Source organism: Mirounga angustirostris, unplaced genomic scaffold (genome assembly GCF_029215605.1).
Source record: "Mirounga angustirostris isolate CCGP_5_RB_7025 unplaced genomic scaffold, mMirAng1.0.hap1 SCAF_15, whole genome shotgun sequence".
NCBI classification, from domain to species: domain Eukaryota; kingdom Metazoa; phylum Chordata; class Mammalia; order Carnivora; family Phocidae; genus Mirounga; species Mirounga angustirostris.
The window spans coordinates 81,559,704-82,476,043 of NW_026991723.1; the positions used below are offsets into that span (position 1 = coordinate 81,559,704).

The 916,340-nt window shown below is 41.7% G+C and overlaps 26 protein-coding genes, 1 long non-coding RNA gene, 2 other non-coding genes and 5 pseudogenes across 64 annotated transcripts; 21 read left to right on the forward strand and 13 right to left on the reverse strand.

Annotated features, from left to right (window-relative positions):
* Positions 1-1,469: 1,469 nt before the first annotated feature.
* On the reverse strand, positions 1,470-23,805 carry RBM18 (RNA binding motif protein 18). Of its 3 annotated transcripts, none has more exons than XM_045883086.3 (6): positions 23,667-23,805; positions 20,658-20,786; positions 12,590-12,716; positions 8,708-8,794; positions 6,912-6,997; positions 1,470-3,518 (listed from the first exon to the last, which is right to left on the reverse strand). In XM_045883086.3, exons 2-6 carry the CDS (start codon positions 20,768-20,770, stop codon positions 3,359-3,361), a joined length of 573 nt encoding a protein of 190 aa, XP_045739042.1. In that variant the 5' UTR covers positions 20,771-20,786; positions 23,667-23,805; the 3' UTR covers positions 1,470-3,358. The 3 variants fall into 3 exon arrangements, with proteins under 3 accessions (XP_045739042.1, XP_045739043.1, XP_064435735.1); XM_045883087.3 differs by having other exon boundaries at positions 20,658-20,776; positions 23,667-23,800; XM_064579665.1 differs by lacking the exon at positions 8,708-8,794.
* On the forward strand, positions 23,756-103,851 carry MRRF (mitochondrial ribosome recycling factor). Of its 5 annotated transcripts, none has more exons than XM_054509409.2 (7): positions 23,756-23,889; positions 28,647-28,858; positions 36,873-37,028; positions 40,097-40,215; positions 46,048-46,139; positions 66,096-66,255; positions 103,662-103,851. In XM_054509409.2, exons 1-7 carry the CDS (start codon positions 23,822-23,824, stop codon positions 103,719-103,721), a joined length of 867 nt encoding a protein of 288 aa, XP_054365384.1. In that variant the 5' UTR covers positions 23,756-23,821; the 3' UTR covers positions 103,722-103,851. The 5 variants fall into 5 exon arrangements, with proteins under 5 accessions (XP_054365384.1, XP_064435734.1, XP_045739037.1 ...); XM_064579664.1 differs by lacking the exon at positions 103,662-103,851 and adding an exon at positions 83,037-83,175; XM_045883081.3 differs by lacking the exon at positions 103,662-103,851 and adding an exon at positions 79,995-80,401.
* Positions 103,852-115,945: 12,094 nt separating this feature from the next.
* On the forward strand, positions 115,946-137,023 carry PTGS1 (prostaglandin-endoperoxide synthase 1). 2 transcript variants are annotated; one of them, XM_045883088.3, is made up of 11 exons: positions 115,946-116,073; positions 116,167-116,259; positions 122,662-122,778; positions 123,135-123,275; positions 123,475-123,618; positions 126,072-126,253; positions 126,365-126,448; positions 128,879-129,125; positions 131,021-131,307; positions 134,484-134,631; positions 135,900-137,023. In XM_045883088.3, exons 1-11 carry the CDS (start codon positions 116,070-116,072, stop codon positions 136,253-136,255), a joined length of 1,803 nt encoding a protein of 600 aa, XP_045739044.1. In that variant the 5' UTR covers positions 115,946-116,069; the 3' UTR covers positions 136,256-137,023. The 2 variants fall into 2 exon arrangements, with proteins under 2 accessions (XP_045739044.1, XP_045739045.1); XM_045883089.3 differs by lacking the exon at positions 123,475-123,618.
* A 26,022-nt stretch (positions 137,024-163,045) lies between these two features.
* On the reverse strand, positions 163,046-164,645 carry LOC123849975 (olfactory receptor 1L1-like). The gene has a single exon (XM_045883090.3). The coding sequence runs from the start codon at positions 164,054-164,056 to the stop codon at positions 163,109-163,111; it is 948 nt and encodes a 315-aa protein (XP_045739046.1). The 5' UTR covers positions 164,057-164,645; the 3' UTR covers positions 163,046-163,108.
* Positions 164,646-194,029: 29,384 nt separating this feature from the next.
* Positions 194,030-448,339, reverse strand: LOC123849976 (olfactory receptor 1L8-like). The gene is made up of 3 exons (XM_064580069.1): positions 448,213-448,339; positions 331,632-331,701; positions 194,030-196,823 (listed from the first exon to the last, which is right to left on the reverse strand). The coding sequence occupies exon 3, from the start codon at positions 196,575-196,577 to the stop codon at positions 195,648-195,650; it is 930 nt and encodes a 309-aa protein (XP_064436139.1). The 5' UTR covers positions 196,578-196,823; positions 331,632-331,701; positions 448,213-448,339; the 3' UTR covers positions 194,030-195,647.
* On the forward strand, positions 210,930-215,720 carry LOC123849252 (olfactory receptor 1J4-like; annotated as a pseudogene).
* LOC123849253 (olfactory receptor 1J4-like) lies at positions 221,842-222,774 on the forward strand. Its single transcript, XM_045881875.1, has one exon. The coding sequence runs from the start codon at positions 221,842-221,844 to the stop codon at positions 222,772-222,774; it is 933 nt and encodes a 310-aa protein (XP_045737831.1).
* Positions 225,755-226,631, forward strand: LOC123849254 (olfactory receptor 1J4-like; annotated as a pseudogene).
* On the forward strand, positions 239,784-240,725 carry LOC123849255 (olfactory receptor 1J4-like). The gene has a single exon (XM_045881876.2). It carries the CDS (start codon positions 239,784-239,786, stop codon positions 240,723-240,725), a length of 942 nt encoding a protein of 313 aa, XP_045737832.2.
* Positions 259,771-260,710, reverse strand: LOC123841188 (olfactory receptor 1J1-like). The gene is given in 3 exon segments (XM_045870851.1): positions 259,771-260,426; positions 260,429-260,605; positions 260,608-260,710. Coding segments are annotated over 3 exon segments (936 nt in total).
* Positions 275,638-276,579, forward strand: LOC123841722 (olfactory receptor 1J2). The gene has a single exon (XM_045871250.2). It carries the CDS (start codon positions 275,638-275,640, stop codon positions 276,577-276,579), a length of 942 nt encoding a protein of 313 aa, XP_045727206.2.
* LOC123841636 (olfactory receptor 1J4-like) lies at positions 287,589-288,530 on the forward strand. The gene has a single exon (XM_045871191.2). It carries the CDS (start codon positions 287,589-287,591, stop codon positions 288,528-288,530), a length of 942 nt encoding a protein of 313 aa, XP_045727147.2.
* On the forward strand, positions 300,529-301,461 carry LOC135362665 (olfactory receptor 1f45-like). Its single transcript, XM_064579154.1, has one exon. The coding sequence runs from the start codon at positions 300,529-300,531 to the stop codon at positions 301,459-301,461; it is 933 nt and encodes a 310-aa protein (XP_064435224.1).
* LOC123849256 (olfactory receptor 1Q1) lies at positions 314,380-315,339 on the forward strand. Its single transcript, XM_045881877.1, has one exon. The coding sequence runs from the start codon at positions 314,380-314,382 to the stop codon at positions 315,337-315,339; it is 960 nt and encodes a 319-aa protein (XP_045737833.1).
* Positions 321,104-322,199, reverse strand: LOC123849424 (olfactory receptor 1E2-like; annotated as a pseudogene).
* Positions 329,200-331,577, reverse strand: LOC123842228 (olfactory receptor 1B1). Its single transcript, XM_045871611.3, is given in 1 exon segment — positions 329,200-331,577. A coding segment is annotated over 1 exon segment (1,095 nt). The 5' UTR covers positions 331,414-331,577; the 3' UTR covers positions 329,200-330,318.
* On the forward strand, positions 350,871-351,838 carry LOC123842902 (olfactory receptor 1L3-like). Its single transcript, XM_064579155.1, is given in 2 exon segments — positions 350,871-351,390; positions 351,393-351,838. Coding segments are annotated over 2 exon segments (966 nt in total).
* LOC123841127 (mitochondrial import inner membrane translocase subunit Tim9-like) lies at positions 369,347-370,496 on the reverse strand (annotated as a pseudogene).
* LOC123841126 (olfactory receptor 1L6) lies at positions 371,000-371,947 on the forward strand. Its single transcript, XM_045870801.2, has one exon. It carries the CDS (start codon positions 371,015-371,017, stop codon positions 371,945-371,947), a length of 933 nt encoding a protein of 310 aa, XP_045726757.2. The 5' UTR covers positions 371,000-371,014.
* LOC123841445 (olfactory receptor 1L6-like) lies at positions 383,578-384,506 on the forward strand. The gene is given in 2 exon segments (XM_045871033.1): positions 383,578-384,265; positions 384,268-384,506. Coding segments are annotated over 2 exon segments (927 nt in total).
* On the forward strand, positions 389,908-391,036 carry LOC123841446 (olfactory receptor 1G1-like). The gene has a single exon (XM_045871034.2). The coding sequence runs from the start codon at positions 390,088-390,090 to the stop codon at positions 391,027-391,029; it is 942 nt and encodes a 313-aa protein (XP_045726990.2). The 5' UTR covers positions 389,908-390,087; the 3' UTR covers positions 391,030-391,036.
* LOC135362666 (olfactory receptor 1G1-like) lies at positions 400,363-402,361 on the forward strand. The gene is made up of 2 exons (XM_064579156.1): positions 400,363-400,422; positions 401,423-402,361. The coding sequence occupies exons 1-2, from the start codon at positions 400,363-400,365 to the stop codon at positions 402,359-402,361; spliced, it is 999 nt and encodes a 332-aa protein (XP_064435226.1).
* On the forward strand, positions 424,001-424,967 carry LOC123849425 (olfactory receptor 5C1). The gene is given in 2 exon segments (XM_045882009.1): positions 424,001-424,453; positions 424,455-424,967. Coding segments are annotated over 2 exon segments (966 nt in total).
* On the forward strand, positions 428,579-429,514 carry LOC123849426 (olfactory receptor 1K1). Its single transcript, XM_045882010.1, is given in 3 exon segments — positions 428,579-429,149; positions 429,152-429,245; positions 429,247-429,514. Coding segments are annotated over 3 exon segments (933 nt in total).
* On the reverse strand, positions 440,591-450,019 carry PDCL (phosducin like). The gene is made up of 4 exons (XM_045883092.3): positions 449,840-450,019; positions 448,213-448,389; positions 444,619-444,800; positions 440,591-442,650 (listed from the first exon to the last, which is right to left on the reverse strand). The coding sequence occupies exons 2-4, from the start codon at positions 448,382-448,384 to the stop codon at positions 442,099-442,101; spliced, it is 906 nt and encodes a 301-aa protein (XP_045739048.1). The 5' UTR covers positions 448,385-448,389; positions 449,840-450,019; the 3' UTR covers positions 440,591-442,098.
* A 7,185-nt stretch (positions 450,020-457,204) lies between these two features.
* RC3H2 (ring finger and CCCH-type domains 2) lies at positions 457,205-512,146 on the reverse strand. Of its 4 annotated transcripts, none has more exons than XM_045883095.3 (21): positions 511,816-512,146; positions 504,680-504,977; positions 501,567-501,684; positions 498,388-498,621; positions 491,305-491,480; positions 487,686-487,886; positions 487,071-487,203; positions 486,840-486,958; positions 485,253-485,365; positions 478,327-478,635; positions 473,660-473,874; positions 472,408-472,841; positions 471,643-471,813; positions 469,294-469,410; positions 468,721-468,934; positions 468,175-468,259; positions 467,827-467,908; positions 467,610-467,744; positions 467,251-467,358; positions 467,006-467,154; positions 457,205-466,369 (listed from the first exon to the last, which is right to left on the reverse strand). In XM_045883095.3, exons 2-21 carry the CDS (start codon positions 504,908-504,910, stop codon positions 466,174-466,176), a joined length of 3,540 nt encoding a protein of 1,179 aa, XP_045739051.1. In that variant the 5' UTR covers positions 504,911-504,977; positions 511,816-512,146; the 3' UTR covers positions 457,205-466,173. The 4 variants fall into 4 exon arrangements, with proteins under 4 accessions (XP_045739051.1, XP_045739050.1, XP_045739052.1 ...); XM_045883094.3 differs by having other exon boundaries at positions 469,264-469,410; positions 511,816-512,141; XM_045883097.3 differs by having other exon boundaries at positions 466,194-466,369; positions 467,025-467,154; positions 469,264-469,410; positions 511,816-512,141.
* On the reverse strand, positions 487,291-487,402 carry LOC123850348 (small nucleolar RNA SNORD90). Its single transcript, XR_006792311.1, has one exon. It is a non-coding gene; the product is annotated as a small nucleolar RNA SNORD90 (small nucleolar RNA).
* A 1,414-nt stretch (positions 512,147-513,560) lies between the features above and the next one.
* On the reverse strand, positions 513,561-532,758 carry ZBTB6 (zinc finger and BTB domain containing 6). 6 transcript variants are annotated; one of them, XM_064579846.1, is made up of 3 exons: positions 532,685-532,758; positions 519,249-519,640; positions 513,561-517,866 (listed from the first exon to the last, which is right to left on the reverse strand). In XM_064579846.1, exon 3 carries the CDS (start codon positions 517,855-517,857, stop codon positions 516,586-516,588), a length of 1,272 nt encoding a protein of 423 aa, XP_064435916.1. In that variant the 5' UTR covers positions 517,858-517,866; positions 519,249-519,640; positions 532,685-532,758; the 3' UTR covers positions 513,561-516,585. The 6 variants fall into 6 exon arrangements, with proteins under 6 accessions (XP_064435916.1, XP_045739068.1, XP_064435917.1 ...); XM_045883112.3 differs by lacking the exon at positions 519,249-519,640 and having other exon boundaries at positions 532,689-532,750; XM_064579847.1 differs by lacking the exon at positions 519,249-519,640 and having other exon boundaries at positions 532,685-532,728.
* Positions 532,759-532,880: 122 nt separating this feature from the next.
* RABGAP1 (RAB GTPase activating protein 1) lies at positions 532,881-691,785 on the forward strand. 17 transcript variants are annotated; one of them, XR_010407826.1, is made up of 28 exons: positions 532,885-533,095; positions 537,505-537,637; positions 556,157-556,356; positions 579,201-579,435; positions 580,352-580,556; positions 582,469-582,643; positions 583,226-583,383; positions 589,350-589,460; positions 589,843-589,909; positions 590,603-590,705; positions 591,607-591,776; positions 602,480-602,654; positions 606,272-606,365; positions 610,612-610,762; positions 650,851-650,964; positions 656,324-656,398; positions 659,712-659,837; positions 660,425-660,568; positions 662,309-662,350; positions 662,586-662,714; positions 674,732-674,824; positions 675,482-675,592; positions 684,418-684,522; positions 685,361-685,444; positions 686,265-686,336; positions 688,539-688,736; positions 689,414-689,651; positions 690,058-691,785. XR_010407826.1 is itself a non-coding variant. In XM_045883098.3 (27 exons), exons 3-27 carry the CDS (start codon positions 556,207-556,209, stop codon positions 690,178-690,180), a joined length of 3,210 nt encoding a protein of 1,069 aa, XP_045739054.2. In that variant the 5' UTR covers positions 532,887-533,095; positions 537,505-537,637; positions 556,157-556,206; the 3' UTR covers positions 690,181-691,785. The 17 variants fall into 17 exon arrangements, 14 of the variants coding, with proteins under 14 accessions (XP_045739054.2, XP_064435907.1, XP_045739055.2 ...); XR_006792209.3 differs by having other exon boundaries at positions 689,414-689,559; XM_045883098.3 differs by lacking the exon at positions 689,414-689,651 and having other exon boundaries at positions 532,887-533,095.
* LOC123850306 (U6 spliceosomal RNA) lies at positions 562,868-562,975 on the forward strand. Its single transcript, XR_006792273.1, has one exon. It is a non-coding gene; the product is annotated as a U6 spliceosomal RNA (small nuclear RNA).
* On the forward strand, positions 625,955-639,917 carry GPR21 (G protein-coupled receptor 21). Its single transcript, XM_045883113.3, has one exon. The coding sequence runs from the start codon at positions 625,955-625,957 to the stop codon at positions 627,002-627,004; it is 1,050 nt and encodes a 349-aa protein (XP_045739069.1). The 3' UTR covers positions 627,005-639,917.
* On the reverse strand, positions 646,345-647,243 carry LOC123850210 (COP9 signalosome complex subunit 2-like; annotated as a pseudogene).
* Positions 691,786-695,135: 3,350 nt separating the features above from the next.
* Positions 695,136-837,124, reverse strand: STRBP (spermatid perinuclear RNA binding protein). Of its 5 annotated transcripts, XR_010407828.1 has the most exons (19): positions 836,968-837,124; positions 766,939-767,107; positions 763,052-763,272; positions 758,218-758,383; positions 754,351-754,495; positions 746,950-747,041; positions 746,313-746,408; positions 745,064-745,175; positions 744,291-744,388; positions 743,966-744,077; positions 730,949-731,041; positions 730,097-730,296; positions 724,739-724,897; positions 721,057-721,191; positions 720,713-720,853; positions 717,949-718,072; positions 713,230-713,274; positions 707,150-707,283; positions 695,136-705,851 (listed from the first exon to the last, which is right to left on the reverse strand). XR_010407828.1 is itself a non-coding variant. In XM_054509411.2 (18 exons), exons 2-18 carry the CDS (start codon positions 766,939-766,941, stop codon positions 707,279-707,281), a joined length of 1,947 nt encoding a protein of 648 aa, XP_054365386.1. In that variant the 5' UTR covers positions 766,942-767,107; positions 836,968-837,124; the 3' UTR covers positions 706,567-707,278. The 5 variants fall into 5 exon arrangements, 4 of the variants coding, with proteins under 4 accessions (XP_054365386.1, XP_045739071.1, XP_064435914.1 ...); XM_054509411.2 differs by lacking the exon at positions 695,136-705,851 and having other exon boundaries at positions 706,567-707,283; XM_045883115.3 differs by lacking the exons at positions 695,136-705,851; positions 707,150-707,283 and adding an exon at positions 709,679-710,642.
* LOC135362738 (uncharacterized) lies at positions 704,128-712,409 on the forward strand. The gene is made up of 5 exons (XR_010407829.1): positions 704,128-704,258; positions 705,940-706,193; positions 708,809-708,899; positions 709,476-709,852; positions 712,203-712,409. It is a non-coding gene; the product is annotated as an uncharacterized LOC135362738 (long non-coding RNA).
* Positions 837,125-916,340: the final 79,216 nt, after the last annotated feature.

Here is a 916,340-nt window from a genome sequence, read left to right on the forward strand (position 1 = left end):
ATGTGTGATGCAAAGCCACTGAGGCTGGAATGACATGCTCAGATTTTAGAAAGGATCGCTTTGGCTGACTGTGTGGAAAACTGACTCTAAGGAGGCACTGGTGGAGGCAGGGAGATCATCAGGAAGGCACTGCAAGGGTCCAGGCGAGAGATGACAACGGCTTGAACAAAAACGGTGGTGTTGGGGGTGGTGAGAAGTGGTTGGATTCAAGAGGGATTTTGACAGGATTTGTTGAGGAACTGGAGAGGAGCAAGAGAGAGAGACATCAAAGATAAATACGATGGGGTCAAATCACATTTTAAGATTTGAGAGAGAGAGAGAGAGAGAGAGCAGGGGGAGGGGAGAGGGAGAGAGAGAATCTCAAGCGGACTCCCCGCTGAGCACAGGGGCTGATGCAGGGCTCGATCTCATAAGCCCGAGATTGTGACCCAAGCCAAAACCAAGAGTTGGACGCTTAACTGACTGAGCCACCCAGGCGTCCCGGGATCAAATCATATTTTAGGAACATAGTGATTACATATAGGAAATACTTAACGTTCAATTTATAAGGCAATAATTAATCCTGTTCCTTTTATACGATAGTATTAAAAATTCATAGATCTATTTGCTGATTCAGAAATTAACTGTATGTAACTTAATAAACAGGAGACAGTGCTCTGGAATATTTGGTTTTAAAAAACTTTTGCTGTTGAGTTTTTACATGCTTTGGAAAACCTTTCCTCTTACGCAACACGGAGATGTCAGTTACAGAATGTCCACTGGTTCGGGTTATGTTTTGCATTTGATAGAACAGAGCCGAGATTACGAATATAGCTCATACCTCTTTCCTGAATATTTCCTTCAATTCTTCACTCTTGTAATTTCAAAATTTTATTTATTTGAGAGAGTGCAGAGCGAAAGAGAGAGAGAGCACGAGGCAGGGAGAGGTGCAGAGGGAGAGGGAGAAGCAGACTCCCTGCTGAGCAGAGAGCTCGATGCGGGGCTTGATCCCTGGGATCATGACCTGAACCGAAGGCAGACGCTTAACCAACTGAGCCACCCAGGCGCCCCCACTCTTGTAATTTCAAACAGTGAGTCAGCCAAGTTAACCCTGGTATTTTACAACCCTTTCTCCAGACTGCTTTCAGCATATTTACGACACACACATTTATTCTTCGAAACCTCGACTCTGAAAGAAGGACCAAACCCAGTGTGATACTTTCACGGACTTCCACTTATGGCTTCTTTTCAAATGGTCAGGTTTGCTGTGGGAACGACTAGTCTCTTTCTCATCTCTCATAACAGAAGTAGGCAGGCACAGCGGGTAGAAAGAACGGTCTCTGAGGTCCGCCTCTAGCCAGAGCCTTCTGCAGAGAAGGCCTTAGAGAAGCACCCTGCCTAGACACCCCAGCCCAAGTCCCCAGGGGAAACGAGCCTACCAGAGGACTGTAGTCTTTATTCCAGAAAATAAACGAGAGAAGACATAACCACACAGACACTATCTTGCATTTATTCACACAGAGGAATTAGGAATCCGTACAAATAATAAACATTGCTTTAAATACAAATAAATAGCTCTGGTTTCTAAAGGAAACAACGCTAGATAATTCAAAGTTAAGTATTTTCTAGGTTCCTATTAAAAATAGAAGACTATTTTGCATTAAGTAAGTCCTACTCCACCACAACCCTTTGAGGACGTAAGGATAAAATGGTGAATTCTGTACTCTTAAGAAGTCACCAGAAAAATGGGAGATAATGCTCCCGTCTCCCTGAACTATCCCTCAAATGGAAGGAGAGTTACTTGCATCACAGACCGAGCTAATAGATGCAGAAAGTATTTAATATCTAAAGATACCTAAAAAGATTTACCTTGGGAAAGGGGATGAGAATTTCTCTAAACCAGTTCTGTGAACTCTGAAACCTCACTATGCTCAAGATTTGGTTCAAGGGTCTTCAACTCACTTACGCTCACAGGAAGACTTGAATTCCTAAAAATGAAAGCTTCCTCTTGCCAGGAACGATCATGGTAAGGTGTCCGTAATCACTAAGAATGGCACCTAGGTCGCAAAATGGTTTACCTGATACAGAAGCAAAGGTGCTGCCCAGTGAAAACAGCCTGTCAACCTGGCACTGAAGTGACCAAAACTGCTGACAGAAACACACTCCCACATCTGCGGATTTATTTTTCTCTCTCTGTTCTTACGTTTAAGAAATTCCAAGTGGCAAAACACATCTAGGCAGAAGAATGTTCTACGAAGGAAGAATCATTCTAAAGTCACGCAGTCTTTCAAGCCTTTAAGAACCACATAAACCAGGTCATTTTACAATCTTGGTGCCTGAGTCGGGCCTGCTCCGTTGACTTTCTGTGTCCCCTGCATGTCCCCTCTTCATGCTGCACAAGACAGTTCAATTTCTTCAACACAGACCCCTACATAATTATTCATAAATAGTATGCTTGACAGAGATCAATATAGCAACGATCAGGTTTTCAAAGAAATTTTGTTTTTCTATTTAGATTGACCATGATACAATTCCAAATAGAACATTCTCATGCTATAAAAAACAATCTCATGCAGTAAGTGCAATTTTAAAAGTCCCACATTAATAACAACATTTGGCATGATAGAAGGCAGGATTATTTAGATTTTTAAAAAATGATCACTATAGAATAAAAGCTGGATTTCCAGATAGAACTTCCATTGTGGTATAAAATGCTAAATTTGAATCTACAGTTGTGTTGATGCAAACAATTTTAGGATATACACCACGCTTTCCTAACTGGGATTCTGAAACAGTAACCATAATTCTTAAACAGATTACCACATTTGCTCAAAGAATCAGCTCCCTTTTGCCAAGGACGTTTTTAGTCCAGTTGGAGGGATTTCCATAATAAATTCCGGAACAATAGTTCTCAACATGATTCAAAACTGCTCACTTCCCTCCCTCTTACTTTTTCTTTATGTTGTAAAGACATTTGAGCACAGAAAAATGGTCTGTTTTTTTTTTTTTTTTAAGACGGACGTTAATACATTTAGTTTCCTGACTTAAATAATAACATTTTTTTATGTTTGCCTTTCTCTCTGGCGTACTATATAATGTTTCTGAAGTTACAAATCCAAACAAACCAGCCAACTAGAGCATCCCAGTGTTCAAATCACAATTTTGGATACAATCCTATTTATTCTGGACGATGCTCAATTCCACACATACTTCAGGGAAGAAACTCATCCAGGAGAACATCCAGACATGTCAAGTTACCAAACGTTAACATGTGATTGTGCTCTGTTGGGTAGTACCATTCACATCGACAAAGTACAAAGGCAGAGGATTTCAGGTGCGGAGACCAATTTGCTTTTGCTGCTACCATAATTCATAATCATCATCTTCGAGATTTCCAAGCTGTTCTAGAATAAGGAGTAGTCCTTTTCTTATCTGGAGGCTTAAAGTAGGAATAAACAGGTGCTGCTGGATATTCTGCGTCAGGATTCTCTGCCATCATTTTCAGCTTTGCTTCGATGGCTTTTATCTTTGCAGTGACACTGGAAAAAGGACAGCGGAGGATCAGAGCGGGCCTGGGTGCATTCAGGAAATACTTGTGTATCTCATCTTCCTTGTGCCTTTTATGCATATCACAGAAGCAACAAGGTAACTCAAATATGAATATGCAAATATTTCACATAAAACACACACCCACCAAGTGACATTTTAACAAAGAGATCAAACCTGAACCATCTATTAAATTTTTACTAACAACCCAGACACAGTTAGCTGTACTTCGCATATGGCTACATTTAATCTTCAGACACAAACACTGCTTGACACCTTAGTGCTTGGCAGACAGCAGGCACTCGATTAATTCATGCAGAAACTGAAAGTGGCATCCGGAAGAGATGTTTGTTCACAACGGCATTAGTCACAACAGTTAAATTGTAGAAGCAACCCAAGCGTTCATGGATGTATGAAGGGATAAGCAAAATGTGGTATCATATCACACTCCAGAGTATTATTCAGCTTTAAAGAGGAAGGGAATTCTGACATACGCCACAACACGGATGAACCTTGAGGACATTATGCTAAGTGAAACAAGCCAGTTTCCACTTGCATAAGGTCCTTAAACTATTCAAAATCAGAGACATAAAGTGGAATGGGGGTTGCCAGGGGCCTGGGAGAGGCGGGAATGGGAAGTTAGTATTTAATGGGTGTACAGTTTCAGTTCTGCAAGATAAAAAGAATTATGGAGATGGATGGTGGTAATGGCTGTACAACATTATGAACGTATTTGGTACCACTAAACTGTACAGCTAAGATGGATAAGACGGTAAATGCTATTTTATGTGTCTTTTGCCACAGTAAAAAAAAAATTGGAAAAAATAATTCACGTAGGATTGAAAACAACATTATAAGGTAGGTCACACTCATTTTGCAGATGAAACAACCGAGGCACAGTAAGGTTAACTTGCCCAGTATTACATAGCTAGTAAGTGGGAGAGTTGAGATTTAAACACAATCAGATTGCAGACCCCATTCTATTAACTACTACACTGTGCCACTTTTTGAATCACTGAATAATAATGGAAAACACACCCTGGAAATCCTACAAAATCTTTTTTTTACTAATAAATAGGTGTTTCTAAATGCGATCATTTATGGAGTGCTTACAATTAGCCAGGCACTGGGCCCAGAATTTTACCTATATTGTTTCTAATCCTTGTGATAATATCCACATTTTATAGATAAAGAAACAAATGCAGAGAGGTAGTCATTTGCCCAGGGTTCACACAGCTAACACCATAGCCAGGATTCAAGCCTGGTGTATTATCACCAAAGCCCTTGCTCTTTTCTCTCCATCAGGCTGGGAGCTGAGCGGCCCTGTATTAGAGAGAAGGGGTGAGGAGACACTGCACAAGTTGGGAGGAATTCCCTTCCGACCGAGGTCACTGCCATCCCTGGACCAGAAGGCAAAGCCCTCAGGCAGTGGGTATTCTAGGACCCATGGTCCCCTGTCCATTCTCGATGCTGTCAGTGGTCTACATAGAGGGAGAGAAACTTGGAAGGGAATGTTACAATGGCCTTTTAGAGAAACCTCAAAAAGTGTGCATCTGCTGCACATATTCATAACTAACTATACCTGGCCCGTGTAGAATTAACCACCTAAGTTACAATTAAAAAGAACACCGAGGTATTACCGAGATGCATTCCGGCACCTCCTCCATTAACGGGACAGCCAGCCATTGTTCTGCAGGGGACACGAAATGACAACTTTCTCTAATTAGGTATAGATGTTAATAGAAAGATGTAAGCTGAGGTTCTCTGGATTACAAAATAAATGGAAAACACCAGACTGTCTATGATAAGTGCAAACATTGAAAAGAAAACTAAAGATACGTCATTGTAATGTGTAGAGGACCAAGCATAAATGCAGTGGTCTCTTCCCAACAGGAATCGGATTTATAAAATTTTGTGATCCCAGAGGTTCAAACTTTATGGGGAAAACAGCAGAGTGGATATGGTTCCCAGTGAACCTACAGAAGTCATCATATATTTCTTTTTAATTTCTGGGAGCAGAAAATATTCAAAGAGCACATAATTAAGAGATCAATGATATTAACTATTACATTTAATATTTACCATAAATATTAAATTTATTAAATTTTATTTGTAATATATACAGTTTAACTTATCAAATATTAAATCAAATATTTCAGTAAGTATTACAAAACAATAAGTCAACGATATTAAACTACTAACTATAAAATTAATTTTACTTTGCTAACCTTATTGCTCCTGAAAACATTTCAGGGTCACCTTCCCCTACAGCTTAGTGAGATGTTATGTTTGGTGTTTTGTCTGGTGCAGAAAATACACCAGAAAGGTGGTTTGCTTGCTGTCCGGTCCTCCATCCACATAGGCATCGTTTTCCTGACTCTGCGATTGCACGCTGATTTCTAACCCTTATAGGACACTGATGTCCTTCACATAGCTGCTTTCCCTCCCCTGGAACAGGCTTCAGAACTGTATCCCTGCATTCACAGCATTAAATTTCTTTGAAGTAGTAACTCAGAGACTGAATTTTGAAGTCTAGGAGGCCTAGCTTTGAATCTGGAATCTGCTGTTTGCTACCTGGTGGTCTTGGCCAAGATAGTTTACCTTGCTAAGCGTCAGTTTCCTCGGAGGTAAGATGCCCAGTACAGTCCTTTTACCAGAATTTTTATAATCAAATGACATATGGCATGTGAAGTGTTTAGCACAGTGCCTGATTTAGAGTAACCTCAATAAATCCTGGCTATTGTTATTGTTAAAATTTCTCCCTAGGCTACAACGCAGGGGAAAAAAACAAAACAAAACAAAACCCCAAAACCCTCTACTTCTGCTCAACCATCCACTTAACTTCCCCTTTCTCCACCCAGCCCTTCGTTCCTTCTGTTTCGAATTAACTCCGAAGAAGTAACTGACGATTTGCGCACATTAGAACCAACAGCTGCCGCCGCCACAGAAACGCAGCACAGACATGAAGGTGCTATAGACCGATGACACTCTGTATAAAGGAACTCACGGTGCGGGGGAGGTAGTGGACGATGACAAACGCCAATGAGACTTCAGGTCTCACGAAAATGCTTCTTTTTGGGGTAAGGACTGTCTGACATACCTTTGGATTTCAGGGCCCAGCACACTGGCTGCTATGTGGCAGGTCCAGCCAGCCTTTTTTGAGTGCATGAATTCTGTAAGTACAGGATCTTAGGGGTATGCCAGCAGAGGGTATGTACACATGCTGGAGATTAACTGAACACATCTCTCAACATGTCAAAAGTCAGTAGAGTCTATCCTAAATTAAGAGTCTAAAGATTCACTGAAGTATGAATGAAGGCTTGGAATGAAGAAGTGCCTCACGCTCTTGGGGAATACTTGTGTCTTTCTACAGCACACTGTCTTACCTTAGGTTAGACTGAGTGGGCTCAGTGCTTGAGGATGGCTCAAGACTGATAGGAAGGATCTTATCATTCTTGTTATGATCGTATCTCTGAAAGAAAAAGGGAAAGCACTTGGGTGAGCAAAAACCAGTCCTTGACTGTAGTGCGTAAGTTCAGAAACTCCAACCCCACCAGCGTGTCATTGGTGTATTTCTAGACAATCTGAGGACTGCTTTACATTTGGAATTAAGGCAAAACTCCACACGGTTTTGGCCTAAAAGCAATAAATTTAGAAAAAGAAGTTTAGAAGAAGCTTCCCATCTAGCCACTAGTCCTCCTTATTTGGTAGGGAAAGAACTTCAACTTTCAAATTCACAGATGGTATAAATATACAATACGATTGCCCTCCTACACTCTTGTTTTAACTGTCACATATCACCTCTTACAATATTTACTTTGCTTTATTCAAAACACTTAAAAATTTTGCTAGAGTTTTGCAAAGTACCAAGCATAACATTCCACTCTCAACAGGCCCGACTGGAGAAGAAAAGTAGTAACAGCTTTCAGCCACTGATAGAGCAAACATCCTATAGCAAAAGGGTAGTTTAATTTGATGTCAGATAATTATACACCTCTTACAAAATGTAAATTAAACACTAAAGAGTCATCAGGAGTCTGTGGTCAAAAAGACTTGTAGGAGAAGAGAACTACAAGGCATCGAGATTCTCCAATAAAAGACAGGAATGAAGGATGATTTCTCTTGCGTGTCTTTTCAATGAGACACAGAATGAGAAAACGACAGCCAGTTTGGCAAATGAGACTTGATTTTCTTTTGAGTAAAAAAGCATTTGGTAATTCTCTGTTGTTTCTATTTTTAAGGCAATGTGTCCTAGAAATTGAGAAGGCTCCGTGATGACCTGAGATCCTCAGGACCCAAAGTGTCTGAGCTCTGTTTTTCAGTTTGGACTCTGAGCTCAAGTGTTTAATTGCTGACTGTTTACTGGGAAGCTTTATGGGTAGGGAGTCTCTGATCAAAAGCCATGCTCCTATAGCTAAAGACCAAAGCTCCAAATTTAACTGTCACAGATCTTTTCATAGGCAGGTCTGTCAAGACCCCACCACGAAGGAAGAGAATAAACTCTTGGGATTGCTCCAGTCCATAGACTTCTGCACCTTTGTGCCAGGTAAAACAGATGCCACTCTCTCTCTCTCTCTTTTTTTTTTTACATGGTCGTATCTTTTCCAGTGCAGTCTCCCAAGAGACCAGCTATAAGATGAACAAGGCGACTGGCCAGTTCTCGGGCTTTGGAGACAATACAGACAGGGCAAAGTCCCACAAATAACTCTCAAACTGTCTGGAGTAATGAGATGCTGGTGCTTTAAGCACTCATACAAACTACCCATTTCTCAAGTGTTTAGGATAAACATATTCAAACTCTCCACAGAACTGGGAGGCTGGGAAGAGTCTAATAATGCCTAAAGCAACTAATTTTAAAAATAAATACATTTTTTCCTCCAAAGAACAACCCCCACCAAAAACACGATAGAGGTCTGAGTATACACATCAGCCACATGGAAAAATCAATCAAAAACAGAATCTGTGGGTATGTGGAGAGAAACAATGAAGGAACTTAATCCCTCCTGAGATGTTTCTCAAAAGAAAAATCTGGCAACACACATGGTAAATAGAAGTAGGAGACCAAAGTACGGCTGCTCCAGATGTGAAGAGGCTGGGATGCAAATGGGTAAGTGGACAACTATCTTCTGGAAAACTCATCTCGGGTGAGCTTGGTGTTGTCTTTCCAGCCCATGAGACATACCTTTACTTGCGCATGTGCCCACCGCACCACCAGCTTCTTAGACAGAGCCAGCTTGCCATTGAGACACTGGATGGCTTGTTCTGCTTCCTGTCCGGGAAAGGGACGGATGTTAGCCAAAAATTCCAATGCCTAATTAGCTGTATGTATCTCATAGGGCCTCACGAGCTCGGATGGCTGCAATCCTAACCAGACTGCCTTTGATAAACAACTCGCAAAGGGTTTACAATAAAGAAAGGAAGGCAGAATAACAGAAAGGGTATGAGTTTTGTAAAGCTGGTCAAACAAGAATGCCAATCCTGGCTCTCTGTCACTTACTACCAGTTAATCTCTGTGAATATTAGCTTCTTCATCTATAAAATATGGATACTACTACTTGTTCCTCATTGGTTATTGTGAGGAGTCAAAGAGTGCACGTAAAGAAAGCACGGAGCACATGGTAGGCACTCAATCAATGTTAGCAGATTGTTCTTATTAGTTGATACCTTTCTATACACTGCCGTCTGTTAGGACCTACTGTGCTAAGAAATGTACTCCCCTCCAGGGATCCTGGAACTATACCCCAGACTAGGGCTTATACTCTGGGTCCAAAGTGAGAAACAGTAATGGCTTCAAACGATACGGGAGTGAAGGAAACCAGGTCGGAAAAAGAAAAAGCAGGAGTGGGCGCCTGGGTGGCTCAGTCGGTTAAGCGACTGCCTTCGGCTCAGGTCATGATCCTGGAGTCCCTGGATCGAGTCCCGCATCGGGCTCCCTGCTCGGCAGGGAGTCTGCTTCTCCCTCTGACCCTCCTCCCTCTCATGCTCTCTGTCTCTCATTCTCTCTCTCGCAAATAAATAAATAAAATCTTTAAAAAAAAAAAAAAAAAAAGCAGGAGTGAGTCAAAGAGCCTGTGAGCAAGGTATTTGTGTGAGCCAATCTATGCACCTGGCTTTTGGAGCCAAAGGTTCCCTGACCCTTTCCCTATCAGATAAGGAGCCACAAGGTTAAAAGGAATTCCTGAAACTGGGTAAGAGTCACTCTATGGACATTCCCAGGAAGCCTGGTCGTACTTTTCCATCCTGCCAAACCTTCTCTGCTCCATTTGTATCCATGAGGCATTCAGCCAAGCATAACCCATGTTTACCGGGGGTGCAGAAGCCCTTAAGGAACAGGAAGAGGAACAAGATGAATCTATCCGAGATCGCAGTGTAATACCAGCAGGCGTTCCAGTTTGGTTTTACTGGCGATTCTCTTATCCCTCCAGAGCTCACCAGCATGACATTCAACAAATATCTGCGTGCTCACTATGTGTCAGCCATTGGATAGTCACTGACATCCTTGCTTAGCAGTTAGACAGATAAGAGATGTTTTACTCTTCTTTTAAGTTTCCTCTAGTCAAGTAGAATTTACATGGTACTCTCTATTGATTCTACAGCATCAGCAGTCTTAAGATGCCAGCAAGGGGATAAATGTTTCAAAAACAAGTTGCTATCTCTGTATGTCACTTCAGGGTTCATGTATTCAACAGCATTATTAAATGCCAATGGTATTTTCCTATATACCCTTGTCTATTCTCTCAACTTTCTGGAAGGTAAGGAAGATAGATATATATTTTAAGATTCTATTTATTTATTTGACAGAAAGACATAGTGAGAGAGGGAACACAAGCAGGGGGAGTGGGAGAGGGAGAAGGAGGCTTCCTGCTGAGCAGGGAGCCCGATGTGGGGCTCGACCCCAGGACCCTGGGACCATGACCCGAGCCGAAAGCAGACGCTTAACAGCTGAGCCACCCAGGCGCCCCTAAGGAAGATATTTTTAATCCCCATTTAAAAAATTTTTTTTTTTTTAAGATTTTATTTATTTGCGAGAGAGAGAATGAGAGCAAGAGAGCACATGAGAGGGGGGAGGGTCAGAGGGAGAAGCAGACTCCCTGCCGAGCAGGGAGCCCGATGTGGGACTCAATCCCGGGACTCCAGGATCGTGACCTGAGCCGAAGGCAGTCGCTTAACCAACTGAGCCACCCAGGTGCCCCTAATCCCCATTTTTAAATGAAAACTGAGGCCAAAAGAGGTTAAGAGACTTGCCCAAAGTTAATAAATAGAAGAGCCAGCAACAGAAGCTAGGCTTTGTGACGTATAGTCCAGTGTTTTAAAACCAATATCTAAGCCCCAGCATGACCACTGATTTTAGCTGTCTGCAAGAATGCTCATCACACTCTATCATTAGGGAAGAATAAAGTATTTAAAAATGCTAACCATACACAGCATTCTTCCAGTTCCTCCGTTTAGGACAGCAACGTATCACTTAGTGCCTATCTCATTTGCAAAAGTTAGAGGAAACTGAAAGAATCCCCAGGACGGATAAGGACAAACGACACTCTCGTACAGCCTCAGAACATAGTGATACATCATTGCCTGAAGGTGACTGGCAGTCGTATCAAGGCCTTTGTTGACACGGCTCCATGTCCACAAATATACGTATGCATGAACATAATCAGAAGGATGCAGATATTCACTAGCACACCGGTTACACTTTGAATCACTGGGGACCACCTAAATAGCTAACAATTGGGATTAGTCAAATAACTTATCATATATTCCTAGATGAAATATTGTGCAGTCAACAAAAATGATGTTGACTCATTTTTAAACCAGAGTCTAAGTTACATATAACAAAATGTATGTATTAAAGCTCTATATCAGTGAAGTTTTACAAATATGTAGTCACACTGGTGAAACCACAATGTCACGATATACAATGTTATCTGGATGTGTAGTAAGAGGACAGAAAATTTTTAACATACTTCGAGTGGGAAACAGGATGATGTGATCTTCTTTGCGTGCTCTAAGCCATACGTGTGTATGCGTGTGTGAATATAAAGAAAGACGAGACTAGAAAGATCTATAACTAAATATTGACAGAGCTTATTTCTGCATATTGGGCTGATTAAGTAAAGTCACTTATCTGTATTTTCATCTATAATTAACATATCTTACTTTTATAACAAGAAAAACATCCAAATAGATTATTAACACAACAATAACTAGGCAATGTCCTTCCACGTGACTAATAAAGTTATAGAGAGTTTTAAACACTATGTCTGTATTTAATAACATTCAAATTCAAATTCTTTATCAAGGCATGTCCACCCAAAGGATATAATTTTACTGTAAGAAGATACATGTAGGGGCACCTGAGTGGCTCAGTCAGTTCAGCATCTGCCTTCGGCTCAGGTCATGATCCCAGGGTCCTGGGATCGAGCCCCACATGGGGCTCCCTGCTCAGCGGGAAGCCTGCTTCTCCCTCTCCCATTCCCCCTGCTTGTGTTCTTGCTCTGTGTCTCTCTCTGTCAAATAAATAAATAAAATCTTTAAAAAAAAAAAAAAGAAGATACATGTATATATCCTGGTTGAAGCTGAATGCTCTCCTCCTTCCTGTAAATTCAAATCTGTATGCAGTTGTTCTGAGACACTGAGAAGGGTACATTTTTAAGAAATCAAAATAAAAGAGTTTGTGGGTGGCTCACCACACACAGGGAGGGCTTCTGCACCACGGGGCAAAACTATTGAAAGAAAAGGAGGCTTTGTTGGCCTGCCACTGAAGGAACAAACAAACCAGTAACAGGGAGGAGGATGTCCACGTGCTTAATGTGGGCACCCCAAAGCATCTGGTCAGAAAAGTAGGTCAGCCGCCTCAGACCAGGAGCCTGCGGAGGGTAGATTTTGAAAGCTGTTCACTCATTCGTTTAGCGAGGGTCTCCTTCAGGACGCAGGGCAAGGCACCCAGAGAGGAATCTGACACGGCTCCTGCCCACAAGGCACCACTATTCTAAGTAGTTGAGAGAGATGCGGAAAGAAGTGGGGGAGTATAAGAAGCACCATGAAAGGGGAGACGTTTCATTACCTGCTTAGTTTCGAAGTTCACAAAACAGTAGCCTCGAGGCTGCCCCTCCAAAGCACCGGACTTGTGAAAGAGGAAGTCAAACTGCTTGACCGTGCCAAACTTCTGCAGGAGCTTGAGGAGGTGGTATCTGCAGAGAAAGCACGGCCCATGAGCACACTCTGGGGATTGGGACAGCCACTCGGCCTCAAGTGTGAGATAAAAGCAGGAGATAATTTACCCTGGGGGGGGGGATCTCGCACCCCCGCCCCCTGCCTTCTTCCAAACTGCTGCGTCAGTTTATTTGGCAAACAGACTTGTTTGCCTCTATCTGGAATGGGAACTCGAATCGTCATGGCTATACGTCTGTCCAGCACAAAAATACCAAACAAAAAACCACACCTAACAAACAGCTGCCTGGCCCACAAGCACCATTTGTTTTTCTTTGGGAGAAAAGCTCAAAAATAGTGTCGATTTATTTATTTTTAATTTCTTGGCAACGAACTAGTATTTGTGAATAACTACAACTCCATCAGGAACGCATACCCACACTCCAAACGCCAAACCTACCCTATCTCAAAAATAAGTAAAGTAGCAACCACATACACATTCACACAAACAGAAAAACAACCTTGGAGGACTTCTGTAATAGATTTCATAATTAATCATTAGGTCCGAATTGCACTTGTGAGAAGCTCTGCCAAAAACCAAACCACAGCTAGTGGCCCTTCCATAAGTGCCTGTGAGTTTCAATCCCTGATGTGACTGAACAGTTAGGGACAATGTGGAACCACAACGTGCCTGAGGCTGTTCTCACAGAGGGCAGGGGAACCTGGCCAGTCCTATAAATCACCCAGTTGTGGGAAGCTAATCCACCTCAGTTGCTTTAACACAGTTTACACTTTGGAGCCTGGTCGATTTAAGAATATGGATGGCCCAGGAAGAAATTTTTTTCTGGCAGGAAGTTCACCCCAAGCTCGTGTTTGCCATTCCGCCCCTCGTCCTCTTCTTGGATTCCTTTCTCTAAAACTTACTTGGTTTCTATAGAGCTTTTAAGTTATTCAAACAGATGTGGCCTTAACAGGTTGCTGTGGCCAATCTCAATTCCGACTTCCTGTCATCTGATGTAAGGGTGAGACAAACCAACAGCTCTCCCGTTTCCTTTTCCTTTGGCCTTCCTCCTGGCATCCTCCACACTATTCAAATGGAGTCAAGGCTTTCTCTAAACAATGCTGTCCCTGTGATACTAAAAAGGTATCAGCCCACATGCTAAATCTGTTATTACTGGGAATTCTACCCCACAGGGAGTCCGTAAGGCTGTCCTTATAGCCACATTTATATTCACATTGTTTTCTAGGAGAAACTCATCAAGATTTTGTTCTTGAGTAAGAATCTCCTTTGGGAGGCAGAGAGATATGAAGTGGACCATAAGCTATATATATTAAATTGGATACTAATGCACATCAACAAGCAAGCCCATTATCCTGGATCAGGTGCCTGACAGTGGAGCAAGGAAGACATAATACAGGTCTTGCACTGGGGCAGACTACAAGGATCCCAAGGCATATTGTGGACATTAATCTGGTCTTTAGACCGGTTTTGAGAGGGAAAACTGTAACCCCCTAGATTTTAAATTCTCAACTCCCACCAGGAGACCTCAGCTGCTAGTGAGGATGGAGGAGGTGATTCTTCAGGGGAAAGGGAGATACCTCATGTGCAAATTTCTGGTTTTACTTGATTTTTGAGTAGGCGTACAATAAGGGTGAGCCTTTCGAATGCACAGACGGAAGGGCTGGAAGAGTCTCCCCTGGGTCTCTAATTAATTTATCTCTATGCCCTAATTAATTAAAGTAATCTCTACGCCCAATTTAGGGCTCGAACTCATGACCCTGAGATCTAGAGTTGCATGCTCCACTGGCTGAGCTGGCCAGGTGCCCCTCCCCCAGGTCTTTAACTCACAGCTGCATCTTCCACTTACTATGCCCATGTGTTAGTTGCCATGAATGGTGGGTCAAACCCATTTTTCCAAAAAACAATCTAAGGGCTACTGTGGGCTGGTCATCTTTTCATTAGCTCCATTCCGCTTAATAGCAGGAAGGTAAGGCGATCGGCATTTCCTAGGAAATGAATTTTAATTTACTCAGAAAAAAAAAATGCCGACAGATTATTCTTTGAAAAGCTAACAAATACATTCTGCCCGAGAAGTGCGACCTTAAGATTCCAGGAACATCTGCTTGGGTCTGTGTCTTTCAACTTCTCCAGGATTTCTTTCCTTGTTTGATAATTTCTTGAAATTATCGGAACACCGAAACAAAAGGAACGAAATGTTTACTATTTTGCTTCCTGGAGATGGGGACTGTGAGCTCTGATAGTGAAAAAAGCCTGAAGAATCTTGCTTTCACATCTGCAAGCACTTTCATCTGTTGCTGAAGTATGGGAGGGCTCACTACTCATCAGGGCCTTGCTTCACTTAATGAAACGTGGGCCCTGCGGCTTCAGGAGCTAGTACACCAGCCCCAACATATTTCTGCAACTTAGTGCTTTCTGTATTGGGTCTTGAAAATGGCCTTCCTGCCTAATGGTGCAGAAGTAATTAATCTACACAAATGTTAAAATAGACACCTATTACTTGTCAAAAACTGTTTTAGGCACTTGAACTATCCAGATGAATACAACGAGGTCCCAGCCTTCAAGGACCTCACATTCTGGTTAGAGGAGAGATATATGCAATCAAAAAATCGCAGAACACTATGATATGCACATAGAGGTATATACATGAGCACACAGATGAAGAGGCAGCGGATGTGGTGGTTAGTGAATATCAGGTACAAAGACATAAAGGTGAAAAAGAGCCTGCTCCACTGGAAGAGAGTGCGGGTAGGGCAGTTAAGTGATGAGGCTGAAAGGCAGGTAGCGGACAGACTATGAAGGACGCTGGTGTCGTTAGTGAGGGAATTTCAGTTTGATGCGTAGGCACTGGGAAGTCAATGAAATGACATTCAAGACTGTTTTAAATGCGTAATTTGTTTTAGAGAAAAATTGGTTATAAATGTAGAAATTATTACTTGCTAGGTCTTTGTGTTCTCCTTTCTGTGGTTATTAAACAGTATTACAGTGTTTCAAATTTAAGTAGCAAACAGTAAAGGCTGATTCACGCAAAGGAAGGCATTAAAAGAAAGCAGCATGAACCATGATGGAAAAATAAGGAACGGGCTGAGAAAACCAGGGTTTCTTTAGGGGTAAACACATTGTTCTCACACATCCACGCACACGCTCTCCTCTTTTGTTCTAGTTCATCTCTGAAAGTCGGCCTCAGAAGGACATTTCCCCCGGATGGCTCTCCACTGCTTTTAACTTTACTTAGTATAACCCACACGGATCACCCCCCTCCACAAACAGATGCCGTTTCCAGCTATTCCACCAGTCAGTGTTGACATGAGTCTCCATTTCTCAGGCATGGAACATCAGGGTCACCTTCAACTCTCTGATCTGTAATCATGTTCTTCATCTTTTAGACTCACCTACTGGCTTCCAAGTTCACTCTCTACCTAGGTGATAGACAAGCCTAGTTTCTGGCAGTCTCTTCTAGTTAATCTTCATCGTTAGTCTTTGCTCCTCCAACCCACTCTACATACTGATGTCTCATCTCCCCACTAAAACATCACTTTCATGTTGTCAGTATCCTGCTAAATGCCCACAGTAAGTCTCTTCTACAAGAAATTCAAATTTCTTGTCTGAGTAAATTTTAAACACCCTGTATTTATCTGATAGTATTCTATCTATCCAACTACTGTTTTCACTGTCACTTAGTATTCAACCTCTCCTTTAGTCAAAAAGGTCCTCCTGATACTCTGCTCACCCACTCTTTCTTATTTCTACTTACACCCTCTAGAATGCTCCTTCTTACTGGACGGTATTATGCTGAGCGAAATAAGTCAATCAGAGAAAGACATGTATCATATGACCTCACTGATATGAGGAATTCTTAATCTCAGGAAACAAACTGAGGGTGGCTGGAGTGGTGGGGGGTAGGAGGGATGGGGTGGCTGGGTGATAGACATTGAGGAGGGTATGTGCTATGGTGAGTGCTGTGAATTGTTTAAGACTGTTGAATCACAGACCTGTACCTCTGAAACAAATAATACATTATATGTTAAACAAAAAAAAAAAAAAAAAAAAAGAAGATAACAGGAGGGGAAGAATGAAGGGGGGGAAATCGGAGGGGGGAGATGAACCATGAGGGACTATGGACTCTGAGAAACAAACTGAGGGTTCTGGAGGGGAGGGGAGTGGGGGGATGGGTTAGCCTGGTGATGGGTATTAAAGAGGAAACATTCTGCATGGAGCACTGGGTGTTATACACAAACAATGAATCATGGAACACTACATCAAAAATAATGATGTAACGTATGGTGATTAACATAACATAAAAAAAAAGAATGCTCCTTCTTTTAGAATTTCTGCTGGCTTTGCTCTTTACTTCTCCTTATGAACTGTGCAGTGGCTATTAATTTGGCTTTCTACGTAGCACATTTAATGTTTGAAAAAGAAAGCCGGTATTAATCCTTTCAGAGGAAACCACAGTGTGGAAAATAGATAAGGTCTAAGGACATTAACTTTTTGGCTTCTCTGCTGCAGGCACTAGCAATGGTATTCGGACGTACTGTTTTTACCCTATGGTTAGATTGGGTCCCACAACAATTGAACAGAAGTCCTACATTTTAAAATTTAGAATAGGATACTTTAGTTTATGATTGTTCTGTTACGTGGACTACTAGAATATCCGTGCAAAGAGCACAAAATTAGGTGACAGGAGATTAGTCCCATCATTAACTACTTTTCAGTATACTAAGTCAACCCACTTAACTCTTTCTGTCCCATAAAACAGGAAGAGGGGCACCTTGCTGGCTCAGTTGCTTAAGTGTCTGACTCTTATTCTGAGTTCAGGTCTCAATCTCAGAGTTGTGAGTTCAAGTCTCGCACTGAGCTCCACGCTGGGTATGGAGCCTACCTAAAAATAAATAAATAAATAAAAACAGGGAAAATATTATCTGTTCTACTTGCCTCACAAGGGTGTTATGAGCTTAAGTAAGAGGAAGTAATATAATACTAGAGCTAGAAGAAATGTTCAGATCATTAGTTGAACATTCTTACCTTACAGGTAAGAAATAGGAAGCGAAATATAGTTGGGAGGAATCAGAATAGTGTAGAAAGAACATGGGTTTGGGATCTGCTACCTCCACAATTAATAATACGTCATCATTCCCTTAAATCTAAACCTCTAAGACCTATTTAGTTGTACAGGTATTTTTGGCAGCTAGCATAGCCATGAAATTGTGAATATTGCAACCACAAAATACTGAACACAAATCAACATGAAGCGGAATATCGGAGTGCTAGACAGTCGGTTAACAATGCATGTTCCACTGGGAAGAGATTAATGGGACGTCCCAGGTAACTTGAGCAGGACTCAGTTTAATAACTAAGAAGCACATACACATAGGAGGACTCGAATTAATTACAAAATAAACTTTGAAAAATTGAGTGGAAAAAATTTTTTTTTAACTGCCACTGTTTTATATACCCCTATAACCATTCATGACAATAAATATACACTATGTATTGTCTTCTAACAAGAGGTGAGAGACCATTTGTATAAGAGCATTCAAATCCATTTATAAAAGAGATCAGGAAGAGGGATGGTAAAGAGCAGGGATATGCACAGGAAAGAGATAAGAAGAGTGTGTTGAAGGGGGAAATAGCAGGAACTAGCAGCAATTTATGGGTGGGGTGTCAGCTTAATTATGAAAACTGGAGTATGATCTGCAAACTTCTCTCAAGGGTTATTAGAGTTAAAGATCTGGATTCAAATACTTTGAGATTGGACTACAAGCCAGGTGCCCCATATTCACGAAAGTTACAACACCCAATCCTACCATGTCTGGAAATGACTATTTTAATAATTCATCTAGGCTCATCATTACCCACCTTGAGAGGAATAGGATCCAGAAGTTTATGTAATTCAAAAACTTGGAAGGAAATCACATATTTCCATAAGACCTACCTTCCTAACACGTTAGGTTTCTTTACTGTAATTAAGTAAATTAAATGAGATAATAATAAGCATACCATGCTAACCATAGCTATGATTGGGGGGCTGTATCTTTAAAAAGAAATTTATTACTATTTAATAAGTCAGTTTGTTTGGGAGAGAACATGTTTTAACATAAGGAATCCAGAAAAGAAAAAGAGTAAACAAAATCGCAGGTGACCCACTGGTAGGGAAGCCACAGGCAGACCCTGCAAAGCCCTGATCTGCAGTTCAGTACATGAGGTCCACCTTTGGCCTGATATAAAAAGGGCAGAGATACGAGTAGGAAAGTTTTCTTTCAATGTTCCTGTTGATGCTCTAACTGAAGAAAACATTCATATACTCCAACTTATGACATAAACTGAGGGGGCAGATGCCTATTTGAATCTTCCTATCAAGCATCAGGACACAATTAGAACAAGTCTCATTACAGTGAATTGCAGCCAAAACAATGAACAGTGTTTCCGTGTTCCAGATTTCCATGCACACAAGCAGAGGTGGGAATGGAAACCACTCTTGGGAACATCCCCTCACAGCTTGGGTTTTAGATGATGGAAACAGCTTCACTGATCAACAGACATGATTGAGAGGTTTGGCTGATTCACACATTCATCCTCAATGCCACAAGCCATAAAGAGAACCAAAATAAATGCACAGTTCATTCCAGGGCCCCAGTGACCAAGGCAACATAACATGGGGGACAACATATCTTAAATGGCATCATAATTCCTAGAGGGACCAAAGTTATCTATATTTAGCTGATCTCAACTTGAGTAGGATTAAAGAACTAAACTTTCTGTTATGATCCTGATCCATTAGTTCACATCCCCTTCTTTCTCCCAATCCCAATCCTATATACACCTCTTCTCATCCTTGATTCAAATAAGTGGATTCTCTTGTCTCCTCTCACCCTGCCTTTAACACTATTCCAAAGGGAGTAACTTTTAGGACTGATGGCATACCCTATGCTTGCTTTAAGCGTTGATCCCACAGAGCCCGATCTACTCACTCCTTAACCATCCTGCCACCAACCATAGCCCTGTACCTACTGAGCAACTGGGAGAAGAAAAAACCTCTTAATTCTCTCTGCTAAGAAACTGCTTTCCACTATAATGGCCACAGTACAAAGAGTGGGGAGTCAGGACAATTTAATTAGTTTTGTTACCCTGAGCAAGATACTTCCATGTCTTAGGCCCCAGTTTCCTTTACTGTAGGATAAGGGAGCTGGATCATATCAGAGCTTTTCACTTGAAAAGTATGCTCCACGGAGTCCTATAACTTACCACCAAAGAAAGGGTGGCGGTTGCCAAAAGGCTTTGGGCGGACCTCTCCCCACCCTCCCCTCCCCAGTAATCAGAGCAGCTCTGAGCTTTTATTTTATAAACAGGTTCTGGTTACTTTAAGACAAGGTTCCTCAGATTTAAAAAGTCAGAGCACTGCTTAGCATGGCACTAGGCACAAATGGGCACTCGGCACACAACAGGCACTCACATCATTTCACGACTGAATGAAAACCGAAGGGACTGATGTGATCTCTAAGATGCCTTCCAGCTCCGACCTTCTATGGTTCCATGGCTGCTTCACATGAATTACAATCAAGTGGTACCGTCTGCCTGTTTGTGAAGGTACTGAGACTTCTCCTGCTTGTTCCTTCATTTTGAGGAACGAAAGTATGTTGTGGGCTGATTCTAGAAAATAATGTCTGTGTCACTGGGTACAAGGATTCAAATTGGTGAAAACAGGAAAACATCTTTGGCAAATAGGAAAAAAAGAGGTATATGTTTTAAACAATACCCAAGCCTATGTTCTTGCAGAAGAGTTCAAACGTGAGAAAAATGTCAACATAACAGGTTAGTAACAAAAGCACATACCCTTCAAAGATAATTAAAACATAAACAAAAGGGCCAAAATATATCCTGCATCTCTTGAAAATTCTTCTGAACGTTATCAGTGCAAACATCCCAGTGTTGTAGGTAACGACTTAAGAGGACTTAGACTTACTCTGTGATCTTGGGGTCCAGGTTGCCAATCCATAACCGGTGCCCTTCCTGCAAGGAACCCTCTGAAAGGATGGATGCGTTCTCCAGGGGAAGAGTTTTGGTTTCTGCTTCCATCAATCTCTATGAAAAACTAAAGGAAACGTGAACATTCAGGCAGGAGAGGAGCAACACTGTGTGAACATGAGGCTTCAAATTCAATTAACAAACATTTATTCAAGGAGGGCAAGCTCTGGCCAGTTCTTCAAAGGCCTCAGTCATTCCACAACCAGGGCCCCAGCACCAGTTCCCTTGGGACAGCTCCTCTGGCAGCCAGAGTGCAAAAGCTTCCATTTAAGGTGAAAGGGGCGTGGTTCTGTGTGCAGAAACTACAGTTTTCCTCTTCTGAAGCCAGAGGCAGACTGGGCAGGAGGCCAAAGGCTCTATTACTACATGACTCCAGTTTAAAAACTGTCACCCAAAACAAGTCTTGGAAATCACCAGAAAGAAGAGTCTTAATGGCACTGAAGGAGATGGGTGGGAAAGAGCAGCATACATGTCTTCCTCATGAAAGAGGCAATCTAGGAAATTGAAGACCGTAGATTTTGGAGTTAGAACTTGGTTTGAAAGCTGGTTGTGTGACTTGATGGAGAATTATCTGAACACTCTAGCCTCCGTTTCCTCATATTATGAATGGAGAGAACAGTTCTTATCTTATAGGGTTGTTGCGAAGATTAGAGATAGTGCATGAAAAATCATTAAACACTGCATCTAACAGCAGTAAGCAATCAATAAACGTTCACTAGTATCGTGTTTAATATTTTGGGAGAGACTCAGAAGAAGAGACTAATTCCTCCTTAGTCATTCCAGTTGCACCGTTTATTTGCTGTGTAACCTTGTTCAAGTTACTCTGCCATCCTGTACCTCAGTTTCCTCATCTCTGAAATGGAGTAATACCTCATAAAAGTTGTGTGGATTTACTGAGTTAACACACCCAAAGCGTTAAGAACAATGCATCGCACCTAAGAAGCTTTCAATTAAAGTTAGTTTAAATTATTACTAGTCTTCCATCCTGGAAGGGAGGATGAGGGTTATGATGGAGACAATAGGGGCAAGAAAAAAAACCTGGGTGTCAAGAAGACCTGGTTTCAAAGTTTGGCATTTCCACTGGAAGTCACTTCTCTCTAAGCTTGTTTCCTCATCTCTACATATCAAACCTTGCCCTGCTTGTAACTTAAGGTTGCTGAGAGGGCCAAAAATGAGATGACAGATGTAAAATAAAGCTTTAACAAATGTATAATGTGGTAGAGAAAGAAAAAAGAGCTGGGAAGATGGCAGGCTGTGTCAGACTTCAGAACTAAAATACACATAGGAACCATGTGTATCATGTAAGCAGATGTGCCTCAGAGGTCAGTGCTGCAGGAAATGTCTCAAAAACAACAGATGACATATACTGAACACTGCCGTTACCTCTTATTCATCTCAGTAGAGCCTATGAAGTCTGGCACACGGTGGGCCTCACGTGTTTGTTGAACATGTTTATCTAGCCCCACATGTGAGGGTATTCTTCTCCCTTTCTCACTCACATGTTCAATCTGTTCAGCAATGCATGATAAGCAACTGCTAACTGCTAAACCCAGGGCTATGTGCTGAAAATAGAGAAATGAATAAGCTATAGATCTTGCTCTTGCCTCCTGAGAGAAAGGTGAAACACACAGAAACAGAGGAGGAGAAACATTTTGTCTTCTCCCTGCTTTCCTTTCCTCCTATTTTCCTACAGATCACTCATTCATTAAACAAAACAAAACAAAAATTGAGCTTCTATTTCTAGGCATTGTCTAGATACTGGGGACGGAGCAGTGAACAAACAAGGTCTCCGCTAGGGATGTTTGTATTTGGAAGAGGGGCGGGGGGGGGGGGTACAAAAGGAAAATAAATAAGCAATATGTAAGTAACTACTGACAGCTGCAAACACAATTAAGCAAGGTGATTTGACAGGGAGACGGGGTCGGACTACTTCAGAATTAGTGGAGAGGGAAGGCCTCTCTAAAGGACATAACATTGAGATGAGGCTTCAATGACAGGACCTCCTGATTTTCTCATGTCTGAAAACAGCAATACCAACAACTACTTAATATCACAGGAGGGTACCATGTTTTGGTGGCAAGAGTACAGGATATGGGGCCAAAAGATCTATATTCAAATCCTGGCTTTTGTACCCAGTTATTGCATGATTTAGTAAGTGTCTTCTCAGAAAAGCTTTCCCTAAGAGTTGAGCTCCTTGTTAGACTCTATCAAAGCCACCTTTCCTTTCCAGATGATGCTAATTCAATATTATTTCCTATTCCATATTCTGTCTCCCTCACTAGAATGTAAGCTTCTACAGGGCAGGGCCTTGCCTGTCCTGATCATAGTTCTATCCCCAGCACTTAGTACACTGTCTGGCTCATGGCCGGTGCTCGATATTTACTGAATGAATAAATGAGGCTCCACTTGGAGCCTCCGTTTCTTCTTCCTTTCTAGAATGGGCCCGATTATCCCTAACTCATGGGTCGTTAAGAAGCTTAAATGAGACAGTATCTATGACAGCTCAGCCCAGGGCCTTTTGAGGAACGGTAAAGTGTAATGAGATCAAGATGGCATGCGACTATCAAAATCTTTTAGGTCTGCAATGGCGACAACCCCCTAGATTAAGAGAGTTCACAAAACGCTGTTATCTATCCTCGCATCTGACCTGCAACAACCTGGAAGGCAGGAATAATCAACCATACGGGGAAACTAAAGTCCAGAGAAGCAAAGCCACTTGTTCCTAAAGCTAACGGTAACGGCAGGGTCAAGCCTGGAACCCCGGCTTCCCGATTCCTGGCCGCGAATTCCCAGACGCGATGGGTCATTTCTCGGATTGTTATTTCCGGGCTAGCGGCGGGACAATCCGGGGCGGGGCCTGAGAAGCCGTCTTGCTAGGGCAGCCTGCTCTACGAGCCCCTCGCGGGGCCCGCGCTGGGGTGCAGGGGCGCATCGCGGCGGGACTCACCTCGTGGCCTCGGCGTCGTCCCCTCGGCTCATGCCCCAGAAGCAGATCCGACTCCACGGCCCGACGGCCCTCCAAACGCGTCCGATTCAACGCCGCCTCCTGCCAGGCCGTCGGTGACGCGCTACGCCTGCGCCGCCACGCCGCCCCATGACGTCATGGCGCCCGCGCCGCCGCCGTCACCGCGGTGGCGTAGGTCTTTTCCTAGTAACCAGGGCGATAGCTGGTGAGTGGCCTCTGCACGGCCTGGAGGCGCGCGCTGGGTCCGGGTGCCAGAAACTTCTATTCAGAGATTTCTGGGGGACCTTAGGGAGTCTGATCGCCGTCCCCCGACCGGTTCCATTCGAGTCCGGCTTGACCTTTAAGGCTGGGGGCGGGACCTGTCGCTTCCCAGAGAGTTTCATGGGGTGGGGGCGGGGCTTGTCTCCTCAGCTAGGAACTTCGCGGGTGGCGGAGGGGAAGGGAGCTTACTCAATAGTAGCCACTACTTAGTAGCCCACTGTTTGGCAGGAACATTTAGTTTTCCCATGGAAGTAGGTATTATTATCCTACCCCCCCCCCCCCGCCATGATGAAGAAGTGGAAGCTCAGAGAAATAACTACCAGGGTCGTGCGGCCAGTAAGTGACGGAGCTTAAATTACAAAACCTCAACTTTTAGCTGTTACTCTGTGTCTTCCCTTGGCGAACAGTTGTCATTTCAGTACTGTTATCTAGTTACAGAGTGTTTCTGCAGCCCTTATCTCATTGGATCGTCCTGGTAACCCTGACAAATAGTATTGTCATCTACATTTTACAGAGGAGATTGAGGTCCAGAGAGTTCGACCTAGCTGAGGTCACTTATCTAGGAAGTGCTAGAACCAGGGCTCTTTCCCAGGTCTTCTCTAAGTTTGGTGCCGTTTTCCTTTCACTACACTCCATTGCACTACCCAGAATCTGGTCTGACCTTTCATTTTACAGTTGAGGAAACACAGCCTAGGTAGGAGAAATGATTTGATACAAGTCATATGTCAGTCCTAGAGCTGGCACAAATGCTTTTTGAGTACAGGTAGTTATGAATCTATAGAGGATGGTTGGCAGGGAGTGATGAAGTAGGAATATTGGGATTCATACCTTCTGGCTCTTAGGCAAAAGCTCTTTCTCCACCTGTTAAAGTGTCTTATCCTCCTTTGGCCATGTCAGGGACATGATTCTGTACTATAGTCATGATACTATGAATAGTCAGATTCTATGTAGTCAGTTGCTATAAACACCTTTACATGGCACTGAATTTAGAGAGCATACCCTACTATCTCTATGTGGAAAATCTGGCAAACCAAGAGATCATTGAGGCACTGTTGGTAAGTAGATCCCAGGACCTTCAATCTGAGGCTTAGATTCCAAATCTTGAACCATAATTGTGACCTTGGTCAAGGACCTGCTCTTTCTAGACTTTCATTCATGTATTCATCACTTGTATTCAGTGTCTTCTGTGTTTAGGGACTGCTAGGTACTGGAGGTATGGCAATGAATAAGACAACCATAGATCAGTCCTTGCGATGGTTATAGTCTTGTGGAGGGAATTAGGCAATGATCAAATAACTACACAAATATTAGCTAATATTGTTTAAGCACTATGAAGAAGTGTAGGGTGTTAACAAAATTGGCTACAGGACATTTGATCTAGTTGGGTTGGAGGAGACAGCCAGAGAAGGCATCCTCTGAGAAAGCGATGCTTAAGTTGAAATCTGAAAGAAAAATGGGAGGTAGTTCATTAAAGAGGTGGGGTAAAGTCATTCCAAGCAGATTCAACTTCAGCAGTATTTTGAAGACCTAGGAGCAGAAGGAATAGTCCAGGAAATGAAAAATGAGTGTGCTTATTTGTAAAATGTGGGTGGTAATCACATATCTGGTTATCAGATAATACATGTGAAAGTATTAAAAATGTACATATTATAAGCTAATATACAGCTGAATTGGGAGAGGTTGCTGGGAGAGTGGACAATGGGCTTTGTGTCCCTCATCTAGTTCTTTTTTAAAATTAAAATACACCTATGGAAAACAGAGAAGGTCAAGTTTTGAGAACCTTACCTTTGGAAAAACAGTATATGCTTCAAACAGTTTTAAAAATTACTTCAACGGTTTCAACAATAATGTCAGTAATTGCTCTGAGTGGTTTCAGGTACATAATAGTATAGTATAGTGGTTAAGAGCACAGACTGGAGCTAGATTGCCTGAATTCTAACCTTGGGCAAATTATTTATCTGTGCCTTTATTTCTTCATCCATAGAATGCGTATACTGACAGTACTTATTTCATAGTGATATCATGAGGTTCAAATAAGTTAATGTATACAATGTAGCACTTAGAATTGTTTCTGGCACATAGTTGTAACCTGTAAGTGTTGGCAATTGTTTCATTTTTTATTGTTATAATTATCTTTTTAAAGCCTCATTAATATCACCATGGTAAAAATGGGGTGCAGACCAGCTCAGAGAGGCGAAATGATCTACCCAAGTTAATAAGTGTGGGATTCCAGTTCAACACTGTGTCCAAAGCCCAGGTACTTCCTGACACATTTTCCTCTCAGTATAGGTTAATTTTGTTGGATTGGGCTCCTGTGACAGTTCCTTTCCTCGACTTTAATGCTTCTGTGCTGAACTGTTAATATGCATGTCCTTAAGGTAAAGGGCCCAAGGGACTGCCTTTATTGAACTTCCACTTTGAAATTTCCTGACTTCTGTGCAATTAAAATCTGTGCCTAAAACATTTCAGCAATGTGGTTTATTTATAGAGTTGTCTTCCGGTTCACATGTACTGGGTCTCCTTTTGGGTACTGCATTTTCTGTCAAAGGTTGTTTATTTCTAACCCATTTTGATTTCCTGTTGCTTTGTGGATTGGTATTATGACCTGCAACAGGAACACCAGGAAACCTGTCTTAAATGGAGCAGCCAAATTGAGACCCCGTAGATTAAAAAAAAAAAAAAATTAAAAAAACACATTATTATACAGCCATATTTGGATATAAGTGTGGGTTAGGCATTGGCTATATTAGAAAAATCTAGATATAGAAACCTCACTCAGAGCCAAATTTTGTGAACAGTTTTGCCGAAATAGGGCAGAGCTATTAGTTCCATGCCCTTGGACAGTGACAGTCTCTTTGAACCTCAGTTTCTACATCTGTAAAATGGAGATTACTATACTTTCTTTGTGGCATTATTGGGAGGATTAAGTGAAATATGTACAGCTAAGCAATCAGCCTGGGCCTGACTTCAGTTAATAGCAGCTATTGATAATAATTAAAGAAGAAGAAAAGATACTTCTTCATTTTTTAATCCAGATTTGCTTTTACTGACTTCATATACTAATCCATGACATCTAGCATCCCTTGCTATTAAAAATCCCATCAGGAGAGAAAAAAATTATATCAGGAGAAATAATTTGCCTTTGCTCTGCTCATTTGCTTTTCTTTTAAGAAATAATGGTAATGATAGCTAGCATTTAATAAGCAGATACTGTATTCCTGGCACTGTGCTAGGTGTTTTCCATATACTTACTATTTCATTTTAAGATCAGGATATTATTTTTCTCATTTTGCAGATGAGGTAAGTGATGCCCAGATAGGTGGAGTGAACTGTCCAAAGTTGAAATGTATATCCAAAAATAAATAAAATAAAAGCAGCTGGGTGTTACGTAGGTGATGGGGATGAAGGAGGGCACTAGTCATGACGAGCACCGGGTGATGGACGGAAGTGTGGAATCACGAAACTAATATAACGCTGTATGGTGACTAACTGGGATTTAAATAAAAAATTAAAAGTACATCCAGATTTGACTGACTAGGCTATCTTGTATAATGACACGCAAGATTTCTTTATTGTGTCTGACCCTTGTGTGAAAGTCTTTTTGAAAGGAAAGGCGATAGTTATCAACAGATACCCTTTTGGGGGCTCCTGCTGTCCGCTGGGCACTATGCCCATTATTTTACCTGCATAAACTCATTTATTCTTCCCCACCCTAAGAAATAATTATAATTATCCCCATTTTACAGTTGAGGAAATCGAGGTGCAGAGTCAGGTTAGAGGCATTTAGTCAGTGGTGGAGCCAGGATTGGATTCCATCTGGCTACAGAGCACATGCTCTGATTTAGTTCTACTGCATCAACATTTTAGGATAGGATTTTCTTTTCTTTTTTTTTAATGAGGTGTAGGACAGATTTTCAAAGATAGTAGTAGCTTCCAGGTATTTGATGAGAATTGTTCTTGGTTTTAACTAAGTGGTAGCCAGATTCCTGGCAGATGCTAGCTGTACATTAGCTAGATGCTAGCATTTTTTCATGGTCAGAACTTTAGATGTATAATGTGTAACTTGTGTTAACACTGAGGAGGGTGGCATTTTCCAGAGCTTCAGTTCTGTAACATGGAAGACCTCAAACCTCAACCGTGCTTCAGACTCACATTAAAGTAAAGTGCATTCTAATTGGTAATCAGTGCATAAGGAACCAAAGAAAATTTTAATTAAATGCTGTCGTGTGAATTTTCCAGTCATTTTATGCCTGTTGAAAGGATTTTTTTTAATTTAGTTTAAAGTCCTCTTTCAGTGCTCTGCCCTCCCTCTTTATAGTATAACTTTATCAAGATTTTTTGCCTTTTCTCATGTAAGGATTTAATTAGCATCATTAAAGATTTAGGCTGCTGCACATTTACTTACTCTGTGTTCCCTGTGTACTCTAAGAAGCATTTGGTACAGTAGAAAGAGCCTGGCGATTTGGAGTCTTACAGACTATGGGCAAGTTACTTAAATCTCTGTGAGCCTCAATCTCTTCATCCTGTAATATGGGGCTAATCATATTTCCTTGGATGGCTGTTGGGAGGAGACAATATATTTAAATTGCCTAGCACATAGCTCAGTTTGCAGGGGTTGCTTGATAATTAATACAGATTATTTCCTGAAGTTGTAATACAGTCTGTTTTACTTAGATCTCCTTTTTGTCTTATTCTTTTTAGTGAATGTTCACAAGGATTGTCTTCAGTCATGGCCTCAGGTTTAAGGTGCTTCCGCTTGGTCCACCCTGTCTTTTGTAACTCCCTTGCAGCCTGGACCAGACCTGTTTCGGAAGGGATGCTGAAGACAGTGAGTGGAAGACAAAATGACCGTGGGCAATCCATGGCCTCTCCAGCTGTACCAATCCGTCATTTTGCTACCAAGAAAGCCAAAGGTAGAGATATATGACCTCATCCCCGCTTTCTTACATTTAGCCCTTGAACTGTCATAGCTGGAAGGGATTTCGGAGAGGTACTGAATTTCTCCCCTTGTGGAAGAATGAGGACATGGTGTCTCAGACAGTTCAGTTGATCAGCTTAAAAGATATCACAGTGACAGAGACAGTAATAGAACTGAGGGTCTGTTTGCTCATTACCATGCTGCCTCCCATGTTACCATTGCTTAGAAAATGTCTGAGTTCCTTCTTTTAGTTTTAGAATTAGAGATGTAAGTGCCAAGCAAATAAGACTATTTGTGGCAGAGATCAACATGTTTTCTCCTTATAGCAAGACCTATGTTGGAAGTAAAATTAAAACCAGAAGTTTGTTGGGTGAGGAGGTATTAGAGCCGTGGATTTAGATGGATGATCTTAATGGTTTGTGTCATCCAAGAATGAGACTTTGATATACCGCAGGTCTCAGCTTAAATGGCGTTTCCTCATGGAAGCCCTCTCTGACCTCTTAGACTGGGTCAGGTCCCTTGTTACGTGCACTCATACGCACGGTTATTTTACATTTGACGTCCTTAGCACAGCACTCATTAATTCATCAATTAATTGTAAGGTTAATTATTGTTTGTCATATGTCTTCTATGCCGGACTTTATGAGGATAGGGTCTGTATCTTGTTTAGTACCTAAGAGGGCCTGACATGTAGTATGTATCAAAAAATGTTGACTGAATGAAGGAGTGACAGAAAATTGTCAAGCACACCTGCTTTTTGCAGTGGTGGGTCAGGGCGTCCATTCCTAAAGATGGTGCTGGAAAGATGCTGCTGAGTATTTTTTCCACTGGCTTTTCCTTTTATCGTTTCTTATGGACCTTCCCTTTTCTATTAATAGGAAAATGAACAAGTTGCTGAAAGAGCATTAATACTTAGAAGACTTACATTCTGTTAATAATGATAATGGCAACAATTTTTAATCTGTATGTCGCACTAATTTTTTTTTTTTTTTTTAAAGATTTTATTTATTTATTCATGAGAGACACAGAGAGAGAGGCAGAGGGAGAAGCAGGCTCCCAAGGAGCAGAGAGCCCGATGCGGGACTCGATCCCAGGACTCTGGGATCATGACCTGAGCCGAAGGCAGACGCTTAACCATCTGAGCCACCCAGGCGCCCCGCACTAATTTTTTTAAATTCATATATTTAGTAAATTGATCTTTATCCAGTGAAAGAATTAGAATTATCCAGTGAAGAAATTTTTGTAATTATCTGGTGAAGCACAGATCTCACCATTTACAAATGAGGAAGCCGAGGTGCCTTTGTAAGATGTTTGTCCATGGTCACATCCAGTTAGTGGCAGAACTGGAAACGGGGGGCTCTTGATGTGCACAGCATCACACACATTAGCTACAGCGAGTAAGCAGCATCTTTTCAAATTTAATTGGCTATTTAGCTTTTATCTTTTTTGATTGCCTCTTTAAAAAGTTGGTGGCTTGACATTTTCTTCTAGGTTTATTGGATTCTTTCTGTGTTAGGAATGAGAGTCCTCTGTTGATTTTATGTGTTATAGCTGTCTGCTTTGTTTTTTACTTACCAATATCTTTTGTTGAGCATAAGTTTTAATATGGTCATATTTTTTAGTCCTTTTCTTTATTGTTTGTACTTTTTATGTCTTATGTAACAAATCCTTACCTATCCAAGGTCTTAAAGCTATTCTTCTATATTTTCTTCTGAATATTTTAAAGATTTTTACTTTTCATGGGTTTTTAATTCATATGGAATTTATTCCTGACTATGTTGTGAGGTTGGGAATCTAGTTTTCTAAAGTTTCTTTTTTATAATGGGTAATAAGTTCTGTCAATATCATGTATTGATTAGCTCATTCTTTACTCCTCTGTAGCATGTCAAGTGTCTTTTTATGTATTTTATTTCTGAGCTCTTAATTTTGTTGAATTACTTATCTCTCCCTACACTAAATTCCTTTCTAAATTCCAGTCACTGTCGTAATATCTTGAATCTGGTGGTATAAATCTCTCCTCATCATATACACACACTTTTTCATTTTCTTCTTTCTGGCCATTTGCTCATGTGTATGAAATTTATAATCATACTGTGAGTTTTTCTCTGTAAAGATTTTACACATTTCTTTAATCAGGTTTGTTTCTGGGATATCATCATTTTGATCACATACGTATATTTTTAAAGTAATTTTTTGGGCTATAACATATACGCAGGAAAGTACATACTTAACTTACAAGTGGTTACAGTTCAGAGAATTCTCATCAAGTGAACACAGCCTTGTAACCATCACCCATATCAAGATATAGAACATCACTCGTACTCTGGAAGCTTTCCACATGTCCCTTTCAGTTGTCACCCTTCAAAAGATAACCCATTTTATTGACTTTAGCACTGTAGATTAGATTTGCCCTTTTTGAACTCAGTATGGCTTCTTTTGTGTCTGGCTTCCTTTGGTAACAATCTCTTGGTGAGGTATGTCCATGTTGTTGCATGTAGGACTTGTTTGTGCATTTTTCTTTCTTTACGGTATCCTAGTGAAGCCTTATACCACAACTTGTGTATGCTTTCTGTAGTTGATGGGCATTTGGGTTGCTTCCAGTTTTGAACTAAAATAAAGAATGCTACTATGAACATGCCTGTGCGTGGATTTTTGTGCCCCTATGAATACCTTTCTGTTGGTATACATATACCAAGAGGGGGGAGTCTCTGAGTCTTCGAGGATGCGTATATTCAGTTTCTCTACATACAGTTCTCCAAAATGGTCGTGCCATGTACACTCCTACCAAAAATGTTTTAGCTTTCTCTTTGCTCCACATACTCATGAACACTTGGTATATAGTCAGTCTTTTTATTTCTAGCCATTCTCATGGGTGTGTAGTTATATCTCATTGGGGTTTTAATTTGTAATTTCTTGATAATGATGGTGAGCCCCTTCACATTTGTTTATTGGCTCTTTGTTTATCCCCTTTCCAGTCTTTTGCCCATTAAAAAAATTGATTTGTAGGAGTTTTAACATATTCTACAGATAAGACTTCTGTCATGCATATGTATTGCTGATATGCTTGCCTCTTCATTCCTTTAATGGTGTTTTTTGATGAACAGAAGTTTTTGTTTTTGTTTTTTTAAAGATTTTATTTATTTTTATTTGACAGAGAGAGAGGTTTTTAATTTTAATATAGCCCAATTTATCAGTCTTTTCCTTTATGGATAGTTTTTTTTTTTTTTTCTTTTCTATTTGAGAAAAATTTCCCCACCTTAAGGTCATGAGTATATCTGTTATGTTATTTTATGGAAGATTTGTTGTTTTAAATTCATTTCTTTTTAAAGATTATGTGTTCTGTTTGGTTGCTGGTGAATAGGAACACTTTTGGTTATTATACGCCGATCTTGGGTTTTGCAACCTTGAAATCTTTTATTAGATCTATTGTTTGTATAGGCAGTTATAATATTTGTAAATAATGATAGGTTTGTTTTTCCCTTTCTAGTCCATATACCTTTTCTTTCTCTCCTTCCCTTTCTCCCTCCCCCGCAACTACATTGACTAAGAACTTGAATATAATTGAATAAACATGACTGATGATAGTAGGCATCCTTATTATTATTTCAGACTATCAGGAACACTTCTCATATATTAACATCAAGAATTACGTTTGCTTATTTTTTCAGTAGTCTCTCTTATAAACAAATATCTTCTGTCCCTGTTTTGTTAAGAATCTTTCATTTGAATGAGTATTAAGTTTTTATGAAATGCTCTTACTGCATTTATTAAGTTGATCATCTGTTTTTAAAAATTTTTTAATCTGTTAATGGGGTGACTCAACATCAGAGCTTTTTCTGATGTTAAACCACTTTTGCATTTTTGATATGAGCCCTACTTGCTTTTGATACATAATTTGTACGTACATTGCTTGATACGTAATCTATACGTATGTTGTTGGGTTTGGTTTGCTAATATTAATTTAGGGTTTTTGAGTCTATACTTTTACGTGAGATTAGCCTTAATGTTAGCCTCTGATATTGCTGGGCATAACTTTCTAGCATTATCCTTGTCCAGTTTTGGTATCAAGACTGTATCAGTCTCATAATATGAGTTGGGGAATTCATCTCTGTCTCAGTCTGTCTCTCAGTGGGATGGTCTGATAAGATCAGGATTAATTGGTTCTTTACATGATTGGTAGAACGTGCCTGTGAAATCATCTGGACCTGGTATTGTATGTGGACAGACTTTAAATCATAGATTCAATTTCTTTAATGGTTATGATGCTGCTTAGATTTTCTCTTTTTTCTTGAGTTAGTTTTAGTAAATTATATGTTTTTAGGAAATTTTTCATTATTTCTAAGTTTTCAAAGTTGTTGGCATAAAGTTGTCGATAATAGTCTCTTAAGATTATTAAAATCTCTAATGTTTTGATAACTGTCTCCTCCTTTTCTTTCTTAATATTGATTTGTCTACTTTCCTTTTGAAGTTTGTTGGTTTCATAAGCCTTATTAAAACGAGCTTTTAATTTTGGTGATCTCTCTTTTCTTAGTTTTATTGATTCCTGCCCTTTATTTTTTATTTTTTTCCATGTCCTTCTTTTTCTATCCTTTGAACTGGACAGTTCATTAATTTTCAACCTTTGTTCTTTTCTTATAAGCATGTACAGCTATAAACTTCTGTCTAAATACAACTTCAGGTGCCTCCTAGAAATTTTAGATATACAGTATTTTTATTGCCTTTTTCTAAATAATTTAAGTTTTCATTATGTGTTTCTGTAGTCCATGAGTTATTTGGAAGTGTTTAAAATTTTTCAAACATACGCTTTTTGGAGAGTTAGCTTAATCCCACTTCGATCAGAGAATGTGTTCTATATGATATAGATTCTTTGATATTTATTGAGATTTGCTTTGTGGGTTAGAACATGGTTATTTTGTATAAAGGTTCAAGTGTGCTTGAGAAGAATGCATATTTTATTGCTGGGTACAGGATTGTATATATGACCATTAGATTGATTTGGCTAATTTTGTTGATCAAAAATTTTCTATTTATTTTTTTTATTTGCTCAATTTATCAGTTATGAAGAAAGATATTTTGGATGTCCTTGTATGATTATAGATTCATCAGTTTCTCCTTTTCATTCCGTTAATTCTGAGGCTATGTTATGGGGTATATTTAAGCTCAGAATTGTAATATCTTTCTGGTGAATTGTTTTTACTGTCATTATGAAATGGTCTTCATTTTTTCTAATAATGCATTTTGTCTTAAAATCTGTTTTTACGGGGCGCCTGGGTGGCTCAGTCAGTTGGGCGGCTGCCTTCGGCTCAGGTCGTGATCCCAGGGTCCTGGGATCGAGCCCCACATCGGGCTCCCTGCTTGGCGGGAAGCCTGCTTCTTCCTCTCCCACTCCCCCTGCTTGTGTTCCCTCTCTCGCTGTGTCTCTCTAATAAAATATTAAAAAAAAAAAATCTGTTTTTAGGTATTAATGTAATTGCATCAGCCTTCTTTTATTTAATATTTGCCAGGGTTATAATTTTTCCATTCCTATACATTAAACTTTCTGTAATCTCATGTTTTTGTAAAACCTCTTATGTATTGTATATGACTAGACTTAAAAAGTTCTTACTGAGAATCTCTAACTTTTTTTTTTTTTTAAAGATTTTTTATTTATTTATCTGAGAGAGAGAATGGGAGACAGAGATCATGAGAGGGGGAGGGTCAGAGGGAGAAGCAGACTCCCCGCTGAGCAGGGAGCCCGATGCGGGACTTGATCCCGGGACTCCAGGATCATGACCTGAGCTGAAGGCAGTCGCTTAACCAACTGAGCCACCCAGGCGCCCCAAGAATCTCTAACTTTTAAATGATCTTCTTGGTCTGTTTATATTTCTTGTGTTTACTGAGTATTTGTGTATCATTTTATGTTGTACTTTATCATAGTTTTCTTCGTTTCTTTTTTTCCCCCTCCTTTCTATTGAATTAATCAGATTTCTTTATTTCTCTTTTTTCATCATTGCTGATTTGGAAGTTATACATCTTATTTCTTATTGTTTTAGTAGTTACCCTTAATTTCTGTTTTTAACTTTTTATAGAAATTAAAAAGCATCTATAGAAAAGTACAGCTGTCATAGGAAGCAGCTTGATAATTTTCATAAACTGAAAACCCTTGTGTAATCAGCACCCAGATCAAGAACCAGAACATTTTCAGCATGTCAGAAGTCCCCTTTATGCTCCCTTCTAGTAACTTCCCAGCTTCTACTCCTTGCAGGTAACTGTTATTCAGACTTCTAATGGCATGGGTTAGTTTTGTCTCTTGTACTGTACATTCTTGTATCTGGCTCTTGTATGCACACTCTGTATTCTGGTGTCTAGCCTCTTTGCTCAACGTTATGTTTGTAAGAATCATTTTCTTCTGTGTAGTTGTAGATCTTTCTTTCTCATGGCTATATACTATTTCATTCATATATCCGTCCTGATACTGATAGGCATAACTTAAAATTTTTAACATGCATTCTTAGTTTAAAAAAATCTAAAGTTGCAGATACTATTTCCATTGTTTCTAGCTCCTGTTGTTCTTTGAAAGTATGCTGTTGTTCTGAATTTTGATCCTTTATGGATCACTTGTCTTTTATCTTGGGCTGTTTTCAATACCTCTTTGTCCCTGGTTTTCTGCACTCACAGGATGTCTAGGTATGAATTTACTTTTATTATCCTCTTTGGAACCTGTATTTGTGAATCTGAAGATTCCCATCTTTCATCAGTTTTGAAAATTCTAAGCCATTGTTCTGTTAAGAGCAATAAGGCTTCAAGCATGGTGGTGACACAAGCAAATACATGTTTTTAAAAAATCACTCTGCTGCTTACTGGTTGGTACTTGGGGGAAAACATTTAAATGATTTGTGCTGTAAATTTCTCATCTCCTCTCCCTGTACAAGGGGGACAATAATAATCTCTGTTCTTCCTACCTCGGGGAGCTGCTCTGACTCTCTAATAGAAGAATGTACTTTAAATTGCATTGCAAATTATGATGTGCTGTACAAATATCACAGGATTTAGCTCACTGTAGATGTTCAATAAAATTTGTTATGAATGAATCTCAATAAATATTTGTTGAGTAGTTAACAAGTGTAGGATAGTATTACTTAATATTTTTATTCTTTTTTCCCTTCACTCACCTTCCATGAAGAAAGGCAGGAATATTTGCTTTACTCATGGAAGTGATCTATATCTATAGAACATATATGAAAAATCACCATGGTGGCTTAGGCATAAAATCTAATTTTATTCAGCCCCCATTGCTGTTGATTTTCTGAAATATAACCATTTTTATTACCACTGGTGGGTTTTAATGTTCGTTAACTACTGTTGTTCGTTTTGTCCATCCCAGCTATCAGATACTTTGCATATCCTGTCTTAGTATTCATTTTAAAATGAATTAATGTATTTCCTGTGTCTCCAATTAGATTTTTTGGAGACAATCTAATGGAAAGTTCATGGGTTTAAAATTGGGCAGATCCGGACCAAATCTTGGCTTTACTATTTCATGACCTTGTGACATTAGGCAAGTTACTTTACCTGTTTCATCTTCTGTTTATTTTTCTAAAAAATAAGGAATTCATTTATGGAGTGCCTGCCATATGGATAGTGTTCTTTTAGGTATTTGAATTACTTAATTTGTATCATAGCAACCTGGCAATATAGGTATTAGCCCTGTTTTACAGGTAAGGAACCTGATACTCAGCAGAGTAGAGTAACTTTCCCAGAGTCATAAAACTGGTGTGCATCATAGCCAGTATTTTCACCTGAGGTGTGTCATTATAAAGATAGTGCCTTCACTAGTATCTCAGAAAGTGATTAGCACAGTGTTGGGTACCTAGCGGACAGTCAATGTAGGCTCTCTTTTAGGGCACTGATAATGTATAATCTTTTAGCACTTGGCATTTTTCTCTGCACTTAGTGGCACTTCTTCACTAGTTGTTTATTGTCTCTGTGTCTGCTGCTGTTCTTTTATTCACTGATTGTTGACTTCCTAGCCAAAGGGAAAGGACAACTCCAAACCAGAGTGAATCTTAATGCTGCCTTGGTTGAGGATATAATCAGCTTGGAAGAGGTGGATGAAGAAATGAAGTCTGTGATGGAAGTACTCAAAGATAATTTCAATAAGACTGTCAATATAAGGACCTCACCAGGTTAGTGGCTGAACCAATGTTTTGGAGAGGGGCAGAGTGGAAAGATCATGGCTTTGGCAGAGCTGGGTTTCAGTCCCGGTTTTATTACTTGCTCACTGGTGACCGTGGGCAGTTACTTTACTTTTCTGGTCCGCAGTTTCCTTGTCTAAATTCCCACTTTATAGCTTTGGGGTAGGTATTAAAATAAATGAGGTAACGTGCGGAATGGTTGGAGCATAGTGCCTGGCTCATCGTTAACACTACTTTATCCATCCATGTAGCAAATATTTGTCTACTGTGAACTAAGTATTGTGCTGGCACACAGTGGTGAACAAAAACCAGGCATGGTCTTTGCTGTCACGGAATTGCACTCTCAAAAAATGGGAGTTTTATTAAGATTGTACTATATAAGCACTTCTAGGTATATAATCTCACAGTAACCGACATCTTTGGTCCGACTTTTGCAGTTTGTCCTATTTGGCCATTCTTATCCCTTACTGGGAACCAAGTGGCTGCAAACCTATCCATCTGAGGCATTTCTGTACCCCTGAGCTTGACCAGGAAGATTCCGTTTGGGTTAATAACTTCCTGAAAGTGGCTTTTCTAAGTGGGAAATGTCAGAACTGTCTAGGAGAACTGTTTGCAGATGTGATGGAAGAAGTGAGTTGTCAGCTAATGGTGCAGGCAGGCAGGAAAAATCCAATTGCTGCTAAATTGGCCTTTTGGAAACTGTCATCATCCTAGAGTCAAGCCTGGGACCCCCTCCGAACGTATCTGTGGGAGCTTGGGCTGCTCCTACTCACATCTTGGTTGGGATCGTTCCTAAGGAAACTAGAAAATATTTCGTGAGCTTGTTCTTAAGAAAACCAAGTGAAAAATATACAGCTCCATTTATAAACACCAGCAGAAACATACTGAGTTCAGGGAGACGAGATCCTATGTGAAATCAGAAGACCATTCCGTCATTTGTCAACCTTTGGACTGGGGCATTTCTGCCTTTGCTGACAGTAGAGCGTGCCATTCAATCTCTCCCAACTGTTTATTTTAAACTTGCTTATTATTTTAGGTATGAAACTGATAAAGTGCTTTGTCTCCCCTGTGCTTTCTGGCCTGTTAACATTCTGCAGCCGAAACCAGAGAGCAGTTTGAGAGGAGCTCAGGGAGAAATGTGATACTTAAAATTAGCCAGCAAGCTCTACTCTTGTTGAACTTAAAAAGATGATGGGCCTGGAAAGAGGTTGGGAGTGTAATTTGTTAAATGTTAACCTCTGAGAAAATGAGGGGCAGGAATGAGGCTGAGGGAGATTCTCGCTGGGGACAGATTGAGGGAAAAGGATTTGATGCATTATGTCGCTATGGATTTAGGGAACGGGAAACACCACAATTGCATACTGAAAAGCCCATGTTGCAACTTCTGTGGCATAGGATCTTATGGCAAATCAGGAAGGCTGAGTCAAGATCCATTTTCAAAAGGCCTCCTGTTGGTATTTCCTCTTTGCCTCTTTTTCTTCAAGGTTATGTTTGTGTAACGTTCTCCATAGAACTTGGGGCCATGAAGAGACTGGGTGAAACTGAACTCAGCCAGTCTTTTCTGTGCCAGATTCTTCCATATCCTCTTTCATTACTATCTGAGCCAGCAGGCGCTTTTCCTTTCACACCTCCGTCCGTCTACCAGCAAGTTCTGTCTCCAAGGTAGTTGATTGCTTTTGATAGTTGTCTAGGTACAGATTTATCCACGTGTTTGTTCTTGCCCTCTTCCATTCATTTGCCCATCTACACACTCATGTATTCACCAAAACATTATTGAGCACTTAATGCTGTGCTGGTGAATAGGTGCCGTAGATAGAGAAAAGGCATCGTTCCCACTTTTCAAGAGCCTCGAGCCTAATGTGAAGGGATAGACAAGTAAACCAACATGGACAAAACCATATAGCAAAGCAGAGTGGTGAAGACCATGCCTTTAGAGTTAGCCAAACTAGGCTCCATTATTAAGAGCTGTTGTGACCTTGAGCAAGTCACTGTTTGGTCCTCAGTTTTCTCATCTCAACAAATAGTGGTACTGTTTCATAGTGTTACTGTGATAATGAAAGCAACCAAATTATAGAAAGCATTCAGCACAATGTCTTGCTCATAGAAAATGTTCAGCAAATACTGATTATTATAGAAGAGCACATAGGGTCCTTGGGAGCTCATAAGGGGTTTGTAATCCGGCCCAGAAGGTCAGTTAAGATTTCTGAGATTGGATACTGTTATAGCTGAGTGTTAAAGAATGAGCCCGAGTTACCTGAACAGAGAAGGACATTCTCAATAGAAAGAAAAATATATATTCAGAGTCCTGAGGCAAGAAGAAGACTGTATTAGGGAAATTGGAAGTAGGTTGGTTTGGTTAAAACTTAGGAAAAAGTCAAGAAATAATTTAACATTTATTGGGCTCTTGTATATGCCAGGATACAGTTACAAGTGCTTTCCAGAAACTCTTTCACTGAATCCTCATTAACAACACTATGAGAGAAGTACAATTTTTATGCCCCATTTAGAGTTCAGGAAACAGGTGCTGAAAGGTTGAGGAGATCTGCCCAGGGTCAAAGAATCAGGAGATGGCAGAGTTGGTATTTGAACCCAGATCATTGGTCTTCAGAATCATAGAGACTTTTACCATTATACATCCTGGACTCTTCCAGATTGAAGCCCGTGGTATCAACAACCTCCTTGCTTGTGATGACATTAAACTGGTTGAATACTTCAAATTGGATCTTTGGGCCATAAAAGTACTTCATTATTCTAACAACAGTTTGCTGGGACAACACCCAGTTTGTCTAAAAGGACTCCTCCCTACCTTTCTCTTTGTGTCTCAGAATGAGCCCTTTATGGTTGGCCACCCTCGTGGATGGTAAGGAAGTCCTCATTCTGTCAACATGTGCGAGCCCTTTCCATCATGTGACACTGCTGCTTCTACAAAGCCCCTTGAACAGTCTTGCCACGTTGATAAGGGATCCCAGAATATTCGCTGAATCTGAATTAGGTAGGGACTTAGATGTGGGGCTGTTAAAATCCTTCTGAATTCTAACACCCTGTGACTTTTCTTCTAGGATCCCTTGATCATATCACTGTGGTAACTGCTGATGGGAAGCTTGCTTTAAACCAGATTGGCCAGATCTCTATGAAGTCGCCACAGCTGATTTTGGTGAATATGGCCAGCTTCCCAGAGGTGAGGTGGCTTTGCCAAAAAGGATTCTTCTTCATGGTCTCTTTTGGAGTGGAGGAGGCTGGGTCAAGTCAGGAGGAAGTATTCCCTCCAGCTTGGGATGAAACAAGAGAGAAGGCACAATAAAGGGAACTTCAGGATTTAGGGAAATTCTCTTTTCCTGTTTCTAAATTCCTTTTCTGTTAAACTCAAACACTAAAAGGCCATGCAAGTAATTTAAATACTGAAACAGGCTCCATCTAAGAAAAACAATAGTGGCGATGCAGTGATTGGCGCTTAGCCAGATGGAAGGGGCTGGAGTAAGCAGGAGAACCTGTGCCCTGTCTGAAGGGAGCAGCCTCTGCCCAGCTCCTGCTGATCGTTGCTAGGCAGAAATGTAGACCTGGTCATCAGTGTTATCAGATATTAAGGTTTTTATTTCTAGATGAAGCCAGTAACTCAAATTTTTATATAAGAGTGTTAAATGTTGATAACTGATTCACTTTTTTTTTTTTTTTTTAAAGACCATGAGACAAAACATATTCATGGGCCAGATTTGGCCTATGGGCCTCCAGTTTGTGATCTTTGCATTACCATTTGGAGCAGACCTTCCGGAATTCATATTCCTTTCAAACTGGACTGGTCATTGTAGAATTGCACAGAGCACAGAGCTTCCAAGGTGTAAAATGGGTTGCATTAGATCACTGCAACCTTGAGGCTATGATTTAAGTCTAGTTGAGGAAATAAATGGGCTTTTACTTGTTGGTCCAGTAGGAATTGACCTGGATTGGGAGTCCTGGAGAACCTGGAACCCAGTCCCACCTCTCCTTCCAGCTGACTGTTTGACCTCCATTTTCTAATCTGTTAATATGAGGTGAAGGAATCTGAGGTCCCTTCCTGTTCCGATGGTCTCTTTCAGTAGTTCTATTCCAGACACCAAAGTAGAACCTGTTGGATTTGACAAACTGGATTAGAAGTATGAGTAAGGGAAAGCCCTTGCTATGAACAAACTGTTTCAAATCAGAGGGCTACTGTAGCTGATGTTCCAGGCACACTTGGCGGGGGGGGGGGGGGGGCTGTTACCACTCCCCCATTCCATTTTCCATACCTCAGCCAGAGTGAACTTTCAAAAATATATATTAGATTATGTCATTATGCTTTAAATTTTTCAGGGGCTTCATGTAATCTTTAAGAAAAAAATTATTGTGGCCTAGAAGGATTTACATTATGATGTGGCCCCTGCCTGTCTCTCATCTCTCTAGTCTCATGCCACTTTCATCCCTGTACACCTCTCTAGGCACATTGGCCTTTCAGTTCCTCAAACACACCACACCCTTTGCATTCTCAGGGTCTTTGCATATGCTCTTCCCTTTGCTTAGAACACTGTTGTGTGGCTAATTGCTACTCATATTTTGGATCACAGCTTAAATGGCACTTCCTCAGGGAAGCCTTCCCTAATGTGCTTAATCTAAATTATTTGTCCACACTAACCTCTTTTACATAGCTCAGTTCTTTTTCTTCACTGCACTCATCATTAACAGTTAGGCATTTATTTACATCTTTATTTTCCATCTCAAATCCACTAGATTGTAAGCTTGGAATGTAGGAATCATATCTAACGTTGTGTCCAATACCTATCACAGTGCCTGGCATGTGGAAGCACTCAGTCACTTTTCCTCAGGTGCATGAATACTGGTCATTAGATTGATGGAAAGAGGCCACTTTTTCTTGGTGTTACTGAGAAGCAGAGAAATGGACGAAAAGAGAATTGTCAACTCTTTCCCTTTCTGGCTCCCTCTGAATGGCTGAGGCCTTCTGCCTTGTTCATCTAATCCCATAGGCACCGCGAGCCAATTTAGGGAATAGCCTCCTAATTACACAGCTTGAAGACCTCATCAGGCAGACTGCTTTTCAGAGCCAGCCACTTCTGTTATTAAATAGCAAATGGCATTCACAGAAGAAGCACCTGATTGGCCACCAGAGCATCTTATGAGGCAGGAGGAAGTATTAACAGTTTAATTTTTTCTTAGGAAGTTGGAGTATATCTTCACATTTTTCAACCAAAGCATCTTTGCCATTTCTCTTAAGTTGAAATGCTGTGAGTTTTGAAAAAAAACCAAAACCTTCATAATCATCTCAGTAGAGAGGTTTTTTACAAGGACGGAGTGAGGAAGTGTGAGTTACATTGTCTTTTGAATTCCTTTATCTCATCTGGTGTATATATTAAACAAATAGCTCTAACTAAACATTTCCTTCCTCCAGTTTAGAAACTGTCCATAGAGTACCCAGGTTCATAGCTTCAAAATGCTGAGCTAATCCCCTCTGTGTTTATGTAATTCCTTTCTGTTTCAGATGCGGTTGGCTTTCTTTCCAGACCTGAGCGTTTCTGTGTCGTGCCGTAGTGACATGATGCAGATTTACATGCATAATCTTTTCAAATGCATTGAGGACAGAAAACTGTGTTGCATTTGTTTAACATGTGTCCTGCTTGATAAATGATACACACTGTTGCTGCCTTCCATAAACTTGCCTGCAGCTAGAGTTAATGATGGGAAAGGAAAGAAGGGAGTCAAAACCACAGCTTGATTTGAACAAAGCAAATGAAAAAAAAAGAAAAAATCTACAGGCTCCACTCCTGTTCTTGTGGAAGGAAGAAAGCTAATGTGTATTGAGTGTCTACTATGTTGCCAGGCATTACTTTCTCCTGTTTTGTTCAGTGATCGACATAGGTCCTTGCTAAGATGAAGCATTATTTATTCCATTTTATAGATGAGGCTCAGAGAAGTTAAATATCTTCCCCAGGTTCACACTGTAAGGATAGAGTCAAGATTTGAACACGGGTCTTTTTGACACTAAAGCCTGTGTTCCTTTCACCATTCCTACAGTAAGTAATTCAGCAAATATTTATTGAGTTTCTGCGAGTTATTAGGCTCTATTTGAGGTGTTGGGAATTCACTGATTAAGACAGCCAGGGTTCCTGCCTTCATAGACCTTGCACGTGAGGGACTCGTTGGGATATAAAGAGAATGGAAGGCCGGTAATTAAAATGGCCCTAGCAAAGTTGACTTGGACCCACATTGTCAAAGTTCTTGTTCACCTGTCTACAAAACTTTTATCATCTTTCATCCTTTAACCTAGATTAGCTCAAGAACAGCAATAGCAGACATTGCTAATTGATCACAGGACTCTTTCTTGCCTGACCCTAGATGGGGTCGATGAGCTTTCTCCACACAGTACTCTAAGCAGCTACAACCAGTTGGTCAGTGTTGCTGTTTGAGAAAAGCCCATTTGCTGGTCAGCATCCCTTCAGTAAGGGGGTACAGGCTGAGATGGAAGTGCAGTAGAAATAAGTGCCTTTTTGTCTGAGCCATGAATAGTTCAGAAGTCATGTTGGAAAAATAACTGTGATTCCCTGAATTTCTGTATCCTACCATATCAAACGAAAGTTTACATATTTAGAATATTTTAGAAGAAGTACCTCTTTTAATAGGTTTTTTGCAAATGAAACCTCTCTTGATTCATAATTTTTCTGCATATGAAAGGACAGAACAAGTAAAGTATAATATAAAGTTTTAGGGGGGTTATATACATGAAGTATAAGTAAGGAGTTGAGTTTTTCTAACTGATCTAAGCCAGTTCATTATCTACCTATTCAACGTATGTTTACTGAGCACTTACCATGTACCTGGCACTGTAATTATACTGGGAAGACGTACATATTGAGGCATAGTTCCTGCCCAGCTTGGAAGCAGCTGTGGGTGTTCCCATGCCTATGGGGGAAGGTTGTATGGAAAGACTGGGGACCAGACGGCCAAAGGCAGTTGATGGCGGTGGGATGTGACAGCTGAGTTCTCGGTCATTCAGGGAGAAGCTTCAGAAAAGGGGGTTTCGGAGACTTGAGATCAGGTCACTTCAAAGTAGAGATTCTCCCTTTATTGCTAACTTTAGAAATGGAAGAAAATTTCATTTCTTTATCCAGCTCTTTTATTTACCTTGACCGTTCCCTTTGTACACCAGACCAATTCCAAATTATTTTTGGCTACTTTATTTATTTATTTATTTATTTATTTTTAAGATTTTATTTTTAAGTAATCTCTGCACCCAATGTGATTTACAACTCCCAAGATAAGAGTCGCATGCTCCACCAACTGAGCCAGCCAGGCACTCCTATTTTTGGCTATTAAAAAAAAAAAAAAATCAAATTCCCCATGTCTCAATTACTGAATACAGTGAGCTAATAGATCTGGAAGAAAATTCGAAGTAATGTCATTGGATGGAGAGTTGAGGTGCCCGGAGTCTCCTCCTAACTTGGCCAGTAATCGGAAGTATGTGGGCAAGGTCCTCGCTCCCTTGTTCTTGGCTCTCAGGGAAGACCGCATATGTGTGGAGGGTCCCTGTATACATACGGAAGGAACTGTACTTGATTATGTCAGAGATCCCTTCCAGCTCCAGTAGTCTGTGGTTAGAGGTACCATTTTAAGAATTTACTATTTTAAGCAGTGGTTACACTGTTGTATTCTGTGTACAGCCTCCCAAAGGGATGATTCATCTGCATGTGGACTTCCGGTTTGTCTTTTTGACCTTATGGTAACACCTTAAGTCCCTGTAGAGTTAAGATCATGTTAAGATGAAATGGATAAGCTTTTTAGGTACTCTCTCAAAAATCAAAACAAAACCTAGAAAAGTAAAATAGGTGTGCAGTCATTAAACCACAAAGTCTAGGGAGGAACTTGAGGTCAAGAATTGGCCCTGTGAATCCAAGTGAAGTAGATTGGCTTTGGTCAAACGTGAAATTCTTTGAAAATGTCAGAGGCCTTTTTTCATGAATTCCACATTGTGATGTCAAGGAAAGTAACTTTCTTCCACACTGCTTTATTTTATCCTTTAGGATTTCATAGCAGGTGTAGTTATACTGTTGCTTGAGGTGAGGTGACCCACACCTTGGGAAATCAATGTACCATTGTGCCACCTAGCCCAGTAGAGAGCAAGACTGTATCGGAGAAGAACCTGAAGGATGTCAGGTGGGACAGCAGTGCATCAGCTGAGTGATGACATCAACTCAGCCTTGTTCGGAGGATTTGTGCATTCTTACCTTTATATAATAAGTTCATATGATAAGGCCCCTTGCCTGGGTGTCACTGTGTGCCAGGCACAGAGCCAGGGCATTGTTCATGTTATCTCATTTAATCCTCTGTGAGGTTTAGGTGCCTTGTGGTCTTAGATTACAACATGGAGATTCAGAGAGGTCAGGATTGTTGGCCCGGGTCACATGGTTAGTGGAGCTAGAATTTGGACTGAGCTCTTTCTGACCCTAAAGCCCATGCTGCCTTTCCTAGAGCACCTACCAGCAGAGACTCATTGCTCATTCCAAAACGTGAGTGAGGTTGGTGTGAATGTAGATGCGAATGAGTTAAATTTATTTACTCATTCCAAATCGGCACTGGTATATTTTGAGTGTAAAATGTCAACTGGAATTTTTAATGTATAAAATCTTTCATCTGTCTTTACACCAATCTTTGCACAGACCAGCCCCCCTCCCTTGAGGATTTATTGTGGTTTTGATCTGTGTTGCCTCAAACCATTGAAATCTTTTCAAAGAAGCAGAGCTGTTTTCTTTTTATTTTTTCCTTCTCTTTGCTTTTCTTCCCTCCCGCAGTACACTGGTACTAGGAGTGGACATAGTTTGCTATTCAGCTTGATCAAAGCACTCTACACCAATGTAACTTCCTGATCTTACTGGTAACAGAACTAAATGTTTCCATGTTCTGCCAAGATGGGTTGCCAGTTATCGACAGAGGGCTTGCATCTGGTAATAATTATTTACTAATTCTGTTTACCTTTTGATCTGGTTTTCAGTGTACAGCTGCAGCTGTCAAGGCTATAAGAGAAAGTGGAATGAATCTGAATCCAGAAGTGGAAGGGACGCTAATTCGGGTACCCATTCCCAAGTAAGTTTGGTTAAAATTCACATATTTTGGTGGAATAGGGTGGTTGTCCTTGGAAGGAAACCAACACATCAAGATACTGTTAGGCTGGTAGCATACCTTACCTGTACTCTCATTCTGGCAAACTCCAACATCTTTTGAGATCCAGTTTACTGATTCAGAAATATTTATTGAGTGCCTACTATGTACTAGGCGCTGGGAGATGCAGCAGTAAACCTGCAAAGTCCTTGTCTGTGCATGTGTTCTGGTTGGGAAGGTAGGACACAGGGCGCCTGGGTGGCTCAGTTGGTTAAGCGACTGCCTTCGGCTCAGGTCATGATCCTGGAGTCCCGGGATCAGGTCCCGCATTGGGCTCCCTGCTCGGCGGGGGGTCTGCTTCTCCCTCTGACCCTCCCCCTTCTCATGCTCTCTGTCTCAAATAAATAAATAAAATCTTTAAAAAAAAAAAAAGGTAGGACACATAAATAGAGTCATTCCAGATAATGAAATGCTGTGAGGAAAGAAAAGGTGCTGGGACCCAATAGAGCAACTTGATGAGGGTGATGGTGGAGGGATAACTTCAGCCTGGGAAGACTCTTTAAGGAGGTAAGATTTTTGCTGAGCTGAATGGTGAGGAAGAGCCAGCCTCAGGGAAGAGCTTTTCAGGCAGAGTGAACAGCCAGCACAAAGGCCCCAAATCAGAATAGACCTCAACACTTGTCATCTCCAACCCATGCTCCTTGAAGAGTTATTTTTTTACATTAGTCCTTGTTTGTTGAAAAATTTGGCATTAGAACAGAATATTGTTAATTATATAAATAGAACTTAGAGTTTTGAGTGAGTAAAAATGTATGTTTATTTTTAAATTAAAAAAGAAAAGAAATAACAAGACCTTGGCATGTTTGAGAACGCGAAAGCCAGTGTTTCTGAAACTCAGGGAGGGCGGCAGAGAGAGTGGTAGGAGAGGCTTCTCAGGCTGTGGTAAGGAGTATGTGGGCTTTACTCTAATTGAAATGGGAAACGACTGGAAGAGTTTAAGCAGAGCGATCTGATCAGATGTTGACTTTTTGAGGGTCTCTCTGGCTGTGGACTAACAAATGGAACATGGGGGGACAGGGTAGACACAAGAATAGTCAGGAGTCAACCGTGATGGCCCAGGTGAGTTAGGAATCTTCGAAGATTCCAAACCTGTGAAGATTCCAGAGCAGGCAGATGTTTCTCCTTCTGTCATCTTGTCGCCTAATTATCTTTAAGTCCCTCTTCCTACACAGTGCCTCACAGACAGCAGATCCCAAATCAACATTGAATTAATTCATTTAGTCATTCAACACATATTTATTAAGCACTAACTACATGCCAGGCACTTTTCCTAGTGGCTGAGCCAAAGCAGTAAACAAAATAAACAACAAAAAGCTGCTGTCCTCCTGGGCTTACCTTCTAGTTGAGTAGGCACAGTAAACAGAAAGACAGATAAATACATGATGTAATGTCGTGTGATGATAAGAACTATGAAAAAGAATAAGAGGGGTGTGGGGATAGGGAATCGGGGGGTTTTATTGTAGATAGGAAGGTTCAGAAAGGAAGTGGCTTTTTTTTTTTAAAAGGACTTATTTATTTTAGAGAGCGAGAGAGAGCACACATGGGGGCGGGGGCAAAGGGAGAAGGAGAGAGAGAGAATCTCAGGCAGACCCCATGCTGAGCGTGGAGCCCGAAGCCTGAAGTGGGGCTTGATCTCATGACCCTGAGATCATGACCTGAGCTGAGATGAAGAGTCAGACGCTTAGCTGACTGACCCAGCCTGGCGCCCCAAAAGGAGGTGACATTTGAGCAGAGACCTAAGTGAAATTAATGAATGAAGCCTCCAAGTAATTAGAGGGGAAATAGGGTCTTTTTATGCTACACATCGTCCTGTATTTCTTTACATATATTACCTCACTTCTCACACAATCCGTTTATTGCAGGTATGGAAATTTAGGCTCAGAGAGGTTAAGTAATATCTCTGAGATCAGTCAGCTTATGCTAAAGCTGGGACCTAAGCCCAGGTTTCGTTGATTCTAAAGCCCCATGATGTACCCATGCTAGCAACAAGAATCAATCCCAACACTTAGAGTCCACTAAACTTTTTTCCTGCTTTATGGCCAGAAAGTGGCTGTCTTATTCCATTGTGTTCTCGGTGTTCTGTAAGTCAGAATTAACACTGTGCTTTGAAATCTGTGAATTTGGAGCAATATAACCTAGTGTTTAAGAACCAAGTAGACCTGAATTCAAGTCCAGTACCTGTTTGCTTGGTTAGTTCATTAATTTGCTCAGCAAATTTTTACAAATGGATCATGTGTCAGGCTCTGTGCTAGGGGCTGGGCATATATGAACCTGATGTTTGTCTTCATGGAGGTCACAGGCTGTGGCCAGGCCCCTTCTTTATATCATCTACAGCTTATCTGTGGCGTTTACTATTACCTACAGTTTACAGATGAAAACATTAAAATTCAAAGAAATTAAGGGACTTGCCCAAGATCACATGGGCAGTAAGTTGCAGTCAGGATTCGAATCCTCAGTTTTTCTGTTACTAGAGTACATGCTCTTGATCCTGCACTGTCTTTATAGATGGGTAATCCTGGAAAGTGCTAAGTGTGTTCATGACATCAGATGTAAGACTTGCAACTGGAATGGATAGTAGTCAGCAGATTTGTTTTTTAGTTCCCGTTCTTTTGTTTGTGAAATCTTGGAAAAACCACTTAACCTCCTTGAGCCTCAGTTTCCTTGTACACCAGATGAAGAGATTATTCTCAGTGGCCTGCCGCGTCCCTCTGGAACTTTAAAATTCTCTGGATGCTATGAATTTATGCTGCTAAATGCTCATTGCTGACTCATTGCTGACTTGGATTCTTCTGAGAGTGGCCCGGTTGTGTATCATATTATTCTTTCAAAGATCCAGTTGACATAATGTGCACCTCTGCAGCCCTACAGAGTTAATGATTGCCCTTGTGCATTTTATGTAAGTTTGAAGGATCAGTGAGTTTTACTTAAATTTCCAAAGTCTTGGGGATCTGTTACATTGTATTTTACATTATTTTATGTTGGTTAATGGGAGTAATCTAAGAGAAAGTTGACGGACCGAAACCGTCTGCTCCTGCAAACCTCATTTTTTATATACTTACTTCCCTTTGACAAGGTGGTAAGGTCATGAGGCCCCTTACTGAATTATACGTTTGGTAGTTTTCCAGATAAAAAATGAATGATCTGTTCTTCATTATGGAGGCAGTGTCATATGAGAGGATAAAGGTTGATTTAGACATAAAGAAGGACGAAGGTTTTTATTTGGTTTTGGCAGTGACTTCCATATGACCGTGGGCACGTCACCCTAGCAGCCTGCTGCCTTCTAGTTCCTTACTTGTAAAATAAGTGAAATAATACATAATGATAGGTAGAGATTTGGTGGGATTAGTAGAGAAAATAGATTAAGTCGTATGATCTCCTTAGAGGGAAGAAATTATATAAATATAAGAAATCGATATTATTTCAGTAAACTTAATTTTCTAGATAACATAATTGTAGTTTAGGAGAAAGGAAGAAGTGAGGAAGGGAACTAATATGTTGAGTACCGATTATGTCTCAGGACCTGGTAGGTGCTTGAGCTACGTGGGGAAAGTATCATGGTTAAATTTCTGCCTTGGTACCACAGAAGCATGCAGTTGAGTTCATCCTGTCCTCCTTTTTAGCTGGGTGCCAATGGCAGCTGTCCCCACCTCTCTGAGACTCAGGGAGGTCATCTGTAAAATATTCATAGGACCTGCCTTCTGTGGTTTTTGGGAGATTTCAGTGAGATAATGTACACAAAGATTTTGATGCTTAGCCAGTACCCAGTGAATGCTAGCAAATGTTCCTCCATTCCCTTTCATAAATAGGCAAGAGCACCATTCCCTTTTAATGATGAGGAAGCTGAGATCCAGAGAAGAGGGCTGTTGGTTCTGGGTCAGATAGCTGGTAATTGGCAAAGCTGTGAAGAGGAAAATAATACGCCAAAGCTTCTATTAGGAGGTTGGGAGGTGTGAGGGAACCAGAAGCATCGGAGATATATTATATTCTGAGCATCAGATTCTGATTATAAAATTTCAAGTTTAGTTCTAGGAAAATTTGCCTTTCCTGATCGATCTTGATTCTTCCTCTGCCTAATGATCAGTCTGCAAGTTTTCTGGCCTTAACTCTGGCTGCCCAGAGCTAAGTTTTATTTGCAGTTGCAGCAGATCATGGCTAGGACCTCGTCCTCATTATACTCCTCTGATTCTTAGATTCTTATTTAAATGAGTCAACGGAGTATGTGGCTCATACTAGAATCTGCTCTGATCCTTTTGGGAAAGAGGGAGAAGATAAATCCTAAGTTGGCAACAGGTCAGGCTTGGAGTCCTCTTTCACCGCCTCTGGGACTGCAGCCCCAACTGGCTGTGCCCAGGTTCTTCTCGTGGCTGTCCTCGGTACAGTGACACTGAGCCTCAGAGGCTGGCTTTTGTCTGTACCCACGGGCAGTGTGTACAGCTTTTGTTTTCTCCTCTGGCCAGTGTTCTTTCATCTAGAGAAGTCAGCTTACTGGATAGATTCTTTGATCATTCCTGTTAATGTTTCAGATTCAGTGAAACCGTTCCTTCTACTTTTTCTTTCCTATCTATGTAATCCCATTTGGGGTACTGTTTATTAATCACCTGCTCTGCACGTGTAGTGCCTGAGGGTGCTGTGCTGGATGCCTTATAGTTTCTCCCCGAATTCTCACAACACTCTGATGAGGTCAGGAGACTGTTCTTATGCCTGTTTGACCGGTGAGGTGCCTGAAGCTCACGGAAGTAAACACCCATCATCAAAAGCTGTAAGTGGCAGAAGCAGGATTAGAACTCAAATCTTTTTGGGGCGCCTGGATGGCTCAGTTGGTTAAGCCTCTGCCTTCGGCTCGGGTCATGATCCCAGGGTCCTGGGATCGAGCCCCACATCGGGCTCCCTGCTCGGTGGGAAGCCTCCTTCTCCCTCTCCCTGCTTGTGTTCCCTCTCTCGCTGCCTCTCTCTGTGTCAAATAAATAAATAAAATCTTTAAAAAAAAAAAAAAAGAACTCAAATCTTTTTTTACTGCCTTTTTCCCTGTTCTGGTCTCCTGATGGCAGGTCTCTCTGGAACATCACTCTTTCACTGCACTGAGTGAAGTGATCGGGGACCCTGAAAAGTTTTGAGCAGGAGATCTTTTTCATCAGGCCAGATTTCCGCCCTGACCCCATTCACATCTTTATTATGCCCCCAAACAAGCACACAGACCCACATTCCATTGCTCATCAGTTTACCAAATTTCAGTGAGAAAACCACACAAAGTAGAATGAGGCTGCTTGTTGGAGAGTGCTGACCTCATGTCTGCCTTTAGAGAAACCTGTAAGGAATCATGAATTCACTGAAGAAATAAAAGTACGTGTGATTGACTCACTCCCTGCTGAGGTTGCATTCTTCCTTGATTGTCCCCCTCTGTCGTTATTTTTCATCAATGTCCGCATTGATTTTATTTTAAATAGAATTAAAGAAAAAATTAAAATACCTCCATCCTGTTCTCCATGGGGAACCACTCTTAGCACCTTGATTTCCTAGACTTTTTTCTATGCAGATTGAAACACGTGTCTCTATCTCCTCCATTTTTCCTGTAATGATAAGGGATTAAATTACATACACTGTTCTGCACTTGTTTTTTAACTTAACAATGTGTCATTACTCTCTGATGAGAATTCCTCCGCACTCTTTTTAAAGGATGCATAGCAGTTGCATTTTACGCACAGCATTAACTAGTTTGCAGTTGTTGAATGTGTTGGTTGTTGAAAGTTTTTCTCTTTTACTAACTGTGTCATAAGGCTCTTCAAGGTTTGCTTCCGGTTCTACTGGGAGTAGGAAGTGGTAGGGCGGGGGGACTGTAATCTGGAAACAAGGGAACGGGGGAGCCTTAGTACAGCTGTTGCTGCTTGATTGTCTCAGTGCTCGTTTGCAACAGTGGGCTGCATATTGCTGAGCTTCTTAGCAACGTGGACATTTCAGAGCCAGACAGCCATCTGCAGCGCACCCAGGTGACCCTCTAGGGCTGCTCAGATCCCCACTGCTTTACTCAGTCTATTGATTTAAATGTTAAATTCATCCCAAAACACCCTCATAGAAACTTCCAGAATAATGTTTGACCAAATACCTGGGCACCCTGTGGCCTAGTTAAATTGACACATAAAATTCGCCATCATACTTTTATAGACTGTTATAAGGATTTTGGCTTTTGTTTGGAATGAAATGGGAAGTTACCGGAGGGTTTTGAGCTAGGGAGTGACATGATCTGAGTTAGGTTTTGAAAGGCTCATACCGGTTGCTCTTTTGAGAATTCTGCCATAGGAAGGCAAGGATGAAAGCAGGGTCCAGTTAGGAGCTATTGCAGTAACCCAGGCATGATGATGGCCTGGATAGCTTAGTAATGGTGGAGTTGGTAAGAAGTGGTTGAATTCCAGATACGTTTTATAGAAAAAGCTGCCTGGATTTGCTGGCAGGTTGGTTGTGAATTTAGAAAAAGAGGACTCAGAGATGCCTCCAAGGTTTTTGATCTGAGCACCTGGAAGGATGGAAGTGCTACTCACTGACAGGGCAGATTGTGGGAGGGCCAGTTGGGGGTAAGCGAAGGACAGGTTTTGTATGTGTTTATTTTGAGATACTGTGAGATCTAAGTGGAAAGGTCAAGTAGGCTGTTTGATCTATAAGCTTAGAGTTCAGAGGACAGGTGTGGGCCAGAGAAATCTGGGTGACGTGAGCCTATAGAGGAGGCTGTGAAATTAGGTGAGATTATTTTATAGAGTGATGTAGGTCATGAAGAGAAGGGGTTTGGCCTTGATGGTCCACTTCAAGATTTATGGGTCAGGGAGGTGAGGAGGAGCCAGCAAAGGAGACTGAGACTAAGTGGCCAGAGAACCCGGAAGACATAGGTCCAGGAAACTGAGCAAAGCGGTTTAAAGAGAAGGGAGTCATTGGCCATGCTGAACATGGCCGATGAGTCCAGGGAGAGAAGGTGTGAGAATGATCACTGGTTTTAGTGACCTGATTTATCCACCACTTAATCTCTAGGTATAAAGGAAAGCACAAGGGCTTTGGGGTTCAAATCCCTGTTCTGTCACTCTGTGTACGTCAGCTTGGGTCCTATGAGAAGCAGATGCCAGGACAGAATCAGATGTGTAAGAGGTTTATGGGAGGAAATGCCTGTGATAGAGACAGAGTACAGGTCTGCCACCAGTGAAGAAAGGAAGAGTTGGGGATTGGGTGGGAGGAGACCCCCGGCAGTGCACCTCTGAGAAAGTCACCCAGGCTGAAGGGGCGTTCCTGAGTAGATTGCCTGTTAAAGGAGCACCTCTGTCATGTATGGCCAGTGCCTAGCAGTCTGGGGAGTGTGCCCACTGCTTAATTATTATAAGCCTCAGCTTCCTTATCTGTAAAATGGGAATCATTTCTATGGTTGTGAGGAGTAATGGGATATCCTATGTGGTACTCTCAGTGTGGGGCTTGGCATGTCATAGATACCTAACCAATTTTAATTCCTTTATCTTATAGTATGTGGCACTAATTCTCCTAATAAAAGAGTTCTTGGAAACATTATTTTTCTGATTATTTGGAAGTGAGACCAATGATATGTTACTTCTGTTTAGTGATTGCTCTTTTGGTCCTTAACTCTCTCCCTCTTCCTCACCACCTCCCTCCCCCAACCTCATGTTCATTTTTTTCTATCTTTTCCCCCACTTTTAGGGGTGGGAGGAGTTGCGTCATGATGTTGTAATTATTTTGGAACTTCAATTGCTCAGGAATACTATAGTTTGATTGTTAGTGAGCATTCAGTTTGTTCTTTGAATGTGAATTATGGCAAATAAGACCTCCTAGAAGGTATATCCTGAATAAGAAAATCTGAGGACCAGTCCTGGCTGTGGTGTGACGTTTGCTTTGTGTTTTTGGTGAGCAGAGGGACCTTGGCTCTTCTTAACACCCCCAGCCCACTGAGCTGCTTGGCAAGGCCTCCCAACAGTCAGACAGTTGCCATTGTCAACTCCCACTTTTCCTTCGGGCATCATCGGGGATGATAGACCTTATGCCCAGGTAGGCTCCTTCCCTCAGACTTCATTCTGAGGTGACAGCATGGAGGAGAATTCTACTTAGGCTCGGACCATGGTGTTTCACCAGATTCCAGTAAAAAGCCCTGTGTTACAGTTCTCGTAGCCCAAATCCCCTTTCCCAAGTACTTTTCCCCCACTATATCCTGACATATGGTTTCTCATGAACGATGACCAGGTTTCTTCCAGGGAGAGCAAGCCAGGTAAGGCAAGGTAGGATGGTCCCCAGGCTGAGTTCACCAGGGGCGGGGAGCCACGGTGCAGCCAGGGAAAGGCAGCATGGAAAGCTGGGGGAGCCAAGGTTACCGTCAGAAAAACCGTGAAAAGGAAACCAATGAAGAGAGCTATGTGACCTTACACTGGTTATTTCAGTTCTCTGAGTCTCAGTGTCCTCATCTGTAGAATGGGATAATAGCCACATTTACTTTGAGGCAGATGTACTGGGGGACACTCCTGAGACGGATAAAGGGGAGGGGGAGCAGGAGTAGAGGGGAGAGCCTTTGGACCGTGACACAGGCCGGACACCCGTGAAGAGAGGAAATTCAGGCAGTGAGGGTGAATGTTAGTTTTTAAGTGGTCGCCGTCAAAGTACCCGGTGTCACAGAGCATTCCTGTGACCTTCCCTGCGTAGTGATTGCACACGGTCGCAGGGAGCAGTGTCAGCGCTGCCGATCCCCAGGTGAGGAAATGGGCGTGCCTCCCGTCCTGACGCTTTCCGTCCAGGAGACGAGCACTGTTCAGTGACAAAAACCAGAGAGGCATAGGACCTTCTTCAGCAGCTTTACTGAGATACAAGTCACCCACTTCAACAATTCAGTGGTTTTTGGCATATTCAGAGAGTTGTGCCACCATCACCACAATCAGTTTTCGGACATTTTTCATCACCCCAAAAAGAAACTCTGTACCCCCTAGCGGTCACTCCCAGCTTTATCGTCTAACCACCCTGCCCCACTTGGGATTGCTGTAGGCAACCACTAATCTGCTTTCTGTCTCCGTGGATTTCCCTGTTCGGAGCATTTCATAAAAATGGAATCACACATTATGTGGTCTTTTGTGCTGGCTTTTTTCCCTTAGCATAATGTTTTCACGCTCATCCATGCTCTAGCACGTGTAAGTACTTCATTCTTTTTATCGCCATATAATATTCCATTGTAGGGGCATATACCACATTTTATTTATCCATTCGTAAGTTGCTGAACATCTGAGTTGTTTCCACTTTTTGGCTGTTAGGAATAATGCTGCTGCTGTGAATGTCATTGCACACACTTTTGTGTAAACATATTTTCAGTTCTCTTGGGTACATACGTAAGAGTGGAGTTGCTGGGTCATATGACAGCTCTTTTTAACTTTTTGAGGATCTGCCAGACTTTTCCACAAGGGCTGCACATTTTACACTCCCACCAGTAATGTATAGGGGTTCCAGTTTCTCCGTCTCCTTGCCAACACTTGTTTTAGTTCATTGTTATTATTACCACCATCCTAGTGGGTAAGATGTGGTATCTCATTATAGTTTTGATTTGTATTTCCCTCATGATTGCTGATGCTAAGCATCTTTTCATGTGTTTGTTTGGCATTTATATATCTTCAGAACAATGTCTATTGAAGTTCTTTACCCATTTTTTAATTGAGTTGTTCTTTTGTTAAATTCTAAGGGTTCTTTATATATTCTGGATACTAGACTTCTAGATATATAATGTTCATCTCTTCATTGTAAAAATGATACACATTTATTGCAAAAACTCAAATCCTGTAGAAAAATAAAAAGTTTTTACTGTTCCCCAAATATTCTTCCATGAAATAACTTGAGGGGCTTGGTGTATATCCTTCCAAATTGTAAAAGATGCATATACAAACCTGTATGTGTATATATATTTAAGTTTACATAAATGGGATTGAATGTCTGCTTTTTTTTTTTTTTTAAACCATGCCTGTGTACATATCTTCATGGTGATCTCATTGTTTTGGCCACTGCAGAGAAATACTCTTTTGAAGTGGGTATAATACCGATAAGGAAACTGGGGCATCAGGAAGTTTAATTTGTTCAAGGTCACAGATTAGTCAGCAGAGGAGTCATTATTCAGATCGAAGCTGTCTGCTTCTAGAACCCATGTTCTTGCCACAATGTCATGTTGTTCGTCGGGCTGCCGACCGGGAGCCCGTCTTCCAGCTCTGTGGCCTCCTCGTCTAGCTGCTGTGGGGTCTTGTGAACCTTTACCTGAGTAGTGGGTCTGATGTGTGCATTCCAGGAAACACCCTTTTCTTATACAACCCCCACACAAGCAGACCTTCAGCAGTCCCGAAAGGGACAAATAGAGAAGAAGGCCTAGGGACTTCATTTGGGCTGGGGCAGCCACACACTGCATTTGAGCAACTGCAGTCGCTTTTCCAGCCCTTTCCTTCTCACCGCCTGCTTGCCACGGCTACTTGCTCAGGGGCACTCGTTCTGCTGGCTGGGTTCCAGTCCCTTGTTTCTTCCTGCCTTCCAGGCCTGCAAGGGCCTCCGTGCACTGTTAGGGTGCCTGCCTCCTCCTCTACGGCGTGGCTTCCCACCCAGCCTGCAGCTTTTCAGGCGCGCCTCCTGCTAGTTCAGGATCCACATGTGTGAAACGAGGGCTCCCTCCCAGCACAGGTTCTGGCTGAAACACGTAAGAAAGTGCCATCAGGAATCAAGAGTGGAGCATGGACAGAGGAGAAGGTGCCATCAACACCTGTGCGAAAGCTGCATCCCAGAGGACAGGCTCCTCTCCTCCCTGTCCTCCCCGCTTTGTGTCCTGCACCTGTCTGCAGGATGCGGTAGCTGACTGCTACAGGTCAGATCACTTTTCCATTGCAGTCCTCTGTAGATTCCCTTTCTTCTTTCTCCCCACTGTACTTGGACTTGTAGGGGAGCTGGAGGGGTAGTAATGAACTATATATCTAAGCAGGCCTTAATGTAAGAGCGGTGCTGTTCTTACCACTTCCACTAGTAAGAAGAGCTGCTTCGGTTTGTCCAGCACCAACAAGGGAGGTCTAGAATGCAAGGGTCAGCTGCACGGGGCTGTGAGGATTCACGGAGCTAATGCACGGAGAGTTACCACCTCAGGGCCTGGCACGGGGAAAGAGCTCTGCAAATATTAGGTATCATTATTATTATTGAATGGGAGCAGATGACATCCGAGTCAGATGTGTAGGCAGACGCAAGTGGGCCCTTAGTGTGACAATAATAAGATTCTTCCATGTCTCACTGTGGTGTTTTATTTTCTTCATGGCAGTCACGTTTCATTTTATATATTTACTGGTTTTTCTTTCACTAGAACATGGATAGGAGTTGCTCTGGCAGTTTTGTTCATGGCTGTATCCCTAGCCCCAGAACAGGGCCTCCCGTGTAGTAAGAATGCAAAAATGCCATCAGGGTTTATGGGCTAAATGAATTTGCACTTATCGTATGCACACTGCTATTCCAGGTGCTGTTTGTATTCACTAATATATTCATAACAATCCTTTGAGGTAGGTAAATTATTACTCCTCTTTTAGAACTGAAGAAACTGAGTCCTAGGGGAATGGGGTTCTTTGTGCCCCATGTCGCACAGTAAGTGGAGAAGCAGGCTGTCTTTCTCAGAGCCAGGGTTTGGACCCCCCTCCCTCAGTAGGAGACATCACCAATATTTTTATTACTGATAGCATTGACAGCTTTCAAATAGTTAATATGTACATAGGCAGAGTTCTTTAACCATCTGCCCATTTGCTCCTGACACTCACTGTGGAAGAAACGTAACATTTTGTATTACTCCCCCTTCATTTGACAGTTGAGGAAATAATAACAGATAATGTTTATTGAGCACACTACCATGTGCCACACATGTATTAACTTTGAATCCTTACAACAGTCCCATTAAGTTAATGGTATTATACACATTTGACAGATGGGAAAATTGAGGCAAAGAGGTAAAATTACCCACCCAGGGCCATACAGTTAAGACGTGAGAGATCTGAGCCTCAAACCCCAGCAGTCTGGCTTCAGGGACTGTTCTCCTAAGTGCTTCAGTAGATGTCTTCTCAATTCAGAGAGGACAAGTTACTTGTGCCCAGTCACCCAGCTCGCAGGGGGCGGAGCCGGGTTTGGAAACCAAGTCTGCCTTCACCACCAAACCTGTGTTTTTTCTTCTGTACATGAGAGCTGAGGGAAGAGTTACTTGCACTCATCTTTGCACTTGGGTTTCCGTCCCACTCGAGTGACAGGGAAGACGTCGGCTGACTTAATCAAGGTCACTCTGCTAAGAATGTGGAGATTTGAGCCCCGACCTCAGCCTCCTTTATCTCTTCATCCTGCTGGGCTGTACTTCAGCATGGTATGTCTGGCTTAGCCAGGCTTTAAGAGTCACAGGACTATCGTCTGAAAGCGGGGGGGCCAGTTGTGTCCTGAGAGAGAACTAAAGTGACTGCGGGTGGTAGAAGTCCCTGCAAAGTGCGGTGTGATTTCCTTTGGGCTAAAAGGACACCTGATGTCTTTATGAGAGATTAGTGTGTGTACAACAGGGCTGGTGAGCTGGGGGTGGTGGGGGTGAGGAAAGAGGGGAGGGGGGAAATTGTATACCTAGAAGCATAGGAAGTCTGGCTGGGCTATACAAACAAAAACATTTCCTTCGGGGCCAGTGGCCCCAAGGCAGCGGGCAGCGCCCACCAGCGAACAATGAAGTCAGGCCTGTGTCTGCTGCTGATTGCAGGCTGATGCTCCTCCTGGGGGGAAGTCTCCCAGAAGCCGGTGAGGAGGTGGCGAGGTTTGTCTCTGTGGAGCTGTCAGAGATGTGTTTTGATGGGACGTTCCCTGGAAGTGCAGCTTTCTTCTCCCTCAGCCTGTCGCCCTGTCCTGCTGGAGGAGAGCGCCTGCCACCCCCTTCCCCCACCGCCTGCTCTCCTGTGTTCCCCTTCTTTCCCTCTCTGCTTACCATCCATTCAGCAGCCCAAGCTCAAGCTACTAAATCCTTTTGATGGTTTTCTCCCTCGCCGTTCACTTCCTGTTAGTACCCCCAAGCCCGGGAGAGTTTGTGGTGAGAGTAAGAATGCAGCCACCCAGTAGTGAGCTTCTCTAGTGCACACGCGCGGCGGCGTGCCAAGCCCTTGCTACCACCGTTTCACTTAATACTGGCTTCTGCCCTCTCAGTAACATTCTTCCTGCCACTGTCTACGCGAAGAACCAGTTTGGAGAAGTTGAATAGCACGCTTACGGTTCTGAAGCTGAGAAGTAGCAGAGCGGGGGTGGGGGGATTCCAACGTAGGTCTTCTTGGCTTTGAAGCATGTTTTTTCCACCTTTTAAAGTCCCTTCTAAGTAACCAACGATCCTTTTGAAGTCGAGCGTCTGACATAAGTGGGTTTTACTGTAACTGCCAACGCTGAGCATAGCTTCCTCTGATATACACCTGGTGAATAGCTTTGTCCATGTGTCCCATTCTCAGGGAAACAATAGGAAGTATCACTGCAGTCTGGGGGATTCTCTGCTGTGCGAGTTACCATCAGGGCATGCCCTCTGCTTATTGTTCATGGGAACATGCTCAAGGAATTTTTGCAGGAAGGCCCCCATCCAGGATGTTACTGGAAGACCTGCCTGGTGGAGTATGTACAAACAAAGTGTGACCCTGCCAGCTCAGCCAAAACCCCTGCCTTATGCTGGGAGGCTCTCTGACCCTAGCGGAAAAGGCTGCTGTCTTCATCATCCAGCCAAGAAGCTGTTACAGGGCGGCTCCACAACCTCCCAGTTGTGCCTGCCTAGAGGCCCTTGGGTAGACTTTTGCCAGGAGCTTAGATCTCGTTTGTACATTGCTATCTACACAAAATACAAATCTGATCATGTTTCCTGGGCCTCACTCAGACTCATGGGACTCCATGTTGTTCCTAGGAATAATCTACTAGGACTCTTTTAAACTTTTTTATCGTGGTAAGAGGTACATAAAAAATTTACCATTATTTAAAAATGTATAGTTCAGTGGTGTTAAGTACATGTACATTGTTGTGCAACCATCTCCAGAACCCCTTTTTCATTTTGCAAAACTCCAAGTCTATACCATTAAACAATAACTTCCCATTCCCTTAACCCCCTGGTGAGCTCCCGGAAATTGCTATTCTACTTTCTGTCTCTCTGAATTTGACTATTCTAGGTACCTCGCAGAAAGTGGAATCATACCATATTTGTCCTTTTGAGTCTGGGTTATCTCACTTAGCATAATGTTTTCAGGATTCATCCACGCTATCACATGTGTCAGATTTCCTTTCTAGGCTGAATGCAGTTGCACTGTGTGTATACATACCACCTGTGTGTCCGATCACTTGTCGATGGACCTACGAAGCCTCAGTGTGACATTGAAGGGCTTGTGTGCATACTCTCACGTTTGTCAGGCTCACCAGCCTCCTCCTTTGGGATAGTCTTTCTTCTCCTTCTGTCCTCAGCCTCACTGCCTTTTTCAGTCCCTCAGAGAGCAGTACCCACCTTCTGACCTGGAAAGATGCCGTTACGTTACACAGACCATTCCCGCAGGTGGAAATGATCTCCCCCAGCCCCTCCACTCTTACACAGCTTTTTTTTTTTTTTTTAATGTATACCCTCTTCTTTTTTTCTTTTTTTTTTTTAAGATTTATTTATTTGACGAGAGAGAGAGAGCGCATACAAGCAGAGGGAGAGGCCAAAGCAGACTCCCCACTGAGCAGGGAGCACTACTCGGGGCTTGATCCCAGGACCCCGGATCATGACCGGAGCTGAAGGCTGACGCTTAACTAATTGAGGCACCCAGGCGCCCCACCACTCTTACACATCTTAATTTAAATATCACTTAGTTTAAATGTCCCCACATTTTGTTCCTGGAGTCCCACAGGGGACCTCGGTCAGACTCCCCTCCCCTGCTAATTATTTTCATAGAACTCTGTATGTCTTTATTGTGCTTATTAGAACTGTAACTTATTGATCAATTGTGCACGTGTTTGTTTAATGACTGCCTCCATTGCTAGAGAGTAAACTCATGTGTTTAATGCTACATCTCTCAGGGCTGGCACATAATATGTGCCCAGTAAACAGCTGTTAATGAAACTACAAACTAAATGAATGAATTAGTACCGAAAAGAGAAAATTTCAGGGCTACATGGTGGGAGCATTTGGATTATAAAATGTACACGAGTTGTTAAATTTCTAGTAGGATCTCAAAAAGTCATCTTGCTGAAGCATCGATTGTTTGCCCTGTCATTTCTCTGTTGATCAAAACCTCCAAGAATAAACTCTTCATTACTTGAAGATGCCTCAGTGAGTGCCAGCACATAAACAGCAGCAGCAAAGGCAACTGACACTCTCTGATTGCTTATGCTCCTCCAGGCTTTTGTACTGTGTATGCTCCACCTAGTCTCTCATGGAATCCTCACAAGAACTCTGAAAGGTAGATGCTGGGTTTTTTTCGTTTGTTTGATTTTCCTTTCTATTTCCAGATGAGAAGACCAAGGCCCAGAGAGTTTAAATAACTTGCTTGAGGTCCCTCAGCCAGCTAGTGGTAGGCCCAGAAGTAGAGGGGAGTCAGGGTGGACTACACTTTGTAAGCCCAGGAAAGAGCACCACCCCTCCCCGAGTGCCCTTCCCCTTAACTGGAAGAGCTCTCTTTTCATTTGTTTTATACATTTATAAATGGAGTGTCTGCCATGGTTTTCTTTAAAGCCAGAGTTTTGTGGCTAAAGAAGAATTTGAAAACTCCAGGCCTGCAGAACAAATTTGACCTTTGCAGCCTCCTGCCCTCCTGCCATTTGATCTCCCACCGTGCTTCTGCCTGAAATGCCCTCTCCTCTCTTCTTCAGTGGACCAAAATGCTTCTAAGGCATTTTCCAGATCTCAAGGCAGAATGAGTTGTACTTTTCTGCTTGCTCCTCCTGCGGAAGGCCCATCCCTCTGCCCTAGAGGCGCTCATACTCTTTCTAAGTAGTGGCTGATGAGTTTGTCTCCACCACTGGGCTGAGCCTCTGGGGAAGTTAGACCAGGCCTGCTTTCTCTCCGGAGCTCCTCAGCCTGGCCCGGGATCTGGCACAGAACTCAGGGGCCTCAGCCAGTGCTTGATGAATGAATGCACACCAAGTGCAGAGGCGGGTGCTCAGAACCACCCGGCTGAGTGCAGAAGCCTGAGAACAAACTAGCGTGTACTCAGAGAACCCCATGAATGTGAGACAGAGATGATCAGATGTATTAATCACTGGTTTGGAAAGGAATTAAAATACTTCCATAATATAGTATGTTTCTTTTCTAAAACAGATGTGCCCTCGTTGTTTCATAAGGAAGTAGTTAGGTGTATTTGATTAAAACATTCATAATTGTTATCATTTATTCAGGGCTACTATATGCTGCTCTCTTTATTGGTACTTTGTGTATGTGTTGTGTCTGCTTCTCCCCGTCACCCTGTGAGGTGTTTTTATTGTCTTCATTTTAGAAATGAGGAATCAGCTTCTGAGTACTAGACATAGGAATGCAACAGGTCTCGCTGACTTCATACCAGTGCCTTTCCATCACCCCAGCTGCTCCTGAACTTGTTTTTGAGATACCTTTCAGCCCAACACCCTGAACCAGCATGCATATTCCCTTCCCCCCAGCCCTCTCTGTGCCCGCCCCCACCCCTGCATTCTGCTCTCCCATTTCCTTAGATTATTGCCTCTGTACTTGCATTCTGAAACTGAAATGGTTTTTTTTAATTTTTTTTATTCTTATGTTAATCCCCATACATTACATCATTAGTTTTAGATTGAAACTGAAATGTTTTTGTCACTGTCAATAATTGGATACTATTATGTGTGGAAACTGGTGTTAATAGTATACTAATGTCACCTTTATATTAATAAATACAAAATAATATGTTGTATTAAAGCCAAATTACATATATTGTGATTTTGTTTTCTTTATACAGCCTTTTACAAAACTCCTCTAAGATTTTTTTGAGTCCCAGTGTATATATTTTTTAAAAGATACAGTTTTTTCTTCATGTAAAATGTAAATGTAACAATGTAGTGAAAAGGAAGTTTGTTAGATAAAATTTTTTATCTTATTAAAGGTTATCTAAACAGTGGGATATCTATTTCAAATTATATATGAAATATAAGATTGAAATAGCTCTCTTTAGAGAAGTTTAAGAAGTTTTCTACAGACTTAGATTAATTTCTTTTCTGTCCCTCCTAGTATTTCAGCGGGATTAAGTTTTTTGAATCAGTGGATCAAGTTTTAATTTTCCTGTTCCTTCCTTATACTGACCTATGCTTTAGCAGAACAAAAAAGAGACCTAAACATGTCGGCATGATTTTTGTTCAATGAATTAAAAACCATGAAAGTAATAAGATCTGATCCAAATCCCTAAACTCCTGACATGGCGGTTTTGTCCTTTTCAGTCCCAAGATTCATAGTACTGACTTGGAAAAGCTTTCAGTGTGGAAGCAGCGGTGATGGCAGCAGTGCATACTTTATTTGAAATAGATTACAAGGGGTGGGCAGCACAGAGGAGGGGAAAGCACGCAGGCCAGAGAGATCTGGATTTGCATCCCAGGCCTGTCACTCAGGCCCATGTGCAAGTTGCTCAACGTCTGTGAGCCTCAATTTCCGCACTGGAAAATGGGGGGATGAGAATCTAGCTGGAAGAGATGTTGCGAGGGTCTGTGAGGTGCAGTACTTACAGTACTCACCTGGCAGAGGTGGGCTTAATAATGGCAGTAATCAGGATCATTTCTATTTCGAGAATACGTTCAAAGAGCTGAAACCAGAAGGATTGATTTATAAATGCAACTGTCCGCTTTGTCCTCAGAGCTCATCTTTTCTCAAAATTCTTTAATTTTTTTTCTCATTCTGTCAGGGAGAAAAATAGCAGGTAGATGCCACTAAATCTTTTAACACCTGCTTGTCACTGCTTCACACGGAACATATACCCAGAACGTGGGCTCGTCCTCACCAAGTAAGAAGCACACTGATTTGAGGGTCGGGAACCATATGCCAGTGATGTCCATTTCAGGACCCAGGGGGCAGGGGAATTTTGTCATACTAAGAATGTTGCCATTTGAGACAGGTCAGCCTGGGTTTGGCCCAAACTTCTTGGGCTTCATTTTCTTCATCTGTAAAATAGGGCTCAGGATCTTGCAAGACACTTCATGATACGGCTTTCCAGCCTCTTTTCTTGTCACTCTCTTGTTATCCATGCTCCAGTAATTCCTCAAATGAAACATAGTCTCTTTACAGCTTAAAGCCTTTGTACGTGCTCTTTCTTCCTCCTGGAAGACCCCCTTGCCATGCCAGCATGGGCAACCTGCACTCATTCTTCAGATCCTAGTGTGTGTATTAGTCAGGACAGGTGGGTTATGCTGTAGTAACAGGCAGCCCCCAAGTCTCCGTGGCTTAGCACAGAAGTCTGCTTCTTGCCCAGGCCGCATGATGGGCACTGTTGATCATGGTCGCTCTGGGACCCACGCTGATGGGCGCCCCATCTCCACTTGTATTGTAGCCAACAGAAACAAATGTGGCGGAGCCCACACTAGCTCCTAACGCTCCTGCCCCTAGGTGACCCCCCTCATTTCTGCTCACAGTTCATTGACCAACGCAAGTCGTGGTGCCACACCAAACTTTAGAGGGGAGAGGAAAAAAATGCCTTCTTACTGGAAAGAATAAGAACCAGAACACTAGTGAGCAGACCCAAACACTCCCGCATTTAGGGATGATTTCTTCAGGAGAGCCTCCCCTGCTTGCCGCCTGCCGGAGTTCAGACAGTTCCTGGCAAGTTAGCAGAGCTGCTTTAGTGCTCCCGTTGGCGCCTTGCACGTCGCTTCCCTTGCCACGGTGTGTCCCACACTCCCGTTGTAAGTGCCTCTTTGCTCACCTGTCTCCCTGGCTGAACTCCCTAAGAGCCGAGCCAAGCTCAGTCAGTGTTCACCGTAGTACCCTCGTGCCCGGCCCTGGTTGTGGTAGGTGAGTAGCCCTCACTGTGTAGAGGACGAAGAAACAAAGGCGGAGCCAACTCGCGGGGTTACTTTGCTGGGTTGTTGTGATGAGCAGAGGTGAAACAAGAATAAAGTAAGTGCCTTGTGTGGTGGGAAGGGCCAGCTTAGAAGGTGCTTGTGCTGGGGGTTTGTAGGAGGCCCTCCGTGTGCTCGTGGTGGTGCTGCGATGGGGAGGGGAACAGTGGAAACGCTGACATTCAGTCAGCACTGACATGTGCCAGACCCTCTCGTAGCTTCTTTGTGGGAGTTAACTGGTGCAGCAGTGGTTCTCACATGTTGGCACTCAGGTTGTGTCTTAGTCCTGAGGTGATTCGTAAGTAACTTGCTATAATAATTAGTAAGATTCTGAGGATTGCTACTTAACTTGTTTTGGGTGACTTAGCGATTGAACGGAGCAATTTCTGTAGCATCATCCACTCGTTTGTGCTGCATCGTTAGTGGGAGAGAAGGGGGTAGAGTTAGAGCTAACAGTTGGTTCCTTTCATTGAACCCTCAATACGGGCCAGGGTCAGCGCTAAGCAGTTTACGGGCACTGCCTCTTAATCACCTTAGCACATTTTACAGATGGGAACTCTGAGGAGACAAGTCAGTTACGCACGCAGTAACTGGCCAGGTGTGGCCAGGACGCGCTGGCTCAAGCTTTTCAGCAGTCCTCTTACTGGCTGTCCTCACCTAACTCACCAGGAACTTCACTTGGCCCCGAGCACACCCCTGGGCATGCTTCAGGACCGTAAAGATCATCACCGATGGAGAGCAGAGCTACTAACTGCTAAGCTAGTGGACAGAGTGATGTTAAATTCTCAGCTAGCAGCTAATGTGTGGGATGATTTTGTTGAATGTTTTTGTTTGTTTGTTTCTTTTTTTAATCAGAATAACCAGGGAGCACAGGGAAATGCTGGTGAAACTGGCCAAACAGAACACCAACAAGGCCAAGGATTCCTTACGGAAAGTTCGTACCAATGCAATGAATAAGCTGAAGAAATCAAAGGACAAAGTCTCGGAGGACACCATTAGGCTCATAGAGAAACAGGTACTGTTGCCAACAGATGTAATACTTGTGTGTCTGACCCAGGGAACCACCTGTTCATGTCTGAAGAGAGGAAAATTAAAACCGAATATCCCTGATTCTTTCCTTGACATGATGAGGATTGGCTGAGTCTCTGTTCTGGGCTTAGCCCTGCGGATGTGGAGGAAGAGAAGATGCTGTTGGCTCTTCGCTGGGTTCCAGGCTCCATGCTGAACACTTCCTGTCATTTCATTTATCCTTGTTGCTGCAGAGTTGTGAAGGAGGTCCTGAGGAAACTGAGGTTCAGGGCAGCTAATTAACTTGCTCAAAGTCACATGCTGGTCAATTAGAAGTGGATCCCAGCGCAGGCAGACTAACTTCAGAGCCTGGACGCCGATGCCCTCGTGTGTGTGGTGGCTTGCCTGGGTGCTGGCAAGTGAGGCCTTAGCAGTGTTCTTACTGCGCTGAGTGGTGGCACTTGAACAAACTGCAGTGAAATAGTGAGAGACTGGGGGCAGGTAGAATAACACGTGCAAAGGTGTGCTGTGTAAAAGAACGTTATGCAGGTGGGTAATTGCAGTGTGAAAATGGCTGAGGCTGGGGAATGGATAGACACAGCAGCCAGCCGGATTGGTCCGAGCAGGGCTTGGAGACCAGGCTGAGCAGCTTGACCTCCAGCCTGTGCAGACACTCCCACGCTGGCCGTGCAGCTCTGTCAGTCGTCTGTGGCCACGATAATGCTGCATGACAGACCACCTCACAACTCAGTGATTTACAGTATCAGGTTTTATTTCTTAGTCTCATTTCTGTGGGTCAGCTGGGAGTCGCTCTTCTAGGCTGGGCTCAGTGGGCTTGGCTCCAGATGTTGGATTGGGTTCAGGTCTGCTTTGTCGCTCTCTCAATCTTCTGGAGTCAACAAGCTTCCCAGGACATCTTTTCTTTTTTCTTTCTTTCTTTTTTTTTTTTTTTTAAAGATTTTATTTATTTGACAGAGGTGGAGAGAGAGCACGAGCAGGGGGAGCGGCAGGCAGAGGGAGAAGCAGGCTCCCCGCTGAGCAAAGAGCCCGATGTAGGACTTGATCCCAGGACCCTGGGATCATGACCCAAGCCAAAGCCACCGACTTAACCGACTTTAGCCACCCAGGCTTCCCACGAGGACATCTTTTCAGCAGCAGATGCCAAGGGCATAAGCCCAACCATTCAAGTACGTTTGAAGCACCTGCTCTTGGTACATCCCACTGGCCAAGCAGATCACACAGGCCAAGCCCAGTACCACTGGGACAGAGAAGTATATATGTTTGTGGAGGTCCAGGGGAGGGCATGAAAATTTTTGAACAATAATCGAATCTGCCACAGCATCACGGTCACTTAAGGAGCTTATAAAAATACAGGTTTCTGGGACCCCACGCCCAGAGATTGAGTCAGTGAGTCTAGGGTGGGGCCTGCAGATCTGCATTTTTAAATGCTCACCATGTGATTCTGATACAGTAAGTCCCTGGAAAGATTTTTTTTTCCAGACAGTGGGGAGATCACATCTGTGTTTATGAACGATGATTATGGTGGCTTCGTAGAAAATAGATTGTAAGGATCAGAGTGGAGACAGGGAGGCCAGGGAGGCTGTTGCAGAAATCCATCCAGGAAATGGTGGCCTGAACCTGAGTGATACCAGTGGAAGTAAGATAGGAAGAAGAATTTACCAGTATTTAGGAGATAGAATAGTGTTTAGCATAATATAAAAGGGCTTGCCCAAAGCCTCTGCACCCACCACAAAAGCGTTATTTTAGGAAGATTGAACATGAGTATGGGCAGGATGGGGAGTAAGGAGGGAAGAGGCTAGAGGCAGGGAGCATGAGCGCTGTTAGAGGGACATCTGGAGGAGGCCATAAATTAACTAACTGCTCCCTTTCTCCTAGACCAGCAGTTAGAATGCCATTTGTAGGCCAGCCCTAACAATCACCTAGGAAAAAATTTTAGATGGATGCCTGGGCTCTGCTCCTGCATTTACAGATTTTTAGTAGGTCTCCCCAGGAAGGTATATTTTTAAAAAGCTCCCCAGATAATTCTGCAAAGCAGACACAGATGGTAATTAAGGACCTAGAAGCCTTACGATGTTTCCCTGTGATGGTACCAGAGTTAGATCGGGGTAGTTCTGCACATTATGGCCTGTGACCTTGGGGACATTACTTGACTCCTTCTGTAAAAAGGGATTTGTAATTCCTACCGTAAAGGGTTGCCCTGGACATGCTAGAGGCACCATTAGAATGTCTGACACCTGGACCCTCAGAGCTCCCTTTTTGCCTTCCTTGAACCCTCCTCTTGCCCTGCATCAGCTAAAAGAGGTTCCTAGATTAGGCTGGCCTTTTCTGAGCACCAACCAGGCCTTGTAGGAGTCTGTCCTTGGCCCTAGCTGGGCCAGCTCCTTGCCCATCCCCAGGAGATCCCATCTCTGCAGCCAACCCTTGACCTTTCCCTTACTTCTTTGTGGTAAGCCCATGGATCTCGGGAAAGTGCCAGGCACTCCTCACTCAACAAGACTGGGCCACTGCCTCAGGGACTAGAGCCCATGTTCCCTGAAAAGAGAAGAATGATCGGATAAGCAGTACTCTTGATCAAACCCACTTGACGAAGACATTGCTAGAAGCCTCCACATTAGCATCTCGCTTTTCACCTTCCTCTTCAGATTAGATTTGTTTCTTCAATGCTTATTACTGTTGATTGTTACTATTTTTCAAAATGAAAATAACTTTATTAGTTTTTTTCTGATACTAAGCTATACATGTTATGTAAATTTTTTTTTAATTAAGAAGGAAGTAATTGAAATGTCATCACCCAGAGATGACCATTGTTAACATTCTAGTGCAGACCTGCATGCTCTCTCTGTGAGGACATGTGTAATATTACAAGAGAATAGATCACAGTGTATGTACATAACATATCCAGTGCAATAATCTTTATTATTTAAGATATTATCATTTGAAGATGAGTTCTTACCATTACTGTTAATAAGTGCCTTTACTGTCATATGGTTAAAAGTGGAGGGAGAAAATCTTCAGGAGACAGCCTCGTGTGCACTTTATTTTCTTCTTTTTCCCTGACAGAAGGCACTAAGCTGGAGTTTTGGGTATGTGGTTTTTGTTTTTGTTTTTTAAATAAGCAAGGCAGGGGGCTGATTGTTGTTTTATTAGAGTTTTTAAAAATGTATTTGTTTACTTTGTTCCTGATTATCCAAGTAATATATGCTCACTGTAGAAAACGTGGAGAGTTCAGAAGACTGTTTTAAAAAAATGGGGAAACATTCACACCATAAACCCACATTGCAGAAGCAACTGCTCTTAACATTTTGGAGTATTTCTGCTTTCCTTCTTTTTTTTTTTTTTAACTACATAGTTTTTTAACATGCCTGAATATGTAGTATGCATATGGTTTTGTACTCGGCTTTATATTTTCTGTTTAGCATTAAAACTATTAGCATTTTCTCATGTCTTAAAAAACTGTAAACAGCCATTTCTGACGGTTACAAAATAGTCTGTCTTGTGGTTATACCATAATTCACTTTCATAAGCCTCTTGTTAGACATTTAGTTTGTTTAAACTTTTTTGTTATAAATAAGGTTGCAGTGAATATTTTTATACATGAATCTTTGTTGGGATGATTTCCCTAGGATAGAGTCCCAACTGTGGAATTATTGCACAAGGGGAATGCATATTCTTAAGATTCTTGGTATGTACTGCCTAAATCACTTTTTTAGAATATGTGTATTTTTAAAAATTTTGCCTTTTCTAATCCCCAACATTTGAACCCAGAATTTTTAATGTGAGCTTGAAATGCTGCTAATCTTGGAAGTATTGCTTTTAGTTCTACACTCCACAGAAAAGATTAAGTTACTTTTTGTATAAAGCTATACAACCTTTCTAAAGGATAATATAGCAGTGTATACAAAATCCATACATTTTTGACTCAGAGGCTTAAGAATTTATCCAAAATAAATTGTCAAGAATCTTACCTACAGAGGTGTCTGTTAATGTATTATGTATCATAGTAGAAAATTAGAAACTGTCTAAATTTCTGACAGTGGGAAAATAAATTGTTTTACCTCTATTTACTGGGATCTATATAGAGACAGTTATAAAAATATTTTGCAGGGGCACCTGGGTCGCATAGTCAATTAAGCGTCCGATTCTTGGTTTTGGCTCAGGTCGTGATCTGAGGGTTGTGAGATAAAGCCTCGCATTGGGCTCTGCACTCAGCGTGGAGCCTGCTTGAGACTCTCTCCCTCTCCCTCTGCACCTCCCCTCTGCACTCTCTCTCTCTCTCAAATCTTTAAAAAAAATATTTTGCAGAGGCACCTGGGTGGCTCAGTTGGTTAAGCGTCTGCCTTCGGCTCAGGTCATGATTCAGAGGTCCTGGGATTGAGCCCCACATCCAGCTCCCTGATCAGCAGGGAGTCTGCTTCTCCCTCTCCTTCTGCCCCCCACTCATGCTCGCTCTCTCTTTCACAAATAAATAAAATCTTTAAAAAAATATTTTGCAGACATGGTAAGTTTCTTTTGGAATTTATTTTTTTAAGGTAGGTTACACAACAATATTATAATATGATTCCATTTTTATAGTGAAAATTTTCATGTACATAAAAGGATTGGCAGCTTAGGAGTACTTGGCTGGCTCAGTCAGTAGAGCATGTGGCTCTTGATATTGGGGTTGTGAGTTTAAGCCCCACATTGGTTGTAGATATTACTTAAAAATAAAATCTTAAAAAAAAAGATTGGCAACTTATCCACTTGAGAATGGTGGTCATTAATGGTGGTCATTTCAGGCAGTGGGATTATGAACAGTTTCAATATTATTCTTTGTGGGATTTTTTTTAATGTTCCAAAATTCTTTTGAGGTCAGATTTTTTAAAAACTATATTATAAAAATGAAGGGATTGAGTTATGGGTTCTATCCCTATAGTCACATCTGACACCGCCCCCCCCCCCCCCCACACACACACCCAGCTTCCCAGCCCGAGGCCCAGACCAGCTCTGCTAAAGAAGGACCGGGGCCTACCCACTCGGGACTCTGACATCTGCCAGCCTGCTGTTTCACCTTTGCTTCAGTTTACTATAAATGGGCCTGCTGAGCATCAAGGCGCTTGGCAGAAACCACCAGTAAATCTGGCCAAGATCCTTTCACTGCTGCCTTTTTCCGAGCAACAGTGCTGCTCTGAAGTGAAGCTGGGTGCGAGCAGGCTGAGGGAGGGAGGGGCTCCCGGCGGCCAGGCAGGCAGGCAGGCAGGCAGGGAGGCTGGCCTGGGTGAGGCAGTGGGCGTTCTGAGCCAGGCCTCTGGGAGGCTGGCTTGCTACCCGCCTGCCCCAGCCCTGCACTGTGTGCTCCTGCCTTCCCCTGTCCTGGCTCCACCTCCCACTTTCCTGAACGAGAAGGGAGCAGATGTGAGGATGACGACGACCATGATGATATGGGCTTTATGGGCAGTGGATTAAAATGGAAAGGGCTCTTGCTGTGGAGGCAGGCAGGCCTGACTGGTTCAGATCCCAGCTCTTTCACGTCTCGGCTGCAAAGGTTAGCAAATGGCTTCACCTTTTTGAGCTTCTGTCTCCTCATCTAAAAAGTGGGAGGAGGGGTGCTTATCTCACAGGTTTGCTGAGAGGACCAGATGACACACATACTTTAAAGTGGCTGGTGTGGTTGCCAGTCCTCAGTAATTGTCCACCCTATTGGTCCATCCCATTGCTTTCCCCACCCTTCTCTGACTTTAAATTCGGGGCTAGGATTGACGGTTGGAATGACACCCACACGGCTTGCCTGGAGTGGGGAAGGACGAGGCCAGGTGCTGGGGGCGCCTCACAGCGGGTAGCAGCACCAACTGGCAACAGGGGTGGGTGACTTCCTGGCTCAGTCACCACTGACTTTTCAACGGGACCTGGGGCAGATCAGTTAACATTTACGCCTTGGTTTATTCCTCTGTAAAATGGGGATAATACCTGTCTCACTTGCCTTATAGAAGTTACGTGTGGTTGTTGGATTTGGACAAAACCCCTTTGCATACCATGTACGACTATGCAACTGTCAGGTGAAATAGTTAAATATTCCCAATGTATTAAAGGGACATAGTAACAGCATTTCATAGGTTTTGAGGATTATGTGAAATAATGCATATGAAGTTTTTAGCCTAGTGCCTGGCACCTAGTAATACTCGGTAAGAGAGAGCTATTGGTGCTGTTGTCATTGTTGTTAATCATCATTATTTTATTTTATTATTTTTTAAAGGTTTTTTATTTCTTTATTTTAGAGAGAGAGAGAGAGTGCATGTGCGAGCAGGGGAGGGGCAGAGGGAGAGGGAGAGAGAGAATCTCAAGCAGACTCCCCGCTGAGTGCAGAGCCTGAGTTCAGGCTCGATCTCATGACCCTGAGATCATGACCTGAGCCAAAATCAAGAGTCAGATGCTCAACCAACTGAGCGACCCAGGTGCCTCATGTTAATCATCATTATTTAAGAAGTCTGATAAAGATGGAAAAGATGAACTTGCAGGCAGACTGTCCCCAAGGGCACTTTGTGCCTATAATTTGGCAGAAAGTTAGTAAATATTTTCATTAATTGATTAATTTGAAAAGAAGTCAGGAAGTGATAATAAAAATCAGAGTAGCACAAGCAGCATTTGCATAGCAAATAACCAGTTTAAACCATGCTTGCATATTCATGAACAAGTTCGACTTGCACAACTACTCTCTGAGGAAGGGACCGGCATCCCCATTTGATAGATGAGGAAACTGAGATTCAGTGACTTACACATGTCACCCCACTGAGAATTTAACCCAGCACCCACATTATCACACTGTTACTTTAGGTACTCTTCCTTCCCCAGTCCCCATTCTTGTCCCCAAACTGCCCTTGCGCCATTTTCCAGAGTAGGCTTGCCGGAGTGAGTGCTGCTGGGCATCATGCCACCCGCCATGCAAGGCAGCTGTTCTGGGCGGGGGCGGCAGCATCTGAAAGTCTGTGGCTGAGTAAGGAGGGACCCAGCAGCCATTCTGAGCCCATCCGCTCTTCCAGCATGCCCAGCAGCCCCTGAAGCCCTGCTTTCCCCCCGGCTGCAAAATGTGTAGCTGTTGATACGGTGAGAGCCTGGTTGTCTCCCTGCCTGGGACCAGTTGTTCCAAATCCTTTTTTATTTCTACCCTTCCCAGTGCATTTAGTTCCTAGTTCTTGGCCAAGGCCTGTGGTCTGCAAATAAAGACATCAAGCAGCCACTGTGCCGCTGAGCACACGGATCCTGGGCACCATACTTCAAGGCTTCCTGTCTTTGGTCCCTTTCAGACGTGGGAGGGAAGCTGCAATACTTACTAAGTTGTATTGTGTTTTCTCACTTTCAGTACATGTTTATTTTTGAAAATTTGGAAAATCTAGAAAAGCACAGAAAACTTTGATAATTATTCATTTAGTAAATATTTCCTGAGCACTTGCTATGCACTAGGTCTTTTGCAAGATGTGACAGATGGGGACATGAGTAATATATTACCTATCATCACTAAAAGATAAAGACCATTAATATTTTCACATGTTTCCTTCCATTTTTAAGAAATATGCATTTTTTTTTACATACTTGAGATAATTTCTGCTATGTATATGCACAATTTTGTATCCTGCTTTTTCTTTAACTCTAAAGGTAACATGAGCATTTTCCCATGATATTATAAAGAATATCTTAAACATTATTTCCTTTTTTCTGATTACAAAAGCAATCCATACTTGCTATAAACATTCAAACATTTCAGAAATATGTGCTAGAATGTTATTCATATTTATGCCCTTTCCATAAAAAGTAGATAATCTTAACCATTTTTTTTTAATCTTAACCATTTTTAATGGATATATGTATTCAGCTACTTCCCTGTTCTGTCACTTTAGATTTTCTGATTTTTCATTATTAAAAATAAAGCTTAGGGGTGCCTGGGTGGCTCAGTCGTTAAGTGTCTGCCTTCAGCTCAGGTCATGATCTCAGAGTTCTGGGATCGAGCCCCACATCGGGCTCCCTGCTCAGCGGGAAGCCTGCTTCTCCCTCTCCCACTCCCCCTGCTTGTGTTCCCTCTCTCATTGTGTCTCTCTCTGTCAAATAAATAAAATCTTTAAATAAATAAATAAATAAAGCTTAGATAGGGGCATCTGGATGGTGAGGTTGTTTAAGCATCAGACTCTTGGTTTCGGCTCCGGTCGTGATTGGTTTTGGCTTGGGTTGTGATCTCAGGATCGTGAGATTGAGCCCTGCGTCAGGCTCCACACTTGGTGTGGAGTCTTCTTGAGACTCTCTCTCCCTCTGCCCCTCCCCACTGTCTTTCTAAAATAAATAAATCTTTAAAAAAAATAAATAAAGCCTACATAAATATCTTTGCATATGGAACTTCAGAAATTTTTTTCAGATTCCATTCATGTAGTAATTTCCCAGTTGAGAGATTTAGGCGGTTAAAAAATGGTGTGGACATTTGCATCAATTTGAATTCCTATCATTTGATATATGAGCTTATCCATTTTACCATAGCTTTCTGGCATTGAATATTGTAATTAAAAGCTACAACATCAAACTTTATTAACTACGATAACTGAATTATATCTTATTTTAACTTGCATTTCTTCAGTGTCTGTTGAATTTTCCATGTTTGTTAACCAGATGTATTTCTTCTTTTTTCAAGACTTTTTTTTTTTTTTTTTCTGTTTAACTACTGGGATCTTAATAGTCTTTATACACCAGAGTGTCGGAGGTGTAGGAAATTCTAGAGGGTCATTAAGTGACCGATAAGGCTGGCTTCTCTGTGTTCTATAATAATAGTTAAGAATTTTGGGCTGTGGAATCAGACTACTGGGGATTAAATTTTGTCATTGCTACTTTCAGCTGTGTATCCTGACAGGTGATCTAACTGCCTCAATTTCCTCGTCTGTGAAATGGGGATAATGATAGTATCTATCTCATGGGGCTACTGTTGGGAATCAGTAAGAGTGTGTATATAAAGTTCTTAGCACAGTGCCTGGCTGGGACTAAATAATGTGAGCTTCTGTCACCATCACTATTTCCCAGATAACTTTTCCATAGTTTTGGAATGTTTGTCCCCCTGCCCTTCCCCAGCGCCAGTTATCGGGCTGTCTCATTTTGTGTTCCTGCAGATCAGCCAAATGGCCGACGACACTGTTGCAGAGCTGGACAGGCATCTAGCAGTGAAGACCAAAGAACTCCTTGGATGAGAGTCCAGCTGGGGCAGCAGGACTCCAGAGCCCAGTTTCTGGTGGATCCCATGGGTGGCAAATTGCCCCCTCTCTTCTCTGTCCACACAGAAGGCTGTCACCATGCAGCTGTCAGTCTTTATGAGGCTCAGCCTCCTCGTGGGACACCCAGACTTGTGCATTCTCTTCCTCCTTTACCCTGTTCACCCCATTCTCCTCTGGCCCTCTGCCTTGGCTGGCCCTCAGAGAGTATCCGCTGTGACGGATGGCCTCTACTTAGGGCGTTTGCCCTGATCGTGACATTGCCAAGCAACTAGGACTATTGGCAGGCTCAGCACCGCCTGCTTCTCATCTCGAGAGCATCCTTTTCATTTGTTTATTTGAGACAGAATGAGAGAGAGAGAGCACATGAGAGGGGGGAGGGTCAGAGGCAGAAGCAGGCTCCCTGCTGAGCAGGGAGCCCGATGCGGGACTCGATCCTGGGACTCCAGGATCATGACCTGAGCCGAAGGCAGTCGCTTAACCAACTGAGCCACCCAGGCGCCCGAGAGCATCCTTTTCAATTAGTTGGGCCCCATCCCCAACTTTGAACTCTGGGTTGATGTAGGCCTTCATCTGTGACTGGATCTCTTTGCTAGAGGCCCATTTTTACCTAACAATAAAATCAAAATAAATTGGAAAGAATAACCACCACAAAGGAATGGATAGAGTCAGTCTGGATTCATGTTCTCTAAGGACCTGTATGTAAAGCCACCACAACAACACTTTTGCCTCTGAGCCATCCTCACACATGCTCTTTCCTCTGCCTGGACCATTCTGGCCCTGCTGACCTACCTGGCCAGTCCTGTTCATCCTTCAGGTCTCAGCTTGGGTATCACCTCCTCTGGGAAGTCTTCCCTTTTCCCCCAGCCTAGGACTCCTATCATTGGCTCTCAGCACTGTCCGCGGCTTTTAACTGAACCTTCACTATTCTTTTTGATAATTAGTCTATATATCTTTATTTTCCTCAGAACTTGACATAATGCCTGGAACATAGGAGGCATTCAGATGTGTTGTAAATGAATTGTACCAAGTAGCTGCTCACAAATACTGGCTTCTTTTCCTTTCTTTCCAGTCGTAACACCACCACTCTGTCATTTTCCACTCTTGCCTTTGTCCTCAACATTTACTTGGTAATGAGATACCTTTCCCCCAGAGCCTGCCTGTTGACAGACAAGTGGTTTGTTGTGGCTTATCTTTGGGTCCTGGGTTAAGTAAGGTTTTTTTCCTCTAGTTAATATTCTTTTCTTTCTTTTTTTTTCTTTATTCTCTTTTCTTCTCTTTTCATTCTCTCATTCATAATACACAGCTAGATACAATTCTAGGCAGTATCTTCAATCTTCATGGTAAACTTACGAGATGTGTATTATCTTCATTTTATAAATAGGAAGACTGAGACCTGACAATATTAGAGAACTTCCCCAAAGTAACAAGCCTAGTGAAGTGATAGAGGGTTTCATTATTCATTGTCAGACTCATTTTGCAGAGAGGGAGGAGCTCAAAAGAGGTCAAATTTCTTGCCCAGGGTTACATAGCTAGCAAGTGGCAGAGCTGGGATTCAAACTGAGGCCTGAGCTAAAGCTTGTGCTCTGCCCACCGCATCCTGCAGCCTTCATGAACATTTCGTGAGCACGAGTTGCATGTCAGGTACCGTGCTACATGCTGGGGATGCAAAAATGGGCAAGATGTGACCTCTGTCTTTGAGGGATGCACAGCACACTGGACTAAGTCGTTATCCAAAATGTCTTGAGTGGAAGGTCGGAAGTTCATTCCAGTTTTGCCAGATGTCTGCCTTTAGAGTGGAACCTCCTTGGGCAGCTGCGGGGCCTGGCCTCCCTCCTTTGAAGTGGCATCCAGCTTCACTCTGCTGTCTGACTCCTCTCAGATCCCGTCCCTTGGGGGAGGTCTGCTCTTCTCCCTCTGCTTGTACTGGTAGAGCTCAGTGTACACGGCCAATGAGGGTTCAAGGTCAGAATCAGGTCAAAAATGAAAGAAGCTAACCTAGTCTCCGCCCCACCTTACCTGTCCTCAGTCCAACCCCACTCACCAGCCCTGAGTAGCCATCACACGATCAGAAGTCAGCTGGGGGAAGAACAGGGATAGACACAGCAATCAAGGAGCCTTTTTTGGGGTAAGCCACATGGCGGGGCATTGCGGCAGTCTTTCGTGAGTGGCCGAAATCCCCCACTCACAGCAAATGTGCTTCTCAAAGATGCAGGATTTTTTAATAAACAGAGGAAATGATAAATTATGTTGTAACTCCACTCCAAAGGCATTTGGTTCTTAACAGCCAAATCCTCTGTAGTCTTTAAATAAACAAAAACTTATTGGTGAACAGACGGGGTTGGGGGGTGGGGTGGAAAATGAAAGATTTTCTGTACTTGGGTCCCACATGTCAACAATTTCTCTCCTGTGTGTATGTTGGCCAAAGCTGTATATCATGATAAATGAATAAAGGAAAACCTCGAGCCCAGGGCAGTCAGACAGCTCAGCAAATGGCTTTCAGCTGATTGCTCTGTTTCAGTTGACATTTATCAAAGAGTTTCTCTGTTCCTCTGTGTCGGGCTGTGGTGGTGGCAGGGACTGGGATGAGACTACCTGTTTGGATCTGCTGAGTAATGAGGAATGCTGGAGCAATGCCTTCTCCCTCTCTCCTTCCTTGAACCTCTTTCTTTCAAAAGGAAAAGCCGGGGATGGACATTCCTACCCTCACCAGGAGGATTAACCACCTCCTCCATTCAGCTCACCGGCTTTCCAAGTCCCATGAAACATACAGGCCAAAGAGAATTTGAAAACTTTTGTCCTGTTTTTTTCTTTTTTACATGCTTGTGTGTGTGTGTGTGTGTTTGTGTGTGTTAGAAGTTACAAAAGAAACTGGAATATAAAAAGTTAGAAGACTTCTCATTAAGTTCCCAATCTTACTCCCCCTTTAATGATGAGATGTGTATTCTTCCAGACATTTATACGTACATAATTTTTAAAAAGCAGGGAAGGGAACTATTCTGTTCATATTCTGAAGCTTGCTTTTTTTTTTTTTTTTAACCCAACACATGATGGCCATCTGCTCATATGTGAACATGGAGATACAACTCACCCCTTTTTCATTGCAGTGTGGTATTCCATACTATGGATGTACCTTAACTTACTTCACTGCTACCCCTATGATATTTTTTCAAATCATTTTACAGGGGTGCCTGGGTGGTGCAGTCAGTTTGGGTGTCTGACTCTTGGTTTTGGCTCGGGTCATGATCTCAGGGTCATGGGATTGAGCTCCGTGTGGCCTCCATGCAGGAGTCTGCTTGGGCCTCTTTCTCCCTCTCCCTTTGCCTCCCCCCCACCCCCAAATAAATAAATCTTTAAAAAAATCATTTTACATGCATTGGAGGATGCTTTTATTTAAGGATTTTTTTTTTTTTTTTTTTTTTTTGCTTTTTGAGAGAAAAGAACCCCTATTCTAAGTTTATCTGTTTTGGTGAGTTTTACCTACTCTTCCTCAACCTTAGATTAACCTTTACTGAATGCCTACCTTAGAGCAGGCGCCATGCTGGACACTTACGAGAGTTAAACTTCCGAACAGTGTTAGCTGGTTTAAGTATTGCTCCTATCTGTTTACGTATGAGAAAACCAAGATTCAGAATGGGCATTCAACTTGTCCAAGGTCACACAGCTAGTCGGTGCCAGAAGTTTGAAACTCAGATCTGACTGAAGTAGGTCCTTAATCAGTGCACTTCAGTTCGTAAGTCTTCACCAAATACTTACTCAAAATGCACTGCTCCAGGCCCTGAAGGTGATAGAAGAGAAGCAGAAAGCTCACTCTCATAAAACAATGAGCTATTTCTTTCTTTTTTTTTTTTTAAGATTTTATTTATTTATTTGACAGAGAGAGACACAGCGAGAGAGGGAACACAAGCAGGGGAGTGGGAGAGGGAGAAGCAGGCTTCCTGCGGCGCAGGGAGCCCGATGCGGGGCTCCATCCCAGGACCCTGGGATCATGACCTGAGCCGAAGGCAGACGCTTAACGACTGAGCCACCCAGGCGCCCCAACAATGAGCTATTTCTAATAAAGGTGTGTGTTGAAAGCTGCACAGGAGGTCGCACATGGTAAACACTGAAGGGATGATGGTAAAGGTTTATATTTGCATATTTCACCTTCTACCTGTTTGGCAGACTCCCCTAGAACTTGTAAGAGAACCAGTGAATAATGACAATAATGACAGGAATAGTGTCGATGGCACCAATAACTCATATTGGCTTGGTCCCTTCTAGTTTTCAAAGTGCTCCTACCTCTAGCCCATTGAAACCACTGAGCAAAGCTTTGCAGTTTCTTTTGCTCTAATACGTGGTCAGTTTCCATGATGTGTACCAAAAGGTACAGTCTCTGGGGGGGGGGGGGCACAAATTTTGATATGTACACAGGAAATGTAGTTTATATTGGGTTTTCTGTATTATTTTTTGGGCTTTTGGTGAGTGTTGGACTGACTAGCATTCGTATTTTTTCTTGCACTTCCTGTAGTTTCTGCTGGATGACTTGCTGCCGGGTTGTCTGGTGCCCAGAGAGTCTGGCTCTTCACTCGTCTTCATCTCACTCCGTGCTTGGAGTCTGAGTTCTGTCTTGTCCTCTATCAAGCTCACAGTCCATGCTTGCTTTTTGTTTACATTTGCTTGGTGTAGCTTTCCCATTCCTTTATTTGTAGGTTTCCAAATGACTGTTTTAGGCATGGTTTCTGTTTTAGAGCTGGGTTTTGTTCTATGATCCATTTGGAAACTCCTTTTAAAAATGACCTCTATTTTTGGGGCGCCTGGGTGGCTCAGTTGGTTAAGCGACTGCCTTCGGCTCAGGTCATGATCCTGGAGTCCCGGGATCGAGTCCTGCATCGGGCTCCCAGCTCGGCGGGGAGCTTGCTTCTCCCTCTGACCCTCTCCTCTCCCATGCTGTTTCTCTCTCGCTCGCTCTCCAATAAATAAATAAATAAAATCTTAAAAAAATAAAAAAATGACCTCTATTTTTAATTGTGATAAAATACCCATTACACTTGCCGCCTTAATCATTTGTAAGTACACAGTTCAGTAGTAGTACGTACATTCACATCGTGCAAGGAGGAGACCTCCAGAACTCTCTTCATTTTTGTGTCTGGTTTCTTTCACTCGGCACAATGTCCTCCAGGTTCATCCATGTTGTAGCAGGTGTCAGAATCTCTTTCCTTTTTTAAGGCTGGATAGTGTTCCATTGCATGTACGTGTAAAACTCCTTTTCTTTTAGGAGGTGACCTAAACTCGTTCACATTTATTGATTATCCCGAAATGTTTAGTAGAAGCCTACAGTTACTCTTTTTTTTTTTTTTTTTTTTTGCATGCAGTATTAATGCTAGGTGGTTGGGTGTCTGAACCCTTAGCAGATGAGGGGCTAGATGTTAGGTCGAGGAAAAAGGTTTCTTCTGCACAGAGGAGGCTCCCTACTTGGTGAATGAACAAAGAAGTGGCGATCCCTGTCCCTCATATTCCTCTGTTTTGGTCTTTGTTTTAATTCGTCATGTGCTGTCAGGTTAGCTCAAGCTGAGACGTAGCCTTCATCACACCCCTCTTCTGCTCCACACCCTTCAGTGCCTCCCTGTTGCCTGCCGAATTGTGTACAGACCTCACCCAGCCTAACTTCAGAGGCTAAGCCTCTCTATCTCTTCAGTTGTGATACGCCTCTCACAACTACCCTAAGGCAACTGGTGCTTAAGCTCAAGGCTATTACTACCTTTTCTGAATTTTTGTGCCGCTTTCCTCCCCCTCCATGTGTTGTCTCAGGCTGTTTGCCTGCTAGGCACTCCCTTAGATCGCTGCCCCACCCAATAGGCAAAATCTGTCTAGCCTTCCCAGCTCTTTTTGGTCCCACATCCTCGCATTAACTCATTTACTTCTTTGTCTGATGTTTCTCCTGATCCCTAAATGCGTGTATGTGCCCACTGACCCACATATGCCTCAAGCACCCCCAGACTCAGCCAGCCCCCTCTGGAGTACATGTCCCCGCCAGCCCTGCTCACTCTCCTGCGTTGCCTCTTGGGAATGTCTTCGCTGTCCCAGGTGCCAAGCCAAGACATTGGGAGCCACCTGCGCCTCCCTCTGCCTCACACTCTCATCCAGGAGGTCACCAAGTCCCGTTAGGTCTGCCTTCAAAGTGCTCTCCTTTCTGGGCACATCCTCGAACCAGGGAACAGAAGTGTCAGATGTTTCAGGCTGGCCTGGCCCGTGTCTCTGGCCTTTCTCGGAGGCAGAGTGCTACCCGCACTAGGTAAGCCTTGTGTCCCTGGAAAGAAAGTTCCCTGCTCTTTTCATCTTTGCATCCCCTGCCCAGCACTGTGCTTGGCTCAGAGCAGCTGCGAAGGAAATGTTTGTCCAATTGTAACAGGCCTGCCTGGCCTTGAATACAAATGAAGTCAATTTACATCAATAACCCAAAGTTTCCCTAATTACTCTCACCTGCTTGCGCAGACCTCCAACCTCATCTGTTGAGTCGACCTCCAGAATTTCGGGGCATCTCAAGGCTGCCTCCCATGGTGTCCATGGTCACTGGCATCCACCCGGCTCCTCTGCTGTCCCGGTTCCCCTTTGCAGCATCTGCGGCCTTGAATGCCACCTGGAGCTTCGCCTTTGCTCCCACTGGGAGTGTCCATGTCCGTGACTGGAGTGCCGGCTCCTGGGCTTGGGGGTGCCTGAACGAGCTAGGTGGGGTCCTGAGGAGGTAGGGGGCCATGCCACCCTTGGCTCCTGCGAAGCAGCCTTGCTGGGGTCCAAGGCCCTAAGGCTCCTTCCCAGGCCGGTACCCACCCCCGACGTGCAGCTCACAGCCTGCACCCCCCGGCCCCCGGGTGGCGGGGTGCACATGCCTTCTCTCCCTTCCAAGGCTCTAGCCTCAGCCCAAATTGCCCCCCGACTTTGTGATGATAACACTAATAGCGGCTAACAGTCCTGGACCTTTCCTGTGTGTGAGGCAGCTCTAGAAAGCTAGTTGTTATTTTGCTCATTTTACAGAAGAGGAAAGTGAAGCACAGCAAGGGGTTAAGTTGTCCATTGGCACACAGGACCAGAGGAAAGCACGAAATGCAGGGGGTCTGGTGTCTGACCCCCAGCCAGGCAGCCTCCAGAAGTTCTTTCAGCGAAGAGACCAGAGGGGCCCCATGGGGTGTGGGAGTGGCCAACGAGCTATGGGTCCTGTCCCAGCTTTGCCCTTTCTGCCCAAAGTAGAGGTCACTCCCTTTCCCCACGGGGCTTGCACAAGACAGGGTTTCCAGCTGGGCCAGTCCCTGACAACATCTTCACCCATTTGGGGCAGAATAAGTAAAATACACGTAATGTTGCAAATGTTGTCATAAAATTAAATTGATTTCACTTAAAGGACTATTCTATTATTGTTAAATCTTGTTCTTCCTACTTTCAGTTGGTGTTAAAATGTTCTTTCTATTATGGAATGAGAAGAAGTTGGTGATTCTAGAAAAAAAATTCCCATTTAGAAAGATAAACAGTGACCCTCTGTTGGTCACCTTCATTTTTTTTGTTTTTAACTTTACAGATGCATGCATTCCAAAGTCTGGTAGCTATGGGACCTCATGCCTACTCCTAGCAGTGCCGTCCTGAGGCTGTCATCCAAGGGAAGCTGGAGCTGTAACCAGGGAGCGAGGCAATGGAGGGAAGCAGTCTGACCTGTGTGGGTGTCGGGGACCCAGTGGGTGAGCAGGCGGTGGGGTTGGAAACAGGACAATCGTCAATCAGGAGGGTTCAGAGACCCATAAGGAAGGAGGGACGGGTAGGGAGAGGTGAGTCAGAGAGAGGAGAGAGAGAGAGACAGAGACAAACAGAGAGGGAGAGACAGATGCACAAAGGCCAGAGGGAGGGAGAAAGAGGCAGAATCAGCGAGACAAAGACACACACACACACACACACGCACACGCATGCACGCACCGTGCATGCAGACGTACAAGCACAGAGTCAGCAGGTAGTGACAGATGAGAGACGGAGATAGTCAGAGACAGAAGGAAACAGAGGGTGAGAGCGAGACTGTCATCCCGAAGAGATTTTCCAAGAGACCCAAAGAGAGAGACCCTGAGATAGAGACAGAGACACAGAGGGAGATAAATACACGTGAAGAGAGAAAGCGGCAGAAATCCAGGGAGAGAAACACAGTTAAGGGAGACAGAGGAAGAAAGAAAGGAAAGAGAGAAAAGAGAGAGAACAGAAAACCGGGAAGAGACGCACGTAGACAGAACGGAGACGGAGTGAGGCAGAGGGAGGCGAGGGGACGAGTGAGCTAGGAGCTGGTGGTGGCTGCAGGGCCCCAGGACCGGCGGGGCCACGTGTGCAGGGTGTGGGTGGAGGAAGAGGTGGCAGCAGTCGGGCCAGGGCTGCAGGGACCAGATAAGGACGCCTGCCAAAGGAAAGCGGGGAAGGAAAGACGTTTACAGACCCCCCGGGGGAGAAAGCTGGGGAGGCTGCCCCAGGCCCCGAGAACAATGGGTACTTGACTTCAGTGGGTCATTAATGAGACAATTAATGGAAAGAGTAACAGAGGCCTCCCCAGGGAGGACTTGGAGGGTGGATAAGTGGAATTATTGTGGAGGGCGGTTCTAAGGGGGGTAGGTCTGTCCCCACACTCCCAGATGTCCAGCAGGCCAGGGGTGGATTCCTGGCCTGGGGCTTGGGGGCCTCCCTCAGCTCCCCCCCACATGCCCGGTGCTCCCTCCACCCTGGACCCCAGCCAGCCCCCCAGATGCGCCCCCCGCTTTTCCTATCCCCATGCTTTTGCTGCCGCCACTTCCTCTACCTGGAATGCCATCCCTGGATGATCTCCATCCTTGGAAACTCTACCCACTCCAGGGGTAGGTAAGCATGGTGCATCCATGGGACGCCACGGTGAGCCCCAGCCATGTGTTTGAATAAGAAGAGAGCCCCCCAAACATAACGGGCAGCAGAAAAAGCAAGCAGGGCCGTAGACACAGTGTGCCACCCCTTACGTAAACTGGAATGACACCAACAAAAAGTAATTTAAAAAATTATTCCTGACTCTCTTTTGCATTATAAATTCATTTTTAAAAGGGAGGGTTGTGAAATTCATTACACAAATTCATAATGGCTATTGCCACTGGGGATGGGGGGAAGAACTTAAAGGTACCCGAAAGTCATGTCATATATGTGGATCGAAATGAAAACTTGACTGAGTGTTAATTTGGGGTTGTGAAAATAGGACTGATTATTCCTTTGTTTTCTGGTTTTGTTTTGTTTATTTATTTTTCCCAGAGAGAGGAGAGACACATCTTAGCTATCCTTCAGACCTAGCTCAGCGCCACTTCCTACAGGAAGCCTTCCGGGAATCCATCCACCAGTCAGATGTGGTCTTCTTTTTCCCTGGTCTCAGTCTCTCAGGGCTCAAAGCACTTTCCCTCTTGTGTTTCCCTTTGTGATGTTCATGGACTATCTTCCCCACTGGACAGGTGCCCCAGGAGGACAGGAACTTCCAGCACAAGGCCAGCACAGAGGCAGTGCCCAGGGGTGTTTGTGAGATTGGACTTAGCTCTCTCATCCACCACTGCAGGAGGCAAACCACCAAGGCTTGACGACTTCTTGGATCCAATACCCATAATCAGTTTTGGGGAGAGAGGAGTGGACTCCTGAAATTCAAAGCATTCCTTCTAGAATGGGGACCTGGGGGGCAGCAGCTGCTACTCAAAAATGTTTAGGAGGTCTTGTTTGCCGCGACCAGGAAATCACCTGATCCTAGTTAGCTAGTGTTTGTAGCACCATTGGTAATAAAGCCTGAAGCTAGAGTCCCAGTAGGGTCCCATCTGTCCCCTCCCTAGTGAGGCAGAGAGGCATTTAGCTCCTCCCACCCAAATCTACCTGTTAAAAGAATCCCTCTGGAAAACAGTATGGAGGTTCCTCAAAAAGTTTAAAATAGAGCTACCATACGATCCAGCAATTGCACTACTGGGTATTTACCCCAAAGATACAAATGTAGGGATCCAAAGGGGTATGTGCACCCTGATGTTTATAGCAGCAATGTCCACAATAGCCAAACTATGGAACGAACCAAGATGTCCATTGACAGATGAATGGATAAAGAAGATGTGGTATATATATACAATGGAATATTATGCAGCCATCAAAAGGAACGAGATCTTGCCATTTGCAACAACGTGGATGGAACTGGAGGGTGTTATGCTGAGTGAAATAAGTCAATCAGAGAAAGACATGTATCATATGACCTCACTGATATGAGGAACTCTTAATCTCAGGAAACAAACTGAGGGTTGCTGGAGTGGGGGGTGGTGGGAAGGATGGGGTGGCTGGGTGATAGACATTGGGGAGGTATGTGCTATGGTGAGCGCTGTGAATTGTGCAAGACCGCTGAATCACAGATCTGTACCTCTGAAACAAATAATGCAATATATGTTAAGAAAAAAAAAAAGATAGTAGGAGGGGAAGAATGAAGGGGGGGGAATCGGAGGGGGAGATGAACCATGAGAGACGACGGACTCTGAAAAACAAACAGGGTTCTAGAGGGGTGGGGGGATGGGTTAGCCTGGTGATGGGTATTAAAGAGGGCACGTTCTGCATGGAGCACTGGGTGTTATGCACAAACAAAGAACCATGGAACACTACATCAAAAACTAATGATGTAGTGTATGGTGATTAACATAACAATAAAAAATTAAAAAAATAAAAGAATCCCTGAATTCCACTGGCCCCCAGTGAATCCCAGTTGCTGGTAAAACGGGGCTCGTTGTAGAGGCCGAAGGAGGAAGAGGGACCGAATCTTGCCCACCCATCCAGGCAGCCATGGCCCAACCCTAACCACAGCCCCCATCTCCTGGACATTTAGTTCATGCTCTGCCCCAGGCTACGGTATCTAATTTGATTCTCACAGACCCCCTATGTTACGGATGAGGACTCAGAGAGTCTAAACGACTTGCTCGGGGTCATAGGGTGATCCTAAGTGTTGGAACTGGGTCTCCAGTCTGACCTGTTAGGTGGAGGGGGTGTGTCTGGTGTGGGCAGTGGGGACGCATAGCTCTCCCTACTTCTAGGCAACTCTCCCGTCCCCCGTTTGTTTTTGAAGGTAGTTTCCTGGAATTCCATCGTACTGGGGGTCTAGTGTGGGCCCAGAAGGATCCTTGTATGCCAGTCTAAACCCTTACCCCCCTCCCTCGCCCCCAGGAAGGAGCCAGGAGCTGGGCAGAGACTGAGGCACAGAGAGGGACCAGCTCATTCATTCACAGCAGAAAAAGTGAGTGGCAGGGCAGGGCCATGAGCTCCCCTGGCTGGCCATATAGCAGGGTGGACTTCACCTCGGGACTTTCAGTCCCCTGGGATTTGTGGTGTCAGAATGCCTTCATGGGACATAGAACTACAGAGTTTGGGGAACAGGGAGGGAACCAAGAGATCATCTCGTTTGGCTCTCTCTTTGTAGCGATGAGGAATTAAAGGCCTAAAGAAGGCAAATGACTCACAAGGCCTTTTTGATGTCAGGAAGTCCAGGCCAAAAAAAGCAGCCTCATAATCCACAGAATCTCTTGGATTCTCAGAAGCTACTGACTCCCAACTTTAGAACCCCTTTTAATAATAGGTAACCTGGTAGGCAAACCCAGAGCAGATTGGAAACTATAGATTAGAATGTGGGGAAGGGCAGCTTACACTCAGTTGTCTGTTGAATGCTGAATGCGTGCCTGCATGCCTGCATGCCTGCATGAATGAATGAATGAATGAATGGCTGCCTCCCACCTGGTTCCCCTTCCTCTGCTCCCTCTCTTGCTGTCAGATTCATCATCTTAAAACCGCCTTTGGCACGACATGGCCTTGCTCAAAGGCCCCCCGAGATCTCGCCATCGCCTGGGTAACTGAACAGCCTCCGACCCAGTCTCGTTTCTCCAGAGCTGGCCCCTCTGACCTGTTCTCCATATGGCGACAAAATGTAAATCACTCTGCTCCCCCTCAGAGGCCCCCAGTCACCTCCAGGAAAAAGCCCCATATTCTTACCACAGGTTCTTAACTGCAAGGTTTGACTTGGACCGTCTTTCCAGCCCCATCTCACACCAGGCTCTCCCTTGCTCTGGCTCCAGCCGGCTCCGGCTCTGACTTCTTCCTTCGGGTCCCCACAGATGCTGGTCACTCCAGGGACTGCACTTCCCTTTCCGTCTGCCGGGGGCACTCCAGACCCCACCCTGCCTGGCTAGCTCCTGTCCGTCCTTTAGGTCTCCACCTCATTTCCCTGCTTCCTGGCAGCCTTCCCTGACCTCCCCCAGCTTGGGTTCATACCCTCCGTCTGCTCTTCCTACAGCCACTGGACTGAGCCAGTCCCATGGTGTCCCATTTGGTTATAGGTAAACCTCTTCAGTGTCTGCCTCCTACCCAGACTGTGAACTCCAAGGGGGCAGGGACTGCATTACTCGTCACATACTGTGCACTCAGCAAGTGTTTGCTGAAAGACTGAGTACGTACGTTTGACTGCCCACTGAAATGGACTCATTCGGTCACCATTTATTGAGCATCTACTGAGTGTCAGGCCCAGTTCCCCACACTCCACAGTGGTGAACAAACTACGGTAAAGTCCCCACCCTCACGGAGCTCACAGTCTACTTGGAAGAGGCAGATATTACACAGATGAAGGAATGAAAATGCCAGGCAGAGCTAAGTGCAATGAAGGAGAACAAAGCAGGGGTGAGGGGTGGAGCATCGTGTGTCTGTTTGGTGGGAGTTGCCAATGTCAAGGGAGCAGTCAGGGAATGCTTCCCAGAGGAGGTGACACTTCAGTGATGAGCCAGGGCTCCCGAGAAACACAGCCCCTCTCCCCAACTTGGGCTGGCTGGGCGCTAGAGGTATCCAGGTGTGACAATCCCAGAGACCCAAACCCTCCCTGCCTTCCAGGGCAGGAGCAACGAACCCAGACAGGGCCCCTGGCCATGTTCAGAGGCGGGTGCGAAAGCCCGAAGCCGCTCTTCACAACAGCCGTGATTGGGCTCTTTCTGCGTGGCAAGAGGCGACGATTGCTTTGTGCACGGAGGACTCTGCTGATTGTGGCCTGGCGATTGGCACCCAGAGACCGTGGCCGCCAGGCTTTACCTCGCACCCCAGCGCTGCGGCGGGCCGTGCGCAGCGCGCCAGCCCAATCTCGCCTCCTATATTCAGAGTTGATTAGACGCTATTTCTGCCTGGATTTTCAGAAGGCTCAAGAGCTTTTTTAATCACTACAGTGGCTCATTACGGTTTTGCAGTGACACTCATGTCCTTCAGTTCTCTTCTCAGATTAGATTCTATAGTCAGATGAATATTGGATGATTTCATTACATACAAATGCAATCAACAGTTTTGCATAAATTTCTTCTCTTTTCTTGAGTTTCAATTGACCCCAGCACCCATGGTGGCAGGCACGATCCACATGCAAATGAGCTGGGTTTGCAGCCGGAGAGGGGCCCGGAGGAGGCGGGCACTTGCACCAGCCCAGGGAGGGAGCAGGCCTTGATTGCTCAGGCTTTGGGAACGGGGCCCTGGCAGAGGGGGTGCCGCCCAGGGGGCAGCCTCTACGGCTGAGGCAGGGCATCTCCGTTCAGGATGATGTTCCTGCAGGTGAACTAGGCACGGGGATGCTCAGAGTCAGGCAGGGCTTCAGGGCGGAGAATGGAATGTGGAGTTAGATCCTGGGCAGGCAGCTAGGCCCCTAGGGGTGTCCTCAGGACACTTGGGACAGAGGCTCCTTAGCAACTGGTGTGGACGCAGTTCAATATTTTAACAACCCGTAGTGTCTCAGCAGAGCATTCCTGCTGAATGTTAGCTCTTCCCCAACGGATGCAATTGTTTTTATTATTATTGCCTTCATAGTCCTCCTTGTGGGCTTGAGCTACAGGCAGCAAAACTCAGAAGCTAGCCAAGGCAGGTGAGAAAGTTTGGAGCCTGGGCAGCTACCCTTCACACCTTCTTGATTTCTTGTGCTCTTTTTTGGGCGGAGAGGCAGGATGTTCTCAGAATTGGGTCTCAGAAAGCTCCTGATCCCTCATGTATCTGGCGACGAAATCCCTTCCACCACATTCCTGCGGAGAGGTATAGCATCTCTTGCTTGTTCTCCCCTGGGGATGAGGAGCTCCCTCCCTGCAGTGAGCCTCTGCCAGCTTCCTCAGCTCCTTGCTGACCAGGTGCTGTCCACAAGCGTGAGCCCTCCCAGCCCTGACCCTGTGCTCCCTCATGACACCCCCTGAGGCCAGCATTTTGGACTGTGTTCTGCCGAGTCACCTTTCCTACAGCTGGCCTTCTCAATTCCTGCAGCTTCTTGCCGGAGGTGGCCTCCAGCCTCCCATCTGGGTCTGTCCTCCAGATGCTCCTGGGGACGTTCGTAGTCCAGGCCTGGACTCAATACCAGGCACGAGGCTGGAGGGTAATGTGGGGAGTAAGCTGTGTGTGGTCAGGAGACCAGGGCTGATGTCTGTGCCCTTCACAGTGGGCGGTGGGAGGAGAGGACCAGGGTGAGGACATTAGACCTAAGGATCTGCCACGACAGGGGTCTGTGCATCCCAAACCTCATTTCCTTCAGGCGGTTCTTTATTAAAGCTCCCCAGGTAAACAGAGAGTGGAGGATCAGGGACCCAGAGAGAGACATGCGGATGCACAAGTAGTCAGGGACCCATCAGGGATGTGGCCCAAGTGGCAGTCATCACCACGGACACAACGGAAGCCTGAGGTGGACAGAGCCACAGCCACAGCCCTGGGCATGAAGGAGACACATCTGGGCTGCCACGGCCCCAGGCGCAGGCCCATGCTGACCACTGACCTCAACTCCCTAGATTGGGGTTACGGAGATCCAGGAATCCGAACTGAAGCAGGGGCGCACAGTACTGCTCCCATGTTGCTGGTGGGACCACTGAGTCCAGAGAGGGGAAGGTGGGGCTAAGAGCTACCCAGCACTGATGCCAGAACCTCCTGAGGCAGCCCCTGAGGACCGGTCTGCTTTGCTGCTTCTCGGCCTCCCCGGGCTCCGCTTTCTGTTTGCAGCTCTGTGTGTTTTTTCTCTCCCCTGTCCGTCCCTGCCTCTATCCCTGAGTCTGTCTCTGTGCCCCTTCCTCGCCTTTCTCTCTCTCTCTGCCCCTTGCTCTCCCCGTCCCTCTCCTCATGTCCCCGTGACTGACTGCCGGCTCTCTCTGCCAGGCCACAGCTGCTCTTCGCTCTCGGCTGCCTGAGTTACCAGAGCTGGCCTCTGTCTGGGATTGGTAGACCTGAGACCACGGGGCTGCCTCCCTTAGAGCAGTGGCCCCTGGAAGGAGGAGGGGGTGCTGGGGGTTGGCTTCTGAACCCTTCCTGCAGTGACCGGCATTGGGCCATCCATTTTCCCGTCCTGGTCAGGGAGAGCAAGAAAGCAGCCATCACGGACCTATTCTCACACCGGCCTGGGAAAGGGGGGCTGGGAGGTGGGGGTGGGCAGGGTGGAAGAGGACTGCCATTGATTCCTCAAGCAGACTGGGATCCTCCCAACAAGGCCCCTGTCATAGAGCTGGGTCCAAATCCCCACGTGGAAGCTCCCCTCCTGCCCATCCTCCCTGTAGCACCTGTTCCCCCAGCCCAATCAAAATCTGGTCCCCAGCCCCTCGCCACCTCCTCTCCTTTCCCCACTCAGCTCTCGCTCACCCAGGCACAGAGGACTGCTTTCCAACCCTGGGCCTTGGCACATGCAGGGCAGAGAGGAAATTGCTGGGCTCCAGAGGCTGGCAGGTCCTGGCCACATGCTAGCTGGGTCGTCTCAGGAAAGTGACATAACCTCTCTGAGCCCAGTTTCCTCCTCTGTAAAATGCAGATAACACTCCTTCCCTTGCAAGGCTGGCATGAGGACCGAGTGAGTTAAGTTACATGAAAGTACCTGGTCCAGAGCTGGGCACGAAGTAGATATCCGGTAAAGCATTTGTTGTGAATGAATAAAGGTCACAGTGAGTAGCGAATGAATATTAGAATTTAGAATGCATAAGTGGGGCATGGAGAAGGAATGCCTGGTGTCCCAAATGGCACAAGCAAGGGCATGGAGGTTAGAAATTTTGGCGAGGGAACACGGAGCCATGAGGGCTTAGTAGAAAGGCAAAATCCAGAATCCCAAAGGGAAGTCTAAGGAGATGAGGTGAGAGAGACCTGGCAGGCTCAGGGCCAGGCTCAAGACTGGGTTCTTTTGTTTTAGTTGAACATCCCTTGTAGCAGGGAAGGGAGCGACCAGAGGACAGGAGTTTACTGAATGTCAGCCATGCACAGGCCGCTAGGAATACTTGTAGCTGGTAGTAGCTGCCAGGAGCAGAGGGCCCGCACAGAGGCATTTTGCCAACACGATCTCATTTCACCTTCACAGTGACCCCGTAAGAGAGGTGCTATTATTATTATTCCCATGTTGCAGATGGGAACATTGAGTTCTGGAGAAGTAAAATGATTGTCCAAGGTCAAATCCAGCCAGGATTTGAACCCTGGTCTAGTCTGACTCCAAAGCTGGTTGTCAGTCCTCTTCTAAAGGGAGGACCCCATAATCCCTGGGCAGGTGAGGCCCTGTGAGTAAATATTTAAAACACTGAAGGAGAGTGAAGAAGGCATGGTCGGAGGCCTCAAATATCAAGAAGCTGGAAGCCTGGCTCAGATGGATCCGGGAAGGCTTCCCCGAGTGGGGCTGGGCACAGACGCCGAGAACAGGCAGAGGAGGGGTGAGGTCGAGGCAGCCCTGCTGGGGGTGGAGGTGAGGTGGGGGCTGTCACCCAGGGTGACACCAGGGCACCATGTCTCTGCTACTGGGCAGCCCGGGGCTAGGGCTCCTGACTGGATCTACTTTTTACTGGGGCCCCTTTCCTCGGCCCCACCTGGCCCAGCTTATGCTTTCTGCTTGCCCGCAGTCCTCAGGAGAATGGGAAGGCCAGGTTTCTGGGGACTGCAACCCCGAGCCCCCTTCCCTCATCTGCGACTCTCTTGCTGCAGGACTTTGGCCAAGATGGCTCCCTTTTCTGATCCTTGCGCTCCCTACCTGTGAAATGGGACTAACGATGCTCACAAGCTGGCGCAGCTGCAGGTCAGAGGCCAGCAGCAGAGCTGGCCCAGGCCAGACTCGGAGCACGTGCGTGCTGAGCACCGTCCGCTCTCCCTCCCTTGCACAGGACCCCGCTGTCCCTCCAGGCAGGCTCAGACCCCCATTTCAGAGCATAAAAAGCGAAAAGACAGGATGTGTGCTGTTGTGCTTAGACTCTGAAACCAGACTGCCTGACCCCGTCTTGCTGTGTGATCTCGAGCAAATCACTTCACCCTCACTCGGTACAGTTTTCTCGTCTGTGAAATGAGGATTCGAGCATAAGCCTGGAGTCCTTATGGGAAACCTGTGTAGTCAGATGGTTTCAGAGCTTTTCCGAGAATAAAGTCTAATAGAGAACATAACCCATGCACTGTACCACCTCCCAGTGGGGTCTGGGGCATTTCTTATAATGAAATTCATATTTTTTTTTCAACAGAACATGCATATTCACACCAGGCAGGGAAATGAACAAAAACAGCTTCTGCTTGGTTCAAGTCACTTTTGGGACCACACAATTTGACAAGAAACCTATGTAAAACCTTTGGGTCATTGAAGCTTTTAGGATTTCAGTATTGTGGGGAAGCGATCTTGGGCCTGGGGTATTTGCCTCCCTCGGGGGGCTGACATGTGGATAAGCTGAGTTGCTACGCATGGGGCATTCAGAACCATGCCTGGCACACAGCAACTACTTAAAATGTTCCTATGTGCTATGCGAGGGGTCCCTCCAGAGCCCTCCCACAGCTCTGGGTCTTCAGGGTGAAGCGCCAGCAATTTTAAGCAAGGCCCTTTATGATCGGGGCTCTGGCGACCTCCATCCTCAGTCTTCCCTCTGCCCTGCACACCCCAAACTTGAACTTCATTATCTTTTCCCAGTTCCTCACACACACCAGGCTCTCTCTCTCTCTCTCTCTGCAGGCTATTGCACGGTGTTTTCTGCTTGAAATGCCTCCATCCTCACCCCCGCCTTTTAAAGTTTATTTATTTAAGTAATCTCTACACCCAACGTGGGACATGAACACACGACCCGAGATCGAGAGTCACATGCTCTCCTGACTGAACCAGCCAGGCGCACACCGTCCCCCCACCCAACCACCTTTTAAAGTTTATTTATTTTTTAGTACATCCCTACACCCAACATGGGGCTCGAATTCATGATCCTGAGATCAAGAGTGGCATGCCAGGCGCCCCAGCCCAACCCCCTTTCTTTTTTTTTAAGATTTTATTTATTTATTTGACAGAGGGAGACAGCGAGAGAGGGAACACAAGCAGGGGGAGTGGGAGAGGGAGAAGCAGACTCCCCGCCGAGCAGGGAGCCCGATGCGGGGCTCGATCTCAGGACCCTGGGATCATGACCTGAGCCGAAGGCAGCTGCTTAACGACTGAGCCACCCAGGCGCCCCCCAACCCCCTTTCTTAACTCTGTCCTCCTGTAGGTCTCCTGCCCTCACCTGAGCATAAACCAAGCGCTAGGAACCTGCCGGGCTTCCCCGCTAGACTGTGATGTCTGGGAAGCAGGGGCTACGTGCATGCTCCTTTCTGCCATATAGTCAGTGTTGAATGAACGAACATCCTCACCCATCAATGCCTTTGCCATGAGCTCAGGAATTGGACACATGTTTGTTGAATGAAAACACGAAACAAGGAAGGTCACTCTCCTATCTGTACCCGGGGAGAAGAGTCTTAGAATGCTCGTCCCTCCCTTTCTTCAAATTCCTTAAGTGATTGTTTTTGGAAAAGGGTCCTAGTCCTTGCAGGGGAGCCAGGAGGTGGGGGCTTCCATGATTGCAGGGCCTGGGGGAGGTGGCTTCAGTACATTAGGCAGAAACTACTTGTCCTGGGTTGGTAGAGGCCTCCGGGATCTGCGGAGCAGGGGGTGGAGCAAAGGGGGCCTCCAGCACTCCAGAGCAATTGCTATAAAATAAACTCCATAATCAGGTAAATGCAGTCGTGCTGGGGGATGGTTCCCGTGCAGCTGCGGACGGCCCGGCCGGAGGGGACCTGTCTAATCTCAAAGTAATGAAAACGTGGGTCCAATTACGACGGAGGGCCGAGGCTTGGGCCGTGGCCGGAGTTTGGGAGCTGGGCCCCTGGCAGCGGAATTAGAACATTTAAGCTGTCAGGCTGAATCCGGGAGAGGCCTGATTACCTGGTCCGCTAAGGGGCCGCTTTGGTTTGGTGTCGACTGTAATTTCCTGGCTGCCAGCCGTGAAGCCATGGGCCACCTTCTCTCCCCTGCGATGGGGGGTCCAGGCCCTGTCTTTCTGACCTCCACCCACCACCCCCCCAAGACCGGCCCAGAGGGGCTGACCTGGGCCTCCCAACCTGCCCAAATGGAGCGGAAAGGGGAACAGGTACATGAGTGACACAGGGTGGTTATGCGTAATACGTGGACATAGGTTAAGGGCAGGGTATACACTGGCCACGTGTGATGACACGTACATAGGTCTATGTGTACACATGGTATGGATATACTGAGTCTGTGTATATGACGTAAGACCTGTGTCCACGTGGGTTAGCAGTGAGGTCAGTCAATGGGAGTAAGTTAGACACTTGGGCTCTGTGTACAGGATATCTGCACGTGGACATGCGGGTGATGTGTAGTGTGTGTTCACAGTTGTGTGTGCCGGTCTGTAAGGGCCATGAGAGCAGGGATCAAGTCTGTCTTGCCGACTGCTATGTCCCCAGCACCTAGATGGCTGCCTGGCTGGGTGGATGGAGATCGATTATATAAATGTTGAATGGATGCATATGTATACCATGGGAGCTATGTGATGCATGCACATGGAGTCTGCAGGGCATGTGTTCTGTGTGTGTGTGTGTGTGTGTGTTGGTGTCTCTGCTGTGTAATATGGAAGCATGAGCAACGGAATCCTTCAAGGGCCTGAACTGTGTGGTCACACAGACCTGTGCTTGAGGTTTGCCTCCTCCACTTATAGATTGTGGGACCTCAGGCAAGTCATTTAACTTCTCTGAGCCTCATTTTTCTCATCTACAAAATGGATAATAATAGTCCCAGGTAACATTTATTGAGCACTTACGATGCGCCTGGTATTGTACTATACGGTTCTCATGCATTAGTATCTTACTGACTTTCCACAATAACCTTTAAGTAAGGATGCCTATCGCCCCCACTTTACAGACCGAGAAACTGAAGCTCTCAGAGGTGAGAGAGTGGGGTAGGCAGGACTCAAGCCCAGGCATTCTGATCACGGTGTGAGCTTTGAACGGCTAGGCTAAACAGGTAGTATCCGTGGCATAGAGCTTCCTTAACGATTGGATGAAATAATCCAAATTAGGCACCTATTGACTGTGCTGCACATAGTAAGTACTCTGTAAATGTTATTACTATTATTTGCACATGGTACGTGTAAATGGGATGTATAAAATAGGTACAGGGAATATGTGGGAAATGTGTTTGTATGAGCAAGAGAGGCGCGTGTAGGTGTGTTTGTGGGTGTGTAGGATGTAGGCATCCATTTACCCAAGGCTTGTGAGACATGCGCTTGGGTATATGCGTGTGATATATGTCACGTAATGGACACAAGACATGAAAATAAATGTAGTATGGTGTACTATATTGACAAGTGTCTTATGAGATTAGAAAAAAACACATACTTGAGGGTGATATGTGAGCCTGACACAGGGCTCTGTACTTGTGAGTTGAAGAATATATGGAAATGGGGGTGATGATAGATATCTGAGATGCAGGCATGGCCATCAAGGTGCACATCTGGGCGTGCACAGAGGTGATACGCATGTGGCGGATATGTATATGGTACAAATACAATGCATTGCATGTGGACTGGTAGGCTCTCATGTATGTGAAGGGCTTATGCACGTATGTGTGGGCACATTGATGTACACAGTGTATATGTTTGCCTAATGCATCTACTTGGGGCGTACTGCATATCCTTTTGAGAGGTATACGTTTGTGATTCGTGTCCTGTGTGTCTTTGCTCAAATGTCACCTCGGTTAAAATATCCATAACCACCCTATTTAAAACAGACCTCACTTCCCGTATCAGTCAGCCCCTTCTTTATTTTTGTCTAACGAAGTATCACTTTTCAATATACTGTGTGATTCAGGAATTTAGAGTGTTGTTTTCCCCGTCACTAGAACGTTAGCTTCAGGAGGCCCAGGGCTTTGCTGACTTTTGTTCACTGCTGAATCCCCAGTGCCTCGCCCAGGGCCGGGCACGCTGCACATGGCCGACCACAAGCGAATCAACAAGTGGATGTCCGCGCGCCCGCAGTCAGCCCGGTGGGGGCGGGGGCGGACGGAGCCGCGACCGGGGCGCCCAGCACAGCCAGGCGGCCGAGACCGGGGGGCGGCCTGGCCACCCCCCCCCCGGCGAGTGTGCGCACGCACACGCGGGCCGCCCCCCCCCGGCGAGTGTGCGCACGCTCACGCGGGCCGCCCCCACTCCCGGCGAGTGTGCGCACGCACACGCGGGCCGCCCCCCCCCCCGGCGAGTGTGCGCACGCACACGCGGGCCGCCCCCACTCCCGGCGAGTGTGCGCACGCACACGCGGGCCGCCCCCACTCCCGGCGAGTGTGCGCACGCACACGCGGGCCGCCCCCCCCCCGGCGAGTGTGCGCACGCTCACGCGGGCCGCCCCCACTCCCGGCGAGTGTGCGCACGCACACGCGGGCCGCCCCCCCCCCCGGCGAGTGTGCGCACGCACACGCGGGCCGCTCCCCCCCCCCGGCGAGTGTGCGCACGCACACGCGGGCCGCCCCCACTCCCGGCGAGTGTGCGCACGCACACGCGGGCCGCCCCCCCCCGGCGAGTGTGCGCACGCACACGCGGGCCGCCCCCCCCCCCCGGCGAGTGTGCGCACGCTCACGCGGGCCGCGGCCGTGCGCTCGGTGCACGTGTGGTTGGCGGAGGCGCACCGGCTGCGGCCGGGGACCCAGCGCGGCTCACCACCCTGGCCGCGCGCGGGCCCTGCGGTCTCCCGGGGCGCGACCCCGTGTCCCCGCGCGGTCGGCCCGGGCCGCGGCCCATTTCCCGGCGGCCGCAGGGCGGGGAGCGGGAGCGGGGCCGCGGCCGGGCCGGGCGGCAGGAAGCGGCGCATTGTTCGCGGGCCCCAGGCAGGGAGTTCCCGGCCCCCCGCACGGACATAAAAGGAGAAAGCAGCGCCCGCGGAGCAGCCGGCCGGCCGGCGGCCCTGCGCTCCGCTGACCCCGGCATCCGCTCCGGGCCCGCAGCCCGGGAAGGAGGAACGCGCCCCGCCCCTGCGGCCCCCGTCGGCCCGGGTTCGAATCCCGGCTCGCCGCCTCCCGAGCCTGCCTTTCCCTCGATGTAGATTAAAACCCGCCGCTGGAAGCCCACCCCCGTCGCCGCCCCCTCCCGTTCGCCTGCCCCGCTAAAGACCCAACCTTGTGCCGCAGCCCCTCGAGAAGAAAAGGTACATTGGTGAAACTCAGGTTGCAGGGGGAATGCTTTACCCAATAAAGGAAGACTCACCAGTGTAGCTTGGGCGACACCCCCTTGGGCAAATGGGGCTGCGCGTGACGGGAGCCCGAAGAAGACCCTCTAGAGGGTGGAGCTTCGCAGGCACCAGTGTGGATGGGGAAACTGAGGACTGGAAGGGGAAAGACTTGCTCCAGGTCATCAGTCACAAAAACCGGATCAAGCAGATGTTCCAAATCCAGAGTCTATCTCCCGGTGCTTAGAACTATGGCCATTTTTGTGGTGGTTGTTGACTGTAAACATGATCCAATGAACACAGCTGCTGGTGTGTATCCTTTCAAAAAGCCTGCTTTAGGCTCGTTACTCATTTGACCCTCACATCCCCTCTGGAGGGGGGCACGAGTTAACCGAGGCCCAGAGGTACAGTGCCTTGCCCAAGCAAGTTGGGGAAGGTTGGAGGTGGGGGTGGCACGCCCCTGGTCTGTTTTATCTGTTAATCCCAGCAACTCTGGTACCATCATCTTGGGTGGGGATGTATTAAAGGGAGGGTTAAGATCTAATCAAGGCAGGAAAAAGTAAGGGAGGAGCAACCCCACCCCATTCCAGCCCAGCCCAGCCCAGCCCACAGCACTGAGCTTTGCCCTCCAGACTTGGACTGTACTCTTGCCTCTTTGGGAAGGAAAAGGTGGAATTGTCACCGTTTCCACAGGGGCCCAGAGAGGTTAAGTGACTTGCACCAGGTCACACAGCAAAATGGCCATGAAGCAGAGGGTCTCCACCATAGCCAGACCTCTCCTTCCAGGGAGAACCCCCTCCCCGAATCCTTAAATCCGGGGGTGGGGAGACCTGTCCCAGGGTGCCTTCACCACTGGGCCAGGAGATTCTGATTATGGAGAAGCGTCCTTCCCTCCACCCCTGCCCCCGCCCAGCCATGGAACCCTACACCGGGGGTAATTGAGATCAGATGCGGCTGTGACCCAAGGAATGCTCCCTAGGAACCTGGAAGCATTTATTGTCTGGAAGAGAATCCAGGGCCCACTCTAGGCGGCCCTCCCTCCCTGGCTGTCTCCTCCCCAGGCGGCTAAAGGTGGGTAGGGGCCCTGAGGAGCCTCTGGTGCTGCCCAGGGGTTACTGCAGCCCGCCTTGATGAATACAACTGCTGAAAGCGCCTTCCTGGCTTCCTCCTTCCTGGGGATACGGTTACAGGGGGCCAGACTTCCTGCCCAGCCCGCCCAACTTCACCCTGTGGATCTGCAGGCTCTCCTGGCTGGCAGCTCCGCCCCCCACCCCCAGCTGGGACACTGGCGGCCCCAACTCATTCAGAGTGCAGCTCAAATGTCACCTCCTCAGGGAGGCCCTCCCTGACCACCCTATAGGAGCTAGCCCACCTACTGGCATTCTCTCCCTCCCACTCCGTTTAATTTTCTTCCTATCACTTTTCTCTGGCCGGTTGCCTCGTTTGTTTTCTTGTAATAATGTTTATTTCCTGCGCACAGACCCCTGCCTCTCAGAATGTGAGCTGTGTGAGGGCAGGGACTTGATCTTGTTCACTGCTGTATCCTAGGACCTAGAACTGTGCCTGGCACATAGTAGGTGCTCAGGAAATACCGACTGAGTGAACCAAGCAAGAATGAGCCCCCTCCTTTGGCCTCTGAACTTTGAACTTGACCTTGAATCTCTTCGAGCTGAGATTTACCATCCCTGATCTCCACCCTCTGGTTTGTCTGGGATCCTCCACACTGATTCCGCATCTCTGGTATAAAACTCCAGTTTCTGATGCTCACCCTCCTGCCTGGATTTTATAATCCCAGGGCTGACCTCTGGCCTCGCCTCTTTGATCCTCTCCCCAGGCTCTGCCTTGGGACTTTGTCAAGTCTCTTGTCCTTCCTGAGCCAGCAAACTTGTTTAAACAAAAGCTTATATGGGAAGCCCAGTATATGAGACAGATAAAAAGGTCAAAAGGCAGGAAGGGGACCCGATCCCTGAGTGCCTAGTCTTTTCACGTCCCCAACACACCTTTGCAGATCCCTATAGCTTTGGAGAACATGGTTTGAAAATCCCAGATTTGATGATTTCTCAATTTCTCTTAGCTTTGTAATTCCACAGTGCCATGACTTAGATGTCTAGTCTTAAGTGCTCACTTGGTCATTCATTTACTCATCCATCAGACATTAATGGGCCACAGCTGTGTGCTAGCTTGCCCTATTCCCTGCTCTCCAATGTCTTGTGTCCAATTTCTGGTCCCCTTTCCTCATTCGACCAAAAGTGAGGAGCGTGGCTCACGTGCCAAGGTCACGAGATCTCAGAGAACGTGGGCAGGGCTGCCACTGACCAATACCAGAACTTCGTGTTACTTAAGGAAAATTCACTCCCGTTTGGGCAGATGCAGCCTTGCCGGACCCAACTTGACCAGCAGACAGTGCCTTGAATGAAGAAAAAAGTGGCTGTGTTCTTGGTAGACAAAACCCCACATGTGGGTGTGGGCTGATCAGGTTTCAGACCCCTTGTGTAGCCCACAAACTTTACGGGTGGCTCCATGGGTGCGTGATCTGTGTTTGGTTGAATGGTCTACTCTCATTGTGTTTAAATTTTAAGTAATTTTTGAACAAGATGCTGCACATTTTCATTTTGCCCTGGACTGCACAAATGAGGTAGCTAGTCCTAATTCTACACAGAGTCCTGGTTAGATAATAGCAGCCCCCATCATAGGGGTGGTGGTGGAGGGAAGCAAAGACCCAAGAAAGATAAACTATTTGCCAATGTGGCTTGGGGAGGCGTGGTGGGGCAGAAGCTAGTCTGCCAGCTCCTAGCTGTGTGAGGCTGGACATACTCTACTACAGGGGAATCAGGCATGGTCCCCACCAGGAGGTGCTCAGGAGCAGGGAGAGAGACGGGTGTGGGTGTACATAGAACATGAGATCTTCAGAGCAAGAGGAAGTGCTGCTGGCTTGTTGGAAGTGCCCAACCACAGCAGGTGCTCGGTGACTGAAGTGTGGGGCAATTGCAGAGGACGGAGTGACTCTTTCCACCAGGGGCTTTGGAGGAGCCTTCTCAGAGGAGGTGACGAGGGAGCTGACATTAAGGGATGAGGAGGGTTTGAATCAGGAGGGGAGGAGACGTGTATTCCCAAAGGCAAGTCCAGCCTGAGCTGAAAGAGTAGAAGGGTGTGATCTGGGTGGGAGAAGGCATGGAGAGGTAGGGAGTGAAGGGCCTTGAATGCCGAGGTGAGGGGTCTGGACTTCATCCTCTATGTGGGTTTGGGAACGTCCTCCACTCGAACTAGAGCACATCAATATGCATCTGTTCTGTGTCATACATGAGGCACTTGGGATTTTGTGTAAAAAAAAAAAAGAGAGATTGGCTCTAAAACCATGTTTGAAAGCCACAGCTATTGGGGGTGGAAAGCCAGAGAAGCAGGTCAAAGTCCCCCTGCCGGCTTCTGGCTCCCCTGCAGGGCTTGCGCTCTTTATAGGGGAGAAACTGAGAGGGGCAGGGGCTGGCTCTGGATCACAGGCACTACCTAGAACCCAGGACTCCCGCCTCCTAGATGGGAGTGGGGGGTCTTTGCATGCTGCACTTACAGGAACTCATACTCACAGGCCCCTGGATGAGGCCCTTTGCCCACTTTCAGAGGTCTTCCTGGTGTGTCTGCATCTGCAGCCGGAGATGCTCTTGACGTCCTCGTTCCGCTGGCCAAAAGGCGGCCTATGCTGCCACCTGGTGGCAATACTGAGGTAGGGGAGGTACCAATTCCCCCCTCGGAAGCTAGTGCACTGTCCTGGTCCGGACAAAGGGCCCTGTGCCCTGGGGCGGGGACAGCCCTGTCCTTCAGGACTCTGGGACCATTAATGGTGGTATAGTCCACCCCAAATCTGTTCTTCCTCTGTCTTACCCCATCTCAAGGACTTAGCACCCTAATTGTCTAGTCCGGAAGCCTGGGTGTTACCCTTGGCTCCTCCCACTCCCTGATTCCCTAAATCCAGTCTGTCCCCAAGTCCTGTCAAGTCTGCCTTTCAGGTAGACCTGGAACGTGTCCACTGCTCTCCATCACTGAGACCAAAGCTCAAGTCCCACCACCATTGTCCCGCCGCCCACCCCCTACATTTGGTCTTCTCCCCACTTGTTCTCATGCTGCACCCAGAGGGATCTCGCTGAATCCTGCAGCTACTCATGTCCCTCCCTGCTCAAAACCACCAGTGGCTTCCCACCGGCGCCAGGTCAAAGCTCAGCTTCTTTACCAGGGAACCCCTCCGGGAACTCTCCCCTGCAAAGCCTCGCAGGCCCCCCCTCAGCCTCCCCTAGTTGGACAGTATAGCACAGTGGTGACAGGTGTAGGCTGCCGTGGGCCTGGCTGCCTGCTTTCACCTTTCAGCCTTGTCATTTACCCGCCATGCCCCCTCAGTCAGGTTTCTTAACTCAGTTTCCCAGTCTGTGAACGAGGACTGATGGCAAAAGTACCTACTCCAGAGGGTTGTCGTGGGGATTCAATGCACGACCGTGGGACGAGTTGCAGCGACGTGGGGCCACCTACAAGGCTGGGGAGCCCAGTCAGTGCATGAGACTGCGCTTGCTTCTGACACTAACTGTGAGTTTGGGAGGTGCTTCAACCCCCCCTCAGGGTCAATCATTTGCGAAAAGACTCGCAAAACTCACTGGAAGCTCTTACGCTCACAGTTACAATTTACTACTGGGACAGGATACAGATTAGGATCAGCCAGCGGAGGAGACGCATGGGGCAGAGTCCCACGGGTCCCACGGCTGGTGGTGGCTGAGGCAGGACTTGACCTTGGGGAAACTTGCCCGTGCAGCCTCCCAAAGGGACCAGGCGGTCAGGGAGGGTGTGCAGCTTGCCCGACTCTGAGGGGACGTCGGGCAGAGGAAGGTCCTGGAGGCAGCAGCAGAGAAGTCAGGGAAGCAGATTTCAGTTTCGTGTGTCCAAGGACCTTCCAAGAATGAAGGCTGCCGGTGGCGGTGGGGGGGAGGGGAGGGGAGGCGGAGGTCTGCTGCAGGGACAGGGACGTGTCTGGAGGTCCGGGCAGGGCTGAGAGTGAGTGGAAGTGGGGCAGGTCCCTTCCCTGCCTACCTCAGGCTCTGCTAGGCCCACGGTGACAGTGGGGCGAGAGGGGCTGGGGAAAGGGGAAGAAAAAGCCAGCCGAGGCGGAGGTCAGCAGAAAAGCGGCAGGAGGAGTGAGGAGGGCTTGGCCTTCCCAAGGCCTCTCTCTGCAGGGAGTTGGGATTCAAGCCTAGCTGTGTCTTCTGAGGAACAGGGCGCTCCCGGGCTGGCACAGTTCACACTGGCAGGAAACTACTTGAATTTGGCCTCTTGGGCAGATGGGGCAGGCTTGGGGCCCAAAAAGAACCCCACCCTAAGAACCCCGAGAGCCTGCTGGGGAAGGTGCCGGGCCTAAGGGCCAGGAGCTCCGGACCCTGGCTCCTTCTCCTGCTACCTATCCTTGGGCAATCTCCTTCCCTCTCTGGGCCACAGTCTCCTGAACTGTTCAAGGGAGGTTTGGGCCCGAGGATCGGAGGTCCCTTCTACAGAAAGGCAGGCGGCGGGGGGCTTAGAGAAGGGCTGGGAGGGTACTGGAGGTCAGGCCAGGGCCAGTCCTGGTGGTGTCTGTCCACCGCCTAGGAACCAGTTCCCCTCCCTTCCCCAAGTTCTTCTCTCCCCACCACACTGACCACAGCCTTCTCTTCTTCTCCTTTTCTATTTTCAGCCCTTCTGGGGTTCTGAGGAAGCCCGGGACAGCGCCAGCCCAGGAACTCCACACTGCTGAGGGAGGCAGCTCCAGAGCCAGTGAGATGTGCCCTGCTCCTCGCTATAGAACGTTCTGTTGCAGGAGGCCAAACCCTGGCTTTCTCCTCTTCCCCAGGCCTTTGAGGGCCTCCTGCTTATGCTCTCAGAATTGTCAGGAAGGATCGGGGTCAGTGGTGAATGACCTTCACCAAAACCCAGAATGCTTCTTGTCTCCTTTCTTCCCTACCCACCATCCCTGCCCACACCGCCCCCCGCACCCCAAGAATAGATGTTACTATGAGACAGACAGAAAGACAGACAGACAGGGAAGTGCCGCTCTGAGATGGTGTGGAAGGCAGTTAATTTCCTTGTTGATGCAGATGGCTTCTGGAGGTAGGTGTCTCTTCCTTCCATCTACCTCCCGGCCAGGCTGGTACCCAGACCTTCCTCCTCTGGCTTCAGAGTCTGAGATCTCTAGTCGACAGGGTCTCATTCTTGCTCCACTAACTCTAACTGAGCTTTGGCAAGCCCCTTGCAGTCTCTGGGGCTCCGTTTCCTCATCCATAAGACAAGATGATTGGCTTGAACTCCTTTGCAGCTCTCTGGGCACAATTGTGATTTCCTGAGTGGGGCAGCAGCTTGAGCTCCGGGTTCAGCAGCCTCGGAGTGGCTTGCAGACGGCCTGGGATGACTTTGCTTCCTTGGTAGGGAGAAGGTGGAGGGGATGAAGGGATGGAGGCATGTGTGTTCGGGAGAAAGAGCTCCCCAGCCAAGACGCGGAACATGAAGCAGATTGTGCCAGAAATAGAGACAGAGATGGAGAGGGACAGAGTTAGCAAGAGGGAGTTAGCAGCAAGAGAGATACTGAAAGAGGAAGAGAGTGTTCCACACAGAGATGAAGAGATAAGGCCACCCAGAGACAGAGGCAGAGATCATGGCGGGGACAGAGAGAGAGAGTGGGAAACAGAGATACAGATACAGAGACCAAGACTGAGAGATAAAGACAGGAACAGGGCAGCCATAAAGGATTGGAAAGAGATCCAGGAAGGTGGGCAGGAAAGCCAGCGACAGAGTGTTCTGCTTCCTGGGGGTCAAGCCAGATCCTGCTGTTGCCAACACTGTGCCCAGGTCTGGTGGTTGCTCTTCTGACCTTAGGATTTTCTCTGGGGCTGGAACCCTCTGGCCCCCCAATCTAAATGTCCTCCAGACATCATGCCCCTGTGGGTAATGTGTGCAGAGATGAAAGCCCGCACATGCTTGGGGCGTCTGAGGCTTCGTGACTCCAAGGCTTCATTAAAGGGTAGGGATAAATGGTGGGGAATCAGAGATGACTGAAGGTTATTACCTGCAAGAGGGTGCGGTTAGGGTTGGGAGAAGAGCAGGAAGGTGGCAAGTCCAAAGGAAAATTTCCCCATCTTTCTTTAAATGAGGCATTAGCTCTGTGTCCGACTACTTAGGGAATGATAGGAAATCTGATAGTGGGGTGAGGGTTGGAATGCAGGTATTAAGTGTTGGAAAGAAGGAGGAGATACAAAGGGAGAAAAACTGAGCTGGGCAGGATGGGATTAGTTGAGTTGAATTATGTTTTGTTGGGCTGAGCATGGTTGGTTTGGTTTGGGTGGAGTAGAGTTGTGTTATATCATGTAGGGGTGGGTGAGGTGAATACAATTCAATTTGATTGGATTGAATGGAAGTTGGGTTTGGGTTTGGTTGAGTGGAGCAGAGGTGAGCTGGTTTTCCTTGAATTGAACTTTAGACTTAAGCTGGGTTGGGTTGTGTTGAGTGGAGTTGAGTTTGATTGAACTGGGATGGGATGGATTTGGTGGCATAAGTGGAAATAAGTTGAGTTGGGTTGACTTGAGTTGAATTTAGGAGGATTGGGGTGGGTTGAGTTGAGTTGAATTAGGTTGGGTTGGTCTGGATAAGAAAGTTAAAAGACTCCAAGTAGACAGGAGTAAGGAGGAGCCCAGATCCAGCATAACCCAAATTATGTTGCCAGGGAAGGAAGATAAAGTGAGACACCAAGGAGAGACCTGGTGAGGGGAGATATGACAGGCTGAGATCTAAGCAGATCTGTGAGTCTGAGATGGTTTAGCATATAAATGATCTATCTTAGTGTTTCCCCATATTTTACCTCTCTGCACTTCCACTGGTATGGAGGTTCACTAAGGCTCTGATTTGCATCTTGTCATCAGAAGAATGGAATATCAAAATCTCATTGAATGTGTGCATGGGCTTGTGCGTGCATGCGTGTGTGCATGCGTGTGTGTGCGTGTGTGTGTGTGTGCGTGTGTATTGCTTTGGAAAAATACCTAGAGGTGATTTTTTTTTTTAAAGATTTTATTTATTTATATGACAGAGAGAGACAGCGAGAACAGGAACACAAGCAGGGGGAGTGGGAGAGGGAGAAGCAGGCTTCCTGCTGAGCAGGGAGCCCGATGTGGGACTCGATCCCAGGACCCTGGGATCATGACCTGAGCCGAAGGCAGACACTTAACGACTGAGCCACCCAGGCGTCCCTAGAGGTGATTCTTAAATGCCTTCCTAGCGAGGGCATGCTTCTATTGAGAATCAACATCCCATGGAATTTTTTTCCAGCTTTATTGAAATGTATTTGACATAAAACATTTGTAAGTTTAAGGTGTACAGCATGATGATTTGATAGATTATTCACTGTGAAATGTTACCATAATAATGTTAGTTAACACATCAATTACCTTACCTAGTTACTGTATCTGTGTGTGTTGAGAACATTTTAAGATCTACTCTCTTAGCAACTTTCAAGTATACAATACAGTGTTATTAACCATACAATACAGTGTTATTACCACAATGTTCCACAAGATCTTCAGAACTTATTCATCTTGTAACTGGAAGTGTATACACTTTGTCTATCACCCATTTCCCCCACTTGCCAGCCTCTGGCAACCACCAATCTGCTTTCTGCTTCTGTGAGTTTGGTTTTTTGTTTGGTTTGGTTTGGTTTAGGTTTAGGTTTTTTTTTTTTTTTAGAGGGGGGAGGGGCAGAGGGAGAGAGAGAATCTTAAGCAAGCTCCACGCTCAGTGTGGAGCCCAACACAGGGCTCGATCTCACGATCCTGAGATTATGACCTGAGCGGAAACCAAGAGTCGGATGCTTAATCCATCGGGCCACCCAGGTGCCCTAGTGAGTTTGGCTTTTTTCAATTCTACATATAAGTGAGATCAGACAGTATTTGTCTTTCTCTGTCTGACTTACTTCACTTAGCAATGTCTTCAAGTTTGTTGTTGCAAATGGCAGGATTTCCTTCTTTTTTATGGCTGAATAATATCCCATTGTATATATATGTGCCCTGTAGAGTATTTACTCCTGCAGAGAAGGAGTTCTCTTTGTGTGAACCCCTGGCAAGATTTTTAAAAAGGAGAATGAAGGGGGAGAGCAGAGGCCAGAAGGTTTTCCCTGTAAGTCTCTTAACCCAAATCTTGGGTGGCAGCCCTTGAGAAAAAGGAAATAGAGCATTTATTGAACACCTACCATACGCTGAGTATTTTCACATCCATCAGCCTTTTAAATCATCACACAATCCCTCTCTTTGTAGTGAGAAATTGTGACCCAAGGAATTTAAGCAACATGGCCAAGGTCACACAGCTAGTGTGATGGAAACCCAGGTGGGTATGTTTCTAAAGTCTGTATTTTTTCCTTTATGCCAAGAGAGCAAGAGACCATCTAAAGCGCATGGATGGGCAAAGGAGAGGAGAGGCTCTGAAGAGCTAGAGCAGGGTTGGGGGGGTGTATTGGGAGGGTGAGGAAGAGAGAAGCTGAGGGAGTGGGCACCCAGAGATGCCATGTTAGTCAGAGGCTGGTCATGGCGCCTGTAGCCTCAGCTAGGCAGCAGGATCAGGTGCTGGTCTATGAACCTTCAGCATTTGGGAATTGGGATCCTCTTAAGGATCTGGGCAGGAGGGGCCTTGCAAGGAGATTCCCAGGGCTCCTTCCCCACCCTTTGTCTTCTGTTCCTCCGAGGCTCACCTCCCCGGCTGAGAGCTCTATGAGAGCAGAAGGCTCCAGCAGCCGGCCTGGAAGTTGGCCCAGATGTCATCTCATGATTATTTGCAGGATGGGTGGTGTGGAATTGAAAAATCACAGAGCAGTGAGGCCACTCCTGTGCTCTGGCTGCGAGATGCACTGGGAGAGAGAGAGCCCGTCGCTGCCCCGAGGGGCCTTGGGGGAAGGGAGCAGGTCTGGGGGCTCTGGGCACTTGCAGAAACAGGTGCTCGCCTCCCGCTGTGGGCAGGCAGCTGACCAGTCCTCACCCACCACCCAGTTCTCTCATGTGGTCCTGTGGTCCTGGCCGCATGGCTGGGCCTCTTTACTCCCAAACCCTTGGGTCACACACACACACACACACACACACACACACACACACAGCACAGAGCACTGGGCAGCCCAGTGAGAGAGCCTCGGGTTGGATGGAGGGGAGGGTGGTCCTTCATGGCTGTGGGGTCAGGACAACCCGTCCCTTTCCAGGTACTCTGAGACGTTGGAGTTCCTACAGCTCCTTTGCTGGCTCCTTCATTTTTGGCTTACAAATGGATATTTGCAGGGGACACAAGATGCAGAGAAGGCAGGGTCTGAAATTCTGGAGCTGCAGTTGAACAACCAGAAGCCCCTAGCCAGGTCACCTCATCTCTCTGAGCCTGGCTTTCCTGTAAAATGTGTGTAACGTTCCCTCCCAGGGTAATGGAAGCCGTCCAAGGAGATAAACTCACAGTGTTTGTAAACCATAAACTCCTGATTGTGTGTGTGTGTATAAAAGATAGTCATTCATTTATTATTATTATTTTTTGGCTCATTTGTTTAAGAAAACTGACACATCAGACAAAATGCCAAGTATTTTATAAGCATTAACTCATTTAATCCTCATAATAACGCTATAAGGAGGGTACTAATATTGCCTGCATTTGCAGAGGAGGAAACTGAGGCACAGAGGGGTTAAGCAACTTGCTCAATGTCATATAGCTAATGAGTGGTAGAGCTGGGATTCACACAGAGTCCTGTTTGACTATAGAGTAAAATGCATTCGTTCATTCATCGAACATTTATTAAGTACTTTCTCTGTGTCAGGCCCTGGGTCCACAAAAATGAACCCGATTTGGTATTGTGGTTCCCCTCCAGAGCCAGAGGTAGCCTCCTGGAGGGGAGAGAGTTGCAAATGCATGGGGGCAGTTTTTGGTTGTGCTTACTGAGCTTAACATTAGCCAGCTAAACTTCTTGCCCTGTGAGGGGCAGTCCTACACAAAATGTCGATAGTGCCCCACTGAGAAAGCGTTCAGGAAAAGAGCACAGGCTTTGGCATCCTTCCAGACCTGGGCTGACTCCCAGCCCTACCATTGCAAGATGGTATGATGTGGACAAGTTGCTTTACCTCTCTGAGCCTCAGCTTCTGCCTCCGAAAAATATGGTTGGAGAGCTGAGGCCAAGTGCCCAGCAGTATGTGGCATGCCTTGAAATTGTTCAGCAAACATGAGCATTCTTTCCTGCTCAGGCAAATACGAGGAAGTACCGAGGAGAAGCAGCTTTGGGTACCAGCATCCCTCCGAACCCTTCTCCCTCCCTCTTGGGGAGGCTCTGATGCCTGCCAGGCTCCTACAGGCAGGAATACACTCACCCTCACCCACGCAGCTCTTTCCTCTTCTCTCCATCCAGGCTCAAGCCAAAGGCAAGAAAGCCTCGCTTCCTACCAGAATCCCTGAGGCTTCAGGCAAAAGCCACTCACCTCTCTGAGCTTCGGCTTCCTTGTCCGTCAAATGGAGAAATACAGTGCAGTTATTTCTGGCTGCCCTGCGTGCCTTCCCTCTTCTTTTGATAGCAACACCCAGCTTTCTTTTGGGGAACATGTCTCTCCCATTCTCAGTTCACATGGGTACCTGGTTGAGGACTGGCCAGTCCGAATCAGGGTATTCCATCTCCTGGTCACAGCATGTGGTTTAGGGATGGGCACCTGAGCTGAGCAGAATGATCAGAAGTGTCCGAGAAGGAGGCATTGTCCTCTGGAGCAGCCTGAGGGCTTGGGGAGCACCTGTCTGAGGCTGAAGCCTACAAGAGGGGAAAAAACGATGAGAGAGAGAGGCAGAGAGAACCTGACACCTGGATGTAGCCATACCTGCCCCCAGATTTTCAGCTTGGGAGCCAACTCTTCCCCTTCTTTTGCCAAAATCAGTTGAAATTGGATTTCTGTCATTTGTAATGGAAATAGCCCTGACTTACTCAGGACTGAAAACACCAACGTCCAAAGACTACTGTGTGGGGGCGCCTGGGTGGCTCAGTTGGTTAAGCAACTGCCTTCAGCTCAGGTCATGATCCTGGAGTCCCGGGATCGAGTCCTGCATCGGGCTCCCTGCTCGGCAGGGAGTCTGCTTCTCCCTCTGACCCTCCCCACTCTCATGCTTTCTCTCTCATTCTCTCTCTCTCAAATAAATAAATAAAATCTTAAAAAAAAAAAAGACTACTGTGTGAATCAAAAGAGATGGTGATGTAAGTGAAAATATTTTCCTAAACCGTGTACAGCTCAGTGATGGTACATTATTAACAAGGTGCTAAAGCAGGAGCACACATTCCAGCCAGTGATGAGTCAGTCCAGTTCTATCTGAAAGCCTCAAGAAAATGCACTTTGAAGGCTCTTGCCTGAGAACTGAAGGCTTGTTTGGAAGCGCATATTCTCGCCCACTAAATTTTCAGGCTATTGGGTACGAGTTTTCAAAGGATGAGATGTCCTTGCAATCGGGCACAACTGTTTCTAGTGTGACTTGTTCTAAAGCTGGTCATTTTACAAGAGGAGAGATACCTGGCCTGTCTGGGCAAGTCCCTGCTTTGCTCTGAGTCTCTGTCACTGGAGAGGGGTGGGTGGGTTGGACCTTCTCTCCTGGCGGCTCCTGCCTCTGACCTGCTGCAGACCTGCAATTCCCAGACCCTATCCTGGGGACAAACAAGTCTGCTCATCTCTGGGTTCTGCAGCATGTACTTCTTCCTGGATTCTCCCAGAGAAGCCATACATCAGAAACCATAGTGCACACCAGAAAGAGACCCTTCGGCGTCTGGCAGACATCGGAGGTTGACTGGACCAATCTCCATTTCCAACACCTGTCCTTCCTGCCTAATCCCAAAACTCCATTTCCCATTCCCCTTTGCAGCCAAGCGAGGTCATGTGACAGAGTTCTGGCAAGAGGGCTGGAAGGCTGTGTCACTCCTTTCTACCCTGTTCTAGCCGGGAACGTGCAGCCTGAGGATACAACCCATTCTGAGGGTTGATGGAGCCGAGCCTGCGAGAAGGATCTCCTCCTTCTCTCCAGCTTCCATGTTCGGGACATTGTTATATGTGGCCAAATGCATTGCTGGTGCACGAGGCTAGCCCTTGACTGCAACCGTTCCCCCTTATATTCTTTTTTGTGTCCAGAACAAGGTTTTTTTTTTTCACATCTGGGACCACGCTGACAGAACTGGATTAGTTATACAATTATTAAGTATAAGAATTCCACCGATAGTGATCCTTGACCAAGCGCTTCCTGAGTGCCGGGAATTTTGCTAAGGGGTCTTATCCTCACAGTGGTCCCAGGAAATAGATATTACTCTTGTTCTTATTTTCAGATGAGGAAACAGTGGGACAGGCTCCCAGTCACACAGCAAGAATAATGAAGCTGGGCTCTAAATCCGGTTCTGCCTGGTTCTAAAAGCTCTGCTCCCCACCCTCACACATCTAATTCAACAGACTCATTTAACAAGGAGGGAAACTGAGGTCCAAGAGGGTGGGTGACGTGCCCAAGGTCACACAGCGAGTTCAGGAGGTTGTGTTACTATAACTGAATCTTCTGGGTCTCCCTGTTGGGGCTCTTTCTATGGCACCTGCTGCTCAGGGAACGGTGAGATTTGAAGGCTGGGCTAAGGTCTGGGGGCCATGGGAGCTACTGAATTTTCTGGGCAGAGTCAGGACGATATTTCACACACCAAAGGAAGGCTATGCCAGGGGCTTCTCTTCCTTCAACTGTGGTGGAGGAGGAGAGGGATGCGGAGACTGACACTTTCCAGCCCCAGCAGGAGCTGTCGTCTCTTAGCAAGACAGCCTGGGTCCTCCCGCCCTTCCTCTTTAGTCACAGGCAGCTGGGCCCCCAGATCTCAGGAGCTGGTGTCTGATGCTCTGCAGATTACGCTGTTGGTGGGGGTGGGCTGGCTTGGATGCCGGTGGCGTGACCGCTCAGTCATCCTGTGCAGATCAGAGACCCGATGGCACCAGCTGCTTACTGCTGAGGTCCCTAGGACAGGGGACCCTGCAGTGGAAACTCCCCAGAGGAGCTTGGGGATACTCCACTCACCCACCTCCTGCTTGTTTATCTGTCTTTTTGGCCTGCCTCCACCAGGATTTGGGTGTTTATTTTAAAGATTCAGGGTTTAGGATCCAAGAAAGCCAGGGATGGAGTGTAGCGGGGCATGAAGCTTGCGGATGTCAACATCAGGCCGACCAGAGCTCAGAGCCTCCCTCCACCACCTCCTGTCCTGTGGCCTTTAGCAAGTTATTTTTCCTGTTTGCAAAAGTGGGGACAAGAACAAAACTTATCTCATGGAGCTGTTGTGAGTTAGAGAGGAGATGGGTGTGCCAGGACCCCTCAGCATAACGTGTGCTACACAGCATGTGTTCCCGCCTCGGTTATAATTCTTCCTCGTCCTCTTTCTCCTCCTCCTCGCTGTAAGAACTAGGGAAGTCCTTGAGCCTCAGTTTCCTCTTTTGCAGTGGAGCTAATGATATCTTTCTCTTGGAGCTGTTGTGAGGACTTCAGTGAGAAAGGGAGGTAAACAGCCCCCCACCATCCCCACCCCATTTCTGCTGCTTCTTCACTAACTCCACACGCTGGCTGGCTCTGCTGGGGCTGAGGTGTCCCATACCTGCTCTTCCAGATCACAGGAACTGGACCTTGACACCTAGCCTTTACTAGTTATGCAACCTTGGACAAGTCATTTCAGCTCTCTGGGCCCCAGTTTCTTGTCTGTGTAAAATGGGAGGTGATCAGACCCTATAAGGCTGTCGAAGAAATGACAGGTGATGGTGCAGGCAAGGTACCTAGCACTCCACCTGCCACCGAGTAGGTACTTGAGAAGTACCAGCAATTTTTATTATTACTGCCAATGCCCAGCCATGGCCTGGCACTGGTAAATTAGGTACGAAGGAGAAGGAGAAGTTTGCATGAAACCCTCCAGCTTGGGTGAGGAACAAAAGGAGAAGCAGATAAGGCATTTCCATTGAGCTCCTATGGGAGGTTGGGGATGCTCACATAGACCATCTTATTTTGTTCTCACAGTAACTCTTGCAAGAGGAGAATTATTAACCCCATTTTACAGATGGGGAAACTGAGGCCCAAGAGGGGCAGTCGGCTGCCTACGGTTGAGGGCTTAGAGCTGATCAGGATTTTGGGTGGGGGCAGGGGAGGTGGGATTTGGAGAGCTGTTGGGTTGATTCCAGGGCTTTCTGGCCTGAGAAGCTGCCTCCAGAGGTGGGGCTGGGTGGGGCTGGGTCCCTGTATGATTCAGGTAGGAGTCAGCTCTGGATTTCCAAATAGTGGGTGGGACGCAGCAGGGGCGAGACTTCTCCAGGGGCATTGAAATCTAGGCCCTAGCTGGAGCCTCTTGGAGGGTTGCCAGAAGCCCGAGGTAGGAGTAGGCAGAGAGGGAGAAACCCTGACCCACATTGCCAGTGGGGTACAGGAAAAAGGGAAGAGGGTGCCGCTGCAGCTGGGAGGGGATCAGGGCCCAGGGGGAGCTGGCCCTGTGAGTGTTGGGGGTGCTGGCCAATGGGCCCCGCCGGGGAAGACAGGGAACCTTGAGGCCGGGCACTTCCTTTTCTGGGGGTGGTCACTGCAGATGGATGGGTTGGCGGTCACCTGATGAAGCTGGCCTTGGACCCTCACCCACTTGTAGAAGGTCTGTATCTTTTCATTCATTCAATCACTTATATTTTATTCAATCAAACAACATTTGCAGGCATCTTCTGTAGGCCAGAGCTTGTGTTTGGTCCTGGGGATACAAGAGTGACAAAGTCTTCCGCCGCTCAACATGATCCAGCGTGCCGTGAAGCCTGCTGTGGGCAGAGAAGTCACAGGAATTTCCTGGGAGGACAGAGAGAGGGGGAGGCGGTGTGTCAGGGGACAATGGAGTTGGGCCTTGCCCAGCCAGTGGAAGCTCACCAACCTGGGAGTACTAGGAAAACTCCCCAGATGTTGAGGCCACAGGCTTTGGACTAGAGGGACAAGGAAAAGTGACACTGTGTGGTGGCCTTTCCCGGGGCCTGGGGCAAAGGCCGGCCCAGACCTCTCCTTTGTGTTTCCGGTTGCATGCTGGACCTTGCTGCCCAGATGGACCCAACAGAATGAGTCCAAATTCAAATGCCATCTCCCCCAGCCTGCTCCCCTCCCTGATTGCATCCCTGGGTATGATTGCCAGCACCAAGCCAGAAACCTAGGTGCCCTCCTCAGCACCTCTCTTTCCTTCAGGTGCCAATCGGTCACCAAGCCCTGACGCCTCTTCTGCCATCATTACTCTCGCTTTCCCCTCCCCCATATGTCAGTATGACCCTGTCCCTGGAGGACTGCCCACTGTCTCACCTCTGTCCTCTCCTTCATCGCATCCATCTGGGTATCTCCAGCACCAGTCATAGAGTCTGGGCACAGCAAGGGCCCAGTCACTCCATGCCAGACCGTTCTCAGAGACCATCTGATTTGACCTTTATATTGTTCGGACAGGGAAGCGGCCGCCTGGAGTGGGGCAGAGACGTGTCTAAAGTCAGGCCCTGGAAGAACTGAGCTTTGAATTCGGGTCTCCTGACTCCCAGCCTCAGGCTCTTTTTCCCAAGGCTAGGACCACCCAAGCGTTTGTCCCTTTGAGTCTAGTAGCTGGCTTGGGAATAAGGAGTCAGCAGAAAGGCCAGGCGGGGAACTTGCTGGGCCCAGAGCCTTAAGGGAGGGAGGACCTGGTAGCAGAAATGGGTCTCATTCAAGCTCTTCTCTCCTTTCTTTAGCACCAGAAAGCCCCCTTTTCTTTGGTACTTGGACCCCCGAATCTCTCCCCAGACCCCGTCCCTTTTGCTGATTATCCATGACTTACGGCTCCTCGCCAGGGGGCCCTGGATCTGTGGTTGGGGATGGGGGTGTGGGTGGGGGGAAGCTGAAGCCTGTCCCAGCACCCCAGGGCCCTAGGCCCTCTCTCTGCCCCACTCCCTCCCCAGGTCTGCCCTGGCTTGCTCTGTCCCCCTGGGGCAGCTGGCTTTTGTCCCAGCGGAGCATGGGAACAGCTCGGGTGGGGACATAGGAGGGGTTTCCCAGCACATCTCACCTCTCCCACCTGGCATGGTTCCCACCCTGCACCTGTGGCTCCCACCCTCCCACCCTGGGAACTGGCACAAGGACTCAGAAGTGGAGCCCACAGGACGGTTCAGTGTGCTGGGGAGACAGAGGGAGAAAATCTGTGGGTGTGGGGACCAGGAGACTCTGTGTGTCCTAGCGCCCCATCCCGCCCCTGCTAGGATCTGTTGCCCCAGCTATAAAATCGAGGTACCGGATGTTGGTGTTCTGGAAACTCCGCAGGTAGATGTGAGTCCAGCTAGAGTGCCAACTCTGGCCAGCCATGAAATCGGAGTTGGGAGATCTCTGAAAACAATGCCTCCTAATAACCCATCATTGCGTCAGTAGGCTTGTGTGCATGATCTCACTGCATCTTAGATCAATCCTCGGGGATGCTGCTTATGAGTATCCCCGCTCTGCAGATGAGAATGCTGAAGACCAGAAAGGGTAAACACCCGGTCCCAAGGTGACACAGCTAGGAAGCTGTGAGTCTGGATTTGAGCTCAAGTCTCCTGCACTGGGAGCCTGTCCTGTTCATTTCTGGCAGCAGAGGTTTAGGCAGACATGTGGCCTCAGAGGGCAGAGCCTCTAGATCTGTCGAGGGTAGTGGGTTTCCCATCCAGAAACAATGCGCAGGCCAGCCTGGACTGCTCCTTGTCGAGCCCCCTTTCCTCTCTGGGGGCCGAGGTGTGTGGTTCAGGCCCCCCGCTTCAAGCCGGAGATGCTCTCGCTTCTGCCTCGGAGCCTTGGGTGACCTCAGCGCTGCACATCATCTCTGGGCCTCAGTTTCCCACACAAGTGCCTCAAGGATCTCGGGTGAAAAACCGCTTTCGCTGCAATCAGAATAATTAATAAACGGTTGTGGCTAGGGCGGGAACGGAGGAAGTGGGTGGCGGCGCTGCCGAGGTGACAGCGGCCTGGAGAGGTGGAGCCAGGGAAGGCGGGGGGGACGCGCCGGAGCTCCCCGGCAGAGACACACCCCAGGAGCCGGCCGCCTGCATCCCACACGCACCAGCCTCCTCCAACTATGCGTGAGTCCGACCCTGATGCCCCCGGGGAAACCGCTCTGCCTCCGGGTGGAGCCTCGACGGCCAGGCTCCGCGCTGATCTCTCTCACTCGGCAGGGAGGAGTCGCTCGCTCCGGTTCCCGCTGCTCCTGCTATTGCTGCTGCCGCCGCCCCAGGTCCTGCCCGCGGACCCCCGGACGCCCGCGCCGGGTAGGCGGCCCCCTCCTTGCCCCCTGGCAGCCCTCAGCCCTGCGCCCTCGCCTGGCCCCTCCCCCGGCTCTGCCCTGGGGCCGACCCAGCTTCCCCCTTCTGCTCTCCGCGCCCGGGCTGGGGGAGGGCGCTGAGGCTGTTGGCGGGAGAGGGGCTCTCTGAAGACCCCCCCCCCCCCCCGGGTGTGTGTGGCCTTGCCTAGGGCGCTACAGGGTGTTTTCTGGGGAGAGGGCAGACTGGGGTCTTGTGAGAAGGGACAGCCCCTCTCCAGCTCCCTCACCTGTTCTGGGCCCCAAGCTGTCCAAGCCCGTTCCTCCCCCGCCCCCCCACCAACAACCCCGCTGTTTTCTGCGGGGCGGAGGGCGGAGTGGGGGGACTCTTTCCCAGGAAGCTGCAGGCACCAGGGGGAAAACCCTCTGGCAAGTTCTGTCTCTCCAGCCTCTAACTTTCTGGGGCCCCATGGGGATTCTCAGCCCCAGGGAAGAAGATCTCCCTTGATGAGGGTCCTGGGGACACCAGCCATTCTGGCAAAGAATCAAGGTGGAAATATATTTACAGAGCTGGGTTGCTTCCCCTCAGGTTTAAATCCTCAGCTCTGAGGTCCCCCCCTCCCCCGGGCAGGTTATTTAGGCTCGGGTAGGCGCCATAATTCTCTCTAGCTCACACAGCCATGGTGGGCTAAAGGTTTGAACTTGATCTGTCTTACTCTAGGCACTTTGCAAGGTCTTTCCATAGAGAGCACCCCCCCACCCATCCCGTGTCACTCCCCTCCGTGGACCCTGGTTTCATCACCCAGAAGATGATGGGGAAAGTCAGATCCTGCAAAATTCCACCACTCCTGCCCCCCACCATGCATGTACCAGGTTCCAGGTGAAGGAACTCAGCTCCACCCTCTCAGCCAGCCTCCCTCCCCCAGCTTACCGCCGGCATGTGTATGTGTGCGTGTGTGCACGCGTGCAGGTGTGCGAGGCCTGGACATAGCTTCCTCCGCCACCTGGCTGTATGATCCATCCCTCTCTGGGTCTCCACTTCCTATCTGTAAAATGGGGGCAAGAGAGGACTGGGGTGGGGTGGGGAGAGGGGTCTGAGCTTTCTGTTGTGTTGCGGTAAGGATTTGGTGCTCAGAGGAGAGAAGAAGATGTGAATCAGACCAGGTTTCCTAGAGGAAAGGGTTTGAGTGGGTGGCATTTGATGAAGCCAGGAAGAAGGTGGAAGGTGCTCCAGAGTTTGAGTAGGAGGAAAGGACCAGTGGGTGGGAAGAAGAGAAAGAGGGCTCGTGTGGCCAGCACTTTACAGTTTACAAAGCCCCGCTATGGGCCTCCACTTCTTGGTGTTCATAGCAGCCCTGCCAGGGAGATGTGTCACCCCCATTCTAGAGAAGGAGAGCTGAGGCCCAGAGGGGACGGCCCATGTATCTGAGACCCCAGCAGCAGAGCCCGGGGCTGATCAGGTTGCCCCAGTGACTGGACTTGTCAGCCCCTGGATCGGCACAGCACTTCCTCTGGGGCCCCATCCACGACCCCCTCCCCCAAGGTACAAAGGGCTGGCCCGCCTGTCTTCCTGTGTGTTCATGAACGCCCAGCGAGCCCTGGTCTGTGCCCTTTTGTTTTTGTCTTTTGGACTTATCTTTATATCATAAGTGTTTAAGTGGAATTATTCTTTTCACTCCACAAACATTCCCAAGGGCTTGATTTAAGTTTTTGGCTGGACTTGGAGGCACGGCGCTGGGAGGGGCCCACCATCTCTCAGGGAGTCAGAAATGCTAAGAGACTGTTCTCCGAGGGGGTCAGGGCCATGACTGAGGGACACACGAGGGTATGTGAGGCTCGGGGGAGGGAGCAGGTCCCTCTCCAGTGTGAGGAACCCAGGGGGGCTTCCCGGATGTGCTGATGTTTGCTTGGACCCTGAAGAAGGTGGTGAGTGGCGGGAAGTGAGGCTTTAGTATGAGACTCTGTAAGGGCTTTCTGATGGAAGCAATGGCAGAGCTGAAGCCTAAAGCTCTGGACCTCAGGAGGCAGAGGGGAGCATGGGGAGCAGTAGGGCAAGAGGCAGGTGTTGGCTGGCAATGGCCTCGAAATGTGGGTGAGGAGTCAGGACTCAGTGGGTCGGACAGGTGACTTGGGGCTGAGACTGGAGGCCAGGAAGCCTTTAAGGAGGGCTGCTACAAGGTCAAAGGGAAGAGCGATGACGAAATGGGTGCAGGGCCTGTACTTTGTCCTTCAAGTCTGTGAGGGAACTGAGGTGCACGATGCCTGGGCATCTGCCCCAGGAAGCCAGAGCCTGTTCATGCCCTCAGAGGTACAGCAGAGGCCGGCCCCTGGGGGGATGAGGACTGCAGACTCCTCTGGGGGCAGGTGGCTTCTCGTGTGCGGAAGGAGATTGAGTCTGGCTTGGAGGGCAAGGCCATGCCAGGGGAGTCTTAATGCTCAAGTTCATCCAGCCCCTGGTCTTGGCTTAGTGTTCTCTCCTGGGCTAGGGATACGGCATGCCCTGGCAATCAGAGTTCTGTGCCAGGAAGAGGGTCCTGAGGCAGTTAGCCCTGGCACATGGTGGGGGACCCCAGGCTGTTCCAGGCCTCCCCACTGCCCACTGCCTGTCACCTCGTATCTATAGCACCAGCTGGGCTTGTGGGCCAGGAGGGGGCTTCCTCTCCAGCCGCCTCTTCCAGCTGTGGGCCCAGCTGTCGGGGCCTGGGGTGGTGGCGGCTGGCCTCTGGCTGCTGACTCGGCTGGGTGTAGGGGCTGGGGCCCAGGTCTGGCTAATCAGGGCACCCCCCCCCTTTTTTTTCTCTTTGGCTGCCAAGCCCCTGCAGCTTCTCTAAATATTCTTCTTAGGAAATTTCAGCTCAACCTCTTGCTACCCGGTGTGTCTGCATCCTGAAGGACATCGTGTTCCCCTACTGTGCCCAGAGCCCTAACTCCTGGGCTGGGGAACATTTCCTTGCCTGAATCCACAGAAAGTTCTGGAACCTGGCAGTACTGGATAGCCCTCATCTGTGGGAATGTGTGCAGGATGAGTGGGCTGATCAGCTAACTCCACCTCTGGGGTGCCTTGAGGATTCAGTGAGAACAAGTTGCAAGGTTCTCTGCTGATGGGGTGGGGGATTCATAGTGATGCAAATAATGGAGATATTTGGAGATCCAATATGCTTGACCCAGAGTAGAGAAGAAGGGGAGGCAGAAAAGGAGGCATCTTAGAGCCCGCCTGCTCCATCCCCTTTCTGGGAAACATAGGAAAAATGAGGCCCAGAGGGTGGAAGGCACTTTGCCCAGAGACATACACCCAGTAAAGGGTGGCCACTCTCTCCATACATTTCCCCAGCACCTTCTTGGTACCTGGCCCCGTGCCAGGAACTTGGTTGATCCGGAGCCTGCATCTCCCCAGTTTTCCTTCTGGATGGTTTATTATACAGGGTGTCCTCCACTGAGCCCAGCACTGAGCTGACATGAAAGCATGCCAGATTTAAGTTAGACTGAAGGAAAGCCTTTCTTTGTGAGTAGTTCCAGAGCTCTAGTTGAGGCAGGGGATGATGATCCCTCTGAGGTCACTCCCAGTTCGTGGATCCAACCCCATCCTCTTCCCAAATCCAGGCCTAAGAACCTCCAGGGGGAAGAAGCGGGGGAAAGAGAAAGGAGTCCAAGTCTTGGCTCTGCAACTCCAAAGCTGTGGGGCTTGGGGCCAGTCTCCTGTGAGTGAGCCTCACATCCCTCCTTTGTGCCACAGGGAGTCACATCCACCCTCCTGGGGACTGCTGAGCAGATAAAGAGTGTGGGGGGCTGCAAGCTGTGGAGTGGTTGTTAGAGCCCCGGATTTCCTGGCAACCGTGACGGTCCAGTGTGGTCAGGCTCATGCCGGAGAAGAGGCACTCAGGCTCCTCTCTGCCCACCCGGACCCCCTGGGGCCCCAGTGGAAGCCATTGTCCTCACTGGGGAGAGTTTTTCTTGCCTAGGGCAGCTGGTGTTTATAGAAAGATCATGGAGGAGGAGGGAGGGAAAGTTGGACAGCAGGTCCGGGAGGGAGGAGCCTCCGCTGGACACAGCCTCTCTTGGCAGGAGAGGGACGTGGGCAGGAGCCCGGGCAGAACTCTAGGGCAGTGGGAAGCTTCCAGGCTAGTCCTCGGAGCCAGCTTCCAGGGCTGGGAAGATGAGAGGTGTCTTTGGCCAAGCTTGGGGTCACCATTCTCTTGGCTTCATTTGATTGACTCCACAAACATGTGTCGAGCTGTGGCCAGCACATCTGCATCCCCTGGGCGGCTGGATCTCTCCAGGACTTGGGTTGAGCCCCCGTGGATGTGTGGCCTGTGTTACGGAGGAGAAAATGGGGGAGGTATGGCCCCCTCTCCTGGGAGCTCATGGTGGAGAAGAGCAGGTTGAGTGGGAACATGGAGCGGGGTGATGGACCATCAGGGTGGGAACATGGAGCAGGGCAAAGGACATTCAGGGGAGGTTTTCTGGAGGAGGCAAGGCGTGAGCAAGGCGTGAGCCCACTGGGAGGGTCAGGTGGTCCTGGAGGGGTTTGTTAAGGAAGAGCAGCAGTCTGGGCAAAGGAAGAAGAGCTTTTGGCTTTGGGGCTAAGGCTTGGGGCTGCCACACCCCTTGGGGTCCTTTGGAGAGCCCTGCCATGGTAGGGATGGGAAAACAGCCCAGAGGAGGGCTGGGCTTTTAGCCTTGTGCACCAGGGTTGGGAGCCAGGCAGCGGGGGCTCCAGGGGCTCCTGGGCAGGTGAGGTAGGCAGATGGGCAGCGTGTCCTGAGCAGGAGGAATCAATGAGGAGAGTTCCAGAGCCCTGAGCCAGCTGGGGGGGATTATCCGCTCACCCTCCTTGGCATTCTGGACCTGTGGCTGTGGGAGGGGAGGCTGAGTCCTATCTGCTGGGTCTGCCTGTGTCAGCTTGATAAGACCATTTTGTCCAGGCCCCTTCCTGTCGGCCCTTTCCTCCTGCATCCCTACAGGGTTCCACAGAGATGCCATTGTGAGGCCGTGGGGAGTTGCCAGGGCTTAAGCAAAACTATTTGCATGATTTCTGTGGTTCTCTTCTTGCTTGCTGGCATGCCTCTCTCTCTCTCTCTCTCTCTCTCTCTCTCTCTGTGTGTGTGTGTGTGTGTGTGTGTTGGGCATGCGGTGCTGCTGTCAGTCCTTGCCTGGTGTCATGCCCTCTGGTCACAACACCCTTCTGCTGTCTGTTGTTACCCTCTCAGCCCCCAATAATCAGTTGTACAAAGGATAGGAATTCCCTGTAATGTTGGCTCTGAGCTTAGATGAGGAAATGTGTTTGCTCAAGGGAGTCTGGTGTTTTCTGTGTGAGGCCAGGGAAGCAGTCCCTGCCAGGATCCAGGAGACCTGGGTCTGCAGGAGGCCCAGCTCTGTTCTCTGTCCTTGGCCAAGCCTCCACCTCTCCCTGAGCCTCAGTTTCCCTTGCTGAGCTGTAATGAACACCGAATGAGCTCTGAGAAGTCTCTAACTCTGCTGTTGAAGAATCACTAAAGCAGTGTGGATTTGAGCAAAGGGGCTGTGGTCAGCAAGACCTGGAGTAGACACCTGGAGGGGCTTTACTGGTGGGATTTCTCCAGGAGGCAGGAGGGCTGATGCCAGAGCTCCACGCACCTCCTTAGGAGATTTTTCCAGCCCTAGCTCTCCTGTTTCCTTTTCCCTGACCTTCCTCAAGATCCTAGAGCCCAGAATCCAGTCTGACATGGGCCCACGCTGGGCCTATCAAGAACAGGGGCTGAGGCAGCTGGGACTCCCCTCAAACCCACCATTTGTCTGCAAGGATCTGGGAAACTTCTTTCCTTGGTCTTGACTGTCAAGTCTGGGCGCCGTGGCCTGGAAGTGAAGGGCAATTGGTCTGGTGTGACTTGCTGGGTGACCTGTGTGGGGTTCTCCTTGTCTGGCCTCAATTTCCCCATCTGCAAGCAGGCATTATGATTCCCGCTCTACCCCACTTCTGCAAAAATAGAGGGAAGGTGGGCGATCCTGGCTTCCTAGTGTCCAGGTAGCTGGTTTGAGAGAACCCTTCCTTATATAACCCTTTTCTGGACTCCACAAACCCCGCCCTTGGTGCTAGGCTCTGACCTGACAGGAAGCGAGCGAGCGCTCTAGAAGCCTGTGTCTGCAGCATCTTATCAGCTGTTTCCGAACCCTTGGTGTCACAGTTGAGGTCTGGACTCTCCCCCTGCCCGACTCTGATGGCAGCAGGGAGGAGGGGGGACGGGCTGGAGACCAGAGCAGGGCCTGAACAGGGCAGGGCCGCGGGGGCTTCCGTGTATGACTCGGGGAACAGAGAGGGCCCCTGAGTGAGTTAGGACAAAGGGGTGACTTGTGGCCCCACACTTCCCCATCAGGGGCAGGACGGGGCTTGGGGGTGGCTCTAGAGTGGTCTCTGATCTCTGCTTCTCCCCTGCAGTGAACCCCTGTTGTTACTACCCATGCCAGCACCAGGGGATCTGTGTCCGCTTCGGCCTTGACCGCTACCAATGTGACTGCACCCACACGGGCTATTCTGGCCCCAACTGCACCATCCGTGAGCCGGGCCTCCTGCCCCCACTCCTGTCCTGGCGCCCTTGCTGTCCCGAGACCGCCCCCTCCCCCGCTGACTTCCTGCCCTCGCCCCTGGCCATTGCTCGGTCCTCCTTCCTCACCTGGCTTTGAGCTCTGAGCCTCTCCTCCTGGCCCACGTCACACCCTGGCCCTGTCCCCTGCCCTCACATCTGCTTCTGGCTCTGTCATGTGTCATCTCCCCTGAGCTTCCATCTTTACCCTGCTCTCTGTGTTCCACCTGGTTCCATCTTGGCCTTGTCTCCAGTCCCCATCTTCCCCTCCGGCTACTTCTGGTCCTTCCAGGAGGCCCTGATTGATTGGCTCCCACTGCCCCCGCAGCCGAGCTGTGGACCTGGCTCCGGAATTCGCTGCGACCCAGCCCCTCTTTCCTCCACTTCCTGCTGACGCATGGGCGCTGGTTCTGGGAGTTGATCAATGCCTCCTTCATCCGTGACATGCTCATGCGCCTGGTACTCACAGGTGGGTGGAGGGCAGGGCCCCCCCAAATCTGGGGAGCAAGACACCTTGCCAGCTCTTGGAATTCTTGGCATCTGATAAGGACAGTGGGTGGGGAGACTATGATGCCAGATTCAACAAGCCCAACCCAAGAGGAGGCCGGGAAGGAGGTGGGACTGGGGATGGGAGCCCCCTTGTCACCAGTTTCGCCCCTTCCCTGCAGCGCGTTCCAAGCTTATCCCCAGCCCCCCCACCTACAACATAGCGCATGACTACATCAGCTGGGAGTCCTTCTCCAATGTGAGCTATTACACTCGTGTTCTGCCCTCTGTGCCCCAAGACTGCCCCACGCCCATGGGGACCAAAGGTAACGGAGATGGGGTTAGAGGGCTGGGCCTGGGGGTCACAGGAGATGCTCTGTTCTCTTTGAGAAAAAAGCAGGCGGAAGAGCAATTATTGACCCATTTCCCGGACCGGTGGGCCAAGGCAAGACATATGACTTATCCAGAACCACAGACAAGGACAGGGTTGGGGAAGGAGGACAGGAAAGGGTGGTAGAGACTCTTGCTGACATCACCTAGAAAGCCAGAGCAGAGTCAGACTGCTGCTTCTGTATTTCCAGGGTGCCTCTTTGCTTGAACCTTGTCTCCTGAACTGGTGGGATCCTGCCGGAATGGGGGTGACCTCAAAGTTGAAATGTAGGAAAGAAGAAGTAGTATGCTATTTGTTGGGTGCTAACTCCGTGTTTGGTTCTTTACTGATGTAAATAGTTTACCCTGCTTCCTCAATGTAGCTTACACATAGAGTCAGAGTTTTTTTCTTTAGTTGCCTAAGACCTCACTTGGTCTCATTGGCAGGAGTCTTTCCTCCCTAGTCCCTCTTCCCGCTCCACCCTCGATTGCCCCAAAACCCAGGGGTTTACTCAGTTCAGAGCCACGAAATCTGCTTCAAGTACAGAGGGGACAAGAGAGGCACTGGTCCACGACTGCCATCACTTCTGTTCCTGCCACGTGGTGTCACTGTTGAACAGCTGTTGGGTGCAGCCCTGTGGTTGTTGAGTTTTTGCCCGCTCAGAACCTTGCATTTATATTGATGTCCTTCCTTGGGTCTCGAAGGCACTAACTACTCTGATGGTTTGCACTCCCATGTTTAGAGACCATACCTAAAGCATGACTATTCCACCAGATAGCTGGGTCTTGCAGAGTTTCTGGACTCTGCCAGCACTTTGCGGGAACCAGTCCTTGTTCAATGTCAACCTGAGGGATGATTCCAGGTTATAGGGTGCAGACCACTCCCTCCAACTTCCCTTTTGGTGAGTTTCCTTTGGGGTGCTTGATCTCCTTGCCTGCCAGAGGAAACCAGTTGGCCATCTCAATCCAGGGAGGTTCTGTTGATCTTGAACCTTCAACACTGGGCCTCACTTGAGGTATTATGAAAGGATGTCTTTACCAAAACACGAAAATTCAGTTATTCCTTTCTGTGTGAGCATTGGGTACTGACTCATCTGACATTAACATAATTAAGGAAGGCTCTTTTTTTTTTTTTTAAGATTTTATTTACTTATTTGAGAGAGAGAGAGAGTGTGTGAGTGAGACTGAGCACAAGTGGTGGGGGAGGGGCAGAAGGAGAGGGAGAAGCAGACTCCCCATTGAGCAGGGAGCCCAACATGGGGGCTCAATCCCAGGACCTCATGATCATGACCTGAGCCAAAGGCAGACGCTTAACTGACCTGAGCCACCCAGGTGTCCCAGGGAAGTCTCCTAATACTTATTCTCATGATGACAGACACCTGCTTCAAGATGACCTATTGTCTTTACCCCAGACAGAAAGACTGGCATCATTTAAAATAGGTTGACAAACTCCAGCCCACAGCCCCAATCCAGTCCACTCCCTGTTTTGTGAATAAAGTTTTATTAGAACTTAGTCACACTCATTTGTTTAGGTCTCATCTATGACTGTTTTCCTGTTACAACAGCAAAGCAGAGTAGAGGGTGACAGAGCTCGTATGTTGGCAAAGCCTAAAATATCGACAATCTGGCTTCTTAGAGAAGAAGTTTGCAGTTTGCTGATCTTTGATTCACAAGAGCCCATCTCACCGGTTCTCAGTCATGCTCACATTATCTCATGCACTCCTCAAAATGCTGCATCACATAGGTATCATTTGCCCATTTTACAGATGAAGACGCTGAAGCTCAGAGAGAGGAAACAAATTCTCTATGTTCACACAGTCAGCAGGTGGCGCACCGAGTTTCAAACACAGGGTACCTTGCTCCAGGGCCAGGGAGTCCAAGTTCGTTCTTTCTTTCTTTCTTTCTTTCTTTCTTTCTTTCTTTCTTTCTTTCTTTCTTTCTTTCTTTCTTTCTTTCTTTCTTTCTTTCTTTCTTTTTTCCTTCCTTCCTTCCTTCCTTCCTTCCTTCCTTCCTTCCTTCCTTCCTTCCTTTCTTTCTTTCTTTCTTTCTTGGTTTATTTACTTTTCTTTCTTCTTTCTTTTTGGTTAACCTTTTCAAAGTTGCAAACACACACACAGAAGTTGAGATGTATCCATCTCTTCAACACTACCCATAATTTGCCAATCTTATTTCATCGATCCCTCTTATTTTTTATGGAGTATTTTAAAGCAAATTCCAAATATCATGCCATTTCACCCGTAAATAGTTCTAGGGTCTTTTGGTAGAGAAGGTGCAAGGGGCCATCCAGTAGGAGGGAAGGCTGTTCTGGGCTTCCTGTGTGGACCTGTTTGGTCTGGTGAGCCCAGAAGGTCCTGGGGCAGGGAGACTGAGGCAGGAGGCAGCTACTGCCCCTTCCCACCTCCCCAACCAGGGAAGAAGCAGTTGCCAGATGCCCAGCTCCTGGGCCATCGCTTCCTGCTCAGGAGGAAGTTCATACCTGACCCCCAAGGCTCCAACCTCATGTTCGCCTTCTTTGCACAACACTTCACCCATCAGTTCTTCAAAACTTCTGGCAAGATGGGTCCTGGCTTCACCAAGGCCTTGGGCCATGGGGTGAGTACCTAGGAGGGGCTCAGGACTTCTCTGGTCCTAACTTAGCACGTGCAGGTCATCGCTGCTGAGGCGACACCTGGTGATCTGAGTGGACCCCCTTTCTGTCCTCAGGTAGATCTCGGCCACATTTATGGGGACAACCTGGAACGTCAGTATCAGCTGCGGCTCTTTAAGGATGGGAAACTCAAGTACCAGGTAGTGCTGGGCTTGCGGATGGGGCAATGGGAGAGGCCTCCCGTGGTCTTCCCTGGCAGAGGAGGAGAGACAATGAACCCTGGGAGAAGGTGCAGGCCAGGAGCAGACATGGCCTCTCATGTTCTCCTGGGAGGTAGACTTTGGGTCTTGATAGGAGATAGACAGTTCCAGTCTGCATATATACACTGAATTTCCCTCCATATCATTTAGACACTGTGATGTGCCTGGCGGAGGTGACTGAGCAGTGACCATGATAGTTAATGGGCCCTGACCTCACAGGAACTCACAGCCCATCAGGGTCCACACCCAAACACTAGGGTGCCAGCTTCTGTCTGCACTAGCACTAGAAATATAACGTGAACCACATACGTCATTAAAATTTCTCTGGTGGTCACATTAAGAAAGGTAAAAAGAAACAGGTGAAATGGATTTTAATAATTTATTTTATTTAACCCCATGTTTAGCCAGATTATCATTTCAATGTGGAATCAATACAGAAATTATTAATAAAATATCTCACATTCTTTTTTTTTCATGCTAGATCTTTGAAATCTGATCTATATTTTATATTCACAGCACATTTCACTTTGGATGCCAACTTTTCACTGGGGATATCCGATCTGTGTTCAGATTTCATAAAGTTACAGCTGAAAAGTAGACTCACGTGCCCAGGTTGTCCTGAGCATACTTAAAGATTTTCCAGGTGCTGAAGGATAAGTTTTCAAATTGAAATCTACAGTAAATAACGTTACAGATTCAGTTCTTCATTCACGCCAGCCACGTTTCTAGTTCTCAGCAGCTGTAGGTGACTAGTGGCTGCCATATCAGACCTCACAAATCTAAACAAACCAAAACCCAAGCAAAACGTGCTCTGCTGAAGCTTTAAGGCGAAGACCAGTACTTGGCCTGTAGTAGCATATTGATTGACTGAATGAAAAAGCTGCCATATTTGGAGACTTCTCACCCACTAGGGAGAAGCCATGAGACAGCTCCCAGGATGGGGCAGGCTTCCCTAGGAAGGTCAGAGAAAGTAAGAGCTGCAGGGAGGATGAGGCGGAGTTCAGGAGGCCCAGAGCGGGGGATGGGCTTTGCAGGCGGCCAGTGCCTGCACTTGGAGAGGAGAAGGCTCAGAGGGAGTGAGGGAATTCAGGGAAGCCGCTGGCTGGCCCCTGAATGACTGCTGGCGAGGGTGGAGAACACCTCTGGGGCGTGTTTAGGATTTCCAGTTTCTACCAAGAGCCGAGAGAGAACTTGGAAGGGTTCGAAGCCAGGGCACGATACTAAATTTGGGTTTGTTTGGTTTTTTTTTTAAAGATTTTATTTATTTGACAGAGAGAGACACAGTGAGAGAGGGAACACAAGCAGGGGGAGTGGGAGAAGGAGAAGCAGGCTCCCCGCTGAGCCGGGAGCCCGATGCGGGGCTCGATCCCAGGACCCTGGGATCATGACCTGAGCCGAAGGCAGACGCCCAACGACTGAGCCACCCAGGCGCCCCTAAATTTGGTTTTTTTTTTTTTTTTAAAGATTTTATTTATTTGACAGAGAGAGACAGCGAGAGAGGGAACACAAGCAGGGGGAGTGGGAGAGGGAGAAGCAGGCTTCCCGTGGAGCAGGGAGCCCAATGCGGGGCTCGATCCCAGGACCCTGGGATCATGACCTGAGCCGAAGGCAGACGCCCAACGATGGAGCCACCCAGGTGCCCCCACACTGTGTTTTTTTTTAAAGATTTTATTTATTTTGACAGAAAGAGAGAGAGAGAGCACAAGTAGGCAGAGTGGCAGGCAGAGGGAGAAGCAGGCTTCCCGCCGAGCAGGGAGCCCGATGCGGGGGCTCGATCCCAGGACCCTGGGATCATGACCTGAGCCGAAGGCAGACGCCCAACAACTGAGCCACCCAGGCGCCCCTAAATTTGGGTTTTTTAAAGGGTTACTCTGGCTGCGCAGTGCTGAGAATGGACCGTCTGGGGGCGCGGGTCGACATAGGGGGCCGCTGACGAGAGGGGTCAGCGTGGAAGACGAGGGTGGGCGAGAAGCCGGTAGTGGCAGTGGGGATCGAGGGGAAGGGACCCGTTCTAAGAAAGATCAGTTAGAACCAGCAGGCTTGGTTAGGCAGGATGGGCAGTCACTCTGGGGGATGCGGCAGCTGGCAGGTGCAGGCACCCACCCTGTCCCGGGTTGACAGGCGGTCCCATCCCACAGGTGCTGGACGGAGAGATGTACCCCCCTTCGGTGGGGTCAGTGTGGAAGACGAGGGTGGGCGAGAAGCAGGTAGTGGCGGTGGGGATCGAGGGAAGGGACCCGTTCTAAGAAAGATCAGTTAGAACCAGCAGGCTTGGTTAGGCAGGATGGGCAGTCACTCTGGGGGATGCGGCAGCTGGCAGGTGCAGGCACCCACCCTGTCCCCGGATTGCCAGGCGATCCCATCCCGCAGGTGCTGGACGGAGAGATGTACCCCCCTTCGGTGGAGGAGGCGGCTGTGTTGATGCACTACCCGCGAGGCATTCTGCCCCAGAACCAGATGGCTGTGGGCCAGGAGGTGTTTGGGCTGCTTCCCGGGCTCATGCTCTATGCCACACTCTGGCTTCGCGAGCACAACCGCGTGTGTGACCTGCTGCAGGCTGAGCACCCCACGTGGGGTGATGAGCAACTCTTCCAGACGGCCCGCCTCATCCTCATCGGTGAGGACTCCAGACCAGCCCTGTCCTGGAAGGTCATGTCCTCTGTCCCAAAAAGCAGGTGTTGGGGGGCTGGGGGAGAGAGAGCTGGGATTAGGACCCTAGCTCCTCTGCTTACTAGGTAAGACCTTGAGCAGGTCCCTTCCACTATGTGAGCTTCAGTTTCCAAACCTGGGTAGTGGGGATAATGATGGTTGTGAGGATTTGTTGAGATGATGACAAGCACTTAGCACATGGTAGGCCTTCGGAAAATGGACGGCCGTGATGGTCGATCATTAGCTGGGTAACTTGCGGCAGATTTGATTAGCCACCCCAATCTGTTTGCCCATCTACTGCCCCAGAGGCACATAGTGACATCCCCAGCTTGTGCAGGTCAGACTCCAGCCTGTTCAGCCCTCTGGAATCCTCATGTTTCTGCCCTGCGTGTATCTGCCTTCCTGGAGTTTGGTAGCTTCTGGGTGCCTCAGGGACAGGATATTTCTGTGTCTCCTATGGGGGCGAGTCAGCAGCCTAAAATGTCAGATGGTTTCTTGCCTGGGAGCTTGGTCCCTGACACCACTGTCCAGACCGTGTTCACTCTGAGTCACCAGTGATCCCTTTCCCCTGCCTCTGGTGGGCATCACTGGGCATGACTGGTCCCAATTATATTGCCTGATTCACTAGAGCCTGGAAGAGCCAGGCATCAAGGATAGAAACAGCCTAAAGAAGGAGAGGGGGCTGGTTCTGAAGTCCCAGCATTTTGGACACTTTGACCAAAGAGGGCAAGGCTGTGGCTGAAGGCTGCCCAGCATATTGCCTGGTATCGAAGCTGTGACCAAAGGTGATGAAGCTATAAATCCAGTGCTTTGGTTAATCCTCCCCAACAACTTTACTAACCAGATATGATTGCCTTTGTTGTAAAAATTAAGATTCAGAGAGGTTAATGAAATCTCCAAGGCCTCTCAGCAGAGGGAGATTTGAGCTGGGCCCGGCTGCCACGTCCCAAAGGGAGCGAGCGCCTTCCTGAGTGGCGGGGGGTTCCCCGCACGCCTACACTTAGCACTCCTCCTTCCTGCTTGCATGTGGTCAGAGTCCCAATTATGCCGGGCCCTGGGCCACGCAGCCGCTGTCCACTTCCCAACGGCCCTATTCGTAGCATCGTCATACATATTTTACAGATCAGGAAGGTGAGGTTCAGAGAGCTGAAGTGACACAGCCCAAGTTCGGGGGGTGACTAGAAATGATGACACCAGGCTCTGGAGCTTGCTGATGGCAAGTCTCACGGCTCCAGATCAATTTGCTAGGAGCTAGTTTGTCTTGGGGCTAATTGGCCCAAATCATCAGTTTCTTTTCCTATCTAGATAACCAGTTTTGATTCTGTTACGGAATGTTCAGTGTGTTTCTTCCCTGGCTCTTTGCTCTGGTTACTGAGAGGGCAGAGAAAAGGTATTGATGAGAATTCTGATATGTAAGAACATACGAGAACTGCACGTGGGACTAGAGTCATCTTATATCCTCAGCCTCCCTCTTTTGCTGCTGTGGCAGCTCTGAGAGCTCTCTCTGAAGCCTCCCTCGCCCCCGGAGGGTGTCAGCAAGCTGAGGGCTCCCACGAAGCCAATCTCCACTTTCCCGCTTTCGGGTTCTTCTTTTCCATGTCCTGCTTAGCTGGGCCGACAGCCTCCCTGTGGAACGTGGGAGTAGCCCGGTGGCTCTTGTCTTGGGACACCGGTCCAGCCTGAGACAGAAGGCTCCATTTTCAACCCCCCCCCCCACAAAAAGACAAAGTGAAAGCGCCCCCCCCCCCCCCAATTCAACAGTCACAGTAACATCCAAGAAGCCAAGAGCAAGCAAGCACTTTCCCGAGCCCGGTGGCTGGGTCCCTGTGTTTCCCTGACACTTGTCCCAATCCTCCCTCCCAGGGGAGACCATCAAGATTGTGATTGAGGAGTACGTGCAGCAGTTGAGCGGCTACTTCCTGCGGCTGAAGTTTGACCCGGAACTGCTGTTCGGCGCCCAGTTCCAGTACCGCAACCGCATCGCCATGGAGTTTAACCAGCTCTACCACTGGCACCCACTCATGCCCGACTCCTTCAAGGTGGGCTCCCAGGAGTACAGCTACAAGCAGTTCCTGTTCAACACCTCCATGCTCGTGGACTATGGGGTCGAGGCCCTGGTGGATGCCTTCTCTCGCCAGAGCGCTGGCCGGGTAAGCCTCTGCGGAGAGCGCAGGGAGGGCAGGCAGGCTCTGGGAGGTGACAGACCTGGACCCAAATCCCAGTGGGCTCTGGGAGGTGACAGACCTGGACCCAAATCCCAGTGTTGTTTTCTGTTCCATGGGGCTAGTGTCCCTCTGACATTCCTTCCTCCCCACTCCTTCATTCCTCCTCTTGTTCTTTTGTTCATTCCACGGTACCAGGTGCAGGGATAGAGTGGCGAGCAAGAGCAGATGTGGCGCTTGGGTCCTTGTCCCCTTGGCACTGACACCCTAGTGAGGAACCATGGTCATATAACAGCTAACATCGTGTGAGCACTTGCTTTGTGTCAGGCACTGGGCCAGGTGCTGTCTGATGTTAGCAGAATTATAAGGGCATGTTAAGAGCCACAGTCCAGAAAGACCTTGGTGCTCTGGGCACTTGGAGAGGCGCTTGGGACCCAGAGTTGAGAGCTGTAGAGAAGGAGATGTTGTCTGAGCAGAGATCCAGAGGGTGGATAGAGCTCTCCCAGGGAAAGAGGTAGTGTTAATGGCAGGGGATGATCGTGCTCTGGGGGAGGGGACAGCAAGGCAAGGGCCTGGAGGTGAGAGGGCATGGCAATTTGAGGACCATGAGAACATTCAGGGTATGGTAATATATGTGAAAGTGTCTTCACATAGTAGGTCTTTATTGAATTACAGGCCTCCGTGATGGGCTGAATTGTCCCCCCCCCCACCCCCCCACTCATATGTTGAGGTCCTAACAAGCAGTGCATCAGAATGTGACTGTGTTTGGAGACAGGGCCTTTACAGAGGTAATTAAGGTTAAATGAGGTCCAAGGGTGGGCCCCTACTGTGACTGGTGTCCTTATGAGAAGAAGAGATTAGGATGCAGAGGTGCAGAGTGGGAAGACTTAGGGAGAAGATGAGCCAAGGACAGAGACCTCAGAATGAAACCTACCTTGCTGACATCTTGATCTTGGACTTCTGGCCTCCAGACTGTGATGAAATAAATTTCCGTTGTTTAAGCTACCCAGGCTGTGATACTTTGTTATGGCCGCCCTGGCAAACTAATATGGCCCTTTCCCTGGAATTTCTAACCAGCACCCTCCTAAATCTCCCCTCCCCCCCATGCTTGGAAGCCCCTGTCTCCTCTGTCTCAGCTCCCCTCAGCCCTGCTTCTCTCTGATCCTTGTTCCCAAGCCCTATCGTGACATCGTGACACCATGTGGATTTAGGTTTACCACTGGTAATTGGACTGGAATTAGCATGCGCTGCCACCAATGGGCAGCTGCTGGCTGGTTTATGGCCTCTGTTCTCTGTGGGGACACAGACATGAACAGAGACAGTAGATTTATGTTGGGCTATATGGACTACAAAGCATTTTCTTTATTTTATTTTATTAAGATTTTTTTTTTTATTTATTTGACAGAGAGAGACACAACGAAAGAGGGAACACAAGCAGGGGGAGAGGGAGAGGGAGAAGCAGACTCCCCGCTGAGCAGGGAGCCAGATGCGGGGCTCGATCCCAGGACCCTGGGATCATGACCTGAGCCGAAGGCAGACGCTTAACGACTGAGCCACCCAGGCTCCCCTGCAAAGCATTTTCAAGGAACAGCCATGACTCTGTGTGAAAAGCCCTGGTGTTGTACTAGGCCCAAGGCAGAAGGGTGACAGAAGTGTGTCGGCTCTCAGGATATTCAAGAGAGCGTGAGAAGTAGTAAAACAGGGCTTCTCCTGATCATCACCACACATGGCTGCCATCTTGGGGGTTACCATGGGACCAACGCTGTGGTAACTGCTTTGCATACTTTATCTTGCTCATTCCCCACAACCGTATCAGATGGGTGCTCTTACCTTCCCCATTTTTGCATATGATGAAACTGAAACAAGTAATTTGCCCAAGGTCCCTGGCTGACTTTCCCAGGGCTGCCATAACAAAGGACCACAAACTGAGTTTATTTTATTATTTCACATTCCTGGAGGTTAGAAGGTTTGGGCAGGGCCACGCCTCTCTGAAGGCTCCCAGCAAGAATCTGTTCTATGCCATTGTCTTAGCTCCTGCTGGCTACTGGCAATCCTCTTAGACACATCACTCCAACATGGAGTCTCCCTGAGGCTCTGTTTTCTCTATTAGGACACCAGTCATTGGATCAGGATCCCCATAATGGACTATGACCTCCTCTTCACTTGATGACATCTATTTCCAAATAAGGTCACATTCACAGGTGCTGGGGGTTAAGACTTCACCATATCTCTTTGGGGGACACAAATCAACCCACAATGGTCCCACAGCTTGTAACTGGCAGAGCTGTTTATTTAAGCTTTGTGTGTATACACTGTAGTTTTCATGGCAAGATTTTAGCTCCCTCTCTTCTAGCTTATGACCGCTCCCCACCCTGGAGACTTGGCAGAAGGAAGGAGAACCAACAGATTTAGTCACCTATGTTCCCATGAGTGGCTTTATCTGGAATGAATGGAGTGACATGATACTGTGTGATCCTAGCATCCGGCTCTGAGTTTCTCTTTCCTAATGGTGGTTGGTTAATAGTGGTTCACTTTTTAATTATTAAATTTTTGTTGACTCTCAATGCTATGACACAGGGAATGAAAACCAATAGAAAAACACTCCTTAGCAGGACCCCCTTGAAAGATGAAGTATCTGTATTCTTTGATAAGAATGGGTTTGAAGAATGCCATAAAAGTTTCAGCCCCCAAAACTAATATCCGTCCATCCTTTTGTTTCTCATTTGCTGTCTCAGAAACCCCTCTGCCCCTCCAAATTTCATTTCCAGAGCCAGAATGCCCTTCCCCTCTGCTTGAGCTCCTGGCTGGTGCCATACTGGCCATCTCTTTTATGGAATCCTAGTTGCTAAAACTAATAGTTGCAGAACCTTCTGTAATGGAATGTTGGTATCTCACCTAGATACAAAGGGTTGGGGAACGGTGTGGCTGGTGAGCCACTGGAGAGGTCCTCTTGGCCCACTGCCACTTTAATGATGAGGAAGCAAAGACTCAAAGGTGTCTCCGAGAGAGCATGACAGCAGCAGAGTGGGGCCAGGTCCCCAGCATGGTGGCTGCTGGGTGGAGCCGTGCTCTGTCCACGCTTGGGAAGAGCTCCTGACCTGAACTCTTCCTCCAGGACAGCGTGGCCTGGCTCTCAGACTGCAGCTATGTTTATGTCTTGGCAGATTGGCGGGGGTAGAAACATAGACCACCACGTCCTGCACGTGGCTGTGGAGGCCATCAAGGAATCCCGAGAGCTGCGGCTGCAGCCCTTCAATGAGTACCGCAAGAGGTTTGGCATGAGGCCCTACACATCCTTCCAGGAGCTCACAGGTGAGCAGCTGTTTCCTGGACCTGGGCCCTGCCCTCAGGGATTTTCAGTAAAGTGAGGAGGACATTGTGGAAACAGAATGCGGTGTTAGCCCCCAACGCTATGACTGTTGGGCTCATGAGAGGTGTGTGAGCACGGTGCTGGGGGGCGGTGAAGGGAGTGAAGGGAAAGAAAGTGGCTTCTCAGCTGCGTTTGAAGGAGATAAATAGGGATTTTCTGGATGGAGAATGGGGGGAAAGGCATTTTACATGGAAGAACAGAAAGTACAAAGGCACAGAGGTCATAAAGAATGAGCCTGTTGGGGAGGACAGTGGGGGGTGCGGCTGGAGCAAGGTGCTTATGTGTGGGGAGGGCGGGGGTTAGGGATGGGAGCTTAGGGCCAAATTGTGGATTCTATGTGAAAGAATTGGGGTTTTACTCTACCTAGTGGTTCCTAAATACATACTTATGGACCAGCTGCCTAAGAATCACTTAGAAAACTGATTAAAAATACCAAATCCCAGATCTCTCTCCCCGAGATTCTGATTCAGTAGGCCTGCATGGTGCGCAAGAGTCTGTCTGTATGTGTGTATAATATATATACTTTCTTCTTTTTTTTTTAAGATTCCAGCTGTTGGGCAGCCAAGAGTTTGGGAACCCTTGTCACAAACAGTGGGAGGGTTTGACCGTGTGTGACATGACCCTAGTGCCTTATAGAGCGTGGGTTTGAGGAAGTGGCTAGGGAAGCTCTGCATCTGTCCCCTTTGGTCACTATCTATGAATGTGTGGGCCTCAGTGAGTGGGGAGTGAGTTCCCCATAATTCTGTCACTCTAATCTCCTGTGACAGTCCAGAGGGGGAAAAGAACACTGTAACTAAATCTCTCTGTGAGCTGGGACAGGTTACATTACATCTCTGAGCTCCAGCAGAATGAAGGGACTTGCACCAGCATACGTCCTTGAAATGAGCCTGTGAAGCAAGATGGATGGCATCTCCCTGTAGTCACCGTCAGGCAGTTAGGGAACCGAGAAGAGAGATGAGTTGCTCAAGGCCACGTGCTGTCTGGTGGCCGATCCAGGCTCTAGATTCCTTCTTCAGCAGCAAATTTCTTCCCTAGATGCAGCCCTAGAGAAGGGCCGGTCAGCCAGGCCAGATGTTAGGGCATGTGCTCAATTGTTCAATTGCTCTTCTGAAGTCCCATATTCTCCCCAGAAAAAGTAGGCTTAGAAGCTTCCCTCCCCTCATTGACCTTAATGGCACCATGTCTCTGACTCTAGCTCCCCCCCTTTCAGGGGAGAAGGAGATCGCAGCCGAGTTGGAGGAGCTGTATGGACACATCGATGCCTTGGAGTTCTACCCGGGGCTGCTTCTGGAGAAGTGCCATCCAAACTCCATCTTTGGGGAGAGTATGATAGAAATTGGGGCTCCCTTTTCCCTCAAGGGCCTCCTAGGGAATCCCATCTGCTCTCCAGAGTACTGGAAGCCGAGCACATTCGGTGGTGAGATGGGCTTCAATATGGTCAAGACAGCCACACTGAAGAAGCTGGTCTGCCTCAACACCAAGACTTGTCCATACGTCTCCTTCCACGTGCCCAACCCTCACCAGGATGGCGGGCGTGGTATGGAGCGGCCATCTACAGAGCTCTGAGCGGGTGGAGCAGCAGCTGGAGGGTGGGTTTTGTGTCTGTCATCCCAGAAAGCTGAGTCCAGGGTTGATAGTCTCAAATGTTGGGTCTTGGGTTTGGCATCAAGAACATCAAGGTCGACATTTAGAACTTTGTGTCTCTCACTCATTACCTGGAATATCGTGGTCTTGTTTGTTATTCTAGAATGCTGAATTCCTGATTGACCATCTAGAATGTTAGGAGGGATTCTTCTTTGGCATGCCAGAATACTGGGTTCCTGGCTGACACCTAGAATATCAGATTTCTGGTTGACTTGGAACATAGGTATTCTAAAATGTGGAGCTCCTGATGAAACCATCTAGAAAGGTAGGGGATTCTTATTTTGCATTCTAGAATTCTGGGCGGCCCTCCAGAATGTTGATTTTCTGATTGGCAGCTCAGAATGTTGTACTCCTGGTACCTGATCCAGGACGGTGGCTGGTATGTCAGCTCAGTCTTGATCTGAATGCCTAAAATGGTAATTTGATTCATTTTCCTGTTCAGTGAGATAACCACAAAGCAGGAGAACCTATGGTCTAACAAGAATGCATTGCCCACTTCTGTGCCTGCACCGAGAGGGCAAGATGCCGGGTGTTCTTGGGACCCTGACTTAGACCCTGGTCCAAGGAGGTAGAGAGAACAGGTGGGCTTTTTCCAGGCCATTGGTTGGAAGCCACCAGAGCTCTGTCGCCATCTTTGTCTTGACTCATGGCAGCTGTTTCACATGAAGCTAATAAAATTCTTTTTCCAAACTGCCTGCTATGTATTGCTTTTCATCCCATTCCAGAAGCAGAGGCGACACTGGAGTGGCCTCTCTCCTAGCTGCAAGCTTGATGTGCTAGAGGTAGCAGCATGAGACCTTCCACTGCCCTTGGAGCCTGTTATTGCCTAGCTCTTCTACCAATGATGCCCCATTTCCGGCTGTGGGGCAGGCATTGCCCTTCACAGGCTGCTCTCCTAAAATACACAACTGCCCAACCCCAGGGGACAGAGCACTCAGTTCCCACCATCTGGCTAAAGCAATTTCTTCCCTTACAAAGCATACGCGGGCAGAGATGAAGGGTATCTGGGAAGGAGGGCCTTACTGTGTGCCAATTTTCCACACTTAATTCTCATTTATTCTCACCCAAGAGCATGAAGTATGTGGTATAATCCTTGTTTCAAAAACAAGGGAACTGAGATCCAAGATGGTCCAGTGCCAGGCCCCACAAGGTGCCAAAGCCAGGCCAGGACCTGGGTCTGGCTGAATCTGGGGCTCTGCTCTTCCCCGCTCCGGCTTCCTCTTGCTTCCTGATTTGACTCAGTTCCAGGCCTGATCTTGCCTCTCTGGCTCAGGGTCAGAGGCAGAAGATGGGGTGTGGCTCTTACATGCTATTCTTTCAGTCACAAATATTTATTTTGCTAAGTGCTTACTATACACCAGTCACTGTTACAGGCTTGGGGCTATAGCAGTGAGTGATCAAGACAGACAAAGCTTTTTTTTCGTCTCTGCGGAGCTCACGTTCCAGTGTGGGTAGAGCAGACGGGAAACAAGACAACAATGAAATAAGACAAAGGCAGTGTGAGTGTGCTTTCCCTTCTAACCCATACTACTCTGCCCTCCTCCTGTTTGGCTCCTGAGACCTGAGACCCTATCCCAGCCACATAGGCCACCCCTAGCCCATCCCTGCCCCCCATAGCCAGCCAAGGAGGTCAGAGGGGAAAGGTAAGAGGTTGGGAAAGTTCCTTCATGCTCCCCACTTGGGGCTTAGATTTCCTTAAGAAAAATAATGGCCCAGAAACAATGAGGGAAAATGGGGTCCAGGCTGAGGGTCCCTGGGGCTGGGGTTCCTGTCTTACAGTCCAGAAAGCCCTTGTTTCTCCTTAGTTGGCTGGGGACTGCTTCTGCCATTCCTTCCTGGCCCTGTTGAATGCAGAGAATGCAATCTTTCTCAGCTCCCCAATTGCTCTGCTGATCAGGGATCCTTCGGCTGCTGAGAGTGGGCACAGAGCACCTGTCTTGTCCTTGCTTACCTGGTATCGATTTCCCCTCTTTGCTAATACCCCGACTTGGCCTGAGAATCCACCCCTTGTCATTAATTCCACTCTTGGTGGTTCCATCAGGGGCCCTATCATGGCCAAGGGGTGGGTCTCTGAATCAATCCTGGCCAATCAGACACCCTCTCCTTTTAAACTGGCCGCTGAGTGGAGTTGCATGGAGATTGAAATGACCGACTGATTCATCCCCACAGCTGGTCTCTGAAAAGATTGTCCCTTAGTTCCTGTTTCTAAGGTCACTGGGGAAGCCTGGGTTCCTGCCCTTCTCAAGACCTCAGCTTTTCCTTCCTTCCTTGGGGCTGCTCCATGAATTCCTCTTTCACTTAAGTTGGTCAGAGTTGGTGTCTTAATGGCTGTTGGCCTGAGATGACAGAGAACTATGATGATCTGGAAGGAATTTTAATCAAGGGAGACACAATTAGGCTAGTGTTTTAAGAAAAAGCACTGGTGGGGGGGGCTGGTGGACAACAGGATAGAGCAAGAAGGACTGAAGGTTGGCAGAATGGTGAGGAGGCTGTGGCCGTGGTCCAGCTGAGAGGCAACAGCAATTGGAGCCAGGTGGAGGGTTGTGGGGATGGGACAATGGGATGGATTCCAAGGATCATCTTCTCTTGAATGCTGTGCCTAGCTGAGGTGGATTTTGTTTTGTATGGACAACTGTATATGAAATTTTTTTTTCACACAGAAACTTATGTCCAATGCACCAAGAAGGCTTCTTCAGAGTAAAGGCTCTGACTGCTCATAAAATGATTGCTCATTCCTGGAATCTTGATCTGGCAGGTATGACAGTCAGTTTTATGTGTCAACTTGGCTGGGCTACCGTACTCGGTAATTTAATCAAACACGAATCTAGGTATGGCTGTAAAGGTATTTGGCAGACATGGTGAACATCTATAACCTGTTGACTTTAAGCAAAGATTACCCTGATAACATGGCTGGGCCTCATCTAATTAGTGGAGAGGACTTAAGAGTAAAAACTGAGATTCTCCAAGAGAAGAGGAAATTCTGCCTCGAGACTACAGCCTCAACTCCTGCTTGAGTTTCCAGCCTGCCATATGGGTTTTAGATTTGTCAGCCTGATGAAGTATGAGCCAGTTCCTAAAAATGGAGCCGTTCATCTATCTATCATCTATTTATCATCTATCAATCTATCATCTATCTATATCTATCGATCTATCATCTATCATCTATCATCTATCTATCATCTATTGATCTATCAATCATCTATCGATCTATCATCTATCATCTATCATCTATTGATCTATCATCTATCGATCTATCAATCTATCATCTATCTATCGATCGATCTATCATCTATCTATCATCATCTATCTATCTCTCTATCACCTCCTATTGGTTCTGTTTCTCTAGAGAACCCTGACTGACACAGTGGGTGATGCTCAGGGCTCTCAGTGCAAACAACAGAACTCCCTCCAGCCCGTTTAAGCAGGAAGGAATTTATTAGGGACACTGCGCAGCTCATGGAACCATTGCCAGGACCAGAGAATTAAGCTCAGAGGCTTTGTGGCCAGAAACAGCAGCCCCTGGTCCAGTAAAGAGGCCTCCGCTCCTGCCACATATCAGATGGCACCCCTGCTGCCAAAATGAGACCTGGCGGTTTCTCCGGCCACCCCTGCCAGAAAGTGGGTTCATTCTGCATGGTGCCTGCTTCCCCGCTTTTCTCTACTTAGAATTAAAGTCATTTTTAGTTCATGTCCGATTAGTGGAGCCTAGCCCCATGCCTGCGCTCTAGCTCCAAGAGAGGCGGGAGGGACGGAGTTTTCTGGCTTGCACCCTTTGGGGGAGGAACCCATAATGCGGGAAATTCATATATAAGAAGGATGTTCAAAGGGACTGAGGGACAGGGAAGGTCACCTCAGTGGATCAGAGTATTCCTGGGTCCGTTTTGCCTCTGTGGGCCCTAGCCTTGGAACACCGCAAAGAGCATCACAATGGCACCATTGTTGATCCTGCAGCAGCTCAAAGTAATTGCAAGCAAAGAACGTAAGAAGTGAAATTTCAGAAATACAGAACAGTAGAGGTGCAAAGACAGTCGAGTACACATAGCCCACTTTTTCTAATAACGTTTGAGTAGAAAGTGTCAAAAATGTCAGACATGCCTATGACCGACTTTCCTGCTTAAGCATGCTTTTCCTATAAAAATGGACTTTAAGGGGCTCCTGGGTGGCTCAGTTGGTTAAGCGACTGCCTTCGGCTTAGGTCATGATCCTGGAGTCCCAGGATCGAGTCCCGCATCGGGCTCCCTGCTCAGCAGGGAGTCTGCTTCTCCCTCTGACCCTCCCCCATCTCATTCTCTCTCTCAAATAAATAAATAAAATCTTTAAAAATAATGGACTTTAAAATAGCTTTGTGTGAATGACAGTAAAGAATATTAAAACTTCAGTGACACTTTTATAGAGCACTCTTGAGGGAACTCCAATAAAACGCTTGCCTCATGATCTTGATTTTAGTTGTTATTCGTGTTTCATTCAGAGTTGGTTTCCTCCCAGGTTGGGTCAAAAAAAAATTTTTTTTTTCCCTCTCTCAATCTTTCTACTTTTGGTCAAAAGGACTTTTGAACCCACTTTTGAACCCCCAAAGCACAACTTCGGGCTTGGTATTTTGGGTTTTAGGACAACGTGGCAATACATGCTTGTGGACTTCTGTGGTGGGTTCTCTCCTGCCCCACCCCCCCGCCCCTGTCACCTGGGTGTATAACATACATACAACAAAGTGTGCTAATCTTAAGTGCATACCTCAATGAATTTTTTACATAAACTCAAGCAACCACCAAAAATCCAAGACACAGAACATTTGCAGCACTATAGCCTCTTTTGTGCCCTTTCCTGGTCTAAAACCTACAAAATGTAACCACTCTTCTGACTTCCATCCCCACTGGTTAGTTTCATCTGCTTCTAAATTTCATTTGAATAGAGTCATACAAGTATGTATTCTTGTGTGTGTCTGGCTTCTTTTGCTCAAAATTTCTGTTGACATCCATGTTGTTGTGTCTATAAGCAGTTTGATATTTTTTAAATTGCTTTGAAATAATGTGTACCACAAAGGATTTATCTAGTCTACTGTTGATGGACACTGGGGTTGTTTGCATTTTTTGACTAGTATGAATAAAGCTGCCTCGGTGGCAGATTTTAACTTATAACGAAATGTCTATTTAAAATGTCATCTTTTATCACATTTATTATGGGAAATGGTTCTTGTTCTCTATTCAAAATCCCCTGCTGTGTCTTCTGCTTTACAGCTTGATGGAAAGAGAAAATAGATTCACTAGTGTGATATGCCCCAATAGAGAAGGGGAAAGGAAATATAAATTAATTAAGAGCCTGCTCTGTGGCATGTACTTTTCCTGTCCACTTCATTAACTATTAGCCCCACGAGTACGTTTTCCTGTTTCACAAAGGAGGACACCAAGACGCAGACAAATAAGGTGACTTGTCCACACTCCTACAGCTGCAAAGGGGTGGGAGGCAGCAGTGAGGTTCTGATGTGTGGCCTTTCCACCATGTGACCCATCAAGACCTCTAGAACCAGAATCACAGTGGAGATGAGGGAATAGAGGGTGTAGGGTGCAGTGATGTGGTGGGCACTGGTGATGTTAATACACTTCCAGATGATTCTGTTAATAAGCCTCAGATGGAGACCTCTGCACCACATCATGTGGGCTCTTGGTCATTCTCTTCCTCTTTAGATGGGCGTTTCCTCTCTTTTCCCCATAACTCACTTTTTCCAGGCTTGTTATCTCTTTTTGGATCTATGACTTGCACTTTGTACAGCATGATGATGATCACTGAAAACCGGTTCCCTGAAGTCTGAAGAGCTGTGCCCATTTATCTCCCCATCACTGCTGACTGCCCCCACCCCTCCCTTCCAGCCACAGTTGTGCAGCTCCAATCCTGAGCTCTGCCCTTCCCCCACCACTGGATACTCAAGTGCCTGCTCTGGTCTTGTTCTCAGTTCTTGCCTCCATGGGAGGGAGTCAAGACAGATCCTAGTTTCTTCTTCCTTCTCACTCACCCTATGGGGTGAGGAAGGGGGTCTACGTAACATAAGGTTGACCACTTTAGAAGTTTTATTTTATTTTTTTAAGTAGGCTTCACACCCAGTGTGGAGCCCAACATGGGGCTTGAACTCACGACCCTGAGATCAAGACCTGAGCTGCGATCAAAACCTGAGCTGAGAGCAAGACCTGAGCTGAGATCAAGAGTCAGATGCTTAACCGACTGAGCCACCCAGGCGCCCCCACTTTAGACATTTTGAAGTGTACGATGGAGAGGCATTTAATGCCTTCACAATGTCATACGCCTTCACCAATATCTAGTTCCAGGACATTTTCATGATCCCAAAAGGGAACCCTGCACCCATTAAGCCATTCCTCCCCTTTCCCTACGCCCCTTAGCCCCTGATCACCACTACTCTGCTTTCTGTCTGACGGTGTTTTGAGCGTTCGCTGCATGCCAGGCCTTGTGCTAATGCCATCACACACAATATCTTATTAACTATCATGAAAGCAGCTCTGGAAACTGGGCTTCTTTCTTGCATTTCCAGATGAGATGGTGGGGTTCAGAGAGGCGATTACTGTGAGGTCATAGAGCCTGTAAATGGCAGAGCCAAGGGCTGTGTCCAACCTGATAATTGATGACTAAGGCATAGGCCTGGGTGACTCCTAAGCCCATATTCTTTCCATTCTGAAGGTCAGAGGTAACAAAAAATGTGGTCAGCACACATTCAAATGACTTAGGCTTTGGGGATTTGCCAGGATCCGGGATGCTGGGTTGAGGGAAGTAGCTGGAGGATAGCTGCTTTTATCCCAGATAATGTGGCCCAAGGCACCGGATCAGTTGCCCTCACAGATCTTTTTTTTTTTTTTTTTAAAGATTTTATTTATTTATTTGAGACAGAGAGAATGAGAGAGAGCACATGAGAGGGGGGAGGGCCAGAGGGAGAAGCAGACTCCCCGCTGAGCAGGGAGCCCGGTGCGGGACTTGATCCCGGGACTCCAGGATCATGACCTGAGCTGAAGGCAGTCGCTTAACCAACTGAGCCACCCAGGCGCCCGCCCTCACAGATCTTGAGATGGCATGAAGGGCAGCAGAATACGAGGCTGAGGGGTCTCATGAAGTGGTTCCAACAAATGCCAGATGCCTGGTTCTTGTCCATTGGTCATTTAGGGATTTGTCTTCAAGAGCTTGGGCTCCTGGTCCCCAGAACCATGTAGACTGACTTCTTTTGTGGTTCCAGAAATGAAAGAAGCAGTCACAGTCTTCTGTTTGTGCACAAAGATGAAGTGGGGGTTATCAGACTTAACAGAAAAGTTACAATATGTCACATAATCAAGGCAATATTTTCCTGGCCTTTGTGCTATTAAGGCAAATCTATTTTGGCTAATTCATCCTACATCATACCAACATATTAAAGTGCATCCATATACCACATTTAATATAATTTACATATATGTTGAAGTGGGTTTTGCTTGACTAGTTAACATATTACATTGTGTAAACATTTAATTACACATTTATAATTTTATCATTTTATTCTAACATTTTGGACAATACATTCTTCCTTCCAAATCTTAAATAATTCCATAAGCCCTTGAGAAGCTCAGTGGCCGTCGGGCACATCACCCATGGGTTTATTTAAGGGCCTGGTTCTGCACATCCCTCTGGAACCCTGCATCGTCACTGTTGGATGGCATTCTCCTCATGGTCTGAGTTTGAACATCCTTATCATGTAGCCAGACAAAAATCAGAGGTGAGTTCTCTGCTGATCTGGAAAGATATAAACACAAGTTCCCCCAACTAAATGTCTCCAATGAGATATTTTTACATATCTTGCTTTATAAATACAGCTGAGTTGGTAGCTGACATTCAAAATGGCAGCTGTGTCTTACACATTAGCTGGTCTGGGCACTTTTTTTCTTAATTCAATATTTTTTTATTGAAATTCAATTTAATTAACATATGCTGCATTATTAGTTTCAGAGGTAGCGTTTTTTAAAAAATATTTTATTTATTTATTTGAGAGAGAGAGCGTGCACAAGCAAGGAGGAGGGGCAGAGGAAGAGTGAGAAGCTGACTTCCCGCTGAGCAGGGAGCCCCATGCAGGGCTCGATCCCAGGAGCCTGAGATCATGACCCGAGCTGGAGGCATCCGCTTAATCAACTGAACTATCCAGGGGCCCCTCAGAGGTAGAATTTAGTGATTCATCAGTTGCATACAACACCCAGTGCTCATCACATCACATGCCCTCCTTAATGACTGTTACCCAGGTACCCCATTCCCCACACCCTCCCCTCCAGCAACCCTCAGTTTGTTTTCTAGAGTTAAGAGTCTCTTATGATTTGCCTCCCTTTCTATTTTCATCTTATTTTTCCTTCCCTTCCCCTATGTTCAGCTGTTTTGTTTCTTAAATTCCACATATGAGTGAAATCATATGGTATTTGTCTTTCTCTGACTTATTTCACTCAGCATAATACCCTCTAGTTCCACCCATGTCATTGCAAATGGCAAGATTTCATTCTTTTTGATGGCTGAGTAATATTCCATTGTATATACATACCACCTCTTCTTTAACCATTCATCAGTTGATGGACATCTGGGCTCTTTCCATATTTTGGCTATCGTGGACATTGCTGCTATGGACATTGGGGTGCATATGCCCTTTTGAATCACTGTGTTTGTATCCTTTGGATAAATACCTAGTAGTGCAATTGCTGGGTCATAGGGTAGTGCTATTTTTAACTTTTTGAGGAACCTCCATACTGTTTTCCAGAGTGGCTGCACCAGTTTGCATTCCCACCAACAGTGTAAGAGGGTTCCCCTTTCTCCGCATCCTTGCCAACATCTGTCATTTCCTGAGTTGTTCATTTTAGCCATTCTGACAGGTGTAAGGTGGTATCTCATTGTGGTTTTAATTTGTATTTCCCTGATGCCAAGTGCTGTTGAGCCTTTTTTCATGTCCGTTGGCCATCTGTATGTCTTCTTTGGAGAAATATCTGTTCATGTCTTCTGCCCATTTCTTGACTGGATTTTTTTGTTTTTTGGGTGTTGAGTTTGATAAATTCTTTATTGATTTTGGGTACTAGCTCTTTATCTGATAAGACATTTGCAAATATTTCCTTGGTCTGGGCATTTCTAATTTCTGTCAAGTGAGGGAGAATATAGGGAATCTCACCACTGAATGGACTTCAGAAAGTGTAAAACTTGGAAAATTATAGGGCTACCTAAGGGCATAACCTTGTTAATGGAACGGGGACAGATAAATCATCAAAGACATAACAGCATGGTGGTTTAAAAATTATTTTATAGTACATAATTGAGGCACATTTATTTTTTTCTGCTTATTTTTTTTTATTATGTTCAGTTAGGCAGCATATAGTACATGATTAGTTTTTGATGTAGTGTTCGATGATTCATTAGTTGTGTATACCTACATTTAAATCCACAAATCTTAAGTGTATAGCTTGAACTCTTTTTTTAATCTTGAGGTAACTTTTCTTATGAACTATTATTCTTGAACTTCATATAAATGGTATCATATGTATGTACTCTTGTTTCTTGCTTCCTTTTCTCAGTGGAATGTCTTGTAGGGTTAACCATGTTTCTGTGTTTATCATAGTTTGTTCTTTGTTAATTCTGGATACCATTCCATTGTGTAAATATACAGCAATTTGTTTATCCTTTGACTTGTTGATGGACGTTTGGATTGTTTCTAGTTTGGGCTATTATGAATACAACTACTATGAACATTTGGTACAAGTCATTTGTGGATGTACATCTTTGGTTTTTTTTGGATAAATATCTGGAGAAGAATTTCTGGGTCATATGGTGAGTGTATATTTAGCTTTATAGGAAACTGCTAAATAGTTTTTTGAAGTGGTTGTACCATGTCGTGCTCTCATCAGCAATGTATGAGGACTCCAGTTGTTTTGCAACCTCTGCAATACTTGGCTATTACAAATTGTTTTTTTAATTTCAGACACTCTCCTGGTGGGTATTAAGTGGTATCTTACTGTACTTTTAATTTTCATTTCCCTGACACCTAATGATGTTGAGGATCACTGGTCATTTGCAGATCTTCTTTTATGATGTGCCTGTTCAGATATTTTGGCCACTTTTAATTGTGTTGTTTGTCTTCTTATTACCATTGTTACAGCTGTTGCAAATATTTTCCCCTACTCTGTGGCTTGCCCTTTCATTTTCTTAATATAATTTTGAAGAACATAATTTAAGCATTTTGATAAAGCCCTCATGATTAGTTGTTTAAAAAAAATTTTTTTTAATTTTCCCTAATGATTAGTGGGGTTTCCTTTGTTTTGTTGTGTTGTTTTTGTATCCAAGAAAGTTTACTTACTGCAAAGTCATTAAGACTTATTTTTTGCTAGAAGCTTTATACATTTTAGGTCTAAAATCCATTTTAACTTAATTTTGGGGAAACATGTGAGATAGGATCAAGGTTTACTTCATACATTTAGACATCTAGTTGCTCTAGCATCATTTGTGGAATAGACCATTCTATTGGTCTTTGTAAAGAATTAAGTGACTGGCATGTGTGTAAAGAATTAAGTGACTGCATGTGTGTGGCTCTATTTCTGGACTCTCTGTCATGTTTCACTGATCTACTTATCCTTAGCACACTACCATACCCGGGTGTAGCTTTATAGTATGTAGCTTTTTTTTTTTTTTTTTTAAAGATTTTATCTATTTATTTGAGAGAGAGAGAGCACAAGAGGGAAGAGGGTCAGAGGGAGAAGCCAACCCCCCACTGAGCAGGGAGCCCGATGCGGGACTCAATCCTGGGACTCCAGGATCATGACCTGAGCCGAAGGCAGTCGCTTAACCAACTGAGCCACCCAGGCGCCCCTATAGTATGTAGCTTTTTATTTTTATTTTTATTTTTATTTTTTTTTTAAAGATTTTATTTATTTATTTGAGAGAGAGAGAATGAGAGAGCACATGAGAGGGGGGAGGGTCAGAGGGAGAAGCAGGCTCCCCGCCGAGCAGGGAGCCCGATGCGGGACTCGATCCCGGGACTCCAGGATCATGACCTGAGCCGAAGGCAGTCGCTTAACCAACTGAGCCACCCAGGCGCCCCTAGTATGTAGCTTTTTATTAAGCCTTGAAATTGTTTAGTGCAAGTCGTCCCCCTTTGTTTTTCTTCCTAAGATTATTTTTGCTTTCCTAGGTTCTTGATATTTCCATACAAATCTTGGAATCATCTTCTCAATTTCTATTAAAAAACCTGCTGTGATTTTGGATAGGGACCATGTTGAATCTAGAGATCAAATTGAGAAGAACTGACATCTATTAAGAGCCTTCAACTCAGAAACATGATGTATCTCTTCATTTATTTAGACCTTCTTTAATTTCTCTCAGCATTGTTATGATTTTGTTAAATTCAACCAGGAATTATTTCAGGTTTTTGATGATATTGTAAATGGAATTGTTTTTAAATTTAATTTGCTTGGATCTTTTCCCCCATGCATGTATGTTTTATTCATGACAAAGATAGTTCTATACAGTAGTGGTAATAAGGCAGTATTTTTGATAAATGATATTGGGCTAATATACAACTGAATATTCATATGGAAAAAATAAAAAATTTTCCCTCCCTCACACCAAACAAAATCCAGGTAGACTGCAGATCTAAAAAGGAAAGGTAACTCTGAAACAAATAATACATTACATGTTAAAAAAAAAAAGAGAAGATAGTAGGAAGGGAAAAATGAAGGGGGGGAATAGGAGAGGGAGACAAACCATAAGAGACTATGGACTCTGAGAAACAAACTGAGAGTTCTAGAGGGGAGGGGGGTGGGGGGATGGGTTAGCCTGGTGATGGGTATTAAAGAGGGCACGTATTGAATGGAGCACTGGATGTTATACGCAAACAATGAATCATGGAACACTACATCAAAAACTAATGATGTAATGTATGGTGATTAACATAACATAAATAAATAAATAAATAAATAAATAGATAAAAAGGAAAGATAAATCAATACAGCTTTGAATAAAAATATCTTAACCAGAATATCAAAAGCATTAACCATGGGGCACCTGGGTGGCTCAGTTGGTTGGGCGACTGCCTTCGGCTCAGGTCATGATCCTGGAGTCCCTGGATCGAGTCCCGCATTGGGCTCCCTGCTCGGCAGGGAGTCTGCTTCTCCCTCTGACCCTCCCCCCTCTCATGTGCTCTCTCTCTCTCTCTCATTCTCTCTCTCAAATAAATAAATTAAAAAAAAAAATCTTAAAAAAAAAAAAGCATTAACCACATGACAAAGATTGGTGAATTGGGCTGCATTAAAATTAAGATTTTCGGGCGCCTGGGTGGCTCAGTTGGTTGGGCGACTGCCTTCGGCTCAGGTCATGATCCTGGAGTGCTGGGATCGAGTCCCGCGTCGGGCTCCCTGCTCGGCAGGGAGTCTGCTTCTCCCTCTGACCCTCCACCCTCTCATGCTCTCTCTCTGTCATTCTCTCTCTCTCAGTAAATAAATATCTTAAAAAAATAAATAAATAAAATAAAATTAAGATTTTCTTTTTTTTTTTAAGATTTTATTTATTTATTTGAGAGAGTGAGCAAGAGAGAGAGCAGGAGTGGGGGGCAGGGGGAGGAGCAGAGGGAGAGGGAGAAGCAGACTCCCCACTGAGCAGGGAGCCCAATGTGGGGATTGATCTCAGGACTCCAAGATCATGACCTGAGCCAAAGGCAGACGCTTAACCGACTGAGCCACCCAGGCGCCCCAAAATTAAGAATTTCTGCCATCATATAATACCATTAGGAGAATAAAAAAGCATAGCTTTATTTATTTATTTTTTTTTTTGCTAGTAGATATAAAGAAATACAATTGATTTTGGATGCTTTTTAAAAAAAATTTAAATTCAATTTAGGTAGCATATACTGTATTATTAGTTTCAGGGGTAAAATTTAGTGATTCATCAGCTGCATAAAACACCCGTGGTCATTACATCAAGTGCCCTCCTCAATGCCCATCACCCAATTACCCCATCCCCCCATCCACCGCCCCACCAGCAACCCTCAGTTTGTTTCCTTCAGTTAAGAGTTTCTTATGGTTTGACTCCCTATTTTCATTTTATATTATTTTTCCTTCCCTTCCCCTATGTTCATGTTTTGTTTCTTAAATTCTGCATATGAAACCATATGGTATTTATCTTTCTCTGACTGACTTATTTCACATAGCATAATACACTCTAGCTCCATCCACGTCATTGCAAATGGCAAAGTTTCATTCTTTTTGATGGCTGAGTAATATTCATGTGTGTGTGTGTGTGTGTGTTTATACCACATCTCTCTTTTTTAAAGATTTTATTTACTTATTTGAGAGAGAGAGAGAGTGAGCAGTGGGGAGGGACAGAAGGAGAGGCAGAGAGTCTCAAGCAGATTCTTCACTGAGTGCAGAACCTAATGTGGGACTCAGTCTCATGACCCTGAGATCATGACCTGAGCCAAAACCAAGAGTTGGAGGCTTAACCAACTGAGCCACCCAGGCACTCCTATACCACATCTTTATCCATTTATCTGTTGTTGGACATTTGGGCTCTCTCCATAGTTTGGCTATTGTTCATAATGTTGCTATAAACTTTGGGGTGCATGTACCCCTTCGAATCTGTATTTTTGTATCCTTCGGGTAAATACCTAGTAGTGCAATTGCTGTATTGTATGGTAATTCTATTTTTAACTTTCTGAGGAACCTCTACACTATTTTCCAGAGTGGCAACATCAGTTTGCATTCCCAACATTGATTTTTATTTTTTATTTTTTAAATTAATTAATTAATTTTTTTAAATTTTATTTGACAGAGAGAGACACAGTGAGAGAGGGAACACAAGCAGAGGGAGTGGGAGAGGGAGAAGCAGGCTTCCCGCAGAGCAGGGAGCCTGATGGGGGGCTCAATTTCAGGACCCTGAGATCATGACCTGAGCCGAAGGCAGACGCTTAATGACTGAGCCACCCACGTGCCCCGGTTGATTTTTAAATGCTGAACCAACTTTGCATTCCTGGGAGAAGCCACCCTTGGTCATGAAGCCTTATCTTTTTTATATAGTGTTGGATTCAATTTGATAATATTTAAAATGGATTTTTGTGTCTATGTTCATGAGCGATATTGGTCTGCAGATTTCTCTTGTTAATATCTTTGGTTTTTGATTCAGGGTAATGCTGGTCTCAAAGTAGATTGGGAAGTGGTTAAACCTCTATTTTTTGAGAGAGCTTTCATAAAGTTGGTATTATTTATTCTTTAAATTTTTGATAGAAGTTACCAATGAAGCCATTTGGTCTTGGAAGTTTTGTTTTGGGGGAGGTTTTATTTTATTTTATTTATTTATTTATTTTTAAAGATTTTATTTATTTATTTGAGACAGAGAGAATGAGAGACAGAGAGCATGAGAGGGAGGAGGGTCAGAGGGAGAAGCAGACTCCCTGCCGAGCAGGGAGCCCAACGCAGGACTCGATCCAGGGACTCCAGGATCATGACCTGAGCCGAAGGCAGTCGCTTAACCAACTGAGCCACCCAGGCGCCCCTTGGGGGAGATTTTAAATTATGAATTTAATTTTTAAGAGATATCTTGAATTATTTCGATTTTCTTTTTTTTCCTTGAGTTTGTTTTCCTAATTTGTGTCTTTCAAGGAATTTGTCCATGGGTTGTTGAATTTATCAGCATAAAGTTGTTCATAATATTCCTTCATTATGCTTCTAATGTCTGTAGTACATGTAGTAATGTTCCTTCTGTCATTCTGGATATTGACATATTGGCTTTTTGTTTGAGCTTTAGCCACCCTGCCTTGTGCAATTGGGAGAGTGCTCTCAGGAGAAAAGCTAACGTGACATGAATCTCGCCCAGTGTGGTCCTTTATTGCAAGGTTAATTTCCATTTTCTACCTGCTTTTGCTTACACTCTAAAGCCTTCACACAAATATCTTCCCCTAGAGCTTTCTTCCCAATAATTTATAATTATTAATACGGGAGGGTCAGTCTGAGACAAGCCAATAATGATTGCCAATAATGGCAAATCAGAACTCCACCATCTTGCTATTTATTTTCTATTTGTTCTTCATGTTTTTTCTTCCTTTCCCCCCTCTCTTCTTGTCTTCTTTGGATTATTTTTTATTATTTAATATTTGTCCTTCGATTAGCTTGTTAGTTATAGATTTTATTTTTTTAAGTATCTCTATGCCCAATGTGGGGCTCAAACTCACAACCCTGAGATCAAGAGTCTCATGCTCTGCCAACTGAGCCAGCCAGGTACCCCATTTGTTAGTTATAGATTTTAAACTATTCTCTTAGTGTTTACCTTAAACATTACAATATACGTCCCTTAAAGTCCAATATGTATTAACATTTTTTATGTAAATGTAAATGTTTACATTTAAGTGTAAACACTTGAACTCTATGTCCTTCCCGCTTGACTTTTTTTAGATTATTTATTTATTTATTTGAGAGACAGAGAGTGAGCAGGGGTGAGGGGCAGAAGGAGAGGGAGAGAGAGAATCCCAAGCAGACTCCATGCTGAGCATGGAGCCCTATGCTGGGCTCAATCGCATGACCTGAGTGGAAACCAATAGTTGAACGCTTAACTGACTGAACCATCCAGGCACTCCTCCTTCTTGACTTTTGAGTTATAATTGTAATGTATTATTTATTTATTTATTTATTATAGTATGTTCAGTTAACTACCATATAGTATTTTAATTCTACATGTATTTTAAACCTCATAAGACACCTTTCTTATTGATTTAAACAGGTGAAATTCATTTGAATGTATTCCTATTTTTACCCTTCCCACCTCATTTTATTTCTTCTTGGCATTTTGTACTTCCATCTGGGATCATTTTCCTCTCCCTTTATTGCGGAACTTCCAGAAGCATATGGTCATGCTCTTCTCTTCCCTGATTACTCACTCTGCTTTCAATATCCTGGCTGTTCTCTGACTAGCCCCTCACTGGTATCTTTAACTGGGAGTATCTCTCAGTTGTTTATTTTGGTTTTTCTTATAGGTTCTATTTTATGTCTTCCCTTCCCCCCCCTACAAAGATCTCTACGCTTTTTGTTTTCCTCTTCCCACCAGGAAGTCACTACCACTTTCCTTGGTGGCCAGTCTTCTCAGCCCATCAATCAAAAACTTCTCTCTGCAAGTTATTCTTGCACAGCACCCCAATTACTTACATCAGTGCAATACTTGCAACAATAAGCTGATGTTGAGAATATAGCAAAGAGAATTACTAATCCCATTTGGACCCAAGGAGAAGAAGAGTGCTTAGGGAAAGCTATCAGGGAGAACTCAGGTCTCAAAGGATGGCAACTAGGCATTAACTAAGTGGAGAATGGAAGTAAAGATATTATAATCATGGAAACATGGAGGTGTGAAAAAGCATTAAGTGTTCGTTGGTGCAGCATGGTTCAGAGTTTAGTATAGGGCCTGCATGGTGAGTACACAGCTTACATGCTACAATCTCCCCCTTCCATATCCATGGCAGACATTGCCAATCTATCACAGAGCACTGTTTCTCACTGGGACTGAGCAGAGGTTTTGAATCATTTTCAAATTAGCACTCCAGGCAGCTACTCTTAATTAAATAGTGGTGGCATAAGAGATGAAACCTCCCTGTTATTCTGGGAATGGGGTGATGATAGGTCATGAAGAGAAAAGAGGCTGGGGAGTTAGGCCAGACCCGGGCTGGGACCATGTTTTGATGATGGCATCAGTGACTGTAACCCCTTGGGGAGGCCATGAGGCTTTGGTAATGAAATATCAGAAAAATTTCAGTGTTCCTGGAGCTGCCGCTGTGGGACCTGGTCTATGCTATAACCTTGTTAACTAAAGCCCCAGAGAAACTCCATTTGAGAATCTGCTGGCTACCTGGCTTTGGCACTAATTAGCCACTTAGAGAAGTTCTTTGTGGTTTAATTGACATCTGTGGTTAAAAGTTTGGCTTCTAAGTGAGCTGTGATTAGGAATTAAGCTTGGTCTTTCAGTGGATCAGTCTTTTTACTGGAAACATAGCCTTTGGCTATTACTGACTCAAAGGGGCAGGAACAGAGGCCCTTTCTCAGCCTCATCTGCCCCCCTCCCAGTCAGACAAGCAGGGCATAACTAACTGGGTCTGGTCTGGAATTACACTTGGAATTGAGACATCAGGTTGGAGGGTGGGCCTTGCATGGCCACAGTCATCCCTTGTAATTTCCTTTGCATTGAAGGAGGTGTCTGTTTGCATTGAAGGAGGCGTATGATTGTCAGACGGGATTGATGAAAGCCCTGAGGCAGAAATGTGCCTGATGTGTTTGAGGAATAATAAAAGGGCAAGTGGACTGGACTGAATGAGCACAGAGAGGCAGGAAATGAGGCCAGAGAGGTCAGAGGGCCAGTTCACATAGGTAGGACCTTGTAGATCATTGCAAAGGTTTTGGTTTTAATGATGAGCCAGTTTTATCAATATTTTGTTGTCAACGCATTTTGATCTTATTTAAGAAACATCCCCCTAGCCCAAGGTCTAAAATATAACTACCTTTATTTTCTACAAAGTGTTGTGTTTTTTTAAGTCATGTTTTATGATACATAAAATACAATTGATGCATAATAAAATGTATCCATATTAGTATTCTGTTGGATGAGTTTTGACAAATGTATGCTAATTATGTGATAATTACAACCAAGACACAGAACATTTCCATCACCCTGTAAGTTTCTCTCCTGCCCTTCTGTAGTGATTACTCTTCTCCCACTCCTGGTTCTAGGCAAACACTGATCTCATTTTCCGTTTCCTTTTCCTGAATGTCAGATAAACAAAATTACACAATATGTAGCCTTTTTGTTTGTTTAGCTTTTTTCACTTTGCATCCTGCTTTGAGATTCATCCAAATTGTTGCCCATATCAGTAGGTCATTCCTTTGTACTGCTGAGTAATATTCATAATATTCCATGAATAGAGGTACCACTTGTTTATCTATTCATCACTCACTAGAATGTCTCCAGTTTTTGGCTACTGTAAGCCATGTGTAAACATGTTTCATTTCTCTTGGGGAAATACCTAGGAATGGGATTACCAGGTTGTATAGTAGGTGTATGTTAAATGTTTTAAGAAACTGTGAAACCATTTAAGCAGCTGCCAAAATAGAAAGTGGCTGTTCCATTTTGCAATGGATAGGATTTCCAGATGATCCCCTTACTAGAACTTGGTATTGATAGCGTTTTCAATTTTAGCCGCTTTAATGGATGTGTATTGATATCTCCTTGTGGTTTTAATTTGCATTTCCTGAATGACTAATAATGCTGAACGTCTTTTCATGTGCTTATTTGCCATCTGTATGATGTATTTATTCGTTTGTTTAAAAGGAATTGGCTAAGGCTGGAGACTGAGGGAAGAGTTGTAGTTCAAGTCCAAAGGCAGTCTGCAGACAGACTTCTTGCTCTGGGGAGGTCAGTCTTTGTTTTATTAATATCCTCAACTGATTGGATGAGACCCACCCACACTATGGAGGATAATCTGCTTTACCCGGAGTCCACTGATCTAAATGTTAATCTCATCCAAAAAATGCCTTCACAGAAACATCCAGAACAATGTTAGATCAAATATCTGGGTACCAGGGCTCAGGCAAGTTAACACAAAAAATTAACTATCATAGTTCCCTTCCTCTCAAATGTCCCCATCTTCATCTTCAACCTCTATTAATGGACAATACTGTTACCGCTATTAAAAACAAAAAATAAATAGAATTTTACATTTTGTCTGTAATATATATACAATCTATAATTTACATGTAATTTATAGTGTATATGTAAAAATATATATTTGTATTTATAAAAGAAATAATGTTTATGGTCAGAATCGGGACCTTTTATGAAGAAGCAAATTTTAAAAATCTATACTTCTGCTACCCAGAGATAGCCATTGTTTCTACATTTTGGTGGATTTCCTTCTCTGATTTAAACTTATTTATTATTTATACCAAGTCTTCTTTCTGAAGAGCGTAAGGCAGGTTTGAAGAATATATAAAATACAAGACAGGATAAACTGAAAATGATGTGAGATGCAATCAAAGAAGGAATAAACAAGGGTGGGGACATAAAATTGGGCCAGGGATGACTGTGAAAACACAGATTGCAATGACTGTTGTCAGGGGAAGGCCTCACTTTTGGCTCCAAGCTTCTGGTCAGTCACCGAGTTCACAGTGACCAAAGATAAAAATAAGCCAGTTGCTTACGTGAAATACTAACATCTGTATTCTAAGAACAGACACATTGCATGGGCTTTCTTTCACTCAGCCTCAAAATCGGCTTTTGGCAAGTTACACTGGTGCATAAAAATTCACATAGGCAATAATTTGGAGGCAAAAATAATACTGTCTAGATATTCAGGTCTCCAGTGATCCAGGCTGGCAAGAGTCTAATTTTAGATTTGGAGGGAAGTCTGGATGGGCTGCATATCCTCTGAGCAATCTTCCCTGAATGATTTTTCCTTTAAAATTTAAAAATGACACTAAGTGTCAGTGAGCTCTCAGTAGTATCCCCTGGTTGGTGCCTGAGATATGGCTGGTGTTTAATAATAACTTGAGTATTGGTGAGTCCTATTCAGAGTTGGCGATCAAGTAACACATTGTAGTACTGAGACCCGGGCTTGGGTCAGACAGATGTTCCAAAGCCCAACTCCCTAACTATAGTAACCATGTGGCCATAAACAAGTTATAAAACAGTGGACCAGGTGTCAGGGGATAATAGCAGTATTTACGTTTTTGGGTTCTTGTGGAAACTAAATAAGATAATACATGTAAAGTATTTAACACAATAACTAGTACAGAGTAAGTGTTCAATAAATGATAGTTATTATTATTATTATCCCTTTTTTTAGCTGAGGGACATAACAAGGACTTGTGCTTACAAAAGAATGCTATCAGACATCTGCTTCCAGGTGAGCTGAGGTAGCACCCACCAGATATACTCTAGGACCCAAGTAAATCTCAACCTTGGACTACTTAAATTTCATTTTTTAATTTTTTTAAATTAAAAAAATTTTTTTTTTAAGATTTTATTTATTTATTTGACAGGGAGAGACACAGCGAAAGGGGGAACACAAGCAGGGGGAGAGGGAGAGGGAGAAGCAGACTCCCAGCTGAGCAGGGAGCCCGATGCGGCGCTTGATCCCAGGACCCTGGGATCATGACCTGAGCCGAAGGCAGACGCTTAACGACTGAGCCACCCAGGCGCCCCTTAAAACAAAAACTTCTTACACGTGAATGTTTAGAGCAGTTTTATTCATAATTGCCCCAAATGGAAACTACCAGTAGTTGAGTGGATAAACAAACTTCGGTACATCCATACAATGGACTATTATTGAGTAACAAAAAGAAATGAATTATCAAGGGGCGCCTGCGTGGCTCAGTCGTTAAGCGTCTGTCTTCGGCTCCGGTCATGATCGCAGGGTCCTGGGATGGAGCCCCGCATAGGGCTCTCTGCTCAGTGGGGAGCCTTCTTCTCCCTCTTCCACTCTGCCTGCTTGTGTTCCCTCTCTCACTGTCTCTCTCTCTGTCAAATAAATAAATAAAATATTAAAAAAAAAAAAAAGAAATGAATTATCAAGTCATGAAAAGAGAAAGAGAAACCTTAGATACACATTGCTAAGGGAAAGAAGCCAGTCTGAAAAGGCTACATACTCTATGATTATAACTATATGACTTTCTGGAAAAAGCAAAACTATAGAGAAACTTACAAAGATCAGTGGTTGCAGGTTTTGTTTGTTTGGTGAAGGGAGGAGATGAATAGGGGAAATACAGAGCATTTTTAGGGCAGTGAAACTATTCTGTACCCTGAGCCAATTGGTGTTTCCCTGGTAGGTACACATTCAGTTTTAGTATGGAGGAAACATGCCAAATTGTTCTCCAAAGTAAGGTAAATTATTCTCCTATGGGCACTGTCAAAGTCATTCATTGTTCCCTATACTGACCCACACTCAGGATTGCCAGACATATTTTTTTTTTCCTTGCCAATCTGTTGCGTGTGAAATATCATCTCACTGTGGTTTTGATATGTGTTTTCCTAATTATTCCTGAGGGTGAGCATAAACCGTCTTTTTGTAAACGATCTTTCTAAAATGATTTATACATTTTTCTTCCTTCTGAAAGAGCAGATGTTAAATATAATTTGACTTTAATGATGGGTCATGGCCTTTATAAAGACCCATCTTTCTTTGGGGTATAATAGAGTGTGGTCTTTGGGCATTTCACGCTACAAATGAATAGGCCTAGTGGGAGGTGGGTAGAGGTAAAGAGCAAATCCGAGGAGAAGGAATCACAATGTAGTCAGTAGGTTTGGGAAGGGAAGTGGGAGAAGGAGCTGGAAATGTCACCAGGGTGCTGATACTTGTCCCCAGGTCTACTGATGATACATGGTAACAGCAATCAGGGGCCTGTTGGGGCAATTAGTGTGGAGTTAAAGCTGCTCAACTCTGGCACATTCTATTTCCTGTCTCTTACAGAGTCTCTCTCCTGGCGCATGTAGCTGGATACATCCTGGCATGGAGGGTCATTCCTAAATGCTGTTGCACAACATAGTACAGAGTCTGTTGCCTCAGATCACCTGAGAAGTCTGTTAGAATCCCTGGGCCTCTTTCTGGAGATTCTAGTCTGGGTCGGCTGGTCGGGGATGGGACCCCGAAGGCTGCATTTCTCTGTTTTCTAGATCTTTCTGAGAGTTTCCCCAGGAACTGCCTTGTTAAATAGGGACGTGCTCTTGTGCTCAGGCCTCCAAGTTATGAGGCTGCCCCTTGTGGGTTTGCAGCACGGAGGCATCTGACCCGAGACTTTTGCTGCTACCTCCCGTCTGGCCGGAAGGAAGGAAACTCGGCTGTATCCTGCTCCATCTCCATGGGTATGGAAGCTTTCCTAGGTGGCCAGAGCACAGTAAAAAAAAGACTACACCTGTGCATGACATTTTACTGATGGTTCAAGAAAGCTGAAAGAGAATGACACCACAGGGCGCCTGGGTGGCTCAGTCGGTTGGGCGACTGCCTTCGGCTCAGGTCATGATCCTGGAGTCCCGGAATCGAGTCCCGCATCGGGCTCCCTGCTCCGTGGGGAGTCTGCTTCTCCCTCTCCTCCTCCAGACCCTCCTCCCTCTCCTGCTCTCTCTGTCTCATTCTTTCTCTCTCAAATAAATAAATAAAATCTTAAAGAAAAAAAAAAAAAGAGAATGACACCACAGAGACCACCTTATAAGGAAGGCACAGGCCCTAAATTCCCCTAGGAACTCTCACCAGGACAGGGGCTTCCTGTCTCAACTGGGACAAAAACATTTCACGCCCCACATCCCTGAGACAGAGGCCTTGTCATGCCTCGGGGTCAGAGCTGAAATGGCTGTGAAGACCCCTAGAAGGACAAGGTGTTCCCCTCACGTGTGTCTTGTCCCACAGCCCCCCTGTGCTCAGCCATCTATAATCAGTTTTTACAATTCAGAAGAAAGGATGAGTGGCTAATATAGATAACTCTCCAGAGAGCCTGCAACGCACAGATCATGAACAACTAAGAGTTTCAAAAGGCATCATTAGAATTTTTAAAAATGTATCTGAACACATGACTAGAAATTTAATAAATTACCAGAACCTCAGGCCAAAATGCATATTCTAGAATTGAAATAGGGTTCTAGTAAACAACTGAGAAAGTTCGTTGCCTGGGTAGCTGGGCTTTGAGAAGCCCCTTGAGGGAGTGTAACGTAAGCCCTGATGGTTTTTTTTTTTTTTTTTTTTCCGTTTTTGGAGCAAGTGTGTGACTTAAGGTTGGATCACCTTGACACCCATTTCAAAGAAACATCCACATCAGATAAACATACTGTCAGCCACAGGACCAGATAAAGAGACAGGGCACCTCCCCCGGCGGAGGCTCCTTCGTTTTAGATGTCTTGGTTGATTTCGATAAACGGGCCATTTGGGCCACTTGTCTTTTCTCTTCCCTTGCTGTAAATTCCTGCTCTTATGTTTTAAATTCACCAACCAAGAGTGAGCCCACTGAAGCCCTAGGCCCCCTCCCTCTGCCCCAGTGAAAGCAGAACCCCAGCCCTGTGTTTCTCTTTGTCTTTCACTCTCTGCCTGCTGCCTTGCTGTGGGCCCCAGGCGTGCTGTGTGATTTCCAGGTCTTGTAAGTAATAAGCCTTTATTTTTTCAGTGTTTCCTGATGATTGATGCTGAAAGGTGTCTTGCAATCATAGTAAGGACCACAAGCGTTGGTCCAGTCATAACACTGGTTTGGAAATAGGGGGATGTCTATGGGAAGCTCACTGGGGCCCAGGTGAGTGTCACAGATATTTCTAGTTGATAGCATTGCTATTGATTGGCTGAGACCAGCACCAAACAGACAGGCTTGGGAAACTGTTTCTGTCTCAAGGAACAATCTGCAAGAAGCTCTCCGAAACTGGATGTGATTGTGGGGTTCTCTGAGGAGGCCTGAGACATAGGATGAGGAGGTGGCAGGCAGAGGCCACCTTTATACTGACAAAGGTCAGGAGGGAAGAGAGGGAAAATGAGGTTGTCTCATCCACAGGCTCAGAGAAGCACGGAATTTCTTCCCCCTGCAGGTGAGGACTGAGCCAAGCAGGTGACCAAGATGGTCTCACCATTGTCCTCAGCTTGACTCAATGGTAGCCTTCTTCCTGACTCTGAGGCCCTGACCTTCCTTTTCATAGAAAATTTGTAGCTGTAAATGCTTTTTTTTTTTAAAGATTATTTATTTATTTATTTATTTGAGAGAGAGAGAATGAGAGAGAGCACATGAGAGGGGGGAGGGTCAGAGGGAGAAGCAGACTCCCTGCCGAGCAGGAAGCCCGATGCGGGACTCGATCCAGGGACTCCAGGATCATGACCTGAGCCAAAGGCAGTCGCCCAACCAACTGAGCCACCCAGGCGCCCGAAAATCTTAATTTTAATGCAGCCCAATTCACCAATCTTTGTCTTGTGGTTAATGCTTTTTTTTTTTTTTAAGATTTTTTTTAAATTTATTTATTTGAGAGAGAGAATGAGAGAGAGAGCACATGAGAGGGGGGAGGGTCAGAGGGAGAAGCAGACTCCCTGCCGAGCAGGGAGCCAGATGCGGGACTCGATCCAGGGACTCCAGGATCATGACCTGAGCCGAAGGCGGTCGCTTAACCAACTGAGCCACCCAGGCGCCCAGCTGTAAATTCTTTCTCTGACTCTATGAGGTAATAAATCTTTTTAAAAGCTTCTTGCCAGTTTCGCAACCCAGGATTATCTCTCAAGGACCTGGAGCCATCCCTCTGAACTGTAATCATGAAAGAAGATAGTACCCCATCTCCTAATGTCTTGGTGCCTCGTGCCAAGTTGCAAAACTGCCTTCTGTCACCAAGAAACGGGAAGTTTATTTTCCCTTTGGATAAAGCCAGTTAGCAAACACAGATGGTGTATGACTCCCCTAACGTCCTCTAGTACTTTTCCTCTACCTCAGCCCAGAGCTTACAAACCCGCCACCCTTCCTTTCAGACTGAGTTCTGCTCTCTCCTCCTACTATGAGAGCCTTGAATAAAGTCTTCCTTCCCTGTTTGACTTTGCCTGGTGCCATTTTTGCTTTGATACATGCCAAACATAAGCTTTCACATTTACCAGTCAGATAAGACACTCAACTTCCCTGGGGCAGAAAGAGAAATAGGGTGAAAAAAAAAGTGAGGTGGTACATTAACTAAACTCTCTTTACATGGAAGAAAAGATTGAGATTAGGAAAGAAGTGTTGACTCAGGCAATGATGCTTAACCTTTCTACTCTTAGATGGTCACTTATTTTTTTTTTTAATTTTTTATTGTTATGTTAATCCCCATACATTCCATCATTAGTTTTAGATGTAGTGTTCCATGATTCATTGTTTGTGCATAACACCCAGTGCTCCATGCAGAACGTGCCCTCCTCAATACCTATCACCAGGCTAACCCATCCCCCCACCCCTCTCCCCTCTAGAACCCTCAGTTTGTTTTTCAGAGTCCATCGTCTCTCATTAGATGGTCACTTATAATATCAAATTTTCTAACCCATTCAAATGTTCATTTGTTGGCACTGGAATAATATCTTCCCAAGATAACTGAGAGTGTGACATTTCTTTTAAGCCCTAAGGCCTAATAAAATTATAACAAAATATCTAAAGCTAGGACATTTTCTAGAGTCAGTCTTACTTGGACATACACCTTATTATAAAATACTACTGTTGTCAGTTTTGAAAATGAGGAATCTGAAACTCTTTAATATTAAATAATTTCTCTGAATTGGAAGTGACCTTGAATATCATCTAGCTCAACTCCAGTCTGATATATGAGCTGTCTTTGCAAGACCCTTCTCCAGTGAGGGTGGATGTCACTTTTCAATAACTCTGACTTTTGAATTTCTTCCCTATACTGTGTCGGGCATTACTTTCCCAATTCTTACAAATATTGGGTCTAGTTCTATCTTCAAAAGCCACTCACAATAAACCTCATTACAGAGAAATGGTCTTCTCACCTTAGAAAATAGACCGATGGTTAGTGATGATGTCAAAAATACAGACACTTCCAGGGTGAATGATACCAAAAAGATGCTCAGGAAGAGGGGATGGACAAAAAGCTGTCAGAAGACAAAGGGAAGAATGCCAGGGAAGACACATAGAATTAGACCAGGTCACCTGGACTGCTGGACCTAAGTTGCTAAGTCAACCAGCTCCTTAGGGCCAACTCTTGATTCTACACTGTGTTCAGGACCTAGGATATTGTGCTGAGAGAGATTCCCAAAATGGAGGAGACATCATCTATTCTCTGTCTGGTGTGCAAAAACTGTCTCTGCTGTTGGGGAGGTCCTAATCTTATAGGGAAGACAACATGTGCATGTACCTACACACACACAAAACTACTTTAAGTAATTTCAGGGACACTGAAATTGCTGCAAATTGAATACCAAATTGAAGATGTTTCTTTTTTAAAAGTTTTTATTTAAATTCCAGTTAAAATCAAGTGTAACATTAGTTTCAGGTGTACAACGTAGTGATTCAACACTTCCCTACGACACCTAGTGCTCATCACAAGTGCCCTCCTTAATCCCTATCACCTATTTCCCCCATCCCCCCCACCCACCACCCCTCTGGTAACCGTCAGTTTGTTCTCCATAGTTAAGAGTCTGTTTCTTGGTTTGCCTCTCTCTATATATTTCTCTTTGCTTGTTCATTTTGTTTCTTCAATTCCACATATGAGTGAAATCATATGGTATTTGTCCTTCTCTGACTTATTTTGCTTAGCATAATACTCTCTAGCTCCATCCACATTGTGCAAATGGCAAGATTTCATTCTTTTTGATGGCTGAGTAACATTCCATTTCATATATGTACCACATCTAATTGAAGATGTTTCTTAAATTACATAAGGATATTGGGAACTCAGAGTTATTGAACCGGGAGAAATTTGGTCAAGAAAAATTAATAAGTTTTCAGCTACATTTGAAAGGAGTGAATAGGAAAAGAAAATGGGAGTGGGAATGAGAAATGAGTGTAAAGAAATGGGCCCTGATGGGGTGGCTTTGATTGGTGGATACACACACACACACACACACATTTATATGTATGTGTATATATATTATTACACTATAAGATAAATATAAGATATTATGAATATATAAGAATGGGCACAATATTCTAGTCTGGTCACTTACGCAATTTCCCATGAACGCTTGGCTTAGGTATGCTAACCTCTAGTGGCTTGATATGTTTACCAGGAATCAGCAGAAATGAGGGTTCAAAGGAGAAGACTCACTCCTGAGTGTGCTCACGAAGGTGCTGCCTGGGACCTCCTCCTGCCCATCAGCTTCCTCACACCCTGCTTCATGTCTTTGTTCCTCAGGCTGTAGATAAAAGGGTTCAGCATGGAGGACAGAATCTTGTAGATGACTGTTGCCACCCTGTCCTTGATGGTGTAGCTGGACAGGGGTCGGAAATAAACGTAAATAATACTTCCATAAAAGAGGGTCACCACGGTGAGGTGGGAGCCACAGGTAGAGAAAGCTTTATGTTTCCCAGCAGCTGAGGGGATCTTAAGAACAGCAATGAGGATCCAGAAGTAAGAGATGATAACGCACATAAAGGGGGTCACCAGGGTTATCAATCCTTCTGTGTTAATTACAACGTCATCGACGAGTGTGGAGGAACAGGACAATTTCAGCAGAGGGTTGATGTCACAGAGGAAGTGGGGGATAACATTGGAGTCACAGAAGGTGAGACGATTTATCAGGAGAACTAGTAAGAGGGAATGGAGGTCAGAGATGGAGCAGGAGAAGACCAGCAGCAAGACACAGTGGCGGTGGCTCATGATGGTGACATAGTGGAAGGGGTCACAGATGGACACAAAACGGTCAATGGCCATGGCCGCCAGGAGGTAGCTTTCTGTGTTGGCGAAAGCCAAGAAGAAATACATCTGGGTCATACACTCAGCATAGGAGATGGACTTCTTCTCTGACAGGAAGCTCACCAGCATCTTGGGAACGATGGTTGTTGTGTAGCAAACATCAATGGAGAATAAGATGCTGAGGAAAAAATACATAGGTGTCTGGAGCTGAGTGTCAGAGCGGATGGCCAGGATGATGAGCAGGTTTCCCACCAGTGTGACCGTGTACATGATGAAGAACAGGACAAAGAGTGGCTTCTGGTCCTCTGGCTGGGAGGACAGTCCCAGGAGGATGAACTCGGAGACACTGCTGGTTTGGTTGACCCTCTCCATAATCCTGCATGTGCCAATGAATATGGAAAATCCTAGAATTTTCAATTCAACAAGTTTCAATTTATTCCTATCTCTCCTAGGATTCCTATAAATCGTCCATGATTCTGTCTTTCCTTCCGCAGTCCACAAGAAGTTGAACAATACAAAAGTTTAACCTGTGTTAAATGCAGGGATATCAGAGGATTTCCTTTCATAAATAATCCCAGGTGGACCTAAGTGATGCATATTTCTCTAGGTCCCCATAAATATTCATTCAGGTATGTCAGGTTGAGGCTCATCTCTCTACTATCCTTGCAAACAAAGCAAATAAACAAAAAAAACGAACACCTAAGTGAATCAGGTAAGTAAGATGAGTGCCAACTAGGCGCACAGTGTTTATAGTCACTCTTTCAGAGCCAACATTTCATTAAAAGCTGGCAAAAAACCTCTATTATATATGAACCTATTTATTCAAACACTCTTAGACATCGGGGATTTGTGCCTTCACAATTATTCAACACTGTTGAATTAAATGCTCATTGGGAACCCAACACTGAGATTAGGAAGATGAGTCATTCTTGATTTCTGTTCTTTTTTTTTTTTTTTTAAAGATTTTATTTATTTATTTGACAGAGAGAGACATAGCGAGAGCAGGAACACAAGCAGGGGGCGTGGGAGAGGGAGAAGCAGGCTTCCCGCAGAGCAGGGAGCCCGATGCAGGACTCAATCCCAGGACCCTGGGATCATGACCTGAGCCGAAGGCAGATGCTTAACAACTGAGCCACCCAGGCGCCCTTGATTCCTGTTCTTAAGGCGGTTAGAGTCTAGTGGGGAAGAAATTTTTAAACAAATAAGCACAATGAAATGCTACAGGTGTAGTGAGAGATGCCCTGGAAAGCAAAGAGCTTAGTGTGATGTCTTTGCTAAGAGCAGACATTTTGAAATCAACTCTTTCATTTTCTGGCTGTGTGGTCTTGGACCGATTACCTAGTATCTTTGATTCATGGTGTTCTCCTCTATGACATGGGAATAGTAAATACTTTCTCACTCCACCTCTACTTCTTCTTTACCACTTGCTTTATTTCTTCCTCACCTTCCTGCCCAAATCCTCTTCTCCGTCAGGTGTTCTGGGATGCTCTTGAAAGCAATTGTTCTGTATTTCTTTGCAAAATCTCATAGCCTTTAGATTTTTCATTGTTTGACCACCCTACACCTGAATTGGTGAGACTTTCAGAAATAAGTATTTTTGTGTGCTTTCAGGATTTGGAAATGAGTATGAAATTAAGGTAGATAATAACAGTTATACCTAAGACATATCGAGTCCTTACTATGTATCAGGCACTGAGCTAAATACTTAATGTATATTACTCCAAACAACTCTGATCTGGCTCTGAACAGCATTCCCTTTTAAATGATAAGAAAATTGAGATACCACCTTACACCAGTTAAAATGGCTACAATTAACAAGACAGGAAACAACAAATGTTGGTGAGGATGTGGAGAAAGGGGAACCCTCTTACACTGTTGATGGGAATGCAAGCTGGTGCAGCCACTCTGGAAAACAGTATGGAGGTTCCTCAAGAAGTTAAAAATAGAGCTACCCTATGACCCAGCAATTGCACTACTGGGTATTTACTCCAAAGATACAGATGTAGTGAAAAGAAGGGCCACGTGCACCCCAATGTTCATAGCAGCAATGTCCACAATAGCCAAACTGTGGAAGGAACGGAGATGTCCTTCAACAGATGAATGGATAAAGAAGATATGGTTCATATATACAGTGGAATATTACTCAGCCATCAGAAAGGATGAAAACCTACCATTTATATCGATGTGGATGGAACTGGAGGGTATTTTGCTAAGTGAAATAAGTCAATCAGAGAAAGACAATTATCATATGGCTCCATTCATAGGTAGAATATAAGAAATAGTGCAGAGGATCATAGGGGAAGGGAGGGAAAACTGAATGGGAAGAAATCAGAGAAGGAGACAAACCATGAGAGGCATTTAACTCTGGGAAACAAAATGAGGGTTGCAAAAAGGGAGTTGGGGGGGGATGGGGTAACTAGGGGATGGGCATTAAGGAGGGCACGTGATGTAATGAGCACTGGGTGTTATACACAACTGATAATCATTGAACATTATATCAGAAACTGATGATGTACTGTATGTTGGCTAATTGAATTTAAATTAAAGAAAAAAAGAAAAAAGAAAATTGAGGTTAAAAATGCTGAATACTTTTCTCAAGATCACGCAGCCCACAAGGTTCAGTGCCTGGGTACCAGCTAGGATGGTCTTAAACACAAAACAGTACCTCCTCACACTTTAGTAAAGCTTCAACAAGTTTGTGCCAGAAACAAATGTGCAGGAGTGTTACTTTTCACTGTGGAAATCTTCTACCTTAACATCCTTATTCCAGTAACTGACAAGCTTTCAAAATCAATGTTGTATGGACTCCTTTGCTGTAATTGCTAGAGATAGGACCTCTCTCAAGCCCTATGTTGACTGGGGGCTGTGTTCATGGAGATGTTGCAGGGCACGGGAAAACACTTGGGCTGTGGAGACTGAAGCTGTGGGTTCGAATCCTGGCTCCACTACTCACAATGTGTCTTTGGCAAAATCCCTTCCTTAGGGCTTCGCTTTCCTCATACATAAGATGAAATAAAGTCTGCTCTCCAGAGAAACGTGAGGAACATGTATGTGGAAGCAGTTTGTAAGCCACAAGCACAATATACATTCTGGGGGTAACTGGGGAATGTCTGATAAAGAAGAAGCTGGCAGCCGGGAAGGGGAGGCAAGCCTGGACCAAACGCAGGGGCAGGGGGCCAGGCTTCTGGCTTTGAGAGCAGAGGGGGCTTGGCTAGAAGCATGCAGGGGGCTGGTGTTGCCAGGATCAGAGTCATTTTCCCATTTCTTCTGTCTAGTGCCCATCAACATGGACTTTGGTTCTCCAGGGACATCCTTGTTTTTACCTCCTAAACATCTCTTGAATCTTGTAGACCTTTTCATCTCCCCACTGGCACTCTGGTGAAAGCCATCATTCCCGCCTAGATTATTGCAGTATTGTCCCAGTGATGTATTTGGTTCCCGTAGCCCCTCTGGACACCCCCTCTACCATCCATTCTCTGCACCGAAGCCACAGCGTTCCTTTAACAATAAAAACGTGATCACCTAACTTGTCAGATTAAAGTCTGGGTTGGTGTCCTAGGCTGCCATAACAAAGTACCACACACCAGGTGGCTTACAACAATAGAAATGTATTTTCTCTCAAGTCTAGAGGAGTTGGCAGGGTTGGTTCCTTCTGGGGGCTGTGAGGGGTCTGTCCCGTGCCTCTCTCCTTGGCTTGTAGATGCTGGTCTTCTCTCTTGGTCTCTTCACATTGTCTTCCCTGATGCATGTGTGTTTCTGTGTCCAAACTTCCCCTTGTCATGAGGACATCAGTCATGTTGGATTAAGATCCATTCTAATGACTTCATTTTAACCTGATTACCTCTGGAAAGACCCTATCTCCAAATAAGGTCACATTCTGAGGTATTGGAGATTAGGACTCCAATGTATCTTTTTTTGAGGGACCCAACCCATAACAGGCACTTTTCTTGCTGCATAAGCCTCCCCATTACCCACAGACTGAGGGCCAATTCCTTCCTGTGGCTTACTGAGCTTCCGGTGAGGTGGCTTCTGCAGGCTCTGTGGCTCATCTCCTGCCTCCCTCCCTGCCCTCTCGAATTTTACGCTCCAGTTTTAAGGCAGTTTTTGCTTCTTCTTGCCTTATGGACTTACTCTTCCACCTGCCTGAATCTCCCATTATCCCTGTCTGTTACCCCCCGGTCGTAGGTCCTCACCCTCCAGCCTCCAGCCTCCAATAGTATGTTCTTTCAGACCCTGGTGTCCCTCCTGCCCACACACTATGGACTGGAATGGAATCTGAGTATTTACAACACTGTCTCCCCCTCTAGACTGCAAGCTGCCCAAGTATGAAGCCCATGTCTGGTTCTTTGTTACACCCCCCACCCCCCCACCCCACCGCCTGGCATGGTGCCTGGAACATAATAGTCCCTTGATAAATATTTCTGGAATGAAAGAATGCCTGGAAGGTCATTTTGGATTCTGAACAGATGGAAGGAAGAAATGCAGTGGCCCTCACGTGGCTGTCTAGAGAACAGCACTCCGTGTAATTCACGGCCGGTGGGGCCGATACTGGACAGGAATGACAGGAACCTTCTCTCCTGGAAGGTGCCCCTTGGTGTCTTATTGCTTCAACTTTGAAACAGACTCGTAGGGAATCTGCGCCAGAGAAACTCTTGGAGATCATGTAGTCTGACCTCCTCATTTTAAGGAAGAGGGAAATTGAGGCCTGCTGGGAGGAAGGACCTTTATCATCATGATATTTGAATTGCTAGAACCAAGAGTGGGATGCAGGCTCCCTGGCTTTTCCCTGAGGAGAGAAAATGCCTCGCCTGTGGCAGGGGTCAGGCTGCACGTGTGGGCTCAGGCCCACTTTCTAGGTACGGGGTCTTGTCCTTGTCAGGTAAGCGGTCTAGGGCAAGTTACTTAACCTCTCTGTGACCGTTTCTCCATCTGTGAAGTGGGGCTAATAGGAAAACCTGTCTCACAGCATTGTTGGCTCAGTGAACACGTAAAAGCACAGTGCCCAGCAGAGGGCAGCAGGTCTGCCCCCAGAGTTACCAATTTAAACTCCAAGACGGGCGTAAATATTTTGATAAAGTAAATAACCAGGCATGGTCAAATTCTGGAAGGCTGCCTATTCTGCACTTAGGTTAACCAAACATGTGAAAGCCAGAGGCTTTAGTCATGGGGACTACCCGCTCCTTTGTGCACACACAGATAGCGCTCGACTTGGTTGGATTCATTTTGACAAAAACACATGGATAACCCTTTCCTGATTCACTGATCTCTTATCAAAGCACTCACAGTGATTTTGACACAGACACTTTGGAACTCACCATTCTCAGATGGCGGGCAACGAGGAAGGCATGCCCGGTAAGTGTAGACTGTGAACTTGGCTGTTTGCTACATTCAAATGTTTTCTCTCCACTGCAACCTCTCCAGATGCAGATGACATTTCTGTGCCATGTCTGCAAATTTATTTAGAATCCGCACTTCAGTTCAAGCTCCCAGCCTCCTTACACTCTCCCTTCACCTCTGCTATAGGAAACCAAGGAGAACAAGAGGGACAACACACATGGTCAGCAGGTTTCCCCAACGTGCTTTCAAATTTCTTTCTCATCCCCACCTCTTATCCCCAGCCCCAGCCTGACTTCTCACTTCAGAAGACTGTTACCCAGAGTCACCGAGCTAAGGACTCATGTGTCCAGAGACCTCTCCCAGCCTGTAATGGTTTGGCCTCCCCTCACCAGGCCTCCTTGGGGCCCCTGGTGCTCTGAGGAAACAGGGTATTCTCTCTGCCTGCTATTCCCTCGGGCAAGTCTGCTCTGTGCCTTCTCCAAGTTTAGAAAGCAAAGCACAGCCCAAGGGGATGGAGAACATCTGGGGCCTCCTACTTGGTGTTGAGATTATTCCCAGAGCCTACTCAGAGTCATGGTCAGGTCTCATAGGTGTGACTCAGCTTCCCTGTTTGTAGGTGACTAAGGGTTGAGGAGCAATGATGGGTATTTTGGAAGATGGGGATGTCAACTTGGTATTTTTATTTTGGGGGGGCATCGTATAGATAGGGGGGCCAACAGTTTTCAGACAATGGAAAGGTGTGTGTATGTGTGCACGTGAGCACATGTGTGTGTGTGTGCTTGTGCTCATCAAAAGCCAAGTGATGAAGATAGATTAAAGTCTGATGTTGGTTTATAAGGTAATATCAGGTTCTTTGGTTTCAGGGGGTGTTGAAGATGTCAGGGGCTCCTAAGTGTTGGATTTCCAGTATGGAGTCAGAGTAACATTTGACATGGTTTGTCTGTTGCAAAAGCTCTTAGATTTGTTCCAGTTTCAGCTGGAGTCGTACCAGCTGATTGGAGTCACCTGTATTCCCGGGAGCACCTCTGGCTCTTGGGTTAAGGAAGAGTGTGCAGGCATGGCTCTTTGGATGATGAGAAACATCCTCAAGAATTTCTGTACAGATCAGAGGAGGTGGGGACATGTTCAGGAGAGAGACTAGATTTTCCGTTAATCTATATGTTGGGGTTCCTGAAAGTTACCCTCTGCAGTACTCGTGAGTCACATGAAAAAAAAAAAAAATAGCCAAGTGCTTGCCTCCCTTCCTTGCTTGCTCTCTCCTTTCCTTCACTTTCTTTTTTATTTTCCTACTTCATCCTCTCCTGAAAAGGATGGGGTTGTTTAGAAAGATAGATACAATAAACATGAAGAAAATAAATATATTTAATAACTAAATATGTAATTAGAAAATAAATAAAAAATAGCTGATGACCAAAGTGGAGAGGGTGAGAAGGTCATTTGTATGACTTTCAGTATCCAAGAGATAAAAACAGATGGTTATATAGGAGACACATTACCAATTCTGGCTCTAATCTGAGAGAAGTATCTCGTGTGGCTTTTCATGAAGAGATTACTGTGTACTGCAAAGAAAACCTCCACAAGACCCTTAGAGGAAACGGCGGATTCTTCTAAGAAGCCTCAGTGGAGGCTTGGGGGCATCCTGCCAAGATCCGATCTAGGCAAAGTGACCCTCAGGGGACCTGTACTGAAGGCAGGTATGCAGCTCCCTGATGGTCTGGCTTGCTTCAGTGTTAGTCCTTACTTAAGGGTGGTGGTTCTTAATGTAGAGACATGCCTGACTCTCCCAGAGTGTTGTTAGATGGGCTACAAGAGACTGTGCACCATCTAACATGGTGTGTATGTTTCCCATGTATGTAGAAATGTGTTTTTTTTTTTCCTTTCTGGGGATGATTTACACTGTTTTCATTAGATTCTCACATGGATCCTTGACCTAAAATAGATTGAGCCTTCTACGCAGAGGACTGGTGCTTAGGAAGTCCTCCATGAATGTTGTTTATCTCCATTAGGTTTTTGGGTTTTTTTTAAAGATTTTATTTATTTATTTGATAGAGATAGAGAGAGGGAGAGCACAAGCAGGGGGAGCGGCAGGCAGAGGGAGAGGAAGAAGCAGGCTCCCCGCTGAGGAAGGAGCCCGACGTGGGGCTCGATCCCAGGACCCTGGGATCATCATCTGAGCCGAAGGCAGCCGCTTAACTGACTGAGCCACCCAGGCGCCCCCTCCATTAGGTTTTGATAGTTGTGTTAGTGGTGATGAGCTCTGGATTAGCAGGTACCCAGAGGGTCACTCCTCTGAGTGTCCGGTGAGGGCCAAGAAATCAGCTTTCACTGTCAGCCATGCTGGGCTAGGACTGAGATGTGCTTGCTGAGGCTAAGAAGCCTAATGAGGACAGGGGCCTTTGCACATTCTAGCAAATGTGACTGGCATCCTGTGGAGCAGGATAGTACACCCATCTGTTTAGGAGGTTAATTCACCTCTGCTTGGATGTGAGCCCGGCAAGTTCCCCTGGTAAATCCAAGCCTCCCGTAAAGAGGATTCTGAATCTGCTCTAACACAATGATCACGGTCACCACATTTCTGTGCCAACAGCACCATAATTTTAGGCTGGAACTTTCCTTTTGTAGCTCTGTTTTTAAATTTCAGAAGTAGGGGGCGCCTGGGTGGCTCAGTTGGTTAAGCGACTGCCTTCAGCTCAGGTCATGATCCTGGAGTCCTGGGATCGAGTCCCGCATCGGGCTCCCTGCTCAGCAGGGAGTCTGCTTCTCCCTCTGACCCTCCCCCCTCTCGTGTGCTCTCTCTCTCTCTCTCTCAAATAAATAAATAAAATCTTTTAAAAAATAAATAAATAAATAAATTTCAGAAGTAGTTTGCGCTCACTGTAAAATACTCAAATAATTTAGAAGTTTAGTTAGTGAAAGTGAAGAGTCTCCCCTTCCAATCCCAATCGAGCTCTTCCTTTTATACACAAACACGTATATACACACAAAGCCTTGCTATTTGTATTGTTCTGCAACTTCTTCCCCCCATGGAATATTCTATCAGTTCCTATAAACAGCATTGATATTAAAGATATCTAACAACTAGACCACTGATATAAATTAATTTATAAATATAAAAAATATATTCCATTTAGTGTCTAACTCAACCAAACTGTATACATCAAGGGTCCCTGAATTATGGCCTACTGGCCAGATTATGTCTACCACCTGTGTTTGTAATAAAGTTTTACTGGAACACAGCACACTCATTTGCTACACATATTGTCTGTGGCTGCTTTCACACTACAGTGGTGGTGTTGAATAGTTGTGACAGAGACTGTGTAACTTTCAAAGTATTTACCATCTGGCCTTTTACAGAAAAGATCGCTGAATCCTGATAAATATTATAGCAATGCTTAAGAGATCATTGAAAGCTGAAGGGCAAATAGTTTGTCAAATTATTTTAATAATTTCCAAGTAACTTGTTGCTTTAAAAGTATTTTATGAATTGATTGAAAAATATTTTATGGAAGTGTGATACACATACCAAAAATTATGCAAGTCATAAGAGATTTATCATGAAATGAAAATACCCACTTAACTGCTACTGAACTCTTATCAGCACCCCAGAAGCTCCTTTTTCCCATGCCCCCTGCTTATCACTATCCTTCCCTCTTTCCTCCTCCCAAAGATAACCCCTCTCTTGACTTCTAGCACTATAGATCAGGTTTTCCTATTTTTGACTTTTATACAAATGGAATCATATCATATGTATTCTTTTGTGCCTGGCCTCTTTTGTTCAAGATTATGTTTCAGAGATTTTTAGCAGAGTTTTTTTTCCCCAGAGATTTTTGCTTGGTGTAGCTGTAGTTAGCTCATTTTCATTGTTTTATATTATTCTTTTGTGTTGTTATATTTCAATTTAATTGATAATTTTGCTGTTAATGGACATTTGGGTTGCTTTTGGTTCTTGGTTCTTCTGACCATAAACATAGAATATTTGTTGCTATAAATATTCTTGTAAAGATTTGGAACACATTTACACATCTTTCTGTCGGGCATATACCAGGATAATAGGATATGCATATATTCAATTATAATAGATACTGCTAAATCATTTTTCCAGTTTGCTTGTTGCAACTTACCTCCCAACAGTACTGTATGTGTTCTAGTGCTCTCTCTCCACCAACATGTGTGGTTTCATTTTCTACTTTTCTGAGGACTAATGAGATTGAGCCCTGTTTCATTTGTTTCCTGGCCAATGCAAATCCTCTTGTAAAGCGCCTGCTCAAGTCTATTGTTCACCCTCCTACTGGGTGGCCTGTTGTTATTATTATTATTATTATTATTATTATTATTATTATTATTATTACTAATTCAAGGCATTTAAAAAATGTATTATGGATAAGATATATCCATGTAGTTATAGGTAATGCAAATAATTTCTTCCAGCCAGTGGCTTGCTTTCTCATTTTCTCAGTGATTTCTTTTGATGAATTGAAATTCTCAATTTTAATGTAATTTATCATTTTTCCCCCTTTGTGGTTATTTCATTTTCTATCTTAAGAAAAAATTCCCTATTCCAAAGTCCTAAAGACACTCTTTTGTGGTATTTTCTATAAAATTTGTTGTTTTATCTTCCACACTTAAGTTTACAAGTGTGAATTAATTATATTATATGGTGTGAGATAGGGGTTTCCCCTACTACATGTATACGCAAGTAACCCGGAACTGTTTCTTGGAAAGATAGCTTCTTACAATTGCTTTGCAGGGCCACCTCTGTCATGACCAACCATAAATGTGAGGGTCTGTTTTGGGTGTCTCTATTTTATCTTTTGGTCTACTTGACTACCTTTGAGCCAATGTTGCTCTAATTTAATGATTGTCAATTTATAAGTCTTGATATCTTGTGGAATACATTTTCCACCTTGTTACTCTTTTTCAAGGTCATTTGTGGCTAATCTTGGCTTCTTGCCCTTCCATATAAGTTTACAAATCAGCCTATCAAAAATACCTGTTTGGGTTTTTTGGGTTTTTTTTAAGATTTATTTTTTTTTACTTGAGAGAGAGAGCACAAATGGGGAGGGGCAGAGGGAGAGAGGGAGAGAGAGATAGAGAAGCAGACTCCTCTGAGCGTGGAGCCAGGCGTGGGGCTCCATCTGAGGACCCTGAGATCATGACCTGTGCCAAAATCAAGAGTCAAACGCTTAACCGACTGAGCCACCTAGGTGCCCCCCTGCTTGGGTTTTGAATGGGATTTTACTGAATCTATTGTTTAATTTGGAGAGAATGGCATCATTGAAATAGTCCGTGTTCTAATCTGTGAACTTGTGTATGTCTTGCCATTCACTTATGTCTTATTAAATTTTACCCAATCATGCTTTATAATTTTCGGCGTGGAGGTCCTCCACATCATCATTTGATTTATCTCTGTGTATTTGATTTTTAATGCTTATTTAAATAAACTCATTCATTTTTGTAGCTTTATGGAAATACAATTTTTTTATTTCAAATTTTTATTGAAATTCTAGTTAGTTAAATATATGGTAAAATTGATTTCAGGTATAGAATTTAGGGATTCATCACTTACGTATAACACCCAGCGCTCATTATTACAAGTGCCCTCCTTAATATCCATCACCCATTTAGCTCACCCCCTGCCCACCTCCCTTCATCAACCCTCAGTTTGTTCTCTATTGTTAAGAGTCTCTTATGGGTTGCTTCCCTCTCTCTTTTTTTTCCCTTCCCCTATCTTCATCTGTTTTGTTTCTTAAATTCCACATATGAGTGAAATCATATGGTATTTGTCTTTCTCTGACTGACTTATTTCGCTTAGCGTAATACCCTCTAGCTCCAACCACATTGTGCAAATGGCAAGATTTCATTCTTTTTGATGGCTGAGCAATATTCCATTATATATATCTATATAGATATATCTATATATCTATATAACTATATCTATATCTTGCCTTTTTTTAAATCCATTCATCAGTTGTTGGACATTTGGGCTCTCTCCATAATTTGGCTATTGTTGATAATGCTACTATAAACATCGAGGTGCATGTACCCCTTCAAATCTGTATTTTTGTATCCTCTGGGTAAATACCTAGTAGTACAATTGCTGGGTCATAGGCCAGTTCTATTTTTAACTTTTTGAGGAAACTCCATACTGTTTTCCAGAGTGGCTTCACCAGTTTCCATTCCCACCAGTAGTGCAAGAGGGTTCCCCTTTCTCCACATCCTCGCCAACACCTGTTGTTTCCTGTGTTGTTAATTTTTGCCATTCTGATAGGTGTGAGGTGGTATCTCATTGTGGTTTTGATTTGTATTTCCCTGATGATGAGTGATGTTGAGCATCTGTTCATGTGTCTGTTAGTCATCTGTATGTCTTCTTTGGAAAAATGTCTATTCATGTCTTCTGCCCATTACTTCACTGTTTTTTTGTTTGTTTGTTTTTTGGCTGTTGAGTTTGGTAAGTTCTTTATAGATTTTGGATACTAACCCTTTGTCAGATATGTCATTTTAATTTCTATACAGTATATTGCATTTCTTTTACTAAATATTTTGTTTAGGATGTTCAGAAGTGATATTGGGCTCTAATTTTTCTTTTCTTGTAACAACCTTTTAAGTATTGCAGTGTCTATTCTGCATGATTACTAAGGCTGGGTCTTGGGTAGGGACTGACAATCAAATTTGTGAACCACAACAAGCTTCACCTAGCATCAAACTGACATAGCTTCACAATAGGATAAATGATGGGCAATACATCATACACTGCAACAGCACCGTAGAAGTCCTGTTTATCCTTTGTGCATCTCTCTATGTCCACAATAATTTCACACTAGAATGTGAATGGTTATAAGAGATGAGCCAGACCACCTCAGATTAAGAATTGCACCAGATCTGGGGTCTCTTTGGCTTTTGTATCTTGATGATCATGTAGTCCTCTCTGGGATGTGTTTCTCTCTTTTTTTAATTGAAGTATTTTTATTTTATGTACAATGAGTTGGGATTAAGGTAGGTATCTTAGATGTCTGCTGTTAAGCAGGGTATCTTGGATGACCCATTCAAGGAAGTTCACTTAATCCAACATAATGAAGCCTGTATCCATCCTATACTGATGGAAACACTGGTGGCACATGTCGAGGCCATATATCTGGATCAGTCCATGTTGGCTTAAGCAGATGCAGCAAGAACAAGAACCCTGGCCAGATTTTCTCCGACGGCTCCTGGAGAGTTGTTGGAGACCCATCTTGCTCTCTCAGATGAAATGAGGCAAAAGGTGGGATGTGTTTCTAGCTCCTATTTTTCTGTGTAGCTGCCTCTTGTCCATTACTGGCTACCCAATAGGCAATCTTGACAAAGAGGCACAGCATACTGGTTTACTACATAGCAGGATCCTAATTTATCTTAGAGCTGGTATATTCTTACACATTCTTTGAATTATTGCTGTAAGATGTGGAAATAAGAACCAAATCCTCAGGTTTTCCGGAGGATGAAGAAATGGTTATAGTCTACCTGTTAATTCTTTCCTTCCAATTAACCTCTGACAATTATCAATACTTTCTTGTTATATATTTCCTAGGTATTAAAAAATTCTTAATACAGTAATTTCCATATATTTGATGTACAAAAATAGATATTTTAAAACTCTACAGCACTGGGACTTGTATTATTCAATGAAGAGGTGGTATTCCTTCCCAGTAATCACATCAAACCATGACTATATTACTTCACACGATTTCTTTTTTTTTTTTTTTACATGATTTCTGATATACCTTTTTCAGCTGGACTATTTCTTTCCCTTCCCCCCCAACAATAACTTATATTTTTTATAGGCTTCAACAGAGGCATTCAGTTACATAAATCACTTTTGTAGAGGTAAATGCACTTTTTTTTCCCTGGCCAGTAAGTCTCCATGGGTATTGCATCAATTGGAAATTTTGGTGTGGCTTCCTAAAAGAGCTTTTAATTCTGGCAAACATTTTATACCTGTATTCCATTTCCATTTATTTTTATAACTTGATCTAACAGTTCTTTACTATATAAAGCTATATAGCTGTGGTAGAGAGATTAAATAATGCTTAATATGACCTCATTAGTTACTGTAACAATGCCACTTTCCTAACCTTTCCAGAAAAAATACCATGTTCTCATATCCCATACATGTTCTGTAACTGGTATAATTACTAAAGATAATTGCTCAGCAAACTCTAGGTTCTATCTGTTCTGGGCATAAATATACTTCATTCACCAAAAAACAAGTTTTATATTGACTTAGGACTTAGGTATCATTATGGAGCACCACACATTTTTCTCTCTTGGGGATGATCCAAGATTGATCCTTCACCTGTTTAACATTACCAACTGTATCACAGAAAGCCAAAGTTCCTTTTTAGGAGGGTCAGTAAACACCATGCTAAGGAGTTAAATCTTGCCATGGTTTAGGCTGGCCATACTGTTCCCACAAATGAACCTCCTCTCGTCTGAGCCTGGCCACTGCTGTTAATATTAGATGGTATTACTGTCAACATGGCAATTGTTCCTTCCTGGATGAGGAGGGTATGTGTTCTTTCCCATAGTTATCAATAAGCAAGATGCTGAGTCAGTTTAGTAAATGCATAATCCATTTAAATATTGCTTCATCATATTTCTGGGCCAAATGTCAAGTTCAGCCAGTTATATAGACTAGAAGAAGACTCCCCTCTAGTGACCATTTAGACTGTAATGGTGAGTCTTGAGAACAGTAATTTCCTTGAGTCCACACACTGAGCCGAGCTCCTGGCTCCTTAACTCCCTCTTAGTTCTCAGAGCCAATGTTGTGTGATCACAAGTGTTGTTGCCATGAGTATTTGTGGCACAAGACTAATTCAAGTACACTATGTTCACCAAAAAGTGTTGTGTTCCTCAAGGGATTGCCAGGTGATCGTATTCATGCAGCAGGTGCAGTTCAGTTCAAATATCCAAAGCCTTTTCACAATCCTTTTTTCATTTTTTTGGAAGTTCTAGAGTGAAATCATCATTGATATGTGACAACTCTGCCATGTCAATATTCCCCTCTTGTTCTTAGGTCTCTTCTTTCCTTGTTCTTCCTTCCATTCTTTTTCATATCCTTAAAACTTAGCCTTAATATGGGATTAAGATATTTTTAAAAAGATTTTATTTGTTTATTTGACAGAGAGAGACACAGCGAGAGAGGGAACACAAGCAGGGGGAGTGGGAGAGGGAGAAGGAGGCTTCCCATGGAACAGGGAGCCCGGTGCGGGGCTCAATCCTAGGACCCTGGGATCATGACCTGAGCCAAAGGCAGATGCTTAATGACTGAGCCACCCAGGAGCCACTGGGATTAAAATATTTTAAACAACATTCCTAGTGGAGACCACAGGCAGCAACCTCTTTGACCTCAGCCACAGCAACTTCTTGCTAGACACATCTCAGAGGCAAGGGAAACAAAAGCAAAAATGAACATTGGGACCTTTATCAAGATAAAAAGCTTTTGCACAGCAAAGGAAACAGTCAACAAAACTAAAAAGCAACTTACAGAAGGGGAGAAGATATTTCCAAATGTCTTATCAGATAAAGGACTAGTATCCAAAATCTATAAAGGACTTATCAAACTCAACACCCAAAAAACAAAAAGTCCAGTCAAGAAATGAGCAGGAGGGGCACCTGGATGGCTCAGTCAGTTAAGTATCTCATGATCCCAGGGTCCTGAGATCAAGCCCTGAGTTGCTGAGCCTGCTTCTCTCTCTCCCTCTGCCCCTCGCCCACTTGTGTCTTCTCTCTCTCTATGTAAATAAATAAAAAAAGAGAGAGAGAAATAGGCAGAAGACATGAACAGACACTTCTCCAAAGAAGACATATAAATGGCCAACAGACACATGAAAAAATGCTCAACACTACTCTGCATCAGGGAAATACAAATCAAAACCAATGAGATACCACTTCACACTGGTCAGAATGGCTAAAATGAACCACCCAGGAAACAACAGATGTTGGCAAGGATGCAGACAAAGGGGAACCCTCTTACACTGTTGGTGGGAATGCAAACTGGTGCTGCCACTCTGGAAAACAGTATGGAGGGTCCTCAAAAAGTTAAAAATAGAGCTACCTATGACCCAGCAATTGCACTACTAGGTATTTATCCAAAGAATACAAACATAGTGATTCAAAGGGGTACAATGCACCCCAATGTTTATAGCAACAATGTCCACAATAGACAATATATGGAAAGAGCCTGATGTCCATCGACAGATGAATGGATAAAGAAGAGGTGGTGTGTGTGTGTGTATATATATATACATACATATATATATATATATATATACATATATATATAATGGAATATTGCTCAGCCATCAAAAAGAATGAAATCTTGCCATTTGCAACAATGTGGATGGAACTAGAGGATATTACGCTAAGCAAAATAAGTCAGTCAGAGAAAGACAAATACTACATAATTTCACTCATATGTGGAATTTAAGAAACAAAACAGATGAACATAGGGGAAAGGAAGGAAAAATAAAATAAGATGAAAATAGAGAGGGAGGCAAACCATAAGAGGCATTGAACTCTAGGAAACAAACTGAGGGTTTGGGGGGAAGGGATAATTGGGTGATGGGCATTAAGGATGGGCATTACTTTATGTAAACTGGGTGTTATATGCAACTGGTGAATCACTAAATTCTACCTCTGAAACTAATAAAAAAAAGAAAATTAAAAATAAATAAATAAATAAAATCTTTTAAAAAAACCTTCCCTTCTTGGCCATCATTGTAATTCCTTGAGTGCCTGTTGGTATAGTTTTCCATCCATATTCATATCTGGTGTCTCACACCCAGGTACTTGCTTTAACCAGGGTGTCATCCTGGTTTACAGAAACATAATGTAGCAGTTGTTAGCTGACAGTCACAATATGCCCAGTGAGGTTCAAAGGCAGGAATCAAAATGATAAATGTAACATGTGACTAAAATGCTAATTCCAATCTATGATGATTTAGGTATTTTTTTTTTAAGATTTTCTTTATTTATTCATGAGAGACAGAGAGAGAGACAGAGGCAGAGGGAGAAGCAGGCTCCCCGCGGAGCAGGGAGCCCGATGCGGGACTCGATCCCAGGACCCTGGGATCATGACCTGCGCCGAAGGCAGACACTTAACCGACTGAGCCACCCAGGCGTCCCGATCTAGGTATTTCATCAAGGAACTCTGAGTGACATCTTCTCTTCAGATTGTATATATAAGGTCTCAGTAAACTGTTGTAGCGTGGCTTTGGTCCAGTTGTCCTTCTTAAGGGAAAATGAGTCCAAGGGTATCTTCTTGTATTGGCCATGACTCAACACCACATATGAGAGGACTCAACACCACATATGAGAGGAACAGCTAAGACTATTACTCTCATGTGCTGAGGTGGTTTTTAAGGAAAGAATGATAACTCCCTTTCCTGCCATTATTTCCCATTACATGACCTCTTTTCAACTGCCACAGTTCTCCCGATTTTTCCAGTTACTGCCTGTTTTACCCCAAACTGGGCTTCACTGGTTCAGCTATACTGCCCTCTAGAGGCGTGTGGCAGGATGAGGCTCTCCGGAGTTGCTGCTTTTGTTCATTTCTAGGAAGGAGTAGAATGGCAAAGGATGACGGGCCAATCTCTACCAGGAAAGAGGAAGTCATCACCTATGTCAGTGCTAATTTAGGGCCATGACGTGAAGTCACTATTCAGTCCATTTTTCCTTTAGTAATACACACAGTCAAATTTAGATGAATGTAAGTAGAATTCTGAGCAGCAATGTCTCCTTCTGTCTGGACATGCAGATGTTGTCTTGGACTCACGTCAGTTGGATTCACAAGACACAGACATTTTGTAAGGTGGAGATAATTTTTGTGAGGTGATAGCTAGCATCATCCCTGTCCCTCTCATTCCCACCTCTGCACCTCCCCAAATTTCCAAAGATACTCTTCTTATACTGTCCCTTAATTTCAGATGAAGCACACATTTGCCTGGTATTAATCTATACTATGCACCAGGGCTGATAGTCCCAAAGTCTCTGCTCATTATCTCTAGGTCATCCAACTTCTTTTAAAATTGAAGTATAGTTCAATGGAATATTATGCAGCCATCAAAAGGAATGAGATCTTGCCATTTGCAACGACGTGGATGGAACTGGAGGGTATTATGTTGAGTGAAATAAGTCAAAAAGAGAAAGACATGTATCATATGATCTCACTGATATGAGGAATTCTTAATCGCAGGAATCAAACTGAGGGTTGTTGGAGTGGGGGGTGGGGTGGGAGGGATGGGGTGACTGGGTGATGGACACTGGGGAGGGTGTGTGCTCTGGTAAGCGCTGTGAATTGTGCAGGACTGTTGAATCTCAGATCTGTACCTCTGAAACAAATAATGCAATATATGTTAAGAAAAAAAAAAGAAGAAGAAGAAGAAGAAGAAGAAGAAGAAGAAGAAGAAGAAGAAGAAGAAGAAGAAGAAGAAGAAGGAGGTAGCGGGAGGGGAAGAATGAGGCGGGGGAAATCGGAGGGGTGGACGAACCATGAGAGACGATGGACTCTGAAAAACAAACAGGGTTCTAGAGGGGAGGGGGGTGGGAGGATGGGTTAGCCTGGTGGTGGGTATTGAGGAGGGCACATTCTGCATGGAGCACTGGGTGTTGTGCACAAACAATGAATCATGGAACACTTCATCTAAAACTAATGATGTAATGTATGGGGATTAACATAAGAATAAAAAAAAAATTGAAGAAGAAAAAAAAAATTGAAGTATAGTTAAACCATGAGAGACTATGGACTCTGAGAAACAAACAAGGTTTTAGAGGGGAGGGGGGAGGGGGGATTGGTTAGCCCTGTGATAGGTGTTAAGGAGGGCACGTACTGCATGGAGCACTGGGTGTTATATGAAAACAATGGATCGTGGATCACCACAGCAAAAACCAATGACGTATTGTATGGTGACTAACATAACATAATAAAATTAAAAAAGAAAAATAATAAAATTGAAGTATAGTTTACGTATAGAAAAATAATGCAAATCTAAGTGTATAGCCTTTTACTGATGATTTGTCTAATTCCTGTTGATGAACACTGGGGTTGTTTTTAGTTTGTTCTATTATGAATAAAGCTGCTATGAATATTTTGTACAAGATTTTTTTTATAGACATATGGTTGTTTATGTTTAATTTTATTAAGAATTGTCAAACTGTTTTCCAAAGTGATTATATAATTTTGCATTCCCACATCAATATTTGAGAGTTTCAGTTGCTCCAAATCCTACAAAAATTTTGTAATATCTTCTTTTTTTTTTAAAGATTTTATTTTATTTTTTTTAAAATTTTATTCTTATGTTAATCCCCATACATTACATCATTAGTTTTAGATGAAGTGTTCCATGATTCATTGTTTGTGCACAACACCCAGTGCTCCATGCAGAATGTGCCCTCCTCAATACCCACCACCAGGCTAACCCATCCTCCCACCCCCCCCTCCCCTCTAGAACCCTCAGTTTGTTTTTCAGAGTCTATCGTCTCTCATGGTTCGTCTACCCCTCCGATTTCCCCCGCTTCATTCTTCCCCTCCCGCTACCTTCTTCTTCTTCTTCTTTTTTTTTTTTTCTTAACATATATTGCATTATTTGTTTCAGAGGTACAGATCTGAGATTCAACAGTCTTGCACAATTCACAGCGCTTACCAGAGCACACACCCTCCCCAGTGTCCATCACCCAGTCACCCCATCCCTCCCACCCCCCCCACTCCAACAACACTCAGTTTGTTTCCTGCGATTAAGAATTCCTGATATCAGTGAGATCATATGATACATGTCTTTCTCTGTTTGACTTATTTCACTCAACATGATACCCTCCAGTTCCATCCACGTTGTTGCAAATGGCAAGATCTCATTCCTTTTGATGGCTGCATAATATTCCATTGTATATATATACCACATCTTCTTTATCCATTCATCTGTCGATGGACAAAAGATTTTATTTATTTATTTGAGAGAGAGAGAATGAGAGACAGAGAGCATGAGAGGCAGGAGGGTCAAAGGGAGAAGCAGACTCCCTGCCGAGCAGGGAGGCCGATGCGGGACTTGATCCTGGGACTCCAGGATCATGACCTGGGCCGAAGGCAGCTGCTTAATCAACTGAGCCACCCAGGCGCCCTGTAATATCTTCTTAATTGTAGTCAATCTATTGAGTGTTCGGTGGTATCACATTGTGACTTTAACTTACATTTCCCTGATAAGCAATGATGTTGAGCGTCTTTCACATGTGGTATTGGCCATTTGAATATCTTCTTTTTAAAGTGTCTGCTCAAATTTTGTCCACTTTTTAAAAATTTAAATTCAATTAATTAACGTATAGTATATTATTCGTTTCAGAGGTAGAATTCAGTGATTCATCAGTTGTATATAATACCCAGTGATCATTACATCACATGCCCTCCTTAATGCCCATCACCCAGTTACCCCATTCCCCACCCCTCTCCCCTCTAGCAACCCTCAGTTTGTTTCCTATGGTTAAGAGTCTCTTGTGGTTTGTCTCCCTTTCTGATTATATCTTGTTTTATTTTTTAAAATTTTTGTCCACTTTTAAAAATTAGATTGGGGATGCCTGGGTGGCTCAGTCGGTTAAGTGTCTGCCTTCGGGGCGCCTGGGTGGCTCAGTTGGTTAAGCAACTGCCTTCGGCTCAGGTCATGATCCTGGAATCCCGGGATTGAGTCCCGCATCGGGCTCCCTGCTCAGCAGGGAGTCTGCTTCTCCCTCTGACCTTACCCCCTCTCGTGTTCTCTCTCTCATTCTCTCTCTCTCGCTCTCAAATAAATAAATAAAAGCTTTTTTTTTTTTTTAAAAAGTGTCTGCCTTCAGCTCAGGTCATGATCCCAGGGTCCTGGGATTGAACCCGGTGGGCTTTCTGCTCAGCAGGGAGCCTTCATCTCCCTCTCCCTCTGCCTGCTGCTCCCCCTGCTTGTGTTCTCTCTGTGTCAAATAAGTAAATAAAATCTTAAAAAAATAAAAATTAGATTGTATGCTTTTACTTTTTGTGTAAGTTTATATATCTTCAGTATGTCTTTTGTCAGATATATGTAGTGTGAATATGTTTCCTGTTTTCACTTTTTTTTTTAAAGATTTTTTTTTTGTGTGTGTGTGTGTGAGAGAGAGAATGAGAGAGAGCACGAGAGGGAGAAGCAGACTCCCTGCTGAGCAGGGAGCCCGATGTGGGACTCGATCCCGGGACTCCAGGATCATGACCTGAGCCGAAGGCAGTCGCTTAACCAACTGAGCCAACCAGGCGCCCTTTTTTAAAGATTTTATTTATTTACTTGACAGAGAGACACAGCGAGAGAGGGAACACAAGCAGGGGGGGTGAGAGAGGGAGAAGCAGGCTTCCTGCAGAGCAGGGAGCCCGATGCGGGCCTCGATCCCAGGACCCTGGGACCATGACCTGAGCCGAAGGCAGATGCTTAAGGACTGAGCCACCCAGGCGCCCCCTGTTTTCACTTTTTTTTTTAAGAAATGTATCAAGACTTTTATTTCCAGTCATGACATAATATTTTGTATTGGACTAGGCCTCTCCTAAAAAAATCTATATAAACTGACATAGCAAAGAATTGATTTAGTTCTTATGCTGGGAAATAACTGTTTTTTTATTTATTTATTTTTATTTTATTATGTTATGTTAGTCACCAAACATTATATCATTAGTTTTTGATGTAGTGTTCCACAATTCATTGTTTGCGTATAACACCCAGTGCTCCATTCAATACATGCCCTCCTTAATACCCATCCCCAGGCTAACCCATCCCCTCACCCCCCTCCCCTCTACAACCCTCAGTTTGTTTCTCAGAGTCCAGAGTCTCTCATGGTTCGTCTCCCCCTCCGATTTTCCCCCTTCATTTTTCCCTTCCTACTATCTTCTTTTTCTTCTTCTTCTTCTTCTTTTTTTTTTAACATATAATGTATTATTTGTTTCAGAGGTACAGGTCTGCTTACACAATTCACAGTGCTCACCATAGCACATACCCTCCTCAGTGTCTATCACTTAGCCACCCCATCCCTCCCACCCCCCACCACTCCAGCAACCCTCAGTTTGTTTCCTGCATTTAAGAATTCCTCATATCAGTGAGATCATATGATACTTGTCTTTCTCTGATTGACTTATTTCACTCAGCATAATACTCTCCAGTTCCATCCACATCATTGCAAATGGCAAGATTTTGTTCCTTTTGATGGCTGCGTAATATTCCATTGTATATATATACCACATCTTCTTTATCCATTCATCTGTTGAGGGACATCTTGGCTCTTTCCATAGTTTGGCTATTGTGGACATTGCTGCTATAAACATTGGGGTGCATGTACCCCTTCGGATCACCACATTTGTATCTTTGGGATAAATACCCAGTAGTGCAATTGCAGGGTTGTAGGGTAGCTCCATTTTCAACTTTTTGAGGAACCTCCATACTGTTTTCCAGAGTGGCTGCACCAGCTTGCATTCCCACCAACAGTGTAGGAGGGTTCCCCTTTCTCTGCATCCTCGTCAACATCTGTCGTTTCCTGACTTGTTAATTTTAGCCATTCTGACTGGTGTAAGGTGGTATCTCATTGAGGTTTTTTTTTTTTTTTTTTAAAGATTTTATTTATTTATTTGAGATAGAGAGAATGAGAGAGAGAGAGCACATGAGAGGGGGGAGGGTCAGAGGGAGAAGCAGACTCCCCGCCGAGCAGGGAGCCCGATGCGGGACTCGATCCAGGGACTCCAGGATCATGACCTGAGCCGAAGGCAGTCGCTTAACCAACTGAGCCACCCAGGTGCCCTCATTGAGGTTTTGATTTGGATTTCCCTGATGCCGAGTGATGTTGAGCACTTTTTCATGTGTCCGTTGGCCATTTGGATGTCTTTTTGGAAAAATGTTCATGTCTTCTGCCCATTTCTTGATTGGATTATTTGTTCTTTGGGTGTTGTTTTCACTTTCTTAAGGTGACTTTTGATGAGCAGAAGTTTTGAATTTGGTGAAATCCATTCAATAATTTTTCTTTTGTGGTTAGTCCTTTTGTTTCTTGAGCAAGAAATCTTCACTGATGTCAAGGTCACAAATGTATTTTTATATTATTTTTGGTTTAAAACACAATTTTTAAAATAGTTTTAACCCTCACATTTAAGTTTATGAACCACTTTGAATTCATTTTTGTGTATGGTGTGGAGTAAGGGGTCAAGGCTAATTGTTTTCTGTGTGCATATCTAGTTGTTTCAGCATAATGTATTGAGTGGGTCCTCCTTTCTCCACTAAATTGCATTCGCACTTGGCCAAAAATCAAGTGATTATATAAATAAGGATTTATTTCTGTGTTCTCCATTCTGTTACCTTGATCCATCTATTATTCTTAAAAAATATTACACTATATTAATTACTTTAGCTTTGTTGAAGTCTTGAAATTTGGTAATGTGTTTCCTCCAACTTTGTGATTTTTCTTCAAGATTGTCTTGGTTATTCTAGGGTATTTTCATTTTCATTTAAATTTTAAAATGGGCTTGTCAATTTCCAAGGACAATGACCAGGTTCCTGTGCTCAGACTTGGAGTAAAGTGGGTAGAATCAGCATTTGCTCTCCCACAGCCCACATTGACAGCCTGGCCAAGTTTGGTGTAGGGTATCTGTTGACTGTGGTTAGGGGAGGAGGTCACAAAGGAACACTAATCACAATGACCTCTTGTTTTTCAATGAAAACACTTGATGCAGTAGGACAATGCAGATATATCCTTAAACTTTCTTCATAAACCTGGACTCACTAAAAAATGTATCTCAATATCCAATATACATTTATGATAGTATTTCCATAGGTTAGAATCCTAACAGTGGGAATTTCTAGAATAAAATATTAAATCAGGGGGGCACCTGGGTGGCTCAGTTGTTAAGCGGCTGCCTTCAGCTCAGGTCAGGATCCCAGGGTCCTGGGATCGAGTCCCGATTTGGGCTCCCTGCTCTGCGGGAAGCTAGCTTCTCCCTCTCCCGCTGTCTCTCTCTGTCAAATAAATAAATAAAATCTTTAAAAATATATTAAATCATATATTTTTAAACACATAGCTTTAGAGGTTCCAACCTCCCCATTGTGGAATGGATAACTTTCATGTAATCATCCTTGGTTCTTGTTCTTTCTGGCCATTACCATTTTTAAATTGTATGGTAAAAAAAAAATAAGAGGAAATTAAAAAGAAATAAAGCCTCAGTGATAAGAGTAAAGACAAAAACTTAATTTTTAAGCAAGAAAAAAGTTTTATGAAAGAGAAAATAAGGAGTTATAAAAATCCTCATAATGAGAAAAGTAGCTAAAATGTAATTCTTCTCCTCCCCTCCCCCTCTCCCTCCATTGTTTTTCCCTTGAAGTGTTTGCAAAGATATTAAACAGCTGTAAATTAGGTGACTGTTTTCACCAACATACTGAAATGTGAAGGGTTTTGGACCCCTCCGGGGTCCTTGTTAGGCTGAAGAAGTTGTGGTTTGATGACCTCTCAAGGGAGCTGGTCCTGTGATCACTCTAAGCAGAGTCAGCAGACTGGGAATCACACCCCAGCAGGGCTGACTCCAGGGGAAAAGGGAGCCCTGAGGCTTCCTGTTTCGGTGTGGGGACTCATCCCAGAGCTTCTTAACCTCAGTGCAACCACCTTCAGGTGTAAGGTTAGCTTGTGTATTTGAGACTTTTCTAATTTTGGGGGAAAGGTTTGTATTGCTATGTACTTCCCTCTTAGAACTGCCTTTGCTGTATCCCAGAGGTTTTGAATAGTTGTATTTTCATTTTCATTTGTTTCCATGAATTTTTTCTAGTTCTTCTTTAATTTCCTGGTAGACCCATTCATTCTTTAGTAGGATGCTCTTTAACCTCCAAGTGTTTGAGTTCCTTCTAAATTTCCTCTTGTGATTGAGTTCAAGTTTCAAAGCACTGTGGTCTGAAAATATGCAGGGAATAATACCAATCTTTTTGTACCAGTTGAGACCTGATTTGTGACCCAGTGTGTGATCTATTCTGGAGAATGTTCCATGTGCACTTGAGAAGAATGTGTATTCTGTTGTTTAGGATGGAAGGCTCTCTATATTTCTGTGAAGTCCATCTGGTTAAGTGTGTCATTCAAAGCCCTTGTTTCCTTTTTGATCTTCTGCTTAGATGATCTGTCCATTGCTATGAGGGGTGTTAAAGTCCTCTATTATTATTGTATTATTATCAATGTGTTTCTTTAATTTTGTTATTAATTGGTTTATATAATTGGCTGCTCCCAAGTAAGAAGCATAAATACTTACAATTGTTAGATCTTCTTTTTATTATTATTATTATGTTCAGTTAGCCAACATATAGTACATCATTAGTTTTTGATGCACAAGCTAATCTTGCACCTAAAGGACCTGGAGAAAGAACAGCAAATAAAGTCTAAACCAAGCAGAAGAAGATAAATAATAAAGATTAGAGCAGAAATCAATGAAATAGAAACCAGAAAAACAGTAGAATAGATCAATGAAACTAGAAGCTGGTTCTTTGAATGAATTAATAAGATCAATAAACCTCTGGCCAGACTTATCCAAAGGAAAAGGGAAAGGATCCAAATCAATAAAATCATGAATGAAAGGTGAGAGACTATGACTCACACCAAGGAAATAGAAACAATTTTTAGAAATTATTACCAGCAACTATATGCCAACAAATTAAGCAATCTGGAAGAAATGGATTCATTCCTGGGAACTTATAAACTACCAAGACTGAAACAGGAAGAAATCAACAATCTGAATAGACCAATAACCAGTAACAAAACTGAAGCAGTAATCAAAAACCTCCCCAAAAACAAGAGTCCAGGGCCAGATGGCTTCTCAGGGGAATTCTACCAAACATTTCAAGAAGAAATAACACCTATTCTACTGAAGCTGTTTCAAAAAATAGAAACAGAAGGAAAACTTCCAAACTCATTCTATGAGGCCAGCATTACCCTGATCCCAAAACCAGACAAAGACCCCATCAAAAAGGAGACTTACAGACCAATATCCCTGATGAACATGGATGCCAAAACTCAACGAGATCCTAGCCAATAGCATCCAACACTACAGTAAAAGGATTATTCACCATGACCAGGTGGGATTTATTCCTGGGAGGCAAGGGTGGTTCAACATTTGGAAATCAATCAATGTGATAGAGCACATTAATAAAAGAAAGGACAAGAGCCATATGATCCTCTCAATTGATGCAGAAAAAGCATTTGACAAAATACAACATCCTTTCCTGATTAAAACTCAATTATTAGATCTTCTTATTGGATAGAACCTTTAAGTATGATATAATGTCCCTCTTCATTCCTTACTACAGTCTTTGGCTTAAAATCTAATTTGTCTGATATAAGGATTGCCACCACAGCCTTCTTTTGCTGTCCATTAGCATGATACACCGTTCTCCACCCCCTCACTTTCAACCTGGAGGTGTCTTCAGGTCCAAAATGAGTCTGTTGTAGACAGTGTATGGATGGGTCTTACTTTTTTATCCAGTCTGATACCCTGTGTCTTTTCATTGGAGCATTTAGCCCATTTACATTCAGAGTAATTATTGAAATATATAAATTTAATGCCAATGTATTTCCTATAAAGTCGCTGTGTCTGTATATTGTCTCTGTTTCTTTCTGGTCTATGTTACTTTTGGGCTCTGTCTTCACTTACAGGATCCCCTTTAATATTTCTTGCAGGGCTGGTTTAGTGATGATGAGTTCTTTTTGTTTCTGTTTGTCCTGGAAGCTCTTTATCTCTCCTTCCATTCTGAATGACAGCCTTCCTGGATAAAGTCTTCTTGGCTGCATGTTTTTCTCATTTAGTACCCTGAGTATATTATGCCAGCCCTTTCTGAACTGCCAGTTCTCTGTGGATAGGTCTGCTGCCAGTCTAATGTTTCTACCCTTGTATATTAAGGACCTCTTGTCTCAAGCTGCTTTCAGAATTTTCTCTTTATCTCTGAAATTTGCAAGCTTCACTATTATATGTCGTGATGGGGATCTATTTTTATTGATTTTGAGGGGGGTTCTCTGTATCCCCTGGACTTGAATGTCTATTTCCTTACCCAGATTAGGGAAGTTTTCAGCTATGATTTGCTCAAATATACATTCTGTCCCTCTCTCTCTTTCTTCTTCCTCTGGGAACCCAATTATTCTAATATTATTTCGCTTATGGTATCGCTGATTTCTTGAAGCCTCACCTCATGATCCATTAGTTGTTTTTCTCTTTTCCTCAGCTTCCTTACCTTCCATCATTTTGTCTACTATGTCACTGACTCTCTCTGCCTCATTTACCCTAGCAGTTAGAGTGTCCATTTTAGAGAGCATCTCAGTTAAAGCATTTTTAATTTCCACCTGATTAGATTTTAGTTCTTTTATCTCTAAAGTAAGGGATTCTCTAGTGTCTTTTATGCTTTTTCTCAAGCTCAGCTAGTATCTTTATAATCTTATTCTGAATTCTAGTTCTGACATCTTACTTATATCCATATCAATTAAATCTATGGCAGAGATTACCTCTGGTTCTTTCTTTTGTTGTGAAATTCTCCTTCAAGTCATTTTGTCCAGAGAAGAATAGATGAATGAGAGAACAAAATAAAAAATATCAACCATGACTCTAGCAAAATATACACTAGACAAATCCAAAGAGATCAGAAACCAAAAAAGAAAAAAAAGTGAAAAAAGAGAGAATATAGTCTCATAGGTGGACAAAACAGGATCACACACTTTGTCCTGGGTGTATTTTGGTCTGTTTGTTAGAAGACACTAGATCCCAAAATGTAATGAAAGAAAAACATATGAATAAAACTAAATTCAATGAAAGGAACCCCAAAATGAAGAATATATCTATAAAATGTAGATGTAAAAACAAAAACTAAAAAAAGATTTAAAAAAGAGTTGATAAAATAAGTAGTTAAAAAGTAAAAAAAGAAAAAAATGAAAAAGAAAATTTTAAACTGAAAGACTAAAGAATCATGAGAAAAAATCCTTGAATTCTACATACTATTTTCCCCTAATGCAGGAGTTTTTCAGTTCTGTGTGATCCTTAAACTTGGTATTCAACTGATGTTCCTGCTGGTCTTCTTTTTTCTTTTTTTTTTTTTTTAAGATTTTATTTATTTATTTATTCGAGACAGAGAGAATGAAAGAGAGAGAGCACATGAGAGGGGGGAGGGTCAGAGGCAGAAGCAGGCTCCCTGCCGAGCAGGGAGCCCGATGCGGGACTCGATCCAGGGACTCCAGGATCATGACCTGAGCCGAAGGCAGTCGCTTAACCAACTGAGCCGCCCAGGTGCCCTCCTGCTGGTCTTCTAAGAGGGGGGCCTGTTGCACTGATTCTCAAGTGTCTTTGCCTGGCAGAGTTGCACAACCCCTTGCCAGGGGACCAGGCTCAGCATAAGCTGCTTCTGGTTGCTATATGTGGCTTTTGTGCCCTGAAGGCTTTTTGTGCCCCTTTAAAGGATGAAAATAAATAAGTAAGTAAGTAAGCAAGTAAGTAAAAATGGTGGCGCCCCATTCTCCAGCCCTGGAGCTGAAAGATATAGGCCCCCACTCTTCAGGGCCCCCTCAGGAAAAAGCAGTCAATCACTTTTGTGTGTGCCTAACTCTGCAGACTCCTGTGGTGCACACCAATGTGGATCTTCCCCATGGAAGGAGGGAGGTCTCACCACAGTTCTGCCACTTGCTGGGCCCCTGCTCTTGGAGCAATCTCCAGATCATGCACACACCTGTGGTCCTCCTCCTGGGGGAAGGAGGAGGGTCTCACAGCAGTTGTCACTTGCTGGACCCTGCTTGGAGAGTGGTTGCCCATTCATGCCATAGTTTGTGGTTTATGGCAACACCGAGCTGAGAGCCCACCCCCAAGCTCACTGACTGTAGCCAGCTTCCTCCTCTCCAATGCTTAGGAATGCTGCCCTTAGGGACCCCTGTTCTTTCTGTGACCCCAGGGATCCTGAGACCACACTGTCCCACCTAAGATTCTGCCCCACATCACCACCTGAACATCTTTTAGGCAGGGACATCTGTCACTGGAGCACACTTCTAAAAGTTCCAATTTTGAGCTCCACTGCTAAATCACTTTCTGGTAGCTGGAAACAGAGGCTTACAGAGGCTCCCTCCCACTGTGGTTTGTCTTCCAATGTATCCCCTCAGATTCACGTCAGTGCACCTCCTACCTTTCAAAAAGTGGTCACTTTTCTTTTTCTTTTTCTTTTTTTTTAAAGATTTTATTTATTTATTTGACAGACAGAGACATAGCAAGAGAGGAATCACAAGCAGGGGGAGTGGGAGAGGGAGAAGCAGGCTTCCCGCTGAGCAGGGAGCCCGATGCAGGGCTCGATCCCAGGACCCTGGGATCATGACCCGAGCTGAAGGCAGACGCTTAACGACTGAGCCACCCAGGCACCCCAGTGGTCGCTTTTCTATTTGTAGAATTGCAGTAATTCTTTTCTTAGATCTCAGGTTGAATTCACAGGTGTTCAGAATGATCTGATAGATATCTAGCTGAATTCAAGGGACCAGATGAAACAAGGGGGCCCTACTCTTCTGCCATCTCCCCTCCTCTCTGATATTTAACGTCTGAATTGTAATTTTTTCTGTCTGGTGGGTATGCAGTGGGATCCCATTATGATTTAATTTGAATGAAACTCAGTATCTTTTAATGTAATCACATTTGGTCATTTGGATTTCCTCTTGTGTGTGTGTGTATGTGTGTATGTATATGTGAAAAGTTTATTTACTTCCTTTTCATAGTTTCCCCCCCACTTCTTTTTCCTTATTGATTTCCAGGGATCTTTATATATTCTTAATTTGAGTGTTTTGTTTTATGAATTTCAAATATCTTTTGTCTTTATTCTATAATATCTTTTGACAAACAGATATCAGTATTTAATTTTAACACAGTCCAATTTGCTATTCTTTTTTTTTGGTGAATTCTTTCTATGTCTTGTTTAAGAATTACTTTTCTACTTCAAGGAGACAAAGATATTCTTCTAATTCTTTTATATAAAGGTATAGTTTTTGGTTTTCATCTGCAAGTTTAGAATTCATCTGGGGTTAGTTTTTCCATATGGTGTTCATAGGGATCCAAATAGTTTTTCTGTGTGACTTCTCAAATGTCTTAGCTCCATTTATGAAAAGATACTCTCCAGTGCCTCATTCATAAATCAAGTGTATACCAGTCTGTGAATATGTTTCTGGGCTCTCTACCCATGGCATTTGTCTTGTTTGTCTAGTCCTTCAGCAATATCCATATAGTTTTAGTTACCATAGGTCCATAGGAGATCTTGATATCTGGTTGTTAGATATTAAGCATTGTTTCTAAATCAGCACATAAGCATTACCTGGGGACTTGTTAGAAATGCAAATCATTGGACCTCACCCAGACTTATTCAAGGGATATTGTCAGAGGTCTATGGCCATGCCCATTCTTGGAAAAAAATGATCAAATTTTCTCTTCCAAGGCCAAAGTGTTGATAGTAATAAAAGGCAACTATAGATTGGAGGCGAGATGCTTCAGACATGGAGTGTCTCCTCTTTATCTGCTTCTCCAAAATAAGAATTAGGACATTGAATAGAGGGTCCATTTGGTGATCTGACCACCTTTATATCAACCTTTTCCTACCACGACATAATATTATTACTTTTTAAAAAAGATTTTATTTATTTGAGAGAGAGAGAGAGGGAGGGAGAGAGAGCAGGGGGAGGAGCAGAGGGTGAGAGAATCCCCAGCAAACTCCATGTTATTCAATGATATGAATAACAGAGCAATAAATTATGTTACATTTTACTTAGTGATTAGTTCTACAAAAAATATATGTCCCATTTTAACAAATTCAAATATTCCAGATATGTAGAGGCTAAAAAGCAAACATCATCTCCTTTCTTATTCCATGTTATCCCCTAGAATTAACCATTTTCAATGGGAGATTTCTTTACTGAATATATAATATCACTTAATCATTATATACACATACATAGTTAAAATACAGATTTATTATTAAGTATCTTATCATTTATTAATAGGCTTATTCTTTTTAAAAATAGGCTTATTCTTTTCTTTTATTATATTCAGTTAACCACCATATAGTACATCATTAGTTTTTGATGTAGTGTTCAATGATTCATTAGTTGCATGTAGCACCCAGGTTTATTCTTAAGCATTCTATTTTGCAACTTGCTCTTCATTCATAATGGCTTTTCAGGGCAGTGATAGAGATACGCCTCATTATTTATAATGACCACATATTATTTATTTCTATGGAAAAATTGAACCATCATTTATCTTACTGATGGGCATTTAGACTGTTTCTAATTTTTCACTATTACAAACAATGCTGTAATCAATAAGTGTCTGTGTACATGCAGTTTGATAATTTGATATACTGTTACTTTAGGGCATGAGTCCTAGAAATACAAACATTGAGATAAAGAATGATCAGAAATTTTCAAACATTCAGCTTCTCATGTAAGGCCATGTTAGTTTTCTCTGCGGGGGGAGGTGTTTATTAAAATTCAGGTTCACAGGCCCCATGTGAGAGCTGCTGAGTAATATCTCTGGAAATGATACAGAATAGTAAGTGGCAAAAATATTAAGATAGAAAATACAGCAAAGTCTAAAATACCTGAGAGAGTAATAGAAAATAAAGAATGAAAACAAAAGCAAACAGAAACAAGTCCTGGCCGGTAGCACTAGATGACTCTACATCCCAGAGCCTCTATGTTTGGTTCTGGAAGCTCCTAGTTATATCTGCCTTCAACATTCACATATGGGCTTTAACTCTCTCTTCAAAAGATACTGAGAATAATTCTAAGTACCTACAATAAATCTCCCTGGGAAGCAGACAGACTTCAGAGCGGTAGGGATGGTAGAAATTGAGGGATTACTAAGGGGAGTTGAAGCTAAGAGAGGGCAGAAGAGGAGCAATTGCCTATGAAGGACAAACACCAGATGACCAGGGTAAGGACCCAGAGGCAACTCCGGCCCTTGCACACTGGCCTGTTCATAGGTTCAGTTGTGTGTTGAATTTCAGTCACTTAGCTAATCGGGGCTAAGAGTTGGGCTTGTGTTCACTATAGAGACCAGAATATCCTGCTGTCAGTAATAGAGAAGAAGGAAGAGGCATGATCCCTGTATAAACTGACAGGCCAGACACATTCTTTTCTTTGGTGGAAGTTTCAAATTTAGGAAACTCTCAATCTTTGTGTCTCTGTCTCTCTTTCTTTTCCTAAATTACTGTAATGACTTCCAAAAAGCTAGCAAAACTGATTACAAAAGTTCATTAAAGTAAGAAGGATACTAAGGGAATCAAAGTCATTGAATAGATATGAATTAGTTCCACAAATTTTTGTGGAAAACAGAGGTTTCAACAGCAGTTGAGGGAATGAAAAAGATGTGGTTTCCTGGAGAAGAGGAAGAAGAGAGAGGTAGATATGTGAAAACTGGAACCCAGGAACTTGGTTGACCTTGAGCCAATTACTGAATCATAATAGTCTCAGTGGTTGATGGCTGCAACTGTAACAACATTGATATAACCCAACATCCATGACAGATACGATTACACCTGCTGACCAGCAGAAACAGGGTCCAGAGGAGCAGAGACCCTCATGAACATGCTCCCAGAGGTTCTGGCTAGGACTTCCTCCTGGCCATCAGCTTCCTCAGGCCCCTTTCCATGTCTTTGTTTTTCAGACTATAGATAAAAGGATTTAGCATGGAGGACAGAACTGTGTAGGCAAGTGTTGCCACGTGATCTCTAACAGTGTAGGTGGACAAGGGCTGTAAATAGACATAAAAGATGCTTCCATAAAAGAGTGTTACCATAGTGAGGTGAGACCCACAGGTGGAAAAGGCTTTGCGTTTCCCAGCAGCTGAGGGTATCTTGAGAACTGTGATGAAAATTCGTATGTAAGAGAAAGTAATGCACAGAAAGGGGGTCACCAAAACAACAGAACCTTCTGACATTATCACAATTTCATTGACAAATGTGGAAGAGCAGGACAATTTTAGCAGAGGGTTGATGTCACAGAGGAAATGATGGATAATACTGGAGTCACAGAAATTGAGACGATTCAGTAGGAGTGTATGTAGGAGTGAGTGGAGGTGAGAAAATGAACAGGAAAAGGCCACCAGCAGGACACAGCGGTGGTGGTTCATGGTGGTGACATAGTGGAAGGGGTCACAGATGGCCACATAGCGGTCAAAGGCCATGACCACCAGAAGGCCGCTGTCAGTGTTGCCCAGAGCATAAATGAAATACATCTGTGTCAGACACCCAGCATAGGAGATGGTCTTCTCTGACAGGAAGTTCACTAGCATCCTGGGGACAATGGTTGTTGTAAAGCAAATGTCAGTGAAGGACAGGAAACTCAAGAAGAAATACATGGGGTTCTGGAGCTGGGAGTCAGAGTGGATGGCCAGGATGATGAGTAGGTTCCCTATTATGGTGACCAGGTATATGGTGAGGAAGAGGATAAAGAGTGGCTTCTGGTCTTCAGGCCGGGAGGAGAGTCCCAAGAGGATGAACTCAGAGACACTACTGGTTTGGTTGACTTTTTCCATGGTCACAGAGCCAACTAAACAGAGAATCTTACCATTTAACACACACACATTTCTTTCATAACTGTAATCACAAATAAGCCAATAAGTATGTTTCTACCTACCTTTACTTTCCACCCATAAAGCTTTCCTTTACTTTCCACTCCTTAGCTAACATGTGGACAAGTTGTTAGATTTGTGGTCCTTGATGCTGCCCTCCCTTCTCAGCTTGCTGACTTCACATGTTTCTGGTGTTGACAGCATGGACATCTGGAAGAAGAATTTTCTTTTAGAAACAAAGTTTAACTAATTCAGCTTAATATTAAATCTTAAAAATAATTGTTTACTGAGCACCTACTTTGTGAAAAATACTCTCTGGGAGTAGGGACACCATTATGAAAAAGGCAGAGACAAGCCTGGCATGGAGGATTGATCTGTTATCTATCTATCTATCTATCTATCTATCTATCTATCTATCTATCTATCATCTATCTATCCAACCATCTATCTATCTATCATGTATCTATCATCATCATCTATCTATCATCAGATAGTTCTGCCTTCTATAAAGAAAAATAAACCACATAAGAGGATAGAGACTGACAAAGGTAGGGTTGGGAATTTATTTTAGATTAGATGGTTTCATTTTTCTCTGTCTATATCAAAACAAAATTTCAGTTATGTCATGCTAAGCTTTATCTTTGAACCTCCTTTCCAAAAAAGGAGATTTGATGAAATATTCAACAAGGAAATCAGAGGAATAATGAACCCAGGTCAACAAAGTTTTACTGTCATACTTGGTTTATCTTTAGAGGTACTTATTTAGAAGCTCATATTCCTTAGTGAAGGTCAACCTATCAGTATCAGTCCATATAAATCCTTGTCTTAAATTTACTTTCTACCTATTTTTCCTCTCATTTCCTAAGTCAGATCATGTTCCCACATCTTGGATATCCAACCATTAAGCAAGCTTATGTCCTTCCATGCCAGCATCCATTTGTTTATTTAGTTATGTATATATTGTTGAAAAAGATATTATTGTTTTGTTTAGGTATGTTTTACTTCCATTTACTTCAATAATTACTGCAATAATACGTGGCATATATCACATTCTGGTTTTTTTTTCCCTCTCTATATAATTCTTTGGATATCTTTCAATGTTCTGGTTCTTTTCTTCTAACTCTTTCCATTGTATGCATGCAGCTCACTTGACTTACTATGTTTCCCTAAATGTCCTCTAAATCTTTGCTGCCATGAACAACATAGATTCAGATATCCTCATGCCTACAAAGTGTTTTAAATTATTCATCTAGACATTGAGAATGGGCATATTGGATAGGCATGTTTTTTTTTTTTTAAGATTTATTTATTTATTTGAGAGAGTGAGAATGAGAGAGAGTACATGAGAGGGGGGAGGGTCAGAGGGAGAAGCAGACTCCCTGCCGAGCAGGAAGCCCGATGCGGGACTCTATCCCAGGACTCCAGGATCATGACCTGAGCCAAAGGCAGTTGCTTAACCAACTGAGCCACCCAGGCGCCCAATAGGCATGTTTTTAATAACATTTCAAAGAATGGCTATTTACTAATTTGTTCATACAATTAAATGGCTAGTTTCCAGTTGGTTAATATCAGGCAAGTAATTAAATATCTTTAAATTTCAGTGTTTTATCTGTGAATAGCTATACTAACATTTTTCCCATAATATTTTTTGAGGTTTTCATGTTATAATGTGCTTAAAGTACTTAGAATGGTTCCAGGAACAGAATAAATATTTGATGCCACAGAGTAAATATTTGATGTATTCTCTTCCCCATCACCATTGGTGCCAATGATTTTTTCCCCAACTAGGTATTTATACATGTTATCAAAAGTAATGAATCTGAATAGTAAAATAACCCTAGCCCACATACTTTAATGCTCTAATGGTCAAATTGACCTTAATATGAATTTACAAAGCTTTTCTAGAAGGTGTATTTGTCCATGCTTTGAATAATCTGAGAGTGAATCAATAATTAAGCTCTTATCTCATACAGGTGGAAATTTGTTTAATCCTCACTGTAAACTTATGAGAAATAAACTATTATTAATTCCCACTTTTTTCTGATGAGGAAACAGAGAGAGTAACAATAATTTGCTAAACTCACACATCAAGTAAATGGCAGAAACAAGTTTCAAACCCAGGTCTATTCTGAATTTCAAGGTTTAACCACTATGTGTCTTCTCAGATTTTTGAAAACTATAATATATATCTGAAACAATCATGCACAGGATCTATTTTTTTCCAACTTGATCGTTTTCTATTTTATCAAACACACATGTCCCACACATTTTTTCCTTAAAATTTTTTGTCCCACATTAAAAACAGACCTTTGCTGTTACAATGGGAAATCTATTTTTTCTGTGTTGAACAGATTGCAGAATTTGAAAATTCTAGTATACATGATCGATTGGCAACAAAAGGGGCAGTTTGGTCTTGGGTGGCCGGTGCATTATGTGTGTATTGAATCAAGGGTGGTAGAAAGTGCACTGGACTTGGAAGCACAAAGTGGAGGTGTGTACTTGACCTCTATCACCTGTGCACTGAGTGATTTTAGGTATTCTAAAGAGCTAATGAAACATAACATATAAGTACGGCTTGTAAAATATACATCAGCAAAAATAAGTTATTTGTGAAGGGATGCCTGGGGAGCGTGAGATGAAGATTTAAAGTGATCAAGTGAGGTTGGATACCCCTGTGTCTCATCTGGGTTGAGTACTTGGCAAAAATGGAAGGAAGTTTTGGAAGTGAAAATCTAAGGGAATCGTTCTAAAAGTCTGGGATGTGTCAGGGAAGAGGATTTTGTGTGTGTGTGTGTATCTTTTCTACTAAACTCCCCTTATCCACTTACTGATAATCTGGTTCCTCAAAACCATGGGATAATAATATACACTGGCCCAGAGATCAAAGAGGGTGGCCATAAAATATAAAGCCAGACTTAAATGTTAGGCTGAAATCTGATATATTGTGTTTATATGATTTTTGGAGCCAAAGGAGCCAAAAGGAGGCTGAAATAAGTACCCAGGTGAGGTGGATGGTCAAGTGGGCAGCCAGTGTGCTGGTGTTCACTTTCTATATCCAGATATCTCCTCACTGTTCCCAGTTTAAAAAAATCTTTTCTCTCTCCTGAACCACTTTCCCAAATTGGTTATGTTTACCTACCAGTCAAAGCTGATCTTTTGACTTTCTAGCCAGTGATGAGCAAGAACGGTTGGGAAGAAGGAAAAAAGCAGATAGATTGCTCTAGATTCCAGAGGGAAATAGTATTTTCCTGATTCTGCCTCAATCCCTGTCTATTTCTCATCCTCTGTCTCTCAGCATCATTCAGTTTTTCTCTGCTCCCCACTGTAGAAGGCAGAGATGCCCAGACTCACTGTAGCAGGAACTCTCCTGGTCAGGGAAACCCTGTGGGCTTCTCATGGGTTTGCCTCTGCTCTCCTGGACTCCTTTGGGTCCTTGTTGGCTGAGGGTGCTTGGTGTGCTCATTCCAACCCGACTCCTCAAGAGAGTTTGCTCTGACAGAAATCACAATGGCCACAGAAATGAGTGGAGCTGCTCTCAGGGGGACCATGAACTCCTGAGGCCACCTTCTAAAGATTTTGACTATTTCCAGAGCCTTTTAAACTTACCATAACATCTCCAGGGCATGCTTTAGTGTCCTCAAGTGTAGGGTAATCAAAGGTGATAGTATATGCACGTGTGTGTGTGTGTGTGTGTGTGTGTGTATTTGGTGAGTAGGGAGTGTTATAGTTTGGGTTCTCCAGGAAGCAGACTTTCAGATGGAGATTAGCCTGCAGGATATTTATTACAGTGTGCTCTAGGGATCCACAACTGTGGAAGGGAGAGAAGGAAGCAGAGCTGGGCAGAGGGAGAAGGTGGGTTGTGATACAGTCCTCATGAAGGTCTCAGCTGACCCTACTGGGAGCTCTGGAGCTAAGATGTCAAGGACAGCTCTTTATATCCCCATGTTGATCATGGGTGTAGGCTGGCCCTGGAAGGAAGGATGTTCGGGTGTAGCAGTTTATTTCAGCCGAGGTCATCCCCAAAGAGAGCTTAAAGCTGAGGACTATCTTACAAGGCTACCCTTGATGAGCTATAGTACATTCATTATCCATTTTTGACCTGCACTTACAGAGTGAGCTGACCCACTTGTGAGCCATGTTCAGGCATTTCCCTCCTCTGTCAGCTGGTTATAGGGCATATTCTATGCAGCCATAGCTTTCCAATCCCTCTCCTAGATCACCTGGTTCCTATAAAGGATACTGATATCATGGATCCCCTGCATCTTTACAGTGCTTATCTTCTACCCTCAAGACTGTGTCTTGCTAAGGCTCCAACTTGCTAGCAACTTGGTTATCTGGTCCAATTACCATGGTGTCATTGATACAGTGGAGTAGTGTGATGTTCTATGGGATATCCAGATTGTCTGCATGTTTTTGGACTCTACTATGACAGAATTCAAAAGAGTTAACAGAGACCTGAGGAAAAACATATACCATTTCCACTCAAAGTGCATGCAAACTGTTTCTGATCCTTTTATGTGTTAGGGGTGGAAAATAATGCATCCACCAGATCAGTGGCTGCAAATCATGTGCCTGAGGCCACATCCTAGTCTTCGGTAGCAAATATACCAATCTGGTAGGATGGCTGAGATTGAGGCTACTACTTGGTTGAGTTTGCAATAGTCCATTGTCACCTTCCAGGGTCTGTCTAGTTTTTGTAGGGACTCAAGTGGTGAATTAAGGAGAGAAATAATGGACATTCACCCTGGCATGCTTTCTCTGCCATTCCCCTGGGATATATTATTTTTTATTTATTACCCTGACTTGCGGATGGGCAGTTTCAGGAGCTTCCCACAGGCAAGGGATCCAATGTGGGGGATGTGCCAACTGCCAAGTGTATCTTTGTAATTATATATTAGGAGACTAGTGAAATCACACAGTGGGTCTGCAGATTAAGTGGACCCACTGTATAAGTGATTTGGACCAGTAATCCATTTAAAACCTTGTCCCCATATGCATCCTCTCTAACAATGAAACCATGATGACATTTCTGCATTTAAAGCTGCCCAAGTAAATAGCTCTAGGTACCCCTGGGGAAAGACAGGGAGAATCATCATGGGTATTCTCCCTATAGTGTTGCATGGCTCTTCCTCCTTGGGATGTGGCCTCTCCATCAGTGAGTGGATTCTGGGACTGAAAAGTGACTCAGGTCTAAAAATCAAGCAAGGGACTAGAATGTTTTATTGAATATTCAGTCTCCTCATAAATCCTTGATTTCCTTTGTTTGTAGAGATGGAGAAATACCCCTTATTGGTTGCTGATCTGTTTTCCCTTAGCAACTCCATCTCCATAATTCTTCCCTGGTGAGGATTCCTTGACTGGCACTCTGACCTCCCCACTTCTGAAGGTTAATTTTCTGTGTCAAGATGGCTGGGGCTACAGTACCTAGTTAGCCAAATTCTAATTTAGATGTTGCTATGGAGGTATTTTGTAGATAAGACTGACATCTACAATCAGTTGACTTTAAATAAAGGAACATAATTTAAGTAAATAAAGTAAAATATTTTATAAAGGAAAAATATGTAAGTAAAATAGAATAATGTTAAGTAAAGGAGATTACTCTTATTTAATCAGTTGAAGGCCTTAAGAATATAAGCAAAAACTGAGGTTTCCTGGAGAAGAGACTCTGGCTCAAGAGTGCCTGAATTTCCAGCCTGCAGGTCTGTCTGCATTTGTAGATTTTGGACTTGCCAGCTCCCACAACCGCATAAGCCAATTCTTTTGATTTATTTTATGTATTTTTTATTAGTTTCAGAGGTAGAATTTAGTGATTTATCAGTTGCATATAACACCCAATGCTTATTACATCAAGTGCCCTCCTTAATGCCCATCACCCAATTATCCTTCCCCCATTCACCTCCCCTCTAGCAACCCTCAGTTTGTTTCCTAGAGCTCAGCATCTCTTATGGTTTGTCTCCCTTTCAATTTTCATCTTATTTTATTTTTCCTTCCCTTCCCCTATGTTCATCTGTTTTGTTTCTTTTTTTTTTTTTTAAGATTTTATTTATTTATTTGACAGAGAGAGAGCGCAAGCAGGGGGAGCAGCAGGCAGAGAGAGGGGGAGAAGCTGGCTCCCCACTAGGCAAGGAGCCTGATGCGGGGCTCGATCCCAGGACCATGGGATCATGACTTGAACTGAAGGCAGACACTTAACAGACTGAGCCACCCAGGTGCTCTATCTGTTTTGCTTCTTAAATTCCACATGAATGAAATCATCTGATATTTGTCTTTTTCTGACTGACTTATTTCACTTAGCATAATACCCTCTAGTTCCATCCACATCATTGCAAATGGCAAGATTTCATTCTTTTTGATGGCCGATTAATATTCCACTGTCTATATATACCATATCTTCTTTATCCAGTCATCTGTGGATGGATATCTCAGCTCTTTCCACAGTTTGGCTATTGTGGACATTGCTGCTATAAACATTGGGGTACATGTGCCCTTTCAAATCACTATGTTTGTATCCTTTGGATAAATACCTAGTAGTGCCATTGCTGGGGCATTGGGTAGCTCTCTTTTTAACTTTTTGAGGAATGTCCTTATTGTTTTCCAGAGTGGTGTACCAGTTTGCATTCCCACCAACAGTGGGGGAGGGTTCCCCTTTCTGGGCATCCTTGCCAACATCTGTTGTTTCCTGACTTGTTAATTTAAGTCATTCTGACTGGTATGAAGTGGTATCTCATTGTGGTTTTGATTTGTTTTTCCCTGATGTCAAGTGATGTGGAGCATTTTTTCATGTGTCTGTTGGCCATTTGGATGTCTTCTTTGGAGAAATGTCTGTTCATGTCTTCTGCCCATTTCTTAACTGGACTATTTGTTTTTTGGGTGTTGAGTTTGATAAGTTCATTTATTTTTTCAAAAAATTTTTTAAGATTTTATTTATATATTTCAGAACGAGAGAGAGAAAGCAAGAAAGAGAGAGAGAGAGAGAACATGAGCAGGGGGAGGGACAAAGGGAGAGGGAGAAGCAGACTCCCCGATGAGCAGAGAGCCCAATGTGGGACTCAATCCCTGGACCCTGGGATCATGACCTGAGACAAAGGCAGATGCTTAACTGACTGAGCCCACCCAGGTGCCCTTGATAAGTTTTTTATAGATTTTGGATACTAACCCTTTATCAGATATACCATTTGCAAATATCTTCTCCCATTCCATAGGTTGCCTTTTAGTTTTATTGATTGTTTCCTTTGCTGTGCAAAAGCTTTTTATCTTGATGAAGTCCCAATAGTTCATTTTGCTTTTGTTTCTCTTGCCTTTAGAGACATTTCTAGGAAGAAGTTGCTGTGGCCGAGGTCAAAGAGATTGCTGCCTGTGTTCTCCTCTAGGATTTTGATGGATTCCTATCACATTTAGGACTTTCATCCATTTTGAGTTTATCTTTGTGAATGGTGTAAGACAATGGTCTAATTTCGTTCTTCTGCATGTGGCTGTCCAATTCTCCCAACATTTGTTGAAGAGACTGTCTTTTTTCCACTGGATATTCTTTCCTGCTTTGTCGAAGATTAGTTGACCATAGAATTGAGGGTCCATTTTTGGGTTCTCTATTCTGTTTCACTGATCTATGTGTCTGTTTTTGTGCCAGTACCATGCTGTCTTGATGATTACAGCTTTGTAATACAGTTTGAAGTCAGGAATTGTGATGCCTCCAGCTTTGGTTTTCTTTTTCAACATTCCTCTGGCTATTTGGGGTCTTTTCTGGTTCCATACAAATTTTAGGATTATTTGTTCCAGCTCTGTGAAAAATGCTGATGGCATTTTGATAGGGATTGCATTGAATGTGTAGATTGCTTTGGGTTGCACAGACATTTTAACAATATTTACTCTTCCAATCCATGTGCATGGAATGGTTTTCCATTTCTTTGTATTTTCCTCAATATCTTTCATAAGTGTTCTATAGTTTTCAGAGTACAGATCCTTTACCTCTTTGGTTAGGCTTATTCCTAGGTATCTTATGGTTTTTGGTGCAATTGTAAATGGGATTGATTCCTTGATTTCTCTTTTTTCTGCTTCATTGTTAGTGTATAGAAATGCAACTGACTTCTGTGCATTGATTTTATATCCTGCCACTTTGCTGAACTCCTGTATCAATTCTAACAATTTTTTGCCAGAGTCTTTGGGTTTTCTACATAGAGTATCATGTCATCTGTGAAGAGTGAAAGTTTGATTTCTTCTTTGCTGATTTGGATGCCTTTTATTTCTTTTTGTAGTCTAATTGCTGAAGCTAGGACTTCCGGTACTATGTTGAACAGCAGTGGTGGGAGTGGACCTCCCTGTCATGTTCCTGACCTTAGGGGGAAAAGCTCTCAGTTTTTCCCCATTGAGAATGATATTCACTGTGGGTTTTTCATATCTGGTTTTTATGATATTGAGGTATGTTCCTTCTATCCCTACACTGCAGAGAGTTTTTTTTCAAGAAGAATGCTGCATTTTGTCAATTTTTTTTTCTGCATCATTTGAGAGAATCATATGGTTCTTGTCCTTTTTCTGTTTGTTTGTTAATGTGATGTATCACATTGATTGATTTGTGGATGTTGAACCACCCTTGCAGGTCAGGAATAAATCCCACTTGGTCATGGTGAATAATCCTTTTAATGTAATGTTGGATCCTATTAGCCAGTAACTTGGTGAGAATTTTGACATCCATGTTCATCAGGGATATTGGTCTGTAATTCTCCTTTTTGATGGGGTCTTTGTCTGGTTTTTGGATCAAGGTAATGCTGGCATCATAGAAGGAGTTTGGAAGTTTTCCTTCCATTTCTATTTTTTGAAACAGTTTCAGTAGAATAGGTATGATTTCTTCTTTAAATGTTTGGTAGAATTCCCCTGGGAAGCCATCTGGCCTGGACTCTTGTTTTTTGGGAAATTTTTGATTACTGCTTCAATTTTCTTGCTAATTTTGGGTCTGTTCAGATTTTCTATTTCTTCTTGTTTCAGTTTTGGTAGTTTATATGTTTCTAGGAATGCATCCATTTCTTCCAGATTGCCTAATTTGTTGGCATAAAATTGCTCATAATATTGTCTTATAGTTGTTTGTATTTCTTTGGTGTTGGTGTGATCTCTCCTCTTTCATTCATGTTTTTATTTACTTGGGTCCTTTCTCTTTTCTCTTTGATAAGTCTGGCTAGGGGTTTATTGATCTTATTAATTCTTTCAAAGAACCAGCTCCCAGTTTTGTTGATCAATTCTACTGTTGTTTTTTTGTTTTTTCTTTCTTTCTTTCTATGTCATTGATTTCTGCTCTAATCTTTATTATTTCTTTTCTCTTAGAAAACTAGATTCTGGGTATATTTTGGTCAGCTTGTTAAAAAAAAATAACATAATAAAAAAAAAAACTAGATCCCCAAATAGGAAAGAAAGAAAAGCTTATATATGTTTTAGTATAGCTATATATATCTATATATTATATATACCATATATACAGCAGTATACACTATATATATATAAATACAAAGAATGGAAACCAAAAATAAAATATATATTAACATGTATATGAAAATAAAAATTAAAAAGAATAAGAAAGAATTGAAAAAATAAGAAAACAGCTGAAAATAATAAAACTGAAAGACTAAAGAAAAAGAAATCCCATGAATGCTATATACTGTTTTCCCCAAGAGCTGAAGTTTTGCAGTTCTCTATGATTGGTATACTTGGTGCTAGCCAGTTGTTCTTGCTGGTCCTCTGGGGTAGGGACCTGTTGTGCTGATTCTCAGGTGCCCTTGCATTTGTGGAAATGCTCCTCCCTTGCCAGGGGGCCAGGCTCAGTGTAAGCAGCTCCAGATTGCACTATGTGGTGCTGTTTTGCTCCCTGAAGGCTTTCAGCATAGATGGAGGGATGAAAATGGCAACTCCCTGATCTCTAGCCCCAGAGCTGAAAATTCGCACCCCCCACTCTTCAGTGAGCCCTCACAGAAAAGCAGTTAATCACTCTTGTCTTGCTGTTTTCCATCAGAACTCTGTGTTTGTCCAGCCTGTGACTGAGCATTTTTATCCCAGGCATGCAACAGAGTTTCAGATTTGCTAAATTTTGTAGACTCCAGTGATGCGGACTCCAGCCGTTACCCCTGGGGTAAGAAGGGGAGGTCTCACCCGCCATACTCCTGCCTCTCGCTGGGCTTGGAGAGCAGTTGTGTGACCATGCAGCAGTTCACAGTTTACAGCAACACTAAGCGGAAAGCTGGTGGTAAGACTCACTGTTTTCAGCCAGCTTCCCCGCTGTGATGCCTGGGAACTCTGCCACACTCAGACACTCCTGTTCTTCTTGTGACCCCGGGGATCCTGAGACCATGCTGTCCCACCTGGGATTCTGACCGCTTCGCCACCTGAGCACCTTTAAGCCAGGGACATCCTCCACTGTAGCAGACTTCTAAAAGTTCCAACTTTGTGCTCTGCTACTTATAATACTTTGTGTAGCCTTCTTAAGCCAACCTTCTTCCCACTGACCTATCCTCCGACATATCACTCCAGATTCAAGTCTCCACACCTCCTACCTTCCAAAAAGTGGTCACTTTTCTATTTGTAGAATTGCAGCATTTATTTTCTCAGATCTCTGGTTGATTTTGCAGGTGTTCAGAATGATTTGATAACTATCTAGCTGAATTCCAGGGACCTGACGAACTTAGGGTCCCCTACTCCTCTGCCATCTTAACTCCTTCCCCTTGCATAAGCCAATTGTTTTTTTTTTAATTTTTTAATTTAATTTTATTATGTTATGTTAGTCACCATACAACATTAGTTTTTGATGTAGTGATCCATGATTCATTGTATTCATATAACACCCAGTTGCATAAGCCAATTGTTAAAATCTCCCTCTTTCTTATATATATATATATATTTCTGTGGTGCCATATCTTACATTAGTCTGATTTATCAAAAGTAAAAAATGAAAAGTAAAGTCTTGTGTTCCTGTTTCCCATTGACAGTCTGCTTTTAGATATTACTATCATAATTTAAAATTAAATGAAGACTTGGGTTGGTGTGTTACTCACTGGAACAGTTATTAAAGTGAATGTTACATTTGGCAAATTCATTACAATATTAGTCCCTTAGGCCAACTAGTCTTTAGGAATCTGGCTGGGTTTAGTGCTTTTGCACACAGTATCTCCTTTGACTCTCACAATAGCCTTGCAGGCAAGGTACTGTTACCACCTGCCATAGATCTGAGGAAGCAGAACTTAAGTCCCTTTTTTAGGACACCCAGTGGCAGAGCTGGTACTGATCTCAGGTCAGTCTGTGTCTAATGCCCTGGGATCAATCTCACCACTTGACTGCTTCCTGAACAAGTCTCAGCCCCTGGCCTGCAGAGTACCTCAGGGGAATGGGAAGACCTGCAAGCCCTCAGGGGGCAGTGGAACGCTTGCTCTAATGGAAGCTAGGTCTGAGATGTGGGAGTCTGCAAGGGCCAGGCCTTACCCTGTCTTGGCCATTCTGCGAGGTATAGAAAGGCTGACCCTGTGCTGTAGCTATTTCAGAAGCCAAGGAGGCCATGGTCACTTCCGCTTCCCATGTCATCAACATCGACATCTAGGACACCTTCTCCTGGGACTTGTGGCTCAGCCCCTCTAGTCCCTTCATAGGTTACCTCCCAAGGGGAAGGCAGGAAGTTGGGCAATTAGCCCACATAGGCTCCTTCTCTCATTAGAAGCTCATACTGTCTCCCTTTGGGTATTAATCTTGTTGTTGAATGGGGATCTTCTGGCCCATTTTTCTGCCACTCAAAAACAGGGATGAAACATTCAAAAGGTCCCTAGGTCATAAGAACTTGTTCTTTGAATACTGGATCTCCTGAACAGAAAGTGAAGGCTCAGGAAATAACCTTGACCAGAGGTGTCTGAGCTCACCAAGGAGTGTCTCAGGGCAGAAAAAGATGGAGAATCACCACCTGGCACTGGACTTGCATGTTTATGCAAGAATGTGTATGCATGTGTGTGTTTTTTGTGTTGTTTGTATAATCCAGTGTACTTAGTGGTTAACTGACTCACGTACCAACTCTGTTCCTATAGGAAGGGGTTCAGTAGATTATGGAGGGAAAACTCTTCTTGGTGGTATATGTGTGTATGTCTGTGTATGCACATGGTGTTTAGGTTTATGTCTGTGTATGGTATGTTCACATGTCTGCATGTGTACCTGTGTGTATTCAGTGTGTGCTTTTTGGGTGGGTTGTGCTTTGTCTGGATGACTGTAATGTTTATGTATTATATTGTGTGTGACAGTGTTCTATTTATCAGTTGTGTGTAAATTCATGTAAAAGTAACACAAACCCTGTTTTTTTTGTTTTTTTTTTGTTGTTGTTGTTGTTGTTTATTTTTTACCTAGAATGAGTATAGGTCATGAAGAGGATGAGTATAGGTCTGAGGTCTATGATGGTGTGTATGTGTGTGTGTGGCCGCGTGTGAGTTTTCATGTATAAAACACTCACACTCTATTTTAACCTAGAATGGGTATAGAAGGGAGAGAACTAAAACCATGATAAGGCAATGTGTGTGTGTGTGTGTGTACGTGCATGGGTATGTGTGCTGGATAAACACTCATAGCTACATTCTCCTCTTATGTCTTATCTCCTCTTATTTCAGACAGAGACAGGCAGCTCCAAGCACAGTCATCCTCAAGCCAGGTTGTAAGCCATTTGTCCATGTGATCTGAAGACTCCACAGTGCTCCAAGGGTACTTTTCTTCATTGGCCTTCCATAATGCTGTGTTTCTACTCTTGAGAACATGGCAGTGGTTAAGTGCTTAGGCTCTGGTGTCACACACATTTTGATTCAAATATCCTATTTTCAAAACTTCATTTTGGACCTTGGGCTCGATCTCTGTAAGGCTAAGAAGTCTGAACTGTAAAATATGATGGGAGTATTCAACACAATATGTGGCATATTATAAGCATGCACTAAATGGGTGCTAGCATCTGATTATTCCCTAAATGCATGAGATTTTTAAACTTGCTAGTCATTTCTTGACTGTTTATAGAGTATTTTGTGCAAAGGCAGAGAAAACATCCAAAGAGCCAGCTGACAGCTTCCCTTCCTCCTTCCTGGGCATGTAGCCAGCTATTTCTTTCACATGGGGGTGGCTTATGTCAGAGTTCTATTCTTCCTGATCCAATCACTGAATGTGAAGATCCTACTTGATGCAAAACTTTTGGATCTCACCCCCAAATACTTGAGTTCCAAAGAGAAGTCTTATCCAATAAATGTCACCGGGCAGCCACATATCAACAAAAGGTTTAAGTCTCTGCCCTCCTTCCGGTCCCACTGACTGAGATGAGCTCAGAGATGACTGAGTTCATCTCTGTTCTTTGAAGAGGCTCTCCTATCAGATCCCTGTGCCTTAGAATGATACTGTCTCACTAGGTTCCATTCTAGGGCTTCTGTATGTGGCCTCTAACTCTGATTTAACTCCCAGTGAAGGAGTTGCCTGGCCTCTAGTGTAAAGACTATCAGAAGTCCTATGCTTTAGATCAGGGTCCATCAACGAGTATACATGCTGGAGTATGTGACTTCACCCCTGTTTCCATAATAGTAACATGAAAGAACTGTTGGAATGCCTGCTTTACAGGCACACAATAAATGTTTACTAATTAATGTAAGTAAGTACATGTGGAAGTCCTTTGCAAATTAGAAAGTGTGGTATAAGTAGGTGACTATACATTCTGGTTTGCCCAGGAACATCTTGGTGTAGACTTGTTCTGGTATAATTATTATGTAATTCTCTTTTCACTCTTAAAGTGTCCTGGCTTTGATAATAAAATATAGGGTCATCATATATATGAATATATGTAGCTGGGGTAATTTTGAAGCCCTGAAACAATTCCAAACATGGCCCAGGATTTTCTGCCAGATGAATGAAGGGCAGGAACAGCAGAATGGTGAAGAGTAGGATCTCTCATCACAGTGACATAGACAAAGTGCCCAAGGCCACTCAGGTAGTAAATTGTTGAGGTTGAAGTTCAATTCAAGATTTTTGGCTACAAAGCCCTAGCTCTTGATCAATACTCTAAAATGTGCTCAATCATTGTGAACTCCAAGGAGGAAGAGGATTGAATGTTTTATTTTCTGTTTTATTCTCAGTGCCAAGAAAGCATCTGGAACACGGCTCAATAACTGAAGAAATTTATGCTGGTCTCTTTTGAAGGAAATCTTGTTTGCTGTTGGAAATCTGATGCATTCTGTGACCAGAAGGGGGCAGACAGAAGATTCAGACAGCAAAATATCTCAATTTTGACACAGTCTCCAGGAAAAAAAGCATGGGGCTGTAATGTACACACGGTTATGATAACCACCATATCTCAGTCCCTGATATTTCCTACTCCTTTTATCCCAGCAGAGATTAAGGAGACAATGAAGAGGGAGAACAAGAGCAGAGTGTCTGAGTTCCTCCTCCTGGGGCTCCCCATCCAGTCAGAGCAGCAGGGCATGTTCTTCACCCTGTTCCTGGGCATGTACCTGACCACAGTGCTGGGGAACTTGCTCATCATCCTTCTCATCAGGCTGGACCCTTGCCTCCACACGCCCATGTACTTCTTCCTTGGCCACTTGGCCTTCTCTGATGTCTCTTTCTCATCTGTCACTGTCCCAAAGATGCTCAGTAACATGCAGACTCAACACTTATCCATCCCCTATGTGGGGTGCATTTCTCAGATGTATTTTTTCATACTTTTTGTTTGTCTTGACAATTTCCTTCTTGCAGTGATGGCATATGACAGGTATGTGGCCATCTGTCAGCCACTCCACTACATCACTGTCATGAGGGAAGAGCTGTGTATCTTACTGTTGGCTGGATCCTGGCTCTTCTTGTGTGCCCAATGCCCTGTTGCATACTCTCCTGTCCCACCTGTCCTTCTGCGCTGACAATACCATCCCTTATTTCTTTTGTGATCTCACTACCCTTTTGAAGTTGACCTGCTCAGACACTTCCCTCAATGAGCTAGTTATCTTCACTGAGTGGGGAGTGTTTGCCTTCCTGCCATTTTGTGCTATTTTGGGCTCCTATATCCACACTGGGGCAACCATCCTGAGAGTCCCCTCCATCAAGAGGATCTGCAAAGCCTTGTCCACCTGTGGCTCCCACCTCCTCATGGTGTTTTTGTACTATGGGACTCTTGCATGATTTACTTCATTCCTTCATCAAACAATTCCAAAGTCAAAGACATAATTGCTTCAGTTATGTATACAATGGTGACACCCATGTTAAATCCCTTTATCTATACCCTGAAGAACAGGGATATGAAATTAGCTCTGGGGATACTTTATAGGAGGAAAATTATTATTTTTTTAATTTTTTTTGAAGATTTTATTTATTTATTTGACAGAGAGAGACACAGTGAGAGAGGGAACACAAGCAGGGGGAGTGGGAGAGGGAGAAGCAGGCTTCCAGCAGAGCAGGGAGCCTGATGCGGGGCTCGATCCCAGGATGCTGGGATCATGACCTGAGCCAAAGGCAGACACTTAACGACTGAGCCACCCAGGCGCCCCTATAGGAAGAAAATTATTTTTGCCAAGTAGCCATTACTCACTCATGTTCTTTTTTTAATTTTAATTTTTTAATAGAAAAGCATAATCACTTTTTTAAACTTTGTCATGCACAATATTGAGTTGTTTACTCACTTCTCATTACTTAATCCTTTTTTGCTATTTAAATTTTAAAGTTTTATTTTTTATTTTTTTAATTTTTAAAGTTTATTTATTTATACTTAACTGATGAATCCTTGAACACTACATCAAAAACTAATTATGGGGGCGCCTGGGTGGCTCAGTTGGTTAAGCGACTGCCTTCGGCTCAGGTCATGATCCTGGAGTCCCGGGATCGAGTCCCGCATCGGGCTCCCTGCTCGGCAGGGAGTCTGCTTCTCCCTCTGACCCTCCTCCCTCTCATGCTCTCTGTCTTTCATTCTCTCTGTCTCAAATAAATAAATAAAATCTTTAAAAAAAAAAAAACAAACTAATTATGTACTATACAGTGGCTAACTGAACATAATAAAAAAAAGATTAAAGTTGGATCAGAAAAAAATAAAGTTTATTATTATTATTATTATTATTATTATTATTATTATTATTTGCAGTGTTCAATGATTCATTAGTTGCATATAGCACCCAGTGCTCATCACAACATGTGCCCTCCTTAATACCATGTTCTTAATTTTCCTAGTGATGTCTCCAGGGACATCACCTTGAAAAATTGTGGAAGTGGCAAAAATGGCCAAGTTACTTTGCAGCCCCTCCTTGCAAGTGTGGTTTTTTCCCTACCCACTGAGTCCTTTGCGCAGGACTTGTGGTTAACTTTGACTAATAGAGTCAGTGAAAGTGGTGTGAGATTTCCAAGCCTACATAGACTCTGTTGCTGCTACTCTTGGAACCTTGAGACCACCATGTCAACTAGTCCAAGTTAGGCTGTGTGAAGATGGGGGCCACATGGAGGAGAACCAAGATTCTTCAGCTAACAATCAACCAGCTCCCAGGTGACCTGCCTGGTAGGTATCAGCAGAGGAATGAGTGAGCCCTTGTTGAGATCAACAGAACCAAACCCAGACAAGAAGCCCCATCCAGCTGAGCACATTCCCAGCCCAAATTGTCAGCCCATGGAATTGTCATATAAACAATGATTGTTGTTTAAGTCACTAAGTTTTGGAATGGTTTGTTAGGCAGCAAAAGCTAACTGATACAGTGACTGTCCTTGTTTCTGGTGCCCTCCACATTTTCCTTGATTTCAATGGTCTCTTCCCCTTTTTGGACCCCTGCCTGGTTGTATTCCCTGCCTATTTTTCTAGAACCCACTGAAATAAAAATATTCAGGTTATGATCTCCATAACCTATTGCCTTAGCTTTAGCTATATCTCTTCATGTCCTCGTTATTTTCACATAACCCTTGGTATGTGGCATTATCAGCAACTCTCATTTTTGCAAAGTCAACACCTTAAGGTACTTCCTTATCCATCTGAAGAGATAAGAATGACTTGCCATGATATCAAAATACATGAACTTCTTTTTCTGAAGGAAGATTACACATTATGTTTCCTCTTGAAGAAGAGAAACAATTTTAGAATAAGATTAGAGGTCTGAATAACATTGCATTTTGTATAAGTTATACCTTCTTGCCCCTTAACACTTGATACCAGGCTGAAAAGATAAGAATTCTCAAGTGTGCTTTTGATTTGAATTTCCCTGATGGCTAATGATGATAACACATTGAGATACCACCTTACACCAGTTAGAATGGCAAAAATTGAGAAGGTAAGAAACAATAAATGTTGGAGAGGTTGTGGAGAAAGGGGAACCCTCTTACACTGTTGGTGGGAATGCAAGTTGGTACAGCCACTTTGGAAAACAGCGTGGAGGTGCCTCAAAAAATTAAAAATAGAGCTACCCTATGACCCACCAATTGCACTACTGGGTATTTACCCCAAAGACACAAATGTAGTGAAAAGAAGGCCATATGCACCCCAATGTTCATAGAAGCAATGTCCACAATAGCCAAACTGTCATCTCAAGAGCCGAGATGCCCTTCAATAGATGAATGGATAAAGAAGATGTGGCCCTTATATACAATGGACTATTACTCAGCCATCAGAAAGGATGAATACCCAACTTTTACATCAACATGGATGGGACTGGAAGAGATTATGCTAAGTGAAATAAGTCAAGCAGAGAAAGTCAATTATCATATGGTTTCACTTATTAGTGGAACATAAGGAATAGCATGGAGGACATTAGGAGAAAGAATGGAAAAATGAAGGGGGGGAAATCGGAGGGAGAGATGAACCATGAGAGACTATGGACTCTGAGAAACAATCTGAGGGTTTTGGAGGGGGGATGGGTTAGCCTGGTGATGGGTATTAAGGAGGGCATGTTCTGCATGGAGCACAGGGTGTTATGCAAAAACAATGAATCATGGATCACTACATCAAAAACTAATGATGTATTGTATGGTGACTAATGTAACATAATAAAATTAAAAAAAAAAAGAATTCTCAAATGTGATCTGCTACTTGTCTTTAGAACACAATTAACATATGGACCATTACAGTTGAATTAGTATGAAGGTTTGTGGAACATGGTTTTAGATAAACAAAAAGTCATTAAAATGGCTAATGTGGGGGTGCCTGGGTGGCTCAGTCATTGAGCGTCTGCCTTCGGCTCAGGTCATGATCCCGCATCGGGCTCCCTGCTCCACGGGAAGCCTGCTTCTCCCTCTCCCACTCCCCCTGCTTGTGTTCCTTCTCTTGCTGTGTCTCTCACTATCAAATAAATAAATAAAATCTTAAAAAATAATAAAATAAATAAAATGGCTAATGTGACACTGAGTAATATATAGAATTGTTGAATCACTAAATTGTACACCCGAAACCAATATAACATTATGTTAACTATGCTGGAATTAAAATAAAAAATGGCAAATAAATGTTATTGTTTGTATAAAAAATGGCTAATATGAAATTTAATGATAATTCATAGTATCAATTTATGTAAATGAGATAACAATAAACATTTTAGTTTCTTTGTCCTTTTGTCTATCATGTCCTGTAGTTATAAAGAGTATGTGTGCCTGCAGGGTGCCTGGGTGGCTCAGTTGGTTAAGCGACTGCCTTCGGCTCAGGTCATGATCCTGGAGTCCCTGGATCGAGTCCCGCATCGGGCTCCCTGCTCGGCAGGGAGTCTGTTCTCCCTCTGACCCTCCCCCCTCTCATGTGCTCTCTCTCTCATTCTCCCTCTGTCAAATAAATAAATAAAATCTTAAAAAAAAAAAAGAGTATGTGTGCCTGCAAGTGCTTAGAGTAATAAAGTTGAGAATGGCTGCATTTGTAATGTAGTTGCTAGTTAACATTGTGTCTGATTGTTTCCTAAAATCTAAACATATTGTAAAGATTTTGGCTTTATTATCCTTAAATCAGTTTTTGCCTGTGACAAAAACCCAGCAGAGGAGCATAGTGCATTAAATCTCATTTCCAAATTCCCTAAATGTAGGCTGTATATATTTTTTTTAACTAGAACTTTCTTTGTGGGGACAGCTTACTTATGCCTTCTTAATCTAGGTTATGAAAATGAGTTTTCTTTTGCTTCACAAACAGCATGACTTGATTTCTAGAAAAGAAAAAGCTAAATGTGTCTATTGTTTATGGAAATTTCTAGAAGTGAACAAATCAGACAAAAATATTTTCCTTTTGTGGAGCTTATATTCTAGTGGGGAGACAATGAAAATAAACTTAATATGTAAGTTTCATGGTTTTTAAGTGATATAAAATGTAGTATTGTGGAAAAATCAGGCATGCAGGGGACAGGCTGCAACTTTAAGTGGTGTGATGACAACTGGTCTCACCCAGAAGGTGATATTTGAACAAAGAATTGAAGGCATCAGGGAACAGAGCCACTGGCACATTTGCAGGAAAAGTATTTCAGGGAGCAGGTACAGCAACTGCAACATTCTGAGATGTGACAATGCCAGCTATGTCCAAGCAACAAAAATGAGATTCACCCCTGAAGGGGAGTGAGCATGTAGAAGAGCAGGAGGAGATATATATATATATTTTTTTTTTTTTGACGGATAATTTTAAAGCCAACAGGGCCTAGGTCCTTTAGGCTTTATGATTTGATTTTTACTGTGAATTATTTGTATAGACTTGGAAGCTTCCCAGCAGAAGAGTAACATGATTCAGCTTTAAAAAGGATCACTCTGGCTGGAGAAGGGGGCTGTGTGGAAGCAGGGGGACCCCCTAAGAGCTACTGCAACAGTACAGTTAAGAAATGATAGGCTGGAATAGTAGCAGAGGAAGTAGTAAAATTTTGGTGAATACTGTATTTGGCTGTAAGTTGGAACCGACAAGAATTGCTGATGAATTGAGAGGAGTCTGAGAGAAAGGTAGGAGTCAAGGATTCCTACATTAAAAAAAAAAAGTTTTTATTTAAATTCCAGTTAGTTGAGATGTTGGGTGGCTCAGTCAGTTAGGTGTCTGCCTTCAGCTCAGGTCATAATCCCAGGGTCCTGGGATAGAGCCCGGCATTGGGCTCCTTGCTCAGTGGGGAGCCTGCTTTTCCCTCTCCCTCTGTCTACCACTCCCCCTGCTTGTCCTCTCTCTCTTATTCTCTGTCAAATAAATAAATAAATAAAATCTTACCAGGGTCAACAGCATGGTACTGGCACGAAAACAGACACATAGATCAATGGAACAGAATGAGAGCCCAGAAATGGGCCCTCAACTCTATGGTCAACTAATCTTTGACAAAGCAGGAAAGAATATCCAGTGGAAAAAAGACACTCTCTTCAATAAATGGTGCTGGGGAAACTGGACAGCCATATGCAGGAGAATGAAACTGGACCATTCTCTTACACCATACGCAAAGATAAACTCAGAATGGATGAAAGATCTAAATGTGAGACAGGAATCCATCAAAATCCTAGAGGAGAACATAGACAGCAACCTGTTCAACCTTGGACAAAGAAACTTTTTGCAAGACATGTCTCTATAGGTAAGGGAAACCAAAGCAAAAATGAACTATTGGGACTTCAACAAAATAGAAAGCTTCTGCACAGCAAAGGAAACAATCAACAAAACTAAAAGGCAAGCTACGGAATGGGAGAAGATATTTGCAAACGACATTACAGATAAAGGGCTGGTATCCAAGATCTATAAGGAACTTTTCAAACTCAACACCCAAAAACAAATAATCCAGTCAAGAAATGGGCAGAAGACATGAACAGACACTTCTCCAAGGAAGACATCCAAATGGCCAACACACACATGAAAAAATGCTCCACATCACTTGTGATTAGGGCAATACAAATCAAAACCACAATGAGATACCACCTTACATCAGTCAGAATGGCTAAAATTAATAAGACAGGGAACAAAAAATGTTGGTGAGAATGTGGAGAAAGGGGAACCCTCTTACACTGTTGGTAGGAATGCAAGCTTGTACAAACACTCTGGAACCTGGTGTTCCCAACAGAAGCTGAGGACTCAGGAGATTAAAAATAGAGCTACCTTATGACCCAGCAATTGCACTACTGGGTATTTATCCCAAAGATACAGATGTAGTGAAAAGAAGGGGCACCTGCACCCCAATGTTCACAGCAGCAATGTCCACAAGACCCAAACAGTGGAAGGAACGGAGATGTCCTTCAACAGATGAATGGATAAAGATGTGGTTCATATATACAATGGAGTATTACTCAGCCACCAGAAAGGATGAATTTCTATCATTTACATTGACATGGATGGAACTGGAAGGGATTATGCTAAGTGAAATAAGTCAATCAGAGAAACACAATTATCATATGGGTTCACTCATATGTGGAACATAAGGAATAGTGCAGGAGACATTAGGGGAAGGGAGGGAAAACTGAATGGGAAGAAATCAGAGAGGAAGACAAACCATATGAGACTCAAACAAACTGAGGGTTGCGGAAAGGGAGGTAGGTGGGGAGATGGGGTAACTGGGTGATGGAAATTAAAATATGATGAGCACTGGGTATTATATTCAACTAATGAATCATTGAACATTATATAAAAAACTAATGATGTACTATACCTTGGCTAATTAAATTAAGTTAAAAAAAGAGAGATAATAAGATATGAAGATATTTGCACAAAATAAAATAACTAAGATAAAACCTTTAAAAAAATAAATAAATTCCAGTTAGCTTACTTACAGAGTAATATTATTGTCAGGTGTACAATATAGTGATTCAACACATCCATACACCTAGTGCTCATCACAACAAAGGTGCTCCTTAATCCTCATCACCTACTGAACCTATCCCCCCACTCAGCTCTCCTCTGGTAGCTAAAGGATTCCTACATTTCGGTTTGAACAACATGGAGTTATCAATAACTAAGATGTTAATGAAACAAATGTGGGAGCATGTGTGAGCAGCTGAAGGTAATGAGTCTGTAAACCATAGCAACAAAATAGTCAAAGTTTATTCAGGACTTAGAAAATGCCAGAAAAAGTTCTAAGTTCATGTGTTTTAACTCATTTAATCTCTTAGGGCAGGAATAAATTCTTACTATTAGATTGGAAGAATTAATCAGTTAATTCAATTATTCATTCAATAGCAATCCTATGGCAATAACAGTGATTCTAGATATCATTATCTTTTTTGGAAGATACAAAGATAATGATCACAAGAGCTGATGTCCATTGTGCATTTATTATGTGCCTTTGCATGAAACATCTCATTTAATTTCAAGAATAACTTCTGAGGACAATGTACTTTTATCCACACTTTACAGGTGATGTAACAGGGCTGCGGGGATTACTTTATATGCTCAGGGCCAACAATTAATGAGAGGCATAGCCCAGACCCAGTTCTTCTGAAAACTGAGCCCAAGGACTCAATCTACTCCCTCTACGCTCTCTTGGAAAAGGCACACCTTCACGCCCTGAAGTCTCTCCCAAGGGAGAGAGGGGACCTGCAGGATGTGAAGTTAAAGCTAGATTGAGTGCTTATGGTAGCAAGTGGTGTGGAAGTTTGCAGAAGCCAGACTTATTCTTCCTGGACCATAATGTGCTGTTGGGAGGACTGACCCAGTGCATTGGCAACACTGGTAATGGAGGCTAAGCCATTCCTACTTCCCCCCTGGAACTATGAACAGGCAGAAAGGAGCCTAGAGTGTCCCTGAGATCTGGGTCACCCTCTCAGGTGAATCTAACAGCTCAGTCCCTCCAGCTCCCGCACAGGCTCCTCCCCAAGGTCTGATAGGAATTGGTGGCCATTAGTTTGCTTGATTCTTTCCTTAACCAGGAGCTTAGAGACTTTCCATGAGTCCTCTCTGAGGTTTGTAAAATTGTTATCTCCTGCCTGTTGCCCTGGAGCTCAAGGACAGACACAGAGAGCTCATGAGATCATGGGTTCACAGAGGCTTTCTTCTTACTCTTTGTTCCTGGTGTTCTCAACAGAAGCTGAGGACTCAGGAAAATGGCACTGGTCAGAGTGAGCTGGGAAATCTAGGTGGGCAAAGTGTGTCTCTGTGTCTAGAGTTCTACATATGTATGGGTCTGTGTGATGTTTCCTTGCCAGTACAATGCAGATACATAAGTATGTTTTCTTCATGAATTTTCTTTGTGTGTGCATGTGTGTTTGTGTGTGTGTGTTTGCGTGTGTGTGTGTGTAATTGACCCCAGTCCTATTCTTTTCCTCTCTTAGACAAGAGCATAGAAGTCTAAATAAGTGTTGCCCCTTTAAACAAGTGCAGGGCATTTGTGTGTGTGATCTGGGATCTCCTAATCAGTCCCATTGAATTCAAGTGTTTGCCCCACGTCTCTTTCTGTAACTCCCACATTTTCATCCTTGGACAGACATCATAATTAAGTAAATGAGATGGTGTAGTCTGAAGAAAGACACATATGCTCCCCAGTCTGGGGGAGAAGTTTCCTGAATTTACTCATAACCAGAAATAGGTAAGAGGTCTTGAACTGTCAGCTCAGTGTGTAATTATGTGTGATATTGTATTTTGTTTATAAGTCATATTTTATGTGGTTCCAAATGTTTAGAGTGGGTTGTTGTTGTTTTATGTTTCATGTACTTGTCTTAGGGGCCTCTGGTTCTTTCCTATGAACTCAACTACTTCCTTAACTGCGTTTCAAAAGTAGCTATATATATATAAAGCAGGCAGGTTCACATGCATTTCCAGTCCTGGGCCGGTGTTATACACTAATGAGTGTAAGCTCAGTGTCCGCAGTATGGCAGACTGGGGCCCAATGTTCAGTCTGGCTCTTAATTTTTATGATCTTAGGAAGTGACTTCCTCTCTCTGGCTCAGATTCTTCACTGGCAAAAGAGAGGTAACTATTCTTACTTCATCATGCTATTTTGAGGATAAATGAGGCAATGCACACAAATTATTCAGCACCATGCCTGTAACATAATAGGTAATAGGAGGAATTTTTATTATCTTTCCCCGAATCTGGTGTTTGTGAACCTGGCTTGATATAAAGATATAAACTCCTTGAACATAGAGACTTCCTATTTCTTGTTCACTACTATGTACTCAATACGGGACAAAGCTTTTGTTCAATAAATATTTGTTGAGGGATCGAGTCCCGCATCGGGCTCCCTGCTCAGCAGGAAGCCTGCTTCTTCCTCTCCCACTCCCCCTGCTTATGTTCCTTCTCTCCCTTTGTCTCTCTCTGTCAAATAAATAAATAAAATCTTTAAAATAAATAAATAAATAAGTATTTGTTGAATAAAGAATAAATGTCCTTTAGTTGTTTTGGGAAAAAAATCTGGTTAATGTGACAGTTTCATATATCATTAGAGCTAGAGATGGACAAATTAACTCATGCACTGTTAGTGTATAAGAAAGCAACGATTCTGTGCATTGATTTTGTATCCTGCCACATTACTGAATTGCTGTATGAGTTCTAGTAATTTGGGGGTGGAGTATTTGGGGTTTTCCACATAAAGTATCATGTCATCTTCGAAAAGAGAGGGTTTGACTTCTCCTTTGCCAATTTGAATACATTTTATTTCTTTTTGTTTTATGATCTTAGGAAGTGACTTCCTCTCTCTGGCTCAGATTCTTCACTGGCAAAGGAGAGGTAACTATTCTTACTTCATCATGCTATTTTTTCCCTTTTAATGTATTGTTGGATCTTATTAGCCAGGATTTTGTTGAGAATTTTGGAATCCATATTCATCAGGGATATCGGTCTGAAATTCTTAACTTTTACATCAACATGGATGGGACTGGAGGAGATTATGCTAAGTGAAATAAGTCAAGCAGAGAAAGTCAATTATCATATGGTTTCACTCATTTGTGGAACATAAGGAATAGCATGGAGGACATTAGGAGAAGGAGGTGAAAAATGAAGGGGGGGGAAATCAGAGGGAGAGATGAACCATGAGAGACTATGGACTCTGAGAAACAATCTGAGGGTTTTAGAGGGGAGGGGGGTGGGGGGTGGGTTAGCCTGGTGATGGGTATTAAGAAGGGCACGTACTGCATGGAGCACTGGGTGTTATACAAAAACAATGAATCATGGATCACTACATCAAAAACTAATGATGTATTGTATGGTGACATAACATAACATAACACAACATAAATAAATAAATAAATAAATAAATAAATAAATAAATAAACCTTTAAAAAAATTAACTCATGCACCAAGAGTTGTGAGAAATAAACATAAATGTTATGACATGTTTACTGACATTCCCTATTTTCCCCAATTGCCAGAAGAGATAAAAACAGCATGAGGAAGGAGAACCAGAGCAGCGTGTCTGAGTTCCTCCTCCTGGGGCTCCCCATCCAGACAGAGCAGCAGGGTGTGTTCTTCACTCTGTTCCTGGGCATGTACCTGACTACAGTGCTGGGGAACCTGCTCATCATCCTGATCATCAGGTTGGACTCTCACCTCCACAATCCCATGTACTTCTTCCTCAGCCACTTGGCCTTCTCTGATATTTCCCTTTCATCTATTATAGTTCCAAAGATGCTCATGAACATGCAGACTCAGCAACAATCCATTCCCTATGTGGGGTGCATTTCTCAGATGTATTTTTTCATAGTTTTTGGTTGTCTTGACAACTTCCTTCTTGCAGTGATGGCATATGACAGGTATGTGGCCATCTGTCAGCCACTCCACTACACCACTGTCATGAGGCAGGAGCTGTGTATCTCATTAGTAGCTGGGTCCTGGTTCTTCTGTTGCATCCATGCCCTGTTGCACACCCTTCTCTTGGTCCAACTGTCCTTCTGTGCTGATAATATCATCCACCACTTCTTCTGTGACCTTACTGTGCTCCTGAAGATGAGCTGCTCAGACATCTCTCTCAATGAACTGGTCATCTTTACTGAAGGAGGAATGTTTTTCATCCTGCCCTTGAGTAGTATCTTGGGCTCATATATCCGTATCGGGACAAGTGTCCTGAGGATCCCCTCTACTAAGGGATTCTTTAAAGCCTTTTCTACCTGTGGCTCCCATCTTTTTGTGGTGTCTTTATACTATGGGACACTTGCAGGTGTTTACTTTTTCTCCCCATCATGGGACTACAGTGACAAAGACATAATTGCTTCGGTCATGTACACTGTAGTTACCCCTATGCTGAATCCCTTCATCTATAGCCTGAGGAACAAAGGTATAAAACAGGCCCTAGAAATATTTGTCAAGAGGGCTAACTTTTAAGTGACAATCACTAAATCCGATTATTGTAGTCATGCACAGTGAGATATATCTCCTAAAACTATTGTATGGTTGGCAACTCTATGTAACTTAAAACGAATATACATTCTGCTGTCATAGTGCTGTTAATATGTCCACCAGGTCAAGTTTGTTACTTGGATTGTTAAATATTCTTTACCGTTAATTTTTTCCTCCTTGTTCATCATCTCTTTAATGTGCAAAATCTTGTGAAGCATGCTGCATAATTGTAATTGTGGATTTATTTTTTCCCCTTTTAGATATGCCCAGTTATTGCTTATGTAATTTATATGCTATGTTATTGATGACATGCAGATTCATCATGATCTGCTCCCGTGTACTGATTCTCTAAAGCAGTGGTATGCTGAAGCTGGCTTACATTGGCTTCAAGTTGAATGTGAACATCTCTTTCAACTCCACATTCAATGATATCACATTGGTAGATTGAAATCAGCCATACTGGAAATAATTACACTATGTTAACTGGCAAAGGCTACAAAGCAAGGCTCCTCTCTGAGAGCTATTTTTATTCATTTAACATCATACCACTGCATTTATAAATAGGAGATATTTCTCTTTATCTCTAGCAGCAGCTCCTGCCTTAACATCTTCTCATCTACTTCTTCTGATTATTAGTAGAGCTATGTCAGCTTTCTTTTGGTTAGTGTTTACATGTTATGTCTTTTTTTTATTATGTTCAGTTAGCCAATATATAGTACATCATCAGTTTTTGATGTAGTGTTCAACGATTCATTAGTTGTGTATAACACCCAGTGCTCATCACAACACGTGCCCTCCTTAACACCCATCACCTGGCTACCCACATGGTATTTCTTTTCCATCAATTTTCTTTAAACTGTTCTATGTCCTTATATCTGTGAGACATTCCTTGTTAGCACTGTGAAGTTAGGTTGTGTTCTTTTTAGATAGATTCATAATCCTTGTATTTCTGGGGAATTTGATCTAGTAACATTTAATATGATATATTTGAATTTATATTTTTCACATTACTATATGTTTTCTTTTTAAAATTTTTATTTAAATTCAATTAGCCAACATATAGTATATCATTAGTCTCAGGTGTAGAGTTCAGTAATTCATCAGTTGCATATAACACTGAGTGCTCATCACATCATGTGCCCTCCTTAATGCCTGTCACCCAATTACTCCATCCCACCACCCACCTCTCCTCCAGCAACCTTCAGTTTGATTTCTATAGTTAAGAGTCTTTCATGGTTTGTCTCCCTCTGATTTCTTCCCATTCTGTTTTCCCTCCCTTCCTCTACAGTCCTCTGCCCTGTTTCTTATATTCCACATATGAGTAAAACCATATGATAATTGTCTTTCTCTGATTGACTTATTTTGCTCAGTATAATACCCTCCAGTTCCATCCATGTCGATGTAAATAGTAAGTTTTCATCCTTTTGATGGCTGAGTATTATTCCATTGTATATATATACCACCTCTTATTTATCCATTCATCTGTCTATGAACATCTGGGCTCTTTTCATAGTTTGGCTATTGTGGACATTGCTGCTATAAACATTGGGGTGCAGGTGTCCCTTCAAATCACTATGTTTGTATCCTTTGGATAAATACCTAGTAGTGCAATTGCTGAGTCATAGGGTAGCTTTATTTTTAACTTTTTGAGGAACCTCCATATGTCTTCCAGAGTGTCCAAACTGCAGGATACCAGGCACATACTCTCACCCTGGCCCTAACCCTAACCCTAGATCTGAGAAAAAAAAATAAGGTGTGGTACACACACACACACACACACACACGCTAAAATGTAGTATACACACACACACACACACAATGGAATAATACTCAGCTATCAAAAAGAATGAAATATTGCCATTTGCAACAACATGGATGGAGCTGGAGAGTATTATTCTAAGTGAAATAAGTCAGAGAAAGACAAATACCATATGATCTCACTCATATGTGGAATTTAAGAAACAAAACAAAAGAGAAAAGGGGAAAAAAGTGTTAAACATAGTGGGTGAAATTTTAATAAGAAAAAAGTTATGGTTATATCATTTTAAAGTATCTACTCAAATGATACTAATTACAGAAATTAAAATAGTAACTTTACAGTAGAGAACCTAGCAGACACCGCTTTAACCAATTGATCAGGGATAAAATCACTAGTCTGATATCATGAAGCCAGGTTCACAGAAGGAGCATGACAACACCCCAACAATGCCACCTCAGCACTGGAGTCTCATGTCATTTTAAGGCAGAAACAACTGACACCAGTTTTCCAAGAGTCATCTACTATTTCTGCCACAGTGAACTATTACAATTGGGCCGTGTCTTGGTGTAGTAAATTATCCCTCTACATTCATCAGGATCTATACTCATAGAGGGCAAGGTCTTTGCCTTTCTTGTTTATGTCTACATTCTCATCCCTTAGTAGAGGTCCTGATACAGACTCAATGTTCAGTGGAACAATGGTTGAGTAAAACAGCAAACACCCTCTTACTTTATGCAATGAGGTCTTATTGGCTGCTCTTGGGTGAGATGTTTTCCTGGAGCCAGAATGGGACAGAGTGAAGGTACATGCATTCACAGGTGTGAGAAGTTAATGCGTTTAGTTAAAAATTTATTGTTTTCCAAAAAAATTACAGTATGAGATGTGATAGTTCTTTCTAGGTTTCTGAGATTCCCAAAACTTCTTCATCCCTAGCATATAGAAAAGCAGTATGAGGTCAGAGAACCAGAAGCTGCATGTCCAAGTTCCTCCTTCTGGGCTCCCGCATCCGGCTGGAGCAACAGGTCATGTTCTTTTTTTTTTTTTTTAAAGATTTTATTTTTATTATTTATTTGACAGAGAGACACAGCGAAAGAGGGAACACAAGCAGGGGGAGTGGGAGAGGGAGAAGCAGGCTCCCTGCAGAGCGGGGAGCCCGACGCGGGATTCGATCCCAGGACCCCGGGATCATGACCTGAGCCGAAGTTCATGTTCTTTGCCCTGTTCCTGGGCATATATCTGACCACAGTGCTGGGGAACCTGCTCATCAGGCTAGATTCTCGCCTCCACACCCCCATACTTCTCCCTCAGCCACTTGGCTTCACAGATGTCTCCTTTTCATCTGTCACTATTCCTAAGATGATGATAAACATGGATGCTTGAGATCAGTCCATCCCCTATGCTTGGTGCATTTCACAAATGTATTTCTTCACTAATTTTAGTTGTATTGATAGCTTTCGTCTCACAGTGATGGCCTATGACAGGTATGTGGCCATCTGTTACCCTCTCCATTATACCACCATCTTGAGGAATGAGTTTTGTATCATCCTAGTGGCTAGGTCCTGGTTTTTATCTTGTACCCATGCTCTGTTGCATGCCTTCTTCATGGACTGGTTGTCCTGTGCAGGAACTATCGTTCTCCACTTTTGTAATCTTGCTGTTGTGCTAAAGTCCTCCTGCTCAACACCCCCTGCAATAGCTGCTTATTCTCATTGAGGGAGGACTGATCTTCATCCTGCCATTGAGTGGTATCTTGGGCTCATATATCCACACGGCAGGTATCATTCTGAAGGTCCTCTCCTTCAAAAGAAACTTCAAAGCCTTGTCTACATGTGGCTCCCACCTCTCTGTAGTGTTTTTATACTATGGGACAATTGCTGGTGTTTACTTTTTCCCTTCATCAGGCAACATACTTGCTTCTGTGATGTACACGGTGGTCACCCCCATGCTGAACCTCTTCATCTATAGCCTGAAGAATAAGGACATGAAACGTGTTCTTAAGAAAATCTTTAGAGCCAAGGACTCTAAAGAGTCCTTGGTGGTGTTCATTCAACCTTGCTGTCATGGGTACTCTTGGGGGCTGTAAACGTGTTTCTTCTAAAAGTTGTAACTTGGCTAGGTCTTTTTTTAAATGAATTTACTTATTTATTTTAAAAAATTTTTTATTATGTTCAGTTAGCCAACATATAGTACATCATTAGTTTTTGATGTAGCATTCAATTATCCATTAGTTGCATATAACACCCAGTGCTCAACACAACATGCACCCTCCTTAATACCCATCATCTGGCTACCCCTTCTGTAACCCTCAGTTTGTTTCCCAGAGTCCAGAGTCTCTCATGGTTTGTCTCCCTCTCTGATTTCTTCCCCTTCAGTTTTCCCTCCCTTCCCCTATGGTCCTCTGTGCTATTCCTTATGTTCCACATATGAGTGAAACCATATGATAATTGACTTTCTCTGCTTGACTTATTTCACTTAGCATAATCCCCTCCATTTCCATCCATGTCAATGCAAATGGTGGGTATTCATCCTTTCTGATGGCTGCATAATATTCAACTGTATATAAGGACCACATCTTCTTTATCCATTCATCTGTTGAAGGGCTAGGTCTTATTAACAACACTTTTAACTCTTAACTTCCTTTTCTTGGTCTCATTTTATGTTTCTTCTCATATTTATGTTCACCTGATTGTTCTTTTTCTCTACCTGCTGTCTGGATTGTGTGCATTAATGTTCTGCAGTGAAACTACAAGCCCTCCTGTACCCTGAAGTTCTCTGCAAGCTTGTGAAACTTCGGTGCCCCTTTCCCTGGGCTTTAGGAAGTTTTAGAATCTTTATTTTTTTCTTTGTAACCCTATCTGGTATTGATATCAACACATATCTATCTGAGTTTTCACAATACCACTAGAGCTCACTTATTTCATGTGTGAGAAATCCAGAAGTCACCAAACTGCTGTATCTGTGAAACAGATGAGAGTAGCTATTGCAGCTGGCATTCATCAAGCATTTAAATGTATATTTGTTTACTCCTGAGCACATTTCTCTTATAAAGATGTTAATATTTTTCATATTTACAGAGAATCAAACTAAAACCCAGGGATAGCAACTGAGTAGCTGTCACAAGATTTAACCTCAGACATGTGTGACTTCAAAAAATCATGTGTTTAACCATATTATTTTATTGCCATTATTTTGATTTCATATATGATTGGTCAGTTTGGCTGTTTTATAGATAAAGCATAGAGTATGTACTCTTTTGTGTTCCCATTTTGTTTTGTTCTGTATAGTTATGGTTAACTCATTCTCGTGGCTTTATAGTTTCCAATTGTGTCTATACTCCTTAATTTATCTTCCATTCTAGTTCTGATTGACATTTGGGTAGTTCCCAGTTTGGGGCTTGCGTAGATACCTCAAAATGGAATTTTTGGATGAAAATTTATGTACACTTCAATTAATTCATGGATAATATTTTAAAAAGTTAGACAAAGTGCTCCTCCCTGTAATATACTCACTCACCAACATTTATACTGTCCATCTTTTCTACTGTACACATTCTTATGGGTTTGTAGAAGTCATGTGTTATGGTTTTAATTTGCATTTGTCTGATAACTCATGTTGTTTATCTCCTTTACCTGTGCTTGTGTAATTTGGGTATCCTCTCTTGTAAATGGTCTGTTTTTAGCCATTTGCTGCTGTTTTATTGGGTAGTCTGTTTCTTCTTATTGGTTTCTAGGAGTTCTTCATGTATATATATATTCCTGGATATAAACCCTTTGCTGGATATATGAATTGAGAATTTATTCTTCTGTAATGTGGCTTGCTTTTTCTTTTTTTTTTTATTTTTCAAGTTATTTTTTATTATGTTCAATTAGCCAACATATAGTACATCATTAGTTCTTGATGTAGTATTTGAAGATTTAAGGCTTGCTTTTTCTTTTTTCTTTTTTTTAGTTTCAGAGGTAGAATTTAGTGACTCATCAGTTGCATGCAACACCCAGTGCTCATTACTTCAAGTGCCCTCCTTAATTCCCATCACCCAATTCATCCCCCCATCCACCTACCCTCCAGCAAACCTGTTTGTTTCCTATAGTTAAGAGTCTCTTATGGTTTGTCTCCCTCTCTGTTTTCTTTCTTTTTTTTAAGGTTTTATTTATTTGTTTGACAGAGAGAGACAGCAAGAGAGGGAACACAAGCAGGGGGAGTGGGAGAGGGAGAAGCAGGCTCCCCGCTGAGCAGGGAGCCCAACTGGGGGCTCGATCCCAGGACCCTGGGATCATGACCTGAGCTGAAGGCAGATGCTTAACGACTGAGCCACCCAGGCACCCCACCCTCTCTGTTTTCATCTTATTTTATTTTCCCTTCCTTTCCTGTTCATCCCTTTTGTTTCTTAAATTCCACATATGAGTGAAATCATATGATACTTGTCTTTTCTCTGACTGACTTATTTGCTTAGCATTTCGGCTTACTTTTCCATAATCTTTATGGGTCTTTTGATGAATTATATATCTTAATGTAGTCATTATATATTAAGATTATATATCTTAGGGGCACCTGGGTGGCTCAGTACGTTAAGTGTGTGCCTTCAGCTCAGGTCATGATCCTCAAGTCCCAGGATCAAGCTCCACATAGGGCTCCCCTGCTCAGCAGAGAGCCTGCTTCTCCCCTTGCCCCTCACCCTGCTCGTCCTCTCTCTCTCTCACTCATTCTCAAATAAATAAATAAAATCTTAAAAAAAAGATTATATATCTTAATGTAGTCATATGTATTAAATTTTTTTCCTATGTGGCTAACTTCATATCTGATTGAAGGAATTTTTATTTCCCAAAATAAATTGAAGATATTCCCCTAAGTTTTTATCTTAAAAAGATTCTTCTTTGGGGTACCTGGGTGGCTCAGTCAGTTAAGCATCAGATTCTTTTTTTTTTTTTTTAAAGATTTTATTTATTTGACAGAGAGAGACACAGTGAGAGAGGGAACACAAGCAGGGGAAGTGGGAGAGGAAGAAGCAGGCTCTCCGCCAAGCAGGGAGCCTGATGCGGGGCTCGATCCCAGGACCCTGGATCATGACCTGAGCCTAAGGCAGACGCTTAACGACTGAGCCACCCAGGTGCCCCTAAGCATCAGATTCTTGATATCAGTTCAGGTCATGATTTCTGTGCTGAGCATGGAGCCTGCTTAAGATTCTCTCTCTTCCTCTCCCTCTGCCCCTCCCACTCCACTCATGTGCTCTCTTTCTTTCTCTCTCTCTCTTAAAAATAAAAAAGATTCTTGTTTTTCTTTCAATATGTGCATCTAAAGTCCAGCTGGGTTCACTTTTGGTGTATGTTTTAAGGTACAGACACAAAATTAATTTTCTTCTGTATGGATAGCCAATAGGTAAATATTACAACAATTTATTAAAAAGTCCATCTTTCTCTGGTTGATCAAGTTTGCAACATAACAAACTTCTCTGTAGTCTATCTGGGTAAATCAGTTTTTAATTTTTTGTGCTAGGGCTCACTTATTGCAGCACAGATAATCAAGACTCATTGTACAGCAGTTAGGCATAAGAATGTGGTAAAAAGATTAGGTCAGGATAAATGGTCTAAATAAATATTGCATCTCAAAGGTAGATGGGGTAATTCCTATGTATAAAATTCATAAAATATTTTTAGGATATTTAAATAAAAGATACCATTATAAAATAATATATTACTTTGATCTTTATCATTGCTCACATGTATTGCCTTGCTAAAGAGTACAAATTATAATTGACAGTACTAATTTTCCAAACAATAAATCATTTCCATGAAAATTGCATGGTACTGAGGGGCACAGATTCTTTTAATTGTTGGGTCTCTAGTGAGTACAAAATACTTGTAGTCTTTTGTATAGTGCATTTTGTCACTTTACAGGTTTACCCTAATTAGGGCTTGTTTAAATGATGTTGCTGAAGTCACAGAGTAATAGTTAAGAACATAAATTAAAAATTAAAACATATAATTTGTATAAAAACATTTTAATTTTTAAAAAAATTGAATGTACTCTGATGACCTGAACCTTTTATTAAAAGCATCTTTTAATAGTCCCTAAAATTCAGAATAATGTTATCAGTCAAATCTAGAAGGAGAAAAAAATTCATCCTTTCTCCATTCCACTGCAATATTGTCTTTGTTATGGTTCAAGTGACTGAATATGTTATCTTGACTCTTTTTTCTTCTTGAATTTCCATTTGATTTTTAGATTTTTCTTGACAATTACAAAACAAAACTATTAATGCTTTATTTAGAATGCTATTCAAAACATAAAACAGCTTAGAACTGACATTTTAAAAATATTGAATCTCTAATCTGGGACCATATGTATATATCTTCAACTACTTTTGTCTTCTTATTTTCTTTCAACACATTTTGTAGTTTTAAGATAGAGGACTTATACATCTTTCATTCACCTTTTCCCTAGATATTTTATATTTGTGTGCAATTTAAAAATGTAATAATTTAAATTTCATATTCAATTTTTTCTACAATATAGAAACATAGTTGACTTTTCTAAGTCAAAGTCAATATATAAGTGTACTGAATTCACTATTTTTATAATCTGTATATTGTGGGGTGCCTGAGGGGCTCAGTTGTTAAGTGTCTGCCTTCAGCTCAGGTCATGATCCCAGGGTCCTGGGATCAAGCCCCACATCGGGTTCCCTGCTCTGTGGGAAGCCTGCTTCTCCCTCTCCCACTCCCCCTGCTTGTGTTCTCTCTCTCGCTGTGTCTCTCTCTGTCAAATAAATAAATAAAATCTTAAAAAAAATTAAAAAATAATAATTTGTATATTGTTTTGGATATTTTAGGTAAGCCATAAAATTATCAGTGAATAGTAACTGAGTTCTACCCTCTTAATATTTATACTCTCTATTTCTTTATATTTACTCAATGTACTGGTTAAAGCTTCTGGTACAATCTTTTATTTTTGCAACTTTATATAATAAAATTCAGCTCAATGATTTTTAATAAATTTAATGAGTTGTAACCTAGATGAAACCGATTAATTCCCAGAAACATACAACCTCCCAAGATTGAATGATAAAAGAAATAGAAACCTTGAAAGACCAATAACAAGGAGATTGAGGGGTAACCTGGGTGGCTCAGTCAGTTAAGTGTCTGCCTTTGGCTCGGGTCATGATCCCAGGGTTCTGGGATCTAGCCCATTGGGCTCTCTACTTAGAAGGGAGTCTGCTTCTCCCTCTCGCTCCGCCTGCTGCTCCCCCTCCCTCCGCCTGCTGCTCCCCCTGCTTGTGCTCTCTCTCTCTCTGCCTGTCAAATAAATAAATAAAATCTTTTTAAAAAAATAAGGAGATTGAATCAGTGATCATAAACCTCCCAGTAAAGAAGAGCCCAGGACCAGATGGTCTCACTGGTGAATTCTATCAAATATTTAAAGAAAAATTAGCACCAACTCTTCTTAAAATTTTCCAAAAAATTAAGAAGGAACACTTCAAAACTCATTTTAGGAGGCCAGCATTACCCTGGTACCAAAGCCAGCCAAAACCACTGCATGAAAAGAAACCTAAAAGCCAATATCTTCTGCACAGTGAAGGAAACAATCAACAAAACTAAAAGGCAACCCAAAGAATGGGAGAAGGTATTTACAAATGACATATCTGATAAAGGGTTAGTATCCAAAATATATAAAGAACTTACACAACTCAACACCCCCAAACAAATAACCAATTAAAAAATGGGCAGAAGACATGAACAGACATTTCTCTAAAGAAGACATCCAGATGGCCACTAGGCACATAAAAAGATACACATCACTCATCATCAGGGAAATGCAAATCAAAACTATAATGAGATATCATCTTACACCTGTCAGAATGACTAATATCAAAAACACAAGAAACAAGTGTTAAGGATGTGGAGATAAAGGGACCCTCATGCACTGTAGGTGGGAATGCAAACGGGTGCAGCCACTGTGGAAAACAGTATGGAGGTTCCTTAAAGAGTTAAAAATAGAACTACCCTATGAACCAGTAATCGCACTACTCGGTATCTACCCAAAAAATACAAAAAACACTAATTCAAAGGGATACAAGCATGCCTGTGTTTAAAGCAGCATTATTTATAATAGCCAAATTATGGAAAGAGCCCAAGTGTCCATTGATAGATAAATAGATAAAGAAGAGGACACACACACACACACACACTGGAATATTATTCAGCCATAAAAAGAATGAAATCTTGGCATTTGCAATGTCATGGGTAGAGCTAGAGTATAATGCTAAGGAAATAAATCTATCAGAGAAAGACAAATACCATGATTTCACTCATATGTGGAATTTAAGAAACAAAACAAATGAGCAAAAGAAAAAAAAGAGAGAGAGAGAGGCAGAGAGAGAGAAAACAAGAAAAAGAGTCTTAACTATAGAGAACAAACTGATGGTTATCAGATGGGAGGTGGGTGGGGAATGGCTGAAACGTGTGATGAAGATTAAGGAGCACACTTGTGATGAGCACTGGGTGATGTATAGAATTGTTGAATCACTATATTGTACATCTGAAACTACTATAATACTGTATATTAACTATACTGGAATTAAAATAAAAAAATAAAGACAATACCTTGATGAACATAGATGTAAAAATCCTGAACAAAATACTAGCAGACCAAATTCAACAGCTCATTAAAAGGATCATACACCATGACCAAGTGGGATTTATCCCTGGGATGCAAAGATGGTTCAATATATGCAAATCAATTAATGCAATATACCACATTAACAGAATAGAGAAGAAAAACCACAAATCATTTCAACTGTTGTAGGAAAAGGATTTGGCAAAATTCAACATCCTTTCATGATAAAAACTCTCAACAAACTAGGAATAGAAGGAATTCACTTCAACATAACTATATGTTGGCTAATTGAACATAAAAAATAAAATAAAATTTAAAAAATAAAGTTTTTAAAAATTAATTAGTTAATTTATTTGAGAGAGAGGATGAGTGGGGGGAAGGGGGAGATGGAGAGGGAGAAGCAGACTCCCCGCTGAGCAGGGAAGCCCAACATGGGGTTCAATCCCAGGACCCCAGAATCAGGACCTGAGCGGAAGGCAGACGCTTAACTGACTGAGCCACCCAGGCTCCCCTCAACATAATAAAGTTTATATATAAACCCACAGCTAATATCATACTTAACAGTGAAAAGCTGAAAGATTTTCTTCTAAGATCAGTAACAAGACAGGAATGCCCATTCTTGCTACTGCTATTTAACATAGTACAGGAAGACCTAGTCAGAGCAATTAGAGGTGATGTTTATAACTATAGAGGTGTGTTAGTTAACTCAAAGGAGAACAAAGTGGGAGGTATTTCACTCCCTGATTTAAAAACTAACTGTAAAGCTACAATCATCAAGAAAGTGTAGCACTGGCATAATGATAGACATATAGAACAATGCAACAGAATTGAGGGACCAGAAATAAATCTCAAAGGGAACAAACCTTACTTTTGTGATCAACTGGTTTCTGAAATGGGTGTAAAGGCAGTTCAAGGCAATTCAATGGGGGAGGGACAATCTTTTCAACAAATGGAGCTGGAGAAATTGGGTATCTTCATGCAAAACCTTCAACTTAGATCCTTACTTCATACCATACACAAAAGATAACTCAAAATGGGTCATATACCAAAATATTAAGAGCTATAAGGCATTTAGAAAAAAATGGGAGAAAATATGTGTTTCCTTGGGTTAGGCAAAGATTGCTTAGATGATCCATAAAAGAAAAAATGAGAAATTGGATTTCATCAGAGTTCAAAACTTCTGCTCCAAGGGAGACACCATTAAGAAAATGAAAAGAAAGATACAGGTTATGAGAAAATATTTGAAAATTATATGTATTTATATAAGGGTCTAGTCTCCACCTGGAATAGGTAGAAAACTCCATACACAAATATCCGATGCGGTAGCACATGTGCTGTTAAGACAGGAAGAAGAGCAGTGCACACACAGTGAGACTTGGCCATCAGAGAACAGGTGTTGAGTAAATAAAGGGTTCACACGGCTTCCATGCTGTACCGGGTACCAGACAGCTCTAGGCCAACTCCTCCCTGCCTTCTCCTCAAATTTACCCTCCTCCTTGGCCCTGGCATCCTGGTACTGCTGGTACTCAGACACCAGGTTATTCATGCTGCTCTTGACCTCGGTGAGCTCCATTTCATCCATGCCCTCACCTGTGTACCAGTGCGGGAAGGCCTTGCACCTGAACATGACCATGAACTGCTCTGAAACATGCATTTGAACAGCTCCTGGATGGTGGTGCTGCTGCCCAGGAAGGTGGCAGACATTTTTGGCTCCTGGGGCTGAACGTCACAGACAGCTCTTTTCACACTGTTGAGATCCGTATTCACTCTTTTCCATGTGGATATCTAGTTTCTTTCTTTTTAAAAATTTTTTAAAGATTTTATTTCTTTTTTTTTTTAATTTTTCTTATGTTAATCCCCATACATTACATCATTAGTTTTAGATGAAGTGTTCCATGATTCATTGTTTGTGCATAACACCCAGTGCTCCATGCAGAACGTGCCCTCCTTAATACCCACCACCAGGCTAACCCATCCTCCCACCCCCTTCCCTCTAGAACCCTCAGTTTGTTTTTCAGAGTTCATCATAAAGATTTTATTTCTTTATTCGACAGAGAGAGACAGCGAGAGAGGGAACACAAGCAGGGGAGTGGGAGAGGGAGAAGCAGGCTTCCCGCCGAGCAGGGAGCCCGATGTGGGGCTCGATCCCAGGACCCTGGGATCATGACCTGAGCCGAAGGCAGACGCTTAACGACTGAGCCACCCAGGCACCCCGGATATCCAGTTTCTCAACACCATTTAATAAAGACTATCCTTTACTCATTGTGTATATGCTTGGTTCCCTTGTCAAGACTTAGCTGATGGCCTATGCATGGTTTTATCTCTGGGTTCTATATTCTGTTCCATCGTCTATATGTTTTCATGCCAATAATATATTGCGTTGATTACTAAGATCTGTATTATAGTTTGAAGTCAAAAAGTGTGATGCCTCGGGGCGCCTGGGTGTCTCAGTTGGTTAAGTGTCTGCCTTCAGCTCAGGTCATGATTTCGGTCCCTGGATCGAGCTCCCTATTGGGCTCCCTGTGAGCAGGGAGGCTGCTTCTCCCTCTCCTCCCTGCTCATGGTCTTTCTTGTTGTCTCTCTCTCAAATAAATAAATAAAATCTTTTTTTAAAAAGGTGTGATGCCTCTAACTTTGTTCAATTTTTTCAAGATTGCTTTGGCTTTTGTGGATCTTTTGTGGTTCTCTAAGAATGAAAAGAATGGTGGTAGTGAAATATGTACTCTAATACAGTTTGGGGGGTCAGTGGTGTGGGAGTCTACAAGGCTAGTACTACTCTCTCTGGGCCTTTCTATGATCTATGGAGAGACAGATTCCATTGCTGCATTCTTCAGGTGAAGCGTGTTCAGGGCCTCTCCAGTTTCTCATGACCAGCCAGAGGGGAGGCCAACATGTCACTGACATTAGGGACACTTTCTCCTGGGACTCTTGTGGTTCAGCCCCTTTTGGCCCCTGCACAAGATCCATCTCAAGAGGGAGGCAAGAAATTGGGCAATTAGTTCTGTTGGCTTCTTCTCTAACCAGAAGCTTGGGGTTGTATTCCCGTAGGTCTTTGTCTTACTGGTAAATGTGAATCTTCCTGCTCACTGTTCTAGTGCTTGTGAACAGGCACGAAAGGTGCTAAAGACCCTCAGGCCATGGAGGCATAAGAGAAGAGTATTCAGGTAGCAGCTCGGACCAGCAAGAACTGGCATAGATCAGAGCAAGGTGGGGAACAATCACTAGACCTAGATCCATGCATTTACGTGAGGACTAGGAGACCGTGTATTTATGTTGCTTGTTTTTAGAGGCTGACTTGCACACTGACCTCTGTGATGCTGTTAGCCACATGTGGCCATAAAATTAAAATTAATTAAAGTTAATTGAAATAAAAATTTTAATTCCTTGGTTGCAGTAGCTCTATTTCAAGTCCTCAGTAGTCACGTGGGGCTAGTGCTGCTATAGTGGACAATGTAGAGATATTTCCATCACTGTAGAAAATCCTATTGTATAGTGCTGGTAATAGATCACAGAAAGCTAGAAATCTCCGCCAATGCATATACGTGTGCTTGTGTGTGCTTGTGTGGGTGTGTGTATGTTGCTTCTTTTTAGGTTAATTGAATATTGTGCTAGACTACATGTGATTCTTACTGTGTGTAGTGAGGTTTTGTGTGTGTGGTTTGTGAGTTGCCCGGATGACTGGATGTGGTGTTTGCATGATTTTTAAACAGCTTTACTGAGGTGTAATTGATAGAAAAAACTACAAAATTAATGTATGCAATTTAATGAGTTTGGACATATGCATATACATTTGAAGGTATCACCACAATCAAGGTAATAGACATATCCATCACCTCCAAAAATTTCCTTGTGTCCCTGTTTTTTCCTGGATAAAAACACTTAAAATGAGATCTACTTTTTAAATGAATTTTTAAGTGCACAACAAAGTACTGTGGACTATAGGCACTATGCTATAAAGTAGACCTCTAGAACTAATTAATTTAAGTACTGAAGCTGTATCATTTGAATAACAGCTATACCTTTTCCCCTCCTCCCCCTGGTAGCTACTATTTATTCTGTTTCTATGAGTTTGACTCTTTTAGATACCTCATAAAAGTGAAATCATACAATATTTGTCCTTCTGGAAGTGGCTTATTTCACTTAGCATAATGTGCTCCAGGTTCATCCATGTTGTCACAAATGGAAGAACTTCCTTCTTTTCTAAGGCAGAATAATATTCTGCTGTATGTATATACCACATTTTCTTTACCCACTCTTCTGTTGATGGACATTTGGGTTGTTTCCAAAACTTCACTATTGTGAATAGTACAGCAATGAGCATGGAAGTGCTTTTGATATTGCTTTGAGATCTTGATTTCAATCCTTTCTAAAGGTATATACCCAGAAGTGGAATGCAAGATCATGTGGTAGTTCTATTTTCAATGTTTTGGGGAAACTCCATACTGTTTTCCATAGCAGTTGACCATTTCACATTCCCACCAACAGCATTAGAAGGGTTCGTTCTGCATGTTTTTAAAAAAGTTTTGTGTGACAAAATGTACAATTTCAACTGGAGATGAGTACAGATAAGAGAGGGCCAAAGTACAGCACCTTGGTTTCTGTGTTACTCTGCGTGTCTGTTTTTGTGTGTGTGATGTGTATGCACTTGACCTGGGAAAGAGCCCTGCAGCCTGACTCCTCTCTTGTCTCAGCTCTAGACATAACTGGAAGCTCCAAGGAAAGTCCTCTTTATGCAAAGTTGATGGAAATTTGTCCATGTGGTTTGAAGGCTACTGAACTTCTCTGGGGCCCCCAATTTTCTTCATGATTCCAGGGTCTTGGGATCAAGTCCCACACTGGGCTCCCTGCTCAGCAGGGAGCCAGCTTCTTCCTCTCCTTCTGCCTGCCACTCCCCCTGCTTGTGCTCTCTCTGTCTTTCTCTCTGTGTCAAACAAAGAAATAAAATATTTAAAATAAAAAGATTTTTAAAAAGATTTATTTGTTTACTTTGGAGCGACAGACAGAGAGAGAGAGAGAAAGAATGCAAGCTGGGGGAGAGGCAGAGGGAGAGGGAGAGAGAGAATCCCAAGCATACTCCTTGCTGAGCTCAGAGCCTGACACAGGGCTCCATCCCAGGACCCTGATATCATGACTTGAGCTGAAACCAAGAGTTGGATGCTTAACTGAGTGTGCCACCCAGGTGCTCCAAAGATTTTATTTTTAAGTAATGTATATACCACCCTTACCAGCATAGGGCTTGAACTCAAAACCCTGAGATCAAGAGTGGCATGTTCCACTGACTGAGCCAGCCAGGCGCCCCTTGAGACAGTAATTTATTATCTCCCATTGATATATTTTCTAACTTAAAACATTTTTATTGTGGTGAAATATATAACATAAAATTTGACATTTAAGTAATTTTTAAGTGTACAGTTCCGTGGCATTAAGTACATTCACACCATCACCACCATCTACTTCCAGAACTTTTATTATCTTCACATTGAACAATAATTTCTCATTTCCCTTCCCTCTAACTGCTGGCCACCACCATTCTATTTTTTGTCTCTATGAACTTGACTATTCTAGGATCTCATGTAAGTGGAATCATACAGTATTTATGATTTAGTGACTGGCTTATTTTACTCAGCATAATGTCTTCAAGGTTCATCCACACTGTAGCATGTGTCAGGATTTCCTTCTTTCCATTCCACTGTATGTATATACCACATTTTGTTTATCCATTCATTTGTCAATGGACACAGGTTGTTTCCATCTTTTGGTTGTTATGAATAATGCTGCTTTTAACATGGGTGTAAACATATCTGTTTAAGAACCTGATTTCAATTATCTGGATATATATCCAGAGGTGGAATTTCTGGGTTATATGGTAATTCTATGTTTAATTTTTTGAGGAACTGCCATAGTGTTTTTCATTGTGACTGCACCATTTTACATTCCCACCAGAGATGCACAAGTGTTCCAATTTCTTCACATCCTCACCAACACTTGTTACCTTCCTTCCTTCCTCCCTTCCTTCCTTTCTTTTTTTTGATAATAGTCATTCTAATGGTGTGAAGTGAGTTTATGTATTGAGGACTTATTCTGTACATGTAATGTTTCTTTAATCTTCTCAGTGCTATAAGTGGCAAGCATGCATATGTGTGTGAGAAAGACAGACAGGCAGGCAGGCAGACAGAGAGGGCAAACAACAATCAGGATAAGCAAGAACCAGACACAAGCTCATAAGCAGTCTGGCTGCAGAGCCATGCTCTTCATCAGGACTGTGAGGCTGCTCCCTGGAATGTGGACTCCCCAGAGGAAGGGACCGTGTCTTATCTATGAATTTCTCCCTAGTACCTACCACAGTGTCTCTATATGTGTAAAAAACAACACCAAAAACGAATGAGCTGTTCCTGATTCCCACTGAAGAGTTTGATGTCACATTCTTTCTCCAAGTGACTGTGTTGGGGTACAAACAAATCTCATTGCATCCCTCCCACCAGACTGGATGAGTGCGAGGCAATACTTGTCTGCACGCTGACACAGTCACTTGGAGAAATATGTGACCACACGGTAATTGCTATGCTTAGTATTTCTAAGTGCCTGATGTTTCCCATTTCTATTTATTCCCCCAGGAGAAAAAAGCAGCATGAGGAGGGAGAACCAGAGCAGCGTGTCCGAGTTCCTCCTCCTGGGGCTCCCCATCCGGCCAGAGCAGCAGGGTGTATTCTTCACCCTGTTCCTCGGCATGTACCTGACCACAGTGCTGGGGAACCTGCTCATCATCCTGCTCATCAGGCTGGACTCTCGCCTCCACACCCCCATGTACTTCTTCCTCAGCCACTTGGCCTTCACTGATGTTTCCTTTTCATCTGTCACTGTCCCAGAGATGCTGAGGAACATGCAGACTAAGCACTTATCCATTTCCTATCCAGGATGTATTTCACAGATGTATTTTTATATACTCTTTGGTTGTGTTGATAATCTCCTTCTTGCAGTGATGGCATATGACAGGTATGTGGCCATTTGTCACCCTCTACACTACACTACCATCATGAAGGAGGATCTGTGTGTGTTGCTGGTGGCTGGATCCTGGACTCTCTCCTGTGGCAGTGCCCTTTTGCACACCCTCCTCCTGACTCAGGTGTCCTTCTGTGCTGACAACATCATTCCCCACTTTTTCTGTAGCCTCCCCATCCTACTCAAGCTGTCCTGCTCCAATACCTTTCTTAATGAGCTGGTCATATTTACTGCAGGGGCTGCAGTTGTCATTATTCCATTGAGTGGTATCCTGGTCTCTTATGGCCACATTGCGGCCTCTATTCTGAAGGTCCCCTCTGCCAAAGGTATCAGCAAAGCCCTTTCCACCTGTGGCTCCCACCTTTCTGTGGTTTCTCTATTCTATGGAACAATTATAGCACTGTACTTTTCCTCCTCATCAAGCAACTCTAATGACAAAGATATGATTGCTTCACTGATGTATACAGTGGTCACCCCTGTGTTGAAACCCTTCATCTACAGCCTAAGGAACAGAGACATGAAATTGGCTCTGGGGATTCTTTTCAGAAACAATATCCTTTTCACCAAGTGAGAATCACCTAATTGTGTTATTTCACCCATTGACCTTGTCAGAGATGCTTTCTTGAAAAATTGTGTGTTCACTACCATGTCTCCTGCATCCTCCCAACTGCCCTTTAAATGGGCAGTTATGTTATAGGACCCGACCCATTTCAATTTGGTCATCTCTAGCTTTTAATTATAACCCACAGTTTCTATCTATTGAAGGAAATGAGCTATAAATCAGCTCCTTATTTCCTGTTTATTGTCTATTATTTTTCAAAGCTACAAATATTCAGTAAAGTTTCTAATGCTTAGTTTTAGAAAGTCCAGAATGCCTACCTTCTTAATGCAATAGCTAGATAATAAAGTGTTTTTGATGGTTTGCTAAAACTTAAATAAACTTAAATTTGATTTTGCCTATGACAAGAAATGAATAGGGGAGCACAGCAGAGTCCATCAAGTTATCTAATTTCTCCATTCTAGGAAGATTGTAATTTTCTGCTCTAAGTTGGATTTCTGTAGTGAGAATAGCTTCTATCTGCTTGATTAATTTTAATTTGGGAAAATGAGTGTTGTCTTGTTCCCAAACTGAGAACTTCTACTTCTAAGAAGGAATAGATAAATACGTGAATTCATAGCTCATGCACACAAAAATATTTACCATGACTATAAGCTAGGCAATTTTCCAAGTTCTGCACAAGCAAGTTTAAAAAGGAAAAGACCCCCAAATTGATCCCCATGTAGAGTTCACATTCCAGCATTCCTTTTTTTTTTTTTAAAGATTATTTAGGCAACGTGATGCCCCCTGCCTTGTTTTTCTTTTTCATCATTCCCTTGGTGATTCAGGGTCTTTTCTGGTTCCATACAAATTTCAGGATTGTTTGTTCCAGCTCTTTGAAAAATGCCAATGGTATTTTAATAGGGATGGCATTAAAAGTGTAAATTGCTCTGGGCAGGATAGACATTTTAACAACGTTTATTCTTCCAATCCATGAGCATGGAATATTTTTCCATCTTTTTGTGTCTTCCTCAATTTCTTTCCTAAGTGATCTGTAGTTTCTAGAGTATAGATCCTTTACCTCTTTGGTTAGGTGTATTCCTAGGTATCTTATGGTTTTTGTTGCTATTGTGAATGGAATTGATTCCTTAATTTCTCTTTCTACAGTTACATTGTTAATATATAGAAAAGCAACTGATTTCTGTGCATTGATTTTATATCCTGACACATTGCTGAATTGCTGTATGAGTTCTAGTAATTTGGGGGTGGAGTCTTTTGGGTTTTCCACATAAAGTATCATGTCATCTGTGAAGAGGGAGAGTTTGATTTCTTTGCCAATTTGGATGCCTTTTATTTCTTTTTGTTGTCTGGTTGCTGAGGCTAGGACTTCTAGCACTATGTTGAACAACGGTGGTGAAAGTGGGCATCCCTGTCGTGTTCCTGACCTTAAGGGAAAAGCTCTCAGTTTTTCCCCATTGATAATGATATTCACTGTGGGCTTTTCATAGACGATTTTTATGATATTGAGGAATGTTCCTTTTCCCTATACTCTGAAGAATTTTAATCATGAAAGGATGCTGTATTTTGTCAAATGCTTTTTCTGCATCAATTGAGAGGATCATATGGTTCTTTTCTTTTATTAATGTGCTCTATCATGTTGATTGATTTACAAATGTTGAATCACCCTTGCATCCCAGGAATAAATCCCACTTGGTCATGGTGAATAATCCTTTTAATGTACTGTGGATGCTATTAGCTAGGATCTTGTTGAGTACTTTGGCATCCATGTTCATCAGGGATATTGGTCTCTAATTCTCTGTTTTGATGGGGTTCTTTGCCTGGTTTGGGGATCAAGGTAATGCTGGCCTCATAGAAGGAGTTTGGAAGTTTTCCTTCCGTTTCTATTTTTTGAAACAGCTTCAAAAAATAGGTATTACTTCTTCTTGAAATGTTTGGTAGAATTCCCCCTGGGAAGCCATCTGTCCCTGGACTTTTGTTTTTTGGGAGGTTTTTGATTATTGTTTCAATTTTGTTACTGGTTATTGGTCTATTCAGATTACCTATTGAAACTGGACCATTCCCTTACACGATACACAAAGATAAACTCAAAATAGATGAAAGACCTCAATGTGAGACAGGAATCCATCAAAATCCTAGAGGGGAACATATGCAGCAACCTCTTTGGCATCGGCCACAGTAACTGCTTTCAAGACATCTTTCCAAAGGCAAGGGAAACAAAAGAAAAAATGAACTTTTGGGACTTCATCAAGATAAAAAGCTTCTGCACAGCAAAGGAAATAGTCAACAAAACAAAGAAGCAACCCACGGAATGGGAAAAGATATTTGCAAATGACATTACAGATAAAGGGCTGATATCCAAGATCTATAAAGAACTTCACAAGCTCAACACTCAAAAAACAAATAACCCAGTCAAAAAATGGTCAGAAGACATGAACAGACACTTCTCCAAAGAAGACCTACAAATGGCTAACAGACATGAAAAAATGCTCAACATCATTAGCTATCAGTGAAATACCAATCAAAACCACAATGAGATACCACCTTACATCAGTCAAAATGACAAAAATTAACAAAACAGGAAACAACAAGTGTTGAAGTTGTGGAGAAAGGGGAATGCTCTTACACTGTTGATGGGAATGCAAGTTGGTACAGCCACTCTGGAAAACAGTATAGAGGTTCCTCAAGAAGTTAAAAATAGAGCTACCCTAGGACCCAGCAATTGCACCACTAGGTATTTACCCCAAAGATACAGATGTAGTGAAAAGAAGGGCCACATGCACCCCAATGTTCATAGCAGTGATGTCCACAATAGCCCAATTGTGGAAGGAGCTGAGATGCCCTTCAACAGATGAATGGATAAAGAAGATGTGGTATGGGGTGGTGGGGGGAGGAAAAGATGGCAGAGGAGTAGGGGACCCTATTCCAACTGGTCCCCTGAACTGAGCTGGATATCTCCCAGACCACTCTGAACACCCACAAAATCAGCCTGAGATGTAAGAAGATATATCTGGATCTCTACAAATAGAATATTGCAGGTGGTTGGTTTCAAGGTATGAAGCGGGGAGCCCTGATTCTGTGGGCAGATATTGGAAGATAAACAGAAGGGGGAGGGAGCCCTCTGGATCCTGCACCAGAGGTGAGCGAAAGCCTCCCGTGCTGGGGACAGGGCCCAGACTCGCAGACCAGTAGCAGCGCGGAAAGGACTTTAGGGCAGCCCCCTTGACAGGAACCCAGAGTGGCGGGGCCATGCTTGTGAACTGGGGGCGGTCGATGGTTTTAAAAGTGCAAAGGGTGGTGCAGCCACTCTGGAAAACTGTATGGAGGTTCCTCAAAAAGTTGAAAATAGAGCTACCATATGATCCAGCAATTGCACTACTGGGTATTTACCCCAAAGATACAAAAGTGGGGATCCAAAGGGATGTCCACAATAGCCAAACTGTGGAAAGAGCCAAGATGTCCATCGACAGATGAATGGATAAAGAAGAGGTGGTATATATATATACAATGGAATATTATGCAGCCATCAAAAGGAATGAGATCTTGCCATTTGCCACGACGCGGATGGAACTGGAGGGCATTATGTTGAGTGAAATAAGTCAAACAGAGAAAGACAGGTATCATATGATCTCACTGATATGAGGAATTCTTAATCGCAGGAAACAAACTGAGTGTTGTTGGAGTGGGGGGTGGGGTGGGGTGGGAGGGATGGGGTGACTGGGTGATAGACACTGGGGAGGGTATGTGCTCTGGTAAGCGCTGTGAATTGTGCAAGACTGTTGAATCTCAGATCGGTACCTCTGAAACAAATAATGCAATATATGTTAAGAAAAAAAAAAAGAAGAAGAAGAAGAAGGTAGCGGGAGGGGAAGAATGAAGCGGGGGAAATCGGAGGGGTAGACGAACCATGAGAGACGATAGACTCTGAAAAACAAACTGAGGGTTCTAGAGGGGAGGGGGGTGGGAGGATGGGTTAGCCTGGTGGTGGGTATTGAGGGGGGCACATTCTGCATGGAGCAATGGGTGTTGTGCACAAACAATGAATCATGGAACACTTCATCTAAAACTAATGATGTAATGTATGGGGATTAACATAAGAATAAAAAAAAAAAGTGCAAAGGGCAGAGATGTGCCCCCATGACCCAACCTGGAGGGGAGAACTGGGAGCCCTGCTGAGGGGCGCACAACCCAGGAAGCTGCAGTTTATAGCAGCACAGATGGAAATGGAGATAGTGTGGCCTGGAGTGCTCACTGAAGAACAGACTGCGATCTCTCTGCTCTGAGGCAGAGGGTTGGAAATGATCTCTTCTGCTCTGACTCTCAGAAGAGACGGGGAAAGCCACCAGGGAAAGCCACCAGAGAACAAAAGCCCCCCAAAATTGGTTTTCACTGAGCCCATACCCCCCACAGGGGGCAGGGCAACTCTGCCCAAACAGGGTTGCCCGAGTAACAGCGCGGCAGGCCCCTCCCCCAGAAGACAGGCTGGGAGAACAAGAGGCCGACAACCCTAAGGTCGGTGCATCTTGCTTGGGTTGTGGCCAATAATTTGGATTCTGTACATTCCCTCAACCACCCCTTAACAGAATGACTAGGAGGAGGAACCCCCCAAATAGGAAAGACTCAGAGACTGTGACTTCTGCCACAAATTTACAAAAGGATACAGATATAACCAAGATGTCAGAAATGGACTTCAGGGTAACAGTTATGAAGACGATAGCTAGAATGGAGAAATCGATTAATGGCAACATAGAGTCTCTAAGGGAAAAAATGAAAGCTGAACTGGCAGAATTTAAAAATTCGATCAAAGATCCAATCTAATCTAGATAATCTAACAGCTAGGGTAAGTGAGGCAGAAGAACAAATTAGTGATCTAGAAGACCAAGTGATAGAAAAGAAGGAAAAAGAGGAGTCAGGGACAAACAACTCAAAATCCATAAGAAGAGAATTAGAGAAATAAGTGACACCATGAAACGTTCCAATGTCAGAATTATTGGGATCTCTGAAGGGGTGGAGAGATAGAGAGGACTAGAAGATATATTTGAGCAAATTGTAGCTGAGAACTTCCCTAATCTGGGGAATGAAACAAACATTTGTGTTCTAGAGGCAGATTAAGGAAAACAGGTCAACGCCCTGGCATGTAATAGTAAAACTCGCAAATCTTAGAACCAAGGAAACCATCTTAAGGGCAGTTAGGGGAAAGAGATTCCTTACATACAGAGGGAGGAACATCAGAATAACGTCAGACCTATCCACAGAGACCTGGCAAGCCAGAAAGGCCTGGCAAGACATATTCAGGGTACTAAATGAGAAGAACATGCAGCCAAAAATACTTTATCTGGCAAGGCTGTCATTTAGAATGGATAGAGAGATGCAGAGCTTCCAAGATCGGCAGAAACTGAAAGAATATGTGACCACTAAGCCGGTCCTGCAAGAAATATTGAGGGGGGGTTCTATAGAAGGAGAAAGCCCCTAAGAGAGATATAGAGCAGAAATTTGCAGAGACAATCTGTAGAAACAAGGACTTCACAGGCAACATGATGACAATTAATTCATATCTTTCAATAATCACTCTCAATGTGAATGGCCTAAATGCTCCCATAAAACGGCAGAGAGTTGCAGATTGGATAAAAAGACAGGACCCATCCATATGCTGTCTACAAGAGACTCATTTTGAACCTAAAGATACATCCAGACTGAAAGTGAAGGGATGGAGATCCATCTTCCATGCCAGCGGACTTCAAAAGAAAGCTGGGGTATCTTATATCAGACAAATTAGATTTTAAGCTAAAGACTGTAGTTAGAGACACAGAAGGACACTATATCATTCTTAAAGGGTCTATCCAACAAGAAGATCTAACAATTGTAAATATCTACGCCCTCAACATGGGAGCAGCCATCTACATAAGCCAACTGTTAACCAAAATAAAGAGTCATATTGATAATAATACGTTAATTGTAGGAGACCTCAATACTCCACTCTCAGCAATGGACAGATCATCTAAGCAGAAAATCAACAAGGAAACAAGAGCTTTGAATGATACATTGGACCAGATGGACCTCATAGATATTTACAGAACATTCCACCCTAAAATGACAGAATACTCATTCTTTTCGAGCACACATGGAACTTTCTCCAGAATAGACCACATACTGGGTCACAAATCAGGTCTCAACCGATACCAAAATTTTGAGATTATTCCCTGCATATTCTCAGACCATAATGCTTTAAAACTGGAACTCAATCACAAGAAAAAATTTGGCAGAAATTCAAACACTTGGTAGCTAAAGACCACTCTGCTCAAGAATGTTTGGGTCAACCAGGAAATCAAAGAAGAACTTAAAAATTCATGGAAACCAATGAGAATGAAAACACATTAGTCCAAAACCTTTGGGGTACTGCAAAGGCGGTCCTAAGGGGGAAATACATAGCCATCCAAGCCTCACTAAAAAAAAAAATAGAAAAATCCCGAATTCACCAACTAACTTTACACCTTAAAGAACTAGAGAAAAAGCGACAAACAATGCCTAAGCCACACATTAGAAGAGAAATAATTAAGATTAAAGCAGAGGTCAATGAATTAGAAACCAGAAACACAGATTAGATCAACAAAACTAGAAGTTGGTTCTTTGAAAGAATTAATAAGATCAATAAACTGACTTATCCAAAAGAAAAGAGAAAGGACCCAAATTAATAAAATTATGAATGAAAGGGGAGAGATCACGACTAACACCAAGGAAATAGAAACAATTATTAGAAATTATTATCAACAACTATATGCCAATAAACTGAGCAATCTGGATGAGATGAATGCCTTCCTGGAAACCTATAAACTGCCAAGACCGAAACAGGAAGAAATTGACAACCTGAATAGGCCAATAACCAGTAACGAGATTGAAGCAGTGATCAAAAACCTCCCAAAAAACAAGAGTCCAGGGCCTGATGGATTCCCTGGGGAATTCTACCAAACATTCAAAGAAGAAATAATACCTATTCTCCTGAAGCTGTTTCAAAAAACAGAAACAGAAGGAAAGCTTCCAGACTCATTCTATGAGGCCAGCATTACCTTAATCCCCAAACCAGGCAAAGACCCCATCAAAAAGGAGAATTTCAGGGGAGGAAAGATGGCGGAGGAGTAGGGGACCCTATTTCAACTGGTCCCTGGAATTGAGCTGGATATCTACCAGACCACTCTGAGCACCCACAAAACCAGCCTGAGATGTAAGAAGATCTGGATCTCTACAAACAGAACATCCCAGGTGGTTGGTTTTGAGGTACAAAGCAGGGAGCCATGATTCCGTGGGCAGATATCAGAGGATAAACAGCAGTGGGAGGGAGCTTGGTTGTGGGGACCCTACACTACCGGTGAGCAACAGCCTTGCGCACTGGGGACGGGCACAGACTCGCAGACCGGTAGCGGCGGGGAAAGGACTTCAGGGCAGCCCCAGGGCAGAAACCCAGAGTGGCGGGGCCGCCGGCAACCCAACTGGGAGCAGCTGGTGGTTTTAGAAGCACAAAGGGCAGAGACATGCCCCGACCTGGAGGCAGGACTGGGGGCACCACGGAGGGGCGCACAACCCAGGCCGCTGCAGTTTATAGCAGCACGGACAGAAACGGAGATGGTGTGGCCTGGAGAGCTCACTGAAGAACAGACTGCGGTCTCTCTGCTCTGAGGCAGAGGGTTGGAAACGGTCTCTTCTGCTCTGACTCGTGGAAGAGACGCGGAAAGCTGCCAGGGAAAGCCGCCAGAGAACAAAAGCCCCCAAAACTGATTCCCAATGAGCCCATCCCCCGCCACAGGGGGCAGGGCAACTCCGCCCAAACAGGGTTGCCTGAGTAACAGTGCGGCAGGCCCCTCCCCCAGAAGACAGGCTGGGAAAACAAGAGGCCAGCAACCCTAAGGTCCCAAGAAAACAGGTGCATCTTGCTTGGGTTCTGGTCAATCATTTGGACTCTATACATTCCCTCAACCACCCATCAACAGAATGACCAGGAGGAGGAGCCCCCAAAATAGAAAAGACTCAGAGATTATGACTTATGCTGCAGATTTACAAATGGATGCAGATATAACCAAGATATCGGAGATGGAATTCAGGCTAGCAATTAGGAAGACAATGGCTAGAATGGAGAAATCAATTAATGGCAACACAGAGTCTCTAAGGGCAGAAATGAAAGGTGAATTGGCAGAATTTAAAAATGCTATCAATGAGATCCAATCCAATCTAGATAATCTAACAGCTAGGGTAACTGAGGCAGAAGAGCGAATAAGCGACCTGGAAGACAATATAATAGATAAAAAGGGAAAAGAGGAGGCCAGGGAAAAACAACTCAGAATCCACGAAAATAGAATCAGAGAAATAAGTGACACCATGAAGTGTTCCAATGTCAGAATAATGGGAATCCCGGAGGGAGTGGAGAGAGAGAGAGGACTAGAAGTTGTATTTGAGCAAATTGTAGCTGAGAACTTCCCTAATCTGGGGAATGAAACAAACATTCGAGTCCTAGAGGCAGAGAGGACCCCTCCCAAGATCAAGGAAAATAGGCCAACACCCTGGCATGTAATAGTAAAACTTGCAAATCTTAGAACCAAGGAAACCATCTTAAGGGCAGTTAGGGGGAAGAGATTCCTTACGTACAGAGGGAGGAACATCAGAATAACGTCAGACCTATCCACAGAGACCTGGCAAGCCAGAAAGGCCTGGCAAGACATATTCAGGGTACTAAATGAGAAGAACATGCAGCCAAAAATACTTTATCCGGCAAGGCTTTCATTTAGAACGGATGGAGAGATGCAGAGCTTCCACGACCGGCAGAAACTGAAAGAATATGTGACCACTAAGCCGGCCCTGCAAGAAATATTAAGGGGGGTTCTATAAAAGGAGAAAGATCCCAAGAGTGATCTACAACAGAAATTTACAGGGACAATCTATAAAAACAACGTCTTCACAGGCAACATGATGACAATAAATTCGTATCTTTCAATAATCACTCTCCACATGAATGGCCTAAACACTCCCATAAAATGGCACAGGGTTGCAGACTGGATAAAAAGACAGGACCCATCCATATGCTGTCTACAAGAGACTCATTTTGAACCTAAAGATACATCCAGACTGAAAGTGAAGGGATGGAGATCTATCTTCCATGCCAGCGGACTTCAAAAGAAAGCTGGGGTAGCAATTCTTATATCAGACAAATTAGATTTTAAACTAAAGTCTGTAATTAGAGACACAGAAGGACACTATATTATTCTTAAAGGGTCTATCCAACAAGAAGATCTAACAATTGTAAATATCTATGCCCCCAACATGGGAGCAGCCATCTACATAAGCCAACTGTTAACCAAAATAAAGAGTCATATTGATAATAATACGTTAATTGTAGGAGACCTCAATACTCCACTCTCAGCAACGGACAGATCATCTAAGCAGAAAATCAACAAGGAAACAAGAGCTTTGAATGATACATTGGACCAGATGGACCTCATAGATATTTACAGAACATTCCACCCTCAAAGAACAGAATACTTATTCTTCTCGAGCGCACATGGAACTTTCTCCAGAATAGACATATACTGGGTCACAAATCAGGTCTCAACCGATACCAAAATTTTGAGATTATTCCCTGCATATTCTCAGACCACAGTGCTGTAAAACTGGAACTCAATCACAAGAAAAAATTTGGCAGAAATTCAAACACTTGGAAGCTAAAGACCACTCTGCTCAAGAATGTTTGGGTCAACCAGGAAATCAAAGAAGAACTTAAACAATTCATGGAAATCAATGAGAACGAAGACACATCGGTCCAAAACCTATGGGATACTGCAAAGGCGGTCTTAAGGGGGAAATACATAGCCATCCAAGCCTCACTCAAAAAAACAGAAAAATCCCAAATTCACCAACTAACTCTACACCTTAAAGAACTAGAGAAAAAGCAACAAATGATGCCTAAGCCATGCATTAGAAGAGAAATAATTAAAATTAGAGCAGAAATCAATGAATTAGAAACCAGAAACACAGTAGATCAGATCAACGAAACTAGAAGTCAGTTCTTTGAAAGAATTAATAAGATTGATAAACCACTGGCCAGACTTATCCAAAAGAAAAGAGAAAGGACCCAAATTAATAAAATTATGAATGAAAGGGGAGAGATCACGACTAGCACCAAGGAAATAGAAACAATTACTAGAAATTATTATCAACAACTATATGCCAATGAACTGAGCAATCTGGATGAAATGGAGGCCTTCCTGGAAACCTATAAGCTGCCAAGACTGAAACAGGAAGAAATTGGCAGTAACGAGATTGAAGCAGTGATCAAAAACCTCCCAAAAAACAAGAGTCCAGGGCCTGATGGATTCCCTGGGGAATTCTACCAAACATTCAAAGAAGAAATAATACCTATTCTCCTGAAGCTGTTTCAAAAAACAGAAACAGAAGGAAAGCTTCCAGACTCATTCTATGAGGCCAGCATTACCTTAATCCCCAAACCAGGCAAAGACCCCATCAAAAAGGAGAATTTCAGACCAATATCCCTGATGAATATGGATTCCAAAATCCTCAACAAAATCCTAGCTAACAGGATCCAACAATACATTAAAAGAATCATCCACCACGACCAAGTGGAATTTATCCCCGGGATGCAAGGGTGGTTCAACATTCACAAATCAATCAATGTGATAGAACACATTAATAAGAGGAGGGAGAAGAACCGTATGGTCCTCTCAATTGATGCAGAAAAAGCATTTGATAAAATACAACATCCTTTCCTGATTAAAACTCTTCAGAGTATAGGGAAAGAGGGAACATTCCTCAAGTTCATAAAATGCATCTATGAAAAACCCACAGCGAATATCATCCTCAATGGGGAAAAGCTGAGAGCCTTTCCCTTAAGATGAGGAACACGTCAAGGATGCCCACTCTCGCCACTATTGTTCAACATAGTACTAGGAGTCCTAGCAACAGCAATCAGACAACAAAAAGAAATAAAATGTATTCAAATTGGCAAAGAAGAACTCAAACATAATTAGTTTTTGATGTAGTGCTCAACAATTCATTTGTTGTGTAAAACACCCAGTGCTCCTGTTTTGTACCAGTCTCAGCCTCAATACCCAATGTTGTGGTTGGACTGGCCGTTGTGGTTTTTGTTTTGATTGAAAGATGGCTTTCAGCAGCAACCATCAGGAATATTTGAAAAATAGAGCTTTACTACTTACAAAGACCTGGAAATCACATAGCACATGTGGGACCGCACAGTGAGGTCACAGATAGAGAAAAACAGCACATGCCTGGGGTTCTACTTTTACTGTGGTTAAGAGTGAGGGTCTAGAGTTTTGAGGGCCTGCTCCTTATTGGTGAATTTAAAGCACAAGAGCAAAAATTTAAAATACAAAGAAAAGACAAGTTGCCCACGTGGTCTATTACAGAAATCAACCAAGATGTTTATTTTTTTTTAATCAGAGAATTTATGGTCCTTCATTTTCCAAAAATATAGGTACTGAATAGCCATATTTCTTACATAACTAAAGACATATCTCTGTATGCTATTTTTTTTCCTATTTCTCTCATTCATGCCCTTCAAAACAAAACAAAACAAACATGAAATCAAAGAAACCTCTGTGGGGAGAGGAGGCTTAGCTCTTTATCTGGTCGTGTAGTTGGCAATGTATTTATTCAAGATAGCCTATGCCTCTTTGAAATTGATGCCTCAACAAAGCTTAAGTCAGGCACTTGCATTACAGCAAACAAACAAAACACAGAAAACAAACAACTGTCAGGGCTTATATTCCAGCCCCTCTACCTCCCATGGAAGCAGTAAATTCTCTCTCTAGTGAAAAGATTTTCAGAGAGCAGTCTTTACTATGCATTATCTATGTGACACTGTGCAAGTGATTTCCCTACTCCTGTTAATAAAATGAAAGAAAAAAAAAACAAAACCTCCCTGTCTTCTCTATTTCCCAGATACAAAATAAACATTGATGGACTGAGTGAAACTGAAGAAATATGAAAGTATTTTACAAACTAAAGGGCTGTAGGAATCATTGGCCACAGTTATCTGAGCAGGACCCCTTCAAATCCTGAAATAATATTTTTTAAGATTCTGGGTGTTATATACAACTAATGAATCACTGAACACTACATCAAAAACTAATGATGTGCTAACTGAACATAAAAAAAAGATCCTGGCTCTTTTGTCTAATTAAAGAGAGGGAGAAACAGTGGGGTTATAGAAGCAGAGATTCCAATAAATTTAAAAAAAAAAAAAAACATGAGAGAGAATTGTGACTATAGCAGTTACTAACTATGTGATCATGCTGGTTTTTCAACCCTCCTGAGTACATGTGTCATGAAGTTATGATAACATATACCTTGTAGGACTGTGAAAAAAAAATTAATAAGACAATAGTGCAAAAACAGATTTGTCTGACACAGTGTTCATTAAATGTCAATTATTCTCAGCATAAAGATCTAGGAAGATACTAGGAAATAGTGATGGTAAATCAGGTAACTGTGAATTCCAACAGAGACCTCCAGTCCTTCAGTATTTCCCACATCCCAGATCCTAGGTCTCAGGTCTCAGGCATCTTCCTGCCCATGAATACTGAGACCTGAGCCAGCTTCAAGCACCAGACACAGAGGGAGAGAGATGGAGAACTGAAGTGAGATTTATTTCTTGGCAAAAAAAGATGAACATGCACTAAGTCAAGTTCCAGCAGGAAATTTACCCCCAGTGATAGGAAATGAACTCAGGAACTCCTCTGAGAGTGTGAGCACTCAGACAGGTTAACCCAAGTTTTAGATCAGCTACTTGGTCCTTCGTGCTGACCATCTCATTATGTTGTTTCATAAAATCCTTGAATTTGATCCTGGTTTTATTTGGATACTTATCCTGTTATAAAAATAATCACTAAAACTTTGTGTGTTTATTGTATGTAGGACTGTACTTGGATACTAATGTGTATGGAATTAGAATTCTCTTATTAACTTCTACAAATGTGTGATATTGGTATCTTTACATAACAGAAGCATCACATGAGGCCAAGACAGATTTAGCTCCACAAGTCATACAGCTAGCAAGTGGTGGAACCGGAATCTCAACAGGAATCATCTGACCGTAGACCCATACCTTCAGTCTGTCCTCTGTCAGGTGTTCTCTCAAGGGTCAGCATCCTGGGGGAAGATGGCCCGTGTGTCCCATTTACTCTTATATCTCCAATTAGTAGCACCATGCTACTAAGCTGGTACTTAAAATGTTGTATGTGTGAAGTCAAATCCTGAGTTCTTTAAATCACTTGAATATCTTTGGGGCGCCTGGGTGGCTCAGTTGGTTAAGCGACTGCCTTCGGCTCAGGTCATGATCCCAGGGTCCTGGGATCGAGTCCCGCATCGGGCTCCCTGCTCGGCGGGAAGCCTGCTTCTCCCTCTCCCATTCCCCCTGCTTGTGTTCCTGCTCTCGCTGTCTCTGTCTCTGTCAAATAAATAAATAAAATCTTAAAAAAAAAAAATCACTTGAATATTTTTCAAACTTGAGTAATATTTTTACCCATTTTACTGGAAATTTTATTTAATAAATAACTTTAAAAAATATGGAGATAGCATACAAAAAAGCATATATAGCATATATATGGCTTAAATTTATATGTATATATACATGGTATGTTGTATGTATGAATATGTGTGTATGTGTTTATATACATGTGACATATAATCAAACTTTAAGGAATAATATTAAAAGAAATGGTCATTTAACAATCTCTAGGCTTAAGTAGTAAGACATTCTAGTTAACTAACAATATTGTTAAAGCTCCTTGTCTCCTCTGCAACTGTATCTTCCTCTCCTGTTGCAAGGACCCAATAATTTTTACGTAGATACCCATTAAGTGTGTGTATATGTATTCATATGTATATGTCCTAATGTTCATACTGTTTTGTTAGAGTATTGGGGCTATGGGTTATTATTACTTTCTTCTTTATATTTTTCAGTATTGTTTGATTTTTTGATGGTATGTATTAGTTTTATAACTGTAGGCAGGGTGGTCATTACCCTGCCATTCATATGCATCCTGGTCTCTTATGGCCATATTGGGGCCACTATCCTGAGGGTCCCTTTGGCCAATTAATTAAAATATTCTTTTAATTTTGACTCTTTAACTTCTAAAAAAGAAAAAAAGAAAGTACCCAATGTTTTTAATATTTCAATATTCTCTTACTTTTATTTAAAGCTTTAACACATCTGTAGTGTTCCTTCAATTTAGCCTGCTCTAGAACTGCATATAAATGAAATAAATAGTCTAGGTGTGAGTTCTTTAAATCACTTGAATATTTTTCAAGGTTTTGCCTTTGTTGTCTGATATCATCCTTGTTAAATTCATCCATAATTTATTACATTCCACTGTGAAACTATCACTCACTTGTTTGTTCTAGTTTTATGGCTATTTTGTTTGTTTTCAGCATTTTGCTATTAAGAGAAATATGCTACAAACACTCTTATACATCATCTAGCACATTATGCAAGAGATTCTATAAATTATATACCCAGAAGAATTACTGGATTGTAGGCATGTGATGTTCCACTCAACTATCACAGCTAAACTCTTCTATAAAGTAGTTGTATCAAGAAGCCAGGCTGACTCTGGAAAACTGTATGGAGGTTCCTCAAAAAGTTGAAAATAGAGCTACCATATGATCCAGCAATTGCACTACTGGGTATTTACCCCAAAGATACAAAAGTAGGGATCTGAAGGGGTACGTGCACCCCGATGTTTATAGCAGCAGTGTCCACAATAGCCAAACTGTGGAAAGAGCCAAGATGTCCATCGACAGATGAATGGATAAAGAAGAGGTGGTATATATATATATACAATGGAATATTATGCAGCCATCAAAAGGAATGAGATCTTGCCATTTGCAACGACGTGGATGGAACTGGAGGGTATTATGTTGAGTGAAATAAGTCAAACAGAGAAAGACAGGTATCATATGATCTCACTGATATGAGGAATTCTTAATCGCAGGAAACAAACTGAGGGTTGGAGTGGGGGGTGGGGTGGGAGGGATGGGGTGACTGGGTGATAGACACTGGGGAGGGTATGTGCTCTGGTAAGCGCTGTGAATTGTGCAAGACTGTTGAATCTCAGATCTGTACCTCTGAAACAAATAATGCAATATATGTTAAGTAAAAAAAAAAAAAAGAAGAAGAAGGTAGCGGGAGGGGAAGAATGAAGGGGGGGAAATCGGAGGGGTAGACGAACCATGAGAGACGATGGACTCTGAAAAACAAACAGGGTTCTAGAGGGGAGGGGGGTGGGAGGATGGGTTAGCCTGGTGGTGGGTATTGAGGAGGGCACATTCTGCATGGAGCACTGGGTGTTATGCACAAACAATGAATCATGGAACACTTCATCTAAAACTAATGATGTAATGTATGGGGATTAACATAAGAATAAAAAAAAAAAAGAAGAAGAAGCCAGGCTGAAAAGGCTACATACTGTATGATTCGAACTATATGACACTCTGGAGATGGCAAACTATAGAGCCAACAAAAGATCAGTGATTACCAGGGCTCAGGGCTTGATGAGGAGAAAGGTAAATACATAGAGCAAAGGGGATTTTTAGGGCAGTGAAACTATTCTGTATGATGCTATAACAGTGGAAATACATCATTATACACTTATCAAAAACACAAAAAACTATACAACACAAAGAGTGAACTCTAGTGTAAACTATGGACTTTAGTTAATAATACATCAATGTTGGTTCAATCATTACAGAAGTTCCACACTGATGCAAGATGCTAATAACAGGGCAAACTGGGCAGGGGTGGGGATGAAGCATATAGTAACTTTATGTTTACCTTTTCTGTAAACCTAAAACTGCTCTAAGAAATAAAGCCTATTAATTTTTTAAAGTTATTAAATTTAAATTTCCATTTCTTGAGTATGAGAGTTCCTATTACTTTACTTTTTCAACAACAACAGATTTCTTAATTTTTGTGACTCTGGTGAATAGAGAATGGTATCTTGTTGTGGTTTTACTTTCAATTTCTCTGACTATTTATGAGGTAAAGCATCTTAACCTATGCTTACTGGATATTTGTGACAGAGATGGCTGGCTATCCACCAAAAATTCATGACCTTCTTCTCATGTGTTAAGTTGTCAGTGGGAGATTGCTGCCACATTCCCTGCTAATCTAAGTGCTAATCGATGTGGCACATTCTGGCCAGAATTTTAAAGAAACATCTGTGTTTTTTCCCCTATTGTCTGACAGAAAATTACCTACTGCCCTGAGAGATCATTGAGCCTGGTTCCCAAATTACTGCATAGTGAAATGCCATCAACCTGCTAGAAGACCCACATTGGACCCCTATTACTGCAGCCATCATTATCCTTATCGGTACAAAATTTCTTTTGTGTAATACATGATAATGTATTTTCCCTGCTCTTCTATTGGATTGCTTCTCTTCTATTTATTGCATTGTCAGACAGACTTCATATAATCTGGAAATTAATCCTTTGTCAGTTGTATATGTTGCAAATGTCTTCCATTATTGGAAGCTTGTTAGCTTTTTTAAATTATCTATCAATGTCTTAATTTTAATGTGATTAAAGTCATTAATGCATTATTTTATGATTTGTGTCCTTGACTTTAAGTGCTTCCTTGAGAAAGTCACCTTGAAAATGCAATCACTCTATTTTATAGACAACGAGGAAGGGATTTGGCATCAGGAAAAGTGCAGAGGCTGTGGAATGATAGATGCAGATTTCTAGTCAGAGGGAACATCTTGAATTTACATAAATAGTAAGAATACCGCCTCTAGAACCATTTACTGCAGATAATTCAGTGTTAGGTGGGTCCACCCTTACTCTTGTTCAAAGGATAAAGTTGTTTAGCAAAATAACCTACAAGACTGATAATGGTTCTATAGTGTCGGTGTCAGAGTAAATGTCCTTCAAACTCAAATATATTAACATCATTCAACACACACACACTTTATGACTGACAGCTAATATGTAAGGCATTGTTCAAAGTATGGGGGAAGTTTGTGACCTGGGGGAAAAAAGAAGCCAATTGAGTTTCTAGAAGGAAACCCGTACCCCTGACCTAATTAATACTGTGTAATAATAAGCTGAGCTACATGTCATCAGAATAGTAAAACAGAATATCAATAGTATCTGCTTTGATAACAATTCAAAAGGATCCAGTTTTTACAGCACTTTGGAGATTTCCACCCCCCACTGAGGCTTTTTTACTCGCACCCGCTAGTAAATCATGTGATTCTCAAGGTGGTTTAAACCAAGTATGTATGGAGCTTTAAAAAGAAAAAAAAAAAAAACAACTTCCCTGTCTCAGAGACTCCCAGGCTGCCCTTCCCACACATCCTCTGTGATATAACTAAAGTATATTTCTTCCTGGGATTGCTTCCCCTCAGAGCCCCTGGTTTTGTGGTGGTACATTCCCTACAGATCTCTTATTCTCTCCGAGTTTCCTAGACTTGCTCATGGTCTTCTTGGGGAGAACTGAACATGGCTTCCCACCAGTTCTCTCTCTCACATAACCCACCTGTAGTCCATAGGAACCTTTTTATTTTTAATTGAAATATAGTTGACACATTATGTTACATTAGTTTCAGGTGTACAGCATAGTGATTCCACACATAGGAAACATTTTTGCTTTTATTGCCCCACCATGAAAAGAAGTGAAGGAATTTCTCAAACATAATTCTATTCCATAATTCCAATTCTCCCTCTCCCTCCCCATTTCATCTTTCCTATTGCTCTTGTTCTCATCAAGGTAAGAGATACATATTAAATTCTCTAAATGGTTCTTTTGAAGCTTCTCCCACTAAGCTTGAAGTGAGGAGGAAAGCACCTCCTTGTCTGTTGAAAGGATTTGGGGTTCACTGTGCAGCTTCCTCAGAAAAACTCCCCACCACTTTATGAGAACCTCTCATAGCTAGCTCTTAGCACTTTTTAGACCCATGTCTACGTTGAGAGGCTCATGAGTTATGAAATTGAGTATTGGGCATTTCCTATAAACATCTACATTTTGTGTCTTACAACTCACTTTGGCATCTGGTGTCTATCAAATCTTGGTACCTCAGTTGAAACTTCCAGTTTAATATCCTGAACATGCTGCTCCCTCTTCTTGTGATCACCAGGACAAGATAGAACTTTATGTGTCTGATTAATTCTGATTTGTTAAGGTAAAGCAGCACCTTCTCTGGGGGAGTCTTTCATATCCTCTGCCACTAGACTGAGCTAATTACTCCTCCCAAGGACACAGTGTTCCATATGAACAATTATATTCCTTGCCATGCTGAATCGCTCTAGAGTCAGACAGCAAGATTCAAATCTTCTTTCACTAACTCTGATGTTAAGATTTTTTTTGAGCATGAGTTTTGCCAAAATATTTCTTTGAGCATGAGTTTTCTCAAAATAGCACTTAGGATTGTTGTCAGAATTAAATTAGATGATTTTAATGCATCTTAGACCAGTACCTGAGACAACTGAGGTGACATTTATTTTGTTGCTGAATATCTGTGCGTGTTTAGGAAGAAAGAACATGTGGGTTGTATTCCTGAAGGACAAGAAAGGAGTGTGTTAATTATTATGTAAGGAAAGTAAAATTTACTATGTTCTTCTTGGAAGTTCTAGAAGGGCTCAGAGTCCCTGAATACCTGGATGTCTGAGTGAAGAAGGAGACATATCATCATCAAAATGGAAAATTCCTTAGAAATGTATGCATGAAAGACCAAATATATTTTATAACAATCCAAAAATTTGGGGAAAGGCCAGCCCCAATGGTTTCCATTTGATGACACCAGCCAAAGTGGATACAACATCTTCAAAGTATTTTCTGATCCCATTATCCAAGAAAAGAGCAAATTAAGTCCTATAAGGCATGTCCCATTTTACTAGTCTCCCTAACAGGTGCAAGGATAATGTCAGCAAAGTATGTCTGTGTGACACCATGGAAAGAAGACAAGTAAGCTATAGTTACAGTAATTTGTATTTACATGTAATTGAGGAAATAAGATCATATGGATATTTTAAAATGAAACTATCAGTTGAAAGAATATGTTTTCTTACTCAAGAGTTTTCTCAAGGCCCCTTTCATGTCTTTATTTCTCAGGCTATAAATGAAGGGGTTCAACGTGGAAGTGACCACTGTGTACATCAATGAAGCAATTATGTTCTTGATGTTGGTGTTATTGGATAAGGGAAGAAAATATAGACCAATAATTGCCTCATAGTAGAGAGTCACCACTGAGAGATGTGATCCACAAGTGGACAAGGCTTTGCAGATGCCCTTGGTAGAAGGAACCTGGAGGATGGTGGCCCCAATATGGCCATAAGAAACCACAATGCATAAGAATGGAAGCATAATGGCTGTTAATCCTGCAGTAAAGATCACCAATTGGTTGAGGGAAGTGTCTGAGCAGGACAATTCGAGCAGGGCAGCAAGGTCACAGAAGAAGTGGGGGATGGTGTGGTCAGCACAGAAGGACAGCCGAGCTAGGAGGAGAGTATGCAAAAGAGCACAAGCACAAGCAACGACCCAGGACCCAGCCACCAGCGTGACACAAATGCTCTGACTCATGATGATGGTATAATGCAAAGGGTGACAGATGGCCACATACCTGTCATAGGCCCTTGAAGTGATCAGCAAACTGTCTAAATCAGCAAAGAATATGAAAAAATATGTCTGTGAAATGCACCTGCATAAGGAATGGATTTGTACGTAGTATGCATGTTCATCAGCATCTTCGGGACAGTGACAGATGAGAATGCAATATCAGAGAAGGCCAAGTGGCTGAGGAAGAAGTACATGGGGGTGTGGAGGTGAGAGTCCAACCTGATGAGCAGGATGATGAGCAGGTTCCCCAGCACTGTGGTCAGTACATGCCCAGGAACAGGGTGAAGAATACACCCTGCTGCTCTGGCCGGATGGGGAGCCCCAGGAGGAGGAACTCGGACACGCTGCTCTGGTTCTCCCTCCTCATGCTGGTATATCAGCTGAAGGGGACCAGTGAGAAAATTGAAAGGAAAATGTGGAATGTTTCTGGATAAAAAAGTGATCACTGTGGCATAGTATAACAAAGAGGTTCTTTTGATTTAGGAATGTCTTCATTCATATTTTCTTACATTTGAGGCATATTTTGCTGGATAAATGTAGAAAACATGTACATTTAGGATATGTAACCACTTTCTTTCTCAATCTGGTGCCAGTCTCTGCAAATTATAATACTAACAGTTAATGTTTATTGAATGTGGTCCTTGTGCACTATTCAAATAGCTCATGTATAGTAACTGATTCAACAGTCTTAAGTATATGACTGAGGGAGGTACCATTGTTATTTCCACTATTCAGATGGGCTAGCTGAGGCAGACATTCTCAAAGTCACTGAAGTAAGAAAAGGACTGGCTGGGATTTGGACTCCAGAGTTTGTTCTCTGGAAGCAGAATAAATTACTTGACATCAGAAATCTCATTGCCCATGGGGCACCTGGGAAACTCAGTTGGTTAAGCATCTGACTCTTGATTTTGGCTCAGGTCATGATCTCAGGGTCATGAGATTGAGACACGCTCAGTGTGGAGTCTGCTTGAGATTCTCTCTTCCTCTTCCTCTCCCCACCTCCCTGCTCAAGCTCTCTATCTCTCTCTAAAATAAGTAAATAATACGTTAAAAAAAAGAAATCTCATTGCCCTTCATAATTTTGTGTGTAGTGATCTGTTTAATTCTTCATCCTCTGCTTCTTGACACATTCCGTGATTACTGCTGATTTGTTCATTGGCTGTAGACCCAGAATCTATCATAGATAATTAACGAATACACAATATAAATTTGTTCTAATAAAAGATGTCACATTCAGTTAAATTCATCACAGTATCCTCTTAAGAAACTTACATCAGTCCTGTTCAAGTATGATCTAAAAGCCAAATGTGATTTTTAAAAGGAATTCTAATCTTTTCAGTGTCCCTAAAGTAGCCTATAAGAGATTTATTTCCTAACCTAAATCAATATTTATCAAAATATCTACGTGTTTTTTTTAAAAGAGAAGGCAGGGATTCACTATAACATATCAAAGCTTATTGTAAAGGTATATTGATTACAACAAAATGTATCTTTACAAAGATAAACTAATACAACAATGGAGGAAAACAGAGAGCCTAGAAACAGACATGTTTATGATGAGGACTTGGCCTCACCATTGCTTTGTCAACTGGATCTGGAAGGCAACCATGTACCACCAGACCTGGATCCCCCACCCCCAAATGAGTGAAAGGAAGAGTGTAATCATGAACCATTTTAATCTAGTAGTTGAAAATTCATGTTGAACAATAACTTTCAAAGGCAATAGCAAAGGGAGCCACTCACTGTAATGTCTGGAACCAGATATCAAATCATAATATTTATGAATGGTTTTCTATTAGGTATCCCAGAAATAGGTGAAAGGGAGTTTTCTACTTAGTCCTAGAAGCAGAAGCCTCTAGCTTTCTGCACAGATTCCAGCACTTTGGACCCAACCTTGACCCCAACATCTTCATGGATTGTGGAAAATGAATGACAGAACACTCTCTCTAATTTACTTGAGATTCTTCAAATTATCTGGGTCAGTTTTTCTTGGGGGAACATGCAGAACGATGCCTATGTAGTGTGATTTCCAGAACAACACTGAAACTTCCACATCCCCACCCAAAATACCACACTCAATAGGCTGCTGGTACTTGAAATTCATTCAGCAAGAAAAAAAAGGCTTTAAGTGCCCAACTAAAGTAAATATTCCTGGAAGAGAAATTCCCATGGCCAACCCTCTCACTGAGATGGGATGGCTGGGAGCCATTCATATTTGGGGACCAGGTTTGGATGGCAGAACAAGGGCACTGACCTCCTCAGACAAAGTGAAGACAAGAGAAGGTTGGGGATTATAGGCAGAGTGAAAGTAGAGCTTGCAGACAAAAAACAAATTCACCATCTTTGCAGTTGGGCTGCTATAAGGCTAAAAATAGTCACATTGTTAATAAAATCTGACTTAGCACCTAATTCGTGCCAGGTGCTTTTCAAATACTGTTCATTTCCTTTCCCAACCTTTCGACATAGACATCCAGATCCTCGTTTTAGAGACAAGAACACTGGAACTCAGTGATGAAACTTGCCCAATGTTAGATAGCAGTAGTAAATTTGGAATTTGATCCCAGGTCTATCTGTCTTCAAAGACTGTTTTGTTCCCACTATATTACATGCCTTCATTAATTATACCTTCAAATAAGACAGAACTTGTTGCCTGAGAGCACTCAAGAATTTTAGGAAGTATACTGTGTGTTGGCTAATTGAATTTAACTTAAAAAAGTAAAATAAAATAAAAGAATTATAGGAAGTAAATCAGGAAGTTTGAGGATTAATGAAAATCTGTGCCTTCAAGATATGTGCCTAGAAGGTAATATTAATAATCATGATAACAATAACATTATAATAAAAATCATTCATTAATCACATATTTATTGTGTGAATAATATAGGCCAGCTGCTGTGACATGTACTTTATATCATCTCAGCCTAACAGGACCGCAAAAAAGTCATTTTTTTCATTTAACCAGTTGGAAACTAGGGCTCGGAGAGTATGAGTAATTTGCCTAAAATCATTCAGCATGAAAATTATGGACAGATAATTCAATCCCAGATCTATCTGATTTCAAATCTATGTTCCTAACCACCATGCTATACTGCCTCAGACCATGGTTTGATGGAAAAGAGACATCTGGATATGTGCTCCTCATTAAGGAGAAGAAGATGGGATTTGTAATTTCCCCCAAGCAGTTCGGTGGTTGCATGGCTTCAGTCCTTAATCAAATGATCAAAAGCAAATACAAAGACTAGGATACCAGCTATAGGATCTACAAAGATAACTTCTCATAACAGAAAATTGTAGGTAAGCATATTTATAACTATTTGGAAAAACAATGCAGATTATATTATTATTATTTTTTAACCTGGGAAGTTTTTCTCATAGTGTGAATGCATGCCATATATTCAGCAAAACTGTAAAAGAGATAACATTTTCCTACAAGGAAATACCAACCTTAAGGAATTATAATTATTATGTTCACCTGAGTTATTAGAGATGATACAACAAAATTATAAGTGTTTGGCAAAAGTATCATCATATGCAAGATTTCTGTAGCAGATCATTCACACACACACACACACACACACACACACACACACACTTACTGCTGAGTGAAGTCTATAAGCACTATTCTTACCTAACTCAGTAATGATAAATTCAAGGACTGTCAGCTCCAGGATGGGAAATAATTTCTCATTTTCTCTCCAAACTATTTAGATCTGGGACAGGGAAAAAAGTCACAAGCTCAACCCTCAAATGAAGAGGAGGTACGCTCTCTTTTTCACCAGATCCAAGACAATGACAAAGGTATCAATTTTTATCAGCTAGGTTGGGAACCAGGGGATCAAGGCCACAAATTTCTGGTGTTGGACAATTTGGAAATAATTACTGCATTTCCCTTAACCATTCCCAGTAGAGATGTGTCTTTGCCATACACGATAGTCAACTCCTTTGGGAATATAAATGAGGACTCGTTTGCAGATTCACTTATTTGTAAAAAATTTTCAAACCGGGGGCACCTGGGTGGCTCAATCGTTAAGTGTCTGCCTTCAGCTTAGGTCATGATCCCAGCGTCCTGGGATCAAGGCCCACATTGGGCTCCCTGCTCCATGGGAAGCCTGCTTCTCCCTCTCCCCACTCCCCCTGCCTGTATTCATTCCCTCTCTCACTGTGTCTCTCTCTGTCAAATAAATAAATAAATAAATAAATAAATAAATAAATAAATAAATAAATAAATAATTTTTTTAAAAAAGAATTTTCACATCATTAAACTCATTTAACCCTCCCAGTAATTCCTGAAGTATATACCATTTCTCCCATTTTATTGTATTTGAGAGTGCTCAAAAAAATGCCAAATGAGGACTGAAACCCAAACACAGTAACTTCAAACCTAAAGCCTAATTCCACTGCACCATGATGCCTCTCTCATAATAACAGGCTCTGTATCATACGAACATCCTTCTCACATTTAATCTGAAACTGGGAAGAGAGTTGCTAGTAGTCTCTGGGAAATAAAAACGTTTATTGAGGATAGTTGGGCTTCTGTTTCTCAAAAATAGAGGAATTTTTTTCTTCCTTTAGAAACACCCGAATGTGTGCAGGATTTTTATTTATTTATTTATTTAGTCAGTCATGACACATAATGATAGTTGGCACACACGCAGGGCTCAATATATATTCTTCTTTTTTTTAATATATATTCTTTAACCATGAGTGTGAGAAGCCTTCAGAAACCTACTCCATTCAGATTGGCAAAATTAGAGAAGAGACATAGAATCAAGTGGAGGAGATAGCATTTTCATTCATTATTTTTTTCAATAATTCATTCATTTACTCATTCATTTACTCAAAATGTTGTGTAACTTCTATGTGGCAAGAATATTATGAGGTATAGTGAGTAAAGATTTGAAAACACAGTTGTTATTGTTGTTGTTTTTTTGTCTGCAAGAGCTCCCAATCTAGGAGGCGGGACAAAAGGAATAGTGTGTCAAATGTTGTAGTGAGGGTGGGCACTGACTGCCATAGGAGCACAGAGGAGGGGTATCAGACCCAAAATTAAGGGATCCAGTAAGGTAGGCTTTAGGAAGTTACGAGTCAGCAGAGACCCAAGACAATTCAAACAAGCAAAAAGTGACATGGACAGCATAGAGACAGAGCATTGGGAAGGGAGAAAAAACCAGAGGAATAGGAGAAGACCTGGAGAAAAGGAAGGATGACAAATTTGGGAAACTAGTATCAGGAAAATCAGATTGGTTGAAATGTACGCTTCAACAGGGGAAGAGGTTCATATGAGGCCAGAGAAATTAGCAGGAATGAATCATGCAGAACCTTGGAAGACATGATGAACAATCTATACTTTATCCAAAAGCAAAGAGAGAGCCATAGAAGAATTTGATCAGAAGATTGACAGTGTCATATTAAAAACTATCACAGTAGGTGAAGAATGGATAATGACCATTTGTTAGCAGCAGCTGGAGGGGATGTTCAAGGGCAAGGATGGAGTGATGGGATGCCAGGCAAGAAGCAAAGAGACATGTTAGGAAGTGGCCACAGCTGGTTAGGTGGGAGGTTACAAAGTCTGTCTAGGAGACAATGGAGTTGGAAAGAACTATATGGATTCAAGTCTCCTTCAGAGTCAGAATCTAAAGAATGTGGTCATTTTGATATGAATTGATTTTGATAGACTATAAAAAATGAAGGCATTTAAAATCTCTCTAAATGTGTGGGTTGGACAGCAGTTTGTATGGCTGAGCTACTTACTGAGATAGGAGACATAGAAATAAAAACAGACTTGGAAAGGTTTTTTTTTAAGATTTTATTTATTTATTTATTTGAGAGCGAGTGAGTGAGAGGAAGCACAAGCTGGGGGAGGGGCGGAAGAAGCAGGAGAAGCAGACTCCCCACTGAGCAGGGAGCCCAATGTGGGACTTGATCCCAGGACTCTGTTTTAATGACCTGAACCGAAGGCAGACACTTAACTGACTGAGCCACCCGGGTGCCCCAGACCTGAGAAGTTTTTAACAACTTAGTGTGAAGTACTATGGATCATCCATAAGAAAGTCAGGGGGCAGGTGGATATATTTTGAAGAGAGAAATTCATGAGCCATCAATATACAAGAGGATGAGATTGCCTAAAAAGAAATGAGATGAGTAAGAAAAGTTGAGAAAAAAGTTCAAGACTAGAGGGGAGAGAAGAAGTGGGGGAGAAGGGAGAGAGGGAAAGAAAAGCAAGGGAAGGGAAGAGAACAGGGCTGAATACAGACCATAAGGAACACTGACAGTCAAGAAAATGACAAAGAAAGAGTGTCCCCAAAAGACATCAAACAACAGAGACATAGAAGGAAAAAATGTGGGACCACTGAAGCTAAGGGAAGAGAATGGTAAGTTTTGAAAACCACCCATTGAATTGAGGAATAAGAAGGATTTTGGTGATGTAATATGTCAGTGAGTGCAGGGAACAGAATCTGGATTACAGTGGACTGAAGAATAAATGAAAATGCCAAGTCCAGAAGGTGGCTAGTTGGACTGATCCAACAATGAAGCTTTGCTAGATATGTAGTTTGGAAGACCACTGAGGTAAAGCCTTGGGCAAATTGGTAATAAAACATGAGATCAATCCTGGAGAGGTTAACAGAATGAAGAAAAAAGAAATTTGGGAGAAAAAGGATAGGATCAGAGACTGGAAAATTTATGAAGCCAATGATTTTGCATAATGGGTGTAGGGGAAAGAGAGCAAAGAATTGAATATTCAAATTTAATATTTTATGGGTAAAGTAATTCCAAGTCTTCCTAATATGGCCATGGGAAGAGATGGCTAAAGTACAATAGAGGTCAAGGTCATTGAAAATGAGATCAAAGAATATATAAGCCAGGTTGTTGAGTGGTTCATTCATGCAAATGCTGAAGGCACCCAGTTGATAGTTAATTTGTAGAGGTGAAATAAACTGATCCATGTGCCAAAATCTGTCACAAAACAGGAGTCACTGGAGTTTGATAGTTGGTGGTGTAGGCTTTGACATATAACAGTTTCTACTCTTTGCCCAATACTTTTTCAAGTACTTTGAAAAAGCTTTCTTTAGAATTAGATTAGAAAGATATCTAATTACAGTATAATATAAAAAGATAAGGAGTTACAGCCTGTTTCAACCTATAAGGAAAGTGTTAAGGCAACTATGGTACACATTCATTGGAAGTAATATTACATAGCCATACCAATGATATTTATGAAAAACTTAGGATATAACTTTTGAAAGAACATAACAGAAAATTATATATAAGCATGCTTATAACTCTATATGAAAATGCAGATTATCATATTTTTATTTTATTTTTTTGAGAAAGAGAGAGAGCATGCATGCACAAGCAGAGGGGCAGAGGGAGAGGGAGAGAAAGAATCTTAAGCAGGCTCCATGCAGAGCATGGAGCCATTTGTGGTGCTTGATTTCATGACCCTGAGATCTTGACCTGAGCCAAAATCAAGAGTCAGATGCTTAACTGACTGAGCCACCCAGGTGCCCCAGATTATCATATTTTTAAAACCTGGAAGGATGTGCTCTGAAATGTTAACAGAAGCTACATTTTATAGGGAATAGAGAGGCATTTATATATTTTAAAAATATTTCTCTGCCATAATGTTTATATAATCATATATTTATTTTATAAGCAAAGAAAATTTCAGAGTCTTGTGAACCGTTGCTGAATTTCATGGTCTAGGAAGAAAGGTATAAGGGTTGACAAACTTTGAGAAGAGAAAGGCAGTTGCCCCTAATAGGCATCATTGCTGTGTCTGATTGCTCTTTTCCCCACCCCCATTCATTACACAGGCTCTGAAAATCAAAGGACAAGTTCCTGCAGCCTCAGGGAATAGTCCCTCTCCTAAAAATAACCTGCAGCCAACAAGGAAATGCTTATTGCCACTAGCAAATAGTTTATATCCCACTGCTTTATGGGGCCTTTGCCTTTCTAAATACATGTGCAGAGAGAGAAGAAAGCATGATCTTTGTTGAATTTATCCCTGAATTTTTATTCCTTAGGACTGTGCACATAGAGATCCACTTTCTTTCTTTTCTTTCTTTCTTTCTTTCTTTCTTTCTTTCTTTCTTTCTTTCTCTCTCTCTCTCTCTCTCTCTCTCTCTCTCTCTCTCTCTCTCTCTTTCTTTCTTTCTTTCTTTCTTTCTTTCTTTCTTTCTTTCTTTCTTTTGCCATCTGGGCCGGGAATTTTCTTTGAGGAAAGGTTTTAATGGTTACAGATTTATTCAGATTTTAAATTTCTTTTCACCTCAGGTTTTAGTAAGTTATATTTTTATAGGAGTTTGTGTATTTAATCTAAAATTTCAAATATATTAGCATAATGTTATTTATAACATCCTCTTATTTTATTGTAATATCTGAAGATATGTGACTATATTTTTCCTGTTATTGGTAATTGGTGGGATATTTTCTCAGTTTCTTTTTTATTTTGTTTTATTTTATTATGTTAGTCACCATATAATACATCATTGGTTTTTGATGTGGTGATCCACGATCCATTGTTTTCGTATAACACCCAGTGCTCCATGCAGTACCTGCCCTCCTTAATACCCATCACCGGGCTAACCAATCCCCCCTTCCCCCTCCCCTCTAAAACCCTGTTTGTTTCTCAGAGTCCGCAGTCTCTCATGGTTCATCTCTCCCTCCAATTCCCCTCCCCCCATTTTTCCTTTCCTTCTCCTAATGTCCTCCATGCTATTCCTTATGTTCCACTAATAAGTGAAACCATATGATAATTGACTTTCTCTGCTTGACTTATTTCACTTAGCATAATCTCCTCCAGTCCCATCCATGTTGATGTAAAAGTTGGGTATTCATCCTTTCTGATGGCTGAGTAATAGTCCATTGTATATATGGACCACATCTTCTTTATCCATTCATCTGTTGAAGGGCATCTCGGCTCTTTCCACAGTTTGGCTATTGCGGACATTGCTGCTATGAACATTGGGGTGCATATGGCCCTTCTTTTCACTACATCTGTGTCTTTGGGGTAAATACCCAGGAGTGCAATTGCTGGGTCATAGTGTAGCTCTATTTTTAAATTTTTGAGGCACCTCCACACTCTTTTCCAAAGTGGCTGTACCAACTTGCATTCCCACCAACAGTGTAAGAGGGTTCCCCTTTCTCCACAACCTCTCCAACATTTGTTGTTTCTTGCCCTGTCCATTTTTGCCATTCTAACTGGTGTAAGGTGGTATCTCAGTGTGGTTTTGATTTGGATTTCCCTGATGGCTAATGATGATGAACATTTTTTCATGTGTCTGTTAGCCATTTATATGTCTTCTTCAGAGAAGTGTCTTTTCATATCTTCTGCCCATTTTTTGATTTGATTATTTGTTTTTTGGGTGTTGAGTTTGAGAAGTTCTTTATAGATCTTGGATACCAGCCCTTTAGATCCACTTTAAAAATGCTTACTGAATCATAGTGAAGATAAGAATGTGGTTTTCTAACAGTCTATAATAGAAAATCACTATCACATTATAAAAGATTGTTTCACTTGGATTCCTCTGGAAGCCAACTCTGAAACAAGAATTAAGGACAAATAGTTTATTGGGGATCAAAGGAGACAGCAATAGGAGGGTGAGAAAGTAAGACAGGGGAAGTAGGCTATAAACAAAGGACATCTCTTAACAAAATTATCACCTGGGCAAATGAAGCTAATTCCATTGCAAAAACACTAGACTCCAACACACCTCAGATTTTTCCACCCTAGGGGAGAATGAGCTAGGCTATTTGTGTACCAACTCCTGTCTGTATTTAACCAGGGCCTCTGGGATGTGGTTGTGGAGAACAGAGAGTGTTGATTTTCTGGCACTTCCAGCCTGCTGCATTTATAGACAGCCCGGGCTCCTGGGGCCAGAGAAAGCCCTCAAAGACATAAAAATATTGATAGTTGAAGTTCTAGCCAGAGTGCACTAAGATGGGCCAATAAATGGTTATGAGTGGGGACTGTACATTCACCTCCTACACTGTTCAGATCCACTCCTGTCTTGTTACAGATGTTTCAAGATGGTGGCCATAGGTACGAACTGAGGGAGAGACATCAACACAACATAGATGAAATGAGGATCCAGGCCACCTGTTTCTAAAATTTACTTTTGTTTTCTAATGCAAAATTTGCTGTTGTATCTACCTGACCTTATGAATTTTTGTGCCTGGCAGTACTCAGCTCCAGTCACATGATGGCCCATGGTTAGGCACTCCATCTCTACTAAAGCCCAAGAACTTGCCAGTAGCCCCTGGCTCCAGAAACACCGCATTGTAACTCTTCGCCAGGGGCTCCATGTGGTGCCATTAACTACCATGGATACCTCCAGCAAACACCATGGGTTCTGCCAACATCGATGATCCAATTAGTAGGCTCCCTTGCACCATAGCCTGAATCAGCTGCAAACCCTCTATTGCTTTAGATCCCATTTGAAATTGGCAGTCTATCAAGTCATTTGAAAAATCAATTAAAGCAGTATTCCAGGTGTGGTATGTGCTGTCTCCAAAACCTGAAGAGTCCTACAAGGTGCTGTGAAATGTGCAATAACTTGTCCCTTGCTTTCCAGCTAGAATTTTGTCTTTCATCCACCCAAGTGTAAGCTCCTCTGTTGCCTTCTATGCCATGCTACCTGCCACAGGTCTCTCTTCTGTCTGTAGCATATCAGACTTCCATATAAGGGGTCTCCATTTTGACTCCTTGTATTTCAATCTGTCCAAACCCACCTCACATAGCTTTGTCTGTGCCTTGCAGTCTACTCCTGTTGGTACCAATACCTGTATAGCTTCCTATACCAGTATCTGAGCTCCCTACATCCTGTATTCAAGTATTGCTGTCTGTTCAATCTACTGACTTGCCTCTCCATAGATTCTCCCTCCCCAGTGCACCAAGTGTCTGCTGCGTCCCTCCCGGTGAGTCCAGTGCCTAGCCAAGCTAGCTTATGGCATATTTTGAGTTTGCTAAGCTGCTACTCAACAATATTCTGGTCACTTTTTCTCTGGCTTTTACCTAGAATGCTGTTGGTCATCAACAATTCTGAGTTAACAGTCTCCTGAGTCCCTTTGTTCTGGGGTACATGAAGTTGTGGCAGTAATACAAGGTCATCAGAGCCAGAAAAAAAGCTTGCCCAGCTATAAGCTTTGCTTTTATCTACCACCCCCTAAACCCAGATATCAAGAAGGCCAAAATACTGGAGGGGAGAGGGGTGGAGGGGTGGGGTGGCTAGGTGATGGACATTGGGGAGGGTATGTGTTGTAGTGAGTGCTGTGTGTTGTGTGAGACTGATGAGTCACAAACCTGTACCCCTGAAACAAATAATACATTATATGTTAATTTTAAAAAGGCCAAAATAAACCCTCAAAGATTATTAACTCAAGGTATAAATACTCCTCTTTTTGTCATATATATCTCATTCCAAAGAATGACTAATGCCACAGTAAATGATCATTTTCTTCAAAGGGCAGTTTCAAAGAACCTGAAGCTTTATTTTTTTTTTAATTTTTAAATTATGTTCAGTTAGCCAACATAGAGAACGTCATTAGTTTTTGATGTAGTGTTCAACAATTCAGAAGCTTTTAAACTTTGAGTCCATTTTTCTGGATTGTGTGTGTATCAACATTTTTTCCAATTTACAAGTTTGTTTTCTTTGTGGGTTATTTTTTCCTCCCTCTCTCCCTTCCCCCCTTCTTTTCTTTCTTCCTTGAAAACTATTTTTATTTGATGTAACCAAACCTAAGTTTGTCAAGAAAGTACTAAAACCTTGTCCCAAAAAGGTCCTGTCTCTTCCCACTTTGCATTTCATAATAATCACCAAAGAGAAGAAAGCCATTTTCTTTGGGTTACCTGGTGGGTAGACTCCCAACAGGAACCTTTTGTGTAGGAGATAGTTCTACCCAAATTCTCAGAGGCCATCCAGTCATTTGGCTTTCTGTTTGGATCTGGTTGGATCCAGTAATTTCTCTCTTTTTTTAACCTCTCTGGAGTTTACTTTATGTCGAAATGTGATTAAAGCAGAGCCTAGAACAGAAGGGAGACTGAAGATGCCTTGAGAGCCTTTCCCTGTGGGCTCATTCTCCAAGTTTCCCAGCACTAACATACCTGCCACAGCATATCTTTCCTAGGGGAATCAAGGGGAAAATCGGGCCAGTAATCTAAGTCTGCTGGGTGTTTGGAACTAGAAATTATAACATCTGCTTCCTACCCCCTAGGGTTCTCTCCTTGGCTAGTTATACTCCTCAATTCATAGATTTGGGGCTGGTAGATAGGAGTGAGAGTCTGAATGTGGACCTTTTCTTGTTGGTGCCCAAGAAATATCTAGGACCTTGGAAGCTGATATTTAGATCCCCTAAAGAGAATCTCAGGACACATTTACTTACCAAACATTGCATCATAAATGCAGGCAAGGTCAGTATTGAGATGGAATGGGTATTTTTCTCAGCACATATGGGCTTATATATGGGGATGGAAGAGGAAGAATGAGAAAGCTGATTCTGACATGGAGGAGAAGAGAGAATTAAAATGAGAGAGGGCAGGGAGGCACGGAGAAGGAGTAGAGACACAGAGTGACAGAAGAACAGAGAGAGAGAGGCAGAGAGAATGAGAAGTGGGAGAGAAGGAGGGAGAAAATGACAGATAAAGTGAAGGGACAGACAGGAAGAAAAAGAAAATAAAAAAGACAAAAGTGAACCAAGAGATAAAGAGATACAGGGAAGAGGTCTTCAGAGGAATTTCCACTTGCTTTAGATCTGACATAGTCCAGTTGCTGAATGTGAGAAAGGGTGTTTTATTTTTTTAATTAAAAAAAAATGCTTTATTTAAATCCAGTGTAGTTAACATATACTGTATTATTAGTTTCAGGGGTAGAATTTAGTGATTCATTAGTTGCATATAACACCCAGTGCTCACTACATCAAGTGCCTTCCTTAATGCCCATCTCTTAGTTACCCCATCCCCGCCCCCACCTCCCCTCCAGCAACCCTCGGTTTGTTTCCTAGAGTGGGAGAGGGTGTTTTATAGTCACCTTTGTGACTAGTGGCAAATGCCTCTAATGAGACAGTAACCTCCTGTCCCTACATTTAGGTACGAATTAGCTTTGCGAAGCAATTGCTTCATTTTGTTGAATACCACGTGAAAGTTGGGAAGGACACGTGTGTTTTATTGCATACTGGTACCCAGATAACCAGAGTATTTAGACATTCCTGAGATCTTTCCAATATTGGTGTATTAGTTTCCTATTACTGCTCTAACAAATTACCACAAAGGTAGGGGCTTCAAAAACCCACGCATTTATTATCCTATAGTTCTGGAGGTCAGAAATCTGAAATGTTGGCACACCTTGGTGAGAGCTCCAAGGGAGAATTTGTTTCCTTGCCATGTCCTGTTTGTCTGTTTGTGTCCAGTTTTTTTTTTTTCCTTTTTATTTTTATTCTTATGTTAATCCCCATACATTACATCATTGGTTTTAGATGAAGTGTTCCATGATTCATTGTTTGTGCATAACACCCAGTGCTCCATTCAATACGTGCCCTCTTTAATACCCATCACCAGGCTAACCCATCCCCCCACCCCCCTCCCCTCTAGAACCCTCAGCTTGTTTTTCAGAGTCCATCGTCTCTCATGGTTCGTATTGTTTGTGTCCAGTTTTTAGAGGCCACCTGCATTCCTTGGCTCATGGCCCTTTCCCCATTTCCTACACCAGCGGCATAACATTTTAAAATCTCTTCCTGACTGATTCTTCTGCTTCCCTCTTCTACATTTAAGGATACCTGTGATTATATTGGGCCCTCCCAGATAGTCCAGGATAATCTCATTTTAAAGTCAGCTGATTAACAACCTTAATTCTATGTGCACTTTAACTCTCCCTTGTCATGTACCTTTTTATCCCTAGGTTCTGGGCACTAGGATGGGGACGTCTTTGAGGGTTATTATTTCTGCTTACCACAACAGACTAGCAGGTGTTGGAAGATGACAGGAATAACCAAAAGGGAGATGAAAACTTGGGGTACAAGCTAAAAACTCACTTCTTGGGGCGCCTGGGTGGCTCAGTTGGTTAAGCAACTGCCTTCGGCTCAGGTCATGATCCTGGAGTCCCAGGATCGAGTCCCGCATCGGGCTCCCTGCTCGGCAGGGAGTCTGCTTCTCCCTCTGACCCTCCCCCCTCTCATGCTCTCTCTCTCTCTCATTCTCTCTCTCAAATAAAAAAAAAACTCACTTCTTTTGGCATATTTTGATTATAGTCCTAATTTTTCATTATGGGATGTTATTATGTTGCACAGGGAGGAAAGGAAGCATATTCAAAAAGATATACTTGGTATGTAATTTAAAATGTTGTATCATCACAACCTTCTATATGTTGTCAGTAGAAAATAAACTATAAATAATTTGCATGAAATACATGCTGGGAGTCAGCCTGATCTTTGCTTTCTCAACATGATATGGGATCCCAGGAAACCCACAACCACCAAGGGGAAGGAGTCTAAGTGACGTCAAATGAAAATATGTCTTTCTAAGGAAGTTGGAACAGAGAAGTCAGCAAGAGTGAGAGACGTGGAGATAAGGGAGAAGAGGTTGGAAATGCAAGAGAGACACAGATTTTTCAGGGTCTTTAAGACATACTAAGGTTATAACACTTCATCTTAAGATCAATGGGAATCCTTTGAAGGTTTTCAAACAGGGAGAGTTATTTAGATTTTTAAAAAGAAATATAGGTTTTTAAGAAAAAAAAATCTCTCTTCAGCTGCAGTAGGGAGAATGGATAACATAATTCAGGGTTTTGTAAGAACCCTCTACTGAACTGAAAGAACCATCTACTAAATTAAAATAAAAATGTATGTGTATCGATGAGTGTTCTTTAGCCAATACTATTTGTATCCTTTTATTTGAAAAATCTACCTCCCATCTGAAATTTAACAATTGAATTCAAACTGTTGAAGTCAAATCTTCTAAAGTTTGCTGTGCTGTGGTTGATGATTTGAAATACTCATCACAGAGCATTCTTGGGGCAATAACATGGGTGAGACATCATATTCCATGGTCTGGTCCTCAGTGTCACAGATGGAAGAATTCTGGTTTGTCACTAATTCAAGAAAAGCTGGCTCTCATGAACAGTCCTTCATCAACAATTTTCCTAATTCCTTTATGTGCCAACATAAAAAAACATATGAGAAATAGGTTGTTTCCCACTTTCCAAAATAAAATATACGTATTTTTCATATGACTGCTAAAAATGATTATTTCAGAGTCCTTAATATTTTCAACCATTCTTCATTCCCAGCAGAGGAACGAGTATCATGAGGAGGGAGAACCAGAGCAGCGTGTCCGAGTTCCTCCTCTTGGGGCTCCCCATCCAGCCAGAGCAGCAGGGCATGTTCTTCGCCCTGTTTCTGGGCATGTACCTGACCACAGTGCTGGGGAACCTGCTCATCATCCTGCTCATCAGGCTGGACTCTCGCCTCCACACCCCCATGTACTTCTTCCTCAGTCACTTGGCCTTCACTGATGTCTCTTTCTCATCTGTCACTGTCCCAAAAATGTTGATGGACATGCATGCTAAGTACAAATCCATCCCCTATGCAGGGTGCATTTCACAAATGTATCTTTTTATATTTTTTACTGACCTGGACAGCTTCCTTATTACATCAATGGCATATGACCGCTATGTGGCTATATGTCACCCTCTTCATTATACCACCATCATGAGGGAAGAGTTATGTGCCTTACTAGTGGCTATATCTTGGATCCTGTCCTATGCCAGCTCCCTTTCCCACACCCTTCTCCTCACCCAGTTATCCTTCTGTGCTGCTAACACCATCTCTCATTTTTTCTGTGACCTTAGTGCTCTGCTCAAGCTGTCCTGCTCAGACATCTTTCTCAATGAATTGGTCATGTTCACAGTAGGGGTGGTGGTCATTACCCTGCCATTCATATGTATTCTGGTATCTTATGGCTACACTGGGGCCACCATCTTGAAAGTTCCTTCCACCAAGGGGATCGGCAAAGCATTGTCCACATGTGGCTCCCACCTGTCTGTAGTGTCTCTGTATTATGGGTCAATATTTGGGCAGTATCTTTTCCCCAAATTAAGCAATTTCATCAACAAGGACATCGTTGTGGCTCTTATGTACACAGTGGTCACACCCATGTTGAACCCTTTTATCTACAGCCTTAGGAACACGGACATGAAAGAGGCCCTGGGGAAACTCTTCAGTAGGGCAACATTTTTCTCACAGTGATATGACATTTATTTAAATCAGAACCTCATTTTGGTTGACCTCATGTGTTTGATTTTCCATTTGAATATTTTTTAAAACTTTAATGTTTCCACCCTAAGACAAATAGTGACATGTTGGATGTGCTTGGTAAATATTTGTTGTCCAGAATTTCATTCCCTTATTAACAATGCTCTCTTTTATAAATACCTTTTGATCAGCAAATGCTAAGTTAATTTTATTACTTATTTCTGCAACTTGGGGTCATGAATAATACAATGATCTACAGTTTGGTTATCCCTTATTTGTGATTTTTGGAAACCATTATATCTGGGGCCCATAATCTCAAGCTTTAACCCACCCCAGAATCTAAAGAATTAGCTATATTATTTCACTATATTCTCTTATGTATCAGTTTTTTTTCAAATCCTCCAATTTTTTTTTAAGATTTTATTTACTTATTTGAGAGAGAGAGACAGTGAAAGAGGGAACACAAGCAGTGGGAGAGGGAGAGGGAGAAACAGGCTCTCCACTGAGCAGGGAGCCCGATGAGGGGCTTGATCCCAGGACCCTGGGATCATGACCTGAGCCAAAGGCAGATGCTTAATGACTGAGCCACCCAGGTGCCCCAACAAATCCTCCAATTTTTAATAAAAAGCTCCTAATTGGATTTTTATGTAAGCCTTCCAGTTTTAAAATCCTATATGGATCAAACAAAATGTGTATAGTCAGGGTAAGGTCTGCAAAGGTCACCAGTATTTAAACCCCATTGTAATGGGGTAACTCAGTAATGGGCATTAAGGAGGGCATGAGACACAATGAGCACTGGGTGCTATACGCAAACAATGAACCATTGAACATCACATCAAAAACCAATGACGTACTATACCCTGGGTAATTGATTTTAAATAAATAAACAAACAAACAAACCCCACTGTAACATCTCTTGACTTGTATGACCTGCCCAGAAAGACAGAAATTACCATAGGCCAGATGGTAGGAGGATGAAGCAGTGGGGGAAGCTAAAGGCCGAGTGGCCCCGCTGTACACTTAAGGGAATTAAGGCCCAGGAGAGGGGTGCCTGTCCAGGGAGCAGTGGTCTCTGGGTGTCCCATGCAGAGCACAGGTTCTTCCCACTGTTTCCTGTTTCCCTCAGAATGACACTAATGGTGGTAATTGTTCTATCTCCAAGACCCCAGGGACTTTTTGCTGAATGCCTATATGCTTGCTGGAAAAAAAATGTGCAAGGTAAGGGTCAAAGATACTTAAAAGCCTTATTTTGGTAAATCTTATGTATCTTAAACAGATTTGCCTTCCATCTTTATAGATCTTTTGAAATCAAAGTATCCAAACTGCTTGTCACTTGAGTAAGAGGAAGTGTATTACTCTCTGCCCATGATATAAAATGTTACATTTTCCTGTAAAGCTCTAAAGATGGAGGGCCTGTAGGAAATCAAGACTCACCAACCCCCTTTTACCAACACTGTGTGGTTGTTGCTGCTTAGCCCCCGTACACAATCATAAATGAGAGCATGCTTCATGCTGGCCTCCTTTGTAAATTAACCAAATTATAGTGCATACTCTCAGAAAGCATCATTGCTTTCCTACAAATGCCACTCCAGGTTCAGCACTGACTATCCATGGACATCCCACCTTCCCAAGTGAAGAATAAAAGCAAAGCTTCTGAGTCCATAGTCTTTCATGGTTCGTCTCCCCCTCCGATTCCCCCCCTTCATTTTTCCCCTCCTGCTATCTTCTTCTTCTTTTTTTTTTTTTTTTACATATAATGTATTATTTGCTTCAGAGGTACAGATCTGTGATTCAACAGTCTTGCACACTTCACAGCGCTCATGGTGATGGGTTTAAAGAGGGCACGTTCTGCATGGAGCACTGGGTGTTATGCACAAACAATGAATCATGGAACACTACATCAAAAACTAACGATGTAATGTATGGTCATTAACATAACAATAATTTTTTTTAAAACATTGTTAAAATGTCTATGCTACCCAGAACAATCTACACCTTCAATGCCATACCGATCAAAATTCCACTGACATTTTTCAAAGTGCTGGAACAAACAATCCTAAAATTTGTATGGAATCAGAAAAGACCCCGAATTGCCAAGGATATGTTGTAAAAGAAAAACAAAGCTGGGGGCATCACGTTGCCCGATTTCAAGCTACATTACAAAGCAGTGATCACCAAGACAGCATGGTACTGGCACAAAAACAGACATATAGACCAATGGAACAGAATAGAGAACCCAGGTATGGACCCTCAACTCTACAGTCAAATAATCTTCAACAAAGCAGGAAAAAATATGCAATGGAAAAAAGACAGTCTCTTCAATTAATGGTGCTGAGAAAATTGGACAGCCACATGCAAAACAACCATTCTCTTACACCATACAGAAAGATAAACTCAAAATGGATGAAAGACCTCAATGTGACACAGGAATCTATCAAAATCCTAGAGGAGAACATAGGCAGTAACCTCTTTGACATCGGCCAGAGCAACTTCTTTCAAGATACATCTCCAAAGGCTAGTGAAACAAAAGCAAAAATGAACTTTTGGGACTTCCTCAAGACAAAAAGCTTCTGCACAGCAAAGGAAACAGTCAACAAAACAAAGAGGCAACCCACAGAATGGGAGAAGATATTTGCAAATGACACTACAGATAAAGGGCTGGCATCCAAGATCTATAAAGAACTTCTCAAACTCAACACCCAAAAAACAATAATCAAGTCAAAAAATGGGCAGAAGGCATGAACAGACACTTCTCTGAAGAAGACATACAAATGGCTAACAGACACATGAAAAAATGTTCATCATCATTAGCCATCAGGGAAATTGAAATCAAAACCACACTGAGATATCACCTTACGCCAGTTAGAATGGCAAAAATGGACAGGGCAAGAAACAACAAATGTTGGAGAGGTTGTGGAGAAAGGAGAACCCTTTTACACTGTTGGTGGGAATGCAAGTTGGTACAGCCACTTTGGAAAACAGTGTGGAGGTTCCTCAGAAAGTTAAAAATAGAGCTACCCTAGGACCCAGCAATTGTGCCACTGGGTATTCACCCCAAAGATACAGATGTAGTGAAAAGAAGGGCCACATGCACCCCAGTGTTCATAGCAGCAATGTCCACAATATCCAAGCTGTGGAAGGAGCCGAGATGCCCTTCAACAGACAAATGGATAAAGAAGATGTGGTCCATATATACAATGGACTATTACTCAGCCACCAGTAAGGATGAATACCCACCATTTGCATCAACATGGATGGAACCGGAGGGGGTTATGCTAAGTGAAATAAGTCAAGCAGAGAAAGTCAATTATCATATGGTTTCACTTATATGTGGAACATAAGGAATAGCGTGGAGGACATTAGGAGAAGGAAGGGAAAAATGAAGGGGGGGAAATCAGAGCGGGAGATGAACCATGAGAGACTATGGACTACAGGAAACAAACTGAGGGTTTCAGAGGGTAGGGGGGTGGGGGGGATGGATAAGCCTGGTGATGGGTATTAAGGAGGGCATGTATTGCATGGAGCACTGGGTGTTATATGCAAACAATGAATCACAGAACACTAAAAAAATAATTAATTAATTAAAACTTGAAACATAAGAAAAAAGAAACTAATGAGTTTGAATGTAAGTGATGAATCACTAATTTGACATCTGAAACTAACACGACTACACGGTATGTTAACTAGCTGGAACTCAAATAAAAACTTGGGAAAAAAAGAGAAACTAATGATCTATACTCTAGGAACTACAGACCACTCATGAAAGAAATTGAAGAAGACACAAAAAGATGGAAAAATATTCCATGCTCATGGACCGGAAGAATAAACATTGTTAAAATGTCTATGCTACCCAGAGCAATCTATACCTTCAATGCCATCCCGATCAAAACTCCAATGACATTTTTCAAAGTGCTGGAACAAACAATCCTAAAATTTGTATGGAATCAGAAAAGACCCTGAATCACCAAGGAAATGTTGAAAAAGAAAAACAAAGCTGGGGGCATCACGTTGCCCGATTTCAAGCTATATTACAAAGCTGTGATCACCAAGACAGCATGGTACTGGCACAAAAACAGACATACAGACCAATGGAACAGAATAGAGAACCCAGATATGGACTCTCAACTCTATGGTCAAATAATCTTTGACAAAGCAGGAAAAAACATGCAATGGAAAAAAGACAGTCTCTTCAATAAATGGTGCTGGGAAAATGGGACAGCCACATGCAGAAGAATGAAACTCGACCATTCTCTAACACCATTCACACAGATAAACTCAAAGTGGATGAAAGACCTCAATGTGAGACAGGAATCCATCCAAATCCTAGAGGAGAACATAGACAGTAACCTTTTTGACATCGGCCACAGCAACTTCTTTCAAGATACATCTCCAAAGACTAGTGAAACAAAAGCAAAAATGAACTTTGGGGACTTCATCAAGATAAAAAGCTTCTGCACAGCAAAGGAAACAGTCAACAAAACAAAGAGACAACCCACAGAATGGGAGAAGATATTTGCAAATGACACTACAGATAAAGGGCTGGTATCCAAGATCTATAAAGAACTTCTCAAACTCAACATCCAAAAACCAAATAATCAAGAAACTAATGAGTTTGAAATTGACTTCCCACCCCATCTTTTGAGTGGGCTCCCTCATCTCTTGTCTAGATGATGACCAAGGAACCTCTCCTAGACATTCTGAGTCTACTCTTCCCTTATCCATCAGAACTTTTAGTTACAAACTGGAGAAGCTGATACCAGCAGATGTGGGTATTTTCTCAAATATAGAAAGCTTATTTAAAAGATGATGCGTCTAAATGCAATGTGTCATCCTGAATTGAATCCTGGAACAGAAAAAGGACATTGGTGGAAAAACTGGTAAAATCCAAAAAAAGTTTGCAATTTAGTTAGTGGTAATCTACCAGTGGTAATGTCTTAGTTTTGCTGAATGTACCATGGGTGTGTAAAATGCTTAAAACAGGAGAAACTTGGGTAAAGAGTATAGAAAATCTCTGTACTATTTTTGTAGCTTTTCTAGGCATCTAAGATTATTCCAAAATAAAATGTTTATTAAAAATAATAAACTAGTGAGTTTGGTTAGCTATAGTGGGTGGGTGGGAATGGTTGTGGAGATGAGCATACCTATTTGTATAGTTTTGACCATGTTATCTTTCAACTTTTCAGATAACTATATAAGCAGGAATGAACAAAGCAAAATAGAATGAAAATAAAAGAATTAACCTAACATTTCAAATGACATGACCAGACTGAAAGGGAAGATAAAATAACTCAAGTAATTCTAGATGCACCAGGTGGTTGCTCATAAATGAGCCATCATTTTGAGAGAGAGAGAGAAGACAGAGAGACAGAAGTGCTGTATGGTGTTTGAAGTCCTCATTCCTAAGAGCAGTCAGGATATCTCACCAGATCTTTAAATACCACTGCCACTCTGTGGCATAAAAGACCCTGATCCTGAGGGTAAATGAGGAAAACACCCATGGTGTCCTGTGGCACAAACAATTATGAAAAGTGGTCCTGAAGGCTTTTTACCTATGCCCAGATCTCATCTCTCAAAATACATGTCAGAACATTTATTGAAAACACAACGGATGCCTAATGTAAGGATGTAAGCAACAAGCCCCTTTGAAATTATTTTATCTCCAACATGATGCCAATATAGCAGCATCTTTTCTGGCTCATTGAGTCCCTCATTTTCCAACTACATTTATACATTCCTGTGAATCCCCAACCAACAAGGCTTTATGTCTCAAAGTCCTAAAGTCAGCCCAAGACTATTGTAAACCCAGTGACCTCACCTTCAACCAACACCATGATGGCCTGATGGGCCACCAGATGACATCAGATCCATGGTTGGACTCATTCCTGATGATGACATCAGACCCACAGCTGGACTTATCCGTAATGGTGACCTTGATCTACCCAATGGACTGATCCAGGTGGAAATTTCCATGATCTCAAGTCCCTCATATGTCTCCTATCCAAGGCTCCCTTCACCCCCTAAGCCCCCTCCTGCTCCTGGTATCTCTTCTTTCCCAATCCAACCTCAACCATCACAAGCTACTCTCCCCTCTCCTTCCACCCTTGTACTTTCTGCTCCTTTCCCAAATGTCTGCACTTCTAGGCCCCATCTCTGATATACAACCAGCACTGAAGGATGCATTACAAAATAATTTTTATGTAAGCCTTACTGAGTGAACAGCCATGTTTTAAAGGATACAAATTGTTGGTATGCCATATGGTACCCTCTCATCTGACCGGCCACACTGTAGTCTATCCAAATGATATTTAAAAAATCTTCAAATAACACAACCCAGCCCCTATCCATCTATCTGGGTGGGCCATATCTCTGAACCTAAGCCTCGGATTTTCTCCTGGTCTTCCCTTTAAAATATTAATTCCAACTATCTAGAATATCCCCATATTATGTCCTAACCAAAATGCTTACTGGCAACTTATTAGTTCTTGGCTGCCCATGCCAAATGTCTAAGATTCTAGCCCATGAAGGTTATTCTCTTCCTCCCCCATATCCCTCACTCCTGCACTAATTTATTCCTCTAACACAGGCTTCTCCTCATAATTTGACTTGTACTATCTGCATTTGTGGCTCCTGCTCCTAAACAAAGCTCACCAATCTTATTCTTACCACCACGTATGTTATATTCTTGTCACCCGCCCTCATTCTGCTGACCACCATGGGGGTTACTGGTGCTGCCTTGGAGGCCACAATATTACACAACATAATAAAATAATTAATGCCAATCAGGAAATGCCCAGAATAATTTCCATATATATGATTCAAACTGCCACAGCCCTGGAAGCCCTAAATGAGAGACAATGCTCCCTGGCAGCTGTGGTTGCTAATAATCGCCTAGCCTTAGATTATCTGCTGGCCAGCCAAAAGGGCATTTGTTCTCATAAGGGTACCTATTGCTGCATGCTGCTAAACAACACGGGCAAAGTTTCTCAAGAAGCACAACACATGATCTGTTTCTCTGGCAGAAATTTTCCCCCATTACCACCCCTCAACTACTACAAAGTCCCAAACCCATTCCCTCTGCTTTGCCCAAGCCAACTTGTGGCTTATACCCAGCCAGCTTTCCCAGGAGTCCTTTGTGGCTCATTCTTTCTCTTAAATTCTCTTCTTATGTGAAGCGTCATGAGCCCCTGACCTCTGAACCAAAGCATGTGCCTCTTGATAATACGCGCTGTGACATGTATATGAAAGACCTATAGCCCGAATATTTAATACACACGCGCGCGCATGCACACACACACACACATGCACGTGCACAAACATGCCAAAATGTTAGCCTTTGTAAAGTGTGGGTGAAGGGCATACAGGAAGTCATTCAATCATCCTTACAACTTTTTTCCAAGCATGAAATCATTAAAAAAATAAATTTAAAAAAATTGAATCCCAACTGGAATCATGCCCCAAAAAAGTTTGAGCTTGGAACTATGCCCAAGAAGAAAGAAGTCTAAGACATCCTGGCTTTAGGGACACTGTCTCCTGTGACTCCAGTCCCCTCTGGTTCCTGGTCACAGTGTTCTCCAAATGGCAGTAAGAAATTGGCCAATTAACCCACAAAAGCTCCTCCCTTACTATGAAGAGAAGCTGAGAATTTGGCAAGTCTGGAAGAAGTGTCTGAACTCACTGATGATGATCACAGGTCAGAAGGAGCTGGAAATCCCACCAACAGCATAAAAGGATTCCCCTTTCTCTGCATCCTCACCAACTTTTGTTGTTTCCTGTCTTGTTAATTTTAGCCATTCTGACAGGTGTGAGGTGGTATCTCATTGTGGTTTTGATTTGTATTTCCCTGATGGCTAATGATGTGGAGCATTTTTTCATATATCTGTTGACCATTTGTATGTCTTCTTTGGAGAAATGTCTGTTCATGTCTTCTGCCCATCTCTTGACTGGATTATTTGTTTTTTGTGTGCTGAGTTTGAGAAGTACTATATGTTGACTAACTGAACTTAAATTAAAAAAAAAAAAAGAAGGAGCTGGAAATCTGCCTTGGCAATGGATCTGCCCATGTGCTCATGGGTTTGTGTATGAGTATCTCTGTGTTTGTGAGTGTGTGTTGTCTGCATGTATTGTGTATGTTTGTGTACATGTTGTTTGATAGTTGCATGTGTGTGTACTACGTATCTCACTCAGCCTGATTCTTTTCCTCAGTTAAACCCAAACTGGGCTTTGTTTTAGTGCATGCAGACCAAGTTGTCAGCTCCAACATGTGATTAAGGACTTCTGATTCATGTCTGTGATCTTAAATATTTGCCTCTGTTTTTTTTTTTAAACATTTTTATTTATTTATTTTTTAGAGAGCGAGCGAGAGAGAAACAGCATGAGAGGGGAGAGGGTCAGAGGGAGAAGCAGGCTCCCCGCTGAGCCGGGAGCCCGATGTGGGACTCGATCCCAGGACCCTGGGATCATGACCTGAGCCGAAGGCAGACGCTTAACCATCTGAGCCACCCAGGCGCCCTGCCTCTGTTGTTTTGATGGGGGCATTTCCCTCACTGGGGTGGGGGGCATCACAGCTGAGCAATGAGAGCTCCACCACTGGGGGAAAAGATGTCCAAACTTATCAAGGAACTGAGATCAGAGAGGGCTCAAACCTTTTCTCAGTGGGTGTGCTAGTGTGTGTGTGAGCTCGTCTGTGGGTGACACACTTTTATGTAAGAGCAGGAATGTATATTGTTTCCTTTTGTCTGTGTTTCTGTTACCATGTGTATGTTACCATGTGCATGGGTTGGAGATGGTGGTTTGATGACCATGCCTGTGACCGAACAGGCTTACCCGACCCATGATGACACCTTCTCAGTGGGAAGGGGCCAAAGCATGCTTTTCAGTAATGGGACTGCGTGTGCTGCTTGTAGTGAGTGATTAAGTGTGCATGTGTGTTCTTGGTGGATGTTTCTTGTGAGATTTTGAAATTGTGTGTGGCCTTGTGTGTTTTTGGTGATGTGTATGTATATGATGAGTTATTGATATGTTGTATGTGAGTTGTGTATTTTACCAGGTAGGTTATACTTGTGTGTTAATGGTGCATTGTGAGTATATTTGTGGGTGATACATTATTGCATATTATGTGTTATAAATGACTTGTATGTATATCAGTATTTATGAAATGAAACAAATACTGGCTCTCTTTCCCTTACATTGGGACTCAAACACTGGTGCCTGAAATCCTCAAATCAGCAGTGTGTGTATGCATGCGTGTGTGTGTGTGCATGTGTGGTGTTTGTACGTGTGTTTGGAGGCTTCTGATTTGCACTCATAACCTCAAATAGTTCTTTCAGTGACCTCCTTCTGGGGTAAAATAAATGGAGATAACCAGTGCCCCAAGAGACTGTTTTCTAAAAAAGTTCTGTTATCATTTTCATATACCTAAGTGTGACTGAGTGGCTCAGAGTTTTGTAACCCTTGCATGTTCACCTAACATACCAGGCAAAGAAATGTTAGTTGTCATGCCCAGTGAAGTTAGAGCACAGAAACCCCACCAAATGGTGGCAGGACCTTGGGAAAATCACTCAATTCTTTGGCCTCAGTTTACATATCTATAAAATGGAAGCTTACAGGCCCTCAATAAGTATTTATGGCTTGAACAGAAGTTAATGTATGTGAGAGCTTTTTGTCAGTTGGAAAATATATAAATATGAAAGGAAATATCTAGACAGGGCACTAAGAAAACTTCGGACAACTTCAGTGTCCTTGCAAACCTAAAATAACAGTGTGTCTGGCATTTACAAGCAATGAAATGGGAGAGTTCCATGTTAAAAGCCTGGGCACTGATCACACAGTATTAAGATGAACTCCATGAAGTGACCACTATTTGATCATTTTAGCCTACAGAAAATGGCAATTATATATACAAGACTATAGTTCAATATATATATATGCATATATGTATATATGCATACATACATTACAGTTGACCCTTGAACAACATGGGTTTGAACTGCACAAGTCCACTTATACATGGGTTTCTTCCGACAAATACAGAACATACAGTAAGTGTGCTTTCTCTTCCTACGGTCTTTTGATAACATTTTTTTCTAGATTACTGTATTGTAAGAATATAGTATATAATACATATACAAAGTATGTGTTAATCAACTGTTTATGTTATTGGTAAGGTTTCTGGTCAACAGTAGGCTATTAGTAGTTAAGTTTTGGAGGAGTCAAAAGGAATATGTAGATTTTCAACTGTGTGCAGAGTTGGTGCCCCAACCCCCATGTCATTTAAGGGTTACCTGTATATTGCATATATGTGTGTATGTATATGTACATTCCATGTGTATGTTTATATATATTCCATCTAAGTATATGTATATGCATAGATGGAATATAGAGATGGAATATACTTATGTATACAAATATCGCTATCTCTGTGCATATGTATGTGTGTATATGTATCCCCTCTTATATGTATGGATATATATATTCACAAGAGGAATGTGACAATATTCCAACAATGCCACCTCAGCACTGACATTGCATGTCACTTTATAGCAGAAACAACTGATACCAATTTGCCAAGGGTCATCTACTATTTCTGCCACAGTGAACTGTTATGCTTTGACTCTATCTCAGTGTCATGAATTATCCCAGTAAGTGCATAAAAAATATACCCATAGAAGGAAGGGACCCTGCTTTTCTTGTTTGCTGCTGCATTCTCAGTCCTTAGTAGAGAGCCAGGTTCAGTCTCAATGTTCAATAAATAATGGTCAAATGAAAGAGTGAACATCCTCTTGCTTCTGTGCAATGAGATCTTGTTGGCTGCTTTTGGTTGTAATGTTTTCCCAGAACCAGACTGGGATAGAGTGAAGATGCATGCATCCACAGGTGTGAGAAATTAATAGGAATGTAGTTTAAAATGCATTGTCTTTTCAGAAATTTACAGTATGGACTGTATCCCTATCATTCTTCCCTTTTATTCCCAACCCTTCTTTATCCCCAGCATGCAAAAGCACAGCATGAGTCTGAAGAACCAGAGCAGCATGTCCGAGTTCCTCCTCCTGGGGCTCCCTATCCGGCCAGAGCAGCAGGGTGTGTTCTTCGCCCTGTTCTTGGGCATGTACCTGACCACAGTGCTGGGGAACCTGCTCATCATCCTGCTCATCAGGCTAGATTCTTGCCTCCACATCCCCATGTACTTCTTCCTCAGCCACTTGGCCTTCTCTGACATTTCCCTTTCATCTGTCACAGTTCCAAAGACGTTGATGAACATGCAGACTCAGCAAAAATCCATCCCCTATGTGGGGTGCATTTCACAGGTGTATTTCTTTATATTTTTTAGTTGCCTTGACAATCTTCTTCTCACAATGATGGCCTATGACAGGTATTTGGCTGTCTGTCACCCTCTTCACTACACCACCATCATGAAGGACAGGCTTTGTATTATCCTAGTGGCTGGATCCTGGTTTTTCTCTTGTGTCCAAGCTCTGTTGCACACCCTCCTCGTGGACCAGTTGTCCTTCTGTGCCGGGACTATCATCCCCCACTTCTTTTGTGATCTTGCTGTTGTGCTCAAGTCCTCCTGCTCAGACACCTCCCTCAATGAGCTGCTTATCCTCACTGAAGGAGGATTCATCTTCATCCTGCCATTGAGTGGTATCTTGGCCTCATATATCCGCATGGCAGGCATCATTCTGAAGGTCCCCTCCTTCAAAAGAATCTCCAAAGCCTTGTCTACATGTGGCTCCCACCTCTTTGTGGTGTTTTTATACTATGGGACAATTGCCGGTGTTTACTTTTTCCCTTCATCAGGCAACTCCAAAAACAAGAATATAATTGCTTCTGTGATGTACATGGTGGTCACCCCTATGCTGAATCCCTTCATCTACAGCCTGAGGAATAAGGATATGAAACATGCTCTTCAGAAAATTTTTAGAGCCAAAGACTCCCCCTTGGTGTGATTAATTTAACCCTGCTGTCATGGGCACTCATTGGGCTATAAACATGTTTCCTTTAAAAGTTGTGACTTGGGAGGGCAAGAGGATGGGTTAAATGGGTGATGGGTATTAAGGAGTACACGCGTTGTGATGAGTACCAGGCGTTGTGTGTGAGTGAGGAATCACTAAATTCTATACCTAAAAATAATATTAGACTGTCTGTTAACTAACTGGAATTTAAATAAAAACTTGGGGGGACTAACATAACATAATAAAATTTTAAAAAAAAGAAATTGTACACTTTGCTTAGAGAAAAACTGCCAATTAGCATTTATTACAGTGAACGGATATTACACTAAATTTTTGTTCTACAATTGTAACTAAAGCAAAGATATGAGCGAAATTCTATTCTCTTATTAAATGCCTGTAAGCACACACACAAAAAAAAACTTGGGGGGAAAAGTTGTGACTTGGACAGCTCTTACTGCTGACACCATTCTTGACCTTGTCTCATTTTACATTTCTTCTCGTGTTTTTCTTCACCTGATTGGTTTTTGTCCCTACTTGTTCTCTGAATTCTGTGTATTACTGTTTCTGCAGAGAAATCCCAAGCCGTCCTGTGATGTTCACTGCAAGTCTGTGAGACTTTTGAGCCCACTTCCCTGAGCTTTAAGAAGTTTTCTTATCTCCCTCTTTTTCTTCAATAACTCTCTTTATCTGGTACTGATATCAACACATATTTATATGACTTTTCTTAATACCACCAAATTTTGTTAATTTCATACATGAAGAATTCAGAAGTTACCAAACTGCTTTATGTATTGAATGGTGTCTATCACAGCTGGTATTAATTAACCATTTAACTGCATATTTTATTTAATCCTCAATACAAGCCTCTTATAAGGATACTAATATTTTCCATATTTAGCAAGCCCAGAGAAATCAAGTAAGTAGCTGCCCTAAGACTTAATCTTAGACATGAGATTTAAAGCCATCTGTTTAACCAGATTACTTTATCACCACTATCCTGGTCTGCCACACCACTGACCAGTCTGGACATTTTTGATCCTTATATATAGCATACAATAAATACTCTTTCGTATTCCATTTTTATTCAGTATACTTATGGTTAAATCATTCTCAAGGCTTTATAGTTTTCAAATGTGTCTATACATCTTAATTTATTCATCTATTCTAGTTTTGTTTTGTTTTTTAATTTAGAGACAGAGTATGTGTGAGCGGGGTAGGGCAGAAGGAGGAGAGAATCTTTTTGTTTTGGTGTTTTTTCTTTTAACATATAATGTATTATTTGTTTCGGGGGTACAGATCTGTGATTCAGCAGTCTTACACAATTCACAGCGCTCACCATAGCACATACCCTCCCCAATGTCCATCACCCAGCCACCTCATTCCTCCCACCTCCCTCCACTCCAGCAACCCTCAGTTTGTTTCCTGAGATTAAGAGGCTGTTATTATGGTTTGTCTCCCTCTCTGGTTTCGTCTTGTTTCATTTTTCCCGCCCTTCGTCTATGATCCTCTGTCTTGTTTCTCAAATTCCTCATATCAGTGAGATCATATGATACTTGTCTTTCTCTGATTGACTTATTTTGCTTAGCATAATACCCTTTAGTTCTATCCACATCGTTGCAAATGGCAAGATGTCATTTTTGATGGCTGCATAATATTCCAGTGTGTGTGTGTGTGTGTGTGTGTGTGTGTGTGTGTATGACATCTTCTTTATCCATTCATCTGTTGATGGACACATCTAGGCTCTTTCCATAGTTTGGCTATTGTGGACATTGCTGCTATAAACATTGGGGTGCATGTGCCCCTTCGGATCACTACATTTGTATCTTTGGGGTAAATACCCAGTAGTGCAATTGCTGGGTCGTGGGGTAGCTCTATTTTCGACTTTTTGAGGAACCTCCACACTGTTTTCCAGAGTGGCTGCACCAGCTTGCATTCCCACCAACAGTGTAGGAGGGTTTCCCATTCTCTGCCCCTCACCAACATCTGTCCTTTCCTGACTTGTTAATTTTAGCCATTCTGACTGGTGTGAGGTGGTATCTCATCGAGGTTTTGATTTGGATTTCCCTGATGCCAAGTGATGTGGAACACTTTTTCATGTGTCTCTTGGCCATTTGGATGTCTTCTTTGCAGAAATGTCTGTTCATGTCTTCTGCCCATTTCTTGATTGGATTATTTGTTCTTTGGGTGTTGAGTTTGGTAAGTTCTTTATAGATTTTGGATACTAGCCCTTTATCTGATATGTCATTTGCAAATATCTTCAGAAGAGAGACTCTAAAGGAGGCTCCATGTTCAGTGCAGAGCCCGATGTGGGGTTCAATCCACAACTCAAGATCATGACCTGATCTGAAATCAAAAGCTGGACGCTTAAGTGACTGAGCCACCCAGGTGACCCTCATTCATTCTAGTTTTGATTGACATTTGGGTTGTTTCCAGTTTGGGACTGTGTATATACTGGAGAATGGGTCATAGTGTATGCATATTTTCAGCATTAATAGATAATATCAGAAAGTTAGATAAAGTGCTTGTACCATTACATTCATCCCTGTAATAAATGAAAAAGTGTGGTCCACTTGCTCAACAACACATATACTGTCCATCTTCTCCAATGTACACATGCTTATGGGTTTGTAGAAATCATGTGTTGTGGTTTTTATTTGCCTTCTCTGATAACTCATGTAGTTTATCTCTTTTGCCTATGCTTACTGATCATTTAGGTATTTTCTCTTGTAAAGGACCTGCTCCCAATCCTTTACTGCTGTTTTATTGGGTAGTCTGCTTTTTAACATTAATTTGTAAAAATTCTTTATATATTCTAGGTATGAGTCCTTTGTTAAATATATGGATTGAGGACTTTTTCATTATGTGGCTTGCTTTTTCAATATCTTAACAGTCTATTTTGAGTTAATTTTGTGTAATTAACACACACCAAAAGGTTCAATTTCATTCTTTTGCATGTAGATATTCAGTGTTCCCAGAGCCATTTATTTAAAAGATAATTCTTTCCCCTACTGATCTGTCTTGGCATCTTATAAAAATTCAGCTGGATATAAATTTGAGGGATTACTTCTGGATTTTCAGCTCTGTTCCATTGGTCTATATCTATCTTCAGGCCTATATCATAATATCTTGATTACTGTAGTTTTGTAGTAAGATTTGAAATCAGGACATATGGATCCTGACACTTTGTTCTATTTCTTTGACATTGTTTTTTTTTAGTTGGGATCCCTTGAATTTCCATGCATAGTTTAAAATCAGCTTGTCAATTTCTGCAAAGAAGACAGCTAGGTAATGACAAGCTGATTTTAAACTACATATACTGTATTCTTACAACAAACTAAGCTAGAGAGAATAAAATATTATTAAGAAAATCATAAGGAAGAGAAAATACATTTACATACTGTCCTATATTTATGAAAAAAAAAATCCACATATAAGTGGACCCATGCAGCTCAAAGTTGAGTTGTTCAAGGATCAATTGTATATACAAAATCATCAGAAAATACAGTTTTGCTCCTTCCTTTCCAATCTAGATGCCTTTTATTTTATTTTATTTTTTGCTTGACTGCCCTAGCTAGAACCTCCAGTAAACATTGAATACAAGTGATATTGTTCTTGAGCTTAAAGGGGAAGCCTAGATAGAGGTGATGGTCGCACACCACTGTGAATATACTTAATGCTACTGAGTTGTACACATTAAAATGGTTAAAATGGTAAATTTTATGCAAATTTTACGTGTATTTTAGCACAATAAAAAATAATCAAACAATGCAATTTATCCCCTAAGCAAAATAAAAGAAGGACTAATGAAAAAAATTATATGAATCTCAGAAGAACAAAAAATAAAATTGGAGAAGAAATATTTAGAAAAATAATGGAGACAAATTAGTCGGAGTTAAATATTAATGACTTCCGATTCAAAGGTCTAGAGAGTGATAAAGAGGAAAGAAAATGAAAAGCTCACACATTCATAGGTTTAATAAATTTTAAGAATTTCAAAGTCAAAAATTCTGAGAGAAAGGGAAGTTTGCCTGCAGGAATCATACTCATATCAGACTTCTTAATAGCTACACTGGATGTAAAAAAGCAATGAAATATTTTTATTTTTTTATTATGTTATGTTAATCACCATACATTACATCATTAGTTTTTGATGTAGTGTTCCATGATTCATTGTTTGTGTATAACACCCAGTGCTCCATGCAATACGTGCCCTCCTTAATACCCATCACCAAGCTACCTATCTCCCACCCTCCTTCCCTCTAAAACCCTCAGTTTGTTTCCCAGAGTCCATAGTCTCTCATGGTTATCTCCCCCTCTAATTTCCCTCCTTTCATTTGAAATATTTTTAATGCATAAAAGGAATACAGCTTTAAAATCAATAATTTATATCCAGCAAAGTTGCCATTCAAATGTAGAAACATATTACAAATATTCTTATATATCTAAATAAAGGTAATTTATATATCTATATAAAGCTTCAGAAGGTTTGCCTCACTGAAATTTGTGAAGGAAACACTACATCAAAAACTAATGATGGGAGGGGGAAGATGGCGGAGGAGTAGGGGACCCTATTTCAACTGGTCAAACTCTCTCTTTTCGCAAACAACATGATACTTTATGTGGAAAACCCAAAACACTCCACCCCCAAATTACTAGAACTCATCCAGCAATTCAGTCATGTGGCAGGATACAAAATCAATGCACAGAAATCAGTTGCTTTCTTATACACTAACAACGCAACTGTAGAAAGAGAAATTAGAGAAACAATTCCATTTACAATAGCACCAAAACCCATAAGATACCTCAGAATAAACCTAACCAAAGAGGTCAAGGGTCTATACTCTAGGAACTATAGAACACTCATGAAAGAAATTGAAGAAGACACAAAAAGATGGAAAAATATTCCATGCTCATGGACCGGAAGAATAAACATTGTTAAAATGTCTATGCTACCCAGAGCAATCTATACCTTCAATGCCATCCCGATCAAAACTCCAATGACATTTTTCAAAGTGCTGGAACAAACAATCCTAAAATTTGTATGGAATCAGAAAAGACTCCGAATTGCCAAGGAGATGTTGAAAAAGAAAAACAAAGCTGGGGGCATCACCTTGCCCGATTTCAAGCTATATTACAAAGCTGTGATCACCAAGACAGCATGGTACTGGCACAAAAACAGACATACAGACCAATGGAACAGAATAGAGAACCCAGATATGGACTCTCAACTCTATGGTCAAATAATCTTTGACAAAGCAGGAAAAAACATGCAATGGAAAAAAGACAGTCTCTTCAATAAATGGTGCTGGGAAAATGGGACAGCCACATGCAGAAGAATGAAACTCGACCATTCTCTAACACCATACACAAAGATAAACTCAAAGTGGATGAAAGACCTCAATGTGAGACAGGAATCCATCCAAATCCTAGAGGAGAACATAGGCAGTAACCTCTTTGACATTAGCCAGAGCAACTTCTTTCAAGATACATCTCCAAAAGCTAGTGAAACAAAAGCAAAAATGAACTTTTGGGACTTCATCAAGATAAAAAGCTTCTACACAGCAAAGGAAACAGTCAACAAAACAAAGAGGCAACCCACAGAATGGGAGAAGATATTTGCAAATGACACTACAGATAAAGGGCTGGTATCCAAGATCTATAAGGAACTTCTCAAACTTAACACCCAAAAAACAAATAATCAAGTCAAAAAGTGGGCAGAAGACATGAACAGACACTTCTCTGAAGAAGACATACAAATGGCTAACAGACACATGAAAAAATGTTCATCTTCATTAGCCATCAGGGAAATCCAAATCAAAACCACACTGAGATACCACCTTACACCAGTTAGAATGGCAAAAATGGACAGGGCAAGAAACAACAAATGTTGGAGAGGTTGTGGAGAAAGGGGAACCCTCTTACACTGTTGGTGGGAATGCAAGTTGGTACAGCCACTTTGGAAAAGAGTGTGGAGGTGCCTCAAAAATTTAAAAATAGAGCTACCCTATGACCCAGCAATTGCACTCCTGGGTATTTACCCCAAAGACACAGATGTAGTGAAAAGAAGGGCCATATGCACCCCAATGTTCATAGCAGCAATGTCCGCAATAGCCAAACTGTGGAAAGAGCCGAGATGCCCTTCAACAGATGAATGGATAAAGAAGATGTGGTCCATATATACAATGGAATATTACTCAGCCATCAGAAAAGATGAATACCCAACTTTTACATCAACGTGGATGGGACTGGAGGAGATTATGCTAAGTGAAATAAGTCAAGCAGAGAAAGTCAATTATATGGTTTCACTTATTTGTGGAACATAAGGAATAGCATGGAGGACATTAGGAGAAGGAAGGGAAAAATGGGCAGGGGGAATTGGAAGGAGAGATGAACCATGAGAGACTATGGACCTGAGAAACAAACAGGGTTTTAGAGGGGAGGGGGGAGGGGGGATTGGTTAGCCCTGTGATGGGTATTAAGGAGGGCACGTACTGCGTGGAGCACTGGGTGTTATATGAAAACAATGGATCGTGGATCACTACATCAAAAACTAATGATGTATTGTATGGTGACTAACATAACATAATAAAATTTTTAAAAAATAAAAAAAATAAAAAATTAATGATGTACTATACAGTGGCTAACTGAACATAATAAAAAAAAGAAACACTTAAAAGATAAACATTTTTTAAGGACTCGTTGAACACTACATCAAAAACTAATGATGGCTAACTGAACATAATAATAAAAAAGAGTAAAATGTTAAAAAAAAAGATTTATTTATTTATTTATTTTAGAGAGAGAGCATGTGTGAGTGTTGGGGAGAGAATCCTCAAGCAGACTCCCTGCTGAGTGGGGAGCCTGATGCAGGGCTGGATCCCAGGACCCTGAGATCATGACCTGAACCGAAATCCAGAGTCAGCCACTTAACCAGCTGAGGCACCTTAAAGGATAAACATTTTTAGGAAATGCTGCAAGATGTATGGAAATTAAGGATGGTTAAACATCTTGATAAAATTTGGGGTTTTTTAAGTCTTAAACTAAAGGAAAAATGAGAAAGCATATCTACTATAAATCAGAATTAAAATTCCTACAAATCATTATCAAAAGACAATTAACCCAATAAAAATGGGCAGACTCTTCATAAAAAGAAGATACAAGAATGGGCCAATAAGCATAAGAAAATATGCTCAGCATCATTAAGGATTGGGGAAATGTGAAATAAAAGCACAATGAGCTACCACTTGATACACTTAGGATGGCAAAAATGGGAACTCTAAGATTTTTTTTCTACACACACACACACACACACACATAATTTCACATGATTAACTAAGATTAGAACTTTCTGTTCCTTTAAAATAGCTAGAAACATAGAGAAGCATTTAATGTTCAGCTAGCCAACTGAGAATTTCCCAGATTGAAACCTCAACACTAAATCACTCCATCTATAACTTTTCTGCCTTCCCTATAAAAATCAAAGCAAAACCACTCAAGTGAGACATTTTAATTTTCAGATATTTGTTGTTCTCCTTATAGAAATTAGCCTGAATGAAATTGACCTTTTTATTTGTTCAGCTCTTATTTTTCTGTTATTATTTAAATTTCAGTTAGTTAGCATACAACATAGTGATTCAACACTTTCAAACAACACTTGGTGCTTATCACAACAAGTGGACTACTTAGTCCCCATCAACTATTTGACCCATCCCCCTAACCACCTCCCCTCTGGAAAAGATCAGTATATTCCCTACAGTTAAGAGTCTGTTACTTCGTTTGCCTCTTTTTTTCCCTTTGCTTGTTTGTTTTGCTTCTTAAATTCCACATATGAGTGAAATCAGGTGATATTTGTCTCTCTCTGACTACTCTCTAGCTTCATCCTTGTTTTTGCAAATGGCAAGATTTCATTCTTGTTTATGGCTGAGTAATATACCACTGTGTGTGTGTGTGTGTGTGTGTGTATGTACAACATCTTCTTTATCCATTCATCAGTGGACAGATACTTGGGCTGCATCCATAATTTGGATTTTGTAGATAATGCTGCTATAAACATTAGGGTGTATGTACCCTTTGGTTTAGCGTTTTTGTATCCTTTGGGTAAATATATAGTAGTACAATTGCTATGGAGGTTCTCTAAAAAGTTAAAAATAGAACTCGAAGATTTCTATTGTGAGAGAACATTGTTTTCTGACTTACTTACCTGAGAAAATCAAAGTCCAGAGAGGATAAGTGAACTTCCCAAAGTCACAGAGCAGTTCATTTAGAGTTTGAGGACTTGGCAACAGACGAAGGTGTTTCCCACAGTGAATACTTCATCTGGGAATACTGGTGTTCCCAGATGTCTCTGCAACTTCCAGCAGGGAGCTCTGGGTATTGCTCCAGAAACTGCAGGTAGATAGCTTCTTTTTTTCTGGGTTTCTAGTCAGTTTGGCTGACTCAGGATCTAGGATGGCCTGCTCTCATTTCTCCATCCTTGGAGTAGATGAGGGTTCCATGTCCCAGGAGTCCCTTATGCCTTAAATATAGAGGAAGATGCTGTCTTTTCATCTGGTCATCAAATATGGTTTCTCTACTCTTGACAAGTGAGAACCCAGAGCAGATGAGTCAAATCTCTACCTTAACGTGAAAAAATGAGACACTCTTTTGGGCCCAACTCAGGACTGAGCGTAAGTCACTGGCCATGCTTTCCCCCTTCCCTGTCAGTCAAGAGAAGCAGAATGGTCCTTTGGAAATTGTTTCAGGAGTCTTGTTTTTGGTATCAGTTGTGGTGCTGAACTTGGACAGATTACAGCAGCTCTTTGAGATTCTGTTTACTCATTCATAAAATTGAGTTGTATAAGATGGCTTAATATCCATTAGTCCTTAAAGGGTGGAGTGGCAGGGTAGCTTTGATCCAGAGGACTATTTCACTGGGTTATGAATTTAACCCTCTAGTACCTGAAACTACATTCCTGAAACCTCTATATATTCCTGAAAGGGACTTGACATGTGGATGGAGCATGTCAGGTCAGACTGACTGTTTTCAAATATGGAAAAGCAAGAGATTTGGGGGAACATTCCTCAACACTCAGAAGGGGCACCTAAGGAACGGATTCAGACCTATGAGAAGATATGTTCCTATTAAATCTGAATTCCAAGCATCAATTTTCTCTGCATTTTTAAATTAAAACCCAACAATATTTAATTCAAATGTAAAATATAAACCACACATTCAGTGCTTGTGAAGATACGCAACCAATTAGACTTACTAATTCAACATTCACAATACTTTTTAAATTTTTCACAATTTTGAATACCCTCAATGTATTAGAATGCATGCTAAAAAAAAAAAAGAATGCATGTCAGGCAACCTAAGATCTTCACACACCTTTTCCATTAACTGTAATTTACTTATAGTGTAAAAGGCAATGCTGGTAGCTAAATGATAACATCATACAATTTCATCATAGCTTAAGAAGCCATTTTACTGCCCATGCATCCACTATCTTATTCAACAGTACATACGAAGTACATACACAAGAAGAAACAAAATGAAGAAAAATGAGTCCCTGGCACTGAGGGACACACCATCTAATAGGGATGAGCAACTAATTATAAGGCAGTATGTCAAGTGTTCCAGCAAGACCAGAATACAGGGTTGTGGGAGCACAGAGGGTAAAGCAATGAATTCCAAAAGGAGAATGTAAAGTACTGTCCAATGTTGACACCCGAGCTCTTGCCAGGTGGAGAGGGGGAGGAAATATCTAGGAAGATGAAAGAGCTAACTACCAAAGTCACGCAGGCAGGATGCGTGAGCTGACGACCGTGAGCAGTTTCATAGGTGAGACGGGGCGGGGGAGGTGGGGGGAGCATGACGGGGAAGTGTCACTGGACAGAAAGATGGAGACAGACTCAAGAAGGGCTAATTATGTCATGATAAGAAAGAGCCTGGACATTTTTCTGATGGTTAGAAGGAGACCCACAACAGCCTATGACATCATTTACCCTTCTTCACAGAGGGGGAAACTAAAGTTTGAGAGGTTAAATGAATTATTCGAAGCCATATTACAATGTTTGATAGAGAAGGTGAGTCAAAATTTTCTGAGTACAAACTAAATTTTTCCCTTTACGCTATGTAACCTAAATACTCTCCTTGGAGACAAATAAATGAGTCTCATGTAGCGGTTTTAAGTATATAGATATAGTGGGGATTCAATTTTGAGAAGTATAGGAAATGCCCCAGGCGGCTCTGACACCCTCCCACAGCTTGGACCACTAACCATAGTGTTAGACCATCTGTCATAATAAAGTGGAGACCAAAGGACCTATCATTTTCCCAAAAGTCAATTGTTTTAGGTTGTATTAGTTTATTTGCCCAGAATATCAGAAGAATTCTGAGAATATTAATTTGTTTTTGTAAATTTTTCCTTTGGAATCAATGGAACTGTTGATGGGCTGTACACTTCTAGTAAATAATTCGATTCCTGAAGGTTAATTACCTTTGAGCAAGAAAAGCAAAAAGTGGAATAAATGTTCCTTTGTTTCTAATTCTGACTGTAAAGGTGACATGATTAAATGAAAACAATGAATTATATCACTGTACTTCCTGCTATTTGCTAAGCTCTTGAGTCTGGACTTGGTTGCAGTTGGTGGTAAAAGAGGTAGAGATACCAGAAAGAAAAGAGTCTGAGCCTCTCAGAGTAATAATCATGGTCTGAGGCCATTAGCTTTGCCAAGTATAGAAACTGGATCTTATCCAAGCATTGGGTTAAACTGAAATGGACTGACTCACATCAATCACACTCACAAGAGACAGATGCATGAGCCAAGAGCATCAATATCTTCACTTGCCGGGGCGCCTAGGTGGCTCAGTCGTTAAGCATCTGCCAAAGGCCTATTTGCAGGGTCATGATCCCAGGGTCCTGGGATCGAGCCCCGCATCAGGCTCCCTGCTCAGCGGGAAGCCTGCTTCTCCCTCTCCCTCTGCCGCTCCCCCTGCTTGTGTTCCCTCTCTCGCTGTGTCTCTCTCTGTCAAATAAAATCTTTAAAAAAAAAAATCTTCACTTGCCATGAGAACTGTACCTGCCAAATTGGGTATTTACATTCTCTAAGGCAAAAGATGTGTGAATTAATTTGGCTGTGATCATCATTTTACAATGTATATGTATATTAAAACATCACACTGTATACCTTGCATATATACAGTTTTATCTGTTAATTTTATCTTGATAAAGTTGGAATGAATGAAAAAATGAATTTATTTATTTTTAAAGATTTTTTTAAACTTAATAATTTGAGAGAGAGAGAGAGGGAGCATGAATGGGGTGGAGGGGCAGAGAGAGAGGGAGAGAGAGAATCTTGAGCAGGCTCCACACCCAGCGGGAGCCGGACATGGGGCTGGATCCCATGACCCTGAGATCATGACCTGAGTGGAAGTTGAGTCGGAGGCTTAACTGACTGAGCCACCCAGGTGCCCCAAAGAGCTGGGAACTTTAAAAAAGGGACTAAATGGAGTAATTTAATTTTAACAAAAATGGAATTATAAATACATATGTTGTTCTGAATTTTTACCTTAAAAAATCTTAAATTGGTTACATAATTATTTATAATTATTATATATAGTGTTAATTATTTTCATTTCATTTTAATTAATTGTTAAATATAAGTAAAACATTATTTACTTAATTATATTATTCTTCAATGAAAAAAGCTGACGGGATCTGTGCGATCAGAGCACACTTGTTTTTTCACCAGGTACCGCCATGTGTCATGGGGACAGCTGGAGTAGTTTGAAGGAGCCTTGGATAGCTGGTCAGGTGCTGACACCAATCTATAACTTTACAAGAGTTTGATCCAAATGGTCTTTTTTAACACACACAATTATAAATTTGAGCTTTGCCAAAACAAAATTGTCTAAACCACATGAGGTTTCTAATAGGAATATGATATACACAGCATTATTTTACTTTTTTGCTACTTATAATAAAAATTTGTTTCATACAGAATTCCAGACATGGACAGAAGAAATCAGACCAGCATCTATGAATTTCTTCTCACTGGCTTCTCTGAGCGGCCAGAGAAGCAGCCTCTCCTGTTTGGGCTTTTTCTGGGCATGTACCTGGTCACCATCGTGGGGAATCTGCTCATCATCCTGGCCATTGCCTCTGACCCACACCTCCACACCCCCATGTACCTCTTCCTAGCCAACCTGTCCTTTTCTGACATTGGTTTTATCTCCACAATAATTCCCAAGCTGCTAGATAATATTGGCTCAGGAAGTAAATTGATTTCTTATGGTGGGTGTCTGACACAGCTTTATTTCTTTGGCCTATTTGCAGATCTGGACAACTTTCTCCTGGCTGTGATGGCACTTGACCGCTATGTGGCCATCAGCCACCCCCTCCATTATGCCATGACCATGAACTCCCAACGGTGTATCCTGTTGGTGACTGGGTCTTGGGTGGTCACTACCTTCCATGCCCTAGTGCATACCCTCCTGGTGATGAGGCTTTCTTTCTGTGGCCCCAATATCATCCCCCATTTCTTCTGTGATCTGGTTCCACTCCTGAATCTGGCCTGCTCCAGTACTTATGTCAATGAGCTGGTGCTCATCCTTGTGGCAGGAACATTGCTAATTGGACCCTTCACCTGCATCCTTACATCTTACTTTTATATTGCTTTGGCTATTCTAAGAATCAGTTCCACAAAGGGTAAGCAAAGGGCCTTTACCAACTGCACCTCCCACCTCTCTGTGGTCTCTCTGTTTTATAGCACTGCTATCGGGGTCTATTTATGTCCTCCGTCAACCTCCTCAGGTGGAAAAGACAGAGTCTTCTCAGTAATGTACACAGTGGTCACCCCTATGCTGAATCCCTTCATCTACAGCCTAAGAAACAGGGATATGAAGGGGGCTCTGGGAAAACTACTCAGAAGAAAAACACTCTAACATTCTTTCGTAGGACCTTACAGTCCTGACTCCAGGACTCAGAGCTGGGAGTTGAAATTGGCCTCCTGAGAGCCTAACCACTGGAGCTTCCCTGCACTAGAGACTTCTTTTTTCTTAGGTTTATATTTCAAAGTACAGATTGACATCTAAGGATAGATGTCAGTGATAACAGTAATAACAGTGATAACAGTAACCTCAGATCATCTCTGTGAAATGCCCACGCTCTGAGTAGTTTACTACCTACTCTCAAAATGGCTCTTGTTATTTTTACTGGTCTCTAAGCAAAGCCTGTGGGGGGTGGGGGGCTTGTATACATATAAAATGAAAATGAAGGTCCAAATTTTTGTTTAGGTCAAGTTATAACTGAACTATGGAAGATGTCCTTGGCCCAAGAATATAGGATCCATTATGTCTGGTAGCAATAAATACAAAAGAAGTAACCTGACACTTTATATTTAAACAGGCAGTGTTCTATTGAAACATCAGAATGAGGCGTTAGTTTAAGCCCTGGGTTCTAGGGTGGACTTTGTCAGAAATGAACTGGGTGACAGTGGATAATCACTTGATTGTCTCTGAGCCTTGGTTTCCTGAAACATTTATAAAATAAAGTGATTGAATTATGTTAGTCTAACACCCTACATGCATATACCCCAGTTCCAATAATATTTAGTGTTACAGTGACAAGAACTAAAGACTTGAAATCAGAAGTTACAAATCAGAACCAAAAGCCCTCCACTCTCACACTATGTAATTTGGGGAACATTCTTCCATTTTGAGGTCTGGTTTCTTTATCTGTAAAACGGGAAAAACAACTACATAATAAGAGTAATGAATAATAAATAATATATAAGCTTACTTGGGTCACAGTTAGTGCTCCACAAATGTTTATGGAATCTAAATCTTCGGTTCTGTTATTTATCTTAATTTTAGGACTTCCCTCTCTCTGTTGGGACAACCCTCAATCACTCCCTCTCTGGAAGCCCTGTTTCCAGTCTTCTTGTCATTTATGAAGGCTCTTCTAGGTGATTGCTCTCTCTGGTAAATATTTTGGAGGTCTCTGAATATGGAGGTAGAAACCATGTTAAGGAGAATTCTTTTTTTTTTTTTTATTTGAGAGAGAGAGAATGAGAGACAGAGAGCATGAGAGGGAGGAGGGTCAGAGGGAGAAGCAGACTCCCCACCGAGCAGGGAGCCCGATGCGGGACTCGATCCAGGGACTCCAGGATCATGACCTGAGCCGAAAGCAGCCGCTCAACCAACTGAGCCACCCAGGTGCCCCGTTAAGGAGAATTCTTCCAGTGATTATTTAATTCCTCCATATTTGCTCCACGTGGGTCACCAAAGGTTGATTTAATATAGGTGGAAGAGTGTGCTAGTGTTGGGAAGAATATTTCTTCACTCAGCTTGACTTGTACCTCAAAGTGGAGGAGATTCAATTCGTGTAATAACTGCCCTAGTCTGTTCCCTTACTCACTCTGCCCCAGAAAAGAAATTTGGGCACACTCAGCCCAGACCATCCCTGTTTCTTATTGAGGACCAGCCTGTTCACAGGGAGCATATGCTCTGCTATATACCTCCAAGGGCAAATCGGCCACTCATACACACCTGGGAACCCTCCCTATTCCAGCAGTAGTTGCTTCTGGGGTCAGTCAGAAAAACATTTAGGTTCTCACCTCAAGTCATGTCTCCAACCTAGATATCATCAGGAGTAAAGTAGCAATTTGGCCCCCATCTTTTGTTTGCCCTTGTCTTACTCAGTAGTTGATTTAGAACCCAACTGGGAAAGCAGGTGTTGTTTATTGAGATCCCTCAAACACCCCCAACAATCTGAAAAATCATAGCCCCAGCACATATCTAGAGTCTGGGAGAATCCAGAGTAAGTTATTTAACATCTCTGAGTCTCCTGGTACGTAATAATGAGGTAACAATATGTTTTTATAACTTTGAAAAAACAGTAAATAACTGAACAGCTGTAACTGAAGTGCTTATCATGATCCCTGACATGTAGGAGGGACCCAAAAAATAACTGTTCATCTTGTTGTACAGCTGCTGTTTTCATAGCAGCTCTTCTCGTTGTTGTAGGTCTTGTGAGCCTGACCCCTCCCTGCTGAGTAATCGGGCAGCCGATTGAATCATATGCTTTTTAAAGGTTGTAGTTCTTCACATTTACTAAAAAGAAGACATATAGAATTTGGCAGGCATATTTTAGGCCATTTCATTGCCAAATGGCATCCACCATGAAATGAGAGATTTGACGTGTCCTGGCCCAGTGCCCATGTCCCCCCCAGAGGGGGACCTTTACAAGGTGTTTTTAAGCCATAATATTGGAATCTATTTGGGTTCACTTAGAAACAGGTCCTGAGACAAGAGTTTGAATACAAGCAGTTCCTTTGGGAGGCGATCCTAGGAAACACCAGGAGGGAGTGGGGAACCAAGACAGAAAAGGGAAGGTAGGCAATAAAGGGACACTACCACGTGAGTTACCATTGTGCATAACTAGCCCTTACTATTGCTGGGGAACTCTGGAACCAGTGCAGAACAGATACCTCTAAGTTATCCTACCCGAGGGATCTAAGTTATCCCACCCAACTCCCACAGCTGAGACTGCAGGCTGCTCCTAGGGAGCATTAATTCCTCAGCACTTCTTCTCTGCTATGCATGTCTACCTGGAACTCATGGGACTCCCGGGGACACCTCTGGCTGCCAGAAATAGCTCTCAGACGTAGACGGATATGCTGCTATCTGAAAGTATGTGGGGGAAAGTCACATACTTCCTGTCAGTATCATGACAATGATAAGACTTGAGGGTACATGGATGAGGTAACAACAGTGTCTACTACTGTTTACCCCTTGCACCGCTCAGACCCTCTCGCACCCTACGTTAAGTTCACTACACCCTGTCACTGCTCCTTTAAAGTGGTGACTGAGTGCCATTTTTCTTTTAAAAAAAGATAATAGAAGGGTTAGTAGGACAAGCTGTAGTCCCCACTGCTACAGTTTGCCTCAAGATTGTAGTTAAAATGTCATCTCCTCCACCAGATCTCCCTTCTACTTGTTCTGTGCTTCTACTGATCTAGGTTGGTTGTCCAATGGTGTCGTTCACGTCTGACTTTAGGTTCTCTGACTCTGCTTTCCATGGCCTTGTTAGCTGTGCTTGGTGCAGTTCTCTGTGGTTGCAGAACATTATTACAATGTTAAAGGTCTTTGTACAATTACTTGACAAAAAAAATCTGTGAATTGGAGTGGATCTAAATTCCAGTAATGCTGGGGGGCCCCCAATTTAAAAAGTTGTTTCTCTTATCTTCCCTGTATAAATTACATCCTCCTAAGCATTTCAAGCAGAGGTCGTGTGGAAAAGACACCCCTGGAAGCCTTAGCTAAGTGTCACAAGCACATGAGCTTTATTACCAATTATGTCATATTGTTTATAGAATTTATCTAACAACAATTCACTCTTAGCGGTGCTCTGATTTCTTCTTCTGTAATATTTATTTTATCACTTTGAAACACTGCACCTGTGCTTTATCATAACTTTGGGTCCTCAGTGAACAATCAGAATCAGGGTTCTCTGCCCACACTACCCATTATAGGTCTAACTCATTACAACCATTCATGAAAGCACCTGCTGGTGTCCCAGTGAATCCCATGAGTTCCAGACATATACCTCCTTGCCCTCATTAATTAGCAGCAATCTTATTTCCTTGTAATAATTTGGATCAACACTGCCATAGTTTGAATGTTTGTGGCTCCCCCAAAATTCCTTCTGCCTAAAATGCTTCTTTTTTTTTCTTTTTTAAATTTTGCTATGTTAGTCACCATACAGTACATCATTAGTTTTTGATGTAGTGTTCCATGATTCATTGTTTGCGAATAACAATAAAACACTTTCTTCTCCTCCTCTTCTCAGATCTCAGCTGAAGCATCATTTCCTCAGGGAGGTTAGGTTAGATCTTTGTGATTCACATTTTCCAAACTCCCTGTGTTTCTCTTTCAATGCACTTATCTCAATGATATTTTAACAAGTAATTGCCTAAGAAACTACTTTACTTATTCTTCCATTCGTTCTACAAATAGGTACTAAGTTCCTATTAGGTGCCTGACACTCGATACTGGGGCTACCATGAAGAACAAAATACACCTTGCCCCTGACTTCATGGAGCTTGTAGTCTAGTGTATAACATCTCTTATGCTTTATTTTAAGTTCTATGAAAGGAGGAGCTCTGTCTTATCCACTACCATATCCCAGAAGATCTAGCTAAATAAAAGAATAAAGAAATCAATATAGAAATTAATGAATAAGTGAGTGAGTTTTATTTGGAATATTTATTTAAATTTTTTTGAAATTTTTAAAAATGTATTTTAATTTCTAATTTTTGTTTTTATGGTTTGATGATTTCTCCCAAGGCAAACCCTACGCATCTACCACCTGTTTAGGAAATAGATCATTGCCAGCTTCCCAGAACCTGCCTTTGTGCCTCTGTCAAATTGCAACTCCCCTCTCCCCCATGAAAGTACCATTATTCTATGTTTTATGTTAATCACTTCTTTGATTTCCCTTTTAATTTTACCACATACACATCTGTGCCCAAACAGTATAATTTAATTTTTCCCATTTAAAATTTTTTTACTGTTTGTTTTTTCCAGCTTTACTGAGATACATGGACCTGTAACACTGTGTAAGTTTAAGGTGTAGAACTTGATGGCTCGGTATACATATATACTGTGGAATGACTACCACGGTAAAGTTAGTTTACACATCCATTATCTCATAGTTACTGTGTGTGTGTGTGTGTGTGTGTGTGGTGAGAACATTTAAGATCTACGCTCTTAGCAACTTTAAAATATACAACAGTATTGTTAGCTACACTCACCGTGCTGTACATTACATCCCTAGAACTTACTCATCTTAATAACAGTTGAAGGACATACTTTTGACCAAGCTCTCCCCATTCACCCACTTCCTGCCCCAGCCCCTGGAAACCACCATCTACTCTTGGTTTCTATGAGTTTGGCTTTTTTAGATTCCACATATAAACGAGATCATATAGTATTTGTGTTCTCTATCTGACTTTGTTCACTCAGCATAATAGTCTCAAGCTTCATCCATGTTATCACAAATGGAAGGATTTCCTTCTTTTGTATGGCTGAGTAATATTCCATTGGGTGTCTATCACATTTTTTTACCCATTCATCTGTCAGCAGCACTTAGGTTGTTTGCATATCTTGGCTATGGTGACTAATGCTGCAATGAACGTGGGGGTAGCTCATATGGTCACTGGGAGGACTAAATGACACGAAAGCATCTGAGCACTTTAAACAGAAGGCCTGACTCATAGTAAACACTCAACTTATGTAACCTATTTTGATTGCCAACTACGTGCATTCCATGACATCTGTGTCCATGTAAGTTTCAGATGTTTGGGAGCAGACTGACATGAGAGCTGATAAGAATGTTCCATTTCTCTTTCTAGGGAGATGAATGATTTGTGTTCCCAGAATGAAGAGAGCATAAGTAAAAGGGAAAACATCTATTCAAGCTGCATACTGAGAACAGAGAGTTATCAGTCAGATCAAGAAGGAAAACATAACAGAATATTTCTTAAGCACATTATAACCCTTGCAAAGTAATAATAAAAACAGAGCAACCACAGAGAAAAAATGGGGAAGGATTTAGCTGGAAAATTCAAAGAAGGGAAACACTAAAATGGTCAAAAATACAAAAAAATTCCCCCAGCAACTAGGAAAAAAAGTAAAACTGTAATAAAGTATAGTTTCTTTTTCCATCATCAGACTGAGAGATAGAAAAGAGTTTGCAAAAAAAAAGAAAGAAAAGAGTTTGCAAACAGTGCTGTTAGGACGTGTGGAAAAGGACACTCTTATATGCTCTTGGATGCTGTATAAATTGACTCCAGTTTTTTGGAGGATAATCTGGTGGTGCCAACTGAAATTAAAAATGCACATATACTTTCACATAGCATTTCCATTTCTAGAAAAAAATATATATACACAAAGACATCTGTAAAAAGAATATCCATGTAGCATTGCTTTTGTGATAGCCCCCCCAAAAAGGAGATACATGGCCTGAGGAAGGAATCTCTATAACTTGTAGAACATCCGATAATCATTACTTTTAAAATAACGAGGTAGGTCTGATTGTGCCGTAGGAGATCTGTGATATATGGATGAGAGAAACAAAGAAAGCTCCAGAACAAATGACTCCATTTTTTTTTGTAAAAACAAAATTATACATATACATATATGCATAGAAAAGTGTCTGGGTAAGTACATGTCAAAACATTAACAGCAATTACTCCTGGAGAGGAATGGGGAAGGTGGGAAACAGACTCTCACTTTTCACTTGATACATGTTTCACTGCTAAGTATTTTTAAATAAGGGTGTATAACTTAAGTGAAATGTAAAAATAAGAGGCGAATCTTCAAGGACCTCTCAGAGTCAAATTTTGGAGTCCATGTCAGAGAATCCATGTCCAGGCCGATCTCCCAGGTCCTGACCAGTCCCGGGATCACCTGCCAAGCCACAGGCAGTCACTAATGTTAATACTGGAAGCTCTGCCTCTTGGGCCCCACCCCCCAGGGACAGCCTCAGATTTGGACAATGACACGCTTGGGGCTCTGTGCTAGTAAGAACCATGGAATCATGCAGAAGCATGGGATAAAATCTCCCAGTGCCTTTCCCAGGCATGCCTTCCTGCCCCTGACCAGCAGAAGCCCCACACCCCCTCCCCCCATGAGGCTGGCTGCCCTTTCCCTTGAACTCCTTCCTGATGCCTTCCTTTCTGCGATGCTGGGCCACTTCCTCTGTCCTCCCAGAGTGGTTGGCTCTATGCTACTGTTAAAAGAAGACACGATGACACATGCTGCCTGAGGGAGGAAGTACCCAGCCCAGCCCGTTCCAGTCCAGTTGGAGGCCCACAATAAGGTGAGTCTCTGCACTCAGGGCTTCACAAGCACACTGCAGTTGCTGAGCCAGTCAGGTAATTCCCCCGCAAGAATTGCTCTCTGCAATTTCCGGAGGGATAACCATCTTTCTCAAATTGGATCCTTTGCACAGTATTGTGCATTTTGTGAAGTTTGTCTTTGACTCCCTAAGTTTTCTTCTTTTTTTTTTTTTCTTTTCTTTCCCTTCGTAGTGCCTCTTCCTTATGCCACCCTCAGACATGCTATGTCTTCATGGACTCTCCCCTCCCTTTATTAAAACCTAGCCACACACACACGCACACACAAAACCAAAAACCAAAAACAAACAAACTGAATGATTTAAACAGTCAAGAGTGTTTCCTTTCAGGGAAATTTTCCTGAGTCAAAGAGAAAATATCTGATGGAATCCCAGAAAGCTTCAATCACTTGGGGAGGTATCATGGGTAATCAGGATTGGATGATTCTAAAATGAACCCCTGGACATAGTTGTCAACTTCATCTTTCTTAAAAACTGACCCAGACTTTTCTTTCCACTTCTAGGAATTAGTGATCAAACTGAGAAACCCAGAGAATAGACTAAGTCGTGTTATCCAAGTGCCTCTTCTATTTATCAAGGTCATTTTGGAAAGAGAGGCAACTCTGTTATCAGGGAAGTCTGTGGCTCTGACTGCCAGGAGTTGTGGGGACCTATTCTGTGATAGGGAAGCCAAGTTCCTACAGGAATTTAAAACAAACAACCCTGCACTGTTTCACAGACTTGTTACAGGGCCTTTAAGTCCACAGTCTCTTTTTGGATTTTTGGGGGTTTTGTTTTTGTTTTTTACAAAGCCTCTTGTATTGAAAGCAGGGGTTCTTCTTCCCATTTCCCAAAAGAAGAAACTGAGGCTCCCAAGAATGAAGAGATTTTCCTAAGGCCCCCAAGAAAAGTTTCATGGCAATCTGAGACCAAAGCCCAAATCTTACCATTCTTGGATTAAAACTATTCTCACACAACACACTACTTTTTCTCTGTCCACATTCTTATATAAAGACTCTTCTCTAGTAGTTCCCCATTCCTGGCTTCCCAGCCCTTGCCCCATACCACATTATTCTCCTTTACCCACAAGGAGCTGATATGCTGCCCTATGCGTCAGGTAGGGTAATCTCCAGCAGCTATGAGGGAGATGAGGAGGACTCCAAGGTTCCAGGCAGCCCGCCCTCCAACCACTTCTGGGGCTTTCTCCAGTCTTATGAGCAGCTTTGTCACAGAAGCTTGATGGGCATTGCCCCAGGGAGCAGGCATAGCCTGCAAACTATCTGGTAGAGGTCATTCACTTCTTTTTTTTTTTTTTATTAACATATAATGTATTATTTGTTCCAGGGGTACAGATCTGTGATTCGTCAGTCTTAAACAATTCACAGGGCTCACCATAACACATTCCCTTCTTAGAACTTTTTACAACTACCCTAAGAACTGAGGGGAGACATCTCATGTTTTCTAAATAAACTCAGGGCCCCCTGCTCTGATTTGGAGGCTCCAATTACAATGACAGACTAGTAAGGGGAGGAAGCACAGGACAAGAATAAAACATTAGGTGCTAAATGGATGAGCTGGGACAGAAGGAGCATCACTTCTGAGTTAGCTCTATGATCCAACCCTATGCTCTGTGGGGAAGTTAATCCATCCCTCTGGGGAAATTAATCCATCCCTCTGATTCTCAATTTAATAATCTGAAAATGGGAATGATAATATCTACTCTCTAATTCTATAATGAGAATTAAAGTAGGAAAAAACGTGATAGACACATATCACTGGCCAAAGGCACAAGATAGCACAGTGGAAAACAAGAAACATAGAGTAAAGCAGGAACTGGAATAGTTAGGGAATGCTTAAGGCATGGCATAGTCCACTGGTTAAGAACATAGACATTGAGGAGCGTCTGGGTGGCTCAGTCAGTTGAGCATCTGACTCTTGGTTTGTTTGTTTGTTCTTTTATGTTCGGTTAGCCAACATATAGTGCGTCATTAGTTTCTGACATAGTGTTCAATGATTCATTAGTTGCATATAACACCCAGTGCTCATCACAACACGTGCCTTCCTTAGTACTCATCATCCGGCTACCCCATCCCTCCACCCCCCTCCTTCTGTAACCCTTAGTTCGTTTCCCGGAGTCCAGAGTCTCTCATGGTTTGTCTCCCTCTCTGATTTCTTCCCATTCAGTTTTCCCTCCCTTTCCCTGTGACTCTTGGTTTTGGCTCAGGGTCATGATCTCATGGGTCATGAGATTGAGCCCCATGTCAGGCTCTACGCTCAATGGGGAGTCTGCTTAAAGATTCTCTCCCTCTGCCCCTCCCTCCATTCTCTCTCACTCTTGCACACACACACACTCTCTCTCTCTCAAATAAATAAATCTTTAAAAAAAAAAGAGCATAGACTCTGGGCTTAAATGAAACTGAATGCAAATTCTAGTTCTACTACTTACTAACTCTGTGACTTTGAGCATGTCACAGAACCCCTCTGAGCTTCAATTTCTTCACCTATAAAACAGAGATAATAATACCTATGTCACAGAGTTTCTGTGGTCACCAAATAAAAATCATATAGGTAAAGCTCTTAGAACAATTCCTGGTTTACAGAAAGTGCTCATTAAAAGAGTGGCTACAACTTTTAGATCTCATTCATTATCATACCACATTGAAATCAATAGTTCAATAGCATACTATAAATTTCCAGATCTTTGTAATTGAAAAGTCTCACGTTCACTCTCCTGAGTTGTATCATGGTGACATCCTTTAGTTTGAAATATAAAAGCAGACAGTCCAGCAGTGATGGATAAATCCATTTCCATGGGGAAAGAGCTAAGTAAACTAAATGGGCAGTGTGATGTAGCCCATGTAGAGAACTCAAGGTATCCAGCTGTAAGGTGAAGCCCAGCCAGACCACTTGCCATTGAGTTATGCTGAGCAAATCACTTCACATCCCAAAGCTTTGGTTCCTCATCTGGAAGATGAGAATAGTGAGTGACTGTTGCTGCTGGAAGTGTCTTCAGGATTGCTGATGATTATATGAGATAATGCATGTGCAAGTGCCTTACAGAGAGGCTGTTCTTAATTGTTCACACTTTTTTCCCCAATGATCTAACTGTAAAGTTTAAGAAATCTTGGGTTAGGGGCGCCTGGGTGGCTCAGTCATTATGCGTCTGCCTTCAGCTCAGGTCGTGATCCCAGGGTCCTGGGATTGAGTCCCTCATTGGGCTCCCTGCTCAGTGAGCCTGCTTCTCCCTCCCCCTCTGTCTGCTGCTCCCCCTGCTTGTGCTCTCTCTTTTTCAAATAAATAAGTAAAATCTTTTAAAAAAAGAAATCTTGGGTTAGCCATGGACAACGCCAACTCTCATTTCCCCCAAAAGGCTATGATTTATGACCAGCCCAGATCATTATGACCCTGTGACGAAAGACCGGACTCACAGAACTTTGCTTAGTTCTTGGGAACCACATTTTTTTTTTACTTTTTTTTTTATTATGTTATGTTAATCACCATACATTACATCATTAGTTTTTGATGTGGTGTTCCATGATTCATTGTTTGCATATAACACCCAGTGCTCCATTCAATACGTGCCCTCTTTAATACCCATCACCAGGCTAACCCATCCCTCCACCCCTTCCCCTCTAGAACCCTCAGTTTGTTTCTCAAAGTCCATAGTCTCTCATGGTTCATCTCTCCCTCAGATTTCTCCCCCTTCATTTTTTCCCTTCCTACTATCTTCTTCTTCTTTTTTTTTTTTTAACATATAATGTATTATTTGTTTCAGATTAAGACAGTGACAATGCGGAGCAGATTCACTGTAGAGAGACCTGGATAGCAGAAACACTTACTCCCAGAAAAACCTGGAGAAGAGTAGAACAGGACTGAAAAACTGATAGGCATAACTTCCAGCATTTACTGAGCATTTGCCATGGACCAGGCACTCTTATTGCATTCTCATACCAACTTCATGAGTGATGTGTTATTAATATTCCCCCATTTTAGAGATAAGGAAACCAAGGCTTTTTTGAGAACAAAAGATTGGAAACCTCTTATCTAAAAAAGGACTTATTATTGGTTATTAAAGTCATCCATTTTATTCATGTTCTGATTGTCCATTCATTAGATTCCTTTGAGGTTTTTCTATCCTGAGCCAGTACATCTAGTAAGATTTCAGATGGATGAAAGTATGTCTTTTTTTTTTTTTTAAGATTTTATTTCTTTATTTGACAGAGAGATAGAGAGAGAGAGAACAAGTAGGCAGAGAGGCAGGCAGAGGGAGAGGGAGAAGCAGGCTCCCCGCCGAGCAGGGAGCCCGATGTGGGGCTCGATCCCAGGACCCTGGGATCATGACCTGAGCTGAAGGCAGCTGCTTAACCAACTGAGCCACCCAGGTGCCCCTGGATGAAAGTATGTCTTTCATTTGCTAAGCAGAAGACAGAATAATGCATAAGGTTCACAATATCTTGAAGACAAAATGATTTCAGAAAAGAGGAATATAGAAGCTGAGAATCTGGAAACGGTTTCTCCTAAGATGTGTCTGTATACTCTTTGAGAAGTCTTTGGGTACCACCAGGAGTATGCACTCCCCAAAATAGAAATTGTTGGACCAAATAACCTCTGAAATCCCTTTTAGTAGGCAGATTACCTGGTTATATAGCCCATCAAGAGGTCTTATTACCATGAATAAGGTGCCTTGGTTTTATTTGAGGAGTCATGCTATATAGTGTCACTAGCATAGACTTTGGAACCTGATAAGCATGACTTTAAGATCAGATTTTGCCCTTCATGGGCAAAAAAAGGTTAAGCTTTCCATACCTTAGTTTTCTAATTCATAATACTGGTGCATCTGTACAATTTGTAATAGTGATGATGCTGTTGATAATGAAAAATCCATACCTCACTATTTTGGAAAATAATTAAGTACTTGATCCCATTATCAACACTGTGTGCAGTTTATATCGGAGGACAAAAGTGATAGAATTCAAACAGCCTGCTCAGATAGCCAATGGAGTACCTCAAAAAAAATAAAACTACAACTACCATATGATCCAGCAATTCCACTTCTGGGTATTTATTCACAGAAAGCCAAAACACTAATTCAAAAAGATATATGTTCACTGCAGCATTATTTGCAATAGCCACGACATGGAAACAACCTAACTGTTCAACTATGGATGAATGGATAAAGAAGATGTAGTATATATATACAATGGAATACCATCCAGCCATTTTAAAAAATGGAATCTTGCCATCTACAACAACACGAATGGACCTTGAGGGCATTATGCTAAGTGAAATAAATCAGAGAAAAACAAATACCACATGATCTCACTTATATGAGGAATTTAACGGGGAAAAAAGGCTCTGGGGCACCTGGGTGGCTCAGTCAATTAAGCATCCAACTCTAGATTTCAGCTCAGGTCATGATCTCAGGGTCGTGGGATCAAGCCCCACATTGGGCTCTGTGCTGGGTGTGAAGCCTGCTTAAGATTCTTTCTCTCTCCCTCTCCCTTTGTCCCTACCCTGCTGCTCATGCACACTCTCTCTCTCTCTCTTAAAAAAAAAAACAAAAACAAAAACAAACAAACTCATAGATGCAAAGAACAGATTGATGGTTGCCAGAGGCAGAGGGCAGGGAGTGGTGAAATGGGTGAAGGGAGTTCAAAGGTATAAACTTCCAGTTATAAAATAAGTCATGAGAATATAATGTATAGCATGGTGAATATACTGAATAATACTGCATCACATATTTAAAAGTTGCTAAGAGAGTATATCTTAAAAGTCTTCATCACAAGAAAAAAATTTGTAATTATGTATGGGGATGGATGTTAACTAGAGTTAATGTGGCGATCATTTTGCAATATATACAAATATCGAATCATTATGGTGTACACTTGAAACTAATATAATGTTATATGGCAATTATATACCTCAATAAAAAGTGATAATCCTGTTTATTCTTATGGCAACAGATGGTCAATACCAACTGGACCAGTGTATCCCATTTTGTTTTCTTGGGCATTTCTACCCACCCAGAGCAGATTCCACTCTTCCTTCTTTTTCTACTGATGTATGCAATCAACATTTCTGGGAACTTTGCCATCATCACACTGATTATCTATACTCCACGCCTCCACACCCCCATGTACATCTTCCTCAGTAACTTGGCTTTGGCAGATGTCTGCTCCACTTCTACCACAGTCCCCAAGATGCTGCAGAACATTTTCTCTCCTACAAAGGCTATTTCCTACATGGGATGCTTAGCCCAGACTTATTTCTTCATTTGCTTTGCAGCCATGGAAAACTTCCTTCTGGCTGTGATGGCCTATGACAGATACATCACCATCTGCTACCCTTTCCGCTACCCTATGATCCTGACCAGAACGTTGTGTTCACAGATGGTGGCTCTGTGCCATATCCTCTCCCATCTTCATGCCCTGCTGCACACCTTTCTCATGGGCCGATTGATCTTCTGTGCAGATAACAAGATCCCCCATTTCTTCTGTGACCTCTATCCTCTGATGAAGATTTCCTGCTCCAGCCCCTACCTCAACACCCTGATGATTCACACAGAGGGTGTTATTGTCATCAATGGTGCTCTGGCCTTCATCATTACCTCCTATGCCCACATCATCTCAGTGGTCCTCCGGAGCCCCTCAGCCAAGAGCAAGTGGAGAGCCTTTTCTACCTGTGGCTCCCACCTCACTGTGGTGGCTATCTTCTATGGCACACTCACATGGGTCTACTTCAGGCCCCTTACCAGCTATTCAGTGACTGAGGGTCACATCCTGACAGTCACGTACACGGTGGTAACCCCCATGCTGAATCCCTTCATTTATAGCCTGAGGAATGGGGATGTCAAGGGAGCCTTCAGAAAATGGGTGAGCAGAATATGGACTTCTTTAGACAAAACCCCAAAACACAGTTCCTAGTTTTCCCAGTGATTCTGGGAAAACAGTTTTGTCCCTTACACATCTGTTTCCTTTAGAACTTCCCAGAAATACCTAAATTAGTTACATATTATGGCTTTTCCCATTGAATATTGTCCTGACCTATCCCTTAAACCAAAGCACATGAGACCATGTATTTAGCGTAAGCCACTAGCATGACTTTAGTTATAATTGAGTGTTCTCTGGGCCTGCCATTAAACAACAGGGTTGTAACATACTTAGATATAGGCAACAGAAAATAATTCTGGTTGATTCATAGAGGGAAATAAGTTTATTGAAAGTGTATGTGGAACTCCTGAATTTCCACAAAGGCTAAGCAACCAGGCTCAATAAAATGGACAAGACTAAGAAAGGTCATATAGTCAGAACCACAGTCAAAATCATATCCCAGAATTGTCTGATGAGGTCACTGCTGTAGACACTAAACTCTTTTCACTTATACTGCCACCAATACTATCAGCAATAGTCACTGCGCATAGCCCCCAGAGGCCTGAAAACCAGATGTGACCACCTCCAGAAAAAAATTGCCTACTTCTTGTTCTTTACACCAATACATCTAGATCAAAATAAGGTGATCCATGCGGCTGGCCAAGACTTGGTCACATGTCCCTGCTCTAGTTCCCAGGGAAACTGAGCAAGCAATACTGCTGCTTTTATTTTCTCTAAGTGGGAGAGAGGTTCTGCCTCCCACCAAGACAAATGAAATGGTGGAACTACTCCAGTATGGGAAGAGGGACATGATGACAAGTGTTTACTGTATAGGGTCAGAAGTTACAAATGTTGCAGAATTAAGCACTGTCATTCTTGTGCATCTATTGTACTTGTATGAGTTAATTTAGTAGTCAGTATCAGTGAAATAATGTTAAGGGGTCTCCAACTTGCATTTTCTTAACCTTCATTAGCTGCACCATTCAAGGATAACTTAACTCCTTTTATCTCAGCATGCTCCTAATCTTCTCTGTAGCTGATATGTGGAACCTGACTATTTCACTGGGTATTTGCCTGCTGATCGAGGCAGGTTAGGGCTGATCGATCAGTTCTGGAAATGAGAAATAGGTCCAAGAGCCAAAATGTCTACTAAAATGTCAATTCTTTAGTTTCATGGGTGTTTCCAGTTTCCTTTTCAAAAGGAAAAGGTGAGAAGGACCTCCCTGGACGTGGGGCAGAAGTTGCAAGTGCAGGCTGATTTATAGGCCATTTGACAGTAGAAAGTTTCTTTTATAGGATATAAGCAGTTAATGGCACTGAACTGAGAAGAAGCTAAAACTGTGGCAAATCTGTGTAATGAGCTAGAAGAAGCGTTTCTTGAGACCTATATATAAGCCTTGGTTACCATCAAAACTGGTTTGAGGAGCTACACTCCAGTTGGCTGCATCAGGATAATAAATTCTTCCAAGATAAAGGGGGCCTAACATTTATAAAATGATAATAACAAGGCAATGAAACCAACTTTTGGTTACTTAACTCTGGTTCTTCACATTTTCCAGAAAGTATCTTATATACCCAATATTCTTCTTTTGGATTCCACCGTTTCCCCTTATTTTCTTTCCTGCCTCCTTGGTCCACCTTCCTCCTTTCTGTCTTTAGGTGTCAGTTCCATGGCTGAACCTACTTTACCAAATGATTTGCCTCAGCTGTTAGCATTGTAGCCTCTTCTAACTAGCCCCAAATGCCCCCACTGAAAGAACTTTCTTAAGGTAAAGAAATTGACAGGAGAGTAAATTAATATATTAATAATTGAAGAGCAACTGGGAAATGCTATGAAACAATTTTGTATTTAGATGATACACTTCCACTTCTAGGAGTTTATCTCATAGAATTAATATATATAAGGAATGAATATATTATATATATATGTAAATACACTCATATATTTTATGTTCAATACACTTTTGTCTAGGATAGTGAAAAATTAGAAATCATCTTCATGCATGCTAATGGAATTCTGGTTCATTTTGTTTTGTAGTTAGATAGATAGTGTTATCTGTTCACAGTTCTTCCTTACTTTCCTGTCTTTGCCATGGCTTTGCTGGGGCAGAATACGCATCTCCATCCCATTGACTTTGGGCTGGCTTTAGCTAGCAGTTTATGAACAGGCATAACAAATGCTGCTTCCAATAAAAAGATTTGAATGGGTTCAGATCATTTGGTTTACCCTCTTGAGCTCTGGCCTTCACCACGAGAAGAAAAGCTCATCTCATGTAGCTAAGGCCCCTTAGCTTGAATCTCAGAATGAGAAACACATAGACCAGACCTGAACTTGACCCAGGGTCTGAAACACAGTTCCCTCTTTCAACCTGCAGACTTTTTTTTTTTAAAAGATAAGGCTGAGTTGTCATCCAGAAATGTTGAATGGTATGCTTTATTTTATTTTATTTTAAATAAGATTTTATTTATTTGATAGAGAGAGAGCGAGAGCAGGAACACAGCAGGGGGAGTGGGAGAGGGAGAAGCAGGCTTCCTACTGAGCAGGGAGCCTGACACGGGGCCCTATCCCAGGACCCTGGGATCATGACCTGCGCTGAAGGCAGACGCTTAACGACTAAGCCACTCAGGTGCCCCTCACCTGCAGACTTTTGAGAAATAAATGTCTGTTGTTATAAGCCACTGAGGTTTGGGGTTGTCTTTTATTCAGTACTTTGAAGGAAATCTCAACCAAAACAATACACACATATTATGAACTGCTGTTCAGTCAATTAAAAAAATGAGGCAGATTAATTACTGGCCTTACTCTCATTTCATCAATAGCCTTTAGGTACATACAGATATCCAAACCTTTAGCCACCAACTCTTTGTTCTTTTCTCTCATTATTTCTTCATCTGTAGGCTATTGGTAGTAATAATAATAATAATAGTATACACACATATGGTACTCATGAGCTGGTCTATTATTATGAGTGCTTTACATAGATTTTATTCATAAAATCCTTTTGACAATCCTAAATTATAGATACTGTTTCTCTCTTCTTTACAGATGGATAACTGAGGCAGAGTATTTGGATCATTGTCAAAGATCACTATAGTGTAAGTCCTACAGTTGGTTTTACTTTTTGTAGACCAAGGACTTGACTTAGCTTTGATTTTGGAGGTTGATTTTGGGTTCCACATCAAAAGGCTATCTCAATAAATACATTGCCAGCCACACTGACTAGTAAAGAGCCAGAACCTTCCAACCTCCTATGCCACTGCCCCCCTGCTCATTTGTTTCAGAAATCTTGGTTGATTTATATTAACGGACTATTTGTTTTTTCTCTTCCCACACTTTAAATTCCTGCTCTTATGTTTTAAGTCCACCCATAGAATCAACCTGTGAAACCCAAGGCCCCTTCCCTCAACCTCAATAAAAACAGAACACCAAGCCCATGCTCTCCCATGCTTTCTCTCTACCTGTGACCTCATGTGTGGCCCCAGGTGTGCAATATGCTTTCCAGGACCTGAGAGTAATAAAACTTGTTTTTTCAAAGTTTCCTGATTATCACTGAGGTTATCTTGAAATCATAATAACTATAAGAGCAGGTCCAGGTACGACTCTGGTTACCAATAGCCTGAGAAAAAAACCACATGGCAAGTAATGACAATAATGGGTTTCTAATTTGTGTTATCTGGCTCCAGAGTCCATCCCCCTGAACATGACTCTACATCACCTTCAACAAAACCCCTTAGCATTTTCCCTTGGGTTTCTGAACTCTATTTCATCCTGACCTCTTCAAGGAGAATAATTTCTGGAAAATCATGTTTGCACCGAAGAGCTACTTACTTCTATTGTTTCAGTGTAATTATAATTATACTGCCCCCTTTATCTCTCAAGGGTATGTTTCTTTACACGAACAATACAGAGACTGTCACATATAAATAAATGGTTCCACCCATTTCCATAGTCCATCCTTGATTCTTCTTTTCCCCTTACATATTACATCAAGTCTATCAGTGTGCTTAAAGAGCTCTACTTGCCATATGTCCCAAATGGGACCACCTACTTCTGGTGTTAGAGCCACTGTGAAGACTCTCTCTCCCAGTCTCTATTACCAGTGACCTATACTGTCTTTTATGGAGTGACATAAAAGTTCAGATGGAATAATTCAGTCACTGTAAGTACTGAACTGCTTATTATTACTGTGAGTTGAAAATAACGGGAGACTGTAAAATTATTACAATTTTAAAAGAGTTTTAGGCTATTCTATGGTCTACTCAAAAATCACTCTCCTGGGTGAAACACCTATATGCTGAAAACTATAAAATGTTGATGAAAGAAACTGGAGACCACACAAATAAATGTGAAGATATTCCATGCTTATAGATTGGGAGAACAAATGTTGTTAAAATGTTCATACTACCAAAAGCAATCTACAGATTTAATGCAATCCTTCTCAAAATACCAACAGCATTTTTCACCAAGCTAGAACAAATAATCCTAAAACTTGTATGAAACCACTAAGGACCCTGAATAACCAAAGCAATCTTGAAAAAGAAGAACAAAAGTGGAGTTATCACAATCCTAGATTTCAAGATATACTACAAGGCTGTAATAATCAAAACAGTATATATAGTACTGGTACAAAAATAGACACATAGATCAATGGAACAGAATAAAGAGCCCAGAAATAAACCCACAATTATATGGTCAATTAATCTTTGACAAAAGAGGCAAGAATATGAAATGGGAAAAAGATAGTCTCTTCAACAAATGGTGTTGGGAATAGCTGGACAGCTACATGCAAAACAATGAAACTGGACCACTTTCTTGTACCATACACAAAAATAAACTCAGAAAGGATTAAAGATATAAATGTAAGACAGGAAACCATAAAAATCCTAGAAGAGAGCACAGGCAGTAATTTCTCTGACATTGGCCATAGCAACTTTTTTCTAGATATGTCCCTGAGACAGAGGAAAGAAAAGCAAAAATAAACTATTGAAACTACATCAAAATAAAAAGCTTCTGCACAGCAAAGGAAACACTCAATGAAACAAAAAGACAACCTACTAAGTGGGAGAAGATATTTGCCAATGTTATATCTGATAAGAGCTTAGTATCCCAAATATATAAATAACTTACACAACTCAACACCAAAAACCCACAAATAATCCAATTAAAAATGGGCAGAAGACATGAACAGACATTTCTCCAAAGACCTACAGATGGCCAACAGACACATGAAAAGATACTCATCATCCCCCACTTATCATCAGAGAAATGCAAATCAAAACTACAATGAGATATCACCTTACACCTGTCAGAACGCCACAATATCACTAAGATAATCGAAGTTCTGCAGGCCTTACTGATGTATAATAATTTGGCTTAGTAATCCCCTATGCCCCATATTAGTTTTGAAAGATGAGAGGTTCAGGTTTGGTGATCTAAAAACATCTGTCCAGGGGGTGCCTAGGTGGGTCAGTTGGTTAAGTATCTGACTCTTGATTTCGGCTCAGGTCATGATCTCAGGGTCGTGAGATGGAGCCCCACGTTAGGTTCTGTGCTCAGCATGGAGTCTGCTTGAGATTCTCTCTCTTCCCCTCCTTGTGCCCCTCCCCCATTCTCTCTCTCTCTAATAAATAAATAAAATCTTTTTAAAAAATAAATCAATAAAAACATCTGTTCAGTTCCAATATGATGAGATTCTAGGTCAGTCAATGGGGACCAGAACTATTTATTCATGAACTCACTTCTTCCCGAATCCAAAAAAGAGGGAGCCAACAAGGAAAATTATTCCACAGGAATGTGAACCATACCAGTTATTAGGAATGTAACCCATCTATATGAGGCATTTTCAAGTTAGATCTTAACTCCTTGGGCTCAGGAGATGTGCTGCCATCCCCTGTTTACCTAGGAACCACGTTGGAAGTTTCCTGAGATGCAGAGTTTCCTGAAAAGCCTTTGCAGAGCTCTCTTAACTTCCTGTTCCTCAGGCTATAGATCAGTGGGTTTAGCATAGGGGTAACTACTGTGTAAAAGACGGCAACTTGGCGATCCTGGTCCAAGTCATAGCTGGAAGATGGCCGGAGGTACATGCCGATCACAGAGCCATACAGGAGCAGCACAACCAGAATGTGGGAGCTACATGTGGACAGGGCTTTGCACAGGGCAGCAACTGAGTGCATGTAGGCTATGGCAACGCCAATGCGGGCATAGGAGCCTAAAATGAAGAAGGGGCTGACCACGACAGCTCCACCCTCAGTACATATTAGCATTTCATTGACCACTGGTTGGGTGCAGGAGAACTTCAGCAAGGGTGTGATGTCACAGAAGAAGTGGGTGACCTGGTTGTCACAAAAAGGTAAGCGGGTGACCAACACACTATAAAGGAGGTTGTTAGGCTGACGACCATCCATGAGGTCAAGGTTATGCGTAGACAGAGGTGATGGCTGATGATGGCAGAGTATCTTAAGGGGTCACAGATGGCAACATAGTGGTCATAGGCCATGGCAGCCAGCAAGTGACCTTCCATGCTGCCCACAGCCATAAAAAAGAACAGCTGGATCATGCAGCAATCAAAGGAGATGGTTCTGTTTACAGACAGTGTGTGCTGTGTTGGGGAACAGTGATGGTTGTCAGAAACATATCAATAGAGGAAAGCTGACTGAACAGGAAATACATTGGTGTCTGAAGCTTGGGGTCTGTGAGGGCAACAATTACTAATAGGGCATTGCCCAGAAGAGCTACCAGGTACATGGCAAGGAAAATCCCAAAAATAACTGGCTGCATCTCTGGCCAGATAGACAGGCCCAATAAGACAAATTCAGTTACTTCTGTCCTGTTTCTAGTGGCCATAACACATGATCAATATCACCCGCAAACAGCAAGTGTTCGGATCAAATAATGCTCAAGTTTACTCTAGGATAGCTTTAGGAAACATCTTTTCTTGCATGGATGCCCCTAGTTTCCAAAAGAGCTTTTTCTTTCATCTCTTTCCTTTGTCATTATCTTTCTATCCATCCACTCAAGTACCCACCCACACTCTTTAGTTTATTCCAGGCTCATTTATTGACCACTTACAATCTCTTGATGTGATATATATTAAGGGCAGTATGATAAATCACACATGGTCCCTGTATAACAAAGAAGGCATCATTAAATACAGAATTTCTTTGTGGTTTGCTATGCGCTGAAGAGCATACCAAATATCATACATTTAATTGTCACAACAATACCATATGGTACAAACTACTTTTATATTACAGATGAGAGAGCTAAAGCAAAGAGACTACTTTGTTCAAGGTCTTATTGGCTCTGAGAGGCAAAAACCTGGACTCAACCCTGTATAGCTTTATTAGACATAAGCACCACATTTTTTTTTAAAGATTTTATTTATTTATTTGACAGAGAGAGATACAGCGAGAGAGGGAACACAAGCAGGGGGAGTGGGAGAGGGAGAAGCAGGCTCCCCGCAGAGCAGGGAGCCCGATGCGGGACTCGATCCCAGGACCCTGGGATCATGACCTGAGCTGAAGGCAGTCGCTTAACCAACTGAGCCACCCAGGTGCCCAAGCACCACATTTTTTTTAAAGATTTTTATTTATTTATTAGAGAGCGAGTACAAGTAGGCAGAGAGGCAGGCAGAGGGAGAGGGAGAAGCAGGCTCCCTACTGAGCAGGGAGCCCGATGCGGGACTCAATCCCAGGACCCCGGGATCATGACCTGAGCCAAGGGCAGCCGCTTAACCGACTGAGCCACCCAGGCGCCCTAAGCACCACATTTTGCTGATTGTCAGAGTTGTAAAGAAAAGGGAACTATGTCAAGGCTCCAGGCAGATGTCCAAGTCTCTATATCTTTGATGGAGCACTGGAGTGAAGATCTGGTCCTAACTTTGTATGTCCAGAAGCTACTGTTCTTTTGGTAGGGGAATTCTTGTTCCATTAAGTCAACTAAACTTACCTGGGATGAGAGTAGAAATGATTAACATCATCATTGATTTTATTAATGATCAATTTTCTTTTTTTCTTTTTTTATTATGTTATGTTAGTCACCATACAGTACTTCATTAGTTTTTGATGTAGTGTTCCATGATTCATTGTTTGTGTATAATACCCAGTGCTCATTGCAATGATTAATTTTCAATAAATAATGTAATCTGCCAATGGATGGGAGTCTTGTTTCCTTTCAGCTCAGGTTTTCCCTGTAGGCAGATGTACATGGTACACCAAAGAGGTAACATTTTGAGGCCACTATATGGATAAGGATATTTCAGTGAAATACTGTATTTTTTCATGAATGAGAGAAAAATTGTTAAAATAGTAAAGTAAAAAGAATATACAATAAAAAGCAGAGTCTCTAACCCTAACTTTACTTCATGTTTAGTTTTATCTCTTCCAGTGGTTCACACCTCTATGCCTCTAAATCATAAACCACTTGTTTATGCATCTATGTACCAGTTTTATCAATTTATCTTCTGGCTCTCTATTATGAAAGATGAAGCTTTACCTTGTTTACATTGTCCCCATTCTTCTCTCATCCTTTCCCCAATTTTTGATGATTATTTTAGTTCTTAAATTAGTTGCTTTTCTGCTTTTAAATGGTATACTTAAATCTATATTTCTTATTCCATCAACTTCAGACTCCACTTCTCTTCCTCATCCCTGTACCCTTCAACCTTTGGAAAGCTGTATCTTGACTTGTACATTGTCAAAACTGAAGACATATAAATTGAGTTGTAACCACAGTTAACTTTCCAGGTAAAAGCTAAAAATTAGTAGACCACATTTACATTAGTTTAAACTACATAAATATTTTTCACGCAGAGCCAAATGATGTGCTACAGTTGCATTTATTCTTTGATAAATTCAGTGTTATACCCCACTAAAGGAGAGTATTCCTAATATTCAGATAAAGAATCAAAACTATTTTAAGGACATCTCTCTTGGCGATTTTCTTTACTCTAAAGATCATGAAACAGGAGCTTAAAAGGTAACAAAAACTTATATTTTCCTTTTAGTATTTATTTCTTCCTGTATCCTTCTCTATGTCTGTGGATATAGATCAAGCTATACCCTCTTGCAATCCTATTACTCATTCAAGGCAGCAGCCATACAAAGACTTCCACAGGGAGATATAAATGAAGGTGAACAGAAAGGATGGGAAGGAAGAGAGATGGGATAAGTCCCTTCACAGGTAAAGAGTGAAAGAAAAAGATCTCCAAGAAGGAAAAAGTAGCAAAGGGTATAGATTTATCGATTATGGGAAGAATGTAATAACATAGAGTCCATTTTCTTCCAAAAAAAGCAAAACTGCATTTGTAAACTAATCATATGCAAAAAGAGTAATAAGCAGTGGTAGTGCTCTTGTTGGCTGATTTCTTCAAGACTCATTTCAATAATATAAATAAATAAATAAATAAATAAATAAATAAATAAATAAATAAGGGGAAAAAAAGACTCATTTCTGTATACTTTCTATTTCCCAATATCTCAACAATAGTCTCATCAGAGTCTAAGTTCTGGAGGTCCTGTTTAGACAACTTTGAGGGATCAAGGATGCTGATGCTAGGGGGAGATAGAGAAAGGAGTAGTCCATTTAGGAAAGGTATGAAGATATACACATATACAGATTTGAACACCTTAAGACAGTAAACTAAATTGAAATTGGAGAGAGAGAAAAAAAAGTAAGAATCCCTGGAATGAAACAGAAAAGGATCTCAGGTTTCCTCATTTCCACCTGGTTCTTCGGGGACATCTAAAATCATGGAGAAGGAACAGAGCTAGGGTGTCAAGCCTTAATCCTGCTTATTCTCATCTTTCTTCCGTGATGGAAGAACCAAAAGACATGAGATCATTCACTGCTTTATCAATATCTAAATATTAGGAATATGCTCTATTAAATGCTTCTTGGTCTAAATTCTATTTCTAGTCTGTTCCCCTGTGTTGATGAATCATAAAGTTTGAATCTGAGATGCATAAATCAGAACCTCCTTTTCTCTTTCTCAAAAATGTATGTTCCAAATTATCACAAAAAAAAATTCGGTCCTCTGTCACACATTTCTTGCACCAGAGAACTGTGAAATGTCTTCCCATTCCCTCTCTGATTTCATGACTATATTCTCCATCTAAGCCTTCATATTTTCACTTATAATCCTATTTTTTTCTGTTATAACTGACAATGCTTCTATCCCATTGCTTCCCTTGACTATAATATTTGTACTTCATTCTATCCTTTGATCTTCTTGGCACCAATATCACACCATTTTCTAAAAGAGGATTATGATTATTTTCTGTGCCCTTTCTGTTTACTATGAGGGCAGAGTATAACCTTATTCTCACCTTTTCTCTGTATCTAACACCATACACTCAAGATAGAAAGTATGAATAGAGCTGTGCTCCTTCACCACGTTCCCTTTTCATCATTTTCTGTAAAAGCCTTCCTATATGGTAGCTCATCCCAAAGAAGCAGCATCACTTACACGGACTCATTCTACCAACCCCAAGAGCCTCCAACTGTGTTCAGATGAAATATTAATTCAAGGGGCTGAGCCCATCTACCTTCCTCCATCAGCTGGGACTATAGCTCCAGAGTCTGCTCCTTCTCCTTCCTTATACCTAGATCTCACCATAGAGCTTCTGAAAACAATTGTGTCTATAGGGAAGGTCTACCCTTTGAGGGACACCATAGCCTTCCTTGCATAATGTCAATAGTTGAGCAAGAAAAACCCCAAGAGGAAATTGATTCCTATTTCATCATTTCAAGAAGCCAGTTTTCCCAACCTATCCTTCCTGTTATTGAGTGTCTGTTACTAATCCAAACAGCTTAACCCAGCTGAATTAGCTGCAAGGCATGAGGCTTTATGAAATACCAGTGGGACAACTCTGACCGATGCTACGTTTCTATTCTCCTCTCCAATGACTTCCGCATTTCCTGTCCTCATCCAATTGCATCCTTTGCTGAATTTCATCTACCCATTTTGCTGATCTATTTTAGAACTATCATCCACAGAATACCTGATTTGAACAAGCCTTTGAGTATAAAAGCAGCAGCAGGAAGTGGAGCACCACCCTGAAAAATCTGACATTATATGCCAATTGGATATTCTTTGTTCTACTATAAAGTAGTAACGACATATGGCTTATTGATATAGATTAGATATTGTGGAAATGACTATAAATTGGATACATACCAGTACTGTCCACCATTAACCTGCACAGAAGAAGCTCAGTTACAAACTAGAAAACCAAATGATTAACTGACAAATATGATCAGAATTCAGTGGAAACAAAGAGATTTTACTCAATCAAAATAATATAATTTCCTCAAAAAATGTAATACATTTATTTTTGTTTGCAGAGGATCTATTTGACTTTCTAAAAGCCCTCCTTACTTTGGGAAAGTGACTTATTTCCCCAGTGGATACAGGCTGATGGCATTGTCAAATGGATGTGATTCATTTCTATCAGTCTCATTCTGAGCAGACAGTCTGGATTTTAGACTGTTCTTTCCTCCTTCCACCTGATTTCTTACCCCTTCCATACACATATACCTCTGCTTTAATTATTGCTCTAATGAGTAGATCTAGACATTGAATAGCAACAGCTGCTAATTTCACCAAAAAGTGACCTAACCAGACATTACATCTCCCACACCACCTATGGAGTAATCTCTCCTTTCCAAAAGTCAAACATGAATCTGATAAAGCTTCTACATCCAACTTCCAACTTATGGAAAATACAGAGCACAGAGGAACACATTAAACTGCAATATAATGATGAACTCACACAAATCCAGACTATAGGGAATACCACAGGAAAATTACATGATATCGTCTACAAGTAAATTGCCAGAGATAGAGGCCAGCAGGGGAAAGAGGAAGAAAAAAGGGAAGGGAGGAAAGAAAGAGAGAAGAAAGAGATTGAAAAGACCAAATAACCAGTCACAATATGTAAACCTTATTTGGGTCCTAATTCTTAAAAACTATAAAAACATTTTATTATATTTATGAAACAACTGGAAATTTCAACACTGACTGGCCATTTGATAGTATTAAAATAATTTGTTTCTTTTTAAAGATTTTATTTATTCACTTGACAGAGCAAGAGAGCACGAGCAGGGGAGCAGTAGAGGGAGAGGGAGAGAAGCAGGTTCCCTGCTGAGCAGGGAGCCTGATGCGGGGCTCGATCCCAGGATCCTGGGATCATGACCTGAGCCAAAGGCAGACGTTTAACCATCTGAGCCACCCAGGTGCCCTAAAATAATTTGTTTTAGTATGAAACTTAAATTTATTTATTTTTTCTTTTTCATGAGTATTAAGGAGGGCACTTGTGATAGGCACTTGTGATTACGACTAGGTGTCGTAAATGATGACTCCCTAAGTTCTACACCTGAAATTAAAAGAATCATTTACATGAGAGACTCTGGACTCCATGAAAAAAACTGAGGGTTACAGAAAGAAGGGGTGTGGGAGGATGGGTAACCAGGTGATGGGTATTAAGGAGGGCACGTGTGGTGATCAGCACTGGGTGTTATAGGCAACTAATGAATCGTTGAACACTACATCAAAAACTAATTATGTACAATATGCCGACTAATTGAACATAATAATAAAAAAATAAAAAATAATAATAAATTTAAAAAAAAGAAAACCATTTAAGAAAAGCTACAGGAGTCAAAAGAATGTGGTACTTGCAAAAGGAGAGATATATAGATCAATGCAATATAACTGAGAGTCCAGAAATAAACCCATTTAACTTTGTCAATTGACTTTTGACAAGGAAATGAAGAATGCTCAATGAAGAAAGAAGAATCTCCTCAACAAATGGTGTTGGTGAAACTGGACAGCCACATAGAGAAAAATTAAACTGAACCCCTATCTTATACCATACACAAAAATTAGTTCAAAATGGATTAAAGACAGAAACATAAGGCCTGATAATGTAAAACGTCTGGAAGAAAATGGGGAAGAAGTTCTTTCACATTGGTCTGGGCAATGATTTTCTGGCTATGACACCAAAAACACAAACAACAAAAGCATGATCAAGTGAGACTATATCAAACTAAAAAGCTTCTGCACAGCAAAAGCTTATAGCATTATTCACAATAACCAAGATATGGAAACAACCTAAGTGTCCGTCAACAGAAAAAATGGATTAAAAAGATGTGAGATTTATATATATATAAATAATATATATCTATTATATATATAATATAATACAAAATACAATACTGTATTATAAACTTCAAAATTGCTAAGAGACTAGATCTTCATTTTTCCCACCACAAAAAAGATGAAAATTACATGACTTGGTAGAAGTGTTAGCTCACACTTTGGTGGTACAGCAGTCCCCTCTTATCTGTGGTTTCCTTTTCTGCAGTTTCAGCTACCTGTGGTCAACTGCATTCCAGAAGCAGATGATCCTCCTCCTGATGTATTATCAGAAGGTCAACAGCAGCCTAATCCTGCCACAATGTCTACATCATTGACCTCACTTCATCTCACCACATAAGCATTTCATCACCTCACATCATCACAAGAAGGGTGAGTACTGTACAAAAGATATTTTCAGAGAGACAGACTATATTCACATAACTTTTATTACAGCATATTGTTATAATTGTTCTCTGTTTTGTTATTGTTTATTACAGTTAATCTCTTACTCTGCCTAATTTATAAATTAAACTTTATCATAGTTACATATGTATAGGAAAAACATAGTATATATAGGGTTTAGTACTATCTGCTGTTTCATGCAGTCACTGGGGATTTTGGAACATAACCCCCAAGGGTAAGGGGAACTACTGTAATATTGCAACACATAAATGTATCAAATCAACATATTGTACACCTTAAACCTGCAATATTATATTTCACTTATATCTTAGTAAAAAAAAAAGTTAATGGTACTATCAGTGTTGTACGGTGACAGATGGTAGCTACACTTTTTTTTTTTAAGATTTTATTTATTTATTTGACAGAGAAAGAGATAGCGAGAGCAGGAACACAAGCAGGGGGAGTGGGAGAGGGAGAAGCAGCCTTCCTGCCGAGCAGGGAGCCCGATGCGGGACTCGATCCCAGGACCCTGGGATCACGACCTGAGCCGAAGGCAGACGCGTAACGACTGAGCCACCCAGGCGCCCGGTAGCTACACTTGTGTGAGCACAACATAACATACAGTTATCAAACCACTACGTTGTACACCTCAAACTAATGTAACACTGTGTGTCAATTATACTTCAATAAAAAAGGAGCTCAAGAAGTATTTTTAATTATCACTGTAAATCTCATAAGAGCTAGCAAAATAGAAGTCAATGTCCAGCTCCCAAGAAGCTAATAAGCACAGCCAATTTGTTTTCTTCATTGTTGAAATAGTTCACTGTTCCTTGTTTTATAGTTCCTTATGCAGCAGAGTACTTAGCTTTGCATTTTCTTTGTATATCTTATGAAAATGTAAATAAAATTAATTTAAAATATATGAAATAGAATTTACACACATCAGAATAAGATGCTCACACTATGACAAGCCCATAGAAACTGAGGCTAAGATGTGGAATAGCAGAATCATGGCCCCTTTCACGTTCACTTTTGGGCCAATATTCGCTGAGTGGAACAGGTGTAAAATTGCCATCCCTATTTACCTAAACTGTTCCCTTCCCCTAACTTTCTGATATACACCAGCACACTTCCCACAAGCAAGCACATCAAGTTAGACGTGACCTAATTAACTTCACTGTCTCTGCTTCAGTTCAGATTTCACAGTAATATTCTCATATTTCTTCAAAACTGTGGCCTAGTGACTCATTATTATCCACTTTGATAACTGAAGGTAAACGGTCTGGGGAAGGGGTTCCCAAGGCAGGCTGATGAGGAGCCCTGAGCACGTGTGGCGTGTGTTCACCGCTCTGTCAGATCACCACATCACGAGCTGAATCTGGAGTTCCATAAGTTAGCCAGGCCATCCTTCCCTCGTCTCTCCAAAACCAGCCATGCTCAAACCTTCCCACTGCTTTCCTTAACTAACCAAAATGGCTCTTCAGCAGGCTTATCAGGAGTCCGCCCTCCCCCGTCCAAGCAGCCTGTGAAGTGCACTCTTGACATCCTTGTTGCGAAGGCTGTACACAAAAGGGTTGGCCAAAGGTGTAATGGAAGTGCACATCACAGCAGCCACCATGTCCTTTTCCTGAGAGTTCTGGGAAGGAGGCTGGAAGTAGACTCAAATGATGGTGCCATAGAGGAAGCCAACCATGGTGAGGTGGGATCCACAGGTAGAGACTGCACGGTGGCGACCAGCAGCTGAAGGCAAACGTAGGATGGTGGCCCCAATGCGAGCATAGGAGAGTACAATGAGGGCACAGGGACCTAGCATGAGGAAGCCACCCTCCAAGAATATGGCCAGCTCACTGGAACGTATGTCAGAGCAAGAGGCTCGCAGAAGTGGTCGGTGGTCACAAAAGAAATGGGGAAGTTTAACATTGCCCTCAGCATCCCCAGCCCAGTAAAGAGGCAAGAGAAGTCCCACATGCAGCATGGTGTGCACTATAGACACCACCCAGCTCAAGGCCAGTAAGAAGGCACAGAGTTGGCGATTCATCATTGAATGGTAGTGTAGGGGATTACAGATGGCCACGTAACGATCTAGAGCCATGACAGAAATAACAAGTGTATCCGTAACTCCAAATGCATAGAAGGAAAAGAACTGGGCCAAGCAGCGGGCAGCAGAAATGGCTGGGTAATTAGAGACCAGATGGGCCAACAACTGGGGCAGGGTGACTGTGGACAGCCCCATGTCTATCGTGGAGAGACCACGGAGCAGATAATACATAGGTGAGTGGAGCCTGGAGTCCCTGGAGATAAGCAGCATTAGAGTCATGTTCCCTATTATGGTGACCAGGTAAATAGCCAGGAACAGGAAGAAAAGGAGACCTGGGGAGACTCTAGCTTTTGAGAACCCAAGGAGCAAGAAGACTGGAGAATGTGAAGCATTAGGGGTGCAGCCCATGATGAGTGACAATGAGCCTGCCTGAAAGAGAGTTTGAATCAAAGAGCAAGTCATAGGTAGTAGGCTGGGGATCATAATAGCTCTAGTTGATTTATTTATGTTATTCAAGCTCCTTAATGACTTAAATTCAACTGACCACATGGCCCTTCTGCTAGGTCTATGACTTCACTCCTGTAACTTATTAAAGCATTTTTTCCTACTTCCTTTTCATCCACTCTAGTGGCTCATTTTCTATAATCTATAAACCTTGACAAAGTCCCTCAGCCAGTTATAAACCCTTCATTCAATAGTGTCTTTTCATCCTACTGCTGCTTATCCCCTTCCAATGGCAAACTTCATGAAAAAATTCCTATACTCACTGGCTCTAACTCTTCATCTTCAATTCACACTTCATCCCACTGTAATCCTCGTGATTTCTTCTCTCCGAACCTGTAAGGGACATAATGTATCATTTAATATGTAACATATAAAGAAATGGTTTATTATAAATAGTTGATTTTTATAGTGAAATTGCTTCAGGTTGTCATAAAGTAACTTGTTTTTACTCTTGATTCCATTTTGTTGGTTAATGGCATCACCATAATCATCCATCTGGTTGTCCAAAGCAAAAGCTGGAGGAATCTCTCTCTCATCTCCTCATATTCAATCACTCCTTGACTTCCACATTTATCCTTATGTTCATCCTTTGTCCTTAATCCACTCACACTGTTTAAGCTTCAGCATCTCCTACCAGTGCTAACTTCATAGCCTCATGACTAGTTTCTCTACTTACTCCCCTGATAGATCTTCCATACCGATGCCAGAAGAAAACTTTCAACATGTGATTCCCTATTTAACGAGTCAGGGCCTTCAGAATAGAATCCAAATAGCTTCATCTGGCTTTTAAAGAACTTTTGTTGTCAATAACTAACCTATCTTACCAAGTTCGTGCTGAGACATCTACCCAGTATGTTTAAAACTAGACAGTTCTTTTTTAGTTTTCTGAACATGGTAAGCTCTCACATTTCTGTAGATCTTCACATGTTATTTTGAAAGCTTCACCTTGCTGAAATATGAGGTACTAAGTACCTTCCCACTTAACATAGGTATAAATTTTGAGAAAATATAACAATCATCCTTTTAAATTCATAACTGAGTGTTTAAGAATGTAAAGGAAATACAAGGGTTGATAATCAAGGAGGGATATGAAAAACTAACCTCTAAACTGTCCACAAGGAGGGCATGTGTTGTGATGAGCACTGGGTGTTATACACAACTAATGAATCGTTGAACACTACATCAAAAACTAATGATGTACTATATGCTGGCTAACTGAACATAACAAAAAATAAAATACAATAAACTGTCCACAATGGCATAGTGGTGGTGGTAACAGGTAGGTGGGAGGGGTATACCATTAGTCTTCATTGTCCAGAAGCTAGACAAATAACCCCGATGGTGGAACAGGACGTGAGAGTGGAGGCCTGTGTGAGGCAAAAGGTAGACACCACCACATTAATTCAGGACATTCTAAAGGGTAAGCCTTCAATGAAAGAATATACACAAACAGGAAAATGTATATATACCAGTGTCTACAGGACACCCAAAGAAAACTCGTATCTCTCATCCTGTACTTCCTGGAGAGGAAATGTCTCCCATGGGAATGCAGTTATCGGTCTGTACAGCACATGGAATGGATAAGCTTAATTACAAGACACATATGATCCTAGACCCTCAAACTGAAAAACTAACATAAAAATCATTCCCAGACTGGTAAAAGCCTTGGGATACCTTTTAGAAGCAAATATAAAACTTCTCCACAAGGAGTTGCAGACTCCAGACTGTATAGGAATCCCACAAATAAAAACCAACCAAAAAGATGAGCTCACAATTCAAAATTACTAAACAAACACAAAACCTATTTATTATGAAGATAATCAGCAATCAACAAGTGATAGAATTACCTCCCCCTAAATATCATAAAGTTAAATAATCTGTTAGGAATTATAATTTATGTTTAAAATACTTTGTATCTAAAAGAAGGAATAAAGACTGTAAGAAATAAGATTTTATAAAAGTAAAATACAACAGATTTGGAAAAGACCAAAAATGAATTACTAGACAATACAATATTCACATTCAAAATAAAAACTCAGTGGATGGCTTGGACAATGACTGAAGAGAGTGGCAAGTTCTGAGAAAAATACCCAGAAGAGAGTACAAAGTGACCAAGATGTGGGGAGAGGAGTCAAGACTTTTGGGGGAAAAAAAAATAAGGAGATCCACTATACACTGAATAAATCCAAGGAAAAAATCAATGAGAAAATAGAGGAAAGGAAATATTGAAGAAACAGACTGAGAATTTTCCAGACTTAATTAAAGAAATGAGGCCTCAGATTGAAGAATCACAATGACTCCCAAACAAGATAAATTTTTTAAAATCCTTGCATAGACACTACATTAGAGAAATTGCTATAGAGCAAATAAAAAGATAAAAAATTTTTTTACCTTACTGATTAATTTATTTTCTTTTTTCCAAGTTTTATTTAAATTCCAGTTAGTTAACCTACAGTGTAATATCAAAGTGTAGGATTTAGTGATTCATCACTTACATACAAAGATAAAATATTAAAACCAAGCAGAGAGAAAGGAAAGATTACCTACAAAGGAAAGATTAGACTTTCTGACAGAAGACTTCTCAGCAACAATAGACTCTAGAAGGCCTCATACATCTTTATCCCAATGGGTTCTGTAGAGGCAGCCTTCTCCAATTGTCCTCCATGCACATGCTCCCTTACTCAAATTTTCTTGACATAATACTTAGAGTTGTAATTTTGTTACATGTTTTCTTAAACTATCTTTTCATTTTGAGTTCCAATTTAAAAACATCATGTCCTGACAATGAAATCTGTATGAGATTGGTTCTCAAGCTTCTTGAGACTCACTCTGTGGTTAAGTGAGCCTGTGGAATACAGAAAATGGCAGCCCCAAAGCAAACTCACAATGTCTAGAAACTGCGATATATGATAGAGATGACCTTCTCAGTGTTTGAAGGAGAGGTTATTCAGTCAAATGTACTACCACAACTGCATATACCTATTGTAACTTGTGGTTTACTCATAGTATACATTAGTAGAAAGCAGAGCCACATGCATCAATAAATATAAGTCTCCAAAACATAATATTAACTTAAAAAATACCAGTTCAGAATGACAGGAAAATATGACATATATGAAGATTTAAAGCACGTAAAAATATTGTGTAGTATATATACATATATATGTATAGTATATATACAGTATATGTATAGTATATACATATATATAGTATATGTATAATATATACATATAACCCCATATATAGTATATGTATAGTATAGTGTATGTATAGCTACTATACTGTATAGTGTATGTGTGTGTATACATATATATACATATATATATACTAAAACCATGCATAGGATAATGAATGCTTTATTTGAAATAGTGGTTATCTTTGGGGAAGGAGGAAAGGATAGAGGATAGGAGAGAGAAGTAGTCTGGGTTTTTTTTAAGATTTTATTCATTTATTTGAGAGAGAGAGAGAGAGAGACAGAGAGAAAGAGAGAGAGCACGAGTGGGGATAGGGGCAGAGGGAGAAGCAGACTCCCCGCTACGCAGTGAGCTTGATGCAGGCTTGATCCCAAGACCCTGGGATCATGACCTGAGCTGAAGGCAGACGTTTAACCAACTGAACCACCCAAGCACCCAGTAGTTTGGGTTTTAACTGTATCTGTAGCCATCCAGTTTTTTAAAAATAAGAATTGAAAAAGAAAAAGAATTGAAACCAAAAAAGGTGAATCTTAAGTATTTTTTAAAGTTGGATGCTGACTATATGTATTGTCTTGGTTTCCACACATTTTTCTATATTGTGGAACTTTTCTTACTAAAATATATAAACAGTAAAGGTAAGAATAGAAACAAAAACATAGAAGCTTTAATTTTCTTATATTTTCATTATTTATTCCTTCATAAGACTAAGTATACCATTCTAGCTCAAAATAACATCCACCTCAGTTAATTCAATCCCTGTACACACACAACACTGGGACACTCATGGAGAATCCAGAATTAGGTATTATCTATCTTAGAACTGGGAGAACCAAAGGTTTATTTCCAAAACAATTTTCTAAAATCTTGTGGAAGAGAGGAAGATGTCAAAATACATGTGAAATGTTAACTATCAGAACTATAATGAGCCAATGAGCCTAGACATTTCTCTAAATTGTCTTCCCCTAACTCCAGGCATGTTCCCTGTTTCCAGTTACCATTCGTATTTCTCTGTCTTGCTGTATTAAATTCTACATTAAGTTTCTAATGGAAGTTCTTTCATTTGGGACTGACTCTAGAAATCTACAGCCAGGGACAAAGTTTAGACAGGACTCTGGAATAGAAGGGAGAATTCTTCAGCAAGACTATAATAGACAAAGGTGGAGGGCTCATAACTGCCTACATTTCTCCAGCCTCAGGAGCCCAGGACTAGATTAATCATAATCCCTCACTCATGCTACACCCTATTCATCAGTCCAAGCATCACCAGCTTGCTTGCTCCCTTAGTTTTGAATACTATTATAAACACCCATTAACTTGATTTTAACACAGAAACTAGAACACTGATTATAAATTCATATCTATGTATACATCAGCTCACCCTGACACTTCCTGCCTAAGGTAACCAATCCCTTGAATCTTGGATTAATCATTCCCTTTCTTTCATCAATACATGTTTATATTTGATATATATTTACTATAGGTATTCCAAGAAGAATATTGTTAAGTTTGAAATGATCTGAAATTTATAAAAGGGTAATAAAATTTAAGTAATTAGGGATTACTCAATTTTATGTCTGAATATTATACTACTTAGATTCAATGATATTATTGGGTACAGCTGCGGCTTATTTATTTTTCATTGCTATGTAATAGTCCCTTGTATGAATATACCACAATGTATTTATCCATTCTCTGTGATGTGTATTTGTGTTGCTTAGTTATTCCTGCTACAGGGTATGGGTCAAAGCAGACATAGTTTATATTTCTGTGCTCCAAGTTACTAACTCTCTCATATGGGCAAGTTTCTTGACTTGTCTGAGTCATGGATTTCTAAGATTGACATAGAAGCTATTTTTGCAAAGTTGTTAGAAGAATTAAATAAAATGCCTATTACTGTTTACAAAATTTTTAAAATGTGATCACCTCAAAAGATGCAGAAAGTGCATTTGAGAGAATTTGATACCCATTCATAACCAAAATCTCTTAGCATACTGGAAATAAAAAGAATAACCCAATAAAGTTCATCTAGTATTAACCTATAGTGAAAGTCATATTTGGTGCATCTCTAAAATAATCTCACTGAAGTTTAGGAACAAGCCAAGGATGACTACTATCAAAAGCTCTTATTCAACATTGCTTTGTAAGTCTTAGCCAATGAAGTAATGACAAGGAAAAGAAATAAAATGAATATTCAAAATTTTAAAAATATATATTTCATATTTCATAATCTATTAACCATTTGCTCCATCTTGTATAGTTAAATTAAATATAGTTTGCTTATAAAGTAATTTATTCAAATTTTGCTTCCAAGGTTATCAATAGACAGTCCTCATCATATACAATGACCTGTAACGGTGGTAGTAATAGTAGTAGTAGTAGTAATAATAAAATAAGTAACATTTGTGGACCCCTTGCTACATGACAAATAGTACAAAACACTCTACATGCATGATTTTATTAAACCTGTGCTCTATGAGGTAAATACTATTTTATTCTCATTTTACACATGGGGAAACTGAGGCATAGAGAAATTAAGCAACTTGCTTAATATTGCACAGCAAGTCAGTGGCAGAACTGGAATTTTAACACAGAGAATGGTCAACATCTCAGCCACTGCTTCTTTCAACCCTTGATTTTCCTTCTCTATCAATGGCATTCTTAATCACTATCCCACATATTCTTGATATTTGGTTTTTTCCAATCTCCTGAATACTGTAAATTGTGAATTTCATTCTCCTTTCAGTGGCTAGCTCTTTTCTATATTTTTTTTCCCTTCTTCCCCCATTCCCTTCACTGTGCAGACTCTTCAAGAGCAAACCTGAAGGACATATCCAGTCCTAGAGCCTCACTGACCAACTTAATGCTAATTATTCATAAATCAACATCTTCAAACCTGGCCAACTTCACTGCTACAGTAAAGGGCTGAAGGATTCATCCTACAGTTTTGGTAAAAAATGAATCACATAATGAATCAGAGTATATCAGGGAGGGTTAATAATATAGGTGAAGGATATAGAGAGAATATGAGGACTGGAAGAGAAAAGGAGATGGAAGGATACTCAAAAGAGAAGCAGGAAAGGAAGCGGAGTATGGAGTGGGGAACAAAACGTAGATCTAATCACTATGAATCATTCACACTGGGGATTTTTAATAATTTATAAGAATAATTGCCAAAGAATATTTTGCTCTCAAAGTACAATTGTTACTCCAAGCAGGGATTAGCAACCCTGAAATCTGTGCCTCAGGAAATATCTGACAGGAAACAACAGAAGGGATGAAGTTTCTAAAAATTAATCTAAATACCTGAGTTTGCTTATGGTTCCCCAAAAATAATTTTAGCTAGATCAACTGCAGAAGGTAATCACACAGTCCAGAAGATCATTCATTTATTTATCCATCCATTTGTTGATTAATTCATCAGTTCTACAAGTATTGATTTCTTACCTATGATGGTACGTTAAGACAAACCACACAGTGGTTCTGCCATAAGGAAGCCACAGTGGAGAAAGAGGGGAAGATAAACACTGGATGAAAAACAGTGTGGGGGCTCAGTCATTAAGCATCTGCCTTTGGCTCAGGTCATGATCTCAGGGTCCTGGGATGGAGCCCCGCATCAGGCTCCCTGCTCTGTGGGAAGCCTGCTTCTCCCTCTCCCACTCCCCCTGTTGTGTTCCCTCACTCGCTGTGTCTCTGTCAAATAAATAAAAATTAAAATTAAAAAAAAAAGAAAAACAGTGTGGTAAGTGATATGATAATATATGCAAAGGAGTTTGTGGAGCTTATTTGGAGAATGTTCCATCTCAGCCTTAGGTGAGATCAGGGATGGGCTGAGGGCATGAAAAGGTTTCTGGGAAATAGCAAAATCACAGGAGGGTTAACACATAAAAATTCTCTTCACTGACGCCAAAAGTGCCCTCCATTTTACTCAGAGAGCTGCTAGTATTCTGAATGAATAATGTGAATGTTATATAACTGTGTGTGTGCGTTGTGTGTGTGTTGTGTATAAGCTGTAAGTATCTGACAAAAATTCAGAAAATAATTCTTGAAAAGCAGAAATTTACTCTCAGTTGAGAGTTTCTCCTAAACTTTACTTCCTAAAGTTTCAGGCTTCTAAAAATAATTGTGTGCTGTCACAGAGAGACGACTGGGAAGAACAGTGAGAGTCAGAAACATGGAAATGGAGATGGTGGAGGAAAGGACAAATGGAAAGAGATAATGAAGAAAGAATGCAAAGGTGGGGAGAGAGAGAGAAGAGAAACACACAATGGGAAAAGGAGTAGAGTGAATGGATGAATGAAAGAAACATAAGGAAAAAATAGGAAGAATTTTGATGTGAGAAGAGCAGCATTAAGGGTGGGAATTTTATTTTTAAAGATTTTATTTATTTGACAGAGAGAGAGAGACAGCGAGAGAGGGAACACAAGCAGGGGGAGTGGGAGAGGGAGAAGCAGGCCTCCCGCAGAGCAGGGAGCCCGATGTGGGGCTCAATCCCAGGACCCTGGGATCATGACCTGAGCTGAAGGCAGACGCTTAACGACTGAGCCACCCAGACACCCCAAGGGTGGGAATTTTTTTAATGACTGGGGCATAGATAATGAGCAGAAATAAGATTTTTTTTTTTAAGAAGAAAGGAGAAAGGCATGTGGATGAAGAGTGAGAGGAGGGTGATAATGTGGACAGGGTAGAAGGAGAGAAGAATAGAGAGTGTCATGAAATGGTGGATATAAAGGGAAAGTGAAGGCAAGTATGAGAAATGGAACATCAAGAATAGGAACAGAAGGGCGAGCTGGTAAAAAAGATTGTCAGGATGGAGAGAGAGGGTAATGGCTGTGAAGATACAAAGTACAAAGGATGATGTTAAACAAAATGGGTTCAGAGTGAGAGATATCTAAAAGACAGAGAAATACAAGAATGGGTCAAGGAGAGACAAAATGGAGAATGAAGGCTAGTTCTACCCTCACACTCACCTGACAAGAAAGAACTGCTCTAATTCTGGACTTTGTGGCTCCAGCCTACTGGCTGACCCAGGGATCAGGCCATGGTGCTGAAGGACAGATCGGTGAATGGGACCTGAAGTCAGGGCTGGTGAGGTTGGGTGAGATATAGAGGCTGTGGGGCCCCAGAGACCTTTCCCCTAGAGTCTCCTGGAGGAAGGTCAAGTACAACATCTGCCTCCCATAAAGCAAGAAAGTGTGGACACGAGCTCAAGAGAAAGTTAAAAGCACTGTAAGCTCCTCCCAACAACTCCACTCCACTCTTCCAAATGGGAGATGTAAGATCATTGTCTATGCCCAGGCAACCCCAAATGGCAGACACTGTGTATCATTATCCCAGTCATTTACACCATCATCATATTATTATTTCCCTATAATAATTAAGTATTATGCAATGGCCAAGACCAGAACACTGAAGCTAAACAACAACTGAGTATAATTCTGGGACATACCACTTGCAAGTTCTGTGGATTTGGCAAATTATTTAGCCTCTCTGAGGTTTTACTTCCTTATCTATAAAATTATAATAATATCTAATTCTTTTTTAAAATAATTGATTTAGGGGCACCTGGGTGGCTCAGTCGTTAAGCGTCTGCCTTCAGCTCAGGTCATGATCCCAGGGTCCTGGGATCGAGCCCCGCATGAGGCTCCCTGCTCAGAGGGAAGCCTGCTTCTCCCTCTCCAATCCCCCTGCTTGTGTTCCCTCTCTCGCTGTGTCTCTCTCCGTCAAATATATAAATCAAACCTTTAAAAAATATATCATTGAGAATCTACTGAATACCAGTCCTTGTCCTAGACACTGGTGACCCAACAATAGAGAAGATAATATATATTTCTTCCCTCATGTGTCTCCCAGACCAGCTGATACAGAAGTAATTACAAGTGTAATGAATGTTTTAAAAAGAATTAAGGAATAATCTTGGGGGGATGTCTAAATCAGCAAGGCTTTGCTTTTACCATGTGATCTCTAATGCTCAGGACCCAATTAGGTAGACTTTATTAGTCCTATTTAAAAGATGAATATATTGAGGGGCACCTGGGTGGGTCAGTCAGTTAAGCAGCTGACTTTTGATCTCAGCTCAGGTCTTGATCTCAGGGTCATGAGTTCAAGCTCCCCAAGATGAATATATTGAGACTCAAATAAGAAAAAGTGACTGGGCTGATGTCACTGAGTTTGTGATGTATGGACCAGGGAGTCAAAGACAGATGTGCTACCTCCAAAGTCGCGAGCTTTCCAGGAGACCAGGGAAAGGAAAATACAAGTTGCTGGACCATACTTAAAGCTCCAAGGCATGTTCAGGTTTAGAAACAGAGCAATTTAATTCAAAGTGTCCTTTTTAACATCATCAGAAGAAATACTTTTGCAGTACTTTTCCAAAACTGAAAGCTGCTCTGCTCATTTATAATTTTTGGAGAAAGAAATATCCAGAAAAGTAGAAAAACATTTTAAACCAAAGACTTCCTCTTGGATTTAGATATATAGTCACCAATGAACCCCAAAAATGCACTTTATGAACAATCATTATCTTCTTTCCTAGTCATGTTTTACAGCTTTCTATGATTATCTAAGACCAATTTTTACTTTAGGTGTCTCACAGAAAACAATTTATTTTTCTGAAAGATTTTATTTATTTATTTGACAGAGACACAGCGAGAGAGGGAACACAAGCAGGGGTAGTGGGAGAAGGAGAAGCAGGCTTCCCGCTGAGCAGGGAGCCTGATGCAGGGCTCGATCCCAGGACCATGGGATCATGACCTGAGCCGAAGGCAGACGCTTAACGCCTGAGCCACCCAGGTGCCCCAAGACAGAAAACAATTTAAGAGCAAAAAGAATAATGTTATTTTTTAAGATAAATAATGTTATTATTTAAAAGCAAAAATAATGTTATTTTTAACATTAACTGGAATGAAAATGAAACAAAACAAACCTGAATTTACGACAAGCATATTTAAGTTTAATTTACATTAAGACCTTGTTTTCAATATGGTTAGGTGGTTAGCAAAAGATCGTTGGTTTTTATTTTTTCTTATTGTAGACTAAGGTATTTTGCAGTCTAACACCTGAAAAAAAGTTCTTTTAGATTGCAATGATAAGTTTTATTATCTCTCTCCCTTTGATTAGAGTTGATTATTTCTTTACAGAAAAATTCTTCTGATTTTATTTTTTCATTCTCAAAGAGGAGCCTTAGATGAGTATGATTCCATATTTTACCTTTGATATTTTATTTTGTCTTAATATGACTTGTCCAATTGCAATCATTATGAATTTTTGTACACTTTTTCCGCCTTTTCTTTAAGGGTGCAGCTGGGTGGTTCAGTCGGTTTTAAGCATCTGCCTTCGGCTCAGGTCATGAGCCCAGGGTCCTGGGATTGAGCCCAGAGTCGGGCTCCCTGCTCAGCAGGGAGCCTGCTTCTCCCTCTCCCTCTGCTACTCCCCCTGCTTGTGCTCTCTTGCTTACTCAATCAAATAAATAAATAAAATCTTAAAAAAAAAAACTCCGATAGATAAGAGTATTGTCCCAGCATTTATATCTTCTTGAGGTATTGACTCTTTTATCATTATATAATGTCCTTCTTTATCTCTTGTAACAACTTTTTTACTTAAAGTCTGTTTTGTCTGATATTAACACAGCTCTCTCTTGGTTACTACTTTCACTGAATATCTTTTCCATTCTTTTACTTTTGCCTTTTTTTTTTAAATTTAATTTTATTATGTTATGTTAGTCACCATACAATACATCATTTGTTTTTGATGTAGTGATCCACGATTCATTGTTTTCATATAATACCCAGTGCTCCATGCAGTACATGCCCTCCTTAATACCCACCACTGGGCTAACCAAGTTCCCCACCCCGCCTCCCCTCTAAAACCCTCAGTTTGTTTCTCAGAGTCCATAGTCTCTCATGGTTCATCTCCCCCTCTGACTCCCCCCCTTCATTTTCCCCTTCCTTCTCCTAATGTCCTCCCTGCTATTCCTTATGTTCCACAAATAAGTGAAACCATATGATAATTGACTTTCTCCGCTTGACTTCTTTCACTTAGCATAATCTCCTCCAGTCCCATCCATGTTGATGTAAAAGTTGGGTATTCAACCTTTCTGATGGCTGAGTAATATGCCCACTCTCGCCACTATTGTTCAACATAGTACTAGAAGTCCTAGCAACATCAATCAGACAACAAAAAGAAATAAAAGGTATTCAAATTGGCAAAGAAGAAGTCAAACTCTCTCTCTTCACAGATGACATGATACTTTGTGTGTAGACTCCATTGACAAATTACTAGAACTTGTACAGAAATTCAGTAATGTGGCAGGATACAAAATCAATGCACAGAAATTAGTTGCTTTCTTATACACTAATAATGCAACTGTAGAAAGAGAAATTAGAGAAATGATTCCATTTACAATAGCACCAAAAACCATAAGATACCTCAGAATAAACCTAACCAAAGAGGTAAAGGGTCTATACTCTAGGAACTATAGAACACTCATGAAAGAAATTGAAGAAGAAACAAAAAGATGGAAAAACATTCCATGCTCATGGACCAGAAGAATAAACATTGTCAAAATGTCTATGCTACCCAGAGTGATCTATACCTTCAACGCCATCCCAATCAACATTCCAATGACGTTTTTCAAAGTGCTGGAACAAACAATCCTAAAATTTGTATGGAATCAGAAAAGACCCTGATTGCCAAGGAAATGTTGAAAAAGAAAAACAAAGCTGGGGGCATCACCTTGCCTGATTTCAAGCTATACTACAAACCAGTGATCACCAAGACAGTATGGTACTGGCACAAAAAATGACATAGACCAATGCAACAGAACAGAGAGCCCAGATATGGACTCTCAACTCTATGGTCAAATAATCTTTGACAAAGCAGGAAAAAATATGCAATGGAAAAAAGACAGTCTCTTCAATAAAGGGTGCTGGGAAAATGGGACAGCCACATGCAGAAGAATGAAACTCAACCATTCTCTAAAACCATACACAAAGATAAACTCAAAGTGGATGAAAGACCTCAATGTGACACAGGAATCCATCCAAATCCTAGAGGAGAACATAGGCAGTAACCTCTTTGTCATCGGCCACAGCAACTTCTTTCAAGATACATCTCCAAAGGCTAGTGAAACAAAAGCAAAAATGAACTTTTGGGACTTCATCAAGATAAAAAGCTTCTGCACAGCAAAGGAAACAGTCAACAAAACAAAGAGGCAACCCACAGAATGGGAGAAGATATTTGCAAATGACACTACAGAAAAAGGGCTGGTATCCAAGATCTATAAAGAACTTCTCAAACTCAACACCCAAAAAACAAACAATCAAATAAAAAAAAATGGGCAGAAGACATTAACAGACACTTCTCTGAAGAAGACATACAAATAGCTAACAGACACATGAAAAAATGTTCATCATTATTAGCCATCAGGGAAATTCAAATCAAAACCACATTGAGATACCACCTTACACCAGTTAGAATGGCAAAAATTGACAAGGCAAGAAGCAACAAGTGTTGGAGAGGTTGTGGAGAAAGGGGAACCCTCTTACACTGTTGGTGGGAATGCAAGTTGGTACAGCCACTTTGGAAAACAGTGTGGAGGTGCCTCAAAAAATTAAAAATAGAGCTACCCTATGACCCAGCAATTGCACTACTCGGTATTTACCCCAAAGACACAGATGTAGTGAAAAGAAGGGCCATATGAACCCAATGTTCATAGCAGCAATGTCCGCAATAGCCAAACTGTGGAAAGAGCTGAGATGCCCTTCAACAGATGACTGGATAAAGAAGATATGGTCCATATATACAATGGAATATTACTCAGCCATCAGAAAGGATGAATACCCAACTTTTACATCAACATGGATGGGACTGGAGGAGATTATGCTAAGTGAAAGAAGTCAAGCGGAGAAAGTCAATTATCATATGGTTTCACTTATTTGTGGAACATAAGGAATAGCAGGGAGGACATTAGGAGAAGGAAGGGAAAAATGAAGGGGGGGAATTGGAGGGAGAGATGAACCATGAGAGACTATGGACTCCGAGTAACAAACTGAGGGTTTTAGAGGGAAGGGGGATGGGAGGATGGGTTAGCCCAGTGATGGAGCCCTGGGTGTTATAAGAAAACAGTGAATCATGTATCACTACATCAAAATCTAATCATGTATGGTGACTAACATAACATAATTAAATTAAATTACATTTTAAAAATAGCAATGTATTTAGAATGTTGTCTTTAATGGCAACAGTAATTAGCTAAAGGCACATTATTTTGATAAAAGTTAAACCTACTTCCTCCATGGTAGTTGGTTTCTTCTTCTCTAGAATAGGAAAATATTTTCTTTAGAATTAAAACTTACTAATTATTCCTTCTAATTATAATAGAGTTCGCAGGAGAAAGAGTGACTAGCAGAATGAGTGTGAATTACAATAACCTGGTGGTTGTCATTCAGTATGTCTCCTCTTTGATACAAATAGCATGATTAAAATGAATATTTTATGTTTTTTTTCTAATATTATAAGAATAAGTATTGATATTTCATGATGGGAAAGAACTGAGTAAGAAATAGATGAAATAACTGTAGGACCAGAGAACTAATAGAATAATAGTTACTGTCTTCTAACATTTGAAAATATATTGCTTAGGTAGTTACTTTGTCCATGGTTAGGTCAATTTCATAAGTATTTCCTGAGTACCCTCTGCAGTAAAGGCTGGGTGTTAAGTGCTGTGGAAACCTAGTCTGTAAGATACAAAGGGAAAAATAATATTTCTTTTCCTCAGTGCTATATATCTCCAGTGAATAACAAAGTGCAGCTCATGGGAAATGCATAACAAATATTTATAAACTGACTGGGACAAACATAGATGAAGGAGCATTATTCTTGACTTCCTTGATTCCAAATTATTGTATTTAACTGAATCTAAAATACCATCACTTGTAAGATACATTATTTTAATGTACTTTTGAGAAAAAAAAATGCCACCAATTATTTGTGACATGTCATAGATTTAGATGCATCCCAATATGAGATGTTAAAATGTAAAAAAAAAAAAAGGAAATGGGTCATATAATCCATAAAATATGGTAGCTGGATCATGAACAGTTTAGCTCACAGTGTCTAGAAACAGGCCTAGATTTGAATCAGGGCACCAAGGAATAGTAGACTTTATGCTGAAAGTCTCTGCTTTCAAGTTTAATCTGGCAAAGAAAAAAATAGGGCAAAATTTTGAATCCATTAGTCATCTGAAAGCTGTTTCCTAACATAAAATATATACAATGGAATATTACTCAGCCATCAAAAAGAATGAAATCTTGCCATTTGCAATGATATAGATGGAACTAGAGGGTATTATGCTAAGCGAAATAAGTCAGTCAGAGAAAGATAAGTATCATATGGTTTCATTCATATATGGAATTTAAGAAACAAAAGAGATGAACATAGGGAAGGGAAGGAAAAATAAAATAAGATGAAAATTGAGAGGGAGGAAAACCATAAGAGCAACTGAACTCTAGGAAACAAACTGAGGGTTGCTGGAGGGGAAGGGAGTGGGAGGAAGGGATAACTGGGTGATGGGCATTAAGGAGGGCACTTGATGTAATGAGCACTGGGTGTTATATGCAACTGATGAATCACTGAACTCTACTTCTGAAACCAATTTTTAAAATGTTTTTAATTTTGTCAAAGCAAAACAGAGAGGCCTTTTTGTGCAGTGGATTGACTGCATGGTTTGGCTTCAAACAGCCCTTGGTTCAAGTTATATTTCACCAGTTACCTTATTTTTCTAAGTCATTATAAAATGAATGTAATAAGTACACATGTTATGAGGTTGTTTTGTGGTTTACATGAGAAAGGCCTATAAATTACTCAGTACATAAATACAAATTATTTTCCTTTAACTGGATAATTATATGAAAATGAACATGATTTGTGTTTAATGGAAATTTGGGTACTAAGGGAGTAGAGAAGTCAGATACTTCATTTCAATCAGATAATCAAGAAATGCTCCCTGTAGGGGGGCTGCATTTGGACCTAGAGACCCAGGAGAAAGGAGATCAAAGATTGAGGTAGTTGAATTGTAAGATGGGATAATAAACCAGTTAAGTGACAGGAAATGGGCAATATGTGTCTGGCATGTTGGGACTCTGATGTATAGATTCTGTGTGCTTTCATGAATTCAGAATAATGAAAGATCTAAAACTGGTGGCTTTCCCGAGTGGTGGTTGCAAAGGATCATAATCAAATATCTGAGCAGCAGACTTGAGAATTGGCTAACAAGGGAAGGGTGACCTAAAGTTGGGTTAAAAGTCTATGACATTCCCATTCTTTACAGGACACAGCTACTAAACTAGCAGTTGTACTTAAATTTGAGAGAAGCAAAGAAGCCCCTGACCCAACCACACATAGTGGGCAGCCTTGGCAGGCAACAAAGCCCAGAGGGCCAGGCTCACACACTAGAGTGCTTACAACAGTCAAAGCCAGACCTTGCAGCCAGCTGCACCAGAGGCCTGCCCCACCTACCATGCACCACAGTAATCATGGCCAGTCCTCTTAGCCACACAAACCAGGAGCCAGCCCCACTCACCAGCATGCCTGTAAACATTGCAGCCAAGCCTTACAGACTGCTATGCCAGGGGATAGCCCCCCACACCAGCAAAACACCAGCAAATACACACCAATCATGACCCAACCACAACAGGAGGGTGCATGCATCCCTCATAGGGGATACCCTGAAGGCACTTGGCTCAGGTGACCAAGAGTGTTTGTGCTACGGGGCCCCACAGGACACCTTCTACATAAAGTGACTCCATTAGGACCAGGAGACATAACTGACATATCTAATGCATAGAAACAAACACAGAGAGTTAGGCACAATGATGACATAGAGAATCTGTTCCAAATAGAAGAACAAAAAACCCACAGAAAAGAACTGAACAAAAGAGATAAGAAATCTACTAGATAAAGAGTTCAAAGTAATGGTAATAATGATGCTTATCAAACTCAGGAGGAAAATGGATGAGCCACTGTGAGAAATTCAACAGAGAGCTAGAAAACATAAAAAATAGCAAATCAGAGCTGAAGAACACAATAACTGAAATGAAAAATACACTAGGAAAAAATCATAGCAGATTAGATGATGCAGAAGAATGGATCAGCAATCTGGAAGACAGAGCTGTGGAAATCACAGTTGGAACAACAAAAAGAAAAACAATATTAAAAATAATAGTTTAAGGGACCTCTGAGACAACATCAAGCATACTGACATTCATATTATAGGGGTCCCAGAAGGAGAAAAAAGAAAGAAAGGGACAGAAAACCACTTGAAGAAATAATGGCTAAAAACATTCCTAACCTGGTGAAGACATACAAGTCCAGGGAGCACAGAGAATCACAAATAAGATGAACCCAAAGAGACCAGCACCAAAACTGATTATACTCAAACTGTCAATGATGAAGCAGAAAGAGAAAAAAAAAACACCTAGTTATGTACAAAATAACCCCCATAATAATACACCTATAAGAATGGCTATTATCAAAAAGACAAGATATAACTAGTCCTGTAAGAACGCAGAAGAGAAAATGCTCATGCACTGTTGGGGGAAATGCAAAAAGGTAAAACCACTATGAAACACAGCATAGAGATTCCCCCCAAAATTAAAAATAAAATTACCATAAGATCCAGCAATTCTAATCTGAGTATTTATTAGAAGACAATAAAAACACTAATTTGAAAAAGATACAAGCACCTTTGCAGCATTATTTACAATAGCCAAGATATGGAAGCAACCTAACTCTCCATCAATAGATGAATAAAGAAGATATATATATAATGAAATATTATTCACCCAGTAAAAGACTGAAATCTTGCCATTTGCAACAACATGGATAAACCTAGCGGACCATGCTAAGTGAAATAAGTCAGACACAGAGGCACAAATACTGTATCATTTCACTTACACATGGAATCTAAAAAACAAAACAAACAAAACAAAACACAAACAGGATCATAGATACAGAGAACAATCAGGTAGTTCCCAGGGGCGATTAGGGTGGGCAGGGAGGGGGACTGGTTGAAATAGGAGAAAAAGATTAAAAGGCTCAAACTTCCAGTTATAGAATACATAATTAAAGGGGATGAAAGTTACAGAATAGGGAATATAGTTAACAATATTGTAACAACTTTGTATGGTGACAGATGGTAGCTAGATTTATCCTGGTGATCACTTTGGAATGCATATAAATGTTAAAAACTATGTCCATTGTATTAACAGTTCACTGCATTAGCACTGAAATTAACATATTATTGTATGTCAATATTTTGATAACAAATCAAAATAAACTTGAGGAGGGGAGAGCAGAAGATATTCATGATGTTGAGGTGCTCTGAGATAGTTGTCCTTAATGAAGGCACTAAGGGGAAGTCCAAACCAAAGCTTCATAGTTCAAAAAAGAAACTAGGCCCAGATGTCCCTGCCTGGTACCCCATCCTCAGTGCTACCTGGGACATACCAAGGTAAGCCCTCAGAGAGGTTGCAAGAGCCAGGGACAGAAAATTATTATCTATCATGACGCCTTCACCAGGCTAAGCACATGTTACTCTATGCACAGACTGTTGAAGACAGGGATGTGGGGCCACTTGGGGAGGGAGAACCTATGTAATTCCTCTGGATCCTTGGAGACAATCCTGCACAAAGTTAATGTGTGTTCTTCTTCTTATTCTCTCCCCCACCAAACACCAGAGATTTAGTGACACAGCATCAGCGGATACTCCCATGAGGGAAGCAAGGGCTGTAAGTATCTATACCTTGGGAAGGATGGTAAGAATCCATGCAAAGGAGCATTCAGATTTAAGAAGCATTAGATTTTCTACAATCAGACACATTTTCTGTATGTGGTCTCTTGGCACAGTTTGTCTTCTTTTTCACTAATCATTCCAGGGAGCTGAATAGATGAGGCAAGACTTTGATGTCCTTCCCAGGTAAGAAGTGAACTTTGAGAATGCCTGATCAGAAGGTGTGAATATCTGATCTCAGACAGATAATTAGTCATCACTGGACACTAAGAGAGCTAACTTATCTTTGAGCTAAATGTTGAGATTTATATATATATATATTCATTCTATATATATATTCTATATATATATATCAATTCTATATATATATCAATATATATATATTCATTCTACAGTTGAATCCTTCTTTACCCAGTCTACTTGTGAGTTACATTCCCCTGACCTCAGGGTGTGAAATATCAGCCAAAGAACAAGAAAATTCACTCCCTCTCTCTCACTTTACCTTCTCCATCTTTCTTTGCCCTAGAACTATTTACATTCAATTCAACGGTTTTGTATGTCTTCCGTACTTCCACTGCAAATGATGTGGAAAGAAGCATCTTGATTAAAAATAATGGTTCTTTTTTAAATTCTTTATTTAAATTCAATTTAGTTAACATACACTGTATTATTAGATTCAAGGGTAGAATTTAGTGATTCATCAGGTGCATACAACACCCAGTGTTCATTACATCAAGTGCCCTCCTTAATACCCATCTCCCAATTATCCCTTCCCCCACCCACCTCCTCTCCAGCAACTCTGTTTGCTTCCTAGAGTTCAGCATCTCTTATGGTTTGCCTCCCTCTCTATTTTCATCTTATTTTTAAAAGGATGGTTCTTCATCAACCACAAACTAGGTGAAATAGCTATTTCATGATTATACAGATGTGCATTTGCCAAGGATAATCTTTATGAGAAGCTAACCTGAACCTGATTCATAGACTGCATCTGTGGTTCCTGTGATTATCAGCCACAGACCAAGGAGGAAAAGGGAATCAAGCCTTCTATAGGCCTCCTCCTCCTTCTCCCTCTCACCTTCAATCTGTTTTCTTTTTTTTAAGATTTATTTATTTATTTGAGAGAGAGAGAGAGCACACTGTGCAGAGAGGCAGAGGGAGAAGAGAGAGTCTTTAGCGACTCTAGGCTTAGCATGGAGCCCAATGTGGAGCTGGATGTCATGACCCCAAGATCATGACCTGAGCCAAAACTAAGAGTCAGACTCAACCAACTGTGTCATCCAGGTGCCCCCCACCTTCAATCTGTTTTCTATAGATTTCTATCACAAAGATTCTAAAAGAACAAGTGAAAATACACCTTTGGCTCTGATTTGTTCATATTCATGAAGAAAATCATTAGGGTAAATGCCCTTTTACAACTCCTCGTTCTCATTGTAAGAACCAGATGGAAAGATGCATGTCCTAGATGACATAAGAACATTAACTGACAGGACCTTTTACCTGTAGGTGCATACAAGTCCATGGGAATGTCCAACCTGACAAGACTCTCTGAATTCATCCTCGTAGGACCGTCCTCTCACCCTGAGGACCAGAAGCCACTCTTTGCCCTCTTTCTTATCATGTACCTGGTCACCTTGGTGGGGAATCTGCTCATCATCTTGGCTATCCGCTCTGATCCTAAACTCCAAAACCCCATGTATTTCTTCCTGAGCATCTTGTCCTTTGCTGGTATTTGCTACACAACAGTCATAGTCCCCAAGATGTTAGTGAACTTATCAGAGGTGAAAACCATCTCCTATGCTGGATGTCTGGCATAGATGTATTTCTTCCTGGTCTTTGGAAACATAGACAGTTATCTCCTGGCAGCTATGGCCATTGACCACTCTGTAGCCATTTGTAACCCCTTCCGTTATGTCACTGTGATGAACCACAGACACTGTATGCTGCTAGTGACCTTCTCCATAGCTTTCTCCTGCCTCCACTCCCTTCTACATGCCCTCCTGGTGAATCGGCTCACCTTCCGTGCATCAAACGTTATCCAACATTTTTCTGTGATGTCAACCCTGTTCTAAAACTGGCCTGTTCTTCCTCTTCTGTCAACAAAATCGTGGCCATGACAGAAGGGATGGCTTCTGTGATGGCCCCATGTATCTGCACTGTCATCTCTTACCTGAGAATCCCCATTGCTGTCTTCAATATTCCCTCAGTGGCTGGAAAATGCAAAGCCTTCTCCACCTGCAGCTCCCATCTCACAGTGGTGACTCTGTTTTATGGGAGTATTGGCTATGTCTATTTCCACCCTTTGTCCACCTATACTGTCAAAGACCGAGTAGCAACAATCATCTACACTGTACTGACATCTATGTTGAATCCATTTATCTATAGTTTGAGAAACAAAGACATGAAACAGGGCTTAGAGAAACTGATAAGCAGGATTAAGGCTCAAATGGATATGCTTTCTACTACACAAGCCAACAAAATCCGTGGATTCTGATATCAAAGTGTGGGTGTGGGTGCTCATGTACACACACCTGCACAAACTCACAGGTGCACACACATGCACACACACACATCAGCATGTGAGAAAAATTTTTTGGGAAAATATACTCTTTGCTCAATTGTAGCTGCACCCTGTAGTTTTCCAACCTGTGGTCTCTGTCATACCATGGTTGACAGTACCTTCCATGTCTCGGTACCTATGCTACAATGTAGATCACCTCAATATCTCTCTATTCCAGAAAATCACATCCCTTTATTCCTTCCATATTTATAGGGAACCTCCCATATTTCCTTCATTTATAAATTCATCCAAGTTTGGTCACTTGAATTACAAAAGAATCTTTGTACATTTATTTTTTTTAAATTTTATTATGTTATGTTAGTCACCATACAATTTTTGTACATTTATGTAGAAATCTATATATGTGCAAAAATGTCTTGCATTGGGGTGCCTGGGTGGCTCAGTCATTAAGCATTTGCCTTCAGCTCAGGTCATGATCCCAGGGTCCTGGGATCAAGCCCTACATTGGGCTCCATGCTCAGCAGGGAGCCTGCTCGTCCCTCTCCCACTCCCCCTGCTTGTATTCCTGCTCTCCCTATCTCTCTGTCACATAAACAAAATCTTTAATAAAAAAAATGTTTTGCATTTATAACTACTCTGTTCTATCTGAAATAGAAGATTTTTTTGCAAGTGGTTGGGTGAATGTGTGTGTGTGTGTGTGTGTGTTACCTCCTTATTAGACTAGGAGCTTCCCAACTGCAGATCAGAATGTTTTCTGATCATGCCATGATATAACTCGGGTCTCTTTTATTAATTCTCCCAACAGCTGGATATCCTGGGCTCTGGAGTCATTAGATTCACAAAACCTAACATCAATCACATAACTGACTATTAGTAAGCCAGCTCTATGCCTCTGTAGTGTTCTGTTCTCTACTCTTCCTGCCTTTCATAAGCTCAGGTTGCATTCATCAAACAACGCTTCCTGAAACTCCTTGCCTATGTGCTCCTCTCTCTAAAGATGCCTGTATTTCCATGTGTTTTCTATTTGTTAGTTTTTTCAGAATGAAGGAAAATTTGTTCTATGTAATCAGAAATGCTCCCTATGGCCACTGAAGACAGAATCAAAAATCAATGGATGTATGTATTATATGTTGGCTAATTGAACATAATAAAAAAAAAAGAAAAGAAAAATCAGTGGATGTAAACTATTAGTAAGAAGCTTTTGGTTTACAAAGCCTCATAAAAAAGAGGTTCTTTTAAAAAAAATAATGATGTACTATATGTTGGCTAATTGAACATAATAAATAAATAAAAATACATGTGGTTTTTGATGTAGTGTTCAACAATTCATTAGTTGTGTATTTTTATTTATAATTGAGCTCCATTCATTTCCCACCTTTCATGGATATCATTGCTCCTTCCAAGTCCCATTTCTAAACTCTCAGGACTTACACAACTTCCCCTGATGTCTTCAAAGACCCAACAGGATTTTTCTTGTTTGTTTTTTGTTTTGTTTTGTTTAGATTAGTCTGTACTTTGGTACTATGCTGATTCAGTTGCTGACATCTGACCTTTTCCCATTCATTTGTCACTATGGGTGATGACTAGGCCATGCTTATGAGATTGATGACTGGCCCACATGTCTTCTTATGCTCTGTAATGATGATCCAATGGTGATATCAGCCTTGGCCAACATGAAGGGTTCTTGCTACAGCCCTTTGATGTTGGTCTAGTCTCTCCACCAACCTGGCTTCTCTCACTCATCTATTTGGTTTTTTTTTATTTACATTCAATTAATTAACATATAGTGTATTATTAGTTTCAGAGGTAGAATTCAGTGATTCACCAGTTGTATATAAAACCCAGTGCTCATTACATCACGTGCCCTCCTTAATGACCATCATTCATCTATTTGAATGAGCCACTCTAGGTCCTTAAAAAACATTTAAATAACCTCCAGGAAAATACTTAGTGCAATATCCAGTCCTCTGATGTCTACAAATACAATGCCACCATTTTCTATTGCTCTTTTTAATTTCAAGAGCAAAAGGAGCACCAGTATAGTCCTCATATTGCACAGGGCCCATGTCCAATCTACTGTCAGATTCACAGACTTAAAGGACCCTGCAAGAGACTCTCTATTGTTATCTAAATATGTCCCATTGCTTTGATTTCTCCTTCATCTCTTCCCTGGGATATATGTGGATTCCAAGTGATGACTCTTAAGAGCTAAGAATCTGGTGTTTAACACGTTGGGGTTTTGGATGGAATTGTGTTTCCCCATGATTTCATAAGTTGACATCCTAACCCCCTCATCTCAGAATGTGACTTATTTGGGGATAGGGTCTTTAAAGAGGTAATTAAGTTAAAATGTCTTTCAGGTGGTCCCCAATCCAAGATGACCGGTGTCCTTATAGGAAGAGAAGATTAAAACACAAACATACACAGATGTAAGATCTTGTGAAGATACTGCAAAGCCAAAAAGAATGTCCTCAGAAGAAACCAACCCTACCAATACCTTGCCCTGACTTCCAGCTTCCAGAATTGTGAGAAAATAAATTTCCATTGCTTAAGTCACCCAATCAATGGCACTTTATTATGGCAGCCCCAGAAAACTAATACAATATACTTGATAATTCTGCTGCAGAGAACTGAAAAGTACTGGGGCGTCTGGGCAGCTCAGTTGGTTAAGCATCCAACTCTTGGTTTCAGCTCAGGTCATGATCTCAGGATTGTGGGATTTAGCCCCATATCAGGCTCCTTGCTCAGCATGGGGTCTGCTTACGATTCTCTTCTTTTCCCTCTGCCCATCCCGCTGCTTGCACTCTCTCTCTCTCTCAAAAAAATAAATTCTTTAAAAAAAAAAAAGAAGTGAAAAGTAAGCAATGCTTTAGCCCCCAATTTTTTTTTTTTTAGTGTGTAGGGATAGGTACTTTTTTTATTGTTATGTCACCATACCCCCCAATTTTTAATTCACAATATCTGCTTGCCATAAATCTTCCATTTTGGCAATGAAATCTGTTTTCAAAACCTGAAGGTCTCTGATTCATCAATTATCTCATATATCTCTTATATCTTTTATATATCTAATATAAAACTGGGAACTTACCATAACCTCTAGTTCACCTAGAAATTAAGACCCAGATCACAACTAGCGAGAGATGGGGGTGAAAAAGTCAACATTACAACAAAAAGACAAGGGAACACTGATTAAACTGAAGTCTCAACTAGCTAAAGAATTACTATGACCACAGGACCTTTGAAGATGTCCTGCCATCGGTCTCATGAGTTATGTGGGAAATCTGAGACAGTCTTACCTTCCTGTTAAGCTCTGAAAGAGAAGAACCTGTGACAGCTCCTTATCCGGCCTTCTTCTAACACAGGTGAGGTCAAAGCTGAATAGCCAGGTTCTCCCTAGTATGATTTTACTTGACCTGGTTTGAATTTTACTAAATTGTTTTTCCATTTATTTCTTTTTTCTTTTTTTCTTTTATTTATTTTATTTTATGTTAATCACCATACATTACATCATTAGTTTTCCATTTATTTCTAACATTAATAACTAGAAGCCAACTCTCCACTATAGAGAACTGATGGTTACCAGAGGAGAGGTGGGTGGGGTCATGGGTTCAACAGGTGATAAGGATTAAAGAGTGCACTTGTGATGAGGACGAGGTGTTGTATGCAAGTGTTGAATCACTATATTGTATACCTCAAACTAATATTACACTGTATGTTAACTAACTGGAATTTCAATAAAAACTCTCAAAAAAGAAAAAATAATTAGTCCACCACTTTAATTTATAAGAAAAACAAAGAAAGATAAGGACCTTAGATGCACGGCTAGGTCCACAAAAAAGAAGGAGCCAAGTACAACCAAGACTGAAAAAGATAAAGAAATAGCAAATCATTCTTCAAACAGTTTAACTACTATACTGACATCTTTATGTCATACAAAGGGAATATAAGTGCTATGTATGAGTATCTGCTTAGGGTTCCTCTCTCTACAGGAGATTTCAGACAAGATCATTTTGCTCAAAAGAAAAACTATAGGTGTTTCAGGGGCCCCAAGTTTTCCCCAATACATTCTTGATGAGTTTGAAAGGAAGGAGAAGTCATGAGATGAGATGAGGCTGGGGACTGTGAGGCTGAAGTGCCCATGGGAATTCCTCCACACTAGGCTGGCCAAAGTGCACCTAGAAACAGGATTTCCACTGGGAAGTTAATCTGTTGTGCCAGAATAGCAACTAAGGTCCAAAGCCAAGGATGAAGGCTCTAATTCCTACATTCTAAAGAATGTTCTAGCACTGGTAGGCTAACCCCCACCCATCAGGGCTTTTGGAAAGCAACTAGCACAAGCTCTACTACCACCAACTACCACTCAAGTCTCCTACTTCCATTTTGCCATTTTTCCTTGGGCAGCATTTTCATTAATAACCTCACAGAAAGAGGCAGCTGAGTCTTAGAGCAGGACCCCAATTTTCTTGAGTTCCCTGGCCATAATGCCTTCATAATTTCCATCATCTTGTGAACTAACATTGACCTTTTATCATACATTTTTAATAAATTTAAAAATGCCAGCCAATGTACACCAAGTCACCATGGTAATGTGAAGATAACTAGCATAAATCAATCACCTATAATTCTGACTGATGGGAATTAATGACCTCATTTTAAAGAAGAGGAAACTGAAATTCAAAGAGGTGAAGTGACTTGCCCAAAGTCACCAGCAACTAAGTGGTAAACAGAATTCAAACTCAGAATTGACTAACTCTGCGTCCCAAGTGCCTACCCAAACACGATGGGTAGAAATGGGAGCTATCTGTGACCCCACCTTAACTTGTGTGAGGATATCCTCAAGAACAGCCACAACTTTCCCCAGAATCCTTTCTTGGCTCCTATTCCAGAAGAGTTCTGAACCCGATGACTGATGTTCTGACCAGGACATCAACACTTTTATTCTCAATGTACAGCATGCTTCTCTGACTACACAATGAAATGGGTGTGCCTGGGTAGTCTGTTTCTTTGACTAGGGACAGTGTTGTGATCAGTTGTGGCCATGGTTACATTGAGAATGATTTGATGTGCTGAGAGGCTCCAGGCTTAATTCCCAAGTAACCATTCAAAAGACAAACCTTTACCCCAGAACTCAATTTAATTGGGATGTAAAAGGAGCTACCCTCAGTGGTTAATTAGCATTGAAGTAAAGGATCCTAGAGGTTCACCAGCAAGATCTCCCCAGAGCCTCATTAAGAAAGTTGAGATTGTATCTCATCCCTCTGAGGCAGCTTCTACCATGATAGTTGTTCAGAAACTTTTCTGGCACAATGTCATTAGTGAGTTCTCCTGCTTTCCCCTGGGCTCCCATCAAGGGGCCATATTCTGCTCTGATTCTAGAAAGGTAATTGAGGATGCCATAACTCTAAGGCTTTGCCTCCTCCCACCTGAGCCCATTCATGCAAGAGCAGCATTGGAGGGAGCTACTGAGTAACCAATTTAGAGGAAAATAATGTTTAAACCAGTTCTAGCCAGAACCTTTTCCCTTATATGCTTTGAAGAACATTTTCCTTGAGGCATAGAAATCAACTCCCCCATTCCTTTTGGTCTCCTAATTAAAGACCTTTGCAATAGTGTCTATTTTATCCAAAGCAGTGGTTCTCAGCCTCCTCTGCACATGTAGCATCACCTGGGGACCTTACAAAAAGATCCGGATGCCCAGGACCACACCCCAGACCAATTAAATCAAAGTCTCTAAGATGTAACCCAGGTATCAGTAGTTTTAAAGCTCCCAGGTAATTCCAATGAACAGCCAAGGTTGTGAACCACTGATCTCTTTGGGGGACCCCAGTTGGCGTGTGAAATTTGATAGTGCCATTGTTGTGATTTTAAGGTTTAGCAAATTAATAGCCTTCTTCCCCTCTCTCGTAGGTATGTTTTTATGTATCATGAAGTATTTATTTAAGGTTTTTATGTGTCAGTATTTGATGCTAAGAGAGGACACAAAGAAGGCACTGTGTTAAAAAATATTTTAATTCAGGGCGCCTGGGTGGCTCAGTCGTTAGGTGTCTGCCTTCGGCTCAGGTCATGATCCCAGGGTCCTGGGATCGGGCCCCGCATCGGGATCCCTGCTCCACGGGAAGCCTGCTTCTCCCACTCCCACTCCCCCTGCTTGTGTTCCCTCTCTCGCTGTGTCTCTGTCAAATAAATAAAATCTTTTAAAAAAATAAATAAAACTGGGAAATAGATATACAGAATCAAAACATGGAAATACATATAGTTGACCCATGAACAATGTGGGGATTAGAGGCACTGACCCCCTGTGCAGTGGAAAATCCATGCATAACTTTTGACTCCCTAAATACTTAACTACTAATAGCCTACTGTTGACCAGAAGCCTTACAGATAGGGGCACCTGGGTGGCTCAGTCATTAAGCAGCTGCCTTCGGCTCAGGTCATGATCCCAGGGTCCTGGGATCAAGCCCCACATCGGGCTCCCTGCTCAGCGGGAAGCCTGCTTCTCCCTCTCCCACTCCTCCTGCTTGTGTTCCCTCTCTCGCTGTGTCTCTCTCTGTCAAATAAATAAAATCTTTAAAAAATATATTTCAATTCTATTTTTCTCACCTTCCACATTGCTTTCCTTTTTTTTTACTTTCTGAGAATATAGATAACACATGAATACAGTCTAGTTATGAAAATTAAACAGAAGTTATAATGTACAAACTGAAAACCCCTCCTGAATTTCACCCACAAACCTGTTACATAGAGAAAGATATCTTCACACATGCAAATATAAAGATTAAAAGCATTTGTTGTGATGAGCACCGGGTGTTGTATGGAACTATTGAATCACTGTATTGTACACTCGAAACTAATATTACACTAACATTAACTAACTTGAATTTATTTTTTTATTTTAAGTCTTTTTATTATTACTATGTTCAGTTAGCCAACAAATAGTACATCATTAGTTTTTGATGTAGTGTTCAACGATTCATTAGTTGCATATAACTAACTCGAATTTAAATTAAAACTTATTTAAAAATTTTTTAAAGGCTCTTTAAGACTTTTATAGACCAATCCACAACCCCGACAATTTCATTCGAATATAATTATGTGTAGAGAATCTAAAAGATTGGTCTATAAAAGTCTTCAAAAAAAAAAGGAAAGATGAAGAACTATGGACATTAAGGATGAAGTAAAATCGGAAAATATTAACCATGTTGGTTTCGGTTGCTAAAATTCTTTAAGGAAATTTGTGTTTTATAGTGGAAGATATGTTTATTCTAATTTCTATTTAAATGTGTTGCAATTCTTCCTTGAATTGTGTTTGGAAAAGATTGCAAAATTTCTTGGTGTATCAATTTTCCTAAAATAAATTACTCGAAGCAGAAAAAAAAAATAAAGGCTCTTTAAATAGAAAAAAAAAATTAAGAGGATTGAAATCACACTAAATAAATATATTACCTTCGAACTTGACTCTTCACCTAAAAATATGTCTTAAGGATGGTTCCAAGTCACTACTATCTACAATATACTATTGTTTTTAACTTGTTCGTATTATTTTAATAATAATAATAATTTATAATATGAAGCTACCATAATTTAACCATGTCTTCATTCCCGAGCATTTAAACTGTTTCTATTTTCTCTTGTATCTATTATAAACAATACTTCTATGAATACCTTGTATACATACATTGTTCAAATGTGCACACATCCATTGTTCAAATGCCTTATATACATAAAAGTGGAATTTGAGAGATACTGTCAAGTTGTTCTCCAAAATGGGCTGTGCCAAATGCACAGAAAGTGCATTTCTGTGCCAATCTGTAGTACATGAAGCACCTTTCTCCTCACACATTCAATACCATGTAGTATCACCATCTTCTATGGTGATACGTCTACTGGTCAAAATAAATAATACTTTATGTCTTTTATACGTTTATTGGTCCTTCCTATTTCTTCCACTGTGAATTACCTGTTTATATCCTTTTCTCATTTTTCTATTGAAGTATTAGCCAGAATGGATTTCTACATTGCAACAGCAAATTAATCCCCAAATCCCAAAAGTTTCACACAGCAAAATTTTATTTCTTGCTCACACGATACATCCATTACAGGTCACCAGGGCTGTTCGATGGATAGTGATTCGGAGAAAACCACACTGATAGAGGTCCACCACAGCTTATCAAAAACCTATGGCCTCCTTGGCAGGGAAAGACAGATTGGAGAATTTCACGTGGTTTTCCATTGCCTTAATCCAGAAATAACACACATCACTTAAACTCATATTTCTTTGGACAGAAGTTGTCATGTGTTCATAACAAACTGCAAGGGGTGGGAAATGTTAGTTTTTGTATGGAATATTTGGTAAACATCACTGTTCCTATCACAATTAGAATATGTGTCATTTTCTTATTAATTTTTTGGAATCCTTTCTACTATATGAACACTAATCCTTTCTATTATATGAATATATATATATATATATATATATATATATATATATATATATATATATATATATATATACATCATCAGTATTTTCTCCAAATCCTTTGACTCTCTTTTAACTTCATTCATGATATCACTGGTCACACACACATTTTCACTTTTATATAGTCAAATCTGCCCATCTTTTCCTTCACAACTTCAGGGTTTATATTTTGCCGAGAAGGGTTATTCCATCCACAAAATTATAAAAATATTCTCCTGTATTTCCATGTTATAGTTTTAGGGATTTTTACTTTTAAATCTTCAAATACATCTGGAATTTATTTTCTTTTTTTTCAATTTTATTTTATATGTTATGTTAATCACTATACAATACATCATTAGTTTTTGATGTAGTGATCCACGATTCATTGTTTTCGTATAACACCCAGTGCACCATGCAGTACGTGCCCTCCTTAATACCCATCACTGGGCTAACCCATCCCCCCCAACCCCCTCCCCTCTAACACCCTCCGTTTGTTTCTCAGAGTCCATAGTCTCTCATGGTTCATCTCCCCCTCCGATTCCCCCCCCTTCATTTTTCCATTCCTTCTCCTAATGTCCTCCACGCTATTCCTTATGTTCCACTAATAAGTGAAACCATATGATAATTGACTTTCTCTGCTTGACTTATTTCACTTAGCATAATCTCCTCCAGTCCCATCCATGTTGATGTAAAAGTTGGGTATTCATCCTTTCTGATGGCTGAGTAATAGTCCATTGTATATATGGGCCACATCTTCTTTATCCATTCATCTATTGAAGGGCATCTCGGCTCTTTCCACAGTTTGGCTATTGCAGACATTGCTGCCATGAACAATGGGTGCATATGGCCCTTCTTTTCACTACATCTGTGTCTTTGGGGTAAATACCGAGTAGTGCAATTGCTGGGTCATAGTGTAGCTCTATTTTTAATTTTTTGAGGCACCTCCACACTGTTTTCCAAAGTGGCTGTACCAACTTACATTCCCACGAACAGTGTAAGAGGGTTCCCCTTTCTCCACAACCTCTCCAATATTTGTTGTTCCTTGCCTTGTCAATTTTTGCCATTCTAACTGGTGTAAGGTGGTATCTCAATGTGTTTTTTTTTTTTTTAATTTTATTATGTTAAGTTAGTCACCATACAATACATCATTAGTTTTTGATGTAGTGATCCACGATCCATTGTTTTCGTATAACACCCAGTGCTCCATGCAGTACATGCCCTCCTTAATACCCATCACCAGGCTAACCAATCCCCCCTCCCCCCTCCCCTCTAAAACCCTGTTTGTTTCTCAGGTCCATAGTCTCTCATGGTTCATCTCTCCCTCCAATTCCCCCCGCCCATTTTTCCCTTCCTTCTCCTAATGTCCTCCATGTTTTGATTTGAATTTCCCTGATGGCTAATGATGATGAACATTTTTTCATGTGTCTGTTAGCCATTTGTATGTCTTCTTTGGAGAAGTGTCTGTTCATGTCTTCTGCCCATTTTTTGACTTGATTATTTGTTTTTTGGGTGTAGAGTTTGAGAAGTTCTTTATAGATCTTGGATACCAGCCCTTTATCTATAGTGTCATTTGCAAATATCTTCTCCCATTCTGTGGGTTGCCTCTTTGTTTGGAATTTATTTTCACATATGGTATAATGTCAAGATCTAAATTTATTAAATTTATCTTTTAATTGAATACACATTTGTCCCACAATTTTCTTTCCTCCCACATCGAAAAAGGCTAAGTGCCTTTTTAGTTAGGTCTATTTCTGGATTCTACTCTGCTCCATCAGCTGGATTTTACATTCTTACACCAATACTATGCTGTTGTAATGAGCAAAGCTTTGTTGTATGTTTTTCTAACTGGGAAGACAAACCCATCATCATTATTTTGCTTTGTTTTCAAAATTATATTGTTACTTTTACAGATTTTCTTTTATTAACAAGTTTTAGAGTAGACTTGACATATTCTATAAAGAACCCTTTTAGAATTTTGTGAGTCTACTGAATATATGTATTAATTTGGGGAAACTGACATTTTTACTACATTATCTTACCATCCAGGAATATGGATTATGTGACCAACTGGTCACCCTCTACTACCTACTCCTTATGGGTTTTTGCTGTCAGTTTTCTTTGGGGAGAGATCATTCCTAGTGAGATTTTTTTGTACCACAAAATTGTAAACAAAATACCTTTTCACTGTTCTGGAGGAGGCCCTAAGCCAGGATATTATCATTGCAGAGTTTCAGATTGGGATAGCATGCATTTTGTTACAAGGGTAAATGACTGTCTTCACTGGATAGTATCATCTCTGGGAAGATTATTGATATTAGTTCCTCATAGAGTTGCTAAGTCTGGCAGCCCTACAGTCCTCGGGTGTGTCCAGAAGTATGTTGCTAGGGACTTGAACTTGGGAAAATGAGAACATAGAAAGGGGGACTTTCCTCTGGGAGAGATAAATTTGCCATAAGATTATGCTGCCAGGATAAGGAAAGAAAAGATCAGAAGGGGAGCCCCTTAAAAAAGAGTACACAGCCAATGGCATCTAGGGACAGTAAGATCAGCCACCTAATTTTATAGTTTTCTCCACTGTTACCTCTCTGTGTTAGCTTCAAGTCTTGGTAGACACAGCCTTGAGCATTGTGTGTTTTGAGAAATAATGAGAGAAGATCTAATCAAACTTTGCAGCAAAACAAATCAGAGCAAACAGCAGTAGCAGAGATAAGCTCACAGGAAGACAAGCAAGGATATTCTGTCTTGAGCATGGGGGCATGGCCCAGGACAGCTGACTTTTCTTTTTTTTTAAGTTTTTATCTTGATTCCAGTTAGTTAACATACAGTGTTATATTAGCTTCAGGTGTACAATAGACTAATTGAACACTTCCATGTATCACCCTGTGAAAGCTGAGTTTTCAAGGGAGAAGCAACTCTCCTGAAGGATGAAGAAGAACTTGCAAACATTCAGGTTATATATGTTCTATCGCTAAGATTCAAGCAAAGCTCTCATTCCATGCCATAAATATAGAACAATGCTGTTCTTCTCCCTCTTAAAAAATGAGTAAAATTGACATTACTCCATGTTAATTCTGTATAATTACATATCATGACAAACCACTTAGAAAACACGGGCTGTCACCAAGGGGACCCTTTGCAGGATGTAGATCAGAGAAGTAACCAAATAATTACAAAGTTGTTCCTAATTTATATAGATCATTCTGGTCGCCAGATGGGGTTGTGATGGAAAGCTTCTATTTGTCCATTTACCCTTCTCTCCACCCTTGGCCACCCTGCTCTGTGCTCCCTGAGGCTGAGATATGTATCAAAAGATTCTTTTTCAAAAACTTGGCAATAAGAAAATAAATAACCCTAATAAAACAAGACAAGGACTTTAAAGGCACCTCACCAAAGAAGATACAGATAGAAAATAAGCAAAGGAAACATGTCATCAGGGAAATGCAAAATAAAACCACAGTATGATACCACAACACATCCATTAGAATGGCCAAAATTCAAACACTGACAATACCAAATGCTGACAAAAATGTAGAGCAACAAGAATTCTCATTCATTACTGGTGGAAGTTCAAAATGTACAGACAGTCTTGCAGTTTCTTACAGAACTAAACATATTCTTACTATATGATCCAGCAAACACACTCCTTGGAATTAACCTAAAGGAGTTGAACACTTATATCCACACAAAACCCTATCTATGGATGTTGGTAGTACCTTTATTTACAACTGCCAAACTTGGAAGCACCAAGTAGGATGTTGCTACTGTCCTTCCTTCAGTAAGTGAGTGGATAAATAAACAGTGATATATCCAGACAATTAAATATTATTCAGTACAAAAAAAAAGAGCTATTAAGACTGGAAAACACATGGAGAAAACTTAAATGCATATTACTAAATGAAAGAAGCCAATTTGAAAAAGCTACATGCTATAGGATTCCAATACATGGCATTCTGGAAAAGGAAAAACTATGGAGACAGTAAAAGATCGGTGGATACCAGGGCATAGGTGGAAGGGAGGGATGAACAGGTGGAACACCAAGGACTTTAGGGCCAGTGAAATTATTCTCTATGATACTATAATGTTGTCAATAGACATTTGTCAAAATGTACAACACCAAGAGTGAACCCTAATGTAAACTATGGATTTGAGTGATGATGATGTGTCAGTGGGGTTCATCAATTATGACAAGTGTAGCATTCTAGTGGGGATGTTGATAATCGGGGGGTTTCGTGCATGTGTGGGGGCTGTGGCTATGTGGGAACTCTCTGGACCATGTGACCAATTTTGCTGTGAACTTATAACTGCTCTAAAAAAAATCAAGACTATTAAAGGGAAAAGATAAAATAAAGAAAATAAAGTTGTGATTGCTAAGCATTTATAGATGAGGACAACGTGGTTTAGTGAAGCTAAACAACTTGCCAAAGTTCCCCCATTTAGTAATTAGTGAAACTGGGATGTCTGCTTTAAGAAACTGAAGCAATAAAGTGTTTAAGAAAGGCAAACAAAAACCACACACACACACACACACACACACACACACACACACACACTGAGGTTCAAAAAAGTATTGCAAAAGCTACACAGCCTGTAGGAGGCAGAGCTAGCATCTGAATCTATTCCAACTGGCTCCAGAACCCATATCTTAATCCTTTCCCTGGAACGCTACACCTGCACCTAGATACAGTCATGCCTGCAGACACAGAACTTCAGAGATGTCAGACGCCATCACCTCTCCTTCCAGGTAGGCACACATAAGCCGACACACAGACATGCATAAGGAGCACATGCATAAACAGAGAGCATGCATGAATGCATGAACTCACATGTTCATGTACATACATCACATACATGTGCATGAAAACCTCCACCCCTATTGCTGCATGGCCCTAATTCCCTTCCTGGGGATATGAGGCTACACCTCTAGAGCCCAGTTTCCCCAAGGCTCAGAGCATAGAGCTCAGTGAGGACATCAGTAATGTTCTTCTCTCCTGGGAAGACCACAGGGCCAATGCCCCCAGGGCTCTGGCATTCAGAGGAGAGGCCCCTGGGTCTCCCTTTCCATCACCAACACCCACTGTAGGTAAAAAGAAGAGAGCACTTTTCTGAAAGTAGATCTGCACTTGCCCTGGCCTGCTCCCTCACAGATTCAGAGCCTGATCTTAACTCCCTGGCAGGCCCCCTAGCCTGGTCAGGATCCTGAATCTCCTCTGTCAGGCCCACAGGTAGGCAGGCTGAGGGCTCTTTGGGAACAGAGACTGGGTTGGATCAACCTCTTCATATGATCTTCCTCCCTTTTCCTTATCCTATCTTCTCTCCTCTATCTCAAAGACAGGAGACAAAGGAACGAGAAAGCTAGCGTAATGCAAGGGATAAGAGCACATATTCTCAAGCTGGACTCTACCTTCTAGCTGTGTGGACTTAGGCAAGTCACTTCAGTTCCTCGTGCCTCACTTTCACTATCTGTAAAATGGGGTATTGTGAAGAACTAATGGACTTAATGTACGTAGAATTCCTAGAGCAGTGTCTGGTACACATAAGCACTGTGTCATTGCTATTGTATTGTATTGTATTACACTACCATCCTGACTGAGGATATCCCCGGGAAGGGCTGCAATGAAGTAGGTGTCTCCCACAGGAGACATCTGGGTGATGCACTACCAGCTCAGCAGAGGGACACAAGAGACTGGGTTTCCGCAAAAGTCCCACTCTAAGCACTTCTGGTCCATCATATGGATACCAAAGACAACTATTTACAAAATAGGAATGAAATGGACAGAAGACAATAATTTACAAAAAAGGAATTCCAGGGGGCATATCTCCAATGTCAACTTGCCTTGGAATCTAGAATTTAACAGCTGGAAATGGCTGGGTAAAATTCTAATCTGATATAGGAGTGAACACTAGGCATGAAGGAGAGATTTTGGAGAACTGAAAAGAGAAGAACCATGCCAGGAAAGAGCCCTGTGGGATCCCTAAGAGGACGTATCTACATACAAAGTTAAATATGGAAGGAATTCCTCACTCCATCCCTATAATCTCACTTCAGAAGGCAACTACATACACATAAACACACACACACCACAACAAACACAAATATAAAGGAGATATACTTCTTTGCAGAAAATGGAATTATTCTATACGCATTGCTCTGCAACTTGTTTTTATCACTTAACAAAATGTCATGGACACTAGTATTACCTTGAAAATATAGCTTAGCAATCAATACCTTCTGCTCTGCCATCGGACTGCTTGAACTAAAATCCCAACTCTACCACTTACTAACTGTGGGATCTGGTAAATTACTTTGCTAAATATTTTTTTATTGAAAATAAGGGTATTATGCTAAGCAAAATAAGTCAGTGAGAGAAAGACAAATACGATATGATTTCACTCATATGTGGAATTTAAGAAACAAAACAGCTGAACATAGGGGAAGGGAAGGAAAAAGAAAATAAGATTAAAATTGAGAGGAAGGCAAGCCATAAGAGATGCCAAACTCTAGGAAATGAATGGAGGGTTGCTGGAGGGGAGGTAGATGGGGTATGGGGTAACTGGGTGACGGGCAGTAAGGAGGACACTTGATGTAATGAGTGCTGGGTGTTAATATGCAACTGATGAATCACTAAATTCTACCTCTGAAACTAATAAAAAATGAAAAGAAGGATAATAATGGTGGAAAATTTATCTAGGATTTGGGGAAAATAAAATCATAAAATACATGAAAAGCACTTACCTCAGGGTGGAATATACTGAGTACTGATAAACGTTGACTATCATCAGCCATCTTATTTCGTTAGAGGATGGGTGCTATTGAGTAATGAGAATGCACTATTAATTGTTTTAATAATTTGTGGATATTTAGGTTGTTTCTTATGTTGGTTTTGTTTGTTCTTTTCTTTTAATCTGGTACTACGAGTAATGCTACAAATATGTGTGTATGTATCTTTGTGTGACACATAAATGAATATTTTTAAAGGATGGACTTTTATGAGTGGAATTACTGGACAAAGAGATGCAGATTTTTTATTCTGACAGAGACTGCCAAAAAGCCTATACTGATTATCCCCTCATTACCAGTGTATATGAGGGTCTTTTTCCTTTTGAATATTGCCAAAAAAATTTATTGACAATCCGATGAGTAAAAATTGTGTTTCAGTCTAATTTACATTTTTTGATTACCAACTAGGTTGGTATGTTTTCTTTGGTAAATGTATTGTAGATATTTTCTTTAAGTCCATAGTTAATATTTTAGTTTTACTTATGATCTCTTTTGGTGTCATTTTCACATTTTTGAGTACAGTGTTTTGTCATTCTTGCCTCTACATTTTTTTCTCAATTGGAATGGCATCCACATCTCGAGACCATATAAATATGCCCTTTATTTTTGGCTAATACTTTATGATTTGGATTTTTTACTTCTAGTTTGTTCATATGGATTTTGTTTCTATGTGGGTTAGAAAAAAATCTAGCCTTATTTTTTACAAAGGTTTTGCATGTCTTTTGATTAAGATCCATATACATGTATAAATATAGGCATATAGCATTCTTTATGTTGGTTCATTAATTGGTTTTTCTCTCTGTGTATGATTATCGTATTTTTTTTTCATTATTACATACTTTGATTTTTGGTTAGAAAAACTCTGTTGGGGCGCCTGGGTGGCTCAGTCAGTTGAGCATCCAACTCTTGATTTTGGCTCATGTCATGATCTCAGGGTCATGAGATTGAGCCTACATCAGGCTTAGTGCTGGGCATGGAGCCTGCTTAAGATTCTCTTTCTCTCTCTCCCTCTGCCCCTCCCCCACTCTCTCTTGCTCTCTAAAGAAAAGAAAAACTGTCATTCTAATTTTTTTTTTCAAAATTGTCTTTCCCAGGCTATTTATTCCTCTAGATGAATTTTAGAATGACCTTCTCAAGTCCTATTAAAAATGTCCTTGGGAGGGCATCTGGGTGGCTCAGTCAGTTAAGCGTCTACCTTTGGCTCGGGTCATGATCCCAGAGTCCTGGGATCGAGCCCAGTGTCGGGCTCCCTCCTCAGCAGGTAGCCTGTTTCTCCCTTTCCTCCCCGCTCGTGCTCTTGCTATCTCTGTCGCTCTCTCTGCCTCTCTCTCTCAAATAAATAAATAAAATCTTTTAAAAAAAATGCCCTTGAGTAAAGAAATACTCTTGGGGTATTATCATAGGTGCATTAAATTTTATTAATTCCAGAAGAATTTTCTTACAGCTTTATTGAGATATAATTGACATATATAACACTGTGTTAGTTAAAGGTCTACAACATGATGATTTGATACATGTTGTGCAATGATTCCCACAGTATGGTTAGTTAATATCTCCTTCACCTCACATAATTACCATGTCTGGTTCTTTTACAAGAACATTTAAGAACTACTGTCTCAAACTGAATGTTGGTCAGGAGGGGCTGGGAGAGTGGGGGAATCGGAGAGATGCTTAAAGGTACAAATTCGCAACCAGTAAATGAATAAATCCTGGAGATTTAACATGCAGCATAATGATTACAGACAACAATAATGAATTATATATAAACCTCTCAGTTTCTAAGAGTGGTAGATTTTAATTGTTCCCATCACAAAAAAGAAATGACAATTACATGGTGTGATAGAGGTGACAGCTAATGCTATGCTGGTAATCATACTGTAACTTAAATGCATCAAATGAACACATTTTACAGCTTAAGTTTACACAATGTCATATATATCAATTATATCTCAATTAAAATAAATAATAAATATCTACTGTCTTAGCAAATATCAAGTATATAAAACAATATTACTAACTTTTGTCACCACACTTTACATTAGATTTCCAGAACTTACTGACCTTACAAATGGAAATGTGTACCTTCTGTTCGACATGTCCCCATTTCTCCCATCCTAGCCTCTGGCAACCACAACTGTACTCTCTGTTTCTATGACTGTCTTTTTTAGATTCAGCAATAAAAAGAAGGAAATCCTGCCAATTGCAACTTGGATGGAACTTGTGGGCATCATGCTAAACAGACAGAGAAAGACAGCTACTGTATAATATCACTTATATGTGCAATCTCAGAATTGGCACTTTTAAATTGAATCTTCCCTTTATAGAAGTACAGTATCTCCATTTATTCAGACATCCTTTTGTGTTCTGTTACACTTTCTTCAGAGAGACCATTCTCATCTCTTTTTACTTTTTTCTATCAGATTTATTGCTCAGTAGATTTTAGACTTTTTTTTGGAAGAAACAATGATTTGTTTGTTTTTTTTAAGATTTTTATTTATTTGAGAGAGAGAATGCACAAGTGGGGAGGGGCAGAGAGGGAAGGAGGAAGAATCTAGCAGATGAATCCTGTTTTTCATCACAACAGCTGCTGGCATTCTTTCATCAAAAGTCCATCCATCAGGATTTCTCCATCCTGATTGGCCAAGGGGTCCTGCTTTGGTTGCCAGGGCCTCCTTCAGCTAAATTTGATATTCCTGAAATCTCATGGATATACTTTGTGTCATTTTTAAATATTTCTGTCAGCGATGTTCTGAACAGGTGGTCTCCTCGGGTTTTACTTCTCTTGTTGTGAAGTCTTTAACAGAGTTCAAATAGCAGGTTTCTGTAAGTTGACTGTAGGTTCCAAGAAATTCCTTGAACTGTTTGGTCTGATCAGATTCTGGTATTTGTGCTGCCATATGCTTTTGGTATGTTTATACCTTTCCTGATGCATGACTTTCCTTGTTGTTCTGGAAAATTAGTTCTCCAACCTTTGCTTGAATGTCTCCACTGAGGCCTGATTTCTTACTGGAGCATAGACTCTCACATCCTACACCAGTGCGAGGCTGGGGGGCTGCACTACCAGTAGATGTAGGGACAGAGGGTCTGGATCAGGGCAGGCACTGCAGTCACCGGATGGTTAGACCTTCTTGCCATTGCCAATTGAAACCTTTTACTCCATTACATTTTTCTACTACAGGATAATATTTATATTTGCATGGTATCTTATTATCTGGCCACTGTGATAAATCTTTATAGGTTTAAAAGTTCTCAGATGAGTACCTTGGATTTTTTTTAGATAGCCAAACAAGCCAACTAAAAATAATGACAAGGTAAATGTTATGCCTATTTCATTAATTTTGTTTTTTCACTGGCTTACACTACCATCTGAGCACTATAGTTTAATAGTGGTAAAAGAAGCCATCCTTGCCTTGTCTTTTCCTTAACTGGTGGAATGGGATGTTTACATTCAAAGTTTTCTATTCTGGTAAATATAAATGTTTAGAATGAGAACTTCACAGTTTTTTAGTCAGAATAGCTCATGTATATAAAGCCATCCCCTGGACAAAGAAGAAAAAAAAAATCTAAGGAGTTGCTCAAGGAATGACCTAAAAAGAATATTTGGAAAGAGAATTGAGAAAACTCAGACAAATTACACTAACAGAATTTCCAAAAAAAAAAAAAATTACCTAAGGACACATGAGAAAATATTAGTTTCTCATGTAGAAAGCATCTTGGAATCTTCTTATTTTTCTCTTACCAGATTTTACTCCTTCTTTTTCTAGAATGTCTTGAAGTAAATATTCTTTAAAATCAGAAGAAATATCAATGGGCTTTTTTATAACCTGGAGATTAGGGAAGAAGCTGACTTGATGAAATTGCCCTTCACATCTCTCCAACTGCTTCTCCACACCCTGCCCACAAAGGCACAGACATGGAGGCAAAGAACTACAGCAGCAACTCAGGCTTTATCCTCCTGGGCATCTCTTCCAACCCTCAGCTACAAAAACCACTCTTTGCCATCTTCCTCATCATGTACATGGTCACTGTCACGGGCAATATACTCATCATCCTGGCCATCCACTCTGACTCCCGACTCCATACCCCCATGTACTTTTTCCTCAGCAACCTGTCCTTCATGGATATCTGCTTCACAATAGTCATTGTGCCCAAGATGCTGGCAAATTTACCATCAGACACCAAGGCTATCTCCTTCGTAGGATGCCTGGTCCAGATGTACTTCTTCATGGCCTTTGCAAATACTGACAGTTACCTGCTGGCCTCCATGGCCATAGACCGGCTGGTAGCCATCTGCAACCCTTTCCACTATGATATGGTCATGAACCCACGGCGTTGCCTCCTCATGCTGCTGGGTTCTTGCACCATCTCCCACCTGCACTCCCTGCTCCGGGTGCTACTCATGTCCCGCCTATCCTTCTGCGCCTCCCATGTCATTAAGCACTTCTTTTGTGATACCCAGCCTGTGCTAAAACTATCCTGCTCTGACACATCCTCCAGCCAGATAGTGGTCATGACCGAGACCCTGGCTGTCATCGTGACCCCCTTCCTGTGCATCCTCTTCTCCTACCTGCGAATCATCATCACTGTGCTCAGAATTCCCTCTACAGCTGGCAAGTGGAAGGCCTTCTCTACCTGTGGCTCCCACCTCACTGTAGTGGCCTTGTTCTATGGGAGTGTCATCTATGTCTATTTTAGGCCCCTGTCCCTGTACTCAGTGGTGAAGGACCGGGTAGCCACAGTCATGTACACAGTAGTGACACCCATGCTGAACCCCTTCATCTATAGCCTGAGGAACAAAGATATGAAGAGGGGTTTGAGAAAATTAAGGGACAGAATTCACTCATAGAAAGAACATACAGATGGAATACCTTAATTGGGAGATGACCTAAGAGGTGATCACATCACCCTTCCCTCCTACCCATTTTTTACATGGTGCCCAAACAGGTTGAAGAAGGTAGTGATGGAGAGCAATAAGAGCCCCGACCTAGAAGCTAGAACACTTAGTTTCTATCAGTGACCTTGACCAATTACATGTACAATCCCAGGCCAAGTGCTGCTAGGAATCCACATTTCAGGAAAACGGTTTCTGCCACCTACATAAATAAAGCTATCCTGAAGTGGAATAAAGCTGTCTCCAAATACCTCCTCCATGGGTTTGACTTTGGGTAATACTCAAGAAAGTACAAAGTCCTTTCTTGGTTTTGAGTGTAAGAAGCTACATGACTTCAGTAGGGAATTGGGAAAGACTTCTTGGAATAATGACCTAAGGTTATCCTAAAGGATGGATTGATTTTGACAGATGAAAGTTCAGTACAGCAGGAAATGGGCAGAACATTCCAAATAGTGGGACCCACACAAAGAGGAAGAAGCAAGAAACACTGGAATGTGTTTGAGGGACAATGGAGAGTCCTATGAGGCTTGTTCAGTTTGAGAACAGAGACAATAAGGCTGGAAAGATGGAAGAATCTACAAATCAGATGTAGTACCCGCCCCAACACCAAGGTGTCATCACAGTGAATTCTGAGCACTTCTATTCCCTTCCCCCTTGCTTCTACCTTTGTCCACATGGCCATGATCCTCATTGAAATGCCCTTTATATCCTGGAAAAAAGCAATGCATGTCAGTCAGGATAAGCTAGGTTGTGCTGAGGAAACAAACAATGTCAAAATCATTGGACCTTGAAACCGAAGATTTATTTCATATTGACACTGCATGTTCACCATTGAAAAGCATAGAGTGCTACTCACTTTAAACACTCAGGGACCAAAGCTGATGGAGCAGACACCATTGTAAACACTGATCATCACTCTCTCAGAAGCTGATGAAACCTCTTGAAGATTTTGCACTGGCATTTAATACAATGGTCTAGATGTGACTCACAGCACTTGTGGCCACAACTTATGTCAACAAGTAACCTCCCTAAAGTTCACACTAAAGGGAATTCTAGATAACAACAGACAATGAGGGGCACCTGGGTGGCTCAGTTGGTTAAGTGTCTGCCTTCAGCTCAGGTCTCCAAGTCCAGGGATCAAGCCCCACATTGGGCTCCCTGCTCAGTGGGGAGTCTTCTTCTCCCCCTCCCTCTGCCCCTCCACCTGCTTGTGCTCTCTATCTCTCAAATAAATAAACAAAATCTTTTAAAAAAGAAAAAAGAGGGACCATGAGATATACGTTGTGGTGAAAGTGTTACATATCTGTCCCCCAGGTTAGTCCTAACCTTCTCAGTCACAGCTCAAGTGCTGTCTCTGTCAGAATAGACAGCACTTTCCACAAGATAGCCTGCCACCCTTCAAAGGGTGAGCTGATGTTGGCAGGTAGTATTGAAAAACTTTAATCAAAGTTTTGCTATCCAAACAAAGGAGGCTAGCGTGAACTTGGAAATTTGCTAATGAACAACAGTGAGAATGAAATAAATCCCTTCTGAAAGTACATATAGTCAGAGCAAAGGTCTAAGCAGGCCTTCTGAACACCCTGCCCAGTCAGGTGAAGAGCTTCTACGTGGCCCTTGGGAACAGACCAGGAAACCCTTTGGCAGCTCCTCCTCCCACCATATAGAAGATAACCTGTGAGGCTGGTGACACAACAGTGGAATAATTCTAGAAGCATGTCGTGTGATGAGGAAACTGTGAAGGGAAATGTATTGGGTCCTTCTACTGCAAGCTCATTACATATATGAAAATGTTGGAGGGGCGCCTGGGTGGCTCAGTTGGTTGAGCGACTGCCTTCGGCTCAGGTCATGGTCCTGGAGTCCTGGGATCGAGTCCCGCATCGGGCTCCCTGCTCGGCAGGGGGTCTGCTTCTCCCTCTGACCCTCTTCCCTCTCGTGCTCTCTGTCTCTCATTCTCTCTCTCTAAAATAAATACATAAATGAAATCTTTAAAAAAAAAAAAAGGGAAGAAAATGTTGGAGATTTTACACAATCCTGAGCTAAGAAAAATTACTTCTTGAACATATTTTGCCTGTTGATCAGAGTAAGTAACATACACTAGGAGGGGTGTGAAACATGAATGCTGAGGAGAAGAGTGCTGAGTATTTCTGACATCGAAGAGTCTGATAGAGAACGTATTAGCAAAGAGGACAGAAAAGGAGTAGTTGTATCATCCAAGACTAGAAGTTTCAAGAGGCTGTGACTATTAACCAACATTAAAATATGAACAGTTTAAGCGAAATAAGCCTGGAAGACTGTCCATTGACTTTAATGACATGAAGGTCTTTGGTGACATTGTTAATGAAGCTGCAGTGGAGAAATGGAAAGAAGACTGGTGTGGGTTAAGGATTCAGTTGTGAGTCTGCACATTCACGATGAACAGTCTGAAAGGAAATAAGTAAACTACCTCACCAGTAGCATCAGAAAGAATAAATTACTTATGAATAAATTCAATTAAGAAGGTGAAAGACTGGGGCACCTGGGTGGCTCAGTCGTTAAGCGTCTGCCTTCAGCTCAGGTCATGATCCCAGAGTCCTGGGATCAAGCCCCATGTCAGGCTCCCTGCTCAGCGGGAAGCCTGCTTCTTCCTCTCCCACTCCCCCTGCTTGTGTTCCCTCTCTCGCTGTGTCTCTCTCTGTCAAATAAATAAAATCTTTAAAAAATAATAATAATAAAAAAATATTAAAAAAGAAGGTGAAAGACTTAAATAATGGAAACAAAAACATTTCATGAAAGAAGTTAAAGAAGGTCCCAAATATATGGCAAAATATCATCTGTTTATGGATTGGAAGGATAAGTATTGTTAAAATACCATTCTTTTTTTTTTTTTATTTGAGAGAGAGAGAGAGAGAGCATGCATGCATGAGCAAGGGAGCGAAACAGAGAGAGAAGCAGACTCCCCATCGGGCAGGGAGCCTAATGAGGGGCTTGATCCTAGGATCCTGAGATCATGACCCAAGCTAAAGGCAGATATTTAACTGACTGAGCCACTTGGGTGCCCCATTAAAATACCATTCTAACCAAAGTGATCTACAGATTCAATTCAATCCCTATTAAAATCCTAAAATCCCAATGGCATATACAGCCATAAATAAAGGAATCCTAAAATTCATATGAAAATACAAGGGGGGGGAATAAAACAAGATGAAATCAGAGAGGGAGACAAACCACAAAAGACACTTAACTATAGGAAACAAACTGAGGGTTGCTGGAGGGGAGGTGGGTGGGGGGATGGGGTAACTGGGTGATGGGCATTAAGGAGGGCACTTGATGTAATGAGCACTGGGTGTTATGTGTAACCGATGAATAACTGAACTCTACCTCTGAAACTAATGATACACTATATGTTAATTAATTGAATTTAAATAAAATAAAATTTTAAAGAAAGAAAGTACAGGGTTGCCTGGCTAGTTCAGGCGGTTAAACATCTGCCTTCAGCTCAGGTCATGATCCCAGAGTCCTGGGATCCAGGCCCACATTTTGCTTCCTGCTCAGTGGGGAGTCTGCTTCTCCCTCTCCCTCTGCCCCTCCCCCCTGCTTATGCTCTCTCTCTCTTGCACATGCATGCTCTCTCTGTGTCTCTCTCTTAAATAAATAAAATCTTTAAAAAAAAAAAAAAAGGTACAAAGAATCCCAAACAGCAAAACAATCTTGAGAATATAAAACAAAATAGAATGCTCACATTTCATGATTTTGAAATATATTACAAAGCAACAATATCAAAACAGTATGGTCCTGGCATAAAGACTGATGAAACAGAACAGAAAGTCCAGATAGAAATTCAAGTCCATACAATCAACTAATTTTAAACAAAGGCATCAAGAATATACAATAAGGAAAGGGTAGTCTCTTCAACAAGCAATGTTACAAAAACTAGATATCCACATGCAAAAGAATGAAATTGGACCCTTATACTACTCACTAAAACCAACTTGAAATTGATTAAAGACTTAACTGTAGGTCCTGAAACCATAAAACTCTTATATAAAACTTACGGAAAAAGCTCTTTGACATTGGTGTTGGCAGTGATTTCTTGGATAGAACACCAAAAGCACAGGCAGCAACAACAAAAAACTAGACAAGTTGGAATATGTCAAACTAAAAAGCTTCTACAAAGCAAACAAAACAGAGTGAAAAAAAGCAACCTAGGAAATAGCAGAAAATATTTGCAAAACATATCTGATAATCTATTAGGTTAAGAGATAAGCCCATTATAAGATATATTGTGGGGAAATTGTATTTTCCTACAATTCACTAGAAGGAAAAAAAAAAAAACAAATAACCTAATTTCAAAATGGGCTATGGATTTGAACAGCATTTTTCCAAAGAAGACATACAAATGGTCCACAAGTATATGAAAAGATGCTCAAGATCGTTAACTTAATGCCACTGAACTATACATTTTAAAATGGCTAAAATGGTAAGTTTTATGTTATGTATGGTTTACAACTAAAAAGGGGGGTGGTTAATGAATGGATTGATAGGTGTTGCTGTGTCAGCACCAGCTCATCAGCAAAGAGGAGTTTTTATGTGAAGACCTGGACTCGTCCCTTGACTCCATGCATTCTCCCACATCTTGGAAGAAGCCCCAGGCTTTCTCTATACATTTGCCTCTGTCTCCTTAGAAATCACTAGAATAACAAGTGATTAATTATCTGGAGATCCAAGAAAAACACTGCTACAGCAGCCTGAGTTTCCTTGGTCTCTACTGAGAGGTCTCTACTTCTCTCCCAGACACAGTGTTTAATGAGTTCCCTGGGGCTGGTGCCTGGGGAGGCTGCCTACCTCCTTGGGGTGAGGTCACGTACAGGACAGTCAGATAGTTCTAAGCGCACACCCTATCCCTCAACATCTGAACCTGAAGCAGTAAGGTGGTGGATGGTTGGGGAGGAAAGAAAGGCTCATGATTCCAGTTCCTGGGGCTACATTGAGAGGTCACCTCTCTGGAGGAAGCAGAAAAGTGGCCGCATCAGTTGCTGATAACCTTATCTCTAGACTGAAGCAACAATCACACATGCCCCACACACCCAGCATTATAGGTCTTGACACCTCTCACCAGAAGCTGGGGCTTTTCCCTTTTCTTGACTTGATATGAACATTCTTTCTATGCTCCAAACCCTCTATTCCTCCTCTAGACATCAGGATCAACAAGGCTAAGGAGAAGGTGCTTGCGTCCTCCAAAGGCTATGTGAGGTCACCATCCCTTACCTGAGTAAGTAACTGGTATCCCCAACCATACCCAACCTATATGTTTCTAACCTGGAGTGTCAGAAACTTACGAATACATTCATTTTTACAGAGAAGAAAATCTTTTTTTGCATGCAACATGTTAATGCCAGGGTCATGTGACCCTTACCACCCTGACTCCAATATTTTTTTGTCTCAGACTCCTCCATGTGCCTCTGTTTCCCTTCTCCATTCACAAAAAAAAAAAAAAAATGGAAGGATTTGCAATGAATGTGTGAGACTCCAAGCAAAGAGATCGACACTTTTGAAGGACTGGTGTAACTGCTTGGATGCTGAGGGGTAAAAGTCCAGCCTCTGTCATCACAGCCTGGCTTCACAGTGTCCCCAAAGCCAGTCCTGCACTAAAGAGAACCCATATCAGTGGCCTTACCCCAACTTGAGAGCAGCATGGGACACAGGCTGTGGGAAAGGCTGAAACAAGAGAAGGGTAAGGGAGGAGAAAATTCCTAAGACAGTGCAGTATTAAATGACCATTTCCATGTGCTATACACACACACACACACACACAGTGAAATATTACTCTGCCATAAAAAAGAATGAGATCTTGCCATTTGTGACATGGATGGACCTACAGCGTATTAACGCTAAGTGAAATACATCAGACAAAGACAAATGCCATATGATTTCACTTACATGTGGAATCTAAAAAGCAAAACAAAACAAAACAAAAGCAGAAAAAGACTTATAAATGCAGAGAACAAAGTGATGATTACCAGAGGGAAGGGGAGTGGGGGAAGAACCAAATGGGTAAAAGGGAGTGGGAGATACAGGTTTCCAGTTATGGAATAAATAAGTCATGAGGATGAAAGCTACAGCATAGGGAACATAGTCAATGTACTGTAATAGCAACGTTAACTGGTGACAGATGGTAGCTACACTTACCGTGAGCATAGCATGGTGTAGAGGGTTTTCAAATCACTATGTTGTGCACCTGAAATTATTGTAACATGTGTGTCAACTATACTTCAGTATAATAAATACAAAAATAACCAACTTCCTTCTTCAGGTTTCAACTGGCCCTCTGCAAATTGATCGTGTAAATTAGAATTTCAGTTTTGATATTTTTCTTTAGCACTGAGAGCTTGTCTTCAAAATCATCCTTTTTTAAAAAAAAATCAGTAAAACACATGAAAGCAAGATTCTTCTGGGTAAAGAGGAAGATCCTGGGACTCCTGAGTCCCTATTCACACTCTACCTTGCTGATGATGGGTCTGTCACATAGGAGTGTCAGTCATGGGATGGAGGAAGAGGGTGACTGGAGATGGGGGAGAACTAGAAGCTGTGTCCTGAAGGGGTCAGGCCGGAGGAGGCAGGAGACAGTGGACGTGGAAAAGTGAAGATGCAGGCAGACATGGCCACTGTCTTCAAGCACCTGTCGGGTGACTTACTATCTGTTCACCCCTGTGTCCCCAGGACCTACCATGACTGCCGGCACTCAGAAAGTACTTACTGAATGCTGAACAAATCAGTAGCTCCACAAGTAAAAGAAGAACAAAATTGTGGTCACTTGTAACTGAAATCAGTTAAGAAAGGATATTGGAAGTGTGAGGTTTAGAATTCTTGACTCTTGGCTTTAATACCAAAAATACCCACAGATAAAAAATTGGAAGGTAATTCCAAAAATTGGAAGGGAACTCACTAGTTCCCTGTCACCAGATATATTCAAGCTGGATGACCACCCTCAGGGCTTCTGCCAGTTTCCTGCCCTGGGTGGTGGCTTGGAAGGGATGATTTCTGAGTGTTCTTCTGACTCAGATTATTTAGATCTCTGTATATTTCTTCAGGTACTTATTGAACATCAATTATGTGCCAGTTTCCTAAGGTTTACATATACAAATCCATTAAATAAGGTTGAACAGAAATAATTACTGCTGGGGGGCGCCTGGGTGGCTCAGTCGTTAATCGTCTGCCTTCAGCTCAGGTCATGATCCCAGGGTCCTAGGATCGAGCCCCGCATCGGGCTCCCTGCTCTGCAGGAAGCCTCCTTCTCCCTCTCCCACTCCCCTTGCTTACGTTCCTGCTCTCGCTCTCTCTCTAATAAATAAATAAAATCTTTAAAAAAATAAAAAATAAATAAATAAGTAAATAAAAAGAAATAATTACAGCTGGGATTTATCAGTTTATTCTGTCCCACTTAAATTACTAACTGATTTGTATACATATTATGAGAATCCTCGTAACTGCCTAGAGGCAAATCCTATTATATAATTCTTGTTTTCTAAACCAGAAAACTAAGGCTTAAGGTTAAGCAGCTTGCCCAAGTCACTCTGCCAAAATCTGGTGAGGCTAGGACTTGAGCCCAGGACTGTCTGATCTCAGAGCCCTCAATCCTAGCCACGAAGCTACTAAGTGGAGTTTGCAGTTGAACCCAACCCAGTCCACACCTGACATGGTCCTGAGATTGAGAGGTCCTGTAATACTCTCCTCAACCCCCTCTCTGCTGTCATTATTTTGCTTCCTTTTTTAAAAAATTTTATTTTATTTTGGTAAGAACACTTAAATGAGATTTACCCTCAACAAATATTTAAGTGTACAATACATTATTATTGACTATAAATCCCATGTTGTACAACAGATCTCTAGAGCTTATTCATCTTGCTTAACTGAAACTTTACGCCCATTGATCAGTAACTCCTCACTGCCCCCTCCCCCTGCCTCTGGAAACCACCATTCCACTTTCTGATTCTATGGATTTGACTATTTTAGATATATCATATAGGTGGAATTATGAAGTATTTTTTTCCTGTGGCTGCCTTATTTTGCTTAGCATAAGGTCCTTAAAATTCATCCACATTGTCACATCTGGCAGAATTTCCTTCAATTTTAAGGCTGAATAGTATTTCATTGTAGATATATAACACATTCCACTCATCTGTCAATAGACAGTCAAGTTGTTTCCACACCTTGGCCATTATGAATAATGCTGTAATGAACATAACAGTGCTAATATCTCTTCAAAAATAGTTACTTGCTTTGGATATATACCCAGAAGTGGAATTGCTGGAGCATATGGTAATTCTATTTTTTTATTTCTTGAACAACCTCCATACAGGTTTTCCATAATGACTGTACTAATTTATACTTCCACCAAAAATGTAGAAGGGTTGCTTTTCTCCACATCATTGCCAATACTTGTTGTCTTTTGTTTCTTTGATAATAGCCATCGTAACAGGTGTGAGGCATTACTTCATTCTGGTTCTGGTTTCCCTGATGATGAGTGATGTTGAGCATCTTTTCATGTATTTGTTGGCCATCTGCATGTCTTCTTTGGAGAAATGTCTATTCAAGTCCTTAACCCATTTTTTAACTGGGTTATTAGGTTTCTTACTATTGAGTTGTAGGAGTTTAGTCATTTGCTTCTTAACTGGAAACTTCTTGGGCAAGGCCCTTGATACTACCTCACACATGAACCTACCCCATCATCATGCTCCCTTGCCTCTTGCTGTCCTCTTCATGTCTCCCACTGTCTCAGCTCAGAAGCATCCTGCCTTGGAATCAAGGAGGATGCATAGAGATAATCATAGGAATGAGGGTGCTGTAGCAAACCAGTCTCTTGCCCCACATCAAAAGACTTGAGTAAATCCAAAATACTGGATGAAGAAAGGTCATCTGGCTTTGCTGAGCTATTTGAAACCCTAAGTGAAATAAGTCAATCAGAGAAAGACAAATATCAGATGATTTCACTCATATGTGGAATTTAAGAAGCAAAGCAGAGGATCCTAGGGGACGGGAGGGAAAAATAAAATAAGACAAAATCAAAGAGGGAGACAAACCATAAGAGACTCTTAACTCTAGGAAACAAACTGAGGGTTCCTGTAGGGGAGATGGGGGGGATGGGGTAACTGGGTGATGGGCATTAAGGAGGGCACTTGATGTAATGAGCACTGGGTATTGTATGCAACTGATGAATCACTGAATTCTACCTCTGAAACTAATCATACACTATATGTTAATTAGTTGAATTTAAATAAAATTTTGTAAAAAAGAATATTCACCTTAAAAAAAAAAAAACCTCTCAGTGACCTGGTTGTGGGAAGACTGCCAGCACTGGGCCCCTTAACTTATCCATCACTACTGCAGAAAACCCACTGGAATCTCTGTCCCTTCCCCTTCTCTGACCAGGAAATTCTATTACTGCCTGTCCTGCACCTCTCCAGAAGCTACAACCTTGCTCTCCTTTCAGTGATCACCCCAACCATTTCACATACACTTACTTCCTCACTTTCTTTTGTCTTAACTAGCTAAACCAGGTACTATATATTAAATATGAAGATTATTATTTTCCATTATCAAAGATTACTTTACATTATATATTATTTATACAATTTCCACTGATATAGCACCTGCTCATTTACAAACCACTTTTCAGATATGGTCTTTCATTTGATGCCAACACATTCTAATGGAAATGGTGTTGTACTTCTCTCATAACAAGGCACAAAGATCTTCCAAGGGAAACGGCTGGTAAGTAACTACACAAGGACTAAAACCAAATCCTAGACTGTTTCCATTAATTCTCCTGATCCAAAGAAGCTAATTCTGGCCACATATGCAACATGCCCCCATCATTCAAGTTGCTATCAAAGTTGTCCCTTCTGAGTTTATACTGTGAGCAAATATATAACAGGCAGAGGAGTAATATGGCATAAGAGCAAAGAACAAGACCCTAAGGACCAAACTGCTTGGGTTGGAAATAGAGCCACTTACTAATAATATGATCTTGAGCAAGTTACTGAGCAATAACTGGGTCCTGCTTTGTTCCTTCTGGAACTTGCTTCTCTGCACCCATTTCAAGGGTAATCTAATAAATCTACAGTTCAGTTTCCTCATCTGTATATTGCCAGAGTTCTTATATGGATTAAATCATCATACAGTGCCTGGCACATGTAAATACTCTCAATGTGTTCAGTATTTGCACTGGGCACCTGCTACGAGGATATGGTGGTGAACTGGGGATACAGTGTCTAACAGCCAAACAGATCCCTACCCTCCCTGAAATGATATCCTGGGCCTCCTCGTGTCAATGATGTCTCATTGTGTCCTTCCTAGTAGGAGAAATCACTTTGGTCCAAAGTTCCAAGCACTTAGGAGAAAAAAAGATACTTTAGAAGCTCATGCTTCTGTACCTTAGAAAAATGCCCAGAGATATGCAGACAGTATGGGTCCTTTCCAACATTACAAATGATTTTATTTCAGTGCTTTAATCATCAGGAAAAAAAATCATTGATACTCAGTGTCCTTGAACGTAGACTTCCTCTCACGCATTTTCCCTTACCTGTTTCTCCCTTTACCTGGAGTCACTGACACGCATCTGCAAATCTCTCCCTGAGTTCTGCTCTGGAACTAATCCCGGCCCTAGGCAAGGTGGACATTAGGAGCCTGAGGCCAGGAACATAGTGACTGACTCAGGATTAAGTCATTCTGGCCAGTAGCCAGAGTTTGATCCTGGGCACGAAGGGCAGGTAATGGATTTCTGATTGTGTCCCATGGCAGCCGAGTCTCTGCCTTTATAACTGCTGAGCGGAGCCACAGTTCCTTCCAAACTGGGTCCTGCTTTGTTCCTTCTGGATCTTGCTTCTCTGCACCTATTTCAAGGGTAAGAACCCAATTCCTGAAGCCCAGAACTTTGCTATCTAATCCTCTCAGTATTATCTGCACCTTTTATATAATTTTCATGCTCAGACAAGCACCTGTGGTTCTACTCCACTCTAATCTACTGTCACGATATGCACCTGTTACTCCTGTTATGACTTTCTTAATGCCACCCACCTGAATGAAATAAAAAGTTTAATCAAACCAGACAGAAGCCCTCCCACTGCCAGAAAGTGGCCTGCCTCATACCATATGTCACCTCCTGGGGGATTGTAGCCTGTCCAGTTTCATGACACTTCTGATATGTTATTCCAACACCCAAACCCATTCTGCAAGCTTTTCCCAAAGAGGCTGGAGCTAAGAACATGCCCTCTAGGCTATGTATCTGTCTTTTCTTCAGGGAGAAGATCTTCTGATATCCAGTTTTAGAAAGCCAAACAGAGAGAAATCCTGGCCAAAAGAGAATAGTCTGAGGAGGTAAATTTCATAATTTCTGCCTTCACTGATGAAGGCAATGAAAGTTCAGGAGGTGACTTTGTGCTCCGTGTAAATCAGTGACAGAGCCAAAATGGAAAGCCAGAAAGCTGTGACACCAAAATCCATACTCCCATCAACTATACCAGTCACTCAGAAGAATTTATAACAATTGGAGACTCCAAGACAGGACACACACCTAACATTCCTTCATATTTTTTACTTACAGGAAATCAATGCTGAGGAGAAACCAGAGCCATATGACTGAATTCCTCCTCCTGGGACTGACCAGTGACCCCAAAGAGCAGGGCTGGCTCTTTGCCAGCTTCCTCGCCATGTATCTGGTCAACGTGGCTGGAAACTCAGTCATCACTGCAGCCATCCGGGGGGATGCCCGCCTCCATACCCCCATGTACTTCTTCCTCTCCAACCTGTCCCTGGTGGACATCTGCTTTACAAGTGTCATTGTGCCAAGGATGCTGGCAAACATGCTGAGCAAGAGCAAGAAGGTTCCCCTTGCCCAGGGCCTCACACAGATGTATTTCTTTGTGGCCTTTGGGATCACTGACAGCTTCCTCCTAGTGGCCATGGCTATTGACCGCTACATGGCCATCTGTAACCCGCTGCATGACACAACGACCATGGGCCCCCGGCACTGTCTCCTGCTGGTGATGGCGTCCTGGGTGCTGTCCCACCTCCACTCACTCACCCACACGATTCTCATGGCCCGCCTCTCCTTCTGTGGGCCCAACATCATCCACCACTTCTTCTGTGACGTCCAGCCACTGCTGACGCTCTCCTGCTCTGACACCTCCATCAATGAGCTTTTGGCCTTCACAGAGGGCTCTGTGGTGATCATGAGTCCCTTCATCTTGATCATTGTCTCTTATGTTTTTATCACCCATGCCATTCTGAGGGTCCCTTCCGGGGAGGCAGGTACAAGGGATCCAAGACCTGTGGATCCCACCTCGTGGTTGTGGCGCTATTCTATGGAACCATAATATTTGTGTACATTTGCCCCTCATCCACCTACTCAGTGACAAAGGACCGTGTGGTCACTGTCATCTATACAGTAGTTATCCCCATGCTGAACCCTTTTATCTACAGTCTTAGGAATAAGGACATGAAACAGGCCTTGAAAAAGCTGATCAGAAGGGTAGAATAGCAAAACCCATTCATTCATTCAACAAGAACCCATGAAACACCTGCTATGTGCCAGGAACTGTACAGAATTATGAAAATATTGCAAAGATACATCAATCATAGTTCCGTCTTCAAAATTAATTACAGTTCAATAAGTGGAGATGAGACAATTGCAACAGGTTATTATACTTTTTGGTAAAAATAAATAAAATGAGACACAGATATTGATGTCTTACTGTATCAGACACACGGTTTCCCTTTTTTTCATTTGCAATCTCTGGCTCATGTCACAGACATAACCAGTGTTGTGTAAAAAGTATGATGAAAAGCCAGAAAAACTTCTGTAGTGATTTTTTTTTAACCTGTTGGGATATGGGTCAGCTCATACGAAGCCTCAGTTAAGTCAATGTTCTCATCATATGAGTTATTCATCTTATGCACAAACTCCTGGGGTCTGGCTAGTGGATCTTCTTACTACCTTTAGATCAGCTCATAACATCTCCAAAGCTGTTCACATATTTGTCAGAGAAGGCAGCTTCACTGGCATAGTAATAAGATCCTAAGATTCTGAGTGAAAACTTAAGTTACAACTTGATCTCACAAACTGTGTGACCATAATCAAGCCACTAAGTGTCCTGAACTCTCATTTTCCTCATCTACATAATGGATACAATAAATAATCCCACTACATGGTTGTGGGTGTCAAAGGAAAAATTCTGAATTTGATGACTTTGAATCATTTACTTAACCCCTCTGAGCTTCTGTTTCCTAGTTTTGAAATTATACCACTTGGCCTGGAAGCCCAATCCACCATTACCAATCCCATGATCTTGGGCAAGTACATTAACCTCTCTGTGCCTCAATTTTCATATGAAAAGTGGATTGTTGTGGGGATAAAACGATGTAACAAGTGTCCTAAGACATATATTATTTATGTTTTAAGTATTTGGAACAGTGTCTTGCATATAACAAGCCCCAGAAAATTTCAGCCACTATATCAAAATTATATGAAAGTGTGTCTATGGACCCTTCCCAAATAACATTTGAAGATTTGTAATGAGGTGGGAAATAGTCATAATGTCATACATCCTCTAAGTGAGTTCAGTCCAAGTGTCTCCTGAAATTATTTCAGTGTTTCCAAGTGTTTCACTATAAATGATCTGGTCTTTAGGACCTTACCACTACGTTGTCAACTTTCTTAGGAATTCCAGTGAGTACAGAGAAGGTCTCCCCAATATCCATAATAACAAAATGCCCCCCAGCCTCTTTTCTCCATCCATCCTCCCTCCAATCCAGAATTTCACTACCAAAGAGAATCTTCATGAGGAATGCTGTTCAGGGGCTCCTGGGTGGCTCATTCATTAAGCGTCTGCCTTTGGCTCAGGTCATGATCTCAGGGTCCTGGGATGGAGCCCCGCATCGGGCTCCCTGCTCGGTGGGGGGCCTGCTTCTCCCTCTCCCACTCCCCCTGCTTGCGTTCCCTCTCTCGCTGTGTCTCTCTCTGTCAAATAAATAAATAAAATCTTTAAAAAAAAAAAAAGGAATGCTGTTCAGCACTTCAAACTTCTGAAATACAATCTAAAGCTGTGGGATGTGAAGGAACAAGTGAAGAAAAGTTGGGAGAAAAAATAAAACTTTACCCAGGAGGAACTAAGGGGACTGGATATAAAAGAGGGAGGGAAAAAATGTAGTCACCTTCCTGGAGAGGAAAAGAAAAGGTATGGCGGATGATTAAATGGACCTTCAAAGAGTACAAGCTTTCATCTATAAGATGAATAAGTTCTGGGATCTAATGAACAGCATGGTGACAATAGTTAACAATACTGTATTATACACTTGCAATTTGCCAGGAGAGTAAATAATCTTGAGCATTCTCACCACAAAACAAAAACAGTAACTCTGTGAAGTCATCATTCCACAAAGTATATGCATATCAAATCATCATAAATATGTACACACATATATCTAAAATTAGAAAGATTCTGAATTCCAAAATGAAAAGCCCTAAAGATATTAGGTAGGACAATGTGAACCTTTCTTATGCATCGGTGAAAAAGAATGACCTGTAGATGGGTATTAAAGAGGGCACATTCTGCACGGAGCACTGGGTGTTATACGCAAACAATGAATCATGGAACACTACATCAAAAAATAATGATGTGACGTATAGTGATTAACATAATAAAAAAAAATGACCTGTAGATACAAGTATCAATATGAATGAATGTCAAAAACATAAACTTGAACATGGATGGAGCTAGAGGGTATCACACTAAGTGAAATAAGCCAGACAAAGACAAATACCATATGATTTCACTTACATGTGGAATCTAAAAAAACGAAACAAATGAATAAACAAACAAAAAGCAGAATCAGGCTATAAATACAGAACCAATGGTTGCCAGAGGCGAGGGAGGTGGGGAGCAGACAAAATGGGCAATGGGGAGTGGGAGGTACAGGCTTCCAGTTATGAAATGAAGAAGTCACAGGAACAAAAGGTACAGCAGAGGGAACGCAGTCAATGCTACTGGAACAGTGTCGTTGGTGAGAGAAGGCAGTTATACTGGTGGTGAGCACAGCCTGACCTACAGAGTTGTTGAATCGCTATGTTGTACACCTGAAACTAATGTAGCATTGTGTGTCGACTATACTCAAATTTTTTAATTTTTTATTTAAATTCAACTTAATTAACATATAATGCATTATTAGCTTCAGAGGTAGAATTTAGTGATTCATCAGTTGTGTGTGACACCCAGTGCTCATCACATCAGGTGCCCTCCTTAATGCCCGTCACCCAGTTACCCCATCCCCCCACCCACCTCCCCTCCAGCAACCCTCAGTTTGTTCCCTAGAGTTAAGGGTCTCTCATGGGTTGTCTCCCTCTCTGATTTCGTCTGATTTTGTTTCTCCTTCCCTTCCCCTACATTCATTTGTTTTGTTTCTTAAATTCCACATATGAGTGAAATCATACGATATTTGTCTTTCTCTGACCGACTTATTTCACTTAGCATAATACCCTCTAGTTCCATCCACACCATTGCAAATGGCAAGAATCCATCCTTTTTGATGGCTGAGTGATATTCCATTGTGTGTGGGGGTTTCTGTGTGGGTGTGTGGGTGGGTGGGTGTGTACACACCATCTCTTCCTTATCCATTCATCTGTTGATGGACATCTTGGTTCTTTCCACACTTTGGCTATTGTGGACATTGCTGCTATGAACACTGGGGTGCAGGTGCCCCTTCAGATCACTATTTTTGTACTCTCAGGAGTCACAGACTTGGTCACTCTGAGACAAAGGTGCTCCTGACACTGCTGGGACTCACAAATCCAGGGCCCAAAGGGCCAGCTGGGAGGTTGGACATTTGCCCCATCTTGTCTCTAACTAGGAGATTGGGGATTAGGTCCCAGGAGATACTCCATGTGAAAATAGGAGCCAGGAGATACTCTTCCTGGCTCCTACTCCTGAGGATGGGTTGCTCCAGCTCCAACTCTTCAGTCGATGCTGCTGCTACAGGGGAGGAAGAACACTGAGGTTGTAGCAAGTCCTCTTTTTATTTTTAAGATTTATTTATTTGTTTTAGAGGTTGGGGGAGGGGCAGAGGGGGAGAGAGAGAGTCCCAGGCAGACTCCACCTTGAGCACAGAGCCCGATGTGGGGCTCAATCCCACGACCCTGAGATCCTGACCTGAGCCAAGTCAGATACTTAACCAACTGCATCACCCAGGTGCCCCTTAGCAAGTCCTCTTGAGGAGAAGAAGGGAAAGCAAACCAAATAGGCAAGACAGACCCAACACCTAGTGATGGTGACAAAATCTGAGGATGGTCAGAATTTCCAGGTAAGATCTGAGGTGGGTAGAGATGGGAGGCACTGGTCACACACACACACACACACACACACACACACACACACACACACACCCTTCCTTCTCCTCCTCCCCTATTCCTCCTTTCCCGTCCCTTCCTTGGTCTCAGGCAAATACAACTTGGCTCGCTTAACCACCACAAGGAGAGTCTTGACTTGATATCCATGAATTCCCTGACAGTCCAGCCTGGTCAGTCCATATCAGGGGTCCCCAAGTCCCTGGCAGTGGCCAAGACATTGGAGCTGTGCAATAACAGTGCTCAAGACCCCTGGACTATGCATGGACCACTCCCTCTCAGCCCACTGGATGATGGGAGTGGCTTGCAGAATCAGTCTATCCCACCACCCGAGGAGTGAAACAGTCTCCACATCAATGAATAGGTCAGCACGCCCTAGCTCATTTTTTTTTTTTAAGTATCAGAAGTATTTGCAATAGATTTATTTAGGCTCATTTTCCAATCAAGGTTCTGAGAAGGCAAATGATGTGGCCATGATGGTACATACACCTGGGACTCACCCCTGGGCCTGCACATGTCACATGTCTGAGTGCAAGCTTTGTCATGGTGCTACTAGGTCAGAGCCATCGCCACCCAAGAGCATGATGATGAAATTGGTGGCAATGGCACTTACAACTCTATATATGAAACTTTACAGTTTTCAAAACTCAGCTTCCCACAGACAGGGACCAAGAAAAAGTCCAATTTGCTCAGGGCTGAGGGTGTTTCCCAGAAGTGAGATGTTTAGTTTTGAAAGCAGAAGAGTCCTGGGCAAACATGAAGGACTAGTTGGTCACTCCAGAAGGCAGCCTCCTTTTGTTACCTCTGTCAAGAGAAAACAATAATATCAGGGAAAGCTACTATTTGAGGAGCACTAGATATAAGCCAGTCACTGTTCTAGTTCTGTACAATCCTCATCTAGTTTAATCCTCAACGACCTTCTGATTTGGGCATTATTATCCTCTTTAAGCAGATGCAGAAACTCAGGCCAGAAACACTGAGCAGACTTGTTCAACATCACAGCCGGCAAGGAGGCTGGTGCCCAGTGAAGGCTTGTCACACCCAGAGAGAATGTATCTTATCGCCACATCAAAGAGCATGGCTGCCACTGCGTGTTTATGACTTCATCCTTCCATACATCCAAATGCATGAGATAAAATCTCTCAATCTGGATTTTACATCACAGGCCCTGAAAAAAGCTTTAAGTGATTCTGGTATTTTGATGCATTCAACAGTCCCATATGGTAGGTTTATGTCTACATCTTACAGGTAAAGAAAATGAGGCTCAAAGGATGTAAATAACTTACCCAAAATATAAAAAGTAATGGTTTAGACAGAGAGGACTCCCCTTAATAGTTGTCTAGTAAATGCCCCTCCCCGAGATATCTTATTCAGACCTCTAAGCCTATGAAATTGAGATTTTCGTTTTTAAAAAAGTGGAGAGTGGACTAAGACCTGGGAAGTTTCTTCCTAGCTAAGCTCCAGTTCAGCCTCATCCAGGAGGTCTACAGAACAATTTATAAGACACCTAAAATGCAAACTTCACCCCCAATAAGATCTCCTGTTGCTACTGTCCATAGTTCTCAGCTCTGTACATGCTTATGTGCTCACCAATGAGAGAAAGGAGTGCATTTTCGTGACATTTAAAAAGAACACAAAAAACAGAGGAAAAGCTTTGAATGGTATAACCTGTTGGAGTCTATGTACATTTAAGCAAGATTTTCCTGCAATTTGGCTACTATAAATGGCAATCAGAAACCACACCAGCATCGCTGACTTCCTGCTCCTGGGCTTCTCTGAACACCCAGAGCAGCTGCCTCTCCTGTTTGGCCTCTTCCTGGGCATGTACCTGGTGACCGTGTTGGGGAACCTGCTCGTCATCCTGGCCATAGTTGCTGACCAGCACCTCCACACCCCCATGTACTTCTTCCTGGCCAACCTGTCCCTCATCGATACCTGCTTCTCCTGCACCATTGTCCCCAAGGTGCTGGTGAACATCCTCACACAACACCACACCATCTCCCACACTGGGTGCCTCGTGCAGATGTACTTCTTCATAGCACTGGCCCTGCTGGACGACTTCCTGCTGGCCGTGATGGCATATGACCGCTACGTGGCCATCTGTCTTCCTCTCCACTACACCACGATCATGTGTCCCCAACGCTGCCTGCTGCTGGTCACCGCATCCTGGCTCTGCGCCCACCCCCTGGCCTTCTCCCTCACCCTCCTCATGTCTCAGTTCTCCTTCTGTGCCTCCCATTCCATCCCACACTTTTTCTGTGACCTTCTCCCTCTCCTCAAACTTGCCTGCTCAGACACCCAGTTCTTTCAGGTCATGATGTTTGCTGACGCAGCCCTCTCGGGCGTGGTCCCTCTCACCTGTGTCCTGGTCTCTTACACCCACATCATGCACACCATCCTCAGGGTCCCCTCGGCTGAGGGGAAGCACAAAGTCTTCTCGACCTGTGGCTCTCACCTGACAGTGGTCACTCTCTTCTATGGGACGCTTTTTCTGGTGTATTTCCAGCCCTCATCCTCCTACTCAGCAGACACTGGAATGGCGGCATCTGTGGTATATACGATGGTCACCCCCATGCTGAACCCCTTTATCTATAGCCTGAGGAACAGGGACATAAAGGGGGCTCTGTGGAGGCTCTCAGGCTGGAGAAGATGCTCTATTCTGTAAAGGGTCCTACCCCAGACTGGAAGCTCAGGCTCTCTGAAATGCCTTCTCCCTGCACTTCTCCACTGCAATTTTGAAAACTCAAGCTCAAGGTAGGATGGATGCTCGGCATCACGAGCAGGTTCAATAAATAGAGAATGCCTGACTGCACAGAAGTAGAATAAGATCAACTGGCCAAGGATACAGCTCAACATGGAAGAAGGAATGGCCAGCAATGGCCAGCAATCCCTACAGGGTGACTTGATTAGTAGGTATAAGTGTCCAAGCAGATTCAAACCACAAAGTGGGAATCTCCAAAAGAACATCAGACAGAACTCGGGTTCTGGGATGAAGCCAGGTATCAGCTCGGTCTATGACTAATGGGTCCCCCTCACCTATAGGCAATGCTCACAAGAGGTGGAAGGGTCAAGTGCTCCGAGTTTCAGGGACCATTTCCAAGCCCAGCTTTGGAAGCAACTCACTGAGAGGGGCTAACCTCCACACAGAGAAGGCTGAACCAAGAAGACACAGTCTTTGCTGGGACTGAGAGAACAAGAAGAATTCTAGGGGAAAAACTAGGCACAGAGAGTTCAGAAGACCAGCCCTAAAACACACTACAGGGATCAGATCTTAGATTGTGACAAAGAGGGATTATTAGTTATGGACAAGTCCTTGATTCTTTGGTTTTTAAACTCTGGGTTATTTCATTTGTGTCAACTACAGAATAATACATGCTCATTATAGTAAATTTGTAAAACATAGACAAATAGGAAAAAAGAAAACATGCACTATCCCTCCTTATAAAGAAAATTATTGATAATACTTTACAGTATTTCCCACTTATCTTTTTCTAATGACTTTTTGTCTTACTATGTCGAAAAAACACTGCTGGTACAATTATATATACTTTTTTTGCTTAATCTTATAACATGAGTTGTCTCCATATTATTATCTCTTCCTGAACATTTGGCTGTCTGAGATTACATCACAAAAAATGTCCATGATGTATATGGCGTTTCACCATGGTTGGATGATTAGGGGGTTCCGAAGCTTTCACTATTACAAATAATGATGCAGTCAGAAAGGATGAATACCCAACTTTTAGGGTGCCTGGGTGGCTCAGTTGGTTAAGCGACTGCCTTCAGCTCAGGTCATGATCCTGGAGTCCCGGGATTGAGTCCCGCATCGGGCTCCCTGCTCGGCAGGGAGTCTGCTTCTCCCTCTGACCTTCCTCCTTCTCATGCTCTCTGTCTCTCATTCTCTCTCTCTCAAATGAATAAATAAAATCTTAAAAAAAAAATACCCAACTTTTACATCAACATGGATGGGACTGGAGGAGATTATGCTAAGTAAAATAAGTCAAGCAGAGAAAGTCAATTACCATATGGTTTCACTTATTTGTGGAACATAAGGAATAGCATGGAGGACATTAGGAGAAGGAAGGGAAAAATGAAGGGGGGGGAATTGGAAGGAGAGATGAACCATGAGAGACTATGGACTCTGAGAAACAAACTGAGGGTTTTAGAGGGGAGGGGGGTGGGGAGATGGGTTAGCCTGGTGATGGGTAATAAGGAGGGCACGTACTGCATGGCACACTGGGTGTTATATGAAAACAATGAATCGTGGATCACTACATCAAAAACCAATGATGTATTGTATGGTGACTAACATAATAAAGTAAAATTAAAAAAAACAAATGATGCAAATAAATTTGCAAATGCAAAAAAAGAGATGATTTTCATATATTCATAGTCTCTTACATTTAATATTTTCAAAAGTAGAATATTGAAGTAGTACCTTTTTAGGGCCCTTTATCTATTCTGCCAAGATGCTCAAATGAGAGTGCCCATTAGACTACATCCTCTCCATATTTTGATGTTCACATTTTCCCCTTAATTATAACTGATATGATAGCCAAAATAGTATCTCTTTGACTTAGTTTTAATTTCTTTGATTCTTGGTGAAGGAACTGTTTTCCTGAGTCTGTTAACTATTTTTTTTTTCATTTCATTCTTTTTTAAGTTTTTTCTGTTTTTGTTATTATAATTCCAGTGTAATTAACATACAGTGCTATATCATTTTTAAATTGAAGTGTGGTTGACAAATAGTATGTAGTATAATAATATTAGTTTCAGATGTATGGCATAGTAATTGGACAACCATATACACCACAAAATGCTCCCCACAATAAATTTATATTTGGGAGTTGGGAAACAGCTAGAAATAATCTTAGGAGGAAAAGAAATCATAATGGCTATTAGAAAATATTGTTATCTGAATGAAAACCAATTATGAAATATTATTTACAAGAAATTCTTCACAGGAAAATTAGTCATATGCAAATGTTAGAAAAGCAAAGAAAAGACTATAAAATACTAAGCCTAGAATCCATCTGAAAAAGAATATCAATCCAAGCAAGAAAACAGATGAGAACAAAATATGATAAAATAGAATAAAACATACAATAGAGAAGACCTACAAAGCTAAAAGATATTTTGAAAAGATAACTTATATTCCTCTGATGAAAATGGTTATATGGGGAAAATACCAATCATCAATAAGAAGAAAGAAAAGAGCGACATTACCTCTGATATTAAAATAAAGGGGATATTATGAACAATGTTATATACATTTTAAAATTTAGATTAAATAGACAAACTTCTAGGAAAACATAATTCATCAAAACTAATATAGTAAGAAAAAGAAAACCTAAATAAATCTATAACTATTGGGAAAGCTTCATTAGCAGCCCTTCCTTAAAGAAATATTCAGGCCCAAATGGCTGCAAGAGTGCGTTTCTATACACAATTCAAGAAAGAAAACTTTTCAGGCTTGCAAACCCTTTCAAAAAAATAGAGAATGAAGGAACACTCACCCAATTCCCTTTATGAGATTTACACAAACTTCATACCAAAAGCTGACAAGAACATTGCAAACAATTACAGTAAGAAGTTGATCTTCCTGAAGATTAATGCATCAAAGAAATTTATAAAATACATGCACCAATTCAAAGTAAAATATTAGCAATACAATCACACCAATGCAGAAGAAAATAAGATGCATCATTACCAAGTTGAGTTTTCCCAGGAAAGAAAGGTGGATTTCAAATTCAAAACTCAACCAAAGTAAGTCACCATATTTATACAGCAAAGGACAAAAATCATCTGATGCAAGAAAAACATCTCAACAGATGGAAGAAAAAACATGTCATAAACTTCAACATCCACTCACTGAAAAGTCCTCTTGGCAAAATGGGGATGGAAGAAAACTTTCTTAATCTGAAAAAGTTGCCTTTTTTTTAAACATACGGCATATATAATACATAGGGTTATACATTTAAATCTCTGCTATCTAAACAGGGAACAAGACAGAATACCAGCTCTCACCACAGCTCTCCCACACTCTCCCTGAGGTCTCTTCAGGGCAGTCAGAGGAGAGAAAAGAAAGGAAGGATGTAAATTCTCTACAGGAAGAAACAAGGCTGCATTTTGTTTATAGATAACATTTCCATACAACTGCAATTCAAAAGAGTCTATGTAGGAACCACTGGAATAATTAGTTATCATCCTGCAAAAACAAATACAACATAGACACACACACACCCCCACTTCCCTACATAAAAGAAAAATAATTCCAGGTGCACTAAAGAACTGATTGGGAAAAGCAAAATTATAAAGTTTTTAAAGGTGAATGTTGGAAAATATCTTCCTGAACTCACGAAAGAAAGGACCTCTTCAACCAGACACAAATAAAGCACTCGGGGGAAAAAAAATTGATGTATTCAATCAGTTAAAATAAAAATACTGATGTCGCAAACAGCTCTATAAACAGTGAAATGACAAACCGGAGATAGAGGAAATGTTTATCGTGTATATAAATCAACAAAGGACTAGGATCTAGAATAAATAGTTCTACAGAGTTCTATAAATAAATCAGAATATTTAACTGATACAGGTAACTAAATGGAAAAATGAAAAAAAAACGAAACAAGCAGTTTCAAAATAAGGAAATAAAAATACTAATGAGTGGCACCTGGGTGGCTCACTCCAGCCTCCCACTCTTGATTTCCCCTCAAGTCAGGATCTCTGGCTGGTGAGAGCAAGCCCTGTGTCAGGGTCCATCCACAACCCCGAGTCAGCTTCTCTCCTCCCTCTCTCTCTAGTCCTCCCTCTGCTCCCTTCTCTCTTGCTCTTTCGCTCTCTCTCTCTTTCTCTCTCTAAGATAAATAAATAAATCTTTTTTTTTTAATGCTAAGGAGTATAAGGAACTCAATCTCATAATTAATCACTGAAATATAAAAATCAAACCATCAGGAGATGAGCCCCAAACCACACACAAAGCAACATGACCACAGTAGAAAAGGCTGAAACCACCAAGAGTCATCCAGGATGTGGTCCAACGAGCACTCTCACACATTGCGGGTACAAGTGCAATTTTGGGACAATCTCCTTGGAGGTCAGTTTCACAATGTGTACTAAACTGAAGGACATGGACATCTTGGAACCCAGTGTATGGTATGTGCACAACAGAAAGGAATGCATGTGGGGGCACCTGGGTGGCTCAGTTGGTTAAGCAACAGCCTTCGGCTCAGGTCATGATCCTGGAGTCCCAGGATCGAGTCCCGCATCAGGCTCCCCGCTCAGCGGGGAGTCTGCTTCTTCCTCTGAACCTCTCTCCTCTCGTGTTCTCTCATTCTCTCTCTCTCAGATAAATAAATAAAATCTTTAAAAAAAAAAAAAAAGAAAGGAATGCATGTGCGCACCAAGACTCAGGTGCCAGAATGATCACCCCAGTATTATTCCTAATAGCCAAAGAGCCAGCTATGCCTTCCACAGTAGACTGCACGAGTAATCTGTGGTGTTGTCCTACAATGAAGCAACTCACAGCAATGGTAATGGACACACTGCCACTATGCACACCTATCTAGATTAATCTCACGTAAGTAAAAATAGCAAACAAAAGGAGCCAGAGAAAAGAATACACAGTGAATGAGTGCATTTACTTAAAGTTCAGAAACAGGCAAAGCTAAAAGAAACTGTTAAAAGAAGATAGGGATTATTGCACTTCCAGAAGGAGAGAAAAGTCATGATTAGCAGGACACACAAAACGAGCCTCAGACGTGCTGGCCATGTTTGACTTCTAAATCTGGGAAGTCATACAGAGGTGATGGTTTCTAATATTTCCTTGAAGGGTAGTATTGTGTTTTGCACAGTTTTCTGTATGTCTTACCCTGTAAGGATTAATTTTTTAAAATACACACCTTGATTACTACTACATAGGCACCAGGATATCTATCTACATTTCTATCATACAAAAATCTCTCATGAGAGAAGGATTTTCTGTATGTTATCAGTGAACTCATTGAACAGAAAACCATGATCTGAATTTACACAAGGGTATTGAGCAATGTGCCTTTGTATGTACTCAGTGTGAATACACATTCCTTCTGTTGTGGAAATAGTATGTGTTTGTGTCCCCATGACCCTCCGAGAGAATCACAGACAACATACATACACAGTAATACCAAACCCACAATGTCTGAAATCAGCACTTGGGGAGGCTATAGGGGTACATAAGGAGGGGTTGTGACCTGTATGAGACAATACTAAACATGAACACCCTTCGGTTACATGCATCCACCCACATGACTAAGTGTGAAAGAAAAATGCTGAACAATACAAGCAATTCACAGAAGAACATAAAAAGCATAATTCCATTCACATAAAGAAGAAAAACAGGCACATTTAGAGTAAACTATACAGTGTATCATCTATGCATGGGGGTTATCAAACTGAACACTGATACAGAGGGTAGGGAGCCAGCAAGGAAAGAGACAGGCCACTCCCATCGGTAGGCAGCAGTGTTAATAAGCAAGGAAACTCACCCACAGGGCATGTCTTGTCTTGGGCACCCCAGGACAAGAAGATAGGCACACCTGCCCATCAGAATCACAGAAGTTTAGATACAGAGAGGCCTCATAGGGGTTCAGTCACTTTGTCTTCCAGAGGGTCTCGAAGGCACCTTGCTCAATCAGGGCTGCGTGCTTGAAAATGGCGCCCACTGTGGGAACAGTGGGCAGAGCTACATTCTGAAGACAGGGGAGGGGGTGGGGAGTCTCCCATTGCCTGGGGCCAATTCATGGATCAACTGGTGGTCACATCTTCTCCAGGACCTCCCCCACCGTGCATATGTGGCAAAACTACAAAGAACAGCAAGAAATGATATACAATGTTCACAACGGTGATTTCCTCAAAAAGGGGGAGGAAAGGATATGATTGAAAATAGGTCCACACAGGGCTTCTACAGGATTCAACTATTTAAGCTGAGTGCTAGGAGAATGGGCATTCATTATATTATCATTCCTTCAATAGCAAATGTATGTTTTATAAACTTTTTTGTATGTAAGACACAATTACAACAAAAAATAAATTCAGAGATTGGGGCACCTGGGTGGCACCTGCGTGGCACCTGCTGTTGGGGGTCCAACTGTTGGATTTGGTTCTGGTCCTAATCTCAGGGTTATGAGATCCAGCCCAGCATGGGACTCAGTGCGTAGCATAGAGTCAGCTTGGGATTCTTTCTCCCTCTCCCTCTGTTCCTCCCACCCATGCTCTCTCCCACTAAAAATGAATAAATAAATCTTTAAAAAGAAATTCAGAGATTGCACCCCGAGCGTTATACAGAGTCTACGTTGGTTCGTATCTCTGGTCACTGGGGTCATAGAAAATAGGAATATTCCCTCTATTACATGACATTTGAACTGTTGGTCATATTCTTGATCTATAATTTTTTGAAGATTTTATTTATTTATTTGAGAGAGACCACAAGTGGGTGGATGAGCAGAGGAAGAGGGTCAAGCAAACTCTGTGCCAAGCTCAGACCCCAATAATGGGCCGATACCAGGACCCCAAGGTCATGACCTGGGCCAAAATCAAGAGTCAGACACTCAACCACCTGAGCCACCCAGGCACCCCTGCTCCTGATCTGTTTTATCTTCAATTTTTTTCCTTTATTCTAGGATTGACTGTATTTCATCCATGGGGATTGGGCTCTAATTAGAAAGGGTAACTCTATGATAGAGACAGGCCCTGTTCAGGATCAGGCCAGGAAAGATGCATCCAAGCAGCACCTCACCCAGGGGAAAACCAGGAGTCCCCGCATGGATCCCAGCCGTGGTCATCTGAATGGTATTATCACTGACACTTCTGGGACTCAGGGGGCCCTGATGCAGAGGGGCGAGCTGGGAGGTTGGACAATTGCCCCATCTGGGCTCTAACTAGGAGAGGTGGGAATGGGTCCCAGGAGACACTGCCTGTGAAAAGTCAGCAGCGCCTGTGCCTGAGATATCACCAAAGACCCGAGTCTTTAGTCTGTGCTGCTCCTACAGACAGGGAAGGGCTCTGTGACTCTAGCCATGTCTTCTCGAGCAAACCCGATCTCCTTCCTGGAAGTGTCAGAGACTGAGGCTGGCCAACTTGTCCAGGTAAGAACTGAGGCATATGGAGGGGGAGAGAGCAGTCTACCTTAACCCCCTATAAGAATGCTTGCGCGCATGCGCACGCACACGCACACGCACACGCACACGCACACGCACACACACACACACACAGCAACTGACCTTCTCCTTTTGCTTTTTCCCTTTCTATCCTACATCCCCATCTGCCAATCAATTTCTGGCTCTTCAGATCACTAGGAGGGCCACCTACCTCTGGGGTTCTTCATGTGCCTGACAGTCTAGGCTGAAGGCATTGAAGAGAATGGGCTTCAGACTACCCTTCCCCCAGCCCCATCTGTGTCCTGGACTAAGCACACCTCCCTCTCAGTTCACTTGGGCAAGTGTGGTTCCAGAATCTCTCTCAGCCACCACACCAAGTCAGTACCAGTAACTGAGTCCTCTACATCCAGTTAGAGTTTACCTAACTTGTCCATACCCTCTCTTCTTCTAAAAACTTGAGCCAGCAAATAACTATTCCAGATAGACTCACGGATTCCCATTCTTCCATTAATAACCGGGGGCTGGGGGGACCCTGATGATTCTGTGATTTGACCAAGTTTATGCCAAAACACCAAAGGCTCTGCCATTGACAGTTCTGAGTAGAGACAGAACCGTGCAGAGGCGGTGCTGCTGACGGTGAAGATGGTGGTGGCGGCTTCTGTTGTTCACACCTCACAACGTTGCCCAACCTGCAGGCACAGACCAGAACACCACAACCACCAAGCACCGTCACTTGATCAAAAACAGCAATAACATGGGGGCGCCTGGGTGGCTCAGTCGTTAAGCGGCTGCCTTCGGCTCAGGTCATGATCCCAGGGTCCTGGGATCGAGCTACGCATCGGGCTCCCTGCTTAGTGGGAAACCTGCTTCTCCCTCTCCCACTGCCCCTGCTTGTGTTCCTCCTCTCGCTGTGTCTCTCTCTGTCAAATAAATAAAATCTTTAAAAAAAAAACAGTAATAACAATACTAGACCCTATTTATTGAGCACTTACTGGGTGCCAGCCTTGGTCTAAATATTATACAGTCATTTTTTAACCCAATGTAATCTTCACAACCACTGGATTCAGTAAACTCGGAGAGTATTCCATTTGAAACGACGTTGACGCTAAAGCCAAAAAGTGTTCAGCAACTTTCCAAAATCACATCAAGATTAAGAGTGGGAATGCTTGGAGGCTCAGTCTGTTGGGCATCCGACTCTTGATTTTGCTTCAGGTCTGATCTCCGGTCCTCAGAGAGAGCCCTGCATTGGGCTCCTCCTCTGCGGGGAGTCTGCTGGAGATTCTCCCTCTCCCTCTGTCTCCCTCACTCCCCACTCGCTCACTCATTCTCTCTCTCGCTCTCTAAAATAAATAAATCTTTTTTTTTTACTATAACCTTTTTTTTATTCTTATGTTAATCCCCATACATTACATCATTAGTTTTAGATGAAGTGTTCCATGATTCATTGTTTGTGCATAACACCCAGTGCTCCATGCAGAATGTGCCCTCCTCAATACCCACCACCAGGCTAACCCATCCTCCCACCCCCTCCCCTCTAGAACCCTGTTTGTTTTTCAGAGTCCATCGTCTCTCATGGTTCGTCTACCCCTCCGATTTCCCCCGCTTCATTCTTCCCCTCCCGCTACCTTCTTCTTCTTTTTTTTTCTTAACATATATTGCATTTAAAATAAATAAATCTTAAAAAAAAAAAAAAAAACAAGTAAAGAGTGGGGAGATTCTGTCTGACTCCCAAAGCTATATTATGTTTTTATGACAACCCTAAACAAACATGACATGAAGCCACTGACCATTCATCATCACCACCTTTGCTTCTCCACACCATCAAACAGGATCATGGGAATTTCTCATCTTGATTGCACATCATGGTTGATAAAGAAACTTCAAGAGTTTCCAGCCTTTGGTCCCTTCAATACACCTATCAGGTAAGGCTAGTATCTGTATCTTACAGAGAAGAAAAAATACAGGGAGAAAGGGAGAAAACCTGTCCCTGAGTTTAAAAGGCATGTGAGGAATAGAGCTGTAAAGCAGGGCATCTGATGTTTTTCCACTGTATCGTGTGTCCCTGCTTCACATTTCAGCAACTATAACCAACAATGACAGGAGCGTCATCACCCTTGAGAGTAGCCGGCCCTCCATCCGTGTTGTATCAGTCATAACGCCCATGACTCCATGAAGGTGCTGCTCATGGTCCAGATGAGGAAACACACATTCAGAGTTAAGTAGCTGACCAAGGTCAGACCGAGAAAAGAAGCAGAGAGAAGCTTCCCATCATGTCTCCAGGACGCCAAAGCCCAGAAAATAAAAAGATGTTGGTGGTGAGTTTGATGATGACAACGAAAATGATGTGCCCTTAATGATAGAACACATCTCAGTTTCCAACATTCTCATGTCCACACTGACTCAGTGGAGTGGTCCTCTAAGGCAAAGAGCACCAGAAACCCCACTACACCTAGAGACCCCTGGTCTGCACTGGCTCCTCTCTGGAAAAACTTCTCCTCCTCCATCTCCCTCAGGATGCACTCACACACTCACACGCATACACACAGGCACCCTGCGGTGCCCATGAAATCCTAGTAGATGTATGAGCTCCAAAAGAGAGGAGACTAAACCTGCTGTTCTAAGTCTTTTAGAAAGGGAACTAAATTTGAAGAAGTCCTTTCAGGTGAATCCCAGTTCAGTGTCACTCAGACAATCCATGCCAAAACCTTGCTACATGACAGGAATCTAGAACCCAAACTACAGCTCACCCTGATGCCTCATTATCACAGTCCACATGTTTACAAACCCACAGTTTCAATTGCTAGTCAATCTCAGTGACTTTTCCAAGGAATAGAGAAAAACAGACCAAAGCCCTTGCAGTCTCTACTATTCAGAGACTACCTTTACTTAAGCAAAATTCTCCTCCAATTTCTCTACTTTAAGGCAATCAGAAACCACACCAGCATCGCTGACTTCCTGCTCCTGGGCTTCTCTGAACACCCAGAGCAGCTGCCTCTCCTGTTTGGCCTCTTCCTGGGCATGTACCTGGTGACCGTGTTGGGGAACCTGCTCGTCATCCTGGCCATAGTTGCTGACCAGCACCTCCACACCCCCATGTACTTCTTCCTGGCCAACCTGTCCCTCATCGATACCTGCTTCTCCTGCACCATTGTCCCCAAGGTGCTGGTGAACATCCTCACACAACACCACACCATCTCCCACACTGGGTGCCTCGTGCAGATGTACTTCTTCATAGCACTGGCCCTGCTGGACGACTTCCTGCTGGCCGTGATGGCATATGACCGGTACGTGGCCATCTGTCTTCCTCTCCACTACACCACGATCATGTGTCCCCAACGCTGCCTGCTGCTGGTCGCCGCATCCTGGCTCTGTGCCCACCCCCTGGCCTTCTCCCTCACCCTCCTCATGTCTCAGTTCTCCTTCTGTGCCTCCCATTCCATCCCACACTTTTTCTGTGACCTTCTCCCTCTCCTCAAACTTGCCTGCTCAGACACCCAGCTCTTTCAGGTCATGATGTTTGCTGAAGCAGTGCTCTCGGGTGTGGTCCCACTCGCCTGTGTCCTGGTCTCTTATGCCCACATCATGCACACCATCCTCAGGGTCCCCTCGGCTGGGGGGAAGCACAAAGTCTTCTCGACTTGTGGCTCTCACCTGACAGTGGTCACTCTCTTCTATGGAACTGTCTTTCTGGTGTATTTCCAGCCCTCATCCTCCTACTCAGCAGACACTGGAATGGCGGCATCTGTGGTATATACGATGGTCACCCCCATGCTGAACCCCTTCGTCTACAGCCTGAGGAACAGGGACATGAAAGGGGCTCTGTGGAGGCTCTCAGGCTGGGGAAGATGTTCCCCCCCATGAAGAGCCCTTCCCCAGAGTAGAAGACGAGGCTTTTTGAAATACCTTCCTCATTGGAATTCCCTATTACAATTTTGAAAAGCTCAAGCTAATGCTTAGCATCACAAGCAGGTTTAAGAAATAAAGGTTGCCTGACCTGGCAGGCCTGGAATAAAACCGACTGGCCAAGGACAGCACTGCAGCGTGGAAAGAAGGAGTGGCCAAAAATCCCTACAGGATTTCACAGCAAAAATGGCACCAAAGTTAAACAGGCAAAGAAGACTTTATTCGAGACTCTTGAAATAGGAGGAGGGAGCAGAGCTCAATCTGAGCTCAAGCCTGCTGAGATAAATGCTAAGAGGACTCTTTTTTTTTTTTTTTTTTTTTTTGTTTATTTGAGAGAGAGCATGTGCAAACAAGTGAAGGAAGGGCAGAGGGACAGAGAATCTCAGGCAGACTCCCCACTGAGCGTGGAGCCAAAGCACAGGGCTAGATTTCAGAACCCTGAGATCATGACCTGAGCTAAAACCAAGAGTCAGACACTTAAACAACTGAGCCATTTAGGTGCCCCCGGTAAGAGGATTCTTAAGTGCTGGGGTGGGTGGTGAGTGAAAAAACACAGGCCGTCTGTGTTCCTTAATTGTATTTACCCAAAGGAAAAATATACTTCTCACCTCTCTATGATAGGAGGTAGTTTTGTAACTTGAAACAAGCATTGTCCATAGGAGTGAGACTTCCACAGTCACACAAAGAAAGGGAGATGGGGGCTTCCTTCCTTGTTCATTGCATTTCATAGGCAATACTCCCATCTGTTGAGTTGGGACGTTCCTGCGTTGTGAAACCGGCAAGAGGCTTTTTAAAAGATTTATATCTCAGGGGTGCCTGGGTGGCTCAGTCGTTAAGCGTCTGCCTTCGGCTCAGGTCATGGTCCCAGGGTCCTGGGATAGAGCCCCACATCGGGCTTCCTGCTCAGCGGAAGCTTCTCCCTCTCCCGCTCCCCCTGCTTGTGTTCCCTCTCTCTCTCTCTCCCTGTCAAATAAATAAAATCTTTAAAAAAAAAAAAAAGATTTACATCTCAAAGAAGCAGAGAAAGAATTTATAATTAAAAGTTTTCTAAAGTGAATATTCTAAGAAAATGAGGTCAAAAGCCTAAAGTCAGGAAGAAGCTTGTCAAAAATTTCATCAACCTGAAGAAAAGGTAAAGGCCATCTTGGTTGTGACTTAATTAGTAGGTATAGGTGTGCAAGCCGATTCAAACCAGAGAGTGGGAATCAACAAAAGAATGACATCAGATAGAATTCAGGTTCTAGGAGGAAGCTCAGTTAGTAGCTCTATGACAAACACGCCCCCACTCAACTATAAAAAATGCTCACAAGAGTTGGAAGGGTCAAATGCTCCGAGTTTCAGGGACCATTTCCAAGCCCAGCTTTGCAGCAATTCACTGATAGGGACTAACGTACCCACAGAGAAAGCTGAACCAAGAAGACATACTATTTGCTGGAACTAAGAGAACAAGAATATTTCTGGAAGAAGCTATGCACATACAGATCACAGGACTGGCCCAAAATCACACAACAGGGATTGGATCTAAGACTCTGCCAGTGAGTGGTTATTAGTTAATGGGACAAGTCCTTGATTCTTCGGGTTTTAATCTTGAGTTTATTTTGTTTGCCTCCAAGCAAAATAATATTTTTTGCAGTAATCATTATAATAAGAATATAAAACATAAAGAAGTAGGAAAAAGGATGACATCACCCACCATCCCTCCATTTAAAGACAATCAGTGTTGGGGCTCAGTCAGTTGAGCGACTGACTCTTGGCTTTGGCTCAGGTCATGATCTCTGGGTCGTAGGATTAGGTCCCGCACTCAGCAGGGAGTCTACTTGAAGATTCTCTCCCTTTGCCCTCCCCCCGCCCCCGCACTCTCTCTCTCAAATGAATAAATAAATCTTTAAAAAAAATAAAGACAATCAATGTTAATATTGTACATCGTTACTTTCTGTCTTTTGCAAAATGCTCTTGCTTCTGCTTTCATGAGGTAATGCTGTACACACAATTATATATTCTTTTTACTTAATCTGTAACAGGAGTTGTCTCCCTTTGACTTCTATATATCTTTCTTTTTGTGTAGTAATATTGAGGGGACACTGTGCAACATGATTGCTCTTTTCCTGAGAAAAACTCTGAGGACGGGAATCTTATTTTGGCAGGAAAGTAAAGCATCATAAAAAATAGACGTGGTGTAAGTGGGAGAGAAATTGAGGAGAAAGCCGGGCGGAGCAGAACAGGATCTGGTCTTCCTCCATGAGAGTCCTGGCAGCCCGAGAAGAAGGGAGCACAGGTAGCTGTGTTTCCCTGGGAGAAAATGTGCTGCTCAAGGGACGATGGTACTTGTGACAGCTGGAGCAGGGGACAGGCAGCAACAAGTGCCCCTTATGAGAATCAAACAGTATCCGTAGAGCATCTTCTTGTACATTAAAAATTGTATATCTTTGTCTACTCTGATGTTCTGATATTCCCAGTTAATTCTTCATCTTTTAGAAGTTCATGATCTTTTTTATGCAAAGAAGTTTTGAATCTGTATATTATGTCAGACAGTTTTCCCTTTGTGGCTCTTCTGCTGGTCACAGAATAGAAAAATCTTCTCTGTGCAGAGTTCATATGAATAGGCAAACTTCTCATTTTCTCGTGGTGCATGATTTTTTACAAATTATTTTAGAAGGAAATCAAATGGTTCAAGTCTTCCTTCTGAACACGTTCCCTTCGCTTCCTGCAAGAGTTTTCTCTCCTTTTTTTGTTTTGTTTTTTGTTCCGTGCACTTATTAACACATAGAAATGCTAAGTGTCTCTCAGCTTGGTTCTGTCACATATACCTGGTACATTCCTCTGCCTGGTTTTTCCTCTCCGTGGTGCCTTCTCTTTCTCCAGCCCAACTAAGATCCCTCCTCTACAACATGTATCTGGTCCTGCGGCCACAGGGATCAGGAGGGAGGGATCAGTCCGGTAATTTGCATCTTCTTATTAACGTGTGTTAAAGCTGTCGAGACATTCAAAAGAAGTTTAACTAGGCAGGCAGGAACATTCTGATATTCTCTTTAGTAGATTAACCAATGCTCAGTCCTTCCTGAATAGAATGATAGAGTTTGAAACAAACGGATATCTCAGATACTGTGGCAAAGCTAGGTCGGCGGTGAATATTTTGTTCCTGGTCACCAAAGACAGCAACTATAAAAGCAAGGAAGGAAATGCAGAATCCAACACGGAATATATTCAGAGCCCCGCCTTGAGTAGTCCTCTAATTTCAACTGGGACCACCAGAACACTGCAATGACTCCTTGGATGGTGCCTACACAGCCAACCAAGGCTCGGTGCCAACTTCACAGACAACTCCAAGCATGAGAGACTTTAGCTGAACACAGAGTGTTGCAAGTAGGTCTTTCTTTTTTTTCTTTTTTTTTTTTTAAAGATTTTTATTTACTTATTGAGAGAGATAGTGATAGAGAGAAAGCATGAGAGGGGGAAAGTCAGAGGGAGAAGCAGACTCCCCGCTGAGCAGGGAGCCCGATGCAGGACTTGATCCTGGGACTCCAGGATCGTGACCTGAGCCGAAAGCAGTCGCTTAAACAACTGAGCCACCCAGGCGCCCGCAAGTAGGTCTTTCTAACTCAAAGCTCACCCTTTTGCTATCGTGTGCTGCCTCCCAACTCCCCAAAACTAGATATACAAAAAGGCGGCTCATAATGAGATGGACAAGAGGCTAGACTAGATGTGCCATCAAAAAGATGTATAGATGAAGGGTCAATAAACATAAAAAAGCTCTCAATATGATCAATCATCAGGGAAATGCCCATTAAAGCCACAACACAATACCAGCAAACACCTACCAGAATGATTACTATTGAAAAGACAGACAAAATGACAAGTAATGGCAGGATATGAAGCAGTAGTATCTTTCAGACATTGCTAGTGAAAGTGTAAATTTGTACAAGAGTAGAATTATTTCACAGTATCTACTAAAGCTGACATATGCCTTATCCTATGAGCCGGACTCATTCAATCAATATATCCAAGAGGAATCCAAAAGGCAGGTATAAAAATGTCCTTAGCAGTGCTATCTGTCATACCAAGAAGCTGGAAACAACTCAAAGATCCATCAACAGTAACATCGACAAATAAATTCCAGGACATTCATAGTGCAATCCTACATGGCAATGAAAATCAATCAACTACAGTTTTGGTTTTTTTAGAGGGGGGAAGGGGCAGAGAGAGAGAGGGAGAGAGTCTTAAGCAGGCTCTACGCCCAGCACACAGCCTGACATGTGAGGCTCGATCTCTTAACCCTGAGATCATGACCTAAGCCGAAATCAAGAGTTGGTCACATAACTAACTGAGCCACAGAGGCAGCCCAAAATAACTACTGTTAAATGTAAATATATGGATGCATCTCATATTATTGGGTAAAATGAATCTTAGATTAAAAAGTACGTACTGGAAGTTTCCATATGTGTAAAGTTCAAAAACAGGTAAAACTAATCAATGTAGTTAAAAGTTGGGTTGTTTTTGGAGGAACGAGAGAACTGGTAATTTAAAGGACACCCAGGGCGCCTGGGTGGCTCAGTTGGTTAAACGACTGCCTTCGGCTCAGGTCATGATCCTGAGTCCTGGGATCGAGTCCCGCATCGGGCTCCCTGCTCAGCGGGGGGTCTGCTTCCCCCTCTGCCCTCTTCCCTCTCGTGCTGTCTCTCATTCTCTCTCTCTCAAATAAATAAATAAAACCTTTTAAAAAAATAAATAAATAAAAAATAAAGGACACCCAAAGAGGTTTCTGGACTACTCTTCAGGTTCTCTTACATGACCTAAGTACTGGCTCAGTCGGTGTGTGTGTTTTGGAAAAATTAATCAATGCATACATTTAAAATGTTGTATACTTTTCTGTATACATCAATAATCCTTCAGTGAAATATGTACTTGAAAAGTTAAAAATGCATAAAGATTGAAAATAGAAAGTTGAGGGGTGCCTGGCTGGCTCAGCTGATAGAGCATGCAACTCTTGATCTTGGCATGGTAAGTTCAAGCCCTATGAACTCAAGCCCCATGTGTGGCATAGAGTTTACTTTAAATTGAAATAATAATAATAATAACAATAAAAAGAAAATACAAAGTTGAAAAAACATAAACTATAAAAATATATGTAGCTATATCATTATTGAACAACTAGACTTTAAGACAAAGCATTATTACAGATACAAAGGTTCATGTTATAAGCATGAGATCTTTCATTCGCCAGAAAGATATAACTGTTCTAAATTTTTTTTAGTAAAACAATTGCTGTAAATAGGCATTTTAAATTGATAGAACAACAAAGAGAACTAGATAAAACCCACTTAGTAGAAGATTTTAATATACTTCTCCCAGTAACTGATAGAACAAGTAGGCAAAAAAAGATCTGGAAAACACAATTAACAATATTAATCTAATGCACATTATGTAAAACGCTACATCCAATACTTGTGGAGAACACATTCTTTTCAAGCATACAAGGAATATCTTAAAAATTCGACCATATACTGAACCATAAAGCAAATCTCAACAAATTTTCAAGGACTGAAATCGTACAGACCACAAATGCAACTCAACTAAACACCAGTATCGAAAAGATAACTTGAAAACTCCCCATATAATTAGGAATTGAGGAGCACATTTAGAATAATCCAGTAGCAAAGTATAAAAACTGGTGGATATTAAAAAATATTTAGTGTGAACAAAAACCACTATGTCGCTTTTGGGAGCACATGGGAAGCAAATGAAATATTTAGGGAAAATTCACAGCACACACACAGATGTTAAGAAGCAGAAAAAGCTGCAAAATATTAGCTAAGCACCCGTTATGAAAAGTTAGAAAAACAACAGCAAAATCAATGCAAGAAGAGTAAAAGAAAGAGCAAAAAATACTGAAATAGAAAGAAAATATAATAAAGAGTTCAAAAAAGCTAAAAGATTATTCTTTGAAAATATCAATAAAACTCATATCCCTCTAATGAAACTGAGAGATTCGGGGGGAAAGATGGCGGAGGAGTAGGGGACCCTATTTCAACTGGTCTCCGGAATTGAGCTGGATATCTACCAGACCACTCTGAGTACCCACAAAACCAGCCTGAGATGTAAGAAGATCTGGATCTCTACAAACAGAACATCTCAGGTGGTTGGTTTTGAGGTACGAAGCGGGGAGCCGTGATTCTGTGGGCAGATATCGGAGGATAAACGGCAGCGGGAGGGTGCTTGGTTGTGGGGACCCTACACTACCGGTGAGCGACAGCCTTCCGCACTGGGGACGGGCACAGACTCGCAGACCGGTAGCGGCGGGGAAAGGACTTTAGGGCAGCCCCTGGGGCGGAAACCCAGAGCAGTGGGGTCGCACCTGCGAACTGGGGGCGGCTGGCAGTTTTAGAAGCACAAAAGACAGAGATGCACCCCGACCTGGAGGCAGGACTGGGGGCGCTGCAGAGGGGCGCACAACCCAGGCCGCTGCAGTTTATAGCAGCACAGACAGAAACGGAGACGGTGTGGCCTGGAGAGCTCACTGAAGAACAGACTGCGGTCTCTCTGCTCTGAGGCAGAGGGTTGGAAACGGTCTCTTCTGCTCTGACTCGTGGAAGAGACGCGGAAAGCTGCCAGGGAAAGCCGCCAGAGAACAAAAGCCCCCAAAACTGATTCCCAATGAGCCCATCCCCCGCCACAGGGGGCAGGGCAACTCCGCCCAAACAGGGTTGCCTGAGTAACAGTGCGGCAGGCCCCTCCCCCAGAAGACAGGCTGGGAAAACAAGAGGCCAGCAACCCTAAGGTCCCAAGAAAACAGGTGCATCTTGCTTGGGTTCTGGTCAATCATTTGGACTCTATACATTCCCTCAACCACCCATCAACAGAATGACCAGGAGGAGGAGCCCCCAAAATAGAAAAGACTCAGAGATTATGACTTATGCTGCAGATTTACAAATGGATGCAGATATAACCAAGATATCGGAGATGGAATTCAGGCTAGCAATTAGGAAGACAATGGCTAGAATGGAGAAATCAATTAATGGCAACACAGAGTCTCTAAGGGCAGAAATGAAAGGTGAATTGGCAGAATTTAAAAATGCTATCAATGAGATCCAATCCAATCTAGATAATCTAACAGCTAGGGTAACTGAGGCAGAAGAGCGAATAAGCGACCTGGAAGACAATATAATAGATAAAAAGGGAAAAGAGGAGGCCAGGGAAAAACAACTCAGAATCCACGAAAATAGAATCAGAGAAATAAGTGACACCATGAAGTGTTCCAATGTCAGAATAATGGGAATCCCGGAGGGAGTGGAGAGAGAGAGAGGACTAGAAGTTGTATTTGAGCAAATTGTAGCTGAGAACTTCCCTAATCTGGGGAATGAAACAAACATTCGAGTCCTAGAGGCAGAGAGGAGCCCTCCCAAGATCAAGGAAAACAGGCCAACACCCCGGCATGTAATAGTAAAACTTGCAAATCTTAGAACCAAGGAAACCATCTTAAGGGCAGTTAGGGGGAAGAGATTCCTTACGTACAGAGGGAGGAACATCAGAATAACGTCAGACCTATCCACAGAGACCTGGCAAGCCAGAAAGGCCTGGCAAGACATATTCAGGGTACTAAATGAGAAGAACATGCAGCCAAGAATACTTTATCCGGCAAGGCTTTCATTTAGAACGGATGGAGAGATGCAGAGCTTCCACGACCGGCAGAAACTGAAAGAATATGTGACCACTAAGCCGGCCCTGCAAGAAATATTAAGGGGGGTTCTATAAAAGGAGAAAGACCCCAAGAGTGATCTACAACAGAAATTTACAGGGACAATCTATAAAAACAACGTCTTCACAGGCAACATGATGACAATAAATTCGTATCTTTCAATAATCACTCTCCACATGAATGGCCTAAACACTCCCATAAAACGGCACAGGGCTGCAGATTGGATAAAAAGACAGGACCCATCCATATGCTGTCTACAAGAGACTCATTTTGAACCTAAAGATACATCCAGACTGAAAGTGAAGGGATGGAGATCCATCTTCCATGCCAGCGGACCTCAAAAGAAAGCTGGGTAGCAATTCTTATATCAGACAAATTAGATTTTAAACTAAAGTCTGTAATAAGAGACACAGAAGGACACTATATCATTCTTAAAGGGTCTATCCAACAAGAAGATCTAACAATTGTAAATATCTATGCCCCCAACATGGGAGCAGCCATCTACATAAGCCAACTGTTAACCAAAATAAAGAGTCATATTGATAACAATACGTTAATTGTAGGAGACCTCAATACTCCACTCTCAGCAATGGACAGATCATCTAAGCAGAAAATCAAGGAACAAGGAAACAAGAGCTTTGAATGATACATTGGACCAGATGGACCTCATAGGTATTTACAGAACATTCCACCCTAAAACAACAGAATACTCATTCTTCTTGAGCACACATGGAACTTTCTCCAGAATAGACCATATACTGGGTCACAAATCAGGTCTCAACCGATACCAAAAGATTGAGATTATTCCCTGCATATTCTCAGACCACAATGCTGTAAAACTGGAACTCAATCACAAGAAAAAATTTGGCAGAAATTCAAACACTTGGAAGCTAAAGACCACTCTGCTCAAGAATGTTTGGGTCAACCAGGAAATCAAAGAAGAACTTAAACAATTCATGGAAATCAATGAGAACAAAGACACATCGGTCCAAAACCTATGGGATACTGCAAAGGCGGTCTTAAGGGGGAAATACATAGCCATCCAAGCCATCCAAGCCTCACCCGAATTCACCAACTAACTCTAAACCTTAAAGAACTAGAGAAAAAGCAACAAATGATGCCTAAGCCATGCATTAGAAGAGAAATAATTAAAATTAGAGCAGAAATCAATGAATTAGAAACCAGAAACACAGTAGATCAGATCAACAAAACTAGAAGTTGGTTCTTTGCAAGAATTAATTAAGATCGATAAACCACTGGCCAGACATATCCAAAAGAAAAGAGAAAGGACCTAAATTAATAAAATTATGAATGAGGGGCGCCTGGGTGGCTCAGTCGTTAAGCATCTGCCTTCGGCTCAGGTCATGATCCCAGGATCCTGGGATCGAGCCCCGCATCGGGCTCCCTCCTCCGCGGGAAGCCTGCTTCTCCCTCTCCCACTCCCCCTGCTTGTGTTCCCTCTCTCGCTGTGTCTCTCTCTGTCAAATAAATAAATAAAATCTTTAAAATAAAATAAAATAAAATTATGAATGAAAGGGGAGACATCATGACTAACACCAAGGAAATAGAAACAATTATTAGAAATTATTATCAACAACTATATGCCAATAAACTGAGCAATCTGGATGAAATGGAGGCCTTCCTGGAAACTATAAGCTGCCAAGACTGAAACAGGAAGAAATTGGCAACCTGAATAGGCCAATAACCAGTAACGAGATTGAAGCAGTGATCAAAAACCTCCCAAAAAACAAGAGTCCAGGGCCTGATGGATTCCCTGGGGAATTCTACCAAACATTCAAAGAAGAAATAATACCTATTCTACTGAAGCTGTTTCAAAAAATAGAAACAGAAGGAAAACTTCCAAACTCATTCTATGAGGCCAGCATTACCTTAATCCCCAAACCAGGCAAAGACCCCAACAAAAAAGAGAATTTCAGACCAATATCCCTGATGAATACGGATTCCAAAATCCTCAACAAAATCCTAGCTAATAGGATCCAACAATACATTAAAAGGATCATCCACCACGACCAAGTGGGATTTATCCCCGGGATGCAAGGGTGGTTCAACATTCGCAAATCAATCAATGTGATAGAACACATTAATAAGAGGAGGGAGAAGAACCGTATGGTCCTCTCAATTGATGCAGAAAAAGCATTTGACAAAATACAACATCCTTTCCTGATTAAAACTCTTCAGAGTATAGGGAAAGAGGGAACATTCCTCAAGCTCATAAAATCCATCTATGAAAAACCCACAGCGAATATCATCCTCAATGGGGAAAAGCTGAGAGCCTTTCCCTTAAGATCAGGAACATGTCAAGGATGCCCACTCTCTCCACTATTGTTCAACATAGTACTAGAAGTCCTAGCAACAGCAATCAGACAACAAAAAGAAATAAAACGTATTCAAATTGGCAAAGAAGAAGTCAAACTCTCTCTTTTCGCAGACAACATGATACTTTATGTGGAAAACCCAAAAGACTCCACCCCCAAATTACTAGAACTCATCCAGCAATTCAGTCATGTGGCAGGATACAAAATCAATGCACAGAAATCAGTTGCTTTCTTATACACTAACAACGCAACTGTAGAAAGAGAAATTAGAGAAACGATTCCATTTACAATAGCACCAAAAACCATAAGATACCTCGGAATAAACCTAACCAAAGAGGTAAAGGGTCTATACTCTAGGAACTACAAAACACTCATGAAAGAAATTGAAGAAGACACAAAAAGATGGAAAAATATTCCATGCTCATGGATTGGAAGAATAAACAATGTTAAAATGTCTATGCTACCCAGAGCAATCTATACCTTCAATGCCATCCCGATCAAAACTCCAATGACATTTTTCAAAGTGCTGGAACAAACAATCCTAAAATTTGTATGGAATCAGAAAAGACCCCGAATTGCCAAGGAAATGTTGAAAAAGAAAAACAAAGCTGGGGGCATCACATTGTCCGATTTCAAGCTATATTACAAAGCAGTGATCACCAAGACAGCATGGTACTGGCACAAAAACAGACATATAGACCAATGGAACAGAACAGAGAACCCAGATATGGACCCTCAACTCTATGGCCAAATAATCTTTGACAAAGCAGGAAAAAACATGCAATGGAAAAAAGACAGTCTCTTCAATAAATGGTGCTGGGAAAATTGGTCAGCCACAGGCAGAAGAATGAAACTCGATCATTCACTAACACCATACACAAAGATAAACTCAAAGTGGATGAAAGACCTCAATGTAAGACAGGAATCCATCAAAATCCTAGAGGAGAACATAGGCAGTAACCTCTTTGACATCGGCCACAGCAACTTCTTTCAAGATACATCTCCAGGGGCGCCTGGGTGGCTCAGTTGGTTAAGCGACTGCCTTCAGCTCAGGTCATGATCCCAGAGTCCCGGGATTGAGTCCCACGTCAGGCTCCCTGCTCAGCAGGGAGTCTGCTTCTCCCTCTGACCCTCTTCCCTCTCATGCTCTCTGTCTCTCATTCTCTCTCTCGCAAATAAATAAAATCTTAAAAAAAAAAAAAGATACATCTCCAAAAGCTAGTGAAACAAAAGCAAAAATGAACTTTTGGGACTTCATCAAGATAAAAAGCTTCTGCACAGCAAAGGAAACAGTCAATAAAACAAAGAGGCAACCCACAGAATGGGAGAAGATATTTGCAAATGACACTACAGATAAAGGGCTGGTATCCAACATCTATAAAGAACTTCTCAAACTCAACACCCAAGAAACAAATAATCAAGTCAAAAAGTGGGCAGAAGATATGAAAAGACACTTTTCTGAAGAAGACATACAAATGGCTAACAGAGACATGAAAAAATGTTCATCATCATTAGCCATCAGGGAAATCCAAATCAAAACCACACTGAGATACCACCTTACACCAGTTAGAATGGCAAAAATGGACAGGGCAAGAAACAACAAATGTTGGAGAGGTTGTGGAGAAAGGGGAACCCTCTTACACTGTTGGTGGGAATGCAAGTTGGTACAGCCACTTTGGAAAACAGTGTGGAGGTTCCTCAAAAATTTAAAAATAGAGCTACCCTATGACCCAGCAATTGCACTCCTGGGTATTTACCCCAAAGACACAGATGTAGTGAAAAGAAGGGCCATATGCACCCCAATGTTCATAGCAGCAATGTCCGCAATAGCCAAACCGTGGAAAGAGCCGAGATGCCCTTCAATAGATGAATGGATAAAGAAGATGTGGCCCATATATGCAATGGAATATTACTCAGCCATCAGAAAGGATGAATACCCAACTTTTACATCAACACGGATGGGACTGGAGGAGATTATGCTAAGTGAAATAAGTCAAGCAGAGAAAGTCAATTATCATATGGTTTCACTTATTAGTGGAACATAAGGAATAGCATGGAGGACATTAGGAGAAGGAAAGGAAAAATGGGGGGAGGGGAATTGGAGGGAGAGATGAACCATGAGAGACTATGGACTCTGAGAAACAAACAGGGTTTTAGAGGGGAGGGGGGAGGGGGGAGGGGTTAGCCCGGTGATGGGTATTAAGGAGGGCAGGTACTGCATGGAGCACTGGGTGTTATACGAAAACAATGGATCGTGGATCACCACATCAAAAACCAATGATGTATTATATGGTGACTAACATAACATAATAAAATAAAATAAAATAAAAAAGAAACTGAGAAAATATCCCCCCAATTACCAATAACAGGAAAAATATAGTCACATCTCTTCAGATATTACAATAAAATAAGAGGATGTTATAAATAACATTATGCTAATACATTTGAAATTTTAGATTAAATAGACAAACGCCTATAAAAATATAACTTACTAAAACCTGAGGTGAAAAGAAATTTAAAATCTGAATAAATCTATAACCATTAAAACCTTTCCTCAAAGAAGATTCCCGGCCCAGATGGCAAAAACAAGAGAGTTGGTGTGCAAAAATGTTTCCAAGAAAGAATTAATTTCTGCCTTACAAAACTCTTCCAGATAGTAAAAAATAAGAGACATTCACAAGACCCCTTTACAAGGTGAGCAAACCTTAATAATCAAAAGCTGACAGTCTTCATACAAAAGGACAACTGCAGTCAGGTCTCATTAACACATACAGACTCACATTCCAAACAAAATATTAACCAAACAAATCAAGCAATGCACAAGAAAAGATCATTTTTCATGACCACATTGGATTTTCCCCGTAACTCAAGGTTGGTTTCACTTCAAAAATTAATCAATGACTTTTCCTCTTCCAGAGATTATGTCTAGAGGCATTCAGAATGGTTTCTGCATTTGAGGTACTGTCCTAGATTATCCTACAGTAGAGCCTCTAACAAAGCTAGACTGTCCCCAACCCCTTGTAACAAACTTGCCTTTGTATCAAGGTTGAGAAAGCACCAAAATCCACATGTGGCAAGGCCAACTTTAGAGGTTCATTTTATGAGACTGAAAGTTTTTAAAAGGCCGTATAAACATGCATACATCCATACATACACACGTCAACAGCACCTATGGCGCTCAATTGTCTGGGGATCAAACATGCTTTCCTTATTGCCTTAGCCAGCTCAGGCTGCTATAACAAAATACCTTCGGGGTAGGGCGCCTGGGTGGCTCCATTGGTTAAGCGACTGCCTTCGGCTCAGGTCATGATCCTGGAGTCCTGGGATCGAGTCCCGCATCGGGCTCCCTGCTCGGCAGGGAGTCTGCTTCTCCCTCTGACCCTCTTCCCTCTCATACTCTCTCTCATTCTCTCTCTCAAATAAATAAATAAAATCTTTAAAAAAAAAATACCTTCGGGGTATTTTTGCTAAATTTGTTTTCTCACAATTCTGCAGGCTGGACATCTGAAATCAGGGTGCCAGCGAGGTCAGTTTCCAGTGAGAGCCCTTTTCCCAGCCTGCGGATAGCCACCTTCTGCGTCTTCACATGGCAGAGAGAGAACAAGATTTTGTTCCTATAGGATTAGAGCCCCGCTCTTAAAACCTCATATAACCTTAATTACCTCCTAAAGACCCTATCTCCAGATACAGTCACATTGGAGGTTAGGGCTTCAATACATGAATTTGGGTGGGTGGGGGTACACAATTCAGTTCACAGTACTTACCGAGGAGCAAAAATACAATTGCAAAGTGCTGACAGCACAAGTAGAATAGAAAGCAAAAAATTTTTAAAGAATGTTTTATTGTCTAATGAAAAGTCTATTTTACTTTTACTTTTAAAAATCAAAGTAAGGGGCATCTGGGTGGCTCAGTCGGTTAAGCGTCTGCCTTGGGCTCAGGTCATGATCCCTGCATCCTGGGATTGAGCCCCGTATCAGGAGCCTGCTTCTCCCTCTCCCTCTGCCTGCCTTTCCCCCCTGATTGTTCTCTCTCTCTCTCTCAAATAAATAAATAAAATCTTAAAAAAAAAAAAAAGTATCGTGAAAGATCAAGAGGAATAGGAAAGTCCCCCCGCCCAGACCGTCCACTTACAGGAAGCACGGCTCAGCTGCGGCGGCGAAGAGGGACAGGATCCCCGCCTGCCGGCTCGCACACTGGCCTGCCTACACGGAGGACACGGAGAGACCGCGCAAGGGGGCAGGCCACGCGGACTGGTAGGCGGCAGGGTTCACGAGCAAGAGACCTTGCGCACGGGGCACGTCTTGTCTCGGGCGCCACAAGATGAGCTGATACCCGCACCCGGAGGCCAGAATCGTAGAAGCTCGTAGAGACAGAGGCCTCATTGGGGTTCCCTCACTTTGCCGTGCAGAGCGCCTCAACGGCACCTTGCTCTCTCCAGCCTGTGTCCTTGAAAACGGCTCCCACTGCGGGAACAGTGGGCGGAGCTACGTGCCGAGGCTAAGGTCAGCCGGAGGTCTCGTCCTCTCCATGCGTGCGGTCCTGCAACACTCCACCCCTGAGACCCGCTCCCCGCACCTCGCACGCCCTCCGCGCCCGCAGTGTGCCCTGAGCGGTCTGCAAGGGGGTTCGCCCCATGGAAGTGGCTGTTTGGTGGCTCTTTGGCTGCATCGGAAGCCGATACCATAGCAACAGTATAAGTACATACAAAAGAAAACACGGATTAAGGTAATGATTCCCGAAGTAAGTAACGTGTTTTTCCACCAAGAGCCCCATGATCCGAACCACTGATTTATTAAGTCCCCTAGGCTGGGGGTCAGTTTACTCAGGGCGTTCACTTGTGCCCTCCTGTGATTTAATAAAGATGATACATAAGGATATTGCAACAGTGTTGTATGGTGACAGAGGGTGGCCACACTTGTGAGCACTGCATAATAGAGATGTATCACTCTGATGTACTCCTGAAACTAATATAACATGGTGTGTCAACTATACCCAAATTTAAAAAAGGGGGGGAGTGGAGAGAGGAAAAAAAGATACATTAGCAGACTCATCAGGTGTGAACACATAACGTACTGTTTACATAATAGCCCAGGTGCCTCCTTGCAAGGCAGTAATAATATCCAAGTCCATTCTGTTTTGAAGGACAGCTTTTCTCCTTAGAGACGTTTCAGTGTTCGGCAAAGGCAGGCTTTACTGACTGTCATTTAGGGCTTGTTTACCGACCATCATTAAAACTTGTAAATTTAGTAAGGGCTTCTACTTGTGTTCTAATGTCCTCCAGGCAAAATGATCATACCAGTAGAAAAAAAAAAAATGCATGTCCATCTGGCCTTGAGGAGAGGGAAATTGGCAGTTTTTGTTACCAAGGGGTGGGTTCTCCCCTGTGCCCAGGGAAAACCTGGATGCGTTGACCCAACAACCATCCAGGTGGAAGCCATAGCCAAAATTTTTTACCATACAACCACTGGGTCCCCTTTGGGGCTACCCAATAAACACCCGGCCAGGACAGCCGGTCGGTACTATCCTTTAATGCGACAGAATGACTACATAGTTCCAGTGATAGTCATCCCATTCTCCTGGTGCAACTGGGTTGGTTCTGTTCTGAGTGGTTTTTCTGTTCTGTGCCAGGTGCTCAAATACCCATAACTTAGAGGGAGCTACATGAGCCCGTCCCAAATCTGAGTGCCGTCACCCATGGCTCTGCCGGTGGTATTTTTAGGACCTTTCCAGTCAGCAGTTTGATGGGCTGCCTGTATAGTTTGACTGACAGAAAAAGAATATCCATGCCCGGGCGCCTGGGTGGCTCAGTTGGTTAAGCGACTGCCTTCGGCTCGGGTCATGATCCTGGAGTCCCGGGATCGAGTCCCGCATCGGGCTCCCTGCTCGGCGGGGAGTCTGCTTCTCCCTCTGACCCTCCTCCCTCTCCTGCTCTCTGTCTCAAATAAATAAATAAATAAAATCTTAAAAAAAAAAAGAATATCCATGCCCAGTGTTATTGATAGAATGTGCCACGGGCCAGGTTTCTGGATCAGCATGGATAATGTCAGATGAATTAAGAGTGCTAGTCCTAGCCTGCTCTTCCCGAAGGTGCTGCTTTCGTGCTTTCCAGTCCCCTCCCTGGAGTGCTGATAGCGGCACGGCAATCCTGACGAGCCAGAGAGGGGCCACTGCCCACCTACCCAACAGTGGGATTCATGCTTTTTGCCGGGCAGACGAGTGAGCCCACTTGTATGAGCCCAGAAAGCTCCAGAAAGGTCCTTCTGTCAAGTGTTCATCTCATGATTGGACACCCCAGAAGCAGCAGACTTCTAAAGCCAAAAAGACAGATCTGTAGTAGGAACATGTATGAGAAGGTTTTCCCCTTGTATAAGGATTACACTTGCGGCCTGATCCTTAGATGTTAATGTGGCTGCAGGTTTATGAAATTGGCCTGGTTGTGCAGACCACACATGTTGCCTAAGAAAGGCAGCCCTGCCCTAAGGATGGCAGCCTGGCTTCCCCAGTGACGGGGGACAGGTGGGGGTTAGACCAGCGTCCACACAAACCAAGGTATATTTAGAACAGTCACTCAGATGGAGGGGGCCAATGTATCTGTACCAATCCTCACCACTTGGGATTTCTGGTGGATGGCTTCAGAATCAGGGTCCTGGGATCGAGCCCCACATTGGGCTCCCTGCTTGGCGGGGAGCCTACTTCTCCCTCTCCCACTCCCCCTGCTTGTGCTCTCTCTCTCTGTCAAATAAATAAATAAAATCTTTAAAAAAACCACCTATGCCTCGGCCCACCCTAAGAACGTGGATCTCATTTCCTGAGTGCTGACTCCATGGCTGGCCCCGGCCTCTGGTTGCTTCCAATCTGCCGCTGCATCACACACAATCACATCTCCTCGTCAGTCTCACAATCATGCTCTTGTATATGCATCTCTAAAACACACAGAGGGCAACAGCGTCTCTGCAGCGGAGGCAGGAAGGCTTCCTGCAGGAGGTGATATTGAGCTCATTCTGCAACAAAAAGAGTTTTTCAGGTATACAAGGAAGAGGCTGGACATTTCAGGCTAGAGGAACAATGTGAAGTGTTAGGGGAACCACAAGAAGAATTTGTGTTGGTGGAGATCATAAAGCATAAAAAAAAATATTGAGCCCAAAGAATGGATGGGGAGGGTGCCTGGGTGGCTCAGTCGGTTAAGCGTCTGCCTTCGGCTCAGGTCATGATCCCAGAGTCCTGGGATCGAGTCCTGTGTCGGGCTCCCGGCTCAGCGGGGAGCCTGCCTCTCCCTCTGACCCTCTCCCCTCTCATACTGTTTCTCTCTCTCTCTCTCAAATAAATAAATGGAATCTTAAAAAAAATAAAAAGAAAAGAAAGAAAGAAAGAATGGATGGGGAAAGCGAGCCAAGGGAACCCCTCTCCCCAAGCAGCATGATTGTCTGCCCCACACGGGACCTGGGGACCCGCTTAACCAAATTTTTCCATCCTCCCTAGGCACTGAAGAGTGAGTCATCCCTGACATTCCCCTGCCACCAGCTATCATGGAGTCCCCAAAGGATGTGGAGAGGGAGTCTCCATGGAGTCTAGGACAGCAGAGAGGGAAGGAGCCAGGACGAAAACAGAAAGAGGCCATTCTCCCAGGGCCGAAGAAGAGTATAAGTCCCCCCATTCCTATGTTGGAGTGGGGACATCCCTGCTACCTGCCCCTGCCATTCTCACCCCAAAGGCTGGATTAGAGCTGCTCTGCCAGAAGACCTCCCCACCCACCTCCACCTCCTAAGTATGTCCTAACAACCCAGTAACCACACACCATCATGGGGAGAGCGGCTAGTATCTGGACTAAGATGTGTCGAATGCCTGTGTCCTGAGGAGGAATGGGCTAAGAACTCGGGCTTGCTGGGAAATAGCCAAGCCACATGTTGAGAAATGCCAGGAGGCCATCCTCACCAAACTTAAATGTGTTCATGAGTATAGTGGGGCCTGGAGAAAGAGGATGACTCAAAACAGAGTTCAGCAGAGAGAAAGGAGCTAGCAGGAAAAGAAGCCTCCAGAAAGCTAAAATCTTAAGACATCAGAGCTGAAAATGCTCTCCAATATGACCTAGGCTCTTACTACTTAGAGCATGGGGCTCAAATTAGCAGCATCAGTAGCATGTGGGAGTTGGTTAGAAATGCAGAATCTCAGCCCCCTCCCAGTCCTTCTGAGGCAGAATCTGCATTTCACAAGATCTCCAGGTGATTCCTATGCATACTCAAGATTAAGAAGCTCTGCTGCTCAGGAATCCCAAATCATGCAGCACACCAGAATCACCTGGAACATTTTTTTCAAGCACAGATTTCTGAGGCCTGCTCTAGATCAACTGAATCAGAATTTCTGGACACGGTGCACAGCCATATATTTTTACCCAAAGCTTCGGTAATTCTAATGACAGAAGTCCATAGAGTAGACTGGAAACCACTGATCTGGCCCAATCTGCTCAGTCTAAAGATGAGAGGACAGAGACAGTGGCAACCACAGCCTTGGGTGATCTATTAAGCAATCTAGTTAGAGTCTCTGCCTGGAGACAAAGAAATTGGATTTGGAACCTGATGTGAGTTTAAGCCCCAACTTTATTCTTTCGTGGTTGTGCATCTTGGAACAAGTCCCTGTTCTTTGGAACTCAGTTTTCTTACCTTCAAGGAAAGCTACCCTAGAATGTTCTCCCAGGCAGTAAGGCAACAGACACTAATGGAGAATTAACTCTTTTGGACATGTGTGCGTGTGCACACGCACGCACACACACACACACTCCATAATAGCTACATAACTGAAGTTTGAAGATTCTTACACTCAAAAATTTCAAAGCAACTTAAAGGCTCTGAAGCTTCATTGTCCCCATTTTACAGATGGAGAAATGGAGAGGCACTTGAAGCAGTTCTGCTCCTCACTTTGTGAAGGTGAGTAGTGTTTGTTTTCCAGATAGAGAAACACACAAGGGGTTGACTACCAACTGGATTCTGAATGCAGAACGGCCATCATCCAGCTGATTTGTTTATGGAGGACATGTAGTTTCTCTACCCATAGAGGCTTTCTGACCTCCACCAGCGACCCCACTAAGAAGGAGGGGAAGATCCCTAAAATTCTGTATCCCTAAGGCTGGAGGGAAGAACTAGGCATAGTCCCAAATGCTTGATTAGGTGAGAGAGACAAATATTTAGGTAATTGGGTTATAAGACAGAGTCCAGTGACCGGGGTTCTAGCATGAGAGGTTGGGCAGTTGGGTGTTGAGATAAAGCTTCCTGGCAAAAAGTGACCCTGAATCATAAAAGATAAGAAGTATTAGTTTTAGTTCTGGATGAGGGGGTGGGGCAAAAGGGATGCAACTTTCTGAAATTCCCTGCAGTTCTTTAACTGGGATCCCATCTTTGGTTGGAGCCCAGCAGTATGGTTTATATACATATACATAAAAATGTACATACATACCCATAAAATCATTTTGTGCCTTTTCATCAGTTTGTATTTTTTTCTGAAAATCATGTTTTCATGTCAGTGTGTTTTTGAGATTTCTCCACATTGATACATAGAAGTTGAATCCATTCCTGTTTAACTGCCATGAGCCTACTGATAAACATTTAGTCTTGGCTATTGTTTGGCCATAACCAACAGTCCAGGAGTGCAAGCTCCCTTGTGCATATCTCCTTGTATACATGTGTGAGAGATTTCAAAAGTAAACACCAAGAAGCAGAATTACTAAGCGTTATGGACTGATCGTGTCCTCCCCAGTTCATATGTTAAGGTCAATGTGATAGTAATTGGAAGTGGAGCCTTTTGGATGGTAATCAGGTTTAGACCTGCAAGGAAGCAACCTTCAAGTCAAAAAGAGGACCCTCACCAGAAGCCAACCATGCTGACACCCTCATCCCAGACTTCCCAGCCTCCAGAACCATGAGAAATAAATGGCTGTTGTTTGAGCCACCCAGTCTACAGTGCTTTGATAGGCAGCCCCAGCAGACTAAAACACTAGGGTAGGCACACTTGTAGGTCTTTAACTGCCAGATTCCCTTTCAGATGTCCCAATTTACATTTCCACCAACACAACCTCACCAACATGTGACATCATGAAATTTTTTCATCCAAGCTGTGCCTTGTAGGAAGACCATCATCCTTACCAGGCACAAGTAGGTGCCAAACACCTAAACTTCTCTCTAAAGAAGGGGAAAGAGCATTTACTCAGCTCCAAGCCCTATGCTGCACACCTAAAGCCTCTTAGAAACCCCCAACCGAAATAGTCTGATTCTTAATATATAAGGAGAAAACAGGCTGAGAGAAGTGAAGTAACTTGCCCAAATTTACACACCAGAAAGTGGTGGAACCTGGACTCAAAACCAAGTCTGCATGCTGCTTATGTTCATACTCTTCATTTTTCTACATGCAACTAATACTTATTGAGCGCTGATTATACACCAGATGATTATACACCAGATGAATTGCAGGGCCATTCTTAGTGTGAAGTAGTATTCAATAAGTGTTGGTTGAATGAATATTGGATCAAGGAGCTTCAAGCCCACAGGAGAGACAGACAAAAAATACATGAATAGAAGGCTGATGTGCCACGACAGACGTAAGCTGCAGTGCAACAGGGCACAAACAAGGGAGTAGTTTCATTTCCTTTTGAGTGCATTAGGTAAGCCTTTACATCAGAGATCAGTTCTGCCAAACATAAAGAGGAAATGGATTCTAGGAAGAAGGAGCAAGTGCAAAGGCACAGGAATGTGAAGCGATGTTAGACTTTCTAGAAATTACATACTTTTGATTGCCTGAAAGTTGCTTCCTTCCAGTAGTGAGGCAAGGCATTAGCTCAGTTCAGTTCACTGATCCTTCATGAAAATGCCTGCTGTGCACCAGGCCCTGTGTGAGAGAGATCCTTTACATGCATGATCTCATTTTGTCCTTGCACCCTTGTTTCCGATTACACAGATGGGAAAGTTGAGGCTTGAAGAGGTAGAGTCTGGCCCTGGAATACATTCAAACCTTCTGTTCTGTCCACTACTTGTTGTCTCCCCAAGATACTAGACCACTTCTGCACTCTCTTCACCCAGGTCCTACTCCAATGGAAAGATGTCCTCCTAGAACCTCAAGACCCATCACTAGTTACCCTTTGGGTCAGGAGACTCTTTCTGTCCATTTCATTGTCTCTTTTCCTCCTTGGGAAACTGGAGAGCAGAATCCATCTGGAGTCATGGAGTGTTCCATCCTTGGCCAGATGCTAACTATCCCCCCACCGATCATTCATTCATTTAACAAACATTTGTTGAGCACCTACTATGTGCCAAACAATGTTCTCAGTACTGTGGATACAAAACTGAGTAAGACAGACAAGATTTCTGCCCTCAGAAGGTTAAATTGCAGTGACTCCTTAGAGTTAGGAAGGTTTGGAGAGGTTATGTGGTTTGTCCGAGGACACATAGCAATCTTATTACATGGGTAGAATGGAAGCCTGAGTCTGCCTGCCTCCCAGTGCTTTCTCCTCCCTCCTCCATGATGGACATAACCTATCTCTTATATCCCTCTTGCTTTGCCTCTCCTTAGTCTCTGTCCAGCAGGATGACTACAGAGAACTTCACCTGGACCAGAGTTACCCCTGCTGAATTCATCCTCCTGGGCATCACGGATTGCTGGGGCCTACGCGTGACCCTCTTCCTGATTTTCCTGCCAGTCTACCTGGTGAGCCTGCCGGGAAATGTGGGCATGGTGCTGCTGATCCGTGTGGATGCCCGGCTTCTAACGCCTATGTACTTCTTCCTGGCCAACCTCTCCCTGCTGGATGCCTGCTATTCCTCAGCCATCGGCCCCAAGATGCTAGTGGACTTGCTGCTGCCCCACGCCACCATCCCTTATCCAGCCTGTGCCCTCCAGATGTTTGTGTTTGCAGGGCTGGCTGATGCTGAGTGTTGCCTGTTGACAGCCATGGCCTATGACCGCTACGTGGCCATCAGAAACCCTCTTCTCTACACAATAGCCATGTCGCAGCGCGTGTGCCTGGCCTTGCTGGGAGCAATCAGGCCTGGGCGGGGCCGTGAGTGCCTTTGTCCACGCAACCTTCACCTTCCGCCTGAACTTCTGACTCTCCTGGGAGGTCAACAGCTTCTTCTGTGACATCCCCCCCCCCCTGCTGGCCATCTCCTGCAATGACACCAGTCTCAATGAGCTCCTCCTCTTCGCTGTCTGTGGCTTCATCCAGACAGCAACTGTGTTGGTCATTACCATGTCATATGGTTTCATTGCTGGGGCTGTGATTCGCATGCGCTCGGCGGAGGGCCACCGGCGAGCAGCCTCTACCTGTGGCTCTCACCTCACGGCTGTAGCCATGCTGTATGGGACACTCATTTTCATGTACCTGCGTCCCAGCTCCAGCTATGCCCTGGACACTGACAAGATGGCATCTGTGTTCTATACTCTTGTCATCCCAGCTCTCAACCCGCTCATCTACAGCCTCCGCAACAAGGAGGTCAAGGAGGCAGTCAGAAGGACTTGGAGCCGATTCTGCTGCCCTGGTGCAGGGCACCAATAAGAGGTCCAAGGAGGGGACGCCTGGGTGGCTCAGTCGGTTAAGCGTCTGCCTTCGGCTCAGGTCATGATCCCAGGGTCCTGGGATCGAGTCCCGCATCGGGCTCCCTGCACCGCGGGGAGCCTGCTTCTCCCTCTGCCTCTGTCTCTCTCTCTGTCTCTCATGAATAAATAAATAAAATCTTTAAAAAAAAAAAAAAAAGAGGTCCAAGGAGCTTGGTTAGAACTATGACAAGATAAGAGGTCGCTTTCTGGCCCCTGTCACTGTGGGTAAAGATAGATGAACCTCTGGCTTGGGTGTCTCTTGCAACTGGAAAGGGGGAGAAGCTTACAGAAGGGAGACAAGAATCTCCCAAGGGGGTTAATCTAGGGCTAGACCTAGAGCCAGAACCAAGATCAGGTTAATGTGGCGGTTGAGCTGCCTCGGGTTCCTCAGTGTCCAAAACTGAGTCCCTAGATGTTACCAGGTGAACTTACTGGATGTATTTGCCACTTGTACCTCTAGAAGGCTGGTTCCCAGAAACACCAGGTAAAGATCGGGTTGGCTCCAAGTGTTCCTAGATTCTTGCCCTTTTAGGGTTCTCCATGACCAATGAGGCTGCTCCTATTCTCTGTGACCCCAAGAGAGCATCTTCAGAACCCACTCATGCCAAAGAATGGGACTGAATCTGATAAAGCAAATACCCCTCCCTATGAGCCTATATATTCCATCTCTTGGGGAAATGGCTGAACAGCATGGGAACATAGGCTCATTCCTAAAATGCCAATTGTTAGGTTAGAATCTGACCCCTGCTCCATTAGGTCAGGCCTATGATGAGGTTAGGAAAGGGTCAGAATTATGGATGTGGTCAGAATAGGGTTAGGATTAGGGTTCTGGTTAGGCCTAAGACTACAGTTAGAGTAAGGATAGAGCCAGGGCTGGGTTTGGAATTTAAAAGCAATCAGATACATTTAGGATTGAATTGAAATTATATGCATTATAGGATTTGGGTTGATTTTAATTAGTAGTAGGGTTGGGACAAATTTAGGAGTCAGAGTTTGGATAAACTTGAACTCTTATTAGAAATAATTGATGGGCGCCTGGGTGGCTCAGTTGGTTAAGCGACTGCCTTCGGCTCAGGTCATGATCCTGGAGTCCCGGGATCGAGTCCCGCATCGGGCTCCCTGCTCGGCAGGGAGTCTGCTTCTCCCTCTGACCCTCCTCCCTCTCACGCTCTCTGGCTCTCATTCTCTCTCTCAAATAAATAAATGAAATCTTTAAAAAAAAAAAAGAAATAATTGAGGGTTGGGCGCCTGGGTGGCTCAGTCGTTAAGCGTCTGCCTTCGGCTCAGGTCATGATCCCAGGGTCCTGGGATCGAGTCCCTCATCGGGCTCCCTGCTCTGCGGGAAGCCTGCTCTCCCTCTCCCAGTCCCCCTGCTTGTGTTCCTGCTCTCGCTATCTCTCTCTCTGTCAAATAAATAAATAAAATCTTTAAAAAAAAAAAAAAAGAAAGAATTGAGGGTTAGTTTTAGAGTACAGGACAAATTAAGGCTAGAGTTCAGGTTTCACTTTTATTGCTAGAGTACATTCAGGTTAGAGTGTAGTCCATATCAGAGATCCGTTAGATAAGTTAAATTGATGTGTGGATAAGGTTTGTGATAAGTTTAGGTCACAGTCTAAAGTTATTATTGCAGTTAATCTAGGTTCAGAACTAGATGAGAGACATAAGAAGAGTATTTTAAGTATCAAATTGACATGTCTTGGGTCTTAATTTAAGATTTATTTGGGGTTATAGATAATGATTCATGTGTCCTAAAGCTTAGGGGTACAAGATGGTTATTGGTACATTTGTATTTCATTCGCAGTTATGAACATACTCAGATTAGCACTTGGTCCAGTACAACAGACTGCTTTGTGTTTAGATTACAACATCCTGAGGCAGAATCAGGGTTAGGAGAGGGAATGCCATAGCCCTGACCTCTTGGGTAACCACAGTGCTCTCAGCCTGGCGTCGCTCTGGACCCTTCTGACCCAATGCTCTTGGGATTTTCATCTACCCAGAGTTCATAATTTTGACAGATTTTTCTTTGTCTCCCTGACTCAGTTACACATGGGCAAGGCCAAGTTCCTGAATTCTGCCTGGAAAGCCCCTCCATGCAGAGGAGCAGGACAAGAATGGGCCCCAGGAGTTAAAGCAGGAACTAAGGAGAGATGGAGCATGGCCAGAGCCAATGTCAACTCCCACCTGATCCCTTCTCCAGTTCCCCTGATTTGGCTGTGATGAGGCCAGGGGTGAAGAGGAATGGGGTTCAAACTCCGATAGGTTCCCCACAGAGTCTCTTCCTTTCTCTCCACCCCACCCATGTGGAGACCATGTCCCAAGGTGGCACATGATTGGAACTTCGAGAAAATGCTCTACAGGGAGCCAAAGCTAGAACATTCTTCTTATCCAGTGGAGGGAAAAAAAGGAAGACACTAGGGTAGGGAGGGCCTTTATTTTATTTATTTTTAATAGAGAAGGACACAGGAAGAAATTAGGAGATCATTCCCCTGCACGAATGGTCTCAGCAAAGCCTCCAGTAAACCTGTGTCCTAAAACCACTCTCCTATTAAGACTCTCCCTTAAAGAACTGTTCAAGATTTCTGCAATGAGATTCAGATGGGGGAAAAATGGGAGACGTTAAAACAAGTTGCCATCTGGCAGGTGCATCTGTTCTGTCTGTGCAAGTTTCTCACAAAGGGTTGGGCATTAGCTTGATTCTCAAAAAGTGCTTGATTTCAGGGGGAAAGTTCTCCAGGTATGTGGGGAATCATCCAGGTTCTTTTGTTCTTTTTGTTTGTTTGTTTTTTTGGCAAGTCTGAAAATATCTTTATTCTTCTCTCACACTTGATTATTATTTGGTTTAATATTGAATTCAAAGTTCAAAATATTTTTTTTCCTTCAGAATCTGAAGATAGTGCTCGACTGTGTTCTATCATCTGCTGCCAGTGAAACACTTGAAGGCAGTCTGGTTATCGGAATATCATTAGATCCCTGTGCTCTATGCCCTCCTGAGGTATGGGGTTTTTCTCTTTATCCTCAGGGTTCTGGGTCTAGGCGTTGGGAGTTATATTTCTACATGAATATGTGGCACTCAGATTTGGGATTTTTATTTTTCATGTGTTCCTCCCTCCCATCTTGTTTTGTTCTGTTTCCCCCCATTCTTACTTTGCTGAAATAAGTGCCTGGGGGTCAGAGCTCTTACCTGCTGTATTGATCCTCTCTCGGTCTTTTCTTCCATACTTTCTTCCTGCTCCAGCCTCTATCCTGGACAACATCTTTTGTTCTGTCCTTGTTTAAAATCACAAAGTATCCAAGCTGGAAGTGGCCTAGAAGATCACCTAGTTCAGCTCCCTCATCTTACAGATGGGAAACCTAAAGCCAGAAGGAAGAAGGTTCGGGGCGGTAACATGACTTGCCCACAGTCACACCTGTGTGTAATACCAGGGCTGTCTGACTCCAAACCCATGATTTTCCCCATTGCTAGGAAGCCTTGAGAAATGTAGTCGCCCTTCACCCTTCTCCTTAGACACTGGGGAAAGGACCCAGGAGTAGAAAGAACCCCTGCGGTTCTAGGGGAAAACCAGCCCAGCCATGGATGCTGCCAATGAGTCTTCAGAGGGAGGCCCATTCATCCTTCTGGGACTGACAACAAGTCCTGGACAGCGGCGGCCTCTCTTCATGCTATTCTTGGGCCTGTATGTGGCAGGCATCCTGGGTAATGGACTCATTGTGGCCGCCATCAGGGCCAGTCCAGCCCTGCACATACCCATGTACTTCCTGCTGGCCCATCTGTCCTTTGCTGACCTCTGCTTTACTTCCGTCACTGTCCCCACGATGTTGGCCAACTTGCTGGCCCATGACCACTCCATCTCCCTAGCTGGCTGCCTGACCCAGATGTACTTCTTCTTTGCCCTGGGGGTAACTGATAGCTGTCTCCTGGCCGCCATGGCCTACGACCGCTACGTGGCCATCCGACAGCCTCTCCGCTATGCCACAAGGATGTCCCGGGCCGTGTGCACAGCCCTGGTGGGGACCGCATGGCTGGTGTCCCACCTCCACTCCCTCCTGCATATCCTGCTTATGGCCCGCCTGTCCTTCTGTGCCTCCCCCTAAGTGCCCCACTTCTTCTGTGACCACCAGCCTCTCTTAAGGCTCTCCTGCTCTGCACCCGCCACATCCAGCTGCTCATCTTCACTGAGGGTGCTGCAGTGGTGGTCGCTCCCTTCCTGCTCATTCTGGCCTCCTATGGGGCCATTGCAGCTGCCCTCAGCATCTGGGAGGCTCCGGGCTGTATCCACCCGTGGCTCCCACCTGGCAGTGGTCGGCCTCTTCTACGGGACAGTCATCACAGTCTACGTCCAGCCCACATCCCGGTATGAGGCAGAGCGGGGCCGTGTGGCCACTGTCATGAACACCATAGTCACCCCCATGCTAAACCCCGTCATCTACAGCCTCCGGAACCGTGACGTGCAGGGCGCACTCCGAGCCCTTTTCACTGGACGAAGGATCTCAGTTGCTGACTCCTAAGCCCTAGACCCCGACGAGGACAGTCTGCATCACCCACAGGGACAATTCATGAATGTGATCATCTGTTCTGTGCTTTTCCCAAAATCATAATTATAGCTATCGATCACTTTCCAAGCACCCACTATGAAGCAGAGCCTTGCCTGATCTTACGTTATTCCCACAAAAACCAGGGGAGCAGATATTATGATCCAGTTTCATAGACGAGGAAACTGGGTTCAAAAACAAGAACTGACTTGTCCAAGTTTACAAGTCAATTTTTAGGTGGCAAACCTTGGGCCCTTTCTGCCTCATCATTCCTTCTTCCAACACTCACTCCCAGGCACTTAGGGAGCATGCTACCATTTACTTACCATCCAGACCTGTAAGGGAGGGCAAATCCCCAGGTCTTGCTTTGGGGGGACTGGCACCTTATTTTCTATCACATCCCATGTATTCCCAAATAGTTGACTTCTCAACTGTCTGGGACACGGATAAAAGTTCACATACCCATGCGTCAAGGGGTTGACCTTTCCCAGTGCACCCAGTTTGACAGGCAGGAGGCACTCTGGACATCTGAGATTAATAAATGATTGTATTTTTATGCTAATAAGCATTTAGAAGCTGTCCATATTTTAAATTGTTTGTTCTTGTACTTGTTTACTAGGACGCCACCTGTTTGGCTACACCAGGAATTCTGTAGAAGGTGCATGCAGTGGGCATGCACCATAAGTTCATGAAATGAAGCAAAGCAGGAAAGAAGGGATGGGCTACAGGCATTAGGGACAGGTGGAAGAGGTAGTTTTTAAGTCTTTATCATGTGCCAGCACTTCATTTGCTTTTACCCGCACAAAGCTAGGGTATTCTTATGGCCAGTTTACGAATGTGGACTCTGAGTCTCCAAGATGGCAGGCTAGCTGCTCGCAGAACCAGAACAAGCGCTTCTGCTACTGGAGTTGCTCAGGTGCATTTTAACAGGGCCCCACAGAATCTAGACCCCAGGTTTGGGGGTCTCAGTGGAAGAACTTGCAAGAAGAAATCCCAGACCGGGCAGGTGCACTCGCTCAGGTGAGGACACATTTGGGGTCTGAAAGTCTTCATGATATGCCCAATTTTTAAATAGATTTATTTTTTTTAATGTCCACATCTCTCCAAGAAATCCACACCCACCCCTCCCCCCTCCACTTCTCCCTTCAGGCTCTTTCCCTTCCGAGGGGGAAGGCTGTAGCAATCCTGGCTTACCCACGGGCTTTTCCAGCTCCCACTCACAAGCCTGCCACCACCTGGTCCTGGAACTGCTACACTTTGCTGTTTAGATCTAAATAAATAAAAATAAATAAAATAAAAGGGAGCTTAAAGATCTTTAGCAGTTTTAGCAAAACAAAACAAAAACAAAATTTTTAAAAACATTTTTTTTCTAATAAACGTACACAGAAACATATATAAAACTGAAGGGGGGAGAAAGCAGCACAGTCTAGGTGAGGTGAGAGTCAAAGACACCTTCTCTATCTCCTTGATGTTTCTCCTCCACCTCCCCGAGGGGCCCTCGATCTAATCCAATCCCTTCATTTAATAAACTGGGGAAATGAGGCCCAGAGTGGTTAAGGGACCTGCCCAAGTTCACACACTTCAGGCTTCCTTGCTCAGCCCATCAGACCCCATAGCTCGGCCCTATGATGACACTGAGGCCACTCTTTCCTGGTCGCTCTTCCTCCCACCCGCTCCCCAGATCATCTGCTCGTGCTGTGATGCCCGTTCTTCACTACTCTACCGATAGCCTGTTCCTTGCTTCACGACCCACTTCCTCCCTCTGCCTTCTCTAAAGTTTCACAAAGGTATTGGTCATGATGCTCATCAACCATTCCACACCTGCACCATCAGCCCTAACCTAGGGAATAGGGTGTGTCCTGAGGGACCTTGACTCACCCTATGAGCTGACATGAGGGACCTTGTCTGAGTTCTCTCGGTGTCTCTAGAACCTGGCACAGAGAATATGTATGTGATATGTTTTGCTTTGTCTGTCTTCTGATCTTCTTCCAGGTGATGTTGCTGCATAAGGGGAGAGGGATGCAGTGAGGTTTGGGAGATTACCAATACTTCCTTCTTCTGGGCCACCAGCCCTGCCCTGGTCATCCCAAAGAGCTGGTCACACCCTAGAAGGGTCTTCCACTTCCAGACCCCCAGTAGGACAGGCAAGAGAAGGGAATGGTGGGCATGTAAATAGCCTCAGTCACCAGGCATGTGGGACCCTGGGCCCCATCCCCAACCCACTCCTACCTTTGCTTTACTTTGGGTAGACCTAGCAGCTAACATTGGCCTGAAGACAAGAGGATCAATCTTTCCCCCATCTCCAGAAAGATTGCAGAGGAGTTCTTAAATCCACTGAAGAATATTCCCCTGGATCTTTTTCACATGAAATATAAAGAGATCAATTTTGAATACCTGAAGCAAAATAAGCATATGCAAATGCTTATACTTTCTGCTCCCAGGCTGTTCCCCAGGAAGAGCTTATGCTTCTCTCAGTGAGGCTGCTGTGGCTCACAGGGGTTTGCAGTCCCTCTTCAGGAAGTCTTTACACTGCACACGAAAACCTGCTGCTTACCCACCATATTCTTGAGTTTGTCCTGAAACGACTTCCGGCCATTTCAAAATCAATCTAGCCCACCCTTCCAGCATCAATATTTTCAACTTTCCAGTTTATTCAAAATAACATGGAGCACTATGACCCACCTTATCCAGAAAAAAACAAACAACTGCATTTCAAGAAAAGAATTTGAGTCTGCCCTACACCCTTGCTTCTAATGTAACCTTCACGCATTAAGCAAGGCAGCCTTCATTTCAAATGTGCCGCAATTGGAGAGATCTCAGTGGTCAAAGAGCCTCCAATCATAAATGGGAAATTGATTACTCCTTCTATGGGTACAAAGGAAATTTCTATAAGCCTATATAATCTTTCATGAAAGGGCTGCCGCCGGGAAAATGCAACCACTACACACGAAAAATAAGAACACAAGGCTCTTTCTCAATGCGGATATGGCTGCTTTAAAATACTTGGGATAGATCAATATTCCAAGAAACTGAGAGAGCCAGCAGCTTAGTTTGTTGGGGAAAAATAATCCGACCGGCCAGAGACCAAGTGACACTTGGGAGAAGTAGGAGAACTCGGATTTATTTTACGCCGGCGGACCCAGATGAGCCCATGCTTGAAGTTCTGGACCCCAGGCAACAGGGTTATAGGGCTTTTATAGGGGACTGCAGGCAGTCAGGTTCCAAGGGCTGTGCTGACTGCTGGCAGGTGGGTTTAAACTGGGGGGCGGGGCTGCTTTAGGCGAGGACTGTAGTGCGGGGAGCCTGTGGTGGGAAGCCCGTTTACAGAAGCAGAAACGGCTGCTTATCTCTTGCTCCCAGTAGGGCTTCTGGTATCTCTAGCTTATTGTGAGTAACTTTCCGTCTTCTGGGGCCTCCTGGCCTGGGCCTGCTCTGGGTTAATTTTCCTTTTCAAGTTCAGAGGATCCCTTAACTCACCCTATTCACATCTCTTCCAGTTTCTTTCTTCCACTCCCTTTACTTTTATGTGCTTCTCCTGTTTTCTCGTTCCTGTCGCTGGTTCCTATTTTCTGCCCTTGTTTGCTGTCTTCTCTCTCTCTTACTATTACTTACCAGGCACCAGGACTACGCACACAGTTCACAGGTCCCACATGCCTGGTGACTGAGGCTATAGCAGCAGCATGGATTATGATCCAAGCCAGAAGACAGGTACAAGTGCCTTAGCAGCATCAAAGAGGAAGCAAGGACTTGAGATCAGAGTAAGGGAGAGTTGAGGAAATTCACGGAGGAATCTGGTCAATTGTACCAATGGCCCCAGTTCACCCATCCCTGAACCCATGCCCTTGGCCACATAACTTTGCCCTCCAAGACTCTGGGTTCAACCACACAACTTGCTTTGTCAACAGAATATTAGGAGGCAAGACACAGGCATGAAAAGAAGCTACGATATTGGGCTTGTTCTCTTGTGTTTCTTTCATTGCCATGAGAAGAACATGTCCAGTTAGCCCAGTGGCCACAAGAGGAGGATGAAGGACACATGGGACAGAGTCATCTAACTCGAATCCCTATCCAACCTGTAGATGCAAGAGCAGCCCAGCCACGATCAGCAGGACCCAGCTGTCCCAAAGACACAGGAGTGAAAATCAATGACGCATGATTTAAGCAACTGAGTTTTTGGATGATGTGTTACATAGCAATAGCAAGCTGATGAAGCTCCCAGAGTTATTTTTGATATTTGCCTTTTTCTCCAAACAGCATGTCCCAGCCCCTAAAATGTCCCAAGGATTGATCTACCAAGGCATACTTGCTTTCTCTGTTTGCTCTTGTCCTGAGCATGAATCTACTGAGGATTCTTTGAGAGTACGAGTTAACGCTTTTCCACTGGACTAGGAGCACCTGGAAGTAGGAGTCAGGGCTCCCCCTTTCAGATCTCACAACCAAATCCACTTTCTCTTTGTACAGAGTCAGGTTCATCTCTTGGTTGCTTTCTTTGGAGACTTTATGCTCATTCCCACACTCAAATTCAAACCACACTGGAACACGGTCAGCTCCTCTCTTATGGGAAGGGAGACTGAAATTGACAAAGGCTGGAAAAATACGATGAGCAAAACTAATCAAATAACCCCTTGCTGGGCAAGTAGCCAGACACCCCCCACCCCCCACCCCCACCCCCCCACACACAGAGACACCATTTCCACCCCTTCCTCTCCAAGGACCACAGAACAACTGACATTTGGTGAAACCATGACCAAGACCATCACCACACACATCACAAAATCTGGTAACCACAGACCTCAGAAACCACAATGATAAGGTAGGAAGCTACTTAATGATAGGCCAGATTGGGTGCTGGTAGGTTTGCATTCATCAGACCATTTAATCCTCATAAAAATACTGTGCAGCACATATTATTATCCCCATTTTACAGATGAGGAAATTGCAGCCCAGGGAGGTAACTTGCCCAAGGCTCCAAGCTACAAAGCAGTAGAATCAGTATTTGAATGGAGATCTGGCTCTGAGCTGACTTGAGGAATAGTAAAAGCCCTCCCCTCACCCCATTCTTACTCCAAATCTATTTGCCATGCATCAGAATCACCTGGCCTGTTTATGTAAAATGCATATTCTACCCTCCACCCCCAGACATCCTGCATCAGTGGGTCAGGAGTGAGGGCTGGGACCGCATTTTAAATAAGCACCTTAGGTGATTTTGATGCAGGTGGTCTCCAAGGCACACTCACAGAATCCTGGCCCTAAATCCTATAAAACTTGAGACTGCTAAAAGGGAGAGAGCATCCTTGCCTTTAGAAAGGCTGTGCTTTGGGGCGCCTGGGTGGCTCAGTCGTGAAGCGTCTGCCTTCGGCTCAGGTCATGATTCCAGGGTCCTGGGATCGAGTCTCGCATTGGGCTCCCTGCTCCTTGGGAGCCTGCTTCTCTCTTTCCCACTCCCCCTGCTTGTGTTCCCCTCTCTCGCTGTGTCTTTCTCTGTCAAATAAATAAAATCTTTAAAAAAAAAAAAAAGAAAGGCTGTGCTTAGTGGGAAGTGTTCAGAGGTAACACAAAGGCTGTAGGAAATACACAATTCTGGAAAAGATGGACAGCAAGGTCTACCATGAACCTCAGAGGGCAAAGGATTCTGTGATTCTTTCCAACTCTCCTTCCAGATAAGTTTGAGGTATCCCATTTCTCTCTCCTCTCTTGAATTTATAGAAATTACTAGGAATCAGTGTCTTAGTTAGCTCAGTCCGTAACACCAACCACGGGGCAGGCACCCCTCATCTCTTCCCAGTAGCCTTTTTGGGTGGACATCATCATAGCCTGTGCAGAGGCAAGCCTGCCAAACAGTACTAAGATCCTGACTTCTGAGCTCTGAGTTCCTGGGCATTAAGTCCTGACATTATTCTTCACTGGCTGGTTGACCTCAGGCAAATTACTTAACTATAAAAGAGGATAATAGTATCTCTCTGGGGTTGTTATGAGAATTATCCAAGAAAATACATATAAAGTGCTCAGAATAGGGGTGCCTAGCTGGCTCATTTGGTGGAGCACGTGACTCTTGATCTTGGGGTCATGAGTTCGAGCCCCACGTTGGCAGTAGAGTTTACTTTTAAAAAATTAAATTAAATTAAAACTAAAAAATGAATAAGTAAATAATTAAGTGCTTAGAATAATGACCTGGCATCTAGTAAATCTCAATATATGTTGGTCACTTGCACCATCACAGGTAGGGGACAAGAAGTCATTGGGGATAAGCGGCAGGATTGGATTTGAACACAAAGCTTGTGCTCTGAACTAGGGAGCTTGGGACTCTTCACTAGCATGGGTGCCCCCTGCCTTCCTCTTTTCAACCTTAACTGACCATAATATGAAAATTAAGTGCATGCATGTTGTATTCACCAAATATTTTGTTTGCTCTGTTACTCATTAATAAAGGGTGTGCATGTAATACTTTCTGGTTCTCTTTCCTAAAAACAAATTCTCTAAAATGACTAGTACATGGTGGTAGACATCACCTCCAGCCCCTAAATCCGAAGTCTGCGGCTGGGTTTACCAACAGCAACAAAACTATTCTTTCCCTCTCCTCTGCTGCCACCATGTGGCCAAAACCAAGTTAGACCTGGCATTTCCTCTTGGCTTTGGCCCAGCTGAGGGTTTAATCTGAATTTGTAATCTGGTTCTCAGAGAGCATAGGTAGTACACCTCTGACCAAAAATATGTAACATTTCTGGAAAAGCAATATAACAGAGAACCTTCTACCTTAATGTGAATTCCAGCCTACTTCAGCCTTGGCAATTTTCCCCACTTAAGCAGCCAACATGCGCTTCTATCAATGCAGATCAGAAACCTGAAATGACAAGATACAGACCCTGTCCCCAAATACTTCATAGTATTCTGTGTAAACAAATACTTACAATTCAACTGGGGCAACCACACATGCTGAAGATGGGGTTACCCTACAGGAAAAGGAGACAAGGTCATTCAAGCCACCAGGATTTCCACATCTCACACTTAGGGAAAACCTTACGTTTCTCATTAAACTAAATACAAAATGATAGCATGAAAACAACAGAAGATAACTTACTGAGATGTTCCTATGTGTTAAACAAAGTGCCAAGTACTTTACTGGTATTAATTCATGGGCCTGTCACGCAAACTACTGTTATCCCACTAGGTAGGTGGGAAAGCAAAGCCACGCATTGAGCCCTCAAAACTTTTTTTTTTTTTTAAGATTTATTTATTTATTTTAGAAAGAGAAAAAGTGTGTGAGCTGGGGGAGGGGTAGAGGGAGAGGGAGAGAATCTCAAGCCGACTCCCTGCTGAGCACGGAGCCCTACATGGGGCTCGATCTCACAACCCTGAGATCATGACCTGAGCCGAAATCACGAGTCGGATGCTTAACCTACTAGGCCACCCAGGCACCCCCCTCAAAACTTTTCTTAACCAATGTTGTCATAATCCATAGAAGCACCGGGAATGGTGTGACTGCTTCTTCCTGAAGAGACAGGAAAGACTTATCAAGGTTCCACAAAAAAACAGAGATAGAGCAAGTTAGCAGTAAAATGTTATTGGTAAAACTAAGTGAAGGGTATACAGGTATTAACTGTAATATTCTTTTAATTTTCCTGTAGTTTTCAAAATAAAAGGTGATTTTTAAAAATGCATGAATTCATCAAAGTTGAGAGCCAGACAGATATTAAAAGAGCATATAATTTACCTCTTATTTTACAAATAGGGAAACTAAGGCCTAGGGAGAGGAAGAGGCTTGTCTGAGGGAACACAGCTGGCTGCCAGGAAAGCTAGAGTTCACGTTCACTGTTCTCTGGATCATTGCCACCTGCAGTGGACATGGGTGGGCAGTATGGTTCTGGGGGGACAGATCAGACAGGCTTTGCGGGGAAGGACTTTGTGGAGTCCTGGCAGGGAGGGGAGGACCCCTCAGCGGGTCACAGCCACAGCCCGGATGGGTGGAGGTTCTGATGTGAAACGCAGGCAGGACCAGGGGACCCGGGCTCCACCCAGCTTAACTCCTTTTTCTCTTTAAATTCGCTCCCTAATTTTCTTTCTCCAATCTATTCTCTCCACTTTTTTTTTTTTATCTTTTTTAAGATTTATGTATTTACTTTGAGAGAGAGAGCTCATGTGGGGGCACAGGGGGAGGGGCAGAGGGAGAGAGAGAGAGAGAATCGTCAAGCACACTCCCCACTGAGCAGGGAGCCGAATGCTGGGCTGGACCCCAGGACCCCAAAATCATGACCTGAGCCAAAATCAAGAGTCAGACGCTTAACCGACTGAGCCACCCAGGTGCCCCCACTTTTTGTTTTTTAAATTGATCTGTTTTACTGTCACTTGATCATTTGCTTTCTCCACGCAGAACTAACACGACATTGGAAATGGTATAAATTTTGGAAATATACAGACCAGATTTTATACCCTGCCCTGTCCATAAGCTGGAGTAGTCACTTAACCCTGCTAAGTCTTGGTTTCTTCATGTCTGAAAAGTTACTATTTATTTCCTACCTTGAAACAAGCCTCCTGGTATTCAGTGGTTTATTTTATTTTAATTTATTATGTTCAGTTAGCGAACAATGTTCATTATTAAATGTTTATTGATCCTTAGCAAGAGTCAGGCACAGTAGTGGGCACTGGGGATGATAAAAACTTATTTGAAGGCGGTGTTCTGAATATTTTATATGAAAGGACTCACGTTCCTCATCCCCATTTCACAGACGAGGACACTGAGGCACAGAGGGGTTCACAAAGCTAGTAAATGTTAGCCTACTATTCTTGGAGTGAACAATGATCGTGCCAGGCACTGGGAAGAAAACAGAGCCTGTGTGTGGGACTCTCGTGCTGGAGGCAAGTGAAATCTGGAATACTACAGGGACATAGTCTGTGATAGACAAGTAGCAGTTTCTTTCCTTTCCTCAATGCCATGGCTAAAAAGGAGACTCACATGAAGAGGAAGAGAAGAGCTCTGAGCATTTGGGTTCAACTCCTTCCCTCCCTAACTCAAATAAGCTGGTTTGTGATCATTGCTGTCATTATCTTAATCCATACACCAGTGATTCTCACACCTGAACAAGCCTCAGAGTCACCTGGAGGACTTGGAAAGAGTGTGCTGGGCCACTCCCGGAATTTTTGATGCGGTGGGTCCGGGGTGGAGCCTGAGAATCTGCATTTCGAACAAGTTTCCCAGTGAGGCTGATGCCTCTGCTGTGGGACCACATGTTGAGAACCGCTATGACCGAAGAGATGAAGCATACCGTTCCCATTGCAGAGGTGAGGAAACTGAGCTTCAGGAAGCCTAGGTACCGGGCGCCTGGGTGGCTCAGTCGGTTGAGCGACTGCCTTCGGCTCGGGTCATGATCCTGGAGTCCCGGGATCGAGTCCCACAACGGGCTCACTGCTCGGAGGGGAGCCTGCTTCTCCCTCTAACCCTTCCCCCTCTTGTGCTCTCTCTCTCTCATTCTCTCTCTCAAATAAATAAATAAAATCTTTAAAAAAAAAAAAGATAAAATTACATTTGTTGGGGGCGCCTGGTGGCTCAGTTGGTTAAGCGACTGCCTTCGGCTCAGGTCATGATCCTGGAGTCCCGGGATCAAGTCCCACATCGGGCTCCCTGCTCGGCGGGGAGTCTGCTTCTCCCTCTGACCCTCTTCCCTCTCGTGCTCTCTCTCTCTCAAATAAATAAAATCTTAAAAAAAAAAAAAAAAAAGAAGCCTAGGTACCGGGCGCCTGGGTGGCTCAGTCGGTTAAGCGACTGCCTTCGGCTCAGGTCATGATCCTGGAGTCCCAGGATCGAGTCCCGCATCGGGCTCCCTGCTCGGCAGGGGGTCTGCTTCTCCCTCTGACTCTCTTCCCTCTCGTGCTCTCTCTCTTTCTCTCTCAAATAAATAAATAAAATCTTTAAAAAAAAAAAAAGCCTAGGTACCTCACTAGGAGCTATACCAGTGACAGGATTCGAACGCGGATCTTTCTTGACTCCCAAGACCGTGCTATTTCTGCTATACCTGAGTAAGAGATTTAATACTCGAGGATTTCCCCATTCCATTTCTGTTCATTTTATTCTAGAATCTCTGTTCTTGAAAGGCAAAGTGAAGGTTCTGCAAGTGGCTATTTTCATTTCCAATAGGAACAGAAGATGTTTTCTAAACGCTATTTTGTGGGGCGCCTAGGTAGCTCAGTCGGTTGGGCATCTGGCTCTTGGTTTCGGCTTGGGTTGTGATCTCAGGGTCTTGAGATCAGGCCCTGCGTTCTGTGCAGAGTCAGCTTGGGATTTTCTCTCTCCCTCGACCCCTCCCCCTGCTATGGCAGTCTCTCTCTCAAATAAATAAGTAAACCTTAAAAAAAAAAAATCTATTCTGTAAATGTTCTTGCCCATCCACCCAAGAATTCCTCTTCTAGAAATCTATACTAGGAGAACAATCCAAAATACAGCCCCAAATGCAAAGATGCTAAGTGTTTTAATGAAAAACTGGAATCTAAATACCCAATATTGGGGCGCCGGGGTAGCTCAGAGTTAAGCGTTCAACTCTTGGTTTCAGCTCAGATCATGATCTCAGGGTCACGAGACCGGGCCCACATCAGGCTCTGTGCTGGGCGTGGAGCCTGCTTAAGATTCTCTTTCTCCCTTTCCCCCTCCCCCACCACTCATGCATGTGTGCTCTCTCAAAAAAAAAAAAAACAAACCCAATATTAAGGAACTGGTCAAATAAATCATGGTATATCCATATGATGGAGTATTATGAAGCCATTAAAAATTATTTATTTAGAATTTTTATAACAGGTCAAAGTATTTATGATATAATATTAAATAAAATAGAACACAAAACTAAATCCAGTAAGCTCTCAATGTTATTAAAAATACTGAAAAAAAGACTGAGGGAAATAAACAGGAACATTGACAACAGTTGTCTCTGCTTCTTCTACACTTTCTACAGTGAGCTTTTTAAAGCAGATAAACCATGCACTTTCTTCCTACTGACAAACCACAACAGATATTTTCAAGACCCTTTTACAGTTAGTCCACTCCTGAATAACCAGAAAAAGCAAAAATGAATTTTAAAGTTAATCTTTTAATTCCAGATTACATTTTCCCTGACCTTAGAATTACACTGTTTTAAGTAAAAAAACAAGTGAAATACATTCAAATGACAGTCATTATTATAAATAAGAATACAAATAGAAACGACTAGAAGGATACCTATAAAAATGATAATGCGGATAATTTTTTGTTGGCGGAATTATAGTAGGACTTTTAAAATCTCTTTTTTAGCTTAATAATTTTTATTACATTTTCTACAATGGACACCTATTACTTCTGTAGTAAAAAGTCTTTGCTCTTTTTCCTTTTAAGAGACAACCACCAAGCAAATTACAGCACCAACTACACAGTGAAATATTAATGACCATTTTTAAAAACGTTGCAGATTACTTAATAACATGAAAAAAGTTTGATCTATATTAGCTGACCATACTATAAAACAGTATGTTCAAAATGATCCCATTGTTTTGTTTAAACACAAGCAAATGTCTACATATACAAAGGAAATACAATGGAAGGATATATGCCAAAATATTAATGGTGTTTTACCCTAGACAATAGGATTAGATATTATTTAACTTTCTTATTTTCACTTCCGTATTTTGGCAAATGTTCCTCTGTTAAATATTACGCTTCCAGTATGCAAAAAAAAAAGAAAGAAAGAAAGCTTTTTAAAAAGCTACATTACAACGAAAAGTTACATTGTTAAGTACGAGAAAGACAAAGAAACGAGCAGGAGTATCTTATTGAAAGATCAGGCTTTCCCAGGGAGGCTGATGCCTCTGCTGTGAATCCTGGGCTCGTTCCCACAGCTGGGAAGCCTTTAAAAAGGCTTCCCAGCTCCAAACCAGCTCTGACTTCTAAATCAAGCCGGCCTTCCAGCATCAGGAGGGCAGTCAGCATCAGCCTTCCTTCCTACTCAAGACTGAATAAGGCTTGAGCGGGACACGGGCTCCAGCAGCAGACGTCACCCCTCTTGATGGGCAAACGTACACTGTCTGGAACCTTTACACGAGACGCTGGTAGAGAACAGGGTCTAGGGTAAAAACATAACTGCCTTCCAAGACTATGGATCTGATTACAAGTAAGTGTAATTTATGATCACTGATGAAGGAGACACACAATTTATGTTGCAAAGAGCACATTAACTATAGAATTATACTCCCAGGCCTGGCAGAGACCTCTGAGATCATCTGAAGACAATTTCCAGGACGCTGTCTTTGGGATGCTATGTAAATACTGACTAGAAACAATAACAGAGATGTCATGCTGGAGAATCTTAAGTAAACAGTTCAAAAGCCTGGCTTCCTGTTTATACAATTTTGAGTCACTTTACTGCTAGCCACAAGGTGATTCAGCATTCCAACGGAATCTAAGAATTTCTTGACTTTACATATACTAAAAGGGACTACAAAGAACAGCTGAAAAGCCACACAACACAGGAAGGGACAAAAATAAATACACAGCCATGTGTCTTCCAGCCCAAACAATGCGAAATCTATGCAATTAGACTAGCAGTTCAATCTATTTCCAAATCGCTATCCTCACTGTGGCAGGTGCCAGAGTTACGCACAGACGTCAGCACCAAGACTTCCTTTTCGGGGAGCAATCCAAATTCCTGCAGAAAAGCTTCAAGGTCCACAGCAAAGAAATCTTCCCCCAGCTGGTCAGTGACACGAACAAAATTGCCAATCAATTCACCTCCCTTGTAGATCAGCAGGGCAGGGAGGGCATTCCTGGTGAAGCGACTGCTGGCCCCGAGAACCGAGCTCTTCACCCGGCAGAATTTGACAGCTGGGTACTCGGCAGCAAGGCAAATCATGCAGCCGTTCATGGCTTCGGCCCCCGGAATGCCATCCTCATAAATATGGACCATGATGAGGGTGCTTTTCTGCTCTTTATCAATCATGTCTAAAAACCCTTCTCCACTGGGGATCTCAAAAACCTGCTTGAACTGGGGCCCTTTGTGAAGCTGCTGCCGCATCTCTTCCATTCTCTGCTTCCGGTACCGCTGGAGGAACTCTTCGTCATCTTGGTCCTCATGCATCATGGCAAACTCCTTCAGAGTCATCTGCAGGACGACCGCAAAGTGAGCAGACGCAACGTGAACCCAACTCTGCGGTTATAGTTAGTAAGCACCCCACGCGTCTGGGATGCGAGGAACCCTGCTAAGTGCTCTGTACGCATTAATGCCCACAGAAATCTTATGATAACCCCACCGGGAGGGAACTTTTATTGCCCTCATCTTACAAATGAGATCCGAGGACTTGAGATTATTGGCGCCAGTTCACGTAGGTACGAGCCCAGGATTCAAACTAGATTTTTTTTAAAAACCCGATCTTTTAACTACTGCGTTACGATGCCTCTCCATCCAAAAAGGTGGTTAATATCACTTCATGAGCGTGTTTCTTTTGGTCAGTCTTGACAGTGGATTAATTATTTTATCCACTATGTCAATTTTGGTAAAAAGACAACAGAATATTAAGGACTTTCAAAAAGAACACTTGCAATTCTTGCTCTGCACGCTCCCCACACAGTCACATACACTCTCTAAAACTGGATGTTGGGCGCCTGGGCGGCTCAGTTGGTTAAGCGACTGCCTTCGGCTCAGGTCATGATCCTGGAGTTCCTGGATCGAGTCCCACATCGGGCTCCCTGCTCGGCAGGGAGTCTGCTTCTCCCTCTGGCCCTCCCCCTCCTCATGTGCTCTCTTTCATTCTCTCTCTCTCAAATAAATAAATAAAATCTTTAAATAAATAAATAAATAAATAAAACTGGATGTTGCTCTTTATTACAGTTGCAAGCTGAAATCATTTTTGCTTTTTTAACAGCAGCTGTTGGGTGTACCAATTAAGCCATAACCTGCTTTTGCCACTTGGCATCATTACATCATAAATATTTCCTCGCATTTCTAAATATTTTTTTTTTTAGAATTACACATAATGTGCCATATTTTGCTTAACTTCCCAGTTTCTGGCATTGAGCCATTTTCCAGCTCTGCTCCACAGCACACAACCCAGCAGGACACGGACAGCTTCTCTCAACTGCCCCATGTGGTCATGTGATATGTTCTTCATCTGCTCTAATCTCAGTATAAGGAAGCCTTGTGAGCAGTGGGCACGTTGCCCTGCAGCCAGCTTATGTTACAAAAGTATCTTCCTTCTCCTGGCCTGGAACGGAGCCTAGCTCTGCCCAGTACAGCACCAATTAGAGGGTGGGCCAGGGAACAACAGTAGATCAGAATGGACATTTCTGCATCACGGCCAGCACCATCCTTCCCCCCCAGCTCCCAACTCTCCTGTCTATCTTGGTCTGCCAGAGTGGCTCTTTCTGAGCCATTATGGTCAGAAAGTCTCCTGCCCCGAAATCCTCCTCCTGCTCCAGGCAAATGACTCCTCACTCAATCCTCTTATGTGCTCCCTGATCCTGGCTGGTATTGCCAGCCAAGAGCTGCTTTGGACCATGGCCAAATGATCTCAGGCACTCCTCGACATTCATCCATGTTCAGAGGGCAGGTGGGGGGATTAGATGGTCCTTTTGATATGGGGGAAATAAGAGAGTCAGGGACCTAGTCCCAAATATCTTCCAGAAGCAAACATATGCCCATTTGCTTCTACTGTGTTGCCTTGTTCTGCTAAATTCTCATGAACAGGCTTCAGGTGAAACAGAGCAGAATCATGGAAAGAGCAAAAAAGTCTGGCTGAGACTCCTACTTCCTATTAGCATTTACTGGTTGCACGCCCTGAGCCAAGGCCCCTCTCCTCTCGAAGCATCTGTTTCATTGTCGGTAAAACAGGGATAATGCCACCAACCTCAGAGGGTTATTCCTGGCCCAAGGCCTCAATAAAGGACAGAAAACTCCCGTTTACTGAGCACTGTCAATGGGCCAGGCACTGCACTGGGCTTTGCACCCAGAGAGCACTGTGAGGTAGAGATGCCGACCTCACCTAACCCGTGACAAACCGGACTCGGAACAGAAGACACATCCCCACGGGAAGCCGGTGGCCGCGCTGAGAGAAGCCTGGGGGCTGCTAATTACCTTCCCACTGAGCTTCTCCTGGAGGTCCTTCTGCTTGTGTTGCTCCTCCTCTTCATCCAGACGGGACCTGCAGGTCATCGACAGCTTCTTGACTAGCCTTTCCATCTCCCGGCACTGCTCTCCTCTCTGCTCTGTCTCCAGCTGTTTGAAGCGGCGCCAGTCATTTATCACCCCTTTTGGACCTGAGTGGGGGTGAATGTGGAGGTGACCAAGAAGAGTGGGCAGAGGATTACGGGCCAGCTCACATCCGGCTAGAGCCTGCTCCATCGGCTGCACGGGGACATGCACACAGGCTCGCGTGGCTCCCACACAGTGATGTCCGCTGCGGCATGGTCGCGTAATTAAATGGACGAGCTAAGGCCCGACATCAGGAGGGGCACTAAATAAATCGTGATTCATCTACTCAAAGGAAAATAAGGTGACTCGTACAAAGAATGAGGTAGCTATATGTTTCTTGCCATGAAAGATGTTCAAATATATTAGGTCAAAAAAAAAAAAAGAGCAAAATGCAGAACAGCATCATGGGACGGTCATCCAATCTTTAGAAAAGAAATTGTATGTGTATGTATATATATGTACAGATATCTGCTTATGCACATGTACCTTTGTATGTTCATAGAAAAAGGACTAGAAGGAAATGTCAACAGTTAACAGAGGCTGTCTCTAGGTAGGGGGATCCAAGGGGACTAGTGAGACAGAACGGCTACTTTTTTCTTTCTACATTCATACATTCTGTATTATCTGGATTTTTTTTTTAATATTTTATTTATTTATTTGACAGAGAGAGACACAGTAAGAGAGGGAACACAAGCAGGGGGAGTGGGAGAGGGAGAAGCAGGCTTCCCGCGGAGCAGGGAGCCCGATGCGGGGCTCGATCCCAGGACCCTGGGACCATGATCTGAGCAGAAGGCAGATGCTTAACGACTGAGCCACCCAGGTGCCCCTATACTGTATGGATTTTTATAAGATTGTGGCAGGTTGTTCTGTTATTCAAGTTACCCCCAAGCCTCGCTGCTCCTATGCTATATATCCCTGACATGTGATTTGTAGGACCTTTTATGGGATGAATATATGCATCCCTGGCTCACTGATGTTGGGCTTGGCCATGTGACTTGCTTTGGCCAATGGATTCTGAGCAAAAGATTTTTTTTTATTTTTTAATTATTTTTTATTGTTATGTTAATCCCCATACATTACATCATTAGTTTTTGATGTAGTGTTCCATGATTCATTGTTTGTGCATAACACCCAGTGCTCCATGCAGAACGTGCCCTCTTTAATACCCATCACTGGGCTAACCCATCCTTCCACCCCCCTCCCCTCTAGAACCCTCAGTTTGTTTTTCAGAGTCCATCATCTCTCATGGTTTGTCTCCCCCTCCGATTTCCCCCCTTCATTCTTCCCCTCCTGCTATCTTTTTTTTTTCTTAACATATAATGTATTATTTGTTTCAGAGGTACATATCTGTGATTCAACAGTCTTGCACAATTCACAGCGCTCACCATAGCACATACCCTCCCCAGTGTCTATGACCCAGCCACCCCATCCCTCCTGCCCCACCCCCCACTCCAGCAACCCTCAGTTTGTTTCCTGAGATTAAGAATTCCTTATATCAGTGAGGTCATATGATACATGTCTTTCTCTGATTGACTTATTTCACTGAGCAAAAGATTTATGAGCCATTAATGTTTCCAACAGTCCTCTCTTGCTCACTAGACTTGGTCATGAAAAGGCATGTCCCAATCAGGGGTTGCTCCTTCAACCCTGTCGCTATAATGACAGGATATATGAAGAAGAGGCAGGCTGCTGCTCACCCACACAAGCAGCTTTGAGGAATACACCTTCACTATCATAAGCCACTGAGGTTTGGAGGTCATCTGTTACCGCAGGAAAAAAATATAAAAATCTACATGAAGATGGGGCACCTGGGTGGCTCAGTCATTAGGCATCTGCCTTTGGCTCAGGTCATGATCCTGGGGTCCTGGGATCGAGCCCTGCATCGGGCTCCCTGCTCAGCGGGAGGCCTGCTTCTCCCTCTCCCACTCCGCCTGCTGGTGTTCCCTCTCTCGCTGTGTCTCTGTCAAATAAATAAAAATCTTAAAAAAAAACAACAAAACTTTAAAATTCTACCAAGAAACACAAAGAAGGATCTGATTAAATGGAAAAGCAATACCATATTCCTGACCAGGAAGGCCCAATATCACAAGGGTGCCAATTAACCCTAAATTAATCTATATATTTAATGCATTCCCCTGTATGCATGCTCCTAAATTTGTTTTGGAAAAATAAGAAAGCAAAAGTTAAGGGGCACCTGGCTGGCTCAGTCAGTAGAGCGTGTGACTCTTGACCTTGGGGTTGTGAGTTCAAGCCCCACACTGGGCACAGAGCCTACTTTAAAAAAAAAGTTGGGAAAATGGTGACACAGAAGAGTATTGAGGGAAAACCAGCCCCACCAGATACTAAAACCTGTAATACAGTAATTAAAAACAGTGTGATAGAGCACAATAAAAGACAAATCAATGCAAGAGACTACAAAGTGCAGCTAAAGACACAAATAGAGACAGGAATTCAGTACATGATAAAACTGACATTTCAAAGCAAAAGAGAAAAAGATAGTTTATTCACTAAATGGTGCTGAAACCAGTGGGTAGCAATATGAAGACAAAAAGGGAGCCCTACCATATACCTTGCACCAAAATGAATTCCAGATGAATCAATATTTAAGTGTAAAAAGAAGAAAGAAAGAAAGAACGAAATCATGAACATACCAAGAAAAAGTATGGGAGAATCTTTTTATAATCCTGAGTGAAGACCGTTTCAGTAAGAAAAAAAAGTAAGAAAGTATTAAATAATGCTTTCAGACACATAAAAATAAAAGTTTTATGCCAGGAAAAGAACATAAAGTCAAAAGACAAACAACAAATTGGTAGAAATAGTTACAGCTCATAACACAGATGAGTTTCCTTACTAGATAGCTGCCTAAAAAGCAAAAGACCAACCACCAATTTTTAAAAATGAGTAAAGGCTATGAAAATATCTCTTAAAGTTCAAGAGGCTCAACATCCCTCTTGAAAAAGATAGAAAATAAAACTACAATGAGTTACCATTTGTCATCCACCAGGAGGCAGAGATCCCAGAGATCTCTGATAACACAGCAGGAGGGCAAGTGTATGGGGAAAACCCTACTGCTGGTTACGTATGAAACAGCGCCACCTCAATTGCCACAATTTGGAAATATGAAAATGTGAAAGTATTAATATGCTATTTCTAGGGGTTTATACTACCACATAGGATACCACCATGTACTATATGCATACCTATGACTTATGTGATATCAAACCACTATTAATTTGAGAAGCCAGATGCAAAAGCAAGGCCGTCTGTGTTAACTGTGTGTGTTCGCAGTCTACGTACGCTGTGCACACCTGTTGGCTTTGTGCACTGAGATGGCTAGAAGCACGCAGAGGGACATGATGACTCGAGGCTCTCTCTGGAAGTGAGACTGTAATTAGAAGTGATCAGGAGACTTCTAACTGATACATATTTAATGGACATTTGTTAAAGCTGATCCCAGAGCTCAGGGATTCCCAGTACCTGTGTTAACTGAGATGCCTTCGCCCGCCAACTCAGCATCTGCAGGTGTCGAACTCCCGGCCAGTGCCGCCCTGCCTCCGTCCTTGTCCTCGTGGTCGCTGTCCTCACCCTCACTGCTGCTGTAATAGTATTGCAGCTTCTCCCCCAGCAACTTGTCATCCAGGGTCGTCATGGTGCCTAAGAGAGGCAACGGATCAGGCTCTTTGTTGGTATGAACCAGACAGACACAGACTAGGGGCTCACTTATGCTGAGATCCTACAATTTACAAGACCCGAAAAGTGATTTTTTTCATAAGCAGGATCTCAGCAAATCCATACCATCATCCCGGGTGACAGGGTCAATCACGCTCTTTTTGTCGAAGGTAAAACTGAAGCTCAGACAAGGGAAGTTTCTCTGCCAAGCTTTACAGCAAATGGTGGAGCTGGGATCAGACCCCAGGGTGCCTGACTCCAAGACGCGGAAGGTGTGAGTCACTGTCTTCCGTACACCATACCCTGTACTGGCCTGTTGGCTTGGAGGAATCTACTTACTGGCTGGAGGTTTTACCTACACATACTTTTAGGTTTTCCTATCAACTACGACTGCTGGGTAATTGAAAATTGGGTAAGAATCCTCAGGAAAAACTCCAAAAAGCAGCATCAAGAGTATTATGCTGAGTCACTCTTTGTTTAAATCAATCACTCATGTGTCCCTTGCCTCCAACTGCCCCTAACACACACTTACGGTGAGGACGGATGGGCTCTGAAAGCCCTACCAACTTTGGTTAAAAGATGGGCCCCTGACAAGATCTTTCTAATTCCCAAGAGTTTAAACGGCAATGGTTAGAGCCAAGACTGCATCAGAAGAAACCAAGGGCACTTGGGGAGAAAGGTACAGCTTAGCTCCTCAGAGGCCAGCTTGCCCTTCCAGGAGGAAGGGTGCCAACTCTAGTCCCTCCCCTAAGCATCGTAATACTATGCTTCCTTCATTAAACACTTATCACCGGGCCTGTGAAACTCCGTTACAAAGTGGCTCTCCCAAGGGGCAAGGGGTTCCTGAAAGCAGGGGCCTCCAAGGTCCAGCACAAGGCCTGCGCGGCGTTCACTAAGCACATACGCAGACAGGCAGGGTCGGTGCGGGAATGCGAGACCCTAGTAGTCAGAGAAGGGGCACACAAGGCAGGGCGGATCGAAAGAAACGTGCAGCTACGGGGGGCTGGGGCCGCGGGGGACCAGAACCAAACTTAAGAGGCATGGAGCGGCCCGGGCGGTGCAGGGTGGGCAGAGAGACTGGGCAGGGGTGTGCTCGGTGAGGGCGGGGCCTCTGAGGAGGATGCGGCTAGGGCGGGGCCAGTGGAGAGGCCTGAAGGAGGCGGGGCCGGCGGGGAGGGCGGGGCCTCTGAGGGGAGGAGTCGGGGCGGGGAAAAGCGGAAGGGCTGGTGAAGGAGGCGGGGTCGCGGAGGGGCGCTGAGGGCGGGGCCAGCGGAAGGGTGGCGGAGGGGCGCGCGGAACCGTTGGGGGTGCTTGAGGGAGGTGGCACCAGAGGAGGAGGCGGGGCAGGGAAATCGCGGCGGCCGTGGGGGGCGAGGGGGCGCGCAGACATCACCTCCCACCCGTGCTCCATGCCCGCCGCTTCTTCCCGACTGACCTCAGTGCAGTTACCCCGTCTAGCTCAGTCCGGAGCCTTTCCGGCTGGCAGCTCCGGACACTTCAGAAGGAAGGGTGAGCTCGGTAGGAGGAAGAGAAGTGGGTCGGCGCCTTGAGCACTACGAGAAAAGCCGCCGGAGTCCCGACTGCGCGGACCAATGAGGCGGTCTTCCCGCGGTCGGGCAGACGCACGCTGCCCAATTAGGGGAAGCCTCCTCCGGCGGCTGGGGGCAATGCTACGGGTCCTTCTTTGGGACAAAACACCTCGACGGCAGTAGTACGTTTCAGTTGGCTTTGTTTTGATTTAAACGGAAAGTCACCCTGTACGTGCCTAGTTTTTAATAATAAGAAAAGTTTGTTTGGTTATCTTTGAAGTTTCTGAAGCCATTCCACCTGTGTTTCTTACTGGTTCTTAATCACATCGCGGCCCTTAAGACAGACTCAGAGACATTAAATATTTTGCCCAAAAACACACAGACTTGCATTAAAAAAAGCAGCAGCAGCCAGGTCCCCGACAACGCTGTGTGAATTTCTGAATTGGGTCCTGGAACAGAAAAAGGACATGAAAGGGCCAACTGATGAAATAAGGTCCATTAACAATAATAGTGTATCAGCAGTTTTGATAATTGTACTATGGTTATGTAAGATGTTAACCTTTGACTATTCTGGGTGAAGAATATAGGAGAATTCCATGTTACTTTTGCAACTTTTTTTAAGCCTAAAATGATTTCAAATTGACTCCTTATTAAGGTGTCCAATACACACCCATGAAGTAATTAATAGAAAGCTTTGTGCAAACTGAATCATCCAAAATACCCTAAAACAATACACTCTAAAATAGGGCTCCTAATTTGAGGGAGATATCCTCAACTTGTGGTCCTACGACCACCTGAAATTGTCTGCAAATTGGTATATGTGCCCATTTTCCTAAGAAGCTCTTGGTTCAGGCTATCAAGAGTGAGAACTCCCCTGGGGCGCCTGGGTGGCTCAGTGGTTAAGCGTCGGCCTTTGCTCAGGTCAGGTCCTAGGGTCAGGATCCTGCATCCTGCTCCCTGCTCAGCAGGAAGCCTGCTTCTCCCTCTCCCACTCCCCCTGCTTGTGTTCCTTCTCTCTGTCAAATAAATAAATAAATAAAATATTTAAATATTTTTTTAAAATGAGAACTCCCCTCCCCAAATTTAAGAACAATTCATCCTATGGAGATCCTGCGGTGACTTGTATTTTTGTTTGCAGAGTGAATAATCTTACCTTAATCAGATTTGTGTGTTGAACAGCCAGCCAACTGGAGGATGCTTGTGATCTGCCTTAAGGGACAAGCCAGCACCCAGCAACAAAGCCTCTGCAAGGCAGATTCCCCATAAATATCTGTTAAATGAATGCTAGGTGAATGCATTTGCTTTTAGTTCTGTTTTTCTGACATCTCCCTGAAGCAAGGATCTTCTTCATCCCTGGTGGTGCTTTGTCCTTCAAAATTCACTTTGGGGGCGCCTGGGTGCCTCCTTTGATTAAACATTTACCTTTGGCTCAGGTCATGATCCCAGCGTCCTGGGATCCAGCCCCTGCGTAGCAGGGAGCCTGCTTCTCCCTCTCCCTCTGTTTGCTTCTCCCTCTCCCTCTGCAGCTCCCCCTGCTTGTGCTCTCTTGCTCTCTCAAATAAATAAATAAAATATTTAATAAAAAAATTTCACTTTAAATTTAAGGCTGTAATCCTCAGTGCTATCCAAAGATCCTTGTTTCTCTAGGCAGGTTACCCTCCCATTCACTAAGAGGAGCAATTCACATCTCTTTTCTCAAATACTCAACGCTCTCTTCCCTCTCCTGGCTCAGTTTATGACCTTGGTTCTTTTTTTCGCCTGAAAAACAGAAGCAGTCAGGAGCTGAGGACTCCTCAAAACAAAAAGAACAAGCAGAAGCAATCAAAAGAGACTTACACTCGTGTCCACCTTCAAAACGTACCAACAACCTCCTGCATCTGTACCTATTAAATGAGTCACTGATGCAGTGGGTCCCACTCTTCTAGCTTGGTAAAGCACTCTTCCTGCAATTACCTCCTGTCTCCCCTGCATATTCAAGCTTGCCTTCTACAGCCTGCTTTTATGCTTTCCTGGTTCTCATCGCCAAAAGAAAAAATCCTCTCAGATACCATTTTCCACCATTCAGATTGTTAAAAATCAGAAAGTTTGATCACAGCAAGACTGTGGGGAATGCATTGTTGATGAGGTGTAAATTGATACAACTCTTATAGATGAGAAATACTGGTCAATAATGCAAAAATATATACCTTCACTCTTAATCATAGGAAACAAACTGAGGGTGGCTGGAGGGGAGGTGGGTGTGGGGATGAGGTCACTGGGTGATGGACATTAAGGAGGGCACGTGATATAATGAGCACTGGGTATTACGTAAGACTGATGAACCACTGAACTCTCTACATCTGAAACTAATAATACACTATACGTTAATTAAAAAAAAAAGAACTTAGGGAACAGTGAATGACCTGCTAAAGTTCTCAGAAAAATCTGGCTCAATATATTCAGTAGTATAAAAAATATATAAACACCTTGTTAATTAGATATTTGCTGTTTGAACGGTAGAGAGTATCAATAAATTATAAAAAAATACTTTTAAAAATTTAATATATTTTTTTAGCCCAGAAATTCCACTGCTGGAAGTTCATCCTATCAATATACTTGCATGAACATAGTATTTAGTTTAAAAAAAAAAGCAAGGTGGTGGAGAACATTATGTATTAGTTTCCTGCCTTTTGCATAAAAAAAAAACAAAAAAAAACGAAAAAGTGTTACTTGCTTATATTTGCATAAAGAAAAGCATTAAAAAATGTGTAAGAGGACGCCTGGGTGGCTCAGTTGGTTAAGCAACTGCCTTCGGCTCAGGTCATGATCCTGGAGTCCCTGGATCGAGTCCCGCATCGGGCTCCCTGCTCAGCGAGGAGCCTGCTTCTCCCTCTGACTCTCCCCCCTCTCATGTACTCTCTCTCATTCTTGCTCTCTCAAATGAATAAATAAATCTTAAAAAAAAAAAATGTGTAAGAAATAGAATAGTTATCTTCAAGGGATAGAGGCGAGTCAGGCCTGGAAGAGAGACTTTTTATATATAACTTTGTATGTGTATATTCTAGAGTTTAAGAATAATTTTTGGGGGTACCTGGGTGGCTCAGTCAGTTAAGCATCCGACTCTTGATTATGGATTGGGTCATAATCTCAGTGTTGTGGGATCAGCCCCATGTCCGGCTCTGGGGTAGGCATAGAGCCTGCTTGGGAGTCTCTCTCCCTCTCTCTCTGCCCCTCCCCACCCTGCTTGTGCTTTCTCTCTCTCTCAAAAAAAAAAAAATAATAATAATAATTTTTTTTTGTAGTTAATACTACCTGAAATTGTCCCTTCTGGTACAGTTTTAAGGCTGATTTTCATTGATGTCTCTTTTAATATATTCACTCTCCTGGTTGTATATGATGGAGGGATATATCTAGTGGTGTCCTTGTTGGGAATATAGTTTGCATCTGTTAGGAGTGACTATATATATGGGTTAGTTACCTAACAATATTCAACAGGACTGCTCAGCGTAGCAGAATTTGGGGATGGTGTGGATAATGACATTTCTGTCTAATGGTACTCCCATTAGTAGTTTATAGTTCTTTTTTTTTTTTTAATTTATTTATTTTATTTGACAGGCACAGCGAGAGAAGGAACACAAGCAGGGGGAGTGGGAGAGGGAGAGGCAGGCTTCCCACTGAGCAGGGAGCCTGATGCGGGGCTCGATCCCAGGACCCTGGGATCATGACCTGAGTCAAAGGCAGACGCTTAACGACTGAGCCACCCAGGCACCCCCAGTAGTTTATAGTTCTTAAAGTATTTTACTTGTAAGGTTTTTGTTTGTTGATCCATAGAGCATACTGAAAGTATTTCTTAGCGGGAGGACAAAATCCATAGCTGTTTTGTGACTATTAAAGCATTCACCTTTTATCAAGGGAAAATCTTGATCCAACCAAAAGATTTACAAACTGTTATTAAACATATTTGAAGTTTTGAAGTAACTGAATGAAATTCACATAAAAATTCTTAAATGCCTTGAGGCATGGGTTTCGAGGCTTCTTCTACCCTTAGACTTTTTCCAGATGATGATAATTAGACATAAAACAGGATTTGGTCTTCCACTGTGTTTCCCACCAATATTTTTGTAAATTTAGAACAAATTTGTCCCTGTCGCTTGGGTTTTTTGGTTTTTTGATTTTTTTTTTTTTTTTTAAGATTTAGTTATTTACTTAAGAGGGAGGGGGGAGAAAGAGAGCGCGGGAGCGAGCAAGCATAGGGGTGGGGAGGGGCAGAGGGAGAGGGAGAGAGAAACTTAAACAGATTCAGCACTAATTGCAGAATCCAGCTCAGGGGCGGGCCTCAGTCTCATGACCTTGAGATCAAGAACTTGAGATCAAGACCTCAGCGGAAATCAAGAGTTGGAGGCTTAATCGACAGATGAATGGATAAAGAAGATGTGGTATATATATACAATGGAATATTATGCAGCCATCAAAAGGAATGAGATCTTGCCATTTGCAACGACGTGGATGGAACTGGAGGGTATTATGTTGAGTGAAATAAGTCAAACAGAGAAAGACATGTATCATATGATCTCACTGATATGAGGAATTCTTAATCGCAGGAAACAAACTGAGTGTTGTTGGAGTGGGGGGTGGGGTGGGAGGGATGGGGGGACTGGGTGATAGACACTGGGGAGGGTATGTGCTCTGGTAAGCGCTGTGAATTGTGCAAGACTGTTGAATCTCAGATCTGTACCTCTGAAACAAATAATGCAATATATGTTAAGAAAAAAAAAAAAGAAGAAGAAGGTAGCGGGAGGGGAAGAATGAAGCGGGGGAAATCGGAGGGGTAGACGAACCATGAGAGACGATGGACTCTGAAAAACAAACAGGGTTCTAGAGGGGAGCGGGGTGGGAGGATGGGTTAGCCTGGTGGTGGGTATTGAGGAGGGCACATTCTGCATGGAGCACTGGGTGTTGTGCACAAACAATGAATCATGGAACACTTCATCTAAAACTAATGTTGTAATGTATGGGGATTAACATAAGAATAAAAAAATTAAAAAAAAAAAGAGTTGGAGGCTTAATCAGCTCTGCCACCGAGGCATTTCACTTGGATTCTATTTATTTATTTATTTATTCATTCATTCATTCATTCATTCATTCATGAGCGCGCGAGCACGCAATGGGGGTGGGTAGAGGAAGAGGGAGGAGGGACAAGCAGACTCCCTGGTGAGTGCAGAGCCCCACAGCGGGGCGCTAGAGGTGGGGCTCCATCCCAGGACCCTGAGATCATGACCTGAGCCAAAGTCAGATGCTTAAACGACTGGGATTTTTCTTATAGAAGTATTAAAGGTCTAGAGACAGTTTGGGGTGACATTAAGCAGTATGAGCACTGTTTGGAATAACTAGTCTTTTTCTTTCCTTTCTCTTTCTTTTCTCTCTCCACTCTCCTCCCCCCCTTCCCTTCCTTCCCTCTTTTTTGGGGGTATGGAGCCAGTCTGTGGCAATTCAATGTCTTTCTTATTTAGAAATTAAACAGCCTTTTCTTCTTGTATTAATAAATATAAAATCAGTAATACTTCCTTATATAATATTTAGATACATTTCTCTTTAAGTTTTAAAAGTGTTATCTTTAGTGAGGGCTTTAATTTTGTTAACTGAAATTTTCTTTAGATGTTGGGTTGTCTTTAAGGAGCAATTACATTTCTTTTTAGAGTTTTGATTAAGGGATTTGAGAAAAATCAGAAAACCTCTTTGCTTTCGCAGCTTTAGTAACATTTTTTCTTACACTTAAGTGTATGGAGCCAAATTTCCTCTTTTTTAGAAGTATTTGAGTTTTTCTTATTTCATATATATTTTTAATCTCTATAAGCCAATCAGAATGGAGCTCCGCTAATTTTTGAGACCTTATAACAGATGTAACCTTTATTCTGTTAATATGGTGGATTACACTGATTGACTTTCCTATGCTAAACTAACTTTACATTCCTGAGATAAACCCAATTTGGATATGATGTATTGTACTTTTTATACGTATGTAACCTTGGTTGGTCTAGCAATAATTTTCCCGTGGGCTTGTCAACATGAAAATTGGTGCCCTCAAGACCTGCTGTCTACATTGTCACCTGAAGGTTTCCTGTCTGCACTGGTGCCCATTACCTCCATGGGTTCCTGTGTAGCTCACCTGTGGTCCAGAGACTTGCTTTCTGCTGGCCAGCAACCAGTTCCAGCCTGGGCACATCAGCAGACTTCCCTGCTGTGTGGTGGGCTGAACTTCACCTTCTGCACTGAGGTCCGTACCACAGTCTTGGTAAGGGGGCCTCTTTCCAAGTATGTCCTTCCTTAGGTAGGGTACCATATGGATTCCTCTAAGCCATAGGGTTCCATATGGAATTTCCTTTTATCTTAACATTCATTCATTTATTAAATCTTAATAATTCTTTGTATTAAACTTGCCCTGTACGGTTTCTGTCTCCTGTCTAGAGATCAAGAGGTCACTAGGTCTAGTCCACACGTAGGGGAAGGGGATTACACAGAGCATGAATAACAGGAGGTGGAGGTCTTGCGGAGCTATATCAGTTCCTGACTGTGGTCTGGACCAAATGACGCTTCTAAGTAATAATGACAAAAGAGATGGGATGGTGCTTCCAAGATCAGGTTACAAAAGACTGTGAGTTCTTTACAGCGCCCTGCTCCCCACCTCTCTACCCATCCCCTCTCCACCCCCCCACCCCCCCTCCGCCAGTCCCCACCCTCCCCTCCCCCATCTCAGGCTCCTCCTGTTTGCCGCTTGGATGAGCCAAACTACCATATTGATTGTGAGGGGCTCAAGTGGCAAGGAACTGAGGGCAGCCTTCAACGAGAAACTGAGGCCCTCATTCCAACTGCTGGAGAGGAACTGAATCCTGCCAACAATCCAGGAAGTAGGCTTGGGAGCAGACACTTCCCCAGGTGAGCAGGGAGATAACTGAGGCCCCAGCCAACACCTGTGAGACCGGAAGCACAGGACCCATTGAAGTCACACGCAGATTCCTGACCCACAGAAACTGTGAGATAATAGATGCTGTTACGTTAAGCCACTAGGTTTGGGGGTAATTTGTCAGGTGACGATAGATAACTAATGCAAGAGTTATTCCAATTTTCCTTTTGATTTTGTATCTGTTTTGGTAAATTGTACTTTGAAGGAATTTGTCCATTTTTAAGACTACCTAAGTCCAATTTATCCATTTCTTTCAGAGGTAGCCCAAGTACACCAATTTATTTGCTCAAAAAAATACGAGAAACAAAAAACGTATGTCCACACAAAAATATGTATACAAATGTTCATAGCAGCTTTATTTATAATAGTCAAAAATTTGAAACAACCCAAATGTTCTTCAACGGGTGAATGTTTAAACAAAGTGGTACATTTACTACTCAGCAATAAGAAGGAACAAACTATTAATACATGTGACAGTTTGGTTGGATCTCAAGGGAATTAGGCTGAGTGAAAAAAGCCGATCTCAAAAGGTTACATCCTGTATAATTTCATTTATACAATATGCTCAAAATGACAAAGTTATAGAGATAGAGACAGATCAGTGGTTGCCAGACCTTAGGGATGAATGAAGATAAGGGAGGTGAATGGATATGAATGTAAAGGGGTAGCATGAGGGATCATTGAGCGAACATTGTTACCTTTTTTTTTTTTTTCAGTTCTGTTATCTTGGGAGTAGTGGTGGTTCCACAAATCTATGTGCTAAGAGTTACACACACACACACATACATGCAAATGAGTGCATGTGAAGCTGATAACATCTGAATAAAGTATGGGGATTGTTAGAAATGTCAATTCCCTGGTTTTGCTATTGTACTGTTATGAAAGATGCTATCATTGGGGAAACTGTGTGAAGGGTGCATGGGTCCTCTAGTATTTTTGTAACTTCCTGTGAACCTATAATTACTTCAGAATATAAAGTTTAAAAGAAAAAAAAAACCCAGTTGAACTCACCCAGTCTCTTGGGTTAAAATATCTAGTTTAAATAGGTACCCCATCCCCTGCCATGGCTCTCCATCCAGTTTTCACTGAGGTTGACTTTTGAGTAAAGACCTTAAGAAAAGGAATATCTCATCATGAAGATATCCAGTGAGGGTGGGGGAAGGCTTTATCCTTAACAAGCAGAAAAGCCCTATGATGGAAGCACGCCTGGCGTGGTGAGCACCTAAGTGGCCAGTGCGGCCATAGCAAAAAACCAGAGAAGCGGCTTTGGCTTTCACTCTGATGATGATGCATTTGAAGGGTTTTGAGCACAGGAGTGAAATGATCAGACTTCACAGTTTAAAGGGATCACTCTAGCTGCTTGAAGGGAGGCAAGGGCAGAAGCAGAGAGAACAGGAGGCCATTCAGGCTAATTCACGTGACAGATAATTGTGGCTCAGACCTAGGTGGTGAGAAGGGGTCAAATTCTGAATATATTTTGAAGGTAGAACTGGCAGAATTTGTTGCTGGACTAAGTGGGAGGGACAGTGATCTAGGGGGAAGTAACTGAAACAGGGGGGCGGGGGAGAGACTGGAGGTGCAGTTTGGGGAGTGGAGGAATCCCAGACACTCCGTCTTTGACATGTTAAGTTTGAGATGTTTATCAGGGATCCAGACAGGGATGTTGGGCTGCCTGCTCTGCCTAAAACTGTCCACAGTCCTGAGAATTACCACTCCCACCTTACAATATCTCATCAGCTGGTTGTATTATATTCATTCTGGTTGTATTACTCCTCATGATCTAAATTCACCTTTCATTTGTTTTTTGTCTATGCCTCCAACTGTAATGTAAGTTTCATGAAGTTAGGGACTAGCTCACTCCTGTATCCTTTAGGCCTTACGTAGTAGATTCTCATAAAGATATCTGCTGAATGTCTCCGAGAACCACACGGGCCTGAACATTTGCTAACGGATGTTATTTAATACCTCGGCTAAGACAGGTCCCAAATCCATTTTCATTCATTACAGCAGTGGTTCCCCAATTTTTTGCACCTTGGAAGCACTCGGGGAGCTTTACAGGTACAGATGCCTTGGTGCCACCCCCAGAGATTGTGATTTAATCCGTCTGGGGTTATGTTCTGGGCTTTGGGATTTTTAAAAGATGCCCAGGTGATTGCACCATGCAAGTAAGTTTGGAACCACTGCACTGTGGAACTTTCAATTAAGGTTTTTACCGTCCTCTTTGTTACGGTGCACGCTCATTACTCCAATAGGTACAATAGAGGAGATAAAATCTTCCTGGACTTTCATTTCCTTAAGTTTCCTCTCCTTTGCTTGGATCCATTATCCCTGGTTCTTCCTCTTCTTCCTGATCTATGTTGTCACTCCAGGGCTTACACAATATTACACGTCTCACAAATACGGCTCTCTTCTCAGCAATGAGGTCTGGGACTCTAAGCCAAATCTGATCCACTGTAATGTGTAGATTTCTAGTATCTTCTCTCTACAACAAATCCTGTCAATTGCTCTCTCCTGCTTCTCAGATCCACCTCTCTCTCCCTCCATCCCTGCTGGGCCATGCTCCGAACACTTCTTACCTAGACTGCTGACCTGGCTTCCCTGCTGGTGGTCTATCTCCAGCTTCACCTCACTCTACCACCAAAGTGATCTTTCTTAAACCCCAGATTGTTCAGATCATCTAACTTCCAAGACTCCCTAAGTCTTTTTATTATGATATTCAATGTCCTTCATAGAGATCCCTACCTACCTCATCCAGCCATGTAAATTCAGGCAAATTTGCTAAGGTGTCTACCTTGGTTTTCTCACCTGTAAAACGGTGACAGTAAATGGTCCTAGATTTTAATATACCTTATAGTGCTTGGAACTGTGTCTGGAATATGGTAAGTGCTCTAAGAGTTAGTTAAGCTATTCCTTAAACACTCCTTCCACTGTAATACAGCTAAAACAGTTCCAACCCCCACCATCAATCACTACCTTCGGGAGGTAGAACAGACTTGAGTCCTGAATTCGGACTCCACTACTTTCTAGCCAGGAGGTCTTGGGTAAGTTACTTAACATCTCAGATACAAAATAGGGATCATAAGATCTACAGTGAAGGACTGTTAAGATACAGAGTGGATTGTTGTGAAGGTAGAATAGGTGTTCCCCTCTCTCTACCTGGTGACATATTATTCAGCCTACAAAGTCTAGCCAGGCAGGGATCATTTCTCAAAGAAGCATCTCCCCTGGCTCACCACCACTACCCCATAGTGTCCCTTCTCAAGTTTCCATACAGCCTACATTAGAACATAGCTCCCCTCAGCTGATGATTCAGATTTGTCTTTCCCAGTTTCCACACTAAGAACTTCCAGAGGAAGAGTTCGTCTTTTATTGACCTTTAACCTTAATGACCAGCACACACTGGGGCTTAAAATGTATCAGCTGAGTGAGCGAGTACAACTAGTCAGGGCCCAGTGAAAATGGTGTTTCAATCCACTCAGGCCATTATCTGTTCATATTCTGAGGTTCCACAGAAGTGTCTTTGTACTTCTATGACACATTAGTTATTTATGAATTTGTCCTATTTCATTCCTCCCCTAGATTGTGATCTGCTAGTATTATCTATGTCCTCATCTGCCATATAGAAAGTACTTTATCTGTATTTGAATAATTGAATTGACTGACTGGATTACAAAATATTTCAACCTCCCTGATCTATTCATTCTTTCAGATCCTTCCCAGGCATGTATGCATGACGTAGGTGATTATTTATTACATTTATTTATTTTAAAGATTTTTAATTTTAGGGGTGCCTGGGTGGCTTAGTCGGTTAAGCACCTGACTCTTGGTTTCGACTCAGGTCATGATCTCATGGGTTGTGAGACTGAGCCCCGCATGGATCTCCACACTCAGTAGGGAGTCTGTTTGAGATTCTCTCCCTCTGCCCCTCCCTCTCAAATAATAAATAAATCTTTAAAAAAAAAGTTTTTAAGTACAACCCACCCCCCATGTGGGACTCGAATTCACAACCCCAAGATCAAGAGTCCCATGCTCTACTGACTAAGCCAGCCACGTGCCCCAAGGCAGGTGATTATTTAAATCTCAAGGATTATCCTGGTAGCTTATTTAAGCCAAGAAGTATACCAAGGATATCAATATAACTAAAATGCACCATGAACTTAATATTGACACTAAAACAACTTTTAAGGTGGACAAATAATTTTATTTTGTGCATGCAAATACATGTCAAGTACTGCAAACTTTTTCCATCAATTTTCTCTCAAACACTGAAAATCATGATGCTCTATTCTGTGAACAGCCAAAGCTAATATCTCTTCACTTCAGTGCTACAGCAAAAACACACAGAATTCACTCTTTGCTATTCACTATCATCACAACCCTCATTGTTCCATCTCTGCCCTCCCCCCATATACAGGCCTTATAAATCCTAGCCTTCCCCCATTTAATCCTATTCCTATAGCACAAAGGGAAACATTACAATTTGGAATTCAAATTGAAATAAATGGAATAGAATTTATTCCCATATATATTCCCCATTTCATTGTACAGAATTATTTTAAATTATAGTTTTAAATAGAAGCTGAGTATATGCCTTAAAAATGAGCATTAAATCCATCTTAGAGATGGTGCCTGCTTTTTACATGATGGGTGTACACCATCTTTAATTTCATTTACATTTCAATCGAACAATAGATTTGCAAAGAAAATGTCTAATACAGACGTAAAAATATTCACACTAGAGCTTCACAATCGGTTGTACAATTGACAAACAGGCCTCTTTTCCCAAACTTTCCAGCTAAGCAAATTTATAAAATGTAATCAATGCAACAAGAAAAACATTTCTCTTTCACTTCCAGGGAAAAGAATATGCAATGAACAGTATAAATGCAGACAGCAGTTGCTGCAAGCTAACCACGACACTCCCAGTGGCTGTACAGTGGGTATGTGCAGTACAAATAGAAGCCACGTGTGTTGTATCACAACTACAGTATAATTGTTTGCCCAGCTAAGAGAATGCATGCACTTCCATGCCTTGGGTTATAAAGTGAGGCCTAATTCTCGACAGATTGATGGAGTATATGCAAATGACCTTGGCTTTTGGCAGTACTAAGTGCAGCCAGTGTCTATGTTCCACTGGTTTGAGGATATTTTTAAAATTTTATTTAAAAAAAGAAAAAAGTTGCCAATTTCGGATTTGGGGAGATAACTAACTGCTCTTGGAGTAGAAATAAGACTCCACTCAAATGTGGGCTGTTCTCATCAGTCGCCTTGACTCCTTGTATTCCCTTGCCAGCAAAGGGATACAAAGAAACTGCTAGTATGAAGGAATAACTAGCAAATGTATTCAATTTATCCAGAAAATGGGATACTCCTTGAGCACGTTCATTTGTGTTCTGCTTGCAGAAGGGGTTCTTATGAAGGAGTTACAGTAAGTGATCCCATCAATACTCTTCAATCACTAAAACACAAGGAAAGTTCTCCCAGGAAACTAATACATAGTTGCAACGCAACTTTTCCCTTTAACTGCTCAGTTACCAATACTGGTGACAGTCTGCTCAGAAAACGACACAGAGAGGCTAGGGAAGAAATATTCAGATTCAAAGTTAAAATCACATGCTGAACCTGATCATTACAATTCCACCCGTCAACCAAACAACATGGGCTTTAACATCTAAGATGCAAGAGCAAGCTAGATGGTTTTTAGAACAATGTTTTCAAATGTTTAAATGATCCCATTTTAAATTCCTAGAAATTGCTGTGCATCCTGTGATTTTCTCAAGGCAGCATGTAAAATTGGGATGTGCTTTATATACTTTGAATCAACTCGAAATTTGAGTGAAAGTGACTAGATCCATACAAATGGGATATTTCAGTTCTCATATAGGAGGTGAGGTTTCTTTTATTCTCTTGTGAGAGTAAATAACTACTAGGAAAAAAATCAGTGCACTGACCCAGTGAAGTACTACCTTCTCTTGAAAATTCTAACACACAAACTCCACGCATGACGCTGGCTTATCAGATGGTACCGAAAGGAAGTCATGGCAGGAAAGGCAAGGGAATCTGCTCTGCTCAGGTACCAACTAGACAAAATACATACATCACTTTCTCAGGCTTTAGAAAATGAACTGGACACTACAAAAGAGAACTACTGAGGCTACATTCACAGAACCTGAATGAGGCACACGGCCTTCAGAGTGGGACTCAGAAATGGAAAAACAAAAACACAAAAAGTAAAACAAACGCCCCACCATTTTCCCACTTTCCAGACCTCAGACCACTTTTTCCTAATTAGACCACAGGCACCATATGCAGTTTAATTACCAGCATTACACCTTTCCTCTCCTATTGCCTTATGTACTGATTTCAAACATATGTACATCACAACATGTTGGTAAAAGGGTCAAATGACAAGGAATGCACCCAATTTTAAAAAGTCACATCCTCGGTCTGATTTATATATATATTTTTTCCTCCATGACATCAGGGAGTAACTTTTTGAAGAAGGATCAGAAAAATTGCTCTTTCTTCTAAAGGGGCAGAGAACCAATGTCTTTCCTTATGTGAAACCCACCATGAGAAACAGAAGATGGTCACTACACAGATAAAGGATGCAATACAGAATAATCCCAACACAGAAACAATTCCTATGTTGTTAGTGAGAACGAGAGTAAGTTTTTAAGAACAGGGAGTTACTGTTTTATGGGATCACCTGCTGCAAGACAAGCATTATTTTAATATAAATGTTCTGAGACATACCTGGCAGGTATATACATACACTGATGCAAATGTAATTTCACTGGACAAGTAGGCAAACACCTAAGCAGTTTATCCCAAACCCCTCCAGCAGAGCACAACCAAGTTTCAAAATTTCAATTTTAAAATTAAAAAGATAAGGTTAAATACACAAGATCAATTTATGTAGTATATATTCACCCTCAGAACGTGCTGAAGATGTTTTGCGTAGTTCTGTTGCACAGAGGGTTCTTTCCCTGAGGGCACATAAGGAGCTCTCAAACTGTTAATAGGTCTCTATTTTGTAACAAAATAGCAATTTTAAAATCTTAAAAAAAAATACATTACCTTCAACATGGAAGATCTCACTATTTAAATATCCATGAAATAGACATACTGGTTTGCATATCCTTTTTGGAAATACAAACAGCAAATAAAGTACATTGGAAGCATTTTAAATGTAATAAGCGCATATTTATAGAAGGGTTCTGATATAAATTATATAACAATCATGTTCCTGTAATATCCTAGGCTAATTTATAATGTCAGAAATAAGTTAATGTAACATGGTTTAAAACTCTTGTTCCTATTCATTTCAGGTTACAGAGTGAAATAAATAAAATGTTTTGTAGGGAGAGGGAGCACTGGCCATGGCAAAAAGGTACAGTACTAACCGAAGGAAACGAAGTCAAGGCTACTGTGCTGTTAGGCTACAAACAAACATCTTCATACATCTGAATATTAAATAAATGTGTAAGATCTTCCATACTGACACCAGAATATCAAAACTACCCCTTTGTTTCTCAGGTATATTTACAACTTATCAGTCACCTTATGAGCATGTTCATTAAGACAGGTATCAAACACCAGTATTTACTCATTCTGATCAAGAAATTTCAGGGAAATGTCAACCCTCCCGCCCCTGGAAATGTGCACAAAACTTTTTATCAAAATCTTATCTGATACAATGCTGTGGTTTTGTAAAACAACTAAATAGCTCAGACGACCAATAACATGATCCTGTTTAAGCATCTTGCTAGCAGGAAAAGCCCTTACATACAGTACACCTGGTGAAAGATCAGCTTGGCTTAAAATATTCCAGTACAATTTTCAGAGTAAACAACTTCACAGAAGTTAATTAAAAAAATAATAATAAAAGTCAAACTAATCTCAAAGAAACCGGGGGGAAAACAAAGAGACAAACTATAGGTAAGATCACCAGAAAGGAATGCCCAGCTTTTGTTTCCAAATGTTGACTGAAATTTAGGTTTCAGTAAAATACCTCCCACAAATCTGGGGCATGGCTGGTTGAACATACTGCATACTTCCAGATGCCAGGTCCAAACACTTTTCAGTCACATTTAGCAGGGCAGAAATTATTCATGTTTCTAAGTATGAATAAAGGTTAGCCAATGTTCTATTATTACATGGTTCATAGTCTTATCAACCTAACAGTCAGAAAACAAGGAAAATTAAACCCCAACGTAAAGTAACAATAAACAATATTTAACCAAGATATTGCAATGAACATCCAAATTAATTAGTTTAAATTAAAAAACAAAAACAAAAACAAAAAACCAGCAATACCATCTTGTTAGTCAGTGCAAACGCTACATACAGGGTTTTCTCAAGAAAGCTGAAAGCACCTGATTCTTTTGCCAAGTCATCAGATTCAATAATGTACAGGCTTAAATCTGCATTTTAAAAAACTGCCATTACATTAGTGCATAATTTATCAAAATTGTAAAAACGATTCTGCATAACTTAGGAGAATTTAATATCTAGTACATCAGCTGAAAGACTTAGGCACTTGGTTATATATTTAATTACTTACTTCAACAAGTAGCCTGTGTATAAATATTAACAAAGCAGAAACTATTCTTGAAAAATGGAAAATTAAAAAAAATTTCAATGCTACAGATAAAAGCACTGCACCACACTCCTACATATAATGCAGTAAAGAAAGCTAGTATATAACCCTGTAAAATTCTATGGTAAGAACATCTAACTCCACTCTTCAAAGTAAAAGAAAGAAAGAAAGGAAGAAAGAAGGAAAAGAAAGAAAAAGAAAAAAAATCCATGCAAAATCCCATGAAAAAGATAAATAAAGCAGCTGGAATGAGATGGAAATTTCTCTCAGCAAAACATAAAATAGAAATAAATAAGTTAATTAAGTCTACTTTCACTAGATGTATCATTGTAGGATCCTGCTAGTTTAATAACTGAGTTGTTAATTTTCTATAGAAGCCATTTAAAATAGGAAATGGCTCAGTTACTGCACCGGATTGCTACAAACTCATAAAAAGCTGCTTGAAGCTTAAGTTAAATGTCCAAATTCCAATCACCTCTGGAAAGTGAACGTGTTACCCTAGTAAAGTAAATTTTCTTTTTTTTTTCATAATGCTAATGCAAGAGGGCTTGAGTATCAAAGAGTCCACAGGAAATGGATGCCCCCAGTAATATCTTTTTTTAAAAAAAATATACATTATATAATATATATTATATATATAAAAAGCTAGTGTAAATGCTTCCATGGTATGGTCACAAATTTGAAAGATGAACCTCCTTTCAGCTGTTAACCATCTTCCCATTTGCAACAGGTTTTAAAAAGTCGTTTTTATCTTCAGACATAACATGAGTTTTCAGAATGAGGTTGCCAACACTGACAGACGTGGTGATGGGGAGGCAACTTGCATTGCTAATGGACACTGGGAGTGGCTGGCTAAAGCAAGAAGTTACCGGCAGAATTGTTTTTTGCTCCTCCCTGGGAGAAAATAAATGACATTGAAAACAAATTAGCTTTAAGTGAAAACTTTAAAGAATAACCATACATGCTTAATACAAGTTGTAACAACCTTAAGAGCCCCTAGCAAAAGCATGTCTTTATCACTAAAAAGTATCAGCACTCACTAAAAAAGTTCCATTTTCCAAAAATCGTATTAAAAAAATTAAAGTACTGGTTAATTTAAGGCCAACAAACTATCAAATTCAAGACTAACCCATATTTTTGGCAGTAATTATATAAAATGGCAATATTAAATCCAAGAATATCTTAACATGAATTTATTAAAAAGGGAAACCCTACATCTAGGTTTTAATTCTCCATTTTGCCATCTAGAAATCTGCCTACCAGACTGAGAAGTATAACCTGATGCTGGATCATGAGGACAAACTTTCATCCCAACAAAAAGCAAGTTTCAGGTGACTTAAGTGGGCTACTTTGTTTGTTCAAATTTACCTCTTCTTTCCTAAAAATCCAGACTGACCCAATCATTGTCCTATTACACAGGGTCTTCCCCTTACAGGATAAAGCCAAAAATGCATTTAACACTGCATCTATTTCTCTTTAAATATTCAGAGCCTATGTCCACTGGTTAGGAATTATCTGTCTAACACTCACAGAATCACATGGTCTTCACCTAAACTCTGTCTCTTCTGCTCCAGTGGCTCCTTTTGGTGCTGCTGGACCGGATGCCCATTTTCCACTGCTGTTCCATTCAGCAATTGATCATTTTGAGGACTGATACCAAGCTGTATGTCCAGGATCTCCTAAGAAAATAAAATGTTAATCCTTCACTATGAAAGCACTTTATACTTTCATTTCCAATGGAATAAAGCCTCCTAAATACTAATTGTAGTACTTACTTCAATTTGTTCACCTTGTCCATCAGGTTCATCAGTATCAAGTGCCGAAAGCTCTAACTCAATATCCCTATCAGGCTTAGTATCGCTTGCATCTTCTGTATAATCACTCTGTAATTAAGAAAAATGCTGATTTTATACCTGTGGAAGCTGGGGTTTCCCTTTTAGATTAAAATGGGAATCCCAATGATTGAAATAAAGAATTATATAAGAAATCTGGTACTACAATTTTATTTCTATTCAGAGTTTTAAAAGCAATCATCCACCATAAAAAGGCACACTAACATGCACTAAGTAATGGCAGAAACCAACACAACAGCAACCAGCAAATACATTAAGCATGAAGCTGGGAGAAGTTTTACCTCTCCATTTCTCAGTTCAATTTCCTTGCTTAGAAGATTTAAGCTAAGGTGACGGCCTTCATCCAGGGAATTCCACTTCTGTTGCATGGCCAGAGCATTGGCCTCCCTCTGAAGAAGCAATGAGTTACTCTTGGCCTACAGGAAAGGAAAAAAAAAGGAAAGTTAGCTTCTAACTGCCATTTTTAAAGAATTCAAAGCTGAGCAACACAGAGCCTACCTGCTGAAGTTCAATGCTCAAAAGGTCTCCAGTACTGGAATGCTTTCGATGACCGGATAAATCGGTAACAATGAATCTGTCCCTTTAAAGAGAAACATGTTTACATTTATAAAAGTGAAATCAGGAAGCACCTAAAGCAGTAATGGCCATATACCATATGTGTTTTCAATAATGTATCAACCCTGAAAGTTTCAGTTGTCATTCCAAATGTAAATTTTTTTCAGAAATTTGTTATATAGCTAAAATCATAAAGCATACTTCATGAATAATTGGGGGGTAGGATCTATACTCTGAGGATAACGTACAGTCTGAGAATAGAGAATCCAAGAGAATTAAGAGTAACATTACCGTTCAATATAGTGTGCTGATGATGTGGCCTCGTTACCGTATGAACTCCACCTTGAATCAACAGCATTGACATAAGGAACATAATCTATAGAAATGCAGAAAAAAATAATGATCACAAAAGTGAAAAATCAGTATATAAATGTGAACATATATATATATATATATATATTTTTTTTAAAGATTTTATTTATTTATTTGAGAGACAGAATGGGAGAGAGAGCATGAGCAGGGGGAGGGGCAGAGAGAGAGGGAGAAGCAGGCTCCCCGCTGAGGAGGGAGCCCGATGCGGGACTTGATCTTGGGACTCCAGGATCATGACCTGAGCTGAAGGCAGTCGCTTAACCAACTGAGCCATCCAGGTGCCCTGTGAACATATATTTTTAAGAAAAGATCTCTATTTTATCTAACCAGCCATGTTCTTCTGGCTAAACCATGTAATTCTGAGTTTTCTGGGATTATTAATGGAGGGAAATGTTCTGTACCTCACAAAATGAAGATTAAAAAGCACAGTGTTAGAACATATCAGTATTAGTTAAGGGGGATTACCTGATACACTGATAGGCTTAGTGGCACTTCCTTGGGAAGCAGTGGCCTGGACAGGATCCGTGGTATGGTAACCTGTACGTGAAGATCTGGAAATTGCACCCCATTTTGAGATGATAGGTCCATCACTAAATGGAATTATTGGGTCTTCTTCTTTTGTCCTTCTCTGGGTTTCAAATAAATGCACTCTTCTCTTAACATCTCCACTGTCCAGGTCCTGCATAAACCAAAGAAAATCAATAAAGGGATTGCTGGCAATTACTTCAGCTAGTAGTACAGATTAATGCTTTCAAAAGACATGTAATTAAGTTTTCTGGTAAATTTAACACTAGCTATAGATCTCAATGGTAATCCAACATCTATTTTAAACCACCGAACTATGCTCAAATAATTTAAACATCAAATGCAATTTATTTCAGACTTACCTAAATATAACTCTGCTGCTTACAGAGGAGTTATATAGCAACAATATGAAGACGAAAGCATTCAATCACTCTAAAACTTCAGTCAACATGCATGATATCCCCCCGCCCCCCCAAATCATACCATTAATACAGCATTTGAATTAGCAATTACATCTCTGGGCTCTGAATCGATGGCATTTATACAGGAGCCTATGGTGCCACAAGACCAGGGAGAATAATGAGAAAGATGATCTTCTTCAAATTTTGTACCACTCACGCTCTCAGAGAACTGATTAAAAAAAAAAAGGCATAGTCAATTAGTACAAATCAAACTTACAAACTTGTTAACTAATACAAAGTAACAATTATAGAATATACAGGACTTCATATTGAACAGTTAAACCTTCCATAATTAATATAAAAAACTGTCATTAGTAACAAGTAGTATCTATATTCTTTGTGTTTATATTATTCATTAATACAAAATAGAATGACTTCTGTTTTTACTTTGTTCTTTCAGTACTCATAAGAAACCCCTGACCGATACCATCAAAACCAATCAACAAATATTTACAGCATGCCTCAAATATGGACAAGGTACTCCAAAAAATGAAAAAAACAAAAGAAAACACATACACACACCACAGTCCATAGTGGTAGTTTATCATTCTCTTGAGAAAAGACCAACATGAGACTGCGGGAATAGGGGCGCCTGGGTGGTTCAGTCGTTAAGTGTCTGCCTTCGGCTTGGGTCGTGATCCCGGGGTCTTGGAATCAAGCCCCGCATCGGGCTCCCTGCTTGGCGGGAAGTCTGCTTCTCCCTTTCCCACTCCCCCTGCTTGTGTTCCCTCTCTTGCTGTCTCTCTCTGTCAAATAAATAAATTAAAAAATCTTAAAAAAAAAAAACCTATGGGAATATAACGGATAAACCACGCAGGATTAAAAAAAAAAAAAAAACAACACTCAAAGGCAGCTTTCTGGAACTAGAAGAGAAAGTGGACAAATTTTAAAGGGACTGTCAAAATTATTATAGGATCAGAATATTAAAGTTGTAATAATCATTAAATCTAGTTTACTGATTGTACAGATACAGAAAGCCAAGGCCAAAAAGGTTAAATTACTTATACGAAGTCATATTGCTAGCAAACAGCTGAGCTGAGTGTCAGGGAAATAATTTTTTTTTTTTTTAACGTAATCTCTACACCCAGTGCGGGGCTTGAACTCATGACCCTAAGATCAAGAGTCATATGCTCTACCGGCTGAGCCAGCCAGGCTCCCCAGGGAAATACTTATTTCTTACAGTAAAGTATAAAAAAATGTAAATACATTTTTGTATCAAGTAAGTGGCAACTCATATTACACTGTTGTCAAGATGTTTAGCTGCTTTGAAGAAGTCTAAGGTTTTTTTTTGTAAAGATTTTTTTTAAATTTACTTACTTGAGAGACAGAACAAGTTGGGGAAAGGACAGAGGGAGAGACAGATTCCCCACTGAGCAGGAAGCCCAACAAGGGGCTCGACCCCAGAACCTTGAGATCATGACCTGAGCTGAATGCTTAACCAACCAAGCCATCCAGGTGCCCTAAAGAAGTCTAAGTTTGATGAGAAATTTGGACCTGGTTTAAAAATTCAATGGTTTATTGAACTACTTATGGATGAAAGTATATGTCTAGGATTACTTCAAAATAATACAGAGGGAAGAGGGGTTGTACAAATGAAACAAGACTGGCTAAGCAGATAATTAGGGGTGATGGGTACATGGGGTTTATTATATACTATTCTCTCTACTTTTTATGTGTTTGAAATTTTTCATAAGATTTTAAGAAGTTTTTTATATTAAAGCCTGTAGGAATGGGAAATAAACCAAACTAGAGGAAGTAAAAAAAAAAAAAAAAAAGTTTGTTCTACATATGAAAGTACTGAAAACAACAGGGCACAGGGCACACTGAAATGATCCTAGTACAAAAACTTGGTTTTGTAACAAGAACAACAGTTAACGGTGACAGAAAACTGCACAAATAAAACAGTAGGCATTTCTGCACCTTTTGTGAAGTAGGGAAGAAATGCCTCTGCCAGATTTACTACCTGGGCAAATTACTTAATTTCTCTGAGTAAGATTCCTAAAAAAAAATAGAGATTTAATACCTGCCCCCTAAGATTTTTGTGAGAATTAAATAAAATAGCATTATGTAAATGCTTAGTACAGTGCCTGGCACAAGTAGGTGCTCAATAAATGGTAGATATACATCTTATTAATTAAAACCAGAAAAACAATGAGAACTACACTGCTGCAAAGACTCAATTCTTGGTGGGAAGAGGATTGTGATTTCATGGTCTTCTGAGTCTGACAATGCCTAACTGTACTGCTCATTACATGCTCAGTGTTCACGGAACTAAGCAGACTCGACTGCACACCAAACCACTGCAAAATGGCCAACACAGCTAAGCCTGGTTTGAAGGAGTGCTCTGAGGTCAGGTGTCTGACCTGTCCTTGCAACATGAAGTGATTAAGACCTTTCTTACATCAGTGCGAAAGTCTACACTGAATAGAGGAGAAGGTGGTGTTGGTGACTGTGTTGCCACAGGAAGAGTTGAAGAGACAAGAGGTGCTTTCTGAGTGTGGTACTGTGCCCACTGCTCTGGCTTTCTTCTTATCTGCTCCTCGCAACTGGTCTTCAAATGACCACAAGGTTCCTAAGGGGGGATAAAAGAAACAATCTTAATCATCTAGGGAGCAGTAAATAAATTTAACTATGCTCTGCGGAAATAATGTTAACAGTTTATTATATCGTTGGGACCAAAAAAAAAGAAAAAGTACCGTAGGGAAGTCACTTTAGTCTGTTCTCCACACATTTAAATGGAAGGGTTAATATTGAGTCCAGTGATGTTAAAAGTAATATCCGAGCACTCAGTTTTTCTGGTTTAGGGAAGTCATTTCTGCCTACATGGGGATACTGAAAATAGGCCCTGTCCTATTTTGGAGATTTCTTTTACTTTGCCCTCAGTTTCCTATCCAAGCATAACATTTATTGAGCATTAATATGTATCAGGTCCCATTCTAAGGGCTTTTTCTGATTTAATCCTCACAACAGCCTTATGAGGTAGGTACCACTATCACTGCCACCAGACGTGAAGAACCTGACACAGAGAAGTCATGTAACTTCTGTCCGTCACACAATTCGTAAGTGGAGGAGCCAGGAACGGTACCAGGGTGGTGTCCCTGTGTGTGACAGCAGGCTCTTACCCACCACATGACAGTAGTGCTCTCCTATTTCCGTCATCACTTACCCTTGGTAAAGGCACACTTGTCCTTGGCTCGCTAGGTGGCTGACAAGCCACGGAGTAATACGCATCTAGTGAGTTATATCTGTCTCGCAAGGACGCCTGGTAAACAGACGAGGGCATCACGTCCATTGGAGGTAAGGAACTGCTCCGAATAATGTCGTCTCGCGGGTACACCGGCGGGCGCCAGATGCGCCTGCTGTCATACACAGGCGCGTACATTCCAGAAGGTACTGGAGGAACTGGTCCGTATGGCTGCGGAGGAGGGGGCTGGTAAGGAGAAGAACTCATTCGATCTCGAGGGGAAAATGTGCTGTACTGATCGGCATATGGCATAGAAGCAGGTGGGAGGGAGGACTCTGGAACATGACTGGACCTCACAAAGCGAGGAACACAGGGAGCCACACCGGCTGGCACCGTTGGAGGGGGTGCGTAGTAGCCTTGAAAATCAGAAAGAGGAATACATAATGTAATCTCAGTAAAATCCAACATTTTACAAAGGTTTAAGTCTAAAGCAGCCTTTAATGTGGGAAAAGGAAGTAAGCTTTGAACCTTAATTACCCCTGCTTTAGAAAGAAACTACATGCTTTCAAGACATAACTACTATATGAAAATCATTAAAGTTCACTATTTTGTTAAACTGCTCCTCAAAAACCCAAGACAGAGCTATTAACAGATGGCTGGTAAGTTTCCTTCTAGGGCATCTATTGCCACAGGTTTTGGATTAAGTAATTAGTTACATTATTGACTCCTAACTTTTGGGGAGCAGAGATTAAAGAGCTTTCAAAATCTATGTAAGTTGTGCATTGTCTTTCCAAAATTATACATAAGTATATATAAGCCAAACATTCTGCAAACTGTTTCAAGGGATTCACAAAACTCCCTGAAGTTCATCCATGGACCCTAAATTTGATGCATAGGAAGGAGAATCTTAAAACTACTGGCATGTAGAATCATCAATTCTTAGGGTAGAAAGAAAACTTAGTCCAAAGCATTAATTTTTTTTTTTTTTTTTTTTTTTAGTAGGCTCCATACCCAACAAGGAGCCCAACACAGGGCCTGAACTCATGACCCTGAGATCAAGACCTGACCTGAGATTTAAAGCTGGACGCTTAACCAACTGAGCCACCCAGGCACCCCAATTAATTCTTTAATGCAGATATTCTAGGTACGTGATTAAGTGATTCACTTACTTACCTAAGGACAACAAATGTTATATTACAGTTTTTTTTTCTTAGAACTATCTAAAATTACTTACCTGTCTGTGGGTACTGTGGGACTTCAAAGGGTATCTGAGTCCTTGGATCTTGAAAATACTGAATGTTTTCAGAGTGCTGAGGATATACTGGTACTCTAGTTATAAATGGGCTGGATTTTGGAGGCACAGAATTCAGCTCTGTTCCAACATTAGAAGGCCCAGCTGAGGTAGCCGCTACATTACTTACAGGAGTCTTGGGTGGAGAGCCAATTTTACTGGAGAGAGAATTTATCAAGAACAAAGAATAAATCACTGTCTGTAACTGTTGTCTTCCTCAGAAGGAATTTTTCATAAAATTATATAGTGAACCACTAATAGGAAAAACTTTAGGTACTTCCATAGCGAAAAATTAGGCAATGAATTTCATTGCCACCTTCCACTGCTCATTCATAGAATCATAGTAATAGATCTCATATTCTGGTGAAGGCAAAAAGAAATGCAAACAAATCCCAGGCACTAATGTGACCCATCAATCCCTTTTTACTCATTCTTAAACAACATATTTTTCCTAGAGAAAATAAAAAAAAATTACTCAGTTCTCAACAGAAGAAATATACAGTTAACCCTTGAACAACACAGGTTTGAAATGCACAGGTCCACTTACATGCAGATTTTTTTCAATGAATACAGTACTATAAATGTATTTTCTTTTTTTAAAAATACTTTTTGTTTTTTTTTAAGTAAACTCTACCCTCAATGTGAGGTTCAAATTCATGACCCTGAGATCAAGAGTTGCATGTTTTACTGACTGAGCCAGGCACCCCTCCTTATGTTTTCTTTTTTTTTTTTTTTAAGATTTTATTTATTTATTTGAGAGAGAGAATGAGAGAGAGAGCACATGAGAGGGGGGAGGGTCAGAGGGAGAAGCAGACTCCCCGCCGAGCAGGGAGCCCGATGCGGGACTCGATCCAGGGACTCTGGGATCGTGACCTGAGCCGAAGGCAGTCCCTCAACCAACTGAGCCACCCAGGCGCCCCCCTCCTTATGTTTTCTTAATGACATTTTCTTTTCTCTAGCTAACTTTACGGCAAGAATACAGTACATAGTATATATAACCTATAAAATCTGTGTTAATCAACAATATGTTATCGGTAAGGCCTCTGGTCAACAGTAGGCTATTAGTAGTTATGTTTTTGGGAAGTCAAAACTTGCACTCGAAATTCGGACTGCACAGGGGTTGTGTTGTTCAAGGGCCCACTGCAGTCCACCAGAATTCTTTGGGACAAAGAAGACAGACTGTAAAAGAAAGGTTGTTCTATTAAGAGCTAGACAGACATTTTGAAATGTAAACTCCTTGAGAAAAGGCCATTTTTGTCCTTTTGGGGAGGAAGGGGCAGAGGGAGAGAGAGAGAATCTTAAGCAGGCTCCAAACCCAGCACAGAGCCTGACGTGAGGCTAAATCTCACAACCCTGAGATCGAGACCTGAGTCAAAATCAAGAGCTGGATGCCTAACCCACTGAGCCACCCAGGGGCCTCATTTTTGTCCAGTTTGTTAATTGCAGTCTCTCCAGATTTTTGTTAAGTGTTATATCTACAAGAATTCCTGGCACACAGTAGTTCCTCAGTAAATATCTGTTGAACAAATGAAACAGTTCCTGCCACATAGTAGGTAGTCAGTAAATAACTAGTGGATGATCAAAATGCCAATATATGGTTACTCATTAAACTGAATACATAAACTTATTATTTTTTTTAAACAAAGGATTTTCTTTGTTGAGTCACCAAGCAATCAGTTCCAGAGGATCTCATCATGGCTTTCTTATGTCCTATTAAGAAGGACGTCCAACTTTAGGGCACCTGGGTGGCTCAGTCAGTTAGGCATCTGCCTTTGGCTCAGGTCATGATCCCAGGGTCCTGGGATCGAGCCCACATTGGGCTCCCTGCTCAGTGGGGAGTCTGCTTCTACCCTCTCCCTCTGCCCCTCCTCCCTGCTTGTGCTCTCCCTCTCTCAAATAAAATCTTTAAAAAAAAAAAGTCCAACTTTAAGAGCTTAGATATGTGGTGGCTCCAGAAAATGCATTTGTTAATGATGCAGGAATTCAGTATGCTGCATCCCAAGTAGAGTAGAGGGTTTTTCTCAAACTAGAGAAGCCCTTTTAAAGCTAGAATATAAACAAGGAGTATGGGCTGCTTTTAAGTCTAACACAGCAGATTAGTCTAGCAGATGTTTACTTCTATGTGTAAAATGAAAATAACTAAGGAACTGTGGGTAATAATAGTAGATACAAATTTACTGACTTACAGTTTAAAGATATTTTAGGGCTATGTTTATTCTTTGCAGTTAAAGGCAACAAGGAAAATAATTAGGATTTCCTTATAACAGTAATATACTAACTTACTGAGCAATTACTGAGCACATTCCAGGCACTATGCAATGTGCTTTACACAGGTTTTCTGGTCCTTCCATATCAAAATGTTATATACTATAAAATTTGGGTAAGTACTTTGAAATGGCGAATTTTTAGACTTGTCAGCAAAAAAGGTATCAAAATCCATGACAAGATTCATAGATTCATAGCCTCATGAGATCGTGCAAACTATCTGTAAAAATCAGACTTAAGGAAAACGCTAGCCTTCAGTCACATTCCAGTCAGGCAGCTAGATTCCTACAGCTGTAGCCTACAGGACTTTCAGGATTCTAGGCTCTTCCGCAGCATGCCTCTCCTGCGTACATGATTTTGCCTGTGATGCTTCCTGTACTGAGGAGTCCTTCCTTCCCAACTATCCATGTTTCTGGAACTAGCCAGGTATTCTCTAAGGAGCCTTCCACAGTGACTTCCTGCAGAATGGTATTCTTTTTTTGTGTTCTAATAATACTTGGAACACAACTCCATTATAGTACCTCTCAGAATATATTGTATGGTCTGTTTACATCTGCATCCCAAACCACACTGTAAGTCCCATCTTAGAAGCAGGGAGTAGTATTATCTAGTTCATTTTCATTACATTTCCACCAAGTGGCTGGTGTTGGGTACGTGGAAGATCCATAATTTTTGAATGAATGATTGAGATTTTTTTTTTTTTAAAGCTTTTATTTATTTATTCATGAGAGAGAGAGAGAGAGACAGAGGCAGAGGGAGAAGCAGGCTCTCCGCGGAGCAGGAAGCCTGATGCGGGACTCAATCCCAGGACCCTGGGATCATGACCTGAGCCGAAGGCAGACGCTTAACCAACTGAGCCAGCCAGGCGTCCCTGATTTAGATTTTTTAAAAGTTTTTTCCCTAGTCTTATCATTTAAAAAACTGAGATATAATTTACCTTTTGAAGGTATACAATTCAGTGATGTTCTGTATGTTCACAAGGATGTACAAGGACCATCACCACTAATCCTGAGACACTTCCATCAGCCCTGAGAGAAATCTCTCCTTGTTAGCATTCACTCCCCAGCCCCTGACAACCACTCATTTACTTTCGGTCTCTATGGATTTGCCTATTCTGGACAATGACATAAATGGAATTCTGTAATGTATGGCCTTTTATATCTAGCTTCTTTCACTTAACATAGTTTTCAAGGTTCACCATACTGTAGTATGTACTAGTACTTCACTCCTTTTTTATGGCTGAATACATTCCACTGTATGGTTATAAAACAGTTCTACGTTACCTTGCCAAAACCCTTCAAAAGTTCGTTTTCTAAACATATATGTAACACAAGGTCTCCATAATCTGGTGCCAACCTATCTATCTAATCTTATTTTAACCAGCCCCTAACAAAACTTTCAGTTCTAAAGGGCTGGTCTCTTCAATATTCCATACAATTACCTAGTATTACATTATCATATTACATATAATTTTCTAGAAGGCATATAATAAACACTGACAGGGGCAACAAAATCTGAACATGTTAAAACTCAGATTTTAAGACCCTACAATAATACCAAAGCATGAGATTTTAGAGGTGGAAATAACTTTTCAGATTGTTAGAAAGTTGTAAAACTTTTTTCTTAAAGCACCAAAACCCTTTCTTATGCTGAAACCCAACAATATTGGTAATAATAATAACAACAACAACAGATATTTATTGAGTGCTATTGGGCAGGCACTGTTCAAAGCATCACACTTAACAATTCACAAATCCGCACAACCAACATATGTAGTAGTTGCTATTTTTGTACAAATTTTATGGATGAGTAAACTGAGGAAGACAGATTAATTGGCCTAATATCAAACAGCTAGAAAACAGTGAGCCAGAATTTGAACCCAGAGAGTTCGGCTCTCAAGAGGCCCCTCTTAACTACCACACATCATTATGGAGTACAGAGAGGAACTGTTCTGACTGCAGCAGAGGCTGGAGGCTCAGCATCTCACCTTGCTTAGGTTTCTACTTAGTTCCTTTCTGGCCCTTCTATGGACTCAATCCTATTCCATAGAAGTTCAAAGAAGTAAGTGTGGGGAAAAAAAAAACAACAAAAACCAATTCTGGCCCAGCCTCTTTAGTTTATAGTCGAGGAAAACAAAACCCAGAGCTGAAGTGACTTTCTAAGGTCACAGAGCTATTCAACTGCAGACCCAGGACTAAAACTCAAATTTTTTGGCATTTAGTGCTTTTTCTACTATGTGGAACATTCTGCATAAAAATTCTGATTAATTTCTTTTCCTTGGGATAAATAAAAATACTCAAGCATTTCTAAAAAACTCACAGTAACCATTTTTACCTAATACTTACTTTTCAGTGACGGATTCTGCAGAAGGCCCAGTAGCATTCTGACCATTAGTGCCAACCTTCCCCACCTTCTTCACAGTCTCCAGAGCTCTTAACGTACTGTCAGTACTACGTGGGATTAGCTGGGAAACACTGTTTTCTGCATTTGAAATTCCGTTTGTACTTGGAACAATTTTCCCCGTTGTTTCAGTACTTCCTATGACAGAAATGACATTTCCGGCTGTGGTTGTGACAGTGTTGTTTACACCAACTTTATTTAGAAGAGGAAATGTTCTTACAGTTGCATTGATCTTTTTGTTCCTTAATCGATACCTGTTTCAAAAACAATCAACATATCAGTGAATATTTCACTAAATCTTACCCTGAAAGGAGAAAAAAAAAAAGACAATGGGAAAAGATTTAAATAGGAGGAACAGCTTTAAAGAAAAGTTTCTTCAGCTAAATATCAAATCAGTCTACATCAAACTCTGCTGTGATAGATGCCACATGAAAATACATATGCCCCCCCACAAACATATATGTAGGCACGTAATTAATACAGCAAGCAAAATACACATGTATTCAAAGAAACCTTTTGAGGGAATAAGAAGAGATTCTTTTGAAAATTTTATATAATTGGAATATAAAGTACATTATATAAAAATGAAAGGAACCATACCAAATTTACTTAGCAATGCAAAATGAAAAGTATGAAAAAGTTGGCAAAGTTCTGTTATTACCAAATGATTAGAGCATTATATAAATTTAAAAAATTATGAAACCAAAACTCATTCTTAAACGCTATACCAAAATATGGAAATTTAGTATTATATTTTTCAGATTAAGTTTATGCCTGAAGTAAAAAGGATTTGGATTAAAGACTTTTCCGATACTAATTTCAGGGTCTTATCTATAGTGGTCAAATATAACACTCTTAATATATAAAGCAATTTGATCTTGGAGTCGATTTAAGAAAATTTGTTTCACTTGTACAATTCAAAAACTTCATTATAATGTAGTCCTAGTCAATGTTTCCTCTAATACTTTAAAGTGATGAACAACTGTTACATGAAAAGAAAAACGACTACACACATTTGAAGTCATAATTACATAAGCCTAAATTAATCTGATATTAATGTTATACATAATCAAACATATGGTAATTAAATATAAATAGCGTTAGTGATGAGCAATGCCTTCACAATCCCTCCCTTTCAGTCCCTCAATATCTACAAACAGCCTTATTATTCAATCCTGCTCTTCTCCCTCCCTCCCTCTCCCTCTGTCACACACACACACACACACACACACACACACACACACTGACAGAGGCATGTGGAGCTCAATAAAAGACAAGTGTCCCCAGACGAGACTGGCTGGGGGTGCAGTGACAGAACACAAAGTTTAAAAAAAAAAAAAAAGAAGACAACAGTTATAGCCAATCTACATATGTCATCTCAGAGATATTCTGGGGAACCACTGATTATGAGTAGGGTACAAGCAGACCTATATTTTAGAAAGGCAGTTTGGTGATGTGGAGGGGCCTGCACTTTCCTCAACATGCTCTCTGAAACCTGCTCTTCATTCTTCATCTCAAAGGTTCTTGCACAAAATACCCAGCTGCTCCTTGCTTTCCATCCTCAAAGGACAAATCTCAGCTATCCTTAAGATTACTCTGGCAGGCAAAAAACAAAAGGTTTAATTGTGAGTACCTTAAAAGAGAAGAGTTGTAAGAAGTAAAACCTTAACTAAGGGAGGTAAAGTAAGTGACAAGTCAGGATACATATTGGACTTCTAGCAACTAGGAAGCTAAAGACTTGGATTTAGGATCTGGCCCTCACGCCTGAAACAGCCACTTATTTCCTATTCTTTTAAAATCATCTTTGAGCTCCCTGAAGTACTCACTCCCTGCCTCACCCAGCTTTGAATCCACTATCTACCATTAATTCCTCCCTTGTAAGTACCTTCAACTCCCCCTGTTGGAACTCACCTGGTAAAACCCTAATCTGATTCTTCACTTACTCTCTTATTCTGGGCCTGCTCCGTGGCAGCTGAATGTTGGTGGAGAAAAACTATGCCATCATGGCTCTCTAGACTCCCTTCAAAATTATGATCAATTATTTAAAATGGCCAAGCAATACATTATTACACTTCTCTACTAAATTCACTTTCCCATCTCTAACATCCTTTCCACCTCCACTCTCCACAGCTCCTCCACCACTGATGATACCACCTCCCACTTCAGAGAAAATAGTTGAAACCAGAGGAGAATTACTTCTTTCACCACCAAGTCCAGTAACCTTCCTGCATCTGTAACCACATGCTCCTCTGAAAAAGGGATGAAGAGCTCCTGGCTCCTAACTCAGGCCAATCTTGCCGCTTGGGTTCTACCCAGGGCCCATCTCCACTTGAGCCCCAGGTCCCAAGCCCATCTGCCTTTGCAAAGACTCCACTCCTGTAACGATCTGTTGTTCTAGGGCATCATCACTTCATTCAGGTGTCTCCGTACATGTCATATCCTCTGAGATACCTTCCCAGACCATCTTATCTAAAATATCTCCCCTTTCCCAATCGTTCTCTTTCTCCATACCTTGTGTTATTTTTCTTCATAGCACAGAGCAGTACCAAATATCATGCTTTCTAATTATTTGCTTTATGTCAATCTTCTCTACTACAGTGTAAGCCCCATGAGAGCAAGGATTTTTGCCTTTCTTACCCACCACTCTACCTTCAGCACATCATACAGTACCTGTGCATACTAGGTGTTCAATAAATATTTGCTGCATGAATGTGGAGTAAGCCTCTAACTTCATATGGCCAAGAGAACAAACTACTGATTTTCTACCCCAAAAGCATTTCCCATCTCAGTAAAATACACTACTTGGTTATGCAGGTCCCAAACCTTGGAGTCATTCTTGATTTTTAAAGTCCACATTCAATCTATCAGTTTTATCAACCCTACTTCCGAAATACATCCCAGTCTGATCACTTTTCATCATTTTCATTACTATGGTCCTAGGACCAAGATACCAATCCTGTGCCTCAACCACTGTAGTAATTTAATTGGTCTCCAGCCATGCACTTAGTGACATTTCTAAGACAAAATTAAAATCTCATTGTTGCGGGTTGGCTGGCTGGCTCAGTTGGTAGAGCATGTGACTCTTGATCTGATCAGGCTCCTGAGTTCAAGCCCCATGTTGGGCATAGAGCTTACTTAAAAAATAAATAAGATTTGGGGCGCCCGGGTGGCTCAGTTGTTAAGCATCTGCCTTCAGCTCAGGTCATGATCCCAGTGTCCTGGGATCAAGCCCCGCATTGGGCTCCCTGCTCAGCCAGGAGCCTGCTTCTCCCTCTCCCACTCCCCCTGCTTGTGTTCCCTCTCTAGCTGTGTCTCTGTCAAATAAATAAAACCTTTAAAAATAAATAAATAAATAAGATTAAAAAAAAAACCCCCCAAAATCCTCATCATTGCATTTGAATAAAACCCTACAATGGCTTCCAAATTCCTCACCATGGTCCATAAAGCCAGTATGATCTGGCCCTTGCCTACCTCTCCAATCTTATCTTTTGTTGTTCTTCTCATTCTCCATCTTCCAGACACACTGGTCTTGTTTCTAGTTCCCACGCATGCCAAGTTTGTTTCCACCTCAGATGTTCTTATTTTATCAGTAACTGAAATTGTATTTACATGTTTACTGTTCCTCTTCCTCCACTATAAGCATCTCAAATAGTACCTGGCACTTAACAATCATTTTTATAAATATCTGTTGAACTGGTTGATCCCAGGCTTTTGACACTCTCCAGAATGCAGCAACTCTTGGAAACACGATTCTAATACTCAGGAGACTGTTGGGAATTTACATTTAGTTTGGTTAGAGAGATGCATAATAGTTAAAGCAGGCTGGAGTAAAATTTATTTAAGTAAAACAAATGTTTGCTCCTGGTGTATTATGTGAAATAAGACAAAGGTTCTACCCTCAAAAACTCAGAGATAGGTAGCAACGTGTATTTTTTTAGCCAATAGGATAGTGACATCTTCCACCTCCTTAATCCTTGGTATCATCCTGTTTTTTCTTCTTTTTTCACACACCAACAGAGACTGTGAGGCTGGCTGGAAATAGGAATTATAGATTATTTGCTCTTTCAACATAAATATACTGAATTTACGTATCAGATACTTGCTAAGTGAAGAAAATATCAAGATTAATTACCCATAGGATAAATGAAGTCCAGTGAAAATACACACATGCAAATAAATAATTGCAGTATGACAAGAGAACTGGATGTTACAAAGTATAAAGCACTACACCGGCACAGTGAAGGAAGCAACTAACACTGCCTGGGAAGTCAGGGAAGTCCTCAGAAGGAAGCTGACATCAGAGTATGACTAAGAACAGGAGCTCTCCAAATAGAGAAGAGAAAAGCGTATGATATAGAGGAACAACATGTGCAAGGGAAAGAATGAAAGAATTTGTGTAGTAGTAAACAGTGATTAACAAGATGTACCTTAAAAAAATAAAAACTGCAAAAGGTAGAGTAAGGCTGGAAAGCTAGATTAGGACCACCAGATCCTGTGATATACTGAGGAACCAATTTAGAATGTAAAACAGAAGATGGACATGATTAGATGCTTATTTGCAAAAGAAAATCTTGGTAGCAATGAAATAGCCAGATTGAACATAAGGAGATGCCAGGTTAAAGGCCATTAGAGTACTAAATTGATAAATTGGGTAAACACATGTGAAACACTAAAAATGGTACCTCACACCAAATGAGACCAATTAATTTGGCTATGATTATTTTTATACTACTACTATTATAATTTCAGACAAGAGATAATAAAATTCTGAAGTAGGTAATGGAGATGGAGAGTAGAAAGCCAGCTTGAAGACATAAGAGATAAAATGGATCTTCAGCTGGGGTACCAGTTATGGGTCGAATGGCAATGAAATCACAGTTTCTCCTCTGACTTTGTTAAGTCTAAGTACACCCAAGCAAGGTCCCCTAAAAAGTTCTACTTTCGCTAAGAAGCTCTATTTCAGGTATGGGCAAGCTCAATAGATCTCCTAGAATCTCAAAAACCAGCCCAATATAAAACTCTATATACAGAGAGGCTTAGACTGGGTGCAAACAGCATCTTTTTGTCTTAGGACTCCTATAACCTCTCTAGACTCTTCCAGTAGGGGGAAAACAGAGAAGAAGCATGTTTCTACTCTTCTTTTTAATGCACACACACATATCACCTATCATATTGCTGCTGCTGCGGAGCTCATTACATACAGGGCCCAGTGCCCGCAACTGAGGAGAGGAGACTGTAATCAACAAGATAGATACAGTCCATTGAGCTTACACAGCAACAAGGCAGACAGTCAATAGATGAGGGGTCAGCAAGCTACCTCTTGTGGGCCAAAATTGCCTGTCTCTTGTAAATGAAGTATATAGCTATGCCCGTCTTATGCACTATGGTGGCTTTTTTGCTACAATGGCAGAATTGAGCGGTTGTGACAGTTCACTGCATGATCCGCCAAAATGAAAATATTTACTATCTGGACCTTGACATAAAATTTACCATAAGTTAACCATAATTTTGATAAGCATGATAAAGAGGAACCTGGTTTAGTATGTAATATTGGGAAGACCCCCCAAAAAAGTGAAGGATAAGCTAGGCAAAAGAAAAGCTCCAAAGGCAAGGCCCCAAGGAACAACATGACGTAGAAGACCTAAGGTGGGAAGGAACATGATGCATTCCAGGCACTGTCAGAAGGTAAGCGTGGCCTGAGTATAAAATATATTCAGGAGCACTGTGAGATGAGATCAGAAAGGTAGGCATATAGATGATGCAGGGTCCACAATCTAGATTTTATAACTTTATCCACAGGGTATGAGAAACCACCTGTTTCTCATTATCTGCAATGAGCTTAATGTACAAAATTCTCCCTGTTTTGTGGGGAATGATGGGTTTGGGGTAGGCAACAATAGCTGTAAGAAGACTAGTTAGAAGGCAATCACAGATCGAGAAAAGGGGATGATAATTTGGACTATAAGGATGGAAAGAAGAATTGAGAAACATACAGGCAGGAAGCTGAACTGACTTGTTGACTAAGTAAGACAAGCAGATGAAAGGTGACAAAGATGGTGCCTTTAACATGGCATGTATAACTGGCTGAACAGTACACTGGGGGAGAGCAGAATGAAAGGTGGGAGAGGATGTATGGGAGGAGAAAATTAGCTCAACTTGAGCTTCAAGTGTCTAAAAACAAAAGGGAGATGTCCACTAAGAGTTGATACACAGGTTGCTTCAATAGAAAGGCTGGAATCAATTTTTTGGCAACAGAGGCACCTGAGTGGCTCAGTTGGTTAAGTGTCTGCCTTCGGCTTAGACCATGATCTCAGGGTTCTGGGCTCCCTGCTCGGAGGGAGGGGGATGGGACAACTACTGCTTCTTCCTCTCCTTCTCCTTTGCCCCTCTCCCCCGCTCAAGCTCTCTCTCTCTCGCTCTCACTCAAATAAAGAAATAAACCCCCAAAAACAAAAAACAGAAACTTGGACAATACCTATGCTAAAAAGACCAAAAGCCATAAAAAGAAAATGTATCTGCTGTACTGTTTTACCTGGGACTTTGCCGTTATCTTCAACTGAACCTGACAAATAAGATTGCACGGAGGGGTGTTTTGTTCTGCACAGGTGCTTAACAAAAACATGGATTCCAGCTATACAATGCTTTAAAGTATGACCCTTGAATAAGGTTCTAAATCACTTATCATGTTAATCTTGCTCCCAGAAGTGAGAAGGTATAGTTTCAAAAGAAAAGATTATCTTGCAATCTAAGGAACTCTACAATGTGAACTTAATCACATCTGCAAAACCCACCATAAACTTTGAGACTACACAGGACACTTTCATAATGACCCCAAATTAAACCCATATGAAAAAGAATTTTCATAACTTACTTTTCAAGCTCTTCCTGAGAATGGGCAAAAGTACAATTTGTTCCTCGGGGACACCCTCCTTGCTGACGCAGATCTCGGCACATGCTAGTCTTGTATTTGCTGTTTGGCTGAGGCTACAAAAAAGAAAATCGGTGTGTGGAAAAGTGAGGACTCTTGGGATTTCAGAATTTTATGATTTACCGCTTTAATTCTTTTTCATGTTAGAGAAGTAATTCTTGTGCTGAAGCAACTGCCATTCCACCATTTCCCATTAGGCATTACACGGGGTAACTCTGAACTGCCATTTTAAATATTCCTTCTGAGGATTATCTGAAACTGGTTCAAATGTTATGTCTATTTATTTGTCAGGCAACATAATGCCCACAAAAATACAAGATTTTCTCCTCAATTCATTGCTGTCTTAAAATGATATCAAAACAAATGATTTAAAAAGCACTTAAAAAGCCATAAGCTTTGTCCACTTAAAACTTTCCCAGGAGAGGTAGAATATAATTTCCCCTGTAAGTAAAAATTTATGAAACTAATTTATTTGTCAGCTTGAGGGTACAGCTCTCTTCTTAGGCTTGGAGCTGTTTAAGTTCATAAAAACAATGAGGCAAAATATAAAAGCCTCATCATAACAGCTATAACTGCATCAAAATTTAAGATGGCATTGTAATTTCTGTGACCTTAATAAAAATGAAACATTTATCTGTCAGTTAATGTTTGAATATTATAATGTTTTCTAACAGAATAAGGGTAAAAGAGTGCAAAGATCACTTTGGAGTAGATTTGATCCCAGCTCTGTCACTTACTGTCACCAGGACCTTAGATTTGTTATTTAACCTCTTTGAACTTTAGCTTGGGAACAGCAATTATCTTGCAGGTGGCTGTGAGGATTAGAAATTATATAAATAAAATACTGAACATAGGAACTTGGCTCACAGTGACGTAATAAGTGGGCATAATTATTAGAATAAAAGATTATGCCTTAAGCAACTCCTTCTAAAGTACATTGCAAATATTTTAAAAATTCTAACTCCACACATTTACAAACAGATATTCATTTGTACGAGAGCAATGGAGAAAAAAGTGACGATTTCCCTACATTAGAAAAGAATTAGACAAAATATCTGGAAGGAATCATTGAGCTATACTTGGTCAAAACATTGACAGTGAACTCATATTCAAAATATTCTCCCAACGGGGGCGCCTGGGTGGCTCAGTCATTAAGTGTCTGCCTTCGGCTCAGGTCATGATCCCAGGGTCCTGGGGTTGAGCCCTGCATCAGGCTCCCTGCTCAGCAGAAGCCTGCTTCTCCCTCTCCCACTCCCCCTGCTTATGTTCCCTCTCTCGCTGTGTCTCTGTCAAATAAATAAATAAAATCTTAAAAAAAAAAACAAAACACTCTCCCCATGGTTGTGCCATGCTATGAATTATTTATCAGGTATACTAAAACTTGAGTTTCTCTCAAAAGAACAGAGATAATAGAAACCTAAAAGAGCAGAGTCACGTAAGAAGTCCATTAACCGAAAAGCTTGTTCAAGATGTTCAGGATGAAGCTCTGTTAGAGGTAACAGCAGTCAGAAGTGCAATGAATATGCTTACCTGAGGTGTCTCATGGCCTTTCCTACTATAATTTTGTATGAAGTCCACAAGGCCATGAACCACTGTTTTAACAGCTACCATTGCATTTTCTAGCTGCTCCCAAGTTGGTGAAACAGCATCTAAAATAAGCCGTCAAGGGGATGGGGAGAAGAATTTGTTAGCAGTAATTCTCTTGTGTTATTTACCTCAAGGGCAGAAAAAGTATAAGCAACTAAATATTTTTTCACATACCTGGATTAGGGTCTATGTTTGCAAGAAGCTCTAAATGAGGCCTCAGTCTATTTAAGTTAGCTGGGTCACCCGTTCGTTGCAAAACAATTGTCAATTCCTGGACACTCTTTGCAAATGATTCTGGAGACTGCAGCTAACAAAACAGACAAGAGAATGGCTTTTACTCTGCTTCTTATGACACATCTATATTCAGATGCTTCATTTAGTCAACATACTAAACAGGTTTTCAAGTGCCTTCAGATTCCATAGTAGGAGTTATCAATGATGAATGAAATTTTCACCTCAGAATCTGCCCTATGAAATTCATCATTAGACACTTAGAAAACTTACTTATTATAAGCTATATTAGCTCTCTGGGGTCAAAACACAGATAAACAACAGACTCTGAAAGCCAGGCTGCTTTTACGCTACTGTCCTATATGTGCTTCCCTATTGCCTCCCGTCATTTATTTTGAAAGTTAGAAAAATAATAAAAAGAAATAAAGATAAAATAATACACAGTCTGATACTTAAAACACAGGAATCTCCAACTAGTTGTCTCTTTAGTTCCTTTAGAAGATTGCAATGCTCTTCTAAGTAACAGCAATGATATAAAACAAACATCATTTCACAAACCTTATCAATGATAGACTGCATGTGTGATTTATGTGCCAAGTCACCATACAGAAGTGAAGACCACTGCTCAGGTGAAATGCGGAGTCCTGCTTCCATAGCAATATGAACAATTTGGGCATCATGTTCTCTGCGTAATGCTTCATAACTCCGAAATTCCTCCTTTAGCTGCATCAGAGAAGAATCTTCATCCCTTTTGGTAACCTAAGAAATAGAAAGGAGAAAAAAAAAACCCCATCAGAATTGGTCTGCTCTCCCTCCTTCTCCAATCAATTCTTTTGGTGGGGGAGAGTACAGATATCAGACACCAGACAAAAGAAGGTGCAAAGAGGAGAATGTCCTTATCACAAATTCTTTTTGGAACAAAGCAGACCTTACATAACCCAGTACATAGTTTTTCCTTCTTTCAATGAACTCAGCAGCTGATAGAGAAGACACTTGTAAACAAAAAATTATAGTATACGTGCTCTTATAATGCTCCATGGCAACATAAAGGAAAGGCAATTAAATCTGACTTGGGGGAGAAGGAAGGGATAACAGAGGAGGCTTCCCCATCTTGAAGGCTGCATGAACTGAGTCTTGAAGAATGAATAGGCATTTCCAGGTAAGAAACAGAATCCTAACAAGAGTAGCACGTGGTGAAATAGAAAAATGAAAGAGCAGAGCACATAGAATTAAAGACTAAGAGGCTAGAGAAGAATCATAGAGGGCCTTATAAACTATGGTGAGAAATTTATATATTATGCTGAAGGGAATGGGAAGCCACTGAGGACTTTTAAGCGAGGAATGAGAGATCAGTCCAATGGGTAGACATATATTAGCACTGCCACGTGATGATTAAGAAATTTTCTATACCACAAAAATGATCATTAGGGTATTTATACAGCTTTAATTTATACCTGACTTAAGTCATTTAAAAAACATAAATTCAAAAGCTTCCAGTTTCACATACCCTACTGAAACTGTCTAATTCTCCAAACATGCAAGTGTATGACTAGATAATTTTCCACAATAGATATCATTTATCTAAAACTTGCACAATGAAATTTGAAACTTGGCTAGGATTCAGAATACCTAGGACTAGTACAGATTCTATAATTCAGAATGAACAAATCAGTCAAACTGTTCAAAATCATGATTTTCTCATTGGCAAAATGAAAATATCTCCAAACCACCTCACTGGTTCTTTCTATTGTTGACACATGAGACAACAATAATATGACCCCAAGAATATGAAGATGGGAAAATCAAGTTACCATCTGAGAATTAATAGTATCAGTTCAAAATCTCTTTGGGAATATGTAATTACATTAGAGAAAAGTGTGGGACATCCAAAATTCTAAACATAATCTTAGGAATAATTTGGGAGCAGAGTAACTTAGAAGTCCCCAAAATCTATATTCTACTTTAACCTATTTAAAGAAACACTGAGGAAACAAAAGAAAGAATTAACAACCTAAAAAACAGAAGAAAGAAACCCAAGAACCAGACAACGGTAGCATCACCCAACTACCACGTAGGCTACAAGGGTGCCTCATAGGCAGCATAAGCATCTATTCACCTGAGTAGTAAAGACATACACAGGTGGCTAACAGAGCATGGTCATATTAAAGTTCTCACTACCATGCATCAAAATCACCCGTGAAGCATTAAAAACTACAATTTCAGGTAATCATAATTCCTGGCTTTGAAGACCACACGATTTAAAAAGTATGTATGAATGCTCAAGTCCCACATCAGATACACCAAATCAGAATATATCCGGGGATGGGACCCAGGATTGTATACTTTTAAAAAACCCATAAATAATTCTGATGCAGATCATTAGTTGGGAATCACTGCATCAAATGTTGGAATGATTAACTCCCTTGCGCTGAAGCCAGGCTACTCAAGCAAAGGTCTGATATCTTCGGCAGGAAAATATCTACAATATGATGATTTAAGTCATGTAAGAATTGCACTTCTCATTACAAATTAATAAAATAGATCATCCATTGTGGGTGACCTTGGTAAGGGTGTTCTATTCCTGAAGAAAGAATCTACTGTATGCACCCACAAAAATTCACATCTCTAAGCCTATAAAATCAAGGAAAGACCTTTGACAATTGTGATTTTACTAGAGTAAATGACACCCAAGAGAGGCCTTTTGGCAGTTAAGTCAGTACGTTATCCTTTTATTAATCTAAACACTGCTTTAACATTTTATTTATTAATTTTTTTTTAAAGATTTTATTTATTTATTTGACAGAGAGAGACACAGCGAGAGACGGAACACAAGCAGGGCGAGTGGGAGAGGGAGAACCAGGCTTCCTGCTGAGCAGGGAGTCCGATGCAGGGCTCAACCCCAGGACCCTGGGATCATGACCTGAGCCGAAGGCAGACACTTAATGACTGAGCCACCCAGGCGCCCTGCTTTAACATTTTAAACTAGAGTGCAGTGAGGATGAAATGAGAGCATAAAATTGAAATCACTTTCTATACTAGTGTTATTCAGATGTCAGATGTTAGAAACAACTGTAGATGACTATCATAAACCACAAATCAGTATGATTCCTATGAGAGAAAAAACACATTAAATCAGGAATACAGTGTGAGAACCTAGTCAGTCACCTGAGGATGATAAATGATCTCTGTAATTTGGTTGCTTAGCCAAAAACATAATGTTTGAGGAACCAGGGATTCATTTCTATTTTTGCCCTTAAGGGTACAAAATCAAGCACTATAACTATCAAGGAGATAGTGTCCAAACCTCATTAGTGGAGATAAGTGAGTTCATTTGAACATATTTCCATCAGCAATTACCTGTTATTTCAAACTAAGCAGTCTGCCGAAAAATTTTTTTCTGTCTGTACTGTTTTCACTATTGGGCTATAAAACCAGCAAAATAGCTTTGGCTTTCAAATTTTGATGTTTTACTTTTATAGAAGCCAATGGACTTTTCTAGTTCCAAGTATCTGGGCTTTTCTCAAGATCCAGCCAGCAGTCCCTACTCTTGTAACATGCAGAAACTTTTAAGGATTCAGCCTACTTTCCACCTCTCTCAGTACCTGTAACCACGCACAGGTCTATAAGACAATGCAACCACATTTCTAAGTATCTTGGGGTTTTTCTGTCTTCTCCACCAAAACAAAACACACACAAAAAATCACACCTCCTAAATGCAGAGTGGGGCAAGTACCTCAACTCTTCACTCTCTTGTCCTGAAGGCAACATTATAGGCCATCTTCAGATTAAAGGTCATAATCTAATCACAACAGGGAATAAAATAAAAATAACAATGGGAAATTGAAAAACCAACTTCTTACGTTCTTTTATATAATTTTCCCTTTTAAGATGGGAAATTCATTTGAATTAGACTTCTTTAGTTTACATTCATTATCCCAAGAGTCAAGTTTACCAAACTATTTCCTTATGCTCTGTTTTCTGTTACTGACACCTTCACATGTTTATTCTCAACAGGTAGTATCACAGATGCAAACAATGCAGAAGGAAAACAAAGTTTCCTTTCAACTCTTAGAAGCATTCTGCATTCCTGGAGCCTCTAGACCAGGTAACATCCATTCTAGAAAGCCTCTATCTCATACAAAGGCATGTAATGTCTAGATGGCTGCTTGCTACTTACCTTAAAACATGAAGCTCGATACAGTAGTTGCACAACATGACCAATACTTGTTTTTGATGCCTGAGGAAATCTTGGTTCTAGTCTTTGCACAACAAAAAGTACCAGTACTTTCCTTGAGAGAGCAGAGCCATCTTCTAATGCTAGCAACACCAGCTTCAAGGCCTCTTCTTGCATAGCTAGAAGTGAGAAACATGAATTCACAATAAATGAGAAACCCTGCAGATCATGTCTGTCAGACTTCTTTGGGTATTAGATTCATGGCGGTCCATTATCCACAGTCTGTATTTCATTAGCACAAAAAGAGGACACCACACATACAAAAATACAGTTTACTTAAAAAGCAATCAAACAAAATATAATTTCTACTAAACAACCATTTAGAACATAAATCAACAGAACTTAAAACATATCTCCTGCAGGTATTTAATAATCTAGATAACAATAATGTTACAGTGCAAAGAAAAAAATCCTCATTTACAAAATACATGGAGATACTGATATATTAAATACATATAAAGAACACATAGTAGCCTTATGGTAAATGGTAATTTTTCTTTAATGCTTAGGACTGTTAACTTTGCCTGACGACAATTTTGTACGATTTTAAAGTGATATTAACCTGTGGATGCAATACCTCAAGAAGGTATTAATTTATGTTGTTTTCTAGCCAGGGATGTATATAGTATAATCTGAATCTAATCATGAGGAAATATCAGACAAACTCAAATTAAGGAATTTTTTATAAAATAACTGCCTGTAGGGGCACCTGGGTGGCTCAGCTGGTTAAGTATCTGCCTTTGGCTCAGGTCATGATCCCAGGTCCTCAGATGGAGCCCCACGTCGGGCTCCCGGCTGAGTGGGGAGCCTGCTTCTCCCTCTCCCCCATGCTTATGCACGCGTGATTTCTCTAATAAATAAATAAAATCTTTAAAAAAAAAAAACTGCCTATATTCTTGAAGAATAACAACATCAGACAAAGAAGGGCTGAAGAAGGGTTCCCAATAAAAGAAGACTAAAAAGAGATGACAAATAAATAGAATAAGTGATCTTGGACTGGACTGTATTCTGAAAGAAAAATTCCATTAAAGACATTTTTGGAATAATTGACAAAACCGGAATATGAACTAGATTTTAGTATGGTATGTAGGTTAAATTTTCTCAGTTTGATGAACGTACTATTGTTACATAAGATGATATCCTTGTTTTTTGGAAATACATTGAAGTATAAAGGGATAACAGGGCACTGAAATATGCACCCTGTTCTCAAATGGTTCAGAAAAGAGGAAAAGGGCAAATAACATAACAAATATAACAAAATATTAAAAACTAGTGATTGCGGATAAAGAGTATACAGGAATTCTCTGCACTGTTCTTGCAACTTTTGGGTAAATCAGAAATTATTTTAAAATTAAAAGTTAAAAGTGCATTGGTTCTCAATTAAAACAGTGGAACTTCAAAACTGAGAGCACATCTAGAATCTGGATTAAAAATCAAACCGTAGGGCGCCTGGGTGGCTCAGTTGGTTAAGCGACTGCCTTCGGCTCAGGTCATGATCCTGGAGTCCCAGGATCGAGTCCCGCATTGGGCTCCCTGCTCGGCAGGGAGTCTGCTTCTCCCTCTGACCCTCCCCTGTCTCATGCTCTCTCTCTCTCATTCTCTCTCTCAAATAAATAAATAAAATCTTAAAAAAAAAAAAAATCAAACCGTAAAAAAAATAAATAAATAAAAAATCAAAATCAAAATCAAACCCTTTTACAAGTGAGGCACTGAGGTCAAGGTTCACAACTAGATAGCAGCAAAACTGTACTTGTACCAAGGACTTTTTAAAAAAATTGAGGTAAACTTTATATAAAATTAACCCCTTTAGAGAATACAATTCACATGAACAACCATCAGGTCTATCTAGGAAACCTACAGCCATTACGCAGTCACCTACCATAGCCTTACCTCCAGCCTCTGGCAACCACTAGCTTGCAGTCTGATTCTATGGATTTACCTTTGTGGATACTTCAAATATATGGAATCATAGAATATGTGACCTTTTTCCTGGCTTCTTTCACTTAACATAATATTACTGAAGTTTTATATAGAAATAAAAATATTTTATATATTTCAATTCTTTCTGTGGCTGAATAATATTCTATTTATGGACAAAGCACATCTGGTTATCCATTCATCAGCTGATGCACGTGTGGATTGCTTCCACCTTTGGACCACTGTGATGAATGCTGGTGTAAACACTGGTGTACAAGCATTAGTTTGAATCCCTGTTCAGTTCTTTGGGATATATACACAAGGAGTGGGACTGCTGGGTCATACGGTAACTCTGACTTTATGAGGAACCGACAAGTCGTTTTACAGAGGCTGCACTGTTCTGCTTCCCACGTTTCACCCACATCCTCACCAATTTTCCATTTTTTAGATTATGGTAAACCTAGCCAATGTGAAGTGATATCTCATTGTGATTTTGATTTGCAATTCCTTAATGACTAATGACACTGAGAATCTTTCCAAGCTCTTTTTGGCCATCTATGTACCTTCTTTGGAGAAATGTCTATTCACGCCCTTCATCCATTTTTTTACGTTGTGTTGTCTTTTTGTTGTTGAGTGGTAGAACAAAGGATATTTGATACCTTATCTAGTGCTTCTTGGGTCAGGTAAATAAATATGAGGAAATATCCAAAAACAGCATTTTTAAATTACATATAAATGTGGATTTTTCAAATTATTTTTTAACTTAACTTTGTATTATGGTAAATTTTCAACATACGTAAAAGTAGAGATCACATGAACCCGTAAGATAGCTGTTGCCAGTTCTTACCCACTTTTCTAGTTTGCTTTGGCTGGAGTGTTTTGATGTAAATCCCACACAACATAGCATTTCACCCTTAAATAATTCATTATATATTTCTAACATGTAAGGACTTCAAAAAAAATTGTACACCATCATCACATTTTTAAAAAGTAATATATATCCTTACTATCATCTAATATCCAGTTCACGCTGAATTTTTTCCCACGGTCTCAAAAATTTCTTCTTATATATACTTGGCTTCTTTAGTAAGTACCCAAATAAAGTCCATATTGCTTTTGGTTAATATGCCTTTCAGCTTAAAAAAAACAAAACAAAACAAAACTATACTAGCTTCCCACTACCCTTCACTTTCCCATTTAGGAGAAAATTCAGATTTTCTCTGAATTTTTTAAAGAAATAATCATTTTTCTAAACAATTCCTGACATTCTTGATTTGGCTAATTTTGTGCTTATAGTATTTCTAAATATGTTCATTTAGCCTCCTTATTTCATGTAAACTATAGGCTTGATTATATTCAGAATGAGTTTTTATTTTTTGAGGTTTTGTTTCTTTTTCTGCCAAGCATACTTGTTATTCCGTATATTCCGTATATTACATAAGGAGATACTTAAGGCCTAGATGTCTCACTTTTAGTAATGTTAGCGGGTTTAGTAATAATGATCAAATGTGTTCAGGCCTCATGCATCTATAGTAAATTTTCCCAGCAACCTTACATCTAATGGTTTTAATAGCTACTAATAATTCTTGTGTAGACCCACTAATTCATTTGTGGTTGTAAATGTGTGATTTTTCTACTTTTGACACTTTTTTTCTACTTTTGACACTTTTTTTCTAAATTTATTAGCTGGAATTTTGCTAAAAGAGGAAGCTACACTCAACACCCTGAGAAACTGTCCTTGAAAAGTTTGTAAAGGAAAGGCAGAAAAAACATGCTTGATTTTTATTCTACTCTTTTGCAATTTCTAGAATAATGTGTTGGCATTATTTAGCAACTGCCAAAGATAACCGATTAATTTTTCCTGTACCATCATTACAAAATCATGGATTTTCATATATTTTATGTTTCAATCCATTACAGTCATTATTCATTTTGGTGTTCGAACTGTGCCACACTTGGCCAGTGGAAGCCCTTTCAAATTTACTTCTAATTCTGACAAGATGCCAATGATCTCTGATAGCTTTTTTGCTTTCTAGCCCAAGAATTCCCAGGCTCAACTCGTATTTGCTATCCTAGAACTGGAATATGGCATTATCTAAAGACTAAACAGCCCTGCTTCTTTTTAATGGGCAATGGTATTTATTAAGAGTCATAATCTGGGTGCTATGGCTATTCACTGTTCCTAAGCCCTTTCAGTGGACAGATCTAGGGAATACGCGTTTTTAGAGACAGAAAAGTAAATGAGCCTGTACTTACATTGACAATTCAAATTTAAAACTAAAGGGTTCTTACATAAATTCTTTGATTTCATACTTTTTAAAAAAGATTTTATTTATTTGAGAGAGAACAGAGCGAGAGTGAGAGAGAGAGCACATGAGAGGGGGTGGAGGACCAGAGGGAGGAGAAGGGACCAGAGGGAGCCTGACATGGGGCTCGATCACAGGACACTGGGATCAAGACCTGAGCTGAAGGTAGACACCCAACTGACTGAGCCACCCAGGCGCCCTGATTTCATACTTGTATCTTTTCCTTTAAATGCTAAAAATCTTGGTTCCTGATGGCATTAACATAATTACTTACTTGCTTTATCCTAGTGTGTGCCTGATTATACCCTAGGATTATATATCCCACTAGGGATATAAAAATCAAAACACTGTGTTCCAAAGTCACCTGTAATAATTCATTCCTGATGAATATGCTACCAATTTAATGTAGTTTTAAATTTTTTGTTTTTAGGTATTGTGTCTTATTCTTTTTAATTAAACTTTTAAAATTTATTTTTACTAAAAATTGTTTTATAATTACATAGAACATTTACATGGGTCCCAAGTATAAAACAAGGTACATTCAACAAGGTCTAGTTCTGTCCTGTCTGCTTTCTCTTGGTGCCTCCTTCCTCTATATAAGTTTATTACTTTTAAATATCTCCTACCATTGTTTCTTTTGGAAAATATAAACAAAAGTAGACAATGGTTCTATCTCCCTTTCTTAGATAAAAAATATTATAATAAGCACACTATTCTGCACTTTGTTGTTCTTGTTTTTAAAGATTTTATGTATTTGACAGAGAGAGTGAGAGAGCACAAGCAGGGGGAGCAGCAGAGGGAGAGAGAGAAACAGGCTCCCCGCTGAGCAGGGAGTCTGATGCAGGGCTCGATCCCAGGGCCGTGGGATCATGACCTGAGCCAAAGGCAGACGCTTAACTGACTGAGCCACCCAGGTGCACCTGTTTTTTTCTTTTCTTTCTTTGTTTCTTTCTTTTCCTTCTTTTTTTAAGTAAGCTCTACACCCAACATGGGGCTTGAACTCATGACCCTGAGGCCAAGAGTCCCATGCTCCACTAACGGAGCCAGTCAGGTGCCCCTTTTGCTTTTTTTTTTTAACGTATAGAGATCACACCCTCGCAGAACATATACATCTTCCTCATTCCTTTCGACAGTTGCAGAGTACTCCACTCAAAGGATATACCTGTATTTTAAACAAGTGTCTTCTTCATAGACATTCAGGTTGCTTCCAGATGTTTGCTGTTAACAAATAGTGCTTTTGTAACTATGCATTCTGGGGGCACCTGGCTGGCTTAGTCAGAAGAGCATGGCTTAGATGCTCAGATTCACAGCCCTGGCTTAGTATTGTAACATGCCCTGGCTTAGTCAGGGCTGTGAATCTGAGCCCCATGCTGGGTGCAGAGATTACTTAAATAAAAACTTAAAAAAAAAATAACTATGCATTCTGTATTTTTTGCTGTATCTTTGGGATAGATTTGTAGAAATGGAACTGTTAGGCCAAAGAATAAGTGCATAGGTGATTTTGGTAGACGTTGTGGAATATCTCTCTTTAAAATGCGTGCCACTTACAAACAATGAATCATGGAACATTACATCTAAAACTAATGATGTAATGTATGGTAATTAACATAACAATGTGCCACTTAGTACTCCCACTGTTATTGGATGAAAAAGTACCTGTTTTCCCACAGCCCTGACAACAAAATATACTGTCAAACTTTTTAATTCTGCCAATCTGATACATGAGAAACGGTCAATATAATTTTCGTGAATATTTCTCTTGATATGAGAAACACTGAGTATATTTTATATGTTTGAGGGCCATTTACATTACTTTTTCTCGTGCATTTTCTGGTTATATCTTTTGCCAATTTTTAAATTGGGTGGTTGGTATCTTTCTCTGAGTTTTTAGACGTACCTTACATATTAGTTATATTAGTCCTTTGTGATAGAATACAAACATTTTTCTAAGTTTGTAATTTTTTTACTTTGCTGATATTTTCTGTGATGCAATTAAAAAAATATTTAGTCATATATCAGTCTTTTCTATTACTGCTTCTGCATTTGGAGTAAAAAAAAGTGTTTCCTATACTAAGTTATAGAGGAATTCACTCTTGAATTCTTTATTAGTTGTATGACGTATTTTTTAATAAGAAATATTTATGACCTACTCGGAATTTAAGTAGCTATGGTGTATAAGAAATATATCCAATTTTATCTTTTTCCACATCTATTCAGTTGTCCCAATGTCACTTATTTAAAAAGTTTCCTTCACACACACTCACACACAAAATTCTACCTGACTATAGTTCTAAATCAGAAAGGTAAAAGAATAAAGCTCTAAAAGGTAACAGAAAAGTGTACTTCATTCATAACCTAGTTATAGGTAAAGATTTTTTAAATAGAATTTGGATGGTAATAACTATGAAGGCCTCAACCCTAGTGATTATTTTTTTTGTGTGTAATTTCTGCTTTCCAAGTTTTAAAGACAATTTTTAAGTTTTTTTTATTAAAAAAAAACTTTCCTTTTCCTTTACTTACTACCTGTATAATCTTAGGCCTCTAACTCGGTTCTTTAAATTGTGAAAGCGGATCTGTGTCACTTCTTTTGAAGGCTGCTAAGATTAAATGAGAAATTTATTCTAAAATGTTACAGTACTATCACATGGATTATGATTACAAAAACTGGTTTATCTTTAATTATGTCAAGATTTGTGTGTATAACTAAGATGGGTTGAGTCTGGGGATTCTCAGCTAACTCTAGAAATTGGGATCCTCTCGCCCTGATAGTCAGTAAGAGAGACAAGATAGTGATCTATCCTACCTGGCCCTAGAAACTGGCATCCTCGAGCCCTGACAGCAGCCCACAGGTTGGCAGACAATTGCTGGGGATTCTGGTGCTGTAATATTAGTTCTGTTACAGTTCTTTCTCCAAGTGAACGGGCTGCTCGCATGGCTCTGACACGACCTTCTTCCTCCACCAATTGACAGTTTACAAGTGTCACCAGTTTCCTTTGCATTGGACGGCTCAGTGCACTCTGGTTCAAACTAGCTACACCTTTAAGAGAAAGGAAACAAAGTAAAGTTTTTTCTATTAAATAGGACAAGTTACTTTTCATTACCCATACTTAACTATGAAGCCATAATCTGTAATGAGTCCTTCCACTGTTTTAACAACAGGAGTATTCTGATTCTGCTTATTACTATTCTGTGGTAATAGGAGTCTAATTTGCAGTTACTTCAAATTTTATTTAGGTATCCTGTTCTCTGGGTTGCATGTGTCTCTCAGGAGAGTACTTCGGGTTTATTTAGTCTGTTCTTCATCCAGTTAATTAATGAAAAGTTTAGTCAAAAGTAATGATTAATAACAGCTCTAATTTTATTGTATACATGACGTTTAGAAATACAACTTAATGGCAAGCTCTTAGATCATAATCCCTTTCCCTGACTCACGGATATGCTCCAGCAATTCTTTCCTCTCTCCCATATCATTACTTCTTCCCTTTCTATTTGACTGCTTCCGTCAGCATACAATAAAAACAAGCATGCTGTTATTTCATCCATCTTAAAAATAAATAAATCTTTTTATTCATCCCTCTTTGCCTACCGGTTCTGCCCCATTTCTTTCTTCTCTTTTGTGGCAAATTCTCTAATATTGTATTGTAATTGAATATAGATTCAATATCTCCAAATTCCTTGCTTCACAATCTTTAAAACCTACTCCAATCAAGTTGTTGCTACTATTACTTCATCAAAACTGCCCATCATGACAATTACCTCTACTCTGCTAAGTCAATGGTCAATTCTCGGTCCTTCCCTTACTTCACCTTTCAACAGCCCTCAACACAGATGACCACTCCTAATTCCTTTAAATACTTTCTTTACACTACACCTTCCTGCTTTTCTTCTTTCCTTTTATTCCAGGTCTTTTCTGATTTCATCTTTTCTTCCTAACTTCTTAATGTTAAAAGGCCTCAGGACCCAGTTTTTCTTCTCTATCTACATTTATCATGTACATGATCTTAGCCAACTTTATTAATTGCTGTAAATACTACCCATATGTTAATGACTCCCAAAGGTACAGTTTCTATACCTCATTCCTTAACATATATCCATTGGTTACACAACAGCATCCAAATGAAGATTTGACACCTCAAACATAATATGACTAAAACTGAACTCCTGATCTTTTCATTTAAACTTGATCTACCTTCAGTATTCCTTGTCTAGGTTGATGGCAATCTCTTTTTCCAGGTGCTCAGACCCCAAAACCCAGAAGTCATCTTTGATTCTGCTCTTTCTCTCATACCCTACACGCAATAATTTAGAAAATCCTCTTGACTCTACCTTCAAAATATATGCATGCCATTCACTTCTTACTACCTCCACTGCTACTGTTGGCCCATTAGCCTATAAGCCAAAACCCTGCTCCTACCCTTGCCCTTCTACACCGCATTCTCAAGAGAGCAACTAGAGAGATCCTTTAAACATTAGTCATATTGTGTCACTCCTCTGCTTAAAACCCTAGAGTGACTCCCCAATTTCACTTGCAGTAAAAGCTCAAGCTTTTAAAATGGCTTGCAAGTCTGCATATTATCTGGTCTTACCACTTCCTTCCATCTATGTCCTTCTGCTCTCCCCCTAACTCACACTGCTCCAGACACACTCCTATTATTGTTCTTTGAAGATACTAGGCATGCCTTGGGGATTTTGCTATTGCCTCTCTGGAACTTTTTTTTTTTTTTTTTTTAAGATTTATTTATTTGAGAGAGAAAGACTACGAGGGAGAGAGAATCCCAAGCGGACTCCTTGCTGAGCACAGAGCCTGACACAGGGCTCAATCTCAGGACCCTGAGATCATGAACTGAACCGAAACCAAGAGTCGGACACTTAACTGACTGTGCTACCCAGGTGCTCGATCCTTATTGCTTCTCTGGCACACTCTTTTCCCAGGAACCTACATGGCTAACTATCTCACCTCTTTCATCTCAAGTTTAGAAGCTACCTTCTTAATGAGTCCTACACTAACCACCTTCTGTAAAATTGCAACCTGCCCTTGTCCCCTCACCCTGACATCTCTGATCCCTCTAAATGTATTATCAATTGTAACATACTATATAATTTTTTATTATGCTTATCGTTTACTATACTTTCTCCCTTTTCTAAAACTTAAGTGCTATAAGGGCAAGCATTTTACTCATGTATGCCAAATACCAAAATAGTGCCCAGCACTTAGTACATGCTTGTTAGATATCTGTTCAGTAAATGAATGACTGAATGAATGAGGTAGATAAACTAAGTTTCTCAAGGAAATCACTATGTCCTCAATATTTGCAACAGTGCAAAGCACAGAGCAGATATAAAATAAATACTTGATAGATTCATCTGATGCGTGGGTCACTGGGTATGTGATGATGAACAAAATAGAAATCCGTTTCTGTCACAACACTTGAAATAATTTATTGCACTTATATGCCTATCTCCCCCAATAGACTGTGGGCTCTGTGAAGGCAGGGACCCTAACCACGACTAAGTGCTCAATAAAATTGAATGATTAAATGAATACATGAAATTGTCTTAGTAGGACTTATTAAAATTAATATTCTGCTATTATTTTAATGAATACAAACTGTAGATATCTCAATATGTAGTGTCTGATGAATTCTTAAAATAGTAACAATATTGGTTATTTTCAGTTTCCAAGAATTGTCCAAACTTTTAAAACTTAAAATTAGGGGCGCCTGGGTGGCTCAGTCGGTTAAGCGTCTGCCTTCGGCTCAGGTCATGATCCCATGGCCCTGGGACTGAGACCCACATTGAGCTCTCTGCTCAGCAGGGAGCCTGCTTCTCCCTCTCCCTCTGCCTGCTGCTCTGCTTACTTGTGCTCTCTCTCTCAGTCAAATAAATAAATATCTTTAAAAAATTAAAACAATAAATCTCAAAATTTAATAGGGTATATTAGCAAATCCTGCTCACCAGTAAAAAGACTTTTTATGAACTTACCTTTACCTCCACTTAGTGGTTTCAAGTAGAGTGCCAAATCCTCAACACACTTCTTTGCAACCTCATAGTGTTTGTTCTCACCTAAATTACTTAACTTTATTGACTGATGATCTGGTACCTAAAAACAAAGAAAAATCGAGGAAATACATTCATCCAGCTCATGGAACTGTTATTTATATGTTTGATAATAATCTTGGTGAGTATAAAAATTATAATACAGAGACAATACATCAAAGTAGTTTAAGTAAAATTAAAGCCAAACACCTAGCCAAACTGCTTTCCAAGAACCAAGGTTACTATACTTAATAGCAGGGGCTCGGTGTATTAATAAATGGAAAAAGCAGCAAGTAGTTAATAATACTGTATCAATGTTAATTTCTTAAGCTTGATAACTATGCTATAATTTTGACAGATATTAACATTAGGGGAAGTTGCAGAAAGTTATACAGGTTCTCTGTACATTATTTTTTGCAACTTTAAAAAAAGGTATTTCAAGATAACTAGGAAAAAAAGTACTTAGCACCTTCTCACTATGTAATTTACTTATTATATTTATTGATAATGGTCTGTCCCCTTTTTGTAGAATAGAAACACCACAAGACACAGTACTTTTTTTTTTTTAAGTAGGCTCCATGCCCAGCATGGAGCTCAGTGTGGAACCTGAACTCATGACCCTGAGATCAAGACCTGAGCTGAGGTCAAAAGTCAGACACTCAACTGACTGAGCCACCCAGCAGCTCCAAGACCTTAATGAAAGGTCAAAACCTGGGCATAAACTGCAGCTCTGCCACTTCCATGAGTGATCTTGAGTAAATCACTTAACTGCTCCAACTCATGGTTTTCCTATTTGAAAAATGGAGATGAAAATCCTTATTTCATACTGCCACTATGAAAATTCCATTTAATCCAACAAATATTTGTATTTATTAAGTATATTAGGGCGCTCAGTTAAGTGTCTGCCTTCGGCTCAGGTCGTGATCCCAGGGTCCTGGGATTGAGCCCCGTGTCTGGCTCTCTGCCCAAGTGGGGAGCCTGCTTCTCCCTCTCTCTCTCTGCCCTTCCCCCCGACTCGTGTGCTCACTCTCTCGCTCTGCTCTCTCTCAAGTAAATAAATAAAATCTTTAAAAAAATACTTGTATTTATGGAGTACTTAACATGTTCCAAACACAGTTTTGGGCATTAGGCAACTATCAGTGAGCAAAACAGATAAAATTTCTTGCCCCTGAAGAGCTTACATTCTCGTGGAGAGGATGGAGCCAATAAATCAAAAAACATAATAAATAAATACGTAGTATGATAGAAAGTGATCAGTAAAAATTACACAGCAAGGATAAGGGGGATTGGGAGTGCTGGAGAGGGGCTGCAATTTTAACAGGTGTGGTCAGGATAGGCTTCCTTGGGAATCATGACATTTGAATAAAGACTTGAAAGAGGAGAGGTAATAAACATTCTAGGCAAAGATAACAGTCGCTACCAAATCCCTCAGGTGGGAACATGTTTGGCATATTTAACAATTGGCTAGGAAGCAATATAGCTTAAGCAGAAAGAATGACGTCAGTAGTAGCAGGTGGGGCTTTAAAGGTAACAGAAATCATACTGTATAAGCCTGTAGGCTATTAAGCCCAATTGAGAGGACATTTATAAATGACAAAACATAATACCTGACCTATATAGCAGATGCTAAATAAATGGCAGGTAGCTAGTATAGTATTTATGGATCTAAGATGCCACTGTTTGCAAAAGGCACTGTTATTTTACATGCCATTAAGAAAAACTGCTGCCGGGCGCCTGGGTGGTTCAGTTGGTTAGGCAACTGCCTTCGGCTCAGGTCATGATCCCGGAGTCCTGGGATCGAGTCCCACGTTGGGCTCCCGGCTCCGCGGGGAGCCTGCTTCTCCCGCTGACCCTATCCCCTCTCATGCTGTTTTTCTCTCTCTCACTCTCTCAAATAAATAAATAAAATCTTGAAAAAAAAAAAGAAAAACTGCTGCCAATTATGACATACTATTGATTATAGATGCATCTTGATTTCACAGTGTCTAACTGGATTATGAACATTGAAAATAAATATGTTTTAAAAGAAAAACTTCAAATATCAAGACACTAAAAGAATGGGATATTTTTAATTCACTGAATTTTCTAAGAAGTGGTTAAACAGGGGCGCTTGGGTGGCTCAGTCGGTTGAGCGGCTGCCTTCGGCTCAGGTCATAATCCCAGGGTCCTGGGATCGAGCCCCACGTCAGGCTCCCTGCTCCGTGGAGAGCCTGCTTCTTCCTCTCCCTCTCCCTGCTGTTCTGCCTACTTGTGCTCTCTCTCTCTCTGTCAAATAAATAAAATCCTTAAAAAAAAAAAAAAAAATCTAAAAAAAAAAAAAAGAAGTGGTTAAACAGAAAAGTCCTTTCTTGCTTTAATATATAGTGCATGATGTACAGAATTTCATCTTCTTCCTCACCTGTAAAATGCAAATAACTATCTCAAGAGCTATGGAAAGAATTAGTAATAATAATTGTTGAATACTTACTATCATACCTAACAAAGTAAGACTTTATTAAATGGAAATTATTATAAGTCTAGGGTCTTGGTCTGATTTCAGTAAAATGATTATAAACAAGAAATATTAATTTTATAACACATAAGCATAAGAAACTGTGAAGAATTTGGTACTGATACTCTGGAAATTGGTTCATCCCTAAATAGACCTTACTTTCTCACTTGTAATATTATCCTGAAAGTCAAGTGAAGTTAAAAAAAGACTCCAAAACCTCCATTTGAGGGTTCCAGTTGATTAGTATCTAGCCAAAGCTTTGAATAGATTTCTTTTCATATCACCTAATGAATATGCTTATTTAAAAATGTTCCTTATCCACCAAATTATAAACATAAATTTTGACCACTGCACTGAACACAAAGAAACACATAACTATAATGGAATTTATGGTTTTGCATAAGGATTTATGACATTATCTAAAGAACATTTTTGCAGAATACAATGACATCAGATATACTGAATATTTTTGAGGTCTCAAGTATCACTAGACACACTTTGTACCCCTTAATGAACAAAGGTCTATAATTATTACATACACCAAATTAGTAAAACCTTGAAAGCTTACCTGGGCTCCAACTAACTGGAGAAGTGCAAAGTTGACAGGAAGCACATCAATGTCTGTGTTGATGGCAGTCTGGTCAAAAGGACAAGCTTTTCGGTGAAGTTTATTCAAGCAGGTCTTGCAAACAGTGTGTGAACAACCTAAACTGATGGGTTTGTGCACATTCTCATCAAATTCATTATAGCAGATTGGACAGGACAGAAATTCTGTCCATTGAGCTGCCTGCACAGGCATTGTGGAAGCTGGATGCTCGGGTTAGCAGTCTAGCAGATCATTATTTTGCTGTGTAGTGTTTTGTAAGCTGGAAATGGACAAAAGTAAGAATTAACCCACATAATATTCATCATTCACCTTTTAAGAGTTAACTGCTTAAGTCAACCATCACAGCTTCAAAACCTAAAATACTCTGAATAATTTTATATGCTTTGGATGTCTTTTTCTTTAATCTATTTGCTGAATTTGTTAAATTTCTGAAATTTTGTCCAGAAACAATATCTGTATAGTGTCCTTTTCAACTAAACATATTTATATTGGTTGCTCAAAGAATAGTCGACTATCAAAGCTTTTATGTATTTTTCTTAATGACCACATCAAATAAGTAGATTAACTTTCCACGTTTCATTCTTAGGAACACAAATTACTTTGGATTGCTTGGGTTTTTTGGATAGCTACTACCGCCAAATATATTAAGAAATGGTCTAAGAGTTATTGGACTTTGAAATCTATTGATCCAAAGAATGTTATAGTGAGTCAAGTGTGAAGAAACAGCCACCTGAAATGACCAAGTCAGATAAGGATATGTTCAACTTGGCAGCTTCACGAAAGAGGAAATCTCTGGTCAAGATTTGACTAAGAGGCTAACAAAGGTACTGAAAATCAAAGTACATGAGATGATGATGACAGAGCAGTTTGTCCAAAAATTAAAAAAAAAAAAAAAAAGATGCTAACCTTAAAATACAGAAATACAGTGCCAAAGTTAAAAAAAAAAAATTGTCTTACAAATCTAGAATGTGGTCCCCTACAATACTTTCGACAAAACATATCTTTTAGTGAGAGAGGTATACAGATACACAACCCCAAACTGTCAGGTCCAATGAGCAAGATATGGAAGAATAAAGCAATATTCTCACCTAATAATTCTAAACAGAAAAAAAAAGCAAAATATAAATTTTTATCTTTACATATGATTAAAAGGCACATGGAAAAAAATGATAGAATTCTTTTTCCTAAGATTAAAATATTTATTCCATGATTTGTAATAAAATATTTGGCATCAAAACTATACTGCACTCTAGGGGCCCCTGGGTGGCTCAGTCGTTAAGCGTCTGCCTTCGGCTCAGGTCATGATCCCAGGGTCCTGGGATCGAGCCCCGCATCGGGCTCCCTGCTCCGCGGGAAGCCTGCTTCTCCCTCTCCCATTCCCCTGCTTGTATTCCCTCTCTCGCTGTGTCTCTCTCTGTCAAATAAATAAATAAAATCTTTAAAAAAAAAAAAACAACTATACTGCACTCTAAAATCTTTAGATACCTAACTTGAACACTCTACATTTCACAAATTTTTCATATTTTCCAATTCAAAACTTACATAAGTCTGACAAAGGTTCTCTGGTGAACAGATATCTAGGTATTTAGGGCAATTAAATAGCCACTACTTTACTTCATAAGAATGTTTACCAATCCAAATATCTTAGTTCCACAGAAATTAGATGTTTAAAACTATAGTCAGATTCAAGACAGAAAAGTATATAACTGATTCTCCAATATCCCCACATCCAAATGAAGAATTCTGTTAGCTTTTATTTTGCTTTTATGTTCACAAAAACTAAGGTTTCAAAAAATATCTTGGTAAATGAATCACAGGGCTTGTTATATAAAAAGCACCCTGTACAAATTTCTCCTCAAACAGTTCTAATGTAAAGTATCTAATATCTTTATTTTTAAACTAGCCAAATCTTGCAAGTTATACTTATTTTATACTTTTTACCCTTGCATTGCCACATCTATTAATGCCATCAATCTTAAACCCAGTTAGTCTGCTTCCAACTTTAGAGATGAGCACTGAACAGGTGAACACATCACTTCTTGAAGCTATTTAACATTTGAAATGTTCAGCTTTCTAGGCTGTAGGATTATACAAGAAAAAGGCTTCTGAGGGAGAAGGCATTTTATCTTAAATCTACTGAGAGCCCTAATTTAGTTAATAACCTGAACCAATAAAATATTTATCAAAACAAGACACTGCATCTATTTTTTCATAATGGCCACCTGTTTGGAAATGCTAATTTTGTGGGTTAGGGTATCACACTGTGTAATAGGAAACTAGTAGGAAACACTTTTTCCTTATTTCGTTTTCCAAGATCACCCTGAAATGCTTTACATTAGTAAATGAGTCGGGGGTGGGAGAAGCCGTTTAAGTTTGAACTAAACATAAAAATGCTATCTTTCATATTTTCTTTCACGTGTTAGTTTTCAAGCATTTCAAACTACTCCAGAATATACTTGATAGTTTTACGTTATAATATCTCCCATGTGTTTCTAGGTCTACAAACACCAGATGCTGTAATATAATTAATACTGAGAACTTTAATTTCTAATAGAAACTGAATACCTTAAAAAAAAAAAAAAAGAAAATTCTGCCAAAATTGGTCAGTAATTCTGCCAAATTCTCCTGCTATGTGTCAGAGTCTAACTTTCTGACAGGAAAAGTATGTACTAAATTCTCCTTATATAATAAGTCATAGGAAAAGTTTTTTTTTTAAATGTTTTTTTCAGTACCATTATCAATAAATTCTAGATTCCTCAATTAAGATAAAGACAAAATAAAATTTTATCTAAAACACAGAAGCAGCTTATATAGTCCACCGAAATTTTTAATTCGGGATGGCAAAAGTGACTTTCATTTCTTCCTTTTTTTTGACTTTCATTTCTTTAAAAAAGGCACTTCGTAAACATTTACCTAGGAAGTATTTTTATAACCAAAAATGATAAATAGCCTATTGTCTTTATTAATTCCATAGTAACTTACTTGACTCTCTGGAATTCTAAATTGCTAATAGCACTTAGAGTTAACAGTCAAGTATCAAACCTGAAGATAGTCCCAAAACATCTCAAAGTGAGATAAAATGGATTAAAAAGCAAAACTCAAAACAAACAAAAAGCCCACAACTCTAAATACATAAAGAGACTATTTAAGAAAAACATTCTAGGGCGCCTGGGTGGCTCAGTCGTTAAGCGTCTGCCTTCGGCTCAGGTCATGATCCCAGTGTCTTGGGATCGAGCCCCACATTGGGCTCCCTGGTCTGCGGGAAGCCTGCTTCTCCCTCTCCCACTCCCCCTGCTTGTGTTCCTGCTCTCACTATCTCTCTGTCAAATAAATAAATAAAATCTTTAAAAAGAAAAGAAAAGAAAAGAAAAACATTCTAATTAAATTACTTGTAATAACGAAGTAACTTTCAGTTACTAGTTAGTAAAATTGAAGAAGAATAACAAGATAAAGCAGAGAAGAAACACTACATTATAGGTGCGACCTTAAAGATTTTCCTCAAGTAATTTTCCAGGCTGTAAGTTCCTTGTTATGAATACTAACTTGTAAAATAGAAAGAGTAATTAATAGACATCTCTGATATGATGCAAATTATGCATTGCTTTATTAAGAGCAAACTGCATACCAGCTAAGTACTCTCATTTTTTGTTATTAGTCCACCATGACATTATGCAGCCAGTTCTGGACTATGCCACCTGATTTTAAAGTGCCAGAATAAAGTTTATGCTTCTTTCACTATTGTATAATAAAAAATATCTAGTATTTTACAATTCTCTTCATAAAAATCTAGACATTAGGGCTCAAGTCTGTTAATTAAGACATTCATTGCTTTCATTTTAGTTCACCCATGTGAGGAATTTAAGCTCCTGAAATGAAAAGTACTGAAAAGTACTTCTTAGTTCAGAAACCTTACAAATAATCAGTTTTGGACTTCAAAAGTTATTATTTAAAGCATCAGGTACAATTGAGACCTTAGCCTATAAAACAGCAAACAAAACCAATGGAAATAATCTACAAACTCTAAAACTCGGCACTCAAACATACTGAAGGGACTGGAGGAAAAGGAATTGAAGTACAGTTTTAAAGACTGCTATTATAAGTGACTTTAGTATAAGTTAGGAAAGATACAGGACTCAAGTTTTTTCTTAAATCCACCCTGAGCCTGAACTCAGTTTTTTAATCAGTATAAGATTTAATTTCCCATGTCTTCTAGTGTAACACTAATGGGATAATTTTCTATTTTAATTAGCATATCCAATAAAGTTTTGCTTTGGTGATGACAAGATATGAACAATATTTATTTTTGAGACAGAACTTACTCACTTCTGCCTATCAAATAATGGCCACTGGATAACTTTATTCTTCATATTATCAAAGTCCTTAGCTTTTTGATTATTCTGATTGCAAGATGATACTGTCAGGAAATTTTTGGTTTTCATGTGCCTACTTTTATTCAGGTAATTTATTTCTCAGAAGAGCAGTGCTGTTTTAAACAGTGCTGTCTAATAAAAACACAATGTGAGCCACAAGTAATTTAAAGTTTTCTAGTATTCATATTAAAAAAGGGAAAACAGATGATATTAATTTTAATAATAGAATTTAACCCAATTTATCCAAAATATCATTTCAACATGTAATCAATATAAAAAATTATTAAAGTAGCTTAAATTATTTTTTTTTTGCACTAAGTCTCTGAAATCTGGTGTGTATTTTATTTTACATTGATACCACATCTCAATTCACACTAGCCACATTTCAAGTGCTCAATTGCCACATGTGGCTATTGGCTTGTATTGGGACAGTGCAACTCCAGAGTACTTAAAATTATAAAGTAATAATCAAAACTAACTTTTATTAAGAATTTGAGGTGAAAGTCACAACCACACTTAAGAAGTTTTCATAAAACTAGAAAACCTGAGAAATATAAAGATGTAACTTACAACAGTTAGGAGACTGGATGCAAAACATTACTTTTGATTTTCAGCTCGCTTTATTTTACCACATGCTTCCTTTTTCAATAACTAGAAAGTGAAACTTCAATGCAGTCCAACCAAAACAATAAGTGCTTATTATAATAAGGCCTTGTTCTAAGTTTACTTAGCATTCTTAGATACTGCATATAGCTTCGAAGTTTGATTTCTGAACACAAAATTTTGTGTTAAAAGAATACTTCCCCCCCAAAAGAGTTCTTTCTTTTTTTTTAAACAGTTCTGTTTCCTTTTTTTTTAAAGATTTATTTATTTATTTGAGAGAGAGGATGAGAGGAGAGAGAGAGCACATGAGAGGGGGGAGGGGCAGAGGGAGAAGCAGGCTCCCCGCCGAGCAGGGAGCCCGATGCGGGACTTGATCCCGGGACTCCAGGATCATGACCTGAGCCGAAGGCAGTCGCTTAATCAACTGAGCCACCCAGGCGCCCCCCCAAAAGAATTCTTGTTAGCTCTTTCAGACTGGAAGATATAGCAAATTACAAAAGCAAAAAGTGAATTAATGAAAACATATGAACAAATAATGAAAACATATGAACAAAGGACATTAAGTCTTATATGTCAGGTCAACACAACAGTAATAACAGATCAGGAGTAACTCAAAAGATCCACTAATGAACAGAACTGCAATTAAATCTTCAAAGAATAGGAGGCAATTTGAATTTTAACATCTGCTTTTTCTAAACATGTTTGGAATATACGCTTAACATTTTGTCCTTCTAGCAATTTTCCAAACTCTAAAATTTGGAAAACATGCATCTCCAAATTAACAATAATAGCAACATTAAAAATTTTGACAGGATTTAATGGCCTCTATTCCTTCAAAAACTAATGTGGAATGAACACAGGAAAAGGATGTTGTAACAGTGGTGTTGCTTTTTAGATAGTAAAAGAAGGTAATAATGGCAAAATACATGAACTTTTCTTAATGTTTGAAAAGCCTTAACTAAATTTGTGTATTTAACTAGAAAAAGGCTGCACAGGGTAACTAAAACATTTGTTTCTTTGCTTTTGGGTGAAATTCTATCAGTGTAGTGTAGCAACGTTTGCATTCTCGGGTTAATCAAAAGTTCCTATTGGAAGTTAATAGACTAATACAAAAATGGAAAAAAGATTACTTAAGCACTTTGTAATAAAAAGTTATTCTAGTCACAGCGGTTTGGGGGGAGAGTAGGAATTAAAAAGGGGCCCAGGTAAGGAGAGAGTAGGAATTAAAAGAAGGGAACCTAGGTGGTTATTTAAAAATAAAACAGGCTGGGAATCACGAGATTAGATCTACTTCATGTCAGTGATTACTTGAGACTATTTTGGTGTCAAGGTTCTACCTTGCCGGTATCTTAAACTCCTCTGTGATTAGAAGGATGGAAATGACAGCTACTCTCATGTTCTCCCTTCCTGAAAGCTAAGGGCAGAGAAAAGTAGAGCTGCTTCTGAGAAACAAAGATGCTTTCTACCATTCTTCTAAGATGGTGGAAGAGTCTCCTTAAGAGGCTTCCCGAAGAAGGAAAAATGAAAGAGGGAAAGAAGAAAGCCACAGCAGAATTCCCTGGCCGTGTTTCATGCCATTGCTCCGTCACATCCACTGTGCAACCACTCTGGTCCGGCCATTTCGTTCCCAGGAGGTTAAGCCCTCCCAGGGCATTGTTTGGCCGCGGTCCCTATTTACCACTCAGATCGCCTCCACCATCCCTGCTCTGGGATCTCGGGAAGCCCCAGGACAGAAAGCCGAAAAGCTAGGAGAGGGCTTGGTTTCGAGGACCTCCTCCAAAACCCCTCTTGCCAACTGGTGTAGAAAAGGGAGAGAGAACCCTGGCCTCTGCTTGGGTAGGTTCCTCAGGGGTCAGAGGCTTCCCCTCCGCCGGTGTCGAAGGGAGGTGGCCATTTGCGCCGGGCGCTCGGTATTGAAAAAGCCCTACCAGAGAGAGGGGCCTCCGTAGGCCCCGGACTCCGGGCCCCGTCCGAGCGTCAGGTGCGGCCCTCAGTTCCCAACCCTCAGGGCACCGGCGACGACAGCACACAGGCCCCGGGCTAAGACCGGTCTCCCGCCCGACCGCCGAGGACTTAGGGACCCGAGCTAGGGCCCGAGCCGCATCGTGCCCGCCCCCGCCCTACCTGTGGGGGCCCGGGCGGGGTCGCTAAGGGCCGCTCCCGGGAGCCCCGCGACGGCGCGGCTCGGCGACGGAGGCGCCTCGTCTCGCCGGGGCAGAGCTCGGCGGCGGTTTCACGACCTCAAACTCCATCGGGAGCTATAGGGACAGCCCCGTTGGCGGCGGCGGAGGCCGCGACGGGGCCTCCTCCTCCTCCCTCCGCCTCCGCCTCCTCCTCCTCTCCACGGAGGCGGTCCTGGAGGGATCCCGACCTAGCTCTCGCGAGAAGATACTCCCCCTTTCACGCGAGATCACGCAGGATTGGGAGTAAAGGAGGTGGAAGGAAAGAGTAGCAGCCCCCGCCACCTGGACTGCGCATCAGCTTCCCTCTGGTCGAGTCTAACCACCCCTGTCACGTGACTGGGGAGCCCCGGAGCACTGTGGGAGGTGCTGTTAGGAAGCTTAGGCAAGCCGAAAGGGTTGATGGGAAACTCCCCGCACCTTCATCAGCGTCTTGAGCCAGCCTCCTAAACACTGATGTGAGGCAGTGTCTGACTCTCCTTGAGAAAAAAGTGGTCTCCATTGAGCATAATGTGATACATCTGTATTATATTCTATGCACTGTCCTGTAATTAATACTGACCCGTTTCCTCAATCCCTCCACATATTTGCCAAGCAAACTCCCTATTTAAAAAAAATAAAAAGAAAAGCATTTGCTTGGCAGGCACTAACACAAATCTCTTTATTAAAAAGAAAGCTCCTCAGAAGCTGGCAGGGATCAAAATTCAATTAATATCTCAATACAATATTTGTTGAATGAGGGGCACCTGGGTGGCTCAGTCGTTACGCGTCTGCCTTCCGCTCAGGTCATGATCCCAGGGTCCTGGGATAGAGCCCCACATCGGGCTCCCTGCTCAGCGGGAAGCCTTCTTCTCTCTCTCCCACACCCCCTGCTTGTGTTCCCTCTCTCACTGTGTCTCTTTCTGTCAAATAAATAAAGTCTTTAAAAAAAATTTTGTTGAATGATTTTTCACAGCAAACTGGAAAGCAGAAATTATCATGTTTTTATATATGAAGAAACAGCCTGGTAAGAAATAAGGGAATAAGCATTTACGAAGTGCTTACCATGTGCCAAGTCCTGTGTAAGGTAATAAAAATTTCATTTCTACTATTGATTTTAGTTTTATTTCATTCATCAAAATAATCCTAAAAGGCAGATACTACGTACTCTGTTACTTAGAAACTGAAAAACACAGATTAAGAAAATGGCCATGAGTTGTAATTAAACTCAAGGCACTTTCCAATGTGAAACCAGATGTCCAACAAAGGCATGTATGAAAATAAATCCACTATGAATTAAAAAACATATGAACAAGTAGTTTATAAACTGTAAAGACCTATATATATATACACACAAATATATATGTATCTGTTTTATTCTACTGCACAGTGTATATGACAGTCTGCTAAGATTTTTCAAAGGTGGCCTGACCATCACAGTTAAAATTACAATCCCAATTTCCATTTCCTGGCACTCCCTATCCCCGTTTTATTTTCTCCAACTTTGTTTTCAAAATTTCATATACACTGATTTTACTTGTTTACTGTTTTTCTCCTTCCACTAGAATACAAGTTTCATGAGAGCAGGGATTTTGGTCTGCGTATCTAACTTCTAATACTACGTAAAGACTCAGTAAATATTTCTTGAATGAATGGTCAGAAGAAATAGTTTCCTTCTTTAAAATTCAGAGATGTAGACAAAACACAAAGTTCTCCATTCCCATCTCCAGTTTATTTATTTATTTTTTATGTAAAGATATAGAATAGTTACATCCAAGGAAAAACAGCACGGGTTTTCTCTTATACCAAAGTAACAACTACCTTTCCAAGATCCTTTATACATAAATGCAGTAAATGAAGAGGCTGAACTCAAACATGTTGCATTTTTCCCCATCATATCAGAAACACAAACAACTAAAAGTGAATATTTTAAATGAATAAATTCAACACTTTACTTTGCCATACCTGCATTTTTAAAAAGATTCCATTTTCCCGGAACTTTTTATATACATCATGCAAACAGAAACTGTCCTAGGAATGTTCTGAGATCACTCTGTGCTACTGGACAGGAATAAATAAAAATAAATAACAACCATCACTTGCACAAAACAACCGTTCCCCCCCAAGCAAATATCTCAAAGTGCTTACAAAAAATGTCACAAGAATCTTACAAGGCACACATAAAACTTAAACATAGTTCAACCATAATTTTTTTCAAACATCAAGGACAGTAGATACCAATGCCTAAAAAAAGTTTATTACTATTCTTTTACCCTTCCCTCCCATCTCCATCCCTTCCCCACAAAATTTCATCCTAGGAAACAAAAATAAGAAAAGTACTTCAGGGGCGCCTGGGTGGCTCAGTCTGTAAGCGACTGCCTTCAGCTCAGGTCATGATCCCAGGGTCCTGGGATCAAGCCCCGCATTGGGCTCCCCGCTCGGCGGGAAGCATGCCTCTCCCTCTCCCACTCCACCTGCTTGTGTTCCTGCTCTCGCTATCTCTCTCTCTGTCAAATAAATAACTAAAATCTTTAAAAAAAAGAAAAGAAAAGTACTTCAAGCACAAACTATTTCTGAAAGGGAAATGTTTTCATACCTAGAAGTGGCCAATCATAGGTCAAATGGGAAAGAAAATTAAATGCTGAACTATCATGTTCTCCAGTGGAAGAAAAACACTATTTACTTTAGAAAAATTCTGTCTCCAAAGTAGTACTCAAATAGCAACATTCATAAAGACACAAAACTCTCCTCTCTTGCTTTCCCCTCTTCTCTGTTCTTAGAAACTTAGGGAGATTTAAGTATAAAATCATAGAACTTTGGACCTGGAAATGATCTTACAAATTACCAAGTTCAAAGTTACTGTTTCACACATAAATTTAAGAAAAATTGATAGAGAGGTGACCTGTCCAATGTCACTAACAAGTGACATGGGGAGGGAGGGGGTTACGAAGTTGGTTTTCTTATCAAAGATGAGAGGTGGATTCCTTAAAGTGTCTCCCAGAGTTAAAATTCTATGGAGAATATGTTTTTCACAAAAGTATCACAAAAAGGATATTTAACATTTATAACTATCAACGTGTGATCAATCACAAAATTCTTATAAATGGTACAAAGTACATTACATTTTAAAATGTCGAAGGGCTTCAGAACCTAAGTATAACAGAAATTCTACATAAAGCTGAGGTGAGTAAGAGGAGGAATAGAACAACTTGAAAGTAAGATGCATCTAGTCAGCCTTCTTTAAGAGTAGTTCCTGCATTTTAGAGAGTATGATTTGCCCTGCAATAGATTTTAATCTTTGTTTTGACAACAAAAGTTTTGTGTTATTTGTACACAGGGATAGAGAGCAATGGCTCATAACACAATCAGAAATATTACTCTCACTAAAATAACCATATAGTCATGGTTTTGCTTTTGGCACATTTCTGGAAATACAGAATAAAACTCTAGGGATGGTTAGGGTTTTTGTCAACATGTGGTAAATGAAAATTGCATTAATGTAAATGAAAAAAGTTAATAATTAAGAGAACACTAATAGCCAACCATATTTAAACTGTTCATCTAGTGGCAGCAAGATAGTATATATTGCCAATTCAAAGTAAAAAAGGAAATGAACTATGGATACACACAACATGGATGAATCCAATGGCATTCTGTGTGGTAAAAAAAATCATCTCACAAGGGAACATACTACAAGATTCCACTCATGTCATTCCAAAAAAGGCAAAATTATAGCAATAGCAACTGTCGCCAGGATTTAAAGATAGGTGGAGGAGCTGATTATAAAGGAGCATCATAAGGGTGTTTTTAGGGATGATGCAATGTTCTGTATCCTGACTGCTGTGGCGGTTGAACAAATCTACATGTGTTAAAATTCATGGAAATGTAGACCAAAAACAAAGGTCAGTTTTAGTATATGTTAACTAAAAAATAAAAATGAAATAAATTTTAAAAAGGAAACAGTAGAGTATCTTTGGTAAAGTTGATATTTCTAAAAGAAAATTTTCAGAGCTTCATGCCAGTGGTGATAATTTCACTGGTCAAAAAATTATTAAATACAACTTCATGAAATAAAATCAAGAAACTTGGGCTTGATTAATCATTTCTAAAATATGTATACTAAAAAATCATGGAACCATTATTTTAAGGAATATTAGCCCATGTAGAAGGAAATTCTACTACTCCCAAGTGAAGTTGAAATGTGTTCCCTTACAGTTTAAAACAAGTACCTTGGTGCTTAGCTTTAGAATCCAACCGCAGTTTGTTTAAAAAAAAAAACAAATTCACTAGTCCTACAAAGAATTAATAATGGATTACAGCATGTTTTTAAGTCTATTTTCTCTTCCTGTTATCCTAATTCATTAAAATTATTATGTGGTTGGGATTTTACACGTACATTATTTATCTAGAGAGTCAAAATCAGAATCTAGAAATACTGCTGGATCCTCTGTCACTAGAGTCAAGAATATTTAAGAGAGGAATATTATTTCTCTAGATATACCACTGGGACTTACATATACTATATGAGATAAGACAGCATCCCATTAGCTTTATCATGTCTCCCACACTTTAGAACTGTTAGTAGAAGTTCAGAAAGAATAACATGTGTAGGCAGACCAAAATTAAGACCCAAAGATTGGGGGGGGGGGGATGCAATATAACAGATGCTGCATTTCTGTAGAAAAACTTGCCTAACAGAATTATATAAGGCTTACGTAGCAAGGTGTGGTTCTAATTATAGTAGATTTTGCCTTTTGAGATCATGCCTGGGTAGTTTTTCACTACTGCTTCTGCCATGGACAGAGGTTAAGTGCTTTTTGAGGGCAGATTTGTGCTTGAAATCCATGTCACAACAGTGGCATTTGTATGGGCGATCTCCACTGTGTATGTTCAAGTGGTCCTGAAGTGTGCTTTTAGCAGTAAATGTCTTCAAGCACACAGTACACTGAAAGGGCCGTATGCCCATGTGCCCTCGAATATGCCGGTTGAGATTTTTCTTTTGCGTAAATGTTTTCCCGCACTGTAAGCACAAGAACAGCTTATGCATCTTAAGATGGCGCAGGTAGTTTTCAACATGAAGAAATCCTCGAGGACACCTGGGGCACTGGTGCCTCAGTGAATAAGCATCCTCCAGATTCTGAATCTCATTCACTGTACCCTGGTTTCCTTCAGTATTCTCACAAAATAAGCTCTGATCTTGGTTCCCAGGAACTTCTGCCACTCTGCTCTCAACCGTAGAATTGATCAGTGAATGCTGTGTTTCAGAGAAATACATGCTTGCTTTTGAAGAGGTACAAGGCTGTGAAAACTGCCCATTTTCTACACCAGCAGTACTAATAGATTCCACATGGAGGATACAAATTTCATTATCTTTAAAACCAATATCTACTGAAGACAGCTCTGGTGACTTCATTTCCTTTCTCTCTGATGTCAACTCTACTGTAGACTGTAAAACATTGCTTTCCTCTTCTTTTACGTGAAAATCTATATTTATAGGACTATCTTCTGAAATTTCAATTATCTCACAGTCTTTATCTGAATTTTCTTCTTCATTCTTAACATCTGGATCAGAGGATTGACACAGGTCAGTATGTTGATTGTTATTTTTCATTGAAAGATCAATTTCCAGATACTTTGACAAAGCTTCTGTGCACTTTTCCACAATGTGAACCATCTGCAGGTAACTAGCAGCAGTCAAGTATTTCAAAAGCTCTTTCCTTTTAACTTCAAGTGCTCCAGTATAGCAAGAGAGCAACAGTTTTCTGCCAACTTCTGCACTCTGCAAGATGGTGATTCTGACATGTTTTGACTGTGTGAGTAAAAACTGATCTCTCATGAAAGTAGAGCAAGCAGCTAAAATCACCTTGTGCCCCTGGAACTCGGTGTCATTAATATAAATTGACACATCACAAAATAAATTCTGCTGTCTCAAGAGATTCATTTTCTGCAAGATTACATCTCCTTGCTGTTCAAACTGGAAGTGCAGAACATCGGATTCAGCAGCCATGGTCACAATCTATGCAAAATAAAACACAAACGTTGATGTAAAAGGGAATGCTTTCCTACATTGTGATGGTAAAAAACAAACAAAAAATCCCAAAGCTGAATTGGGTAAAAGAAAATTCTAATTCTAATCTAGGTGCAAAGAGTGAACTCCTATGCCACCATCTCAAAACTGAGAAAATGAAAATGCATTTCTTTTTGACTTCATGTCCTGTTCTTCATATTTTTCTTATAGTACTTATTACACTGAGTTGTACTTAATGGTTTCTGTTTTTCTCCTTGGCTAAATTTTATCTGTTCTGTGGTCCAAGACACTGCTAATACCCACTACTAAGGGGACTTAACATAGTTTCTCACATTAGAAACTTTAATGTAATCTCCAAGTTTCCTATTCTCCATCACTACTACAGATCCTCATTCTGTTCCCTTGGACTATTGCAAGGTCTTCCAACAGGTTTCCTTGATACCACACCCTCCCATATTCCAACCTACCCTCCTAAGTGCCACCAGAATTAACATCTTTTAAAACTTTTTAAAAAAATTTCTCTCTTCTACTTTATTTTTTAAAATCTTTTTATTTATTTGAGAGGGAGACAGCGAGCTAGAGCACTAGCGAGAGTGAACACGAGTGGGAAGAGGGGGCGGAGGAAGAGGGAGAAGCGGACCTCCTGCTGAGCGGGAAGCCCAATGTGGGACTTGATCCCAGGACCCTGGGATCATGACCTGAGCTGAAGGCAGACGCTTAAGCAACTGAGCCACCCAGGTGCCCCCCTCTTCTACTTTAAATCCTCCATTGCTCTCCTCTACCTCCAGGACAGCTTACGCTTCTTAGCAAATGCAAGATCCCTCATTATTTGGTCCTAACCATCTTTAAGGCTTTATCTTTGTATCCTCTATTCTTTTTTTCATCAAAGCTCCTTCGACATTGAGATTTTCACCATTGCCCAGGCAAGAAGACCGGAATACACTTTTGTACATGTTACATTAAAACTTCAGTTCCTCTTTCCAGCTAGCGATTTGGCTCCTTTCAGACCCAAATCAATTAAGACTGCTGTGACTCCTCCTCCTGTCTCCCCAACAGAGAGTCAGTTGCTCCCAGAGCACCACGAAAAGGTGCCTGGTTCCTCTGAGTCTCTGCAGCGAGCACAGGGGCAGGCACAAGAGCAGGCACAGCGGAGGGAACATCGGTTGAACTGATCGGGACCCAAGGTGGCCTGGAAGATCCTGCAACTCAACCACACACGGGTCTTCCCGAGTAAGCCTCCCATAGGCCCTGTCGGCCAGGTGGTTGCGGCACCAGGGTAGCCTCCCAGTCCGCGCCTGGCTGCCCTCTACCTCCTCCTCCTCCTCCTCTTCCGGCTTCCCCACCTGCCCGTCTCCAACGCGCTCACTCACCGACTCAGAGAGCCAGAGCCCAGCTTTCCGCAGCAGCGGCGGCCCAGGCCGGAAGGTGGACTTAGCCTGGGAGGAAACACATCCGGTGTCAACTAGCTTTACTCCTCACTGGGGTGCGCTTGGCGTCCCGGAAGGACATCCTGAGACATTCTCCCTTCCTCACAACCCCCGCTCCTGGAATGGCAGAGAGGCACCCGTATTCCGGCAAATCCCATCTCTCCTGCCCCAGTTTCGGCACGCAAGCCGTCCCCTTCGTGAGTTCTCCCCAGCGTCCGTATCGCAGACGGGTTGAGAGGCTGAGGTACAGCGCGTCCATCGGAATACCCTGCAACGGGACCACTGGGAGGCCCTCATGGGTTGTTACGGGCCGGGTTCTCTCCTCACTGGGCCATCTACAATTTAAAAGGTGGCAGAGGAAAGGAGACCGCCATAAGGATCGGCATTCGAGATTTCCTAGCTAATGACCATCAGGATCTGGCCCCTACCTCTGGATCTCATTTCACCCATCTGTCGCGACATCGTCCCCCGGCCCCCTTCTCCCCCCCCCCCCCCCCGCCAGTTCTAGGCAAACCCAGGCCTATCTGAACTCTTGGGGCTGCCTCTTCCCACGTGCCCTAACTCTCCTCCCACTTATCCTTCAAAATCTCGTTCATAAATCACGTCATCCCTGAAGCCATCCTGAATTGCCCTTGAATTAGTTGGCCCCCAGTTGGGAGCCTGTAAGCCCTTTGGCTGCCTTTATTATTGCAATTATCATACCTGTATTGGAATCTGTGACCCATCTGGGCGGAGGTATTTAGGACAGTGATTTACGGTCTTTGCATTACCGAAGTCTAGCACTGAGTAGGCATCAAGTATTTGCTAAATGAAGGAATGTCTGAACCAGTTCTTAAAAGCAGTAGCTCTACCCCCTCAGTAATTGACCCTACTAACAATTTCTAGTTAACCTGATTTGCTTCAGAAGCCATGCTTAGAATGCCTGATGAATATGTGTTTAAACAAGAGGAGTGAAGAAAGCTTTCCTTATTCAAATTTAGGCAATCGAAAAGGAAAGCAGGAGGGAGAGAGAAAAGAAACCACTGACACCAGAGATTTAATTGTCACACTTTTATTAAGGAAACTTCCCCATAATAAGTGAAGAGGTAGTTCATAGTATGTCTAACATACAACAGACTTAGAACAGCTATTCACCAGCTGAAATAAAATATTCTGGTTTGTTTGTTTAGGACAATATTTTAGAAGTGATGACATTGGTCACCCTCCATTTATAGATCTTCTAATAAACTAAAACAAAACCACATCTGATTTACCTCAGAGCCACTTCAGTTTGGAGTTTGTCTTTAAAATTAAATAATAAATAAATAACGGTGACGTGGTAATTTTTTAAAAACCAAACTATGGTAAAGAGAGTCCTTTTTAGTTATCCTGGGGATCCATAAAATACAAATGTAGAATGACTAAGATTTTTAAAAAATTTACTCCTCTATAAGAATATGACTAGTTTTGAAAGTCATCTTCCCTTATAAAATGTAGTTGATATCAGTTAACTTGAGCACTTTGCAATACAATCTAAGAAACATGTATAAACAAAGAAGAAAAGTCAGGTCCCACCAAATTAAGAAAATGTCTCACAGAAACAGAACACCTCTCCAGCCAAGAAATGGAGGAGACTGTAAATCACTTCAGTGGTTTGCAGTTGCAAAAGGTGGGAACTGGAAGTTTTACTGATAAAAAACCATCAAGATGCTGATTTTATGTGATTAAGTGATCAAAGGAAGCAAGGCATTTTCTTTATTATTCCTAGTTTAAATCACCTTATCTAAGACTACAATAGACCGTATAAGCTCTGTGAGGGCAGGGACTTCAGCAATCTTACCTTCATATCTTCAGTATCTAGCATAGTGCCTGGCAACAAAGGTGCCCAATAATTGAGTAGCTTCTCAACTACTGAATGAACCCAGAAAGTCTCCAACCAAAGAGACCAACCTTATTTGAACCCACGCCTTTTAGTCTTCAAACCAGTAACAAAAACAGGACATGAATGTAAGCAAAGGAAGCACTTCAACTTGAAACTTCCCTATGATGAAATGATGTTCAGAGAAGTATTGGTTAACATATTACTGTCTCACTGTTGCATAGAATTGGTACTCTTTGGCTGGATAATATAAAAATCAGAATGCTAGGTAGCATCATTAGACCATAAAAATGAGTGACTTTAGGCATAAGATACCTATTAATCTTATCACTCAATTTTATTCTCATTGTAAGTGTTTTAACAAAAGGTAGAAATTAGAACTCAAATCAGATTCACATGTCAATGCATCAAATTATAACAACTTTAAGAATTCCCTGTGATTACTCAAGTTAAACTTCAGTTTTGGTTTATCTGTACATGCATTCTCATAGCTCAAAAAAACCCCAGAAAATCCTGATGGAAACTAAATAAACACTGCTTTCAGACAAAAATCAGTTTCACATTTGGATCCTTCTCACACTATTCTTACTCATCCTTTCCCTCCCTGACCACCACCTAGCAAGTCAGTCACTTGCTTGAGAAGAATGTAATATTCATTCTAACCAAAAAATAATTGACAAAAACACATCCTTCCTGTGATGTTTTGTTTGCCAAATCCGGGCTGTCTCAAAAAGCCAACAGGGATTCCCAAAAGTGAAGCACAAACTGGGAGCTTTTTGTTAATATACTTTTGATCATGTACTAAATCTTTTTAAGCCAAGAGATAGTGAGAAATTAGAAGACATTAGCTCATTCTTAGTCACTTCTCTACTTTGGCCAAGGCCACCTCTTCGAGCTTTGGATACCCCAACTTAAAAAAAAAAGAGGTGGAGTAGATGATCTCTTAAGATTCTCTAAGGACTCTAAGACTCCTATTACCTAAATCTAACTCATGAGTCAAAAGCTACTGAGACTCAAAATTTTATTTCTTAACTCTAACATGTGCTTTAGAAAAAACAATTGTGTTTTTCCATCTTGGAAGATCAATTTTGTATTAGTGATCTATGAAACATGGCAAGATGGGACTGTGTACCTTTACAGGAATATCTGAATGCAAAAGCCTGATTGCTCCTCTGTGATCCACTTTTTTTCATCCATTTTAGAAACTGGAGTACAGGAAGAAATGAGAATGCAGAGATTACATTACACCAGACAAAACTCTGAAGGCCAAACTCACCTTTCTGATGGCTAGCCTCTAACACAAAGTCCAGAGACGGACTCCCAGATAGCCCCTTTTTAGAGAGACCATTATACTTTAGCACATTTTAAGTGTGCCTGGAGCAATCCTGACTTAAAAACATCCACAAGAAGTTACACATTAATTATAAGCATTTGGCTTCTTTTTGGGAAGAACTCCTATGTAAGTGCTATTGTACAATTGTACTTCTATCCTTTGTTAATTATGTTCCTCATGCTGATCCATGTTGCTGAAAAGATTGTACTGTGGTCTATGTGAACTACTCAGTGACATGAAGTTGGGCCATAATAACTGTTGAAAAGTACAGAACAACCCAAAATACTTCATACCAGCTCCACGACAAGTACAAATGGTAGGAGGCAGATTCATTATCAGTAGGCAATTAACAATAGGCAACCAGAAGTTCTAGCACATATTCAGGCCAAAAGCAGTATCACCTTATATCTCAGCCTATTTTTTGCCAAAGAAAAATACTATTCACTTCTCTTAGCATAGCATCTATTAGTGGACTGTAGGTGATGTTATTAACTTATTAGTACCTTCAGAATGTGCCCAGTGAAAAGCCTAAAATAGTTTCAGTCTAAGACAAAAGTCAATGTTAGGTAGACAAATGGAATACTCCTTGAAAAAGGAAAACAGACATCACAGGATAAATAATTCAAAACACAAAATGGGAGAGGGCAAAAGGAAGGCAAGACCACTCCAAGTGGTAAGTTGCCTGGTCTGTTAGTGCTTTGACTCACCCCTATAACCCACACAGAGGCTTTGGAGAAGTCAAACTAGCAAAATCACTCCTAAAAAGACTCGAGACTATTGCCATGTTTTCAGTCCATTCTAAGTTGAAAGCATAAAGCCCCTACTCAATTCACACAAGTACTATCATTTCTTAAGTTCAAGACAGCTTGGGCCAGTTTACCTGCATCCAGGACCTGTGTTGCATCAGGCTGTGGCTGACACCCTTTAGAGTCTGTGACTGTTGTACATGCAAAAGAATCAAAATCCACTGTGAGGTCTTGCACATTTCTTTCATTGGCATTATCAAAGCTGTTTTTGCCATGCAGCTGTTTAAGATGTTTCCTCAAAACTGGCTTATGTGCAAAAACCATGTCACAATAGTTACACTTATGGGGCTTATCTCCACTGTGAAGGTTAAGATGATCCTGTAAGGAACACTTCTGAGAAAAGGTTTTCCCACAGATCTTACACTGGAAAGGTTTAATGCCGGCATGCACACGCATGTGTCGATGAAGGTTGCCTTTCTGAGTAAAAGTCTTGCCGCAGAGTAGACACATAAAGAGTTTGTGCATTTTTAAATGGTTGGCGTAGTTCTCCAGGTGACGAAACACCCTGGTACACTTTGGGCACTGGTGATGCCACTGTAAGCCTTTGTCTACACCTCGAATATTAGGCCCAAAGACATCTTTTGAGGCCATGATGATATTATCACTGCCTGCGTAAGAGAGGGCATAATTGTGGAGATGGTTTTGTTCTATTTCACTTACTCTGTTTTCCACAGTTGAATTTATCAGGGAATGCTGGGGCTCTGATGAATGTAAAGCAGTGGGTTCAGAAGAAATAAACTGGTTCTGATCTTTTTTACTTCTAACCTCGGATACATCCCCAATAGATTCTACCTTAACAATCTGAATATCACTGTCCTCCATATCCATACTGTCTTCAGATGGATGAATACAAGGTGAATCCTGCTTTGGGGAGCCTCTGGCATCTCCCTGCTGTTCTTTTGACTGGGGAGAAGCACTCTGCGGTTCACATCCCTCTTTACTATCCATTGGTTGTTTTGGCTTTATAAACTTCCACAAGGCCTGTGTGCACCGTTCTACAATGTGGCTCATCTGAAGAAAACTTGCAGCAGTCAAGTAATTGACCAGTTCCATCTCAGGGAATTCCAGCACACCACTATAACAGGATAAGAGCAATTGTCTCCCCACTTCGGAACTCTGCAATATGGAGATTTTCACCTCTCTGGAATCATTCAGTAAAAACTGGTCTCTTAGGAAGGGGGAACCTGCAGCAAACACAATTTTATGCCCCTGTACCTCAATATCATCTATGAGAACTGTAACATCACAAAATTTATTCTCTTCTCTTAATTTGTTCATTTTTTGTAACATTGAATCTCCATAATTTTCAAACTTGAAGTGAAGGAGATCTGATCTTTCAGACATTTTGGCAGACCTAAAGAACAGAAATGTAAAAAGGATGAATTTAAGAAAATTCAAACAATTAAGATACCTGGATTTTTCCTTCCAAAAACAATTTGTGTTGTCATATCTCTTTGTATGTATCCAAATGAGATTTTCCTTGAAAGAGGAAGCTAGTGTAACAGCTTTCAAAGGCTGTGAAAAATTATTCCACATCAAGTGTCAATTGCACCTAAGGAGTAGACTTGTATCAGTGGAAATAGTTTGGCATCCATTCAACTTTTTAAGATACTTAATACAAGAACAGAGCTTGAGCTACTTTAAGAGCATTTTTTCGCTTCTCAAATGAGAATTCGATCAGGTTTCAAAAACAAACTAAAAACATCCCAACAAGTAATAAAGTAACTATTTTCTTTAACATGATACTGTGAACCTGCTTCTTCAAAGACAAAATGTTTTCCTTTGCTTTCTATTTTAAAGAACTGCAGTGACCTTGCTTGCCCCATTTCCTGGGTAAATCCTCTTCTATTTAAACTGATGTGCATTTATTCATACAAGCATTTCTGCAATAAACTGAAAGTAATTGACTTAAAGGGACAATGTTCAGACAGTGTCAAAGGCACAGGTCTTTATCCTGTGCATTTTGGACAAATCTAAACTCTCAAGCAAGATTTCTTGATATAGAAAGTAAATAAAATATTTTATATAGAAAAAACATGAGGCACTTGGTGGGAATCTGAGTAGGAATAAAGTCAATCAAATTAACAGCTTATAGATTCTGTTCTTTCTTTTTATTCCTGTTTATCCATCATTACTCATCAACTGGACTACTAGAACAGGATCATAAATGTTTCTTGGGTTCCAGCTTCTGTTCCTTCTAATCCAACTTCTATACCAAATGTCAACTTTCAAAAAAACTTGATCTGATTATATCCAACCCCTGCCTAAAATCCTTCTGTGACTTCCCATTGTCTCCTAGGTGAAGACTAACCTTTGAGGATAAACTAATGAAATAAACCAAATAATAATTAAGGTAAACATTGGCATAACCCATTCAACCATGGAGAAGGTGTATGCCAAACTCTTTCCCTATCTGTCCCTTTATATAGCAGTTCCTTTGGAGAAAGTTCCTATGTTCTGATTCTATACTCTCTAAATGATTTTCTGATAATTTGTCTTCCCATGTTTCTCTCTAAAGGGAAGGATGAATTACCTATGTGAACATGATAATTCCAGTCCACCAGTCATTGTAAAAATAATAAACTGGCACAATGTTTATATACCAGCCTTCTGGAAGATCAGTAGGTGTATCAACTCTATCCTTGAAAAACAGCTCTACAATCTCAGTGCATCAATAAATTCACCTTGAACTTTGTGCATTTATCAACTCCATAGCTGAGAATCACAAGAGACAATCAGCTGTAATTGGCCACATATAGATCCTGAAGCCCAATCTTTATAATCTTCTATCTTTTGTAACAGTAACTGACCAAGGCTCATAGAACACCAACTCCTTAAGCAGAGTCCAGGTCTTACTCATACTGCTCAGTGCCTGGTGCATGACAGCACTCTATTGACTCCAGGCCTTAGTACAGTTAATTAATTCTCTTTCTTTTTTTTTTCTTCTTTCCTTCCTTTCTTCTAAGTAATCTCTACACCGAATGTGGGGCTGAAACTCATGACCCCAAGACCAAGAGTGCGATGCTCTATCAACTGAGCTAGCCAGGTGCTCCATCGCTCCTTTATTTCTTGAGATGCCCCTATCTAACTTCTTAGACTAGAACAGTTGTCTCTACTGGACCCATAGTATAGCACTTCTACCATAACACTCAAAATATTTTAAGTACTTGTTCCTTCCCCTCCAAACTGCAAGCTTCATGGCATTTGAGGGAAACATCTCCATCTCACTCAATGAGGCTAATGCTGGGAACCTGCATCTTCTAGGACAAAACACTTTTTCCTTTTGCTTCAAATTCTACTTCCTACAGCCATATTACTGGCCAGACCCTCTTCTGTTCAAACTGGTCTGTCTTCCCATCACCTAATATTGTACTAAACATACGGCAGGTGCTCAGTTTGTGTTTGTTGAACCTATAGAATTTGTTTGACAGTGGAAGGAAGGAAGACCTGCTGTTAGGAAGATCAGCTCAGAGTCTGTAAAAGCATTATGGGTCTGAGGCCATGAGAGCCTAGAAAGGAATGAAAATGGGAATAAGGAGCAAGAAAAAATAGTAAAAGATATTTTAAGAACTTGGTGATTGACTAGATACAGAGAATGAAAAAAAAAAAAAAAGGAATGTGTAAAGGTTCCAAACTTAAGAGTTCAGCTGAATGAAAATGTCACTGGAAGAAAGGTGAAATGTAGGAGGGAGAAATGGCATGCTTTATTAACCAAAATAGACATACAGAAATTATAAGCTTTTCCTTTGTATGGCATTCTGAATGTATAGGTAATGAATAATCACAATAAAGATGAGAAAGGAAGGATATAGAGAAGCAAATGCAGCATCAGAGAAAAGATGGTGAATATCAAATAAAAAGGAAAAATCTAGGAGATACAAGAAACATATCAATAAAGAAAGCAGCAAAATTGTATTATCACTGGTTAGTTTCGGCAATTACAGTGGCCTCATACATTCATTCTGGAAACAGTGAATGCCCCAATTTATAACCAGAAGTTATAAAAATGATTGTTGTTTCAAGTGGCCAAACAAAAGGGGCATTCTTTTTTAGAGTTTAGCTTGTCCTCAGTCTACCCTCAGGTTAGTATTTTCCTACACACACAAAAATGATCATTGATTCCTTTCATCTATAGGATGATAATACTCAGAGTGCTTTAGACAAACTATCCTTAGGGATAATTGTTCCCTGAAGCTCTAAAGATGAGGAGCTGGAGTACTTCCTATCAATCAGTCTCAAGAAACTTAACAGTGGGAACAGCCCAACAGGTAGGTACCCCAGGAAAGTGCTTGCTTTGATTTCTCTGCTATAGTCCAAGAATGTGAGGAAAATTTGTTCTGTTTAGGAGGTTTTGCCTAATATATGTCAGTGTACTCTATTGGCTGTCTTTGATAAACTCTTATTTCTGGACCACATAGTTTATCCCTTTAATCGATTCCTGCCACCAGTTTCTCTTTTCAATACAATATTAGTTATTTGAGGGCAAGGACCAAGTGTTACTTTATACACAGCTCATTCAACAAAAACCAGCAGAATAATTAACTCTTTAATGTCCCCTATGAAATTATTATTGTTCTATGATAGAGAGGCCCTCGTTTGAGTGTCCTGGGGAAAATTCCTTTCTAGCGTTTGTTACCAAAATAGTTTTGACAATGTAAAACCAAATTTTAAACAATTTTTTTTTTACTTGTAAAAATGTCAAAATTAAAAAGAATAATTGTGTTTCTTATAAACTGGCTTAATGATAAGAAAAAGGATAGCTAATCTTTATTGAATCCTTGCTATGTCCCAGGTATAGTGCTAAGTGCTTTACCTAAATTGACCCACCTAATCCTCAAAATCCTTAGGAGGTAGGCATTATTAGCATCCCCATTTTGCATATGAAGAAACTCAATCTTGGAGGATATAAGTAACTTGTTCAACTTATGAGAGGTGGAAAGTATTAAGTATTAGAGGTGCAACTTGGGCCCAAGCTACATGATGCCAAAGTCCATGTATGAAACAATAAGACTAGGTGAGGTTTTACCTGATGAATAATGTTAACTGTGTAACTGTTCAGACTTCCCTCCTCATATCCATTCAGCTGTACATTTAATGTTTTTCATACTTTTGTGTATTCAGTTATGCTTCAATAAAAGGTTGTTTAAAAACAAAGAGTACGATGTAAAGCCAAATTTGTGTCCAGTCTAGAGGACTTTAACAGTAAGCCTTTTATGTACTAGTCATATTCTTTTTCTTTTTTTTAAAGATTTTATTTATTTATTTGACAGAGAAAGACACAGTGAGAGAGGGAACACAAGCAGGGGGGGTGGGAGAGGGAGAAGCAGGCTCCCCGCCGAGCAGGAAGCCCGATGTAGGGCTCGATCCCAAGACCCTGGGATCATGACCTGAGCCACCCACGCACCCCTATTAGCAAGCTTTGAATGACCTATTTCTCAAACATCAATGTAATAGGAATATTCTCACTTAAGATCACTTTCTCTTTGTTATATTTATACAGTTCTTTCATAATTATCTCTGTAACAAATGTGCCAACTGATCTGAAAACTTCCCCTTGTTCAAACAGGAGTAACCAAAAAGGATCAGTGAATATTCTAAGTTGGACAGTGTTTACTGCTATGCTACAGGCAGTGAGAAAATACCCAAGTTTCTTATTTCAAATACCTCTAATTACTTATAAGGAAAATTTTTCTATTCTACATAATAAACTCCCAAGCTATATGTCAGTCTATTTTGTCATCTACCTCATAAAAGTACCCTTATCTTTCAACTTAGCACGCATAACTACCTGGAAATCTTTCTTTGTTTCTCATTAACACCATACTCCATTTTTCAAAAAGGTTGCATTACACCACAACCTTTCTCTTTACAAACCTCAATCTTTTTCTTCATTTGGGTAACTTTCATGACACAACATTCTCCAAGTTATCAATCTTTTGTTTTGTTTTTACTTCTAACTATAAGTAATATATACAGAAATATATCCTTCCTGGAAAGTTTTTCAACATCACAGATACTGTAAAAGTCTCCTTTCCCAAACATCTTCCACTTACTACTGAGTTTAACTTTGGTCCTTTTTGACTCTCCTTCCTTCCATTTGAAAAACAATACTTCTATATGCCTAGCCCCAGAAGATATAAGACTATGTTTCTTACACATAAACTATACATATGGTTTGGCAACTTTCTTTTTTCACATATTGTTTTTGACAGCTATATATGTTGAATAGAGATCTAGTTCATTCTTTTTAAACTGTTGTACAGAAATGGCCAAGTTGCTTAACTACTGGCCTCAGCTTTCCACCATTCTTTTGCTTGTTTGCTCTTCAAGGTCCAATAAACTGTGTAAAGCTAAGTATATCCTTCTCAAAACTTAGTCCTTGATTTTTTGCTGTTTTTTCAAAGCTTACTTCCTCTCAGAAAGCCCATCTGGTTTCTCCATGTTTTACTTACATGCTCTATTTAAAAAAAAAAAAAAAATCCCTAAATCTCCATCCTCATGGCCAACCTTGGCCAAACTTAACTTTCCCTCAAGTTACTCAACAATACCTGCCCTAGGCCACTATTCTATTGCTTGAAATGTGTGATGTCTAAACTCCTGCACTGTCTAAAACTCAGTAAGTCAAAAATAAAAATTAATGGCGAATGGCTCTAAGAACAGTGGACATGAAGGCAAGGATACCTGTAGTATGCTATTACTCTAGCAGATCAAGATCGAAATAATGAGGGCCTGAATACTGACAACAATCATATGGACAGAGAGAGGAAACCAGATTTGAGAGATATTTCAAAGAACTGATGGACTTGGTGACCAAGGGGGGTTCAAGAAAGGATAGTTTGAGATGACTCCAAGACCTTTGATTTGAATGACTGGATTAATTTGACACAGTGTCACTCAATAAGCTAGGGAATATTGGAGGGATGATCATGGGTCTGGTTTTAAAATGTTTAGTCAGAGAATCTTACATGACATGAAGCGGAAGATTTATTAGCTAGTTGGATATGAGTCTGAAGCTGAAGAGGAGACCTGATTATAGATAGTAAGTGATAGATGAAAGCATGGCATAAATTGACCTGATTGTGAAAGAAATTGACCTAAAGTGGCATTGATTGGAAGAGGATATAAGACAGAGAGAAATAAAAAACAAATACGTAATATAAACATACATCCATTACTTACCTTCTCAATTAGGTTCTCCTTCCAAGCCTCTCCATTTTTTATCAATGAACCTATCTTTGCTTAAATTTTTCCCACTCCTTTCACTCCTATATTCAGTCACTGCTTAGTGCAGTGGATAAAACTATGGATTCTGGAGCCATATCTCCTAGGATGAAAACCCTGCTCAACCACTTACTAGCTGTGTGACCCTGGGCAAGTTACTCAACCCCTTCTGTGCTTCATTTTTCCCATCTGTCAAATAGTAGTATTAATTCATAGCATCGTTATGGGAAATTAAAAATTAAATTAACGTTTAAAAGAGCTTAGAACAGTGTCTGGAATGTGCTTGATAAGCATATTAGGTGAATAAACAAAGCCCGTCAATTTTCTTCGTGAAACACTTCACATGTGGCCTTTTCTCATTCTCATTTAACATCAAACCAGTTAAGGTCTCCCATTATTTCATAAATCGTGACCTCATCACTCTACTAAAATTGCTTTTGAAAAGGTCTCTCATGATCTCTTTTTTAAAAAGTAATCTCTATGCCCAACATGGGGCTTGAACTCATGACCCCAAGATCAAGAGTTGCATGCTCTACTGACTGAGCCAGCCAGGTGCCCCACTAATTATCTCTTACTACGGAAATGCAATCTTTTTTCCCCCCTCTCATTCCCCAAATGCTCTGCATGAATTGTCCCAATGGACCCTCCTCAAAATTCCCTTCTCTTGATTCTGGGTCTTCTTGGTTGCTGGAACCCTGTACTTTTATATGTATCCCCTACCTCTGTCTTTGCTATCCCACAAATTCATTCCCCTTTCTGCTTCATAAATGCAACCACTCCCCCAAAATATTCCCATCTTTCTCAATACTTCCTTCCTGATGCCAAATATTACTACAGCTTCTACTTCTATGCCAGTGACTCGAACTTTTACCTCTAGCCACAGCACTGAGGTTAAGCTGCAGATTTGCATTTCCAACTCTATACTGGACAGTCCTTATGTGGCTGTTCCATTATACCTTTAATTAAACATGTCCAAAAATATAAATTTGTAATATACAAGGTTATGGTTTTATTGCTGATAATAGCATCAACGTTCTCCAAATGCCAAAGGCCTAAAACCTAGGAATCAGCTTTGCTATCTCTTTCTCCCTCAACATCCAATTTATTACAGTTTTCACACCATTCACTCCAGCATACCTCCCTTCTTTCCAGTAACACTGTCATAACTCCTTAAGCCTTCATTAACTTTCACTAGGCTGATTCCATTACTCCTTCAAAAGAATTTCCAGTAAGAGTACCCAGACATTAATTGAAGTGTCCATAATCAGCTTATAGACATTTCTTTTCTATAGGCTGACTTCTAGAACAACATGGCTTTCTACAGTGCAAATCTGACTGTATAAGTCTCCTGCTTAAAACTCTTCTAAAACTACCCATCTCTTTTAGGATTAAACCTTCCACTATCTGGACCTCAGCCTACTTTCCCAGCCTCGTATCTCATTCTACGCACAAGAGCCCCCAATTTCCCCCTCTTCACACACAAGTTACGCTCAGTCATTCCTTCAGAGCCTTGCAAACTCCTCCTTCTGCCTGAAAAGCTCCTCTCCACTTTATCCTCTCCAAGAAGTATAATTCAGACCTCACTTTCTTCAGCCTTCCTAGCAACTGCCCGTTGGGTAGTTCACACATATATGACTGATACATAAATCGCAGGAGCAATTATGTTTATATCTGGCTCCCAAACTTGACCCTGGAAAACTGGAAGGGTATCTTAAGAAGCCCCAGTACCTGGCATAGCGCCAGTAATAGAAAAGGTGCTGCGGCCAGAGGCCGATTTGGGGGAAACCCTGGCAAAAGGGTAACCTCGGTCAGCACGCATAGTGAGCCTAGCGGGCCGGCACTGAGGCCTTGCCAGGGCCTCAGCTCTGGCACTTCCTACAAGATGCCAGAGTCAGGCGTCCAAGCCAACTGCTGGGCCCTCGGCTGGGGTCCCAGGAGGAGGTCCCTGGGGCATAGTTAGGCTCCCGACTCCAGACGCAAGGAAGGGAGAGGGGCGGGGCACAGCGTGGGCCGGACCAAGGGTTCCTTAAGTCCCAGCGGGCCTAGGCCAGCTCCTCGCCCCCATCCCAGAGCAGGTCCCGGCCAATCCAGGGCCCCAAGGGGGCTCCCTCTTGAGAGACCCCGTACCCCTGCCCGGCGCTCCGGCCGCCTCCGCACTTACAGACCCGGGGGAAGGCCACCGTCAGGATCCGGCACCGCCAGGAGCTCCGGCCCCTCGGGGCTCCGGGAAGGGGGAGGGGCAGGGAACCCGAGCCAAAGGGGGACCCAACGGAACCGGAAGGGCAGCCCTTGCCGGACAAAACAACTTCCAGGTCCCTTGGTCCTCTCCACCAATCGGAAGAGTCGGAGGGTGACGGGGCCCGGCGAGGGACTTTGCGCGCGGAGGAAAGGGTGCAGAGTATCCGAGAAGCCTCCTGCGAGCTCCTCGCCGACGACTCGAAGGTGTGGCGGTTCCTTCGCGTCCCGGGCTCTGCTCTGCGCGCTTCGCCCGTTTGCAGCGGCTCCTCTGGAGCTGGGCCTCCGCCGCCTGCTGCCCGCGTGGGCTTGAAGGGTGCCTCCGCACTAAGCCTTGGTAAGACCCTCCCGCCCAGGGATGTGGACTCGCGGAGCCGGGGCCCTGAAAGCAGAAGGGGGTTTACTCCCCTCGCTTTTGGATGTTGGTGTTTCCCAGAGATCTCTTTCATTCCCGTGGCTTCCGTCACCTACAGCGTGCTGACCATTCAGAAATCACTCTCGCCAGCCGAGACTGGTCTCTTGAGCTCCAGGGCCAGCTGCACAGAAGACATCTCCAATTGGTTGACCCAATCTTAATGTACCTTTTAATTATCTCAAGTTCAAATGCAGACCTGCTTCTTATGGCCCTTAGACCACAGGTTGGTTGGTAAACGGCATCATCCACGCAGTCCTGCCGACCAGAAAACTTGATCGTCATTCTAGAGTCCTTTTCCTTCTCATTGCCAATTCAGTTGCTCGCTGGGCTCCTTTTTTCTTGGGGGAAAGGTATTATTGTGGTCAAACACAGTATTTATAATTTTAATCATTTGTAAGTGTAAAGTTCGGTGGCATTAAGTACGGTCACAGTGTTGTGTAATAGTCACCACAGCTGTATCCAACTTCATATTCTTTTTATGTGGATATCGTTTTTCCAGCACCGGTTCTTGAAAAAACTGTTCTTTACCCTTTGAATGGTCTTGACACCTTCGACTATATATGTGACGGTTTATTTCTGGGCTCTCTGTTCTATCACATTTGAGGAAGTGTGAGTCCTCCAACTTTATGCTTTTTCAAGGTTGTTTTGGCCCTTTGAAACTCCATATAAATATGAGGATGACCTTTTACATTTCTGAGGAAAAAAGGATTGTAATTTTGATATTGTGTTGAATCTGGAGACCACTTTGGGTGGCATTGCTATTTTAACAAATCTAAGTCTTCCTACCTGTGAATACAGAATGTCTTTCCATGTACTTAGGTGTTCATTAATTTCAGCAATGTTTTCAAGCTTTCAGGGTATTCTTTCTGATAATATTGTAAATGGAATTGCTTTCTTCATTTCCTTTTCATATTGTTCATTGCTGGTGTGTAGAAACTGATTTTTGTGTGTTGGTGTTATACCCAGCAATATCGCTGAATTTTTGTTTTGTTTTGTTTTGTTTTTGCTTTAGTAGCTTTCTTGTGGGTTCTTTGAGGTTTTCTCTCCATATAATCATGTTGTCTGTGAATAGAGATAGTTTTACCTCTTCCTCTCCACAATTTGCCTTTTATTTCTCTTTCTTGTCCAATAGTTCTGGCTAGAATTTCAGGTACAGTGTTTAATAGCAGCAGTGAAAGGAGACATCTTTGACTTGTTCCTGATCTTAGAGGGGTAGCTGAATTATTGAGTATGGTGTTCAGTGTGGGTTTTTAACAAATACATTTATCATGTAGAGAAATTTTCCCTCTATAACTAGTTTTCTGAGAGATTTTATTATGAAAAGCATTATGGTCTGTCACATGTCTTTTCTGCATCCATTGAGATGATCGTGTTTTTTTCTCTTTGTTTTATTAATGTGATATATTACATGGATTGATTTTATGTTGAACCATGCTGCATTCCTGCGATAAATCCCACTCGGACATGGCGAATAATCCTTTTAATATGTTGTTGGATTTGATTGTCTTAAATGTTGTTGAGGATTTTAGCATCTATATTCATAGGAGATATCAGTATGTAACTTACTTATGATGACTTTACCTGGCTTTGGTATCAGGATAATGAAGGTCTCATAGAATGAGTTAGGAAATATTTCCTCTTTAATTTTTTTGGAAGAATTTGAGGAGGACTGGTGTTACTCATTAAATGTTTGGTACATTTCTCTGGTGGTCATCTGGGACAGGACTATTCTTTGTTGGGAGTTTTTTGATTACTCACTTAATCTCTTTACTTGTTATATGTGTGTTGAGATTTTCTATTTCTTCTGAATCAGTTTAATTTATATGTTTCAAGGAATTTGTTTCTTTTCTAAGTTAATTTGTTGGCATACAGTTGTTCATAGCATTCTTTTATAATCCTTTTATTTCTGGAATGTCAGAAGTAATACCCACTTTCATTTCTGATTTTAGTTATTTGCATGTTGATTTTGTTGTTCTTTTCAAAGAAACAATTTTTGGTTTCATTGATTTTTCTCTTTTTCTGTTTTCTAGTTTATCTCCACTCTCATCTGTTTTCTTTCTTTCCCTCTGCTAGTTTTGGGTTTATTTTCTAGTTTTTCTTGTTTTGTAAGGTATAAAGTTAGGGTATTATTTTGAGATCTTTCTTCTTTTTTAATGTAGCCATTTTCAACTATAAATTTCCCTCTGATCAGTGCCTTCATTGCATTCTATCAGTTTTGGTATGTTGTGTCATCATTTTCATTCATTTCTAACATATATTCTAATTTCCCTTTTGATTTCTTCTTTGACCCATTGGTTGTTTAAGAGCATGTTGTGTAATTTACATGTATTTGTGTTACTGATTTCTAACTTCATTCCATTGTGGTTGGAGTAGATACTTTGTATGATACCTGTCTTTTAAAATCTATTGAGGCTTGTTTTGTGGCCTAATTATATGGCCTGGCCTGGAGGATGTCCCATGTGAATGTAAAAATAATGTGTATTCTGCTGTTGTTGGGTGGACTGTTCTGTATATATCTGTTAGGTTTAGTTGTTTTCTCAGGATGTTCCTCTGTTTCCTAACTTATCTCCTATCTGGTTGTTCTATTCATTATTGAAAGTGGAGTATTGAAGTTTCCAACTATTGTAGAACTGTTTATTCTTCCCTTTAATTCTGGTCATTTTTGCTTCATATATTTTGAGGGTCTCTTACTAGGTATGTTAATGTTTATAATTTTTACATAATCTTGCTTTATTGAACCTTTTATTAATAAATAGTGTCCTTCTTTGTCTCTTGTAACCTTTTTTTTGGATTTAAAGTCTATTTTGTATGACATTTGTATAACCACTCCAGCTCTCTTTGATTACTATTTGCACGGAACTTTTTTTTTTTTTTTTAAAGTAAGCTCTAGGCCCAACATGGGACTCAAACTTAGGACCCTGAGATAGAGTTGCATGCTCTACCGACTAAAGCCAGCCAGGAGTCCCTGGAATATCTTTTTAAAAATTCTTTCACTTTTAACCTATTTATATCTTTGGATCTAAAGTGAGTCTTTTCTAGACCATAGATGGTTGGATCTTTTTTTTTTTCTGAAATCCATTCAGCTCATCTCTGTCTTTGACTGAAGAGTTTACACCATTTACATTTAAAGTAATTACTGCTAAGGATGGAATTATTTCTGCCATTATGCTATTTCTTTTCTGTAGGCCTTTGTGCCTTTCATTTCTTTTATTACTGTCCTTTTCTGTGTTTATTTGATTTTTTTTTTAGTGAAAAGTTTTAATTCACCTCTTATTTCCTTTTGTGAATATTCTATAGGTATTTTCTTTGTGGTCGTCATGGGAATTATATTTAACACCAAAGAGTTACAACAATCTAATTGAATTGATACCAACTTTAATAGCATACAAAACCTCTCCTGTATAGCTCTTCCCATTCTTTCTGTTATTGATGTTACAGATTATATCTTTTATACACTCTGTGCCCAGTGACATAGATTAATATTCTGATGCACTTGTCTTTTAAATCATATAGGAAATAAAAGGTGGAGTTATAAACTGGAATTATAATAATACTTTTATAATTCCCCACACATTTATCTTTACTAGAGATCTTTATTTCTTCGTATGGCTTCAAATTACTGTTGAGCATCCTTTTATTTCAACCTGAAAGATTGCCTATAGCACTTCTGATTGCCACGTTTAGTGGTAAACTCAATCTCTGATTTTAAAAAAGCTAAGGATTTTAATTTCTCCCTCACTTTTGAAGGACAGTTTTGCCAGATACAGAATTCTTTGTCAACAGTTTTTTTTTTTTTTTTTTTTCTTCTAGCACATTGATAATATTAACCTACTGCTTTCTGGCCTCCAAGGTTTAAGATGAGAAATTGGCTGATAATCTTATCGAGGATCCCTTGTATGTGAAGAATCACTTCTCTTTTGCTGCTTTTAAGAGTCTCTCTTTTCTTTGGCTTTCTACAGTTTGAATCTTCTTCTTTTATTTTTTTTTTTGAGATTTATTCACTAATCTTAGAGAAAGAGAGTGTGCACACAAGTGCAGGAAGAGAGGGAAAGAGGGAGAGAGAGAATCTCAAGCAGACTATGTGCTGAGCGTGAAGCCCTATGCAAGGCTCAATCCCAGGATCCTGAGATCATGACCTGAGCAGAAATCAAGAGTCAGGCACTTAACCGACTGAGCCACCCAGGCACCTCTGATTATTATTCTTTCTCCCCTTTCTCTCTTCTTCTGGAACTCCCACAGTGGTATGTTGTTTCTCTTGATAGTGTCCCACAGATCCCTTAAACTCCATTCACTGTTCACATTTCTTTTTTTCTTTTCTTTCTGTTCCTCAGATGGAGTAGGAAGCACAAGGAATCCATCTCTCTACCTAGACAACAGTTGTACTGGCAGAAACTGTCTGAAGTAACTCTGGAGTCTGTTTGAATTCTTGCACCTTCCAGGAGAAAGTTTGGTTGGTAAATTGAGGTTAGTTTCAGTCAATGTCAGCCTTTAGCATGATAGCACCTCCCTGCTTCCTACCCTTCAGCCCTGTGGCAGGCAGCCATGTTCACATTCCTGGTGTGGCTTGCTGGAGCTGTGGTGGGAAATAAGAATTTTGTTCACCAAATACCAGAGTTCTGTGTTTTGATTGCTGATTACGCCTTTTGAGTTCTGAGATTCGGGCACAGAGTCACTGCCATTGTTTCAGCCCCCATAGGCTGAGCTGGCTTCTATGGGATTTGAAGGAACAGCTTCTGTTTTGTTTGTTTGTTTTCCCTTTTACCCCATTTGGGAGCCAGAAATTTAAGGCTTAGGACATTCAGAAGCAACCACTTACATAGGGAAAATTAGAAAGCCACTGTGTATAACCAGGAAAAGATGCAGGCTCAGAAAAGAACTGAGGAGACCTTAAGCTTTCACCTTAGGCTGATCCTGATTCCTGGCATAGAGATATCCTTCAACAATTAAAAAAACAAAACAAAACAAAACAAACCATACACACAAAAACCAGCAATCCCTGGGATAGGGGGAGAATTTGATTTCCACAGTTATCACATAAGATTCAAATGTCCATTTTTTAGCAAAGAATCAAAAGGCATACAAATAGGAAAGTATGGCCTGTTCAAAGGAACAAAATAAATCAACAGAAACCTTCCCTGAGAAAGATGAGACATCTGACTTACGAGACTTTAAATCAACTGTCTTGAAGTTGCTCACTGAGCTAAAAGAAAACATGAAGTCAGAAAAACTATGAAAAAAAAATGGAATTAGTATTAAAGATATAGAAATTATGAAAGGAACCAAAATGAAATTCTGAAGTTAAAAAGTACAATAGCAGAAATGAAAAATTCACTAGAGGGATTCAAAATTAGGTTTGAGCAGGCAGAAGAAAATCAGCAAACTTGAAGATATTTCTTTTTCATATGTCTCTTGAACGCTGTTCCCTCCCACCCCATCCCCTTCTGCCTTAGTTCAAATCTTTCTGATCTTAGTCGGCCTCTAAACTGTTCCATTTACCCCATTTTGCCTTTTCTACTGCTACCAGAATAATCTTTTAGAAAATCCAAATCTGATATTGGCACTGTCCTTAAAAACCTCTGAGGGCACCCATGGGTTTATAGATTGAATTTCTTTTTTTTAATTTTAGCATTAGTGGATTTTCCCATTCTGGCTCCAACTTACCACATTAATCTATTGAGCCTTGAAATAGAACTTCCAGTTTCCAGGAAATACCAGGTCTAAAGGAACAAATTCAGTAACCTCTTGGGGAAGCAATCATTCAGATCCAGAGAGTGGGAAATTTTGCACTTCAAGTGGCCTTGTAAGCCAGTATCTTAGTATTTTTCTTAAGTGCTAGAGTAAAAAATATTTAAGGGATAGAACAACCAGATGTAGTGTGTGGTCCTGGATTGGATACTGATTTAGGAAAACTAACTTTAAAAAAATATATTTCAATCAACAGAATATTTGATTATAGTAGATAATAGATGAGAGGAAAACTTAATTGAAATATTACTGATTTGGGAAAGCCAACTGTAAAAATACTTTCAGGTTGATGGAAAATTGGATGTGATCTAGGAATTAGATGTGAGGGAAATATACTGAAATGGTAAAGTAGATTTTGTTAATTGAATAAAGCAGATTGCTAAACCATGTGATCTCATTTTACAAAACAATATGTTGGCACACAAAGAAGGATATGCATTATGGTATTAACATTGGTGGTGGGAATGTGATGTTTTATTTTTTATTGTAGCTTGTCTCTGTTTTCTGTTCTCCAAGGCATATACTGTACAATCTGTAATAAAATTTTATTTAAAAATTTATGTTAAGATTTACATACATATTTGGTGTATACATATGAATCAAAGAATCATTGATTGTATAGTCACCAAAATATTAAAAGTGCATCAGGATATCAGGGGGTTTCATAATACTGCATCTATTATTTGATACTACTACTTTAAAATGGGTGTGTATTATTATGTAACTGTATAAGGAGAAAAGGAACAAAGCTATTTTCCTGTGGGAGTGCAGCCAAGTCTATTGTAATAGTAGACAAGTCACATAAAGGACTGCAACAGAGCACAACATTTTTGTGTTTTCTCTGGTTGATTTAGATACATTATGCACAGGAAAACATTACATGACTCATTCACCAGGAAAAGAGCATAGGCTATTTGAATAAAGAAAGGGGAAGAGTAAGGGATAGGCTGTAGAATTATAAATTATGACTTATTAGCACCTTTAGTAGCCATTGTTTCTGTTACCAACTACATTGTAAATTCATTCAGGACTTTAAATCTCATTGCTTTTGCTCTATATATCCCTTTTGAATGATTTAAGATTTTATTTTTAAGTAACCTCTATACCGCAATGTGGGGCTTGAGCTCACAACCCAGAGATCAAGAGTCGCATACTCCAGGACTGAGCCAGCCAAGTGCCCCACTTTTGAATAATTTTAAAATAAAATCCCAGCCCCATCTTTGGGTCTAACACTCTGAAACAAGCTATTTCTGATGTTCTGTGTGTCTCAAGTACCTCAAGGCAGCTGTGTCGCAGCCAGTAGCCCTTGGACTTGAGTCAAAAGTTTTCGACTTTTGGATTGAACTGTTACTTAGGTTGGACTCCTTTATAAAATGAGAAAAATCGAACATTCTCACAGGTTTGTGGTAAAGCCAATGAGATACCCATAAAAAGACCTATCATAATGCACGCCTTCGATAAAGGCCAGGTGAGTTGAGTAACGCTGTTAAGGGCTGCTTTTGAAATAGTACTTGAACGTGAAAGGTGAGCAGATTTCTTGCTGTAGCACCAGTGGTCTTTGCATGTGTACCTCCTTTTAGGCGTAACAGGTGCTAGTTAGCCTGATTCCGCTGCCATCCTGCTTCCAGTCCCTGAGGCAGTCAGTCACAGAGCCACTGCCCGTCCAAGTCTAAACAGACCACAGTGCTACTCCACCTTAAAGAGTGCACACTCGGCGCAGGCGCAGACTCCCTTGGCAGGGTAAAAGCCCAGGTGGAGCTTCGAGGAAAGGAAGTACGCCCTCGCCGCCTGTTGTTGGGCCAATGGGGCTGCTCGGCTTAGCAGCAGGCCTATGAAATAGGGCGGGAGGCGGGGCGGAGGGCGGAAGAAGCTACTCTCACGTGAGTAGGGGGCGGGGAGGGCGGGGGCAGGGCGGCTGGGGAGGCCCAGGCGGCGGAGCCTCCGGGACGGCGAACGGCGGGCGGCGGAGGAGGAGACGGCGGGTCGGGTAGGGCCGCGTTTCCCCTCCTCCTCCTCCCACCATCCTATCCATCAAGCCCCGGGGGATCCTGTGACAGCCCCTGCTCGGGGCCAGGCTGTGTTTTTATCCCGCGGGGCTGGGCCGGCCAGACTGCGCTCACCTCCCTCGACGAGCCGGGTTCTGAGGGGAGCCGTGATTGGGGGGAGGGGGAACTGTGGCGGAGGGGAGAGGGCGCATGCGCAGGCGGGAACGCTCTCGCAGCCCCTGCCCAAACCGGTTCCCCCTGTCTGGGTGGGTGTCTGTCTACCGAGTCCTGCGCTGGCGGCAGTCCCTCTAACCCCCAGGCAAAGCCGGATTGTCTCTTGACTTTCATGTTTGGGGCCAGGTCCTATTTGGGAATCTGGCCTCAGTTTCTCCCCATTGCCAGCTGGGCCTGTATTTGTGACTTCAGCTGCCTTGGGCCTCAAGCTAGCTTCCTGGGCTGAGCCAAATTTGAAAGACTTGCTTTCTTTTATTGCTGGCCTGCCAACTTGTACTGATCCTTCTGTCTCATTTTCCCCACCTGCAGTTAAAGTGTCTCACTCTCCCCATGTCCTTTAAGTATCTGCTCCCAGTACCTCATTGCTATGTCTTGATTCTCAGCAACCTTCAGGGTTGGTGTTGAGCCAGAGGATAATCCCAGACTTGCAATAGTTCGCTGTCCATTGCCTAGTACTACTTTGGTCGCTACTGTTCTAATGACTGTTAGCATCTGCACCTGTTTTTACAGGCATCTCCGTATTTAAGCTTTCTCGGGGATTACTTTATCATGGAAGCAAATGCCCTAGAAGACCGTATTAAGTGATCATGCTACTAGTGCTTAGTTTAAAATCGTGTTCCAACTTGAATTTGAAATCTTTTGGCTTTTGTGGTTTTCATTAGTTGGGGGGAAAACTGTCAGGGGCGGGTTTTCACCGTTCATTTGATATTTTTTCATCCATATAAACACCTGTGTTCATGTACATGTGACTGGAATAGTGTAGTAAATGTGTTTCCAGCTGCTTTGTTTATTTAAAAAGAAAACAATGGAGGGTGAATTGCACTGTGTTTATCACATTAAACTGATGTTAGAAAAGTTGAAAAAAAGCTTAGATGCCAAGGAAGTATACATTTAACTTTTTTTTTAGACGAAGGACCTGTTGGCCTTAATTCAACATGTATAGGGTGCTATTTTATATATATTGAAGGTTTTTAAGTAGAGTTTACTTACAAAAACTGAAAATGAATATGGGAGAGCATTATGTTCTTTATAGACCTCAGATTGCATTATATTTGCATCCATGATTGATTTGTATTTACTAGTAACATTTAAAATTCACATGTACAAATAAATTTTGAGTTAATACAAATTAACTCAAATTACTAATTAAAATTGAACTGCTGTGTTGTAGTGCACTTCTTTTCATTGTTTCAATCTTATAACTCAGTTTACAGTTGATTAACTTATGTCATTGGTGTTAAGGTATATGTTTGGATAGTTAACCTACCAACTCTATGCATTTTGGTCTTATTGGCGTAGTATTTTATTAGCAGTTTACACATGCTTAATTTGGGTTAAATGGTAATTTAGTGGGACACTATAAAAGTGAAGACACCTGTTTCCTACCTTTTACATTACATATTGAAAGAAGTGTATTGTGCACATTACCTACATGAAGAGACATGAGTTTCTCCAAATATATCTCAACTTTACAGCCCAGATTCTTTAGAAGTCATTTTCTTTTATTGCGTACATTTCCAGCTAAACTTTACAGCCCCCATTCTTTTTAAGAAGTCATTGTTATTGAGCATGTTTCCATCTAATGTGTAACCTACTTTGAAGGTCTCATCATTTCACAGTGATTGTTTTAACAAGTGATCATTGAGTACAGGCTTCAGAAAATATTTAGTTTAAATCAGTGCTACTGTTGAGTGTCTTTACAGACAGTGGTGTGCTGAAGTTCTGACATAGGCTACCCATAATATCTTTGTAGTTTTCAGTATAATCAGGTATGATTAGATTTCTCAAGCATGTGGAATAAATGAACTCATAAATAATCTTTCATGGAGTTAGAACTCAAATATCGAAGAAGTGCTGATTTAACCAACATACATAAAGAAGGGTTTGGCTGACATTTGGGTGCTTTGTATGCAACTGCCTTGTTTTATTGGTTTTCCATAGTTAGATCCCAAAGAAACTCCAAGGCCAAGGATTCAAAGTCAGTGGGTATCAACTTAAAAGTTGTTTCTTTTTTACATAAATTGGTTACCTGGTCCATCCCCCACCCCGCACCTCCTGTTCTGTGTTGTTTCTGAGAGATCTTGATTCTTTAGAAAACTTTTAAGTCAAAACAATACTGGATATACATTTAAACTTATAACCACTCCTGTTGACGCTAACAGCTTTGTCTCTCTTCCTATACAAAAACTGAACAAATATGGCAGTTTGCAAGTCACGACGAACACTTTAGTGTATAGAATTTAGCCTGGAGGTTTCCCTCTTTTCAAAGCAACCAGTATCTCTGAGGTAGATCAATGAGACTCTTGAAGATTGTTCTTTCCAGCATAGTAGAGTTTTATCAGGCCTGACTTTTCCCCCAAATTCCTTTTTTTGTGGATCACTAAACAGTAAAACTAACGCTCTTATTTTTAAGTTCATACCTGATATTAAATAGTATATATGACCATGCCTTTAAAGCAGGAGGTGTATCTTCTTAATTGTATGGCTGTGCTGCCAGATTGGGAGGTCCACATCTCTCATAAGAGTTCATGCATGGTTGTTACATATCTCCAATTAAGGTTGCATCAGCTTTTTATGTTACAAATCACTACTCCTTGGAATCCATTAATCTTTGTGGGAATACATTTTTCTCCATGCTAAAATCTGTTATTTCTTTAGGTACATTAGCAAACTAGTGCCTGTGATAACTTTAACAAAATGTTATTAACTGTAAAGATTAACAATAATTTGACTATTTTAAAGATTTATTTTGTGTATATATAAAATTTATTATATATAATATAAAAATTATTTCATATATATTTTATATGTATACAAAATGTATATTTTATAATATTTATATTATATAAAAATAATTATAAATATATAACATTATTTTATATTTCATATGTAATATTTATATTATACAAAATTATAAATATACATTAAATTATTTTATATATGATATATAAAATTTATTATATGTTCCCTTATTTATACATTTTGGTAATTAAAACCAACAACCTGTGGTTATAATCTTGTTTTCCTTTTTTTGAAGATGGCCCTTGTATCAGAAAAAGGAATTGATGTGCAGAATCTTTCTTTGGAAGCATATTTTAAGTATCATCATGGGTATTAAGAGACAGCATGCAAGGCTAAATTGGATTAAATGTTGGGCATTTGTATAATACTGGGGAGAGCCATGAGTTAATCATTTTAATATTTTTATTGTAGAGGTAATAAACTCTTTTACACCCTTGGAGTATGCTGATAAACGGATTTTGGCAATGTAAGAGTAGGAATATGTCATGTAAATCTCTTTTTCTGTGACACACGATTTTCTATGAATAGACCTCTGATATATCTATAAAAGAGAAATGGTTATATCCTTATCATAGTTACCTGTTGAATTCTCTGTGAATTGAAAAATCTGAACTCTCTCTAACCTCAAAAGCTAATATTTCTTTTTCTTTTCTTTTTTTTTTTTTTTGAAGATTTTATTTATTAGAGAGAGAGAGAGAGAGCGAATGCAGGACAGCAGGAGTGGGGGAGGGAGAAGCAGGCTTCCCATGGAGCAGGGAGCCCAATGCAGGGCTGAATCCCAGGACCCTGGGATCATGACCTGAGCCAAAGGCAGACGACTGAGCCACCCAGGAGCCCCTCAAAAACCAATATTTCTTTACAAAAATTATTCCCTAGCAGGAACAAATCTTAATTTTTTGCTTTTGGTTGTGAGAAACAATCTTTTCAGAGGTTTAAAAACATCTGTGGAACTTAATATTTGTGCATTTTTTAATATTCTCACACAGTGCCTATTCCAGTGCTGTGAATGAAGATGTGTAAGAAATGTTTGTTTGCCCAGCCCCTGTTCAACACACTTGTCCCATGTCCCACCACCCTTGTGTAATTCTGGCTACCTTATATCAGAAGGTGCAGAAAACAGGTGTGGATCTGCCAAACATTTGTGGTTTGCCTACACACTTCTCCCTGAAAATAAAAAAGAGGTTATAGAAGAGGGGGCGCCTGGGTGACTCAGTTCGTTGGGCATCTGCCTTCGACTCTGGTCATGATCTCAGGGTCCTGGGATCCAGTCCCAAGTCAGGCTTCCTGCTCAGCGGGGAGTCTGCTTCTCCCTCTGCCCTGCTCTTCCCCACCACTTGTGTTCTCTCTTCCAAATAAATAAAATCTTTTAAAAAGGGGGATGGTGAGGGTTATAGAAAAGAGAAGCCATATTTAATGTATTTCTCTTAGGCTTTGATCATCTGTCAGATAATTTGCTTGTTTGGCATTAAATTCACATAGTTTAAGGAGAAATGAATAATATAAACATTTCATATTGAAGTGTAGACAGGTTGATATTCTAAGTGGAATAGATTCATTTTCTTCATTGTGGATGAGAAGGAACTATATTGACTAATTTCCTAAAATGAGGGAGAGTCCTTGGACAATCCTGTGTTCCTTAAAAATATTCACATTTTTAGGGGTGCCTTCGTGGCTCAGACGACTGGGCATCTGCCTTTGGCTTGGGGCATGATCCCAGGGTCCTGGGATCCAGCCCCACATCAGGCTCCCTGCTTGGGCTTCCTGCTCAGAGGGAGCCTGCTTCTCCCTCTCCTCCCCGCTTATGCACTCTCTCGCTATCTCTGTCACTGTCTATCTCTCTCAAATAAATTTTTAAAAATATTCATATTTTAGATTTACAAAACACTAATGTAAATCATTATGCTTTAGGAATCTGTTCCAGAAAAAGAAAAAACATTTTTTTTTTTTTTTTTCAAATCTGTACTAGGGAGGTCAGACATATAATCTGACTTTGTGAATGAGCTAACTTTCATTGTTCCCAGAGGTAGGTTTCTAGTGTGGAAATGGCATCCAAATAATTTAAATATTTAGTTTTGGAGATACTGTGTTGAGGTGGCATAAAGTCAGCATACCTTGAGTTCTGGAAAAAAATTAAAGTGGTGTTTCCTGAAATATCCACAGGAACATGGGGAAATCACCTACATGATTTGTTTATTTATTTTTAGCTGTCAACAGTACTGCATTCAAATAATTAACTCAGAGTTAAATGAATTGTTTTATGTGCATTTCTTCCCCTCTTCTTAACCTCTTGTACCTTTCAAGATATAGGGGAGTGAGTGTGAACATTGGAATCAGAAATTTATAGATATCCCAAGTCCTGTACTTCTATATGACTGAAGGTGAGCTACTACTACCTCTTGAGACTCTGTTTCTTCATTTGCGGAAATGGAACTAATTATGCTTACATCATGGATTAGAATTGGACAGCACCTGGCATCCCCCCCCCCTCCTGATTACTCCCAATCACAAAAGAATAGAAAATGTTCATTCATTTCACATATGAGAAAACTGAAGCTACAACATCGGTTAAGTCACATCCAGAAGGACCAAGGAGTTCATTTTTTTAATATTGTACCAGACTATTAACTTTAATAAAGCTTTATTATGACAAAGTGAGAAGTAACTCTGGAAATACTAGTTGTCTTCTTTGGGCCCTTTACTAATTTTGTGAGTTTTACCCTAAAGATCATATCATGTTACAGTCGGACTTTAAAAACTTGTATTAACCAGGGCGCCTGGGTGGCTCAGTCAGTTGGGCATCTTAATCTTGATTTCGACTCAGGTCATGATCTCAGGGTTTTGGGATGGAGCCCAACATGCCCCCCCCAATAAATGTTTAAGAAAAAACAATTTGTATTGTCCAATGAATGGATAAACAAAATTTAGTACATATATTCCATAGACTATTACTCGGCCTTAAAGAGGAAATTCAGACACATGCTATAACTTAGGTGAACTTTGAAGACATTGTACCAAATGAAATAAGCCAGCCACAAAAGGACAAATATCGTGTGATTCCCCTACTTTTATGAAGTACGTGGAATAGTCAAATTCATAGAGAAAGAATAGTGTGTTGGTTGCCTGGAGGAATTGGAGTTAGTGTTTAATGGATAGGAAATTTCAGTTGGGGAAGATAAAGAGTTCTAGAGGTCGATGGTGGTGATAGTTGCACAATAGTGTGAATGTACTCAATGCCACAAAACTGTACACTTAAAAATGGCTAAAATAGTAATATATATTTAACCACAATTTAACAAGATTAAAACTTTAGTTTTAAAGTCTTTTTAAAAAAGTAAACCCTTCTATCTTACAAATTTCTATATTCCTATAATTAAATTATCCTTTTTAGTTTATCTGGAATTGAACTAAAAGAATCACTTTATCGTTGAAGTAAATTGTCACAGGCATTGCAGGTTAAAATTTGCCTGATGATGACTTTTAGATAAGCTGGTTTTTCTTGCTTTTAAGTGCTGTAGGCCCAAGACGATTGTTTTGTTTTCTTTTGTTTCTGGTTTTTTAAGCGAAGCTGAAATTATTCAGAAGGCTTAAATTAATATGGTTCTCTTAGCTCACTAGAATAATTCAAAGAAACAGCCTCCAAATTCAGCGTTAGACTTCAACAAAGACACATCTATTGTTTAGCAATTAGTAGTGGTGGAAAGGAATTTATTTTTATAAAGAAGGGATGATTTTCCATTGAGTTTTGTTAGATTTGTTCCACCCTTCCCAGGGCTAGGCTGTGAGAAGTTCATGTGAAAACCAGTGCAGGGAAACAAACATCTGAGCCAAGGAAAAAAGAAAAAACTGAGATTATTATAGTGTTATTAAAAAAAAAAACAAAAAACTTCTTTGTACGCTGTTTGATTTTAAAGGGTTACAAACCGAGAGGAATTGGCCTGTTACAGCATCTTTGAGACTTGATTCTCTTCCTTCCTATTTTGTCTTTTTCTGAATAGAGAGTAATCTTATCTGTGTTTTAGACGGATACAACTGGTATCTAACATAAAGAGTGGATTAGAATGGGGAGAGAATGGAGATAAGGACACCAAGGAAAAGAGCTGCATTCCAGAAAAGGACAGAGGCACCTACAGTTTTATCTGTGAACTTAAGCAGGTTATTGAACCGGTCTAAGCCTCTGTTTGTTTGTCATATGAAGTCAATATCTGTCAAAGTTTGTGTGAATATTAGAAATAATGCATATAAAGCTTTTTAGTACCATGTTGGCCATATAATTGGCAGTAGGAACTAATAATTATTATCCCTTTATATTTAGCAAGATGACTTAAGTATCCCCCTTAAGATTCCCTAAAGCTGTACTCATTTGCTCACTGGTTGAGCAACAAAAATGATGGGTATTAGGAAGGAAGTGATTAGAGAGTGTTTTGGTCCAAAGGGAATCTCAGGTATATTTTCTGACTGGATGTTAACTGGTTTTGAGCTTGACAGTTGGGAACTTGATGAAGAGTCAGGGAGGCACACTCAAAGGTAGTTCTTTTTGAGTCTCTTTATTCTAGTTGCCATCCATATCCATATCCCCAAGTCACATGCATGTAGTATAGCAGATTTGTCATTTGTCCTCCTACCAGTTAAACACTGATTAAAGAGTATTATTCAACCAAAATTATTTAGTGCTGCTAGTAAACAAGGATATAAAGATAATATGAATAAAATCCAAGATCCCAGTCCACAAATAGTTCGCAGGGACTGTCTGTGCTCATTGTATTCCCAGCATTTACTATAGTGGTTTGTACTTAGTAATTGTTTCTGGAATGAATGATCGACCAATACAGTGGAGCAGGGAAGAAGTATGATATTATTTTACTGTGTGATAAATGCTATAATTTTGTGATAGGATTAAAAAGCAAACAAAAGCCTTAGCAGCCCTAGAGAGAAATAGTGAATATTGCAGAAGGGAAGGGGGGAGTTTGGATATTTGATTGTACCATAAGATTGCTGGTGAGGGAGAAGGACTACATGGGGAAGTGAAGACATATTCCTAGATTAGCAAACAATGTGAGCAAAGGCTTGAAAGCATAAAAATGCATGACATATTTGGTGCGTTTCTGGTATGGTTTGATAGAAGGAGATAAGACTAGAATGATAGATTGTCTCCATATTTTGAAGACTAATGATATAGAGAGTTTGAATTTTATTCTATTTTCAGTCAGGAGCAGTCAAAGGTTTTGAGGAAGGGGTGGGATATATGATCAGATCTAAATTTTAGATATTAGCTACAGGACTTTGATAATGACTAGAGAGAGTCTAGAAAAGGTCTGCTTCTCCCTCTGCCCCTCCACGTTTTAGCAAAGTTGAAAGAGAATGAGGTACTCACGAGTCAGTGACATGAAGGATGGCAAAGAAAAAATAAGATTGGGGTATGTTTTGGAGCTAAAATCCATTAGTGTTCCAGGGGAGAATGAGAAAATGAGTCAAGGACTTTTTTGACATCTCTGTCTTGGATCAGTGGTTGTTAACCAGGATAGGGAACCTATGAGGAAGAAGGAATGTCCTTGTGTGGTTGACAGGTTTACATGGAATTGATTTTGAGATGGTCATGAACACATGTAGCAGAGCTATCCTATGTATACATCCTTTGCATACCTCTGTTATACCAAGCACTATATTATAATTACCTGTTCATCTGTCCCATTTTCTGTACCACTGTAAGCCTATCCTAGGTCAAGACTACCTATTACTCCTCACCAAAACATTATACATAGTGCCTGGCACATGTCAGACACTTAATACTAAATAGAAAGGAAAACACGGGTGCCTGGGTGGTTCATTCGATTGAGCGTTCCACTCTTGATTTCAGCTCAGGTCATAATCTCAGGATTGTGAGATCTAGCCCCGCGTCAGGCTCCATGCTAGGCATGGAGCCTGCTTGAGATTCTCTCTCTTCCTTCTCCCTGCCCCTCCCCTCACCCTCCTCCCTCTCTTAAAAAAAAAAAAAAGAAAAGAAAAGAAAAATGTAACAAATACCCATATGGAATTAGAGAGGAGAGAGAGAGCTATTGAGTATCGTCAGCATACCAAAAGAAAAAAAAAGTCATAACCGTGTGAGCTAATAAGAGAGCCAGGGAAAAGTGGAAAAAGAAGAGGAACAGGGTAGAACTTAAAGAATGGGCAGAGGAGGGGTGCCTGGGTGGCTCAGTTGGTTAAGCGTCTGCCTTCAGCTCAGGTCATGATCCCAGGGGGATCGAGTCCTGCATCAGGCTCCCTACTCCACAGGGAGCCTGCTTCTCTTTCTGCCTTCCTTTCTCTCTGTCTCTCATGAATAAATAAAATCTTAAAAAAAAAAAAAAAAAGGTCAGAAGAAAGGGAAACTAAGTGACAGCTGAGAAAAGGTAGAGGTAGAAAATGGAAGCAAGAAAAAAGTTTTAGAATAAAGAAATGGTCAGCATTTTCATTTATTTCAGCGGTAGAAGATGATGAAAACTGAAAAAAAATTCTTTGGGTTTTGAAAGTTTGTACTGACCTTGACTGATTTATTTCCTTTTAAAAAGACGCTCAGAGGGTAAACAAAATACCCAGGGCCACAGATGAGGTGTTTTTTTTTTTTTTTAAGGTTTTGTTTATTTATTAGTGTGCAAGAGAGAGAAGGAGCAGGTGGAGGGGCAGAGGGAGAGGGAGAAGCAGACTCCCCGCTGAGCAGGGAGCCAACATGGGGCTTGATCCTAGGACTCCGAGATCATGACCTGAGCCAAAGGCAGACGCTCAACCGACTAAGCCATCCAGGCACCCCCACAGATGAGTTTTAATTAAGTTTTTAAAAGAGGAGGTTCAGTAAGGGTTGGTGAGGGATAGAGGAGCCAGATTTTTGAGAGGGACTGCTCTTTGGAGTGTCCTATTGAAAGTGGTAGAGGTAGGTGGAGGCAGTTAATACTACTTTAGGAAGAAAGAGTTTCAGGAAATAAAGATGAATTAGAGCCCTAGAATAGTGGCTGGGAACTAGCACATTTTGTCTCAAGCATGTCAAGTTCAATTACAAGTATCACTCATACCTCTTTTATCACGTTAGGTAGGTCACTTATTGGGAGGTGATTTTTGCCTCTACTGATTGCACATTAGCAAATTCATGCCGCTGCAAGTTCACTGTTTATGTTACTCTGAATGTTAGTAATTAGAAACAATACAAATACCTGATAGTACTCCGTCCAAAAAAAGAGTTCAAGTTTTTTAAAAGTAAACACTGATTATCCAAGAGCCCACTGCTGTTGAAGGACTATCAAAAGAGCCTTTATCATGGGCAGTTCTTTTCTTTTTTTCTTTTTTAAAGATTTTATTTATTTGAGAAACAATAAGCAGTGGGGAGGGGCGGGGGGGGCTGGGGAGAAAGAGGGGGAAAAAAAGCAGATTCCCTGCTGAGCAGGAAGCTGGATATGAGGCTCAATCCCAGGACCCTGAGATCATGATGTGAGCCGAAGGCAGATGCTTAACCTACTGAGCCACCCAGGCGCCCCAGTTCTTCTCCATTTTACTCTCCATTAGCTGGGTCTCTTAAGTGTTTAAGAAAGAGGAGATTGAGAATGGAAATTAATCTTCTTTTGGCAGACTGAGGTGCCTTATTTGCCATGATCTTTGCAGAAGTACATAGTTAAGCATCAGTTTGTCACTTAGGGAACAAAACAGTAAATTTAGGCAAAAACTTTGTAAACAGTTGCGACATCATGAGACTTATTTTTTTTTTTAATTTAAAAAGATTTATTTGAGAGAGAGAGAGAGCACGAGCTGGGGGAGCAGCAGGCAGAGGGAGTGGGAGAGAGAGAATCCCAAGCTGACTCAACACTGAGCATGGAGCCCAACACAGGGCTCCATCCCACAGCCCTGAGGATCATGACCTGAGTCAAAATCAAGAGTTGGATGCTCAGATGACTGAGCCACTCAGGCACCTGTTTTTATTTTTTATTTATTTTATTATTTTTTTAAAGATTTGTCAGAGCGTGCTCAAGCAGGGGGTGCAGCAGGCAGAGGGAGAAGCAGGCTCCCCGCTGAGCAGGGAGCCCAATGTGGGACTCGATACCAGGACCCTGAGATCATAACCTGAGCCAAAGGCAGACACTTAACCGACTGAGCCACCCAGGTGTCCCCAGGCACCCCTTTTTAAAAATTTTTTTTATTAAATCTCTGTGCCCAACATGGGGCTCAAACGCACAACCTGAGATCAAGTTACATGTCTACTGACCATGTCTACTGACTGAGCCAGCTAGGCTCCCCCGTGAGACTAATCTTCAATCAGAAGATCTCTAGGTATCTTTTATATCTCAATAAGGATAAAAGTAATGAAAGAAGTTATGAAAAATATAACAATTGAACTTTTGGGTTTGATGCAGGAGGCTGCATAATTAAACAAAAGTGACTTATTGACTTATTAAAGGAGACAGAGAAGGAAACATCCTTGAACCTGACTCACCAATCTGGCCCTGTTGGTAACTAGACATGCTAGGGTCTATGTCGTCACTTGTATAAAAGAAGGAAGTAATTGGTGCCTACCAATACCAGGGTGCATATATGTATATTATCTTATTAAAATGGGATAAACATCCTTACTCTGTCTACCTTATAGAATTGTTAGGATGATAAAATGAGATAAAGAATGTGTATGTATTAGTAATCTGTAAAGTATTATACAAAGATAAAACATTTTTTTATTCAGAGTATTCCTTCACATTTATTTAGATATAAAGAAATTAGAATGTGGAAAATAGGAAAGCTATATATTTTTGTCCTAGTATTGTGTTTCCTAAACTGAATTACCAAAATCAGTTGATACGTGTTAATTTTTATTATTTTTTTAAGATTTTATTGAACTTTTTGAGACAGCACGAGAGGGGAGAGGGGCAAAGAGAGAAGGAGAAGCAGACTCCTTGCTGAGCAGGGAGCCTGACACAGGGCTCGATCCCAGGACCCTGAAATCATGACCTGAGCTGAAGGCAGATGCTTAACTGACTGAGCCACCCAGGTGCCCTGATAGTTAATTCTTTTAAAATTGGAAGTTAGCTTAAAAAGCTATAACTATTGGGTGCTTACAATGTTTTATGATTGTTATTAAATGAGATGTACATGTGTTCCTTAGTAATTTTTATAATAGTTTTGTGAGGTAGATAGTACATCATTTTCACTTATGGAAACTAAGGCTTATTATGACAAAGCTCACACTATTAGGTAGTGCAACCAGTATTCTAACTTGGGTTTTTCCTCTTAATTGTGTGCTTTACCTTACAGATATGACTTCTGTTCTTACTGTCAGTCAGTAAAAGATCTTTTCATTGGGTGCCTCTTGCTCTTTTCCATCTTTATTTGCCATTTATCCTATTTTTTTAGCAAATATTTGAGCACCTACTATGTGCCAGGCATTGTTCCAGGTGATAAGGTACAGCAGTTAATGAAACAGACACCAATCTCTGCCCTGGTGGAACTTAGATTCTAGCTTACATGATATTTAAAAACAAATGATTAAAACATAAAGTGTGTCAAATGGTGATGGATATTATGGGGAAAAGTAGGAAGAGAGATGGTAGTGCAGGATATTTGGGGGAAGAAGCTTGTTCTCTATTATCCATGAGGTTTAGATCTAGAATTGCAGTCTGAAGGATGAAGGATTACAGTAGGAGGCTTCTTGTGGTAAATGATATAAGTAGGGATTAAAAACAAAACAATTACCCCTTGTGGTCTCAAGAGAGAGATTATGAATACAGTTTTGCCAGGAGTACACCAAGTTCTGGGACACCTCTTTATCGTGGAGGCCAGAGAAGAGGAATCTTGTATAACTTTTCCTGTACTACTTCATGTTTTGATAAACCTCATTCCCACTGAGTGATTCAGTTTTTTACAGGTGCCAAAACAAATAGTATTTTATAAAGTGTATTTTCCTGTCATCTTCTCAAAGGAAATAGGTTGAACTTTGCGTCGGACAAGTCTTCTCAGTTTCATAGTGTTTAAATACCAAAGTATATTATTTTTTGAGTCCAGAGTACTATAGAAAGCAGTCAGTGTCTCAGATCATAGCTTTAGAGAACTTTCCGAGCCACTTTGCTATCCTATTAATCACAATTTAAAAGAATGGAAATCTAATTAAGCATGAAAAACCTTGCCTAAAATACTAGTTCTCCAAAACCCAGTACTGAGGGTTTCGGGACAAGGCCCAGATTTGTGGCATTGGAAAGGTATCATAATCTGATAGAAAGAGCATAGCTTCTGGAATAATAGATAACTGGGTTCAGTTTTTGCCTTTGCCTCTAACCATTTACATTACAGCCATTACCTTGAACAAGTTACACCATCTGTCTAGGTCTCAATTTCCTTATCTGTGTAATAAATACTATGAAGAATAAGAGGCAGTCGCCATCAAATTGTAATACATCACAATAGTACTATAAAAATGTAAAATGCTATAGGAGTAGAAATAAGGCAAGCAGTTTTATTTGGTTCTGGGATGAAGATCGTCAAGCTACTAGGAAAAGGAGAGTTAGATCATGAAAGATGAGTTGGAGTTAATGGAGTACAAAACCAAGAAAACCACTTTAGAAGGAGGATCCAATGAGGGCAAATACATGGATGTATTAAAGTATATATCTTTAGTAAGGACATTACCTCTTCTAATATGTTTCTCTTTTTTTATATTGATGTATAATTGTCATACAATATCCTCCTAGTTTCAGGTGAATATATTCCTTAACTCTCCATGTCTAAATCCCTCTCGCAACATGTTCCCATAGTCTTCTTTACCCTAAATCAGTACCTATTAATCTGTTCAATGCACTTCTGTTCTCTGCTACAGTATACATTCCTTTGGGGCAAGAATCTTAATTTCTCTTGCTTACCATGTATTATTCTTTATACACTAGACACTTGGTGAGTATTCATTGAATGGATGAAGCAAAACTACATTAAAAAAAAGTTTTCAAGAAGTACATTTTGAAGTGTCTTTGAATGCCACACTATACATTTAAATTAGTCCTATGAAATGTAAAGCTGTGATAGCCATTTAAGCAAGGAAATTAGTTTAAATAGAAGTAAGTAGTATTAGTAAGGGTTCCATCCTTAGTTATGCCTGGGTAAATTACCTTCTTTTGGGGTTGCCATTTTCTTATCTGTTTAACAGTATTGATTATTTCTAAGTTTCTTTTGAACTGTAATACTGAGGGATTGTTTAATTCCTGCTGCCAGGTGTTTATCTGGTTGTGAGCCTTTGAAGGGAAAATAGTGCTTGGCACATGGTGTATGCTCAATAAATATATGTTCAGTTAAAAACACAAAGCATAAATCAGGACTTGTTAATTGGAGAGATTAAATAGGCTCTCAGCACCTTTACCTCTGAGGTACAAGATGAGCAGAGAGCTAGAACTGCTACTGTTTATTGGTTAAAGCTTTCTGAGTATGTTGCATTGTTTGTTCTCTTGCTGTTCTGGCAACCAAATGGGAACATTGCCATAAAGTATTCAGACCCAGGTTTTTAAATGGTAGATGAGTTTAAGTTTTATTCCAGGAGTCAATAAATATTTGAGTGCATAAGTGACGTATTTTTATACTTCTTGCTGGGAATTTTTGGCATGAAACTTACTGGTAATGTTCATGTTGAGTTGAACTCTTAAGAAACCATGGGATGGGAAGATTGAGTTTTTAATGGATTTCTGATTTCTTGCTATGTAAGGTATTTCCCAGCTCTAGAATTTCTGCTTGCTCTGCCTTGAATTTATTTCTCTTGAGTGTGACTATGAAATTTTATTTCTTAAAAGCATCTTGTTAATATTTTAAATTTAAATATCAGTAACATTAGAAAAACCTTATTGTCTTGTGTGCTTTCAATTTCATTTATGTGTACAGCTTTACAAATTAAAGGGTAGAAAACAGAAGTTTAGTACTTCATAGTTTTTGAAGTCCAAGAACAGAGTTGTAACATATGCCAAAGAAATCACTGTAGGTAGGCAGTTATTCTCAAGGGAATCTGTTTTGTTGTTTTGTTTTGTTTTTAATCTGAAATATCCTGGCCCTGAATAGCATCAAATTCCTTCATTATCTGGAATAAAAAGCCTAAGTTGTAAGTAGTGAAAGTCTTGGGAAAAGATTTTGAAAGTATTTTTTTAAGTTTTTCCATATGTATTTTGTAAGAATTAGAGCATAACTGAATATCTGGCAGACATTCTATATGAGTATCTTTATGGTTTTTGTTTTTCAGGCATTTTTAAAATATTTAATCATTCATGAGTTGAGCTTCATTCTTGAGTCATGGATGACAAGGCTTCTGTTGGAAAAATCAGTGTCTCCTCAGACTCAGTATCTACTCTTAATAGTGAAGATTTTGTCTTGGTTTCCAGGCAAGGAGATGAGACACCATCTACAAATAATGGAAGTGATGACGAGAAGACAGGACTCAAGGTAAAACTCCATAACCTAAGATTCTTTTGCTTAGCCTTGCTAAGCTCATTGCAAAACTTGGCCTATGATAGGAAGGTATATGGAGTGAAAATGAAAAAATGGAAGTAATATCCTAACTTTTTTAATGCTAAAGACTTTTATTTATAATTAGTGACAGTGACAAATTTGTATTTGATTAAGGATTTTCAAATTGATTAGCTTCTAAATCTTTTAATACCCCAATTGTCAAAACTAGTGGTCGTAGTGTATTTATCATTTTAGTATTGTTTTTATTTTCCCATTAAATTAGAGATGATTATTTCTTTTGTGTCTGGTATATGTAGTGTAAAGGCAAGGGCAGGTCAGCAGTGCTATTTATAAAAATAAGTTTTAGGATTACTGAAACTGAATATTAAATACTTGGATATTGGCCACTTTGTTTATATTTCCTAAGCCAAATGAACAACTATTTTCCCCATACTCTGTTAATCATTCTCTTTATGGATATAAATAAAAATATTCTCTGTTAATGTCATTTAAGATGTAAATAGCTTTAAAAATATTTCAGTTCTTGTTTATGTTTATTCATTCAACAAGTATTTATTGAGTATTGACTGTGTGCCAAGTACTAAATACTGGGGATACAGTGGTGAAGAAGATTGCAAAATCCCCTACCCTCTTAGAGTTGTTATTCCAATGGGGGAAACAGACTTTAAGCATGTAACAAAATGAATAGGTTAAGTAAATTTAGGTGCTGTAAAAAAAATCAGAGTGGGATACATGGATAAAGAATGGAGGGCAGGTACTATTTTAGAAAATATCTTGAAATGACATTTGTGCAGAGACCTGAATGAAATGGGGAAGGAGGCCATGGAGAAATCTAGGAAGAGAGCTTTTTAAAGGGAATAGAAGATAGACCCTGAAGAGGACCACCCTTGTTATGACAGAGATTAGAGCAGAGTAAATAAAGTACATAAAACGTGGTAAAGAATGATAGCCAGTGGTTGGCAGAGGCTGCATCGTGTAGATCTTTGTAGAGCTTAGGAGAAAATTGGACTGTGTTATAAATGTGAAGGGAATTTTTGGAGAGTTTTCAAGGGGGAAATGATCTGATTTACATTTTATTTTTTTTTAAAGATTTTTATTTATTTATTTGAGAGAGAGAGAATGAGAGACAGCACGAGAAGGAAGAGGGCAGAGGGAGAAGCAGACCCCCTGCTGAGCAGGGAGCCCGATGCGGGACTTGATCCCAGGACTCCAGGATCATGACCTGAGCCGAAGGCAGTCGCTCAACCAACTGAGCCACCCAGGCGCCCTGATTTACATTTTAAAAAGCTCAATGGCTGAAAGAGACTTCCAGCATGGCAGCATAAGGAGCTCTGTGGACCTACTCCTTAGCAAAATTGGTGACAATTATTAAAAAACAAAAACAACCATTTACAGTCTTTGGAAATGTTCTAAAGGATATATAGCAAGTAAAGAAACATTTATTCAAGGAAATTTACTAAAATTTGGTAAAGAATCTGTGGTATTTGCACCAAGACCCATTGCTTCCCGGACCTATCCCAGCTGGGCAAGATGGTAACTCCATATCAGTGCAATCAAGAAGACAGGATTTCTACTGCCGCCCCCCGCCCCCACTTGGAGGGCTATCTTCTAGGAAATAGCAGGGCAATTGCATTTGTCATCCTGCCTCCAGCTACGTTTTGCTAGCCAAGTGTGACTCAGAGATGGGGGCTCCCTTTTTTTGTCCAGTCCTCATTCTTGGGATGGAGGCTCTACTTTGGGCACAGTGCTGCTTAGAATACAGAGAGTCCAATTGCCCTAGCCTCTAAAGTAGTGGTTCCACACCACTACAGACAAACCAGGAAGACCTGAGACTTCTACATCACCTACAACCACTAAGTACTCAGCTTCTAAAGATGGGATGTCACTCAAAGTAAAGCATGCTATTGTCCATCTCCCAACTTCACAGCTATGGCTCACAGATTTTCCCTGTAGTGAGAAGGGGGTCATAAAACAGCTCCTAGGGGCACCTGGGTGGCTCAGTTGGTTAAGCGACTGCCTTCAGCTCAGGTCATGATCCTGGAGTCCCGGGATCGAGTCCCGCATCGGGCTCCCTGCTCGGCAGGGAGTCTGCTTCTCCCTCTGACCCTCCTCCCTCTCATGCTCTCTGTCTCTCATACTCTCTGTCTCAAATAAATAAATAAAATCTTTAAAAAAAAAACAGCTCCTAATCCCTTCCCAGAGAAACTGACTACAGCAGAGTGTAGAGAAGTTCAAGCCTAAGGGTACTCTCAAAAACAGTAGAGCTTGTGGTGAAAGGTAATTTGAGAGGAGATTGGTAGATTGATTGAACATACAGATTTAAGTATAGGCTTACTAGGAGACTGACTCTTAATGTCAGAACAAATCTCAAACATGGACCTCTGAAACTCTCCCTTCAAAGTAATGGCTATTTGGTTAGTTTATTCTGTGGAGTAGTTTATACTGAAGTTCATTGGTGAAAACTGTAAAGCAGTTGGCCATATTTAGTGGAGTTTAACATCTAGGTGTGGTCAGAGAAAGAGACCAAGCACTCTTCCAAAATTGCTCTCCTCTCAGGATGACTGTAGGCAAAGCCAAATCTCCCCAGGGGAGCAAGTTGGAGGCTTAACCCTATGGGAATTAGGGGCATAGAATTTACGAAAATAAGCTATCTAGCTACCAAATGAACAAGCAAGCATAAAAAATAACAAGTCCCAGAGTGGGGAGACCAGTACTGTGAATTAGGACAACATACTATCTAAAATATCAAGTTTCCAACACAAAATTGTGAAACATGCAAAGAAACATGAAAAAATTACCCATATGTCATTTAAAAAAAAAAAAAGGCAGGCAGCAGATACTGGTTATGAGAGTGGCATGTTGGATTTAATACATAGATTCTTCAAAGTAGCCATTAAGTTCAATGAACTAAAAGAAATGCTTAAAAAAATAAAGTGTGATGACAAAGTCATATCAAATAGAGAATATCATTAAGAAGATAGAAATTACAAAAAAAGGAACCAAATGGAAATTCCAAAGTGGAAAAGCACAGTAGCTGAAACGGAAAATTCACTAGAGGGGCTCAGCAGTAAATTTCAACTGGCAAAAGAAAGAATTAATGAGAGTTGTTTTCAGAAGTTCCAGGATGAAGTTTACTATCCTACCCTCAAAGAACAGTGATTTAGACAATCATTCATGGACGAGAGTGCCTTTGTGGGAGTCCAGCGGTCCATCAGAGAGGTTTCAGCATACTTGGAGGAAAAACCATCCAAGATTGGATCTATTGAAGACAATAAATGGAGCTGTTTTACTTTACCTGTGTCACCTTTTCCCCAAGACAGCACAGCTCAATGCCAATAGAGACTTCTCTGCCCATGATTTTCTCCATGTGGGAAATTGAGAGCAGGTGCTGGATATCCCCAGCTGTGTGAGATACTCCCAAAACCCATTTCTTTCTCACTCCATCCAGAATATTGCGTTGTGAGCTATACGACTTGGGGGTAGACAGTCATGCTGGGAGAACAACAGCTAAGGCTGGGAATAGAACATATCAAAGGAACACACATTTTATTAACTGCTTTGGGAACTGTATCAGGAAATTACTCATGAGCCACTGAGGTTGTCTCCCGTACTGATCACTTCAGCTGGCCTATGGCTGCCACCAAGCTCTGTGCAGCTCACTCAGACACACCCATACCCAGTGACTGCCTTCTTATGCATGCCCCTGAGGGCAAGAATGAGCCTTTGCAGATGGCCAGTGAGCATGCGTAGAAACTGGATTCCGTGGGATTGGGAGAAACCACATGCTTGAGCAGTCATCACCACCTTAGGAAAGCAAATGCAATGGAAATCATCAACAGCAGACTGGATCAAGCAGAAAAAATTATTATGAAGTAGAAGACAGATTATTTAACGTTATCTAGTCTGAAAACAAAAAAATTAAAAAGCGTGAAGAAAGCCTACATGAACCATGGTATACCATAAAAATAATCTATGCATTTATTGGTATACCAGAAGGAGAAGAGAGGGCGAAATGGGTTGAAAGGTTAGAGACCTAATGAATGAGAATTTCCCAAATTTGGAGAGAGATTTGGACATCTAAGTTCATAAAATTTATAATTTTCCCCAAGATTTCAACCCAAAGCGATTCTTTCCAAGACACATTATAATAAAACTGTCTAAAATAAAAGACCGTTTTGAAAGCAGCAAGAGAAAAAAAAATCACATGACAAGGGAATCCTTGTAAGTCTGTTAGCAGATTTCTCAGCGGAAATCTTGCAGGCCGGAAGAGAGTGGGATGATATACTCAAAGTGCTGAAGAAAAAACCAACCAAGAATACTTTATTCAGTAAAGTTGTCCTTCAGAAATGAAGGAGAGAGAAAGATATTCCCAAATAAGGGAATTAATCATCATCAAACCTTACTAAAAATGCTGAAGGGTGTTCTTCAATCTGAGATGAAAGAATACTAGCTAGTAAAATGAAAAACATGAAGATATAAAACACTGAAGAAGGTAAGTATGTAGTCAAAATCATAATACTCTAATACTGTAATATGATGGTGTGTTAATTAATTCTAGTATAAAGGTTAAAAGATAAAGGTATTAAAAATAACTAGCGATAATGAATATGCAATATAAAAAGTTAAATTTTTATATCAAAACCCTAAAATGTTGGGGTGGAGGGTGGAGTATTTGTATATGATTAAAGTTGTTACAAATGTAAAATGTACTGTTATATCAGTAAGATATTTTATGTAAGCCTCATGGTAACCACAAAGTAAAACCTACAATAGATAACATGAAAGATAAAAAGGGAATCAAGGTATACCACTTTGGAAAATTTCATTTCACAAAGGAAGACAGCAAGAAAGGAAGAAAGCAACAAGGGAACTTTAAAACAATGAGAAAACAATAAAATAGCATTATAAGTTCTTACCTATCAATAATTACTTTAAATGCAAATGAATTCTATTCTCCAAAGAACATAGTGCTAAATGGATAAAATATATGACCCCCACTATGCCTGTTAGAGACTCATTTCAGCCTTAAGGACACACACAGACTCAATGTGAAGAGATGGAAAAGCAATTCCATGCAAATGGAAACCAAAAGAGCGAGGGTAGCTACATTGATATCAGACAAAATAGACTTTAAGTTAAAAACTATAAGAAGAAAGACAAAGGATATAATATAATGAAAAATGGGTCAATTCATCACAAAGATGTAACAATTGTAAATATATATATATATTGAGCATCAGAGTACCTAAGCAAAAGAAACAGATCTGAAGGGAGAAATAGACAATACAATAATGATAAGGAACTTTAGTACTCTATTTTAAACAATGGATCGATCATTTAGGCACAACATTAATAAGGAAACATTGGACTTGAACTATACCTTAGACCAAATGGACCTAACAGGCATAAATAGAACATTCTATCCAACAGCAACAGAATACTTATTCTTCTCAAGCATACACAGAACATTCTCCAGTATGGATCATATGTTAGGTCACAAAACAAATCTTATCAAATTGAAGACTGAAGTTATGCCAAATATCTTTTCTAACCATAGAGGTATGAAGTTAGAAATGGATAACAGGAGGAAAATGTGAAAATCACGAATATTTGGAAATTAAATAACATACTCATGAACAACCAGTGAATCAAAGAAGAAAACAAAAGGGAAATCAAAAAATATCTTGAAACAACCAAAAACACAACATATTTCACAATCCACAATGCATATGTGGAATCTGAGCCAAACTCAAAGTAAAAGAAGGTTGCCAGGGGCAGGAGGTGATGGTAGGAGAAATGAGGAGATGCTGGTCAAAGAGTACAAATTTCCAGTTGTGCAATTATTAGGTTTTGGGGATCTAATGTACAGCATTGGGATTATAGTTGACAATACTATATTATGTAATTGATTGAAAGTACCTAAGAATACATCTTAAATGTTCTCACCACATACACAGAAATGGTAATCATGTGAGTTGGTGGATGTATTAACTAACCTTATTGTGATAATCATTTCACAATATATACACATATCAAATCACGTATACCTTAAACAATGTTTTATTTCAATTAAGTCTCAATAAAGTTGGAAAAATATGTAAAAAATAAAAGACCCACAGATTTTTCATAAATAAAATGCGAGAAGTGTTTAAAATCTTTTAAAAAATGAACTATTACCACAATCATGAAGAAATATCAAAATAAGCTGAATGGAAGAAGACAGACCAGCCCCCCCAAAAAATCTCATATTGCACATTCTATTTATATATAATTCTAGAAGATGCAAAACCTGTCATCACAGAAAGCAGTCCAGTGGTTGCTTGGGGGTGTGTTGTTGGGATGGGGAAGAAGAATGGGAGTACAGAGGGGCACAAGGAGTTTGGGGCATTATGGATATGTGGTGTATACGTATGTGGTTGTGGTGTATACATATGCCAAAATTCACCAAAGTGCACACTTACATTATGTGCATTTGAATGTACATGTGCTTGCTTTGGCAGTACACATACTAAAATTGGAACAATACAGAAAAGATTAGCATGGCCCCTGTGCAAAGATGACATATAATGTACATCAAATGTACATTAAACATCAAATGTACAAAAAGACAAATGTTTTTTTAAAGAAAGAATTAAACAATGTTTATTATTTTTGCTTTTTTATTAAGTAGGCTCCACACCTAACATGGGGCTTGAAATCACCACCCTATGATCAAGAGTCACATGCTCTATGGACTGAGCCAGCCAGACACTCCTAAAAGAAGGAATTAATAAACTTGAAGATCAGTGAAATATCCAAAGAACAGAAAGAAAAAACAATGAACAAAGCCTCAGAAAGAGATGAGATGTTATTAGTTGTAATAACATACTCATATATATTTCAGAAGGAGAGGGAAAAAATGAGCAGAAAAAATATTTGAAGAAATAATGTCTGAAAAGTCCCACATTTATTTATTGAAAAACAATACACCTAAGAAGCTCACCATACTCTAAGATAAACTCAGAAAGATCCACAAAAAGGCATATCTTAGTAAAATGTTGAAAACCAAAGACAAGGGAAATCTTGAAACAAAAGAAAAATGATTCATTTCCTACAAGGGGAACTCAGTAAGATTTACAGCTGACTTCTCAGCAGAAATAGTGGAAGCTTGAAGCCAATAGGATGACATTCAAAGTGCTCAAAGAAAAAACTGTCAACCAAGAATCCTAGCAAAACTGTTAGTCAAAACTGAAGATGAAATAAAAACATTCTGAAATAAACAAAAACAGAATTTACTATTATCAGAACCACCTTACAGGAAATACTAAAAGAAGTTCTTCTGGCCAAAAGCAAGTGACCCCAAACAATAATTTTAATCCATAGCACCAGTAAGGGTAACTAATAATAAAGACAGTATGAATACATTTTTTCTCTTTTGCATTATACATACAATATGTATATATTGTACCTACAACATACAGAAATACAATCTATTTGCCAATCATAGAAAAACAAGGTAGGTCAGAGCAGAGCTGTATTACAGCTTAGTAAATGACTTAATATGGTAATTCAAAACTACAAGAGCCAATGAAGAGAACCAGGATTGATAAAATTAATATAACTAAATATGTTTGTTTTCTCATCTTTTTTAAAAACACAGAACTAAGTAACAATTATAAAAATGTGTTGATTTGTAATGTAGATACAATATGTATAATAATACCATGGGGGGCATACTGCTATATTTGAATAATTTTTTGTATCTTACTTAGAATTAAGGTAGTATAAATTAGAAAGTGATTCTAATAAATTATGATACGCATGGCAAGTTCTACAGCAACCACTAAGGTGGTATGTGTGTGTATATATCTATATATCTATATTATTAAAGAAATGTCAATGCTATATTAGAAAATATTCACGAAATACTAAAACAGTAAAGGAATAAAGGAATGGTAAACGTAAAATAGTTGCATAAAAAATAAAAAGCAAAATGGCACACCTAAATTGAACTATATCAATAACAAAATGGATTAAGCAATATAATAAAAAACTGTCAGCAGTCGATAAAAAAAAATCTAGCTCTATGCCCTTGGCAGGAGACACACATTAAATTCAGATACAAACATTTAAAATAAAAAGATGGGAAAAGATCTATCATGCAGACAGTATGGGATAGAGCTTAAATGTGTATGGGAAAATTTCTACCTGTAAATTACTATATTATGAAAGAAGGAAAATCTCAAATCAGTAACCTCATCTTTCACCTTAAGACATTGGAAAAAGAAGAGCAAACTAAATGTAAAACAGGCCAAAGTAGGAAATAAAAGATTAGAGCAGAAATCAGTGAAACAGAATAGAAAAGTAATAGAGAAAAATTAATAAAACAAGAACCTGGTTCTTTGAAAAGATCAACAAAATTGGCATCACTTTAGTTTGACCAAGAAAAAAAAGAGAGATTACTAGAATTAGAACTGAAAGAGGGGACATTACTGCCAAATTTACATTAAATAGGATTATAAAGATTTATTAGGAATAGTAATATGCCAAAAAATTAGAGAATTTATTGAAATGGATACATTTCTAGAAAAATACTAATGAGATTTAGTGTGACTAGGCCTATGACAAGAAGTTGAGTTAGTAATAAAAAATGTACCCACAAAGAAAGCTCAGGCCTAGATGGCTTTATTCCTGAATTCTACCAGATGCTTAAATCAGAATACCAGTTCCTCACAAACTCTCCCAAAAAATAGAAAAGGAGAGACTATTTTATCACTAAATCTATAAGGATGATGCTGTGCCAATGCCAAAATTAGAGACATCACAAGAAAACTACATGTCAGTATCTCTTAAATATGGACATGGAAGTCCTCAACAAAATACCAGCATACTTAATTCAGTATATGAAAAGGATTACATACCATGATCAAGTGGGATTTATCCCAAGAATGTAAGTTTGGTTTAACAACTGAAAATCTGTGAATGTAATATAACATATCAGTGGAACCAAAAACAAAACCACATGATCATTTTCAGTAGGCACAGGAAAAATGGTGAAACCCAACACCTTTTTAGGAAAATGAAGAAGTAGAAAACAAATCAACTATGAATGGAACTTCTCAACCTGATTAACAGCATCTATGAAAAACTCACAGTGAAAATCATTCTTGCTGGTGAAAGAGTAGATTCTTTCCCCCTAAGTTCAGACTCAAAACCTGGTGTCTGCACTTGCAACCTCTGTCCAACAATGTACAACCAGGGCAGTTAGGCATGCAAAAATATAATATCCAGGTTGGAAAGAAGGAAGTAAAAACTATCTGTTTGCAGTTGACATGAATTTATATATGGAAAACCCTATGAAATGTAAAAAAAATTATTAAAACAATTAAGTTCAGCAGGATTGCAGGATATAAGATCAATATACCAAAAAAATCAATTTTCTGTATGCTTGCAATGAACAATCTTAAAGTAACAATGAAAAAACAATTTATGATAGCATGAAAAAGAATGAAATAGGGGCACCTGGGTGGTTCAGTTGGATAGGTGTCCAACTCTTGATCTCAGCTCAGGTTTTGATCTCAGGGTCACGCATTGAAGCCCCACATTGGGCTCCACACTGGGCGGGGAGTCTACTTAAAAAAAAGAAAGAAGAAATGAAATAGTGCTAAGTTAAACAAAAGTGCAAATCTTATACTTTGAAATCTGTAAAACATTGTTGAAAGACATTAAAGAAGATCTCAGTAAATGGAAATTCATCCATTGTTCATGCATCAGAAGACTTACTGTTAAGGTGGCATTACTCAAACTGATCTACACATTCAGTGCAATCTATCAGAATCCTAGGTAACATCTTTGTAGATGTTTACATGCCAATTGTAAAATTCATTTTGGATTGCAAGGGACCTTGGGTAGGCCAAAATAATTTTGAAAATGAACAAAGTTGGAGGACTCAAACTTTGTAATTTCAAAACTTAGTATGAAGCAGTGGTAATCAAGACAGTGTAGTACTGACATAAAGATAGGTATATAAATCACTGGAATACATTTGAGAATTGAGAAATAGAACCATATTTTTGTGGTCAGCTGATTTAGACAAGGTTTACTAATGCCATTCAATTGGGAATGGTTTTTTGTTTTGTTTTGTTTTTCAACAAATTGTGCTGGGACAACTGGATAGTCACATTCAAAAGAATGAAGTTGTACCCTTACCTCACACCATATACAAAAATTAGCTTAAAATCATTACAGCCTTCAGTGTAAGAGCTAGAAGTGTAAAGCTCTTAGAAGAAACATAGGGGTAAATTTTCATAACTTCAGATTTGGCAGTGGATTCTTCGAAATCCACACCAAAAGCATAAGCAACAAAGGAAGAAAGACAACCCACAGAATAAAGAAGGCTAAACAACCTAAATGTTGAACTACTAAATGGATAAATGTGGTATACAGTGGAATATTATTTGGTCATAAAAAGGAGTGAAGTACTGATACATGCTACAACATAGATGATCTTCAAAGACATGTTAAATAACAGGCAAATCACAAAAGTCCACAAATTACATGGCTCTATTAATATGAAATGTCTAGAATAGTCAAATCTTTAGAGGCAGAGGATTGATTAGTTGTTGCTTATTTAGGTCTGGAGTTATTAGGGGAAAGGAGAGTTGATACCTAACAGGATACGGTGGTTTGGTGTTTTTTTTTTGAGGTGATGAAAATATTTTAAATTGACTTTGATGTTGGTTGCACATAACTGTGAATATACTCAAAACCATGAGTTATATCTGGCCTACTCCATGGAGAATGGGCAATAAAGAGGCAAGCCTGATAGCAAGAAGAGCAGATAGAAGGCTGTTTTAGTTATTAAAGGGAGAGATAACATGGGCTTAAGATTAGAAGATGAACGTGGTCTGATTCAGGATATATTTTCAAGGTAGAACTGATAGGGTGGGCAATTTATATGTGGGATTTGAGACAAAGAGAGAAATAAATGATGATTCCTAGTTTTTGGCCTGAGCTGTTAGGTATATGGTAGTGCCATTTATTAAAATGGAAAGAGCTAGGACCAGGATTGGGTTAGAGGGATCAGAAGTTGAACATACTAAATTTGAGATGACTGTTATATATCCATTTCTTGATGTCAAGTAGTTGACTGTATGAGATTGATCTTCTGGAGCAACTGTGGCTGGCATCAACAGTATATAGATGGTATTTAAAGCTATGGGATTAGATGAGATCACCCACAGAGTGAGCATAGAAACTGAAGAGTTGAGTGAAGAACTGATTCTTGGAGTACTTCAACATTGAGAGATGGAGATGAAGAGAAACCAGCAGAGAAGACTGAGAAGATATAAGTAGTGAGATATAAAGAAAACTAGGAGATTGGAATGCCTTGGAAGAGAAATGAAGAAAGTGTTTCAAGAGAGCGGGAATAACCAGGTATGTTAGATTCTGCTGAGAGGTTGCTTTCGATGGTGACTGAAAAAAGACAGGAGAGACCTGGGTGATCCTTAAGAAGGATGTTTTTGTTTTTGTTTTTGCTTGCTTTTTTGTTTTCAGGAGAGAGATGAGATCATTAGCAACATTCGTGTGGGTTTTGTAGTAAATGGTAGGTTAGGAAGAAGTGATACTGTAACAACTGTTTTAAGGATTTTTGCTAAAAAAAAAAAAATATGGCATGGTAGGTGAAGAGGAATAGGGATTCCAGTGAGAGATTTTATGATACAAATGCACTGATGGGAGTTATTCAGTAAAGAGCGGGACATTACTAGTACCAGAGAAGGGCCAAGTCTTTGATTAGGGAGAGAGGTTTCCTGTTGCATGAGTGGAGGGGTTAGCCTAGGAACAGTTTCTATAATAGGAAGGAAGACAGCATGAACAAGTACACATGCCAAATAGATCAGTCTTCTCTCTTTTTGGGTTTCTTTCACTTGAAAATTTTCTTGTTAATTTTTGAAGTACTGTTTGACTTACTCTTCCTGTTTCTAATTTGATGAATCATTTATGGTAAATGGGAAGGACCCTCAGGGCTCCTCCAGAGAACTTTTATTCTTGCTCTGTCATCTATCTTGTTTACTGAAAAGAAATTGAGCAATATGCTCTACAAATTTAAAATGTTTCCTCTGTGTTTTCAGTACATCTCTACAGTATATTGGCTTATTGCATGTAGAACTGGTAAGTGAAGAAAGTAATACAATTATTGTTCAGTCTATGAGATCAAAGTAAAGTATGATAGGATTATTGCAACTTGTTGCTCAGTGATGCTCACTCATCTTTTTGAAACTTTGTTTTAGCAGCCACTACTAGATTTTAAAATTGCATTGGATTTAGGAAATACATTTAAAAGCCTGTCATTCTTCCATGCCAGAAGTTCTAATTGAGTGTTTTGTTGAATATTCAGTTGACAGCTAGTAATCTACCAAATGCTGTTTTTCAGTACTGAGGCTGACAACTCCCATTTTTGGAAATATGATGACCTAGAAAACCCAAAAATGTCCCAATACAAAATATTTAGGAGAGCTGAACGAAATATAACAGACACCCTTTCATAGCTCTATTCTTAAGAAAATAAAGAAATCCCAAAGGAGCAAAAGCAAAGAGGGACACTGAAAGCCAAAACTATATGTAAAAGCCAACACTGGGGCTGTACTGGAGGAATGCTGTTCTTTATGACCAATAGGTATGGGTTTTGATAGATAAATTGGGTAAGAGATAAGGCTTTGGGCTTTACAGAGAGGGATGTTGGAACTGAGATTTCCTTATATAGCACCTTCAGGGGATGATGCATCCTAATTGAAAGGATAGACTTGGAAAAAAATAACTTAAAATCACAGGAAGAAAATAAGGAAACTTAGCTTAAGTCTTTTTTTCTTTTTTAAATTTTATTATATTATGTTAATCACCATATATTACATCGTTAGTTTTTGATGTAGTGTTCCATGATTTCATTGTTTGCGTATAACACCCAGTGCTTCATTCAGTACATGCCCTCTTTAATACCCATCACCAGGCTAACCCATCCCCCACCCCCCTCCCCTCTAGAACCTTCAGTATGTTTAGCTTAAGTCTTCTTAGCATGGACATAGGTTTAGAGGGGAATCTTGTTGAGAATTTGTACCCATAGGCTTGCCTTCGGGTATTTGGGGTTTGAATTTACACTACCTGAATATTCCTGGGTTGGTAATACTTTTAGGGCACCTGACAGAGTTAGTTGCAGAACTACTCTGGAGGGACATGCCTGCCACCCAGGCTGCATGGTATTACCACAGATTACCCTGATAAAGAATATCAGATAATCCAAAATTTACAAAGAGCAAAGAACAGGCAAACCACAGCAGGATCAAATCTCACCAAAACTCGGGCATTTGAATTATTAGCTATAACTTTAAGATAAATATTGAAATGATTGAAGATTTGAAGAAAAATTTGAAAATATTAGAAATGAACAAAATTATCAAAAAATTTTAAAAGGCCAAGCAAACTTAGTGAAAATTAGAGCTAGTGAAGTTAAAGGTGCAACTGATGTGTTAAATAGTAGATTAGACATGGCTGAAGAGAAAAATACCTGCCAAATGAATCTGCAGAGGTTACTTGGAAAATAGACTAGAATGGGAGAGAAGGAGTTACTTGAGATAATAGCTGAATATGTTCCAGAAGTGATAAGACAAAAATCCTCCGCTTCAAGGAACAGTGTGAGTCCCAATCAGGATGACAGTGAAACTGGCAAACATCACAAAGAGAAGCTCTTAAAAGGCTGAATGAAAACAGAGATGAATTGGACATGGTTCCTATCTTCAAGATGCTTATAGCTTAGGGTAGGTGATAGTTGTTAGGATTCTTGTTGCAGTAGTGTGTACTAATCTTTGCTTTGTAACAAATTACCTCAGAATTGAGTGGCTTGAAACAATTTATTCTCATGATTTTGTCCATTGAGTGGGTAGTTTTGCTTGTCTTGTTTTGGTTCATGTAACTTCACTGATCTGGTACATTGACTGGTGACTGGGCTCGATTGGGATTGGGATAGCTGAATCTTTCTTTTCGTGTGGTCTTTAATCTTGGACTTCTTCATAGCAGCATGGTGGTCCTAGGGCAGATGTGGAAGCTGTAATGCATCTTTTAAGGCTAAGGCTTAGAAATTACAGGGTGTCACTTCTGTCACATTTTATTGGTCAAAGCAAGTCACAGGGCCAGTCCAGATTCTTGGGTTTAGGGAAAAAGACTATACCTCTTGATGGAGGAGCTGTAGAGATATTGTGGCTATATTTAATTTTCAACCTTAATAGATATATGCTACAGTAGAGATTAACAAAGGGTGCTATAGAACAGAGAGGATAGAAACCTATCTCAGCTTGGGGGATGAGTCTGAGAAGCCTTCTTGGCAACTAAAGACAATGCTTTAGTTAAGCCCTTTATAGAAAGGCTTTATGTGATGGTGTAGTTATAAAAAAACACAGGTATTTTTCTTCATGAAATGGTTTGACAACTCACATCAAAATCGGAGAACTTTTCGTAAATTCAGAACATGTTGTATTTTCTTAACCTGACTCCTCTGGTGTAGGAATCTTACACCCTTAGTTCTTAACCAAAGATACTCTATAAATGTTGGTTGGAGGTACATTGATGAGCTAGTACTTCTTTGCTGGAAAGTTCAATTAGAGGATTTTAAATTTTTTTTTTTAATCTTTTTCTTCTTGAAAAATCCAATGGACATTATTTTAGTTGGAAAGAAGTTGCCAAACCGTACTAAAATAGCTGATATAGAAGTCACTGCTTCTCACTTAGAATTGCCTAAACTAATCTTCTGACTCAGTTGCTTCTATAAATGCAGTTTTGCTCTCAAGGAAATAGACCTGTAGCCACTTCTACCATATAAATTATTACTTTTATTTGATATATTTAGAAAGGACAGATGTTATTCCAGTAATGGGTCTGTCACATAAATAGTAGGTGTGTTCTTAGTTTTCTCTGGATAATGGAAAGTAGAACAAATACTTTTTTTTTTTAAGTTGTTATTTGCTTTTTTCAAACCTCAGCTCCAGTAGGTGGGTCAGAGTTTATTTAGAAATAGCTGAAAGTGGGGGGCACCTCACTGGCTCAGTTGGTGGAGCATGCGACTCAATCTCAAGGTTGTAAGTTCGAGCCCCATGTGTAGGGGCTGGGTGTAGAAATTAACTTAAAAATAAAATCTTTTTTTTTTTTTTTTTAAATAGCTGAAAGTGGGGTAAGGAGATACTATTGGATGCTTACTAATTGGCAGGTACTGTGATGTGAGAAATGAGGTAATTCCTGTAAAAATTACATATGGTGCCTGAATTATAAACAGTAATTGTCCTGTAATCATATTATTATTATTGTGTCCTTGAACCCTAATGACATGACAGTCCTGTGAGATAGACATTAACACCTTCATTTTAGAGATGAGGCAGTTGTGGCTCCCAGAGGTTAATTTAATTAGCCCAGAGCCAACAGAGTTAGTGTCAGAGCCATGTCCCAAACTCAGCTCTGTCTTACTGTGGAGCTCAAGTAGGACAACTAAGTACAGCTCCACAGGCTATACTCCGTACAGCCAACCCTAAGGGGCTGCTGTTCACATGGTCTGTATGTGAATGGTGCCCCCTGGAGATGTGCCACAAGCCAGCTCTTATCCCCAGTTTTTACTACCACCCTGCTTTGTAAGCAGAATTATGAATAAATCATTCATCATGCAGTCTCTGTCCTTGCAAATATTTATGTTAGTGTTTACAATAGCTGCTAAATTGGCTACTTTATATTTACTGTTTTTTTCTCTCAATTTGGGACTGTTTCTTCAAGTACTCTCCCCTCCTTCTCTTACTTTAGTTTACATGGAGATGGACACAAATCTAAATATGGCCCTTGTTGTATTATCCGTACATATCTGCTTTGCTTTTTTTATTTTTATATTTCTGCTAAATTAAGTTAGAAGTCTTTGTTGGACTTCAAAATAAAATTGTTTTGCAGCATGCTAATTGGTCTTGCCCAGTGTTCTTATTATAAATGTTAAACCTTTAATGGCTCTCAGAATAATAGGAAATGATGGTATTTGTTTTTGTTTGTGTGTAAGTGAACAAAGCTAAAATAAAGCATTCAGATTTCATTTTTTATAACCAAACCAAAATCTGTAGGATATCCAATGTCAAAATACTACTTTGGTTTCTATTCTTTGCATTTATAAAATTCAATTCATTAAATATGTATTGTAGGGATATTGTGCAGTAAGTGTATCCAAAGCTTTGGGAATAATATAAAGATAACTTAAGAAGCAATCTCTGGGGCGCCTGGGTGGCTCAGTTGGTTAAGCGACTGCCTTCGGCTCAGGTCATGATCCTGGAGTCCCTGGATCGAATCCCGCATCGGGCTCCCTGCTCAGCAGAGAGTCTGCTTCTCCCTCTGACCCTCCTCCCTCTCATGCTCTCTGTCTCTCATTCTCTCTCTCAAATAAATAAATAAAATCTTAAAAAAAAAAGAAGCAATCTCTGCCATCTAATAATGCCCAGTCTGGTGCAAGCTCTGGTTCGCTAAAACGTGTATGCTTATATGATGGTAACACTCCTAAGGAAGGAGTAATTAAACCCCATATCGCAGGATTAAGATGTCCCAGAGGAGGTAACAGAATTTAAGCTTGGTCTTAACGGAAAGAAGAAGGAAAGGATTACTTTCTAGGGAAGGGAACAGTCTGTACAAAGTCTAGATGCTTGCAAGTTTATGGTATGTCCTGGGGAGGTTGAGTAATTTTATGTCATTGGTAAGAGATGGAAACATAAATTGGGCAGAGTTGTGAAGAACTCATAGAATATAGTTACAAATTTGGGCTTTATCTTAAGGGAATTGAGGAAACATGGGAGGGTTTAAAAATAAGACAGTGCTTGACCAGAACTAAGATTTGCAACTGTAATTTCAGTGGCTATGTGAAAGATAGGTCATAAGGAAGAGAGAGAGGACTTGGAAACTCCCCATCTTTCTAGAAGGCTTATGTAAAATGAACATAAGCTGTCCTGTGGTATTACCTATGCAGAGAGAGGAAGGAAAAAAATGCACAATTGAGCAAGGATCAGTAGGATTTATGAGTAATGTGGGAATGAGAGGAATGAAGGGTGATTTTGCTCTTTCATTGGCCCACTAAGTGGATAGTAGTGTAATTCACTAATTAAAAAAAAAGCAGAGGTGGCACCAGGCTGGCTCAGTCGGTACAGCATGATCTTGGGGTCGTGTTCGAGCCCCACATTGGGCATAGAGCTTCATTAAAAAAAATAAAAAGGATACAGGACGAGGATCAGACAGTGATTTAAGTTGGACACACTAAGTCTGGGGTATCTGGCTGAAGATTTCTCTCCAGTAGACAGTTGAGGAAGGGGTTGTAGATACATATTAGGGATTGTTTGTGTATCTTGGCAGCAGATGAGGTGGGCCCAGGAGAGTCTGTAAAATGAGGTTATTATCAAAAACAAAACCACGGATGAAAAAAATGAAGTGTGTTCTCAAATTGCATCTTTCAGAGGAACCATGTTTTTTTTCTATTTTTTAAAAAATAGACTATTTTTTAGAGCAGTTTTAGGTTCATAGCAAAATTGAAAAGAAGGTACAGAGATTTCTCATTTAACCCCTGCTCCTTTCACATATGCGTAGCCTTCGCCACCATGAATATCCCCTATTTTAAGTTTATTGAGGTAAAATTTACACACAGTAACATGCAGCCCTTTTAGGTGTACCGTCCTATAAGCTTTAGTGAGTGCAAACTCTTACATAATAACCACCATCACCACAATTAAGATGCAGAATATTTTTATCACTCCAGAAAATTCCTTTGTGCTTCTTTTTCGTCAATCCTCTTATCTCTTTCCCAGCCCCTGGCAACCAATGATCTGATTTCTGTCCCTGAAGTTGTGCTTTTCCAGAATGTCATATAAATGTAATCTTACAGTATGGTGTAGCCTTTTATGTCTGGCTTATTTTACTTGGAATAATCTATGCTATTGCATGTATTAATCATTCCTTTTTATTGCTGAGTAGTATTCCATTGTATAGATATATGGAAGTTTGTTTATCCACTAAGCAGTTGATAAATATTTATATCCAGTTTTGGTGATCATGAATAATACTGCTATAAACATTCACAGACAGGACGTATGTTTTAATTTTCTTGGGTAAATATTTACCCAAGAAAATTAAACCTAGGACTGAGTCATATGGTAAGTGTATATTTAACTATAAAATTTACAAAAAAACAGCTGAAGTGAGTCTACCATTTTGCATTCCCACCAGCAATGTGTGAGAGTTTTTCAGTTATGATGTGTCTTTGCCAATCCTTGGTATTGTTAGCACTGTTTTGATTTTAATTTTAGCCAATCTTATAGGTATATCATCCTAGGGCGGTTTCAGTTTCTCTGATGGCTAATGAATTGAGTTTCTCTCACGTGCTTATTAGTTAACCATACCTTTGGTGAAATGCCCATTTTTTAAATTGGGTTGCTTGTTTCCTTATTGAGTTATAGGACATTCTGGATATAAATCCTTCATCAGATACATATTCTCCAAGTCTGTGGCTTATGTTTTCATTCTCTGAAGTGTCTTTTGAGCAGAAGTTTCTAGTTTTGATAAAGCACATTTTATCATTTTTTAAAAAAATTTATTTTTATTTTAGAGAGAGAGCAAGAGCGTAGGGGAAAGGGGCCGGGGGAGAGGGAGAGAGAGTCTCAAGCAGACTCCATGCTGAGTGCAGAGCCTGAAGCAGGGGCTCAATCTCACGACCCTGAGATCATGACCTGAGTCAGAACCAGGAGTCGGATGCTTAATGGGCTGTGCCACCCAGGCGCCCCTATCATTTTTTTTTCTTTTATGCTACTTTTTGTGTCACTAAAAATCTCTGTGTTCCAGGATTTTCATAGATTTTCTCCTTTGTTCTGTAAGTTTTATAGCTTCAGGATTTACATTTAGACCTGTGATCCATTTTGCATTAATTTTTGTATGTGATGTGAAGTATTGGCTGAGCTTCATGTTTTTGCATAGGTATGGATGTCAAGTTAATTGTTCTAGTCCCATTTCTTTTATTCTCTTTCTCCATTAAATTATCTTCTCAACTTTATTGAAACCAATTGGCCATATATGTGTCAGTCTATTTCTGGATTCTGTTTTGTTCCATTGATCTGTTTGTCTACCCTTTGACTAATATTGCAGTGTGTTATTTTAGAGTTGATTGTGTTATCTGTTAAGAAAGCTGTTGGCATCAGGGAACAGAAAACCCTGCTAATAGTGGGTTTATTTTCTGTTACAACACGAAGTATAGCGGTAAGTAGTTGTTGGTTTGTTTAAGCTATTCATCAATACCAGGAGTCAATAAACTACAGTCTGCTGGCCTAATCTGGCCTGCCAACTATTTTGTAAATCACCTGTGGAGGTTCTTCAAAATGCCTATGCCCAGGCTCTACCTCTGAGACTGATTTACTTGTTAGGTTGGGACATGAGGGGACAGAGGGAGGAGCACATATTTGAATTTTAACATGCTTCCTGGTAATATTTGCTATTATGCTGTGTAGTCATGGCTAAGAACACTTCCCCCTAAATACTTCAACATGCATTTCATTAAATAGAGTTTCATTTTATTTACAGCTATTTTTTTAGGTACGCACAATGATATATGCACATTTTAGGCAAACATTCTCCAAGTTTTGACAAATGTGCACAATTGTTTAATGGAGACTCTGATCAAAATGACATTACTATTATCCCAAAATGTCTCATGCTCCTTCTCAATCTGCCCTCTTACCCAACTGCAGAGACAGCTACTACTATGATTTTTTCTACCATGGATTAGTTTTGCCTGTTCTAGAACTTCATAGAGTTGGAACCATATGGTGCATGCTGCATTACGCAAGGCTTCTCTCACGCAGGATGTTTTAGAGATTCACCCATGGTGTTGCTTGTGTCACGAATTTGTTCCTTTTTGTTGTTGAGCAACACTCCATTTGTTAAATGTACCACAGTCCGTGTATCCATTCCCCAAGATCAATACCTGGAATAAAGCTGCCATGAACATTAAAAAAAAAAGAAACCCATTAACCTGAAGTTAGTTCTTAGAGCATGGTCCCCAGACTAGCAGTATCACCATCTCCTGGAAACTTTTTAAGAATGCAGATTATCAGGTCCACCCAGACTTACTGAACTGGAATTCAGTTGGGGCCCATCAGTTTGCGTCTTAAAAGTTCTCCAGGTGATTCTGATGCATGCCAAAGTTTGAGAACCCTGAAAGGCATTGCTGAATGTTTCCTAGATAAGCCTAGGGAAAACTGTCTTTAAAAAGAGAACAACAGATGAGCGCCTGGGTGGCTCAGTTGGTTAAACGTCTACCATTGGCTCGGGCCATGATCCCAGGGTCCTGGGATCGAGTCCCACATCAGGCTCCGTATTCAGTGGGGAGTCTGCTTCTCCCTCTCCATTTACCCCCTGCTCATGATCTCTCTCTCACTCACTCTCTCTCTCTCAAATAAATAAATAAGATCTTTAAAAAACAAACAGGGTGCCTGACTAGCTAAGTCAATCAAGCATACAGTTCTTGATATCAGGGTCGTGAGTTCGAGCCCCATGTTGGGCACAGAGATTACTTAATAAAAGAAATATTTTTAAATAAAACAAAAACAACGAAAAAAACTTAACTGGTTTAAGTATGTATATTATAATGTCACAGACAATAATTTTGAAATTAGATTGAAGGTTCACAAATAATCTAACATAATTGTTGAGTACTGTATTGACCCTAATCATCCAAAGCATATGTTGCATTGCTGTCTTTAAACAGCTTTTAAAAATCAGCATATTTGTGTGTATACATTTCTTTTTCCTAGTCTTTAAGGAAGAGTTGAGGAAATAGAAGGCAGCTCTGATGTTTATAGACTTTATAAACGAAAGAAGAATGCAAGATAAGGGCGCCTGGGTGGCTCAGTTGGTTAAGTGACTGCCTTCGGCTCAGGTCATGATCCTGGAGTCCCGGGATCGAGTCCTGCATCGGGCTCCCTGCTCGGCAGGGAGTCTGCTTCTCCCTCTGACCCTCCTCCCTCTCATGCTCTCTGTCTCTCATTCTCTCTGTCTCAAATAAATAAATAAAATCTTTAAAAAAAAAAAAAGAATGCAAGATAAACATGTATAAACACAAAATACAAGCATATAAACATGTTTTCTTTCAGGCTTAGGTGTATTTTTATTGATGAATATATGAAAATGTAGGCAGCCTACCCAACAGAAAACTTGAGCTTAATTACCCTATAAACCAAAGAACAAAACAGTACTTTGTAACATGTAAAATATATTGTCTTCTCTTTGATTTAGTTTGCTCTTTTGGTGATAGTCTCCCCAGTTATAATTACTAATTACACAAACGTGGAGTCTAATATTTTTTTTCCATTTGTGTTCAGGAAGCTGTAACTATCCTACTTACGTTCTTTTTCCCCTTGGAAAACAGTTTAGGTTCAATTAGACTATCTTTTGTTTACTGCAGGTGATGGAGTAATTGCTCTCAAGTTCTGAAAGAATGAAGGGTAATTAGAACTAAGCTGTGGTTTGTTTTTTAGATGGCTTAAAAAACTTCTGAAAGTAGAACTTCTGAAAGAAGAAATTTTCATTCATGGATGTGTAGGATCAGGCGTAACAAACAATTAAAATTACTTGACCCACTTGTAGTTCCATTAGCAGTAACTGTAAACATAAAATGAAGTTCAGAGAAATAGACATTGTCACTGAAGCCACAAGGCTGAACACCTGTGTGGCCCTTATTTCCAAGGCAAGAGTAGCTGACATGTTAGATTTCGTTGAGAAAATGTCAGCAAAAAAAGACTTGAGACTGTTTCTCAATTATAATTTACAGCCAAAGGAACTTGAAGCTTATAAAGTTATAAAAAAATGTTTGAACTGAGTTCTTTGGTAGTCCAGAGGTATGTCTGTTATTATTGGAATTTTGCTTCTAACTTCTATGTTTTTTTGACCAGAAAGACCTCATTCTCTTTAACAATCTCCTAGCCCCACCTGTTTTAACTTTTTGTCAGGTTTTAGTCTTCAGAAAGCCTCCTAAATCAGCCCCCTTTCTTGATCATGACTTTTTCTAAATTGTTTTGTTAAATTTTTTTTAGTGTTTCTTGAATAAGCATTTAGTGACAATACTGGGTTTTGTCACTTGTGGTTTTCCTTAGCATTGGTCAGTCTTCACTTGATTTTGCACTTGTTTACTTCCTTATTGAGCAACTAATAATAAACCATCATGACTCTAGAAAAACACTTGACATTACTGAAATGGAATGCTTCTCCTCAGGCCATTTTATACATACCAGCCTTATTCAGGTGCCTCAGAACTTTAAGAAACTGTTCATAGCAGAGGAGTCTCCCTTAGAATTACAAGAGACTGACTTATAGTAGGAGTGGTAAAATACATGTGAAAATTTATTACCTAATCAGTCTGTTTCCCTGTTTCTTAAAGATTAGAGAAGCCCCTAAAGATACTCCTCTTAACATATTATTTCTCACCAGACAAGTAAGATTACAGATATTTTAATTGTTAGTTGAGGCCACTGTAGAAAAGTTTCAGGAACACTGTTGCATATATTTTGGGGCAATAGTCTCAAATTCACTATACACTTTTTCCATGAAAAACTAAGAATTAAGAGAGCAGCTGCAGCTCTTATTTATTGCAGATCCTGATTTATTCTGTTTTTAAAAAACATTCAGAAGATATCTTTGTATCAAAAGAAATGTTGACGATTTTCTCTAGAATACGGACCCATTTGAATTAGTACTGGCCTTTCTTTCTCACTTTGCTGATTGCATGTATTTGTGACCCTTAGATTATAGGGAATGGAAGTGAGCAGCAGCTGCAAAAAGAGCTAGCAGATGTGCTGATGGATCCTCCAATGGACGACCAGCCAGGGGACAAGGAACCTGTGGAAAGGTCACAACTGGATGGTGAAGGAGATGGACCTCTTTCTGACCAACTCTCAGCTTCGTCCACCATTAACCCTGTGCCGTTAGTAGGGCTCAAAAAACCAGAGATGAGCTTGCCAGTGAAACCTGGACAAGGAGGTTAGGACTGCTGCATTGCTTGCTTAACTGCAGGTTATTGTTTTTAATATGTGAGTGCCTACCCTGTACTAGGTTTGATTCAGAGCAAGCAAAAACCATTATCTGTGTTTTCTAGAATGTTCAGATTCTAGATTGAGGAGGATGTGAGGAGGGTAGGTATATGTACCATTCTCATTTCCCTTTAAATGTATGTCATTGATATCAAAGAAAGAGATAACAGCAGTTAAATGACATTGAGGAAGTCTTATTTCAGAATGTTTCAAGATTTTCCAAGAAAGAAGGAATTTGAGTACAGTGTTGGAGATGTGGAGGAATAATGCTAGGGGAAGAGATATTTGCTGCAGGCCTGTATAGATAGCTCTTTGGGAGTAGTTGCCAGGTTTTTTAAAAGTGAGTCGAAAGGCACCACAGAAGAGGAGGAATAGGGGAATTATAAAGGCTCGTTGGGAAAAGTAGAGTGTTAAAACCATGCAGCTTTATTGGGAAAGGGAAACCAGGGGTATTGGGAGAACGTTAAGTGGCTAAGATGATGAGTGAGAGAAATAAAGCAATACAGATCAGGAAGAAGACAGAGATAGGATTTTTCACAGTGGCAAAATACTAAATATATTTTTGACCTAAATGTAAATTATAAAGTCAAAACAAATTAGAAGAGGCAAAAATGTAAATCAGATCTAACCTCAGATCACATTTTAGATTTGGGATTGACAGTAAAGCAATCCCTAAAAATTTTGGTGTTAGTGACAGAGTTTTAATGTGAAATTTCTGGCTTTAATGGGCAGTTCTTCTGGGGCAATGACATATTATCTCATTAGTTCTTAATTGTAGACCTAAGTGTAACTTTTAGGTTTTTACTTGGTATTCATGTCAACAAAATACTAAAATGAAAGTAACCCTCCATTACCATTTCTTTCAGATTCTGAAGGGTCAAGTCCTTTCACACCAGCTGCTGATGAGGACAGTGTAGTTTTTAGCAAACTAACTTATTTAGGCTGTGCCTCAGTAAATGCTCCCAGGAGTGAAGTGGAAGCCTTAAGGATGATGTCCATCTTAAGAAGCCAGTGTCAGATTTCACTAGATGTAACCCTGTCAGTGCCGAATGTATCTGAAGGAACTGTGAGGTAAGACCAGTTTCTTGAAATGTTCAGATCAGATTTCTGACCTATAGATTTAGAAAGAAGCGGTAGTGAACAAAATACATAATTATTTCATTCATGTAATGTTTAATTCACCTGGCACTTATGTCTTCAAGGATTGTGACCCATATGAAAATTAGTCACTCATTTGAACAGTTTTTTATATTCTTCCCCACCCTGGTTGTGTGTGGTACATTAAAATTTAAATGTTTTGGAGATAACATATTGAAAATATTTTGACCTGAAAGTATGCCTGACAATTTATATTTTCCCTGTTCCACCAGTACAGATGCTAGCTTGACACAGTAGTTCAATATGAAGTTTCATATTGAATCTAACAGAACATATTAGAATCAATAATAATAATATTGACATATCAGAATCAGCATTTTTTAAAAGATTTATTTATTTTAGAGAGAGCATGCACACACGAGTGGGGGGAGGGGCAGAGGAAGAGGGGGAGAGAATCCTCAAGTAGACTCCCCACTGAGCATGGAGCCTGATGCAGGGCTTGATCCCAGGACTCTTGAGATCATGACCTGAGCCAAAATCAAGAGTCGGACGCTTAATAGACTGAGCAACCCAGGTGCCCCTATTAATGTGAAACTTCTCATAAAATTTATTTAGTGCTCATTTCTATGTCCTTCTTAGTAGTTATTGCCCAACTGAAGTTATACTTTGTTCTGATACATTTTAATTCTGTAGACATACAAAAACCAGTTTCTCTTGCCCATATTTCCAGAGTTTTCATCAAAGTGCCTTTGAATGTGAATTAGGTCCCCTTCCTGTGTATTTCCATTATGCACAGGGACCCCTGGGCTTTCCTCATTAATGGCCCTGCCCATTTAGTGTTGAAATTGCAGTTTCTTTTCATTACTTTCATATTTGTGTCTTCAGTGTCCAGAATATAACCTGAAATATTGTAGGTATCATGTAAGTATTTGTTGAACCAATACATTTTTGAATGAATGACACACCTTTGATTTTCAGTGAATGGCATCATTTGATTTTAGTGATTATCTTTTTTTAGGTGTTAACATTTTGTACACTCTTATTTGCCATGAATCAGAAGAATATGTTTCACTCTGAGAAAGCACATCAGTTTTTTATTTTCTTAAATAATAAAGCATTAGGTCATTTTTTAGGAGGTAATGAGAAACACAGCTTTAGTGATCATTTTGGTAGTCTAATTTACCCATTGATCTAGTCTTTATTTAGGTACAGACTATATAGGAAACCTGTGTACTTATTCTTTGTCTTTCTGCTTGCCTCCTTAAAACATAAGATTATGTAGGTTTTCGTACCATGGAATTATGTAATTAATAACTTCAGGAATCCACATATGACTTTTTTTAAGAAGATTTTATTTATTTATTTGACAGAGACACAGTGAGAGAGGGAACACAAGCAGGGGGAGTGGGAGAGGGAGAAGCAGGCCTCTTGCTGAGCAGGGAGCCTGATGCGGGGCTCGATCCCAGGACCCTGAGATCATGACCTGAGCCAAAGGTAGACGCTTAACGACTGAGCCACCCAGGCGCCTCCACATATGACTTATTTATTAAGATTGGGACGCCTGGGTGGCTCAGTCATTAAGCGTCTGCCTTCGGCTCAGGTCATGTTCCCAGTGTCCTGGGATCAAGCCCCGCATCAGGCTCCCAGCTCGGCAGGAAGCCTGCTTCTCCCTCTCCCACTCCCCCTGCTTGTGTTCCCACTCTTGCTCTCTCTGTCAAATAAATTAAAAAAAACAAAAACAAAAAAACTTAAGATTAATATGATTAGCACACCAAAAGTGGTTTATATGATCTTGCTAGAAAGATGAGTCTCGAATCATAATATGGATATAGTGAAAATAGTCCATAATCTCTCTAAGCTCTTCGTAACTTTTTTCCCTGAACAGACTCTTAGATCCTCAGACAAACACTGAAATAGCAAACTACCCTATCTACAAAATCCTGTTTTGTGTCAGAGGGCATGACGGAACTCCCGAGAGTGACTGTTTTGCTTTCACTGAAAGTCATTACAATGCAGAGCTCTTCAGAATACACGTCTTCCGGTGCGAAATACAAGAAGCTGTAAGTCCTCACCAGAAAAAGTGTCTGTAAATGAAACTTCACCTGTACCCTCACTGTGTTGAAGTTAATTGTAGTATTTATTATGGTCACTTAATAAGCCAAATGAAATTCTTTGCTGTTTTATTCATTCCAGCCTGATGGGCTGAAATATAAAGAAACTAGAAGTTTGGGTAACCAGAACCTTGTTGCTAAGAGTGTCAGAGACTAAGACTGCTTCTTGATATAGGCATCTTGGTTTCAGGAGTGACACATTTCCAAACTGTTCTTTTAAAGCTAATCCTGTAGGATTTTTTTTTTTTAATTTATAATAAATATATTCAGATTGTTCCTAACAATTTTGGAAATTATTTTTCAGTCGGATTTCTTGTGTTTATAACCATTTCTTTTTTAAAACCCCTTCTCTGGCCATTTTTAGTGTTGCTTGCTTTCTAGGCCTAACAAATTATTTACCAAAAGAAATCAATGGGGGAAGATGAATTATCCCCCACCCCCAACACACACACAAAATAGGTAACCTTCAGCCTTAATAAAGGTATTTTATTTTTTCTGGTAACAGCCCGTTTTCTAACTTGTCTGTTGTAGGTAAGCCGGATACTTTACAGTTTTGCCACTGCCTTCCGCCGTTCCGCCAAGCAGACCCCACTTTCAGCAACTGCTGCACCCCAAACTCCTGACAGTGACATCTTTACCTTCTCTGTGTCTTTAGAAATAAAAGAAGATGATGGTAAAGGTTACTTTAGGTAGGGTATTTTATTCTGTTTTTTTTTTTTTTTTTCAACTTTGTATTAACATGCTGTATCTGTGGTTCAAGGGAAACTCTGGGTCACATTATATAACTTTCATGTATAAAATGATTGCTTTTATAGGTAGAGTTTTTTTATATTATAAATGATAAAGAAAAGGAAATAGGCAAATTTGCAGAGGAAAGATTTTTTTTATTTAATTTTTTTAAAATTTTAATTTCAGTATAATTAACATGCAGTGTTATATTAGTTTCAGGTACATAATACAGAGATTTAAAAACTATATACTACTCAGCACTCATCACAATAAGTGGTTTCTTAATCCCCATCACCAATTTACCCATCCCACTGACCTCCCTCCCTCTGGTAACCATCAGTTTGTTCTGTATAGTTAAGAGTCTGATTTTTGGGTTGTCTCTTTTTTCCTTTGTTCCTTTTGTTTCTTAAATTCCATGTGTAAGTGAAATCATATGGTATTTGTCTTTCTGTAATTATGGAAGCAGCCCAAGTGTCCATCAATAGATGAATGGATAAAGAAGATGTGATATATACAATGGAATATTACTCAGCCATAAAAAAGAATGAAATTGGGCGCCTGGGTGGCTCAGTTGGTTGAGCGACTGCCTTTGGCTTGGGTCGTGATCCCGGAGTCCCGGGATCGAGTCCCACATCGGGCTCCCTGCTCGGCGGGGAGTCTGCTTCTCCCTCTAACCCTACCCTTGCGTTCTCTCTCTCACTCTCTCTCTCTCTCTCTCAAATAAAAAAAAAAAAAAAAAGAATGAAATCTTGTCATTTGCAATAGCATGGATGAGGTTATAATGCTAAGTGAAATAAGTCAGTCAGAAAAAAGCTGATTTCTTTCTTTTCATTTTTTTATATTTTTTTTATGGCTAAGTAATATTCCATGGTATGCATTGCATTTGTGTGTATACACACACACCCCACATCTTCTTTATCCATTCATCTACTGATGGGCACTTGGGCTGCTTTCCTGATTGGGCTATTTAAATAATGCTGCAGTAGACATAGGGGTGCATGTATCTTTTGGAATTAATGTTTTCATATTCTTTGGGTAAATACCCAGTAGGGAAATTACTTGATCATAAGGTAGTTCTATTTTCCACAGTGGCTGCACCAGTTTGCATTACCCCCAGTAGTGCACCAGGGTTCCTTTTTCTCCACATCCTCACCAACACTTGTTATTTCTTGTCTTTTTTGATACTAGCCATTCTGACAGGTGTGAGGTGGTATCTTATTGTGGTTTTGATTTGCATTTCCCCAATGATGAGTAATGTTGAGCATCTATCTTTTCATGTGTCTGTTGGCCATCTGTATGTCATCTTTGAAGAAATGTCTTTTCATGTTTTCTGTCCTTTTTTAAATTGGATTATTTGTTTTTTGGGTGTTGAGTTGTGTAAGTTTTTTTTTTTTTTTTTAAGATTTTATTTAATTTGTCAGAGAGCGAGCACACAAGCAGGAGCAGCAGCAGGCAGAGGGAGAAGCAGGCCCCCCCACCGAGGAGGGAGCCCGATGCGGGACTCAATCCCAGGACCCTGGGATCATGACCTGAGCCAAAGGCAGACGCTTAACGACTGAGCCACCCAGGCATCCTGTATAATTTCTTTATATACTTTGGATACAAACCCTTTATTGGATATATCATTTGCAGATATCTTCTCCAGTTCAGAAGGTTGGCTTTTAGTTTTGTTGATTGTTTCCTTTACTGTGCAGAAGCTTTTTATTTTGATGTAGTCACAATAGTTTATTTTTGCTTTTGTTTCCCTTGCCTTAGGGGACATATCTAGAAAAATATTGCTATGACCAGTGTCAGAGAAGTTACTACCTGTGCTCTCTTCTAGGATTTTTACGGTTTCAGGTCTCACATTTAGGTCTTTAATCTATTTTGAGTTTATTTTTGTGTATGGTTTAAGAAGGTGGTCCAGTTTCATTGTTTTGAATGTTGCTGTCCAGTTTTCCCAACACCATTTGTTGAAGAGATGGTCTTTTTCCCATTGTATATTCATTACTCCTTGTCCAAGGTTAATTGACATATAATTATGGGTTTATTTCTGGGCTCTCTATTCTTTTCCATTGATCTATGTGCCTGTTTTTGTGCCAGTACCATACTGTTTTGCTTACAGCAGCTTTGTCATACATTTTGAAATCCATGATTTTGATACCTTCACTTTTGTTCTCCTTTTTTGAGATTGCTTTGGCTAATTTAGAGTTTTTTGTGATGCCGTACAAATTTTAGGATTATTTGTTGTAGTTCTGTGAAAAATGCTGTTGGTATTTTGATAGAGATTGCATTAAATCTGTAGATTGCTTTGGGTAATATGGACATGTTCTCTCAATCCATGAGCATGGAATATCTTTGTTTATTTGTGTTATCTTCAGAGCATAGGTCTTTCACTGCTTTGGTATTTTACTGTTCCTGGTGCAGTTGTAAATGGCGCTGTTTTCTTAATTTCTCTCTTCAAGAGGCAAGATTTGAAGAATTTTAAAGCTATTAAATTCTTTCGTGTGGGGAAATATGTCACGTTACTTTGTTCTTCTAGACTCAAAGTAACTGGCCGACTGCTGATATGAAATATGACAGAAGCTAAGCCCGCTGGATTTGTAGCTGGTTAATTTGTTTTAATAATCTAAAGATCTTAAGGCTGTTGACATCAGGTTTTCCATTATAGTTTATCTGAACACATTGGGGATGAGGAGAAATGAGGTCTGTGTCTGAAGTCTTAACCTTGCATATAGGGTCAGAAATAACTGGTTTGGGCTTTTAAGTAAAATGGTACTTCTTTTGAGTAGTGGAAAGAACCCTAGAATAGAAATAAAGACTTAGATTTAGTTAATTATTGCTGCTATTAACACTGTGAACTTTTCCAAGTTTCTTTATATTTCCTGGCAGTAGTTCCCTTACTTAGAAAATAAGCTGGCTAAACTCTTAAAGTGTTTCTAACGTTAAAATACTACGGTCACAAGATGATTGGTTTTTTTGTTTTGTTTTTAACCCATATCACACATTAGGTGCTTCTTGGATCATAATTGACAGTTGCATATTCAAAGTTTCCTTCATGATTACCTCATAAAATGGGTAAAATAAAATAGCATTAAAATATGGGTGATTTCTACTATTTTCCTTTCATATTAGCAGAATGATGACTGGTTTATTTATTTGAACAACTGAGAACTCTTGGTCTCCCTGCAAAAACTTTTGGAATTCTCATGCCATCTGGTGGCCGATTTCATGTACAATGCAGCTTCAGCTTTGATTTGTGCACTGAAGTATTAGACACTATGTCTGTGCCCTCTCATCAGCTGTATTTCTGTTCTCACAGCAACTGTTGGGATGTGCTGGTTCCCACAGTATGTATGCCTGCCCCAGGAAGTGGAAATTATAATCTGTAAAGTTTGTAAGAATTTTTTTCCTTTTTAAGGAGCAAAAGTTTCTTTAAACTGCATTTTTCCCCTTTAGTAAACAAATTTATGTAGATCCCGTTTATAAATTTCAATTACAAATAGGAACGATGTCTAAGATCTCTCAGAAGCACTAGAACTAGTTCTCTTGCTTCTGAACTCAGGCATGTTCAAGGTAGAATGATCGTAATCACAAACATCCCTGTTCTGTTCACCTTCATACCAAGGAAATGCTATACAGAAAATCCCTAGATGGTCATTTTGCTTTTCACATTTGTCAGGGCTTTGTTCTTTTTTTGTTACATGGTTTTATTGAATTTGTAGTTTATAGTAGAAAATAGTGTTTTGTGCCCTTTTTATAGTGATGAACTTACTGAAAAGTAAGCCTCTCTTTATCAAATTTGAACTGGCCAAATGCAGTTGTTTTTTTCCAGTGATTCTGTAATATGTCCAGGAATTTATTTTGCAGAAACATCATCGAGGTACTTAAAGAATTATCAAGATGGATGTTCCCCTTTAATACTGTTTATAATAACAAAATTAAAAAGTGGAAATTAAATGTTCACCAGAATAATTAAAATATGCATTTCACAATATATACAAATGTCAAAGCATTGTTATTCACCTCAAATTAATATAATGTTGTATGTTTGTTGTATTTCATTAAGAACATGATACAGTGATGTACCATATGATTTAGCACCTATCCAAAAAATACAGGTATATGTAAGTAACCATAGCACAAGATAGATTGTGGTTTTACTCTAACGTAAATACAAAGTGTTGTGACAAGAATTAATGCTCTTCTTTTCATCCTTGAAAAAGTATAATTCTTACATTATTAATGTTAGAAACCTACTTTCAATTTAGCCCTTAGGAAGGTGGAGCATTTTCATTTATACCATTCAAAGCACTTTTTTGTCTTATTTATTCTACCATATAACTCTATTAGGTATGCTGGGTATTTGATACTTGTTTTATAGGTAAAGAAGCCCAGGGATGTTAAGCCTGGATCTCAGTATTGTAATTTATATAGTAGGAAGTCAATGGAAAATTATTGGGGTGGATCTATTCAATGATACGATGACAAGACTAGAAATATAATCTAAACTCCCTGACAGCAGTGAAGTGAACTTCACTGCTTACAGTCTCCACTCTACTTCCTGTTAATGTGGCTTTTCCTTGTACTTCAGCATTAGGACACCAGAGAGAACTGTATATCTGTTGTTGTTTTAAATACTGCTAAGAGATGGGATTATATTTATTTCTGTGTCAGCATCCGCGGAACATAAAGACTAGTGTATCTGTTACCAGTTGAAAATTGAGACCTGTCTATATCCTTATAGGTGAAAATTCTGTCAGTTATAAATATTTAAGTTTGGTTTGCAGAAGTTTTCTTTGCGAATGTTTGTCATTTCCAGACTCCTTTGCTAAGATTCTTTGGTTTTCTTTTCTTTTCTCTCTCTCTTTTTTTTTTAAGATTTTATTTTAAAGTAATCTCTGTACCCAACATGGGGCTCGAACTTACAACCCTGAGATCAAGAGTCACATGCTCCACTAACTGAGCCAGCCAGGCACCCTGACTCTTTGATTTTCTTATCTTAGTTTCATAGAGTGTTTTTGAATTGGTTACTCTATAAGTACAGATGGTCTTCAAACTAATTTTATTTTTTTAAAAAAACAAAAAACAGAAAACTAATTTAATTTTTCAGAGCCACTTTTTAGTTTGAGTAGGTACCTAGAACTCTCATGTAGTCTTTTATAGTATCTTTTAATGGTTTTGCTACCATTATTTTAAAGTTGTACAGTATGAAGACATAATTTGTATTTGCTGCATGTTGGCTGATTGCCATTGGCAGATGTTTGCTTTTGAGAACAAAGGAGCCAGAGAAAGTGGTGTGTGGGAGAGTAGGGGATTATTTTGGTAAACTCTAATTTTAAGAATATTTTCAACTTTTTTCTTAAGGTGATGTTTAAGTATATCATTAGTATTATTTTTATAGTTATTGCACATGTGAATAAGAAGGTTATCACTGCTTAAGGGAAGCATTAAGCAACAGCTTACTGTTGGCCTTATTTTCCTTATCTCTATTATTTTTTGAAGGTACCTTTTTTGGAATTCAAAGGATGTATGATTAAGTATTTTTTCTTTATTACATATTTAAACAAATAAGGCAATAAATATTTGTAAAAAAAAAAGTGACTAAATTGAAAGGAAAGAAAACTAATGTTTTTTTGAGTGCTTATGTGCTAGATGCCATGCTAAGTGCTTTACAGATATCTAACTTAATTTCACAACAACAGAAAATTAAATTATATCACATTTTAGGGAGCATATGAGTTTTTTCTAGCTCTTATAAATTGTTTAGTGGATTACATACAGTAGTGATAATATTTTCACATCAAGAGGTAGATGATGATTTTTAAATTTCTGTGATGACTTGAAAACCAGGCATACAAAAGAACCCTAGATTCAAGAGAGGTTGTTTCTAGTATATGTCACAAGAAAATACTTTGCAAAATTAATGAAACATGTTGTTCTACAGTGCAGTTCCTAAAGAGAAGGACAGACAGTGCTTTAAACTTCGCCAAGGAACTGATAAGAAGATTGTCATCTATGTGCAACAAACAACTAATAAAGAACTGGCCATTGAAAGGTAAACATTTTTAGTAAATTCAGCTTAAATATAAATTCTCATTTTTATCAATCCAGTGGAGTAACCATATACTATATTCAAAAATATATTTGCAAAAATTTTGTCCTCTGGGGAATTCTTTTGGTTATTGAAGTGAATACTTAGTTCACTTTGAATTAGCTCCCATAAATCATCAGCTAATATGCTGCCTTCAACTATGTGATAATAAAAGACAAGAGAATTTGTTTCTGTAAGTAAAAGAAGTAAGGTTGTTTGAGCAATGCTAATTTATTGATAATTTTAATGTGTCCTTTATCCATCAGTAAGAATTTTAAATGACCTAGTTTACACGTCTTTTTTCTGTTATCTTTCTTCCAAATTTATGCCTGTTCTTTCTTTGCAGGTGTTTTGGTCTTCTCCTTAGCCCAGGAAAAGATGTACGAAATAGTGACATGCACTTGTTAGATTTGGTAAGGATTGCTTTTCTTTTTAAGGTTATACACTATTTCCTTGATAAAGGTTTCACTTTATCTCACTTGAATCTGATGGTAAAGCACTTTTGTGAAGGTGTTCTTGTGAGCTATAATAGCAATAAACAAAGATAAAGAATTTCCTTATTTCTGACTTGATATTTACTAGTCTGACCCTAAACCTATTTAGTCTCAGCCTCGGTTTCTTCACTGTATAATGGTGAATAATCCTTGTTTATAATTTAAGGTTGAAGTTGGAATCAAAGAGAGAGTTTGTGAGGGAAGTGTTTACAAACTATCATGAGTTTTTTAAAAGTAGGTGGTATTAGTATTGTTGCTATTATGTGAAAATCTTTATTTTCAAAACTAAAATTTATGTGATAATTATGCACTTGACAGAAGAATTCAGCATAGATTCAGGTGGTAAATTTCTCTAAATTTGTAGAATTTGATATGATTTGTAAGCATTTACTTTATAATTTTCCAGGAGCAATTGCATAAATAATTGGCACATCTTTAATTTTAATACTTGCAGTCGTCTCATTCACATATATTTCTACTTTTTAAAAAATATCTGACCCTCTTTCATATTTTTACATTTTCGTGACTCCTGTTTTTTAAAGGCAGCAAAATGGGAGCTAGCTGTTGTTCCTTTATTTTGGCATTAATGTTTGTTTTTACTATTTTCTTTAGGAATCTATGGGCAAAAGTTCGGATGGAAAGTCCTATGTTATCACTGGGAGCTGGAATCCAAAATCTCTACCTTTTCAAGTTGTAAATGAAGAAACTCCTAAAGGTGATGCAGATTATTGATACAATGAACAGAAATTTTGGTCCCAAAAAGATACCCAGGCCTTAGGACCACTTATTTGACAAATATCAGTGTTTTTTAATTCTGGTGAAACCAAAGGATTTGTGTAGGTCTTTGAGTTTATTATTAAATTTGACCTTGTATTAACAAAGTATCATTTTTCCCCACTTATTTTTCCCTCCTCAATTTTTCACTTCCCTGCTTCCTTTTCTATTCATGTACTTATTTATATACAGAATTCTAAATTTTATTTTTAACATATGCACATATGGATATAGAGGGGAAAGTAAAAATTGACCATAGTCCTCAGGGCCCCACCCCAAGAGGACCATTGTGACCAGTTTCATATGTAGCTTTTCAGATATTTTGTGCAGAAACCACCTTTTTCAAGTTTTTTCCTACTCTTCCTGAATGCCATTTAGTGGCTGTATAATATTCTATCCTGAAAATGTAACATTATTTGCTTAACTAGTGCCTCCTGTTGAGCATTTATTTTTTTTTCCCCTTCATTTTTTCTTTTTACTCATAGCACTATAGATAAATGGATAAGTTAGCCAAGATTTTAAAAGTTGAGAATTCCCAGTGTTGGTGAGAGTGGCATGAAGAGGCCATATGCCACTTTTGCAGATCAGTCTGACAGAACATTTCATAAACTTTTATGTAATGCTGTCACTAATTCCAAGGAGTCTACCCAAGCAAAGAATTCTCAATACAGAAAAAGTTTTCAAAACAGCAATTTATCTGATTATTTTAGATTTTGATTTAATTAATGGATCACCTTAAGCTATCTTGAAAGTTTTTGAGAAAAGTAATTACTTTTACATTAATTGTATGAGCAAAGATACTTCCATTTTTTTATTTGCTTCTCCCCCCCCTCTCTCTCTAGATAAAGTGCTGTTTATGACCACAGCTGTTGATTTGGTAATAACAGAAGTACAGGAGCCTGTTCGATTTCTCATAGAGACAAAAGTCCGTGTTTGCTCACCTAATGAAAGATTATTCTGGCCCTTCAGCAAACGTAGTACTACTGAAAATTTCTTTTTGAAACTAAAACAGGTACTACACTTTTCTATAAATATGGGAGGGTGGTATAGATAAGAAAGGAGAAACTATTTTTGAGGCTGATTTATCATCAAGCTATCACTTATATCTTTAAACAGTCATGTGTATTTTAAACATATTAAGAGGAAAAATTGTCTTCCATTTTTCCCCACGTATTTATCATTTTTCTTGCTCTTCATTTCTTCCTCAAGAACCAGGTTCCTGTCTGATCTTACTTGCCTTCAATCTGAAGAACTTATTTTAACATTTCTTTTAGTGTCGATCTACTGAAGTCATTAACTCTTAGACTTCTTTATCTGAAAATGTTTTTATTTCACCCTCATTACACTGGGATATTTTCACTGGCTGTAAGATTCTGGGTTGACATTTTTTTTCTTCTGGCACTTTAGAGATGTCCTCTCACAGTCGCCTGGCTCTCATTGTTTCCCATGTGAAGTCAGCATGCATTTATTGATATTGTTTCTCTGTATGGAATGAGTCATTGTTTCCTGGCTGCTTTTAAAATTATTTTTTATCTTTGGTTTTCAGACATTTAAATATGATGGGCCTTAGGCATGGTATTCTTTGTCTTCCTTGTGATTTGCTGAGCCTCTTAAATTTTTTTTTATTTATTTGACACAGAGAGAGAGGGAGGGAGGGGGCATACAGGCAGGAGAAGCCGGAGAGGGAGAAGCAGGCTCCCCCCTGAGCAGGGAGCCTGATGCGGGGCTGGATCCCAGGAGCCTGAGCTGAAGGCAGATGCTTAACCTACTGAGCCACCCAGGTGCCCCTGAGCTTCTTGAATTTTTAAATTTTGTTTAAATATTTGTTTTGTTTTGTTTTGACCAATTTTGAGGAAAATCTGCTTTGTTATTCCTTTCAACCTTTTTTCCTGCCCCATCTCTCTTTTCTCTCATAGGATTCCAGTTACATATATTTTAGTCCTTTTGATATTATCCCGCAGATCTCTAAGGCTCTGTTTTTAATTAAATAATTTTTTTTCTGTTTTTTTCTTCAGGTGGGATATCATTTTAACTCTCTTTTGACATGTCTTAAAGCTGGCTTGCCCCTTTCTTTTATCATCCCCAATTTTCTGTTAAGTCCATTCAATGAATTTTTTTTTTAATTTCAGATCTTGTACTTTTTATTTCTAGAATGCCCATTTGGTTCTTTTTTTTATAGTTTCTATTTTCTTATGAGATTTCCTCTTTGTTTTTTCAAGAAGATTTTCTCTTACATCCTTGAGCATAATTATAATATTGCTACTTTAAAAATCCTTAACTGCTAATTCTAATGTCTGGTGAGTCACATTGTCCTCTTTCTTTGTCTAGCAATTTTGGATTATATGTTAGACATTTTTAATAATAGATTATTATAGTCTATTATGTTATGGTCTCTTCTGAGTATCAGTTTAAAAAAAAAAATCTGTCAGTTAATTTGGTCAAATTCCATACTCTATTTTACTTGTGGTGGGCAATAGATGAAATTTGTTTCCTTTTAGCTTTTCTTGGCCTCAGATGCCCACTACTTTTCCTTTCTTTTGCTTTCCTTTGTATCAAAACTTCTTGAAAAAAAAATCAAGTCCATAGTGACCTAAATTGCTAAATCTAGTGGTCAGTCTGAGTCTTCATAGTCCTTGGCCTTTGAGCAGTATATAATACGGATGATCACTCCCCCCTTCCTTACCCTCTTTCACTTAGCCTTCAGGACATCTCAAATTTACCTCACCCCCCCACCAATCCCTAGAATGCTCTCCTTACCTGTCTTTACTGTCTCAGTTCATGGACATCTTCTCTTAATTGTTGCTGAGGCCAAGAATTTTACTTTCATTTTTCACATCCTATATCCAGTCAGTCAGGAAATTCTATTTACTTTCAAAATCTATTTAGACTCTGGCTGCTGCTTAGCACTTAGATTACACTAACCTCATCTGAATTGTCACCTTTACCTGAGCTACTGTAGTAGCCTCTTCACATCTCCCTGTTTCTTTTTTTGCCCCCCCCTTCATATATTCTCAACACAGCAGCCTAAGATCAAATCAGATCACTTTTCTGCTCATAACTCTTTAAACCTATTCTGTGTAAAAGCCAGAGTCCTTTTCGGTGGCTTCTAAGACCCTATGTGATCTACTGCCTGTTATACCATCAACTAATTTCTCTCTTACCGCTCTTCTTCCTTGCTTCTTCTGCTCTAGCCATGTTCTCGGGGCCTTCGCTATTAACTGTTTCTTCTGCCTTAATGCTCTTCCCATTTCCCACTTGCTATTATTCATCTCTTTCAGGTCCTCATCTTCTTCAAATCTGTGCTCAGATTGACATCTTAATAATGCCTGACTGCCACATGTAACACTGCAGTTTGTCTGCTCTTAACTTTCAGGATATCACATAATATACTTAATTTTATTTTGCTTATTATCTATTTTCTCTGTTAGAAACCTCTACTAAGGCAGTAGAGGTTCCTGATCTGCCTTGTTCACTGATTTATCCCAAGCATCTAAAACATAGTAGTTCTCTATAAATAGTTGTTGAATTGATTTTATTGACATGTAACTTCAGTCTTGAGTTTTACAAAATTACAGTGTTGCTTGTGGATTTACTTGAGTATACTTTCTGATAGCAATAAATATTTTAGTTCCAGTGTATCCAAGTTAGCTCTTTTGGTTATAGTTAGAAAAAGGTGGCAAACAGAACAGGAATAGAGATTTCTCTTCAGTGTTGTCTTAGGAGACAGAAAGTAAACCTGGGCCCTAGCACTGTTCTCCCAGCTCTTCACTGTGGCAGCAGAAAAGGATTAGCATAGGCTTATCAACTAGAAGTTGGCTTTGGAATCAGAGTATATGGATATTACCACTGACTAGCAAGTACCTTCAACTCTGTGAGCCTGTTTACTCAGCTGTAAAATGGCAGTGATTGAATCTTCCTCATAGTGTTATTTGATATTGAGAAACTATATAACACATTTGGCATATAGTATGTTCTTCATACATTTTACCTGTTATTGAGAGGGACTGTGGAACCTAAGTGGGGCAGAGAAAGAATAAAAAATATTAAGTCATTGAGATGCCTGGGTGGCTCAGTCAGTTGGGCATCCGACTCGATCTCAGCTTGGGTCTTGATCTTAGGGTTGTGAGTTCGGGTCTCCACTCTGGGCGTGGAGCCTACTTAAAAAAAAAATACTAAGTTATGAAATCAAAACAACATTGATTATTATTAGTGGATTAGTCCCAGAAGAAGAACACTTCAGAAAGAAAACCAATTTACAGGTGGTATTTTAAAAATTTAGGGAGTAGGGATGATTCTTAAGTGTCTAGAGTAAGAGATGATAAATAGAAATTAATTCTATAATAATTTTAGAACAAATTTATATGTAAGAAAACATATTCTCTTTAGAGTTCTGTCTCTTTAATCTTAGTGAACATAAATAAGATTCTTCTGATCTTGCTTTCCCTTTAGGTCTTATACAACCTTATATTCAAAGACTGCATGAGTTTACAGGAATATTACTTATGTGGTTTGGTCTAATATAATGTATCTTAAGTAGGCTAATAAATGACTTAGGCAGAGTAAAGTAGCCAGAAACACATATACCTGAGACCTAGCCCAATAGACTACTCTAGAATCTCTGTTAAGGTTACAAGCTAAACATAGGCCAAGTTGTCAATATTTTCTTTGCAAAAAGCAGAAGTTTATATGTGGAAGCTAGGGAGGAGAGCAGGGAATTCCTGAGAATCTTTCATTTTTTTTCCTTATTTGGGTAAGTCTTATTTTGGGGGGGAGGAGTTTTGTGAGGGGTGGGGAATGGGAAAGAAGAGAGAGAGTGTGAAGAATTTGAGCAGCTTGTCGCTGTCTTAGTGCACTTAGAGCACTGTTAATCTCATTTCTTGTAACATAATAAACTAAGTTTATTCCCTCCTTTACATTCATGGCATTAAAAAGTAATAGCTACAGTGGTTGAGAGCCTACTGTGGCCATCACTGTACAAGCTACCTTGACTTTTTCTGTCTTATATAATTTTTATAGTGAACCAATGAGGATAGTATTTTCAGTTTTATAGATCCAGAGATGTACAATCAATTTTATGGAATGTTGTGTGAACAAGATGCATACCTGAGCTTTCTCAGCTTTCTCAGTCAGGATTCTTTCCGTAGAAACATCCTCCCTTTGTCTGTCTTTCTGTAAGAGTATTTTTAGGATTTACTTAAATTAAGGAGAATTTAAAATTTTAACCCTTTTGCAGTTCTCATCAGACTGAAAAGGAAACAGTGGTGCAGACCAAATTTTTAAAATATATAGCATATAGTTTTTGTTGTTGTCAGTATGGGAAAATAATTATAGAAAAATTTTTAATACGTGTTTAAAAATTGATTGTTTCTCCTATCACTAAAATTACCTGATGACTCAGTAACTCCTCTTAAGCATGGAAGCCTTCCCAACTGTGAGTATTATTATATTAAGATGGCATCATATTAGAGAAGAAACTTTTAAAATTAGTGGGGAAAGAGGCACCTGGGTGGCTTAGTCGGTTAAACGTCTGACTCTTGGTCTCAGCTCAGGTCTTGATCTCAGGGTCGTGAGTTTAAGTCCTACACTGGGCGTGGAGCCTACTTAAAAAAAAAAATAATGCAGAAATAATTGTTTTCTTGGATTTAAATATTTAGAATATTGTTTACTAAAAGAGAAAGAAACTGGTCTGAAGACTAGGTTTTCCAACAGTAATGTAAAGTGAATTTAAGACCAGCTAAGCATTCTTAAAACTATAGAATTACAGAATTTTATTGCCAAAGAGATTCTAGGTGTCTTAGAATCTTTTTTGAAATTATTTTATAAATGAAGCTGATGTCCACAAGATGAAGTATGCGGCCAACATCACATAGACAAGTTATTAGTATGACCATATTAGAAACCTGAGCCTCTTATTTCTCTTTGGGGTGTGTGTGTGCGCGTGTGCATGCCTGCATACACAGGCATACGCACACATATGCAGTAAACCACTGAACCTCTCAAGGTGAAAAATATGGAAATGCTTTCTGTACTGGAGATCTTCAACTGCTAAATCAGGGGGCACATGATATCATGTGGTATTCCGCTGTTCCTGGGAAGTGTGATCACTGGGTTAAGGTGGTGACCACTGGATTTCTCCTTTGTAAAAGTAGTTTTTGCATTTAGCAAGTAATATTTGGGGTGGTTCTTTGGCAACTTCCAAATACCCTGTTCCTCAACAACTTTCTAACTAATGGTTTTAGCATCCTTTAGCATTGATGATCCTTCAGTCAGTTGAGTTCATTCACATATTTTCAATAGTAATTTCACATTACAGTTTTCTTCTTTTACATTTATATATGTTTCTAATATTGAATATCTTAAATACAATAACCACAATATATTTATTTGCTTTATCCTACTTTATCAAAGAATTTAAAAATAACAGTATTGCAGGAAATACCCTTAATACAGATCTTTCTTTTATTGCTCCTAGCAAATATATAACAAAATCTTTATAAACTTGTAAAATGTTAAGAAAAGGTACTATTATATTTGTTTTTGAAATACAGATTTTAATTACTTAAAATTTCAGTGAGGAGAAGCATATATTAATACAATTAATGATGGGGTAATTAAGCATTCATTAATAAACTTGTACCATTTCTTTTTTTTTTTTTTTTAAAGATTTTATTTATTTATTTGATAGAGAGATAGACAGAAGAGCACAAGCAGAGGGAGTGGCAGAGGGAGAGGGAGAAGCAGGCTCTGCACTGAGCAGGGAACCCGATGCGGGACTCGATCCCAGGACCCTGAGATCATGACCTGAGCCGAAGGCAGACGCTTAACCATCTGAGCCACCCAGGCGCCCAAACTTGTACCATTTCTAAAATACAGATGATGCAATCTGTGTACAACTTACATTGTACAAACTTCTTTTAATTGGAAATAAGACCCATATTTTCATATCAGTATATAAAAATCAATATGTAAACCTCTAAATGAAAAGGTTTTCAGAATATTTAGCATATTCTGAACTTTTCTATAGGTGCTTAAATTTGGGGGAAAACGTTTATTAATATAACTGTAATATGTAGGTATAACATAAAAATGGATGTATATAATATGAAATTGGGTCAGTATAGTTTCAAATTTCCATTTGTTGATATTCATTCAAAAAAAGTCAGTATTGCAATTAATAAACTATTGAGTGAAGTTTAAGATTTTATGGAACTTTTTTCCCCTTTGAACATGTTCCAGTATGATTATAAAATGAGTATTGTGTTCAAAAGTTAATTGGAAAAAAAAAAATTTTTCATTATAGTTACGTTACCATTTGACATATATCTAGGTTCATTTGTTTCCATATTTTCAATTTGGGGACTTTGGATCTTTTATTTGGTTTAATTTTTTGAATATTTAAAATATATACAGTGGTACAAACGTCAAGATTATGTAAAAATGTACTCAGAAGTCTTAACTTTCATTCATGTTTCTCCATCCAAACCCATAGGTAACCATTATTAGTGGTTTCTGGGTTATCGTCCCAATGTTTCTTTTTGGGAAAATAGTAAAATACTCCTATGTATTTTTAACTCCCCCCCCCCTTTCTTTTAAAGATTTATTTATTTAACAGAGAGAGACACAGAGAGGGAACACAAGCAGGGGGAGTGGGAGAGGGAGAAGCAGGCTTCCTGCTGAGCACGGAGCCCGATGTGGGGCTCGATCCCAGGACCCTGAGATCTTGACCTGAGCCGAAGGCAGACGCTTAATGACTGAACCACCCAGGCACCCCTTTAACTCCCTTTTTTAAATACAAACTAGCCTGTGTACCGTCCTGCACCTTGCTTTTTTAACTTACTATATCTTGCAGATCATTCCACATCATTTCATAGAGATCTTCCTCATTCTTAATGGCTACATAGTACTTTGTTGTTTGGATGAATCATGATTTATGATTTTTTAAGTGTCTTCTATTGATGGATTTTTGGATTTTTTTAAATCATTTGCTATTCCAGATAATGTTGTAGTATAGAACTTTGTGCATATGTTTTGATTTAATGAAAGTGCATCTTAGGGTAGATAATTTTGCATATGTAATTTTGTTATATTTGCCAAATTTCCCTTTCTCACTGTTGTAATCATAGAGATGAACAGGATATGAGAGTACCTGTTTTTCCACAGGCTTGTCAAGAGTATGTTGCCAAACTTAAGGATCTGATGGTAGTCTTAATTTATCCTTTGATGAATGAAAACAAGCCTTTTTTCATATATTTCATGGTGACTTTACTTTCCTTTTCTCTGAACTATCCTTCATATCTTTGGCTTTTTGGTTTTGGCCTTTTTCCTTTTAGTTTTTTGGAAGCTCTTTCTGTATTTGAGAGATTAACCCTTTGAGATATAAATTGCAAATATTTCTCCTGGTTTGTCACTTGTCTTGTAACTTAAATTATGATGAATCTTTTCAGCTTTTTTTGCCATATGGTTATATTTTTAGGTACTTGAATTTATCAAGGTTTTCCCTTTAAAGCTTCTGGATTTTGAGTCATAATTAGAAATACTTTCCCTACACCCAATAATAAAGAAATTTACACACTTTCTTCTATTATATGGTTTTGTTTTTCTACTTTTAGATTTGATTCATTAGTGTTTTATTCTGATGTATGGTGTAAAGTATGGGTCTGATTTAATCTTTTTCCAAATGGCCATCTACTTGTCCCAAAGCCATTTATTGAATAGTCTAACTTTTCCCCCAGTGATTTGAAATGCCACTTTTTATCATATATCACATTTTCTTTCATGTTTGGACTTTATTCGGGCTTTTATGTTCTCTTTCATGGGTTTTTAGGTTACTCATGCACCAATATCACACTTTTAATTATGTAGACTTTATAATATGTTTTAATACCTGATAGGGCTACCTTACCTCCCCAGTTCTTTTGTGGATTTTGCCGGATATTCTTATTTTTCATGTAAACTTTAGATTTAGCTTCTGTAGCTCTGGGAAAAAATTGGTATTTTTACTAAGGAGAATTGACATCTTTATTATGTTCAGTCATCTAAGACATTTATTCAAGTCTGTGTTTTTCAAGAGTGATTTTTCAAAAGTTTTTTATTACAGAAAATTCAAACACACAGAAATAAAAATAATAGTATAATCAACCCCCATGTACTATTTCCCAGCTTCAACAATGTATATCATTTTTAATAGCTGGCATTCTTATAAGCAGGGTTCAGTTCGCGACTATGTTTATCTGACTTCAAAAGGCAGTTTTAGTATGGTCAGTATAACTCACAGAAGAGTTTCTAGGTGAGCTGCAATGGTTATCACATTTATATAGTCTCTGAGAATTTTTTTTTTAAGTAAAGAGCTGTTGATCTTTGAACTCTTCTAGATAGTAATTAACTGTTTCAGAGAGTAATTTGTAACAATGAAAAAAGGAAGTCCTATTCCCTATCAAAGTGTAATACTTAAAAGTTAAACATAATTATAAATTTAGAATGAACCTATGTCATAGATTTTAATTCAATTCATTAAGTATTGAGGGAGCCAGTAAGATGGTAAAACTGGCTCTACGTATTTGAGGAAATTGAGTTGATACAGTCCTTTAAAAAAAATAATAATGTTAGAACAAGATTGCTAGGTCAGAAATAAAACTGGCTAATGTCTTAAAGGTAAGTTTGGGTTATCTTTTCTACTGGACAGAAATCATTTGCCTATCTATTGGACACAAATCTATAGGTTAATATATAACTTCATAGAGTCTGGGTCTTTAATAGTAAGTAGCTAAGTCAGAATTGTTTATTCATCTAGAAAATTAATCCTTAGGTGGACATGTTAAAACAAAGTTGGCAAACTAGAGTATGTGGGTCGGGCGCCTGGGTGGCTCAGTTGGTTGAGGGACTGCCTTCGGCTCAGGTCATGGTCCCGGAGTCCTGGGATCGAGTCCCGCGTCGGGCTCCCGGCTCAGCAGGGAGCCTGCTTCTCCCTCTGACCCTCTCCCCTCTCATGCTGTTTCTCTCTCTCTCTCTCTCTCAAATAAATAAATAATAAAATCTTTAAAAAAAAAAAGTATGTGGGTCAAATCTGGCCTGACCTTTGTTTTTATAAAGTTTTTTTGGAATATAGCCACACTCACTTAGTATCTATGGGGGCTTTTGCACCATTGTGGCAGAGTTGAGTAGTTGTGACAGACTAGTGGCCCACAGAGCCTAAAATATTTACTCTTTGGCCCTTTTCAGAAAGGTTTACCGACTCCTATATTAAGCACTGTTTCAGGATGATATTGAAAGGACATGTTGCCACTAACTTGGTCTTCCAGGATTGGAATAATTTTTTTAAGAACATACATGAACATTCAGATGATAAAATCCGCTCTGCCTGGTATTTTTGTACCTAATGAGCATTTTAACCCCCTCTTCTCTTTCTGTATTTTTACTTTATGCTTGTGTATCTTTCTCATTGGTGTAGCCACATTTCTAGTTGTCTTTCTGTCTTTTCCTATAATTCTGCTTTTTCTTCCTGCTCTGTATTTCACTCTTTTTTCCCCCTTCTTCTTAAACTAGCTGTAATGTAGAATATTAATATATTTAAATTTGGTACTGGAAAAGTTTTATATTCTTGGTCCTTAATTTTTAATTTAGATGAGTTCAAACTATGTGTTTGCCTCAAAATACAAACCAATTTGAGATACAAAATTTTTGTGAATTTCATTAATCTCTTTTCTGCCACTCACCTCTACACCCCAACCCCAGTTACAGCTTTCAGTTAAAGAAAAGTTCCCTACACTGCTTTAATTAAGCTAAAGGAGTGGGAAGAGGCATGGAAATAAAAGGACTCTCTTAGTCCTAAACTGTGTTAGAATATTTTAAAACATTTTTTCCAGGGTGCCTGGGTGGCTCATTGAGTTAAGCATTGGACTCTTGATTTCAGCTCAGGACATGATCTCAGAGTCATGACGAGCCCTACATCGGGCTCAGCACTGGGCGAGGAGCCTGCTTAAGAGTCTCTCTCTCACTCTCCTTCTGCCCTTCCCCACCCTCTCTCCCTCTCTAAAAAAATAAAAAAATAAAACATTTTTACATAGTTTTTTTTTTTTTAAGATTTTATTTATTTGATAGAAAGCTCATGTGAGAGAGAGCATGAGCAGGGGGAGGGGCAGAGAGAGAAGCAGACTCCCATCTAGCAGAGAGCCCAACACAGGGCTTGATCCCAGGACCGTGGGATCATGACCTGAGCTGAAGGCAGACACTTAACTAACTGAGCCACCTAGGAGCTCCCCTCATCGATAGTTTCTTAAACTAAACTTAAATAAAACTGCAGAATTAGAGTCCTGCTAGCCTATTTTCCTGCGGATTGTTAAGTCTAAACGTATATTTTTCTATTTAGAAAAGGTTACATTTGGGGGCGCCTGGGTGGCTCAGTTGTTGAGCGTCTGCCTTCGTTCGACTCAGGTCATAATTCCAGGGTCCTGGGATCAAGCCCTGCGTTGGGCTCCCTGCTCGGCTGGGAGCCTGCTTTTCCCTCTCCCCTGCCCCTGCTTGTGTTCCCTCTCTCATTGTCTCTGTCAAATAAATAAATGAAATCTTTAAAAAAGAAAAAAAAGAAAAGGTTACATTTAGTGTAGACATTTCAAAGTTATACCTTTTTATTCTCACATCCTGTATGAAATCAGAAGTGTAGTGCTCAATTAAAAAATAATTGTACCACTTAGTAAATAATATTTTTTCATCTTCAAGATAAAGCAGAAGGAGAGAAAGAACAATACTGACACTTTATATGAAGTTGTGTGCTTGGAAAGTGAATCAGAGAGAGAGAGGAGGAAAACTACAGCCAGTCCCTCAGTTCGCCTGCCACAGTCTGGATCTCAGAGTTCAATGATACCTTCTCCTCCAGAAGATGATGAAGAGGAAGGTAAATTGTAGGGAGAGCTTAATTTCTATTATGGGGTGGTACACCATGCACACCATTATAATTTTACGAGGGAATTGATACTGTGACATAGCATTTGGAATTCTTTCAGTAAATACTTACGAGAATGTACTGTATGCAAAGGACCATGGGAGATTCAAAAATGATGAGCACAGGACCTTCTTTAAGATAATTGTAATCAAGTTGGAAAAAATGAGATTTATAATTAGTGTTTTTTTTAAAGAATCCGCATGTGCTAGCTTAGTGTATTAGCACATTTTTAGAGCAAACTTGACATAGCTTCCACCTAAATAAATGTTCCCATTTCAACTGGTTCATTTTACAGGGACAATTTCACTTGCCAAAATGTGGCTTCCACACATGACTCTTTCACAAAATATAAGTATTTAAATACACAAGTTTATGTTTATGTATTATTGGATTTTCACACTGATAAACATTAGGAATCATCCAGTTCTTTTTTTCTCTCTCTCTTTTTCTTTTTTTATGGTTATATCCATTAACTAATCTGTCCGTCTCTGTTAAAAGCTACTATATAGAAGTGAGAAGTGGAGAGGAGCAGCACAGGAATAGCAAAAGTTTGGGAAGCATTTTCTAACCTATAATTTTGTACCAGGACTTTTTATTTTTATAAAGAGGAAAAAAGCTGATTATGATAGAAGGTCATATGAAGCATGTGTCTATGTGAGGTTCACAGAAAGTGTTCTGGAAATTCATAGAGGAGAATCCATTTTTCATTGTGGGGAGATGTGGTAGGACATCATGATGAGTAGTTTTTGAGCTGGGACTTTTAAAATTTGTTTCTAAAGTAAAATAATACTTTGTTTATATAATCCTCACAAAAGTTCTGAAAAACAAGATTTCTATTATCCTTATTTTGCACATAAGGAAATGGTATCTCAGAAAAATGAATTTGCCCAAGGCCACACAGCTAGAAATAGGCAAGGAGGATCTTTATCCAGTTCTGAGAGTTAGCAGTCTGAGCTCTATTCTGTAATCATCATGGTGCATTTAGTTCACATAAAGCATTTTGAAGTGCAAAGAAAGCACATATATTGTTTGGGGAGAAGTTGGAGATACAATTTAAAGTCTTCCTGCAGAAACAGTTGAGTCATGTGTTAAAGCTGGGAAAGGTGGAATTGTTCTCACCGTTTGAGACTGCTCTATAACTAGTGGTCTTGAGACTTGTAGTTTACCTTCTAAGTCAACACTGCTTAAGATGGAAGAGCAAGTAATAAAGAACTCTTCTCCCCTAAAACTCAGCAGTAAAAACAAAATGCACCATAAACTGAGACAGACACTCTATTTTTGATGAAACCAGAGAATGGTCAAATGCTGAATCTGAATGCTGTAGATTTTAAAGAATATCTACCTGTTACAAAGAAATTTGGGCCCAGCTGAAGGATAACATCCGGACTAATGTCTGGTTCTAATCTATGGCAGGCATACATTTTTCAGTGGAATTGAGGAGTTCAGAGGGCCTCTAGTAACAGGTGTTAACTAGGAGAGATAAGGACCAATAGCAGACCATGGGAGAGTTAGGGAACACTAGAACACAAGTTCTGTAAAGGACAAAAGTGTCTTTTTTTGCCCACATTGTTTCCCTAGTGTATAACACAATTCCTGGTGTGTAATAGATGCTCGGGAGATACTGGTGAGATAGGTTTACCCCCCCCACCCCTCCAACCTTCCGCCCCCCCCCCCCATCCATTCCCATAGTGAAAGGCTAATGACATGACAGGACCATGGGGCTTAAGAAAGCTGTGTAGTCTTCCCATCTTTTCATTCTCTAACCTAGTGTATGGACCAGGGAGACCCATCCTGTTGTCATGTGTTTGCTTCCTAGAAAGAAATGGCTATAGTCCTCTAGTAGAGAGGCTCCTTATCCATAGGACATTTGTGCTCCCAGGGCAGGAAGCCAGCAGGTATAAAGGGGAGGTGTTCAGAAACAATACTCTGAAACTGAGGTTGCCTGCTCCCTCCCCACCCATACCCCTGCCTTAGGTAGATGGAGTTCTAAACACATATTTCAAACTGCTACTGTTAAGATATGTTGAAAGCATCCAAAACAGTAAAAGAGAATTTGATAAGACAGATCTTCCTAATCTCTTTAAAGGAATTGTCATCTCTGGTACATTTTAGTACATTTTTTATAGCTGCTATTCCCCAAAGAGTTGTTGTGTTGTATTGATAATTGAATGAGTAGAGAATTACTTGAAGCATTAGAAAGTAGGGCCAATTCTGGCAAAATAGCAAAGTTGGGAAAGTTTATCTTCATGCCCTCGAGCCTTTCTCCTTTCCTTATTTATCCTGTCTCCCATTTGTCCCAAAAGAAGTCTCACTTACATTCAGTCTGTGTCTTCCCTATCTCACCATCAAAACCGATGCTAATGTCCAAGGTGTTATAATGTAAAGAAGTAATAAGTATCATGGATTTCTGAGCTGTTGCTAGTAGAGATGCAAATTCATGATGTAATCATTAAAGGTATAAAGGTCCAAACTTTGTTTAGGCAGGTTAAGCCAGAAGACTTAGAAATAGCATTGGTGAGGACACTTGGAAAGAAGTACCGTAGTCCCCTACTAGTGGAAATAAATTGTAGAGCCATTCTGGAAGGCAATTTGTCAGTAAGCTTCAAAATATCCCAGGAAGTCCACTTCTGGGCATGTGCCCAGTGAAAACAAGAGTTATGTTCATCCTGATACTATTTGTAGCAGAAAATTGAAAACTCCCCAAGTGTCCAGCAAAAGAGGATTGATTACATAAATGTCTTAGTCCATGTTTCCCCCTTTCATTACACTTTTAAATTCCTCTCACAGGCCTTTATCGTTGTCAGTTTTTTCACTATCTTCATATCTTATAATCTTTAAATTCTTATTTGAGTTTACTTAATTACTAAAGTTTGAAATGACTCATTTTGGTCTTTTTTAATATTTTTGTGCTTTCTGTAATAAATATATGCCATTGTAGAAAATTTAGAGTCCTAAAAACATAAAGGAGGGGGGAAAGAAATCATAACTCCATCACTCAGAGATTGTAATTGTTAATGTCTTAGCATAATTTACTCCAGACTATTTTGATCAGAATGAAGATTTATTAGCTCCTGGTTTTTATTTTATGTGGCATTTTGCCAGATTATTAATGTAAACACATGTCAATATGTAATTACATTATAAACATATATCATAATTTAATCAGCCTCCTATTGCTGCTCTCCTATTGTTGGACACTTAGGTGGTTTGTAACTTTTTTTAACTGTGGTAAACAAGACTGCTATATATTTTCCTGGATAAAGTTGTTTGCTTTGGAAAAGGAAAAAGAAGATAGCATATTTTGAGTCTTAGAAATGGCTCTTTTCTACAGTTAACATAATGTGGACTCTATGGAAAGTGAAAGAAATAAAGAGATCATAGCAACATTGTACCTAGGATCATTTTTATTTTCTTTGTATTTATATCTGTATGCTAAAAGAGAGAAATAGAACTTCTGACTTTTATGCTCCCAGTAAAATCTTTCAAATTTAACTGTTATGTTTCCATTCATTCTTCTGGCTAGCATAGCCACTTCTGTTATCCTTTTTTATGTGTTTTATTTATTAAAGATAATGATGAACCTCTCTTGAGTGGATTTGGTGATGTATCCAAAGAATGTGCAGGAAAAATTCTTGAAACATGGGGAGAACTTCTGTCAAAATGGTAAGTTAGAATAGTTCTCCTTTTCATCTGTAATTCTCATTTTATGGGTAGGGTATCTTCCCCTAACTACAATATTCAATTTTGGAATTGTTCTATTTTGGAACCTATTATAGAAACCAAAGTATGGGGTTTGTGTTCTAGAATCTCTATTTTTAGAGATTTATAAGGGTAAGTAGTGACGATCTGAAATCACCTTTCAGAATATCAGAAACCTAATAAATTCTCATTGCTGCAGAAAATATTAATTCAGACATGGAATGTATGGAGAGAATAAATCAGGAAAGAGCTCCTTTTTATTGACGTGGTTAGGAACCACTGACTGGTTAAGATAATACACAATTAAGACAGTACACAATAATCAGGGAAGTTTGGAAGATGCTTACACAATGCACAGAGCCACAGTAGAGACCTCAGGTGGGATTTTTCCTTATCTGTATTATGTACCTAAAGTGACAGAGCAGAGTGTTATGAACATGCTGTATATTGACTGGTCTAACAATTATTTTTCCTACTGACACTTGTAAAACTCAGGAATTTCTTGTCAAGAGAAAGTCTCAGCTCGAGAGATAGCTTGACAACAATATTAAGAAGCACTATCCTATAGACTGTCTAGAAAGGATACACTGTGGTGTATTTCTTAATGAAACCAGAGACACTCTGCTAAGTCAGGTTGGTGAGACATTTATGTAGTTTCCTTTTTCCTCTCTGTAGGATGCCATTATATGCTGCGGGGAAAAAAAAGCTTGAAAGTGATCTGAGCACTTCTCTATTTCTGACATTCTGGTTGTTAGGGTTGTCATGTAAGCTCCCCATGGGCCTATTACTTTGGGGTCTAATTTTTCTCAGAAAATTTAACTGTTAAGCCTTTCACTCTATTCTTAGAAAACTGTTTTTCAGCATTTAAAAATCTTCCATGTCCTTAAGGGATGGGATTACAAATGGGCATGCATCTGCTTCTAGCACTCCCACAGTGCTTTACACTTTTGGTGAAACGTGCTCCACATCGGGAAATGTCAAATGTGTACAGGAGGAGAATGCAAACCAAAGCATGGTTTGTCTTTATACAAGTGGTTTTAGTAAATGAACTCTGCAAAAAGCCCCTTCACCCGCCCAGGATAGAGTTCTCATTTACTTTTGATATTCCTATAGCAGTGGTGAGACAAACCTGCTGATGCTCTCATCACAATTATATTTTCAGCTCAGTGAATTTGGAGTGTTTGGACTGCTGCTGGCAGGCATTTCATCTGTATAAAAAGGTTTCTGCTCTAAAATAGAAACGTAATTGAATCTTGACATGGTTACATAATAGTATATTTAAAATCATTGAGATACAGCATTCAGACTCTAGATTTTATTAGATGAACTCACCACCATTTTATACAATTGCTTGGAATTTGTTACCAAATTTTATTCATTCATTCATTCATTTATATTATGTCTTTCTCCCACTTCCTCAAATATATTAACTGAGTCTACATGTTTGTTTGTTTTTTTAATTTTAAAAATTATTATTTCTTTTTGCTCTTGTTTCATTTCTCTTCCTTGAGCTTCTTTCTGGAGACTTTAGGTCTGTTGGCCTTTTTTGTATAGGTGGTACCCAGTGAGGCCCAGGAGGGCTGGTGCTACATGGTTCTTTAAGGTGTTTAAAACTGTCTTCACTGGTTTGGGTCCTGTCTTCAGAAATAATAATATAGTTTGTTTCTCTTCTTTAATTCATCTTTTTTCCCCATCATTATTGTATATGTTCTGTAGGTAGGAAACATTGCAATATCATGGAATTTTAGAGCCTAATAGACCTGGCTTTACATCCTTCCTCTCCTCCGTCCAAGCTGTGTGGTCTTGGGCAAGTCACTTAACTCTTCTGAGTCTGTTTCTTCATTTACAAAATATACAAGTCTTTGAAATTACCATTCAAGATTATTGTGAGTTAAAAATAATGGATGTTGTACTCGTAGTAATAGTCGTGAGAATTAATGAATTTACCATATGCCAGGCATTGTGCTAAGTTATGTACTTGATTTCAGCTATTATAACAGCCTTATGAACTAGTATCTATTTATATAGATGAGGAAACTGGCTCAGGGATTTAGTCAGCAATTCTGGTTAGTAAATGGCAGACCTAAAATTTTTAACACAGGCAAGTCTGAGCCTAAAGTTGGTTTATTTAACTCCACATTAGATTTTAGTGGCAGTATTGTAATAGTACCTTTGAGCTCTAATTCTCCAGGTACATTTTAATGTGATTCTTAGTGGATAAGAGAACTAATGTTGGTATAAAATAGTATGTTGAGGGTAAATAAAGTTAATACGATCAACGACATAAAGTTATTCTGAAAATAATTTTACCAATATAAATTAAGCTAGGATTAGCATATAAACCTAGGGTTAGGTTTATTATTTCTGTCAAGAGCCAGGTCATAAATACTTAGGCCATAAATATATAGGTCATAAATATTAGGCTCTGTGGCCCAGTAGTCTCTGTCACTACTACTCAACTCTGCTGTTGTGGTGCAAAGGCAGTCATAGACAATATGTAAACAATTTAAAAAGCCTATGTTTCAATAAAAGTTGCTTTACAGAAACAGGCGGTGGGCAGATTTGGCCCACAGGCCATAGTGCACCAATCCTTGAATTAAGTAGCAATTGCTTTTGTTCTTTCTGCTCACAACCCTTCAACTTTTATATATATATATATGTATTTTTCCAAGCAAAGACAAAACCATATTGAATTGTCTATAGCTACCGCATTAGGGTACTAGCATCACGGAATTAACCATTTTTAAATGTACTGTGCATTATTCTTTAGAATTCTGGGAATGTTTTGAGAAAAGTCTGAGTCCTTTTTGTATTTTGAGAGTGGTCATTTTGTATCAGTAACTTCTGTTTAAATCTGGTAGTCACAGAAGCCTTTCCAGGTCAGGATTCTGCATTACTGACTCAGTAATGGTGGCTTTCAGAACACAAAGCAGCCATGAAATCCAACAGAATATTTATTGATCTGAGTTTGAGGACTGCCTGAGTCATTTAATCGACTTCCCTGAACTTCTTTCTCCATCGGTAAAACTGGAAATACTAACCACCTACCTCAGATGGTTATTGTGAAGATCAAATAAGATTATATGTAAATCACTTTATAAATTGGTACCAATTCGGGCGCCTGGGTGGCTCAGTCGGTTAAATGTCTCCCTTCGGCTCAGGTCATGATCCTGGGGTCCTGGGATCGAGTCCCGCATCAGGTTCCTTGCTCTGCGGGGAGCCTGCTTCTCCCTCTCCTCCCCACTTGTGCTCTCTCTCACTATCTTTGTCTCTCTCTCTCAAATAAATAAATAAAATTTAAAAAAAAAATTAAAAATTATACCATTTCAAGATAAGTTTTATTTTCCCCATTTTATAGACTAGATAAATGAAGTTCAAAGACTTTAATAACTTATTTGGATGTTACAGTAGTACAGTAGAAATTTTCTTACAGTCATTCAAAAATGTTACTTGAAGCAAGGTATCATAAAAAATGCTGAAAGCTTTATTTTTATATTTATTTTAAATATTTATTTTAGCTTAATTTTAACTTGGTACATATAAATACACAATTCATTTGTGAGTTTTGATGCAGGGCCAAGCTCTTATCTTTGGCTTTGTGTCCGCTGATTGGAATTTTGCTTTGTTTTTCTTAAATAAGCCACAACCATGAAGCTATAGTTTCTAGTTTTGATTTTTATTTAAAAAAATAAAAATAGAGCAATAATTTAAAGATACTTAGGAAACAGTCTGCACAGTTCTTTCCACCACCCAATCTTTTAGTTATCTTGGCCACATCTAATTCAACGGCTTTATTTTTTTTTTCTTTATTAGTATGTTACCTTTATTAAGTCTGTAAAAATCATTTAGTCTAGTTTTCATAAAAATAACACTGTTTAGGGGTGCCTGGCCAGCTCAGTCGGTGGAGGGTGTGACTCTTGATCTTGGGGTTGTGAGTTTGAGCCCCACATTGGGTGTAGAGATTACTTAAAAATAAGATTTTTTTTTTTAAAGATTTGATTTATTTGAGAGAGTGCGAGAGAGATCACAGAGGGGGAGGGAGAAGCAGAGTTGCTGCTGAGCGGAGAGCCCGGTGCAGGGCTCAATCCCAAAATCCTGAGATCCTGACCTGAGCTGAAGGCAGATGCTCAACCGACTGAGCCACCCAGGAGCCCCAAAAATAAGATCTTTAAAAAAATAATACACTTACAGATTATGGCTTTATTTTTAGGCATCTCAACTTGAGTGTGAGACCAAAGCAGTTGTCATCCTTAGTAAGGAGCGGTGTTCCTGAAGCTCTGCGAGGAGAAGTCTGGCAGCTGCTAGCAGGTTGTCACAACAACGACCACCTGGTAGAAAAATACCGAATTCTCATTACAAAGGTAAGGGGCTGGTAATTCAGCATTAATCCTTTTAAAAATCTGTTAGGAAAAGATTGTTATGGCTATTTGATTTCAGGGAACTTTTTATAATTCCTTTATCTAATATAAGAATAGAACTTTTAAATACACTTCTAGCCCAAAGTTGTTTCTAGTGTTGGCACAGAAAAGAAGGAAAAAGGTTTTCTTTCTTGATTGGCTTCACCTCAGAGGCAAAAGATGTCCTCTACTCATTGGGTAGCTAAATCCTTTTTGAACATAATTGTATTTTTAGATCATTCATGCTATGCAGTATGAAAAACTTTCTTTTGTTTATTTTAATTGTTTTCACACTTCACAGAAATGTGTTCTTTGTAGGTAAGGCTTAGTTCTAGTTTCTACAATTCGAAGAACATGATTTTATTCTTTTCAATTGTATTCCCTTTAGCGCATTCCTCTAAAAGGAAGAATTCTCATTTTTTATAGTATCCCTTTCTCAAGTGCATACATTCCTCAAGGTTTTATAAGCAAAGCAATAAAAACTATTCTCTGTACAGCATACAAGAATTGAAATTAATTTTCTTCAAGATTCGATGATGCTTTGTGCCTTTGCACCCATCTCATTGGTTTTAATTTTTGTTGTTGTTTCTCACATTCTTGAAGTATTTATCTTTGGAAAGCAGTTTCTCCAGTCCCAGACCTGGGTTTTGAATGAATTGCTCAGAACCCTCAATAAAACATCAGCATTTTTCAGTGTGACAAAAGGTGGGCTTCTTTTAAAGATATATTAAAACCTTAAATGAATAATATCTCCATAAGTGTTTTTTAAAGTAATAGTCTTATGGGGAAGAACAGCATTTTGAACACAAAATTGGACCTTTTCTCACCAAAAAATGACTTTTACTTGATCAAAATATTGCTGTTGTCATCATTTTATTTCTAGACAGATTTTTTTTTTTTTTTTGAAGAACTAATATTCTGATTCCCTCCATTATGTTGCTGTCATTGTTCAAACAGCATTTATTGAGTGCTCATTACAACCTCAGTGCAGGAGCTAGGAGGTGAAACACAAAGCAATCATTTGTCATTACAATAGACACAAGTCAGGGTGGCCTGAAATAGCAGTGGGGGCCATTGAAGGAGTGATTAATTCAGCTTGGGAGAACAGGAGAGTAATGTAATAAGTAATGCAACATTTAAGACCAGTTCCAGAGAAGAGCTCCCCAGCCATGGACAGATGGAAGAGCATTGTACTTGTAGTATGAATGGAGGCATTGAAGAATGAAGATACGTAACAGGTATAGCTAGTGAAGGTACACCTACTTGGTTGTTTTTTTTTTTTTCCTATTGCTGGCAAATTATATTTTGGATAAATAATTCTCAGTTATATCTCTGTCTTTCCAAATCCTCTTTTGAAGTCCTTTGAAACATTTGGTCAAAAATTGTTTCTTAAATGTTTTTGGTGTGGATTTTCAGACAGATAATTTTTAAAGATACGAACTGTCCAGTTTTTCTGGTTCCATGAAAATGGTGGTTCTTGAATAGGAACCTGGTAGTTATATGATGTGTAAAAGATCACTTTATTAACAAACTCTGATCTATTTGATTAACGTTTTATATATGCTGGTGTCATGTGCTTTTTATTTCACATTAAACTTCTACTGTGTGGGTGGCTAGAACCTAAAAAGATTTCTCATGGATGTATAATTATTTAGGGGCGCCTGGGTGGCTCAGTCGTTAAGCATCTGCCTTCGGCTCAGGTCGTGATCCCAGAGTCCTGGGATCGAGCCCCGCATCGGGCTCCCTGCTCTGCGGGAAGCCTGCTTCTCCCTCTCCCACTCCCCCTGCTTGTGTTCCCTCTCTCACTGTGTCTCTCTGTCAAATAAAATAAAAAAAGAATTAATTAATTAATTGCTGGTAGATGATCAGAAAATACAGATTATTTAACCATCATAATATTGGTGAATGCTTCTTTTTGTTTTACACTGCAGTATTATTTAATGTAAGTTTATATTGCTTTTCTTTTCAGCCTTACTGGAAATAATAGTTATTGTTGTATAGGAATGGTATTGATATTTTAAATTTTGTTCTGAAATTTTTTTAGGGGAAAAATTACTTTAAAATTTTTTAAATTTATTTTCACAGCAAGGTGTAATTTATATAGGCTAAAATATACAACTTTGAGGTATACAACTCAGTGATATTTTACATATAAATACACCGCTGTGACTACTACTAAGAGGAAGAATATACCCAGCACCCCAAAAAGTTATTTCTGTCGCATTCCAATCATAACCGCCCCTTCTCTGCCCTTGAATAACCATTATTCTGACTCTTCTTTCCCTACCATTAGTTTCAGTTGTTCCTGAGCTTCATTTAAATGCAATCATGCAGTTGTGCAGCATGTCCTTGTTTGTATGTGACTTCTTTTGATCATTCTATTTTGGGAGTGTATCAGGAGGCGTCTTCATTTTTTTGTTTTTTGTTTTCATTTTTTTAATTGCTGAGAGTATTCCACTGTATGAATAAGCCACACTTGAAAAAGCCACACTTGAAAAAAATCTATGCTGCTGTTACAGATGTTTGGTTTTGCTTTGTTCTTTTCCAGTTTTAGCCATTATGAGCAAAGCTGCTATGAGCGTTCTTGCATTTAGCAAATGTTATGGTCTGAATGTTTGTCTCCCTCAAAATTCATGTGGTGAAGTTTAATTTCCAAAGTGATGGTGTTAGTATTAGGAGATGGGGACTTTGGGAGGTGATTAGGTCATGACAGAGATCTCATGATAGCGATTAGCACCCTTATAAAAGAGGGTCCAGAAAGCTCCCTCGCTGCCTTCCATCGTTTGAGGGCACAGCAAGAAGTCAGTAGTCTGCAGTGAAGGAGAGGGTCTTCATCACATCCCAACCATGTTCACACCCTGATCTTGGATTTCCTGCCTCCAGAACTATGTGCAATAAATTTCCGCTGTTTTTAAGCCATCCAGTCTGTGGTATTTGTTATAGCAGTCCAGATGGACTAAAACAGCAGGATTTGTACATATTAGTATACATGTATTGACAATAATATTTACTTATGTATATGTATTTTTAATTTATTTTGGACATGGGTTCTTTGCCAGATACATGCTTTATGTTCTGAAATTCCACCTGTAATATTACCTTAGAGGGTTATTTATTTATTTATTTATTTATTTGAAAGAGCACAGAGGGAGAGGGAGAAGCAGGCTCCCTGCTGAGCAGAGAGCTCCACATGGGGCTCGGTTCCAGGACCTTGAGATGAGAACCTGAGCCGAAGGCAGACGCTTAACTGACTGAGCCACCCAGGCCCCCCTCGAGGTTTATTTTGCTTAGCTTCTTCAAAGACTAAATTTAAGATAGGACACAGGGATTTGATTTGTAGAGTGAAGCCCCCCCCCCCCGAAAATTAACTTGCAAACAAAACTGATGAATGTCTTCATCATCATCTTGCTTTGTCAAGCTTGATTTATAATGGGATATATGTAGGATTTTTCCCATGTGACTTTTGTAATCCAAGGACAAAGGCCTTTCAGTAATAGAAAATACATAGGTATATATATTTTTAAGGTTTTTTTAAGATTTATTTTTGTGTTAGAGAGAGCAAGAGCATGTGGAGGGGGAGGGGCAGAGGGAGAGAAGAATCTCCAGCAGACTCCCTGCTGAACAAGGAGCCTGACGTGGTGCTCCATCCAACGACCCTGAGATCATGACCTGAGTTGAAATCAAAAGTTGGATGCTTAACCAGCTGCACCACCCAGGCGCCCCAAGGTGCTTCTTATTTATAAAAGCAATGGAGTTTGGAGGCACTCTTGTTTTTGTTTTTGTTTTATGTTTGTCTGGGGTTTTGTTTTTTGCTTTTTCATCTCAAGAATGAAAAAGTATAATAATAATAGCTGCCCCTTTTGAGCACATGTGTCACATGCCGAATTGAGCACTTTATAGTCATTATGTCATTATTCTAAGAAAATCCCCATGAAGTGGTAATTACTATTTCCGTTTTAGAAATGAAGCAGAGGTTCAGTGAAACTTAGTAATTTGCTTTCAGTCATTCAGCATGTAAATAAATGATAGAGGCAGAATTTGAACTCAGGAACGACTCCAAAGCTGGTTCTTTTCCATTATTCTCCCTACTTGTCTATCCTTGAACTTAAATAAAAATTTTTGTATACAGCCATATGTGTACTCATACAGAATTTCATGTGGACACATAAACATGCTTATTTTTATGTGTAGATTTTTATTCAGTTACTCTTCTCTTGGTAGGCATTTACTTTGTTTCCAGATTCTAGCCTCTCCAGACATCCTTGTATGTGTTCTAAATCTTTTATGGAATAGAGTCTCAGGAGTATGATTGCTGGATCAAAGGGTCACATGTTTTTTAAAGTAACTTTTAATTTTTATATTTAATTTACTTATATCCAGTTTGGTTCTCTGAAAGGCTATTACTGTTCATAGTTCACCAGCAATGTAGCAAAGTATCTGTAGCCCCACATCCCAAACAGTATTAGTTACCAGTAACTGTATTTAATTTTTTGCTCTCAATGGATGTAAGTGATACCAGCATATCTTCAGGCAGTTCTCTGCCTACCAGTAAATTTGAGCGATTTGCTCTTCTGTGAGTTACCTCTTTATCTTTATTAAACATAAAATCTCAAAGCCAGAGATGGAAGAAAATCACTTAAATAAAATAAAAATTATTTACCAAAAAAAGAACTCTCTAAGTATTCTCTATTATGTATATTACTCCTTTATCTTCATTATAAATACCTTTCTAAAACTAATTCCTTATTGACTTTATTGATGGTTTCATGCCATACAAAACATTTTCAATTTTTATGTAGAAAATTGTGTCTCGGTTAAGGTCTCCTACCTTTAAGTTTTGTTAAGTGCAGTTTCTAAGATTTTCTTGCAAGATTTTTGTTGTATGTGTTATATATTTATATCTTTAATCCATCTGGAACTTATTTTTGTACATAGCATATGATAGCGGCCCAATTTTAATTTTTTCCCGGATGGATAACTAGTTGTGCTACTCCTGTTTTCCTACTGAATAGAACTACCATCTTTGTTAGATCTGAAATTCTTACATATACTGAAATTGAGTTCTGGATTTTTCTGTTTATTGATCTGTTTGTGTTACTCCTATGCCAATACTGTTTTGGTTAAAGAGGCTTCAAGTTATGTTCTGATATCTGGTAAAGCAAATCTTTTTTCACTATTTCTTATTCCATATTTTTCTTATATATTCTTATATATTTAATCTTCCATATAAACCTTAAAATCACTTTCTTCAATCTCACCACCACTATCTCCCTATAAGGTTATGTGAGGATTCTAATTAGAACTTACATATTAATTTAGGCTATAAATTACATTGTTATAGTGTCTTTACATCTAAGAGTATGGTATGTCTTGCCACTTTTATGTCTGTTAAAGACTTTAGAGTTGCTTTCCTTTACATCTTGTGCCTTTTTTGTTAAATTTATTCCTAATAATTATTCTAGAGTGTTCTTGCTATTGCAAATGGAGTATTTTTTCCTTTCTATTTCAGGGTGCTAATTGCTACAAAAGAGAATAGACATTGGTTCTTTTTTTTTATTCCCTGTCCATCTGCCTTTTGATATTTCGATTAGTTCTCCTAATTTTGTACTAGCATCTTTTGAGATTTTCAGGTATGTAATTATGTCAGCAGCAAAAACAGTTGCACTTCTTTTTTCACTGTTTCTGCAGGCTGTTAAATTTTCTTTGTTTATATGTTGGAAACATTAAGACAGGGGCACCTGGGTGGTTCAGTCGGTTAAGTGTGTGCCTTTATTCAGCTCAGGTCATGATCCCAGGGTCCTTGGATGGAGCCCTGCATTGGGCTCTCTGCTCAGTGGGGAGCCTGCTTCTTCTGCCCCTCCCCCGTGCGTGTGCATGCGTGTGCGTGCGTGTGTGTGTATATGTGTGCATGTGTGCGCACATGCTCACTCGCTCTCTGTCAAATAAAATCTTAAAAAGAAAAAAGAAACATTAAGACAATGCTAAATGATGATGGTGATAACTAGCATCCTTGAATTCTTCATTTTAATTAAGGTGGTTTTAGTTTTTTAATCTTTTGGAAGGCATGCTGTTCATTTTTGGTTTTTTGTAAATAATTTTTATTTTACTTAAGTGATTTTCTTCCATCTTTGGCTTTGAAGATTTTATTAAGAATGTGTACTAAATTTTATCAAGAGGTTTTTTAGCCCTTAATATGATTTTTACACATTATCAACATTATGATAGACTTATTGATATTGAACTACCCTTGGCTTCATGGAATAAATTTCTGCAGACCAAATATTCCTAAATTCTTTGTTTTCTGTTCTTTCTGGCCTTTAACCAAAGGTTCCTTAATCCTGGTGTCTAGAGACAACTTGTCAGACTCATTGGGATTAAGTGTGGCTTACCCTAATAAGTAAGCCACGGGGACTCCCATGGCCCCTCTTACCCCCATTTGTAAGACCTATAGCTGTTTGGGTCTGGTGAATCAAATAAATGAAGGAAAATAGAGACACTTGCTGGTTTCCAACTTCCAGAATCAGCCTCTGGCCCTTCCTTTTGGTTATTTCTCACCTTGTATGTCAGTGATTCTGGTTTTTTTGTTTGTTTTTTTGCTTAGTAGCAAAGATTTATGTCAAAATTGCTTCCTTAATGGATCCTTTTAATGAAAGAATAATGAAATAACAACATATTCTGAGGGTTCTCATTCCTTTCATCCAGTCAGCCTTGTGTTTTCTGAAACCTGTTTGCTTTTGTTTTTGTAGTGATTTTATTGATAAACTTCAGTGATAAGAATTTTTTGTTATGAATTTGAAGTTTTTATCCAAAATCTAAACTAGTGACAAGTCCATGTAACCAATATTTACATTTTTAATTGTCTATCCGAGGGAAGTCCTAGAGGCCTAGCCACATTTTACCAGTCTGGAAAAATAATTCAAATATCTAATTATAATGTCATTATTATGCAGATTTTTGGTTTTAATTAAAATTATCTCTTTAATAGACATGTTAATAGTAAAAGATTCAATAATATATAATCATATAACCTGCCTGTAGGTACCAAGCAAAAAGGGGGTCCATTTAGCAAAAAGAGCACTGATCATAGAGTTAGGAAGCCTGAGTACTGGTTTCAGCTCATATGAACTCAAATGAGTTCTGCACTTGTGGCCATTCACCTCCTCTTCTCTGACATTAGGTTGCTAAAGTAATTGGATGATCGTCCTTTAAGCTTGAAAATTCTAGAAAATTAGATATGTAACCTGTTTGAGTCCTGCCCCCCAAAATAGCCCATGATTTCACAATTGAGTACTCTTGCTATCTGATTCTATAGGAAAATAGGTTTTGAGTACACTTTTAAGAACTATATTGTGTGCTCCCATATAGCAGTTGCTGTAGTTGGTCTGCTATAGACTGAATGTTTATGTCCCCTTAAAATTTATATGTTGAAATCCTAACCCCTAGAACCTGATAGTATTTGGAAGTGGGTCTTTGGGAGGTTAGTAGGTTGAAAGAGAGCAATCCTCAAGAATGCAATTAGTATCTTTTTAAAAAAAGACTCCAGATCGCTACATTGCCCCTTCTACCTTATGAGGACATAGCAGTAGATGGCCATGGGTCCTCACGGTACACCACATCTGCCAACACCTAAATTTTGGACTTCCTAGCCTCCAGAACTGTGCTAAATTTCTGTTTTTTGTAAGTCAGTCTGGTATTTTTGTTACAACAACCTGAATGGACTAAGACAAGTTTTTCTCAAATTGTTATTTGTGAAAATCATTTCAGGTCTCCATATCCCATCTCTGTAATGTCCTGTCCCCTGTAGTGAGTTGCTGTAAGTTGTATCTGTCCAGGGAGTTCTAAAGGTTTCCTGAATTATAAGACTGGAAACATAATAGGCTTGATCATATTAAAATATCTGATATTTGATAATTTTTTATCTACAGATAGGTAATTTCATATACATCAACCTAATAGGTGAATTAAACAGTTATTATGCTAGGGTTTTATTTGAAACATCTTCCCATCTAAAAGTAGAATTGCCTGTTGTTTTTATTAGGCATTTGTTGTTTAGTCAGCCGTAAATACCTTTGAAAGCCTACTTTATGTCAGCCCTGTGCTAGGTTTCATGGCTATGCCCATGAATAAAATGTATCTGCTCCCTGGTTTGAGAGAGACTATAGTCTAATGAGGTAAATAAGCAATTAACTAACCATTTAATAAAATTATATGAGAGTTACAGAAGAGAAAATAGTGCCATGTGGCACGCGACAAGAACTTTTCAATCTAAGGATTCAAAAAGGTCTCTTGTTCAGAAATTATTGAGGGAAGGGGATTGTTGTGGTGGGATAAGGTGCTGCATGGCATGTGTGATGTTAGAAGTAGTGGGAAAAATGCAGAATGAAATGAGGCCAGAAAAGATAGATAGGGGCTGGATCTTCGAAAGCTTAAATAAGGCATATTCGAGATTTTTAGCAATAGAAAGTCATTGAAACATTAGAAGGCACTATGCAAAGTGGATTAGAGTATTGTCTAAAGGCGGATTGTCTTGATTCAAATCGTTCTTCCTACTGTATTTAAGCCATTAACATTGGGCAATAAATTACATTAGACTTTTGTTTATCTGTAAAATGAGATGACAATAGTACCTTATTTGTAGAGCTGTTAAATGAACTTAGATAATGTGTGAAAACACTAGGTACAATTTTAGCCCATAGTAAGTATAAATTATTCCTTAGTTATTGGTATTATTTGTATTATCATTATTAGTTTTAGAATGGTCATTCCAGTTACTTGAGTTAGAATGGAGTAAGATTAATTGAAGCAAAACCTGTTAGTAATTTAGGCAAAAGATGATTGTGACTTGGATTGGAGTAGTGGCAAAACAGATAGGGAAAGATACTATTTGAGAGAAGTTTCAGAAATACTTGGCATTTGGTGATTGAGTGAATGTGGGAGATGAGGGAGAGGGAAGAGTAAAAGATGATGAGTCAAGGACCTCAGATTGGTTTTGGAATGACATTGGTACAAATACACCCCTATCAACTGCATTTAAATAATATGTTAATTAAATAAATCAACATTTAAAGCTTATTTTTACAGAATAATAAGTAGTAGATAATGCCCAGAAGTGAATCTTAGGAATTTGAAGAACTGAGATCGATCCTTTCTCCTCTGTAATATTTAAACCACTGAATAAGTTGAGAGAAGAATAAATACAACTTGAGCAGTCATTTCCCTTTTCTGTTTCATGTTTCCTCTTTTTTGCCTTATTTCCTTTTTAGTTCTGTCACTTTCATTTTTTAGTTTTAGGTTGAACCATATAGAAGTTTCCAGTTTTGGGCGACTGGGTGGCTCAGTTGGTTAAGCGACTGCCTTCGGCTCAGGTCATGATCCTGGACTCCTGGGATCGAGTCCCGCATCGGGCTCCCTGCTCAGCGGGGAGTCTGCTTCTCCCTCTCACCCTCCCCCCCCTCATGCTCTCTCTCTCTCTCTCTCTCAAATAAATAAAATCTTTAAAAAAAAAAAAGTTTCCAGTTTTGTAGATCAGAAACTATTTAACCAGAAATGAAATGGTTAAATATTGGCCATTTTACATGGTTCATCCAGTTGTATTCTTATTCTGTAAGAATTTTTAACCAGGGCTCTGAGGGTCCCTTTTGAGTTAAATTGAGCATCTAAGCCTATCTGAAAGAATGTTGCTGTGATGACATAAGGACCAGTGAAATGAAGTCCCATGAAGTAGGTGACTTAAACCTGGTATCATCCATTCAGTGTGGCTCTGGGAGGACATCTCGTGGCCAGAGTTTTTGTTAGCTTTACCGAAAGAGACATGTTATATATTATTTTCGATGGTTTTTTTTTTTTTAATATCTTATTTATTTATTTGACAGAGAGAGAGCAAGAGAGGGAACACAAGCAGGGGGAGTGGGAGAGGGAGAAACAGGCTTCCTGCTGAGCAGGGAACCCCACGCGGGGCTCGATCCCAGGACCCCGGGATCATGACCTGAGCCGAAGGCAGAGGCTTAACGACTGAGCCACCCAGGCGCCCCTCGATGTTTTTTCAAACCTGGTTATAAAAATGGTACATTTGACTCTTGACCAGCATGCAGCTTAGGGGCAGTGACCCCCCCCCAACATTTGAAAATCCACATAAAACTTTTGACTCCCCCAAAACTCTACTACTAATAGCCTACTGTTGACTAGAGGCCTTACCAATAACATAAACAGTTGGTTAGCGCATATGTTATACGTATTAAATACTGTATTCTTACAGTAAAGTAAGCTAGAGAAAAGAATGTTATTTAAATCATAAGGAGAAGAGAAAATACATTTACAGTACTGCAGTATTTATTGAAAAAATTCACTTATAAGTGGACCTGTGCAGTTTAAACCCATGTTGTTCAAGGATCAACTGTACAAAGAAATTGGGAAATTCATAAAATATAGAAAAACATAAAATAAAAAATTGCTTGTAATCCCACCCACGATCCACTAAAAAGTAGAGTTGATTTCCAGTGTCTTTCCTTCCAATCATATATATATAGATATATATATAGATATATATATATACACATACAGAAATAAAAAGCCACAAGTATATCATGAGATTGCATTATTTTTTTTTAAGATTTTATTTATTTATATGACAGAGAGGGCGTACAAGCAAGAGGAGCAGGAGAAGGAGAAGTACGCTCTCTGCTGAGCAGAGAGCCCGATGTAGGGCTCAGTCCCAGGACCCGGGGATCATGACCTGAGCTGAAGGCAGACACTTAATGACTGAGCCACCCAGGCGCCCCAGGAAACAGACTCTTAACTATAGAGAACAAACTGATGGTTACTAGAGGTGGGGAAGAAGGGGGATAGGTTAAATAGGTGATGAGCACCAAATGTTATATGGAAATGTTGAGTCACTATATTGTACACCTAAAACTAATATTATACTGTAAACTAACTAGAATTTAAATAAAAACTTAAAAAAAAAAGGGAAGTATATATAGATTTTTTTTTAAAGATTTTATTTATTTATTTGACAGAGCGAGAGAGGGAATACAAGCAGGGGGAGTGGAAGAGGGAGAAGCAGGCTTCCTGCTGAGCAGGGAGCCCGATGTGGGGCTCTATCCCAGGGCCCCAGGATCATGACCTGAGCCACCCAGGCACCCGTATAGATTTTTTTTGTAAGATCTATGTATTTGGGGCTCCTGGGTGGCTCAGTCGTTAAGCGGCTGCCTTTGGCTCAGGTCATGATCCCAGGGTCCTGGGATCGAGCCCTGCGTCAGGCTCCCGGCTCAGCGGGGAGCCTGCTTCTCCCGCTCCCTCTACCTGCCGCTCTGCCTGCTTATGCTCTCTTATCTCTCTGTTGAATAAATAAATTTAAAAAACTTAAAAAAAAAAAGATTTATGTGTTTGTGCAGGGGGGAAGAGCAGAGGGGAAGGGAGAGTCCCAAGCCGACTTCATGCTGAGAGGGGAGCGTAACACCCCCAGGCTCAATCTCAATATCCCAGATCACCACCTGAGCCGAGAAACCAAGAGTCAGAGGCTTAAAGCTGTGCCACCCAGGCGCCCCTGTATAGATTTTTGTTGAGGACATAGATTTATTGCCACTTTATGTCCTTAATGTTTTTCTTCTGAAGAAAATGTTTTTCTTTAATCTGAAACAAAACACTTAACTCTTGACTGATTTGGTAAAGTGTGGCTCTCAAGCTTTTTGTTGTTTTAGGTTTCCTATATGAATATTTTGATCATAGCTCCAAGTGATTTTATTAAAATAGAAATGAAGTTGAAAGAACTATTATTATACTAGTGATAGTAATGTAACAGCTTGTATTTTTATTACATTTTTAATTCTTTCAAGTTATTAACCAGTGTGATGTCTTTTTTTTAATCAGCGTAACTGTCTAGTTTTATACATGAGACACCCGAAATGAGAAACAGGACAAACTTCACAAGTAGTTAGAAAAGCTTGTACTATTGACTTTGGTAAATGTTATTTCTGTTTATTGAAATATAACTCTCAGAAATCATTTGTTTTCATTCAGTATTAGCACTCAAACAATGACAGTTCAAAAAGAAAGTGAGTAACCTGGTTTGTCTGGAGGGCAAGATGGGGGGGGGCGGTGTGGAATAGGGAGATTAGATTGGAGAGGCACTAGGGAGCCATTGACTTTTATTGAGCTGTGGATACCATAATAAAGCATATACAGTTAGATGTTTAGGCAGAAATGAATAGATTGAAAAATGAAGAAGATTAAAAGCCCAGACAATATTTAATGATGGCCTAAAGTATTAAAAACTGAATTGAGAGCCACTGTAGATATAGATTTCCAGGAACCTGGTAAATAAGAGTAGTACATTGAGTGGGGAGAGAGTGGTCAGAATGATTCCTGAGTTTCTTAACTGAGTGCCTGGGAAAAATAAAAGTGTTGGAAAAAGATAAAAGAGGCCAATTTGTTGAGAAAAATGTATTTTATTTTGGACATGCTGTGGGTGAAGTCTACAGGACATCCAGGTGGAAGAGGTATTGGCTAGCAGGCAAATTGTAAATGGGAAAGAATGCTCAGGAGTGAAGTCAGGGCTGGAGACATAGGCAGAGAAATTATTAGTGTAGAGGGAATAATTGATGCCATATCATCATTCGTTCTTTATAGATACTTTTACTGCCTTACGTATGTATAGCCTCAATGTATTTGAGGAACGTGTGACAGCAAAATATCCAAATAACTGTTGGATATTCTGTTGTGCCTCAGAACTGGGCAGTCACAATAAGAGAGGCATTTTAGGAATCAGAGGACCCCATCCTCAAGCAGTGCAAACATGGTTGGCAGAAAAACACAGACTACCTACGAAGGGTATTTTAGTTCTAGGAGAAGAAAGGGAATAAAGTTAGATACCCACTATGTGCTAAATATTGGTAAGCCTTTTGTATGTATACACTGTCTCCTTTATTTCGCAATAACTCTGTGAAATAGGGAGTATGATCCTCATTTTAACAGATGATGAAACTGAGGGTAAGAGGCTTAGTAATGTAAGACCAAGATTTGAACCAGTTGGGTGGTCAGTGCCATGGGTTTTTTATATGCCACACTTAGCCATGTTTTCCAGTAAGATCTGTCAAATATAGCTATCAAGCTTATGCTCAGTAGGTTTTTTAGTGTTGCCTTCCTATAATAAGTGGAGTGCTTTAGCTCTTAAGATATAATTAATTGGATTCTGATTATGGGGGACCATTTGCTTGCAGTGAGGAGGCATGTGTGTGAAACAAAAAATGAAAATTGGATCACATAACATGTATCCTTGCCCAGGTGTGCCATCTTTCTAGAATGCCAGAATATAATCCCAACACAGTATAATATATCCCACAATATAATCCCAACTTGCATTGTTTTAAATAGGCACAAATGAGATTGTTTATTCTAAGATACATAAGCTGATTTGTACCAGGAAACTTCTTGCAGTTTTAAAGCCTGAGTGGAAATGGGTATATATATCTGTCCACCTTTTGTGTGTATTTTTGTGTACTGCTTCTCAGTAAACTAAAAGCAAGAAATGGCATCTCCAAACTATAGGGTAGCACTGAATACAGCAACAGCGTGCTTGTACGCTGTTTCCTCAGTGTTCAGAATGGGTGAGGTTTTCTTTATTTTTTCTCTTGAAAAACTGATTTTTAAGTTTGCTTGTTATTTTTGTCATCTTTCTTAAAATTAGCCAATATCCAGGGAATCGTGAGAGAAAATTAATGCTGAACATTTAGACTTCTAGCTAGAACTTCTTGTGTCACTGAATTAGAATTCCTCAGTTAACACTGCACTGTTAACACACTTTCATTCTTTAGCATTGCTCTTTGTCCCTGAGGAAAATGCTATAAGAAAATTGGAATTTCCTCTCACCATTACCCCTTTGGCTTTTGTTTCAGTCTAATTCCTGGCTGGCATTCTGTCCCGGTTACAACCCCTTGTCCTTACTAGCAGTCTAAATTTTGCTCATCAACTAAAAGGGGGATTCCAGACAGACGAGGAAACAGCTTTCAAACACTGCACTGCAGGCATATTAAGTTATTCCCCCACTGTGCAGTCGGGAAATCAGGGACCACTTCTCTGGCGATGAATTCTAATGAGCTGCTAAAGATGCCGAAGGGTGTGTGCGCATAGGCGTTTTCTTTCCCCTCCCCCATTTCTTCCTTTTCCCAAGCCCCCTCTTCTCCCTCTTTCCCCTCCTCCTCCTTTATCCCCTCCCTCTGTGTCTCAGTTCTGCAGTAAACGGGGCTGAGGCACATTCCTGCACTGCAAGGCTTTCTGTTAAGGATGTTTTGTGGCTTTTGTTTGGATTGCAGCATGCAGAATTACAGGTAACACTCTGAAATAGAGCTAGACAGATAAATTCTGTTGAAATGTTTTCAAAGAGGCAAAATGTTACATTGGAATCAGTGAAGAAAATAAATTATCTTAAGTAATTTTATTAGTGGTAGTTATGGTAAAATATTTTTGGAAATGCTATAAGCAGATTCCTTTTCTTCCCCCAAAAGGCTCAAATGAAAGGAAATGGGGTTAGATTGATCTGGCTTGCAATTGATTTTGTTTTATGTTGATCATGAAAGCTTGCTGTTGTTGCTCCTCCTCTGTAGAGTCAGGACCAGTTATGTGGGGTGCCGTTGAGAGTAGCCATGAATGGTTGTACCGGGTGGGGTGGGATGGAGTGGGAGGGTTGATACCAGCCTGAGCTAGCCAGGTTCTTTGATCAGGGCATTGGATGCAAAATGTAAAATGCTCTCTCCTTTTCTTCTATCAGCTGTTCAGAGGAGCCTCATTACAACTCCTGCTGAAGCTCCTAATCTTCCTCCCTTCTCTTCTGCCCCTACCCCCTACCCTCATTGGCCTGAAGACATTGTACCCGGGGTTTGCCTTACTCCCCTGGTGCTATGTGTATGGTAAACCTGGTACTATGGCCGCATCTGGGACTGGCCAGACAACTGCTGCTGGTTCTCCCTATTCCAAGAAGGATTTAAAGGGGAATTGTACTGCAGGCAGTGCACCAGAGCAGCATCAGGAGCTTGGGGACTAAGGCTCGTCTGGCATTATTACAGACCCACACAGCTGACCGCAATGACTGCAGCTGCTCCTCTGAACTGTTGGCAGCAGCCAAGCGGCAGCATGAAGTGAGAGATCACTCCCGAGCTCAAGATGAACTCTACCTTGGATGGTAATCAGAGCAGCCACCCTTTTTGCCTCTTGACATTTGGCAATTTGGAAACTGTCGATTTTTGCCTTTTGGAAGTATTGATTATTGTCTTTCTCACTGTATTGATTATTTCTGGCAACATCATTGTGATTTTTGTATTTCACTGTGCACCTTTGTTGAACCATCATACTACAAGTTATTTTATTCAGACTATGGCATATGCTGACCTGTTGGTTGGGGTCAGCTGCCTGGTCCCTTCTTTATCACTCCTCCACTACCCCCTTCCAGTGGAGGAGTCTTTGACTTGCCAGGTATTCGGTTTTGTAGTATCTGTTCTGAAGAGTGTCTCCATGGCCTCTCTGGCCTGTATCAGCATCGATAGATATATTGCCATCACTAAACCTTTAACCTATAATACCCTGGTTACGCCTTGGAGACTACGTGTTTGTATTTTCCTGATTTGGCTATATTCCACCCTGGTCTTCCTGCCTTCCTTTTTCCACTGGGGCAAACCTGGATATCATGGAGATGTGTTTCAGTGGTGTGCAGAGTCCTGGCACACCGACCCCTACTTCACCCTCTTCATCGTGGTGATGTTGTATGCCCCGGCAGCCCTTATTGTGTGCTTCACCTATTTCAACATCTTCCGCATCTGCCAACAGCACACAAAGGAGATCAGCGAAAGGCAAGCCCGCTTCAGCAGCCAGAGTGGGGAGACTGGGGAGGTACAGACCTGTCCCGATAAGCGCTATGCCATGGTCCTGTTCCGAATTACTAGTGTATTTTACATCCTCTGGTTGCCATACATCATCTACTTCTTATTGGAGAGCTCCACTGGCCACAGCAACCGCTTCGCCTCCTTCTTGACCACCTGGCTTGCTATTAGTAACAGTTTCTGCAACTGTGTCATTTATAGTCTCTCCAACAGTGTCTTCCAAAGGGGACTAAAGCGCCTCTCAGGGGCCATGTGTACTTCTTGTGCAAGTCAGACCATAGCTAAGGACCCTTACACAGTTAGGAGCAAAGACCCCCTTAATGGATGTCATATCTAAAGTGGTTCAGACACTGAGTCACTGTGGGGTGTGTGTGTGTGTGTGTGTGTGTGTGTGTTTCCTTTTTATCTCTGTATTCCTAGTTCACTAGGAAATCTGGGACAAAATAATTAGACTCTAAGCAATAGCAAACAAATGATCCGTCGAAAATACCTTCTAAGTTTGCAGAAATTATTTTCTAAAAAGTGTTTTGGCATCAGGAGAATCAGGACTGTGAAGATAAATTGCTCGTGGTTCCAGTTTTTGTAATGTCATGGAAAGGACTACATTTTTAAGATTTAAAATAAATAAAGCCATATCTAACACCTCTCTTCAGCGGGCATGACTGAACCTGGGTGTGAAAAGCGTCAGCATTTTTAAAAAGTCGTTTTCTTGTCGCTTTTCTGGGTTCTTTCCAGCTGTTTGGGCTGCATATGCAATTGAATTATTTTAATGGGGAATATTAAAAACCCGTGATGAATTAACAGGATATAAAATTTTTCTTTATATATGCCAAAGTAAAACTGTGCTGCAAGTTTCAGCACTGTCATTTAGAAAGCCAAATGTTTTACGTTTTATGTCTTATTCTCATGAGAGAATTCTCAGTACAGTGAATAATGTGAACACCTAAACACTAATTTTAAAATTTTGCAGTGCACCATAAATGAAGCAAAAGTGCAGTCAAATCATATAATTTTTATGAAAAGTTGAGCTGCTCCCTGTGCCATGCTTCATGGAGATCTAAAGAACTGTGTGCATAGAAAGTGATTGTGTGGTAGTGTTTTTGCCCATGCCTTTGTGTATGTGTGTATTGACAATATTTGAATTTAGATTACTCTTTACAGCAAAGTGTGTTTTAATAAGCTGAAAAACAAATGATAGGTTAATTGCTGCCATTCTTTTGATAATGGTGGAAACATATAAAAGTAAATCTTTAGTCTTCTCTTTTTTTTATCCAGAGACTTTTGAAATATAAGACTATCTGGGAGAAAGGTGTCCTAAGCAACTGAATGAGAAAATATACTGTATATTTAACTAATACATTTATAAAATAGAAGGTGATTGAGATGTTATCTTTGTGGTTAAATGGCATCAACAAAGTAGCATCTAATTGTTTTTAAAAGCAATCTTTTTTAGTGTTAAGGAATGCACATTTGAATGAGAGAAGGAGAATGAGAAAGAGAAGCGCAATAAAGGACTTCTTTATTGCGCTTCTCTTTCTGGAAAAGAAATCCTTTGATATAACAGTTCTTTACTTAGTCTTTCTTTTTTTTAAGTCAAAGTACTAGCAAAATCTGTAGGATGTTATTACTGTTACTCTGTAGAATTATCGATAGTGCTGTGTATTTGCATGTACTAGTGATGTTTTCTTCAAGTGATTATCTTTAGAACAAGAAGTTTATTTTTCTAAAAGGAGAGAAGGATTTCCCAGCAGCTCCAAGCATGAGAGTATTTCCTCTGCTTTTCAACTGGTTTTAATGTTTTGGAAGTCTTCAGGAGGACTTATGTGATCTCTCTGCCTTTGGCTAGATGTTATAATCTTAATACAACAATGGTATTCAGTGAGATGGAAGAAACCCAAGGGAAATGGGTTAAAGTGAAGTTTTGAATCCAAGAAAGGACATGGATATTTATAAAACAGGGAGATAGGCTTTGGGTTTTTTGTCATATATTAGAAAACCTACTGCCTCCTTTTAAAATAAAGGGCAGCATTCTTATGATTTTAGGTTTTAGATATCAGTTTGATTTTAACCTCAAATGTGTGTTCTACTTCCAACTGCTTAATTGTAAGTGAATCAGTATTACATAAACATTGAAATTTCAGATTCTGAATTCTTCCCAAAAACTTGCTTACTCTTTATATTTACTATTAGAAAATTTGATTCCAAGCTGTTTCAATATTTAGAACTCATTGAAATTGCAAGTTATTTTAACAATGAGTGGCTCTGTTAAATTGCCATTTGAATTGGAAAACCTTTTCCCTTGGATTCTGAAAAATGGTTCTGTACATTTCTCCTTTATTTACATGGCACAGATCTAAAAAAACCAAAATTCCCTTTTCATATATGTTGGGGAATGTAACCTGTTCAGATTTGCAGTTTGCTTGTGAGTTTTTAGTTTAGCAAAGATTAGAATCTTAAAGATTATTTTTTGTAGAAAACTGATGTTAAATCAGTGGATTTTTAGGTTTGGGGGTTCTGAGCCCTTTTAATTTTTTCCTGCAGTGGAGTTCCATCTTGTGAGAAAAGAGAAAACTCTTTGGGAAAGATCTTATGGAAATTTTATGGAAAGGAGAAAATATCTGTTTGATTCTCTGGAAGTGGGCTAATCAAGCTGATCTTTTAATGACTCAAAAGATAACTCTTTTAATAAGAGCTTTTGTTAACAGATTTTTATTTTTTTGTCCTAGTACCAAATTTAGATGTTATTAGAAATATTTTTTTCACATTAAAATCTCTGTCAATGTCTCAACCTAAAACTAAAGTAGAAACTAAGTACGTATAATAATTTTAAAGAAAAATTCCCCCACTCCCCCAGCTGATACTTGTTTAATATCAGATGTCTTTCTAGTTTATATTGTCTTCATTGGACTATAGAAAGTCTGCGTTTTCTTCCACTTATCAGTTCTTTTCTCACATTCATTGTCTTTACTGTTTTTTAATTTTTATTTTCTTATGTTTGTGCATGTTGGGGGAGAGGGGATGAGCCTGAATATAATCATTCAATCATCGGTGGCTAGGAGCATATTCTATGTGATACATCTGGACAGTTTGTATTTAAATAACCTTTTCATCCTGGCATGTTTAGTGCAACATTTGATGACGTTTGGTTTAAATACCAATCTGGCTAGTTCAGAATGAAAAAATATATATATTTTTAGATTCAGTTACCTTGGGCTTTGGCAAGACAGTGCATTTAACTATATATGGTATATGACTGATATCAGAGGAAGCATAAGCTTTTGGTGATTGTGTTGAAATTATTTCATAGTAAATGTTCAAATAAGACAATACTAATTATTATATTTATAAATTAGTTGTACGTTTTTATACAGTGATTTCAGAGAAGATGTGTTTTTTTTCCTCTTAGAACAGAAAAGCAGTTACAAAAGGACAAGTGGTCTACTTTAATGAAAGAACTGTCTTACACCAGAAAGGATATTTAAATTGTTCATGGATCTACCGACTCCCAAATTCCATTTTGGAAAGGGTTTTCTTTAAGCGTTATTGCTTGATGAATTTCTTTTTGAGCCTTTTTAAGGGCTTTTCCTTTTTACTTGAATAATGGTCTCAGTATCTTAAGGATTGGGAAAACTTGAATTTTTGTACTATAAATGCATTGTCCACTCTTTGAACTTGAAATTAAAGCAACAGGGTTACAAGTTCCCAGATGGTAGAGTGGTTTCTGGGAGTGTTTCCTCAGCCTTTCAGGTTTGATTCAAAAATCTGCACAGTGGCTTTGTAGGAAATGTTTTAATTTTGCTTTGTGTTTTTGTATCATAGAAGACTTGTGAAATAAATTATTGGCAAACCAGAATTTATTGTTATATGAGCAGATTATGGGAAGATTAAGGATGGGAGAATTGTGGCATTTATGATTTTTTAAAGTCTTCACAAATCGTTCTCTGTGTTTTTGTATAATTTTTCCATTTCAGGTTGAAGGAAACCTAATATTTTATATTAAATGTACATATTATTAACATATTTTGCACATCTTGGCATTATTCTAGACATTTTCTTATAGCTGCAAATGAGTCATTAGGCTTTTCTTCAAAATTTGGGTGACGAGGGCGCCATGATATGATTAAAATGAACTTTGAACTGAGAATAAAAAAATCTAGGTTTCTGTTTCAAATTAACTAGTTTTGTAAGGGCGAATCACTTCTCTAAGCACTTAATTTCTTCTATAAAAGGAGATAATCTCATCCCTCATAGGGTTACTTTGACAATTGAATTAGATATGGGTGTAAAAATACTTTGTAATACATGAAGTGCTTTGCAATAAAAACAAGTACTATTATTTGTATCTACCATGGTTTCACATCTAAGGAAGCCCTACATAATGATTTGGTGTCCCCCCCACATTAAGGTCTTAGAAGCTCAGTGTGGGGTTAGCAATTCCATGCTTTTTAGCAATCCCAAATTTGGGAAGAGAGGCATGATAAACCCTCACCTTTCTAAAATGACAGTAGCATTAAATTCAACATAGAACAGTTTTCATTTACTTCCTTTACTTGTCTGTAAAGTCTCTAAAGGCAGGAATAGTGTAGTGTCTCTTCATATCTTTATCCCTAAAATCTAACATGGGACCTGGCTCAGAGCAGGAGTTCTGGTCAACTTTACGGAATTAATGAATGATTCTTTCTTATTTTTTATTTAATTATTATTTATTATTATTTATTCTTTCTTATTTCTTATTTACATCTAGTCACTATTATTATTACTTCTGGTGATTATAGAACAGTGATGTTCAAAAGGTGGGCCAGAGCCTATAAGCAGTCTTCTCTTTGCTCAAGGCTATTCTTGACTCTAAATGATAAAAGGTATCTTTGTAGTACCAGGAGACTAGTGTGGGAATGTGCGGTTCTTTGTATGCCAGGTAACTTTACTCCTGGAAACCCGGTAGCCTGGGCCAAGGGAACTTCAGGCAGTGCTGTCAGACTGTCAGTTTCTCCCAGCCTGGATAAGGAATATGTATTTGGATCACATCACCTTCTTGACTCTGAATCCAGATAAGGTAGCCCGTAAAAATCAGTCACAGGAAAGAGGAGGTATAGCCTAGCTTGGTGACTAATTCTGCGGTTTTGCTTTGTCGTTCAGTCTTAACCACTTTTCTAGTTTTGTCTTCTTTTCTTAACATGCTATCAGTCATGTATTCAGAGGGATGTGCTTTAGATGATACTGCTTGGAAGGTGTGGATAATTCTATTACACAATAACAGTGGCTTTAGGGAAAGTTTAAGAAACAGTCAAGAAGCCCTTATGCAGCAATCTCTACTATATCCCAGTCATTGCAGCTAACTGGCAGGGTTATAAAGAAGGATCACATGATTCCTTTCTTGTAGAAAAGTCTGCAAATTTTAAATAATCAGTTTTCTTGTCCCTCTGTGCTCCCAAAATGCTCTCAGCCAGCCTTAAGTCTTCTAAGCAGGAGATAAGAGGAGTCCAGTCTGGGGACTGATATCTGAGGGCTCCCAAACCGTCATAATGCCTGCCCAATTCACTTTAAGTTGATGCCTGTTAGTCAACAAATCCCACTATGCATACAGAGCTTTCAATTAGCGTGTTTACTCCTCTTTTACAGTTAGCCAAAAATCACTGGTCTTTTGAGAAAGGCATCTCACATAATACATAGGCCCAAAACAAACAAAAATCAGAGGACATAGAAACCGTGCAAGTCACAAAACTTTTAAAAGTAAATCCAGTATATTTTCCAAAATATATTTTCAGAGAAGCTTTTGCACCCATTAAAAGAGAATAGGATGCCATAAAAAAAAATGAACAGAAAGAGAATAAGAAAGAGTTCTTGAGATTTAAAGTATAATCAGATATATTTTTTTTTATAATCAGATATTTTTTAAATCAGAAAAGTTGGAAGATAAAATTGAAGTAGGCCAGGGCGCCTGGGTGGCTCAGTCGTTAAGCGTCTGCCTTCGGCTCAGGTCATGATCCCAGGGTCCTGGGATTGAGTCCCACATTGGGCTCCCTGCTCCACGGGAAGCCTGCTTCTCCCTCTCCCACTCCCGCTGCTTGTGTTCCTGCTCTCACTATCTCTGTCTCTGTCAAATAAATAAATAAAATCTTAAAAAAAAAAATTGAAGTAGGCCAGATAGTGAAACAAAAGACGGTAACGTGGGTAACAACAAGACAGAGACTCAATAAAGGAGGCCCAATATCTGGCTAACATGATTTTCAGAAACAGAATAGAGGGGGAAAATGAGGAAATTCTCAGAGAAATATCGGAAGAAAAATTTCCAGAACTGAAGGATATGAGTTTCCATAATGAAAAGGACCAGGTTGGTGTATTAAAAAGATTTTATGATGGCAAATCATAAAATTTCAGAACACTGGGGATAAAGGAAAATCTTAAAGGCTTCTTGGTCTGGAGTAGGGATGGGAGAGTGGGAACATACTAAGTACAGAGATCTGAATAGCACTGGACTTTCTGCCACATTGAAGCAAGGAGATAACAGGGAATAACTTCAAATTTTGAAGAAGTGATTTTTAACCTAGAATTTTATGCCCAAACTTTCATTCAAGTGTGAGAGTAAAATAAACCCATTTTGAGATATGCAGGGTCTCAAAAATATTTACCTGCCTTACATCCTTTCTCAGTGAGTTACTGAAGGATATGCTTCCCCAGAATGATGGTTGAAATCAAAAAAGTGGAAGATCAAGAACCCAGGAAGTGGGGACTCCCAACACAGGACAGAGGGGAAGAGAATTCCCTTGGTGATGGAGAAGAAAAGCCATGGGATATCAGCTGTGCAGCAGACCTAGAATGCAACTCGTCCAAATTGGAGCAGAAGGAAGGAGGGCACTAGGAAGTATGTCTCTAGGAAAAAATAACTGAGAGGAATTTACAGTTTTTATTTTATTTTTTATTTATTGAGAGAGAGAGAGGTGTATTTGGAGAGGGGGAGAGAGAGAATCCTAAACTGGTTCCATGCCCAGTGCAGAGCCTAGTGAGGGGCTTGATCTCAACTCTGAGATCATGACCTGAGCTGAAATCAAGAGTCAGACGCTTAGCTGACTGAACTGCCCAGACACCCCAGGAATTTACAATTCTGTCAGATTTGTTGGGGAAGAATTGGTGATAGATATACACAGAATACTGAGGAGAAAAATGGAGCAATTAGTAACTGCAGACAAAATGGAAAATTAATGAAAAAAGGAAGTCTTGTTATGATACACTCTGTGATTCATTTATGAACAATATTGATTTAACTAACAATTGTAGCAAAATTACATTGAGAGTCCAGGGAACGGAAGTAAGTGTGTGTGGCAGGTGGGTGAGGTTGGTGACTATAACAGAAGTACAGTATCATCTCCCATACTAGAGAGTCTGAAAAAAAAAAAAACCCACAACCCCCCCCCCCCCAGAAAATAGCAATTTAAGTGTTATATTTAGAAATAGGAAGAAGAAAAACAGCCAAAAAAAGAAGGAAAGAAAGAAATGGTTGCCTCTGGGGAGCAGGGAGCAGAGTGGGAGGAGTGAGGGGTCTAGGGTCTGCTATTTTTCTTTGTAAGCTTTGTACTGTGACCTTTCCAACAAGGTAGGTGTATTATTTTTATAAAAAGCATAAACCACGTTTAGGAAAAGGCAAATAAATTTCAGCAGAAGCAGAGGGAGACCAGAAAGCATGGGTTTAGAACATACTACTAAAGTAGAAAATGAGAACCTAATAGCACTCTGTTATCTTTGGTCCTATATGGAGCAACTTCCTATTCATCATCTCCTCTCATCCTCCTAGGAAGACAGCCAAAAGGGATATTTTCCCTCTTTTACAATTGTGGAAGCCTGGTTTGGGGACTGGAAGACCTTTTTGATTCCAGTTTGCTACATCATGATGCTGCATAGGTATCTGTTTGGGTCTTTTTAGGTTTTTTAATTTTGTTTTTTACCAAGGGAAGACAGCAGACCAGAAAGCATCTTCTTTGACATCCTGGGAAGGATATCATGAAAACAAACAAGCGTGTGTGTGTGTGTGTGTGTGTGTGTGTGTGTGTGTGTGTGTGTGTGTGAGAGAGAGAGAGAGAGAGACACGAGTATATGTATAATGGTGTACAGGTATCTATAGTACAAGACCTGGCAATTTGCCATGATGAGTGGAATGCAAAGTACCATGCGGTATTCATAGGTAAGGAGATGTGTGTTAGGTGAATTTCCTTAGAAGGCAGTATATGGGAAAAGTTCTGGGCTAGGTTCTGGGAAAGGTAAGATCTCTATAGTGTTATCTCTGCCCACCCCTTAAATAAGATTGCCGTAAGTATCCAGCTGGGCCAGAGTTTGAGGAACCCAAAAGATCTATAGACAAAAGACTAATAAAGTGACCTATAATTATCAAGGCAATATATGACACAAGAGTGCCCTTTACAGAGTAAAAGCACATGTTTATGTTAAATTACCATGATTGAAATCACTTAATGAAAGATTTATTAGTTTGTTACAAAATGATTGTATTGGCTTTGAGCAAAATACAAAAGTAAGAGTCTTTTCAAAGTGAAACTTTAAATTCTATGTCTATCAGCTTTTAATAAATACTTGTTGAATTAGTAAGATAATATTTTGGGGAGAAAGCAGAAGGTACAGCATTAAACAGCATGATTTATTTCTGAATTTTCTTCCAGAAAGACTGGGGAAATCCCCACTGCCAAAACCATTTATTTATAGCTAGACCAAAAAAAAAAAAATTAAGGCCATTTGTGGGTCTCTGTCTTCATTGGCCCCTGGGGAGCAGAATCTGACTCAAAAGGCTTTTTCATTTTTAAAAATTCTTTTTCTTCATGACATGATATTTGTAGTAATTGAAACCCTTCCTACTTAGATTATGTTAGCATCATGAATCGTTAACATCATTGTACTGAAGATGTGTGTTGTAGCCTACAGAGCACTGGAAATGAAGTTAAAACAGAATTTAGGTACTAGTTCTGGCAATTTATTAGGTAATCTGAATCTGTCTGAACTTCAGAAGGATACTCATATTTGAGTAATGATGATGCCAACATTAAAGGAGTTGGTTTAAGATTAGATACATGTTACATTAATGTAAAGCTCTTTACGTTATGACTGTGATTACTTTGTACTCTTGGATCACTTTTCTCCTAAGATAAAGAGGAAAGTAGTGAAAAGAGCATGGATTTTGGAATCTCTGGCCCTTGGTTCTCTACTCTGTAAAATGGGCTTATGCCCCTTCATTAGAATTATTGTGAAATTCAGATACTGTACATTTTAATTATGTAGAATTGTGCATGGTGGCATCAAAGAAACTCAGTAAAAGATTGCTGCTATTATTTCTTTGTCATACAGAGGTCAGAATCTCCCAGTAACCTCCAGGGCCTGCCACCAATTGGCATATACTCAGAGGAAACTCTTGGGTGAATGTGGAGTGGCCCACCCTTCTTGCAGGGCTCATAAACCCCTCAAGTATTGCCATAATGATTTGCTCCATCAATCCATTGATGTTTTATGTATCTTGTCCTGCTTTTATAGTATGTTCTGCAGAAGGATTACTCCTATACAATTCTTAGACATTAAGGTACATATATTTAGATGTACTTCACCAAGGAACAAGTCATTGAGGCTTAGAGTAAGAGCTTTAATAGGTTAGAGGTAGAAAGGAAATTTGGGACTGCAGTGGTGAAGAGGTATCCCTTTCATTGAAATTCAAAAATGAGTTGTATTAGGAAAAAATAAAGTCATGGCAAGGGGAGTTTTAAGCTTCAAAGCTCTGAATAAAGAGGGCTCATTTATACACTTAAGAAATAGACCAAGTAATATGTAGTGATTAAAAGTATGTGCTTGAGATGCAAACAGACTTGGGTTTGAATTCTAGCCCTGCCACTTAATAGCTGTGACCTACTACGACAAGGTACATAATCCCTCTTAGTCTCTGTTGCCTAATAGCACTATTTTATGCAAGTATTAGGATTAAACGAGCGAATGCATGTGAAGCTCTTGACCCATAGTAAGCATTCAGTACATGTTAACAGGTGCTGCTGTCTTCCTTGTGTGCATAGAGCAGCATGGATGAGCCAGAGGCTTCAAGTTGAGGTGTAATGCAGAGTAAGGTCAGAAGGATAAATTGAGACTACCTAGTTTGGAATAAATGGCTAAGGGATTTGCTTTTAATTAGGAATTGGAGATGCACTTAAGATTTTTGAGTAGGTAAATAACATAATATAGAATCCTAAAGTGACAGGGCTAGAAGACCCCTTAGAGGTTGCAGTCTAGACCCTTCCTTCACAGATGGGGAAAGGGAGACCCAAAGGGTGACTTAATTAGTTGCAGAACTGGGACTCAAATCCAGCCAGGTCTTATACCTCCCTTAGACTCAATCATACCACCAAAATAAGTCCAAAGGATTGTTCAACATTTGTCAAGTGCTTAGAAAATGGGTGTTGCTAGCAGGGTTGGGGAAAAAGGAAACTATTCAGATTTTGATGTGTTATTAAATAAAAATAGTCTTTCCATTGGTACTTTCAACCAAACCAATTAAGATTTGAAAAATCTTAGTTAGAAAGTTCCGTTGATCACTGGCAGCCACCTCAGAAAAGCTTGTTAGGGCAAGTGAAAATATATGACATGGGTGGTTCTAGAAAGCTTTTATGGCTAATTACAGTATTTGTACTGCTGGTGAGATTAGAGGGTGAAGTTTTTCCTTAAATAAAATTGAAGATCACTGCTTGTCCAGTATCTTTTAAAAATGCTGTTTCCCAAGAACTTTAAATAGAAAAACATTTAAAAAATTTAATTCCAGGAGGGCTCTTAATACCTATGTAGAAAGGCATTACTACAAAGGTACTAATAGAGTTTGGTTGGTATTATACCTTTGTGCTGATAAGTTTTAAGTTTTTAGGTTAATAGAAAAATATCTAAATAGTTACAGCTTTATACATTAATGATGAAATAAGATAGCTTTTAAATATTTGTTTCTTGATAATTGTTTCTTAAGATTAGTTCTTTAGGGAAATACTAAAATCTCAAACTTGTTTTTATATATTGGGGCTCAAGGAAACATTATTTTTACCTGAAAGCTATATAAAAATATATAACTAAAATAGATGTCGAAACCCAGAACATATAGTCTGTGAATATGTATCTGAATGCAAACCTCTTATAGAATTCTAAATGCAGGGGCGCCTGGGTGGCTCAGTCAGTTAAGCGACTGCCTTTGGCTCAGGTCATGATCCCAGGGTCCTGGGATCAAGTCCCACATTGGGCTCCCTGCTCTGCGGGGAGCCTGCTTCTCCTTCTCCCCCTCCCCCTGCTGGTGTTCCCTCTCTCGCTGTGTCTCTCTCTGTCAAATAAATAAATAAAATCTTAAAAAAAAAAAAGAATTCTAAATGCAGTTCAGCAGTTCACAAATGGAGATGTTTGTGATTAATATCATTCAAACACAGATTCTCATTTAATTGTGTTAACTGTTGTAAGAGCTAGGAACTCTATAATAGAGTTGTAAAGTCATTTTAATATATCTAGCCATTTTGTAGTTGCTGTATATTTCTGCTAAACTTAGTTCTCTAGCTTAAGAGTTATTTTCAGAAGAAACTAACTTTAAAACTGAGTATTTGTTAAGCATTATGAAATATGAATATTTTCTTAGAAATCATAATTTGATTATTTGATTATATAAAAATATAGCATGAGGAATGTATCTTGATCATGTGTGTGTGGTGTATTATGAATGGGTGATTTTGAGAAGATTTGGTTCTGGGCATATAATGCTTTATAAAATAAGGAAATAATGTAAGTCAAACAATAGAGTATTAAGCTGTACTAAGAAGGCATTTGATACATGGTCTTACTCAGTAATATAATTGAAATAAGTATTTGGAAATTATCAGAGTTATCAGAAACATGTATTTGAAATATGACTTTGTATATAATAGTTTTGTGACTTCAAATTTAGCTGACTCATAGATTACCTCCCCTACCAGCTTTTTAATCAAAATGACACTTTTTGTGTTCACTTTTGTCAGGTAACAGTTCATGAGTATTTCCTGCTTCTTGGGCCTCTCCATGATGGATTACTATGAAGAAGAAGAAACAATAACAAAGCAGGAAAAGGTTGACAGTGCAGTTAGCATTTATGCCTTATCTATACATGATTTGGGACCGTTTTGCCAAACATTGAATTATTTTCCTGTGGGAAACTTGAGCCCTAAAAGGAAATGAACATAGCTAAAAGACTGCATATCACATGGGACTTAGGTTTATTTTTAGAATGGCACTATAATGCCATATTTGGATTGAAATAATGTGGTAGCAGTACATTATTTTATTAAAAAGGTATCTTTTCTGAAGAAGTCATCTAATTTTCTGTCACATTGTATCCCATAGAGTTAACGTAAGAAGTATGTAACTATTTAGCTGACAAGTGCTAAAGTATGTATTAAAGTTAGAGGCACTTACTTGTCTGGCAGACATTACTGGAGCCTGCTTTCTGAGTCTGCTCTGTATAATATTCTCTGGCAGTTCATTGTCATAGTACATAGTTGTCTTTTTGTTGTGCATGTTTAGAGTAAGTTGTTTTCTTTATTGGATGGGAAAAAGAGAGTAAAGGAAACTAGTAGCATTGGGCATTAGTATAGTTATCTGATTGTCTAGAAATGGAAGAGCACTTTCCTAAATGAGACAAAAATAGAGAAACCCAAATGGGTTTTGCTTCTGAGAAATGATTTTTTTTTTTTTTTTAAAGATGATTAGCAAAGGTATTTCATACTGAGCTCTACGGTGTTCTGGTTAGCATTATTCATAGGTAAAAAAACAAAAACACTTATTGCATCATTTATATTATGTGTCAGTTTTTCCTGCTACCTGAATTATCTTCTTTAAAATTTCATTTGGTTGAGATAAATTATGATGTTGGTAATATACAGTGGTTCTCTGAATTATGTCCTAAATTGCAGATCCCCCACAGGGCACTAGGTATTAAACAGGAAAACCTGCCAAATACACATTTTGTCCGTTGGCCTCTCTCCCAAAGTTGGAAATATGCCAACGTCATAAATCTCAAGTCTGATGGGAAAGAACCACCACTGATGTACAAGGTCTTATGATTAAGATACATGTTGGAATCCACCTAGCAATAAGGGAAAATGCCTTTTCTTTGAATAACTTCTAGAAGGGCCACATGTTGAGGTTTTCTTCACTTGTTTTTATGTTTAAGAGCATTATATATTTCTCTGTCTACTTGTTGTTAGGGCCTTAATTACTCCTGTTTTAAACCAACTGAACAGTCTTTATCCAAGGAAGCACTTCCATATGAGTCAAAAGAAAAAGCATATTTTCCCAAAGTCTGTGTCATGTTGGTTTTAGTTACAAGAGCTAGAAAACAAAAGCTTTTTTTTCATATGTTAAGAACTAAAAATGCCACTCACTGCTGATAAGGGAGTTTGCTCACTTTTACTGTATGTTTATCTGGGTTAAGAATGTGAGTTAAAAAGCCAAAACAGTTGGGTTCCAGGCCCAGCTCCTCCCCTTTCTACCCAGATGATTTAACTTCTTCCCCCCTTTGTCAGAGGGTTAAGATAGATAGATCTGTCTATATGATCTGTCTATATATAAGGCAGTTAAAACAATGGCAGCAGATCCATCTTAGCTCTTGTTATTGTTGGTTAATTATTTTTAAGTCTGTAAAAGCAAATTTGTCGGTAGGAAATAAGTAGCCCTGAACCTTAAGTATATCATATATCCCCTTGAGAATTCATTTATTTAGCAAATACTTACTGAATGTCTACCATTTGTCAGACACTCTTCTAGGAGCTGTAGATGGCATGTGAACAAAACAAATCTCTGCACTCGTGAAGCGCGTCACATTCTAGTGAGTCTTGAAATTCCTGAACATTTTCTTAGAAAAATACACGCAAAGTATTGCACACAGTGTCAGAGAATTTATGGTAACCTGTGAGTCTGTTTATTGAATCTTCGAACACATCTCAGAAATCTCCAAAATTTCAGAAATCTCTAAGAATATCCCGCATACCTTCTTTTTATTTTGTCAGAATTCCTGTGTGAAGCATTCCTTAAGGAGGGGTACAGTATTTGATTTTTAAAGACAGAGCTGTTGTTCAAGAGACAAAATAATTGTTACTGTTTTCCTTAATCACCTTTTTGGGCTCTATCAAATTAGAAATGCTTAGATTTAACATGATCAACTGAAATAAAATTTACAGATTTTGCAGATTTTTGTAGGACCATCTTGGTCTTGTCCAAACACAGGAACATCTGTTTTCATTAGCATAAAAGTCTTCTTTATTTTTTCACTTAAGCAATTCTGCTGTTTCCAAAACATACAAAATTAAATTACAAATGATGAGAGTTATATGTAATTAAGAGAGAATGATTATACCTCAAGGATGTGTTTAGTCCTCATTTATTCACTTATAAACATTTAGCACCCCTTCAATTTCTGTTTTCTTCTTTTGGGTTTTTATCCTAGGGGATTTTAAAAATTAAGTCTTTAAAATCATTTCTTACAAGCTATAGCTGACTTTTTAAGAGCAAAATATAACCCTTTTTTTTTTTTTTTAATTTCTGTGAAACATTGAAAAGATAGAATGTGGTGTAATAGATTTGAGTGGGGTTTTGGTGGTTTCTGTTTTATTCTGTTTTCTTAAGTGTTACATGATGGCTTTTAACAAATCATTTACTTTTTTTTTTAAGATTTTATTTATTTATTTGACAGAAAGAGACACAGCGAGAGAGGGAACGCAAGCAGGGAGAGTGGGAGAGGGAGAAGCAGGCTTCCCACTGAGCAGGGAGCCCGATGCGGGGCTCGATCCCAGGATCCTGGGATCATGACCCAAGCCGAAGGCAGACGCTTAACGACTGAGCCACCCAGGCGCCCCTAACAAGTCATTTATTAACATTACAGACTAATCCCAAGATCTGTTTTTTTCTTTAGGCAACAAGCTACTTTGGAAATAATAATCTTCCCTGTGTTGGTTATTTCTCATGGCAGCCTTCCACTGCATTTTCTTTGGGTACTTTCTTTTTCTTCCTGCCATTCTTAGCTTTCTATTTTTCAACTTGAGTTTACAAAGGGTGTGTATTCAAAGGGTTTCCGCCAGTTCCCAGTACCTTGTTAATCCTGAGAAGTTACCCAGTGGGCCAATTCTCACAGTAAGGTATAAAAATAGTCATCCAGAAAAATTACAGAATGTGGTACCACTGTGATTTGAACTAATGGATGACTTTCAAAACTTAGATGGAGAGAAGAAAAAAGCATATAAGTATTATCATTTCCATAGATTTTTCGCTGCAGAAACTTTTTTTAGAAGAACCTTAAAAATTAAGTAACAAAGCCTCACCATTGCTTTATATCATATACACTGAAAGGGCGTAAGAGTTGGGGCCAAGAGAGAAATCATCTATAAATCTGTCACATGAACAGAGCCTACTTTTGATTACTATTGAGCTGAAACCCACAGCATTCATTTCACCAGTTTTATTCCACATATTCTGTTCAGCATTTTATTGAGTGCATAGTAAGTACTGGTATGTGAAGTTGGGTGGCTTAACCTTGCTAAGCCCAAACTTCCATTTTGTGTAAGGAGATAATGCAGTTTTTTTCTTCTAATAAGCTATATTCAAGAGTGGTTTTAGATTTACAGAAATTGTGAAAATAGTATAGGGTGTTCCCATATACCCTGCATTCTTTCCCCTATTATTAACATCTTACATTAGTAGCCAATATTGATGTATTAATATTAACCAAAATCTATACTTTAGTTTTTTTTAAAGATTTTATTTATTTAAGAGAAAGAGCACAAGCAGGGGGAGTAGGAGAGGGAGAGGGAGAGCAGGCTTCCCGCAGAGAAGGGAGCCCGATGCGGGGCTCAATCCCAGGACCCTGGGATCATGACCTGAGCCGAAGGCAGACGCTTAACCGACTGAGCCACACAGGTGCCCCTATACTTTATTTAGTTTTGCTTAATTTTTACCTAATGTCCTTTCTCTGTAGTGGATCCCATCCAGGATACTATATTACATTTTGGCCTCATGTCTCCTTAGGCTCCTCTTGACTGTAACAATGCTTTATACTTTAACTTGTTTTTGATGACTTGGATCATATTTGGGAATATTGGTCAGGTATTTTATAGAATGCCCCTCAGCTGGAATTTATGTTTTTCTCATGAGATTATGAGTTTTGGGGATGAACACATAGGTAAAGCACCATTTTCATCATCTCTTATCAAGGGTAGGGACTATCAATGTGACTCACCACTGTTGATTTTGACCTTGATCATCTGGCTGAGGGCATATTTGTCATATTTCTTCACTGTTAAGTCACTGTTTTTTCCCCTTTCCATACTTTGCTCTTCCAAAGGAAGTCCCTCTGTGCTGCCCATACCAGGAATGGGCTTCCTCCAAGAGGGCAGCATGAAAGTTACTGGGAATTCTTCTGCATAGGGTATTTGTCTCATTCCCCCCCCCCATTTATTTATTTAGTCATTTAATTATATAAGTATAGACTCCTGGATTTTTATTTTATACTTAGGTTATAATCCCAGTACTACTTCATTTATTTTGTTTAAATTGTTCCAGCTTTGGCCATTGGGAACTCTTTCATTTGGGTCCTCTTTCCCTTTGGCATACTCCTGTTGTTACGGGTTTGTTTTCTTCATAGTCAGGATACAGGGGAAGCACTTCCTTACTCTCTGGCACTTCTAGATAGTCCAGGTTCATCTTGTATATTTCCTGCCCCAGTCTTAGAAACAACTATTTCTGTAAGGAGTCCTGGTTCCTTTTGTTGGTAACTGGTATTAGAAACCAAGATCCTGGCACTAGGTGTGCTCACTGCTACTGGATTTCATTGCTTCTAGGCCCTCTCATCGACTGACAGAGCAAGGAAATATCTGTGCAATAATGCCTTTTGATCAGTCACCATGTGGGTTCAGCAAACAGTGCATTGGAATTAGTATGGGATGGTAAACCTTCTATGTAGTTCTTTGCAACTTTAGATACAATTATTAGTCATACATAGACTAGAAGGAGGGTAAGACAAGTACATAAAAGACTATTCCAAAACAGCAGGGTAATTGCTGTAAGGGTGTTACTAATATGCTGTGTACACTGATTGGTACACTTTTCTGGAAGACAAATTGGCAGTATAATTCACAGTCCAAAAGACAAGGGTTAAGTTGGATCTTGGAGGAATGATGTAATTGTGGGAACTGTCTTTCCCTTAGGAATCATGGCTCTACTTTACAGCCTTGTTTATAGCAGAAGAAGTAGAACAGCCTGAATATTCCAAAGTCAAAAATTTAGCATAGTAAATTATGGTATAGCCATGTTACAGGTAACTGTGCATTAAAAATGGTAGGGTAGATAATTGTCAAGTGATATGAAAAGATGCTCACAACATTTTGCAGTTAGTAAAATTAATTTTCAAAACAGTATGAACTTTTATAAAAATAATTACATAAAAAGTTAAGCATATACCCACCAGACATTAGCTATAGTTATTTCTGAGTTGTGAAATTATCTTTCTTTTTTCTTATTTCCTCCCAGTATTATCGTAAGAAGGAAGCAAAAAAAAAGTTTTATTAAAATAAAACAAAAAGGTTTTGTTACTATATGAAGAAAACAAAAAGCTAGATTTTTTTCTTTTAAAATGCAGTAAGGTGGGTCACCTCAATGGCTCAGTTGGTTGAGCATCCAACTCTTAATTTCAGCTCAGATCGTGATCTCAGGGTCATGAGATGAAGCCCCACATTGGGCTCTGTGCTGGGTGTGGAGCCTGTTTAAGATTCTCTCTTTCCCTTTGCCCCTCCTTATCTTTTTCCCACCCACCACCACCACCCTCCCCCACCCCCATTCACACTCGCGTGATAAATAATAAAAAGCAGTAAAGCGTATCGTTAATTTTGGGTTATGTTTGGACAACAGTGAGTAGTCCCATTTGGCAGGAGTATGGAAGGGGCAATAGAAGAGATTTAGGTGTTAGTATGAGGTGTTAATTCTCAGTATTTGTTTAGTGAATAAATTTTAAAAGTGCTCAGATTTTAGAGTACAATTTTTTTTTTTAAGATTTTATTTATTTATTTGATAGAGAGACAGCAAGAGAGGGAACACAAGGGGAGTGTGAGAGGGAGAAGCAGGCTTCCTGCGGAGCAGGGAGCCTGATGTGGGGCTCCATCCCAGGACCCTGGGGTCATGACCTGAGCCGAAGGCAGACGCTTAACGACTGAGCCACCCAGGCGCCCCTAGAGTACAATTTTTAATGAAGTTATTTCCAACAATGTACATGTGTATTCCATTATATGATTATACCATAATTTATCTCTTTTTCTGTTGATGGACGTTTGGGGTTTTTACAAATCAGGTTATTATGAACATTCTTAATTTTTTCCCCCTCTTGATTGTATGTTTTTGGTTCTCCTGTGTAATATTAAGGAGGAGAATTGCTGGGTCTGGGTATATATGTTTTTACCTTTACAAGAAACTGCTGTGTAATTCACCACAGTATCATTTTACACCTCCATTAACAACAATTGAGAGTGCCAGTTGTTTCATATCCTTACCAACATTTGGTATTGTCTTTTTATTTTAGACAGTCTAGTATGTTTCAGTGCATATATTTATGATTTCTGAGCTGTACATACAGTACATATGATTTCTGAGCATTGCTAATTGAAATGTAAGGAACAGTATACTTATAGGATTTAATTTAAACTTCTGCTACATTGGAGATACAGAAATTTACAGACTTTTGGGGAACTGACTTCTGTAAAATGTAGCAAACATTTTTAACATTTTTTTTTTGTAGCTTGACATTTATTCTTTCTTTTATTTTATTATGTTAATCACCATATATTACATCATTAGTTTTTGATGTAGTGTTCCATGATTCATTGTTTGCGTATTATAATACCCAGTGCTCCATTCAGTACATGCCCTCTTTTAATACCCATCACCAAGCTAACCCATCCTCCCACACCCCTCCCCTCTAGAACCCTCAGTTTGTTTCTCAGAGTCCATAGTCTCTCATGGTTCATCTCCCCCTCCGATTTTGCCCCATCATTAACATTCATTATTACATGAAAAAGTGCATATGTTCAAAGGGATATACATTTCAAGTTATTGCAGCTTATTTGTGACAGAATTTATGCTTGTAAAACATATATGAAATTAATCAACAGTAGCATGTCAGTATATTTAAAATCATTACAAATCTCTGTTCATATTGCCCATGAAAAATTACTGTGGTATATATTTAGAGCAGGACTTGGCAAACTGTGGCCTAAGGGCCAAATCCAGCATGCTTCTTGTTTTTGTAAATAAAGTTTTATTAGAATACAGAAATGCTTGTTTATTTATATATTGTCTATGGCTACTTTTACTCTGCAAAGGGAGAATTGAGTAATTTTAATGCTAAATGACCCGCAAAGCCAAACCTATTCGCCGTCTGCCTCTTAACAGAAAAAGTTTGCAAGATGTTAATACTGCATAATCATATGGCATTTTAGTTTCTTCTGGAGATTAAAGCCCTTTTTAAAGTGGCAGAAACAAAACCAGTTGATGAAAATAAAAAAACCCACTTCTGCCATACCTTTGATAATTTTCAGGACACTTACCAACTGACAGTTTTGTCATTCCCTGTTCTTTTAAGATTTACATCTCTGCACGATTGTCTTAAGTACCTTTGTAACAGCTTATTCTCTGTGAAATCATTTTACTAACTATAGTCTGGTTGAGAGGATGTATTTGGTTGACTTCATCAGTTTGGCCATGAATAGTGTTCTGTAAAATGCATTCCACCAGCAAGTTTCTTGTACCAGCTACACCTATGCTTAACTCCTTGGAAATAAAAGCACTGTGTATTATATAAACCTTAATGTTCATAAGCACTTGGGTTTGGATATTTTACAGCTCTTTGCTGTGTTCTCTTAGGAAGAAATTTTCCATAATGTTGCTGTGATTTGTTTTCAGAATCTTTTCAAAGTTAGTGATGTCACTATTCTGATACAAACTTACTAAATTCATTGTTGTTAGAATTCCTTGATCATTTTTGTACAGCTTAACTTCTGGCAAGTCAAGTGGATTTAATTCCAAGTTTTTCAGCATATTTCCTAAGACTAGATATTTTAAGTAAGTGGTTGACATAGATCTCCCCAATATATTATCATTGTTGAGGCTTTGAATTTCAGCATGTGAATTTTCAAATTCACCTTTTCTTAAGGGCATTTTACCCCTTAATTCTGTGATGACTCCCATGATCAATGGATGAGGGTTGGCAGAGTGATGAGGACTGACCAGTTATAGAATATTTTTAGTTGTGTTATTTTCCTACCCTACGTGCATTTGAATTTCCAAACCATATATCTCTAATAACTGTGTCTTCAAGTTATCTTCATCACCAATCTGATATGACTGATGTAACTGGCATAGTATATTTTGAAGTTTTCCATATCCCTCTCAATTCTTAATATAATTTATGTAACCTTCACACTTGTATTAAGCCACAATCTGTCACTCTTAGAATGTTTCAGAATTTCCATTGCTGCTTCATAGAATTTCTGGAGTAAATTCATCTGGCATTTTCTTAAAAAGAATTCTCTTTAGAGGTGGAGATACAATTCAATAATAGAACTAACAATTTTTTCAGAATAATTTTTTGTAGCTGTTCCAAATGTAGGTCAATGACATGTCTGTTCATCATTTCAGGAAAGCTTTGTCAATGTGAAATTCATCTTACTCATTGTTTTAATGTTTTCAGTCTCCCTTCTCTTTTTCTTTCAAGCTCCAAAATCTTTCAGAAACTGCATTAATACTGCTTTGAAATTATAATTCTGATTTTCCAAATCGTCATTTGATTAAATAACTCCCTTCAGAGTATTCCAGGTAATAGCCCTTCTTACCAGTGCACAAGAGATCATCCTCTTTTGGCAGACATTTTGGCTGGCTATTTCATTGTGGTTTTAATTAACCTTTTCATTTGCTTATTTGCCATTTATGTATTTTCTTTTATGAAGTGTCTGCTCAAATTTTTATCCATTTTATTAGATTGTCTTTTTCTTTAAGTTCTAGATATATTCTAGATACAGTTTTTTTCACATATCTGTACTACTTGCCTATTTCTTTTTTAAATGTCATGTTGTGTTTTATTTTTTAATTAAGTTTATTTTAATTTCACTATTGTTAACATACAGTGTTACATGTTTCAAGTGTACTATATAGTGATTCTGTACATTGCGCAGTGCTCATCGTGGTAAGTGTATTCTTTAATACCCATCACCTGTCTCACCCATCCCCTCTCCCACCACACCTCTGGTAACCATCAGTTTGTTCTCTGTAGTTAAGAGTCTGTGTCTTGGTTTGTCTCTCTTTGTGTTTTTCCTTTGCTTGTTTGTTTTGTTTCTTAAATTCCACACATGGGTGAAATCATACTTGTCTTTCTCTGACTTACTTCACTTAGCATTTTACTCTAGCTCCATCTATGTTGTTGCAAATGGCAAGGTCTTGTTCTGTATTATGGCTGAGTAATATTCTATTTGTGTGTGTATACCATATATATATTATACACATACATACATACATATATATGGATATATATGTGGCATATCTTCTTGATCCATTCATCTATCAGTAGACACTTAGGCTGCTTCCATAATTTGACTATTGTAAATAATGCTACAATAGACATAGAGGTGCATGTATCCCTTTGAATTAATGTTTTTGTATTTGAGGGGTAAATACCCAGTAGTTTGATTCCTGGATGGTAGGGTAGTTCCATTTTTAACTTTCTGAGGCAACTCCACACTGTTTTCCACAGTGGCTGCACCAGTTTGCATTCCCACCAACAGTGCACAAGGGTTTTCCTTTTTCTCCGCATTCTCACCAACACTTGTTTCTTGTGTTTTTGATTTTAGCCATTCTGACAGGTGTGAGGTGATAGCTCATTGTAGTTTTGTTTGGGCCTTTTTTTTTTTTTAAGTTTATTTATTTAAGTAATCTTTACATTCAACATGGAGCTTGAACTCACAACACCAAGATCAAGAGGTGCACACTCCTCCGACTGAGCCAGCCAGGTGCCACTCTCATTGTAGTTTTGATTTGCATTTCCCTGGTAATGAATGATGTTGAGCATCTTTTCATGTGTCTGTTGGCCATCTGTATGTCATCTTTGGAAAAATGTCTGTTCATTTTTCCAATTAATAAGGTTCTTTCCTGCTTTAATTTGGTGCCTCATTCACATGGATCTTGAATTAAACATTAACATTAGAATGATTCTGGTTTGGGTAGGGCTGTTGACCACATAGTGTTGCCATTGCTTAGTCCTGAAGAAGCGTTTGGACTTTATTAGGTATATTTATCAAGCATTGACTGATTTTATGCCCTACATTATGCTAGGCTCTGTGGAAATTACAAAAGTGAATCACAATTTCTATCCCTATGTGAATAGTTTTATAGGAAAGTTAAAATAAAAATAAAAATAGATATTCTAGGAACCTGATGTGTGTATTCTGCATATAACTAGTGAGTGTGTACATATGTGTGTTCAGAGGAGATTGCTTCCTTTCTCTTTTATCGAGTCTTTTCTATATACATGTCAGATACTGATAGAAGCTCTTTATAGATTTATATTTTATATATACATTTAATGTAACTTTTACTACAACTTTATAAGGTAGGTGATACTAGTCACAGAAGGTATGAAACTTACCTAAAGTTGTTCAGCTTAAGAGACTGAGACAACTTTCAGACCCACATATGTGTGCCTCTAAGCTGTGCCCCAGGTTTTAAGACCTTGAGATAAATATGGATACATCATTTTCATCACTTAGCTGTATATACCTAAAGTAGGACTGGGAACTCTTACTACTTTAAAGGGCTGGAATCATCTTGGGTCTCTCTTTCATTTGTATGAGCGTCCTCTTTTATTTTTCCATTTTAAAATCATCTTTATTCAGTTGTAATTTATATACAGTAAAATACACGAATTTTAAGTGAATGACTCAGTACATTTTAACTACCACCGTAGTTGTGTTGGATAATATTTCCATATTCAAACGTCAAAAAGTTCTCTTCATGTCTCTTAAGAATCAGTTTTCTTCTTTTAACTCCAGCCTCTTCCAAACACTGATTTACTTTCTATAACTTAAAATTTTGTCTTTATAAGAATTTCATACGCATGATATTAATGGAAAATAATCTTTTGTGTCTGGCTTCTCCAGTCACTTAGAAAATGCTTTTGAGGGGCGCCTGGGTGGCTCAGCCATTAAGCATCTGCCTTTGACTCAGGTCATGATCCCAGCGTCCTGGGATCGAACCCTGCATCGGGCTCTCTGCTCGGCGGGGAGTCTGCTTCTCCCTCTCACACTCCCCCTGCTCGTGTTCCTGCTCTCGCTGTGTCTCTCTCTGTCAAATAAATAAATAAAATCTTAAAAAAACAAACAATGCGCTGTTAAAATAGAAGGTCATGTTTCTGTGCTCCAGTTCTTTAGCATGTGAGCAAATGAAATTTAACAAGGAATTTATTAGAAATACCTGGATGCTTGCTTTGTTGTATAAAGGATTGCTGTGATACTATTGACATTTGTTTAGTTTTCTCCATTGGCAAAAGGAAGGGATATTTTTCCCATAGCCTATTTGAGTCCCTTGACATTTGGTGGTCTAGTTTCATATTGAGTAGACTGCTGTGTACATTTTTATGCCATTTGCCCTTAGGATAAACTCCAATTAAGGGACTTCTCTTTTCCTTTTGAGAACCTGGCATATGGGCGTCATGCCAAAAGATCATTTAAAGCAGCGATTTTTATACCCAGTTTTTCTAATGGGAGCATTTTACCTCCTTTTGAGATTAATTTGAATATTTTCCTGTGGGAAATCCATTTTGATTACCACATTTTCCCTCTTGCAATAGAAAGGTCACCAGCTGCACTTCTTGCAACAGAGATGAATACACATGAGGTATATACAGGAAGCAGGTTCCTTTTCTTCCATATTTTTTTCCTTAATATTTGATTTTGCTTTTGCTTGAACAGTTGGTCCCTGAAGATGCAGTAACTCTGGGCATGCACATGTATATGTATGTCCCTGCAGCATTTTAAAGCACGTAAATGAGAAGACCTTGTTGTATAAACTTATACAAATACGTACGTGATTAACTACTAAACCTCTTTCCTAATGTTTCCACAGGAGTCTCCCCAGGACAGTGCTATCACTCGGGATATTAACCGGACATTCCCAGCTCATGACTATTTTAAGGACACAGGAGGAGATGGACAAGATTCCTTATATAAAATATGCAAGGTATTTCACATCACAAAAAAAAATCTTAGTTTTGAAAGGTGATTTTGGTTCTTTGAAATTACACAAAAGGTAACTACAAAGTGTAATTTGTATTTGATGTATAAGAAGGCAAAAAAAGGGGGCACCTGGGTGGCTCAGTCGGTTGAACGTCTGCCTTCGACTCAGGTCATGATCCCAGGATCCTGGGATCGAGCCCCCGAGTCAGGATCCCTGCTCAGCTCAGAGTCTGCTTCTCCCTTTCCATCTGACCCTCCCCCCGTGTTCATGCTCTCTCTCGCTCGCTCGCTCAAACGAAGAAATAAAAAATCTTTGAAAAAAAAGACAAAAAAGGAGAACACAGACTTTCTGAAATTGTGATGTTACCTTTAATTTTATGCTGATAACAGGAAATCAATGAGACATAAAATCATAAGGTTTCTTTTACCCTTTTAATCAGGACTTGCAGATGATAGTCCCTTGGCTCCACATTTATTATTTTTTTTATGGGGGAGGGGCAGAGGTAGAGAAAGAATCTTCAGCAGTCTCCACACCCAGCACAGAGCCCGACACAGGGTTCAGAGTTCAGTCTCACAACCCTGAGATCATGACCTGAGCTGAAGTCAAGAGTCAGATGTTTAATCGACTGAGCCACCCAGGTAACCCCTCCCCACCCAGCTCTACATTTAAACTTTTAGAAATTGGTTTTACGTTAAGAGCTCTGAGTCCTATAACACTGCAAACTCCCTTTTGGTATTCCCATTGTAAGTTATGAACTTGGCAGCTAGGACATGTCCAACAGTGGGAAGTGCTGATGCCTAGGTGGACTTTTTAGCACTGCAGCATAATAAATGGTGGGACATACTGATGTCTGTCAAAAGATCTATACCTGAAACGTGTAAAGGAAATGTTCAATTTCAGCAATCCATTTTCCGGTAGATTTTGGTACTTCAGAGCTGTAAGGCTAAAATAGGACTTGGGACCAGAGTTCTCCAACTTCATCTGTCCTCAGATCTGTCTTTAGTCTTTTCCCCCCAAAATTAATCAAGTACCTATGTAGCATCTACTATCTAAGAAGTACAGACTAGGCATGAGACATGCCCTTAAGAAACTTATATATTATTGATTGAAAAGGTAGAATTAACAAGTTTTAGGGCAGGCTAATAATAAAGGACAGGTTCTCCAGGGATAAAGTAGATGCTTCAACTATAAGGGCAGTTAGGTTTAGAAAAATGTTTCTTTAATTTCCACAAAGTTGTCATTTCTGTTTTGATCCTCTTCTCTGATCATCCTTTTTTAGGCCCTTCTCAGTTGTGCTTTCCACTTAAGCAGCCATCCAGCTGTGCCTCACTGCAAAATTTCCCATAAAGAAACCCTGTGCTCACTGCCTCTGAGCCCTTACTCCTGGTCCCACTGCACTCTAGTGTCTGTCTCACAATGGTCTTCTTGCAACGCTCTCTGCTCTTGACCTCTTGACCTCTCTCACCCTCCCGGTTTTGCTCTCACCTTCTCTCTCAACATTGCTGACTCCCTCTTTGTCTCTCTCTCTACCTGCTCCTAAAACCGAGGCATTCCCCTGGGTGCTCAGTCAGTGGTTCCTTTTGCTCTATACTATCTCCCTGGTGACTCCTTCCACCCCCACAGCTTCAGCTACAACCTCTGCACAGATGTTCCCAAATCTCTGTTTAGCTCAAGGCCTAAATTTCTAGCTGTCAGTTGGTCTTCATGTAAAAGTCTGTTAAGTACATCAAACAAAAAGGTCTAAAGATAGAGTTCATTTAAAAACATGTTTTATTAGAATTTTCAAAGATAACAAAAGTTTAATAGAATAATGAATTCATATATATGCCCCACCAGATTTAATATTTATAAATATATTGCCACAGTTGCTTTCTCTATTCCTTTTAAAAATTTTCCTGAAGTGGGGCTACTGGTGGCTCAGTCGGTTAAGTGTCTTACTTTTGGTTTTGGCTCAGGTCGTGATCTCATGGGTCATGAGATCCAGACCCGTGGCGGGCTCCACGTTCAGCAGGGAGTCTGCTTGAAGATTCTCTCTCTCTGCCCCTCCGCCACTCACATTCCCAGGCTCACTCGCTTGTTCTCTCTCAAAAAAAAAAAAGTACTTCAAAGCAAATCTCAGATATCATGAATCTAAATTCTTCACTATACATCTCTAAAAAATTAGATCATTATTCATCTGTAGTATCCATCATTATCCATCAGTGCCATCCAGTAAACTCCATATTCAGATTTCCCTATATGTCTTTATACATTTGGTTAGAATTAGGATCCAGCAGTATCCATAATATGTTTAGTTGTTATGGCTCTTTTAATTAGAAACAGTCTTCCTTTTTCCCTCCATGCCATTGTCTTGCTGAAGATACAGTCATTTCTCTTTTAGTTTTCAGTTCCTTCCTTTAGCCACATGGAGTTTGATAGGATTGATGTCTCTTATAGCCATACCTCCCTTTCTAATCACTGCCTGCTACAGGCCTCTATCATATGTGCTAGCACTTTCACAAAAGCTGCCTTGCATTAGTCTCCCTCCCTTTGGGTTCTAGCCTATTTATTATTTTCTCCATGATGACCCCAGAATTGGATCTTTTGCAGGGCCTCCACAAAAGCCTTTGGTGCTTCCTCATAACCCACAGAATGAAATCAAAATTTCTTAGTTCATTTCCCGGTCCCAGATTCCTTAGCCTTAGCATTAGCATTAAAGGCATTTTGCAATGTATCCTGGTTTAATTCCTAAATATTTTATGCTTCAACTACATTGAACTTCTCACTGTACTCTGGTTGATTTACACATCAGACTTCCCAACTAAACTGTGAAGTTCTCAAGGGCAGAAATCACTTCTGTGTGTTAGTATCTGTACCACTTGGCACAGTGCTTGGCCTATAGTTGGTGCTCATTAAATGTTAATGAATTAATGAAATGCCTTTTATTCCCCATATTTCATTACAGCTCCCATGAATTTTATATCCTAAACATGTCTCAAATGTGTCATGTACTTTCACATCTGTATGTATTCCTTCAGACTTTTCCATGAGCCTAAAAAATAAGCTCCCCTCAATTTTCTTCCTATAGAAATTCAATACATTTCATTGTGGTACATAATTAAGTCCTGTGCTGAGCAATTTACGAGAGAGCTGAGAATAATACATCAAGTCTGTCATATAAATACTGTGATTATTTGCATCTTACAGATAAGAAATATAAGTAATGGGCCTAAGATCCAGACGGAGACATTAGCAGTTGTGGGATTTCAGTCCAGCTCTGACTAACTCTGAAGCCTCTGTTCTTTCTTGACCAATCAACTATTAATTGATAACTTCACAGACATTGTCAAACTGCTTTCCACAGAGCTCTACTGGCATATATTACTACTGTTTTTAACACAGTTTTTTTTTTAAGATTTTATTTATTTGAGAGGGAGAGAGAGCACAAGCAGGGGAGCATCAGAGGGAGAGGGAGAAGCAGGCTCCCCGCTGAGCAGGGAGCCCAATGCGGGGCTCGATCCCAGACCCTGGGATCATGACCTGAGCCGAAGGCAGATGCTTAACTGACTGAGCCACCCAGGCACCCCTGTTTATAACACAGTCTTAAGAAAATTATTAACACTTCTTAGTGTTTACTAATTTGACAGGTGCAAAGTGATGCCTTATTGTATTATATAAACAGATTGTTTCAAAAGCCCTCTGCATATCTTGTCTTTGGAAAAGTATATGTGTTTTCTTTGTGTAGCCTTCTCATTAGATAAGCTTCGATGAAATGGGGGATTTAATGAGATTGTTAAATTCTACCCTCATTTATGAAAGCATGATTATTTTATATATATGTGTGTGTGTGTATATATATACTAAAAGCTATAGTGTTTCACCAAATGCTAATGATAAAATCCATGTATATGTTAATTTAATTGTCATCTAAAAAGCATTGGCATCACATTTTGCTAAATGATCTTTATTCTGAACGTACTCATTCTAAATTGCTTTCTTGGGATGCAGAGGAAGCATGGCACAAAAAGTAAGTGGAGAATAAAGGGAATTTCATCAAAAATAAACTTGTTAAACAGGGAATAACATCTTGAATCTGTAGGAATTTCCCTTTCCACCACAGCTTACATGAGAACTGGAAATACTAATCATAAAAACAAGACTCTGGAAAACAACTAAAGAACCAAAAAGAGTAAACCACAAGGAATGTTAGATGTCAGTATTCTGTTAAAGATAATGTTCAGAAGAGATGGGCAATAATCTTCTGCTGCCAAGAAAAATACAAAATAAGAATTCCAAAGGAACCCACAAATGGTTTCAGAGTAATCCCTCTTATCAGAAAAGTTATTACTGGCATTGTGGAAAAAATTGTATTTTGGTGTCTTTGCCAAAAGATTTTTTCCCAGAAAGAAAAATGAATAACGTTAACAGTGTTTAGTGAGAGCCTGCTGTGTGACTGGCTAGGTTGAAGGTGTGAGTTGCTGGCTAGGTTGGATAGGGCATCACCCCAGCCCCTAAGAAGATCACAGTCCAGTAGAGAAGATGGACATTTAAAATGCAGTGTGGGGGGGCGCCTGGGTGGCTCAGTCGGTTAAGCGACTGCCTTCGGCTCAGGTCATGGTCCTGGGGTCCCAGGATCGAGTCCCACATCGGGCTCCCTGCTCGGCAGGGAGTCTACTTCTCCCTCTGACCCTCCTCCCTCTCGTGCTCTCTGTCTCTCATTCTCTCTCACAAATAAATAAATAAAATTTAAAAAAATAAAATAAAATAAAATAAAATGCAGTGTGGTGAGTGCTGTAATAACTGTACTTGTGTGGCAAGTACCGTCAGAGTACAGAGAAGAGGGGGAACCCTGGGGTAATGGAGTGTTTGGAACCTGAAGGAAGAGCACATTTTTCAGACGGAAGAGGGCAAAGCAAGGGCCAAGACAGAGTCATGGCAACCTTTTTTTTTAGTGCTGAAGTGGTTTTTGCTTAACTTTTTCTACTCCTGGGAAGTGGTGTGGCGACAGTGTGTTTATTGTAGAGAAAAAATTGAAGAGGGGCGCCTGGGTGGCTCAGTCAGTTAAGCATCTGCCTTTAGCTCAGGTCATGATCCCAGGGTCCTGGGTTGGAGCCCCGCATCAGGCTCCCTGCTTAGTGGGGAGTCTGCTTCTCCCTCTCCCTCCCCTACTCGTGCTCTCTCTTTCTCTCAAATTAAAAAAAAAATCTTTTTTAAAAATAAAAAAAAAAAAATCAGAAATATTTGCATCATTCACTGACCATCAAAATGCCATAGTGGAGTGTGGGTGTCTTCCAGGTTCCTGTGTTCAAGGTCCTATAGGCAAGTATGGCCCATGAGTGACTATATTTATTTATTTATACCTCCTGTGTTTTTCTTTTTCCAGGCATATTCTGTGTATGATGAAGAGATTGGCTATTGCCAGGGCCAGTCATTTCTCGCTGCTGTTCTGCTTCTCCATGTGAGTATTATTAGGTCGTCTGTTTTGACTTACACATGACCTGCCTCAGCTTATACTACTAGCCTTAGACTTGAGCATGGTTTTATATGGCCTTTGGCCAGACTCTAGTGCATGAGTTTTACTCCTATAGCTGGAAACCTTTTCCTTAATTTAACATCCTCATGGAAGAGAAACACGGTAAGAATAAATGACAGTGTTGAGCACTAGTACAAGAGTGGAGTTCATTTTTATTGCTAGAATGATTGTCTTGGCTGATTGAACCCTTAGGGACATTTTATATTCTATAAAGTAGCCACTGTCATTAGTATTTGTTTGGGGATCTGTGTATTAGTGGTGGGAAGGAAGCAGAGAAGCTGGCTTTCTTTTAGTGCCATTTTATTCATTTATTTATTCAGCAAAGACCTTTACCCTCTGACTTACTGGTATTCTTTCAAATCCACAGCAGAACTGAAAAATCATTAAGGTGGAATACCCATAAACTCTTCTTCTATTTTACCAATTAATATTTTACCACACTTTCTCTGTCTGCTTCTCTTTTCCTCTTTTGTTACACAAATTTTATTTTTTACTAAAAAACATTTTTTGAAATTATTTTTGGAAAATCAGTAGCAAACATCAGGGTACTTCACTTCTATATACTTGAGCATGTATCTCCTAAGGACATAACCATAATACTGTGGTCACATCCAAGAAATTCCACACTGATTCAGTAATGTCTTACACAGAGTCCGCATTTGATTTTCCCCAATTGTTTACGCAGTAAAGTCCTTTATAGCTTTATTTCCCCCTAACCAAGATCAGTGAAGATTCAAGCAGTGCATTTAGTGTCATTTTTCTTTACTTTTTTAATCTAAACTACTCCCCTCCCCTGCTTTCTTGTGCTTTATGCCATTGACAGTCTTGGAAAATTCAAGCAAATTGTCTTGTAAAATATTCCACATTCTTGATTTGTCTTACCATTTCCTCGTGATTAAAATTAAAATGCTGGGTGAAAAACACCACACAGGTGATGTTAGAGAGTTTGTGGGCACCTCCATCTTTAGCACAGTAGATGCTAGAGATGAGGAGTGAATAAAGTAGACAGGGTTCCAATCTTTGTGGATACAGAGCTAGGGAAGCTGACTAGCTATAATCAGAAAGTCACAGAAGTATGTCTTTATTACCTCAATGGCGACATGAAGGTATAGCAAAAAGTTTGATGCAAGATTGTAACAAAGGAGCCTTATTTATATCACAGGCTTCTCTAGGGAGGTAACCTTTAATTAAGGTGAATGCTGAAAAATAAGAGGTATCCATTTTCTTTTGTACTTATCTGTATCATTTAACTTTTTTAAGCTAACATTATTATGAAAATAAGAAAACTATTTTAAAAGAAAAAGTGGAGAGTAGAGCACTCCCACCAAAGAGAATAGTACAACCTATAGAAGCACTGAAATGGGGAAGACTTGGCCTATGAAAGGAACTGGAAGCTGGACAATGTGACTGGAGCATTACCTGTGATGAGGGTTGGGGAGGGAGCTGGAGAGGCCAACTCAAGGAGTTTGGATTTTGTTTCCCTAAACAAGGGGAAGCTTTGGAAGAGTTTTAAGCCGTTTTGTATAGCTTGTAATACAAGTAAAACCAAAACCACTTTGTATCTTCTTTCTGTGAGAACCTAGCTTATTGATATTAGTAACCATGTAAAAGTATGATAAAGCTATGACATTAATAAAAGGGTCAAGTTTTTTCCCCAGCTTTATTGAGATATAATTGACAAATAAAAATGTGTGTGTGTGTATGGTGTATAATTTGATGAGTTGATAGGCTATACATTGCGAAATGATCCACAGTCAAGCTAATTAACATCCATCAAAGGGTAAAGTTTTAAAATTTTGTTGTTTTAGTAAGACTTTATATCTCAGAGTCTCTCAGGCTTGTGTGGTTTGTCTTTGTTCTCAACTTCAGTCCAAGAACATTTGTCCCCATTTAAGTATCACAACCCCTTTAAAATGGGTATCCTGGGGCGCCTGGGTGGCTCAGTCGGTTAAGCGGTTGCCTTCAGCTCAGGTCATGATCCCAGGGTCCTGGGATCGAATCCCACATCTGGCTCCCTGCTTGGCAGGAGCCTGCTTCTCCTTCTGCCCCTGCCTGCCGGTCCCCCTGCTTGTGCACTCTCTCACGCACTGTCAAATAAATAAATAAAATCTTTGGAAAAAAATAAAATAAAATGGGTTTCCCAGATAAATCCGCAGTGTCTTGGTTTGAACTCTGCGCTGCTTGCCATTGTGTTGAGATAAATGCTTGTTTCAGAGGAAAAGCAATTGTGCTACCTGACATCAGAAATGCTACTCTGGGGCAGTACCAAGTATCCCTCAGCATGTGGAAGAAATTATGAAATTGCCCTCCATGATAGAGACCTCTGAGATCTGGTCCTTTGCTCCAAATGCTCTTACTTGTCCATTAATAATTTGCTGTGCTTTTCTCCTTTATTACTTAATGTCATTTGTTCTTTAGCTCTGCTTTATTCCAGTGATGTCTATGTTCAGCCCACCTCATCCCCTTGTTCCACAGAAGCCCGCCCGCCTTCTTGACATTTTGAAGGCTTGCTACAGTCATACCAAGCCTTAAATAACATTTCCAGTACTTTTTTCTATTTTGAAAACTAGACATTTTGCCAGGTTATCAGGGAAATATTTTTTCCACAAAGCTATGAAAGATGAAGGTATTATTATAAATGGGTAACATCTGTAAATAGAAGTGAAGTGAGGGGTTGTGTAGTATTTTAAGTATTACCATAAACATTACAAAGTACTTTGAACATTACTGTTAAACCTTAGAATATTTAAGGTTCTGCTGTAACTGGCCGTGTTTGTAACAACGAGGAAGAAGAAAATAGCTAAGGAGGTGAAATGGTTTGAGGAAGATGAAGCCTGTACTTGTGAAGCAGCCTCTTGCTACTCAGTTCAGATATGGTCCTACAAGCCTGTTCTTGGCTCCCTCAGGCAGACTCAGGCTTTCTTGTTCTTGTATCTCCACTGATCTTTCTGCCTAATTCAAGGAAGTTGTGAATATGAGTTCTACCTAATTCATACTTATTATGTACTGATTGATTGTATGGGAAGCTTCTTGAGGATAGCAACACTATCTGACAAAGAATAGGCGTCGTTAATATCCCTTGGTTGAGTGAACGACTGTCATAAAACACAACTATCTGAGTTACTACGTATCACTGAAATTTCCTAGTTTTTAGATAGGAGTGGAAGGACGAATTAACATACTGAGAAAACTTCTGTATATGTTTTGTGATCCCCACCCCTTTCCCTATCTGTTACAGATGCCTGAAGAACAGGCATTCAGTGTTCTGGTCAAGATCATGTTTGACTATGGTCTCAGGGAACTTTTCAAGCAAAACTTTGAAGATTTACATTGCAAATTTTACCAGTTGGAGCGCCTCATGCAGGTAAAAAGAGAAACCAGCTTGCATTTGCCACTAAGAGTGCAGGACTTGGGAGAACCAGGTTGATGAACTGGTGCTAAGGACCAGTGGTGATTGCCTTAGCCATCCAGGGTTAAGGACTAATTTGATGTTTTTCATTTCTCACTATGTGATGACGATGCCAAGATTAATAAGGTGTGAACCTGATGGGTGTGAGCTAGGTTTTCACCCAAAAGATCAGATGACTTTGTAGGGGCCTTTAACACAGCAAACTAAGTCAAGAAATATCTGCCAAGGCTCTGAAGCTAACTGGTTAGGAATATCATAATAAAAGTGAAACAAACTTTTCCAAACATTTCATAAACTTGGAAAGAAAAACTATCATTCCAAATATTTGTCACCATCTTGGGGATTCCTCCTCTGAGCTAGTTTGTGGGCTGGAAAGGGGAGCCAAGTGTCAGATAATAAGTGTTCTTCTGAGCACATTGGAGGTTTGTAGAAAAGCACAAATATGTGACTTTTTTGGCCTATTCCTGGCAGATTTATGAGCCTCCCAAGTGGGAGTTGAACATCTGCATATGTGCCCAAAACTAATTAGTTTGCCATTTCAGGAATACATCCCTGACCTGTACAACCACTTCCTGGATATAAGCCTTGAGGCGCACATGTATGCCTCCCAGTGGTTTCTTACACTTTTCACTGCAAAATTCCCTCTCTACATGGTCTTCCATATCATTGACCTGCTTTTATGTGAGGTATGTATCAGAGGCCACAGCACTTTGGCTTTTGTTCTCAGTATCTTCCTGTGTCAGCTCCATTAAATAGAATTTCTTCTTAGTTAATTTTATTTTTGTGCTCAAAAATCCAGATTTAAGTAACTCTCCCTTGGGCTAAAGCTAACAATCAAGTTTTGTTAAAGGTGTTCTCTGCTGAAAAAACAAACAACCTACTGTTACACATTTGTATTACTGTTAGGTCTGGCTGCATTTATTGAAGAAACCCAAAATAACAATGACTAAATAAAGTAGAGGTACATTTCTCTCTCATGTGAAAGAAGCCAGAACGTTGGCAGTTACCTGCCTTTCCTAGAGAGCCAGGGGACAGGGGAGGATGTGTCCCCTCTTTAAAAAAGACTTCCTGGAGGTTCTACCCAAATTTTCACTTATCTCTTATTGGCCTGACCACATCTAGCCACAAAGGAGAGTTTTTTAAAAGCTGGGTAGGAATTTGCTAACAATTAGAGGGTCTGTTACTAAAACAAAAATAAGATATCAGAATACATAACAGTCTTTGCCACAGCATAGTTTTGGGGTGTATGTGTTTAAGAAAAAAATAATTTCAAAAATAATACATATTTATTACAGAAACTGGAAAACACAAGCAAAAGGATTTTAAAATACTTTAATCCCACTCTCTAGAGAGTAACTCTTAACATTTTGGTATATATTCTTTCAGCCTTATTTTGTGTTTACTTATGTACATGTGTTACTTCTATACAGAATAACTTTTTTCATATGGAGTATTATGTAATAATGTAATTATGGCTCTGTAAGTATATATTTTATGCCTATGCTCTTCAATAACCTCTTTTCATTTCATACACTTGAACACTTATAGACACACATCTATACCATCCTTCTTCACGTTTAATTATGCCGTTTTCAAGGCATACAAAAATCCATTAAAGCATTTGTACCTTCTACCCAGCTTAAAACACTGTCAGAAACACTGATACCAAATACACTATTATTCTTACCTGCTGCCAAGTATCTCATTCTTTGGGGATTCCATAGTTTATGTAATCAACTGCTAGTCTCAGACCTTTAAGTTTTATAATTTCTCAGCATTATAAACAACCATTTGTTTTAAGTGGTTACCACCGGCCTGGTCATGTTAAGTAATTTAAACGAACTTTTCAACTAATTAGCTCAGAAAACCCTCGAGGGAGAGTATTAGTTATAGAAACCAACGTCCAGGAACTTAAAGAATTTAGCAGGTCTTCGTGCCTCCCCTTATCTTTCCTTTGCCCCTAGCACTCTCAGAATGGTTAGCTGATTTGATGAAAGGCAGATTTGAGGGAGCCCTGAGCAGGTTCTGTTGTGGGATGGAGGGTTCACAGACAGAGTGACTGCTGCTGTATTTGGAGTGGGGTAGCACAAGATAAAGGAAAAGGCCACCTGCGGTTATTTCCTGAAAGATCACAATTTTATGGGTCAGATGCTTTGGTTGGGAAGCATAGAATACTTTGGAAAAGCATTCTTTCTTGTTGATTGTGAGACTAGGGCTAAAAAAGTCTAGAAGAATGGGAGACTGGGTCTATTTTAAGCTGTTTTTCAGTAGCAGATCTGTAATTATTATTTTCCAAGATATTTTCAAGATACTCCATTTCTTTACTTAGTTTTTATACTTTAAAATTGTGGGGCATTCTGGGGACAGACAGCTGACTGGTCCAGATGTAATCACTGAAAATCTTCTTTTTGTGTTTTCTCTTTTAGGGAATAAGTGTGATTTTTAATGTCGCCCTTGGATTATTAAAGGTACACATTTATTTGTAAATTGAGTGACATCCCCTGTCCAGCGCTCGAAGTATGTTGGTCTTGATCTCCTAAGCAGCCACCGTGCGGTAGCCGTGGCCGTCTCAGTGACTCAGGCCCTGGCTAAGAAGTATCTTCTGGGGATTGTAAAGGTGCTGGTGTTTTAAAATGCTTCTTGTGCATCTTCATAGCAAAGAACTTTTCCTATACATGGTTGTGTTTTCTTTCTTTCTTCAAGACTTCTAAGGATGACTTGCTGTTGACAGACTTTGAAGGTGCCTTGAAGTTCTTCAGGGTTCAGCTTCCTAAGAGATACCGCTCAGAAGAAAATGCAAAAAAACTAATGGAATTAGCTTGCAGCATGAAGGTAAAATAATATTTGCATTAATTTAGATTCTTTAGTTTAGTTGATGTCTCATTATTCCTGATCAAACTATGAAATTTATAATACATTAATAATAATGATGTTTGTATTGTATATTTTTTTCCAGATATTTTCTTACATATTATATACCCTATGCATTAAATCTCATTGTTCAAATCCCAGCCTTTGGACTCTAGGGAAGGTATTCTTCTCATTTTGAAGACCCAGGAAACAAAAAGAGGCTGTAGTTCCTAGCGTCATACAGCTAAGCAGTGGCAGGACTCAGGTTTCATGATTCCCACTGTGTTCTTTAACTTTACATAGTTGTGGTTATGGTCAGAAATTCCCTCAAATGAAACTAATAATTAATGAGGGAAACTCATTTTTATCACTTTCAATGGTATTTATGATTTGTATAATTTTTTAAGGTAAAAAAAAAAAAATGTAGCATCTCCTTGTATTCACTTTGTAATGTGAGTAGGAGAAACTTCGGTATCTGCTAACCAGAGCATGGACTTGGAATCAGAGAGATCTGAATTCAAAGTTACTTTACCTATTTAAGGCACAATTTCCTCATATGTAAAATAATAGTGGACCTCCGGTTCTGGTTATATGTCAGACTAAGCTAACTCAGGCTGCCCTTCTTTTTTTTTTTTTTTTTAAGATTTTATTTATTTATTTATTTGACAGAGAGAGAGAGCACAAGTGGGCAGAGTGGCAGGCAGAAGGAGAGGGAGAAGCAGGCTCTCCGATGAGCAGGGAGCCCGATGCGGGGTTTGATCAGGACCCTGGGATCATGACCTGAGCCAAAGGCAGCCGCTTAACCGACTGAGCCACCCAGGCACCCCCCAGGCTGCCCTTCTTTAAACACTTGGAGGTAGCAAATACCTGGATGAACTTGAAAGAAAAAAGAGAAATCCCAGGTACCTAAATCACAGTAGCTCAAAGCTAGTGTGTGTGAAGTGGTAAAACAACATCTCAGGGGAATATGGAAGGAACCTTAGGTGTAGGTATGAGGGTTTTAATGCTCATGAAGCCATATAATATAAAAATGGGCCTTCAGGAGGTAGCTGAACCTGGAATCTCTATGTAAAGTTAGGACCTTGGAATGCCTGCCCTCTTTGTGAAAGGGGGAAGGAAGTACTAAAACTACCTACCTATTAAGCTTGAGAAACAATAGAAATCCTAATATAAATTAAATCAAGGATTTGAAAAAGAAATAGAGCCTCTAGTTAGTGAAATAATTATTAAAGTTATTGTTCAGCTTAAAATGTTACATACCTCACAAATACTCTGGATAAGATTTGATGATCTTTTCCCATGTGCCAGGTACTGTGGTTAAGTGCTGTCATGTGTGAGGATTAACTACACTGTGTACAGTGCTTACCATGATGCCTGGTAATTAGTAAGCATTCAAGAAATGATGGCTCTTACCGTGGTTATTCCCTCTCTGGTTTTTCTTTTTTCTTTCTTTTTTTTTTTTAAGATTTTATTTATTTATTTGAGAAAGAGAGAGCACAAGCAGGGGAAGAGGGAGAGGCAGGCTCCCCGCCGAGCAAGGAGATCCTGGGATCATGACCTGAGCCAAAAGCCGACGCTTAACCAACTGAGCCACCCAGGCGCCCCCTGGTTTTTCAAGCAGATATCAAATGCACACTTTTTAGAAACATTTTCAGATGGTGGGTTTGTGCACAGAGCACAGAATCAGGTGAACTCTGAGGTTCTCTGAGTCATTCTTTCCACTTCAGCCTGGTTCACACAAGAGGAGGCCTCTTAGTTGCTGATTTCTTCCCTTCCAAAATCTCCTTTTTTAGTGTCCCATCTTAAGTTCCTGGAACTTGGCTGCTCAGGCCAAAACCCTTGCTTATTCTCCATACCTCTTTCTCTCTCACACCACATCTTGGTCCTCCATCCCAGCCCTGTTTTCACAGTACACCCGGAATCTGATTGCTTTGGCCCCTTCTCACTAACACCCTAGTGTAACCATCACTGTCACTTGTCTTCTGGAATGTTCCAGTGGACTCCATGCCTTCCCATTTCTGCAGTGGTTTTCTTTTTTTTTAAGATTTATTAACTTGAGAGAGAGAGCAGTGGGGAGAGGCAGAGGGAGAGAGAGAAGCAGACTCCCCACTGAGCACGGAGCCCAGTGACCGTGCTGGGCTTGATCCCAGGACCCTGAGATCATGACCTAAGCTGAAACCAAGAGTCAGATGCTCAACGGACTGAGTCACCCAGGCGCCCCAATGGTTTTCTTTTTTAATTCCATCTCTCCCTTACTTAAAACTCTAATGGCTTCTTATCTCAGAATGAAACTCAAGAGTTTTTGCTTTGGCCTACAAGGTGCCGTACCGTCTGACCTCTGACCATCTCTCTGATTTTACCTCCTCCTCTTTTTCCCCCTTACACCTTCCACTTCAGACAACCTGGCCTTCTTGCTGTTCTCAAACATGCTGAGCATGTTCACTCCTCAGGCCCCTTCACTGGCTGGTCTCTCCACCCATCGTGTTCTTCTCGATGTCCACGTGGTGTCATGGTCACCTCATTGAGTCTTAAGCTCAGATATCATGCCATCAGAGGCCTTCTCTAATTACCTTGTCTAAAGTAGCAGCTCCCTCAACACTTTACACCCTGATCTCTTTACCCTGTCTTCTTTTCCTCCTCTCACTTACTGTTACTTAACATTATCTTATGTTTATTTGATTATTGTCTGCCTGCCCCCTCCCCAAACTAAGCCTGCAGCAGAGAGAACTTGATCTCATTTATTGTCAGATCCCCAGCATAAGAACAGGACTTGACATATAAAAATTAGTTGAATGAGTGAATTAAATGAATATGCTGCTGAGTTTCTACCAAGTGTTGTCTTATGAAGAGTTGGAGAGTTAACGTGGCTTTGGGGAAGGCTTAAAATAGCTTCCAGCTGAAGGTTTTACCTTTTGGGTTTTTAGTAGCTTGAAACACTTTAATAATATATGGATCCTTTATTTCCATAGTCCAGGTTGGAGGTGTCTAATATCTTTTTTTTTTTTTTTTGCCTGTGCTTTCAAGGAGTTAAGGTAGACCAGGCTGCACAGCACACATATTTTGTGCTTAGATACATAATTCCTTCTGGCCCTGGAGAACTCTGCATGGCTGGGGTACACTTTGGATGATTCCCCCTACTTGCATATGGTTTCGGGTGAGAAAGTAATTTTTCTTAAAATTGATTCACGGTGTGGAAAGCCTGCATATTGAGAAGGACATGAGAATGAAATTGTTCTGCTAAAAGGCGGGATGCAGTGTAGTTAGTGATGGTTACTTGTACTCTGGTAGGTATATTAATGCCAAAAATTATTAAGAGAAATATAGGCAGTAGTTGAGCCAATTATTGGCAAAGAACCTCAGGCACAGTGATAATTTGCTAGCTCAAAAATAAGGAAACTCATCAGCAGGCTCAGTCATGAGCCCTGCATTATGTGGACTGCATCATGTGGGAGTGCCTCCGTCAGCAGGAAAGGACAAACGATCATCTGTGGGTTTGGAACCCCCTCTAGACATGGAGAAGGGGATTCTTGCTTTATGAATGGCTTGGAAACTAGCTTTTGAACTTTCTGGTGTAGAATTTAGAAAAGAAACATTGGCTTTGTAACTCATTGAAATCCCATTCCATTATTTTTTAATTTCTTAAATATTGTGGCTTGGTTTTCTCAGTTGTACTTCCTGACTAGGGTGGGAATTAGGAATACTTTGCCTCACATGCCAGTTGAGGAAACAGTTACCTACTTTTGTTGCTGTTGTGTTTTAACAGTTTGATGTTGTAATTTCCGGTATTTGTGTAGTTTTTATGGATATCTCCTTTCTTCCCTTCAGTTCCCTGTGAGGTATGCAGGGCAAATCAAGTGTGGCACCTGAGGCTTATAGAAGTTAAATGACTTACCCACTGGACCTAGCTGGGCAGTGATGGGGGCCCTTGTGGAATTCAGGCCTTCTGGCTCCACATTCCCAGAGCCTTCCACAACATTGTGTGGCCTCTTAACTGCAGAATTGCAGTAGGAATTAAGTCAGGTGTGGCAATATCTGAAATGGCCACCAGGCGGGGGTGTTGCTCAAAAAGGTCTGTATTCCTCTCTGCCTGTGTGTCTTCCTTTTCTCTATAAATCTTTGTGTCAATCTTTACTTGCCTCTTTCTTAATTTCTCTCTTTTCAGTCCTTTTACTTCTCCCCTTCTCGCTCTTGCTCCTTACTTTTATTATGGAACTGAAATATTTTGTTTACTTTTTAAAGAGTCTTAGATCCTCTGCTCTTAATCTCAAATTTAACAGCATACATCAGAATTCACTGAGCTGTCCATTGAGTTGCTCTCCCTTTATGGGTCATTGTCTTGAGATAGAAAGATCGTTTCCACTTCTGATAGAAGATCTAAAAGGAATTTCACTTTTTTTTTTTTAAGATTTTCTTTTTAAGTAATCTCTACAGCCAACGTGGGGCTCAAACCCACAACCCCACGATCAGAAGTCCCATGCTCCACCAAATGAACCAGCCAGGCACCCCAGGAATTTCACTTTAAATAGATTGTTCCAGGAGATCATCAGTGGTCCTAGGAGCTCCATAACTCTTTCATACTCATAACTGGGCTATGCATTGTATTTAAAGGGAGAAAATGGGGAAAAATTAATTCGTAGGTCTTAAATTTTTTTGATTCAAGAAATATGAGAGCAACTGGTTTTTTGAGATGTTTGAGAGAAGTCAGATATGTAAGGCTAGTTCAGAAGAAGTAGGAGCCATAACAGAGATGGCCGGTGGGTTTCTTAGAACAAACCTGAGTTTGAAAACTTGACCCTTTCACTCTGGAATCCTATCTGAGGTGAAATGGATCTTCTGAACCATTGATTGCATCATTGGGATGTGTTATTTCAAACTTAAAGTGAATGTGCAAGACTTCAAACTACCTATAGAAAAAGATATTACAGAAACCAAATAGCAGTGTCTCCAAACTAATGTAATCCTAACCATTTGGTCTTTGGAGAAACAGAAAACCCTGGCATTTGGAAATATTTGCCTTTGGGGGATATTTTTATTCAGGAGCTAAAAGTAGTATTAGTTTGAACTTCATTCTCTGCTCAGATCATTTGTATATTAGTGTATGTTAGGATTTTAAGCTCTATGATTGCAGTGCCTTCATCAGTGTTGCTTCTTAATGTGTTCACAGAATCTTGCGTAGTGTCTGCACATAGTGACTCAATCCTTACAGTGATCATGAGGTCATTTTACAGATGCATATACTGAAGCTTAGAGAATTGAAGAAAACTCTCGAAAGGTGTAAAGTTAAGAAGTGATGGAGCTGGGGTTAGATCCCAGGAATTTCAGACTCTAAAGTCAGTGCTTACCATCAGTGTGCCATTCTGGAAAGGAGGGATTGAATGAGTGGGACAGGGGCTCCTTGTATTTTTGGTGATGTTTGTCTTGTAATGGCGGGTAAGCTCAGTCTCTGTCAGTTTAGCTCAGTTGTAGCAAAGTTTAGCTAAGTTCAGTTTTCCTTATGACTAGATCAGGCTATAGTTTTACCTCTGTGCTTGTTTTCTACCTTTTAGATTGAATTTCATCAAACTTCTGAGTGAGAGCTCGTTTTCTCTGTAGTGAACTCTAAATTTTGCTGGTTGTCACAAGGGGAGCAGTGCCCGCTACCTTCTTATTTTATTTTAATAAGCTGGTCTCTCTTGGTTCTTATCTGTGTTTGGGTTTTCTGCTACTAATTTGCTACTTGCATTTTAGAAAAATACTCAGATGTTAGAACCAGAATGCCTAATTCTATTAAGTGATCTTTGAGGGAGTTTGAGCCTGAACTATTTGAACAAATTAAATAAAAGGGCTCAGAAATTAAATAGGATGTTGATTTGTTTCAAGTGGTTATGAGTGCAGGCCTTGGAGTCCCACGGACCTTGGCTCTCATCCTGGCTCTGCCTCTGCTCTGTGACCCAAGGTAGGTTAACACGGCAGGGTTGTAGAGAGAGAAGTCAGATGATACCTTTAAAATAGCCGATGTTCTACTGATGACCATTATTATCATCATCATCCATGCTCATTTGGCCTGCCCTGTTTGACCTCCTCTGCCCAGACATCTACTTTCCTTAAGTCCATTCACAGCAACAGACATTTGTAGATTTTCTTACGTGCCAAGAACTGTGCTCAGTGTTGAACATACTACAGAGATGGATGAGAAACAGTTATCCCAGATTTGTGTTCTTGTGCTGCTCTTGCCACCTAATGGACTGGGTCCTTGGCTTTTGACATGTCACTTTATCTATCTAGGTCTCAATTCCCCATCAGTAAAGTGAGGTGATCTCAGTTGTTTGGGGGATTAAATAAAATAGTAGGTGTAGAGGTATCTTACTATCTTGAAAGTCCAATGTAAATCTCAGGTTTTTAAATCAGTAACTAAAAAGTGAAGTCCCTGCCATTAGCATTCTAGAAAAGGAAGATGGATTTGTGTCAGATTTCTTTATTTAGCAGTGAGGACTTTGGGTTCAAGATCTCCTCAGTGTACCAGACATCTTCATACCCACCCACTCACCTGCACAGTATACTTCACCCCTGCCATGTAGAGCTACTAATAACATTCAACCTCGCGCCTTTCCTGGACTACCTGTGACTCTAGCCCAGTGGGGATTCCCACCTGCAACAGGTTCTTAAGCCAAACTTGTAAATCAGCTCCCATTTCCTCTCCACAGCCTATTTCCTGCTCTCCGGTGTTAAATAGACTTATTTAAATGGCTCATTGCTTGCAGAACATGTTCAGAGGGTAACTCTGTCTCTGAGTCAGGACAAGAATGTAGATATTAATAATAACACATAATAACTACCCTTTTAATTAAAAAGACCTCATGTGCTAGGCTCTCTTCTGAGCTCTTGATATGTTTTATATCATGTGATCCTCCTAACAGTAGTCCTCATAGGACTGTTGGAATTTTCTCAGACGAGGAACCTGAGGCTGAGGTAAGGCAGCTCACCCTCAGTGACGGAGTGAGTCAGTGGCAGAACCAGAGCTCAGGCCTGGGTTTGTCCACCTACAAAGCCCAAGCTCTCCGTGACAGACTGTTCCACTTCCCCCGACCCATGTCAGTGGCCACTCTCTCACTTTATCAGATCAGGTACCAGCTCTCCTGGGGCAGGTAGCACATGTTTTAAGAGAGAGCATTATCCAATTCCTGTGACAGAGAAAGAGGTGTTTGGGATTAAATACGTACTTCTACCAAAATATCAAACTGGCATGGTCCAAGTCTCCACCTTCGCTCTGATTCAGGATTTCTTAACTTGGGACTTGTGGGTGGCCTCTGGGAGCTCATGAGTCCTCTAAAATGGTATGCAGAATGCTTTACTGCTGGTGTAGGGTTGAGGCAGAGTTGGCTTCTGTGCTCTTTTGTTTTTTTTTTAAGATTTTATTTATTTGAGACAGAGCGCAAGAGTGTGCAGGTGCACAAGGCAGGAGGAGGAGCAGAGGCAGAGGGAGAAGCAGACTCCCTGCTGAAGCAGGGAGCCCGACACGGGGCTCAATCCCAGGACCCTGGGATCAGGACCTGAGCCGAAGGCAGACGCTCAACCAGACTAAACCACCCAGGCGCCCTGGCTTCTGTGCTCTTTTACAGGAACAGTGCTTTCATGGGAACCACGGCTTTCAGGAGACTTTCAAAATAGTACTGTCTCGGGGCGCCTGGGTGGCTCAGTTGGTTAAGCGACTGCCTTCGGCTCAGGTCATGATCCTGGAGTCCCGGCATCGAGTCCCGTGTCGGGCTCCCTGCTCAGCGGGGAGTCTGCTTCTCCCTCTGACCCTCCTCCCTCTCATGCTCTCTGTCTCTCATTCTCTCTGTCTCAAATAGATAGATAAAATCTTTAAAAAAAAAAAAATAGTACTGTCTCTAACAGTGTTAAGAAACAATGTACTAATTGCAGTGGGACATAAAATTGGTTTTATCTAAATTACAAACATAGTCTTATCCCAGGAAATTATATTAGAGTTTTTCCCCCCTGAAAGTACATTCAAACAGAACAAATTTCAAAACTAAGCTTCTTTGAGGGCAAAAATATCTGTGTATGTGGAGCTGTGGCTTTCCCAGCCTTCTGATAGGAGTCCACTAATAGTGGGTATGCTTCAGAGCTCTGGGGCTGAGTCCATAGCTGCCCTGCTTCCTGAATTCAATTAAAATGTTATTGGGATAAGTAAGAGATCAAATGAACCTTAGACTTTTAAGAGTGGGGACTTTGTTCATTGAGCATTTTCATGCTTGCGGTCTATGAGGCATTAGGAATTTTATAGTAAATAAAAATCCCTACCTTTATGGAGCTTGCATATTGTGTTCTGTATACATCTTTGTATCACTAATGCCTCACAAGGAACACTGCTCAACTGTTGGATAAATAAATGTCCTGCTGCATCCTTATTAGGTTAAAAGGAAGGCCATTGGCTTTGATTTGTTCAGCATCTGATTATTGAGTCCCAATTATGTTCCAGGCATTGAGCTAGGTACAGGAGATATGGGGTAAGCAAAACAAGATGTGGCCTATTTCCCAGTGGGAAGACAAGACAAGTAAGCACATAAATAATCGTGAACTTGGACAGGTGCCATGAAGGAATTGACTTGATGTTATGAGAATATATAATGAAGACCTGGCCTGATAGGGGGAAGAAGTTGCCGGGGAAGGGTACACTAAAGTGACGTTAGAGCTCAGATCTGAAAGGTGAATAGGAGTGAACCAAGTGCGGGATTGTCCAGGCAGGGGACCAGGCTTGCACTGTATGTTCACTGTGGTTGCCATTTCTGTTCAGAAGATAGGTTGATGCAAAGAAGAGGGGGTCCTTTCTCATTACTTTAACAAGCATTTGTGGGCACTCTCTTTGTGCATGGGCAGGGGATGACGAGTGAGATAGTTCTGACCTGGGGAACGCACTGATAATGGGACAGACAGGCTGAGAGGTGCTGGTTTCTCTGGGGTGCAGCCTAATAAGGAGGCTGGAATTGTGGCTTTTGCAGCTGGTACCTCTTGGTTCCCCATTTGGGTATCAGGCATCTGCCTTTTCATGGGGTCCATTCCTCAGAGGAAGCCTGAACTAGTTGGCTCTGGTATATAGCCGCCCATGCTCCGAAAGTGAGGATCAGGTGTGAACCCATTATAAGCTGTGTTGGTTTTATTTCTCTTTTGTCTGTGGTGGGGGTGGGGTGAAGGGTAAGGGGGTAAGAGAGGGGGAGACCAGGAACAAGTGAGGATGAGAAATGGGAAAGCAAGCCAGAGCTGGTGAAGTCAGAACTCTGGACCAGTGAGGAAGGTGGTGGCGGTCTGTTTGTATCAGTCCTAAGGGGTGACCCCTGAGGACTGACTCAGAAGCACAGGTGGGGACCACTATCTAGAGAAGTGAGCAAGAAGAGCCCTGTCTTAGAGAAGTCTAGAATAATTAAGAGAATTATTGTTAAACAAGCATTTATTTTGTTTCTTTTTTAAAAGATCTTATTTATTTGAGAGAGAGAGAACAAGCAAAAGAGAGAACGTGAGCAGGGGAGGGGCAGAGGGAGAGGGAGAAGCAGACTCCCTACTGAGCAGGGAACCCTATGTGGGGCTCGATCCCAGGACCCTGGGATCATGACCTGAGCTGAAGGCAGATGCTTTAACCAACTGAGCCACCCAAGTGCCCCTATTTTGTTCAATTAATTATAAAAATAAATCATACTCAAGGCACAAAATTTGGAGAATGTGGGAAGTACATAAAGAAATGCCTCTATCTTATCATGAAAATGTCAGAACCAAAATGAGATAGCATGAGTAAAGGATCTTGTATCTCTCAGGTACCCAGTGTATAATAATGCTGTTACAGGGCTGAGGCAGAGTCAACCCTTTGGCTCGGAGAATGAGGCATTTATCTTAAGGGATAAGGAAATGTAGAAGAAATTATTTTGTAATTAGCTTTTTATAATGTATGTTTATGGGGAAAAAATGTTAGCTCTTCCTTACTCCAGCATGAGAATGAGAAGTTAAAGAATCCTGCAGATTTATGAGAATGTTTTGTAGGATGTAGGGTCAACTCTTTTTTTTTTTTTTTTAAATCAAGCACTGGGGGGCCTCCTAACCACTGTGCTCCCTTGTCAGTTATCCAGACTGGGCGCAGAGAACTCTGGGAGGGAGTGTTTGCTTGCCCACAGGCCTCATTTATTGTCTGTTCCTCTACTATTGATCTGTTTGGATTGTTTATAAATTTACTGATCACACCAGTGTTTTACTTAGGTGCTTTCTTTGTGAATCACTTATGTACACAAACATTTACCCCAGCATTGTCCTTCAACCACAGAGGATCTGGCTTTAAAGATGTCACTGTCCAGCTCGTGGCCTCACCCCAAGTGTTTAATGGGCATCTCTCTAAAGATGGCAGCCAGGGCATAGGGTTATGTTCCTGGCTGCCTGCCCACAGGCAGTAGCCAGACTCCAGGAATAAGCTCTGATTGAGGCAGACCTGTAAACATCTGACAAGGGCAGTGTCCAGAGAGTCAGTGGGAGGAAACAGGCAGCTCCAGTGAGATGGAAAGGGAATCCTGGAACAAGAGACTGGAGATGCTGCACACTTGGGGCTGTCCTGTCCCCTTTCGAGGTCTCTGTTTCTTTGCCTGTAAGATAAGGAAGTTAGACTAGCACAGCTCTGAGATTCCTAATTACCCAGAGCTGGGGGCGCTGAAAGTCAGATTTGTGAGCCAGCCATGCCGTGCTGATTATGTTAAAGTCTTGGGAGGGAGTGAGTGTTGGCTTTATAATCAGTCATTACATTGCACATACTGATTTTAGCACTTCTCTATTTCTTATATTTCAAAGTATTTAAAGGTGTAATTTAAAAAATACCAAAGGGAATGGGTTAGTGGTTTAGAGGAAGGAATCAAAAGAGTAAGAGTTGCATCTTGAAGGGATGCCTTTGGTTATGTTTAGATTGAAGGAAAAAAGAGGCTAGCCTGTAAGCGGGTGGGGGCGGGTTGGGGACTGTTTAGGTAGAAGGAGAGACAAGAGAATAAAGAGAGATGATTTCCTGGACAGGAGAAGGGTCCTTTGGTCATGTTAAAGAATGAAAGGCAGGAATTTTGAAGTCTAGTTGGGGAGAGTTAGGACCCACTGGATGGAGTGAAAAAGAAACTACTAGTGACTTTCAAGAGAGTACTTTCTATAGAGTAGTCAGAGCAAAAGGTTGATTTAGAGAGGTTAAAGAGGCCATGAAGCACTGGAAGTGGAATGTATACACCTGTGGTTTGCCATGGCTGCTAAGAAGCAGCTTGAGAGCAAGAGGACAGTAGTTGGGAGGGGCAGAAGAGCAGCTAAGTAGAATGGTCAGTGGAATGGTGTTTTGTTTTGTTTTTAAAGATTTTATTTATTTGAGAGAGCGAGAATGAGAGAGAGAGTACATGAGAGGGGGGAGGGTCAGAGGGAGAAGCAGACTCCCCGCCGAGCAGGGAGCCCGATGCGGGACTCGATCCCGGGACTCCAGGATCATGACCTGAGCCGAAGGCAGTCGCCCAACCGACTGAGCCACCCAGGCGCCCTGCAATGGTGGTTTTAAGGGCAGAGAGAATTGTGTCTGTTTGATAGCAGCACAGAAGGAGCTAGTAGGGAGGGAAGGTGATCAGTGTAGGGTAGTGTGGTGAGTGCAGCTTGGACTTTGCATGGAGTTTAGCTGCCTGGGCTCCACTCCCATATCTGCCAGTCCTTAACTGAGTGACCTTGGTCAGATTACATAACCTCCTTAAGCCTCCAGTAAGTTGCCTATAAAATGAGGATGGTAATACCGTATCTTGTCGAGGTATCCTGAGGTCACAGATTGAAAGCACCTTGCAGCAGTGCTGGTGTATGCAAAATAAAATGGTGGAGGAAGAGGGTGATGATTAGGGACAACAGGACTCAGAGCTCAGGTTGGAGGGGCTACACCACTTCCATAGTGACTGAAGATGCCCAGGTCAGCGCAGGCCCTGAGACAGCTACCACTTTCTGATACTTTTTAATTTGTGCTGTGGTTTATCCTACAGATTAGTCAGAAGAAGTTGAAAAAATATGAAAAAGAGTATCACACCATGAGGGAACAGCAGGCCCAACAAGAAGACCCTATCGAGCGATTTGAGGTTCGTTTGCTTATGGCCTGGGTCGATGTGAAGAGCTTTCATTTCAGCCTTTCATTTCCTGTAATCGTGCCTGTAACTGGCTTTGCCGAGTTCTTTTAAATTTAAATTCAGATCCACTGTTTCTAGGTTCAAGTTTCAGTTTGAATTTGCAAATGAGAAAGTAAGATCTATGGTGCTTTAGATATTTTTTTTTTTTTTTTTTTTTTTGAGACAGAGAGAATGAGAGAGAGAGAGCACATGAGAGGGGGGAGGGTCAGAGGGAGAAGCAGGCTCCTTGCTGAGCAGGGAGCCCGATGCGGGACTCGATCCAGGGACTCCAGGATCATGACCTGAGCCGAAGGCAGTCGCTTAACCAACTGAGCCACCCAAGCGCCCAGATCTATGGTGCTTTAAACCAGCTGCCTAGATTGTCACAGTTCAGTAGCCTTTCATCACGGTTAATCAGAAGTAGCTGCTTGACAAGGTCACTGGGACCAGTTAAGTATTTCTCATTGGAGATAGAAAAGAAGAAATTGTTGCTTGCTAGCATTTTAGGACCAGCCACTCCTCCCATGATTTCCATAGGACTCAGAAATGAGTTTTGAGGGTTAACCCTGAGAAGTTGTCATTGCCATCTGATTTTTACATGTCTGTAACTAGTTTCTTTCTACCCTTCAGCGGGAGAACCGGCGTCTACAAGAAGCTAACATGAGGTTGGAACAGGAAAACGATGACTTAGCCCATGAGCTGGTGACCAGCAAGATTGCGCTGCGGAAGGACCTGGATAACGTGAGTCTGACGTGGCCAAAGGGATGGATTATTTTGAAACTCTCAGCTTCTCCCTTTATCAAGTCCAGTCCTTGAATTGTAGTGTCTCTTGTCCTAGTGTGTCACCTGTGAAGTGTCCCTCTTGCAGAACCACTTGCTCGTGTCACTCTAGCTTCCCTCCTTTCCTTCAGGGGTTTTCCTGTAAGCCCTCCCTCCCACACTCTTCTCTTGTTACACAGGCCGTCCCTGAACTCCTTGTCCACCAGTGTTTGATGACAGGCTTTTTGACTAATTCTTATGTTCCGACAATTGACAGTAGCATTTAATCATTATCCTTTACTTACCTTCCCTAAGAAGAGATTCTGTTATCCTGCATATTAGGCGCTTGTTGAATAAGCATTGCTAATTATCAGTGCTTCAGCAGCTTGTGGTTTCACCAGTAAGTTCAGTTGGCAGATGTTCTTTCTTTGCTTCTCCTAATCTTAAAAAGTTCAAGATGATGGCTTTCCTGGCAGGATATTTGTCCATTTTCTATACTACAAGCCTCCCTTTGAAAAAGTGTGGTCTTTCATTCATCGTTTAGGTCAGAAGTTGGCAAACTTTTTCTCTGAAGGGATGGATAGTAAATATTTTAGGCTTTGTGGGCCATATGGTCTCTGTTGCAACATCAAACTCTGCCATCGGCACAGAAGTAGCCGTAGACAATAAGTAAAGGAATGAGCATGGCTGTGTTCCAATAAAACTTTATTTACGAGAATAGGTAGAGGCTGGATTTGGCACATGGACTGTAGTTTGCCAACATCTGACTCATATTTCCCTGTGAGGCTCCTAAGATTACTGTTCTGTTCATTGGTTTCCTAAGGTTCTAGAGAGAGGCTCTCTGTTAAGGGTTTACAGGGGACTTGCATGATGTGTTGAACCCCGTAAGATCTATGAACTTCACAAGGTCCTTGACATCCACCAAATGTGTATGAAAATACTGTGTTCTGTATTTCTTTGAAAGTCTGTACTTCAATTAGATTCTCAAAGTGGCTCACACATCAGATGAAGAGAGAGCAAGATGGTGGTATCTACCAGTTTTTATTTTCTTTAGAAATAGAGTTGTAGAGTAAACAGTTTTGAGCAGACCTGTTTTTTTTTTTTAAGATTTATTTATTTATTTGAAAAAAAAAAGATGTATTTATTTGAGATGGAAAGTGCGGGGGCGGGGGGGATTGGAGGAAGGGCAGAGGGAGAGGGAAGGAGAGCGACCCTGAGATTACAACCTGAGCCAAAACCAAGAGTTGGATGCTTAACCGACTGCACCACCCAGGCACTCCAAATAGACCTGTATTCTAGTACCACTCTCCATTCAAGTAGAGCAAAAAGTGGGAAGGTGGAGTATCAGCTGCGTCCCATGGTACAGGGAGAGCGCCATGACTATAGTGAATATGAAAAGCACCGCCAAACACAGCCAGCCCAGGCAGTGTTCCTTCCTCTTGCTTGTCAGCTACACATGGCTGCAGGTGACTGGGAAGGCTGCTTTTTCCAGTTTCGGGGAGGGGGGGAGGCAGTTTCGAGGTCATTAACCCTCAGTAACCGGAACCTGGAGCCCTGACTGCTTCATGGTTTAACACAGTCTGGCCCTTAGGTTTGAGTCCCCACCTTCTGGTGCAGATTCCTGGCCTGCCCTGTTCTTTGTAGGAGCGCTGGAGGAATGGTCCCCTCCTTGTTGAGGCCTTTCTGCCCAGCGCGTGGAGGGAGGCGGCTGGCGCTGAGCAGCATCTACTGAAGCCAGGCCACAGCGTGCACCTAAGGTGCCCCACAGCAGCTGGACATCATGCAGGAAGGAGGTGGAAAAGACAAAAGAAAATGGGTCCTGGATAGGAGCTTTGTGTTCAAAAAAATTGTATGAAGAGGCAACTTGAGCTAAGATCCCGGGTGGATTGTTTAGTTTGAGCTGCTGCATGGTCACCTGCCAGGCCCAGCCATCACACTGATGTTCCCCTGTTGAAGGTGGGCACAGACTTCTTGTGTTCTTGAAGTCTGCTCCTAAATGGTATAAACCTTTTTTCAAGTTGTCTTATCCTGAGACGGTAAAGAGCTAGGTTCTTTAACATTCCTGATACCAGGAGTGAGAAATAGAATAATGTGAACTCCCATTTCCTGATGATCTGTGTGACCAGCACTGTGATAAGCACTTTGCTGACATCTAGTATCTCTTACCCTTGCTTCAGCCTCGTGAGGAGAGTTACATGAGCCCCACTGATAGATGAGGATTTTTGTAACAGTCGTGAAACTTGAGATTCAGAGAGAGATGGAGGCGCCGTGGAGAAAGCAGAGCCAGGAATCTAACCCAGGCCCATCTGATTGGAATGCCCCAGACTTGTCTACGATGCCACGCTATCTTCAAAATAAATATGGAACAAGAAGCTACGATTTGGTGTAATAACTACATCAAAAACATATACAGTGACACATAACAAGCAAATGTTTCCTAAGCACTTACCAAGTTCTAGGCATTGCTCTAAGTGCTTTTGTCCTCAAAACAACCCATGTTGTGTCAGGGATACACTATGATCCCCGCTTTACTGATGAGGAAACTGAGGCATAGTGTGACATTTCAGATTGAAACCCAAATGGCCTGACACCAGAGGTCACACTCCTAACTTGGCTCAAAGGAGCAGGGCTCCTACTGCCCTTAGGGCTCAGGAACTTCAAACTGGGGTTCCCTCCTCCAGCCGGCTACTACAGTGCTGAGAAGACAGACCTTCCCCACACTGGACGTGGAGTCCCTTGCCAAGTCTGTCTTCTCTTGTTCTTCAGAATCATCACTGAAAATCATCTAGGTTCTGAAGTGAGGGGCATGGGGTCCTCTCACCCCCTTTTTTGGTTTGTTTTCAGCCTTCAGGGACTCAGGTTTTTTGGGGGTTTTTTTGAGAGAGAGCACATGAGTAGGGGGAGGGACAGAGGGAGAGGGACAAGTAGACTCCCTGCTGCAGGGCTCGATCCCAGGACCCGGAGATGATGACCTGAGCCACCAAGCTGCCCCCTCAGTCAGGTTTTTGAAAGAAATTCATTATTTTTAGCTTTTCCTTTTTTGCATCCCAGAGTAAAACTCTGGCGTATGCCTTACCAGGTTTCCAGAACACTCTTTGAATTTTCAGTTGATGTTTTATGTCACTTTTGTTACAGGAGAAATTGCTAGTTAGCCACGGAGTCCCCAGGTGAGCCCAGCCATGCTGTCTCCTCTATGAAACGGGAGTCCTGCCCAGACCTAACATTGCACAGGGCCAGCAGGACCATACCTGAGTCCCCTCTGGCACACTGTCTACACTGAGTGTAATCAAAGTGAGGGAAACACTCAGGAGCCCACCTGCCAAGATTTACAGTCTGGCTACACTGCACGCTAGATCTGTGACCTTGAGCAGCTTGCAAACCTTTACTGAATGAATTACTTTGGCTTCTTTATAAAAAATCGATTGTATGGATGCTCTCCTCAATTCCATACCTGCTCCATTGATCTATATGTGTATCCTCATGCTAACACCATAGTCTTAATTACTACAGCTTTACAATCTGAAAATCAGGTCATGGAGTCCTCTAACTTCATTGTTCTTTTTAAAAAATAGTTTGGCTGTTCTGTCATTTACATTTCCACATAAGCACTAGGATCAGTTTGTCAGCTTCTAGAAATAAAAGACTCTGGGGTTTTGAGTGGGGTGGCATTGAACCTGTAAATCAGCTTGGGGAGAGTTATCATCTGAATAATAATTGGACTTTCCAACCCATGAATAGGTTATAATTTTCATTTATTTGTGTCTTTTTCAATTTCAGCATTGTTTTTTAGTTCTCAGTTAACAAAGCTTGCACATTTTTTAATTTATTGTAAAGGATCTTGTTTTCCTAACGGTGTTTTCAAATTGTTTATTGCTAGTCTCTAGAAAGAAAATTGATTACATGACCTTCTGTCCTATGACCCCGCTGAATTCACTTACAATTCTAGTAGCTTTTTTGTTTACTATTTAGGATTTTCCATGTACACGATCATTTCATCTCTGAATAAAGACAGTTTACTTCCTTTCAAGTCTTTATGCCTTTTTCTTTTCCTTGCCTTCTTGCACCGACCAGGATCTTCAGAACAATGTTGAATGGAAAGAGTGGGCATCATTGCTTTGTTCCAGGCATCGCCTGGAGGGTTTTCATAGATCAGGTTGAGGAAGTTCTCCTTTCTTCCTGTTTGTTGAGTTTTTGTCATGAATGGGTGTTGAATTTTGTCAGATGCTAGGCATCTGTTGAGATGATTATTTGCTATTTCTCCTAATTCTGTGACTATGGTGATGTAATTTTCAGTGTAAACCAACTTTTGCATCCGTAGGAAACTTGGGGTTTCTTTTTTTTTCCTTAAGATTTTTAATTAAACTTTTTGTGTTCAAGGGGAAGTATTTGTCTGGAGTTTCCATAATGTTTTGTCTTGTTTTGGTATCAGGGTAATGATGGCCTTCAAAATGAACTGGGAAGTGTCCCCTCCTGTTTTCTTAAGGAATTTGTGTAGGATTATTCCTTGATTAAATCTTTGATTCCCTAGTAATGCCATGTGGGCCTGGACTTTTCTTAGGAAATTATTTAATTATGAATTCGGTTTATTTCCAGATAATGAAAATTTTCTAATTCTTGTGCCTATTTTTATAATTGTGTCTTTCCGATAACTTAATCATTTTAGTTGGCAAAGGTGTTGATAAAAGTCATTGTTATTTCCTTACTCTTTTAATGTTTATAGGATCTGTTGAGATGTCTTTCATTCCTGGTAAGAGTAATTTGTGTCTTTTCTCCTTTTTCCTTAATCTGACTAGGAATTTATCAGGTGTGTTGGTTTCTTCAAAACCCAGTTTTTGGTTTGATTTTATTCTCTCTTTGTTTTGTTTCATTGATTTCTGCTTTTCGTTATTTTTTCCTAACTTCATTTTTGATTTAATTTGCTCCTTTTCCTAGCTGATCTTTTTTTTTTTTTTTTAAGATTATGTATTTTAGAGAGAAGAGAAAGAGCCAGCACACACGCAGGGGGAGGGGCAGAAGGAGAGAGGGAGAATCTCAAGCAGACTCCCCACTGAGCGTAGAGTCTGGGCTAGACTCAGGACTCGATCCCATGATCCTGAGATCATGACCTAAACTGAAATTAAGAGTTCAACACTTAACCGACTGAGCCACCCAGGCACCCCTGCTCTTTTTCTAGCTAGTCTTTTTAGTTCTAGACCCTGTTTTTCTAAAATAAGCATTTAAAGTTATAAATCTCCCTGAAGCACTCTTTCAGCTGCATCCCACACATTCTGATATGTTTTTATTTTCATTCAGTTCTTACTATTTTTTCTTTGACCTGTGAATTGATTAGTAGTGTATTGTTTAATTTTCAACTATTAGGGATTTTTCCCAGAAATCAATCTTCCTCCCTCCCTCCCTTCCTTCCTTTTTCTTTCTTTTTTTTTAGATTTCATTTATCTATTTGAGAAAGCAAGAACAAGCAGAGGGGAGGGTCAGAGGGAGCAGGACCCAGGGCCCAATCCCAGGACCTCGAGATCACAACCTGAGCCAAAGCCTAACTGACTGAGCCATCCAGGCACCCCTCCCAGAAATTTTTCTGTTGTTAATTTCTAATTTAATTCAGTTATGATCAGAGTACATATCCTTTCTGATTTTAATCTTTTTAAAATATATTTATGCTTATTTTAGGGCCTACCTTGTGGTCTATTTGGGTGCATGTCCCACATGTCCATTTGCAAGTGGAAAATGTGTGTGTTTTGTTGTTGTGGGTGCAATGTTCTATAAATGTCAGTTTGGTCAAGTTGGTTGAGTTTTTTTTTTTAAAGATTTTATTTCAGAGAAAGAGCACTAGATGGGGGAGGGTCAGAGGGAGAAGCAGACTCCCCGCTGAGCAGGGAGCCTGATGTGGAACTCAGTCCCAGGACCCTGGGATCATGACCTGAGCCAAAGGCAGATGCTTAACTGACTGAGCCACTCAGGCACCCGAGTATTATTGATTATTGAAATCTTCCATGAACATACTGGTTTTCCCTCTCTACTTGTTCTATCACTTACTGAGAGGACAGTGAGGAAGTCTCTGACTGTGCATTTATTTCACCTTTCAATTATGTTAGTTTTTGTTTCCTATAATTTGAACTTATACATTTCAGATTATTACACCTTCTCAATGGAGCAAGTCTTTTATTATGAAATGTCCCTCTTTGTCCCTAGTAATACTCTGCTCTGAAATCTACTTTGATATTAATAGTCACTCCAACTTTCATGGTATTGCCTGGTATACATCCTTTTCCATCCTTTGACCTTTAATATATCTGTGTCTTTATATTTAAAACTGTTTTTTGTAGCCAGAGTATAGTTGGGTCTTGCTTATTTTACTCAGTCTGATAATCTCCTCCTTTTAATTGGAATGTTTAGACCAGTTACATTTAATGTAATTACTTATATAGTAGATTTAAGTCTACCACCTTATTTATTCTCTGTTGCATTTGCTTTTTCTTTCTTCTTTTCTGCCTCCTTTGGTTTGAAGATTTTATTTATTTATTTGTCAGTGAGCACAAGCAGGGGGTACAGCAGACAGAGGGAGAAGCAGACAGAGGGAGAAGCAGGCTCCCCGCTGAGCAAGGAGCACGATGCGGGACTTGATCCCAGGACCCTGAGATCATGACCTGAGCCAAAGGCAGCTGCTTAACCAACTGAGCCACCCAGGCATCCCTAAAGATTTTTTTTTTTTAAGTAATCTCTACACCCAACATGGGGCTTGAAATCACAGCCCTGAGATCAAGAGTTTACACTCTTCTGACTGAGCCAGGCAGGCACCCCTCTGTCTTCTTTGGTTTAATTGGATATTTCCATGTTTTCGGTTTATCTCCTCTGTTGCCATATTAGCTATTCCAGAGCTCTCCTATCTCCAGGCCTCTGTCCCCCAGCTCCCAACCACCTCAGCATCCCTGGTCCCTTAACTCTGCCTCCTTGACCTTTTGAGACATGCTCTGTTTGGAACCCTTCACCCTCCTTCTTGGTCCAGAATGTGCCTCTAGGTAGAAACCCAGGGTGATAGTGGGACTCATCTTGTCTTCTTTCTCCCAGGAACCACAGTTCTGCATGTATTGTTTTCAGTGTCTGAAAACAGTTTCATACACTTTGTCCAGTTTTTTGTTTACAGTGGGAGGGTAAATCTGGTCCCTGTTAGTCCTTCATGACAAAAAGTGGAAGTCTGGATTTGTCTTTATTATCTCCAGATGCTCCCTCTTCATATGCTCGTGCAGAGAGAGTGCAGGGAGTGTGGTACCCTGAGGGGACGCTGGTTAGGCAGTCCAGTAGCTTCTGTGCACCTCCCTTTCACACAGCGTTGAGAGTCATCAGCTCTTTGAGAGGTGGCACAAACACTGGGCTTAATGTCACGCCACCTGATTGCAGATTATAGCTCTGCTATGTGCGTTGTGAGAACTTGAGGGGAACAAGGGTGGGCAGGGGAGACTTGACTTCAAAGACCCAGTTCATAACCTGGCTGTTTCACACTTCTCAGAATCACTACCATGGTAGTGGTGCTGAGTGACTGAGTGAACATTTGTGTGTCTCCAGGCTCCAGAGCACTGCTCAGAAAATGGTAATGGAGTCCAGGGGAGAGAGGAGAAAGGTAACAGGTTGCTCCACAGATTGAAGTAAAACGAATCTGTAACAGGACTTAGTTCTCCTTACTAGTTATTTTCTCTGTTCTTTGGTTCTCATTTCCTTTCACTGATAATTGGGTTTGAGCTAGAGAAGGAGCTGACAGGCCACAGCCCAGACAGGACAGGCCTGAACTCTAAGACCCCACTTAACTGCATACATGTGCAGCTTGCCGTAATTAATGGCCTTTTGAGGTTGTGTTATCAAGCCATTCTCAGTTCTCCATGTGAGGCCCCAGCCCTACAGCTCCTGTTCCTCCCAAAGAAGATACTTCAGAGCAAGTGTGGTGTGGTAGAAAGTGCAGGGGCTCCGTGACACCTCTTCAGCTAGGTGACATCAGAAACGCCATTTAATTTCAGGGAATCCACCTCCATTCGTTGTTAAAAAGGGGGCTGTGTATAAGGAGCCAGCAAAGACCCTCTATATCTGGTGCTGTGGGACTAGGAGCTTCTCTCCCATTTCTGTGGCTGCCCTCTGACACGCTCATCTTTGGTTATCCTTGGAATGTCCAGTGTCAGGGACTCCTGCGCCAGGCACAGGTGTCATTTTCACTTAGACCCACAGATCTACCCACCAGACCTTTGCATGTTTTCAAAAAGAACTGGAGTGGAGGGGGGCATTTCAGATCACGGGTCAGCGAGTGCCAGGAAAGAGGCATCCTCCTTTATCAAGTGATGAGAATGAGATGTAGACCTTGTTTGAGGAAGCAGAGGAAATACTGAGAGTCTCAGGGAAGAAAACCAGGATTTATTATTACTATTAGTGATCATGACTGCTACCTTTTATTGAGTGTTTACCATCTGCTAGGTGCTGTGCTGTGCTGAGTCCTTCGTGTGCCTTATCCCTCAGATGACAAGCCCGAAGCTCAGAAAGATTCTCAGTGACTTGTCCAAGTGGCACATGGTCAGAGAACGATGGGGGTTGAGCCCAGGCTGTCTTATGCCAAAGACTGAGCTCCTAACCACTGTCCCGCACAATGTCTGTGCAAAAGACTGGGCCAGGCACTTCTGCATCAGTCTAGTGTCTGTGTGACCTCTGGCATATCTTTCCCCTCTCTGGCTCACTTTCCCTGTCACGTTAAAAAGGGATTGTCCTGAGCAATTCAAATCCCATCCGGTTCTCAATTCTTGTTCTGTGATGGCATCTCTTACATGTTTCAGGCTGAAGAGAAGGCAGATGCACTCAATAAGGAGCTGCTTATGACCAAACAGAAGTTGATTGATGCTGAAGAAGAGAAAAGACGGCTGGAAGACGAGTCCGCTCAGGTAAGGGGAGCGCTGCCCCGCCACATGCCTCCGTGTCTTGTCAGGGCCTGAGAGTCACGAGTCCAGCTGGAGGCTTCCTGTTGGCACTGGGGGACCACAGACAGCTGGCTTCAGTTTCTCTCCGAAGGCTTTTTTCTATTTACTGTGTAAAGCATAATAGTTATTAATAATTAGAGCATAGGTGGAGACACTGGGGCAAAACCCATCCTTCCTTGGGACAAGAGAAATTCCTGTGTGTCAGCAACTGAATGTAACCAGAGGAGAGTTAGCATTTCTGCAGAAGAAAAGCAGACATCTTATAGTGTCTGGCTCTTCCTCTACCTGTCCACTGGCACCACTGCCCTCCCCCAAAGAGCAGACTCTGGAAGGCCTGTCTTGAGCCAGCTCTCCACAATCACTTGGGGCCACAGGATGCTGCACAGCCTGCAGGAAGCTCCTCTTGCCCCCATGGTTCTCTGTAATGGTGACACTCTCTGGTCTCTGGCAGGACTGCCTGAGGTGAGAGACGACAAGGCACTGTCTCTGTACGGAAGACACAGCAGTCCTCTGATGAGCTTTAATCTGTTGGGTCTGTGCTGCCTCCTCAGCTTAGGTTCACAGGCAGGGAGGAACCTTAGCCAAAGCCCCACTCCAAAATGGGGTTTGAGCTTTTGGGGAGTTTTGACTTTTCTCTCCCTTTCCTGGCATCAAGACCAGGTAGGTGAAGTACAGCCCTTCCAGAGTAGTCAAAAAGTAGGTAATTTTGGGAAGCCCAGAACGAGGCAGTTAGTACCAGAGCTTTATATTTTCCTTAAAACATTCACTTTTCCTTTTTTTTTTGTTTTTTTAACGTATATAGTTAAAAGAAATGTGTCGTCGGGAACTTGACAAAGCAGAATCTGAGATTAGAAAAAACAGTTCTATCATTGGTGACTACAAGCAGGTGAGTCTGAGCACCCTGTGAGTGGGCCATGTATTCTGGAAGCCCTGCTTGTCTGGCTAAATGCGTCCCCTCCACACCCGCCTGCCGCCTGCACCGACCGGTGACTTCACTGGGCAAGTGACCTCACTGTTCCTCAGCGCTAACACAGGAGAAATGACCACTGTCCCAGAGAACTGTCGTGAGGATTCCGCAAGATCAGGTCTGTAGAGAGCCAGGCATAGTGCCCAGCATTTATAAACAGGCATTTAAGAAATGAAAGCCACCCTGCCCTTGCGGCCTCGTGTTCACGTGTGGTCACATGCTGTGGAACCACTTCTCTCCCTGGCGGGTTGAGTTTTAAGAACATAACTAAACTGGTCCTGTTCTTTCCTAAACTCGGATCTCGTGCTGACTCGAGAGTCTGTCAAGTGTCTGTAAACCGTCGGCCGTTGAGTGTGGCGCTGACGGATTCCTCACATCCTAGGCCGGTGGATGCGGAGGTGGCACAGCCCGTCCTCCTGCCCGTCCTCCTGCCCCGTCCTCCTGCCCGACCTCCTGCCCCGTCCTCCTGCCCGACCTCCTGCCCCATCCTCCTGCCTGACCTCCTGCCCGTCCTCCTGCCCCGTCCTCCTGCCCGACTTTCTGCCCGTCCTCCTGCCCCATCCTGCTCATCCTCCTGCCCCGTCCTCCTGCCCGACCTCCTGCCCCGCGCACCCGCAGCCCCTACGGCCCCCACTCTTCCTTCCCCTCGGCCTGTCCACCTTCTGCTGTAGAATTCCTCCCAAGCCCAGGTTCTGCACGTGATGACATTGCTCAAGAGATTGTCACTTTGTTTCTTTAGATTTGTTCTCAGTTGAGTGAAAGATTGGAAAAGCAGCAGACAGCTAATAAAGTGGAAATTGAGAAAATCCGGGTAAGTTTTCCTTTACCAAAGAGATTCTATTCTGTACCACCTAGTTCGCTGTGCTTTGTTCAGCACCACAGATTTCAGGAGGGGGTGGTTTACTTCGATTTCAAAAGTGAGAGAAGCTTGTGAGTACCTGATGAGGGGCCCATCGTGGCCTGGCTCCGTGCCGGTTTGCTCCGGACGGGAGGGCAGACGCAACCCGAGAACTCTGGTTTTAGATCTCAAAATACAAATGCCCTTTTCTTCACATAACATCCTCTGGATGACGTGACTGTAACAAGAAGTGACCTGGGATTTGCAGATGTCAGCGGAGCAGGTGGTCACTGCAGTGCCACAGGTGAAGGAGGCCTGCCAGCCGGAGTTTAGCTCCAGATCAGGTGCAGAGGTCAGGACCCTGTGGTGTCATTTGTCACTCTGCACGTTCTGTAAAATGAGGACACTCAGCTCCCCCTCTGAGCTCAATTCCTTCTGCTATAATGGATCCAAATCCAATGAAGGCTTTAATTTTTTAATGTTTTTGTTGCCAATTCAGGGGCTTTTGTAACTTGGTGCTTTCTTTTTTTTTTTTAATTTTTTTTAAAGATTTTATTTGAGAGAGCGAGAGAGAGTGCACATGAGCAGTGGGGGAGGGGCAGAGGGAGAAGCAGGCTCCCCAGTTTGGGGCTGAATCCCAGCACCCTGAGGTCACGTCCTGAGCCCAAGGCAGACACTTCAATGACTGAGCCACCCAGGTGCCCAGTGCTTGCTTGCTTTAAGCTGTACCTGTATTAGAGCACTCATCACATTTTTCCAAGATGAGTAACTTACTGAAAGATACTTTGCTAACATATTTAATAGCTCAAAGGACAGGAAGGTGAGCAAGTTCTGTGCTCATGGCCCTATTCACACACATCACCGTTTTACCTGGAGGAAGATGGCACCTGGCCTCCATTGTAAGTAGTGTTTAACTAGCAGTGTTGATTTTTTAAATGTAATTTATTATCTGATTATAAAACTAGCAATGCTTATTGCAGAAAATTTGGAAAATAAGAGTAAGAAAACAGGGCGCCTGGGTGGCTCAGTTGGTTAAGCGACTGCCTTCGGCTCAGGTCATGATCCTGGAGTCCCGGGATCGAGTCCCGCATCGGGCTCCCTGCTCGGCAGGGGGGTCTGCTTCTCCCTCTGCCCTCTTCCCTCTCATGCTCTCTGTCTCTCATTCTCTCTCTCAAGTAAATAAATAAAATAAAATATTTAAAAAAAAAAAAAAAGAGTAAGAAAACAAACCCTTATATTACCCATAGATAATATCACCATCATTAACACGTTGGTATATGTGCTTTCAGTGCTCATTCTGTGTTTATTTCAACATATAAAATGCTATTCATTCTAAGATAGGCGTTTTTTTCCACACTTACCTCTCTGAAATTGGGACAAGTTTTATAACTGATGGCCTTTTAAAGTGGTTTAACTGGGGGCACCTGGGTGGCTCAGTCCAGGCATGCAACTCTTGATTTTGGCTCAGGTCTTGATCTCAGGGTCGTGAGATCGAGCCCCGTGGTGAGCCACATGTCGGGCTCCATGCTGGGGGTGAAGCCTGCTTGGGATTCTGTCTCTCCCTCTCTCTCTCTCAAAATTAAAATAAAGTGGTTTAATTGGCAGAATATTCTCTTAGAGGAATGTGAAATGAGGTTTCTCCCAGTCAGGGACATCTTATTTTAATGAAACATGGTATATATTTGTAACCATGCTTTACAGACATTTTTGTGTCCTTGTTCACGCAGCATTTAACCATTTTACCATGTTATGAAAAATTCCTCAAACACTTTGTAGAGGCTGCCTACATACTTCCTTGTATAGGTACAGCCCAGTATCTATTTAACTTCTCACAGTGGTTGGATAGTTTATCCCCTCGTTATTTTTCTGTCTCTGATTCTGCAGTGAAAATCTTTGTATCTAAATCTTTAGTCGCTGCATCTTCATTTTTTTAACCAAGGTTCCTTGGGAGTGAGATGACCAAAGATATAAGAATGTTCTTACTGATTTTAGCGTAGGATACTACATGGCTTTTCCACTAAGGTATCTGCCAGTTTGCAAAGAGAACAGAGTTTTTCGGGAGCTGTAGTGCTTGACCCAGAAGCCACCTCTTGGCTCCCCAAAAAGGAGGTGCCCACACCTTCCTACGGGGCCACTTCTCTTCTTTGCCTGTTCACATCTGACATTCACTTTCAGCAAAAAGTGGATGACTGTGAGCGCTGCCGGGGATTTTTCAACAAAGAAGGTCGCATAAAGGGCATGAGCTCAGCTAAGGAAGTTTTAGATGAGGACACAGATGAAGAGAAGGAGACACTCAAAAACCAGCTGAGAGAGATGGAACTGGAGCTGGCGCAGACCAAGCTGCAGTTGGTGGAGGCCGAGTGTAAGATCCAGGTAACTGCCCGGCCCCGCGCCCGGCCCCCTGTGTGGGCTGCAGACCCCAGAAATGGTCTCTGTGGTTGGGGTTTTTTCCCTTTTAAACTTTGACCATAATCCTTATAGGAAGAAGCCCATTGCTTGTTATTTACCAGTGGATGTTTAATTAGTATTTGGCCTGTCATGAATTGGACTTTTTCATAATGAGAATTATCCATCAAGCTTGGAATCTTTTTGGTGGAGCGGAGACATGCTTGGAAATCACTGCTGCACCACCAAAACCTGTGACCTTGGGTCTGTGCATGACCTCCTTACACTTCAGGTTCCTCATCTGCAAATGGAGGTGATAAGGGCCCCTATCTGATAGTTCGCTTTGAAGACTAAATAAGATAAAAGCACAGAAAGGGCTCGCAGCACAGTGTCTGAGGACTTCCTAAATGCCACCTCTTAGTCCCAGCTCCTATCACTTAACTAGCTTTGTGACTTTGGACGTGTTACCTGATTGATCTGAGCCTCCATTCCTGATGAAGAAATCGGGGCTTCCTTTGGTCATCTTCATCCTGCGTGGCCAGTTCCACAAGCACCCTTACGAAGCGCAAGTGGGCCCGTTTGTGGAAGGGACCGAGTTAAGGACTGAAGTTTAGGGCCTGGTCTCCCACATCACACACATTCACTGGGCATCTGCTCTTTGCCAGGCCCTGTTCTAGGTGCTGGGGTTGCAAAGCTAAGACTTGGCTTGTGTGACTGTCCAGGACAATCAGGAAAAGCACCACCAAGGCAGCAGTATGTGAGCTGTGGTCAAAGAATGAACAAGGGTTGCAGCTGCAGAAGCGAAAGAACAGTGAGCATTCCTGGTGGAGGGAGCGGCATGCTGAGCAGCAGAGGGAGGAGTGGGCCTGCCCAAGAAGGAGTGTCAGGAAGTTAGGGGTGGAGGTGGGTACTGAGCTGGCAGACAGTCTCTGGGTCCAGATCATGAAACCCCTCAAATGCCTTGCCTGGGAGTCTAGACTTTAAAGGTCTTTGCTGGAAATTAATGACATGGTCTTAACTGGAGTGCTAGCCCTGTCTGTCTGGTGTGTAATAGGTGGACAGGAGAGGGAGGCGCTCAGTTAGGAGGTTGTTTTAATAAATAGACTAGGCAAGAAATGAAGAGGTCTTCACTAGGAAAGATCCCAGAACTCTAGGGATTCTAGGTACTTCTATGCCAGTTGGAAACTGGGGAATTTCCAGAGGCCTCTCAAGAGTAAATAGGCTGAAGTCTTGTGTTGACTCAGCTCTGGGGAGGCAACGCCATTCACGCCGGAGCCCAGCACGCTCATGTACATCGTTCCTCTTGCAGGACCTGGAGCACCATTTAGGCCTTGCCCTAAATGAGGTACAGGCTGCCAAGAAGACGTGGTTTAACCGAACACTGAGCTCCATAAAGACAGCAACGGGGGTTCAAGGGAAAGAGACTTGCTGAGTGAAGCGGCTGCCTCCAGACACCGTCAGAAAACACGACACCTTTTGTTGCCTTCTTTGGCCAGATGTGTGATTCTGTGACGTGTCCCAGGACCAGGATGTATCTAAGTCAGATCCGTAGAAGCATGTTGGTAGGTCATTGGACCAGAGCTCGTGAAGCAGGCAGCCTCTGGGGTAAGGCTCCCCTAACTACTGATGCTGACAGGCCTGCTGGCTGTATGACGCTCTGGACGCGTTCTGGGAAACCATCCTCGGTGTGAGCTGCCAGGCCTCTCTCCCTGGTGGGGGTCACGACCTCACGCAGCCCAAGGACTGAGTTGACAGTGTCAGAGTTTGGGGATCCTTCAGGCTTTTGGTTTTTTTCTAAACCTTTAATCTTTTTTTTTTTTAATATACATATTATATGTATTGCCGGGGGGGGTGCCAGGGGATCAGTAACTCAGTTCTTCTCTACTTCAGTGCCAGCATAGGGTCCTCCAGGTAGACATGGAGAAGCACTTTGTTTTCAATAGGAGGGTTTCCTGATTGTAGTCGCAGCCACCTAGTTTTGTTAAACTACACGATGCACAGGTTTTGGGTTTGGCATTATTCACGTTTCTGATCAATTCTATGCAACTCTCGTAGTTCCTGTTGTTCTTTAGTGTTAGCTGCCAAAACTTCACGGGGCTGGGCTGGGGGACTTGACTGACGTGAGACAGGATTAATCATAACATGGACAAATCTTATTTTGCTTCATGTGTCGTGTGTGTGTGTGTGTGTGTGTGTGTATATATATATAAATATCTTTTCCCAGTGCGCCCAACTGACAGTGTTTAAATCCCAGACTAAGACTCATCTGCACAAGGTAATTATGTGGATATCTGGGCACTTGATCTCACTCCGGGTTTGTCGGGTTCCCCTTCTTCCCTGCCCTCACAAGAGCTGGGAAATGTTCCCTCACTAAAAGGTTCCTAGTGTTTTTGCACAACAGGTCATACAAGCGAGAAAGACACTGCACTGTGTGTGTGTGTTTGTGTAAACGCATGTGCGGGATGAGCGTGCCGAGGCCCCGTCCTGCTGGCCCGTGTCCCTCCCCAGAGTGTGGCTGGGTGCAGACCTCGCTATTCAGATGGACTGCAGGTTCTCACTTCAAAACTATGGAATGGAGGTTTTAGCACCTTTAAAAAAATAAAATAAAATAAATAACCTAGTCTTTTAACTTATATAGCGGTATGCTGACAGGCTGGCGCCGGGGGTCTCGTGTCTGCACGCGGGGCGCAGGAGCTGTTCTAAGAGGCACTGGTCTGTGTATAAAGAGACTTGGCTTGTTTTGTATCTCTTTTCCCGGTGGCTGGCCTAGCGCTTGCTGAGGTCATCTGTGATAAGGGAGGTGACAAGCGGCAACCCCCCCCCCCCCACCACACCCTCCACCGCTTTGTGTCTTTCTTGTTCAGTTACCGAAACAGCTGTAAGCCCATCTAAAACTAGGTGCGTGGACATTGTGCTAGGGTAGTTCCAGTGTGTCAACTTTATGAATTGAAATATAAACCAGTAAAATTGTATTACTATTCCTTTGGTTGGTTTTATTTTAACAGCATATTCATTAAATATTTTGGTACAAAGAGCATCACTTTGTAGAAACCGGTTTCATCATTACGCGCTCCTGCCCCGTCTCCCCGCTCGCACGCACACTCTGAGAAGGGCAGCCTGCGTGCTGGCAGACACGTGTGCGCTCAGGCACCGGGCACCCCCTGCCCGCCTGCGCCCAGCGGCTCCGGGCTGCCGCTTTGCGGGGTGCGGCGGGACCAGCTGCGCCTCCGTGAGGCTGACGCCCTGCGCCGCCATGGCCTGCACGGAACCCCTGCCGCGAAACGGAGGGCCGCCGTGACAGGGTGAGGCGCTGTTTGTGAAGCGGGGGGTTAGGGAAGTCCTACAGGAGGTAGGGGTGTAGTAGGACCTTGCAAGATGAAAGCACCTCACCAGGCAGAGACAGGAGGTGGAATTCCAGGCCTAAAATGTGAAAGTGCGGGAGAAGCAGCCGGGATCCGGGTCTGCTCTGCTGAAACTTTCAGGGAGAGAGGCGGCAGGGACGACCTCTCGCAGAAGCTCCTTCCTACTCCCTGGGGGGGTCCTCCTGCGCCCTGCCCCGTACGGCCCTCTTTACCACCTCGCCCCTTCTCTGCAGCAGGAAGAAAAGCAGTCTTCCCAACCCTGTGGTTCTCCCCTTGTGACCTGCCCTCCGGGACCCCTTCTACACCCGGCCTCGGATGGAAACGGGCTGAGATGCAGGCCGCAAAGGAGGGAAGGCAGTGAGTGAAGCCCCTGCCCGGTCTGCTGGCCACTGCCCCGAAGCCAGGCGAGTGCCCGGAGGGGCCTGGGCCATGGCAGGTGCATGACAGCAGCCAGGATAGCGGCTCCAGAGCGCATCTGGGATCCCTTTGCCATTCTCGAGCTGGAGAACCGATTTCTGGGGTCCACGTTCCTGGCCAGCTGGGGCGGGAATCCAGAAAGGCCAGCTTGCCCTAGGTTTTCCAATCCCAAGGGTCCTAGTGTTCGGGAGTGCAGGGATGCCGCAGAAATCCTCATGTCGCAGCTGGGAAAGGAGAAGGGAGTCCATATGCCGGTCAGCCTGGGCACAGCAGGCCTCAGGGGACTCCTATGGGCCCTGCTGCAGGGAGGTCCCCTAGTGGTGTTAAGACCCAGACTGAGAACACTTGAGTGCTGGGACAGGTGTACGGCGCCCTGTGGGGACAGGGAGGGATGCGTAATGGCGAGAGAGATGAAGCAGCAGGGACGGTTTTTCTGCACTGCTGACTAGGGGGTTTGCTGGAGAGAGAGGCAACATTTAGCTGGAACGAACAGGTGGTAGTTAGCACCGTGGTCTGATGGGGCCGGGGGACAGAGACTGGATAATGAGGGGGAGGCCACCCAGCCCAAGCAGTCTGAAGGTCAAGGGAACCTTGACTGACTGGAGAGTTTTAAGCCAACAACTTGCTTAAAAAATTTAAGTGTCCAGTCAGTCCTTTAGAAAGAAAAGTTGGAGGAGAGATTTAGAGTCTAAAGAGAGGTGGTAAGATAGGCCAGATTGGAGACAGTTCCTGGAGAGTCCCCGAAACTTGGTGAGAGAAAGGGGGGAGACATCCAGGGAGAGCCCGGGAAACACCGCTGGAAGGCGGCCAGAGCCCACAGACGCTTGGGACTTGCGCGGGCGGCGCTACCACAGTTTCGGAGCCTCAGCGGTGCTGCTCGTGCTCTGGTGTGGGGCGCTGTCCTGCCCTTCCAGCTGGTTGGCAGCACCCCTCCCCGCCGCCACCCGTTGTCACAACCAAAAAGGTCTCCCAGCCCTGGGTGGGGCGGTCAGCACTAGTTGTGAAGGCCTACCCTGGCAGGGGAGGCGAAGCCAGGAGAGCGTACAGAGTGACAAGGGCTGGCTGCAGGCCTGCGAAGTGCTGTTCGAGGAGAAAGGCGGCCACAGAGTAAGGCTGTGGTCACCGGGAGGAAAAGGAGCTCGTCGGTCAGCAGTGAGGGCAGGACGAGAGAAGGCTCACTGGATTCGGTGACGGGGAGGTTGCTGGTGCCCAGGGCAGGAGCAGACTCCGAGGTGGGTGGGGTGCGGTCAGCTGAGGGGAGGGAGGGGAGGAAGCAGAGACAGGCCAGTGTAGATGTTTAGGAAGCCTGGCTGAGGAGGGAGGGAGGGAAAGGTGGGTAGTTGGCAGGAACCACGGCAGAAAGAGCAAAGGGCATGAGGCTTTGTGCTGGAAAACTCCGATCCTGGTTCTGACCCCCTCCACATCTCCTCCCAGGCTGTGGTCTGTCGGGGCCGCTGGAAAGGTCAGTGGAAGTACACGACAGGCTGGGCGGACTGGCCAGCAGGCCCCATTGAACCCAAGAGCCTCTGATCACCGGAGCCTTGCTAGTAAGTCCCAGCGGGGAGGAGGCACCTTCCTCAGGCTCCCAGGAGAGCTGCCACCCGTCTGCTCTGAATCGCACGGGCAACGGCAGCGTGCTGGTGAATCCCACTCAGTGGCGGGCAGGGAGAAGGCGGGCCCTGAGTGACAAAGGGAAGCAGGGACGCCCAGTGCCTTGTCCAGCCAGTGGCTGCACTTACCTGGAGGGCAGCAGCAGGCCCTGGCCTGGCTCTCTGCCTTCTCTGTCCCCCGGCTCCGCCGTCTTTGGCGGTCTGGGGGCTCGGCGTTACTGGGGCAGCTCCACGGCAGGACCCTCACAAGGGGGAAGAGCTTCAGCTTTGGATACTGATGGTTGCTGCCATTTAGAAGTTCTGTACTTTTACCTGTGAGCCTTAGTGTCCTGATCTGTCATGTGTGGGTACTGCCAGCCCTAGGGAACAGGTGTGAGCAGGAAGAGTGAGATGCGTGCAAAGCACCCAGTGAGTTCTACAGTTTAGAATTCGGCCCTCGCTCGGCACCCACAACTCCCCAGCTCGCTAGGTCAGGGTGCCAGGTTAAAGTTTCAGGTCCAGTAAACTCTTTGCGCCATGAGCAGAGTTAGCAGAGAGTTGTAAGGGCCAGGAAAATGGTCCTGCACTTGACAGCCTTCGTTTAACCAGAGTGGGTCCACTGCTGTTTAAGACAGAAGCTTTTATTTTGTATTCATCCAAATGGGGAGAATGCAACAGGTCAGGGCATTACAGACAAACGGCAGCAGCCAGACGAGAGGGTGAGTCTACGGCAGAGTCCGACAGGCGGTGCGAAGGAGCCACAGTGTGGGCGCTGGGGTGGCAGAGAGTCCCTTGGGACGAAGGCCAGGCATCTCTGGGCGAGGCACTGGTGACAGTCCACACGTGCAGGCTGCAGCTTCAACCACGCCGGAGGTTTAAAGTCCAGAGTCCTACGTGTCGTCATTGCCCCAGAGGGGAAGGGCAGTCCGTGGTGGTCGAGTTTGCCAGTGTTTGTCAACATCATACACAACATAAAGTTATTGCCAAGGGCTTTGCACTGCAAATTATACTATTTACACTTGCGTATTCAGAAAAAACAGTAGATAGATAGGTATTTTCAACTGGTATCTAAAAACTACCCTGGCCATCACCAGACCAGAGCGAGAGTAAGCTACAGCCAGGAGTCCAATGTCACGTGCGTAACCGTGCAGTGGGGAAAGAAAGGTTTCCTACCCACAACTACACTCGGCCTTCTCCATGCCTCCTGAACTCCCCACCCCGGGGCTGAGGCTGGGCAGGGCCACCTTAGTCCTTTACGAGGGAAGCCCCTTCTTGAACAGCCCTGGGCTTCCGTTCGGAACTAGCTGCCGCCTCCCCACACCACGCCACCCTGCCCACTCTGCTTCGAGCGGGTGACGAGCCCGACAGGCCCCTCGCTGCCAGTGCGACACGGCACGCAGAGCAGGGTGTGGGGCTGTGGAGCGGACGGGCTGAGCCGGCCCTAGAAGTGCCCTCCCCCTAATTAGGGCTACCTCGGGATGCCGTCCTCTCCTGTGCTCCTGAAGGTGTGGCTGGGCCCCCACCGGCCACTTAGGCCAGCAGACTGCTCCCTGGTAAAAGGCCTGAGCTCCGAGACACTTCGGGGTAAAGCAAGGTAAGCACTGCTAAGGCCTGAAGGAGATGAAATCTGCCCAGTGAAGGCGGCTCGTGCCTCACTTAGAAGCTCACCAGAAGACAAGAGGGACAAAGGCAGAGGACTCCCACCTCAAGTAAGCATTCACTCTGCTTCCTTAAGCCCCTGGGAAGGAAGTGCCCCTGAGGGTGGGAGACGGCACACAAGACAGCCAGAGCCGCCTGGGATTCCTGGGAGGTGCTGAAAATAAGGCCCCGGAGTGCGGGGCCTTGACGCTGCCTGTAATTAGTCTCCCCAGCTGAGTTTCTAGACACAAGGGAGCAAGACCTGGCAGGCCCCACCGCTGAGAAGCCACTGCGGGAAGCGAGAGAGGGAGTAGGCAGCCCTGGGTGTTCCCTGGACGAAGGAGGGGTGCAGTGCGAACCCCGCCTGAGCGCGAGATGCCCTCCTGGTCAGGGAAGGGGATGCATCTAACGGCAGCACTTCCGACTCGACAGTGGAGAGGTGTCTGGGGAATCGGGGCTTGCCGGCCCGGCGGAATTCCAGCCACAGCTCGTGTGGGTGTCCTCCCACCCCCAGGGCTCAGGGCCACAGAGGATGTACTCCGGGAGGCCAACACAGTGACACAGATCAAGGAAGGAGCCCGCCTGGAGCAACGTATCTTGCCACTGACACACCAAACCAAAACGCCTAAGCCCTCAGCCCAGAGAAGAGGGGGAAGAGGCTGGACACTTAGAATGCAACTTAATAAATCACAGGTGGAGAAGGAACCTCCTGAAGGTCTTCTGAGCAATCGAAAACTCCTGTCCCTACTCTGAATTTCCATGAGCAACAACAACAAAAATCTTGACTTCACAAGCAGCAGAAATATTTAGGTTAGAGTCCAAAAAAAGAAAAGCCTTCTGACCATCTGTGTCCCTAAGCAGGAAAACGGCATCAAGCCTATGCTCGTGGGCTAGGAGAGGGCAAGGGCCTGGGCCAGGCTCCAGCTCCAGAGGGGACTGTGGTGCCCGACAGGAGCCTCCCTCTGAGGCCTGAGCTGCCTGAGGAAAGGCCACAGCTCCATCGCAGCCAGGCCCACCTTCGTCCTTTCCCTTCCATGAGCCCAGAAATGCATCTGGGAAACACGAGTGCTCCTCAGAAAAGTTACCCACCTACTATCGGAACATGAGAGCCCCCTCTCCCCAAGCCCCAAAAGAGACAAGACCAGGGACCCAAGTCCGAGAGGCACGCCCTCCACGAAAGGGAGCCTGACGAGCCCCGGCTGGCATCCAACGGGCCTTCCTTCGGCAACCCTCACCGGGTTCCCGGCAATGACGAGACCGCTTCCCTCCGTACGCAGCGCGCAAGTGTTCCCTAGGTTGTCACCACCTCCTACCACCCTCCCGAGTCCTCCCCCGGGGGCCAGGCCCACCTGCCCAGGGCAGCACCCAACCCCTCGCCTCCTGACTGGGTCTCCGGAGGACCAGGGTGCGGGCAGAACACGCGCAAAGCGCCTCCCGGGCCCCCCAGCTGCGGGGCCTCAGGCGGGGGCCGCCTCCTCTCGGAGCTGCGTGGGCGCCGCACCTGCTGCCACAGGCCTGCTGCGGGCTCGGGGAGATGGCACGAGCGCAGGCCCGGCAGCTCCTGTCACTGCACACAAGCCACACAGCCCCTCCTCCCCGGAGGACGACGAGGGCAGCTCCCAGCCCCCGGCCCTAGCGCCTCACCAGTGCTCCAGATACAGCTGCTCCCCTCACCTGCCCAGAAACCGCGGGGGGCGGGGGGGGGCGGAGCGGACACGGACCGCAGATCTGGAAAGTAGAAAGCACTATGTACATTTACAGTTGTTTTCATTGCCCCAGCTACATCGAGCACCTTGGGGCAGGCACCGTGAGTGACTCACCTCAATCTTCCCTGTACCCGACGGAAGGCCCGGCCCCAGGCAGTTTGTGACGCCCCCGGCAGGGTTGGCTTTAGCCTGTGACACACATCTTGCCTCAGCAGTTAGCAGGCTTCTTGAGAGTCCCGACCATCGTGTGTGCTTCTCCGAAGGCCTGTTCTGTGGGCTGGCTGCATGCAGACAGGAAGGAGTCCACTGCGTGAAGCTCTCCTGCCACGAACTCAATTCTGAAGTGAGGGGGAGCTCATTCTACCCTCACACACCAAGGCCCCAGGCCAGTATCTAATTCTGGCTTGAGACCGAATGTTTGTCTTGCCCTTTTACATGTTCTTTAGGACAGCGAGAGAGAAAAGGCCTGGACGTGGAGAATTTTATCAAGCCCTGCCAAGGTCAAGAGTGTGCTCCCTGCCCCCTAAAGCCAATGGCCAGAAACACCAACTCTCTGGACCTCTCCTTCCCACTTGAATACCAACTCTAACCAAAATCTTGCCTAAAAAGCCCAGAAAAAACCGATACCATTTGTAACCACAGATCTGGTCTTCCACAACTAGAGTGATGTTTCTAAAATGCATTTGTGATCAGTTTACCGTCCTGAACACAACCCCTCACTGGCTCCCAGCACCCAGAGAATGAGGTCCACCCTCTTTGGCCTGGCACTCAGGGCCCTTCCCAGGCCGGGCGCGACGCACCTGTGGGACTGCACGGTCCCCGGTGTTCCACACACTCTCCCTCTCCTCTCCAGAGCAGCTCCCTTCCTATGGCTCTCCTGGTTCACCCTGAGCCCCTGTCACCCTGGACTTCCCGAGCCCCATTCTGCTCTATATTTTGCTCTCACCTGTCAATGCATTACCCGCCCCCGTGCGCGCGCGCACACACACACACACACACACACCTGTGGTCCTTACGGGCCAGGACCGCCCCTTGCTCCTCAGCGCTCACATAGGACAGATGCTCTCAGGAAGCCCTTGTGGGAAGATGGATGGGCCAGGCAGCAGATGGAAGTTTCCAATCATGAATAAGCCAAGGGGTGAGCAGTCTCTACAATCTAAGACGGGTTGGCAAAATACGGCCCACTATCTGTTGGGTTTCTTGTTTTTTTGTTTTTTGTTTTTTTTAAAGTTTGTTGGACCACAGCCATGCTGTGTTTATGCACCACTGTCTCTGGCCACTCTTGTTGCTCCCACAGCCAAGCAAAGTAGCCATGAGAGCGAATGGTCCACGGAGCCTGAAAGGTTGTCTGGCCCCTTCCAGAAAGTTGCCAACACCAGGGCTAAGGCAATGCTCCCACACATTTCCGCCTATGACACACACAGGTGATATAAGGTGGCCCGCGGGGGTAAAAAGACAACGCCGCTTGTAGTTAGACACACTTGGCCCTGGGGTCCTGGCCACCCCAAAGGCTGAAGGGAATCCGTGTCTCAGGGCACCTGTAACCTTTCATAGCTCTGACCCGAAGGTTCAAAACTGTAGCTGCCTCTTCAGCCTTAATCCCCAGCAGAACTACAGAAACAACAGAGGTGCAGAAAGCCACCCTGACTCCTCAGTTTTGCCAGCCACCTGTCCTGAGCTAGACACCAAAATCTTACGTGGTGTTTCCCCCCTTTTAAAGTCCTCCGTAAAGTCAGTCTGCAACTTCCCACTAGCTAAAGACCATGTTCTATAGATGTGGAATCCAGTGAGCCCTGGACCTTGCCCAGGTAAAGAAACCAAAGCATTACTTTTTAAAAAAAACAGAAGGCCGCTGTACGAATGAACACCCAGTACTCGTCACTCCCTTTGGCGAACCCAGCAGAGCAGACATTCAGAAACTCAGGAAAAGGATAAGATGCTGACTGACCAGCCTGCAAACCTCTCCATCCACTGCCAAAGAGATGCCTCCCAGAGAGCACAAGAGGGCTCACACCTCACACCAATGAGGACTTGGGCCCACCAAACTCCCATTTCCCAGCCCAAAGGAGATGGTCCCTGCCACACCGCTACCCTCTCCCATCACCCCCTCCTGCCCTGCCAGCACCTTCCTCCCTCCCCCACCTTCCCCATCTTGGCCCCAAGTACCACTGTCCTCTCAGTGACCTACTGAACAGAGGCCCAGGAGAAGTGCTCGGGCAGATCCCCCGCTGGGAGCCATCAGGTCCACCCTCTCGCTCGGTCCAGGCGAGGAGCCTGGCTTATGAAGAGACCCCATTCTTCTATCTGTGGCAGCCCCTGTCTCCCGCCTCCAGTCCTGCCCCATCCAACTGTCCAGATCAACCCTCCAGAACTCGCTCACCATTTTGGAAGAGGATAATCACCAAAGGGCACAGGACCCAGGGTCTTCCCCCACGTGACTCCAAATTACACATCCCATCTGCCACTTCACCCTTCTAACCATCCCAGTTCCTGTCAGCAAGTAACCATGCCGCTCCAGAAGGCCATGCCCTTTCTGTGCACGCCATGCGCTGCCGCCCCCCTCCCACCCCCCGCTTGAGAGCTCTCCTCACGACCCTCCTGGCAGACTCCCATCCAGCTCGGGTGCCCGTCTCAGGGGGAAGACTCTGCCACCCCAGTCAGAACCGCCCAGGTCCTCAGCCTCCTCACAGGCCTGGCCCCCGCACTGAGGGGAAGGCCTGCCAGAGTTTTTCCCAACCACAGAAGACGGCTCTGATCTGTTCAAGCCCCTGGGCACCCCCTCCCTCTTCCTGTGCGCTCCATCTTGGGTCAGCGGTTTCGCCTTCTACTCCATTGTCTAAGCTGAAAATCCTGACATTTTCTCCCAGCTATTCCTTTTGCGGGGTCACCACAGAGCCTGGTGAACAGCAGCAGGTGACAGTGAAGGTTTCCCAATGAATCCATATGCCCAAGAGGGGAGAAGTGGTCTTGGCAGTGTCCCCAAACACATCAGTGTTCCGTGCAAACTTGATACCCAATGGAAGAAATTCCTCTGCACTATGCTAACAGTTAGCTTGCTTAAACATTCCTGGTACCATAGGCCTCATTTCTCACCACACCTAATCTCCCAGGGCAGCTCTGTCATCTGGGAGGCACACATTAGCCCAAATTGCCCAACTGGCTTCCTATAACCATCCTTACCCTTCTGGAGCCAGATACAAGTAAATATAACCCTTTAAAATCGCTGATGGATAAGTCCTCTCCTTCCCCAGCCTCAATGAATCTCATTTTGAGGGGCTTTCAGCTTTCCAGAGTTCCCCAGGTGCCCCCTTCCAGAGGTTTCTCACCTCCTACATGTCCACAATATTTCCCTTATGTAGCCTCTAAGGACATGAGGGGTGTTAAAAAGCTGAGCAACTTCTGAGACCATCTCCACTATGAAGGGTCCAACGAGATCCCAGCATCAGAGCACTTGAGCAATGTGTCACTGTGAGGGTGACCCCTCTGGCTGGAGCACACACTGAAGGCCTAGGCAGGGATAGGCGACAGACGACAGCCAAAACATGGATGAAGCTGAATATGGAAAATACACTTCTAACAGCACCCCGCACCCCCCACCAACCCTTGGGGGTCTCTCCAATAGCAATCACTGGTTTGCACTTCGTTATGGAGTTCAGTTACAGTGCAAAAAGACGGTATGGAAACAGAGGGAGCTGAGGCTAACCAGTCAATCCCCTGGCCCGGGAGCAAGCTCACAAACAGTTCTCCAAAGGAACCAGAGAAAGAGTAAGCCCGAGGTCTGGATTCTTTTTTGGGGGAAGGGAGGGAGGGGGAGCGTAGGTTTTTGCTTATTTTGTTTCAAACCACAGAGGATCTAGTCCAGAAGCGTGGACGAGAGGTCCGTGGAATGCATCACAGCGAGCAGGGGACCCGGGAGCCAGGCGGTTTGGGAAACGGGGCGGGTGGCAGTGCCCCGCGGGGACCCCAACCACCAGCACCGGGCACAGCGAGCACTATCAGGTTGGGGGGCCCAGCCGGTGACAGGCTGTATAATCTGTGGGAAGTCACTGTGGCGAAGCCTCCATTTCCTCATCTGTAAAAGGAGATCATTGCTAGTCCCACAGTTGTGGTGTAGTTCAAATCTCATCCCTAAGAACAGGCTTCTGTTCGCTCCAAAGACAGTGGCAGCCATGGTAGTTCTTCTGTGTGGTTAGAAACTCACTTATTTGGAGTGACAGTGTTTTGCCACAAACAAGCTGGGTGCTTTGGCGAGGCGTCTGGGCTTCCACGTCCTCGCCTGCGCAGTGGGAACAGCTGTGCGCGCGCTGTGGCTTGTCCACACCGTAGGGGCAGCGCGGCCGCGGGGTGGCCGCTGGGAAAGATCAGCTGCTAAGGCAGTGCTGTGCCAGGTACTCACCCTCCTCACACACAAGGCACCGTTCTGGAACTCGGGCAACCTGGGTGTAAAACAGTTCCTTGTTCCTGCTCCCCGCCAGCATCATGGCAGGTGGCGCCGAGAAACGGCCAACTGCCAGGGACCATGCCCTGCGGCGAGGGAGGACCGTTCTGCCCTGGAGAGGATTCGGCCTCCATCCCTCAGGCAGAGAGCCAGGAGGCCATCACCGGCCAAGGAGCCTGCGGCCTGGGGTGCGGCAGCGGGAGATGCAGACAGGAGCAGCAGAGTGGCTCAGACCTCCAAGCCACCCCAGAGGGGCTCACCAAGCACCGCCAAGCCTAGGGGGCTGCCTGCTGCCTCCAGGCTGGCAGCCTGTCCTGAAGCCTCGTCCGGGGGAAGTCCTGCTGATCAGAACAGGCCCCCGCCACCTGCCACTCCCCCAGCTGTGCTTAACCCGGGGACAGCCCCCCAGCACACTCCAAACCTGGGCTGCCGGCCCTCCAGGACCCTCTCTTCTTTTTACCCCGTGAGTCAAAAGCTCGCCAGGCTTTAGGGCCTGGCTCAAATCTTCTAAGGCATCCCCATCACCAGTCTCAGGCCAGGCAGAGCGTCGCCTCAGAAAGCATTAGCTGAATGCAGACACAGACCTCATGTTCTCATTGATATTCAAACAGAAAAACAAGCTTGAAATATAAGCGCTTCCTTTGTTTATGCAGCCACACCTTACTCGCATCTTCTAGCCTGTCTTTCCGGTTTGTTCAACAACTTACCCAATTGGTCCAATAAAAAATAGCCCTATTTTTAAAAGGCCAGGATATCTGGTCCAGAACAACTTCAAGTCAGAGAGCCTGGCTTCCAGCACAGGAGCCTATCAGCCAAGACCCTGTGACCCGGAGGCCCCGTTTGGCCCAGCCCACTGCCTGCACACGTCCTTCCTGCCACACGGCGCTCCCCTCCCCTTCAGCCACACGGCACGCACAGCGTGCATGGTGTGGTGGAAAGAGGCTTTGGCATCGAACAGAGTGGGGTTTCATCCCTAGCTCTAGTGCTTAACTCTGAGCCTCAGTCTCTTCTCTTGTAAAATAAGATTCCACCTGAGAAGGTTGTTCGAGAAGAATGTCCAAGTGCCTGGCCCACACAAGAGAGTGATTTGAGCATTTCTTCCTTTTCTTTCTTCTGTTCCTTCAATCTACTGCTGCCCACAGCCCAAAATAACTTAAACTGAAGGCTACTATTGACTTCATCACCTGAAAACATTTAGCTGACAGGTAAATGCAGAGACCACTCATCCCAACCTCACAGAGGATCCAGGTAGGTCTTCGAAGCCAGACCAAGGCTGAGAGACTGGGCCCCGAGGCAGTGCTAAGAGAATGTCTGCACAGCAGCCAGGCTAATGGTTACGTCGTGTGGACCAGAAGCAGCAGGAGAGGTACGAGCATACATCTCCGGCTGGGACACGCTACCCAGTCTCCCTTAAGCTGCCCAGGCAGATGGCGGCAATCTCCACGAAGCCCCCCCAGCAAAGGCAGCACAGTTCGCAGAATGGCTAAGTTCTGCCAAGAAAGACAAAGACCCTCCTTAGAAGGACCAAGGAATTAAGATGTTAAAACTGACTGGTCAAAGCGGGGGGGGGGGGGGGGGGGGGCGGGGGGGGGGGGAGGAGGCCCTCCCTCAACCTTAGTTCAATGAGGCAAAGATTCCACCAAACAGCCACAGCTGTGGAATGGGGTGACTTCTGCCAGGACATTATTTATACAAATATCTCTTGGATTTAAGAAAAGCCTCTTGCTTTGGGGCTACAGTGAAGAGAGTAAGGTCTTTGGAGTTTCCCCTGGAGCTGGGGCTGTTGTGTCCCCTCTTCTTTTCACTTCCCGTTGCAAACAATAAAGACAGACCGTTGGTACCATTAAAAGAAGAAAAAAAAAAGCCTCTTGACTATCACGCCAATCCATCTTATTTGCCTTTAAAGGTAATGCTCAGTCCCTGTCTACAGTTTTATAAACTTAGAGCGTTACAGAATTCAACCTAAAAAAAAAAAAAGAGAGAGAGAGAACTGAATCTGGAATCCCCACCTAGCGTACCACCTGCCAACAGACAGGGATGCCTGCACCTGCGCAGAAAGAGACAGCAAGCTGTATATTCAAACCAACGGCGCCGGCTCACCATCTACCCATTTTTCCTTTTACTGAAAAGAGAAAGAGATGGATGGACAGGCAGATGAGTTCTTTCTAAGATTAACACGCAGGGGAGGCCTCCTGTGCGGATGAGTGCCGATGTGTCCCAAAGCGCTGAAGCATACCAGGAGAGAGAAGCTGCAGGAATGCTACAAAGAGACGCATGGGAGTCAGCGGCCCTCTAAGCATGCCACCCAGACTTCTCTTCCCGTGGTTTATAATAACTTGCTTTCTACCTGCCAAACACTGGTGAGCTCTGGATGTTGGATTCCATGGCTAGCTGTAATCACACACCTCTTTTTTTCTTATTAATGCACTGGGAGGAAAGTTGGAATCAGCAGGCTGATATTCTAAGCTCAGCCGTTTTGAAGTTCCAAGCACACTTAAATGCCCAAGCGAGTACGTATGGCCCCCTGGCAGCAGACCAGCCAGTGAGTCCACCACAGCAGAAACACGTGCATTTTCAGTCAGCGGGGATCTGCAGCGACCTCCCCACACTACCTAAGTGTTGCTTTATCCTTCCTGTTTAGGGGTCCTCTCTCAAAGTGTGGGAGCACCCCCAGCCTGCAAATACCAAGGAACCAATGCAGCTCCCCCCCAACCCCCCCAAGCAGGCCATGTGCTCACTTCTCTGCTATCCACCAGCACAGTCTTGCTGCCTCCCTCACATACCTTCTGTCCCTTCAGCCAACCATGGTAGGAACCATCAACATTTACGGAGTACCTACTGTGCACCGGGTACTATTCCAAGCACTCTACGTGTATTAACTCATCTAATCCCCAAGCCCCACAGGAATTTGCTGGAGGGAGAGAAATACTTTGGCCCAGATTCCCACATGATTTCTATTCCCTATTTCTAGCTGTGCTGTAAAGCTTACATAACCTAATTTGCACTATGGAGCTATTTTTTAAAATCTCCAAAGATCACTGCATCAAGTATCAATGGAAGCTGTTAGCTCCTACCTAAAATGATAATGTGGGAAAGGATATCTATTCTTACAACTAACTCAACTTGAATTCTTGACTTAAAACGGTCTTTCTGGAAGATGGGATGAGGAAGGGAAAGAGACTTATTCTTACATAAGAAGTCCTAGCTTGTGCTCTGTAAGTTGCTGCTAGAGAACCACCAATACTGAAACTCATCTCAGCGGTAGGTAGTTTCCTGACGCTGTGGTTGTTATTCAGTTACCACCTATCTCCCTTCCAGGCCTCCTAGTAACACTGAGAAACCTACAGTCACTGTGTGGCATCAGATCCTTATAGCTTGCAAGTACAAATACAGCAGAACCTTTCTTGCTCGGAGGACTTAAGAGAGATCCCCCCCCCCCCCCCCCCGCCGTCCCAGGACGCACTGGCCTGTGCTGAGCAGGAGGTACAGGAGGACCATTCACAGAGCAGGTTTTCAGCTTTAACTGCTCCTAATGTCCCTAGTTCCTAGGGCTCTAGATTCCTAGAAATCTAACTGCTGGGTGCAAGGGTGGGGGCACATCTGCAAATCTTAGTTCGTTCCCCTAACTCACTACTGAAGATTTGCCTCCACCGCAGTTATTAAAAAAAATCTAATAAACAGGTAAGTTATAATGAATGATTGATTATAAGCACGATCACTTGTCATCGAAAAAATGTGGTCAGTGTTTAAAGCAACCACTTTGGTCTCTGCTATACTATAAAAACTGCTTAAAAAGGACTGGAATACTTGTTCTTCATTTCATTCCATTCACTTACTTGGAGAGAGGTCCATGAACGTAAACCAGAGTTGGTTTCAGGCTCTCAAAACTGCCAGGGAAATATTTAAAATGAGTGAATTTCCAAACGATGGCCAGTTCAGTGATGTCAGAGGGCCTATAATATTAAATAATCTATAAATAAACTACTAACCAAGTTAATTATCTTTTGATGCTACTACTGCATCATTTGTCTCCCAACCTAGGAGATTTATAATCAGCCCAATTCCACCAACAAGGAGACTCTCGGACTTGCATGTTTTCACCGGGCAGAGCCTCTGTTTCGCTAGTACCCAGAGAAGGACCCGGCACGTCAGGGCACTCGGCTGCTCGTGAGGACTGGAACGTACGCAGTACTAGTCCGCTAGACCTCATACAACCTTCTAGAGATGCCAAAGCCACATGCGACGTACATACAGATACTGCATGGGGAAAAAACGTTGTTCCAGCAACCTTCAAAGTTAGTAGTAACAAGAAAACTGCTACTTAGAGACAAATAAAACACAAAATTCATTTTAATCTCTATATATCAAATACGGCCTCAGCAAAGAACATCTAACACATATGAAATGTATTTATGGGACACACTCAATGAAGCAAACCCTTACTAAAATATTTGGCCTGACCCTCACATCTTTTAAATGAACTCCATGATGGCTGAGTAAGGTGGGAAATCAATCATCTAGCTACCTAACCTGGAAAAGACAGATGAATTGTCTATTTAGTCTCTGCAGACTGGGTATTTACCATTCTGAGTCTTGCAAAGTTGGTTCTGCAAAGTTAGCTTAACTCAGTCAATTACATATTTTTCCATAGTTACCTTAATATTTTGGTTTTGTTTTTTTTTTTTTCATTTGCTATTGCTTTTTCTTTTATGGCTTCTTGCTGCTGTTGTATTAGGGCATACAACACAGATCAGAGATTTTCATTTCTCAGAGAAGTTTCTCTCCTTGAGAAATTGGCACTTTGATCCTCTGCTTGTTTAACAGCTACATATAAATGGATCCTACCAGCATTGTCACCAGTCTTGCTGCTTATGAAATTCTAGCACTTTGGCCAAAAGGGTGCCCTGACATTAAAGTCTTCTTAGGTGAACTCTTCCCACCACCAAATTCTTTTATTTAAACATGTCCGGGTGTGTAATTCACATATATGTAATATCATAAGTTTCTACACACATATACACATTTAACTCGTAAAAGTGAAATGTCTCTCTTGAATAAAAAGTAATTACAAGGGTATTAAAACAAATGCTGAAAATAACTATTTTACATTTAGATCATAAAAATTTTAAAGGTAATATGATGACATAAGACCTAGGAGATCAAACACATCCTGTATGATTGTCATATATGCACGTTGTGTTCATTGACTTTTAGTTATTTTTCTCTTTAATCAGAAAATAAAAGAGCTTACCTTTGTTTACTGAGACCACAGCTTACAGTCACTAGATCTCAGCCTATTTTATACAAGTGATATGGCTACGGAGGTCCGAGGAGAACGAGAATAAAGTGAGATAAACGTGCTGAAAACTGCTTAAAAGTATTAACCTGAAATACACAGAGGGTCCAACACTAGTTTTAAAAATACATTAACGAGGTATTCCCAGCTCTTCAATTAATAACGGTGACTGACCGATTCATGATTTTCAAACATTCACCCGAATTTTAAAAAAAGAAGGAAAGGCTAATAGCAGAAAAATCTATAAGTGGTTTGTTCCCAGATTAACGATTTCAGAAAGACTACAAACGACTCGGGACTCCTTGCTGCACGCACCATGCACTGCATCTAGTCAGCATGAGGTATGTTGGGAATCTACTGGACCAATTACCTTGCACAAGAGAGGGGGTGCTCCTGCAGCCAGAAGAGACCCGGGCTGCAGGCCACATCCCTGGCTGGGCTCCAGCCCCCATGCAAAGAATAAGGCTTCAAGGAGGACCCCTAATTCTGAGAAATTATAAAAGCACTAACTGACGCAGTCAGGAATGCAACTACCCAGTTTATGTGCTACAAAAGTTTAAAAACTGTCAGGAGATAGCACAGCTCACACACTGAGTCTAAGTTCTACAATGGTCTGTAAACTCCCTGACAAGAGACTATGCTAGGAGGGGTTAAGTACAGATATTGCTAGGTTTCCAAAGGAAAGGTTTTAAAACAGACACCGTGGCTTTGAATAAAGTATTGCTCTTCTTTAAAATGCTCAGTCATTGCTTTCCAAAAGAAGGTGTCAGAGTGGTGTATCTGAAAGCTGGAAAGCCTCAGAGGGTCACAATGCTCTTAAGACCAAGACAGAAATTGCCATTTCAAGCCAGACAACCTGATGGTTCTAGAAGTCAGAGAAGAAATCTTGAGGGCCCAAGTGAATAATAAGTGGCGCGACGCTCAGAGGCTGGCAATAGGGGCTGTCAATGAAAAAACCGCCTACAGTGGAGAAAAGAGCAGAGAAGCAACACTTGGTGTTAATGTCACAGAATTTGGTGAAGCCAAGAGCTTCATTTATATTTCTCTGCTCTTTCAGCTGTAAGTGGAATTTTCATTACAAAATGGAGGGGTGGGGAGGGCAGAAGGGGGGGAGGGGGACACTTAATTCATTACAAAATTTCAACAGTTGAACTTGCATGGTTACCACTTCTAACAAAGGACTGACAGCTCAATTATTTTAAGTAAAGCAGAGAAATGTAAAAGTTTGCAGCAACTGGGCAGGTTTACAACATGGTTAGTAACTTCCAACAAACAACAAAATTAAAAAAAAAAAAAAAAAGACTTGGTAGAAACCATTTGAAATGACTGCCATCATGTTGGAAAACAGCACAGCTCCCTTTTTCACCATCATAGAGGGGTTAAATTATGAAGCTGAGTCAGCTACTTCAAAATAATTTTCTAAAGAGAAATCTCCAGAGAGATTCCAACTTGGAATGCAAATTTGACAATCAATTTCAAATAACAATCTGGCTGCAGCTGCCAATTAATAGTATTCCAAACACAGAGAGGACTATTGTAAATATTGAATTAATAAAAACTGGACACTACCAGCCATGCTTTTTCTTCTCAGTGATGGCTCTGTTTCATCCATAGGTCAGCAAAATGAATCAGTGAAACATGAAAACTCCCAGCTGCAATGGGCCCTCAGGTTTATGTCTAGCCACTAATGCACAGGATGAGAATGGTAAGTTCACAGCTATTTCTAGCAAGTGATGAGGTTTTATTAAAGTATCACCCACCACTAATAAAGACTAAAGGTCAAGGAGAAGTAACAAGCCACTGTGATAATAAATCCACATCTGAGAAGCGACACTAACGTTTATTTTAAATTGCCCATCTGATTCTCATTTAGCGGTCCGAAAGAAATCTGGTACATAAATTTGCTATATTTTGCAAAGCCCATTCTCACTGATGGGCACTATTGGGCTCTGAGAAACAGAATTTAAGAGGGAAGAGGGAAGAGGGAAGCTAATTCGTACTAAAAACAGACATTTTTAAGACACAGCAACTTAGAAATCTCGACACGGGACCACACTGGTGCCTTCATGGGGGTGAGTACCTTAATGAAACCATTACCTTCTAGTAACATCATAGGCTCTCCAAACAAGGCGAGAATGCAGGGGAAGGCTCAGGTCTGCACCCTTTACAGGACAGCACAATGTTACCAACTGATCATTTTTCACCAGCTTAATCAGATAAATTTTAAGAAAAACTTAAAAATAAATGCTGACCCATGGCTGAAACCTGTCACTTTTCACAGCAGCACTCAACAAGAACTGGGACAATCGAAGAGCAAGTTTTTATGGGGACCCTGTTGCTGCTTTAGATTCTGATGTAATTGAAGAGGAAAAGAGACCTTTCCATGAATCCCAGAAAAATCGCTAATCTTCTATCTGCATGAAAAAAACCAGGGAAGTGAACACAGTATCTTACAGAGTGAAGAAGGCCACAAGAACAAGAGAGGGTGATTGATCGATTAATTTATTCTCTTTTAAAACTTGGAAATTAGGAAACTAAATCACATTCCTCCTTCCCCATCTCTGGGTAGTGCCATCATTTTAAGAAGCAATGCTCGGATCACAGAATATACCTTTCTCATGGGGATGCCCTTGTCCAGCAGTACAAAGGGCTTACAAAGTAAGTAGACTGGCTCAAACTAACAATTGCCTTTGCTTTGTTTTAGCAGTTTCCTTACAAATGAATGGGTTTCTAGGGCTAAGTTATTATTAGTTTTCAATTCCTTGTAATTTGATACCAAAACATATCAAAAATAATAAGCTAAAACAATATTCAAACCCATATTTTATTGGCTTTAATTACACACTTCAGTATTTACAAAGTTAAAGTTTAAATGAAAAGTCTCTATTGTATTAAAAAAAATAACTACAGCCCGAATTCCAGTGCCCTGGGCAAATACATATCAATCAGAGCTAAGACTCGGTGACTGCATCAGGAACCAGGCAGTACTCTGTGTTACAACAAAGCAGTTTATTTGTGATCAGTGTTTGAGACTCTATACATCCTTCACAAATTTAATTTTACATAATCTGATACTCCTCCTAAGACTCAACCTCTGCACTGCTAGACTTATTTCCCTAGGACAGAAGGGCTGGTATAAGGTATTTTCCGGAAGTGAGGTACCGTTTCACAGAACTAGTTCCTTGTTGTTTGTTTTCAAGTTGTAGAGAACTAAATTTGCATTTGTTAAAATCAAAAAGTAGGAAAGATGTTCTTTACAAATAATTTTGATCAAGTATGTGTTCAAAGAAAGCAGGATAAAAAGGCTTTTGCTCTAACATTCTGTATTGTACTGTATTTGTTGTTCAATAGGAATTAGCTTCTGTCATTTGCTAAAAGAATGAGTAGTGGGGAACAGGATATGTTGGGAATTTCATAACGGGCAACAGAACCATTCTCTTGGGTAAACCTACAGAGAAAAGAAACGGAGAGGACTCCAAATAAGTTTAATAATCCAATAAAAATTTCAGGTAAAAAAATATCTTACAGTAATGATCATTAACCTTTTCCAGATTAGTCAGTCAACATGAAGCATTCTGGAGGAGACCCACAAACCTCTCACAGATCTCCTATTTTGAAATTGCTAATATTCTGATAATTGGTATTTTCCACTCAAAATTAAGATGGCTATATCACAGGAAGAATGATATTCAGAAAGCAATTTCATTTGTGTGAGCGGCCATGAATTCTAAAGATCAAAAGCAATGCCACTGATGAATATTCTCAAGGGACTCTAGAAATCCGTAATTGTTCTCAATTTGGCACATCACATATTGTAGGAGAAACAGGGATGACTGTCAAGACGCAAAGCACAGCTTTCTGTGCAGGCCTCAGCTCCCCGGAAAGACAGCTCCAGCCGGAGTCGTGACCAGGGGTTTATCTTAACGGCTACTGCCAGTATTGGCGTGGCAAATCTGGAAAGATTAACTACTTTCTTAATTTTGTAATAAACAAGTTCTTGTGGCCTCACAGACTTCTGCATACTCAAGCATGATTTGAAATCTGCTCCTATCTCTATTCTAGTATTTAACCTATGGAGAAATCACAAAGCAGCAACAGCAGGTGTTCAAGAGCACCAGATGATCAGAGGGAAATTACCCCCACATGCAACAGCTTTACAAAGGCCAAAAGACATATTTACCTTACAGCCAAAATAAAGCATTGTTTTAGTAGGTTGGCATCACAGTAACATTTAAAAACCAAATCTTTTATGTGAAAAATGGGGGCATCAAATTTCACCAGCTTTGGAAGTCAGTTATATGGCACATGGAAGAGAGGAGCCTTCTGAAGTGGGGGGCTCAGAGGCCGCAGGGTGAAAGTATAATGTTAGAGGAAAGGGAGGCACAAGAGAGAAAAATTAAAAAAAAGACTGAGGAAAAACATGAATGCAGCTTAAAGCCTAGACACACCCGTGTTTTCAAGAGAAAAATTCAGCTCTCAGTAAACCTGTACTAAAGAATGTGAGACTTACGATGTCTGAAAGAGAGACAAAGAATTAACAACCTGCCCTAGCAGGCAGATGCTTTGGCGCTCACACAAGACACACCACAATGGGACTAGTGAGTCAAAATGTATTTGGATCAACTGCCCAGACCTAATTCACAGGAGGGATGAGGTGGTCAGGATATCCAGGAAGTTGGCTGCATGGTAAAAGCAAATGGCCAAAACAAAAGGAGCTAGAGAATTTGAATTTAGAACAAATTCTGGGTGAAAACAGTTTCTCGAATGAGTTCTCAATTCCTTATCACCCCACATCGGGGGATCTGGGGACTCTGGGGAAGTCCTGACCAAACCTGAGCATTCCAGAGGAGACATTCAGGTCAAGGATGAGACCCCAGACTTGGTACTTTGCCATAGAGAAGACTCACCCAAATGTTTGACCCTTGCAGCTTCTCCACATCTTTCCAGTCTATCTTAATGGGGAAAGTGGTCAAACTGTTCATGTTCATTTTCTACTTATTTTTTACAGTTATGAAATCAAATGGAGCCTCCACTTAGCAGTGTCTTAAGGACCCATCATTTTCATCTGAACAAAAATGGAAAAGCTAATGCATGAAGAGAGAAAGCATAATGAAGGGCCCTGAGGCTCGTGTGGAGGACTACCACCACGAGTAGCGGGACATTCAAGGTCCTTCCCCACTGTACACGTGCACGCCCAGCCCAGGGTCGCACCGATACGCACTCACACGTGCACACCCACACACTCATGCTCGTGCGCACACTCTTCTTCTCTCAATGGCAAACATCCTGCAGATGGCTGACCTGTAACATGTAGCGCCTGAGTTAGGGAAAATGTCTACGAGGGCATATCACTGACTCCAAACCTACTGCCTCCATTGCCACATAAACCTCATTCAAAAGTTATCCAAAGGGCCACTGAGGTTCACTTCTGCATATGCTTTTATTTTTATTTTTGGAGGGAGAAGAGACACTCCTATGATTTTGTAACATGCTGCACAGACTGTGCGGGAAGCACTTCAAAGACACTGCCGGTGACACCCTGTCACCACGCTGGGGCCCACTGATGCCACCTCTAGAGCAAACTTCATGGGAAAGGATGATGGCTACAGATTTGAAGTGAACATTTCCTAACCCTAACTCAAGTCACCCAGATGGTTTCAAGCCAGACACTTCAATGCAGCCATGTAACCGGCGAGCAGTTCAGCTGGAAACCGGGGATGGCCCTTCAGTAGCCTTTGAATGGAGTGTAAGTTGGCTGTAAGAAGAACTACTTAAAATATTTAATTTCAGTATGGTCAGAAACAGGCAATTAGAACAAGCAGTCCTTCAATCAGGCAAAGCAGAGAGAAGAGCAACTCCAACCAAACCGAGAACCACAAGGTTGTGGCGTTTTCAAAGGGAATTTAAGTTGGGTCACTAGAATGAACAGGTCTGAGATCCTCCAATTCATTTAAAGAAACCCTGGATACAAACTGTGCTTTAGATTGCTGTGACAGCATTGCTAAGAGGAGAAATCAGAAAGATGGTGTACATACCATAGGCAGGGGCAGCTGTGCTGTAACCATACGGTGCTCCATAGCCTAGCGCAAAGAAGAAGAAAGCAGTCAGTCCAGAACAAAGGGCAACCAACCGATACCAGCCCAATTCACAAGTACTGCCTGGCCCAGCACCTTGGGCCCTGAGGACTCCTTCCGGATGCTGGATGAATGAGAACTATACCCAGAATGGCCGAACCCTCCATTCCCGCTTCGCATGACCTATAACATTCTCCTGATCTACTAGGATATCCTGTCTTTCTCCTTGCACTTATGACACTGTATTATAATTATCGACTCCATGTCTGTGTCCCCTACTAGAATGACAGACACCAAGTCTTAGACATTTTTGTATCACTGCAACTTGGAAGAAGGTCTGGCACATAGTAACCACTCACTAAATATAATTTATTGAACAAATTTGTCTCCTCTCCCTAAACTTAGAATCACTCAAGTTACCAATTTCTTTAAAGCTGGAAAGCAGAACTTTCCAGGTCTCTTGAGAAAGCAGTGACAGGACAGGCTGAAGTCTCAAGTGCAGATCGGGTTGGGGGCTCGGAGACAAGGTCCATGTCTCCTGGTATCTGAATTCCTGGCCCCAGCACAGCATCTCTCAGTAAGTGTTGGCAAAACTGACATTGGCCTCTGGTGCCTATGAAAAAGGCTCACACTGTCCATAAAAACAAGTCTGAAGAACAGAGAAGTTTTTGAGCCAATTTGTTCTGGCACTGGTTTCTTTTATGTCCTTAAACATTTAACTTCTGAGTTGCCTTTTCATGCCTGTAAAATGAGAAATCTTCCAAGCTACTCTATAATGCTGCAGGGATTAGAAATACTGTACTAATAGAAGCTACAATCTTTAATCTTTCAATAAAACAACTTTAAAAATACAAATACTGAATTGCTTGGGTAAATCTTCAGGGAAAATTGGATTCTACAATAGAACAAAATCTACATGGGCCCTTCACACTGTACCTAAACACAAATCAAGCCTTTTTAACATTACAAGCCCTTTTTCTGTAATCATTTCTGCTGCTTGCAAGGATTTTTTTTTTTCCTCCTTCTCTAGCTGCCCAGCTGCAATGCATCCTGCAGATCAGGATCAAATATCACCTCCTCTGTGAAGTTTCCTGGGTTTGCTGTTTTTTGCACCCCCACCGCCACCAATGTTACAGCTTGCATCATGTTGCACACTGTTGATGCAAGCGTCTGTTCCTACCCCAGATGACCTTCAAGCATTCACTGGGGCAGATGCTAATCATCTTCTAATGCCCAGGTCCAAATCTCTTGCTTGAAACAAAACACTCAAATGTATGCTGAATAAGTAAATTGCTTTTAGGGACTAACGGAAACATTTCCTGAGAGATGGAAATTTTCACTTTTCAGTCTATACTTAAGTCACATAAAACTGGGGATACAATGTAGCCTTAGTCTTTAGTCTTAATTGTAGTCTTTAGTGCTCCCTAAATCCTAGATTTCAAGAGGATACAATGCAGCTGAAAGAAGCAGCTGGAGATATGCAGTAGGAACTGAGGCCAAAAGAGAAATTAATACTTTAAAAAGTTTGCATATCAAATCTATTCCAGGAAAAGGTAGCAAGCTGGATAACTAAGGCTACAGTTTCAAGGGTTTTACCAAAACCTCCTTAAAGAGAGATGAAACTAAAACTATTAAGCTGGCCACCTATCAGGCTGTGGGGGGTTCAAACCACTTCACTTTCACTAGCAAGGTGACTTTGTGCCTGTTATTTCACCACCCTGAGCCTCACAGTCTTCCATAGTAATTGAGTTGGCAGGGGAATGAAATTAAATAATGTATGTAAAAACACTTACTACAGTCCCTGCTGCAAGAATACACTCCGCAAATGGCATATAACCTATTCATAATCTAATTGACCTAATCTGAATCTTCTCTAGGCTATAAAAGAACTTCATTTTTAAAAGCTTCACGAGAGGGGCGCCTGGGTGGCTCAGTCGTTAAGCGTCTGCCTTTGGCTCAGGTCATGATCCCAGGGTCCTGGGATCGAGCCCTGCATCGGGCTCCCTGCTCGGCGGGAAGCCTGCTTCTCCCTCTCCCAGTCCCCCTGCTTGTGTTCCTTCTCTTGCTGTGTCTCTCTCTGTCAAACAAATAAAATCTTTAAAAAATAAAATAAAATAAAATAAAAAATAAAAGCTTCACGAGACAGGCCTTTCACAGAGGTCAATGTGATGACATAAGAGAAAAGCTACTATAGAGCCAACGAGCCTGGCAACAAGCAGACACACACGAAGCCTTTCACGACCACTGCCACTAGATGATGGGTGGGAGGTAAGCGTCTCTGACCACATGACCGCAGACACTCCCAAATGGACAAAGCCCCCACTGAACATGCAATCAAAGGCAAGAAAGTTCATCTCAATAACTTGCCTATTATTAATAAAAGCTGCTTTCTTTAAATAATGATTGGATGAGGCAAAAGAATATGAAATATCAGTAGAAACAGTGAGATGCACAGAAGAGTGTCTTAATTTGGGACCCGTAAACAGAATAAAACCCCAATGAACCTTTTCCTCCCTTCCTCCTCATCCTTCACCATTCTCCATCTCCTTAAATGGCACACTCAGTGACCCAGTTCCTCTCGCTAAAAATGCTGGGAGAAATCCTTGAAACCTCCCTCTTTTTCATTCTCCACATTAAATCCATTAATTGTGCTTCTGCAGTACATCTTCAATCCGGTTGCTTCTTGCCACCCATCTGCTTCCCTGCACCCACTGGAGATACCTGCACTGTCTCTGGCCTGAGCTATGAGTTTACCAGAACCTTCTAACTTGTCTTTTCACATCCACTTCTGTACCTACAGTCTATTCTTCACACTATAGACGATGATCTTTACAGAAAAGTCTGATGTCATCACTTCTCTCCTTAGAGCCCTTCACGACTTCCCACTACACTTAGCATTCTAAGGCCAAAATCCACACCTTTGCCTCCAGGACTGGGGTTCCGAGTGTCTAGCTTTAGCTCAAATCATTCCCTGTCCCAGTTGTGTCTCTCCCCACCAGCCCCCACCCAAAACACAGAGTGCTCTCCACACTACAGACATTTGGCCTTCCTCTAATCCTCACCAGCCGAGTTCCCTGGCCCAGCAGCACAGAGTCTCTGCACATGCTGTTCCCTCTGTGTACAACACTCGTCCACCCTAGTCTTCTCCAAGTTAACGCCTCCTCACTCTCTAAAGCTCAGGTCAAGTGTCACTTCTTTGCGGGAAGGCCTTCAGGCCCAAAATCTTAGACCCAGTTTTTCTGTTACATTCTCTCATAGAACATACCCTTGTCCTTCATCACAACCTTCTCAGTTGGTAAGTGAGTGACTTATCTGATTGGCCTGTCTCACCTTTAGATCATAAGCTGCACGACAGTAAACTCCCAAAGCAGGCACATGTTATTTCAATGAGTGAACATATTCATTCCATGACACATCTTTGAGCTCTGCCCCTACTGGGACAATTCCTAATTCCAAAAACCACATCATCCAAAGAACTTCCCAAATAGTCTATTCTAGAAAGAAAAGAAAAGAAAAGAAAAGAAAAGAAAAGAAAAGAAAGAAAGAAAGAAAGAAAGAAAGAAAGAAAGAAAGAAGGAAGGAAGGAAGGAAGGGAGAGAGAGAGGAGGGAGAGAGAAAGAGAGAAAGAGAGAAAGAGAGAGAGAGAGAAAGAGAGAGAGAGAAAGAGAGAAAAGAAGAAAGCAAACACACACACACAATTTAAGTGAACTTCTTAGCAATATTACATAAAAAAATAATGATGGTATAAGATCCAATCCTTATGACAATTTCATCCCGATCAACAATTACAAGCAGTCTACTTGTTAAGTGAAAAGCTCCATAGGTTCAATATGGCAGACGACCTGACTTTAATGCGACAGCTCTACATCTACTGCTGAAATGACGTAAGTATTAGAACAGAAGGCAGAAGGAGGGCATCTTTTCCCCCATCTCCCTCAAGCCATGTGGTGAAATGGAAAGAATATAAACTCTAGAACTGCAAACACCTACATTCAAATCTCAGCTCTGCTGTTCGCTACATGTCTCAGACTGAGCTAGCTGCCTTCTCCCATTAAACCTTAGTTCCCTCACCTAGAAAACGGAAATAATTTCTACTTGAGGAAACACTGTGAGGATTAAAAAACAATTAAGTGAAATCATTTATACCAAAGTATCTGTTGTATAGTAAGCTCTGGATAAATAAGTTTCCCATCTTTTTTTCTTTTTCATTTTTCTCTTTTTGTACTTCTGTAGACCTTTGCTGGATCCCAAATACTGAGTTAAAGAAAGCTATTAATGCTAGGCTTCACCCCAATGAGGGAGTCCCTTGCCAGCAGTTTTCCTCTCCTGTTACACCCAACCATCCTCTACATGTCCCCGCTGAATGCACCCTGCTCACGTGTCCACACTCCTCAATCTGTGGAGTATTTGTTAGCTTCCTCATTATCAAAATATGTCCTCTCAACCAAGTGCAATATTCCTCATCTGTCACCTCCCTCCAGAACACCTCTAGTCACTCAGCAGATTCCAGGAGAAAACCTATGACATTCTGTAGATTCTCTTCTTTTGAATTTCCGTGCACACCCATCTTACACCTGTGTTATGTTTCCAGGGACTGTGTATAACCCTGGAAAATAAAGAAGGAGATGCTGTTCTTCAAAGCCAGAAGAGGAGGCAGACCTCTTACAGGCTATACTCTACCTGGAGCTATGTAGCCAGGAGCAGCTGTAGCCCCAACAAAAGCTCCCCTTGTTAGAGCTCCTCTTCCTCTGCCTCGAACAGCTTGGACTGCTGCAGACACAGCTGTATTCACAACACCCTTTGCCTGTTAAAAATAACACATTTTCATTACTGAGAGAAATAAGAACTAACACCCCATCATCTCTCTAATGCACAACTTCTATGAGAAACTTGAGCCTGTAGATGAGTCAATGAGTGTCTATGACCTTGAACCTTTATCATCTATAAAATAAAAATGACACCTACCTTAACAGAGCTGTTCTGAAGAATATTTGGGCACTTATAAAAGTATGCAAATAACTTCTTCTTTTTACTTGAGGGTTACTCAGAAAGAGTTCATTTTCTACACACAGATTTCGTAGTCAAATTACATCCATTACATTTTAGACCTGACTAATTATAGACACTTGATACCTAGGTTTGAAATCCACTGAATTCTCCGCCCACAAACAAAAACTACCCAATAAACCACCAAGAATTAGCTGTGAACCTGAGTAAAGAAAAAAACAATAACAACAACAACAACAAAAAAAACAGAACTATGAAGAAAGACCAAAAATGAGAACTCCAGGAAGGTCATGTGATTTCTCTGAGTCTGTATTTTCTGCTCTACGTGTATGTGTGTATGTGTGTATGTGTATGTACATGTACCAATCATTAAAGAAATACCACCTCTAAAGTCCCCTCTTGCTCTAAAATGCCATGGGACTGTGGTAAAAATCACAAATCTTTATGTCTATCGGAGTCTCCCACTAATTATACAATGAGGATAATGATATCCTCTTTGTTTTACTTCAGAGGAGAAAGAGCAATTGAGAAAACAGCAAACTCTGAAAAGTATACTAGATAAGGACAAACAGAACAGAGGGCTGCTAAAACATCCCTTTCTAAAACTGAAATTTTAAGAAAATCAAGAATATCTAGTTTTAAATGAAACATTATACTTATTTTTTAAATATAAAGACACAACAAAAATTCAAACTAAAAACTACCAGAATTCCCTCCTATAACCAAGGTGCAGAGCCTCAGAGCTCAGGGTGGAATAAAGTCAACAATATTTCAAACAGCTTAAACATTCAGAGTATACACACATTTATCTCACACTGAAAAGCCATCATCTTTTATTCCTCATGGGAACACCTCTACCACAAGCATAACTGGGCAGAAGACAGTTTCAAGGTCAAATGTATCATGCACAGGGAACAGCCATTTTTCTATCTGGCTGAAAAAAAAGGCAACCCACACATCCAAAATAGACTGCCTCCTGACCGTCAAGCGTATTGAACACATGAGTTTTAGAGCTTCTAGTATGGAAAATTTCTAAAAATGGGTGAACCTCATGTAGATATCTTTTTTTTTTTTTAAAAAAAAAAACAGTTTAGTCCAAGTAGTCAGGAAGTAACAATCTGGTGGCAGTAGAGTGACTCCACACAAATCGAGCTCTTGTCTACTAGAACCAAACTTAACTACCTAATGCGTATCTGCACTCTCTTTTTAAACACTAAAATTAACTGACACAATACAAGATGTAACTCATGGTAAAAACACACCAAAACAAACAAGGTAACAATTATCTTTCTACTAATTTAGCACATTTCCTGGAAGGTTTTAGGGAAATAAAACCACTTCTCTCTCTGCGTGTTTACCAGTGCAATTTAAATGCTTTATTTGTATTTCATCTCAGTAAAAGTTACCCTTGGTTATATTTTGAATCCCAGAATGTAAGCAATGTTTATTACAATAAGTACAAGACAAGACAAATTTCTAAGATGGCTATAATATGCAAGAGAATGCCCACGGTCTTTGGAAGGAGAAGAACCTAGCTGAAAGAGACCCTACCATCAGTTACCTGTGGTAATAAGGGCAGTGTCTGTATCTCTTCGGGCCTCATTTCCTCGTCTATAAAACAAGATCAACTCTACCCTTAGCCAGTGCACTCAGTGTATGTAAAAGAAACTAAACAGTTTCATTCAGAACCTTAAGTAATCTTCCTTCTATTAGTCTAAACATTTTTAATTGACTTGTTTCTATCACATAATCTATTCAGACATTACTGCACCAGCATTCTCCACCAGGGAAAGAACGGTCTTATATTTAATAATGTATCTCTTTTGCCCTCACAACCATGCACATAGTATATGACTAGAAAATATTTGCGAATTCATAAATGAATGGATAGAAGGATCTGCTATCCAAAAACATGTAATTAGGAGGCCATCTTTTCTAAAGACCTTTCTACAGTCCTGGGCATTCAGCAGGACCGACATGCCCATTGTCAGGAATGAACAGAACACAGGGCCAAGTTCTACTGTGCCACCCCAAAGGAAAACACAAAATAAATAATGCAAAAGGACAAAACTGGAAAGGAAATGGAAGCACATCTGCAGACTCTGATGAAAGTAAGCCCTTATACTCTTGGCAGTTTCCCTAAACAAATGCTAACATCTCACTAAAAGTACAGATCCCTCAATGCTCTACTTCATCAAGAGTGACTGAAAGCCCCCAAATAATGCTAATAGCCTTTTTAAAATATATAATTTGCCTATGAAGACCAGAGAAAAGTGAGTATTACAGTATTTATGATCTAACCCAAAGAAAAGGATGCCAAATGCAAGAAAAAGAAACAACTTCAGAAAAAGCTAAAGTGGCACCAAGGCAGAAAAGGAAATTTAATTTTGGTAGTATTTTTCAAAAGTATTGCAAAGGTTTAATGCTTAACTCATACCTGAGGAATAATCTTCTTTTTCTTATTATTTGCTGCATTGGGTCCAGAAAACAGCTTCTCCAGGGCAGCTAAAGCTGCACTTGCCTTTGCCACTTTCTTATTTGGACCTGCACCTCTGAATTTCTGTCCATCTACTTCTACCTAAAATCAAGAACAATACTCTGCAATTATCCCATGCAATTCCTCTATGTAGTTTTAATTTAAATGTATCACAACACAGAAAACACCGAAAGTCAAATAGTGCCATAAGAATTAACTCAGTCTAAAACTTTTTTACGTATAAGCTCAGGATAGCCTATGTCCTTGAGGCAAAAACTAAGGTTGGCTTGAATCTAGGTACACACCTCCATTACAAAGCGTTTGTCATGGCTTCCACCAGTCTCCGAGATGAGTTCATACTTAAGACCTCTTCTTTTTTCATTGAGCTCCATTACGGGATTTTTGCCACTTGCTGTGAGGATAGGGCCCTGAGTTCTTACCTAAAAGGAGGTTCAACCAAGTAAGATTTTAGAGTATTAAATTTCTTATTAATACAATTATACTATGTTTCTGTTGAAAAGAGGCTCAAAAATTACACTTTAAAGCATTTAGGGACTAGGATGTGATCACCTCTACATACAAATGACAAAATACCTTTAAAGGTATGGAAACTCTACAGGCGATAAACATGGCAGTCAGTCATCTAGCCAGCCTACCCCTAAAGTAGGGCTGTCTCAACACTGTTCAAGAGCAATGTGGCCTTGCCATTACATGGCACTCTAGAGTCTGCTCTGTGGTGTTCATGATCTAAGAATAATACTTTAAATGACTAACAAAGTGGACAGAACAGTTGAGATTCACATGACACCTGAATATTCACTGTTTTTCATCTTTAGGGTTAGGAAGAAATAACTCTCAACTTGGGAGATGGGAAGAAAATGTTCCTACACAGCTCTCAGTTCTCTCAAAAGAGACTTAAGGGCACCTAAGGTAAAAACAGTAGGCTACAGACTATGGATTCTGAAATTTAAAAATAAGAATAAAAGCAGTCACTCCCCGCTCAAAGGAGCTAGAGTATAGTGGGAGGGACAGACATAATCACTGTAAAACAGTGTATCTTATACAACAGATGTATGTTATGGAAACACAGAAGCAGCAATCATTTTCTAGGGCAATCAGGATAGTTTTCCTGGAAGTGACATGCGAACCTGACCTTAAACCTTAAAGAGGTAAGCACCAGACCACGATAAGGTGGAAACAAAGGAGAAGGGCATTCTAGACAGAAGAAACAGCCGTGGAAAGGCCCAAGAGAAGAAAAGAACATCTGTTTGGGAAATGGCGAGAAGCGCAGTTTGGCTGTATAAGGGAGTGAGCACAGGAAGATAGGACCTGACTAGAAACGCCCTTGATGGTGCCAATTCATAAAGGACTTTGCATGCCATGCAAATGAGCTTTGACTTTATCATGAACTATGATAAGCCACGGAGAGACTTTAATCTAGAAAATTCAGGATTAGATTTGTGTTGTAGAAAAATCATGCCAGGAGTAGCAGAAAGAACTGACTTGAGGAAGGATTAAGACTAGAGTAAGGAAAAAAAGTAATTCCTGTAAGAGTGTGAAGCCTCAAATGAAGTGCAGCACCAAAAATAAACCACAAAATACTGCACCTATAATTTTGAGAAAGGAGAGAGACCCAAAGATTGAGTACTTTTTGAGGTTAGAGATCATGTCTGTAATTCTACCATAGTAATTGCTCAAGAAATACCGAACAAAGAAATGAATGCCCCAGGGGCGCCTGGGTGGCTCAGACGGTTAAGTGACTGCCTTCAGCTCTGGTCATGACCCTAGGGTCCTGAGATGGAACTCCCTGTTCAGCTGGAAGTTGCTTCTCCCTCTCCCTCTGCCCCTCCCCCCTGCTCATGCTCTCGAGCATGCACGCTCTCTCTCTCCCCCCACCTAAATAAATAAAATCTTAAGAAAAAAAAAGAAGAAATGAATGCCTCAAACAATTCTTATGTATACATATAAATCCAATGGACAGCAAGAGTCTCTTAATAAACTATTCTGTGCTGATTTACTAAGTGGTTAATGCTGTAGGAGAAAAAAATGAAACACTGGACAACTTTTCAAGACAAGTTTAATAAACATGCCTGGGTCTTCTGCAATAAGAAAACAAACAAACCAACAAACAACACCTCACTTCTTGAAGAGTTTTTGTAATCTATATTTTAATTGCAAAGCAAATTGCCAGTCTCCATCTTTTTTTTTTTTTTTTAAGATTTTATTTATTTATTTGACAGAGAGAGAGACAGCGAGAGAGGGAACACAAGCAGGGGGAGTGGGAGAGGGAGAAGCAGGCTTCCCGCGGAGCAGGGAGCCCGATGTGGGGCTCCATCCCAGGACCCTGGGATCATGACCTGAGCCAAAGGCAGATGCTTAACGACTGAGCCACCCAGGCGCCCCTCCAGTCTCCATCTTTAAAAGGTAATGAATAATTTGTGAACCTAGGTCTACGGTAATCACTCTCTGCTTTCCAAATCTGAAATCACTTTTATAAAAATGAGTCAAGGCATATAAATATTTGCATTTTAATATTTTAATTTTAAATGAAGAATAAGGGCTTTCTTCCCCTCCAACCCTCATGCCATTACTACATTATATAGCAACAAAGCATAGATGTATTCCTACCAAAAGCACCATACATGTACGTGGCTGCTGTTAGTGCAGCCCACACTGCTCCCTCTCTCTCCCAATTCCCCTAAACAGTCTAAGTCTCATAATTAATGAGCTCTTTCTTCTCTAAGTATTTATAACACTGCCAGCAAAACACCTTGTCGTGCCTGTGACAATCACGTGTGAATGACTGGTCCTCTGAAAAGCCAGGTGCCAGGGCTCCTCCACGGTATCACATGGAAAGTCAGGCAAGGCTTCCACAGGCCTCAGCCTCCATCTGTCCCTCCATACTGGCCTACCCGGCACCTCTCAAATATGTACTTTCACAACTTCAGGTCATTATACCTCCTATTCCTTTGATCCAAAATGCCTTCTCTCCACCTCTTCTCCACATAGCAAAATCTTACTCATCACCTAAAACTTCACTCACATTTTACTCCCTTTGATTTTACAGGTGTCTAAGTTTCCTAATCACTTCTTCTTTTGAGATTTTACATTATTATGTTCACTTTGCCATCATGGTACTTATCACATTACATTGTAATTAGTTATGGATATGTCTTTTGTGCTTCTAGCCTGAGAACATTTTGAGGCTCTGCAGCATCTGGCAGTAAGCAGGCACTACAAAAGGTTTGCAGACTGAAAATATTATGGTCCAGTCTTTGATAGATCTCATTCCCCCAAATGAAAAAAAATTTTTTAAAAACTTAATGTAACCTCTTGCTGTTACTTCAGAGCCAATTTTTCTTGAAGAATGTAATGAATGAGTACCCCGTGAATTCCCAAAAATGCTGTGTATAGTCAGTACTTAGATTTCTGTCCCATTCTATTATCTGTGGCAATAAGCTCATACGTTAGGACCTACTCAGAGTCTGAGGAACATACTAGATCAGGCTATGCCTTCCTCAAGGCTAGATCGGCTCCATAATGATCCACTGCCTTCCACAGCTCAGCATAAACTTCAAATAAACCTAAATTTCCTCTGCTAGGCCTCGTTTTTCACTCTTTAGTTATTGTTGATATTGTTGATATATTTTAACTGTGAAATACTAGAAGGAACTTCCATGGCCAGCAAAAGGAAAATTCTAGTTAAATTAGGATACATTCATGTGTTGTGTACTATACAGCTATGTTTACAGGTTTTTTTTAAAATTAAGTGGAAAAAAAACAAAATGTAGAACTGCATGAAAATATGACTGCCAGAAAAAAAGGCTGGATGGGAATAAACCAAAATATTAATAATGGCTATCTCTGGAATATATACATTTGTATATGCTTTTGATTTTCTTATTTATACTTTTCCACATCTCTCAAATTTTCTACAGTCTACATATACTCCTTTTTTTCTAAGGAAAAAAATACATATAAATATACCTCTAAGGTACTGGAGGTTTCAGTTGTAGAATTTCCAGTATTATTGCTTGAGTTTGAAGAGACTGTTTCATTTTTGCCTTCATTATCTGATTTTTCATCGGAACTCATACATTCAATATCTGCATCAAAGCCCGTTGGGTATCCCATTGCTTGTAATACCTGTACAAATTACATTAAATTCAGTTTTATTCAAACATCAGAGACCACAGAGAAGAGATGAAATACTGAAAACAAGTTTCAAATCCATAACATCTGAATCCATGAAACACCTTGCAGGAAGAGCAAGAGGGTGCTAAATCTACAAATCCTTGGTTAAACTAAGTTTCCCTACCTACTAGAGTTTCACCACGGAGAATGGGAAAAACATCCTCAGAGTAATTAGGCTTAAATAAAGGATGACAGAAATGCAAACCTGAGGTTGCTTCTGGTTCATTTAATTTGAAGGCCAGAGTTCAACTAAGGAGGTGAGGGGAAAAATAAAATAACATAATGAAAAAGTACAATGGACTACAAAGGAAAAGACGTGGCGGTCTAATCCTATATTTCTCCTCTGGTCCTCAATTTTCCAATCTGCAAAACAGGAAGACTGATTAGTTGACCTCTAAATTCTATGACTCAATCCATCAGGGGAATTAGCACAGAAAGGGAATCAAGAAGTCTTCATGCTGGAACCAATTTGCCTGTTAATTATATAATATCTGAAGCTTTCTATTGACCTCTTTGCTTTCAACTTAAACCAAAATCAATACTTGAAAGGAAGGATTCAGTCTCAAGATTTATTTGCTATAGTAAGTGAACCAGGAACAATATTAGGTTTGTATTTCCATCCCCTCAAGGCCTAGTTACATTATGGCTTCCTCCAATGTCCATTCTTCTTATATCACCATTCAATGCCTGGCATTTCTTATCTTTTTTAAAATAAAGTCTTCTGAACTGTGTGTGTGTGTGTGTGTGTGTGTGTGTCTGGGGGCATGCATGTGCCCATGAGCATACACACATACAAGCATGGCTTTTAATATCTCCTGCCAGGTTATACTGCTTTTTAGATGTTTACAAGAAAATACATTCACTAGCATTTTTATAAGCCTCTTTCAAACAGACTAATGTTGCATTGTCAGTTACTAATTTAAAGGTTTATATCAAAATATATGGAGATAGGTTCGTAAACATCTCTGTATTTGTTTCAGCTTTTGACTAATGTTTTAAGTTGCTGGAGTGTAAAAGCAATGTCATATTTCTTTACAATCCCAACTATATGTAATAGGTGTCTCAAAAAACAGTTATGATAGTCCCACGAATGAGAGACCAGGCAGCCTAAATTTTATAAACAATGGCATCTTCTATAATGGATTCTGCCAATATAAATAAAATCTGTAAAAAATGGACATAAGTAGAACTCTGTACCAAGAGAATTTGAAATTAATTCACCCAATTCATATGGAAACTCTGGCATTCTGTTGAACATTTCAAATCATAAATTAATTCTTTGTAATCACTAGATGAAAGCCAAGAACCTCTTTTCAATATCTTAAGTTTTAGAAGTTCTCAAGTAGTACTATAAGACTAAGTATGTTAACATCATTTAGCTTATCCTCGTCAATATTTTACAAAGAAAACACCTTCTCCACTGTATGAGTCCTGTAAATATGCTCTCCCTGAAAAATCTCATCTCTGAAAGAACAGTTATCAGTCTGGAATGAACACCAGGCTAATACAGGCTGCAAGTCACAAGTCAAGAGTCACAAATAAATTTGATTTGTTTATTCAATAAAAACTAAAGAAATGCAGCTTTTCCCAATTTAACATAGACAGTTAAAATAAGTCTATGTGAATTATTTTAACACCATTTCTCTCTGTGCTTTTCTCACATATCACATTCATTTATTTGTTATTGCAGCAACATATTTCACTACACTATAGTTTATATAACTGATGGATAATCTCAAGGGATACAGTATATTTGCAATACAGACCAGCTAACAAAAAAATGTAAAATTATGTCATTTTCCTATGAATACATGAGATTATTAACTAGTATATGCTACAAAAGCTAAAGAAAAAAAAAGTAATGAGTTCTCAGACCTCTAGAACCAGAGTTTGCTTGGAATCAATACCGGAGCCAAAAAACTGATACACCAAAAAAGTGGTCTCAAGTGTCTGGCAAACAAATCATATCTAATAAACACATCAATTGGGTTGAAAAATCACAAGATCATTCCTGGAAACAAGGTGACTGGGAAATTCAGTATAACCATGCCCTCCCCCCGCCCACCCAGAAGGGGGTTGAGGCTGGGAAAGCTGATAACCTCAGAGACTACAGGACAGGGGTGCCGGGTGGCTCAGTCGTTTAGCGTCTGCCTTCGGCTCGGGTCATGATCCCAGGGTCCTGGGATCGAACCCCGCATCGGGCTCCCTGCTCTGCGGGAAGCCTGCTTCTCCCTCTCCCACTCCCCCTGCTTCTCCCTCTCCCACTCCCCCTGCTTGGGTTCCCTCTCTCGCTGTGTCTCTGTCAAATAAATAAATAAAATCTTTAAAAAAAAAAAAAAAAGACTATAGGACAAAGGTGAAAAGAAAACACACGAAAACATACTCTACTGTATGGCTCTCCACTCAAAAGAAAGTCCTATCCGTGGCTTCTGGATGGTGGAGAGCTGATGGCCGCAAGAACCTCTCCCAAAGAGCCTTCACTCCTTGTCCTGACCTTTTCCATACAATGACTAAGATTTCTTTTCATGGAATATCGCTGATTATGTTCTTTGTGAGGGACTATCAGAAAAAAGGGCTGGAAGAGGAAAGAAAAGATGGGCAACTGATCTCCATCACTTCAGGCTGCCTACTGCTGGAGGCCAGGCTCCTGTGGCAGGAACCGCTTTTTCGTATTTTGTTTTGATTTGATTCTCTGGTGTGATTTGTCTTAACAGGTACAGACTCCTACCAAACTACTGAGTAAGAAATCTAAGGATTTTTATCTAGTGGGAACTACTTTCATGTCAGATATAAACCACTCTCAAATTCATTTGTAAAACAGAACCTGACACTGTATATAGATGGCAGTTTGGCAACATATGCCTGACATATAATAGGAAGCCCAATACCTATTTAATGAATTAATGGATCATTCAAATGTGCCCTCTTCTTGATCTAATTTCATTTCTAGAATTTGTCTTTACTTGTTACCTTTGTTTTTTTAATGTAAGCTCTACACCCAACACGGAGCTTGAACTCACGACCCTGAGGATTAAGAGTCGCATGTTCTACCGACCAGAGCCAGCTAGGTGACCCTAACATATATCTTAAGGGATAATGAGACTAGTTTAAAAAGATGTAAAGCAACCAACTGGCAGCATCTAAATCTAAAAGATCAGTTACATTACGGTAGATTGATAATAAAAAAAATATTAGGCCATCACTAAAAAGGAGAACAATCTTTGTGATAACTATAAAAAAAAAGCCCTCATATTCTTAGATGAACAAAAATAATACTTGTTTTAATTACATATTTTGTATTCCCACTATGCAGGTCCCACCACTCCTAATCTAAAACTCTTGGGGCCAGATTGTTTCGAGAATTCATAGTTTTTCAGAGTTTAGAAAGCGAATACAAAATATTTACTATATATTTTCCAAATCCCCAGTTGAGTTCAGGTGCTACCCCATGTTTGTGCAAAGGAACATATAAAATATTCACACGAAATGGAATAATAAAGACTAAAAGTAGTTCTACAACAATTCAAGTCAGGTTTTCCCATCAAGTGAGTTTTCATCAAACTTCAGGAATTATTTTTCATTTTCAGTGCTTTATGGATTTTGGAACTGCAGGTTTTAAAAAAAAAGGCTTGGAAAAATACATACCAAAATGTTAATAGTAATTATGAGAAGAAATAGCATCTAAATCCTGTCATATTACAAAATCTCCCACTGTTCTTACTCCCAAATTTTACTGAATTACAAGTTGGTATGAGGCCACTAGCTTACATTAAAGGCAATCATAACAAACAACCCACAAATTTTCACTGCATCACACACGATGTTTAAGGATATCACTGCAATCCTTTTTTATGAAGACCCACTCAAGGAGAATGTCCATTTGATCTGTATACCAAAACAACTATGACTCTTATAATCACTGTCTTATGTCACTATGTCAACAGTTCTTATGTCACTATGAAGGGATATTTCATAAGCTTTTTGAGTCAGATTCTAGAGAACTGAGATCTTAATTTGTGACTCATTCTCAGCATACATTATGGGGCTAAGTTACTGAACCGTATTTTTAGCTTTATTCCTGGATTCATTTTTTCCCCTCATTCTTCATTTTTTCTGCCTCATTTTAAACTCACACTACTTCATCATACTTGAAGTACCCCTTTTGTAAACAAGACACAACATAAATGTTGTTTTATATGTTTACAGTTTAGTTATTATTTTCCTACATTGTGCTTATTACTACCTGCCTTAGAATTTATTCATTTGTATATTTGTTGTCTGTCTCCAATCCTTTCCACACTAGAATGCAGGCTCCAGGAGGCCAAGGGCTTTGTTTTGTTCACTGCTATATCCTTAGAATCTAGGACAACGTTCACATCTTTATTAATAATACTTACAAAATGGAATGATCATGAAAACAGACCAATTCTGTCTTATGCCATACTGTTACATAATAGAACTTTTCTTAAATTAAAATTGATCTTTAGTCTACACGATCTTTGACATTTTCACATTTGTCTACAAGAGGGCAAATGTACTCATGGAAAAATTCCAGGATTTAGGGACTTTCTACAAACCTACATGCATGTTTGGTTGGTTCGATCCTGGACCTTATTCCCTACGGAAATAATGTGAAATACAGAAAAGGCACCATATGCAGGAAGATAATAATTAAATTTATTTATGACCGGCAAAGTCTGCAAACAGCAAAATATTCAATGAATAGTAAAATGTCTAAACAAATAATAGTATATCCATATCATGTTAATCATTTGGTCATTAAAAATTATTTGTGAGGATTTTAATAACCTGAGAAAACATTGATGACATAGTAAATGAAAAAAAAAATCAGAGGATAAATTACATACATTCTGTGAGCTCAACCTAAACAAACATACTATATATAAATATTAATGATCTGCCCCATATTTTTTATGTCTTTACTTTCCTCTGCATTTTCCAAATTTTATTTGGAATATATATATTATTTTATAATGAAAAAAGAAAAATTCTATAATCCAGAGGTGACAAAAATCTTTATGTAATTATCATTAAAATCTTTAAAAAGTCTGTTAATTTATTTTAGAAAAATAAGCACCTTATTTACAACATAAAATAACAAAGCCCTGCTAAATAAATGCAATACTGTACCTTCACTGCTACATGAAGTTTTGCTGTTTTCTTGGATGGCCCTGAGGCTTCATATGTTGTACCGTCCACATCTACAGACATTGTGAAGACTGGGGCGTGGACAGGGCCAGACTGAGACAAAAGCTTATATTGAAGCCCAGGTCTGATCTGATTTAGCCTCATTAGTGCATTCATAAGGTCTATTGCTTTACTATCCAGAACTGTTTAAAACAAAAACAAAAATAAAACAAAACAAAAAGAATGAGATCAGAAATTAAACTATTTTGTTTTTAATCTATGCATCTGTAGGTTCTGAGTGACCACTATAAATTCACCAGGCTTTAAAAAACAAGAATTTGAAAACACATACACAAATTAATTTCACTTCATAACTGTAAAATCACTTTAATTATACTAACACTAGTGTACAAGTGATGCGAATTATTATATCTATAACATCAATTTTAGTTTGTCAATACTAATATATCTGAAGCAATGAAGACTGAAAACAAAAGAAAGTTATCCAATCATCAATTTCTCAGGTAAGCTATATTCTTAAAACTCCAATTCAGGGCACCTGGGTGGCTCAGTTGGTTAAGCGACTGCCTTCGGCTCAGGTCATGATCCTGGAGTCCCGGGATCAAGTCCCGCATCGGGCTCCCTGCTCGGCAGGGAGTCTGCTTCTCCCTCTGACCTTCCCCTCTCTCATGCTCTCTATCTCATTCTCTCTCAAATGAATAAATAAAATCTTAAAAAAAAAAAAAACAACTCCAATTCAAATCAATCAAATTCTTCAATTTGTAATTTTTATTTTCCTGTCTGAGACTACAAATCTTTTCTAGTTCACATCTCTAGAAGAAAGATTTTATATACTTTTCCTTAAGTTTCGTTTCATCTTCTTATTGGGATCTTTATCATCCCCTAATCCATCTTCAAATGGCCTCTTCAGAGCTGAAGACCCAGCACCTAAAAAAATTATAAGAGATTCATTATCAGTCAAAACAATGTGTCTACTTACTCCACCAAATGTAGCTAATAATATACTCCACCATATGGGGGCGCCTGGGTGGCTCAGTCGTTAAGCGTCTGCCTTCAGCTCAGGTCCTGATCCCAGGGTCCTGGGATCGAGTCCCACATCGGGCTCCCTGCTCTGCAGGAAGCCTGCTTCTCCCTCTCCCACTCCCCCTGCTTGTGTTCCCTCTCTCACGCTCTCTGTCAAATAAATAAATAAAATCTTTAAAAATATATATATATACTCCACCATATGTATCTAATATGTTCAGGAAGGAAAATCTTAGGAATGACAAAGACCATAGTACTTTCACTGATCAATTAAATTACCATATATATAATCTTATAATAGCAAAAATGTTTAAATGAATCTTTATGAAACATATTAATACTACCCCTTTATATCAATATTTATTTTCCTATTTATTTATATGTACTGATAAACATTTGCACAAATATCTTTGCATTTTTCTTTTTTTTTTTTAAGATTTTATTTATTTATTTGACAGAGAGAGAGAGATAGCAAGAGAGGGAACACAAACAGGGGGAGTGGGAGATGGAGAAGCAGGCTTCCCACTGAGCAAGGAGCCCAATATGAGTCTCAATCCCAGGACCCTGGGATCATGGCCTGAGCCGAAGGCAGACGCTTAACGACTGAGCCACCCAGGCACCCCATCTTTGCATTTTTCACACCTGTATGTACCTGAACAGGAAAAAGTCTAGAAAGATATATAACAAAATGTTAAAGGTAGTTATCTCTGGGGGAAGGATTTATTTTTATTTATGTCTTTTCAGATATGTCTATAATTTAACATTTATTATTTGTATAAATTTTTTAAGCGCATATATTAAAATCTTATGCTTTTGGAATTCTATTTCTCACACTACAAACCATTCTTTTGTCTGCCTACTCAAATCCTATTCAAGATTTTATTTACATTATCAAAATAATCTGGTACTGGCACAAAAATAAACACACAGATCAATGGAACAGAAAAGAAAACCCAGAAATAAACCCACACCTATATGGTCAATTAATCTTCAACAAAGCAGGAAAGAATATACAATGAGAAAAGAAGAGTCTCTTTAACAAATGGTGTTGGGAAAACTGAACAGCCACATACAAAAGAAATTGGACCACTTTCTTACACCATACATACAAATAAATTCAAAATGGATTAAAGAACTAAATGTGAGACCTTAAACCATAAAAATCCTAGAAGAGAACACAGGCAATAACCTCTTTGACATCAGCCATAGCAACTTTTTCCTAAATATGTCTCCTGAGGCAAGGGAAAGAAAAACAAAAATAAACTATTGGGACTATATTAAAATAAAAAGCTTTTGCACAGCAAAAGAAATAACAAAACTAAAAGGCAACCTATGGAATGGGAGAAGATATTTGCAAATGACATATCTGATAAAGGGTTAGTATCCAAAATATATAAAGAACTAACACAACTCAACACCCAAAAACCAAATAATCCAATTTAAAAATGGGCAGGGGTGCCTGATTAGCTCAGCTGGTGGAGCATGAGACTCGATCTCAGGGTTGTGAGTCCAAGCCCCATGTTGGGTGTAGAGATTACTTAAAAAAAAAAAAAAAAAAAAAAAGGACAGAAGACATTTCTCCAAAGAAGACATACAGATGGCCAACAGACACATGAAAAGATGCTCCACATCACTCATCATCAGGGAAATGCAGATCAAAACCACAATGAGATACCACCACACACCTGTCAGTATGGCTAAAATCAAAAACACAAGAAACAAAAAGTTTTGGTGAGAATGTGGAGAGAAAGGAACCCTCTGCACCACTGGTGGGAATGCAAACTCATGCAGCCACTGTGGAAAACAGTATGGAGGTTCTTCAAAAAGTTATAGAACTACCCTACGATCCAGCAATCATGGTACTGGGTTACCCAAAGAATACAAAAACACTAATTCAAAGGGATACATGCACACTGATGTTTACAGCAGTTTGATTTACAACAGCCAAGATATGGAAGCGGCCCAAGTGCACATCAATAGATGAACAGATAAAGATGTGGTGTGTATGTGTGTGTGTGAATATAAATATGTATATCTCATTCTTTATTTTATATATATGTATCCTGCGTGTGTGTGTGTGTGTGTGTGTAATAGAATATTATTCAGTCATAAAAAAAAGAATGAAATCTTACCATTTGCAATGACATGGGTGGAGCCAGAAAGTATAATGCTAAGCAAAAAAGTCAGAGAAAGACAAATACCATATGATTTCACTCATATGTGGAATTTAAGAAACAAAACAAATGAGCAGAGGGAAAAAAGAGAGATTAAGAAAGAGAACAAACTGGGCGCCTGGGTGGCTCAGATGGTTAAGCGACTGCCTTCGGCTCAGGTCATGATCCCAGGGTCCTGGGATCAAGTCCTGCACTGGGCTCCCTGCTTGGCGGGGAGCCTGCTTCTCCCTCTCCCTCTGCCTGCCACTCCCCACCCCCACCCCCCGCTTGTGCTCTCTCTGTGTCAAATAAATAAAATATTAAAAAAAAAAAAAAAAGAAAGAAAGAAAGAGATCAACTGATGGTTACCAGAAGGGGGAGGGGTGAGGGGTTGAGTAAATATATGATGGGGACCAAGGAGTGCACCTGTCATGATGAGCACCAGGTAATGTATGGAACTGTTGAATCATTATATTTTATACCTAAAACTAATATAACACTGTACATTAATTGGAATTAAAATAAAAACTTTAAAAAAAAGATCTTATTTACAGTTCATCTTCTTCAACTTTCCTCTCATCTCAACTTTCTAAAATAATTTCTATGTTATTAGAAACCAGGTGTCACATGTAGAACTGTGCCATTGCCTACTTCAAATATAGAGATCTTGTATTTCCCCTAAACTCGATGAACATCAAAGATACTTTCTCCTTGTCTTGTATCTTATAAACTATCTAGCATAAGACTTATAAAGGATATATAATGGTTATGGAACAAAAACTAACTGTACTGATTTATCAATCAATTTCTTGAATAAAGCAGCTAGCTAATAACATTGTCAGGTATAAGGGAGGAACTTGGCTGTCCAAGTTAAAAACAATCAGGGAAAAGCTCATCGATATGTGTAAGGACTCTAAAGAACTCTGTGTCTTCAACTTAAAAGTTCGTTGTTGGGTTTTTCCAAAAGGAAAGTTATATGCAACAGATTCATTCCACAAGATTTCTAGATACTTCTAGTGAAACTCTGTAATAATACTGAGATTAACTATATATTCTCTGATCATCAAGATTTACTGTCCCTTGTGGTAAACACTGCCTTCAGCATTTGCTTGAGTCAATACTTACCACTCAGGTCAATCAATCTTGATGCTCTCTTCAACAAAAACAATATTTGCTTTTATCTGCTTAGTATCATATTTCATTTGCATTACATAAAACTGAGTGTGCCAGTCTCCCAGAATGGAGTTCTTACAAGATAAAAGTTAAAAAGGAATGATGTCTATTCAATCACTCTCCCACTCATTAAGTTACATTAAAAGCTGCTTCCTGATTGCCTGGAAATCACAAGCTGGCTTAAACACAGAGATCTATTTTCCAATCCTGCAGCTACATAAAGAGAGTTCCATGGATTAAGCTTCATTCTACCATCCCAGCCACAGGGTTGTAAAATCTGGTGTTAATCATAATAGTAATGTGAGCAAAAAAAAAAAAAAAAAAAAAAAAAAAGGCTTGCTTTACAAAAAGCAAGTAGTTTTCAATCTCTATAATATCTAGAAATGAGAAGTGATCATTTGAGAGGCAACAGTTTTGAATAATATGAGTTTACCATATGCTTGGCACTGTGCTTAATACCTTAACTGTAAATGTCTTCACTTAAATGTATTAACTTATTCAATCCTCACAAGCACCTATGAAGCCTATACTTTTATCATAATTTTTTAAATTTTATTATGTTATGTGAGTCACCATTCATTACATCATTAGTTTTTGATTACTTTTATCATAATTTCATTCTTATATTCATTCAACAATAAATATTGAGTTTTTTCTTTCCTTTTTTTTTTTTTTTTTTTTAAAGAGAGAGAGTGAGGGGCACCTGGGTGGCTCAGTCGTTAAGCGTCTGCCTTCAGCTCAGGTCATGATCCCAGGGTCCTGGGATCGAGCCCCGCATCGGGCTCCCTGCTCCGCGGGAAGCCTGCTTCTCCCTCTCCCACTCCCCCTGCTTGTGTTCCTGCTCTCGCTATCTCTCTCTCTGTCAAATAAATAAATAAAATCTTTTAAAAAAAGAGAGAGAGAGCGGGGAGGAGGAGGAGAGGGAGAGAGAGAGAGAGAGAATCTTAAGCAGGCTCCACTCCCAGTGCTGAGCCAATGAGGGGCTTGATCTCATGACCCTGAGATCATGACCTGAGCTAAAATCAAGAGTCAGACACCCAACTGACTGAGCCACCCAGATGCCCCTAATTGAGCAGGACAATTTTAGGGGCTGGACATGTAACAGAACAAAACAATGTCTCAAAGAGTTTATGCATAGTGGTGGAAACTAATTATATATCATAAGATGGTCAGCAAAATGGGAGAAAAATAAGAGGCTTGAGGGGGTGGAGGTGTTGCTATTTTATATGTGGTGCTCATCAGCAGGGTCAGAGAGATATCACAGATAAGGTGACCCTCTGATGAAGACCTGATGAAAATAACAGAGTGAGCCATTCAGAGATTTGGGGAAGAACCCCAGGCAGAGAAAACAGCAAATACAAAGGTCTTAAGATAGGAATATGCTAAGAAACACCACAAAGGCCTGAGTGGTTGGAGTAGCCTAAACAAGAAGGGGATGATTACAGAAGATGAGGAGGGGCAGTAACTGTCAACCCTAGCTGCCACCAATTCACCAGAGGAACTTTCACAAAATACTTAAGTTCCACTATTCAGTATGAGAAATAAATTCAAAAAGCCTTCCTCAGAAAAGCAACTAGAAAAGCTGGAGAAAAGGTAGAAAAAATATCTATTCCTGGACACTAAAGAACTGTGGAGTCAAGATACGGGAGATAATGGAAACCCTGCACTAGAGGCCATATTTCCCCTAGGTGCATCTTCCAAATCCAAGAGAAGCCACTGAGAACTGGACAGAGTAACTTTTAGCAGGCACTCAGGACTCAGGGGTCAAAAACTGAAGCTCAAAAAAAAAAACACTGAAGTTCACCAAGCAAAGAAGGCCTGTTGAATCCCCCACACTGGGGGCTGGGCCTCTGCAATGTCATACACTAGAAGTAAATAAAGTAGAAATAGTCTGGATCTCACATGAACTTGAGCCCATCTTAATCCTTGATTGCATTCAAATGATCCAGGATCACCAATTCCACTAACCATTGCCCAGAAACAAATGTAAATCCTCCAAGATATCATTACCCTAGGTTTTTAACTCTCTACAACTGTTCATTTAAAGTGTCCAGCACTCATAACTAAGTACATGAGAAGACAAGATAATGTGATCAAAAATCAAGGGACGGATCAGACAACAGAAACAGACCCAAAAGGACCCAAATGATTGACCTTTCAAAAACGCACTTTATTAAAAAGAATGATCAGAATGTTAAAAAAAAAAAAAAAAAAAAGACAACAAGAAGAATTTCTGGCAGAAAATCTGAAACTTTAAAAAGTTTCTCTTTTTTTTCAGAGTATGAATCATTTACAAAAACCACGTACGGGGCCATAAAATAAGTCTCAAGAAATATCAAAGGACAGAACTTATAAAAAGTATGTTCTCAGATCACAGAATAAGCAAGAACTCATATAAAATAAAGAGATAACTAGAAAATCCTCATTTGTCTGGAAATAAAGCGATGATATCTAAATGGCTCATATGTCAAAGAGCTGATAACAAGGGAAAACAAAAAATAGTTTTAACTAAGCAAGAATGAAAATACTCATGTCAAAAGAGTGTAGGGATGCCTGGATGGCTCAGTCGGTTGGGCGTCTGCCTTCGGCTCAGGTCATGATCTCAGGGTCCTGGGATGGAGCCCCACGTTGAGCCCCACATTGGGCTCCATGCTCAGCGGGGAGTCTGCTTCTCCCTCTCCCTCTGTGCTCTCTCTCGCTCTCTCTGAAGTAAATAATCTTAAAAAAAGAGAGAGAGAGAGCGTAACACAGGGTGCCTGGGTAGTTCAATCGGTTAAGCATCCAACTCTTAATTTCAGCTCAGGTCAAGATCTCAGGATCTTGAGATCAAGCCCTGCATCTGCTCTAGGCTCAGTGGGGAGTCTGCTTGAGATTCTCTCTCTCCCTCTCCCTTTGCCCCTCCCCCTACACTCACACACGCTCTAAAATAAATAAATCTTAAAAAAAAGTGTAATACACATAAATCTGGGCTTAAAATGGAAAATTTATAGCCTTAGTAGTATATATAATAAGAGACCAAAGGAATCTATTAATAATGTATCTAGCTATCTCAAAAAGTTAAAAAAAAAACCCAAAAAACAAAAAACAAAACCCAGCAAATAAAACCCAAAGAAGGTAGTGAGGAAAAACAAAGAGCACAGGTCAATGAAATAGAATATAAGCATATACCAGAAGATGATCAACAAAGCCAAAGTTGATTTTTTTTAAAGACCGATTTATTTATTTTATACAGGTGCAAGCGGAGGGAGGCGCAGAGGGAAAGGGAGAGAATCTCAAGCAGACACCCTGCTGAGCACAGAGCCCGACTGGGGCTTGATCTCACAACGTGGAGATCATGACCTGAGTCCAAACCAAGAGTCAGATGCTCAACCGACTGAGCCACCCAGGAGCCCCCAAAGCTGATTTTTTTGAAAAGACTCATAAAACTGATAAACCTCTAATGAGAGTGATCAGGGAAAAAAGGAGGTATAAAATGTACACAAGAGCACATCACTACAGATACTGCAGACAATAAAAAAATAAGATTTTTTTTTTAAGATTTTATTTATTCATTTGAGACACAGAGATACAGAAAGAGAGCATGAGCAGGGGCGGACGGAGGCAGAGGGAGAGAAGCAGGCTCCCTGCTGAGCCAGTAGCCGGATGTGGGGCTCGATCCCAGGACCCTGGAATCATCACCTGAGCCAAAGGCAGACGCTTAACCATCTGAGCCACCCAGGCGCCTCCCCAAAAATAAAATCTTATAAACTATTTTTAAATTTGGGTAAAATGAACAAATTCCTAGAAAAACACAATTTACCAAAACTCTGGTAAGAAGATAACAGCCCTTTCCCTATTAAGGAAATTAGATCCATAATTTAAAACCTTCCCACAAAGAAAACCACATGCCCAAAAAAGGCTTTGCTGATAAATTCTTCCAAACATTTAAGGAAGAAATAACATCAATTTTATACAAATTCTTCCAAGGAAAAGAAAAAGAAGGGACACTTCCCAGCTCACTTTGTAAGGCCAACATAACCTTAGAGCCAAAACTTGACAAAACATAACAACAAAGGAAAACTGCTGGCCAATCTAACAAACAAAAATTTGTGTTTTTGTGAACTGTTCACAAAAACCTACACAAGGATCATTTGTAGCAGTTTTATTTGTAATAGCCCGAAACTGGAAGCAAACAATTGATGTCCTACAACAGGTCCATGGTTAAACGAACTCTGGCTAATCCATGCCATAGAATACTACTCAAGAGTAAAAAGGAAGGAACTACAGACACACACAACAACCTGGACGGACCACAAGGGAATTATGCTGGGGGAGGGAGACACTCTCAAAAGATCACATGTGGTATAACTCCATTTATATAAAATCCTTGAAATAATAAAATCAAAGAGATTGAGAAAAATGCATGGTCTCCAGGGCTTGGGGATAGCTGAATGGAGAGGAGTAGGTGTGGCTACAAAGGGGCAAAATGAGAGAGATCTTGGTGGTAGTGAAATAGTTCTGCAACTTGATTATGACGCTGGTTATACAAATCTACACATGTGATAAAAATGGCATAAAATGTATCAATATCAATTTCTTGGTTTTGATAGTGTACTATAGTTATGTAAGATGTAACCTGGGAGAAACTGGGTGAAGGGAACATGGGACCTCTCTGTATTATCTCTGCAACTTCCTGTGAATCTGTAATTATTTCCAGGTAAGAAGAAAGAAAAAAAATAGAACTGCAGCTTTGCTGAGAACAGACAACAGGGGCAATGGCAGAAGTAGGAAGACCAGACAGGAAAGACAATTGCAATAATCCGGGTGAGAGGCGATGACAGTGTAGGCCAGGATGACAGCAGTGAAGGAGCTAAAGAAATAGCTAAATTCTGGACATATTCTGGAAAGTAGAATAGACAGGGTGTGCCGGTGGTCTGGATCAAAGTGAAAGAGAAGATTCAAAGGGTGAAGGTGTCTGACCTGAGCACATAGACAGAGTTTCCAATGACTGGGACAGGGATAACTATGGAAAGAGCAGACCAGAGGCAGGGTTAAGGACAGGAATTTGGATTTAGACATTTGAGGTTTGAGATGTCTCTTAGACATCCATGTAGAGGCACTGAAGAGGCCTCTGGATATCTGGGTCTGCAGTCAGAGGCTGGTGGCTAGGACTGGTAGTAGAGATATGTATATTTCATGACAAGGGACTAAATGAGGTCACCTAAAGAGTGGGTGTAAATAAAGATAAATAGTCTGAGGATTGCACCCTGGGACACTCAAATATTCAGAAATCAGGAAGATGGGGAAAAGCCAACAAAGCTGAGGAGAGGGCTGTGTGGCTAGAAGAAACAAGAAAAAGTAATGACCTAGAAGTCAAATGAAAAGTAGTATTTCATGTCAGAAGAAGTGTGTGACAATGACAAATGCTGCTGAGGATACAGGGCACCAAGAACTTTTTACACACTGCTGGTCAAAGTACAAACTGATATATATAACTATTTACTAGATCATATGCTAGCCTACACTAAATCCTGGATATACACCCCAGGAGCCACATATAAAAATGCTCATAACAATATTGCAGGTGGATGCCAAAAAATGAAAAGACTCCAAGTGTCCTGCAAAAGTAGATGGATAAGCTGTAGTACATTCATAATGGATACTATGTAGCTACTAAAATGAACAAACATTAGCTATATGCAGCAACATGAATGTATCCCAAACAATGCTGGAGAGAAAGAAGCCAATCACGGAAGATTAAACTTAGTTTGATTCCCTTTCTATAAAATTCTAGGCAATATCACATTGTTTAGGAAAGCATACTCAGGTGGAAAAGCTATAAAGAAAATCAAGGAAATGATTATCAGAAAGTCAGGAATGGTTAGTAGTTCATGGGGCAGGGAGGTGATATGGAGAGATAAACAGATAATTTCTGAGAAGCTAACAATGTTTCTTAAGGATGGTGACTGCATGTAATTTTTTAATCATTATTTTCTAAATGATACGTTTTATACTTTTCTGTATACATACTATAACAAAATTTGGGAGAAAAAAAAGTGTCCATCTGCATCAAATGTGGCTAGTCGGCTAAGATGAGGACTGAAAACTAACTGCTGAGGGCAGTAACATGAAAGTCACAACAAAGACTTTGGTAGAGTGGTGAGGAAGAAAGCCTGATTAGAGTAAGTTCTTTTAAAAGTGAAGAAAAGGAGAAAGAATAGGCCACTCTTTCCAAAAGTACTGCTTATAAAGGGGAGGAGAGAATGGGACTCTGTTGGAGGGAACTGCAGAATTGGGGGCGGGGGGGAGAGTTTGGTTTCATCTTTCAATTTTTTTTTTTAAGATTTTATTTATTTATTTGAGGTAGGGGGAGAGAGCACAAGCCAGGGGAGGGAGAGGGAGAAGCAGACTGCTGCTGAGCAGAGAGCCCAATGCAGGGCTCAATCCCAGGACCCTGAGATCATAACCTGAGCTGAAAGCAGATGCTTAACCAACTGAGCCACCCAGGCGCCCCTGGTTTCATCATTCAAATGGGAGGCATTATAGCAAGTTTTTATGGTGATGAGAATGATCCAGTAGGAAGGGAGAAGTTGATGCTGGTGAGAAAAGAGAGAACTGCTGGAATAATGTCCACTTGTAGACAAGTAGAAAGATTGGTCTTAAGAGCCTGGATAGTCTATCACAGTCAAGGGAGTTTATCCAAATACATGAATCCTTTGAGCAAACAAGATCATCAGATGAGAGTGAAGTGTTGGAAGAGGAAGTATGAAATGAGAAAAGGTGTAAAACAGTTATCTACAAGAACTGGAGAACTCTAGAACTTACAGAAGGATTGCTAGACAACACGAAGGGTCATTTACACCTGAGACCTAAAGGGAAAAGTCAAGATGATTGTATTTTTCCTCCAACGATGTTCAACAGCCTGGTCTAGGTGCAGAATTGGATTTTCCCAGAGTTAGAATTGTGCCAGAAACAGAGGATCGAGGAAGTGAAGGCATGTGCTAGGGAATGATGATGATGATGGACCATGGAATACAATCAGAGAAGGGACAGAAGAGAGAACATGGAGAAGGTGAGAGACTATGAAAAGGTAACAGAATCAGTGGTGAGGCTCAAGAACTGGAGTAAGGGTAATAGAGAATGATGACAAGAAGAAGTTAGAAGTGGGATTCTTAAAAATAAGATTATGGAGAGGGTAGAGTTACTCAAGGCAGGTCTAGGGTACGTTCACAGTATGGGTAACTGAGGTAGGATAGAAGACAAAATATTTGTGGAAGAAGAAACGAAGGAATTAAGAAGTCAAAAGTTTGGGGAAAAAAATCATCTGAGTGCAAAATGAAATCACCAAGAATTACAAGAATAAAGTTTAAATGCCAATGTCAGGAAGCTAGGTGCTAAAAACATGAAGATATGAGGAAGAATGCCAAAGGGTCTGGAGACAATGGCCATGGTCCCCTCCTCCTATAGCTAAGGCACAGATGGGTAAGTGACTTGCCCAGCTCATGCAGCCAGTAACTGATAGTGCTTGAATGGAAACACTGACAGTCTGGTTCTTTTTTAAGCTATAAATTGACAGATCAACAGTTCCCTAACTTAAACAACAACAACAACAAAAAACCTAAGCCACACTACAGTAGATATACTTTTTCTTCTAGTGAAAGAAAATATAAAAAAACCAAAAGAGCTGCTATGAATTCAATGATTCAAACAAATTTTTTCTATACTAATCACAAGAATCTCTATAAATATTTGAAAATTTTATTCAATCCACAGACAGTGCTTAATGTCACATGGCTATGTGAATCCTTTTCAAAAAATCTTTGCCCCCCGCCCCCAAAATCTTTGCTGCTGTGTGAGCACCCTCTGGAATAAGGTGGCTTTCATTCCACAAATACTTACTGAGCATCAGTTTTTAAGCTATATAGTAGGATCTGGAGAATTCCTTATCCCTGAGAAGTTAGGCAGTGATTCTCAAATTTTTATTTTATTTTAAAGATTTTATTTATTTGACAGAGAGAGACAGCGAGAGAGGGAACACAAGCAGGAGGAGTGGGAGAGGGAGAAGCAGGCTTCCCACTGAGCAGGGAGCCTGATGCGGGGCTCGACCCCAGGACCCTGGGATCATGACCCGAGCCAAAGGCAGACGCCCAACAACTGAGCCATCCAGGTGCCCCTATTTTATTTTTTATTTTTTAAAGATTTTATTTACTTGAGAGAGAGAGAGAGAGTATGAGCAGGGAGAATGGCAGAGGGAGAAGGAGAAGCAGGCTCCCCACTCAGCAGGGGAGCCCGACACGAGGCTCGATCCCAGGGTCCTAGAATCATGACCTGAGCTGAAGGCAGACGCTCAACCGACTGTGCCACCCAGGCACCCCTCAAATTTTTAATCTCAGGACCACTTTATCCTCTTAAAAAATTACTGAACACTCAAAGAGCTTTGTTTTTTGGGTAATATCAATATTTATCATATTAGAAATTAAAACAATTTTAATATAGGATTACACAAAAAAACATTCCATTAGCCAGAGTGATAATGCTATCACATGTCACATGCAGCCTCTGGAAAACTGTACACTCATGAGACAAAGAATGGAAAAGACAAAAAAAAAAAAAAAAAAAAGCCTTAGTATTATTATGAAATAGTTTTGGTTTTGTGGACTCCCTGAAAAGTCTGTTAACCCACTGGAATTCTGTCGTCTAAATAAATAGATTGAGCCATCGCACTATTTTTATCATATAAAAATTATTAGAATAATATCCATTGTGGGAGATGGGCTGAGTCCCAGGTGAAGAATAACTTATGTTAAACATCCCACTTTCTAGCATAACAGGAGATAAGGGAAGGGGGGAAAACATGTACTGTGCACAATGAGGTGAGTAAGTGATTCACATCGGAGTATGTGCTGTAATCCAGACACTGAGTTAGGCATTTTAATCTGACATCAGCCAATAAAGTGGGGGTTATATCCCCACAGAGGGAGATGAACCCATTGCTCAAGGCCTAAAGCTAGTAAGTAGTGGAGCTTTGACTGGAACCAACCGAGGTCATACTGACCCCAAAGCCTGTGCTCTGTCTGTTGAAACTGTGAGTTCAGACAGACTAGGTCAAATGCAATAGTTCTGAATTTTCCAGTATGCTTTTCTCCTCCTCTAGATCTCTTTCTTAGTTACATAACATTTCCAAGCATGACAAAGATCTAACTGGTCAGTGACTATGATAACATCTATTCTCAGCTTACGGCTCATCTTTTCCCCTTCGACCACCAGTTCTCAAAGTGTGGTCTCTAAATCTGTTCAGTAAACTGGATAGATTGGAATCTGGCCAATGTAGCTAAGTGAGTTTGTCACTACTAAGAATAAACGGTAGTAAGCTGATGTTACCGATGAGAGAGAAGAGAAGAAAGTCAGGAAGAAAAGCAATACACAACTTGGATTAACAATAAAGTTCGCTCCACTCTAACAAGAGATGCAGTCCGTGACCATTTCCACCACTGCCCACGTCCACCCCCAATAAAACACTCACCTTCTTTATCAGTAACTGACCAGGAATATTTCTGAAAAGGCTTACTAGATGGAAGGGGGTCCATCTCCAGCACTTTATAAATCTGGCCAAAGGCTGATAGTCTGAGTGCATGCTAAAGAACAAAAGATTTATTTATTCAAATTTCAATGGCCATTCATAAAGCCTTTAGTACAAGTAACTAAAAAGACATTCATTAAATGTTATGCTTATGATGGCAAAAGTCCCTAATAACAGACAAGAAAAAAAGTGTTTAAATGGAATGATTCAGAAAATGAAGATATGATCTTTCTCTAAAGAGATCATTGTGACATGTCCCATCTTTTACCTGTGCGCTGTGGGTAATATCTTCTTTTTGCTGGATGGTCATATAGCTGAGAGCATCTGTTGGGTCTCGCTCACAAGGATCATGTAGACCAGGACCCCCTTTGGCAAAGGCAAAAGAAAAACACAAGCACCACTCAGAACTGAGTTTAGAATTCCATGAACTAACACAAAAGAGAGAAAAGAATGGAGAGAAAAAGAAAAACAAAAACAAAAACTGAGGAACTAGGTTAAAAGTCTGCTCAATTAAATGGAATAAAAAGGACTCTCTCATTTTCAATATGTTAACACTTAAATGTCCTTATTTTACTGGAAGTCACTTGCGTATCTAAGGACAAAATTGGGTCTTACTCTGAGAATTTAGAAACAGCATGATGAACCATCCCAGATCTTTAAAGGGATTACATATGTAAAATAAGACCAAATTTAATTTTTCCAAATTAAACACCAGACTGCAAACAGAATGAACTTCATACATTTTAACCAAACATCTACATTTTCAAATTCAGAGCTCTAGGTAAAGCAAATTCATAGCAGACACAATATCTTATTAGTACCTTTTATGTTAGTACATATAAAACATAAATTACAGTTATTGAAAGAGAGAGTTTTATAGCACTTTTCCAACATTCAAACATTCTAGTTGCTAACATTCCAAGCAAAACAACACCTACGCATCATTTTCCTGTGCAGAGGACAAATTTAGCACATATTCAGAAAAATAAACTAAAATGAAATGTTTCTGATTCTTCTGCCTCCAGAGTTTGAAACCCTTACCAGGAAGTAGTATTCCAGATGCCAAACACTCCATTACTCGTCTCAAGGCCTCCCCAGCGCCCAAAGGTCTATTACAAGTACCTATAGACTTTTCACATATAAGCTCTAGTGGCTAGAAGATATTAAATTACAAATTAGTACATGCACCAAGTGTTAAAAGGATTCCAGTTAAATGTGAGCTGACATTTCTAACTACAATGGAGGCCAAAAAGGTGAAAGTCAACTTAATATTTAGGGCCCAATTAAACTTTTCCTGCTTGATTATCAACTTTTATCCCAGCCAGAGTTTTTAAATCAATCATTTTTGAGGTAACATATTCAGAAGATATTTTGTTACAAAAACTTTGTTTTTGGTTACCCTGAAAGGATCACTTAAGAAACTGTGGTCACCTAGTTGATTTAACAAGGATTTAACAAGCTTTCGTCTACGTTAGTAATAGCTAATTAACTAATCAATGTTCAAAACCAGCCCACCTATCTCCTACTTAACCTAGGAAGCACTCAAACCACCTACAACTTCACTTCAGACAGCCTGTCCCAAGTACTACAATTAGAATAAACGAAAGACCAAATCTCCATAGTTAATAAACTAAATAAACTAAAACCTCATGTACTATATCAAAGTAATAATTGTTAGATTAATCTAAAATGACCCTTACAGCTTTATTTGTTTTATAACGTTCTTCACTGTGGTCTTGACTGGGCCAAGCATAATAATTTCCAAATGAAATAAGTTTTGCAATATACATTATAAACGACGTCCAAAACTGTGTCAAGTGTACTATTTGCCCGACTTTACTTACTAAAACAAACTTATATCAAAGTGTCTACACTCAAAGATAAAGAAAAAGAGGATATGGGAGCCATATACAGGCATATCAGGTAATTTTTATTTTAAATGGAAGTAGCCCTGAAAGAGAAATGTGCCAGTTAAGGAGGCTTTCACGGGCAGTAGGTGAATAGTAATCAACCATCAGTACAGAGTAAAGTGCAAGAAGACAGTCACTTCTAACAGGTATAGAACCTTTTTGTCAGAAAAATATCTCAGGCTCTGTAATATGAATATGATGAGGTAGAAGAGACAGGTTATATGTATAAAAAAAGTATATAAAAAGATATACAGTTTTTTTCTAGAGAATAGATAATGCACACCTAACTCAGAATGTAGCCATTTTACAGTAACAAGTAATTTCTACAGGATTTCCTCTGACTATGGCTATAGAACTTGCTTTTAACCATAAGTACTTACCCATCCTTTTAATGGTGCCCATGTGGGAACTCTGTTGCACAAATCACGCAGAATGCGGAGGACAATTACACATGATTTTAATCCGTTTGCCCTTGCCTAAAACAAACAAAATGATTCCAATACCCCTGTTGAAATCCAGTCTTCATTTTAAGCACACGGATCATGGATAGGTTCTTTAAAGTGAATACTAATTAGCCACTCATTCATTAGTTGTCAAGCAAACCAAAAAATTAAGTTATTAAAAGCAGTAAAAATGTAGTTTAGAAAGACAAATTTTAAAGTAAAGGAAGCATATTACTAAAATAGCTTTCATAGCCTCATGGCAATCCCATTCTGGGCAACCATCTATCTATCTTATCTTCCAGCTTTTCTCATCCCTGTTTGTATTTTATAAGCCATCATCTGAAATTCAGAGTACTAAGACAAAAAAGATTATATGATAATTAAACATCACTAACTGTCGCAGAAGCTATACTCTGCACCTTACCTAAATTAACTCATATACTCCTACAATAACTCTATAAGATAGAAAGCACCCCCATTTTATACATTATGTGCACAGAAACCATTAAGTGGCAGGTGTTCCAAATGAAGCCTGCACAAGGTTACAGTAACAATAAAATAATAAAAAGCCAACCTGAAACCATTTGGCATGTCGAAGAGACGCCAAGGCGTTCAGGCATTTCTGCCTGTCCAATAAGTCCGGAGGATCTTTCAACGCAACCTTTTCTAATAGGAAAATGGGATAAAGAAAGACAGATACAATTTGACCAAGGGTTTCCTGTCAAATTACCAAACAATAAAAATAAAAAGAAGAGCAGCATCTGAGTGAACTAATAAGACTCCCAGAAGATTTTACGATTTGGCTTTGTTTTTGTTGCTTTCTTCTTAAATTACGTGCACGATGATTACTTCAGTAAACAGTCATCAGAGCCGTTCTGTGCACAGGTACAAGAGGAGTACAAAAGCATTTATTCAGTAAACAAATACGTGACTGATGCTACATACAATCTGGGATCTTATTAAGCATGTGTATAACATTACAGGGGCACAAAATAGGTACATAGCACTTTTGCCTTTGGCAGGGCACAGAGAGCACAAATCTGGGACCAGGAGCAACAACGATTTTCCTTTACAGAAGAATTGCTGATCAGTTCTTGAGAGAAACTGGGGCTCTTTTATGTAAATAATTTGGGATTTACTAAGAATACACTGAATATAATTTTTTTTACACCTAAATAAACTCATCCAGCAAGATAACCCTTAATAGAAACTTTGCTCCACTGATGAGAACTCTTCAAGCAGCACCTTAAATTCTCTCATTATTTCTTTTCTAAAACAAAATTATTAGAACTACAAAAATGAAGTACATTGGAACATTTCAAGTTTTATCTACCTTAAAAAGGGGGGGGGCAGCAAAGAATACTATCTAATTACAGTTATCTGACTTGCCTCTACATTTTAAAGTTGGATTAGATGGTCCAGAGCAGCAAAAGAATTCAAACACGAGATTAATGATAAATATCCATATCTGAGAAGATGTCACAGGATTCTAAATCCACGTTTGGATCGCCAAATTTATATCTCCTCTAAACTCCTAGGAAGTAGGTTTTTAAGCAATATTTGGTGCAATATTTATAATGCATAACATACAAATACTTCCTGAGGAATAATTCTTTGTCTAATCCATTTAAGTCAGATTCACCATTCTCTTGTAAGAACTCTTAGATATAGGAGAGTCCACCCAACACTTCTTCCTAGTATAATCCTAACAGTCACAGAAAGTAGTATGTTTGTGTGGGCCAAGTGATACATTGTAAATATTTTTAAATGGGAGACAAGATCACTGATACCTTTTGGATTCCTCAGCTATAAGATTCTATTAAGGCAACTACACTGTAATATTCTAATTGACAGAATGCCATTAACTAAAACCAAAGGCATAATGCCCAACAGAAAACAAATCTATGAAAGAACAAACTGTGGCTCTCTATTGGCTGTTAACGCTCTAAAGGCTGAAGTGCTACACACTTATTTTCTGACCAGGTGAGCTCTACAGCAGATATTTGCATTGGTTCACATTAACCTCTGCCCACAAATTCAAAACACAGGGTCTCATTTCATTGCCCCTTTTTACTCATAAAATGGGAAGCCTCAAAAAAAAAAACAAACTATCAATGTAATTTATAAACATAGATATACTATGAATATGTAGCCATATCCTATGGGTATTTACTTCACAGATGATTTAGTTCCTAGATTTGCTTAATTCTGTCTCTTTCTAATAACATAAAACATAAATTAACTCATTTTAATGTTTTTATATCAAAATGCTCAACTGTGGTCAATACAAGCATCTGTGTAAAGCTCATGTACCAGATAAAACAAACTACTATAAATGAATGATTAGAATCTCTTAAAAGTTAGACATGACAAAGGTTGACTGACTGCTAAGTAATGTAATCTCAAGAAAAAACATGGAATGTACTTATTTTTTAAGACTTTAATCTTCAAGTTAAAAGTAAGGCAAGCTAAGTTTTATTCGATCATCTTAATAGGAGTGTTGGAAAAGTGGGCAACGGAAGACAGGTGTGAGTCAGAGGAAGTTTGCATAGGAAAAGACAAGGCAAACCAAAGCTCTGAGCTTTCTGGCACTTTTGCCCAGTGGTCACAGTTGGTAAATAACATCTTATGCTCATTGCAACACAGATATTTTTAAAGGGGGACAACAGCAAAAATATTTAGATAAATTCTTTCATCCCCAAGGTCAGATTTTAATCACAAACTCTTATTAAAAAAAAAAATAGACATCATCTTGTTACAGACAGTCAACATTTGGAGGCAGTAGATTTTGCTAAAAAGAGATGAAAGGCACAGGCAGTGAACAGAAAGAAGGCTTGCACTGGACTCCCTTTACATCACCACCAGAATGGCCATGTTTCTTCATGCTCTCATAGTCAAAAAAGTCCAAAGATCCAGAATGTTTCAATATTTGTGAGGTGGGAAACAGCAGAGGAAATGTAATAACTCATCTCATTTTATCTTCTTCAAAGTGTCTTATTTTAAAACAATATAAATTCATACCGCATTGCAGTGCTACTTATAAGCCCTGCTTTTGCCTATTTGCTTTATATAAAAATAACAGTTTTATGGAGCACCTGGTGGAAAAACAATGCTACTTCTCATAGTAAAACCTCAGACTTAACGTTTCTGTATGAACTTTAACACAGGTGTTTCAATTTTGTTGGAGAAGCAAAACTTTTCTGATAAAAAGACATCTGGAGTCTTTAAATTAGAAACGATGGAACTGTGAGCCATTTCATTTTCCTATGGTGACCAGTAAAACAGATGAGAAACAGCAGAGGGGATGGGGTTGGGGAGTGACAAAAATGCCAAAAGCAAAGAAAAACAGCTTTTAAAAATTTATTGCTCAGTAACCTGGCATCAGGGCATGAAGGCACATAAAACGTTCTGAACAATGGAAGCACTGGAAGACAAGTCTACTATGCCTAACTTTGCTTATTTGGTTAGAGGTTAGATCAGTGACCAGAAACACACCGTACTGCAGGAAATGTTGGTCAGTTTCTCTCAATCCCTTTACACGTAAGCTAGCTCTCTGTTAACAAAACACTAGCCTGGAGATGGGGTGGGGAAAAGCCAGAACATGACTGTGTTAAATCAAAGTTATTTGTGAGGAACCTGGGCCCTTCAAAGGTAAAATAACTGAGCGGGGTTATCAGAAAGGCCTCCTTGACAATCTGGATGTAGTTGAGCTACTGAATTCATGCTGACAGAATTTTCTAGTTAGCCTGAAGATACCTGGCAGCCCCTTCTCTCAATTCCTCGAAGCTTTGTGAAGAGCAGATACTAGGCACCAAGCCACTGTCCATGCAAAACATCAGGCCACAAAAATGTGGACAGGTAAATGTAGCACTAAGGTAGAACAGAGAGCACTGTTTTCCTAATTTATGGTAGAAACATCACTCGATATGACTTTTCTTCAATGCTTCAGTAGGCAGCCGGCCATTGGAAAGATAATGGCTAAAGATTTGCACTGGATAGTGTGGGTCTAGCAGCTGGGGAAGGCAGGAAAATAAAGCCTACTGCATCGTTACAATCCCAGTTGTGATCTCCGGACTAATGCCTTCTGTTTAGCAGGCCTCATGCTAGTAAACTGCCAAGACGCAGCAGAAGTTCATACTGGCACCAAGACGTGAAAAGGGACTTTTGGGCAGCTTCTCTGTTGTGAACCCCTAAAAGTCTACCCCAATACTGAGGACAGAGGTTCATCTTAGCCTAAGCCAGAAGAGTTGCTGTGGGTTCCCTATCCACCTGGTTTCGAACTGCACTGTAAATATAATAAATAGCTAACTTACCACCCTCACAGCAAATACACTTCTTAAAATCACAAGCACCAAAAGAAGATGAGACCCTGTAAGGCTGAGAATAACTACATCAGCTAAGAGGCTCCAGCACTCATCCTAGAGAGTAATGGGAGCCGACAGCACACTGGACTTAGAGTGGAAGGAGCTGGGTAAAACCCGAGTGTTCCCTCATTTATCAAACAAGGCAGTTACCTACCTCACAGGGCTGTTGTGAAGGTTAAATCATATATGAGAAAATGCTTCTAACACAGTAAGTTATAACACTTTAACCCAGCTGAATCATCAATATGCATGGCTTGAATATCAAGATGCCCATTGTTAATGCTTCTTACACACCACACAGTCCTATTTAATCAGGTCATGTGCTGGCTCCAAAATTCATTTAACGGATTTTTTTGGCGGGGGGGTGGGGGGCACAGCACACCTATAGTGTATTAGGTACCGTTCTCGGCACCAGGGATAAAGGACATGGGTAGGGAAAAATACACCCACCCCTTGAAGAATCAAAAGCTATGTAACAAATCAGCTCATTTTAAGCACTGCAGCAAAAACAGTAGTATACTGGTTCTAATACTACACTTCAGTGGATCTTTAAGAGTTTACCTGTGTTTAGGTTCAGTTCCTCAGATCTATCAAGTACACGTTATTCTCACTGTGAACTGAATTTCAGGCAGTTTGCATATGTGAGTCTGCACTGGGTGTCCTTTTAGTATAAGCTGAATAAGTGTAACTACCACTATTGAGCAAATACTTTGTGTAGGTATCGTAGAAGTCACATTACATAAACTCTGTCATTTGACCTCAACTTTCTCAAGCGTTTCTTATCCACAGTTTAAAATGAAGAAACCTGTCCAAGATCACACAGCAAGAGTACCTAATGGAGTTAAGAATCGAACACCTAACTGCCAGGCACTAAGTGCTTCTTCTCCTGCACCTTCTTTAGCAGGAAGTATACAGTGATGGGGAATGGTTATTCTACAGGGCCTTCAAGTAAAGGGTTAGAATATGGCAAGAAGACTGACAGCATGGGAGGAATCTTACCTGTGAAAGAGTAAGCAATACCAAAGAGATTCACTATATACTCTGGCCACTGAAAAATTTAAGTAGCGATCTGAATGAATAGTTAGACCTACTTCTGCAGAGACAACCCGAAGGAGTTAAGCGTGATGTTCTCACCTGCCCCAGTCCTCTGGTTCTCCCTGCTTGCAACCACGCTTTTTTCCCTTTTTTAGATTTTACCCAAATATGCAGCAAGCGAAGAGAGGGAGGAGAAAGATGTGAGTGTATACGTACTGTGAAAAGTTGGTTTGTTTTGTGGGGAGGCGAGCTGTTGAGATTCTATAGGAAAATGTCTCCTCAAAGAGAGTTACAATGCATATTTTTTTAAAGATTGAGAAAGAAAAGGAGTAGAGATTTTGAAAAGGGGGCTATCTCCCAGTCTTAGAAATTCCTGGAACCCAAATGAATCCTGTACTTTCACCCCATGCAGCATCAAGGTGGGAGGAGTTGTCTGGTAGGAGGAAACAAGTCCTATAGAATCATAAGCCCAGGTCTCAAATGCTCAGTCATGTTGGATCCTAAAAGCTGCTCAGGAATACGCAAAACTGCAGTGCAGATCAAGAAGCATTTTGAAAAAGCCCAGGTTAGACAAAATGCACAAATTGTTAGAGATAACAGTGACTCAACAGGGCTGAGAGGTTAAGGACGATATTTGCAAAACAAATCTTTCCGCCATTCAAAAAGAGAGGAAGTAATATGTTTTACACATTAGCTCCAGGCAGATTCTTTCACCTTATCTGATCCCACACAATATTGTTAATATCAGCTGATAAGACTCAGCTCAAAAAGAGGTCTTGGGATCCTCTAGTAACCCAAACACCTTGAACAGAGACTATTCTACAGTAACTAGTTTTCTAATAAGGGTGCAGTACAGTAAAAATCTGTTTCCAGCTTCTGTGAACAGAAATTAAAGTTACAGAGGCAACAGACCAAGCTTAACGGTATCACAGAAAACTATTACCTAATCCCACGTAAGTATACAAAACCACCGGGAAAAAAGAAGCCTGATGTTCTTGTTAATTTTTTCAAAGAAGTAACAGAAGAGATGCCTACAGCTACAAGCAGATGTAGAATTAATCTAGTCTTTGGTGATTTCAGTCTTTTTTTTCATCTCTCTAAACTCAAATAATTAATAATACCTATAATTATAACTATCCTTAGAAGTGGTTGGCTTACACTAGAGGGTCAAGTAGAACACAGCTTACCAGAAGTAAGAGAATTATCTTGACACTTCAGAAATCATTTTATAGTTCTACAGTTAATGGTGAACTGTAAAGCTGTTAAAAAAATTAAGCTGCTTAGGATTGGTTCTTCAGAGGTATTAGAGATACTATATATACACAGCAAAAAAAAAAAAAAAGTACTGGCATAAACCCAATTACAGATTGGATGCACTTTAATTTTAAAACTTGAGTCATAATGTGTCTACTTTATATCTGTTGGGCATGGTATAGCTGATTTTAGTTATTCCAAAAAAACTTTTTTTTTAAAGGAGTATATCACTTTTACAGAGATTCTATGAGACATGTCTGCCAAAACTCGAAATTTCTCAATCCTAACATCACTAATGTGTCTTTTACTACACCTTTATCATCAATTTGACATTAATTAAGAAACTGACCAGTATTTCTTACTGCACTGGTATTTCAGGTAGGGGAGTAAGTAATGGGACTTGTTGAATGTCTAGTGATGAAAAAACAGCAATCCTAAGGGAGTCCCCACTGGCCCAGATAAGCAACACTGCCTACAAATTGTCATGACAGAGAAGGGCCAGTTGGTCAAAGGTCTGACACAGGACAAATATCACATGGCAAGTGTTTCTAGGGATAGGAATGAGAGGCAGAAACAAGCTAACTTGACAGGATAAAAACATCAGATAAAGAAGTCCAGCTCCATCATTCCTTCTCAAAGCTGAATACAGATTTCTTACTCTACTTTTATGAGGATGACACTGCCATACAAGAATTCTTTTTAACTTCAGAAGAAGGTTAGTTTAAAGCATTAATTCCCACATATATCATATGCGAAATGTTAACAGGATCACAAACCTCCTAGAAAAAAGTTTACTAAAGATTAATTTTTAGAAAACAATCCCCCAGTTTATATCTCTTACATTATAAAACATATTTACACATGGACAATTAGGTAAAGCATAAATCTTACAAGGTTGTAACAGTTATTAGAAGTCAAGAGCAATGTACAAATGAGTAACTTGAAACAATGAGTAAATTTGAAAACAATATTGTTCTGGACCACATTTAATCCTAAAATCAGACCTAAAAGCCAAACTACATAGAATAGCTTGGCTGATACCAATAACAATGTAATAATAGACAAAATAAAACAGAACACCATAATAGTATAAAAATTAAAGCAGAGTTAAGACCAACATGATAATCAACAGGTTTCTGAATTAACATATATTTCAAATGTATACATATTTGCAAAATACGGCAATTGTGTATAAATAAAGCTTTTTAAAATACTACGAGTGGCATAAAACAAATGAAGACAGTTATTTCTTAAAACCATTAAGCATACTTAACAGCATTCAAGAGAGGTCTTATGCAAAACAAAAATATATACATGTGTACCTCCATCCTTCTTCTCCAATTCGTCCCTAATTAGAGGGGAAGTAAGTATCACCTTCAAAGTTAGCGTGGGCTCTTTTGTATTCCGAATTATAATAGAAGCCTCATCTACGCATTGTTCCACTTGGTATTTCTCTTCTGTGAGTTTCTGAAAGTCACCAAGATTTCAAAAACACCTAATTAATTAGATTAAATTCTCAAAAAATGAATGACTGCCCCTTAGTTTTCAAATGTTATTAACTATTAGTAATACTGGGCTGAAAGAGTAAAGTCTTTAACTAGTTCTTCAGTTTAATTCTCTCTCCTCCCAACTTACCACAACAAATCTTCATTCTCCACACCTCAAAATGCAACCACGTTGTCAACTATCTATACAATTATTAAACAATCTTTAAAACCATTCTTTCTAATATTTGAAAGTAAAATACCAACAGCATCATTGTGTGATAATGGGTAAAGTGTTGTTCTTAAAATTCTTACAGAGAACTACTGTAGAATAATAAATTGCTGAGAATGTTCTCTAAACCAAATCCCTTTTTGACAGGACTGTCTCAAAAGGAACTCCTACTTGTTAAGGACTTACAAATATAAGATAAATTTATTTTTATATAAGATTATATAGATTTTTAAAGAGAATCAAGTAAGAAAGAATGAGAAAGGATCTCTGCACTGTCACTCACCAGCAAAAAAATTAGTATAAACAAGTAACTTCCTTTCCCAAAGGATAGGTAGGTCTCACAGATCACTCCAGTGAGACCTATCATTATAGGACAAGTCACCTGACATCCACAGGGAAACATACAGTGCTTCTTTTAGCATATAATTATACACATATAATTTAAGGGCCTTCCACAAAATAATCACCAATTAGAGTCACATATTAAGCTATATTTAATATATTATTATACATTAAACATATAGTTTAATAAGTTATACAGGGTCTTCCTTGGTGGTGAAATTTATATCTATTACCTGACATAAACAGCTGAATGGAAACACTACTAGATCTTTGCATATCAGTGTGCATTAAAAGAACTCAAAGCCATTTTCATAAAAATAGCATTTTACCATTAAACATTTATATCAAAAAAGATAGCAAAATAGAAAATTCATTATCCTAATTTTGGATAAAGGAAACCAAGGAAGGGAAAGGCCACACAGTCACTGGAAAAACCAGAACTAGAATACAGAGAAAAAGCAGAAGCCTGTTTACATTAAAGATGTCAGCAGAGAATGATTCAAATGAAATTTTCAACTGTGCATGCAGATCACCACGGTATGAGTTTTAGGCTAATTAAAAGTGATTCCTGGTTTTGGTCACCCTTATACCTTGCTCAAGGAAGTTCTAAAATTGACCTAGAAAAGAGTATGTAGAGAAAAGGTATGGTACAACCAAAATTAATTAAGGTACTTAAATTACTGAAAGTTCTGCTATGGTAAGTGCTCAGGAAAAAGATTTTTAATTCACAAGAAAATAAGATCGTATCATATCAGAAACTGGTTTTCCATACAAACACCAAGAAAACAAGGAGGCAGGGAGTAAAGGTAGAAATCATGCTTAAAATGATTTTCTGAAATATTAATAGTAATAATAATAATGTGTGTATGTATGTATGTATGTGAGCATGTATGTTGGCTTTCTGAACCAATTACCCAATGGCTAATTTGGGATGGGTATACAATTATGTCCCCATTTTACCTGGATACCTCTACCCAAAAACCTATAGTAATGGATCTAACCATCACACAAAGCAGCTGGTTTCAGGGTTGGATAACTCTATTGGCTATGATAAAGTGAAATACTTTCCTCTTAATGTCTACCACTGGCCTTAAGAGTTCAGCCTCTTTTAACTTCTCTAAGAAGCCCTTCAAAGACCAAAAGATATGTTTCTTTTTTTGGTCTTCTCTTGCCTAAAAAGCCCCAGTCTCTTCAAATTTAAAATGGTTTACACAGATTGCACTTTCTTCTGGGTTCTTCCCTTGAACACTTACTTGCTAGCTCAGTAAGAACATTTTAAAACTGTGGTGCCCAGAAATAAAGACCCTCACCAAGGAGACAAAAAATGTAGAGTTTACACAGTTGTGATCTGCACAGAGAAAGCTCTATTAATGCAGACTGAAATTTGGCCCAATCTCTCATATCAATACTAGAGAAATATGACAGATTTTCAGAATAAGAACTTCAGTTATTTATAGCCCTGGTTCTCAACTCTTTTTCCACCCTGACAGAGCTAAGGAATAGGACCACTCTCATAAGAAACAGGACTTGCTATAGGGAGCAGAAACAGGGGTGAGATGGTTGAAAAGCCTCCATGAATTACTACTTTATCCTAGATTTAAGAGTAACAGTGTTCACTGCAATAAAAGCAGGAATACAGATTACATTTTTAAATGATATAAAAAATAGAAATGAGGAATTTTATCAACATTCTAATAACAGAAAGTATAGCTAGCCAGAAACTCCTGTTATTGAGCTTACTGTTTTTTAAAAGCTCTATTGGTGGGCCTGGGTGGCTCAGTCGGTTAAGCATCCGACTCTTGATTTCAGCTCAGGTCATGATCTCAGGGTCATGGTACTGAGCCCCACATCGAGCCCTGTGCTTAAGATGCTCTCCCTCACTCTCCCTTTGCCCCCCAACCCCCATTCCCCACCCCCACACAGTCTCTAAAAAAAAAAGCTCTATTATTGTACTCCATGTTGCTCACCACTCTCCCTTCCCAAATGATAACAAAAGGACTTAAAATAATTTTTAGAAGAAATAAATGTAACCTTATGAAAGAGCAAAAACATTTCTTCATGAGAACTGAAAATGGAAAAGCCAAATATATGTTCAGTCACTTAGAAAACCATATCTTGAGATCTAAGGCAAAATGAAACTATAATGCTCCAAAAATTAATATAGGGAAATGTGACACTTAAACACAAATTTGAGATAAAAAAGTCAGGGAGATGGTCTTGAAGATCAACTTGTACGTGTGAAAGAAAAGTATCCAGTAACAAAGCTAATAAAAACAAATTTAGAATTCATATAACTTGGGGGGAGAAAGAACCTTGGTAGAAGAAATACAAATAAAAGAAACGAACTAAACAAAAGACAGCATTCAACTCAAAGGACTGTGGGACCCTGAGGGCTGGTATCTATATGACATGGATATAAGGACTAACTGATAAGAAATCATCAAAAAGCTACAATCTGATTATACCACAGACAACGCATGTGAAACTGAAAGATGATCACAGCTTTCCAATTAGTGATGCAGCTGGCCCTCGGAGCAGACTGGCAGAGCAGGTCCTAGGGCAGGTACTGCCCCAGACCAACCCACTGTCTTCAGCCCTGAGGAGCCTTCCGCCTTCACAGCATTCTCCAAAAAGCATGCCAACATCAAAATTTTCTAAAAGCATCCAATTGGAAAAAAGGTCTGGAACAAGGAATTAATAGTGACTTTCTATTAACAGAATGAAAGGGTGACTGTTAAATTAACTGAGTTTTCAATTTTATTATCACCTATGAAAGTTTCTAGTTGTCTATGCTCTTTTTGATCTTTTCTGCATTATACCAACCCTTCTAGGAAGTTTATAAAACTGAGAGACCTAGTCTGAAAAACATGAAGCCTCTCAGCAAGATATACCTGAAAATTGAAGACTGTACCTTAAGAGCCTTCTTAATCTAGTAAATATATCCTGAGTACTAATCATCAGAAGTTTGTTTTAAATGTGATGGATGAGTCACTGACCCAGAGTAGCAGTATTTCCTTTGTCTGCACCTACCCTTTACTATTACCAATTTCTTATTATTAATTTCATCAAGGTCGCTACCTATTTTCACCTTTTTACAAATTCTCCTAGAGGTGCAATTAAACTGTACTCACCTGAATCTGAATAGGAAGATTATCTTTGACTGTATTTAACAGGGTCTCTGTGGGTTTGTCTTTGCACATTAAAACCAGCTCCAAGTCCATATCATCTTTAATCAGCAAGCCTTTTGCAACCAGGCCAATCCTCATTACACCACACAATGTCCGACCACCTTGATCCCTAAAAATAAAAGTCTAAATGATTACTTTTACAACCTATTTCCCAAACTATAACTTAATCATCATTTGGCTTCCTGGATATCCATACGAACTGATAAGGAGTATATAAATCCAGACATCAAAAATTAAGTCTCAGATTTAAGACTAATAAAGTATCTATCTTCCCCAAGGAATCAATAGGGAGCATATTTCATACTACAGATCTTTTAATTCTTTATTACAGCTACATGCTTGTTGTTAGTAAAGTCTATACGTACTACATCCCCTTAAACATTTTTAAAAATATTTTTAAACTTCCTCCTCTTATCTTTTTATTAGTAATTAAAGAAATTTGTGAGAAACCTGAACACCAAAGTATACTGAAAAAGAGCACCAGGGTGGAAATCTAAAAGACCTGAACTCTATTCTTACTGGTGCCTGCTGGCTCAGTACCCATAACTGCAAAACAGCTATCAGCTGCATGAGCCTTAGCTCATCCCTTCTAGCTGTATCATTCCAGGAATCCACAAAAATTTATGGGGAAAGCAGAACAATGTGATAAAACTAAAGAGCTGAGGAAAGAAGGAACAGACCAAAGATAATCTGCCAGTACATGCATTCTAAATCCAGTCGTGGCTAAAAGAACAAACATTCAAAGAACATCATGTCATGAATGGTGCATAAAAATAATGTTAATATCTACCCTTGATTTTAATACTAAAAATTTCTTATCGGTTCATTTCCCTTATCACAAGTGAAAATGTAACTAATCTTAGCAGTCATTCAACAAGTAAGCAAGTGTTTGAGTTTAGAAAGTATACTAAAGGAGATCCAATCTCTCCTGCTCCTGAGGCTCATACTGTAGTAAAGTACAAAAAGTAACCTGCTTAAAAGGGTGAGAAAGTAACATCTGAGAACAAACCGAATGTCACAAACTCCCATTTAAACCTCACAACAAGGGCTCCTGGGTGGCTCAGTCTGTTAAGCGTCTGCCTTTGGCTCAGGTCATGATCCTGGGGTCCTAGGATGGAGTCCAGCATCAGAATCCCTGCTTAGCGGGGAAACGGCTTCTCCCTCTGCCTCTCCCCACCATGTGTACATGCTCTCTCTCAAAAATAAATAAAATCTTTAAAAAATAAAAAAATAAACCTCACAACAAGCTTGCATGTAAAAGACAAGGGATGTCAATCTCAGAAAAGCTAATAAATTGTTCAAGTTCACAGAGAGAGTAAAACGCAAAGCCTGGATTCAAACTCAAGTTGGTGTGATCACAATGCTCAGGTTCTTTAAATTATTATGGTTGCTTCCCAAGTTCAGGAGAAGGAGAGGTCAAAATTAGAGAGGCCAAGCAAGGCAACCTCAAAGTCTGACTTCAGCAGTCATGGTTAGAGAGAAAAAAAGGTCATTCTAGCTGGGGCAAAGAATCAGCGGAGTGGAGAATGAACCAGAGAAAGGATAAGGGAGAGAAACACTGTGGCAGCAGAAACAAGACAGAAGTTATAAATAATCCAGACACTGGTTAAGTGGCTGGCATACCTTAGAGATTCAATAAACATTAAATCAATGAAGAACTATAAAAGGAGGTAGAAGTATAGACAGAAAGAAAAAGGGTTTTAAAGCAAGTGACCCAAATAGAAAATTATTTGATATTAAGAAGAGAGTCCATCACCTTTGATTCTTTCTTCTTCCATATCCCTGTCCTCTCATCTTCTCATTCTCCCAAATCTAGTAATAGTTGATAAATTCTCCCTCCACGATCACCCTCAAACAAATGCCTTCAAACTAGTTTCTGTTCAGGCTCTTATTACGTCTCACCTACACTACTTCAATAACCATCTCTTCACTGGCTTTGATGAGTAACTTCTGCCATCCCAATCCACTGCATACCACCACTACCAGCATAATCTTCCAAAAGCACTGCATGGATGGCACTGTGCCTATTACTTTCCTAGTGTAACTAGGCACTTAGCATCCTGGGAGGCAACTGAGAAGACAAGATGACTTCATCGTTCAAATTCTGGCTCTGCCACTCACTATTGTGACACTGGATAAATTACAAATTACCTGATTCTTTTGAGCTTACTTTCTCATTTGTAAAAAAAAGAAATACCTTTCTTACAAGTGGTCCTAAGAACATCATGTAAGTAATGAACTTAGTGCAGATACTGGCATACATGAATAGCTCAATGAACAATAGCTATTAATCCCTAAAGGGTCCCTAAGCTTTCTCACACCTAGAACTTTGCAGAGATTTATTTTTTTCTTCCACTTTCAACTGCCTGCCAAAAGCATTCCCATACTCTGAACCTACCGCAAATGCTACTTCCTTCATAAAGTTTTTTTAATCCCCAGAACCAGCATATAATCTCTCCCTGCTCTTTCCTTTCACATTTTAGTCACAGGAATTTGAGACAAAGATGCTAAGAAAATTGGATCTGGAGTCCAACAGATGAATATGAATCCTGACCCACCACACATACTCATTCACTGACCTCAAGCACGTTAAAGTTTGTTAATAATTCTGAGTCACTTTTTTCATATACAAATTTGAAGCAGAAATTCTATAGGTAAAAGGGAGCAGAGGAGGGAATGATAATAACTGAGACTAGCAGGTTTGTTGTAAGATAATGTGAAAAGTAGTCTGCTACAGTAACTGGCATTCAATAAATGGTAGCTATTATTAACTAGCCATTATTACTTATTAAATTCTATGTCATAATTAGGATATACTTGGTCTTATGCAGATGACAGCATGACTGAGCAGAGAAAGGAACTCCTACTTCAGTCCTGAATTTGAATAATGAATTTGAATATAGGATACTGTAAAGCAAACACCCCAAATATAGGGAATTACTTAAAACTGAGAACAGAACCCTAATATTCCTAATAATACATACAAATAGTGGGAACTTTCTTTGACTTTTGAGTCAGTTTGTTAAAAGGTAAAATAAGAGCACACAGGTAAAAGCTGCCTAACAGTGCCTGGCAATACAAGTTGCTTAATAAATAGAAGCTAGCCCTCACCCATCTTGGTGCCTTCTGTAGTACCTTAGCATACATCAGGAGATCAACCCGTGTCTATTACTGGAAGACAGCTCTGTTCTTAGAAGACGTGCCTGCCTCTGTTTTATACAAAAGAAGGACCCAAACATCCTGCCCTCCTTGAGTTCCGACACATGGGAGGAATCAAGAGAAGTGCTCAACCTGGGACAAAGACAGTCTAGAGCACCCACACACAGAGCTATATTTACAAGCCCAAATGGAAGCGTGGAGCACATTATCTTTTAAAAACCTTTAAAATACAGTAACCTGATCCAGTTAAGCAAAAGTCTGCTGGAGCACTTTTCAAAAGTCTGCACAGCCTTAAAAACAAACAACAGGAGTATTAAGAAGGCCTGAATTCCAACGATAAATGAAATTCCACTTAAAAATGGTAAATTTTATGTTATGCCTATTTTATCAAAATTTTTTAAAAAGTTTTCGAAAGGGCATAAACACATTCCAAAGTACGATTTAAATATGGACTGCACAACTATTTAACTTGCACAGGGACTGGGATACACAGAGCCAGATTAATGGATACTACTAATTAACATAAACCTCAAAATTTGACAGTATCTATTTTAAAGCCATCAGATGCAAGAAAAATTGAATTACTCCCAAGAGCCTCCAAGCTGACAAGGCTGGGACTATATACAATGTAGATATCACCTGTAAACAGTTAACAAATTCAAGGAATTATGTTCTTAAGCTGAGAACTGATCCTGATTATCTTGCATCTAAAGATGAAAAAGTTACACTATCTTTCAGTTAAGAAATTCAATTTATCAAAAGTTCCCCACTATTCTTTATCTATTTATCACATTTAGAATTGAAAGTTGGAAAAAAAATTCTATAACCTCTATCTTTAATTTGTAAATTGTAGCCAAAGCAATGCTCTTAATCCTATAAATACAGTACAACCAAATGAGCTTCTTCTTTCAAAGTAAATCATACTTATTCCAATTATAGTGACATTGCTCAAAACAGTAAGCTTAGTAGGGCATACAGAGTTTCATGATCTAACTCCAGTTATCATGAAGCTTCACTTCACTCATCTCTTATTATTGTTACAGCACTGAGAATACTCTGCTATAATTGCTGAAGGGTCTGGCTCCCGTTAGTCCTTCATTCATTCCACAAATATCCAATGAGCATTTTTACTACACGCCAGACACTGTGTTGAATCCTGGAAATCAACAAGGTGGATACGGTCAAAAATACATTTAGAACACATTTTCCTGCACTCTTTCTTCTCCACCAGGATTTTTAAATACCTAAAAAAAAAATGACATTTTATGATTTCCCCAGAGACCAAAAACACTATTTCTGAATTTAGAAGGCTGAACCAACACATGAAAAAGGTGACATTTCATAATCTCCAAAAATGACAATTTTAAAGGGCTTGGTGCACTCTCAAAAGGCATCCTGAACAAGTCCATCTTCTTTTCCTGGTCTCATTGGTATTCCTTTCTTGCCTTCCTTTCAAATGTAACTCGGAAAAATTCCACAAACATTTACTTCCTCGTTTACAGTCATATAAATGAGAAAACCTAAAGAACACTATATACCAAATGAACCCCAATGGGATAGGACTCTGAGCTTTTCTGAGCACTGCAGTAAAGCACCACAAAGGTCAGGCCACACTTACTTGGAATAGGTGTCTACGGCCTCATCCTTCTTCACTTCTGTCTCGCCCTCCGTTTTTGTGCCTTTATTTGTTTCATCGAGCCAATCTGAGACATGTTTAAGAGCACATTCAACAGTAGACACCATATTCTGAACAGCTTCAAGTTCCTCTGGAGATGGATAGATTGTTGAATGTTTCACCATAACATGGCGATCATCATTGGCAAAAGATCTAATAGATCTCTGTCAGGAGAAAGAAAACAATTACTTCAATAAAAGTAATGTTACCTGAAAAGCATGATACACAAATGTATTAAAAAAAGAAACAAATATATTTAAGTCAAGTCATAGCATTAACTGTCAAACTACTGTGAAATAATTAATGTTGAGACAATTAAAAAAAAAATACACACAATAGAAAGTAAAACCTCATTCTACTGAACTCCACAATAGAAAATTAGAGATCTTTCATTCATGTTTTGGTAAGATTCATACAGGTCACTCTAGGTATCATGTACATGCTACCTTTTAGCTGAATCTAGTATTTTGAAGATTTTATTTATTTATTTGACAGAGAGAGACAGCGATAGCAGGAACACAAGCGGGGGAGTGGAAGAGGGAGAAGCAGGCTCTCCACAGAGCAGGGAGCCCGATGCGGGGCTCGATCCCAGGACCCTGGGATCAGGACCTGCGCTGAAGGCAGACGCTTAATGACTGAGCCACCCAGGCGCCCCTGAATCTAGTATTTTGAATACCACTTCAAAAAAGGTCATCTGTATCACACACCATCTGCGAGAAACAGATACTTCCTAGCTTTGACAAAGTATCTAGGAATGCACAATGGTGACTCATGATACCCAGTCACTCCTGTCCAAACTGTTGAAGACTTTTGCACCTTGAAATATTGAGATTTCATAATACAGTAATAATATAAAATACAAAGGTATGTGTCAACACTATAGAGAAACTATGGATCACATCAAAACTCTATTTACTATTTGGCATTCAAACTCTCGGAGCAAGGCCTTAATCTTTTAAAATAGATTAGCAGGAAACATTCCAAACTCCAAAATGGGGAAAATACATACTACAAAAGAATCAACTTCCCAAGGTAAATTACAAATGTATTACATTCTCAATCAAAATCCCCTCAAGACATCTTTACTTAATACTCAACAAAAATCATTTTAAAGCTCATCTGGAGAAAAAAAAAATCAATGAAAGTATCAAGAAATATTCTACAAAGATGGATGAATGGTACCGTTACACTAAAACAAAATATCAAAAATTTAAAAAGCACTAATTAAAATGACACACTGGCCCAGAAATCAGTGGAGCAGATTAGAGCCTAGAAATAGAGTGAATTTCATGAAAATTTAATAGAGTAGATCCTTCACACTCATGAGTCACACTTCCAAAAACTTTTGAATATTTCCAAATTTACAAATACTGTGAAGACACTTGTACCAGTACATTGCAAAATGAACGGGGATAAGTTGGTGAGTTTCCATAAAGCTCAAAGTATTCCATTTAAAGGGTGGCTACAGTGTCTTTACTTATATGAACTTATATGTTAGTAGATGGTAAATATTTCGTTCTAAAGTCTACCACAAACTAAAATATTCTCAATTCCTTATCAGTCTTATCTCTTTCATTGTTTTTGTTTGAATATTAATGTTTAAAAATCGTACTAATTTGGACACTAGTAAATTAATACTACAGTATTACTGTCCCCTATAAAATGAAGCAAACTATAACTAAAAAGGTAAGTAAATCTTTGAAACCTTCAATTATTATAAGGACTAAAATCAATCACAAAGCTTTCCTTTTTTCTAGAGAAAGGCCATTTCTGTTTAGATTTCTTCCTTGCTCACAGTCCACAACCAGTTTTCTAACTGGAGTCTTTTGCCACAAAGAAAACAATTTTTAATCACTTCTTGAGATTTATTCACATATCCCAAAATAAGTAACAAGAAAACAAAAAAGCCATGTAGCAAACTGGAGATGGCCAGGTTGTTCTAGAGATAAATTATTAAATTATTTGACTTGCTCTTTAGAGAAGAAGAAATTTACTAATATTTTAGTTCTGGATGGTGGAGGAAAAAATGTTAACTTGGGATCTTCTCTGTCATTTAGTTTTATGGTGAGTTACTAAGTTACTTAGTTAGCTAAATTACTTAGTCCTGCACACTGGCCTTAACAAAATGACATATTGGTACATACCACAAACCTTCGGTGTTAAATAACAGGCTGCCAATGTTAACTCAAGAATATTAAATCCAAGACTCTACGGTTTGTGACAGGACAAGCATCATGAAACAATGGTGAAAGGAAGAATAAGCAGTATTACCAAAAAAAAGGAAAAAAAAAAAATTGGAGAGGGCGATCTTATTTCCCCCAACAAGATCCAAAAGGATTTATTTAAAGATTTAAAAAATTAAATTAGAAATAACTATGCAGAGGGCGCCTAGGTGGCTCAGTTGGTTAAGCGACTGCCTTCGGCTCAGGTCATGATCCTGGAGTCCCTGGATCGAGTTCCGCATCAGGCTCCCTGCTCGGCGGGGAGTCTGCTTCTCCCTCTGACCCTCCCCCCTCTCATGTGCTCTCTCTCATTCTCTCTCTCTCAAATAAATAAAATCTTTAAAAAAAAAAAAAAAGAAATAACTATGCAGAAACAGAAAGTTAATCATTCAACTCTAAGATCTAAGAAGTAAAGCAATAAGAGAAATTGGAAAACACCTACCAACCAATTAAAGTATGTAAACACCAGAAAATCTAAACTAAATTTAAAATGAATAAACTAGGAAAGGAATTTTTATCAACTATGACAAATATTAAAAAGCATTTAAATTGTAAGAAAATCAAGACTATAATAAATAAGTTGAAGAGGCACATAATTCATATTCAAGGAAACACAAGTCACAGTGTCCTTCCTTACACTTCACCTAAAACTAAATGACAGAGAAAATCCCAAGTTAACTAACATTTTTCCCCACCATCCAGAACCAAAATATTTGGAGAATTTCTTCTCTAAGAGCAAGTCAACTAAGTTATAATCCCTAGAACAAATTTTTTTAAAAATCAACTAACACTTAAATACCATCAGACTTGCTAAACAACATATTTCAAACATACTGATGATTAATATTTTTGTGCTTTTTCTCCCACTTATAACATCTTTTTTAAGCCTTTTCTCACTTATACTTAGGGAAAAAATTCACACAACATCCTCCAGAACCAAAATACTAGAAGAAAAAAAATCAACACATTTTACCAATTGAAACACTAGGCACCAGATATTATGATCTCATATAACAAACATCTCATCCAATTTGAGTATGAACTTTCCACAAAAAAGCAAGATTTTTACTTGAGGTCAGATTCAGTGCCCCTAATACAGTCAACACTTGACCGTGTTATTTTGAAAGCATATGGAAAAAGGTAACTTTTTGAGTTCAATACTCAAATATTTCATAAACTTCCACACCATTCGCATCACTCATTAAAGGATTAGTTCAAGATTTTTAATTTCCACTGGAAAAAACTGAACTTCAGGTAGAAGACTAGAGGAAAAATTACATAATTTCAAGTTCAAGGTCACCTAAGCCATCCTTATATCAGTTTGCTAATGCCAGTTTTATTAGAAAATATTATTTATGAGCCTTCTCTTCTTTGTATTTAATAATTTATGGCCTGAGGGCTCATGGGGCTCCATCTTGTGGTTTAAAGGGCTCATAATAAATCTGAACTCATTGGCTTTGCTTAAATGGTAGAGTACCATCTTTATCTGATACACTAGGGCCAAAAATTAACACCACCGTCTTTCACTTGCCTTCACTATTAATATTTCCGATTTTAAACTACTGCAATCTTTTATAACTAAATTAAGGAAACACAAATAATACCCACCATGGTTTTCTATAGTGTTTTAGCTTCTTTTTCCAATCCTTTCCCCACTTTCTTGTCGTCTTCACTAGACACTGTTTTGTGTGACAGTACCTCCTCATAAGCCTGAGTCCCCTGACAACTCAGAGTCAATATGGCAAAGATGTTTGAAGACTTATTCTCTAGAATACACCTGCAAGAGAAAAAGAAAAACTTTTCAAAAATGATTATTTACAATTAGTTTCATATCTGAGTGTGGAGCCCATAAACATGTTATTGACTAAAAAGAAATAATCCTGGGGCGCCTGGGTGGCTTAGTCGTTAAGCGTCAGCCTTGAGCTCAGGTCATGATCCCAGGGTCCTGGGATCCAGCCCCACATCGGGCTCCCTGCTCAGTAGGAAGCCTGATTCTCTCTCTCCCACTCCACCCCACCCCCGCTTGTGTTCCCTCTCTGTCTCTCTGTCAAATAAATTTTTAAAAATTAAAAAAGATATAAAAAGAAGTAATCTTTATAGAGGAAAATGACCTCATTTCAAACAAAAAGTTAGTGTATCTTTTGAAGGCCTGGGGCCAAAAGCCTAAGTAATATAGCCAAAAAAGTAACACTCCTGGTAGTCACAATGTGGCAGCTGGCTGACTTTCACTCAATGAGATAAATAAAGAGAGAGATTCAGTAAAGAAGTACTACCTGAAAAAGTAATACTACTATCCGTGGCAACAACACTGCAATTAACCCTAAGATTTTCAATTAGAAATTGGCATTAGCCAGACCTATCCAAAAAGTAGATAATACACCTGAAAATACACCACCATTGATTGAGACCATAAAGTTTTTCCATTTGATATTGCCAGTATATGTTGACACAATGTTTCTTCTTTAATCATTTTAGGCCTAAAATTCAGAACGCTTTTTTGGCTCTGTTCGCCTAACTCCTGAGAGACCCTGCCTCCTGACTTCAACCTATATATGCTGTTATGACAAACTCCTGAATATTCACTAGATCCTGACTTCATTACCCATGGTAATGAAGTCACCAAAATCCCACTATGTATTTCTGCCCAGAGGCCTAATCACTATTCTATTAGCCCTTTGCTCCATCTTTATGAGATTTCATTCAAGGTGGGGTAAAAGTAAACTCTTCTGAGCACTGATGAAATCCTTATAAAATTATAAGCCAAGATGTTAAAAAAAAAAACAAAAAGCTAGAGAGCAACCATCAAATAAGAATACATGCTTAGCTGTGCAGATATCAGAAGTTATTTACAAACCATAGAATATATAAACTCACAAAAAAATAGCTTCCTCTTCATCTCAATATCTTTCGTTTAAATTTCCTTTAAATAAAGAAACCCCCTATACTTTTGTAAGTTTCCTAATACTATTAGTTGCTCTCTTAAAGAAAAAAATCCTTGGGGTGCCTGGGTGGCATAGTCAGTTAAGCGTCTGACTCTTGGTTTCCACCAACGTCATGATCTCAGAGTTGTGAGATCAAGAGCCCCACATCGGGCTCCGTGCTCAGGGCAGAGTCTGCTTAAGACTCTCTCTCCCTCTCCCTGAACCTCTCCCCCCTCCCCACTCACATGCTCTCTCTCTAAAATAAATAAATCTAAAAAAAATTTAATTCTTTTTGAGTTTCTGAAACCAGAAAAGTTACATTTAATGCTCCCCAATACTGCACATGAAAAAACAGACCCAAAATGATACTCAGCTATGACCCACATGCAAAACTATTCATATCCTGTCACCAACTTCCCTGACTCTACAAAATCCACCTGAAATAAGCTAGTGAAACTTAATTTTTTTTAAAAAATCATGTAATTGAACTAATCAATCACACATACCACACAAAGGTAGGGTGGGAACACACACATGCTGCGATTCATAGGGTCTTCTCATACAACAAAATTAAGAAACAATCTAAAACATGATCCCATGGTTTAAGACACATCTCAAAGATCCTCTTGTATAAAGATCGTACTACACAAAGAAGTTTTCAGCAATTCCCATTCCCAAACCCACTTCACCATTCTAGGGGATTCAGCCACTCAGTGTTTAGCTATGAATGCAGCAGCCAAAAAAGACTGCTATGTGTTCATTTGAGAACTGACAGCAAAGTTCATGTGCTTCACTCTGTAAAAAGGTAAAGCCAAAAATTCAACCATATTAAGAAAGTAAACTGAAAGCAGGGAAGAGGGGCACCTGGGTAGCTCAGTCAGTTAACTGTCTGCCTTCAGCTCAGGTCATGATCCCAGGGTCCTGGGATCCAGCCCCACGTCAGGCTCCCTGCTTTGGCGGGGAGTCGGCTTCTCCCTCTCTGCCCCCACCCCGCCTTGTGCTCTCTCTCCCTTTCTCTGTCTCCCTCAAATAGAATAAATAAAATCTTTAAAAGAAAAGAAGAAGCAAGAAAGCAGGGAAGAAGCTAAGAAAAAGCTGATGTAGCAGAAAAACTGTGGATCACCAATATCAAAATACAGCATTCTTCAGTCATTTAGCACAGAGAATAACCACTCTATGCATAAATCAAGCAGCTCTGGGTACTTCACAGTATTATAGTATCGTGCAATAATCCATGATAAAAGCAGTGTATCGCAAAATCACATTGTTGGTGCTATAAAAGCAACTTAGAAATCATCTGGCCCAATTCCACCCACCCTTCAGTTTACAAATGAACTAAAGAGATACTAAAGTCACACAACTAATCCAGGGACTCAGGCCTCTTGATCCAGAACCTAAGTCACAGCCCAATGCTTTTTCCCAACTATATCAACCTCATTGAGAAAAAACATTTTTTTAAATTATATTTGGTAGACTATAAGCAGATAGGGAGAAACAGTGACAAATTTTTAGAGTTTCTCTTTAAAAAAACAAACAAATTAACAGTGGATAAAATTCTGACCTTGAAATAAAAAACCTCAACTTTGCCATTTAATAGCTATGTGATTTTAGAAAGTTATAAGACTCAGAAAATCATTTAATTTCTTTGGTTCTCAGTTTCTTTTATCTATGAAATGAGGAAATATTCCACTACTAATTAATAGCTAACATTTATGTAACTCATATTCTGTACCAGGCACTGTTCTAAAAGCTTTTCATACATTTACTCATTTAATCCTCACAATTTCAATTACTATCTCCGTTCAACACATAAGGAAACGAGAGCATAAAGAGGTAATATAACCTAATTAAAAACACAAGGCTAAAGTAGACAGTAAAGCCAAGATTCAAACCTAGACAATCTCTTTCAATGATATTTTTGCTCTAAAGGCACTTACACTTACTGTAGGGGATAAATTTTAGCAATTTCAAAAAATATGTCTTTGTGAATTACAAAGGCTATATATATAGCACACAGGTTTTAGAGCCAAACAGGCCTAGATTCAAGCACCAGCCTTGCCACTTCACTTCTCTGGGTCAGAGCTTTTTCATCTGTGCAATGGGGTAAATAGTATCTACTTCAAACTAAATGAAAAATACCTAAAAGTTTCTGCCAAAAAGTATACACTCAATAAATGGCTTCAGAAGGGGAAAAAAACCCTCAAATATCAAACAAAATGTGTTTAAACATCAGATATGTGTACCTTTAAAAAGTAGAGCCTAAAAAATATTAGGTGTATTCTACTTATTAATAAATAAGAGTAGCTTTATGCCAACAGGTGGAATGTAGGTATATATGTGAATGTGTATCACTTTTCCAGTCAAGCACTGCTTTTTCAATTAATAGATTTTTTTAAACAGTTTTATGTTTATAGAAAAAAATTGAGTGGAAAGTAGAGAAAATCCCATATACCCCTTCTCCCTACCACACAGTTTCCCTACTATTAACATCTTATACATCAGTGTGGTCCATTGTTACAACTGATGAAGAACCAATGTTTATACAATATTATTAACTAAAGTCCATAGTTTACATTAGGGTTCTCTCTGTGTTGTACATTCTATGAGTTTTGACAAATATATAATGACATGCATCCACCATTACAGAATCATGCAGGACAGTTTCACTGCCCTAAAAATCCCACGCTCTACCTATTCAACCCTCCCTCTTCCAAATGTCATATAGTTAAAATCATACAGTATATAGTCTTTTCAGATTGGCCTTTTTCATTTAGCAATATGCATTTAAGATTCCTCCATGACAATTTTTTTTATAGCTGAATAGTATTCCAATGTCTGGATGCACCACAGTTTATTCATTCATCTACTTTAAGACATCTTGGTTGCTTCCTAGTTTTAGCAATTATGAATAAAGCTGCTATAAATATTCATGGGCAGATTTTTGTGTGGATATAGGTTTTCAACCTATTTGGGTAAATACCAAGAAGCATGATAATGGGATCATATGGTAAGACAATGTTTAATTTAGCTTTGTAAGAAACTTCCAGGGGCACCTGGCTGGCTCAGTCAGTTGGGCATCTGCCTTCAGCTCAGGTCATGGTCTTGGGGTCCTGGGATTGGGCCCCAAGTCAGGATCCCTGCTCAGTGGGGAGTCTGCTTCTCCCTCTCTGCCCCTCCCCCACTCATGCTCGCTCCTTTCTCTCAAATAAAATCTGAAAGGAAGGAAGAAAGGAGAGAAAGAGAAAAAAGGAAGGAAGGAAGGAAGGAGGAAGAGAAAGAAAGAAAGAAAGAAAGAAAGAAAGAAAGAAAGAAAGAAAGAAAGAAAGAAAGAAAGAAAGAAAGAAAGAAAGAAAAAGAAAAGAAAAGAAAAAAGAAAAAAGAAAAGAAAAGAAAGAAGTTAGAAACTAACTAACTTCCAGACTCCTTCATCCAGCATGGCTGTACCATTTTACATTCCCACCAGCAATAAATGAGAGTCCCTGTTGTTCTGCATCCTCATCAGTATTTGGTGTTGTCAAGATTTTGGACTTGAGCCATTCTAATAGGTGTGTAGTAGTATCTCACTTTTGCTTAATTTGGAATTCCCTGATGACATATGATGTTGTATATCTTTTCATATGCTTATTTGCCATCTGTACATCATCTTTGGTGAGGTGTCTGTTCAGATCTTCTACCCATTTTTTAATGGGGTTGTCTGTTTTCTTGGTGTTTAGTTTTAAGAGCTCTTATATATTCTGGATAGCAATCCTTTGTCAGATACGTGTTTTGCAAAGATTTTCTCCCTGTGACTTGTCTTTTCATCCTCTTCCAGTGCCTTTCATTGAGAAGTTTTTTTTTTTTTTTTTTAAAGATTTTATTTATTTGACAGCGAGATATAGCGAGAGAGGGAACACAAGCAGGGGGAGTGGGAGAGGGAGAAGCAGGCTTCCCGCGGAGCAGGGAGCCCGATGTGGGGCTCGATCCCAGGACCCTGGGATCATGACCTGAGCCGAAGGCAGATGCTTAACGACTGAGCCACCCAGGTGCCCCCATTGAGCAGAAGTTTTTGTTTTGTTTTGTTTTTTAAAGATTTTATTTATTTATTTGAGAGAGAGAGCACATGAGAGGGGGGAGGGTCAGAGGGAGAAGCAGACTCCCCGCCAAGCAGGGAGCCCGATGCGGGACTCGATCCAGGGACTCCAGGATCATGACCTGAGCCGAAGGCAGTCGCTTAACCAACTGAGCCACCCAGGCGCCCCTGAGCAGAAGTTTTTAATTGTATGAAGTCCAACTTATCAACTTTCTATTTCATGGGTTATCCTCTTGGTGGTGTTATCTTTTTTTTTTTTAACTAACCTTTAAAGGTGAAAGGCTTTATATGTCAGGCTACCCAGCCCAGAAAGCTAGGTTTTTATATGTAAGAATATTAGATGCTTTTCCTACAAGCAAACCTCAAAACTGAAAAATGACTATGCTCCCTGTCTTTATAATATAAAACTTAGTCAAATATTTAAGCATTTTCTGAAAAGCAATTAAGAGAAAATACTAAATATTAAGGTAAATAATTATTACAGTATACTTACCTTAAGAAATTCCAAGTAATGACATAGAAATCCAGGAAATTACTTATTATTCTAAAATAGTAGCTGAATAGAAAACTTTTTGTTTTTTGTTAATACTAATACATGCAGCCTCTCCAAAGAAGCTCTGTATAAATAAAATATCTGGGTTCTACTCCTCCATTATGAAACAATCACATGTCCACTATATTAAAGATGGGCAATGAATCATGGAACACTACATCAAAAACTAATGATGTAATGTATGGCGATTAACATAATAATAAAAAAAGATGGGCAAGATAAAATTCAAAAAAGACCTCACTGATACTCCAAGAATATCACTTTAAGATACATTATATGAGATTTACGAGCAAATACATACTAATTAATAGTCTATTGTGTACCTGGCACTACGCTTGGTAGCTCAGGGAATATAACAGGGGATGAATCAACTCAGACACACAAAGAGCAAATACTCCTCCCCCAAATCCCTTCAAATAAATTTTCTCTACATGGTATCATTGAGTTTCTATATAATATTCACATGAAAAGAACACTGAATTTCAGTATTTTCCTCTGGAAATTTCCTTTCATTGTCTACATTAAAAAGGCACATAGGGGAAGGCTAAACTGAAAAACCTATAAATCACATACACCTAACTTCAAAAATCTAGCTATTCATCTCTACCCCAAACACCCAGAATGATGGAAAAGCTCAATCCCACCATATCATTTGAAGCCTTGCAATACTGGGATCAGGTCAAAAGGTCCTTTATCAATTAACAGTTATGCAAGAGTGGTATAACCATGGCTACAATCCTAACATAGAATGGGCTGTAGGAGCCAGCTAAGTTGAACCAGAACACTTTCTGAATACTTATTGATTGTCCCAGAGCAAGATGGAAAAGATGTTAGCAAGTAACCAATCGAAGGAAATGGTAATAGGAAAATATACCTCCTCACTGAAATAAACGGACACCAGTCCTTCCCAATCCTTGACAGAATAGTTACGTGACAGAACTATACCACCCCGTTAGATGGCCCATTTGGTGAAAGAATCAATAATTCGATGCATCTCAGCAAGGCTTTGTTGAGCACCTATGCCAGCCACTATTCTAGGCACTTAGGATCCATTAGTGAACAAGAGAGACAAAAATCCCTGCTTTGTTGTTTAAGAGCAGAGAGGGAAAAACAACAAAGCCATAAATACAAAAATAAGTAAATTAAACAGTATGTTAGAAGGTGTGAAGTGGAGGGAAAAGAGAAGAGAAGAGGACCAGTGAAAGTGCAAGTAAGGCAGTATCCAGAGGGGAATGCAATTTTACACAGATGGACAGCCCTTACTGAGAACGTGACACCCAAGCAAAGAACTGATGAGGTAAGGGAGTTAGCCACGCATATATCTGTGGAATGAGCATTCCTGGCAGGGGAAGGAAGAATGTGCTTGGTGAGGTGAAGGAACAAGGGGGCCAATGTGGCTGGATGGCTAGAGAAGGGTGAGTAGAGGGAGAAAAGGGTAATAAGGATGGAGGGGTGATAGTGAAGGACCAGATCACTAAGGGCAGAGGTTAGCAAATTTTTTCTTTAAAGGACTAGATATTAAATAGCTTAGGCTTTTCAAGCCATGAGGTCTTTACTACTCGATTCTGCCTTTATTGTACAAATGTAGCCATAGAAAAAATGTGAACAAATGGGAGTGGCTGTGTCCCAATAAAACTTTATACAGGCACAGAAATCTTTTTTTTTTTATTTTTTAAATGTTTTATTCATTTGAGAGAGAGAGAGAATGAGAGAGAGAGAGAGCATGAGAGGGGGGGAGGGTCAGAGGGAGAAGCAGACTCCCCGCCAAGCAGGGAACCCGATGTGGGACTTGATCCCGGGACTCCAGGATCATGACCTGAGCCAAAGGCAATTGCTTAACCAATTGAGCCACCCAGGTGCCCCAGGCACAGAAATCTTGATTTCATATAATGTTCACATCACAAAATACCAATTTTTTATTTTTTAACCATTTTAAAATGTAAAAATTATTCTTAGCCGCAGGTCATACAAAAACAGGCAGTGGGCCAAATTTGGTCCAGGGACCAAAGTTTGTCATCTCCTAATAATGGAGGTCCTTCTAGTCACCTTAAAGACTGTGGCTTTCACTCTGAGTGAGATGGAGAGCCCTTACAGGGTTTTAAGCAGAGAAGTGGTAATATCGGACTCATATATATATTTTTTTAAAGATTTTATTTATTTATTTGACAGAGAGAGACACAGCGACAGAGGGAACACAAGCAGAGGGAGTGGGGGAGGGAGAAGCAGGCTTCCCGCGGAGCAGGGAGCCCAATGCGGGGCTCGATCCCAGCACCCCGGGATCATGACCTGAGCCGAAGGCAGACGCTTAACGACTGAGCCACCCAGGCGCCCCCAGACTCATATTTTTAAAAGGTCACTATGATTGCCACATTGAAATACATAATAGGGAAGGCAAAACTGGAAGGAAGGAGACCACTGGGAGGTTTAATGATCAGATCATGTATATAATTCTGAAAGGAAAGATGATTCAGGACTTCCCAGCAAAATGGACGTGTGAGTATGAGTAAACTGGAAGCATCAAGATTTCAAGGTTTTTGGCCTGAGCAGATGAGTCAGGAAAAGTGAAAGGAGAGCAGGTTTGGGGGATTAAGATTAGGAATTCAGCTCTGTACATGCTGAATTCCAGATATTGATTAGATATCTTAAGTAAGCAACTGGATATGAACCTATAATTTAGAAGAGAGGTCTGGATTAGGATATACATTTGGTACTTTATATAACGCCACAAGATCACCAAGGGAATAGGCAGGTATACCAATGAATGGGAGAAAACAGAAGAGGCACAACTACAGTCAGAGAAGGGGTGGCCTAAGAGGTAGGAGGAAAATAAAGTAAGACTGTGCTGTTCTGAAAGTCAAGTATAGAAAACTCATAAATAAGGCAAGCTCCCTGAATCAAAAACAAGAAAAGGGATACAGCATGAGAATGGAAATCCTGAGTTTTGCTCCTTGCTTTACTACAAAGGATGTTTCCAAATCAAAGATACCTATATTTCAAAATCTTGTATACTACAATGTCTAGTTTTGCCATGTTTTACCATTTAGAGGAACCTACCCCCTCCTACACTATTCTCTCCCCACTCCAGCCCTTCTCTGGGGGGGACTTAACCTTGAGAATATCTAGTTCCCCTTCAAAACCTTCAAAGACTAATCATTACGTAAAGCAACCAGCATTCCATTCATCCACTCTGTGTGGCACCAAGGTCCTCCATAACACAACACTAATGTAACTGTTTCCCTGTCCTTTCTCTCATCGCTGTAGTTCCAGCCAAATCGAGAATAATGACTCTTCCCCAGAACACCCTGCAATATGCTACTACTAAGATTTTTCTTATTTTTATTTTTTTAGATTTTATTTGTTTATTAGAGAGAGTGAGTGTGTGTGTGTGTGTGTGTACAAGCAGGGAGAGGGGCAGAGGGAGAGGTAGAGGCAGGCTCCCCACTGAGCAGGGAATCCGATGTGGGGCTTGATCCCAGGACACCAGGATCATGACCTGAGCTGAAGGCAGACGCTTAACTGACTGAGCCACCCAGGCGCCCCACTGCTAAGCTTTAAATTAAACCTTTCCCTTACCTGGACTGCAACCTCTACTCCACCATGATCTGTCATTATTCTATTCATTAACTGTCCATCTCAAATCTACCTCTCCATGAAGCTTTACCTAGTGCCTGAGATCAATATAATTTCTTCCTTCTTTGAGCCATCAAGCATTTTTTCAACTTCCTAATAATACCTGGCTTCAGTTGTTTTTATCATAAGCTCCTTAATGAAATAAATCTCCACAGCTCCTCATACAATGACCTGCACTGAGGGAGGCTCAATAAAAATCTGAATTCAACCCTTAGAGAGTACCTAACTGCAGAATCCAAGAAGGTTCCATCTGAAAGGTCACCATCTCTTCCCATAAATTTATGGGGGATTTGAAAATGTGAGGTAGAGTTTCTTGGTTGTCATAATGACTAGGTGAGTAATCCTAGCATTTGGAATCCCAGGATGCTAAGCCCCATTGGAAAAAAAAATTCAGGGGTTGGGATGCCTGGGTGGCTCAGTCGGTTAAGCAGCTACCTTCAGCCCGGGTCATGATCCCAGGGTCCTGGGATTGAGTCCCACATCAGGCTCCTTGATCAGCAGGGAGCCTGCTTCTCCCTCTCTCTCCCTTTGCTTGTGCTCTGTCAAATAAATAAAATCTTTAAAAAAAAAAAAAATTCAGGGGCACGTGGGTGGCTCAGTCGGTTAAGCATCTCACTTCAGCTCAGGTCATGATCTCAGGGTCCTTCAATCAAGCCCCGTGTGAGCCCCGTGTGGGGCTCCCCGCTCAGTGGGGAGTCTGCTTTCCCTTTCCCTCTGCCCCCTCCTGTGCTCGCGTGCATGCGCTACCTCTCTCAAATAAAGTCTAAAAAAAAAAAGAAAAGAAAAAATCATTCACTTTAATGATTATTTCACATCTTCTCTTCTTGTTTCAAACACAAATAATTCTTTGAGTTACATTTTTGGTTTCAATTTCCTCTCCTCCCATTCTCTTAAATTCACCCCAATCAGCCTCTCACCCCAATGCTCTACTGGAACAGCTCTTGCCAAGGTCCCCTAGGCCTCCCATGGTGCTTAAATACTGTGAACAATTCTCAGTCCTCACCTTAGTTGACCTCTCTCAGCAACAGGTGACACAGCTGACTGCTCCCTACTTGAAACATTTTACTTCCCTTGGCTTCCATCCAGTACTCCACCCCTAGTTCTCGTCCTACTTCATAAATTACTTTGCTGGCTCCTTTCTTTCTTATCTTCAGAGCCTCTAAATGCTGGAATGCCAAGGGACTCAGCCCTCACACTGAAGCCCTTCACCATTGTACATGTACTCACTTGACAATCTCACTCAGGCTTGAGGCTTTAAATACCATCTACACACCAAGGACCATCAAATTTGTATCACCCCGAGTTCCAGATTCACACTCAAATACATAATCAACGTATCCACCTGGATGTCTAATAAACATCTTAAAATGTGCACCAGACCAATTCCTGACCTGCGCCCCCCAAAAAACAAAAACAAACTTTGCTCCTTCCAGTGTTCCCTCGCTCAAGAAAAGGCAACTACCCCTTTTCTCCAATAGCTTATGATAAAAAGTCAATCTTGATAGCTCTCTTCTCTCTCTATCACACCCCACATCTAATCCATCAGCAAATCTTTCACTTTTACCCTGCTCTCTTTACCTAGAACAACAGCATCCAGAGTGTTCCCTTTAAAATTTAAATTAGGTCATGTCATTCTTTTTTTAAAAAGTTTTTATTTAAATTCTAGTTAACATACAGTGTAATACAGGATTTAGTAATTCATCACTTACATATAACACCCAATGCTCATCACAAATGCCCTCCTTAATGCCCATTACCCATTTAGCCCATCCCCCATCACCTCCCCTCCAGGAACCCTCAATTTGTTCTTGATAGTTTTAAGAGTCTCTTATGGTTTGCCTCCCCCTCTCTCTTTTTTTTCCCCTTCCCCTATGTTCATCTCTTTTGTTTCTTAAATTCCACATAGGAATGAAATCATATGGTATTTGTCTTCCTCTGACTGACTTATTTCGCTCAGCATAATACACTCTAGTTCCATCCACATCATTGCAAATAGCAAGATTTCATTCTTTTTGATGGCTGAGTAATATTCCACTGTAGATATACACACACCACATCTTATCCATTCATCAGTGGATAGACATTTGATGATGAACTCTTTCCATAATTTGGCTATTGTTGAGAGGTCATGTCATTCTTTGCTCAAAACCTTCCAATGGTTTCTGGTCTCTGAGTAAACACTCATATAATGGCCTATAAATCAATCTGATTCCCCTTAACTTCTTGACCTCACCCCCACTGCTCCCCTCTTCACTGGCTGTGTTCCATCCATAGTGGTATCCTTGCTATTTCTCAAACAATTTACACCTTCCCCTCCTTGGAGCATTTACATTTGCTATTTATTGCCACAGGTATGCACATACCACCTTCTCTTACTTTTTCAGATGTCTTCTCAAATGTCCCTATCATGAGCCTATCTTTGATCATCCTATATAAAAGAGCAACCCCTCCTCCAGGGCATCTCTGACTTGTTTATAACTCTCCATAGGATTTACCACACGGACATATGATATCTTTGCCCACTCTTTGTTTTGCACACCTAGAACAATGCTTGGCACAAAAGAGAAATTCAAATGAATTTCTCAAAATATTTTCTCATAAAGCATCACATTCAGTGTTCACAATCCCCTGAAAAGTAGTGAAAAATGGAATAAATGGTACACATTTTATAATCTTTTAAAATATGAACGTATAAATATACAAAAATGTTAAATGATTTGTCAATGATCACGCATCAGCAGAGCCATCCTTAGAACTGGGGTTAGGTCTCTAGCATCTTTTCCAATTCATATCACTGTGTCTGTAAGTAAACCAAAGAGCAGGTGTGTATTTAATTTTGCACAGTGATCTTTAAAAGCTCAACCTGAAATCTAGTCCTTTATATCACAAACATGAAGTAGCACCTGAACTGTACATGCCTCAGTAGCTGTTTATTTTCTTTTCACTAAAAGGTTCTGATAGAGGACATCAGATTATCTTTGATATTTACAGATTTTGTGACAATTCTGGTCAAAAGGAAAAAGCAGTAATGAATGTGCCAAGAAACAGTTAAGTATTCCAAGTATTCTCTGTCTTCCTGTGCCCACTGCAGCACACTTAACACTGAGGGGTAAACCAGCACCTTGGTAAACAAGCTTCAAAGGGTGTCTTTGGTTCTCAAAAGACTTTTTGTTGCCATTCTATAGAACAGAGCATGGAAAAGAAACTGTATCTAGAGAGAATGGACATGATAATTTTTCTTAATTAGTTGTTTGCAAAACAACCTCAGAACCTGTAATCTAGTTATAAACAAGTAGAAATGGTAAAAATCACCAATTTTAAAACAAATAGAAGTCACTCTTCACCTTGGCAAAATAAACAATTGGTTTTGACTCAAAATATGCATAAATTCACTAAGTATTATGTCAATACAGAAAAAATTTTATATATAACAGTACTAAATATTAAGAGACAGATTAGATCCCTCAGTAATATAATAATTTAATTTCCAGACTCTTGCCAACACTCATTCTCCTGTTTCTGGCATCCTCTGCCACAGTTGGAAACTGTGTATCTAGGTCAGAACAGACAAGTAGCTTTTCAGAACAGCTCAATATCTTTGGCACAAGTGTTGATATTATAATTCAATCCTTTCACAAATTCCTTTTAAAATACACTATGATGTAAATCACAAGATTAGTACTTCACAGACAGCACAGTAGTCTAATATTTAAGAAAAGCCACTGGAAGAAAACACTTACATGCTAGATTTACAAAACTGACACAGGTCATGAGTTTGAGCTCCACCTTGGGGATACAGATTAATAAAATATAAATAAGTAAACTTTAAAAAAAAATTGATAGAGGTAATGGACTAAAGAAAAATATAAGGTAGCCAATACAATGTAATTACTGTAAGAGCAATGCGTTTAGGGTCAGAATATCTGCCTTCTAATTCCAGCTCTGCTACTAATGAACTAGCCAATTTTAAACAAATCTCAACCTCTCTGAGCCTCAATTCCTTCATTATAAAGTAAAAGGGTTAGACTACACCCAGATTACTTTTTAGGTACGGTGTTTAAACATGATTCTGTGATAAACCAGAAATCTACAAGTACATTTTATATGAGGCATATTAAATTTAATCCTTAAAAGTATGTTTTTAAATGTAATCGTATTTTAAATATTGTAGATAAAACTAAAAACTAGGTAGTTGGGTAAATTTGAATATGGAATAATTTGATAACATTATGGAATTATCTCTAAAGGGTGATTACGGTATTGTGTGGGTTTCTCTTGGTGGGGGTGCTAATATCTAATTTGAGAGATACATACTATTTACAGATGAAATTATCCGAAAATCTGAGATTTTCTTTAAAATAATGTAGTTGGGGGTTAAAGGATAGTGAAATAAGAATGGACTGATCTTGATAATTATTGCAAACTGAAAGGGGTTCTCCACAATTCACAGGCGCTCTCTCTACTTGTATATGTTTAAATATTTCCTTAAGAAGGTTTTTAAACAGGAACAAATTTATCAAGAATCTAAACAGCCAATTTTCAATTTACCTGTAGTAAAAATGAGATTTTCATGTTGTATTTTCTTCAGGCACAACATGTCTGCTTTAGAGAATCCATTATATTAACTGCACAAAACCAAAACTATAAAACCATCTTAGGGAGCAATTTAGTAGTAACTAATAGTCAAAGGTGTGGATATCCTACAGCAACAATACTATTTCTGGTTACATTATGTAGAGAAACTCCAACACAAACACAGTAAGATAGGTTAAAAATCAATGTTCACTGCAGCACTTTTTATAATCACAAAACGCTGCAAACCTAAATGTCCATCAACAAGAGAATGGAGATATAAATTGTGTAGTTAATGAATTACAGCAATACATTTCATCATTTCTAAACCCACAACAATGCTGGGTAGAAAAGCTAGTTGTAGAATAATACGTACAAAGTGATTCCTTTTATAAAGAGCTTGAAAAGGCATAAAATAATGTTATATATAATTTATGGATAAATTATTTTTAGTGTAAAAATCATTCGAGGTAATGACAAACAAAATTCAGGAGAGGTTACCACTGGGAAAAGAAGGAATAGAACAGCATCAAGGAGGGATACACACATGGTATGTACCTGAGTAGTACTTCTTAAGAAAACAAAGCAAATTTGGCAAAATGCTAGCTTGTGAAAAAGTTGTGTATGGTGAGTGCACATTATTTATTATATTCTACTTTGTCTATATGCCTGAAACAATTTATAATTTCAAAATGTTTTTAAAATTACATCCACGTGTATAAAATATTCAGAAAGAAAAAGGAAACTTGGTCCTCTTTTTTTAAAGATTTTATTTATTTATTTGACAGAGAGAGACAGCGACAGAGGTAACACAAGCAGGGGGAAGCTGGAGAGGGAGAAGCAGGCTCCCCACTGAGCAGGGCTCAATCCCAGGACGCGGGCATCATGACCTGAGCCGAAGGCAGACACTTAATGACTGAGCCACCCAAGGTGCCCCGAACATTGGTCCTCTTAAGCAGAAAATTATTTTAGCTCTTAGCCTTTGGGGATTACCAAATTTTTCACTTTAAATACTGATGTTGGATAGAAGATACAAGAAAGTTCCCCCATCAAAGAAGACTAAAAAGTTGTGTGTGTGTGTATTTAATGGAATGAGACATATTCCTACATAGATTTATCCAGGTGAATAACCAAAGACTCTCAAAGTATTAGAGAGTATAGGCTAGAGTCACTGTCACTGTGTGAAGGTCCCAAAACATTACAGGAGGTATGCTCAGAAATGTTCTAATTCTAGGGGCGCCTGGGTGGCTCAGATGGTTAAGCATCTGCCTTCAGCTCAGGTCATGATCTCAGGGTCCTGGGATCGAGTCCCACATCGGGTTCCCTGCTCAGTGCAGAGCCTGCTTCTCCCTTTCCCTCTGCCACTCCCTCTGCCTGTGCTCTTCTGTCTATCTCTCTGTCAAATAAATAAATAAAATCTTTAAAAAAACAAAGAAATGTTCTAATTCTAAATAAAGATCTAGTAGTACTTTTGTTAGGGCAGAACTATGGAAAGCCTAAGATGTTTCCCAAGTCTCTATAACCTGGCAGAAGTCAACTACCAAGTTCTGTCTCCTCTGAAGATTTTGTCAGGATTTGATTATAGGCTTTGTTACGGGAAGGTTCAGAGTAGGCTTTACTCTAGGGCAGAAGTCAGAAAATCTTTTCTTACAGAGACAATGTAGTGAACACTGTAGGCTTGCCAGGCCTACAGTCTCAGTGGCAATACTGAACTTTGCCACTGGAGAATGAAAATAAGTGGGTATGGTTGTGTTTTAATAAAACTTTATTGACAGAGTTTGCCAATCCTTACTTTACCTCATGGTCTTTCTATTTCTAGTGTTTCACCCACATGCCCAGGGCGTCAATCAGGTCTCTCTCTCAATTCTGCCTGGGCCAGAGCTCCAATACCCACAGCTGTACAACCTCAAGCATCTCTGTTCCATTCCCAACTCTGGGGCAGCCACTCTGATAAACCTTCCGGCCTTTCTCCCCTATGGACAGCCCTACTCTTCACCAATAATTCATCAGGAATCCACACAGAAACATCTGGGAACCCCTCCGATAGCGCTTCCTCTTCTCCAGTGTCCTGCCCTAAAGATTCTACCCGATTTTAGCTGCTCTAAATTCTGACTCAACACAGCTGGCCAGTGTGCTCTGCTTAGATTCCAGCTCAGGAAATTATTCTCAGGCAGAAAGCAGGGGCAGTCGTGGGACTCATTTCATGAATTTCAAGATCACAGGCCTGTTGTCAAAAGCCTGAAAGAGCTGCCTCATATATTTTGTCCAGTTTCATGTTTTTTAATGGCAGAAAGGCTAGTCCAGAACCAGTTACTACTCCATCATAGTCAGAAGCAGAAGTTGTAGTCAACAAACATTCTAGTTTCTACTATACACCAAGATCTCTTCTGGGGCATAGCTAAATCTGAAGCAATGGTATAATGCAAAGGGCATCAGGGTGAGACTAACTAACCATTTATTCATTCATTCATCCATCCAACAAATACGAAGTATCGTAATGTACCAGGAACATGCTGACTTTATGTCTTCAAACCTCAGTATTAGTACAGTCTAAAGTAGGACTATAACCTGCCCTGCCAATCACCCAGGTTTTACGCAAGGATTAAAAGTGAGGAATGCATATAAAAGCACTTGATAAAGCCCTACACAAATACATGTTATTTTTGGGATGGCAACAATGAATAAAGCACAAAAAGTTCTCTGTGTACACTTTCCCAACAGCAGAAAAGGATGGCTTTGAAAGAGCAAGGGATGTGTGTGTGTACATGCACGCGCACACATGCTCTGGAGGAGAGATTTCAGAATTCAAATCTGCCACAGAACAAAGTATGTAATATATAGAAGTGACAGGAGATATGGGTACCTGCCATACAAATGCTTGTGACAAGCTACATGAATAGCAGAACTGCATTTAAGTGAAGTCTTTTTTAAAAATATTAAAACCAAAGTATAGAAAAAATAATTTCTGAAAATGTTTTATTGCAGAATGCTTTAATACAAATTTCTTCAAGTTAAGCTTTATTCCGACTATTTTAAAATTCAACAATAAAAATAACTTCTAATATAAATAATATATTCATGTAACATCCTTTTAATGTTTGTCTAAATGGATCAGGAAGGTCATAATCATTTTCTCACCAACAGTCATTATTAAAAAAAATTTTTTTGAACCATACATTCAGACTAAGGTCCAGAGAAAGAGTAAATCATTCAAGAGACATATAGGCTGGTAAGAGGTCAGGGAAAAATCAGGATAGCAGACCAGTGACCTCCACTCAGGTTTAAAGCACAAATGTGAATCCAGCTTTTAGCAAGGGTTTATTTTCTATTGGGGGTCGGGGATGAGCAATGAGTGTTATTCACATTTTAAGCTACATTCCGCCTTCTCTATTGTCCTACGACTGCAATCTCAGGCCTTTAAATAAATGTCATCTGTAATGTTAACAGATATTGGCATATATAATAAGAAAAAGACAAACAATTCCTTGAAGACACAGAGTGTTGACTATAAATTATATTCAAGTATATTAAAATCAAGAACTTCTGGTCATCAAAAACACCCTAAAGAACATGAGAAGTCACAAACTGAAAAGGCTTTTGGAATATATACATCCAACAAAAGTATCAAAACTATATAAAGATGACTTAAAATCCAAAAGAAAAGCACAAACAACCCAGGTGAAAGAAAAACAAAAACAAAAACAGAGGTCACGAACAAGCATTTCACAGGAAAAAAACAAAAAACACAAGACCAATAAAAAGATACCATTTATACCCATTTAAGCAACAAAAATTGTCTGACAATTCCAAGTGTTAGAAAGGATATGTCCATAGGGTCTTTTATAGATTGATAGTGGGGAAAAAATGTCTGGCATAATTTCCACAAACTGAATAATCCCATTCTTTATTACCCAGGGGTTTTACTCCTAGGTATGTATGAAGAGAAACTTACATGTACAAAAGACGTATTAAAATGATCACAGCAAAATTGTTCACGGTAGCAAAAACCTAGAAAACATGGAAAATGCCCATTCACAGGAGACTGAATGAATAAATTATGTTACTTTGATATAATGGATTATTACTCAGCAAAGTGAAGGAACTACAATGACACGCAATAATATGGATATATCTTAGCAATACAATATTAAATAAAAATACTAGTCCCAAATGATTACATATAGAATGTCTTTTTTGTAAAGTTAAAGCCAAAAACAAAAAGATATACTTTCTAAGAATCCATAAAGATGTGATGAAGCTATACAAAACCGGAAAACTAGAGAATGAGGAACACAGAATTCAGGTCGTAAGTTCTGGGACAAGGGGAGAGGCATGAGGGTGAAAGAACCTAAAAAAAGTCAGATGTAGATTATTAAGGACCTTATATCCTTTTGTTCTGGTGGTGGGTTCACAGTGGCTTCTTAAATTCTTAAAAAGAGAGTAAGCTTGGATGGCTCAGTCGGTTGACTGTCCAACTCTTGATTTCGGCTTGTCATGATTTCAGAGTCCTGGGATGGAGCCCCACATTGGGCTCTGCGCTCCGTGGGGAGTCTGTTTGAGATTCTTTCCCTCTGCACACACCCCAGCCACGTGCACGCTCACTCTCTCTAAAATAAATAATCTTTAAAAATAAATAAAACAAAAACAAGGCTATGTGTGAACCAATGACAGCATGCCCTAAACAAGGATTACAGCTAATCCATTATCTAAGTCCATCCACATTATATCCAATTTTTTTTAAAGATTTTATTGATTTATTTGTGAGAGAGAGAGAGCACAAGCAGGGGGAACAGCAGACAGAGGGAGAGGGAGAAGCAGACTCCCCACTGAGCAGGGAGCCCAACACAGGACTTGATCCCTTTCAGTAACTCAGGGACTGAGCCACCCAGGCATCCCTATATCCAACTTTTTAAAAAGCTTCCAAGCCTATATTAACTAAAGCCTATGTTGACTAAACTGAGTTTTGGTCTTCTTGACTTGAGTATAACTTTTTTAATTAAAGTCAAAGCTACTCAACTGTAAACAGCTATTATACTATTTTTCCTAATGTGGATAACTTTAAAAATATGAATTGCCAAAATGGTATCATAAGTTATAAGGCCATTTATTATGTCTAAGTCACATATTATGATTGGACTCCTGGCATACTCAATACAACAGTACTCATGAAACTGCAATTTAATAAGTACTCATAGTTTGCTACATATTGGAAAGGCAACAAAAACTTCCATGTCCATAGAAAATATCCTTGTATTTTACAAGACAACTTGTTTTTCGCCCAATTAAAATATAGACGCTAACTCAAGAGCCTCATAACTCACAAATGACACTTTCAAGTCAACCTCAGTACTTTTTCACAACCTCTGTTCAGAAAAAGAACAAGTAAAATGCAAAAATTCTTCCTTAACGCAGATTTTCTCAGCTATTAGAAAACTTAAAATTAGGGTTTTCATAACAACTAACTCAACCACTTAATAAATAAGTGCCCACATATGTATTTTTAAACATTCAAGAAAAAGTAAGATTATAAAAACAATTTGTTCTATTCAATTTGTACATTTTGTAATTTCCAATTAATATGGTATTTATAGAACTATATACTCACCTACCTCTGACAGAGGTTCATGAGGATAAGAGTATATAAATAACTGATAAACACACATGAAAAAATGATCTTCATATGTAAAAGAAATCCCCTTGTCTGAATTTCCCGTGGGAAAGAAACTGCAAACTTCTAAAATAACGTATTTATTAGCTGGAAAGCTTTAAATTGTTTAACCATCTGGGTTAGAGAGAGAGCAAGAGAAAGACAAAGGGGTAAGACCAAGCAATGCAAGTAATGATGTGAAAAATAGATTGTTATTTTGTGAAGTGTTATTATACACCTGTCAAACACTCCCAGATCGCCTAGGTTTTCCCAAGACAGAGCCTTCACATCACTATCAAAGATCCTACCCTCAAATAAGCAGGATAAAAACATTAGAGGCAACATTGAAATAGGAATATTTTCTACCTGAATTATCATTAGGCAGATAAGACACCAATTAGTGAATAAACTTGTGTCTTAATACACACTACCCTACAACATTATACAAAGCAATTCTTACAAAGCATTACACAAAGTAAATTCAGCATCACAAACAATCCTATGTGATTCAAAGTCTCATCATCTGACAGATGGAAAAACAGACTCATAAATTAAAGAACTCTTACAAGATCACTCAACTAGTAAATGGCAGCAATTAAATGCAAACTCAGGTCTAGTGACAGACTTCTATTCACAAAAAACTAAAGGAAAAAAGTGGAATATAAGTCAGAAGACTAGAATATAAGTGTTGGAATGGCCACTAACAGTCACAGAGACCTCTCCCCTGGTCCTGTGGATTCTGCTTCCAGAAAAATAAGACTTCCCACCCTATGTGCTTCACAACGCTACTGTGAGGATCATGGAGTAACAGTTGGGCAAGTATCTGAGAAAGTACAGTGTTATATAAACAGAGATGACCCTTCCAACCTAACCAATGATAGCGAGTCCTGAACTCAAGGGACAGCAACACAATACCATGAGCTTGTGACTGGTGTTTTTTTCAGTCTGCAACAAATTCTGCAGTTCAAGAAGAATCCAGAGTAAATCTCAATTATTCAGTGTGTGACTCATAAACGGAAAAATACAACCACTAGATTTATCAAAACTTGATAGTTTAGGTGCCCCTGGGTGGCTCACTCGTTTGGGCATCTGCCTTGGGCCCAGGTCACGATCCCAGAGTCCTGGGATCGAGCCCCAGGTCGGGCTCTCTGCCCAGAGGGGAGCCTGCTTCTCCCTCTCCCCCTGCTTTTGTGTTCTCTCTCTGTCAAATAAAATCTTAAAAAAACAAACTTGATAGTTTATCAAGACAGAACAGAATTCTCTCTTGTCTAAAAAGGCTTCCCCAATCCCTATCAGTAATAATGATGATGCCACAGTAATAATAGCAATGTCTGCTGTATGCCAAGCACTTGCGTAAGCATTTTACATGCATTACTTCATTTAATCCTCAAAAACCCTCTGTGGGAGATGTGATTATATCAATTTTACAGAGGAAACAATAGTCTAGAAGAGTAACTTCTCTGAGATCAAGCAGCTAGTCAATGGCAAAGCCAGGATTCAAACCAGATAACCTGTCTACAGAACTGGAGCTCCTCATGACTCACTCTACTATAAAGCATCCACCAAAAAAGCCCACTCATCTCTCAAAGGCTACCTCTCCAGGAAGCCTTCCTCCATCCAACCCAAGTCTACAACCAATTCTCCCTTCAAAGCACCATTTCATTTCCTCTGTGGCAACACCTCTATCTACCTATCTCATACAGTTATGAAAGAACATAAAAATCTATTAACGTTATTATGAATCTTGACATACATATACATATATACATACACACACACACACACACATATATATACACACGTATATGTGTATAGAAGAGCAAGCATGTAACTTACCTGAGTCTTGGATTCCTCATCCCTGAAGAACCATTTACATCAACATCTGTTTGAAACTAAACAAGAATGTCTTTAAACATTCTTAACAGAGACATTATTTGCCCAGTACCGTAGGGTGAGTGACAGAGCCAAGATATGAATTCATGTTTATTTATGTATTCACATTATTTATGTTTATTTATGATTCATGTACTAAATCAGCTGCCTGATTCCAAAGCCCAGTGTTCTCAGTACTATCTACACTGCTCACCCAATCATTTAGCCTCTCAGATCTTAATTCTTAAGGATGGCGGCGGGGTAGGGACCAGAACCATGCCAATCCCCTTTGCTACTGAGTCAACAAATATTTATTGTAACAAAATTACAGAAACTAAATAGACACCTTGTTGGTAATGTTTAAAACTCCAGCTTCCAAGTGAGATTCTGGACTCTAGTTTTTCCAGAACACAAAATTAGGCCTACTCCCTCCCTATCCCCAATAACAATGAGGAAAAGAAAGGATTTCTAAAATCTGATTTCCCACTTCTGGTGGAAATTAGACTCAAGCATGCTTACTCAGTAACCTATTCTCAGAAATAAGACGCTCTACTCTTAAAATAAAAAGTTCAAAATACCACCCTTAACTTCTAAACCTTTTACCCTCATTATGCCCTCAGCTTAGACAGCACCTTCCCCATGCAGATTTCCCTGATCTTGACCTCTACCCTCAGCCCCTTCCCAGCCAGGACTGAATAAATTATCCCTCCCATTTGCTCCCACTGCACTAGCTTTGCCTTATGTTGCACCACTTATCAGTTCTATAACTACATGTTCCTTAAAGGCAGATACTACGTTTTGTTCTCTGCTGTATTCCTTGTATATATCACAGTACCTGGATAGTAACCCTCAAATATTTATCAAATGAATAAATGACTGATGACCCAATTATGACTCTGTCTTGGTACTTTTTTTTTTGAGAGTAAGCGAGCGAGCGTGCATGTGAGCAGGGGGAGAGGGAGAGGGAGAGAGAGAATCTTAAGCAGGCTCCACGTCCAGTGCTGAGCCCAATGCAGGGCTTGATCTCACAACCCTGAAATCACGACCTGACACTTAACCGACTGAGCTACCCAGGTGCCGCTGTCTTGGTACTTTTGTGGGGGGCATATGAGCACCTCCTCATCATTCTCCATAGCTGTAACACAGCTAGACTCCTAACTTAGACAGTCTTGCCCTAGGGCCAGATCTCTCCTCGGCTGTAGGCAAGTAGGTGCTATGAGCACAGTTACTGTGCCCCCTTTGCTCGCTGGGAAGCAAATGCAAGTTTATAAGAATGTGCTTCAACTGAGAGGCTGACTGCAATTCATTCTAAACATGCTTTATTCCCAGGTAACTCATTTGCGGAAACTGCTCATATAAACAGCAAACACGACTACCACAACATACACAATTACGTGACCGATCTTGTAAAATGATCACCTTGGCAGCAGCTTCATTTTTGATCCCCCATGTTCCAGTGTGTACAAGACACTTTACATTAATCATCTAACTTAATGTTTACATCAGCCCATGATCAATCTCCACTTTAAGGCTCCTCATTTGAGGAACTGAGACTCACCACAAGGGCAAACATACAATTTGAACCCAAATTTGTTAGGTGCCAAAACCTGTGGGTCTCTACACTGAAGTACTTTCAAGTAAAAGATACCTGCCTTGTCTGCTTCATAAGGTATGGTCAATCAACCGAAAATTCAGCTAAGGGGTCAGAAAAAAACAATCATTCAGTAACTTAAAATGTAAGGTCAGGCTTTCCATTCAGCATTATATAGATACAAACTCAACTCAAAATATAAAAGGAGTTTCAAGAATCAAAACTGTCATAATCAAATGAGTTATACAATCCTAAATGATGCTGTCATGAGAAAACTTAAGTCACTGTTAGAAATTGAGCTTTTTCAAAACAGTTAAAGTGATGAATACAAGGATAAATTGATCATCTGTTAACAGCATGGTTAAAGGTTAGGAAAACAGACCAGAAAGAGAGGAAGACAGGAAAAAAAAATCTCTTATTCCAAGAAAAACAGACCATATGCAAAGTTCTTCCCTTGCCAATTTATAGAAAACACAAATATGGAAAATAGGAAAAATGTGAAAGTATTTATAGGAATTTTTTTTAAGTTGCCAATTAAAACAAAAATGTTCAAATCATTAGTAATGAGAGACCAGAGAATATATGACATACAATCTAAAAAACAGCACCATGTGTTTAGTTCTAGACTTAGTTTACGTTCACACGGAAAGGCAAATTTCTCTAGTAAAATCATTCCAATAATAAGTTAAACCTCACTTAAAATTACCATTAGCTGCTTGTTGGGTATTGTCAGTAAAGGCATCTGGTTTTATGCTGAACTATTCAACCTTAAAAGAAATACATAAGTGGTGTCCATTTTTTTTTTAAGATTTTATTTATTTGACAGAGAGAGACACAGTAAGAGAGGGAACACAAGCAGGGGAAGTGGGAGAGAGAGAAGCAGACTCCCCGCCAAGCAGGGAGCCCGACGCGGGGCTCAATCCCAGGATCCTGGGATCATGACCTGAGCCGAAGGCAGACGCTTAACGACTGAGCCACCCAGGCTCCCCAAGTGATGTCCATTCTTGAATCATTTCCCATTCTCCTTTGTGACAATATTGAAGATACTGGCATTTTAATACTGTAAATCCAAACTGCTTCTGACATGTTTGCTTTTCTACTTCTTAAAAGATTAATAAGCCCTCACTTAAATGCATTCCTAGTCCATCAGTCCTGATGCTTCAGTGGCTTTATACAATTTCCCTTGGAAAAAAATGTTAACAGAGAAAGTGGTTTTTTATTCTTCATACCTATGGAGGAAGCTTAGTTAGCATCCTCAGGTTACATGCCATTTCCGGAAGAGACCGTATTAAACAGAACCCACAAATAATGTTTCTAAATTCAGCAACCAGCACAATTCCTACATCTTTCCAATGGTATATTTACAGCTTCCTCCTATGACACACAGTTTCATCACAGATTTAACTACCTCCTTCCCGCTCTTCTGACCACAGATTCTTTTTTTTTTTAATTAAAGAGTTAAATTTATTATTTATTTATTTATTTGAGAGAGGGAGAATGCAAGCAAGTGTGCTGGGGAGGGCGGGGGGAGGGCAGGGGGGAGGCAGGGAGCAAAGGGAGAGGGAGAGAGAAACTAGCAGATTCTGCACTGAGTGTGGAGCCCAGCAGACCTGAGCTGAAACCAAGAGTCGGGACGCTTAACTGACTGCTCCATCTAGGCACCCCCTGACGACAGACTCTTAACATGGAATGTTTTCTTCACTATTATTGTTACTGATAAAATGAATTAACTGAGGAGATTAGGAATGATATGTAATATGTAATCACAAAAATGATGCAATGTGGAAATGACCTAAGTCAATCAAATAGCTTATCCATTCATTAATACAACTTTAAAGGTTTTACATTCCCTATACCCAGGTGCAGAGGTATGAAAAGATAACTTGGTTAATAACATTTATCCTATACACATTCTATTGGTAACCAGAATTGTGATTAACCATGTACCAGACACTGGTTACTAATAAGGAACATCCTATTTTGTAATAATAAAATGATGCCAAATACTTAAATTGTGCCTACTCTGTTCCAGCCATTGTTCTAAGTACATTGCATATATTAACTGATTTAATCCTTATAACAACTATGAGGTAAGTACTATAATTACTTCAAATTCATAAATGAGGAAACCGAGGCTTTGAAAAGTTAACTAACTTACAGTATTAGTGAGGAAGTGATACAGCCATAACTGAAATTAAGGTTGGGATATAGAATCAGGTCAAGCTCTTACCCTCCAAGTAATACTTTCTGCTTTCATTGTATCACCCCACCCCAAACAACTCTTCAAGGACTCCCTGCCACCTAAAAGACAGAGAATAGGAATTTATGGCTCCCTGTAATGAGGTGCCACCTCACATACAATCTTATCTCCAACAACATTTGTCACCTTCAGCTAGAGCCAAATCAAGGGTGCTGCCATTTCCTAAATCCATCATTTAGCCCTCCGTGCCTTTCTTCACGTGATCTGCCCCTGCCTAAAACAGCTTCTACAATCTCCACCCTCAACAAATCTGCCTGGGGTTCCGACAACATTCCAGGACAATCTTTGACACTTCCAGCCAAATGTGAAATTCCCTTTGCATAAACTCTTTCAGTAATTACGGCAAGCTATCACCATTTTAGCTGTTAGCCATATACTGCTTCATTGCAACTTTAGTGTTTTTGGCATGCTTTTCTCTAAACTATAAAATTGAATTATGTCTCAAAATCTGGTATCCACCTCAGTCTGTAGCAGTGTTATACATATAATGGGAGCTGGATAAATACTGTTGAAGAAATGAATATATACTTTTCTTTAGTGAGAGGCAGTAAGGCAAAGTGGGGAAGTACAGGTGTTGACATCCAACAGACATCATTTGCTAACTGTTTGACCGGAAAGTTGTCCTGAGTTTCTATTCACACCTGCACAAACAAAAATAAAAACCTACATCCCACAGGGTTGTTATAAAATGTGAGAGCAAAAAGACAAATTACCTAAAGGAGAGGCAGACTGACAGCTCTCAATATTTACAATGGAAGCCAGAAAATGGAGGAATGGTTATCTTCAATGTGCTTTTTAAAGAAAATAACTTGCAATAAAGAATTCTATATCCAGGGAATATATCCTTCAGGAATGAATGCACTTTTGGGGGGCGTGGAGAGAGAAAGAAAAGAGAGAGAGAGTTCACCACCAGAAGACCTGTACTAAAAGGAATTCTAAAGGCTGTTCTTCCAACAGTAAGAAAATTATCACAGATAAAAGATCAGAGTTCAGACAGAAGAAGAACAAAGAAAGTGATAAATACAGTTGACCCTTGAACAACACAAAGGGTTAGGGGTGCTGACCCCTCCCCATGCAGGAAAACTGCATAAAACTTTTGACTCCACCAAAACTTAACTACTATTAGCCTACTGTTGCCCTGAAACCTCACTGATAACATAAACACTCAACACGTATTTTGTATGTTATAGGTATTATATACTGCACTCTTACAATAATGTATACTAGAGAAAATGTTATTAAGAAAACCATAAGGGGCGCCTTGGTGGCTCAGTTGGTTAAGGGTCTGCCTTCAGCTCAGGTCATGATCCCAGGGTCCTGGGATGGAGCCCCACATCGGGCTCCAGGCTCAGTGAGGAGTCTGCTTCTCTCTCTCCCTCTCCCTCTGTGTGTGCTCTCTCTCTCTCTTGCTCTCACTCTCTCTCAAATAAATAAATAAAATCTTAAAAAAAAAAAAGAAAATCATAAGGAAGAAAAAATACATTTACAGTACTATACTATATGGAAAAAAATCCACATACAAGTGGACCCACGCAGTTCAAACCTGTGTTGTTCAAGAGTCAACTGTAAACAGATAAATCCAAATTAACAGTTCAAATGTTACAAAAAATAACAATACTGACTTGTGGGGTTTAAATATATATACAACTATACAACTATAACAATGTATAAGATGAGATGAGAGTAAAGGAAGTTAGTGCTCTATGATGCATACATTGTCAAGATAAGGGTAACAGTATCAAGTAAAAATAGACTCGTAAGTCAAAGATGCATGACAAATTTTCTTAAAAAAAAAAAGACCATCAAAAGAACTGAAAAAGACTAGATAGCTTCCAAAGTAATCAAGGATTTGAAAAAGTTTAATAAAAAAATACCTCAGTCTCCTTACCTTTGTTTTTTTTTTTTTAAGATTTATTTATTTATTTGACAGAAAGAGAGAGCAGGAACACAAGCAGGGGGAGTGGGAGAGGGAGAAGCAGGCTTCCCGCAGAGCAGGGAGCCCAATGCGGGACCCGATCCCAGGACCCCGCGATCATAACCTGAGCCAAAGGCAGACACTTAACGAATGAGCCACCCAGGCACCCTGTTTTTTTCATGTCAGTATCTTTTTTAGGAGTCCAGGGCAACTGTCATATGGAATGCCCCACATTATGATTTCTCTGCTCATTTCTGGCAATAATACAACCAGAGGTAATGTTACATAGTTCTTACTACATCAAGTCAGGGAGTACTTGATGTCAGCTTGGTGATCCTAAGTTTAATCACTTGGTTAAGTTGGTAAATGCCAGATCTCCACATTACAAAATTATTTTCCCTTTTGTAAGTAGTAAGTAATCTGTGATGTGATACTTTAATACTGTGTGAATATCCTTTTTCCTAACAACTTAGCAGTTTTAGCATCCACCAATGATCCTTGCCTGAACTAAATTATTACAAAAAGGTGATTTTCTAATTATATCATTCCTTTTACATTTATTTTCTGGTGATCTTATGCAAAGAAGAGCTCTACCTTTCTCTCCACACCCCATTCCTTCCTCTCCCCCACCCCCAACTCATTATGAACTAAGAATACTCTTAAAATCCAATGTCCATTGCCATCGATCGTTCTTTATCATGCATACCCAAGTTGTCTCAAATTTGGCCAATTTGAGTGGAGGCTTTACAAGTGCATTCCTGTGTCCTTTGGACATGAACTGCTACTCTTTGACAGCTCCCTTGCTTTTTTTTTTTTTTTTAAGACGTATTTATTTGAGTGTGAGAGAGTGAGTGGGGGGAGGGGCAGAGGAAGAGAATCTTCAAGCAGACTCCCCGCGGAGTCTGATGCTAGGCTGGAGCCCATGACCCATGAGATCATGACCTGAACCAAAACCAAGAGTTGGATACTTAACCAACTAAGCTACCCAGGCACCCCAGCTCCCTTGCTTTTTGACACAAGATGTCCCAGACTCAGCTAGCACTTTTCCTGCTCCACACCTGGAACCAGCTCCAAGGAACATTTCTCCAAGGTTCCTTTTAGTGGGAAATGGTACTGAAATTTAAATTATCTGGGCACGAGGTAGGCTCTTCTCCACTGGATGTCATTGCTGCTGGGTCCTTTCAGTAGATAGGGCAAGTAAATATATTCATTTTTTAAATCATAAGTTCATATTGATATTTCCAACTCAGATTTAACATTAAGGGGTTTTTTTCTTCTTGGTTTTATTTTCTTCCACTAAAAATCTGATTCTAAAAAACATTGTATTTATGTGTTGGTGGTTTTTTTTTTAAGATTTTATTTATTTGACAGAGAGAGAGAGCACACAAGCAGGGGGAGCAGCAGGCAGAGGGAGAGAGAGAAGCAGGCTCGCCGCTGAGCAGGGAGCCCGATGCAGGGCTAGACCCCAGAACCCTGAGATCATGATCTGGGCCAAAGGCAGACGCTTAACCAACTAAGCCACCCATGCCCCTATATTTATGTGCTTTTTAATTAACAAAAGTCACGAAATGAAGTAAGACATCTATTAGTGATATAAGCCCTCAGAGGCAAGAAGCTTCATGCCACTTTATAAGTTTTATTTTTGATTACTGACACAAACAGAACAAAGGAGCTAGAGTAGAAAAACAACAAAGCAGAAGAGAAGGTAGGCAAGCCACTCTGGAAATACTATAGTTAGCTAGTCAGTCAGAATTCCACATGGATGGCAATGGAAACAGCTGAACTTCCTTTCTTTAATAAATTATACTCGGCAACATACATTTTAAAGTTCTGAATCTTGGATTGCCACAGAATAAAATCTGCCGAGAAAAAAAACACCTACTCACATTTTTATATTAGTTCTAATACTGACAAGAGAGATGTGAGCTCCATTTATGAAGAAACTGAGATAAAGCTGACCAAATAGACACCAGCCCATGCCTTGTCTAATCTGTGTCCAATCATCGGCCCAAATCTTTTTTTGTAACTGTTTCCTAAGAGCTGGGCACACTGTTAAATAAAAATGCAATTCTTCATTCACAGAACAAAATAGCTTTCATTCATTAAATCTCTCCAAGTTCTGAAAACAAAAAAGGGCTATGTATTACCTACAGAATCCAATCAGATTCCATCTGACTTACTTCAACCCTATCACCATTTCCAACATACCATTTGCTTCTAATTCAGTCAGATCACAAAGTTCTCTCCCCCCAAAAATGCCAAGATTATCCCAGCCTACACAGTCTTTTTTTTTTATGCAACTTCCACTGAGCATTTATTTACTATATGCATCCTATATTCTGTACTTAATACTAAAAGGACAGAGATTTTTTTAAAAAATGAAATCTCACATCAAAGACTTAATAATATAATAGACACATGGAACTGATTAGGTAGAATCAAGCAAGTATTATCCTGGATACAAAGTCTCACTGAAAGAACAAAGATGTTAAAAAAGATGTAACCAACCGGAACTCGCATGTACTACTGACAGGAGTATAAAGTGGAAAAACTACTTTAGAAAACTTTTTGGCATTCTCTCCTAAAGCTACACATACACAGAATCCATGACCCAATAATACCACTCCATGTTACATACCCACAGAAACATATATATATATATATGTAAACCAAAAGACATGCAAGCGTAACAGCACTTACTTGTATTAGTCAAAACTGGAAATAACCCATACTTCCATCAATAGAATGGATGGTGTTATATTCATACAACAGAACAATATAAAATCAACTCTTGTCACACACAAGAACATGGATGAAGCTCACAAATGAGCCTGAGTGTTGAAAGAAATCATACACACCTAACATAACATACAGCTTTGATTATATAAAGTTGGTAAGAGGCAAAACTATTCATGTCAAAATAGCTGTTACCTAGTGGAGGAGAAAGTGGGGAGTTTCTAGGAGGGGACATGAGAGAGGCTTCTGTGATGTTAGTAATATTCTATTTCTTCTTCTGGGTACTGGTTAAAAGGATGAATTCACTTCATGAAAATCCATCAAGGTGTATATACTTGGGATTTATGCACTGTTTCATTATACTTCAGTGAAATTTACTTTAGACAGACAGACGAGAAAGAAGTAGACAGGTAAGTAAACAAGCATTTATAACCTATTTAAAAGGCACCTAATAAGTTCTAGACATTACATGGAAATTATTTTATTTAACCACAACCACCCCTGGAGGTAGATATCTGCGGTACATATAGGTCATTTCCTTTTAGTAGCCCTACATCTGAACCTCCTTTTCTACATTTGGGGAACCCCCTACCTTATGAAGCAGAGCTCACCTCCAGAAAGTGATTCAAAAGTAATGACTCAAAAGAGCGAGGTCTTCAGAGAATCCATTCTGGCAAGTGCTAGCAGCACTGAAGCTTTATCAGGTTTCCAGAGATAGCAGTTCTAGTCACAGTGTCTGTGTCCCTTCATGGTTTTAGCAGTTCAAACTCTGGTGTCTGTGCCTAGGATAATGTTCCTAGATACAGAACTGAGCCTCTCTCTCCAGCCTTCCAAGGGATTCTGTGAGCCACCAAATAATATCTTATTCCTAAGTTCCCTTGCCAGAGGACACTTTTGTTGCTTGCAACTAAGAGTCCTAACTAACAGCCCATTTGATAAACGTGAAAAAAGACTCATCACACTGAAGAACAGTTTGGCAGTTTTTTATAAAGTGAAATTCACTTACCATACAATCCCACTCCTAGGTATTTACCCATGAGAAATGAAAACATATGTCCACCCTCCAAAAAATATTTTAATGTGTATATGATACATAAAAATGTATAACACCTTTACTCATATATGTTAAAAACTAGAAACAACCCAAAAATACATCAACTGGTAAATAAAAAAACAAACTGTTAGTATATCCATACACAGCAATAAAAAGATATCAACTCCTGATACATGTAATAACATGTATAAGTCTCAAAAGCATTAGGCTAAATGAAAGAGGCCTGACTCAAAAGGAATCATACCTAGTGACTACATGTGTATGACATTCTGGAAAAAGCAAAACTATAGGGAAGGGAATTAGATAAGTGGTTGCCAGGGATGGAAGATAAAGGGAGGTGACTGACTACAAAGGGACCCAAAGGAACTTCTTGAAATGAAATGAAAATATTTTATATCTTGATTGTGGCAGTTACATGATTGAGAAAATCTATCAAACTTCAAACAACGGGATACCCGAAAAGGGTGAACTTTACTAAATGTTAAGTATACACTTAACAAAAATTACTTTTTTGGAGTGCCTGGGTTGCTCAGTCGGTTAAGCATCCAAGTCTTGATTTCGGCTCAGGTCACAATCTCAGGGTTGTGTGACGGAGCCCTGCATCGGGCTCTGCGCTGGGCAGGGAGCCTAAGATTCTCTCTCTCAGGGCGCCTGGGTGGCTCAGGTCATGATCCCAGGACGATCCCAGGGTCCTGGGATCGAGCCCCGCATCGGGCTCCCTGCTCCGCGGGAAGCCTGCTTCTCCCTCTCCCACTCCCCCTGCTTGTGTTCCCTCTCTCGCTGTGTCTCTCTCTGTCAAATAAATAAATAAAATAAAATAAAATAAAAAAAGACTCAAGGGTGGCCACAAATCTTGCTCAGGATCATATACACAGTAAGAAGCAGATTCAAACTCCGTCCTAATTCATATGCCCAAGCCTTGAAGGATAGGTGATTTTGTGAAAGGCACAGAGAAGAGAGGAGTAGGAAAGAAAATAGATTCCAAGCTGTTCTTTTTTCCCCAAAGCTTTTGCTTATCAAAATATTTCAAGATCTGCCTCAGACCCCACCTCCCCCATATAGTTATCCATTTATTTGCTCATTCCACAAATATTTGTTGAATGGATAATATGTACCATCACTGTCCCTAAACATTTAGGACACACCAGTAAAAAAAAAACAAATATCCCTGCCCTCATGGAGCTTCAGCCGAGCAGAGGGGTTTGGAGGGAGAGCAATACATCATAAACATCATAAATAAGTCAATAATGCAGCCAATCAATAACTCAAGTATTATGTAAAAATAAGAGAGCAGAGTAAGAGGAACCAAGTACGGAAAAAGCAAGTTGCAGAATTAAAAATTAGAGTAAGCTTAATTCACAAGTTTAGAGTAGATTTTAAAGAATTGAAGAAAATTTCAAGCAAAAGGTACAGCAAATGCAAAGGCCCTGCGTCTAAAGCATGCCTGAGCTGTTTCAAAAACAGCAAGGGGTGGGGCGCCTGCGTGGTTCAGTCAGTTAGGCATCCAACTCTTGGTCTGGGCTCAGGTGGTGATCTCATGGATCACGGGACAGAGACCTGTGTGGGGCTCTGCACTCAGCAGGGAGTCTGCTTGAAGATTTTGCCCTCTGCCCCTCCCCCATTTCATGCATGCACACACGCGCACACGCTCTCTAAAATAAATAAATAACTTCATCTAAAACTAATGATGTAATGTATGGGGATTAACATAAGAATAAAAAATAAATAAAAAAATAAAATAAAAAAAATAAAAAATAAAAAAATAAAAATAAATAAATAAATAAATCTTAAAAAGAAAAGAAAAGAAAAATAGCAAGGAGGCCAATGGAGTAAACCATCCAGAGTAACGGTAGATGAGGTCAGAAAGTAATACAGTCAGATGAAATAGGGCCTTGTTTGGCTATTACTGAGTGAAATGGAAAGCCAATGCAGGGTTTGAGCAGAAAATGAATAGGATATGACATACTCCTCAAGGATTATTCCAGTTATTGTATTGAGCTAGACTGCTAGAGGCAAGGTACCTTAGCAAGGGATCTGACTGGGAATTTTTTACAAAGATCCTGGTGAAAGATGATGACCAGACCAAGATGATAGCAAAGTTTAGAGGTGGCAAGAAGCGATCTGACTGTATACTTTGAAGGTAAAGCCACCAGGACTTCCTAGAAGATTGGATATGGGATGTAAGAAAGGAGTGAAAGTTAATGCCAAGGTTTTTGGCCTGAACAACTAGAAGACAGAATTCTCTTCATTAGAGATGGGGAGACCTGTAAGTGGAACATATTATGAAGAGAAGAAAAGGGGTTTGGTTTTAGATATTTTCCATTCAAGATGTCTATTAGACATCCTGATGAGGCTGTAAGTAGGCAAGCAGTTGGGATATATGGCTCTGAACTACAAAAAAAGAGATCTCAGAGATATCAACTTGGGAGCCAGCATACAAATAGTATTAAAAGATGTGTAAGTATACATAAGCTCCCCTATGAGAACTCCAATTTTAAAGCAGAGAAAGGAAGAAACAACAAAGGAAACTGACAAAAACTAATCAATAAAATTGGGGGTGGGGGGAGCCAAAAATGTGTGGTGTCCTGGAAGCCAAAAGTGAAAAAAGGAGGAATGAGTAATCAACTATGTCAAATGCTGTTTATAGGTCAAACACAATGAGAACTGAGAATTGACTGTGAATTTAGGTACTTTGATGTTACTAATGACCTGTCAAGGGCAGTTTCAACTGAGAAGCAAGGAAAAAGCCTGATTAAAGTTGGCTTATGAAAGAATGGATGGAGAAACTGGAATTCATGTACATTGCTGATGGTAATGTAAAATGCAGTTCTTTTATAAAAGTTTAATAGTTCCTCAAAGTGTTAAACATAAGGTTATCAATATGACCCAGCAATCAACTCCAAGATATGCACCCAAAAGGACTGGAAAACACACATTCACATAAGAACCTGAATATGAAAGTTCATAGTGGTGTATTTCATAACAGCCAATAAGTGGAAACAACCCTAACGTCCATCAGCAGATGGATAAACAAAATGTGGTAGGTACACATCCATACAATGGAGTATTATTCAGCCAAGAAAAGGAATGAAGCATGGGTATATGTCACAACATGGGTGAACCTTGAAAACATTACTAAGAAGCCAGACACAAATGGTCACATATTGTATGATTCCATTTATATGAAATATCCAGAATAGGCAGGTCCACAGAGACAAAAAGTAGATTAGTAGTTGCCAAAGACTGGTGGCAAGAAAGAAACAGTGAGAGACTACTAAGAATAATGTTTCTTGTGGGATGATGAAAATGTTCTGGAATTAGTGGTGATGGACATACAACTTTGTGAATGTACTAAAAACCACTGAATTATACACTCAAAATGATTAATTTTATGGTATGTGAATTATATCTCAATAAAAAATAATAGGAGAGAGAATAGGAAGAAAAGAAATTCAAAACAGTTGAGGAGAGAACCCTTTCTAGAAGTTTTGCTACAAAGGAGGGCAAATAAATGGGACAGTACCTGGCAGTGAAGTGGGAGTAAGAGAAAGTATTTCTAAAGTGGGAAAAATAACATGTTTATATGCTATGAATGATCCAATAGAAATGAAAATAGTGATGTGGGAAAACTGAAGGTTGGGGCATTCTTGGAGCAATATCTTTGAGTAGTTGAGAGGGGATGCTATCTAGTAGACAAGTGAAGAGACTATCTGATAGATCCACAGACAGTGGTAATAGGAATGAGGACAGAATGCATAAATACAGAGTCCTTCCGTTTTCTTAGTGAAGCAGAAGGCAAGGTCATCTTGCTTGAATGGGAGAGGTGTTATGGGTTTAAAGAGAAAACGGATGGTGTAAAAGAGCTGTCTAGGAGAGTGACAAAATGAATGGACTAGGGACATATGATTGCCTGGCAGTATTAAGGACCCACTCAAGGCCCAAGGTCACGATTTTAAAAATAAGATCAGTTGGCATGGGTGTGGGAGTGTGTGAGTGCACATGCGTGCAGTGCCTGTTTTCCATTACGTTCAGATGCACGGGTGCACATACTGAATAGGAGAGTCCATTTAGCCACGGTTGTAGGTTTTGCCAAGCAAGTGATAAAGCAAGAAGGGCATGGGAGTTGAGGATATATAAGAAGTTTGTATAACTATGGAATTTAAGTTGGCTGAGGAAGGAAGGTTGAACATCAAGAAGATAAAAGACAATGAAAAAATGGTAGGATCAATGGATCTGAGGTCCATGATCTGACTGACATCCATGGAAAACAAGATCACTAAAGAAGTAGAGATCAAGGAACCAGAGGCCAGTGTGTTAGAAGAATCATCTATGTGTAAGTCGTCCTTAAATGCTTAAGCCCAATAAACCATTCTAGTTTCTGGATTCTTACAGTTACCAAATAATTTTGCATTCAACTGTCATTTACATGCCCTCCTCAACTCAAACACTAGCATGCCTAGTGCAAGTCCCATGCATTTTTATCTATTTGTTTAGTAACTTACATAAATTTCCTAATATACTCCTGGGCATATTCCAGGTACTATTAATACATATTGATGGATACAGGACCCTGCTGAGTTATAAAGCCATGCAGGGAGGGAATGAAAGAACGGTGAGTGAGCAACTGTCCTTTCCATATCACATATCAGAGACAATCTCACCATTTACAGCTGTCTGCCTTTCAGACTATATTATACCCACAATTCATTTACCAATCATTGTCCTTCATATTTACTATTCAAAGACACTGCAGCTGATGAGGCAATTTTCTATGTTTGGCTGCAAAGACTATACACTATTAGTAATTGAAATTAGAGAAGACATAGCCATTTCAATAAAGGAAAGCTTCTGTTTTAAAACTGTTTTATCTAAAATAGCTATATCTTCCACATATTTTTAAGAATACATGTGCACCACTGTTTTAACAAAGGGCATACTTTTTAAATCTCCAGTATTAATGGGGGGAAAGCACAAGGCATATGAATTATGTTCCCAAAAAAGAATAAACCTATACTGAGCTCTAAAGCAATTACAAAACCCTCTTTGCACAACTCTCCCTGTGTCACAGAATGTAGGGAGTAAGTGATCTTCCTGTAACCCAGAGAGTCTCATCTCTGTGCATCGGAAGCACAAGAAGCTATTTAAGCTAGATGTTGTGCCCTCATACCCCCAGAAACCAATTTAATCGGCCTGGAGTGGGATCTAGGTTATCAGTACTTTTTTAAACTCTCCAGAAGATTTTAACTTGAGCTTGAGAACTACATACCTAATCTAATCTAATCCTTTCATCTGTATCGGCAGTCCATACTTCTGTACTTCAGATTTCATATTCAACTGCCTTCTAAACACGACCATTGGGAGGGTCGCATGGACAGCCCAAATGCAAATTGCAACCCTAAAGACAGCATCTTTTTCCCCAAACGTATCTTCTTCTGTTTTTTTGTTGTTGTTCTTCAACATTTTAGATTGTGAAATATAACTTAAATGCAGAAAAATGCATAAAACATAAAATGCCCTTTAATTATCAGTCAGATCAAGAATTATACCACCAACAGCACCTCAGTCTCCTATCTCTTATCTTAGATGGTATCCCAATTCATCTACTCACCCAGGTCAGAAGATCAGGGGGCATCATCTTAAGAATTACCCTTCTCGGGGAGCCTGGGTGGCTCAGTTGGCTAAGCCTCTGCCTTCAGCTCAGGTCATGATTTCAGGGTCCTGGGATAGAGCCCCACATCGGACTCCCTGCTCAGCAGGAAGTCTGCTTCTCCCTTTCCCCCCACCTCTCCCCCTGCTCGTGCATGCACTCCCTCTCTCTCAAATAAATAAATAAAATCTTACAAAAAAAAAAAATTATCCTTCTCCTCCTACATCTAATAAATCCCAAGTACTGAAGATTTTACTGCCTAAAAAATCTCCCCTCTTTTTTTTTTTAAGATTCTATTTAGGGGCGCCTGGGTGGCTCAGTCAGTTAAGCGGCTGTCTTTGGCTCAGGTCATGATCCCAGGGTCCTGGGATCTGAGCCCTGCATCAGGCTCCCTGCTCCGCAGAGAGCTTGCTGCTCCCTCTCCCTCTGCCTGCTGCTCCATCTGTGCTCTCTCTCTCTGTCTCTGTCAAATAAATAAATAAATAAATAATCTTTTTTAAAAAATAGTAATAAAAATTCTATTTATTGGGACGCCTGGGTGGCTCAGTCGGTTAAGCACCTGCCTTCGGCTCAGGTCATGATCCCAGTGTCCTGGGATCGAGTCCCGCATCAGGTGCCCTGTTCAGCGGGGAGCAAGCCTGCTTCTCCCTCTACCTGCTGCTCCCCCTGCTTGTGCTCTCTCGCTCTTTCTCTCTCTCTCTGACAAATAAATAATCTAAAAAAGTAAAAATAAAAAATATTCTATTTATTTAGAGAGTGAGAGGGCATGTGTGAGCACGGGAAGGGGCAAAAGGAGAGGGAGAATCTCAAGCAGATACCTCGCAGAGCGCAGAGCCAGATGTGGGGCTTGATCCCATAACCCTGAGATCATGACCTAAACCGAAAGAGTCGGAAGCTTAACTGACTGAGCCACCCAGATGCCCCAGTATCTCCCCTCTTCTTTTTCACTGCCACTCTCTTAGCCCAGGTTCTCAAGAGTTATGATAAACCTGCCCCCAGTTCATCCAATGAAATTATCTCATAAGGAAACAAATCTGATTGTCATCTATTCTTTCTGGCTTCCCTTGTCTTAGCAAGATAAGGTTTCTCCATGAACTGGGCCTGATCTCCCTCTCTCTCTAGCCACTAACAAACCTGCCCTATTTCAAAAATTATACCACTATCGTGCTTACAACTACCCAAACACACTATGCCATTTGTTCTCTTTCTATTGCTGCTCTTCTGTAGGGCATAGCCTTCCTTCCCACTGCTATACTTGATTATCTTTCAAAACCCAACTCAGCCACCAATTTCTCCAGGAAGCTCTCCCTGACCCCCACTCCATCCCTAAATAGTGATTCATTCGCCCTCTATGCTATTTCTGTACCCTGTTCTTGTCTATAGAATTATTTATCACATTTGTAGTTAGAAGCATTTTTCAGTGTCAGTGTCCTCACTTACAATAGCTCCCTACTTGCTCTGAGAAGGGTCTCTTCTCTTTCCCCTATTTCACTCCAACCACAAAGGGAGAATTCTCATAGGAGATAAGTACTTCAAAACCCTGCCCTCAGCCAGAGCCAAAGCAGGACTGAGCCAATCAAATTCTACCTCCCAGGAATTTGGAAGTGAAATTAAAATAGAAAATTGGTGTCTCTGTGTGGCTGAGAACTGTTAGTTTTAAAAGAAAGGCTGTGGGGGCAGCCATAATTCTACCATATGTACTAAAAAGAGGACAAAGCAGATCTTCAAAGAGAAAAGAATGAAAAGATGGGCAAAGTGAAATAGAGGTTAAGACAAGACAGTTGTGGGCGCCTGGGTGGCTCAGTTGGTTAAGCGACTGCCTTCGGCTCAGGTCATGATCCTGGAGTCCGTGGATCGAGTCCCACGTCGGGCTCCCTGCTCGGCAGGGAGTGTGCTTCTCCCTCTGACCCTCCCCCCTCTCATGTGCTCTCTCTCATTCTCTCTCTCTCAAATAACTAAATAAAACCTTTAAAAAAAAAAGACAAGACAGTTGTGTGGGTCGGCCAGCTCTTGCTTGGTTTCAGTCCCTCCAAACGTCCCTCTGAATTCTTGCTCTTGGCTTCTGAAAGCAAGACCTGTATCTTTCAATTCAGTATAATACTGAGTTTATTTTTACACAGCTTTCCCCTACTTATCCTACTAGCACCATGAAGGCAGAAGCTGTGTCTTCTTCATCTATTTCCCAGACTAGCAGAGACCCTAGAAAATGTCAGGTGCTCAATTAATGACTGACATCCATGGCACACTTAAGAGTTGTATATTTTTACATATGTAAATTTTAACTTCAATAAAGTGTAAGCAACTACTGAATGCTGCTAATTATATGCATATCCAAGAGTTTAGTGGCAAACTGTAAGAATGTCTGCAACTCATTTTGAAATACAACAAAAATAAGATGGACTTGGGGCACCAGGCTGGCTTGGTCGGTAGAGCATGTGACTCTTGATCTCAGGGTTGTGGGTTCAAGCCCTATGCCGGGTGTAGAGATTACTTAAAAATAAAATCTTAAGGGGCGCCTGGGTGGCTCAGCCGATTAAGCATCGGACTCTTGGCTGCGGCTCAGATCATTATCTCATGCGTCATGGGATCAAGCCCCCTGTTGGGCTCCGTACTCAGCCCGGAGTCTGCTTTAAGAGTCGCTCCCTCTGCCCCTCCCCCCACTAGCATGCCCCCCCAAATAATTTTTTAAGATTTTATTTACTTATTTGAGAGAGAGAGGGAGAGAAAGCACAAGCACATAATGGGGGGGGGGGGGGCTAAGGGCAGAGAGGGAGGGAGAAGCCAATTCCCTGCTGAGCACAGAGTCCAACAGGGGGTCGATCCCAGGACCCTGAGACCATGACCTGAGCCAAAGTCAAACACTTAAATGACTGAGCTGCCCAGGCACCCCATAAGTAAATCTTTAAAAAAAATAAAAAGTAAAATCTTAAAAAAAAAAATAAGATGAATTGATATATGGGTAGTGGAATAAATAATAAGTGATAAAGCAAATAAAAGAAAATGTTAATTGTTGAAGTTGAGCTAATGTTAATTGTTGAAGTTGAGCTAATTATAGAATATACAGGTGGTTCACTGTACAATTCTTTCAACTTTTTTGCATGTTTAAACTTTTTTAATAAAATGCTTACAGAAAAATATAACAGCAATACATTTGCACTAACTTATATGGCAAAGCTCCATACACATACTCACATTAACTGATTTTATTGGCCTATACCTAAAAAATGGAAATTCAAAAGACTTTAGAAGGTTTTCAAAGTGTTTCGTCTGTCTTTCCAGTTCACATGCTTGTTTTACAGTGACAGCAGTGAGGCACAATTAGAATGTATAACCAACCTGGCTGTGGTGCAATGGACAACACAGGAGACTTCTAAAATGTATGACAAAATACTTCTAATTTTATGCCTTCTTTAGAACAAATTTTAGAAAACATATTAAAGTTAGGATAACTCAAATCATGTTTTCTATTATCAACACCTTCCACCAAGACAAAAGAATTGGCGGCTTTATATTGTTAACTTTCTCTTCATTAAGACAAAAAAACCAAAAAACAAAAAACAAACCACACTAGGAGAATTAGGAGATAATCAGAATCACAGATGGCTAAAACTGGTCAAAAAGACTAAAAATACAAGACCCTTACTTCTCAAAGAGAAAACTAAGACCTAAAGAGGTGAAGTACTTTGCCCAAAGTCACCAAACAACTTTTTAGCAAGGTTCAGACTCAATCAAACCCTGGACTCATGACTGAAAGTCCAGTGCTCTTTCCATTCCTCCTTTCTAGTTTTAGAGCCTTTTCTTTTTTTAAAGAGTAGTATCACATGAAATGCTTCATCTCAGCTTAAATATTTTGTATTTGTCCAACTGGCTTAATCTTTTTTGGACTAGGCATTCAGGTTATAAATATAAGTGAAGACAAGAATCACATTATAACCAGGATTCAAATGACAGACCTTACAATTCACTGTAACTGAACTTCAATAAAACGTCCTGAAAGTCCTGTCCCATTTTAGGCAAATAAAGAGGCCCTGAAAGAATGTTAGCAGTACACATGCCTGCATTCCTTGTCTGTGGTAGAGGGCCAAAAGTTTACATGTACTTGTCCAAAAAGTGCATAACTCAAAGCTATAAAGGCTGGAGGATAAACTTTTTTTTTAATTCAGTCTATTTTTTAGACTTTTTATTCAGAGTGTATATGTTAAAATAAAGGATTACAGAAGATATGCATAAGTGTGTTTTTATTACAAAAGCATTCAAAGAATGCTAGTCTTATTGTATGAGGACCTCAATTACTCTTCAGTGAATTTATGATGCAACCACTCTATTTTTATTGATATCCTGTCACACAACTCAAAATCTAAGAAAAGACTGAATCATTTAAGGTAAAACCTCAGCAAAATACACTGTCATCCCAGAGAGGTACAGGTCACCAACCAAACGCAAACAGAACGGTATTTCTTTGTCTGATCTTTGTCCCAATCATGGCAGAATTAAAGCTGTAAGGAATGTCAAAAGGGTAGTCTGTGATATGGGAAATAAATTTAGATGATGCTACTTTCAACTATTTAAATTCATCTGTACTAAAGTCACCTCTTCTGAGATAAGAATAAAGGCGCTTAACAAGACAGAGTTCCAAGAAAAATAAGTCAACCAGAATGAGCTTGCTGCCTTTGTTATATAAAATGGGAATGTGTAGATGTCTCTTACTTTCTGATTAATAACCCATCTGTACAAATACATTAACATTTTGCCACAGTCCATAGTTTTTAATCCCTAAATCAAATTACACAAACACTGCCAATGAAAATGTACTTCACCAAGACTACTTCAACACTGACAAAATACTCAAAATACTAAAGAATGGCACCTAACCTCCTAGGGTCAGCAAAGAGAAAGGACATCACATTTCCAAATCCCCCTGCAGCTATACAACACAATGAGACTAAGCCCTTAGCAATGGAAGTGAGCGAAACTGTATTTGCACCTTTCACCTCACCTGCTCAAGAGAAAATCTCTTGCCCTATACTTCTAAGAACCACCTTGGAAGCCATGCACTGAAGATGGCAGAATCCCCACCAGTCCTAATGCCTGAGGTCCCTAAATGCTATATAAAGGAGAGCCACATGCTGATGTAGACACCTGCTCTGGACTATTATGCACGTGTTTTGAGGTTTTAGGCAATGTATTTCAGGGCTCTAAATCAGCAGCTAGGGTTACTTAACTAATACAACGACTAACCCCTCACCCATAAGGTGATGGGTACAACTATAAAGTCCCTAACAGGAACTTATTAACAAGCATACAATGCCCTCACACAAAGTAACACATAAAAGATAAAATTAAATACCCAATATGACAGTTTCCCAGAAAGACATTATCTGAGAAGACAGTAAGGCATAGTGGATAAGAAAATAGGCCCTGAAGGGCGCCTGGGTGGCTCAGTTGGTTAAGCGACTGCCTTCGGCTCAGGTCATGATCCTGGAGTCCTGGGATCGAGTCCCGCATCGGGCTCCCTGCTCGGCGGGGAGTCTGCTTCTCCCTCTGACCCTCCTCCCTCTCATGCTCTCTGTCTCTCATTCTCTCTCTCTCAAATAAATAAATAAAATCTTTTAAAAAAAAGAAAAAGAAAATAGGCCCTGAAATCAGTCTGCCTGGGTTCAAATCCCTGCTCTACCACTTACTAAGTGTGTAACCTTGGGATAGAAAAAAGCAATACTCACCTGAGTTGTTGTGATATTTAAATGAAAAATATTCTATAAGCTATTTTAAATCTGCTTGGCAGAGTGCATGGCATAAGTGCCCTAAATAAATGTCAGCTTTTATTATTAAAATTATAAAATTCATCAAGCTATTGCACAATTTCATTGAGCCGATCATGTATCAATAAGAAAAGCTATTGGAATGCTATCAAAAATTCTCTGTAGCCTAGTTGGTGGTACAAAGCATTCAAGTAGATATGCAATTAAACCTAGATTCCCTTAAAGGCAAATTAAGAGCATCTAACTTCCAGTAACCAAGAAACACAGCTGCATAAAAGAAGCATGACCTAGGGTCTGGCTATTTACAAACCATTACATTGACCGAGAGAGAACAGTGCATTGTATTAAGTCAACCCAATTTCAGCACAGGCTGTACAGGGACTCTGATAACACTGTTTTCCAAAACAAAAAGAGTCATCCTAGCATCCCACATATGCACATGAATTTATAAATAGTTTAGATCCAAATAATTTAAAGACATGAACAGAAATTACCCAAGGAAATTTCAGAAATTTGCCCTGCCTTTCTAACAATAAATCTTACAGCATAAAATAGAGAGGGCTTTGTTATTTATACACATAAAAAAGAAAGCCCCTAACAGACATTAGACCTAGGTATATCATAAAAGCAATTCCATATTTTAAAAAAAGACATTCCAAAAATAAATTCTACCCTATAATGCCATCTGGAGAGCAGGCACAAGTTCAATAAACTGTACAGGGAAAAAAGTAAATTTCATTATAACATTACAGCAGTTCCAGAATGAGAATCTTTTAAGTGTTACTAATGATTTCCTCAGCAGTGGCAGTAACATTTATGCTTTGCTACCCCTACAAATAAACTGTACATAAAATAAAATAAATAAAACAAAACATACAAAAGCCCTCTTAGTATGGAATGCATACCGTGCCCTCCCTGACTTTTTTTTCTGGGCCACATTTAGTGTCATTGCCACAATGAAGCCCAATGAAGATGCCTCGCCTGTCTTCCTATGTGTATGTGTACAACAAATTTAGGCACCAGAGGCAGAGACTTTTGGTCTCTGCCTTGCATTCACATGAGTATGACTTACCACCAAGAGCAAAACTCCTGAAGGGAAGAGGAGATTGTCATCTCCTTTTGCTATGCTAATCTTATAGCCAGAGCAGAGTAATAATAATGACTATCACCTAAAATTTAATGAATGCCTCACACTGGCCTAGGCACTATGCACAAATAATTTTTAATGGAAACTTATAGAATATATGATAAATAAAAATTACTAAATGAGACATTTGAATTTATGAAGCTTGTTAATGAGTATCTGCAATAAATGAGTATCAGCAATCCAACATGAGAACGAGTATATTGTCATTAGAGTTGAAGCAACCATAGTCTTCATCTTTATAGCAGCCCTATGAGGCAAGCATGGGGGACACAGGTTGAAAGGGACTCAACCAAGTTCACAAGGCTATTAAGTCACAGAGCCCACATTCAAACCAGGTCTTCTGACTAAAAAGCTCACTGCCTTTCGATCACACCTTATTCTGTTACCTGGATTTGCTCTTCTCCCCTGCCTACTTAAGTCCTATTTATTCTTCAAGCCCCATCTCCTCCAAGAAATCCTCTTCAGCTACCATTGCTTACCCATTAGTATTCTTTTTTGCCTCTCTTTCTATCAAAGTTCAATGAAAGCAAGGTCTGTATTTCACACCTCTTTTGTTGTCTACCCCAGTTTTAGCATTATGCTAGACCCAAGTAGTTACTCAATTGTTTACTATGTATATGCTTTTTTTTTAAATTATTATGTTCAGTGGGCCAACATTAAGACTATCATTAGTCTTTGATGTAGTGTTCAACGACACTGCGTATAACACCCAGTGCTCATCACAACACATGGTATATGCTTTCTTGATGAAGCCATTCCCTTCTTCCATATAAAAATTTTAAGTATTGTCTGCCCACCACACTGAAATCTAAGGATACTGCATTTTCTTTAATGTTATCGAGTTAATGGATTCAAGGGGGCAAACTAAAAAAAGCCAGGCACCAAAGGCTAAACCTTCCTACTCTTTGCTGGCTCTGTCTCCACCTCTTCCAGACCTTAAAATGTTCCAGTGTTCCAAGGTTCTGTCCTAGGCCCCCTCATCTATCATCATACTCTCTTTTGGCCTATCCCAGTTCCATGACTCTAAGTAACGCCAATATACAGATCACCATACTATACTTATAATCCTGGCCTCACTGAAAACGAAGTGATCAAAAACCTGGACTATGAAAAAATTTCCCCAAAACCTACTCCTCTCCCAAGTCTCACCTATCTCACCTATCTCACTGAACACCAATAACCTTCCACCCAAACTCTAAAATACACACATATGTATGTATATGTATATAGTCCTGCCATACAGACTGTCAAATATCCTACCAACTGTACCTCTAAAATACATCCTGAATCCCTTCCCAGCATCATCTTTCACCTAAACTGAAATAACCTCCTAATTCGTCTTCCTGCTTTTATTCTGGCCCCTATATACGATCCTTTCTCCATACAACTGAGTCATCATTTAAAACATCAAACCTTCTCACTCCCTTATTCAAAATCTTCCAACATCTTGTCATCATTCTCAGAATAAAAATCAACTCCTCACCCTGACTTACAAAGTACTAGCTGATCTGACCCCTGCCTACCTCACCAAATTCATCTGTATCTGTACCTCTCCCTCTCTCCCTACCCACCCTCTTCGCTCTCCCTCTTGCTCATTATACTCCAATCCCTGTTTTTAGTTCCTCTCACGTACCAATTGTGTCCCTGCACCGCACTAGCTGTTCCCTCTGACTGGAAGTCTTCTCCCTTTTCTTCCCAAGGCTGACTCTTTCTTAACATTCAGATCTAACCATAAATGACATCTCTTCAGAGGCTTTCCCTGACCATCCAGTCAAGTAGCCACCCTATCACTCTACTATATATCAATCCATTTTAATTCTCCACATAGCATTTAATTGATGTATTTCTTGATTATTTGCTTACCATTTCCCCACATGAGCATAAAGTCAATGAGAGTAGGGACCCTGTCTGTCTCATTTACTACTGTATTCCAATGCCTCGAACTACCCAGCCTACAAGAGATAACTCATAGAATGCCGAGTGAATATAACCGTGAATAAATGAACAACTGCTTCCACTTCCTTTGCTCTGTTAATGGTGTTGTTATAGCACCAAAGGGGGAGTGGGACTTAAAAAATTAACACTGTGGTAGTTATAAACAAATCTCTCTGTCCAATTTAAGTAGTCTGAGTACTTTCTCTACAGAACTACTTCTAATCTCATTCCAATCTATTAAAATCCATGGTAAAGATAACCACAGTAAAGCTGTCAATTCCCCCCAAACTGATCCACAGATTTAATGAAATTCCTATCAAGGTTATTTTTAGACACAAACTTACTCTAAAATTTGGAATATTTTAAAATATGGAAAGGCACAAGACCTAGAACTGCTAAAACAATTTTGAAAAAGAATAAAAGGGGAGGAGCCACTCCACCCCATTTAAAGACTTATTATAAGCTATAGTAATATACACAGATCAATGGAACAGAGTAGAAAACCCAGAAACAGATCCACACAAACATGCCCAATTGGGTTTTGACAAAGGTGCAAAAGCAATTCAATGGAGGAAGCAATTCAATGGAGGAAGGATAGCCTTTACAACAAATGACGCTGCAGGAATTAGACATCAAAAGGCCAAAAGGGAAAAAAAAGAAAAGAACTTTGATCTAAACCTCACATGTTATATAAAAAAAAAAAAAAAAAAAAACCTGAGTCAAAATGGATCACAGACTTACAACTATAAAAACTTTCAGAAAAAAAATCATAGGAGAAAATCTTCAGGACATAGAGCTAGGTCAAAATGTCTTGGAGTAGACATGAAAAGCAACATCCATAAAAGGAAAACCTGATCAACTGGACCTCATGAAAATTAAAAACTTTAGATCTATGAAACATCCAGCTAAGAAGATAAAAGGACAAACTAGGGGTGCCTGGGTGGCTCATTCGGTTAAGTGTCCGACTCTTGACTTCAGCTCAGGTCATGAGATCAGGGTTGTGAAATCAAGCCCTGTGGTGGGCTTCATGCTCAGCAGGGAGTCTGCTTGAGATTCTCTTTCACCCTCTTCCCCTGCCCCTCCCCCTGCTCACACACTCTCTCCCTCTCTCTAAAATAAATAAATCTTTAAAAAAAAGAAGAAGAAGAAGGAGAAGAAGAAGAAGAAGAAGAAAGGGAGAAGCTAAAGGCTAGGAGAAAATATCTGCAAATCAAATATCCAATAAGACTTATATCTAGAATATATAAAGAATTCTCAAAAATCAACAGTGAAAAAACAAGCAATCCAATTAGAAAGTGGGCAAAAGATGTGAACAAACATTTCACTGAAACGGACATATTAGATGACAAGCACATTAAAAGATATTCAGTATCACTGGCCATCAGAGAAATACAAATTAAAACCACAATGAGATATCACTACATATTGATCTAAATGGCTAAAATAAAAAATAATTCATTGCTGGAGGGAATGCAAAATAGTACAGCTACTTAAGAAAACCATCTGGCAGTTTCTTACAAAGCTAAGCACAGTCTTACCATACAATCCAAGAATCACAGTCCTAGGTATTTACCCAAATGAGTTGAAAACTTATGTCCACACAAATACCTGCAAACAAAAGTTTATCACAGCTTTATTCATAATTTCTCAAAACTGGAAGCAACCAAGATATCTTTCAATAAGTGAATAAACTGCAATACATCCATCCATACAGTGAAATATTACTCAGCAATTTTTAAAATGAGCCATCAAAGGGAAAAAAAAAAAAAAGCCATCAAACCACCAAAAGACATGGAAGAACTTTAAATGCATATTGCTAAGCAAAACAAGCCAACCCGAAAAGGCTACATATGTATAATTCCAATTATATGACATGCAGGAAAAGGTAAAACTATAGACAGGAAAAGATTAGTGGTTGCCAGGGGCTGGGGTGGGATGAATAGGTAGAGTACAGGAGATTTTTTTAGGGGAATGAAACTATTCTGTATGATACATACACACTTATCAAAACCCACAGAATGTACAACACAAAGACTGAAACCTAAATATGGACTTTAGCAAAAAATAATGTATCAATATTGATCCATCAATTTTAACAAATTTACCATACTAACACAAGATGTTAATAAAAGGGGAAACCAGTAAAAGAGGAAGGTTTTTATGGGAACTCTGTATTATCTGTTTGATTTTCTATAAATCTAAAACTGCTCTAAATAATAAAGTCTATTATTTTTTCTTAGAAAACAGTGGTAACATCAAATGCTGGTAAAGGTGTGGAGAAACTGAACCACTCACACATTGCTGGTGTGGGATGTAAAATGCTACAGTCTCTCTGAAAAAATACAGCAGTGACTTAGAAAACTAAAAAGGCATTTACCATTCAATCGAGCAATTGCACTCTTAGGCATTAATCCCAGAAATATGAAAATTTATGACCACACAAAAGCCTATATGCTAATGTTCACATCAGCTTTACTGGTAATAGCCAGAAACTGAAAACAATCCAAATATCCTTCAACAGATGATGATTAAACAAACTGTGACATACCTACCTACCATGGAATACTATTCAGCTTATAAAAAGGAAAAACTATTGATACATGCAACAACTTGGATATCTCAATGGAACTATGCTAAGTGGAAAAAGCCAATCTTAAAAGTTTACATATTATACGATTCCATTTATAACATTCTTGAAATAACAAAATTATAGAGAAATTATTATTGGATATTTCTTACAACAGCAAGATCCTATAATTATCTCAAAATAAGTTTTTTAAGCTCCAAAGATAAAGATATAATTGCTCTTCAAAATCAAATATTTCCCCTTGGGTAGGCTGACAAATTTTGCAAAGCAATGGGTCTCAGCTTCAAATACACATAAGAATCACCTCTAAAAACCCTCATCCTTAGGAAGCATCCTAAACCAACTCAACTAGAGACCCTCAAGGTGAAACCCAGGCATCTGTATTTTTTAGGCTCTCAAGTAATTAAAATGTGCAGTCAAGACTGAGAATCAGTATCCTCCAGAGCAAGAGTCTTTTTGAAAGCAACCTGTTATTAGCATGCCAAGATTATTAAGAAGTGTTAAGGATTTGGCCATTAACAATTTGCTAAAATCTTAGCTACGAAAATCATTTCACTGATAAATAGAAACTTTAACCCAAATCTCACCCACCTTCCAGAAATAAAAGACTCAAAAAACTAGCTCAAGAAAGATAACTGTTCACAACAGTTTATTTTTAAATAATGTCCCTACTTGACAATGGAGTTTAAGTCAGAAGTTGAATACCAGGTTCATTTGTATTTGTGAAATTTCTATAAATATAAAAACGGAACTAATTAATCTGGCTTTCTAAAATCTTTCAAACCAGAAGTTTATCATAGCATATTCCATCCATTTAGGATTTAACCTAAAATCAACAGGAAGGATATAATCTCATGACTTTCACAAATGTAACTACCTACACATAAACCATGAGAACAAGGTATAGAACATGAAGCATTTCAAATGAAGTGCTCTTTTCCACCTGGATGTGAAAAAGCAGCAGTGGAAACATCACAAAAACTGGTTTAAAACTAAATGTCATGCAGGAGCACTAAGCACACCCAAACAAATTCACATATCACATAATTCAACATATCTGGCAACAGTGGCTAAGAAATAGAATAGCATAGATACTGCAAGGACTTGGCAGACCGATGTGAAGAGATTCTTATTTTCTTTGCCTTTAACCATGCCTGTTAAATTACCAAAGTAGTTTTTGGTTTTAGGTTTGTTTGGAGATTTATTGGGGGGGGGGGGGAGTATATATACTATATAAATAATTAATTCACCACACTCTCGGCCCAGAAAAACTAAGTAAGAAAACACAACACTATAACATAAGAGAATTCGACAGTTTTAAGTTGCTTAAAACATTAAAGTAATACGGTCATTTTTAAATATGTGTAATCTTTTTACAAGTTCAGAAGAACCACAAATTATGGAGCTACAAACCACCAGCTATTCAAAAGAAAATTGTAGCTTATAAAATACTGGCTGACTGCCAGTACAAATGAATTTTTTTCCCCACACAAGCTTTGTAAGCCACAATACTCTTTCAAAAGTGACTATAACCATATTATTCAATCAAAGAGTAATGTATTAGAAAGTAAAGGTAAGTCAATTCTTGGCCTAAAACAAGCTGTAAAAGCCCACAAACTGTTCTTCACCAATACAGTAAAATGTCACCTTGAAAAAGAGATCTTGAAAATTTTAATTCATTTCTATTTTACCATGATTTCATCAAGCAATTAAGTAATCAAATGACTAAATCATTAAAAAAAAAACCTCTGGAATTCAAACACAAACCAATACATGTAAAAAGGGAGAATAACCACCATCCAACTCCCCTCACACACTCACACACACACACACACACACACACACACCCTGTCCTTTGAAAAGTAGCTAAATATTCCAAAAATATTAACTTACTGCCCAAATGGAAAGGTAAAAAATAACACCTTGGAGACAGATGAGGGTTCAAATCCCAGCTATACAATTTAACTAGTAAGAACCTTGAACAACTAACCATTGCCAGCCTCACTTTTCGCATTATAAAATGGAAACATCATTACTCACCTCATAGTGAAACCGTTGCAAAGATCTAAAGAGGCAATGCATGTAAAGCACCTAGCACAGTGCCTAAAACACAGTAAGAAGCACTCCACACATGGAGACCAGAACAGTTGAATTACTACCATTTAACAAATGGATGTCAGAAATGGACTAAGAAGTTAAATGTCTTATCAAACTGGTACATTAGAGATAATTCAGAGTTGAACAGGCTGTAACAACAGCAACAACAGTAATAATAGCTACCATGAGTGCCTTCTAGCACTAGGCACTTTATAAATTTTTTTTAAAAATCTTTATAACAGGGGCACCTGGGTGGCTCAGTTCGTTGGGTGTCTGCCTTCAGCTCAGATCATGATCCCAGGGTCCTGGAATCGAGCCCCACATCAGGGTCCCTGCTATGCAGGGAGCCTGCTTCTTCCTCTCCCTCTGCCATTCCCTCTGCTTGTACTCCCTCTCTCTCAAATAAAAAAATAAAATCTTTAAAAAAAAAAATCTCTATAACAATCCAATAAGGGAACAACCAAGCACAAAGTATACACAGGTACTTTAGGGAGCATTAAAATATTTCTACAAAGTCTTGAGTGGAGATATTTACACTCTGTATATATATTTGTATATGTTTTTCCCTAAAGAAAAGGATCAATTTTTTATTCTATTTTGAGCATATATACACATATTCTAATATGTACAAATAACGTACTACTCATATGTATGTGTTCTTGGCAGATTTTCTTATCTACCAAATAGTGATAACATTTTGATAGATGTTTGATAGATCTATCCTACCCACAACACAGTGAATTAGTCTAAAAAAAGAAAGCAAATAATCTCTAAAAAATACTGGAAACCATACAATCCTACAAAAACAGGACAACAATGTAAGAATAGAAATATAAACTGCAACTTAATTTTACAAGCCTAGCTTAATTATTCTATATGCATTTTCCAGTCTAGCCTAACTGACGTAATGACTATCTGAACAAGCACTGCAGTTTTCTTCCATAAAGACAATGGCCTCCTCTCTCCACCTATTTAAAACTCATTCTACCCAGCACTGTATGTCGCACTTGTTACCAGAGAACACTGTATTGTTATCTTTTCATGAAAGTATGTCTTACCTCTCCAGCTAGACTGTAAACTACTGAAAAGGAATCCTTTTTCATAATGTGTATCTTTGGTAGCACCTCAACATAATGCCTTGTCTGTAAAAAGCACTAAAATGTTCAGTGGCCAATTCACTGCATTTCAAAACAAAGAATAAGATGGTTTCTAAGACTAGGGTTTGTACAACAATCCATTAAATCCATTAAAATTTCCAGATTATCCATTATTAAAGCTGCAATTTGCAAGCCTGCTCATTACCTTTAGTCAGTTAACCTTTAGTTAATCTAATTCCATGGTTCTCAAATTGTGACCCAGGCCCTCTAGGGGTATACAGGACCCCTTCAGGGGCATACAAAGCCAAAAGTATTTTCAAAGTAGTAGTAAGGCATTATGTGCCTTTTTAACTCCCTCTCATGAATGTAGCTTTCCAAAGACTACATAATGTGTAGAGATATATAATGAAATGTGTCACATTTGGAAGCTCAACATAATTCAGTGAACCAACACTTTCCAAATGACCAACACAAGATATTATGAAATCATGTATGGATAAAAGATCCATTCGAAATGCAACAGACTATTGGATTTTAATGTAACAGAATATGAAAAGTTCACTGATCTGGCTTCAGATTCCTTCAAGAAACTACCATTTGTCAAGTTTTCAGATAGTATCAAAGAATATCCACAATTATCTGAAAAGGCTATTAAAATACTCCTCCCCTTTTCCAACTGCAAATCTTGTGAAGCCTAATTTTCTTCTTTATACACTTCAACCAGAACAAAATAACCCAACAGGCTAAATGCAGCAGCAGTTATCAGAACCCAGCTGTCTTCTATTAATCTACACATTAATGAGATTTACAAAAATGTAAAGCAATGCCACTCATCTCACTAAATTTTTTTGTTGTTGAAAAGTTATTTTACGGGCGCCTGGGTGGCTCAGTTGGTTGAGCGACTGCCTTCGGCTCAGGTCATTGATCCCGGGGTCCTGGGATCGAGTCCTACATCGGGCTCCCCCTGCTCTGCGGGGAGACTGCTTCTCCCTCTCCCTGCCACTCCCCCTGCTTTTGTTCTCTCTCTGTCAAATAAATAAAATCTTTAGAAAAAAGAAAAAGTTATTTTACATAAAAAAACTATCATTTGTAGGAAGTGGGTGAAATAGGTAGATACTGGTCAATGGGTATAGTTGTACTTATGTAGGATGAGTAAGTCTAGACATCTACTGTAAACCATGATAGCTATAGTTAATAATACTGTATGGATACTGGAAATTTGATCGGAGTAGATTTTAGGTGCTTTCACCTCCCCCCAACACACACACACACACGTAACTACATGAGAAATGGAGATGTTAATTAGGTTGACTGTTGTAACCATTCACTAGGTGTGTGTATATCAAAACATCATGTTGTACGTCCAAAATATATACAACTTTTTTTTTTAAAGTAGGTCACCAAACAACATCTGCAGTATGAAAGAGAGAGAGAATTTATAACTGCATAAAAATAGTTATGAAAGAATACACGCTAAATTGTTGACTGCAGGGGTGAATGTGTGTATGACAGGAATGAAATAATTTCATTTTTACTTTGATTCTATATTATTTTAATTGACATGTACTACACTTTTATAATTTGAAACAAAAAATTAGAAACCTAAAATCTTAAAATATATATTTATACACATATTTGTATATAATTTGTATTAACATACAATGGTTACTATTTTTAAATGAACAAATATGCAAATTTTATCTAATTTCTAAAAATCCAAATATCAACAGATAGAACACATAAACAAGGGATCTTTGGGGTCCTCAATAATTTTTGAAGAGTATAAAGTACTACTGAGTTTAAAATTACTGGGTTAGGCTGGCCTAACTAAATTTACGCTGATTTGGATGTTCCTCACACTAGCTCCGTTTCACTTGAGAAATGCAAAAATTTCCCAGAAAAGAACCATGTCAACACTGTACAACTTGGAGCAGTATTCACTAAGCTCTTGATGAATGTTTTGCACCCGTTTTGCAGTAAGCAGTCCTCCTACAATGAACAACTACTTAGATTTTCAGTGAAAGGATTTGGCAAAAACATCAACCGTTCTCATTGATTCCCATTTCATAAAGAATAATCACTTAGCCATATGACCTGTTTTAAGTAATCAAGAAAAACAGTACAACATAACAGACAGCATTTACTGAGCCCGTAACATATGCCAGGCACTACACTTTACTTACATTATCTCAAATCCTCACAACCTGCAAACATATAACAGAGCAGCAAAGAGACTCAGACGTACTTGTCAAAGGTCACACAGTTAATAAATGGTGGAATCGGGACTCAGAACCAGGACTGTGTGACTCCAAAGTCCAGTGCTCTCTCCACTCTACCAGGTTAGCTTCATAACCCTAGACTGGAAATCAAACCTGTCGCTTATTGTGTCCTTGAGCAAGTCACAACTTCTCACAGCCAGTTTTCTCATCTACAAGATAAGAGGGTTAGTCTAACTGATCTCCAAAGTCCCCTCCATAGCTAATATTCTTGGATTATGATTCATCACAACTTCAACCCCACAGTTTTAGAGTAAAAAGGTCCTCTGTATCCTTTTCTGAACAGAATAAGAGAAGCGATACAAATAATGGGGAAGTAATGAGTAAAATTTATAGACCAGGATATAACTCTTCATGCTTTAATATTAATAATTATCATAAAATATACTATAAACACTAAGCAGGCACTCTGTACTCCTTTCATTCCAGGCAACCAGAGCTTCCTTCTTTGACAAAAGCTTGGGCATTCTGCCAGCAGACATCTCTGAAGGTGGTAAGAACCTGTTAGCATGCAGCACAGGAATACCTAACTGAAGGATTGCTATGGGAAGCAAATGCCTCATCATTAACCTCTATAGGAAGCACCATCTAGTCTTTGAGGCAAATTATACAATAATCAATGGAGATCTTTGCCAAGCATTTCTGAGAAAAGGAGAGCAAGCTACAGGAACTACTGAAAACTGACACATGGCACTTCAACACACACAAAGAAACAAAAAATCCAAGAAGAAATGTATTGATTGCAGGACAGTGTACATTAGGAGACAAGGTTTTACCCTATTTGCATACACTGATATTTGTCTAGGCTACCAAAATTTAAGACTTCTTCCTGCAACAGCTACAAACTGAACACGATTTATTAGTATGTGCCAGACACTGTGCTGAGCCCTGTGAGACATTACCTTCTAATCCTATTCTACACAATTGTCAGATATTATATTCATTTTTAAAAGGTGAAAGAAGGTCTTACGTGTAGTAAGTGGCAGAGAAAGGATTTGAAAATAAATCTGACCAACTCCAAGGCCTGTGTTCTTTACAACATATTTTGGCTGGTTCCAGAGTGAATAAAACCTCATCTCTAGGTCAAAACAGAAAAATAATGTGTAATGTTTGAGTCAAGTTACAAGGGCATTTTAAAATTTTTAAATAAAATTTTTAAAAGCCTGAAATCCATTTATGGAAGTACCTACTATTTAGATATTAGCAAAAGTCACAAGGTCACTGTCAAAAATCTATACTTCTTTGGATAACTATCAATACACTTAAACTCAGGACATTTCAAATGGCTGCTGTATAGCTTACATTCCTGCTATTCTCACAGAATCTAAAAAAAAATCTCTTTTGTCAAGACGCCTGGGTGGCTCAGTTGGTTAAGCAACTGCCTTCAGCTCAGGTCAGGATCTCAGGGTCCTGGGATAGAGCCCCACATGGGCTTCTTGCTCAGCAGGGAGCCTGCTTCTCCCTCTCCCTCTGCTGCTACCCCTGCTTGTGCTCTGTCAAATAAATAAATAAAAAACCTTTAAAAATCAATCTCTTTTGTCTAAGTAGCCAGGAAGCTATCTTTTACATTACCATCCCTTTTAGCCTAACCTAGCATAGTGAAGCAAATTACTCCAGGAGAAGTTAGTCATTCAAAACACAGTAGAGGGCGCCTGGGTGGCTCAGTTGGTTAAGCGACTGCCTTCGGCTCAGGTCATGATCCTGGAGTCCCTGGATCGAGTCCCGCATCCGGCTCCCTGCTCAGCGGGGAGTCTGCTTCTCCCTCCCCCACTCCTCGTTTGTGTTCCCTCTCTCGCTGTGTCTTTCTCTGTCAAATAAATAAAATCTTAAAAAAAAAAAAAAATTAAAAAAAAAAAACCACAGTAGAAATATGGCAAGGGGGGGCGCCTGACTGGCTCAGTCGGTAGAGCATGTGACTCTTAATCTCGGGGTTGTGGGTTTGAGCACCAGACTGGGTGTACAGATTACTTAAAAAATAAAAGCTTAAAAAAAAGGAAGGAGAAAAAAAGAAAAATGACAAGGTTTACTAGGTGACTTACTAGCCACTTTAAGAAGAAAGACTGAAAACTGGCCTATTAAAGTTCTTTCAAACTTTAAAAAAGCTAAAAGGAAGGGTTTTCTTAATTGGGGCAAAAGTATAATTACAAAACCCTTCAACACACACAATTTGAGTTATTCTTCATTGAAAGTGAAGTATCTTATCTAAGATACTTCTTAAAAGTATCTTAAAATGGGAAATCAATCAAGTTCCGATACTGTTAAGACTACTATTAACTACTCAGCAAATTAACTTATGATTTTAAAATGAGCAGGGAAAGAAAGAATTTCAAAACACAAAATCTCAGAAGCTACAATTTCTTCTAAGTGCTTATAATGTCCATTAGAGAGTTCCAAAGGTTATTTCATACTTTGCTTTTCTCATATGGAATACAGATCACAAGTGGTCAGGAGAAAGTGGCTGTACTGCAACCAGCAAACTCAATCCCCCTTCTCCTACACACTGTCCTGCTAAAAGAGTACCAGGTCCCCCTTCCATCTGTTGCTTTCTGCCTGTCTACTCCCAAATTTAGTGAACACCCAACTCTTGGAACCAAATAGACATGGATTTGAATCCCAGGTCCAAAACTTACCAATTAAGTGATTCCAAACTTACTCAACAAGCCTCCGTTTTCTTTTTTTTTTTTTTCCCTAAGATTTTATTTGAGAGCGAGCGAGCGTGCGCACGAGCAGGCAGAGGGGTAGAGGGAGAAGCAGGATCTCCACTGAGCTGGGAGCCCAACGTAGGGCTCAATCACAGGGCCCTGGGATCACGACCTCAGACACTCAACTGACTGAGCAGAGCCACCCAGGTGCTCCAAGCCTCCATTTCCTTTTCTGAACAAGAGCAACTACTTTAAAAGGCTAGTGTGAAGATCAGAGATAATATGCATAATGCACACCTATTATTAGTATTGTTAATCATTATGTGTCTGACACTTTCTTTTTTAATGTTGCCATTGTTTGTAAGTGTAATACATCCACTACTAATTAACATAAAGAGGATTCACTTTATTTCTCACTGGCAAACCAGAGACAGGTAGCAAAGCACTAGGAGTGACCACTAATATGAAACCTGCTATTGTCAACGTCGTCATAGAAAAGACTTTTATTTTAATTGTTTAAAGATTTTTATTTTAATTGCTTAAAAATTTTTCAAACTGCTTAATGGGTCAGGAGTTTCATTCACTTTGGAGTGATGGGAATGTTTTGGAACCAGAGAGGGTCGTGGTTCCTAGACAATGTGAATGTACTGAATGCCACTGAACTCTTCAGTTTGAAATGGTTAATTTAAAAAAAATTAATTTTCAGAGGGAAAGAGGAAAAAAGTACCATAATTATTCCTACTGAACATCATTAGATGCCAGTAATGTGACCAGTTAAACTGAGTTTATTCGAGGTTTTCTGGTCCACATTTCTAAAGCAGCAGCCTGACATAGTGGAAGGAGCCCAAGCCTGTAGGTCGAGAAATCCACCTCTCACCCCAACTACGCCACTAGCTATTTGTGTGATTCTGGAAAAGTCCCTTAACCACTCAGGATATATCCTGAATTCTTCATCTGTCAAAGAACAAAGCAGGGCTAAAAGAACCTCAAAGGTTTCTCACAAGATGCTATACTTTATATTCTTGGCAAACCAATTATGTGAAATAAAATTACCTAGATTAAAAAAAAAAGTTTAACTACAATATATGCTAAACCTGACAAACTAAAAGCCACCACACATCCGCTGAGCTGAATATGTGTTATCCTATATAGGAAAATCTTCTCATTTCAGGGTAATTGGGTCCTACTGACTCCTATTTACTGGAAACAAAAACAGATCCTATAATGACAGTGGCCAAAATCTTATTCACTGACATTATGATCTAAGCACAAAGGAAAAGACTTAATTCAGAGATGACTAATGTGGTAAGCTCAAGGTCACCATGATAAAACAAGCTGGTGAACTACAAGTTTTTAAATAATAAACTCAATGATGTCTTTTTATCCAACTATTAAAAATGCATTAAGTATAAAAATATAAATATAATGCATCATTAGATAGCCTATAAATAAAAATTATATACATTAATCAAAATTATTTTGCAAATATGTCTTTTTTCCTATAAATGACCTTCAGACTAAAAACTGCTACAAGCCTCTGAAAAGGTTATAATCTAAAGGAATCTTATTCTGTTCTTGACTATGCCTAGAAGAGAAGCTAAATCCTCTAGTATCTTCTGGTATTTTGTTAAGTGTAGGTTGTTAAGAACATGTTTTGGCAACTAACACCTTAACTACCATTAATTAGAGTGGAAGGCTTGCCTTCCTCCAATGTGCTTCTAAATCCTTAGGGTAAGGAGGCGGGGGTTGGCAAGATCATGCAAACCTGTTAACTCAACAGGATCTCAACAAAGTGATGGAGGTGACTAGTTGGGAACTCTGATCTGTTGTTTTGTTTTTTAATATTTTATTTATTTGAGAGAGAGCAGAGCGAGAGAGAGCACACCAGCGGGGGAGGAGGGAGAGGGAGGGGGGCAGAAGGAGAGGGAGAAGCAGGCTCCCCACTGAGCAGGGAGCCAGATGTGGGCTGGATCCCAGGACCCTGGGATCATGACCCGAGCCAAAAACAGATGCTTAACCAACTGAGCCACCCAGGTGCCCCTCATCTGTTGTTTGCAAAAGGATGGGACAGACACAGTTTAGATACCCAAAGCCCATGAAGCAGTAAAGGAAAGCTCAAAGGATGACATCTAAGTTGTAACAAACTGCTGAGAATACATGAAGTGCTTTACAACCTAGAGCAACTTATCTAACAAACTTAGTGAAACAAGTGGAGACACTTACAAATCAAAAGAAGTCTGGATGCCTTATCAGAAGTTTTCCAAATCAATTATCTAGATTCAGACCTCAGTAACAGATTCAAAATCAAGTCTTCTCTTTCTGGCAGTTAGTATCAAAATGAAAGCATAAAGCCACAGATGCACATCCTTTCTAAACATTCCTAATTTTCTTTTTTATCAAAACAATCATCACCTGAATGTCACCACCACACTGGCAAACTCAATACCGAAACTAAACTAAACTTGCCTCCTGATGCCACTTCTGTTGGATTCCCTACTTCTCTTCAGGGCACCCTAGCCGGCCAATCAACCGGGCTTAAAACTCGTAGACTTGTCACTCAGCCCTCACAACCAGTTACCAAGTTTCACCAGTTTCAAGGCATCCCTTCTATACCCTTTCCACTACTTTTAGCCCTTTTTTCCTTCAAACTAGTACAACAGCGTCATAATCAATGTATGCATTTCAGCCTCTCTTTTCACATAAAGTTATCAAATTCATAAATATAGCCCTAATAATACCATCCCTCCACTCGTGCTCAAAAACCTTTCACTGAAGCCTCACTGTCAACAAAGTAAAGTCTGAGTTCCTCACCCTTGCATTCAAGGCCTTCCATCCCTGGCTCCAACATTCTTCTCCAAACTTACGCTCTTACCAATTCCTTTGATATTCCCTCACCTTTAACTACTGAACCACTTATTCTTTCTCAAAAAAAACCTTGAGCATTATTTTGCTAACGCAGTTTCCTCCATATGTAATTCTCTTCCCTATTTTCTCATCTAATCCTACTTGTTTTCCGTGGCTCAGTATAGATGTACATATCACATCCTCTCTAAAGTCTCTCCCTTATCTCCCTTAGCTAGAAATAATTTCTTGCTCTTCTGAATTCCTGGACCATTTTATCTAAGGTCTTACCTTTAAAACACACACACACACACACACACACCATCATCTATCCTACACTCTTAAAGGTCAGGGTCTATGTATACTTTATTCTTGTATCCTCCCCACCCAACTAGCAGTGCATAATATTCAAAATTATGATGAATTAATAATAAAACCAACAGCAGTCCTATGAAAGGATACTCATTAAGAAGAAAAACACATCATAAAGACTTCAAGGTACATAGTATTCCATAGGAAAAACTGAAATTCCAACTATAGCACCTTTACCAAATAACAGACTACAACTAATAAAAGAATAATTCAGTCAACAAATAGTCAACGACCTACTTAGTGCCAGGCACTGTTCTAGATGCTTAGAATCTACAGAATACAAAACCAATATTAATCCTTACCTTTATGGAGCTCTTACTCCAGTAAAGGTAAAAGGGCAATACACAAAATAAGTAAAATATAAGTTAAATGGTTTAAGTGGTAATGAGAAAAAGAAGGTGGAAAAGGAAGGCTGGGGAGGGCCAGAAATGGAGGAGCTGCCATTTTAACAGGGTAGAAAGGGAAGGCTTCACCAGAAAGGGCAGATATGCACAAAGACCTGACAAAGATGCAGCAATCATATATCTGAGTAACAGCATTCTAGGCAGGGCAAACAGCAAGTGCAAAGGACCTAAGACAGGAATATATGCCTGGCACATCAAAGAAACAGCAAGAAGGCCACTATGGCCAGAATGGAATAAGCAAAAAGTAAGAGATGAGGTGAGAGGAAAGAAAAGGGTATCTGAGCACATAAGACCTTCACAGGACTTAGCTTTTTATTCCGAGCAAGACAGGGAATCACCAAAGGGTTCTGACCAGAAAGAGACAAAATCTGACTTACCTTTTTAAAAGGATCATTCTTGCTATGGTATTGAGAACAGAATATGAAGGGGCAAGAGGAAAAAGGGCTACTGCAATAATTCAAAAAACTGATGTAAACTTAAATCAGTAGAGGTGATGAAAAACGGTCAGAATCTGGCTATATTTTGAAGGTAGAACTGGCAAGATTTCCTGATGGGTCAGATGAAGCATGTGAGAGAGAGTCAAGGACAACTCTTTTGGCCTGAGCAACTAGAAAGATGGAGAAAGTTGCTATTTACTCAAACATGGAATACCACAAGAGGGGCGGATGAAAGAGGGGGCAGGGTAAAGATCAGGAGTTTGGTTTGCAACAAGTTTAGTTTGAGATGCCAGTAAAATATGTAAGTGGAGGTGTCAATACAGGCAGTAGGACATACAAGTCTGGAGTTTCAGAGATAAGAATTTGAGAATCATCAGCATATACACAGTATTAAAGCCATAAGATTGGATGAAATCACCAGGGGAATGAGAATAAAGAGCAGAGATCCCAGGTGGTCCAATATTAAGAGGTTAGTAGTTATGAAGAAGACCCAACACGGGAAAAGCCAAGGAGATAGAAGGAAAACCAACAGAATATGGTATCCCAGAAACCAGAGCAGAAAGTATTTCAAGGAAGGAGACATCCACTGCACCAAACGCTGCTAATGGGTGAAGTAAGAAACTTGGTGGTTTCGACAAGAGCAGTTTCAGTAGAGTAATTAGGTTGAAAGTCTCATTATTGTAGGTTCAGGAGAGAACAGAACTGAAGATGAGTAGAAACAACTTTTTCAAGAAGTTGAGAAATTGGGTTGCATCTACAAGAAACAGCATGGTCAAGAAAGGGTTGTTTAAAAAAAACAGATGAAATAACAGCATGTGTATGCTGACTAGAATGAGCCACTAGACAGGAGAATAATAATGTTGCAGAAGAGAGGGGGAGAACAGACATGATTTCAACTGCTATAGAATTTCACCAGAAGAGTCAAACAGCCCAATGAAGAGAAATTTCACTAGCTTAGTGGGCAGTAATTCCAGAGCACTATTATTCTTTGTGATACTAAAGAAGGAAGGAGGGCAGCCCATAATCCAATTCACATGCCATAGGAAGCTCAGAAGAGAGGCTGGGCGATTTACTAACATTCATGTTAGGCCTTTTATATGTTATTTCATTTAAGCTCAAAATAACTTCATGAGGTATTATCTTTATGTTACAGATAAGGAACCAGAAGCTCAGAGAGAGCAAGTAATTTGATTAACACACAAAGCTGGTGAGTGGTAGAGCTATGTTTCAAATCCAGCTCCTCCTGAGCATTAGATAAGGAATTATAGTTACTTTAGACAGTTAAGATTTTTGTGGTTATATCTTTTTTTAGGTTTCTATCTATTAGAAATACATACTGAAGTATTTATGGATGAAAGTATATGATGTCTAAGATTTACTGTAAATATTCCAACAAAAACAACAGAAAGTAATTGTGAGTGAGGGGTAGATGAAACAAAAGCAGCAAAATACTGGTAATTGTTGAAGCTAGTTGACGGGTACATGAAAGTTCATTGTACTGTTTGTTCTCTTTCATGTACATTTGAACATGCCATGGTAAAAAAAAAATAAAAATCCAGGTGCTTCTGAGTCAAATTTTTCTCATTACTACAAAGTGTGCCCTTAATTTCTTCTTCAGTCCTCCCTTCAAAAAAAAATGTTATGTGCTTCAGAGCTTACAAACAGTTTTCTTTTCTTCTTTAATCCTCACTGTAACTGTAATTTAGGGGTTTTATTCCAATTTTATACATGAGGAGAGAGAACTACAACTAGTAAATAACAGGATCAGACCTCAAAGCCAAGTCTTCTGGTGTCAACAACATTGTACTACCCAATACAGCAGTCAAGGTTGCACAAAGGATCATCTCTAGGAATAACCTAGTGCTAGCCCTTTTCTTCAAATTCATTACTACTGCATCATCCTGGGGCCCCAAATTTCCTAGGAAGGCCACACATAACTGCAGGCAGTCCTTGAAAAGACTTGACTAAAAGAAGATTTCAAATTTGCCCAGCCATCAACCTTCCTGGCCAAATTTGGGAACCAACAGGAACCTCTGAAAGGGTGTTCTGAAAGTCTGCCTATCTCTGCTCTAGAGTCAACTCTGTGCCTCTATTTCTCTAAACGTAACACTCTCCTGTTCACCCACATTATACTCCCACAGGGACCAAAGTCCAGGTATGTGAACCCTGAGCGCTAGAAATAAAGAACACTACCAAACAATAATACTGACCAAAGTCAGTTTTAAAGATTTTATTTTTTAAGTAATCTCTACACCCAACATGGGGCTGGAACTTAACAACCCTGCGATCAAGAGTCACATGCTCTATCCACTAAGCCAGCCACGTGCCCCTCAAAAGCCAATTTTGTATAACTCCACAACATTTACCACAAAGCTGGCATATCAAAGAGCATCACAGTTAATAATTATCTTTAAGATACCATCTTTTTAAAAGCCTCATCACTAATATGTTTGATATCTGTTCTTCCATACTAACCTTGGCATTAAAAGTTTATTTAGAGCTTGCTTCAAAAACAACTGAAAATATACATAACAAGGGTTCCAAATGTTATTCTCTCCAGCTGCTAACCTATATTATCAAAATTGTAACACCTTTCCTCTCTAGTTCACTAGCTTTGCTAACTAAAACTGAATTGTCCAGAGTTAAGACAAGAGCTACCCAGCACCCTATACTTCATTATGTAAAAATGTAGTTTGTCTAAGTTGTACAAAATCCTATGATTAGATGCAATGTTTGAGGGTTTTTTTTTTTAAAGATTTTATTTATTTATTTGACAGAAAGAGACACAGCGAGAGAGGGAACACAGCAGGGGGAGTGGGAGAGGGAGAAGAAGGGGGAGTGGGAGAGGGAGAAGCGGCTTTCCGCCGAGCAGGGAGCCCGATGCGGGGCTCAATCCCAGGACCCTGGGATCATGGCCTGAGCCGAAGGCAGACGCTTAACGACTGAGCCACTCAGGTACCCCTGAGTTTTATATTTACTTGGAATTATAAACATCGTAAGAATAAACTGCCTCCATCTTAACTGTTAGAAACAAACCACCTCTTTACCAGGTCACTACCTAGGTAACCAAAGTTATAGACTCCGTTTGCACATTAAGGGCCAATCTATCTAGGGAAGGATCTATTCTTTACTGAAAACAGTATTATAGAGCCCTACTAAGAAATCTTAGGTCTGGCACAAAACGTGCCTTTGAGCCAAAAGTCAATGCATGTTGAATTAAACTGGTAGGACAGGTAAGCATAATTAAAAAAAAAAATCTAAACAGGGTCTTTCAGGACAATTACTATTTGCCTTACGTCAATAGTATTAATATAGTTAAATTCAATTTTTAACAAAATGCTGATCTGCCTAATAGGGTATCGTGAAAAGTCCTGGTACCTGGAAAACTGCAAAGAACAGGAAATTCTGCAGGTGCAGTAAGAAACTACATCTTATCCATGACCCAGAAACGCCTCAGAATTTATTACACAACCTGCTGCAGAATTCTCACTCTTCAAATGGAAATGAACCATGAAGTCACACAATGCAAGGCTGTGATTTTATTATTGATATAATCAACTATACCCTTTCGAGTTGTGCTAAAGTTAACTCAAGAAAATAGATGTTCGACACAGCGTTAGTTATGTCAGAAGTTAAGAGAATTTTAATATCAAATAACTAAAATTTAGGATGGCATTCATTTACTCAGCAACACACATATATGGAATGTCTTTTGTGAGACAGACACCATACTTCTCAAAAATGATGTATTTCAAGGACCCTTAAAACAAGAAATACATCAAATTAGGCATGAAAGTGACAAATCAGGTCATGTGGTTACCTCATTATTCAATGCAAGACCTAAAAGTTACAGACTTGCAGATCTTTCAGGCTTAAACCATTTAAATATTTATATCACCACTAATCTGGCCTCATCACTTCATTCTTTTCTGTTTTAACTGACATATAAATTTAACTTACATTTCCCCATAAAGTTTTCTAAAATTAGACTGGATTATGAAGCCTCTCATAATTACCTGTCAGAAACACTTTTTCTACAGCTGAACAAATTTTAAAAAACAACCAATTTTCCAATAAGAAGATCTATGCAAAACAAATGAAAACAGTAAGAGCAGTAAGACGGGTAATGGAGGTCCAAACTTGTTATATAAGAGAGTAAACTATTAAGAATAGATCAGCTGGGCGCCTGGCTGGCTCAGCTGGTGGAGCGAGTGGCTCTTGATCTTGGGGTTGTGGGTTTGAGCCCCATGTTGGGTATGGAGATTACTTAAAAATCAAATCTTTTTTTTTTTTTTAAGATTTTATTTATTTATTTGACAGAGAGAGACACAGCGAGAGAGGGAAAACAGCAGGGGGAGTGGGAGAGGGAGAAGCAGGCTTCCCACTGAGCAAAGGAGCCCGATGCAGGGCCCAATCCCAGACACCTAACGACTGAGACACCCAGGTGCCCCAAAAATCAAATCTTTAAAGGGGAGCCTGACTGGCTCGGTCAGTTGGGCATCCAACTCTTGGTTTTAGCTCAGGTCATGATCTCAGGGTCCTGAGACTCAGGGTCCTCAGACTCACTTGGGAGTCTGAGATTCTCTATCCCTTTCCTTCCGTTCCTCCCCCCCCAAAATAAATAAATCTTTAAAATAAAATAAAATCTTCAAAAGGAAAAAAAAAGATCAGCTAGCACAAAAGACGACTATCAGGGCTGGGTATTACCAAGCTCAAGCAAATTAATGTCTAAAATGTCTTACTATTTACATTTTTGCAATGTCAATCATAACCAGCATCTAGAGGCTTTTTACAACTAATAAACATTTTAAAAGCATTTAAATATCATTCCTCCTCAAACAGCGCATAACCTTTCAATAGGCTTGGAAATGTCAAAAGGATGGGTATTTGAGAACTAAAATTTAAAAAAGGAAAAAGTATTCAATAAATCTAAAGGAGGAAGTTTAATGCCACTAGAAGAGGGATAGCTCTATTTTTCTGTTCAAGTCACTTAGAATTAGTTGATTTTCTGCAAAATACACAAGAAAATGTATTTATTATTCCTGATTTAGGAAGTGAATTCACTGAGTGAGAGAAGTGCTCATCTCTGGAAAATCATGCTTAGAAGCGATGTCAGGCTATAGCCACAATGCAGAATGTCACAATCTTCTGCTCATACTCAAGAATTCAAATCGGCACCAACACTCAACTACAGAAATGAGCCAGAAAAGATAAGGAGACAGTAGAGCAAAGAATGAACAAACTTCAATTTGCAGACATCTCTGACATTCAGAGAAGCTTCATCTCTATCCAAGTTTCTCACTACAAATTAACCCACCTACTGCCAAATTCTGAAGCACCAATTATTATTTGACCAAAATAAAAAGAAAAAAGGAGTTAAGGAAATAACACCTATCCCCATATTTACATAGTTCTAATCTTCCTGAAAGACTTATACTTGTTTTATATAAACCATCTCAATTCTCATGGGAGGTAGACAGAGTCAAGTTTCTGGAGGAAAACAAGCACAAAGGGATTAAGTATCTTGTCCAGCAAGTCACCAGTGAAAATAAAACCAGACCCAATTATTTAGCCTACAAAGTCTAAATAACCTGCTTTCCTTGGTTCATAAACTTAGGACAATATTTTCAAGTGCCTACTAACTATCACAAACCATAGAACTTCACGGAACAATACATATAATCAGAACACTGTGCCAGAATTGAATATTCTGAGCAAGAAAATACTGCTTGCCCCAAATCAATAAAATGAACTAACACAATAGACTTAAAAAATGCAAGGAGGAAACAATAGCCATATTGGAGAGAATTTTCAAAGGTCACTCTATTCATCTTATATCCTACTGCTCAAATTCTCTGCCAGGGAGCCAAAGGGGCCAAACATGCTCCTTATAACATACCCTACACGTATATCAAATCTCAAAATACTGCAAAGAATTTCGATGAAAGGCATATTATGCTTGAAAAACCTTTCCCTCCAAAATAAAATCTTATAGCAATGCCTTCAGAACATTATTTTGTTGCCTTCATGATGCACTTTAAATCTGGATTTTTTTTTTTTTAAGATTTTATTTATTTATTTGACAGAGAGAGCCAGAGAGCACAAGTGGAGGGAATGGCAGAGGGAGAGGAACAAGAAGGCTCCCCACTAAGCAGGGAGCCCGACGTGGGGCTCGATCCCAGGACCCTGGGATCATGACCTGAGCCAAAGGCAGATGCTTAACCATCTGAGCCACCCGGGAGCCCCTAAATTTGGATTTTAAAAATGATTAGCTCCCAGTTTATTTTTTAAATATTTATATTTACAGATTCAGATTACTTAAAATGTGTTGTTCTGCTAAGCCCTCATTATGTTTAGGCAAGATTCCCACTTCCACTCAAACTTATTATTTGAACTTACAATGGCCGCATTAAGATACTTCCTAAACTGACAAAAGGAGAAAACTAATCAAACCAGAAAGCTTCCCAAGGTATCAAAGCAGACCTTTTATTTGAAATCATACTAGGTACTACATTACACACTACATGAAACCCACAAAGTGATAATTGAAGTTATTTCTGCAACATGATGAAATAATTTTTTTGCAAAATCTGACAAGACTGAATTTTCAACTGTCAAAAGGGAAATCGTTTTTCCAAGATTCTAGAAAACCCTGCTTACTAAGGCAGTCTCAAAGCAGTTTCCTTAATCCTTCCAAATCCCAAAGAATCTAACACAAGCCACAGAACACTGAATGAGACCTGCACTGAAATATCTGTGCTCAAACCCCTGAAGGTTATTTCCTGTGTCTGGCAAGCTGATTGGCTGTATGTCCACACAACCCCAAAAGTCTTTCCTCAATAAAGCTAACACTACACTCACTAACTCAAATCAAAATACCAGAAAATCCAAAAGCCTCCAACCAAATTTTACTTGAACTATTTGGCAGAAAAAGCCAACAACCTAGGATCAGTTATTTGCAACCTTGAAAGAGAGTTAAAGAATCGCAGATCTCCATTCCTGCCACTTTTAGGAGCTGGATGTACATTACCTCTGTCTGCCTCTAGCATGGGACTCAGATATTACATCACTCAAAGCCTGAAAACTGCCCCATTACCCAGAAAGCACCAGGGTAGCTGAGACACTGCACCAAGGTATCCCTTCCTCCCTGATACAGCCTTCGAATGCTACAGACACTGGGCCCTGCTCTCTCGCAGTTATCTTCACAAAGGCATCTGCCCTGCACCTGCTGCAATCCTATTTCTATTCACTTGTGGTGCACTCCACACAACCCTGTATGGCTCTTCCATCTGCACATTTGTCAGTGCAATGCACTAGGACAATATCCCACCACATACCTCCTCCAAACTTGGGAGTGTGTACTACTCAGCTCTCCCTTACCCCTTCCCCATTCACAGAGTTCTGGAACTAAAATCGGGCTTCTTGATTTTTCTGATCCTAGAGGCATGAACTTCCAAATATGTACAGGGTTTAATGTCCTCCATTTTTCATTAATATCATTCCAGGATCCACATACACACACTACACACATTCTTCAGTTCTACATACAGAATGTAATCCCCTCTCTTTTGTTTTGTTTTGGTTTTTGTTTTTTCAACTTCTGCACTCTGCCTTCTCTTTTATTTCCAGTGACCTAAAATTTTTGAACCCCTTTAATCTCTCAAGACTCAAAGTTTTCCAGTCTCTCCCCACTCTTCAGCACCCTGCTCCTGTTCCTTCCATTCTCTTTTAAGCAACCTGTTTTCCTAACTCTCTCAAACCTGAATAGTCATTTCCTGCCCCTAAACCTGGACAACGTGCTTCCCCTACCACCGCCCCAATCCAATACACAACCTATCCCTTTCTAGTCACAGACACATCCACACAACTCCCTACCTTGCCCTTCTTTTACCCCATTATATACTATGCATTCTTCTACGTCCTCTACCCAAAAATATCCTGTTTTCCCCCATTCTTCCCTCTCTTTCCTGCCCATCCACTTCTCTACCAGACAAAATCTAGCACCCCCAAGCTATGCTTCCCTCCCTCTACACACTGTATGTACTCCAGACCTGCATCCTTCCCCTTCCAACCTATCCCCTCCTACCTCCCTCTACTGATTTCCCTTCACACACGTACCACCCCCCCACCCCTTCTTCTCCCTAACTTCCCTCCACACTTCTGCCCCCAAAACATTTCCTTCCATCTGTTTTCATACTTCACCTGCCACTCCAAGAACATTTCCCTCACCCCCTACACCTTTGGCCCTCTACCTCACACATACTCCACTCCACCTGTCCTCTGCAGTGTCTCCCCAACCCCAAAGTTTCCTATCTTGCTGCTTCCCCACCTACATTTTTACTTCCCCTACCTACATCTATACTTCCCACAAGAACACTCTCCATTTCACTCACATCTGCTACCCGTTAAATACCCTGCATACCTCCTGTCCATCCCCGTCATCCTACTCCACTGTCCTCACTTCTCTCAAACTCTGGCCCTGCTCCAATCACCTTCCTCCCCCCCCCCATACTGTTCTCCCCTGAGCACCACTCACCAGTGAGACACCTGTCTTCTCCCCCCCTCCAACAACATGCCCTCCCTTCGCATGTCCCACGTGTCCAGCCTCAACACTCTCCTGCTTCCTTCTTGTCTTCCCTACACACCTCCTGACCAGACACAGTCCTCACATCCTTCACAGGTCTCCTGAAGCCTCTGGGCCTACCCTCACACACACCTCCCTGCAAACCTCCATTTCCCTCACCATCACTCCAGAGACCCCTAGACACCTCCGTCCCTCTCTCCCCACCACACTTCCCCCTACCTGCACATCTTCCTCCACATTTCCCTTCACATTTGTCCGGTGGCCTTCCTTAAATCTGCCCCCACTCCCTGCCCCTAACACGCAGCCCCGACCGGGACATCCGCTTCTTCCACTCCTCCCTCGAGTCCCTAATTTCCTCCTTCCATTCCCATCACGCTCGCCTCCACCCTCCCCAAAGCCTCCCTCACACCCTCCCGAACCCCCCCAGACTGCCCCCCACCCGCCTGAATGTCCTCCATCCCTCTCGCACTCGCCCTGGCCCCACTGGGCCCCCGAACCTGCCCGAAGGCCCTCCCGCTCCGTTGGGCCGGATCCCTCCACCCTTCATTCTCCCCCAAGTCTGCCCACACCCTCCGCCAGCCCCCCAAGCCTCGCTCCCAGCCCCTGCCCCCAATGTCCTCCAACACCTGCCCGGAGCCCCTCGCCCTCCATCCTACCGAGACCCCGGGCGCCGGGTCCCCCCACGCTGCCCACGCCCTCCCCTCACTCGGGGCCGGGACCCCGTCCCCCCGAAGGTGAGGAAGGCTGCCCGCTGCCCTTGCCCGAAGCGGCCGGGGCACCGCAGCGGCGGCCACAATGCCAGAGCCACGGGGGCCGGGATTGCTCCCTGTTCTCCGCCGGGGCCGCCGGGGCCGCCGCCGCCGCTGCTAAGGACGCACAACAAACAATGCGGGGCCCGGGCCGGCTCCGCCAACCGCCTCAACCGCCGCCTCAACCGCCGCCCGCCCGGGACGGCCCGCCGCGCAGGCGCCTACCCCGCCGCCGCAGCCTACCCGCACCGCCGCGCTCTGCCCGCGCCCGGTCCCCGCTCCCGCTCCGCCGCCGCCGCCACCTCGTCCGCCCGCGTCTCCGGCTCCTCAGCCCAGCGGCGGCGGCTGCGGCGGCTGCTGCCCTGGTGGCGCTCGCGGCTCCGGTCTCCGCTTCGGCGGCGGCGGCGGCGGCGGCGAGCACGTGACACCGCCCAGCGCGCCCATTGGCCGATACGGGGGGCGGGCCCGCGGCTGCTGGGGAACGGAAAGCCCGCCCCCTCGCTCGCCGCGCGCCCCCTCCACGCGCGCTCTGCCGTACCTGAGAGCGCCGGCCGGCGCCCGCCGGCGCCGGGCCGCGCCGCCGCCTGCGCCAACTGCGCACCTGGGAGCGCGCAGGGACCACACGCTGGTGGAGGCCGCATGCACCTGCGAGCGGACGCTTACGTAAGCTGCGTCCCCGCCTTTCTCCCGGCGCCGGGCCCCCGCCCGCTGCAGCACCTGAGCCCCGCTGCGCTAACAGCGTAACTGCTGCGGAGCGGGGACGAGCTGCGCAGAGAGGCAAGCGAAATGCACGGAAACTTCGTAACTTCCGAATCTGGGAGCGGCTCCCGGATGCCACTGCGAGCCGGCCTCTCCGGCCCCGCGCCCCAGTGGAGAGTGGCCCCCCCCAGCCCCAGAGGCTAAGCAGCGGAGTAGGCTGCTCAGCGCCTCCCCAGGTGGAGGACGGAGAGGCCAGTGGGCTTTGACTTGGTAAGAGGTTCTCTCCCAGCCTCCGCCCCTGCTACACTTACCAGCTGTGTGACCTTGACCAAATTAGAGAACCATTCTGATCGTCAGTTTTATGGTAGGGAAACTAGGACAATAATTCCGATTTAGAAGCTGTTGGAGAGATGCAAAAAGACAATAGGTGTGAATTCTCTCAGCACATAGCAGGCACGGAACAGAAGTTGCAGCTTAATCAGCAACCACCTCTCCTTTTCCCACCCAATGGACCTACCTGGGATTGAGTTTGAGGCCAGGACCTCTCTGACCTCATTGTTGTTGTGTCAGATTTTGGCTGAACACCTGTCTGGGCAGTGCTAAGGAAGAAATTAAGTTTTACTTTTTTGGTACAGCATTCTGCCAGCCAGTTCGGCCCCTTACTGAGTATCTGCTGCATGCCAGGTGCTGTGCTGGGTGTTAGGCTGCACAAGTGAATGAGACAAGGTCCTTGCCCTAAGGGAATTCCCAGCCTGGGGTGGGAAACAACCAGACCACCCAGCAGTAGGATTTGGAGAGCTGGAGGTCCAGGAGGGATCTCCCATAACAACCCCTTCTGGGCCTCTTCCCAGTTTTGTAACATGCCAGATTCAAATGTTTTAACAGCTCTGCTTCATTTGCAAGATAAAGTTTGAATACTCTAACTCTAAAAAGTTTTGGTGATCTGGCCTTAAGTTTCAAGGTGCATGCCCTTCCCTTTGCCCCTCCTTCTGGCCAACTTGACCCTCTAGCTACACTGAACTTCAGCACTGTAGTTGCCAGAGCCTGTAACACTTCTGAGCTGCCTGAGCCAGGAGCTAGGCCCTAAATCCCTTTCTACACCCTGTCCCCACCTCCTATCACCCTCACCTTTCTTTACCCTCCTGGAAGACTCCTTGGGGTTCTTAGTCAACTCGGAATGTATTCTCCCAAAACTTCTTTGGCTGCTTCAGACACATTGTCTAAATTCCTGCGCTTTGCATACAGCTCATTAAACCATGTACTCTTATAGCACTAGATTGTAATTGTTTGTCACATCCCTGGACTGTAAGCACCTTGAGGACTTGATTGGGTTAGGGAGGACTGCACAGGGAGGACTGCACATACACATGCAATGAGGTCATTAAAGCTGGGCTTTCCAAGAAGAACATGAATCTGCTTGGAGGAGAAGAGCTGCTGCTGTGTAAAGGTCTGGGTTCTGTGCACACTAGCTGTGTGACCTTGGAAAATCAGTCTCTCTAGGTCTTAGATAACTCATCTGTCAAGTGGGACCATAATACTGCATACCTCGTTATAAGGATTCAGTGAGGCAGTATATCTCAGGCACTCAGTATAGTGCCTGGCATTAGCTCAATTTCTAAATTGTTTTAAGTAGGTAGACTGCAGAGCATTAAACATTCATTGGTGTCACTTATTTCAATATCTTTATTGGGTTTATAACTCCAAACATTCCTGACCAAAAAACATGCAAATGATATAAAAGTAAAGAAACTAAAAATTTCAAGTGTGCCTCTCACTCTACTCCCTCTACCCCTAATCCCACATCCCAGGGCAGTTACCACTAACTTTTTCATGTCCTACAGTATATGTCCAGAGAGAGAAGAAAACTGCAAAAAATTACATGTCTATGATGTGTGTGTTATACTTGGATTTTGCATAGAAAAAGGCTAGAAAGGGTTAAACACCAACTACTACTGTTATTCCTCGAAAGTAGAGCTAGGGGTGGGGATGGGCACTTTGAATACTTCTGCATTGCTTTAATTATTTAAGAATCATATATATAACTAAAATAAATATATATATAACACATTTTTAAATGTTATTGAGGTATGTTTACATATCCTAAAACTCATGCATTTCAAGAGCACAGATCAAGGATTTTTAGTAATGTTACCAAGCGATGCAACATCAGTATGTCAGTTTTAGAACATTTATGGATGCCCCATAAAATCCCTCAGACCCATTTACTGTTAATCCCATTCCCACTCCCAGCCACAGGCAACCACTAATCTATTCTGTCTCTATATTTTCGCTTTTTCTGGATATATTAGATACATTTTTTTAAATCAAATAGATGTTTTAGAAAAAAAGTGTTTTTACCTCATAATCCCACCTAGTGATAGTAATCATATTCATATTAATTACATATAATATTAATATTACATTTATTGCTCCAAATTTGCCCTGTGCATATAAATATATATAACTTTTACAAAGGGAGATTATAGTATACCTTCAGTTTTGATTTTTTTTACTTAACAATATAAAGTAAATACACCTCTTTTTATGTTACCGAACACTCTCTTGCATAACGTGTCTTAAGAATCATTTAATTAAACCAAGACCCTATGTTGGGTATCTGGGTCTTTTTCCAGTATTTCCAGTTATAAATATGGTAAGGTACTAGATATTGTAAAGTTATAGAACTCGATGAGCTTTAAAATCACACCTAAATTCAAATACGAGCACTTGTTGTTTCATCCATTCATTACACAAATATTTACCGAGAACCTACTACCTGCTAGTAGATACAAAAGCAAGAAAACAGCTACACTGCCCTACCCCTATGGCCCTAGACGTCAATGTACATTGCTCAAATAACACTGAATGGCCCACAGAGAAGGGAGCAACCAACAGAGGGGGATAGATGGGCTTCTCAAAGGCTCTCTGAAGAGGCATCTTTGGAACATACACTTGGCACGTCACTCTGCCATTTTTACAAAAGGTGCTTGGTAGGGACGCCTGGGTAGCTCAGTCAGTTAAGTGTCTGCCTCTGGCTTAGGTCATGATCTCAGAGTCCTGGGATCGAGAGCCCCGCGTCAGGCTCTCCACTCGGTGGGGAGTCTGCTTCTCCCTCTGCCTACAGCTCTGCCTGCTTGTGCTCTCTCTCTCTGTCAAATAAATTTTAAAAATCTTTCTTTCTTTTTTTTTTTTTAAAAAGGTGCTTGGTAAAAGGAGTTGGATTGGTAACTTGTGAGAGCAGTGGGCAGCCCTTCCCAGTTCCTGGTGCCTGACCTCCCTTAGCTCTTTGGACCTTCACATCTCCCCACTGAAGAGAAGAAAACAGAGGAAATTGAAGCCCAGATAAGGAAGTGAATTGCCCAGAGTCACCAAGCCAGGAAAGGGCACAGCTGAAATTGAACTCTGGTCTGACTTCTAGCCCAGGGCTCTTGGTCCCCAGCGCTACTGCCCTCTATAGAGGGTGGTCATCTTTGAAGAACCACACTGAGAAAGAGGCAGAAAACATGCAACACTATACTCTCTGATACAAGAGATACTAGCCACATGTGGCTATTTAAATTTAAATAAATGAAAATTAAATAGGGGCACCTGGCTGACTTAGTAGAGCATGCAACTCTTCTTAAAGATTTTATTTACTTATTTGAGAGAAAGAGCATGGGGGGGGGCAGGCGGAGGGAGGGCAGAAGGAAAGGGACAAGCAGACTCCCCACTGAGCACGGAGCCTGAGTGGGGCTCCTGAGCTGAAGTCAGATGTTCAACTGACCGAGCCACCTAGGCACCCCAAGCATGTGACTCTTGATCTCAGTGTTGTAAGTTCGAGCCCCACATTGGGTGGAGAGATTACTTAAAAACAAAATCTTGGGGTGCCTGGGTGGCTCAGTCATTAAGCGTCTGCCTTCGGCTCAGGTCATGGTCCCAGGGTCCTGGGATTGAGCCCCGCATCGGGCTCCCTGCTCTGTGGGAAGCCTGCTTCTCCTTCTCCCACTCCCCCAGCTTGTGTTCCGTCTCTCACTGTGCCTCTCTCTGTCAAATAAATAATTAAAATCTTAAAAAAAAAAATCTTTTAAAAAATTGAATTAAATTGAAAATACAAACAAATAAAACATTTCTGTCATTGTAGAAAGTCCTATTAGCGCTGATCTAGAGGAATAATAACAATATTATCGTAGTAGAAATAGCAATAATACCTTACTTGTATATTATTTTCAAAGCAGTTGCCCTGGGAATAGAGAGTTCAGTCTGGTCTCCTTATCCGTCATTTCCCTACCCCTCTCCCTACCATAGGCCAGCTCTACAGAAAGAAGCTGAAGACAGAAAGGTGGCTAGTCATGCTGTGGGTGAAGGGTAGGACACAGGGGATGTGACATCCTTCAACTTCTTGCCATCATGTTTCTAAATCCACCTATGCATCTCCAGCCATTCCCTCCTTCCCTCCTTTTACAAAAATCAGCCCTCTCACCAAAGACCAGGTCTTTTTCCTGGGCCTGGATGTCCTTTCCTACCCTCTAAGGAAGTTTACTCTTTAATCCACCATTCTCTGCTATGTCAGCCTCTCCTTTCCCTACTAGATTCTTTAGATTCTATTGCCCAAATAATCTTTTCCATTCTAAGGGAGGAAGAAAGGGAGGGAGGAAAGAAACAGATTCAAAGGTGATCCCATGCACCTTACAGTTGAGAAGCATTGACCTAAGATCAATAGCTACAGATACCAGTTGAAGACTAGAATACCGCAACAGAATCACTATTGGTGACCTGATTTTCGGAAACGGTAAATAACTCTTGGTAGAGTCTTGAGCACAATAAGGTATAATCTTCATTCACCTTGCATAGTATTTGCCTCCCTGGAATAGTAAAATCACACTAGAATATATTTTGTCTCTGTATGAAAATTGGGGTTAGTTGTTAGGCTCAGATCATTGCACAGAAGACTTTCCACTACATAAATGTCCAGTGTGACATTCAAAGGTCATGCGGGACTATCCATGCAGGGAGGGACATCTGGCATTCCTGGATTCCCCCCAGGAAATGCCATTATGACTACCCAAACTCCACCACAAATGTCTAAAAGGCCCATGTGAGAATTATGGCTCTAGACTCTCATGCAACGGCCTACTCAGGATTTCTATCTGGATGTCTCACATGCTACTGGACTGTCCGTAACTTCCAGATCTTTCCCCTAAACCTCAAACACATTGCCCCTACTGTCCCCCATTTCAGTTCCTTTATCGAGGCTACTGATAGCTGATAGCTACTGATTTTGAATGATCACTAAGCTGAAGGTTTCATGTAGGCAGACTGTTTGATTTGTTCTACTTGTATGCCTTTGAATCCTGCCAGGCATATAGTAGTCACTTAATAAATATTTACTGAGTGAATACCCAGAAAATTTTCCCATCCTCCTTCCTCAGGGAACAAACCCCAAAGAAGACAAGAAGGTAACAGGGATTCCTGGTCAGGAAGTTCCCACTTCTTACAGGATTTCTTCTAATATCCCCGATACTTTCCTCAGCCAAAAATGCACAACAGCCCAAAGCTGCTGCTGAAACTCTCCCACCAAAACTGTCTCACAGCAAGGGGAGATGGAGACAGCCTCTCTGAAGGTCTGGGGATGAGGCCCAAATTCATCAGCCTCAAGCACAAAATTTCTTTGAAGTCTCATGTTTTATCTCTAAAATCCATGCAAACTGTACCTTCTATTCCCATGTTTGTTTCCATAGGCAAATAGTTTTGATTACTTCCCTTTAGGAGAAAAATTCAAAGCCCATTTTTCCAATTCCTCAAGTAGACATTCACACTTCAGGAAGATGCTCCTGATCTGTCCTGTGGCTCTGAGTATTTCCTGGCACACCACCACCTAGCCCTGGTGATAATTATACTAACAGTCAACATTTATTAAGCCCTTATTATACACCAGGCAGTATATTAAGCACTTACCATGCATTGTGTCTCTAATCCTTGCAACAATCCTATGAAGTGGGTACAATTTTCGTCTTCATTTATCATTGGAGAGACTAAGGCTCCAAGAAGGTAAGTCACTCGCACTACGTCACAGAGCCGATAAGTTGGAGACTTGGGATTCAACTCGGTGCTCTCAATTACTACCCTGTCCACCCCAGTTTGAAAAGCAAGCTTCTACACTTTTAGAGCAAAAGCTTTCAGACAGCAGGAAAGCCCTAAGAAATCACAAAGCAGGGAAAGTACAGAGGTGTCTGGTTCTCTTGGTGGACACATTTATAGAGGTCACAAGTTATAAGAAAAGTTTCTACATATGTGTCTAGGTTTCAATTACAATCTACCAATAATAATAAGTATATTCTGGATCACTGGGACAGCCGCCTTGTAAATGATTCCTGGCACCCCAAATTTAGTGCTCATATTGGTGCAAAAGTGACTGCCTAAAGTGACAATTTTAATGCTAAATGCAGATATCTTAGATCAGGGGTCAGATTTTCAAGCCAGCAAACTGTCCCCTTTAAAATGGTGATTCTCAGGGCGCCTGGGTGCCTCAATCGGTTAAGCGGCTGCCTTCGGCTCAGGTCCTGATCCCAGGGTCCTAGCATCAAGCCCCACATCAGGCTCCCTCTCCCTCTGCCTGCCTCTCTGCCTACTTGTGCTCTCTCTCTATCTCTCTGTCAAATAAATAAATAAAATCTTTAAAAATAAATAAACAAAATAAACTAAGATGGTGATTCTCAATGAGGTGTAATTTTGGCCCCTATACACACAAACATTTAACAAGGTCTAGAGACATTTTTAGTTGTAACAACTGGCATCCAGTAAGTAGGGACCGGGGATGCTGCCAAACATCCTTCAATACACAGGATCATCAGGGCACCTGGGTGGCTCGGTTGGTTAAGTGTCTGCCTTCGGCTCAGGTCATAATCCCAGGGTCCTGGGTTTGAGCCCCACATCAGGGTCTCTGCTCAGCCAAGAGCCTGCTTCTCCCTCTTCCTCTCCCTCTGCCTGCCATTCCCCCTGCTTGTGCTCTCTCTCTCTCTTTCTCTCTGTCAAATAAATAAAATCTTTAAAAAAAAATACACAGGATCAACGCCCCCCCCCATACCAAAGGATCATCAGCCCAAAATGTCAATAGTGCTGGGCTATAGAAAGCTTTAAAAGGGTTTCTATAGGGGAGAAAGTGAACAGAGTGGAAGGGAACAGATTGGAAGTGAGGCTTCTCTGAATGAGACTTGTTAGATATCTTTCACTTTGAAATCTCATAAATGATTCATGTAAATATTTAAATCATTAAATTATATAAATTTTTTAATCTCTAAAATGAAAAACAAGCCAAAATATGAACATAACTTTATATCAGGTTGATAACAAGACCACATAGGGAAAAAGAATCACTCCAATTGACCTTAAAACAAAGTATTTTTGACTATCTATCGTTAATGAGATATATGCTAAGGATAAAGGGAAAAAAAACAACAAAGAAATCTTAAAGTCTCAATAGTCTTAGTAATGATATTAATATTGCTACTTTAAAATATGTCTATCATGGGGCGCCTGGGTGGCTCAGTTGGTTAAGCGACTGCCTTCGGCTCAGGTCATGATCCCGGAGTCCTGGGATCGAGTCCCACATCGGGCTCCCAGCTCAGCAGGGAGTCTGCTTCTCCCTCTGACCCTATCACCTCTCATGCTGTTTCTCTCTCTCTCTCTCTCTCAAATAAATAAATAAATAAAATCTTTAAAAAAAATATGTCTATCATGGGTTAAAACATATTAGTAGTGACATCAATGCTGTTAAGATCCAAAATTTTTAGGACAAAAGTGATACAAATATAGTATCAAAGGAGTTAAGTAAAAAAACATAATCTTAAATTTCAGTTGGAAACTTCGGCATTGCTATTCAACTCTCTTTCGGAAATTTCATAAAAACTGGAGGGTTCTGTTTAAAAATAAAATTTGAGCATTTATTCTGCCTTTTATTATGGACTAAATTTCAGGTAACCAAATACCCCCAGAGGATGAGAAAAAGTTCTATACAAAAGAACTTCAGCTAATAAATCAGAAGGAATGCTAAAATTAGATCATCACTATTTTGCAAACCCTAATAATATACCTGATTTAGGCAATGGTCATCAATAGATGGTAAAATTTTTGAGCCAAGGATTGATAGGGAACATTACAATTACAATGAAGAAATAAGGGTATCACTCCCTGAATCCCCTGATAAATGTTAGCATCACTAAAAGTTACATGAACATACATTCTGTGCCTCCTGGTAAGGTGCATTCTAAAATACACAGCATCTCTATTTGGGCCAAAAATGTTTAGTCTGAATCCAATGAAACTTTTAAATAAAACTTATCTGCAGGAAATAAGGGGCAAAAGGAACAAGTAATGACACACCATAAAGAAACAATCGGCAAAATTCAGAACGGGTGATCTTCTACAAGACAACTGGCCCAGTTACTTCAACAAGTTAGTAACATGAAAAAAGAAAATCTGGGGGTTAGGAAAGGGAAGAAGAAGGGATTGTTCTAGATTACAAGTGACTTTTAAGAGTTTTAACAGGAGCACCTGGCTGGCTCAGTCAGTGGAGCATAGGACTGTTGATCTCAGGGTTGTAAATTCGAACCCACATTGGGTGTAGAGATTACTTTAAAAAAAAAGAGCTTTAAGAACGAAATACAATGATGGACCTCCTTTATATCTCCATTTGGACAGACTACCAGTGAAAAGACATTTTCTAGACAAACATGGAAATTTGGATGTATACTATATATTAAATGCCAGTAAGGAATTATTGTTGATTTTTTCAGGTGTTATCATGGCCTTGTAGTTGTGTAATAAAATCTTCCTTTTTAAAACTGCAAACTGGGGCACCTGGATGGCTCAGTTGGTTGAGCGTCTGCCTTTGGCTCAGGTCATGGTCTCAGGGTCCTGGGATTTAGCCCCACATCGGGCTCCCTGCCAGGCGGGCAGACTGATTCTCCCTCTCACTCTCCCTCTGTGCTCTCTCTCTCAAATAAATAAATAAAATAATTTAAAAAATAAAATAAAACTGCAAACTGAAGCATTTAAGATAGGGTTGCGGGGCACCTGGGTGGCTCAGTCGTTAAGCGTCTGCCTTCGGCTCAGGTCATGATCCCAGGGTCCTGAGATGGAGCCCTGCATTGGGCTTCCTGCTCCGCGGGAAGCCTGCTTCTCCCTCTCCCACCCCCCCTGCTTGTGTTCCCTCTCTCGCTGTGTCTCTCTCTGTCAAATAAATAAATAAAATCTTTAAAAAAGAAAAGGATAGGGTTGCAAGATAAAATACAAGGTTGCACAAAACATACTAAAAAATTACTTATTGTTATCCAGTTTAACTGAGTGTCCTGTATTGTCATTTACTAAGTTGGCAACCCTAATTTAGGGGTGAGATGATATGACATCATGCTCCAGTAAGGGAAAAAAAAGGTGGAGCCATGGATTAAATACAGTATGACAAAATAGAAATGATTGTTGAAACTAGATGAAGGTTCACTGTGCTCTCTGCATCTGGTTATATTTGGAAATTTTTATAAGAAAAGCTTTTTTAGGGGTGCCTGGGTGGCTCAGTCGTTAAGCATCTGCCTTCGGCTCAGGTCATGATCCCGGGGTCCTGGGATCGAGCCCCACATCGGGCTCCCTGCTGAGCAGGGAGCCTGCTTCTACCTCTTCCTCTGCCTGCCACTCCCCCTGCTTGTACTCTCTCTCTCTCTCTCTCTGTCAAATGAAAAATAAAATATCTTTTTTTTTTAAGATTTTATTTATTTATTTGACAGAGAGAGACACAGCGAGAGAGGGAACACAAGCAGGGGGAGTGGGAGAGGGAGAAGCAGGCTCCCCGCGGAGCAGGGAGCCCAATGCGGGGCTCGATCCCGGGACCCTGGGATCATGACCTGAGCCAAAGGCAGATGCTTGACAACTGAGCCACCCAGGTGCCCCAAAAATAAAATGTCTTTAAAAAAAAAAGAAAAGCTTTTTAAATGGAGAAATTAATATATTACTCAGGTTTTAGAAACAGCCCAATTCTAGCCTGGTCCCCTTATCTCAGAAAAGGAAATGAAAGCCCAGAGAGGGGAAGTGATTTGCTTGAAGTAAAACAGCAAGTGAGCAGCAGAACTGGGACTGAGCTCTAGGTCTCCTGACTCAAAGATCCGAGCTGCTTCCATTTCCACCAAGTGGACAAAGGCAGTGCCAGGTGTTTCGGGCTGAAAGCCCGGGTGGTCTAGCATCCCTGTCTGAGCTAGCATGCTCAAGAGGGGCAGGGTTGGGAGAAATGAGATGATGTACATTAACAGGAAAGTGTCCAGCTGTAGAACTTAAGGGACACCTGCTGGAGTGGGGTATGTAGCCGGTTCTGAAACATCTCTGAGCATCGTTTCATGTTCCAAAAGGAGAACAATAATACTTATCTCCAGGTTGTCATGAGCATTAAAATGAAAAGCATCTAGCACGGTGCCTAGTGTTAGCAAAGATTGATGAAAATATATGACACTCTGGTTAGCTCTTTCTGTGTAACAACCACCCTAAAATTTACTGGCTTAAAACAATTTATCATTGTCTCTCATGGTCCTGTGGGTTGACTGGGCTCAGCTGGGCCGTTCTCACTTGGGATCACTCACGCGCTTGTACCCAGATGTCAGCTGGGGCTGGATTCATCTGAAGGCTCAGTGGGCTGAACATCCAAGATGGCACACTCATGGACTTGGCACCTGACACGGTTATTGGCCGGGGAGCTCAGCTAAAATGTTAGCTGGACTACCCCTACGTAGCCTCTTTATATATCTTGGGCTTCTCACAGCAATAGCTCTTCTAGACTATTAAAGATTAGTCCTGGGACCCGCCCAGTGTCCCTTCCCCTGTGTTCAGTCGGTCAAAGTAGTCACAGGCCAGACCTGATTCAAGGGAGTAGAGACTAGACTCCATGGGGGAATGCAATGCATGTTCTGGGAGGGAAGGAACTGACGGGCCATCCAGGGAGGAGGCAAGCTACACAGATGGGTACAGCGACACTTCTGGAACATGGGGAAATGCCTTTTCCCCTTGTTCATCGCACAGTTTAAACCCCTCTCAAACCCACCCCCTTCTCTCTGTCCTCTCTGCCACTATCTCAGTCCACCTCTGGGAGAGTGCTGACCTCATCTTCCCTCATTCTGTTATTGGGTAATTGTTGCATGCTCCCCAAGAGCTTTCTAGAAGACCAGAGAGCCAAGATAAAATGAGCAACTTAGTAAGGTGAAACTACTTACTGGCTCACTGAAACATTTAAAGGGAAGAATTGCCAGGTCTTCTGTGTCTGCCCCTGCTGGTCACTACGTCCCTTTCCAAAGCTCACTTCTTAAAAACAGGTCACAGAACTCATCCTTCCTGAGTCCCAGAGAGTTTGGATTTCTTTAAAAATAGCTTGTTCTTCAAGTGCAAAAAATAACATCTGAGACGTTTGTTTAAGTGTGAAACACACCTTTGTCATGACTCAGTACAGGCTGAACGGAAGTTTATTAAACTTTCCAAAAAGAAAAATTTCCTCTTGAACTAAGCAAGCCTGAGAAACAACAGCTCGGGAAAGCGGAGGGGAGCAGAGACAGGTGGAAAGTGAGAAAGGCGGGAATAGATCTTTCTCATCTCTGAGGCTTTCTCGTGTGTGCCGTTCTTTCCACCTTGAAAGACCTTCCTCTTCCAGCCAGCCTGACAATGTTCTCCTCCTCCTGGAAGCCTAATTTAAATTTCACCTCTGTGAAGCCTTTTCTGACCCCTCCAGGCAGAGTTACTCACTCCCTCTTTGTTCTCAAAACACTTTGTACACGTCTTTATTATTAGCACATTGTATTGAAGTTGTCCGTTTACAGGTCTGTCTCCCTTCTTAGACTGTGAACTTCTCATCAGCAGGGGCAACCGGGTGAGTCATCCCCAAGCCCCTCCACCTGGCGCCAGGCCTGACACAGATGGGGTGTTGGGAGAGGTTGTTGGTAAGAGACGGTCTCACTGGGAGACACATTAAATCCTGAAGGGAGTGCTTTCATTCCTCTGCTGCTTTCCAAACGCCTCCTGACTCTCTCCACACCCTCCTGTCAAGCCTTCCCATCTACCTGCATCGAGCCCGTGTGCTCGGCCTCCACTCCGGACACAATGGCAGAACAGTCCCCCCTGCTCCCTGAGGCCAACTCCTCCCCATGTCCCCTGGATCACATGCCCTTGATCCTGCAGTTGTCCCCCTTTCTCCCACATCACTGATAATTTTCCCTTTCTAGTAAATTATTTCCACAACAGAGAAATACTCTGTACTTTCAGCTAAATGCACACACCCAGAGCCTCATTTCTCTGCAATTATCCTAATTCCCTGATCAAACCCCTCCACTCTGCTCCATTTAATCTTCAGATCACCAGCGGCTTCCATGTTGCCAAATCCAAATGGTTTGTTCTTTCTCCACCTCAGCTTACCTGTCTCCTCAGCAGCACTCAACACTTGATCCCACTCTCTCTAGAAGCATTCTCTTCCTAGACTTCCACACCCTCTCCTTATCTTCCACCTCACTGGCCCCTCCTTCTTGGTCTCTGGTCTCCCAGGGCTGGATCCTCCCCCTTTAGTCCAACCTCTGAATGTTGCAGTGCCTCCGAACTCAGTCTTCAGATCTCCTCACTGTCAAACTCTTTCCCTAAGTGATCCATCCAGTCTCAAGATTTGATGTAGCCCTTGATAATACTGGGGTTTCTGAATATCTAGAACTCCAACCTGGACTTCAGACTCAATGGCTAACTGCTTACTCAGGTCTAAAAGGCATCTCAAACTTAACATAACTAAAACCAAACTTTTGATCCATCTGAACCCATCAGTTCCTTATCTCAGTAAAGAGCACCACAATTCACCCAGTTGCTCAAGCCAATGGCTTTGGACTTCTTAATCTCTCCTTCTCCCAGACCCATATCCAATATTTCAGGAAATTCTATTGGCTGTGCCTTCAAAACATACCACTTTCCCCACTCCAACTACTGTCCAAGCAATAACCTTTCAGTTGGCTCCCCCTGCTTTCAGTCTCTTCCAACCCAGTAGCCAGAATGAGCCTTTGGAAACAAAGCTCAATCTTGTATACAATCGCCCAACGGCTTCTTCCCCTACAGCTGAAATAAAAATCCCAAGTCCTTATCGTGCTCTGCAAAGTCCCACACAGTCTGGGCCCTGCCTGCCTCTCCTACCTCATTTTTCCCGCTCTCCCTCACCCACTGAGCCCCAGCCACATTGAACTCCTTGCTGTTTCTCAAACATGAAGCATGTTGCTGCTTCAGGGCCTTTGCACTTACTGTTTTCCTCCCAATCTCTAAACATCTGTATGGTTCACTTCATTCAGGTTTCTGCTGTTTTCACTTATCCAAAGAGGCCTTCCTTAACCAGTCCATCTAGAATAGCCCTCTGTAATCCCTTATCCTGCTTTACGTTTCTTCTTAGCACTTTTGAATTTCATATTATATGGTACACTGATTTGTGTTTGATTGTATGCCTCTCTACATAGATTGTAAGCTCCACAAGAGCAGTACTCGGCCATGTCAGTTACAGCTGTCTCCCTAATGCCTAGAAAAGTGCCTGGTAGACAGTCAGTGTTCAATAAATATTGATTGAGGGCGCTGGGTGGCTCAGAAGGTTAAGCGTCTGCCTTCGGCTCAGGTCATGATCCCAGAGTCCTGGGATCGAGTCCCACATCGGGCTCCTTGCTCAGCAGGGACTCCTTGGGAGCCTGCTTCTCCCTCTGCTTCTCTCTCTCTCTCTGTCTCTCATGAATAAATAAATAAAATCTTTAATAAATAAATAAATATTGATCAAATGCATGACTACCTGACTGAGTGAATGAATGAATTCACTTCTATCTACTGCCCCTGTTTTAGGACAGGTTTCAGCCTCTTCCATCTGTGTGACAGACTGCAAAATAGGACCACAAATTCATCCCACTGAATGCGAACTCCTTTGTAATGTGATTTTGCCATGCCTCCTATGAAGAGGCAGAGTCTATGTTTCCCAGTGCTCGAATCTGTGCTGGCCTTGTGAATTGCTCTGGCCAATGAAAGGAGGCAGAAGTAACATTACATGACTCCCAAGGCCAGACCTTAAAAAACCTGGCAGCTTCTACCAGCTTCCCCCGCCCCGCCCTTTGAATACCATCCTGAGAGCACCGTGCCGAGAAGACATCAAGAATGAAAGACCACGTTGAAAGATGTCCAGCTGTTCCGGCTAGGCCGGCCTCCAGCCAACCCCCCAAATGAATGCAGCTGCATGAGGGAGCACAGGTGAGGCTTGCGGAAGAAATGCCCAGCCAACCCACAGAATCCGGAGATATAAGAAATCATTGCTTTAAGCCCCTAGATTTGCGGGCTGTTTCGTTACACGTGTATGAAACCCTCCATGACCCAGCCTCTACAGACCTCTTCAGCCTCATCTGCAGATACAGATGGCACCCTTGGGGGGCTCAGCAGCTGCCAGGAGGAACCGTTCTCAGACACTATGGACATCAGAATTACTGGGGAGAACTTCAAAAATTCTAGTGCTCAGGCTCCTCCCCCAGGGACTCAGATTTAATTGGTCTGAAATGGGACCCAGGCAACAGTATTTTTTAAAAGCTCTCAGGGGGATGCTAATGTGTAGTCAGGGTTGAGAACCATTGAGCTGGAGGATCTAGAAGTGTATTTTGAAATTGCTGATCTTGCCTTCAAGGAAATTCAAAAGTTTCAAGGAAAGATTAAATTATGCTTAGTGCCCTTTTAGCATTAAGTAAGCAATATAGTGTTCTAAGTTTTGGGAAACTGGTAATAGACTCTAGGAAAACATTCTTTAATTATGTGAAGCATTAAATGATCAATACTTTATTTCGTCAAATTCGAAGACACACCCTTTTCATATTTTAATGTTTCTGAGATCAGGCTCCATCTTATTATTAAATGTGTACCCTTCATGTTACTTTATTTCACAGAAAACAGTAAGACTTAGACTAAAGGCGTGTCTTATTGCCAGCAGTGATTACAATCAAGGACACCTCTTTCTGGGACACAGCCTCGTGTCCCAGCCTCTTCGATTCCAACTGATTCTCCTATCAACATCATGAGGTGGGGCTCTTGAACTTCATTTTATTTATTATAACTGCTACAATTTATTGAGCTTTTACCTTGGGCCAGACACTGTTCTAAGCACTTTGCAAATACTATTTCATTTAAGCCCTGCAGAACCTAAAATGTGACCACCTTTTATGCACAGGAAGCTGAGGCTCATGGTCACGCAGCTGAGAGGCTTGGGGAATGTGGATTATTGTCTGCAAGGACTCTGAAAATGCCATGGGGTTTTCAGGAGATGGTGCACCCTGCTTGTTTCTCAGAATAAAGTACAGATGACTTAAACATGACATTCTTCAAGGCCTTTTGCAATCCGTCCCAAATCCATATTGCAATGGTAATGAGAAATCCAGAGCGCCCAGGTAGAGAATAGCCAGCAGCTGAGAAGAATCGCAGTAGTTGGGGCGCCTGGGTGGCTCAGTCGTTAAGCGTCTGCCTTCGGCTCAGGTCATGATCCCAGGGTCCTGGGATCGAGCCCCGCATCGGGCTCCCTGCTCCGCGGGAAGCCTGCTTCTCCCTCTCCCATTCCCCCTGCTTGTATTCCCTCTTCGCTGTGTCTCTCTCTGTCAAATAAATAAATAAAATCTTAAAAAAAAAAAAAGAATCGCAGTAGTTGAATCAGCCCAGCAACAAGGCCCTCTCAAGAATAATAATATTAGTGAGAGTTTTGAGTGCAAGACACTATTATAGGTGTACAGACATGAATTCATTTAATCCTCAGTATACTCCCTATCTTCCCTGTCTAGCAGATGAACAGACTGAAGCAACAAAGCAAAGCCACACAAAGCTTTCTGGGCAGAGCTAGGTTTGAACCCCAATAGCCTGAATCTGGAGCACATTCTTCACCAGGAAGTCCAGAGCCTCTCAGTTCCTCTTCTTTAGATTCTGCCCCTTGGACCTTTTCTTTCTGAGCCTGGTTCTTTGTCCTTTCCTCTAAGCACTGCAGCCTTCCAATAAATTCCTTTTTTACTCACGAGACCGAGTAGGTTTCTGTTGCCTAGACTAAGAAACCTTAACTAATTAAAGTGTTATTACTCCTGTTTGCAGGTGAGAAGTCTGAAGCTCTGGGAGGCTAAGGAACTAAAATCACCAGCTAGTCTCGTAATGAAAATATTGGTCATAGTAGCTAGCATTTATTTGAATTATGTAGCATCAGATGAGTGCTTACTGCAAGGCAGGCTCTGTGCTAAGGGATTTACCTAAATGATCTCATTTAAGCGTCACAAAAACCCAAATTATGTTTTTGATTGAGATGGGATTGATTCACATGCCACAAAATTCGTTCTTTTAAAGTATACAATTCAGTGTTTTTTTGGTATAGTCACAAAGTTGTGTACTCTTCACGACTCTAATTCCAGAATATTTTTGTCACCCCAAAAAAGACATCCCACTACTCATTAGCAGCCATTCTCCATCTTCCTGATGTGTCTACCTATTCTGGACATCTCACATAAAGGGAATCAGACACTATGTGGTCTTTTGTGACTGGCTTCTTCCACTTAATATTATGTTTCCAAGGATCATTCATGTTGTACTCACGTTGTAACTCATATGGGTACTTCACTCCCTTTTACTGCTGAATACTAGTCATTATATGGGTAAACCACACTTTGCTTATCCTTTCACCAGCTGATGGAGATTTGGGCTGTTTCCACTTTTTAGCTGTGAGTGAATAATGCCACTGTAAACATTTGGGTACAAGTTTTTGTGTGGACATCTGTTTTCCTTTCTCTTGGGTAAACATCTAGGAGTGGGATTACTGGGTCAATTACTATCTTTACGTTTAACTGTTTGGGGAACCAGGTGGGGCTATTATTATCCTCACATTATAGATAAGGAAATAATGGCCAGGGAGGTTAGGGTACTCAGGGCCACAGAGCTGCAAAGTGGTGGCTGGGCTTTGAGTCTGGCCTGGCTGCCACAGGAACTGTTATCACTTGCCCTCTCTACGGAAAGCAGCTTTTTGTTCTGAAAATGATCACTAACGGTGGGGGATTTTTCCAGAAATTTTGACACCTGAGGAATTGAATGCCACCTCAACTCTCAGCAAAACACCCTTTCTTCTTCTTCCTCCTCCTCCTCCTCCATCTTCATCATCATCATTATTATTAGCTACCCTTTGTTTAGTGCCTACTATGTCTCCGGTATTTTATATACTGTTTGTTTTAAACTTTATTTTTAATTTTTTTTTAAAAGATTTTATTTATTTATTTGACAGAGAGAGACACAGTGAGAGAGGGAACACAAGCAGGGGGAGTGGGCGAGAGAGAAGCAGGCTTCCTACGGAGCAGGGAGCCTGATGCGGGACTCAATCCCAGGACCCTGGGATCATGACCTGAGCTGAAGGCAGACGCTTAACGACTGAGCCACCCAGGCACCCTGTTATATACTGTTTGTTTTAAACTTTAAAACATGGAAGCCTAGTAGAGTTTTGGGGGTCAGACAGCCCCCAGGTTTGTGTCCTGCTCTGCCACTTGGGCAAGGAATGTATCCTCTCAAAGCCTTGGTATCCTCATCTGTAAAATGGGAACAACAGTATAACTATTTTACAGATTGATTGTGGGGTTGCATGACTTAGCACAGTAGATCAACAAATGCTAGTTTTATTTATTTTTTATTTTTTTAAAAGATTTTATTTATTTATTTGACAGAGAGAGACACACTGAGAGAGGGAACACAAGCAGGGGGAGTGGGAGAGGGAGAAGCAGGCTTCCCACAGAGCAGGGAACCCGATGCAGGGCTTGATCCCAGGACCCTGAGACCATGACCTGAGCCGAAGGCAGACACTTAACGACTGAGCCATTCAGGTGCCCCAACAAATGCTAGTTTTAGCAAGAGCTTATAAAAACCCTCTAAAACCCGTCTCCCAGACATATTTCCCAGTCAAGAAAACAGAGAGATATGATGTAGCCTAGTTAGGATCCTGAAGCTAGGGGTGGCAAAAATGATGTTTTTTTCATCTTGGCTGTTTCAGCTCTTGGTCCATCCCTTGCTCTCCCTGCTCTATCTGTGGACCATTTGCACACCAGGGATTTCTCTATTCTGCCCTCCTTATGAAGACTAAGGAAGTGCAGCCTTTTGCACTCCCTACTGATTCCCACTTGCACTCCCTTTCCCCACACATCTGTGTCTCCCAGGACAACTCCCTCCCCAGGAGCTCGGAGGTGGATGGGCATGCTCCCAGAAGACAACTTTGTGGAGGGGAAAGAGTGTAGGCTCCTTGCCTACACAGTCTTGAGTTCGAATTCTATCTCCACCACTTAGGCAAATGGTTTAATCCCCCGATCCTCAGCTTCCTCAAACATCAAATGGGAACAATTGTTATACTTTGTGGGATTCCTGGGCAGATTTGAGAATGTATGTGAAGCATCTGCTACAGGTGCCTGGTGCACCATAGGTACTCAATAAATGATCATTACCCTTGTCTAGCCCTGTTCCTCTGGTGTGGTGGCAAGGAGAGGCAGAGGCTTCTATAAGACAAACTCAAAGATGGGCTCCACAGGGCTGGGGAAATAGTTGGGCAGCTGGAGTGAGAACAAGGGAGGATTGGGGGTGGCCCAAGATCAAAGGCTAAATTATGCAGATTATTCCTTTGTTCCTTGTGGTTTGCACTTTCCTTCATGCCTCCTAGGGCATGAAGAGAGGCAAGCTTACACCATATGCACACAGATACACAAAAGCACACATGTGCAAACATGCACACAGCCTGAGACGCACATGAAATATATCCTACCACACCACACACACACACATACACACACACACGGTCATGGGCCCACATGCATGTGCACATACCCATCTACGTGCTCAGGCAGTCATTCAGAAGCTCACATGCCTATGAGCATGGGTAAATACACAACCATGTGAGTTCGTGCAAGCACATTCACAGGCACACGCATGTTCACACCTACAAGCCCACATGAGCATGCACACAAATGCTTGTCCAGGTGTGTGTACACTCTCTTTTCAAATCCCCAACTCTAAATAGAAGCATAAGCTGCAACATATGTGTGCCTTCCTGTCATTTGGAAAGAGGAGGCTTCAGAAACACAGCTTTGTAAAAATAAGGTAGAGAAACTGACAGGGTTTCCAAGTATTGCAGGGAAGGTTGAAAGGATGGGGGTTGCCCGGCAGCTGGGTGAGAGGGGATAGAGGATAAGACAGGTCTCTCAGGGACAGGAGACAACCCCTGAAGTCGCCCAAGATTAACCTGAATCCAAATCAATCAAAGGTTCGTACCAGGGGCTCCCAGACTTATTGATGGCTGTTCACAACCAAATAAGGCTTGATATGAACACTTAGTGTCTCCAATGAGTCAGACATTGTTCTAAATCCTGCATGTGGATTAACTCATTTAATCCTCGACAGAAATAGTCTGCAGCAATAATAGGATAGTTATTAATATTATTATTATTCTCTTCAATTTGTAGCCTGGGGAAACTGAGACAGAGTACCTACCCCACCCAGCTTCTGGCTTGACCTCCAACTTCTGAGTATCTCTCTGGACTTGTTCAGATGCCATCTCCATATTCCCTGCTGCATGGCCCCCTCCTCACTTCTGGAGTCCCTGCCACTCCATTGCCCTCTGAACACAGGCTGAACATGTGCCCTTGCCCATTCATCCATCACCATGCAGATCATGAATCATTCACTCATACTCATTGTATATACCAAAGAAGGCTAATACAGTTTGGGGAGTTGGAGGTGGGGAGTGGGGGGCTGTTTAGGGCCTGTCTCATTGAGAAAGTGAGTTTTTTTTATAACTTTGTTGAAGCATAATTAATATGCAATAAACTGCACATATATTGAAAATATACAATTTGGGTGGCTCTGTTAGTTAAGTGTCTGACTTCTGCTCAGGTCATGATTTTGGAGAGATCAGTGAGGAGTCTGCTTGCCTCTGCCCCTCCCCCCACTCATACACTCTCTCAAATAAATAAAATCTTTTTGTAAAAAAAATATATACAATTTGGTGCATTTGGTATATATTATACCCATAAACCGTCACCACAATCAAACTAATAAACCTACCCATCATCTCGAAAAGTAGAAAGTGACTTTTAAGATAAAACATGAAGCAGAGGGAGCCTGGGTGGCTCAGTTGGTTAAGCAACTGCTTTTAGCTCAGGTCATGTTCCCAGGGTCCTGGGATCAAGTCCCACATTGGGCTGCCTGCTCGGCAGGGAGCCTGCCTCTCCCTCTGCCTGCTCCTCCCACAGCTTGTGCGCTCTCTCTCTTTTCTCTGTCAAAAAAAAAAAAAAAAAAAAAAAAACACCAAAAAAACCCATGAAGCAGAAGTTGCCCAGGTGACAGAGGAGTGGGAAAGGAAAAATATTTCAGGCAGAAGGGACCTCTCCAGCTAAGGTCCTATGGAAAGAAAAAGCAAGTTTCAGCTGAGAGAATAAAAGAAAATCTAAATTGCTGGAGTGCAGGGGGGGAGGGAAGGTAAGGGAGTCAGACGAAAGCAGGCAGGAGTAGCTCCAGGACCGCAAGCCTGCGCTGGGTCCCACCCTTGAGGTCTAGGCTTCTCCAGCCTCCCCGACCTGTTACATACAGGTCAGACTGGTCCCCAGGATGAAGGCAAACCGGAAGCATTTCTTCCATGGATCAAGCGAGCAGGTTCTTGCTCCTGTAGCTGATTTCCAGAGGCTAACCTGCAGAAGCCATGGTAGGGCTAGGTCTTGGCTTTGAGCCCTCAGCCCACCTTTCACAGCTGGGCTTTAATACACGTTAATCTGTATTTCAAAATCTGTCAAGATTTTTTAAATTGGCTTTGGAAGAAATTATTTTTAAGGTATTTTAAAAGAACCATAATCCCACCCACCTCCCCAGATACAACCGATATTAGCATTTAGGTGTATATTCTTCCTCTTCCAGATCTTTTATATATGAATATGTTATATATAAATACATTTTATATATATATATATATATATATTTGGTTTTTGTTTTTTAAAGGGATCACACCAAGGGCAGGTTTTCATCTATATCTTAAAATTTAAAAATATATAATCATATTTCCATATCCTGTAAATATAGTCTCTAGTTATTAATAGTCTCTAGTTATTTCAAATAACTCTTTATTACTGTTCCAAAAAAAAATGTTGTGATAGGCTTTCTTGCTCATACACCTGTACACAATTCCTTTTTTTCTTAAACATTTATTTATTCATTTGAGGGGGGGACGGGCACAGGGAAAGGGAGAGGGAAAGCAGACTTCCTGCTGAGCACGGAGCCCTATGGGGGGGGGAGGGCTTGATTTCACAACCCCAAGATCACCACCTGAGCAAAAACCAATAGCCAGATGCTTAACTGACTGAGCCACCCAGGCACCCCTACACACAATTCCTTAATTATTTCTTTAAGATATCCAAGGAATACAATTACACATCTTAAAACCATCTTTATAGAGAAATTATACATTTTGAAGGATTTTGAGATAAGTTGCCAAATTGCTCTTCGAAAGCCTGAACCAAATTATACCCAGATCTGCAGTATATAAGTGTTTCTCTTCACACTGTTGCCAATACATACATCCTGTGTACTAGCAGGTTTTTCTTCTAAAGTTGGTCCATTAAAACAGGATTACAATGCTGCTTTAATTTGCATTTTTAATAATTAGCAAGGTTGAGCATTTTTCATGTTTATTAGTTGTATTGTTTCCATTCTCATGGATTTCCTTTGCCTTTTTTAACGCAAAAAGTAATTTCATTGCTTTTTCTAATTATTAAAGCACTACATCCTCACTGCAATTTAGAGAATAATAAATATCAAGAAGAAAATAAAATTTAGTCAGCCACAGTTAACCATATTGTGGATTTTCTTCCAGATAGAGAGGGTTAGAAACAGATCGCATATTTAGAAAACCAAAATAGGATCATGTTCTGTATAGCATCATATACTGCTTTTGAATGTTATTGTAGAACAGTGATTTTCCTATGTTATTGAATATTATTTTAAAAACATGATTTAGGGGCACCTGGGTGACTTAGTCAGTTAAGCTTCTGTCTTCTGCTCAGGTCATGATCCCAGGGTCCTGGGATCCAGCCCCTCATCAGGCTCCCTGCTCCTCGGGGAGTCTGCTTCAGTCTCTCCCTCTCCTGGCTCCTGCTCTCTCTCACACTCTCTCTCTCAAGTAAATAAATAATACTTAAAAATAAAAATAAAGAGCACCTGGGTGGCTCAGTTGGTTAAGTATCTGCCTTTGGCTCAGGTCATGATCCTAGGATCCTAGGATTGAGCCCCAAATTGGGTTTCCTGCTCAGTGAGGAGCTTGCTTCTCCCTCTCTCTCTGCCTGCCACTCCCCCTGCTTGAGCTCTCTCTCTCTTTCTCTGTGTCAAATGAATAAATAAAATCTCTAAAAAATAAAAATAAAAACATTATTTAGGGGTGCCTGGGTGGCTCAGTCGGTTAAGCATCCAACTCTTGACTTTGGCTCAGGTCATGATCTCAGGGTCATGAGATGGAGCCCTGTGTCAGGCTCCACACCGGGCATGGAGCCTGCTTAAGACTCTCTCTTCCTCTCCCTCTGTCCCTCTTCCCTCTCTTTCTCTAAAGAAATAAAATAAAATAAAAACATGATTTAGTATGTGCAAAACTGTAGTTATACTATAATTAACTTAATAACTGCTCTAATTTAGACATTTAGTTCCTTCCACTTTTTTACTTTCATAAATAACAGAATAATAAATATCTTTATCCTCAAGTTTTTCTCATTTTTATTGTCTTTAGCATAAATTTTTAGATAAGAAGATACAAAGAATTGTTTAAAGGTTTTCCAACATATTTGTCAAGCTCTGTTCCAAAGCACACTGCCATTACTTTTTTAAATTGTGCCTGTTTACAGATACTCTTGCCAAACTGGGTATTGAAATATTAGGTGAAATAAGGTGTCTCATTGTTAACTTCAGTCTCGTTCTTTAATTAGAAATGAGACTGAGAGAAACAAGACACTTTTATTCAAGATAGTACTGGAAGTCCTAGCCACAGTAATGAGACAACATAAAGAAATAAAAGGCATCCAGATTGGTAAGGAAGAAGTAACACTTTCACTATTTGCAGATGACAGGATACTATATAGAGAGAACCCTAAAGACTCCACCATAAAAATACTAGAACTGATAAATGAATTCAGTAAAGTTGTAGGATACAAAATCAATATGCAGAAATCTGTTGCATTTCTATACACTAATTATGAAGCAGCAGAAAGTGAGATCAAGAAAACAATCCCATTCACAATTGCGCCAAAAACAATAAAATATCTAGAAGTATACTTAACCAAAGAGGTGAAAGACCTGTACCCGAAAACTATAAAACATTGATGAAAGAAATTCAAGGCGGAGTGCCTGGGTGGTTCAGTCGTTAAGCGTCTGCCTTCAGCTCAGGTCATGATCCCAGTGTTTGGGATCGAGCCCCATGTCGGGAATCCTGCTTCTCCCTTTCCCTCTGCCTGCCACTCCCCCTGCTTATGCTCTCTCTCTCTCTCTCTGTCAAATAAATAAATAAAATCTTTAAAAAAGAAGAAGAAGAAGAAATTCAAGGCAACACAAAGAAATGGAAAGACATTTCATGCTCATGGGTTGGGAGGACAAATATTGTTAAGATGTCTATACTACCCAAAGCAATCTACAGATTTAATGCAGTCCCTGTCAAAATACCAATAGCATTCTTCACAGAACTAGAACAAACAATCCTAAAATTTGTAGGCAACACAAGAGACTTGAAATAGCAAAAGCAATCTTGAAAAAGAAAAACAAAAGTGAAGGTATCACAATCCCAGATTTTAAATTATGTTACAAAGCAGTAGTAATCAAAACAGTGTGGTACTGGCATAAAAATAGAAACATAGATCAATGGAATAGGATAGAAAACCCAGAAATATACCCACAATTATATGGTCAATTAATCTCTGACAAAGGAGGAATGAATATACAATAGGAAAAAGAAGTCTCTTCAACAAATGGTGTTGGGAAAATTGGATAGCAACATGCAAAAGAATGAAACTGGACCACTTTCTTATACCATATATACAAGTAAATTCAAAATGGATTAAAGAACTAAATGTGAGACCTTAAACCATAAAAATCCTTGAAGAGAGCATAGGCAGTAATTTCTCTGACATTGGTCATAGCAACATTTTTCAAGATATGTCTCCTGAGGTAAAGGAAATAAAAGCAAAAACAAACTATTGGGCCTACATCAAAATAAAAAGCTTCTATACCATGAAGGAAACAATCAACAAAACTAAAAGGCAACCTATGGAATGGGAGAAGATATTTCCAAATGGTATATGTGATAAAGGGTTAGTATTCAAAATATATAAAGAATTTATACAACTCAACACCAAAAAAACAAATAGTCCAATTAAAAAATGGGCAAAAGACATGAACAGACATTTATCCAAAGAAGACATACAATGGCCAACAGACACATAAAAGATGATCAACAACACCAATCATCAGGGAAACACAAATCAAAACTACAATGAGATATCATCTCACACTTGTCAGAATAGCTAAAATCAAAAACACAAGAAACAACAAGTGTTGGTGAGGATGTGGAGAAAAAGGAACCCTCATGCACTGTTGGTGGGAATGCAAACTCATGCAGCCACTGTGGAAAACAGTATGGAGCGTTCTTTAAAAAGTTAGAAATAGAATTACCATATGATCCAGTAATTCCACTACTGGGTATTTACCCAAAAATACAAAAACACTAATTCAAAGGGATACATGCACCCCTATGTTTACTGCAGCATTGTTTACAACAGCCAAACTATGGTAGCAGCCCAAGTGTCCATCGATTGATGAATGGATAAAATTGTGGTATATATACAATGGAATATTATTCAGCCATAAAAAAGAATGAAATCTTGCCATTTGCAACAACATGGATAGAGCTAGAGAGTGTAATGCTAAGCGAAATAAGTCAGTCAGAGAAAGACAAATACCATATAATCTCACTCATATGTGGAATTTAAGAAACACAAATGAGGGGCACCTGGGTGGCTCAGTTGTTGGGCGTCTGCCTTCGGCTCAGGTCATGATCCCAGGGTCCTGGGATCGAGCCCCGCATCGGGCTCCCTGCTCTGTGGGAAGCCTGTTTCTCCCTCTCCCACTCCCCCTGCTTTTGTTCCCTCTCTCACTGTGTCTCTCTCTGTCAAATAAATAAATAAAATCTTAAAAAAAAAAAAAACACAAATGAGCAAAGGAAAAAAAAGAGCAAGAGAGAGACAAAACAAGAAACAGACTCTTTTTATAAAGATATTATTTATAAAGATATTTTTATAAAGATATATTTATAAAGATGAGTGAAATAGGGGCTGCGGATTAAAGAGTGTACCCCTCATAAAAAAATAATAATTTAAAAAAATGAGCCTGAGAAATGAACTGATCGTGTGTCTTACTTCTCCAACCCAGCTGGTAGTGATGGGATGGAGGAAGGGCTTTCTCTATGCTCAGTATCTTCCTCTGCCACTTGCCATAAAGCTAGGCACAATGTTTTTAAACCATGTTTCTTATTTAATTAGAATTTTAAAAGACCTTTAGTAAAATTAATGGTTTTACTTAAAAACCTACTAGTCTTTTCTGCCTCCAGTTTTGCCCTCTTGCAAGTCACTCTCCACATATCACGAGTGAACTTTCTAAAACACATATCTGATTGTGTCATACCTCTGTCCAAAACCTTTAATGGCTCACTATCACCTAGAGGATAAAGACCGAGCCCCCTGGCCTGACATTAGAGGGCCTTCATGGTTTTGCCTCAACCTTCCTTTCCAGCCTCAACTCCTATGTTTATCTCCTTGACCCTGCAACTAATCTATTAGCCACACCAGACTCCAGGTCCCATTTAGATATATTACCCATACTGTTCCCCTTGCTTAGAATCCCTTCTCCCTTCTTCAATTGACAAAGATCTCCTGGGCCTTTGAGATCCAGAGAATGTCCACATTCCTGATTCCCCAAAGAGAAAGTGTTGATCTCCCCCACACTGTGCCCCCATAACGCAATGTTCATACCTTGTTGCTCCTAGCTCCTGACCACACTCTGCACCTTTGTGCTCATGACTACCTCCCCGGTGCCCAGACAGAGAGTAAGGGCTTCATACTACGTCTCTTAGCTATTTAATATTTGATTATAGAGCACACACCGTGACACAAAAACCGTCATTGAAGATGTATAAATTAAAACACAAAACTTCTCATCAAAATGTCTCCTAGGAACAGCTGGGTCAGAGCAGTTGGCTAGCTGCTAAGGTGTTTAATAAAACCCTTGTTAATTAACAAGAAAAAGATTCCTTTGTGGTTTGCTTCACAGCGAGGACAGCAAGAAGCTCCTGCTGGAGACTGATCTTGGCCCGCTTCTGGTTGCTCTCAGAACTTTTAGAGTTAAAAGAGTTACGGAGAGCCTGGTGCTGCTTCTAACCCAGACCAAGCCACGGAAGGGCTGCCCTAGTTCCCCTGAGTCTGGCATCCCCAGCCCTCCACACACTCCTGGAGGGTTGGCGGGAGAAGAAATTAATTGGTACAATCTCTTCAGAGAGCAGTTTGACAGAGTGACAATGTCTAACCACTCTGATTTCCCACCCCATTGCGAGGAACCCAATCTATAGACATGCTGTCGGGGTCTGCGTCTGAGAATGAGTTGTTACTGTGTTGTTTAGGGAAAGAATAAGCAAATTATGCCTTATCCAGTCCTAGCATCCAAGCAGATGTTCAAAAGAATAAGGTAGGTCTTGGGCGCCTGGGTGGCTCAGATGGTTAAGCGTCTGCCTTCAGCTCAGGTCATGATCTCGGGGTCCTGGGATCGAGTCCTGCATCGGGCTCCCTGCTCCTTGGGAGCCTGCTTCTCCCTCTGCCTCTCTTTCTCGGTCTCTAATGAATAAATAAATAAAATCTTAAAAAAAAAAAAAAGAATAAGGTAGGTCTTTTGTTATGAGATGGCAGCAAAATCCTATATAGGATTCCATTCTACAAAACAACAGCAACAATAAATTACATACATGGATGTATACACCCACCCACACACACACACACACACACATGATTTGTAAAGGTAGGAAAGAAGATCTAGCAGGATACCCATCTAATCTCTTGGGGGAGAACTGTGGGGAGGTGAAGGAGCGCTTTCACTTTTCACCGTCAAAGCCGTGGGTTGTTTCAATTTTTACAAGCATATATTAATTTTGTAGTTAAAAGGAAGATAAACAAAACCCTTTACAAAGCTGGCTTCCAACTATCTTTTCAACCTTGACTCACAGGGCTTCCTCATTCCAGGGATGATCAAGTTAGAATAATCACTAGTAACTGTAAAGTGTGTGTGTGTGTGTGTGTGTGTGTGTTTTAAGATTTTTATTTCTAAGTAATCTCTATACCCAACATGGGGCTCGAACCCATGGTCCCAAGATCAAGAGTTGCATGCTCCACTGACTGAGCCAGCCAGGTGCCCCAAATTGTGTGTGCTTTTATTCTTTGATTTTTTAAAAAGATTTATTTATTTATTTTAGAGAGCGAGAAAATGATAGAGAGCACATGAGTGGGGGGAGGGGCAGAGGGAGAGGAAGAGAGAAACTCAAGCAGACTCCCCGCTAAGCACCAAGCCTGATGTGGGGCTCGATCTTACAACCCTGAGGTCAGGACCTGAGACGAAACTGAGAGTCGGTGGCTCAACCCACTACACCATCAGGCACCCTGTGTGTGTGTTTTAAAGCATACCATACCCACTGTATGTTTTGATTGTGGCTGCCAATCCATGATAGATACCACTATTACTGCCTTTGTTTCCTTCTCAGGAAACTTGGATTCATGACTTCTGGTTTTGAATTTGTAAAATTCACAAAGAGGAAAATCATACACCATTAGGGGAAACACTAGAAAATGGGCACCCTATATTCTGCTAGTAGGAATGTAGGTAGGTGCAAATCATCTGGGGAGCAATTTGACAATATGTATTAGCACTCTTTAAAATCTGCATCCCTTTATCCTAGCACTTCCTTTACTAGAAACTTATCCCAAGGACATAATTAAGGATGTGCACAGAGTTTCAGCCACGAGGATGTTCATTTAGAAGATGCTTATGATATTGAAAAATTGGAAACCACTTAAATATCCAAGAATAGAAAATTACTTAAATAAATTATGTTCCATTCATATGAGAGAATATTGTAAAGTCATTAAAGAGTGGTGAAGAAGAATATTTAATGACAGGGAATACAGTTCATGATGCATTTTTAAAAGTAGGTCACAAACAGTACATAGTACATGAGTCCATTTCTGCTTTTGTAGAAAAGAAAAGAGACCATATATGATATATTTGCGTAGGAAAAAAGGGGGAAGGGAGCACACCAAAATGTTAGTACTAGTTATCTCTGGGGAGGGAGAATACCCAAGATTACCTCCTTTTCTTAATGGTATTTTTACAATCCCCCCCCCGCCCTTGCTAAATGTCTTAAAACCAAAGTGAATCCCTTTGAATAAGACAAAATTGTATTACATTTTAAAAAGGAGATTCGTCTCCTTGCTCTTTTCCTGAAGCAACGTTTGTGGTCCTGCCCCTCTCCCTCCCAGATCCCTGTCCTCTCTATGCCCTGCAAACCCTGCCCATCCTGCAAGGCCTGGTCCTCCAGGAAGCCTGCCATGATTCCGGTGGGCTTCTGGGCTCCCAAGCTCACACTCAGCTTTCTGTCCCACTTGCAGGGGATACAAGTGTCATGGGACAAAGCATGCTGGGACGTGGCTCATCAGCCTAGGAAGCTTAAAGCATCTCCAAAGCAACTGCTCCATCCCTGGTCCTTTAAATAGATCTGGCTGCTTACACAGCAGGTAACTGGGTGCCTAAAAGCCCTTGTCTGAGTGCCAACTTCATCCCCTTAACCAGTACCCTATGCTGCTCCTACACCACCCTATGGAATAGGTGTGAGAGCTGAGAAAACTGAGTTTGGGCACGGGTAAGTCATAGTTCAAGGTCATTTCAGCAGTGTATCAGAGAGGCCTGGGAACTCGGCCATGAGCAGATGCTGGTCGGGGTGAGACACCGGATGAACGAGAGCGTCACAAAAGGGAAGAGTCTGGTGTGGGTGAGGAAAGGGGCTAGGGTTGTCACCAGGAAAGCAGCTATCTAGCACTGAGCTCCAATCAAGGCAGGAGAAGTGAAAGCTGGGAACAGAAGCTTCCCAGGGCTCCCTCCCACCCAGAAACACCACCCACCTGTCTGGCGCGGCACAGCCATTCCTAGATCATACCTGCCACGGTTCCTCTGGGCCTTGGGCTCAGGAACCAGGTGGGGCTGTGACTGCTGAGAAGGGTGGAGGTGGGGGCTCAGGGCCTTCTCGTGTCTAGGGTGGGGGGTCGAATAAGCTAGGGCTCTCGCTGTACACCTGCTAGAAAGTGAGCTGCCAGGAGCGGAGGCAATGCCTCAGACCATGTCTCATCCGTTGGGGGCGCAATATAAAAGCCGGGTGATGGCCTCAGGTGACAAGATGAATCTGGGCCCCAAAGTTCTTGGCTCAGGTCCTGGCTCTGCCACTAACTGTCCCTGGGACTTTGGCATAGCACTTTCCCCTCCCGGTGCTGAGAGCTCCCCCTGGGCCTAGGCAATGATGTGTGTGGGAAAGTGTTTTGAGAACTCGAGTCAAGAATAGCTAGTGCAGCCACTCTGGAGAACAGTCTGGCAGCTCCACAAAAAGTGAAACACAGAGTTCCCACATGACCCAGCAATGACACTCCTAGGTGGATACCCAAAGAAATGGACACAGAGGGCACCTGGGTGGCTCAGTTGGGTGAAGCATCTGCCTTTGGCTCAGGTCATGATCCCAGGGTCCTGGGATCAAGCCCCGCATCGGGCTCCCTGCTCAGTGGGGAGCCTGCTTCTCCCTCTGCCTCTGCCCCTCCCCCCTGCTTATGTCCTCTCTCTCTCTGTCAAATAAATAAAATCTTAAGAAAAAAAAAATGAACACGTATGTTCACACAAAAACATGTACCCGAATGTTCATGACGGTATACTCATAATAGCTCCAAAGTGGAAATAACCCAAATGTCCATCAGCTGACGAATGAATGAACAAACTCTCTTTACCAGAGAAGAATACAATGCAGCCTTAAAAAAAGAATCAAGTACTGCTTCCGTGCTCCAACATGGAAAACATTATGCAAAGTGAAAGAAGCCAGGCAGAAAAGGTCACACCTCTATATATGATGATGTGTCTGTGAAATGTCCACGAGAGGCAAACCCAGAGAGACGGAAAGTAGATTCATGATTGCCTGGGGCAGGGGAAGTTGGGGAGAGTGACAGCTAATGAGCACTGGGTTTCTTTGGGGTGATAAAAATGTTCTGGAAGTTGTGATGATGGGTGCACAACCTTGTGAATATACTAAAACCCACTGAATTGTACACTGTAAAAGGGAGAACTGGATGGTATGAGAATTAAAAAACAAAAACAAAAGAATAGCTAGCATTTACTCGGTGCTTATTCCTCCAAGCTCTGTGCCAAGGTCCTCCTGTTTTACTTGATTTAATCCTCACACCATGACTGTAAGGGAAGGGTCCACTTCTCCCTATCCTGTGGATGAGGAAATGAAGCAGAGGGAGGTCGATAACTTGCCAAAGGTTGCACAGCTATGGTGTTCTGCACGGGCAAGCTCAGTGTGGCCCACATGTGGCACTTTGTACCTCTTCCCGTGACCAGTCTCACTGTCCCATGGGGGACTGGGGAGCAGATGTCTTCTCCGCTGACTCCCAGCTCAAGGCCAGGCTCACAGACATTTACTGAATGGACAGAGCAGGGTGCTATCTTTGCCCTCTTGGCTGGTTTAAAGAGAAATCGACTTTTCACCAAAGCACAGCATCCGCTGTGAAATCTTAAGGCTGCCAAATGCCGCTTCACATTCACCCTGAGGTTGCTGAGACAGAGGCAAGAACCACCTCAAATCAAGACAAAATGCATTTGTGGTTTCGGAAGAAAGTCGTTAGAAGACACAGTCTGTCTTCCAGGGCCAAGGTTGCTCCGATTCCGTTTACTTAAAGTACAAAGAAGACAATCCCTGCCCCAGGAGTCTGGGCCGGCTTGCAGGAAGGAGGGTTTTTGCTGAGCTTCTACCACTAACTGCAGGAGAGAGCAGACAGGAGACAGTGGGAGCCAAAGCAAACACTCTGAAGTCAGAGATAATGGGAGAAGGTAGGAGGAATGGGAACAGGTTTGGAGGCCAAGCAGGAAGCAGGTCTGAAAGGAAGGGTGGGAAGGCAGGAAGTTTTCCGCACTTTTATGATAAGATTGCCCTTCTGAGTTTTGGGGGAGGCCCCTAGGAGCCTGGGCCTGATGAGCTGGAGTCCAAACCACAGCCAGGTCCAGCTGAGACTACTCCCACAGCCTCTACCTGGGCCTCCCTGACTCCAGCCTCACCCCTCCCTGTCATCCCGCATTTGAGCCCAAGGCGTTCTTTTAACACAAAGATTGCCCCATCCCTCCACTGCTCAAAACCCTTCCATGACTCCCCATTGCCTATAGTTTAAAGACCCATCCATACAAGGCCTTCCAGGCTTGTGTGTCCACACGCTGGGCCAGGGTTCCGTGACTTTGCTGCTTCCATTCCCACCTCGCTCCGTGGTACCAGGCCACAATCTAGTGCACCAAACTTCTTGCTCTTCCTTAAATGAACTCTCGACCTTTCCCACTTTTTTGTATTTTCTCTTTTTCAGATATGTCTTGCCTCCTCAAAGAGTTCCTGGCGGGACTCTTTTCTCTACTTCTCTGTGTCTCCCTCATGGACTGAAAGCTCAGTAATTGCTGCAAGAACTAATGAAGTCACCAGAACAGAACCGTGGATAACCGGATTCTGGACAATTAACCTGTCTGGTTGGCTCTTACGTAGCTTGATGCATTAGGTTGGGTTCCCCAGCAAGAAGACCCTGCGAAAACGATTCGGGTCCAAAGGGGGCACTTGGGAGGTGAGCACCAGTACAGGATGCTTTTATGAGCAGGCATCATTCCAATCACCTAGGGCTCCGTCTCCCTGGGGACTTCTGGGAAATGGGGTGAAACACGGCTTAGCGTTGTTCCACCCCAAGGGCCAAGGACACTGAGGTATTTACCTACCGTCTTCCATTTGTCTGGGGTGAGGACACTTCCTGGGGTATTCACTCCTGGGCTCCCACGGGCTGCTTCTGGAGTCATGGCTGCCTACAGCAGGGCCCCACAGACAGGCTCCAGAGGCGTGGGAGGGGATGGAGGGGACAGCCACAGGGGCTGCTAGCCTTGTCAGTCTTCTTCTCAAATGTGGGCCCATCTCTCCCAGGTTCTGTGCTTTGCTTGCGCTGTTCCCATCCCTGGACTGCCCTCTCCTGGGCCTCTTCTCGCCCCGCGGGTGCACTCCTACACCTCCTTCAGGGTCCAGGCAGACGGTCTCTCTCCAGGAGGCTTCTTCTGAGCCACCCTGGAGCAGTCAGAGCCTCCCCCCTCCTGGCTTCCTTGGCACCAACCCTCTGCTATCACCATGTACAGGGACGGCCTGCGGTCCTGCCGGCCCTCCCCTCTGGACTGGGAACTCTGCGAGGCCAGGGTCTCATCTGTGTCCCTAGTACCCAGCAGGGAGGGAACAATTGAGGGAAGAAGCAACAATAATATCAGACAGTTACCGAGTGCTTACTGTGTGCCAGACTCTGATCTAAATTCTTCCCTCAGGATGACTTATTTAGTTTACACAGCCACCTACCCTAGAGGGAAGCGCCGTTACCCTCACCATCTTACAGAGGAGACACCTAAAGCACAGAGGAAGGACTCGAGGAACTTGCCCAAGGCCCCACAGCTCTAGGGGCCGAGTGAGGGATGACTGAGGGGCCCCTCCCCGGTCGCCGGCCGCTCAACACCCCCCAGGAGCCAGGCCAGGACTGGACGCTGGCAGCTGGCCCAGGGCTCCTGGAAGTTGCCTCAGGCTAAGAAGAGGTCTGCTGGGAGGATGGTGAGCGAGGAAAACACACAGGGCTGCAGAGAGGGGCCTGCAGCCGGGAAACCTGACCATGCCTTGGGTGAGTGAACTGCAGAGGAGCGGCGTGTGGGTCCCATGAGGCGCAGCCGGGGTCAGGCTGTGAGGGAGTCAGGTCAGAGCGCAGCGGCGACAAGAGCCACTCGCAGCCACACAGCCCCCTCCAGGCTTCCGTCATCTTTCCTTCCCACGTGCTCCTCACCTCACACCAAGCCCTCTGACATGGGACAGGCTGGGTTAGAGGAGTCTGCCCAAGGTCACAGCTAGAGCTGCTACTTCAAATGAGGTGTGTCTGACCCTGAAGGCCGCGCTCTTTCCTGTCTCTTAGTTCTGTCGAGATGGACCTGGGAGCTCAGACTTCCCTTGGTGGCTGGGGGGAGGGGAAGGGAGACAGAGTACCCACAGTAAGGCGGGCTCTCAGTCCATACCAGAGAAATCTCAGTCCTTTCTCATCACAGCCTTAGGAGAAAGGGATCACAGCTCCCCTTTCACCATTGAAGAAACTGAGGTCCAGAGAGGTCAAGCAACTCAGCCAAAGACACAGAGCAAGCAATTAGAGAGCGAGGAGGGGGACCCAATATGATTAGGCCCCAAGGCACAAAGTCTAGCAGGTAGATAGAAGAGGGCATTGAAAGGGTTGTAGACTGGGTTTTGCCAAGCTGGATCTGACACTGCACTGTTTACCTATAACTAATCCATATGCAGTCATACCCAGAGATCTCTCACACCAGGGAACGGGAGACCCGCAACTCACATAGATCCCCCTAAAGCAGGCACGAGACGCCCAGCCAAGGTCACGTCTGAGATGATTACACCCATTGGTCCTGCGGCCAGAGGCAGCTGCACAGACGGGCCACAAACTCAGGGGTCCCTAAGGCTCTGTGCACGTTCCCCTGGGGGTGAGGGATGGGCAGAAACATACAAAGGCGTCTCAGAGGACAAGAAATGATTTTGTTAGCTACCGAAATCCTGACTGTTTTGTGAAATTTTATTTGGCCTCTGGAGAAAGAACTTGCTGTGATCTAACAAGGGCAAAAGCACAGATGTGGGGGAAAAACTCAGCTCTTAAATGCAAAGGCTTGACAGTGCTTTCTGGAGATTGCACTGAGGTAAAGTCAATGGTAAAAGAGACATCCGTCTAGAAAGGATGAACATTTCATGAGAATCACAGGGCAGGTTTAGAGAAGACGTTTTCCTAAGTAATACGAGTGAGCTTTGAGCAACAAAGTTAGCTTTTAAGAAATGCTAGAATTCTCTTTATTACATTAGGAAGGTTTGGGATCAATAGGGAATCCACAGTGTAGTTAGGATGCGATGCACATAACAAAAACCAAAGGTGTTTAAAAATTAAATACCAAAAGTTGCAATTGTTGTCTTTACAGAATTTTCCAAACCCACTCACTTTCTATCATATCACATGATCTGCATAACCTAATATGGCAGAAGAGTAGCCAGCATTACACTTTTTATTTTTAAAAGTAGCTTTTTTGAGATATGATTCACATACCATACAGCTCACCCATTTAAAGTGTATGATCCATTGGTTTTCATTATATTCAGAGTTGTGCAAACATTACCACTATCTAATTCCAGAGCATTTTTGAAAATAAACCCTGCGCCCATTATGAGTCAATCCAAATTCCCTCTTTTGCGCAGTCCCTGACAACCACTAATCTACTTTCTGTCTCTATGCATTTATGTATTCTAGATATCTCATATAAACGGAATACTATAATGTGTGATGCTGAACTGTGTCCCGTCAAATTTATATGTTGAAGTCTGAACCCCCAGCTCCTCAGAATGTGACCTTATTTGGAAATAGGGTCCTTGCAGGTGCGATTAGTTCGGCTGAGGTCGTTAGTGTAGGCCTTAATCCAACACGACTGATGACGTTATAAAAAGGGGAAATTTGGACACAGGGGGCACGACATGTGAAGATGAGGGTAGGGATCAGGGTGATGCTTCTACAAACCAAGGAATGCCAAAGATTGCCAGCAAGCCACCAGACACTAGGCGAGGGGCAGCCAACAGGTTCTCCCTCATGGCCCCCAGAAGAAATCAACCCTGCTGACACCTTGATCTTGGACTTCCAGCCTCCAGAACCATGAGACAGTACATTTCTGTTATCAAAGCCACCCAGACTGCAGTACTGTGTTAGGAAACATATGGCCTTTTGTGACTGGCTTCTTTCACTTAGTGTGCTTTTGAGGCTCACCCATGTAGTAGGTAGTTCTTCATTCCCTTTTGATGACCAAAGAATACTCCACCGTATGGATTCTGTTGTAGGAGTTTACCACATTTTATTTGTCCATTCATCTCTTGAGGGACTTTTGGGTTTTGCTTCCTATTATGGAAAAAATGCTGCTGTTACCATTCATGTACAAGCTTTTGTGTGGACATCAATTTTCATTTCTCTTGGTTGTATACCTATATTTCTGTTTCACAGGTATGGAAGCAGGCCCCACGAGGTGACTTGCCCAAAGTTACTAGCTAGAACATGGAAGAGCTGCCCCTCTAACCTAGATGTGTTTGAGTCCAAATCAGAGCTCTTTCAACTATACTAGGCTATACACACTCACATTCATGCAAAGACGTTCCTACATAAATGCATCATATTGTACAAGGCATATTTGTTTGAGCCCACTGCTTTGACCAGCGTGCAGAAGTTCAGCAAAAGCAATCAAACAGACGTGGCATGGTGCCGAGGGAGATAAATGAGACTGCTAAAGAATAAATAAGGGAGGACATTGATTTGAATATCACCAAGGGATAGACCAAAAAAAACATTTAAGAGGGTATAAAGAGATTGGCGAACAGCAAATGGCCCAAACTTGGCCTTCAGAAGTATGCACACAATTTCTATTGATTGCGATGAGATTTCTGGAAACAAATGCACTTTACCAGAAGCATAGTACAAAAGTCAAGGATGTTTATGTGTAGAGAGCCACATCTGAAACCTGGTCTAACCATCCGGTTACCCCCTGAGGGCGGGGGAAGCCTTCGTAAGCAAAGACACTGACGATGGGGTTAGTGCAGGAAGATTTGATTTCACCATGTCTGTGAGTGAGCAGGATCAGGAGCTATTCTGAGCGGCCTCAAAGGAAAAGCACCAGCAATCATAAATAAAGAAGAAGTCAAGCGTGTCCAGTGGTCATATCAAATATGACATTCCTGAAGAATGTGTGAACATGGTATCTTTCAAACTGCTGCTTCTCTTTTCAAAAATAGAAAATGCCTTGTCCCAGGCAACAATAGCATTCACTACAATTGAAACCTAACGGAAGGTAAAGTAATTTGGGATGGAAAGAAAAAAAGTTGCATTTATAGAAGTGCAAGATTCAGCCATTCAGGCAACAAATACTTATTTTTGACACTCTGCCTATCATTCTGTCCCTACTGTTCTCTAGTCCCTCATCCTGCTTCCTTTTTTTTTCTTCTTACTTTCTTACTGCTACCTGAACATATATAAGTATATTAATCACTTGCTTACTGCCTGTGATAGTCAATTTCATGTGTCAGCCTGGCTGGGCTATACGGGGCTAGACATTTGGTAAAATATTCTTCTGGGTGTGTCTGTGAGAGTGTTTTTGGATGATATTAACATTTGAATCGATAGACGGAGTAAAGCAGATTGCTCTCCCTAATGCGGGTGGCCCTCATCCAATCATTAAAGAGCTGAGTCCAACAAAAGGACTGAGGAAGAGGGAACTTTACCTTCCCAGCTCCTGAGCTGGGACATTGAATTCTTCCTGCCCTCAAACTGGAACTGGCGAGATGGGCTCTCCGCTCTTCAGGTCTTTGGACTCAAGCTAGGATTATATCACTGGCTTCCCTGGGTTTCCAGCTTGCCAAATGCAGATCCTGGGACTTCTTAGCCTCCATAACTGCATGCGCTAATTCCTCAGAATAAATCTCTTGATGTAGATACACAGATACAGATATAGATATAAATATCGATATAGATAGATCCTGTTGGTTCTGTTTCTCTGGAGAACTCTGACACATTGCCCGTCTGCCTACTGAAGTGCAAGCTCTCCCACTCACCTCGCTTCCTGATGATGCCTCCAGCCTCCTACGTCGTCTGTCTGGTTCTCCTTTCGCCTCTTCCCATACCATTTCCCACAAACGGGGCATGTCATTCTCCTGCTTAAAGTCTGAAAGGTTTCCTGTGGGGTATAGAAGGTTGTATAATGAGAGATGTCCGGGCTCCCTGTCCTTGAGCACCTGACAGCAGGCAGCCACAGATGGAGACACTTTCAGACCCCTTCTCTAACTTAGGTGATCTCACTTGTCTCCAGGTCACCTCCTGCTCACTCCCCTGATTTCGGCATCACCCCCTTGGGTGAGAGATCCTGGTAGCCATCTTGGAGCACCTGTCAGCCGAGCTGGGCTACCTGTCCTCTTTCCTCCTCGCCTTCCTCCAAAAATTCCTACCAGCTCACACTCGGGCTCAGGCTCACCACCAGCAGATCAGCCCTGTCCCCACAGCCTAGGTAACAAGCTCAGGCATGCACTCAGCTCGCTTGCTGGTACACTGCAGGCATTCAAAGAGTGGTAGTACTTAATTTTCTTAATTACAGCTTTGTTGAGATGGTAATTCTCATACCGTAAAATTCACCCTTTTAAAGTGTACAATTTGGTGATCTCTTCAGAGTTGTGCAACCATCAATATTACCTATTTTCAAAACATTTTCATCACCCACCCAAAACCCTGTACCCATCAGCAGTCCCTCCCTTGCCCCCCACCCCCAATCCCTGGTAACCATGGATCGGCTATCCGTCTCTAAGGATTTGCCTATTCTGGACATTTCATATAAAGAGAATCATATGGGGCGCCTGGGTGGCTCAGTCGGTTAAGCGTCTGCCTTCGGCTCAGGTCACGATCCCAGGGTCCTGGGATCAAGCCCCACATCGGGCTCTCTGCTTAGCACGGAGCCTGCTTCTCCCTCTCCCTCTGCATGCCACTCCCCCCGCTTGTGCGCTCTCTCTCTCTCTGTAAAATAAATCAATAAAATCTTTAAAAACAATAAGAATAAAATAAATAAAAGAGAATCATACAACATGTGGTCTTTCGTGTCTGGATTCTTCAACGTCATGTTTTCAAGGTTCGTCTGTGTTCTAGCGTGTTATCAGCAATTCATTCCTTTTTATTGCTAAATGATATTCCATTCCATTGCATATGTCACATTTTGTGTGTCCATTCCTCGTTTGATGGACGTTTGGGTTGTTTCTGCTTTGGGGCTATTATGAGAAATGCTTCTGTGAATATTCAGGTACAAGCTTTTGAGTGCACACACGTGTGGACAGGGGTATATACCAGTAACGGAATTGCTGAGTCATATGGCCACTGCGTATTTAGCTATCCCAGGAAATGCCAAATTTCAAAAATGGTTGTAGCATTTTACATTCCCACCAGCAATGTGGGCGGGTTCTAATTTCTTCACATTCTCAACACTTGGCATTTTCTGCCTTCTTTGTTTTAGCCATCCTAGTTGGGGGAGCACTTAATATTAACTGTCGGGTCCGGTGTAAATTCTGGCCCAGCTTCCCTGTGGCCCATCCTTCACCATCCTGGCTCATCGTAGTCCCTAGACCTCGTACTTTGCTTCCACCTAGCAGCCCATGTCCTTCCCCTGGTTCCATCCCTCGCCTTCTTATGCATCAAGACACCTTTGTGTCTTTGTGCCATTGTGATTGTCCCACTCCAAACTAGACAAACATCTAGAATCATGTAAGGCCACCTGCATGAAAAACATGGCTGCTCTCTGGAGCCTCAGCTGTTAGGAATGTTCTTGGCTGCAGAGTCCAGCCCACATCAAGCCCAAGTACCCTTTGGGTATTGTCCTTTTAGACACCATAAAGGAAGGAGGAATTAGCTCTGATTTGGGTCATTTCAAAAAACAGTTAATGATGCATGGTGATGATGATATTATTGGGCAACATTTATTTATTCAGTGCTTACCACGGGCCTGGCACTGTTTCTAAGGACTAACACATATGCTCTTTGTTAACCTTTATAACAATCTCATGAGGGGGGGTATAGTTATTCCCACTTTACTGATGAGGAAATTCTATAGAAAGGACAAGTCACTTGCTCAAGGCACACAGCATGCAAACATTGGAATATAAATCCTGGATTATCTGAGGCAGAATCCAAATGCTTAATTGGTATGCAGGGTCTCCTTCTGCTTCTGAGATGGAGTAGGTACAGTCCTGCACCCCACTTCCAGATACCATAATCTGCATTAGTCTTCCATTGCCACTGTAACAAGTTAACATGAATTTAGTGGCTTAAAACAACACAGATTTAGTATTTTATAGTTCTGGAGGTCAGAGTCTTCCCTGGGCCTTAGTAGGCTAAAGTAAAGATGTCAGCAGGGCCGCATTTTTTCTTGGAGGCTCTGGGGGGAAATCCATTTTCTCATCTTCTCCAACCTCCAGAGTATTCCTCTGCCCGTGGCTCCTTCCTCCATCTTTAAAGCCAGCAATGACTGCTTGAGTCTTTCTCCCATGTTTCACTTTGACCTTCCCTTGCGCCTCTTTTGTTCAGTTATAACAATCCTTGTGGTTCCATTGGGTGCACCCAGATAATCTGGGATAGTCTCTCTCTCTTAAAATCAGTTGATTAGCAAACTTAATTCCATCTACTACCTTAATTCTCCTCTGCCATGTAACCTAATATATTCATTGGTTCCAGAATTAGGACATTAACATCTTTGGAGGCCATTATTTTGCCTACCACAGGGAGCTCAGAGTATGGGTAGGGTGACAGGCATAGATATAAATCCTTTCAGCTGAGGGGCCTCTTGGTAGAAGGAGAATGTGCCGAGTTCCCATGGCCTGCCATCAAAGCTACTCTAGCTAATAATTTCATCTGTTTTTCTCCAGGACTCTTACACCACCTTATTCATTAAACAGTCTTGCCAAAGACAACCTACAATCCCTGTGTCTTAGCATTTTGCCTCCTCTCCCCCACTGGTTGATATCCAACATATAAGAGATTTTGGTGATTGCCTCATCTGTTGGTGATGGACATGAGGGAGGGACTCTGGGGACAGCCCCCATACCAGACAGAGATGTCTATGAAATCTGGATTCTTTCATATCCGTGAGTAGAAAGTATAGACCCATGTCAGGATAAACAACTCTGAGTTTGGGGCAAAGATACAGTAGAAAGCTGAGAGATACCACCTGTCATTAGATATTGTTATAATTTGGAAGGGGAGCTAAGTTTTGGGGAGGAGGGATGATGAACAGTTGGAGCGGAGAGTTTCCGTTCTTTGTCTTTTTTTTTTTTTTTTAAAGATTTTATTTATTTATTTGACAGAGACATAGCGAGAGAGGGAACACAAGCAGGGTGAGTAGGAGAGGGAGAAGCAGGCTTCCCGCCGAGCAGGGAGCGCGATGTGGGGCTCGATCCCAGGGTCCTGGGATCAGGACCTGAACCGAAGGCAGACGCTTAACGACTGAGCCACCCAGGCGCCCCCTGTTCTTTGTCTTTTGTTTTTAACAATCTTTCTAGGATGACAACTTTGGATCTGAACCAGTGAAGTGCTAGGACTCTCAGATTATGGGTCTCTTTTTCATTTTGCTCACCCTGGGACCAAGAAGGGCCAAAGCTACCAGATGGGGCTCCAGGTTCATAGGCTCCACAACCCTTTACAAATGTGGTAAGTGTCCCAATACATGCAACAACATGGGTGAATCTTAAAACATGCCAAGTGAAAGAAGCCAGTCACAAAAGGCCACGTATTTATGATTCCATTTCAATGAAACCTCCAGAATAAGCGAATCTGTAGAGACAGGAAGTAGATTCATGGTTGCAGGGGCTGGAGGAGCTGAGGGAAATGGTGAGGGACTGCTAATGGGCACAGGGTTTCTTTGTGGGGGGGGGGTTGGAAAATATTCTGAAATTGGATAGCAGCGATGGTTGCACAGCTCTGAATATACCACTGAATTGCATGCTTCAAAAGAGTGAATTTTGTGCTGTATGAATTGTATCTTACTTAAACTGTTACTTTCAAAAATGTGATAAGTGTAAAAGGCATTTGGGGACACAGGAAAGGCCTCTTAGTCAAGGGGGCTTTGAGAAAGCCTCTTCAGCAGAGATGATGCTATGGCCCTAGCTGGAAGAGGAGTGTCAGGTGACCAAAGATGGGAAGGGCATTCCACACAGAGGGAACAGCATGGATAAAGACATGGTGGGGTAAATAAGCATGGCATCCCCAGAGCTTTCCTGCTAAGGCCAGTCTGCCTGGATCCGAGGCTTCACAGATGACTGTAGTAGATAGGTGAATGGATAGATGGATGGACAGATGGATGGACAGTGGGTAGATGGATGCAGTGGCCACACAGGGACACATAATCCAATGATCTTATCCAACACTTATCTCAGTCCTTATGGAGCACTTCCTGGATGTTGGGTCATACTAGGAATTTGGAGAATGTCAGAGAAGACAGGCCCCTCGGGGAGTTTGCAGTCTATTTGGAGAGAAAGTCCCAAGGGCAGAGCAAAGGGGTCAGTTATGGAGCCAAATTACTCTGCTGCTAGGGGACTTCAGAGGAGAGGGACCAATGTTACATTTAAGAGAAGAACAGAGGAACCAGAGAAGGAAGCAGAGTCAAAGAGATAGAACAGGAAGCAGCATGGGGTACCCCAGGGAGAAAAGCAGCCAGGGAACAGGCTCTCAGGACACCTACAGGGGAGCATGCCTTTCAGGGGAGAGCCCCAGCCTGGACTTAGGAGACCTGGGTGCTTGTCCCCTTTGAGTTCCTGTGTGACTGTGGGCTAGTCACTAACCCTTTTTGTGCTCTACTTCTTCGTCTATATGTTGATGAATGTGACCTAGAAAACTTCAAAGGCCCTTCCACGAGGCTGAGTCGGTGGAGTTTGAGCCTTTAGCAAAGCAAGGGCAGAAACACCATTTCAAGTCGATGCCAGGTAGAGTGCTAGAGGAAAGAACATAATCCCTGGAGTTAGTCCTGGATTCTCATTCGGCTGCACCCCTTCCTAGACCCCCATGTCTTATGCAAGTGCCTTAACATGCTTATCTCACAGGTTGTGAGAATTGAAGTCAATTTAAAAAAATATATGTACTGTTTCTGAAGGCCTCAATATGTCAGTTTTATTTATTTTTTTTTATTTTTTTAAGATTTTATTTATTTATTTGACAGAGAGAGACCCAGCGAGAGAGGGAACACAAGCAGGGGGAGAGGGAGAAGCAGGCTTCCCGCGGAGCAGGGAGCCCAATGCGGGGCTCGATCCCAGGACCCTGGGATCATGACCAGAGCTGAAGGCAGACGCTTAACGACTGAGCCACCCAGGCGCCCCAGTATGTCAGTTTTAAAAAATGTTCATTCCTGTCCCCTGGTTTTAGTTTTGTTTAGTGCACACATTTTAGGTCTTAGTCTGCATTGTGCTCTCTTTTCCTCCCGGGGAAGCTGCAGCAGCCAGATTAACACTACATAACCCTGTTCCCTCGGCCACAGTTGATTGGACCAGAGGTGGTCACCTGACCCAAACTGGGCCAGACTGAATTTAGAATTGGGGCAGACACCAGTCAGACTCTGCTGGGTGCTTGAGACAGCAAGTGATGCATCTGAGAGTCAAGTTTGCTTGAGGAAACAGAGGAAGGGAGAGAATGAGGGAGAATGGGAGGGAGGGAGGAAAGAAGGAAGGGTTCCTTTATCATGCCTTGATTTAATTTGGCCAGCTACTAATCAAGGACGTGGTCACCTCTGATGAGATATATCCCTGAAATGGCCGGGCTGAAGGCAGGTGACATCCTGACTGATGTCACCAAGTCACAGCAGGGTCCTTCCTGTACTCTGCACCTGACAGGGACCCCTCTGGGGAAGAGAGGGTTCAAAAGCAGACAAGAGGAAGGCCCCTGCTGAGATGGGCTGACACTGGCCAGAAATCACCTCCTCCTGGGGGGCCGGGGATTAAAGGGGGTGTGTGGCTGCATTAAGGAATAGAGCTAACTGGTTCCTGTTCAGGGCTCCCATTGAGGATACCTGTGACGATAAGGAAGACAGGAATCTAAGCAACCTGACTACATTTTTGTGGAGGTGGGAATGCGCTTCAGGGTCCTGTGTCGTTCCAGTGACTAGGCTTTGGGGTGCCATCTGCCAAAGCTGTTCTCCATCCTAGGGCCCCTCCGTTGGCCCCTCCACCTCAGCCATCCCATGCCTTCGGGCCCACGAACATCTCTCCCTGCCCACGAACATCTCTCCATACCTTCATCTCATCTTCTGCTTCACCAACACTGCATCTTCCTGAATCTTGGCTCCTGCTCACTGCCTTCTCTGTGTCTCTTGGCTTCTGCCTTTGCACAAACAGAGCCCTACCTCTCTCCAGAGGCCCACTCTCAAGCCCTGAGAGAGAGAGAGAGAGAGAGAGAGAGAGAGACATGGTGCTGGCTCCATTGGTCACTGTTCTCTGTGCTGGGGATTCGTCTCCTGCCATGCCGCCTCCAAAGCTGCTGGCCCCGCCATTGGGGGGGGGGGGGCGCGGCTACCTTTCTGTCAGGTGCAAACCTTCATCCAGTGTGCAAGGGGTGGGTCACACAGGTGGCTTTCTTCTAGAAGGGGCGGTGGGCATGGCAACTCTCCGAGCATAATACATCTCTCTCCAGTATATATGGAGAAGGAGCAAACGAGATTGTGGAGGTGGATATGCTTTTGAAAAGTATAATGGGCTGTACTGGCCCAAAATATGAATTATTGATGACATTAATAAGGCCATTAGGTCGCTATTTGCGGAAGTTTTGCTCCCCTGGAACTTGTTGGCCAAGGGCCATGGTTACCGATGGCCATGGTCTTTGATTCCCAAACCCTCTCTGGGGAAGTTGCTGGAAAACCCAGCCCCTCTCCCATTAGTGCTGCTTCTTCTAGAATCCCCCTTCCCTGCTTTCCTGCTTCCCTGCTTTGGCTCTGGCCACTCAGGGCTCACAGATCTCCTTCAGGCTCCCAAAGTTTTCCCAGGTGTTTTCACTTTAGAGCTACTTCCATGGAGGACTTGGAACATTCCAACCAGCTGGGGAATCAGCTTCCTAGTGTTTCCAGCCCTGCCCACAGGGACTTGGGGGGAGGAGGTGTGGCTGTCTTAAAGCCCCCTAGTTCACATATTCTAGCCCTTGGAGAGAAGGCCTCTGCCTCTGTCAAGACTCCAAATTCCAGAGAAGGGACTTGGACTGATTTAGCTTGGGTCAGAGGTCCATACCGGGACCATCTGCTAGAGCCAAGGGCCATGTGGTACAAACACACCTCTGTGGCTGGAGAGAAGGCAACAGTGGAGGGCCTTCTTGGGAGCCAAGCAGACACCTCTGATGGTACCAACCACAGGTCCTGCTCACCAAGGAAACCGGCGCGCGTCAGAGTCTGCGCTGTGCCGTCAGATCGCCCCCCAGCATCTGAACCAGTGACCCATGCTGGCATCCATTCACCGGACACTTTTCTGCTTCCCTGTGGAGCTTCCTGCCCACCTCATGTCCTCAGAGACAGCCTTTCCTCTTTCTCCCCTTTCTATTTATTTATTCATTTTATTTATATTTTATCTTTTTTAAAGATTTGATTTATTTGAGGGGCGCCTGGGTGTCTCAGTCATTAAGCAACTGCCTTCGGCTCAGGTCATGATCCCAGGGTCCTGGGATCCAGCCCCGCATCGGGCTCCCTGCTCCGCGGGAAGCCTGCTTCTCCCTCTCCCACTCCCCCTGCTTGTGTTCCCTCTCTCGCTGTCTTTCTCTGTCAAATAAACAAATAAAATCTTAAAAAAAAAAAAAAGATTTGATTTATTTGAGAGAGAGAGTACCAGCCGGGGGAGGGGCAGGGGAGAGGGAGAAGCAGGCTCCCCCCTGAGCAGGGAGCCCCACGCGGGGCTCCATCTCACAACCCTGAGATGGTGTCCTGAGCTGAAGGCAGACCCTTAACCGACTGAGCCACCCAGGCGCCCCTCCTCTCTCCCCTTTTTAATTTGAGCATTTTTCTTTATGTCACAGGGCTGGACTCTCAGGCCCCAAATACCCTTCACTTACTGTGGAATCCGAGGAATGAAGGGTGGGGAGGGGGTAGCTTATCAGACAATTGGCCCTAGTATCTCTGAGTTCCCAGGCTGATATACGGCTTAGGCCCCTCTTCTCCTACCTCCCGTTTTTGGTAACAGATTTACTGAGATATAATTCACATACCATACAATTCACTCATTTAAAATGTACAATTCAGTGTTTTTTTGTGTATTCTCAACAATCAATTTTCAACATCCCCCCCAATCCCCATTAGTGTCACTCCTTTTTCCCCTTAATACCTCCCCCCAACTGTAGGCAACCCTCCTCTACATTCAGTCTCTATATATTTGCCTCTGCCAGACATTTCATTCAAGTGGAATCACACAATACGTGATGTTTTATGATTGGCTTCTTTCACTTAAGATTTTCAAGGTTCTGGCCAACAGACACATGAAGAGATGTTCAACATCACTAATCACCAGGTAAATGCAAATCAAAACCACAATAAGTTATCATCTCACACCTGTCAGAATGGCTAAAATAAAAAACACAAGAAACAACAAGTGTTGGCAAGGATGTGGAGAAAAAAGAACGCTCATGCGCTGTTGGTGGGAATGCAGACTGGTGCAGCCATCATGGAAGGTCCCTCATACGGAGGTCCCTCAAAAAACTAAAAATAGAATTACCATATGATCCAGTAACTCCACTAGAGGGAAATTTACCCAAAGAATATGAAAACACTAATTTGAAAACATATATGCACCCCTCTGTTTATCACAGCATTATTTACAAGAGCCAAACTATGGAAACAACCCAAATGTCCATTGATAGATGGATGGATAAAGATGTGGTGTGTATATATATGTATATATGTGTACACACGCGCACACACACACACACACTGGAATACTACTCAGCCATAAAAAATGAAATCTTGCCGTTTGCAGCAACATGGATGGATCTAGAAGGTATAATGGATATACATAAGTGAAATAAGTCAGAGAAAGACAAATACCATATAATTTCACTCACATGTGGAATTTAAGAAACAAAACAAAGGGAGAAAATGACAAACAACAAGAAACCACAGATTCTTAACTATAGAGAACAAACTGATGGTCACCAGAGGGGAGGTGGGTGGGGAGATGGGTGAACTAGGTGACATGGATTAAGAGCACACTTACTGTGATGAGCACAGAGTAACGTATAGAATGGTTGAATCACTGTATTGTACACCTGAAACGAATGTAACACTATACATTAATTATATGGGCTTTAAAAAATAAATCAATTTTTTTAAAACTAAATTTATTAAAATAGGAAGCGGGCCAATTTGGCCTGTGGGCCATAGTTTGCCAACCGCTAAGAGTCCCTCTGGCTTTAAAATATAAAAGGTTTGGGCACCTGGGTGGCTCAGTTGATTAAGCGACTGCCTTCGGCTCAGGTCATGATCCTGGAGTCCCAGGATCGAGTCCCACATCGGGCTCCCTGCTCGGCAGGGAGCCTGCTTCTCCCTCTGACCCTCTCATGCTCTATCTCATTCTCTGTCTCAAATAAATAAATAAAAGCTTTAAAAAAAATAAAATAAAATATAAAAGGTTTGATGATCTGAAAAAAAAAAGAAAGAAAGAAAAAAGAAAGGAAGAAAGGAAGAAAGAAAGAACGAAAGATTTTCGAGGTTCAGCCCTGTGATAGCAGGTACCAGGACTTTATTTTCTCTCATGGTGGAATCATATTCTGTTGTATGGATGTACTACATTTTATTTATCCATTCATCAGTTGGGTTGTTCCTACTTTGGGGCAGTTATGACTAATGCTGCTATGAAGATACAAGTTCTTGTGTGGACATGTGTCTTCATTTCTCCTGGGTATATAGCCAAGAGTGGAATTGCTAGGTCGTACAGTAGCTCTGTGTTCAACTTTTTGAAGACCTGCCAGATTGTTTTCCAAAGCAGCCCTGCCATTTTGCATTCCCGTGAGAGCTCCAAGTTCTCTACACCTTCACTTACACTTGTGATCATTTGTCTTCTTGATTAAAGCCCTGAGGTCTTAACGCCCCTCCTTGAGGGCCTTGCTCAGAGGCTCCCTCTTCAGTGATCCTTCCTTACTCCCTGGCTTCTCTCCTTGGAGCTCTCCACCTCCCCATCATGATTCCATGTAATGGGGCATTTATAACTCAAATGATGCCATACAAGGGACTCATGGGGGTGGGGGCAGAGCCAGAACCAGCTCCCCTCTGGCATGTGGTGTGACCTGAAAAGAGATTAAGGAAAGCCCAAGAGAAACCAGATCTCCAGAAGCTGCTGTGACTAGTGGAAGTTCGGAAGTTTCCATTAGAGATGCTCCTCTGGGACAATGGGCTGGCCCTGAGCTTATTCGGGGTTCAGCTGGTTTGTAAAACGGAAATTCACTTAACTCCATGTCAGAGATGCATTGTGTGTGTGCATGGACCTGTGTGTGCCTATTTGGCATTCATTCCCCATTGGTCTGGAAAGAGTACTTTGATTTTTTTTTTTTTTTAAACTGTTCGTCATCCTCTCAGTCTATTTGGTTGAGGTGGGCCTGACCCTAATCCTCAGATCCAGAGGTAATGGGCTCACTGGTTGACCCATCACAGTGAATGATTCAGGGTGGTCACATGACCCAGTCGGGGCCACTGAACGTCAGCCCTGGGACCTTTTCCTAGATGAGCCAGCAAAAACACTGGTTAGCAAAGTTAAAAAACAAGAAGCAGATATGCAAACAAAAAGCAGAAATGGGAGATTGTGTAGCCTGAGAGAGAGAGAAATGGAGTCAGAAGCAGCCTTTTCATTCCTGTGATTTCTGGTTACATTTCCGTGATATTCCCCCTTGTTTTGTAGTATACCCCATTTGTAGTTGAAATTCAAGATTCAAGAATCTTTAGTCAAGATTCATTCGATTTTACATGACAGAAGCTCAAATCAAACTAGCTTAAACAAGAAAAGGGGGATTTCTGGGCTCACATGATTGGGAAACTCAGACTGAATCCACATGTGGTAGGATATAGAAGCTCAAATGACATCACCAAGAAGCTGTCTTTTTGTTTATGTTGGCTTCATTCTTAGGTTCCATGAAAACCTAAGAACAAATCCCTGAAAAAGGGCACCTCTTTCCCAATAATTCAGTAACGTCGAGCTGATTCCCGTGAGGCCCAAGATCTTCCACTGCTGGTCTCGGCCGTATACTTTCAGCCCGATGGGGAGCGGGGTACGGGGAGAGAGAAAGAGGAAGGAAGGGCATACATTTGTTTAGTATTTACCAATGTGAAGTCACTGGTAGGCCCACTCACAACCTCAACTGACCCCTTTCAAAGAAGGGTCACTCCTGTTCAAAGAACAAGCCTTTCTGTGCTTAAATATTTAAAGATGTGCAGTATTTGGGATAACGCCGAGAAGGTTGAATTGTTCTGCCTAGGAGAGTAAGAAGAGAATTTGGAAGGGTTAACAGTAATAATAGTAATAACTAACATCACTGAGCCAACCCTACGCTAAGTGCTTCCCATGGATTGCTTTATGAAATCCTCCCCACAAATCGTATTATCTTCAACTTGTACAATCCTCATAAAAGATAAGCTTGAGGTTCAGAGAGGTTAGGTAAATCTCCTTTGATCACACAGCTGATAAGATGCAGAGCCAAGCTCACAGAGGCAGGCCCTTGCATTGAACCACTGCACTATTTTGCTTTTCAGGGAAGAGAGATGCAAATAAGGAAGATAAAGAGCCAGGACAGGCTAGGGAACTGAGTGAGGTCAAAGGGCCCATGAAAGTTCCCAGCGGCGGGGTGACCCCAGAGCTTTTAAGAACGGGATGTCCAATGATCTGTTTGAAATTGATTTAATTGTAGCCCCTGAAACCATCCTCCCAACTTCCCTAAGTCGCCGTCCGCCTGCCCGCATTACACACACACACAAGTACCTTCCGCAGTGGGCGTCTGGTGGACAGAGTGGAAGGTGCCCGCTACATTCCCCGTCTCACCCAGAGCTCTGTAAAAACCGAACAGCAGGCCTGGGGCAGCAGCCCAAATCCAGACGCGAAACGAATTCAGCAGAAGCCGCAGCTCGGATGTCGAGGGGAGTGTGAAAAAGCAAACCATTCCAGAACTCTCCAAAGGATATTAAGGATATTTTTGCGTTTCCACAGGCTGTGGAATATGGATTTGAACCGGTATCTTTGAAATCGTCCAGGACTGGAGGCCCCAGCTGACAAATGGGCTGCATACAGATGGCCAACGATGGAGGCTTAGAGAGACCCCAGACCCTGAGAGTATCAGCTCCCATCTGCATCCCCGTGTCTGCAGGCAGGGCTGGGGTTTGAAGATGCTGAGGCCAGTTTGTGTGGCCAGGGGTGAGCATATGTGACCTGCCAGTCCTTGGGGCTCGGTCTCAGACGTGGAACATAAACCCCGTTGTCAGAACTGGGTGTGAGGACAGACACAGACGAGCTTGTAAGGGCGGGGCGGTAGGGGGGGGACACTAGTTCTTGCTGCCTGAGGCGGGAGGGGTCCCTGGGCCTGGCACGCGGCTGCATCTGCAGAAGAGGCCCCAACTGGCTCCTGCTCTAAGGAGAGGAGAAGACAGGGGCAGGGAGCCAGGCAGAACTTGGCGAGAGGATCTGCAGAGGGAATGAGACCAGGCTGGTAAACTGATGAGGAGAAAGTCTGGAACACTGGGCCCAAGGGGGAGGGCAGCGCCGGCTGGCCTGGGGGAGCTGCCTCAGCGGCCGCCCCGGCCAGAACAAGAGCCCAGGCTGGAGGAGGGGGAGGGCAGGAAGTGGGCAGGTGAACTTGTCCCGCTGCCCACCTGGGCAGATGCAGGCCATTAGGTTTCCCAGAGCAGCAGAGACCCATCTTGGCCACTGCCAGAGGGGGTCTGGCCCGGAGGGTGGCCAGGATCTGGCAGCCGCCAGCTTGAACCCAAGTTCCTGGCGCTCTTTTTCCCATTTTCCAAAGTTGGCTTCCCCGAGGCTCCCTTCTCCTGGATGCCTCTTCTGCTCTTGTTTTTACACCGAGGCTTGTGGCATCCCCTCTCCCCTGATGACTCCCAGATTCCTGTCTTCTACCCCAGCTCTTCCCTGAGAGCCCCGGACCTCTTATCCTTCACCCCTGGATAAGCCATAGGCCCCTCAAATTCGGAGGCCCAGGCTGAACCCCTCTCTGCAGCCCTAAGTATGGGGAGCAGGGGGGAGGCAAGAGCTTCTTCCTTCACCCCATTGCTTCCCTTACCCTACGCCCACCCCCAGGGAGAGAGCTAGATCTCAGGAGTCGGGTCCCCTGACTGAGCCGCGTGAGCCAGCAGGTGGGTGCCAGGAGGAACCCGATGTCTCCATGCCTTGTCCTGGGTTCTCCCCTTCCTTCTGCATCGCCCACCGCTCTGCCTCTGCCAGCTTCCCAGCCATGCTGTAGAAGTGGTGGGCTGAGTGAGGGCCATAGACACACTTCTGCTCACTCCCAGCTGGAAGGTCATTTGCATGAGCCCCGCTGCCTCCGACCTATCCCACTTGGCCTACTTAGTGTGAAGGGATCCTGAGATTTGGGTCCGGCCTTGGAGGAAGCCAACCTAGGGAGGGCTCAGAGTCAGGTGAAGGGCAGAAGTCCAACCATGTTTCCTGTAGATACGGCTCCCCCTAGACCTTGTAGGGAGGGGTGAGTGCAGAGTGAGACCTTCCTGGTCCCCCTGCCTAGTTCATTTGATAACACCTCAGTTTGTCCTTATTTCTAATCCTCTTCGTCCTTTCAAATCCGATCCCCTTTTTGGGTTCCCTTTGTCAACGGCTTATTAAGGACTTTCAGCTCGTTAGGTTATAGTTACAATTATTTTTCTAATCACGGCTACCAGCTGGGCCCCGTGAACCCTCCTAGCAGTTGGCAGACACACACCTTCCACAGCACTTTAGTCCAGTTTCTGACTTGTAGACACTTTGGGTTATAAAAGCAGTCCCATTCTGCTTAAGACCTGGTCATTTTAAAACCTCAGGCTCAGATATGACCCCAAACTTTCTTCTTCCTCCACAAGGCAAGCGAAGCTGGGAGCTCTAGGGGCTTGAAGTGTGTGTGTGCATGTGAGTATGTGTGTGTGCACGTGTGTGCACATATGGGTGTGTGTGCATGCATGTGCGCACATGTGGGTGTGGGTGTGCACGTGTGTGCACATGTGGGTGTGGGTGTGCATGCGTGTGCACGTGTGTACGTGTGTGTGCATGCATGTGCACGTGTGTGCGTGTGTGCACATGTGGGTGTGGGTGTGCATGTGTATACATGTGTGTGTATGTGTGTGTGCACGTGTGTGTGTGCACGTGTGCATACATGCACTTTGGGGAGTACTGGGTCTGGCAGGGTGGTCTCTCTGTCACACACACACACACACACACACACACCCCTTCTCTGTGCTCACCCCTAGGGTTGGGTTTGGGGGAGAAGGAAGAGAAAGCAGCTGCCCCTCTCGTGACACGTGGCCAGGCGGTGGTGCCCTTGTGAGTCATGGCTGTGGTGGACTTGGCTCAAAGCCTATGGTTCTGGTGATAATGGGTGGAGGCCCCCAAAGATCCCACTGACCAGGGACTGAATTCCTGGGCCGTCCTCCAGGCATTGGTGGTCCCTCTCCAGACAAAGCTGCACCTCCCAGTTAAGCTTCAGCGCGCACCTCAGCCACATGCCCCCCATGTTGAGAGGGTGCCAGCAAGCCTGCAGCCTCCGCTCCCTTTGGCCCTCCACAGGCTCGACCCGGCTCAATCCCTGTGCCTCTCAGGAACCAAACCCCAAGGGGCCTTACTCTGGCCCTGGGCCACCATGTTCCATGCTGGTGGCCCAGGGGCAGGTAGCAGCCCATGACTAAGCAGATATCCAGCCAGGGAATGGCATATCAGTTTCCCCTTGTGGCAGTCACCCCCAAACTTTGCAAGCAGCTCCCTGGGGCTCCCATTTCTCAGAGACAGGGCAGGAATCACCGCAGGCCCCTCTTTGCCTCTGTCGGGTCCTGAGGGGCAGGGATGAGATTTTGGTGATTGTTCATTTCCCTCAAAAGGTGAGTTTCTCCAGGTTCTGATGCTCTCTGCTAACACCTGCCAAACCAGTTTGCTCCACCCCCACCCCGAGGGGCATGGAGTCCCAGGGTGGCCCTCTCCTTGGTGATCTTACATTGTTTGGTGACCTCTGGAGCAAAGAGTCCCATCAGGACCTCCCACCATGTTGGCACAGGTTCCTGGCAGACTGAGTGCTCCCAGACTCCAGGTCAGTCACCCAGAAGCCTGGGAGTCCTCCTTAAAGTCTTCCTCTTCTTTTCCTGCCCCACAACATCTGCTCAGTCATTAGGCTCCCTTCTGTGCTCCCAGTTCAGTTGTCGGGGGGGCTTCCTCTCTCACCTGGACATTGGCACTCCCTCACTGGTTTTCTGAAATGTTAGTCTTCGGTACATCCCTCCCCCCAACATCCTCCAATGGCTCCCTAACACCAGAAGATGATTCTAGCTCCTTAGTCCCGCATTCTGGGCCTCTCTCGGTTTAAACTCCAGCCTCCTCTCCAGCTAAGAACACACTGTACCCATTGCTGAGCCCCTGGTGGCAAATAGGTTTCCCCCAGGGCATAGCTTGACAACGGGAAGTGACTGGCCCCACCATTGTGTTGAGGGCCGGCAGGTGGAATCCGTGCGAAGGAGAGTGCTGTGATCGATTAGTGATGCCTGCTATGGGCCCAGGGGTGGCAGAGCGGCAAGGTTTTGCCACTCTGTTCTACTTGTACCAAACTGTCCATCTTTTCCCACCTGGAGTCCACCCTGGGCTCTCGTTCTGCCCCTTCTCCATGGTACCAGGTTATTGCCACCATAAACTCCCCACTTACCCCAAACTTGCCACATCCTTGCATGTGCCATTACCCCGGCCAAGACTCCCTTCTACCTGTCCTCCCCATGTCAAGTCTCTCCTCACTTGTCCGTCCTTCTATTGAACTGGGGTGAACTTGAACTTGTATCTCAGCTTGCTTGGGTTGATACTGTGCTCCCCGCAGAATTGTTAACAGCGTCCCTTGGCTTTCACGCACGTCCCAATTTGGGATACAAATCGTGTACACCCACTCTGCCTCTAGCATGTGTGCTGCTAAAGGCACTCAGGTCAGTTGTAGGTTTGTCTGTCAGGGCCCAGCCCTGTGTCTGGCACAGATAAGAACTGTGGGGCGGAGTGGATTGAACCGGGAGGAAGAAAGAGAGAAAGCAGACAGAAGGGAGAGAGGTGGCTGGTGTCAACTGGCCATCGAGAGTGGGCCCCTGGGCCCGAGGGCATCTGTGAAGGGGCCAGGGCTTGGTGGGGGGCTTCCAATCAGCTCTGCAGCTCAGGTCTCCGAGGGGAGGGCTGTGATGGAGACACCCGTGGTAGGAGACTATAAAAGTTCTGAGGAAGGCCCAGATACTGCCAGCCCACCAGTCATCGGAAAGTAAGAGATCTAAAAATACAGCCGGCAGACAGAGAGGAAGTGGGCACAGCGAGGGGGAGGCTGAGGTGCAGCCACCGGCCTGCCTGTCTGCTCCTCTTTGCCCAGGCCCCGGAGGGGGGGGGGGTCCTCCGAGAGCCCCGGGCTGCAGGGTCGTCCAGCTGGTCGCGCTACCTGCTCCAAATGCTCCTCCTTCCCTGGACTCTTCCCCCATCCAACACTTCTTCCAGAAGTTCTCGGCTTAAAAGACGCTTCTAGAAAGCCTTCTCTGACTTGTAATCCCCTCCCCCCAACCTGGATGGATTAGTTCTGATCTCTCCTCCACAGCTCTGTTGTTAGATCATTACTTAGGTGATCACCTACCTGACCTCAACCGAACCCCCTCACACAACTTGGATCAGAGAGGCTGAGAGCAGCGACCGGAAATCAGGCACCTGGGGCTCAACTTCCAGCTCCATCATTTACACAGGCTGTGTGACCTGGGGCACGTTTTGTACCTCTGGGCCTCGCCTATAATATCTTGCCTTGCCTATAAAATGGAGACAGTTCCAGCCGCCGCCTCGCTGGGCTGTGATGAGGGTGGTGTCCCCTGAAGCTGGTCGAGGGCTTAGAACCTTCCCCGACACATCATAGTTCCCCTTATTGTTAGCGTTAGTGCTAGTATTACTCAAGGGTAGGGCCAAGTTGATATTCTTCCCTCATCCCCTAGCACCTTAGCAAAGTGCTCGTTCAATAATCAACCAGCAAATTCACGTGTTTTTATGTATGTATCACCTGGTTCCAAAAAAAGACTGAGGCCACATGATGAGGTACGAACGTCACAAAGAGTTTACAAATTTAGATCACACTTAAAATGATCATTATCTCTCCTTGACAGCCCCGTCTCTCCCCACCATAGGTGTCCCTCCGGATGGTGGTCTGCTGTGGACTGGTTTATACTGGTTTATACCTACCAAAAAAGCGCCTCAGCTAACTTCCGGCCCCTGGTCCCAGTTCTGCCTTCAAGGCCTCAGCCCCACCTTAGCCCAGGAGCACCTCCCAGAGACTTGAGGACCAAGAGGCTCGTGGGTCCTGGGATGTACAGGTTGGGGGTGGGAGTGGGGGCTGGGCCAGGCGTCCGCTTGGCCGCGTGGGGAGGTGGCCCTCCCCGCCCAGGCCTCTGAGGGAAAGTTGGGGGGGTGAGGACCATGGGGCCATGCTTTAGTTAAACCCTTGCTCTTGGTGGAATCCCAGGGAGCTTGAATAATTCACAGTGTGGTCAGCTGCTGACCGCTGACTTCCCAACACGGTGGAAATCGATCTCGTCAATGTTTACTGGCCTGGCCCCGGGAGGCCTGGGGGTCAGAGGTGGGGAACCCCGCCCCATCCCGAGTCCTAATCAGGCAGTGTGACTGGAGCCAGGCAGACCCCCTGTGTGCCCCGTCCTGCCCTCCTCCGAGCCTGCTTCCTTCCCTCTCCTCATAGGCTGGAAGAACAGAAGCCGTGACGTACATCAGGAGAAGGGTGCAAACAGCGGGCAGGAGGCAAAGATGATGAGTCTGATTTGGGATGCGTTTGATCCAAAGGGCCTGGAGGGGAAGGTCCAGCCTCTGGATAGCTGGGTCTGGAGCTGTTGGGAACATGCCTCTCAGAGTGGTCCCCGAAGCCATGGGAGAGGAAGGGGCAGTGCAGGGTGCGTGCAGAGCGAGGGGAGGGACCAGCACAGGCCCTAGAGGCCGTGGATATTTAAGGAATGGCTGTGGGCCTGGGAAGAGGAGAGCCTGAGAGGACAGAGAGGGAGCTGCTGGGGAGAAGCAGTGTGGGTCCAAGTCAGAAGGGGAAAGGCTGCCCAGAGCTTGGGGAGGATCAGGACCTGCTGGATGGAGCCACAGGAAGGCTTAGCAGTTTGGAGAGAGGTGTTGGGTGGGGTGGGAGGAGAGAGGTGTTTGTGGGGGCAGTTTGGAGAGAGGTGTTGGGTGGGGTGGGAGGAGGACCTGGTTTTCCTATTAGCAGGGTCTCTAGAAGCTGGGATGAGAGAGGAGCTTAAGAGCACCCACACACTCACTTACATGGATGGAGCTCGGGCATCCTCGGGGACACTTCCGATTTACACCAGATCAGCCACTACTTGTAAAAATCCTAATTTTTAGTCTTATAGTTAAGACTTTTTCAACCTAGTCCCCCCTGTCTTTTCTAGCCTCTTCCCCCACAAGTCTTATCCAGAAAACTCCTATTCTCCCTTTAATTCCCACTTTGAATATCACCCCCCACCCCAGGCAGTTCCTGACCTCTCCCATGTAATCACTCTCTCTGCACCTTGTTCATTCTTTTGTTCGTTCATTCACAGATGTTGACTGCACACCTACCATGTGCCGGACTCTGTGCAGACCCCAGGGATTCGGTGGGAATAAGACAGACAGTGACAAACTCCATTTCCAACAGCTAGGCCAAAAGTGAGGTACTGAAGGAAGCAATGAATAACCAAAGCAAAATGAACAGCAAGCCAACAGGGTCATGGCTAGACCATGGGCCAGGATGAAGCCAGCTCCCTCCCCTCCCCCTTCCCTCTGCCTCCCCCGCCCTCACCCCCCTTCTCTTTCTTCCTCTTTTCTCCTCTCTCCATCTCTATCTCTGTCTCAATGTCTCTCCCTTCAGCTTCCCTGTCCTACTTAAATTGGCTTCCCCTACTTTGTAGGAAACTTGACTGCTCTTAGCTCTGAGTCCCCACTGGGGAAAAGTAGAACAGGTACCTCCTAGTTCCCATTTAGAAAAGCAACTGCTGAGAAGGACCCATCTGGCCTGGCTCGTCCTCCCTAACCAGTCAGCTGACTCTGGAGACTGAGGTCATGTGACAACATGGCAACCTCTGCTGGGACCACCTACTTCTTTTTTTTTTTTTTTTTTAAGATTTTATTTATTCATTTGAGAGAGAGAATGAGAAAGAGAGAGCACGAGAGGGGGGAGGGTCAGAGGGAGAAACAGACTCCCTGCCGAGCAGGGAGCCCGACGCGGGACTCGATCCCGGGACTCCAGGATCATGACCTGAGCCGGAGGCAGTCACTTAACCAACTGAGCCACCCAGGCGCCCTGGGACCACCTACTTCTATCTAGAGCCAGGGAGAGGAGCTGGTCCCAGAAGGAAGTAGGGATCTCTTTCCAGAAGGAATGGGGCAGGGAGGATGGGGTGCTCCTCCAGCCAGTAAGGGTCTCATAAGGCAAAGGGGCCTCATGTGTCATGGAGGAGGGAATCCTGTTACCAGCAGTCCTGAGGCTGCAGTCCAGAGGGACCCTCACCTTTTTGGTGCCCTGGACCCCCTTGGAATCAAGTGGAGACAATGGACCTCTTCTCAGATTAATGGCTTTAAAGGCATAAAAGGCATAGGATCACAAAGAAAACCAATTATGTTGGTTCTGCCCACAGCCCTCTTGAGGACTTTGAATGCGGAAGGAGTGTGAACAGACAGGTTAATTAGAGATTTGCTCAGAATCTCCTGGAGGAAAAGAGACGGGAGCCTTGGCATCTCCCTTGAGGGTGGAAGCTGTTAGACCTGCAGGGGTGGGGGGTGCTGGGTGTGGAGGGGTCTGGGATGGCCCTGGGTGGAGCTGGCAGCAAAGGAAATCCTGGAGGGAGTGGGGTGGTGGCCCGGCTGCCGCCCAGGCTACAGAAGGTGGGTTCTTGGCTGTTGTTAGTAAAGACTGGCTCTGCTTAACCTAGAGCAGTTGTCTGGAGAAGTGTCAAGTGGCACATAGAGTTGACAGGAGGACTGAAGAAACAGGCTTACCAGGCACCCAGAGCCCAGGCCCAGCCAAGGGGCCACCTGCCAGTGGTCACTGTGGCTCCTGCTGGCACCGTGGGGCCACAGAGATGATGTACCACACAGCACTGGATGCCATCCTGCTACAGTGGCCTTTAAGGTCCGACCGGCCCTGTGCCTGGGTCACTCTGAAGATTCCAAGTCCTGGGAGGACGTGTCCCATGGGCCACACCTTGGGCCGCAGGTCTGAATTCTAGCTGCTGGGGATGCAGAATATCTGCCCCAGTGGAGGTCCTCTTGCCATCTTGGGACCCCCCAAATAGATACTAGCTAGCCCAAGTGGCGAATGTCTGCCATGGCTGGTTCTGAGGGGTGTGGGCGTACGCGCAGGTGCACCCGTGTGCTGGGAAAGTGAGGAGCCACGCCGTCTCTCCAGACTGTTCTGTTGAGAGTCCAGGCTAGTGGCAGTGTGAAGTGACAGGTCACCCTGGGGAGAGAGGCTCCCTCTTTCTCCCCCGAAAAGGAAATACTACAGAGAATAGGGCCCTTCAGGAAGTGAACCAGGCCTTCCAGTGCCTTCTCTGCAACCTTTTCATTCATTCTTTTTTTTTTTTTTAATTTTTAATAGGCTCCACACCCACACGGAGCCCAATGCAGGGCTTGAACTCATGATCCTGAGATCAAGACTTGGATGCTCAACCAACTGAGCCACCCAGGGACCCCATCTGCAACCTTTTAGAAACAGGATTGCTGACTCCTTTTGGACTGAATTGGCAAGGACCCCAGGAGTCTTGGACTTATCATGGGATGGGGTCTCTCTAGAGAGAAGTAAATGGACTTCCAGTGATCAATGGGAGGGGGGCTCGAAAAGACAAGTCCTCATTCTGAACTTAAAGCTGGGGACATCACCCGCCTACACCTGCTGCTGCTTCCCCTCCCCCACTAGTTATGAGTTTCAAGAGCGAGCAGGTCGGCCTTCTTAGTCATCTCTGCCCAGGCAGCTTCCAGCACCGAGCCAGACCCTGAGACCTGGTCAGCTAGCTGTTCACCACCCTGTCTCTTTCTCCCGGGCACACAGCCAGGCTACATCTCCCAACCCCCCTTGCAGTTCCATATGGAATGTGACTTAGGAATGGGCCAATGGAACGTGCACAGAAGCAACATGGGCCACTCCCCAGCCTGACCTAAAAAAACCTCTGTAAAAATCCATAAAAACCTGCAATCCTCTGAATTTTTTCCCCATCCAGCTGAAAGCAGATGATTCTGAGGCCCTAGGGAAGGGTGCAGCCGTAAGAAAGGAGTCTGGGTCCATGAGTCACAGAGAGGTTGAGAACTTGCCCAAGGTCACACAGCCGGTGTGTTCTCACCTGGCCACCATCCAGAACACCTGCCGTGTGAGTGAAAAAGACAACTCCATTGTGCCCCTGAGATCGGGGGCCTATCTATTACAGCACCTGGGGTTCACTAATACACTCAGAAAACAGTTGCTAAACCAAGTTGTTCTGTGCTCCTGGACAAAGCACTGTGTGTCCTGGGCCTCAGATTCCTCCACTAGGAGGAGGCAGGACCAGGGAATCTCCAGAGACCCTTCCTTCTGGGGAAAAACGGGAGGATTTATGCGGCAAATGTATGCGTTCCTACACTGGGGGCTGTTTCTGCAAGGATGCCCTGCAGTGTCCTCCCGGATACTATTTCTCCCAAGCCCCCAAATGAGGACAGCCTTCTGGAACCTTGTTTCTAACAGATATCAGCATAACAAAAACACACACGCCATCGACCAGTAAAACGCAATGACCAACTCCAGGGATAAAACGTGTTTGTCTATATGTATTTTTATGGCTTCCTGGATAATAAAAGGAACTGTATTTTAATCAGATGCTGTTGTAAATCGGGTGCAGGCCCTCCACACTCCTCTCTGTGCACAGCCAGCACCGCAGAGGAGAGGAAGTGGCCACTTCTGTTCTTAGTACCTTGTGGTCCTGTGGGACTATGTGGCTGTCCTTGTTGCTGTTTCTCCAGCTCATCCAGGGCTGGTGGGAGGGGGAGTGCAGCGCGATGGGGGTGGAAACAACAGAAGTTGTCAGAGATGATTTCTTCCCAGCTCCTGCTAGGGTCCTTCTCCCCATTCTTAGGGGAGGAACACTACCAGTGAGGCTGCAGTCTTGGGCTGGGACTTGCTCTCACAGGTCCTTGGGCTGTATGTGCCAGGCACTGCTCTAAATGATTTGCATATGCTAACTCACTTAAACTTCACGATAATCTTTTTTTTTGGAAGGCGACTCATTTTATAGAGAGGGAAACTTGGGCACAGAGAGGTTGAGAACTTGCCCAAGGTCACACAGCCGGTGTGTTCTCACCTGGCCAGCTTTGGTTCTAGAGCTGCGTCTCTAGGTTGGAGAAAGATGTTGATCCTTATCCTAAAAGCCACCAGCAGCAGAGAAAAGGAATAACCAAGTAAACAGACTCTAAATCTGTGGCTCCCCACTCCCCACTGGGGGAGATTTGCCCCCCCCCCCCCCAGGGACATCTGGCAATGTCCAGAGCACTTTTGGTCCTCACAAGTGGGGAGGATGCACTATCAGCATCTAGAGGGTAGAGGAGAGGGCGAAAACATCCTACAATGGCACAGGACAGCCCCCATCCCCAAAACAAAGAATTACCCCGCCAACAAGACATCAATAGCGCCCAAGCTGAGAAACCATGTGCTGAAGTCAGACAGGCCTGCAGCCTCTGCCACTTCCTGGCTGCGTGGCCCTGGGCAACTGACTTCCCCTCTCTGAGCCTCAGTGTCTTTAGAACAGTAGGTCCGGCCACGATGAGAGAAAGCCTGGCACATGGAGAGGACTCAGCAGATGCCAAGTAGGGTTGTGTTCATCTTCCTCTTCCCCACACTTCCCCCACCTCTCGCCCTACCCCAGGCCCTGTCACATCTCCTGACCGAGAAACAGAACATGGCCCTCCACAGTGAGCCTGGGAGAGTTATGAGTTTATATTCCCCTGCTCACTCTTGGCTGTGCCGACGTCTTCAGCTCCTCTAATTACTTATTTAAAGGCTATCGATTCCTTGGCGGCTGCCGGGAGGCCTCACAGAATTGCAGGCCTCACAAATAGCCTGAGCGCCCGGCAGCGACTGGGGCCTCGGCCTGACATAACCAGGCGGGGGGTTATTTTCGCCAGGGATGCTTGTGAAATATTCATGTGCTGATTTAAATACTGAGGATGTCAGAGCTGGAGAGGGCCAGAGAGATCAGATCAGCAAAGCCTGCCCTGATCAAGGAGAGGATGTGGCTGGATGTGGTGGGGAGGGAGTCTGGCGGAAGCCGAGGCCAGCACACGTAGGTTCGAGACAGATACAGGGCCCCGTGCTCAACGTGGGAGCTGGGGCACGTCACTTGCCCACTCGGGGCCTTTGATTCCTCAACTGTAGTGAGAAAAAGGGGGGTGTGATGCTGAACGGAGATGGGTATATAAAAATAAACTTGGCACATAGTAGGCCTGCGAAGTTTAATTGCATTTGAAGTCAGCAAGCCTGAGCCTGAATTTCCTCTTCTAAAACTTTCCCAGGGTTCTTAAAGCTATAGTGGATGACAGATGTGATCATTGTATTGTACACCAGGCCAGAGACAAAGCGATGGCTGATAAATGTTAAGTGTGTTTAACAAGCACATATTAGTGCCTGGGTGCTGTGCTAAGTCCCAGGTGCTATGCTAAGTCCCAGGTGCTGCGCTAAATGCTTAACAGTCAATAGTTCTCTGAACCTCCCAACAACCATGGTGAAAGTTTTCTTACCTGAGTCCCAGTGGCTGGCATACTGACAAACTGACTTTTGGGGGTGGAGGGGGCATGGGAGGGGAGGTGGGGGGGGAATCCTGATTTGTAATGTTTGCCAATTTGTTTGATGTTGATACTCACTCTGTGCCCCATTTCAAGTTAGCAACATGATATCACTAAACACAGAGTAGTGATGAGATGTGCACACCACTGGATCTCTGTTTATAGATGAGGAAACTGAGGCTCAGAGTGGCTGAGGGACCTGCCCCAGAGAATTGGCTGAAACAGGTCTGTCCACCCGCTTAAATGTCAGCCCTTAACTATCTCCCAGGTTGGAGCTGAATGAGGACATTGAGGCTCAGAGATGGGAGTGGCTTGGCCAAGGTCGCATATCACGATGGGCCAGAACTAGAACTTTCTTCTAGGCCAGTGTTCTTCCCATCAGGTACTGAGCCAGGGTTGGGGCCACACTTGACCTCCTCTCCCACCCCAAAGCTTGTTCAGGAAGGCAACAGAACCATACTTTGTGGAGCACCGACTCTAGGCTGGACCCCATGCCAGGTGATGGATCCCAGCTGACCTGTGCAGTAGGAATTCTGATCACCAACTCATGGGGAGAAGACTGACATGCAGACAGGTGAAGTGACCTGCCCAAGGCCACAGAGCTGGGATGTCTTAAGATGGGGATTCAAACCCAGGTCTCCAATGCCTGCCAAGCCCACATACCTTCCTTTCTATCATCCAGCCAGGCCCTCAGCCTAGACCACCAGCCTACAGGCTGCCTCAGAGGGTCTCATGTGGAAACCCCACAAGGCATCACAGACACATTAGTTAAAAAAACCCAAAACCCAAAAATCAAAAAACCAGCCCCTTTCTCTGGTTCAGCAGTGTATATTGGAATCAACTAGGATTTTTTAACAAATCAGTCAGCAGGTGCCACATCAGACATTTGAATCGGATCTTGGGGGAGAAGGTGTTAGGCCCACGTGGCTCTGGTTGTTCTGTACTTTCCAGGTGGGTCACGGTGCAGCCCATCCTGAGAACCACTGCCCTGCCCTTGGTAGCCCTCAGGGGAGGCAGTCGCTGATGGGGAAGTGTCAGACCCTAAAGAAGGACCCCCAAGTGTTCATGTTCACATGGCCCTCGAAGGAGCCAAGAATGTGTTAGTACTCAGTTGTTTCCGGGGCCCGAGACAGACACACATCAGCTTCAGCCTCTTCCTCAATTAGTCCCTTTGCCACAGAACTGACCTCCAAGAGCAGAGGGCCCTAGACAACCACAGAGGGCAGCTTTCTGGTCCCCCTGCCCCGGTAGCCCCTGTCCTACTCATCTGTTCCTTCACTCACCACGTATTTCCCAGCTGCCTGCTGGGGGCCAAATACTGGGCTGGGGGCTGGGCATACAACAGCAAACAGGGACACAGTCCCGGCCCTGAGAGGTCACACAGACCCGTGGATGCAACTAGATGAAGAAAACTTGCATTCATCACAACCCTGGGAAGAGTCTGGCTTTGTTCTGAGGTATGCTGTAGGAGGCAAGAGGGAAAATGCTGATGTCTTGCTTCTGAAAAGGTAGGAGAGGGAAAGAGGAAGGCAGAGCAGGAGGGAGAGAGGCAGATGCCAGCAAGTGGGGAAAGCCTGGCATAGAGCTCCGAGGGCAGGAAGGTTCCAGCAGACCCTCCTTCATCTGTGACATCTACAGCGAAGGGCGCATTGCTCACACATGGTTTGCACGGACCTCAGAGGAGGTTCCCCTTGGGGGTCAACATCACGCAGCCCAGGGGCCGCAAGGAGATGGGGCTGGAAAAAAGGTTTCTGCAGAAACTCCCGGGGTGGGCGGCTTGAGCTGGATCCGGAGGGCCCAGGGCCCCAGCTATCATCTGGGTCACATGATAAGGCAGGCTTTTTATCAAGTAATTGCCAATGTGAGGAGGCACAGGAAGGGGAATTGCACGGCCTTGGGAAACACAACAGGGCTCCCAGAATGGTTCAGGTTGTGGCAGATCGGAGTTACTATTGATGGGCTTCTTAGGTGCCAAATTTTATGCCATACGAGCCATATACACATCTCCGAATCCTGACCAACTTTTTACAAGGTAGCGACTATTATTAGGCCCATTTTATAGCTGAAGAAACGAAGGCTCAGAGAGGTGATGTGACTTGCCTAAAGACACACAGCTATACGTCACAGAGCCAGGATTTGAATCCAAGTCTTTATGACTTGAAATCCCATGCCCATAACCCCAAAGCTCTAGAAGCTGCCTCACCTTGTTTTTCTCCTTGACTGGAAGGCTCCCGGGTCTATGGAAAGCAGAAGGGACAGAACTTGCAGGCACAGCAGGCCACCCAATGCTCACACACAAATGGACATTATCAGTCTTTTATAAGCTGAGGGACTCCCAACTCAGCGTAAGGGAACTTGCCCAAGGTCATAGGTGAGAAAGTAGCAGGCAGAGCTGGGATTGGAACCCCCCCCCCCGGGACAGGGGGGGGAGACTTCACAGCCCAGGGCCTTTGCACCACCTGCCCCCAGACCTTGAACCCCTGCTATTCTGTCAACCTGGGGGCAGCAGGCTCTCCAGGCTGGGTCTCCAGAGCAGGCCCAAGTCTGGGCCTCAGAGCAAGGTCATCAGGCAGCCCAGAAGCTCACCACCTCCCCAGCCCACAGGGAAATCTTTAAATGGTGTCAGGTTTATTGCCTTTGTGGTAGAAAAAAAATTAAAAGACAATGCACAAGTGCAAGGAAGATAGGGCTGATTCCTGCTTCACTCCTCCCGCTTGGCTGAGTCAGCGATGCAGCCAGGCCGCCTGGCCTCAGAGCAGAATCGCAGGCATCTGCAGATACGCTGGAATTTCTCCACACCGACTGGCACAGGTGGGGACAGTGCCCAGATCGGAGGGGAAACGGCCGCTGCTTCCAACCTCTGGTTCTCGTTTCTTCCTCTGCCCACTCCCACCCTGCCTCTCGGCCATGGCTGTGAAAGGCCACTCGTTTCAGACTTGCCCAGCACTCAACAGTCTAGAAAGCCCTTACAAGGAGCTCTATGGTCTCCGAAGTGATTTATGATTTTGAAGTGCCTTTCAGATTATAAAAAGCTAATCTACAATAGCCTCCTTAATGTGGCAACATTTACAAAACACTTTGCAAGTCACAATGCGTATTACGGTTTGCAAGCTCCTTTGCAGCCAAAAAACGCTTGCCTCTCAAGAGAGGACTTTACGGTTTGTAAACCCCAGTCACACCCCTTGCCTCATCTGAACTGCAGAATGGCTCCCTAGTGAGGGCTAATAATAATATCTATCACTTGTACAAGCGCTTTACGTATGTTAACACATTTCACTGGCACTCAACCCACGAGGTTGGTATTGTTACCATCCCCACTTATAAATCAGCACTTCCGGAGGCTCAGCAAGGTACAGCCTCTTGCCCGAAATCACAGGGGTGTAAGCAGCAGAGCCTGGGTTTGAGGCATTGATGTTCGATGGGAGGGAGGCAGGTTTTGTGCCCATTTCTCAGGTGAGGAAAGCAGAGGCCCAGTTCTGCCCTGCTCACTATGCCGCCTCAGGCTGGACTTGGCACATCTCTTGGCCCTCCCTTTTCCTCCTCTACAGAAGCGAAGGGACAGGACAGCACTGCTGTCTTCCTAGCTTGGAACAAATGTGAGCTACAGAGGTGACCAAGGAGGAGGGCCAAGACCGAGGACACACCTTGGCCTTGTTTCCTGTGCCACGGCTATCGTGTGGAGGAGTCCTCTGGGGCCTGGCTCCACTCTGCACAGAAGGTCACCCGGAGGCCTCCCCTGAGACCTCCTATCTCACACACAAGAGAGGGGACAGCGGGGTTGTCGGGGCCGTGGAGGACTTCCCTGGGGGCCTGACTTAGGGAAGGGAGCTGCAGAGAGGAGGGAGGGCTCCCCTTAAGAACCTCTAGGGAGAGCCTGGAAAAACATCATGCAGTCCAAACCCACAATCCATTGTACAGATGGGGAAACTGAGGCCCAGAGAGAGGACGGACTCACTTCTGGTCATGGGAAGGCTTGGAGGCGGAAGTGGGACGAGAATTTATTTCTAGGCTCTTTCCATGGCACGTGCTGGGAATCTGGCTTTTGATCTAACAAGGTGTCGGATCATTTGTTCATTCGTGCATTCATTCTTCCGTTCATCTAGTCGGTCAGCCAGTCATTCAACAAACATTCCCCGAGTCTCCGTCACATGCCAGACCCTGGAGATAACTGTGGCTACAATCATGGTCCTGGCTCTCATCAAGGCGTAGTCTAGAGCACTGCTGCCCAATACAGTAGCCGCGTGTGGCCGGTGAGCACCTGCAATGTGTCTAGCCCAAACCAAGATGTGTTGTTCCTATATGAGACACATCGGATTTTCAACACTTAGTAAGAAAAAAAAAAATTCAACAATTTTTTTATCTGGATTACATGAAATGATATGGGGGTATCCTGGGTTAAATAGAACATTAAAATTAACTTCAGCTGCTTCTTTTGTTTTTAAAAAGTGGCTACTAGAAAATGAAAAGTAAAAATGCCTTAGGTGGCTCACACTTTCCTGGCAGGGGGCGGTGCTGGTCTACAGGGAAGGTCTGAGGACGAACAGGTAACCCCTGGCAGACTTACCTTTGAGCTGCACACCGGCCAGAGGCGCAGGCAGGCTCAGACCCCAGGCGGAAGGTTCGTCCCGATCCAGGGAGGGTCTGAGAGATGGGGCCCGCTTACTCCCGCGTCTTCTCCGTGGGTATCCAGTACCCTTTGTGGGGGTCCTGGGAGGCCCCTTTGCCTCTCTTTCTCCTCCTTTTCCTTCCTTCTCCCCCAGAGCCCTGAAGCCAGCTCCTCTTCCAGCTCTGTGTCATGCCCCACCCATGCATCAGAGGGGCATTTACGGGAGCCGGCACCTCCCGAGCAGCCAAGCACTCAGGGGCACCCACGCTGTGGCCACGCGGCCGGCAGCCGGCCCTGGGTCTGCCCTCACCAGCGGTGGCCCACCACCCGTAATGACCCACGGGTTACAGCTGAGCTTCAGGGTTTGCTGGGAACCTGAGCAGTGGTGGAGGCCTGGGAAGAAGTGGATTAAGCTGAGGCCCCAATGTAGGTGGAAGCAAGGAGAGAGAAACAACATGCCTGCCAAAGGAAATAGGTACGGGGGCCGAGCACTTGGTCCTGAAGAGGTCCTGACAGAAGGTCTCTGTCTCAGAGATCAGGACACGGTGGGAGGTGGGCTCAGGGGTTTGCCAGAGGCCAGAGCACAGGGTCTTAAGGGCCTCACTGAGTTTAGTCTTTATCTGGAGGGCACTGGGGAGCCATGGAAGGCATGGAAGCAGGGGAGGGCCTGGAAGGCTGAAGCTCTCTCTGGCCCTGGACAAGGAGTGAAGGAAGCAGAACCTGAGCCCACTTGCTCTTCTTTGGCCCATGGCAGGGCTTGCTGGAATCCCAGCTCCGCTGCCTCCTCGCTGTGTGACCTTGACCAGATGACCTACCTCTCTGAATTTGAGTTTCCTCGCCTGTGAACTGAAAATGAGGCAGCAGTGGTTCTCTGAGAGGGTTTTTGGGAAGACTCAGAGACATACTGCTTGTAAAGCTTTGGGCACAAAGTAGGTCCACAAGCAGTTGCCCCCTTTCCTTTCCCTCCCGAGTCCCCACCCTACCTGTCAAGCCCCTGCCCCCGCTCCTCAGGCAGCAGGAAGCAGGATCCGAGGAATGGTTCTGCACCCGTCAGAGTATTTATAGCTGTGTTCTGTCAGCACGTTGTTTTTCAGTTACATACATATATTTTTACATTCTCCTCCGTCACACATGGCTTCTCCGTGTGGTTGAGAAGCCGCGGGGGTGGCTGGATGCAGAGGGTGGCAGGTGTGGGAGGCAGAGACAGATGGCCCAGGACAGCACCAAGGGACCTGAGGACCCAGCCCGGGGCATTTCTCTTCCAGCTCAGCAACCATCAGTGGCTCCCCACTACCCTCTGCACCAAGTCCAGACCCCCTGGTGGTGCCAGGAGGGGCCCCTGCAGACTCCACTGAGGCCATTTTTGCCAAATGCCGGTTGCTCTTTGCTGCACCCATCTGAGCAGGGGAGACGGAGCTGGACGTGGCTCTGCCACTTGCCAGCTGTGTGACCTGGGGCAAGACTCTTTACCTTTCTGAGCCAACATTTCATTTCCTACGGGCCGGGAGCATAGCTCCCCATCTCCGGAGCTGCACTGAGGACTGAGTGTAAATGGGCCGGGCCGGGAGAAGAGTCGCTGTTGCTGAGTGGGCACCAAGCTCCGGCCTCCAGGCCTTTGAAAGGATGCTGGCTTTCTCTGCCAATTCTCCTACTCCCCAGCCACCCCACTTAGAGAAGTCCCACTGGCCCCCCTCCTCAGGGAACCCTCTAGGCCCCGTGCTCCCACCCAGGGCAACTCGTCCTCTCTTGGAGGGACTGTGAGAGGCCTTGGCCCCAGATCTTACTCCTCTAGAAGCAGCCTGCACGCTCCCCGAGTAAAGCCTCCCCTGGCCCTACTCTAGCCCCACATGGACCCGCTGGAGAGGGGGCACGTGCCCCCCTTCTACCGATGGGGAAATGGATTCAGGAAGGGAAGTGACTCATCCAAGACCTTCTCCAACCCAGGGCCCTGTGGCCACGGCTCTGGGCAGTTGCGAGTGCCTCCGCTCCGCTGTGCCAGGTGGACGACCGCCCTCCGAATAAATGGCTGGTCCAAGCGGCCCTCGCCCCCACCCCCAGCAGGTCTTGGGGCTCTTCTCTCAGCCCCGGAGCCCAACCAGGCCCACCCCTCTGGCCCTGGCCTTCTTCCCCCCAGCCTGAGAGCCCAGGGTCCCTATTCCTGGAGGCGGGGGTAAGCTTGGACCTGGCTGCAGGTGCCCAGCTCTGGCCGGCTGAAGGGGGCAGGGCCAGGGTGAGGGCCCTGTTGCTAGGCAACAGCCTGGCCTGAACTCAAGCCCCCCTGGGGGGAGGAAAGGCCATTTTCCTGGGAGCTGGAGGTGGGACAAGCGTAATGGCCTTCCCCTCTCCTGCACTCTGCTGAGCCCCACATCTCACCTTGGCTCCCTCTGTCCCTCCTTCAACTCTGCACCTTTTATTTACTCACCTTTGCTCTCATCCGTTCACTGGTCATTTCTCACGCTTATCAATGAGTTTGCTGGTGTAGTTATTTACTTGCTGCCTAGTGGATCAGGGCCTTCCTACTTACTAGCCGAGTCTCAGTTTCCCCACCTGTGAAATGGGACTAATAACGGCATGCCCTCACAGGGTTGTGGGGGCAGAGCACATGGTGAGTGCTTTATGAGTGTCCATTCTTACGATGGTTATTTATTCACAGCATTTTCTAAGCACCAACTCTGTACCTAGTGTCGTGCGGTGACAGAGGTAAATAAACCCTCAGTTTGGTGGGAGGGACAGACGAGACCACGGTGGAGCCAGCCTGGGCGCTGCCCCTCACATGTCCAGATTTCCTCCCCTGGTTTACTGAGCACACTAAGGGCGTGTTAAGAACTTGGCCTGGGATTGTATCCTGACCCTTTACTTGCTAACTCTGTGCTCTTGGATGACACATTCAACCTCTCCTGATTTTGGTTTTTCTGTCTATAAAATGGGAACCAGCAGTAACGATCTTACTGGATCCAGTGAGAATGAAATGGGGATCGCGCATGGCCCTCTTTGGGCACCCAGTTAGCCTTTAACAGTAATTCTTGCTACTGGTGTATGGTGGGAGCCCCCAGAGTGCTGGTGAAGTCCCTGGGGACCAGGACTCAGTTTCTCCTCCCCTTCCTCTCCTTGCTCTACCTTCCTGGGTCTGTCTACTATCCCCACCTCCACATGTATGCTCATGCTGTTCCCTGCTCCTGAAATAACTTCTCTTGTGTTTCCTAAAGCTCTGATACAGTTCTTGGAGGCTTCAGGCTCCAGCTGGGATGGCTCACAAAGCAAATCTGGAGGAGATTTTCAAAAGATACCCTCCCCCCACCCCACTTACCTCCTGACTTACCTCCGGCTGCAGCCAAGGAAGCCCACTGGCTGGAAGGGCCAGGTGGCCTGGTTGCGGCCTTGCCAAGCCAGTTGGCTCCACGAGGGCATCATTCACGGTTTTCTAATAGCTTCTGTCCCCCGAGGCCAGGCCCATGGGGCTGTCTCAGCAGGTTTCTTGCCCACCAGCTCCCTGGGGCCCAGAGAACACTCCTGAGAGAGACGGTCCTTGTTACACCCACTCACAACATCCTGAGCTGCCTCTTCCCAGCACTTAGCACAGTGGTGATGCATTTGGTTTCTGTAGGCTGTTTGTTTGCCAGCCTATGCACTCCGCAAGGGCAGGCTCTGCCTGCTCTGTCCCTAACACCCAGCCCAGACCTGGTGCACAGAGGCTGCTCACCGCACAGTTGCGGATGGATCCATGCGTGGATGCATGGGTAGGTGAACACGTGGAGGGATGCACGCATGGATGCATGCATGGACGGAGGTGTGCACGGACGGATGGAAGGAAGAATCACCAGTGCAGAACAGATGGGGAAAGTGGCTGCCTTAGTCCACTTGGGCTGCTATAACGAAATACCATAGACTGGATATAAACAACAGAAATTTATTTCTCACAGTTCTGGAGGCTGGAAAGTCCAAGATCAAGGTACTGGTTGATTCAGCGTCTGGCGAGAGCCCGCTTCCTGCTTCACAGACAGATGTCTTTTTGCTACAACTTCACAGGGTAGAAGGGGCCAGGCATCTCTCTGGGGTCTCTTTCATAAAGGGCATTCCATTCATGAGGGCTCCACTCTTCTGATCTAATCACCTCCCAAAGGCCCCACCTCCAAATACCCACCACATTGGGGCCTGGGTTTCAACATCTGAATCTTGGCCGCAAACATTCGGTCAGTTAGCAGTGGCCTTCGTTCTTCCATACACTGAACAGAGGACAGCAGACCAAGTGTCAGGAATTCCTGAGTCCTGGCTCTGCAAGTCTGGGCAAGCAGTGTCCTCTCTCTGGGCCTCAGTTTCCTCTTTTGTGCCATGCAGATGGGGGTTGGAATCAGATATATGAACTGGAGGGCTCTGAGAGGAACAGTGGCCTGCCTGAGACTGGGACTAGGTCACAGTGACAAGGACTCACGGACTGCCCACCACTCTTTCCCTGACTCCGCTTGCTGCCCTGGGCAGTCACAGGCACTTGGCGAACAGCTAGTTCGGATGACCCCCGGGGACTGGAAGCCCCTTAGGGGCCTTTCTTCGGAACACCAGTCTCTGCTTGAACCTAGATCCCACAGAAGCACAGAATGGTCCAGGGTTTGAATGCTGGTTCTGCCAGGCCTGAGGCACAAGTCATTTCAACCCTGTGAGCCTCGGCTTCCTCATCTGTAAAACAGGTGAGAATAGAGCCCCATGAGGTTGTTCTGAGGAAACAGTAAGAGCATGAAGCAGATCCCACGGCACAGTGCCCAGGACATACTCCTTGCTCGAGAAACGGCAACTATTATGACTAATCTTATCATTCTTGGTTCAGATTTGGCTTTTTCATAAAGAAGATCCTGTTTAGTTGCTTTTGAAAAAGACCTCCCTGTGGAATGAGAGTCTGTGACCTTGACCTCCTGGCTGCCCTGGGTCGTCAGTTCATCTTCTCCTCTGAGGTTGGCTTCCGTCCTGTTCTCCGTCTAAGCCAGACTCCAATCCCTTTCTACCTCCCACTGATTATACCCTAGTTCTGCCTCCCATGTGATAACTGGGCTTAGCCTGGTACGAGGAGCAGAATGTAGGTTCAGCCTGTAAGCAGTATTGAGTACTAGTGATGTGCACTGGGTCTCCTTTACTGCTGAGATTGGGTCTTGTCTGTGACAAGTACGTTAGATAGGGTTCCTGGAAACATGCTGAGCTGGAGGATTACACACAGGTTGGTTGGGGCATGCCCTCGGAAGGTACACCTGGAAGGAGGCAGGAAGGCAGGACTGGGCAGAGGGAGAAGCTGACCCACAATGAGGTTGCAGCTGAGGCCCCTGCAGGACTGTCCCAGTTGAAGTAAGGGAGCTGAGCGTCTGTAGCTCCGCATTGGTCAGGCACTGACCCCCTGCTGCCCATGGCAGTGGGCATAGCCTAGGAGCCATCAGCGGTCAATGTTCCCAGCAGCTGGGGTGGATACCTGGCCCTGGAGGGGGGCTCTGGAGCACCCAGTATCCTCTACAACCAGCCCCAGGGCTCTGGCTCAGATATGGGTTTCAGCCGGGTACTGGAAGTAGAAGATGAGCATCCCCCCAGGACAGGATCTTTGTCCCCAGCTTCCAGCACAGGACCTGGCTGGGCAGCACAAGCCTCAGCCCACAAATCTGGAGGAAGAAGAGAAAGTGTGAAGTAGGGTGGGCTGGTCAGCCTCCCCAGAGGCTCAGAGAGGGTAGGCCACCTACCTGAGGTCACACAGCTGCTGAGGGCAGAGCCAGGATTGGAACCCAGCACTGGCTGGGGCCAGAGCTTATGTTTCCTTGACAACACCAGGCTGTGAGCTTATTAGAAAGCAAAGACTGGGAATGGGAGGAGGAAAGCCCCTCCTCCCAGTTCCCAGAGCAGCCCAGGCACCCGCCAACTCTGGCAGCCTCTGGCTGGCCCACCAGGACCCATGCCCCGGGGGAGGGAGTGACATCTTGCGGGCGGGGAGCCCTTCTCGGGTAATGAGGCCCAGCCAGCCGTTCACAGCCCCTACAATGTGAATAATTCATTTGCAACCAAGTCTGGGAATTAGAAACCATTTCTGGATGATTTATTTAACAGGGGCTGCTCCTGGGGAGAGGGGAGGACTTTAAACCCTAAGAAGAAACGCATGTCTTCTAGATGGGCTTAAGAGAGGCCGACAGACCTGGCTTCCAATTCCAGCTCAGCCTCTAGCAGCTGCATGACCTCGAATAAGTGACGGGAGCTCTCTGTGCCTCAGTTCCCTCGAGTGTAAAACAGGGATGATAGTAGAGTTGTTAGAAGGATTAAATGAGTCAAAATTTGGAGAGCCCTTAGAATCATGGCTGGTTTACAGTAGCTGCTCAGCAAGTGTTTCATGAATGAATACATGAAAGCTTAGAAATAATAATGGGAACTGGCTAACTTGCACATCTGCTCTGTGGCAGGCCTGGAGCTTTCCGGTGCACTATCCCCCAGCACTCGTATACAGTGAGGATTATACCCATATTACAGATGAGAAAGTAGAGGCTCAGAGAGATTAAGTAACTTGCTCAAGCTCACACAGCTAGTTTTGGCAAAACAGGGATTAGAACCCGGCCAGGCTTCTGACTCCATGGCCCATGCACCTATCCACATTCCCGTACCATGGATCTGGCCCACAGCTGGTGCCTAGTAAATGTCTGACTCTTATTTTACTAAACCTTTCCCTTTCTCCCCGAAAGCACTGCCACACCCATCATCAAATTTGATTCTAACAACAAACCCAAGAGGTGGTCTGGGAGATTGTGGTCCCTATTTCTCAGACGAAGGAACCTGAGGCTCAGATAAGAATGTGAACTGCTCAGTCCCACAGCGCAGGCGTAGCTCAGGTCTCTCAGGCCTCCTCAGCTCTGTGTAATTGTCACAATGTGTAATACAAGAGCTCCGCTATGGGCGCACCTGTCCTCCCCCAGACTGCCCTCCTAGCCCTTTGTTTGTCTTTGTTCTGCCTGATTCACAAAATGTTATTAAGTATCAGATGAATGAATGAAAGAAGGAAACCTAAAGCCACATAGTAGCTGAATTCATCCATCTTGACTTTGCCCCTGCCCGCCCCCCAATAGGACACATACTGGAACCCACCCATTCACACACTCCTGTTGGGAGGGGAGAGCCCGGGGCTGAGCGAGGGTGGGCCTGGGGGCAGCTCCTGGCCCCTGAGCTGCCTGGGCACTTGCCATGAATCAGCCTTGGCTCGGTGCACAGGGCCTGGTGTCCTTGGGCTCCCACAGGCGGCAGCATTTGCCCATCTCAGATCCCCAGGCCCTTACAGAGGGGTGGCAGGGTCTCCAGGACACTCCCCGCTGCCCTCAGTACCAGCACGCCTGGGGGTGAGCCGGAGGACATGGCTGTTTAGCCCGGAGTGTCGGCTGGTGGGCCTCACGGGGCTGTGAGGTATGCCGTTCCCGTGAGTGTGTCCGTGAATGTTTAGGACAGTCTGTGTGTCTGTTATGTGAGTGGTGTGTTTGTAGATGTGCACTGAGGGATGTGTTTGAACCTGTAGATATTTGCATGTGTGTGCCCTGTGCCGGGATCTGGATACATGTGAGTATTTAGATTTGACGTGATCAGATATTTGTGTGTATGAGCACCTGTGTGTGTGAATGCAAATATGTTTGTCTATGTATTTGGGTGCTCTGGGGGGTATGTGTGGACGTCCACACGCTTCTAGCCAGGGAAGTTAGGTGTGCCTAGGTGAGCAAATCTGTGAGTCTGTCTGTATGCAGGTATTTGCATATCTGAGTTTGGAAAGCATTTCCTGTGGTGTGTGTGTGTGTGTGTGTGTGTGTGTAGCGTGTGCAGACAAACAGGCGTGTACAGAGAGAGGAGACCCAAGCTTGAGAGTCAGGAGTCTGTTCCAGTTCCAACTTTGCCATATGACCTTGGGTTAGTCCCTGCCCCCACCTAAACCTCCACATGGGCCACCAGAGCCGTGTTGTTGAAAGGGGCTTCAGAGTCAGGGTTCTCGGTTCAACTGAGGAGGCAGCTTGCACTGAGTTCGGCTGGGATCACACCTTCTGTTACAGATGATTACAATCCTGCTGACATTATTTTGGGGTTGGATGTGCTCTTTCCATTGGATTCAAAGGGAAATGGATTTCCTCTTTCTGGGTCTCCATTCGTTATTCATTTTTTGTTTTCATAAAAATTTAAAAGACTGTGTCATTTAGACTCAAGTAGAGAGGCCAATCACTTTTCCAAAAATTGTAATCCTGCCCCTCCCTTTTCTGCAGCTGGAGCGATCCTTTGCAAATGCCAGGCTGTCCTGGCATTGAGCTCTCTGGGCATTGCCTCCTATGGAGGTGGCCTGCTGAAGCCCCCCTGCTCCCAGGTGGCCCCCAGACTCCCTAACGGGGCGCCCCCATCCTCCCAGCAGCCATCAGTCCTCGGGCCATCCTGCCTTCCGCCCCATTCCTTGAACCTGCTAGGCTCTCCCTGCCTCCAGGCCAGGAAAGCTATCTCCCCCACGCCTGGGGGTCCCAGGTGACACGGGGAGGTGGCTCAAGGAAACACCCCCCCCCCACTCGCTGAAGGTCTTGTAGGAAGGGACAGGGGGTCTTGCCAAGGCTGCTTGCACTGTTCTGGTTCAAGAGCTGCTCTGACTTGGGAGCTCTGGTCCATTTCCATCCCCAGCTGGGGACAGCAGTTCTGGCTGGCTCTGGCCTTGCCTCTGACAGTGATGTGACCTTGAGCGGGTTGCTCCCCTCTCCCGGTGGGAGTAGAGGGTGAGGTGCAAGGTAAGGCAGGACAGGCTGTCTGTGCTGCTTGCTGGCAGTCCCCAACCTCTGCCCCCACCTGCTCTCAGCTCAAAAAATGCCCCCTGCCCCTGGCAAACCCAGTGGCTGGAGGACGAGGTGGCCCAAGTCTGTGAGCAACTGCACTTGGGCCAGGCCCTGGCAGGACCCCCAAAGCCCACATCTGAATGTGGGGAGGGGGGTCATAGCCCCTGGGGGGGGTGGAGGCTGGCCACTGCTGGGAGGGGAGCCTGGCCTATCCTGGAGCTCCCTCTAGTGACCCCAGAGGGGCCTGCAGCTTGTCCTGTGGGCTGGGGAGGAGGGGCACCTGACTGCTCCTGGCTCCACCCCCCACCCCTGGTTGGGGCGGGGGGTGGGGGGTCGTCCACCAAGCTGGGATGCTTCCCCAGAGAAGCACGCTAGCCTTCTCCCTCTTTCTCAGCCCCAGCAGACTTCAAGCTCTGTTGTTTCAGCCACACAAATGCCCGCCCACCTCTCTACCCTCATCCCTGTCCTAATTAGGCTTTGTGACCTTGCCCCGGATTATTTCTACTCCTGCCCTCCTACAGTGCATCTTCCACATTCCCCCCAGAGGGTGCTCTGCCGCACGCAGACCGAACGTATCATTCCCGCGCGGCAGTCCTTCAATCCCTCGCACGGCTCCCCAGTGCCCCCGGGACAAAGCCCCACCCCCTTGGCAGCTTCGGCATGAGCTCTTCTCTGCTGGTGTGCCAGCCTCACCTCTGACCACGGCCCCTCCACATCCTGACCGCAGGCCATACGCACTTGCCTGCAATCCCGACGGGACAGCTGCACAACTGACCTTTGCCCCCACTGAGTCTTCAGCCGGGTAAGCCTTTTGCCTCCTCTCTACCTGGAAATCTAACCACACCCCAAGGTTCCACCTCCTCTGGGAAGTTGCCCTCTGGCGGCTGGCCTCTGTGCTTGGGGCTCCCACCAGGCTCTGAGCAAGTGTCTCCCAGCATTGTCCATGTGTCTGCCTTTGCACTAGATGGGAGCTTCTGAAGGCCAAAGGCGAATGGCTCCCACCTGATATGTGCTCTGCCTTAGGATGGTGCAGACCTCCTAAGATGGAGACTGGCAACTGGAACAGGGTATGTTCAGTGCTGAGGTCAATTGGGGAAGCCCACAGGTCTGGGGGGAGCACAGGAGAGGCCCCAACAAGCCTGGGGGGACTGAGGCTGCTCTGAGGAGGGGACGCCAGAAGGTCTTAAAGGATTCGCAAGGTTATCAGCACGGCATTCAACCAGGTGGAGGGAGGAGCGGTGAGCTTTCCAGGGAGCGGACACGGGAGCAAAGACTTAACAGCAAAAAACCAATTGTGTGTGTGTGTGTGTGTGTGTGTGTTTAGCTGGGAATGGGGGAGAAATAGCAGCTGAGTGTAGGGGGGAGGGGGAGGGTGGGGCCTGAGGGAAGGTAAGCAGGAAGCTGAATTATGAGGACTTTGGGCATCAGGCTCAGGAATTTGAACTTGGCCTGAGGGTAACTGGAAGTCAACAAGCAGGAGACACAATTTGGGATCTGGAAAAGTCTGGCAGTTGGTATAGAGCCCAGGGGCCTCCTGGATGCTTTTTTGGGGGGAATTTTAAGGGGTGCTGTCTATTTTCATGATGACTGGGGGCCACGGCTGGCATTTAGTGGTGGGGCCCAGGGTTCTGGACACGCTGCGATGTGCAGAACAGCCCATACCACAAAGAATGTCCCATATGCCCTTTGACTTTGGAATGTTCCACCAGACATCGAAGTAGAGGAAAAAACACCTGTTTGTGTCTGAGCAAGAGCCCAAGTCTTGTGCATTTTTGTATGAATGCTCTGAATTTCAACATACCCTGAAATTGCCAGAAATATGGCTTCCATGTAAATTGAAAGAAGACTGCTCTTTATCTTGTACAGAACCTTACCCAGAGTTGTCACCATTTCAGAAAATTACATTCTTAATGTCAACACTACTTGTGGTATCTGAATTGCCAACTTGACAGTCTCCTCACCAGTCCGCGTTCGGGGCTGTCACATTCAGGGGGCTCTATGTATAGGTACAGGCGTCTTGCTATTTTAGCATGTCTTTTAGTGTAGTCGATAAAAGTATTTACAACTTGGGGCGCCTGGGTGGCTCAGTTGGTTAAGCGACTGCCTTCGGCTCAGGTCATGATCCTGGAGTCCCGGGATCGAGTCCCGCGTCGGGCTCCCTGCTCGGCGGGGGGTCTGCTTCTCCCTCTGACCCTCCTCCCTCTCATGCTCTCTGTCTCTCATTCTCTCTCTCAAATAAATAAATAAAATCTTAAAAAAAAAAAAGTATTTACAACTTGAAACACATCTCCTCTTAAATTACTTTCCTTATTAGTTTAATCAGAACTCGCTTAGCTCTTAGCATGTGCCAGGCACTGTTTTAAATACTTCATGAATAATTACTCACTTAATCCTCATAACAACTCTAGCCAGCAAAGTGCTACCTAGAGGAAAAAAATCCCCCCCCCTTTTTTTACTGGAGAGCTAACTGAGGCACAGAGAGGTTAAGGGACTTACCCAAGGTCACACAGCTGGAACGTATAGAAGCCAGGATTTGAACCACTGTTTGTGCACTTCACCATTAGCCTATAATGGCTCATTCTGATATTTCAGTTAGGGCGCTGGGATGGTTCTCCTTGGGGAATTATATGCATACGTATGCCATTTCATTTCAGGGGAATAAAGGGTGATTCGAGGTATCTGTCAAGGGGGAACTGAAATGGTTAAGAACCATGGGCAGAGAGCTCATAGGCATCAACAGGCTCACCCAGGGAAGGAGGTGTGAGAAGGGCAGGGGGATGGGAGCAGATATCCATGCACCCCAACATCTGGGGAGGAAAGAGAGCAAGGGGCAGCCGGGAAGGTAGGAGGGAAGCCAGGGGAAACGGTTCCAAGAAGGAGGGAGTGGGTGACAGTGGGGAAGGCCTCTGAGAGATCGGGAAGTCAGGGCTGCAGGTGGCCCCACTTGGCCACAAAGGGAACAGGGTTACCTGAACTGGTGAGAGCTGAAGCAACAGAGGGGCTTCAGGTTGGAGCTGTAGTCAGCAGGGCCCCAGCCCTGGGCGCAGGTGGAGGAAATACCCCCGGGCCCTCCCCTCCTCCCTCCCTCATCTCTCCTGCCGTGCCTCCACAGGCCACTTCCTGGAAGCCGGAGGGAAGGAAGTCCTTGGGATCAGTGTGGGGGGGAGGGAGGGGTCCTTGGGAAGGGAGATGCAGGCTCCGGGTGGGGAGATCCAGGGCAGGCGTCACTTGGAAGGGTCCAGAGGCATCCCTCCTGGAGATGTCCTCAGCGGGGTGCAGCCCCGGGGGGGGGGGGGGATCCCCTCCCCCCAACCAACACCTGGTGGCCGCCGCCCACTCCTCAGAGTACTGTGGTGCAGGTACTCTTATCCCATCCTGCACTTGGGGAAATGAGGGTCCAGAGAAGTAAAACAGACGGACAAAACCCTGGGTAAGGGCAGAGAGCAGAATCAGGATTCATACAAAGTGGGGCTGATGCCAAAGCTGGGGCGGCCCAGCACTAAGCTTTCCTGTCACATCTCCCTCGGCTCCGGAGGCGCTGGGTGCCCTCGACCAGGATGTCAGCAAATAATTCGTGAGTAGCGTGGATTACTGAGCGCACCTACTCAACCTGGAGTCAAAGATTCAAGGAGTGGAAAGGGCCAGTGTCAGGCAGCCCCGAGTTCGAATCCCGCCCCCGCACAGACCGGCTTTGGGACCCCAGCAGCCAATCTCACTTCCCCGAGCCTCCGTTTCCTCATCTGTAAAATGGGGACAACGCTGTGTTGTTGAGGGGGGTAAAAGAAGGTCTCCTTTCCCCTTCCTCACACCTGCCCCCCAAGTGGGGAGGATCTCCGCAGCGGGGCTGGCCCACTCGCTGTCTCTTCTCCAGACCCCAACGGGGAGTGCATGTGGACGGCTTGCCCCGTCTGACCTCGGCCTCCTGCCAAGCCGCGTCTCCCCCGCCTGCCCCTTCTCGCTCTCAGGGACTCCCGCGCCCGCGCTGTTGAGTTTCTGCATCCCTCCCTCCCTGTCCACCTCCGCCCATCCAGCGCCCTCCAGACCTCGCAGGACACTCCGGGTCTGGCCACAAGGTGGCGCACAGCGGCTGCAGGACAGGGGCGCGGGCGCGGGTGGGAGTTTGGACAGGAGTCCTTCTGACCTCAGGGCTCAGGGCAAAAGCGCGGATGTCTGTGTCCGGAGACCCGCGGGGCCGTGGGAGCCTTGTCGTCCTCCTGTGCGCCGCTCCCCGGGCTGCTTGGACCTCTCGGGAACCTCCGAGACACAGAACAGACAGAAGTTGCACTGCCGATTCAGCTCATTAACGCTTTACAAGGTAACTGTTATTTCCATTTTACAGATGAGGAAACTGAGGCCCAGGGAAGGAAGTCACGTGCTGAGACGACTCGGCCGATCAGTGGTAGAGCTGTGCTCAAACTGAGATCTATTTAGCTGTGGGGTCTGTGCTTTTCTCACAGAGTGGAGAGGG

What these genes read in the sequence shown, in the direction of transcription:
- LOC123841636 (XM_045871191.2), top strand. Translation starts at nt 287,589, where the DNA reads ATGAGTCTGAAGAACCAGAGCAGCATGTCCGAGTTCCTCCTCCTGGGG.
- LOC123841446 (XM_045871034.2), top strand. Translation starts at nt 390,088, where the DNA reads ATGGCAATCAGAAACCACACCAGCATCGCTGACTTCCTGCTCCTGGGC.
- RBM18 (XM_045883086.3), bottom strand. Translation starts at nt 20,770, where the DNA reads ATGGAAGCAGAAACCAAAACTCTTCCCCTGGAGAACGCATCCATCCTT. An exon ending in TGAACTTCGAAACTAAGCAG is followed by an intron (nt 8,795 to 12,589) that starts GTAATGAAACGT and finishes TTTCCCGGACAG; the next exon opens with GAAGCAGAACAAGCCATCCA. An exon ending in CCCACTCAGTCTAACCTAAG is followed by an intron (nt 3,519 to 6,911) that starts GTAAGACAGTGT and finishes TCCTTTTTCCAG; the next exon opens with TGTCACTGCAAAGATAAAAG.
- ZBTB6 (XM_045883109.3), bottom strand. Translation starts at nt 523,517, where the DNA reads ATGGCAAAAACAGCTTTGATAATGCCAATGAAAGAAATGTGCAAGACC. An exon ending in AACACAGGTCCTGGATGCAG is followed by an intron (nt 517,867 to 523,376) that starts GTAAACTGGCCC and finishes TATTTTGCATAG; the next exon opens with ATTGTGACCATGGCTGCTGA.
- LOC123841722 (XM_045871250.2), top strand. Translation starts at nt 275,638, where the DNA reads ATGAGGAGGGAGAACCAGAGCAGCGTGTCCGAGTTCCTCCTCTTGGGG.
- PTGS1 (XM_045883088.3), top strand. An exon ending in CACGCCCATGGGGACCAAAG is followed by an intron (nt 123,619 to 126,071) that starts GTAACGGAGATG and finishes CTCCCCAACCAG; the next exon opens with GGAAGAAGCAGTTGCCAGAT. An exon ending in GGCCCGCCTCATCCTCATCG is followed by an intron (nt 129,126 to 131,020) that starts GTGAGGACTCCA and finishes CCTCCCTCCCAG; the next exon opens with GGGAGACCATCAAGATTGTG.
- LOC123849256 (XM_045881877.1), top strand. Translation starts at nt 314,380, where the DNA reads ATGGTCAATACCAACTGGACCAGTGTATCCCATTTTGTTTTCTTGGGC.
- PDCL (XM_045883092.3), bottom strand. Translation starts at nt 448,384, where the DNA reads ATGACGACCCTGGATGACAAGTTGCTGGGGGAGAAGCTGCAATACTAT. An exon ending in AGGCATCTCAGTTAACACAG is followed by an intron (nt 444,801 to 448,212) that starts GTACTGGGAATC and finishes ACCCCCACTCAG; the next exon opens with GTCCAAAAGGGGTGATAAAT. An exon ending in AGGAGAAGCTCAGTGGGAAG is followed by an intron (nt 442,651 to 444,618) that starts GTAATTAGCAGC and finishes GTCGTCCTGCAG; the next exon opens with ATGACTCTGAAGGAGTTTGC.
- LOC123849255 (XM_045881876.2), top strand. Translation starts at nt 239,784, where the DNA reads ATGAGGAGGGAGAACCAGAGCAGCGTGTCCGAGTTCCTCCTCCTGGGG.
- RC3H2 (XM_045883094.3), bottom strand. Translation starts at nt 504,910, where the DNA reads ATGCCTGTGCAGGCAGCTCAATGGACAGAATTTCTGTCCTGTCCAATC. An exon ending in TGCAGTCTATCATTGATAAG is followed by an intron (nt 487,204 to 487,685) that starts GTTTGTGAAATG and finishes CTGTTTTGTTAG; the next exon opens with CTGCAGTCTCCAGAATCATT. An exon ending in TGAGCATTGAACTTCAGCAG is followed by an intron (nt 467,745 to 467,826) that starts GTAGGCTCTGTG and finishes CCTTTCCTGTAG; the next exon opens with GCCAAGAGTAACTCATTGCT.
- LOC135362665 (XM_064579154.1), top strand. Translation starts at nt 300,529, where the DNA reads ATGGACAGAAGAAATCAGACCAGCATCTATGAATTTCTTCTCACTGGC.
- STRBP (XM_045883115.3), bottom strand. An exon ending in GTCAGTTACTGATAAAGAAG is followed by an intron (nt 731,042 to 743,965) that starts GTGAGTGTTTTA and finishes TAATTTTTTTAG; the next exon opens with GTGCTGGGTCTTCAGCTCTG. An exon ending in GAAACGAAACTTAAGGAAAA is followed by an intron (nt 730,297 to 730,948) that starts GTATATAAAATC and finishes TGTTTTAAACAG; the next exon opens with TTCTGGATAGTAAAGCAATA.
- LOC123849975 (XM_045883090.3), bottom strand. Translation starts at nt 164,056, where the DNA reads ATGGAGAGGGTCAACCAAACCAGCAGTGTCTCCGAGTTCATCCTCCTG.
- GPR21 (XM_045883113.3), top strand. Translation starts at nt 625,955, where the DNA reads ATGAACTCTACCTTGGATGGTAATCAGAGCAGCCACCCTTTTTGCCTC.
- LOC123841126 (XM_045870801.2), top strand. Translation starts at nt 371,015, where the DNA reads ATGGAGGCAAAGAACTACAGCAGCAACTCAGGCTTTATCCTCCTGGGC.
- LOC123849976 (XM_064580069.1), bottom strand. Translation starts at nt 196,577, where the DNA reads ATGGAAAAAGTCAACCAAACCAGTAGTGTCTCTGAGTTCATCCTCTTG.
- LOC123849253 (XM_045881875.1), top strand. Translation starts at nt 221,842, where the DNA reads ATGAGGAAGGAGAACCAGAGCAGCGTGTCTGAGTTCCTCCTCCTGGGG.
- MRRF (XM_045883081.3), top strand. Translation starts at nt 23,822, where the DNA reads ATGGCGCCCGCGCCGCCGCCGTCACCGCGGTGGCGTAGGTCTTTTCCT. An exon ending in AGTAACCAGGGCGATAGCTG is followed by an intron (nt 23,890 to 28,646) that starts GTGAGTGGCCTC and finishes TATTCTTTTTAG; the next exon opens with TGAATGTTCACAAGGATTGT. An exon ending in ATATGGCCAGCTTCCCAGAG is followed by an intron (nt 40,216 to 46,047) that starts GTGAGGTGGCTT and finishes TCTGGTTTTCAG; the next exon opens with TGTACAGCTGCAGCTGTCAA.
- RABGAP1 (XM_045883098.3), top strand. Translation starts at nt 556,207, where the DNA reads ATGGATGACAAGGCTTCTGTTGGAAAAATCAGTGTCTCCTCAGACTCA. An exon ending in GTATCTGAAGGAACTGTGAG is followed by an intron (nt 580,557 to 582,468) that starts GTAAGACCAGTT and finishes TTCCCTGAACAG; the next exon opens with ACTCTTAGATCCTCAGACAA. An exon ending in TGGAAATTGAGAAAATCCGG is followed by an intron (nt 686,337 to 688,538) that starts GTAAGTTTTCCT and finishes ATTCACTTTCAG; the next exon opens with CAAAAAGTGGATGACTGTGA.
- LOC135362666 (XM_064579156.1), top strand. Translation starts at nt 400,363, where the DNA reads ATGGTTGATAAAGAAACTTCAAGAGTTTCCAGCCTTTGGTCCCTTCAA. An exon ending in CCCTTCAATACACCTATCAG is followed by an intron (nt 400,423 to 401,422) that starts GTAAGGCTAGTA and finishes CTCTACTTTAAG; the next exon opens with GCAATCAGAAACCACACCAG.